The sequence below is a fragment of the Balearica regulorum genome, chromosome 19 (genome assembly GCF_011004875.1).
Source record: "Balearica regulorum gibbericeps isolate bBalReg1 chromosome 19, bBalReg1.pri, whole genome shotgun sequence".
NCBI classification, from domain to species: domain Eukaryota; kingdom Metazoa; phylum Chordata; class Aves; order Gruiformes; family Gruidae; genus Balearica; species Balearica regulorum.
The window spans coordinates 1,031,387-2,118,176 of record NC_046202.1 but is presented as its reverse complement, the minus strand read 5'-3'; the positions used below and the strand labels follow the sequence as shown (position 1 = coordinate 2,118,176).

The 1,086,790-nt window shown below is 46.6% G+C and overlaps 26 protein-coding genes and 3 long non-coding RNA genes across 104 annotated transcripts; 16 read left to right on the top strand and 13 right to left on the bottom strand.

The window, feature by feature from the left end:
• The first annotated feature begins 7,062 nt into the window (after positions 1-7,062).
• Positions 7,063-20,519, top strand: DUSP14 (dual specificity phosphatase 14). 2 transcript variants are annotated; one of them, XM_075771499.1, is made up of 3 exons: positions 7,093-7,251; positions 17,610-17,708; positions 19,195-20,519. In XM_075771499.1, exon 3 carries the CDS (start codon positions 19,313-19,315, stop codon positions 19,907-19,909), a length of 597 nt encoding a protein of 198 aa, XP_075627614.1. In that variant the 5' UTR covers positions 7,093-7,251; positions 17,610-17,708; positions 19,195-19,312; the 3' UTR covers positions 19,910-20,519. The 2 variants fall into 2 exon arrangements, with proteins under 2 accessions (XP_075627615.1, XP_075627614.1); XM_075771500.1 differs by lacking the exon at positions 17,610-17,708 and having other exon boundaries at positions 7,063-7,251.
• A 2,927-nt stretch (positions 20,520-23,446) lies between these two features.
• SYNRG (synergin gamma) lies at positions 23,447-67,271 on the bottom strand. Of its 6 annotated transcripts, XM_075771201.1 has the most exons (23): positions 67,156-67,271; positions 62,539-62,579; positions 61,095-61,213; positions 59,040-59,170; positions 58,556-58,661; positions 57,830-57,941; positions 56,395-56,694; positions 55,434-55,658; positions 52,899-52,976; positions 51,976-52,172; positions 50,853-51,101; positions 49,879-50,015; positions 47,280-47,398; positions 47,037-47,099; positions 43,646-44,593; positions 34,336-34,932; positions 33,816-33,979; positions 33,038-33,091; positions 32,219-32,315; positions 31,783-31,931; positions 28,864-28,974; positions 28,394-28,429; positions 23,447-27,398 (listed from the first exon to the last, which is right to left on the bottom strand). In XM_075771201.1, the coding sequence occupies exons 1-23, from the start codon at positions 67,242-67,244 to the stop codon at positions 27,267-27,269; spliced, it is 4,254 nt and encodes a 1,417-aa protein (XP_075627316.1). In that variant the 5' UTR covers positions 67,245-67,271; the 3' UTR covers positions 23,447-27,266. The 6 variants fall into 6 exon arrangements, with proteins under 6 accessions (XP_075627316.1, XP_075627317.1, XP_075627318.1 ...); XM_075771202.1 differs by lacking the exon at positions 28,394-28,429; XM_075771203.1 differs by lacking the exon at positions 56,395-56,694.
• A 1,567-nt stretch (positions 67,272-68,838) lies between these two features.
• DDX52 (DExD-box helicase 52) lies at positions 68,839-76,836 on the bottom strand. Its single transcript, XM_075771495.1, has 15 exons — positions 76,716-76,836; positions 76,296-76,530; positions 75,822-75,952; positions 75,438-75,623; positions 75,056-75,199; positions 74,280-74,391; positions 73,903-73,975; positions 73,548-73,751; positions 73,053-73,143; positions 72,390-72,512; positions 72,021-72,171; positions 71,603-71,678; positions 70,696-70,767; positions 69,951-70,043; positions 68,839-69,409 (listed from the first exon to the last, which is right to left on the bottom strand). Exons 1-15 carry the CDS (start codon positions 76,800-76,802, stop codon positions 69,322-69,324), a joined length of 1,866 nt encoding a protein of 621 aa, XP_075627610.1. The 5' UTR covers positions 76,803-76,836; the 3' UTR covers positions 68,839-69,321.
• Positions 76,837-85,020: 8,184 nt separating this feature from the next.
• On the bottom strand, positions 85,021-110,117 carry HNF1B (HNF1 homeobox B). Of its 2 annotated transcripts, none has more exons than XM_075771514.1 (9): positions 109,654-110,117; positions 104,123-104,322; positions 102,467-102,731; positions 101,741-101,982; positions 94,030-94,193; positions 90,912-91,044; positions 90,585-90,776; positions 89,736-89,854; positions 85,021-87,007 (listed from the first exon to the last, which is right to left on the bottom strand). In XM_075771514.1, the coding sequence occupies exons 1-9, from the start codon at positions 109,989-109,991 to the stop codon at positions 86,987-86,989; spliced, it is 1,674 nt and encodes a 557-aa protein (XP_075627629.1). In that variant the 5' UTR covers positions 109,992-110,117; the 3' UTR covers positions 85,021-86,986. The 2 variants fall into 2 exon arrangements, with proteins under 2 accessions (XP_075627629.1, XP_075627630.1); XM_075771515.1 differs by having other exon boundaries at positions 102,467-102,653.
• An 11,894-nt stretch (positions 110,118-122,011) lies between these two features.
• Positions 122,012-139,505, bottom strand: HEATR6 (HEAT repeat containing 6). Of its 2 annotated transcripts, XM_075771286.1 has the most exons (20): positions 139,193-139,505; positions 137,963-138,070; positions 137,415-137,555; positions 136,319-136,434; positions 134,842-134,956; positions 134,489-134,590; positions 133,925-134,062; positions 132,536-132,828; positions 131,968-132,145; positions 131,448-131,654; positions 130,807-130,906; positions 130,216-130,574; positions 129,181-129,303; positions 128,529-128,615; positions 127,453-127,587; positions 126,124-126,246; positions 124,961-125,085; positions 124,167-124,263; positions 123,506-123,710; positions 122,012-123,045 (listed from the first exon to the last, which is right to left on the bottom strand). In XM_075771286.1, the coding sequence occupies exons 1-20, from the start codon at positions 139,388-139,390 to the stop codon at positions 122,495-122,497; spliced, it is 3,501 nt and encodes a 1,166-aa protein (XP_075627401.1). In that variant the 5' UTR covers positions 139,391-139,505; the 3' UTR covers positions 122,012-122,494. The 2 variants fall into 2 exon arrangements, with proteins under 2 accessions (XP_075627401.1, XP_075627402.1); XM_075771287.1 differs by lacking the exons at positions 137,963-138,070; positions 139,193-139,505 and having other exon boundaries at positions 136,319-136,521.
• A 10,604-nt stretch (positions 139,506-150,109) lies between these two features.
• DYNLL2 (dynein light chain LC8-type 2) lies at positions 150,110-400,425 on the bottom strand. 3 transcript variants are annotated; one of them, XM_075771489.1, is made up of 4 exons: positions 400,415-400,425; positions 157,271-157,357; positions 153,672-153,810; positions 150,110-151,975 (listed from the first exon to the last, which is right to left on the bottom strand). In XM_075771489.1, the coding sequence occupies exons 3-4, from the start codon at positions 153,801-153,803 to the stop codon at positions 151,838-151,840; spliced, it is 270 nt and encodes an 89-aa protein (XP_075627604.1). In that variant the 5' UTR covers positions 153,804-153,810; positions 157,271-157,357; positions 400,415-400,425; the 3' UTR covers positions 150,110-151,837. The 3 variants fall into 3 exon arrangements, with proteins under 3 accessions (XP_075627604.1, XP_075627603.1, XP_010309509.1); XM_075771488.1 differs by lacking the exon at positions 400,415-400,425 and having other exon boundaries at positions 157,271-157,427; XM_010311207.2 differs by lacking the exons at positions 157,271-157,357; positions 400,415-400,425 and having other exon boundaries at positions 153,672-153,824.
• SRSF1 (serine and arginine rich splicing factor 1) lies at positions 175,147-178,831 on the top strand. Of its 2 annotated transcripts, XR_012838443.1 has the most exons (5): positions 175,147-175,498; positions 175,910-176,094; positions 176,362-176,534; positions 176,797-177,513; positions 178,429-178,831. XR_012838443.1 is itself a non-coding variant. In XM_075771913.1 (4 exons), the coding sequence occupies exons 1-4, from the start codon at positions 175,305-175,307 to the stop codon at positions 176,989-176,991; spliced, it is 747 nt and encodes a 248-aa protein (XP_075628028.1). In that variant the 5' UTR covers positions 175,147-175,304; the 3' UTR covers positions 176,992-178,831. The 2 variants fall into 2 exon arrangements, 1 of the variants encoding a protein (XP_075628028.1); XM_075771913.1 differs by having other exon boundaries at positions 176,797-178,831.
• VEZF1 (vascular endothelial zinc finger 1) lies at positions 191,172-206,716 on the top strand. Of its 4 annotated transcripts, none has more exons than XM_075771466.1 (7): positions 191,174-191,434; positions 196,900-197,705; positions 198,336-198,399; positions 199,372-199,555; positions 201,006-201,215; positions 203,466-203,510; positions 203,855-206,716. In XM_075771466.1, the coding sequence occupies exons 1-7, from the start codon at positions 191,402-191,404 to the stop codon at positions 204,280-204,282; spliced, it is 1,770 nt and encodes a 589-aa protein (XP_075627581.1). In that variant the 5' UTR covers positions 191,174-191,401; the 3' UTR covers positions 204,283-206,716. The 4 variants fall into 4 exon arrangements, with proteins under 4 accessions (XP_075627582.1, XP_075627581.1, XP_075627585.1 ...); XM_075771469.1 differs by having other exon boundaries at positions 191,179-191,434; positions 196,900-197,597; XM_075771467.1 differs by lacking the exon at positions 203,466-203,510 and having other exon boundaries at positions 191,172-191,434.
• On the bottom strand, positions 204,361-214,086 carry LOC142604583 (uncharacterized). The gene is made up of 5 exons (XM_075771926.1): positions 213,726-214,086; positions 211,041-211,765; positions 207,790-207,929; positions 207,145-207,312; positions 204,361-206,565 (listed from the first exon to the last, which is right to left on the bottom strand). The coding sequence occupies exons 1-4, from the start codon at positions 214,084-214,086 to the stop codon at positions 207,231-207,233; spliced, it is 1,308 nt and encodes a 435-aa protein (XP_075628041.1). The 3' UTR covers positions 204,361-206,565; positions 207,145-207,230.
• On the top strand, positions 210,990-233,663 carry CUEDC1 (CUE domain containing 1). Of its 3 annotated transcripts, none has more exons than XM_075771471.1 (11): positions 210,990-211,124; positions 224,675-225,153; positions 225,700-225,827; positions 226,709-226,835; positions 228,023-228,206; positions 229,464-229,547; positions 230,550-230,639; positions 231,689-231,782; positions 231,991-232,049; positions 232,674-232,744; positions 233,009-233,663. In XM_075771471.1, the coding sequence occupies exons 2-10, from the start codon at positions 224,863-224,865 to the stop codon at positions 232,739-232,741; spliced, it is 1,125 nt and encodes a 374-aa protein (XP_075627586.1). In that variant the 5' UTR covers positions 210,990-211,124; positions 224,675-224,862; the 3' UTR covers positions 232,742-232,744; positions 233,009-233,663. The 3 variants fall into 3 exon arrangements, with proteins under 3 accessions (XP_075627586.1, XP_075627587.1, XP_075627588.1); XM_075771472.1 differs by having other exon boundaries at positions 232,674-232,775; XM_075771473.1 differs by lacking the exon at positions 210,990-211,124 and adding an exon at positions 213,198-213,278 and having other exon boundaries at positions 232,674-232,775.
• On the top strand, positions 240,331-243,413 carry MRPS23 (mitochondrial ribosomal protein S23). Its single transcript, XM_075771486.1, has 5 exons — positions 240,331-240,525; positions 240,707-240,874; positions 241,462-241,539; positions 241,654-241,777; positions 242,959-243,413. The coding sequence occupies exons 1-5, from the start codon at positions 240,482-240,484 to the stop codon at positions 243,103-243,105; spliced, it is 561 nt and encodes a 186-aa protein (XP_075627601.1). The 5' UTR covers positions 240,331-240,481; the 3' UTR covers positions 243,106-243,413.
• Positions 290,666-540,998, bottom strand: MSI2 (musashi RNA binding protein 2). Of its 12 annotated transcripts, XM_075771479.1 has the most exons (15): positions 540,588-540,855; positions 540,342-540,382; positions 540,087-540,168; positions 539,623-539,707; positions 535,307-535,348; positions 455,038-455,130; positions 387,971-388,019; positions 344,920-345,002; positions 337,024-337,138; positions 329,844-329,918; positions 313,813-313,875; positions 312,313-312,339; positions 294,987-295,141; positions 293,176-293,253; positions 290,666-290,883 (listed from the first exon to the last, which is right to left on the bottom strand). In XM_075771479.1, the coding sequence occupies exons 1-14, from the start codon at positions 540,647-540,649 to the stop codon at positions 293,212-293,214; spliced, it is 1,014 nt and encodes a 337-aa protein (XP_075627594.1). In that variant the 5' UTR covers positions 540,650-540,855; the 3' UTR covers positions 290,666-290,883; positions 293,176-293,211. The 12 variants fall into 12 exon arrangements, with proteins under 12 accessions (XP_075627594.1, XP_075627591.1, XP_075627595.1 ...); XM_075771476.1 differs by lacking the exon at positions 312,313-312,339 and having other exon boundaries at positions 294,987-295,195; positions 540,588-540,998; XM_075771480.1 differs by lacking the exon at positions 293,176-293,253 and having other exon boundaries at positions 540,588-540,995.
• NF1 (neurofibromin 1) lies at positions 502,018-710,948 on the bottom strand. 5 transcript variants are annotated; one of them, XM_075771458.1, is made up of 58 exons: positions 700,332-700,665; positions 690,820-690,963; positions 688,231-688,314; positions 685,797-685,987; positions 683,386-683,492; positions 683,036-683,103; positions 682,715-682,790; positions 682,038-682,195; positions 681,214-681,387; positions 680,898-681,020; positions 680,533-680,607; positions 679,236-679,367; positions 676,059-676,193; positions 675,382-675,495; positions 673,129-673,208; positions 671,636-671,759; positions 670,005-670,148; positions 669,037-669,283; positions 668,634-668,707; positions 668,439-668,522; positions 667,410-667,850; positions 666,837-666,976; positions 666,156-666,278; positions 665,670-665,753; positions 664,886-665,002; positions 664,143-664,324; positions 663,826-664,037; positions 663,032-663,193; positions 661,890-661,993; positions 660,266-660,401; positions 655,703-655,765; positions 653,607-653,765; positions 652,710-652,807; positions 652,417-652,563; positions 651,876-652,022; positions 651,435-651,545; positions 626,991-627,423; positions 626,410-626,750; positions 625,478-625,680; positions 624,238-624,431; positions 622,565-622,705; positions 622,054-622,333; positions 620,679-620,893; positions 620,408-620,469; positions 620,167-620,281; positions 619,380-619,481; positions 618,280-618,420; positions 618,042-618,168; positions 617,344-617,475; positions 616,695-616,830; positions 615,703-615,860; positions 614,668-614,790; positions 613,841-613,968; positions 613,031-613,131; positions 611,728-611,870; positions 610,868-610,914; positions 609,829-610,045; positions 599,036-603,306 (listed from the first exon to the last, which is right to left on the bottom strand). In XM_075771458.1, the coding sequence occupies exons 1-58, from the start codon at positions 700,389-700,391 to the stop codon at positions 603,164-603,166; spliced, it is 8,502 nt and encodes a 2,833-aa protein (XP_075627573.1). In that variant the 5' UTR covers positions 700,392-700,665; the 3' UTR covers positions 599,036-603,163. The 5 variants fall into 5 exon arrangements, 4 of the variants coding, with proteins under 4 accessions (XP_075627576.1, XP_075627573.1, XP_075627575.1 ...); XM_075771460.1 differs by lacking the exon at positions 655,703-655,765; XM_075771461.1 differs by lacking the exons at positions 599,036-603,306; positions 609,829-610,045; positions 610,868-610,914; ... (3 more) ...; positions 614,668-614,790; positions 615,703-615,860 and adding an exon at positions 502,018-502,030 and having other exon boundaries at positions 616,682-616,830.
• On the bottom strand, positions 567,063-592,558 carry AKAP1 (A-kinase anchoring protein 1). Of its 3 annotated transcripts, none has more exons than XM_075771464.1 (11): positions 592,438-592,558; positions 578,570-580,526; positions 576,433-576,566; positions 574,876-575,002; positions 574,184-574,314; positions 572,804-572,981; positions 571,985-572,135; positions 571,274-571,341; positions 569,755-569,828; positions 568,839-568,904; positions 567,063-568,701 (listed from the first exon to the last, which is right to left on the bottom strand). In XM_075771464.1, the coding sequence occupies exons 2-11, from the start codon at positions 580,500-580,502 to the stop codon at positions 568,642-568,644; spliced, it is 2,922 nt and encodes a 973-aa protein (XP_075627579.1). In that variant the 5' UTR covers positions 580,503-580,526; positions 592,438-592,558; the 3' UTR covers positions 567,063-568,641. The 3 variants fall into 3 exon arrangements, with proteins under 3 accessions (XP_075627579.1, XP_075627578.1, XP_075627580.1); XM_075771463.1 differs by lacking the exon at positions 592,438-592,558 and adding an exon at positions 592,183-592,324; XM_075771465.1 differs by lacking the exon at positions 592,438-592,558 and adding an exon at positions 591,587-591,713.
• Positions 593,084-598,706, top strand: LOC142604513 (uncharacterized). Its single transcript, XR_012838377.1, has 2 exons — positions 593,084-593,221; positions 595,579-598,706. It is a non-coding gene; the product is annotated as an uncharacterized LOC142604513 (long non-coding RNA).
• EVI2A (ecotropic viral integration site 2A) lies at positions 628,620-632,356 on the top strand. The gene is made up of 2 exons (XM_010309285.2): positions 628,620-628,804; positions 630,961-632,356. Exon 2 carries the CDS (start codon positions 630,977-630,979, stop codon positions 631,736-631,738), a length of 762 nt encoding a protein of 253 aa, XP_010307587.1. The 5' UTR covers positions 628,620-628,804; positions 630,961-630,976; the 3' UTR covers positions 631,739-632,356.
• On the top strand, positions 635,892-637,187 carry EVI2B (ecotropic viral integration site 2B). The gene has a single exon (XM_010309287.2). It carries the CDS (start codon positions 635,892-635,894, stop codon positions 636,741-636,743), a length of 852 nt encoding a protein of 283 aa, XP_010307589.2. The 3' UTR covers positions 636,744-637,187.
• Positions 637,308-642,663, top strand: OMG (oligodendrocyte myelin glycoprotein). Its single transcript, XM_010309284.2, has 2 exons — positions 637,308-638,972; positions 639,712-642,663. Exon 2 carries the CDS (start codon positions 639,718-639,720, stop codon positions 641,035-641,037), a length of 1,320 nt encoding a protein of 439 aa, XP_010307586.2. The 5' UTR covers positions 637,308-638,972; positions 639,712-639,717; the 3' UTR covers positions 641,038-642,663.
• A 10,356-nt stretch (positions 710,949-721,304) lies between the features above and the next one.
• Positions 721,305-730,903, top strand: WSB1 (WD repeat and SOCS box containing 1). 2 transcript variants are annotated; one of them, XM_075771788.1, is made up of 9 exons: positions 721,305-721,465; positions 722,690-722,858; positions 723,796-724,064; positions 724,874-725,005; positions 725,402-725,502; positions 727,672-727,844; positions 728,244-728,357; positions 729,147-729,254; positions 729,787-730,903. In XM_075771788.1, exons 1-9 carry the CDS (start codon positions 721,426-721,428, stop codon positions 729,944-729,946), a joined length of 1,266 nt encoding a protein of 421 aa, XP_075627903.1. In that variant the 5' UTR covers positions 721,305-721,425; the 3' UTR covers positions 729,947-730,903. The 2 variants fall into 2 exon arrangements, with proteins under 2 accessions (XP_075627903.1, XP_075627904.1); XM_075771789.1 differs by lacking the exon at positions 729,147-729,254.
• LOC142604566 (uncharacterized) lies at positions 726,389-727,379 on the top strand. Its single transcript, XR_012838432.1, has 2 exons — positions 726,389-726,527; positions 727,181-727,379. It is a non-coding gene; the product is annotated as an uncharacterized LOC142604566 (long non-coding RNA).
• A 37,217-nt stretch (positions 730,904-768,120) lies between the features above and the next one.
• On the top strand, positions 768,121-841,088 carry KSR1 (kinase suppressor of ras 1). Its single transcript, XM_075771925.1, has 20 exons — positions 768,121-768,544; positions 806,245-806,385; positions 817,462-817,609; positions 819,747-820,218; positions 821,674-821,884; positions 823,505-823,662; positions 824,792-824,875; positions 825,456-825,517; positions 825,625-825,731; positions 826,035-826,203; positions 827,508-827,549; positions 828,522-828,576; positions 829,310-829,355; positions 830,384-830,763; positions 831,529-831,625; positions 831,943-832,076; positions 832,494-832,625; positions 832,900-833,035; positions 833,356-833,489; positions 837,897-841,088. The coding sequence occupies exons 1-20, from the start codon at positions 768,287-768,289 to the stop codon at positions 837,973-837,975; spliced, it is 3,045 nt and encodes a 1,014-aa protein (XP_075628040.1). The 5' UTR covers positions 768,121-768,286; the 3' UTR covers positions 837,976-841,088.
• A 7,432-nt stretch (positions 841,089-848,520) lies between these two features.
• On the bottom strand, positions 848,521-886,758 carry NOS2 (nitric oxide synthase 2). 6 transcript variants are annotated; one of them, XM_075771738.1, is made up of 30 exons: positions 884,768-886,758; positions 874,605-874,807; positions 867,728-867,817; positions 867,535-867,622; positions 865,964-866,139; positions 864,711-864,807; positions 864,024-864,146; positions 863,785-863,933; positions 861,627-861,789; positions 861,094-861,185; positions 860,552-860,693; positions 860,002-860,141; positions 859,225-859,399; positions 858,361-858,462; positions 857,522-857,716; positions 857,085-857,167; positions 856,633-856,777; positions 856,274-856,378; positions 856,088-856,137; positions 855,818-855,992; positions 855,203-855,335; positions 854,716-854,794; positions 854,131-854,309; positions 853,322-853,485; positions 852,338-852,548; positions 851,927-852,014; positions 851,346-851,467; positions 850,582-850,730; positions 849,638-849,832; positions 848,521-849,046 (listed from the first exon to the last, which is right to left on the bottom strand). In XM_075771738.1, the coding sequence occupies exons 5-30, from the start codon at positions 866,068-866,070 to the stop codon at positions 848,933-848,935; spliced, it is 3,477 nt and encodes a 1,158-aa protein (XP_075627853.1). In that variant the 5' UTR covers positions 866,071-866,139; positions 867,535-867,622; positions 867,728-867,817; positions 874,605-874,807; positions 884,768-886,758; the 3' UTR covers positions 848,521-848,932. The 6 variants fall into 6 exon arrangements, with proteins under 6 accessions (XP_075627853.1, XP_075627854.1, XP_075627852.1 ...); XM_075771739.1 differs by lacking the exon at positions 874,605-874,807 and having other exon boundaries at positions 867,525-867,622; XM_075771737.1 differs by lacking the exon at positions 874,605-874,807.
• A 129-nt stretch (positions 886,759-886,887) lies between these two features.
• Positions 886,888-927,957, bottom strand: LYRM9 (LYR motif containing 9). 23 transcript variants are annotated; one of them, XM_075771747.1, is made up of 11 exons: positions 927,460-927,691; positions 925,927-926,037; positions 924,637-924,686; positions 923,811-923,864; positions 920,910-921,207; positions 910,298-910,372; positions 908,364-908,481; positions 897,972-898,033; positions 889,209-889,349; positions 888,421-888,513; positions 886,888-887,223 (listed from the first exon to the last, which is right to left on the bottom strand). In XM_075771747.1, exons 9-11 carry the CDS (start codon positions 889,332-889,334, stop codon positions 887,206-887,208), a joined length of 237 nt encoding a protein of 78 aa, XP_075627862.1. In that variant the 5' UTR covers positions 889,335-889,349; positions 897,972-898,033; positions 908,364-908,481; positions 910,298-910,372; positions 920,910-921,207; positions 923,811-923,864; positions 924,637-924,686; positions 925,927-926,037; positions 927,460-927,691; the 3' UTR covers positions 886,888-887,205. The 23 variants fall into 23 exon arrangements, with proteins under 23 accessions (XP_075627862.1, XP_075627860.1, XP_075627861.1 ...); XM_075771745.1 differs by lacking the exon at positions 908,364-908,481; XM_075771746.1 differs by lacking the exons at positions 908,364-908,481; positions 923,811-923,864.
• A 461-nt stretch (positions 927,958-928,418) lies between these two features.
• On the top strand, positions 928,419-990,749 carry NLK (nemo like kinase). Of its 3 annotated transcripts, XM_075771743.1 has the most exons (12): positions 928,419-928,481; positions 929,638-930,073; positions 963,222-963,351; positions 964,975-965,030; positions 971,732-971,838; positions 973,644-973,729; positions 974,663-974,872; positions 979,530-979,631; positions 984,586-984,672; positions 986,415-986,613; positions 988,380-988,473; positions 989,024-990,749. In XM_075771743.1, the coding sequence occupies exons 2-12, from the start codon at positions 929,649-929,651 to the stop codon at positions 989,076-989,078; spliced, it is 1,551 nt and encodes a 516-aa protein (XP_075627858.1). In that variant the 5' UTR covers positions 928,419-928,481; positions 929,638-929,648; the 3' UTR covers positions 989,079-990,749. The 3 variants fall into 3 exon arrangements, with proteins under 3 accessions (XP_075627858.1, XP_010307727.1, XP_075627859.1); XM_010309425.2 differs by lacking the exon at positions 928,419-928,481 and having other exon boundaries at positions 928,494-930,073; XM_075771744.1 differs by lacking the exon at positions 928,419-928,481 and having other exon boundaries at positions 928,494-930,073; positions 988,380-988,479.
• Positions 990,750-993,287: 2,538 nt separating this feature from the next.
• On the top strand, positions 993,288-996,650 carry TMEM97 (transmembrane protein 97). Its single transcript, XM_075771786.1, has 3 exons — positions 993,288-993,424; positions 995,009-995,153; positions 995,681-996,650. Exons 1-3 carry the CDS (start codon positions 993,305-993,307, stop codon positions 995,929-995,931), a joined length of 516 nt encoding a protein of 171 aa, XP_075627901.1. The 5' UTR covers positions 993,288-993,304; the 3' UTR covers positions 995,932-996,650.
• Positions 996,651-997,434: 784 nt separating this feature from the next.
• IFT20 (intraflagellar transport 20) lies at positions 997,435-999,957 on the bottom strand. The gene is made up of 4 exons (XM_075771787.1): positions 999,666-999,957; positions 999,215-999,300; positions 998,290-998,393; positions 997,435-997,837 (listed from the first exon to the last, which is right to left on the bottom strand). Exons 1-4 carry the CDS (start codon positions 999,790-999,792, stop codon positions 997,756-997,758), a joined length of 399 nt encoding a protein of 132 aa, XP_075627902.1. The 5' UTR covers positions 999,793-999,957; the 3' UTR covers positions 997,435-997,755.
• An 18-nt stretch (positions 999,958-999,975) lies between these two features.
• Positions 999,976-1,016,187, top strand: TNFAIP1 (TNF alpha induced protein 1). Of its 3 annotated transcripts, none has more exons than XM_075771783.1 (8): positions 999,976-1,000,095; positions 1,000,263-1,000,382; positions 1,002,831-1,003,171; positions 1,004,730-1,004,899; positions 1,006,704-1,006,793; positions 1,006,897-1,006,949; positions 1,009,407-1,009,602; positions 1,010,830-1,016,187. In XM_075771783.1, the coding sequence occupies exons 3-8, from the start codon at positions 1,002,955-1,002,957 to the stop codon at positions 1,011,046-1,011,048; spliced, it is 945 nt and encodes a 314-aa protein (XP_075627898.1). In that variant the 5' UTR covers positions 999,976-1,000,095; positions 1,000,263-1,000,382; positions 1,002,831-1,002,954; the 3' UTR covers positions 1,011,049-1,016,187. The 3 variants fall into 3 exon arrangements, with proteins under 3 accessions (XP_075627898.1, XP_075627900.1, XP_075627899.1); XM_075771785.1 differs by having other exon boundaries at positions 1,000,263-1,000,397; XM_075771784.1 differs by having other exon boundaries at positions 1,000,086-1,000,107.
• A 1,221-nt stretch (positions 1,016,188-1,017,408) lies between these two features.
• SGSM2 (small G protein signaling modulator 2) lies at positions 1,017,409-1,081,245 on the top strand. 11 transcript variants are annotated; one of them, XR_012838351.1, is made up of 25 exons: positions 1,017,409-1,017,705; positions 1,025,779-1,025,854; positions 1,046,671-1,046,833; positions 1,050,672-1,050,833; positions 1,053,423-1,053,490; positions 1,054,004-1,054,149; positions 1,054,581-1,054,715; positions 1,055,179-1,055,303; positions 1,056,333-1,056,400; positions 1,058,102-1,058,265; positions 1,058,799-1,058,928; positions 1,060,361-1,060,495; positions 1,063,875-1,064,025; positions 1,064,582-1,064,646; positions 1,065,101-1,065,246; positions 1,065,687-1,065,815; positions 1,069,705-1,069,887; positions 1,071,009-1,071,413; positions 1,072,103-1,072,227; positions 1,073,475-1,073,557; positions 1,074,039-1,074,148; positions 1,075,456-1,075,552; positions 1,076,872-1,076,946; positions 1,077,307-1,077,555; positions 1,078,318-1,078,535. XR_012838351.1 is itself a non-coding variant. In XM_075771311.1 (24 exons), exons 1-24 carry the CDS (start codon positions 1,017,649-1,017,651, stop codon positions 1,078,404-1,078,406), a joined length of 3,060 nt encoding a protein of 1,019 aa, XP_075627426.1. In that variant the 5' UTR covers positions 1,017,409-1,017,648; the 3' UTR covers positions 1,078,407-1,081,245. The 11 variants fall into 11 exon arrangements, 10 of the variants coding, with proteins under 10 accessions (XP_075627426.1, XP_075627425.1, XP_075627424.1 ...); XM_075771311.1 differs by lacking the exon at positions 1,077,307-1,077,555 and having other exon boundaries at positions 1,058,105-1,058,265; positions 1,060,385-1,060,495; positions 1,078,318-1,081,245; XM_075771310.1 differs by lacking the exon at positions 1,077,307-1,077,555 and having other exon boundaries at positions 1,058,105-1,058,265; positions 1,078,318-1,081,245.
• On the bottom strand, positions 1,079,438-1,082,836 carry LOC142604488 (uncharacterized). Its single transcript, XR_012838352.1, has 3 exons — positions 1,082,739-1,082,836; positions 1,081,232-1,081,328; positions 1,079,438-1,079,567 (listed from the first exon to the last, which is right to left on the bottom strand). It is a non-coding gene; the product is annotated as an uncharacterized LOC142604488 (long non-coding RNA).
• Between the last annotated feature and the right edge of the window lie 3,954 nt (positions 1,082,837-1,086,790).

The window sequence follows — 1,086,790 nt, the reverse complement described above, 5'->3', positions numbered from 1 at the left end:
AAGCTCCATCTGTGCCTGCACCAGGCTCGGGGGTGGGATGGGGACCAGGGCCGGCACGCGGGGGGCTGGCCAGCGCCGTGGCCATGCACACCCCACCGAGGCACGACCATCCCACCGCTGCTTACACCCCGCTCTGAGGGCGGGCGAGGCACGCCGGCGGCAGCGTTTCGGGTACAAATCTCAACCGCTGGTGGCACCGGCTGGGGCCAGACTGGCAGACGGCGGGGAGGCAGGACAGGGAGCTTTCAAACCACTTCCCATAAAATAAAACCCAACAAACAGACAAAGCAAAACGCACCCAAACGGCACCAGCTGAGGCCGAGCTCGTCCGCGCAGAAGCGAGCTCAGCTGCACTGGTTTTTACACAAGGTTCCTCCAGGGTGTGAGGGCTCAAGCCAACACCAACAGATCCCTGCCCCTTCAGTGACAATCGCCGCTGGCGCTTCCTCCCCTCCACGCTCTCTCGAGGACCATTAAACAGAGAGGAAAGAAAAGCCAGTGCTGGGGTACGGGGGGGCCCCTCTCCCCGTCCGTGCTGTCCCCCTCCTCCCAGCTGGGTGGGCGCTGCTTTGGCCCCTCTGAACCGTTTTCTGACACGCGGGGAAGGTGGGTTTTGGGAGAAAAGCCACCCCCGAGCTCCTGGCTGCCTCTCTGCCACGCCGGTCCCTCCTCCTTTAAATCCCGGCTCCTCTCCGACTCCTCACAAAATGTCTCCGTCGCTGCCTGCCAGACCCGGCTCCAGCCTCCCAAGAGCGAGCTGTCGCTCGATGTCATTTGGAGAGGCTTTGAAAGGGGGGATCTATCTTTATCCATGCTGGGAAGCGCCATGCACGGCTCTGGCACTCTGCAAGTAATTAACAATAATGAAAAGTTGGGGTTGCCATGGATATGCTGTTCTATTTACAACACGCATCTCTCCCCATCACCCAGACCCGGCAGGGAAATCAGAACCCCATTCAGTGCCTTGGCATGTGGTTTTATTTTTAACTGGGATGCTGGAATAGGAAGGCAGGCAGGTGGGACAGCAGGGCAGGACGGCGACTGCTCCTGCCCCTGCCACGGGCCGGCTCCTCCGCCGGCTGCCGAACGCTTGGACCGTGGCTTGGGAAGCAGCACGCGAGGTTTCCGTGCTGCCCTGCCTCACCCAGACACGAGCTGTCTGCACAGCTGCTGCCAGTGAAAAGAAACCCAATAAAAGCGCTTTTCAGATACCTCAAACTAACTGGTCATGACTTCACTGTAAAAAAAAGGAAGAAGAAAAAAAAAAATAAGACAGTCCCCACATGCTGTTTTTGAGAACTTTGCTGCTAACGGGCCCTCACTTCAGGCCCTGCGTTGGGCCCAGTGTTAGTTCAGGAGGTTAAAAAAAAAAAAAAGGAAAAAAATAGAGAAGAAAGAGGAAAAAAACGTCAGCCCGGGGGTTGTTTTTGGCGGGCGGCTGCGCAGGTCTCGCATGCACAGCACTCCGGGAACACCAGACTTCGTTAGTACACTGCGGGCTCTCAGCTAAGGATTGCAGTTGGCTTAATTAGAGACTCAGGTGAACATGAAAGATTAAATATGGAACAAGGCTGGGGACGGGCAGGAAGACGGCCAGTTTGGGTTAATGTGCCGATACGGGTACCTGCAGAATTAATTACGCCAGGACTCGGGTGATGCGGGGAGGCTGTCGCTGCTCCATCCCAGCACGGTCTTAGTCACCACTAATAACCGTCGCATGAGGTATGCGTGGCATGAATCTTCTTCGGGGCTGTGTTATTCGCCTGTCATTAAAAGCATCAGTGCCGGGGTTTTTTTTGGGTCTCACAGCTGCCGTCACACCAGCAGCAAACGCACTCAGCCCGCTGGTGACTCAGCCCTGGGAGGTGGGGGCTGCCTGGAGCAGATCCCGGGGGCTCGCGCCGCCCCCAGCACAGCACCGGGCTCCCCCGCTCCCCACGGCCGCTGCAGCGGAGCAGATCACACCGATAAGGAAGGCGCAAGAAGCCCTAGTTTTACCGCCTGCTCGAATTCCCGTCAGGTGGGGCTTGTGAAACCTAAACCACCTCCTTTTGGAGACAAACACCACCGCGCTGGAACAGCAGCTTTTCAGCCGCAGTTAAAGCAGCACCAGAGCTGCCCTCCTGGCCGGTCGACACAAAAAAGGCAAAAATCCAAACCACTCGGCAATGCCCCACAGCAACGTCCTCTGCTCTTCCAACAAACTGGTTCCGTGACCTTCCGGGAAAAACCAGCACGGATTTATTAGCGAGTGTGGAGAGAGTGTGTGCAGTGGCACAAGGAAAGCACACGCGTTTCCACCCCGCTCCCTTCAACTGGAGCTGACGGAGGGTGCCAGGGAGCAAACCCAGCAGCAGCCTCAGGCACACAAATGCCCCCGTCCCGCTGGCTGCTCCCCACGGAGCCGCATGCGCTTCCACGGGGGAGCGACAAGCCAGACCACACATCCCAGCCATATGTTGGCACACCATGGCAGCTCTGGGTCAGGACCGTGTGGGAACCCCGTGGGCACCAATGGAGTAGGAAGGAGCATGAGAAACCAGACACGGGGTCGAGCACGAGCTCGGAGCACGCGGGGTGCCCAGTGGTTTGGGCCTCTGCAGCGCGGGAGCTGTTGGGCAATGCTGGCTCCATCACAGGCTCCCTGCCCGCCCCAAGCAAAGATCACCTTTTGCACCAGAGAAAGCAACCTGGCATCCCTCGAGCTTTCCGTATAATCAACTAACACCTCATTTCTTTTGCAAAGCCTGTCTGAAAAGTCACTGTTTCGTGACCCAGCACCTGCAGGTGCCAGCACTCCCGAACCCTTCCCATTAAATGCGCTGGGGACGCAAGCTTGGAGCCCCCCTGTGCGGCGCTGGTGGGGCAGGCTCTGCAGGGGCACGCTGCAGCCTGGGCTTCCAGGAGATGTTTGAAGTCCCCGCAATGGGGCAGAGACCCCCAGCTCAGCTGCCCGGGAGGCAGGCGGCAACGTGTGGGCTGGGATGGGGAGGGAGCGAGCCGTGGGGGGAGAGGCACGAGGAGCAGCGGGCGCCACTGGGGAGGCCGAGCGGTCAGGCCACGTCAGTCCGTCAGCCCTCGCTTCCCCGTCTGGCCACAGAGCCTTTCCCTGGGGCGCGGGAAAAGGGGTTGGGGAAGGACGCAGAGCATCACCCGCCAGCCAGGCCAGAGGCACGCACGCCGCGGCTGCACGGCCCGTGACTCAGTGGGCAAGCGCCTGGACGAAGCTCACTCCACCCTGCCGAGACCAAGCAGCACCCCAGCACACCAACAGAGCTGCTGAAACCCAGCCTGTACCATGGGCTCCCTGCACAACACACCCGGCTGCTCCATCTCTGCTCCCCTGCTCTCTAACGAGGGGACCCCTCAATGCAACAAACGTACGCAGCAGCGTTGCTTCCCATGACCCTGTAGAGCCCACAGTCACCTATAGCCCATCAGGTGGGGCAGCAGATGGAAAACTGGCCTTGGGGACGGCGCTTTCCTCGCGTGGCACAGGCAGCCCGGCCAGGCAGGCAGGCAGGAGCAGGCAGGGATGCCCGGGCGAGGCAGGAGGGTTGCCCTGCAGTGACTAAGCCTCTGGTGCACGTGGCTCCCCACAGCCGAACGCGGCCGGGTGCTACGCACCTGGGCTACGGAAACACTTCCCGCTTCACCCACCGGCCCCGTGAATCAGAGCACCCCGTGAATTTGGAAACAGTCACGCACCCTCGCAGCCGACTGCACCCCAGCCACGTTCCAGGAGCCCCTAAACCGAAATCTGCCTCTGCCCAAGGGGACCGGGCCCGTGAGCTGGGATGCGCTACCCCCTCTGCTCCTCGTGTCACTGGAAAGCAAACAAAAATCCTGCTGTGTTGTGACATCCCCCCGCCTCTCCAGAGAGGCCCCCGGTGACCCACATTCGGCCACTGAAATCGCATGCGGTGACCTAAAGCTCAGGTTCTGTTTGCCCCCATTAACCAGCCATAGCCTGAGCGCCTGCCGAGGGATCTCTGCTCCGCGCTGTCACCTCGCATTGAACGAGAGGCGGCCGATGGCTCCGCGGCCAGATTTATCCCCAGAAGATCACTCGCTGCCTCCCCCAGGTCCCTGCTGCTGTCAGGGAGGTGAGGAGGGGACGGCAGCGCCCCAAAACCGTGCCACAGCTCTCCTGAATGCCGTAAAGGTGCGGTTTGGCTGGGACACCCGCGCTGCCGGGACGGTCGGTGCTTGTTGCTCTGGGGTTTGACCATCCTGGGACACAGTTGATGCTACCAAAACCCAGGAGGACCCACATCCCTGGGCTTTTTGCATCATGCAGAGACCTTTTTTTGCATCACGCCCGTGCAGGCGGCCGAAGGCGGGGAAGAGTAAACTCTGGCGTAGCCATGGAAACTGGAGAGGATGGATGGATGGCGGCGGATCCCTGCACACGCGTGCCACGGCCGTGCGGAAAGCAGCCATCTGCTCCCCACGCAGCCGGCCTGCGTGACCCTGCGGCTGCTGATCGCACCCTGATCACAGAGCGTGGCAGGAAAACACCCCGGTGATTAAGCTAATAGCCCTAATGACCAGCTAATGGTCTGTGGGCCAGACGCACCCTTCGGGAATGTGCCCAGGACTGCGCCCTGCCAGGCTCACCCCAGCGCGTCGTGGGGCACGGCCGGTGCCTATCCGCCAGGCTGGGCTGCGGTAAGGTGGGCTTGAGCCCCTCCAATGCCACTGCCCCCAAAGGCACCGCGGGGCGTCACCGAGAGGGTCCGGTCCCGCTTCAAGCATCTTTTCCCCAACGCTGTCTTCGTGTCGTGCAGATACGCACAGGTTCCTACGGGAAGGGGGAGAAGCCTGCCTCCTGCTCGCTGCCCCGCGTAACCCGGGCAGTACCTGCTGCGAGCGCAGGCTGCGCTCCCGGGGCAGGGGGTCCCACAGAGGCACCGCTGGCCCCCCCGCGCCAGGGCAGAGGGTGAGCAGGCATCCAGGAAAGCGCTTGCTGCCCGACACCTCCCCTGCGCTCAAGAGCAAACCCTCGCAGCCCCACCTGCCCCTCTGCACATCCCTTCTAGCCAAAAATCGCTCTTTGGCGAGGGCTGGAGGACACCCAGCAGCACCCACCGAGCGCCCCAGCTCCCCCCTGTCCCGCTCTTGCTCCCAGCACCCACAAACGAACCCTTTGCCGGGGCTCAGTGCAGGGAGGAGCCGACAGTTCCTTTTAGCTCTGGTACCCACTGCATTTGCTGCATCCTTGGGTCAAAGGCCTCCCAAGTTTCCCTCTTTGCATTCTCTAACCCACACTAAAAACACATAAAGCTCCCGGCAGGGCGAAGGTTAAAAGCACAAGTTACACCAGCATTAAAAACATCCGTGCGCAGTTGTGCGAGTAGTTAAGAACTGCCCGGGACAAGCGGCTAGGGCTGTGCACGAGCCTATTTCTTATTTAATGACGGTGAAATGAGGGAGAAATGAGGGGTTTAGATGCTTGGGGAGGAAACCCCACGGGTTGCTGAGGCTGCCACCACAAACCCCATCCTCATCGTTCCCTACGCTGCCTGTGGCCAACACCACCCCAGGCTCACGCTGCAGGGGCTCCAAGCCCTCAGCCGAGGGCACGGTCCCTCGACCCCAGCTCCTGAGGGGACACGCCGGAGGTTCAGCCCATCTCTCAGCTTCTCCGTAGACTTGAGATCGCCCAGGGGTTCGCAGAGCAGATGCGACGCAGAGGCAAGGCAAACCTTGAGCTTGCAGAGCCGAAATCCTTACATTTTCATTTTTTGGCCTTTTGAGGTTTTCTTAATTTGTCTATTTTTGTTCCTCGCCCACCTCCGCGCTGAGTGTGACGAGAGCCTTCGCTGGAGAGGCAGGGTTTTAAGGAAGAGCGCTGGCTGTTATAAAGCAGCAAGGCTCTCGGAAAAACAGCCTCTGGAGCAATAAACAGATTTGGTGCTGAGGGCTGTGAGGGATGGCTCCATCTGGGCTGCTGAGTCATGAAACCTGCTGGAGTGAGATACCAGCCAGAGGGCTCAGGGTAGGGGAAGCTTCCTATTAGGGATTTTTGGTATTTCGGTCTGAGTGTGTGACAACAAAACCAGAAACCAAACAAAAGCGGGCCAGGGTGGCAATGCTTCGTTCCAGCAGTCAGGGGGTTAAAGTGAAAGCTGCCCTCCTCCTCCTCTCCCCAGTGCCAGGCAGCCTTGACCCACGGAGCAGACCCTTCCACCTTAGCCCCACGGTTTCCGGCCAAAGCCAAACTCTCCCCTTTGCCGCGCGGATCCCCCTGCCCACGCCATCCCTCCATGGGGACACCAGGATGACACCCATGAGGAGCCATGGGAGTGAGGGGACCCGGGCCACACTCCTTGCTCTCCCCTGGTTCCCAGCGCATGGAGGAAAGAGCCGTGACTGTGGCTCGGGGACGTCCCGAGTCCACAAAACCCAGGCTCAGCTCTCTCTCCTAGGGCTGTCCCCCTGCACAGGGACCCCCCTTGTCCTCACACATTCTGGTGGGGTCCCCGTGGGGACACGACATGTCCCATCCCTAACAGGCACCTTGCTGTGCCCCTTCGTGGACCCTGCCGCATCCCCCTCCCCACACGTTGTCGTGTTCCCACAGGGACACTGCCACATCCCCACAGGCCCCTGACGTGTCCCACACAGACTCTGCCACAGCCCCAGAGGGACCCCGCCAGGTCCCTTCATGGCCTCTGCCACATCCTTGTCCCCCCAGGGACCCTCACTCGTCCCCATCCCCGCAGGGACCCCACCACAACCCCACGCACTCTGGCAGGGTCCCCGTGGGGACACGACACGTCCCACCCCTAACAGGGACCCCACCACGTCCCCATCCCCACACGGACCCTCTCCCGTCCCCAGCGGGGCCCCGCCACGTCCCTTCATTGCCTGTGGCACACCGCCCCAGGGCCCCCCAACCCGTCCCCGCACACTGACTCCCCGCGGAGACGGCCGGGGCCGAGGGAAGCGCTGCCTCTCCCCACCCGCCGCGGGACACCGGCCCACACCGGCCCCCGGCCCCTCGGGCAGCGGCGCCTTTAAGGCTGGGCCGGGCGCCAGCTGCCTCCGCCCCGGGGCAGAGCCGGGCGGGCCGGGCCCCGCCGTAGCCTGGTAACCGCCGCTCGGCGGGCGGAGGGCGGCCCCGGCAGCGCCGCGGTCAGGTGGCAGCCCGAGAGACGGAGCCCGGCTGCCGCCCGATAAAAGTCCTGCCCCGCCGCCGCCCGCCACGGCCGCGAGGGAGCGCGGAGCCGCCGCCGAGGAGCCATGGTAAGAGCGGGCCGGGCTCTCGCCGACCGGGGGGGGGGGGGGCAGCGGGGCCGGGCCCCGGGAGAGGGGCCGGGGAGGGGGCGCTGGGCCCCGCGGGGGCGGAGGGGGGCGCAGGGCTCGGGCTCGCCCCCGCCCGGGGCCGGCAGCCAGCGCCGCCTGCCAGGGCTGCTCCGGCCGGCGGGGGCCGGGCTGCCGGGGGCTGCTGGCGGCTGCTGGCTTCGCCGGCTTTCCCCGCTGCTTCTGCGTTATTTACGGCTCGCCCTGGCGAATCCGCCTTCAAGCGCCCTCCCCGGGAGGCAGGGCAGCTCCGGCTGCGAGCCCACCGACCTCCCCCCCGCCGTGTCCCAACCCTTCCAGCGTGGCCTCGGGTCTGCCCGCACCCGCGGTCCCACGGGGAGGCCGGGAGATGCCCCCGCCGGAGCGGGGTGCCCGGGCTGTGCCCGGGGAAAGGGGAGCAGCGCCCCGGCACAGCGGGCTGGATGCAGCCCCGGCGGCCCTGGCCCGGCTGCCCACGCTGTGGCCATCGCCAGGGTCGGGACGGTCCCGCGTGGCCCGGGACGGCGGTGGCCGCGGTGGGACGGGACGGGGCGGGCGGCCGTGCCGGAAGGTGCCCAAAAGAGCAGGACAAGGCAAAAACCTGCTGGCGGGTGGTTAAACCCCGAGCGAGCCTGGCTGGAGAGAGAGGGAGTTGTTCCAGATCTGCACCAGAATAGCCAGGGACGGAGGTCGGGTGTTTCCTCGATGTGGAAACAAGCCTGAGCCCACACCGCGGTCCGGCAGTGCCGGAGCAGAGCGCGCATCCCTGGCTCCTGCCCGTCAGGGTGCCAGCTGCCCTCGGCACCCCGGCTCGCAGGGCGCCCCGGTGCCTGGCAAACCCTGGCGTGTGCCTGCGGCTGGCTGGCCTCAAAACCAAACCGGTTGTGTGCGTGGCCCTTGACTCAGCTCTGGAGTAGCTGCTTTGAGCAACACTAGTAATCAATGAGTGGCATTTGGCTGTAGGGAGACGGGGAAGGATTATAACCTGTTCGACTGGGCGGCAAATGAGTCTTTTATTCTGGAGCTCTGAGTATTGACAGATGTCCTAATATCACGTTGCAAGTTCAGTTTATCCCTAATGCCACTGCCACAGGAATGGTGGAGGGATTAGCACTGACAAAACACTGTTCTCCCTTATGATACACCGGCTCAGCTGTCCCTACCCTGGCGGGGAGCAGATTCCCTCCAGGCCTCTCCATCCACCTTGGTGTGTGCCACGGTCCCCGCGGCTGGGACAGGCTCTGGAGCACTCCAGCTCCCAAGCCACGAAAACCAAGAGTGCCCAGTTTGGAGGGCGTGTGTCAGTTCCCACCGGCAGAGATCTGCTGCCACGACTTGACTAACACGACCCTGGTGAACGTCAGGAGGGGAGCAGTAATGCAGCAGGCTTTAATCAATTTATGCCTAGAAGGTGTGAACGTGCAGCTCTGCCTGTCCTTCCTGTCCCTGGGGGTTCGCCTGGGTCCTGGACAGAGGCACACGCATCCCGCTCCCCTCCGGAAGCAAAGGTGAAAGCCCAGGGATTTCATCCAAGCCCTCGCTGCTCTGCGGGGTCTGCTCCAGGCTCTGACACTGCTCAGGGCAATACTGAAATGTGCACGGCTTAATCCAATACCTGATCCCAGCTGGAATCTCAGTGCTGGAAAGGCAGAGAGCTCATGCTGCTCTAGTGCTAGAAATGCATAGGGTATGGGGGAAAGCCTTCTAAACCAGACGTTACAGGAGGGAGGAAAGAAGTGCAAAACCCTGCACATGAAGGTCTCAAACAGACCTCTGTTTTGAGAGTTGGGACCAGCTGTGTCCCAGGGAACCAGCACATGGCACATCTGGGCATCCAGGCAGAAGTCAGGGATGAGGGGAAAAGGCATCTGGGCAAGGCAGCGGGTACCGGCAGCAGCTTTGCTCCTGCTCACCACGTGCTGGCCCCAGAAGAGCTGTCTACATGACGCCATTCACCAGCGCAGCTGAGAAGCCTTCCAGGCTTCCTGCCACCACTGCAGAACCTGCCATCCTGGGGTCGCCTGCCGGGGTGGCCTTCCCTAGAAGGTGGGGGTCATGCCTTGAGTCGGGTACGGGAGCTTCTCCCAGCCCTTTTCCTCTCCAGGTGCACAACCCTTGCCACACACACACGCTGATTTATCACTTCAAAGACGACAGGCCGAGCAACCATAATGCAAACAGAAATGTGACCATCTAGCAGATAGGGCTCTGGCATTTGGAAATAGCTGAGAAATCTCTGAACAGCAGCCCCAGCTCCCTGGCTGCTTGGAAATAAAACCTTGAACTAGAAGGCAAATGCACTGTCGTCGTCGTCGTCCCCGTGTCCCCCCCTTCCTTGGGCATGGCGGGGCTGGGGAGCACTCCCTGGTGCCAGCACTACAACTCATGGGATGGTCTCGCACAGCTACTACCCCGCTTTAAAAAAAAATAAAAAAAAATCAGGCAGGTTTTAGTTTCCCAGCAGGAAGGCTCAACAAGTACCACCACACTCACTCCAGCCCTGCACCCCACAGCCAGGTTGGGGTACCTGGCCTGATGAGACTTAATTCTTCCCTCCGTGGGGAAGGTCCCTTCCCGCTGCGGGGAGGCTGAGCAGCAGCTCATGGGGGCAGGAGTCCTGGTTTGCAAAGAAAACTTGAATTTGCTCCATGTCCCTTCTGCTGACAAAACGTAATTTCACCAAGCCCGGAGCAGACAGAGCTACATATCAGGAGGCGAGGGGCGCTGGCCCTGCGCTGCTTACATGGGAAGCATTTGCTACTGCATGTAAACTTGATTTCCAACTAATTGATTAAAACTGGCCTCCCTTCCTGTTACCCTAAGCAACCCCATCGATGTGCTCAGAAGGTGACCTCATTCCTTACAGCTGTTGCTGGCGGACGCAGCCGACCAGCCCATTCCCATCCTGCTTTCTTGCCGCTCTCCCTTCAGCTCTTGCTTCCTGCTTTTACTGCCCCATGCCAAACCACTGCCCGGCCGTGGAAAGCGTGGGCAGCCCCTGCCCACAGGGGATTCCTCCACGGGGGGAATGTCACAGTCAGGTTTACCCAGGGGGGTGCCAGGCTTTGAGACCCCCCGGAGAAGCGGGGTTGCATTCAGAGCACACACCAGTTGGCAGTGCCCTCGGAAAAGCTCCGGGTGAGCGCCAGCAGGGAAGCACCGGACAGTTTCCACGGCACGTTGCAGTGAATTTGCAGCTGCCTTCAATTTTATGGGTTTTGAGGTGGGCTGGCAGGGTCCCACAGCCCTGCCACATAAGCAAGAGGCACAACCCCCCCAGGCAGCGTAGACCTGGGTGAGCCCCGCGGTGCGAGCTGAGCGGCCCAGGTCCCAGCAGAGAGCAGGGTCACACGCGAGCAAACACACCAGGTCCCTGTGTTTTGTTCAACTAATAAGGAAGAGATTGTGCCCCTCCTGCCAAGCTGTGACTGCGCAGGGAAAAACAAGGCTCCAGCTTGCAGCACCCTGGGAGGCAGAGCCAGGCATGGGTCCGCTCCCCGAGCGTGCCCCAGCTCCTCTCCTTCCGTGTCCTCCCAGGGTCACACACACTCGGACACAGGGAGCAGGGGAGCTTTTCTAAAGCACCTGCAATCCAGATGCCATCAGCTGGCAGTGAAATAAGCTGTAGCCCTTCAGAACAGATGATATCTGCACTTGGGGTTCGAAAACAGCCCTTGACGTTCAGCCGACTACAGAACTGAGGCTGCACACAACTGTAGGATCCCATTCGTGCCTCCTCAAGGCTTAATTCTGGTTTTTTAAAAGAGTGTTTCGTGCACCCGACCAGAGTTTTTAAGTAAGATGCAGATGGCCACACTACTGGCACGTACCGGGGCCCCGCAGGTAAGCCCTGTGCCCCCGCTGCTCTCTCCAAGCGACTGGCACGCAGAGCATGGCGCGTTAGAGCCGGCCAGGAGCCAGCAGCTCTAAAATAACAGACACTGCTTTAAAAAGAAAGATGGTTTGTTTTTCTTGCATAAAATCCCCTTGCTGGTTGCTGAGAGAAGCTTGTCCCCAGAGCGGAGCGGCTGCATCACGCAGGATTTTATAAATATCAGCCTGCTCTAGGTTGCACCCGCGCCCGCTCCCCGTCTCGCTCTGCCCCTGCACGCCAGCCCGGAGCTCGCCCCGTGGCGAGAGGTTTTGCTCGCAGCTGGCAGGATCCAGCTGTCAAGCGGAGAGGAAGCAGCCCTGCCTGTTCCCACTCCACAGCGGCAAGGAGGGGGCGGCTGCGTGGCAGGGAGCGCGTAACGTGCCCGTGGGCAGGCTCTGCTGCCTCGCCAAGGAAATAGTGGCAGCGTGCAGAAAGAGTCCGCGGAGCTGCCTCCCCCTGCCCGGGAGAGGCACGCAGGCAGCCGGGGACCCTGGCCAACGGGCCAAGTCACATCCTCAGATGGATGCTTCCAAAAACCTCACCACCCGCTTTTTCTGCTCATTTGGTGCTGGGAGAATAGCAAATCAGGGAGCCAAGCCTGGACTCACAGAGCGAGGAGGGGCTGAGGGTCTGGCAGAGCCCCACTAGACATTTCGGAGCACGTTGGGCTGATTTTGCAGTCCTCAACCATAAGGCACCCCCTGATGGCGTGTAAACGCTTGCAATGCGACCCATGCATTTTGGCGTCGCTCGTTTAACCCCTCATAAGTTTGCTCAGTGTATTAACCTCTGCAGCCCGGTCACACACCGGGGCTCGGTGGTGCAACGTGCCTGCGGCACAAGCAGAGACTGGCCGCAAGAGCGAGGATGCTGCTCCTGGGCTGCAGGAGGCAGCTGGGTGAGGCTTGCCCAGCCCTGGCCTTACCCGAGCCTGCCCAGAGCACCAGGCACGCCATCGGTGCCCGTGGAAGGGAGATGAACTGTGACGCAGGACCGCCTGCTGTCACCCCTGCAAAGGCAGCGTCGCAGCAGGCTGGGACAGGCTCGTTGGTGTTCATCAGCCCGGAGAGCTGGCTCGGCTCACGGGAGCAGCCTGAATTCCAGGGGTGTGGAGGAGGCAGTGCCGCACCGGGGGAAACGAGGCTTTGTGCTCATGGACTAAACATGTTTGATCTGGGGTCGTTGAGCAAGGATAAGCCTGGGACCTTTTGCAGCCGTACCCTGCGAGTTTCTTGTGTAAAGGGGAGTCACGCCTGAAACACGCCACGAAACCTTTGGGAATTTACCAGCGTGTTCTTGCAAACATGGGGGACCCGGTTGTGCTGGGTGCTGCACAAGCAGCCAGGCCTGCTCAGAGCTTTGGGTAGACAGATTATTATCTTGATTTAACATCTGACAGCTTCCATCCTGTGCTCGCCTGAGAGGGTAACGCAGGCTGCAAGCGGGAATCAATCAGGGTTCAGTCGAGGCATTCTCTGTCACAGCCCAAGTCACTCCACCATCCCCTCCTTCTCTTCCGCTTCAAAACCAAACTGCTTGTCCCTTCCATCACGAGGATGTGCTGATGGCTCTGAACCACAAGCCTAAGAGGCATCTGTACCAGCTTCAGGAGCCCGTCCACAGTGGCCAAAGGCAGGAAAGCAAAGACCCCAGTGGAGCAGTGAGCTGCGGTCCCTGCTGTGACGCCCGGGAGAGGCAAGCCTGCCCGTGGCCTCAAGCCCACTTCAAACTCCCATGGACTCAGCGTGAGCAAGACCTGACCCTGAGAATGGCTGCAGTTTGTGCTCTCTGCTGAAATTTATTTTAAACGCTGTTCTCCAAGACCGTTTCTGAAGCAATTTGCTGTTCAGCCTGGCTAGGAAGAGCCCTGAGCAGGCTCGTTCATTCAGTGCCTGCAATATTGACTCTTCTCTTTACTGCAGCATTAGAGAGCATTTGTCATCTCCAAAATGAATAACTTTTCCTCTCCTGGGAAGGGGGAGAAGGCTTGCTTCAGTACTGACATTTCACATACCCAACCCACAAACCTGCTTCGAATCCCAGATGATGCTGTGGGAATAAAACCAGGGGCTTCGGTGTCTGCTGTATCAGCAGCGAGGCCCACGACTCACCTAGTCCTCCCCATGCGCGAAACTTGCTGAGTACCACTCGGACCCTGCTCTCCGCACCCCTCCGAGGACGCCCAGCTCGGCCACAGCCCTCCGGCAGCATTGGGGCAGGAGGAGCAGAACGGCTGCCAGAACACTGGGGGCACCCAGCCGCCAAGGCAGAGCAGGACCAGCCGTCCCTCCCCACCCGGTGAGCTGGGTACCGAGTCCCACAGCTGCAGAGTTTCGTATGGTCCAGGGGGAGAAGGGCCCGAGAGATGCCCTCACCGCTGCCAAGTACCAGCTACAGTGCCATGTTACTGACACACAATCCAACACGAACTGCAAGTCTTACTCAAGTCCCTCAGGAACAAGCCACAGCCTCCGCTCTCAAGCCAGAGGAACCCTTAAAAACAAAAATTTTTTTTAAAAAAACCCTACCTCCAAAGTCAGAGAAAGCCACCCAGCAGCACCGGAATAAGAGACCAGAAGCTAAGACTTGCCAGTTCATTGCCTGGAGACCAACAAGCAAGGCTCTCCTCTCCTGTCCTAGAGATCACAGCGTATTTAACTAACATCTGCCTGTTTGCCTCTGTCTTTTGAGCTTCCAGAGCTCTTTTCAAGCTTTTCTCAGGAGGTCCAGGCACCAAGAATGCTTTCCTGTGGGAATTTCAGCCTTTGTTAGCAGGACTGCATTCCCAGGAACGAAAGCAAGAAAAACAAACTCCAGCTATTGCAAGACTTGGAAGAACAGAGCCATGAGCATTGCCAGCAGCAACCTTTCTGAGGGACCGGACCGCCTGATACACAAACTATTACATCAACATCGTTGTATTGCTTTTGAAACCCCCGTGCCTGGGCAGGAGCCGCTCTGATGCCAGGAAATCCAGCCCAGGTGGATACAACCCAGTGTCAAACTGGTCAGCCCTGCAAAGGCACACACACCACCAGGCTTCACGGGAGCAGCCTCCACAGGCAAAGCACCTGCCCCTTCTCCCAGCAGACCCGACCGCAGATGAACCACGCAGCTTGGCCTCGAGGGACAGCAGAAACACACACACGGTGCCCGATACGAGCCAGCCAGACTTACCTGAGTGGTGGGTCTGCAGGGAGCTGGTGGGTCTGCAGGATGAGGTGCCAACCGCAGCGGGTGCTGGAGAAGCACCCCCTCATCATAGACCTGCACCCCAGGACAGCACTGGCCAGGAGGTGCGCAGAAGGGACCCGGAAGCTTTGAAGACTGGAGTCATCTCCAGGCTGTAATTAGCCACTCACTTCCCCCACCCCTGATTATGCAGATGAGAGAAATGGCCGAACCCACCAATCTGCAGGGGAGGGAGGAGGCTGCACTGGTCCTGCCTCCGTGTCACCTGGGCTAGAGACCCCAAGGCGGCAGGGGTGTCCCCAGCCCTCCCCAGCTGGGTGAGCACGTGGCAGCAGCTGGTCTCTGTGCGTGGGAGAGACCAAGGCAGGATCTAGAAAGGGGCTTGCTGTGGGTCAGGGCTGTTACGTGATTAATTAATCCATTAATTGGAGTCAGCTCAGCAAATGAGGATGTGGTAGCAGGAACACCTGGTTGCTACCAGCCCACCACCAGCCAGTCTTTGCCCAAAGGACCACGCTGCGACCTCTGGGAATTCCAGCCCTTCGCAGGAAACCACAGCCACATCCCATCTCCCTTGGAAGGCGGCTGTCGGCTGCTCCTGCGGAGACAGCCCCGGTTCTGACCCCTCGGCGTACCAGCCCGCGCCGCCTCCCATCACCGTCTCGCGGCCCGGGTGCAGCGTGCCGGGGAGCACCCGCAGCCCCCTCGCGGGGTGATGAGCCAGCTGGGACAGGCTCCAGCACCCCGGGGACACTGACTTCAGGCGGGTGTGACCAACTCAGCCTACGCAACCGCTCAGAAACTCAAACCAAAAAGAAACAGGAGAAGATGGGTTTTGTTTTTTTTTCCCGTGAGATGGTGCAAACTGGCTGCCTCGGCGCAGCTCTCCCCGTCTCTGTGCAGAGGCTGAATGAGGCACAGCTGGACCCACGGCCAGCACCTCTCCCCGTGCCCTGTTTGCCGCTGTGCTGGCCTGTTCGGCCGCTGTCCTTTGCGGGTACCACGGGTGGCACAGCCAGGGCTGAGCTGTGTGTGTGCCTCATTTGATCTTGAGCTCTTTTTCTCTTTTTTTTGTTTTGTACACGGCAACGGCTGGGAAGAGGGTTTTTTTTTCACTCTTTCCTCTCTCTCTGCCCCAGCGCAATGATGGGAACTACTGCATGAAGAGCGACAGTGTTGGATTACAGTGGGACGCGGCAGGATAAATCGGGCGTGTTAAGAAAGGCAAATGGAGTTTTACAGGAGCAAAAGAGCAGGCTTTAGGTGAGCCTTTGTCTGAAGCTGGCAGGGGCCGGGCAGGAGGGTTAGGAGAAGGTGCAGCCATCGGGACAGATAAGGACTCGCACCCGCAAGCCTGGTGGTAGCTCCAAATCATCAGCCGAAGGCGCCGCACCCCGTGCGCAGCCTCTGCCATCCGAGGCAGACGAGGCCCCTTTCATTTTCAGGCTCCCTGCGAGCCAGCAGCTGCTCAGCCTGGTACGTGTGGGCAGGAGGACCGTGGCTTTGTCACATGCCTGAGACAGCATGTCGCAGTCGGTGGCATCCCAGCCAGCTCCTGCCGTGAAACGCGGGAAGGGCTGCTGGCACCTGCCCCTCTGCCTTAGCGGCTTCCCCCCGGCATCTGCTCCTGCCGGGGCTGGGCAGCACCTTCCGCTGCCAGGCACTTGGTCTGAGGGAGCACAGCAGCCTTATCTCTGCTTATATAACGAACTCCTCTCCAAAACATTAACTCTTTCCGGACAAGAGCTGTTCTGGTTCGAGCAGAGGCAGCGCTGCCTGGTGTCGGCCATTTGGAGCCCCGGGGAAGCGGTGTGTAGCTGGGACACGGGACCGTGGGCACCCGTCCGTGTTCCCTGTTGGCCCCAAAATCCACCCCGTTCCCCCGCCGCTGCCGATAGCAAGCGGAGGTGGGACAGACGGGCACCTCCTTTGTGCTGCTCCTCTCTTCCCAGGCGAGTAGCATGGCCTATGTCAGGATGGCACTCATCCGTCCATCTCTGCTCCACACGATGCCGTCTCGGGTGGCTGCTCGGGCGCAGGCGGTGTGCGGTGTGCGGGCAGTTTGCTGCCAGCCCAGCGGCAGCAGAGTTTGCAGAGCAAGCCCAGCCTGTCACATGCAAATCTCTGGATAAGTTGCTGCCTGCAAACAGGAACCATTTTATGGAAAGCAGCAAAGCCCTTCCCAAACCGCCTCAAGGAGCGCTCCGAGTTCCCCTGGGGAGCAGTCGGAGCCCAGGCATAGCAGCGTTGATGTGGGGCAGGCGAGCGTGCTCAACCCCCAGCAGCGTATCAGGGCCCCACCGGGCAGAGATTCGGGTGCCCTGGTCCGTGGGAGCCAGGCCGGGACGGTGCTGCCCTGCTCCAGAGGCGCCGAGGCACCAGTGGGCCCGTGGCAGGCGAGCGGGGCGAGGTGCCGTGGCAGCACCCGCCGGCCTTTCCCGCAGCACATTTGCAGGTTGCCCTCTGCTAACGTTTCCCAGCCATCCTCGAGGGAGGTGTGGCATTAAAAAAAAAAAAAAAAAATCCCATTTGGGTTTGTCATTTGGCTTCCGGCCGGCTTGTCTCAGCTCCCCAGCGCTGCCAGAGCCTCCCAGCCCACCCTGCCTCCCAGCAGCCCTGCGGCCGCGCTGGCACCGATCCCCGTGCGGCACTGCGCACGGCCTCCCGGCCAGCCACCAGCCCTGCCCAACGCGCCGGGACCCTCCGGCCGTGGCAGCTCTCCCTTCTCCGACCCTGGCTCCAAAGCTAAGCTGTCCCGTTTCCCCCTCGGTCCCACTCCGGAGCTCAGCGTAGCCCCAACTCCAGCAGCTCTCGGCGCAGGACCAGGCAGCACGGCCCTCGCAGCGGGGCTCCCGGGACGGTGTGCTTTGGGCACTGCCAAAAGAAGCGCAGGCCTGCACCAGCTGTCTGGGACTAGGCGAGTGTCTTGGCGGATGCTAAAGGAGACGTTAGAGCAAATTAATTAATTACACTTTTTTTTTTTGAGTCATGACTTTTGTGCCAGCCTCAGATTCCTCCGGGCCGACCGTGATTTTGAACACTGTGTTGGCAGCAGTTGGTGACAGTACGCTGTCGGCACCGAGTGCCTTCCCGAGGCCTCTGTCCCTCCCCAGGGAGCAGGCAGGGAAGCCGTGCTCCTCTCTCGGACAACACCTAAATCGAGTGGCTTCAACACACCTCCGCGGAGAGGGCTGCCTGGTGTCCCTTTGGGTCCGGCACAGATCCCAGTAAACCCCGCGCTCTCTTCCCTCCCCAGCTCAGCGTTGGACACGCTCTGTGAGACACCCGCGCTTCAGCAGCCCACAGCGCCCGTGAGCCGGTCGGTGATCTGGAGCAGGACAGTTTGTTGCCGAGCGTAAGTGCCCTTATCCTTTGCGTTGTCAGTAACATCTATTTGAGAGCAGGGATTTCCCCTGCTCTAAGGACTTTATTCCTTTGAGAAGCCATGCCTTTCATCGCCACTCCAGCTGCGTGACTGCGGTGGGGGTGTCCGCAGGGGAAGCCGAGCGCTCGCAGCTGCAGCAAAAATCTTCTTGTCGGGGCATGAACTCTTGCAGCGCTGGCGCTTTGGGCCCACGGTTGCAGGAGCTGCTCAAGTAGCTGCCAGCAGGGAACAAGCCACAGAGGAGACCGTGTTATGCTCATTAAGTTACCGTACCGCAAAGCCATGCCAAAAATCCGCTGGCAGCGTTACCAGCCGCTGCTGAGACCTGCTGGCGCTTCCCGGAGTGCGGGATGCAGATGGCTGCACTGCTGCGTCGGGGCCGGGGAAGCTGCAGTCGGGGTCTCTCAACCCTTTGAGGACTCTCTGACCCGGAGAGTTAACTGCTGGAGGGACAGACGCCCTCTCACTGAGGCGCTGAGCACCCCCAGATTCCCCCGCACGGCACCCCGTGACCCTTTGGCGGGCCCAGACATTCCTGGGCAGAGCAGGGACTCCCCAGCCCGCGCTGACCGGAGCCTCTCCCGTGGCACAGCTCTGGCTGGAGACGGCGTAGCTAAAGGGGATTTACAAATTACTAATGCTCCGGAGCTCATCCCCTTGCCTGTGGCTTCTCCCCTGGCTTGGGAGAAGCCCTAAAGGGGGGCTCCTTCCTGGGGGGCATGGCAGAGGTAGGCGGGAGTGCGTGGCTCACGCAGGCGAGCCCAAGCCTTTGCAGAGCGTGTCTTTCTCCAAAGCATTAGTCGGTCATTAAAGCAGCAGGAAAAGAGCCTCCCTTGTCCCGGCCTCTGCTTCGGTTTTACTCTCAGCTTCTGACATAACCAGGTCACTCTTTCCACACTTCCCCAGCCTAGATGAGAGCCGATTACTGATCTGGATGGACATGACTCACTGCCTTTTCTAATGAGCGACTTTCCTCTGCCGGTGTACTTTGGCGGGGCCTTTCACGTACCTAAAAAAGGAGAAGGGTGGCACTGGGGAGAGGGCAGGGGAATCTAAATTGCCGGCATCTGCACCCAGCCCCGGTGAGCTGTTTCTCACCATCCCCTTGGACTCCGGCCAGGTGTGAAGTTGCTGCTTTTGAGCATGAACAAGGCGTAGCTAACCTTCCACGTGCTAATCCGGGTGAAATGCTGTCCAGGCCCACAGGTAGGCTGCCCAAACCCTCAACGAGTAATTGGAGCTAATTAGGCTGGGAGATTTTATGTTAATATCCGTCCAGGCAATGCCTGTGGTAACAAGCACCGTGCAAACCCAGAACCACCTTACCCCAGGGAGGTTTGCCAGCGGGAGGTTGTCCAGGCCACAGCAGGGCGAGTTGGGCTTTCCTTTTCCCTTGCACAGACATGGTCTCATCGGGCAGCTGCCCCGCTCATGTGGCATTGCTTGTGTTTTGCAGTGACTAAGCGGAGGAAGCTCTTGTTGTCCTAGCACTACCAGGCCAGACAACCCTTCCCTTGGCTGAAGATCCCGTCGGATCTCTTCCCATAATGGAAGCGTGAGTGCCAAGATCCTCCATGACCTCCAGAAGCCACAACTCCTTACCGAGAACTCTGATGGCTCCACGAATGCTTTCCGAAGGTGCCCTCGGGGGCATCGCCCAGATCACCCCCTCGCTGTACCTGAGCCGGGGCAGCGTCGCCTCCAACCGGCACCTGCTCCTCTCCCGGGGAATCACCTGCATAATCAATGCGACCATCGAGATCCCCAATTTTAACTGGCCCCAGTTTGAATACGTGAAAGTGCCTTTGGCTGACATGCCCAACGCCCCCATCTCCCTGTACTTCGACAGCGTCGCCGACAAGATAAACAGCGTGGCGCGGAAGCACGGGGCCACCTTAGTCCATTGTGCCGCCGGCGTGAGCAGGTCGGCCACCCTCTGCATCGCCTACCTGATGAAGTACCACAAGGTATCCCTCTTCGAGGCATACAACTGGGTCAAATCGAGACGCCCCGTTATACGCCCCAACGTGGGCTTCTGGAGGCAACTGATAGACTACGAGAGGAAGCTGTTTGGGAAGACGACGGTTAAAATGGTACAGACACCATATGGCATCATCCCAGACGTTTATGAGAGAGAGAGGAGACCCCTGATGCCTTACTGGGGAATTTAATGTGACTGCAGACAGGAAGCACAACAGAAGGGACGCGCTGTTCTGAGTCGACCAGACTGGAGACATTCCCTTCTCCTTCTACAGCCAACTTTGGTTCTTTACCACTCAGCAGAACCTCAACTAATTCTCACCTCACTAACCTGCAAGGCCAACGATTCCCTTCAAAGCATTTCTCTCTACAGGGATTCCCCCACCCGCATTACTCTGATTTAGCAGAATGAGGTCTCCTTATAAGTTTATTCCTTTCATAAAGCCTCCCTCCCTTTTTTAGTCAGTTTATTAGTATCCTACGAGGAAAGGCCTAAGAGGCATTTGGCAGAGTTAATGAACAAAGTGCGCTTTGTGATGCGGTAGCCTGGATATTTCGTTAATAGCTTGTTTGCTTCCTTGCAAAATCCCGTAGTGGCTAGGGAGCGGCACTAGCACGGAACGAGCGAGGTCCTACTCTACGGCAGCGGGTTTTTTCGAGCGCCAGGAAGGCAGGCGTGCGGGGAAGGGGTGCTAGTGCTGGTGTTTTCTTTAACATCTGTAGTGACTCTCAGTATATAGTGTTTGAGATCTTTAGTCAGCTCTTAATCTGTATTAAAAGTTTTAAAAAAAAAAAAAAAAAGTGAAGTCAGTCCATGTCGGCCACAAGTAAAATAAAATTTGAATTATTCAAATCAAATAAATACAAGATCCTTTTTCAGTCATTCGATGCCAGGGCAATAGTCCTGGAATACACTTACACTACTGAAAAATGCTGGTGTTTTTTGTGGGTGGAAAGTAAACAGAGATCTTGTCCAAACGTGGCTCAAGACAGACGCGAGAGGTTAACCCTCCCCGCACTGGACAGCCAAAGAAACGTTTAGGAAACTGTGCGCACGGCCGCCTTCCAAGGGGCTGAGCTGTGTTTTCTAATATTCAATCAACCAGTAAATTGGAAGTAGGTAAATCCGCTTGATTACTTAGCTCTAAGTATGGTTGTGATCTGCCTTAGCCCATTTCTAAATCACTTCATTATGTCCTCAAGGTTATGTTGCATTCTAGAATTATTCTGCGCAAAATGGCGATCTGTTCAACCTCCCGGACAAGGATGGCTTTACGGAGAAGGCTTTGCCTTGTTCTGCATGAGATGAGAACGATTCCAACCCAAGACGCGGGAGAAGCCTTTCCACGGCGTAGCCGCTGCCTCCTGGACGTCGCTCCCCTCCCCGCGGATGGGAAGGGACTGGTTTCATCAGAGCGTAACGGCCACCAGGAGAGCAAGGCAAGCCCGTTCCTCAATGAGACGTTTGTGTCCTCTGTTGCATCTCTGAAGGAGGAATACGCAGATTGCTGGATGCCGAGATAGCTATCTGATTTAAATGAGATTCTATACTTGTAAAAAAAAAAAAATCAATAAAGATTAAAGAAGAACATGTGGTGGTTTCCTATTCAGAACTGTGCTAATGCATCTCAAGTAACAGCAAGAACGTGGCGTAATACCGAGCGGTGGCTTTAAACAGATCTGGACCTCAGTCTTGAGAAAAATACCGTGATCTGTTCCCCCGTTCCCAACACTCGGCTGATCAGTTCCCAATCCATCCGGGTGTCCTGCAACTCCTGGTCCTCATCCCCAAAGCCAGGCAATTAATTTGGCTATTTCAAAGTCTTTATCTTCCAAAGTCCTAACTGAACAGCCGAGGTTTTAAGGAACGCTAGACGTGGTTAAAGGTTTTCTCCAAGCTGAACCACACTGTGGGAGGATCGCAGCACACGCAGGTTTCTGGTTTCCCCCGACTGGGGCCGAAATACGGTTATTGCTGATAGAAAACTCTGCAAATGGCCTCGACCTCGTCTGGATCAGGAGTAAAACCAAACCTGGTTGGAGTAAAAGTCTAGATCAGAGTGAATTTGAAATTTCCTGCAGAGACAAGTTTTACCAGACTGGGCAAATGCCACTTGCTTAAACTTACTCAGAGGGGAAGGAACCGGTGCTCTGGAATTTCCAGGCTCCAGTCAGAGGTCCGGCGAGGACTGCGTAGGAGTTCACTGACTTATGGGGGGATGCTTGGTGGCACAGGGGCACGAGAGAGCTCTGTCCACCCCACGGGCACGGAAGTCAGGTTGGCCATAGCTCCAGGAACGCCAAACCTGCGCAGAGAGCCGCCGCCGCTGTGAAATGAGTTACTGCAAACCCCTCAGCGTTGCAAGGGCACCCAAAGCCCAAGTTTCCTGCGTGCACATATATATCGCCCCCATTCCCCCTGCAAACCCTTCTTTTATCCGTTATCCAGGACGCGCTCAGACAAAACAGCACATACAAACCCCCGAATACTTCAACACCAGTTTTCCCAACAATATCGACACGGATCTCCGTGTCCTTCGGCATCATGAGTCCAACGCGCAGCCCCGCGCTGGCAGGGAGAGGTCTGCTCCTGCTTTTGCAGAAGTTTTGGCCCACGGAAATAAAAGTGAATTTTGCTATCGGCTGCGTGCGGTTCAGGTTTCCTGGTTGTGTCTCTTGGCCTCGGTTTCAGTGACAAACAGGCGTAGGAGACGGGCTGTCCGTTGAAAAAAATAGGTTCTACTCATCTCTCTATTTTTATCACAAGTAAAACGGCAACCAGGGAAATGGTAAGTGAGAAAAGGAACTAGAGATTAAAAATCAAGACTAATCATTAGTCTGGAGACATTCCGAAAGCATGACATTTCAAAGGGAAAAAAACCTAAAACCTGAAATCTGCTTGCAAAATTAAACTTTACCTAAAAAATGGACTATGTATCATTTAACAGTATTTCCTATATAAAAACTGGAAGGTGAAAATTCTCCATTTGAATGATTACACAGGCTTTAAACACACACTGCCCTAGTACCTAGGGGAGGGGAAGATGCTGATGTTCAGCCAAGAAAGCATCAGGACTGACTTTTAAACAAAAGGGAAAGTTAGACCTATAAAAATGTAATTGCCTAATAAAGCACATTAGGAAACAAAAAATTCACCTGAAATACCCATTAGAGATTATATTATGCAGAAGCGCCATGGTATTAATACTTATAGGTATTTCTTTGCAAAAGTTCCTCTTGTGGTCATTCCAACAAAAGAGATTTTACACGAGTGTTTTTCCCCCTCAAAATCCAGTTTTTCACGCGTCCTCAAATCTATAGAAACCAAAGGAGAGCGCCACAGTTTAACTCCGGATCGCTGTAAGCACACCAGCTGGATTTGAGGGGAAGATCATTTTTCCTGCTCCCCATCGGCTTTTCCAAACGGCCGATATCTTAACTGCTTGAAGACTGTTTTATATGTTATTCGGTGAGACATCTTTCAAATACTACCCACAAAGATGGTTTCACTCATACAGCTTCATCATGTTTAAGGCCCTTTTTGTCAACCCTTCAGGGCTTCTCCCAAGTTACGGGAAGATTTCGCCCTGCCCGGGTGATTGCGTGGAGGGGCAGAGCCCGCGGAGCTCCTTCCGGGGACAACCACCACCTTTGGGTACCAGCAAGCTGCAAAAACAACATTATTTTTTTTCTAGCTGCATCCTGAAACAAGCCACTTCACAGGTTGGTCAGATATGAAATGAGCTCTTTATTGAATACGAGGTTTGAATCTCAATAAAGGATTTATAAATCATTGCAAGAATTAAGGGAGTAAACTATGTACTAAAGTCAATTAATAACACTTATTCTCATTGGATTTAAAATATCAGCAGTGACTCCAGCATAGCACAAACTGAAACGGCTCCAACGACTAATCGCAAAACCACTTCTGGAAGAGAAGTAATGTTTGCCCACAGGGCAGAATAAAGAATCACAATATAAATAGAAGTTTTCTGACCACTTTTCTTCATAAAATTATGACATTCCTATTTTAATATTGAGAAGAATTAAATACAGGTCCAGAGAGGGGGAAAAAAAAATCTTTCAGAAAAAGCAAATTGTACAATAGCAGCTTTTATTGAAAAGGCAGGTTTTGGTTTGAATTTAATCTGACATGTAGCTAACTGGAAATCGGACCATTCCTTGGGTTTTCATGAGCTTCTGCTCAACCTTAGGTTGAACTTCACTATCACTTCATATATACTGCACGAATTTCAAGGAAGGAGCTGCTCAAAACAAACCCAGGTGAAGAGAAGCTGCTTCCAGAGAGGAAGAGTCAGCGGAACGGTCAAGTGCAGAACGTAACAATTCCCACACCGCAGAGGACCTCTGAGAAGCTCAGCAAACTTGGGGAGATACTCAACCCAAACCGTGCGGCGGATGGGCAGGGGAACAGGCTGGAGCAGTCTGTTGGCTCCCAGCACTCCTGCCAGCCAGGAAAAGCTGCAGCACACGAAGACAGCACAGAAGCATCAGGAATACAACTGGGCAAAGTGATATATACATTAAATAACCAAGCAAATAATCTCTTAAAATTCCAAATATACACAAATATATAGAAAAATCACTTTCCATAGGTAATCCCAAGGCAGCTCCAGAGAACACAAACATTAAAAAAAAAGAAAACTATGCTTCTCACATTTTTCTAGGGAAAGACACGTGCAGAAAAAGGAGTTACATTGCTGAAATTCAACACAACCAAAGCGAAAGGCAGTGTGTCCGTTAGCCTGCATGCAAAGGAAGCAGGGGAACGTGGCCTGGTACAACACACTGTAGAAAATACTGTAACCTTGGCTACAGATTGCAAGGGCACTGGGCTTTGGCTGCAGTGTCATATCCAAGAAGATGCCGAATGCAACAGTGAGTCATTTTAATGACTGGGATACGTGAGATGATCCTCATTGTGCAATGCCTTTATCAAGGGTATCTACATGCAAAACATTCAGTGTATTCCCATGACGTAAAGGTGTTCAGTTCAGAAGAACGCTTTCTGCTTGCCACCACCGCAGCCGTGTCGCCTGGTGCTTTCCCTGCTGTAGGGAGCACGCAAGCAGGAGCGTCAGACTTCAGTAAGCACGGCTGCAATTCTAATTGTAAATGGCGATTCCTTATTTTTATGGGCCAAAAGACACGCTGGATACTTCGAGAGAGAGAATTTACTTGCTTAACAAGTACGTTAACAAGTACAAGAAAAACATCACTGAAAAATCCTTTCGTGACAATATAGCCGGCACTGTATTTGAAGCACTGGCTGCTTTAAGTTTCATATTGTGGCCTCCTTTATTTGTGGCATTCTCTTTTAATTAGAAAAAAAAAAAAATCCCATCTAGCTAAGTGTTCAGGAACGGTGGTGGAAACCCACGCTAACAATAAACTCCCTTTTCCCAATATAAGCAACTGCCTTTGCGTCAGCCAGATACTCGAACCCACTCGAGAAGTCCCCTCGCTAGCAGCAAGACGAGGCATTTGCTTCAAGTCAGACAACACTAAAGTGCTTCTGTAAGTCAGGATGCGAAAGTGAGCGCTGGCTTTCTGCGCCGAGTAGACCCCGAACATCAGTGGGAATACAGTGACGTATACAGCAGCCGCTAATTACGACGGAAAACAATGTATGTGGTCAAAAGCTATGGTGCTGACTGCTGTAACTATTTCACACCTAATAAATGAAATAGAGAGCAAGCAATGAGTGACTGCCCTTTTTTTTGGTAATTACTGGGCAACAGAAAGCAGGCAGTCACTGTCACACTATTGAAAATCTGCCACTTGATTAGCTTGAGCTTGCAACTGGAGGCACAAGCTGCTTATTTTATGAATGAGCTAATTTCAGGCAGCAGGAAGATTTATTTTAATTTGTGTAAATAAGGGAGCAGACACCTAGCACTCTTATTAGCCAAGATTCTTTCATTTGGTATAATTAATAGCTTAGTATAACTAAGCTTTTTTTTTTTTTTTTTTTTTTAACAAGACGAAGCATCATTTTTCCTCATTGCAATTTCTATTTCAACAAATAACCAGTGGTCAGTGCCAGCTACTTATAATGGAGGCAAGATTAACTTGGAAAAGCTGTTGATATCTGTGGAGAGAAGGGAGATTTTCTAGAGATTTGAGGAACTTTGAGAAGTCAAAGAATTAAGAAGCAGGTTGTACCTGATGGGTATACACCCCACTTCATCCACCGCAGACTAAGACTGTATAGTGGTAAGGCTCTTAAAATAATGCCACTAAATTCTCACTAGGTTTAAAATTCTGTAACTAGCACTAAAGCCGATTGCACTGTCTGGATGTTGTATCTGAGGAGAGAACCAGGTAGTTTAGATGTACAGGTAGCATTTTGTGATGCTCTATTATACTAACCTCCTCCTGTCCAGACGTACCTCCCCATAGTGCCAAAACGGCTGCGCAACGCCCTGCTTCCAACCCAGCCTGCTGTAGCCCACCGGCTTTCGGTGGTAAATCACACGGTGGCAGGAGCTAAGGGCACCTTGTACTGCCAGCTCTGAGTCAGAGAAACACGTTACTACAGGTAGCACTAGACCGCACAAGTTACACGCAGGCATCCCATCAAGAAAAGCATATTAATGTACAAAAAAGGTTTTTTATATATATAGAGAGAGAGACAGGAGCAGACACGCTGTATCGGTGGAGTCCAGTTTTCAACAGTGATGCAGCCACACAACTCCCAAAGGGCCACGTGAAACAAAACAAATCATACCTGTAGGTCAGGACAAGTCCAAGGAAGGAGTTTGTCTATGTCTATGTTTACAACAGAGTAGCAAAGACCACAAGTTTTAAAATCCAGCTGCCTGTACTAAAGAATCCAGAAATTATAGGGAAAATTTCAACAATTTTTTTCAAGTCCCTATCCTCCAGTACTAACCAGTTAAGCATATGAATACAGTATAATTTACGATACAGAACAGTGGAAGTATAAATATACGATGGCTCTCCGCAGTCTCATTCCTTCTAAGTCAATAATTCATTTTGCCCTGAAAGTTACTGTGACTCGTGCATTGTATGCATTGTAATATTACAGCAGCAAATATTTAAAGAAAAACATCATGGTCTGTATACCAAAAACATTAAAGAAAAGAATTGTTTGCAAATACGTACTTCAAGTATTTAAGTGGTCACTTCAATGCAAATCAGTCTAGCATTTCAGTTTTTCTTGGAAGCTGGTACTGGCCTTTCTCAGAGGTTTGTGCACTTGGTTAGCAGACTGCTTCTTACAGGGACTAACCCGCTTTCATCCCGAGAAAGACTGAAATGCCGCATTTTTTGCCACACTACATTTTTTTTCCAGTTATTTCTGAAACCCTGACCATTTCAAGTGAAATTCTTCACGAGCAATTTGTATGCGACAGTGGCTTTAACCCATTACGGTCCAAAAATCCAACCGAAACCTTTCAAATGCCAACCACACCTCACAGCTTCCCACTTACGCGATCACACCATTTACCCCAAGCGTCCTGCGTTATTAGACCCGATACTCCCTCTTCCGCGCAACTGCTCTCACAGCAGGTCTGGCAAAATGAGACCCGGAGGTTTTGGCTCCACGCAGTTGATCCAGAAATTTGCACAGCTTGCATGGTATTGGTGCCCTCCGTACGCCAGCTTGAAGTTATCCGTTTCCGAATTAAAGGCCTAAAATAACAAGAATTGAAACAAGTGTGACAGTCTCATCTCCTCCAGGATCTAGAAACTAGAGTGGAAAACGGATACCGCACAGGTATCGCCTCCGAATGGTGGTCTCCCTCTGCGCAGACCACCCGATAAACAGTATTTTATTCTAGTCTGCGGTGTTTGCAGGAGGCCAACACCTCCACCGCCTGAGGCACGCTTTGCCTGTTACCCCTGTGCTACGGGAGCCAGCTGAATAGTTGCTGTCTGATCTGACGCCTGAGCTAACTCACCTTGCTTCATGCATCTTCTACTCCTGCCACGTATCCATGCAAGAGAACTGCTTGTTCTGCCAGCCAGCAGAGAGCTACTGCATTTATTTCACTGGGTCAAATTTTGTTGTGATTTAGGCAGGTGCAATTCTTGATATTAGTGTTATTTCGGCTTCAATTCGATCTACTTTCTTCTGTTAACTGAATCTGCTTTACAATAGGAGCTTCTGAACAGAGTGTGTGAAGCCATGAACAAGCTTAAAACATCTCGATGTTTGTTGCTAGGAGATGCTTTCCAATGCTTCACAGCTACCTATTTAAAAAAATATTCTAACCCTGTTCCCTACACCCTGGATTTCCTGCAGAGATTTCTAAAAATGCCATTGCTTACCAAACATAGCCAAAAAATATTTGTAGCAAACCCCCCCTGTGGTTTCCCCCCCCATTCTGCAACAGACACACAGACAGCTACAAATTCAGAAACTCGCTGCAGTGAATTTTCTACCACACCACAGAAGTAGCACAAAACCAGAAAGCTATTCACAAGATACAGGCATGCAGACAAGACAAAGGGGAGGCTCTAGAGCATGTTAGTCGATCAGATCAAGTGTTACGGTCACAAAAAATGGCTCGGAGAAAAGGATTCATGATTGGTACAATTGAGAATGACAGCTGAAAGCCAGTTCAGCCTTCCACACTCAACTAAGAATGATTCTATAAGGAATATGTTTTTTTACAGATTCATACTTTTCTAGGAAGCTCTTCCACAGGTTTCTCTTCTTTCTGAAATAACGTTGAAACCAAAAAGTCAGCAAAACTGCCGATACATGTTAATGGGTTGGCATTACTCTGTACATATCCTGGGATTCCCTCCCAGCTCCGCTAATTGCAATAGTCCCCTCCTGGTGATCCTCATAAAGAAAAGTCATTAAAAGATTTTTATTTTTTAAAAAATATATATACTTTTTAAGTCTTAGTATCCCAGTTTCTTCCCCATTATGAACAATTTAACTCCTCAACCCTTTATCCCCATCTGTGTCATCCCCAAAGCCCAATGGATGTAGGACATTGACTATTTGAGTCCCATCTATAGGTCAGATTTTGCCTTTGCTGCTTCCAGTTACAAATTATAGCCGTGAAATTTTTTTTAATACACCCAAGGCCTAAATGAAAGTCCAAACTATAAATTAAAAATCAGTAGAGGCCATTACACTTACTTTACTTCTTGAATCCACGTTTAGGAGGCACACTCCACAGGCAAGATCTTGGGCATTTTTAATCCCTGGGCGCAGCATACAAGAAGAGAAATCCAGTGAGTTTTCATCTGGCTGAAGAAACGAGACAATAACATTTTCAGTGACTGAAAAAGTTTCAGACATGATGATAAAAATTATCGATCTGGTTGCTACCGAGAGCCATAGCATCACACCAGCAACACGGCAGGGATGACATATTACATTTTCTCATAATCTGATGCGTGATTTAATCAAAGCCATTAGTATGTATTTGCAATCCTGCTATGCAATCTCCATCAGCATTAATTTATAACACTCAAGCTCTTGAAAAAGGGTTAGACTATAAAGGAAAGAATTCTTTAAGTTCCACATTCCCACATCAAAAGGGGAAGAAACTTCTGAGGAAAGAGCCCAGGCGGCGGCTGCTACATTTCAACTGCAGCGTATTAAGAACCGGAGGAAGATAAACAGTGGTATGCAACAGCTATTTGTGCAGCTGCAAGGAAACGAGGATGGGCCAGCACAGCTTTCACTAGTTAGCGCTTGAAGCGGTGTCTGTATCGGTGTTTATTGTCCTGAATTCCGTGTTATTGCCTGATCAAAAAAAAAAAAAAGTCAGTTGTCATTGTTTCTGAAGGCTTTTCTGACTCTAGAACACGGCACAGCAGTACAAAATGGGATATGAAGGTTAACCAAACCATAGACGAATTAAGGTCACCAGCCATACACAAGCTGAGGTTAGAGAGGCAAAGGACGGGAGAATAAGCCTGCAAATAAATAATTAACATAGTCACTTTTCCGGTACACAATCTTACATTGCAGCCACAAGCTAAATGATAATTTAAAACTTTGCATAAGGATGGTATAAAACTGTAGAAGTTCTGCTTGAAGATAACAGTGCAAATAAAAACAATGACTAGAAAGGCAAGAAGCTTAAAAAATGGTCTGATCATGGAACACGTGTACTCTTAATCCATACTCTAGGTATGCTGATCACGCTCCCCCGCTGAACGGCTGGGGAATAATTGGAATCCTGAAAAAAACACCCTTTAATCTTTAAGTAGATCAATCAAATTAATAAAGGCACTCTAATATTTGTTTACCAAATGCATGAGTGAAGCAAATGAGAAGGTCATCCTGTAATTTGCAATGAAAAACCACAAGGCTGTGCATAAAATTACCTTGTAACAAAATCCTTTAAAAGATAAAATTAACCTTTCCAAGCACATGCCTGTGAGCTAGAATGCTTCTCTCAGCTTAATTGGCACTTGGGCATCGTTTGGGATACGTGACTGCAACACCAGGGGAAGGAGGTATGGGGTCCACACCTTCCAGCCGCCCACGCGGAAAAGAGAAACAAAAAGGGATGATTTTGAGAACTAGAGGAGTCCCTGTCCCTTCGATAACTTCAGAGGAACTGTGTGTATATGAGAAGTCATTGTTTGCAGCTCGTAGTATGCTTAAAATTTAGCCGGACTGCTACCAGCCAGGAGCCGCTGCAGCTCGGAGAACACGTGGCCAAGCTCTGGACTTTAAGGTAATCCCTGTAATCTTCCAAGGAAAAGCACTTTAAGAACTAAATTTTAATCCACTTGCTTAAATCAGGACAGGATTCTGATAGCTTTTTAGATTGTTACTAGCAACAATGTCAGAGTTCAAACAGATGAATCCTAGTCTAACAACTTTATCTGCCAAGCAGCAAAATATTAAAAGTATAAATTTCATATTATGACAGGCTTTGTGCAACACAGGACACTGCCAAAAATACCTGCTTGCTGCCGCTGTTTGTACTGGAGAGGTTTAAAATGTGCAAAAGGTGCGTGAAAACGGACCGATCCATTATAATACCTGTTTTCAAGCAGAAACTCAGTACTCTGGGCCTTACTTATATACGAGTGTTGATTGGGGAGCAAAAATCTTTAGTGGCCATAGTTGCATTGCAAGAAGGAAGCCACAAATTAAAACGTTCAGTGAAAACACAACCATGGTAATGATCTACTTATTGATGCCTGATGCAATGTACTGATACTAACCGAGAGCTAAAGACTCCTTAGGTACATACCGAGCTAAAGGCATCCGTTATGTGAGACCCTATCAAGCGTCTACTGATGGATGATTCCTTAAGAACACGAGTTTTAGCACAGTTAAAGTCATTTTGCACATTGTATTTCCTGCAACACACACGCGCACATAGAAGCGCAAGGTAATTAATGGCAAATTGATTTTCTTGCCTTCTGATTGTGTCTATTCTGCACCCGGCCCCAACGTGCCCCTCTTTCTCCCAGCTCCTTTGCAGACCCTTCCCGTGGGGTGCTCCTTCTCTCAAAGACCACCCCCTCACCATCTCTCCTTGTAACGCTCCCCCAGTTACATAGAAAGCTCTCAAGCTCCTACCAGACTGTCCCAGAGCAACAGAGCGTTTTCTGGCAGTTCTATTCAGAGGAGGAAAAGCTATTCAGTCTGTAGCAGGAACCGAAACAAACTCAGGCATTTCCAAATGCAGAGAGCAAGGAAAACAGTTTAGTTATTCCTGTGTTGCTACATTGTGTGCTCCTGTACCGTGAGCATTAACACCAACTGCAGGGATACTGCAAAGACAAGATATGTCCATGCTATTCTGGCTTCATAAAATGGTTATTTAAACTTTACCAAATTTCCCTTATTGGAGAGATCCACAGACACATAGGATATCATCTAAATCATTAAGACACTAAGCAAGATAACATCATGCTTGCACATAACAGTTTTCTTACAGGGAGCTTTAAAGTGGCTATCACAAACAAGTGCATTTCCATTTTGCAAGAGAAAAATACAAACCGTAAAGTTAGGACACCCTGCGAAGTCACTTTACATATAATTATGATGTTTCTTTTAGTGAAGACAGATTATTTTTGGTCTTACCGTTAAAGCAGCAAGTGACATGAAGCTTATTAGGTTGTTCCACACTTTATCAATATCCTTCAGCAGCTGCTGGAGTTTCTCACTACAAACAGCGGTTGCTTTGATACCCAGTTCAACTCTCTTTGTCACTCTGTAGACTTCAACAACCCCTGTTGAAATAAAACACAGCGAAGGATTGCAGAGAAGTCACTGCAAGCACAGGTTCCTGAAACTTTTAACTCCAAAATAGCACAAAATAGACACGGCACATGAAAGCTGGTCAAGGACAGTTATTTCACAGTCGTCATTATATTTATTTAGCAGAAGAGTTGTTCACTATTTCGGTGCAGGCAAAGATTAAGCTCAAAAATAATACCATTTTGGAAAGAGTGATTACATATTACTGTTTTTCAGAGGAGAACTTTCAACGTAAGAGACCTGGTAAATTAAAACATACCTAGTAAATATTCCATGCCTTGAGCAGACTGGATAACTTCAGTGCAAACGGATGAACTACTTATTCCGTTTAAAGTATCATTTGCTTTCTTTATGACCTGGTGGAAATGAATTTCATAAAATTATGGTGTTATCTACCTTAAAATAATTACCGCAAACAAGATGAAGCAACCCAGCTGAAAGTGTTATGCAAAAAAGGAGGCAAATTAAACAAGAAATAATTGCCATACTCTATCACATGTTTTTATACATTCGTGCTGTAACTGTAAGTAGATCGGGGGAAAGTATGAACATTTAAAACCTTAGTGTATTCTCCCAAATATTTTCATTACCAAAATAATATTTTTAAGAGTATGCATGCATTACTATCTAGTTTAATAATAGCATTCGCAGTTTTGTCTAATACTCAAACGCAAAGAAGAAATTTCAAGGAAAACTAATCTGGCTGTGAAACATCTGACACCCATTACCAGAAAATGAATGGCCTCTCCGCACAGCACATTAAACAAACCCATCTCTCAAAAAGAGCCAGATGCCGGCACCACACGCCTTACTGGGCACCCAAACCACAGGGACACCACGTTAACCAGTTAACTTGAAAATTTAGGCAAAAGCCAAACTAATCACGAATGACAGGGAGATGAGGATGGGATCTTCAGCTGAGGAGGTAACGCTTCTGCTGTGCGACAGCTTTTGGTTTAAAAACTGTAATCCCCTCGGGGTGGTTCACACCCTCCCCAAGCCTGCATGGTCTTAAACCCTGAACGAAGCGGTACCTACAGAAAGGAGGAAAAGGTTTCGGAGAAGACTGTACACTTACTTGCAGGGCACTCTCCAAGCATCTTTGCCATTCATACGCGTACCTCTCGCTTTCCTACGTGAAAGAAAAGGACAGTCTGAATCCTGTTCCCACACACCTTTCCCTCTTTCCTATCACAACAGGTACACAGTAGAGACTATTTGCAGATTAGCTATGAAAACTTTTAAGATACCTATTCCTAATTTTTCCCCCGCTCTTTAAATATTCTCTTTGCACCTAAACTCTAAAATTTGATTTCTGGCAGTTAGAACTAGTTTCAAAAGGAAGAACATATATGAACGGGTAAAAAGTTTGCCTTGCACATACCTACTCCCGACACATTTGTTACAGGTCTGCTGTTCTAGAAACTGGGATTTGCAGAATTTAATCCGAGTCCTTTTACCATCTATTCTCAAGATGAGCAAGAGAAATAACTACCACACAGCCAAAATAGTTAAGCTATTTCCCAAAGCCAATGGTCTCAGTGCCAATACTGGGATCAGATTTTAGTCGTAACTAATTTCCAGTTGCAAGCTTAGACAGCAAGGTTAAGTGATTCTGACGGACTTTCAGACAATAGCATTTTTCCCATTTCGCAAGACTTTAAAGACAAGAAAGAAGGAACCTCCCTTATGAGCAGACTCCAATCTAAACACCTAACATACCCGGATGCCATCTTAGAATCACACCCAAAGTTCAAATAGCTAAAGTCCCAAAGAGCTGGGATACAGAACACTGTTGAGATATCAGACCGATGACAGTCGTTGCCGATTTACTTGTATTCCAGATAATTCCTTACCTCGACTTCCCCAGTTAAGTCTTTATATTTGTCTCTGATGACGGGCAAAGCAGGCTTCTCACTTAGAGTATTAGAACGATCTCTAAATGGCTGTTCCAAAACCGGTAAAGGTGAAGAGCGACTTATTTCTCTGTCACCTAGGCTTAAACTCCTTTTATGAGACCCTAAAAAGTTAGGATATAGACAAGTTATTCTGCTACTCATAAAGGCACGGACTAATTAAAATTAATAACGTGGTAGCAAGGGACGCACTACTGCTCCAGAAGAACAAAGCCATCTGTTTACTCAGTAATTGGTGCAAATTTCCTCAGTTCCTCAATTCTTACAATTTTTTGGCACAAAATTTTTTTTCTTCTAGAACGAGACCTGCTCCAAACGCAACAGAAATCAGTGAGAAGCTTCAGCTTGTTTCCAGTAGCCTTTGGAACAATCTCCATTGGCTAATTTATAATTTGATTAGAAAAATTAGCCTTTGATAAGCACATGCATTATGAGCTTCCTCCACCCTGAGCAGCCTTACCTTGAACAGACAGGTCAAAGGTAGCCAGTTCACTCCTGATCATTTCTTCACTAGATTTCACCTTGCCCTGGGAAGTTGCCACCAAGAAGTCAAACTTGCTGATTTTTGGCTTTTCACTCTGGAATTCTCCAAAGTCATCTGTAGATTCTCTTCGCAGTTCAGGAGAGATACCACCAGCAAGGAAGTCCACCTCTTGGTTTGTGTCAGCTGCTGCATCCTGTGCTTCTGATGAAGGTCTTGCGAAATCACCAAAGTCTCCAATGTCATCGTCACTTGGACCGCGGGATATCGGTCCAGAGTCTTTAAAGTTTGCAAAGGCTGCAAAGGAAACATCCTGTAAAGCATCCTCACTAGAAAAGGTTGTCACTTTGGAAACTGTTGTCATGGTAATGTTTTCTGAACTGCCAAACAAGGTCTCCTTCTTCTGAAGAACAGAAGTAGCCGCAGAGGATCCGCTTCCTGAAGACTGGGCAAAGGAGGAGAGCTTCTTGCCCTGATGAATGTCTTCTTTGTCGGACCAGTCATAGCTTGCCAGGCTGCTGACTGCAGACCCACTGTTATAGCTTCCAAACGGGGCACATTTTAAGTCATCTATATCTGAGAAAAACAAACCCCTACAATTAGAAGCTGAAGTTCAAACGTTAATCTCTCCACACTGCGTAAAAACAATAGCAACTTGCTGAGAGTCTTAAAGAACTGCAAGAACAAACGCAGTGACTTGTCGTTGCAATGAGACTTCAACTAGAGTTTGCACAAAAGTAATCTGAAAAATACCTAAGCATTTAATACAAAAATTTCTGCATTTAATAAATGTAAGCCTTGACCTTTGAATATTGTCTTATATTTTAAGCTGAGAGTCACCAACCCACTACGGGTAGTGAAGAAACACTAAAAAAAATTAGACGTTTCTAGCCAGAACAGGCTGCACAGATCACCAGTTCAGTTTTCTGATGCTAGCTGCAGAATCTATAATCAAAATGTAAACATTAGCAACTCAAACATCTTATCGCATTATTTCATCTTATCAAAACCAACCACGCAGAAGACTGGGCTAACTTTTCCATTCCCTCCAATAAAGCATTAATACACTTTAATTTTATATTCATGCTTTGATACAAATAATGTATAAAAATGTGCTGCAAGAATTTTTAAAACCCAGAAATCCCGTTTAAGCTTATCACAGTTACTGCAGTGCCGCACGGCCGACTCTTCAAACTTACAGGTTCCAGAACGACGTGAATATTGAAGGTCGCGTTTTAGCTTTTACAAACCATTTAGTCAGTTCAGTATAGAGAAAATCCAATTATTTTGCAGAAAGCTCCAAACATTTCTACTCACCTGGCAATTCTATGGGCCAATAGGTTCTTCTCACTGCCATGAACAGATATGAGATATAGCCTGGGTGCTTACTTGAGAGCCAGCAAAGGAGCCTGCACAGTGACCGGGGTCTGCTGGGCTTTGTCCGCTACTCGTTCAACTGATCTTTCACGTTTAGACTGAGATTGATCCATAGCGAAGGCACAGAGCGCCAGGGGCTGGGTAGTTTTCATTAAAGCATTAAAAAAAAAAAAAAAAAAAAAAGCCCTACTATACTACATTTGGCATTTGTTTTCCAGCATTAACAATTGTCAGTTTGGATTAGACATTCAGCCGCTGCTCAGTGCCTGGGGTCAAACGGGCTCAAGGTAAAGCAAACCCAAACCAGAAAATATATTCCCTATGCATTGTTTTAGCTGAAACTCTTCTGATAAACATTACAGTCTTAACTGGCTGGCACGCAGTAACAGCAACTTGGATTAATACAGCCAGGGTGGGAACAAGCTGACTTCCCAGCTGCCCTCTTTATTCAATCTGGCCACACCAGCCTGAGGATTCAGCCAATTTAACCAAACATTTCTCCCGTCATTTATTCATTTTACTGGAAGGGGAGACCACGCTATGCGTTAGGCTGCTTTCCAGGCATGACCCACATACATAGCTAATTTAAAAAGCCAACAAATATACAATTTAATGGTAGAGTTTAATGGTTACTACAATAAAGCGCAAAGGCCCTTTGCGATGGGTCAGCGAGGCACGGTGTGTCATCTACCAGACCCTCCGAAGGGATAGCCTTCTACAGCATCTCCCTAACAAACGTGAGCACTTTGCATGTACACCGCAAGATTTCAAAGTGCCATTCGAATATTAAATTTGTAGAGCAAGCAGGTTACGGAAGGGTAAGCAGACGAGAGATGAAATCACCTGCTTATGGCAAAGCTGAACAGAAAGAAGGCTCCGAGGTGAAAAGGAGCTGACTTGCAAGGGATCCGTAATTTATCACAAGAAACCACACCTTGTGCTCTCAAATATACGGTTTTGTTTAAAGAAGCTAAATGAAAGCTTCGCTAGCGTTAAAGAGAGTGCCAGAAGAACCTACAAAATGTTAGCCAACTGTAATTAATCCTGGGAGCTTGAAAACACCACAGCACACCACCAGGCAACCTCTTTTTTTTCAATTTGTGTTAACTCCAAAAGCCAGCAAAGATTTAAGCATCGCTATTGTTTCGGTGTTCACCAGGAAATGAAAAGAAAGAGCGATGGTCCTACTGCGAAGAACTGCACAATCTGTGGTGAATGATTTCTTTGATAACTGGTAAGAGTTTGAGCTGAAAACGCATCCTAAAGGAGCGGGTCAGCGTCCTCCTGATCCGATCCTGGCTCAGGGACAGGCAGGATCAGCAGCAGGCTTCGGTGGGAATCCTGGACTCCCCGTGCTTCGCCTGCAATCAATAGGTCACGGCAGGGAAGGCAGAACAATATTTTAATTATTCACAAACTCAGATTGAAGATTCTCTACGGGAATTCACGCAGACATGCAACCCATCTGCATAGGCGTAAGAGCTGAGATGAAATGCAATAGTTCAGTTCTATAATTGTAGTTATTTGGATAATTATGAAAAGATACTCTGATTTACTCTGATGAATAAAGTTCCTAAGAGTATTGTATTACAGGAAAAATACTGTGTTCAGAGACAAGCGTTTACAGCTAAAGCAGTCCTAAACCAACTCATTGAAAAGTATGAAAAAAGGAGGAGGTATGTGTAACTGTCCATAATCCAAGGTAAACTAGGTTTTAGAAGAGTTTTTATTCTATTGCAAAAAACCCCAACATTTTGCTGTGCCGTGCGCTGCGTTTCACAGACTCCTTTGCCGCAAGTTAGATGTTTTTGAATAGAGGGAGTAAAATCATCACCTTTGTCCCAGCTAGGGCAAAACTAAAGGCTTATCTGAGCTCTCGGCGCATTTGCTGTACGACTAAAAGAGGAGCTTTTTCCCCCAACAGGTAGCAGAGCAACTTGCCACCAGACTACTAAGCAACGCAGCAGTTTACAAGTGAAAAGCACTTCTTGGTTGACCCTAGAGAACTCTTCATGATGTGGGTATCTTTATTATCGGCAAAAAGATTGTTTTATTAAGCAGCGTTAAGAACTGCTCCTCCAACACCTTTTTTCTTAAAGGCCACAGTTACATTTCACAAATTAAAAAGCTCCAGTTAAAGTGTTGCAGTTATGGCCTCTGATGTAATAAAAGCTTCATTTTGCTGGTACGGCAATTCAAAATGTAAAAAGATGCATGTGTAGCAGTAATGGCTTTTTTCAAAGCGAGAGATGATTAAGTGGAAGAAAAATTAATTACTTCTAACTAAGCATCACACTTACCGAAGACAGATGCTACAGAGCTACGCCATTTCCTCCTGGAGGACACTTAGTAAGAACAGAATCTGAACTGAGAAGCATCAAATTTTACAAAAAAAATTGAGTAAAGACTAAATCAATTCAGATGTCTATGAAAGTGCTTTGTTTTGGAGATATGCAATCTTTTTTCGTAAGGTTAAAAGTGATTTCTTAGTTAGCATTTTTTGGAGACCCGACAGCAAAATCCTTGTCAAAGCAGGGCAAATCTTGAATCGATCACACGTTAGGAATCCTATAATCCTACCACAAGAGATATATCAATAGATTTCAGTGAAGTATGTCATCATAAAACAGTATTCCTTAGCAGTCTCAGTAGCAATTCTGTAGTGTGAAATGACACAAGAGATTTGAGTCTAGTTTTGCTATAAAAAATCCAAAAGCTCTTACTCCCAATAGAGTTAGAGCACCGTCAGCTTTGCACTGGTGAGACCACAAAACACACCCCAGATTAAATACATGGGATATAGATTCTTGGATCACTAAAAGATGGGGGCAGGGTAGGATGGGTGCATGTGTTCCGTAAAGATCAGTCAGATCCATTCAAGTATCATGCAACCACATTTTTTTTCCCCTTAAAAATATTTTCTAGCGACCCAAGAACGGAAAAAGTGATCTTCACAGTTCACGCTAGAGTGCACTAAGTTTCCAAAAGCTTGAGAAACAAAACCCAATTTGTATTTCTTCCAAAGCAAAAGGTTTGAAATATTTACCATTTACTTCCCATCCATTTTGACCTATCAAAACCATAGTCCATCGCCTGGGGACAGCTACAGCCATCCAAGCCAGCCATGCGGCTGCTGGGGAGAGGCAGAGCAATAGCTGCCAAGGAATGTACAGGAGAATACTGACAGAGGATGAAATACAGTGAAAACACTGTTTCTCAGTGTTATCTCATCTACAGAAAAACTTGACATCCTTCCTTTGAGCCAACTATAACAATTTATTTCGACTAGCAAGGATTAAGTTATGGCTGGAGGCGATTTACAGGCTGGAGCCTTCAACGTCAACAGTTTAATCATTTAAGGAAAACCCTTGACAGTCTTAGTGATATTCTAAAGAAAACTGCAAAAGACAATTCAGAAGATTGTAATATATTCAGCGATTTTAACCAACATAGGAGACTTTTGAGTTTTTCTATTTCAGTTTATATTAAATTGCGATGAATAAATATAACTCTTGTGTCATTTTTTGGCTGTTAGGGTGCTGCAGGTGGCAGCTAGCTATGTTCCTAGTGGAAGAGCATCAAGGCACCAAACCCAGAGCTGTTACGCCGGGAACATCACCGGCAGTCTGAGCAAGAAATCCAGAGTGGACGGGGATGGGGACCACCTCCTGTCTGCTTCCAGCGGGGCTGCACCCGATAAAGGCGGAGATGAAACTGGAAGAACACAGAGGCTTGTAGGTACTGCGGCCGTGTCACGCCTGTCAGCAATCAGAAAAATTCAAAGCCCATTTCTCAGCTGGCAAAGTCTGGAGCAGCGTTAATGACAGGGGAGTTACTCCAATTTACTTTCGCTGAAGATGGTAGTACCTAGCACTGCAAAGGTTGAAACCATCAAGAACGCTGACTGTAAGATAAATTAAAGGGAAAAGGAGAGAAAAGCCTTCAAACCTTGCAGAATTAAAGAACTGGCTAACTATTTGTTAATTGTCATGACAAACACCGTTTCACAGCAGAATAAAGCCCTCCTGCACCTGCGTTGGAAGGGCAGACAGCTCAGCCTTGCAGACCAGGGCAGCTGCTGCGTCTCTGCACCCTCTGGCTCAGCGTGGAAGGTGTTGAGAAAACACGTACGCACCCTCCTTCACGGGATAAGTAAGTGTTGTTGAGCTCTTCTGTTTGCAGAATTATACTAAGTGAGAGCAAGTGAGTGAATTTGACTGTCAAGTCTGGACAAAAATGCAATAAAGTAGAGAGTCATGAACATTACTCTCCCTCCTCCAGGTATGATTAACCAAACAAATATGAACAGCGCAAGCTCTGCAGAATTAAGTCTCTCAGGTTGATGTTCAAGCCTTCAGTTTAAAAAGTTTTAGGGCTAGACATAACCTACGGGTTCTCAAGAATGAGAGAGGGGTGTTGTTCTGGGGGTTTTTTGGTTGGTTTTGTTTGTTTGCTTATTTTTTCTTTTGAACTCTCTCAACATTAGCGTAAAGAAGGAAAAACATATTCTGGCTTCTGGTCTGGTTTTTGCTCTTGTGGCAAGGAACTACAAAACCCCAGTTTGTGCTGGCCCAATGCTGTAACTTTATTCCACATCTCAATTATTTTTAGTTTTTCACCTTGTATGCTAATTTGAGGTTAATTCCAAGCTGTTAGTGGCCCAGGATTTGGAGGAATACAAAGTACCGTAATTACGTGACACAAATTTGTACGCTGTCATTCGCATTTGAAAGCTTCAATATTTAGTAAGCCAGGACTTCCCAAACAGAAAAGCAGGGCCCTTCACTTTGGGGCACCAATTAACTCGCTCTAGATTAGCTAAATAAATATCAGAATATTGTTTAATGGGCTCCTACACCTGAAGGCCTAGATAGCGAGACATTTTCCAGCCGGTCCCCTTCACAAAGGCGTACCATAACCTTGGCTGGCAGCAGGGAAATCCAGAGGAGACGACAACGGGACAGAGAAAACAGTATTTGTCTGGAGTCTGAACTACACCCTACCCTCAAAACCAACTCACGGAAACAGCCCTGCCATCCACACATTTCCTCTATTCGATCCCTCTCAAAACCTGCTCTTTTGAAAAATATTATTTAGCCTGATATGTAAAGTTTCGGAAGTGCACAGGAAGCGAGGTCAAAGCGTTGGAAGAGGAGAAGCTCACCCACACGCTGCTCTGCAAGAGAAAGGCACCCGCCAGCCTAAGGGGATACTATAACTTTAAGCTTTGTATTTTTCAGGAAAGAGAGATACATTGGTGGTTTGCAACAAATCACACACATCCCCATATTTTCAAAATATGCCAAGATAATATTTATTAACACAGCAGGACTTACAGATCACAAAAGATAGGGATACATAGGAGCTCGTAAGGGCGTTATCAGAATAAAGCATGCAGGTCAATACTTGCAGAAGAGAGATATCAAAGCAGATCTGAGAAGGCACATTCACACAGGAAATGTTTAGTTGAAATTAGACATCAGAAAAGCAGCAAAAAACCTGAAGTTGATTAAAATATACAGAGATCTCCGATAATGCCAAAGAAAAAGGTACTTTACAGATTTGTAAGTGCAGGAAATGGATAACCCTTTGAGAATACTCGGGCGAGGGTACGCTCGTGCTGCAACGTTCAGCAGGACGCAGAACAAATGAGGTTCATATAACATGACTAGGTGCTAATTAAAATGCTTTCGTCTTGGAGTGAAATGTAAATTTGGCTTAAAAGAAGCAGCGTGGTTGAAACTAACAGCATGCAGCCAGTGCTCAAAGGGTTATACGAAGTAAATGCAAGAGAAATCAGGCAACATTAGTATAATCTACCTTCCACACAAAGAATAATAGCAAAGTTTAAAGAGACAGTATCCCCTTTGGAGAGAGCAAAACTGAAAACCTTTCTTCCCTCAGAGACCAAAGTCCGTCGTATGGGAAGCAACTCACTGATTTCTCTCTAATTCCCAGTGTAAGCAACCTACCTGCCCATACCTGGAAGCTATGCAACGTGAAATCTGAATAGCCAAAGGATAAAGACCTCTGTATCGGGATGTCAGAAAAGTCAAATCATTTATCAGCACCTCTGTCCCGCTGCTGTCTCACTGGAGGTGTTACAGGGTGCTTGCAAACGTGCCGTTCCCCACGACTGATCTCCCATTTCTCAGCAGCGAGGATGACAAAGGGATACTGTCCCTTTTTAACATTAGATTTACAGATTGAAGAAAATTAAGAGGGAAAAAAAGTAATCTGCTTTTTAACTTTATGAAAACTGGAAAAAAAAAAAAAAGGACTTGAACATCAGCAGTTCATAGCTTGAAATGCACCAAACATACATAAAGAACACAGGAGCACAGAAGTATTCGTAACAGATCGTTCAGAGCACGCTCCGCTACGAGATCCAAACAGAGTTAAATGGAGTAAAACTCTCCCTGTGGAAAAACATCTAGCTTGGCACCATAGGAGAATACAGACTTGTTTAAGGTTAATAAAAATAGCTTCTAATTAATACTTTAGAGTTCAAAAGTTTAGCAACAAGCACATGATCGGCTAACCCCTTTAAACAAACCAAAAAAAAGTCTTTCCTGCCACAAATGGCAATTATTAATCACCGATTTCTGTGGCAAAAGCTCACATCCTGCAGAAGAGCTACATAAGTCAAACTACCACCAAAAGAGGCTAGAAAAATATTAGGAAAAAGTGCTTTCAAAACCAAAGTAAACATTCAAGAATACACTGTAGGTGCTACGTTTTTGACAGCTCACTCAACTTGGAATTTTACCAAGCAGTAATATGAAAATTAAATGTCTTTGCTAATAAATTATTCCTGATATTTTGTACCCTGTTATAGAGTATCTTCCATGTCAAAGTTGCCAACGTAATTCTCTCCCCTACTTAAAAATATCATATAATGCAAAATTACAGTACTGTATATTTTCTCTACCCATATCTGCAAAAAATGGAAGAAATATTTCATATGGAAATAACCAATTCTTGCAGTAACAGCTTTTACATTTACAGTTTGTATGCTGCCCCCTGTTCAGAAAAGCCTCTGACTGCATAATACTTGATGCCAGAACACAGTAATGGTTCCCATGTTATTGAAGGCCACAGAACATTTCACTACATCGTATCTTCCTATGTACAAACGAAAAGAAAAAGCAGGACACTTGGGAAATTTGTTTTATGATATGCGATCAGATCAGAGATGGTCAATTCACTCTCCCAGGAGTACTTTCATAAAGGGAAATTAAAGAAGGTGAGAACCTGATAAGGATAAAGTAAAAGTCCCATGGTTTTAAATTTAGGTCCAAAAGCTATCAATCATGAGACTAGCATTTACAGGCCCTTTGCACAATTATTCCAATGCGAGTTTTAGTGTATGCAGTACTTCCACTTGCAGTCCTGCCAAATACTGGCTACACAGATTAAGCCCCACCGCAACGGGAATACACTAGTGGTGTTGATTAGACAGCTTTTCATTAACAGCACAAATTAGTGTTCTGCCTACTCTTTCAGAAGCGCAGAGTGGGTTAAGTCCCCAAGCCAAATGCTTTGTCGAAACCAAGAGATTAAAGTGAGACTCTCTGCCATCCATCTTGCTAATATAAATGGAATGACATTGTTTGCATTAGAAAATTTTCCACTTGAATCCCTTAAGTGACAATAGCTAACAGGTACCAGTAATATGATGTTGTCAAATCTCAAAAATAAACTGGCATGGAGTTCAAACTGTTCAATCTATTTATAGTCTTCTAAGACAAAAAATAAATACTGCCCTGCTACGGGGCTGTTGGCTAGCGGGTGCACGGATCTGGAAGTCTTTCGCTATTGAAAGACTAGTGCATAATACTGTAATTTAGCACACAAGAACACTGAAATCGCCATCACCTATGTTACCAGAGCAATCTAACCAGTTCCTCACCTGCTGCTGGTGGATGCTGGCCACTAACTGTTGGCAAATCCAAAGAGCTATCAGACATGACATGCTTAAGATCTCCTCCCACATCAGCCAGTTTCATGTCAAACTGAACAGACAACGCATCTTCAGAATCCTCCTTGCCGACACTGCTGCCACCAATGGAAGGAAGATCCAGAGACTTCACCGAAGCAGAGTCTTCTTTGGCCTGCTTGAAAGCTGTGACTTTGTCCACCAGGGACTTATCTGCACTGTTGCACGTGGAAGAAAACTTGTTAGAGTGGAAGTCGGCAAAATCATCATCGCTCTTCACTGAAGAAGTGTTGTCCTTCGTCTCCTCAAAGCCTGCCCCAGCGCCTTCCAGAGAAAGCTGTTTGAAGATATCGTATTTGGTGGGCGTAGCAGCGGTGGCAGAACTCTGCCCGCTCTTCACCGTGCCAGCAGATGAGCCAGACTGAGGAACAGGGCCGGCTTCCAGTTTAAGTCCATTGTATTTGTCATCTGGTTTTTGTTCGGAAAATCCACTGCTATTGTTGAAAGCCATAAAATCTGCAAAGTCATCTTGTCCACTGGCTGATGCACAATTAGAAAATTCCCCAAAAAGGTTGAACTCTCCAAACTCATCAGCTAAGCTTGAACTTTTGCTGGGTGCTGGTTGGGCAGTGGTAGATGAAAGGGGTGGTGGAGGAAAGGAGCCTGATTTTGATGCATTAAATGCAGGTGGAAAGGACGGCTGCTTGTTTTCTCCAGTAGAGGAAAAGAGATCCAAGTCTGCTAGATTCAAAGAGGTCTTTGCTTGTGTTTGCTGCTTTGACTGAACGGGCAGAGAAGGGAAGGACGTAGGGAAAGTTTTGTCTTTTGTAGGTGGCTCTAATGGTGAGATACTGTCAGCGGTTTTAAAATCTGTGAAACCATCATCAGTTCCTGCAGGCTTGAATTCTGCAAGGTTATCTCCTGAGAATAAAAACAACGAAAAAACAGTAAGACACTGCGGTGACGACAAATACATCACACTCACACCATGCAAGCAAGCAAATTATTTCATGCAGTGTCAGAAGTTTTTATGCAAACTATTTAATTAAGACCTCAGGATGCACGTAGAACTGCAAACTCAACTTCTGTGAACCACACAAGTTTCAAGGTCAGCGATTCTAGTATTCATTCCAGCAAACACCTAAGTCTTTCAAATAGCCTCAAAGTCATATTAAATTCCCTTTACAGTGAGTTAATATCGAAACACGCCATGACCAATAGATTCAAAAGGTGAACAGTACTGTCTCATTCAGCTTCCACATTAGTTCTTTTTCCCACCTCATCCTTCCCGTATTTGCCAAGCAACGAACGTAATCTTGAATTTCACTTATACCAATATAGTATTTGCCTTCCTACAGAAGCAATTGGCCCCCTCCCTCCCTTTGAAATATGGCCCAAATGCAGTTTCTTCACAGGGCATCAGCAGAGGGTTGAGAAAAAAGCAACCCTGCTGAGAGGGGAACACAGCAGACACCAACCGGCCTGGCCTGGTGCCTGAAGGTACTTTTGAAAACCGTTCACTTGAAAGACAGCAGCCAGCCAACCAGTCTATCCAGCTGGGCACAATGGGGAACCCAACTGGCGGAAGAGACAAAGCCTCAAACACAAAGGAATGCAAGGCGGAGATCCTAACATGTTTTAGAACATTTTTAAGCTCTCATGTTTTCCTTCTGTCAGGTTCACCTAAACATACTATAGTGTTCGGTGATCAGAACTTCACTAAATGCAATATAACTTGGGCATCATCTAGCTTCTGCTAAGACCGATCCCAGTTTTACTAAGAAGGTTGGAGACAGACTTTCACATGGAAGTCGCATGATTAATCATAAGATGTGCGGATCTCCGGTTTAACTACGTACCGAACGTAAGATAGCACTATGTAAGGATTATAATTTCAACCTGCTTAAACACTAGGTAATAATGTTTTCATTGAATTTACATTAAATAGCTTGGTGTACTAATTTTATAGGTTACTTCCTGTTCATACATAATTACTTTTTTTTATAAAGCAATTTCTTTTGAACATTAAACATATTGAGTTGTTTAACCCATTCACCAGCATTTATGTACCTAGACTACTTGTAATTTTAAAGTACTGATGCATACTTTAAGACAAGTATCCAATGAACAGATTTTGTTCTAGTTTAGAAGCACACCATTAACATTTAAATTCTTAAGCTACTACAGTGCCATACTTCAAATTAGTTTAACCAAGATTTAAAAGAATACTCTTTATAATGGTAGTAAAGAACCCTGACTATACCTGACATATTCTTCCATTCTCCCTCCCTCCAAATCAATTCACTTGGCCCAACAGCAATACAAATATTTGTGAAATTGTCATTCATTGATCAAAACTAAAACATCACAGCAAACTAAACTTACTGATGAATTGCAACCTTTTCCATTAGAAATGTAAGCTGGTGAAAGGGTTAAGAGTGGTCAGACCTGGACAGCAGGCAAATATAGTATTTTTCTGTATTTTAGAACATGTACAGAAAGAGATAAAAATGTTATTTCATTTCATTGCATGCATTTAATCCTGAAGAGGTACCGAGCATGAGAACCTCACAAAACATTACAGGAGTTTCAGAAACTCGGTGACCGAAAAAAGAATTCTGTCTTTGAAAAATTCTTAAGGAGCAGGAGTGAACCCAGGTAAGCAGGTTTATCCTAGAGTCTAAAGGTGTTTAATAATGAAACTTAACTTGTGGAAGCTAGGTTAAGTTAGTAGTATGTTTATCTTCTGATCTGTCTACTGATAATATACAAAAGTTAGCAGAGTTTGAGATTTTTTCCCCCCCATCTGATTAAGAAGATGAGATTACTGCTTGTATCACATAAATGAGTTAGACATGCACAGTTCTGGAAAAGGCTTAGGGAGACTCTGCTTTTGTAATGACACAGATGTTGCACCTCAGATGCCATCTAGGTTTTACTTTACCCAATCAAAAACAGTTAAACAAATTTCTAAATAAGTCATCAGATTTATTCTTAGAGCACTAGAGACCATGAAAAGTTTAGACTCTGCCCTAACAATAGAAAAAAAAGTTGCAATTTTTTCCATCTTATTCTGTCTTCTAAGAATACAGGATTCCTTACTTAAACACATTCCAACTGTATCGTTATTTTAAAATAAAACTCAGAAGCATCCAAAAGAGATGCCAATGTTCCAGAAGTACAATTTGTAGATTGTTCCAATAGTATACTGCATATTTTCAGAATACTTCCTGCTAAGTTGTTTAGACGAGCAGAAGCACCATTATTCTAGAATTCTAGCAATGGAAATTCTGCAGCTTATATTGCTAAAAAAATAATAATCATGAAAGCATGACAAAACAGTTCCAAAAACCATACTGCTTACCTAAGTATTTGCTCTCTGATGGTTGTTCTAATTCACGGAAAGCACTATACTTGTCTCCACAATCTACTGAATGTGAGAAAAGAAACGCATTTACATGAAGATATTATGAACTTAATATCATCATTTTTATAGTGGCATAATTTCTCTGATTTTTTAAATATTAACATTTTATCACTGCCAAAGCCAAGATATATGAAATATTGCAATAAATTGCTCAAAGTTGTTGTATATTGTTCCTTTTACCTCCAAAAGTAGCTGTACTTTCTGAAGGCTTCTCAGCTGCAATTCCTTTAAACACAGCATACTTATCAGTTGATGAGAGTGTCTTATTACCTGGGAGCGGCATGAGTAAAGAAGGAACGCTAAAAACAAAAGAGATATGGATAAATTAAGGAACTTTGTTTTTAAGAAACCTGCATTTCCAGGTTGCATTTAAAGGAGCCTCTCATTATGACTACGCAATTTGGATCACTAAACCTAAGCTTGTACCCTAAAGAGTTCTCAATCAAGAACCTGATGTAAACTACCTCAATATCTATTAAGAACAAGATCATGTAAACAGGCAGCCGAGTAACAATGGGTGAATTTGCACTTTATCTCACCTAATCGTATTTCTTTAGGCCAGAAGTCAATTTTCATCCGTCTTGATTTTAATTCGTACCAAAACGTGAACAAAACACTCCAGAACTTTACACCACAGGAATCCTTAGCCCACGAGAGAATAAGCACACAGACATACCCCAGGAATCACTGCTGTCTAATTTATCACTTCGCCCAGGGCGGTGCAAGGACAATTCTCCCCGATAGAACTAGATATAGTAAAGCATTAAAACTGCACGAGATTTTGCCAGCTCCATACTTCCAGCTTATCTACTTTTGATTATATTTCATTACACATTGCAAAGTTAAGAGAATAAAGTGGAACCACTGTTCAAAAGGAAGGGAAGGGTAACTTTGAATTTCTGTCAGTGCAAATCAGCCAGTTCAGGTAGCTATCTAATCAGCAAAATAAGGATTAGTCCACGGTTACACGAGCAAATCTTTTTGCACATAAACACACTCTACTTTATATAGTAAAACTGCCATAATAACCTAACACCATGTTAGCAACTGCTGTAAGATTTAGAAGACGTGCTGCGAGAGCTTTGCTTGCCCTCCACACAAACCCCCTTATCAGACCGTGGCAGCTCTACAAAACAACATCCTTTACATATGAATGATGCATTTTACCTCTAGTTTATGTCATTCAATACTATGCACATTGAAAACGTGAATGAATTTCTATGGCGTTCTTCGGCCTGAAGCAAGAATCTTTCCAGAGCCATTTAAATCTCCTTATCAGCAGCCTACAAGCAACATACAAACCTAGCACTTGCACACACGTGCTAATGATGGTCTGTGATGCTTGCAGACAGCGCAATGTCAAAAAATATAGCTTATGGTAACATAATTAAATTTCACATCACTGCAAAACAGGCTATTAGATATGCAATCTGGGCAAATGTAATGGTTAATCATCTGTACTCTACAGATGGCTTTTTTTAAGTAAAGCTCCATAAGCAATTAGATTATAGCTCATTGTAACATTCTGTTCAAAACTGAACGCTTTTACAACTGAATAAAGAGAACTGCTGCAGTGAAAAAGAAACATCATTTTAAAATATATATATTTCTTTTTTTATGATCCTCTATTTCCATTGTGGAATTTACGAACAACATTTCTGTTAAAACTTTCAGTAACAGAATAGCTTTAATGGCAAAATGACGTCTAATACAAATAAAGATACATTTAAAATAGAGCATCTTTGGATACATGTGGCATTGATTGGCATCAGCAAAATTAAATTTCTTACGTAGAATGCCATTAGGCATGGTATAACAGAACAATTTGTTTCAGTATCCCCATTTGACGTCACTGTTGAGGAAGCAAGTGGTAATCGCTGCTTACCTGGAAAGCACTAGCTCTATTGCAACCAAGAACAGTCAGTTCAACACACAGAAAATTTGTATGTCTACAATTAGACACCTGGGAAGTACATAAAAGTTTACCATGTGCATTAAAAGGCGACAACACTGAAATTTTGCAATCACAGGACTTTGAAAGATTAATTGTAAACTCTCAAAGGGAGTAAACACTCTTACTTATTTTGCTACACAAAATTTGCCTGATCCGGAATTACATTTTGGCAGTCTCCCAAATGAAAAGCCAAGGATGCTGAAGGCTGAATGAGATTTCAATTGAGATTTACAGTCAGTTAGCCCAAGTTTAAGCACTGGCCAGAGAAATGATAGAAATAACAAAAACCCTCTCCACTGGAGTTCAGTCATTTAAGAGTACGGTGTCGTGCTCTTTGCATATTCAGAGTCTGAAGAAAGACCTTGATGTCAGCAAATGGTTTCTATCAACTCTGACAAACACGGGGGCATACTTTTAATGGAAGTGCACAGCACCAAATGCAGGACTCCCCTGTCCCCATGTATTTTTTCTGAATAGCTTTATGTAAGATTTTCGCCTGAATGCACGGTATGAAGTAACTTCCAACTGCCTCTGCAGTAGTATAAACACTTGAAAACCTATCCCCATACCTCGTAAACGCAATTTACCTCAGCATGATGACGAGAATGCTAAAGAATGGCCAACCACCTGTGGCACATCAAATGTCATTTTTGATTCAGAAAGTCTAATTGTAGTTGTAACCACCTTCAAAAGAAACTGTCGGAGTAGGAGTCAGGTGACAGAAGAAAATTACAGGCTAGACAGCTACCCACAAGAGAGGAAAACATTTCATTTCTTGAAAGAGTTCTAAAATACCGAAGGGGTGGAAATCAAAAGATCTGCTACCTGCTCCGGTGCTGTGAACTGGCTGCTTTGGAGGAGCCACCTACTTCCTCTTGGAAATCAGTGAAAGAGTCATCTAGTGAGCCAGACTTTGAAGCATCCTGAAACTCCTGGAAGTCATCATCTTCTGGTTTTACTACCTGAATTACAAACAACATGTAAATTGCTATCCTGTTGTCTTTTCAAATTGTTATATAGCATGAAAGCAGTTCAGAGTAGCATGACTGACTTCAGGGGAAAATAAAAAAAGCAAAAGATGGAAAAAAACCTTTCAACATTAGCACACAAAATTAGCATGGTCAGTGTTCCCACTTCACCTGAAACTCACTCAAAATACACACAAGGCGCACAAGATTCAAGTAGTATGCATGAAGAACAGGTGAATAAGGAATTCTGCTCCTTTCACACTGAATGTATTATCGATCATAGCCATGTAATCTTTTAATACAGGACAAGTTATTAATAATTTAAATTAATCAATAATTTAAAATCAATACACACAGCAAAAGCATCAGAAGAAATATTTTCCAAAGAAGGATAAACCATATTTGCAAATAGCAAAATTTATCCCCAACATGATTTACAGTGTTGTAAACCAAAGGTTTTCATAGTTCTTAGCTTCTCCTGAAAACTCTGACTTATCTTACCAGGTAGAGTCTGTTGTGTAGTTTTATCTAAAATTCCATTTTATGTGTATTACAAAATCCTAACTACAAGTAAAAATCCTCTTTCAATGCAATTAGTCTGTAATAGAGGATGCTTTCATACCTCTTCTAATGCCAACAGAAAGAAACGGAAAAAATAAAAGAACATCCCTAGTGGCGTAACTTTATGATTTCAGACATCACGTGCTAAATTTCAGCTCCACTTTTTGCAGTTGACTTCAAAGTCTGTTGTCACTATGTAGCTTTGAACGACTCAGGCTAATTCTCTTTCCAGGACAATGGAGATTTGCCACGCAACAAGAGCGAGCTAACCTGACTCGGCGGGAAGGATGGCAGGAACCCTCCCGAAGGCTGTGTTGCAGCTCCTCCCGCTGGTGCCGTGATGTTCATGCCCATCACGGCCGGCCCAATGCTCAGAGGCATGGAGACCGGCGGTGCAGAGGGCATCAGAGGCTGCTGGCTCACTGTGGCAGGCAGCGGCATTGGAAATCCAGTTAAAGTAGGAACCGGGGCAGCTGGAAACTGGTTTAACACATCTGGACTCACTGCAGGTATTCCCCTCTGCAAAGGCAGAAAAGCAAAGACAACCATATACACCATACACATCAACAAAAAGGTGCATTGCATCCTCACCCCGGTTTCTAGTTTGTATTATTGAAATCACAAAAGAGCAGGGTACTGGTCAAGCTTCAAGTAAACCTTCCAAAGCAAAACATGCTATCAAGAGCCACTATAAGTGACTCGTATTCAAAACCTTGACCGCTGGAGTTCCACAGAGGGTAATGACGCCTGCCTGGGTGGGCAGAGGCATTTGACGGCATTCTTGCTTGGCTTTTAGCAAACCAACCCAGTCAGCACTGGCAAGCAAAGCTACGCTGAACCTGGCGTGCGCTATACTGTCTTTCCCACCCACCACTCCCACAACCTACCTCAGCTACAATCCTCACTGCTCAACATACTCCTTAGTTTTCATACAGGGCTGGTATTTGGAAATAAATCGCTACAAGATGACACTATGCTGACAAAGAACAGAAGCCTAAAATTAACACTCCAAAGTTCAGGAGAGAGGTACCAAAGTCTAGCTATTTGCAGACTAAAGGATACAGGAACCACATAGTCTGAGGGAAACAGATCTGTATACAACAGAAAAAAAGAGACAGTATTTTCTACCAGAAATAGACACACATGTGTTTGGTAGGCATAACCAAGAACTATCTTCAACTGAAACTAAAGAAAGGAGTAACCAAAATGTAAGTGCAGGGGACAAAATTATAATCCCACTGAAGTTACAAGGGGAGCTCCTGCTCTGGACTTCAAGAGTAGTAGTATTTTACTACAGGTGTGGTACACCAGCCACTTGTGCCAACATGCAAACTACAGCAGACGAGTTAAGTGAACTGCCTTTTTGCACTAACCTCCAAAGCGTTAGTCATACCTGAGTCACTGCTATCATGGCCAGGACAGCGTAGAGCTCTTCTTTTGTGAGCTTCCCAGGGGTGGTACGGTTGGCTAAAGCCCATATCTGTCCAAGAGTCTCCCTGGGCAAGCCAGATGACATCAGTATGGGATAGAGCTTAGCTGTATCTATACCAGTAGGAGTCAAAGTGGTTTCTAAAATTTTCTTATACAACTCTGTTAAGAGAGAGTCAGTATTAGACAGTGACAATTGCTGTTTTCAAGTGGAATTAAGATCACTCTTCTATATTGTCTCAAACTCAACATCACGTCAAATTAGTAACACTCAAAGTGTAAGGTAAGGCAACAGCATTCTGGCATTATATTGTATCATCATGTTTCATCTAAATGCGTTATTGGATGGTCCTTACAGACAAGTTTAACACAAGCAAATAAATATTTTATATAAAAAGACAGTTAGTGCTCCATTTCAAAGCATGTTTCGTTAATGAAATTGCAGGATAATCCATGTAAAAAAATAACTATATAGCTTTATGTATTTAAACCTCAGTGTAATCAATATTTACTACAGCATTTCATTTTCTATTTAGTGTGTTATTTGCATATATAAGATAAATAGCCTTAAGAAATGAGCCTGCTTAATTATAAGCCAGGCCAAAAATCAGACTACCCACGAAAGCAGTATTATCAGCAACGCAACCTCTACTAGCATAATCTGCCGTCGTAACAAATTCTAGATTAAACATTTAACATGCTTGACTAAAATCCATACTTCTTCAAATGCAGATAAAGCCACCATAAATATGTAACGTAACATATCGAAGATACAGGATTCATTTAATGACTGAAGAATAACGCTTCAATCAATAAATGGCAACGGAAGCATATGTACACTCACACCTTACGCTGCCTGCTTGGCTAAATGCCCACTTTCTTTTTTACCTGGGACCAAGGTATCGTTGTAAATCCAAGGAGGCATCATTTGCTGAATGGGGTCCTGTGAAGGGAATACTCCAACTCCTAAAGGTATTCCATTCAGTAAGAAAAAGACAGTCAGTTGTATTAGGATATGCAGATTCAGAGTTTAAAGATCTCAGACACTACATCGTAGTCAGTCAGTATCATTTAGCATTTCAGGCAAAGATTTCGAGTACGAATCGCTGTGCTCAGAGGAAAAACAGCTACTGCAGGAACGTGTATTTCAACATAACTAGAATGATTTGGCAGTAACAGCAAGAATATAGTTATATACATAATGAAATAAGGAGCTCCTCATTTGCTTCCCTCTTAATTTTGCATTGTATAGAAGCTCAAGTCTCATTGTCTCCCAAAATTCCATAGCAGCAGTTCTGTGCCATATCAGATTTAGCTTTCCCATCAATTATATGCTATTAGGGCTACTTGTGGAACAAATAAACTCATATCTGCCGTAAGAACCACCACGTTCCACCAGAACATCCTGATCAGGGAAATCCACACCCTATTAGACTGAATCTCAGCAAGATCTTTTCCCATGTTCCCAAAAACTTATCCATTGCCCCATCACTCCTAGTCTTCAGATCCAGAAGACATCATAGCTGCCTTCACTACTATAGGCTTTCATAACGTGATCTGCCGCACTTTGCTCCCTGCAAATTGCTTATTTCCTTTTCCACTACATAGCCTCTTCCCCTCAGTCTTGCGGTTTTACTTCCTATCTAGCTCTCTCAGCAGATTTTACGCTTATCTTGGACGGAGCTCTGACAAAAGAAATCAGAATAATTTCAGATTCCATTGTCTTTCCCAGTGCCCTTGCATCTCCTCATCTTCCACATGGATTCTCTCCTGACTGCAGTCTAATTTCTAATCATCCCACAACTCCAAGCACATTTTAATATAAGCAATTCCTTCCATTTCACCAGCCAAGTAAAATAAATTTGCTACTTCCTCCAATCTCATTATTCTTCAGCTTTAGCCATCCTTCCATACACTTCTGCATTCTTACTTCTCACCATTGAATCTCTCTGATAAAATTCAGCCCCTTAAAAAAAAAAAAATCAAATAATACGAGACGTGAAAAGGAATTTTCAGCCGTATTTAGTTGACAGATAGGAGACTCAAAACTTTGAAAATATCCAGGTGACTACAGGTCTGCCATTTTTCAGCATTATCACTTAACTACTAAACTTCTGTTCCTCAAAGTGTTTCAGTTCATCCTTCAAAGCACCCTTAACAACATTTGGAACTGTTCTTAACTATTGTTGCTCTACATAATCGCTTCCAAACCCACCTTCATCTGCAGGCTGTATTTAAACTCACTCATCATCTCACACTCTCAAACGAGGGCAGTTTCCTGTCTCCCTCTGTAACCCCCCCCATTTTTTTTAAATCATGCATCAGATTATGTTGGATTTGTAGAAAATGAACAATGCAATTGACCAAACTATGAATAAATGAACAGCTCCTATTTCATGCTGTATATTCCTTCAAGTTAAGTCACTTTTAGTAATTTACTGTGTATTACAAAGCCCCTCCACTTATTAAAAATGTCCATTCAGATCATTTAATTTCGCCCAATCATGTTTTTTAAATATATTGGATAAGAAAACACTTGAAAGCAACATATGCAATGACTGACGAGAGGAACATGAGTTTAATAAAAAGTTATTGTACTTCTAGAAGAGAAATAACTGCTTGTGAAAGTGCCCGACTCAATTATCTACAGTCCATATGAGCCTTCTTCCCCTTCTCCATCTCCTCTCACTCCCAGTAAAGGGAGATTACACAGAGGACTACATATATTTTTATCATACTTGACCACAGTGGAGCCCACGTTTCACCTAACCCTTGAGTCCACAACATCAGAGCACCAATCAAGGTGCACCAGAGACCTTGCATCTATTTTGACTGGAATAAAACAAAACCAAGCATTCAACAGTCAGCTTTAATAAAATCCAAATTGGAACTAAAGCTTGCTTAAAGTTTTCATCTAGTCCAGCTATTGAAATTTTGATCCCTAAAGCACAGATAGTTTTAGATGTAATGCATATGAGCAGCAAATTGTCTGGGAAACAAGTATTAACCAGCTAAGAGTTTTAACCTAACAAGCTTTTATCCCCTCAAAGTTAAAAGATGAAAATCCACCATGACATTGACCATCTTTAGTAATAAGTTTCCCTAAATAATTAAATTAAAATGAAAATCTTTAGAAAGCACATTTTTTCCCCCCAAGAAAGAGGACAGAATATTTTAAAACAGCAGACCTGATTAAACAAACATGTTAAAAGTGATTACAGCAGTAAATTCACATGGAAAAAGTTCAGAGCAAAATCACAGTTGTTATACTTTTAGCAAGGAGCAGGAGGCACTGACATATTATTCAAGCAGGCGTTCAGAGCAAAATTATGCAGGATTGGCCTTAGAATTAGTGTACAGAGTGTTAGCATTCAAGCAGCATCTTATTAGATTTAAATTCTGTCAAATGTTTCATTTGCTCACCACACTCTTCAACTGCTATGTTTTGTTCTGAAGCCTTGTGCACCTCTGCAGCAGTGGTACCACTTTCATGTCCACCTACAACATCCCAGTCACCGATGGTTAGACCGGGATGAACTTGGCCTGCAGCCGAGGCTTTGTGCCCAACTTCGGATGTTTTAAGTTTGGTTTGCTCTTGTTCAGATTCGTTTGAGCCATTATCTAAGACTTTCTCCTCCAAGGAAGAGCCTGAATAAACAGCAGGAGGAATTATTTGTATTTTGTTATTAACCAGCCAGATCGCAATTCCACACTTTCAAAGGAAAAGTATTATTGGTACCACTGATGAGTTAAAGATGAGTATCCGTCCCAGCTCAGACCAACAGCACCACCCTGTTCAAACGCTTTTATAGCCTGATTCTGCCCTTTACTTACCATGCGTACACAACAAATGCAACAAAAACAAAAGCAACAAGTAGGAGAAGGAATACTTGAGACTGTTTTCTGGATTAGGATTACCGTTGCATGATCATCTAGGCATCAGTAGCTGAAGTGTCCAATATCTACTTACATCTGCAAAATTCTTCACGTTAATCTCACCAACATCCATTTAGCCTCCAACAGAGGAAGCACACAAGCACTCCACATTAACACAATATTTTCTATACCATCATCTCAACTGTATCTTTTTCTACTACACAGACTTACAAACATGCTAGCACACAAGACTTCATTCACCTAAGATCAGCCATATGCATATTTAACAATCTCTGGATCCACACGTGACCTGCTTTTACAGTGCAGTTCTAAGGGAAGGAAGAAGGGGACTTAAATCCTCCTATCTCATGGATCAGCAGGTTTCTACTTAATTGTCTATATATTACTTCTTTCAGCCAGATTAAAAAAACAAACAAACAACAAAATAAGACTCCGTGTAGCTCTATGACAGAAGGTGACATGTAAAAAAAAGATACTTTAGAGTTACCTGTTTTATGGATATTGGGTGAAGATGCAGAGGTAGGAAAATAAGGAACCTGCCCAGTTGTACCTTGCAGGATGGATAACACTGGAGCCTGGACTGGAGGGAGAGGCTGGACCACAGCCTTTTCTGAAAGCAGTTGCCCAGCCTCAGCAGCAGAATGGAAAGGCTGAAAAGGCTGAGAGGTGGGTTGAGGCACCAGTTTGGGGATTTCAACAGGCCCTTGTATAAAGTCACTAAATTCTTCATCATCAAGAAAAGCAGAGTGGGAAACAGATACAGCAGAATGGGATGATGTGGGATGATCTGTAAAATGGAATGAACACACAACGCAAAGTGATGAGGAAAAAGGTTCACAGGCAAAAAGGTGGCAAGTACTAGGTATATACAGCAAATGGGTGAGAGGAGACAGCAGTGGGTGGGCTATTCGACAGAGATGTGTAGAGTTATTATTGTCAGCATAACACATAAGGTAAAACTGAGCAGCCACTTCCATCCATGCATCTTCCAGATTTTTATGATGTAAAAACTTTGATTGAAATTTGATTCTTAACACTGGCTATGGAAGTATTCTATTTGTTTTTAACATACGGGGTCAAAACAAATTAAGAAGTAATATTTCCAACTGGACATAATGGAGGTGTGCGCAGGGGGACACTCTCCCTCAAAGGAGTGTTTTATCGTCAAAAGCTCAATATTATATCATAGGATACGTAAGAAATGTGTATTCCTTTAGACAATCTGCTGTGTGATCCCTTGCGTAGTTACCCATTTTCACAGAACTGACATAGGATGGGCAAATCTACAGACAATGGAAAATTGTCAGAAACCATCTGTAACTTCAAAATTATCAGAGAGCAAATCCACAGTACAGATAGAGATTTTATACAGGAGAAAACTTGTCTAGATAAGCTTTGTTTCACGCTAGACACAGAACAAACTACACTACAACCCCTAGGAAACCTTTAGTAGCAATTGCTACAAATGTAGTAATCATTGAGAAGGGAATACAGAAGGCTTCAGTTTGACCATGCCCAGGCAATGGTACACAAGTAAGCTGTTAGAGTACCCGAAGTCATTATACAATGTTTTGATCGTTCTTAGCACTTGTACAGCATTCCTCGGCTTCAAAAGCACTCTGCAAAACATTAATTAATGCTTTGACTAGAAAAGAACAAATGCATTATCAATTTCCATAATATTTCACATTAAGCTCTCTTTTAAAGATTTCAAGTCTTCTAATAAAAGCTGGTATCTAATATTTCACCCTTATAACCTGACCAAGCAAACAGTTGCCAGAATGACACTTTATTTTACAAAACAGTTAATCCACTCACTTTGTACCACCAAATAAAAACATTTCTTGGAATTTGTTCCCCCTGCTGAAGATTTCAAACATTAGAGTTTTATTTTCAGTTGGAAGATAAGAAAAATGACAAACCTGGCTTTTTTGGATGTGATGCTGGTGTTGGGTGCATTTTAGCATCTCTAGAAAAACCATCTAAATTTCCTTTAATGGCTTCCAAAGCATCATCCCTGCTTTTTTCACCTGTCTGAAACACCACAGAACACATTTTGAAAAATTCACAGAACAGCTCAGTTTTCTTTCCATAGCCACACTTCTCTGGTACAAAAATTAGCAATGCCTGCTGTTAGATTAAACCCATCTTTCTCCGGCAGCACCTTCCTGAAGCATATCAACAATAACTCCCATATTTAGAAAGCATTTATTTTGCAGACTACACCGTAACAGTGTTTCTCGGTCTTTAGACATAGCTCTATGCACAGGAACAAAATACAAACCTTACTCAGCTATTTGTATTCTTGCAGGTAAGAGCCTCCAGCTCCTTGCAAGTGTCCAAAACTTTGGATAAAGTTAACAAACAAGGAACCAAGCATTCTCTATTCTAGAAACTCAATCTGTTCCCAAATGTTACACACCAGGTTGGTTTGTTTTCAAAAGCTGATTTCATTTTCAACACCAGACTTTGCTTACATTACACCAAGAGTGTGTAAAGGACTATTCCAGATGCTTTTTAGGGTGAAATCTGATGTCTCATATAAGTTCCCCACTTATTTGCTTGTTGAAGGAGACCATCCTATTAGAAGCCATTATTAAAAAAAAAAACTGAAAAAAGAAACACTCCACTTATTACATAGCACACACCTTAGGTTTCACACTGCTTAGGAGTCTCAGCTTTTGTTTCTGCTCTTCAAACTGGCGCCGTTTTCTTTCTTCTTCTAAGAATTTCTGCTGGTGCTCAAACCTCTTCCTGAAGTGATAAAAAAAAAAATCTAAGAACAATTTTTCGTTACAATAGAATCATAGAATCATTTAGGTTGGAAAAGACCTTTAAGACCATTGAGTAATGTTCATGTCAGACTTCTGCTTGATTCTTCCATTTATTCTGTCTCCAATTCAGACGGCGTGGCGCACACATTTACACTTTTCCTCAGAGCTGTATGACAGCCACTACTACACAGATGGCCTTCAAATGCAATGGAATGATCTCAATAATATTCTACAGCCCTAAATGGACTACTTTTCCAGCGAAACTATCAATATTTTTACTGTGTGGACCACCCCTCCAGAATACATCTCCCCCTTAAAAAAAGATGGATTTCCCAAGAGTCAGTAAAGTGTAACTTACTGTTGTTCCTCCGCAAACTGCTTCTGCATGTCAGGGGTGTACTGCGGGGCTGCTGGACGCATTCCCAAGAAAGAAGCCTGCCCCATGTAAGGCATTCCAGTCGCTGGCATCGGCCCTAAGGGCATGCCACCCTAGAAAAAAATAAATGACACAACTCCAAGATTATTTTTTCCCATAGAAAAAGCCAAACCACTGGCAAATGCACCCTGCCAAATTGTAAACTAGGTAGATCTCATCAAATTAAGAGCATTAAGAATAGCTGAAGAGCAGTGTCTGAGCACAAACTGGCTGCCACAGGACAAAGCACTGGCCGTTCAGTAGATGGCACTCTTCCCTCTCAATAACGAGTTAGAATTCTTAAAGGGTTTTAGAAGACAGGACAATCTTCTGGTCAAACGCAAAAATCAAGAGTTCATATCGATGCAACCTACCTCAAGAGCAGGAACGTTACAGGCATCCTACGGCACTACGCATGGTTCCATACCATGCTTTTGGGTTTTATTGGGGTTTTTGTTTCCTATTCTAAGTCATTGCATAATATTTTTAAATTCCATGCTGGAGGTGCACACTCCTAACAAACAATGGATGCTGGCAAAATGCAGTCTAGATGTTTTGCAAGCATAGTTTGTCCAAGGGAGGGAGACAGTGTATGACAACAGCCAAGAGGACACTTGTCTGAATAAATTGCATCTGTATCACAAACATTTGCTGAGAAAGACATTCTGGCACAGTTATAGCAGCAAAGCTCGCCTAATATAGAAAGGGCCAGAAAATAATTTGCTTTTCTTACCATTTATTTTGTATTTGATATCAGAACACGTAGGAAGAGAACAAAAGTTGTTTATTATTTTTAGACGGGCTCTCATAAAAACATCTTCCTACTATAAATTTTACAAAATTAATGTAATAAATTCCAAGTGGGGGTGTGAAGGGAAGGGAGCGTAAGGAGATGGCAAGATACAATAAATTCCATTTGTCACATAGCAATTTGGCTACAAAGCCATGCCAAAACACTAAATTTCAGCAAAGTGCAGATTTGTACATAAGCACATATGGTGCTAAATAGAAAACAAAAGATTAAAAGAGAGAAAACATAATGCTAGCTACTCATATTTCATTCTTATTCCTCAATTAGCAGAGTTAAAGACAAAATTACTTTAAACAAGAAAAAGAATGAGCATGAAACACAGAAGTAGGACAAATGGGAAGACCGGTCATGTGAGAACATACAGGACATTCCTTGCTCCCTAGAGCAAGGTATTTAAAAAGAAAGTTTATGAATTGCCACCTACACTCAGGAAACAATTCTATTAACTCCAGCATTTGAGTTACAACGGGATAAAACGATTCAGTGAACTGGTCATGATCAATCAGATTGTGTACACAGTCACTTCTTATCAGCTTATATAGGTCTCATTTAAAATACTCCACAAATGCCACCTTAAGGGTGAGTACATAAAACCAAAGCAAAAAAGAAAAAGCATGAAGCAAAACTGAAGACAGAAAGGGTATGTTGTGGGAGTTTTGAATTATAGTTACTTAACGATTCAATACTATTACTAACCACACTTTGGAGTAGGTGGCATCTGGTAGCTTTTCAACATCTTACTGATGCTTTTGTTTCCTTTCCTGTTCAGAGACCATGCTTCTCTTATCACACTTTGGTGTCATAGCACGTATAATGAAATCAAAGTTCAGATTCTGACATCTTTGAGTGGGCTATAACATCCAAGTTACTTTAAATATTACCGATACTGTCCTTGCACTACACCCTCATTTCTCTCTACTCTACAACACTGAGTAACACATGCCAAACTCCCCCTCTCTATCCAGATCCCAACGAAACCTGGAGAATTCTTTCAATTATCAGAAATATCTTCAAAGAGAATACTACAAAATATGATGTCCCATTTGGACTAATACCCGCACTTCAGTTCCTAGCCAAGTTCCACCCTCACAGCCCACTGCAGTTGTGAGAGGACTATGGCATCAGCTGTCACCTTCCAGACAAGCACCAAGGTATCTCATTTCGGTCCGCGTTTCATCGCCACACACCTGCATGGTCATGGGTCCAGGAGGCATCTGAGAACCGTAATTCATCCCCATCATGCCTGGCATATTGGACTGCATGACAGGAACCATTGGAAATCCTTGCTGTTGCATAGGAATCATCCCTACAATGAAACATTAAACAAAGTAAGCTCCCAGTTAGCATTAAAGGTTTTATTCTTTGCTTTTTTTTTTTTTTTTTTTTAACTAAACCAGCAAAGAAAAGGAAAAACCTCTCAGTCTTGCTGGACTGTTTAAAAATAAGAAGATATGCCACACTGTAGCCAGCCACAGAATCGCCATAGCTTAGATATTCGTCAGTCTAAGGGAAGAAACGTTATGAGGCTTTCCCAATAAGAAAGCTGATGAATTCTCCCACCATCCTAAGGATTCTCTGCGGCCTTCCCATATGATTTTTGGAAGCGTCATTTCCAATTAATGAGATTTAATTAACCAGGTTGACTGGTGTTGATAATTGTCCATTTCTCTTGAAAGGGGAACTTCCAAACTGGCAGCTTTTGAAGATAAGTCTTGGGAAATAAACTCAGCATTTCACAACACAACTTCACTCTGTGATCTGGCTGGATAACTTGCCTGTAGGTTAATTAGCCCACTACATACATTACGGTTACAGTATCTGTCAGTAAAAGCTAAAGTTCAACAAAATTGGACAAACCAAACTGGAATATATTGATTCACTGAATAAAGCCAAGTTGATTATGTTTCAGTATTTTCACATCTCATGTTTTGCTATCTTGGGAGACATACACTAACACACATTTGCTACCAGCACGCTGTGAGATAATTATAATTATGCAAAACTGAACATCACACACATACAAGCACTCCAGGAGGGACGCAACTCACTCAGGAATAACCCATAAATCAAACCTTGAGATTTTTTATAAGAAAACTCTCCATTTTCCCTACACGTTCTCTCTGTATTTTCCATTAATTAAAACAGCACTGCAACAGGAATGAGAACAAAGGTAATTTAAGGCTAAGGCTCTCCTATTGTATTAATACTTTCCACACAGGTTGTGACTCTTGTCCCAGGGTCTTGCTGTGCTTTGTAAATATTTACCAGGTCTTGCAACACCCACACAATATGGGTATACACAGCTGGCAGATGAAGCATAAAGAGGTTAAATACCACATTCAAAATAACACAAAAATCTTAAAGGCAAATTCAGGTTAAAAATGGAGATACAGTTTTCCAAGATATTTAATCTAGCATTCTGGTAACACTGCTTCTGCAACATTGCATAGAAAGTTTTATAAATAGAGTTGCAAGAGTCAGCTTACCAGTATTGAATTCAAGGGGAAAAACAGCTACGGAGTTCAATTAATAATCATGCTTCTGAGCATCTGTGAAGAACTATTTTAAGTTGTTTAATGTATCTAAACAACGTACAGAACTTCGTGCTCAAAATGTTAAGTTCTTACATACCTTGAGGGGGGCCTAAACCACCTGCGACAGGAAACATGAAGCTGGAGGAGGAAAAAAGGGTACATGAAAGTCTATAATTTTAGTGCAAATATAAATGAATGAAAAAGTTACCTCAGCTTGCACGTCAGCACCACCACCCAAAGCCTCCCTCCTCCTGCTCGGCACATTCATCTGCTCCTGCAGGTCTCGCAGAACCCAACCCCACCACAGGGAAAAGGCCACCCCTCCCAGGGACCCCCCAAAGCACCAGAGAGTCCCCCCAGCACCGTCAGTGCTGTCACAGCCTGCAAAGCCAGGAAGAAATGGATCTTATCCTCCACAGCAGCACTAAAACAGCTTTGACTCATCCACATCACCCACAAGAGAGTTTCGGCACCTACGCAGGTTGGTAACAGGTCAGTTTGTTAGTGTAGGCTAGGCCTTCAAGCACCGCAGAATGAGTAAGCATCTCCTGTTGGAAGTATCTGATTCAGCAAGACCTTTAACTGCACCAGACAATAGTTCTCAGCTGCTTAATAACAACTTTCTGCAGAAAAACAAACTATCCATGAAACCCCATCACTTCTGCATTTTTGCCCCCTAAGTGTCACAAAATAATGGAGTTTCTACTTTCTCGATTACATCTAATTACAATGGTGCCTCGGGAAAAATATTCATTCAAGTATCAAGGGCCAAGTGCACCTGGAGGAAGAACTGTTAAAATTTCAACTGAAATCACGATGGAAATTACTAGCTCTCACTTTCCAACAGAAGCATGTGCTGCGCTGCCAAACAACAAAAAAGGACCTAGTTGAAAAGTCTCATTTGCAAGCAACTCTCAGAAACCCACATCAGCAGTAATTCACCAAACAAGAATCTCACTCAGTGTCCCAGGCAGCTATTACATCAAAATACCATGAAAGAGAAACACACTTACAGATATTCAATATTCCTCAGCATGAGGGTAGATGTAAAAGAAACTGCCTGAGTGTAAAGGAGAAAATGCTATCATAAATGACTGTGTTTTTTCAAAATCTGCAGGAAATTCCGAAAGCCAACCTGGTTTATAAACATGAGAGCTGTGTAATATGAGTACTAAGATAAAATAAGGAATTTAAATTATGCATTTATCCAGGAGCAAATTACACCTACCCACTCTACAGACAGCAGGTTACACGGTCACCAAGACAACCCATATGACTCTTCATTTCACCCTCTAACTCAGAATCTTCTTAATACCAAAGCTGCTTCTTTTACCCTGACCACCATGTGCTAATTTCTCCTTCTACAACTAACACACACCTACACCTTTCACCGCGTCCAGGTCTTGTCATCCTCAGTCACCACAGCGTTTGTGCAGACACAAGCTAGCTCATCTCACAAGTGCCGGGCTTCTCTGGATTGGGTTCAGTTCACGCAGTTCACACTGCGGCCAAGGTCTATTCAACTGAGCAGCGTTCAATTCGGTCGCTTTTAATCCACTTCTTAGCATACAAATGTCAACATCATGAAGAAAATCACAGAGAAACCCATGACTGAACTGCGGTGCTGGTTAGAAAAGCTGTTTTCTCCACTCCAGGGCTGAAGCCCAGTGAATTAACTGGATTTTGCCTGCATTTGGTTTCACCTATGGAAATAGTTGTTTTGCCCACGAGGCTGTCAGTTCAGAGTGCTCCTCGGCACTATACCCCCTTCAAACGCGGGTAATTTCAGATGTGTAGAACTTCTGCTGTAAAAATACACCATTCTTATTTCATCAGAATGATGAAATATTTAAAATTATTTTTTAAAAGCTCACAAGTACAGAAAAGTGCTCATAGCTTCATGTTTTCCCTTCTTGTTGGGGAATCTGGTCAACAAGAATTCTTCCAAATCAGCAAACGTAATGTAAACTGAACAAGCATAGCAAGGTACCACTGCTTGTTGGAAGCAAATAAAGGCCAGACTATTAAATATTTATCCCTTTCTACAGAGCTCCTGATTTATTTATAAGTCTGTGTTGGGGGGGGGGGGAAAAATCAACAAAAAAACCTGCAGCTAATTAGAGGGCACTGGAAGAAGAGCTGGTTAAAAGTAGCAAAGCAAGCTCCTGTAGCAGAGTACTCCGTACGTGCGGCTCGGATTCATCACGGACCTCGCTCCAAGATTTAGCTGTGCCATTGCCAACATCAGCCACACACGCACGTACAGAAACCCCACCAGCTTCTTTATTCAAGCAACAGGAGCTTTATTTCTAAACTACTTTTCGGAGATGCAAAAGAAATGCCCGCACGTCTCTAGTTAAAGCGGCTGATTCTCACTGCTGAGAAAGCAAGCTAAGGCACAGTCGTTTCCTAGATGAACCGAAGCACCACAGAAAACCATTGAACTTCATAACCATATCGTGATAGGAACAATGTCAGAAGTAGCTTGCTTTTAAAGAAAACATTTTCATTCCAGTTATCTCAAAATAACAACGCTGACAGGAGAATTAAGAATAAACAGACAAAATTAGAACAGTCTCCCTTTTATTTTTTAGAAAAGAAAAAAGGATGAGCACGATACATTAAGCAGCCTGTAAGGACTAATATACCACACGGGGGCCAAAAGAACATTTCTAGCCAGCTGACTATGCTCTAAAACGACCAAATGCACTTTTTAGACAATGGAAACTTTTACAACCCCAGATGTTTAAAATAAGTAGATTAGCTGACCAGTATCAAGCATGCTATTTGAATACAGTTTCTTACTCCTTGTTATTTCCACAATGGTTTAAATGCACCTGCAGACATCTCTGTTGTTCTCAAGAGCAGAAGCACTTTACCGCTTCAGTCCATGCAACTAGTAATACTTAGGGTAACGCAGTAAGAAAGTGTAATATATGCAATACGCTGCACAAAATAAAATAAATATAAGGAAAACAAAGCAATTACCCTACAACAGAACTCTTAAAGTAGTAATATAAATCTGTAAATTCCTATCACATAAGTATTTTAAATATGTAGCTTAAAAAACGCAAAAAAAACCCAACAAACCCAAACAAACCAAACAACGAACAGCTTCAGTCAAAATGCAGGAGCGTGGGGAGAAACAACTCCTTTTCTATATTCATACCTCACTATAAAACCTCCAAACTACACATAACACTTTCCTGTCTACAAGTAGATTTTTAAACCCCTTAATTCCTAATCAATACAACTCCATGAACACAATATAGACTGTCATAATATTTCTGAATGGCTGAAATCCACAAATAATTAAAGTGAAACAAGGCAAAGAACCCAAACAGACACAGAGAACGGAAATTTCCCTTCTACCTCCAGACTTCATTCTCAAATAAACCAAAACACTGACAATGGGAACCAATGATTTAAATCCTTTTATTTTTCAAAACCTATAGTCCGCTGACAACATTTTCCTTACTTTCCTATTAATTGCTGAGCAGGCAGTGTTGCTCTAAGAGGTCAGACTGTTTCTGCAGCCCCTCGCAAGAACTGCTTCAGATTCATATAGGTGGGGAAACACAAAGACAGCCTCCCGTCCCTTCCACAGCACGCGCAGGCGGACATATATGCTTCGGCTTTTCTCTTCCCGAGTATTGCAGAGCCCTCGGATGCCTCTCCCCCCCCCCCCACAGAGCAGCACCCCGGCCCCACGGGTGAAGGTCGCCCCAGTGCAGAGCCCCCCGCCTCGCGTTCCCAATAAGGCCGACAAAGCCGTAGGCTTCACATATGCAAGACAACTCAACGAACTTAAATTTTGCATTTGACAAAGAGAATTTATCCAGCCTCCCTAGAAGAAGGGCAACGGATGAATAGCACACAAAAGCCTACGTCAAAAAAAAAATAAAATTAATGATTCTTCAAAGGTAGCGAAATACAGCTTCCTAACCTTTCCAGAAACACGACAACACATTCACACACCTCATTTACCCTGTTTCTTTCTCCTGACACCCCTCCTCAGTCCTCCCTCTGACTGAGGTGGCCTTTGTCGGACAGAGGGGAAAAGAAAGCCCCCGGCAGCAGCTGCAGGCGAGCAGAGGCTCCATCCCGCAGCGGCCACCAACCTGCCCGCTGGAGATAAGCGGCGTTTATCGGCACCCAAGCAGGGCCAGCGAAACCCCGAAATCCCTTCCCACCCCAACACTTGAGATTGCGGCTGCAGAGCCTGACAGCAAGTGGGCTACAAGGAGCCGGGGGATAAGGTGGGCACCCAAAAGGCAACTAAACCCCAGAGCCACCATGGCTGCAGCCCCCACACCCTGCCTGGGACCCCTCACCCCACCCAGGACCCCACCCAGGCTGCCTACGATCCCCGCACCCCACCTGGGCCCCGACCCCTCTGCCCCCCACATCCCACCTGCACCCCGAGCCCCCACCCCACGGGTCTCCCCCTTATCCCCCCCCCCGCCCACCAGCTCCCCCCACTTCTGCCCCTCCCGTGTCTCCCTCAGCCCCCGCCATCGCCCGCCTGCGCCCCCCAGCCTCTGCCCGCACACCCCTCCGCCGCTACCCCACCCGCCCTCCTCCTCTCCACAGCCCCCCTTCACCTCCTCGCCCCTCATCCGCGGCCCCACACCCCCGCTGGCCCCCACCCTCTAGCCCCGCTCCCCCGCCGGGCCCGGCCGCCGCCACCGCCGCCACCGCCACCACCACCGACCTGGCAGCCCCCGCTCCGCCGCCGCCGCCGCCCGCACCGCCCCCCGCCGCGCCGGCACCCCCCACGCCGGGTCCCGGCCGCAGCGCCATCTTCCCGCTCCGGCCCCGGCAACGGCTGTCAGCTGAGCGGCGGCGGCTTCCGGGGCCGGGCCGTGGCCGTGGGGCCGGGCCCAGCCGCCGCCCGCCCACGGCCCGGCCCCACGGGGAGCGGCCGCGGCGGGAAAACACACCCGGGGGGCCGGGGACCTGCACGGGGTCGGCGCCGGCCTGAAGGCGGAGAGGGGTCCTGCCTTCTCTTCAAGAACGCTTTTAAAATCGAGGTTCCACGTTGATCGAGTCATCAACTGCAGGCACCTAACCCCAAATCTCTGGAAAGGAGAAGTGCCACCCTTCTGCCCAACCATCCGGGGCCGCGGGCCGTACACCCCCAGGGCAGACTTCAGGACCAGCTCCAGCTTTCCCCATCAGGCTCCTGGACATGCCCCTGCCAAGGGCACTGGAAATGTTACTTTATTACCTGGTAACTGTGCCAGCCAAAAACCTCAGCACTATTGTAAAAGCCCTCCTGATGAGGTGCGGTATGATGCACCAGATAGTTATGCGGTTGTGCAGAAGCAGCCCCTCTGGAAGATCACCCATGCTTGCTAAAATATGTGACAAACACAGAAGATCTGGAGACGTTCCTTACCCTGGAGCAAAGAGCGTGTTCTGTCTGACAGCTTTCCAGTGCTTCACAGGGGAGTAAATCCTGAGGAAGGCTACAGCTTAAACTTCTTGATAAGCTACTGATTGGTGTTCAAAATCACATTGACATCAAGCCCAGCCTGAGAGAAAGAGCTATGCAAAATTTAAGTTCTCATTTTAAAACTAAGTCCCTCAGAAAGAGAACTGTGGCATTGCCTTTCAGCAGAATTAGAACTGCACGCTGCTATGCAAGACAAAGATGCTCACGATCAAAAGCTGTTTTCTCTCCCACTACCACTACTGGAATAAGCACGTCTATCTTATGTGTTGGCAGTGCCTTTAAAGGTGAATATTGGTAATTTCTTACTCATTGTTAAACATAGTCCACATCATATCTATCATCAATATCTTGCAGCAGGCAACTTTGTATTTATCAGAATATACCACTACATTTTTATTAAAATATACAAATGTGTTCATAAACATCAAAATGAAGACATTATTTCCTATATGACCAAATATGCAATTCTGCAAACAAAGCAGTCTAGCTCAGGAATACGCAAACCAGGATGCAGAGTCTCTTCCCGAGTTTCTCATAAAACTTCACAGTTGTCACTTGGGAAGAGCAATTACCAGTGCTCTGCTGTAAACGAGTTATACAGACCTGGGCTCCATTTCCAAATTGGATTAAGTATGACAAAGCAAGATGACAATCCTGTACAGGAGGATTATAGTTGCAAAGGAGAAGCCATTCCTGCATCACTGGAACTCTGACACGAGAACACAACTGGGGAGGTAGAAAATGTGTAACAGGGTAAGGAGTAATGCCTGCAGACCTGTTCCATCAAGGCTGTACAGACAGGCAGGTCTCCGTATTAGAATCTTTTATGACCTTGTTTTTCTGTTTTGGGGCTTAAACATGAAACAGTACAAAATTACTGGGGTTTGCATGTGTGTGAAGTATTAGTTATTTCAAAATGATTTTACAGAAGCAAAAAGGTAGGAGGAACAAGGCTTTATTTTCACATACAAGTGGGGTTGGTTTGGTTTTTTTTAGTGTCCAGGGAAGTCTTTTGACAGCTGCATTTATCAAGCCAAACACTAAGCTGTGTGTTTTCTGCCACTGAATCTTCTGGAAGTCTGACAAACACATTAGGGATGATCTGAACACAGAACTGACAGTATTTCCAAGGAGTAATACCAAACCATGTGAGAGTAACACAGACAGATGCTATTTTTGAACTATTGTTCAGAACTACAAGGCATTTACTGCAAGAGCACTCTCTTCAGCTTCTATGAGAAGCATTCTGGAATCCTCTACTGGTATTTCAGTAGAGACGTTGTTGCATGTGAACATCCATCCTCACCCGGAAGGAAACATAAGAAATACTTTTCTCCCTTCTCTTTTGCCGCTATCTTCAGTCTTCTGTTCCTCAGTACGGACACAGGTGTCAGCCCCAGCTCACACGTAGTCTGTTGCTACTCAGCTTTTTGAAACAGTCTGTAAGTTATTGCTATTTTTAGCTTCTTTAACTTTCTTTTTCTCCTTAATATTTTCCTTTGTAGTTTTCCTACAAGAAACACAGTGGAGACCAAGATGAGTATAGAGCAGTGACACAGACATGAGTCGTTTTACAACACGTTAGTACAACTGAACACAAATCCTTTGGTAACAACACTCCAAAGCAAGGGTAATGGTGTTCTTTATGACCACTTCTACTATCCCAAACTGCCACACACCAGTTTTCTGTGACTTACAACTTAAGATCTGCCTCTTGTATTAATACTCCATGCATTAAAATCAAAGCCAGCGCTTTGCCGGAAGAGAAGTAGATAGGTTCTGTCAAACGACAGTTAGTCTGAAGTCTGGCTTGAAGGCCAGTGGTTTAAACTCAGCTTGCTGTCCCCTGATATGTGGCACCATGCATGGCAAACTGATGGCATTAATCCACTTTCCAGTAGACAGATACTGACACCAAAATTTCACCATCGCTAAAATCATTATGACTGAGTCCATCCCAGTAAGTTATCGGTTACTTTGGAGGAAGCTTGCTGGGCCTTCTCTGGATAAATGCCACCTCTTACCTCCCCTTGAAAAAAAAAACTACTTACATTTTTCTTTTGGTCTTTTTTAAGAAGCACTGAGGAGTGGTACAAATGGATTCTCTTGTCAGTGGTTTCTTAATGAACTTCTTCTTTTGTTTGCTGAGAACGACATTTAGTGAAGAAGGATTAAATTACTTTAAAGGGCAAAAATTAATCTCCAAAGTAAACACAACAGATAATGCAAACCTTTACTGGTTGTTAGGGATTTATGGGTCTGAGTATATTTTCAGTGTTGTTTATTCCAAGATCAGTTCAGTCATGTTATCTTCAAGACATTCAAACTTCATTTTAATATATGCCTAATATAAATATATAAGGATTTCTAGGTTTAGAAACTATTAGAAGTTACGAAGAGGTGTGAAAAGGAGCACTAATTTAAAAAAATAAATGTATCTATATACATACGCCCCCTACACCAATTTTTCTAAAGGTAACTCAAAAGAGTAAAGGACTTTCTTTCATATATCAGAAGCCCAATTGATGAGTACGGGCTTAGGAAGTTTAAAGCAGATTTCAGGGAACTCAGAAAAACAGTTAACTCCAGGAAAACCGTAAGTCGAGAATTCTTTTTGTTTCCATTTTTGCCTGGGTAAAAAAATTGCCACCATCACCCTGTCTAAAATTCCTTTTGCAGCTAAACTGCAACTATAGTGCAGACAACTGGATCTTCTGCAACCCTTAAAAACCCAGCACCACTCATGCAGGCTTTTGAAACGGGAAACAAACAGGTGAGCTATGCAAACACACATACCTTTGCAGTTTGGGAAAGTGTTTTATGTAGTCTGGCACAGGACAGCCAGCTCGCTGAATCACATTGGCTATACTGGAAGGGAGAGGAGGGGAGAGATTAACTCTGGCAGTGAGTGTGTGGACAATAGATAAGCATCTTCTGTGGAAAACAGCAATCCCTAACAACGGGCTGTTTTCTTGTTGGGTTTTTTTTTTTTTAATTGGTAAAACAAGAAATAAAAGACACAAAAGCAAGTTTGAAGTAAGGTGAGGAAGAAACAAAAATACATATGAGGCTTAAATGAAACTAATGACTCCATTTGGATAGTTTAAACAAGTTGAAACTCTAGGTGAGTACAGTCTTCAAGGAGATGAAGAAAAAGCAGTAAGCCAAAACAGAGAATCATACCAAGTACTTTTGGACAGAAGCAAGTTAAAGAAGTGGATTAAAAACCCTAAAGCACAGCATGAGGTAGTCACACTTTCTACAGGACAAATGATTCAGGAAACCCAGAGCAAGAGCAAAGTCAGTTGTGAAGACCTGAACCTGCTCTTTAGTGAGGTTCAAGTCAGAATAACTGAGTTCCACTGAGCGGTGCTACCAAGCCATCACGTTCTCATTACTGGCAAAAAGACTGAAAAAAGTGAAAGGAGCTAGTTTCTCTCTTGCTGCATTAGTGAAAGGCTTCAAAAAGAAACCTTAAAATTGAAATGCTCCCAGTCTTTCCCAAATTGCGGTACCACCTTGCGGTTCCACTGTGTCAATACAGAATTCTCTCTAAGAGCTTTTTACAGCTGCGTGGGGTTTCCAGAGCATGGCAACAATGTGCTTACAAGGTGTGCAGTACCAGACACAACTGTGTGGTTCAGCAGTACACTATACAAAACCCAAAAAACCCCATTTTTGCTATATCCCGTTTCCAATTTACCTCCTTAATAAAGGTTTATCGTCTTCTGTAAAGAAAGTGACTGCTTTTCCTGTGTGCCCTGCTCTTCCAGTACGACCTGTCAAACACAAATTTTGCAGAGAGTAGAGACTTTAAATATCTCCCTTCATTCTATTCCTCTTCACAGTCCCAGCCTCCTGATGCGCATTCTTATACAAAGCATACTACCAAGCAGCCGATCCCCAAAGATTGTTTCTGTTGAATGAAAGCACAGGTGTCTGAAGCGTCTAAATATTTAAGGTTCCTAGAAGGCTGACAAAAAGTAATGCTGTTACTTTGAGCCCAGATATCAATTGGCTCAAGGAGGCTTTGTTTCAGGATTCTTGCTCATGCACAAGAGCATCTACATTAAAGATCTAGGACATGAGTAAAAGAACACAATTAGTGAACAATCACTCACCTATCCTGTGGATGTATTCCACTGCACTCGTTGGCAAATCGTAATTAATGACCATATTCACTCCTTTGAAGTCAATCCCTCGAGCTAGCAAGGCTGAGCAGATAAGCACCCAGATCTTCCCAGCTCTGAAACTGTGTACTACATTATCTCTCTAGGAAAAGAAAAAAAAGGGTACTTGGAAACAGCCTAATTAGCAATTTGAGAAAGGACGTGAACTTGTTTCCTGAAAGTTGTTGTGATGTTAACAAATAAAACTAAACAAAAACCTGCAGTAATTTACTGTCAGAGTTACCTGAAGTTACACTACAAAGAAAGGTAAAAGCAAGTGTGTTGTAAAGTGTTTCTTGAAAAGAAATTATATCCTCCTACCTGTTGCTGAGTTTTGTCTGCATGGATGACATCCACGTTGATGCCTTCGTAAATAAGTTCATGGAAAAGCTCTTTAGCCCTCTCAATAGACTGTACAAAAACAAGGACTGGAGGAGCAAAACCCTGCAAAAGAGTAAGCTTGTCTAAGGTTCAAGTCCTTTTCCTACCATTGGTGGTTGCAGTCACTAAGCTACTAAAGAGACTTTAACCAGCCCCAGTATTTTACATCTCAGAGGATGGGGCTTTGTTTGAGGTTGTTTTATTTTGACTAGCCAAATCTTTGGGAGTCACAATTAAGCAAGTTCATCTCCATTGCCTTAGGTGGAATGGTTCCAGACTTAAGCATCAGGCTGCATTCTAATCCACAGAAACAGAGCTGGTTTTTAACCCATGCAATGCAAAGAACCCACTCACGCTGCCAAGTAAAATTAAACAGATCGTTAATACAAACTGCTCCTAAGCAAGTCTCGAATGTATAACCAAGAATGGGGAACACCCTCAGTTTTCAAAGGTAGGGTACATACTCTTCTTCTTGTACAGCAGATTTGGACAATGGTTTAACACATGTCACGGAGAAGTCCTTGACCTAGGAAATTATGAGCCTGACAGAACACACAGCTCAGTTCAGTAGCAAGCAGAACGTACTCAGTCTCTCCAAAATACCTTTTTAATGAGCTCTCGCATTGCTGTTAGTTTTCCTGTCTCAGATCCAACAAACAACAGCTCTTGTTCTACTGTCTCCGCTGCAGAGTTTCTGAAATCAGAAATCCAACAGAAGCCTGCTGCTGTTACTGTTTACAAATGCATATACATACACACACATATACATATAAATATAAAAACCATAAAATACTACCTGGTGAATGAGAAATACTGCGTGACAAACTTACTTCACCAGTACACACTCCTAAGATTAATGTCTATTTGATGATAAAGTAATGGGCAAAGGAAAACAGTGCTTTTCCCAATATGTGAGAAAGATCTGTATGTGCCTACACAATTTTTTCTGCAGGCAACCAACCTGCAGTACTAAGACTAACAACAGACATATAAACTCAAGCAGACTGATGATGTAAAGAAAGCAAGTAATTTGCCCAGGAAAGGGAAAAAAAACCCAACCCAAAACACAAGAGAGTCAGAGTACAACTGCACACCTACCGTGCTCCCACGGACACCAGAACAACACTGTCAAGGTTGAGTTTACACCACTCCTCTACATCACGTGCAAAGGTTGCGCTGAACAAAGCTCTTCTCACCATGTGGGATGTGCATGCCAGGAAGATGGAGGCCAGCTGGTCTCGGAACCCCGATTTTCCATCTTCAAACAGTTTGTCTGACTCATCCACCACCAACCACTCCACACTAGGAATAGAGAGGTTTCTGTTTAGTAAGAGTTACTTGTGGAGAAGGCAGAAGTTCTAGCAGACCATCACAGATGCAAGGACTATGCAAGCATCTGCTTTTCAGTGGCAAAGCTAGTAGCAAAGCCAGATTTGATAAAGACTCTTGGTACCTGGTCAAGTCTATCGCTGGAGGATCTTGTTTCAGCAAATAAATGAGCCTGTTTGGAGTAGTAACTAGTATATCTGGTGGGGGGGACAAAAAAAAAAAAAAAAAGGCAAAACATTAAAGACACAAAATAGACCAGACTAACAGCACCCTGAGAAACCCAAGTTCCAATCTGATCTGCCAGAGGTACAATTTAACAGGGTCCACTGTCAGGCTCACTTCCTATTTCTCCCACGCCAGCTGCTTTTTTAGTGTTGAGCAATAGATTGCATGTCTTTGAGTGGTATTAACTGATCTCTTTAAAACCACACAAGCCAGAGGAGAAAGGTCAGTGACATTTTTAAAATATTTTAGAAGCACTTCAGCAGTTAAAATGATTACCAAATTTCTTAGAAGACTTGGGCCCAAATTTCTTTGCTGCTTCAGCTGCCTTGTTGATCATATGTATTCTGAAGCCTGTCCCCTCGGCCAACTTCAGCAGTTCCCGATGTGTCTGAAAAGGTAGCAACAAAGATTAAACTTCCGAACTGAGCTGATTAGCTTTTCTAACTGGAAAAGCCGCAGACAATCCTGACGATACAGCTTCAAACACCACCCCGATTTCACTGTTAAGAGAAAGCTGTCTGGTTTTCTTAGCATAATAAAATGCAGCTTTCTAACATGTATTAATTCACTTTAAAGTTCTTACAGGTCTGACTTATCATGTTTTGCCTCTAACAATGTGGCTCCCACAAACCCCCTCTCCTATTTGAATAGAAATGGAACTCTGCCCAAAATTGTAATTTTTACTTCAGTTTAATAACAAAGCTTCAATGTAAAGTTATTTGTTAAAATTCTGTGTTTGGGACAAACAGATAAATCTCTTGCAGCAGTCTCAAATATGATGGTAGGTGTTAGGAGCACCTAAGCACTGGGCAGTTTTAAAATATGATCAAAGCATCTTAAGCCTCTAATCTAATCATCTAGATTAGCTACATGTCTAGCATCTCAATCTATTTTACAAGAGACAAAAGACTTAAAAGAAACGTTTAAGTTAACTTTGTCTGATACCTGAGGGTAATAAAGGAAAAAATATTTACTAAGCTGCTATTTTACTGATTCAGAGTGAAAACTAAGTACATCAATATGACAACAACCCCTCTCCCCTCAACACCCACCTGGCTGGCAAGTTCTCGCGTAGGTGATATGATCAGAGCTCTGAATCCTTTGTTCCTAGGCTGTTTCAGGTGTGCTAAGAGAGGAATACAGAATGCCAGTGTTTTTCCAGACCCAGTAGGAGCTGAAGCTAGAAGTTCCCGACCCTGTAAGAAAAACAAGGGTGTTATGTTTTACCAGGGAAAGAAAAAAACCTCAAAAATCACATTCACGTAAATATTAATGCTACGAACTAACGCAAAATGCATAATGTTGTAATGGCTAAGTTTTGAACTCTGATGCAGCTGATGTATCTCTAAAGCTGTGCAACTAACAGCTAAAGAGAGGTTGCTCCCCAAATTTTGCCAGAGTCCCTGTAACAAAATGCAGCGCCAGAAAACTTACATGAAGCATGACGGGAATAGCTTGCATCTGGATGGGTGTTGGGACCTGGAAGCCAGCAGCTTGAATATTCTCCATGATTTTCGGGTGGATTTTGTATTCCCTTTGAAGTTGATCAAACGTGGCAATTGGGTCAGGAAGATCTGTTCCTTGAATAGTAATCTTGTGTTGGTTTCTGAAGCGGTTTATCTAAAAGGCAAAAGACAAACTCTTTCCTTCTTTCCTTGACAGCATAAACCTAAACATGTACGGATTCATCTTCTGGTTAATTTTCCCATGCTCAGTCTCCCTCCTTCCGAGAGGAGTTACCAGAAATAAACCTCAATTTTCAGATGAAACACCCACAGAAACCAAACAAAATTCTACATTAGCATTCCGTGGTCTCACCTTTTCTCTTCTCAAGCGTTCAAGTTTTTCTGCAGTAGGTTTTTTGTCTTTTGCATCTTCGAATTTTGCTTCCAGAGAGGACATCCACTTTATTCCATTACCTTCTGACAACTCTGGCATTGATGCTGCCTCTGGAAGTTTCAAAAAATTGGAATTTCCATTAGTAAAATCTAGTAAATAATGATATGGTAAAAAAAGAACACCTCAAAAACATTTTTCTCTCATTCTCACTGAAGTTAATGAAGTCTCCAGAAAGACGGCAATCACAATCCCATGCCTTAACACCAAATCTTGGCCCAATTATTTTGTCAGCTCTGACACAGGCCAGCCAAAGAACCCAGAAGCTTTTTTTTATTTCCCCCTGGTAAAACAACCTACAGTACCTGCAGATGTAAAGTCAACTGATACAGGTAAGAAGTATGAACTTCACCAGGGCATTCTGCCAGGGACGTACACACACTTATATATAAATACCTCGTTTCTTTTTCTTTTTTTTCATCCTTTCACTGCTCACTGCAGTTCTTTTTCTCTTTCCTGCCATCTCTCCACTGTTTTTCCCTGCTCCATCCTCCTCCTGCTGCTCCTTTAGCTCCTCTTCAGCCCCCGCGAGCCCCCAGCCCTCCTCAGCAGATTCCTGGGGGGCTCTCTCCTTGCACCCGAAGAAGTCGAGGCTCTCCAGCGAGACGCTGCCGCCGCTCCCCTTTATCACCTGGCCCAGAGAGCACGGAAAACGCTAAGAGGGGCTGGTGGGATCCCAGCACCTCCCCGACCGCTCCCACAGGGCCGCAGGTAGGCCCGGGGTCCCGCCGCACGGATGGAAAGGGGCCCGGAGAGCCGAGACTCGCAGAGAACGAGGCCCAGACCCATCTCAGCCTTCCCGCGATGGCACCTCACCCCGAAACGCCGCGCATCTTGCCCGAATCGCCGCACATCAAAGCGAGCACCGGCACCCAACCGCCGAAACAACTCCTGCGCCTCCATGCCGCCGCACGCCCAACACTCCCCGCGGCGGCTTCCTCCCGGAAGTAACGAGTACTTCCGGGAGCGCAGAGGCGGGGCCGAGCACGTGCCTGCCTGGGTATCATAGCAACCACTCCCGCACGGAGGTATCATGGCGCCGCGCTGCCATGGCAACCGCGTAGTTAGGCTCCACCGGGACGCGCTCCGCTGTAGGCCGCACCAGGCCCCGGTTACCGGGAGAAGGCGGGCACGGCCATCCCGACAGCCCGAGGATGGAAAGCAGTGATCCCTTATCCACTCCAGGGCCGGCTGTGTGGCTGTGGGTCCCTCCCGTCCGGCCCCTTCCAGACCCCGTTACTGCAGCTCCGCTTACTGCAGTAACGAGGTCTGGAAGTGGCCGGACGGGAGGGACCCACAGGCGGGTGATGTTTTATTTAAAATTTTTAATTGTCTGCGTGACATTTAAACGGATGGGAAATATGGAATCCGGCATATGAGCCATAAAACTGTTCTACGTCTTTATGGGCCGATCACAGCATTTTGTCCTTTTGTGTGTTCCTGATGGCAAGTTAATTGCGCTGGCTGCTTCAGCTATTTTTAAGAAATGGCTCAGCTGAATAAAAGGACAAAAGCTTTTGTTCGCATATGTCTGTGCTTTGGTGATTTACAGTATCATTAGCCGGTCTTAGATATTTCTGAGGAGGCAAAACAGCAACTTATTAGCACTTTTCATCACCTGGATCATCCATTGGTTTATATTCTCCTCATGGATTGACCAGGAATTCCCTTTGTGAGCTGCAACGAGTCACTCTGCCTTTCCCTGTGAAAGCAGAGGAACATTTTCTCTTGGTTTGATTCAAACCCATCTTGTTAAAAATTAGTTCAGGCTCAATCCTGATTTTAAGACCTGTATCACCAGAACATTTTAGCATGCGTTTTGTGAAGCCAATCAGCAGTCCCAGTGTCACCTAAATTAAAGTCGGGAATGTGCCCTGTTAATTTGTTTAATCCTTCGTTTCCACTGATACAATCCGGCCTCACAACTGTGCTTGAAGGAAGAAATGCTAGAGGCAATGGCAGGAGCAACCGAGCAACTGGCTCAGCTGCTCAGGGCTATCAAGAAACTTTGCATAGATTAAGATCAGAATTTATTTAATTCATGTATTTATTCATCATGATAGACTGTGAGACCCAATAGTACAGGTAAGTCTCGTAGTGCTCTGTATCAGATCAAACAATACAGATATTCTTTCCTGGTGTTCCTGAAATAAAACAAACAGAAATCCAATTAAGCAACGACAGGATTGCAAAAACTACTTTATGTAATAAAAGTCTCAAGGGCTAAATGTTTACATTGCCGAAATCCAAGAGCTCTAGGAGATACAGGCAGTGGCTGTTCCTCCTGTCACGTTCACTACTTTAATTACAAACTTTGAGATGAAAAATTGCATAAATGCGATCCTCCCCACAGCCCCTATCTGCCTGATTTATAGTGCTTTTTTCTTTGCCAAGCTTTTGACTTCCTGACAGACATGTGGAAGCAGCCACATGGAGACCTGGGTGGGTGCAGCGCACCATGATGACGACGACACTTCCTTCGTTTGTGTCCCCGATGGTGTATTTACAGCAAATAAAGCCAGTGCAGGAGACACAATGCCACGTCCTTCGGGCCGTTCCCGGGCTGAGGCTCTTGCTTTTCCATTGGGAAAAGTGACTAATGGTTGCTGTGAGAGGATGGGGAAGAATGTGGAGGCACGGGGAAGAATGTGGAGGCATTTGTGTAACAAAGAACTATAAATCATCTCCAATATCCATCACTCACCAAGAGATGCTGTCAGCAGATTCAAGAGTGAGGAAATGGGAAATATTCTTTTCATCAGTCGACTGGGCAATGCCTTTGTGTAAGGAGTAAGGAGCTCCACTCATGAGGCGGCAGCGCCGGGCACAAAGCCGTGCGCCAGGAGCGAGGGACCCTCCGGCAGGAGCAGCCCCCGGCAGCACGCTCCCATCTTCCAGCACGAGCAGCCCCGAGGGCCAAGCTGCCTTACGCCAAGGTCGATCTGCCCTGGAGTGGTCGGAGCAGCCAGTGCCGGGACTCAGGCTGTGAGGGGTCATGTTGCGTGTCAGGGGTGAGAGGGAGAAGTCGGTACAGTACAAAAATGGAACAACTTAATGCAAAGCAAAACTGCTCTTGTTACAGCGTCAGGTTTAGCTTTGCTTCCCCAGTGCCGCTCTGTCAATTACTCGGTGCTAACTGCCACCTCAGAGCTGACACCAGATGACCGGCGAGGCTATCGCAAGGTGCGTGTGGTGGGGGAGCACGGGCCGCTCAGCCCAGCCACAGACACAATGATTAATGCTGCAGCAGCCTGATGTAACCTGGGCGATTCTGTTCTATTAGCAGGACTCAGCGGGCTGGAGCTCGATTCCACAAAAAGTCATCTCAAAACCACACCTGACCTCCAAAACTGATCCTGTACCTGGATCAACTGGAACCGATTTCATTTTTTTCTGCGTTGCTCCTGCTTTGCTGAGCAAGGTGACCTAAAGCTTCCTGGCAAAGGACCCCTCTCAGGTGTGCGCTGCAGAAACCCCACGAGGCAAAGGATGACTTGCTTTGTTCTCTACGATTGATCCAAACCAGAGATGCTTACCTGTAGCCGTGGGCTTCGATCCTGAAGAAAGCCAGCTAGGGCCACTATCTGTTGTGCGTCTCTGTGCATTTGTTTAGCAGGTGTGAGTCAGGAATTACAGGACAGCGCTGCTCAGTGGAACTTTTGCATATCTGCTCCCCACGTCCCACTATCCTACTACATTATCATCACTAATATGCACATAACAGTCAATTAGCCTAGCTGAGTGCACTCGTGACCTCTGATCCCTGCTGTGTCCCCCAATCCATTAACAGGCCCTCATCCTTTAGCTCTCAGTATGAATTGATGTAGCATCCATTCTCTTTCGGCAAAGAAACATGCTTCCTCATTCATCTGTCCATTTCCACTTTCTGTTCCTTTGTCCTCCCCTTCTGTTCCCTGTGTTGCTAACCTGGTCACAACTTCTTGACCCCACGTCCTTGTCCCTCCCAAGGGTGTCGTAATCCCAACCGCTACCAAAAAACTTTTACTTTTTTTTTTTCTTTACCCACATCTTATTTAGCAAAAATGGTTTCCAGCAGTGTGGGAGCTTTGATCCCCTATTCAAGAAATCCTTGCAATGTTTTTTTAAAGACTTTCTTTCTAAGGCAAATGAATTCTTCATAAAGGGGGAAATGGTGTGCTAGTTGGTCTCTGTTCATCTGAGGAAGACAAATGATCTCCTTTATTACTTGAAAAGCATAGCAGTTGAGTGTGTAGATTTGTGATTTATCCGTAATTAAGAATCCATTTGAGCAGCATATTAATTACAGAGAGGAGGATTAATTTTGCTGAATATAAAAGTAAAATCAAAGTTCCTGGAATTAGAAGATAATGTAAAAGGTTCAGGTTTTGTGTGGCTCTGTATTATACCCATCCTGGAATGGGACAAACCTTTAGTGCACATTTAAGTTTTGTGACTTTTAAGTTTGATCCCTGGGCCAGAGAAATAAAGTCCGGGGGACACAGAGACCTCTCCCCCCCGACACCAGCAGCCCCCAGAGCACTCCCATGGCTGGCTCTGCTGAGCCCTCCATGGTTCCTTCGCCCCGGTGCTGCTGCAGGACCTGTTGGCTTCCCACCACCCGCAGAGGGGGAAGAATTACCCTTCAGGGTGAAACCAGCACACCCTGCGAGCGCCGAGGGGAGCCGGGCTCCCTGTGCCTCGGAGTCTCCCACGGGGCTCTGCCTCTGGGAACATCAGCTGTGGGCTTTTATTTGGCCATTTGCCTATCTGCACCGAGGAGTAGCTAGCCCAGCTCCCCGGTCCCCGTAATACAGTCCATGGCTCAGTCTGTTCATGCCAGATATTTAACCCGACTGCGCGTAGTGAAACCAGACTCCTACAAAACGTCCACCCTTTGTCCCCGCAGGACCCGGGGCGGTGTCTTGCCCATCTCATCCGTGCGGGAGATCTCGTAGCACTTGCAGTGAGAAGGCGAGCGAGCGACTTGAACATCTCCCTGCAAAGGACCTTTGCAGAACGAATGGCGTGGAGCGGCTCCCAAGGGTTGCTGGCCGGACTCTGCTGCGGTGGGTGTGCGGGGCTACAGGGATGGACCTGCCAGTACTTGTGGCTGGAGAGGCTGCCCCGGTTGCTCCACGGTAGGATGCAGAGCGTTGCACGTGTTGGCCTGTCGCAGTAAGAGGATGGTGGGATATCAAGGTGCCCCGAGACCTTTGCAGAGTGGTGACCCGCTCGATTTGCGGATCCCTTGACTGCTGGGGGGGAGGCCGGTGCGGGGCAGTGCAGCAGCAGGCGGGGAGGTCAAGGAACCCGGATCTGCAGGAACAATCGGAGATGCACTGGAGCAGGCAGAGAGTGAGGTTTTCTTTGGCCACTGAGAGCACTTTAAGGTGCGTTGGTTTAGGACAGTGAACCGTTACAGTGCTATTCTCTGCTGCTTGCTGGTCTTTATGACTCATATCTCTCCCCCCATCAAACCTTTTCACAGACTTGTGAAGATCTCCTGCAAACGCATCATGGAAATCCCACGTGGGCAAGGCACAGGATCAATGCACACTGCCCAAAGCTGCTACCCGCCCGGCGCGGGGACTCCTCCGGCTCTGTATACCTGCTCCCTCAGCCGGACTGCGGCGCAGCGGGGAGCTGGCAACATCTGCAAACAGCCCGGCCTCCCAGCGCAAGCACTTGCTGCATTCCTCTCTGTGTACTCCTCAAACTCCGCCACCAGCCCAACCAAATCCGCTCAAAGGCTTCAAAGAGCAGAGCGTGTTTGCTGTCTGCAGGGGACTGACAATGCTTTCCCTTTTGACCCATCGCGCAGGAAAGTGGCGCTGGGATCGCTGGGCAGCGGTGTGCGGGGTGCAGGCTGCAGCCATGGGGAGCACAGCCCCACACCGCTGCTGCTGGTTTTCCTGCCGAAATTTCCAGCAGATCCGACTATCTGGCTGGACTGGCAGAACAAGTCTGGGAAAACCTGCACGTTTGGAGCAGGGTGCTGTTGTGCAACTGCGCGTTACGTTTACATGCGCACCAGACGACATTTTTAAAGTTGTTGAAATAGCTTATCTGTATTTTGGTATCCTTGGAGAGGCCGTTGCCTTCACGGCTGGCAGGAAGCCTTCTCCTCCATGGGGATGACAGGGCATTCCTTAGCAATCTGCGTGCTCGGTGCTGGACCGGCTGCAGCAGGGCCAGAGCCCAGCCAGCACTGGGGATGGCGGCGGAGCCCCGGCACCGCTCCAGCCCCAGCACTTCTCTGGCAGCGAGGTCTGCACCACCACCACCGGGCTGCTGCCACGCACCTGGGGATGGGGAACCCAGCACCAGAGTGCCCCAGCCCTCGGGCCAGCAACCAGCATGCAGCATTTGGCCCTGGACAGGGTTTCCCTGGCTCCATTCTCCCACAATGACGGGGGTGATAAGTGCCAAGGAGCCCTGGTCCCCGGGGACGGCCGCAGCCCCACGCCGCGGGCTCGTGCTCGCAGTCTGATAAAGCCCTATCGCAGCTCTGGGCGGGCGGCGAGGGCGGCGCTAACCTGGTTTTGACCCAGTGACTTTGCTGGCAGCCTTGCCGATGCTGCAGAGCAAGCAGGAGGCGGTCGGGGCATGGGATTTACCCATCCAGGCAGGTGTCACTGGGCTGCACTCTCCTCTGGAAGTAAAGGAGAGGTCATGCTCCTGCTCAGCCCTCCCGCATCCCACCTCCGCACCTCCTGGGGATTCCCCATGCCCACCTGCACCCTTCCCCTGCCCCGCAGCCTGCGCATCCCGGTCAGGGACGGAGCACCGAAACACAGCGAGCTTTGAGCAATACCTCCCTGGAGAGAGCGGGTCCTCGCATCGCGGAGAGCCGTGACCGCCCTCACCCTGGGCGTTACTCTCTGGCCTCGGTAATGCTGGGATTTGGGGGATTTTTCCTTTGCATCCACACCTGCGCTTCAAATGAAATGCAGCAGTGTCCCTGTGCTCTGCCACAAAGGTGGCTGCACTTTCTTATGAACGTGAAGAGTGATTGATTAAGCCTCATGGCATCCTGCTGATCCTCATGTGCAAGGAATTCCCTTGTGAACAACTTTGAACAATAAAATAATCACCCAGCCCTGTAAAACTTTATTGGTCATAAATGAACTTTGTCATATTTCTGCTAGTTTCTTTGCTCTATAACAACTGCATCACAGACAAACACCACGTGCCCAACAGCAATGGGAGGAAAATGAAAAAAAAAAAGTCTTCCAGGAGCCTCATTTGGCATTACATCATATTTTTCCAACAACTTCATGAGGCAGCCAGGGCATCTGTGGGAGCAAACACCCCACCCAGTGCTTCTCCAGCACAAGGTGAGGTCTGGGCAGGGGACAGCCCCAGCTGTGGGCCAGGGGCTGCTCAGCGAAGCAGCTTTGGGTGGTATTTCCCTGGGCAGAAAGGTTTCCTCAGCCAGAGGTTAAATCCAAATCAAGGGAACCTCTCTCCCCATGAAGGCGTTGGTATGCAGAGCATCCACAGCATCCTCAACCCATCGTGCTTTCTACCTTCCCATCTCCTGCCACCCAGGGGTGGGTGACAGCACACAACAAGCTGTTTTGCAACTTCATAAATTCACACCTCTTGGGTAAATACTGCCTATTCTTGATCATTTGTTCTATTCGTATTATTGACTTTATCCTGCCTGCTTTATCACGTGCTCTTTGCTCCATAGTAGTCACCTTCTCCATCAGTGTCTTTGTTTGAATGCCTTTTTACCCAGTTTTGTTTTGTCTCGGTCCCCCCCTTCCCTCTCCAGGTCCCTGTCTGGTGGGATTGCATCTCAGAGTCTCCATTCCCCAAGGTTTTAACTTACCTTCTCTGCAGGACTTTCTGGAGAGCAGCACCAATATCAGGCCACTTGCCAAATGGTGCTTTACGCATAGTTTTCACTGTGCCTCTGTCTGCATCTAGCTTAAAGCCTGTGCAGAAATTAAGCCCCAAAAGGTACCAGTCCCCTTGGAGCATCAGCTGAGATGCAGCAGGTTATCTAGTACCTCCTTCTCCCCTCTCCTTCCCCCTGGATTACCTATTCCTCTGCAGGACCAATTCAACCTGATGCTGAATATGCATCAGCTGGGGAAAGCTTAGCCCATTTAGCTTCAGGAGCCACTCAGAGAGCAAAACATAGTTGGCATAAGTAGAAGAATCCGAGTGATTTCCACTCTGACCAGCAGGAAAGCAGTATTTAGGAGCGGAATTTGAAAAGGGCTCAGCCTGGCACTCAGGTGTGTTGAAAAGGACTTGATGAGCAGGAAGGTGCAAAGGGGATCTCAGAATAAAACCTGCATCTTCACTCCCAAATTTTGCTAAAAGAATCACTTCTGAGTCTGCACAAAAAGGACCAAGCAGTCTCCATGCCTCCTGTCCTCTTCCAGTTTTTGCCTGGGGTAACTAAAATTCACAGAAACAAAGAAACTTGGTGGGAAGGTTTTTATCGGGGTGTCCTGCCCTGGCTATAAAGGTGAGCAGCAGCTTGCTGCTCTGAAAGCCTTTCCCACGCAGCCCACACTTAGCTTATGAAAAAAAAAAACGGTGCCAAACCAAAACCAGGCACTTTCGAAGGTGATTAAAACCAAAGTGCATCTTCAGAAGGGCCACCCTTTCCTACTGATGTGCCCTGAGCCACTTGGCTACCTTAGCTCTTTGCAATCAAAGTTCTTCAAAAGCTTTATAGCCACCAGTGTGCACCCTCCCGCCTCCCCCTCGTGCTTTACTGACCCACAGGCTCAGCGTCCAAAATGGATGGGGTTTGGCTTTGTCTGGCACTCGGCTCCTAATTGGTTTGCTTAACACTCAGCTGCTAAAGTTAGCAGAGGATGAGGAATAAACGGTGCTGGAGTAAGGGCAACATCATTAGTGCATCATTAGGAGGGTGAGAACACGGGTCTCACAACCTCCTAGAGCTTCTTGCTGGGTTTGGCTGATACCTGGGGCTTCATATGAAATATTGACTCACCACGTTCAGGCAGGCAGAAACCTAGATCAGCACTGCAAGGGGCAGCAGGAGGGACGTGTCGCTGCCTGCATCCCTGCCTCCCGCTGCCTGCCGGACCCATGTCTGCAAACCACGGCAGATGAGTATTGGGGAATTTACAGACCACACAGCAGCAGTGAGTCAGAAGAAATGGTATTTAATTATGGTATACATTAAATTAAATGTCATTCTGAATATTGGTCTCCAATTCACGATGACTTATTCACCGTAGGGCAACTCCTATTAGTCCCAGCAAGGGTTAGGGTCCCACTGTGCTAGACACAGAGAAAAAAGCCTTTTCTTGCCCCAAAGAAGGCATCCAGTTTTTTTCCTTTAGCAGTGGTCGTCTGTCCATTGGCATCTCTGCTGCTCTCCACCTCTCTAAATCACTCAGCATTTGGCACACGCTGCAAAGTTTGCACGACTGGGGAGCGTTAGATCCGTTTCTGAAGGGGCACAGCTACGGAGGAGCTTGTCTCACGGGAGGGGAGATGATGCCTCTTACAGCTTCCGCAGCTTTGGGAGGTGCGACTTGGGCATCTAAACCCCTCCAGGGCTCTGGGGGTGTGGAGCCTGCTGTCCTCAGCGGGTGCGCAGCTGGGATGTGCCCTCACCGCAGAGGTGGGCTCATGCACAAGCTGGAGATCCTGCTGCAAAGCTCTTCCTCCAGGAGCCGCTGCCAGGCGAGACAAGGCAGGCAGCCGGCGGGGACCACGGACCGGTGCGCTCATGTCACAGCCCAGCGTGCTCACGTCACAGCCCGGCGTGCTCACGTCACACCACAGCTCAGTGCCCGTCCATCTGGCTGCAGCTCGGAGGTGACACCGTGAGGACGGGAGCACCGTGTTTATTGATAAGGGTGGAACCAACAAGGCTCATCATCAAACTGCTAATGGTGGAAAATAAACCACCTGTACTGGCCATTTACTGGGCAGGAGACGAGGCAGTAACTGGGCTCCCAGTCCCTTCTGCACCCCAAGGAGGGGAGAAAAGGGAGACAGTCTCTGAACCCCATTTGAGGAAGATCCCATCAGAATTTCTTGCAGCCTCATTCACCTCTGTAGCAGCAAATGCTACAGGCTCACCTGAAAGCTGCCGATGCTGAATGCTTCCCGGCGGTCTGGATGTGTCAACCGGGCCCGCGTGTGCTCTTCCCCACCCCACCATAGTCCAGCTCAGAGTCCTCAAAAGCAGAAGAGTCCCTTGAGATCTCTGTAGCGGCAGTTGTCCCCACGCGATCGTCCAGGTCCTGCCGGGGCTCGGCTGGGCTTGCTCCGTGCCCTTCCTTCAGGTGGGACGTCACCGTGCAGAGGGGACACGTGTGCCTGTCCTCCCGCAGAGCAGAGACCGGTGCTGCCTGACCGGCCTCCTTGCATAGGCCCAGGTCTTTGAATTAACTCATTTAAAGGAAGAAGAGAAATACAAAACCAAAACCATCCTCAACTCTGAGCTTTACCAAAAACAAAAAAAAAAAGGAGAAAGAGATTTGGGAACAATATATACAGATGGGGGGAATTGCACTTAATTACAGTAGTTTACATCCATTGGACAAAATTTAGTTCTTTTATATAAATCTCTATGTATAGGAGTGGGGAAGGGTGAGGATGGAGAAGACTGTACCTATATTTACAGGTTAATTGGCTCAGTTCAACAGCACATGCAATTCCTCCTTCCAAACACCAAGTAACAGACCCAAGTCCCTCTCAGTCCGTCGGGTGGAGGAGTATAACTTAAATATTATCCATCTTCCCCTGCTGCCAGTCCCCAGTACAGCTTGTCCCTAGTTCCTCGGGAGAGCTAATGGCCTCTTGGAAGGCAAATACTTCAGAAAAAAAATCCCCAAGACACGTCTTGGAAATACTGTGTGGAGGGAAGGAGAGGCACGGTCCCGGGAGGGCACCTCGTGAATCCGGGCTCATCCCCAGCGGGGCACGGAAGGACGACGGGGAGTCTCGAGCCTCCGGCTCCGTTTCGGGTTGCTGAGCTCCTCGCTGCGGCGCTGGGCTTCGCTCTGGCGACTCCCCGGGCTCGGCGCGTGGGTCACCGGCGGGATGTTGTGGAAAATAAGATCCCGTTGCTATGTGCAAAAGCAGCGAGGTGTGGAGCATCACCAGGCTTGGAGGGGACACTGGGGAGGGAAAGAGCAGCACGGTGACCGGCAGGCAGGCAGGCAGGCAGGCAGGAGGTGAAGGCAGCACCGCGGGGGCATTGCAAAGCATTTGGAGGCATCACCTCCCGCACCGCCCCGGAGCTTGGTGGTGCCACATCCCTGCTTGGCCCCAAGCCCTCCCCAGCACCCCCAAGGGGGAGGCAGTGGGAAAACGCTTTCCGAGACAGATATTGCCACCCCCTCCCAAAAATAATAATAATAATAATAATAAAAAAGGGCCGGTCTGTGCCCAGACTGTTGCAGAGGTTGTGCTGTGCAGCTCAGCAGCGCTGCCGAGAGCAGCCAGGCGTGAGGCTGAGCACGGGAGCTGCGCTCGGGTGGGAGCGGGACCGGGGACCACGCTCGTCGCTGTCCCCCGGCATTGCTGTCACCTCTGGGGAGGGAACTGAGCAGCCCCCGCCGCCACACCTGTCCCACCGCAGCGGCCCCTTCTCTATCCCTTGGGGTGGGTCCCCTACCGGGGGTCTCCCCGGTCACCGGTGGGGTGGGGGGCCGGGAGCCGCGGGTGACCTTGTGGGCTGGAGCACACAGCAAACATCGTAACGCGGAGATAAGGAGACGCCAGGAGCCTCCCGTGACATGTCATTAGGGACGGGCTGCGGCTATCAGGTGTTTGCTAACGTAATAAAAATGGTGGCTCAGCCTCAAGCGTTGTCAAAGGAACCGGGAGGTATTTGCCCCTTCCAGGTCTAAACAACAACATCTGATAAGTGATCCACAGCACGGGGCTGCGAGGGGACAGCTGGGGGGGGACCGGGGCGTCCCTCCAGCCTCCGGCCCCGCCGGCAGGACCGGGAGCAGCCGGGCTCCGCCGCAGAGCGGGTTTGCAGGGTCTGGCGCGGGGACTACGGGGTGCAGCGGAGCCGCCGGAGAATGACGAAGGCTCGGCTTTGCACGAGGATGCCTCTCCTCCGGCAAAGAGGGGGGTGCTTGGAAGCAGCAGCGCAGCGCCCCGGGCTTGGGGTTTCATGTGGGTTGCGCAAAAATAGTTGGGCATCTGAGCCATTTGGGGGGTGAGCAGCATCTACAGGGCCCCCCTGCCACCTCTGCAGCACTTCGTTTGCCCCTTGCTAACAAAAGGGGCAAACATTGAAAAAAAAAAAAAAAATATCAATGTTCAGGGACACATTTTTGCAGCTTTAGCTGGACCGTCGGATGGTGGGTAGGAAAAGAGGCCCCAGGGGCCGAGAGGCTGCGCGGGGGACACAGACGACCCCAGCGCCTGCTCCAGCCCTGTGCGGGGGGGACAGGGGCCGGATCCTGCCCCCGGCGCTTGCAGGACCAGCCCGTGCTTGTTCGTCACATACAGGGGGCTAACGGGGTGGGTGCGCGCCCCTTCAGCACTTTGCACCCCTCCGCCGCAGCGGCCGCGGGGGCCCGGCCCCATCTCCCCCCTTCCTGAGCCGCGAGGCCTTCTCCTGCTTTAATTAAAGTGCAAAAGCGTGATGGAGGGAGAAAACGGAGGGAGCCCCCGCCACCCCGGGCAGCGCTGCGTCAAGGTAGGCTGATCGCCGGGCAGCAGGGATGGCCGGGCGCTCTCTCCCTGCCAGGGACATTTCCTGTGTGCCCAGGGCTCCTTTCGGCCAGCCCGGCATCAAAGGCAGCCCGTGGCGGGAGAGCACAATTAATCAGGGGGAGTTCGGCCTGAGCGCACACCAGATGGGCTGATAAAGCCGTGCGGAGGAAATGGTGCTCCCGAGGAGCGCGGCCGTGCCTGACCGCCTCCCGGACCGCGATGAGCGGGTGCAGATAAATGGTCACCCCGAGCACTACAAAGCGCGGGAGCCTGACCCGAGCCGGGGGCGGTGGTGTTCATCACCCCTTCCCGGGCACCCAAAGCCCCCCCCGGGCAGCTCCTCTCCCGACTGCTCCCCTTTGCAGCCCCAGCCCCTTCCCTTGATCCCCGCCGGGCATCCACGGGGGGGGTCTCACAGCAATCCCACGCCATATTTACTCTGTGGTCGTTGCAGACATTTTTTTTTCCTCTCCCCTGTCAAACCTCAGTAAGAAAGTTTATCTGAAAGCAAGTTCAAGGCTCTCTCTTATTTATCTAGCAATCAATAAGAGCCACATATTTCCCACAGGCCCCAGAACTGGCTTTTAGAAAGGGACCATTGTCTGAGGAAGACCTCGCACACCTGATTTGAACCAGGATAAGTCCTGCCTTACACCTGCACCGCCACCGGGCAGACGTAAAGGGTTTCGGGCTGGGGGAAGCCGGGGTGCATCGGAGCCCCGCTCGACTCCAACCAGGGTCGATTCAGCCCGGGCACAAAGGCAGCAGAGCCTGCTTGGTCCTGACCGTCTCAGCCCAGTCGGAACGGCAGCAGGATGTTCCCGCTCTGATGAAGTTGCCCCAGGGATGAGCGTGGCCCCGATGGTACCAGCAGGCGTTAGCCAAGTCCTCGTTGTCCTGCGCAGCTGGACCACCACCCAAATCCCCACCGCACTTGCCATCTGCAAGCAGGTTTTTCAGAGCCCGTGAAGGGGCTGGGACGGGGTTCTCAGCACCCCGAGGCTCATCTTCAGCTGCCCACGCGGGCGCAGCACAGGCAGCAGGACGGGGTCTCTGCTCCAGACCCGTCTCCAGGGGAGGAACAGCCCCGCTCCGTGTCCGCACACCCATCCCTGCGCACCCTCGGCCACGTCTGCGCCGCGCTACCACCACCACCAGCCTGGCCATTACCTGCTTACTGGAAGACATATTGGTCAGCGTGCTGATGCTGCTGGTATCCGTCACCACCATCGCCGAGGGGAAGCGGGAGGTGTGGGAATACTGGGGAGGCTCCTGCTTGTGCGCGTACACTGCGGAAAGAGGGAGACAAGCAGCCGTCACGGAAAAGCCACCCACAGCCCTGGCGTCGGGGCAGAGCAGCCAAGCGCTGCGTTACGGCAGGTCGCAGAGGTGCTGCAGGGGAACGAGCACCGTGGAGACACAAATGAGATAAAACAAGCCGTGGAAAGAAACCATCGCCTGCCTCTAAGCCACCGTTTTTTCAGGTAGCAGCTCGCCCAGGGAAAAGAGCGGGGACTGAAGGGCTGTGGCTGGACCAGACGCCAGCAGCTCTGCAACCCCTCCGCGGCACAGCCCGGTGCTGGAGCAGGGACGGGGCTGGGATGATGGATGGATGGTGGGGGGGTGAATCCAGATCCCTTCAGGGCACAGCGGGGAAGCGTTTGCTTTGCAGGGAGCGCATAAGGCCCGGCCACCTCCTTCGGCAAAGCACGTGTTTTAGCAATAAGAACACAGAAGGAAAAATAAAGTAGGTACCAAACGCAGGTGGGGGCTGCAGCCCACCCGCAGGGCAGCAGCAGAGCGGTATGGGGGGGAAGGAGAGGATGGGGAGGGATGCGGCCACTCTGCACCACCGTGCATCCCGCTTGCAGCCCCGCGCCGGCTGGTACCCGCTGAAAAGAGGCAGCAGCCAAGGGCACGAGCTTGGGCAGGGGAGAGCAGGAAGAGAGCAAAAGCTTATTTTCCATCTAAACTCATTTTCTGGGCCCTTTTCTTTGCTGCTGCCACCCGGATCCTTACTGTGCGAGTTCTGCAGCTGAGTCACGGTGGCCATAAAAGGCTGCTGCGTCATATGGCTGGGGGACTGCTGCATCAGCGGCTGCTGGTGCGGGCTGTGGAGCTGCTGGGAGAACTGGACCGGCTGTAGAGCTGCCAAGCTGCCGGCAACGCTGTTGATAACAGGTACGCTCTGCGCCTGCGAGGTGTTCAGACCTGGGAGGAAGGAGAGAGCAGAACGGGGACATCAGCGCCAGCGCGAATGAGCAGGGCGTCCCCCTCCCTGTGGCAGGACGGGGCGGGGGGGGTGTCCGTGCGGGGCGCGGAGGGGAGCTCGGGGCGCACACTTACTCTGTGCAATGGCCATGACTCCCGAGAGCGGCGTCATGATGAGGTTCTGGGACTGCTGCGGGTTGTGGTGGGACAAGCTGTGGATGTTGGTCAGGGTGCTCACCGGGGGCAGCCCGCCCCCCGAAACGGAGATCTGCCAAGGAGCAAGGCCAGACAGCCGCCATCAGAGACACAGCCAAGGGGTTGCTCCCGGCCCCCTCCCCTGCCGCCCACCTGCTTCAGTGGGGAGATTGCCGGGGGGAACCGGGGAAACCCCCTCCCGAGAGGCGAGCGGGCTGCAGCCTCGCTGGGGCACCTTCAGTTCAGCGCACACGGCTCCCACCGCCCCGGGGCTGCAGACCCCGCCGGGACGCCTGAACCTCGTGTTAATAAATAGCGAGGCAGCAGCGGCGAGGGACTTTGCTGGCACTGGTTTCCAGCTCCATCGGAGCACGGTGCCGGGACACGGCATACACCGAGCCTTTGCCATTTTGTGCCCCGAGTCCAAGCTCCTGCCCTCGGGGACAGCTGAGGACTCTCAACACTCATTAACTTCTCACCATCACGGTTATAGAGGAAAGGGGGAAATATAAACTCGGGAAGGCAAAGAAAAAAGACAGAAAGCAGATAGAAAGGACCTTACGGTGATGATCCCAGCCATCGCTTTGGCAGACGGGCTGGGCGTGCTCGGCCAGAGCCAGTTCCCGGGATTTAGGGTCAGTGTTTAGGGATCAGACACACAACGGCACTCGGAGTGTGCCGAGAGGACTGGAGCTGGTCCCCAGGACAAACAGGGGACTAAGGGCCTGATGTCTTTAATTGCTGCACATTCTCCTAATCCCTCTAATCGGACCTCTTGCACTGAGCAACCTCGATCCAGATCCAGAGCCGTCCTTGCAGCTCTTCGTGTGACATTTCTGGACACCAGTCCGAGCACCTTGTTTATTTTGCACATGTGAGTCGGAGATAGCCCCATTGCAACTGAAACAAATCCATCAATAAATTCCAAAGCCCAGGAGTGACTCATATTTCCTGATCCAGTATTTTCCACTTTCAAAGTTTCTTCAAGGCCGGGTTACACCACACTCGGCTGCACAAGTCAAACAACTCACAGCAAGTGCACGCCGCTCGCCTGCAGCCCGGGCTCGTTTCACAGGGGGTGTAGACCCGAAGCACTGCACCCAAAAGAAATCCTCCGGGGACCGCATGGCTGGAAAAGACCCTCCAGACACTGGACCCTTGGGGGAGACCCTCTGGCACTACCATGGCTAAGGGCAACACCGGAGCATGAAAGAGCGAACCACCAAAGCTTTTTGTAACGCTCCTCCCTGAAAAAATGGATTGCCTTCAGATGCAGCAACTTCCTTGGCAGCTTTTGGTTTCGTGTGGGGCATTAAAGGCACATGTTTACTTACTAGAAACCACAGCCTACAGCATATTTTTATTAAATCACCAGCAAGCACTAGCTAGCCCTGCTTAAAGATCAGAGATAAGCTGGCAGAGCCGCACGCTGCCGAGAGCCCGAGCAGTCCTTGACGGTACTGTGCAACGCCTGCGCAGCGGGGACAATTCAGCAGGGCTTTTGCTGCCGCACACCTCTGCCTACTGCACTTCAACAGGTCGCTTTTCCCAGTTTAATCCGCTGCATTTCCACGCAGCCTCCTCCCGTGCTGCCCCGGCCGCCGTGAGCTCCCCCTGCCCCGTCCGAGGGTCCCTGTGCTGCTGCGCACCCACCCCCTCGGACACGGCCCCTGCAGACGGAGCTGGCAGAGCGGGTGCTGGCAGCCTCTGCCACCGAGCTCTGCGTCGCTTCGTCCTCGTGGTCCCCTGCCCCGGCAGTCGGTGCCTGCTGCTGCCGCCGCCTTTAGTCCTGACTCATTTTATGACTTCAGGGCTCAGGGTTCCAAGGCTCAGCGCAGCCCTGGGGAGCTACGGGCGTGCTCGGGGCAGAGGGAGCGCGCTGGGGGGGCCGGGGTTTCGCTCTGCAATATCCCCCCCTGCTTGGCGGGGGACGCGTGGCTTTGCAGGGTCGGCGTCCGAGCCTGAGGGGCCACCCAGAGACCCTCGCGAGTCAGAGCCGGAGAGCGGCAGAAGGAAATGCCAAATTAAATGGTGCCGTTGCTGAGGGAGGGGATGCCGAGCCCCTCTGCAGTCACCCAGCTTTGCGAGGAGACCGATGTAACGGCGAACGCTCCGAAAACGGAAGTGAAAACCGGGGAAGAGCGGGCTCAGCCCCGCCGCCCAGTGCCATGTTTGACTTTCGCTTTCAGCAGAAAAACCTCCTCCCGGAAGAGCAGCGGCCACATGCAAACCTCCGCCAGCCTGCTCCGGGGAAGGGCTGCGCTCTGTCGTCCCGTCCTGCCCCGTCACCCTGCGCCCTGTCCTCACCCCGCTCCTCCAAAGGGCTTTGCACCAGCCAGGCATGCACAGGAACGAGCAGCCCAACCGCTCGGGCAGTGGAAACCCAGCCCGGCCCGGCATTTACAACCACTTTTTTTTGCAACGGCCCTGCAGCACCCAGCGCGGGGAGGTGTCAGGCACCCGGAGGGGACGCTGATGTCCCATCTCTGCTGCCTGCTGCCATCGCGGGCGTTCGCGGCTCTGCCCAGCGAAGCCCTGAGCACGCGGGGAAGGGCACTGGGAGAGGCAGGAGTTCCGGGGCTGGAGCTGGCACTAGCGGGTTGGATATCCTGGGTGATGCCCTGGGACAAGAAAGTCCCCGCTTACAAGGAAAGCACTTCCCTGGCGAAACTCCAAACTTGGGAGAGCTTAGGGAAAAAAATAATGAATGAGCATTTTATCAATACCCATGTCACTGGCAGGAGAAAACAAACTGATCCACCCAGCGCGCATTCAATCTGCAAGGCATGCAATCAATAAAAACCAGAACAGGGCTCTGTCAGATTTATGGGCCGCGCTCAGAAAACACGCCGTTGCCCACCGGGGAGCGCGGGGGCCGAGCGCCGCCTTTGAGGCGGGCGGCGGGGACAGTCGTGCACCCGCACCGCGGCCCCGGCCCCACAATGCCCCATTGTTCGGCGCGGGCCGCGTGTGAAACCCGGGGAAAGCGTGTTTGCTTTGCCCACTGAGCCCTCTTATCTTATCAGCGCCGCCGCCACAATAGGCCAGGTGTACTCACCATTTTACCGTCGGGCGAGAGCAAACCGTGGCCCGGGTCCAAGCCGGCCGGGGAGACCTGCTGCAGGACCGCCTGGCTGGTGGTGACCATGGCACCGCTGCCGTGGTGGCTGATGGCCCCGGAGGATGCCGCCTCGCCGCTCGCTGCCTGGCTGTACCGGACCCCTGCAAAACACCGCCAGGCGTTGACATCACCCATGGGCACCCCGGCGAGGGCTCCCTGGCTGTGCCGACCCCCTCCAAAAGTGTGTCCCTGCAAAGGGGAAACCCCCCAGCCCTCCCTGGCTCCCTCGGTGCGCACAGCACGAGGATGCAAACAGACGTGCAAGCTCTTAAATGACACCCTTGAGCGACAGACGGGAGGGATGTCCCTTCCTCCAGTGCCACGTCCCAGCTTCTCCCCGGTCCCGGCTTCTGAAATAATAACGAGACGTTTACGGTGAGGGATGCCGAATGCCCAGCCGGGGCCGCAGCCCCCAGCTGCCCGCGGGCCCCGATGCTGTGGGACGGAAAGGGCTGCTCCCGCGGGAGCCCACCTCGGGCCAACAGCCTAGACACCCATCTGCATCCTTTGTGCTTTAATTTTGCACAGTTTGCACCCGTCGTGCAAATTCCTGCGATGCCTCCGCGGCTCTCGGACACCAGCCTGGGGGTCCTGAGCCACGGGGAGCAACTCGGCATCCTCCAGCTCTTCCCTCTGCGGGGCTCACCCGGCTCCTTCGCAGCCCCCGGCCATCCCAGCGCTGCCTGGCTCTAAACAGCGATGGCTCTCGCTTTTTTCTCAGGCCTTTCTGCATCCGATTTCCCTCTCGACTCCCTCTCGACACGTGTACGATTAACAGGGTACCGCAGGACGACAGAGGGACTGGCTGTGAGCACACACAAACCTCCAGATCAGACCACAGCCCACCACCGCCAAGGAGGGAAATCTGGCTCGAGCACAGTTCTTCTATATAAATATATCTAATTTGGCTAAAACACCCTGCACTGATAACCATATGATCAGCCATGTGTCATGGAAAGGCATCTACAGATCACAAATAATTAACTGAGGAAAACCCATGGGAAACAAAAGCGTCTTTTATGAGGCTGCCTTGACAACTACGGCAAAAAGCCATTTATTATGAGGAGTCCGGCACCGTGCTCACGGTCGGGTTCATTGAACTGCCCCAGGATCGAAGCACATGCCGGACAGACAGCCCACAGCTCTCCTGGGAAAGAAAACCACGGCGGCAAAGCCCACCCTCCCCACCGAGACCCCCAAGAGCATCGTCCGCCCTTGAACCCGGCCACTGCACGGGGGCATTGGGGACGGCTCCCCAAAATGACCATCAGCCGGAGAGGTTCAGCCTGCGGAGGATGCACAGCACGGACACCCCCCGCTGAAAACCCGCCCAGGTAAAGGATCTTCCTCCTGGGATTTCCAGATCTCCTTCTCCCAGGTGCCCGAGGGGAAGAGCTGATGCAGGCCGGCTCAGCAGAGGATGCTCTCAGGGCTACTCTAAACCCCTCTGAATCAAGGAAAAGGAAAGAAATGATAACTTGAGTCCGGGAGCTTTCCACGAGCTCCAAAAGCACCGGCCAAAGCGCAGACGGCTACCCGCACCCTCCACCAAACCCACGGCAAAGTCTCTCTTCAATTGCCTCCAAATTTTCCCCATCAGCTGGTTAAACACATCCCACAGATAGGAATCTCCCCACGATGTCTGGTTCCCGATCATTTCCCAGCAAACCCTTTTTATCCCTGATAATAAAAGAATGTCCTCTGGCAGGTGGATATTTGCCGGTCCGAGTGGACGTCCCTGCCGTGAACAGGGTAAACATTACTCAACCGGGGCACTGTCACACACATTCTTCCCCGCGGTCCCGGCCTCGTGCAGAGTGTGCTTCAGCCGCTGCCGGTCTGAGATCCTGCAGCGCTGGTTAAACAATGGGAGGGGAGATAAAATAAAGCCCTTTCTTCTGAGCGTGATCTTAAAGATAGACGAGGAGCAGAGGCGGCTCCTATTGGAAAGAAAATCAGAGTTTCTGCTCAATCTTCAATCTCTTTTGGGTTCGGTGAAGCTTTCAGTAAGGAAAAAAAAAAAATAAATTAATCCCCAAAATCATGCTTTACCCAACTGAGGATGCTTGTAACTCATGAGCCAAGACGCTCAGAATTATGAAGTTGTCTTTAAAACATATGAGATGTTAAAAGCTGATTTATAAGCCTTTCCCTGCAATCCCAAGGACAAAACTTTTATTGTTCGAGAAACAATAACCTCTGCTGAGATTTTCAGATAGTCTGGTGACCGAGATTTTGGGTCTCTAGATAAAACCGCTGAAGACTCCAAGTCTTGACGAAGATTAGCTCTCCCGAGGAGCGCGAGGTCGGGCTCTGGGGATGACGGCAGCGGTGCCGCTGTCCGGCCCCCCAAGGACCCCGCTGGCGGGGGGGGTGCTGCTTCCCCTGCGGGCACCTGGGTCTGCCCAGAAACCGCTCGCCGGGCAGGGTAGCAGCCTTCCGCCACGGCTACCTTGCTGACCTTTAGGAAGCCACCAACTATCCTGGCTCAGGTTGTTCCCATTCCTAGAATGGGACGGGTATTATTGTCGTTTATACGCCCTCAGAGTTGGGTTGGATTGGGGCAGATTAGATAATTAATATTGGAAACTAGCACAAGGCATTACTGCTGATGCTCTTGGGGCTGCTATAACCGAGCTCCCCGATGACGGCGGGTACCTTTCCTGCGAGCTCCCCGATGACGGCGGGTACCTTTCCTGCGAGCTCCCCGTTCCCGGCAAACACGGCGACCTCCAGCCCAGCCTAAAGCACCCGCCGGGGCAATGGCCACCTCCAGGCTTTTTCCCAGGCTGCCCAAGCACGCACCGCTCCTCCCCAGCCGCACTGCCAGCCCCCGTTTTCCTGCTTCGGGCTCTATCCGTTAGAGCAACAGGACCCCATTTCGCACAGCGCCGGGACGCAGCGTGCTGCCGCAGGGCGGGTAACCCGTGCCCAGGTTTCCCCGGCCGCCGGCTCCCCGGCAAACCCTCCTGGGCACGCTCTGCCATCTCAGCGGGTGCCAAGCCCCGGGAGCCAGCCGTCCCCCCCGGCAGCACAGCCACTCGCCCCTGCCATGGGACCCCCACGGGACCCCGCCGGCCGGGGTGAATGCATGGGGACGGCTCCGGCGGTTTGCACCGGGATGGGAAGGTTTCCTCCCGGAGCGAGCCGGAGGGGGGGCCCTGTGGCCCAGGGTTTAGGAGCAGGGCCTCAGACGGCCATTGAAGCCCAAAATGACGGTTCTCCTGCGCCTCCGCAGCTGGAAGCAGCTCCTGTGCAAAGAGATTTATTCAGCCTCTGCCTGCAGCCGCCCGAGAGGGACCTGGACGGGGATCACCGGGCATGGGCCTGGCCGCGCGGCCTGCCCTCTTCGAGGCTTTTTTTCTTTTTTTTTACTGAAGCTACAGCCATAATATAAAAGTCTGTTTATGGGACCTGGCTATTGTGCGGCCCCCCGAGCTGCACAGCCCGTGAAACGTTTTACTGCTTTCCCATGTTTCCAGACAAACCGCGGGGTCCGGCTCCCGCAGCCTTAACCCTGTGTTTCAGCCGATGGGGACGGACGCTGCAATGGCCCCCAGCCCCTGCCGTCACCAGGGAGCAGGCGGTCCTGTGCGCCCCCGGCTTTCTGCAGCCAGCCCCAGCACCCCCCGGCTTCTCAGGGGTGCCAGACCCGTTCCCCCAACCCGGCTTTTGGGGTGGGGAGAGCAATGGGGGGGTTGGGGGATCAATAACCTCCCTGTTTTCATTGCAGGCTTGTGCCATTTTCCAGGTACACACTAGTCTTGTGCCTTTGGCACGCAAAAGCAGTGAAGCAGCTTGGTTCTCCTCTGCTTTAAGTCATATCGATAGGATTAAATTGTACTTTAAAAAAAAAAAACAACTGACTGTATTTTTAAATGTATTTCCCATGCAGCGGGACCCCCTGTCGCCGCCATCGCACGGCACACCCCGACCTCCTCCGGCAGCAGCGCCTGCCGCTCGCCCCGACACCGGGCTGCACTTTTGCCCGGAGCTTTGCAAACATCCTGCAAATCACCGGTGATGCCCAACCCCAAAACGCACCCGGCCACGCTACGTGCCTGGTCACCGATGACTCAGGCGGCGGCAAGGATTCAGCCACGGCTCTGCCCAACCCATGGGGATGCAGCCGCCAGCGTGGACCGGGAGCGCGGCAGCGGGGTGATAAAGGCAAAGCACCGGTGTGGCTTTTGGGGTCCCGCCGGACCCAACGATGCTGCGCCTACTGACATCATGGAAGCAGCCGGGTCGGTGACGGGACCCTTTCACCCTCCCAAACGCAGGTCCAGGCAGCGCCAAGGGCAGCTCTGATTTTGGGCTGCCACTCAAATTGTCCCTAAAGTGTTAATCTTGCTAAGTTACAGAGGTGCATAGTTTATATCCATTATAAACCTGTTTATGGGGACTGGACCCTCCCATTTTGCTGCTGTCATAAAGTTCTAATTACCCCCCATAAAACCGGGAAAAGCTCCTAACAGCGCACTGTACCCACGGAGCCCCACAATGCTCCCAACAGTAAAATATTACAACCGCTGGCACCGGGTCCGCAATCAGAACCAGCACATACCCCAGGGAACAACGTGTAGGATCCAGATATAAACCGAAGAACCTCCGGACCAAGGGTTTATCGATGGGCTCTTCTTTTAGAAGAAGTTAAAATACTTAAATTGCCCTTTGGGTTTAGGAAGAATCTCAGGGGTGGTACTGAGTTATTTTTACGTTTGTTATCTACAGCTATAGAGATAGCTACAAATATATATAAATAATGTATATTCATATGTGTGTGTGTGTGTGTCGATACACGATTGTTCTGATACCCTGATGTTGCAGCGTAGGTACTGCTGGGCAGATGGATGGATGCCTCGACCACCTTTGGGTGCAGGACCCCCCGGGACGGGCTGGAGGCGATGCTGTGACCCCCGGCCACGGGGACGGGGCTTTGCGGGGTCCGACGGGCGCCGGTCGGCCCTTTGTATGCAGGGTGGGAGGCGGGGGGGCGGCTGGCGAGCGGGGCGGTGCGTCACCTAATCTCATCAATGCGCTGATTGTCTTCGGGGCTCTTGAAGATAAAAATGGCATAAGCCAGAGTCTACGGCATGGCACCGAGATAAAGCCCCGAGTGACCTTCAAATCAAACAGGGAACCAAGATCGCTGATAATACCCCATAGGAAGGGAAAAGTCCAGAGTCTGAGAGAAGCCTCCGAGATAGATAGGCTTTAAGTATTTACCTCCAAATAGTTAAAAACTACAGCTTGAGGCTTGACAGATGGGTCCCCAAGAAGAGGCCGGGAGGATGTTTGACTTTTACAGCTCTTATCCCTGCCCGGCCATCATTACGCCCTTTCGCAAGACCCCATTGGCGTCCTGAGGAGCAGGTGATCCCTCTTTGTCTGTGGGCACGGCAGCTGCCCCATGCCGCCAGCCCCATCGTTTCCTGCTGGGGGACGTCACGGGGGGACGGGGCCGCGCGGGGGTAGGACGCGGGCAGCGTCCCAGCGCCGTCATTAAGCTGTTAAGGCATTGAGCGCTCCAGACGCCGCCGCGCGCGGTGCAAGGGCAGTTCAAATCCCAGCATGGCCAGTCCCAGATGGGGTCAGCCAGGCAGCACGGCCCCGCCGAGGCAGCGGGTCCCCAAACATCTCTGGGAGGATGTTTAAGCAGCGATGGACCCAGCAACGTTTCAGGAGCTGGAAGCCTGCCAGACCCAGCTGGGTCCAAGTGACCCCGGAGCAGTCACGGCTGAGCTCCATCCCTGCGCATCGCCCCCACACCGGCACTAAAACCCCACGGTGGCTCTCGCCGTGCCCGTCTCCTCCTCCTCGGCAAGGCCGATGGATACGAGCGTCGGCCACCGGCAAATTCCCGCGGCTGAGCCCTCCTGACCCCTCCGGAGGGGCCCTTCGCCGCGGCCATCACTCCTGCCCTGCTCAAAAGCCCCTCCGAATGGGCTGTCACGGGCCCTATAGCCACGGCCGGCTCCTGCTGGCCACTGCTCCGCCGGGAAAATAAAGGTTGGGGCTTAACGGCCCTCCAGCCCCGAGATAAATGCCCGCGGTTACAATAATTGCCATCCCCTAATAGAAGAAAACAAAGGCTCTCGAGGGGTGCCTGCATGCGCGCTGGCAGGACGGGGGCACATCAAAGGCAGCGGGGTTCGTTCAAAGCCCAGGCTTAATTGTCAATTAAGCATGCACGGGGGGGACAACGCCATGACAACGCGGGGCTGCATGCTGGTGGGGTATTGTAAAGCCCGCCGGCCCGACACCGAAAACAGCTGATTTTGCTGACAATGTGCTTGTAGGGCACCTTGTAAGCAATCAGCCGGTGACAGGAGGGCAAACGTCCTCCCTGTCCCCGCCATTGTGCAGGGCATTCCTGGGGCAGGGTCACATTTTGGTCACCGCCGGCCGGCCCTATGGGGAGAGCAGTACCGGGAGTGGGTCGGATGCTGCCTGTCCCTCCCACGGCCGGGCGCTGGGTCGGATGCTGCGCACCCACCCGGGGCTGGTGCATCCCCCGGGTACCGCTTTGGGGGCCGCCCTCGCTTGCTAACACCCAAGGACTGGTGGCCGGCCATGGACTGGCACCGTCCCCCGCTCTCAGCCTCCTCTCCCCAGGCACCTTGCCCTTCCCGCAGGGGCTCTCCGCCACACGGGTTTCTTTTAATTTGCCTTTGTAACGAGCTGGGTGTGTATAACGAGCCAGGCAGGGTCATTTCCAAGAGGCGGCTGGTTTTAGCCTCCCCAGCCGGGCTGTGCCGGTGCCGTGGCCGATGGGGGACGCGGGGTAGTCGGGGTGCAGCCCCCGCGGCCCCGCGCTGACCCCCCGCCACCGAGGGCCCGCTCCTGCCTGCGGCGGCTGCAGAGGGCAGGTAGGGGGACAATGGGGATTGTTCTCCCAACAATGCCTCTCGCCCCACGCCGCGTCGCCCCCGCCCGCGCTGATTAGCCTCCCCGGGTGCACAGCCCCCTCCCCGGTGGCGTTATCTCCTGCTTAAATCCCCCGGGAGCTTTCGGTGGTCTGCTCTCCCCTGCCAGCTCCTCACTACGCACAACGGGGCTGGAACATGGCGTGGAGAGGTGGAGGTTGGGGGGAACCCCGCACCCCTCGGGCAGTTTTTCTCATCCACCTCCCTTCGCTCTGGTATGGGGACAGGGCAGCACCACGCACCCAGCCCTGCAACAAGGCCAGGACACGCTGCCACGTCTTCCTACGGGCTTTGCAGCATCACTTGTGCACACCCCTCCCCGAAACCAGTGCTCACCAGTGTGCTGCATCCCAAGGCCCCAGCACTGATCTGAGCAGCCCTCCTCCATGCCAGGCACAGCCTTCCCCTGCCCAGCCCAGCCCTCACGGGCACTCCGGTGAGTTCAACCAACCAAGCAAACACCGATTTATCCTCGGCGGGACAGAAATCCAGACCACACCACGTGGCTCGCCCGGCCATAACACCTCAGCGACAGCGCCTGCTCGTCTCCGCACCACTACCCCCCTCGAAGCGGCGGCAGGGACCAGGGTGACCATCTCCCTCCCGATGCTACCCACGCACAGCCCCGAGGGCTCGGTACCCCTTTCCCCACCAGAAACGGGAGTCAGCTCCGCAATTGCTCCGCGCCACTGCCCAAGCACCCTCGGCGAGGGCTTTACCTGGCATCTTGCTGGGAGGCGAGGCGCTGGGCTGGTTGTGGTGGGGGGAGCCGTGGGACAGCAGCAGGTTCATGCTGTGCTGGGGCTGGCCCGAGCTGTAGGCGTCCATGGCCAGCTTCTGGCGGAAAGCCTCCTCCTTCCGCCGGTTGGCGAACCAGTTGTAGACGCGGACCTCCGTCACCAGGTTGGAGCCGAGCCCGTGCGCCTTGGAGGGAGACACCCCTCGCTGCAGACACTCGGCCCTGCGTGTGCAAGGGGACACGTTGGAACAAGGGCGCTGCTGGGGGGACCTCCGCCGGCACCACCGGGCAGGGGGCCTTGGGAGGATGGGCAAATTTGGGGGTATTTAAGCCCTTCCTAAAAGCCCGCCTGCTCTTTCCAACTACATCCATGCTGTAAAAGCCATCTCCTCTCCCTCTGACATTGCTGAAATGCTGTTGCATCCCTGCGGCATCCCCATGGCATCCCTGCGGCATCCCCACGGCATCTCTGCAGCATCCCCACGGCATCCCCGCAGCGTCCCCGCCCCTGCCTGGGGCTTGCTCAGCCCCGGGTGTCACCCAGATGGGGAAAACAAGGCAAAAAGAGGCCAGGCAGCTCAGCAAAGCCATGCCACGAGCCGGCGGCCAGGACTGCAAGCCGGGAACCCGGCACCGTGCGCGGTTTTTTGGAAGACAGGCTGCGGGTCGGGCGAGGAGGTGGCGGGTGGCGCGGGGCAGCCTTTACCTGTTGCATTCCTCCACCAGAGCCTCGCGCTCCTCCTTGCTGGGGTTCTTTTGGCGGTCGTAGGCTTGGTACAAGATTTGCTGGGAGGCCGGCCCCCACTTGAATCGATTGCGACGCATCTTCTTGCTGGGTGTTTCGGAGCAGGCGTCGTCGAGCTGGGCAGCCCCCTGGTTCTGCTGATTGAACTCTGGAAAGAGAAACAGCAGCTGATCCTGACTGCTTTTGTCTGTCATATTTCCACAACCCTGGACTGTCTGGTTGAACTCTGAAAGAGAAAGGAGCAGACGTGAGCTGGCCTGTAGCCGCCGCTCGCAGTCACCGTCCCGCGCGGAGGTGGCCCCCCGCTGTGTCCCCTCCCGCAGCACCCAAGCCCACGGCCCCGACATGCTTTGGAGCAAGGCGGGTGCTCCCGCCACGCACCCCAGGGAAGGGGCCAGCCTTGCAGGCGGGCAGGGCAGTTATTACCATCCCTCCGGACGGTGTTTAATGGGGAGGCATGCTCGGGGCATGCATATTCATGGGCAGGGGCTCTGCCGGCGTGCACTTGTTTCAGGAGGATTTTTGCAAGCTGGGAGCCAGGCAGGGTGACTGCAAAGCCCCCCGAGAGGGTGCCTCTCTCTGCTCGCCCAGAGCTCCCCTCCGGCTCCCGCTCCCGTCGCAGCGCGGTGGGACGCCGGCCCCGTGCGCAGGCAGGCACCAGAGGTGACCTTCCCCGGCGGCCCGCCTCGGACCCGGCGCTTGTCACCGCGGCAGTAAAGGGAGATTAATGGGAGGGTTTTATTATTCTCAGTTTTGCAGGGGAATTCTCCCTCTTTTTATAATGGCTTTTCCCCCTGTGATGAGGGGGGAAAGGCAGGGCAAGGCTGGAGCAGGCTCTGTTTGCTCTAACGTCTCAAGGTGTGTTTTCAAAGCAGTGGTATTTGGTGCTAAACCCTTTTCTGCACTTCCCGGCCGCTGGTTATTGCATCCTTTAGGAGGAGGGAGGCAGAGCTCCTTTAAGGGGGGTGTCAGTGCCCCAACGTGCAGCTCGGCCGAAAACGGGGCTGCTTCGAGCGCTACGGGACCGACGCCGGGGCAGGGGTCGGTGGGAGAGGTGCACAAAAGCAATAGTCTGTGTACTTGGTCAAAATCATCTGCATTTTAAATAGCACAGGCTGCCCCAAGACCAGGCTACAGACAGGAGCAATTTACAGGCTTTTCTTTTCTCGCTTCACTTTTTTGCAAGTAGTTGCAGAAAATGAGCAGGCTCGAGAAACAGCGAGAGGAAAAGGGGGCAGAGGTGGGAAAGGCATCTAATTGTGTGTAATCATTAATTGCTTTCCCAGATCTAACAAATATAAACACACAGAAACTCAGCTGCCTGGAGGGGCTTGGGGGAACTCGCACAGCGTTACTGTGACCAAGAGGGGCTCTCACCCAGTTTTCCTGCGCCTTAAATTCATTTCACTTGTAAAACTGTTTCGGAGAAGATGCTGGGCAGCCCAGGGTTCGGGGGGCTCTGAGAGGGAACAGGGCAGGGGGCTGCTCCTCGCCCGGCTCCGGACGTGCCGGGTACGCGCAGGCAGGACCGGGATGCGGGGACCCCCTCTCCCCTGCCGTTGCTCGCCCCAGCCGTCCCCCCCGCCAGCCCCGAATGGCGAGCGCTGGAGTACTTACGCCGGAGGATCTCCCGCTGCTTGCGGACGTACCACGTGTAGAGGGCAGCTCTCTTCTGCGTCTTCATGGGGGTGCCCTTGTTGAGGTGCTGGGAGAGGTGCGACTGATTGAGGCCGGTGACGTCCACCACCTCCCGCTGCGGGATGTTGTGCTGCTGCATGTACCCCTTGATCATCTTCGCCGCCCGCCACGGGTCCTCGCTGTGGGGACAGAAACGAAGGGTTAATCTCTCCTGGAGGGGAAAAAGCACCCGGTATTTGCTTCTTCCCATGATGGAAACCCACTCTTATTATTTCAGAAGGACACAAGATCCCTTAAGTGCATGTCCTTCCCCGACTGCCGTCCTGGCCCCCCAGAACAGCCCGTCCCGCCCCAGGGAGGCAGGGGCTGGCGGGACGGGGGCTCACGGGGTGCCCCAGCCACCCCGGGGATGCCCACCAGGCTGTTCACCCAGGGAAGGAGAAGTAAAGAGGATCCCGGTGTCCTGACGGGGCACGTCAAGGTCTCATTAATGCTGGTAAAGCACCTCCAGATCCTCCAAGAAGAAACGCAGCCCATCCATTAACTGCTGCTCATTTACGGTCACTGCAGTTTCTCCCTTTGAAGATACGCGCACGCAACGGGATACACAAACACGCACAGACGTATGGATACGGGAAGCCCATATGGATATTTCTCCGAAGAAAGAGAAACCTGTAATTTGGAGGTGCTGGGGATGCTTGTCCTGCCCCCGTTCTGGGGTGCGGTACCCTCACTGCACCCCATGCCCCTGGGCTCGCCGCTGGCTGGCGGGGACCCCCGCACGGGCACCGAACACCACACGCCACGCTTGCTGCTTTGTCTTCTCCCTTCCCACGGGGATAATTATCTAAAAATCTCAATATTCATTTAAAAAAGACCCTACTTCCACCCTCCCGCAACAGCAAAGCGTAGACACGGGCCATATGCGAAAGGCTGAGATGCAGAAGGTCAAACCAGGCACGCAACCCCAGGCAAGTCCTCGAATGGAAAACCAAAACCAACCCCCCCATCAATAATTTTAAGTCATTCTTGAATATTTTTAAACGCTTGAATTTGGCTCCTGCAAGATCCAGGTGTAAAACGAGTCTTTCCTAAATCCGCATTGCTTTGGTGTCCTTGGGGTAGCTGACACCAATCTAGGGAATAAATAAAATTACAGCCAAAAATCAAAACACCGTCTGCGTTCTTCAGCTCTAACGAAAGCACAACGCGAGGGCAGAGGAACAAGGCAACGCGCCTTCGCCGTATCCAAGACCCCTGGGTTTATTCTGCGCTACAGGAGGACGCTGGCCTAAAAGGAAGTGCTTTAACGCTGAAAAATCGGTGTGGAGCCTGAACCTGGTCACAGTCATGCACTCAAATAATGCGATACTCTAACGCTGCGCTCGGAATAACCGTCCGACTGCTTTCCCAATTCATTACTTATTTTGGATCCTTCAACTTGTCAAGGGGGGGGAAAAAAAAAAAAAAGAAGTAGATTTCTTACTTTTTGTCCTGAATGCAGCATGAAAACAAAGCTGGTTGGATCCAAAGCAAAAGTACCCGACCAGGGCCAGCCCGCTGACGGCGGCGGGGGCTTTGTCACGGCCCCCGAAGGAGAGCACGGAGCCTTCCTAGAGACGTTGTCCCTGTGCCCAATCCTGCATCCTCCGGGCGGGGGAACCCCACCGTGTATGTGGTGTCCTCTCGACGGCGATGGTCGCACGGCACTGCAGACCTGTGGGTCTGTATATGCCAACCGTCGCACGGCCGCGCTGACTCCGCTTTTCCCAACAGCCTGGACCCCGGATGGGGTTAAGCACGGTGCCAACAGAAAAGCCTGCTCCTGTCCCCAAAACGCACGGCACCGTCGGCTCGGCGGTCCCCACAGCAAACGTGGGTGCTGGCAGCAGGCGGGGACCCTTCTCTGCCGGGCGCTCGCTGCCCGTCGGCACCGGGAGCTGGGGGGGACGGCCGCGGCACGCGGCGTTTCGGGGCTCTCGGGTCTTCGTGCTGCCCCATGGAAGGTGGGAGCCAACAAGAAGGATGCGAAGAAAATGTCCTCCCAGCGCAGCTCTCCTCCGCACGCTCCTTCCCGGCCGGGAAAGCAAAGCAGGGCAAAGCCCACCGGCCGCCGTGCCCAAGCCGAGGGGCTCACACGGACTTTTGTCACGAGCGGTTCGTGTCACCTAACTGATCCTACTAATTACTGATTAATAATAAGTTAATGGAACAGAGCTCATTATAGGTTCTAATAGCAGTTTGGTTCACAACTAAGCCAAGGGCATCATTTTCCCAGAGTTAAATCGTGAGCCAGTGCGATAGAGCACACTTTGAAATGTCAAACGAGTGACTTGGGGGTTACGGATGTGACTTCAGAATTGAAATAAAATTTGGCAGCGTTTTGGCTGGGAAAAATATGTGAGAATTAGGAAAAAAAAAAATCCCAAAGTTTCCCTTTATTATTTTAAGAAAGGTTTCACCTCGATATTTCCAGTGTGTTTCACACTTACACTTTTAAAACAATTATTTGGTTCTTAATTTCTCAGCAGTGATTTTCTTTACAAATTAACTCGACCGTATTCAAAAGGGTTAAACAACCTGAAACCAAACCCAAACATTTTGTTTCATGTTAAACAAAATGTTTGGACTTGACCCAAAATGAAACGTTTGAGTGTTTGTTTGGCCTTTTCTTTTTTTTTTTTTTTCTTTTTTGGTTAACCTAAAAAGCCAGAAAGGAAAACCTTTTGATTCAACCCAAGCTCATTGTTTTTTTGGTTCTGTCACTGAAATGAAAAAAAAAACCATTAGTTGTCCAATCTTTGCCAGGACTTCATATGCAAAAAAAAAAAAAAAAAAAAAAAAGCCAAACAACCCAGGAGTGCTTTGTAATATTGGAAAAACAGTTTATAGCCCTGGATCCGTGGTCCTTCTCCACTGAAATCAAGGAAAGGTGGGGTTTTGCCCAAGATTAACCCCGGCGGAGCCCGGCCGCCAACGCAGACCGAGAGGCATTTCCCACCCCACCTCACATGCAGGCGGGGGGCAAAGCCCGTCCCTCTCCCCAGCGATTCCCAGAGCCGCTCACCCCCTTTGTCAGCCTTGAAAACAGGTAAATACACTCCACATCCCCGGAGAAATATGCCAAGAATTTATACAGATGGATTATAAACCCAGCTCCCTACAGAAATGATCTATCTAATCTGTATCTCCCTGTGCACACAGGGAATCGGCGCGGGGAGATGTGCTGCGCCCGCCGCTCCCCGCGTGTTTTGGAGCGGCTTTGGGGCATCTCCGGCCGGGTCGCCGAGGGCGGGTGGCTTTCCTGTGGTCCCCAGGTCCACGGGATCTGGGTGCTCCCGGGATCTGTTATTTGCCTGAGCGGGGTCTGGGCGAGCCCCGGCCGGTGGGACGGGGCAGGGAGGGAGCCACGGGGCGTTTCGCCCCGGAGTCGGGCTCCGCGTGCCGCCGGCACCCCTCTGGCCAGGCTCTGCGAGAAACCGCGGTGCCAGCGTCGGGGCCAGCCTGCCCACGGTGCGGCACTCGCCTCGCTCCCACCCGCATCAGCTGAAGCCGTTTGGGCACCGTGAACAGGCCCAAGGGAACGCGCCGCTTGCCGAGAGGCCGCGGCCTGAGCGAACCGCTTGGGACCACGGCACCGTGACGGGCAACTGGCCTGCACCCGCGCTGCGGGTGGGCAGCAAAGCCTGCGCCGTGACCCCAAAAAGGGCTGTGGGGCTGAGCGGCCCCAGGGACGTGGGAATCGCCCGAAACTGAGCCAGTCCTGGGCCAGGACGCTGACGCCGGGGGAGCGGGAGCAGAGGGGGTTTAGCCCCCGTGCGTGGCTGCAATAAATGGTTCCCGACTCCCCTACCTGGCTCCCTCTCCAAGTACAAAGGCCTCTCTTAGAGCAAACACGAGCTCTTTGCAAAGGCTCCTCAGGGACATGTGCCTGCTCTTGTTTGCACCAAAGGCAAACTTTGCACAGAAACACCTGTGGGAGCGCGGCGATCCCGGGGCTGAGCCTTCTCTGCACCCCCACTGCCGCCCCGGGCACCCCCGTGGACGGACGCAGCCAGCAAGAGGGGGGACAGGAAGGGGCACCCAGGGGTGCGGGGCACGGTGCTACGCAGGAGGGGTGGGAACCCAGCGGAAAAGGCCTGCAATGATTTCTCCCTCGCACGGAGCCTCTTTAGCACTCGGTGCGTCCCGGCCGAGCCCCTTGGCAGGCGCGGGTGCCGCTGCCCAGCCCCGTCCCCTAAAGACACCGCCTGCCCTGCCGGTACCCGGGCAGGCCTGGAGCTGAGCGCTGCGCACACCGCACCGACCACGGCCGTGTCCCCATGCCCAGCCGGGCGCTGGCATGCCGCTGCCGAGGCACCAGGGCTGTTAGGGGGCAAGAGTGGGGGCTGCCCCCGGGCTCTGCGGGCTGGCAGAGGGTACGGGCGCATCCCGGGGGCTGAGCCCGGCGGGCAGGATCGGTGCCGCACTCAGGGTGCCTCCGGGGCATCAAGACAGGTGTGAAAACCCCAGTGCAAGGTGCGTGTGAGGGGACACACACACACAGAGGTGCCCCTGCTGCACGCAGGGATGGTCCCGCGGGACTCCCCACCCGCTTACACCGGCCCCAGGTGCCCGGTCGGGGCAGCCGCGATCGCCCCGACGCCCCCCGGCTGCGGGAGAAGCGGCGGCTGCCCCTGCCCTGGGGTACGGAGAGGAGCCGATGCTGCCCGCGCCCCGACGGGCCCGGGGCTGGCGGTGCCCGCTGAGCCCGGGGCTGCTCCGCCGCACCCCGACGGCGGCCCCGCTCCCCGCGGCTCGGCACGGCCGGGCCCGGCCCGGCCCGGAGCGGGTCCCGCAGCCGCGGGACGGGCAGGAGCTCAGCCCGCCGCCTTTGGGGGTTTCCTCCTTCCTCCCTCCCCGGCCGGTTTACAACCTCGGCAATGAATAACCCGCCGCTCCGCTCGCCCTAATCGCAGCCCTTTGTGTATCTTTCTGTTGATGATTTATAGAAATAATTTAATAACACCCCGGGCTCCACGTGTTGCAGTTTATGTTTTATCTCCCGGCACGGAGGGAGGGCGGAGGGACGGAGCCGGTGGCCGGTCCGAGCCTCCACGGCCTCGGCACCCCCGGCCGCCCCCCGGCCCCGTGGCAGCACCCGACGGGGCGGGAGGAGGCGGCTGGCGGGCCCCGGTCTGCCCGGCCCCGGTCTGCCCGGCCCCGGCCCCTCTCCCTGCCCGCTCCCCTCCGCCGCGGGCTCCCAGCCCGCCCGGGCACCGCGGCACAGCCCCGCCGGGCCAGGGCGCACCGGGACCCGCCACCGGGTAGGACACACCGGGTAGGGAACACCGGGAGCCGCCAGCGGGACTAACCGCGGGGTACGCAGGGAGTACCGGGACACACCCCCCCCCCCCGGGCAGGGCGCTTGGGGCCGGGGCCGTCGGACCGAGCGCCCGCGGACCGACCCCGGCGGCGCTTCGGGATGCGCCCCGTCCCCATCCCGGTGCCGTCCCGGTCCCCGCCGGTACCTGATCATCCTGTCCACCTCGGCCCGCTGCTCCACGGCCTCCTCCGTGTTGAGCGCCTGCAGCTCGCGGAGGATCTGCGGCGTGTCGAAGTCGTCGCCGTCCTCCGAGCCTTCGTCGCCAGAGAGCTTGCCCTTGCCGTGCCCGTTGGCCAGCGGCGGGAAGGCGGCCTTGCCGTCGGGCGGCCCGCCGGGGGAGAGCGGCAGGCTCTCCAGCTTGACGCCGAAGCCACCGGCGGGCACCATGTCCTCCAGGGCGCGGATCAGCCCCTCCTTGGTGGCTCCGGAGCTGAGCAGGGCGCCCAGCAGCTCCCGTTGCAGGGCGCTCAGCTGGGACACCATCCTCCCGGGCGCCGGCGGCGCGCCCCGCCGCTCACCCCGCGCCTCCCGCCCTCCCTCCGGCCGCCTGCCGCTCCGCCCCGGCCGGCGGGCTGCTGCGGGGCGCGGGCCGCCCTCTACCAAGCCATGACCGCCACCATTAGGCAATATACCTTATGCAAATCAGCGCCGGCAGGCCTCTCCTCCGGCCGCCGCCCGAGCCCCCGCGCCCCCGCCCCGGCCCGGCCCTTATCGGCCGCGCTGGGACGGACTTTGCTCGCGGCCACCGGGAGGCCCCGGAGGAGCGGGAGGAGCGGCGGGGGCAGCGGCGGGACGGGACGGGACGGGACGGCGGCTCCGAGCGCGGGAGCCCCGGCTGCCGTCGGGGGGCTCGGTGCGCGGCCGCGGTGCCGGTGCCAGCCGCAGCCCGGGGATGGGGCCACGCTCTTCCCCCCGCAGCGCCGCGGGCATCCCCCGTCCTGCACGGCCCCGACAGCCCCAGGGCGGCAAGAGGCACCTCTCCGCCCGCACCCCCGGGGCCAAGCGACAACCCCAGAGCCGTTCGGCTCCCTCGGGGACCGTGCGCTGCGCTCAGAGGGGCCAAGCTGAGGAAACTCCCCCCCCGCCGCAGGCCTCGCAGGGAGTTTTCTCCCCCTGACGTCCCCCACCGTGCGGGGTCCCGCTGCCCAAGCCCCGGCACGGAGCCGGTACGGGCTGCGAGGATCCCAGCCCCCGGAGAGCATCCCCAAGCTGGGGGTTTCCGAGGGGGGGGCTTGGCCCCCGCTGCGGGGTGGCTCTGGGGACAGGCTCAGCACAGGCTCAGCACAGGCTCAGCACAGGCTCAGCACAGCTTAGCTTAGCACGGCGTGGAAGGACTCTCAGCAAGTTAGCAAAGGGGACCCTGTGGGGACGAGGGTGCTCAGGGGCTGCGAAGCCCCCGTTGAACCTTGGCAGCCGTCAGGGGTGGGAGCAGGGAATGGTTTGGAAGCGAGCAGAAGAAGGGATCCAAGCTGGGCTCTGGGATCTGAACAAAAACTCCTCTTCCTAACACTGTAAATGCACTGAGTCCCAAAGATCAACAAATTCACTTAAATCAAAGCAAGCACGAATATAAGAGGCACCACCACACCCAGAGCACAACGCGGAGGGGCCTGGGACCCTGCGGGGGAAGGCAGGGCTGGTGTCCGAAATCTCCGGTCATGACCACCCCCCCCCCCAGCCTCCCAAAGCGCTTTCAAGTTTGGGAGCCCAGTTCCCTGCCGCTTTTGGCCGGCACTCGGACATCAGCTGTGGCAGCAGACACTGGCTTTAAACCCAGCGTTTCCAGCCCAGATTCCGCCTTTCCAGGGTACACAAAGTCGTAGCTGCCTGCCCATCTCAAAAGTCCCCAGAAAATCCTGCCGGTCGCCAGCACCCGAGCAGACCCCGAGCCCTTTGCAGCTGGCTGCGGGTCTCTGCCACCGCTGACCATGGATCCCCCTCCAGGCAAAACGCTCGGGGGGAGCTGGCAGCAGTTCAGCTTCCAGCAGAGCCAGGGAAAACGAAGGGGAAAGACCCGCAGCCTGGCTGGGAACAGGCTGCACCCGCCTGCGGGAGCACGCGTGTTGGGAGCAGCACGGGTTGAACACCCTGGTGCGGAATCAGATGAAACCATTCCTGCTCCGTGGAGCAGCACGGGAGGCCCGGGGCTGGGATGGCAGCACAGCACCCTCAGAGCCCCCCTGCCCTTTGGGGGGACAGGGGGGCAGAGCCGCAGCTGGGGGAGGGAGGGAGCTGGGGGTCAAGGATATCCCAAAGGGAGCAAGAAACCTCTCTGCGTGCTTGGGAGGGAGTTTGTGAATGAGCAAGGCGATAGCTGTGCAGGGCTTTTCACAGGCACGCGGCACGCTGAGCACAACCTATAGCAGAGAGGACCGAAAACCCCCCAAAAGCTCCCTCCTGGCTCCCAGCCCGGAGCCCCCAGCCCAGCCGAGCGTCTTCTCTGGCTCTGCTCCCGCGTGCTCAGGGCTCCACAGCCAGGGAGGCGAAGGTGGCCGCTTCGCGTCCATCCTGCACCGGGCAAGCCCGTGCTCTGCTGTGCCTGTGGCGAGGGGGGGGGTTCCCGGGCTGCGCTGTGCCCAGCACCAGCGGGTCGGTGCTCTCCCGATGCCAGCCCCGCTCAGGTCAGCTCCAAAGGAGCTCAGCGCCCAGATGGATGAACCTCCCTGTGTCTTTAGGGTGCAGGGACCAGGGTGCTGGGTGAGCATCCCCACCGTGCCTGGCTTTCCCACCTGCAAGGGCAAGCGAGCGGTACGAGCGCACCAGGTCCCTCGCGCCCAGAGGTGCTCTCATCCTTCACACCACAGCGGGTCTCTGATCGCCCCAAAGCTCCCCTGATCCCGGGTGCTGAGACATCAAACCACCCAGCCGCTTTTTGGGGCAGGGGACCGTGCAGAGGGACAGGGGACTCGTCCCTGAGCAACGACCCACTGCCACCAGGACGTGGGCTCACACCCGCTGTGCCCCCGGCTGTCCTCCCGCAGCTGCCCCCTTCACGGGCTCCTGCCAGGACAGAGCTCGTGGGAGGCTCCATGGGTGCCGGGGGCGAGCGGGAGCCGGGCTGAGCGCCCAGACACCCGGCACAGGCTGCACCCGCTGCAGACACCCCGGATACCCCCCACCCTGCCGCTGGCCTGGGAACAGCCCGGCTCTTGCTCTGAGAAGGTCCCTTCTCCCTTTCAAGTGGGCTGGTGAGCTTTGACTTGGTCTTTGCACAGGCTTCATGGCATCGCATGATAATAATGTTCTGTCACAGTGGGTGACCTGGACCTTGTCCTGTTTCCACACATTTGGAGCCACCTGGCTAATGAAGTGGATATCGTTTTCTGGTCCATCTCTCTCACCCTATTGCTCTTCCCCTTCCTCCACGCCCAGCTCCTCCGAGCGGTGTCAGGAGCCTCACTGCAATCGGCCTTTTCCCATCGTTGTCCGGCACAGCTCATTAACTCCTCTCAGCAGAAGAGTGTGGTCATTACGGCTCGGGGGGCCGATGGGTGCCCCACGGGGCTGGGAGCACATAGTTTCCCAGCCGAGGGAAGGCACTGGCCTGGTGTGAGCATCAGCCCGAGCTTTCACCAGGAGGTGACCGTGGCTGGGAACGCAGGACAGCTGAAGAGTTGGGTTTTTTTAAGGTGAACGTGCTCTGCTCTGCCCCCCAGCCCTCTGAAGCCACCCGGTTTGCAGCCAGCCCACATCTGTAATGGCAGGGTCTGGGTGCCCGGGGCTGGTCACTGGCTCCTGCAGCTGGAGGCAGCCCAGCCGCCCGCTCCCCCGTCACTCACAGCACCGAAAAGGCCCCTCGGTACCAAACCAGAATCCCATCCCCTCACGGTCGCTGCAAGGGAAGAACCATCCCGGCGCGGTTGCCTTGGCCAGGCAACCCCTCCTCGCCCGCAGCCACCACCTCCTCCATCACCCGCGCGGGGACCGGCAGCATCTGCCCCGAGCGCGGGCAGCAGCTTCCACCCGGGCAGCGAAGCCGCCCGTGCCGCACGTGGCCGCCACGGCCAGCCCCACGGGGTCGGGCCCGGGCAAGGCTGCGGCATGGGGGACTTTGCTCCTGGCACCGCGCGGCTGCGTCTCGGGCAGAGAAAGCCTTGGGGCAGGCGGGGGCACCTGCCAGGGCACCCCGACATCCCTGCCAGGGCAGCCTCGCGCCCACCCTCGCCCCGGGCAGCGTGGGGACGTGGGAGCTGCGGGACCCGGGGACCGGCCGGGATTTCTCCCATGAGCCGCCACGGCGGGCAAGCTGGGCGCAGCGCTGTGACTCACACGGCGCCGGGGGATTTCTGCCACGGACGCGCTTATGCATTTCGTATATGCCTCTCATTTTTTTCTTACAGTTTCATTTAACGCCTGAGCGCGTGCAGACACACCGCCTCTGACCTCGTGGGCAGTGGGCAAGAGAGTTCCCACCAAAACAGGGCCATTAAATCCCCTCGCTGATATTTTTTCTCCTCTGCCCCCACTTGCACCGAGATTTTCGCATTCCCTGCCTGCCTCCGCCTCCCCCACACCGAGGTGATGTAATGTTTTGAAGCCTTCTCCCATCCCCACCTTTATTAAATATGACCCATGGTTGATCCCCGCGCGGGGCGAAGGGAAGCTGTGGTTTCGGGAGGGATCAGACATGAAAGGGAGAGCTGCCCGCCCCGCACAGGGGCTCTGCAGGGCCGTGGGGAGCCCTCGTGCCCCAGCCACCCCAATAGTTGCAGCTCTCCAGCATTGCAGAGACGGTGGGGACGGTAGCACAGGTGCCGCTTTTGCTCTCCGAGGGTGACCGGGTCCGTGGGGGCTTTGGGTTGGGATGTAAATGCTCTCGCTCCTCATCTTTTCCCTCCCTGCTGATGGACAGAGCCGTGGCTCTCCTCCCGCGGAGCTTTTGGAACGGGGGCTCAGTGGTAGGGGTCCGGTGCCCCAGCTCCGGGCCGAGTCCTGTGGTCCCACTGTCCCCAGCACAGAGACCCACTGGCACCAACACCCCACAGAAAGCCCCGTCACCGGCTGTGCCGCACATCCCGCTCGGCACAAGGCCGGGCCTGGCAGAGGTTCCCGGGGAGAGGACGTGCCCGCGGGGTCACGGAGCTGCAGAGCAAGGCAGGCAGAAACGACTCCTCGGCCACCCACGTGTCCCCGGCTCCGAGCGCAGCGAATCCCGGGCGAACTGAGCTCCGTGGGCAGCTGCGAGGAGCTGGGCTGTACAGGGAAAGATGCTGCCGTGCTGCCCGACTGCCTGAAAGGTGCCGAATCTCTCCCCGCCTGGTTTCCACCGTGGTCTCATCTCAGCTGACGGGAGCACCGGGCAGGGCTGAGGCACCGGGTGGGCTTTGCCGGCACCGGGTGGGCTTTGCCGGCACCGCTGCTCCCAGCCCCTCGGCACAGCATCAGTGCTGGGGACACGATAGCGAACCCCCCCCGCTGTGTCACCCCTCCAGTCGCAGCAGCCCACGTTGGGGACACACATCACCCCGGTGCCATCACCCAGAGCCGCGCAGCACCGTCCGGCACGCCATGCCCCAGCTGGAGAGGGGACGGACGAGGCAGGAGCCGGGGCAGCAGGAGGGACGGGAGCGCCGGTGCCACCCGGGGCTTGTCGGGACGGGGCGGAGGGGTGGGCAGGAGGACACCCAGCAGCGGCGTTTGTCTGTCACTCTGATAATTAATGCTTCTCCCTTACACTTTGCAAATAACTCACGACTCTCTTTGTCTGGTGATAAATGGCCCCTTTGAAGTTCTCCTTTCTCAAAAGGAAAGCAAAGAAACACTTTCATAATCCGGCTTCGCCCCCCTGTCCTTTGCCGAGGCTCTGGGGGGGGGGGAAGCACAGGGGTGCTGGTGGCCCCTCGCCCACAGGCGGGACCCCTTCGGGGCTGCTTGGCGTCCCCTTGCTCTGCCGGGGGGGACAGGCGGCGAGGCTCAGCACCGCCTTGGCACGTTCTCCTGTCCGTGGCCCCACGCCCTTCTGCACTGGTGGCGTGGCCACCACATCCCCTCCCCAGCAGCCTGCTCCCAGCCCTCTCTGGGACCCCCCAAAACACCGAACCCCTCGTTTTCAGTGCCTGGGGGCTTCCCTCAACCTCCCCAAGTCTCGAGCCGGAGGCGAGCACCGCAGTTGGGCAGCCGTGGAGGAGCAGGGTCATGCCGCGGGGGGCACCGGGGGGTAGGGAGGTGTGAACGTGACCCAGCACCCACCGCGAGCCACACGCGCGTCCCCCCGCGGCTCCCAGCCCGTACTCGGGTTCTGCTTCGCTGCCACAGCAAAACAAGTTCTGCTGGGCTATAAAAAGGGCCTGGAAGCGGGGCAGGCTGGGAGCTGCACAGCCGGAATCCATGCCAGAGCTCTTGCAGATTGTCACTGGCTTACGTGTCAGGGCAAACAATGCTATCTGCCCAGGAATCACGGCACAAAGAACACCACAACAGCGGCCCAAACCCCAAACACGGGGTCACGGGGCAGAGCCCGTCAGCCAGCAGCTCCTCCAGAGGAGCCGGGCTGCCCAGTGCACGTGGGGTTCATCCCACCCGCGACCGTGCCGTACGGTGGAGCGTGGCACCGGCGCGGCACCGGTGCGGCTTCCCCCAGCGCGCCCGGTTCCCGAGCCCCCAGCCCCGAGCGGTGCCGGGCAGGGAGGCAGGGGCAGCCTCGCCAGCCGCCCTCTCCCCACGCGGGGCAGACATTTCACAGATGCCATTCTGCTTTACCGAGCAGCCGCGCGTCCTCTGACTTTTTATTAATTTTAAGACAAAGAGGAGGGAAGCGAGCTGGAACCAGCGCAGGAGGTGGGGTTGTTTTCTGGGAAAACAGAAGCGGCGTGGCAGCGTGCCGCGGCCCAGGAGATGCTCGGGGCTGGAGGAGCTCCCCGCTGATGGGGGACCCATCCCTGGGGGCAGCCTCGGTGCGAGCCCCAGCTCCGTTGCAGGGAGCCCCCGGCCTGAGTACCCCAACCCAAACCCTGGCCAGCCCCGCCATTGCACGTCCCACCCCACGGTTATGGGTGCCCATCCGTGCATCACTCCTCCCTTTGCACGAGGACGGTGACACCGGCTGCGCACCGGGCAGGGGGTCACCGCTGGCAGCTCCCTGGGCTGAGGGCGAGAGCTGCCGTAAAGAAAAATAAACCCCAGCTCCCCACAGGCAGCGCAATTAGGTGCGGGTGGAAGAGGGATCGTGGAGGCAAAGCAAATGCTGTCGGAGGTTTGCAAACAGCTTCGCACCTGCGGCAAGGGCCCCCCCGTGGGCACCGCTGTGCTGGCCAAGCGCACCCCAGCCCCCGCCGCAGGTGGGACCTGCACCCCAAGCGCACTTCTCCGCTGGGTGCCCCCCCGGGAGGGTCCAGCCCTGGCCCCCGGCGGGGTCTCCGCTGGGCCATGGGGGGAGCCGGGAGGGCAAAAATCAAAAGCAAATCGCGGGAGTCAATGGCGCGGAGCCGCAAGCGGCCTCAGCGGCTGCCGTGTGACTTTGATTCCCCTATCATAACCCCGAATTAAAAATTCAAGCAATTACTTGCATGGCTTCCCTCCGATTAGGCTGGGCCTCGCATTCATTAATGCAGGCGCACAGAGAAAAGCCATTAGGGCGGGCAGCGGGGACGGTTTCGCTGAGAACAGTTCCGCTCCAGGAAGGAGCCAGGCAAAAGCCGAATTTCACACATCTCGGAGGCCGCCCAAGCACGGCCAGCCCCGCCGGGGCCCTGAAAGCCGCCTTTGTCCACCCGGCTGGTCCCCGGGCGGGCGTCGGGGTCCCTCGGGGCAGGTGGTGCGAGGAGGAGCATCGCCGGGGCAGGCAGGCTGGTAAAAACGTCAGCCCGGTGCCTGTAGCACCGAGGGGAAGGGACTGACCCCTGAATCACCGCGATGTTTCCGGCTGTGCCGAGCCGGTCGCCCCCCCCCAAAGTATTTACCCAGCCCAACCCTGCCAGGCGCGGGGGACCAGGCGGCCGCACGCGGTGCAGGGGCATCGGGAACGCCAGCGGCTGTTGAATAAAGCTTTTCACGTGAGCCCGTCACAGCCCTCTGCAGACCGGGCCAACGCTCGAGCAAGATGCGGCAAGTTTTCCACCCAGCAAGCCTGGTTTTATGAGCAAATTTCGAGTTCCACATAGTTTTCCCTCCCATTCCAGTGCAAATGTTTCTCCTGCCTCCCCGGGAGCTGACATCGGGCGCATCGCAGGACTTCTGCCAGCCTCTGCCCCCCGTGCCACCACGGACACCCCCCACCCTCCAGCAGCCGCCCGTGCCAGCGTGCCGAGCGTGCTCATGCTTCACTGCTGGGCCATCAAGGAAATTTGCTGGACTGAAAAAATACCAGCACGTCTAGACTGAAATACCAGTCTGGGCTCCCAGGGAGTCAGAGGACCCCCCGGGGCAGCACGGGCTCCCTTTTCCCAGGGGTGGCACAGGGAGGCACGACCCCAGGGACACTCTTGCTCCTCAGGGCTCTCCAAGCCCCTTTACCCTCTCCATGCCCATCCCCGCTTGGCACTGCCCCTGCCCGGGGCCCTGGGGTGCCTCGTGGTTTGTTTCTGCACTCCTTCCCCCATCGCCTGCACCCTTTCTGCTGCAATCCTTCCTGCAACGGGCATTCAGCCCCGGGGAAGAGCATCACCTCGGAGCGGAGGTTGGTGCAACGGCCAGGTCAGACCCGTGGAGGGGTCGGGCCATGCCAAAAGGCCCCTCGCCAGCCATCGCCTCCTCCACGCGGGCACTGCTGGGGGCCATCCATCAGCAACGACCCCAGAGCCGGCCGGAGGAGTGACGGGAGGTTGCAGCAGGGCAGAGGGGAGAAAAGGAAAACAGACAGGATAAAAATCACCGAATTAGCAGGTCCTAGGGAGGGACGGCCTGCAAGATAGCACAGAGCCATTTTTTATGGGAGAGACAGCAGGCATGAACTGAGGATCAGCCTCTTCCCTCTGACCCTGCCACTGGAAGTCACCCCTGCCTGCGCCACCCCATTGCTCACGTACCCGTGTGCTGTTACTGCCACGGGAGCCCCAGTCCCACAGCGCTTGGCGCTGCTGCTGCCACCCACCACCGCCACCCCAGGGTCCCAGAGAGGGGCCAGGCGATGAATCCCTCCCCTCCTTGCCTGGGGAGGTGGGCAGCAGCGAGGCCGTGCGTGGGCTGGGTCCCTGGGGCTGCACGGAGCACCCACACTCCCAAGGGGCGTCCCCACGGCAGCCCTCCTGCCACCCGCGGGTGATAACCATCCACCCCACCCGGGGCTGTGCACCAGGAGAAGAAAGTTTCGGTTTATTAAACAGATGAACACACCTGCGCCCTTGTGCCAGCACCCGCTCGGATCACGCTGCTCGAGGGCAGCTCCCTGCCGTGGGTGCCGTGGCCCAGGGGGAATCTCTGGTGGGTGCGCAGGCAGGCGGCACCCACGCTCTGCGAGGGGACTCCCGCGCACCCGTGCAAGGGGGACCAGCACCATCCCTGCAAGGGGGACCCCACGACCTCTATGCACCCTGCACGGAGACCCCCCGTGCGAGGGGACGCGCGTCCATCAGCCGCCCGCGGCCGCCCCGCGTGGGGAGCCCACGCCGCCGGGATGGCGCTCGGCGGTGGCCGGGGACGTGGTGCCACCTCGCGGCCCGGGCAGCCCCGGGCCCAGCCGGTCCCGTCCCGTCCCGTCCCGTCCCGTCCCGGGGCCGCCGGGCGCTGCCGTTCCCACCCCAGAAGCGGCTGCCCCGAGACGCCCGGAGCAAGAGGCGAATCAGCGGCTGGGCATCATCGGCGCAGAGCTACCGGGGGGCAGGGGGAACGAAAAAAGGAAAAAAAAACCCCAAACTTGGTAGGTGAAGGCAAGGGGAGGTGTGTGACACCCCCCCCCAGCCACCGCTGCCGGGGAATTCTGCCCGACAAAAGCAGCCGCTTCGGTTCACCGAGGCATCACCGCGCACCCAAGCCCGGTCACGACACGCTGCGGGCTCACCGAGCGGGTAAGGCAGTTTAACATAACGGGGAGGGAAAGAAAAAAAAGAAAAAAAAAGAAAAAAAAGAAAAAAACAAAAAAAAGAAAAAAAATAAAAAAAAGAAAAAAAGAAAAAAAAGAAAAAAAAGAAAAAAAAGAAAAAAAGAAAAAAGAAAAAAGAAAAAAAAGAAAAAAAGAAAAAAAAGAAAAAAGGAAAAAAAGAAAAAAATAAAAAAAGAAAAAATGAAAAAAAGAAAAAAAGAAAAAAAAAGAAAAAAAGAAAAAAAAGAAAAAAGAAAAAAAAGAAAAAAAAAGAAAAAAAAAGAAAAAAGAAAAAAGAAAAAAGAAAAAAGAAAAAAAGAAAAAAGAAAAAAAGAAGAAAAAAGAAGAAAAAAGAAGAAAAAAAGAAAAAACAAAAAGAAAAAAAAAGAAAGAAAAAAATAAGCCTTTCGAGCCAGAGCTTCGCACTCGCGGGGCTGCTCCTTGGTGGGTTGCGCAGGGCAGAGCCCCCGGGGCTGCGGGCGGGTCCCGGCCCGGGAAACGCTCCCTCCGGGGCTGGGCTGCAGGAGCCATCCCCATGCTGGGACCGGGTGGGCCGGGCACTAAAGCGCTTTTGTTTTCATCCACCCAGTGACCCCGCGTGGAAGAACGGGCGGATTGTCTTTCAAACGGAGCCGATGTGGAGCTTGAATGTCCCTTGCCACCTTGGCTATAAATCATCCTGCATGTGATAAGGTAATTACCTTCTCCTTGAAACCATTCATAGGAAAAACCTATAAAGCGCCTGGCTTGTAAACACAACAATAAAGAGGCAGGACAATAAAACCTTGGCTGGGGTGGGGAAGGTGCTGCCTTTTGCCAGCCCCAAGCACCTCGGGCTTCGCCAGCGCCCGGCCGAGGACAGAGGCTGCGGCCGCCCCCACTGCTCTCACCGGCAGCAAGCAGGTGGCACAGGACACACGCAGCCCACGCTGCTCCAGCAGGCACTGAAAACGAGCATCTGACGCTAAAGGGACACATAAAATCATCGCTGACCTTGGCATCAGGCAGGAGAGCCCACCCCAGCTCTGTTCCAGCACCCTCAGAACTGCACCCAGGTGCACCCACCAGCAGCAGAAACAGCCCACGGGGCTGGGCCAGGCACAGCTGACCCCCACAACCGAGCCAGGCCCCCACCCAGCAGCTTTTATTTGTTGCCCACAGAAATTAGGCCTAAATCTCTGCAGCTGCCCCCTCCACCCTCCCATAACATGTGTCCCCCCAGCAATGTTGGCGTGCTGGCAGGAGAGGTGACGCGGGCGCTGCTCCTGGCTGCTGAGCAGGGCTGAGCCCTGCGCTGCCGGCCCTGAGGGGAGCCAGGGGCGACGACGTGTTTATCTCATCTTCGGAAGATGCTGGATGGAGTTCCCTCAGCCAGAGTGAAAACCAGCTCCTGCCTTTCCGCTCTCCCCTGCGCACGCAGGTTTTTTCCCCAGAGGGTCAGCTAAGGGTGCCCAGGAGCTGGGGAAAGGATCTTCTGTTGGCATCACTGTCGGCATTACCCCTCTTCGCAGGCAGGAGATTTGTAGCGAGCGCATGGGGCGAGACCACAAAACCCAGACTCTCTCCCCAAACCGGTATTTCAGTACTTATTGCCGTAACGTGGTGATGGGTCGAGTCAACGTCTGGGACTCTGGGAGTTTGTGAACACCCCTGGGGAAAACAGCTAGAGACGAGAGCAGCTAAAGGTGTGCACAACCAACCAACCCACCCAATTCAGTTCCTTTACGGACGGGTTCTCTCTGGCATTCAGGAGACACGCTGCCTCCTTCTTCTCTGGTCTTGAGGGAGAGAGCAGCCGAACGCTGAGGAAGAGGCCCAGCTCTGTGTCCCAGGCAGCTGCTCAGCCTTTCAAAGCACTCAGACGAGCCTGACCCTCCGCCAGACGCCGGTGGGGCTGCTCCTGCAGGCTGTGACAGCGGGAGAAGTCACTCTTGGTGGGGAACCGGCCCCGCACACCCAGCGCAAAGGACTCCATTCCTCCAGAGGGGTTTCGGATACTCACACTGCTTGAGGGCCACTGAAACCAGCGGCAAGGATGGAAAAACAAAGCAGATGAATTTTGTATCCCAAAGAGCTTTTATGACAGGCAGGGCTTGTGCTGAGCTCTGTTCAAACATCCACCCAGAGGTTAGGACAGCAGGCACTTCACTCTGAAGTGCCCCACGGACCGGCTCATTCCTGGAGGCATTGGTTTGTCCCCAGCAACGTCGGAGCTCAGCCCTCCACCGGCTATCAGCACAGTAAGCACACAGCAAACAGAGGAACAGCATCACGCAGGAATGGGAAGGGGACAGAATTCCGAAATGGAAACAGACCCACATCACTGCACCTCCCACAGAAAGGCGGCGGAGCGCCGGGGGTAGCGCTGCTGGAAGAGTCAAAATTCCAGCCACAGGGGCCCTACTCTGAATTTTCTGACTTATGCGGCACAGTACCGTCCGCCCGGAAACAAGGAATTTCATGTTTTCGGAAGACAGGATGGGTGAAGGCAGCAGGGAGGCGCAGGCCAGGTGTGAGACACCAGGAACGTAGACAGGTAAAGGCAAAGTGTGTTTGCTCGAAGCTATTATTCAAATATTGGCATATTTAGGTTTATTGCAGGGACGCAAGAGTGACAACATTTCTAGTGCTCAGAAAAACAAAATTCTTCCAGTCCCCTCCTTTACAAACATGATTTTGAATACAGCAGCAATAGTAACAAAATGCTTTTAGATAAGCTGAGAGAAGAGGCTGTTTTTATAAAACGTACAAAGAAGGAAAAGGCCTTTGTTTTCCACGTGGTAACACTGTAACAGCTGAATGTACAAACAAAACCGAGCGAGGACAACATAGGGGTTCCCTAAACATACACCAAAAAAGTTGTACAGATGTTTTCTTCAGGCGTTATGAATGATTTTAATAAGTTTGTAACAAATTGTTTAATACCAGCAACAGGAAACTTTTCTTCCGGATGCCCTGTGTGCGTGGAAGCAGAGCGTTTCTCCTCTGGCCCGGGCAGAAGCGTAAGTCACTGCTCACCGAGTGTTTCCTTCTAAGCCTCTGCTAATTCAGCGGCGTTGGCATGGTTTGTCAAGACATCTTCCAGATACACAGACACTCTTACCCTAGCTTTGCCCTCCAGCTGTTTCTCTGTCCCACTGAGATGTTCGATAGCTCTTTTTAATACTCTCTCCCTCTCGCACAAGTCCGCGTGCGTTCCGGCTTCGTTTTCTTCAACTCCGGATTTCAGATACTGCAGGACATAGGCTTTGATTGCATCCCCGTCGGCCGCTATGGTTTCCCAAATGACCGGCAGGTCTGTGCTCTTCGCCAGACCTAACAAATGAAGCAGAGCCTGGCAGATCTGGGTCCTGAGGCTGGCACTGTACTTGAATTCCAGAAAGTCCTCGGTGTCTTCGCTCTTCTGCAAAGCTACCACCAAGGCACTCCAGATTTGGCAGAACTGCTGAGTGGAGCCGTAGCATTCCCTCTTGCTAGGGATGGAGAGGGCCATGGCTGATTTGATTCGGACTTTAAAATTCTTGCAGGACTTCACTACTGAGGAAAGTGCACTGTATGCTTGCGTGGTCCAAGGAGCCTCTCCTAAAACAGAACAAAACAAAAACCCCTTTTCAATCAGTCAAAATACACAAAACCGTAAATGAATCTGCTAAATATTTAATGACCTTACATTTAGTGTATTTATTCTGGTCCAAATGAGAGAATCAGGGGTTACAAAATGAAAAATTAGTTAAAAAACAGCTAATGTTCTAAAGTTTTGCAAGAGGAAAAGTGACGCTTTGCATCCATTCACAGCTGTAATCCCATCCTCACGCTCTTTTCTACCACGACAGATCCAGCTGAAGGCAGCACAGTTATGCCTGTAGTAGCATTCGCAGGAGCTCAGCCTGTTTCACTGGCAAGAGTTCTGGGAAAGCTATGACAGCAAGATTCAGCTCAGTTTGCTTTCTCCTCTCTTCCCCAACACATCTGTAACAGTGACCACCTTATCAAAACCACAACCTGCTGTGCAAATGCAAAGCCAGCGGGACCAGTTACTCACCGAGTGGCAAGGCAGGGTTCTTAAATACATTCCCCAGCGCGTAACAAGCATTCCAGCGCACTTTCATAGTGGCCTCACTCTCCACAGCAGAAATAAGGGCCTGAAGAGACTCCTCGATGGCTTCCCTAAACCTGGGGTTCGCTATGTGGTATGGCTGAAGGAAATGAAGCACGTTCCCAAGGGCCCGGACTGCATTACTCTTCACCTGTAACACACATACAGATAAAAACCAACCCAAAACATTCTGGCTTTCAGCTTATAGGCAAAGCTTTTGTCAAGCCTGCTACGGAATCATGCTCAGAGCCACCAAGGAGCCCATCTGGAATCAGACTGGCGTCTTATCAGATGGTAAATTCCTAAATGCAACCAGAAAGATCCTTCTCTGCAAGTGGTCACCCTAAGGAAAAAAAAAACCAGCACCGCCAAAAAAAGCCCCTGCACTGTGAAAAAGCGCAATCGAATGCCCTGCGGGTCAAACAACAGGGGAAACATCTGAACACCAGCCCTCCAGAGAGGATGCTGAGCTGCAGCTCCTCATCCCCTGGGGCAAAACACCCCAAAGTAACTGGGTTTTTTTTTCTTTTTTTTTTTTTTTTTTTAAATAAAAATGCAAGAGGTAACGACACTATGATAACTCCACCTTCCTTCCCCTCAGTCATACCTTGTCTCTGTCCCTGGATGCTTCAGTCGCAGACCGTAACATTTTCAGCAGCAGGAGATCAGAAAATTCCTCTTGAAAACTCTGTCCCATTGTTTCCCTAGCAGAAGCAGCACACTGTGAAAGGCCAGCTCGGGCGATCCATCCCCAAAGACGAGATACAATCCTTTACAAAGGCTATCAACAACCTTCACTCTTTAGAAGGCTAATATGTAAGGCAGACCTTACTACATGTGACCACTATGTTTATTAATTTAAAACCAAACTATCAATGCAAGAAAGCCGGTTAGCAATGCATTAAGTCTGTAATAAAAAACAGAGGGCAATGAATTGCTCAGAGGCAATTCTTTAGCAGGAATATATGATAACTATTTCTCTCGTTAAAAATGTAACAGTAGGTTAGACTTCCTTCAGTCTTTGATTTGAGGAAGCGTTAAGTATTTATTAATCTTACTTCTGTGTTACATTGAAAGTAAAGTAACCAGGGAATGCGCAATTACCCAAAGCAACGTACAAGAAATAGAAAACTGAAAGTAACCTTGGAATATATTCCAGAACTAATGATTAGAAAGACCTAAACCCAAGCAGTTTAGTAAAACTCAACCCCAGATGGATATGGGATACTTGTAGTACAGTGTCATTCACTGGTAGACACACACGCTGAAGAGTGGTTAAAAAGAAGCATCCAAGCCAAATTTTGGCTTTTTTTGATACGAAGTAGATGAGTACCCTCTGTCTGGTGCTATGGGAACGTGGGCACAGAGAGGAGTTCCCTGGGCCACGGCACGCTTACGTACTTGTTGATGATCAGAGTGTCTGTAAGATTGCCCAGGGACCAGGCTGCTTTGGCACGGACGTTCGGAGACTTGTCATGGAGGGAATTCAGAATAGCGTTTGCCGTGTCTGCCACAAACATCACATCCTATAAAAGTAAAGTTAGGAAGTTTTAAGAACTCAGGAGATTTCCTTAGTAACGTACATTCCGGCCTTTCTAGGGACGACGATACCTGCACAGAGACCAGCTCTATTAATATACTCTTCTTTTTTTAGGCGGTAACTTTTAACATGTTTATGGTGCTCTCTGTACAGCTTTGTTTGATCTTTAATTAACAGTCTAAGCCTGCATGCTGACCAAGTTCACCACTCTCTTGGGTAGCTCCTGCTGAAAGGTTTCAATGTATTATTTAATTTCATTGGTGCTTTAGTTACTTTGGATTTTAATGTAATTACCTGGACCGCTGATCTTATACTCATCAAATCCCACTCTTAAGTAATTGCTTCTCCAAACTCCCTGTTGAGGTGCCTGTCTAATCTCTCCTATGGCACATTACATTTCATTTTCATTCCCTTGCCTATGGTGAAGGATTTTCTTTCAAAATATTTTGGACTCAAATCTCAACATCACCTACTGCATAATTTTTTAATTACGATCACCCATTTAAGGCCACATTGCAAGAACTACAGAGTCTTCCAGCTCAGCCAAGCTAGGATCAGGGGGGTTTTTTGTGGAAACAAACCAGCGTTTGTCTCAAAATAAGCTTTACTTTTTAGTTTTAAGCAAAACTGAATCCTTCCCGTTAAAAACTTGTTAAACTCCACAGAGCGCTGTACAGTCGCTCCCTTCTTCCCAGCTCTACCTCCTCTCTCGTGGCTCCTTTGTGCCAACCTGGCCTTTCCCAGTTCTGTGCCCAAGAGCTCGGGGAAGATCCCGACCTCCCCCCTCTTTATCAGGCACTCTGGCTTCTGCTTCAGCTCGCTTAGACCCACACTGGTCCTGTCCAGTTACACACAGAAAGTTAAGAGCAGGTCTGCAGACAGCAAAGCAAAGCTGTAGACACACTACAGACCAAACGCAAGAAGGAAGCCCAATTCGTTCCAAAAGAACTCATGCCCCACATCTTATAGTTCGTCAAACCCATTATAAAATAGCTCAAAATAAGAAAAACGGGCCAGTTCTGACCTGCCGAAGGCAAGAGAAGAGGACGTAGACTCCAAGTGCGCGCACGGCAGCAGCTTTTACCAGGGGGTTCTCGCTGTGGTTCAGGCCAAGCAGCAGAGTGACGCACAGTATCTGCTGGTCATTCTGCAAAGACGAGCAGCCATGGCAATGGAGAGACACTGAAAAGATCTCTGTCCCACAAAGACAGACAACTGACAAATACTCCGAAAGATCCTAATATGTGGAATCTATAGGAGCTACTATTCAGAGCGTACTCTTTTCTTTCAAGTAAATTGACTGGCTTTTCAGGATGCCACACAGGAAATGGGAATGCTTCCAGCAAACGCAATCCTGTTGCTGTTAGATAAGGCCACAAAGGAACCCAAAATATTAACTATCACCCAAACGCAGAAGGCATGGCCCATCAGAAGTAAACCAGACTGGATCGGTTGCTTTTTCCTGTCTTACTTCACTCTTTCCCCTTCATTAACAAGGACAACCAGGCAGATTAAGTTCATCCTGGACAGATTGTCAGTTTACCAACCCATGACAAAGATCTTTGTTTCATCAGAGCAAAGGGTCAGAGTGGGCACTGACTTGACCCCACACGGCGACAGGGACAAGAGAGTGTACGGGATCAAAGTACGGAGTGATGAAGTACACGCTGTACTTGGAGAAACCAGACGGAGAATTCCAGAGATACTGCTGCACTAGCAATTCCTGGGCAAATGAGATCTGGCAGAGTACTCCCCATCAAGAAGGGCACAGTGACATAAAAGGAGCTGCACAATGCAGGGGCGATACACTGCCAAGGCTTTCATGTTTAAAAGCATATTTCATGTTGCAAAAGGAGAGTAAGGCCAACACATTTGTTTGCTACTGCCAGGGCAATCACTGCAGTTTAGTGTTTTAAAAGCCAGCCAAAAGAAAAAAACGTGCATACAAATTGGTGAACAACGTCAGTCCACGGCTGTTAGTTCGGCTGTCTCTCCAAACACTTAACCAACAGAATAACAACCCTTCACCCCTCCCTCCTGCAACGAAATCCTTGCCCTCCATCTCCCGTGCATCATCACTAAGGCTGAGTATTCATGCCAGGGCCAAACAGCTTCTGTGACCCACAGTTTAATTATTTTGACAGACTAATTACGCCAATGTTGCCTTTTCTAGTCTTCAATAGTCATAACTTGTTCAGAATGTTAAAAAAAAAAAAAAAATTAAAATTAAAATTCTGGAAGGTTTTTCTACCCTCTCTCTCTAAGTTTTAAAAGACTTTACACTACTGTAATCTGGCAGACCAGAACGAAGCCTGAAAAGGCAAAACGGCCATGCTTAGGAGCGCGCTCTTACCTGCAGACTGCTGAAAGCTTCTGGCAAGATAGAGGACAGGGCGTCACAGGCGCTGGTCTGAAGAGTCGCATGCGGAGAGTTCTGAAGCGTGCCAGGTAAAGGGCCATTTAACATCATAGTCCAGAAAGTTACAACCTACAGAAGAAGCAGCCAGGTTGATCTATTCAAACTCAGCAATTATGCCCAAGTTCTAGAATAGATTGGTTTTTCTATGGTCATCTTTAAGACAGTCTTAAAGCAGGTAGCATAATCACATGTGAAATTGAGTACAACTGTTTGGAAGCCCAAAATACTTAGCATGCAGAAACATTTAAGAGACATTTTAGTACTGCTATCAAGCACTCACGCAGTGAGTACTGCTGGTTTCCTTCTCGAGGCCGCATACACTCAGATTAGATCGCGTTGGGTAGAACTGCGATCCCATTCTTGAATCTACACAGCTGGATGTTTTCATTTGCCTGACAATTTACGTTCGTATCAAGCAACAGAAACCCAGGGCCTCTGGACATGTTTTCTACCTTGGAGGGTCATTGGTGACTAGCTCAAAACTTAGCACACACCAAAGAAAACTTGCCTTCCGTTCACAGAAGCAAGGCTAAAATGCCAATTCCTCACCTTCCGCAAACTTCTCCAACAAACAGCCCCAAACAATGAATTTTTCTGAAATCACATGGATTATGGTTCTGGCCACTCCCTCTGCACTTGTGAGCAGCCAGAACGCGTAGGCTGGCTCTTGTAACAACGCAAATTCACCGTAAGTCTAAGCGTACGTCCAGGTTTTATGCAGCAGTAATGACACGTGCAAAATCTGCGCTGGTCTTCCAGCTTTCTGACTTAGAGCAGGCAAGAGAGGAGGGATGAGGAAAGCCAGAGAGGCAGTGCGAACATCATGTAACCAAAACAATGCAGCAAGTCTACAAAAATTGTACGTATCAGCACCCATAACGCTGCAGGGTACTGAGTCGCTTTGTGCTTTCCTGCAACCGATTTATCTGTATCCATGCCAGTAACTTCACAGAGAGCTGAAGAAAGGAAGCTCAGTGAAGTGGAATCTCAGAGGGAGCCCCCGCACTTACCACGCTGACCGGTACTCTCTGATCAGGGGCAACGGCTGAATCGGGTTTGTACTGCTGCAGTACACCTGTGCCCAGCTCCTCCAGAAGCTGCAAGCAAACAAAAAGCAACTATGTCTTTATCAGGGATCACTCAAGTACCTCGGAACTACAGCAACCTTTACCTAGGACTATACTTACCCAGGGAACAAAAATAGAAGACTCAGTATTGTTTTGGACTCTAATCTGTCCCTGCCAGTGAAGAAATTAGAGGAAAAGCCTTTCTAAAAATAAAGTCTCCAGCTAGAACAGCATAACAAATTGCCGCGCAAAGAGGAAATCTCTCTGAGCTTTCCTTTGGGTGACAAACTGCAGTTCCGGCATCAGCTGATGCTACATCAGGGAAGGGCTAGTGTTACAGTCCTTGCATTTCCCACGCTTCCTGGTGACTCAGCAGAGCAACAAAATTCTGCTAAGAATTCAAGCTTGGAAGCAGAAGGTGTCAGGGTACTGCATTTCCCAAAGAGCTAGAGCAGGCACCAGATCTGTACGGGATGCTACATCACACACGTACAGATGCTCTGAATATTCACCACTGCTCATCTGTATTTGCAAAGCACACTAACAGATAAAACTGACTTGGTCAAACAATGTTGATGTCTCCTCGTGCTCTTACTTTGGCTCCATGAAGCTGAATGGATGGATCCATTTCTTCCATGCATCTGCAAGCCACTTCTCCGAGTTCTATGAAATAGCTCTGAGCCATAGAGAAATAACCTTTTACAAGAAGAGCCAACACCTAAACACAAACAAAAGAAATTCCATTCAACATTTTTTCTTCCTATTAAACCAAAAATACCCCAAATACACACAGAGAGGATGTTAATGGGCTAATCAACACTGGGGCCATATACTAAACTCTGATGTAACAGATACACCTTGCAGCACAACTTCTAGAATGCTAGAGCTAATTAAAAACCTCCCTATTCCATTATCTTGTTCGAAAAAGGGCCACAAAGACACTATCGGGTAGCAACACAATAAATTATTTACTGTAAGCGAGGTCTCCTGTAGCTAAAAAATTAAGCAAGAGTGCCTGTAAGAGCAACACATTCTGTATCTCCTGTAATACTGCTGCTGCGAAGCTGGACTCAACGAATCTTGGTTGTTCCAGAAAAAGAGAGAAACTCCTTGGGACACATGTTACAAAATCCGACTATTTTCTGTGGTTACACGAAGGAAAAAAAGGCCAAGCCTCAACATTCCCAGGTACTGCTTTAGTCATACCAGCAGCACCCCGTGGTTCCTTGCAGATTGTTCTTTGACTGCAAGGTTCTTCCCCACTGCTTTCTAGCAAAACGAATTTAGATTCTGCGTGGAGGAATCTGCATGAGGAAGACTCAAAAGCCTTCACCAGATGCCAGCACACGCAACCAAACATTTAAAAATAAGGAAGGTAACAAAAATCACAGGCAGATGAACTCACTGCAGCAGGTTCACTATGGGACGGGTGTGCTGCGGCCACAGGCACGGAATCGAAATGTTACTGCTCGCTCAGTCACAGCGGCTCAGACATGCTGCGCTAGCAAACGCTTCAGCCTAAATCTCACTTGGAGAGCTAGGAGCAAAGGCAACCCGCGAGCGAGGCTTGGCTGACACGAGGTAATTTGTACCGAGCGGTGCGTTTCACAAGCTAGCTGTTCGTCCCCACCTGTAAGGATTCCAGTCGAAGGGGACACGGCTCATAAACGCTGGAAAGCGATGGAAAGTTAGCATCGCTGTCAGAACAGGAATCCTCTCTGGGCAGAACGATGATGGAAACGCAGAGACGGAGAAGCCAGCATGGTTCTGAAGACGTACATCCTGCTGGATTATCTGGAGGCTCCCCTTCGGAGGGGAGTGCTTTTCTCCACTGCTCAGAAGAATTCAGACGGTGAGGGGTTACGCTACCACTGTTATTTAGCCCTGAAGAACTAGGCTGTTGCAAAAGTAACTGCACCTCTGGTAAAGGTGCTTGGACAGATACTATAGCCCCTAATAACGTGAGACTAGAAACTCGAACGTTAACATCTGCAAGAAAGAACAGGGCGGGAGGAGAAAAAACCAGTCTGTTAGCATCTCCCTGACGTGTCAGCGGTTTTCAGACAAGACAGATCATAACACAGAATTCGATAGCAATACATATGTTTATGTATTTATGAAGCACGGAGGGGAGGGGAAAATCCGCAACTATTTTGTAACGACCAACGCTGAATTAAGATGTAACACATACAAAGAGCCCCCAGGCAAACAGAATGCAGACCTTTATGACAAATGTATGGCTTTATCTGGTTCCAAACTCTTGTCAGCAACCCGGGTTTTAAACGGCTGTACGGTGCATTTGAAACCAAGTTTGCAAGGCACTGAAACACACAAAAGAACATACACGGAGCGGTGGTCACAACGTCAGCCTGGCCTCCAACAGATTTGTTTTTACATTTGCAATTTAGGTCATTTAGACAGCTAATTATCTGAGGGCACCTGAAAACAAATGCCCCAATTATCTGCTGTTTGAAAACTGGTTACAAACCTGGCTCCTAAGAACAAGTATTTAACTGCTGTGACCTGGCATAAAGACCAAGGAATTTCAATAGCCCACGGAAAGCTTTTTTTGCCAATTTGGATTCCAGCTTTAAAGCTGATGTGAGTCTTCAGAATCATTTCATAGGTTCATTCAGCTCCGAAAAGACTACACGAAAGAAGTGCAGGAACAAGAGAATGGTGCTAAAGAGAGAAGAAACCCTAGGACTCTCTAGGAAGACTCAGCGAAGCCCCGTGAGACGCCAACAGCCTATATCCGCCCACCACCTTAGTCCTCAACAGCTACAATAATTTCTTCACGACTTAATCTAGAGACCAATATCATCTCTCGGGCAGCATTTGAAACATTTGCAGTGGGGTTACCTTAACTATTTGGGTGAGTGTTTGAGAAGAGGATTCTGCCACCAGGGCCAGCAGCAGGCAGCGGTGCAGCTCCCGGATGCTAGAAGCAATAGTTACAGAGAAGGGAGTAAAAGCTCTCTTGTGATCGTTAGCGTCTTCAGCAACGGAAAGAAACTGCTTGGAACCTTCCAGGATGGCTGAGAGAACTTGAAGAGCACAGGCACGGGTCTGAAATGATAAAACATTTCTGTTACCCACTTGTAACAACTCCTTCGAACTGATGGAGGATTTTAAAATTTATGACGGTCTCTTTTCTCCAGCAAGAGAAAATTCAACTCCAACTATCTTTTCTCACAACTTTAAGCAGTATACAACCAACCCTTTGTTTCCTTAACCAACACGTCCTCTTTTATTTCTTGTGGTACGGCGACCAAGCAACACAGATACAGTAGCCAAAGTACTTACTGAAGGCCAGAGAATACAACTCTTGAGACTAATATGGGAAAAAACACAATGCGTTTTCTACTCCGAGCTGCCTCACCTTTGGAGAAGGGTCCTTTAAAGCAATAGTCATCAAGGACACTGACTGGGGGCTGCCAATCCCAGGTGCATCAGGAACAAACGCTGACCAGTAGCCATAAAGAACTCTTTTTTCTATTGATTTTATAGCAGAGAGGAAACAGGCTAGAGCCCCTTGACGAACGTTGGCTTGATAAGATCTTAAAAACAAAAAAGATTAATGAAATAGCAGCAGGGAAAAGTAATGGACTTAACCTCTTTCACTTATATTAGTGGCTAGCTGTGAAGAAAATTTTTAGACCACGAACGGGAAGAGAAAGAACTATTTTACTTTCAAACCAGTATGAATTACTGCCTTCCATTTTCTTGTATCACCACGTAAATCAAAAGGGGAAGGGATTTCCTCAACAGTTTTGGTTAAGAACAAAGCGCTAGGATCCTGTGGAAGCGTAAGAGCCTGCACACGTGTAAAATTTGGGCCAGATCTACAGAAACAAAAGGTCTGCTTTACCATGATATACGGACTTAAATTGTTACGGACAACAGTACACTCCGCTACCACGCTTCATGTTTACGTGACCAACAATCACCTCGTTTTGCTCTGTATTCCACCTTCAGCGTCAGAGTATTCCGACTCGCTGCTGCTGACTCTTTTCCAACCGGCGCAATGTGAAGACAAGTGATCCTTTCCAGCAGGCACGTATGTAACTTCCGACGCACGGCTCCGAGGATCCGAACATGGACTGTTCTGCACATCCCCCAAGTGTAATTTCAGCATGTCTGCTCCAAGGACCGATTCATTTCCTGCATCACCCAAATCTTCTCTTCCTTCTTCCCCAAACTCTCCCTTCTTTTGTTTCCCTTTGGACTTTTTTCTTCGATTCTGTTTTCAGATGAAAAATTGATACTTTTTAATATTTTGAAATAACATCTAGAAAGATGTGCAAACTTTTTGTAGTTGTAAATCTTTTACTAAGGGAAAAAGGTCTCATCTGAAAACAAAACTAATTGCTAATCCAGAATAAAAGCAGTTTAATATAATAAATCATGCCCTCTGTACAGTACCTCAATGTCAAAGTTTCTAAATGAGTTTTTAGATGAGATTTAGTTTAACCACGAGTTATCGCAGCTATTTAGCATCTTCTGATGCAACAATACTGCACATAAGTGCAATTATATGTATGTGCAATACTGTACGTATGGAAACAATCCTTTAGTATCTGAAAGTTTGCAAACTCTGCTCATTAGTAGCAACAGTAACATCAGTGTAGTAATACCTTGGTGTAAGCAAGCAATTTATATCTGAATAGCCTCAAAAACTAAGCTTTGGCCTCCTCTTCATCAGTAAAGCAAAAGATTTCCAACAAAACTTATTAAAAATCATATTGCACACAAAAGTGATTAGAGAAGAGGAACAGTAGTTCTTTTAGATTTACAGTAGGTATTTAACATCTAAAAAGAAACAAGTCAACATGACTATACAATTTCATTTTCTCTAATGTCTTTCAGATAATTGGTAATCTAAAATGTTTACAGGGTTAAAAAATAACCTGTAGAAGGATTAAGCAGAACAGATGGGGGAGGAGGGAGGAAATCAGTCTCTAGATGAACTTGACTTTCCTAAGAAAGAGTCAAACAATTGTGCAAGTGTTAGAGAAAATGTAACTTATAAAATAAAAAGCTTTGGCTAGTCTGCAGGCCAAGGATTCCTGGCTATAGATGAATAACTGATGCGCATAGCTGAACTCAGGAAAACCAATCTCTGCGGAGCCGTTTGCTCTCGTCATCTGGGTTCACAAAGCAGTTTTCCTCGGTGCAGAGATTTATAATCAATACCTTTAAAGCAAAGAACGTGAAATGTATCACACGCTCAGAACACAAATTGCCTGTGAGCCACTAATACCACATCAGGTAACATACGACCACCGCAAACGCGCGCACAACGAGCATGCCGTAGAATCACTATCGTTTCAGCTTACCCCTGCCTGCTTAAAGGCGGCCGGTTCCGATTGTTCCTGTTTGACAGGCGACCTTTTATCGTACTGGGGTAACGGAGCCGGGTACAAGGCTGCGGGCATTTCTATGCTCAGCCCTGGCAGGCCATGAAACATACATTTCTAGAACAGTAACAAAACGTTAGCATACTTTTCCTGTTCAATGCACAAAGATGTACTGTGTATTTACTCAGGTGTTCATCAGCTTTCAGTTGGGCTTGTGGTCCTTCCCCCAGGTCTTGCCTCTCCCCATGCTATGTAACAGCTATGCACCAACTGAAGTTCAACTCTCTCTAGAAGCATTTTAAGTAGGTCCAAACGAACGAGCCTCCCGTCGTTCTCTCGCATTCTTTTGTGGGAAGCGCAGTTAAGATGTTGTGAGAGAAACTCCACGTCTTTTTCTTCATATGTCCCACTACATTTCCCCCCCTGCTCAGGCTTCTCTGCTCCCTCTTTCTCATCTTCTCCTGCTGTTTCCCATTTAACAGGCGTCTGGAAGATGTGCCATCCAGTATCTGCCACTTTCTCACGCTGGATTTAAGTAGTTACCTTTAATACTGCAAGAAGAGATCCAATTTGGTCAGTTTGCATTAGTTTCATCTTCCCACCATTTAGAAGCGACTGGATGCCTTTCAGTGCATTTTGCAGTAACTGAAAACCAAAACACAAAATTACTCACTTTTCCTTCCCAAACCATCAAAGGTTCACATCTTTCAAGTGACCTTCTAGGTTTTGCTCAGCGTAATTACTGGGACAGTTACTTATGTTTATTTAAAAAAAAATAGACTATTTAAGCAAAATCTCAGTTGACAATATTCCAAATCTCACATATTCCAAATTCCACTATTCCAGCAGCACAATCTCCTAATTAGAGTATTCCAGACAGTTAGACTCACACTTACCATGCAAAAAGCGATGTCATCTACATCAGAGGTTTTTGAAGACTGCAGAACACTTAGAAAAGTTTGAAAACAGACACTTCTGTAGGACTCGTCCAAGTACGGCTGCCCAGGCACACTAAAATTAAAGCAGGAGGAGACCACTGGCTGGTTTACAGTCTGCCCCACAGCTTTATAAACTTACAGATGCAGATCCAAGCCCCCTGCTAGACTGACGGGCACAGCCCCAGATGGACGGACGGCTCTTTGGAAGGGATCAGCTCTACCACGACAAAGAACAAGAGGAAGCCTTCTGCACAAAGACTGGTACACCCATAGCGTGCCTCACACCTGCTCAGCGGCCACCTTCTCAAGTACAGTGACTCTCCAAGCACAGCTTGACAAGCTTAACAGCTTAACAAGGCTCTTTTAGGCAAAATTTGGCATTGAAAAGTACCTAGAATGACTTTTGCCATTTCCCCAGTTTCCATGAAGTCTGGGCAACCTTAATGTGCTGAAACATTTTAACATTCACTTGAGTCAGTGCACGGAGAGGGCAACTACATGGCTTCATCTTTGCTACCCTGAGTCCCATTTAGTAAGAGCTGGCAATTGTGGCAGTGGATATAGAGTCATTAAATATTTTTTTGTAATGGATTCCTAAGCACCTGGTTCCAACACATTTAATTACTTCAAGCCATCAACGTATGTTTGATAATACTCATGGGAAAACTCTAATATTGCAAGTGATTTTCCTAAAATTAGAATCAGAGAAGAGTTGAGGTTGGAAGGGACCTCTGGAGATCATCTAGTCTTTCTTCTCCAGGCTAAACAATCCCAACCTTCCACACAGAAAAATCATCTCTCCCCAAACCGCCAGATGTTGCATTTATTTACACTAAGTAGTTCTTCAGACTTCATCTATAAGTGTTGAAATCCCAAAGTTTTGTTTTTAAAAAACAAGCTATCTGTTCAGGGGAACTATTAACCAAAAAACTCTTTACAGCAAGTCCAAATATCTATTGCTTTTATTAGTTGCCTGCTTGCCCACAGAGTCTGGTTAGTCAAAATTTTTCCCATGTAGCAGCTAATAAAGATCTGATGTTGCTGTGGCATCAGCACATTTACATGTCAAATGGAAAAATGGATGAATTGCAAAAGAATAACTGGCAATCACTATAAAAAACTTATAGTGGACCATTTCTTACGCAAAACTAACCCAAAAAAATCACCGCAGAGATCAGAAAGCACAACGCTTTTTCTTTTCTCCCCTAAACTAATCTCTGTAACATTATTTCTGGAAGACAGAGTTTACGGTTTTATCCACAGATGATACAATATCTTGGAGCACTAAAGTTTTACGTTTCAAACTCATGCATATACGCCTTATCGGTCCTGAATCTGCTGTTCCTAGCACACACAGAGCAGACCGGCTGTCCGTGCTGTCAGATGTACATCTTCGAAAGCATCCACTCCACCATCCGCAGGGGCCCGTACGCACCTGAGGCACAGGTTTGCCATGCTGCGTACTGCCGCCCTCCTGAGCTCCACGTCCGGCTGAGCAGAATCGCTGAACTGCACCAAGAGCCCGCTCTTGCCCAGCAAATCCGGGAGATACTGAAACGAACCACCAAAAGTCATTAGGGAGCAGCGCTCTTCCCTCAACCTCCTGGTTCTTCTGTTTGGTAGCTAAACATATCTATGCTACAACAACAACAAAAAAAAAAAAAAGATTTGTCAGCTGCAATTTCCGATTCCATAGACAGATTATGTTTATAAAAACTGGCACAAAAATATTAATTTCCAAAGTTCTCTTCTGTTGTATTAAAAAAAGATCAAGCGTGTTGTTCAGACTGAGTCCCAGTTTATGCTTTCTTCCCAGACATAAAGCTAGGTTAGTAACAACTGCTGTACCAAACTGCTGCAGCTATATAGGCTACAAACCCACGCAAGCTGGCAGCTCCAAAACTGCTAGCAGCTCCAAAACTGCTAGCATCACCACCCTGCACTTCGGGCCAACAGCAGAAACTGCTCTGCAAGCTGCCAAGAGCTGGTGACAGCAGGGGAATTCAACATATCAAACACTGTCAGTCACACCGCAGCCACAAAGAGCTTCGTACAAACCCAGGATCGATACGCGATAGCCTCCAGTTTGAAACGGCTTTGAGCCCACCGCACGCTAAAGACCTGCTCTGGTTACAGGATTCATTTCAGGCTCCTGCAATTTGAAGCTCCCCACGTTCTTCCTGCCCGCTGCAGAGGCGTACCAGGGTGGATAGTCTGCAGACTGAGCCTGGTGCCCTCAAGCCAGCTAATAAGTGGTCCCTGCAGCCGCAGCGTGCAGGTAGAGAGGTACTCGGCACGGCAAGAAGCTCGTTATCTAGTGATTATTAGTATACACACCTATCGCATCTGAAATCCAACTTTTCCACAAATGTCAGTCACGGTTCAAATGGGATTATTCTTAACATAAAAGGTGTGGTGATTTCAGAACATGATACTTTTTTATTCTTTCTTTGGGAAAAAAAAAGGGAAAGGAGAAACAGCAAAAGAGTGCAATTTTTTTGTGGTTACTTCCTCTTAGCGTGCAAACTCACCTTCTGACATTTAGGTCCATTATTGTAAACAAGAGCTGCTAAGGCTTGCAGAATTTCAACATGTGTCCAAGAGCTGCACTGCTTAAGAGCAGAGATGCAGTAGAAGAGAAGAAAATTCAGGTTCTGTTCATCAACCATCACCTGTCATAACAGAAAAGGACTGTGGTCAAGAAAACATCGTGTACTGCCGGAGCCAATATATGCAGATATATTGGTTACAGACTCGGGTGATCCGGCTGTTAAAATTACACACAATCACAGAATCAGCCGACACTTAAACGGATAAATCAACATGAGTGCCCTAAAGCCAAGAGTATTTCTGATGGTGTGCCACTTCTGACTGAGAGCTGCTTCTACGTGAGGAACCATGCTAGAGGCACAGACCAGAGCCTCAGCTAAGAATAAATAGGCAATACAGCGGAAATCTGAGAAACTGCACGAAGGTCGGCTCCACAGCCCGGTAAAAAGCCAGGCGGCCTCCCTGGCTTAGTGGGGGACCAGGGAGCCAGCACACAGGGAAAGGAGGGACAAGGCCAAACTTTCCGTACCTGAAACCTGTTAAGTAAGTGATGGATAAGCTGACAAACTTTGCTGACAAGATGTTCCTGATCAAGGTGAACCAGCTGACAGGCTTGGACAAGCAGAGCACAAACATCCTGGAAAAGAAAGCCTCGGTTTATTATTTAGAGACTACAAAGCTAGGGTGGAAACCACATCATCCGCTAAGACTTTGATCACACAACCACCAGATCGGCGTGTTGATACCACTAACATCAATACACACAGATAACGAAACTCCAGCCAGCGAGCTTCCCCTCGTTCACCCGCAGACCTGCACCCCCACGCAGGGATCCACTGACACGGATTCGCGTGGCAGGAGCGCTGCTCGAACACCACCACTTAGACACTGGAGCAAAACCAAAGCCAATAGTAACGGCAAAAGAAAAATACAAAGTTAGATCAAGGAACGGAAGGGGGGTTGGGGGGGAAGGAGCATCAGCCAAAAAAAAATAAATCAATTAATTCCAAAGTGCAAAGCAAGCCTACTCTGGAAATAGAACGAAGGAAAATCGGTAAGTCAGCACTGCTGACGGCATAATAACGCGGTACGGCGCGTTCCCAACCAAGCGCTACCAATACCGCCCAAGCGCAGCACGCGGCTTTGAGGGGCTCGCTTTAGGACCCGAAAAACTTTAATTGTTTGAGTAGCAGCCTGTGAAAATTGCCGAGTCCCCGTGCCCACCGTCCCACCCGCTGCCGGCACCCACCGCCTGCCGACCGACCGACCGACCGACCGACCGCGGCGGGGATTCGGCACACGGCGGCAGAGCACCCGGAGAGCCGGGGAGGACGAAGGCGGGAAGAGAACGGGGCCGTGGGGAGCCGAGGGGAAGGCGTGCGGGAAAAACCCCACGGCTCGCGGGGGGCCGCAGGGCGGTACGCGCGGGGGCTGCTGCGCGGAGGCACACCCGTGGGGCGTGCACACCTGGGAGAGCCCCTGCACGCCCACCGCTGTGCGCACGCCCACGCGTGTCCCCGGCACGAGCAGCCGCGCAGGTAGGCGAAAGCCCCGCGGAAGTGTGCGCTCACACCGGCCAGCACGCGCGCACCCGCGTGACGTGCACACTCCCGTGACGTGCACACTCCCGTGACGTGCACACCCGCGTGCGCCTTTCCGCCCCCCCGCTCCCCGAGCGTGTGCGCGCACCCCGCCGCTGCGGGCGGTGGGAGCCCCGGCCCGGCCCGGCCTCCCCGGCCCCGCTCCCCGGCCGCGGTACCTGGGGGTTGGGCCCGGCCGCCGGCGCCGGCCCGCAGCTCTCCGAGATGAGTTGGTCGAAGAGCAGGTGGAGCTCGGTGCGGCGGCCGCCGTCGGGCCGCTCCGTGCCGGGCTGAAGCCTCAGGGCGCCCAGCCGCGCCAGGTAACGGCGGAAAGAGCCGCCCGGCTCCGGCTCCTCCGGCCCCGCCACCGCCGCCATCTTCCGCCCGCCCGGCCGCGGCGCTACGGCAACGGGGAGCACTTCCGGGGCGGCGGCCGGGCGGGGGCCGCGGGGTGCGGGGCTGGCTCCGCGCTGGGGCTCGGGGCGGCGGGCGGAACCCTCCCCCCCCCCCCCCCCGGTGTGGGGAGCCCTGCCGGGGAGCCCCCCGCACTGCAGCCCGGGGCCTGCCTTCGCCCCCAGCGCCCTCCGAGGGGCCCGTTTTTCACTTGGAAGGAGCCTGGCAATAAGCGACGGGGCAGCCCCGGGGGGCGGCGGGGAGCAGCGCTCGGCACGGCCAGGGGGTTGCGGGCCTGGCCGTGCGCCCGGCGTGCGGAGGGTCTGCGGGGGTGCCACGCTCGTAGCCCTGCCGCCTCACCCGGCGCTTGTCCCGGGAGGCAGTTGAACTGGTGGCCGCGGGGCGGCGGGAGAAGCACGATCGTCTGCCCGGGGGCAGCCGGGGGGGGGGCGGCTGGGCGCATCCCGGGGCTGGCGGGCGGGGAGCGCCGCGGGAGGTGGCACTGCCTGGCCGCGCTGGTGGCCGCAGCGCCCGGGGCCACCCCCGGCTGCAGCCCGGCCATCCCTGGCAGGCCTGCTCCTCCCCAGCCGTGTGCCGTGCTTCCCGGGGAGCGGCGGGGGGGGACTGTGCCGGGTTTGACCCCCTCAGTGCCATCAGTAAGTGATGGATGTAACCTGAAGTAAGAGCACAGCCCAGCACTGCTGGACTATAACAGGTTGTTCCTGTCGCACACCCACTGCCCTGTCCCAGATCTGTCTGTACCTGGTTTAGGCAGACATGGGACGTAACAGATCTCGGCTCTGGGGACGCAAGGGACTGGTGGTTGGGAAGAGAAACCTGCTCGCCTTAAGGACGTGACTCCAGATTTGATCTGCGCATCACCCAGAATTAGTTCCTTGCTGATGGGTAGCACCAAATTGACTGATGGTCTCCCGCCATTTCCTCGTGAATAGGATCCCAGGAGAGAGGCCGAGAACTGAAAGGCCCCAGCTGATGGGGAAATACACTTGGACAGGGACAAGCCAAGCGTTGCCGCCCTGCTGCACACAGAGCTGGCGGCACGGGGATCTGCATCACCCAGAAAGGAGCGGGACGGCTGCAGGGTCGGAGCACTGTGTCCTCTCCTTCCATGTCACAACCAGGCAAAGCCAAGATCTGGTATCTCACTCGAGAGACCGTCTTCCCTCCGGTTCACCTCGCTTTACCTTCCTTTCATTTCCTTATCAGACTGAGCACCTCGAGTAAGAAAAGTACATGCTGTGCCACCAGCACCATCGCCTTGGCTTGCTTTCTTGCCCTGGGCTGTCTGGTTATGGCTAATTGCTCTGCTTCTTACCTTTGTCGTTCCATTCTTTATTATTTGTTCCCCGAAAGTCCCTAACAGGCGTCCAAGGCAGGCGCAGTGAAACACGTAGCAGAGACAGCCTCAAGCAGTACCACGTATGAATATTGGGCTGGGGTGATTTTAGACAGTTCTTTGCCTTCCCAGGCCAGCCGTTGCTCTGGGGAGAGCAGCTGCTCGATGTCCTGTGGGTGCTCTGGGCAGCACTGTGAAAAAGAGGAGCCCGTGGCCACCTTTGGGCCCACCTTTATGGTTGGACTCAATGATCTTAAAGGTCTTTTCCAACCTCAATGATTCTATATCCTGTGATTCACCGCGGTGGAGCCTTTGTGTAAGGGTCGTCTTGATCACTGTCAGAAGAAACGTATGCATGGGTTTGGTGTCAAAGCTCCAGGGTTTGGGGTGGGTGAGCGCTGCCCGGGAGTTGCATCCCGCCGTGCACAGCCGGGTGCCGTGTAACGCAGCCGCTGCCACCGCGCCAGACAGCTCCAGGGTGGAGAGCAGGGGTGCAGCGGTGGGGACACCCCCAGCGCCCACCACGTGGCAGCGGGTGCCTCCCAGCACTTCGCTCCATCCCAGAAAGCCTTTCTTGCACCCACGGCATCAGTGGGTCTGACGGGGCGGCCACACTGGAGCCGGGGTGGCCGCGTTGGAGCTGGGGTCTCGGCTGACACCCGCTGCTGCTCTGCGACTCTGCAGCATCTGGGGACGGACTCCGGCGGAGCTGTGCTGGGTTTGAAATTTCCAAGCCAGGAATTGTCGGGTGTTGCCTTCCCAACTTCTCTGCTTGGCATGAATTTCTACCAAACCCACATTCAGGGACCTTTTTTTTTTTTGGTTTTGTTCCTTTTGTCACCATTTTCTTTTGTGATTTATTATTTTAAAAACTTCTTAATACATTTTTAAAGCTCTTCCTTTCTTCTCGTCCTCTGTTTTGAAAACAGTGCTGAAATGTGCGTGTTGACAGCAGCCCCCGCTTTTGTGAGGCCCTAATAAATCCGTGACTGAAAGCTGCACGGGTTTATAAAGCAACGAAACCAGCCGAGAGCTGGGTAGAGATGCCGTGGGTTTAGGGAATAACTCCACTGAAGCCAGCAATGTTACACCAAGACCCATTTTACCAGTGTCTGGTAAGCCTTCACATTCGCCCACCCCTCAAAACCCCCAAAGGAGAGCAAACGTCGCAGTATCTAGCAGTGGCCATGAGGGAAAAATAGCACAAGTCCAGGACTGCTAAACGTGCTCTGCTACTATCATGCAAATACATCTGGTTCAGCAGCTCAGAGGCAGACTTCAAAGGACAGAGAAGTCATTAGAATCACAGTTCAAAGGAAAAAGTGAGCAGCTGGTTTAGGCCATCTGGTAGGGGACATAAAATGGTCTCTTTCTTCCCCAGTCAGTCTATGAAATTTTCATTAATTGTAGGAACATCTTCCAACATTAACCAACATAATATTGTTAAAAATGTAAGTCTTAATAAATCATCAAAACTCCTGTCTTAGGAAAACAAGGTAGCTACAGTCTGGTGGGTTCTTTCCTCCCCTGTAATACAGCATGCCATAATTACAATTTTAGGTTGGTGTTTTCAAAGCAAATTAGTGGAATTGGATTCCTCAGCTCCTTTGAAGGTCCCAGGGAAGAATGTGGACAGGATGGTTCCCCAGGCTGCAGAGGAATCTCCTCCTCTACTGATTTCAGGAGCCACGTTTGGTTTAAAAACATGTGCAGCAAGTGCCCTCCCTGGGCTGCATCACTTGAGCTCGTTTCCCCCGGGGCTGGGTCCATCCCTGCCGGGATGCGGCTCAGCGCCAGGACAGCCGAGCACCGCGCCGTGGCCCCGGACAGATGTCGGGGCAGGCTGGTCCCCTCGCCATCGTCGCAGTGGGATCCCCGCTCCTCCCGGGGCCAGGGAGCGGGGCTGAGGCCAGGCAAACGCTGACAACATTTTGCCGACCCTGTTTGGTTACAGCTTAAACAACGCCCACCTCCGTGCAGCCCCCAGCAGACATCCCAGCCGAGAGAAATTCCAGCTCCGGTGGTGTGAGCACAGCTCAGCAGAAATCCCCGGGTTAGCTGCTCTGGTCTCAAGGCCACCAAGAGCTCCTGGAAACTGATATTCCTGTTGAATATATGGAGGACTTCCTTGAAATTCAGGCAGGTGGTTTGACAATGCAGAGATGGTGACAGCTGCCCTGGGGAAGCCAAACTAAACAGGAGCCAGGACAGAGCTTAAGGGCACGGCAGATACCTGCTGATGGTGACAAAGCCATGACCTGGGACCTGCTGCGCCTTCTCCCTCCCTCCTCCTTGCCGTTCAGATTTGTCAGCCGTGTCTCTTCCTGGAAAAGGCAAAACAGAGACAGTTCATCTTAATCTTATTGCCCTGGGAGAAAAACTAGCCCAAAACTCAGAGGGGAATTTTGGGGGGTTTCAGTCCCAGGCTTTCCCAAACACTGCTGTTTCCGTCAGTCCTGCCTTTGGTCCTCTTTCCTGGGACCGGCCAAATTTACTGACTTTTCACTTCCTCTCAGCAGCATTTCAAAGCAGATCAAACACCTGAACCTAGAAACCCCCCCGATTCTCTGATGTGCTCATACACCCGGGGAGTCCGTGCAGCTGCACCAGTTGCCTGTGTTTTGCCCGCACCCTGCGGAGTATCGCCGTGCGTTGCACACCGGTGTCACGAGCTGTGCCGTTCTCCTGAGCCACGCTGGTTCTCAGGCGACTCGCTCAGGTTAGAGAGCAGGAGAGCGGCTGGGCTGAGGACAGCGGGGCCGGGAAAACCACTTGCCCCAGAGCTGATGGAAGAAGGAGCAGGGGCTGTCCCAGGGAGCCCCCGGCCGCAGAGGGGGCCCTGCGGACCTGCGCACGCAGGTACTCCATCCCTGGGAGGGGGATTTAGCCAGTGCCCCTGCCTCCACCGTGCTACACATTTACCATTCCCCCCAAAGGCATGTGCAAATTTAGCATTATCTCTGCTGGTGCCAAAGGTGTCTCCCACTGCCTTCCCGGCTGTTTCCCAAGCTGCGGGCCAGCTGCCGGGACAAACAGCGCTGGCTCCGGGCTTCTTTGCCGCTGAAGGACAGACACAAATACTTGAAATACTTTCCTAATCTCATTTTCTCATGCAAACGACTGCTGGGTTGTCAGGGATGGTACTCCAAGGCAGCAGCAGCGATGGGACGTGGGGATGGGACACGACATGCGGGGATGGGACACGACATGCGGGATGCCAAGGGAAGGAACGGGACGGGGAGCACCCACGAGCACCCTGAGCCTCCCCACGTGGTCCCACCACGGGAAGGGTACCCGTGCCCGCACCCACCCCAGCCTGGCCCCCCCCCCCGGCTCCCTGAGCCCCACTTGCTCAGGCCCAGCCTGCTGGTGCCCTGGCTGCAGGAGCCCTGCTGATTTGGCTAATTAGGGTAATTCCTCCCCTGCAACGAGGGCCATTAAAGCTCCTCTCACATGGAAACACGGGTGGGCTGGGGTTACCAGCCCTCCTGGAAAAGGGGCTCAGGATTCCCAGGCTGTTTCTGCATGGAAGGACTGCTGGTTTTATTTAACGTGGCTTAAATCATCCGTGTGCTGGCATTGCAGCTGACTCCGGCGCAGAGATTTTGGAAACGCTGCTCCTGCCTCCCCCTTGCGCTCCTCTCCCCGGGCTTTACGTCCCCAGAGCTGGCAGAGGCTGGGACGTCCCTTTCTCGGGAGATGGCGAGGGACACCGGGGACACCGGCGAAGCCTGGCTGGTGGCAGCAAAGCCTGCAAACACCTCCCTCTACGCAAAATAGCACAGACTTGGGTTTTTTTAGTTTTACACCTAAATCTGTTTTCATCTATTGCGTGTTTTCAGAGGAGATGTCATAAATTAATACAGAAAAACTACTTGCCCAGACCCAAGAGGGGTGAAGGAGCAGGGGCTGCCATCGTTACCGGATCCCCCAGAAGCTCTGCAGCCCACGGGAGGCTGCTGCCGGCAGAGCGGAGAACGCGGGACCCGAAACTGCAGTGACCTGCTGGGAGTTGGAGAGAGCGCTCTGCTAGGTGCCGAACAGCCAGCAACCTGCCAGGGATGCACACCAAACATGAGCTAATCCCAACAAAAATAGGAGTGAAATCATAATTCATATGCATAATTCATGTGCACAATTTTATCTTTGCTGTATATTCTCCAGGGATGTATTCTAGAAAATGCTTTCCTTCCCCTCCCCTCAACGCTCGCGTCCTTCCAAAAAGTGCCGTAGATGCAAATCATTGGAGGCAGCAAGAGGTAGTAGCTTTGCTGGGTTACTAAATAAATGCTAAATTTGTCTGAGTTTCTAGCCTACGTCTTGGCAAGTTATGCAGATTGAAGCTGTTGTATAGACATGCAGGCTTGTAATAATCACAGGATTTTAATTGCTTTCATTGTGAACCCTGGCTACTGATTGTATCTGCATGGAAAACTGTAACAGTTTGCACTTGCAAATGCTAAAAATGTTAAACAATAATGGCAATTAAGAGATAATTATAGTTATTCTGAAGCGAGGATTGGAGTTAAGACTCCGAGAAGACATCCCAAATGACCGGGAAGCATTGCCCTGTTTACTGCACAGGCTTTTTCTGATGCGAGATCCGCCAGATTTAATTGCTTAATGATTTTCCATAAAATATTTAAGTAACCCAGTATCTTAAGCCAGCCCAGGCTCTGCCTGAATTGCATGTGTCAGTCTTGCTGAGGACGGTGACAAAGCCCAGGCCTGGCACCCCACGCTTGCTGAGTCACCCAGCGCTTTTCTTCTGTTGTGCTAATTACAGGGCAGAAAAAGGCGCAGGGACCCCCTGCCAGCGGGACCGCCAGCACCCATGGGTGGGGACCCTGCTGGAAGGGGGCCGCATGGGCGCTGTCCCTCAGTCCCCCTGCAAGCCATGGTTTCAGAAGGAGCCTTTGCAACGTGCGTCCAGCTCTTCCCCCATCCAAGCTGACCCACGGGTCACAGAGGAGCAGATGTGTTTGGCCAGGTCATTCCGAGCCCTGAGAGAGAACGGGGCTTTTAAAACCAGACCTAGGGAGAGGTTTCGTCCTTGTCGAAGCGTTCTGGGCTTTCCTCAAAAAAAACAAAAAAGGCATTTATTTTTTTCCAGAGCCATGTTCTGGGCTGGGCGCCAGCCGCCCGTGTGCAGGCTGCAGCAGAGGCACGTCCTGGCTCGGCGTCAGCCCCCCGTCCGTTCCTGCCGGAGCGGCCCCGGTAGCCCGGCAGGCAGGAGGCGAGCGGCACGGGGAACTGCGCGAGATGGGCGTGAGATTAAACCCCAAACCTGTAATCGAACGCTTCGTGGAAAAATATCTGTGTAAGAAGGGATTTCCGTTCCTCTGACTCAGCTTAAGCAGCACGGGGCCAAGGCTCGGGTCACACCGTGCGTACCGCAAGGTGCTCGACCCTGCTGGTAAACCCCAGGGAAATCCTCTCATCCTGCACCGCAGCACCGGGCGCTGCTCGCCCCTGGCCGGGGGTAAGACAGAGGAAAACCCTTTCCCGACAGCCTTGGTGCAGCGTGGCACCCACGCAGGGGACGCTAAGGGCGACGTGCCGGGGAAGCACGCAACCAGCTCTGCAGATTCCAGCCCCGTCCCTGTGTGGGATTCGGCTGCGGGAACAAAGGGCGGCTTTCACTGCGCTCACCCCGCGCAGGGACCGCAGCGGCAAATTCCTCGCGTGCTTTTATGGGCTGTAACCAATGCACGGGGAGAGCGCGGCTCTCGGCAATATCCTCCCCCTGAAAGCACTTCATTCACACCCAGGCTGGAAGGAGGTGAAAGAAAAGGCCATGCACGTGTTTAAATGCAGGGGGGCCCTACTGCACGGGGGGCTTGGATCTCTCCCCTAAATCCGCCCTGCAGGCCAGGAATGAGGGCACACAGCCTGGCCGGGGTCTGGGCAAGCAGCTGAGCCGCCATCGGGCTGCTCTGCAACGGCCATAAATCAACGGAGACGCGTAAGCAAGGGAGGGAACAAAGGACACGGAGACATGCCATGGCATCTGGCAGGGGAGGGCCGCCGCCACCGCGCCAGAGGATGGCGTCTGAGGAAAGCCTCTGACCGAGCCCCCGAGGGTCCCAGCCCCACATCCCACACGGGCACGAGAGCTGGCCCCGCTCTCCGCTGCCTCCCTCTCCAGCCCAGCCCTTGAGAGAGGCACGGCAGGCAGCACGGGGCATGCAGGGACAGGGGACATGGCGGAGCCTGACACCTTGCTCACGGCCCCGGCTCCTGGGCCGCCTCTGCAGCACGCTGCGCTGGCCCGCCATCGATTTTTCCAGCAGGCCACAACAAGCTCTGATGCATTTGCTCCGAGTCCCCAGCACTAGGACAGAAAGCCACGGACCGCAAGGCGACGACAACAGCCTGCTTCCAGAGGCAGGAGGAAACAAGCTACACCAGGGCTAGCTAAAACTGTTCCTCGAGCTTAACCCAAGGCCAAATCCTGCTGAGCAGCAGAGCAGAGCCTGGGGTTGCCCCCCTGGGGTTGCCCCCCTGGGGTTGCCCCTGCTCAGGCTGCCGGCAGGGGAAGGGACGGGGACCGGAGCGGGGGCCGGCAGGGCTGCTGCTCCCTTCTCACGCCCCTGTTCTGGGTGCTGAGTCCACCAGCGCTCGGTGCGGAAGCATGGCACCTGCGCTCACTAACAGAAGGGCTGGTGAAGGCGCTGACCTGATGATAAGCAGTTATTTGTCTCGTTGGTAATGACTTATTACTCAGACTCAGCTAGACACTGCCTTAAGGGAGGAAACATCTGATCATCTTTTAATAAACACAGTTGGCTCCTGCGAGGTTCCTGCAGCTCCTGTATCTATAAAGCGCTCTGAGACGCATGGCTTATGCACACAGCGCTGCTATGAGTCACTGTCTGGGAAAGGGTGTCGGAATCGTTGCTCAATAAATTGAACAAAGCAGGGAAACCTCGGGTGGGCAGGGATGGCACAGCCCCGCTTCCTTCACTGTGTGGCACCAGCCTCCGAAGGATTTACCCATCGGAGACTGAAAGTGAGATAAAAACGATTTCCACGTTTTCTCTCTTCATCTCAAATCTCCCGCAAAAGGAACGGTCCGTTGGGCACCGGGTTTACCAGTGACAGGCTCTGCTCCCACGTGCTCGGGGAAGATTAACGCTGCAGTGGCAGTGCCACAGGCTGGCTTTACTGGGCAGGAGGGAGAGCGAGCACTGACCTGCAGCCTGCGTGGTCCCACCGGAGCAGGCTGTGACACCCAGCCCCGTGCAGGATGCCCAGGGTGGGGAGGACGTCACCATCACTATGTCCCTTCCTAGAGTGGTCACAGAGGAGGGGAGGGGAGGCAGGGACCAAGGCTGGCTCTCCCTGCTAACTGTCACACACCTCCTCCTGCAGCTTTACACCATGCCCGCAGAAGAATGAATCCTAGATAACGTCTAGTAGTTACACACATGGAGCACAGCTACCAAAACCCAGCCTGTCCGCCCTTCGGTGCCGCAAAGCTTTGCTTTTGTAATGCCACATCTGGAAGAAATACTCGACATGACGAATTAAATAACTTGGCTCGTACAAGAGAAAATAATGTGACACTCTCCCCAACCACGAACTGCACTGCTACCTGCAGCGAATGCACACTCATGTCTGCAGACACTGTCCCGCACCCAGACCTCCACCCGCAAGCAGCAGCCAGCACCGCGGACTGCCCTGCAATCAGATGTTTTCTGAATGCTTGTAAGGCAGGACAGGAATATATATTGAGCTTACATTTAAATAGCATTTTTGCCCAAACACATCTGGAAGCAGTTTCTTTCTCCAGATGTTTCCCCCAGATACATACCTTCCACTCAGTACCCCAGATCCAGATGCTTCCAAATAGCTTCATGCTCCCGTTGAAGCTGAGCAGCCGTGCTGGGGCCTCTCCAGCACGGAAACAGTTAACGCTCCGAGGCATCGCGCAGGACACCTGCCTGGTGGAAACTGGAGACAAAGTGGAGCCCAGCAATGGAAAAAGTCAAAGCCAAAAGCTGTGTCAGCTGCTGGGGAGCAGGAGGGGAAGGCAGCAGGGACAGAAAGCTCCATGTTAAAACCTCAGCCTGCTCTCAGCTGTGTAGAGGGAAATGCTGCCTAACTTGAGGCAGTTTGTATCTTCCAGAGCCCCAGTGCTATTCAAAAAAAAAAAACAAACCACAGTTTAGGGGGAAGGCTGAGGACACACAGCACCGGTGTCCATTGCAGGGGTTACGGGGAGGTGAGCAGGGCTCAGTTTCACTACCTGATTGCTAAAGGTGTGAGCTAGAGCTTCTTTTCCTTAGCCAGAAGCAGGACTCCTGCTGCAGTGACACATCCAAGGAAGCATCAAACCCACTTTCTACTTGTGTGCATCAGCTCCAGGGCACGTCACCCCTCCAGCCCGGGACCGATTTACACCAGCCCCACAGCTCCTGGATACATGGCTGGAAGGGGTGCTTTCCCACAGACAGAACTCAGGCTGGATGAGTTTGTCACCTCGGTGTGGATTAGCAGCCTCCTGTGGTGCAGCCAGCATGCAGGAGCCAATTTCTCTGCACTTGCTTTGAGTAAGAGCCCTATGGGCCAAGGGGGGTTGACTACCCCAGCCCTACAAGGCTGCAAATGTTTTCTTGGCCTGCTTGGGAGTGCTGGGTTCAGCTCATTTTACAGCTGCTTTGCACGAGCCTCAGCTTGCCTACAGCTCAACCACCCCTCACTTCCCATGCTGCTGTTACCACCCCCCAAACCCCACTACTGTAATTGGCAAGAGCCCACAGCTTTTTCCAAAATATCAGGGAGGTTACAACCCCAAATTTAGGTTGCATGAGAACAAGAGGGCTGAGGGGGATGTTTAAGGGCAAGCCCACAGCCCCTGCAGTGCAAGATGTATTAAACACATCAGCTTCAGGCAATGGGGAGGAGTTTCAGATCTCACCTTTCTACCAAGCACAGGGAGAAGGCTGAAGGGGAAGCCTACCTTCCTGCAAACAGGGAGACACCTTTGAGCACTCAGGAACCAGGACCCCAGCTGCTCTACCACCCCATCTGTCTGTAGTCATTAAGAGGGCAGCCCCAGCACCTTCACATCTAGGTTACTTGGCACAGAAGGATCCTATCAGGGCTGCAGTGGGACACGCTCCCCGCAATGCCTCCTTCTGGCATGGTCTGGAGCCAGGCTGGAGGTCAGTACCAGCACAGATGGGCCACATATGCTCTCCAGGTCAAGTTCCTCCCTCTGCAGACCTGCCTCCTTTGGGTCATCAGCATCTTCCAAGGCAGAGAACTCGCTGCTCACCCTCTCTGGACAAGTGTGGTTTTTGCCTGGGACAGCTGGCAATGAAGAAGAAACTAGAGGCTGTTTAAATGTGTCAATTCACCTTTAATGTTTGAAAAAAATAAATGGTATTTGAGCCATTGCAGTTATGAAGGGAACAGATCTTGCTCCACAAGAGACCGTGAACAGGTTCACATTAGACTCATGCTTGGAAAAAAAACAAACCCAAAACATTCTCCTTTCAGATCCAGAGTGGAGTTCTGAATGGACAAGACCACAAGAGTGCCCCAGACAGTCCAAGGCACATTACCCCAGTGCAAACATTTCCATCAACATGAAGTTATGACAGCTACATTCTTTCTAGTTACAACATTGTTCTATCAATATTACAAAATTAGGCATACTTTGGATTTTGCACAGAGACAAGAAGGACTTTTTACTTCAGGAAGTAGTCAACCTGGGTCATCGAGTCATTTCACAATGAAGAGCTCCCTTCGCTCTGCCCTTCCCCCCCCGCAGTGACTTATTACCAACACCAAATTAATCTCAGAGAGACATCACACTCACCAGCCCAGTGATATTGTCTATGCATTAGTTAGCAAACCAACAAACAGACCTTATGACAAGCACCAGGTATTTACTTGCCATCACACAGCATTTCTCCACACCCAGATAAAAAGAACTTCCTGCAGTGTAATCCAAGTCAGTACATACTAAGACAACATCACTGCTGAACCTATTGGAGACCAAGACATTTGTCTGCCTTTGAAGCAGATGTCACATGAGTTTCCTTCACACAAACATCACATGTAAATTTAACTTCTTGGTACTGTGCTTTAAGAACAAAAGCAGATATCAGAACATGGAGGACAGTCCTCCAGAAATAGCTTATCAGCTACAGAAAATAAAAAAGGAGACAGTGGCCACTTACAAGTCTTCCACATGACTAGCTTGCTTTAAGGAGAGCATCAAGTTAAGGCAGTGTTGAGACAACTGGCTAAGAACATGCCAAATAGAGCTGTTGTCAGTAGTCATCAATTTGATATCCTACTCCATTTCAGGGATGGGCCACCTGGCTTTAGATCTCAGTATCAAGGTCTAAAGATTTCAGCCACACGATGCTGCTTTCTGCACCAAGCAGCAACTCATGGGGATGTTTGTTGAAGTCTTCTAGACCAGGCTGAGTTGCTTACAAGTCTAGGTCAATGTTTCAGCAGAGCCAAAAATACAGTGATGGGCACTGAAAGAGAACACCGAGGGTGCCAGCTGCAAGTCTGTTTATCACAGTCCGAGGTGGAGTTCAACTTGTGTGTGAAAGCCACGTAATCAAGAGCCACCCCACCAGCTTTCAGGGAAGGTCTAAGGACCTGCACTGAGGTTACTGGGAGAGCCAGCTCTCTACAGTCTGCAGGGTGGGTACAGAGGCTCACACTGGCTTTGCTCCTTGTTACAAGATTAACAGTCTAATAAAACTCAGTAAGGAAGTCAGGGTCTTTTGGCCTGCCCAAAGAAGTTTTCCCAGCCTCAAAGAAGGAGTTACCACTGAGGGAGCTGTTGTGGAATAGTTTTATTTCTTCCCACGTAAAGGCCATTGTTTAAGCATTTACAGGTTTCCTAGTGCAATACAACCAAAAAAGCAGTAACAAAAAAATGCCGCCTTCTTCCCAGGCAACTAAACAGAAGTAGATTTTTACTGCAACATATACACATTAAATATAATATACAGTCCATGCAGCGGCATAGCCATGTTAAAGGGAGTCGTGGCTTCAGCCATCAGTGCATTACAGTCCAAATTTCACTTGCTCCTACTTCCTATCCAGACTTGAAGAGAAGAATTGCAACCTGACCCAAGTAAAAATAGATGAAGTGCTTTGTCTCGTGTGTTACATAGCTGCCAAAGTTTCTGCCAACAATGCAGTGCCAAGTTGGGTTGTATTTCTTGTCAAATTCCTGAAGAAAGAGAAGAGAGGCATTAAGGCCAGCCCACATGAAAATAGTTCTAAACACAAATACTTAGCTGGTTCTGTTCACACACTATCGCCTCTCCTCCCACCTGCAGCATCTTTAGATTCCCCACTGCAAGACACTATTATATTAAGCAGGGTAGCAACTGACACAACCAGACCTCTGCACCGGATTGTTTGAAGGATCCAACGCAAGCAAGTTGTCTCCTGAGACCTGGAGCACCTATCAGCCCTGGGCAGAAAGAGCAGACCTAAGAGCTCTCCTTCGTACAGATCTATTCAAGCCCTGCGTGTAGGCTAGCTCAGGGGAATATTTCTCCTCTCCCATTCCAAGCCCACTCACAAAAAGTAAAAAAATTTGGCATGTCTGCTCCAGCAAGGCATTTGAGCTTAAAGGTCACCTAAAAAAAAGGAAGGAAAAGTCTGGCTTCTGCTGTTTGGGACTCTTCACATAAAGGGGAGAAAATCTGCACTGAAAATAAGCAGGCAAATACACAGGTCAGCACATGGAGACCTAAGAGGTCAGAGGTGAGCAAGCTGAATGCTGGCTTGATGGCCAGCCTTCTCCCACCCAGCAGGTAAGAGAGGGTTAAAGACCATTTCCCTCCCTCTAATTAATACACAACTCCCAAGAACACCCTTCCCTCCCCTGAGACAGACAGAAGAACAGACTCAACATTCAAGATTAAAGCAAGTGTTAGTCCTCAGCAGCAAGACAGTTTGAGCTCTTTGCAGGTAACCTTTGAAGTAAGGAAAAGGCTTTCTTGCCAGGGCATGAAGGTGCATCAAATTGCTTCCCTCCTCCCAACACGCTCTCAGGAAATAAAGGCCAACTTCTTTTTGGATGCCTTCTGTTGCACTCGCTCACCTTACAGGCTGCACCGCCCCAAGTGCTTTGAGATAAGTCTCACCTCAAAGTGATCTGAGAGGTTAGGAGACACCTTTGAATCCTTTACCTTTGAATCAAGCTTAGCTTACAGGCAAGGCCCAAAAGCTAGCCCAAGTGCCAGGACTGCACTGCCTACGAAGTCACACTCTCTTCCCTCAAAAGCACTTTGCCTGACTATTCAGAGAAGTGGCTACAGAGGGAGCTGACAGCTCCCCAGACGGCATTGAGCATGACTTAAGTTAATGGACTCCTGCAAATGGGCAGACACCTCTTCACAAGGCAGGGCAGCTGCTTGCCTTGTTTTCAAAGCAGCACCTTCCACAACCCTGCCAGCCAGCACAAGGCCCCATCCTCCTCCACACCACCCACCCCAGAGCCAGGACATGGCAGACAGAACTGCACGTGCACAGCTGCCCACTTTGAGCAAAACATCAGAGTAATCCCACCCTGTGCTGGTACTGCAAGTCAAGCAGCAGCATCTGTGGAACAAGTCCTAAGGAGAGACTGCAGCCAGCTCTTTCTAGGCTGGTAAATCCAGAGGGACAACGCTCACACTGTTTGCTCAGAGCTTGCCAGAGCAACAGACCAGGCCCTGCTCTGACACAGCCCTCCTCTGACCTTGCAGAAGTCACTCCATCCTCTTGGGAATAGCAGTAAAGAAGCCAGGAAGAAAGCACCTTCTCCCTCCAAACATGCAAGTGTGAAGTCTCAGACACTCAGGCTCACAACAGGCACACATACTTAACAGCTTCAGGAAGTCTCAGCCAGAGCAGTCCCCTCATCCCATAGTTACCTTCTTTATATATGCTGCAATGTCCTTTTCTATGTTGTACTTCTCCATTGCCTGTGTAGCACAGTCTACAGCATCCTGCTGCATGTCCTCGGACATGTCCGCATTCTTGATCACAGCCTTTCTGTCAGACATCGTGAACCTAAGGCAGAACATAGATTCCTTTAATCTCTTCCCAAGAAAGGAGAAGCTTTCTGTGCATCAGAGGTTGTCCTTTCTACAGGAGGCTGCGTCACAAGCCGATACTACAAACCCCCTGTTATGGCCAGGGTGAGTTTATCAGGGCAGCCTACACTAGTCCCAGGCTAAGGTGCCCCTTACAGCTGGAGCACTGTAGCACTGGCAATGTTTGTAAGTTAGATCAGAGATAGTCCGACATCACCACCTGCATTAAACACATGCAGAAAAAGCTTACTGTGTGGGAGGAGACGGGATCTGCAGAGCGCCACAGCCCTCCTAAACATCAATAGGCTACAGACAAGTTTGCCTTCCAGGTGTACCAGTGGTTTGGAGCAGCATCTCTTCAGAGCTTTGCAAGCAACGGACCCCAGACTGCCCGTCTCCAGCACGTTAACAGCAGTGGTGCTTTTATTCCACCCCATGCCAGGGCTTACAGTCAGTGCTGCTAGTTTAGCCTGAAAGGAGTGTTGTTCCACATTCAGCCTATTATCATCCCCTCACCTCACCGCTGCTTTGCCACTGAAACCCAGACTTCAGCCTTTCCCATGGGACAAAGCCAGTCTGACAAGCCAGAAACAGGTTAACACCATGCTGCAGCCTAGAAACAGGGGCGGAGGAAGCAAGACCCACCACAGAACTAGTACAGCTAGGGCCTGGTGAAGCAGCCTCCTTTTCCCATCCCTGTCTGCAAATCACAACACAGATGCTGGAAACCAGTATGCTAGTGCTGCCCATGACCTTTAAGAAACTAGAAAGTGGTACATGGGAGCTGAGCATTTAGCCCCCTTCACTCTAAGTTAGTTCACATGCACCTACCAGTCACTAAACCATTTACACTAGACCTGCCATGGCCTTTCCAGGGAGGCATTCGGCATTGGGAAGTTTCCAGTGCAGTTTGTATTATCCTAGAAAACAGGCATTTGGCAATCCCAGCCCCACAACCCTTCTTCAAGCACAGGCCATGACACATGCCCTGGGGAAGGAGCCCCATGCAGTCCTGCTGCTGGCTGGCAGACTCCAACACACCCCCAGCACCAAACCCCTCGCTCTCAAGCCACAGGTGAGGCCCGGTCAGGAGGCACACATTATCTGGGGGACCAGTCAAGCGAAGGTCTGCACTGAGAAGGACCACAGCTGCTCACCTTGGCAGCAGGTCTTACCAGAGCATATTAACACTTTGCAGGAATAAGCTTCTTAATGGCAAGGAATGCCTCCAATTAAGCCTGCAAAGCACCATTAAGTTTCCTAAATCCTTTTACAGTGCCATAAGTCTTGAGTGATACTACCAAGCATGTTTTGAAATAGTGAAACTACACATTTTTAGCTCTACCAGGGAGTGAAGAAAATCTGCTGCAATGATCGCTTCCTGGAACAGTCCCAGAAAACTGAAGGAGTAGCTTTGTTACAGCAATTAAAGGAGCCTGCTATCCAGAGAGAAAGAGAATCCAGTTACATAATTGCAGCCCCAGGATTACAATACTTCAATTCTTCACTCTGCCTGCACTTGAAGGCTTCTATTGCAACCCTAATTTATACATTTTAGATAAAATGTTTAATAGAGCACTGCTATTAACATATACCAATAGCATCAGGAGGAATGAGACGAACTGAGTTCAAATGCCAACAGAGAGCACACACCCCTACCACCGCTCTGGAAAAGCCACTTGCAGGCAGCTGGTTCCCTTCCATGCTGTGGTTTAAGCCAGTGGGTGTTAGCCTGCGGCCTGGAAACCCTGGCAGGACAAGACATGGCTCAGAACAGCCCAACCAACTGCAGATTTGGATTCACCATCCAGGAACCTGGCAATCCCTTGGAAGAGTCTTCTGGGGGTCCAGCCCACAGGAAAAGGGAAGGAGCAGAAATTCACTTGCAGGTTATTCTTCCAGGAAAGCCTCTTTAGGGAAAGATGGCAAGCAAGCTCTCACACACATCACGCCTTTGCACACCTCCACTGCACGCTGAGTTCAGAGGGCATTTGCCATTACATAAGCAGCCATGGAGTGACCTGCAAAAAGCATCTTCCTTCCTCATTGTTTAGGCAAGGAGCATCTCAGTGCAGGCCCATGCTGCCGAGGGCCAACAGCGCCATAGAAAAAAACAAATTATTATCCTTCAGTAGAGCTGCGAGTGCTGGCCAGCCTGCCCTCCCCAGCACCGCACTGCTCCAGAGTACAGCATCCTTCATGGGCCAACCACGACAGAGGCTGGCAGCCAGCTATGCTGCTGGAGGAAGGGTGCCCTGCACCCACCGTGGGGCGGCTCTGAGTGCCACCCCATCCACCCACCTGACCACCACAGAGCAGGGCCCCATCTCAGCTCATTCCCCTGGGGGGGTTACAGAGGCACCCTCCCCACAACGCAGCATCACCACATACACATCTTCTCCCTGAACCACAAGATCACAGCTGGCCCTCAGAGTCTTGCTACCCAAGTTGAGGAAAACCACAAAGCCCCACCACCCAACTCAGGGCAGGATGGGCCTGGGAAGGGGTAACAGTACAGCTCCAGCAGCCACCCTTTCCCCAGCACTGGGCAGGATGGGGTCTTGACAGAGTAAGACAAGACCACAGCCCTAGCAGAGCCACTCCAGGGCAGGATGAGGCCTTGGGAAGGGAGAAAGCACAGCCTCATTACCTACACACCTCCCCACCAGGACAGGCCTTGGGAAGGGGATGAGGCCTAAGTCAGCACCTAACCCTTCCCTCACCAGGGCAGGATGAGGTCTTGGGAGGGGGATGAGGCCCAAGCCCAACACCCAACCACTTCCCCAGCAGGACAGGATGGGGCTCTGGGAGGTGAATGATATTCCAGCTCGGCATCCACTCACTCCCTCGCCAGGACAAGATGCAGCCTTAGGAGGCAGATGAGGCACAAGCCCCCACACCCACCCCTTCACTCCCCAGGCAGGATGGGGCCCAGGGAGCTGGACGGGCTCAAACCCAGCACCCACCACTTCCCCACCAGGACACTATGGAGCTTGAGGATGGGGCCGAGGCCCAAGCCCAGCACCCACCGCTTCCCCACCACGGCAGGAGAGGGCCCTGGGAAGGGGTGCGGCACAGCCCCTTCCCCACAGGGGCAGAAGGGGGCCCGAGGAGACGCTCCCAGGCGGCTCCCGGGAGCCGGGCGCATGTGCAGGCCAGAGCCCTGCGTGACCTTCACGGGGGGGAGCCCCGGGGGCACCCGAGGCAGCGGTGACCTTGCCCGGAGCGGGGCCGGCAACGCACCGGCAGCAGGCCACCTGGGCGGGGCGGGCTCCGAGCGCCGCCGGGAGCTACCCACTGGCCGGAGCCGCCCACCGACCGGCCAGGGCCGCGACCCTCTCCCCCCAGGACGGCCCCATGGCCACCTCGCACACGAAACGACCGATGCCAGGCGAGGCGCGGAGGTCCCCGCCGGCCCGGCGGAGGGCGTCGCTCACCTTCACAGTGACAGGGCCACCCCGGGAGGGCAAGGCACAGCACCGAGGAGGAGGTGGGAGGAGGAGGAGGCCCGGACCCGCTCGCCTACAGCCCGCTCCGTTCCCTGCGCCGCGCCGAGCGCTCTGCGCCTCGCCGCCGCGCCGCTCTCAAATACCGCCCCGCCCGCTGCGGCGCGCGGCCCGTCGCTCCCCCATTGGCTGCACCGCCCTCCACGCCGCGCCCCCATTGGCTGCGCCCCGGCGAGGCCCGCCGCCCCGGCCCGTCCGCCCGCGCTGTTCTGCCTACATCCTGTTTCATCCCACAATGCCGCGGGGCGAGCGCGGGGCGGGGCAGCGCGGGGCGGGGCTGTGCCTCGCGGGGGGCGGGGGGGGGGGGTACCCCGGTGCCGTGAGGGGCCGGCGCCTGGGCCGGGGGGCCGATCCCCGGGGGTCCCTGCCGCCTTGGGACCCCTGGGAGGGCAGCCGGGTCCCCTGGGGGTCTGCTGCCTGTGGGGGGCCGTGATTCCTCTGCAGGGTCCCCTCTGCCCCCCCCTGAACCCCTGGGAGGGACCCACAGCCTTGGGGAGACCTGATCCCCCTGGGGTAACTGCCTTGGGAGGGCCTGATCCCCTGAGGGGGCCTCCCGCTGTCCCTGAGCCCCGCAGGCCTGGCTCTGTGCTCACACCTGGCATGACGGGACGTGTCGCTGGTGACAGGCCCCAGCGCCAGGCCGGCCTGTCAGCACCGTGAGGGCACACCGTGCCCCCCCCGCCCCGCCACCTTCCCCAGGCTCTGCCCCGCTGCGGGTAGAGCGGGCACCGCGGGGCTCTGGTTGCAGCGTTGGGCAGCTGTGCAGTACGGCAGCTCAGCTGGGTGCTGAAAACGGCCCCATTGCTATGGAGCCATGATACTGGGATTATATTCCCAACCCTGAGAGATCCCAGGGCATCTCTGCGGCAGGACCTGCTGCCATGCCGCTGGGCACCGAGCACCACGCTTGCCCAAAGCGGCTGCATTTCGGCAGTGCTGTGTACACATAACAGCAGCTCCCGCGCGTGGCTCCCCACCAGCAGATTCCTGGTGTCCCACGAGACTTCTTTGTGTCCGCGGAGCTGCTTGCAGGCTGGGGACTGCCATGTGCAAAGTGTTCTTGGAAAGACCGCTCAACCCAAGAGTGAAAAACCAGTTCTGTCAGTGGTGATGAGTTGTAGCTTTGCACGTCAATGGCGTCTTCCACCTGAGATACTCAGTGCCTGATGGTCATTGATCACTCGAGCCTTGTGAGACCCTCCCAAGCTGGCTGGTATTGCTGCAGCTTCTTATATTTACAGCTGAGGAAACTAAGGCAGTAGCAGGAGACAGTGACCTGTGAAAGGTTCCTGAGGCCATTAGTGGCCCCGTTAGGAACAGATCCAGGTCTCCTGGAGCTCGATGTAACCTCCTCCACTGTCCCCAGATGTCCAGGTTTTCAGGCCACTGCCAATCAGGTGCTCAGTTTCCCCCGCAGGACTCAGCATCTCCCCTTGCCCCGCAAAGCCAGACAGATTTCCCCGTCCTGAACACGTCAAGAGGGCTCCCTCGTTTCTTGGGGTTTTCCTGCTTTTATACTGGCAGCAAAGCTTGGGGAATGCCCAGCAAAGGTGGGAGCATCTTTCACTGAACCACCAGTCCCATGGCCTGCGGGATCCGCTGTTTTTCCTCGGGGGTGTCTCAGCGAGTCCTGCCAGGTCCAACCTTGCTTCGTGTGGGAAAGCTGATAAAATCGCAGCCCAGATACTGCACCATCGAGAACTGGCCCTGCTCCACACCAGTGCTCAGACGTGACATGCGGCTGTTCAAGCAGCTTCGTTGTATGTTCACCGTGAGAATGTGTGGTGTTTCAAAGGGGAGAATAAAAACTCTCTGTTCACCCTGAAGTCCAGGGAAAGGCCTGACACAGCACTGTGATACCCTTGGTTTGCATTACTGCTCTCCCTGGAGTAAAGCCGTGGTAAAGCTCAGCTTTAGTAACGCAGCAGGTACCAGTGCTGTCGGAGCGGGTCGAAGGGCTGACCCGGTGCTGCCGTGCCATGGCAGGGAACCCACTAAGCCCCACCGGCGGCAGCCCTGCAGCAGGTCCCCGTGGCCGGCGGGGGGCTGGCAGTCAAACCCCGTGCTGCCCGTTGTGTGCAGACCTCGGGGTGGGAAACAGCGAAGGAGACTCACGCTTGTGACCCGTGTGCTGCCCACACACCTGCCCGTGAGGTCTCACGGGGTCCTGCGCTGGGGCAAGGGAGCAGCAGGGTCCTGGCACATAGGTGTGACACCGGCTCTTCGGCCACTTAGCTTTCCCTCACGGGGCTTCTGCCCTTGATAAAGGTGCTCCGGACGTACACCTGCGCCCAGGCTGCCTCCGCGGGCCCATCTGCCGCGCTGGCCGCCAGCCAGCTCCCATTTTGGTTGCTCCATTTCACTTGGGCAGAGGTGCCAAGAAGCCCTTTGCAGAAGCCACCTGAAAAAAGCCCAGCAAAACAGAAAGTCCCTGTTCCTGCGCCATCCCTGTTCCCACATCATCTCCATTCCCATGCCACGGTGCCCGCACAGCGCTGCCTGGTGTGAACAGCAGCGACATGGAGACAGTGCAGCCCAGGCTCAGCTGGCTGTTAATGAGACCAGTTTTAATTGCATGCTTGGCCTTGAGAACCAGGGAGACCGCTCTGGGTACTGAAATCTATCTAATTTGATTGCTCAAGGAAGACAAGGCTACGGCTGATAACAGCACTCGGGGGACAGGCTGGAGTTCACTCCACGGCTCCGCTTTTGCCTTGTGAGCAGGCAGCCCAGGAATGGGCCGATCCTTTTGTTGATGAAGTGGATGTTTCCTGGTGTGACCTTTGCAGTCTCTGACATGCTGGTCAGAACTCCCAACACCAAATAAAATATTTACTATTCCCAGATGAGTCTAGACCTGAACTTCAGCCTTAAGATAGCAGAAGCCAGAGAGCAGCAGAAAAGCAAATGAGGACTAACACTGCAGGGCACGGCACTAAGTTTGTAAGACCACCGCTGGCGGCATGGGACCTGACCTCCAGCCTTCAGATGGATAATTTGAGGGCATCGGCATCCCCTCCGAGCTCAACTGCTCAAAGCCTGGGTGCATCGGTTGGGGAATGGCTGCGGGTCACCTGCTGTCTGCCCAGCACCACACACATGGGAGCAGCGGACATCCCAGGGTGCACCAAGAGCTGCTCCGGCCAAGAAGTAAAGCGTTGATAAACAAATATGTGGCCATCAAATTGCAGCCTCAGGCCTCAGCCTTATTAATATCGAGAACCCTCTGCACCGCTCTGGGAAATAACTGATGGTCTCTTTGCACCCTGGGAGCAGTGGTTTTCTTGCTTTCTTCTGCAGGTTGACTTCTCTTGCTCCGTCTGCCAGAAGGGGCAGCGGGCAGTGCCCATCCTGCTGGGACGCAGGTGATGCCCTGCACCCACCGACGTGCTCTGGGTCACCACAGGCCACCCCCAGCCAGGCCCCTGCCTTCGTCTGATTTGGATGCTGGTGCTAATGCAGTAACAGGCTTAGCTACAGCCCTTTATGAGCTTCCATCTCAGCAGCAGCAGGAGCAGATATTTTTATGGTGATGTTTCCAGAGGCTCTGTGTGGCTGGAGGTGCAGACCTTGGGGCTGAGAGGGGAAGAAAGGCCATGCCTAGGCAGATGATGGGAGCTGCTTGGGAGAGGCAGGAGGTCAGAGTTCTGCAGGGTGCCCAGATGCGGGAGCCCACGGGGAGCTGCGGGAGCGGGGATGGGGCAGACCCACGTCCCCGTAGGCTGCAGCATGGTCTGGGCTTACCCAGCCAGAGCGGACAGGCCCCCCGGGCCATGCTGCAGAGCAGCAGAGCTGGCCATGAGGGCAGCCGGCTCTGCTCAGGTTCGCTGCACAACGCTTGGCTGGGCTATTTATAGCTCTGCCGAGTCTCTGTTGAGCCAACAGATCTATGAGTCTTGTGGATCCTTTTTATGAGCATCCCAGACCAGGAGACACAGAGCCTCGGCTCTCCCCTTGCTGGACCAGAACAGAGTCATGGTTTGCATCAGAACGGCAGTGCCGCGGGCACAGAGCCCAGCTACGGCTCGCTGCAGGCACAGGAACCAGCTCGGCTGCGCTGGAGGAGGCAGCTCCCTCCCTCCCTGGCATGGACCTGCGGAGGAAACCCTCCACTTTTCTCCTCTGAGGAGCTCCGGTATCTGGCAAACACCAACCCTGTCTTGCAGCACCACTGCTGCGGCTGAGCTGAGCCCACAGGTCAGGATGCCACCACCCTTGGCAGAGCCAGGTTGCCCAGCCTGTACTGCTGCACCATCCCTTACTAACGAAGGAGCTTCATTAGTGGGGAGGCATCTGAGCTGCTGTGACATCTCTGTTCCTGCTGCCATGAGCTTCTGCTTAATCCTCGTGCGCAATAGAGTGACAACCACAAAGTCTGGTTTTACTATACTACTAATCCTGAGCTGAGGCCGGGGCAGGCGACGGGGGCTCGGCAGGTTTTCAGGCTAGAGGCAGCTGCTGAGCGATGCTCATCCTGTCTGTCCTGCGCAACGGGAGCCCCGGGCTTTCCCACGAGAACTCCCATGCTCCAAACCTCCCGGTATCTTCCCGGTGCAAGCGGGTGCAGAAGCAGCGCTCGCCTCCCTCCTGCGCTGCCCATCCCGGGGACACCCGCGGGCACCTTCGGCCCAGGGCAGGAGGGAGCTGCAAAGGGACGAGGTATAAAATGGTGGCCCTGAACCCAAATGGTGACAGCCAACGGTCCACAGAGCTGGCTGGATCCCAGTAATCCCAGTGTAACCCCATCCCAGTTGCATCCTGCCTCTTTCCCCACATCAAGGAGTATGGCCTTGACAGAAGAAAGTGCTTCAAATTCCACGGAGGGAGATGCGTTCCTGAATCGTGACAAAAAGCATTTATTTATAAATTCCTCCGAGTGCACTATATAAGGCGCTTCACAGGGATTAACAGGAAAAGGGCCTGGTGGCGAGGAGCAGTTTGCCATCTAAGGCTGTGCTCCTCCTGCCCCGTGGCCGCACGCTGCCCCGCAGGACGCGTTTCCAATCCCAGGCGATTTTAAGTCAAAAATCGCAGACTTTGTGCACATCTGCCATAAGAAATGCAGAGGTCTGGAACCAAAAGCTAGGCTGTCAGTGCGGCTGCAGCGTCACACCAGCTCCGCTTCCACGCTGCACCTCTGCAGTAACATCCCCCATAGGAGATTTTTCTTCTTATTTAGCCTAAACCCATTTTGCTACAACTTAGCCCATTACTTCTGCTCTGCCTTGCCGTGGACACGGCGCACTGATGTATTTTGTAGCATATGTCCGTAGCAGATGACTGTAGAAACGTTGCTTTTGTCTCCTCTCCCTGCAGGAATTCATTCCCTGTCTCCTCCTCTGACGTGTCTCCTGCACCTCTGCTCACCTCGCTCTTCTCCAGACTGCATCGCTCTCCTTTGCCAATAATCAATAAAACCAACAGCAGCAGTAAAGCACCTTCTTTTATTAATTCACCTCCCCGCTCTCCCCACATCTCCCAGGGGTGTGGGCATGGCAGTGACACCCGTGCACCCCGCAGCTGCTTCACATGAAGGGGGATTTGGCCACTTCATCGTATCAACACAAACCCCCTCCGTCAGGTCCTGCCTGCTGCCGCTGGAGCACGAACATCACGGCCGGGGCGGCTGCGGGTACTCTTCCGTGTCTAGTGACCTCGCAATCACCGATAATCATCCTCCTGGGGCTGATACATCGAGCGAGGGGCCGGCAGCTCCCCTTCTCCTTGCGGAGACGCGCTGCAAAGCGACTGCACAGAAAGGAGGCGGGAGCGGGAGCGGGAGGCACTGCCAGCAGCTCAGCCCCGTGGCCAGCTTCTGCTGGGTGGCAAGCGCTGCCCAGGGGGACGGGTCCGCACGTGGCCGGGCACCCCAATGACCTGCCACCCAGCACCCACATCGACCCCGGGGCAGGACCCGGCTGGTGGCTCCTCCTGGGTGCTCACACCTCAACACCGAGACCTGGCGCCTGCCTTGGGTGAGGGGGAGCCGGATCTGGCCCTTGCTCATGGCTGCAGTCCCCAGCCGCCAGCTTTCCGGCTGCTGGAGCCGGGTCCCTCACCGGCCACAGCCCCCGAGGCTGCCCAACAAGTTATTTTTTACTGGGAGTCAATTGTTTTGGCAAGTGTTTTGCAAACTGCATTATGGAGGGTTTGCTATCAGTCCTAGGCTGCTTTGATCAATCTTGTTTGCGAAGCAGTTTTCAGTGCCCTGGTTAATGTACGTTATTATCTCCCTGAATCCCTGCTATAGAATCTGAATAAATCCCGTGGAAAAAGAAAATGCCCTATAAACGGAAATGCTCTATAAAACTCCAGTGGGGAGCTGCCACCGCTGATGCTGAGGGTTTGATCACCATAAACAGTCTGTTAACATCAATATCAGACCCCAAGTCCCCCAGTTTATTGTCACAACTTTGGGACGATAAAGCATTTTCACTCCCTGCCATCCTCTTCACTGCAAAGATCCAGTTTGGGCAGATTTCTGTCTCCCACGGGTAACTCTCAAATCCCCCCTGGCACTGGGAACCAGGTTCCTGCCCGGGGAGGAATGCTCCTACATCGGAAGGACCACGCAGGGCTGGGCCAAACACTTCCCATCAGCATCACCGGGGCTCCGAGACCCCCACACGCAGCCTCTGGCCATGCGATGCCCTGCCTGCCCATCCCCGAAACCAGCGTGGCCCTTTCACGGCTCCGGCGTGCGCGGAGCTCTCGCTCCTTGTCTCTCCGGGGTCTGTCCCGGAGCAGAGGCAGTTACAGCACGGCACCGTGTCAGGGCAGCCGGGGCTTATCTCCAAGGCAAACCAGCTTAAAAATGTGACAAGCTATAGACGGCTTTTTGTCTAAACATTGCTTTCCACGAGGTAGTGTGTTCCTTGCCATCCCGCAAGCATGATGATAGAAAAAACTAATACTAAACGACTTGTGAGCCTTATTAATATGTATTCAGGTCATCTGCTCTCTGCAAGTTTTTGCAAGTGACTTGCGGTGTGTAGTTCATGTAGAATCCATAAATAAAAATATCTCTCTGGAATCTCAGCGGGGTCTATTAGCATGGGAACATAACAACTGCCTTTGTGCAAGCGGAGGGATGAGGGGTGACGCAGCACAGCCGGGCTGAGCCGGCCAGCCCGCAGCACCCGGCTCCCGGCACCCCAGCCCAGGCTCCCAAACTACGGAGAGCTGAGCACTCCCTTTAATTTGCTCTCTCCCGAAGTGAAAGATGGGTTTAGAGGCAGCATAAACACCAAAGGAAAAGTCACGTCAAAGCCACGTGCTGTGTGACCATGCCTTGCGGCTTCGCTCCTGCAGCGGGCTTTGCAGGGGTCCAGCCTGCCTGCGAGGCAGAGGGGTTTCAGGGGACAGACCCGGTGTGCTCCAGGGCCAGGTCAAGGATGAGTGATAATCATCTGATTTCTTCCCTTGAGCTTCTCCATTTTTTCTTTTCTGTCCTCCCTCCCATTATAACCTTTGGGCCGGGTGCTCTAGCACGAGCCCTAAACCCAACATGGTTTATCTGCAAGGGGCCCTGCCTGCACGTCAAAGGCTCCCTAAATTTTTCAGGCTGGACGGGCTGTTGTGATCATCTTCTCCACCCTCTTGTGAGCCACAGCACTCACCGAGGTTGGTTTTTTGTGGTCGAGCGCTGCCCTCGGACAAGCTCAGGGGTGCCGAGGCATGGCAGGTTGCTTTGGGCTGGTTGCAGGGTCGGGGTTTCCTCCTGCCCCGCTGCAGCACATCCACAGCTGCCGCGTTTCCTCCGCTCCTTCCTTCCCTGCTGCGGGTCAGCCACGGGCTGCAGTCCCCAGGGGTGTCCCCGCTCCAGGAACATGCTGGGCATGGGTGAACCAACTGGGAAATCACGTGTGAATCGCTTGGTGCTCATGCATGAAATAATTGAGCAGTCATGCACGCACTAATTGGGCATTTATATGCAAAATAACTGGGCGCTCATGCGTCAACTGCTTGGGTGCTCGTGTACGCACTGACTGGGGGCTCGTGCACAGTAACTAGGCATTCATGCGTGCACTAACTGGGCATTCATGCGTGGACGAATCCTGCGCTCGTGTGTGAACTAATTGTGAATCTGTGCGCAGGTTCACTGGGCGCTCAGGCAGGATCTTTTCAGTTGCTCATGCACCTCCCGGGCACTCATGCGTGAACTGATTAGGTGCTGATGCATGCACTAATTGGGTGCTCACGCGTGAGCTTGATGGGTGCTCAAATGTACATTAACTGGCCACTTGTGCATCCTCCGATCGGACGCTCAGGCGTGAATTCATCGGGCGCGCATGCCCGACCCCACCGGGTGCTCCTGCGGGGACAAGCAGAGCCCGGCGGAGCGGCAGGGCAGGGAAACCTGCCAGCGTCAAGCAGGGGACGGTGCGGCACCAAAACCACCCGCTGGTTCCCCCGGCACGCGTGAGCATGAGCTGAGCATTTTGTCTCCCCAGCAGCCTTGCTGCCACACGCGAGCCCATCTCACACCTTCCCCCAAGCTCCCCGGGGCGTAGGAAGGAGCTGCTGCCGTTCAGACAACTTAAACTCTGTTCTGGCACAGCATAAATACGAGAAGCTCCACAAGAAGGAGACAAGGTCTCTGCTGTGTAGAATGATTTAGGTCAGTCTCACTTCTGCAGTGATTTATTTAAGTTCTAGCAGTTCCTGGCCCGAGTGAGGGAAAATAACGAGGAAAAAAAAAATAGAATCCCCCATATTTACACAATTTTTCTGTAATGTTTATGTTGTGGGAGCTACAGCATCATCTGCCAGCGCCGTTTTAATCCAGGCCTGCAGACATTTCCACTACACACATTTCTTGGGGTTGTTCTTCAAGGTGGAGCCACTTGCTAAGCACAAAATCTCAGCCTGCAGAAGCTTTCGAGTAGTCGTTTCTCACTGAAAAGCACATCCCATCCCTCGATCACTACTGAGGCTTTACCAGAAACGATCTTGCCTCCCTGCAATCGAAAAAAAGGCCGTTGCAAGCGGACTCAGAAGCAAAGCAGCCAGAAACAACCCACTACGGGTGCAGCTCTGCAAACCCACGCCAGCACCAGCCCCGCAGAGCAGGACCAGCAGCAAGGGGCTCCCAGGATGGGCACTGGAGGCGACGCCTAGCTAGGTAGCTATGTCTATAGATGTATACATCTATATGTATATATACCAGGCAGGTATTCACGGGCTCGCTCTGACAGCAGGCTGGCATCAAGGAAAGCACCAGCCAAACCCCCCTTCCCTGCCCTCCTCGCCAGGCCGGTCAGCCGTCTATTAATGCTCTCGCTGGACGCTACGGAAGGAGCTGCAACAGTCGATCCAATCAATAAATATACATTTTGTACATCCCTTAAGTCTGTAATATCTCTCTGTATATAAGAGGCCACAAGGGATTTTGTTTTAATTAGAGGAATGCTTGAGGATGCTCTGCCTTCTGCTTAATCTGTCTTAGAAACGCAGCGGGGGAAAGGCTGTCCTCCTGTCCCAGGCTCTCACCGGCACCCCGACGGCTCAGCGAGGGCAGGACCAGGGCGACAGAGCGGAGCACAGCCCGTATCCACCTCCCCGGCACCTCTGGCACCAGCCAGGAAAACAAGCGATGCTCAACCAGAGTGGCTCTGATCCCACCACCCCTTGGACTCGGCTCATCTCCTGCCACAAGCCTGACGGTAAGGAAAGTGGCAGAGCCTTCACCGGGCACAAGGGATTTATTTTTTTAAACAGTCGGCTGAAACCCTGCTTGCATCTCCAGCCTAAGCGCAAGGCGGCTTTTCTGTTGGGATGCAGGGAATATTCCCCTTTTCCTGCCAGTGATGTGCTCTCCCTCCTGGCAGTGATGTCCTGCCTAAGAAGGGTCAAGTGTCTGAACATCGCCCACCGCAACAGCTCCCCGCTGGGGGGATACCCTTAACCAGCCCAGCATCCACCCAAACAGCGCAGAGCTCCAGTGCTGGCTGCGTGTTGGGCAGAGGCCGGAAGAAAACTCAGATTTTGGTATTCTACTGCTTATGAAATCGCGTGGTGTCCCTCCAGCATGCAACCCGGGCCCCGGGGAAGCCCCTCACAGCGGGACAGCCCCCCGGGCAGGCCGGTGCAGGCTGGCCTCGGGGCCGGGCATCGCTGCCCCGGGGGTTTCCTCTTGGTTCCTCTCCTGCACGCAGCGAAACGTGCCCGGACTTGATTTACTGGGGCGTAACTCAGGCCTGGGGCTGCGAGCGCACCCCGGCCCCTGCCCGGCACCCCCCGGTGTGGGAATTACCGGGCAGGGTGCAGCCACATCCCCGGTGTGAGGGGCGTTGGGTATTCAGGGCGATACGGGGAGGAGGTGTCAGGAATGCGTTTTGTGGCAAGGAGAGAGCAGAAGTTTCTAGCGAACAAAATATACATTGCCAGAGTTTGTACAGTAGGGGTTTTTTAAAGGGAATGTAACAGCTGCTTAGGCCCCACAGCAAGGAAATATCTGTGGGAGGAGAGCAAACCTCCGCGCAGACGACACGCATCCCCAGAAACAGCCTCGGTGGCCTCAGACGGCTCTGCCTCCGTGCCGGGCTCCCCGCGAGCCCGTGGGCCAGCTGCCATCGGACACGTCTGCTGCGGAGCACCAAGAAGCCAGCGGCTTTCCCCGGGCTCCCGCGCCGCTGCAGAGCTGCACAGGGTCCAAACCCGAGCCCTCGGTGTAAACCACCACCGTGGGTATCCGGAAGGTGCATTTCCAGTTCAGCCCAGTCCCACCAGTGCTCGGGGTGCACTTCAGCCCCAGTCCGGCACAGCGCTCAGCTCGTGTTTAACTCCAAACAGGCAAGCTGTCGGTCAGGGAGTGAAGCTGCCCTCTGCCCGGGAGGATGAGGAGGAATAAAAAAGGGAATAATTAAAACAAAAAGCCCTAGAGGAAAAAAAATACTCACTGATGTCTTGGATGCTCTCGGAGCAAACAAAAGCACACGGAGGCACCGCTTTATGTTCGCCCCTGGGACCAGCAGCAGACATTTATTGTTCTTTCTTCCTCTGCTGTTAACAGCAAAAAACCCTCGCGGGGGATGGCCCCGGGGCCGAGAGCTGCGGCCACACGGGCCGTAATGGAAATCCCACGGACCTTGAGGCAGCGTGTGTGCGCGCACCCCGGCGATGCCTCGCCGCCCCTTCGAACAGAAAGCAGAGCCGGCTGCAGCCCCGGCGCGCAGGGAGCAAGGAGAGTGGTGCCGGGAGAGCCCGGCCCGTGCCTCGTGCGTGGGATCACGTCGGTGGAGAACACCCGTGCCAGGCGGCGGCAGCCCCGGGGGGCCGGCAAAGCCCCCCCCAAAGGCAACGCTGACGCGTGCTGGGCTTGAAACCGGTCTGCCGCGACAAGGAGAAGGGAGGGCTGGCGCAGGACGGAGCTCAGCACGGCGTGTCCCACTGGTTTGCTCGGGAAGGGCTTTGCCCCGCTGCGTCCCACCTCCCCTCTGGCTTCCGTCTCAGTTCACGGCCGTGCCGCAGAGGATAAACTCGGCAAACCCAGTTCCCATTGCAAAACACCCACCGTGGCTCTTTAAACACAAAGCGGTGCACGTCTCACGAAAACCTCTGGCATGGAAAGGCAAACGAAGGCAGCAGTGAAGTCTCGGTATGCACGACGTTATCCCAAGCGTTGGGTTTATGGGGAACGGATCCCCGTGGAGGAAACGGGACTTTTACTGGTGCTGCGGCTCCCCGCCCTCGCCAGCCCAGCTCTCCCCGACCTCCTCATCCCACGAAGCTCTCGGCTCCTTTGATCCTTTCTTTCTCATGTCTGGTATTTCACAGAGTATAAAAACGTTAATATGCTTCCTGGGGAACTATCAAAATAATATCTGATGATGCTTGGGTGCTGCCTCTAAATCAGCATGATCTGCTATTCTCATTTACTATCCTCAAGCAACTGCACCCAAAAGGCGTTCTTGGAAAAAGAAGAAAAATAGGTTTCTTCTTTGATTTCATATTTTAATTGGGCCATCGTGGTACCAGTAAGTCAGGTCCCATACAAGAAATGAAAATTGTCTCGTTTTGGCACAGCAGAGTGAAGGACAGCCGCTGCCCATAGAAGACAGCCAGGGTGTTTGCGCTCCTGATTTCTGACTACGTACTTGAACTTGCTAATTTAAAAGCAGTTGATTTTACACCTTTCACGTCCTTTAAGAATGATTTGGCTATGAACTGTAAGGTTTCCTGAATGGGCAACGCCTGGATAATAAAATGCCGTGAAACAGGATTTCCAGTGGGAACAGACACCGGCTTTAGCAGCACCTTGTAGCCGGGGCGCTGGGCTCGGCAAGCTGCTCCGGAACTTGGCAACTGCTCCCACCCCGGGCCCTTTGTAAACGTCTGGTTTATTTTTCCTCGTTTGTTTGCCTTTCATTGAGCTCAGAAGGTAAAAATACACGGCTCGGTGTCACTCCTGCCTTGGTCTGCCTGACTTTTTGTATTCAAGTGGTTATCGCAATCCCTCGCCTTTCTCAAATGTTTACATAAAGTTACGCGTGTCAACACGACAGTTCCTAAAACTTTATTTGTAGTTAAAAATATCCTCCTTGAAACACATTTTAATGCATTTCTCACTCATTCTATTTTCTTGTATTAAAAAAATCAGCAAATCGATGCCACGGGGGCCGCATCCTGTTGTCTCTGAAAGCCCCGAGCCGAGGAGGGAGCGGGGACGTCGGCATTGCTGCCAGCGGCTCTCAGACAGAAAGCTAATGGAAGACCTCCCTTTAAAAACCACTGAGGCCTAGCAAATTGGGGTTATTTTTGGAGAACAAAAAGCTTCAGCTCTACCCACGCTCCTGCGGCTCGGCGGCACGGCCACCACGATGGATCAGCGCGGAGCTCTGGCTGCCCGTGGCAGGGGCACGGCACCACGGTTTCCCGGTGGGGCGGGCGGCAAGTGCCGCGCACCCAACAGCGGCTGCGGATGGCTCCAACGGACACGTACAAAGCGCTGTCTGTTTCCCCAAGCCCTGCAGCAGCCGGGGCTCTTGCTCAGCGCTACCTCCCCGGTGTTTCGTCACCGCCGTTTCAGTTCTGTCGGGATGGCATCGTTCACTCCGAGTCAGAGCACGGGGCGGCGGGAAAGGAGGTGCTGAGCAGGGCCGGCGAGCTCCGGCGCTGGTGCCGTGCCACCGGCGTGTGCTATGGCAGCGGCTCCTCGGCAGATCTCGGCACAGAGAGCTCAGCTGGCCACGTGTCGCACGCCTGGGGCGTGCAAAGGCGTCGAGGGGAAAGGAGGGAACTTGGGAAACACACAGAAAAGAAACGGAGTGAAGCAGCAGCTGCAGGGAAACCCTCGCCGGCCGGTCTCCACCTGACCACCGGGATCTTTCTGAAACGAGCGACCCAAACGGATACGCTCCCTTTCGCGGATTTATTCCTTAGCAGGTTCATTTTCATTAAGTTTGCATTCTTTTTCCTCCACCGCGCCAGGCTTTCGTGCATCCCAGCAGGCGGGGAGAGGGAATAGCCGGGCTGCTGCAGCAGTCAGCGCGAGGGGGAGCAGGGAGCGGGCAGGAGCCCGCAGAGCCCCGCACCAGAAACGTTCCCCGGGGCAGGAATCCGTCAACGCAGGTTTGGGGGCTCGTTTACACTTTTCGGTCTGTGCAATCGCTGCCTCGTCCTCTCCCCAGCCCCACGTGTGGCGAGCTGCCACACGGGAATCAAAGGTGAAAATCAGAGTAACGTGAAAACAAGACAGCAGAGGTCACATCAAAACCCGATTTTAATTTATTTTTAAAATTAACCTTTAATTGCTACTAGCAAGACAAATAACCACGATTTACCTAGATTCTGCTCCCTCCAGCCAGCCCAGCGAGTTGCTGGAGACCAGCGCGGGGTGACGAGGTGGCTCGTGGTCCTGCGGCCGCGGGGCACCACGAACACCTCACCGACCGCGCCGGGGACCTCGCGGTCACGACCCTGCCGAGCTCTAACGCTCCAGTTGTTCTGATGAAGGAAAAAGAGCAAGGTTTCAGAATTTCTAAAAATGAGCATTTTCACACAACGCCTTCCAGCGCGGTTTGAATTCAGGTGGTGTTATCCACGGAAAAGGCCGGTCGACGCAGCCCGCTCTTCAGGGCGGCTTTTCTTCTTTACATCTCTACCTGCGTGTGGCCTTGCAGGAAAAACCCACGCTGTCAAAGTGGGTTGTGGCTTTCGTTTGCATCAAGACACGCTACAGCGCGTGCAGAGGAAATCTTTTTGTTTACATATTAATCTAGACGAAATGAACTCTGCCACCATCGCTTTTATGGAGTATTTTCAAACTTACGCACACTTTCCTTATCTTATCAATGTACTCAAGAGTTTCTCTGAAAAAAATCACAGATTATATTTTTGCATCTTTTTTCTATATGTGCAAATTAATAATTTTGATAACATTGAGGCACTATTTAAAATCGAAGGCCCCCAAACCACCAGCTTTATATTTCAAGCTCCAAAGAGGCTGGCTGTGCAGTCTCGTGTTACTGTTGAAACGCCAAAAGAAACCACTCAAGCAGCACGTTCAGAATGACCGTTACAGGAGGGAAACAGCAAATTTGGACAATTCAAAGCTTAGTTCTCCAAAAAACCGCTACAACTGAAGGTGCCGTTTTAAGAACGATCCTTTTCTTCCAAACAACCTGAGCTTATTTTGCAACAAAGTAAGATTAGCCAAGACTAATCCCAGCTGGATCGTACGGTACTGAGGGTTGGGAAAAACAGGTTCTCGCTCACAGAGCCGGTGACCCCGTTCAAAAGCATTTTAGTATCTCTGCATATAAAGACCCACTCGCAGCATCGGGGCGGTTCTTCGGAAAGGGCAAGAGTCATTTTTGCGCCGCGGGAAGAGGAAGGCAGGCTGTGAAAATGCCAGGAAGGGCCAAGCCAGAGTTGCCGGGTTTGTGTCTGTAGGTGAGGAGGCACAACGCAGGCTGAGGAGCGGCTGCAGCAAAGCGTCCTCCAGCGCGTCCCCACCTGGGTACGTCCAGCACGCTCAGACTCTTCCCGTACTGGGCCGCACAGTTAACATTTGCCTTAGTCAGCAATATTCTCAGCTGGAAAGCCCTGGGTTTCATTACTGTCAAGGAAACCTTGTCATTTTGCAGTAGCTGGCTTTCTTTTTTTAAGCAAGATTATTTGCCGTTTCCTTCCCAGTAATTTATTTTCTACATAATTAATGTTTAATGATTCTGCACATATACGTTTTGCCAGAAAGCCAAAAGCAACTCTGACAAAGCAAATAAATGTTCTGCAGCTTATCCGACTGTTTTAAGCTCTCCGCTGATAACACAGAGCTAAAAAAGGTAATGAGGAAGAAAACATTCAATATTTCTATAAAGAGACACTTCATTAAGGTAATTAAGGCAATCATTTAAAGCAGTTACGAGGATTATTAACACACAAAAGAAATTATGCAATAGGGTTTTCGCAAACCAGGCAGACTTACCATTATTTTATGATGCCTTTAAGAATAACTTTTGGCAGTTTAATAAGGTTTTGGAAGTAAAGACTCAGTTCTTGGCAAAGGGTGGAGCCTTCCCTGCGCCTGGGAAGAGCGTATTCGGGGTCTTTGAGATTTGGGGTTTTGTTCTTTTCTTTTTTCTTTTTAATATGGGAAAGAACCGAACGAGCTTGTCAAATTGTGTCGGTTCAAAAAAACGTGATTTACCCAAAAGCAGCCCCTGAAGTCCCGTAGATCGACGCTGGAGCCGCAGGGACACCACAGTCACCGTCTCACCAGTTTGTATTCCGCTACAAACAGAATTGTGAAACCGTAACACTCTTTTAGAGACGCAGAAAATCCCTAGAGAATTGGTAGCTTATACTTTGCAACCCCCGCTTCTGAAGATGAGCTTTCTTGTATCATCTTTCGGTGATTAATAGCAGTCTTTATTTAAACCACTAGCAATAGTATAGGTATTACCAATGTTAAAAACCACTAGAGCAGAGCACATTACTGTCCTTTAACCTACACAAGAGAAAAATGAAAGGCATTTGTAACAGTCAAACAAGTTATGACCTTACAGTGAAAATATTTTTCTAACTGTAAGTCACCAGGAGTGCTGTTTTTCTAGAGGAATATGCATTTTTAATTAACACATGAAAAATGAAGTATGCACGACAGACTGTACTAAAGAGGCATGACACATTTCTCACAATCCCTTAATTAACTTAGGAGCCTAAAGGGTTTTTCTACACACTCAGACACTTTAACCCCATCACGGTGGTTACAGCGACTCAACCTTTCCGGCACCACGCGGACTCGCTTGTGCCGATACAAAAGATACCCAGGGATAAATGGGAGACATTGATTGCCAACGTACAACTATTTCTAACGTTTTCAGAAGTATCCCTCCTGCATCCACTACCTCTTGTGGATTGTACGAAAAAATTTCCTGTTTCAAAAGCAGTTTGTGACCTGATCCCCAAGCAGTGAATGAGTCAGGACCCAGCAGGGACGAGCTGCTCTGCGCCCAGGGTTTGGGCCACACCAAAGCGGTTTGTCTATTTAAAGCTACCTCTACTGCCTTCATGCACCTTTCAGGGCTTTGTGACAAACCAGACTACTACACTGGTGTTTTAAAGTGACTTTATGTAAATTACAACTATGTTACGTTCATGAGTTTATATGTTATTTTCTTGCTTCTTCCCCAGGAAATCCTTTTCTGCCCTCTTTTGTACACATTTCTCATGTAACTACATTAAACCTCTGAAGACACACCACATAGCCCTCAGGAGATGGCGTTTTCATAAACGCGTCCACTTGAGACGTGGCTTTGCCTCAAATGCCTTTTTTGTTCTTCCACTTCTATTAATGTACGTAGGCACAAACCAAAGTCAAGTACATTCTTAAGGTTGTTCTGTTCATTGTGCTGTCTGCAAAGTAGATTTGAATGTCCTTCCAGAGCAGACCACGAGATTAGTCTGATGCAAGAGCCCCTAAGAACCACGGTATCGTGTTCAGAAACGGGAGAGCATAGTGTTAAGGGAAAAAAAAAAAAAACCAAAACAACAAAACCCAACAGCCCTAGAATTTAACTCAAATGCTCTGCTGAAGGGGATACCTAAGCAGGAAGGCAGAGCAGCGGACGCAGGCCTGGGATTCAGCTCCCTGTGCCCTCAGGGCAGCCATTTTACCTCAGAGCGGCCCAACCGGTCCCAGCTCGCCTCTGTCCTACCCTCGGCCCTCCCGCCCGCCATGGCGAGCGCGCAGAGCCCTTTTCCCCACGCCCCCCCCCCTCCTCCCCGCACACGCTACAACGTGACAGAGCCGTGACTGCGACCGCAGCCCTCCCACCCGCAGCGGAGGGCAGCCCACGGCCCGCCGGCACCGCCGCCATTCCCCCGCCCGCCTTCCCGCAGCCGCTGCGCACGGCACAACCGCGCGCTCCTCCCCAGTGCATTGTGGGACACGCCCCGCACCTTGGCGCCAAGCGCCCCCGCCGCCGCGATGCACTGTGGGATACACCCTCCCCTGCCCCGGCCGGGTCTTCTTGGCGCGGGCGCCGCACCGGACGTGACGCCATACGGCCCGCCGTTGTAAAAACCGCGGCGGGGGATTGTGTTCTTCACCCGCCGCGGGCAGCGGGGGCTTTCCGAGCGAGAACCGAGTTCGCTGTGCTCTCGCGCTCAGGAGCTGCACCGCCAGCCACGGCTTCGGCTTCTTGCGTGGGGCTGCCAAGAGGCAATAAAAGAGGAACTACTTTCCTCTGCAGTCGCGCATGCGCAGGACGGAGGATTGAGGGCGCGGCGGGAGACGCGTGCGCCGCCTCGTTGGCTGACGGCGCGGGTGGTGCTGCGTCTCGGGGTGAAATCGCTGCGCGCAGTAGAACCGCGAGGGGAGCTGCGGTCGCCATTTTGAAGCGGTTGTTGGGGGAGGCGGCGTGTCCGCTCCCGTCTGCCCGGCTCGGCCCCGCGCCCGCTCGCCCGTCCGCTCTCCGCGCTCCGGCCCTCCACCGCCGCAGCCATTGCTGACCTTGCCATGTCCGGAGGGGGCGTGATCCGCGGCCCAGCCGGCAACAACGACTGCCGCATCTACGTGGGGAACCTGCCCCCCGACATCCGCACCAAGGACATCGAGGACGTCTTCTACAAGTACGGGGCCATCCGCGACATCGACCTCAAGAACCGCCGCGGGGGCCCGCCCTTCGCCTTCGTGGAGTTTGAGGACCCCAGGTGAGACCCCCACCACCCCCGGGCGCTCCCATGGGGGGGGAGGAGGAGGAGGAGGAGGGGGGGGGGGGCCGGGCCTGGGGCCCCGCCGCCGTCCGTGTCGCGTCCCGTGTCCCCCCCCGCCCTTCCCCAGCTCCGGGCCTGAGGCGGGGGCAGCCGCCTGCGACCTGCCTCTCCCCGCCCGTCCGGTGTCGGCCTCCTCCCGCCGCGCCGGGCCTCGGGCCGCGCTAACGGTCCCTTGTGCAGCCGCGGGTGGCGGCCCCGCTGCCGGGGGCCCGGGGAGGGGGGCGGCGGGCGGGCGGCGCGGGGTGGGGCCGGCGGGAAGCGGGAACAAAGGCGGGGGGGCGGTGCGTGGGCAGGGCGCGGCGCGGGGGGGGCGGGCGGCCGCACTCACCGCCCCGTCCCGTCCCGCAGGGACGCGGAGGACGCCGTCTACGGGCGGGACGGCTACGATTACGATGGGTATCGCCTCCGCGTGGAGTTTCCTCGGAGCGGCCGGGGCACCGGCAGAGGCGGCGGCGGTGGCGGAGGGGGCGGAGCCCCCCGGGGCAGGTACGGCCCCCCGTCCCGGCGCTCGGAGTACAGAGTGATCGTCTCGGGTGAGTCATTCCTCTCTCTTAGCCCAAGTGCTTCCCCCCGGGGTCCTCTAGGCAAGCTTCCCAGCCAGGGGGGCTGTGGGTACACGTTGTTTCTTAAAAAGCATCGCCTTGCGTAGGCTGGGAGGTGCGCTGCCCGTGCCGACCGGCTCCTCGAGGCAGCCCGTCTGCCCTCTCAATAGTCTCTTTTGTTTGCTGCAACCTGACGCTTTACCTACGAGAGGTGACAGTATAATCCGATGCTAAAGTAATTTCTTGGTTTTTATATAGGGCTGCCTCCAAGTGGAAGTTGGCAGGATTTAAAGGATCACATGCGTGAAGCAGGTGATGTATGTTATGCTGATGTTTTCCGAGATGGCACTGGTGTCGTGGAGTTTGTACGGAAGGAAGATATGACCTACGCTGTGCGAAAACTGGATAACACTAAATTTAGATCTCACGAGGTAGGTTTCATACTTACTTTCTTTGGCCAGAATTGGATACAAGGGGCTTAACAGTAGGATTTGAAGGTAAGGAACATGTGGTGTTTGTTGTTTATATCAAAGCAGCTGAATAAGTCTGCGGTCAGTTTGTCAGGAGATAGACTTTAAAGCTTAGATGTCTATTTCCGTGATGTAGTAAACGATATCTTCAGTGTGTCAGCATGCCTAAAAAGATGGCCCTAAAGCCTAGACTTTTCAATCGAAAGTTCTGTCTATTCAATAGGGAGAAACTGCCTACATCCGTGTTAAAGTTGATGGCCCAAGAAGTCCAAGCTATGGAAGATCTCGGTCACGCAGCCGTAGTCGTAGCAGAAGCCGTAGTCGAAGCAACAGCAGAAGCCGCAGTTATTCCCCAAGAAGAAGCAGAGGATCTCCACGCTACTCTCCCCGCCACAGCAGATCCCGATCTCGTACATAAATGATCACTAGCTCTGATCTTTTTGTAGAACCCCATGTTGTACACAGTTTTCCTTTACTTAGTACAGTCTTTCATTTTTTTTTTAATTCAAACTGTTTTATTCAAATTGGCTGAAGTGTTGAATTGCATTCTTGTGTAAAATCCCTAGTGAGTATTTGCTCCTTAACATCAACATTCCCCTCATGTCTTTGGTAAATTGTATTTTAATTGATGTCAGTCAGGCTTGTTTCAATTTAGTTCTAGTTAAATACCAACATTCTTCGAACCGTGGTATTGCTGTGTAAATGTCTCAGTGTTCAGCTATGGTTTATACGAGCTGGGGATGTTGGGATGTTTGTGGCTAACTTGTCTCTTCTGGGGGATCTTATATTTTATCTTGCCTTTTCGTGTGTCTTTCTGTAGACATATCTGAAGAGATGGATTAAGAATGCTTTGGATTAAAGGATTGTGGAGCACATGTCAATCATTTTAGGATTGTCAAAAGGAGGATTGAGGAGGATCAGATCAATAATGGAGGCAATGGTATGACTCCAAGTGCTATTGTCACAGATGAACTTGGCAGTATTGACCTTATACTGAGAGACAGGTTAATTGAGTACGTGCACCTACGTGTCACTTCAGGCATGTTCTAGTTACCGCAGACTACAATTGCTCTTCTCTTTAAAACTTTTTTTTGGGGGCAATTGTGGCTAAACACTTGCTTTTTGTAATTCTCTATTCCATTCTAGTTTTTTAAAGGAATAAACTGGGACGGGGGTGGGAGTATTGGTTTCCTTTGTCATGCAGCATTTGGTTACAAGTGTTAATGTTACGTAGTCTTCATACACTTGCAGTAGATCAAGGGTATCTTCAAATCAGAGTATAATATCAATACTGCTAAAATCTGCATGTCCTCTGTGTGACTGATACAGCGTTGCTATTTCATTTTTTTTAAGTATCAGAATGAAAGCGAAAATAGAAAACCTAGGTGGGAATAATTTCTAAGTCTCAGCCCTGCCCCCTCAGACTAATTCGCAATTGACTCACCGATCTGTTTGAAAACTCCGGTTAGTTAATTTTGTTACCTTCCAGCTGGGAGTGCTAGCTATAGCTTAGACATACAGTAGGTGGATAGCTTTAGCACTAAGCTTTTCCAGTTTCATAAACATTTTTTGCAACCACAAAACCTGTAGCACACCACCGTACGAGCAATGAGTATGTTGGCATTTTCAGTTGACATATTGTAAATATTACAATGTTTCCTCCAAATAGTAATTAACATTTCTAAAAATTATCTGAGCATCACCATTCAAAAGTTTGTTTTGGGGAATTGATAGTTATTAATGTACATCTGTATTAATTGATGGCAAACATAACTGATCATTCCCCAGAATCCTATTTTTTCATTACAGTATCTAACTTTTTGCCTCCTCTTTTTTGGTTTTGCTGGTTATAAAGGTTTGGATTGGAGAGGGCTCACTGGATCCCAATCCTTGGAGCTGGATCATTGGATTCAAATCATTATGTGGATAGGATAGGGAGGCTGAATTACAAGGATTCATGGAGCGGGATCAAATTACCAGGAACATAGGAGTGGATTCCTGCCCCAACCAAACCGCATTCGTGTGGATTTTTTTATTCAACTCAATTGGCTATTCCAAAGATATTTTTTTTTCCTATTTTTGACGATGGGAGCCCTTAAGATGCACGATGGAGTTTTTCATTTTTTTGGTAAAAGGAGCAAAGCGAGGACCTGGAGAGGTACGCTGGAGCAATCTCCTTGGAAGGATTCAGCACGAGTAGATGGTAAACGTTAAAGGGGAAAAAGGGGGGTTTGTTTAAAAAAAAAAAAAAAAGTAAATCAATAAGTCATTTCTCTAAATTTAAAGACAAAAATTGGAGTTAAAGATTAAGTAGGTCTTCAATTGGCTATTGCCTTTTTTTCTTTGACAAATAAAATTTTTAAAAAAACATGCATGGTTGTCATCATTTGTTGCTAAGAGTCTTAGTCTTTGCTTGCCACTGTAGCATTGTAAAGCGCAAGTTTTCAGACAAAAGGCTTTTGTGTTCAACAGAGACGTAGTGTTTTGCAGGAAGCGTTGATGTTTGAGCTTCTCCTAAATAAAGGATCGGTTCCCTGGGAAATGGGTGGAATTTATTATATGAGTAGGTGAAAAGGGGAAAAGAAAGAATTCTCACTGCTTAACAGAGGATGCTTTAATATTAATGTTGTTGCTAACGATACTGTTCTAAAGAGACCACAAAGGGAAAATGGGAGATTAATCGGGCTCGGCACTCAGCCCGCAGCGCTCCAGAAAACAAACTGGGGTAGAACCAGTGTGGATAAACCTTCCCAGTGCCCCCTGGCTGGAGGGTTGGTGTGCAGGAGCGATGGTGGGGTCACGGAGGAGCCGGGTTACTCGTGGCCGGTCGCTGCATGCAATCGCTGAGCCGTCGCTGCCTGCGTCGGGTGATAGCACCGCTCCGGCCAGGCTGGAAGCGCGGCACCTTCCCGAGGGGAATATTCTCGTGGCTTAGTGGGAGTACGTGAATATTCCTTTGCGACATTGCTTATGTTGGAATATGTTTAATTTCCAGTGAATTAAAGAGCGAAGCGTCAGCGCGGAGCAGAAAGGCGTTTCTTTTCTGCGCGATGTCACGGCCAGTTCGTGGGCCTGGCCGGGGAGCGCGGGGGTGCTCGTGTAAGTACGGCACGGTTCGCTGTCAGGGCTGGCTGGCTGCAGGTTGCCTCTGTGGCAGGGAGATGTCGTGTCCCGTGTGGAGCGGGGCGGGAGGGTTGATTTATTGTGAGCTGGGATTTGTGTGTGGGGCAGGGTTAGCAGCTCTGGGTTTTAAGTGTGGCGAAGGGTGCTGGGTGTGCTGATGGACAGTAGTTTGTTACAGAATGCTGTTTCCCTGTGGAAACGCTGTATTGCCAAAGATGTGTATGTAAGATGTACTTCCCCCCCCCGAAATGATGAAATCCTGATAGTAAAGCACTGCATTGGGGAGGAGAAGGTAAAAGCTGCCTCGGGGACGGAACAGAGTTACCTTGGGTGCCTGCGTGGCTGCAGGGCGATGCAGATGGGAAGAAAAGGAGCTGTGGAGGTGAGCGGGGGGCATGTGAAGGTGGGGTGGCTCTTGCCAGGGAAGTTTGTTAGCCGGGGTGGGAAGTGCACATAGGTGTGTGCTGTTGAGTAAAGGGCAAGTTTGGCCCGAAAAACCCCAAACGCTTCTGGACGTTCATCAGTTCTGTGAGCGGTGTTCAAGGAAAGCGGAAACGGGAGCAGGTTTAAAGCCAAGGTTACAGGTCTGCTCAGGGAGGCAAAACCTTTCACAAAAGGAAACGTGCGGAGCGCGGCTGAAGTGCGGTGGTGCTCAGGGAGGATTGCTTTCTGACTGCCGAGGGCACGGCGAGGAGGTAAACTTGGTGGGGGGGAGAGCGGAGCCTGGGTTCTGACCTGGGCAGAGCCACTGCTTCTGAGCAAGTTCATAAGGAGCTAATGGACGTGCCGGAGCACTCGTTTAAGGGGTGGCTCAGGGTACGGAAGTGTCTGTACGAGCTGTAAGGTCAGGGGTGCAGGACGGCTTTAAACGTGCCAAGCACCGTCGTGGCACTGGAGAGCGGGCGGGCGAGGGGTGTGCACGGAGGGCTGGTGCTTCAGCTCGCAGCTCTGCACGCGGCTGAACGGTGTGAGTGGGAAATACACGATGGTTGTTTGCTTTGGAGATTGTCTCAGTGGTTTGCAGCTGTAGTAGTAAACGTCACCCCGCCGAAAGGCTGCTCCTCCCTGGGGGAAGCGCGGGAGGGCACCCGCCTCTGCGGTAACACCGGCGTTTGGGATTTGTGGACCTTGTCGTCTTCCTGCAAAGCTCCGGACATCAAGTTCTTAAAGATGTGATGGGCATCGTATCTCTGCAAGAAGGCTGCTGATCCTCCCTCTCAAGTGGAAACGCTGCGTTTTCATTTCACTTGGAAAAACGGAAGGAAAAGGAACAGTCCTGAAGGTCTTTTCTCTTGTTTTGTCTTTCCACGCCAAGGGAAGAGAGTTCGGGTCACCACGGCAGGCGACCTGCTGGTCCCCACTCCTGCTGCTCTGCGTCTGCCCCAGCGTCGCGCGCTGCCACCGGCCCCTTCCCTTTGTTCTCCCGCGTGTGCTTCGTGTCGCTGCGCAGCGCTGGTGTTTGTAAAACGCTTTGAGATCCTGTAATAAAGCTGTTTGTGGTGCGGAGCTCTGGTGCCTTTCATGCCTCTAGAACTTTTTTTTTTTTTAATTCCTGTAAAATCCTGTAAAGGCTTTCCCCCAGCACCTTGGTTTTTAATGTCTGGTTCTCGTCCGCAGCAGCCAGAATGGCTCAGCATCTTCAGGGGGAGTAGCGCGTTCTCTGGTCGACGTAATGGACTTTACAAATGGAGGAATTAAATTAATATCTCAGAAATGTGCTATAAACCAGCTTTGATAGCGCTAGGGAAGGTTAGGTGGCAGAGTCTGTGTCTTCTGCCATACTCTCAGTGTTTAATTACACCAGGTCTCTCTGAGTTCGTTAACTCTGTCACCAAGATGGGTGGGAGCTGTTGCTCCGGCCAGGCACGGCACGGGGAGCCCTGTCCCGCCTCATCCCCCTTCGGCTTCTCGGGATGAAAACGAGCCTGAGTCATTCCGGCGTAACTTCCCTCCGAAGGAATGCTGGCTTCCAGGCACCGACCTGGCCAGCCGTCCGCTCGCCCGGCTCTGGCTGTTGGGTACAACTTGCTTCAATTTATTTTAATGTCTTACGTAAATTAGCGGAAACAGGTTCCGCTGGAAGGCAGCAGTCAGACCACGGTAGCTGTTCTGCCAGCGCTTCTTCCGGGAATGTGTTTTCTAGGGTTTAAACAGGCCAAAGCCAAGGCACCGAGTGTCGTCTTTATGAACGCGTTCTTCCCCAAACCCCGTGTTTTCAAGAAGAAAATGGAAGGGGGTAGTGATTGGAAGATGGAAACGCCTTTGTTACAGCGGAGGGGGCAGCCAAACGTGACCCCCTTTCCTAACCCCTTTTGTTTCCCATCTCAAGGACAGACGCCGGTGGGTTTCTCGGCCGGTGGCGTGTGGAAGTGGGGAGGTGATCGGCCACGCCGTTACCTCCCCGGTGCCGCCGTGCTTTGAACCCAGCGGCGCTGGAGCAGCTCAGCGCCAGTCGTGCTCGGGGAATCTGCCTTTTCAGATGGTCCTGCGCTTCCGATAGTGCCGCTTTGTTGGTACACTGAGGGCAATTGTCCGCCCCGGAGCTGTGTGGCCCCTCTGTCCTGCCCTCGGCCGGCGCAGCTGCCCGTTGGCAGCGGAGCACGATACTGCCTTCATTGTGCAAACAGTTTGGGAAGTGCAGCGGGGAGGGAGGGAATCTGTCCTTCTTAATTGCACGTCGTACTGATAGCGGAGGACTTAATAAACCTAACATTAGCGCTGAAATAGAAATGGTTAGAAAACTTGTGGTTTCTCCTAGAAGCCACAGTTTGGGTTTTGTTTTTTTGTTTTTTTTTTTGTTTTGTTTTGGGGTTTTTTGAACAGAAACTTCTGCTTTAGAACAGCAGACTCATTCATTGATCTGTTCGTGTTAGTTGGGGCTCGAGATGTCTTACTCCTCATAACAGCAGATAGTTTTTAGCTGTACAGCAAAATTACAGTAATTTCTAGATTGGCTAAAAATAGCTACAGCTTTGGTAAGAGTCCGCTACGCCAAGTGCAAAATAATCCTCGCTGCACCTGCACAGTGAAGAGCTGTTTGTCTTGAATTGCAGTTGAAGCTACTGCAAATAGCTGAATTTAAAGGGGAAAAAAAAAAAAATCAAGATTCCAGGAAGTTCCCTGTGTAACAAATGTTCCCTAAAATCCCTCTCCTGCGTGCCTGAAGAAGGCGAACGAGTCAGTGCAGAGCTGGGCACACTCGCCGGCACCGCGTGCTCCTCACGGTGCTTGGTCCCACCCCGGCAGCACCGCGGGACGGGCACGGGGCACGGCAGCACCACGGGATGGGCACAGCAGCACCGCGGGACGGGCATGGGGCATGGCAGCACCACAGGACGGGCACGGCAGCACCATGGGACGGGCACGGGACACGGCAGCACCACGGGATGGGCACAGCAGCACCGTGGAACGGGCATGGCAGCACCACAGGACGGGCACGGCAGCACCACGGGACGGACACGGCAGCACCACGGGACGGGCACGGGACACGGCAGCACCGCGGGACGGGCTGCAGCCTCGCCTGGCCCTCGGTCCCGGGCAGGGAGAAGGTGCTGGCTGGGCCTGCGGCTCATCCCCTCCCAACCGGAGGGCTGTGTGTATATGCAACAGTTGTAGGGCTATTAATGTAATTTTATGCAGTAATTTGTGTAATCATTAAAGAGTTGAGAAGGGCATTGTTCGCCTGAGTAATTACCTCTGTATTGTAATAGCTCTAATTCATCCCTTAAGTGAGTTTCATATTTCTATGAGTCAGCTAACGATTCATGCTTCGGATATATTTCTTTTAAAAATACCCGTTTTTCTTGCACGACTTGGTTGGACTCTGCGAAGCCGATGATGCGACGGGTCCTGATGAGCCGCGTCACGCGGATGTCTACCTGGGAAGATTTGCCAGCGGGCTCTGGCACAGGGCTGGCTCCCGCGGCAGGGACGGTGCAGAACGTTTTACTCGCCGAGATGCCGAGAGGCTGCGGAAAGCAGCTCCAGCGCACCAGTGGAAATTTAAAAACGAAAATCTTGGCAGTTTGCTGAACTCTGGGTATTTTTCTTCCCACGAAGGGCAGGTCTGTATTTTTCTAGTGATTTTTGATACTGTTTGAAGCTTGGGAAAAACTTCCTCTGCGCAGTTGATGGTTGGATTTGACTTTGCCTCCTTTGGCCGCGTTGCTTCGCCATCCCCGTACACGTGCGTGTCTTTAAAAGCGCACGTTGAAAGGGCGCAGGCGGGAGGGAACGCGTTGGGGAGCATCCCCCCCGCCTGACTCGCAAGGATGACGCGAGACTTTTTTCCCGGCAGCGCCGAGATGCGTTTCAGCCGAAGCTCCCCGGGTACCCGTGCCCCGGCTCAGCTGCGGTCGGTGGGTATCGCCAAAAATTTTATTCACGTCTTGGAAATACGGTGCAGAGTTGGTTCTTTGGCTGGCGGGAGCATCGGGCAGAGCATCCCCGATGCGGTGAGAAAGCGGGCAGCCGCCCGCTTTCTCACCGCATCGGGGATGCTCTGCCCGATGCTCTCGCCGTTGCTGGATGTTCGTCCCCCACGGGTTCGGCCGAGCGATGCAGACGAATGCACAAACATTGATTATTTTGGAGACGATCCATAGCTGCCAAACGAGATTAAACAACACCCGGGTCCTGGAAAAAAAAAGTAAAGAGCAAAGAATAAAGAAAATGGGGCACGGTGTTGGCAGAGGCACAAGCGGGTCTCGGGGGGGGGGACACACCACGGCCATCTAGCTGGGTATTAATCCCCGCCGTTCCCTTCCCCGAAGGATTTCCGAGCTCTTCGTCGCTATTAATCGCGGCAGCCCTGCAGGGAAGGTAATGCAGCATTATCCGCGTTTTCCAGCTGCGGCTGGGGAGGAGGGAGGCAGCCGGCTCGCCCGAGCTTTGCCGTGTGTCAGTGAAAGATCAGGGATTAGCGCGAGGATTTCCTCGCCGGCTCGGCTGCTCTAATTCAGTGGCCGTGTTTTTCCCTAAATGCACTGACCTTATGTGCCTGCTGCCGTACATCCCGCGCCCGGGAGGAGCCGGGGCAGATGGTGGGAAGAGGAGCGAGGCAGGAGCGGATGTTTCCCTGCAGTCCTCAGCCCCGCAGGAATTATTACTAAAAATGGTCACTGGTGATTAACCGGAGGAGCACGCCGTTAAGTAATTGGTACGCGCTCTGTCTCGTGAAGTTTTCAAATCAAACTGCGGATGATTTTTTTGGAGAGGAGCGGTTGCTCAAAGGCAAAGTGCCGAGGGCAGCGCGGGGCGGACGGTGCGCTCGGGTGGGGGTCGGTGAGCACCCGCCGGGTCTCTCAAACGTCCTCGTACGAAATGGAAAACGCTGTATATCTGCATGTCTTGTGTAAATCATGTATAAAACATATATATATATGCGTAGAACCGAGGATTCGATGTTAAGCGCGGGCAAGCCGTACTGCACGGCATCGGTGCCCCGGCACTGCGCACCCCTCGTGTGCCGGCTGCCCCGGGGCGTCCCCCCGTGTGCACCCGCAGTGGGGAGCAGCAGAGCAGGGCAGCCCCGCTTTTGGGGCACCGGCAGTAATTTTGCACGTGCCTGAAGACGGTGGCAAAGCCGGCAGCCTGCCGCCCGTCCCCAGGGCCAGCGTGGCGAGCGGCAGGGAGGGCAGCTCTTCCTCTCCGTCAGCACGACAGCAGCCGCTTTGTGGGGAAAAAAAAAAAAAGTTGTGACGGAGATAACCAAAATAATAACAAAAGGACACTGGGTGCTCGCGGCGCGGGGCAGCTCCGCTGCTCAAGGTGCCAAGCAGAGATTAGCCCAGGCACGGCTGAGGACAAGGAAGCGGGAAGAGATAACGCCACTTTCCCGGCACGCTGCCCGCCGGCGGCAGGGCTAAACATAGCCACGCTCCTCCTCGGCCGCGGCTCGCTGGCCGCCGTCCCGCAGGCCGCGTTGGCCGGAAGCACCGAGCATCTCCTGCGCGGTGGTGGCGGGCACCGGGCTGAGAGGGAAGCGGCGGAGCCGTGGAGGAAGGGAGCCAGCCCCCCGGCAGCGCTGCGTGCCCCGGGGAAAGCAAAGCTCAGGCCGCGGGAAAGCGGGAACGTGCCTGGCGCGGCTCCACGGGGCCGGATTCGTGGGGATGGCAAAGATCAGGGAGGATGGTGAAATCCCCGGGAAGGCAGGGAGGGTTTCGCAGAGCAGGTGCCGCAGCGTGGCCGGGGGGGGGGTTCAGGAGAACCACACGGAGGGAGCGACCGCTGCAGGGCTGTTTGGCGTGGGAACGCTCCCACGGGGAACGCCGGAAAGTTACCCCCCGAGCAGGGGTAACACTCCTCCTGCCTGGCGGGGGCACGGGCATCACCCGGCCCTGGGGAGCCCTGGGCCCGTGGTGGGAGCTGACACGGCTCCGTACGGACCTGGAGGTCACCCTGCTGCCAGGGCAGCATGCGGCCCTTTGGCACCCCGACTCCGCCGCCGTGGGCATCACGCTGGCTTTTCCGGTTCCCCTCCCCACCTCCTTGTCCATCCCTGCTGCGGCGATGCGTGCCTTGAAGTTTGGTGCCGAAAACGTGAAAACAGAGAGTTGAGCAGCATTCGGCCATCCCTGCCGAGCCCTCTAACGAGGCTCCTTCCCTTTGAGTAGCTTCTTGCTGCTTCTCCGCCGATTGTCATAGTGCCTTTCCGCAGCGATTCAGCCGAGCGGGCTGGTAATTTCCTGCATTCTATTTTCCTCTTTTGAAAAGTGGAGCGATCTTTCAGATGTGCTAATTACGAGAAGGCAGCAGTGCTCTCCGCAGCAGCAGCGGCGCTCCCGCCAAGCCCCGGGGCAGACGCGCGCGCGGTGGCCCGGGCACGGTGCGGGCAAAGCATCGCTGGCACCGCTGCCCGAGGGCGCGGGACGGCGGGTGGGATGGATGGCGGCTCGCGCGGTAGCAGAGATGACGACTGCGGGCAGCTGCTGGCGAGAGCTTTCCCTTCCCTCTGTGCAGGACACGGGTCGTCCGCGCCAGCAGCACCTTCCTCCCGCGCTCTGCTGCAGGTCAGGGACACGCTCGGCCGGCGGGCGCGGGGCAGAGGGGTGCGGAGGGATGCTCTTCGGGGGGATGCGAATCTTCCCGCATGGTGATTCTGCGTGGGACGGCCGCGCTGCCGGGGAGCCTGTCCCGACGGCAGCGGAGGCTTTGCAGCGGGCAGACGCTCTGCTTCAATGCTTGCTTCCCACTGACGTATTTTACTGTCTCTTTTTAACTTCCCCGGTCAGTTTGAGAGGGAAGTTGAGCCTGCAAAGAGAGAAACCAGAGAAGACACAAAGTTGGGAAGCAGCTGTAGGGAAACTGCCTGCGGGCAGCGCATTCCCGGTAACGTCATCGCAGCTTATTTACACACTTGAGGGCTCTTCAGCCCCATGGAGCTGTGAAATTCAAAGCCCGCCACGTCGCTCGGGGAGCAGAGCACAAACAGAAAGGGGCTCCTGTAAAGCTGAAATATTTGACAACATTTTCTATTCTTAGCGATGCAAGCACATGCTCGCCGAACGAAATCAGAGCACGGCGTGTCAGCAGGCAGGCGGGGGCCGGGGGAAAGCGCTGCGCCTTGGAAGGTCCTGGGTGAGGAGGGTGCAGGGGTGCACACGCCGGCCGCGGGGCAGCCTCTCGCCCAGCCCGGCTCACCCGCTCCGTCACTGTGGGAGATGTGCAGACAGCAGAAAAGCAAATTATAATTTTATTGCTCACGTCCCACTACGGGTCCTAACGCACAGGGGGCTTCTGCAAGGATAATGGGATAAAATGAGTCGAGTTTAGATGGTCCTTCCGGGGCTCCCGGGTTTACGGAGGGGAGCTGCGTCCCCCCTGCCCTGCCCGGCTTCCCCGAGCAGGCAGGACGGCTAATGGCGCCTGTGCAAATAGGCACTTTATTAACCGTTTCGTGGCTGAGCAGGGTGGAGGAAACAGCTCCTCTCTGTACGAGTCACGCCACGAGGTGGGTTTGACAAATTAACTGTGGGTATTGCTCCTTCCGGAGGCGCGCGTCCCCGGGGAGCCGCGTGCGGGGCGGCAGGAGGGCACGCGACCGGCCGAGGGCTGCGCAGGGGTTTCGGCAGCGCCGGCATCGGGGCAGAGCACAGCTGTGGCACCGAGGGCAGCCCCGGTGCTGCCCTGGTCCCCGGGAGGCTCCTCGCAACCGGCCTCCGCACGGGCACGGAGGCAGGGACACGCCGGCAGCGTTCCCGTCCTTCCCAACGGCCCGGGAAGTGCTGAAGAAGAAAGGAGGGAAGATTTTTGTTTGAAAAGGCAGAAAAGAGCAGCCTCGGGACGGTGGTAAATGGGCCACATGGTTCCCGGTGCCCTGGAAATTCCCTTGGCACGCTCGCCGCGGGTACCCGAGCGGCAGCACGGTGGCTGCCGATGCTATCGCTGTCCCAGCCCGATGACTAAGGGAGCTGGAAGGTATAAATTAAATAACACAACACTTCAAGCCACCTGTCATGTGGGTTTGTCCACAAAGCAGTGCTGCTTTAATTGAGATGGAGAGCTTACAATTCTAACCTTTGTTTATTCTGCTTTGGGGCATATATAATGTAAATATGTGTTTTCAAGCACTGTGGCTTTTTATATTTCCAGTTATAATTCTGGGTAAAGGAAAGTTCGTCAGGTTTGGCATAGACTTGCCCTTTATAAATACAGCTCCTGCGAGCTCCTTCTCCCCCCGGGGATTCTCTGCAGCACCTCGGCTCGCTTCGCTCCCAACGCAGCTTTTCTCTCGGCGATCGCTGCCCCGTCGTGGGACGTGCCAGGGGTGCGAGAGGGGCCGGGAGGGCTCAGCCAGACACCGTCAAGAGGAAAGCGAGCTCCAGCTCTGTTTCCCTCTCCTCCGACTTAGTAAGAAGGCTCTGAGTCTTCTAGGCTTTGTTCCTGTAGCCTCTCTTGGTTCTTTAGTTGTAAAAACAAGAAGAACGTGGAGTTTAGCCTCCTACGTGCTCATCAGGATTTCTTCGATGACTCAGTGATACGCCTGGGTAGTTTTCTTAGCCTTTAACTGAAGTGAGCGTGAGCCCTTAACAAAGAGAGCTCTCCCAGGTCTTCATTAATAAGCGTTAACAAAAATAACTGACCGACCGGGAGAAAAATAACCAGGAGCGGCAGTGGTGTCCCCGTCTCTGCAGACGTGGGTTTCCTCTCTCGGCTCTCCCGCAGCCCCTGCTCTGCCGCTGGCGGTGCCGGGGACGGAATCAAGGGCAGGAGAGGGAAACCCTCCGGCGGTGGCACGCGGGGTGGAGGGGGCAAGGCTGCGGCTGGGAAGAGCATCTCTGCGGAGCAGGACAAACGGTCCGTGGGGGAGCTGGGCCGGCGTGGTCCCGACAGGGCCGAGAGCGCGTGTTGCACGTGCACTGGCAACCCCCTTCGAGTCCTTGGTTTGGTTTGGTTTTTTTAATTCAGAGCTTCTGCAGAGCAAGGGCGGTATTTTGCACGTTTCTAGCACTGCCCGCCGGGTGCATCGGCACAGAGGTCTACCCTGGTGCAGGCGCGGCTGGTCAGAACCGAGCTGGCTTCAGGTTCCCCGAGAGGGACTCTCGGAGCCGCGGGTGCCCCAGAGAGGGTCGGGCCCCTCCGGGCAGCCGAGCCCCCCGGGCACATTTCCCCAAATTTTTCTCTGGGGTCACAAGGCCGAGAAACATTTTTTTAATGCAAACAGATTTTGACATAATCACTCGACTCCAGCACTTGGGTTTCAAGGAAAAAAGCCAGCAGATAGCCCGAGAGGCATGAAACGACCGCAAGTGTGACCCTGAACAGAACAAGCACTGTTTTGCAACGCTCTTGGAAAGTGAAGAAACGCTCGGGGAGGACTGAGGACCGCAGGAGCCAGGTGACTCGCTGGAGGTTGCCCAAAGCGACGGCCGAGCCAGAGGGCTGGGACCCCCGATGAGTCCTCTGCCGACGGCCGCTCCGGCCCCACCGTCCCTCCTCCCCGCGCACTGGCGTTACGAGGAGCCGGAGCTGCGGGACCAGCCTTTGCATTATCTGTAACAGGAGACACGAAAAACCGCCCGGCTCTCCCGCAAGGGAGGAAGTACTACGGGAAACTTCATCGACGTGAGCAGCGTTTAACCCTGCTTACGGAGGTCGAGCTGCACGCGAGCCCGCAGCGACACGGCTGTATTTCTTCACGCACCCGACCTGCCGGGTGTTTTTGGTGAAGCGTGTGCCGCAGCGGCCGAGGCCTCAGACGTGCAGCGTGGCTCAGCGCGGATCTGGGCCCGAGCAAAGAGGATTGAATGGAGCTGGGGAGAAAAAAAAAAAAAGAAAAAATAAAGTCCCGTAAGCCCGTTCTCATCTCTCCCAGTCCTGGGGAAGACAAGCCCTTGTCTGGGAGCAGAGGTCTGGCTTTAAAATATCCATTCCCTTGAGGTATTTAACTCACTGCACTTACGTTTTGCCTGCGCTAGCCAAAAAAATATGCCAGATGCCCCTCACAGAGGCCACCCGGGCTGGCAGCACAGGTGCCCCCGTGCCCACCCCGGGTCCTTCCCTGTCCCCCGACAGCACCGGGGCGAGGAGCCCCCCCCCTGCACCGGGAGCTGAGGGCCCCGTCCTGCTGCCTGTCAGGGACGTGCTTGATGTGTGTAAACACGTAATTAACGGTAAGCGTATACATAATTGCTTGTGGCTTTGATTTGCATTCAGGTGCTGCGCTGAAGATGCCTCAGATAGCAGCAAACCCGGTCAGTTTGCAACTTCAACGTGTGCAGGAAGCCTGCCGGGGGGGGGCGGGGGAGGCCGTGGGAGCCCCCGGATCGCCGGAACCTCCTGAGCCAGGAGAGGCAGCGCGTCCCGGCCGCACGGCGTGCCGGTGAAGGGCTCTGCGCCTCGGGAGCCCCGGACCGCGGCCCGGCTGGGTGCGAGGCCCGGGCCAGCCCGGTGAAAGCGGCCGCGGGCGATCCCCGGGTGGGCCGCGGGCGATCCCCGGGTGGGCCGAGGGCGGCGCGGCGCCAGGCGACCCCCGGGGCGGCCCCGCGCTTCCCGCCCCCCCCCCCCCCCCCCGCTCCTCCCCGCGGGTCCCGGCGCTGCCGCCGGCGGGCGGGGCGGCACGTGCGGGGCCTCCGCCCGCCGCCGGCCCGCACCCGCGGGCGAAGCCGCCCCCCGCCGCCGCCGCCGCCGCCCCCGCGGCTCCCTCCCTGCGCAGCGGGCGGGGGCGGCGGGCGGGGAGGGGAGAAGGGGAGGGCGGGCGGCGCGGGCGGCCCCCGCGGGCCCGGCCGGGGCGCGGCGAGGCGGCGGCGGCGGCCGGCCCTGGACACCTCGCCCGCTCCTCCATCTTCTCTCGCCACAGCTCGCCTCGGCTTCCCCAGCCTGGGACCGGCCCATTGCCAGCCCCGCGGGGGGGGCGGCCGGCCCGCCGCGCCGCCCCGGCCCCGCCGCCCGCCCAGCCGCCCCGCCGCGCCGCCCCGGGTCCGCCGCCCGCCCCGAGGCGAGGGGAGCGGCGGGGGCGGCGCCGCGGCGGCCCGGGCCCGCGCCGCCCCGCCGGGCCGCCGCGCCGCCGCCTCCCCCCTCTGGGCCGCAGTGGTGCAGCCCGGAGGTTAGCGGAAGCGGCCGCTCGGCGCTGCCATGTTGAGCCGCCGCCGCCGCCGCCGCTTTGTTGTCGGCTCCATGTAGCTGGGGCCCGGGGGAGGGAGGGGGGGACCGCGCCGCCGGAGCCGCCGCCGCCGCCGCCCGCCGAGGGCCGGGACGCCCCCGCCATGGAGGCCAACTGGACCGCGTTCCTCTTTCAGGTGAGGCCCCGCGGCGGCCGGCGCTGCCCGCGCCCCCCCTCCCCTCAGCGGCCGCGGGCGGGCGGCCGCCCGCCGGGCTCCCCGCTAGGCCGGGGCTGTCAGTCAGCGCCGCCGCCCGGCCTCCCGCCCGCCTCCCCCCGGCCCGGCCCGTGGCGGCGGCGGGGCCCGGCCCGGCCCGGCCCGCCCGGGGCAGCGGCTGACCCGGCCCCGCGCCGCCGGCAGCTCTTTTCCCTCCTTTCCCTCCTGCACTTTCTCCCCGCCCGCCTCCCCCGAGCTGATCGCGCACGGCGCTCCGCCGCCGCCCCGCAATGTTTTTCCTTTTATTTTTTTTTTTTGTAAAAAGAGGGCACTGCTTATATTTTAAATTTTTTTTTTTAATTTTTCTCTTTCCCCCCAAAATCCCGAAACCGCTTTTTTTTTCCCCCCTTTTTTTTCCCCCCCTCCTCTCTCCCCCCACCCACCCCCCACCCCCGCCAAAAAGAAAAACAAAACAACAAAAAAAAAAGCCCCAAACCCAACCTTCCACCGGGCTCTAACAAAACCCCGATGGAACAAACACCGTGTCTGGGAGAATAAATTAATCCCTCTTTAAACAGCCTGACTCAGGGGCCGGGTGACGAGGGAGCTTGTTTTCTTTTAAAATAGGACGCGAGCGGGACGGATTTCTGTAAAAACTGGCGAAATGCTAACGGTAATAGGGAGGAATAGGGACGGTAGAGCGTGCAACCCCTCCCTCTGCCAACTGAGTCACAATTTTCCCCCCTTCTGTCTGAGAAAGACTGACTTAAAAAGACCGCTGTTTATGTAATTCTGAACCAAAGCCAGTGTACCAAACAAAAATAATAATAATAAAAAAAAAAAAATCCTCCCCTGGCTTTTGTGAGCCGAGCCCTTTCACGCTGGATTGTTTTCTGATGCCTTCTGTTCTTTCTGAGCTTGAAAAGATAAAATGTGTAATTGCAGCAGCAGCAAAAAAAAAAAAAAAAAAAAGCCCCACACATCACCTTTCTCAAGGTAAAATAATCCTCTTTGCACATTCCCGGCGGCGGTCACTCGCTTACTCACTGTCCTCCTCAGAATTAAACCCAAACCCAACCCGTGACACGAGTTTGAAAACCTGAGTTGAATGAATAAATCCGCCAAGAGCGAGCACCATTCCTTTAGAGAGGAAAAATTATTCCCTTGCAAGTACCGAGGGATGAGTCACTCGGGTGCTCTGCCTCCAAAAACACGCCGGGAATGTACCGGGGAGCCGGTACCGGGAGCTGGCCGCTGGGTTTTCCGCCTTTTTCGTGATGAATGTGGGTGATGCCATCGATTTGGCTGAGGTCTTGTGAATTATTTCTCACTCTAGTGGGCAGTTGTGATTCGCACATAGGAAACTTCATGCTAAGAAGTTAATCTCCTTAGTTTAGGGCCATCTCCCTCCGAGTTGGGCTGGTTTATCGCCTTTCTCCCTCCCAGGCTCACAGCTGAGCATTTTCGAGGGGAAATTATTCGCAGGCTAGCAGCTTGGCATTGCAGCAACCTCCGTAACAAACGCCAAGTAATACTTTCAAGTACGTGTCCAGCTTCTTGCTGCTCATCTTTATTTTTTTTGAAGGGTACTGTATTTTGAAATAGCGATGTCACACTTTGATTTAGGAGTAGGCTTTGCTGCTTTTAATTACGGAGTCAGCAGTTCACTCTCCTAACGTACTTAGCTATGTGCGACTTGGAAGCATCTTCATAAAACTGTGACGTGGAAATTTTCCTCTTGATTTTTTTTTTTTTGCCCCGAATAATAAAGCTTAAAGACCTCATAATAAATGCTGAATATTGTTTCTTGAGTCATTTTGTTAAAACCAACGATTTAGGGTGCGAGCATCCTAATGCACCCAGCAGAAAGCGCTGTTAAGATACTCCTGATGTGACTTTACTTTTTCTTCTTCCCATTCTCACCAACAGCGTGTCAGCCAAGATCCAACTGCTTAGTTAAAACTAGTAGCAAAAAGTGGATTTAAAAGCCCCTCCCGGCCCCCCCTCCCTGGTATCAGTTAAATAACAAATGCGAGTGACTGAATATCCGCGCTCGTTCTTCGCGGGGGGGAGTTTTGCCAAGTGTGTGTTTCGGCTGTGACAGGATTTCTAAGGGACAGTTTAATACTCTGTGTGGCGTGTAAAGTTGTAATTTTTAGCAAAATGTTTTTAGAGGAGGTTTCAATGTCTTAATTTTAGTCTTGCTAGCAATGGGCTATGTGACTGTAAATTGCTCTTTCCAAATAAAGTTGTTTGATTGTGTTTAGGTGGCATTTTGATGAATTGTATCTTTTTAAAGAAACAGTTGTGATACTGAATAAGTAGTTCTTGTTTGGATCTTATTAGTCCCTGAAATGCGTATTTTGAAAACCACTTTTAGTATCTGCTCGGAAAGTGAAAGTTGTATCTGTTAATGTGAGGAGGAATCATCCATCAAACAGAGTGTTCGAGATATGACTCATGCTAATTTGTTGCTCTCACATTAAGGCTGGAGCGCAAAAATATTTTAGCCTCTGGCATTGGAAGTTCACAATGCCGCATCCTACCACTCTGGGCCATGAGTTACAGTATTTTTTTTGTTTACTGCCCCCCCCCCCCCCGAAAGAAAAAAATTAGTGATAGAACGAGGGTATTTTGCATGAGAGCCTGTCCCAGGCGATCAAAATATCGCAAAAATGTTGACTTGACATTAATGCTAGGTCAAGTAAAACCGTGGTCTGTGCCTGAATAAAATTGACTCGCGAGAGGCGTGCAGCAGGTGCTGTCTTCCCTTCTCGAACAGCAAGTTAAAAAAAAATACCGCCTGATCCTTTTTTAAAAGGCTTTAATGCAGGCAGCCCTTGGAAACTGAGGAATACCGCTTGTTGCAAAGAGGGGTTGTTAGAAAGACAGCGCTGCTAATAACGCTGGCTATCTGGGAACCAAGATAAGCAGACTTACATAAGCGGCAGCTTCATAGCCTGTAGCCTTATGAATATACATTGTTTTATGTCCACCGTCTCTGTCGGTTCCGTAGGAATAAGTGCATCATTACCTTGAAGTGCTGACGATCCTTTAAGGCTTAAAAATATCCATAAACTGCATAAGTTTGAACCTTGTCCAAAGGATTTGGGCTCTCTATTATCCGATCTGCTAGCTCTGCCTTTGAAACTGTATCTCTGGAGCTATCCTTAGGTGCTCTTAAGTGTCTTCTGATGCAGTTTAACAACATTGTTTAATGCTGGTTTAAAGTTGGCTGTAAAACATTTCAGAATTTTTTTTCAAATTAAAATTGTATTTAAGTACACAACTTGCTTAATATTGTGCTTTCAATGTGTATTGTACATACTCTATTCTTTTTATGCAATGTAGATGTCTCAATGGCTTTTTAAATACACGGAAAATAAATGGTTGAAAATCCGCAGTTGTCACTGAAGTCAGGCAGAAGTTTGATGGAGACGCTGGAGCTTGTGCTGTGCCCTGATTTAGCAGCGTAGCTTCCAGGAGAGTTCTGCATTCGACTCTTCGGCAATCGCTTCTGCAAACCAGCCCCTTAGGCTGTTGTTTGAGGAGGCTGCTGTGGCCGGGCGCGGTGTGGTAACGTTCAGCTTACCTGTTGCATCCCAAGCTTCGGCACAGACGGGACGTAAAGTGCGGATAAAAAGGGCCGGGCTGGCCCGGCTCCTAACGATTCCCGCAAGTTTTGTCTCCTGTTATCATACCGAATCCGGGCTTTCTCCCGTGAACTGTTTTCCTGTCAGATAGGCTTGCAGTGTTAGGGAGCACGTATTCATACCCACGTGGGTTAGTGTTTGTATCCACCGGTGGCTTTTATCCAAAGATAACCAGCATCGCGCTCCTGAAAAAAATGAGTGGCTGAAGTGATGCAGGGCTTGTGCGGTGGCAGGAGGCGGTGGGAGCCGAGGGACTGTTGCACCGAGATGGCTGTAGTCGCTGCTGCGATCGGGAGAGAAAAAGCGGCCGGAGCTTGGATGCAACTAAGAACAAGTCCCACAGTGAGCTGCTAGAAATACTGACTTCTCCAGAGGACGCGATGAAATGGATTCACGTAGGAAGAGTGTTAGCCTGAGCGTGCTTTGTAATGCTGTCCATCCTCAACCGATGTAAAAGTAAAGAGGTTGGGGGTTGCGAGCCAGCACGGCGTTTTATTCGGCTCTCGCAGCCTCGAGTCGTGTTATTTTGTGAGGGAAACCATAGGGAAGAAGTCCTGGAAGGCTGCAGTACTAATCTGATGGGAATGCAAGTTTCCCCAAAACTCAGCTTCAGACCTGGCACGCTGTGTTAATAACGAGACTGATTTAAAACTGGTCTGATGAGACCGAGGCACATCTTGAATACAGATGCGCTTAAACTGGCTTAAGGTGCTAGAGTGATTTATTTTAATGCTCCATTAGGCTGAATTGGTCTGTGTGGTTTCAAAACCACTTTAAATTTGTATCTGCTAGGGTTTCGTCCCAGTCTGACTGGATGAGTTTTAATAACAGTGTTTTCTGCCTTAGAATAAACAATGCCTAGTACAAGCATGGTGTAGAGCAGCCTGTAGCAGCTCAGGCTGCAGCTCAGCTGAGCGGTGCTTGCTGCAGCATGCTGGGGGGGGGGGTCCCCCGCTGTCCTTTCCCTTTAGCTTCTCCCACTGATTCCGTAGTTCAGAGTCAGTCGGTATTGGCCGTTTTGAAACGGCTTTCAGGTCTTCCCCACCCCATGTTCTCCAGCATCCCTAGGTGTCTACCAGTGCTTATCGATTAGCTTCTCTTCCTATCACAAAGTAGCTGCTGATGAAGAGAAGAAAGACCACGTTGCTATTCTTATTAGTTTCCAGACGCAAAGAGCACAGTGGTCAGTGTATAAATGCGGCGGGAACCTGCTAAATATAGAAACGTGGCTTTAGACAGCTCTTGATTTAAATCAAGTTGCTTCGGTTTCAGTGCTTACAGACTGGTACGAACACGTTGTTTAAATAAGACGCCTTATTGCATCCTGGCCCTCTCTGGCTGCAGTTTAATGCTCAACGTGCACTAAGCTCGGCTTAAAGGTGGGGCGTTATTTTGCAACTCCCATTTATATGCTCCAAAGATAGTCCCAAGGTGGCATCTGATATGATCGTTAGCAAAACAAGTTATCTGTTATGTAAAGATCAAACGCTGTGTTAGTAAAAGATCTGACAAGCGCCTAGTTGTTTTCCATAAGAAGTGTTGCCCTCCGGAAACTTAATAATTATTTGATTGTTATGATGTGTGCCTTCCTACACTTACCACAGAATCTGCACAGCGAATGCATTTAAAGCGCGAGCGGTTTATCCTGTCCAAAACCAAAATTATGTAACCTTTTCCAGTTGTTACTTCAATGGCTTTTGGTCTAGAATGTGCTTTCCTGTAGTTTGTAAATGTTCTCACCGTGTCAGAGTGAGCACCCATCAATAGAATTTAAGTGTGAATGTTTGGTTTTAGGCACACGAAGCCTCACATCACCAACAGCAGGCAGCACAGAACAGTTTGTTGCCTCTCCTGAGCTCTGCTGTTGAGCCACCCGATCAGAAGCCGATTCTGCCCTTACCAATAACGCAGAAACCTCAACCTGCACCAGAAACATTAAAGGATGCTATTGTTGGGATTAAAAAGGAAAAACCTAAAACCTCCTTTGTGTGCACTTACTGCAGCAAAGCTTTCAGGGACAGCTACCATTTGAGGCGTCACGAGTCCTGCCACACAGGGATAAAGTTAGTGTCACGGCCAAAGAAAACTCCCACCACAATGGTGCCCCTTATCTCGACCATCGCTGGTGACAACAGCCGAAGTTCATTGGTTTCGACTATCGCAGGCATCCTGTCCACAGTCACTACGTCTTCCTCTGCCACCAACCCCAGCAGTAGTGCCGGCGCAACGGCCATGGCAGTGACTCAGACGGTGAAGAAGCCCAGCAAGCCCGTTAAGAAGAACCACGCTTGTGAGATGTGCGGAAAGGCCTTCAGGGATGTCTACCACCTCAACCGGCACAAGCTGTCCCACTCAGATGAAAAGCCCTTTGAATGTCCAATTTGCAATCAGCGCTTCAAGAGAAAGGATCGCATGACCTACCACGTGAGGTCTCACGAAGGTGGCATCACGAAACCATACACCTGTGGTGTTTGTGGAAAAGGCTTCTCGAGGTACCATGTAGAAAATCCCAGGCGAGCTCAAGTATTGGCTTTTCATAACCAAGAAGGGTTAAGCTATCGTAGCGAGGGGCTAGGAGAACCAGACATCTTAGAAGATTGGTGAGGGGATAAAGAGCCTTGTTTCTCTCTAGGGCGTGGGTCTCGATCTGAGCCAGATTGGCAGTGGCCAAAAGCGGTCACTCTTTTATGAGAATGTTTTGAAATGATTTCGTGACCTCATCCAGGTCCCGTAGGACACGTGTCCGTGTCACCGATGGTGACCACGGTGCCCCTTTACCAGCCTTTGCAAAGGTCAATGACCGAATGGGGCACGGCAGGCCAACCGTCTCCTTGTCTCGGAGCAAGGCTGAGGCGTACTGACAGAGCATTGTGGGGGAGCTTGCATTGCTGCTGGCTGTATTTATATCTGTGCATGCAACAGAGAAAACTTCAACCTTTAGAGCTGTTGATCTGTCACCTTTACACAAGGTACGACCAAACGTACCGTTTTCAGGTGTGTGAGAAGAACACGGTTAAGTTTTAAACTGCAGGTTGGGTCTCAGCGTAACTATGTGTTACTCTAGCTGAAGGCCACTGCGTAGGTAAGGGGAATGCATTTATTCTTGCCGTGCAGAGGGATGTGGGCTGCAAGGGGTCATCAGCGCAGTGTTCAGCACTACTAGCCAAGGTGTCGTCACTATGTATTTGTAACAGTATGCATTTTCTTTTCTGTTCCTCTCTTTTTTGCAGGCCCGATCATTTAAGCTGTCACGTTAAACACGTTCACTCAACAGAGAGACCCTTCAAATGCCAAGTAAGGGCTAAAATGATTTATTAAGAACAATACCTTATTGTATCGTTAGAATCTCAGGTGAATAATCTCTCCAGAGCTGTATTTGCTCCTGGACTTTTCTTTGAAAAGTAAATTTAGGAATAAAGTTGCATCCGCCTTAAATACCAGCAGTACAGTGTAAAAGGATGCTGTGGCTACTTTTTTTAGGAAGATTGGAGGCTTTTTGTTTTCTTGGAGAACAACGTAGGTGCTCTGTTTTACGATATGCTTAACTTAGTAGTAGGATTGTAACAGCGTCCTCAGCTCAGCGCTGATTACCGGAGTAACGTGTGCAATGTGTTTCTCAGCATATTTGAATGTGTTTCTCAGTATATCCATTTAAAATTGATTGGTATAGTTGATTCTGGATCCGTTATTTTGCTGGAAGGTGAAAGCAAGTTGTTGTAAGTTGATGACTGAGTACAAGAGAAATAACTTGACTGCCCTTGAACAATTAACTGTTTTGCTTATTCCAGCCTGTGTTTTAGTGACTCATCATATTAAATAAAAGTCTTGTGTAAAAAGAGCAGTGTTAGGAAAAGGTTTTGTTTCCTTGTTCTGATTTGGATGGGAGCAGAAGTAATCGAGCATTTGAAGATCTCAAGTTCAAGTTTGTACAGTAAACTTGTATCAAAACCCAACTTTGCTTGTTCTAGGCTTTTTTTACAAACTACCTCTTGCTTTGGTAGGTAAGGCAAGCTGTGATTTTTAGAAAGTGCAAGCGGTATAGAGTATGATTTTTGTCCTAATTGCCTCAGAAGTCAACTTCCATTCTCAGTCTCTGTTTAGTAGTTTGATTTTGGTTTATCTGTAAATACAGGTAAAACTTAAGGTTATCAATATGCTTAGGATGCTCTTTGCACCCAGGAGGTAAAATAGGCTTACAGTGGGCATGTAATTCATACTGTGATGATGCTGTCTGCACTTCAAGTGTAACTGTTGTCCTTCATATAGACGTGCACTGCTGCCTTTGCCACCAAAGACAGACTGCGGACACACATGGTGCGCCATGAAGGAAAGGTATCGTGTAATATCTGTGGTAAACTTCTGAGTGCAGCATATATCACCAGCCACTTAAAGACACACGGGCAGAGCCAAAGTATCAACTGTAATACCTGTAAACAAGGCATCAATAAAAGTAGGTGAACGTTTTAAAAACATTTCTAATAACAATGTGTTTGCAAAGGGAATTGCCTTTGGTTATGTTAAAATGCAGAACCATACCCATCAGTCTGGGTATTCACACCTATTAAAAATAGATACTTGATGACAGAATCTTCTTCAGCTCAAGAATTGGCATATGTGGAATTGGTTTGCTGCTAGACTGTGCTCTTATCCCTTAGGAGTGCCCTGCAATTTGTGAGAATAACCCACCTCTTGAAGAAAAGAGTTCCCAGGTTTTCTCATCTTCTAAGTACAATGCTACTTCTTGACCTGTACGGGCCTAAAAGTCCCAACAGATAATTCTGGAGATTTGAGAATATCTAGGAACTGCTAAGAGCTGCGTCATCTAAAGCTCATCAAAATTAGGAGAAAGATTTCTCTGCTTTCTCTGAGCTTTGACCCTGGGGCTCAATGATTCCTCCCTCTGGCAGTAGCTGACAAGAAAAGCATTTCAATCCCGCCCTGATATGTTTGGGGCATTAATGGCATTTGACTGGTGGTGTGCAGGAGTTCAGATGAGATGTTTGTAATAGTTCCTTCTAGTCTTAAACTCTGTGGAAGTGCTGAAGCCTGAACCTGGGAGTTCCTAGTAAGCAAACGAAGACTTGACTTTCAAATCTTCCCTATTAAAATACCTGTCACTTAAGTTAACGCACATGGTTAGTGATAGAAAATGAGTTTTCAGAGGAATCAAGAGGGAGAAGTAAGGAATGTCTTTGGAAACTTTGTCCTTAAAGTCTTTTAAACAATATTAATTTACAGCATCTTTGCAGTTCTTGTTACTCCTGGATAATTTGAAGGGACCAGGAAATGTCCAAAATGCCTGATTGTTGAGCTTAATACAAAATTTGGACGTGAAGTATTTTTCAAGGTATAGGGTTACAGCTCTGGCTTCCCAAGCCAGTTCGGTGGTGCTAAGCCAGTTCACAGGAGGCATTTACAGCAGTTGTTAGAGGTGGAAATGATGACCTGTAATGAGGCCAGAGAGTAGTAACATGCTGTTCTGTGATGTCAAGGTAAACTGAAAATTTTAAGTCATACTTGCAATAAAAAAGTACAAAGCTTTTTTTTTTTTAACTGGAGCTGAGGTTTAGAAAAAGTGGAATCAGCTAAGCAGCTTGAGTTCTAGAGACTCATTGTAGTCTTTTATTTCATTCTTCCTAAAAGACGAAGCAAATAATTAGAAAGGAAGTTCATTTTTGGCAGTGAAAGAAGATGTTCCTGACTTACATTTTGGTTTTTAGATTTTAGAAAAGCAATTTTATAAAACACATAATTAATTATATGGTTTTAAACACCTCTGTGATTTTTGCTCTTGGAATCCTGCGAGATTCCACACACTCTTTACGGAAGAAGCCTTTGTCATTTCAGCAGAAAACAGTAACTTTTCAAGGTGAATTTGTGTTCTTACTTAATTGGCGTAGCATGCATGAGCGAGGAGACCAGCAATCAGAAGCAACAGCAGCAGCAGCAACAACAGCAACAACAACAACAGCAGCAGCAGCAGCAGCAACAGCAGCAACAACAGCAGCAGCAACAGCAGCAGCAGCAGCAGCAACATGTAACAAGTTGGCCTGGAAAGCAGGTAGAGACCCTGAGGTTATGGGAAGAGGCCGTCAAAGCAAGGAAGAAAGGTAAAACAATACTTACGGTCTTGGTTTTATAGGATACCGGGGTTTACTGTTATAGAGGGAGTTTTAGATGTCAGAAAAGGAAGTCTTACACGAAGATTTCATTTTTGATGTTAGAAGTAATAGCTAGAAACTAGCAGGAGGATAACGTGACCAAAATTACGCTGTTGTGAATGAACTCCTCATTACTTGCTTCCCTTTGGTCTCTGTGCTTGAATGTGTACGTAGCAGTCAGCAATTATAAAGGGATGTTTGTGTCTGCTCCAAGGCAAGAGTGTGTTTTTTGACTTGCATGTGGTTTTTAGCTGTGTTTATGCATGTTTACCTGTTGTTAACTTGTGTGCATATATATATGTATATATATACACACACTACCCTCTGTCGTTGCATCATCATTGCTTTGCATGTGGGTGCTTTCTGTGTCCCTTTCATCTTTTCTCTCCCAATTTGTTCCATTCACTTTGTCATTATCTAAGCGTCTTTGCATAAAGTTTTCTAGAACTCATAGAATTTACTCTTCTATCTCTTTGGGTTTTTTTCATTACAAAATTAACTAATAATTGATTGTGTTTTCCATTACTGCTAACTCACGGCTTACCTGTACCTATGCTACTGTAATTGAAGTTGCATAGCTTCCTGTTGTTAGTCAGTGTGTCAGTTTTGTAAAGATTAGATTGCTTCAGTTTAGTGTGTTAGGAGTATAGTAAGTCTCCCCTTGCTGCTAGCTTATTCTTTTCACAACAGTTTGATTTCTAATACCTGTCGTGACTCTGATGGCTTACATGTTTGAGCAGAAATTCTTAGTGACCACTTACTGTTTTTCACTAGCTGTTTCTAGTGATAAATGTTTTTGACTCACCTTATTTTTTTTTCTTTTCTCCTAAACTTCCTTTCAGTTTCTTCACTCTTTTTTTCTTTTCTAGGTCTTGTTTGTGTATTAGGCTGCTAGCTCCTTTCACCTTGATTGTTATTCCAATTGAATTGAATTTTGTGATCAGACAGTATAGAAACAGCTTATTTGTGTTAAAATGTAGTGACAACAGAAACATTAAATATCGTCAGGCTGCTAAATGTACAAAGCAAATAGGTGTTAGATTTAGAAAATCTCTGGGAATTCTTTTTCCTGCTTGTTCCTTCCTATGTCTCATTCCCTCTTCCCTCCCTTTTTTATTGAGATTATTGAATATGCTTTCACAGAAACAGTGATTTTGGACAGAGTGGTGGGGGAGGGAGGTGGGTGGGGAGAAGTGTTGTCAGACTGATGATATTAGTTTAACTTAATTGGGGAAGGGGCACGGGGTGGGATGTGTCGGTGTATTACTGAGCTTGGAAGGTGAAGCTAGACCAGTCAGTGCCATGCCTATGTGCGACTCTTTCCGTGCTGGTTCTCCTGTGCTAGTGCCACCTGTTGTGGTGGCTTTACAACACTATATGGGTTTTTTTTAGTCTAATACTATTTATTTTCACCTTTTTTTTTTTTTTTTTACTCTTTCCCTCCTTTCCACCCCTCCTAGATATGGACTTTGAAGAACCAACAGTAACCCTTGAATGGGGCTAATGTTGCTTTCAAAGTTAACTCTGTCTTGGTACATTTGTATTGCCCGAGTGGCAAGAGTGGACTCTTTGCTCCTGGCTTACCTCCTGAAACGTGGGTGTAGACTGAGCTTGGTGTCCTACCCTACAAATGTGGAATAAGACACAACTTAGAAGTGCCGTAACGTTGATCTAGACTATATTTTTGTCGGTTTCTCTAGCAGTCATCCCTTCCCTTTCCCCGCGTCCACCGACCCGCTTCTGTTTTTGGAGCCTCCTAGTCTGGGTAGCCGGCAGGTGGTGCTGATGGATGCCTAGTGATCCCTCCGCCGTCCCGGACCGCCGGTGCCCGCTCCCCCAGTGCCCAGCCCTGCTAGAGCCCACCGGCAGCAGGGCCGGGCACTGGTCTCCTGGGTCTTCCTTGTTCGGCACTTAATTCCTGCTTACTGCAAAACAAAGTCTAAAAAAAAAAAACCAACAACCACCCCACAAACCCACAAAACAAACCAACTTGGTGTGGAGCTGTAGTTTATGTGAACGCTGAGGAGATAATGGGGGTTGCAAGATGTACTGACTGGGTAGCCTTGGAAATTGCTAAGTAGAAGTACTGTGATCAGTGGAACAATTTAGTAGCAATAATTAAGACTGAAATAAGCAGGTAAATATTGAAACGAGCTTTGCTTATCAGTCCCTAATAATGACTTTTTAAAACCTTCACAGAATGTCAGTTCACCTTTGAGAAGGCTATAGAGTACGTACCATTCGGTATGTACACTCTCTCCTCTATTTCTAATGTTCCTCTTGGGAGGATTTTTTTGATTGTACAATACTGTTTTTATGAACATCGAAACCCTCTGTATAAGACAACCTCGCTTGACTTCTCAGGAAAAAATTATTGAATTGAAATGAACTGCATGAGAGTTTGTATTTCTTGTAGGCTATAGAATGTTAACAGTTTTAACTTACTAATAATTCCTAAAGAAAATTATTTCAGAATTTGTACCTGTTCTTGTTTGGGTTTTGTTTTTGTTTTTTTTTTTTTTTTTTAAATCTTGTCCATGGTTTTTTATGTGTTAAAAACTTTTTGTCTTTTTATGTCTCATTTTTAGAAGCTGCTAACTTGTGCCAAACCTCCACTGCTGCTACTACGCCTGTGACTCTTACTACTCCATTCAATATAACGTCCTCTGTGGCTTCTGGGACTATCACAAACCCAGTCACAGTGGCAGCTGCAATGAGCATGAGAAGTCCAGTAAATGTATCAAGTGCAGTTAATATATCCAGTCCGATGAACCTAGGGCATCCTGTAACTATAACAAGTCCATTATCCATGACATCTCCATTAACGCTCACCACACCAGTCAATTTACCTACCCCAGTAACCGCTCCAGTGAATATAGCGCATCCAGTCACTATAACATCTCCCATGAACCTCCCCACACCAATGACGTTAGCTGGTCCGTTAAATATAGCAATGAGACCAGTAGAGAGCATGCCTTTCCTGCCCCAGGCCTTGCCCACATCTCCTCCCTGGTAAAGAATTTCTAAACAGTATTAAAAAGGATTAAAATGGAATCCTTACCAGCAGTTCTTTTTTTTGGGTTTTGTTTGGTTGGGGTTTTTTTTTTTTGGTTGGGTTTTTTTGTTTTGTTTTGTTTTTTGTTTTGTTTTGTTTTAGCTAATAATAAATTCAGACTAAGACACTGGGGCAACATGCACCATCAGAGACCATAGTAGCATCTTCCCCTGTTGATTTGGCTCATATGGTTCAAACTTGAGTTTCACTGGAGCACTTCGTTTAAAGTAAGTTTTACCTTTTAGCTGACTGATGCTGAATTAGAGGAGATACTTATTTGCCAGAGGTTTTTTTTTTTTAAAAAAAAAAGTCATTAAAAAAACAGTTTTATGTTTTATCCCCCAAATTATAACTTAGAAAATTATTTTAATCTAAACACTAGCAAAGACCCCTCTGTATCTTTAACAGGGTGGATGGCTAATTTTAACTTGCCAGTCGTTAAGTCCACTGTTTCTGAGCTAGTGTAGAATTTTTGTCTGTGTTGATGTTTTGTTTTTTTTTTTAATGAGTAAATGCATTACAATGTTGTCATTTAAAAAAAATGCATTTTGGAGAAAATATGCATTTTACCTTTGGGAATATGATAATTTCAGGCAGCATTCCCTATGGGAAAGGTGATACCAGCTCTGATATGCAAAGCATATGATAACTTATCATTCTAACTTCAACATATAATAGGGATTGTGACCTGATATTTGGAGATGTAAATATTACCCAACATATTACCCTAAGGGAATATAGCATTGTAGTCAACATTTTTTTTAAAAAAACTGTTATTGTTTGGTGAGAAACAGCCATGGCTGACAGAAGAGGAGTCGAAATGTGTGTAAACATGGTCTCTGAACAGTCAGACCCCTATGGGACTCTTATCTAGGAGCAAAAGGAGTGCTTTGAAACTTAAGAAATACTGCTTTAAGCTGGAAGATTCTGGAGGCACTGGGTATGATTTTTATGCCCTCTGCCTCCCAATCAGAGCCTGCTGGTGTTACAGCAGGGGACAGACGTGTTAGTTGTTCACTAGAAGTTTTGTCTTATATTAAATTGTATACAGTTTTTATTCTAACCACTAACTAGGTAGGATGCCCCTCCAGGACAAGCAGAGAGCGTCTTTTAATTTCTCCCCTATTTCTTAATCAAGTGTTGTGCAAATCTGTTCAACTTTGTAAATATTTGCAAACATCATCATTTTTACGTTATTCTTCTATTGTGTTAACACATTTCTATCAATTTGTGGGAGTTCTGGGGTGATGGTTTGAGCTATCCAGTCCAGAACTTCTCCACAAATGGTCACACATGTTTAAGCTACATGTGCTTTTTATTTCTTAACTTGTTTATCTGTACATAAAGTAGAAAGCAAAATCTAGGGAAACAGATATACTTTTTAGACTATCATGTCACATATTCACGTTTTTAAAACTTTGTTTAAAAAAAAAAAACCACCCTAAACCCAAGACTCTACATTAAAAAAAAAAAAAAGAAATAAAATTACAGTTGAGATGTTTTTATCTTAATGAAGTTGAAAGCTATGGAGATTAGCGTGTGCGCATTTTCACAGAGTGCTAGCAGGACTGACTAGTCAAAATGGACTGCTTCCGTTTGTACCCTGCCGCGTCAGTACAAGCAGTGATTGCCAGGCTGCTGGCTCAGGTGACAGGTATCTGTATCATTACGTGAAACTGTTCTAGGGGCTTGGACTACATAGTAAAACAAAAAACAAAAAAAAAAATAGAGCTTAGTGTAAAATAATTTTATAAATGATCTTTTGTACTTTAGGACATCAAATTGTACAACTTTTGTATATATAAAAGCTTAGGAACTTTCTGTTTAGCAGAAAGGAAACACATTCCTACACTTTTAATGTATATGTTTGTTATAATGTCCATGTAAACATATGCCCTATGTTTGTGCCTTTTAATTAGTTTGTCTCAATAAACAAAAATGTAGAGAAGAATATGTAGCTATGACTTTGTTACCACTGTTCTTACTCCAGATGTGTAGAGGTCTTCATTTTTGCACTGTGTAGAGCATTGCGTGCAGACAGCTGCATGACTTCGGCCGATACGGCCGAAACGAGGCATGTGAGGCGAATGCACCCCAGCAAAACTCCTTCCTCCCGTAGCGTAGAGCAGCCCGCGCCGGCGGGGTGTTGCATGTTGGGATGTGTAGTTTCCGAGCCATCTCTGTTCCCCGTGGCAATGATACCAACTTGCAGCAGTTTTACATCGTAGGTGTAGCGTTCTGGGTCTGGGTAAATTGCAGAGGTGACCCCTAGATGAAGTTTGGGTGTCCCTGAGCTTAAAAAAAAAAAACCCCAAAGCATTAAAAGCCAATATGAAAATGTGTACTAGAAGTGGTTATCTATGAATGACTTGCAATAAACAGGTGTGAGACTTAATTGTATGTTGTCAATTACTGTAGTATTGACAGTGGGTCCTCCGTACAGCTAGCGTGCCCTGCTGATGTTATTTTTATCCTAGCAGAGTAGCGGTAGAATAAACACATTAAACACCGGCAAGGAAATTTTTCAACGTGACAGAGGCGTCCCAAACCACTAACCATGGTGCTCTTAGCATGACATAGGAAAAGGGCTGTTTCCTTTTTATTTTATGTTGGTTCTGCTCAAATGTACCTGGTTTATGTCCACAAAGCTGCATTAGCTAATTGTCAACCTGTTTCATTTGTACTTGGGTAAACATTTGCTTTGTACTGTGTATAAATGGTTCCGAGGTGTGCTCCTCAGCTGTCTCAATACAGACATTAATTTCGCTTTGTAATGCCATCATACGAAATACATTAAGCTGGTTTTTGACAAATGAAAGCTACCTGGTCAAGTAGTTTCTGCGGCATGCGTGCTACCTTCTAATCCATGGTTATCCACAGCGTTAAGGAGGCAGTGAGGCCAGCCGCTGTCAGGAGACGACGTATAGTTGCACGACAGCGATGAGGGATCCGTACGGCGACTCGTGTCGCTGCAGCACCGGGGAGTTCAGACTATAAGAAAATGGTGGATGTGAAGAACAGATGCTCCTGTTACACCGAGTTAGGTTCTGCGCAGCTGATGCGCTTAGCCTAGTTTATTTCATGGAAACTTTTAAGCTGGATCTAGTCCAACATCCAGGGAAGCCTATTGCTGCCCTTGATTTGAGCGGGTTTTATATCGAGCCCATTCAGGTCTCCGATTGCAAGTAGTTCAATAGGGGTTTGTGTTTGGTTTTTTTTTCTTCTTAAGTTTCCATAAGCATTCAGCGTGAGGGTAATGGCTCAGCACCGACTGAAAGTGTTTTAAAGTTGAATTTTGCCTCGGAAGGATTTGTGCTGTGGAAAGTCAGAACAGTCAGATCAATGGCACGAAAACATCCTCGGGGCAAGGAGAGCCCGCGGGTGCCTGGCTGTGTGCTGGCGAGGCGCTGCGGGGAAGTATTACGGCACAGCCACCCACGCTGCCAGGAAATTGTATAAATGCTTTACCTTGGCCACGGGTTTTTTTCTTTATTCGGAACACCCCACCACTTCCAGAGGGTGTTTGGGGTGAGGAGAAATCTGGGATCCGACCTTTCATGTCTTGCCATTGGAGAGTTATACCCAACTGTTGCAAATTGGGAAGATTTCTGTTCAGTCAAGATCACAGATGAGAGAGAAAACCACGTGTTACTCTCAACGTACGAGCTAAATTCTATTTGCCATTGTTCACAAATAAAAGAATTTTTTTTTCCCCTTTTACAATAACTTTAGAGTGGCAGAAGAAAAAAAAAGGGTATTTAATGTGTTTGCATTTGTCCACGAGAGGTTTAAAGAAAACCACCAAAACCCCAATAAGCTGTTTGAGCTGTGGCAATCCCAGGTTACATAAAGGGGCCGGGGCTGCCGAGGGATTACTCGGCGGCATTACTGGTGGCGATAAGCGCTCCAAGTTCTGCTCGCTCTTCGCTCACTTTTATTTTAGAAACAGTCGCTCTGAGCCGTACGTTGAAAACTGCCTGAGGTTAGTTTTTGAGGCTGTCGGGGTTAGATTCCCACCAAAGAATGAAGGCAAATTCGGATTTAAGGAACGCTCAGGTTTTTAAAAGCATCCAGTACCCAGATATTATTTTATCTCACCACTTAGGGTCCCGGTATGGGAGCTGAGTTGTTGAGAAGCAGACTGCAGTTTTTCCAAAAACTCCTGCCTCGCTTTATTGGTGGCTTAGTTTATCCATCTCAAAAATAGATTTAGCAGTATTTTCAAAAGGCAGCTATTAAAAGCACTTCTAGTTTTTAAATGCCTTTGAGGTCTGTCTCGGTGCTTAAGTGGACCTTTTAACTGCTGCTTTTTAGGATAAATAGTAAGTGTAAAAATAAATCTCTTCCTCTCCTAATTGTCAGGCAGAATGAAACTTAAAACTCGATCCCCTTCTACCTATTGGTTTAATTCAGTGTGTTTATACTTCTTATCTTTGGATCATTCGGTCACAGCTTCCAGAGCAGCAACTGAAGGATGAGAGAGGAACTATGTGCTAATTTTTATGTCAAAAATAGCTTTCACCTTTAAACGCACAAGGCTCGGTGACTGTTTTCTAATTAGAAGAAGAATGCCCGAGCTTCTGTCGTGAATCCATTTTACAGCTGTGTTCAGATTTGACTGTCAGCCCCTGGTTAAAATTTAGTTCTGAGGTCCTGACCTAGAAACAAACCTTTTTTGGTATTGCTTTGGAAAAAGTATTTCAGTGCTAAGAGAAACTGAGCCAGGCTGTCCAGCTAGCTCCCTCATCGCTGCCTGGCGAGACGCTCAATGTTAAATTAATTTTGTCGTACATTGCATCTCCCTGAAGCCCAAGTAAAGACTGCTGGGAAAGCTGGGCTTATGATTTTTAAAAAGAATAGATTTTTTTTTTGTTATTGTTCTTCAGGTTTCTGGGCTAATTTCAGCCATTTTTAAAAGCCCTGGGTTTTTCTTTAAGGAAGCATAAACGCTTTTTGAAAACCAGACATTTATTGTAAAACATTTCAACGCAGGCATCTGAAATTACCGGTTGCGTCAGACTATAGACATTTGCTTTCCTTGCAAGTCGTTTCCAATAGGTACCTCCAGAATCAACCCATATAGTCAAAAACCACGGAGCATTTTCAGAATGTATGGCAGCTTTTGTTTTTCAGAGAAGGCAGAAGTACTCCATTCACCTTTTCACTTAGTTGTTCTCGCCAGCCGTCAAGACAAAAACATTTGTGTCCTGTGTTTTCTGTGCAAGGTTTGTTTTTCAGGGAATTATCAATTTCGTTGGAACTGGCTGAATTAAATTCACTATTTTAATTCTTCATAGTTGTGTATTTCTATTCCCATTTCTTTTTACTTCTAGCGTCCCTAGCAGCTAAGACCCATATCAAAGGACAGTAAAGAAAGTTGATAAAATCACCTGTTTCCCCTGAAACAAGCCTGGATTAGGAAAAAAGAGATTGCAGTCAGCAAAGCTCGCTGCAAGGCGCTGTGTCACAGAAAAGATGCCGATCTGCGTTTAACTTTGGCAAAGCAAATGTTGTGGCACACGTATGCACCGAAAGCCGAAGGTTTGCCTCTAATGTTTTCACTCTTACTGATGTCTGTGTTCCTTGTCAAAGCCTTACAGATTTTTACCCAGGCTAAGGATCGCTTAGCTGCCAGACACGGATGAAACGATTGAGCGGGGAAAAAAAATCTCTGCATGGAGAGCCGTCCGGCGAGAGCGTTGGACCGTCCTGAACGTGTGCTCAGGGTCTGGCACCCACAGATGTGCTTCCGAGCCGGTCTGGCTGTGGCAGGGTGCTGCCAGAGGCCGGCCGCGGGTGCCCGGAGGTGCGGTGTTCCTCCTCCAGCGTGTCCAGAAAGGTTTGGAGAGCTACGAGGGAAGCGGAGGCCCTGACCTGCTGCTGTTCGCAGTCTCACCCTCGTCTCTGCAAAATGGAAAGCGTTTGCCCTGTGTAAAAATTGGCTCCTGTGATTTGTAAGAGGAGATCACTTCCCGTCCTGAGCTGTTCTGTGGTATGACTGCAAGCTGTCAGACGCTGTAGCGCTGTATACCGGAGACGCCTGCTTTCTATCTGTGGTCGAAGTGATGCTTTGTTATAATCCATCTCTGATGTCCAGCCCCTGGGGCAGGAGCGGTGGGTCCCCTTCCTTACCCCACACGCGCACAGGGCTGGAGTTCCAAAATCCAGGAGCCTGGGATGCTCAAAAGGACCAGCCCCAGAAAGCAGCTTCTCCGCGGGATGCTGCTCCGCACTCGGCACCCGGGCTGGCCAGGGCCAGAGGTGCCCGACCCCACAGCCGGGGGGGCTGGGGAAGCCTGGGGGCAGCGCGGGGGGTCCTGAGCCCCCCCAGACCGCCGTCAGGGGCCGTCTCACCCCCAGGGCCGGGCAGGCCCGGGGTGGCGGCGGGTCTGGCCCCCGCGGGGGCAGAGGGGACGGGCGGTACCGGCCTCTCGACGACTCCGGCCGGGCAGAAACGGGACGCCGCGCTCCTCCAAGGGGGGACGCCCCGGCCCGGGGCGGGGTGGCACGTCCAGACCGGGGGGGGGGGGTGTCACCCAAGCCCCGAGGGGGGCCCCAAGCGACCCCCGTCCCCGCTGCATTTCGGCCCGGCCGCCGCTAGGCCCCGCTCCCAGCGCCCCCCCGGCCCGGCCCGGCCCGGCCCCGGCCCCGGCCCCGCCGCGCCGCCCCCAGCTGTCGGGCACGGCGGCCGCCCCCGCCCCCGCCCGCCCGCCACGTACGTCTCCCGTCCCGGCTCCTTTCCATGGTTCCCGGCGTGACTGGTGCCTGCCGCCGCCGCCCCCGCAGCGCGGCGCCGACCGCCGGTAAGGGGGGGGCGGGCCGGGGCTCTTTGTGCGCCGCGCCGGGCCGGGCCGGGCTGGGCCTGGGGCGGGCGGGCGGCGCCTCTCGGCCTGCGCTGGGCCGCGGCCCGGAGCCTCGCGGGCTCCGCCGGGGCCGGGCGGGGAGCGGGGGGCGGCGGCCCCGGGGCTGCGCTGCGGGAGACGGCGGCCGCCCCCGAGCCCCGGCGGGGCGGAGGGTACCGCCGGTTCGGACTCCACCGCGGCCCGGGCGGAGCGGCTGGGCCCGGGGCCGCGCCTGTTGCGGCTGCCCGGCCGCCCCCCTCCGGAGCCGGGCTGGGAGCCGGGCGGTCGGGGCCGCAGCCCAGCGGCCTGGCCCCGTCGCTTCTCCCGGCTCCTCACCTCCCGGCGGAGCCCCTCGGCCGTGCCTGGGGCCCCGCTCCCGCCGGGCACCGGGAGGGTCCCGCAGAAGCCGTCCCGTGCGGGGAGAGCCCTTAGGGAGGCGTGGGTGCGGCTGAGCCCACTGCCACGGCGCGGGTGGGGCGCACGGAGAAGCGTCCCCGTCCCCGTGTGGGGCCGGGAGCGGGACGGCAGACCCCAGCCGCGGGGCAGGACCGGGCTGCCGGCAGCACCCGCATCCCCCTCTGCCCCCGGAGCATCGCTGCTCCCTGAGCATCACCCCTTCGGAGCGTGGGGTGCGTGGGCAGGGTTTGGGGTTTGGTGGCTTCCTGCAGGGTGCCATCCCCTTCCTCCGCACCCTGGAGCGGTGACATCTCTGCCGCGGTGGGTCACAGCTTAGCGAAGGAATGGCGGCAGGGCCCTGGCGTGCCGAGGCGTTGGCGGTCGCCTCCGGGGCTTGGGGTTATTTGTGTACCCCGGCCAGGTGCCCAGCCACATCTCCCCGTAAGGATGGAGGGCACTGTCCCGCCAGGCTGCTCCTTGCCCAGGGTTCCCAGCCAGCGCTGGAGTTGCCACCGATGGGTTGTGGGCAAACGGTGATGGAGAAGGGTTTGAGAGCTGCCTCGTTTGTGGAAGTCACCGTTCAAAGCAGCGCTCTCATGCACTGTCTGTCTCGTCAGGCGGGTTGGAAAGGCTCCTTTTTATTATTTTTTTAAAAAGCAGTGGAGTCGCACCTCCTCCTCACACCTCCTCCTGCTGCTACCACTGACAACAAACGTGGGGGACGGAGCGGTAAGGATATCTGCGCAGGAAAGCCGCTGTCCTGGGCTGACCCCGAGGCTGTGACTGGGGCTTTGCTGGCGGGACTGCCCCGTGACGGGGGGAGCTGTGGCTCTCTTCGTCTCCTCCTCGTTCATCTCTAATGACACAGACCGAAGCGGCGTCTGTTCCGCTGTGAAGCTTTTTGTGATTTTCATGAAGTTTTTCCTGTGGAAGTGCCCGGCCGGAGCCCAGCAGCGGGGCAGCAAGACCCCAGGGGAGCTGTGCACCTCTGGGAGGGGAGATGGGTGCCGGCGGTGGGGCTAGAGGAAAGCTGTCGGCAGTCCTCGCTGCAGAGGAGACCCAGCCTGTCGTCGGCTCGCTGTGCCTTTCTTGTCACTCCCTGTCATTGGCCTTCCCCGCCATGATGTCCAGCCGCCCCGGCAGTGTGGTGAGGATGTGCCCGATGCCAGCAGAGCCTCACACACCGATCCCCTGGTGCCCATGGCCCCTTCCCGGTGCCGGAGCCTCCGATTGCCAAAAACGTTTCCTTCAAAGACAGGTCAAAGGCGCCCGTCCTCTTCCCAGCCACAGAGTTCCCAAGAAAGTTTTGACTTCTACAGCATTTTATTAAAAAAGAGCTTTCAAATTAAAAAACTCCAACAAACCGACGTCTAACCCGTGCACCGACACCTAACCTTTTCCCCCCGGCCAGATCCGCGGTGTGGCTGAGCAGGCTTTGCCTTCGTGGCGGTGCTGCGGTCCCCCTCCACCCCGGGGCTGATACGAGCACGTGGGGAGCGAGCAGGGTGTCCCAGCACGATAGCGAGCGCTCGGTTCTTATCTGCCTGCACAAACACCCTCTGCGGGGGCGAAGATAACGGGGGGTGCTGCGGATGCTGGCGTTCGGAGGGAATGGCCGGGAGAGGAGCTGGAGGGTCGTTTGCGCCCGGTGTCTGTGCCGTGAGGGTAAAATCCCGAGGGAGGACCCGCGGGGAGGGGGCTGCTGCCGCAGCCCTCTGGGTACGCTCGCTGGCCAGCGTCGCAGGGTGCTCGTGGTCAGAGCCAGGAAGCTTTTGAGCAGCGTGTGCTAATGATAATTGCATACTATAAAATAAGAAAAATGCTTGAAATAATAACGTGGAGCCCCTTGCAGGTGTGAAAGGTGGTGGTGATGGGTCCCTCTCTTGTGGCCCGGCCAGGGCAGCGGCATCTCTGTCCCTGTGGCCAGGTGAGGAGGGATGTTGGCTGGAGCCTTGTCTCTGCTCGGTGGCACTGGGCTTGCAGCAGTGGTTCATGGACCACGTTTTCCCACGCCTTGGTCCCATTTTTGGCTGTTCTGTTGGTTCCCCGGGGTCAGTGTGGGAGCCGGGTGGGCACGGCGGTGTGCGAGGCGAGCGGGACAGGGAGCCTGGCTGGCACGACAGTCCCTAAATGGAATAGGGAAGTTGGGAGGGGAAAGAAACCCACCCCAGCTGGGTGGAAAGCTGGCTGAAAATAGCAGGAAAAGAGAACGGGGAACATCTGGGTCCGGCTCTTGCACCACTTCCGTCGGGTGCGTGGTGGCTGCCACCTCCATGCGATGGTGGTTGAGACTCGGCTCCTCTGTCAGGCAGCCCTGCCCGCGGTGTGTCCCCATCGCTGCTCCGGCAGTGCCGAAACCGCCGGTGTCCCGCGAGCGTCGGCCGCCGGCCAGCCTCTTGCCCTGCGCGGGGGGCCTCCCCGTGTGCCCCGGCGGTGCCGGGGAGGGGGCAGGCTGCGGTGCCCCCATCCGCCGTGCCCCCGTCCCGCCCCGCCGGCTGCCTTTGATGCGGGTGAGTGGCAGGTCCATTGTGGCCCCTTTGTGCCTCCCTCGGTTCTCGGGGTCCGCACAAAACCTGCCATGGAAACCAAAGCCAGCCGCTGCCCCAGGAAACCCGCAGGCGCAATTAGGAAATGCAAATATAAATGCAAATTCCTGCGCAGCCTTCCAGGGCCCGGAAAGTTGTCCCTGGGCCGCTGATTTGGCAGGCCAGTGGTGTCCCCAGCTGCGGGAACGGGGAAGGCATGGGGCAGGACTGGGCAGGCAGCAAGAGCTGGGGTGAGCTGCTTTTGGGGTGCCTTGGGCTCTTCCCCAGCCGCCCCGTGCTCGGTGGCGGGAGGAAGGGGCCATCTCAGCTCGTGCTGAGCGGTGACTCATAGGTGACAATATGACATTGATATTTTTTTCCATCCTCTTGGTTGCCCAGTGACAAACAAACAAACAAACGTCTCAAAACCCAAACTAACTGCCTTGCAGGAGCCGTCCCCTCCTGCCACGGCTGTGTGTGGCGCGGCTCCGGCGTGTCCCCGTCACTGGTGGTTCTGCCTGTATCTTCTGGGGTTTGTTTTGGGGAGATAACTGGCTGTCACATCCTCTGCAGCTGCGGTGTGTGAGCCTGGCAGAGGGAAGGCGGGCTGCCAGCTCGCTGGTAAGAACCCCCCTCACCAAAGTGCACCAAGAATAGATGGAAAAGGAGTTAAAATCTACCCACAAATAACTCCAGAAACCACAAACGCTTTGGGTCTTCATTTTCTAGGTGGCATTTATGAGCAGTGGATGCTCTGGCCCTTCCTCGGGTCTCCAGAGGAGCGTGTGTGGATGGAGTGGGCATAATGGGGCTGAAGAGGATGGAGGGGAGAGCGGGGAGGTTAAGGGAGGATGCTCCTCTGAGCAATTCCCCTCCCCGGGAGGAAGCAATAAAGTTTTCTTTTCCCATCTGCTAGAGGAGCTGTAGCCAGGAGCCAGGGAGATGAGGCTGGCGCATGGAGGGCATCATCCGCAGCAGCGTGGCGAAGGGCAGAACATTTATGCGCCGATCTGAGCCCAATTTAGGGCTATACTGTTTAAAACCAAGCATTGTTGATGCTTTTATTTTTCCCAGCTGCAGCCCCTAGGTCCTTTCCTGTCGGTGGCTGAAGTGGTGCGGGATGTGCGTCCCCATTAGCGGTGCTTTCCCCCAGCCCCGGTCCGCTTTATTGCTGGGAAATGAGCTCTGACTCCTGGAAGTGGTATTTCTTCCTTCTGCCTGACAGCTTGTCGATCCCTGCCCTCGCTCGCTTCCCCGGGGAAGGTGCACGCAGCGGGGCACGCCAGCACACCGGTGAGCTGGCTGCTCTCCTTGGCGTAGGAAAGCAGGGCTTGAACAGGGGGAAAATAGGCAGATCGTCTCCGGAAAATGGAGCATGGCATGCTGCTAGATGGGTTACGGTGACATTCAGGCTCAAAGCTGATTTTAATATTTGCCTCGGTTACAGAGTCACTTATAGCAGTGGTTCTTTTCTTTGCCACCACGCTTCCAGGCAGAGGTTGAACGCGCACGAGTGCGCCCTTTGCAGCAGCCGGGGAGCGCGCGGAGGCACCGCGGGCAGCGTCGGCACCCTCCTCCCTCGGGCACAGCCCTGCCTTCGCCTCCAGGTGCCACCTGCGAGGGGATGGGGAGCACGGTGGGGGCCAGGAGCCAGGGCACAGCTCACGGGCAGGGACCTGCTGCTCCCCCTCCTGCGCCTCTGCGGAGCCAGGCTGGGCACGGGCGAGGGAACGGTGGCCGGAGCCCCGGCCGATGGAGGCGGGTGGCATGGGAGCACGTGCCGGGGCCGTAAGGCAGCGGGGGGGACGGAGGATGGCTTTCCATGGGGATTCCCGGGCTCCTGGAGCCTAAACCATTTCTTATAAAATCCTTGTGGCTTCGAACCTCCCGGGCTGGCAATTGCCACGGTCAGGCCAGTGCAGAGCAACTGGGACGGGATGGGGATGGGGCTGTACGTGACTTAATTACGCAAACTTAAAAATAACTTAAAAGTAAGGTGAGATTTTGAAGACGAACGTGACCTAGTTCGGTGGTCGGGCTCAGCAAGCGGCCGGCGGGCGAAGGGGGCAGCGGGCAGAGCTGCTGCTCAGGGGCTCTGGGTTTCCCTCGCCGCCGAGAAACAGGGCTGAGCTGGCACGGGAGCAGGCTCTGCTGCTGAGCTTGACAGGAGACTGAGAGCTTATCTGAGCGTTGGCCTGGCTTCAAATCCAGGTTAGCATCCCATGTAATTTCCGTGATGTGCTGTGATGGAGCAGAAGGAATGGAGCAAACTCAATACTTTGGCTTTCGAGGGCTTCTCTGTCCCCCGTGAGCCCCGTTGTGCCGGAGGTGGAGGAGCCTGTTCTCAAGCCTGGCTGGAAACGCTTCTGCAGGAGGGGCCTGACGTATTGGCGTTAATTAAATATCTGTCCCTGGCGAGGTATAGCATTTCAAGGAGGTTCTCCTCTGCTGAGCAATGTCACCCGGTGCGAGGGAGGACAAAAGACTGGTGCAATTACAGTGTGACGCCGTGTCCCAGGACAACGAGGGTACGGCAGCGCCTGAATTGTCAGCTCGGTGCTTTCGTGGGATAGCTTGCATCAGCCATATGGCTTAGTGACTCATAAAAAAAAAAAAAAAAAAAAAAAGAGCTCCTCCATTTGCAACTTAATTAGTCCCTTTCTTCCCCCCAGTCTTGGCTCACAGCAATCCCGACTTGTAAGCATGGTGCTGAGAGGCACTGTGGGCCGAGCGGGGCTGCGGCCGGATCCTGCCTTCGGCGTGGCGGCAGCGTGGGCTCATCCTGGATGCCGAGGGATGGGTGACTGTGCTGGGCGGCTGGCACGGGCAGCGGGCAGGAGCCTTTTCACTGGCTTTATACCGTGCATCGCTGCCGTGCCGTGTAGCAGGGGGCTGGGGAGGAGGGAGAAGCCAGGCATCCTGCTTGGGCGTGCAGACTGGTGTCTTCTGCTTTACCTCTGCACCCAAAATACCTGCAGGGTGCCCCTGGGCTCCCTTGGTTTCCCCAGGGAGGCTCTGCCAGGGTGCCTGCACCCACTCGCCTTCCCGGAGGGCAGGCAGGAGCCAGCTGATGAGCAGCCCGGCAGAGTCCCTGCGCTCCCACGCCTGCTCGTCCGTACGGTCAAGTTGTTGTAAAAGAGCAAAAGCACAGGAAGACGACGGCTTCGGACGCCTGCGGCTCTCCTCTTATCACGCCGGCTTATTCCTGTCTGCTCATCACAACCTCCCCGTTGCTGCATGTCCCTGTTGTCCCCCCGTGCCACCCTCGTCCTCTCCCCAGGGACACCTGAAGCTGCAGACGTGGAGACGGAGGCGCAGGACTTTCCCATGCGGGTGCCCCGGCAGGTTCACCACGCACATGGCGTGGAAACCCAGGGACTTTCCTCCTCCTGGGCTGTGGTTTAGTGCCCCGAGGGAAGGGGTTGCCAGCAGCTCGTGCAGTGATCACCTTTAAATCTTTTCACCAGACCCTCATGGCCAGGGGCCTGTCCTGGTAAATAATTCACCCTGCCGTCAGTCAGAGTTTTACTCGACTAATTTTGTTTCCATAGAAACTCGTGCGGTCTCACCGCTCCACCGCCACGGAGCCTCGGGCAAATCAGTAAGTTGTTTTTTGGTTTTTTGGGTTTTTTTTTTTTTAACTTTGCATGTTAAGCGATGGCCCTTAAACCCTGACAACGAGAGAGCAGCAGCCCGAGACGCTGGCGACTGGGCGGCACCTCGGTGCTGCCTTTGCCTGCGCCACCTCCTGTGCTGGCCCTGGTCCGTGCTGCCTGTCCCTGCCTGTCCCTGCCGGGCTGCCTGGCTTCGCAGGACGCCCAGGGCTGGATCCTGCTGAGATGCTCTGCACCATCAGGCTGCGGCAGGGTAAGCCCAGTCTAATCCCAGTTCATTCCGGTCCATTCCCAGTATGTTCCTGCAATGCAAAGAGCTGTAGGGGGCAGGGGCTGCCTCTGCCCAAGCTCTTTTTCTCTTTTTTCCCCCCCTCCTGTCCTTTAATTTCTTTGACCCTTGACCTAAAATGGCAAATTAGCATTTGTGAATCAGCCGCGCTAATTAGCCAGGGAGCAGGGCCAGCCCTGCGCGCAGCCTGGGTTCTCTTTCGCCTGCTCCTCATTAGGTGCTCGCTGACCAAATCTAACCCCCAAATTGCCCGAACGTGGCTCCTCCACGCACCCTGCCCTGGGTCGCGCCCCGGGGAGAGCCGCACACCTTTGTCTCTGCAGGAATTTTTATTCTCTTTCGCTCCCTGAGGCTTCCCGGCGCTTTTGTGCCGAGCCGGGGGCACAAAGGGAGAAGAAGGGATAAGCGGTTAAAGACGGGTTTGTGTGACATATGGCGCGAGGGCTTTGCGTGATGGCTGCGGCCAGCGCCGGGGGAGACGTGAGCGGACACCGGGGTGCCTGGGCTTCCCTCCTGCGAGGCTTGAGACGGATGGGTAAACTGAGGCAGGGAGTTTGGCGATGGGCTCGGGGCTTTCCCGCGGGACGGAGGCAGCGCTGGCACCCGGACCGTGCTGCTGTCGCGTGTGCCTTTGCACCGGGCAGCACTTGCTCCTCGTAGCTGTTTCAGACGAGCTCTAAGCTGATTTTTCACTGGGACGTGTGTGTTTTGATGGCGGCGGTGAGAGCTGGAGGAGGAAAGGTTGCTGATGTTCAGCCACCTCGCGGAATAATTTTATATCGGCCTGTCTGCTTTGGGCAACCTCTTGCATCTAATTTATTACACGTTGATACAAGACAGAGTTGAACAGAGATGCAGTTAAACCATACAAAGGGATGCTGGGTTACTTTTAATCGCTCACACTTGCTTGACCTATTTTTTCTTAATCCCTTCCTGGAAACCTTATTTCATGTTTGAATTCCCTCAACTATTTTAGGAATGTCGTCCTACCAAGATCAAATTACCTTCAATGAAACCAGTGCAAGGCAGCCTCGCAAGGCAGGCGACTTTTTGATTAAGATCTAGTGCTACCTCATTAATACAGGCTTAGTTTGGGGGGGCAGGGGGGCGGGGGGCTGTAATTCTGGATTGGCAAATGTGTGAAAGCCGGGGATTAGCGCGACGTGATGCCGAAGGGCAGGGGGTGGCTCTGCCCTCGCTTGGCAGAGGGGGCCGGGGGCATCCCGGCATGGCCGCAGCGCGGGACCCCCTGGGGCCGGGCAGCCCCTTTGCAGCCCTGCACATCCCGCTGCATCCCGGCACTCCGTCCGGGAGGATGGCATGGCCAGCCGCAGCTGGGCATCCGCCGCTTCTTCTCTTAAATGTTGTTATCGTGCCTTTCGGAGCGCAGGTCTGGCCGCAGGCTCCCCAGTAAAGCCGTCAGGTGAGAACGCGCTGGCGGTAACGCTGCCGATGCCCGGCGTCGGGACCAGAATCGCCCCACGGCTCTCCCTGGTCCCCTCTCGGCGGCTGCTCTGGCTTTGAACGCTGTTCTCTCAGCCAGGAGGGGAATTTCGTTTTGCAGAGAGGTACGTGCTGCGCAGGTTCTCGAACAGGGCTTACTTCTGCTCTCCTCCCTGATTGCTTTTTTACTTTGAAAAGGGCTTAAACCCAGCCATTTTAATACTGGTAGAACAAGCATTAAAGGGGATCCTCAGGTGCTTATTTGTTTCTGTGAAAAGGGATTTGCAGTTTCGCCAGGCTGCTGGCCCGGGAGGTGTGCATGCGCATCCCCGGCGGCGGGCAGAAAGGCGACGGAGGGGATTTTGGAGAGTCTGACAGAGCCCCATCCTGCACAGCATCCTCAGGGTCTGCTCTGCCTTTCAGTTTGCTGGTAGACACTACTGTAATTTTCGTTCCCGATCACTTTTCATCCCAATTTCAATCCTGTTATACCTGCAGCCACCACGCTGTCAGGTTCCCGGACTTCTCGTTGCTGTATCGAGCAATCCCTTTGCAGGGGCCTGGCTGCGAATCTGCGCTGGCCAAAGCCGTTATTTCTGGTTTAACATCCCTAGTTTTGAGACTTCCTCCAAGAGCCTTCCCTCCAGAAGCCGGGGCACTGGCAGGCCTTGTCTCTAGATAATCCCGTGCATGGAAATGCCTTCTGCATTTCTGCTCTGATCTACAAATGCAGCGTGGCAAGGGAAGGGGGAAAAGGGCTGGGCTGGTTTAGCAGCGTTTGAGCAATCCCGTCTGTTGTCTGAGCTGCAGCAGACACTGGGGAAGGGAATATTCGCGTTTGCACTTGGTGCTAAGGCTCTTCCCTGAGCCGCAAGGGCTGCGAGCGATCAGTCCCAGTGCTTTTACAGCTGTTCGCTCCTCCGTTCGGGCTGCGCTGCTCTCAGAGCTGAGCAACTGTTGTTTCCAGCATGACGTTACCGGTTCGACCAACCCCCGGGATTATCCAGCTGCTCGCCTGCACTTCCCGGATGGCCGACGGCCGAGCCGCAGGCAGCCTCGTCCGTGCCTTGCACCGTGCTTGCTCCTGGCTGGAGCTGACCCGAAGCGCCCGCAGCCTCTTGGGCTGTCCCTTGATGTGAAAAGTCCATTTCTGCGAGGTATCGGGTGCCCCGCACCCAGGGCTGGGTGAAAACCAGCTTTGTAGAGGCGGGATGCCGTCTGGCACAGGAGGACGTGCTCCCCCAGGCTGTGATTGCCTTATCTGCTCCCTGACGAACGTAATTAAGGGTTTCTCTGCGGCTGTGAGGTCTTGTTCTTGGCTCTGGCTCAGGTGAGGGCAGATCTGAGTTGTGCAAGTCGTTAGCGGCTCTGGCAGGAGAAGAGGCAGGGTGCACCCATGGGCTTGCAGGGCTGAGCCTCCTCCCCGAAGGTCAGCTTTTCTTTGGTCTTATTTTATGTTTTTTAAGTGATGAGCTAATGGCAGGAGCCGGACCCAAAGGTGTGCCTGAGCGCAGCGTGCAGTGAGAAAGCAACCGTGGACGTGTGCGGGAGAGCACCCCATGCCACCCTGCCTAGGCGGTGATGGCAAAACCTGCGTGGGTGTTTTCTGTGCTAGCCCCGGTCCCCGAGCGCGGAGCTGCTCCGGCGCGAGCGGCTGTGGAAGTGGCAACGGGGAAACCTTTCCTGCGGGTCTGGTGGCACAGCGACACGGCAGAAGGGCCGGTGCCGGCTCTGCGCCTGGTCCCCAGCCTGGCGGTGGGATGTCACCTGGCGCTTTCTCCGCAGCGCAGGTCAGTGCCGGGACAGCCACGGCTGCCGGGTGCGGAAGCGGCTCGGCAGGGAGCTGCCACCGTGTTCCCAAGGGAAGCCGGGACGGGCACTGCCCGTGCCCTGCGGCAGGGACGGGAGGTGTTACCCCGTGCTGCCGGGGCTGGTGGGGGCCGCGGGGGCAGTGCCGGTCCCACCAGGGTCCCTGCTGCCGCCTCGCTGCTCCCCGCGACCCACGGGATGGGGACGTGCGCACCCAGAGCTTGCAAAGCCTTTAAGCTCCTCCTGTGATGGACGCAACAGGAGGGCAAAGGATTATGCCTGTGCCTGGGTCGGGATGAATGAATAACAGCATTCAGGGTCCTTTTTGCGTGATAGCTGGGAGGAATTATTTTAAGGCAGGAGGAAAGTTGATCAGGAAACAGCTAAATGAGTAATCACAGCCTAATTTTGCAAACGGGGGGCATGAGGCAAAGAGAAGCCCAGCCCACGCGTGTGCTCGCACCTGAGCTGGCTGTCGGACACCCTTTCTTCTGTCCTTTCTGGGAAACGCGAATGATTTTGCTTTTCCTGGCATCTTCCCGTCCCCTCATTGACATCACAGAAATCGGGGCCCGCGGCGGGCTGAGCCCCTTCCCCGCACCAGCAGCTGGGGGTCCCGCTGCCCTCCCCACCGCCCGCCTCAAAGGGGAAGATGCCGATGCGGACAAGCAGGAATCGGGGAGGATCCTGCAAATACATCTACTGGTTCATCTTTCACATTAACTTGTGCCGAGGTTGTGACTTTCTTTTCTCTGGATTTTAACTCGTGCCGCTGTAGTGGTTTGCGTTTCTCCGGATTAGCAGCAGGACTTTAAAAAACGGGTTTAAACGCCTGCATTTGCAGCGTATCACCGCCATCAGCTCTGCCCGCAGCGGCGTTTGCCCGTGGGGCACGTGGAGCGGCCCTGGGCTGTGCCGGGGCACTGGCTGCACCTCGGTTTTGCCCAACGTGCCCTTCGTGGCAGCGTCCCGCCAGCCCCGCAGCCTCCGGGCGTATTTCAGGGGCTGGGAAGGTCCCAGCAGCGCGATCCCTCGGCGTTGTTTGAAGCCAGATGTGCAGCAGAGCCTTTTTGGCGTATAAATGTCTCGTCCCCATCCCTAATTTAGTTCATCTTCTGACCAGAAGCGTTCAGTTGCTCGGCGCGTTGCTGCGCTCAGTCACGCTATCCAGCACGGGCTGCGGTTGCGGTGACTTGACGTTGACTAACAGCGTCCCCGGCACAGAGGCGTTTGCATCGGGAGGAGCCGGTCCCTCCCCGGCGGGGCAGAGGGATTGCAGGGGGATTGCCAACGCCTGGCGCGTGGTGGGCTGGGGGCTTTCGCTCCGGTAAATGGGATTTCCCAGCCTTCGTGGTTACAGAGAAGACCTTAAATACACACTCAAAGGTCAAACGCTGGGAGACAAAGACCCCCAACCACAGGCTGTTCTTGTTACTTTATAGACCTTAGCATTTTAAATAGATCTGGGAATTTCCAAGCCCAGTTCCTGATTTTTTGGGGGGCTGATTTTACTGTTTGAGGTTTATGGGCTAGCATGGCATTGCTGAGCTAATGGTTCTCTGCAGAAGCTCTCATTTTTATATTTGGATCGTGTGTTTGCAGTGTCTCCTATATAACCTGTTTGCCCCTTGATGTCCAGGCTCTTTCCCCATCCTCTTGAGCAGCCAAATCTTTTAAGCAGCGTGTGTGCCCTGCGAATGTGTTATAACTCAATTTAATATGTGACTGAACCAGCCATGCAATATTGCAATTAAAGCATAATACCAGAGGTGCGAACAATGCCGGCTTTTTGCTATGGGTGAGTCATGATAGCAGAGGAGGAACCGAGAAGCTGTATTTATTAATTGACTCCAGCAGATTTATTTGTCCTTGGTGAATAGAGCCGGGCAGGGCTGTCGGAATTGTTCCTGCTCCGCTGGCACAACGCTGCTCCGCGCCTGGCTCCTGACGAGCAGGAGCCGATCCCGGGGACAGAGGACCACTGCGAGGATGGAGACGGTTCTGGGCTGAGTGATCTGTTAAATGCTTTTTGTTAATGAGCGTGGAGCGAGCTGGGGGTTCCTCGAAATGGCCCCTCGAGCCAGCAGTGAACCGCCTCCTGCTTTGCCGCCGGTCCCGTCCTGCGGGACGAGTGAATGGCTCGGGGGAGGTGGGATCCCTGCGGGGCCATCGGTGCGTCCTGGGGTCCCCAGCTGCCTTTCCCGCCTGGAATGGTCTGTTTGCAGCACAGCCACCCCGTGCCCCCTGGGAGCATCGGCTGGAGGGCCCCGTGGCACCGTACTCAGCCCAGGGACCGCCGCCCGGAGCCGGGGTGCAGGCTCTGGCCGGGTGCCGGTGTTTGCGGGGGGCTGCCGTTCGGGCTCACTCGCGGGGCTCGGCGGCACGCTTGGTGCATCTGATGGTGACTGCATCCAGGATTACAAAAAAGCCAGGGAGGGAAGGTGGAGCAGGAGTCATCCTCCCATCCTCCGGAGGTGTCAGCAGTTCCTCTGGGTCCTGAGCCAGAGCAGGGCTGTCCCTGGGCACAAACCCGGGGTTAACCAGCGTTGCAGGAGGGGTTAACCGGGGTTAACCTCCTCCCAGGGTTTGCGCTGAGTTTCCCAGGTTTTGCAAGCGCGTTTTGCTCTTGGCAGCCTCTGGAAGCCCCTTGGAGCAGCTCGGGGCTGCGAGCCGGCGCGGTGGCCGAGGCCGGGCGATGCTGGGGACGTGGCTGTCGGAGCCGACCTGGCTGCGGGCAGCCGAGAGCCCGGGTGACCTTCAGAGGTGACTGCTCCGCTTAATGGCTTTGAGTCTGATTATACCCTAAGAAATGTGCTTGGCACGTTCTTCCGAATTAAATACCATTTTAGGGACAGTTGTCTTGAACTCTCTGCCTGCCGCTTAGGAACAAGCCTTTGAAAATGATATTACAGATCAAAAGTGTTCCTGGGGTAATTCTGTTTCAACAGTGGAGTTAATCCAGAACTGAGTTTGGCCCTGCATTTCCAAATGAGAAGCGGTAGCTGTATAATCTGTTTATGGTTTTAAAGTGAATGTTAATCTTGGATTTGGTGGCTTTTCCCAAGGGTCGATTTGCCGTGCTGCAGAGTATTTTAGCCCCTTGCTCTGAAACTCTCTGAGCCGACTCCATTTTTTATTTTAAAGAGAGAATTTACTGTGTTTATAAATACATGTGAAACCTGGAAATGTTAAACCTGGGGAGCCCTCGGTGGTGGAAGCAATGGCATTTTTCTTCCCTGGCATTTTGTTTGTACGGCACCTGGCACAGCACTTCCGAGCTCTGGCGTGCCGCCTCGCTGCAGCGATGGGACGGTCCCACGAGGACGTGGTCGGATGGGTCGAATTGAACGGAATTTCCCCTGCTGAGACAGGGATCTCGTGGTAGCCCTGGGCACCCTGTCCCACGGGTGACTTTCTCTCTTCTCCCCTCCGCAGGTGGGAGGATGCTGCAGCGTGCCGGGGGCTGACGCGCGGTGCCGCCGGCCGCGGGGAGTGGGACCCCCGCAGCCCGCCCATGCTCCCCGCCGGCTGCCGGGGCAGCGCCCCGTGACGAGCGGCGGTGGGCGCCCGCCTTGCCGCGGCCGGGACCGCAGCCGCCTTGTCCTCGTGCCAGCCGCCCCACCATGACGAGCCTCTTCCGTCGGAGCAGCAGCAACGGCAGCTCGCGCGGTGGCTCCTCCGCCCAGGAGCTCAACAACAGCCGCCCCGCCAGGCAGGTCCGCCGGCTGGAGTTCAACCAGGCCATGGAGGACTTCAAGACCATGTTCCCCAGCATGGACTACGACATCATCGAGTGTGTCTTGAGGGCCAACAACGGCGCCGTGGACGCCACCATCGACCAGCTCCTGCAGATGAACCTGGACAGCAGCGGCTGCGATGACAGCTCGGACTCAGAGGACAGCATCCCCCCCGAGGTAACCCCTGCCAGTGCTCCCCGGCATGCGGCTATGGGTGGGGGTCCCCTGCCTGCGCTCCTGGCTGCCACGGCGGGCTCATCACGACTGGGCAGCTCAGTCTCATCCTGCCTCGTTTCTGCCCGGGCACGGTGCTACTCGGCTGCTGCAGGCGGGCAGAGATTTGAGTGTTGGATTCGGCTGACATGGAGCGTGCAGCCTGGCTGGTTTGTCTTGGGCAGCGCTTGATGCTCAAGCCAAAGCACTCTCCTCCTTCCCTCCCACCCCAAAACCCAAAAGAGCCCCTTCTGCTGCTGTCAGAGGGCCCCCCAAGGCAGGGATAGGCTCACCCACCTGAAATGCGGTGCCTCGTCCCTCGAGAGCAGCACCTCCAAACCCTGCCAAAAGCCCCCCCGGTGCAGGGGGACCTGTGCCGGGAGGTTGCCCCCCTCATCTCTGCGGCGGTGTTCAGCCGGTCCCATTCCCGCTTTGCTGCCACGCGTGGGGGCCCAGCCCGGCGGGGAGCATTTCCCCGGCTCACCCTCACCCCATCCTCTCGCCCTGCAGATCTTGGAGCGGACCCTGGAGCCGGACAGCTCGGATGAGGAGCCCCCTCCCGTCTACTCCCCTCCTGCCTACGAGAGCCAGGCGTTCGGCAGCCGCTACCCCCGCGCGCCGCCCACCCCGCCGCCCCGGTGAGCCCCCAGCCCCGCACTGCGGCAGCACCAGGCCTTCTGCTCGTGGTGGCCAGCAAAGCACCCTGTGCCCGGCGGGTCTTCCTGTGCGTTCGCTGGCCCCGGCAAGGGGCATCTGGCATCCGTTTGCTCGGGCTGGCTGAGCCGCAGCCAAGGGAGATGAATGAAGCTCACAGCTGGCTAAAAAATCCCTGCGAGGCCTTAAAAAGTGAACAGCTGAAGGGCCCGGAAAGCCACTCTGGCAGCCTGTGGAATGGCAAAAATCAGCTACCAGAGGCGGGGAGCACTTGCCCGCGCTCGAAAAACACCAGGTGCTGGGCAGCCACGGCCCTGCGCGTCGTGGCACTCGGCACCAGAGGTCTCGGGGCGGTTTGACGTGCTGCCGCCGGGTTGCTGAATCTCGGGGGTCTCTGGCGCTGCAGGGTTTGGGCTCTGCCCCGGCAGCACCGCCTCAGCTGTAGGCTTGGGGCTTGCGGGAAAGCAAGTGTCGGTGCCTCCGGAGGTGCTGCCGGCTGTGCAGGCTGGGTGTGACATCTGGTGAGAGACGTTCACCAGCTTTGTAAGCAAAATCCTGCAGTGCTACGGCTGTTTTCTGGGAGTCTGGGCAAAACGGGGAGGAGAAGGGAAATCCAGCCTGTCCACTTGTGGGGCAAGGCTTGAAAAGCAGCTCCCCAAAATTTCAGAGTGGCGAGGAAAGCCTTTGGCTCTCCAGAGCTAATGCTCACACTGCGGGTCTGGGAGGCGTGCTGTGGTTCCTTGGCTCCTCGGCCCGCTGGCAGAGCTGGGCAGGGGGGTTGCTGGCCCGGCCCTGTGTCCCGCTGCCGCGGCAGACATCGGTGGGTTTCTCTATCACCAAAGACGCTGTCTGTGCTCGCCCACAGGACGGATGTGCCGGGGCCCGGCAGCACCCTGGCGCCCGGGCGGTACAGGAACTGGAACCCGCCACTCCTGGGCAACCTCCCCGAGGACTTCCTCCGCATCCTGCCCCAGCAGACCGCTGGCACACAGGTGAGGCTCGCCGCCCCTTCCAGGGCTCCACGGTGTGGCATGGAGCACCAAACCCAGTCCTCAGCCACCCTGAGCTTGCGGTGTCAGCGCTCAGAAAGCTCACGGAGTCACAAGGGGTTGCGGGTGCCTTTCTGCCCACATAGGGCAAGGAGCGCCCCGTGGGGAATGAGCAGCCCCAGCACAGACCGTGCTGGGCACCCAGCTCAGCTCCGGGCACGCCGCATCCCCGGGGTGTCCTTCAGCCCCTTTGCTCCCACAGGAGCCAGAGCCCTCCTGGCACGGTGAGGGGCTGGGGGTGCTGCAGGCACCCTGCCTTCCCCGTGCATCGGCTCCTACCTCCCTTTTTGGCTCCAAAGGCAGCCTGCCACGTTTTCATAAATGATTGTCCTGGAAGTTGAGCTTCGTGGGTTATATTACCTTTCTGGGAATAGGAACGTGCCAATTCATTTGGGCTCAGGGGGAGGAGAGGAGCAGCTGCCCTTTTCTTTCCCTGGTAATTGTGTGCTTTTTCTTTTTATGGCGCTCTGAGAGCAGCTACAAATCAGATAAATACTGTAGGCGAGGATGAGGTTGCGGCTGTATGGCATGGCTCTGCTGCTCCCCAGGTGCGACTGCACCGGGAGCCGGGGGAGAGCGTGAGGTGCCTCGCACAGGGACGGTTGTCAGCAGGAAATTGTGGTCTCTGCTTTTTAGATAGGGGGAAATAAGAGCAGCGATGCTGACCACGATCCTTCTCCCTCACCTCCGCACCAGGTTCTGTCTTGGCTCAACCCCACGGTTTTAAGTTAAAAATCTTTGCAAGTCTGTGCTCTGCAAAGTTGCTGAGGCATCGGTTGCTCCCCGTCCCCACGTGGGATGTCGGTCCCTTCCTGCCTCTGCCCGTCTCCCTTCCCGCGGGGTGGAGGTGGCGGTGCCCTGTCCCCGTGTCCCCTTTGCAGCAGCACCGTCCCAAGCACAGCCCGGCCGAGGGGGACGTTGCCCCAGGCTGTCGCGCACAGGGTGTAGGATGGAGGGACCCCGCTGGGGAGCAGCAGGTGATGGCTGCTTGGGGCTGGGGGTGCAGCGGCGTAATGGAGGAGCAAAAGGTTGAGCTCAGCCCAAGGCGCTGCCGCAAGGAGCCTCCTGCACGTGCCTGCGCGGGCACCGAGACCACTGACCAACCTCTGCCATGTTTGCCTCCTGGCCAGGGCTCCCACGGCTGCCGGCAGCCCGCGCTGCGGGGGCTCACCCCGCGGGGCCAGGGCTCCCTGGAGCAGGAGCGGCGGTGGAAGCAGTACCTGGAGGACGAGCGGATCGCACTCTTCCTGCAGAATGAAGAGTTCATGAAGGAGCTCCAGAGGAACCGGGATTTCCTCCTCGCCCTGGAGAGAGGTGAGAAGCACCTTCCGAAACATCTGCCTCTGCTTTTTGGGTGTGTGCCTCCCCCTGTGATGCTGGCTCCCGGCAGCGCTGCCCTGCCTGTGGCGTTGTGGCTCGTGCCGAAGCAGAGCCAGCGCAGGATGCGGCCAGGCTGGTGGTGGGTGGTCCGACCTGCTGACACCGGGCAGTGGGCTGCTCCCCAGGCTCCTGCTCCTGGTGCTCAGCCGCCTGCCACGAGGCTCTCCTCCCCCTGCCTGCCTCTCTGCGGTGTCTCTGGCAAAGCCCAGCAAAATCCCTAGCAGGGAGCCTTGGAAATGTCCTCTGAGCCCAGCCTGGCCAGTGTGCCCCCCCCCGGCTGTGTGCCCTCCCCAGGCACTGGCAGGACCCGAACTGGAGAGCAGTTCTGCCATGATTGCTCCTTCCCTGTCACCACGCTCTTTCCCGGCGAGCCGGCAGCTCGCCTGGCGCCGTGGGGAAGGCTCAGGGGTGTTTGTGGTTTTGCTGCCGCTGAGCAAAGAGCTGCCCTTCCCCTCCCTCACACTGCCCGCCGGCCATCTCCCTCAGAGGTCTTGCTGCCAGGACCCCGCAAACCACCAGTGTCCTCGCTGCTGGGCTCGGCCCTGGCCGCCGCGGCTGGAAAACCACCGGCGCGCTTGTGGCGTGCTCGCAGTTCCTCTATGGTGGTGAGAGGAGCTCTCCCACCTGCTGCTGCGGCCTCCCACCGAAGCGCTTGTGGTCGCCATGCTGAGGCGAAGGGCCCAGCGCCGGAGCAGTGAAGGTGCTGGGCGAGAGGCCGCCTTCCTCCTGTGCTCGGCCCTGGCCCTGCTGCTGCCGTGCCGAGCCCCCCTGGGGGCAGAGGACAGGATCCTCATTCCCGAGCTGTCGCAGGGGAGAGGTTTGTTGTCCCTGGAGCACGGCAGAGGCCAGAAGCACGTCCCTGAGGAGGAGCACATCTCTGGAGAGCTTTTATAGCTCTTTGGTAGATCGTTTCTACCCGGAGCATGGCACATCTTGTCCCACGGCAGGATGTGCTTTGGCAGGGGGTGCTTCCCTGTTAGCTTGGGGCTGCAGCCCGGCTGTGCAGAAACTCCCTTGCTGGGCTGGGTCAGGCCATTCCGTGGCGGCTGAGCTGCTGTGGGATGCTGGGAAGCCCGAGCTCCCTCCCTTGCTGTCAGCCTGTCCCTCCGCAGCCGTGGGGACCGTGAGAGGAGCCGCGTGCACTGCCTCGGGGGTCTGATCGAGCGGGGCACCGGGCTTTTTGTTTTTCAGATCGATTGAAATACGAGTCAAAAAAATCTAAGTCGACCAGTGTTGCTGTCAGCAGCGACTTTGGCTTGTCCTCCGTAATACCAGGTAACTTTGAAGATGCAGGTGAGCAGCTCCTGTGTTCCCAGCCCTCTGCCGCTGCTGGCTGCCCGGCTGCCTCCCCGGCGGCTGGGGGGGGAGGAAACTGGCTGATCCCTCCCTGCTGCCCCCCCCCGCGCCGGAGAGGAGCTGGTGGGTGATGGGGATGGGTGCTGCTGCCCTCCCCCCGTGGAGGTGCTCCTGCATCCTGTCTCCATCCATCCCTGCGGGTGAGAGCTGGGATCCAGTTCCCAGGGGAGACAAAGCCGGGGCAGAGGATTGTGCCTGGGAGGCATAATGACCGTTCCGGGTAATCCTGATTAACCTCGGGGAGTGGAGCAGCTGCCCGGGTTCAGAATTAGAGCTGGTGTCTGTCCATGTCCCCGTGTGGGAGCGGGCAAGACGCAGTGGCTGGGCAGCGTGGCGGAGCTCCGGCTGGGCATGTGGTGCTTCGAGGGCACCCAGACCTGGGGAAGGGGCACGGGCCGAGGGCAGGGGCACAAGGACGTGGCTGTTGGGGTCTCTGATCCACCTGACCCAGTCGCTGGGATGCCCGAACTTCTGCTCCTGATCCGGTGGCCCTGCTGTCCCGGATACTGAGCACGGGCACGATCTGATACCCAGAGTACAGTTAGTGCCCGGGGTAATTTGGGGGTACTGTCCCTGGAGCAGCACAGAGGGAGGCTGCCCGCTCTGCAGCGGTGCTGCGGGGGGGACTGAGCTGCCGCTCGCCCCATGTCCGCTCACAGGCGGCTCAAGGTGAGCAGCCCCGTGGGGCTGAGGCTGTGCTGCCAGCCCACGTCCCTGTACCCGTGGTCTCAGGGGTTATTTCTGCAGAGGGTCTTTGTCCAGAGCCAGCCCCCACGTGCCGGTGCCCTCGTCCTGCCTGCTCTTGCTCAGCTCTGCTCATGACAGGGCTGCTCTTCGCTAGCGCAGAAATTGGGTCATGGAAACGATTTGTCTCAGCCTCGCCGCGCACGCACTCCCGGTGACCAGATGTTTGCCTTCCAGGTGACGTAGCCCCCTCTGTAACCAGCGAGGCCGGCGGTGCTGTGTCTGACGATGCCTTATTCAGAGACAAATTGAAACACATGGGAAAATGTGAGTCGGTGTGCAGGCTCTGCGTTGGCAGCGGGATGCCGGCGAGGGCTGGAGGGGTGGTGGGAGCGGAGCGGGCAGGGGAAGAGCCGGCAGCATTGCTCGGCGCTCCTCGCTCACGCAGCGTGTCCGCTCTGTGTGCGCGTGCCTGTGCGCGCACCTCAGCCGGCAAACGCGTGTCTGCTAGCACGCGTGCCAGGGGGTTTCTCGTCACCTCTCTCGGCAGCTGGGCACACGCATCCCCGTTACCCCAGGAGTCACACAGAGGGCTGGCACGCTGGCAGGCGAGGCCTGGGCCGCTGCACGCTGCGGTGGCAGGTTGTGCTCTGACGGTGCTCAGCCCCGGCAGCGGTGCTTTGGGGTTGAGTTTCTGTCTGCACTTCACAGTCCTGGGCTGGCGCGTCCCTGCCCTGCGGTGCTCTCCTCACCAGCAGCAGGGAGCTCCTGTGCCGCCCGCCGGGGCTGGGTACCAGCAGGACGGACAGGAGATGCAGACCTGGGTCCCAGTGTCCCGGCTCTGCGCTGTCCCTGTGCCCCTGGTGCACGGGTGGGTTGTGGTGTGAGTCGAGGATGCAGGCGGTGTTGGGGAATAGAGGAATTTCTGAGCAGGGTTTGTGTGAATCCCAGAAAAGCAAGCAGAGGGTTTGCTTTAACTCTCCCTTTCCAATCCCTTCCTCTTAGCAAGTCGCAGCCCGCTTCTCCCGTCACAAAACAGACCGAGGTCTTTGGGCAGTTTGAGTGGGGCTGCAGCCAGCCGAGACAGCAGGGAGGTGCGGGTCAGTCGTGGGTAGGGAAGGTCATGAAAATCCCACCGAAAGGGTAAAAACGTCAGCCCCCCACCAGGGACCAGCGTGTCCCTGTTGGTCGCAGGACCCGGCTCTCCGAGCCTGGCAGCGCTGTGTGGCCCCGGTGTTTCCAGGCAAACCCGGGGTACTGGCGTTGGGGCGCGGGTGGCTCTCGCACCGCTGGCCCTGGCCGTCTCCTCCCCACCGCCCATGGCAGCTTTGGGAAGGGTTCTGGGGTGAGACCCTCACTCGGCTGCTTCCTTCCAGCCACGCGCAAGAAGCTGTTTGAACTTGCCAGAGCCTTCTCCGAGAAGACGAAGATGAGGAAATCGAAAAGAAAACACTTGTTGAAGCACCAGGTGTATCCTAAGAGGGGCTGGGGGCTGCGGGGGGGGTGCGGGGCTGTCGGAGCAGCCTTGCTTGGGTGCTCCTGGGGACCCCCCAGGGCCGTGGTCTGGCTGGAGCCTCCCGACCGCCTCTCGCGGCTGGGCCGTGGGCTGGGAAGGGCGATTGGGGTACCACGGCCATGTCCTGGCCCCACAACCGGTTTTCCTTAGCGGAGGGCACAGGATGGGGACGGCAGCTTCCACAGCAAATCTTCTCGACGACGTCGAAGGACACTCGTGCGGTAAGAAACGCCGTGCCGTGCCGTGCCATGCCATGTGCGCTGTGCTCAGCAGGGTTACCTGGGGTCCCACGGTGCCCGGCCCCGTCCCGCCCTGCGCCATCGTCCTGCTGGAGTGGGCTCCCGTGGGGCTGTGCTGGGACATGGCCACCCAGGGAACGGGCTCGCCCCTGGTCCCACGTGGCTCTCCTGTGAGAGGATCTCTTTTGGGGAGTCGCGGGGGCTTGCAGCCGGGATGGGCAGCCCTGTGGGACGTGTAGCTCGGGGTCGGGGCACGGTCCTGGCAAATCTGTCATCAGCCAGCTTTGCACAGAGGTGGGTCTTGGCAGTGGGTTTTGTGCCAGCCCCGACCACCCCCGCGCTGGCTCAGGCGTGACTACGTCGCAGAAACGTCCCTGTGGGCCAAAACCTCCGTTCAGTGTTCTCAGGCGTGTTTTGGCAGAGTCCCCGTGTCCCAGTCCCTGGGTATTGTCTGTCTGGGCAAGGAAATCCCTGTCCCGGGGCAGGGGCCAGGCGTCCTCTGCGCTGCGGCACCTCGCTGGGGCTGGGACCACGGTGCGGTGGCCGGTGTACCAGCCTGGAAGCGGCTGCAGCCCCCGACAGCCCCCACCTGCCTCTGCCTTTCAGATGAAGACTTCCAAGCACGGAGGCATCAGCTCCGGGAGGAGGAGGAGATGCCGAAGGAAGGGCAGTAAATGGTGAGAGGCACCTGGGGACGTACGCTGCCCGGTGAGCCCGCAAACGGCCCTGTCCGTCCGTCCGTCCTGGCTGGAGGGGGCAGCCGGGTGCTCTGGGTCAGGTCCAGAGCGAGTCCGGGGGGGGGACGAGCCCCAGTAGCAGCCGTGGGGGCCATGGCTGGTAACGGCCCGGGTGCCAGAATGGGCTGGTGCCGGTGCTGGCCATGGTGTGGCTGAGGCTGAGCACACGCCGTTCTCCTTCCCTTCCCTTGTCCTCCCCTCCAGGTCCCAGCGCTGGGGTTTATTGCTGGCACACAACGTGCACAAGGCTTCATGAGAAGATGGCTGAAAAAGGAAAAAAACCACCCAACAAATAACCCAGTTTTTTGGCTGTTCCCCCTCTGCTGTTGTACTCCTCTGAAGTACAAGTGTTGAAGTGAGGCACAATGTTTTCTTACCAGCGGTTTGAAAACAACTTCTCCTATCTAGCAAATCAGCCAAAAAGCAAAAAAAAAAAAAAAAAAAGGAAAAAAAAAAAGTTGGCAGCTGATGTGGGCTGCTGCTGCGGAGCCAGTGGGGCTCAGCCTTGGGAGGAGCAGCGTCCCGCCTGCTCTCTCGGTCTGAGCAGCGTCGCAGGAGGAATGAAAATCAGTTGTACTAACGAGGATGCATTCACATGTGGGATCTGCTTGGCCAGAGCACTCCTGAACATATCTCTGTAGCGATCTGATGTAACTTTACTCTGCGCACACAGGAAAAAAAAACAAAACACGTGAGAAGGAGAACCTAACAGCCGTTGTCTACTATTGCTAGGAGTAATGAGCAGAGATTCAGATCAGGTAATAGTCAAATAATATAAATTGTTTATAAAAGGAAAGGCCTTCTTTTCCTAGGCGTTTCACTTTGAATTAAACCTTTGCCTTCGGCATTGCTAAAACTGCCTTGAAGTCCGGACGCTCTGTGGGCCGTGGTGTGGCTCACGTCCCGGCCGGGCCGGTGCCGCAGTGGGGCAGGACGGCGGGGCAGCACCAAGGGCTGGATTTCGCATCGGTGTGACCCTCGCTGCCGCAGCAGGACACGTCCCACCGGGCGCACCGTGCTGCTGGTGGTGCTGGCTGCCGGACAGGGCGCTCAGCGGCTTGGGGGTACCCCCGCCATAGGCGAGACGCGAAGCCCGAGCTGGGGGCTTTGCAGCTGAGGCTGGCCAGAGGTGTTTTCGGCACGGGGTGTTTGCACAAGGGCTCGCGAGCGCCGCCGGGTTTGGTGCGGGGCCGGGGCTGGCCCAGTGGCAGGAGCAGAGCACCCTTCCTCCTGCCCACCCCGGGGGCTCCTTTTGCCGGGGAGCACGGCGGAGGGCTGGGGGTCCGGCAGGCAGCGCTTGAATCGTTGCAGCTTTCGGAGATGCTGTCAGGCTAAAAATAATTACGTAAACAAATTCCTTCCCTGTGTAAGTAATGAGTGACGAGCGTAAAGTCAGAAATCGCTCCCGCCAGCACATTTTCTTCTCCTTTATCGGCATGATCCGTTTACTGCTAAATGCAGGAGGTGGCTATAGACGTGCCTCTCTCAATTTCTGGCTCCTGCGAACCAGCACAAATGTTGCAAGATCGGAGCTGCGAAGGCGGCAGACGCAGAAACCCCAGCCATCAAACACACACGCAACTGTTTTCCCTGCCTCTCCGCGGGGTTTGGTAACAAAAGCCCACATTGCAGGCGCTGGCTCCCGACAGGCTCCTTTTCAAACCCACCCGGAGCCCGCATGCCTTTGAAGTGGACGCCAAGATTTCCTTCCCCGCGAGCGGTGCAGCCGGTGCACCTGTTGAGCGCCGCTGCTGTCGCCCCCGCAGCCGCGGCGGGGACCGGTGGGGACACATGTGCTTCGCCCCCTCCCTGGTCCCTGGCCAGGACCGGGGCTGCTTCGAGGTGTCTGGGGCGGCAGGGTCTGGGTAGCGAACTGCTGGCACAAAGGAAGCGCTCCCGCCAGCACCGGGGCTCGGTCAAGGCCGGGGTGCCGAGGGTGAGGGCAGGATGCGCTGGGCTGGAAGGGCCCCGGAGCCCAGTGGGCTTCGCGTTCCTAAAATCAAAGCAGCAGAAGACCCATGCCACCGAGCTGATCCTGGCCGTGGTGTCTGCTCCTTTTCTTTGGAAGGAAGGAGAGAGCAGCATCCCTTGAGTTGTGGCTGACGGGTTAGAGCCGTCCCAAGCCGTGCTGGCCTTGCCTCGACGCGTGCAGGCTCCGAGCCCGCCCTGCTCCCGGCTGCGTGCCCGGCTGTCGGGTGGAGGGAGGTGCCGGAGGCACGGCGCGCTTTGCACCGGGCTGCTCTGCACCGTGTGGGTGACGGGTGTCTGGAGCGGCACGTGTCCCCGCCTGGCTCGGGGTGCAAGCGTGGCTGCGGGTGCAAAGGGGCTAAGCGTGAGGCTGGGCCTGGGAACAGAAGCTCCTTTAGTCCCTGGGTGGGACTTTTATCCCCAGCCTGAGACTGGTGGAGAGAGAGGAGGGGCTCCTGTCCTACCCTCCACCGGCTCTGGGGTCTGTAGGAGCCTGCCGTCGCTCCCTCCCAGTCCAGAGCAGCTCTCTGCATATTTGGAAGAACATCAAGCTTGGAACCTGGTCAGCTTGTCAGTGTTCCAGCGCCTCTTAGCTACCAAGGGCTTAACTTTCAGCGAAGTTTCCATGAACGCAGGAAGCACCGACAGGCAGTTGGGCAGGAGCTGAGGCTTTTGTGGGAAGGAAATTCTGCTTCTCCCGGCCGAGGAGGTTGTTACTGGAGGGCTGGTGTGGCGTGCGGGGAGGAGAGGCAGCGAAGCGCTTGTGCCTGGGCGGTTGCAGCTTGCCTTCCCTGCTGCCGAACCCTTGGAGGGTTTGCTGTGTTGCTCGTCCTTGCTGGAGGACGGGCTGCGGCGTGCCGCGGCCGCAGAGGATCGCGTTGAGCTCTCTTTGGCAGTCTGTAGCGCTGGGCAAGCCACGTTTCGCATCACGTCACAGGTCAGTCCTGCTGCAACCGCTGGCTTTACCAGCAGCAAGCGGCGCGGTGGTAAATGCCGCTGTTTCCGCTCGCCGCTGTCTGCTCAGTCTGCACGTTAGTTAACACGTTGCCTCCAAGTTGTCTCTGTCACTGAGCCGTAGTTTGCTGGTGGAGAGGAGCCACGAGGCTGCGGGCTGCCTCTGCTTCCGCCGCGGGCTGGTCTGGCATCGGACCTGGGGCGTCTGGCATCCTCTGCTCCCTGCGATGCTACCGGGACCCGACGGAGCCCGCGCAAGGCTGCCTGCTGGGACCATCGCTGCGGTCCCGTGAGAAACCCGGGAGGGGAAGGGCACTTTGGGGGCTGCGAGCTGGGGCATGAGGCCACGGGGAGGGGATGGGTGTCACTGTGCACGTGGTGGGTGCAAACCCCCCGGCCTCGCTGGCTCTGTCTGCCCTGCCAGCAACAGGTTTCCTGTTAGGGGTCCGGCCACACGTGCTAACCACGAAGGGTCCTGCGCCAAAAGCGGGCACCGCAGCCGTGAGCACCGGGGTGGCAGCGGGCTGGCAGCGTGTGCTCCGCGAGGGCTTGGGGATGTCTTTGCTAACACGGTCTAACGACTTGCCCTTAAATATCCTGGGCTAGGCAAAGCCTCTCTGAATGATGTCACTCTGTAGCCATTTCAAAATGTCTTGGAGGCACAAAGCATCATTTTAATGGAGGATGAAGAGTGATTATTTTTATGTCCTTTAAAGAAAAAAAAAATCAGGTCTAATGAGTAGAAAGGTCACTAAAACCGGCTTGGAAGCCAAAATGCATTTCTTACATAAAAATGTACAATTCTCAGTGACGTTTGTATCACTTCTATACAAAATGGTTTAAAAGGAACAAAACAAAAGATCTGTGACGTTTGTGAGTGTTGCTATTTTAGAATTTATTTCCATAAGTGATTTTTTTCTTAAAGATGTTTAATAGTAATTCATATAATAAAGTCCTGTTGTACTCTTAACACGCTGGTGTCTTTCTGGTGTATTTTGCTTTTTGCTCCCATTTCTTTACAGAGGGAAAAAGAAAGAAAGGGGGGTGGGGAGGGAAATGCCAGCTCTAGCCCAGCTCTAGCTGTGCCCCTTGTTGGCTGCAGATGCCCAAAAGCCGCCCTGGCTCATTGCCTTGCTGCTTGTGTTGGGGCAGAATTTGCATCCTGTGATTTTCGCGAGAAAGCGAGCGCTGCAGGAGACCCATCACCAGCGACCTCCTGCCTCCATCCAGGAGCAATTCCTGCTTCCCCCCCCGGCAGGCTGTGGGGTTCGGGAGCAGGTCCCCTCTGGTGCCTGTTGTGGGAGAGCGTGAGAAGAGCACCGTGAGTTCACGGCGAGTGAGTGAGCGGCAGTGAGAGCCCGGGGCTTGGGGAAAGCCCTGGCACAGCCAAGGATGCTTTGGGGACACCCCGTCCCTCCCTGCTTCACCTCGGCTGGCAAAGCAACGCCACCCCGAAGCATGGTGGGTGTGTGGGGCACCCACCGCTCCCCTCTGCCCTCCCCACGCTGGGGTTTCGGCCAGGCTGCAGCGCAAACGGCTCCCCTGGGGTCAGAGGCTGCGAGGGTGGGCTCTGCACCGGGGAAACGTCCCGGCACCGAGCAGGATGGGGGGCAGAACTGCCGACCCACACTGGCGGGGGGGGGCTGTGCCCGTGGCTCCCTGCGGAAGCTCCCAGCACCCCCGTGGCCAGCTACGCATGTGGGAACCTGCCTTTCAGGAAAGAGCGGAAAGGGAAAAATGCTGCGGCTTACCCGCTCCATTCTGAAAATAACAAGCCTCTTGGGGACAGGGTGTGTGAGTTTTCTTTAAAATGTTTCATTAGCTATCGCACAGCAACTCCTCCGCATCTGTCAAACAGGCAGTCTGGCTCCTTCGTGGTGTCTCCTGGTGGAATGGAAATACGTTATTATAATGAATTATTTCTGAAATACGTGTTATTCATCTCCAGCCCTGCACGTTTCCACACCGTGCCGAGCTGGCGGGATCACCAGCCCTGCGAAGTTGGAGAGCGCAGAGCTGGACGGCGTTGGTGGAATTGCTCCCGTAGGGGCTGGTCCCAGCATCGCTCCCATAGGGAATTGCCTGCTCAGTGCTGGGCTTGGCTTCCCCTTCCTTTCGTGTTCCCTGCAACAGCCTGGAGGAGGAAAACTTTTGGTGAGAAACTCCTTGGAGGCTCAAAAAGCAGCACATGGACTCAAAAGTGAGGGAGGATCTCTGCCAGGGAAGGGCAGGTGCCCGTCAAGCTCCACTTATGGGAACTGGCCCCACGTCCCCAGCCAGCAACCAAAACCTCAATTTCCCACCCTTCATTTTGGGGAAGGGTAGGACTTTTGGCCTGTGCTGTCCATGAGGAATACCCCCCGGGCAGCCTTAGCAAGGCAGCGTCTCACTAGAAGGGCTGTGAACCATGGGGAACGCTCCACGCCTCCAGCCCCCCTTGCCGTGGGCAGCCCACGGCTCGCAGGAGGAGAGTTATTTCCCCGTGGCAGGGAGCCGCAGAGCCTGCGGGGCATGGTGCTTCGTGGGCAGACCCGGGCGGCAGCGGCAGGGCCGGGGGCACATGGAGCATCCCCCTCGGTTGCGGGGATGGGACCGTGTGCCTGCGAGGGACGGGGCCGGAGCCTGCTTGCCCTGCACCTACTGTCCGGGAGCGGCTTTCGGTTGCTGGCGGGATTAGGGCTCCCCAGCCTCATGTGTGGCTTGGAAACCTTCCCTGTGAAAGAAGATGCTGGAAAAAGTCAAGGCATTCTTGCCTTAAATGTCAAAAGCATTGAAATGCCGGAGAAACCCTGGATGTTGCCTTCCTGCCGTGGCCAAGCAAGCTGTCACGAGCCTGTGGGGGAGCCAGGGCTTTTTCGGAGAGCTGAACAGACCAGCGCCTGCCCGGTCCTTTGAGCAGCTCAGATGCAGCCCTGGAGTGGTCCCAGCAACTCCCTTTGGAATTCTTCCGCTGTATGGGGGCAAGGGATTTGTCTTTCAAAACTGTGTTTTAAGAAAAGCAGCAGCTGAGAAGAGCCCAGGACTGAAACCTGGGGGGGTCAGACGACGATGAACGTTAGGGGTGGTGTAGACTGGCATCGAGTACCTGCTGGCTGTCAGTCTGCAGTGGAAATTTACTGCCCCCTTCCTTCCCGAGGCTGGAAGATGAAAGGAGGGATATATTTTTTTCCCCATCAGCTCATTCCCAAGCTAAGGGCTGCATCTAGTGACCAGGCACCGCTCGCTGCCACGCACTTCTACAAAGTCAGGAGGGTGGAAAGGCTGACTGGAGGGAGGCTGTTTACACAGGGCAAATAGCCTGGGTGTAGCTGCTGGATTTTATAAATCGAGGTAAAAAAATACAGACTGGGGCTCTGTGCGGGTCAGGCACCGTCTGCTGCCACCTCCTGGGCCCAGCAAGCAGTGCTGGGGCTGGCAGGGCAGGATCCGGCCATGGTGCAACCCCTGCACAAGGCTCGTGCACACCAAATCCCATCATTTGCACCCAAAGGTGACTGGGGTGAGACTGATCCTCCCCGCATCCCACTGCTGGTGATGGTTTGCGGCCCAATGTCACCACCAGTCCCCAAGCTCCTTGGCTGCCATGGGGACATAGCGGTGCTCAGCTCAGGGGACAGCAGATGGGGCAGATATAAAGCACCATGGGTGGAGGAGACGAGCCCCAGCCTCTGGGGACGCCATTCCTCTCATACAGAGAGAAATAACTTTGCTGAGGAGACACAACATGCAACAGCAACCTCTGATGCGTCCCCTTCCCGTGGGACCGGCTGGCATGGACGACAGCAGCTCCTCCTTTCCTTGGGGCCATGTCCCTCGCCCAGGGCAGCTGTCCTTCCCCGTCACCCGCAGCAGTCAGCCGAGGCCGGCAGCAGGGCAGCCCCGGCGGCTCTGTCAGAAACCGGAGACAGCAGCCAGGCCGCCCTGCCAGGGCCCGCACGTGTTCAGCCACTGCCGCGGGGCCACAACCGCAGCCTTCACAGCTGGGCTTTATCCACCATCTTGCTTTGCCGGCGCTCACGGCCCTAAGGACGAGGGGGGTGGGGGGGCTTTAGGGAAGCACAACTGGTGTCATCTTATTCCAGGGTTGGTGCTAAGGAGGACCGTGGTGTTTCTGGACACGGCCCTTCCTTTTCGCCTGTCCCCAGCACCCCCGGAGGGCTGCGGCCCCAAGCCCTGCTGCTGCTGCGTGCCGCCGCCTTCGTCCCCGCAGGTGCACGACATGGCGGCAGAGGCCTGTTGAGGAGCTGTGGCTTTCCGCAGGCCTCGGCACTCCCGGTCCTTCAAGCGCTGGGGCTGAGGCCGGGAGTCCCGGCCTCGGGCCTGGCACCGCCATCTCCTGAGGGGAGACCAGCCCCACGGAAAGGGCTGCCATCCCTGGGTCTCCCAGCCTCCCTGGGAGCCACGGCCGGGCTGCGAGGGGGACGGGAGGACCACGCTGCTCAGCCGGGTGGCGGGGCCCGGCCCCTCGTGTCCGTGTTCGGGCAGGGGGTGGCCGTGGGGCCGGCGGCGCTGGCCCTTTAAATGGGGGGGGGGGGGGGGGCCGGGACACACACGATCGGGCTGATCTCCCGCTCGGTCATCGGCTGGCGCTGCCTGGGCGCCGCCTTCTGCCGCCGTCCTTCGGCTGTTGGCTGCGTGCCCTGGCAGCGGCCCGGTCGGCGGCGGAGAGGTCGCGCGTTTCCGTTTCCGGGTGGAAGGGCAGGCTGTTGCTAGGGTGGCGGCGTTGCTAGGGGAGGCCCGGCCACCGGCGCTGCCATGGCGGGGAACCGCATGCAGAAGATAGGGAGCGTGTTCAGCCGGTGCGGAGGGCGGGCGGTCGTGCGCGGGGCCTCCTGCTGCCAGGCGGCGCGGGGGCCTGGGGGGCGCTGGGCGGGCGAGCCGAGAGGCCCGGGGTCCCCAGCGGGGGGGGGGGGGGAGGCGCAAGTCCGGGGCGGTGCGGGTGTCCCCTGAGCTCCCCCCGCCGCTCTTCTCCCCCGGCAGGACCCGGAACCTGCTCCGCATCGGGGTGATCGAGAAGCCGCTGTGGTTCGACGTCTACGCTGCCTTTCCCCCGCTGAGGGAGCCCGTCTACCGGCTGCCGCGGCCGCGCTACGGGAAGGTGAAGGATGTCATCCCTCCCATCTTCTACCAGGAGGACGAAGTGCGAGCGTGAGTTACCGCTTTCCCTGCCGGGACGGCCGCCGTGGGGTGCCTGAGCTCCGCTGTTCACCCGGGAGGTTCCTCTGGGCCCTGGCACCGGCCCGGGGGGGGAACCCCGCCGCCCCTGCTGTCACCGGTCCTTCAAACGGTGTTCCCTCTGCTAGTTTCTGTTGTAGAGAAACTGCACTTTGCGTTTCTCCCATGTTCCCTACCTCCCGTGTGTTTATAATCCCTGGCAGAGGATGCTCATTCGCAGTAGAAAAGGCAGACGCCCGTACAACGCCCGTACAACGCCGAACTCCCATAAGCCGCGGTGGGTGGCCAGGTTGGGCTGACTTAGCCCCTCCGTGGAGAAGTTACAGTGCTCCTCTGGCTCACCAGTGGTCGTGAAGATTAACTAGAATTTATTGAAACAATTACAAAATTCTGGAAGGACTGTCTCTGTGTAACATAAGAGCTAATGGAAAATGGAGAAAGAGTTATGTGAATGCTTTTTGTTGTAGCCCAGATTAGCTGACTCTGATGTTGTTTATTTACTCCAAGATGTAGCCGGTTTTGATGGTTTGAAAAATGAAACTCTCTTGTTTTTTGAATAGGAGATTTTACAGAATATATGGCAGTGGTCCAAGACCTTTCGACCTGTCGCAATCAAACTACAAATCTATTTGCCAGATGTAAGATTTATTTGTAATTAAACTAGAAATAATTTGAAACTTGTCCCTTTCTCCTCTGAAGTCAGTGAACTAAAATGTTATTTGTGAGAGTAAAAATGTGATCTTGAAATCTAGGTTCGTTGAAAAGTTCAATGAACTGAAAGAAGAAGGAAAAATTGAAGAAGAAAAATTGTTTGAAGAAACAGGAAAAGCCCTTTTAGCCAGTGGGGTAATTTTACAGAGGAGAGGAACAGATAAAGTAAGTATTACATATTCACAGAGTGGATTCAGAAAACTTCACTCCCAGGCCCTTAACGTAGAGTTAGTCTGAATTAAATTCTCCACAAGGCAGTCATGTGCCGGATGGTCGTAATAAAATGTCTTTGCTGTGCAGAGTAACCTTTCCTCTTAGTCGTGAACGTGACTGGCCAAGGTTGGGGTACCTCGTGTGGGACAGAGCAGAGAAGTACTTGTGCTGGTGATGAGAGATTTAAGTCTTCAGTGCTTTTTATATGAACCGTTTTGAAATATATATGTGTATTACTGTATATGTGTTATCTCCATACAGTAGCGGGGGGTAACTGAGAACCTCTTCTGGTTCAAAGGCAACTAACACACTTTCCCATCCCTTTTCAATAGTTAATTAGTAGCCTAATGCACCTTCGCTCTTGTTCTTTAATCCTGATCCTGAACTGGAATGTTTTGCTTAAGTCTTGGAGTTTGGCATTTGGTTTTGTTTGTTTGGTTTTTTTAAAGGTATTGAAACAGAGAATTGAGGTCTGGGGGTTGTTTGTTTATATTTTTGGCAAGAAAATAACTGTCTGAAGTGTTCTGCCACTGCTTTTTGTTTTTCCTGATGTACAAGAGGGGAAATGGCTCCTGGCTGCCCTGTGACGGTTGGAAATCCTGTGCCTTGTTCATGACTAGCTGATTATAATTTCTTCTGAGAATGCTGTCCTTTTAGTTGAACACCCTCAAAAAGAAGGGAGAAGAGCTGTTTATAAAAGTTGCAGTTTTAAACTCTGCTAGCTGAATTAATGTATTATTGTCTTTTGTAATACACCCTCCATTCTCCTCGTTATCCAACGATCCCTGGGCCGAGCGTCCCTAGTGCTTTCCCCAATAACAGAGGCTGAAGAGGAACAGAAATTGGTTCTACTTAAAGTGTGCTGTCCAGTGAGCCTGTGAAAAGATGAAATCAGTAACTTTCTTTCATCTTTCAGCTTGAGGTCAGCAGGCTCTTTTTAAATGTCTTGCCCTGGTGATACCTTGACGCTGTATTGTACCTTCACAATAATCTAAGCATGAATTAGAAATTTTTTAAGAGCTTTTTTTGGACATACGAACTGGGGCTGTTGCTTTCTATTGCTCTCTTCAGTCACGCTTTGACAGAAACTTTTTCCAACCCTGTTTTTTGGTAATCCTTGTCTTGAACTGTAGGTAGCACGACAGGATCATCAGGAGGTTGAAACCAGGGATTCCATGTCGCACCTGCAGCTTCAAACTGCATTGGGAGAGAAGAAAGATGAGGAGGAGCAGATGCCAGAGTTGGCAGAAACTCAGAAGGAAAACCCCTCACCCTCCTAACAGCCGTGCTGTTGTCTTGTAACGCTCAGCCGCAGCGTGTGCCCTGGCTGCGGCAGCCGCCTGCTCGGGAGCCAGCATTTCTGCCGCTGCATCCTGGGGGCTGTCAGATGTCTTCTTACGGGGAATATGCCTCAGTTATCCGGCTGGGGCCTTCCATGATCGTGTTTGTGGCACGCATTCTTGTTCTTCCATCTCCCCATTTCTAAAATTGGAGATAATCCCCCTTTTTTGAGGTTCAAGAATGTTATCTCAAATAGTGAGTTGGACAATAAGAGAGGAAAATTAAACATTTTCTTTAGAAATTGGAAGTCCTGTCTCTTCAGGTGTCTTATTTACAGTAGTAAAGGTGTTTCTTAACTTCTTGTGCCTGACGGTACAGGCCTTGTGGCAGTCCTGCTGTGGAAATGGCAGGTACCGCTTGCCTGATGCGCTATAACAGCCGCTGAAGTGTCATCTTTTTATAGCTAATTGAGGAGAGTTGCTATTTATATAAACCTAACAATGTGCTCTTCCTATTCTATTATTTGCTTAAAGTCAGATGAGGGTAAAGTGTAACAATACCAGATCATTTGGACCTTTGCAGGTTTTTAGTGACTGTTCAATGAAATTGGTCCCTGCAGAAGCGTGGAAGACGTGGCGTTACAGCCACTCACTGGAGAGCTGAGTGCTGCTGCAGAAAGTCGTGGAAACTTTGGCATAGAACAACGTAAGAAAATCAATCTTAGTAGGCTTGAGAGCCGACTGGAATGGCATTCTTCCCATGCCTGCAAACTCCAGCAGGAGTAAAATTTACAGGTGTAAATCACATCAATCTCCTCTCTCCTTCCTCGTCTGCATCTCTCCTACCAGGCAAAGGGGGGATTTCCTTTTGGGTTCATGCCTGTCTCCCAGACATATTCTCTGCAATGCCATTTTGTGACACTGCTGCTGTGTGTGATGCAAAAACCCTCTTTTAGGAATCCGTACTGTGTGGCAGTGAAAGGGAGGATTTAAAAACGCCCATGGTTTGGTTTTGTGTGGCTTGGTTCACTTCCTGGTAGCAATGTAATTACAGTAGAATTACTCAGTTATCCTTGGAAGGTCAAACTTTATTCCTAATTCTGCTCTGTAGTTCTAGAGGAGCGCGAGGTTTTATTACAAAGAGCAAAACCCCTCCGTCTTAGCCGTAAGCTCTGGGGGGTCGGTTTCCAGAGCTGCCCTTGGTTGCACGTTCACCTGCCTGAGTGCGGTTCTTCCACGCGGAGCAGGAATTACCGCCTGACTCGCTAAATCCCTCCGGAGCAGCCCCTCAGAGGGAATATAGTGGATGCACCCACCTCCAGTTCCTAAGTTCGGAACCACCCTGCTGGGTGAATGGTGGGAGAAACGTTAACGTAAACAGGACAAAAATGCAATAAAATGGGGTTCAGTCTGAAGCAGCACAGGAGAGGAGACGTACCGCCATTAAACCCCTTTGCTCCTCAGCAGGCAGCCTTTGGGTGGGGGATCCCTCGGTCGCAGAGGTCTCTGGTTTGGCTGAGGACCGGGCAAGCTGCCTTCCTCAGGAAACCGCTGGCAGCTGGGATGTGAATTTCCCTCCTCCTGCCCAGTTTTTTTTTGCCTGGCCCAAGCGACTATCGCCAGCCCAAGGGCAGAGTGACCAACAGCTCTGTGTCTCCTGTGCCGCAGCTTGGTGTCTTTCCCTTTCATGGATTTCTACAGAGGTAAAAATTTTGTGTCCTGTTTTGTTGGTGATGCTCTTAGCTTGGCAAAATTTGCAAAGGGAAGTACTTTAAAAGGAGAAGTAGTGCTATGTAGTCAAATGTAGTAACACATGAGAGATTTCTCACTTGCTTCATTCACAGCTTGGTGGTCTCCTGTTTGTTGCCACTTCGCTAAAAAATTGCCAACATTACTTCAAGAGCCTTTTCTGCTAGCATCTGCGGTAACTAGCTTCATCCTTGCATCTTTACTGAGCCTGGTTGTGTCTTCCTTTAGATATCTGAAGCAAATTGAGCAATAACACATGACATGTAGAATACAGACTAGAGCGGCAGCCTTGCAGTGTGCCCTGGGCGAGTTCCTGTGCAGAGCAGACAAGAAGAACGTTGGAACTAATTTTCTCTTTCATTCTGTGTTGGAAAAAGTCGCTGGGGCGGCTCCCCAGGGCAGAGCACTCCCAGCTGGACCAGCAGCTCTGCGACAGGCTCGGAGGGGGAGCGGTTGGATTTACCCCAGGTGCAGCTCTGGCCCAAAGGGTAGGAGGAAGAGACCGAGACCCCCTCCTGGTTTTTCCTTCCCCTTGTACTCCCGAATCGTGATGGTGGCTGTCCGGCTTCTTAACCGTTAGTTTTTGTGACCACACTCGAGAAAGGTTTATTGCAACTTGCCCTTCTGCTCGGAGCCCAAACCCGGCATGCCCGGTAGCCAAACTCTGACTTAGAAGGTGCGAAGAAACTTGGATTCGTGCAGCAGCGGTGTGACCTGGCTGTCGGACGGGACGGTGTGATTGTAATCCACGCTTTGCCAAACTCCTGTATAAAGCAGTTGTGCACTTGACTATGTGCACGCTGTTATTCTGAAGCAGGTACGTGGCCAAATTAGCTGGAAAACTTGGGCAGGTATAAGGAAGGATACACTTTTGGTGGGGCAGCAGGAGTGGTGAGGGAGGCTGGAAGCCCTCACGTGGTGTAAATCAGGACGTTATTTCGTGGAAGCTCGCAGGGCAGAGCCAGCCTGCGTGGGTGGCTGGGCACAGCGGTGGGGACGCTTCCAGGCGAGCGGCTCTGGATGGAGGAGCAGTTCGAGATCTTCTTCTGTGCTGCGGGTTTGTTACGGCCGGTGGGTAACGGGGAACCTGTTGGGTAAAGGATGTCAACTCGAGTATTTGGTGCAATTAGGAGAAAACACAATCAGGACCCGAGTTCTGTGTGTGTTTGATGGATGCATTCGCTGGGCCGGGATTGAAATGCCAATCACCGTGACCTTCGAGTAACTCAACTACTTTAATTAAAAGGTTTGAGCGAGAGCCTGGGGTGAGCTATTTATTATTTATCAAGCGTTTACCCTCCAGCCGCCAGCAAAAGGTCAGCGGCTCCGCGGGAGCAGGGTTTGCCGGGGGGGCCCGGCTCCCGCCGCACCGGCCGGGGCTCCCCGCTAGGTGGGAGCAGCGCTCCGCCGCCGGCCCCGCCGAGGGTGCGGGGGGAGCTCCCGGGGGCCCTGGGTGCCTGGGTGCCATCCTGAGCCCCCCGCCCCGGGAAGGAGGGAGGGCCGGCCGGCCTTGCCTGGCGCCTGCGGGCTGAGCTGGGGACAAGGGGGAGTTTGGAGCAGGAGTGTTTGAAAAGAGACCCCGGTGTCCCTGGGAGGGTGAGGGGGATGCGCAGCGGGAGGGATGCGGGAGGGATCCCCCAGGGATGGGGATACAGGATTCACCAGGGTACGATGGGACCCGGCGGTGCTGCCCGTGCTGGGGAAGGCGAAGGCTGCTCCTGGGCTTTGCAGGCGAGGGACGCAGACGTGACCTTGTCGCTTGCCCTTCGCCTTCGCCGGGCAGCTCGCGCGGTCGGGTAATTTCCTTATGCCTGGGCAAACCTGTCCTCTGCTATTGCGACGCTCCTTAATGACGGGAGCAAAGCTTTCGCCGCCTCGCAGTCCTCCACCCCGTTGTGGAGCAGCAGTATGACCTTTTCTGGGCTAAATTGCTGACCTCCTTCCTCCTGCAAGATGAGTGGTGTGCGTGGCAGTTCCTCTCGCTGATTGCCAGGCTATTTTTAAGTGATAACAAAATGCCGAAGTATCGGTTACAAGGTTCCTCGCTCCTTGAGGCATCAAAAAGACAAGGCAATTGCGGGCAGTCGGTAACCCCTTCTACAGCTCCGAAAGCCAGCCTGAAGGTTTTCTAAGGTCAGTTCCGAAAACTGTGGGCCTCACCTGAAAATCTGAGGATGAAGAACTCTGCCCGCTCTCTAACAGGTCCCACCGTAGCGTCTAGAAGTCTTAATTGCAAAGTCCGCTGCTTTTGTGAGGAGCCCACTTGTGCGGCGATGCCCGGGTTAGCTTGCCCCAGCAGCGTTAGCAATAAAAGCGGCTGAGCAGCTGTGCTGCCGCCGCAGAGTTTGTGCATAGCACTGCGAGGGCAACCCCCTGCCCTCGGCCCGTTTGGAAATTCGGGGGGGCTGTGACTCGGGGCTGCTTCTGAGCCCGGGCAATGGCATCTCGCGTGGTGGTGTGCTGCAAACAGGTCCTGCGCCGATGGTAAATGGCTAAAGAGGCAGCAAATGATGCAGGAATATTGGTGCAATAAATGATCGGAAAGAAGGTTCCGAGGGATGCCATAGCATTCCTCAGACTGCTGCTTGACCGAACAGCGTCAGTGCCTGTGTGCAGGATGTGTCCCACTGGAGCGAACGCCCCGGTCCCGCCGTGCAGGGCTGTCGGACTGGGCAGTGCTTTCATCCGAGGGCAGCTGCCCCCCCGCAGCGATGCACAACCCGTCAGCAGGTCGTTGAGCCGGGCACGTGTTACTGTGCCGTAACACATCTCTGCACTGTTGGTCACGCGCGGGCAGATTATCCGCTGTTATGTGTTGAGGGCAGGGGAGCTAAGGATTTAATAGGATCAGGTCTCATGTCTGGAGCAGCCAAAATAATTCATCAGCTTTGCTGGAAAACCAGGTGATCTGACCTTGCCAATGCCAAGCTTCATCGAGGCAGGTAATAAAGCATTTAATGTTTTAAGAATGTGGCTCCAAGAAAAATACAAAAATGTTGGCATTGCCAGGCTGTAGTATTCTTCTGTGATTTACCTCTGCCCACCCTTGTCTGCACACATTTGGTCTTCAAATCAGCCCGATTTTGAGCTTTGGAATATTCCAGAAATCTGTATCTGTTAGGATCTTAGCTTGAATTTATTGTGTTTTTATACTTGCCTGAATATACACCACCTGACAAAAGATATGTGGAGATCTATCAAGGACTACGACGGCCTTTGTAACCCAGGGACGCGGCAGTGTCGTTGCTCGGCACTCGAATCAAGGCAATAAGCCCCCTTTGCATCACCCGCACCTAGCAAGCTGTGATTTGGGTAAATTGCCGGCTCTCCTAAAGGAGCAGGACTGGGGCTGCTTTCCGGGGCAGCCCGCCGCGATGGGGCTCTGCAGCTGCCGTTCCCCAGGGCTGGGGTGGCTGGGCGGACGAACCGGGCGTTTTACGCTCGTTTATCGGAGCAAGGCACTGTCTGCTCGGGGAGTGCCGCAGGTTGCGGCGTGTTGAATTTCCACACCGGGAGAGGGGATGGCAGGCAGGTGGCTTCTGTGTTCGGGGGGGGGGAGGTTTGCAAAGCCTTGGCAGCATCCGTTCCTGCCATCTGCCTAGTTTTGTTTTTAAATTAATGTTTTTTTAACAAACTGGGATCGGTGCTCTTTACTGCAGCACCAGAAATGCCCATGCAATAGTAATTCCCAGCCCTGCAGTTCTGGGATGGATAAGATACAGGACAATAACCCAGCGGGAGGGTCGGAGCATCCCCACGAGAACAGCAGGTTGAGCTCAGCGGTGGCTCGGAGTGAAGCGGCAGGCTGCTGTTTTACCAGTAAATTTTAAGTACTTGCAGGACCTGACCTGCTCCTTGTTCAGCTTTTCGATCTGTTGGTGCAAGCCACCCACGGTTTGGCTAACCAGCTGGCTCGTGGCCGGGTCAGCTGGAGGGGCTGAGCCCCAGAGGGACCCCGGCTGCGGGGCAAGCGCGCGGTTTGGCACTGCAGTGCGTTTTCTTTTAATGAACGTTATAGTAATAATTCAAGGAAGGGCAGGCTGTATCGCATCCCGTGGCTCGGTCCGGGCTGTGAGGGGACCGCTCAGCAGCGCGAGGGCTTTGCTGGTGGAGAGCGATGCGCGGCGGTGAGGGACCCCCACGGCCCCGTCCCGGCGAGCTCCCGCCCCGGTGCCAGCAGTCAGTCCCCTGCCTGCTCCCTGGGCGGGGGATTTGAAATCTTCCCGGGACGTGGCAGTGATTTGGGGGTGTCCCCTGCTGCTTTGAAACGGGGAGCGCCAGCGATGCTGGGGTGGGTGCCCAGGAGCCCCGGCGGCTCAGCTGTCCTTGCTCTGTCTGTCTCCCTGTGCTGCTGCTGCCTGTATGCATATTGCAAGCTCATTCTGATGTGCGCTAATGCTATTATCCTCCAGAAATTGAAATCAAGTCTAAACCTATAATGTTTCACTGGGAGGGAATTGGGGTTATATATTCCTGTGTACAGCAGCATTCTATTTCAGTCATAGCATTTAATTATGATTGGTGTGTTAGTGCCCACCAGAGCATAACAAATTGTCATTATGTTATTCTGCTGAGTCTAATTTAATTGGCAAGTTGTCACAAAAGCAATTATCCATCATTTATTTTGTTGCCATAACCACATCTTGGAGAGCACCTGCTGTCTGAAGTGGAAAGGCTCTGCAGTCTCTTGGTCCTGGATTTCTTCCACTTGCCTGACACAAAGACACCATTTCCTCCTCTTATTTAAAAATACGTTCCTCATTTCCCAGCGTGGGCTCGTGTGCGAGGCTGGGAATGCCGGCGGAAACGTGCCATGCAGGTAGAGACCTGTTCGAGCATCCCGGGGCTGGCGCGAGTTACGGAGGCTTGTCCCCTCCGGAGACCCCGGAGCCAGCCCGGCGCGGTGGCTGTGAGCTCTAGGCAGGTGAATAATTCGTGGAACCTGTCTGTGTGCTCGCTTCTGGAAAGTCAGGATGAAAGGAGGAGAGAAAGGGAAGGTTGGAGATGAGACGTTCTCTGCCTGTGGTGAATAAAACAAATTATTTTTGGGCAATAAGGAGGGAAAAAAAAAAAAGCCCCCAAACTGCTGATGGTTTTATTTTGGTGTCTAAATATATGCGGGTGGGTAGGAGTGTGCACAGAGACGTTCGGAGGTCTGTGAACCTCTGCCCCGAGCCCCTGCGCCCAGCTGGACCCGCGTGCTGGAGCTGCTCAGCCCGGATGCAGCCGAGATGAAGAACAAACATCTGATGTTTGACATCCGTGTCACCAAACTGCTCCCACGCCGGCGCATTTGCTCCCGCCGGCGGCACCGCTGACTGGCACGGCGCTGGGTGCCCTGTGCCGGCTGCGGCACAGCAGCCAGCCGGGTGCCAAACCCCACCTCCGCTCCCCGCCTGCCGTCCCCCGGGTCCGAGAGCTGCTGCAAACCATCAGCCAGGCTACTGCCACGCAATAAGCAACTTTCAGATAAGGTATCTGGGCTCCCATAAAGATTAAGAGGCTGGCGAGGGAAGATTAGTGGTTTCTTATAATCTAGCAGGCAAAGCAATATCAGACTTCCCGAGACCAACCCAAAACCGCAGATTTTTCTCCTTCCTGAGATGGTGCGTGGCTGGGACCTATTAACTTTTTAGATTTTGGAGGCGGCATCCCAAAATCCTGCAAGGCTGCTGCAGACTCGAATGAACTCGAAGCCTGTGACTCACTGTGATAAATGGGTAAATAAATGAAAATCTGTTTTGATGTCTGTATTTCTTTCAGTTACTCCCCTCTCCGCCCTGTCTGTAATCTCTTCCCCTCTGGTAGTTCTGATTAGCTGCTAATGAGGAAAGATGATTTTGTAGTTAAAGCACAGAGAGAGGGTTTTGTTCCTCGCTCTGCTTTTTTCTCCCTTCCATGCCTTGATTTCCCCGTCTGTAAGCCAAGATACTGTTTATTTAAGATGGATGTTGTAAAGTTAAATTAATCAGTCTTTGCAAAGCAATTTGCTTCAAAGGTAAGGTACAGCGACTTGAAAAGGAAGGTTAAACCTGAGGAATCCACTTTTCCCTCCCCGTGTCCCTGCTGGGACCGAAGCCGAGCCCCAGCCGTCTCATTTCCCAGCAGCAAAACCGTTTGCCAAGCCCTTCGCCTCGCCCTCCCAAGGAGAAGGAGGTCTGGAGGTTCGTAAGGTGTCCGGCCGTCGCTCGTGTGCATCGGGTTTTCCTCCGGTGATGCAAGTTATGGTCAAAAGCCGAGGCTTGCGGGGGGAGGCGCGTCCCCCCAGCCGGATCCCTGCTCGTGGGGTGTTCGTGCAGCCCCCCGCGTGCGAGGCTCGCTCTCGTTTGGGGCTGCAGCCAGCCAAGGGCGTAATCCGCAGCAACGCTGCGTGAGCATGGCGGGTGGCAAAACGGTGTGAGAACGTAGGATTTGAGTTAAAACCTTGGCTTCTTTCTTCCTCTTTTCTGGATTGTAGGGAGACAAGAGCAGCTTTTGTCCCATAAAAATCCCTGCGCTGCTGCGGGACGCACCGGTGCCGAGGGGACAGCCTCGTGCTTCTCGGGTGGTTGGCTGTGAGAGGTCGGGGTGCCAAGGCGGGTGCTCTGGCTTTGCTGGTGCTCTGCGGCGGCAGTTTCGAACGGTTTGGGTCCAAATCCGGTTTGCTCAGCCGCAGAGGGGGCTGGGGGTGCGGCGGGGGCAGAGCCTGGCTGCTGCAGAGGGTACCGTGTCCTGACAGGCCAGTTCCACTGCTGCTGAGCGGGAACAATTTGATTATAGAAGATGCACTCTTGCCATCCCCAAATTACATTTCCTTTTTATATCAGAAGAGCTCGTAATAATAACGGCTCAAGAATTGCCAGGCGCTGACTAGACACCGCTCGGTGCAGCAGGGCTGAGCTCTGCGCCGGGGCCCGTGCTCGTTACCGGAATGTAAATGGTGTTTTGACGACACCTCGTGTCCCACTACCCAAACGCTGCTGCTGTTGCCCAAGAGCACCAGGAGATCTCAGTAAGTAAATGGAGCCTGTGAGAATTTTCCCCTTTTCCCCGGGCTGGGTGTCAGTTCGGAGGGGGGGGTAGGAGCACCCATCTGCTCGGTCTCTCCTTGCCGTCGGGGATGGGTGTGCGGGCACTCGCTCATCCTCTGCTCTGTCCTGAGGGCACCCGGGCATCGCTTTGCCAGGCGGAGGGAGAAAGAAGAGTCATCCTCTCGCACAAATTTAGGGGAGGGAGTAACGCTAATTTGAATAAACGGATTTCTTTTTCCTGCTGCGTGACTCAGGCTGGAATTCCCCAGCCACCCACTCTGGAAAACTACCAGCTCCCTGCGCGCCGTGGATCCCTCCGCACCCTTTACGCAGCCTGCCGCAGGAGCCGAGTGCCAAAAAGCTGCCAAGGCTCCGTCCTCGCCCGCTGTCCTGCGTTGCTGCGACAGTCGCTCGGTGACGCCTGCGCGCAGGAGGGCAGGTGATGGCACCTGCCTCTGTAAACGGCCACGTTTGCTGGCTCGGCGTGGCTCTCGGGGCAGCACCGCAGCGACGCTCCGACCGCTTGCTGGTCAGCCGGTTGATGTGCAAACACTTCAATTCTCTGGTGTCGGCTCAGTCTCAGCACCAGGTTCCCAGTCCCTGTATTGCTTTTCTCTCTTGCTGGCTCTCTGTCGGGTCTGCGTCCCTTCACGTCACGCCTGCCACCGTGCCGGCCCTCTCCTGAACCCCAGATGGGCAAACCCGCTCCTGCACCGGCTTGGGCGCTGGCACAGCCCTTGTGCCGGCTGGATCCGCCACTGCCTGCTCAAATCCTGCATCCCGGGTTCCCTTCGCTTGTTCCTGGGGCTCCGGGAGCCGATGGTGCAGGCTCGAAGAGGGATACTCCCGGAGCGAATGGACAAGATGAGGGTGGCTGCAACGCCCGGCTGGGAGCTGTCGGAGCGCTGCCCTGCTGCAGGAGAGCTGCGGTCCCGCACCAGCAGAACGCTTCCTCTGGACGCGGTATCCTGGGAATACAACTCCTCTTCTTCACACACGCGTGTGACGAGCGGCACCGGCAGACGCCGGGTTCGGCTGGCGAGCCAGCGCCGGGGACGGCAGGGCTGGGAGGGCCGTGCCTGCAGGAGCCTGGAGCGCAGCCCAAAGCACCCGGGTCATTTGTCCCTTGCGGCTTCTCCACGCTGTGAAGTGGGCGCTTCCAAGGTGCTCAGCCCCGAGCTCCTGCAGCTTGAAAATCAAAAAAAGAAGAGTAAACCAGCAACCCCTGTGCTCCTCCCATTTTAGGAGCATTTAAAGTGTTTACATATTTACAGGTGTCTGGGCTTTTTCTCCGTTGGTATGCGCCTGGCAGAGGAGTGCCAGCGCCTGTGAGCTTTGCAGCAAACCGGTCAGGGCTGAGCCCATTTATCCGCTCCCTGGCACGACCAGGAACGATCAGGCTCGTGTCCTGCTCACAGCGCTGGCCTCTCCCTTCCCATAGCTGCTCTCTGCAAAACGAAGCAAAGCCGGGCATAAGGACGGGCGCGTGGCGGCGCGCGGGGTGAGGAGGTCTCTGACGGGACTGTTCTCTCTGGGTCGCCGATTCGGACGAGCGGTGCCTGGAGGTCAGCAGAAGTTTTGGCTTGTGCGGAGATGCGCTCGGTGGCCGCCGTGCAGTCCTGCGAGGCAGAGTCCCCGGCGTGAGCTGCCCGTCTGGTTAGCGCAAGGACGGAGGAGCAGCCCGATGGCTGATCCCAGAGATCCCGGGGACGGACTGTTTTTCAGGGCACGCTCCACATGTAAGGCTGATAGAGGTGTTGCAGCCTTGAGCCCTTCCCAAGTTAAATGAGATGAGCAGGTAACTGTGCCGCGTTCACCGAGGGTTCAGCTCGGGCCGGTGGCTCCCGGCCATCGATGCCGCCGATGCTGCGGGGCAGCTCCGGACTTGCCTGGCCTTGCCGGGAGAGCTGCATCCTCTGCGTGTGCTCTGCGATCTCCCGGGGGAGCCCTGTGCTCGAGGGACAGAAATACCCAGCTTCCCTCCCAGGGTCCCTTTACATCCTCAGAGCACTTATTTTAATGACTTGTATCTTGTTTGCTTCTTGGTGCCACTTCTGCTTCTCCCACCAATACGGTCCCAACAACAAGAGCAGGAGACGTGGAGCTCCCAGCAAAGCCTCCTCCTCCGCTTGCCCTATCTGCTGGGTTTCTCTCTTTTCTTATTTCTCTTTCCCCTTTGCCCTTTGGCTGGTGTGCAGAGGAGGACCACAAGGAGAGGAGCACCAGAGGGACACGCAGCCGTCCCGGGGCACAGAAATGCCGCTTGATTCAGGTGATGACGCTCGGCAGAGCCCGGGAGCTGCCCGGGGCGGATGCTGGGTGTGCGGCAGGGGGGGAAAGGCGCTCGGTGCTGCGGCAACGCCAGCAGATGTTTGTGCAACTGATTTATGGGTGAAATTCCTCCGGATGGAGGGGGGATCACGAGGCTGCCGAGTGTGATAAATAACTCATTGTAATGTATTATTTAGCAAATTATAATGAAAAGCAGAAAATATATGGAGGGGAGCAGACAAATACATTCCCCAGTTGGCAAGTTATTGACTGTTTAGAGCCAGGAAGTGGATATTTAAGAGGGTTTGGGAATTTCCATGTCTTCCCCGACAGATAAATCACCCCTCTGCAGACATATTTATTGGGTGCCGTGCTGCTGCGTTTGATCCCAGGGGACAAAATCATTCCAAGAGCTGGAAAGAGGCTAGCGAGCACCTCGCTTCCAGGCTGCTGGTTTGAGCGTAGCCTGCCAAGAAGTTGCGTTTGGCTGCTGGCTGGTACGCAAGGAGTTTTTTGGTCCCGGTCCTGTATTCCCAAGAAGCCCCCAAGGTCTCCCTCTGAGCTCGTGGTGGCGGACAGCCTGGGCAGAAGGTGCCTGTTGAGAGACAAGAGCATCGGGAAAAGTCAAGAGCCGGGGCTGGGATACAGACCTCCTCTCTTTCTCTCAGCTTCTCGGTTGTTGTATTAATGGTTGTGCATTGTATTGCCCGCGAGATTACAGGGTTATTCTTCAAGAAACTTTTTTCTTTAGCAGAAGTGAGTATCAGGAAGCACTTGTGGTTCCTCGGGTAAGCGAGGCAGGAGCCCTTTCGTTAGTCTTCTCCTGGGATGGCTTTGGCACGCTGCAGCCCCGGCTGGCCCGGGACCAAACACTCCTCTTATGGAGTCCAAAGGCCGAGACTAACGAGTCAGAGTGGCAGGAGTTTGGTGATTACAGCTCCCCACTCGGAGGCAGGGCGGGTTTCTTCCCTTATTAAATACCCGTTAGCATCAATTGACGAGCACGAGGTCAGTTTTTCTCTCCGCATTTCTGCCGGGTTGGGGCTGGGAAGCCCCTGGCAGACCGAAAGGGCAGTCCGCTTGCCTCTCCCCACTGCGACAAGCTTCTCCTCGAAGCGTGCAGAGAGCCCCGTGCAACGCACGCAGCAGCAGCTTCTTTTCCCATCACCGCGGCCGCCTTCCAGCGCGCTCTTTGCAGACTCGCCCCGTGCAGCTCTGGGACGCTGTAAGAGGATGCGTGAGCATCCCTTTATTTTTGAATCCGGATAAAAGACCCGGTGCTATCACACGGGTTGCCGATGACCACAGCGAGGACAGGACCCCGGCTCCTTGTCTTGCTGTAACCAGCAAGGTGGGAGCTGGCACCGCTGGAGCCGTAACCTCTTTCTTCCCCGGGAAGGAAACCGCCTGGATCTCCTGCATCCTGGCAGTCGGGATGGGAACGGTCCCGGAGCAGCGGGTTTTGTGCTCCGAGCTGGGCAGGCAGATTCGCCTCGTCGCACTCATCAGTTTGTGCCTCTCCGAAGCATTCGTCTGGGCATGTGCTTCTGTGCAAGAAAATGGAAGATTTAATTCCTGTTTCGGCTCGCTGAGGTTTTGCCAGGCGATGTGCTGGTTTGCTGCCACCCACCCAGCCTGGCCCAGCTCCTGTCCCCGCGGCGTGGGGTGCCCCACGGGCAGAGCCCCAGCGCAGCCGGCCCCGGTGGCACCAGGGGGTGCTGCCTGATCGCAGCTCGGCGCTGCCGAAGTGGGAATAGCGAGAAGGTGACTTTATTTTACCCGTTTGTTGTCGTTTTAAAAAATTGTTATTGCTTTGATTGCTCCCAACTCCTGTCCCAGGGATGATGATGATGATGATGATGATGCTATCAGGAGGGGCTTTCCCACGGCGACACAGGATGCTCCCTGTGCCCCTTGCTGCCCCGATATTTAAACTTTGGTGGTCTAGTGGGGGAAAATACATCCCAGTGCTCGTGACCTCTGCCTGCCCGTCGGGGTCCTGTCGGAGCCGTCCCATCGAGGACATCCCGGATGGCCCCAGCTGAGCTTTTCCTTGCAGCTGCCACCCCGCGGGGCTGCAGGGCCGGAGGTGATGCTGAACCCCGCTGGGCACCAGCAGGGAGGGGAAGGCTCAGTCCCCGGCACTGCGTCCTCCTTGTTTGGGCCCTTTGCACGGAGCCGCCCGTGGGACCTTCCAGGCCAGGGGAGGGAGGCGAGGGCTGGGCAGAGGGAGCACGAAGGAGCCGCATGTCTCGGGATTTTTATGTACTCTCCGATGTCATCTGTGACGTGGAGGCTCCTGCACAGCTGGCTGTGCCGTGCGATGCTCCGTGCTGGCAGGGCCGCCACCCGGCACAGCCTGCGCCACAGGAGGAGCTGCCTTCACCCTTCTCGCCGTGCTGGCGGCCCCGGTGCTGTGGTGCTGCTCTTCCAGGGTGTCCCAGTGGTCAGAGCCCTGTGCCGGGACGCCCCCGAGCACACCGAAACCAGACCCTCAGCCGCTGCGCTGCTCTCGTCAGCCCCGGCTCTGGTTTCTGCGGCTGGGGTCTCCCAGCCCTCCCAGGGCCAAATCCAGTTCTCCCAAGCCCAAGGGAGGCTCTGGTGCTGTTTCTGGTCATGCAAATAGACAGTAAAACTGGGAGGTGGTTGTGCAAGTTGACGATGTGCTTAAAAACTGAGGCCAGTATTTGCTTTCAGAATAATTGGGACGAGGAATGAGGCATTGCAGCCGTTCCCAAGCGCAAGTTGGGGAGATTGCAGGTGCTGATGAGCAGGAGGAGGAGGAGGATGTAGCTCGGCCCCTTCAGCCATGCCAGGGATGGCAACCAGCATCCCTCAGCCTGCAGTCCCAGGGAGCAGCTGCCCTTGTCATCCCCCCCTCCCCATCCCTGGGGTCCGCAGGCAGCCCCGGGCACATCTCCTGCGGCTGGGTGGGAGATGCCTTTCACCTTGGCAGGAGCTGGTGCCGGGTTTGAGCGGTGAACTTCCAGCTGGTGATGAGCATGGGGCTTCCAGGGTCTCCTCTTGGCTGGGGCACTGCCCGATCGGCGCGATCTCTGGATTGCCACAGCCGCTTTATCGGCAGCAGAGATAATGTAGGTGCTTTCAGTCGTACAGAGGAGGAAAAGATAAGGGGCTTGGAGAGAACTTGACTGGGTGACTAAGATAAATTTACTGTACTACAGGAAATCGAAATGTGAAATAAAGATCTCAAACAACTGAAATATTTAAAAAGATACAGAAGTTGGGCGCGCGTGAGAGCCATTCTGAGCGAGCTGGCTCCCGCCGGGACCATCCCTTATCAATCCATCACCTGGCCTGGCTGAATTTTATAAAAGATAATAGGGTGGAGAGAGAATTGAAATAGAAACTATCCATTACGGGAGGCTGAATGACAGGTTCTCTGTGCAAAATAAGATCATAATTAACGGGAGAGAGACAGAAAGTTTTCCGCTCTCTGCCGCTGTTTGTTTTCCTTTCCGGCTCTGCGGGGCAGGATGGGTGCACAAGAGGGTCCTGGGGGACTCGAGGCACGGGCATCCACCGGCACCCACCAGTTCGCAGGGGTTGACAAGCGGGGTCGGAAGGAAACCAAACCTACCCCACACGAACACCTTCACCAACCAGCCGAAATAGCTAAGGAAGAGGCGCCTTCGCACGTGCAGGAATTCCCCCGGGCGAGCTGGAGAAGGCGGAGGTGTCCCTGCTGCTGCGCGCCGCAGTCAGGACTCCACACTGGGCTGGCCGTCGGACGTTTGCAAAGTCTTTTATTCAGCATCTCCTTTTGTATTTTGCTGCCTCGCAGTCCCGCTCCGTTCGGGTGGCCTCGCAGCCCGTGAAACCCCTGGAAGTGTGCTGAAAGGGAATCTGCTCTCCTGCGTCGCCTCCTGGGAGGGAAGGAGTTTGGTGTCCGGGCTGAGACCCGGTTCGCCTTCCTGTGCCTGCGGTGTCCTTCCCACCGTGGGGCCTCTGCCATTTTTGTTCCCTATTTTGGGAACGTCTCCTTAGTGCCGCAGCCGCTTCTCCAGGTACCTCCATGTGTGGCTTGATGGGGGGGGCCCTCCAAAACAGTGGCTTTTAAAAAGTGTATGTGCTTTTGCAATTTCTTGGTATGAGCAAGGTTACTTGGTCTCCATCTGCTGCTGCTAACGGCTCTTTGCTTTCTCACACAGGACCTCCGAAAGCACAGCTGAGACCACCAGCCCGGCCTGCTCCGTGGGACACCTGGGCCGACTGGAACAGTAAGCTGCACCTTCCTAATGTCGTATCAAAGTTCACCCCCTTGCCTCGCTGCGCTCGAACACCCGCTTGTTATTCCTCCTTCAAATAACCGATGAAACCCTCATGAACATCAGCAGGAGCCAGGTTATGTTCTCCGTCTTTAAAATGTCCTTCAGAATGTGAATGCCCAAGTGAAAACGTTTCAGAATGTTTTTTCTTCTGGCTCATTTAATTTTGAAGCAGCGTTAGGAGCACTGCTACTACTATTAAACCTGGTATTTAGGAATATGAAATTGCCATACAAGTAAAGGAGTTCGTGAAGCACTTTGAGTCGCAATGAGAATAGATTGAGTAGATGTAAATGCTGGGAGCTGGGAAACCGTGGCTCGTACACGGGAAGCTTGACAGGGAAATCGTCTAGAAAGGCTAATGAAACTCCTGAGTGAAAGGGAATAGCAAACCACAGGCTTGCAATGCTGGGAAGAAAATCATCCTAATTTGCTTGTGTTTAGTAACCCGAGACGTATAATTAATAACATGAGTAGGGACATTTGAAAAAATATATATTATGCCTATTTTGAAACCATCCATCTCTGCACGTGCTGCACATAACGTTAACCCTACAGCCAGAGACTGCGGTCGGGCTCCTGAACCTGCTGCTGATTTGTTCTGTAACCAGAGCGAACTCGACGCTCCACCTTCCCGCGGCTCTGCCTCCCCTGTTGAACGCAGGAGTTTGGAGGGCTTCGGGCAGATTTGCTGGAGAAGGCTGGGTCAATCCGTGAATTTAAGCCAGGGCAGTCATGGGGGTACCAGCCTGTCTAATGCTATAAAAGGTGTCGTGGGAATACAAACCCGACCATCTGCCTGTCACTGCGGCAGCGTCCGACACGTCATCATGCAAAAGCGCTCAAATTGGTTCATTCCTGAGATGAGACAACCTAAAAATGCCCAAGGTAGAGGAAACAGATACATCATTATTTCTCGTTATCTTCATCACTGCAATCACCCCGTGTGTTGGGAGGCGGTTTAGGGCTGAAGTGTCAGTACAAATGCGCGGGGGGAACTGGAGCCTTTCGAGCCGTGCTGTTGAGCTGCCCAGTAGCCTTCAGACTTCAGAAATTAGGCAAACAGAGCTGGCATGCTGATCCAACACATTAATCGTGTGGTAACCTTTGCATAACCTTTAGAAAAATCTTTGGCCGTGTGGATCCAAGGCCCAGAGCACGTGCGCTCCTGGGACGCGCAGCAGCAGCGCTTGGGGTTAAGGTCCTTGGACTGGGGGAGACGCGGGGGTCAGTCCCAGCCCGGGCTTTGAGTGCTTCCCGGTAACGGTTCGGGTCACTTCTGCTTCCCCCGCAGGGCCAGGGGGTGGGCAGGGGGGTCCCTGGCTCTCCCGCAGCGCCTAGCTTGGGTCTGAGCTTTCTGGTTTGTAGAGGAGTAAGGGGAGTCAGCAAAACCGGGGCTGCCAGTGGTCGCACATCCCCAAAATGTCAGTGTGCCAGGAGCCTCGTGCCCGCACATCACCCCCCCAGGTTGATGGCACCCCGTGCCGGTGACCGGGCCAGCAGCAGCGGCTCCATCCCACCTCGCAGCAGGCAGCCCTGGGGAGGGATGCAGCCCGCAGCCCGCGCCCCTCCGTCGCGCTGGAAGCAATCAAAGCTCCGCGCTGCTGCCAGATTGCCTTGTCCGTTCCAATGATCTTTAACTCCGTTTTTCCCCGAGCAATCAGAAGCACTTTCTCTTCGTCCAGGTGGTCTTTTCCCATTTCGCTCTTTCCAGTCCCAGGACCCAGGGCAGTCACATCTCATCACGCCTTTTCTCAAGCCATTTGTACGTCCTGCTTTTTCTGTTGCCATCAATTCAGTCGCAGCCTCCCCTCCCTGCTCCGCTCCCTCCCCTGCTAACCACAGCTTATTTGGGAATGAAACTCTGCCTTCGGAGTCCCAGCAGACGCAAAGAAAAGCTGGAGCTGGAGAGGGGCTGTTGACAAGGGTGTGTAGGGATGGGACAAGGGGAACGGCCTGAAGCTGCAGGAGGGGAGATGGAGATGAGATCTGAGGCAGAACTTCTTCCCTGTGAGGGTGCTGAGGCCCTGGCAGAGGTTGCCCAGAGAAGCTGTGGCTGCCCCTGGCTCCCTGGCAGTGTTCGAGGCCAGGTTGGATGGGGCTTTGGGCAACCTGGGCTAGTGGAGGGTGGCCCTGCCCATGGCAGGGGTGGCACTGGATGGGCTGGGAGGTCCCTGCCCACCCAGACCAGGCTGGGATTCTGTGATGATTCTCTGACAAATGCAAATCCCTTACCCCTGCAGCCGGGATTTCCAAGCCTGTGCCCATCACCTTTGCATGCAGATGGGAGAGTGGGTCTCCCCATTTTTTTGGGGGAAGGTCAATCCCTTTGAAAACTTTCCCCTATAGAGACTGTTACAAAGCAGATACAAATGTGGATTTTTAGGAGTGATGTATTGGCTGCTGAGGAAGCAAAGACTGAAAACATGCAGCAACACTGCCTTCCCGAAGGCTGAATTATTACTGTTATTTATTACCAACAGGCAGCATCCTTCGGCCATCCTAGCTTTGTCCTCCCTGATTCACCGCGTTCTGTGCCTGCGTGTCCCTCCTGCTCTCCTCCGAACGAGGTGTCCCCCTGGTCACCCCCACGTGCTGAAGGTCCTCTCTGCCCCGGAGGGTCCATCCGGGTGGTCCCCAGAGGCACGTCCCTCCCCAGGGGAAGGCAGCCCAGAGCCCTCCCCGCGGGCTGTCCCGTTCTGAAGCGCTGAGGTCCATGGTAATTAAAGCAACAGCATTTTTTTTTGTCCTTAGCTTGCCCAGGCTTCAACCTGGACTAGAAATCATTCAGCAGCAGATTGCAAAACACAGGATCATCTGCACTGTGTATCAATAAAAAAGAAAAATATAAGGATATGGAAATAAAAGATCACTTAATAGGAAGCCCATCCTGCCTCCAGTGCACCAAGCATCAACTCAGCAAAACACTTTAACTGTGTGATTAAATAGAAGCTTGCTCTTACGTCCAGCGCTGTTCAGCAAAGCAGTTTAACGAGTGCTGAAGTACTTTGCTGAATGAGGGGTTTGCTATCTTTCTGTTTTTCCTTGGGCAGAGGAATTAAACTCGCGTTGGTATCACCTATTAATAAGGCGGCAAGTAGCCGAGGCAGTACTTGTGCAGTGCAACAGAGCTCATCATTTTTCTATATAGGAGCAATTAAGCTGCACCAGGAGGCCTATGTCTTTATATCATCACCTAATGACAGTGCAAAAGTATTCAGGGGAAAGAGAGGGAAAAAAAATCCCATCCATATTTAATTGGCAAAGTTATCACCTTCACTTCAGGGCCCTAACTTACAGCCCTTCTGGCCGATTTCCAAGTCAGATCTATTTCCCCAGACTGGAAAGCGAGTAAAGTGTCCGTATATTATACTTCTGCAACAAAATACCGTTTGAAAGCTCGTGAACGTGCTCCCAACTGCAGTAAGTAACAGATAGTCTCTTTTCTTTGCAGCAAATGAAGATGTCTTTGAGCTGTTAGATTCCTTTTGGTTTTTTTTAAGGAAATTATTTGTGGTGGTGTTATTATCCAGCCCCACACTTGCCTGTCAGATTAATCTTTTTATTGCACTAAAACAAAAAGCCATCTGGAGCTCCTTGCATCCTGCTCTCGATACCGGAGAGTGGCAGCGTGGCCCTTCTCGACGCAGTGTTTTGATTCCTCCCAAGGTCTTTTTTTTTTTTTTTTTTTTTTTGTAAATTCTCCAGTCTGTTGTTGGTGTCCGTGTGTCCCCTAAGTCTTTCTAATTCTTGACTGTGTTCCTTGGGGCTCAGCATCTTTACGCCCTGTCCCTCAGCCGCGCGTTTCTCGGGGTGGTGTCATAGCTGGAAAGCGAGGAGCAATAGGGGCTGTCTGCTTTCATTATGCGTGGGAGGAAATCCATCGCTGTTCCAGGGGACCGTATCTGTTCAGCCAAATACCTCATTTACCAGCTTCTTCTTTCTGCTTTGCAGGCCCCAGGTCCTGCTGTCGGTTCACAACGCTTTGCTCAGGCCCCAGGGTTGAACTGAAGCTATTTATCTTGTTCTCCCCTTCTCTCCTCCTTCCTCAGACGGAGCTGAGCCCCGGCTGGAGATGGAGGTGGCTGGACCCTCGGGTTTCATAACGCGCCTCAGGACTCTCCAGCTGCCCTTAAGTATCTGTGTCAGCGGTGTCTGACGGGTCCTTCCGAGCGCTCCAACACCTGCTGGCAATGACAGTGAGGGACCCGAAACAGTAGTGGTGTAGTGGAAGAGCAGGTCTGGCCCCCCGTTGGCTGATGTTGGGAATGACTGCAGAAAAATCTCACCAGGAAAGAGTGGCTCTGGCCACCTGGCCCCTCTTGGCTTGACTGTCCAACCCTTCTTGGCTTGACCGTCCAACCCTTCTTGGCTTGACCACCCGGCCCTTCTTGGCTTTGCAGTGCCCTGTCGCAGGGCATATTGCCTTACCATGTTCTGAAGAGACAGAGAAAGAAGAAAAGAGAGAAAAAGGAAAGGAGAAATATCGATAACTTCCATCTCCTCAAGCCCAGTAACTAGCCTTTGACACTTCTCTGCCACTTCAGCTTCACAAAGCCCCGGCTCTCTGAAGATTAATTGATGTAGGCCACTCAACCTATTTTCAAATCCCTTTCAGTTACCATTTAAAACCTTCTGATTTATTTTTTTTGATAAAGTCACCGAGGCTTTTTATGGATTCTCAAATGATTGTCCAGCTTGACAAATTGGATTCTTAAAGCTGGTTCTTTAAAGAAAAGGATGTGGTTTGACAAGACAAGAAACAGCTCATCTTTGAGACAGGGGGATAAATAAAAAAAAAAAAAAAATCCCATTCTTCGAGTCGGGTGTTACTCAATGGGTGTCTCGCTCGTCACTGATAATCTTATCTGTCTGTGATGGGAAGGGACCTGCACAAAGGGGCCCCGACCGGGCTGGAGGGCTGATACGCCTCTGATTAATAGGACTGTCCAGCGCGTGCAGAGCCTCAGGAAAGGTGATTAATGCCATTTGATATGAACTCCAGCCCCCTCCCCTTGCCGACACCGCGCCGGGGCACCTCCTGCTGCCGGTGATGGATTGACTCTTGCCTCCCGGTCTGCTCGCGCGATGCAGCTGGCAGGGTGGTGGTGGCTGGGTTGTCACCCCGACTTGTGCTGAGGTTTGTAAGGTCGTGTCATTCCCTGGTGCTGCAGTTGATGTTTCTGAAGGAGTTTTTATTGTCTGTGCTCAAACCCTGCTTTCCACTGAAGTCCAGGTACCCATCATGTCACCCCAGGCTTTGCAAACAGCGAAACTGCATTCACGTCCAGCGTAGGGATGGGGCAGAGTAGCTATGGAGCCTGAGCGGTGCTTTTCTGATGTTTATGAACCCAAACTGGGATGCTCCTATAAGATGTCTCCCATACCTGTTGGCAATCTCTCATCTACACCCTTGCGGATGCGAATGCCCTTTTGGATGTGCCTGAATAAAACCCGTCTGTGGAAATGTAGCCAAGCACCTCCAAGAGCAGCGGTGCTAAGGTGAGGACCGCTGGCAGAGGAGCCGTCTCTGCCCCTCTGAAGGTCGGGCCCTCCACGACGTGCTTGGGCAGAGCCCAGGTGAGGCACCTCAGAAGATCAGCATTGCTGGGAGCTCTGGGATGACCTGGGTGATGGGGCTGCTCTGATGTGCTTTGTCAGAGCCCCCCCGGGGCTGGCATCGCTGCTCCTCTGCCTGAAGGTCAAGCTTGGAGCAACCCGAGCTGCCGGCTCAGACCAATGCCGAGGAGATGCTCAGCTCTGGCCGTGCAGAGCAGTCACGCAGACGGGTCCTGCAGGGCCACCGTGGGCTTTGGCCGCAGGGCTGCATGGCACCGCGCTGCTGGTGGTTCGGCTTGGGCTGCGGCGGGGAGGAGAGAGGCGAGGAGAAGGGACCTCTGCACGTTGCAGCCTCAGGGCTGCCGTCCGGCCAGGAGCCAGAGCATCCCATCTTCCCGGGCAAGACGAGGTAGAATCTCTTTCTGTTTAAGTAATATTTTAATTGCAGGCTTTTGCTTTTCATTTTTTAATTGACTACTTTTACTTTGAAAATTTCAAGCCTAGCAGTTACTGTGAATAATGGAAATGCATCATAACTCCTACCTGTTCTCTGTATTGAATGACTCCAGGTGATACTTGATATCTTATTATGATTATTTATTATGATGTCCAGTTTAGTTCTGTAGCAGAGGGAGATCATTAACCTCTCCTGCAGTAAAGAGAACTCTCCGTGTTGTTTTTCAAAGCTATTAAAGCTTTGAAAACTCCTCTTTTTTTTTTTTTTTTTAAACTAAAAACCCTACAGGGCTGCAGAATAAAATGCTGACACAGGTCAGCTAATGCAGGAGGAGCTCAAACCCTCCCGCTGCGTCTCACTGAATTGCAAACGGAGCTCCGGCGTAAGGAAGAAGTTATTTGCTTGTTAGAACACGCACGGTGCTGGGAACCCTGAGGCAGATTTCGACGGTGCTGAGAGGAGGTGGCTTGGTCTCAGGAGGGGTGGGAGATGCCGCCTGGGCTCTCCAGGGACAAGTGTCTGTGCCTGCCTTGGTGAAAGCTGGAGGGTCTTGTACAGATTGCTGCCTTGAGCAGCTGCGTGTGGTCACCTAACATCGGTTTATGGCCACCTAATGCCTTCCACGGATGCTGGCCGTGGTTGCTGGGTCTGCACGTAGTGGGAGCGGGGAGAACCTCTCGGTTTTCTGTGGCTGGCTGAGGTTTCAGCTCACGTATGGCTAATTGTTGGACACACAGTTCGGCCCGCTGAGAGGTTTAATTAGTCATACGGGGAATTTATCTGGAGAGAGATGGAAGCAGATGCTGTGTCTCCCACCCGGGCCGGTAGCTCCTGGAGATGTGTATCCACTCTGGAGACTGCATTTTGCTCAGGACCAAGAGGTGATCCCAATTAAAATCCTGTCTGCAGGAAGAGTGACGCGTGTCCTACAAAGTCACCTTGCCTCCCAGTCCATGTCATGTTCCGTCACACCCAAAAGATCCTGAAATAAGATGTTCCCCATCTCCATATAACCACAGGCTACTTCAGCGTGACGGCTGATGGTAATAAAGCCTTTGTAGATGTCCCGGTTTTTTGGAAGCGTATCGTGCTGACCATATGGCTGGGGAATACGGAGACTACATTCATGATGGGATGCTAATGAATTGGTAACTTTATCTGGCCTGCCTGTGCCTCACAAAACCAAGAAAATGCTGTTCATTAAGCTCTTGTTAAAGTGCCATCATAAAGAGAAACGCATCTCTACATAAAAAAATCGCTGCAATTCCTTGTTGTTCTCTTCCCGGGTCTTCCAGGTGAAATTTGCTCTGTTTGAAAGCCAGGAGACGATTTTCCTAATGGCTGTGACTACATTGCCCACACTCTGGCTGCAGAAACTTGCTCCAATGGCTGCGATGCGTCTCAGGGGAGGTGAGTATTTGCTTTTCTACTAAGCAAACACCGTGACTTGAGGGAATATTGAGAATTAGGTGCTGTTTTCACAAGGCCAACTCCCCCAAACAGCTGCGGCTCCACGTACCTGCTTGCAGCACCTCCACCCCTGTGTCCCGGGGAGCTCTCTCCCATGTTGGATGCTGCCTGAGAATGAGTCTTCATCACGCATGGAAACATTATTAATATCATTTAAAAGATTGCGGTGTTGAGGTCCAAAAGAAGTTGAAGGATGTGCCTGCCTGGGAACAGAGCCCCAGTCTCCGCACACCCACCTGGGGCTGTAGGCACCAGAGCAGAGCATCCATCACCCCAAGGTTAAGTGGGCAGGGACCTCTCGGCAGTCTGAGCCTGGTGTAAACAGATGAATAATAATTACAGAATATTAATATTATCCATGTAACTCTTCCAGCAGATTGCGTGGGGTAACCTTGCTGCCTGAGCAGAAATCCCGGCTGGCTCCTGACTCATCGCAGGAGCTTTCAGCATCCCCCAGGTGTGCCGGACGGAGATGCCTGGAGCTGCGCGACACGGATTGCTGTAAGCGGCGATCTGCTGAGCTGCCAGCCGAGCCACCCGTGGCGGGTGCTGTGCCTGGGTTGAAGGCCAGTATGCAGTCCTTGTCTTCTCCTGGGCTAGGAGGAGGTTTCACCCTGTAACACCAAGGCAGGGCGCAGAGCTGCTCTGCTCAGACCTCTCGTTTTCCACTCGGTCAAACTGCTGCTCTCTCCGCTGCCGCAGAGGAGGTGGAAGCTCACAGGCGGTGGTCCTCACGCCACCCTCCAACACCGGCGGACTTTTGCTTGTAGAAGTTTGCTCGATGTAAGGAGAGCGGAGCGCATCCCGCCACTGGCAACGATGTATGGAGAACGGAGTGCATCCCACCGCTGGCAGCAAGCACCGGGGTGGCCCAGCGCCATCCTGCATGCTACAATTAAAAAGCAGGAGCGCGTTTGTGGTTGATGTTAGTCTGAGTTTGTAAAGGTGTCATGCTGAGCAACGCGGATGCTGAGTGACCCCTTAGCATCTCCCAGGAGCCTGTAAGCCCTGGGTGCTGGAGAACAGTCGGGGTCCGGGGCAGGCTGAGTGGCGCACGTTGGTGCGGGGGCTCATGGAGGGGAATAACAAGAGTTTGAGATCGGAAAGGAAACTAGGGCAGAAAATGCAGCAGATAGTTTGCAAAAGGATGATCCAAGCAGCTTTGATATGGATATGTTCCCTCGCAAAGACACAGCGCCGGAGAAGCTCTTTATCAGTGTCAGACGATGACAAACGACAGCGAGGGAAAGTCACGGGGCTGCAGCGTGTTGTCGCAGCGGCAGCACCTTGGAAATGGTACAGGTATCGCTGTTGCTCCGTGCCTCGGGGTCCCGCTTCGGCCTTAATTAATCACAGAGAAAAAGGATTTTTCTTTTTTTCTGTTCTTTTTATAGCACAATAAATGAGGGAGGGAAGATGAGGAAGAGGAAAATTGCATGTGGGCACATTTGGGGAAGATCGTGCCCCATCCCTGGCTTGGACACGAAGCCATTGCGGGACCTGCCCCGGCAGTGGGGGTGAGGAAGAGGAGGGGAGGCAGCAGCAGTCAGACAGGCGCCGAGAGCTGGGACCTTACCCCCAGAGTGCTGCTGGAGGCCAAGGATGGCACTAACCAGCAGGGCTGATTAAACAAGAACTAAAAAAAGGGGAAAAAATCACGCCAGAGTTTCTTACCACTACCTCCAGTCCTTTTTTTTTTTTTTTTAAGAGTTCCCTTGAAGCCTTGTCTATATAAATGTTGAATTATATGGTTCTTTGACTCTTTACTAGAAATTGCTCTGAATTACTTTTTTTTATATAATCTGTTTCATTTCCAGCACTCTGCCGTATCTCGCAGAGGAATATCTGTAGCTGTCGACCGGCTCATTCTCCTGCTGCCAGGCTGCTGTGCTGTGTCTTCTAATAAAGCTGCCCTCTGTTCCACTACGGGGCAGTAATCTGTAATGAAAATTTTATATGAGTGGTTGGGAAATGGAGTTCAGATCTGGGTTTCAAGTACGATTTTCATAACACCCCAGGCATATATATGCGTGGTGTTTGGGGATTCGGAAATAAAAGGGATAATTTCCCAACAACCCTGTTTTCTTTAACCCCCTTCTCGATGGGATCATTGGAAATGTTTGTGGCTCGGACCTCACCCTTGTGAGCCCCCCGGTAATGGTGATTTTGGGAACCTGGTGGGATGGAGCATCACGGTCATCCATCCTCCTGGAGATGGCAACATCCCCGCATAACCCGTGAGAAAACGGGGCTGTTTGGTGGCACTGCTGTCACTCCGGTGCTGTGCTTGGGGCTGCGGCCATCCTCGCCAGAACAACCCAGCCAGCGAGATTCCCGGGTCCTGATGGTGGGCTCGCTGGCAGGCGGCATCTGCAGAAGTGGAAGGAAAACCGACACTCTTTCTCTTTCTAGAGGCTTCCGACGAGAATTTTATACGGGCGTCATCTTTGTCCTGCTGGGGTCAGTGGAAGTCTCTTCATTGCCCTCACTGAATCTGCCTTGTCCTTGGGAAGTCCCACTTCTGGACTAGACCGGCTAGGCCAGACGGGTTCAGTCCAGCGCAGCGTTTCTGACGTTCTCACTGCCCACGAAGCCAGCCTCGACGGCTGGGCTCACTGAGTTGTTCATGTTTGCGCACAGCGTCTGCGTGCGCACGTATATTAATATCTGTATTTCCATTGCGCTGATATTTTCGGTGGCTGCGGGTGCCGGTTGCAAAGAAGGTAAGAAAATCCTCAAAAATGTAGGGGAGATAAAGTCTCTTCAGAGGTGGCTAAAACCTTCCCTGGACTTATAATGCCGGGCTGAGCTTAAGGATGCGGTCTGGGAGAGCAGAGCCAGCGTGCTGCTCACCGTGGGGACGGTGCGAGGGGACGCTTGGTCTCCACGCTGCAGACACCTCCCGGGGCGTCCTGGGGGTCCCGGGCAGCGCTGGCCCCAGCAGGGAAACCCAGGAGCAACGTCAAAGCTGCTGGTCCTGTGCTCCGGTTACAGAACCTTGCTCCGGGGTCGCGGCCGAGTGCCGGGCAGGGTGGTCTCCCACCGGGAGGGGGTCCGTGGGTGCTCCTGGTCGCTGGCCCGAGAGGTTTCTGCTCTTGCCTGGCAGCGTGATGAACGTGTCAGTAATTTCTTCTCTGCTTGCCTGTGATGATCCCTGTCTTTTCCATCTCCCATATGGTATTTTTCTTGTGGTGGTCGCTGTTATTGTAATTATTCTATGAAAACCAATTAAACGTGGAGCTGCTGGAGTGGGACTGGGCTCCATCCTGTGCCATGACCGGGCAGAGGTGCCATCGAGACCCCTCTCTGCCCCCGTTCACTAACTCCCCGGTGCAGAGCAACTGCCGTGAGGGTGGCTGTGGCCCGGGACGGGATGCGGGCAAGCGTTCGGGTTCAGTCGCTGCTGTTTGAATTTGACACATCTATACCAAACAGGCGGTATTAGCCCTCTCCAGGGCTGATCAATATTTAATGTGGAATTTACAAAGATTGACTTGAGGATGCGTTTAAAATTGGAGCATTAGCCGTAGGTGGCAATTTCCGAGTCGCAGCAGTAGAGTTTGATTATTTAGAGAGACGGCATTTTGTACATTTAAAATAATCCTTAGGACCGCGGGGCCCGCTGTAGCCCTCTCTTCCCCTAAACTGTTGACTTTTCAATTGTTTTGCTTATTTATGTTCAATATTAATCACTCCGCCTGCTCGTTCGGCACCGGGCTGGACTGACGGGGCTCACACAGCCGGCGCTGGGGGTGGTGGGGATGCAGCTGCGCTCGCTTTCGGGGTTTGCCATTTTACCAGGGTCCAGGAACCAAAGCGGAGTCTGCAGCGTGCCCGGTGCGCGCTGGCCGTGCTGGGGTGCTCCAGGCTGGCGGGGTGCCCCCCCTGCGCACGCCCCCGCAGCACGGGCATCGATGCACACCTACTTAGGGAGGCTGGTATTCGCGTCCCAGTGGGAGCCCACCACCCACTGCAGACTTGGGTGCTGTGCGGGTCCCCGGTGCTGTGCTGCTTGCCTGCTCGAGGATGCTGCCGTCCCAGCCCTTGGGAAGCAGGCTGGTTTCTCTCCTCCCACCCCCCAAATTCTCGCCATGATCTATTAATCTCCCAACGCAATGAGGGCGGGGTGGGATGTTATGCACGCACACAATACGCACGCACATAGAAACTAATGAAATTGCTGTTTTATCTCGGTTTGCTCGCGCTGCGAGCTACATTAATAAGAGCCGACAGGTTTGAAATAGCTGATCTGCATTGATTCAGGTTGCGAATGCAGCAATCACGAGAGCGACCGGGCCGTGGGATTGAGTGTGGGGACTCTTCGGTTTACGGGCTGGAGCTGGAGAGGATGGCTCCGCCGAAACCCAACGCGGCCAGGGGTGCGTGCACAGCCAGAGCTCCCCGTGCACTTGTTTATGTAAAAAATCAATTCAGGCTTAAATGAGAAAAAGAAACCGCACAGCTTGGATCATTAAGGGCCAAAAGCAGGATGATGCGGTGGGCCATGCCTTGCTGATGTCCCTGGGCTCCACTTGCAGGTGCCTGCGTCCTCCCTGGCCCCTCGGGTTTGGTACGGAGTCCCTGGCCGGAGAGCTCGCCCTTGCGCTGGTGCTCAGGGGAAGCCAGGAGTCGGTGCGGTGCTGGCTCCCGGAGCTGCGGCGCTTCACCTGAAATTCAGATTTCACCCGCGATGGCCGAGCCAGCTCTGCACCCCTTGCCCGGGCGGCTCACGGTCAGAAAGGCAAACCAGCAGCTCCAAAATTCGTTGTTTCTTTGCTCAGGGGTGACTCCAGGCTTTCGGCGTGGGGCCGGCAGTGCTGGTGGGCGGTGAGCAGATTTATTCCCTTCCTCTCCAGGTGACCACAGACCTGGCCCCAAATTTCACCCATCTCTGCAGTCCTTGTGAGGAGAGGGAAACCCTTGCAACTGCAGCTGATGGGGAGAAATTATTTCCCTTCCTCCCCTTTATCTAACTGTTCTACTAAGACTTTGCTCAATTTTGTGTAATTAAAAAGCTTGAAAACAGCTTGCTTCCTATATGGAAAAGGAGCACAACATATGGTAGTGACAGAGCTGTTCATAAATATGAATGTTTTTATATCTAAGAAAAAGAAAGTGGAAATGCATTGCTGAAACCATCAGTGAGGCGTTGGTGAGGAGAATGGGGGCACCCATGGGTGCGACCTCAGCCACCCGGCCCCGCGACTGCGCGATGACACCAGCTGGTTTATTGAAAACTTCAACGTTGGCGATTTTCTGCTCAACCCCGCAGTCCCCCTCGCTGCTTACGCACCCCGGGCTGGGCTGCGCTGCCCCTCCGCTGCCTGCCCTGCCTGCTGCCCGTGGGGCTGCGGGTGCCCAGGAGGGGTGCAGAGGCTGGCCTGGGGTGGCAGGATGAGGCCCCCGCTGCAGAGCGGGGTTATCCCGAATGCCAGGGGCAGCAGCGGTGCCGGGGCGGGGGGGATCCGTGCTGGCGGGTCTGCCTTGCTGCGGCAGGTCCCTGTTTCATACCAAATAGCATGTGCAAAAAACCCCAAGGACTGGTTTCCCCTTCTCCTTCCCCCACAAATTGAAGCAGAAATATGACAAGCGTTATGATTAAGGCTGAGCTGCGGCCCCGCACATCTCTCCCTTGCAGATTACTATGTAAATCAGGTACTTAATATTGCCGCTTCCCTCCGCCGCGCGCTGTGTGCGAGGGTGGGGAGCGCTGGGGACGCGCTGGGTGACAACCCTGGCCCGTGGCGGGTCACCCGCTGCCGGGCTGGCGGGGTGGGGGACACGTGTGTCGCGACGGAGCAGTCCACACGGCTCCTGTAAGACCTGGCTAATGAGAACCTGGCCAAACAAGTCACTTCAGTGGCCTTCCTAATAGTAACTCGTGTTTTTTCCCAGCACCTCTTGTCTGAAAAGCCAAGACGGTTTCCAGTGCTGGGTAATGAAAGCGATGTCCCTGGGGATGCTGAGGAGACGAGCTGTGACATCTCAATGAGCTTACGCCACCCCTACGAGCTGCCTGCTGCCTGCAATAAGCAGCGCTTGCAACACATCGTTGCTGTCGTGGAAGAGGAGGCACTTTTTCCCGCTGCCCCGGCTCTGTAAAACTCAGGTTTCCCCGGAAAGAGGTGGTGGTGACGGCTCTGGGTGGCAACGGGGCCGTGCACCGTGCTGGGAAGAGGCCGGGCTTCATCCCTGCCCAAACGCCTTCCGTCCGTACGTCTGGAGGTGGAGTGGGAGGCAGTCTGGTGGGCGAGCAGAGTGAAGCGCAGGTTTATTGTGTGTCTGATCTTGTTTCCTCCGGAGCCGGGGCCGGGGCTGCAGCCGAAGCGGCTGGGGCTGGGGGGGTGTCCAGCACCGTGGGGTTCGGGTTTGGGATGCTCCCAGCAGCTCTCCCTGCCCTCGTGTGGTCCCGTCAGCCCGGCGGGTCTCCAGCCCTTCCAGCGGCACTCACCTCAGGTTGCTCACGTTATTTAACATCACATCTCTAATGACCATCGTGCACGAGGTCACCGGACCCGGCTGGGCCCCGGAGGTGCTGGGGTGCCCGTGGGGCCGCCCTGCCTCTGCGGCCTTCCCATCGCAGCCTGCCAGCATCCCCTCCTGCCTCCCTTCTGCTGGGCATCTCCGTGTTTAACACCTGCTTTAATAACTGCCCCCCCGCTCTAATAAATCGAAGACTGTTCATTTCTGTTGGTTTTTAATCATCTCACTTATTTTGCTGCTTATTCTGTAAGAAGATTGAAATAGCAGCAGGATGCGGTGCGCTGCGTCGTGGCGTATATTGCAAAGCTGCGATGATGGAAATAGTTTCAGAGTAAAGACATTATTAATGAAGACTATAACCAGGGAAGGTACGCCAAGCTCATGTACCTGATCTTGCCTGGCTTGTACTTGACCAGCACATCCATCTATTGGTTGTAGTCATCCATTTTTTAAAACGCCTTTGCTGTTGATGTCAGCCTGCCTGGGAGTTTTGTGCCATTTAAAATAATCAAAATAAATTAACTCTGAAAAGTTCACGTCTGAAATGCTGCTGCTTCCCAGCTCCCGGGCTGTGAGCGAGGGGGGAGCCCCAGGGGACGGCACCCCGGGAGGTGTTTGTAGGATGGCCACAGACCCTCGGAATCCTTATAGAGCAATTCCTGATGGCTTATCCATGGTAGGATGGTGCTCAGCTCCTGCTGCCGTCCCCAGGTGCAGGAGCAGGGCTCGGGCTGGGGATCACAGCCCCGTGCCTGCCATGGCGGCGGGGGGGGGGAGCGTGGGAGCTCAGCGGTGCTGCTTGTCCAAGAGAAATGCAAATATGGGACAATCAGCCTCCGCGGCAGCAAAGAAAGATGTGATGAAACCCAATCAGTTAATAACACTTCAAGGCAGTGAAAGAATTGCAGATGAACGTGTTTTTAAATAACTTCTTTTTTTTCTCACCAGAACTATTCCTCTGGATTTTTACTGAAAAAACCCCTCATTTCGGTTTGTATCTTGCACAAAGGGCTGATGGTTTCAAAGCCCAGAGCCGGGGAGTCTTGGCAGAGCTCTACCATTGCATCCTCCCGCACCATGTCGGTTCCTCAAAAGGCCCCTCCGTCCTTGTGGGTGGCCTGGCTGAGCCTCCAGCTGCAGGAGGAGGGTCCCACGGGAGCATCGTGGGGACCCCCTGCCTGGCACCCCGGGGGTGGTCCCCCATGGGATGCTGCACCGAACTCCAGCTGCCCGGCGTGGGAACAAACACTGCAGGAGCAAAATGGTTCGACAGATACAGCTGAGGAGCATGAGAAAAAGAAGGTTTTTGAGACCCAGATAGTAATCAAGGCTAATTTGTTGATTTGCCATCCGGAATCATTTCTTGCATTATTTTTTTCCCCTCCACAATTTGCTGCCTGCCTTTGGGGAGGGTGGGGGGAAGCAGGAGCCCTCCATCCTCTGCCGAGCCTCTGAGCAAGCTCCTTCTGCCTGATTAAGGGCTGTCAGGATGATTGATGTGTTCTTGCCAGAGAAGGTGAGTCCCTTCGCCGTGACGGCTGGGTTTGACAGCCAGGCAGAGACCGGCCCTCGCCAACACCCTCCTCTTTGAATACCTGCGTTTTCCCAGCCTGGGTAATACCGGGCTGTGGCTCCGGTGGCAGGGCTCTGCTCCCCACCGCATGACAGCGTGTGTCCTGCGAAGGTCACAAGCCTCCAAAACTCAGTTGTCCTCCCCAGCATGGCCCCTTCAACCCCTGGATCAGGACCGGAGGAGGAGGAGGAGGAGGAGGCTGGCGGGGAGGCAGCTGAAGGGTGGGCAGCTCCCCGGCAAGGTCAGGCACGGTGCCTTGCAGCCGGTCACTGTGGCTCTGCGGGGCGAGGGCTCTGCCCATCCCTGCGCTGAGGATGAAGGGTGCTCAGACGCCGAAGGTGAGCAGGTGATGCGGTTTTCTGAGGTCAAACAGCAAGCCTGTCGCGGGCGGGAGAGCTGCAAGTCTTTGCTCTTCCAGCTGCCATGAAATCAGGTTTGATCACCACTGGTGGGTGGTGAAACCCGTGCTTGGACATCTTCTGCGTGGGTGGTGAGCTCCTCGGGGCCGGGATGGTTCTGACACGGTGAGGTGCTGAGCGCTGGTGCCCCTGTTACTGCAATGCCAAGCACACAGGGCGCTCTGAGACGTGGGTCTTGACCCAGGGCTGGTGGAGCGCAGCCACGGTGCCCGAGGAGCCGTGGCGGTGGACATGACCCACCCTTGGTGGAGGCACTTTGGGAAGGGCAAGTGAGCCCGCTGGAACGCGGGTGCCTGAAGCACCCCGAGGAGAGGAGCCGATGGAGCCAGACTGCAGCGGGCTGAGCTCTCTTAATAGGGGACTTCAGATGCCAGAGCTGACATGGAAACAAAATAATTGCACTTTGACATGCAGTAATTTTTGTTGCTCAGCATGTAGCCCCTTGAGACATTTCCCCTTCTGCAACAACGTGCATTTCTCTGCAGGGCTGGTTTGTGGGTCCATCACTGCTGCTGCATGGGGGTCCTCAACACCGGGAGAGCGCGGGAGCAGCGAGGTGAGCCCCGCGCTTGGGCTGCAGAGGGCAAAGCCAAGGTAAAACCCTTCAGTGATGGATTGCTTGACTTCCCCGCATCTCCTCGGGCAAAGGCTGGGCTTTGCTGTGGCAATATTTATAGCAGATGCTTTTCTTCACTTTGCCGGGTAAGCCCTTCCAGTGTCCCCGCGGCCGAGCCCCGGGGGCAAGGCGAGCATTTAACACAGCTCTGCGTCCCAGTCCTTCTCTCTGAAGAACATAAACCTCTGGCTGCAAAGATGCTGAGTCTTCCTGAGACGCGCCGCAAGGTTTCCATCTCAGGTTGGGGGGCGATGAAGCGGGGGGCAGGTCGGGCTGCGGACCAGCCTCTGCCGGGGCTGGGGCAGTGGGCTTGCAAATACGCATTTCAATGTCCTGGTGGGATATTCAAGCTCTGGGTGGAAAAGGGTGTCGGCGGAGCCATAAAACATGTGTCAGAGGGAAACAAAGGTACAACCAGAGGTAGTTTTTAATAACAAATATGTGGGTTTTTGCCAGTTGCTGAACGCTCAGCATTCCCTGCCTGGGAGGTTTCGGAGTGTTTCAGCAGCATGTTTGGTGTTCAGGCTGCCCGGCGTGGGAAGAAAGGGGGGTACGGGCTGAGCGTGGGCATGGGGGCAGGGAGGGACCCCTCGCTGGGGTCTCCCTGGGTCCCCAGCGCCGCCTGAGTGCCAGGGCTGGATGTGCGCGGGTGCTCCAACGGGATGTGCTAATGCGGGGAGGGCGGCAGCCCAGCTGAAGGCTGTCGTGGGTTTTGCAAAGAGGAGCGAGAGCTGCATCTGACGTCAACGAGACCTGCGGATGCTGGGAGGGCAGGAGGAGGCGCGTGGCCCCGGTGCCTCCCCGGCAGCTCCGCAGAAGTGTTATTTTTGGGTGGGCAGCGCCCTGCTCCCAGGGGATGGGTGCCAACGCAGCCTTCTGCTGCCGGAATCAGGTTGGGAACATCAAGGTGTGGAGAAGGGGAAAAGGCGCGAGGGTCCCCGGGGTGATGCTGGAGACCTTCTCCAGGGTAACACCCATACGGGGGGAGGGAAGGGGAATTCAGCGCTTCTTGAAACTCATATGGTGTTTGGGAAGGGGCATCTGTCCTGGAGAATATCGTGAACAGATGCTGCAGTGCTTATTATTTTAAAAGCCATGAATTTAAAATGTGTTAATTAGGAGGAGTGAGGAGAAACATCAGCAATTCCAACTGATCATCCGCAGGAGCCTTGTACAGAAAAATAAATGAGAGCGCGCAAAAATATGGCCTGAAATCGCTGGGTAGACGCTGGGTTTGCTCCCTGCGGGACCGCGGCCAGCTGATCTGTCCGGGGTCTTTTCTAAGCCCTGAAAAGCAGGGAAATGTGCCTGGAACGGGTACGGATTCCGACCCGAGACGACCTGTGAACGTGCGCACGGGGCAGCCGAGGTTTGTCCAAGCAGACGTGGGAACTTCGTGTGCCTGTATCGCACACCGCTTGTGGGGCTGGAGACCTGCGGAGGAAAGCCAAGATGAGTCCAGTTTGAGCAGCCAAACCCCAGTACGGCTTACTGGGAAACCGCAGCCCGCGAGCGTCTCCTCGGCGTGAGGTGCTCCTGCCCGGCGCCCGCGGGTTTGTGCGGAGGTGCTGGCTGCTCTGGTGCCGTGCAAGTGCCGGTGAGCCGCAGCGCTGTCGGGAGAGAATACTGCATATCGGGAAAAAAGATCTTACTTAAGTCTTTGCAAAGCCACAGATAATGCACTGCGAGAGTGAACAACCAGGATGAAAAATAATTGCACTCCTATTTTTCTCCAGCTTTTCTTATCAACGACTTTATCACCTTTGGTTTTATTTTACACCTTATTTAGACTTTACTGTAATCCCAGCTATTTCACCATTGACACCTCCTTAATACCTTGTCTAACACCTCTGACACCTCTGGCTAATGCCCAGGCCCTTCTCCAGCACAGAGCAGCTCTAGCGAAAACGGAAAAGAGCTAAAATGGAGAAAGAGAAAAATTATTTACTGCCCAGGCTCTGTGAATAATAACCTTTGAGGAGGAAGGGTGGGGGCCAGCCTTCCCCGTGCAGCTGAACTTTGGTATCTACCCACATCAGTCTACATCTGCCCATTTCTTATTACTGAAAGATCATGCAGCAAGTGTTACGCAGGAGGAAGCAGCGAGAGGATTTATTGTTTGAGGGAAACTGCAATCTATAAAGGCTCAACTTAGCGAACTGAAGCAAATTAATTCCTCTTACTCAGACACCCCCTGCCAAGTCCAGCCCAATTCCAAACATTTCATCTCCACGCGGCGCGGTGGGTTTGGTGCCAACCCAGCCCCTGCTGCCGCTCCGCCGGGGCTCGGGAGGGCAGGCGCCGTGGCCAGGGCTTTGCCCCTCGCTGCCGGCCCTGGGGGGGGGTCTTTCTGGGGGCTCCTCCTGCAGCTGGGGAAGGCATCCGCCTCTTGGTGGGGATCCCTCCTCTGCGATACGGAGAGCTGCTAAATAGCTCTCAAACGTTGCTGGTTTTCCGGCTGGGAGCAGACCAAGCAGGGGATGCTCGGGCACCCGGCTGGCTTGGCAGTGTCACCAAGCTCCGTTTCTCTGGGGGTCACTGGTGGGGTCCGGCAGCTTCCGCAGGCGCCCAGGAGCGTCCGGCGATGCTGGCTGCAGCAGCGCTGCCTCCGTGCCAAAGCCAGGAATTCCCAGAGGAATCCTCTGCCCCGCTCTCCCTCCGGTGGTCTCCAACACGGCTGACTTTTCCTGGCAGCCCGACCTGGAAGAAATCCTGTTGCAACCCAGCGCTGGCAATAACACAGCAATACACTTTTTTTTTTTTTTTCCTTCTTTCCTCTGATCTCTGAGCCTAAAGACTATTGCTACATTACCTAGATTTAACTACCCATTACACAAACTATATCTCTAAAGCAAGGGATATGGCAGCTTTATTATAAGTTTATTACATGCTAATTCAAGCAAATAAATTTGCTCCAGCTGTGGAGCAAAGGAGATTAATAACCTCGAAGATCACTTCGCTGCTTTGATGAGTTTCTTGAACAGAGTAGAGTATATTTAGGAAGAGCAACTAGATTAGTCAAAAAACCCCTTTAATTATTAGTGACACTGTGCAAACTGCTTCATATGAGTGGAATACCAACTACTTAACTCCCTGACCTTATTATTCAAATAAACACTTCTTATTATAGCAACATGACTTGCTCGTCAACACATCAAATCAGCTGCCTGGGTGGTGGTTTGGGTGTCCCCGCTGTGTCAGCAGCCGGGCTGCGTCAGGGGTATAACGGTCTTAAAGGTGCAGGGGCTCCTGCGTGGAGAATTTAAAGTTCTTTATGTGCTGCACGGCGAGCAGAGAGATGCACTTTGCTGGGGTGGTCTTAGTGCTTGCCCCTTCTTCTGCCCAGGGTGTTTGATACTGGCTTTTATTCTGCAGTTAATTTAGATTTTTTTCTGAAAGTGCTTAAGGCCGGGCTCTCTGAACTGCTCGGTGTTGCTGATGTTTCAACGCCTGCTCCAAGAAACGCACGTGTGTGTTTTGTAGAACAGCCTCGGGTAGGGGATTGCAGGGGTTGTTCTTGTCGCCGGCCCTCTCCCAGTGCCACCCCGTTTGCTGGAATCCGGGGCAATTGTGCGCTTGCAGGTTCATCCTCCTTGTAGCCAGGGTGCAGGTGGGATGCTGGAGCAGGACGCGGTTTTCTGCCCTTTTTCACAGATAAAAAACAGGGGAAGAGGGGCTTCCAAAAAAGATTTCAAATCTCACGAAAATAGACGTGCTGCTTGCTGAGGAGTAGCTAGTTGTCAGAGATACTCCCTAGTGCAAAGAGTTCGCCTCGGAAGGTTTTTCTGGGGAGCAATGAGCAGCACGCCGCACTCTGCGGGGATGCTGCAGGGTCCCCACAGCGCCCGTCCCGTCCCCCCCCGGGCACAGAGGTGCTTTCCGGGCGTGGGGGCACGTGCCCGCTGCTCTTCTCCCGGCCCTGCGCGAGGCTGGCCGCTGTTCCACCGTGCTGGGCGACGGTTGCTGCCGTCGGGGAGGCGGCTGGCTGGGAGGGGAGCAGAAAGCCGGCACGGCGCTGCAGCACCCACGGAGCTGCCGGGGAGCTGGTGCCCGCTCCGGGGATAAACGCACCCCCAACCCGTTCGGGTAGGAATCGTGCGGTTTTGCTTGTTGCCGCTTGATTGCAGGAGGAAGGTATTTGTGAGTCCGTGCCAGGGCCTGGGTACCGGAGGGACCCAAAGGCACCTTCCGCCTCCTCACAAGGGGAAACGGCCCCACGCCGCGTCCTGCGCCCTTAAACTGCAGCGGCTGCCCTTGAGCCTGATGGATGGCGGCGGCTCCGGTGAAGCAGAGAGGACACGGAGCACTGATCCGCATCGCTAGTTGCTTCCCTTCATTTTCTCTGGTCCCGTTTTACCCTCCGGCCCGGCCGGACTCAGCAGATGCTGATGCCGGGGGGATGCTTGGGGGGCTCGGAGCCCGGGGGCACTGCGTGGGGAGGGTCCCCAGGGTCCGTCAGCACTCTGCGGGGACGGCGTGGGTCCAACCGCTCTTCAAACTGCAGCAAATCGAGAACATTCTCCTGATCCCGTGCTTCCTGCTCTCCCCGTCTCTCGGCAGTACGAGGCAGCCCTTCTGCCTTCAAACAGTTTCTATTATATGTAGAGCAAGCAAAAATGATGTGTTAAATACAGCCCGGGCTGAAGCTCTGAATCAAATCAATTCTTTTTTGATTCCCCGAGCTTTTGAATTTTCAGCCCTGCCAAAGAATTGTTAGCACAAGAATAGGGCTGAAGGAGCAATCCTTTCGTACCGCTATTGACTCAATTATTTTGCCTCTTGATTTTCTATGAAGCGGGCCGCGATGCCGCGCCGATATGCTGATTGCTAATGGCAGAGCATTGTTCGGCACCGTCTCCGAAGGCTCGGCGTGGAATACCTTCATCTCCCCACTCGCTACGGGCTGCATTCGGGACCCGGTTTTATTTTGATTGATGCAAACTGCAATGCACGGGGGGGATGTGCAGAGCAGGCTTTGCACTGCGAGCTGCCAGGAGGACTCTCGGTCGGGCTCCGCCGCCGGTGCAGCAAAGGGTTACGGTTCTCGGCGGGGCTGGGCCGCGTCGGTGACCTTCCTCTGTCCGCCCTACTAACGGCTGCGCTCCTGGGATGTTCCCGGCGCTGCCGCGCGCGCGGATCGATAGGGCCAGCGCGGCATAAAGCGGAGAGGTTGCATTTACACAGTGTCACGACTATCAATATTGACAGCTCGGACGCGTGTCCTTCGGACCGGCGTGCGCTGTCAGCGCCGGGTTATTAATGCCCCAGCGGCCGCCAAGCCCTGAGCCCCGTGGTGCTGCCGGGGGGGTCGCCGGCGGCTCAAGCCCGGTGCCCGGGCAGTGATGCTGAGCCCGGTGCTGGGTGCTCAGCTCCCTTTAGCATCTCAGCTCAGGCATCCTTCGAGTGGGTGCTGTGTTACCCAGCCACCGTCGGGGTGGAGGGGGACGGGGATGTGGAGTTCGGAGCCTGCAGCCCCGTTCCTTCGGGCTCACTCTGTCGCGATGAAAGAGAGGAATTTCCCACCCATCAAAGGTGGTGAAAGAACGGCAGGAAGCGCTTTGGATCTTCGGATGAAAGGGGCTGAGGAGGAGCAAAATACTGCCTTGCTTTGAAGATGCAAAGCCCTGTGTAAAGCCCGAGCAGTTTTATTAGTGCCTCAAACGCACGGCGGGCTTTAAAAAGGCAAAAGTACGCACTTTCTCGCGCTGATTTTTCTTGCTGATGTTTGCGTTGTTGCATCAGTGCCCACAGCTGCTGGGTGCTCTCTCGCCGCAGGAGGTGACGCGGCCCCGCTGTGAAGGGGGCTGCGGGGTCAGCGTGGGGCTTTTGGGCCGGAGGGGGGGACACACACAGCCCCTGCCGTGCTGGAGGGACGGGTCGGGGGAGGCGCTGGGGCCGGCCGTGCAACGGGGACCTCTGCGAGATGGGCTGGGGGCTCCCCTGCATCCTGGCTCCGGAGGGAGGGGGCTGAGCCAGCCGGCGATGCACACTAAATATTTTTGATTCACACTTGCTCATTGCAAGGCACGGTCAAACAGACATTTGCTTAACCGCGTACAAACAGAAAACTTTTGCTTTTGTGACAAGGGGGTTTGAAAAAGTTGGGTGCAGAGGAGCGGGGGGAGCCTGGGCAGGAGTGGCCCCGGCGAGGCTGGTGGAGCTGGGGTGCAGGATAAGGCCCCGGTCCCGCCTGGGGCGGGTGGGGAGGAGGGAGGGCTGCGGGGCTGCGCGGCCTGGGCTGCGCAGGGTGCGTGTGGCCTTTCCCTCAGCAACGCTCGGAAACCGCCTCGGTGCAAAGCTCTCAGGGCAGGGAAGAAAAACCCCAAATCAATACGAGATGATGAGGTCGCCTGGGCCCATTTTCAAAGCTGTCAGGAGCTGCAAGTGAAGTGCAGCAACCGGGAAGGAAAAACGAGTTTCATTCAGCCTCTTTTTTGGAAAGCAGGACCCGGCAAGGGGCAGCTGGTTCCCCGAGCAGAGCAGAGCTTCATTTTGGAGTGAAGGGACTGGCGGCGGGGGGGGGGGTCTCCCTCCCTTCGCCCCCCGATTTTCTCTGCTCGCTGCAGGAACAGCTCAGCCCACAGCTGGTCCCTGCGCCGGGGCGGCTGGCGCGGCTGCTGCACACGAGGTGCTGATGGATGAGCTGGAGAAGAAAGGAGGCTCGTTTTATCCAATTTGCCAAACCACACGGTAGACTTTTAAAAATTACAGTGTAAGAAATAACAGCAACTGCCTCTCCCTTCATTTTCCCATTGAGGGGCAGGCGGCAGCGCCATTCCCACCTTGTCCTGAATCCCCGGCTGATGCCGCCTTGCTTTCGTGGCAGCCTGGCGCTGGAGATGAAGCCGTTATTACGCGGTGCGGTGCGCAGTCGAGTCGGTTTGTCGTTACGGCTCTTCACCTCCCTCCCTGCCCTGGGACCTGGCCGGGACGGGAGGAGGCAGCCCGGGCAGCGCTGCGCTGGGCACGGGGATCTCCAGGGCCACGCGCGCATCCCACGAAGGATGCGATGAGGAGCAGAGCCCTCCTTTGGCCGTGCACCCCCTCGGTTTATTTAAATGCCATCCGACTGCACGCTTGCCATGCGAGAGCTCTTTAGGTCTCGGCCACTGCTGTGCTTCAAATCAGTGGAAAAGACCAACCGCTGGCGGGAAGCACGGCCCCGAGGTGCCCCGAAGTGCTGCGGGGGCGATCACCCCGAATCAGCCAGTGGTACCCACCCAGGCTCGGGATGGGGGGGCAGCGGTGAAACCCTGAGCTGTGGCGAGCGCAGCCCCCCCGGTGCATGCAGCGGGGCGAGCAGCCTGCTCCTGCCCGCGTGAGCCATTAACGCCACCGGCCGGGCCCTTGCCTGCTTCGTGAGCCGAGAGGCGAGGGGTCTGACGGCGCAGGTTAAAAGCAGACGGGCTGCCCGGCTCTTCGGCCCCGGCTCCTACCACGATGCTGTGGCTGAGCACGGTGTCTCCAAAAATCCTGGGGAAACTCAAGCGGCTGTTAGTGTTTGGAGACGCTGCAAGCGATGATTTCGTCATCGCTCCGGTCCCTCTGCGGCTGGCTCGAGACGGGGGTCGTTCGGTTAATGCATGTTTCAGTCTTCATTGCCTTTTTAACTAGTTTTTAATCAGTAATTATTAGTGAGCAGGAGCGGTGCGCGGGCTCCTCTCACTCGCTCCCCGGGCGAGTGCCACTCAATATGTCACGGCAATTAGCACCCAACGGCGGCAACGGGGTGCGGGCTGGACACCGTCACCGCCACCGGCCCTGCGCCGGGACGCTGCGGCTGCGGGGCTGCGCCGGCTGCTCCTGCAGAAAACGCAGCAGTGGATGGGAACGCGCTCGAGCATTGCCAGCGCCCGTGGTTTTAGCTATTAATGTCGGTAAGATCAAGCTGGGTGCAGGGTTTGGTGACCTGGTGTCGCTGCCACCCTGGGATAAAGCGGCTTCGAGGACAGGGCTCTTCCGCTCGTACTGAAAAGAAACTTTAATTTTCTTTGTTCGCCCTGCAGACAAGAAATTACGGAGCCGCGGATGCGAGCGGCAGACGCCCGCTTGGCCCGTGGGAGCCTGCGCCACTGCTAATTACGGCCGCTGCCGTGGAGGTAAATAGCAGGGAAATCAGCTTCGACTGGTTCAGAAATGAAGTCAAGTATCGGTGCCCTTTGCAAACAGCTAATGAATTACAAGTGCCTCTCTACGGGCGGGAGCTGCCGTCACCTCACAACCAACCGAGCGCCGCAGCCAGGCACCCTCGGAACGTGGAGCCTGCTATAATTGGGCATGTCTTACGATATCTAAAATAATTGAATGCAGAATGGTATAAAGGGGTTTTTTGGGTTGAGGTGTTGTTATAAACAGGGTTTCAGCACTCGGTGCTCTCGAGCAGCGCACCGGGTGGGATCTGGGCTCGTGCCTGCCGCAGGGCTCACTACCCTGTGGAACAAATGAGCTTTAAACCCCCTCTATTTTATTATTCTTTATTAATAATGAGGAGACCCTTGTAAATAGCCATGAAAGGAAGTGCTTAAGCTCATAATTAATAAATGCTAGCTTGGTTTCTGCTGCCGACCAGCAGCCTCAAGATGCCTGATGGGGGGGATATACAGCTCTGCCGAAATGGTGGAGGGTGCTGGTGTCTGCACCGCAGGGTGAGAAACGTGGGGAATGTTGGGAGGGACAGGACAGGACAGGACAGGACAGGACTGCTCCTCTGCAGTCGGGTGTCGCGTGGCCGTGCCCCGGGGTGCAGGGCTAGGGGGCCCTGGGGTGCAGGATGGGGACGGGGCGTGGGGATGGGGGGGCTCAGCTGGTGGGTGCTGCGGCAGGGGCCCCCGGGCTCGGCTTCCCAACGCCTGCCGCCTGGGTTACGCTGCAAAAGCCCAAAGAGCCCCGGCTGCCTCCTGAAACCCGTCGTTACGGCTCGGTCATAAATGTTTATGACAGGAGGGAAAGGAAGTAAATCACATTTATATCCCTTGTTTTCTTATCGGGGCACTAATTTGACAGGGAAGGGAAATTTTTGCTTATTTTACAACTCTGATTTTGGCTGCAATTTGATTTCAGTAGCTGGGAGGCGAACACAAAATCTTATTTTTATTCCAGAGTCGGTATAAAAATTTACATTTTGACACAGACCCCCGCTAACATTTTAGTGCAGATATAGCGGGCCTCCGGGCTTTTCACAAAACACATAACCCAACATATAATACACTCATAATTCACTAATGTTTGCTGAATGACAGGGTTAAGTGGCTGCTATTCCCGGCCTCCCACCACACTAATGTACTCCAGACCCGCGCTCCTTTTCTTCTGGATTGCAGTCAAATCGTTTCCTGCAGCCCTCGCAGTGGAAGCTCCTTCCACCCCGAATAAACACTACTTCCGAAATTATTTTCATTTGTTTTTCTAATCTAATTTTCCCCTCGGTGCTCCACTAATCATCGATCCCATTAAGGGCTTGATGTGTTGACTGCTTTCCAGAGAGGAGCCTGTCCCGCGTCCCGCCGTGCGCTGACCTTCACCGGCACGATCCCGGCTGAGCCCCCGCGCTGCCGCCACCCCCCCCAGGACCCTGCGGCTGGGCCGGACCCTGCGGCGATGGTGGGGGCTGCTGGGGCGGGAGGTTTTGGGGGTGCTGGTGGGGCTGGACCATCCCCTCCATCCCAGCCCAAACCCCCATCCCCACTTCCCGGCCTGTGGGAACTAGCGCTGCTCCAGGCGAAATACTGTGAAGATTTAAGACAAAAAGGAGGAGAGGGGAAAGTTGGCTCCGCTCCGCTCCCAGTGCCAAAGTAAAACAGCCTCCGGTGCTTTACTCGTCCATCCGAGCTGCAAAAAGGGTGCGAAGCCAGGCAACGTGTGTCAGCCCTAATGAGAAAAATGAACGGTGAGCGTGTGCGCGGGGCCGAGGAGTTTAACCAGATCGGAAAGACGTTGCCACCCGCCGCCCTTCCTGGGAACGGGATGAGTGCCACCACGGAAAGGACGAGCTCACGTCCCGGCTCAGCTGCCTCGTGTCACCGGGGCCTGGTGCTCAGCCGGGGCGGTGGGGCTGCTCTTCCCTCTCTGCCGGAGGAGGATTTTGCTCTTCTCTTTCCGCAGGGCTTGGAGCTGGGCGGACGGGGGGTGGCCGGGTCCAGCCTTCCCGGGGGGTCAAAGCTGCTCAGAAACCTTAAATCTGGGGAGGGATGAGGATGGACCAGCCTGGGAAACCCTCCTGCCCCTCAGCGCGGCCGCATGCCAACCGGCACAGCCTAAACCCAGCTCTGCAGAGCAGGCCGCAAGGCACACGGATGGGTTTGCTGCTCTTTATGGGAAAGCCGACGGTCTTTGTCCCTCCAAAGCCGTGCTGCTCTGCATCCCCTGGCCAGCCGCTCCCTCCCCTCCAAGGCAAGGCAAGTCTGTCCCGCAAAGGGAAAGCGAGGAGTCGTGTCCCCCCACCCCAAGTATCTCCATAAGCCCCAGCGAGGTTGATGAACAGCTACGCTGACAGATGCCGAGACAGAACTATCGCTAAGCCACAGAGCAAAGCTCTTCCCCGCTGTCAGGGCCGCAGAGCACCACGCGGACGTGGGGCAGGAACGTGGGGCTGAGCGAAAGCCATTGGAAATGGGGACGCTGGCCACCGATGTCCTTTACCTCATGTCTGCCACGCCGAGTTATTTTTACGACGCTGCAACATGCCCGTGGGGGGCTGGCAGCAGCGGTACAGCAATACTGGCGTTTCCCCCTAAATTCAGATCTTTCTCCAGGGAAACGCGGTCCCTGTGGCAGGGATGCGATGGCCGGGAGGCGCCTGGTGCTGCACAGCACGAGGGCCTGGAGCACGGTGCGGGGCGACAGGGATGGGGACGGGGTCAGGGATGGGGACGGGGTCAGGGATGTGGTGGTCCAGTCCCCCCCATGGGAGCAGGAGGGGCGATGGGACGATGGGGCTGTGTGCTGCCCCCCCCCCCCAAATAAACCTTTCACCCCCTGCCCCCGAATGAAAGGGACTCCACGGATCTGTTCAAAACAGTTTATTGTATTTTTTTGTCAGACAAACACATTGATTTCTGGACCACAGTAGAGGATGGAAACCTTTCACAAACTTATTTATTTGAAAATACAAATATAAAATTATACTTTCCACATCTGTGATGTGAGAGACCCCCATCCACATAGTATTTTACAACAGGGCTTTAGAAAGCCATACACAGAGACCTGAAAGATGCTTGATATATATAGATACATATATATATGTATATATATAAAAAAAAAGTCACTACCAAAGTTCTCATCAGTTCATACTAAAGTATAAAAGGAAGGGCTAGGCCTGCCACTGTGCCATAGTTTATTTAGGTACATTTATGACCACCTGAAATGCTTAGACTTGCATCCTAGTACTGATGGAGTTCAGACCTCGTACAACAGAGAATGACGGGGATTTGCTACCTACGACGGTCGACGCGACACACGAGCCCACGCGCGGTGTTACGAGTATGTACAGAACAGAGAGCCGGGCGCACGGGCGAGTCCTGCTTCCCCCCAGGCTGCCGGGGTTCACCCTGCTCGGACACGGAGCTCTCTCGGACAACACAGTCGGACTGTTTGGGAACCAAGAACCGATCACGAGGATTTGCTTTCTCAAACTATTTTTTTTTTTTTTTTGGTAATTTTTATTACAGTATTAAAGTATTGCTTAGCTTACAGAATCTCCTCACGTAGTGTTCGCACACGGCAATGGGTTTGACTTGGATTCTGTACGTATGAAACTCTACAGTGTCTGTGCGCAGACCGGGATCTGCCGGTGTGTCTTCGATGCATCCTGTCTCTTCACCTTACACTAACTTCAGTTTTCTGTTTGAACTATATTTCGCTTAAAAAAACAAACCAAACCGCTAAAAAAAATAATTCAGAAAATTCCACCCAAGAGACATTTCCATAGCATAAAAGACAGCTATGAGTTAGTGTTGGTTTTTTTTTGTTTTTTTTTTTTGTAAACAGTTTCATATGCAATATCATACATAACCATGGCTGGCCTTCAGTAAAAATGTAGTAAACTATATTGCTTTATTATTGATTATGTTGCATTGAGTGAATGGCAGAAACGAAACAGGAAGGTAACTGTGGCTGGAGTCGCTAGCCCTCATTCACACTACAGATGAAAACAGCATCCTAGGCTGCAGAGCAGGGAAGAAAAGAAATCCGAACACCTTTCAGGTCGTTATTACCAACAATTACCCAATGGTTTAACTAGCCTAGCAAGATGTGTAACATTCACCAGCGGTACGCTGCTGTACAATGGAAAAAAAAATAAACTTACAGCAAAGAGAGCCATGCTACCTTAAAGTCCAAGCTACAAATTCAACTTAAAATGAACATTTATGAAGGGGAAAAAAAAAAAAAAAAAAAAAAAAGGACAGATCAGGCTTCATTTTAATCAAGCCCATCACAAATGACTTTTTTATTTTGAAGGGGGGAGGGTACCCGAGCTCTCGTGGCTTGCTACAACTCCTCTCAAAACGTCCCTCGGGTTTGGGATGCAGCCCGTCCCTCGGCAGGGTCAGCGCGGTGCCAGGGGACGAAGCTGCCCGTGCCGCGGAGGCGCTTTGGGTGCCCATTTCGCACAACTAGATGGAAATCTCTCTCTTTTTGGTCACTCCGGGGGTAGCGGGTCCGTATGAGATATTTGGAAAGAAAAGGGCACTATCCCTCGGAACGATCCTTCCCTCGCTGCGCTTGACTAAAACAAAGGTGGAGCTGAACCTTTGTGCTGAAAAATTTACAAAAAACCCCCAAACAAACAAACAAAGAAAAAAAAAAACCCTTCGAAATGGACTTCTAGATGAGTGGGGGACTAACGTGAACCTTAGTCTAGGTAGCCACATCAAAACATATCGGATTCCACGACATTTGTGCTATGGGCCACTGGGACTTCTCAAAAGGTATATAAACATCTAAAACATATTCACACAGATTAGCAATTTCTTCTGAGCATTCTTAAAAAAATATTTTTTTTTTTCTCTTAGTAAAATCGTTTTAATATACCGTGCCTCCCTCTTTTAAAAAATAAATTAAAAAAATCCAGTTTTGCATATCTAGCATTAGCATTTAAGGTAGTATGGCACATCCCCTTTTCAAAGTCAAGGGTGGGGATCTACAAATGCCTTAGGAGTTTGCCAGCATTTTTAACATTGTGAGACCTTTGGTTAGTTGAAACCGCATCAGATCAGCAAAAGAAAAAAACCCCAAAAAACAAGAGGGAAAAAAAAAACCAAAGAAAAGAGGAAAGAAGAAGAAAAAAGAAAAAAAAAAAAGGAAAACCTTCCCGAAATTATTAGCATTTTTTTCTTAAATAAGAGAAAGTTCTATCCTTACTGGTCCTAAATCTGAATAACTACATCTAAATTTTTAACCTTAATTACGATACACCTACCAATATGTACTAGAAGAGGAAGAGAGAAAGAGGGGGGGAAAAATTCACTACACTAGCATCAGGACAGCACTCTTACAAGATAGCCATTTTATACACTATTAACATACAACAATGATCAACAAAGAATATTCTATGAGGTGACAGGGAATGGAGAGGAAAACCAACTGGTAGTACAGTACATCATCAACATTGACAAAATAGCAATAAAAAATTCCCTGACGGTACATTGAATTTCAGGGAATTTGGTTTGTTGTTTTTTTTTCGTTTTTATTTTTTAAAGAATTGTTTTATTTATTTTATTACTTGATCAAGTCTCAATATTTAAAAAGCGTCCAGCATTTTGCTTAAACCTGGTTGTTCTGAAATAAGAAAAAAACCTAAAATATTACATAAAAAGCATGATTCTTTTTTTAAAAACAAGAAAAACAAGGTTTTCTCCTTTCGGTTAGCAGTATGGTGCCTTGTTTTTGTTAAAGATGCCTTGCTCTACCTTGTCTATTGAATGTCTACATTAGTCTACTTGTTAGTAAAATTTACAAAAATAGGAGTGCAGCAGCTCTTTTTAACAAATGTCGCATTCAGTGTCTTATACTGGCTGTACCTAAAGTACCAAATTTATAAACGTAACAATTTAAAAAAATATTAATAAAACTTGTCAATATTACGTTAAAAAAAGAAGAAATATATCCACACTACAGTATGTTCTTAATGCCACCTACCATGTTGTACTTCTAGTTTGCTGTTGCAGGCCTATTTACCAATATTAAAAAAATTAAATTAAAAAATATCCTTCATAAGTTTCCTCCCCCAACAGAGGACCATATATATAACAGCCAAATATTAAACATGTGCAAATAGGAAACTGTCAGTTTTTCCCCTACCAGTCACAGTGCAATGATGTTTTATACTTTATTTTTTTTTTTAAAATTCTGTTTACAACTACAATAAATTAAAATCTTCCGTTGCTTCTAGGGTGAAACTTGCAGCACTGAGGTATTCCCAAAAAAAAAAAAAAAAAAAAAAAAAAAGAAAACCAAAACCAAAGTTGCTTTCCTAATTTGTTAATACAGAAAGTAATGGATAAAAAAGGTAACCATGCAAGCTTTAAAGCCGCTCTGCCTGCAGCAGGCGAGCGCAGAGGAGGGACCTCGCCTCCGCCCGGGCTGCGCAGGGCGCCCAGAGCAGCTGAAATGACTGGACAGCAAGTTGATCTAGTTTAAAACAACAACAACTAAAAAAAAAAAAAAGAAGAAAAAAAAGAAAAAAAAGAGAAAAAAAGAAAAAAAAAGAAAAAAAAGAAAAAAAAAAGAATCAACCATAAAGGTGTGCTTTGAACCGTAAATGCGTTAAATAGGAAAACCGTAGCTTCTTTTTCAGTCTTGGGAAAAGCAGGTTTTAAATTAAAAAAATACCACTAGACTGTTCCTTTGTAAGCTGTGCACGTCTGAGAGCGAAGATGCTGGTATGACGCTAGGAGAGCTGGAGGGCCACCACGCCACGGAGCGAGCTGAGCAGTGTGTGCATCACCGAACTCCCGCGGCCAGCTCCGGCAGTTGGTCAAAAAGTCTACAACTTGCTTTTTTTTTTTGTCTTCCATTTTCATAGAGAAACTGCCTTAGGCTGACTCCATCACAAAAATAGGTTTGTATTTCTCTTTCTTAATAGTTTATATGTAGTTAATGGAATTGTATTTACAGTATTTTTTATTTTTTTCCAGAATTCACAATTTCAAAAAACCTTATATCACCTCTTTCAACAAAAAAAAGCACTTATAGAAAAAGGACGCACAAAAAGTTTGTAGTCCTTGCCTTATTGCCGAAAATAGATAGAATTAGGTTAACGAAGACGCCACAAACGAAAAGAAGGGCTAGAGAACCTGCTGCTCACCCGTGCCCCCCGCGCCCTGCAAGGCCACCCCGAAACCGTGCCCGCCGCCGGCTCTGCTCCCCCCGCCGCCCTCGGCGGCCGCAGAGCCGGTACCGGCGGCTGAGACTCCTGTCACCATCTCAGCATCCTTTAAGCAACAACAACTACATAAAACAGAAGGGAGGAGGAGGGGAGGTGGGAAAGAAAAAACGAAAGAAACCCCTTAATATAAACAGTTACACTATGGTTAGGCTCTTGCTAGATACACAAAGAATTAGAACTATGTGGCTACGAGACTATGTCAAAATGCTACGAAAAAATGTGGTTTGGAGAGGTTTAAAAAGAGGGGGGGGAACCCATCAAGAAAATAAAACGAACAAGAAATGGATTTTATATACATACTTTTAAAAGCTGTTGTTTTTATAGTACAGCAGATTCATGAGATGATGAGAGAGATTTTAAACAACCTAAGTCCATCAAGTGCCACCTCCAGTTTGTTTGCGCTATCGGTGATGATGTAGTGCTCAAAGTCTGATGAGATCACCCAAACATGGGCCCGGTCAGAAACTTCGCCCCGTCTTGCCCGGACATCCAGAGAGACTCTGCGGGGAGGAGAAGGCAGAAACGGGACACGGGGGAGAGGGAGAGTTAATCGAGGTCAGTCAGGATTTTTTAACCAAAAAAAAAAACCCCCAAAACCCCCCCCAAGTGTTTGCCAACACGTCGCAAAGCCGCAGCATGCTCTGACCCACACCAAGGGGGAATCCGGAGCCACCCGGCTGAACTGCAGAGGCGTTCCGGGGACGTGTATTTAACGTAGCGATGCCCTTCCCGTCCGGCTCCGTGCCCGGGGACGGCAGCCCGGCAGCTAAGCCTGGACCTCAGGCTGGCAGCGCCTTCCCGGGCAGGCTGGGCTTAGCTGTGTGCTGGTCTGGTTTAGGAACAATAAAATGTGACTCGATACATCGGAAGGACAAAAACTGTTCCTCAGGCATCTGTTACGCCAGGAATTTACAAGGCTTCAGTAAAATGAGGTTTTTTTTCTAAAGGCGCAGCTAAAGTACTTGAAAGGTAACAACTTTTACACGGGCACGCTGCAGTGCTGATGATTTATTTTATAACGGAGGCTTCAGCTTCTAACGCTCTGTTCCTGCTGGCGCTTAACGCTGAGGTGGAAATAAATATTAGGGGACGGGTTCCGCGGGCAGCCGCTCGCAGGGCTGGCTGCGGTGAGGAACGCGCCCTGGTCACCCGGTTTTGGGGTGACCTCCAAAGCGGCCATGCCCAGGTCTGCGGGAACGGCCGGTCCCTGCCCCGGGGACCCACAGCTCAGCCAAATTCATCCTCTATGGCCGCATCCTGCCCCGGGGGGGGGTACGGGTTCACCGGGGTGGGCGAGGGACCAGATGCCTCGGGATGCGCCGCTGCAATAAAACTTTCAAACTCAGTGGTCCTTGAGGAATTAATAATAAGGCTCATTTCCTCCTCTCAAAATCTATTTTAATTAGTAACGAGCAACATTAAAAGCACTTTGTTTTTAAGTCATTAATGGTTTGAGTCTTAATACTGGCCAGTAAATGATGGTTACAGTTTGATGTGTTGTGATAAGTGTAACATGATTACAATATATTAATCTGATGAACGCTGCCTTCATCGCAGCGTTATTAGCGTGAATTATGATGTTCTGCTTAGGCGTCCAGCCGGCGTTGTGTGCCGCCTCGTCGTTACAGAGGCTGACGGCCCAGAAAACGGGAAGGGTTCTGACAAATCGATCTGCGAACATACACTGATACGTGCAAATAATAACTGGGATTAAAGCGAGAGTGCTTATGCCACTTTATTCTTTCCCATAAAAAAATACTACTTGGTGGAGCAAATCAATTGACGGAACAATTTCAGGTAATCTTGGGTGCACGTGAAGATGAAGAGTAAACAGAAACTCCCTTTATCCACTAGTATTTAGGTATACATCTATTTGCATATAATTTAAAGCCTCCAAATGTTTTCCACAGTTCCCAGCCCCTTGACTAACTGTAATTCTGATTTCATATACCGATTTTGAACGTAAGACATGTGACGTTGATCAAGTAGTGCTGGGCAAAAGGCAGAGAAATAAAATCTGTCACATCCATTACGTTCGTCCGTAAGGACTAAGAGCTCTGGAGGTAAACCTGTGCCATTTCATGGGGGTAACTTCTGGTTTTCCTTGACTGACTTTTCTAATCTTACTCTGTTCTCGGTGTAAGAATATTTGTTTGCAAAGACGAATATGCCAAAGGCCAAAAAAATAAAATTAAAAAAAAATAATTAAGCATTTAATTAACTTGAGCTTAGTTCAAAGGGTAGGAAACTGGCAGCGATCCAAGGATGCATTACTCAGGTAATGTCTTTAATTTAATTTGCTTAGGTTTAATTTTTTCTTAATCTTGATAATTGCTCTATGGTTACTAGTTACAATGTTATCTTTTAGCTGTAATATTTGGTACAGCACTTAATTAAGAATGATGGTTTCTCCGTAATAAAGCAGTGGAGCTTGTCTATTTTTAGACCAGCGCATTGGTGGTGGAGCCATAATCCCCACCGGGATGCTGTGGGCCGGCACTTGGGCGTTTCCCCACAGGTTCCTGGGATCGCCGGTTTTTCTGCGGGGTTTTTGGCTCTCTGCATTATTGCACTGAGCGTCACGGATATGAAAATGTGACTTTTTGGGGGTTTAGCTCCCGATCCGCCTTCCAGTTTCCAACCCGTGAGATTGATTCGAATAACATAAATCACAGAAAGGAATGATTAAAGGCCAAGGAAAGACGAAATGAAGGTAAAAAATTGTTCACTTAAAGTAAATATAGGGGAGATGGCAGTTTAGCACAAAGTACAAATGGTATATACTGTAATACCTCCAAGTGAGATGGCAACCAACCATGTGTAACGTTTCAATGGTATCCATTTGTAAAAGCCGTTGCAATCAAAGGTCCCTAAAATTGCACAATTGTTAAGTTCATCAGTGCTCTATACATGGGAACAGATGATTATTAATTTTGGCAAGAAATTATCAAAGGACTTGAAAGACTGTGTTGCCAGCATGAATAGGTATTTCCGAGAGCTGGTCTGGTCACCAGCGCCAGGGTGTGCTGAACCCTACGGTTACCTTTCCAAGACCATAATCTTCTCATTCCCCCAGATGCAAAAATGAGCTTTGGGTTTCCCCTTCTTTATTTTTAAACCAGGGTTAGTAAATGGAGAGTGTTAAATAAATATATATGTAAAAAAAGCTAGGGGATTCTTTGCAGTTATTGGGGGAAATTAAGAGGCTGCCAATCTGCAAGTCAAATACAAACCGGTTCTTTGGAGAAGCGTAAGTGCAGACAAATCCCGATACCCGGGCTCATACCTCGTACCCTCTTACTTGAAAAGTCGGGATGTGGCCGAGGCCAAAATGCCCAAGTTTTCAAGAACAAACAGGTCTTTTTCTTTAGGTGAAAAATGGAAATAAGAGGTAAGTGGTGAGAGATGGCAGTTTAAACTGAGGTAGCTCTTAGCAGAGCAACGATACTCAGTGTTTGGTACTAGACTTGATCTGAAGGGATCGTCAAGTCCCTGGTGTGACGACGGGAGGGACAGGACCGGGATGGGAATTGAGCACAAGGGCACACACGGAGGCAGCAGGTTTTTGTCTTTCTGAGTACTGGTTGCTTATGCAATAAAAATAACAGAGTTTCAGGAACTTTGTCTGCACTACGTTCCTACTCCCCCACTCACCCAATTTGGTCGGAGAGTGAAATTCTCCACTCAGTTTGAGGGATCTTGGGGGAGCCCTCTGTACTTTACCATGATTATTGTACGAGAGTAAAAAAAAAATATCTTATCGTTTTATTAAAAAAAAAAAAAAAAGGAAAACAACTTCAGTTGCAGTTTTTCTGTTTGGGAGACTGACAGCCACCAAAGAGGTCCAACCACATTCATGCTAACACACACAGGTAAAACAGCCCGATCTGAAAACCAGCATGCAGCTTTGTTAAGCAAATCTCCATTGCCCCTCATTAGTGAGATCGCAGACCCACGCGGCGTTAAAGAGGTACTTTTCCAATGACTTGACAACAAAACGGAAGCGACTTGCTTGTAACCTGCCGATTTTAAGGACTGTCAGTGGCTGGAAGTGACCCAGGAGGTCAGCAAATGTCAGCGGCCACCCCCGGTCCCCAGGGATGCTGCAGTTACAGGGATGGGCGGTGGGGAGCGGGACAGCCCCGCGGCAGGATGGCTGTCCCCTCGGGGTGGCTGTGGGCGACCCTGGCTGAATAAACGAGCCGCTTTTTGTTCGGTTAGGGGTGGCAGGGACTGGTGGGTTGTCTGCAAACGGGCACATCAGCCGGGATGGGTGGCTGGGCTGACAGAAAGCCTGTATAGGGAAGCAGGAACTTTAAAGCCCACCATTATGAAGTATTTCCTTTTGAAACGTGTCACGTCTGGACTGCAGAAGGCTCCAGACGAGCATTTCCAGCCGAGTCGGTACCTGGAGTGGCACAGCCCATCGGGCACAGCTCTAGCAGGCTACGGCAGCAAGGCACCACGCTCGCCATCAGGTCACAATTAACAAAAAAACCCCCAAAACCCACAACATCATCCCCCCCTGCAATGTCATTAAACAACGACCCCCCCCCGCCCTCCTTGACCGAGCAGCGGCGGCGCCGGCGCACGCGGTACTTACGGCGATCCCGTGGCTGAAGCCGGAGCCCGGCTGCGGGCTGGCGGCGCTTATGTAGTTACCCACGCCGGAGTCCTGGCTGGCCGTGCCGTAGAGATCCGCGACGGGCCCTGGGCTGTTGGCCCCGGGGAAGCCTCCGGGTCGGGCTGGGTTGGAGCCTGCCGGGGAAGCGGGTGCGCCAAAATTCGGTTGAGCACTGTAGCTATTCAAGACTGGTGTGCAGAGAATAAAGCTGGGTATGAGGCCAGACGCCGGGCATGCACCGTTATTACAAAGCCAAACACCAGAATAAACAGCCTAGGCCCAACTTCTAACACTTAACCAAGGCCATGCGATAGGAGAGCAAGTACTGGATAAGAGTCAGCCCGTACTACTACGAAGCTTAGAGCTCCAAAAATATAGATATGGATATATATAAAAAAAAAAGAACAATCATTCAACACACTACTGCAACCAGAGACTGGAGGTGCTCATTTTCACCAAATTATCACAAAATATAATAGATATTTTTCAACATCTGACTTGATGCTCATGCAGTAGTAACAAGTTCTCTAGGTCTGGGCACGCCGAGACAGCATTCACATCCCATGCAAACTACAAAGGAACTAGTTTGAGACTACACATTGTGGTAATATTGATATTAAAATGTTGACAGCAAATAACTTCAATTGCATCTAGTAAAATCGTTTTTGGATCCATTCGATACTTTTGAAAAAAAACCCGCCCTTTTAAATCAGTAAGCTGTAGAAATAATTCAATAGTTGATTTTTTTTTTTTTCTTTAAATGGTATGGAATGGAACAGTTTGGAGTTTTTTTTTTTTTAAATATGACCAAGGAGAGTGTTGTTTTATTTTTTTTTTTCCTTTTGATTTGGAGAGCGAAGACCTACCTTCGTCTCCAAAACCATGCTTGGGACATCAACCAAAATTAAACAAATAAATAAAGATCAAAAGCAAAAAAGAATTCCAGAGGGTGTATGACAACTCACCTCCTAATGTGGAAGTAAAAGAAAATTTTATTTTTTTCCTCCCTTTATATTTTTTTTTTGAGACAGAAAAACAATGTAAATAAGAATGGTACTAAAGAATAAATTTAGATATTAAAGCATGTTAGATGATCAGGCTTCTGGCATTTCTCACAGTTGTTCTTGGATGTAAAATTTATGAGTAAGGAGTTTCAATGCAAAAGAAAAGTTAGCGGACTAGGAGGAGCTGGATGGAAATGGCTTGCGGGAAGCTGGAGCTACACCTGAGTGGCACTAGCGAGGTCCCTCGGGAGCACGTGCCTGCCCGCACCAACTAGCGTCTCACCACATCCCCGCCGCGTGCAGGTACCAGCAGCGCCGAGACGCACCGCAAACAGCTAACGGCTGGCCTTGAGCCTCCCGCTTACTCGGGCTGAGCACGCTGCTGCACGCGTCCCCGGGGACGGGACAAGTCTGGCGGCGGTGACGGACACCGCAGCCTTCCCTGGGGGACACCCAGCCGGGAGCTGCCGCCCGGCTCTGCAGGTATTGGCACAACCGGGCACCCGACCCGCGGCAGAGCCCATTGCCTCCATGTTCGAGGCCGCGCCAAGATTTCTTCAGCCTTTTTCCTCCGGCTGCAACTTCCCGCGTATCTTCATTAAGCACTAAAAAGGGTTTATAAAGTTTGATAGCCCGCAGTAACCCGCGGCCGTTAGCCCGCAGGTCAGAGCCGCGCTGACCGACTGCAGGGTTTTTACTGGGGATGGAAACCAGCCCGGGAAAAAGCCCTGCTCACTCGACAAGGGCGGCACCTTACGTGGGCTACGGCGGGCTCAGCCTGGAGTTGCTGCTGGGCCACCAGCTCTCCTGCCCTGGCCCCTCCCGAGAGGTCCCCATTTCTCAAATGAACGAATGAACTGCTCAAAAACCAGTCAACCCAGCAGCTGGCGGCTCTGCAATGACAGGGAAGTAAATTTTACAAAAGAAATGACTTAATGCAGCTCTGAACTGGTAGCAGGGGAAAGTAAGTAGGACATCTGAACTAGCGAGTTAAAAGAAATAAGGCATGAGAGAGTAAACAGATTTTGGAATTCACTGGCAAACAAAGCGCCTTTTTTATTATTAAAGATTAAATGTCAAGATAACATTTGGCCTTCTCACTCATGAAGAAAAATATCCAGCTGAGATGTTCAAAAGCCCTTTATTACTCTAAGTTAGCACTTTTTTTCCCTTTTCTTCCTTCTGGTTCAATAAAATGGATGTGAGTTTTACTGCCAGCTCACACAGAAAACCCAGTTGGCCGGTCTGGGCAAAGGCAGGAGGGATGTGGCAAGGCAAGGCGGGATCCTGTTAGTAAAACACTCCGGCAAACCCGCCCGCGGCCGCGCCGGGAGAGCCCATCGCACCGCCACCGCCTCGGGGCTGGAAGCAGGGACCGGCCTCGGCCCCGAGCAACCGCCCTCGCGATGCCCAGAGCCACCCGCCGCCGCGTCCACCGCGGGGAGGAGCAGCAGACGCCACGTGCTGAGGAGCCGTGGCGATGCCGCGTCTATCAGGACAGACAGACGTACGCCGTGGCAGCCAGAGGGAGAGTTCTGTGTCATTAACCTGCAATCACAGGACCATGCACGGGTGACAGGGGGACATGCTTTGCTGTGTCCTGAAACCTTGCAAAGAGAACAGCTAACGGAGACTGAGGAGCCGGAGAGAGATGCTCCGTCCCCCCAAACATCCCACCCTGGCCACTGTCACTTCCATGGCTAAGAAGACTGGAAATACCAGCTTCATACACGCAGAAAGAGCTGGCAAGTGGTTATTCTAAAGTCCTTCTGACTGCGGGTATGTCATGTAAGAAAACGGTAATTTTCCATCTACTGAACATCAGTTAGATACTCCACGCTGCTCACAGGAGCGCCCGCAGAAGAACGGGCACGCCAAAAGCACGCCTGCCGCTCCATCGCCGGGAACCGCACGTGGAGGCTGGGGATGCCCGGCACTGCTCCGCACCGCCTGCTGAACAGCTGCCTGGAAAACTGTGTGGAAAGGGCTGGAAGCTTTTACAGAGCTGACACTTTGCTCCAGACCCAACAAATGAAATAGAAAAGCTCTCGTAATTACTAGGAGGCTAAGCGCTCCTCAGAAAGGCATATTTTAACGATTCACTCAGCCGTGGTGAGCTGCTAAATATTTGTCTTCCCACAATAGCTGCACGTAAGCTCACCGGGAGCCAGAGGCACTTTGACCATCGCTTTGAAACAACAGCAAAGGGACCTTGAACAACTTTCCCAACATGCAAAATGTGATGCGTTCTGGTAAGAAATACCTGGAAACAAATTTGTTTTACAGAAACCCCGAATAATCCGAGATTAAAATGAAGCAGATAGAAACACCCCCAAATCCCCCAGACTTTGGATACTGTTTGAGTCCTCAAAGAAAAATTAAGACTCTTTGGAGCCATGTATCTTTACGACAAAGTTCCCGATGTTGGCTCAGCCGTCGCCGCAGGAGGCAGAAGCTGTCCAAGAGCCAGGGCTGCTGTGAGCTGCAGGAATCGCAGAGCCCTGAGATTAATGGCTTGCAGGCTGGAAGGAATCTGAGACTTCTCCCTGGCTACCAACACCCTGCGGTCAGAACGGGAAATAATTAAGGGCAGAAGTTTGGAAGCACGTTGCTGAAAAGCTGTCAGGGGATTATACTGTCCCAGGGGAGGGGAGGGAACCACCGACCATTTCTTGATGCCAGTCAACGCAGACCAGTAGCAAAGCCCGACCTGTTCTCCTGGTCCCAGCAGAGGTACTGGCCGAGCTGACCAAGCACTTGCCAGAAGACTTGGCCGACCCACGCGGCATTGCCTGGGGGGTGGCAGGGCCATCTCCTCCCCTTCCAAGGACTGCCAGCACTCAGGAAGTCCTGGTAGTCAACGTGCCCATCTCTGACATGCTCCAAAAGGTTCAGGTCCAATTTACCAACCAATTGCACAGGAAACCATCCTGCACCGGCCATTTTCACAGCTCTGAGACTGCGGCCAAGTGCCTCCAACTCGAGGGTATCCTCTGCACATAATTTACAATCCCAAGTGTCACCAGGAAGCCCTGGGATAGATCGAGGTCGGAGGAGATGTGGGAAAGACTAGATGTGTCTGTAAGTCACAGCTAACCAACTTTTACCTTCTCCAGCCCCAACGATCCCCCATCCTCAGGGTTACAGGAGCTCCTTCCTATGCCTATGGAGACAAGAGACAGCAGCCAGAGATGTGGCAGTGATGGGGACAAGAAGTTTAATGTCTTGTTTGCTTTGCTGTGAATTTGCTGGTTTTTTTCTTACAGAAAAGGCTCTGAGCCTGTGAATTTTGATCAGTAAGTGACCATTTGCCTGCAGGTCAGAAGCACAGGCTTTGAGAAGCCTCGGAGCTACCCTGCGTTTGGTGCAACCATGCACGGTCACTGCGTCCTCTTCTCCACCCAAGCTACATCTCCTCAAAGGAGAACCTACTAAAAGTCTTTCTGCTAAAATAAATACGAATTTGGAGAGAATTTTAAAATGCATCCATAACCTCAAGCCAGTGCTTCACCGAGCAAGGCTATTTTATTACTAACTCGTCTCGACATACTTTAGCAGAGCCGTCTTTATCCGCATTTAACATCCGTGTAAGACGCTTCTCAGCGCAGTGTTCAGAGAAGTGATTTACACCAAGGAGCCGAGAGCCGGAGCCCGCCAGGCAGCTGGGAGCCCGGGTTCAGGCGGGGCAGGAGGCTCGGTGCTGCGAAACGCTCTGCCGGGAGCAGGGCTGGAGCTCGCTTATCAAGTGCCTTCTCCTGCAAACTGCCGTGTTAACACAGACCCTGCTCACGCATTAATCCGCGTTCAACAAGAAAGGTCATCACTGAAAGATAAACTCTCTTTCAATGAACTCTTGAGAAATTTCTAAGTCAGGATTCATTATGACATTTGCCTTAGCGAACGGTGTGTTACGCTAACGAGGATCCGAACGCCTCGCTGGGGGGGGCAGAGAGGGTAAAGCCCAACAAGTCGGATGCTGAAATCCCACCCAAATAAACACAATTCAGCCATGAACAATGAAGGGAAAGAGGGAGCAAAAGGGAGAAGACACGTAAATATTCTGACGTTACTGTTCTAAAGGAGAACTTGCAGGTACCGGGCTGCTGATCAGTCTCTTCGGGCTTAGTAAATTAGACGTGATGACAAAGCAACACTTTTAAGTGCCACTAAAGTACGCTGTATTTCAAAGGAAACAAGTGAACTATGAACAGAGGTGTAAGACAGGCACTGCGTGGGGATTGCTGTCCCCTGCACAGAGCCCGCACGGAGCATCCGGTGACAACACTTCTCCCTCTCCTATAGTGACAAACCCCCAAAATTAAACACCACAGCGGGGGGAGGACCGGCTCCTACAGCAGTCTCTTCACCATTAACTACTGTGATTTTGCTTTTTTTTAAACACATAACAAATATGAGTATTTCAAAAGGAAAGAAAAAAAAAAAGACAGGTGAAGAACAGCGCAAACCACGGATAGAGAAACTTGTGGTTGCCTTCCTGGCCATGGTACCCAGGCAAGAAAACCCTCAAGTTTGAAAGAAACCACCGCATGACTTACTGGATTTCCTCTTTGAGAGGAGGCAGGATACTTCAGGATGAGATACAGTGCCCCGCTATCACAGCCAGAAATACCTTTGCACTTGAGAGAGCAGCTGAGAGCAGAACGGAGCCGGCTGGAGCTGCCCCAGCTTCTTCCCCGCCGCAGGCGCCCACGTCCCCTGCCTGCACCCCACAGAGACACGTGGCCCCGCGGCCACACGCGCTCGCCCCAAAGCGTGCATCGGTCAGTACTGAACCAACGCTCCCAGAGACCCGTCTAAGGACACTCGACTGCTGCCCGCCCCTCCCCGAGCGGGTGAGCGGCTCTGCGGTCACTTCTGGCACGGCTGGAGGCAGGAGCAGCCACAGCTGGGCGCCTTTGGATGGAGCTGCTCCCCAGAAAGCACATCCCATCGTCTAACGCCACACGGGGAACACAGCGACGTGCATCAAGAAAAAGAAGAGAATGAACTACTCCCCTGTAAGCACGCATGCTTTATGCATCAGGTTATTGGTGTATTTTTTCAAGCGGAGCCAACGGACGAGGCTGCCAGGGCAGGGCAGGGCGCAGGCGGGCAGCAGGGTCCCACCGCACGGCCACGGCACGAGGGCTGGGGGGAGCAGCCGAGCGCTCTGCCCAGAGAGGGCCTGCCCTCCCCTGTACTCCTCCACTTCTAACGCAGCTCCTTCCCGTTGGAAATTCACTGTTAATCTCATGGCAAGCCATTTTCTACAGCCAGCGCCGGTCATCTCCAGCACTTCTGTCCTCCAAGGGCTTCCTCGCTCCAGCTTTGTCCCCCCGGCCCCGGGGTGGCTTCCCGCACAAAAAGGCTTCTTGACAACTTGTTGATCCAGCGCTCTAATTTCTGGATGACTCTCTCATCTACCATAAACAGCCACGCACAATTTGGCAGGCATTTCTACCATCAATGTTTATGATAATAACTACACGTGCTTGAAAGCAGCAGGAAATTTTCAATATAACTATCATTAAGACAAAATGCTTTAAATCAAAGCCATTACCCACTACCAAGACTCAAAGCTCACAAGATTAGGCTGTTTTTCTATCTTTATGAAAAATTCATATAACATGCTGCAAACATCATCTTCCGGCTCGAAGGAGTAAATGGTATAATAACACCGACCGCTGCAGACAGGGATGGAAACAGGCAGGGACAGGGGGCACAGGGCAGGGAGGTGCCGGTCGGCAGCAGCGCGGTGGGGTGAGCCGATGGAGAGCGGGCACCCCAGTCCCGCCGGCAGCAGCAAGTGGCCGATGTTCATCTGCAGACAGCGCAGCCCGTCCCTCTGCCCACGCCAGGCTCAGCGGAGCGGCAGGGCAGGGTCCCAAGCGGCCCAGGTGGGACAGGGACCTGCACCACAGGCTGGAGGCATTTAATTTGAGTCACTGGGGATTCACCGCTGGATTTTTAAGAGGAGTTGCACGGATTTTCGCAAAAGGACTATCACCTGTTACCCAAGCATTCGAGCCTGCTGTACTGCCTTTGCAACAACCCAAGCACAAACGCTGCAGAGGACATTACAGTAACACCACAGCGACTGGAGCAGGGAAGCGCGCCCTTCCTTGGGGATCCCATGTGTCCTGAAGCGTGAGCACTAATGGCCACGTCGTAGCGTGCACGACGAACAGACCAGCAGTCACAGCGTGATGCTGATACTTTAAATAACCAGCCACGGTATGGACTGCGGGAAAACTTCAGCACTGCATGCAAATCTTACATCATTAGTGCTCAGAGCCTTATAAATATCATTAGCTAGCCCTGCACTCGTGTTATAGATAGCTTGGCCAAAGTTAATTGTTTGTGCATTCACGGCTGAAGTTAATGGGAGCTTGTACCTTGCTTTTCAGAGATGCTAACAACCAAGATGTGATTTACCCAAGACTGGAGGTACAAATTAATTCCGGTCTGAAATAAGACGTCGGTGCTCCTGGTTCTCAGTTGCCTATTCAGGCTGCAAGAGCACACGGGCACAGCACTGAGAATTAAACGCTCACATTCAGGCTCTTTTTTTCTATCCCAGTCGCTGCGTACAGCCCCAGCTAGAGGCACAAACATGTTCGTTTGTGGTCAGGCCGAACTATCAGCAGCATCACTTTCTTGCGTCTGCGCTTCTACATACAGTGTGGTTCTGAGCCAGCACGCGGCACACCTCAAACTCTGATCAATGCTCAACTCAAAAATGTCTCAGAAATAATGAGCTGGAAACACACAGATATTCTGGAGAGTAACAACGTACAAACAGCTCCCAACTAGCTGAAACAGAAAGCGGGAGACAAACCAGAAAACAAATAACCCCAGCGTTACAATTAGAGGTGCCATTTAGTACATCTCTCGCGGGGACCTGCAAGGCACAGCACTTCGCTCCGGCTCTTCCCAAGCAGACTTGAAAAGCAAACACCTCTCCGTAAGAAGCCTGTGGCAGACAGAGCTCCTCTGCAGGTATGAAAAGCTGAGGATATTTTGCTTACGACAGCCGGTTCAGTCCTGACTCCGGAAAAATCAAACCACGAGCTTTGTGCCTTCCCTGCCGCGGCTCTGTAACGGGGAGCGGGCAGGCAGCCCCGGGTTAGGGGCAGCAGCTCTCCCTCCCCTGCAGCTATATTGGCCCTGCAGGACAAAAAATAAAATAAAACAACTGTCGGGCTCATCAGTACAATAAGTGATGATGAGGCCAAGAGACACTGAGAGCAGCTATCTGCCGTAACAAGGTACTATTTGTACGTTATTTTCTATCTGTCACACTTTAAAAGGTTGTTCTGCCTCTGCAGCCCCTTCGGAAATGGCTTCACACATCAAAAATATCGCAGGGCTAACGACAGAAAGCAGTGGGTGGTGAGCAGGTTCCCGGCTCAGCAATTACCGCTGGAAGTGAGCAGACGAGGGGAGGGAGCACTGCCCAGCCCCGTCCTCGCCGCCGCCGGCACCCAGCCCCTCCGCGGGGCTGCCGAGGATTATTCGCACCCCTGAGCCCCTGAGCTGTTAGGAACCGAGCTGGGCACCTCGCTCCAATACCGGCGATTGGGATCTCGTGGCAACTGTTCCCAACGCGGCCCCAGCGGCCCCCCTCCACGGCGCAGCACGGGGACTTCCGCTCCAGCACCAGCGCGGATGCTGAGCAGGCGGCATGGATGCAAAAAGGGACTGCTAAGCTACCTTAGATGAGCAGAGAGCAAGAGCTGGATGGTTTCCACGAGCTTGGGCAAGCTAAATTTCCACTGGTGCAGGTGTTTTAAAAAACCCAGCGCTGTCCCTCTCGTGCACGCCGTCAGCACGTGAGCTGCACCTGCTTCTGCTAAATACCGCGGTTAACACATCCGAAGCGTCAGCCACGTTGATGTGCGCCAATTTGCAGAAGAAAAGACACAAAATTCAACATATTCAAGCCCAGATTTTCCAAATCCTGCAGTTATGTAGCAGGGCAAATAAATGCACTTTCCAGCTTGGCTGTAATTTTTTGCGAGCGATCAATATTTATTGCCTAATCACATTTTTCGTATTGCAAGTTAGCGGTGTCACTCTCGCGCCGGGCCGAGTGCTACACGGAGGCCACACAAAGCTTCGCTTGTAGAAGCTGCAATCAAGGAGCCAGCTCTTGTCACAGCCTTACAAAAGGATTTCCTCTCGAGCAGCTCATCTTTAATCATTATAAAAGCACAGAAGTTTAATCCATTTTTGATGTAAGCGCTAATAGCTTTGTGTCCTTGAAGTTCAAAGTGGTCTTCGTGCATGTCGCTAATTAGCCGAGCAAGCAGCCATTCAGCTCCCTCTCATGTTTCTAATTAGATCCTTAACAACAAACAAATGTCGACCTTACAAAGGCTGTGCTACGTTTCCCTCCATTAGTTAAACAGTTTGGGAGGGATGCGGTTCCCATTTGTCTGCAACCCGCCCCCCAGCACGGCACTCCAGGGGTTTGGGCCGCGGCACTCGGGTGCCTCCGCTGCCCGTTGCAGAGGGTCCACCTTACCGACGGTGTTTTCCAGGGGTGCTGAGCACCCCGGGGCGGCGGGGAGGGGGGTGGCCACCCCACGGGCCCCCGTGCCCACCAGGCCGGCCGTGGCCCAGCTCTGCGCTGCTCTGTCCCTCCCCGGCAGCAAGGGATGCTCACCGGCTGCCGTGAGACAAGCAAATAAAACAGAGGGGTAAATAAACTGTTCCGTTAGTCATCTTCCTGACAGGTTTCTCTGTCAACTGAACTGGTTTTACAGTAAATTTAAAATCTGGTGTGCTTTCATGTTTACATGCTTTGCATCAAATGCTTGGGACTTTTCTTCCACCCTTTTTTGGCGCTCGATGTTTGTAACGCGCGGCACCGGAGCCATTTCAGCGGCACCGCACTCACGCTTCCACGCGCTCGGCTTTTTGGGCAAGCTCTCTGCTGGAGCCCTGGCTCTGCAGCGGAGCAGCCCCTGCCCCGGGACATCCCAGAGAGGGCACCGGCACCGGCACCGGCCGCGCACCGCCGGGCTAGTGGGGGTAAAGGAAGAGATTTCTGCATGGGGGAACCATTGCGTTTCTCTCGCGCACCCCTCGGAGCGCTGTGGCTGCTGGCTGTTTTGCAGGATCTGACCCCAGCGCTGTACCTGCTGTCTGTGTCTGCACATTAAGCTTTAACACTTATTACCATCCATCCAACTGGCAAATAAGGGCTAAAGCTCGCAATGCTGTGCTAATGCAGACCTCTCTCTAATAATTTTTCTATTTAAAATGAAGGAAGAGCTGAGCCAGGCGACGCCGGCGCTTTCACCTTGCGCTGGGTAACACAAAAGCTGTTGCTACTTTTACCACGGGCAACCACATCTGCATTAATTGTTTACCACAGCCCGGACAGGTCTTTTATTAATATTAATGAGTAACAGGGAACAAAAGGCCCCTTTATTTTTAGCCTACTCTAATTGCGTAGTAATTACTCATCTACAAAACAAATGAGCCGAACTCCATTGCCATAGCAACAGAAACTCCGGCCTCCCACTGTACCACATTAACTGGCTATCACTCCTGTTAATTTTAAATTGAAGCCTTTTGTACAATAACAGACAATACAGGAGGAAAATTAAAGCAAAACCGGGTCTTTGTTTCACCGCATATTTTAAGTCGCTGTAGCGGGAAGGCATTGCCCGGGGGGCACCTTCCCACTGCCGACGGACCCCCGTGGGCTGGACGGATGCTCGGGAGCACAGGGGGGTTATCCAGGTAACAGAAGAGAAATCCAGCTCACCAAACCCCGGTGCTTTCTGTGCACGATCCTCTCCGGCGGGCGAGCCTGCACCAGGCGCCTGCGCAGAGAGGAGCTGGGCACGCTGAGCGGACCTGCCCGGCCAGACAAGGGCCAAGGCCACGTCCGAGCAAGGCGGAGCAAGGGGTCCCCCGCAGCACGCGTGGCCGGCAATAACACCCCCCAAAGGAAAACCTGAGCTCGTCAATGGGGAAGGTGCTGCCCACCACGCGGTGTCTGGGGGAGAGCCGGTGGCACCAGCTCCGCTGTCGGCAGCTAATACCCCAGCCCCTCGGCGGGGGAGGATTTGGGCACAGATACCTGATGGCACAAAGCTCCGGGCTCTTGCTTTGACTAGCAGGAAATGCTTTTAAGAAGACCCAGCTGTGTGAATTTATTATTTTTAACTTGATATACCTGCAGAGCAATTTTGCATTCTCTGGCAATTACTAATCCACCACGCTCCTCAAGCTAATGCAGAGCCAGATGCATGCTAACATCTGCTGCGAGGAAAAACTCCACTGCTTCTTTTTCAGCTATTTCAGAAAGGAGAGAGAGAGAAAAAAAAAATCTGTAATTATGTATTTACTTTTAAGGCATTTGGGGACAGAATCAGCATGAAAATACTCACAATAGTATGTCACATTCAGTAGTTGTTCCACTAAGGCTAACAGCCTACAACTGCTGCCAGACAGACAAGTTACCCCTCAGCTCAGCGAGTACTTTACGGTTTAGTAATTAAAATGCATGAGACGTGCTCACGCGCTCAAGTATCCCATTGCACCGGAGAGCTCATGCTGAAGGCCCCGTTTCAAACTTTACAATGACTCGTCTGCATCTAGCATGGAACAAAGACTAATTACAACGGCCAAGAGCTCCATCCCTCACTTCCGCTGGGAGAAAGGAAACCAAATAACATAATGGGTGGTTGCAGGGCTTCACGGGGCTGGAGCGTGGCTGCCCGGCGAGGGCGGCGTGGTCCTGTGCACCGGCGAGCCGGTCCCTGCACGGGCGATCAGCCTGCCCGCGGCACGAGGCAGCGTCTGCACCATCACCGCTTGCTGTGTGTCAAGGGCGGCAGCCGGGATGAGCTCTGCCGAGGAGTGTTTTCCCATTGAAAATAATTCTCCTGATTGAAAAGACTATTAAAAGTTAGCCGCTAAATTCGTTAAAGATTAACTTCCACTGTACTTAAGTCTGCACTTCAGAGGTGGTCACTAATTGCACTGGAGATGATTCATCAAGTGCACAAGATTTTCTATTACAAAATTATTGATTAAAGCTGATGTATTTTAACCACAATAGACTTCAGCGCTGCAGAATGACTGCTGCTGCGGTCAAGATCTAACAGCAGCAGCACCAAATTGTTTTAGATCTACTGAATTTTCTGCACGGCACTGCAGGAAGCTCAGTCCCTCGCGAATCAAGAAAAACCACAAAGTGGCATCCTACAGTAAAAAAAGACAAACCGTTCTTGCCTGTAGCCTGCGTTCTGGAAAGGACCTGCGTGATTCCCACCCTGGACCAGCACAGCACTTCTGAACCGAAACAGGAACGACTCCCCTTTCATTAATTTTTTTTTTCCATTTGGGGTAGTAGTCAGAAAAGTAACCGTAGTGCTCACAAAAGAGTAAGAGGATATTGCCACTAGCGAGGCCAAAACCCCGCACAGAGATGCAGTGGCCGCCTCCGGAGCCGTGCTGCGCTAGCCAGAGGCGCGCGGCGCGGTCACCACTCAGGCGGCTGCTCCGTGCAGAGCCCGGCTGCTGCTATTTCTGTTTAACACGCGACATTTGGCTTTGTGTCCACCCCTCGCCGCAGCCCCGCGCCGTGCGGGGTCCCTCCGCCTCACCCTCCCTGCCGGGCCGCCTGCAATGCTCTCCAGCGCAGGCTGCCTCTGCTATGAAGATAAGCAAAAGATAAAATCTGATGCAGCCATTAATTTTCCAATGCATCAGCCGCCAGGCTCTGTCACATAATTACCGGCGGTTCCAGCGGAGTGAGAAATTTCAGCCTGCTTGCTGCTCCCAAGTGGTCCACTTGTTAGGTTCTGGCTTTTGAGATTACATAGCTTGGATTAAACTTTATGTACTTTTATATAGTAGAATAAAAGAGGGAGAGCAGTTCCATCAGAGCTGCCGTGCCACAAGGGAGTCCTCTCAACAGGCTGTATAAATCCCAAACTGGTTCATCGCTGGATCTGCAAAACGCTTCTCCTCACGACATTTCCGTGAGCCGGTGGCGGCTTCTCTCCCTCTGCACACACAGACCAACCGTTGTCCCACTTTTTATGGCCATAATTTACTAACACTATGGGTGCTTAATGACAAGATTAAATTTTTAGAGCACCTTCCTTAAGTGTAAGACAAGGCTTCCTAAACCCCACGCAATTTGTCGCTCTGCTGACTTTCAGATACACTCCTCACTTCATCATACGCCTGGCGCATTAAACAGTGGGTCCCCTCGTCTCCCTGGCAGATTGAGATCTAAGGGGGAAATTATTCTCCCCCTCGATGCACAAGTGCTTCAGCTCCCCGGTAGCAATACGGAAAGTAATAGGGGCGGCTCAGATGGCCTTGCGCAGGCTTGCATTGCGTCAGCCCCATCCAAGCGGTTGTTTGGTTGATTTACTTTATGTTCTATTAGAGGTAAGGAGCGGATACAAATCCTTAATTACATTTTGAAAGCCCGTTCTGGATATTTTATTTCCTTTGAAAGCGCCTGCTGGAATAAGTGCACTACGGCCTGCCTTGACTATCCCCGGCGGAGCAGGAAGATGCTCCAGCTCAGCACATCTGGTCTGCGGGGAGGGCCGGGGGCGCGGGGAGGAGGGAAGGTGTGACCACGCCATACAGTATCTTTTCTACTCCCAGCAGGACGTTTTCTGACAAGCGACAAACTAAACAAATAAACAAAAGCCTAATTCGGGATCTCAATTACCATCTGTTAAATTTACTGACTGCAGCTTCATCTGTGAAAGAATTCTCAAAGTTTAGCGCAGAAACCTGGGCACGAGAAGCAAAGACACTTGCTGGCTCAATGGCACAGATGATGAACTTGCCTTGAACTCCTCATGCTGACATTTATGAAATGTTAAATTTTCATTTTAAAATGTTCCCTTAAGCTGGGTGACATGGCAATGAGTAGGACCCACCACGAGCTCAGTCTCTGTTGCGTAACAAGATTTAAGGTTTATGACTAAACCCAATTGGTTCGTGTCTCAGGACAGTCTGCGGGAAGCTGCTTCACAGACACGGTGTTATTTAGATCCCCAAATGGAGTGATTTGCGTTTGGCACATCTGGTCTACGACTGCCAACGAATGATTCTATGGGCTAATATGGACGAGTAACAGGCTGATGAAGAAACCATGATTGTAAAATGATTTTAAAAATATCGTAAGCTCTTTTTAATACGAAACAAAAATAAGAGAATATAGTTATTGTCGGCGTTTTAATTTCTAGGGGGTTTAATTTGAGAAAAAAAAAAATTGGCAAATTTACTATCAACATAACAGCATGTGCGGGTTCTTGTACAGAAGGGTGTAGGTTGCCTACAGCCAGCTTCAATTTAAACTTCCAGATAACGGGATTTAACAAATACGGTACTATGGATCCAAGCCGTTAGCAGCTCTCTGCTGTATCGATAGCCCTACGCTTTCAATCAGACCAAGGCTATGCTTTTAACTGCCACGCTAGTTCACGTTGATGATACCTATAATATCAACTCAACAATGCATGTTCTACAACTACATCTACTGCTACCAGTACGACTACTACAGTGCATGCATTTAGTTCAGTCCCACAGATACATACACTCTAAGAACAGGCAAGGGGAGATGTGAAATGTTTTACGGGACGACAGGTGTTTTGTTTTTTAAGTAAGGGAAATTAATAAAAACATCAAAAGAAAGAAAGTGTACAAAAAAATAGAGACATTTCTCAAGAGTTGATATGAGTTGTTTCTTGAACCGTTTCGTCCCAACAAGCAAAATACATGCAACCAGCTGCTACTAACAAGAAGCTGGACACTGAGAGAGGATTAATAGGTGTGGACAAACCTTCCCGCTGAGAGCGCTCAGAAGAGTGTTTGAGAGGAGGTGTGCACGTCCGAGTGTAAGAGAGGCCGGAAAGTATGCCTCAGAGACACCCTCTCTCACAGCAGCCCCAACCAAGCAAGAGAGAAAACAACAAAACATAACTGCTCACACTCACCATCAAGGTCAGTAGCTCACGTTACGAGATTTGTTATAGCTGGCAAGTATAAAGTACAGTAAGGGGTTGTCGGGGTGCAGGGCTCAAAGGCAGCACTGGCAAGCCGGGACTGGCGCCCAAAATCCAGATGTGCCGGGGGGCGGGGAGCAGCTCCTGGCGCCGCGGCACCGCGCTGTCCCGCCGCGCTGCATGCCGCCAGCCGTCTTGGCGGGCAAAGCGTATCTGCGGGAGCCTGCGCCGCTCGCCTGGGACGGGCGCGCACGGCTCCTCCCGGTGCCGAGCAGCGCGGGTCGGGCTGGGTACGGATGGCCTTATTGGTTTTGTCTCCAGTCCTCAGGGAGGAACAGTTGGTGGCAACGGGTTGGGAACTGGAAAAATCTCAGACTGGTCAATGAAGCAAAGAGGAAGGAACGAAAAACCCTCTCCTGCCAAATTTTCCTTGTCTCGCTCTCCTACCAAATGAATCCCTCCCATGTCAAATGTAAGATAAAAATGTCCCCCCACATGATTGTATTTTAAAAAAAGCATTTACACGACAAAAATGTTTAACACGTAAAATATGTCAGGTGAATTCAAAAGAAACGTGACAGTGATAGTGAAGTTGTCTAGGAGGAGTTTGCAGCATTCGGACTTTTTAAGTTTGCTTGTTTTCCATGGCTCAGGTCCCAATTCATTAAAAAAAAATACAAGAATGGATGAGGTTATCGAAACCAGCTGAGGGATTCGGCAGCACAGTCCCACCCGGTGTGAACAGATGTGGCCAAACCCCCCCGTCTGCTCGAGGGACCTCAGCTATCGCCTCGTCACTGGGATGTCGACTGGGCACGTGATGCGTACAGAGAAGCATCATTGCGTTCGCCCTGCCGGCACGTGGGCGGCTAGGCTAGACGTGAATTGGTGAGTGGCGCTGACCACAAGCAGGGGGAAATGTCCCTTTCTGCTGACGGTAGGAGAGAGCTGCTGTGACAGGTAAGAGAACTTGTTTGATCTAGGAAGGTAAACCGGTGGCTGCATCCTCACATGCTGCAATAGAAAAAGAAGGTATGAGGGCAGGGACGACCAGGCAGAACCGGGGCTGGGCACTGCCCCTGTGCAGGTAACTACCCCTGGGCAGGCTCCTTCGCTGTTCCGCAAACATGCCGGTTTCCTAAGAGGAGGAACATCACCCCGGGGTGAGACCGAGGTGGTCAGTGCCCACGCACCACAGCCCAGGGGCTTGGGGCGAAAGGGCTGCAGCATCCTTGGAAGACCAAGACGCATGCCCGGAGGCGGATGGTCTCCACGGGCACTCAGCCCCACCGGCGGGCATCGGCACCGGGGCCGAGCTGGCAGTGATGCCAGGAAGGTGAGGAAGAGCTGGCAGGACGGGGCCAGAGAGCAGAAGAGGTCAATTGGGAGTGAGTTGCAGAAGGGGCCGCAGCGATGGGGACCTCTCCAGCAGCCTCGAGCAAAGCACGCCCCGGCGTGCAGAGGGGCGGTGGGACGTGCCTGCCCCGGCGCTTTCCGGCTCTTTTACTTTTACTGGAAAAAAGGGGCCACTAAGGGCCGACTGTGCTGCGCTCTGTGCTTTTGGTTAGGCACGCCTGGAGGAGGGTTGTGCAAATTTGCGAAGGAAAAAGAAAAACCCAACCGAAAAGAAGCAAAAAACCCCAAAACCCCTACCATTTTTCTTGTAATGAATCGGGCCCGTACACTGCATCGCAAGATCGATCGTACTCTACTGCTCCTGAATACAATTCACTACCATTGCTGGATGGAAGTGGCGAACCCAGGATGTCCCTTCCGAAAACCGGCCTTGGATGGAAATGACTCTACGTAAAACACCGCCGTTCCCAGAGCACGTTTTGCTGCAAATGTGAGCGGCCGTGGGGCCGGGCCGGTGACAAACCCATCTTCCTCCTTGAGATCTCAGGGCTGGGGAGAGGGGGGGTGTCTTTTGATTCAGTTTTGGGGTTTTGCCAGTTTTGTGCACACAGGCAATTTTGAGGCTTGAAAGACATTTCCAAACACCATACTGCTCTTTAAACTTGCCAGAAAGGGTGCTGTTAATTTAGGGTTAGATTTAGTTTCGTATTGCAAGTTCAAATAAAAAACAAAAACAAAAAACCAAAACAAAACAGAAAACCCAACAGAAGAAAAACCAAAAAAACACTCAAATTAAAGACAAATGATTTTCAGGCACAGAATTGATCAATGCTCAGTTCAGTTGTAATGGGCACCAAAAGCACTCTGATTAAAAAAAATAATAATAATAATCAGGGAAGCAACGTTAATCCAGCCAAACCCTCTGTGCCTTGCTAAGGGGCAACTCACCAGGTCTGTTTGCACGTAAAACAAAACCTGAAGGGCAAAACATGAGGAAGAGGCAGAAACAATGAAGTCTGTTTTCCCGAAATCATATGCAAAATCAATCTTTTTTTTTTTTTTTCTATTTTTTTTCCCCCTCCATGAAGGGTCAGTAGGAGAAGCCGGGAGATGGGGAATCCCCAAAACCAGTCTGGCAAGTCACCCCTTAGGCGCTCTCTACATGCCACAAGATGAAACTGGTACAGATAATCCTTTGTAGCCTGCAAGCAGTGCCAGTTTGCATGGAACGGAGTTCTCCTGGTGTCTTTCTTTGGCCTCCATGGCATCAGGCTCGCACTCAAGACACACCCGGGCCTGCGCCCTCCTCGTAACCCCTCACGCAGAGGTTTGGTCGGGTCTTTTCGGGAAGAGCCCGGTTAACCCACCGGGATTGCCAGAAAAGCCACCGAGAAACCCCCACTTCAGGACTGCGCCATGAGTGAGCTGGAAGGCTGCCGCCGCCACCGCATCCTCCGCTCTGCCGCCTCTGCCATGCACGCCGATGAGCTGGGCCCGGTGAGGGGCTGGCGGCCGGGGGGCTGTGCAGAAGGCACAGGGCGGCAGTGGCTCCGTCCCGGTTTGCTTTGTGCCGGCCGGGGAGCCGAGGCGGTGGCGGGTGCTGCCGAGCCACCAGCTCAGTGATGGCTGGAATGAACGCTTCATGACCTGAGCAAAGCACTAATTCACGTGTTTAGCTAAATTTAAAACCTGAGGTAATAATGGTAATTGGCAACAATTTATTTATTTCCCTTAAGGGGAAAAAAATAAAAGTTTTCAGAAGGACAGGAAGAAAAGCTTTGACATTCCTCACGAAAGCAGGCCGGGGCTGGAAGCAGGCAGGGCCGGCGAAGTGCCGGCCGTGCTTCAGTGCTGACAGCGCGAGCGGCGGCGTTCGCCCCGCGCAGGAAGAAGACGCCGTCCCTCCCCGAGGGACACGGCCCGTGGCCACGGGGTGCCCCGCGAAGGCCGACCCTCGCACTGGCCGCAGCAGAGGAGGCGAGAGCGGCTCCGGGCACGGCGGGAGCACCCGGGGCCGCCGCCGCCGCCTCACCCCAGCGCTGGCTTTCCTTGAGAAACAAAAGCTTTTTTTCGAAAACACAAATTAATTTCTTTGGGGTGTCCTTTATAACCTCGAATTTAAACCAAAGAAACAAAGAAACCAACATAATAAAGGAATAAATAAAGAAACAAATCAGAATATCTACCCTGGTTTTGGCAGTTCTTACGCCAATCTCCTGCAAGGTGCTCCAGGCCCCGTGGCCTCTGCTTGTAGTTTGGGTTTGGTTTGGGATTAATTATTTATTTTGTATAAATTTTTTTTTTTTTTTGATCGTTTGTTTTCAGGTCCCCAGGATAAGTGTGAGGAAAATCAGAGAAATGATGGAGAGCTGCAGCCACACAGAATACCGACAGAGCTTTTACCTGACCCTGCACTCTGAGGGTTTGCTCTTCCACGGGCCCCCCTACCTGATCCTCTTGCTGCCGCCACGGCTGCCGCTGCTACTGGTCCATAAGCCGCTGCCGGAAAACCTGGCCGTGGAGAAAAGGAGAAGGGTAAAGAAAGAAGCCAGCGGGTACCGCGAGTCTCTGCAGGGCGGCCACCGAGAGCATGGCATTTCCAGAGGGCACCGTCCTGGCTCTCCACGCCATCAACGGGCAGCGTTTTTAGAAAGAGCCGAGCCCTCGCCAGGAGCCCGATGCCAGTGGTCTCTGCCAGCATGATGGTGACCCAAATTCCCTTGCAGAAGAGGTACGTGGTGGCGCGTGCCGCTGATGGAGCGCCTGGCCACGGCATGCCGCGAAAGCCGAGGTGCCGGGGCGGACAGAGTGGCGGCAGAGCCTGCAGCGCTCAGCTTACATCTCCGTACTCTCAAATGGCTAGGGTCAGACTGCCTCGCAAAACAACGAGGGAATTCTATTCTCTGCTTATTTGCAAGTGATAATAACGTGTTGATCTACAGACATAGCAGTAATGGAAAATATGAGGAGGTCCTCATGTCAAGATCACAGATTTGCTGGGATTAAGCAGAAAAAAATCACTGGAATGTAATTTAAAAAAGAAAGAAAGCACGAAAGAAAGAAAGAAAGAAAAAGAAAAGAAAAGAAAGAAAGGAAGAAAGAAAGAGAAAAAAAGCTTTTGAAAGCAAACCAGCCACAGATCAAGGAGCTCTAAGACACACACCCTGCTACAGGGGGACCGAGCCCTTACAGATGAATGAAATGCTGCTAGCAAGACTACAGATTTAGTTTCTTTACTTAATTAATATTCAAAAGATCTGCCAGAGGCTCTGACTTTAAAAATATGTATTTTAAGAGGGCAATGGCAAGGTCCAGGTGATCAGCCAGAACCCCAAACCCCCTTGCTGCAAAGCCAACTAAAGCCCATGAGGTTCCTGGTCTCTGGGGAGCTCCGACCGCTCCTGGCACCCAACAGGACAACCCCAGGGGTAGTCCCCACCATGGGACATGCCCCTTGAGCAGGTGCCAGGACTTTGATCACAGCTGCTTTGCAATGCTGAAGAACCACAGAAATACAGCTGAGGCAACAGAAAAAGAGACCAGCGAGCTAGAGGAACGGAGAGAGCGAGACCCAGAGCAATCAGCAGACTACAAGCCCGCTACCTCGAGCACTATCGTCTCAGCTACAGGTAATCTACCGGGGGGAAGGAGCAGAGAACAACTAGGCTAGAGTGACTTGAAGCTACTTAAAACATCAATTAAAAAAAGACATACTTGCATTTAAATATGGTAATAGGGCTGTTGGGGGAAAAAAATAGTATAGGTAAACATGTGCACAGCTACCCCAGGCTGCTGTCTGCTGCTGCTCCCCACGCGCTGCACGGCAAACCTTGCTCCTTAACGCCAATGGGAATCTGTTTGTTTTTATTATGTTGATGAACTGCTACAGTCTCTGGGGAGCAGGATGCAGGGGGAAGCACATCCAGACCGGGGGATATTATAACCAAATACCCAAGCGCTCGCTAAATTCCCTCTTGCTGGCGATGGAGCCATCAACCCTGGTCAGGTCCCCCAATAGACGTTCAGGGCTGGAGCTGCATTATCCTGGAGTGAGGCGGCCTCGGAGTTCAAGTCAAAGCAGCCTCCGAACAGCAGGGAAGGTGCCTGCAGGACGAGGGCTGAGGCTCTGGGGGTGCGTTACCACGCAGAGCCGTGCCTAGGCCAAGCCCCGAGCCCTCCTGCTGTGGCTTAGGAGGGAGCAGAGCCGGCAGCATCCCTACAGCCCTACGCCGCAGTGCATGTGCCGCCAACACATCCCGAGAGCAGCATCCTCAGTGTTCCCATGGCACAGCCAGGACCAGCTGACCACCAGCAAATCTCTCATTTGGAGGCTCCAGGGATCAGAGGAGCTGTGGATTTTCCATGGAATAAAATCCTCTGCCAAAACCAATCAAACACCCTTCAAATCACCAAGCATCCCCTGAAAGCAGCATAAAAAACAGGGCTGGAAAGTTTGTTTCTCTTGTTCAACTGCCAGGGACGCTCAGTATGTATTTGAAATGCAGGACAAAAAGTTTTGCCATGCAAAAGAAGAATGAAATAACAAGGGTGGAGAAGGCACTCCACAGAAAGAGCCTGAACAAAGGATCTGTTATTGCATTCCAGCGTGCATTGTGGACAGATGTGTGAAAAATTAATCCTTCCACCCCCAAAGAAAGCCATTATCCCAATTCTGAGATAAAAGCATTTGCGCGACATGGCACTCCAAACAACTCAAGCGTGATCGGCTGTTCGCACTCGGCCTGGGAACGCTGCGGCCGGCCAGGCGCAGGGGGAGCGGCAGCGGCACGGCTGCGCGGCCCTTACGGTTGCAGAAGTGGGAGATGGAAACAAGGATCGATTATCAAGATTGGCAAAAACCCTGCTTACCGATACAGACCCACAGGCTGGCTCCATCACTGGAGGATCCCTAAATCAATCCAACGTACTGAAAGTAATCAATCCCCCCCCACTGAAATTACATTTGCCAGGCACTGCATTCATCAGCTCGTTCAGCTGAAAGCAGATTTCCCCGCCATCACTGTTGAGCGCATTAACGCTGTGTGGCAGCGCACGCCTGTGCTAACTTTGGTACTTATCTGGTGGTTTGCCCCGAACCTCTCAGCAGCCACCAGCAGCTGACGCTTTCCCCATGTCACAGACGGGATAAACTGAGGCACAAAGCAGCAAAATGACTTGAGAAAGACATCTGCAGACAGCCAAGGGTGCAGCGGGCTCTTGCAGGTTCTGGTCTCAAGCTCCATCTCCTCGTACCAACCCTGTAACACTCCTTAAGCACTCTGGTCACACCGTGTTATTCCCTCCCATTGTTTGTAAACCTCTACGCTGGTGAGGGCTTCAAAGAATAGCACTGCAGTGACAGTGCAATTAATTCTGAACCCGTTTTGTCTACTGCAAGAAACTTCTGTCTCTATCACCCTTCTGCCTGTGTTCTCACACCATTTTATTAACATTTGAGAGCTGAGGTGCCTGCTGCTCTGCAGTGAAGAGGAAAGCCTCGGCAGGCACTCTTGCTGGTTTCCAGGCTCCCAGGAGGAACCCGTTTGTCCACAGAGCCTCTCGCTGGTCGCCCAGCCCACGCTGGTGCCTTGGCGAGGCTGTGTGCCCGCACACACTCCCCTCCCCAGACACCAGGGTTTAAACCAGGGTGAAATGCAGCCACTGAGTCCCAGCGGCACCTTCCCGGGTGCTCTTCCCCTGGCAGTGGCAGAAGGGGATGCGATCCGTCCCGCTCTGATGGGGACCCCAGCACGGGGCATCAGGGGTACCTCCGAAGGCCGGAGCAGGGGGCAAGGAGAAGCGTGAGCTGGCAGAGCCCAGCGTGGGATGTGGCAGAGCCCAGCGTGGGACGTGCCAGCGCCACCATTTTCCCTCAGCAACTCCTGGCAAGTGCGGGCTTCTCCAGGCGACAGAGCGGCGGCTGTGGGGATGCAGGACTGCTGGCCGTGGGGGGACGGAGGGCTGTGGGGTGTCAGCAGGCTCCTTGTGCCAGCCGTCGAGGGGCTTCCACGCTCCCGGTTCATTTTTAACAGGCGGCCTGGGGGTAACCAGCCGCCCGGACCAGAGTGCCTTGAAGTCAATGGGCGCACGGACCGCAGTGTGCTCTGCATCCCACCGCCAGCCAGGCAGGGAGCGCAGCCGGTGCCAGCCCGGCTCCCTCCGAGCCCTCTGCTCTCTGAAGTCAACTGGAAAATCTAAAGGGGCGGAGGGGAGATCAATTCATTCATCGTGTTTGTTGAAGGTGCTCCGATTCCTGCTGAAACGATCCCTGTCCTTCTTGGTGTATCCGCTGCTTATAATTGCCTGGAGAAAACAAGATGCCAAAGCTGTTCAAAAGGACAAAAGTTCCCACTTTAGGCACTGCAATTAGAAGGTGTTTTACAATAACTGTTTTGCGATGGGCTCGCACGCTGTCCAGGAAAGCCCTGAGGATTCACATCAATTTCCTGCTCTCTTCTTGCTCTGACTGAGCTAAAGCCAGTATTTGGAGTTCAATTCTTCACAGATAAATTTTTCTGCTTCCTGCATCAATAGTTTCACTTTAAATACTGAAGCAGCTTCGCGTGAGGGAAGATGGACACATCTGTTCTTAAATTCTTTGCCTTAAGGTCACACATTTAGTCAATGGCTGGCTGCAAGCAACTGCCTTCTCCAAGGCACAAGTTTGGGAGAAGGGGGCTCAAGGGCTGGCGCACGCCCGGCAGCGGCAGGGCTGGGTTCGGGCAGGCAGCGCCGTCTGCACTCGGCATTACCGAGCAGAACACACCGAGAGCCCGGGATTGAGCGGATCTGCCAGGGGCTTTGTGAACAAATCTGGGGAGAGCTACGCTGCCGGGGCAGGGCCGGTCCTCAAGGGGACTCGAGGGGCACAAGGGCTCCTGGCGAAGGGCACGCTCCCTCCACAGGTCTCTGCCCTGCTCCATCCCCTGCCCCGGCAGGATCCTTCCCTTCTCAAACCACCAATTTCTCCTGTACCCCAGCCTGAAGCTGGCTACAAGGCAGCCAGGAGCGAGTGAGAAATGCAAGAACCATTTTACACCCCTGTCCTCTACACGAGCCACCAGGATTCCCTCGGTGCAGCCCGGGCGTTCTCTGTGAGCAATCCTTGCCTGCTTCAGACCTGCTCCGCTCTGTTCAGCCCCTGCAGACCCCAAATATCTTGTGTCCCCAAGGAACACAAGACCTCGTCCTCTACAAACAGCCAGACAACAGGAATCGAACCGAAAAGAAGTCATAAAGATCACGAAATTAGTTCTTACATCAAAAAATATTATGCAAAGAATTTTCTCTGCTTCTAATGGCTAAAGCACTTGGGGCACACAAGGTCGTACGTTTAGACTTTAGCAATAAGCACATGGATTTAAAACAAGAATAAAAGCGGAAGCTGAGATTCACAAGTCATCATCTGACTCCAGCAATGGACTTCAGGAAATAACCAAAATTATGGGACACGCATGGAGAATAAAACAAACACCACCACATAACTACGCCTAGCAAGCAAACCCCTGGCTCTCTGTTTACAGATTGTTCGGGTATTTGCACCCACGGGCAGGAGAGCCGAAGAGTGCGGCTCAGTCTGACGCAGTCACCGCGTCTCCGTGCGGGGCGTTTCGGAGGGCCCTGCGCACTGGGGCATCGAGCTCTGAATGCTGCACCCCCCGCTTCGCCTCTTACGCCGATGGTGCTCCCCAGCACGCTGATCTGAACACCGGTCATTTAGGAGGTTCACTTGATCTCCCAGGAAAAAGTGCAAAGTCTGGAATATAAAATCATCTGCAGGTTGAGTGGGAAAAGGAGAGGGGGAAACTGATACCCTCTTTTCAAACGACGTTACCAGCAGCTTTGATCAGCACAGAAAAGCTTCGCGAGGCTCACAGCTGTCATTTCAAATGGGTTCTCGCTTGCATTATTCTTTCCATTAGGCAGTGTTATCCTCTTTGTAGGATCTTTAGGCTTCATTTCAAAAGTATCAGAGACTCAAAACCATGAAGCAGAAGAGCCTGGTAGCTTTTTTTTTTTTTTTTTGAAGGCAGGCAGGCGTGGGTCCAATTTACTGGACAAAAACGTAGTCTTTAATGGTGAACACACACAAGGGAAAGCTCCATCCCAAAACAATCCCTTTATGTTTAAAACCTTCATCTTTCAGGCCTCTCTGTCTCAGACTCCCCCTCCCTTTCTATAAGGAAAGAAGAATGAGAAAGAAAAAAACCTGCTACCATTTCAAGCTTTAGATTAACAACTAAATGCTCAATATTTAGAGGAGAATATATACCCAGAGAAATCAAATTTTTATCTAGAACCGATGAAAGATCGGGATTCTACCAAACCATTCACAACCGTTATCATGGTTTAGTAGCAATTAACTCTTTGGGATTTGATTGAAGGCTGCACCGCAGCTCTCCCAAAGTCCGTAGGAAGTGACCGTGGAGGTGGCCACAAGCCCCACTTGCAATGTCTCCAGTTTCCCACCAGTGACCCTGGCTTGTCTTTAAAGAAGTGGGACAGCGCCGTCCGTGCAGCAGCACGCCGAGGGACCAAGCAAGGTGCAGGGCAGACCTCCCTGGACACAGAGAATTTCTCTCCTAAGCTTTTGATCAATTCTATTAACACTTCTAGCATCTCCAAGCCCGCTCAGAGTCCTTTACGGTGACAGCCCCATTAAACGTTTCCCTTTGTCTTTATACGCTGTGTTACATCAAGCTTATTAAAATCTCTTTCACCAGGTCAGAAAATTAGCGAACTTCAGATACAGCACATCATGCATGATGGCAAGCTCATTAAGCAGCCCACTGCGTTATTCAAGGCACAGGCATCTGCTGCTTAAAATGTACGGTGCGCGGCAAGATTTCGTAGGAGAGCTCTCCACGTCAGACGCCCATAATGCGCTTTCACACCGGATGCGTGTTTGCAGATGGATGTTATTATGAACAAATATTTCTGCTTTGGAATTTCAACAAAACAATAAAAACCAAATATAGTTAATTTAAAATTTGGCACTTCCACTTTATGTACAGTAAACGACCCATTTTTCAGCTGTTTACCACTCTCAGGCCACGGTTTTTAAAATGAGAATGATGCACTTCTGCCCAGTAATGACTTTATGCATGAGTGAGACAAAGCCTTGTTTGTCTCCAAATTATCCTTCTGTGTCGTTTCAAGTGTAATAACCCTTTTGCAGTTATTTCACCGTACACAAAACTGGGAAACTTCTCAAAGGCAAATAGTTTATTCTAAGAAAACTATTTATTCACAAAAATGCGAGCCAAAAAGCAAAAGCTGGCAGCTGATTTAGTTTAGTTACTTTACTTAAAAATGGTTCCTATCCTATAGCAGCTTCAAGGCATTTACTACGCTTCTCAAATGTGTCCTATGAAAACTACACCTCCTACCACCCAACACTCCAACTCAATATGTAATTTGGATTCTCCCTAATTTAGTAACTGGTGAAACACAGAGAGTTACGAGCTTCAAGTGAAAGCAGCTGAGTGAGCTCAACCAAAACCCTTCCTGAAAGCAAGTAATTCTGTTTAATACCAAGTTGATCACTCCGATGAAAGCATTTCTCTTTTTAAAGCCTGAAGCCAAACACTTACCATTGCTTTTTAATAAACAGGGTAAGTATAAATGAATCGCTCACTGCAGGGGAGGAATACCTGTGAACCCCCCGTACCCAAGCTGTCACACTGCACCGAAGCTCTGAATTTCAGTCACCTGCTGCTGAATGAACAAGGGCAGGTTAGATGGAACAGCATTAAGGCGTATATTTAAAGTTCAGCAAAGTGGCACTGATTTGCTTCAAGCCTCATTTCAGTTGCTTCAATGGCAGAGAAAATGAGCTATTTGGTTAAACCGCTTGCTTAAATTTTTATGAATGATCTAAACTATCTGGATAAGTATTATTAAAAGACAGAGCCTTGACGATGAACAATGGCATAAAAAGAACTCATGTCTGGAGGCTGAGGCTGGAAAAATTCAAGGCAGACAAGAGGCAACTACGTAAAAGAGAAGCTAATTAATCAGAGCCAAGGTTACCAGAGGGCAGGAAATTCTCCACGACCGACGTGTTTCGAAGTGGTGGGTGAATGCCGCTCGCAGACACCGCAGCTCTCGAGCCCAAGAGCCGTCGCTGGCAGAGACGGGAACTTCCCCCTGCCGTGCTGGAGGAGCTGCCACCGGCTATTTCACCATCCGCATTATAAAAAAGGTCAGAGGAGGGGACTGCGATCCTGAGCCCAGAAACCTTCAGGGCATCATTGCAGCGACTACATATTACTGCTTCTGGGCAACGGAGGACTTGGAAGCTACTTAATTATCAGCTTGAAATCCTACTACTAAATGTGATTGAAAAACATTCACATTTGAATGTTTTTGTGCTTTAAGGAGACTAATCTCTTCAAGTTCTTTGCAACCCCCAGCTCCCAATTTTTAACAGCTTTACAGTTAAAAATTGTACCTACAGAGGTGTAAGGCATAAAAGCAGGCTAGCCGTTGTGCTCCGGCTAACTCGGACACGTGGAATTCCTTACAGCAGAACTGGCATTACCAGACCACGCTCTTCATTCTATAGAGTTATCCACATTTTCTTCCATACGTGGCTGTTTGTGTTATGCCTCTTTACTCTTGCGAATAATTATTCTCATTACACTTCCCAGTTGCTGCAGCTGTGGCCCGTTCACAGCAGAAGCGATTGCTCTGGAGCTCTGCCGCTGCAGCATCACCCCGAAACGCAGAGCTCCCGAGAGACCGGAAGGTTTGGGGTTTTCTCCTTTTCTCTCCTCCCTGTCCCTTTACCGTCACTCATTTTCAAGGCAACGACCCTGAAGTTTTAAAGCCTGTCTCAAACTCCACACATCAATGAGCGCTGAGAATAGGACAATCAGCATGTAAGTTCAATGTTCAAGATGTTCTCGCTGCTCAAGCGGTTATTCAAGGCATCAGTAGAGAAAAACCTAATGAAGGATCTGGGCAGTTTTGGTCTTTAGCCAGACCTGCTGTTTGGGGAAACCTTAACAGCAACCGCACTCGCCCAGCGGTGCCGGGGAGGAAAAGGGGACAGGCAGCATTTTTACCAGCCACGCTCTGCTGCCATTGAAACTGGTGGAAGCTGGATCAACAGCTTCTCTCGTGAAAAACCTCACCTTAAATTTAATATCCAGATTATTTTAAGGGGTGGAGGAAACGGGAGGTGAAAAAGGAACTTTGTGCAATTCTCTGCAACATTAAAAAAAATGCAAGTCTTCTCAGAAAAAATGTACCAAAGAGGGAAAGCTGCTTAACCGCTGCTCAGACTCGGGGAACAGCTCTAGACACCATTTTTTCCTGCGTCAAAACAAAAGCTGCTGTCATCTAAGCAGAACTTGAAGGAATACCTTCTGGCTGGAAATTTATGGGCTTTGCTATATTAATTTCTCAGTTTGCTGTCTGCAGTTCCAGCTGCTCCTCACTCCAGGGATGCACCTGCAATGTGAACGGTCCTGCCCTCCGCCAGCAGAAGAAACCCAAAATCTTAATTTTAAAACAGGTCCAGTCTATAGTCTTTGTTTTCACTGATGGAGGCTGAAACGGAGAGGTTTGAAGAGTGGTAATTAAGGTGGTTCTGGCAGAGTTCAAATGCACTTTGTAAACCATTTTATGCCATGCAGATGCAGTAACGTGTTTTAGGTGAAAAAAGCATGCTGCGCAGGGATGATTAGAGCAGATTTTAAGCAGTTAAGCAAGGGTCAGACAAAGGAGTGAGAAATGTTTCCAGCTTAATTCCACATCTCTTACTGTTACAAGGCTTAACTAACTGAACAGACAATTTAACACATACTTTGTATTTCCTCCTCCTATTTTGCACCTACCAGCAGTTTCTGCTTCTTTCTTAATGTAAGGTTTGATCATTAAAGTATCATGACCAGACAAACTTTGCTCCCATTACTAAGTGTCCTGCAAGTCTTAGACTTGAGTAACGGTGCTTTAAAAGAGCGTTTCACAGAGCTGACTCCTATTAATCCTAACTTCCTTACTCCCTACTGGTAAAGACGCCCCGTGTAGGCAGCATCTCCACTTTAAAATCGCTTTACATCACCCGAGCAGTCGGGTGCTCGTACAGGGGAACGTGGCTCGGTGAAACACCACGCGCATCACGTTGGGAGCCAGACCTGCAGAATTACAGCCAAGTCCTTCGCGGGGATTTGGTTTAATGCTCCTTCTGGTGAACGTACCAACTCCCAGACCGTGCCGGACCGCGCTCGACACGGCAAAGCTGCACCTGCTGAGCGCGGCCGCCGCTTTGCACCACCACACCTCACTACAGATGAAACGGTCAGCTTTGCAGTGTGTCGGAGCCACACGCACGCTCTTTTCCTCCCACTCCCCCTGCACACCCCTAGGACGTTGTTAACCAGGAGCGAGAGACCTGCTGGACCAGTGTAACTTGCAGCTTCCTAACGTTGCCGGGTGTCCTGAAGAACAGGGACAGGAACTGCCTTACCTCGCCTCCTCCCTCAGACACTATGAAAAAGAAGCCTTAGGCACGTCATTATTACAATAATTACCCTTGTCTTTGGCACCAGCTCCTTTTCCTGACCCAGAAAATAACTATTAGATGTACCAGGCAAGCATCACAAATAACTTTTACACAAGAATACCTTCCTGCCCAGCACGGGTGGCCAACAAGTGAACAGTTTGTGACCGGTACCAGGAAAGAAATTAAATTAAGCTCTACAGATTCACAGAAAGTTGGTTTTAAATGCTCTCATCATAATGAAAAACATCAGTTTAGACTTTGAACTGATCTCGCGCTGCATTTTCACAGCATCGGGCACTGCAGGAGCGTGACCCAAGGCTGGGCTTCGCGGACCATGGAGTATCATTATTAATAAGCAAATGTATTTCCCTGAGCTCTGGAAAGTTTGTGAAAATATTTGTTTTTCCCACCTCTCCCCATATACAAAGGTTTGAATAAGCTTTAACAAACATACAAGCAAACAAATCCTTAATTAAAAAAAATAAAAAAAAAAAACCCCAAACTTCCTGAACTGAAGGCTTCTAAGTGACTTTGACAATCCCCAACCACCCAGGTAACGATGGAAGAAAGCGTAACGGAGATAAACACAGGCATGGCCAGCGGTGCCCGTCCCCCCGCGGGGTCTGCACCGAGAACACCGGCTGCCATCCCAGCCAGGGACCTTCCCTACAGCGACAAGCGTTACCTGGTTTTTCCTTTCCATTTCCAAACGGCAGAAAGAGATTCCTGCACGTTAGCGCCGGCGAATTTGCAACAACTTTTTGCTTTTGGGTTTGATGCTTAAACCCCCGCCGGGCGGCTGGCAGGGACTGCACTGACCACAGTGGTGGAAGATCAGACTGTTGGGAAGATGCGGTTTTAACACGGAGTCGCTCCTCTGCCCCCAATTACAAACGCATTGTCCTCTTTTTTTTGGTTTTAATTTTTGCTGCAAACACACCTCGTATGTAACCGTTCACCTGCAGATTCTTCAAACACTGGGTCACACGCTTTGAGTGATGGTTGTTTTATTCTTTTATTAAATTGTCATTGGTACTGGTTATTTGGTGCGTCCAAACCAAAATATTAAAACTGCAAGCTAAGAGAGCAGCAACACAGCATATCCGTTGTAAACAATTTATTATTATTTTCTACCTCAGTTACTTACAGGAAAAAAGTCATAAAAAAGAAAAAAAGAAAAGCACAGATGGACTATTTACAAAAAATGAGAAAATTCACAATAGCCGAAATGTTTGCAAATCATGCACACTAAGACAAGTTCACAAAAGCAAAGCAATTCATAGCAAAAAAACCCAAACAAAATAATAAGAAGCCATACAGATTAAAAAAAGCTATTGCCTGCAGAAAAGTAAAAAGAAAACTAACCAATTATTACATCAAGCATCTTTAATGAAATGAACAGCATAGCCGTGTACTGTAGAGCCTTTGACACTGACATTTTAAACAAGTGGATTAACAAACATTAAAATGCATTACAGTTCTACTGTAAGCATGCAATTTACTTCTCACAAACTTATAAAACGGGTAGAAACACTTCAAGGAAAACAAAATTTAAATACAATGCGTGTTAGCTACCCAAAAGTCCAGAATCTGGTCTTGCTAAAAACGAAGCCAATGGATGGAGGCATTAGCACGTAGCTTTGCAGCTTTTCTGCGATTTGGGTGGAGATCAAGAAGCGCGATACAGCTTAAGCTAGCAGGGGAAAGCTCGTCCCGCTTGCCAAAATTGAAGGAATTTGCCCATGATTTGCAAAAGCAAAGTCAGGAAGTAGAAGCGACTGCACGGAGCGCGTGAGAGCATCCCGGCGGCAAGGCGAGGGGCGGTTAGCGGCTGGGGCAGGGACTGCTGCGGCGCGGGCGGCGCGGCGCTGGCACGGTCGCGGCAGCTCTAGAAGAGCCGCCAACCCAAAGCGAAAACGCGCGTGGGTCTGCTACGCCCGCAGCCGCCAGCGCCGCAGGGCCACGCTGGAGGACACAGGGCACTCGTTTTGATAATTAAGCCCTGCGTTGCTAATGATCCTAGCGACAGGAGACGCTAGTCTCGCTTCACCCTAATTACGATTTGCGCGACTGCTGAACGTCTCTACGTTAAAAAGCGCGGGCTGCTTGTGAGACCCGATCATCAGCTTTGCTTCCCTGATAAAATTCTTTCTAAAAAGTTTGTGAGAAGTCATGCCTTTATAATGCCCCTAACCCCAATCCTTGTGAGTTACATTCCAAGTGGGCATTAAAAACTCATAACAAAGCAGAGGAAAATAAAATAAAAAAAAAAATAATAAAAAGCAAACTGAAAGCAGTGAGGATATGGAGCCTTTAAAAAAATAAAAATAAAATAAAAAGTCCGGTCAATCAAACCAGCCAGTAAGAGCAGCAATTTTTCAGTGGACATTGATATTAAACATGGACCACCCAGGCTTTTTCTCTCTCTCTCTCTCATTAGCACTGTAGTAAACCCCGATTAATTTGTTATGCATCTTTAAGAACTAGTTGATAAAAATTATGTCTTGTGAAATCGGCAAATAGTCTGCAAAGTGAAATAAGAACAGAAATTAATAGATTAAACTGAAAAGATAAGTCCCAGAAATTAAAAAAAGACACAGAAAGGGAGCGATTGCAATTAAAAAAAAAGAAAAGGCTATGTACTGAGTTATAAAGGCCTAGAGGAAAAAAATAACGGGATGGGAGAAGATAGAGCAGTCGCCAAAGAGACCGCGTGTGTCTCGCCCGCGGAGCAAGGGACCGTCCCCGGGCTGACGGCAAACAGCGGAGGATCCGGCAGCCGGCGTGCCCCGGTGCAGACATGGAAATGCAAACCCGTGGGTCCCGACATTTGTAGCCTCATTTCACTTGGCCAGCAGTAAATACCAACAGGACAGTTCAATTCAGGTGGGCATTCCATTTTCTTTTTTTTTTTTTAAATTAAAAAAGTAAATAGCGTAAGGTGAGGAGGAACGGGAATAACGCCCACTGGCAGGTGAGGAGGCAGCGCGGAGCAGACCCTGGGGACGGGGACATCGCTGCCTGCAAAGGCACCCTCGGGGACAGCCCCGGCTCCAGCCCCCCCGCCAGGCTGATTTACTGCAGGCACCAGCGCGGGAGAACAGGCTGCCCGACACAACCGTGCTGGGGTAAAAAGCACCGCCAGGTCTCCCCTATAACGAACCACAGGAACACAGCTGTATATTTATATGTCTTGTATTTATATGTATACTTCTACATACACATCGGCGCGGTTGCACCACCACCGCTGTGCAGGAACCGTGGGGCCGGGAGGCAGACGATGCTCTCGGGCACGCTGCTTGGGATGCTCCCGCAGAAATGGCTGAATATTTTTCATTTTGAATCACGACACTGAGCCTTTGGGCGTGACAACTTACTAAAAAAGCAGATTTCAGATTTCTCTCCACTGGGGTCGCACGTGCTCCTAACTCCCGCTCCGAGCCACAGTCGTACCACGGGCCCCTCGGGCACTTCTGCAAGCGTGGGAACCCGCGGAGGGAAGGGTCGGGGGTTCAGACCCTTTGGAGGAGGAGCGCTACGTGCTGGACCCACGCTCATGTATTTGTCCCGTGGCACCGAACCCCCTTCCCCACGGCCCGTCGGTCAGGCTGCCTACTCGATTCCTTCCCTGGGGTGTCTGGAGCAGCAGAGGGGCGAAAGGGGAGGGGGGAGAGCCCCGCGGGCACCCGAGACACGACAGGACAAACCGCGTGGAGCGGCTCTGACATCCACCGCTGCTCCCGTGGCAGGAGCGAGCGGTGCTGGCACATCCCCGTCCTCAAACCCTGACTTGCTCCCGACACGCTCCCTCGCGCCCCGAGCTCTGCTCCTGTGGTACGGGGGTCTCTGCCCCCAACGCTCGCCCCTCCAAACGCCTGGCTCCAGGGAGGGGGACACCCCGTCCTGCCGGGGGGCATCAACCCCCTCGCGCCATGCCTCCCAGCACGGAGGGGTCCCGCGCCCCGCGCCGCTCTGACCGGTCGTGTTTCTGCAGACCGGAGTCCCGAATCATCTGAGAAAAACCACCTAACAGCTCTGTTCACGGTTCTGATCGCTGCTAAGGAATAAATTGTCTGAGCGGGAGGGGAGCAAAGGCCACGGCCAGGGAAATCCAAGCGAGGCGGCGGAGGGTTCTGAGCAGCTCCCCACCGCTGCGCTGCTCCCAAAGGCACAACTGGTGCCCGCAATGAGATGCCCCAGCTTTTTAGCGACAGTCCGCTTCGATTTTCTTCTGCGTATTCAGTCTCTGCAAGAGACTGCAAATAACTAGCAAATAACTGGAAGGCCTGTTTCGAAAAACCGGGCCCTTAACACAAATACACGTAACGGGGGCTGGCATCAGCCGGTACCTCTGCTGTCAGCTGGCAGACACGTTCATTTTACACATGCTTATAATTAAAGTCATCTAAGCTCTGCCGCTTTTCATCATTTAACTTATCAAAGGTTCTCTCATTTAGCTGTCTTCATATGAATCAGCTGGTACAAGGAATCGTGAGGACCCGGGGAGGAAAGCGTGAGACAAGACGCAAACGCCTTCTGCAGCCTCCTCCTCCTCCTCCGTTACCTGACGGCCGCGATCCTGCCAGCCCGGACCTCTGCCCACCGGCTCCAGCCGCGCGGCTGCCCTGGCCCCACCAGCAGCCTGCTCACCCCCCGCGGCCGCCCCGGCGGCTCCGCTGGCAGCCCTGACACCCGGGGAGGTCTCGGACCTGGCTCGGTTCGGGAGGGTGTAGCGCGGGTGGGAAGGAGGCAGCTGAGCTCTACGCAGAGCCCTAGCATCTGTGAACGGAAACGGAAAAACCCCCGTACAGCACCGTCTCCCTTGGTGGCAGCAGTCCTGCAAAAACCAGCTGCACAGAAATTACCGTCCCAAGGACGCTGTTCGCCCTACGGACGTTACTAATACGTACGCATCCGATGCAACGCTTCATCCCAATGACCCAGTGCCGAACACAAGGCTGCATCTTCGCCCCCGTGTGCCGCAGGCAGCGCCGACCATCCCTCCGCATCCTCACCCAGCCGAAGCGCCCTTCCTTCCCGTGAGGGTCTTCGGTTTTCCTCCCGCGCCCGCCGGTGCTCAGGGGGTTTCTCAGTTACCCCGAGCAGAGCTGTGCTCCCACCCCTCCCGGAACGCCGCGCCGGGCGGTGGGACCGCGCCGAGCACGCTCAGGAATTTAATGCACAGTACGCCGGGGTTTCCTCGGCGCGGCGTCCGGGCGGGCTTCAGCTATGAGTAAGCCGTAAGCACAGCAGCGTCGCGTCGCTCGTTCCCGTGAACCGCCCGGGAAACCCCAAGGCGAAAGGAAAGGAAACCGCCCTGCGTGGTGTCAGCCCCGCTGGGACGGGAAAGGGCTTTTCACCACCCCGGCGTGCCCCGTGGCGTGCTGCGGCCCCCCCGGCCGGTCCCAGTGCCACGGCAGGCGGCGGCCACGCCGAGGGAAGGGGGGAAACCAAACGGAAGCCAGACCGAAGCATCAGCAGGCGGCTACAAACTATTTCTGTGAAGGACACCAGAGACAGCGACAAAGAACGCAGGAAGGTCAGACTTTTCACTCCGAGACTGCACTTGTAACCATCGTACACTTACCGCAGGAGAGTGTGGGAACGTGTGTGCGAGTCTCTGTGCGTGTGTGTGTCTGTCTGTGTATATCTCTATAATACACATGAAAGGAACAACCCATCAAAGGGAGGGTAATAGCTCTTAAATTATCTCTGTTGCTTTATGTTTTAATTTAAGAAGTTTGTTTTCAAATAACCAGTACCAATTTACACGTTAGTAAAAATGTATTTAAAATATGTATATAGAAAGATCTATTTTAAAGTAGTAAAAAAACTTGTTGTTGTGTGAGATGCTCCCTGCAGACTTGCCTGTCTCAGCTTGCAGCTATGGATTTGAAAAAAAGGAGAAAAAAAAAAAAAGAAGGAAAGAGGGGGGAAAAAAGTAAATCTGCAAATGAAACGTACGTACCTGGGAATTGATAGCTGTAACTTGGGGCAAATCCAGGATATCCTCGGCCATACGTTGCAACAAAATTTGGGTAACCTTGAGCACAGAAAAGTTAAAAAAAAAAAAAAAAGAGAGAGAGAAAGAAGTGTGAAGATTAATAAAGGCTTTTTGTTTTTAAATACAACACAAAATGACATGGAGGATGAGTGAGACTTGATTCTACAGCAGGTATTAAACCCCAAGATTTATTCTGCTCATGCAAAACTGCAGAAAGGTTTCATTATTATCTCGAATAGAAACATCTAGAGCTGGCCGGCTTCCCGCTCGCTCGCCTGTCTGGCTTTGTGCAGGAGACCTGTCACTCCGGTAATTAACATGCACTTTGGTATCTGAAGTCCAAGGACTGTGCATACTTGTTAGCTGGAAGAGTAAATGCCAAATGCTAAGGCTAAACACATAACACAGGTTTGCTCTGACATTTGGAGAGCTTACAATGAATGTACTTTGCTTCACAGCTATTGACAGTTGGAGATTAAGGTAGTAGTAATTCTTTATCCCGGGAGTGTGAAGGACAACAGTTAACACATCAAAGAGTTAGAGGCAGCAGCAGCAATGAGCCAGAGAGTCAAAGAGCTTTTAATTTTTCTGGAAAGTAAAACCCAGCTCTGAGAACCACTTCCTATAGCAATTTCTGATACGCGTAGAAACACATCCAACCTCAGGCAGCTTCTGAAGTTTTACTACGAGAAAAAGACCACTCGAGATCATAAGGATGCCGAAGTAAACGCAACTCTGCCCGCTCTAGCACAGGGCTGGGCGTGAGGGGTGGTGCCGGGCAGAGGGCAGAGCCCTCGCAGGGCCGTGGGACGAGCGCCCGCGGGCGATGGACGGACAGAGGTACCACCGCTCGGGTGTCAGCCCCGCGGGTGCTCGGCCAAGGGCTTCGCCCTTACACAGGGCACGCCTCGCTGCCAGCACGGGCGGCCAACGCTGACAGCCCGGGGAGAAGGGCTGCACCCTCCGGGCAGGTTTGTGCACGTGCTGGAGGTGACGCTAGTCCCTAACCGCGCGTGGGCTGGCGGCAGCCACGGGGTCGCACGCTGTGACACCCCCCCGGTTTTAATTTCCCAGCCCTCATGCAGAACAGCTGTCCTCTCCGGTCCCACCGCCGCTGTTTGCTATGACCGGTTCGGCCGATGCCACAAGCTGTCCTCTACACCAAGGAGATTTCCTAAAACTGCAACCTCGCTTCTGATCCTCAGCGTTCCCTTGCTCGGTTTTCTGAAAACCGGGATCACCCTGTGCAATTCCCGCTGACTGCCAGCGTCAGCCCAGACTGCTCCAGTCTCCAGGAAAGATCTCTCCAGACCAGGAAACCATTGCAAAAAGTTTGCCCTCGCTCCGTCTGAAGTCAGCGGGAATCTGGGCAGCGACAAGAGCAGCAGCTGGGCTGGACCCCCAGAACGGGTTTAGCAGCAGAACGCTCCTTCCGGGGCTCTGCTGTCTCCGCTTTTATTTATTCTTTAACATACTCACACATCGTACAGCTATTTTTCTGCTGCTGCAAGTCCCTCCATTTCTGATTAGATTTATATATACATATAACGTCCTATTAATCACAATCTAAAACTGGAAGATAAAAATGCTTGGATGAATTTTGATGACGGGATTAAGCAGTGCCAGGGGAAAGCAGCCCTGCGATCCCAGGACAGCACGCTGCGGCTTTCAGCGATATGTACACACCGCTTAGCCCTTGCGTATTTATTTCACAGCTCAACAGCTGGATTCCCTTAGAAATTAATCACCTCTGTCATTAAATCAGATCTTTCAGAGTTAAGCTTTACAAACCTTTTTTCTTTTTTTTTTAAAACAATAATATTGATAAATGGATTGTTTGCTAAGTAAGTAGCGCCATTAACACCACTGCAAGCTCCACCATGAAAAATCGCTCTGCGGCATCCGACTGCAGCCCCTCTCCTTGCCAAGTGGAAAAATTAAGGTTTATTCCGATTTGAATGTCTCCAAAGCAGATCTGCCCGCTCAAGACTGTCGGGGCTGCAAGGGACAGGCGCCGCCTGAGGTCTGCGCTGGGGAGCGGGGGCTGCGGGCGTTGGTCCCCGTGGCACCGGCCGGACCGGCACGGAGGGGGATGGCTTGCATGCCCGTGGTGTTTGGATGCCATCTCTTCCGCTGCCCCGGGATGTTCCTGCCCCGGTGGTTCGCCTCCAAAGCCAGGGCAGCACGCAGCGCGGCAGCAGCCCGGCTCCCCCGGCCAAGCCTGACGGCACCGACGGAGCTGCCTGGGGGGGCTCTCGCCTGCATCGCCAGCGCTCGACGCTCTCTAGGTCAGGCAGATGAAATCATAAATTTATAATACAACATTACTTCAATTTTCCTCTTCATTTACTGCTGCAGTGCCCAGCTCTGCTCTAACGAGTCAAAGCCCGATCCGCGCAGGGGAAATTGCCTGGCTGAATATCAATAGCGCATTAACACCATGCCCATGTGGATGCTTCATCAAGCCAAATTATGGCCATGCTGACCTACCCACCATTTCCATTAGATGCCATTCTCATCCTGCACTGGGCACCGAACTGTTTATTTGCTTCAGCAGTCCTGGGGCATGATCAATCTCTCTAATTATCCCTTGTTGCTAAACCAAAAATCCAAGTTTTGCCTGGATTACCTGCTCTGAAGCGCGACCCTCCTGTCCACGGAAGCAGAACTCAAACCAACAACCAAGACTCCATCCCACCAGCACCTCCAGAGGGAGAAACGGCTGCTCTGCTCCAAGCGGGGAAGTGTCCACAGCCACTGAACCAGGCAAGGGAAATGTCTTTTCCTTTTCAAATGTGGTGATCCAGGATGGCCAAAGCTCATGGTTAATAAGTGGGAACACTGAGCGCGTTGGGGGCTGGGGACCTCTACTTTCAAAATTAATTCAAACGTTCCAGTAAATGCAAGAAAATTATTTTCTCCCAACATTGATCAGAACAAGGAACGCCACGTCCTTTGCAAGGAAAGGTAGGGTCCTTCTGCCGAAGCATAGCCCCATGCTGCAACAAAAATGCTCAGGGTCAAGAGAAACGTGCTGTGACCTTGACAAAAGCACCTGTAGCACCAGGGAATGCAAACCAAAAATCATCTCCTACAGACACAGGGGGTGGTCACGTACTGGGGAGCACCTATGGAGAAGAAACACATCTGCCGTAGAAGCGTCTCCCTTGGTCCAACAACGTTGACCTACCTCCTGCTTCAAGGGAACAAAGAGCTAAGCTGAAGGTGGCCGCAGCTCTGCGTCCATCAGCCATGGGTGCTGCTGTGGGTGCTGCTGCGGGGGCTGCTGCGGGGGCTGCTGCGGGGGCCGGGGGGTTGTGCCAGCCCGTGCTAACGAAGGGCTCCCCTTCCCGAATCCTGCCTCGGAGCCAGCTGCTACTCTATTAAACAGAGTCTGACGGAAAAAAGGAATGACTTTCTTTGAAGGGCACAAGCTTCTTTTATGCATGAGTTGAGCCTACCTAGCTTGAGCGCGTGCAGCAATGCAGAGCCCCGGCCCGCCTCGTGCGGCGACGTACGCAGCCTGCTAGAGACCTCCTGGAATCTGCTCTCCATATCAGACATCACTGCGCCACTCGGGGGGTGTAAGCTTTATGGGCCGAGCGCTCCTGCCTCTGGAGGGGTTTGCAAGTTAAAAAGAGCCCAACTTTAATATTAAACACCAGCAAGGCTAAGACGCCCATCGCCAGAAGAAACGCGTGCTGTGGGGCCGCGGCTCAGATCAAGCAGGGCAGCGGTCACCTCCGGAGCCGGGCATCACCGCCAGGACCACCGCAACGGCGGCTGCGACGTCCCAGACGCAGACAGCTGCTTCAGATGGGAGGGCAGACAGAGACGACCTCCTATTAATGTTGCTCCTCAGTTGTCGTCTTCTTTTGTCTCTTCAAATTTTCAGGGACAGACCTGAACGGAGGGCAGAAAGCCGTGGGGCAGCGCAGCAACACCCCCAGGCCCGGGGGTGACAGGGCTCCTGGTTTGCACACCAGGACCAGGTGACAGAGGCGATGCTTCTGGGCGCACGGCAAGCTTCTCGGCCTCCGAACCGCTCCCACTCAGGTGCGGACGCGTGCGTTGCCTGCTGGGGGGGACATGGTGCCTGTTCCCGAGTGTCCACGGGGCTGGGGGGGACACGGTGCCTGTTCCCGAGCGTCCACGGGGCTGGGGGGGACACGGTGCCTGTTCCCGAGTGTCCACGGGGCTGGGGGGGACACAGTGCCTGTTCCCGAGCGTCCACGGGGCTGGGGGGGACACGGTGCCTGTTCCCGAGCGACCACGGGGCTGGGGGGGACACGGTGCCTGTTCCCGAGCGACCACGGGGCTGGGGGGGAGCTCTTTCTGCCAGGTGGGCTGCCAGGGAGAGCGAGCACTGGAACTGAACCCACTCCAGCCCACTCTTTATGCCGAGCGGCTAATTAATGTTCCTGATCTCCCCCGAGACTGCGCGTGTCCCATCAGCAGACCGAGCCCGAGACAGCCCAGAAGCAATCCTGGCAAAAAGCTCAGCCTGCCCGTGCTCTTGGAGTCAAAAAATCCTTTCAGAAGAACACTTTAATTTTGTTCCAATCAACCAAATCATCACAGAAGCGGCTGCCTACGCACCTTTAGACCCCGGCTGCTGCAGGCTCCTCGGGGAGGCTGTGATTAATGAAAAAGACCAACTTCCTTAATAGCTTTGGAGGGAGTCGCTCCCCGCTCTTTCCTTTGGATTGTCTCGTGTGTTCGTTCCTCCGATTCCCTCCTCTGCCCATGAACAGCATCTGGAGAAGGTGACCTTGAACACGGGCTTCTGGAAACAGGTATAAAAATCCTTCAAGAGCAGCCCCAATCACTCGGCTTCAGTCTGGCTGGGCATCTAAGAGGAACGACGTAGGGCTGACACCGGCCTCCCGGGATCTCAGCAAAACACTCGGCTACTGCAGACGCTGCCTCCGGCGATACGTTACTCCGTGCGCCTCGTTGTCTGATGGGTTAATTATGCCCCTCTCCCTGCGTGGACAGGGCCCCACCACGAGCCAGCAGCTGCCGGGGCTCGGGAAGGAGAGATTCGGGCTCCCCGCTGAGCCGCTGCCCATCGGCCCCGTCCCAGCCTTGAAGCCAACACCTTCAGGCAGCCTTTGAAAACGGGGATTTCTAATGGCCAGCCAGCTTTGCTCTCATGTGTTACAATTTCCTTGTTTAGCACTTAATTATTTAACATGGTGCCACTGTAGCAAGCGGGAACTCGGAAGATAAAAAACCCAGCTAGAGCAGATAACGAAGCATCTGGCCTTCAACATGAATCAATCACTAATTCTGAGCAAGTCACCCTGACTTGAAATCTAATAAGAGAACGTTGCGAGACTGGCCGGAGCAGAGCCAGTCGGGGTGACCCGACCCACCCCACCGGGATGGGGATTTGCCAACAGGCGCCCACGGCACTTGCTCTGCGCAGAAGCAGATCCGCTGGCTGACGGCTTCTTCCCTTCCTTCTCATGGTTTGAAAGCATCTTCTTCCAGAGAGGCAGCCCCGGTGGGAATGCCTGACGCCGCACCTGAGGGCTGAATTTTCCCTTCCCGGGTTGATCCCGGCTCCATTCACTCCTTGCCCGGCTGGAAGGAGAAGGGTTGAGGCCACTCTGCCCGTGGTGAGCAGAAGAGGGATGCTGCCCTGGGTCTCTTGCTGGCCCGGGCGCTCTCCTCCGGCAGGGACGGGGCAGTGAGGCTGCACACACCACCTCCACCGCCCCAAACCTCGGGCACCACGAGCGGAAAAGAGAGAGAAACAACAGAAATAAAGCACATGCGCTCAAGCACGCTGGGAACATGCAGGTAACGAAATCACAGGCTGACTAGAAGAAGATAAATATTTTAAGCATAAAATGTAATTTCCAAACACTGTGGGGCAGGGTGGCGGTGGAGTGTGGGGACAGAAAAATAGATGATCAGCTGAAATAACCGAATTACACATCCCAGAAATGGATTGCTCCAGCCACACGAACAGAAGTACTATTAATTCAGAGATAAAGCAAACATGGCAGGAAAGTTTTCCCTATCAAATCAAGCGCTGCCTGAAGTCAGACATCTCAGCCTAACAGCCTGATACTCGTAGGAACCGAGTCCTCTGACCTGACGCCCACTCCAGGAGCCCTGCGGTCCTCCAGCATCTCAGCCAGCCCAGGGACCTGCTGGGCAGAGCTCAGGACGACCCAGCACCAGCGTCCAGGGCTGGTTTTTGTGCTCAACTCCTGGGATCATCTAAACCCGGGACAGCAAATTCAAAGCATCCTGGTGGGGTCACGTACCGGGCTGGGAAAGGCTAATTTCCGCCCGGGAACGCCTCCAGCTGCCCTCTCGTTCCTGCGTGCTTGAGGGACACAGCAGGTGACAACTGAGGGACAGTCCGGTGGTGCAAAGGGAGCAGACAGTTGAAAATACACGGGCTTTTACACAGATACGTTGGCAACGGATTAGCAGCATTGTGGCTTAGTAAATCTGAGGACAGAGTATCAAGCAAGGGGCTGTCACATTATATAGAAAGAAGAACTATCTAGGCAGAAACAAATGAGAACCAATTATAACTAAATAGACCTCATGCACAAATAGAATTTTGCCATTAAATATCATTTACCCCATTTAATTAGTGTTTTCTGGACACAATACTCTGGACTAAAATACCGTTCCATCTCCTTGAAACTTGTAATTATTGTTGCGACCTGTACTGTTACGCATCTCCCTGCTTTCTCCATCTTGCATGCCATTTACGAACCGGCAAGATTTTCAATTATCTACGCTGAACTGTCAAAGATACCTTTAAAAGAAGGGGAATAATGTGTGACTCAATTCCTCTAAAAAAGGGGAGAGATCATTTTTAGTCAGAATGAACACACTGCATCTTTCATCATTCTATTTTTGCGAGTAAGAGTAAAACAGCCTATTTAAAACATCCATTTAAATGCAAATTTTTATATTCCAGGAAGAGGGGGGGGAAGTTAATCATTTACCACAGACAGGATTATTTTCCCCACTCCACCCCTGCTGAAGTTTCGGGCTCACACCCACACAGGAGCAGGGATTTGCTCACCCCTGCGCCTTAAGCGTTCCGAAATCAGGGAGACAACACGGGAGCCGCTGGCTCCGGGAGACGTGCGGCGGCCACGGCACTTACCCAACATTCCCATCCCTAGCATAAAAGCGTCCATGGTATACGGTAATCCACGTGCCCTTCCTCTCGTCCCTGGTGGAAACATCACTTCTTTAGGTTGTGCTTTCTTACATTCTACCTATTGAGCAGAAACATGTACAAATGAGATGCAAATGAATTCCATGTAAATGTCAAATGCAGAACTGATCTACTTAAGGGGGGGAGTTTTATTTTTAGCATTTGCCTCCCCACACCGCCTCCCCCTCAAAGGTGAACTTTCAGAATAGCGTAAACGGATTTAAAAGAGCAAACGTGTATGTCTCTCTAAACACACATAGCAAAACCCCGCCGTAACGATGACAGAAACGCTGATTTAAGAAGTTGCCGCGGTCCTGGAAGGAAAACCTGCGCTGCGTTCCCTCGTGATGGTACCCGCGGGCAGGGAATGAATGGAGGGCTCCAGCCCAGCTCTATTGCAATCGATAACAGAAAATGACTCTCGGTGATCATTACAAAAAGCTCCTTTTAAAATAGGAATAAAGAATCAATATTTCTACCCAGCAGAAAATTTCTGTGAACCCTATTAATAAACGATCTGCATTCTTTCACTTCCACTTACTCCCGCTGCCTTTTGAAGTTGGTTAATGCCACCTGAGCCACGCTGCGAGCCCCCACCAACGCCTCGTGAGAGGCGGCGAGCCAGCCCGGCGGCAGCAGGACGTCCCGGGCCCCCGGCCACGCCGCCGGCTGCTGGTTCCCAGCCTCTTTTGGGATGGGAAAAGGGAGAAATAAAACACTTCTTCCACGTTCTCCTGCCCTGGCACTGCCAACTCGCCCCCCCGGCAGACTGCCCCTGCGCTCCCCTCGGCACTGGTGCCGTGGCCGTGCCGTAAGCCCAGCCGGAGCTATCCCGGCGGACGCGGCAACAGGGGCTTGGGAACGGGGCTGCTTGGCGTGGAGGAGGAGGGTCGGCTCCGAGCAGGGTCGTGTCTCCCGCGTCGCCTCCATCGCTCGCACAAGCAGGCAAAGGCGGGCGTGCGCCCCACGTGCAAGCCGGCAGCTACCCCCGGCAAACGCAGGGACGTAGGATAATACGGCTAAACGTCTCGGTGCCTAATAGCCCGATCGGTGACTGTGTGTTCATTGTCTTATGAAAACCAACCGCCTGTTCCTAGGCAACCCGATCAGCGAAAATTTCACGTTTATACAATTTTCATTTAGGTAACATAAAGGTTAACTGACTGTAATGGGAGTATTTTAAACAAAACCACCTACTCCTCCCCTTTCTGCTGCAAACCGTATTTACTTTGCTTGCTTGCAACACTTCCCGAAGCTGCAAAGCTCAGATGCTGCCAACGCTGCCAAAACACGCGCTTCTTGCAAAACAAGCTGCCCCAACCCAGTGAAGTTTGGAGCAAAATTCTTCCGGAGTTCCTCTTTCGCTACTTTTCTGCCAAGCAGCGTTTGGGCCCTTGCAGGAGGCAGTGGGAGAAGGGCAGAGAGGGACCGGGGACGGCTGGAGCGGGGACACGCGTGTGCACAGCCCGCACACTGCTGCACAAGGGCAACGGAAAACGGGTGAGCAGGAGCCAGAGCAGGAGCCGGAGCAGGAGCGGTGTTGAAGAGACCCTCTCCCCAGACATCCCGAAACTCGGGCACAGCCACAGCACGGCCAGCGGTTCCCTCCGTCTCCTCTTCAGCGCTGTCGGGGCAGCAAGTTCGCCGGGAGAGAAACACGCCGGTGAGAGCCACAGCGAGGACCGGTGTGTCCTCCAGCCAGGGCCACCAACCTGCACGCCCACGCACGCCCATGCACGCCCACACCCCTGCCCATGCACACGGACAGACTCCCGCAGGCACGTGATGGTGCAGACACACTACCGAGCGTGCGACGGAGAGCCCCACAGCGCCTCGCGGCGTTCCCGGGCCCTGATATTCAGACCGAGACAGAAAAGGAAACGGGAAACTTCCCATCACTGAATCCATCGAGCAGCCGCCCGCACACAGAGGCGCTGCTGTCGGAGCGGGGCTGGGGACGAGGACCGTGCAGGATGCGTTTCCCCGGTGCCCAGCCCCGCCGCGTGGGACAAAGCCTTCAGAGCTTCCCAGGGAGGCTTAAGCCTGAGCCCTGATGGTGGGTTTCAGCCTAACTGGGCTGTGTGCCTCCCCAAAACCTCGGTGCCCCCAGAAACTCCCCCCAGGCCAAAGCCGGCAGCCTGCCGCCACCTCCCCATCAACCGTCCCCGAGAGCCCAGGGTCGCAGCCAGCTCGAGACGCCGAGCAGCAGCCTCCCTGCCCGCCAGCTCCGCAATATCCTCTGAAGCTGGCCTTTGCTTGTCGTTAATCAGAGGGGCATTTAACGGGAACGTGCCGGTCTCATTTCTCCGGCCACATGACGGGGGGGGTGAGCACCAGAACTGTGGCATTCCATTTCGCAACTGCATTTTTCGGGTTCGCCACCGCTCCAAATGTCACGGCGGCATTGGTTACACCTCGCAGCCGCTCGCGCTGTTAACAGTCAGGATGATAAAAACAATCTAGCCTGGCTCAACGGACAATTAACAGGAAAATGAAGTTTGGATTAGCACCGTTAGAAACAATAACCCAGTAATTAGCTTTTGCAACCGCAAAACAGCCTACCGCTGCTCTCCCAGAGACTAGTGTAATTTATGATTTTCACAGCACAAGAGGATATAAAGGGAATGGCAGTGAGCTGCAAAGAAGTTTTAACTGGGATTTAAAGGAGAAGAAAAAGTCACCAGTAGGAAAGAAAAATAATTCCTAAGCCTTTGTAAACAAATATACCCCATATCGAGGGTAAAAATATTCTCCGTGTTCCAGCAGAGACTCTTTCCCCCCGGGAGGGACGACGTGGAGGATACGGGGCCAGGCGCCCCAGCCCCGCTCTGCACCCCTCGGGAAGGGGCACCACGCCGCGGGTGGATTTCTACGCTCCACGTGCGGCAACGTCAGGCCCTGAGGTGCTCTGCAGAAGCTGCCCACGCGCCGTCCCTCCGACGAACGGGCAGGCGGGAGGTGAAGCACCACGTTAGCGGACCGGCGGTGGCCCTGGATGGTGCCTCTGCACCAACGCGGGCAGCACGTGCGGAAAAAAGGTGCCAGGCTGGTTTTCTGCGGGACGGGGAACGGGATGGAGACGGCCGTAACCGTCCCACAGCTGCGGTTACCGCGAGGGAACAACCCTGGAGGCAGCGGGGATGTCAGGGACGTGCTGGCAAAGCGCAACGTGCACCAGGGCTTCTCCAGGAGGGAATGTGTCTGGATTTACGAGTCAGTGCTGAGCTCTGCACCGAATCACCCCCCAGAGCCCGCCCGATGCCGGTGCTTTGTACATAAATCTGGATCTTGCACAAACTTTCAGTTCAGCATTGCTGTACATCTTAATAATTTCCAGATTTTTTTCCACCTCCCCTGTATGAGGGATGTGCTTCACTTCCAGCAGCCTAACAAAGAAAGTTTTAACTCTAAGGCTAAAAAAAAAAAAAAATTAAAAAAGCAGGGAAACTAAAATTCACTATTTTTGTTTAGTCTAGTTTGGAGAATTAACATTACACCGGGGTACTCTTGGGTCAAGCCGAGCAGTCAAAGCCACTAGAACCCAGGATGGCTGAGATGGGGAGTGAAAAGCCTCTTATACCCAGCGCAACAAAACAGGCTGTCAGCTCTCAGCACCGGGATGTCTCAAAACCCCCATGGCTAACAGCTTTCCAGGGAAACCAGGGCTATTTTGAGGACAGCAGAATGTGCGCGTATTCACAATGCACAAAACCCCGTTTTACCACCCAAAGACAAGGCAACTTTGTCTTGCCAGCAACGTGTGATTCACAGTTAGCTGAGATTCGATTACCGTGGGGACTCCATGTCGTTCACGCCACGGCGAGCCAAAACTAACGCTCCTCTAACAGAGAAACCTGCGTTTGCCCAGTCCTGCCGCAAAGGCAGGGCTACGCCAGGCAACAGAAGGGAGGTTACAGGCGCTTTTAAAAAAATGCATGAGATGATCGACAAAGGTGGGGTGGGGACAGCGGGATGTCATGTCCTCGGACCGCAAGAGGAGAGTTCGGCAGCTACGGGTGAGCAGAGGAGTCTGCCAAAGTTTCTTGCGATTCCTGGGCTCGGTTTGTCCCCACACCACCTCCAACCCCCAGCGTCAGGCAGCTCCTTGTCCTGTTTGGGCTGCAGAACCCAGCCGCCCTTGGGGACCCTGGCGAGGGCGGCGTCGCGGTGCGGCTCACGACCTGCGGCGTTTAAAGCCAGAGGAGCGCACCCAACCTGCACGGGGTCCGCAGAGTCCTTCAGCTGACGGACGGGGGTTCCAGACCTGCACCTCCGGCCTCTCCCCAGCACCATGAATGCCGTGACGCCCTGGGGAGCCGCCTGCCCAGCACGGGCTCCCAGCACCCTCCCTCCGGCAAGGAGTGCCCTCACCATCGGGCTCTTCGCACGACAGCTCGCCCGTACGCGCTCTCCCACAGCCACCGGCCACGTGTCAGGCTCCGGCTCTACAAGGTGACAGAGGGATCCTGCGGCAGGAAACAACGAGCAGCGACACCGTCCTGTGCCCGGCTGGCCACCAGATCCCTGAGTCGGGCACGCAGTGAGCCTCGGCGCCCGTACGCCCCGTTCACGACAGACGACAGCTTTTGGCAGGTCCTACAGACGTGCAAATGAAGGGACAATCCCAGCTCCAAGGAGTTTCCCAGGGACTGCAGTACGGTCCTTGAACTGGAGCTGCTGCATTTAATTTCTGGCCACTGGAGGTTGTTCCATAACTCCCTCGTTCCTTGCTTTGAGTGTGAAACCAGGACTAACGCCCCCATGGAGAGCCGGGAGGGGTGGCAGAGCTGCAAGGCTTGATGAGCTGGCGTGCTTTGCAAATTTGGGACAAAAGCATCAAAACATGCTTACAGCACTAAACCAATTTCCTCACCAGGGAGAATGGTGATTTCTGGATCCAGACTAAGCCCGTAACAAAAATCCCACAAAATCCCACCATGGGAGAAAGAAACAGCCCCAGATGCCCTGCGGCATCAGAGCCTGTTTGAGCACAGCCCAACGCTTGTCACCCGCCCCGGTGTCGGACCTGAGATCCCGACTTCAGCGCCAAGCGCCCGGGCCAGGCGCGGCTCATCACACCGCTTGCCAGCACTTCTCCCACCGCACCTGTGCCATGACCGACTCTGTCCCAGTGGGAGCTAAAGGAAAATAAATTACTCCATCACATTTCTTTCCCAGCTGCTTTTGCACCCCCTTTAGAAAACCAGGTTTCTCTTTGCAAAGCAGCCTGCTCGCGTCGGAGGAGCAATATTCTGGGAGTAGCTTGTTTGGGTTTTAGTTGTTCCCCCCCCTGCAATGTCTGGAGAGCATCTTTGGCCTCCCACGTAAATTCCGAGTTTCATTTATTAAATACCTCACTGGCATTTTCTTTCCACTTTCACACTGCTCGTTTAATATTACATTTGACATTCTAGGCTTTACGGATGGCAACAGAAGCAGAATGGGTGGGCTAAAAATAGCCTGCCAGGGAGACGGGAGGCTAGAAATAGGCTCGTGAACAACAGCAGCCCCGTTACCCTTTGCTCGCCACCGCGTTTTGGGAAATGACAGCGTTCGGACGAGGAACAAACGAGCTCAGGGCGAGTCGGTGCCTGCGGAGCTGCTGATGCCCCAGCCGAGCAGCCCGGGGACGGGGACGGGGTGTCCCTGTCCCAGCCCACCCAGCGGCTGCAAACCCCACAGCCCGAGAGGGGGCTGCGAGAACCCGTCCCCTTCGCAGCTCAACGCTAGAGGGGGACGTGTGAAAAACGAAGCAGGAGTGGTCAGTCTCCCAGGGCGCTGCGGAAAGTACATCCGCACCTAACTCTGCCCCCCCAGCCAGCTGGGTGTCACCTCCGGCCACCCACGCCCGCTCACTGTCACACACGCGTGCACAAGCTCTCCTGCCCCTGCACGGGGTTGGTGATTAATCTGCAGACACATCAGCGGTACGATGAGTCAGTCCCAAGACAGGATCACGTCTCATCTCCTCCCTCGTGGGCTGCTTTTAAAATTAGTGCTGGGGAAGAAGTGACAAGAAGAGAACGCTCAAAGCATCGTGGCACCTGGATCGTGCGCCAGGCAGGCACAGAGAGCCGGGAAGAGCATCCGCGACAACAAAACACCTACAGCCTACGCTGTTTCTTTTGCTCTTTGTGACGTTCCTCGAGTGTTTTCGCCCTGTCCCGTCCTCCACGTTCCCTGTGTTACCTTCCCGTGCAGCCTTTCCCCTGGGAAGAAGTCCTCCCAACAAGTGTCCCACCGCTCCTCCCCTCGCGGGGGTCTGCGATCGGCCGGGTAAGATTTGTACAGCGCAGGAGTGCAGCTGCTGCTACGAAGCACCAAACGACGGGCTCTGCCCCGCTGCTGGCGCCGCATTTGCCGGGACACACCAGCACCCTGCTGCTCCTTCCAGCCGACATCCAGCACCTCCCCAGGGCAACTCCGGGCAGCGCCGACCCGCGTCAGGCGAAGGCTGAGCCTTCTCCAGAGAAAGACCTTTTGCGTGAAACAACCAAACCTACGGCGTGTGACATGACACGCACCCACCCGCGATGATGCGGTAGGAAAATCCTGGAGCTCTTCCCTCCCGACAAATCTTACCTAAATTCACATTCCAAGCGTTTCTAATTTGCTGCTGGGTCTGTCGTCTGGATGCTGGGGTGGGGGTGGTTGGGGTTCGTTCTTTTTGATTTAAGGCAGATCAATCAGCATTTAGTAACTATACCGGGGACGGAGCCTCCCCCACAACCCGCACGTGTCTCGGGCGAGCTATGGCTGGTGGCAGGAGCTGTCTGGGGAAGCAGCGAGATGCTCGAACAGGGCAGAGGCAAAGCCCGCGGCACCGTCGAGGGGGAGCAGGAGGCTTCCCGCAGCGCAAGGGCAACTGCCCCGGCCCTGCCACCCCGCCACTCAGTTTGCCAAGGGGACCCTTACTTTTATCTCAGATGCATATTGCAGCGAGGAACAATATGAAGAATATTATTTCAGTGCCCTGGGAAAAATTAGCAAGTCAAATATTGAATCAGGCCTCCAGCATATGCCAAGGAGATTGCTTTGATCTTATCCACACTAAAGGCTCTATTATTGAGTTTAAAGGCTGTGAACACGTATCAGACCAATATACAATGCATATCCGAATATACATTTGAGAAGCAAAGGATGTTTTGACAAAGGGAAAAAGAATATTTTAGCCGAAAATATCAAAGTTGCTGCATCAATTGATATACAAATGCCCTTTTTCATCTGGCTCAGTGGCTTTACTGACAGGGCAACCCGCGACCTGGGACCTGATTGTCCTTTAGGAGAAACTTCACCCAGGTCTGGCTCCTGCCTTGGGCCCGGGTTGAAAGCCATCGCGGCTCGACGGCAGAGAGCCACGACTTCCCGGGGAAACACAGCCCAGCGGGCAGCAGCAACGGCAGAGCAGCATCAGGGCTCGGGAGCTCGACCAGAACGGCTGTTTTGGGAGCGCATGGTCTGAGCCAGCTCCCCCAGCCCGCTGCCCCCCCGGAAAACCCCGGACGTGGCCGGTCGGCGGCTGCCTCAGCTCTTCCCACGCGTGGGGCGGGAGAAAGGGGCTTCTCCAAGGCTGGTCAAGCAGCTGAGCTGGTTAATCCAAACCCTGCCCCGGGGGCAGCTGCCTGAGCCTGCAGACAGCGCCTGTGCTCGCGGGGGGACAGACGGCCGTCCCGCTGGCAGGGGTCAGGACTCGGCACCCCGTGTCCCCCGGCGCCGGGCTAACCTCACGGAGAAGGTTGTCCCCAAGGGCCACCAACCCAGGCACGGCACGTGTCTGTGCAAAGGGGGAGAGCTCGCTGCCACCCGCCCGCCCATGCGTGCCGCCGAACAAAACCAACTTACCATTTTATTATTGATTTCGTGGAAATGAATTTCACAGACTTTTTCCACCACGTCTTCATTTTCAAAAGTTACGAAGCCAAATCCTATTTAATACAGAAACAAAAAAGGGGAGGGGGAAAGGAAAATATTAGTTAAGTTAAATGGATTTCATTTTAATAAAGCATGACTTAGCCATTGGGACTTCGGAAAACTTTCATAAAAATATGTACGTGTAAATACACCTGCTGCCTACGGAGCTGTTGCTGCACTTATTATAGACTAATGGAGGGAAGAAGCATCGTCTCGGGGAAAACGAATACGGTTCTGTTCCAGCTCTTCCATAGGATTTAATGGAGAATTAAAACCTCCTTATGGATTTTTTGATCCATCCTGCAGAATTTAATGGATAGTTACACCCTGGTTACATGGATGGCTCAGAAACTACAATAAGGCTGTATTTTCTTTTACACCTTATAGGTTTTTAAGAGCAATCTCTATGAAACCCAATTATATTTCTATGGAACCATATTGATTTTATCTCTTGTTTAATTCCACGGGACTTCTCCATTAGAGCTGACTCATTACACGACCCAAAAAAATAAAAATCCAGGAAGATAGAAGATGATTCCTCATTTACCCCTAGCGTGGAAAAAAATACTAATGCTTCCCCAAAGAAGCAGCATTCACTTTGATTGCACCAACCGTCCCCGCTGCTGCGTGCCGGAGCCAGTGGTGCAGCCACCGCAGCTCCGTCCCGCACGGATGCAGCCGGCCCCGCGGGTCAGCCGGGCTCCGGAGGTGGTTATTTGTCCCTTTCTTCCTGAATTGCTTCCTCTAATACCTCATCAGGACATCCTGAGGCCTCTAAGAAACCATTATGTTTAAGGCCTCTGATCTAATCATTCCTCTCTTCTCAGCTGCTGCTTCAAAGGAGCCGTGGATTTGGGCTGGTTTAGGGTCGTTTGATGCCTGCTGCCCGCCCGTAGCTGTACGCTGCATTTGCTCTGCTGGGGCCACACTAAAGAAATCTGGCAGCCCACCACAGCGACACACAGCCACGTTCCCTGCTCATTCCTTAAAAAAGAATAATGGAAAAAAGAAATCAAGCTAACAAACAAAAACACTCGAATGTGCTACATTTCTGGCAAAGGCTTGGTGAGCCAACATCGACACCAATTAAGTTAATGAAATCTTAAAAATGTAACAACGGGATGAACTTCATCCCCCAAACTGCGCTGAAAACGCTGCCGGACTCAACGCTGGTGAGACGGCACGTGATGTCTTCATCACGCCAGGCTCTGCGCCAAACCAGCCGGGGCTGGGGCGTCCCCAGCAGCAGCCGTTGCGCCGGCTGGGGCGACGGGGGAAGGAAGAGAGACGGGAACGCAGCGCTGCCCGGCGTTACTTTCCGTGGATAGTTTTGCTCAGCCGTGCGCAGCAGAAAAGCAGTTTTGTCTTTGCCGACTCCGAAGGAGCCGGCTCCCGTCTGCCACCGGCCGTGCGTCCGTCCATCCCGCACCGCCCGTCCCGACGCCCGGCTGTTTGGGAACAGAGCAGTGAAGCCTCATCTCAAACCCACTTTGCTCCCAGCACTCCCCATCTCAATTAGCACCTTCCAGCAGCGGTGAGCTCCGTGGTGGCGTCACCGCAGCCCTGCTCCCCAGCCAGACCCGGCGTTCCCCGCGGGGGTGCAGCGGCAGGCAGTTTCTGTGCTGAGGTCCCGTATGAGCACACGCTCGCTTTGCTTTGCTGGGGCACAGCAGAAAATATTAAAACTATACGGGGTTCTGGCAGCCTACAGGTACAAGACACATTTTGCAGGCTACAATATTTGAAGCTCTAAAGTGCGTTTCAAGGCGAAGTCCAAGCAGCTCCCAGCTGGCTTGCTTGGGAATGCACAGTACGCACAGCTCCATCCCTCTTTGGACTCTCTTCTTGGGGGGAAACCCACCAGAAATGGTTTCTAGATCTCCTCCAAGGCATAACGCATCATCCGACAGCACGTCACGCTCAAACCCAGCGCTCGGAGCACTGTTTTACTTTGCACTTAAAGCATGTAGCAGCTTGAAGTATTTTACTTAACCGAGTCTTTCATTTGCCTTCTAAATTACTCCATTTAAATCTACCTTAAACAGACCTGCAGTTAAAACTAAAATTTTTGTGGTTAACTGGCTGAATACGGCATCCCAGGAATCCCGGAGCACGCTGCGCCGGGCAATTACCGGAGCTGGGAGCAGCGCGCCGCCGGGGACCAGCTTTGCCCAGCGCAATGAGACGGCCAGTCCGGGTCTACAAGTCATTAATTGTTTGAGCACCAGCAACATCTTCATCATTAGTAACTCATTAGCAAGTACTGCAGTTGAGGATTTCTCTTTCAACTTTTGTCAGGTCTCACTGCCAGGATGGAGGAGGGAGAGGGAATTCAGAGGATTAGCCTTGATATGCATAACACCGCGGGAAAGCCCGCTGCAGTCATTACACGTTTGGACTCGGAAACAAGTTTCCCGTTCTCATCCCACTCCACATGGCTTAAACGCAGGTTTATCAAGAAATTATTTGTCTGATTAAATCAGATAGTCACCCAGCTTTCTGTACTTACAGATTTTATAACAAGAATAAAGTAACAATCCATAGGTGTCAACACTCATTTGCAGGTTTTTAAAAGATCTATGCCACTTCGAGCAGGCCAGTCTAGCTGGCTTGGCAGGAAAAACCAGACGTGGCTGGGTCTGTAAGAAAACCCAACACCATCTTTTATTCCCTGCTCTCCGGAGCCGGCAGACGGGCAGGGCAGGGCAGGCAGCTCGGGCGTGCGGGGGGCTCGCAGGATCAGCCCGCTCGATCCGTAGCTGAAGGCTCGCGACGTTTTACCTTGATGATTACCAACAGCTTTAACCGATTGCAAAGCAACCGGAGGATTTTGGTCTGCACGCATCCAGGCACTTAAAATCCGTGGGATGCTGTTTGAGACATGCTATCCTCCTTAAATGAACAATTCCCAAGGGATCACAGGCTGCCAAATGAAAAACTTCATGAAAGTCCTTTTTTGTTTCACTTTTTGAATACTGGATTCCAACTTTTAATAATTGCACACACACAAAAATATTACTGCGTGCATGCCTTATTAGTTAGCATAATGAATACATGCTCACTTTTAAATTACCAAAACTCTTAGAAACCTTCCCGGACTAAATAGACTATTTTTTTTCTGAGAGGTACTAAGAGTCAACAAAAAAATGGCTCTCAGAAAGTGTATGAAAAAGATTAACACAAAACAAAGGTGGCTGTTTAAAATGGTGACATAAATAGGATTCCGGTTGTCAAGGAGCACACGTTTTAAAATGAAATTATACCGCATCCTTCTGAATGAAGCTATTATTGGAAGCTAACAAGCTCTATTTAAGAGATAAGCATTTAACAGAGTCAAACGGTTGGGTTTTTTATTCAAATGAATAAAACTGAATATTCATTTGAATAATCTTTTCTGTAAAAGAAAAGACAAAGAAGAGGAAAAAAATAAAATAAGAGGCAAACAGATGCCCCCAAACGAGAGGCTCCGAGCCAAGCGCGATCACCAAAGGAAGCGGAGACATGCATTCACGACCTTCAGGTGAAAACCCCTCCTTTAGCATCTGCGCAGCAAAAGGAGTCATTTCACTCTATTCATCCGCTGCTTAATGGGCACCGACAGGCACCGAAACGATGCGCGAGCATCGCCCAGAGTCCCGGCGGCCGGGAGCAAGCTGGCGCCTGTACGGGAGAGGCTTTGCCCTGCTCGTGGAAAGGGCAGGCGTCTGCGCGCCCTGCTAATTGCCGGGAACGATCCGGGCAAAGGAAGGAGATGGAGGGGGGTCTCCGCCAAAAAAGCTGCTTTGCAGTTGCTGTTTAAAGCCCAGCAATTCCACTTGAACAAGTCCTCGCAGCTGGCGTTGGGGTGGCCCGTCGCACGGCGTGGCGGGGGTCACCTCTGCTCAGGGTCTCCTCCTCCGGATGCCCACCGGTCCCAGGAGCTGCACCTGCCGGGGCGGCAGCTCTGCTCTTTGCCGGGTGAGTTCACCCGCTCCCCGGCAGCCCTCCCGCGTCCGACGAGAGGCTGGGCTTTTCCCTTGGGGCGGCAGTGCCAGAGAAGGGGCTGAAGATCGCTCACCCCATCACCGCGACACCAAATCACCTTCCTTCCTTCCTTCCTTCCTTCCTTCCTACCTACCTACCTACCTCCCGGGTGCACACCAACGCGGAGACACTCAGGACGTGCAGTGAACCATCACCCTGTCTGATCCCCCCAAAACTGCGCTCACAGCGGCTTTGCAGCTCCCATTCACGCTGCCACGAAGACGTGGAGATGCCAAAGGCTCATTCTGGAGCGCTGAGGATGCAGGCTGGGGCTCACTGGCTCTCGAGGAAGATGGCAGAAGCATCACCCAGGCAGGCGCTGGGGAGGTGCCCCCCGGCCTGCCCTCGCTGCCCCCGTGGCAGCAGGTTTCGGTGAGAGGACGGCTCATTCCAGCATCCCACGGCACTGACAGCCGAGCGGGCAGCCGGTCGGCTCCAGCCTGGTCCAGCAGCAGAACGGCTCCTGCCTACGCTAACACGTGGTGGGCGCTGAGCAGGAGTCCGCTTCTTCAGGTCACTGATTTTACTCGCTGGGACTCTCTGTGTCTGCTGATTAGAAGCTAAAATAGTTGGGGGTCAATTAGCAGAGGACGTGGTTGAAGCAAAGCAAGCTGAAGGTACGCGGTAGCCCTGCAGACCCGATCCCGGCCGGGGCGGGTGGCTGACAGAACCGGGCTTCTGTAACGGTGACTCACGAAAGAGGGTTTTTCCCTAGGAAACAGGTACAAGTGTATTATTCACAGCGGAGGGCAACTCTGGCGAAACACGTTTCTTAGCGCAAGGCAAGGTAGTCTCAAGTATCTGAACAGCCCTGAGCTCCCCCGGAAACATTTCCCACGCGCCTGCAGATGCCAGCCCAGACACTTGATGTCCGACGGCACAGGACGCGTCCGTCCTCCGACGCACCTTGGCTACACCGAAAAGCCTCCTTTGATCCAGAGCCGCCCAGCCAAGCAAGCGGTGGGTGGACCGCTCCGTGCAGAGCACGCGAAGCAGAGCTCAGCTGCAGCACTTTCTGCTACGGTATGCCAGGAGTAAGAGAAACGCTGTTCAGAGAAAGTGACTGAAACCATAAAGAGATTAAAGTAATTTTAAAAAAATCGGTAGAAGCCATAAATAATAGTAAGAAGCCGTAGTGAAGATGCCAAAGTCAGTGCTCCTGTGTTCTGCATTTTGTTTTTTTCACACTCAAACCACCTATATTTCACACCTTTGTCGTCACTTGAGAAGTTTCATGTCAACCTCAGTAAAATATAGCTGAGATGACGACACCATCGCTATGAAATATATCTACTTTCTCCTGCACGTTGGCAGCAACTTCTCCACAGCCTGGGTTTTCTCTGCGCACAGCGACGTGCATTGCAGCTGCGGCTGCACACGCAGAGGACGTCACTCGTCAGCAGAATTACACGAAAGCAGCTTACCGGGTTAGAGGTCTCGCTCTTTCAAGCCCGTGCGTGCATAAACCCAAGGAAAACAAGGTGATTGCATCCCGTGCCGGAAAGGTCACTGGGGTCGGCCCCCGGAGCGCTCCGCACCGAGAGCCCTGCCGCAGCGGGTGCCTTGCCCACAGCAGCCAGGGCAGTGCCCCGGGTGCCAGCACCCAAGCCAAAACCGCCTTCACCGGAGGCGCACACCCCCCCTCTCTGCGAAGAGGCTCTTTGGCCCCCCCCAGGAAAGACGCTCTGATGGGTGAGGGCGCTGGAAGGAGAGCCGGAGGAGCCTGTTTCGACTCCCAGGCTGTCCTGGGGTCACCGCATGAGGTGGAGCAAGTCCCTTCATCTCACCTGCATCGGCAGCGCTCCTTTTCACCCGAGCTGGGTCTGTACGGCCTGGTTGGGCTGCAGGGTCTGCGGGGTCTTTGCGGCTGGGACTGCCTCCCTCTGCATTTCGAGCACGCCCAAGCACCACAGAGCTCCTTAAAGGCTTCTGGGAAGGAAGTCATCACCCTGTGATGTCATCTTCTGTGCCTGCACGGTAACCCCAAAGACCAAGGGCAGGAGGCAAGAGCATGGAGAGGAGAAGGGAAGAGACCTACACGGTCCACATCGTCTCACTCCTGCTGCCAGGAGGAAGGAAAACCCGACAGTCGCCTGCTGGTGCTCTCGCCACCGCAGGATCGGTCCCCTCTCACACACGGAACGTGCTCCCATGGCCCCATCCTGCTCCAGACTCCCAACCCGGCGTGGGCGCTGCCTGACGAACGGCGGCGCTGACGGATGGGGATATCCAGCCTGACACCCGCTGCAGCGCACAGTGTTATAATGAGGAAACATCAGCTCAGGCTGCGTTCCCCTTCGGTGCTCGGTCTCACTACCTGATCTGCTCCTTTGTGTTCGCTGCTTCTCTTCTCCCCGTATTTAAGTTACTCAAGCTTTGAAACAAAGGTCCAGTCCTGCTGTGGCATTATTTATGCACCTGCTTTCTTGTTTATACCAATAGTTTTGGCAGCTGGTCCTGTAAACTGTAATAAAATGCCTTTCAAAAAGTTAAAAAAAAAATTAAAAATGAAGAAATGTGACCAGACAAGCCAGGCATAATAACATTAAAGCCCGTGTCAATTAATTTTTCCTCTTCTTGATAAACGAGCCCCATTCCATCCATTAATAATGAGGGAAGAAACAAGAAAAGTTGACACTAGTTTAATTTATTTTCTCAACTTGCCTGGTCATATTTCTCCCTGTTGCAAAGCTTTCCAGCGCTGCTGGGAATTGCAAGTGGCTCCCACACAGTCGATGCATAGATTGGTGTGAATCAATACCGCTCTGCTTTATTCACACATCCCTTGTAATCAGAGGGGAAAAGTTACTTAGTAAGCTCCCGCGCATCCCAGACTGCCACGCCACCTTATGAAAATAAAAATAATAATAGTGATAAAAAACCTGCAGGGGAGGGGGGAGAGGGGGACAGGAAACCCAGCCCTGTAATCGCCGCCACCGAATCTCATCTCTGCAGACAAACGGAACGAGCCGAGCGGAGGGGCCGGGACATTTTAATTGCTCAGACAGCGAACCACGAATGTTTCTAACTTCTTGCTGTCTGCGAAGGTAATTCAAGTCATTACCCTGAGAGCCTGGGAACGGGGACCCAGGGTTTAATCCTGTCTCTGGGAAGAGCCGGTTGTTTGTTAGCACCAGAACCCAACAGCCAGGACTTGAGAACTCAGCCCCGACTCTGCTGCCCTCTTAGTTTGTGTCTTTGGACAATTTGCTTAAATCTTCCTTGTGGTCCGGGTCCCACGTTTCTTTCCCCCAATTTCTAGTCCTTTCCCCAAAGTTTTCATCTGAAGGTACTGCATCTCGGCTCGTTAAACCTCAGAATAGTCTAGGCCAAAAGCTGCCATGCTAACGCGTTACTGCCCGTTATTGCCATTTCCTCTGCTGCAAACACACGACAGAGGAGGTTTTAGTTGCCGAAGAAGTAGCTCTCCAGACGGACAGAATACAGCCTCGGCCTTCTCCGATTTGGCCTCCTTACCTGGAAGGAGGGGTATGCCGGGAGGAGCGATGGCCACACCTGAAGGCACCTCCTGCGCCACGGAGAGCAAGAGCTCACCCCACCATCCTGATAACCAGCCTGGGAGAGGGATGCGCCCCGAGAGGGAAGGGGAAAGAGGAGGTTAACACCTACGGTCTAGGCTGGAAAATATCATCCTCATTTAACTGTGAAGCGTGCTCTCTAGCAGTGCTCCTCTGAATGATGCTCATCAAGACGGATGATTAGCCTGCACATCCATTTGGTGTTTATGTGCATCTTGGGCTGGGTACGGAAAATAGTCGGGTTCTCCTGGCAGACAGAGGCAGGTATTACTGCTGTTTAAAGTGTCAATATAGACTCCATGACATGAGAGTAAATTCTCAAAATTAAATCAGCAGACAACCGCCTTAGATCAAAACCTCCGCACAAGGTGCTAGCGTTTCAATACCGGCGCGGCAGGAGAGCAAAGAGCTGAGGTCAGCCGCGCAGCTGGATAAAGGGCACCAGCAAGATACTCCTTTGCTTTTGTTCTGGAAAGCTGCAAGGCTCAGGCTCCTCGCTCCGTCCTCCCACGACTGCGTGGCATTTGCAAAGGGAGCATCGCTCAAAAGGAAAAAAAAGCACCTCAGGATGAGCAGCCGCTGCGCCACGTGGCAGCCTGCCCCTCTGAACAGGAGAAAAAAACCCAACCTGGTTTTGGGGAATGAGTCCTTCCCGAAGGAAGGCTGCAGGGTACGGGGACTCGTCCCTCTCTCAAATGACCCAAGCGAACCAAAGATTTCTGGCCGGGGGGTGCGTGCACCTCCCCGCGCAGGGGCCACACGGCTGGAGCCGGGACGCCGGTTCTGGCCAAAGCCCTCGCGGTCGCACCGGGCACCGGCGCCGGGCTGTGCGGCTGCGGAAAGGGAACCCCACCGTGTGTCACGGATCGTGCTAATGTAAGTGGTACCTGAACTATTCGTAATAAATTTTTCATAACAAATCTTCATTAAAATTTTATTCTATTAACATTCTGAAATCAAACCAAAGCGCTGAGTACATAATGACTGAAACGCACACTACAGAGCAACTTACTAAATGCCAGTTTTATCATATTGTTAATTAACAGAAACCATTAATGCATTCACAGATCATTTAGAAGCATTAGCGGTGACCTAAGAAAAATTGCATGTACGTGTGATACACTTATGTCTGCATTTTTTGCATCTGAATTTTCCACACAGGAGGCCCCAGAGTTTGTTCCCGACTCAGCTTCTCTCCCTTGGAGACATCGTGTCTCAACGGGCGCAGCTTTGTCGGAGGCTCGAGAATTAATGCACGGGGCTGAAGTATGAGATACTGACGGAGAAAGTTATCTCGGGCAACGTTTGCTTTTTCATCAGTATTTAACTCCAGCTCCTCCAGCGTTCGGGAGCAGACCTACCTGTGCTCCTCACGCTTTGCACCGCTCCTTTCGGTTCAGGTACGGATTTCCCAGCTCTCCAACGAGTCGGTGGTACAAAACCGACGGGAGCGCAGCTGGGCGGGGGAAGCGTGGCATAGAGTAACAGATTTCTTTTTGCTAGCAAAGAAGAAAACCCCAAATGCTTGTAAAATCCAATTAATCTGTCTGCAGCCAGAATGGGAACCTCGTGTTTCAAGCAAATGCTTGAGTCTGTTCGTTAGTGAGACCTGCGGCACACGGAGCCAGCGACAAACCTGAATGCCCACTTCCATCCCCAAAACGAGTGCCCTGCAGCCCCTCACCAAGCCAGGGAAACCGTCATCACCGCCCCGCCGCCGCTCGCCACCTCCCCTCCAGCCAAAGGGTGCAGACCTGCCCGCGGGGAGCCGGCGGTGGACGCCGGTCCCGGTCCCGGTCCCCGTCCCCTGCCCGCCAGCCCCGCGCGGCAGAGGACAAGGACGAAGGGCCACCGCTCCCAGGGTGCCAGCTGACCCGGTTACGTTCCCCCGTCAGAAAAGCAAGCTGCTCCTAGTGCGACTGCAGGAGCCGCTGCCCGCCGAGCACCAAGTCCTGCCATCTTTATCTGTTTGCCTACAGGCGTCAAATACTCTCTGCCTGTCAATTCTTCCACAGTTTATTACCAAATTTCTAAAATATTACATTTTTTATTATATCCAAATTCACTTTATTGCATTTGACAATACAGATAATCACATACCATATGCTCTAATGTTTTGAAACCAATGCATGTTGACAGCAGTTTTTATTCATGATGCATAATTCTACCCAGGGCTGACAAAGGCGGCGCAGCACTGAGCCCGGTGTTACGGTTTTGTTGGTGGGGGGATCCTTTTTTCCATTTCCTTTTCTTCATTTTAACAACAGATTTACAACACTGGGAGGAAAGATGCTTTCCTTTCAGTAGAAATAGGAAATTGGCTGAAAAGATGGGCTTATCAGAGATGTCTTCAAAATATTAATATCGGGTGGGGGTTGGTTATTATAATTACCTGCGTTTGAAACTTGCTGCTGATGGGGTTAGGGAAGCGTGACGGCTCCTCCGTGGGCGAGCGCTGGGGGGGGCACGGCGGGCATGAGGCTGGACCACCGCTCCCCAACACCTTTCTGCCTGGCTGCGCTCGCTCGACGCTGAATCCAGCTCCTCTTCCCGAGGGAGATGGCGGGGAGGGAAACGTGCACACGCCTGGCGCGTCCTGGGAGGGCCAGGGGACGGTCCCCACGTGAAGGGGACATCCGGGCGAGCGCTACCCAAAAGACTTTGAAAGCCAGCGTTCCTCTGACACAACACGTCAACAGGGCAAAGCCCCACCGCCGTCGTTTAAACCCCGTTGACTGGAACAAGGTGTGAAATGAAATACACGCTTAAGAGCTTTCCCGAATGGTGTCCTCCATTCCCATCACTTCTTCCCGCCCTTCCCTGAATCGGTGCTCGGGAAAACCAGGAGCCGTAAGCAGAGCTGAAGCAACGAGCTGGAGAAGTCCCTCGTCCTCTCCCCTGCACGTCCCCACCTCCGCGAGCAGTCGAGCCATCGGGCCACCGAGATCGAGCAAACGCTCGATTCCTCGTTAGGCTGCTGGGAAAGGAAAAGCCCGAGCAAACCCCAACTCCCGACCACGGTGTTCAGGCAACAGATTCAACAACTTGAAAGATGGCAACGCTGCGCAAACCAAACAGGATGCTACGTCTAAATTAAGCTGTAATGACCTGCTCTGAGGTCTTTATTAGCCAGGTAATGATCATTTAAGAGGAGGTTACTATCTTGAGCCAAGGGCACCTAATACCATTACTGAACTTGTTAAAACCTGCCAAGCAAGTCATTATTTCTAACATTATTTCTTTTTCTCTTAACACAGCTCCTCTACCTTTCCCCTCATGGTGCTCGGCCGTAAATCACGGGAGGTGGCGATTACGCAGGCTCAGTCGCCCTTCCCCAGGGGGCTGAATTTAGCTCCCGCTCACCACGAGCAGGCTGAATACAAGACAAATACCCCACAAGAATAAAAAGCAATGCTGTGAAAAACTCCGACCTCAAAAGGCCTGTGGAGACAAGCCACAGGACAGCAGGAGCAGGCAGTGGTCTTCACAGTTCCAAGAGCCTTTGGAACTCATTTGCAGCTGGCATCCGATGAGATGCCGCTTGGCGCTGCACGCGATTCACATCCTGCATGGACCGCCGGCATTTTGGCTGTGAAAAGAGGAGCTTAAACAACACCTCGGCCCTTACGGATTTTGGGACCGGCGAGATAAAACAGCAGCTTCAAGAGCCCACGTGGGAGCTTGGGGTGAGCTCACCCGGGGACAACCTGCCCGGTGAGAGGACACTGCTCGGACCTACCGCTTCCCCGAGCCATCGATATGCAGCGAGGCTGTGGCCAGGCCAGCGGCAGATCCTCTGACTTTGAGAAGGACGAGACGTTGAGACGTCTTCCTACTTGCCCCTGGAAAATTATACTTAATGCCCTCCATCCCCCTCCCCCACCTTCCGTCCTACAGAGGCTCGCATGAGGAAAAGAAAAAAAGAAAAAAAAAAAGAAAAAACCCAAAGCAAGCACGCAGCTGCTCTAGGGCTTTGCAAAAAACTTCACCGTGCGCTTGCAGACACCTCGATCTGCTCGCCAAGCACAAAGCCGGGTCCCGCAGGCGGATCCCTGCCGCCCCGCGCATCGTCCCCAGCCCTGCGGTCTCTGCAGAGGGAGGAAGAGCATCTGGCACCCGGATCCTGGCGACCCGGGCTGGAAAGGCGTCGAGGCGGCTGCGTTTTACAGTAACCCAGCGTGGACAATATTATGAATGACACCAGCAAGCTGCCAGCTCAGGAACTCATTACTGTCAAGGTACAACATGGCTGGCTGCCAGGCCCCCAGCTTTCACACTCGCTATGCCAGAACATCCACACACAATTTAATTGCATTATAATTTCAAAAGTGCTTTTCAAACTGGAAAAAGGCATTCACTGATTAACCAGCGAAGAGCAAAATTGTTTATGAAATTGAATACAAAAAGCTACAGAAATGTAATTGGGTCGTTCTAGCACCTAATTTTCAAGCCATTTTCCCACTTATTTAATCACGAGATACAAAAGGAACTAGTGAATTGACTTCATACTAATTAGATTACTCCCCGCGATACTCCAGGCCTATATTCCAACTGGTTGATAGTGCTGCTTTAAAATGAAACAAAAAATGGAGCAACAGCTTGTCTGGGGCCATAACGCATTTGTTTCCCATCAACCCTCTCTTACCGGAGGGCCATAAAATCCAGGCCAAATTCCCCTAACCTGCTGTAGCTAGTCACCCAGAAATCGCTAACTTCCCGGACAGGAACGAGAAACGCTTGCCAAACGATCCTGGCTGCTCCCCGGTGCACGGCCGGGGCGGGGGTGACAGCCCGGGGCTCCCCGCCATGCCGAGCATCACCGTCCGTCCCTGGGGCCAGCCCTGCGAGCGGAGCGTGCCGACAGCGGCGATCGGCAACGAGTGAAACCATGGCAGGTGACGGAGGAGCCGGCCGGGACGCACCGTCCTCCCCAGGGACGGACGCTCCGGTTCCCCGAGCTGCTGGCGACGGGCGGCTCCGCTCTCACCACTCGGTCGCTCCCACTGCCGATAAGGAAAAGCCCAATACGCAGAGCTGAACTCCGGGGCTGGCCAAGGGGGAGAATGTCCCTTTTAAAGCCATCACCGAATTACCGCCGAGAATATCCAAGCTGTTTTAAAAACGCGGCGCGAGGTCACCTCTTGACAGCAAACGTTAGCGTGTTTGCCAGCAGCAACCCGAGGGAGCGCTGGGGGAAGCCGTGCACGAAGACGCTTGTTGCACCTCTTCAGGGCAGCCACACACCCCTGAGTTTCAGCAAGGGTGGTAAGTAGGGGCTGTAGGCACTTAATTTTGTTTTAAAACGAGTCACTAAATTAAACAGGAACGTTCTACTGAGCCTCCGGTTTACTGAAGAGCAGTATTTTGAAGATACGTAAAGGCACGGGCACGCTCTTCACGGCGTACGCTTGCAGAAGTTTCTTTAAAGCTGCCCAAGACCCGCTCTGCACCTGATACAATCTGCTCACAGCCTTTTCACTAATTTTAAATTTTATTAGGTGCAACATAATTGATTATATAATCAAATGTAGAATGTACATTATCAAGATATTGTAGCACTTCACAGGCCATTTAATCAGCATATCTGGGACTGTGCCAAAATGAATTAGCTTGCATTAAATTTCAAGTACATATTATTGGTTGTATTTGTCTCCATGTTTAAGCAGGCGCTTGCTCTTACAAAAGAAATCTGAAATCCTTCAATTATAGAAATAGATTATTAAAAAAATGGAAGCACGCTTTCCCAGAGTTGTTTCTTCTGCGACAAAGAGCCCAGAAAAGCTCACTCCCTTCCAGAAAATCACTGCCACTGACCACGGGAACAGAAGTTTTTGGTATTTATCGACTTTGCAAAAGTAGGGCACAAAACCGTGAAGTGCTTTTGTATTTTGAGGATGCTGTTAGCAAATACAGGGGGAACTGAGACTGGTAACGGCACGAGGAATAGGATGGTTTCTACATCAGCCGGCAGCGGTTCTGCTTGCGGCGAAGGAAACCAGAGCACCCCCAGCGCCGCACGCCTACGGTGAACTTGCGAAGGGCTTCGCACCCCCACCCATCCCGCATACCCAGCGGGACACGCTGAGCCCTGCTACCCTCAGATGCCGCCGTTCCCCTCCTCAGCCCCCAAGGAACGGAGCTGAAGGCGGAGGTTGCACAGATGGAGACGTCCCAGCCTCGTGCGTCCCCTCCCCGTGCAGCACCAGGGCTGCCCATCCTCAACAGCACGCACGAGCCACGTGCCTCCACGCGTTCTGCAGCACCCGAAAGCGTGCGCAGCAGCTCCTCTTCTTCCTCCCAGCCGTGCCCCGGCTGGGTGGGCTGAGGAGACGTACCTGGGGTCCCCAGGATGGCCCCGAGCAAGGAGAGCCCTTCCCACCATGCTGCCCCTTGCTCCAGCCGTGGTGGGAAGGGTCCTCTCCTGGGGTCGGGTGGAGGGGCAACGACGGGTGCCCGCCTGCAACGGGGGGCACCTGCCAGTGCCCTGAGGGAGGCCAGGAGGGACAGACCCCCAGCTTGCCCCCATCGAGGCCCATTTGTGCCACTTGTCAGCAATGGTCCCATTTCAGGCTCTTTCACCAGATAACCAGCCACCAAAAGGCACCGGCACGCCAGTGTCCCCCGGCGTGGATACGCTCCGGGTTTGGTGACAGAGCCCCGGTTCACCAGCACCCGCTGAGCCTGGTGGCCCCTGCTCGGTTCCCGTGTCCTCGGAGCCGACCAGTCCCTCCAGACAAATAAAAACCCGGGATTTACCATGACAGGGATTTCTGCTTGATTTCAGCAAGCGGGGGAGAAGCGCGAGAAAGGGACGAAGCCAAAACCTGCCGCAGACACTGCTCCTCTCCAACGCACCAGCCAAACCCAGAACCTTCTCCTTGTTCCTGCCTCCGAAATTTAATTACCACCACCGGAGAGTTCAGGGGCGCAGCAGCTGCCAGAGGCGCCCCGAGAGAAATGACGTGTCTACAGAACTGACTTCGCAGGGGGAAATTTTTCAAGCGGCTGCGAGGCTGCGCTCAAGGTGACTCCTGCCTACCTGGTTACCGCAGTGGCGGCGTGACAGCACAGGGCTGGGGGGGGCACACAGACCCTCTGCGCCGAGCGGGCGTCCCCCCCCAAAATGCCGTCACCTCCCGTGCCGCCCCCAGGCTCACCAGCTGCCAGCGGAGGGTACAAAGTCCTCAAGTCCTCCCTCCCAAACCGCAGAGGAGGCAGCGCAAAGCGAAGGACGCTTTGCTGTCAACGTGCAGGCATCTTCTTTTTCCTCGTTAACGCACAAGCATCAGCGAAGATAAACGGGAAGGCGAAAGGCCACGCTTTACCACAGGCGTGCTCCGAAAGCGGGCTGCGGTGATGCTGCTGGCAGAGTACCCAGCCAGGGCTGCGCTCCGGCAGAGGCATCCCTGTCCCCGTCGGTCCTGCGCTGGGGGGGCCAGGAGAGCCAACGCGAGACTGGTACAGCCCAAATACCACAGGCCCGTGACAGCTCGGAGCTTGCCTCAACCGCTGCGGCGCTGCCAACACAAAGCTGACGCAAAGGAGCGCACGAGGACACATTTCCACAGGCTGTGCCTCCGCCGAGGGACCTCACTGAAAAGTCCCTGACCTTCCCCCGCCCGTGCCTCGCAGCTGTAGGTTACCTGCTCTGTTTGCATCTGACTTCCAGGTCAAATGTGGCTGCCTGTGACAAACGCTGGAATACCTGACGGCGCGCCCTCTCGCAGGGCCGCAGCCTGCGGGGCCCTGCTACCCGCCCGGGGCTGCATCCCACAGCGCTGCAAGCCCCAGCGGGGAAGGAGAGAGGGGACTCTCCGTTGCCCTGCTGACTCTACATATCATAATGCAAAGGAATAAAGAATTAGGCACCAAACAACAAAAAAACGTTCAAGGAACTGAAATAAATACTGACTAGGGTCAAGGGAAATACCGGCAAAAATGAGCAGCTTAGCCTCAGGTTAAAATCACACCTTTGAGCTGAGCAGTACGACCCCTCCAGGCTGCAGCTTCAGGCAGCAAGTGCCGTCCTCGGGCATTATTGATCTCCTTGGCCAGGCCTCCGTCCCTGCTGCTCCCGCACCGGATCGGTATTGGCCTAAGCAAACGCCACGCACTGCTGTGAGAGAGAGTGTCTGGCTACGACAGATGCTTTGAATATATGCGCCATTTGTTCCTCTGGATACACATGTGAGAAGTAAAGTATTTGCTGAGCTATTCCTGGAAACTGGCTCCCACCACCGAGGAGAGGTCAGCGCGCTGCCGCGTGGCCAAGGGGGTGCAAGATACGGCCTCAAACACCCCTGCAAAAGCTGAAATATCCAAATTTTTTCCCCTGTGCGCATGGGTTAAGAACACCAACGAAGTTCAAGCCCTCTTGCTGTTCCCAGGCAAGCTCTGATCAGAAGAAATCGAGGAGAGGGGAGAAATCGCCCTTTTTTAATGTGAGCTTGAAGACTGGGGGTTTTGTTCAAGACCTCAGGCAAAGGGAGATAACATCAATTCCTTCCGCACGTAAATGCTTATCGGAGCAAACAGGTTCAGGTTAAGCACGCGCTTCAAGCAAATGATGATGTACGTTAAGATAATCACTTTCTTAGGTATATATTTAGAGTTGGTATATGGGGACAAGCCCTCATCAATTACGTTAACGTCATTTAGAAATTCACGCCAGCTTTTACCTGACAGCTTGAGCAGGGCCTGTGGACTGAACGGATAGGGGCTTGGCCCAAAGGCTCCCGTCCCGTACGCGAGCGTGCCGGGCGGCCGTGCGGAGGGCGGCTTTCCTCCCCGGCTGTCAGCCAGCGCACCGAGCGACGTTTCATCACTGCGCCGCGCCGAAAGCGCGGGCATCTCTGCGGGGCGACAATCTGTCGAGATGCACGTAAATACGATTGAAGCGGCGGCATCAGCAGCGTCTGCAGAGCAGGCAGGGCTGCTCCTCGGGACTCACAGCAATAACGCTCACCCATTTACTCCTGCCAGCGCTGGCAACCCTGTTTTTCCCTTTTCTTTTCCCCTGGCGATGTCTGTATCAAAAGGAGACAGACTTTTCTGAAAGACCCTGCGGTCAATTTGCGGGGCCCTTTATCGCAGAAAGCTGGGCTTTGATTTCAATGGCACTACACTTTTTTTTTTTTAAAGGCACTGTATAAAGAAGAAATCTTCAATCACTGTATATAGACTCTTTTCTTTCCCAGTAAGTCAGATGCAACCTGCTGTGGAAATGCACAGTTAGAGGTGGAAGGCAGGCGAGCAAAGGGTCGTAACAAGCACCTTACATCTGAAGAAAAACAAAGGCCGCGTAACAGGGCCCTCCGAAAGAATTGACAAACAAATACGAATATTACACAGCACGTGCACTCGCAGAATGAAACCCCTGCACGTGCCCCAAGGCTGCAAAGCGTGCTCTCCTGCCACATCACCGCAGCCCACACCCAACCTCGCTCTCCTGTTTTGGGGGTCATGGTGGGTTGGTTCGTTGAAGAACGTTACAAACCAACGGACGCCCCTGGAAGCATCTCCTGCCGCCTGCTCCCGGGACTCCTCTGCGGCTCCTCTGAGCAGAGGCAGAGCGTGGCGTGAGCCTTCATACCCACCGAAACGCGTGGGTGCGATGCCTTCGCCAGCGGCTGTCCCCGTTCCCGGTGGGGACGCCCCTGCCCGGGCCAGCAGCCCTCGGGCCCGTCCAGCTCCGCCGGTGGTCCCCCAGGTCCGCAGCCCGTCGGCCTGGCAGGACGCTGCCCGCACACCCCGCAGGGGTCTTCAGGAGAGCACAGGCTCTCCACGCCCTCCCCGCTGGGCTGGCCCGCGTTTCTGTGAGCTCTGTACGCGCCGGACCCACCTCTCAGCCCTCCCTGTTGCTGCAGAAGGGTATGTAACGTCTGGCAAGGACGTGCCCGGAATTAGCGTTATCCAATGCAGCGCAGGATCCCAGCCCCGCAGTGCTCCTCATTACCACCACGGACGCTCTCAGCCCCAGCATCCATCCAAAGCTCCACGCTCCTTGTCTCAAACAGGGCACGCAGCTTCGTTCTTACAGCAATAAGTGGTTCCAGATAGTCAGGAGTCCATCAGATTTTGCGTATGTCCCAGGGACAAAAGCTGCCAGTGGCCATTAAAATATATATATACACATCCAAATTTTTAATATGGCGTATATATTTTTTTTTTACGGCGGGCACACTTACCCTGACATCTGTTACATGGAAAACCCAAAGCTAGTACCGAGACCCTAAGGAAAGCTCAGTTCGCACGCTCAGAGCAGAACTGGTTTTACGTCTCTGCTCATCCTCTTCTGTCTTCCCTGCTCCCCGTCTCCGCGCAGACGGGAAATTGCATCTCGGAGGAACCGAGCGCGAGGCTTCGGGCCACAGCGGGTGCAGTCACTGTATGAGCAGCGACCACGCACGTCCGACCAGCTTGCAATCACACTCCAGTGACCTGACACAAGCCCAGTGCCATCATCTTTGCCTAACCTGATCTGCGCTCTATTAAATTGTGGATGCTTTCTGCTTTTTCAGCTGTCTGTCTTGCAGAAAGAGCACGGACAGGGCAAGTACACGTCGCTTCAGCCTTGCTGGAGAAGAGGAGCTAATCCATTTACTGGAATCGTTTGTTGATATTACCAATCTCCCGTTGAAGTGACCAGAATAAACCTAACGTATCTTAATCATTTTTTCCACTGTTGGAAGCCAGGCATAAAAAAAAAAAAGCCAAGAGTGTATTTTGGGAGCACTGTTGGAAAGATCCCATTGTTCTTTGCCGCATCAATAAAAGCAGTTTTGCTGTTTGATAGTATAAAGTGTGCGAGAACCAGAGGCAACAAAGGAGCAGAATCACCCTGGGAAAGAAAACTTTTAATAGGGACCACACAGAGCTGAACAGCTCTATAAAACGGATCTGCTGGAAACGGAAAAGGAAAACAAGACTCTGAGACAGGCACAAAATCCAGATCCCTTCGCTAATCATCACGTCTATAATTTCAGTATGCTTTCTAACATTCCTCAGATACGGTGGATGCTTTTCTTCCCCTGCAGCTGCTTTTTGAGACCGTGCATGGATAGACGAGGCAAAAGAGAGGTGCCTCCTTTGCTGAGCATCCAACCACAACCAACCACGATTTTCTCGTCACTGGGTGCCTAAATGCCACCTTCTAACCTCCCCTGGTACCCTGCTCGGGTAGCTACAGCCAAGCCATCCCCCGCTGCGGACGGCTCCCTTGAGGTTTGGTCCCCTCCATCTCCGGGATGCCGGGGAACTGCATGCCGGAGGACGGGCCAACCAAGCCTACGGACCGATGGGTTCCTACCAAAGCTCCCCCGAGAAGAGCGGCCCATGCTGCTCTTTCATCTGCCAGCCTCGGAGGTGACCTTCTCCAGCAGCCTCCCTCCCAGTCGAATTTATCCAAGCCCAGTTCCCAGGCGCGTACGCCCAGCGGTGCTTTATTAAAAGCCACCTTCTCCTCCTCGTGTTTTTGGTGACATTGTTTTATGGATTTCCCCACACGCTCAACCTTTGTTCAAACCATTGGGGAAAACGCTGAAATCTTTATGCTTAAAAACAAAAGCACCACGAACGGCAGGCAGAGGCAAAGGAAAAGGTGAACTAATTATACACACCAGAGTGTTCCCTGAAGCATTTTCACAGCCTGGGTGCTACCGGCCCAGACCTCAAGCTACCGCTTGCTGAATTCCCCCCGCCCCACGCTCGTCGCCAGCCCACCAGACTCCATTCTCGCCCGCAGCAGGAGCAAACACATGCCACCTATTAGCAGCCAAAGCCCCGCAGACCGAGCGTGCTTCTCCAGCGCGTGGAAGGCTCTTGACCTGAAGATGTGCCTGAAACCAGGAAGGTGCGGGTGGGAGGCACTCCAGGTACTGCCACGCTTGCAGAGCAGTTCAAATTAGAATACCCTTTGCTTCCTGGCTTTCAAAACAGACAAAGAAATTGCCTTCCTAGAAGTGGTGTTTATGCGATGACCTTTTCCTTTTGTGGCTGCAGGCACTCGAGAACAAAGCTGTGGCAGAATCTCACCGCAACTTCTGGGAGATAGGAAACGTGGCCATTTAATCGCTGCTGCGGAAGTTGGGGAGTAGGTTCAGGGTTTGAGGGTTTTGTCATCGGCGTTATTTCGCTGGGATGTTCAGCCAGGGCTGAGGACTAGAAACCCATCACAACAGCTCAGCCCGACATCCCGCCGGAGTCTCACGCACTGCCTGCAGCGACCGGCTCGGAGTGTCTGCGGCACTTGGAGCTTTTCACAGGGCTGCTCTCGGACTTCTTGGCCAGTTCGAATCGCGTTTTGTAAAGGGTACAGCAATCTACAGGGTGCAGGGACCTGCGTGCGCTCACAGGGAATAGTAACTGCTCACGATACGGCTCAAGCACAGAGAAACGTGCCAGACAGCCTTCACACAGACAGCTCCTCTACGCAGATTTACACTCGCTCAAGGATTTACCGTGGCAGAGCAGGGCACTGCCGGGACAAGGGCTTCTGCAGACCACGTCCTCGCCGCTTCCAACGCTTGGGCTGCAGCTGAAAAGCCCAGCTCCCGCTGCTGCCCCCGCACACGCAGCACTGAGCTCAGGAACCCCCGTCTCCAACCTCTCCTCCAGCACCCTACAGTCATACCGCAACCTGAGAGGTAACAAGGAAACTTTTGGGGCACAGCATACACAAAAGCTGCCTGTCTTCCTGGCAAAGTAAAGGCTGGCTGCTCCCAGAAGACTATTCTGTTGGCACGGGAGAGGTGGGGAGCCCCAGAGGAGCCCGTCCCCATCCCCGTCCTGGTCCTCGGGGAGGACGAGAGTTGAACAAGCAGAGGACGGAGCTGCCAGCCCCCCACCTCGTTCAGCCACTAACCCCCCCCACGCCACCGTGGGCAAATTCCTGCTCTGCAGGACCTTCGTTTCCCGGCCCAGAAAGGGAGGGGGGCTATTTGTAAAGCCATCGGGATGAAAGGACCTACAGTATATACGGAGGGGTAAAAGAAAACCCAACAAACTAAGAAAAGCCTCGCAGCTCTGCAGGCACTGTACAAAAGCCTTAGTGCCAGTCAATGGGAACAGACTATTTATAGCTGAGGATCATTAACTGTATTAAAAAAGTTTGATGTTCTCTAACAATCTATGTCATTTTAAAACGCTGGCCTTCCCCCTGACGGCCGGCTGATAACTGGAGCGGCAGCGCTGAATAGAGGTAATTATTCGCTAGTTCAATAGGCTGAGCCCGCACCCGCGCCGAGCCCCGCTCTGAATGCGAGCGTGTCCTTTCCCCAGGGCTCTTATTTAAATATTATGCCAGCTCCCACAGCCTACCACGGGAAGAATATTGCTATGTATACTCTCATAAAACTGCATAATTATGAATAATGCCTCGGTTTTCAACAAAATAAATCACCACGCACCAAAAAAGTGCTTATTCCAACCTAGTGCTGGAAGAGATTAAAATGCCTAGTGAAGTGAAGCATCCTTCTTCCGAAACACCGATGCCCACCGTTATTTATTTCTTTGTCGGCCACACCAGCTACCCGGCCGCGAAGGAAGGGCAGGGCTGGCAGGACCACCGCAACGCCTGGAGTCCCCCACCGTTAGAGGGAGGGCCTGGACCAGAGGTGCTGAGCATCATCCGGAACAGCGGTTCCTGGGTTCCTCCATTATCAACCCCAGATACACTCTTCCAGCCCCGATCAAGACATTAACAATAAGGCATGATGATTCTCATCCAGCTCAAAGTTTATCAGCTTGTAAGAAATGTACAAGCAAGAAACCACAGATAACGCGTTGCCGATTGTTATCGCCAAGAATATAAAGCCCTTGTGCTATGACACATTCAACGTATGGTTTTAGAGACTCAACGTTTTGATCCACTACGCGATGCCATTGTCATTTCAGCCTGGTAGGACTGACATCTGCCTGACACCGCGTTTCTCCCATCCTAGGATGCACACTTTACCCTTTGCCAGAGCGCGCAGGATTTGGAAATAATGCAGCCATGTTTCTGCACGGCTACCGCTCCAGCCAGGCGCGCTCAAGGCAAGCTGCTAAAATCATCTCCCTCAGTGGGCTGCGCGGCCGAGGGAACCGGAATAAAAAAAGGCTATTGATCGTTTTGATTAGCTCAGCACCCACCAAGCCCGGTAGATGCTATCTCCGTTCGGCCAGACCCCACCGAATCCCAACGCCCGCCGAGGCTGCAGGAACGCACCGACCCGGCATGGCCAGCGGCACCGACTCCCCGCTGGCGCTCGCCACAGCGCTCCCTCGCTAGAAAAGGGAACGTTTCGCCGTCGCCAGCCCAAATCTGGCTTGATCCACCGGCAACGGGAAGCAGTTACCATCTGATCGCTGGCTGGCAGCAGGCGTGAAATACAGGCCACGAAGCTGGGCTGTAACGCGCGGGCAGGGAAGTAACTGGCAACCTCGCCAGGAGCCGGAGGAAAGGAGCGGAGACTGACTGGGCAGGAAGGCTGCCTAATGAAAGGTCCCTTCAGCACAGTCACCCTCTCCTCCGCGGGCAGGGCAGGTCGCGGCGAAGGCGGGACGTCGCCGGAGGCTCCTCTGCCTGTGAGGATGATGAAAAGAGGTCTTTGGTCTCTTGGCTGTCAGTCTAGCATCCTTCACTGGTACTAATTTTCCTGCACTATTTTGGAAGATGAAAGGCAGAGGCCAACGGTCCTTTGCTTTTGATGGAAGTCACCTCTTCCACCTAAGCATCACATTGCTTCTTCCTCATTTAAGGCAGTCTGGCACCTGCACACTATTAAAATCCTTTAAGGAGCTCCAGGCAGTTGACAAAAGGCGAGTGCATCGCTACCGGGCACGTAGCACGGATGGGCAAACTGAGGCACGGAGCCAAGAGGGGGTTTGCCACAGGCACCGAGGGAACCGGCAGCAACGCTGAAGCCAGACCCTCGTGCGAGCTCCCTTTGGGCTGGCGGATGCAGGAAAGCAGCTCAGCAGAGACGAGGGCACGAGGGACTTGGCACGAGCCATCACACAGTAACGCATTAACTGGCTGCATTTTGACTTTAAAATGTCCAAACCTGGCCACCAGGAACTTACAGCTCGTGTACGGGTGGGCCACAAAAAATTTGGAAACCACCAGCAATGCTGAGCTCAGAGCAAACTCCCAGCAAACTGAGCCCAAGCCCTCGCACGTAATGATGCTCCCTGCCCCCAGACCCGGGTGCAAGTTTTAGGCTTTGATCCGTATCACATCTTTGGCCGAGAAAAACCGAGATTTCCCCCCGAAAGCAGCAGAGATTGTGTCTACGGACACGCCAGGAGACTGGCTGACAATAAGCTAAGAGCGTAAAGCAGGAGCTCCACGGCAGAAAACCCACTGGCATCAGCCCCCTCCCCGCCCCTGATGTGCTCTTGGCTGAGCCGTTCGGCATTTTCTTGGTTCGGCATTTTCTTAGCGAGAGGCCAGACACGCCGGTAACGCTCCGTGAAGCCATACATTTACCCCGAGAGCACCAAGTCTAATTACCCTGCCAAGCCTCTCCGCGTTTTTAAGCGCCTTCCCTTTAAACTCTCGATAATAAGGGCTCTCCTTCCAAATACTCCGTGCGGCTCTTGTTTCTCGAGTTGCCATCGCTACAGAGTGCTGCTTACGGGTCCCTCCAGCCCGGTACAGCTTCATTAGTGCCCGGCTCCCCAGGAGGAGGAGGAGGAGGAGGAGGGAGCAGGGGTCTGGAGGGGAAGGGGCACGCCGGCTTTTGCTGCCCAGCCTGAGCTGTGAAAGCACCTTCGACACGGGCCGAGGACTTCGCCAAGCCCCAGGCCTGCTCCGAGGGGGTTTGTAACACATTTCGTGGCAGATCCTCCCCTCTCTGCTCCCCACGCAGAGAAAGTTTCCGATCCATCCCTGCGGCTGGCCCGGGGCTCCTGCCTCACCACGCTGCTCTCTCCAGATAAACGTGGTGCTTCTCAAAATTATCTTTTGCCCACAAGCGAGACACACGCAAAAGCAGCCTTTCTGCTAGTCAATAATGGAAACTTCCAATAGATCAGGAACGGAGATATTTTCAGCATGTTTCGAATCAAGTTCAGAAAGACAGCTGGGGAAAGAGGGGAAAACATGCAGATATTCGGAGGTTTTCTGGCACCTTGGCAATTTCTCCATCTTAAAGTGCAAGAATAAAAGGCTTAGGTCTTTTGTTTTTTTTTTTAAATAAACTGCAGCTTTAAATTCTGTATTTTTTCTTCCCCAAAAAACTTTCTCCGAAAGAAGAAATAAATCTGACCAGGAAAGGCAGGGAAGCTGCTGTTACCAGTTACACGGAGCTCAGTGCTTTCTTCATTTCTACACGCGTACAAATACATCTACCCCGGCTACCTAGGTCCTCTAACTGGAAAGAACTCAACGTGCTCAGAAAAAAAAAGAAAAAAAATGATGTAAATGAATGCAAAAATGTAAAGTGAATTAAACAAACAGGCAGCCAGGGTGTGCAAATGCTGCTGCCACCTACGCACAGCGAGCAGAACGGCTCCGCACCGCGCAGGTCTCTCGAAATCGGGGACGTGTGCTCCGGCCAGCACCGGGCAGGGCTGGGACCATCGGCACCAAAACGAGAAAACGGAGGGGCTTGCTCTGCCGCGCGGCTCCGTCCTGTCCCCGCAGCCGCATCGTCCTCTCCGGGGGCCCGATCCGGCCGCGCAGGGAACCCGGGGTCGGGGAAAGCCCCGTCCTCTTCATCGCCTGCAACAACACCCCACACCCCGCCGAAGTCTCCCCATCGGTGCGACAAGTCTAAGACTTTGCAGGAGATAATTTGACGCTCAAGGCCAACATTAGCGATGCCTGTCTCTCGACTAATCAGCAGGCAATTAGCTGGAAGAATTCAGGATGAAGAGTAAACCTTCAGCCACTGAATTCCATCCTCAAATAATGAGACTTTCCTCTAATTTCACAGTGATAATATTGCACAGCATCCCCTCCCCTTATTTACCTCCAGGAAGGAACATTAGCATTAATAAATAAATAAACCGAGCAACCCGCTTTCACCTATTCCTACATATCATTCATCATTTAATTTGAGAATAAGCTCTGTTAATGGGCACGAACTATCATTTTGAGCAGGCAGGCAGTGTTAATATTTGAATAAGCTAACAACAACAACAAAACATAGAGGACTAATACATGCACGGTCATTCTTTCTAACAGGAAGGATTCAGTTTTAATTTTCACAGAATATTAAAACAAATTTTAATTAGATTATACTACTGCCTCCCTAATAAGTGCTTGCAAGGGGAAGTCCATTGTGCAGAAATACGCTCAGCAGTAGGAGAGAAAAACTTGCCAGTTAAGTAGCTTAATCACTGAAGAGCTTTGAGGTGGCTCTTTTTTTTTTCATTGTAGCCTTCTCACACTTTGCAAAGAGGTTGTCAGAGATGTTTAGTCATAATCATTTCTCTGGAAAATGAAAAGTGAGCTTGACAAACAGGAGTGAGATCAGAAAAGAAAAGAGAAGAAAAAAAACCTGTCAATATGTGAAAGACATCCTGTTCCTTCCCAGTGACCCAAAATGCCAAGGTTTGCTACTTTAAAAAATAAAAAAGGGAACAATCTCCCAGGAACAGCTCGTACGTGGCAGAGACCAGCGCTGCCTCCATTGTGTTTGTCTTTAATAGCTAATGAAACCGCTTGTGCACTTTTGCTACAGAGGAGAATTTAAAAGAAAACGAGAAAAGCAAAGGAGTTAAATACGTAGAGGTAGCATCACCCTTAGGTACGCCCGCGGCTGTCACAGGCTCAGAGCTCCAACAGCAGCGACGCTCCACGCTGCGCAAGACGGGTCAGCTCAGTGGCACCGAACATCGCTCGAAGACATCTCCTCCTGGTTTTATCCCAGTGAACCTACGGACATGACTCTCCATCCCTCTTCCCCAGCGTGTCTCGCAGCTTTTACTAACGTCAAAGGCAAGCGGGCAACTCGGCACACCCAGGAACCAGAACCCACCTGTAACCATTTTATTTCTCACCCTGACAGAGTCCCAAATTACCTCCCTCGGGTACCGCCCCGCTGAGTGCCCTGCCGCGAGGAGGAGCCTGGTCGGGACAGGGACAGCCAGCACCGCCTCGAGGGAGCCGGGTCCCGTGCGGGGCAGAGCACCTGGGAAAACTGAGATCCCGGCCAACTTCCCTTCAACGTCATACAGGGTAATCGGGACACCAGTTTAAAAATAATCTCTGTTTTTAAATGCTCTAATTCTAATTAACAAAATCTCACCAGGACTGGGGGCGGAGGGGAGCAATTATACCAAAGCCTGTGTTGACACAGTCCTGTGATTACAGGTGTAGTCATCAAACGCACGCAGGGACCAGAAATCTCTCCTCTTCCGTGCATCCCCTTCCGAAGGCAGACCTTGACGCCATCTAACAATGGGGAGTTATGGAAAAAAATCCCAATTGTTTTGCCAACTACACTCACACAGCTGCTCCTCTGACATTGCTTCTGCTGCCCCAAGCTGCGGAAGGACGAGCGGAGCAGCGCGAGGCACCCCCCAAACCCAGCCCGTGCAGCTGCCCGGGCCCGTCCCAGGCTGGGGATGCGACGTGCCGCGTCCCACACGCTGCAGAGCGCAGAGGCGAAGGAAGCGGGAGCCTGGTCCTGTGCTAACAACGGGATCAAGAATGCACAGACACACACCAAGGAGGACGGAAAACCAGGATGCAGAGCTTCGGCTCCAAAGAGCAGGTTTTGAGATATATGGACTACGGGTCTTCTCTCCCCTCCGCAAGCCGGGCAGGAGGCACGGGACCGCACACTCACCAGGGTAGGAGCGGGGATTTCACTCCCGTCGCTGCTGCACATCTCCATCCCGGGATCGTGCACGTCTCGGTACGCGTCCCAGCCTCTCGGAGTCTCTACGGGATGTAGGATTATAAAATGCTTGCGGTTCTTCTGAGAATGAAGGTGTCTTCACACGGAAGCGTCCTAAGTTTTCAAACGCAATTAAGAAAAGCTACGAAAACTGCCAGTTGACTTGGCAAAGAGACCGAAGTGATGAGGAGAAGGACCCAGCCCTTGGCCTGCTGAGAAACAGGTCCCTTTTCAGCGCCTCAAGTTGAGCATCCCAAAAATCGCACGTGACTTCTGGCAACCTTGGCCGCCAGCTGCTCCGAGGCGGGAGCTGCCAGCAGCCGTGCCAGCCGAGGCGGCGCGGAGGCAGCAGACCACCAGCAGCTGGGACGAACAGCTCTGTGGGACGGGACCAAAACCACGAGACAGCCCCGAAAAAATAAAATAACGCTGCAGCCCGTCTGACACACGGGTCTTTCGGCGGCGGAACCAGCCGTGGCAGCACCGGCCCCGACTGCCGCGTTCTCTCCCCGACGCCGGCATGGGGGAGCGGCGTGCTGGACCACGGGCGGAGCACGGTCAGAGGCACCTGGCCAGACCCAGGACCCGACGTCGACACGGGCAGAAGTTGGTTGTGGGTGGCACAGCACCACAGCGGCTCCACGGGTCGGGTACAGGCTGCCCTAAATAAAGCGCATCCCCCCTCCTCCATCACACGTGCTGCTGTACTTGTGACCAGTGCCCTTTTCCATATATTTTTCTTCCTTTGTTTTTTTATTTTTTCCACTTTTTACTCAATCGGCCCCCGTGTTTACAGCTCACTACACCACAAATCCTTATTTCATGTCACCCACTGGCCCAAGCTGTCCCCACTCACTGTTTCTCCTAGACAAGTTAATAAGATGGAAGGCTCCCCGGAGGCCTCGAGCCAGCGAACATTATCACTTGGAAGCAAGGCAGAAATACTGACACATCGGAAATGACTTCAAGCCTATTAATTACCCTTTCTTCTCTGGCAGATCTTTGAGAGCGAGCTTGACAAATTGGAAGGCAGGAGAGATCATCCTTCCCTGCCCCAGAAAGAGCCCCCACCCACATCAACAAAAGCAAGACACCCCCCCCTTCAAAAAAAAAAAAGTCTTTGTTTTGTTATCAATTATTTCATCAAAAATTAGCTGAAGCAGAGCCTGCCTGTTGGCGGCAGAGCTGCCCTTTCCCTTTGTGTTCCCATTTCCCAGGGGACAGCGGCGGCAGGACGCCGCGTGCCGACACGCAGCCCCACGGAGCGCGGGACAGGCTCCGACAGGGATGGCACGGGCTGGGACGCCCTGCGGTCCCGCGGGAGCATCGGCACAGCAATCCCGTCCGTCGGGGACACGGAAAATCACCTGCTGTTGCACCGGGAAAGCGGGTCTTAGTTGGGAGCTTCCCATCACCGACTGTCAATAATCTCCATTAATCTGATCAAACCTGGTACCCCCGACGCACTTTAAAACCTCAGTGAGTGCCCCTCGGCCCATTCCTCCCCTCCCTCAAAACATATTTTAAAATCCTTGCTGGCATAGTTGATCCTAATTATTATACGCATTAGATATTAAATGCATTCCTACATGCAACGTGGCTTCAACTATGGGCTTTCAGCAAAGTCTATTGTATAAATAAATGACTGGATTTCTTATTGGAGCTTCAGATTTGACAGTATTAATTTTGATGCAAAGTAGCCACCCAAGTCTAGATAAAGTCGCTACCTTCCACTACGGCTTTATTTTTAAGGTGATTTTCATAATTTCTGGTTTAAAAAAATCCCTACAAAATAACTTGAACAAAAATCTTCAAGCCATTACCTAGAAAACTATCATTAAATCATTTGTTAATTTTTTTATTAGCATCATTGTAATTAAAGAGAATCATATTTCAAAAATGTATCTTCAACAGCACTTATCAAAACCCATCCCTGCAGCCTATCAATTAGTATTACAATAACCTCGCTCCCTTGTTGCCTTCGCTATTAGCATTTTGATTGAATGTCTGTTGAGAAGTGACTGGTAACAGAAGATTGTGTTCAGAAAGTAATGTTTCTTTATTCGCTTTCATTGAAGCTTGTCTAGTTGTCTCCAGTTCCTACTCAAAAGAGACAAGACAGTTCCAAAAGCAGTAATTTTGATGCAGGATTATTTCTTTTTTTTCTTTTTTTTTTTCCCCTCTCTGCGAGGTGAGCTAGATTGGGTTAGGCTGGACACAAATGCTATTAAATCACTTGACAGCAGATTTGGGGTCTGCTATCGGCTCCGACCTGAACACACTCGAACACGCACAAACTACCGGAGAGGTGTCACGGCAGCGACAGCCGATAAACATGCCCCCAGTACGCTGGGAAAACACATACCGCAGGCCTTTGCGAACGACCTTTCAAGAGATTCAATACTAATAATAATTAATAATGCATGAACTACTCAGGGAAGTTTTTGGCTACGTTTATTACTAATAGTATTGAATGTAAAAGGCAACAATTTATTAGATAACCCTTTGCACTTTGGGAACATATCACCGCGACTCGGGGAGAGTTAAGCTCGCCGGCCGTAATAAAGCCTCTAACGAAGGACAGATCTGTAACTAACGTCGTTCCGGAGGAGAAACGGATGTGTTCGGCAAGTACCATGAATTATAAAGACAAGAGTTCATTAAATCTACTATATTAAAATAAAAATGACCGGCCACGTCAGGCAGTTCTATTTACTGACGCTCCCGCTGCTGACGCCCTCCCCTGACGAATCGCGGCCGGCAGGCGCAGCAGCGGTTCTCCAAAACCAGTTCCATCGCTCCGACACGCCGGAACTCGCAAGCGACGCTGGGTCGCCCTCCAGAAAGGGTCCCTAGGGTCGCATTTACGGCTTTGGGGGGGAAGCAAACCGAGCCCACCACCCAGTCGCCCTCCCACCTCTTCCCCCGACGCGCTCCCTCCGCTTCCAAAGCAGCGGCGACGATGCTCAATTATACTAACGAGCAATTTAGTGGGGAGGAAAGAGAGGGAAACATTCAGGGACCGCTGGGACGGGGCTGGTACGGACCCCTGCTCCAACATCCGCCCCTGCAAAGCAACGGCCGGGATGGGCGAGGAGCGGAGCCGGCCGGCCGGTCCCGCCGTGCTTCCTCCCCTTCCTCATCCTCCTCCATCCCAGCAGCTCGGGAAAGGCTTTTCAGAGCCGCTCCGCTGGCAGCCAGCCAGGAGCGTGTAACGGTGTCAGGTAGCAATTTCATTTTTAAAATGCTCTTATCAAAGATTTAAGGTGAAAGATAAGAAGAGCATACTAAATCATCATAAAGGAAACGTTGCATAAGGCGTAGTATTTTACAAATCAAAACAGTTATCGAAATGAAAAGGTATGAATATAAAACCAAACGGAGCCGGGGCTGAGGAGGAGGGGAGGGAGTGTGCCAGATTCGGGAGACGCCGAGCAGATTTCAGGTTTTCTTGGCAAGTCTCAAAGCCTGCAAAGAACGGGAGCGGTGGCACTCTCACTGTCGTTTTAAAACAGAAATAAAATGCCAGGTATGTTTATATGTGAGCACATACACAGACATCTATACACAAACGTGCTTATTTATATGCCTTTTCATATAGATGGATCTATAAATATAGATACATGTTTTTCATACCATTACCCACGGCTGCTGGGTGCTTTTATCAAAGTCATCTGACCTGGAAAGCATCTGTTGTTAATACCACTGTTTTATTATTTATCAAATCCATTTCTTCATAGAATGACTAATTTCACACCCACAGCTGCTCCCATCTTCCCTCCGCAGCTGCTCCTTCCCCGAGCAGCCAGGCAGGTTAGCAGCCCCACCTCCGTCTCCCACCGCCCACGTGCCGCTTCCGAGCCCTCCGGAACCCCCGGGCACCGAACCGGCACCCTGCGCTCGTGCCCTGCGAGGGACGAAGCGAAACCAAGCCAAACGGCCACGAGAAAAACCGTGCGGCATCGCCGGGGCTGGGAGCGGGGGAAAGGGCTGCCGATCCGCGTGAAAACAAATCCCGCACTTCCGTCATCTGATTTTTTTATTTATTTTGTTTTCCTGCAGTTGCAGGGAACTTCCAGAGACTGGAGGAAACCAAATGGTTTTACTTCTTTGTGCCCGCAGGAGGGAAGCAAGCCCTGCGCTCCAGGGACAGGCTGGCATTGAGAGCGGAGCTCTAACCGGAGGGAACGGCCTCGCAGAAACAGAATTGGCAAAAGCCAAACCCGCCTCCAATACCTTGAGGTGAGTTTTTTGCTCCTCCGACCTTCCTGTGAGCTGACGGGGGAATATTTGTTGCTGCAACGATGCTTCAAGCGTATTCTCCTGCCAGGCTTCTCCCTGCGGATCCTGCCCTAATTCTGAGTGCGCTGTTGAACACGTGCGTGCGCGTGCGACGGATGAGGACGGTTTCCATCGCCAGAGCCTTGCTGCAACTGAAGTCAACCACACAACTCTCAAATGACTTACACCGGGGCCGGCGACGCTCCCACTAGGAGTAAACACGGAGAGATGGTGCCGCGGTCAAAGACCGGCTCCGCGCTCAGCGCTGACGGGAGCCGTGGGCGAATCGGTTCCCCCTCCCTGCGCCCCCGATGCCCCCACCTTACCGGCTTCGCTGGGACAGTGCAAGGCTTAGCTCACTACACGCCTGCACGGAGCTTTGAAATCCCTCGCGGGAGGGCCGCGTAGGGCTAGCAGTATCGCGTCTGTTTGCTCCTGGTCGTCTTCTGACGCAGAGAATTAAGAAGTCGTTAGCATCAATAGGTGTTTTAAAATGCAGAACAATCTGCAAATTATTACACTAGTTGAAGGCACTCTTTCTGGTCCAGAAAACACTCAATAAATTAAAAAGAAAAATAACCACAACCCAAATCCGCCGACCTGCAGTTTTCTGAAAGAAGCTGTTTTTCAACTTACTTATTCTATTGGATCCAGCAAAAAAAGCGCCAGATGTTCTTACTTCAGCTTATATCGACAAAAACCATACAGATAAGCAAAATCACTCCTTGCCAGTACAAATTAATCAACCTAATTAAAGAAATCCTCAGTCAAAACCTAACGTTTTGGGATAACTGCTATCGAGCACAGGTAAGAGGGCACTGACGCGAAACGGCGCGGACCCCGCGAGCCCCGTGTGACGCAAACCGCCCGGCATCGCTCCGCACGCCCGGTAGGCCGTGCCAGACGCAGCCTGGACCTAGAGAGAGCTGGGAAAGCGAGTTCAGGGGGTCTCGTCCGAAGGGGGGAATGAAGGGGAAGAGGAAACGGTGGAAGAGTCGCTCTTTTTACAGACGGTTTGCTCTTCCCTTGCGGCTGGTAGCTGCAGACATGAGCCCCTGCCCTCTCAGGCAGGAAGCGGGACGGAGCCAGGAAAGCCAAGGGCAGAGCCGAGCTCAGGTACAGCCCGGGGACCAGGGCTTTTCCTTACGGACAAAGCGGGAGCCAACCGTGAAGCTGTCACCTCGTACCGCAGCGCGAGTCGGGGTTCTGTCCTGCGCTGGCAGCGCTCTGCCGCGGGCGCATCAAAGCCAGCAGATACACGTCGATTTACAGCAGCAAACTGTTCGCCCTTGCAGCTCCTATTTGTTCAATTCCCAGGGCAGGAACTTGGCTCTAACTGCGGTTCAGGGCTTCCAATTTTCTCTCTTTGGTAGAAAAGCGCCTGAAACGCAGGATCCAGGGATGCAGCTGAGCCTTGGGGTGAGAGCCGCCGGCTGCCGCAGGGCTCCGTGCGAGGAGCGGCAGGACCCAAACCCGCCGCGTCCCCGGTCACCGCCCGCAAACCACCACGGTGACGCAGCGCAGGGCCGCGGGGCTCCCGCCGGCTGGAGGGCCGGGGGATATGCCGGGGCTGCAGAGAACTGCAGTGACCTGTACCTTCTCCCGCTCGCAGAAGTCAGCGGGAGTGGGGGCACCGAGGTCCCCGGGCTGGAGCCGTGACACCGCCAGCTCTGCGGCCACCGAAATCGGGCAGAAGAGGATCACGGTCGTGCGGTGGATCGAGCTGCAAACGCTCCACGGAGCGAGACAGCAGAGGGGCGGCCGCAGCCGCCTGCCTCACGTGCCAAGAGGAACTGGCCGGCGGGCGAGGGCATGCAGAGGAGAAGGGTAAACCGGCGGCTGGCGCAAGCTGGAGCAGGAGGCAGGAACGCTCTGCGGGACCTGCCCCGAGACCAGACAGAGTGGGACTGCAGCACGCATTTCACACAGCTAAGCTAGTAATTTTAACAGCTTCTAATTTGCTAATACAAGAGGATTGATTAGGTGGAATGTATCCACGCAAGAGCTGTAAACCGTTAATTGCAGGGTAGCAATGTTTCCGTTCGCGCACCCCATCGCCAAGCCCTCCTTCAGCAGCAGACTCGCTCGAAGCTTCCGCCTCATAAAAACGACGCCGGGAGCAATTTCTGCTGCCCAGGCGCGGAGCGGGGCCCCCCCCCCAGCCAGCCACCCGCTCGAGCTCAGCCGCCCAGGTCAGCAAGGCGGCACGCGCTCACGCGCCCCGCAGCTCGGACCAGCACCCCCCACCCCAATTACAACACTTAAAAATAAACACCCCAAAGACCAGGATCAGAGCCGGGGGATGGCGAGGCCCGCAGAGAGAGACGGCACGGCAGAGCCCGCTCGAACAGGAGGCCGGGGGGTAAAAGCCTTTCCTTCTGCTACCGGCATTATTGGTGTAACCCACGTTTCTGCTGAAACTCAAGATTTTGGGGGTAGGGGCTGCGTTATCTGTTTGTTTATACAGCTCACCAGGAGGCTTTACGTATGGCAATGACCTTGCAAAATGAAAGGCTTCAGCGCGGCTTCGGCAGCACCCGGGTCCCGGCACGAGCGCGGTGGCAGCTGCGGGAGGGGATTTACTCCGGGGCGCGCCGGGCACGGGGAGGCAGAGCAGCCCCTCTCCTGGGACACCAAACGGCTTCGGCTCGCTCGCTCTCAGCCTCGCTGGGCTGCTGGGAACGTCCTCCTCACCTTCGGTAAAAGCTTTATTATCAAAACAAGCAGATATAAAGCACAGATATAAAAAAAAATATGAGCCGCTCCCCCAATGCGTATTTGGGAGGACTCGCCCAGTCTGCCTTCAGCGATGCGCTGGGGGAAGAAAACACCACCCCGGGGAGCGAAAGCAGCGTGGTGTGTCTCAATATTTTCCTACCGCATTTTTGGGCACAGGCACGCTGCAAGTAGCTGCCTATTTTCTCAAGGTCACCACGCTGATTTTAATTCTGCTTGTTGTATTAAGACTGCCCGTCTATGTAAATGTTGCATTTTGTTCTCCTCCTGTTTCTGGCCTTTCCTCAATTAACATTTTCAAATAGTCCCACAAGACTTGAAGCGCTACCTGCTAATCACTTTGCTCCTGCATTCTAGGAAGCAAAAGGGTTTCGGTTTCATCTGCTGAGTAGATTCATAAGCAAGAACTTATTCACGGCATTTAGGATTTCTTTCCGTTCACAGATCATCAGGATTTTTGCTAATTTATCTGTCACTCAAACTGGCTGCTCAGCAGTGACAATAGAGATGGCAAACTGAAGTCGTATTAAAATGACCTCACCGTCTTCTCAACACAGCTTCCGCTGGGAAGATTACGTTGACTGTTTCTAACACAAGCACTCATCTCGGCGCAGCTCACGCATACCGACTTTCTGCAAGTGCAACTTAACCATTATCATAATTTAAAAAAAAAGTTCTTAAATATTTGCACAACTCTTGCTTTATGGTTCCTGAAGAACCTTTACAGAGAGGAGAAAGGCTCCACTGATTTACTGTGCACTCTCCAATACGACTGTCATCTAACTGCATTAAGTTATTGATACTGTTCAGTACTAAGTGCGTGGGAAGATTTTTCTTTTTCAGACAGCGACTATTAACGGCAGTTCTACGGGAAGGAAATGCCCGGCTTTCCGCTCGCGGTCCTGTCTACGCCCTGCCCTGGGTGCCACGTGGATACCTTCCGCGGGACCAGCACCGCCACCTCCCATCTTTCTCTGTCTCTGCTCTTCCATCTGGATATCAGCCTCCGGTGATCTGCACAACCCAGAAAGCCTAACTGGTATTTGAAAAGCTGTTCAATACCTTCCCTATACGGGTGCCACAGAAAATGCTAAATTTCCCCCTGCGCGCCTCTTCCTTCCTGCAAGTTCTACGCTCTGGCTCTGACGCCCCACCACGGGAACGAGAGCAGGACGTCGCCTCCTGCGTTCCTGGGTGCCTGACACCCCCTTGGCAGAGCCGCCGGCGAGGCAGCGCTGGCCGTCAGGGATGCCTGCCTGCACCTCATCCCTGCCTGCACCTCATCCCTGCCTGCACCTCATCCCTGCCTGCACCTCGCCTCCCGTGCCGCAGGGGGAGAGCGCCCGGGACGGAGCCTTTCAGTCGGCGTCTCCTCTTGTTACTCCCTGTATTAGGGCTAATCGAAAGGAGGTCGGATAAATTAAGAAGGTCAAAGAAGGTGTAGTTGTGCAGGGCTCTCCCTCTGGGGAGAGGGAATTAAATAATTTGTTTACACATTAGCTACGAAGACAAGATACAAACGAGTTTTACAAACGAGTTTTACAAACCTACTGTCCTTTGCAATAGACTTTTAAGTTGATCTGTACCTTAAAGTCTGATCATGTAACTGGAGACTCCCAAACTAATTGCTGGGCTGCGTTTGCAACCTTTACTGGAGGTTGGTGGGATTTTTTTTTCTTATTATTATTATTGCATTTGTTTGTTAAACAAGAAAATAAAAATGTCAAGCCACCTCCCAAGCGCTGCTGGCAAGCCGAGTCTCTCCCCTTGTTTAGAGAAAGCATTTGCACACATCTATTCCTTGGGTGCGTCCCGGCCAGTGCAGCTGTTCGCTCTTTCTCCTCCTCTGGATGTAATTTTCATTACTGGTATAAAATTAAGCAATAAGGTATGACAGACAGTACATAGCCGGGCAATTATTCCAAGCCTCAGGTGGCGTTATCCAGCACGAGGCTGGGGGCAGAATGACTGTAACCACCCGAGACGTTCAATAATCGCCTTGAAAAGCGTGGCCAGGAGCCTTATTTGCTATTCTGAAACCGAGCCTACTGGGATGCCGGGCTCACGCTGCCTCCAACGCATTTATTTTTACACTTCACTAAGGTGCCCTGATGCAGCAGCAATAGGCGCTGGCCAGGAAATTAAAAGACAAGGGAGACGGATCCAAGAACTGGCAGCTTTTACTTTTTGGTTTGTGTTTATTAGCACCGAAGTAGGGAGCAGCGCCGAGCTTGTCGAGCTTGGGGCCGCTGGCACGCCGCCGTGCGAAAGCCACCCCCCCCACCCCGCAGCGGCTGTCACCTGGCGGTCCCCATCTCCAAATGGGAAACCGGGGGGGGGCTGCGGCCACCCGGCCCCGAGCCCCTTCCCCGCACCCCGTCTCACCGGCGCAGCCGTCCCAGCTCCGACCTTGGTTCCACCCGGGATGGAGCTGAACTCGGGACACCCAGCAGAGACGGGAATATCGCTCTGCAGCGCCGCAGCCGTTAACGTGGTTTATGACATGAATATTTATAAGTGAGGATGTAATATTAAAAACATACACATATAAAATATTAATATGGCACATGTCATAGCTGCAATCTAAATAGATAGGTATGACTGACGGTATTATCGCTCAGCCATCACCACTTTCACTGATAGGTCTGTAAATGGTAAATAATATTAACTAATGAATCTTCACAGCCCTCGTGTGAAGTTTTGAAGCAAATATTTGCTTAAAAAGCAGTCTAACGCCCCCCCCATCTGCAGCTCCCCCCACTCCGATCCTCTGTGCCTTTGGCAGAAGACAAACACCCTGCGTCTCCACGCGTCGAGGGCTGAAGTCTGGCTGCGCGCTGCAAGCTCCAGGTCCCTGGGATGAATTTCACCGGCGAGGCCGAGCCGAGCGAGCGCTTCCCTCCAAACAACTGCACTCTCTGGAGCCCCATTTGTGAAGTGATACAACTGACAGGGGAATAAAAGCCCGTCTCGTCTCGGAAAGCAATAACAATAATATTGCCTGCATTTATACCTGATGTCACACTCTTCATCCAAGGCCCTTAAAGCGCTTTATGCTCTGAAAAACACCATCGCCGTGTTTGCGGATGCTCTTCCAAAATCCTGCAGGTCAAACCTGACCAAAGAGCAGCTCCGCCCTGAGCCCTGTCCTTCTAAAAGCAAAACTACGTGAGCAGGCGAAAGGTTCCCTCTGAGGTGTCCTCGAAACGCACGGTACTGTCGCCAGACCGCTGCCAAGAAAAGCCATGTTGAAAACTACCAAATTAGGCAATTATTTCTATATATTTTAAATACTCGTTACTCAAAACTGCCTCGGGATGTGTTTTTAAATGCACATCACCTTGCCTTACTTGAGGGGGACGGCGATAAACAAATAATTGCAGCGACACTTAATTATATTTATATCTCATCTCTAAAAATGTCAATTATAACTTCAGAGGTCAACTACAAAACCGGGGTTTTGGCAGCCGGACAGAACACAAAAGGCCATTTTTCTCCTAAGACAAGCAGCATCCTTCGCCGAGGCACAGACGGGATCTCACTGACAACATCGCTCCTGTCTCTTCCAATAAAGACAACCATCATGGCGACCGCTTCCACCTGGACAATCACTTTTACGCGCTGCAATCTGCCAGACGGGGATAGCGCAGACCCGCAGCACGACCCTCGCGTTCCTCGCGGAGAGCGTGGGAAGGATGCGGCAGCCCCCGCGCTCCCGCCCGCGCTCTCGGTGGTACGACGCGCACGGGCACGAATCCTTCGGTCTGAATTCTGCGGGTTTCGGTCAACCCCAAACCTCTCCTCCCACGGGCACACCAGTGGCTGCTGCGATGCCGCGCAGGGGTGCGGGACCCTCAGCGAGCCCCCGCTCGAGGGCACGACGGGCACCCCCCCCTCCCCGGCGCTGCGGGGGCTCGGCACGGCCTGGTCGGAGAGCACCCCGGGGAGCTGCCGGCTGAGCCCCGCTTCAGGCGCTGAGCGAAGCGATGCTCCCCCGCCACCCGGCCCCTTGCACACGCACGGAGGTGCCACCCACCCCCGGAGAGGGCTCACCCCCACCCTCACCCTCCTCGCAGGCACGGGAAACAGCGGGGGGGTTTGCAACGACCGCAGAAACCCACGCGATTTTAAAGCTCTGCCACAATCAACGCCTGTCTTCGGGAGATGTTTTACCCCCTAACGCACGGGATATTGTTTGCATCACGCAGACAGCCTGCCTTTAATTCTGTTTAGTTTTAAGATTAAAGAAGTCCAAATCACATGCTGTCACTTCCCTCCTCTCTCCCCTGCCATTCCAAACCGTGTGAGAGAGTTAATTGATATGAAAATAACTCTGGGGGCTGTGTGGCTTTGAAAAACATATAGTATTACATTCAATACCGGCAATTACAGCTTGGGGGATTCAGTCACTCAAAATCTTTGTCTTTTTGCAAGTTCAAGACGTGGGACTGACGTGATGCACGCCACGGACGGCTTCTGGAGCAGCCGATGGCTACAGGCAAGCACAAGGCACGTACACGCTGGTGGAGAGCGTTCAGGGCTGTGACCGAGAGCGTCCATTACCGCAACTCCCCAATACCCCACCTGCTCCTCGCTCACCTCTACCCTCGTGCTTACCAGTCGCAGAAAGAAAGGAGAGCTGCCACATAAATTTATCAGGAGCGGCTCCACTCCGCTGCATTTTCCTTTGCGCAAGACGTACGCAGCCTGGGAAGGGCCGAGCCGGCTCCCGCACCCCCCGGTTTGGACACTTTTCGTCCGACCCTTCCTTCCTCCCGAGCAGCCCGCCCGCCGCGCATGGCTCTGCTGCATCCAACAAACGAGCCTCCCGCTGCCAGGGTTCGGGGATCGCCCGGCGCGGGCAAAGCACAAGGGCAAGGCAGCCGTCCCGTCCGGCTCCGGCTGCGCGACGTGCTCGGCAGCGAATTGGTATGCTTTCTGGAGCTCCCTTCCGTAATGAAGTTAGAAGGACATCATCATCTTGCCTGGCTCCCCCCAACCCCAGAGATCAATAACTAATGCTGAACTCCAGATTTTTATCTGCACTTTGCAAGGGTAACAAAATAACATCACCCGCTCTTTTTTCTTTCCAATTACTAAATCCTTTCAAGATTGGCCCAGTAATTTTCAGCTCTATGAAATTTTAGGCAGCGGAGGAGGTGATGAAAGTGATCTTCCAGAGTGCGTGGAGAACTTCTGCGTGTGGTTTTGCTCCCCGTACGGAAGTGCAAAAGTACGGTACAGGGTACAGAAACAGGATTACCGACACTTTCTTTCCAAAAAGGAATGGCATCTTAACTAAGCCGACCCCGAGGTATTTGCCTTCTAAGCGCTAGTCCACTGCGTGCCCACTATCACAACTAAGCGGCCAAGCTAGGAGGAGAACCCTTGCAAGAAGACACCGCGTCCCAACCAAGCTAGGGATTGTTTTAGCTACGATACTCCAAAAATTAACCACTCCCTCAATTAAACACTCTCAGATTTTGCAGCCCGCCATTCACACCAGTGGACAAGCACGAAATGCAGTAGCTCTGAGTCTTATTTTCCTTAGAGAACATCCAGGAATAGCTGGACGTTAAAAGAGACACCAGCAGAGGCAACACTGTGGTTAGCCTGATGACATTTTTAACGTTGCAAAAGTTATGCGCTCCATTGGCAAGGCGTTAAGTTTTATTTGGGGTGGGGTTTTCAAGCCTTCCCAAGGTATTAATAAAACTGTTCAACGACGAGCAGCTTTGAAAATCCCTCTCACTGCGGCTGGTTAAATCTGCGCATTCCCACAAACTAAGCGATGTTGGTCCCGTGCCGCGCACGCAGGCGGGTTACACGCTACCAGACTACGCACGCACGAGTAACGCACACGTGCCAGAATTATGTCAACAAATATTCTCAATTTGCTTGCAAGGAAATTTATCTCGCCTTCTAGCAGTAGGGAGTGAATTTTAATACCGTTCCTTTCCCTTGCCTACGTTGATTATTCTAGGCATAGACTAACTACAGTAAACCACAACGGATATTTTATCTGCCATTTCTCTTTCCCTTGGCTAATTTGAAGATACAGATTGCAACCCGCAAGTGGTTTTAAGAACTGCCATTAACACCGTTGCTGCACGCTACTGCATTTTAAACATGTTTCCAACACAAGCAGAATGTCACAATTTGTAAAATCTGGGGTGATTTTATAAACGATCGATGCAGCAGAACTCGCTTCATCACAACAGCCCGCTAAGCCAGTTCATTAGCCTGATTAGCGGTAGCTACCTGTACAGGGAAGGAACAATTGTCAGAGAAGACTGGATAAATTCAAGCGTGAAGATGAAGATGACTCTTTCCTCTGCCTGTTACACTCGTTTCTTCCTTTCATCTGTACTTGGCAGAGGCAAACACCCAGAGCTCAGACTTCCAGACCCCTCCGGCAGCGCAGCCCCTCGGCGCCGGGCGGGCTTCACCCGCTCGCAGGAATTTTGGCTGATCCCAGCAAACAAGCAGCATTGTCCTTCACCCAGCAAAAGGGTAAGCCTGTTCCCTGGGGAACAGCCTCACAACCAGAGCCGACCCTCCCGTGTGCCGGAGAGCTCCCTTCGCTGCCAGGAGCGGGGAGGGGGGCTGCAGCCCACCCCGTCCCTGGCACGGCACAAGCGGGACAGAGCCGGGTCCGGAGCCTGACCGCGGTGGAGCACGCGGGAGGTGCGGGTAACGTCACCCGCGCCCAACGGCACTGCAGCCTGCTTTGGTCCTTTTGCACCCTCAGCTCCTCCCCACTCAGATCTCGTCCAGGAGCTCACGCAGGGATGCTAACGCGAAGAGAAATGTTATGGCTCGTATGTAGAAAAAACAGGCTATAAGAAAAATTAAGCAATAAAGTAAATTCTCAGAATTACAGGAGAAAAAAAAGGAAGACCTGTTGCCTCTCGTCTTCAACGTGCATTGTGGGGAAAACCCTTTGGGGAAAAAACCAAAAGGTTTCACGGCAGCTAAGGTGCCCTCTACATCTGCAGCCCTCAACTTAGCAGTGCCGGACCTTTTCTCCAGGCAAGAGAGTGGAAAGATGCTTCTGATGGAGGAATCCGTCCTCTGGGGACGTCGCTCAGGTTCACACCTGACAGCAGGGCTCCCCAGCGCACTATTCCAGCTTCCCCTAAAAGCAGGAGAAGCTGAACCAGAGCTGTTAGAGCAGAGCTCAGCACCAGCAGAGCACAAACACCAACGCTTCCCGGTGCCCTCACGCCTCGGAAAGTGCTTACAGCAGCACAGTGCCACCGGCGGCGGACAAAGGAGGGATCACCTTGAGGTACGCGGGAAGAGATGAGCGTCTTGCGTGCAGGAAGCAAAGGAAGGACCAACACACAAAAATGGTCTCCATTTTTCACGTCCCCGCAGCGGAGCCCAGCCAAGGCAGGCGCGAGCTGGTGAAGAGACCACGGGCCAGTTTGGCAGCAGGAACAGAGCTCGCTGCAGGCACAGCCAAGAGCCCCGGGGGAAACAAAACTCCAGATTTCAGCAAAAGGAGACTTTCTCCCCCATCTCTGGAGCAGAGCCCTGATTCGGGGACGAGGCAGCAGCTGGGGCCGCCCAGCCCTGCCACGGGCTGCAGGACGGGCTGACGTCCCCCCGGACGGGCTGTCCAGGTGGAGCCCCCCATGCCCCCTGCGCCTTGGAGAGGGACGGCAGAGACTGCTCTGCGGGGTGACAGAGGCAGAGACAAGAAACCGCAGGTCAGGGACTTGCAAATCGGGCTGCAAAAGCCTCCGAAGGACAGGGCACGGAGATGCGTTGCCAGCCTATCCGATGCACACCACGTAAACTTGCCAGGTTAAGACATAATTTAAGAGAAGAAAACAAGGGATACAATCAGAAGCAGGCTGAAGACTTGCTGAAGCACATTCGCAGGGGCCACGACTGTTGAGCGTGTGCCTCGGGGGACCAGAGCCCCTCGGTGCTCCCCACCAGTGCAGACCACGTCAGAGCGGGGACGCTCGTGCCCAGCACAAAAGCACGACATAACGCAGCTCTTAAACGCGGCAAACGATATGCCAGGATCCTGAGTGGAGAAGGGTATTTATGGCCCATTTAAGGGTGGTTGCAAAGGGTGGAAAATTCCCTGGATATAAAAGGAAGTTGTCAGGGGTTGAACTTTCCAAACTATGTAAGAGTTCTGAACACTTGGTTCCTGTTACAGAACTGATGGGCACTGCCTGTTCACATGCCCTCCCTGGCTCCCCGGAGCTTATCTTCCCAAGCAAGTCTTTTGCTCGTTGCTGCTGAATTTTCCAGGGCACTACGATCCCTGACTTCAGAGAGGGATCAGCGCCTGGGGGGGGCACTGCCGGAGGGAGGGAACGCTATCCTGGAGGTTTGCCTGGCTCACCCAGCCATCTGCACGCAAACAGCGGAGCAGTGAATAATTCAGACAGCGCTGGGAGGTCAGGTCTCCTGACCCTGCCATGGGGATGAGACGAGGCGGCAGCGGCTGGGCGCTCTGGGCTGCTCCCCTCTCCCATTCCCGGGGCTCCCAACGCTGCCCGGCGGGGCGCAGGCTCCTTCACAGCCCCCCTAAACAAACCTACTACATGCACCACTCCGAGGAGCTGACATACTCCAGGCTGAGACAATAACCACATTGATCAAGCGAGCTCCTGCAAAGGGTGAACTTAAGTATCCGGGGTGCGAAGGGCAAACGACAAACCTTGGGGCTGCACGTCCACGCCATCGCACGGGGGCAGAGCCCCCTGCATGTTAAAGCAGGAGGCTGGGGACGTAAAATCGGTCTTGTTCAGAGAGAAGGGAAGAGGGTCTCGGAGCCTGGTGCAGTTTGTGGGGCCGCTGTGAGAGCCCAGGTAGGTTTTGCCCCCCCAGCTGAACGGGGTGCTGCTGGGCTGCGCTCTGCCTAGAGTTCGGCGTCTCTGCTGCAGCGATAACGTGAACCACTCGCCGGGAGACAGAGGAGCATCATTTATTTCCACTGAAAGGAACGGCCGTAACATTGAAACTAATCCTCAGCTCATTTTCACAGAATTGTAGAAGCAATGATGAAACCTTGTCTCTCTTGTGAAATATGTGGAGGGAAATTCCTCTTGTGGAGATCCTGCTTATTCTGAGGTACCATCACTGGAGGATGAGCGGTCCTCAGCTTCAAAACCCCGGCATGCCTGAAACCCCAGCGGAGGGGTTTAGCCCCTAGATTCCCTGCTATCTCAGCTTAACGTAACGCTAGCCACCGTGGTACAGACCCTCTGCTTCCCTGCGGCCTCACCACACGCGGCTCCCCGGGCTTTACTACCTCCAGCGATGCCACGGAGCCTGATAGTGGTCCTCCCAAAGCTAAGTCATCAGACTGACCAGAAAAATCAGCTCTAATGAGAAAACGCAGCCGAGCTGTGGCATTACATGCCAAACAGCCCCTCCTCTGCCCAGGACAGAGGGAGCCGTCTCACACACACGCACGGCTCTGCTGATTTAGCACCGCTGGATTCAGCCACCGGGTCATCATCACGTTGACGCTGAGTTTTGGCTGTGCTCACCATGCAGAAGCTGTCACAAAACGGGATGTCTGAGCTCCCGGTTCTCTCTTACCTCTATGCCTGTTGGTCGTCTTGTCAAACATAAGCATGGCGTCCTCTACCTGCAAGAGAGAAGAGGGGAGATGCGTGCTTTAACACACCGGCTGCACGGTCCACAAAGACACAACAGACAAACTGGGAAGGGGAGACAAAGGCAGGAGCAGCCTCAGCTCGGGTACAAACGATGCATCAGATCTCCTCGCTTTTGCTCAGAGTCAGCTCTTTCGGAGATCTGCTGCTTTCAACCCCCGTGCTAGCTGACGTTTGATCCCACAGCGGAAAAGCAAACGTTAGAAGTTCTGTTTCCCTAAAAAGCCAAAAACCTAAGGAGCTCCTCCACCTCTCCTCGGTCGCTGGCCGTGCCTCATCTCAGCCTTTTCCCCTTTTTTGCAGGGAGATAAGGAAGGGCCAAGAGAGGAATCGTGGATGCAAATCAAGCCCGTGACTTCTCCAAATTAGAGTCACTGTCTTGGCTGAGAATTAGGAGGTTTCAAGAAGTATGAGCAGGGTAAAATCTGGTCAGCCAAGAAAGGTATTCAGAGGGTTTGAAAAGGCCTTTTGAAAAGCTAGAGGAAAGAGGGGAGAGGGAGGAGGGAGAAAGTTTAATTCGCATCAGGCTTGGCATTTCCACTTCAGAAGAGAGATGACTGATGAAACGTATTGAAGTGCAACCAAATTGCTTTCAACTTTCATTACTATTTGCATGATTTATTCCACCTCCATTTAATCTGTGCAGCCACACCTAAAATTTTACACTTATTTTAGAAGGATGTTGTGCTGGGGTTTATTTTCCAGCATTATCACGTTTTAAACTGTTGCTCAGAGGCTGCAGGAGCTGGGGCAGGTCGGTCCCGCACGCTGCGGGAAACGTCCTGCGTAATCTTTCTGAAAATAAATGACAGACTTGCTATTCCCCATCTTAAACTAGGGCTGATGAAAACCTGTATCACCGCTAAATTGCAGAAGGTGCTGGGGGAAGGGAGATCTTTAAAGAAAAGGTTTTATTCTTTAAAGACTCCACTGGTTATCTGTGGGGGTGGGTTTGGGGTAGGGATTTTTGTTTGTCTGGGATTTTCGGTTTGTTTGGGGGTTTTTTAGTGGTTTTTTTCCCCCTGGTAATTTTTGTGATACTTCTATGTTCTTATATTCTGGCATTCTATAAATCATTTACTTCAGGAAAAGTGATTTCCGATGCAGTTACACGCTCTCTTCACCTCACACGGTGCCACCAAAGGGTCCACCTTTCACCCCAGCGGCCCGTGTCCGCTTTGGGCTGAGCTCTTCCCTTGTGCCAACACGTCTGCGCAGCAGATCAAGGCAGGGAACCGCTCCAGGTTAAAATGAACCGCGCTTTCTCCTCCCGGCTGGTTTTAAGTCAGATCAGCTTCCCAGCACGGCCAAACCATCGCTGGTGGTGATGCACCGCAAGGGACGGGCCTGAGCAGAGGCAGCACCTTCTGGGACGGTGGGACCACTTTCGGTGGCTGTGCCAGCTTCTGCTGCCTTCACCTGATCCTGGAATTCCAGCAGGATTCGAAAGCTCCCGCCTGGATACAAGTCACGGTTCAGGGAGTACAGTTTGACTGTAGTCCTCTCGTGCAGGTCCAGCCTACTTCTGTGCAGAATTACAGTCTGTCGTGGCTGGGCAGAGACACGGTTTGGGAAGGTGGTAAAAACACAGCTTGAACCTCTCCTAACTACCAGACTGAAATATGTTCCAGGATACAGTAAAAAAAAATACAGTGCAGCAAAATTGTACACTATGCCTAAACTCATCTAAAAACCTGTCTTGGGTTAACTTGGTCTCAACTTTTTCAGTCCCAGCGGTTTGCAAAATGTGTTAGCAATGGCCCGAGATGGAAGAGAACAGCATGCCTCCTTGATACCCATCTCGGATGAGACCTAAAGATGCTGAGGCACTGAAAAATCCAAACCACATTAAGCAGAGAGCCATTTGTCCTGCTGTCTGTCTGTCCTCCAAGGAAGAAAACTCACAAGTCTGAGTAACATCAGAAGGCAGATAAGGACAGAGCTGCCCCCTTCACCCTACCACCACCGCTTATCTCTGCTCCGGGGTTATGTTTGCCCAGCAATCTTTTATTTTTCATTCTCAGAGGTCTTGGCCCCACTGGAACCAAAAATTACATGCTGCACCTAATGCTGTTCCTCTGCCTCGGTCCACGCGAGCGTGCTGAGCACCCTTTTGTCCCCACGCCAATCGCCGTTGCAGAAGTTTTAATGCGCAACTCTTCCAGCGTGACCTTGCTGTTAGGGGCAGAAGAGGCGTAAGATGCACAACACGACTCTGCCCTCGCGTTAGCACGGCCGTGTCTCAGCCCGAAGTCTCCCAGCAGGCTGAAGCCTCGGCCGCAGGGTACAAAACCCGCCCTTGGGCTGAGCCAGGGCCGCAGCAGCACCGCGGGTTTGAACCTCTTGTGCAGCCTCTCCCTGCTCCTCCAAGCGCTGCCGTGACACAGGAGGGACGGATCCCGGCACGGGACCGGGCGGGGGGCTCTGCGTCCAGCCCCTGGTCACACTGGGGATATCTGCAGTTTTGGTCACCTCTCCCACCTGTACAAGGTGACACCTTGTCTCACCCACCAGACACACGTCCTCTGGGCAAACAACACTTTGTGCCACGTGTACCAAGGCCCCACTTCGCTGGAATGATGATCTTGGCAGAGATCTTTTTAATGCAAATAAATCCTTGTTAGCAGTAACAAACACACGGGCCAAGCCAGGAGCTTTCCATCACGCTGGCTGGGACCCCGAGGAGCGCGGGTGCACTGGAGGTGGGCGCTTAGTCCCTCCTCCGAGCAGCGGTACCCACTTCTGGGATCAGAACCGGGCACGCAGCTCCCTACGAAAGGGGCGGCCCCGCCGGTCCAAGCCTGAAAACCTGCAAGGGGGAAGCGGCTCTGCAGCCGAGTTTCAGACGCGGACCAAGCACGCCTTTAAGAAAAAATAATCAGTGGGGTGTTCTTTAAGCCAGCTGGTGCCCTTTCAACAATGTCTAATTGGTTATCTTTTCTGTTTCCTAAGGTCAGAACATTTTATCTCCGTCTCTGCCCTTTCTGAGTTTACCCCACCCTGCGTTATTTTTTAGGGCAGCCATTGTAATAGAAGAATAGCCTCTTTCCTCCATAGTCCGGTGACACAATGAGACTTCTTGAAACCTCCTGAATAGATAAAGTGCAGTGGCAAAAGGAAAATTCTATTAATGCTTTGCAAAATAAAACATCTAAGAGCTGGTTAGACAAGCAAGAGAAGAAAATCAATATGGAGAGGGCAGCGCGCTTAGAAAAACTTTTCACTAGTTGCAAAAAGGTGGCGAGGGTATGGGAGGGAGGGGGAGAAAAAAACTTATTAATTCAGAAAACCCATCAATGGTATGGAAATCTGGCAGAACAGCAAGAACTGAAACTAGAAGAATTTGAATATACAAAGGGCTGAATAGAATGAGAAAACCACACTGCCTCACACACACAGCCCGTTTCTCACGGTTCTCTGTGAATCAAACACAAGCGGCTTGTTCAAGTTTTCATCAAGGAGAAATAAGGGACACAGTCAAGGTAACCGGCAGTAAACCCTGTAGTAAGCAAATTGATCCCTATTTCAGGGGAAGGAAAAAAAGAAAAACAACTCTCAGATGAAACTCAAGTAGATTCAGGAGCTGTGATTGTCCAAAAGTTAACCCCCTCCTCCAACCTGAGCCTCCCTTGCTGGCCCAGTATTTTAAAGATGCTCGAACAGCACATTTTCCAGGTCTCAACTCAAACACACAACTAGCACCTTGCTTAAAGAAGAGAAGAAAATTTTCCCCAGGGTTAGAAACAGAACTGGAAGATGCAGTCGCCACCTCCAAGGCTCGGCTGGGGTACGCCCAGGACCGATCACCCACCACGCACCGCCGGCTGAACCCTCGTATCAGCTACAGAAGTGGCCTCCTGGGAGCATCTTCTCTGGGCACGGCGAAAAAGAGCAACACCAGCAAAGAGCTGAACTTCCCCAGCACGGGTGTGAGACGCTGAGTCACCGAGCAGAGAGCCACGTCGCACTCCGAAAGCTCCTGGCAATCCAAAAATTTCTCTCTCTCTTCAGATACAGCATGGCTCGATATGGAGACTTAAAGGAGCTGATTAATTTGAACTAATTATCGGCATCAAAGGAGAGCATATTACAAAATGAACACAGTCTTAGCACTTAAGGTAAATAAAATAAAAAAAAAAAAAAGAGAGACTTGCCAGACAATGCCAGTTACAAGTGGACGCTTAAGCCCACCAGCCTTCTCCTCTGTCCCAGCATACCCCACACAAGCCTCCAGTTTAGACCCAGTTTCTCATATAAAGCCTAACTAATGGGCTTTAGTTTATTTAACATTTTTTTCAACCCACTTGGGGCTCTGAGAAAAGGAAGGGCTACACCACTACTTTAATCACTGCCTGGAAGGAGAAATAAGGGAGAATAGGAGGAAAGAAAAAAAACCAACCTAGAGGAGCCAAAGGCTTTAATAATCCTAACAGTTCCCTGGGTTATTTAAAATATGCCCAACCAGTTCACAAAAGGCTCCACAGAGATAAATGTATTTGATTTTCTTCCACTTTAATGGAGGCATACATTTAAAGCAACAAAACCAGGGTGACCTAAATAAAATGACTATTAATTGTACTCAGAAAGGCTCTGAATTTAATGCAACTGATCTAGCCCGGCACAAGAACACACAGTATCCTCCATTCAATTCCTTCCACTTTCCTCTTGGTGATTTCCAACTCCTCTCTGCTCGCGGGGCAGTCCTGAGCAGTCAGAGACGATCAAGCCTGTCCCGGCCCATCGCCGCCCACACCCTAACGAACAGGCTGAGTCCTCTGCACAGACCAGCAGCGATCCAGCAAGCCTCTGGAGCACGGTGCTCCGGCAACGGGAGCGCGGCGCTGCCTCCGAAAGCTGAGATGACCAAACCAGAATGTTTTCTGGAAGACTTCATGCCCCGTCTTGTATTTCGACAGCCGTGCGACGTCTGCACAGACCGGCAAACCCCAAGGCGGTCCACGCGCGCGCAGCTTGCAAAGCCAACGTCCACGTACCAGGTGCCTGCGCGCAGACAGGAGTAACAACGGCCGCTATGTCCCATCTCCAGGTTCTTTTTTTTTCCTCCCATTTGAATCAAGTTTACTCATTGAGTAAAACCTCCATGAGGAAACTACCATAACTATAATGAACGGACACGCAGCAGTCTTATGCCTCACACTCCTCATCCAGCCCAGGAAAGCTTTGCCTGATCCAAAACCTGAGCTTCTGCCATGTCCAGAGCAGGTCAAGATTCATCCTGCGTTCCCCCCAAGAGCTCTTTGTTTCCAACACTCCCGAGCAGATTTGGTGCTACGTTCTCCATCCCTTCAAGGATAAAGAAGAATTAGGGCAGACAAATGAAATAACGTGCTGTAATCGAACACTGTGGCACTTTGGATTGGGTCCTGGGAGAAAAGAAATTGCAGAAGGATGACATTCAGCTGTACACGGCCGGGTTGTGTTTCTACCCGCTCCATCCCCTGACTCGTAAACTTTACAGGTCTATCACTTCTTCTGTTCTCCCAAGAAAAGCGTGCTGGATATTCTGGTCTAATTCCTCAAATTATTTATACACACTGCACAACTCCTCCAATATTTTGCTTTCTGAAGCAGAAAAACCTCTTAGCTGCTAGTAAACTGTCAGGTGCTATTATTTTAAATGCGCATGTGAAATCTAAGCACCAGCAATGTGCTGCTGCAGATTTACAACCGCCCCCCACATAAATTAAGACAAATGCATATCGCATGCCAGACAGTTAGAAAAAATGGTTCCCCCACACCAGGCCTCCGGGTTTGATTACGATGGAATTAAACAAAGAAACAAACACTTTAACCGTTTCCCCTCTTTCCATCAAGCCTGCCCCTCCCCGTCCCAGCCTGGCTCCCTCCCCGTCCGAAGGCACCCGAAGCACCCTCGCTCACCACCCAGGCACCTTTGCCAGGGGCTGGGTCCCTCCCCATCCCAGCCAGCGGCGTTTCCAGCACCGTGTCCCAGCACAGATGACCACAGCGGACTCCAGGCTCCCGACCCAGAGCGTGGCCGGTCCCGGTTCCACCACCCCACCACGCTCAAGGGCTCCCGCGCTCACCCGGGCGGCTGCTGTCTTGGCCAACGCACCAGGGAGCAAAGCGGAGATCTCCAGGGCTGAAAGCATCAACTACTACAGCTTCACTAGGTAGCCCTGGCTCCCGGCTGCGTGGTGAGAGATTCATATCCTCTGCAGATCAGGCACGACTTGTGTAGTGCTCCCCGGGGGGCTGGAGACACACGGTGAGGTCCCTCGCTGAGCGCTTCCCAGTGTTTCGCGGTGACGACTTACCAACCGAGGACTGACATATTATGCACCATGATGATAATCAATGCCATACTGTGCAAGAACAAATTCCAGTGCTAGCAATTTTTCCCCCCAGCAGTCAAGTCTTTAAAAAGTCTTCTTCAGCAATTATAGCTAATAAAACTACAATTTTATTCAACACACACATATCATTGTAACTAATTTTGCTCCATCAGGGCTGAAATTAAAACAGTCATTCAATCACGTTAATCTCAGGGCTTGCTCACCAGCCGTGACATGGCAAAGAGCGTCCCAAATGCTTGCCAAAAAGCACGGTGGCTACTCTTGGACTTCAAAATGCTCCCGCAAAAACCCAATGCATTACTCAACGCTTACTCTACCAAGGGGGATGTAAGAATGACTAATGCTCTCCAGAAAGAACAGCTTTCCACAGCAGGACAAATTAAAGATGACTCCATAGACGATTTCTCATTAACTCCTTCTCTGGCATTAATAATATGAAGTATTGATGAAAGCAAGGCTCTTTGCCATGCTCAGATCAAGTTATAAACTACACAAGGACTCTTGGAGCTTTCCTTTGACCTGCTGTCTTGGCTGAGAACTTCCCTTGTCTCCAGGATTTCCAGCACACGTTACCAAACACCACTGAGTGGGAAGACAAAGTTCTTGCAAAAAAAACCCCCAAAACCCAAACCCAACCCCAACCAACAACCAACCAACTCTGAAACATAAAGACAATTCTCTATCCGGCATCAAGGGCTGTCGTGCTGCTGCAGGACCAGCGGCAGAGAGGGCAGCGAAACCAGGAAGGAAACGCAGCAAGGCCGGCATACGGTGTAACGCCAGCTTGGGTTGGTAATGACCTTCACCCAGCAGAACGGCTGGCATTGTATAAACTGCCAGGGCCGTTTCTCCAAAAGGTACGATATAGCTACACAGCCAGGGCCACCACCGGAGAGAGGCACAGGGGTCCCTGCAAGAAGGAGGGATGCAGAACAAACCACGCCAGCAGGCAGCACTGACAGCTCCGCTTCGGCCGGGCACTGGTAGCTACTGCCGCCAGACGAGGTGGCCTCATCTCCCAGGTACCTGTAACGCTGGGCACTTCAGGGATGCCTTTCACCCCTTCACAATGGAAGTCAAGCTGAAGACAACAGCGACACGGGGAGCCAAGCGAGACCATCATGGTGCTAGCCTCTCCTGGGCCGCTGGGCGTGCGTACGTTTGCTGTGCTTTTATGGAGACAGAATACCTGCCTCCGTCAGAGCAAAGCAAGCCTCGGGCTGGGTCCGATCTCCACAATCAAGTCCTGCAGCCAGGTCTAATTGCCCAGAACAATTTATGCCCACCAGCGCACGGGCAGCTGTCCCCTGCGTCTCCTTAGCTTGACGAGAAAATAGGTTCCAGCGCTGCATTTCTGAAACGGAGTAAGAGAATCAGAGGAGCCGACAGCGAGATGGCATCTCGGAGAGCTCGCAGGAGCCAGCAAGACATCCCCGATCCTCCTGCCCTTCTCCCAGGGCAGCAGCGCTGCACTAACAAACATCCAGCGGCAGTTCAGTGCGCTGGGATCCCGACGGAAAAGGGTACAGAGGGTCCACGCAACCACCCTGCAGCAAGAACCCCCGAGTCGGCTCCGCGTGGTCACTAGCAACGCACACCAACCCCAACTGGCAGGCTAAGAACAACTTGCTGGTGCTGTGCCGCTTACAGCCCTGCATCGATGGAGATTTGCACCAACAACCTGAACGTTTCACCACAGCAGAGCAGCGTCTTTTGCCAAGACCGGGCAGAGCCGTGGTGCTGCCCGGTGCCCAAACGCTCACGGCCTCGCTGGTCTCTGGGGACAGCCGCAGGGCCGAGCGTGAGCGTGTCACCGTTCGGGACCTCCCGCATGCCTGAAATATCTCTGGATGGCAACAGAGATGACAAATGCCATAAGTAAAGCAAGATCTGCCACGATGACCCTTTTTGTACCCACCAGCACAACACACGCGCTGACCTGGCCACAAACGGCACTGTCTGAGCGAGCACCACGGCACTTTGATGGTAATTATCCTCAGGAGAGCGCAGCGAGGCAGGGACACGCCGCTGCTGGACATCTCTGCTGCTGCAGCGTTCCATCGCCCGCAGCCAAGCAGGTCCCGCAGTGGCCAGCACCACCGAGAACGGCTGCTCTGCGCCAAGAGATGCCATTGCCCATGTTTGGCCCAGCTAAAACCAGTCCCGCGCCGGTGGGTTTTTGCCCACGGACGGGATTTGAGGTAAGGGCAGCCCAAGCTGCAGTTGGAGCCAGCTCTGCAGCCTGGGCCCCCCCGGAGAGCTGCTGCAGAGGATGGGGACACGGGGGACAGCAGCGGGAGGACCCCACGCTCCTGGGGACACGTCGCCTGTGGCAGAGCTGCTCCCCTCTTTCCAGTGTCTCGGCTGTCTGCCGCCACACACGCCATCGCATCCCCCAGCCTAGGCAAGCCGCCGTCTTTAAAAAAAGCAGAAGCTAACAAAGGACAGAAAGCAGACATCCATACTTGTTTCTGGAAGCAGACTGATCTGATGCCACACGATACGCGTGTTTACACGAAGCTGTAGCGTTTGGTTAACAAAACGTATCTGTGAATTAGAGCAGTGCCTCCATCGCTGCTGTAATAAAACTCCAATCTACATTTCAGCCAGAAATCGGTGCCACAGAAATTTCTTCTGTGATCAAAGTTTATATGTGCTACGGTATCAGACAAGGAGCGATTGGTAACTTTAAAATATATGTCAGCAGCTAAAAGCACTTCAGTACGCGTTAAAAAGCAAGAGAAGGAGCATATTCTGGTGTCGCTCAATCCGAAGCTGGTGTTAAATCACAGAGCTCCCGCTGCCGCCCTTCGCCGGAGAGGCAAGAACAGAATCTAGTTCAAAACATCTGCTGGAGAGCCTCCAAACTCTCTTACAAACATTTAATTCACCCTGCCTCAAAACATCTTTGTGTTTTACCCATCGAACAGAGAAGGAAGAGGGTGGGACGAGGAGGGAAACTGAGCTACAGGCATTTGAAGTGACCCAACCACCGTCCTGGAAATCTTCGCCTTCGGTTCCCTGCCGGCATCAGGAGATGCCTCTCCCACCCGCATCCTTGTCCGTCTGTCTGTTCAAGACGTCCTGTCTCCCTGTACGCGTGTGCGCACGCATGCACACATTTCGTTTTCTACAGATTTCCCCAACAACCGAGTAACTTTTCACGAGTGTTCTCCTGTGAGATCCACAAAGGGAGAACCCGAGCTCCATCCGTCCTGCTCCAGCCCTGTGCCCTCGCTAACTTAGCTGAGTTATGCAGGTAAAAACAGAAGACAAACGCACACAAACTGTACTTTCTAAATGCACGCACAAAAATTTTACAGTATTCCTTTTGGCACTCACACAGGGGCCGTTAGGGTTTACATCTTCAAGCTTCTGCCCCCAAAACGGAGGAGAACTTTTGCTCTTTGCAAAGCAAACGCCGAGAGCTCCACGTTAACCACAGCGCTCCAACTGAAGCTTAAAAATACCAAATATCACGAGAGTCACGGCACAACCACGAGAGCCGACAAAACTGAAGTTCATCTCAGCTCCTCTGCCCCATGCGCTGCTCTCAGGCCGAGCCCTCCCGTGCAGCCCAACGCCCCGAACGGTGCCGCGGGGCAGGGAACGGGCCGCTCCCCCCCACGCCGGCAGCGCGGAGGCGATGCCACCACGGGGGCGCTGGGGGAACATTGCTCCTTCAGCATTTCGGCGAGCCAGGTGCAAGGCGGTTTGTGATTTTACTTTCACGGAACATTAGCTGCCGTCAGCAGAAATAATTCTTCCTCCCTTCACAGTGCTCGTTTGCATATTAGCACTGCAAAGTTGCAATCTGTTTTCTTTTCCAAACAATACTTAAGAGGTGCTGCTCGCTAGGCCTGGCCGGCACCGATTTTGGAAACCACGAGGCTGTTGTAACTCCAGCCAGGGGACAGGCAGCTCCCGGTGAACACGCGTGTGCGCACACCGACAGCCGACATGTACCCCCCTTTCTCTCCCGATAGCCTTTAGCTATGGTGACCAATACCACTACCTAAAAAGCCAACAAATTTAAACATCTGTCCTCCTTTCTGGGCCGCAGCATGAGGGACGCTGTCATTTAACGTCCTTACAGCATCAGTTCAAACTCTGCCGATCCCTGCTTGCTCTGCACAAGACATTTTCCATACAAGAAACTCAAGTTTTACAGGGACCTGGACCCCTCCGAGAGTGCCGACCCCGGCTCGAGCCCCCAGCAGCCCCCCCCATCCATCCCACCACCCCGCCGTGCCGCTCCATACAGGCAGGCAGAGGATATCCGAATTAGTGCTTCTCCTGAAAAAAGGGATGTTCGAGTGCACAGTGACAACCCATCAAAATTACCCAAGGGACCGTTTTGGGCCACCAGCAAACACCCCCGGACAGAAGAAGCCTTCGCCCAGGAGCTCCAGCCCGACCCTTCGCACACGGCACCGGGCGTTTCGGCTGTCGCCATTGCCGGAGCTGCTCTCGCCTGCGGCACATGATGCCCAGCTTACGCCAGCGAGAGCGCAGGCTCCAGCAGCCCCCCCTGCCTCCAGCTCCCCCCCAGCCGCTGGGCTCTGGGCAGGGTCCAGAAATAAGGCTACAACCTCTCCCAGCCAAGAAAGAGCTTCAAATATTTGTGGAGATCGTGCAGGTCCTCGGATGAAGTGCGCTACACACAGGGGAAAGTCTCTTCTTTCCAAACCAGCGTTTTCCCTATCGACGCAACACTAAAACTCGAGCAGCTGGTTTGTTTACTACAAACACACACGCCAAGTAACGAGATGCAGAGAGACCATTAAAAGCCACACGCCAGGAAGAGCATCGGAAAGCGTCTCTCTGAACCCCAAAGTACAACACACCGGACTCCGACCCGGGCAGTGAGCATTTCGGGACCAATCCCCAGTAAATGGGAACTCCTACCAAGCGTGGCTCAGTCGCGAGCACACGGCGAAGCCCACTTACGTCCTCCCCAGACGTGGTTTCCGAAGACAGCAATGGCAGTTTCCCATTTTCCATTGAGGCCCTTTGTGGAGACGCGACCCAAGGGACCGGCCGGTCAGCACGCCGCCACTCGCCGCGTCCCTGCGTTACCAGTTACTCTGGGCAGAACAGAAGCTCCCGTTCAGCCAGTGACAAAAGCCACAGAGCACTAACCTAACCGCCCCCTCCCCAGCTCACCGCAGAGTACAAACACGCAGCGTTACAGCATCGCTAACCATACCATAATAACCGAGGTAGGGGGTTTCACACAGCGCCCTTAAGCCGTACAGCACGAACCCGCTCAGAGCCCTGCCTGTTCCAGGGCACGCTGAGAAAACCTCTGTTCTCAAGAAACCAAGGGTTGGCTTTTTTTTTTTGCAGACGCCTTTGCGGTGCCATCCTGGCGCAGGACGGACACAGGTACCCAGATCTGATTAAGAGACATCCTGAGCAAAGTAACAGCATCGAGTTTAAAGAGCTTCCTGCTGCCCTTTTGTAAATACCTGCTGAATAAGTGTGAAGATAAGACAAGTATTGCATTACGATGTTTCCTGATGCATGAAGGGCTTTTTTATTGCCCAGAGTTTAAAAAAAAAGAAAAGAAACTATGAACAATTGCCACAGTCAGCTTCAGCAAAAGGCTCAGCTGCAAAATGAACAGTGTAGTTTATTAGCAAAGAAAAACTCATCTAAGTTTCTCTTGACTGTAATGAAAAAAAGTTTCATTTTATTTCGTGCTAGATCCTTTTTCCTTTTATATTGTTCTTTTCATATACTGACTTGCATATTAAAGAATATTTTTCCAGGGGTATTTCTTCAAAGCAGAACTCTCTCCTCCCTTGTCCTTCAACCCCAAATCAAACATAGCTTACATCTCCACATTCAGGGATTTTTTTGATTTATGGAACAAACACTGGCAACCCAGACCCTTGCTGTAACAAGCGTTGCACGTTGCTGCACTCAGGAAAGGTGCGGAATTGCCGGCTCGGGGGTCCGGGTCCACTCTCGACGCCCGGGCTCCGCAGGAGATGGAGGAAGGCGGCTGGGCAGCGCTGCCCGCACAGCTCGCTCCCGAGTCCTTGACTTGTCCGCAGGCTGCTGGCCAGGGGGGGTTCAGAGAGCTGCACTCGGACCAAACTCATTACACTGATGAGTTACGCCTTTTTTATTTAGGCTGCGCCTTGGCTCCTCGCACACGCGCAGGGACGCGCTACCCGCTCCAGCACCTCACGGCACCGACGCACAGAAAGCAGAAGTGATTTTCCCTTTGTCGCAAATTAGTGACAAAACCGGGAGAAGACAAGTCCCTGGATTTGCTCTGACTGTCCCCTGGAGAAGACAGGAGCTCTGCCCGGACACCGGGACAGCCAGAGCTGGAGCACGGGTTTCCCTGGACGTACAGCCCCGCTGACATCCCTGCATCGCTCGCACTACAGCACGTCGCTCACCTTCAAGAGGAGAAATAACAAAAAGGAAGCACTAGCTCTGATTTCTGTTGTCCGTGGGTTTAGACCCGTCCTTCACCTCTTTTAAAATACGCCAGAAAGTCTTGATGAGAAGGCGGCAGCCCAAAGCCACTTGTGGGAACGTGCCTTTTGAGACTGTTCGCTGCAGAAAAGCATCGTTCCCAGGAACCTCCGGCAGTAATCACCGCCGGCCTCGCCAACCCGCCGCCCGGCCCGCTCCCGGCCCGGGGGTTTTACAAAACGGGGAGCGCAGCACAGGAAATGCCGTTTTGATCACTCAAGACCTCGGGATGCTCGCTGCGGCCTGGCCCCCCCTTAATTTGAGCTCAATCAGGGAGGTCAGACTGGAGCACTAGCCGGGGCTGTTGGGATGGATTTTTAAAGTACCACCTTGATTTTACTCCTTCAGCTCCGACCCCTTCCCACTCTCGGGTCAGGCTCCTAAGCACGCTGCAATAAATGCTGGGGAAGGCAATCCACCAGGAGAGCAGGCTATTAAGGCTGAATACGATATTAAAAAGAAAGCAATTAGCGGCGCTGGCTGCGGCTCGGCTCCTCTCACACCTCAGCCCCTCTCCGAGCCCCTCGGACGCGAGCGCGTCCCGCTGTGCCCCAGTGTCATATTGTTTGCAAGTGATTTAATGCCCACGAACCGCGGTTATTGGTGCGTAAATTGAGTTTTACACGTGTCAACAACGCAAGCTCTCATCAGTTTGACAGAGCCTCACCCAGTCATTTGAAACCAAGGTTCAGCTGCAATTTTTAATTACCCCTGGACAGCACGGGGATTACAGGCATAATCACCGTACCCAGATCTCTGGAACTACGTTACTACTCTTTTCAAGCCTACTGCAGAAAAAACAATGTTTTCTGTTGTGAGAGGGGTTTTTTTGTTGTTGTTTAAAATGACGTTGAAGCCATTCAACCTCCTGCAGCTACTTAAATCATCAAAATGATTTCTGTGAAAAAGAAATCATTTTCTTCAGTTTATAAATGAAAATTAAAAAAAAAAAAATCCTCCTTCACCCTTATTATCCATATAACGGGGATTCAAGGCACGGGCAGAGGGTTAACTTTCAGTACGAACACAAGCCAGTTGAACAACGCCCTACATGTGAAAACGGCCAAAAAGCCGCGGAGCAAAGGTTTCCCAGGCAGGCACCACGGCGGGGCCGCGGGCAGGAGCCGGCAGAGGCAGGCACGAGCTGAGCAGGAGCACCCCGGCCGCAGGGAAAGACAAGTTCAGCCATTAATCCAGCATCTGGCCGCAGCCGCCACCCTTTCTCATCAAACCCCAATACAATCGTTCCAAGAAGGGGCAATTTCGCGGCACCTTTTCCCCAGGGAGGTGGAGATGCTCTGTGGTCCCTCTTGCCCGGCTACGGGGAGACCAATCCCAATCAGGTGAAGGTGCCTCCACCCGTCACGCTGACCAGGGGCAAAACCAGAAAAACTACCCACACACCTTGACAAACCCCCTGATTCCATCCACAAAACAGGGAAATAGCGTTGCACGTGGGTTTGCATTACTTACGCTTCACGCTTCAGTCCCATTTATTTTTTTGAAAAGGATGGCTTATTTTCACTGTTGACTGAAACAACATGTATTTCCAAAAGTTTTCCAGAACAAGGTGCATTTCCAAGAGTTTTCCAGAGCTGCCATCTCCACCTGCCCCGTGTCCCTGTGCGAGGGCGCACACACACACACACGCACACGACATCCGTCCTTTCTCCTCGCTCCCCTCAGCCCCCCAGCGCACCCTTCCCCGGGGCGTGCATCGCACCCCACTGCAGACCTGCGTGCACGCGTCCGTGCCTGGGAAAACGGGATTCAGGAGGGAAGAGCCCACCTTTCCACTCCTTTCCCCCTCAAGCCCTGGAAACCAAATCCCTTCCCTTCCCTGCAGGGCCCAACAGCCGCCTTGGAACGTTTCGTTTGAAACCTCTTGGCTTCACACACTTTCTATTTCTTGCCCCAAAGCCATTTGAATGGATTATGTCCCAGTGATGAATCTCTCCTAGAAACGTTACGAGAGACTCTTGAATCATGGCAAACCGGCTCGGTAAATCAAACAAACTGCAAAAACGGGCAAAGGGAGGATTTTGGTGTTAAGAAGAAGGTGACAGGTCCACCCATCAATCCCGCGTGACTGACAAGACGTCCTTCCAAGATGCATATATGTATTTTTTTTAACTTTGCTTCAGTGACTACACTTTGTTATGCCAAAATAACACAAGATACAATAATTAAGCTGCGATCTCAGTGGATTGCTCACAATGATAATTCCACCTTTGTAATTCAGCTTCAAATAAACCCCCTTTGTTCTGTCTTATTACACAGATTCTGGTATCATTCAAGTATATTAACTGTAGCCTATTACTGTCACACAAAAATGCTCCCTGAGCCATAGCAAAAGGCTCCCCAGACAAAACTTTATGTCATGTTAATCCAAGCTTTAATAACTATGAGGATATATAACTGTATTCTAATTGTGCTTTGTGTTTCCGCATACAAAAAACAGCAGGTATCAAAAGCGACAGAGGCAGCCGTCTTCAAACCAAGCACCAACTCCTCGCCCTGGATGTCCCCGGCCGGCCGCAGCACAGAAATGCATTTCCATTCCGAGCAGCGGGGCTAAAGCCGCGTGGGCAACTCAGGCCAAATCCTGGCTCACGCTAAACCCGGGTCTAGGGCACAGAGGGGAAAACTGGGCTGGTGGTGCTAAGTGCTGCGGCTGTTACTGCAACAGAAATTAATACCCTCTAAAATAGCACTTAAACAGGGATAATCAGTATTATGGAAATTGTACATATTCAATTCTTGCGTGTCTGCTGAAAACATTGCATGATAAAGGGCTGCAGTAAGCAGAGCATTTGTTTTGTAGCCAATGGTTCAAATAGGCAAAGGGGGGGAAAAAAAGGAAGAGAAGAGGAAAGAAAGAAAAATAACCTGGAAAGAAGCAATGAAAAGATTCACAGATTTCTAACAGCGCATTTTCGAATGCCGGCTGCAAGCTGAGAAATGTTTTTAAGACAACTGGAAGGATCTGTCCCACCCCCACAAGGTTGAGGCAAAAGCGTTCTCCGCTGCGCTTTGCTCGTGCTTTTGCTCACCCAGTTCTAAGAGCCTCGAGAAAGGAGATTGATACCCCTTCCGTAAGGGAGGTTACAGCGCTGATCTCGCAACTGCCTCCAGCGCGGGCTAAAGCGCCCCGTTTAACCTTGCTGTTCAGCTGTAGGACACGGGCCCTTCCAACTCTCCTCTTTCTCACACGCCGCTCATTTTCCGCTGCAACCTTCCCCATTTTACTCTTGTAAAATTTGCTTCGATACAGTAAATTCAAAGCTAAGAAAAATAAAGGGATAGGACAAAAAAAGAAAAAAAGAAAAAAGCAGGGAGGAGGAAAGCACAAGCAGTGACTTGTTCCAGGTCAGAAGACAAATCGAAGCCAGGAGTAAAACTGCCCCCGCCGTGCAGACCTCGTGCAGGGCTCGGGATTTCCTCCTCCCGAGGTGCCCATCTCTTCGGCCTTTTCTGTGGCACCCAGCAACACGTCCCCATGTCACTCCCTGCCTCCAGCCCTGGTTAGAGAGCGCCCGGGAGACTCTTCAGAGGAAATTCTATAATGATTAGCCAAAACGCTACCGAAACTCAAGGAAACGTGACGGTTTTCCTGCCCATGCACTCGCCGTTGGCCCCTGAGGGCTTTCCCAGCACTTTAATACCAGGAGAATATGGGTAACGGAAATAAATATTTTACCTTATGTACTCGTTACTGATTTATAACACTTAACTACCATAACGGGTCATTTTGTAACGCCATAAAAATAGACCCCGTATTTTACATCAAGCTTAGTGACAACCCAAGTGAGATTTCACACGTCTCCGTGCGAGGAGCTCTGATGAGCGAAACACCGGGTTGAGGTAACCCAAGGTGCTGTGCATCAGGACGCAGCCCTTCCAGCTTCTCCCAGCGTTGCATCACCAAAAACCTACAAAACATTATTTTCTATTCATTTTTAAGTTATTCTGGACTGACCGCCTCTCCAGCAAATCATTGCCAAAAAAAGCTGATTTCAGGGACCGATGTGTAGAGTTGTTATTAATGGCTCCGTCTTTTCCGGTTTGGTGCTGGCACTCCCTGGCCCGAGACGCAGCATTTTGTTTTAAAGAGTCAGGCCCGTCTCATCACTCCAAAGGTCAAATTAAACCAGGAGGTTCAGAATTTAAAACGACTCTGACCTCTCTTTGGGCAGGCGGCTCCCCAAGCCCTCTCCTCAGTAAAGCCGGAGAGCAGCTTCTCGCCTGCACCCTCCCACCTCCCGCTCCGCGCTGACCCCCGCCTTGTTTGATACGGGGTTTGCAGACTTGCTAGATCTACACACCGAGCCCCCAGGGAGACGATGAGGATCAAAACCACATCTGTCTCGAGCGTCAGAAATTCCAAACCAGCTCCTTCGGCTCCCCAGACTCTAATTAGGTGGCATCTTCCGGACAGAGTAAACCCAAAAGGTATAAAACACTGTACATTTTAGTGACAGGAGGTTCTGTTTATTGGTGTGAATTAACCTTACACAAACTTGGAAAACTTCACTGGATATGTTAAAAAAAAAAAAAAAAAAAAAAAAAAAAAAAAAAAAAAAAAAAAAAAAAAAAGACTAGTTCAAATGTGACCAAAGGAAGCCGTGAGAAAATGTTGGGGTTCCTCCTGAGGACACGGCGCGCACCCCACCGAGCTGGAAGGCTCAGGCAGGGCTGGGGCTCGGGAAGAAAAGGGCCCATTTCTCAAACTCTAGCCTTTTAACTTCTCCCTCCTCAAAAGAAACGAGCACCAAAGACCGACGGGCAGCACCGAGATGGGACTCAGGCTGAGGACAACAGCAAAGCTTGACCGCTCCAGAGCACCAACGCAGCGGCAAAGGGCTGCAGAGATGCAGCAACTCGGTTTTGTTCGGCCAAAAGTAACCAAGAGAAACACCAACGGTGCTCCTGCGCTTCCCCGGGACCTCGGGGGACACCAGCACACACCCACGGGCACAGGCGCTCGTCCCCGCCGCCCGCACCCCTCATCAACTGCTTCCACCGGGACATCCGAACAGCACGCGAAAGCAGCGAAGCTCAAAGAGAGAGCGGGAGGAGAAGTCAGACGGACTCACCTTGCTCTTCTGTGCAAATGATCGAAATAAAAAAACAAACCAAACGCCCCTGAGAAGTTACTTTTCTCCCGGTTCCCGCTTCACACAACTATTGACGTTCCTCAACCCACCACCTCCAAACCAGGAGAAGCACTTAAAAAGCCACCAGGTTTTAAATGTAACACAGTTGAGGATTTTATTAGCCTGCTGACACGAGAGCCTCTTAGTTCCATATTTTGAGGCTGTTTTCTACAACATGTTTTAAAAATGAAAATGAACAGTCTTGTGTAAATCACAAGACTCCAGAAACTGGAGTATTCAGAAGAAGGAAAAAAAAAAAATAAAAATCACTGAACAGCATGAAATTCTTGATAAATTGTGAAATTTGGCAGCACCCATCTGACAATGTTTATTTTTCTTCCCCCAAAGTTGTACTATGCTGAACATTAGATCAAAACAGTTTTCTTTGGCAGACACAGGTTCTGCTCTGCATTCCCCCTCTCCCTGACACACCATATGGACCATTCTTAATGAAATATATTTAGAGAGGGATACTCAACTCACTCAGCACTGGTGTAAGCACTGCTTCTCTGCAAGTCAGACTAAAAAACATCATGCATTTTTGAACCATCACTTTTGATCTAAAAGTCCTTAAAAGTGCAGTCAGTGAGCTCAGATTAAAATACCAAATAAAGCTTTAGTGATATAAAACACGCAGACACACGCACACACACACATATATATGTAAAGCAAAATTACTGCTATTTTTACAAAATGCCTTTAAGTAGCACGCTATAAAAAGAGCTCAGTGAAATGAGAAAAACTGGCTCGGGCAGCTTCAATACAGAAGAGATAAGACAAGCAGAAAATTATTAAAAAGTGAGAGGTGGTTTTTTTCTGCAGCAAGATAGGAAGGGTATTTCCAAGATTTCTAATACGCTCAGGATCTAGGGACAAAGCAAACGTATACCAAGCTTCAAAGGAAAGCTGTACAGTGACAGACGGTCACGCAGGGAGCCAAGTGATGGATCGTTCCCTTGTGCGTGGCCACTAACCTGTAGGTGCTATAGGTGCCCACGGCGAGCACAGACCCCGTCCGGTTGTGGCACCCGTGACACGGCGCCCCGCAGCGCTCGCGCACTAGCAAAGCCCGACGTGACGGCGGACACAACCTCCACGTGGGACGCCCCGAGTGCAGCAGGACCCCAGAGCCCACCGGGGTGGGCAGGGCTGCAGGTGGAAGGAGACTGGCCAAGAGCTCCCCCCAGCTCTCCGGGCAGGATCCGCAGCGGCTGTACACCGGCCTCACTCCACAAACACCAACCAAGGGAGACTCCTCCGTGACGGGAGCTCTGAGCCCCGAGGCACACCTTAGCCCTAAGCCACCAACCTGCCGGCTGGAGGGGCCGCAGCTGTCTGCGGGAAGGCACTGTGCACCCAAACGCAAAGGGCTAAAGGAGAGTCTTTTTTTAGAATGACCAAATTATCCGCCCAGGAGCCCAGCAACTCCCTTGGGATTTCTATCGACTTAAAGGAAATCTGCCAGTAATCCAATCAGCAGCAACAAGGCAGGAGCTTTCGCAGCAGAACAAATCTTTTATGGGGCAAAGTGCTTTTATTTTGTGGAAAAGATCTGTGTCAAGTTGCTTTTAGTTTTGCATTTCCTCTCTCCCCCTTCTTTCCTCCTCCTCGAGCAGGAGGCAGGATGGACAGGCATTATCTAAAAAAAATAAAAAAATCTTGCAGCGTAATGTCAAGATCAATATGTTGACCTAACAAGTAATGCCAGCTTTAGTAGTGTCTTAATGATGTGATCATTATCTTCTTACCTGAAGTGCAGCAGCAGTTAGCACGTGTGCCGCTCAGTGCAAAAGACCACAAATACTTCCCCATATGCACACAGATATTCTCTGCATTTGGTGTCTCGGGGGGGGGGAAAAAAAAAAATTAGCTACCCATGCTCCCAAACATTCACACTGGGCTCAATTAGCCAAGTACAGCGGAAAAGATACCACTGCCGTGGGACAGCTGCTGTTTCCCTCCGGTGATGCAGCCGTACAGGCTTCTGGTCATTCGTACCAAAGTCTCCCAGATTTGCTTCGGCGCCCTTAGAGATGTCTGGGAACTTGTACGGTGCGCGGAGGCAGCGGGGAAGGGGAAGGTGCCAGCCTGGAGTCCTCTCTCCGACCGAACGCACCTGGATTTACGGCCCTGGTGGGTTCGCTCTGTCCTACACCCCATTTGCCAGGAAACGCTCGGTATTTCTGTTAAGGCACAATCACGCTGTAAAACTCGTCTTGCCTGGCTGCCGTACCCAAGACAGCTCAAAAGACTCACGCTTTCCAAAAACATTGGTTGTGCCATGAAACAGTCTCAGTCACGTTTTCACGTTTTTTTGCTTTGCCCCCAGAAACGCCACAGACCGGCTCTGTACCTGCCCTTTCCAGCCACCCGCGCAGGGTGCCAGCCCTCTCCCGGGTGGCTCAGCATGACCGTCGCTGGAGAACGGCACCGTCAGTCCCAGCGCCTCGGAAATGCCCTGCGAGTGAAGATGTAAGTGTCCAACGCCACGAGGATTAAACAGAGAACCCTGAGGACAGACCCTTGCAGCTTTGCAAAAAGCAAACAGACAGAAGAGCTATCCCCCGACCACAGGAGCATCTTCCTGTGGCAAACGCCTGTGGTAACTGCTGTCAAACACAAAACAACAGACACAATCCACACAGAAGAGATCCCTTCCCGTTACTACCCTACAGACCACCGCCAGTCCTGCTGGTTTGCCTGTAGTTTAATGTATTTCAAAGGCTAAAATTTGTATCCGACACTTGAGCATCCATCCCGCCCTCCGAACGAGCGAGCCACGGCCACCAGCGCTGCCGTACACAGCGCGGGGAATGAAACAATATAGGCAAACATCTATGGATTAGCAAGAACACAGCATTTTTCCTGTCCATTAATAAATTACTCCAACACCCCCTCGAACCCAACAGAAAACAATGCCCCCTTCTTGAAAAGAGGAGGTAGACGAAAATCTGTTTTCCACAAGCAGCTTTGGCCGGCACCAGGAAAGGCAGAGAGCAGTAACGCAGAAGCACGAAAGCAGCCCCCAAAGTTAGCTTTCAGACTGTTGTGATTTGTCTGTCCCCACAGACACACCGCAAAGAGATGCCACTAAGACAATGCATACTTAAACAGATTTCAAGACTGAAATGCGTGATTTTTGGTCTAATTCCAAAAAACGTTAGCTAGTGTGAAACATCTCTTTCAGTTGTCTGCCTTGGATCTCCCTGGACAACGCCAGATAAAGAGGCAATTTATCATTCAGCTGAAGGTTGCGTGCAACGCGTTATCTGTCTTCCACAAAGATCCGCGCGGTTTGTGCGAGCCCCGTGTTTTGCAGACTGACCTCCCTCCTCCATTTTGAGATACCATAGCAACATGAAATTAGCACGCACAGAACTGTTAAATGAATAATTTACTGATTTCATAAGAACCTGTCTTGCAATTTATAGTTCTATTATCTTTTATATCCATGTCTTAACTCCTTTTGTAAAAAGGCTGCAATCAAGCTAAATAACATTTCAAAATCTAATAAGCACACAGGGACTCCGGGGCATGGGACGTGCAGCCTGATTCCCCGGTTCCCGTGTTCACCGCGGGTCGGTCCCTCCCCGGCTGCCCGGCACAGGGGCACGGGGAGGTGGCCTCCGAGGAGCGGTGCGGCACCCCTTCCCCTCCCTGCAGGGAGATGTTTTTCCCTTCCCGGCTCTTCAGGCCCACTCAAGGAAGCACCAAGCAGCATTCAGAAGTATCTCTGTCTTTAATCTACCGATTGTCATTTTAAAACCTGCAGCCAGTGAAGGGCAGGCGATGCAGGCAGCTAGGGTACGTACGGCTGAAATGACAATTGGGATATAAAATATATCAGAAAAGGCTTCTCCAACGCTATCAGAGATGCTCTTCTAGTGACTCAACCGCATCTTGTCACTCATACTCAATTTAAAAGATATTTATAAAGACAGTACAACGAGACATTTGTTTTCAGACTTATTTATTTGGGTGGAATAGGCTAGATTATTTTTGTTATATGCTTTTCAGCAGAACGGATATCTCCATTCGATATACATTACAAACCACAGATGAGTTTGAGAGATGCTGCGGGCTGCAACTTTCCAGCCTTTCACGCCGCAGAGAGGCATCGGTTTAAAGAACTAGATTCAGCATCCCCCTGAGATGCCGCTAACCAAACATGCCCACAGAGTAGGACAGCTTTCCTTTGATTGCTTTGTTTTTCAGTTCCTATTCCTACCGGAGAGCTGCTCTCGGGGTTTGAAAATTAGGAGCAGTGCAGCTATTAAAAACAGTGTTTCTGAAGTAGGTGGAGATTTGCAACGGGAGATGCGGATAACTTCCCACGAGGAGGGGTGGGTGTGAAGCCCAGAGAGGACGGGGGGAGACAAACGCACCCGCCGCAGAGCGTGGCCTCACCTGCACCTCCTTAAAACCTGTCCCAAGTGCCCGGCACCCAGCAGCACAGGCGGCCAAAGCAGGGTGCTCCGTACGGCACGGCACGGCACAGCCGGCGCGGCTCGGTGCCGGCACAGCCCACCGCGAATCCGGTCACAAACACCGCCTCCCACGAGTCCGCAGTCATCTAACAGGCAAATCACTTGGAGATTAAATTTTAAAAAAAGATGAAAGAAAGGGATAGCACAATATTACTTACTTGGTATTTATGATCTGAAACAAAAACAGTGAGGACATTTTCTTTTATTACACAGGAGCCCTGGGCTTTTTAATGCGAGATGGGGCAAGAACCAGCGGCTGCAATCCCCGGCCTCCCTCGGGATGCTCCGAGTGCTTGGCAGAGCACAACAAGGGACAAAAGCTCACCTGGAGAAGCGTTTGAGTGGGAAACAGTCACCTCGGTGTGCAACATGTAAAAGACTAAAAGCTGGCTCATATATAACAGAACTGGCCGAACAGTGCTGCTCTCTGCCAGGTTCCTTCATTTTCTGATCAACAGTGTAAATTCGTCACCCTGCCACGGGGAAAAGAAAGGGACTGGAGCAGGCACCAAGAAAACAGCCCACAAAAATATGAGAGACCAAATGATAAAAACTAGGGGGAAAAAATTCAAAATGGTGACCCGAAGCAGCGAAGCCTACTTGCAGACATCCCTACAAATGACATTAAACCAACAGGCAAACCTTTCACATCGGGATCTGATCACAGGTTTAACTAGTGGCAAGTACAAAACCGTGAAGACTTTGGCATTTGCTGCATGACTTGGAGATAGGAATTTCAAAGCAGCCTCAGACACGAAGGTGTCCAGCTTCCCACAGAGCTGCAAGCAAACAAAATGGGTGGAAAACAGTCATGAATAAATTTGGTGAGCTCCTAGCCATCACAGCAGCAAGGTGCCAAACAAGCTCTCAACGGTCCCAGAGGGTAAGAGAAGCCAAGAGCACCTCGGGAGGCACTCCAGGAGTTTTGGAAAGGCCGGGCTGCCTGAGATGACAAGGAACGGGGCTCGGGAGCCCCTTCCAGCACGGTGCCCCCAAAAGCTCCGGTCCGTGGTAAATACATTGACATTGACAGGAGAGTTAGTCATTAAATATAATGGCTTTTTTCAGCACCTTCAGAACACACAGACACCCCCTGTAAACACACACACACAGAGATGGAGATACAGGCATTAAAAAATTAAGCGACAGCCACCTTGCCTTGTTATTTTTACTAATATAGTTGGGACTAAAGAGCAAAATGTGTCAGATTTCAGCAACACCGGAATAGGAAGAAAAGAAACAGTTCTGTTTAAAATCTCCACTTCCTTTCACTGTTTATTGTTCCCCATCTCTGTTGCTGTCTCCAGCACAGCTGGACAATAGCAAACAAAGGCCTGTTAAACCCTGCTCTTAGCGTTTTATTCCCCAAATACCCATCACCTACAAGAGAGCAAAGATAAAAGTGAGGAGTTTGACCTGACCACACTCACAATGCAACTGCTTCCCCGTCTTCCGAACAACATAAAAAGGATGTCAGGAGAGCAGATGGATTGGAAAGGAATTTGGAAAACAACAATAACAACAACAAAATGAAACCCAAGCCCTAAAAGCTGTCTCCGTCCAAATAAAACCCCTCGCTCTGTTCCGATCCCCCCCGGATCGCGCGGCGGGCGTCACAGCGCTCTCGTTGGCATCGGGAACCGGGGCTCAGGCTGTCAGAGACACCCCGCTGCCGGCAAAATAAACAGTCAAAGGAATTCAGTGGTGTAACGGGACCAGAGCATTCACCACAGACACTTCTGAGCACTTTGCAAACATTAATGGCGTCACCCCGCAGCCCTGCAACGCTGGCAGCTCATCTTGATGTTCTACAGCCAGGAGACTGGCACCAAAGTGCCCAGTGCTCCCCTACCCCCAGCCCAGCCAGCCCCCCGATCCCCCCAGCATTAACCACTGCCCGGAAAGGTCCATGGCTATTATTCAGGACAGAAGCAATTCCTTTAGGAAAGGTTTCACATCTTCCTAAGACCATAAAATAAAATGGATCCTAGCTTAATTTTTTCTAAGAAAATAACGTAGGAGTCACAGCAAACCTGAGAAAGAAAATTTCTGCAGAGCCCCAGCAGGCTGACAACGAATCCAAACCACCATAAAACTCGTTACTTTGAGGTATGTGGCACCAAGAACACCCCTCGTCCCCAGGGAGCCATCCCCTCCTCTCCCACTGTTTAGCAGGAATCTGAATTACTGGTTTGCTCTCAGCACAGGACGCACTGATGGTCCATCACCAGAAGAGCCCCACGTCGGCAAGCCTGGAGCCCGCTGAGCACCGTCACCGTAACGCAACCACCGAGAGCTTTCACAAAATCACTTTCCTTCAGATTTTTTCAAGCAGAATTCTCAACCACTGGTATTAAAACACCTGCCTCCTTAAAATTTTTTGCTGATGACTTCAGTGAGCATTTAATACAGCGTTCACCAGGAGACAGCAGGAGTGGAAAGCGCAGTGGCTCAGCGGTCAGGACTATGGTGCTGCTCCCCACCGAGCCCTTCCCCGCAGAGCGCCCACCCGGCACGGGGACATCCCGGGAGGACAGCAACGCCTTGGGACACACACTCAAGGCATTAGCATGGCGGCACAGAGCGCTTAGGATCAAACCCTTCATTATTCGGCCAGGAAGTTTTAATTCTGTGCTATAAAGCAGCAGAAGCTGAACTCACAGTGGGTGCCCCCTTCCTCCCAAATCAATAAGCGGCGGCAGACACCCGCTCTGGACGAGTCGCTGCAGCTCCGCCGCTGTTTAAAGGTTGCTGCGCACTTCAATGAAGCCAAAAGGACAGATCTCTGCTGTTACCAACTAACCTAAAGGTTAAGCCATGCTGGTGCATTGTTTGCAGTAAATGGCCAACTGCTCAGGTTTTATAGCTCCTTCCAGGAGCTGCGAACTGCCAGCCCTCGCTCTGCTCAGCGCCACACTGGAGGACACTGGTAGGGACACGGGGTGGCTAGCGCCGCACTGCAAATGAAAACACGCAACGCTTGCGAAAAGCTGGGCAGGCTGCAGAAGGGGCTGCCCGTGCAATCTGTGCGGTGCCAATTACCCAAACACCGACCCGTGCTGACAGCGTCGCTCTAATTAGGCTCCTGTAGCCTGGCCTGCAGCACGCCCTGCGTTCCGCCGACCAGAATGGAAAAGAAATCCCCGGGAAAATGGACAAGTCTCAGCAATTATTCTGAAAAGTACCAGTGTGCACACTGAACGTGGAGGAAAGCAGACTGCCGTGGAGTGGCCACTTAACCACAGCCCCTCTTCACCTTCCCAGTGCTCTCCTCCGCAGATGTGCCGTGTCCCCGCTCGACTCTGCTGCCAGCATGCTCTGCCTCTCCTCTCCAGCATCCTCGGCTTTTCCCTCCCATGCAACAGTGGCAATGCCAGTCCTGACCTGTAAAGAATAACAGCACTCCCCTCTCTTCTTGGGCTTTTACTAAATCATCAGTGCCACAAAAGGGATTAGAACAAAAGGTTAAATTAACAACTTGGCTGAGAAGACCGCCTCGGTGTCTGCTGGGTTTTAGCCAGCATTTACACTGAACAGTTCAGGCTGAGCGAGACTTGTGCCATCGCCCCCACACCTGGGTTGGTATTTGCACTATCACCCACGACAGTGCTGCTCAGCCCACAGAGCTTCCCAGTGCACTCTTGGCTCTTTGGCGTGGAGGACAGGAGGGGACAACCCACCGCACAGCTTCCTTCTGCCCCTCCGAGAGCTCAGTCCATTCCTGGAGGAGAAACCTCCTATTGCTGCAGCACAAGGCTTCTTATTAGTGTTCTTTTCCCTTAACAAATAAATAGAATTTTTAAAAGGGTTTCCAGTTTAATTACTTGTGTATTTGATCAGAGTCTATTTTCAAAGCAGAGGCAAAAAGCAAACTACACCTTAAAAGAAGACCTGTTTCTGCCCTGGAGCATCAATGCCTGCGGAGCAGAGGCTTTCTGCAGAGCACCCACGGACCCGCCACTCAGCTGCATCTGGAAGAAGTTACACACCACCGGTAAATCGAGGGCTGCCTGTATGCATCCTTTACCACGCCAACACCACGCTTACCCTTCCTGAGCATCCACTGAACTACTGAGTGTCTGCAGGATGGGCTGGGCTCTCCAACCCAGAGAAAGAACCCCAGGAAACACTCAGAAAGTAGAGTACCAATTTTAATGAAGTATACTCCAGTAACAGTCCAAAACACTATGGTATACGAGAGATACACAGCAGAATTTAAAGGAATTACTGTGAATTACTGCAGTAGATTTAAAAAAAAAAAAAAAACTACTAAATTACATAATGGAATACTTTCATGTAAGAAGCAAATTTGCAAAAATCAATTTCTTGCTGCTTTGATTCAATTCAAGATGCTCCAGAACATCCACATGCTGATTAAAACAAGATCTGGGGGTTTATAATCTTCAGAGATGCAGGGGATGGGGAAAGAGAATGGCACGCCGCAGGCCTGGGCTGTATTTAATATGGAGCACGTTACAGTCTGGCTCATTACGTCCTTGCTCCTTGGAGCACCAACCTGCCAAAGTCAGCTACTTCACCCGCACCTAAACGCAGACACAACACACGGGGTATTAAATCTGCCATCTCCAGCCCAGAAATTAGGTTTCTGTTAAGAAGCCTATTTCTAGCAGGGATAGCATCAGAGAAGGAGAAGCGTCCTCATTAGATGCTCTTTTCGTGCCACTGAACTAACTCGCTGCACTATGTAATGGCTGAAAAGAAGATGCAAATCACCGTGCAGAGCTCTATATGTTTCCGAGTGGCAAACAATTCCAGCTTGTTTGACAACTCTTCCTTAAGATGAAGCTAAACTGCCCTTTTGTGCCAATTAAAGGCTCACCAGAACAGAGTCTGAACCTGTATTATTGTTTAATAAAAAAGGGAAGAAACAATTTTGCTTCCCTTTTTTAAAAAAATAAACATCTTTCTAAGGATTCTTGTGACAAGATGTTTTTTAGTTCATTAATACTCTCAAACAATAACCATGATAAAAGAGAGTTGCTTCTCTAGGCAGTTCCGAAAATGATTCTCCTTCCCAGGGCCCCACATCCACACTGTAAACACCTCCCACCAACCACGGTTTTCCAAACCAGCACTGCTACCAGGTGAGGTGATAATATACTGGAAATCAAAGCAAGACACAGCAACCCACGCAGCCCAATTCCTCCAAGCGTTTAGTGAAGGAAAAAAATTTACCCCCAGTTAGGTGGGAGGTTTGGGGGGGTTTAATTATTGTTCCTTTTCACACAGCTCTGTTTAAGAAGCCGTATCAAAAGCCCGGCAGATTTGAAACAATCGTAAAATCATAACCAGAACAACCCTGGAAGAAAAGAAACAGAAACCAAACCAAAGCCCGAGCCCACCACACCGCCTCTCTGGAGCGCCCCAAGACCGATGCATTGCGGTGCTGCCTCCACCCAGGGCTTCTCAGATGGGGCACGTCTAAGTGTCTTTGACACGCTGCAATAGCGTATGCCCTGTCACGAGCACAGCTGATGGTGCCGACAGTGGCTTTTTTCTGCCACTTTATATGAAGTTATTTCCATTCCTTTTGGTTTTTTTTTAAATTGTTTCATTATGTTTGTCTAAAACATGTTCACGGCTTTGGAAAAACAAAAGCAAGAACAAAAACAAATCAAAACCCTCAATATGTTGTTCTGGAATTAAAAAAAAAAGGGGGGTGCAGGGAGGAGAGAAGCAGCAGAGACCAGCTGCCCAGCGCTGAGCTTTCGGCACATCGGCAATTCAGACACCGGAGGGGATTCTCCTCGGCCTTCCCGTCGCCCCTGGGACAGCCCAGTCCTGCCCGCGGGATCACCTCCCCTCCCTGGGGGCCATCGCTCCGTACCGGCCGGGGCTGGGAGACGGCACCCCACATCCGGGGCCGTCACGGAGCAGAGCCCACGGTGCTGCAAGGGGACAGATTAGAGCTGGTCTCCTCGCCTGGAGCACCTGGCTTTGTTCAAGGTCAGGGAGAGCAGAAAACAACATCTGGTAGATGAAATAAGGACTTCTTCAGTTCTTCCCCCTCCTCTGGTACACGATGCTGTTTAGCAAAAGCAGCGGTTGCAGGCGCTGCCTGGTTACGCTGAGGGAGGAGCGTGAACGGGAAACTGGAGCGAGCCCTTCCCGTGCCCGAAGGGAGGAAAAACCAGAGGAACACCGGTTTGCGTGAGAAGGACAGAACTACCCGCGAGATTCCGGTTTGATCTGTGCTCCCTTGAGTTAAGACAGTAGAAGAGACAAACAAACGAAAAAACCATCAGCCCACATCGCCAAAACACTAACAAAAACCGCTTCTCCGAACCGCTCAGTCCCTTGAAACTCGGCCGGCTCTGCAGCTTCCCTGCTCAAACCATTCCAGCACCGGCAGGACCAGGACCAGGACCAGGACCGGTGGGCCCTCCCTGCAGTCGCAGCAGCTCACAGCCAAGGGGCATCCCTTCCCTTGCCTGACTGCCAGCCACAGCTACCAAAAACGTATTTTCCAGTTTCCAAAGGTGTTTCCCCAGTTCCCTGCAGCCAGCTGGGCTTTACACAACCTCCCCACGGCAGTGTCCTGCACTCACGGCCCCGCGCGTGCCCAGGGCACACTCTTAGGGAATGTTTGTTTTGGTTTTTTTTTTTTTTTTTTTTGCCATCCATGAATTTTGCTCGTGGCAATGGTTTAAAGCTGGACATATTCCATACAGAAGCTAACCAGAAGCATTTGTTTCTCAAATAAAAGCCTCAATTGGGAACAGGCTATATAAAAAATATTTTTAAAAGAAAGGGGGAAAAAAGAGATGGGGTGGGGTAAAGAAGAAGAGTTCTTTCTTAGTCACGCAAGTCGAACACTGTAAAAAAGGAATGGGATGCAAGTGCGGAAGCCATGGGAACTCGGCACGGGAAGGGACATCCTGCGTCTTACAGTCCTTCACTGTCTTAAGCAACAGCATATGTTATTCCTTTCAGTTACTGATAGTTTGAAACTTAATTTCAGCCTCCCGGCTCAATCTATTAATCTTACTTCCTTTAGTTCTCTTGTTGACTCTGCTCCCTGGTCAAACAATCCTCTGCAGGGTGCTCAACCCCGTACACCTAGGGAGAGCATCACCCCCACTCTGCCAGGGCAAACCACTCCTCTAGCTTCCTCCCTTCTCCTCAATCATCTTAACAGCCCGCTGCTGTAACTTCCCAGTTAGGATTCATTTGCCTTGATGATGGGTGAACAAGCTGAGGTCCTGCGTAAAGGCATCAGCACTTCCCTTTACCAGAAATACCTGGGCACGTGGCAGAGCCCGTTCCCCTTCATGCTCAAATCCTCATCAAGCACTTCTCCTAAAGCTGCCTTTTTTTCCTTTTTTAATGTGTCCCTTACAGTGGTTTATTCCATTAATTTATCACGCTTTACTATTTCAGTCTTCGCTGTCATTTCCAGCTGGTCCTGTGAGATAGCCGGATCCTCCTCTGCAACAAGGATGCTCTGCAGCATCCAGCCCCCAGAGCCACCTGCCCCAGTACCCTGCCGGCAGCCCAGCAAGCGCCCACCAGCACCCCGCGACTGCCACAGACACCGATGGTTACTGCCCAGCGCCGCAGAGCTGCCAAAAATACTGCTTTCATTAAAATGCATTTTAAAAAAATACTCATAAAATAAGTTTTGGGATTTGGACCGCCCATGCCCCTTAGGAAGCTTGAACTGGAACCCTGCTGCCCAGCAGCGACGCCTGAGCTGGGAAGCAAAATCTAACAGTGAAATGGGAGTGAAACGCAACATGTAAACAAACAGACTCAACGACATAAAATAAAATTATCAAGTTTTTGGATGTAATCCAAACTTAATAGCACAGAAGGAAGTGAAGGTTGAACTTGTGGATTTTTAACCTCAAGTGTCTGTTTAATTTAAAAAACAGCTGCTGGCTACATATTTGCGTGCTACACTTTCACACAACACACACATCGCCTGCAAGAGCCTCCTGCATTTAAATAAAAATCAGACATAGCCAACCATCACGAGAATGAAAAATAGCCTTCCGGAGCCCCGGCTGCTCCCAGGGGAAATCCTCCCAAGGGACGCCTGCGCCTCGCGCACCCTGCTCACCCTGCCTGCATCGCCGCTAGAAAGCGTTTCGACCCTGGACAGGCGAAGAGAGTGCAGGCAGCAGCCCCTGCCCGCGGCAGCTCCCGCCCGATGGAGACACCCAGCTGCGGTGATGGCTCCCCGTGGACGTCCAGCTCCTCACTACAAGCTGTCGCTGGGCTTGGGGGGTACAATTACCGTGCCGCTGTTAACTCCCCAAGTTTGCCTTGACAGAAGGGCTCGAAAGGACCTGGACCTGCCCGACCACAGGCACCAGGAACAGCCCTGCGGGGGGACCACCCTCACCTGCAGCCCCTTCCGCTGGGCACAAGCCCCGGAGAGTGAGGAGGAGCACGATGCCTTAACCCTTCCTCGCCCTGCTCTGGGGGACACAGGCACGCAGAGCACCGCATGGAGGAAAATATGCTCCAAAACGGGTCATCTATTCTGTACCCTTGTTATTTGCAGCTAAGTATAATGGAAAAAATTGACTGTTTGCTTGGTGCAATAGGGCATGACTCTGTTTACACAGAAATAATAGCTAAACAGTGATGGATTCTAAATCTCCATTACAGTGAAAGATTTGAAGGAGTAAAGCAGTTAGAAAAATAATTGGTTTTCTTGTTTAGCTTTAAAAAGCCTTTACACACTGCCAAATTGAGAAGACTTCTCACTTTATTTTGTTTTTTCCTTTGGGGGGGGTGTTATATTAACAAAGAGAGTAAACCCAAGCCCGACCCACTTAGGGAAAAAGGCAGGCCTTTGACCTTCACTGCTGATCCAGAAGGTCAAGGGCTGGGCAGCCCAGGAGAAGCAGGACCGTAGCCCACACAGTCCCATCCCAGACGCACGAGGCACAAGATGACGAACGCCGCTTAGCGCTCAGGCTTGCGCTCTTGTTCTTGGGTTTTTTTGGATGAATTAAGTAATTATTACAGCAAACTGGAAGCTTTTTAAGTTTTCAAGGAAAAGAGAAGAGATTTAACTTAAGGACTCTCAACCAAGCACCAAACCTGGACAGGGATGCCGGTGTCTCTGGTACAGCCGTAGGGGACAGAAAAGGAAGGCTCACGCGGTCAGGTCCAACTTCCCAGCACCTCCCATTTTAAAGCCAGGCTGGAAAACAAGCGCCGGCTAACTGGAAATGGCATAACAACAACAACAGTAATGAAAACCACGCAGGACTTCTCTCTCATGGAAAAAAGGCAGACGCTTATGAGTTCAGAGCCCTCTAGGACGCTCCTGAATATTTCAAACACTAAACCGAGAGACTTTGTGTTTCTGAAGGCAGAGACCTCTCCCCTGTCCCCACCTCCTCGGAGGCAGCTCTTTAAATTATTTAGCAGCGCGGTGATAACGCTCGGTGCTGGAGGAGACGGTCGCACCCGCAGAGCGGGATGGGGACGCAGCTGCCGCTGACATTTGCAGCATCTCGGTGGAGCGTCTCAGAGACGCGAAGCCCACCGGTCTGAAGCCACGCCGTCGGGGTGACAGCGGCCAAGGGGCTCCCCGCACCGCTTTAGGTCATATTTACATACAAAAGAGCAGCTGCTGTGCAGCTATTATGCTGCAAACTTTTCCACGGTGACCCGTGGTGGGTGCGGGAGAGGGGGGAGCAGCGGATGCAAAGCACCTATTGAGGCCCCATTAATTTTTCAGGAATTCTCAGACTTTGGTCTTTACAAAACGCGGCAGGAGGAGGGAAGGGGAGAAAGAGACTCCAGCCAGGAGGAGAGTCTCCCCCCAGCAATCCTCTCCCCATCAAACGGCTTTGTCAAAACAGAGAAATGAACAGAAGCTGATCTGAACTGGTCGCGTTCCCTAATTAGAAGGGAAAAATCCCGGGCAGTGATTGAAGCGAGAAGCGGCCCCTCGCAGGGGCGCGGGCTCGCCAGCATGCTGCACACACACACACAGAAAGAAGTTTCTCTCCGCGGTCCAATTTCCAGAAATTTATTCCAGTTGTAAACCATTAGGTGCCAATTTTTCAAATCAACCTTACGATTCAATAGCACTGGCTGCCTAATAGACTCTGAAAAATCTTTTGCCGGCTCGCAGCTGAGCAAACGTTATCTAACAACATCTTAATAAGGCTCTTGCTATTCTTTCACCTTGCTCCTTACAAAAGGGGAGACAGTTAAAGGCAGCTCAGTGCAGGTGGCTGAGGGGACCAGTACTGCTGGGGAGGAGGCGACGGTCCACGTCAGCCAGCTCCGAAGGGATGCGATCACCCCGGAGCATCACCCCATAGGACCAGATGCTAACGACAGCCAGAGGAGGGAAAGGTCCACAGCCCTCCCCAGGCAGCCCTGCCTCCCGCGGGCTCCTGCTCTCTAGTCCCTGCTAAAGGGTTGGGGGAAAAAACCCAAACAAACCACAGCTTCTTTGTGGTGTGGAGAAAGGGGTCTGGAGAGGCACCCGCCTCTCCTCCCCTCTGTCACCCTGTGTCACCCGAAAGCAGGAATGTTTTTCTCTGCAGGTTCCTTGCGCTGGGCTGCACCCCGACGCCGGTGGGTTGCACACCTGACGTATCAACCAGCCTGAACACGGAGCACCTGCGGGACCCCGCAACCTCCACGGCACGCGTGCCTGCGACCCTGCTGTGCGGGGGGACACGCTTTGCAGAGGAGGATGGGTGGCACAGGGCGGCTGCGGGCTCTGGCCCAGGGGAGCACGGCAGCTCCTCGGGGCTGGCTGCCAGCACCCTCCTCACCCCTGCCGTCCCCCGCATTCGGCTGGCAGCACGCTCACGCAGCCGCCGCTCAGCTGTGAGTTACAGCCAGAAATTACGGCCCAGTGAATTACAGAAATCGAAAATCAGCATCAGTTTAATCTCAATATTCCTGGCTGTGGATTTCAGCAGTTCAGCAGCTCAAGGTCAGGCTGGGAGGGAGCAGACCAGGACGGCGAATCTCAGGCTCCCGGCCATGAGACGTCCTTCTCCCCAGCCCTCTCCTTCTCCGAGGGGGAGCTTGGCCAAAAGATCCCCGCAGTTTTCACTGGAGCTGTTGTTTAGGAAAGGATAAGAACTGCTACACAAAAAAAGTCACATTATGCAGGCTGGAAAGCTGATCAGCAGTGACCTTGGCTAACTCAAAGGCCTGAGCTCTGGATGGAGGAAAAAGATCTAATATCCTATCTCCAGCTATCTGAAAATTCGGATTATATGTCTAATGCACCTTGTGATTTTTCCAGCTATCCCTGGGGCAATCCGATAGCATGCATCTTCACAATACTTTCATGTTTAAATAAAAGCAAATATTCTTACTGGATTCCTTTCCGAATTCCTGCACGCAACTTAAGGAAATAAACGTCTCATTCCAAAACCCACCCCCAGGCTCAACCTATCCTCCCTGCTTTGCATGCCGTTTGTATTTAATTGCCTCCGAAAACAATGCCAGGTGGGTCAGAGAAGGGGTTCGCCTTCTTTTGTAGCAAGTTCTCAGGGCTTCACAGAACAGCACACACGCACAAAGCTGTAAAATCAGAGCAGCCAGAAGTTCCCAAATTTGTTCTTGTGTAAACGCCACGGTCGAATGCTTTTTGAAGAATGCACAGAAAGAAGAAAGCGCGCTCGCCATGCTGTAAGCTCCGAACCAAGTTTTATAACCAGGATCTAAAGCCTCAAAGGGGAAAAAAACCCAAAACATTAGGCTTATAATGTTAATGCTGACAGATTTACCTTCCGTGTTAATAGACCATCTCTGTACTCAGGAAGAGACAGAGCCGCACACTATAATCAACACTTGCACAATATCCACTTGAGTGTGTGAATATCCCAACTCTGCTCGTATGAGCAGCTTATAGGAATTACAAAGGCTGAGCTAGCGAGGAGAGAAAGGATTACTGAGGGCCACAGTTCACTCTACTTCTGCATAAACAAAGTATGACCTTGATTAAATTAATAATCAAACTTAACATTCCCATTAAACTGTTGCTGGAGAGCAGCGTGGGCCAGAGAGATAACCACCCGTGCTTCTCCAGCCCCAATGGACAAATGGACACGCTCAGGCTTTCCATCTCCAAAAAGCCTAAACAACCGCTTAGCAGGATTAATTTTTAATAACTCAGCACTTTGTTTTTATGTACATATTAAAATTTAAGACACCGAGTCATTGACCCCTGTAATTTTTCAATTGTTCAAACCATGAAGTCTGGGTTGGCTAATTACGCCTGAACAGCTGTTGGAGACGACCTTGCGATCAGTGGGGAAAAGTGATGCAATACTATCGGTTTACTAAGCTCCACAACGGTTCCTCTCCTCCTCCCTACCCCGTTATAATTCTAAATAAGTTCATGAGTTAATTACACAGAATAATTCAGAGGGTTATTTGGGACAACAAACCCTCTTGATAGTCTAATAAACGACAGCCGCAGCTACATGCGTATGGGGTACTCGGAAACTTCACCTTCACCGACACCATGAAAAATTCAGTATCCGTGTGCTAGCCCTCCTCTCCGATAAGGCTGGAGCAGAAGCGAGGAGTCAGCGGTGGCCAGATCCAAACCCCTTCTTCAAGGAAACGCAGCCGCATCGTGGCTATCGGCGTCTGCTCCCAGCGCTGGCGGAGAGTCTCGCTGAATTTTGTTGCCAGGCTGGTACAGACGACCCAGCAGAAACTGAAGAAGTCCCTGCAACAACTGCTGTACTGATTGAAGTGTCTGGTAAACAGGCACAAGTTCTCTAGAGGCATCGGTCTCCAGCAGTGTCTGGACTGACTTTCAGGAAGAGGGAGAAAATTCCTAGAAAAACCACTAAGAGGGATTCTCATCTCCAGGGAAAGGGAACAAATCGCTGAAAGTAAAAGCCAGAAGATGGAGGGGCAAAAGAACAGGTAATTACCAAATGCATAAATAACGTGCTGGGGGTCTATTTACCCCAGTCGCCTGGGGACAAATGAAGAGCGACGCGAGAACCCTTGATGGAGGCTGCTCCGGCCAGAAGCCCCCGCTCTGCCTGTCAGCCCCGCTCCAGGTCAGACACCTTACGGAGGAGCCGCGGGGTTTAAGATGCCACCTTAAACCGCTCGCTCCACCCTGCTGCTGAGCCTGACAATGTGGTTCCCTTCCCACTGTGTCCTACCGCCCTCGTCCCCACCAGCCCAGCGTTCCCAGCCCCGCCAAGGCTTGCTGGGTACCAAGCCGAGTAAAAACTACTTGGTCTAAATAAAGATTTATTTCATTATTAGGTTTTGGTCAATGCGCTTGCAGTGGCTGAGAGCACATCACCCCGTTTCTCCTCCAACAGCTGCACCCACAAAACGTTCCCACGAGCACACAGACCTCACTGCTCCCCGTTTAAACTACTGTAACCAGAACGAGAATGAGATACACATCCTCAGGCCCACAGCAACAGCCACGAGGATTCTTCACGCTCCTGGGAGAGGTAAAAATGCCTTTGAATCTGCAAAGACCACCGAGAAAGATGCAACAAATGCAGGAGGCGATTAAAACAGGCAGGTGTAGGTACCTGAGCCCAAACCAGAGCACTGAGCAATGCCCAGCACCTGGCACCGCTCCTGCGAGCCACAAACACACCACATAAAAACCAAAATCCCCCACCAAGAGCCTGAAAGTGATGATTTCTAAAGCAATTAACAGCCAAGTATCAGCAAGCTGGTGCTGGGGACCAACCGCATGGGAAAGCACCGGGAGAAGGCAGACAGCTCTTGCTCCGACTTGGGACACGTAAGCGAACACTGCCGCACTCCTCGCCAACGCTCGCCGCCTGCCCGGCTCCCCAGCGAGGGCAGCAGCCAAGAAAATCAATTGCATCTGTTGGAAATACGCACAAAGCAAAGGTAAATTGGACTTCCTTCTGAAAGACCGACCAAAACATTGCCCTTACAATACCGAGCGCACTCCTGTATGTGTTCTGAGATGGTTATTTCACCGCGAAACTTTTGCTGGAACAAGCATATAAAAAGCAGGGGGGGGGGTCTCTGTTGAAATTACTCCCACTCCCCCAGTATCTGTGCACTTAGTAGTTAAATGCATTTAAAAGATGAGAGGACCAAAAGGGAACTTAATAGACACCTGCTGCAATCAGTAGTCCAAACAATTGACTTTGAAGTTTTCCATTAAATCAGAGAGAAAAATTACTTACTGCATGGAGATGCTGAAAACCACATTTCCTCTTCTGCAGACAGCAGTGTTTATAAACACAGAGCACTGCAAAGGCCTTAGGGTTTGTTTCCACCAAAAATAGCAATTGTCAACAGAGACACCATATTTCAGCATCATGAGCTGCTACAGATTTCTATTAAAAATTAATACGCATTTGCTATTATCACACACAATTGATAACTGCATAGAAACCCAAACACGCAGTGCCCCAAACACACATCACGGTGTGACCAAGAGCGCTCTCAAAAGCCCGACCGCAGAGTAACTCGGGCGCCCTTTTGTGAACTTTTCACTGAGTTCAGCTGCAGCGAAGCGAGCAGGCTTTTCCTTCACAGCCTTTTATTTTTATTTTTTTTTAGCTATGCATTAGCAGATGTTCTTTTCCTTTTCTTTTTTTTTTTTTAGGGGAGGGCTAGGAGTGGTAATAAAGCAGAACTAAGTACTTCCAACACGCGCACACACAACAGCAGCTCTGCTCAGTCCATCACGCTGCCCTAGTGCACACACGCGTGTTGCTTCAGACCCGCAGCCTCCACATCTGCCACCGACGAGCGCGTGTGTTTACACTGGAACAAATGTACGCAAATTTTATTGTATTTTTTCAAATGTGCCTTGTTTAAAAGATGATATCCTTCCAGGAGGGTGGATTCTTCTGTTCTTCACTGTCCTGCATACAAATGCACAAGGCAGACACCCGCCGCATTCATCTGCTTTGCCCGGGTTTCTCCCAAGGACGGCAGGACGTGGGGAGCGTGCACGTGTCTTCAAAGCGCCCCACAGCTCCTGGGCTGCGGTTTCAGATACTCCCACGAGCCGAGAGCTGCTGGTGGGAGCAGTGCCTGCCCAGCCCTGCCAACCCTGGCGAGCGCACGGGTCTCCTCTGTGCCTCCACGCTCTGAGACAAGGCACGAGTCCGTCCGTCCGGTGCCCACCGTGCCCTCGCCGAGTCAGGTCTGAATCACAGTTCATACGATGCTGAGCACACAACGTACACATCAGTGCTACTTATGGCCCTAGGGTCCCTCAAGAACTTACACATATATGACACGCATTTAAATTTTCAGGTGCTGAACATAACAGCGAGGTTGTGTGAGGTAGCGGGGGCAGAGGGGAGTTGAGGTGAAGTTACAGTCAGAAAAAAGTATTTTATTGAAACAGAATTGGTCAGGTTTTGTCACAGACTTCCAAAAAATATTGGCTATTTTTCTTTATCCCCATAGTTATGAGAACTTGTAGATATCCTGCAGAAATCCTTCTCACCACTCCTGGCCACCTTCTCCTCCACTATAGTCCCTTTTTTCTACACCCAGGTGTGGCAAAGGGGCCTCAGCTATTCCCTCTCTGCTCAGTCCATGACTCCTTTGGGTGCAAGTCTCTGACCGGTGAAGCTCCAGCTTTTGCCATTCCCCCTAAAACAAAACTCAAGCTGTCACCTGGATCACTGACCCGTCCGTTGACTTCTTATGGAGATTCCTCTCCTTCCCTGGCATGGAAAACACCAGCCACAGAGCAGCTGCTGGGAATACTCTTCCCCTTTTGCAGTCTTCATCATCACAGGACGGTCACTGGTCTGGAAACGTTAACTGTTTTCCAGGAACCAAGTGGAGCAATGCTGCTGCTTCTGCACAGGCTGAGCTGAGGGATTGCACTTGCAGGAGAGAGGGATCTCTCTCGGAGACACTGGGACCGCGCACGTAAAACACCCCAGGCAAGCAGAGCGGACGGCGGCACACGTACAGCCCTGAGGCACGAGGCCGACCAGCCCAGCAAACCGAACCCGCGGGTCTGCTGCACGTCCAACCGTGAGCTCGGATCTTTAGAGGCCACCAGGTGCAACCCCAGTGGCACCACGTGCTGGAGAAAAGCCTTGGGTAAAGCCCAAAGTACCTACGCGCAACCTCAGATCCCGCACTGGGGCACTGCCCCAGGGACCGTAACCCTTCTGCACTTTGCAGAGGGACACACGGTTCGTGGTGCTGCCCGAGAGGCCAGAAATGGCTGCAGACCCCACGGTTACCGGTAAACACGTACTCAGTGTCACCCACAGCTCAAGTGGCTGTTAGAGAGGAGACAAGAGAGAAAAAAGAGTTACATCTCCTTTTGAAAATGAAGCTGTACAATCCAAAGCAGAGAGGCTGAAATTTAAACTCAAAACAAACGAGGCCGATCCCAGAGCAGCGTGGGGAGCACCTCCATCGCACACAGCGGGCGGCACTGACCCGGGAGCTCCGCGTCCTGCTCTCGCCCCGTGCTACTGTGGCCACAGGAGAGGTCTGGATAGGGCCAAAGCTCCTCTCCAAAACTTGGGAATGTTACAGCCACGATGCCAGTGGGAGCAGGTATGGCCCCGGGCACCTCCGCTGTCCCTCAGTCACGTCAGCACTGTCAGAGAAAGGGCTCAGGCTGCGGGGAAGCTCTGACTGCTGGCGAATGAGGCAAAATGCAAGCTAGAAGATAAGCAAAAAGCACCTAAAGGCACTTAAATCCAGTCTCCGACACCTGGCTGAGCGACAGCGGAGTACAGGGCGGAGACTGAACCACAGTCAGACTGCTAGATGCAAGGACAGAATCAGGAAATCATTTAAGGACACTAAATAGACAATTATCATTTCAAATATAGCTATAATGAGGAGGAAGGTCTGTGTCCCACCCTGCATCATGACTTTCCCCTATAAAAATTGACTGAGGGCAGGATACTGTTTGAAACACTGAAATTTTTTCCCCCAAGCATCCACCACTGGCACACAAAATTTAAGCTCTTGGCGAGCGCTGCCACGGGGCACAGGTCTGACCACAGCAGCCAGAGCGAAGCAGGGAGCAGACTTGAACGCAGCTCTTGGCTCTGCAGCACCAAAAGCAGGAAAGCTTTTCTGTTTGCTTTAGGAAGACTAGACAGATGTGACTCAGAGGAAACAGTAGCCAAATTTTGGCTGGTGGCTCGCCCCACACACACGCCAGCAAACCTGCAGCCAACAGCAGGAGCAGCAAGCGGGGAGCGCAGCCCGCCCAGCCGCTGGCTGCCCTCCAGTGAAATCCACGAAGAGACAGCTTTGCAGAGCTGCGCAGACAGGGGACACGGGGACGTTTCAGCACAAGTCCTTGGAACGGGGGAAAAAAGGTCCATGCCCTTCACATACCTGCACAAGCCAGGCAAGGCAGATGGATCACCTAGGTTATCAGAAGGGATAATTTGCTGGTCTGCTTTGAGTTGGGCCAAATTGCTAACCGTGCTGTAACGGGATAGCGCTGTGCAAAGGCGCGCTGACCTCACCCAGCCTTCTCACCCCTGCTTTTCTGTGCGCAAGGCACCTTTGAAGATACTGCGCTTGTTAAAAAAGAGGACAGGAAAGAACAGGGAAAGCCAGAAAACATCGCTCATCCCCTCTGTTGACTCAAAGCAGTTTAGCACGAGATGAAAACCCTCTTCTCAGCAGTCAAATACACAAATAACAAAGGATGCTCAGGTGACAGAAAGACAAACACTATCCAGAAAAAAGACTAGGAAACCTGAATGCCTATTCCGGGCTTGCAAACCCCAAACCTTTGAGATCCATTTTAAAACAATATTCTACAAGAAAACAGTAACATTTTTAACAAAAGCAATTTATTTGGGGAGCTTTTCAGACACCTCTATGCTGAAATTTGTTGGTCTGCTCAAGATGCTGCTCGGTACCCGCTGTAACGGGGGCCTGAACGCAGCTGGCTGGAAGGGGAGACATCACCACCCGCCTCTGGGACTTGGGGCTTCACCCATGACACTCGCTACCTTTCGGTCTCAAAATACATTGCAAGGCTCTGTCTACCCATAGTTAATATTCAGTCCCGCTCACTCCTAAATACTTCACAATCTCTAACGCGCGTACCTCCAATACATTGCTACGATAAAGGCAGCGGTATTTCAACCATGCTTTACAGATGGGAAACCGAGGCAGAGAAGAAATAAGTGACTTGCTCAAAATCCCAAAGAAAATCTGTAACAGTGCTGAGACTTGAATCCAAATATTTTTTTTCTAACTTCCAAGCTCTCAGCAAGCCCTCGGGACCATTCCTCTTACCATCTGCACAAGTGAGGACAAACAAGCAAGTACCTTTTTTTCTTTGAGGCCATCTAACAATGACGCATTACTCCCCAAAGAATGCTTCCCAACCTTGAAATGACCAAAAAGCTCCTTACCAGCTGCCTCACATACTTGTTCTTGCCTCCATTATTCTGCAAAAAAAGCTGTATTTAAAAGACTTTTTTTTTTAAAAAGCACTTGAAGACGACAGCTTAACTGTCAAAGGGATCAAGAGCAAACGCTCCTGTACCTCCATTAAACTCTAACTGCACAACAATTCTGGCAATCTGCTCCGAGGACTCCTGACAAGGGGGCACACGTAAAACACTCAATCCCATATGCTTTTAAATCACGCAGAAGAAGCATGTTTCTGTGACACTCCTCCTCCTCCTCCTATACTAACCAGATTTAAGTGGTAATTCCACAGGAAGGGTGATTATCACTAAAGTTTTAATGAGTTGCCATCTGTACCCTGCACTTCATAAATGGAGAGCGTTCCACTACCACGCTGTCCAGGAACATAAAATGTGGTAACAAAGCATTACAAGGTGATCTAAAATAATACATCCCTTCTCTCAAAATTAATGGCTTTAACTTGGCAAAGAGATATGCAGCAGGGAAGAAAATGAGGACTGCATTTGGAGCCCTAGGAAACGTATGAGAAGGCTTTATTTAGCATCAGCAAAACTCACGGCTCTTATTTGGCTGGATCTAAACTTCAAAATAAAATTATTAAGCATTAAGAAACATGATAAATCTCATATGCCATCTGAGATGGAAACTGTGTACTGAGTTACGAAAATATGTTCAGCAAACTGGCTACAGAAAATGTAATAATTACATGGATAAGAGCCTCTCCCGGTTTTATGGCCAACAAAAGCCTACCCTTTTGTCCCTTGAAAGTTCACGAAGTCATACATCACCCAGGCTGGCATGTTTGCTCCTGAAGTATCTAAACTCTTGCAGCTGTCTCAAAGGATTTAGAGAACTAGGAGCCAACAAGGAATTTTTCATTAACAACGTGGAGAGCAGAAATCAATGGTCCCCCGGTGTCATCTCATTTCAATGGGGAAGGGGAGGAGATGGAGGGAGAAGCGATTCTAACAATACAGGTACCGCAGGCAGGCTGCCAAGCACCGCACACACCATCTTCTGCTCCTTTCAGCTCACAAAGGGCCCGATAAATTACTGTCCTGGTTTCGGCTGGGATAGAGCTAGTTTTCTTCCTAGCAGCGGGTACAGTGCTGTGGTTTGGGTTTAGGATGAAATACTGTTGATACCACACTGGTATTTTGGCTGATGCCGGGCGATGTTTACCCCAAGTCAAGGACTTTTCAGCTCCTCGCCCTGCCCCAGAGCGAGGGGCTGGGGGTGCACAAGGAGCTGGGAGGGGGCACGGCCAGGAGAGCTGACCCGACTGGCCACAGGGACATTCCATACCATACAGTGTCGTGCTCCGTATAGAAATGGGGGGAACTGGCCGAGGGCTGGGACTGCGGCTCAGGAACTAGCTGGGCATCGGTGGTCTGCGGGGGAAGCACTGTGCTGTGCATCATTTTGTACAGTATTGTTATTGTTATTATTATTCTCTTCCTTTTCTGTCCTATTAAACTGGGGGGGAGTGAGCGAGCAGCTGGGTGGTTGTTTTAACTGCCGGCCAGGTTAAATCACAGTTACCTGCCCACGTACGGAGTATCACAATAGCTTTGTATGTCCATTTCTGATGTCAACCAAAAGATGCGAGCTCTGGTTTGGAGCTCTCTTATGGAAATAGTAAACAAAATCAAAATTGCTTTTCACTTTTCCTTCAAAGCAGGAACTACTTATATTGCAAACATTAACTAGCAATTTTATACAGGTTTTTAGTCGACTTCAAAAATGCAGGAAGAATGGGAGCTTTGGAAGCTTTTCACTGACCAGCAGCAGAGCTCCAGAGCAGTCGGCATTGCACACGCCTGCTTTTTAACTTAATGGACGAAACCTCGTGCTACATTCAGGTCTCCAAGTCAGCCCCATGGCGTTGCAATAAAGCAGAGACAGGATTGTTTCCGCTTCCGTGCCAGGAGGAAAGGCAGAGGAAGAGAAGGAAGAGAGCAGAGGACTAAGCTTGGAGAAGAAATACTGGAGCAGCCCAAACTCATCCAAGTGGGCAAGAGTCAATCCTCTGTTAGGATTACATAAAACTTGTTGAATGTTAATATATGCTGCCTCCATTCTCCAAACAGTTTATGAACACTATAATTTTCTTCACTAAAACACTGTTTAATAGCACCAATCCCCCCCTTCTAATTATAGATGTCTTTTATGCATGATAATCTTTATACAATTAAGCCCACTTAAAAGAATAACTGATTAAATAAAAAAAGTGTTTAAATAACACATAAGGTTGTGATAAAAAAATGACAAAAGCTCAAGAGATTGAAAACTAAAGCTGAAATCCTACCCTTAAGTGTATACTAGTGAGTAGAACAGCAGCCCCAACTTTCAAACCTGAACTGGCAGTCCAAAGTTGAAACATTAATACAAAATCACTCTTCCATTAAAAAAAAAAAAACCAAAAACCAAAACCAACCCACAACTGCCCTTGTATGAATTGTGCATGGAAAGACATTAATCTCCCTTCAATATGCTCTTTGGAATAAAACCAGTTGGTTGCATTTCAAGTGCAAAAAGCTCCCTCACAAAACGTTACTGAACCTTCACGTCTACCTTCGGTAAAGGCTCCTCCAGGCAAAGACCCATTTAGGCAGAGCCTCAGCCGTGGCCGGACAGGCCGGAGCACCACGGCTCCGCGAGCAAACCTGTGCTCCGCGGCTGCACCCAACAGCCCAGCCCCGCCAGGAGCTCACCCTTAGGCGCACACAGCTTCCCTCGCCCTCCCTGTGCCACAGCAAAACGCGAGCTTAGCCCAGGCACTGGATCACCCTCTCTGTTCAAATCCCTCCTAAAAAACCACTTTTATTCTCACGGGTAGCTTTTATGACTAAAAGTGCCATCCATCAAAAGTTTATACTATTCTGCTGATTATTTCCATTGCAGAAGTAGCAGTTATAGGTCAGAACTGAACATGCAAGTGACCGTAAAAAATAAAACCCAAAACCATCATCCCTGCCTGATAGGTCCTACAATTAAACCGATTATAAACATCCAGATAATGAACAGAATATTCCTCAGTGCTGAACAGACAATCTCAAAGGAAACAGTCCCTAGACACACTTTTTTCCTTTTTCTTCTTTTTTTTTATGTATATAAAAAAAATCATAACCTTGTCCTGGGGCCCCACATAATTAAGATTTAATTAGATTAAGTTTCAACTAGGAGCAGATATTTTTATAAGCAGGGGTTTGTAATGGAAGCAGCGACACAGGTTTCCTTTTAGGAATGCAAAAATCTTGTGAGAACAAACTCTCCCAAATACCCTCTAATCTGGAGTAGGAAGCTGAAAATAAATTGGAGGAAGAACCCCCTCACAATTAAGAATAGCCTGTACGTGAAATGAATGGACAGCTCTGCCCCGTCTGTGCCCGTGCTAGCAAAGAGGCAATCTGGCTTCCCTGCCAAGGAGAAGGACAGAACCGTAGTTTTATTATGGCAAACGAGCGCAGTTAGCAATCCCTGGCACGGGAACACGGGCGCTCGCGCTGACAACCAGGTCACCCACTGCAGACGGCTTTTATTCGCTCCCCGAAGCGGGGAGGCTCACCGGGGACCGGCCTCCTCCCAGAGCCTCTTCTCTCCGTCCCATCGCTCTCGTCCGGGCGACGGGCTGAGCGCGCAGCGACAGGAGCAGCTCCCCGAGGTCAGCGACTCGCCAGGCCCAAGGGAAGAGCCTGGGGTGCCATCAGCCCGGCAGCAAGGCAGGACGGCACCGCGCAGCTCCCCGGCGCTGCCGGCCCTCGCACCAAGGGGTCCCCGCGCCACCGGGACAGGCAGCAGCAGGGGAGAAAACAGACGGCAAAATGCGCAAGTCAACGCCGCGCTCTAACGCCAAAGCAAACTCTCCCTCCGATCCCGAGCCGGGGGTCTCCAGCTTCACCTGCCAGCACGAGCCATCTTAAGGGCTCAGCCACCATCTACACTCTTCCCAGCTTGGTCAAAAGTGTCTCAATTTTCCACTCACATTCAAAAAAACCCGAAGTCAGCTTAGAAACTATCAATGACAACAAAAATACCGGTGTAGGAACAGAAGGGAGGGAGGGATGAATTGGGAACACAAACACCACCCGGTGCACAGCGCCGGGGGAGCAGGGGGCGAGCAGCAGGCCCAGCCTTGGCACACCGAGCCCCCACGTTGGGTTTCCCCAGGCCTGGGCTGCCGCTAGCCCAAACACCTCCCGGCCACGAGGAAACAACTGGGGGTCGAGGGGCGACGCGGCTTTGCCCCATGGAAAGAAAGACAGCCGCAAGGGCACGCGTGGTCGTTTGTGTGGCCTCTGCGTAGCACATAATCCCCATTTCTGCTCTCCTCCCTCTCCGAGGCTGGCTAACTGCAACTGAACCAACGCCGCGCTCTGGCCTTGCCTCCATCTATAAACTGGAAGACTCGCTGCGATCGACATGTGGCAATTAAACGCGTGTTGACATCACACCTCCTTCCCAGCCGGCAGCAACAGAGCACGAGGCCACCCACTCATTAGCCGGACGTTTCACATCACAGGCACAAAGGCAAAAGACACCCAAATTGCTGTGCTAGGGTGGCAGTGCCGCTAACTGCCGTGCCGAAAGCTGCAGCGCTCCATCCTCAGGCTCCTGGCGCTCCGCTCTGCAGCACGCCCTGCGCACACGGGCCCTGCAGCAGCCTTGCGCTGGCCCCGGGCGGGCGGGAGGGTCATGCCGGTCCCCACACGCACGATGCACGGGCTGGCGAGGCGCCTGGCCACCGCAAACAGCTCGTGCTCGAGAGAACAAGGAAAGGGCTGGGGGAAAGCGATGGAGTAACGCCCCCCAGCAGCACACCGCTCCAGTGCTACCATCCCTCGGAGAGCGCTGCCTCCCCGCAGCAACACACACATCATCTCTGCCCAGGCTTCGCCCACAAACGCGTGTGTGTACGTATATATATGCATATATGCATAAGGTGCAATTGCAGACAGGCTGTACCTCTCGCCGGGGGGGCAGCAGCGTGCTGCCAATGCTATAAATAGACGGGTCTATTTTTAAGTTGACCATCACTTAGCGCAGTCAAACTTCCTCCCTTCTGCTCCCACTGTCATTGCTACGGTTTGCGTCCCTGCTCAGCTGTGCGCGCAGTACCGGGCTCCAGCACCAGAGCAGACCGGCCAGGCAGGTGAACACGTCCGCATTAACTGTCTGGATATCGAGTTTGCTTCGCCTTTGGTAACTAATGCCGCATCCTTGTGCGGCTCCCCTCAGCCACAGCTTTTCACCCAACGCCAGCCTCCAAAAGCCCCGGCACGGGGCAGCGCTGGGCCCGTTTCTGGAGGTGCCGCAGCCTGGCACGGCAGCATGGAGGCTGCGGTGAACACGAGAGCTCCCTCCTCTGTACCAGCGTCGCTACCCTGCTGCCCAGCTACTTCACGAAAGAGAGGTTGAGATTTATTTTTCAGTAGAACTACTCCTAAAAGGGATTCCCCCCTCCATTCCATATTGTAACGAATATTATATAAAACTTGAAAGAAATTCAGCTACAGCTTTTATTTACCATTGTGCATATGGGCCGATGGCCGTGGCAGGCTACCAAGTTTGCTGTCAAGCTGGCCAAGTTTGCTTTTATTACTTCACTACTACTGTGTGCCTCGCTTAAGAACAAGGGCTGCTTCTACTGCCAGCCCCCGGGCGATCGCAGCGTTTGGATGGAGGGCTGTGCTGCTCTGCCCGGTCCAGCTGGATGGCACCTCGGGAGGCCCCGGGAGGGAGGCGGTTTCCCTGCGAAGGAGGACGCAGCATCACTGCCGAGGTCCAGCGACTCGCCAGACCCAGGGAAAGAGCGTTAAAGACCCTTCTGAAATGCCACCCAGGGCTGGCACTCAGCCTGATGCCCCTGAGGTTTCTCTTGGGAGGACTGGAAGGTTGTAAAAGATGAATCCAACATCAACAGCTTACCTGGGTGAACCCTGGGCACCTCTTCTTCACGGGAGTTTCACCTCCTGGGATCACTGAAATCGCAATGGTGTCCGAAAGCACCAGGCACACAAACGGCCGTGTCCCGGGGGGTGCTGGACAGACACCCACAGAGCCACCACCCTTGGAAAAGGCCCTACAAGACCACTGCCAGCAAACCCGTAGGTTTGGACTTTGTGTGCAACAGGTACGCTGTAAGTGCCGCAGATACTAGGAAAGCAGGGCCTTATTTTGAAAGAAGACTCACAGGCTGCTCCATTTCCAATTAAATCCTTCTATTCTTTGAGCAAGACTGTGCCGCAGCAGGTAACTGAAGTCTCCCAAAGAGATCTGGCACCATCCGAGAACCCTGCAGCTCAGCACCTCGGCCGAGGTGCTCTGAGGTAAACACACACGACCCCGAGACGCGCAGGCACCACGTGCCATTTCAGACATTCACGGCCCAGCGATAAGATGCCTTTTCCAGCAGCTCCCTGAAAAAAAGAAGGGGTAGCACCAGCTTCATTTCGTGACGGGGGGTGATCCTGCAGCTCTGCACCAGCCCCAGCATCTCAGACCTCACACACCAACAAATCACCTCTCCCCACCTCGCAGAGCACAATGTTTCCCACCTCCTGAGGTTGCCACATTTCTTGGCCTGGGCAAGTTTAGAAGAAAAAAAACCCAAAGACTGACCTATTGGTTACATTTTTAAGCCAAGCTGTTGCTTGCTAAATTGTTATGACCTTCCTCCTCCCCTCTCTCCCCTCCCAGTCATGAGCAATAGGAATTAAATTGATTCAGTCTATCAGTGTTCTGCATCTAAGTGATTAAATTCAGCCACTAGAAAAATCTGTTTTGTGCTGCATCTGAGGCAAAGCAGCACTGCCATTGGATCCAGCCCCGGCCTCCGCGGGAGGGAGGTGGCAGCGCGCAGAGGAAAGGCACAGAAGGTAAAATACAGACTTGGTCATTGTGCTGATATCATAGGCCTAATCTTTTTTTCTTTTCTTTCCCCCTTTTTAAGCTGGATCAGTTATTAGATGTACCACGAAAAGTAGCTTCACAGTCAGATTCGTGGGGCAGAGCAAAGAGGAAGAAGCGCTGCTAGGGCAGGGGTGCAGGCAGCAGCACCTCCACGGCATGAGCACGCCAGTGGTTTAGACCTGCGATGCCCAGGATCAGCAATTCCCAGACAGATGTTAGAGGACTGGAGCAAGCCAGCCTCACCGACACCTAGGGCCGCTCCCCATCCTCAGTACAGCCCGTGTCTCAAACACACACACAGACCAGTACTAGTCCTAATTTATCCAGCCTGATGACCAGGCAGCATTCCTGGCAGACAGATGCCATGCTCTCGGGGCTAGTTCCAGCCCTCACAACCAGCTGACCATCTATTTTAAGCTGCTCAGCTGGGATTTTACTTTGGGACATCCAAGCGGAGAGGAACATTCTTCCTCCTTCCCTTTATTCCACATGGCAATTAGCGAAATTACAAAGGCTGGAGGAGTTAACACATCTGCGTAGCGTCCTTCTTCAGAGAACAAGCTGTAAGGAAGGAGACAGACCTGATGGGTCTGGGAAGGAGGAGTCGGGAAGACAGGGTTGCAATTTGTATGCGTCTGCGTAAGCACCGAGTGATCCACCGAACGGGGTATCGGAGCCAGAGAGAATCCAGCTCCGGCGCTGCTGCCTGCCGCGGTGTCCTCACCCCCTGCCCCGTCTGTCCTCCGACCGCTCCCCGCGGGGACTCTTCACCCGCCTGCGAAACGTGGAGGCATTCCGGCTGTTCTCTGCACTGCAGAGGATCCGGCCCTCTCTGTTTCAGGAATTTAGCAAGAGAACAAATGCACACACAGAGAAAGAACATACTGAAATAACTGTCTGTTCAGCCCGCATCCTCCAGAAGTTCCTCGCTTCCTGCATCTGTGGGATTTCTGGCACGGCCAGTGCTCTGACCTCACCTGACCTCCCCAACTGCATCAAAGGGCCTCATCTAAATAGGTCACTCCTCCACGAGGGAGTAAAGTTCAGAGGAAGCTAAGAGACTTACCGGCTGCCTTCATCATCACACCCCCCCTCCACCACCTCTGCTGGGAAAAAAAGAGAAAAAAGAAGAAGAAAAAAAAAAAAGATATCCACAGTGGCAGAGACAAAACGCTACAGAAAAGAAAATTCGAATCTACATACTGTGGTAGCTGAATTTTAAACAGCACAAAGTCTAAGAATACAGCTGGAAACACACATGCAAATTCTTCATAGCTAAAAATAAATGTCTCTGCTGTATATTACTCTCCAGAGTAAAAGAGAAATACTAATATTAATTGAAAGTTTTTGTTTCATTTATTTTTATTTAAGATCAGAGCTGATAAATTATTTCTTTAAAATCACATAGATTAAATTATCCAGATAATTTAAAGCATTATACACTTAAATTAATATTACTTATAGCAAACTACCAATTTGCCCCAGGCAAACTGCATTACCAACAGCTTCACTTCGTTTTTGAAGTCAATATCCTTTGCCTTGGAATCAAGTGTCCTTCGTGTCACCTCTGCAAAACGCCACATCCTCTCTCCCCCACGCGTTTGCAAGGTTTAGGACTAGCAGATACAAAATGAACCAGACTCACAAGCTAGAGCTCTTCAGCAACGGACTCAATGCTGATTTACATCAACAGAAGCTGTTGCCGTATTTTCCCCATCAGTTCCTCAGAGGAAAGCTTACAAACTTAATTCCCTCTTTACATTTGCTTATTCAAGTTCCAGCTGCATCTCCCCCTAACGTCCCATTAGGGCTTTCCTTTTAATTACTTTTTCATGTCATCTGCGCATTCCTTGCAAGGTCCTCTTTCTAGGAACTTGGCTCTCTCTCCCTGGCCCCTTTCACTAAGGGTGTTTTCTTCCTTCCTTCCTTCCCGCACGCCATCACCTAGCCCCGTGTCTCCACGCTCCATTTCTTGCCCACGCCAGCCGCCGGCACTGCTCGGTTTTGACGTCCCGGGCTCCTGCCTGCGAGAGGAGCAGGAGCACAGGAGACACAAAGCAAATGGGAAGCAGGGCTGGCTGTGGAGCTTTTCATTCATGAGCATTATGCTCTTGGCTTAATGACAGTTTTGCATTACACAGGCTGTCCTTGTGACCGTCATAAAAGATTAAGGAGCATAAACCCGAACTACTGAATTGCAGGCAGGTGTGCAAACCTTTTCCCTCCGCCTGCACCTAATGCTCTTTGGAAATACCTTTAAAGAAAAGGAAACCCTCGAAGAGATTACGCGAGAGCGTTGCAGGGCAGAGTCGCAGTGGCCGTCCACGTGCCACGCAGAGACAGGCCGACCGGGCACGGCACAGCAATGTTCCTCTTCTGTCTTCCGACCCACCCTGTCCCCGCACCAAGGCGCAGGCTGTCAGTCACGGTGAACGCTTCTGCCCCCACCGCCTCAAGGACACGTGGCGTGCTGCCTGCCCCTGCCACGTCCCCGAACTCGGGGAACACAGAAAACAGTTTTGCCAACAGAGTCCAGGTTTAAGGACCATCCCACGGCGCCAGAAGTCTGGTGGGCAGAACAAGGCTGAGTTCCACCCTGACCCGAAGGAAACGCCAAACACTGCAACTGCCGTTAGCTGCACCTGAGCACGGGAAGCACATACCGAGCCGGCGTGTGGCTAAGAGTTAGCAAGGCCATTGCACAGGAACAAAGCACGCTCTTTTTAAGAAGGTCTACATTCATTTATATGGTGTACAGGCTGAAAAAAGAACAACCTTTTTCTGTAAAGCTGTGCTTATCTTTTTTTTGTAGTGCAATAGGCAGGAAGACATCTCTCTCCTCCGTTCTGCATAAAGATCATCATCTTCACCACCAAGACGAAAGACTGGAATCAATGTCAAGATACACGGGAGAAATCAGTTTACTCTCATAGTACAAAACAGCAGAAAAGTAAATTCGCCCACAGACGTGGCTGATAAACTGCTACAGATTCAGGCCAATATCTTTCAAGTTTAACTACACATCGCTGCAGAAGACAAGACAGATCAGCTACTTGGACAGCACTTTGAAAACATGAAGTGCCATGTAAGTAGTATTATTACTAGCAGGCTGCTGAAGATGTCTCCTATATTTACCATCTGGGAAAAATAACTACTTTAAACACTCCATTTGAAAAAGTCCCAAGAGCAGTTAACATTTTCCAAATATCCTCCCAATCAGCCACAGATGACACAAAATAGCGAAGCTCCTTTTCCTATTTCACCTTAGCTCCTAGGAACCCGGGGAAGGGGTTTTCACCACTTACACACCCTGGCTACCGAAGATCCCCCTGCCCACCCGACACAGGGCTCTCTGCCAGGAGGATTCAGTCGCAGCGGAGGCACGCATCCCCTTACAAACCACGGAGAGCATCACACACCACTTCTCTCTCCTCAGTCTGATGTTCGTTTTAAACCAGACGATTTGTCCTGCGTTAATATTTCAGTAGCACTGTAAGCAAATGAACGGATTTCTTCCCGGGCTGTAAGCAAACAAGCATACGCGCTCGGGAGGCACCACGTGTGACTGCTGCCGCGTTTGCGTGCCGCCACCGATGCTTCGCTGCGAACTCCTGCGTGTCGAGGCCACGAGAGTACAGAGGAGAACGGGCTGATCCTCCATTCAAAGGGAACACTTTTTCCAGCCACATACCGTTCAAAATAAAGCACCCAATTTGCAGCCCGTGTAAACCAGCGCAGCCCACGGGGCTGCTGATGTCTGGATCGCGTTCATTCACGCCCCACGGGTGTAAATCAGCACAGCTCCTCTCATATCTCAAGGAGTTTTGCCAGTTCACATCCACAAACAATCTGGCTGAAATCATCAATCACCTCTAATTCTTTTATTTTTAGAGCACCTCCCTGGTCACCAAAGGCCATGGCAAAACCATAGTATGTATTAGCATTTTTGCACAGCACCATTACCGTGGTAAGGCTGACCAGCCCCTGCCTGCTGCGAGAGCTGGCCTGTCCTATTTCCACAACTCTACCCACCTTGATTTACATCCTGTAAATAGAGGTCGAAAGCAAGCCTCCAGTCCCAAAAGATGCATTATCTCAGACTGCACCTTCTGTATGTTTTATAGAGCAAAATTTTAGGTCAAGGAATAGTATATAAACCTATCCGCTTAAACAGAACAGCAGGAATGGAAAACGTGACCTATGAGTGAACTGAGCACCAAGCTTACATTTCACCAGGAACCCGTATCCTAGTTGTTGATGAACAAGGTGCAGTTCTGGCATTAGAGAGCCTTTCATTTATCCTCCTCAGCCATTTTGGGGGGTGGGGAGCAGCCAACACTTACTACTTATTTACTTCAGAAATGCCACCACAAACCGCAAACTGCTAAAGATGCATCTGCCGATGCCACTAAGGTATTTAAGTCAGTGGCTCTCAAGAGGCTTGTTTGCCAACCAGCCCAAGCCAGGAAGCCTCCGGCCTTGGATCAGCCAGCTGCCCGCAGCTGCGGTGTCAGAGCAAGGGAGCCTGCAGCCACCCAGACGGACTCCAGCGATCTCAGCACGCCCACGTACGACCCAGTTCGCCAGCAGTGTCACAGCCACTCACGTGCATATTCTTGAGCTCCATTTTCAGCAAAGGAAACGTTGAGGTTATAATTAACACCCCGGCCACTGCCACCAGCAAGCCTCGGGGGGCAATGTTAGCCTCCCCGAGTCACCAAAAGAAAAGGAAGATGTGCTACATGGCGTGCTTTGAAACATCAAACAGCAGCAAAGGAGAGGACACCTTTCCTTCAGCTACAATTCCAATTGCTCATTCTTGCTCTGCCAGTAAAAATCCAACACACGTCCTTAGTCCATCTGCAGGGAAAAGAAGCTGAACTCCTCACTAAAAGAAAGCTTGAGCCCCCTTCTCTCTCCCCAGAAAGCTCCTCCTGCAGACACAGCCCCCCGGCCCCAGGACAGGCAGCTTTCAGCGAGCTGTGACACAAGGTCACGGCAGCACTGGGATGCTCTTCCCTGCGCGCCGGCACGGCGAGCACCGGGGACCCCGCAGCACCAAAAGACAAGGTCACATTCCAGGGAGGCAGAGCGCGAGGACGGAGCGATGTTTATGTTGATTCACTTGCTTTTGCAATTGCTGGGTATTTAATCTCTGCAGCTCTTTTGACATGATGGGCTCCTCTGGAGTCATCACAGCCTAAAGAGTCCATCAAGTAAACGAATCCAGATTTCATAAACAGCTCGCACAGCTCGCTCCCACGTCGCTGACTACTGAGAGCTCACCTCCATTTTGACAGGCAAGCTGTCCAAGCTCCAAACAAGAGTAAGACATTTCAAGTGGCCAGTAAATACATCGAAAGCTCGATGAACGTAGCCAGGCACCTGAGGTGCGGCATGTCGTGCTGGCAGGGGTGTGAGCATGGCGTGCGGGGGAGCCCCAGCCCCGCGGCGTGGGCCCCTCCGGCTTGACGGATCCCTTAGACAGCAGGCCAGGGTTTTCTCACTCCTTTTGTCTCTCCTAGTTTGAGAATCTGTTGCTGGGCCTGGAAGTGATGCAACCTGGTCTTTACCAGGTATTTTTACTTTGTTACGGTCAAAACACAGTTAGAGGGTCAAATGAAACACAGCTTTCCCATAGCACTGAACTGACTTTGTGAACTTCAGAGCACAAATCTAACTGAAGACGACGGGGGGGGGGGGGGGCGGATAAAAAACAAAAACAAAAAAATCAATAGATGTTACTTCTAGAATTTTACTGCAATTCTCTTTTTTGATTGTTTTCTGAAAGTACAGGAGGGAGAGGAAGAGAGTTTCAAACCATCCAAAAATGGTAGAATTTGTGTTACGCTTAAACAAACCTCTGGTTCAAGTTGCCTTGAACTCAAGATCAGTATCAGCTCTGTATTATCAGACAACATCTGATTTTTGTTCCTTCTCTTTTGTTTTCCTTTTTAGAGGTTTATTTTTGAAAGAGGACTGTGTAACAGGGCCTCTTCCATTTCAGGAAAAGTAAACAAAATCCTTTGCAGGGAGGATCAGGGATGAGGGAACAAAGCCAGCTAGACTAAACTGTATGAAGGTGAATTTATTTGTCATCATTTGGTATCACAGCAGCACTATGACTTTGATCAAGGTCACAGCAAGGTGCTGCACACAGACACGCTCGCTCCCCCTCAGAAATGCCTGCAGTTACGGCAGCAATAGGAAAGCCACGCTATTAGTCCCAGATTTTGGGTGGGGACCTGAATGAGACCAAAATAACACAGCAAATCAGCGCCACGTCCGCAAAGCTGGGTTCCTAAACTGCGGTCCCAGCAGAGCCCAAACTCCGTCTTTCTCCTCTTTACTCCTGGACTTGTCTGGCAGACCACACCAACTCAAAACACCACCTTTCCTCGGTACTAACTCATCTAAACTCTGCTAAAACTCTCACCGTCAGCAGTGCAGAGCCCTGAAAGACGTCTTTCCAGGGCAAAAAGCAACTAAGTCAGCACAGAGGATCCATCAAGTCCTGAGCAGTTTTAGCACTAACACCCAAGTGCAAAGAAACCATAGGTACGAAGGATTTGGTGGGATCTCTAGGGCTTCTTGGGATAACTTGGCTTTCTAACCCGGGATAGCTAAGGGCTGTGTGCTGCTGCTAAGACCGTGGTCCCTGCAAGAGTTTACGTGCTGCACCAAAGCCAATTCTCGGGGTGCAGACATGCTCTAAACCACCAGAAATATTAGGGTGGACTCTTAAAAGCAGAGCAGGAGAACCCTAGGAGAGTCTTCTCGGCAAGAGGACTGGATTCTGCCAGAGCTGGGTTTTGTCCAGAGCATTCAGGAATAGGAAATTAAGTGGAGAGGAGAGAGGCCACCAACTTCTTCAGCCTGGTGGGGACAGGAGGCAAGCACGCTAAATAGTTAAGTTTCCTGCCTGTTAGGAAATGCTTGGCAAATAACGTGAAACCTGAAGGGGGTGTTAAAGAGAAGTATATTCAGTGTTATGGGAAAGTTAATGAGAAACTGTAACCATTATGTATGTATCATATATGGAAAACTAGGTGAGGCCCCTATGGGCCATTATATACTGCATGAAACTTTATGGACACTGTAATGCATTATTTTTAATGATTCCCTTGCCTACTTCAGGCCCTGGAAACCAAGAGCAGCTCGCCTAGCTTCCTGGTGGTGTTTTAGCAATGACACCTTGCTTGTTGCTAAATTTCTGGGTTATTTTAATGAGAAATAATTGGGTTACTTTCCAAGATTCCACAGAGCCGATACGCACTGAACAAAAACTCTGAGAAAGTTGCTGCTGTGTTGCAGTGCTCTTCACATCCTCTACTTTGCCGAGGGTTACCTCCCCTGGTAAACCATTTATCTACAAATATGCCCGCAAAAACACTGGCACTTCTGCTAGTTCAAGTTTGCATTGTCATCATCCATCTCTAGGGAGAGCCAGGCCACAGAAATAACCAGCTGCAACATCACAACGATTGCCCCTGCAGGAGATGTATATAATGAAAATTGAAAGCTGCAGGATGAACTTCTTACATACTTGTCCTTTTGGTTTATTCATCAGAAATAATTATCTGTGCTCGCATTCACAGGAGCACACACTTTATGATGTACATTAAAATTTAATGGATTTTTAATAATACTGTAACTACAGCAGAAGCAGAAAAAAAAGACAGACATTAAACCATATGTGCTGTGTTGGTGGGTAAATGGTGTTGAGCAAACATCAACAACACGTAACCAGTTTAGCATCAGCGCTGGGAAGGAGGAACTGTTACTTCCAGTATTTGAAAGTGGTAGTGATCGCTAATCCTGAACATTTAGCTTAAAATCTCCCTCAGTAACAGAAATTAGCGTATGCACGAAATGGCCAAACGCGAGTTTCTGAATTTCAGGACCCTGCAGGCGATACCCTTGGCCTTTGACAAGTGCCCAAACTCCCCAAAACTTAGTTTCTCCAGCTCTGCAATGGAGAGAAGCAATACAAATACACCCCACGACAGCAGCATGGGAATGTGTCTGAAGCCTGATTTTCATCGTGCCAATTAAAGCACTCGCAGTATTTTACAAAGCTATTGATGTCTATTCCTTAAGCATCAGCAGAAATTATTGCTCCAGCAGGAGAGACTGACACTCTAAACTCTTTCCTCAGAAGCGGCTCTGCAGCTAACGAGTCAGTGCAAAGCAGCACCATGCCACCAATACTTGGACTGACATCTATTTATAGACTAAGAAATTATATACGTGGTGTCCCCACCAACAGCGACACATCTTCATTCAGGCATGAGTCACCTATTCACAAGCATATTTCCAAAAATAAATCCTATTTACCAGAATTAAATCCTACATGCTCAGGAGAAAATGTGTCCTTAAAAACAAAACAACAGAAAAAAAGGCATGTTAGAAAACCAAACAGCAGCAAACAAGCACTGAAGACTTCAGCCTGCAGGTCTCCATGTTTCATACAATCGTGCTGAGGCTGGAAACGTTTAAGATGTAACAATGAAGATGGTCGTACGTAGTCATTACAAACGCCTGCCAAGGTCACCAGAGTGCTGCCGTCCAAAAGGAAGTATCCAGAATATTCTTGGCAACTCGGGCTTTGCAGAAATAGTAAGTATATTGCAGTTATTAGAGAGAACAGACAGAGCGAGCGCCAAGTAATCCCAGAAAATGTAGTGTTAAATAGAGGGTTCAAACCACAAAGCTGTTGATGGGGAATGTTAAAAATGTCAGCGTGGCTGAAAGACATTCACCAGTGGTGAATGTCAAGTAGCGAGCTACTGTTCAGCAGATGCAATAAAAAAAAAAGTAAGGGTACTTGGGTAATGGGACCAACATTACAGTTGTTGATACAAATTATATCCAGAAAGCAAAGAAATAAATGGATAAATAAATAAATAATGCAAAAATGGAACAAGTTCAAACTTCTTTTATAGTAATAGTCTCCAGTTGAGCATAATCACCAAAGCTATAGTGATAAGATTGCCAAAACTAGACAAACATCTGTGAGATGAATTCATCTCGGAGGGGAAGCCAACAGCTTGTTATCATTAAAGAGGCAATGCTCTCTCTGCGTTTGAACTGCAGGCCGCCTTGTTACTGCGTTTGCCGAGGCAATTGCACCAGATGTTGGCAGCTATCTTCAGATGGATGACAAGCACCTGCTGTTGGGGAAATTAAATGCTCGTCGGCCTCCTATCCTTCAGGGGAGGGTGGGCCGGGAGGGGAAGAGGGGGAGTGGTGACGGCTGACCCTCAGAAATAAACCTATTTATGCAAAGTGACAGTAAGTGCTGGTTTGCCAAGCGGGGAAACAGAGTGGAAATTCATTGGATCTCTTCCATTGCCCCCGGTGAAATCTGCTCCCACCCTCCCAGTCCTGACAATTAACATGGCACCAATCTGAACTCGCTAAACCACTCATCAGAGTAATAGAGTCAACAGAGGGACCTTCTCCCGAAAAGTCACCGCTCGCACAGCAACCTCCCCAGGAACGGAGCATTGCCACCGCAGGCTCTGCTGCCTCTAGACACCACCGGCACAAGCGTACAGCCCAGCACCTTCAGGCAGCACAGACCCAAAGCACTGTGTAATGCCGGCCCTAAAATAAATAGATGCTCAAAGCAGAATCTTACACACGCTCGTACTTGCTCAGATTTAAAAATCAACGTCCTGGAGCAGCGGTGCAAATGGAATCTCACTTTCACTACGGGCCAGCGGTAGGTGAACGTGCCTTACCGGTTCATTCCAGACCAGCCTTTCTCAGTATCAGGAGCAGCAGTACAGGTCAGGATGGGCACTGCAACTCACTTTAAAAAAAGAAAGCAGAGCGGCAGCTACTCTGACAGACTTGCTAGGGCTTTCAACTTCCTGTGAAAAGAAAAACTGCAAAATGTGAACTCCTTTCACATGAGCAATCATTTCTTTATGATATATCCAATACTCTTCCTTCTTCAAACTGCCACGGTGATGACATTACAGCACAGAGGTATACTCTGTGATAGGCTCTGCCAGCAGGACCCATCCGAGCCTGGATCACTATTTCAACAACATTTTGCCCTGGACAGTAAGCTGAAAACACCAGTATAAATTCCTATTCACCCCAAACCTCTCGCAAACGTCCCTGACAGAGACAAACATTTGTTTGCTCTAAACTGGCCACATGCATTTTAGGTATCCTTCAGACTAAGAGGCAGTTAATCCTCCTCATTCTGCTTAGATTATCTTAATTGGTTCTTCATTTGAGCTACTTTGCCCTTGTCCCCATTTCTGAAGTTATCTTTGTAAGTACGTATACTGAGCACGACGACGCAGGTCTCTCCCTCTCCGGACTGGACGTATCACCCAGCACTGGGCGAGTACCGATGGGGCTGACGCTGACCAACCTGCCGCGCTCGGCTGCCTCTCCACTTCTCCCAAAATATGCTCAGGTGCAATTTTTCCCCAGAAAATAAAATACTAAGTTCTCCTAAGAAAGATATACGTGTGTAAGATGGACATCAAATGAATTTCATACTCTTACCGCTGCAGAACTAGCATAAGTTTAATTAAGCTGGTCATACCTCAATATTGCATGTGTGAACAAAGCTCAGTTATTTCACCTCTAGGACTGACTGAAAATTGTCTTGTTGATTTTTAGCACCCTGATGGAAAATCATAGTAGTAAGTAAAAACGAACAAGCACACAAAGCAAACAAGAACCACCAGGCTCTGCACAGAACCCTCCACTTTAAAAACAATTTTTCCATCAGAAAAACACAAGTTCTTAAAAATCCAGCTGCAGATCAAACCAGGCATTTCCTTAACACTGTACAGCTGGGCGAAAGGCAGACGCGGCTGGAACAAGTGCTCGACAGTGGGCTGATGAGTGCAGGGCCTGACTCTCCGGGTACAGTGCACTCAGCAGCCCCGGGGCTGGGCATGGGGTCCCCAACTCCCGGGGACAGAGGGGACGGAGCACCGGGCACCCCCCTGCTCACCGGCACCGTGCCCTGAGCGGTGCCAGCTGAACGGGTTACGAGCAACCGAGCGCGGCCATTCGTTTCTATGTGGAAAAAACGTTATTACGCCTCCTTCCAGCAACGTGTGCTCTTTTTCCACATTTGGAACAATTCATATGAAGTTCCTCACGGACACTTTTAAAAGCCTCTTTCTTAAGGGCCCAGGCTTAGAGCTGCATTTAAAAAATCCTCACATCCTCGCACTCGATACTGGTGTATTTATTATGGAGTATGACGACAATGATCAAATGCTTACTCTCCAATCAGTTATGTTTTAACTAGCTCACTTTAGCTGACGAGCCTACCCCAAATTTGTGAGCAGAACAGTGCAAGCTTCAATTACACCACACAAAGTTTTAAATAACTGCTGCTGTTTTTTCATTAGATAACCCACGTTAAAACATGAGTTTTCCCAAGGGAAAGCTTTGACTCCCTCAGCCGTAGCTCCTTGAAGAACAGAAGTAACATTCTGGATGCAGGTTATCACTTCCAAGGATGTCGGAGCAGCGCTACAGTCATAAATACCTTCCCAGAGAGGCCAAGAGGCTGCACTTCAAGACAAGTGTCAAAGTGGAATCTGATGCAATTTCATGGCATATATTGGAAATATCCATCAGAAAAAATGACCTCACTCCTATTGCTGTGGCTCAACACCACTATCCTTTGCTTTGGATGCAGCTTGCTGGGGCAGAGCGCATCTTGCTGTTGTCTTTCTGCACAGCACCCGGCCCCGCGGGCCCCGCTCCCAAACAGGGGCTCCGACACGCTCCCGCAGCACAACAAACCCCAATCGTCTCCTTCCAGAGGGGCTCTACTGCTCCAGCTCCACTCAGCCACGCTGGGCTGAATCCAGGAACGCTCCAGGGATAATTCAAAGATGTTACCAAACAAGATTAGCTACGTTTGTTAGGTGTTGTACATGGCCTGTCGCGTGTGTATGAAACACGGGCAGGAGTGAAAACCAAAACTGACTTCCTTGGTGTCTCAGAAAAGATCCGGGGCATTTCCCTGGGTTTGGCTCCTTACCAAACTGATACAAAGGCACTACAAACAAACATCCGCACACCTGCTGGAGGAGGAAACATGAATATTTTCTTACAACTTTCTTCTCCCCAAACACAGCCCCTGATTAATTACAGGTTTCATCTGGGCTCTCGGTATGACTCTGGGTCCCCAATGGCATCTCACACTCTGCAAGCCCAGGATCAACCCTGCTCCCCTACTATGACTGAAGTACGTGAGACAGGGCACTGGCCATCCTTTGATTTCCTTTTTTGGCATAAAGTTATACAGCAGAGTTGTCTTAAAATAACTACAGTTCAAACAAAGGATGCAGGCCCTGCCCTTACGGCTCCCAGGAGCTGGGGATGCCCAAGCCGTACCTGGACCAGCCCGGGTGCTGCCACCCCAACTCGCCCCAGCCCACGTCCGCTGCTGCCGGGGCGACTGCGAGTGACGTGACCGTTGGCAGATTCACGTTTCCCACGTCCGTCAGAGCTTACTGAGGAAGAAAGGCAAGGAAATGTAAGGCGAGATAAACCAGCTTGCCCAAAGTCAGACAGCGAGCGGGTGGCACAGTGGCAAACAGAAGACAGATGTTCGGGGCCCCAACTCTCCACCACAATTACCTAATCTTACATGGGTTACGGTAAGCTTCCTTGCCATTTCATCTAACCAGAGTAGAAAAGGAAATAAAATCTTACTTCAAACTTCTGCTGAGTTCTGATACAGCCTTCTTGCCCACAAATCCTGCCCTAACGTTTCCTCTTTTCATAAAATCCAGGTAGAAACCAACATCTAATTTGTAACACAACCACTTCCACAAAGCATGCGTCTTATTACAGACCACCTAAAAACTGACTTCCTGTGTACAACTTTCCATTGACAGAATGAAAACACTGACTGCTTTTTAAGCAACAATTGAGATTCTCAGTTTGTTTAAAAAAAAAAAAAAAAAAGAGCATGCGTGGGAGGGAGAAGAAATAATAAAAAGTGCTTTAGGCCATGAGAGACCACTGTATCCCAGATCCCTTTGTCACATGCCAAAGCAAAAATTTTAAGGAATATTCATTATCCTTTAGAACATCATGGACATAACATTCAAATAAAGAAATCCAGAAACACTGGAACTTTAAAGCACAAGCAAAGGGCAGAGGCAGCAGCGTGAGCCAGGCTGAATGCTGCTCCGCGTGCTGTAGCAGAGTAGCTCCCACAAACGGTGGGTCTCGGTGTCCCAAACTGATCAGAAGCTGCAAACGATGACGTATTTGTCTATCGCTCATTCTGGTTTAAGGAGGTGCAATGATTCACGTTAAGCAACTTCTCCCACGGTACACCCAGGTAACTTAAATAACTTTTAGCTCGTCATATTCTTTTTTCTATCACTAGGTCTAGAGCTCAGAATCGCTTTGCAAGGCAGCAGTGAGGTTAGTGGCAGTTAAAAAGAACGCCAACACAGTCTCTATTTTAGTGCATATTACAAATGCTTCGGGAACTCCGGCTATTACAGACTAGAATGTAAATACAAGTCCAAATCTCTCCCTTCATTTCATAAAATGTAACCAATTCACAAATATTGAATCTGGAAATACAGCGCTGAAAAACGTGAAAGGCTAACACAACCTGTCAAATCAAAAAATGACTTTTCTGCAAAGCAAATACTTTAAGAATAGACCATCCATGTATCGTATTGACCATTAAATCTACATATCAATGTCCAACAGATGTAACAATACAATTCAAACTGTATGCCAAGTCTAAATTAACTAAGCTTTCACTTTCATACAAGCAAAATTCCTTGCACCTCCTGACTCCGGCCTTAGCAGCAGCTCCACACAGACTTCCAAATCCCCCCAAAATGAACCCATGGCGAGAAAACCACCTTTTCTCATGCTAACAACTCCATTGTAATAACATCTTCAGAGGCTGTACTCAAGGTCTCAGGGAAAAGTAAACCACTGGAGTGCTTAATACTACAACGGCGCATTAACTCGTTCACACCCAGACTGCCTTGCCAAACAAGGAGTTTTCTCTCCTGTTTTCTTGATTTATATTTTCACAGCTGTCAGAGAGGAAAGCGTGTAGGAAGCAAGTTACATAACCCACCCGATTAGGCTGAAATCCTCGGTGCGGATCACACCTCCTTCCCTCTCCCCCTTCCCAGCACACTTACACAGAGAAAGCAGAGGGACTTTTTGTCTGTTACTCACAAAAGATTACTTTTCCAAAGGTTAAACTGGCCATTATGAGCCTCGCTGTCCATGTTACAATGCATGACATTGCACATCCAAAGAAGGAAACTCTCCTCCTGGGGTTTTGCTGCCCGCAGCCTCGCTGCCTTCAGCTGCGGTTTCCGGCCAGGCAGCGCTGTGGCTCTGCTCAGGTGTGCCCGGAGCAGAGACGGCCTCTGAGAAGTTACTGTCCTCTCACCTGCCACGAGACAATAAACCACGGCCACAGCAGGAACAGATGAGAAAAATCACAATCTTTCAAAAGCTCAACAGTTTGCACAGAAAAAAACCCAACATCAGAAGCTAGATATTCCACTGGTCTACTTCGCATCTCACAGGAAATAACAAGTGACCGTACAAAATGTTTTGGATCCAGAGAGATAATTCAGAAATCCTGTCTTGTTCCAAAATTTCCAAACCTTAAAAGCCATTCTTGAGGAAACAATGTATTCCAAGCAAAGTTGAGACATGCCTACGATTTGTCTGAGGGACCTCGTGGCAAGCCAGAACAGAAAACAAAATGAATGCATACTGGTCTGCTCCAATTTTCATCTGAAAATTTAAGATGAAAAGCAAATGCCATAGCCCCCTCCCCCAAAAGTAATTTTAGATTGCTGTGAAAGAAAAAAAAACAAACCATACAGCCAAAGCTCCTGCTTCAAGATTTTTAAAAGTAAAAGAGCTGGGGCCACCAACACCAGTGCTGCTTTTTGAGCAGTCTGAAATAAGAGTATATAAAAATATTGTTTGTCCACAAAACTATTTCACACATCTCCTTTACAAATCACCATTCTTTTTCAAAAAAAAGCGTAAATTTAAATGTATTATCTCCCACACAAGAAAACATGATTTTTTTCTACCAGAACGGTCCTATACGGGCTAATCTGACAGATATCCGAAACGTACCTCTACCATAACCCTGTTCCCACTGCACTGGAAACGGGGGTTGGAAGGACACAGCAGCCTTTTCCTTCAAAGGGCTGTTCCCACCACGACTGATTATCGGGGGTTTTTTCCAGTAAAAAGATTTTTACTCAGACTTCTGTTTCGATAATTGGGTCAAAAAGTGTACCTGGAGCCCGAGCACATTAACGTATCAATTAATGACCACCACCAACCGCTGAGCGCCCGTAAGCCCATCAGGCGGTCCCTCCGAGCCACGTCGTGAGCCTGGCTTGCACTGCACCAGAACGGCCTCAGTGCAAAGGGGGAGGACTCAGAGCTGGGGCACCGAAAGGGTTAAAATCCCATGTCAAATAGCAAGTCCTGGCTCCAGACCAGAAGGGACATGGGAACCAGGGCAGCTGAGATATAAAGGCCTTATTGTAGCAGCCCACTGGATTGGAAATGACTTGTAGGCCTAATGAAACAAAACTTTGGCAGTGAAACAGAATGAAAGGAATGAGACAATAAAAGAGAGGAACAAAGGGAGCAGAGTTGTTTCAGCTTAGGAAAATAAGCTCACTTTGTTGTTGGGAAAAGCCAAAGCCGATTAGGATAAACCAATGACTAGGCATAAGTCTTCCAAACTAATTACACAGTTCGCCATGTGAAGTATAATTGCAAGTTGCAAAATAAGGACTCCCCTACTTTCACAGGAGCTCCATAAAGGGAGCATTACCTAGTAAAAACCGAACCCTAAATAGTCCCTTATCATCAGTTGCGTGCAGCTTAAAAGGTGCAGAACGCGCACATCCCGAGAGAAGTGCAATTCATTAGCGTTTGGGGCTTTCTTCTGCTGGTCACACTCCTCCAGGTGAGGCTTTAAGAGGCTGTTGCTTTTTTTTTTTTTTTTGTTCCTCCTTTTTTAAATGATACCAGAAGCCTTAAACGCTCCACCACGTCCTGATCTCGGAGCACACCATGTTGCCACGAAAGGGGGGCAGATCAGCAGCCACAGCCCTGCCGAGGGCCCAGGGCAGCCCCAGCCTCTCCAGAGGGGAGGGACACGCAGCCCCGCCATGCTTCCCTGCGCGTCTCCTCGCCTCCAACGCTTTCTCATTCACATTCTGTTAGAACTTGGTCTTAACGGCCAGCTTTTCACACATCAGCACGAGGGCAACGTTGCAGACCCTGGACGGGTTAACACAGCCAGTGAATTTATTTTGTTTGCAAGAATGTTTGAAACATCTTTGAAATAACAGAAGATCACAGAAACAACTGCACTAGACTATCAAGATTAGGTAGTAAGACAATGGCTTGGGTATTTTTTCTTCGGATTGTAAACGGTTATGGCTTAGCTTGGAGTTTTGTTTTCCCAGCTTAGCCTCCTCACGTCCTCCTGTGGATCCTGCTCCCTGAAACCGCTGCAAGGAGAAGCCTCAACCCCAAACTCTCGCGCAGATACGTCTCCCACCAGCTGCCGGCTTGAGGCCCGCAACGCCCTTATGGGAGGCACTGGGCTGCGCTCCCGGCTGTCTGCACCGAGCCAGCCCCCTCCTCGGCACCCAGACCCCCTCCAGCCTCTCTGGGGAGCCTCACAACAACAGTACGTGCCCAGGTTCAGCGTCACCGGCTCTAAGCATTCAGCAATCCCCAGGCCGTTAATTACACCGCTTTGTGTTCGTTCTGTTAAGCCTTTGGCTTCTCTCGGGTAATTTTTCCCCAGTCTTCCTCCGCAGCTTACAGCGGCTAGGGATGCCCGTCTTCGCAAAATGAAAGCTAGGACTCCTACAGATCCCGGGCTTTACAGAAAGACAAAATAATCACTATCAGAAATTTCACAATCAAAGTCTCAGGAGTTATCATTACTACATATTTTAGTGCTCTGATGGGCAGGCATTTTCACTGGTGGGGTCAGGGAAGAGGATTTATTAAAGCAGTTCTCTCTTTATTGGAGAGAAAGGTTCCAGCATTTACTTTTCAAAAAGCTGCAGTTTCAAATTCGACACTCGAGGCCCTTTCCTGCCGAGCCCGCCTGGCCCCAAAGCTGGTAGCTGTTCTAACCGCGTTGTGTATTTTGAGCGCTACCTCCAGTTACCAAAACAACCTCCCCTGGTTGCAAAGCTCTTCTCTGCAGCAAGTACAAACAGGATTTCAAGAATCACAGCAGTAGGTAAGCGCTTTTTTCCACACCAATAAATGAGCTCAGCATTTCAAAAAGCAAGTCACCTGAGATGCTCTTATCAAATATGGGCGGCTCCTCTATGCATTAACTATGTAATGCAATTTTCTTTATTTTAAGAAAGCGCTAAGTAAATGCAAACCTCGCCAATCGATCATGATGCATTGTTTGCATTGTAATGGCTTGCCTGGAGAGCGAGGCTTGTGTGCTAAGCAGTGCACAGACCTATCACCAGTCCCCGCCACAAAAAGCTTGCAGTCTGAGCAAGCAAGTCAAGGAAAGGTGGGGAAGCGGAACGGAGAAGGAAGCAGCTCCTACAAGGTCCCACAGTGCCAGTCCTGGGTCATTATATCTGAATGCAGCACCCCAACCACTGCAGCGTTTTATCGACCTACCCCACCTCTACCGCCAGAGGAAAGGGTTCCAGCCTTGATCGTAATTTGTGCAATCATTTTCATCACCTTAACTTCTTAGCTTTCAAATTAAGACACTTGAAAAAAATACTTGATTTTCCAGAAGTATTGCCTTTGGAAAGCCAGACCTCTTTTAAGCTATCTCAAGAAAGGCAGAGCATGAAAGCAGAACTGAAGCGTCCCGAATCACTAGTCACTACTGAAAAACGCAGCCTAGCTCTCTGCATTCTCAGGGACTGTAAAATTGCAAGCATGAAACTACCAGATGGTGAAATTAAAAAGACTATATTAAGACAGCATCCAGACAATATGCAAAGCACTTATATCGAAACTATTATTAACTTCAAAAATACAGGTTAGAGGAGTTCTGCAATTAGAAGTAACTACAGAAGAAACATCCAAAAGCTCATGTAATCCTTTAATAAAAGGCTCAGCAGGCTGTAAAAATCCTGCCGGAATCGAAGATTATTATTGAAAATAAAATGAATGGTTTGCAAAACAACTATCAATCCAGCGTAGGAACAATCTATAAACTCCCCTCCTCAGCCCTCAACAAAATACTGCCTGGCTAAGGCTTTCCAGGGCAGGTAAAAGAAACATAAACTAACTGCAAAGAAGGGGAGTTGCTTCGCTTTGGAACATCCTGCTGTGTCCTCATGCAATCGGCACTTGACGCACTCCAGAAGACAGGAATCGAGCTGTATGGACCCCCACGGACAGCGGGGCTGACAGGAGTCTCCATGGAAGGTGGCACCATGAACTGCGTCCAAAGCAGACGGCCCTGCAAGCTCTTCACCTCGTTGGACTCCTGACCAAGCATCCAGAAGCCTTGGGGATCCAGGAAGCTCCATGGAAGTCGGTGGCACTAAGCTCCAGCCAGAGCCTGGACTGTGGGGTTTGAGCTTCTCCATCACTGTAAAGACTATTCTGGCAAGGTTCGGGCTTCCTTCCTCGCATAAACTTTTTTTTTTTTTTTTTAAATAATGTCAGGATTCTACATATATTTCCAAAGGAACTTGCATAAGGATTTTTTAAATAAGAAATTAAATGGATATTCTAGTGACTTCCCTATTACTCTTGCCATTCACGTGGTTCCTTCAGGCATTTTCACAACTTAATGAGCTCTCTCCAATACGTCTATCTGCTCCTTTCGCCACTGGAATCAGGGGTAAACAGAAGGCTGATTTTAAGGAGTAGACAACTGTGTAATCATTCAGCTAAGGGTCACGTTCTTCCTGAACATACACAAATTCACCTCCCAATGATCCTTTCTTCCTTAAAGGAGGTAAACAGTGTTGGCAATGTTGTACACATACACATGCAACAAACAGAAAAGGAATTCCAGAGGCTTCGAGAAATTACACAGAAAGGCAAAAAATGTGGCCCTCCTTTGAGCATAGGCCTCATTGCACTTCTGTTTTTCAAAACAGACTTTAAAAAAGAAAGGGGGGGAAAAAAAAAAAAAAGAATTCAAAACATGTCGTGCTCACTTGGGCAGGAACTTACCTTGCCAAACTGTTCAAAGTATTGCTTTACGTCTTCCACTACTGTATTAGCCGATAATCCACCTACAAATATTTTCTTTGTTCTTGTGACCATCTGTAAGAAATTACAAGACAAGCATACGGTTTAACCAGATTATTTCAAACAATATGTGGAAAAAAGAAATATTCTTCAGATGCCATCCCTAACCCAGTTAATGAGAATATTTCTTTACAAAAGCAATTCAGATTCTATTTGATTAGATACTTTTTTCTTTGTCTTGTTTTGTTTTTATTTGAGAAACGGCTGAGTAGAGGAACTCAATAACAACTCTAGCCCCCGGATATTTTTTTTTAATAAATGATTTTTATTGTGCTTCTCAATGCAAATATAAGTGAAAAAGGAGTCTAAGTGTCATATCCTCATAGTTACCGTCTCAAAAAGATGTGCCATTTTCCCCCTTTTTCTCCCAAAGACAGAGTGCATGCTCTTTGCCAGACAAAAGGTAATTACATCGAATCAAGCGATGTGTTATTAAGCTTCTTTCCATGGGTCAGTTTCAAAGGAACTTGCACAGTTACTTTAAAAAAAATAATCAAATTACGAAAGCCAGCAAGCACTACCAACACGCTCATCCAGCTGCCCCAAGCCCCGTCCCGCACATCAGACCCACGGTGCTGCCCAAACCGGCGCTAGCCCAGCCGGGCTTCGCTGCGGTGATCAGCCGTGCCGCGCGGCTGCGGGCAAAAGCCTTCGCAGGACTGACACCGAACTAAATGCCTGGAGTAGCCCCAAATTCTCTCAGCATAGAACAAATTAAACATCACTCCCATCTCCACTGCCATTCAAATTAAGCAGGGCAGATATTTCCCTCAATCGGCCCCTAACCACGCTTTACAGAGCTTCACTTTATTATTTTTTTAAGTTAGGAAGAAAAGTGAGGGGAAAAAACAGTGTAAAAATTCAATTATTTTTTCCTGGCTGCAATCTAGGACTCTGAAATTGAAGCCCAAGCATATATTTTTCTGTAGAAAATTGTCATTTACAAATAAAGAATTGGCTAAAGCCGACTTGTAACTAAAGGATTTTGCAGGGCTGTCAAGAGCCCTCTGCCTGCCAGCATCTGATTTAAGATCAGGCCAAGCTTCTGTTGTCATACAAAAGAGAGAGGAAAGCAATTATTCTAAAGCAATATTTGAAATTATCATCATTTTTATATTTGACCAAGAAAGAAAGAAAAAAAGAGAGCTACTTCTTTTAGAAGCAAGATTGAAGGTTAAAGAAAAAAAAAAAAAAGGACTACTTTGTTTCAATAGCTTCAGTCAAAGAAAATATTGGTAATGACAAGCAAATTCACAACATTTTAATGCCTAGAGATGTGTTGCGAGCTGGGAAATGGTTTCAGAAATCAGCTCTTTGGTACAAAAGTGCAGCACAAAATTAAGTCTGCTTTTACAATCTACATTTTCCTGAAGAGATGGTTCAATTGCTTTGTTATACATATTCCCCTCAGGAAAAGAACACAAGTAATGTGTAGCCTCAGCAATTCCTCCCATCCCGGCATGTCTCAACAGATTTTGCTGCCTTCCTTCCCCTCCTGGCACAAGGTCCCAACGTGAGCCCGTGGCGAGTGTGGGGGAATCTTCTCACCCCGTCTCCCGCGGCCCAAAGATCACCAGCAGCCCAGCAGACCCGGTCACGACAGAAGTGCAGGTTTGGAAACCAGCTTTTTCCCCGTAAAGATCTGGACGTGCGCGGCTGAAGCCGGCTCACTGCGGTGCCATGACAGGCTCCCGTGGCTGGCGACGAGGCCAGCACCACGTTCGGCTCAGATTTAGCCCGGGACGCCTGGGAGAGCCCCAGCAGACGAGAAAAGCTGCTGTTTGTGCTGGAAGCACCCATGTCCTTCTCAAACAGTAACACCAGGTAGGCTCTGCTGTACGCAGTCGACTTGTCTGTGCTGGTACAGCCTCCCCAATTTCCAATTATTAGATAACTGCGGTGGGACTCAGACCAACTGGAAACAAAGCCTCCAACTCCTGCTCTAACCTGCAAATCAGCTCTCATTAGCCAAGCAGACAAGTTACGAGGCAAGACTTCATCAGGGCAAAATCCAAAGAGTGCTTGGTCTTGCCCTGCGTGGGGCTCCCATGGAGCAGCGCAGAACTTTGCACCGGACCCACAGCCCGGAGACCCAGCACAGACCATCGGCCTATAGCTAATAGCCAAAGGTTTGCAAACACGTTAGCCAAACACGATGGAGCATTCAAAAGACAAAAAAAAAAAAGTATTCACTAACTCGGGGATTTCACTACACCAGGGACGCCTTCTGTGTCGATCAGCCACTGAATCACCAATGAAACAGATTTTAAACACATCAAATCACCAGGACCAGGCACATACGCACGAGTTCTGAGAAAGCTGATGTTAAATAGGAAGCCCCCAAAACTCTCACTGCCGACGGCTGTGACAGCACACGAGGAGACCACCTTATTTCTCACTCGGGACCCTCAGCCAGCTACAGTCCTGACACCAACGGGCTTCTAGTTCATCCCGGTGAGTGATGTTCTTACTATCCGATGTGATGTTCTCCACCATTACCTTCCCACATCTGTGCTTGTTTCCGGGAAGAAAAACAAAGGGTTAAAAAGTATTTAATGAAGTACACTTAGTGCTGTTTAATAAACATTAAAGATGGCAAGTGATGAGAGGCACAAAAAACTGAGCCAACTGAAGAGTTTCCATTTTAAAATTTAGGTTTTTAAAATCAAAGTTTCTCATTTGGCTCAGAAAATAAATCAGCCTATCTTTAACCAAAAACCCCTACAATTGTATAAAAACATTTATGTATATATCTAAGAAAAATACTCATTATTAAAAAAAAAAAATATTATAACAAAAAGCCCAAAACTAAGAGCCCCCAGCTTGAAGTCCCTCCAATGAAAGTCACCGAGGATCGATCTCTCCCTCGGGTGAGTTCAGAGCTGGCTTTCTGGAGGTTGCTCGCAATGGAGCACTCCTGCAAAGGGAGGCCGTCACCTGCCCTGGCTTGGGGCTGGGTCCCTCGGGCAGCAGCTCCCTCTCCTCTCCCCTGGGGTGGGAACGGCAGAGTTGGGGTCACAGGGAGCGATTTGTGTGCATCAATCACAAAGCCGTGTTTTATGAATGACTCCAAGAGGCCCAGGTCACTCAGAAACCACAATACTTCCAGCTTCGTGCCTTTGTTTTTAATTTGCACTATAATATATCTATCATTCACTATTGCAGGGCTCCGCAAAATGTAGATACTAAATGTTTTTGGAGCTTTTGTATACTTTCTCCCTGCAAAAGGAATCGACAAGGGAGAGTTCTAATGCTGGTTATAAAGTCCGTTAATTGCAAGTACCTGCAGAATTGCTTTGTTTGTATACTGTGTTAGTGTTGCAGTTCATCAAAACACATGTGACTACTACTGTGAAGAGTCATTCAAGGTTACAATCTCTTTATTGGCTTGGCTTTTGAAAAATGCAGTCACCTTTGTGTTCCGAAACTGAGCACACAGTTCAGGTGGTGCAGAAGCAGGAAAAAAAAGCACCCTGCTTTAGCAAGACAAGTCATCTGATTTTATGTCATTTTTTGCAAGGTTCAGGATGTAACTAGATCGGTTTGGGGCATTATCAGGTAAATCTTCTCTAAACAACAGGCTGAAGATGCAGTTTCTGGAAACAAAAATCCTGTCCCACTCAAACATGTCAATACACTACGTGAGCTAAAACCAACCGACTCGCATAAAATGACGCAACTGCAGTTTCGCAAAGGCAGAGCCTCCAGTTCAGGGTCTGCAACAGCCTTGCACGCTCGCCTACCAACTCTGCTGTCTTGGTGGGTTTTCCCCCGCTGAAAGTCTCTTATTATCATGACTATTAAAAATTAATAAAGGGGATTTTAAGCTCATGAAATATTTTGCAGAATTCCCAGAATTTCAAAATCTCAAGCAACAAGTATCCACCGCTCTCCTCAGAGGAGCCGAGGGCCAGTCTATGCTTACCACAGGAGTTACGTATTTGACTTCAGGGTAACGGCTTTAGGTGTCATTTCCCTACCGTGCTGTACACAGCCTTTTTTTTTTTTTTTTTGCTGTTCCCCTCGCTCAGTTTTAGTGAAGAGCTCCTGGCTTAGGAGACATGGAGGTTGGAAAGGATGAGCGCTCACATCCCGCTAGCACAAAGAGAAGACCGAGCGTGCCACCGGCAGGTCTTGTTGCAAAGTAAAACGTAGGTGCTTTGGAACCGGGTTACCCGAAGGTGCAGTTAAAAATGACCTGGGCAAATGTAGATGGGAGCAGAGGCAGAAATGCCAGCATATGCCAACCCTTCTTTGCTTGAAACAGGGCCACTTTCTAAATGAGCAGCCACTCTCTGAAAGCAAGAGGCAGAGACAGGTGCTGAAGCAAACCAACACACACGAGGCTCAAAGAACACCCTGGAAACTGGTGCATGAACTCAGCTCTGGTGCTCATCTCTGTGGAATTCATTAAGGCTTTGCATCCTCAACTTCTCGATACGGTGGAAGTGGACTAGAGTACTAATAGTGAATCTGCATCACAAATTGCTGAAATTAGCATTAATTTCAGATTAAACTAATTATGCATATATAACTGTTTTCCAGAGCACTTTCCTCTTTCTTGTAGGATAGCGTGCATGCGTGGGTACATGCGTATTCCAGCTCGCTCACCTAATCTGCAGTTTGACATTTCATCATTTCTAATGTATCCACCTTCTAAATAGGTTTATAATTGGAAAAATCATCTTTGGTATATACGTTGAACTGCATTTTATACTCCATTGTGTTGTACATTCAAACTACAGCATTACCTCTAATTAAAAACAACAACAACAACTCATGTAATAGGGGAAGTGATCTTGTTAACTAAATTGCTAGGCTTCTTTGGCAGAGCACAAACCATAAGCAAGAATTCTCCAGGTTTTTCTTTGCCTCCGGGATCCTCACAGCAAGTTCCAAAAAGCTATTAAAAGAACCAAACCGAAACATGATGCAAAGCCCAGGATGAAAAAGGCAACGTTTACGGAAAGCTGCCAACCTTCCTCCATTCCCCAAGTAGGAGAACACCCCAGGAACCATCCCCTTCCCCAACACGACTGGATGGTTGACAAACGACAGACGTGTTTTGCTGAGCACCGTGTACCATCGGCCAGCAAATATCAGACTCTCGAGCTCCGCAAAAGCAAGAGGAACTCAATCCCGTGCAAAGGCAGCCCGGCTTTACGTGCCACGTACAACACGCTTAAGTATTCAAAATAGGATTTCAGCAAGACTTAAAGAGTGCAAATACCTTGTGCCTGACCCCTGTGTAAGCTAATGTCATCCTGTGAGAACCAACTCAAGCTATAGGAAGGTATGCAGGAATGAAAGAGCTCTTTAATTCAAACAAGCGGCACGGATTCCCAGCGGGGTAAATCAGCTCCCTTGATTTCCGTGGAAAATAGAGATGGGTTGTATTCTCCCAATCCATTCATAAATGAAACTGTTAACTTAGTCCCTGCTGTATTCCTAGTTTTTGGCTGTCTTTGGTTCTGCTGTTAACTTTGGGAGGGCTGGGTTTTGGCTGGTGTTTTATTTCCCTCCCTCGATGACTACGGTATCAGCAGGAGGCAGAACACACAAAGTGATTTTTATATGACAGATTGAATTGGCAGCAATCGCCAAAGCCATCCTTGGAGTTTTCACAAGCAAATCCAGTCTGGGTCCAGCAGAGCCCTTCCTGGTCATCTTCCTGACAACGACCCAATTGAACTGTGCCCCCCCGGAGGACCAGCCCTGTGTTCACCCGCAGGTACAGTTAAGCCATGGCAGCCCGTCAGGGGCCACAGCCATGCCCCCAAGAAGGGGCCCTCCCCAGAGGAAGGGCTTGTGCCCAGGCAGGAGCACCCCGTACCCTCCCCAAACCACCCCCTGCTCTCCAGGCTCAGCAGCACCTTGACGTGCACCTCGGGAAGAGCTCCCTTCACAGGAGACTCAATCTCCTGAAAATTAGCCCCAGCTGTGAGAGCTCAGCATTTTTGTGAGCAAAATCTGGCTTCAAGCCTCATATCAAAAGATACAGTAAAATTCACCAGAGCCAGACTTCACACCCTCCAGAGAACAGGAATAGATCACAGCCCCACAGCCTCGCTATACCCAGTTATATCATATCCCTCAGGACTGCTCCCTCCACCGTGCTCCAGTTAACTCTTTTATGGGTTACAGAAGCAAGGTTCAGAGGCAGAAGAGGGGAGCAGAGAGAAAAATCTATTTAAATCCCCCTGGTTGCTTTAGCTTCTCATGCACGGTATGGTAAGGAAGGTAACTCTAAATATTCACTGAGTGCAGACGACTTACCTAACATGCCTGCCTGATTACTGTTCAGCAGTGCTTAAAAAACTGCGTTAATACGTCTAAATGAAGATAATTATTTTTAAAAGGAATACATCTCAGAACCACAAATAGAGATCACAGCCCAATGTGACTATGGACTAGGGGCAGGATTTTGGCAATGCCCATGTAATGTAGGGACAAAGCTCCCAGTGGGAAGCAATTAAGACTCTGGTCCTAAATCTACAGGCTACTGGCAAAACTTCACCATGGAGGTGGGGAGCAGGGAGAAGGGATGGCATTCTGCCCAGGGACCTCACATTCGAAGACACAGCAGCAACATTTGATGGGAACACAGCATTAACTGACCATTAAACGTTCATCAATTCTTCTATCTATAATATACTGTCTTCTGGAAAGAAACATCACATGCCATATCCAAAAAGCAAGCAGAAAACTTGCATCCTCCAACAGGACATAAAATTGTGAAAGAACATGTTTCAAGGGCATGTTCAAGGTCAATTTGGGGTAAGGCTCTACAGGTGAAGCAGGGTGGACTAAAGTGGGTCACAAGTGGGAAACCAAGCTAAACAGCTTCCCAAAACATACCCAAGTCCTCATTTTGTAATCTGGAACAATACAAGGAGAAGGCAACCAGCCGTCCCTGCTTCCCAAACCCGGGAGGGGCACGCAGCAGGACAGACACTGCACGGAGGCTGGACGCAGCAGCGAGCAGCGTTTTCTTCTGCCGAAGAGCGGACTGCCTCGCAAAGGCTGCTCTGCGGCAGATCTGCTGGAGGCAGAGATTTGCGTGGGGCTGCCATGATCAAGAGCGGCTGAGGGCCTGCCCCAGGGGACAGCTGATCGCAAAGGCCAACAACTTCCAAAGCTGTGTGCCTGGAGTTGGATGCCAAAATCCATACTGAGGCACTTAAGTGGCCTAATTTTTCCAGGTCCTGCAGCTCCCATTGACTCACAACCCTCATCCAAGAGTCCTCACAATATTTTTGTGATTTGAGTCATATCAACCCAATTAAAAATCTATAAATTTGTTAGAGCAAAAGCAGTAGGCAAAATTTAGTAAGTACCTTCGATCGTTGCCGTATTTGCACACAGCTGCAGTTGCTGCCTGAAGCGTGGCCAGCTCTCAGGCACTGCAGACACAAGGGGAGATGTTCCCAGTGGCCAACCTCCAGCCAAAGGGCTCGTGGAAGCTCAGGCAGAGTCGCGTTTAGCCCAGAGCTGCTGCTGACTAACCAGGTGGGTGCCCGAGCCCATGAGGCCACGTTGCCACATCATGGCTGTCAGCTAGGAGCCACAACACGGGTCCTGCACGGGCCTCTCCCATCAGTAGGCATTGCTGCTGGGCAAACTGCCACGGAGCAAGGCGGCAAGCGATTTGCAGGGGACGTGCTCTCATCCCACGGGCAAAACCTTCTACTTCTTTGGCTGCTCCACACTTGCCTCTGAAGTTAAGAGAGTGCACACCAGCAGTGACTCTGTTCAGCCAGCCGTACCTTTTAGCACGCAAGCAGCTTGCTCTGTCAATATGCACGCGGTTCTGCAGCTAGCATGGCTTTTACGGTGCTGTCAATGAACCTTTCTTTAAACATGCACTTACAAAAAGGAGAAGGAAGAAATGTATTTGGAGGTGTAACACAGTGTTTACAAAATCCAGTAGCACAGTCCAATTCAGAGACTACGAAAAGCACACACTCTGTAAGAGTTTATAAATTCTTCCAGCTCAAAACACTGAGGTCACTCCAAAAAATAAGTTTATTGCCTCTACAGTGCAGAAAGCAGACATGATTTACATACTTCTAAGTTAGTATCAACTAATTTTTCATGATAACCCTGTCAAATCAGTAATGAGAGCTCTCTGTTGAGATTCTAGGCAATGTTCTGCTAAAACAAGAAAAATTCACAGGAAGGGAAAAGAAACGTGTAGAGCAATTTACCTCCCTCCCAACGTACTCCAGATGATTTCTCTGAAAAGAACAAATGGAAAACTTTAACCCTTAGCCTTGATTAATTTAATCTACATAATATAGATGCACATGGCAATCAGTTACTGATGAGCAAGTTTTACTTCATCTGCTGAGTCAAGCTAATGTCTATGGAACATGCTGCTTGGCTTTTTCACAAGGGTGATCTTTCCCTCTGATGCGAGACCACTGAAATCTTGCAAAATATCCACATTTACCTATTACCGCTGTTGAAATACCTTTACAATTTTATGAAACACCACGCTTTCTTTTATCCTCCTCCCCCCACACAAATGGGCTGGTGAATTGCAAGCATTACAGTACTCCCACCTTCGTCTCACAAAAGAGAGATGTTTCCCTTGCCAGGGAAGGAACCCACCAGCCATTATGAAAGCAACATAGTTGTCGCTCTAAAGCGGATCAAATAACCCTTGACTAGGAATAAAGGGGCCCCTGAGGAGTGGCACGGAGAATGAAGAGTGGAAGCAAGACAAGAGAAAACATTCATACTTTTTCCAAAGGAAGGCAGCACCTCGCAGCTACAAGAGCTTGTCTCCCTTGTGTGATGTTTACTCACTTATTGACCACGGGGCAAGTCATTTTAGTCTCCATAGGGCTGATGTATCAAAGAGTCTTGGGAGAAACTCAGCTGGAGACTGCAGGGCTCAGCATTTAAAGCATACATTTTAACTCGCAGCATTTGTGGAAGCCTCATTAGGTTGAGTACGTTGCACAATCGAGTGCTATGTGCCTTGATTTCCACGAAAAGAAGAACAAAAATATATCCCCACAGCTCAACAAAGCCTGTGAGGCTTCACTCATTAAATGTCTAACCCGCTGAAAGTCTGATTTGAAGATGCTGGAATAGCGCAAGACATTGTTACTGACATTATTGTTATTAAAGGAAGAATAAAAAAATATTATTCCTAGCTAGGAAGGTCATACCAAACTACCAAGCAAGAGATAAATCAGCCAAGGTCTCCAAAAAAAGACATTATTTCTCCTTTACTCCAACATCTTAATGTGCATGACTTTTTTTGTGCTGGAAATATATTTCTATAAATCCTCCTCTACAGAAAGCTTTGCTATCAGAAGGGGAAAAGTAGCAGATAAAATACTACCCATCAAAATGAACTCAAGTCTCTAGTAACATAACTAAACGTGTAATGTTACAGATGTTTTATAGCCAGGATGTCGGATCCATTTAGATCATTTTTACAAACCCGGCAAGAAATATCTCCCCAATGCTGGAAACCACGCTAACAGGTCTTGGACCAATTGTTTATCCAAACAAAGATGCTGTCAGGGAACAACAATAACTACTGACCAAAACTTGGAGGGCTCGTTTCTCAGCCGTGTACCATCAAGACTGAGGGGCAGGAAAGGATGCCGGGCGGGAAGAGGAGCTAGCGTTAGGACAGAGGGGCAGAAAAGGGGGTAAGTGTGGGAAAAAGTGGCAAAGGAGTAGGGGAGGACTGCCAGTAAAAACAGAAGGAAAGCAGTAAGGACCGAGGGCCATCGCTACACCCCTGAGAGCACAGGAGCGAGCAGGTATCCGCAGTCGGAGTTATCCCCTGCGCCACTCACCACGCACAGCCGTTTCCTCTCCCAGGCTCCGAGTTCCCCAAAGCACCACTGAGCAACTGTTTCGTAGCTGACAGACGACCAAACAGATGCAACCACCTCGTTTTCAGAGCGTTCCTCTTCCGAGGCAGGTCATTACCACCACCCCGCACAGCGGGGCCGGAGCCCCAGCGCCGGTGGTGTGAACTGCCCGGGAGTAAGAGCAAAGCTCCCGCTCCTGCGGTACCAGCCAGACACACATTTTCCTAAGACCACCCTGCAACACTCCTAACGCTGTCAGGTGCCAACCACAGCTCGTCTGGTGGCAAACACAGTATCACCAGTGTGCTTAAACGGCCGCATCTGGCACCAACGCAAACTCAGCCTGCAAAGGGCTTTCATTGCCGACGGTTCAGCGGCTCCTGCTGCTCCCCCTCGGCAGGACCCAGACCTCCTCCGCACAGATGGGCCCCACAGCCGACACACCCCAAAGCCTCTGAAGAACCAGATGCAAAGAGTAGTCCTTTTCCAGGAGTAAATAAGTAGATCCAACTCCAGCTGCTGCCAAGGAAAACCAAAGGAAAATAAGAGGCAGCTTGATCTGCCTCAAACTTTATGTAGCCGTTGTTGTACAGCAGCGGAATCAAAATGGTTCATTTATCCACAGCACGTTGAACCCCAGAGCTAACACACTTCTTCCGTTCATCAGAGTAAGGAAACCAATGACCCGCTGCCATTCTACTGCCATCACCACTAAAGCAAACAGATCCCTGGTTTCTACATCTGTCAGTCCTGCCCAGACCAAGGTGTGCAGACACGCCGTGAAACCACCACGTGCAGCACAGCCCGACGTGCCGCAGCGTGCCCGAACACCAGCACCGGAGCAAGCAAGGACTTCGGCACAGCTGCGAGGGGCTGCACCGCACCACTGCCTCTTGCCGAACACAAACCCATCATCCACCTCCAACACACGCCTGGGTACGCAAACAGAGATCATTAGCGTGCCCCGTTAGTAGCTATTACATTACACGCACACGCATCGTCTGCGCACGTGCTGCCTGCCCAGGCTGAAGGCACACTTTGACTGACGTTCAGTTTTACTTTCAAAGCCCATTAGCAAGTGGTACCCAACACTGAAAGATTTATTACCCAGAATGATAACTGCCTCATGCTGCTTTGTTTGTTAATTGTGACTAGCTTTGCCTTCAGAAGAGTAGGAGCCTAATAAATCAGTTATCTCCAGGAAGAATTTATTTAAAGCTGTTAACATTGTAAACCCAAGTACTTGGCAAGAGATTCTGCGAAAACGGATGTGTTTATACATTGGCATTTGGATGGCAGAACACACAGTGTGACTCAGCACTCAGGCTTTAACGAGACCATCTCTAAGCAAGACCTTGATGGCTTCAGGCAGACTTTTGTCCACCAGAACAGGCCTACTCTCACGCTCCTTTCTCACCTCCCATGTGGGGCTGCGCCAGGACCACCAGACCTGCACACCACCGGCTTACAGCACCCAACTCCCCACAGCAGCTCAGGGGACTTACAAAAGGAAGAGGGAACTAAGCCCGTCCCAATTTCAGGCACGTGTAACTAAGCTTGGACTCACCCTCAGCCCTCCAGCAGACAGCGAGGCACGCTGCCGAGCTCTGTGCTGCTAACCAGGTTGCAACCATGGTACAACTGATCCTCAGGATGACCCCATCGCAGCTCCCTCTCCGAAGTGAGGATTTGGGGGAAAGAAATGCATGACATGGAAATGGAGGCTCCAGGACAGGAGGCAGAGAGCCTGCAAACCACATCAGCGCTCACAAAGCCTCCCTGCTCCCTCTCAGCCAAGCGTGCAAATGATCCGAACATCTCACCAGGCAATGCCTCCAGCTCCGAGCCTGCCCGACCCCAGGGGGTCTCACTTCAGAGACATGCTCGTCCACCCTCCAGTAACATCAGCAAGAATGAACTCCCTGCGCATCACGACATCAAAACCACCGGCATTTTTGCACTGGGCCTTTCTCTGTTCTCAAACGCGAGGGTCCCCTTGTTCCAGCACTCACAAGATTTGGCACAGATAGTGGATTAAAAGAAAATTGTTGTCATGTTGACAGTCCTGTCATTTCTTTTTCTCCCTAGGGCTGCAAGACCTGCAGATCTCAAAGAAATCACTGAATTGTGGCATTTTGGTGACTAGCTCAGCCCTCTACCTACTGGAGGATGAGAAGAGGGGCTGCTGGTTGCTTCCTTCCCCAGCAAGGCTCAGAAGCGCAGCGCTGTGCTGCCTCAGTGTCTTACTGGCTCCCAGAGCAACGCCTGCTATGAGGGGACTCATTCTTACCCAACCTATAATACCAACAGGTCTCTAATAACAATTATGTTACTGAAAATAAGCATTTGGCTGGAAATACACTCCTTCGCCATCTTCCCCAGTACAAGAACTCTGCCAGTATCAAAGACTATCACAGCTCAATACACTTACAGGCTAGAGAGTACCTAGATCATTACAACACTGCCAAAAATCTCACATAAAAAGGCCAAGTCACAGAGATGACTGGATTTCCAGGTCTGGCAGGACATGACAAGCTGGGACAAGTTCCCATGAACAGCCACTTGTGTAGTTTGACTCAAGCCAAGTCTGAACGCCATCAACATTTGCCTCCTGCCTGATACACGGGGACTGAGCTGGAGACCTCTACAGCTAGCTTCTGCAGTTTGAGCTTGAACTATCGCAGGAGAAGAGATATTCAGAGGATACAGTACCAGGAGGAAAGCAGCAACATCCTTGCCAGCGGGTCACCTGTCAGGAGGCCGATGTGCTGTCAGCACTGGAGAAACCCATCTCAGCTTGACGTCCCAAACCACGTACAAACTGAACACCAATGCCTGCCTGTCTGCAGGGTGGTGGGAGATTTCCTTCCTCCCAAGGAATCACAAGGTCTGTAACTATGCTGGAAATTTTAACATAAGACTAGAAGTTCCATGCCTCAACTTGCATAGTCAGACACAGGGCAAAAGACCACTCCACTATTTGTAAGAAATAACCTATGAACCATGTGAGCATCTATAAAGGTACACACAGTGTCGTAACATCAAAATAGCTCATACAGGCTAACAATGAAACCTTCCATTGAGGTTTACATCCCGCCTCTCCAGCCTCATATCTTTAAAGTGACATAAAGTATGTAAATGAGCTGTCCAGACTGAATTACAGCACGGGAAATGTTTTAACAGAGAGGCCACCACAAGCTGCACCCATGGCCAACATGAAGCTAGCACTAAGTCAGGACCAATTCCCTCCTGTCCTCCAACAGAACTTACAGCTCTAATGCAACATCCACGAACTATATGACAGTCAGACACCTTTCTTGCCTCTTTTTGACAGCAATTTGCTATCCATTTTTATGAACCGCAGTCTGCCAGTCTTTCTAGCTCCAAAGTTCTGCCCTGAAGGCAAATACGCTGCCAGCTGTGGCAAGGTTTTGATGGATCTTCTCCAGGAAAAAGGGGAGAGGAGAAAGCAAAGGGGCTGCAGGTTTGAAAATTTCAGGTTATACATTCAGCTCAAGTTCAGCAATCCTTCATCCATTGTTAAATCACAGACCACATGCTGAGAGTTAAAGAGTTATATAGGACTCCAGGGACTAATCGAGGAATGATTTCAGCTTCTAACTGTGCTCTAACCAGGCACTTAGGATGCAAAGCACAAGTTTGTGATACTATTGTACACTGCATCAAAATGACTTTTTGATACATTTCTGCAAATAACTAATAAGGAAAAGAAGAAACCATCACCCTGGCATTTAACATAATTCTTCCCCTCCGTCCCCCATCCTTATATTCACATTTGTGACAAACAGCCTCTGTCTTCAATTAGGTCTACTTTATGCATGCATGAAGCCCCCAAAATATGAAAGAGCTTTTATGCAACACCAGATTATCTAATGTGCACATATTTTGCAAAAGAGCACTTTTAAAATACCTAGTCACAGAGAAGGAGGAAAAAAAAAGGCATTCCATTCAGTAAGAGAGAAAGGGAAAAAAAAACCCACATAAAAGCTGCAAAAAAGAAACTGAATGCATTTTTATATTAAGCAATCAAGTGCTGTCACACATTGAGAACACAAAGCACTGGAAGTTTAAGTGGGCATACACTAAGGGCCTTACCATGGGACACACTTTTTCAGCAATACAGAAAGCACTCCCTTATCAACATAGAACAGTAAGAAGCAGGATCTCTGCCTATTTAAAAAAAACCCAGAGAAATAACTTCTCTTGACAGCCTGACAGCTGACATTCTTAACTGAAAAAGCTATGTGCCAAGAATTATCAGGCCTGGCTTTTCTCTCCCTGATAGATGACAGAGCAAAAAACAACAACGGCCACACACATCTCATAAATCACAACTTTTATTGAATGCCTCGCCACATAATAGCAACAGTCAAACTGAATAAAGACGCTTTTCAGTGCTCATCTGTAAAATACTCGGGGAGAATAGAGATCATTTCTAGCACTAACAGCCTACCCCAGATAGAACAGGTATTAATATCAGCGTTGCCATATTTCTTACAGAGCTACCTAAGAGTTCGGAGGATTTTTTTTAATCTTGCATTGTTTTTTTAAGAAGCACAAAAGAAAAGCATGCAGAGAAGAAAAACAGCAATTAGGTGCATGAGGGACAGAGGTAGAAGGAAAGACTAAGAGCTCTGAATAGGTAAACAGAGGAAGTCCCGCTGCTGGCAGTAACATCTGTACTGAGAAATAAAATCTGGCCTTCAGGATAAAGTCAGTCCACAGAGACACAACCACTTGTTGCAGAAACTGCTGTCACGTGCCCGGGTTTTCCTCTCTGAAGCACAAGGAATCTGCCTACAGACTTCCAGGAACTGAAGAGACAGGTGAACAGAGAATATGTGCATGCTAGATTAGGAGAAACCAAAGGTGGCAGCCCCAATCAAGAAAAATTAGCATGATCTCCCTAGTCAATTAACTGGAAGACTGAAATGACAGTAAAAGGAGTGGGACTGTGGAGGAATACTAGATGGACCAGGAAAGGGGAAGGGGGGGGGAGGCAAAGGATAATTTCCTAAACCAGAAACCTGGATCTGACAGGTCCTGATTTAAGAGCGCAGCCCCCCGACTCCAGCACCAGCCTGAAAAAGCCAAGTCCTTCTGACATTATCTGTCAGGGCATCTCCCAAAGTGAGAAAGCTCTCCAGGCCCCCGCTGTACCTCATAAAGCATCAAAGACAACACAGCTCCCCATCCCAGAAGGGAATTTCTGGGCACTCTGGAAGACAAGAAGCTTAATTAACAGCCCTTTATAGAAAGACATGGACTAGAGCAGGTCAAATTTCCTTCTGGCAAAGCCCTGTGGGCTTGGGGTTTGGTTTTTGTTTGGGGGGGGTTTTGTTTAGGTTTTTATGTTTTCTTTTTTCCAAGAAAAAATGTCATTCTTCAAAAGAAATTTTGTGGGAAAGCAACAATAAAAGAAAATCCCATCATGTTTTGAAGAAGGAAAAAGGGAAACGGATGACTAACTTCTGCAACCAGCTGCAGGTTAAATATGTTTCAGATTTGGGATCTTCGTGCAGACGACAGCTGAGCAGCATCTTGCCGGGCGCCATCCAAAGGAGAGCAACTCAGCAAAGAAGATGAAGAGATAGTTAAAGCTAACTGCTCTTAAAAAGTGAGGTACATTGGCTACAGTAGCCCTTTACAGCAGAGACAAAATAGTTCCAGGTTTAAAGGTATAAAATACTGGTGGCGGGGTTTTTTATTATGTTTTAGTATCAGCTATGAAATGTCTGTTCCTGCAGCAGCTCAATTTTGCCCTTTGACAACAGTCTGACTTTCAGAAGTTTCCCCATCTGATGGTGGAAGTACCTGATGAGAAATCACAAAGACTAACTATTACCCAGTGCCCCTCGAGGGACATCGAGCATAAAACCTGCTAAACACATCAACTACCAGCAAAAAATTCTGGATGTACCTCAGATAATACATTATCAACAGCACTAATACCTACTTTGTTCACTTTCCAGCAGCTGCCCCAGACATCACCAGGACAGCCATGCTCCTGCTTCGGTCTCAGGCATGGGGAACGGCTATGACATTAACGCCAGGCTGCACTTCATGCACAGGATGCTACATCCATGAACTCCTATTGCATGCAGGAGATGAAAACGCTTTATATCCCACTCCAATAAAACATGTGCTGTAACTTCCATGGCAAGTGGACTGTGTTTTGCAACTGGCTGAACCAAAGAGCACTCGGACTCGTTGAGTCACCTCCTGCTGCATAAATTCTACCACTAGTGAGTGGTTCCATTAAGAAGATAATAATAATAATAATAATAATATCATCTACTTTTATCTGAAATAGTGAAATATCAATAGTACCTTTCATTTAAACAGTTTAGAGGCACTTAACTTTTTTATTTCAAGAAAATCCTAAAAACACATTTATATCTCCCTTGTAGTCAAAAATTTCTAATACAATCTTTCCAGTACATAAACCAAAGAAAGCAGAGGGGCATTTGTATATTAAATCAATTACCAGAATTTCCCTTTACCCAAGCTAATTAAAATTCCATGTGATCCATACCAATAATAGGATAGAGGATCACAGCTGGTGTTTTCAAAGTCAAATAACAAAATAAAAATACAAGCAGATCTTGGTCTGCAACCCTACTGCTACAAGACAAAAATAGACACCCAGCTTCTACTGAAATTCAAGTCAGTGCAAGTTTGACACCTAACTCCTTTGAAACTTTAAACTTGAGCATAATTTCAGAGTGCCTCAACCCACTGGACCAGAGTCTACAATTCCCACTACAACAAGGAGCCTCCGTGGACCCATGGCCAGGTTTATGCAAGTAATCTGGGCTCCAGGACTGAGTCATGTTTCCTTCTTGTATCAGCATTTAAGTGACTGTAACATATACAAGCACAAAATATTTACTAGCAAGCGAAAGTCTGACAGGAAGAGTCTGCTCGAGGCTTTGCAGGAACACCAAGAATCAGCTCAGGCAGAAGATCACTGAGGTTTACCTGGCTTCTCCTCAATCGTAAGTCCCCAGAGGCACATTCCTTTGACATTTGCAAGGGTCTGGCATGCTCGCTGAAACCCAACGGCTTCTTTTACAGTACCACAAGATCAACCAGGCTTATAAAGTGACAAGGAGGAAACGCAAGGTCAGAGGTGGCCATGACAAAGGACGGGGCTCACAGGTCAGCACAGGAGAGATGCTGCACCCTCGGTGCTCAGCCTTACCTTCATCACCAGGATGGTATTTCTCCGACGCGTTAGCGCTGTCGTGCAACTCGGGAAGGAATACGCTGAGCACTGAGTGACACTGGCAACGTGGTATCCATTATCCACAGCTCACCAGTGGTCACCAGTAAGGAGAAGTCCTTAAGCTTGACAAAGTCAGCTGTCTTCCAGTCTGTACGCAAATGTTTACAAAGCAAGCGACCACAAACCATGTGCCAAGTCCACCGGGGCTGAGGGTATGGAAAAACACGAGCTGAACCTGCAGTGCAGCAGATGCAACTTAGACATGAGGGAAAACTCGTTAAATTGTAAAATTACTCAGAGAGACTGGGAGACCACTTCAAGCCTCTCAGATCAAGCCGTACGAATAGCTATTGGTTTGATGTTACTATAACTGATCTTACATTTTCTGTGCCTTCTGAAACAAACTTCCAGCACCAAATGAGGCAGAACACAGGCATGTGCCCCCCCGGGGAGACAGCAGCAGGAGCTATGAGAAGGCTCTGCAGCTCCAGCCATGGCTTCCCACCAGCCATGGCTTCCCACCATCCGCAGCTTCGGCTCAGGAAACCTGGGTAGCGCAGTGCAGGTCCCCATGGGCCATGGAGGAGCCCCTGCACAGCGCTAGCCCACGAGCAAGTGGGGGCAATCACTCCCAGGAACGACCAAACCTTCTGCACAAAACACAGACCGCTCTCCCCTTAGGGTCTGCAAGGCTTTCAGCACAGGATGGCCCAACACGTTATTACAACCCCTCAGCACGACTCGTACAGCCTGGTGATAAGCAAATGGTGGACATCTGGCTTCACTCTCCATATATTTGTCAGGCTTCAACAGGGAGCACAAAGAACTACTTGTTGGGTTTTCTCCTGCACCCCAGCTTTATTTGGTGTGTATCCATCCCACGGTGACTTCTGCAGCTGACTGGAGAGTCTTCAACTGGGACACTGAACCAATTCTGTGTTTTTCAAACCAGAAAATTTTATTAAGTGCAAACCCCTTTCTGTGTCTGTTTCCAATATTATCTTTTTTGAGAAAACAGACCGAGCATATGTTCCTGAGGCTTTTGCCCACACAGTGGGTGGGTGTTACGATAAACTTCTATGCAAGATGGCTACCAAATGTGTCTAAATACCTAGGGTGAGAGTTGGTTGGTTTGTTCGTTTTGTTAAGTTCAGGATTAACAGAATTAGGCCACTGCCAAAGTTAATGAAACAACTTCCAGGCTAAACCTGAGCCCAAATTCCCAGGCGAGCTCATTTTCTCTACATCAGTCCCAAAGTTACAAAAAGGCACGGCGCTCCTCTCCACGCCTCTTCCAGCGCCCTGACGTTGTCAAGGCAGTGCTGCCACAAACACGGCGACCACGCTGCACCCCAGCACTTGCTGCTTTTACAGCAGAAACAATTGGGGAAAGTTATGCTGCACACTGGAAGACTTGCAAAGAGCGGTGTTGTGAGAAGCGCTTTTATTTTTCAGAAGAAGCATAAGAAGGCAAAAGGGAGGGGGTGGGGATTTTGTTTCCAATATCCATCTGCTCTTGCTGCTGTTCTGCATGTAAAATCACACTTCTGAATTTGTGACATCCTGCCTGGTTGCTGTGGAAATAGCTATGCCGTCACCAGCAAAGGCCAGTCCCTTCAGTTTGGGAAGCAGCAGCAACAAAGAGAACATGTTGGCTTAAGTGTTGCTCTTAAACAACCAACAAGCCTAGATAAGGGGAAAAAAATTAAGAGAGAAAATGACGACCAGAGCAGATTTGCCTCTAAACCAAATGTTTTCTAAGTTTCCCAGGAAGGCATTAGCATTTCTTTAATTTCCAGTGTTTCTTCTTTGTTCCATTAAAAACTACAAAATCCACCATTAATGAAAATTCAAAAACGTCTCTGTTCACTAAGCATGTAGCCATAAACATCAGCATGTATTGTATTATTTCTAATGTGCTTCATGGGAAGGAGACATATATTTGTCTAAAGTGCTGCATCATTCTTTCTATACAAGGGCCCCATTACCAGACTGTACTTATTTGCAAGTCAAATTATGATGCCACTATTTGAATACATTTCCAAGCCCCCAAAAAACAAGCCAGTAGTTTAGGCTATCCACAGCTAACTCAACCTGACAGCCATAGCATTGATGCCTGCCAGTGCTGATTGACTGCTTGGATATATTTAGGCACAGGAGGGGAGAAAGGGGGAAGGGAGCAGAAGCAGACGAGTTACTGAATTCAAGTATACCGTTAATAACCAAAAATAACAAGCACTGATTCAGCTCCATCACTGAGAACGGATTCGGCTCTATCACGCAGAATCCGGCTAATGGAGAATTTACTACCACAAGGGCAAGGCCAAAAAAGACACCTAACACATTTGGAAGAGCAATTAGGGAATCTGTGCCCTTAATTTATAACATAGGCAATGAAACGGTCATTTCCCTCTTGCATCCGTCTTCTAATGTTGTGTAAATAAAGAGGAAAGTATGAAATTGGAAGGTCAACAACTTTCTTTTTCTTTAGCAAGGGACAAATGAATATTATATATACTGGCATGTATATACTACATATACCTATTATGTAGTCTGATGCTCTTTCTCTCTCAACTCCCATCCTTGTTCAAAACACTTACTTCGAGAGGGAAAGTGCCACTAGCTCAGGGAAAAGGCCCTCTCCAGCATTAAAGGACAACATGCAAAGTGTATTTGAAGAGCTGGATGCAATCTTTTCTGCCCCCTTCTCTGAAGTGCTATGCTAAACCTGAAAAAGTGAATCGTATTTACACATGGAAATCAAAAACACACAGAGACAAAATATCCCTGATATATCTTCAGTTTAAAAAGGAGAACAGGGCCTGCCTGTTTGTTTTGCTAAACTTTACAGGCATCTGGAACGTCACATGAAGCTTTTCTCAGGTCTGCTGCAGGACCCCTGGAGATGTGCCCTGGGTTCCCTCACACCAACGCAAAGCGGTGGGAGCTCCCAGCAACACCCAAGCAAGGTGGCAAACGTAAAACGAGCCCAGAACCCCCTAAAAAAAGATATACAACACACACAAGTGACAGCAGCAGTAAGACGTTAATACTGTCCTTCCAGGCTTGGTCCCCTAGGTTGACCAGCCTAGTGCTAGAAAGGACTTGCAAAGCAGGATATCAAGCTCTGAAGGATTTGCATTTGCTGATAATGAGGTCCAAAAGTTGACAAGACAGCTTTAAGATATAGTCAGGCAAGCTGAAAAGCTTTTAAAAGCTGTGAGAGATTATTTAACTACCTGCCCCAGCACATAGAGGAGGTCCACAGGAGCTGAGCTCCAAATACCCGAGATTCCAGTTAAGTGCCTGACCAACAACATACCACGTCTTTTCCGGAATGAAGCACAGACAAGGAAAACCTAAACCAAACACCTTCTCCATTTAAAACAGAAAGGGTGCAATTTCTCAATCCAAAAAACACAGGCCAGCTTGTTATGTTTTCAGAACAGTGATGCAGCCCTAAAATTTTAAGGTTTTGTTTAAGAAAAGAGAACCTTTAAATGTAAGCGGAATCAGGCACCAGAACCTTAATTTATCAATTAGACGCCATCTGTGGATTGTGTTCCTTGAAATAATTGTTGAATCTGACAATGCACTGCTGCTTTACAAAGTTTCTGCCAGCCTTGCTACCATTTAATTAAATTTCTGCACTTAACTTTGATTGCACTGAAAGCACTGCTGGTTTCTGCCGATTGAGTCCCTTAGCCACCTGCTGTGTTAGAACTAACCATGTTTCCACAGTTATATCAAAAATTATGTTTTTTATTTTTAGTCTTCGTCTTTTTTCAGTCTTCACCAAAAGGAAAAATAATAATAATAAAAACCCCAATGATTCTAGCGTGCTAAAGCCGTAATACCCAGTATGTAAAGAAGCAGCAACTTTCCTGTCTCCCAACAAAAGCGAGATGCTTCCCTTTTCATTTTCCACTACGAAACAAGTGTCAGGGCATGACGGCTTAATGTGCTGCATTTTGCTTAAACAAAACGAGCTTCCTGTGCTTCCTCATTATATTTGTATACATCTCTTGTATTTGTATCTAGAGATAAAGGCAAACATACTAGTAATTTACATACATAAATATTGCACACACAAATAAAGATCAAGCTGTCATTCTCTCTTTAACCCACAGCACAGTTTGGGAAATGGAACTTCAATAATGTCAAATTAGCAGAATGAAGAGCGCTGAAAGCCTACAAATACCGTCAAGTGTACGACTTGCTGCTGTGAGTAACCCTGCCATAAAGAGGAGCCAGGCTGTCAGATCTACCCTTGCTGAGTAGTAAGTACCTCACCCGACACACAGGACGAGAGCTCCCAAGCAATCACAGCTCACCACAAAACGCACCGGTTTCTGAATCCGCGCTTGAATACTGTAATAAACAAACGACTTCTGCAACTGCTCTGCGCTGCTCTCGGGGACATCCCAGGCAGCCTTGCCATGGTCAGCAAAGTAAGGCATCCCCCACGATAAAAGGTGATTTAAGTGTATTTAATTGGTGCAGGTTGACTGTGGAAAAAATAATTAAAATGGTAGGAAATTATGGTATGCTTGCCCATTTTCTCAGCTATAATGGTTGCTGTGTCAGCCTGCCTCTCTTCCAATTTCTTGTTTGCTGTGTCAATGGGAGGGGTAACGCACAATGCAAGAACTGAGGCAGGTGGAAACACGGGTTCTCCTCCCACCCTTCGGGCTGTTAAAATGGGAAAAGCATTTCCTGAACCCTGATAGAGTTCATGCTAAATTAATGCATGCAAGATATTTTTAAATCCTTCACTGTAAATGTAGTGGAAGTATAAAGATATATTTTACCTACTAGTATTAAAAAAAAAAAATCAGATATAATGGCAAAAGAAATTCAAAGCCAGTAAGAACAAGTCAGTGTTTATGTAGGGCTTTCTGATGGCACAGCAAGAGAGGTCACAGAAGTGAACCAAAGCCTGCTTCTGGGCTTTGCTTGGGCCAAGGAGAGCCAGTCATTTAGATATTTAAATTATATTAACAATCCTTCATATAAAGTTATGAAATATTTATTAGCAACCTGTGGGGCTGACTAGCACTGCTCCAAGAAAAATATAGATTTAGGCAATTTCCTAAAGTGTGTATTCTATAACTGGAGAGGCTGGAATAACTCTTTCAAGCCAATATAAGGCATGAATAGGTTTTATGATGCATTTTATAGAAAATTACAATTGCATAATTAAGTCTCAGTAGCAACCCTCCAGTTGCTACCTCTGATTAAGACCACACAGCTAACTCAGCGCTGAGAGGCGCAGCCGGACTGCCCTCGCCATAGCCTCAGCCCTGACTTGGAGGGACCGCTCGGAGGGATGGAGGATGCTCGCGGCTCCTTCAGCCCAGGGCTTGCAAAAAGACTTGGGAGAGAGGTTCCAGTTAACGCTGCTAGGGGAGGAAGGGAATCATGAGGAATATGGCAAAGCTGTCTTTTCTCTTCCACAAGGCTGAGACCATCCTGGATCTCTCCTGCCTATGTATTTATACAACGCTATTCTTCTCTCCAGCTTCATAGTATCAAAGGTTTTTATCAATCTCAGCAGTGACGAGAGCCGTCCTAGGGAAAAATCTTGTTTCCATGACCACAATCTGAATTAATTTGTCATTTTTAATAGTCTGCTATGCCCAAAGTCGGCACGAGACAAGAGTATTCCTGTAAGAGATGAGGCCACAAACCAACTCAGGGCTAAGACTTGGCACAGACACGAGTTACGCCTTTCAAATCACACCTCATCCCATGTGGCCAAGGGGGACTGGCACCATTCGGGGACAGCAGTTTTTATGGCTCCCAGTAACAAAGAAAATGGTTTGCATTCAGGCCCGGTGGCCTTGAGGTTCCTCCAGTCCTCACGGCCAGCTACCTGTTGACACCAAGACTAACCAGGGGCAGGCTTTGGCTCTGGGCTGGTGCCGAACTCGCTCCTCTAGAGCTGTGCGAAGCCGCCTGCGCCCTTCCTGCCGTGCCCTCCCAAGTAACCTACATCGCCTCACTTGCTGCCCCAGTCTGGTACCACAAGCTTTGCTTTAGACAAGAACATGCTTTAACAGACCTGCTTTAAAACCCTTGAATATAGCAAGTTCTATTCCGGTGGGGCAAATTCCTTCAGCTGTGTTGGCACCGTGCCCCTGGGCAGTTCGTTTGCACTGCCTGAGTGCCAGATCTTGCAGAGGTATTAGGGGTCAATTACATTACAAGGAGGTAAAGGAAAAGAAAAGACACTTTTCTTGGTCTTCAGTTCTGCCCTAAATTAACTTTTAATACAGAACAGAATGTCACATTTGCTTCTCCCCATAATCTAAAAATTTCTCCTTATGCAGCAGCAATAAGGAGGGCTTTTAAAAATTAAAAAGACCTGAAAACCACATAAGGGTATATTTCATGGCTATAAAAAAGGCATTTAACGTAGAATTAAAAAGGTGTTTCAAGTGTTTTCATCAAAGGAGGGTGAAAATGGAAGGAAAATAGGATTCAAAAAAAACGCCCATTTTCTTTAAAATCAGCTTTCATGAGTCAGAGCACGCAGAAACCTTTTTGCTGCTACGAGGATCCTGTATTTAAATCCAGCCAGCATTGCATCCAGTTTGTTTGTTGAGACTAACGTGGCAATTATCAGCGACGCCCTGCTCCTACGGCAGAGTCTTTGGGCTCCATTTGCCTGCTCTCCCCCTCTCGGAGGCAGGCGCTCCCTGCTAAAAGCAAGCACACAGACCGGGTCAAGGCCTTTCCTACGCAAACAAGACACAGATGCAAAACCAAAACCCTAGAATAAGCTGGAGAGCTCAATCCAGTTATCAAGCTCGTGTTCACCTCATCATAAGCAGCCTCCTAACCCAAGGCGTTGGGGTTTGGATACATCACAGCAGAGGTTTTGCCTGTGTAATAGCTGCAGAGCTTCGCATTCAGCTTGCTGCTTTCACATACAAGGCCTGTGGGCAAGAAATTTGCTCCTTGCGTCATGAGCAGGCAGGTCCGCCTCCGTGTAGCACCTATCTGGAACTTTTCACTCACCAGCACTGCAAATCATCATCATCAAACTAAGCATTTTGGTAAGGGAATTGCTCCAGAGCTCTTGGGGAGAGGAGCATGAACAAGGACTAAAACACTGCTCTGCACCATCACCATCTGCAGCCCTCGCTGCACAGTCAAAATTTAATCTGACATCTCTTTGCAGTCCCATTTTATTTTTATGTCCATTTCCAAACAGCACAAATTAAGAGCATTTCAAAACAAACAGAGTATTTGCTGTTACCAAAGTTAGAACACAGCCCTGTAAAAGCCACCGAGAGCGCTTGGGAAGGATGCTGTGGGCAGCACCCAGAGCCACTTTAGGATTGTTTAGAGGTTTGCTTTGTTCCAGTATGAGGTTCTTTTCTGTCATTAAGCCACACTGTAGCTACAAAACACACGGAGAACAGCAACCAGGATATCCCACCAGCTCTGGAAGGGAAAGCCCAAATTCAAAAAGTAATCAGGGAACGCTTTTTCAGAATCATTTGCATCTAACACAACCACGGGTCAGGAGCAGAAACCTCTTACCTGGGCTGGCTCATCTGGGCAGGTCTCAATTTGACAAATTCCAAGAACCTTCCAGCAGGTGCAAAACTAGTGCAAAGCAAAACAGATTCGTACTCATACTGCCTGCACGCTGCCTGGTGGGTTCCCCGCTTGCGTGCGTTTTTTAGGCATGCTGGCCCACGACAAGTTGCAGTTGCATCAGTGCAGCTCTACTGTACAAATGACAAAAAATGCTCCAAGTTCAGACAGGACTCCACTGGCTGCCAGCTAGTAGCTAGGAAACAGTAGGCTAAAATTTATTAATCTCCCCTCCCAGTATCTTTCCTCCTCCAAGCTTGATTTTAATAAAAAATACAGAAGACTAATGAGCATGATCCAATACCTGTTGTATATTTTCAACAAACCAAACCTCTGGGATCTGATGGCAAACCTTTGCAGCTGGCTATTGCAGGCGCTGGCTGCCATGCAGTGGAGTTCTGGAGACGTCGCAGTGTTTGCTAAAGGCTGAAACATCAAATGACACGTCACGCTGCTGCTCCACAGTGCCTTGTAGTGTTTCTTCCCTCCCTTTATTATTTTCAGTTAGTGAACCACAAAGTTTATTTTCCTAAGTTTTTGCAACAACTTTTAAAGTAATACCCTTCAGCTCACCAGTTTTTGATCGCATCCTCCAAGCGTCTCAGATCTTTACCACCAAACCTCAAACCAAGATTCCAGCTGTAAATCAAGCAGAGCAAGCTCCGATTTACCTCTCACCTTAAACCAACAGGATATTACAACAAAAATATTCTGATTTGGTTGCCTGAAGGAAGCAAAATATCCACATTATAATTAGCTGGTACTAGCAACATATGTAAATCAGCATACGCTACCACATGGACCTTCCCTCTCAAACCGAGCAAAGTGCAACTGAGCTGTGCTGAAATGCAAATTACCCGTAAGAGAGTTTGGGGACATGACGGAAACATAAGGACTTGGCATCTGGATGCATTCCAATTTGAGTAGCTGCAAACTAAAACAACACTCAAGAATGCATATGAGGAAGCTTTTATTAAAAAAAGAATCTGCTCTCTTTAGTTAATAGTGGGAATGATGCAATTACAAGAAGGAGCCAGGATACCCTCAGGCCCCAACTTCTAACTACAGAGAAGGGAGAGCGGAGGAAGCAGAGTTGTTCTGGTCCCTCCTGGAGCACCACGTCCAGCAGAGCTTGGCCTTGCAGCGCGAAGGGAAACGACACTAACACACGGTGAAGGCGCGCTGCGAACAGAAAGGATCAGTTGTGCTCTTTGATCACGAAGAAACTCCACCAGACAACAGCAATCAGACCCCATAAATCCAAGCAGCACAGCCCAATGCCACACGGATGTTCAGAGCTCAGACACACTAATGTAATTCCAAATGTCTCCACTACCAGTTAATTGATTAAATGGGGAGTTATCTATGGTTTCAGTAGGTTCCTCAGCCCAGATTTCTTCGTCAGGAAGTGGCTACCAAACTACCATGTAGGGATGAGTTAAGAACAGGAGAGATTATGATGAACTCTCTGCTGCTTTGAAAGAAATCAGATAAAATTTGCAGCAGAAGGGCTGTCCAAGGAAATGGTGAATCAGGACTACTTCGTGCATTAAATATAATGGTAACCATAATTTTTGACCTACACTGAAATAAATTTGCAAATGACTAGTAACACACAAAATGGAAAGATAGGGCCTCAATTGACTGCTAATCTACACTAAATAATTACATTTACATATAAATGTAAACATACATACAAATCTACATCAATAAAAGCTTTTAACAATACAACTGTAAAGGTCTGTCATTCCTTTTAAAAAATGAAATCAAATTCCTCGTTAAAGAAAAGACTGAATACTGTAGCATGTGTAATACAAACAGTGCAAAGTGACTTCAGCACAGAATATCACTCACTGGAGATTAACACGTACTTTTTTTCCCCCTTTATAAATCATTTGTATTGAGACATGCAGCTAAATCAGCTAAAGCACAGATCTAATTAAAGAACCTGGAAACTGATTACTGAACTATGTAACATATCAAGGGTTTTTTTTTCTTTTTTTTTTTTTGAGAGAGAGATCTGGTCTGAAATCTTATCAGTTCCACACATGCCAGAATTAGTCCCTGCCTTTGTGTCAGATGGAAACTGTATCTACAAATCATCAAGCAGAACTCATGCTTGAGATGAACAAAAATGCAGCTGTCTTAAATCTGTTAGATTATATTCTGTGCTTTCCCCTATGAGGGGACAAACTGCAGGTGTAGAGGTCTTCAAAGCCAGACGCTAAGAACTAAAATAGAAATACAAGTGGTTAAACTGAAAAAAGTTACATGCCTGTTTCTCTAAGCCAGGTGTGAAGATGTGGGAGCCTCCCTGGCGCCATGGCAGGAGCACAGAAGGAGACTGCAGCTGGGAAACATCAGAGGTAGCTCGCTCTGCTTCCCTGCTCTTCTGATGCTCCAGGTTTCACAAAGCTGCAGCAGAGCAGAGGTCTCCTGCCCGTGTGCTACCGTGTCCTTGAGCCTGGCCTTTGACAGCTCTTATCCTGGGGGAAGCGCTAAATAAAGTTCCATTCACGCTTGCCTCACCTTAAAAGAAGAGACTTTTATTTTTTGACCTTAACTGCCCAAAGTGCCCGGATCCCCCACCAGCACATGCCCGGGGAGGGATTTCAGCTGTAACTTTCACCGCAGGCAGCAGGACCGGAGATGCAGTTGGAGCAACAGCCGCTCTTATGGACGGGGGCCAACGCCAGCAGAGCAGATGCTGGCAGGGAGCCGGGGCACAGAGATAGGAACTGACGCGCAGGAGGTTCGCACTTCTGCTGCAACCGTCAACAACTTATTAAAAAGGTAATCAGGAAGATGACGTAGCAGCACTGGCCCCTTCACTGCGCATCCTCCTGCAGCATCACTGCAGATTTCTTTACGCTTTCCCTCCAGTTCCCGAGGTGCTCAAACTGGGCCATGCTGCCTCACCAGAGGGGGGGCAGTGGGTAGCGCAGAGATTGGAGCCCACGTCCCGCTTTCACCCACTTTGCAGGGTGAATCACCAAATGCCGTTAACTTTTCAGCACCTTCATGCAGCTCCCACCCTGCACCAAGACAGGCGATTTTCCGTCTCATTCCCGGGAGCTGAAGAGCATCTCGGCCTCTAACACGGCAGACGAGGAGCAGTGGGATGTGCCTGCAGGAAGTCTCAGCAACTGCCCCCAGAAGCCCAGCAGCGCTACAGGCTTTGTAATATCAGTGAGCGCAGCGTCAGTTCAGCCCACCAAGACCTGGCTTACCGGGGTACCAACTGCCCGATCTACCTCTCCAGCAGAGACCCACTCCCCAGGGGAAAATTCACAGACCTGCGGGAGATGCTCAAGGCATCGCCAACAAGGGCTCAAGCATTTTTGCTTTAGAGTATTAACTGCTGAATAACAAACATATTTGCCATAGCATCAATTTGTTCTGAAGGACTGGAAATAAAGAAACACTCTTTTCGTAGCTACACGCAGTCTGCTTCCACGTTCCCCTGCCTCCGGGCTGGAACCACCCACTGGTGACAGATGAAGTTTAGCAGCAGCGCGTGCAAGCCCAGCACCGGAGATCAACAGGATCCAAAGCCCTGCCTGATAAAAGCCCTCCTTCACCCCGCCACTGCTCTTAACTACAGCACAAGGGTGAAGAACCAGTTTGCTTCTGATCAGGGGAAAAAATGAATGGGTTTACAGCCCCTCTCTTTCTCAATTAGATACTTTTGATTCATCTGTTCTAGACTGGCTTAGCACAAAAGCTGATGATGATGGCCATTAGGTCAGACACACTTTAACACCATATATTGCTGTTTTAAAACACGTTGGTGCTGCTCTGGAATAACATTTTACACTTACACCCTAATCATCGTTATGGCTTCTGACAGGTTTTAAATACAATAGTATTAACCGCAATTAATTCATTTGAAATTAATGCGGATATTGCAAGCACTTCAGCAAGATCTCCACTGCAATTCACCATTCATTACTGCACCATTATTTTTTAAGTGTTATCCATAAAGCAGGCTGCCAGTGCATTTGCATTTAGGTGACAGAAGTAGGAATATAGAGGAGCAATAAATTAGCACAAAAATTAAGCAGAAGGAGGCAGGAGAATTACCACAGCCCATTGTCTGAAGTTTTAACATTCCTAATGACTTTATGATTCACAGTATCGCAGACCTGCAAGAGCAGGCAGTGGGCTGCACGCCCCTTCCCTCCGCAGCCAGGCACACGCGCCGAGCCCAAAGCTGTTCCACGCTCACACTGCTGCTTCAGTGCACTGCACACTTCGCCTCGCTGGCTGGAAGATCAGTCGTTAACAGGCAGAAAATAAACAGGGTTTTTTTTTTCCAAACACAGCCATTAAAAAAAGCCAGCATATCCGGAAGGTAAGGCAGAAATAAAACGTATTAGACCATTAAATATGGTGCACAGCAGCATTCCTCCATGGGCAAAAAAATATCTTTGGTGCAGTTAACAGCCATTTTTAGAGCATTAATGACCTCAGGTGAAAACAAACTGGTCATTAAAAACACGTTTTAAGGGGATTAGCTATCATCAGAACATACAAGTTACTTAAACTGAAGTAGTTCCATATGGTTAATTTATAATTTCCAAGGTATTAATCAGCGAACAAATTCTGATGGTTCCTAGATAAAGTGGAAAAGGGGGACATTCACACAGCTTCCTCGGAGCAATCCTAACTGGAAGTAGCGCTGGCAGACCAGTTTCATTTTTCAATTTGCTAGCTAAACTGAAAACAAAACAGAACCAAAAAACCAGGAAGATAAATTTGCCTATGATTAAAAAAACATGTTTTCAGTTTGTTGGCAAAACTTAAAAGAAAAAAAAATGAAAAATTTCATTTTGAGTCAATCCACAACATCTTGTTTTAACTCTGAACGGAAATACACTGTGGTTTGGTGTTTTTTTTTTCCAGTTTATTTAACCCCTTTTAAACCTTTGTCTTTTAGGCCTAGTATTAAATAAGGAGAACCTGTAAAAAAAAAGTAGAAGTTTGTTTTAGAAAATATCAACATTGTAGCCTCCAATTTATGTCTAGTCTTTCAAGTTTCTCTTCCTACCCTTCTCCTCCAAGCTCCATCTTATGGAGACACGATGAAAAATCTCCCCCCGGAGCACTTGGAGGTGCTGCTGGGCGCCCCGGTCCCCAGGAGCAGGACTGCGGTGCCAGCGCGGATCCCCAGACTTCAGCCCACATGGCATGCCCACACAGCAAACCACACCGAGCCACCCGCGTATTGTATACAGCAAAATATAAGAGCGTTTATGTACAACCCAGCTAATTAAACTACTCCATCTTGTTTGGGTTAGTACCGAGCGCTGAACGCCGGGCACACAACTGGAGCAAACGCCCAGGACTGCCGCTGCCTGCACCCAGCGTGGCAAGTGCACTACAGCTGATGGCAACTCCAGATCCGTCAGTCTTTGCCTGCAGCCTGAAAAGCCCCTGGCTGATGGTCCAGAAGGGAATGATTTACTAAACAAGCAATAAGAGAGACATGGAGCTAGGAAGGATCTTACGCTGACAGCGCTTCAGCCCAAACAAGCCTCAGTATCTGTTGCTGCCCAGCTGGCAGATGCCTCACATACTGATGTGCACAGATGGAGGAGGAAACAGAGGCTGGTGCTGCAGAAGCAGTTTGCAGCCAGCATTCGTGTGTCTGCGTTAGGAAAATTATACTAATAGATAGCTCCCATCCAGACTGCTCCCTGACCAGGGGTTAGCTCTATGGACAGGCGAAACACTGAAGAGCAGAGGTCCAAGGGACACCAGAGTAGACTATTACTCTGAGCAATGCCTTGCATGGGACCTCACTGGGACACAGATCAGTCAAGCCTCACAGGCCATCAGTCCTAACCCAGTACTTTAAGACTTGCAACACAGTTTAGTGTCACCTACGGACATCTAAAGATAAGATATCCAAGACATCTAGTACCTACAGTATCTAAAGATAAAGCCATAAGACACTAAAGGGCATTGAAGTTCTAGTACAATAAACACACAAACAAGTCTTAAAGTGGGATCACAACTTTAATATTGACTTGACATACACTTGTAAGCAGCTAAACACACTGAGAGAAGGCACTTGCCTACCCACCACGAGAAGGAGAAAGGCATACCTGAAAAGTAAAGAAAAGCAAACTTTTGTTCATTGCAAGACTGAATCCATTTAAATAACAAATACACTGCTAAATTCATACTCCTCAGAACCTAAAGTCATTTGAAAAAAGTGTTCTTTTTGTCACTGAAACCTTGGGGGAAATTTTAGAAGTTCACTTCATCCTCATAACAACCTCACTCCACTGTAATACTATTAAGATAACAGTATAGGACTCAGCAGAGAACCAACAGGTTTGAGACTTCAATTTGTACCACAAAACAGCAGCATTATCAAATAAAACACACAAATTCTATACAGCTGAATCTTTGCTGTTAACTTTATCTAAGAAATACATCTTCCTTCACTGAATTTCCTAGTATCTCCACCCACCCTAAATCCATTGTGCGCATTTGAGACACAAATCAGAAGGCCATTCAGCGGGCTTGTCCAACGCAACGACTCCCTCAGCAATTCAAGAGATCCAAAACCTGTTTCTGAAGTTTCAAAGTTTTCAGATCAAAGCGATCCCATTTCAGAATCCATCTCCAATGTCTTCACTGTCAGGCGGGACTGAAGATGAGCACCAACACTGACCAAAGAAAGCCTCCTGCCTGTTTCCAAACCTGTCTTTTATCCCAGTCTGCTTAAGAACTACATCTGTTTTCATCTTTTTGGTCAAAACAAAACAAAAAACCAACCACCAACAACAAAACCTTTCCAAGAATGCAGAAAGGCAGAAATCCAACCCAGTTTAGCTCAAATCTTTCTGCTTTACTAAGGTCTGAACTAAGTACTTATTTGGGAAAAGAGGGGCTACTATCTTTCCAAGGTCATTTCAAGGATTTCATATCAGAGAGAGAGGAATTGTGCCAATGCATCCTGTGTATTCAACTGGGAAGGTAAATATGGCTTTAATAAATAAAACCCCCCAAAAGAGAAATTCCTGCTCAAAGTGCCTATTTCTGCAGTTAAATGGAAGTACAGGATGTCCATGTCCCAAGAAGGTGTTGTGCCAACATCCCTTAGAGCTACATCAAATATAATTTTCAAACCAATTAGCTCAAAAAGCATCAACACCAAAGCAATGCCTTCCACATTCTAATTACTAGGCCATCCTATTCAATTCTTAATGAGAGAAGAGACAAAGGCAGTATATGTATTAGGGTCTACTTCAAGAATTCTTTTTCTTTTAGCAAACAGATCCTCTTTTGTTCTGGTTAAACACCAATTACTCCGTTCTCTCTAACATGCAAATCAGCTGAAAATAGGGCATGATGTATCTCGATCCTGCACCACTACAAGTTTGAATGAAGGGGGAAAATAAAGCAACCCTCTAGGGGCTTTCAATTCCAAGTACTTTGTACTCTGATAAAGCTCTTTTCAAAGAGCTTTTTGTATTATCTACGGCAGTTCCCATAAGCAGCGATTTTGCCATTATGCCAAAAGAAATAGCACATTTAAGGTGTACAATATAAGCAAGGAAAGTAAAAGTAGCCAACAAAGCTGTTTACATGTAGCTTTTAGTTGTTATGTCCCCACTGCAAACAGCAAAACTCGGCGGCATTATGAGCATTACTACACCTAGGGAAAGAGTTATAGCAGAAAGCAACATAAACGTAAAGTCGGAGCCCAGCTTCACAATGCATTGCATCGTGGAAGATGCCGCACCAACAGCCCTGAAGAGGGGAGTCCTTTCCGGCCAGGCCGCAGGCTCAACCACAGCCTTCCCCTTCCGCCACCTCCTCATCATAGGACCGGGCCTCGCCGGTATTAACCGCCCTGCTTACGTTTTACCATCGAAGTTTTAAGATAAGTCTCTGCTATTTTGGAGTCCGTTCGTTCACCACGCTCATTGGCTTCCGCAGAGTTCGCACTGAACGGCTGATACCGTAAAGCCTTTGCTGGCAGCAGATGGAAGGCTTCGGCTTCTCCAGAGCTGTCGCTTCCAAACCCAGCAGCCATGCCCGGAGGGTCAACCTGAAGATTTATTTTGGAAACCAAACCGATAACTGTTTTCGCATCTTTTGTCATTGCTCTAGTCATTTCTAATTGATAGTTTTTAAGTGTTGCCCTCTCTTTGTAAACACTTTAAGCAGTGTCAATGACAATTTAGGAACTGTTATATACACAGACGCGCATATTTTTAAAAGTAGGAATTTGTAGACCCCTGTAAGGTGACCTGAGCAGTTGAGTTTAGGAGTGCGAACTGTGCCAGAGAGTGTCACTGAAGTGACCAGGGTATGAAGATTCAAGTCTCTTCCCCTGCAACACTTCAGAGTCTCCATTTAGGACAAAAAGGGAAAAAGGGTATCTGTTCTGTGTAACGCGTAGTGCAGCATGCGTCATGGGGCAGTGATCACACCACATTCCCAGCCGAGGAGAAAGGGCTTTAGAAACTGTTGACTCAAAACAACCTCCCTAGATTAAAAGAAAATGAGTGCGAGCAGTCTAGAGGGTGACTAGAGTAAGAGCCCTTGCTTAAAGTGCCAGAAACAGCCTAGAAATCAGAGGCAGAAGGCCAAAGCATCAGAGGAGGAAGCAGTGGCTTTAACTGATTATCCCACACTACGTCCTTTGTGGTGTGACTTTGTTACACAGAACACAACCACATAACTAAATTTTAAAAAAAGCATTAAAAGGGGAAGAAACATGTCATAAAGTTTACTGAAGAGCAAACACACACAAAGCCAACTCATTCTGATGCACTTGGCCTGATTACTTCCATCCGGCTGCTCCGAGACACAAGGCAAGCCTCAGAAACTCCTGGCTTTCCTCACAAGTCCCTGCTGCACCTTTCCAAATACTAGATGGTGCAGTTTACCAAAAAAAGGCCGAGCGCATACATACAGCCACATACCTGTCCTAAAGTGTATCTACAGAGGTGTGTACCTGCATCAGAGAAATGAATCTACCCGAAAAATTATGTACCACCAGCCCTGCCGTAAAGAGGACACAGAATTTGTTGGCCGAGATGAAGATATCTAGTGAGCATTTGCACTACAAAAATAATTTTGTAATTGAATATTCTACATAAAATTGTCATTGAAGTCACAGAATGTAGCATATATACTTAACATAAATTACAAACACAGTAATACTTAGAATACACGCACACGTCACCTCTGCTGTTGTTTTAACAGACAGATAAATACATAAAAATAGCTCATTTCAAGGAGATGGACTCTAGAGTATTTCACATTTATAAATTCAGCCAAAAACCACAGCACATTAGTCTCTTCTGCCAAACATTATAGACAATCTTCCAAAAAAGTTTTCATCTGTTTTGTTGGCCTTTAATATATTTTTGATTTATGTCATTTTGAATTTTTTTCCCTTCTGTAGCTTAAGAGAAAAAAAGCATTCTTCTGATTCCAGATTCAGGATTTCTTTAAAGAGAAACCAAAAGTAATAAATCTGAAGTGTCACGCTGCTACTGTATCACATAAGCGAGAAGTATTACAGCATGTGTTGACTATAGCTTCCAAGCAAAGAATGTATTAAGTAACAGTGTTTTCTTACATTACACATTCTTTTTCTTGCCTGAAGAGTTTATTTCTTCAAGTTTGCACACAGATGTTCTTCATACACCAATATTATACACATGCAGAAGTTGCTAAAGCTCAGGCTCTCGCTCATCTCCTCCTTTCCACATAAACAAGTGGTAAAGCTTAGGGGCAAGATGCGGTAACCTTCACTTGGGAAGCACTAACAGCTTTGCTCTTATCTGTTTCGTGGTTGCCACAACCCAAACAAGCTCCTCAGCGTGCTAGTCTTTGTACAGCTTCTACCCCAAACTTACTGCAAGTTAAAGAGTCCAAGATGAAGCGTGGGAGAGCACTGGGGTACAATTAGTACCTTTAAAATCGGAGAGAAACTGAACTGGCATTAATGCTTTTATGTCTTACAAGTAAGAAAGCCAGCCAGTTTCCTACTGAAAATTATGCCAGTCCAAACCTGAATATGTAACATTATATATATTATAGTAATAATGTACCGCTACCTTATCTTTCTGAATGGAGCACAGTGTGTCACTGTAAACAGATTTATTTGTACAGTGTATCAAGTGGGACAACCTCCTCATTGAGAAAAGACTTGGGACATAGCAAGACGAAGACCTGACCAAGCGCATGAGCAGCTCCAAAGTTAGTGGGACTATGCTGAGCTTAAAGCAAGGCATGCACTTACACACCTCTGAGTCAGTGAATTCTCTGCAGACCACACCTTTTCCCTCCCCCCCAAAGGGAACAGGCTTTCTTAGCCACCTCCAAACCTGGCAGCAGGGTAATACGGGCAAATGTTGAGTTGTACATACCATGGACAAGTATCAGAACTCAACTGTATCAAAAATCAGCTGCTCTAACTATAATATTCTTCTTTGGGGGTCACTATGAAAGGGGAAGGAGAGTAGCCTGAGAGAAGCCTGAAAATGGAAGAAAAAACAAGCAATAAACCATGTAATGTAATAAAAATGGCAGTTAGTCTAGTGAGTACATAGATACCAGGCTTATTTCAGTTTACCACCAAGAACTAAGGATAACTGCAGGGCACTGTAAAACATTCATTCCTTTGCATTAATTGCTGTTAGAGTCATGGTTTAGTATATTATACCAGCCTCAGCTTGCTCTAATTCCTTATCCTATTTGCTTTGGCCAGGACACTTAAAAAATAAGAGAGCAAAAAAAAAAAAAGGGGGGGGGGGGGGAAGAAAATGCTTTTAATGATTATTCAAGGGGTTATGTGAAAAGGTGCTACTAAGCTGTTCTGGAGGACACAAGGACAGTCCTAAAGGCACCCTACTTTCAGTCTGTAAGACACACAGCCAACATCACTTTCACATGCACACAGCAAAGTCGAGAAGAGCCATCTCCCACGCACCACAGCTAAAGACATTTCCACTGACGGGCAAAAGATCTGCAAACCAGCTCTCATGGAAACACAAGCAAGCACACGTTCAAAAGCAGTGCCAGAAGAACAGAGCACTGTGCCTGCGCCCCGTGGGACACACTTCTACATCGACGGTTTCCTCTACCCTTGAAAACGCGCACAAGCTTGTACACACACACCTACAAACACACAGAACGGCCAAGTTCCCCGGCCACCCCGGGGGCTGAGCACCGCTGAAGGCAGCCGAGGGTTTGTCTCTCCCTGCCAGGAGCAGGGCTGCAGCTCCCTAGAAATGGGGTACACTGCAGCCCTCGCTGCCTCACTGTCCCTGCTGCTCCCCCGAGGCTCGAGACCAGCACTCCCCTCCCAGAAATGGCTTCGCTGAGATACCAGCAAACTCCTTGACACAGATCCAGAATACAGAAAGAAACAATGGCAATTAGGCCCCAGAATGAGTATTTGAATTTAAAAACAACAAACAAACAAAAAGCCCACACAACAAACCATACTCACACACACACACAAACCATCCTGAAAATCAGATATAGACAGAGCTGATCATATCATCCCCGGCTTCACAAGTGATTGACACTAATCAAGTCTTGCCAAGTTCCTGGAGAGGAAATGCATGACCTGCACACTCAGAAGAGAAAGCCTAGACACACAAATGCTAAGTAACCTGCTTTAAAAAAGAAAAATAAAAAAGGAAGATGCGAATGCCAGCTACTTTTCAATCATGAGTTATGAATACTCAATACAATACATAAGAGCTGGCATGGCTGCTTCCAATCTGGGCTGCCAAACTCCAGCAAGATTCTCATTACCAAATAATTGAAAAACAAAGCTTTGCCATCTTCTCCTCTTTCTCTGAGGTTAGCCCCTTGGCACTAGCACACCTGCCTCCCCGGAGGGTACGGGTTTGACGCGTGCTTTTATTTGCATCAGTTTTCAGCAGAACAGGAACCCTCTGACCACAGGTCGGGGCGCACACGTGGAATCGTGCCAACGTATGGCAATCCAGTTTAGCACGCTGCCTACTGCTGAACTCGTGGAAAGAAAACTAAATTACATTTTCAGTACAACCTCATACCCATATGAACATACGTAACTATACAGATTACTTAATAACTGCATCATAAATATATTTACCTACACACAAATCATTAAGAGTCAGAAAAGCACTAAATAAAAAGGAAAGGAAAAGCTTTTACAAAGCCATAAAAGTCACAACTCCACATGGAAGAAGTTTGCTACCTCGAGACTAGAATTACAATGCACATTCATTTTGTATCCTTTTATATGAATGATATCTCCAAACGCTTTATGATGTTAAATAACACACAGCTGCACAATTTAATGAGCAACAGCAAGAGGGAAAAGCTGTAAGGAAGTAAAAAGAAAAGATAGGGAAGCATCTGATTTTCAAGTGAAAGTTACTGAAACGGAACAGCAATGAAGGAAGCATTATACAGGGAAATTGTTCAAGATGGCAGGGTCTTCTACGGTAAAAGCTCTGGGAGAACGGAGCAACAAAGGAAGCAGATTCACTCACTGGGTGGTTAAAACCAAGAGGGTTTTTGAACTTCCAGTAAAGGATGGCATCTTGGTTATAGGACTGGATTCTGAAAAACAAGAGTTTCAGACCCCGGCTTCGTCACAGACCTCCTGGGTGACCACAGGCAAATTTCTTCACCTTTCCATAGATTCCATCTCTCCCTTTTCTAGGAAAAGATGATCGTGTTGATCCCTTTCCCCAAAACATTTCCTGCCCATTCCATTTACCTTCAAAACCTCTTCGGCTCTACCAGCGGACACATGGACAATGAGGTCCCACGCCTGGCGGCTGATATGTACCAGGCAAGAAGACAATGCAAAGGCAACATCTCCTAAGGGCAAAAATGAGCCTCAGGTTTCATCTTCGGGAGCTTTTTATGACAAACAGACTTTCAACAGAATATTTACAAATAACAGTAAGTTGTGTCAGTGCTCAGCGGTATTACTGGGCTGAATGCTCATTAAGGGTCTCGTTTACAGTATGTAGCTCCTGCCCAGCTTACGCCCTGCAAGGAGCTGGAAACTCTAGCATCCACCCTCTACAGTTATTATTCAACAACAAACGAGTACTATATTTAGAACTTTTTCCATGAAGTAGCAGTATCCAAGGGCCATTGAGCCAAGAGGCATTCAAAGGTTAAACAAGTCTATCGGGCTCCCCCTCCACCCCCAAGCTTCTGTATGCAGGTTACATTTCAGTTCTCTCTTACACATGCATCTCAGTTTTATGAAATCTCTTTGATCCAAGGAGTGGGATACTGCACCAACAATTATCCTCTCTGGTGCCTATACCCGGGTAGTGACCTTACAATTACAGGAGCACATATACACAATTACTTTGACTTAATTTAAAAGGCTTTGCTAGCAAAGATTAATTTAACACATTAAACAATCTAGAAAAAACCCTTAAAACCCCCTACTTTCTTTTCTCTCAGCCACTTTAGTCAATATTTCAGCTTCTCTAGCTGCTCTGAACAACACACATTCTTCATTCTTTGATTTTCTTCGTATTTTAAGAAACAACTGTTAGATCATGTCGAGATTCAGATTTCATTCTCCGCAAGGAAGCGTGGCCTAGCTACAGAAACAAGCAGAGAACAACTCTTAGCTCCACTGGAGTTACATGCAGTCTTCAGGAAATTAAAACTACCTCCAGCACCAGTCATCAGCAGGGTTTGCAAACTGGGACTCGCAGCTCCTTAACACAATACCCCATCACTTGAGCTAAAAGAGCAGCATGACTACATCGCTGTAGGAGTATGCTGCTGTCCATGTACAGAAGCCACGTGGGAGGAAGGGGCATAATGCAACACACTTCACACGTGTGTTACAAGGACAATTTTTCTGTGCATCATTCCTCTACCTCCCCCTGCCTTCAAAAGGATAAGGCTTTGTTACTTTTCTTCCAGAGATCACACAAGGCTTGAACTGTGTTTGTACAGCTCTTTTGCATCCTGCAGTAGCCAACATAAAGACATCTAAAAGCTTAAGACAAATGCATAAAAGTGCAACAACAGCTGTGGTCTGCTAAACTGAAGCAACAGATAAGCCAGTCCAATCACATTAATTAAAAAAAACATCCACCTTGCTAAGCAGACCAAGACAGAAAAGCAGTCTTGACCATCAGAAACATCAGCGTCTTAAATTGTTGACTGTTTCTTCCCAAGCTCTTACAAAACACGACCAGCGGGGCTGGAAGACTCAGCGTCCAAGGACAAAGAATCAGCAGGCATGTAAGCACCAATATTTATGTAATGTATGTCATGTTCACAGCCACAATGAAATCATTGTCTTCCAAGGGGGTTGGTATGTTTGGAGCATTTGTTTGTTATTTCTAAAGATGCAGGAGGCAAAGCGGTTAAAAATAAAGAGGTCACTGCATGCAAAATTAATCTTTAACTGCCTACACTGCTTTAAATGACTTGTAAGGATTATAGTGCACTCCCCAAGCTGAGAGTACCTTTGTTAACAAACAACTCCTCAAAAGGTGGTAGAGGGTAGACCACTAACACAAGTCAGCTGGCAAGTTCTGGCAGCTTTATTTACCCCCAGGGGTTACTCTTTCACCGGTTTCATTCGGTGGGAGCTCTGCCCCCACACTGCAGAGAGCACGAGGATGGGTGCGCTCTGGGAGACCTTCTAAATGCTGGCACGAGCGGCCTCGCTTGAGGAGCGGACAAGGCAAAGTCTTACCTGGTCTCACAGCCTTGCCTAAGCCCATGCTTAAAATGGAAGGAACAGAGTTTTAAATTAATCTCATTCCTCCTGCAAGAGGACAGCAGAGGATTCCTTTAAAACACAACCTGTAGCAATAAGAGCTGTTAAATGCTTAACATGGTGTTATGTGCAACACGACTTTAATGCTACACACATAATCCAACCCTGAGGAAAAGCAAGAGGCACACAGCAGAGATGATGTTTCTTCCCCCTATAGCAAGAAATGGTTGTTTAGTACTTGGCTGTTGGTAAAGAAGAAACTTCAGCATTAGTTACCAAGGTGCATCATAAAAATCCAACTTAAGAATTTAAAAACCAAACCTACACTTGGCATCTCAAAGGAGCAGTCGCCTGGCTCTGAGATTCATGACCTGCAGTATAAATCCACAATGGACAGTCTGGAGAACCCTCTTAAAGGGAGGTATTATAAATATATGTTAATATAAACACCAAAGCTTGTTTTTAGTCTAAGGCAATCCCTGGATGGACTCTGGCAGTTTTGCAGAAGTCACAGTGCTACGTCTCAGTTTACCTGTCTAAGAAGCAGGAACAGCACCTTCCTATCTCCCAGCGCCTTCTGAATATTCATGTTTCTAAAAGCACTTCTAAATCAGGACAACCTTCTTCCTGTCACCTTTTCGAGCAGAAAAGAGACAAAGCAGACAACTGCTGCAAAATGCACCAATTCAAAGCAGCCTCATCACAGATGCAACAGTTGGAAACTGATTGTTCCGAGAGACAAGGACTAAGGATACAGCTACCCACTCTGTTCACTAAAAAGTGTCTAAACCACGTCAGCTGTATGTGAAGTGGCTTGCTGCACTCCAGACAACTGGCAGGGTAACAAACTGTCACCTAGGTGACAAAATAATGACCCTTCTGTGAAGCTCTTGCAGCGTCTCCTGGCCATAATTGGACACTGCTGTTCAAAATGCTAAGTGTGGGAGGGAACGAGATGGTACGATCATGGATTTGGAAAGGCTGCAAGCTAACCTTTGCCTCAGCAGGCTACAACAGACTGCTGTACGATGCTGTACTCAAGAGATCACAATGTGGGCGGCGGAGAGCCTTGCTGCGCCGGCAGGTCTGCAAAGTGCTGGGCAGAATCAGATGGCGCAGACAGGGCAGGTCTTGCCTCTACCAATTCTCAGGCACCGGCCCAGCCTCCTTCTAACCAAAAGGCAATGCTACCCATTGACACACTTGTTACAGCTGCCATTAAAAGACAACGAAAGCATTAAACATGAGACACTACTAAGTGGTTTTCCCCACTCTGTAAAACACTCTCCATGTATTTAGCATCTTGTAAGCGTTAAATCCATCTGGGAATGGCCTACATGAGCTCCACAACAACAGGAATGTTGTTCTGCAAGATCTCAGAAACTATACAGGCCTATCTCTAAACATAACAGCACGAAAGAGGGGACTAGAGGACTTGAAAAAAGCAATAAAAGCCTTTGAACTCCACAAATTTTTAATTTTCCAGCATACAGTCCTCTAAAAACAGCATAGCTTTAGCTGGCATGACATTAACTACATTGATTTCCATTTAAAGAATGAAGGGCTTTGCCATCAAGCAACAGCCTGAAAGTGCCATCGCAAGGAATAAAGGAGCAAGTATTCCCTAAACACTCCTGCCTTGGGCAAGTTGGGGTGTATCCAGTATCAGCAGGTTAAACAAAATTGAGCTCTTCAAGAACTTGGAGGAAAAGTATTTGAGAAAGCAGAGACAGAGCGAGCTGACATATCCACGCTCAAAGATCAGCGGAGGTGAAACATGTTACAGCCCAGTCTGTGGTGGCAGAGGGTCTCATGTCTCTGGCCCCAAGGCTGGCTCAAGTTAATGGATTCTAATTCACAGTAAAAGAAACAGCAGTAAGACTTCACAGGTTTTGTTACCAAATGAGCCTTACAGACACACACTTGGTTTTCCTCAGGAATAAGCAAGTTCAATCAAGAAGTCAACAGGCATTACTGAAGGAGAGGCCACGGACTGCCAAAGCCAAGGAAGGAGGCCAGCAGGTCTTGCACAGATAACGTCATTCCAAACAAGTTTGGTCCAGAAAGGGTTACAAACCACCTTGCTGCTGTTTGAGAGGCTGCACAGAATCAGCTTACCAGCTACCTACGACTTCCCTGATACAATGAGAGGAGGAAAACAGAGTATACAGTTCACCTACTTGAAAGAACCAGGTCTAGTTACAGACTTGCTACAACTTCATGTCAAGCATGTCTTCAGGTCAGGTCCGTTAGATTGGTTGTAACATTTTAAAGCATTGAAATACCTTTGCTAAAGCCGTGCAATGCACATACCTGAACCCCTACTTCCTACAGACCCGGCTCCCTTCCAGCAGCCGGTGCCTGAACTCGTCAGGCTGTCACACTTCATTAGAGTGAACTTAAGAAGATAAGCAACCTGGCTGTAATGACGACAGCTTGGTCAAGCGGGCCAGGCATGCTATCCTCATCTCAGGAAGAGCAAGCTTTAGATGAGACACAAAATGAAAGCCCGTGAATACAAGTTTAGGCTCATTAACCTGGAATGCAGTGGAGCAACCATGGCAAGGGACAGGGCCTGCCCCAGAGAGCCCCGGAAAGCCACGTGTCCACCTGGCCCTGGAGCCAGCGGTGGTACACAGCCATGACAGGTGAGGAGGACATGGAGGGGAGGGAGGAAAGTGAAAAGTAATAAAACAATACTATACAGTAAAATATTTTAGAATAAAAACAGCGCTTTCCATGGCTCCACTGAAGTAGCACGTCACAAGTAGGGCTGTTACTTTTCACAACCTTTTGTTGCACATCATGAATCCACAGTAAATATTAGACACATGAAAAGAAAAAGCGTTTGCTCAGTGGAAACTCACTGCAGTTCAGGACCAGGACAGGCCCAGGAGAAGTCTGACTTAAGAAAAAAAGTGAACTGAGTACACTCATATCTGTTCCTCTTGGCTTACTCCTGCACATCAGCTCCTAAACAGCCAGGAATAGTTTCCACTGTATTTCCCCATAAATTCTGCTTTGATCATTCAGATAAACAGTTGTTGCCTTACCCCTGAAACAAGAATAAACTTTTCCATTCAGGCTCATACCAAACCCAAATGTCTGACAAATGAAGGCAAAGAATAGAAAGTATTTATATACCCAGGACTAGGTACGGCTCCTCGCAGCCATCAGGGTAATGCAGTAATAGGGGTTAGATCAGAAGTTTAAGGAGACAAGTTATAGCTTGAAATGAGCCATAGAAGCCCAGCATAACTCAAGATGAAATGGAAATCACCCTCTGACTAAGAGGTTTAACCAAGATTAAAATGGCAAAATAGAAAAAAAGCATTGCTCAGCTAATCTTGCAACTCTCTTCAAGTCCTATCACATCTGCACTGGCACATTTGCACATACCACTAGACAGGCTCAAGCCAGGTGAGGTAAGGCAAGATAAAAGCAGATGCACAGGAAAAAAAAAAAGTCCATGTGTATAAAGACTTCCTGTGCTCAGGTCAAGTGAAGATTAGACGCACAATGCTGGGAGGACTATGCTTCTTTCTATAAAAGGGATATTTCCATAACTAACATTTGAGAAGAGAGTTTTGCTTGTTAGGAGATGACAAAAGGTTGGCTCCTTTTGATCTTGCCCTTTTTCCTCCTCAACCGAATTCTTCAAGTAATTTTCTTCGGTGAGCTACAGATCTAGCTGTGAACTACATTGCTAGGTGTTAGCATATGAACTCGTATCCTCAATAGGACTAGATAAGATCCAGGTGGGTACAGAGGAGACAGACCCTGCATGATGCACAGCATTTCTAAGCCAGGTTGTAGGTAAAAATAATAATAGATGCCTTGTGTTTCCTGTTTCCTTCAAGCAACACTTCCTATGGCTATTGGCAAGTTTAATTGTTTCGTTCTTCTGTGATTACCCAGAAGGTCCTCCTTCCAAAAGGCAGAGCTGGAGACTGTAACCACTAACATCTAATCCAATAGCCATTCTAATGAGAGACAATGAGAAAAAAAAAATAACTAAAGACGACAGGTAAAAAGGTGACAGTGTAGGACTCTGACAGTATTTCTGTCAGTGTCACTAGCTGACAAAAGAACAGCCTCCAAAATTATACTGTCTATTCTCCCATCACCGTCGTGGACATTCACACACACCAAGAACTTCACTTAGCAGTGAGACAATGGCAGTACGACAGCAGGATGCTCTAACTGCTTGCACAGGACTGTCCCACTGGGGTCCTGCAGCATAAGTGCTGCTGTCACCAAGAGGAGTGCAGGGGAGGGGAAGTCTCCAAAACATTTGCTCAAAAAAGCTCCAGAGTAAACATACACAACATGAACAAATGGGTTATCACTAGGTACCTCTAATGCATGACATGCTACTAAATGAAGGATAAGAGACACGTTTATACAGATTTTTCCTGCCTACCTCCTGTGACAATCCAGTAAACATCAGAAAAATTACATTTAACAAATCAGCATCTAAATTTTAACCAGAGCAGGTGTTCCAGCCTGTAAGCACTCTCTTGGAAGCCTTACTGAAGGCTTAATCCTTCACGTCGTACTCTCTTGAGATGATGAGACAGAAGTTTGAGGATTTGGTATTTAGAAGGTGTGGCGGCAGATGGGGTTAGTTAAACAACCCCTGCGACAGCAGCAGTGATGTGCGTGCACACATACGCCACAGAACGGGTGATGTTCTGCACCAGGTTCAAGGCACCTCCTTGCTGCCAGTAATTCATTCACACACCCAAGCTCTTAATTTCTAAGGAGGCATCTTTCAAAAAGACTTAGCAATGCCTCAGTTATTTTGAGGCTCAAAAAAGGTTTATCTGCTTTAGTGAATCTCCTATTTTGTTTATTTTTAAAAAGCTGTTTTCTTAACCTTGGATTTGAACGGAAGATTTGAGTCTTGGAAAGTCTATGAAACGAACATACCCACCACCACCTCAATGTTACAATCAAGTTAGGAGAGCAATAGGTACAATCAAGCCACCTTCAGATGAAAAGCCACAACTTCTGAACCACTTGTTCTCACAAATCCCTGCAGTTAACTACTGAAATGCAGACATCATCATCATCTCTGGATTCCTCATGGCATCAAAGACATAGCGCTGACAGAGCCCAACTGGCAGAGTTAGCCAAGTCCTCTGAGCCCCAGAAATCTAATTAGACAGACTAAAACACACAAAAGCCCCAAAATACACCAGCAAAGGAATTTTAGAAGAACTGTAGTGAAATAAACGCTGTATAACCCTTTGGACCCAAACTGTATATCCAAAACTGGATTTTTTTTTTTTTTTTTTTTTTTCCTTTTTAACGATCACCAATTAGAAAGTCAACATCCAGGAAGCAGAAAACATCTTTATAATGTTGAGAGAATAAAAACTTTTATTGCACATCTAATGGAGAATCCTCACATTATGAGGATGCTGATAGAAGGATGCGTGTCTCTCAAATCCCATTTAGAAGCAACATTCACAGCAAGCTGCAGACTCGATCAAATTTTTTCTACTCTTTGTTTTTTGGACAAACACTCAGGTTCGAGAACCACAGAGGGACAGTTCTGTCTCCAGTCTTTATCAAGGGCTTGGCAGTCAGATGGAGAGATTTCCCAGAAACTGTTCTACCAGCCAGCTGCCCAGCCAAGATCACCGTGACGCCCAGACACCCCTTGTGAGTTTTCCTTAACTCCTCCTGCCCCCAGTTTTTCTGATCTTGTCCAAGGGAGGGAAACAGGGGGTGAGAATCCCATTTGCCTGGGGACACGGAGCAGAGGGATCAATGTCTGCTTCTGCTGCCGGCTGCTTTGTTTCTCCACAGCTACTGAAGAACTGAGCCTTGCCCCAAACACAGAGCCATTCCTCTCGCAAATTACTGAACAGGAACCACATCAGGGCTCACCGGTAATGGAAACAAGATGGTGGCAGTGCCTAAAGATACTAGCTTAAAAGGTTTCATTATCTTTCAAATTAAGTTTACACAGGAAACCTGACTTTCAATTTCTTTGGAGACCCCCGCTACCCTCTTCAGGAGATGGAAAATAATTCTCTACTCCTACTGACCTATTCTTCATTCACTTATGCAGGCACGGATTTTATCTTCCCTGCATTTTGGAGGAAGCAAGCCAAGAGGGTTTTCACGCGCTCGCTCCCCGCGTGCCAGAACCTCCCAAGGCGGGCAGAAGGGCGAGCTGAGCGCACAGCAGGGCTGCTCAGGGGGTGCCCGGGGTTTGTCTTCCCAGGGGGGTGATTATCGCCCATCACAGCTAATGGAGGTTTCCTTGCTGGCGAAGGACTGGCTCAGATGTTCGTTACTTTACAGCCAATTAATGAACCAGGATTTACAGCAACATAAAAATTCACAAGGAAACTTAACAAATCTCAGATAGTGTGTAAATTTACATCCAATATGTTTGGAACATGTCAATAAAATATTTATCGTTACATTGTGCCTCTCCCAACTGTTGTGTTTTCCTCTTGGCAGAGGTTAAAACTCCCCCTCACCATCCTGTGTGTATGTTATAGATACGCTTTCAAAACTGACTGCCAGTGGGGAACAGCAAATTTGGTTCAGGAGCATACTCTTTAAAATTAAACTTTCAGAGAACAATTCAGATTAGGAGAGCAAGACTAAGTGGTTAATCTTCCCCTGCAATTCTCGACAATGTTCCTCTAGGGGGAAGAGAAATGCACGGCAAGTCACTTTTTGTAGGAAGTGTTTCCTATCCCCAAACCCATTCAGGACATGGAAACCTGACTGCTGAAATCAGAATCCAGCTTAAGAGTAATGGAAATAGGTATCAGTACAAACCACCTGCACCTCTGTGCAGCATTCCAGGTTTGGCTAGCAACACTCATCCACCACAGCTTGCTACTTGAATGCTAAAAACCACTCCGAGAAGAAAGAGGGCATACATACCAGCATCAGGCTCCCAACGCTAACCTCAATGCACCTTAAAACCATCATGTAATGCATTTGTGGAAAAAAAAGGTACAAAAAAGGTACAAAAATACACACAGCCTTACACACACGAAGTATACACACACGCACAAAACCAGAAAATCCTGTTCATTCACATAGACTTTTAATCCTAAAGGATCTCAGTTGCTTTCCAAAGTGAATAAACTTATCGGCTGCAGCATGATCAGAACTATACAATCATCTCCAAAGCAAAACACAACCACTGCTTTAACAATAAACCAAACCACCAGAAATAAAGAAAGCAAAAAAATGATGAGGAGGAATTTCAGGTAGGCAGATTATTTTATTGAAAAAGAAAATGAAAGAAGGCCTGAATTTTAAGTGCCAGGGAACTCTGCAGCTGGTAGCTTACATCTTAACCTCGGACTTCAGTAGCACCAGAATTAATATTCTTCACTTATATCCTCTGGCTAATGTCAGCAGAAGATGTGCAAAAGGAAAAGGAGGGCACATATCAGCCTCTTTCACCATCACATTTCCCAGCCATGGTTGGCTGTGGGAAGAGACAGATCTCCCGATTTACTTCTCTCTCAAACAAGTCTTGTGAGGAAGAAGAGAGACATAAGTGCCCCATTCAGAAAGAATTCCCTTATGGGCTTAAAAAAAAAAATGCTGCCTGATACAACTTGAACTTAATTTTCTTTGGGCAATTTTCCTGAAAGAAAATAATAATAATATGGGAGTGTCCTGCTGAGGTTAACCACTAATGCAGTAAAATAAGACAGAAGGCAAATGGTGTAAACCTACTTCAAATTCCAATCAGAAGCTGGGGGAGTATTAGCTGTCAAACAGCCCGTGGCACTTACATTGCTCCCTCCCTTTTTTAACTGCTACCATAAGAAAGCTACACGGTTTTACTATTCTACATATGGCTTCAAATACATATGTAACAAAGCCTAAAAAATGACAGGCAGATGAGCTGTCTTAGCCCAAAGGTAGGAGGTTAAAATGACCTCAAATCATGAAGTCTAGTATAATATTTAATCTTTGAAACTAGAAATGTTTAAAAAAAAAAACCAGCATCGATCAGTTCTTCATGCCAGCATCCCTCCCACGGCAATGGAGGTGCTTTGCTCCAAAGCAAAACCAATATCAAAGGCTTATCTATGGAAGAGGAGACCGTTGCTTACTGAGATAGAATTTATAAAAGTCAACAAAAGAGCAACATCATCCAAGTTTTCATGACAGAGAAGAAAATATTAGTTTTATGGAGTAGGTAGGAAGATTTGCTTCAATCTCTTCCATTTCATGCTGGTTAGCCTTGGCTCTCCACTTCGTTAACAAATATATGCAGTAAGCCATACTGTGGCAGTGCACAATCTCCAGTGCTGAGACTCTGGTGCTGTGCAAAGGAAGTTGGAGCAAGAGCAGCACAATCACACGCTATTTAAACGGCTGAAGATGGAAAGGAACAAGAGCAAGGAGACTCTCTGCACTAAGGCCTTAAAATCGGTTCTCACTGGTCCTGCCACCAAGCTCTTGTATTTTCACTAGCTATCCTATCTAAAGAAAGTGCTAAAGTTGCTCTGCACATTTCATTAAAAGAAGCTCAAGAGAGCTCAAGAAGCCCTTTCAATAAGAGCTTCCCTTCAAATTTCATTAGTAAGAGATGGCCTTCATGCTGCAAGGTGTTTAACAATACTCCCCTCCTGATCCAGGAAGCAAACTTCTCCTTTGGACTACACAGCTCGTGCATCAAGGAACATCCTTAAAAAGTTCGGCTGGATCCTAGAGCTTGTGCTGCAAAGAGCTCGGACAGTGCTTGCTCACTGCACAGTCACAGTCAACATCTCAGCAGAGACCTTGTCCTTCCTGGCTCCTTGAATGAGGGCTCCAAATCCCAAGGTCACTGATGTTTATGTTTTGGCAAATACTCAGATCTCCCAGCAAACCAGGATTTCAGTAAACATTTAGTTCAAGCATCCATTCTTAAACAAGGAAAAAGCCATGAAAAACAGCAAGCAGAAGAGAAGTGATTTGATTAACATCAAACATACAAAATGGCAAATCTCAGCATCAATGCGGACCTTCCTTCTCCCGAGAGCTCACCCTCCAGCATCCAGCACTGCTGAGCTAAGCTGCCATGTCTGGGACTTAATTCCCTTCCCCCCCCTTTTTTCTTTTTTTTCTATGCACCAAACCCAAAATTCTCTCTTTGGCCTCAGACTGCTATGGGACAGTCTCTCTGAACTTTCTAAATATCAGGACACGTTTGAAGTTTCACAGGTTGAGTTTCCAAAGTTACAGCCACTTAAAAAAAAAATCTGCCTGCAGTCTTTAGTGACTCTGGAAGCACTTGCCCCTACTCTTCCCAAGACATGACACTTACATGAAATACTTAGCCACGTCAAGAGCACTACACAAACGCAAGCGGAACGGGCCCCGTCTCCACAATCACCACCGCGCAGGGTACCCAACGGGTCCTTGGACCTCACCCACAGGGAAAGAGGAATTCCCAGCGCCTGGAAAAGGGAACACAATCGTGTTTTCCAACAGCAGTCCTGCTGGCTCAAGAAACAAGTTTTTATCTGTAGGATGGTATCTGCAAGCAATGTTTCAAGATGCAAAGGAATGACAGTGATGGCATTAAAGCTACTTTCCCCCACAAACTTTAAACTCTGCCAGGGAGGAGACTGGAAGGACAGAAAACAACATTAACAGGCACTTCAGATTAATTTTTCAGGGAAAGCAAGCTTCCTCTCCCCTCAATAACACCCAAATATATCAAAGTGATGGAAATGGTATTATGATAGACAGATCAGTCACTATGATATATATGTTTATCATGTAAGTAGCTAATTGCAAACATTCCCTTCTCTACCCTTAACTTCTGCTCCTGGATCAACAAGACCTGAAATGACATCAGCAGGTGACCTAAACAAAACCCCAAACCCAAACAAAAACAAACAAAAACCAAATAAACAAAAAAAGATGTGAATCAAACTACATACAACCTCTCTCAGTCCCAACATTTCCACACAGCTGGAACCAGTGGCTCTTCATTGCAATATTTTTTAAACTCCCTGCCATTTTCCTGCATTATGGATTAAATTGCCTACAATATTTTGCTTTGGTGTAAGGGGAATTTGAGTTGCATGCATGTCAAAAGGCATTTGAGGACACTGTCATCATCACTGTTATTCTCCCCATGTTATGCCAGCACCCACAGAGGTCCAGAGGAGATCAGGGCCCTACCCCATTAAGGCACTGCACGTAGACAGAGCAAGACTCCCTGCTCCAGAAAGCTCACGACGAGAGCAGACAAGATAAACAGAGACAGGAAAGAACCGGAGGCACCGAGAGGACACGACAAGCCCTAACTCATGCATAGGAAGGAGCTGAGCACAGGTTAGATACCCAGTACGGCAGGCTGACCACTGACCCCGGCTGCTTTTTATTGCTCGAGCTCATCTCTGACAGTCGAGTCGTCTTTGCAAAGTAGTCTGAAATCCCCGGAATTTGAGGTGCTGTACACAGGAAAGGAACACTCAAAAGTGAAAAGACACGACTATTAAGACACACAATAAACTACAGCAGCTATTCGGCCTGAGAGGGAGAGCGTGGCACGTGTTTCTTTCACCATCAGAAAGTTTCAGCACATCCCAAAGCACATCACTGCACTGTATTACCTCACACGGCTGTCACAGCCAGGTTTTCCCAGGGATTTAAAAATACCTACCAAAAATACAGAATTGCACGAATATACTCCTGTGTCCAGTTTTTCCCTCTTGCATGCTAACAGATGATATAAAATCTTGAATCTGGACAACTGGACGTAATGGGCAGCAGAACACAAGTATTTTTTATTGTCTAAAATCCCGCTTCGGTCAGGGGAAGCTTAAAATAACCACTGACTTGTACCGTGCTCAGTGCCCTTGCAAATGGAGTCTGAATGACCTCATGTTTTCTCCCAAGGGATGGGTGAGGCCGGCCAGAAACACCAGCTGGAACTTTCAAAGACACCAAAGACAAAATAGTCTGCAAAACAAAATTTCTGCATCGACTTCAGGGCTCAGCCATTCTCTCAGCTATCAAGCAGCCAGAAAAGTAAGGTCAAACTCTAGATGCCCAATTTATCCCCATCCTGTCAATAAAAGAAAAGGTCTTTGGAAAAGCAGACCACCTTTCAGTTTTATGTGTGTTCCTCGCTTAGTGCTGAGTCCGTAAGAGCAGCTCCCTGCCACTACTGCAGTACAAGTAAATGAGGTAAAACTTCCTGCCAGGTTCCCACCCTACTAACCAGTGCACTAGGCGTTCGTTTCCATCACCAATTTTACGCTGCTTCCTGCACACAAAGGATATCAATGTCTTCTGACCCAATGAAAACATGAAAAGGAACATGGAAGAAGAGAAGAAAAAAAAAGAGAACTGAAAGATCAGGTGTTGGGGAAGCACGCCATTCCTGCAGTTCTCTGCGGAGACGATGGGAAGAAGGCTATCGCATGCTTAATTAGCATAGTAAGACATCTGAATCATCTACCCCTTATTTTTTGCCTTCAGCTCTGACTAAAAATTAATTGCTTCAAAAAAGGCAACTAAAGTTTCATATTACGCACCTATGCAATGCCCGTTGATCCATTTCTGCAAGAAACTCTCCCTGTTTTCTGCTGTGGAATACTATGTTTTGGCTTCAGCTACCCATCTTGGGCTTTTAGCAATTAACATTACATCTTTTAATCCCTCTCTCCGATTATTCTAGTCTTCACAGCTTCCACCCCAGCAACAATCACAACTCTGACTTTCCAAGCTACGCTGTACCTCTGCAGCAAGGCAGGCACAATCCTTGTCTCTTAAGATAAAGCTTCTGACTCCAAACATTTTTTTTTCCTTGTGCTTTTGTAATGACTACAGGAGGGCGAGGCAGGGACCATCAGTGTACCAACATCCCCGTGTTCCTCGGCACTTATCCTTCAGCAGCTTAATCAACACTGTCATACGTAAATGGCTGCAACTCTGGCCTAGCAACTTCTTGTCAAAGCTGCCTTCCTTCATAGCCCTCAACCAGCAAACGGCTTATCTAGGTAAAAAAGTTGCAGCAGACACCCTGCATGGTGGAGCACCAACCTCCGAAATTGCAACAGCCACCCGAAGTTGATACACCCCAGTTAATGATCTCCCTGACTGAGGTGACTGCGGACAGGCTACCGGGACGCCAGAACCACCTGAGCACATCTGCCTAGCAGGACATCTCCCCAGAGAGTCATTTACCAAATCCTCCAGGTGACTCCTCAGAGAGGTCTGAAACCACCTCCAGGCGAGCATGTTGCTAGGGAAAACCACGCAGCATCTCTATTTACCGAACAATAAGTGGTATTCATGGCTTTCCCACGAAAGCTAGTAACAGTCCAAAACCAAGAAAGTAAGACTACAGCATTCCTCAGACATGAAAGGCAACACTGAGAGCAGGAGTGGAAAGACAGAGCAAGAGTGCAAGCTTAAAGCATGCAAAACTCTCACTGTAGCAACTGGATAATACCAAAAAAAAAACAAAAAAAAAACCAAACCACCCACAAAAACCCCTAAACCTCATTGAAACATTCATATACACTTTTAGAAGCAGAATTGGTTCAGTCCGGTAAAGATTAAAACAAAACCAAAAACCCAAAACACACCATCCCATGAGACCAAACCTTTTGTATTTCCAAGATTCCCTACAAAAAATTTTACTTTGTGGGTAATCAATCATTACTGAGCCCTCTAACAAGAAAGCTCCTTTTTAAACAGAAAAACAGCAAGAACAAAGTATGTGGATTATTTATATAGTTTTCTCCCTTTTTCAACTATAGTCTTGCCCCTCTCTCGTCCTCTATCCCTCCAAGTCAGCTGAAAAAATTAAAATCATGGCCCTGCATAACACTGCTCCCTCACTAAGCGGAACTGGCAGCACTTCCCTCCGGAGCTTGCAATGAAAATTCAGGTTGTAAAGAACAGGGCACTGTTCCCTGCATGTCCCTACCACACGCTCTCCAAAAAAAACAAAACCTCAAAGCACGCACAAAGCAGCGGCCCCCACCCCCTTCGGCAGCCAGCCCTCCCTACGTCACCAGCCGTGACAGCAGCGCTGGCGCGAGCGAGCGACGCGGTGCCCACGGAGCTCGGCATGATCTATGAGTAGGAGCTGGCTGGCCCCGGCGGCAGGGTGGTACAGCCCTCTTCTCCTGCTCCCCAGCCCACCCCCACCGGTGACCACCCCGGGAGCGTGGCCAGCCTCAGGGAGGTCGCCCAAACCCACCCAGGACACCGTGGGTGCTGTGCTCCCAGCGGAAAGGCTCCGGGGAGGTGACCGGCATGGAGCCAGCTGCCAGCCGGCTCCACGGAGCCCTCCAGCACAACCCCGTGCCTTTTTGCTTTCCTTGTTTTAATTTTTATTTTAAGAGGAAACATTTATGGTAAGTATATTGGTCTCAGTCACAGTGGGAAAAGATTCCAACTGGCAGGAAACCAAGAGCTGCAACGTTAAAAAACGCCACTGCCACTAGTCTTGGCAGCAAAGTACACCCACATCGTGGGCTAGAGGATGAGAAGGTTCGACCGGGACTCGGGATCCCTCCCCCAGCTGACGAGCCACAGCAGCTTTGGAAGAGCTGCTTCTCCTTCCATACCCTCAACTGCAGGGAGGCAGAACGGGCAGCGCAGGACAGGCTCCAGCAGCACACGAGCGCAGCCAGAGCCCCCACACCTCTGCTCGCCGCAGGCACGTGCAGCTGTGGAGCCAGCACCCCGGGTCTATCCACCGCCAGGACAGCCGCCGGGCCACCACCACGCTCGTGAAACAACACTGCCCGAGTTCACGCGCCTGTGCTGCTCGCAGCCAAAAAGCCACCCCTTCTCTAGACAACGCTCTGACACAAACTAAGATTAATTGAACAGCTGTCCAAGAAAGTCTGCTTTAAATAACCCAGATGGAAGCTTGTGCAGACAATAAATTAAGAATAATAATCTATCCCTCTATAGTGTGCCCAGAAAATGTGCGCGCACCTTCCCCGCACGCCTCTCTGCATGTCTGCACACATGTTCACAGCCCAGTTCCTAACGTCTCGGCAACAGGCCCTTACTTGACAGGGAAGCATTAAAACCTGGTTCTTGATAGTCAGGACTCAATAGGTAGCCTTGAAAGCAAGCCACGTTATTCAGGTGGATCTGCCCCAAATGGCCATTTTTAAGCTGTGGAAATAGAGACACCTAAAAGAGCTCGTAATTGTCCCCAGAACAAAAACCACCACTACAGTTGAAAGAAATTCAACCACTGCAACAGAATAATCACCAGCCCCAAGTCAAATTGTTATTCTCCTCCCCCACAACACGCATGCTAACTGCCCCCACAAGAGCATTTACCAGAGGCTTGTATTTGGCAAGTCAGCAAGCAGCCTTGCTACAGTTCGTTAGCTTTCCTCTCCAGACGTGTTTGGAAAGGTTCTCTTACTCATTTTGGTGCACGTGGCCATCCTGTCCAAACCCAGTTCTTCAGCAAAAAGAAGTCCTCCCTTTCACGGTATGCTTCACTACCTTAACTTCATCGTCACATCATCTCAAAAAACAATTTGCAGCATTTGCAAACAACCATTTTGCAGGTTGTTCTCCCTTTGGGGGAAAAGCAAAAATTGGAAAGGGCGGGAAGAGAGCAGATCCTCATTCCAAACTGCTATAATTCAGTTTCAAACTCTGCCATCACCTCCCCCTGGGACAGGGAGAGCACGCTGTATTGCACGTGAGGTTTCATGCCGAAGCGGGCTGTGCACACCTAGCACCTTCCCGGAAACCCTCCTCCATCGCAGGTCACAAGCAGTACAGCTGAGGGCCGTAATAACCCTGGCAGGAGTCGAACCAACTCCTGTCGCTGATGGCTTTGGACAAAAGACAAAACACAGCAGAAAATTTCTGTGACGAAGGTGCCAATCCACCCGAGCAACAGAAGTTTAAGCACACGGTTGGACCGACTTCACTGGAACTGCTCAGCCACTGGACTTCTGCACACACAAACCTCGGCAAAACTGGGAACGGTTTTGTATTTGGGGGGTGGGAGGGTGTTAACAGCAGCTCGCTTCTAACGGAAGTTTTGTTATTTCTGTCAACATCATCAGAATTGAGTCAAATATCCAAAAGGCATATTTACATGAAATGAATGGACTGAAAGAAGAATAATTCAAATGCTGTTTTAAATAAGCTTGAGAAGTACCTATGTAAAGATTTCAAGACTCCATCACGACACTATCCAACAGAGACAAGGGAACAAATGTTAATCTAACACAAGATGTATGCACAGCATAAATCTCCACATTCATTGTGCAGAGACAATAATATCTTCCCACAGCTTATAACTGTATTTAAAATTCATTTATGTAAATTACAATAACACACATATGATAAAATTGTTAAAGCAGAATGTGCCCTTTGCTCAAAACAAAAGGGCTGACAAAAAAGGTATTTTTTATAGTAGTAAAAAAAATATCTATTTCTAGTTCAACTTATTTTAAAGTATATGCTCTCACTCATGCACTATTAAATTCCCCGATTTATTATGAAGCCAAAGGCAACAAATTGCTGTTATGGAAGCAATGACAAAAATCACTGGGTCGGGGGGGGGGAGGCATTAAGCAGGCAGTCAAGTTTGATGAACAAAAAGAATGAAGAAAAAGCCTGTGATTATGTGAACTGGGAAGTGAGAGTTACAGTACTAAAGAGAGCAGAAAAAGTGTTTAAAGCCTTCCCATAAGAACAGGCATTGTAAGAGAGACTCTGGGCTTAGGGTAAAAGGTAATTTTAAAACTAATATATTGCCCACCCTGTGGTCAGAGCAGGGGAAAGCAGAACCCTTACATGAACCAGAGAGGGAAGAATAGACTTTATTGTGGGAGATTTCATTCAACTGTGTTTAAAAATGAAAACGCACAAAGCTCTGGAGATAATGCCAAGTTGTATCTGGTTCCAATGAATCTCTAACTCTGAACTCTAAAGCAGATATTAACGTACACCACGCTCACCCACACCATTGAAAATAGAAGCATTACATAATTAGAACATGGTCGCATTGGCTATCCATGTCCGAACGCAGGCAGGACCCTGGTTCCAGCCGCCCGAGCGGTTAACTCCTCCCTTAGAGCCAGGAAAGCAGGCTTGGAACCGAGCAGAGCCACTCATTGATATGTGCGTTTACCAGCATGCAGTGGCTTTGTAAGAGAGACTGACAGGCTTATACAAAAACTAAGCAGCTTTTAGGAAACCCCAGTGGGATTCAGTAAACCTCACCGCAGTTTCTGAAGAGACAGTGTGCATGTGCAACTGCCCACACCAAAATTTTCCCATTGCAGTCCAGACCAGCAAGTAGCAGCGTACATTAAAAACAACTCTTACAATATTTCATCCACATGGAGCTGCTTCCCTTCAGACTCTTATTTCAATTATTCTGCATACAGTCATGCCCTAAACACAATTTAAAACCATCAAATAAACAACGTCCATCAAGCACTGGAGACAGTGATGGGAAGTGAAAGAACGCCAGCCAAGCCCAGGCTGCTCGCTAACCTTTTCTACAAAGTCGCATCTCTCTGTAGAAGAGGCACAGAGATGTACATGCAACACCTTCCCTTCTTCCCACCGCTACTCTGAAGACAGATTGGCATGGGGCAGATTAATAATGACAATTACGCTCACCAGATGCTAAGGAGACGTGTATCTGAGTCACCAGACATGCTCAAAGACAAACACGTTCCTGAAGTACCAGCTGAGGGAACATAATCAGAACTACAAGTACAAGAAAAATTAGTACAGCACAGAAGGGCAAGTACTGGACCTAGTTAGAACACAGCGTTAATTTTTCCATGGGAAATTAAAACATAAAGTTAGTATTTTCACTCCCAGGGAAATTTTCAGACAATTCTCCCCACCCTGCCCAAACCATAAAAGTAACTGTACAGGTTCCAAAAAGTCAAAAAGTGCTCCAGTTTTAGATCCAAGTTCTCAGCTCCCTTCCACATTCTAACACAAAAAGTGAGCACAGAGAAGAGCAAAAGACAGAGGGAAGCAATACATTTTGCAATATTTTATCGTCAAACATAATTTGGATTAAAAGTAGTTCTTATGGAAGCTTTCGAGCAGCTTTATCAAATGTGACATTTCAGCCCAGATTTCTCAAAAGCACTTCACAACAGAATCCTTGAGAATTGAGATTGTTACTCTATCCATTAAACAGATAAGAAACTGAGGCATGGAGATCTTCATCCAGAAAGCACAGAGAAAAACAGAACTACACAGAAAAAGAATTTAAAAAAAAAAAAAAAAGGAAAAATAAATAAGGAGCTTGCTTTATGATGGAACCATCACATTACCAACAAAGCGGCTGCTTTCATATAGCCAGGCTGTCGGTACTTGTCATCGGCTGACACTAAAGTTTTGACAACCATGTGAAAATACGTCATTTCCAGCCATTTAAAATAAAAATCTGTTTGCATTTACCCATCTCCCCCCATGCAAACACTATGCAAATACCATCAGAGATACAAGACTAGGGGAATTTTCTGTGACACATCCTGGAAAATCCATAGGAGATAGTTTTTGTTTCCTTTTGTTTAGGAATTCTATTCATTTTGGAAAATTTCTTTAAAACAGCACATTTTGCGAATGTGCAGAGCAGGTGTATCTGGGGCTTTTCTTCCTCCTACACCTTCATTCACGCTACTGGGCGCTCTTCCACTGCTCGGCTGCGGCAGCACAGCCAGACGTAACTCGCTCCCCACCTCCAGCCAGCACTGCCACTGTCCTCCGCTCTGCCAGGCGGCTGCAGGGACTCGGGGTTACCTGGAACCACATCCCGTTTCCCTCTCAACCTCAGCTCACGCGCTGGTGACCCTGCATCTCTCCACACTTCCCCCCACCAGCTTCCGACAACAAATATCTGTTTAAACCTAAAACCGGAAGCCCTAACTGTGACTAACTGAAGTGCTGGACCAAAGCAAATGGACTGGAAAGATTTACGACAAAGAGTTGCTGGACTTCTTCCCAGTGGTGAGGGATAAAAAGGTCAAGTAGATATTTGATTTGTGCTAGGAGATACCAAGCTTTGCACGCACCCCCCTCCAGTCATGCCCATGGACACTCCTCACACTCCCCGAGGAGCTAAACAGCAACTTCTTCAGAACAGAGAAACTATAGTATTGAAGAAGAAAAACACACTAAACTTACTCATCTGTCTCCAGCAAGCGCTGGAAGAGGTTTGTTTAGCACAGCATGCATCAGGATACATGTGCCCACATGAATGCCTGAATTAGAAAAAATTAAGCATTTATATGCATACCCATCTATTCCTAATACATTTGCCTTCGCTGATTACATATTCCAAGTGAAGGCAACAGAGGGAAGAAAAACTTAGAGAAAAATTAATCAATCAGCTACTTGAGCCTTTTACGTTTTTACAAATAATCAAGTAATGGTGGCAAAGTATCATACAGCGTCTTTTCCATTATATGCAGGGAAAAGTATTCAACCATCATGATGAGCTGAGCAAGGTTGCATTGCAGGGCAAGCTCACCATCTCCTGCTCGTGTGAAAATCATAGCAGCGGGGAGCAGAGGGAACAGCTTAAAAGCCAGGCTAAAGTTGTATTTTTATGCATACACGCACACAGAGATACCCGCTTCAACTTTTTTACTTTTTTAATTTGAAGAAGAAGCAGAAGGGGATTTTAAAAAATTTTAAAAAAAACAGAAGTAGCAAACATGCAGGCAAGCTATCCCAGAGCATTGCCTGTGTGCACCTATGTACAGACCTACACTACAAGAGTGTTTCTTTTAGCACAGAGTCCCCTTTTTCAGTCTTGGATGACGGATGAATAGAAGACAACCCACGAGCAAGTGGAGAGGCTCCAGGGAACTATGACTTCTTGTTTGTTATTTGTTCACATCCCCAGGGTGAGATCCCACACCATCAGAGCTCCAACCCTCCTCCCCTGCAAGTCAAGCCGTCCCCTGCACAGCATCGCAAAGTTAGCCAAGAAAATAACAAGCTACACATGCTGGTTTATGGAAGCTGTGGCTGCACGATGAAGCAGACATAGGATAACTTGCATCAGTGTATTAAATTGGACTTTGTTACGGCATAAGTTGACTTAAAGTGGCATTAACGGTTATGGAAAAATACTCCCTCCCCCAAAGACATGAGAGGCTGATCAGACCAACTAGAGCTCTGCTTGTAATGCTGCTTATTTCACTTAAAGCCTTATTACAGTGCCACAGTGCTGTTTCGCTTTTAGAGAGAGGGATGTCTTTACAGCATTAAAAAGGTCTTGTGTTTAATTAAATTAGCTGCACCTGTATATATTATGTGCAATAAATCAACTATAATTTGCTACCATAGGCAGCTATTAATCTTCCCTGTGTTATTTATTGCTCAGCATCATTAGTACGAAGGCTCTTCCAGGATACAGTAAGAAATAGCAGTTTAGGAACCAAAAGCTATAACTCATTTTGCTTTCCCCTCTCCCTTTTTCAGTGATGTCAATCACATTTCTTGTACACTTGAACAAACACGAATATGTAAGAGATTCTGGCATCCATTATATGTGTGTGTTCATACATATATTTATATATAAAATAAAATTAATGTTCCCCACACATCTTGGTCTTGACTTCTATTTGCACATATCTACTAGCAAAATGACACAGCTCAAAATGTTAAGCCCATAAATAAAAAAAATTAAATAAACAAAATAAAACAACAGTCCTGGATTCTTGCTCCTTCATGTTATACAGCGAAATAACACTGTAGTACTCCAGCTATGCCATATACCATCCCTGAACACAATTTAGAGACTTACTCACCTAGGGATCATAGACTACCATCCACCACTTTAGCAAATAGCAGCAGCTGACTGCATTACCAGAACTTTGTGATTTATTTTGGGTTTTTTAGACATACAGACACACTACTGGATTTTGCACAATTTGGCTCACAGCCAAGATCATGCTGGCATTATCAGTTTTGCTTCATAATTTACTCACAATCAGTTTAGGAAGTACTAGCTGCTGGTGTACAAGGCGGCAAGGGCAATACTTGCTTACATTTGCAAAAGAAACTAAACATATCTGTCCTGCACACCTCTCTACCTTTTCTTCCCCCTCACCTAGCTCCTGCCTCCCTCCTAGCTAAGCCATCCTTTAAAGCAGCAAAAATAAAGCGAGGACCCAGGAGATTAAAAGACACCAAGAGCTCAGAATCCTCTACCTTGGTTAAGCACACTAGCAACATGTTTGCAGAAAGCAGTCTCTGTGCACTGCTCTCTGCTCTTCGTGTTTTTATTATTATTATTTTTAAACAGCTGCTACAACGCATGGGTGTTCACAATGCATTAAATACTTTCTCTGCAATATTTTTCAACTGCTTTAACTGACACGAGAATGTTATGCAACAGCTAATGTAAGAGAAACTGTCTCTGTGAATGCAAAAGTATTTTGAGTGTTTGAGGTTGCTGCTGAATCACAAGTCCACTCTAAACACCCATATTTTGCGGTTTCTATTTGATTCCTGGACTTGAATCTGAAATAACATCTCAGTTCCTCCTCCTCTCTGCAAATGTATGTATATATGTATGCATATATTTTTTTAATGATGTTATTCTTTCAGATAAATGCCAGCCTCGGGACACGTACAAGAAGTAAGTGACAATCCTAGCAGGAGTGGAGAATAACCGCAAAGGCACCTACTTACAGAGTTAAGGATGAGGGAAAAAGCACTGGCATCCTGAATCACACAACCCTTCAGCACCCAAAGCCACTGCTGCTCTGTCTCCACAGAACTGCTGGTCTTTACTACATCCACGTGATCAGAGAACAACAGTGAAGAGCCTGAACTTTATTTACAAAAATCAAAAACCCAATACAGAAACAAAACAGCCCTTTTAGAAATGAGCAAGCTACATTTCAAAAACAAGTTAGTGCAGCTGATAGATTTGTGATTGCAAAGAGCAGGACTCCATCCAGGTGGAGCCAGAGCTGGCCAGCTGTGGTCTCTCCCTCTCTCACCTTCACCATCAGCTTCATCACTTTGCCACCCCTGCGCTGGCCTGCGCTCACCAGGCTCCGTTCTCCCACGCAGCCTCACGAGCCTCCTTCATGAATGGAAACAGCCAGCTCATCGTGCAAGCTCCGGCCCTGGTCAGCCCTCCTACTTCCCTCCCCACAACATTTTTTCAAAAACGTCTCTGGAACTAACAAAGAAAACACATGTGAAAAGCTCCGGGCTGGTGGAGGAGCAGGAAGCACAGGCGGTAGAGACCTCGGAGAGCAGAGGAATGAACTCCAAGGCACGCATACCACACAAAGCCAGGGAGAGAGCACACTACAGTAAGAGAACTATTAATAAAGCGAAAAATTAAAAGGACATTCAGGAGTATTACGAGCCAGATTGGAAACTGGCGCTGGACGGGGCTCAGGGAGGCCTGACATTAAACCCAAAAGAGATTATGTAACCTAAGCTGTCCAGTGATCATCTGTTCCTCGGGTTTGGCTTTAAAGCGGCAGCGTGGCTGACAACTGGCTCCAGCAGGGACCCGGGCTGGGGACCACTCGCTCAGCGTCCCTCCGCGCTCCCGCAACTGTCGTCCTCTTTGTGCATCACGAACACACGCCGCATTATTCCCTTCCCCGCTGCAAGATCTGCTAACACGCGTTTTATGCGGCTAGCAACCAAGGAGCACACGTGCAGGGCTGAAGTTGGTTCTGCTCTGCCATTTAAACACTGTATCCTGCTTGTAAATCCCTGCAGCAAGCACTGGAAAAAGGAAACCTGTTTCTCCACCCGAGGCATGCGCTGCCCTGCACGCAGCGTCAGCTCCCATCCAGATGGACAAAATGGAAAACCCTCATTATTTTTGCAAAATGCCTCAGCCAAGGCAATATGCTCAGCTCCTCTACCTGCAAAGGAGAATTTAAGAGGATCTGCCCTGCTCTCCTTGACCCAGAAGACCACCACCTACAAAAAGAAGGCATGTCCACGAGCTAATGGGGTCTTCCTCAGAAAGGCTCTTATTTCCTCCAGTTTTTTTGTGGTCTGGGATCAACTGCTGTTCTACGTAAAGTCATTAGAAAAGCCTGCCAGCCATTATCACTTCTTGCCCCTCTTTCCACACCCTCAAACCAGCCAAGGAATGGAAAAAGGCCTGATGCGTGCTGGGTGGCTTACTGCAGCGGACATGCCGAGAGCACAGAGCATCCACACACAGCCTGCCATGCCGAGGGGACTGGACACTCAAGAAGTCACCACAAGCAGCAGCCTCCTCTCCTGACTGAGCTAACTGCAGGACGCAGACATTTTCATCAGCCCCTACTTCATTTAAAACATAAACTGCAAGACCTACGGCACACAAACAGCCTCCCTAACTGAACCAAGAAGGGAAAAGAAGCACAGCTATTAAAAAAAATAAAAAGACAACAACTATTGCGTGCGTTCAGAATAATTTCAACTGCTTAGGACTGCACTAACTTGAGGCAAGCGCTGGGAAAGTCTGTGCCACCACAGCTCTCCAAGCACCCCCTTCCCCCCCAAATCAACCGGCAAGCCCTGACCTTCGCGTCTCGTTTTGGCGGGAAAGGTCAGTGGTATAATAGCTCCTTGTTTATCAAGCCTGAATACCAATAATTTCATCACCTCTGAGAACTAACAACATGAGAGCTCAAAACCCACTTTATTGGTTACGTCAAAGGCTGGAAGACACTGCCCGAATCCTGGCGGAATGGCAGAAAACAAAAGTGGTCTCAGCGTGAGCAGGGACTTGATTATCTGCAATTAGCGAATCGATGATTCTCCAAGACACTGATTTAGGCCAGCACTTCTTATTAGCAACAGCCAAGGAAAGCACAAGGGCAAATTGCATCAGAGACGAGCCCAGCTCCCAGAGACTGTCTCATTTAAAAATTTATCTATAATTTGCAGGGACTCAAATACGTACGCACAACAGCATCACTTAGATCAGCCTGCCACGTACAAGCTGAACCTAACCATCAGACAGGTGGCCCTAGTCACTACCACCATGGAAACAAGTAGTTCTATTATTTTGCTCCAAATCCATCGGTATGTCGGGTAGCCAGATGTTAACTGCCCACTCCCAAGGGCACATGCACATTGAAGTAACTTTGCTGGCGTTACAGGTCTGCACCCGCGCTGCGGGGTGGGAAAGGCTGAACACAAAGCTTAGTGAAGTCCCTGGGAAGACACCCGCTGGTTTTGGATGAGGCCCTTCTGTTTTTAAATACTTGATCTAATTTTGTCTTGTAACATTACACAAGAACACAGCTGTATATTTCATCTCAGAGTTAAACCATTAATTTGCAAATTACGATTTAGTAATACTCCCTATTAATAATGCCATTACGTAGGCTATGTTCATTTTCTATCTGGAAGTTTAAACACAACAGGTCTCGCTCAAACAGCTTAAAATTAAACCATTATGTCCATTTGAGATCAGGCACAAAGACAGGTATGGTGTAAAATATACAACTACAGACAGCTAGGATATACATTTTACTTTCATTTGTCTATTTGTGCCAAGAATCCACTTGAGCCTGCTCTTCACTCTCTTTTAATAAAATTAGTGAGAAAAAAATTGTTTTAAAATGATTAAAAGCATAACACTGCCCAGTGTCATGTACCCTCCAATAATCTTCAGTTTGTGTGACTGTCTTTGAAACTGTATCAGAGCAGTTTTATCACTCACAGCATGTACTTTTGGTTTACTAATCCCTATGCTTCCAGAGGGGTTATTGGAAGAAAAGGAAAAAAACCTTAACTCATTTATTTTAAAATAAAACACAAACAAAAAAAGCCCCAACACTTAGATATTTTAAGTAAGAATCAGGCAGGCTTGAACCCTGCTGCAGAGCAGCAAGCGACATTCCGATTTACACACTAACATGATAAAATTAAAGAGGCCGAGTCAGATTTCCACCCCGTTACTTAACCAGCTTTCTGCATAAACACCTCAAGAACAATGCAGCGATTTACAGCCCGCTCCCAACAGCTCCGGTGCGGACCCAACAGGCCACGCTGCGCAGAAAGTTGCTTAGTTATGCTTTTATGGAGACAAAAGGACGGGCGCCTTCGTTCTTTCCCTTCGCAAGCCCAGATAAATTCCAGCCCTGAAGTACAGGAAATTAAAACAGAATAATAAACTAAAAAGAAATGCTTCCACCGGGGGAGGAAATCCCAATCCAGCGCTCGCGCCCTGCAAAGAGTTAAAGCCTGCAGCCCCAGCCGTGCCTCCCCAGTCCCGCTGATTTTAGCACAGCTGCTACCTGCAGCCACGTCCCCTCGGTAGCAACACACAAGGGGAAAGTGCAATTTTGAGCTTCTCTTTTCATCTCTATGGTGACAAAAAGCTCCGCGGAGGGAAATCAGGGTGCCTTCCACTCAAAAGGTTTCTCATTTTCAATGACTGCCTTTCACAATATTTTAATTAAATCTCTGGTGGGGAAGCTTTAAAGAAAAAAATTTTTTTTGCAGATTGTGGGGCTCATTTACAACAACAGTTATAGTAAAAAGCGGGGGGGGGAGTACTTTAAGCATTTTTAAAATAGAAAGATTCTCTGGTTGAAGACACAAGAATAAATCTACCAGCTGCAAAGTTTTACAAAACTAGCACGTGGAGGGGCCAGGAAGTCTTTTGATAACAAAAAACATTCTGTTTCACATAACACATCTCTGAAATTTTAGCAGAGGCTGAAAGACCGTGCAGGATCGTGCCCTTTCCCAAGGGGGCTGAGCCCAGGGCCAGGCACGAGAGGCATCAACGAGAGGGCAGAGTCTGGAGGAGCCCCTTGGTTCCCCTGAAGCAGCGACACCATTGCACTGCACTTGGCGAGTCAGAAGACACAGCAGCACATTGAACTGATGGCGTTTGAAGACTGCAGCATAAAAGCAAGGTCGTGGCATTTATCTCTTTTTAAAAAGCTCAGTTCACTGCTACCAACAAAACACAGACACTCATAACCTCAAAGGAAGGGGCAAGTCCGTTCCACAAACCTGCGCGCACCACCGCTGAAGGACAACGTGCACAAAGTGCTTTCAGTTTGTCCCTACAAAACACGTTTATCATCAGTATGTTCTCCCAGCAGGACACCCTACTGAAAGCGGTATGTATGCCCCCCATCCCTAGGCTTGGGCCCACCCTTTCTGAGATGTCCCACTCTGCACCCTGTCCCACGGCACGCACCCTCAGCCCACGGGAGCTGGGGACGCCGGCACCAGCAGAACTCGGTGCCCTCCCACCGTAGCACCCCCGGAGCCGGCAGGGCTGGCACAGGCACTGCAACGGGCCAGCAGCCCTTCCTCCCCGCTGGCACCCAACACCACTGCTAGAAGCCCAGGGCACCAAGCAGGCGGTGCTCTCTTTGCAGAGCAGCCCCGCAGCCCCTGCCACCAGGAGCCTGCACTGCGAGCCAAAGCAGGCGAGTGCTCCCCAGGTCTAGAGGCTTTCTGACACAGCCCGCGGAACGAGCCCATCTACTGTACAAGGGATGGAACCACTGAAGAGGCGCTAGAGAGTTTGGATAAAAATAGCCGCACGCATCCGGAAAATCAGAAAGTGGTAGAAGGCAGGAAGATCGGCTTGGGAGACTACGGCTCTGGAGCACAGCCCTGACAAAGGTCACCAAAAGCCTCACAGACCACAGTACTTTCTCTAGGATGCCCGTTTGAATAGCAAGACAGAAGCAGTTTAGCGTGCTAAAGAGGCACAGTGTAGAAAAACGGATGACTCTGCAATTAAAGCCTACAAACGGCGCCAAGAGACCCAAGTGCGTTAACAAACATAAAGCTCTGGACAAAGCACTGTAACTCTCATCCAAGCTCTCTTGTATAATGTGGCAATAATGCCACCTCTATCTCATATAATTGCTGAAAGAACATATTCATACTGCAAGGTATGGTGAGCTGCTTAGAAAGCAGGCTCTGTGACAGTGCAAAGTTTCCAAGTAAGACACAAACCAAGGCAAACATGTCGCTAATTATTTTTTTAAAGTTTAACAGTCTACAGAAGTAAAAAGCAAAGTCTAACTAGACATGGGGAAAGAAATATTCTCATCCTCTTTTTAAAATAAAAATTTAGGCGTGGGGAGATGAAGTGACACAACAGCCTGTAACAGGCCAGCCCAGAGCCCCTGAATCCCAGACCAGTGCCTTTGTCACCGCGCTCAATAGAAAATACAAGTTATTGAGCCAGGCTGGCCACTTATCCAGCATTCCCGCCTGTTCGCTGGAAATTGCTATTCTAGGAGCTATCCAATCTTTAACGACTCCTGGACTAGTCTGCATTTGATTTCAGGGCAAAGGCCAAGCCAAGAGGGAGACCCCGCAAGGAACTCCTCCCTCCGGCTCTCAGTTCATTTTTAAGGCTGTCTCAAAGATGAAAACAAAATGTTTTAGTGCTCACAGGGGCTAAATATCTAGAGTTCTAAAATGAAATACAACCTCCTTTCAAAGTCACTGATAGGCACAAAGTATGTTCTTTAAAATAAAAGGCTGGGGCAGGGGTGGGAATCATTTAGGACCAAAGGTTTCTTTTAAACTGACACAGAGCTGCCTATTTTTCATGGTGGTTTTTTTTTTTTTTAAATCATAATCACTGCTGCAAGTCTAGCTACCCCTGTATGTAAAACCCTTTCCACATACATATTTTCCTGGGGGAAAAAAGGCTTATCCCCACAAAGGAGTATGAAATAAATTGCTTTACTGAAGGTTAATAATATCCTGTCGCCGTGGTAAAAGACTCAATTACAAAACCTTCAGAAGAGCTCCCAAGGAACTCATCTGCCTGCAGTGACAGAGGCTTAAATAGCCAAAATACACAGAAAGGCTAAGCACTTCCCGAAAGAGAGGAAAAGGGGAAAAAGATTGGGGGGGGGTTAAGTAAAAAACCTGGAAATTGGACACTCAAGGTTATTACAAAAAAAAAAACCAAACACGCACACATAGACACAACCACAATTGCTCTCTGCACACACAATTCTCTATAATCTCAGCAAGAATTATGGCCTAGGGAGACCAGCACTAATTTTAGTATCAGATTTATTATGCAGCAGGGAGCAGAAATCAGTCAGGCCCGTCTCTCACTCCTAATGGGCAGAACTAGATCACGCTCCGGGAAGGCTCTACTGAAGAATAGCTCAGGCCTGGTGAAAAACAAAGCCCCTGGGGCTCCCCGAAGCACAAACACACTGCGTTCTTAGAAGCCACAATAAAACACAATGATACTCCTCATTTCTACAGCGCTGCCTGCCAGAGGATCCCAAAGCATATGAATTAAAGCTTCCAGCACGCCTGGCAGAGGAGCCTGCAGCAGCGAGGGAGGACGGCACGGTCTGCAGGGTATTCAGCTCAGGACCCAGAAGCCCAGGCTGCAATTTTTCCTCCTCCACAGATGTGCCGTACAGGCAAGTCCTCTGCGTGCAGAAGGGCAGCACTGTTTCACGGGCAGAGGGCCGCTGAGTGCGTGCAGGGTGCTCAAAGCCACAGCAGCAGCGGTGGCTGTAAAAGTAGCATTTCACAGCGATGGAAGCGGACACAGAGGTTAAGCGCTGCTCAGAAACAAGCACGCAGTGCTGACTTGCTGGCTCCAGCTCCCTCCCCGTACCACGCAGACAGCAAAACTCCTCAGCACCCAAGTTCGCCACCACACCTTCTCAGATAGAGCCCTGGGATTCAGCACTGCTTTGTGCTGCTACGCATTCACAAACACAGAGAACCTCCCCCAGAAATGAATCAAACCCCAGCAGGGAGCAGTTCTATATTCGTTCCTTCCCCTTCTTGCCCCCATACCACAGTAGCTGAGTACAGGTTTTGAAGCATCAGTCAGATGTCGGATAGGTGTGCTGCATTCAGTCTGTTCTGGGCACTCACCCCTTCATCTTAAACATTTTATTATAGCTTACCCCCACGTCTGCTTGTGCCCCCCTCAGACTTTGAGCACTACTATCATTGTTATTAAAATGCTTCAAACGCCCAGTGAAACCAGGCCTATCCTCAACAACTGTTCCTAATAAGCCAGTATTAGCTACAGAAGCCTTTTGCAGAGGGTTTTCATGACTGACTCACATCTGTCTCCAATGATGCAACTCTAAGACAATCTTCGCGCATAGCTTTGTCACCTTGTGGGGACTGAAGAAAATGCAGAGTTACTCACACGGCACTGACCGCGACACCCCCGGGACATCAGCTTCTCAAACCCCACGTCTCCTCTCTTCACCAGCACCTAGAAACACGTGGCACCGCATCGGGTTTGGCATCACCCTCTCCCAAGGCACCAGCAATTCCCACTGTTTGGGGTATTGCAGAATACTGAGCAGCACTTCTGTTTTCCACATCCATAAAACAAGGGCAATGACAATCACTTACATCATCTCCATATGATAAGAACAAGGGTCAGATTTAAACTAGTTTAAGACATTTCAGCACGTAAATCTTTTGTGAAAGTAGGATGCTTATGTCTCCAGGATCGTACGCCCCACAGACTTTCAGCTACATTTTGAATAAAACTTTTCCAAGACCCAGTTTTTCCATTGGCAGCTCACTAAGACGAAGACCAGAAACTTTCAAAACATCACTATGTCATTCTGATTTCAAATAGAGGACAGGCAGGCACACATCTCCAAAAACTGCATTGCCTACTTCTTTGTGTATCTAGGCACTTTACTAACAGTTTTCCAGTTTTGTTTTTAAAATGGCCTTGAATGTATTAGGCAATTTAGGAGCTTTGCTTTGACCTGCTCTAACAGAAGTTAGCAGTTAACTCCCGCTAACTTCAATGAAAGCAAAGACAACCATCACTGAGAAATTCAGAAAAGTCCACCAAAAACATACATGGTCAGTGGTGTTTCTTACCCAGTCCTAATTCAGTGCTAGAGCAAATAAAAACAGATCTCAAAGTTCTGGATTCCTCTGCAACTATTTTCCTCCTTCAAAATAGCTGTCTTTTTGCCTCTCAATTTCAGAAGAAAAGGAAAATAATGGAACCAGTTTCCTGTCCAACAAGTGCCTCCCCTAATCAATACAATTACCTCCATAAGACCCAAACTTAGCCCTGGATTATTCACATACTGTTCATCAGGAGATCACAGGACTTGTGGCTCTCATGTCCTTTCTTCCACCGACTTCCATCACCCTGAGCAGGTGACCGCAATGAATATAAGGAGACCTAGAAATTGAATTCAGGCAACGCACACACCTGCCTGAAAAGCACCAACAGCAAGAGAGCAGGGGCAGAACAGACAGCAAGCCAACCCTAGTAACGCTGGCCTGGATCAAGTCAACTCAAACCATCTGAGCCTGTGCTTATCCTGGGACTACTAACCTCAAAGCAAAATGCCAGAGCTCTGCATGTACAGCTCCTTCTGCCACTCTGCCTGCCAAGCAGCAGAAGGTCTCTCACTCAATGTTTCTTAGGGCAGCAGAGACATAAAAGCCTCTTTATCAAATGGGCACCAGGTTACGGTTCAGGAATGCCACGTCAGATTTAGTCACTCGATTGTACCTGCAGCGCAAGCTCCCCTTCTGCAGAGCAGCATCATATCACATACACAGTCCTCAGAAGCACCCAGCGAGTTCATCATAAAGTACTAGGTAGTTAATACTGAGAACTTCCAATCTTTAGGCCCGCCAAGCAGCAGGAAAAGAACCTTGCATACAACCACCAAATTACCTACCTCTTCCTCCCTCTGCCTCTTTACTACCCAGAGCACATTTTCACCTGCATAACCAGCACCAATAATGAGGCCAAGCAATTCAGGACTTGCTCTCTGATCTCTGTTCCACCTCAAGAAGCGCCTGGCAGCATCCATTTGTCTGCCTTGATCCAACGATCTCCAGTTCTTGGGAACACAAGACAAGACAAACAGGTGCTGTTGTCCTTTTCTCAGCTGCAGGAAATCCAGGACATTTCAAGGAAACAAAGGGAGGCACCCTCCAAAGATGAAGGGCTGCACCTGCTGAAGACCTCTAAGAACATTAAGAAACAGCAAAATTTCTTTTCACCACATCCATAAGATGCTTACCCTGTCGACTGCATTCCTTCAGCTCCAAGCTGAATGAAATAAGGTTATGTTTTCTGCAAGGATACTTGTCCTCTCCCACCTTTTTCTTTCCTTGTCATTTTCAAATGAATTGACACTTTATTTTACTTTCCAGATATTACAAGAGATCAGGATTACACAGCATCAGCTGAATAACGTTCTGCACACACTCCCATCAGCTTCATGTGTTCAGATGACAGTGATGGGGACTATAAAAGCATGAAGACAGATAATCACTGCTTATGTTTGCAATTATAGTTCCAATAAAGTTTCTTCATGGCTCTTTAGCACTAAAAGCCTTCGGACTAGTAACTAAATTGCTTTAATTTTTTTCTATTCTGTATTTTGTTCTTTTCCTATTGCATACACATACGTGATTGAGAGAGAACTGCCCCTACTGAAAGATCCACTGGAGATCCCTACAAAACAGAGGTCCAGAAATCTAAACTGATTTCTAATAACTACAACAAAATCAAAGCCATGCTCACAAAACTTTGGGGGAATCAGAACTATGGAGGACTTTCAACTACCATTTTATTTGATCTGGAAGATTAATGACATAGAGGATGTGACCAGATAAAAAAAAAGAGGGGAGGGGGGGAATAAAAATCACATAAGATGATCACAACTCCCTCTTCATACATAAATTGCCGGGCACATCACATGCACAACCTGCTGCTTTGATCACAATTCATGGGACTAGGTGAGTCAGGAATTTATAAAGCACATAGGTATTGTGGCAGGAGACTCTCCAGGTGCTTTTCACTGCTATCCATCCATCCACCCACCCCCAGGATCGCAGGCTGGCTAGGGCAGGAAATCCCTGCTCGTCAGGCAGAGGGGGAACAGGCGCCCGCAATTACGGCGCAGTCTGTCTCCGGTGCTGCGCTTTGCAGTGGAAGCACGTCAGGACACACTCCTCTGCGTAAGATGGAGGAACCACCACAGCCACCCCTCCAAGCTCCAACAGGGAGGAACGACAGGCCACACAGAGAGAAACGGGTACGGTCCTGCAGCACAAAGGAGAAAGCCAGCTTCCAGGAGCTGGACCACGGGGGCGGAGGAGCATCCGGCATGGCTGAGCGCCCAGCTCTGCGGGGAAGAGAGGAGCCAACGCTTATCTGGAGGCAGAGGGACTCCAGGACACCTGCAGCTTAGCATGCTTCCTCCTCTCCTCTCGTTACTTGAGGGCACCGGTATCGACCCTACGTTGCAATGCGCCGCTGAGCCCATTTAAACCCACTGCCAGTCTTGCCCCCTCGCCCCCCCACTAGTTCGTGACCACCACGTGCCCAGCATTAGCCATAACTCATACCACAAACTACCTTTCACGGGCTGGGGCCTGGCATCCTTATCTCACTTCCCCCTCGCTGAAGCCTCGCCCCACCGCTGCTGTTCGGAAACCCCAGCGTACGGCAGGAACCTCAGGGCTCAAGCAGTTACAACCTCCGCCGTGCGCCAAAGCACTGGCACTCCAGTCAGGGCCTCCCTTATAAATTTTCTAATCAAAAGCCGTTAAAAACAAAAAACCCTCAGTTTAACCCCTCAAAGACAAGTTGCATAAAGAGCCGGCAGCGTACGATACCGCTTCGCTTCACACGCTTCCTTCCCCACATCAGGGACGCTGCCAGCACCTCTGTCAGAGGCAGCCATTCACCTTGTGGTGCTGAACCTGGGTGTCAGGAAATGGTTGTGTTCTCTGCCATGCCAAGATGCTCTGGATAATCCCATTGCCCATTTTCCCTCTGACCCTTGCCTCTCCAGGCTCAACGGCAGCATCAGTATCAGGCCCATCAGAGCCTTACTGGGTTCCCACCTGCTATACCGAGACAAGACCAAACTCTCACCCACAGCAACGCTGTGCTTCCTCAGTGGTCAAACCCAGCTGACAGCGGTCCTCAGACACCGTTGCAGCAGGTTTTACAAGGGGCTTTTTCACCAAGGACTATTTGAAGACGGTAGAGTTCAAACGTTAGGTACGCTGCGCATTCAGCGAGCCACCCCGTCCAGGCCTGGAGCGAGAGAGCTGACCTACAGAAGGCAACTGGGGAGGAAGGTGAGCTGTAGTACAAATGCTGTAGTACTATAGTACAAACGCATCAATCGAAAAAAAACCCAAACACCTTATACTAGAGACTTTTTGAGGAGAAGGAGCCCCAGCCGCAAGAAGCTGACATCTTTTCCCATAGGTGGCTCAGGGGGCTCGTTCGGGACTCACACGAGAGACCTCCCAGGGATCCTCAGGACATGGCGGGGAGCAACGGCCTGACACCATCCACCCTGACAGTCGGTAGCAGCCTCACACCAAACACTGGGGCGATACTCCCGTGTCCTCAGAAAATTCCTATCATATTTCACATCTCAGCATTAACTTCAGATTTCTTTTCAATGTTTTCTGTTCCCTTCCACAATTCACTGAGCACACAGTGCTGCTATAGGCTTTGTAGGTCTGCCAAATACAACACCAGAAGTAGGCGAATTTCACCAGCAAATGAACAACACTTTGCAAACCTTTGGCAAAGAGATAAATGCTCAGTGTATGTATCAGGCTCTGTGCACAGCTCGGGCTCAGAGCAGGGAATGGCACCGATGCATCTCTGAACATGAACGATAACGTGGCCAAATGGAAAACTATGCAGAAGTTTCACTCTCTCAGTAAGCACTGCAGAAAAATCACTAGCAATGTCTCCTTCAGCAACACCTCCTTCTAGCAGTGCAACAAACAGCAAACCTTCTGCCAGGGCTGAGGGTTTGCAGCTGACAAGCTTTTGCCACAAACCAAGCCTCTGACTTGAGTGATACCTTTCAGTCCGGTGGGATTTACAGATACTTGGGACAAACGTTCAGCTCCTTGCAACCTCTTTACACACCACACCAAATCACCCTTTGGGAAGATTCCTGAACAATGTTTATTCAGCAACTGTTATAACAACCCCTACTGACTCTCCACCTAGCAGGCATTCTGTTTCCACCAGCATTCAAGAAGCTGAAAGTCTTGTCAGCACTTCACGGTCCCTAATTTAAATAAATCAAATTTTCAAAACACTTCTTCACCGTGTGCTGCTCACCTTCTCTTTGATGCAAAACTGACCCACAGATCAACGTAAAGATGAGCTCAAGAGCCAGGGACAGCACAGGTTTGGGGACATTGCAGAAGAGTTTCCTATCCTCTGGGCATCACCAGCACTCGCAGTGACCCAGCCCTGATCCACGAGGACTGGAGCTGCACCAGGACCCTGCCCACATTCTCAGCCAAGGAGGCCTCGCTCCAGCCGTATCTCATAGTTGTACGGCACATACAGGGGAAAATAAAACCAACAGGACTTAACTACTTCAAACCCTGGGAACTACTTAATTCACCAGATATTAGTTTCTTTCCCCCACCCCACCATTTTCCCTCCCACCTGCCAGGCCACCTCATTACTGTCACTCTGCATCAGCTCTTGCTACAGTAGTTTTCTTGGACCTTTGCCCCTTCAGTCAGCTTGAAACCTCTTCCCTATTGTACATCAGAGTCAATGGGAAATTAATGCAAGTCTTTGCTGGGGGGAGGGAAGGGCAGAGGGAACGACACTTTCTGCTGCTGCCAATACCTCCTTTCCTTCACCCTTCTTGCCACCTACCCTTCACCAACATATTAAGAAGTCTTGTCCGCATTCGACTGTGCTTGCTGAGGTCTCTGGAACTATTCCTCACACATAGAATTGCGTAAGTCTTAGCAGGGTAAGGCTCTTCTTTATAATACAAAGTTCCCAAAGTACAATCTTAATACTTAATTTAAGCCTACTCGGTGACAACAATACATCCAGCTGCAGATGTCCCAGCATGAGGAATGACTGAGCAGGGGAGAAAAACTTCCTAACATTCTTCAGATTTTCTCTGCACTCAAAAAAATAAAAGGACATATTTTCAACAGGAGAGCAGCAAAATGCCAAAGTTTAGAAGTAACTTATTAATACCGCATGCTGATCTGACTACAGAGATTCGCATTAACTTTCAAATTACTCAGCAAACCACAATTTCTACAGCAATAACATCTTAGAAACCTAAGCCACGTTGAACACTACTCACATAGTTTACAGAATTATTCCAGTGACTAAGGCAAATAGAATGTGTGATTGCAGGGCTAGAGACTAAATTAAGCTTAGACAATTATTTCTTTTTTATCTTTTTTTTTTTAAGTCTGATGCTACACTGACCTTGCAATCACTTTTTTGAGGAAACAGCAGCTTAATATTTTCCTGTGAGCGAGATCCTCTGGTGGAGGAGGAAAAATGAGAGACGAAACAGGCTGTCTCTGAAAGAGAAGTGATGGGACTGACCATATACAGAGCACTGTCAAACACACAAAGTAATCTTTTAACCTTTTTCTGCTACAGGCTCTGTAGTTCAACAAAGTATTTAATAATGTGCTTTTAGTCCATCCTGATTCAGCAAAGCACTTACCCACATGCAACTTAAGTACATGCTTAAGTGCTTTCGCACAATAGGGATAGAGAAGGTTCAGGCCCTGCAGATGAACCATTTTCTGAAACAAGCCATTTTTTCCCGAGATGACTGGCTCTATTTACAGCTTCTCCTCCCTTTATAACATGACCCAAAATGTGTTTAAAGAGAACATTAAAATACAATTGAAAAGTCAAATAACTATTAGAAACAGCAAAGACATCTATGTATGGCTTAATGAAATAGAGGAGTTGTTCTTTTTCCTTCTCAGCATAACATATACCTTGATCTACCCACAACACCTTACCCTGTTTCAATAGCTCCCCTCTAAAAATAAGTTACAAGTTCCCTTAATGCTTTGGATTTCACAACATTTATGAGACTATCACCAGAGTCAACAGGCTAAAAAAAGAATCCATTAGCATTAACTGGCCTGTCACTGGCAGTGACAAATAAATGAATTTGATGGTTTTAGATCAGTCATTAGTAGACCTACCCCCGGGCTGATAAAGGCTCAGCACTTTGCAGACGAGATGTACTCAATCTGGAAGCAGAGAGGAACGCACAAGGGTGTTAGCATGCCGCGCTTCTTCCATTTCCCCGACCTCCCTCATTTCGGACCCTTTCCTGGCATATCGAAGCAGCAAGGTCTCAGTGCAGAGAAATTACCTGCTAGACATGACTAAAAAATAATTCAACAATACAGAAAAGCATGGGGAATGTAGAAACCCCTTAAAAAAATAAAATTAAATTTAAAATTCCCAAGTTAAATGATGTTCAATTTTACTTTTTGGTTACCAGTAAGTCAAAGGGAAGGAAAATACATTAGGACTCTTGTTAACAAGAACGATGTCCTTAGGCAATGATAATGGAAATAAATACATTTTACACAAATACGAGACAGCCTGTGGGGATTAAGGACAACGTGAGCAATCTACCTGAGTGGCTCGGGAGAAGAAATGAATGTTTACATCTCCAAAAACAACAGAATTACAAAAATCCAGCTCAGCTCTTGCTTCTGACAAAACCCACTGCACTCCACAGAACGCCTTGCGCAGCCTCTTTCTCCTCTGGCTGCCAGCAGCATCCCAGAACAGAGATAATGCTCTGCCTCGAACAGATCGCAGAGAGCAAGAATCTGAGCCCCAGAGTAATGGGTTTCAAACCCCTGATCCTCTATTACCTGAGAAGACCTGGGTTGATTAGCCAAGGCCCAGACTCATCAACTTTTCCATCTGACCAGCCAATGCCAGAGGGGGACAGATTCGAGGAGCAGCTTACCCCGGAAAACAGATCTACGCCAAGGCTGGTCAACAAGATACCACAACACTGGCCATCAACCACAAAAAGAAATCCTTTATATCATCTGGTAAAGACTTCACATTACCCTATATACAGAAGATACAGCAATATTATTAAGGTACACATCTATGCCCAATGCCAAGAGCAGGAAATACTTCCTCTCTTACGCCATCCAGACCTGCAGGGGAATTTAAAACAAAAAAAGAAAAAAAACATAGGGAAAAGGCCTGACCTTGCTGCTCTTTACAGCCTGATGGGGAAGGAAGGGTGGCAGGAAAGGAAGAATCCCGAGTTCTGCTGGTGTGTTCAGTTCACATTCTTTTGAAAAATACTTCAAAGTCTACCCAATACTTAAAATAAGATGGGAAATAGTGGGACTAACCTGGAGGAGTTTACAGGCAGAAGCAAGGGAGGAAACAAACAAAAGAACTCTTGATTTTCAAGGTCCATCATTTGCTTTGGAATAAAATATCTCTCTGCTACTCTGGCTCACGCTTATCAGGCAGCCAAAGGACGCAGACACCCCACCCACAGCTAACTTAATTGGAATCAGACATCTAAATTCACTGGTTAGCTTTAAAAAAAAAAAAAAATCCCAGGTTGGCCTGGGTGTTATTCCAAAAGGGCATGCCCTCCATTTGCTGCTCTGGAACAGCCAGCTTCACGCGGGTTTAACCAGGGGCGACTCCAATGAAAGGAGAGTTGTTGACGCTCTGTTTCTCGCCAGAGAAGGAGGAACAGATGTGCACAACTGCACCTCTTAAAGTCCATGCGCCTAGCCAGACAGGAAACCAGCTAGTCCACAGACAAGGTACGCACAGTTCGCAGATACACTGACTGACCGGAGCACGGAGATGCCAGAACCGGTTACCGATCCTGCACTGTCCTCTGTTAGAGTAAGATACCTCTAATGAAAACATCGGTATTCAGCATCACCATCTGACTATCAAACAAAACCTTCCCTCACCGAATAAAGACCTTTTACTATTTCGTGACCAAATGGTCACCAGAAGATTGTACCCAACCCATGCAGATTAGATCCCAAATTAAAATATGCAATCTTGCAAACAACCATCTCTACTCCAGGTCATCAGCAGACAGGACGCTGGACAGCCAGCTTCCAGCCCATGCCACCGAGCGACAGGAGCAGCTCCAGGAGCTAGCAGCAGTACGGGCTTCCCCTTCTTATTTCACAGCTGCTGAAGAGGATGCATAGAGGCTACAGTCAGCAGATCGCATACACAATGCTAATGAACGCCATGGAAGCAGTTCCAGCTTGTTGACTTGCCGGAGCAATTCCCAACCATATGCATTATGCCCCTGCAGTAAGTGCCGGCACCTCGGTCCCAACCTGGAGGAACCCGAGCACAAAATACAACCCAGTGGGTAGCCTCACTACCCGTAAAATTTGACTGAAGTTTTCTCTGCCTGTGTTTCATACACAGCTTTGCACAACAAAGCATCCACATTTCTATACCAGTAAGTCACACGTAAGTATTTTCATGGCCAAGGAGTTTCTTCACGGACTGAGGCTGCTGTCCTTTTGCTCTTCAGATTTGGCTTATTTTGTTTTTTTAAGTAAATCCCCAAGGTGGAGGGGTGAGGGTGGAAATTGCTTACATTTGAAAATACCTAATGAACATGCTAAATTTGATAAGGCTTCTCCAACCTATAGTAGGCAATGTCAGAACTGGCAGGCTATGTACATTTTTTAAAAGACAAATTATTGCAGTCTTCAGTATTCAAAAGGGGGTACAAAACTACTACTCCCCGTCACTGCTGCTTTTTAAGGATTTTTAAGTCAGCAGAGTTACAAATGATCAACTGTTACAGAGTGCCTTCCAGCACTTGGAAGCAAGACAGATTTTTATCAAGAAACAGCAGCCACGAGAAAGCATACGCATATTCTTTTCATCTCGCTGTTAGCCATATACCAGAACCTCAACAAGTTAAACCCCTGCAGCAAATTTCCTAAAACAATGGCTTCAAGTCGTCCGGGGCCTGGACTCCACAAGGAGAGCAGGATTACACATCATGGCGTAATCCACTGGAGGCAATCACCAAGGATTTTCTGCGAGGGTCGTTCTAAAAAAATCGGGGAAGAATGCTCTGCTGTTACAACCTGCCACTTCTTGCTCAGTAACCAATTTGCATCACCAGAGAAGTGTCAAATCATGGAGACGCAGTTTAAAAAGCCCAAAAGAAAGCATTTTACTGGGCTACAGTTTGAAAGGGGAAGACTAGCCAATTAAAGTGAATCAGAAGGGGGGAAGGAACAGGCAGAAATGATTGTGCGCGCACAAATAAGCGAGCATGACCCCGCAGACCACAGCGAGCATGTGATCTGGCAAAGGAGGCAAACGCGGCCCGAGAACCAGCGCGGCCACTGCCTGCTGAAGAGTTAATCCTGCCGAGGCAGGTCAAAAGGGCTCCCGAAGGAAGGGATGGATGGAGGGAAGCACTGCCAGAAGGTCTGCCTGTGCAAGAGGGGGGGGGAATGCGCCCGCAGCCTTGCTTCCACCTCAGCACCCAGCCACCGACAGGGTGCAAAGCCAGGAAGAACACTGAAAAAAGACCACTCTGAGTTTTGCTAAACACACCAGGAAGAAAGACTACTCAGGAAAATTTCAAAAAAAAAAAAAAAATCTCCCTCAAACCTAGAGACAGAGACATTTCATTAAATGCCATTAATCTCCACAGACCCAAGCATTAGCTAGTTAATTAGACTAAAGTACAGTCACATTTTAACGCTGAGCATTTGGTATTCAACTAGGATAAATGAACAACTAAAGTCCAAACCTTTAATTCAGTATCTAATTAAAAAACAGAAAACAAAAAAAATCCAGATTATGAAACACAGTCCAGAGTAATACATCATAATTGATGTAAAATCTGTTCTATACTGCATCTGATTTTCTTCCGTTTCCTGATAAGGCTCCTTTCAATCTTAAGATTTTTTTCAAGTGCCCTGTAGAAATCCCAACACTTTAGGAAGGACAAGTGCGTAAAAAGCAGAAAGAGACACTGCCGATCTCTCCAGAGAGAGCGAGTTCCTGCTAAGAGTGGAAACCAGCATACATTCCAGGATTTGCCCCACACTTGAAAGATGTCTGTTACCAAAACAACAACAAAAAAAAACCCAAAACAAAACAAAACCATACGTGGAGAAAAACAAAATCCCCTTTGTAAAAATGACCTGATTTTGCATTAACACAAAAATTTAACTCGCTAATATCCTCAGCATAAGACATGCCCTGGTTTTTTTAATTGTTATAGAAGAAATCACATGGGACATCTTAACAGCTCTGTTGTAAGCGTTATAAACTTTTACAAATAACACTGTAGAAACAGATAACAGCTAATTGACAACAGTTTAAAATGTAAATAAGCCTTTAAAAGGTATTGGGCAGGGAGAACAGAGCATCAGCCACAGTGCAAGATCATCTTCATACTTGAATTATGAAACACTTCAAAATTCTGATAACTTTAATTGTACCTTAAAGACAACATTAATCCAACAACATAATCCAGAAGCCACAAACCCTACTAACTATAAACTCTTCGCTTAGCGCAGAAGCAAGCCAGGCATGCCATTATTCACTAATTAGTTATTAGATATGTCCTATGAAGAAAAGAACCTCTGAAGAGTTGACTACATTAGTTTGGTTTAAAATTCTGCAAGTAGGCTGTTTGGGTTTGCTCTCTTTTTTGTTTGGGTTTTTTTTTTTTTCTTTTAAAGAAATCACTAGCACCTCTCCTGCTATATGCCTAAGGTTTTTAAATTACACACAATTTTTCCTAGATGCATGTTTTGTACAATATTTAACATTATGGTTCCACACGCCTTTAAACTGCTTACTTTCATGAGGAGCTATATGCAATAAAATTGTTAGGTTGAACTTGTTCAGGTAATCTCCTGCCACCAACTTTAAACCCCTTTTCCTTATTGACTTGCGTCCACAGCTTTGCAGCCTTGTCTCCCCATTTTTTAACAGAATACTGAAGTAACCTGAGATGATTAGAGTGTATACAAAAGTGGCATCCACCAGCTAAATTAAGTTCTTCCAATATACCCTCAAAAACAAATAAAATTTTAAAAAAAGCAAATTACAAGTTCTCTTTCAGCCTCTGGCTTTCAAAATTCCAATAAAAGTGACTGCACATTTGGATTTGAAACTGGTCTGTTGTTTTCATTAGGCACAGCCTAAAAAGCAGCAACCACTTCTATTCCATAAGCAACTCCTCCAGAAGAAACGGCACCCAGCGATATTTCAGAGCAAGCCTGCAGACAGACGTTCCTCTGCACATGGCTACAGCGTCTTTGTCCCAACGTGGAAACTGGCTGCACTATAGCAGGAGTGCCCTGGAAGAAGAAGGTCACTTCTTCAACCAGCCCAATTGGCTAAGAGACTTAAAGCTCATTGTTTAACTGTTCTAGCAAAAGAATACCCCGTGGCCTGAAGAGTTCAGAGCTTCATCAGAAACTTGCTATCCAATGCTTATTAGTCTCCAAACACATCTCTGAAGTTATACAAAAGAAAATTTGCAAACAATGAAGGCAAAGATACATTCCCATCCATCACAACCACAGAACTGAAAGCTCAGCTCAAAACAAGCCTAAAGTCTGCACTTAATCCAAATGCTCTTCATAAACACCATGCAAAACATATTGCGTAAAATAGCATAACAAACGCAAGTAATGCGGCAACAATCTCCTGCTACAACTAGAGAAGTCTCTGCTTTTCAGCCAGCCGCGATCAACTGGGACTCTGCAAGGAGACGGTTAAACCGGAGACACGTAATATCGCACAAAGCAGCTCTCCTGTAGTTTCACAGCCATACGCTGATACCCTTAAGACGCCATGCACTCCGGCTTTAAAAGCTTTCATTGCCAATTCCCTGTTTGAAACCTGAACTGCCTGGCAACAATGATTCTCTGTGTGCCTAAAATCCTATTATCGATCCTCCTACTTACCTTAGGCTGTGCTCGTCGGGGAAATGCAACTTTAGGGTCAATCTGAGAAAAAAGAAAGGGGAAATCAACAAGATAGCTTTTGTTGTCAATTTATATACTTTTAAAAAAAAAAATCACTGAATTATTAATCCCTCATTTCTCAGGCTTATCATTCAGCACACTAGGTCATCTAGAACTACTCAAACTGATGGATCACAGTCTGGGTTTGTCTGGGGCAGGGGCGGTTAGAAGGGGGAGGGAGATGGAAAGAGAGAAAGAAAACATCTCTTCTGTACACCTCCTACATCATCTTCTGGGCGACAATCTCCGCCGGTGCTCAGGGAGCCCTGTGCTAGTCTCTGGGTGCTGCCTCTGCCACAAACCTGCACGTTAAATGTTATCTGCATAGTCTGGAGGGGGCACAGAAAGATGGCCAACATTTCTGATCAAGATCTTAACCTGTTGGTTTTGACACCTGCACCTTCCTTCAGTTGAGTTTGGGGTTACTTTTTCTTTTATTTTTCTGCTTTGTTTTGTCAACTGACTAGCAACACCACACAAAAAAAGAAATGCAAAACACAAAGTCAAATTATTTACATTTCAATTATTAAAGCCAAAACATTAGAAGGACCACAAGACTATCCTTCTTAGCAATATGCCAAACTGATCTGGTTTGCTCACCCTCAAAGAATATACGTGAGCAATGCAAGAGTACAAAAGGGCTTTTATGGGAAGGGGGAAAGAGGGGAGAGCAAGACACAACCAAAACATTCAGGCATTTTAAATCAGAAGAAACCAAGTTCTTAAAAAAGATTTTCCATGAAGGAGTTACCTAGAGTATTCTTGAATGAAGCATGCTACCACAGAGACAAAAAGGAAGAAAAAAACCTATCTTTGTTTTCCCCATGCTCCCTTGTTTTAAGATGCAGCATTGACTCCCATTGTGCTGCATAAATCAGAAAGTGCGTCCACTCTGCAATTCCAAAATGCTAATTCTGCAATTTTAAAAACAACTTCCACATGGGTCATCTTTAAAAAGCAATTCTTCTCTACCATTCAAAAATCACTTATAACGAAAAAGACACCACCGCAGACGCACGGCTGGATGTAAATCAAAATAATACCTTTTAAACAACTGCCCATCTTAAATTGTCATCTTTAAAAATGATTGCAATAAAACGTCTACGTGCTGCTGATTTCACCTCTGTTTTTTAGCAGCATCTGCACGCAGACATGCTCTAAATAAAGAGTGTGGAAAAGGATTTTTTAAAGGACTAAATCCTACCTTACGTGTGCAACTTGTGACTGCTTTCAGTGTCATCTTTGACTATATGACAAACTGATGAAACTGATCCTGATTGTGTTAAGCCATATTTAGAAGTAGAGGGTTTCTTTAACAGTTGTTTGGGTTTGTTGGGTCTCCCCCCCCCCGGTTCCAGCTAACCCTGAGGAAAAGGAGATGTTTCCATTCGGTATTGTTATTCCTGTGGTGACAAATATTCCTGTCACTGATAAAAAAAAACCATGGGCCTCTCCTAAAAAGCAGTTTTACTCAATTAATTTGTCAAAATTGGAAATAGCACAAACATTTGATGTGCGACTGATAAACTGATTGTCTACATCAGATACAAATGTACTATCTTTTTTAGGACATACCTGAGAAATGAGCGATTACATGCCACTTTATTGTTGAAAAAGCATAAAAAGTAAAATTCTTTATCTAGAAAGCTAACCTTTTCATAGAGATTAACATTATCTACAAATATATTCAGCACTGACTAGGCATTTGTCTACTGGGGAAATACAACAGGTACAGATTTTCCACAGCAATACCCAAAGGTGGAGGCAAACATGCACATTTCTACATTTGCTTCAGAAGTGGAAGTTCTCTCAACAAAGAACACCAGGCCCCCCAGAAGGACATCACTGCAAAGTCCCGCTGGTAAAAAGTTGGAAGAGCCATTAAACTCTAAAGCAACACATTCGTTTTTGAAGGTCAGTTCAAAGAGCACGGAGTTCTTTGCACCACAGCCACAGCCCTTCTTCAGTATCTGAATTTTCCTTCACAAAACCTTTTGGATAAACACCATCAGCGTTTGAAGACAACGCTGGCAATCAACATGGCAAATCCATACCTTTTGCATATCCCTGTCAACTATTTAAACAACAACCAAAAAAAAACCAAAAAAAAAAACCAAACTTCTACCAAAAAAAAAAAATTAGTTAGTTAGGTACAATTCTACTTACTGTATCTACAAGTCCTCTAGGAAATGACTATAATACTATTTCTGATATGAATGGCCATTACCTAAACAAAGCTTTTAACGTAACTGTAAACAAGAGCGACGTTTCCATGCCAATACCCAACCGATCTGCCTCCTGTGCTGAACGTTGAAACAGAGTCAAATGCTATGTTATACTAAAGAACAGTTACTATAATACGTCTACAAATAAACAGCTGAAAGGGAACCTGGCTCATTTTATGTTTTACTTTTAAGCTGTGTAACTGATTCTAAGGTCGATTTCTTATTTAGATTGATTCAATCATTATCACACAATCAAAATTGAGGCAAATTTGTCCTGGTCAAGCTTTTCACCCCTCCCCCAGAGAAGACCAAATTAATACATTGCAGGGACTAGACTGTGAGACAGGAAAAAAGCTGGGGGAGGACTTAATTATAGTCAGAAATATGACAGGGTGTCCTCCCATGATTTTTTTTTTTAAACCCTCATTCAAGACACTGTTTGCCTTTGTTCTTCTTATCTAAATTTATCTTTAAAAACACATAGAGAATATAGCTGTACATGAAAAGTCTGGTGAGTTTAATCTCAGGAGCACAGTTGAATCAGTTATCTTACCATATCTGATTAAACCTAAAATCAAATTATTAAGGCATGTGAAAGCATGGGCTACGTGTTCAGACAAGCCCAGCAGAATTTGTAGGTCAAATTAAAACACTAGATTCCACCTGCTTCTACGAGAGCTTTGGGCTTTTTTTTCATATAAATTACATTTCAAAAAAAAAAAAAATCATACACTCATGTTTGCTCCCTGCTTCTTCTATTCTTCATTTAACTATAATCTCATATACATGGGCACACACGAGATGTTCCAGCACCGAGACAGGATTCTGTCTAACACCACGCTCATGTTAAAATAAAACCTTTAAGATCCAGAATACATACTATAAAAGACAGTTACAGAACACATTCAATACGTTCAGCAGAAGCTCTCTGCCAGACAGTTACACCGACACGATCCTTCCCAAAACACGACCCCCTTCAGACCGCTCAGCACCAAAGCAATGACCTCTACCAGTGTCCTTCCCCCCTCCCCTTCCAGGTTTGCCGAGGCTTAAAATTGCAACAAAGTAGGAGCCAGAAAAACTTCATCTTTTTGCATGGCCTTGATCGCAGGGAAAAAACAGGGCCCAAAGCTACACACAGCTGATGATACCTTTTGTTTGACCCAATACTGAAAATACCGTATCAGGTCAAGGGGCAAACTTACATGGGGGGGGGAGGTTGTTTATCAAAAAAAGGAAAAAAAAAGTAAATGCAATGTTTATTTAAAAAAAAAGATCAGCTGAGTCTCACGAGCATTTTCCTTACGTTATCCACTGGAGACTGAGCATAGCAAAAAGCTCTGGAGAAAAAAAAAAACAACGAATTGGGACTTGTGCTTCTTCGCCACATCTACTCTCGAGCTCTTGCATAGCTTTCCATAAATTAATGCGTATGTTTCATAAGGGCCCTGACATCACAGGTGAGGGGGATCTCTCCAAAAAATGACTTTGGGAAATGACACTAGAAGCAGCTTTTACGATTTGACAGTCAGTCACTCCCACCTTGAAATGCATGGACCAATAAATAAATAATCAATCAGAAGAAGTAGAAAGTTCCCTGTAGAAAGCATTCTGCAGCGGAACACCAAAAAAAGTTGGATTTCACTCCACAATTTTTTCAATGTCACCGCTCAATAAAATATAAGGCTGGGGGAGGAGCCATCAGTCTGTATGGGTAAATTTGGATTTAAAAAAATGAAAGTTACCGCTTTTCCTAAGTTGCGGGCGGACTCTAGGGAAAAAAAAAAGGACAAAACCCAACCATGCAAAGTCCCGGTTCAATGACAGCTCGACACCGCCCCGCAAAAAAAAAAAAAAAACCAAAAAAAAACCCAAAAAACACCCAAACAACAAAAAACCCAACAAGCCCAGCAGCCGAAGTCACAGCCGCGGCCGAGCGCGGGGCGAGGGCAGGTCCCTGGAATGTCGCCTGTCACCGCCGTGCCGCCGCAGCAGGCGAAGGGCAGCCGGGCAGCCCCACGCATGACCTACCGTCTTGGAGTCCAGCTCGTGGTGGGGCTGAGCCAGGACTTTGTCTACACTCGCCGGATCCGCGAACGTAACGAACCCGAAGCCTCTGTGAGAGACAAAGAGCGAGGGAATGGTGGGGGGGGAACGATGAGAACTAGACACAAGGAGAGCAGTCATAAAAATAAATCCCTGTTTCCTCCCGCCTCCCCTTCCCCAAAGTCTCCGGTCCCGAGGGCGGGCGGACAGCCCCGGCCCGGCCGCCCCTGCACCTCTCCGCCTCCCCCGGCCGCTTTGTTTCCTCCTCCCGGCTGGAGGGATGCGGCGCAGGGAGCGTGGAGAAACCTCCCGAAGAGCCCCACCGGTCACGCGTGGGATGGGATGGGATGGTGGGGGTGCTGTACGGGGCCGGGGGGCGGGGGGGTCCACCCGGCCCGGCGGCAACTCGCGAAGTTTGTCAACCCGACTCGGGTGGGCGTCGGTTTTACCTGGAGCGCTTGGTGGTGGGGTCCCGCATGACCATACACTCTCTAATTTCTCCGAATTTGCTAAAATAATCTCTAAGGCTGTCTGCGGAGAGAGAGAGAAGCACAGAGGCAGAGGAGGGAAAAGGGGGGGGGGGGGCACGGGCAGGCCCCGGCGCGGCGGGACGCGGCCCACGCGGGGCGGGACGCGTGGGGAAAGGGAGGTGGGGGGGGGGGGAGCAACGCCGGGGAAAGGGGGGGGGGGGCGGCGGTCCTTACCTGGTGAGGTTTGCCAGCTGAGGCCGCCGATGAACATCTTGCTGGAGGGAGAGAAGAGAGCGGAGTTGAACGCCGGTGCGGGATCGGCCATTTTGACGGGGCACCTCACGGCGGCGCGGAGAGGCGCGGAGCGGAGCGGCGAGGAGCGGGGCGGGCGGGGGGGGGGGGGGGGCCGGCCGGCCCCCCCCCCCCCGCCCGCCCCGCTCCTCGCCGCTCCGCTCCGCGCTCCGCCGCCCGCCGACTTACCCGGGGTCGTGCTGCGCCTCGCCGGGGCTCCCCGAGGTAGCCTGGCTCCCGTCCGCCTCCATGGCCGCGCGGAGCCCGCAGCGATCCGCGCCGCGCCGAGCGAGAACCCCTGAGAGAACCCCCCCCGCCCGCCCAACCCGCCCCCCCCCGGCCCGGTTACAGCTCTGTTCTCTCCGGTTGCTTTTCCCCTTTTTTTTTTTTTTTTTTTTTCCCTTCCCCCCTCCTCCTCCTCCTCCTCCTCCCTCCGCTACCGGAGGATCTCACTGGAGAGGCGCTGGGGAAGCAGCCAGATCCGTCACACGTGGGATCGGCTTAGCTCAGCGCCGCGCCGTCCCTCCCTCCCCCCGCCACCATCCTCTCCTCCCTCCATCCCGCGCCGCCTCTCTCTCCCCCCCCCCCCCCCCCCCCCAAACAACTCCCTCCCTCCCTCCCTCCCGCCCCCGCGCCACGGGGCGGGGCCCGCCGCCGTCGCGTGGCCCTGCCGCGACGTCACCGCCGCCGCGCGCGCGCGCGCGCGCCACGGTAGCGAGCACCCACGGGCGAGAAGCGCCCAGCACCCCGCGCGCGCGCGCGCGGCAGCGCGGTATCAGCGGGCACCTCCGGTTGATAACCCATCGCTCTGATAACGGTTTCGCTAAGTTCACCGCGGGTGTCTGCTCTGGGCGTTCACGCGTGTCCGTGAGCAGGTTGCGAGAAGGTGGCGGCACGGGACGTGGGCTTTCCCGCCATCAGCCCTGCCTGCCTCCCCCTCGGCACGGCCGCACTGACGGCAAATGAAGAGTTCCGGGGCTGTCGGCCGCGGAGACGCATTGGGGTGCGGGGATGGTGAAGGACCCCGGGCGCTGCTGCGAGGTGTCACCCGTCACCCAGCCTGGCCACCCGCACCCGCTCTGCCCTTCGCCCGGCGCCGCGCGCAGCCTGCGAATGCTCCTGGCTTTGACCTGCAGCTTGCTTGGGGTGCTCACAGAGGGGCTGGTGCCTGCTGCCCCCGCGTCCCAGGGCTCCTGCATCCCGGGGCCCCCGTGTCCCAGGGCTCCCACATCCCAGTACCCCACACCCCAGTGCCCCCACACCCCAGTGCCCCCACACCCCAGGGTTCCTGCACCCCAGTGCCCCCACACCCCAGTGCCCCCACACCCCAGTGCCCCCACACCCCAGGGTTCCTGCACCCCAGTGCCCCCACACTCCAGTGTCCCTGCACCCCAGGGTTCCTGCGTCCCAGTGCCCCCACATCCCGGTGCCCCCACACCCCAGGGTTCCTGCACCCCAGTGCCCCCACACCCCAGTGCCCCCCCACCCCAGGGTTCCCGCACCCCAGTGCCCCCACACTCCAGTGTCCCCACACCCCAGGGTTCCTGCATCCCAGTGCCCCCACATCCCAGTGCCCCCACATCCCAGTGCCCCCACACCCCAGTGCCCTCACACCCCAGTGCCCCCACACTCCAGTGCCCCCACACTCCAGTGCCCCTGCACCCCAGGGTTCCTGCATCCCGGTGCCCCCACACCCCAGTGCCCCCACATCCCGGTGCCCCCACACTCCAGTGCCCCCACACCCCAGTGCCCCCACATCCCGGTGCCCCCACACCCCAGGGCTCCGGCAGCGCCGGTGCAGCCCTCGGCCCCAGAAGGACACTGCCCAGCGTGAGTGACAGCGTTTACCCTCAGCTCCTGCGTTTTACGCTCGGTGTTTGAACGGCACTGTGCAGCGTCAGACAGAAGCGGCGATGGGGCTGCCAAGTGTTGCCGTAATTATGTAAGGTGAAAGCAATCAGTTTCACCTAAATTAAGAAGCGCTGAGTGGGAGCGCGGGCCGCCCGCCCAACGGGACTGAGCCATGTTGCCCTACATTTTCAGGAACATCCATGGATTTTGAGTACCTCAGCTCGCCCGAGGCCGAGCGCCTCCTAACTGCAGCCCTCCTGGCTCGCCGGCAGCGCCTGCAAGAGCTATTTTGGGGTCGCCACTATTTCCAGCTCAGGGATTATAATTTTTTTTTCACTGGGGGGGTGGGGACAGTGTGTAAATGTACTTTCCAGCAGTGAGCAGTGGACAAGGTGTGAATAAGAGGACGTGCACAGATCTGGGTAGGTCGGGCCTACCAGAGAAAGTCATCTTCATGTTTTGATGCTGACCGCTGTAAAAATCTGATAAAATGCCCTTTAGTGGGTTCGTTTCGTCACAAAGTGCTGAATTCTGGTTTGGCAGCATGGCAGGCGCCCGCGCGACGGGCAGGGAAGACCCCGGCTGCTCCGGCGGGACGGGAGCTGACCCGGCCCTGCCCCAGCGGGGCGAGCGGCACCGGTGTGCAAAGTGAATGGGGGGGGGAATTAAAGAACGGTCTTTTCCTCCCCGCTCTGAGCCTCCTTCAGATCTTAGCCATTTCTCGTAATAATCACCGGGAAATTACTCGTCTGGAGCGTGGTTCCTGGGGTTATATTGCCCCTTTAATCTCTCTGACCGCGGTGCAGAATTTTAAAGGGGTTCCAGGAAGAACAAGCACGAGACGGGTATTGCTGATGGATGGAGGGAACTTCAGTGGAGCTGATTACAGCTCGAGAAAAAAATTTGGATTTCTATATATTAAAATGAAATCTCCAGTGTTACCCCTTACATCAGTGAACACTGCAGGTCAAATGGCTTTTGAAAGACTATCGATACTTTCTCTTTTCCGCCTTTCCCAAAGCCGGGGTTCAGGCAGGTGACCAGTTTCAATCTATTCAGTCATTTTTCCTATTTCTCCTGCAGACGCTGTTGAGATTTAGAAATTCAGCTCGTTTTCGGCCAGCCTTCCATTACCGTGTTTGTTTTTGCCCTCGGTGAGGTTTACAAACCTGAGCAGTTAATGTATGTACATTAAGCTGGAAACCACCCGGGTCCTTACTCCGGGCGTTTTGGCAACGGCCGTTTGATGGCACTTGCAGGATGAAAATCCCACTAATGACTGATTTTGAGAAAGCCCAGGGCAGCGCAGCCAGGCCAGCGGGCGCAGGGCTTTCCCCTCTCTTGGAGGCTCCCCGCGCACCTCTCCACGTGCCCAGAGAGCAATCCTGCTGCACGCGGAGCAGAGCCCGCTCCCCGAGAACGCCGTCTGCCCAAGGCGAGCAGCAGATGCTGCAGCAGTAGAAAACAGCCCAATGCAAACCGCTGCCCGATGGCATCTGCAGGGCACGCGCGGTCCAGCCGCCCGCGATCCTCTGTAACGTCACCAAAAAAACCAGTCAGCCCGTTTACCCTACCTGCCACGGTCAGCACACACCCATGACAGGTAATTACACCCCAGCTTTCTGAGAAGCAAATTGTTCTCACGTTACCTAGGGCAGAATTTGGCCCAGGGAGTTAGTAAAACAATTAGTAAAATGTTTGGACTATGACCAGAGGAAACAAGTTTCCCCGCTGTCTGGTCCGAGGACAGAGGACGCAGCACTTCGCTGCCCTGGATGCAGCCGCGGAGAGGACAGGCTCAGAAGGGGTCAGCACTGCCGTGTTTCCACCCGCGGTCAGCGTAGCCCTAAAAAAGGGACTGACCCCTTCACTGCCCCGTGTTCCAGTGAACAAAAGCCCTAACGGCTTCGCCAGGGATGCTCAGGGGGTGCGTTCAGTGCCTGAAGCTCACGGGTGACAAACCAGGACCCGCTGTCCTGCTCCGTGTAGCTGGCAGCACCCGTCTCCGAAGGCGCTGTTTCAGCGCCCGTCCCCGGGCTTTTCTCCAGAGCGGGGAGGGTTTGCAGCCTTGCCCTTTGCGCCCCTCCTCTCTGAGCTCTAACGTTCGGGCTAAAGACCTGAGCTCCCCGCAGACTTTCGGAAGTAGCTAATGAACTGCGAAGCTGACATCGGTAACTGCTGGCCGGTGGTAACATTCTCCCCAGCTGCACAATTAAAAGTTGGAACGTTTATTCCAATAACAAGGAAAGTTACTGTTATTGATACAAACCAACCCAAATTCTAGACAGTAGCTCTGCAGACAGAATTCAGGAAAACCACATCTGTCCATGTACCGTATAGCACCTACCTCTCATTAATGGGTTTGAGCCTTACTGATTTCCTTTCGATACACGACAACTCTGTTTCACGGATCAGGCACTGAGATGCCGAGTTTGTTAAGAAAAACACTTATAAGGCCTTAGTAACCCGTGACTCCAAATCTCGTCGGAGATGCATGGGTCCTGAGAGCCTGGTTTCTGAAATAGATAGACCTTGGGCTCCTAAACCACCTAGGGGCTTTTGAAAATACTATGCCGAGTAAGGAAGCTGGCAGGTGTAGGTCCCAATCGCCCGCGTTGCAGTCGTGTGCCCGAGCCGTTCGGACACCTTGTCCATGCCGTGCAGTGATGCCGAATGGCCGCATCTAACTCACGCTGCCCGGAGAATGAGTTCATCTATCTGGCGCTGGAGAAATCTGCATTTATGTTTTGTATGCTCTATAAATTCAATGTCATAATAAAAAGGGTCTAAATCTTTACTGAATAATTCATTTTCGTGCATAGGGAAGAAATAATGACCTATATTATATTCCATCTATCATTTAGTAAGTTCTTGAGATTGATCGGCCGGTGGGTTTCGGAAATCACCGATGACTAACAGTGCGCCGCGGACTGGCCTGCCTGTTACCCAGACGTGGCTGCACCTGACAAACATTATTTAGACAGCGTTACGGAGGGGCGATACACTGGGGAGCTGCCAGGATATCAAAGATCATTTAAAATGCAGAATATGTCATTGCAAACAATTGGTCTTCTTGATGCGTCTCCGCCTTTGGCGTTACCCCCAGTGTCTACAGCAATCTACAGAAACGCGCCGGGAGGTAAACTGCGCCAACCTCGTCTCGGAGAAGATACGGCACAGAGGAAGGAAGCGACGTCTTCGGGGGCCGTGGTTCGAGACCAGTCGTGGGGGTCAGGGAGGGTTGGCCAGTTACTGGCCACATCTCCAAAGAGCTGGGAGAAGGCTTTCTATGCGTCCCCAGCATTCGTAATGGAGGACAGGCTCCCAAGGGCACAGCACCCAGCAGCTTTGTTGTGGTATTTGTAGGCAAAATTTCAAGAGTGCAGACTTAATGGGTTAGACATGGTTTAGATTGTTTTATTCTAGGCTCTCCATCCTTTAATATCCACCTGCGTTTCCTAGTGGTGAACTCCACACGTCTTCCCAGGTTGCCAGTCCCTCTCTGTGTTACCAGCTGCTGGACCACGTGGAACGAAGCCACGGAACGCAGCACCCCGGGGCTTTGCGGGTACCTGAGACCGCTGCTCCAGCAGCTCGCCAGGGAAAAACTAACAAAAGGCACTTGAGTTTGGCTGAGCATTTGGAAACGCAGCGGCCGGTCCCTAAACTGACAGAGGTTCTCCCAGGACCGGTAATTTTTGGGAAGCCGTGCCGGCTCACCCCTAGGGCAGAGGTGGCTCTAGATTTTTTGGGTAGACACGGAAGTTTTTCCCGGTGGAAGTTCCAGATCTGCATTGAGTTATTTCAGCATCTTGCTAATGAAGACATTACACTGACCTTATTAAAACCTCAGGATTTTCATCTTAACTGAGAAAGCAGCATTTTTCAACTGTTTCAAAAGAAGAATAAAACCCAAATATTATCAGGCCTATCTTTTAGATGGTAAGGGAAGGAGGGGGGAAAGCTCTGTGGGGAAAGATTTCAAAGCCTGCTTTGTTTTCATCGGCTTTGAAATCAACAGACAGCCCTGAGAATTTTGTTTTTCAGAACTACAGTGTTTAATTCCATTTACTACTTCCAGGCAATTCTATATATATATATACACACCAAAAAAAAAACCCCACCCAACCAGGCTACTTTAAACAAATCCTCCTGCTTTTTTCAGATGTGTAATTTCTCCTGCGGGTAGGATTGCAGGATACAGATCAATTAAGTTAAAAACAAAAGCAAAATGGGGAGGAGAGGCAGGGCAAGAAGAGGTTTTGGGTTGTCGCTGTGCAGCTCTCCCTGCTCCCTCGGGCTCAGGTGACCGTCTCGCAGACGCCTTTGCTTCACCTTTAAGGAGGGTTTTAGTGCGGATTTTTTGTCAAAGACCTTTCCTTAACTCCACCAGCGGACGGCAGCTGGAAATCCAGCCGCTTGTGCTGCTCCTACGGCCGCGGCCCGAGCAAGCGCCTCAGAGCCGGGGCAAGGCCATCGCCTCCCGCCAGGGTCACACCGTGGGGAGACGCGCTCGCTTCCTGGGCCGCAAATACCCGTGGCCAGAGTTACGCCGGGAATCCCGTTTCCTTCCCTCTCCCAAAATGAGACTGCCTGCCTTATTTTTCCACCTGATTAATTGTTACCAAAGGCCTTTAAGATCCTCTGATAAACTGTTGCAGAAGTCCAAACTAATATTATCAACTATGAATCTTCTCCTATAAATAATTCCCAGAAGTAGATCAATGCTACAACTGAGTCAATGGATTCACTGGAATAATTTCTTCCTGTTACTCCTGGATTTTTTTTTCCCCTGTCGACACTAATCAATTATGATGATAAAAGTACCCTGGAACACCCCCAAAATAAAGATAAACAGCGTGTATTATCAGAGGCTGGGAGTGTGCGCGGCATTGAAGATGCGTTACCTTCTCTGTGGCACATTTGTTTTCCCCTACAGACAGTTAAGGGAAAAAAAAAAAAGGAGGCACAGTAAATGAATGGTCTGGATGTAAGACAGCATTAATTCCCTGACCTTCTGCATTGAGTGACTAAGAATCTCAATCTCAATTATTCCTTTCATGATGGAATCTAAAATAGACACAGCAAGTCCTCACATTCTTGCTCAAAACCAGGAGAGGTGGAATGAGACGAGCCAGCCCGATCATTCGGTACTGAAACCACATTCATTATCGGTTCCATGTCATTCAAAAAAATTGACTGCAGGAGAAAGCAAGAGCATCCAAGGAGAATTACTGCAAAACGTGCACTGGCAGTATCTGTATAAATACAGACACGCGGTTATATATGCATATGCACTTAAAATTCACAAATCTGAAGCTGAATTGGGGGGGGGGGGCGGGTAGGAAAAACAAGTCACTCCCTGGAGGGCATCATTGCTATAAATTTCCAACAGGCAGATCAAAATTGATGAAAACACCCTGAAGGGTTGATAAGCAAAACCGGCTCTCTGTAGATGGTGGGGATCCTCGCAATTATGCGAGTTCACCCCCACTAACAGGGACATTCTGGGGGTCCCACCACAAGATCTGGACACACCTCGTGGCCCGGCGAGGCTCAAGGATGGGAGATTGTAGAAGAGGCCCAAGGAGAAGGTAAAGGGAACCGTTCATCCTGGAGGGTTCATTGCTCTGCACATCAGCTCTGTTGCACAGTTGTGGCCCAAAGCATCTGCGTTCAGTGGCTGATCAAATGTGAGACCACAGAATTTTTCAGATTTGCTGTCAGGAGGGTGGGATACCCTCGTCCCACCACGTCCCCTCGCCCAGAGGAGAGGCGTTGCGGTGGCCGCTGCTCTCCGTCTGCAGTATTTCGTCCCTTTAGCTATCTGAGCCAGACGCTCCTCTGGCCAATGGTCACGTTTTGAGGTTTTGGCATTCCCGCGCCTCTGGCACACTGGAAATGGCAAAACCACCGATTTCTGGTGTTTTCTGTCTGACTTCAGAGAGTTAACTAGTTTATTTATTTCTCTCCAGTTAATCACATCATAATTCTTATTGCTGATACAGCAAATTCCCTGACCATTAAGTTCACATCAAAGGAGACCAGAGCAAAAAAGTTTCCCTGAAGCTTTAGACGCTCTCAATACAGATCTTCAATGGGTGTAAAATTGTCATATTTATGCTAGCAATGTTTATTGGCTAGAGATCAACCGCTCACACGTGCACCTGTGAAGGTATTCTTTTCCTGCAGCTGAACAACAAGGATAAAAAGGCCCCAGACCCAACTGTGCAAACTTCTTGCAAGGGACTCAATTCTCAGCGACTCTTGGCCCCGTTCCCATCACGGTACGGCCGTGTGCAGGCAGGAGCCTCGCTCGCTGAACGCAGCCACTAGCTCCTCGGTCCTGGAGTTACCTTTAATGTAATTCCCTGGCTTTCCAGCAGCGGATGTGAATCGGACTCCTAAGTTTCCCTTTCTGGCCAGGGGCCGGCGTAGCACATGGGAAGGCTGCAACAAGCCCGGGAGACAAGAAGTCATATGCAGCCTCTGGCCATATCTCAAATTCCAGCATTGTACGTCAGGAAGAAATGTGCCTGGTAAATGTAGCCATAACTACATTAAAACACTATAATTTAATTCTAACCACATCATTACGGAGGCACAGATCAGATAAGCACGAAGAGCTCAGGAGAGACGCAGCCGGTGTTTGCCCGCTGCGCTGGGCTCACGGGAGCCGTGCCCCGCTGACACCCGTCCCAACCCTTCACGCCGCCGCGCCGCGAGATCGAGCGGATTTCGGGCTTGGAGAGCATCACGCTTCCTCCTCGTGGGATGTCGCACGCATTTGAACTGCAAACTCCGCTCCCTCCCTCTGCTCTGACCCGCTGTCTGCCGAAACCGCTGCACCCAAAACAGGCAGCGGGGTCTCTGCACCTTTCACCCGGGAGAGTATTTTGATCCACATTGACCTTTACGAATCGTACACGGTCCTGCTCACATCCGAGAGGCTCCGTCAGCGCGTTCGTGCCGGGGGTGGATGACGGCAGCGCTTGCTGGGCGGGGGGAACGCTGGCGGGACATGGCGGAGCTGCTGCCCTGACACCCCACCACGCTCTCCAGCCCTTCCCCGTGCTGCCCAGGGATCTCCAGCATCCCAGCCCGGAGCCGGGCGAGGGGATGCGACTGCGGAGGCATCAGCGCTTTGGCCAAAATCACACCAGACCACCACGTCTGGCCACGGACCAGAAAACAATCTTTGAATTCTTACCAAGAAATCTCCTCATACCGGGAAGCATTCTTTTCCCGTATTTAAGAAATTCCTCATCTTTAAGCATCCTCTCCCCTTAGATTTAAAACACTGATGTGCTGCCTGTCAAGGTCCTGGATTCCTGGTCTGACTTTTGGGCAGCCGTGAGATTAACTCCTTTGTTCCAAATCATCTTAAGCAGAGGTTAATGCTGAACTTGTGCTTGTGCCTTTGCTGAATCAGGGCTTTGCCGACTTCCTGCTTTATTTATTTGGCTTTCTGTGATTGCTGAGCCGAGATGGCAAGGATCCTACCTTGAACCCCCCCCCGGGACTTCTTGTGATAAAAAGCAAAGGCTGCAAACACTGTGGAGTCTCTGCTGCATTAGGAGGGTAGTTTCATGAAGATTCATGTCTCTCATATTGTGCTATGAAATTAAAGAGCAGAGGAAAATCACTTTGGAGGAAGTGAAGATCTACTGCAGCAATTTAGATGTAAACATAATTAAGCAGCTGGTCCTGACATACCTGTCCCTTCTTGGCCAAAGTTCAACTGGAGTTTTCATTGATGTTAAGATCAAGCTAGGCAAATAATTTGAACAGGCTTTGTCAGGAATAAAGAGATTTTGCGTGACAAGATCTATAATAATGCTCCTCTCAGTCCTTCTGAGCCAGATCCAGATCTCTGGGTCCTTCATTTCACTTCTTGCATCATTCACCTGCCACACGGCAGCTTAATATTCACACTTAAACATGTATAAAAGCCTGCGCAAGCCACAGCTGGCAATACAGCAAACCTGGTTTCCAGACTCCAAGTACCAAATCAAGCAATGCTGCGATCACACGTGGAGCACTACCCTGTAATAAAGTCACTCTGCCACTTCATGCTTATTCAAATTACTTTGATGGGTTAATTTCATACTGGAGGCTCTCAGCTGGATCGGGCAGCGTCTCACTCCCCTCTAACTTAATGCCAGATTAGGCACCATGCGTCCTCCCGGAGGCGGCACGCAGCCAGACTGCGCTGGCATGGATGCCCTGCCGCGCGCTCTGGCTGAACGTGACAGCCCCGCCGTTACGTCCCTCCAGCCCACCCGCAGCCGTTTGCGTCACGGCGTGATGACGGGGTGGTGCAAAGCCTGGAGCCGGGGCGAGCCGGGACCCCCGCTACCGCGCCCCGGGGGACGGAGATTTTTAAAACCTGTCTTAAATCAGTTCAGGTCCAATTGTGGGAGCCAGGTTGAGAGCTCCCAGTGTTGGATCAGAAACACCACAGCCCCATGCCTTAAAAAACCCAAACCAGTACAAAATCCGCTCTGCCCAGTTAAAGTTAGTTCAAAGCACTGCGTACGCATGACTGTGTCTCGGCAGACATTGTGCCAGAGTGGGTGCGACTTTTTATTTATTTTTTTTTTAACCACAGTCCAGGCATGATTAACACACGCCCTAACTAATGCAACCGAAACAGGACTGTGTATTTACCCCGACGCAGATCACGTCCGTACTGTCCGCCAGCCCAGCAGCACACGGACCCCGCGCCAGGAGCTGGAGAATCGGCTTGAGGGCAGGTCTGCAGAGCTGCACCCGCTGCAGCAACGGTGGTCCAAAGCCAGGCCAGCCGCGGGATTTTCTGTGCGAGCTTTTCTGAATTAGCTCAAACCTGGGTTAGTTGTACCTTTAACTAACCGAAATAAGGACTGGGGGTTTGACACTTGGTTTTGGTAACTTGTTTTTGAACAGGCACAACTACAAATGTGCCGTTTGTGAGTGTAAATACTACTTATGAACGGGTTAGAGCTAAGCAAAACCAAGCTGCTCTTAAGCAGAGCTTAAGCATCAAGCATTGGCGGTGACGTTTAGAGCTTTTCCAAGTCCCTGGCTGTAGAGTGGTTTTCTAAAATTGCTGGGTTTTTTTTCTTTTCTTTCTGTTTAAAGTAATGTATAGCCTTTGAAACTCCAAGGGAAAAACTTGAAAAATGTGACCTTTAGAGCTTTGATACTAGATGACAAATAAAAAGAATCCAAAGGACAATCCCTTTAAAAATATACGTGGCTATTACTTAGCAAGCAGAGAAAGGAAATAAGGATGACATGTTTTGCTTGGAGGCCAAGACTGACGGCAGCCCCTTACATTATCCTTAAAATATCGGTGGGACAACACGGTACTGGCAGCTGTCTGCTGTCCGTGCCATCGCCTGCCTGATTTTGCAGGCCCAGGTGCTGTCTGGGTTCGGGGCTCGCTGGGCCGAGCCACCAGCCACGCACAGGCCCGTGGTGTCGGCGTTTCCAGCAACGCTGGTGCAAGGTTGCTTGAGGAGGCTGAGGCTAAACGTGCGGCACCGCTCCAGAAGGTGACATTTGCTTAGCTGGCGCTTGAGAGCATTTCAGCTTCACCTTTCCAAATCAAAATCTCTGCATCATTTGGGAAGCGTGCCTGGAGGCCCGACAGGATCCTCAGCAGCTACTCTTCATGTTATTGCTTATCAGGAGGCTCTTTCAAGGAAAAGAAAAAAAAAAACCAAACCACCCCTGGAAAATTTGGGCAATACTTAGCTGGGGTGGACAGTCTCCTGGACTTGTTCTTCCTGACTGAGGCCATTTTGGTGTAATACATCATTAAAGCTCTGTCGCTCTCATGATGTATTAGTGTAATGCATCATCAGAGCAGCATTGCTCCGATGATGCATTACTCGTCACATAATGTAAGCCTCTCGCCACCCGAACATCCACCAGCACGAACATGTTCAGGACAGCTAGTACATTTTAATTTATTATTTTCAAAAACTTCAGGAAACTTGCCCTGTTTATTTTGAAGCTGGGGTTTATTTCCTCTCGGGTACCCAGCTGGGCCCCGCGGTATCATTTCCAGGTCTCTGGAGAACAGCTGCCGTTCCTAGAGGACACCCCACAGGCTTTGCCGTGCCGCGCTACTTGAAAGGTGAAAACGATTTTAGGAACAAACTGCAGGCAGTGGAAACCCCCCAGGGTTTCTACACATTTTACGTGGCGTATGCTGGCAGCCCAGATGAGCTTTGGCTGCAGTTTTTCCAAAGAACGAGTATTGCAGGGATTGCAGCCCCACAAACTTCCTCAGACACCACCCCCCAGCTGCCAAAAGTAGGGTGAAGCCAAGGCTTAGAAAAACTAACAAACCTCGGGTTAATTTACAGCCAGATTCCCCACCTAGACGCCAAACTCCTCGTGCCGTGTTTCCCACGTACCATCTCAAATGCCTTCGGCGGCACTCAGCTGGTGGGGAACGCCGCGCACAAAGGACCAGGGAGTTCAGTGCGCACCGTGCCTCGGTTTCCAGTTTTGAGCCCAGCGGGCTCTCACTCAAGAATCCCAACGTTGTTATCTGGAATATCCCAACAACCCGAGCTCGGATACAGTGGGATACTTAAGTTCATGACTGTCCAAATGAATAGGAGACGGGAATGAGAGAGACCATCATCGTGTCTGAATTTCACCTCCTCCATATCAGCAGGTCTGCCCCGACGTGGGAACTGCCCGCCAGCCACCGACGACACCTGCCCAGCCTGACCCCCCCGCCGCCCCCAGAGCGGCCCTAAGCAGCAGCACGGGCAGGAGAGCCCGGGCAGAGGGGACACTGCAGATGGGAAGGATGAGCATCACCCACCGCTTCCTCCCTTGCCAGAGCTTTGCTCCCCTCCCGCTTCCCGGGTGCAGAGACGTCGCTGGAGCTGGCCCCAGGCGGTGGTGGGGCTGGTCCAGGGACAGCCGCGCAGTGCTGCGCTCTGTTCCGCAGCTGCTTTGAAAGACGCCAAATAAACTCCAAGTGCATGGGACAGACCCCGTTCCTGCTGCTGATCTCTCTTTGGGAGCAAACCCCGGCATGACTCTGTCTCGCTGGAAACATCTTCCTCACCTGTGCGGAGGAAGCATTGCAGCCACCGAGGGCTCTCCGTAGGCTTCCAGGTGTCGGTGGGATTTCTCATAAAGCCATCATCCGGGTAAACAGGCAACAACGAAGCTACTCAGCGGACTACTTAAGGTACGATCTGATGAAGAAATCCAACTTGAAAGTTTAGTCACAGCAGCCCATCACGCTATTTTGGAGACAAATTTCTGAACCTTTCCCTTCAAACGCGCCCCTCCTGCGGCGTGTATCGCCCGTCAGTGTAGCTATCAGATCAGCACAGAGCTTTTTCCATGAAAGCGAGGGGCAGCTTGCTGCATTTGAGTCACCTCCTTGGTGGCCAGAGGGGTAAATGCAGCAAGACTGAATGTCTCCAAAAGGTAGAGAGCGCGCAGTTTCCCAAGTCCTTTGATTTTTAGTCTGTTTTGCTTTCATTTTAGTACAGTGCATCTCTAAGACCCCTTGCAGATGGTGCCCCCCCGTCGCACAGGGGCACGGACCAGAGGGAAATGCAGGACCTGCCACCGCCGATGGGGACACGGATCTGCGCAGCTCACGGTCCTGTGGTGGGGAGGTTCAGCGGGCAGCCGTGCAGCGATGCAGTCCGTAGAGGCACAAAATCCCTTACCTTAGGGGAGAGAGCCCTGAAGCCGTAGCGCTCACATCCCTTTCAGATCGCTGCCTTTGTTTTTTAACCCTGGCTGTAGCTGTCCAAACATCCCATGTTTGTCCTGACGGTTTCTTGCCCTCCTCTGAATTTCCAGCCCAGCACGAGCAGTTACTGGAGACTGAAAAAGAGTAGAGACGTTGGCGTCTCTGTGCCAATCCATTTCTCTTCGCATCGATTTTCCCGTGGCCGGAGCCCACCACACACACGCAGTTATGGGATGGATGGTACCCAGCCTGACATAAACCAGAAAGCCATCTGATGCATAATGGACCCTTCAAAAACTTTGAATACATGGTGGATCAGGGTGATGAGTTTATATCTGAGCACTTTCCATCCAGATTTACTGTATTGCCACATCAGGGATGGAGAAAAAAAAAAATCCTGGAAATACCATGTGAAGGAGAGGAACCCTAGTCTGGCACCCGAAGTCCTCTGCTCTGTTTCAGGTGCTGCCTTTTAAGCGTTGAGAGACATCAGGGAAGTCACATTTCACCTTGCTGACTCCCTTCCTTCCCGTCTCACGCATTATTCCTCCGGTTTGCTGCACCGGGGCGATGCCTCAGCACGCAGCCCAGCAGCGCCGGGCAGCAAAGGGCTTCTGCACCGGCACAAGGACCACGGTGCATCCCTGCCCTGCGTGGCGTCCCCATGCGTCCGTTTGACACAAGTATGATTACAAGCCCACTGTTAACACACGTCACTCGAAGGAGCAGGTGATGGGCAGTAACAATTACCAAAGTTTTATCTCTTTTAAAGTCTTTTCTTTTTTTTAAAATGCATGGAAGTTTTAAAAACTTTTTTACAGTTACTCCTTCCTCCCTTTTTGCTCACCTCCTGGTATCGCTGCGGATTACCATGGATACGACACTGCTGGTTTGAATCAATACAGGGACAGTATTTGGCTTTTCCATATCAACAGCAACAACAAAAAAAATTAAAACCCACACAAACTTAGCCGAGAAAGTAATGAGAAGGCAAACTCAATTACGGTTTCATCTGGCATTATTGTAGCTTTGCTGCTTTTTGTCAGGGACTTCTTCCAGGCAAAATTGGAGAGATTATCTTGTCTGGATGTTATGAAGTAGCTAATCCCTTCCGCAAGTGGAGGAGAGCCAAATGCTTCGCGTTGGGCCAATAGAAGCATAAATACGGTGACAAAGTGCTGCCACCGGCTCCCTGGCTGACCCTGCCCTCAGCCTTTCACCAGGGCTCTGCACGCTCCTTCGCATCCGTGCGAGACACCAAGATTTCTCCAAGATAACCCGAAAGATTTCTGCACAGCCCCGGCACGGCCCTCGATGGCGAGCCCCAGCCGCACGCCCTGCCTGCTTCATCGCTGCCGGCAGACAAGCTGCGAGCACAGCCGGCAGGTCAGAGCACACGGCTCTGGTCACACCAACAATTAACTGGTTTAACGACCACCGCGATTAAGACAGCAACCAGCACCGCACGTAGAGAGGTGCCAGGGCCGGTGGCAAGCGAGAGAGAGCTCGCCCGGCCCCGAACAGGCAACTCGAGGCGAGGAGTGGGAGCCACTCGCGTGTCCCAGCACTGTTAACGGCTCCAGCACGCGTGGCCCAGCGCAGAGAGGGGCGGCGAGGAGTTTGGGAATTGGAGCTGCAGGGACGGGGCCTCAGCGGCAGGTGAGTAAATCCCCCCCCGGAGCTGGCGGATTCAGCACGCTGTGTCCTCCGCTGCTTGCGGGGAACAAGAGGGAAAAGGTATTTTTAGAAGAGACGGGCCGCTGGTTAATGTCGCTGTGCTGAGTGAGTTAGCTCCCTTCCAGCTCCGCCGGCACAGACATCTCCGCCGGGCAGCGAGCGAACTGCTCGCAGGAGGCAGGGACTCCCCTCCATGGGCACCCCGGGAGGAGTGGACTCGGACTGGAGCCACACCGCTCCTCAGGCAAAGCTCCCCGGTGAAGGTGAAGAGCAGAGGTTTGATCCTGCTGCGACGGGAAGGGAGGCAGCAGCCCTGCCATTCCTGCACCGCGTCGCCGACCCCCGGCAAAGCCGACCTGGGGGACCCGTCCCTGCCAGAGACACGCTGCCGCCTTGCCCCCGCCATCGTCCCCATCCCAGCCTAGACCACGCCACCGCAAACGGCTCTTCCCCAGCGCTGCCTTCGGTCTGCGTGAGGAAGACGGCAGCATGAAGGGACGAGAGCTCAGCTCTCCGCCCCAGCAGAGCACAGTGGCTCCCTCTCCTATTGAGCTCAGATGAGGATGAGGATGCTCCTGCCTTCCTCCATCCAACCAGCTACAGGACACCCTGTGGCAGGGCACGGAGTAGAGACCTCAGAAAGCAACACAGGGAAAAATCCTACCCCCCTACGTTGTATTCACCAGATTTTGTATGCCATGTATAAAAAAACTCCAGGGCCCTTATTTCCAGTAAGGACAAACTCCTATTTCCATGTAGGAACGGCTATTTTTTTGTCACTTCATACTTAAATGTAACCAGGGTAAGGTTGTCTTAAACAGAAATTCATAAAGGTCTAATCTTTAATCACACTGTACATTAACCCAGAGCAACGTATTTATGAAAACAGCACTGACACAACTAACACCTTTCAGCTCTGAGAGAGATCTCTATTACAGCCCTGAGAAAAAGAAAATCACAAGCCCTCATCTATCACCATCTCCGGGACGAAGCCCGCTTGCCCTCCCTCTTCCATAACGATAACAGAGAGACAAAACAATCTCTCGCCTCCCATCCACCCCCACTCTCCTCCCAAACCCCGAAGCTCGGGTAAAACGTCTTTGCAAAGCTGGGGAAATGCAAAAGGTTGCTCAGCTGGAAAAACTGACCAGCCACTCAGCGCTGGATGTATGGCTGTGTCTGTGTATATACACATATGTATATATTTAATGATAATTACTTCTTTCAGCAGCAAGCGATGTGCCTGTTACAACCAAAAATGATTTTGCTATTTCGACGTCGGGAAATCTGCAAGTCAAAGGTGAGGGAACTACTGCACAGAGCAGCCAATATTAAAAAATCACAATCTGGCAGCCAGCAGCAGCCTGCGATTTCTGGGAGAGCTGGATTGCCAATCATTTTTATACCTCTGCGCTTTAAATAGCAATAATGTGTTGAATGTGAAATTGCCTGTGCTGATGTGGTTTGCTTTACGCTATTAAAATACAAGCGTTGGGACACATATTACACAGTTGTGATTCTTCAGAGACATTGTTGGGGGGGGAAATACAAACTCCAGTAGAAATTAGAGGGAGGGGGGACCTAAGAGGTGAAGGGGGAGGGAGAAGTGGACGGTCAGGTCTCTGAAGGCTCATGAGTGTGCAAAAGGAAACAGGGGAACACGGTTTAGCTCGTCTGGATATGCCCAGGAAACAGCCAATTATTTCAAAGTCATTGGAGTACATTAAGTGACGGAGATTATTTCCTATAGTGTTTATTCCCTATTTGATCGCCATTTGTTTTGTTCTGGCTTGGCCCATTCCAGATCAACACTCGGCCCAACACCCGAGCCCCCGTTTTGGAGCCAGGCTGCTGCTGTGCATGTTTCCCTTTACAGGGACAAAAGCACCAGCCAAAGGTGCCTGCTACCACTGCACCCCGTTAACAGAGGCACGAAGCGGCTCCGCGATTTTCCTGAGAAGCCAGTAGCGCAGCCAGGGAGGAGGCGAGGGCAGAAACCAGCTCCAGCGCTTGCTTTGCGGAAGGTACCCGGTTGTGTAACACGAGCAGTGTCCCGCGTTACACGCTGGCTGGCGTTAACCTCCCGAGGTGCCACCCGCACCGCAGCATCCCTCCGTGCAAAGGCTGGTGCAGCTCCGTCTGCTTACGGGGAATTCCAGCCGGGTCCGTGCGAGCGCAGCCACCCCGCCACGCAGCATCTGCTTCCGCGGGAGCCGTTTCGCTGGTTCAAGAGCAAAACCGAAGGTAGGATGATGCGTCGGATACTGCGCAGGTAACCTGGCTCCCAACCGAATTTTGGGTTTGTAGGGCTTGTCCTGCCCGTGCCTAACCCAGTCTCTTGCATCAGAGAAAGGAGCAGAGATTCCTGCAGGAGCTGCAGGACGTCGGACAGTTGGTTCAACTGCTCTCTCAGCGGTTGGGTTGGCCACCCAACTCACACCACAGCCTTCCCATTATGCACCTTCCTACCAGCAGCCGGTCAGCGTTGCCAGGACTTTCCAAGACCGTCGGTAACACTCTGGCAGCTTTGCCTGGGCAAGGATGCGGAGCGCTGAATCCTTACCAAACACGTTGCTTCGCATCTTCATGGGAGCGTTTTTCCTCCCGAATCAGGTAGTCATTATGCACCGACAGCCACACAACACTTTTTGGATGAATAGATCCCTTAATCTATGATTTTACAGCCTTATTTACATACAAGTATCCACATATAATGCATATCTGTATAAAAAAGTATGCCAGCCGTCTCTGCATAAACAGCTATACTCCTGAAAGAGGAAAAAACCATGATGTATGCAGTGTTATTTCCATCCATCTAAGAAGTTACTGCATGATTCATTAATCTCCACCCCGCTTTCTGCCCTCTACCAACACCCCTCTTCTCTGCCAACACACAAAGAGCCATTTCTCAGTCACACCGTCCAGGTGCCAAACTTCTGCAAAGCCTTTGAAGAACAGGACGTTTCTAGCTCGGATCTATAAAGACCATGGGTTGAGGGTGAATAAAATAATAATAATTAAAAAAACAAACCCCATGCATCTTTAATATTCTCAGGATTAGTTTTGCTAGAGCATCATCTAGTGGCCCGGGCCAGGCTGGGGGGGCTGCCGCGTGCGGAGGAGCGGCGGGATGGGGGGTCTTGCCGTCGGAAGCACGGCAGGCAGCAGGCGAGAGACGGGAGCAGGACGCGGAAAACTGGGATGCACATCTTACAGATGGGGAACAAAGCAAAAAAGATTTAAGATCCTGTCAAACTTGAGAGTTTTATTACTCCATCTGCAGCAGATATAGGACTGATTTTTTAATTAATATTTTTTAAGAGAATAGGCATACCAGTAAAGTCCTGGTAATAAAAGGTGCCAGAACAGAATAAAACCTGACGTATCTTTGTTCACGATAGTCATGGACCCCACGCTCTTTAAACAAGGTCACACAAACCCAGTACTCGAATCCGTATTTCTCCAGCCCCTTCCCGGGCTCTGCTGAGCGGCACCAGCCCCGTCCCCGCGCACAGCACAGCTCCTCTCCTCGCCACGCTCTGACCCTGCTGTAGTTTGTCACCGGGAGCCAGCAACGACTTCACCTTGAATGGCAGCATCCTCCATCCATCCTGCGGCACATCGCCGCCCGCCCGGGAGGAGCAGCAGCACGGACGGACCTCAAACCCAGACAGCCAGAGCGTACAACATAATCAAAATTAAAAGGCTGAGAAAATTAACTCTAAAATGTTAAATGAGAAGAACAAAGACTTTGGACACGAGCTGGAAGATGAATTGCGCTCACAGGAGAAAACAGCCCGGGCGGTTAGGTGCGAAGGTGCTGTGTTTACAGCAGTTGCGATGCAGAGGAGATGGCAAGTGAGATATTGGTTTGATAAGCAGATGAGCTGAAATTCTGAATGCATTGGAGATGCTGATAGGAAAACGAGAGGTAGATGGAGAGACAAGGGAACGCAAGAGAAACAGCTGTGTACACTGAGATGCATGAGATGTTATGGAAAATAGAAGGTCATCATGATCCATGAAATTCTCAAAAGAAATAGGAGAAGTGGAGATGGCAGGGAGACAGCAGATGTTTTCATGCCAAGACAATGATGGAACCGTAATTACGGCGAGATAGAGCATCCTGCATAGTCACAGCAACAAAGAAACAAAACAAAACCCCAAACCAGACACGTTTGATTGGCAACTGGAAAAGGCTACAAAAAAGTAATAAGCATTTAGCCGTTCTATTACAGAGGAGTCAGACAATGGAAGGAAGAGGGCACCTCTGCAGCGCAGAGCAGGAACACTGCCCGCGAGGTCAAGCTGCTCACAAAAATCCATGTGTAGCTATGGCTCTCACGCGGTAGAGCTGGGGCTCAGAAGGTTTTTCTCCCCATTTTCAGTAAGGGGGGGTGTCCGGGCACATAAGGCCTGAGGTTGGGATGTTCAGCAGACAACGGGGCACACGCTTCCTCACCGTTCCTGGGCAAACCCGTCCCAGGTGCTTTGCTCAAGGGCAAACCCTGAGCCAGGCTCAGACTGTGGCTGCCGGGGCCCCGTGCACCTCGGGGCGGGGGGGGTCTTGTCCCACCTCAGTTGCCGCTGGCAAGTCTCCCAAGGGTCCAGAGGAGGACGAGCGTGGTCTGAATCCAGGGTCAGGGCTTGTGTGCTTGAAAGATGGTCTGTCCTCGTGAACTGCCAGCCCTGCGGTGTAGTAACAGCCCTGCAAGCGGTAGCAACAGCACTGGGCCACCGAGGGGACCGTCCCCTGCGAGACCGAGACCAAAGCTCTTGAAGCAGGGGCACCTCTGTGCGTGCCCAGCACACACCGTGAGCCCCCATCCTGGAGGCTTCAACAGCAGTGCTGGGAACACAAAGCCCCGGTATCGAGTCTACGTTAAGCAAAGGCAGCTCCGGGGGCGCGGAACAGCACAGAGGGGTACGGGAGGTAGAGCGAGCCCTCTAAGACGTGCATCTGCACGAGCATCGCCACAGGTTCCCAACTGCTGCCTCAGATCTGCGCGAGGGCCACGCATCTTATTTTGCCAGACGGTTTGTCCTCCGGTTTGCCACACTCTGCGCCTGTTAACGCAAAGCTCACAACGTCTGTCCGGGCAGATGCACGCAGCGCTCGCTGCCTTTGGGAGGAGGAAGAAGATGAAAAGGAGAGGGCCCTGGGATCACACTGGTTTCACCAGGTGCCAGGATACGCTTCCAGATAGAAAAGTGACCACAGTTAGAGTCAACATGCAACACGCGTTTACAGCCCTGGGCTGAGGCAGCGGCTGGGACAAGCCAGCACAGCACCGCAGACGTCATTTGCTCCGCATGACTTTATACCGGCAACGTCTGAGCCCTCGTTTGTACGACGGGTCTCTGAGGACAACTCTCCCCCTGCTTACCCGGGGCAGCACCGTGCCGCTCAACTCGCGGGCGGCATTGCCCGTGGCAGGCAGCAGTCCTGCCCGCCCGCGGTGCCCGAGCACGGGGCTCCTCAGGAAAAGGGGGAGGGCAAAACTTGGCTCCTGCGTGTCCTTACTTCCTTCTCCCTCAGTGCTGAGAACAGGCTTCAACTATTTTTGTCGGGTCTTAAAAAACAAAGTAAGATTACGGTTGTGATATATGGCATTCAGCTACAAAACGGCTCCTGAAAGTGCCGGTTTTGTCTATGTCAGAGTAACGATATACAGTCAGGGTATGATCTGTCTCTAAAATATAAATGGGCTTGGAAATGGGAAGATAACATTTGAATTTGTTGCTAATTAAACAAAATTAAAACACCTTCATGCACTATCTTTGCAGCATCTCAAGAGGAACATGTTTTTCCTGACTCATTTGTACTTGTCCGGCTGTTGTGCCTCTGTAAAAAGCAGACTGAACCATGTTTTTCCAGTATCCACATCTACAAGTCCATTTTTCAGTGTGAGCATGATGAGCTCACTTTATTTTGGCTAGGGAGGGGGAAAAAAAAAAAATTCTGATTTGAAAAAAAAAAATAAAATCTTGCTTCTGTGCACCTGGGTAGCTCTGTGTGGAAAGGCACGTCACAATCACAGAAAAAAAAAATCCAAGCAAATTAGGGGTCAGTCTCTGCAAGTGAAAAGTAACCCTTTTTCTTTATCATCTCAAGTCCAGACACTGCATAAGGACAAATCTGCACAAGCAGAGATACAATCTGGACCTGGGAGCAGAGAGGAACATCCAAAGCATGTAAATCAAGGTCCTATAGACACATCTTACGGCTCAAGATGATACGTCTTCCTTCAAGGACTGGGAGCCTGAGTAACTACGCTTCTCCTGCGCTGCTCGGGCAAGAATAGTTCTGTGGCCGCGGCAGCACGATGCTCCGCTGATGCTCGAGTGCCATCTGCTGCTCTGCCCTCCCTCCCAGGGCCTCCGAGGCGGGACGGCACCGCGCAACACGCTTCGCCCACGCCAGCTCTGGTGGGAGCTGAGCAACCCCTGTTCTCGTGCTGGACATCAGCACCCAACGCCGGTGGTCTCCTGGGGAGGAACGGGACCCGGGGGATGTGTGAAGGGAACAGGGCAGGGGCAAAAAAAAAAAAACCCCAAACCAACTTTTCTCCGCTATGACTCTTTCCTCGTTCGTTCGTTGGTGTTTTTCTGGCCTCAGCAAGTGTCTGTTTTCCAGAAATGAGGGCACCTCACTTGAAACAGCATGAAACACCTCTTCAGCATTCTTCATTCCAAAGTGCAGAGTTCAGGTACAAAAAAAAGAACGACATCACGCGCACAACGCACAGCATTTTGAAGCTGGGATGTGAACCGCACAAACCAGCGAGTCCCCTCGATCCCAGTTCCCCTCTCCCAGGGGAAGGTTGGAACTTCGGTGCAGTCACGGCTACAGCACAACTCCTGTCGCCTCCTCCCGCTTTCCGTGAGGATGGAGAACACCCTCATAAACACCCAACCCTGTTTTTAGACACCAAAACACGTACCTGGGAATCTGCAGCAGCTTTTCTACTTTCTTGACTCAGCAAGAGGAGGAAAGCTTCTGGCACGCGTTCACCTCCAAAAAGGCACTTACAGGGCTAGAAAAGGTCCAGGGCTGGGTGTCAGGGGGGATGTACGGTACCCCCCAGCTCCCACCCAAGGAGCTCAATAGACCTCAGACACGTCAGCCTGGAACAGAGGTGACAAGAGAAGTCTATAAACTCGCAGGCAGTATAGACAAGCCAAGCAGGGGCCATTACTCACCTTTCCGCGGTATCGGGATGATGGATTAGCCAGGGATGCTTTCGGGCAATTCAGAAAACAAACAGGAAGCACTTTTTTCACCCACACATAATTACCTTGTGGGACATATTGCCACAGGATGTTGTGAAGGTCAGAAGGACAAGCGGACTCAAAACGCCGTTACCCAAATTCATGGGAGGCAATTTATACGCGTCTGTTAAGTGCAACGCTGCGTGTGACATTTGGCTCAGAAGTTCTGGCACTGCTCACGGCTGCCAACCGGGAGGGTGTCAGGGCAAAGCCGCTCTGAGGGGATCCCTCTTGTGTACCTTTTGCCCGAATTACCTGGGCTGCCAGAGCAGGCAGGGGCCAGGCAGGCTTTCAGCCCCCTTGGCTGCGATGACCGGTCTCACCACAGAGTCCCACCATCACCCGGCACTTCTGTCTTACATGAACCGTTCCCGTTTCCCTGGCGAAAAGCCCAAGCCCTTCCATCCCCCCGTTGCCCAATGCAGCCAGAATTTTCTTCCTCTTGTTTTGCAGCGTTGCTGGTTTTCCTTTTGAAGGGGGTGGGGAAGGTAGGGGAGAGGAAGCAGAGGTGACTGAAGCCAAAACTCAGCCCCTGGGACAATAAACTAAATGTAAGACACATGTTCTTTAATTCTGGCTCAGCAGCCTCTGACACGCAGGCTTCCTAGGGACAGGACCGAGGCGGGACCTGATGGATGTGTGTGATGCAGTAGAATGAAAGTAAAAATAAAATAAAGCTTGCATCTGATTTTTTTTTTTCTTTTTAGGAAAAACCCACTGCCAGTGAAGTTTCCACCATGGAACCGCAGAGCCAGGTTCCGTGCCGTGCAGCGGTAGCGAGGGGTAAGGAGCTGAACTGCTCCTTGTGTCACTGCTCCAAGCACCAGGGTCAGACAGGGGCACCATTATTCTCCATCTCGCTCCAAAAACACTCTCTTCCCTCCTCCCCCACCACCGAGCCTTTCAGTCGATGTGTCAAAGGAAAATCATCTTGGGGCTCTGCCTCAGCACTCTGCCTGGTGCTCAAGAGGGTCCGGCAGGAAGGGGCCGCTGGCCCCAGGGACGAGCTCCGGCTCAGCTGCCCAGGGCAGGAGGATGCGGGGCGGATGCCGCGAGGCAAGGAAGCCTCCTAAGGAAGCACCCCGCATCCCAGGAAAGAGCCCGAAGAGGGGAGGTCCGGGCTCCCGGGGGCTGCTCGACAGGGGGACGCCGGAGCGTGCCTCGCTGCCGGCGGGAAGCTCTCCAGGCGGAAGTTATAAATTAGGCATCTCCAGAGACCTCATTCATTTTACCCGTAATAAAATTACCACTTTTCAAAGGGGAAAGCCCCTTTGAATTACTTCAGTCAAACTAACCCCACGGGACGGCTTAGCTCAGACGCACGTACGCCCAACCCCAGCTCTGCAGCCAAGAATCACACAGCCGCTCTGGGGACGCGGCTGGTATTACGAGCAGCGCGACCCCTTCAAAACCCACCCCAGCTACGTTCCAGAGGTCCAACGGGGCACAAAGCACCACCACCGCGTCTCGGAAAGGAAGATGCAAATACAACTAACTTGTTTCAACCTCCTGTTTCTTTTTTGACCTGTGCCTTTTCCCCTGCTATTTTCCAAGTCTATTCAACTCCCCTCATCTTGGCAAAGCCATTCACCCTTGTCCATAATGTAAAAAAACCCCAAAACAAAAATCCCCGTGCCCCTGGGGTACTACTGAAGCCATTAATGTATCTGTATAGGCTGAAACTTCTTATTTTAAAGAAGGCATGCCTATTTGTTACTTGCCAACACCTTATTTCAGTTAATCTCACCCTGCAACATCCTATTTACTGCAGCTTTAAAAACCAGGCAGCTTAGAACACAAGTAGGGAACAGGATGTTTTTCCATACTGCAGAGCCAGGGGAAGACCAGGGCTGCAGAGCAGACACCAGGAGAGCTCCCCACACCCGTTGCCAGCAGTTGCTGCATACTCCTGGCTTTGGCATGGCCCTCAACGCGAAAAAAACACCAACATGACAATGAATTAAACTTTGTCACGAACAACAAGCAGTAACACATTCATCCCCACGGATGCAGATTAAGTAGTTCAGCTCTAAGCTCCTAAGGAAAACACCCACCACTTCCCAACCCGCATTTGTTTGAATCTGATGACCACGGGCTGTATCTTGGAAAGTGCTCTGGGATGCGGGAGTAGAGCCGAGGGAGACCCACTTGCTTCCGAACCCTAAAACCGCAGCGTCTCCGCTCCCTTGGGATGGTGCTACCACCTCAGGACTGTCCGTCTGAATTAGATTCTTCCTCTTCTACTTCGACATTCAGTAAGCAAGCCTCCTGGATCGCGGCCACCCTGCTCCTGCGTCCCAGAGATGACACCAGCTCCATTCCACCCGTTCAGCAAACTCCAGCGCTGGGAATAAAGTCAGTATAGAATAGCTTCAGAGGAATAAAGTCAGTATAGAATGAGCCAGGAGAGCACCGGTGTGAGGTGAAGAAGGGTGAAGACAGATGGACTACGGTCTTCCCAAGAGGACGGGCTGTGTTACCCACCTCCTGCGGAGCTGCACCTTCTCTGGAAGCAGCCCAAGCCCCAAGCGAAGCCCCAGCCCGGCCGCTTCCACACCTCGTTATTTTATACTCCCATGTCCTGGCAAGGTTGCAGCCAGAGAAAGCCGCAACAACTCTGTGCACGACCACGGACAGTTTGTAGTTCTCTGTCCCAGTATGAATCTAGCCCCTGGGGATAAAGCTTCCCTGAGCAAAGAAAAAGTCCTGGAGAGAAATTCAGAACAAATACAAGTGAACTCCTCTGGGCACTGCAGGCACCTGCATCAGACTGACCTCAAGTGCAGGGTTCTGCACTTTCTCTTGTCCTTTCATCTCCGGCCTGTCCACCACGCCAGACACCGGCAGGAGAGAGCTACGAGGTCACCGCCTTAATGCTGAAACGCAAACCCGCTACGAGAGCTTGGCTCCTGCCCAACAGAAGTGGTTTAATTAGGGGGAGACCTCACCTAGCAGTAGGGCACTGCTGAACCACTCGAGTTCCCGAGCTGAAGGACAGACAACCTCCTTCACAGCTACACGGCGGCTTTGTCCTCCCCTTAGCCAGAAACCGCGTCCGGGGAAAGACAACCGGCAGGCGATTTGGAACAGCGAATTCACACAGACTGCCTCCAACAGCGGCAGGGAGCTGCTGTGCACGCCCAGCCCCACGCCGCACTCGGGGTATCGATAACGTGTTACTCGCCCCAGTGCAAGCGGCCAGCTACCAGGTCTGTACCTGGGGGATCACGCCTGATGGTGAAAGCCATCCCTCAGCAGGCACTGGAGGTTAGCAAGGATTGAGAAACCCCGCGAAGCAAAACCTCTTCCTGGGCTGAGAAGCAAGAAGGACATCGTTGAACCTTGCTAAGCTCCAACCCCACTACTCCCCCACCAGAGATCCCGATGCTTTGTTCTTCACCTGTCACCTACCTCAGCAGCACCGAGTTGTACTCCAGAGCATCTACAGGTTGTGTGTATGTTCTGCAATGAACCCGCGGGATTGGTTTTAGTCCTCGTGATCTGGAGGACTGATACCTTGAACCCCGATCAGCTGCGTGTGCACACGTACACATCTACAGACCACCACGGCAGTACTTTAACTCCCTTCGCTCTGTGCTGACCTAGCATAGTCCGTGCCCTCGCTTCTTTTCCACGCAGAAATGCACGTGCATACATCCTACTGCGAGGACAGGCTTTCCTGTTGCAAGGTGCTCCAATACCAGGGTAAGGACAAACTGCTCCTGGGACACCAATTCACATCATTGCACTGCTTGGCTTGAGCAAGAAACCTGTCAACATTTTAAAGAGGGAATTTTATAGCCTGCACAACAGAAACAGACTCCCAAGTTTCACTTTTCAACACACAAGCGTGACAAAAGGGATGTCCTGAGTCCAGAGTAAATTAATTCCACAAATATACAACAGTTTCAACAGCCTTTAGCACCAGTACTCAGACCACGGCTTTCTAATAAGTAATTCATCATAAAAATAAACCCAGTTTTCAGCTGGAAGTAAAAGGAACCCCAGGAGATTTGAAGCTCAACCTTTCTGCATCTGGTGAAAAGCCATCAGGATCTTTCCTCACCTGCCGATCCCACTGAGCTCCCTTCCTAACCCTACATCGCAAAAGGTCAGGAAATGAAGGCTCTTAGTCATCACAGTTTGATTAAGACGGCTTAAAATTTGAGCTTTAATTGAAATGGAAAGAAACATTCCAAGAGGATATATGTTTTATAGATTTAACTGAGTTACCAAATTTAGTTTTCATTGGATGTTACTGCAAACATGAACATTAAATCATAAGTGCCGAATAGGAGAGAACTCAAAAAAAAAACAAACCACCATACCATATCAGAAGGGATTGGACCAAATGCTTTTGTAGGCAACTATCCAAATGTGTGATGCACTGACATGTTAGCTCATATGATGTAAGGACATCCTTGAATCCACCTGAAAAAACTTCTGAGGACTGACTACATCAACATTTCCCTAGCAAGTATCTTCTCTGCCAGCAATAAATCCCAGCGCAATACATATCTAAAATGATATACATTAGAGGGCATGTGTTTAAGAGTATTAAGTCAGCTTAAATTACTTGAGCAAAATTTTAAATATGATAGAAATCTAAAAAGGAGCAAAAAAAAAAATTGAGAACACCACTGCAATATTAATGCCAAGTTGTTACTTTTTTTTTTTTTTTAAACAGATCTGTACAGCAACATAGCAAAGAATGCAGTGATCACAATTCAAACCAGACAGCAATCTACGGGAATGCTAATCCTGTATACAGCAGAGCTGAAACACTCCCAGCATTCAGATGCTCCAAATATGTCGGCTACCCTAATGCACTCCAAACCAGTTCTACCTACATAGGACATTTTGGTGTGAAAAAGTTTCTGTAAAGTTCCCTTTGTTTCCAGTGTTTTTCTTGTACAAAATATTACATATTACAATGTTTTTTTATATATATTTACAGACTTGCACAGCTAGAAAAATATAAACTACAATTGGGCTTGGCAATCAGTTCTTTTCTTTAAATACATGACATTTCAGAGCAAAAATTGTAGTGGTAACATCCTGTACTTCAAGCATCTGCACAGAGAAGCTTTCTTCCTTAAGCATATCAAGCCTAAAAACCATGACTGCAGGGAGACATGTGCCACAGTAAGTGCAACAAATGCAATTCATCTACCTCCTGGCATAAGGAAGCCACAAGATGAATGTTGTTTGTGCAGGTTAGTGGCACAATATAGAAAAATCCATAACTGAACATTAAATTCCTTAATAACATTCATTAATTTCATAGGCAGAGCCTGTTAAAAAAGGACAACCAAAGTAACTTTTAGGAAAAGCAGACACTAAGTTCATGGGGCGTTATACACGTTGAACAGAAATGCAACCACAGTTAACATTTCAGGGGCATTTGCTAGCTTCAAGCAAGCACCAAGGTTTTAAGGTTTTTTGCATTCAACTTTTGAGTAGAGGCCAGGGAGGACTTTTTTTTTTGCTTTAAAGCTACAGTATCTGTCATTATGGCTTTTAACACCCCGCCTTTCACTGAGATGAGGTATGTGTTTCAGGTGAAATGGTAACAGTTGAGGAAAATGCGTTTGAATGGACCAGCAAAACTCCGCACGCAGGTGAAAGTAGGTTTTCTTATGAGAAGTTGCCAAACCAAATTGTATCAGTGCAAAACAAGATTTCTTCGCAGAAATAGTTGTCAAGGCATCTAGGACATCGCTAGTAGTCAAGCCACCGAGCAAATCCTCTTTCCACCAGAGTTCTGTTCACTGACACCACCTAAAGGGAGGCAAAAAAAAAGTAGAAGGGTGAACAAGCCACTAGAAAAACATCAGCAAGTTCCTAATCAACAATCAAAAAGCACACATAATCATAAACTCTAACAGTGTTGAAAAAATACACGTCAACATACACACCTCGTCTCCCATCAAGTTCCACAGCTGTATCAGTGGCAGACCTGTTGCATTGTCATAATTTGTGACCTGGAAACATAGAAAAACATTAGTTTGCAGGCATCAGCAATTCATTCAGGTCATGAGTGTGAGCAATTCTCAGCAAGCGTCTGGTCTGAGCCATGGAGGATGCAAGGCTAGTGTCAGTCACTGCACAGCAGGTACTCAATACTCAAACTTCTGTGTAGGCTGGAGGAAAGGTAGCTACTGCTACCAGGCAGCTGGGACACCCTGCTGCAAGTTTGCTCTAGTCACTCAAATCCGCGCCCTTGCTGGAATCAGCGATGCCTTTGAGCACTGCCTTAAAGCAAAGGAAGCTAAGAGGCTGAGCATCACAAATGCCATCAGCTTCCCACTCGTCCCAATTCCACTGACGGGGATGGCTACAGCCACGAGTAGAAGCACTTCAAAAGAGGGAAGCGCCTCTCCCTTGAGATCAGGCACGACATGCAGAAGCCTTGGGGACACTGCCAGAAGCCTTACTTCTCCCTCTGGCCAGCCAGAGGCCAGGTCCCAGATGTCGGTGTTGCAAAGACAGCTGAGACTGGCAAAGCAGTGCAGACCCAGGCGAATACTTCTCCGCTGGACAACAGGCCACTTTGTGCTCTGTAAAGCCATTCAGGAGCCCTGCCTCCCGGCCCGCATCAGCAACAAGAGGGAATACTCAACCCTTCCCAGCCACAGCGTCCGGAGCGGTGCCGATGCTACACAAGGAAGTTCTCAGCACCCAGATTGCTCCACAAGAACCCTGCCCAGCAGCCGGCCTGACAAGCTCGGCCCTTGTTTTGGATTTGAACACACACAGAGTATGCTGGGGGCACAGAGGATAACAGCAGCAGTCAAATCAGCAACAAGGCTTTTGCAGACAGCTCTCAGGTACCTGCGCCACTAGGACTGCGCCTTTGGTCATCTCAACAACAGCGGCGTCAGCTTCGGATGAAAAGTGATCCTCGTCTTTGGAAAGAAGAGAGCAGGAGAAAACAAATGAGATACTCACAGGTTTTAAAGGCCAGAAGGGACTACTAAGCTCATCATGTCTGACCTCCTACATGAGTTAGGCCAGAGCATCCTCGCCTACCCTTGCTGTAGGCATTTGCTGAACCCAGTCTATTAAGCTGGCGATCACACAAGCAGTATGCCTGCTGTGCTGCTGAAGGGAAAGGATGAAGCGCTTTCTAAAGCCACTAGCTAAGTTAATGTGAACATCAGTGGCTGATGAATTAGGAGGCTTTAAAGACAGAAAAGTAGACTTCTGCGGTACCTTTGAGCTGCCATTAGTATTTTGACCCTTAATAAACTAAGCTCAGGGGCTTCAGGACTTTACTGACCCTGCACAGAGCGCAGGACTCTCAATGGGAGCTCTCCAAAACATTTGTACCGCAGGCTGGCTGGCACCTGAACAGTGCAAATGCCCTCTGTGCAAGCACCGGCAGCTCCCATCTCTCAGCCTGCACAGCTCAGGTGCATACTGTTGCTAACTCCACGGCGGTAATGCGGCGGGAAACCCTGCTGTCCCAGGCAATACAGTTACAATCGACACTGCAGGCTGGACAGAAGTGGTTTAATTTTGGAGGAAAGTTGCTGCAAAATGAAGTTTCTCCTTTGGTGTCCCCACCCCAAGATCATCTCCAGCAGCAAGGGAACAACTCCTGACAAGCCCACAAATCCTGAAGGAGGTCAATCTCCTCAGGGAACATGCAAAACACTGACTTCTGCTAGAAGCAGCTTAAACCCTGCCACCCCTCTAGTCTTGGCAGGGCCTGTACCTCCTGCAGTGCTGCAGCCACAAACCCAGGGCTGAAACCTGGCCTGACCCTGAGCTCCTACAGCCACCCCTCCCGCACCCAGAAGGGCAGCTTTTAGACACCAGCACAGCCTGCATCTCTAACAGCACCAGAAAAGCAGGGGGCGGGGAGCAAACCAAAAAACATTTCTAGGCAGTGACTGACATTCTTCCAGTGCTTGGAGGGTAGTCTTTTGAACACAAAACTAGACCCACCCGTCATTTTCGTAGGGAAATGTCACATATTTGTCTAGCAGATTAAAAACTAAGTTTGCATGTACAGCTACTCTGTGACAGAAGGCAGCATAATTACAGCTACTTCACCTCTACCCTGCCAGTCCTGCCAACTTGCTGTTTAGTAGAGTCACTCCTTCTCCCCTCCATGCAGGAAAAAGCCTGGCCTTTTATCAACTTTCCCCTGGAGTCTGACAGGTTATGCTATGCTAGCACGTTTAGAAGAATAAAATACAATTTTTCCAATCCTTGCTCTAGTCACATCAGAGGCTGCGCTTGCAAGAGGAGGTAGAAGGTTTAGACAGTCATTGCTTGTGCACAGTTGGCATCCATTTAAACCCACAGGAGCACCACCGACGGTACGTCTCGAGAATCCCGTTACCTGGAAGTGGTACCACGTTGTCTAGTAGAACTTCTGCTCCTTGGAAAGGTAGTGATAAGAAATCAGACCTTAAAGAAAAGAGAATCAATCAGAATAAGAGCATGGCTTTAAGTTACTCCTGTATTCTTTAGAGCAATTGATTAATCAATGTCACCTTAACAGGAATTCAGTTTAAAATTAATGACACAAAAACCCCCAGACTATTCTCCCAGCAATCTAAGCGGCAGCAGCAATAAACTGTCTGATTAGCATGCCAAGTTGGATCGGGCTCCAGGCAAAACCCACCTCCCGAATGGAGGCTGTACTGCTTTTCTCCCACCTCTGGGGCTCAATCAAGTATTTCACGGGCTTGCATAAGAAAATCCTCATCCAGCACGGCTCTCCCAGCCAATGGGGCTGGGGCACAGAGAACCTGCATCTTATTCCTGACTCATCAATTAACTACACTTTGGGGCCTGCTGAAGGTATCCTTTTGCTCAGCTTCCACGCTGAAGTGGCAGAATTTGCCATTTCCTCTCCCCTCCCCTTCAAAAAAGCCTTGCAAGAGCTTGCTGTGCTCCCAAGGACTCCACATCCGCTGCTGAGACAAACCTTTCTACCATTTCCCGCTTCAGGTCTGGAAAAACCTATCAGCAATTCAAACTACATGGATGCCTCTGATGAAGATTCAAGCCAGATATGGCCTCAGGCCATGGAAGAGCAGTTAGAGACCTGATTTGCCTGAGTTTGTCTATCTTCACTTTGTCGTATCCTCCATAGTCCACGTATCTGAGCTCCACTTCACCAGTCTCTTCGAAGTAGCTGATAACTTGAGCCCGTAACCATGCCCCATCCAGGCCTGGAGCCGCGCAGATGATACCAACTGCAAAACAGAAGAGCTCAGTAGAAGTGGATTTCCAGAAGACAGCACTTTTGGCATTAGTAGTGCTGCACAGTTCTCTACTGAGAATCAACAGCATTTCTTCTCATGCTGCTTCCATCTTCTTTCCACACCCCCAGCCCTCCATCAGACAAGCCTGCAGCTGGGACACAGCAGAGCTGGCTTGTACTCTCAAGTCTCTGTCCGCCACTACCATGGTCTTCTAGCCAGGTATCCAGTTCGCTTCCAGCCTTTGGTCACTAACAGTGAGCTCTGTCTCCAAAAAGGAAAGGAAGCACTAACCACCCCTCCCTTCCTTGTGATCCACTCTACACCATGTGCAGACAGTGACACGATGGAGACTTGGGAGGAGTTCTACACTTTGTCAGCAAAAACAGAACAGAGGCCAAGTTGATTAGAAATAACCTGAGACAGACTTTGTCTCATTCTGAAGTTCAACACACAGCTAAGTGGCTGGGGAGGGAGGTACTCCAGGAATAACTGGGATAAGGAAGAAGAGAGCAACAGCTGTACTCTGGCAGCAGCTAAGCAAGTGAACTCACATTCTCATCCACTGGGAAACTTCCCAAGCCAAAGTCAGGGGCATCAGGCTTTTGTATGACCCTTGAAGTTTCTCAACTGAAAAATTTGTGAGCAACCAAGTTACTTGCCTTCTACTGGAGTTGGCAGGGTTGGAATTTCAGGTTGAGAGTAGCAGGCGTACATCTGCTGGTCAAGGCTACGCAGGACATGGAAAGTGGGGTGTGTATGCTGCTGGAGAAACATGTGTCCAGCATCGACTTGGTTTGCCACGACTACCTCTACAGCAACTCCATCTGGGAGGAAGAGCTGTCATGTGGAGGAAAGAAATTCTCATTAGTGTTCACAGCAACACAAGCTTCATTCACAGCAACTCCATGTTCCACCAGCAACTCCTGAAGCTTACAGGCACGGGTGAAAAAGCCCTGACACTCTGGTATTTCACTTCCAAAAGCTGTTTTGGATCAGAAGCAGAAAGCTACTCCCTGTTACTCCATGCTGTTCAAGGAAATCAGACTTGGGGTGGGGGCACCTTGTACACAAAGAGACTATTGGCCAGGTCCTGCACTGGGCTCACAACAACCCCAGGCAACACTACAGGCTTGGGGAAGAAGAGTGGCTGGAAAGCTGCCCAGCGGAAAAGGACCTGGAGGTGTTGGTTGGCAGCTGGCTGAATATGAGCCAGCAGTGTGCACAGGTGGACAAGGTGGCCAACAGCATCCTGGCTTGTATCAGAAATGGTGTGGCCAGCAGGACCAGGGCAGTGACTGTCCCCCTGTACTCAGCACTGCTGAGGCTGCACTGGGTTCAGTTTTGGGCCCCTCACTCCAAGGAGGACATCAAGGTGCTCAAGTGTGTCCAGAGAAGGGCAACAAAGTGGGGAAGGGTCTGGAGCACAAGTCTGATGAGGAGGGGCTGAGGGAACTGGGGGTGTTCAGCCTGGAGAAGAGGAGGCTGAGGGGAGACCTGACGGCTCTCTACAACTACCTGAAAGGAGGGTGCAGCCAGGTGGGGGTCGGTCTCTTCTCCCAAGGAAGAAGTGATAGGACAAGAGGAAACGGCCTCAAGTTGCGCCGGGGAGGTTTAGATTGGATATTAGGAAAAATTTCTTCACCAAAAGGGTTTTCAAGTATTGGGACAGGCTGCCAAGGGAAGTGGTGGAGTCACCATCCCTGGAGGTATTTAAAGGACGTGCAGATGTGGCACTTAGGGACACAGTTTAGCGGTGGACTTGGTAGTGTTAGCTTTACGGTTGGACTTGATCTTAAAGGCCTTTTCCAACCTAAATGATTCTACATTTCTCAGCTCAGGCAGAATGGAAACAGCAGTGGAAGAACAGGTAGATAAATCTGATGTGTAACAGTTACACAAGCTGGACAACAGCCACACAAAACCAAACTGGTTTTGAGGGCACCTGTGCACCAGCCACATGGATCTAGCATACTCCAAGAGCAGTGACCAACAATAGCCTTCCACCCGGACATCAGCGTAGCCAGCAAGCTGGGACTCACCCAGGCAGTCATAAGGAGAGAATGAAGTGTCAGTGGTGTTGGTGGAGGTAGAGCGTGGATGTTGGTGAGACATAGCTCTTTGAACTTCTTGCCAATCAGGCCCAGTACTTTTTCTACTTGTTGCGGGGAGCCTGGAAGACAAAAATCCCGTAGCAAGTCTGTAGCACAGATATGCTGAGGACACCCCCACCACGTGAAGCCGTAGAGCTACCAAAAGCGTTCTGCGCTACATCAGCAACTTCAGTTTTCAGAGACTGGCCATGTAGCCCAGCATCAGACCAACGTGAGCAACTCAGACCGCCAGGTCCCAGTTTCAACAGCTTTAGCTTCCAGGATGAACCCAATTCACTGGCAGAGATTTTTCAGCCACAATTAATCTAACAACCTCCACAGTCAATACTGCATTTGCTGATACATGCCACAGCTCCTTCTTCATGCAAAGGATCCTGCAAAAGGCATTGGTTAAACTACAGCAGCTGAAGATGTTAAAAAGCACTCTCACCTCGAGAGCAGAGGGCTCACGCGCCAAGGCACAGGCGACTTGACACAAACCTCTACCATAACAGCGCCGAGCAGAAAAGTTTTGTAAAGCACTAGACTCAAAGCCACTAAATCTGTTTCAATTCCTTGCCCATCCAATTAAGGCCCCCAAGCTACATATTAGACCCCACATAAAGAGACATTCCACTCACCTTCAATGTGACAGACTTGGGAGTCACGGAAATAAGGTAGTGTTGAGACATAAATTTTGGCACCAGATGCTTGCTTCAAGAAGTTCATAAATCTTCCTTGTTTGCCGATCAAGCGGCCAACTAAATCCTTTGTGAAAGGGACAAGAAAGCAAGTCAGGAAGAGGAACGGAGATCAAACAACACTCTGCGGATTATTTCACCTACGTTCCCAGCTCCTGTAGCATAGGGCCAGGCAGGATAAATAAAGGCAATGCTGGACCAGTGCAGAGTTCAGCTGGTCTGGGATAAGTCAAGGCAGATACAGATCAGTAAGCACAACTCATTTCCATAGATCCATCTTCACATCTCATAGAATGGCAGAAAGACACAATGGGACAAACCCAGGCCTGCTAAAGGCTACTGGCTTCCTACAGTCAAGTCATATTCTTTCCCAATCTCCCACCACTTTTCTCTTTTTTAAAAGCATGCTACATGCATTTTTCATTCAAATATGAAATACTAAGTTTTAGCAACTTTTAAACAAGCTAATTAGATTAGAAAGGGAGTAGAGACATTCAGAGGAGAGCGAAGCAGGCTATCATAGCCATTAGACCCCAGAGTCCCTGGCAGCTGTGCGGGGCGACGCAGAGATGTCTGTGCAAGCCCTGTCACGTCTAGTCCTCCACTGGCACCTGCCACCACTTCCTGTCAGAGCCCAGATCCCAGAGCAGAAGTGTTGGGCCTGAGTCAGCGTGGATAATCCTATACAAGGTGAAGTTAGCTACTTTAAGAAAAGTGACAGCCTGTCTGCACTAACCACTGAAACATATTTTTCTGTTGTAGAACTGCTTCCTTCGCCTGTGTTTTATTGATTATTAAAATGCATGTTACGTGTCTTCACTGGGCTCACAGCATCCAAGCACTCAAGGCAGCATGCTTATCCTGCCCGGAGCTGCTGTCTCATGTTACTGGCTGTCAGTATTCAGGTCTGCTGAGAAGCAGAACTGCAAGAGCAATGCTGTGCAGGAAAGCCACAAGTCATTTTGCACATACAAAGCAGGGAAGAAGGGATGAACACAGTCCTAAACCCCACAATCTCTCCCTCAACCCAAAAGAAAGCTCACTATGAAGACATAGACACTGCAGCTCCACAGAATAGCTCAGATGAACATTCAGCTTGTGAGGAAGGGTTTGGTCAGGCAGTCAAAATATAACCCTCCTATATAGCGGAGAGGGGAAAAAACAATTCATCATCTACCCTCAATAACAGTGTACCCTCAAAGCCCTCTGAACGCTTTCAAAGCGCTGGACTAACAGACTGGGGTGGGAGATAATGGGGAATAATGAGTCAAACAACCAGCACGGTTACCCTGGGTGTAGCGCTGACACGCTTCTTGTTTACAGTTGTGTACTGGCTCGTCACTCTCGTTGAGCCTTAATGGGAACTAAACACTTAAATCCTCTTTTATTTGTGGTTGATCTCCCCAGGATGGCACAGTGCCAGCACCAGACTGGAAGAACCAGAAGATGGCTATGTAGGGCAGGGCAGGAGGTGTGAGCAGGCCAGCGGCTGCTTACCTTTGGGACCTCTATTTCCCAGATAATGAAGTCGGACTTGCTGGACTCTGCTTCTAGCTGAGCGTTCTGGTGAGCCACTGTCTTCCTCATGGCACAGCCACTGTCCACAAAATCCATGTTTTTGACATCCAAAGCTACAAGACATGCACACGTGTCAGCATTCAGACAGTCCAGCTACCAGACACAAGCCCATGAAAATGCAGCATTTCATAAAGAGGTTACATCGAGCTCTTCCTATGCATTCAGTTGGGATGTTCCTGTATCAGGTTCTCCAGTATTTCAGAAAGGGTAAAGTCCTGTCACACATAACCTACTGAAATATTCCTTTTATACCTGAAGAAAAACCTGCATGCCTCTAGGAACGCAACAGAGGCCTGAGTTCAGCAGGAGTCCTTCAAAATAGCAACACCTTACACAGCAGCAGAGACAGGACACTAAGTCAAAGTTACCAGCTGAAGGAGACCTATGCTGACATCGACCCTGAGCTGCTGCTGCGAGATGTTCTGTATTTTCCCCATGGCTTCAGCAGGGTTCTTCACAGGGAGTATAGCATGCAGGGGGGCACAGTTCATGCAAGCTCTTCCTCTGCTCTTTGCACTGACATGACATTCCTGCCCCAACATGGGTTGCACAGTGATCTGAATGCCAGGCATGCACACTACTAGCTGTGGTAGGGGATTGCCTCTTGCCAAAATTTCTCCTATGCTTGAAGAAATGAGGTGCCAGAGCTGAGCCATGTTTTGTTTCCAAACCATCAGGTGATACCAGGAATACTTCTACCTGGGAAGAGGGCAAACTCAAACAGCTTCCCCCTGATCAGATCCCAGACACAGTCAGTGTAACACAGGGTTGATCCCTCCTCCAGATGAACAAGCAGAAGCATGAAGATCCTCACTTGCTTGCAAGTATTCAGACCATCCAGTCCAAAACCAAAGAGAAAAAGAAACCCAACAGTGGCTTCACATTTGCCACATTCTTACCCAGTAACACAGCACAGATGTCTAAGAGACTCAAAGGCAAACAGTGCAGCTCTTTGCCATAGACTTCCTAGACAAGGATGAGGATTGAAGTCTCTCAGCCTGGGGGTGAAGGTCACCTGTAGGACCTCTTATCCAACATAGCCACATGATCAGCTTTACCTGCTAGATCCCCTCTCCCTACCCTTCAGCTCTGTGCAGAGCTCTCAGCCCTTGTCATCCCCAGGCTCCACAACACTCTTGTACCTTCTTGGCACACCAGCATTCACTACAAGGCAAAACCGTTTTCTTCCTATGGTTACTCTCACTAGCGAAAGTGTTTTGTGGGTTTAATCCTTCATTGTTGGCAAACTCGATCCCCATGTCTTGCAACAAGCAGCTTTGTTCCAACTGCTTTGTAGCAATTACAAAAGACATCCTGTCATTAAGGGCTGTTGGCACCACAGGGTCTCATAAAGGATTTTAACATCCATCTCCAAGGTCACACGGGTTTGCTCAGACAGTGCTGTATTCTGCCAGGCACATACCATCCAGTATCCAGAAGGCAAAAGCAACACAGAGACAGATGGAGGAACTCCTTGAACATTGCTCCCTGTTGGGATTTCTTGGCATGCACCTACCCTTCCAAACAAAAAGGCTTTAGGGTAGTTGGTCTGCAACCAACTGATTTGATCACAATTCCTCAGAGCACTTCCCTGGTTCATCCAGCAGCACCTCTGGAAGCTATAAGGCAGGTTTCTTTCAGCAGCAGTCCATAAACACAGAGATGAACCCAGTGCTTACTAGAGGCTGCCTGAGCTGAAGCAGAAACCATTTGTATGAGCAGGTCTCAAACCACCAAGGTGTTCAACAGCCTGGCCTGCATCCAGACATGGCTCACTTCACTGGGCTACTCAAGCACACGCTTAGCTTTAGACAATAAACTTTGTGCTGAAAGAGGACCAGCCTGTTCACCCCTTTGCAAGAGACCCTGAACACTGGATCCTGCAGAGATGGGAATTCCAAGAGCAAATGCATACCCACCTGCACGAGGGCTAAATAGTCATCTACTGGGCAAGTTAAAAAGAGGATAAATCTGAACATGTTCTGAAGCAGAAGGGTTACAGCACATAAAATGCTTGTTCACCATGTATTTGTAGGAGGATTTTCAAATCCCTTACCTCCTGAGTGATCTCCATCCATCCCTGCTGCCCTGCTACACTCATGATGCAAGTCTGGACCATCCCCTTTCAGCATCCCATTACTGTACGGCACTTTGCTGCCTTCAGGTAGCTTCAGAGTAGGAGGTTTCTCACTTGGTACTGAGCTCTGCTCAGCAGGTGCTTCTTGGGTTGCAGATATCCTCAGTGAGTCCGAATGCTGGCCTGATGCGACAGACAGCATTGTGTTCTGCAGTGGGTCCTTCACACTTGTCCCACCTTCGGATGCACGTGCACCGCACCCAAAGTCCCCCATAACCAAAGGTGAATTTTCCAGTGACCCTCCATAGTTTTCCACAGGAGTCCACTCAGCTCCTTGGGACTCACTGCACACACGGTTCTTCACCCGACCATCTTTTCTGTCTCCCTGAACAGGGCTGGATAAACAGCCCCGCAATAAACGGCTGGAAACTGTCACACTCTGATCCTGTTCCTCTGTCTGCGGGGATGTCATTACCTCGGCATCACTCCTCACAGCAATGTTCTCATCCGTTCCCGTAGCTTCCTCCACAACCACGCGATCAGAGGAAACAACGCTTGCCATCTCCAGAGGTGTCTCAACTCTGCTGGCAGCAGCCTGGCAGATCCGAGCAGGCACGTCGCTTGTAGAATCAGACAGCACTTCCTCACTGCACACACGGCTCCTCACCTGGCCATCTTTTCTGTCTCCCTGAATAGGGCCGGATAGACAGCCATGTATTAAACAGCCGGAATCGGTCACACTCTGATCCTGTTCCTCTGTCTGTGGGGATGTCATTACTGCAGCATCACTCTTCACAGCAATGTTCTCATCAGCTACTGTAGCTTCCTCTGCAAGCATCTGATCAGAGGAAACAACGCTTGCCATCTCCAGAGGTGTCTCAAGTCGGCTGGCAGCAGCCTGGCAGATCCGAGTGGGCACATCGCTTGCAGAACCAGACAGCACTTCCTCAGTTGCTGCCAAAATGACCTTGGAAATTATCTGTATTGCTACTTGCTCAATTTTCTCAACTTCTTCCTTGTCCAAACTCACTTCTCCAATCTTCTCTCTTTCCAATTCATTTCCTTTTGGCTGTGTGTCCTCCTCCGGACACACAGGTACAGTACTGGCAATTGACTCAGACATCTTTTCTTCCCTGGGCGGCTCCAAACAGGCAGACTCCGAACTACCCGGTGACGTGCTCGTTGCAGAATCCTTGTGACTTGATACAACTTCAACTTCATTATTGAGAAAGGCTTGTGGGATATTGGCTTCCTTCTCCATTCCCAAGGAAAGGGCTGTCACACAGCCAGTATCCGATGGCACAATTTCTGGCATCTGGCTTTCCTCAGGGGGCTTAAATGAGGAATCATCTGGCTGCTCTGCATTGCTGATCTCCTCCGTGATTCCCAAAGACTCTCGTGTCAGTGTCATTGATGCTGATGGCCCCTCATCTTGGTTGGCACTAGAGCATGAATCCTGTAGAAGGCTCGCTGCAGCGCTGACGTGACACTCTGACGTCAGAGGGAGAGATGCACAAGCAGTGCCACTGCTTTCATCTTGAGATACTATCGTTTCTAGTTTTTCACTGTCGTCTTCAAGCGTGCTGGGCTGAAGTGTCGTTACTGACAGGTCTGGAAGGTCCTGTGAGAGATCTAGCCTCTCATGAGTTTGACACAGAAGAGAGGGCGTCGTCAACCCTGCTGACCGCAGGGAGGTCGAGGTTTCATTCTCTGGGCATTCCTCTTCCTCGAAGACTGCCTCTCTCGTCGGAACACATGCTTCTGGCACTTCCCGCTGCTCTTCAACGGCTACTTCTTGTTTGCTGTAATAGCTTGCATACTTTTTTCTACGGGAATAGATCCACCAGCAGCCAAGAAGTGCCAGCACTCCAGGTATGGCATATGGGATGACTTTGCGGAAGCGTAAAGCCATTTTACAGAGCCTCAGCAATTATATCTAGAAGGAGAAACAGAAGCCGTGTTAAAATAGTCACAGGGAAGATAACAGGAAGGCTGAAGTTTCATAAATGTCTTGAGGTATTTCTATTTGCATGAACAGGCTTGTTTTCCAGCCGCTCTTTAAATTCACCTCTCTACCAGCAGACCACAGAACAAGATCCTTACCTAAGACGAGAGATACCTGGACATTTCTCACCATTATACTCATCGATTTCACTTTACCTCATCTTTACACTTCCAACAATTTCACCTGGGCAGAATCAAGGAAGGCTATAAAGCCCTGGGGGTGCAAGTGAAAAACACTGGTGCCCAAGTTATCCTTTCCTCCATTCTGCCAGTTGGAGGAAAGGGGGCAGCCAGAAACGGACGTGCAATGCGTATCAACTCCTGGCTACATGGCTGGTGCCGTCACGAGGGTTTTGGCTTTTACAACAACGGGACATTCTTTGATGACTCTGTTAGAGAGGGATTGGATCCACCTGTCTAGAAGAGGCAAGGGAATCTTTGGCAGCAGGTTGGCCAACTTGGTGAAACGGTCTTTAAACTGAAGGACTCAGGGGCTGGGGTCGAATGTGGCCATGCTCAGCCATCGCATCCAACTGGGGATGAGGAGAACCAGAAAGCCAACCACCTCAAGGGTGTGTATGGCTACAGTGAACCCTCTTGCACCCCTCCAGGGAAACCTCCATGCTCGATTACCTCTCTGAAATGCCTGCACACCAATGCACACAGCATGGGGAATACACAGGAAGAACTAGAGGTCTGTGTGCGGTCGCAGGGCCGTGATCTCATTGCAATGACAGAGACACGGTGGGATAGCTCGCATGACTAGAATGCTGTCACAGATGGCTGTGTACTTTTTAGGAAAGGCAGGCCAGCAAGGCGAGGTGGTGGAGTTGCTCTTTCTGTGAGAGCGCAACTGGAATGTATCGAGCTCCTCATAGGGGTGGGTGAAGAACAAGTTGAGAGCTTATGGGTAAGGATTAAGGGGTAGGCTAATACGGGTGACACTGTGGCGGGTGTTTGCTACAGGCCACCTGATCAGGATGAGGAAGTTGATGAGGCCTTCTACAGACAGCTGGAAGTAGCCTCACAGTCACAGGCCCTGGGTGTCACAGGGGACTTCAACCACCCTGGTATTTGCTGGAAAGGCAACACCACCAGGCACGCACAGTCCAGGAGGTTCCTGCAAAGCACTGATGACAACTTTTTGACACAGGTGGTACAGGAGCCTACAAGGAGAGGGGTGCTGCTGGACCTTGTACAAACAGATAAAGAGGGACTGGTTGAGGATGTGAAGACTTGGGGCAGCCTTGGCTGCACTGACCATGAGATGGTGGAGTTCAGGATCCTGTGTGGAAGGAGCAGGGCAATAAGTAGGATTACAACCCTGGACTTCAGGAGAGCTAAGAGCTTCTATGATGGCATGACTGGCTGGGTGGATGAAGGAAGAGCAATGGATGTTGTCTACCTTGACTTCAGCAAGGTTTTTGACACCGTCTCTCATAACATCCTCGTCAGCAAGCTTAGGAAGCGTGGGCTGGATGAGTGGACAGTGAGGTGGGTAGAAAACTGGCTGAATGGCAGAGCCCAGAGGGTTGTGATAAGCAGCGCAGAGTCTAGTTGGAGGCCTGTATGTGTGCCCCAAGGGTCAGTACTGGGCCCGGTCTTATTCAACATATTCATCGATGACTTGGATGAGGGGACAGAGTGTACCCTCAACAAGTTTGGTGATGACACAAAACTGGAAGGAAAGGCCAACACACCAGAAGGCTGTGCTGCCATCCAGCGAGATCTGGACAGACTAGAGAATTGGGCAGAGAGAAACCAAATGAAATTCAGCGAGGGCAAGTGTAGGGTCCTGCACCCAGGGAGGAATAACCCCAAGCACCAGTACAGGTTGGGGCTGACCTGCTGGGAAGCAGCACTGCAGAGAAGGACCTGGGAGTCCTGGTGGACAACAAGCTCTCCATGACCAGCAGTGTGCCCTCGTGGCCAAGAAGGCCAATGGTGTCCTGGGGTGCACTGAGAAGAGTGTGGCCAGCAGGTCGAGGGAGGTTCTCCTGCCCCTCTGCTCTGCCCTGGTGAGGCCACATCTGGAGTTCTGTCCAGTGCTGGGCTCCCCAGTTCAAGAAAGACAGGGAACTACTGGACAGAGTCCAGTGGAGGGCTACAAGGATGATGAGGAGACTGGAGCATCTCTTGTATGAGGAAAGGCTGAGAGAGATGGGACTGTTTAGCCTGGAGAAGAGAAGACTGAGAGGGGATCTGATCAATACTTGTAAATATCTAAAGGGTGGGTGTCTGGAGGAATGGGCCAGACTCTTCTCAGTGGTGCCCAGTGACAGGACAAGGGGCAACAGGCACAAACTGGAACACAAGAAGTTCCATCTGAACATGAGGAAAAGCTTCTTCACTGTGAGGGTGACCGAGCACTGGGACAGGCTGCCCAGAGAAGTTGTGGAGTCTCCTTCTCTGGAGAGATTCAAAACCCGTCTGGACGCGATGCTGTGCGACCTGCCCTGGGTGATGCTGCTCTAGCAGGGGGGTTGGACGAGATGATCCCCAGAGGTCCCTTCCAAGCTCTACCACTCTGTGATAACAATGGTATTTGCCCAGCAAAAGCAGCCTGGATAGAGACACTACTTTGGAACGCAGCTCCAAAGTTTGTTCTACATCTAAATTGACTATGTTAACCACTGCTCCTCCTCTGACTTCCTAGAGTTGAAAGCTGCCTCTTACTCTAGAAAGAGTGTGAACCCTTCCCCGCCTAGACACAGCTGAGACTCGTGTCCCAGTCATGCTCCTCCATTTACAAGCCTCACCTGGGCAATACGAGGCAGGGCTGACATGCCTTTCCTCTTCCTGAAGCAAAGCCTACAGCTGGGACACAAAGCTCAGCAGTCACCCACATCCCCAGAACAGCCTTGCTGCAATGCACTTACAGTTTATGTTTTCACTGAGCAGATATTAAAGCAAAATACCACATGTCTGACAATGCTTACACAGACAGACTTTCCTCCAAACAGGCCTCAAGACTTTTGCCAATGAGCAACAAAAATAAAGGTTGTTTACAGGAGATAGCAAAGTCCTAGAAATGGGAAACACCCACTGGAAAAAGGTATTATCTAGTTCCTCTTTAGAAGCATAATATTTCTTCGACAAGAGAAGACAACCAAGTCAGTTTGTCGACTATGCTTAGTCTGTCTCAACTGGAAAAAACCTTTTGTTATCAGAGCAAGTGTTCTGACCACAGTTTCCAAACACAACTTTCCTTCAGGGCCTCAATTTTCACGAGGAGCTGATTACATTCTAGCCGAGGGACAAAAACATGCCTCCCTCGGGCTCAAACCGAGCATCCAAGCCTCAGATAATTTAATATTCACTCCAGATTTCTCACCTTCTCCAGCCACACCTTCCCATCCCACAGGAGCAAACACACAACCTGATCCAAGCCAGCTCGGACACCAGCCTTGCTTCCGCATCATTTACTGCGGAGTCCTAACGACTGAGGCAAGTAAATAAATGAATGGCAAAACCCGGGACTAGACAATTTCTTGCTCAATCCCAAAACAAAGGTCAGCTGCAGACATGATTTAAGAAATCCGGTAACATCTCCAATACATCATGAATGAGGTATTTATGGTGCTCTACACAGGAAACTTGAGTCTGCATTCACTGGACATTTACACCTGATATCTTCTAAATCCAAATTACTTCCAGCTGGCTTTTACAGTCAGGTAGCAGCACTCACTGCTGAGGATGAACTGTCGGTTAACGACAACATCTGAGACTTGGAACTAAAAAAAACCAAACCTGTGCAATAACTGGGATGTTTGGGTTTTGGAGCTTGGTAGATGGGAAGGGTGAAGCCTGTACATTCCTAAGACAAAAGGTTCACATTTATGCTCTACAGCACAATGGCACATTGTGAGCCACTGCAAGTGCTCGTCTGCTGTCCGCTTAAGTTGTTATAATTAATGCAGAACCACCCTACGAGCTGTCTCATAGGCGTACCACAAACTCAAATTAAAGTAGCTCACAAGTCCATTCCCAGCAAGCTTTCCTGATTAAACAGACAGCTCTATTATTATCCGATTCCCTATTAAGTTGCACCAACTGTGGGAACAATAGTCCCACACAATTCCGCAGCGCAGGAAGACAGTCGCAGGATGCCCCACAGAGGGACAGGCCTGTCCCAAAGCCTGGCAGACAAAACAGCTCCAAGAGTGATTTTAACATTAATATAATTTAAGATAAAGATCTTCACTCTTCTGTGATGTTTAGATCAGTGGGGACTGATGGACTAGCTGACTGCTCTTTGCAAAGCTCGTTTAATTTCGTGTTTTTTATTTGACTAGTTTTAGCAAGAGCTGCATTACACTATCAGTGATGGTGTAAGGTGGGAATTCCACGTCTTTCCACCAGCTAGAAAGGGATAAAAGGCGGTGGCTCTGCACAAGATGCCAGCAGACATCCCAAAGCACTGGGCTGGCTAGGGGACAGCTAACACCAACAAACACCGCCTTACATAAACGCAATATGAAGACTTCGGTGGCCTGATTTTGATATGCTGGTCACAATGTCACTTTTTACGCGATGCCCAGACGGTGGTTGATTTTTAACCTGCTCAACCAAATGGGTGTAAGATGCAGCACATACTTCTCTCTCATTTCCCCCACAGGACTGCTCCTAAAGCCCACATTCGTTTTCCAACACGTTTAAGACCGACAAAACCCTCTCTCCATCGCCAATTTGACAGCCAGTTCAGGACTGCAGGGGCAACGGGATCATTTAAACACATGGCGGGAAGAAAGCCTGGGATTTTTCCTGCCAGCAGCAGAACAGAAAATGGCAGCTTGTCAAATCACATGGCCTTAAGCACTGCCAAACGGGAGGGAGCCTGGCGCGACAGTCCTTGCCCGCTCCGGGCAGGAGGAGCCAGCTGGGGAAGCGCAGCCGCTCCAGAGGCTTTGCACCGAGACAATCAGCTTGCCAAAGGCAGAACCAGCGCAAAGCGCTGGATGCCCCAGTGCGGCTTCCCAACGTGCAGGGCTCTGCGCCGTCCTGCACCAAAAATAGAGCTGAGCTAGTGCGGAGCTCGCACACTGTACACGCTCCCCCCCCCCCCCGCCCAGCACCACCAGCCACTTCCACTTCCTTCTGGCACGTCAGGAATCCGGTCTAAATGTCACACCTTCTGTCAAGGCACGGCCATAGAGCTGCAGCTAGGACAGGAGCCTTTTCCAATTTGCTAAATAATCCCCGTGGTAGGTCAGGATGGGATTAAGACACCAATGGGAGAGTCGGGGACAGTCAGCTCTCCAAATCTGGATCCTGACTTGATTTATGGAAAACTCCTGGTAAAGATCAGGGAGATGAGGACAAGAATGAATGTGCACACTCACCTAACTAAAAAAAAAAAAAAGCCAAGGACAGTCAACTTGTTCTCCTTGTTTGCATTAGGTCCCAGCACAGTTTTAAGCCCCCATGTTCCTCCAGCCAGGACCAAACACCCTGCAGCGTACCCATCCTTATAAGGTCAGAAATGTGCAGCACGAGGGGCACGGAGAAGCCAGACGATTCACGCTCAAGGTCCGAGACGGGAGCTCAACAAGCACTCGCTCCACATTTTCAGGGCTCTCAGGAAGGCGTGTTCTGGGGACAAGCTGCTTCAAGTCTCTGCAGGAAGAGAGACAAGGCCACCCCCCCGGGTGACCGAGCCCCCCTGCTCCGCAGGGACAGCGTGGCCAGGCCCTGCTCCTACACTTTCCTCCTGCCCCAGCACTGGAGAGGTTACGCTTCCAGACCCCAACAGCAGTGGAAATCAAGGCTGGAACTGAAGACCGTCCTGAAGGATCACAGAGCAAACAAGCAGGCAGCTAAAATGGAAACGTAGCTACAACAGCAAGGCCAGGATGCCTCCCTATGAACCCTATAGTTAGCAATACAGCACTCGGGAAATAAATACTCTCTGGGTGAAAGAGAACTGGATAAGGCTGGCACAGTTAAAACAAAATGGGACCATGTAGGCTCTTAAAATTTTCCATGCTAAAAATAACCAGGAGCACATGCTCTGCCTTATAGGAGGCATAAGAACAGGAGTTGACAAAACCCTAAGAACTGGAGGCCCTACCATGAAGATTAAAATAAGATAAATTACTGCACAGAAACAGGCATCGAAAGACTTGACCCACCCTTGCATAAGATCTGTTTTCATCAAAAGCTGAATTGGCATTTGGTATTGGAATACCTAAACTGCAACTTCTTGTTTTTTCCTATGCAGAGAGTCCACAACGGAGGGACCACCTGCCTCCTCCAGGCCCTGCTGGAAGGCCTCTCCAGAGAGCAGTTCAAGCTTGGTAATTAACATTAACCCTATCAGATTATCAGGCTCCTTACTGCACTTTATATCTTATTACCTTCCTGCTCCAATCGTTTCATTATTTATAGTTTCTTCAACCAAGTTAGTTAGTGTCTCCCTGTGAATCCTCTATTACAGTGGAAGGCAAGATCAATTTTTCACTGCTTTGCCAGAAACGTCTCACAGATACAGCGGCAAACTTCAGAACTGCTTCTGCGCCACTTTTTTTTTCACTGCCGAGAAAGTCCTCTGATCCAGACTACCCCACTCTGTGCACCGGTATCCCTGACTGGGGAACGAACACCACTTTGCAGCCAAGAGGCTAAGACATCAGTTGTTGGAATTCTTTCTGAACAGCCACCTCCACAGTACACCTACCAGTCCAGATTCAACTCTTTTAAAAGCACTTTTCATAGAAGACTAAAGAGAATCAGTCCTCCACCGTACAGGCAAAGCAGCTTTTATTACCCTTATAATCTACCAACACATTGCAAAAATTTTCTTCAAATCCAGATTTATCATCTTTCATTCTTTGGGCATTTTCACCCAGGTTTGATAATAGAACAAATTATTCTCCAGATTTTCAGAAAAAATAATTTCAATAGTTATCATTTTGTGTTTGCTTCTACACCAATGAAGCTAATGCAGCCCTTGCTATGGCCAACATAGCGTAGCATCCACTACGGATGCAGCTTATAAATTAAAAAGCAACCAGCTATATCTAAAGCCTGGCATCTACATCAATTTCCAGAAAACCAGCATGCACAACACCCAGGAACAGACACCAAACTAACTAAAGGCTTCCAATATACTCTGCGCACAAGACAAAAAAACAGACTTGAATTTTCAAGGAGACAGAATGGTGAGGTTTACATCACAACACACTGATACCGCTGGAAGAGGCAGCACTGAGACCAAACAGGTATCCGGAGAACAGAGTCAAGACCTGCTCACTAGGTTTAGTGTGCACAGCAATGAGACCTTGATAAACAGCTTCTCAAAACAAAAGCTGGACTAGACTTAAACAGAAAAGCAAAAAGCGGTGGTGTTCCATTGAAAGCCCTGTGCCCAGAGCTTGCTGAGAATAAGCCAAAGAAGCACACAGAGAGGAACGATATCAAACATTTGTGAAAAAGGCACTCTATGCACATCTACGCTAAGAAGGAACAGGAAAGGTTTCCCTAAGAGTCATTTAGGCTGAACGAGCAGGAAGATAACCTGTACGCATTAACAAGCTTGCTACAAGAAGTTACACAACGTACTTGAGACCTAATCAGAGAGAGACGTGCTTCACTTTGATCCGTATTGCGGTAGCACCTACAAGCACTCCCCAAATGACACTAGGGGCTGTTCCCCAAAGATTGCAGACTGCCTCCTTTCCTCAGCTTTGGCAGCCCTTTCTTTTTAAAAAGCAAAGCCAAGACACAGGTTAAGTGACCCTCCTACAGTCACATCGAGTTGGAGGGAACACACAGAATAGAAAATAAAGTACTCCAACTCCAGAGACGGAGCCCATCCTCCTCACCAGGCAAACAGAACACTATACTCCATTCACCTTGAAACATTTTAGGGAAGTGACGTGCAAATTTCTTTCCTGCACACCAAAAAATTTCTTCCTAACCCTGCATTTCAACAAGAAATGGAATACAAGTCCAAGCCTGTAACACAAGAGGCTCCTCTTTAAGGATGGGGAACTGCAGGGTCACAGCCCTAAGGGTGATGGGGATACATACTGCAATCCCTGAGACTTCAAGTTTCCAGTTTCACAGGTTTATCCCTATGCAAAGCTAATGCTCCCCATACAAGAGGCACATGCAGATCATAAGCGTTTGCCAGGATCTGCTGCTATTTATACACCAGGAGTCAAAATCAGCAATAGCACATGCTAAGTTTCTCACCCTCATTGCCAGGTGGCAGCAGAGGTCAAAGGCAATCAGGACCTCTTCAGGTCTACAAGCAGTGATTTGTTTGCTGAAGAATGATTTTAAATTACCTTTTATGCAATATTCAACTCTGCTAACAGTAATGTACAGAGCCCATAAATTGAGAGTTAGCTTCCAGCCAGGATACAGAATGGGGGAGCAGCAAAGTTAAACAGAATCCATGTAGTGGACAATAAAAAAGACACAGTAAAATAGCTGAAGACAGATAATTTGCAAATACAGTGAGTGACACACAAACATAACACCTTCAGCAATCCCCGTGAGAAGCAAACTCAACAGCCTTAATTTTCAGGAAATATTAAGCACCTGCTGAATAAAATAGCTTCTTCCAAGCATCTAAAAGTGGCTGCCCGAAGTTAATCATCACTTCATGAAGTTTAACCAGCCATTTGGATTAAGGATTCCACAGAAACACTGTAGTTAGAAATCAGAATTTTAAAAAGGCTAGTCATTAGATCTGAAACATTAAACAATTAAAAGTAATTAATGTTTTAATTAATGTTTTTTTATTACTTCTAGAAATTGCTAAGGGTACCTGGGATACCAGCCCTAATCTTACTGCAGTCTCCCTGGACACTAGAAATACCTTAAATAATTTTTTCACATCAGTGAAGTGCACATGAAAGATGAGTGCCATAGATATGGGGGGGTACGTTGCTTTTAAAGCATTATGCTCTTCAGATAACTCTACTACTGCAAAAGTAGACTTGCTCTCAAATAACCCTGAAGTCAGCCTGCAATGTTTTCAAAATGAACACAAGAGTCTCAACACAGCAAATCAACTGCTTCTGGCTCTGAACAGCTTTGGCTGCAATCCTCAAACAAACCAACTCCTGTCACAGTTAACTCCCGAGAGAATCTGCAGGAACGGGGAACCTCCGCACCATGGTAGATCTGAACTGCAGGCCCCTACATCTCGCACCTGGGTGGTGAGGAGAATTCCTGTTGTCTAATTTCAGGCATTGTGGAACGTCGAGGTTAAAGCCAAGGCTTTCTAAGCGGTTGATGATTTTCAGTATTAGCACCTCAAACCATCTCCAGAGATCTTTAATAAGGAATCTGGTTCCTAGGACAGGTATCTAAACTTGGTGCCACGAAGGAGAGCACACTTAAGTAGGAAGCAGCTACCAGAACACACAACGACTGGGTTCCTGCAGCACTGTCCATGCAGACCCTCCGAACCTAACGATATCATTTGTTTAATGTTCGAGAGCAAACAGCCTGTAGCCCCATCATACGAGATACTATTGCAGTCATGGTGAGATTCACCTGCCTAAATCACCCAGCACTGGTGTCCCATGAGAAGTTTTAAAAGTCCTTCAAGAGCTCAATGGAACACTGACAGAGAAGCTGAGGGACTGTCAGATCAGGACAGCAAGCAATACAACAATAAGGTGGATTCTATCAAGCTTCGAGCACAGCTCCAGTTCTACAGGCTTGTTGCTCCTTTTAACTTAGTAAAAGGTTGTCATTTCCTTCAGTGCACTAGGCAGCACACGCAAGCAAACTAGTCAATCAAGAACTAAACTGTGCCATCACGATACACGTAGTGAAGCTTAACTATCCTTTTTCAGGATGACAGGTCCATTGAGATTGCTAGATGACGGGTACAGTAGCTCTGCGGACGCCTGCACAGTATTTCACCCTTTACACAGGAAGCTCATTAAAGAATGAAGAGGTTAAGTGGCTTGAACTGGGTCACCCAGCGACCCCCCCGGCAGAGGAGCGAGCTCAGCTCCATTGCTCTGACAGCTCTGGGCCACGTGCTACCACGGAAAAGCCATACCTCCCTCACGAGCAGTTGTGCCGCGCTCCAGCGTGCCGTGTGCTCCTCCTTGGCTATACTACACACACACGTCTGAAACTCAGTAGATCATTCACAGGCACAAAGCAAACAGGAGAAACGTAAAGTTACCATCTCCTGCTACTACTTTCCCCAGCAACAAGCCCTTTCCTTTTTCACCTGAGACAAAGTCCACAGAGGCACCGATAACACTCGGCAGGTGCTAGCACAACCGCCAGCCCGACCAAGGCAGCACATGACCCTGGAAACACAGAAAGGCAGAATTACTTCCATTCTGCAGCCCCTTACTTTTCCGTAACAGACAGACTGTGGTTGAGTGCAGCTTTTGCTGCTGCTTCCTACTCCTACAGATAACTTTGATGAAAAGGATGCCCTTACTGAGATGCCTATTCATTCTGCGTTCCTTGCTTCGTGGTATAACTCACTACGCTGCGATAAAGAACTTAGCCAGACGTAGATCGAGTTGCCCAATTCTGGAACACGAGTAACTTAGATCTTACTCGCCCCAAGGAGGGGGAAAGAATAAGAAGAAAAGAAAAGGAGGGGAAAGAAAAAAAAGTCAAACAACAAGGATTCTTCCAGGAGAACAAGGTTACTGAACCATTACTTCCTCAGTAGCAACCTAATTTAATTCCTTTGCTCCTGACTATATTCCACGCTGGCTTACAAACAAATAGAAGACACTGCAATATATGAGAAGTTTGCTAATAACAGTTTTTATCGGCTATTACCATAACACAAGCAAGCCCTGCCATACCAGACATACAAGAGACAACACAAGGCATCCTTAATCTCTACTACCAAGTCTGCCACGCTTATGTCATCTCTCGCTTTCATTTCCAAGCAGCTACGGCACGGTCTGCAGTGGGGATGAATCACGTTTAATACCACCTCACACAATTCCCTTGGCCCGCGCAGCCGTTTCCCTCACGGACGCGGTAACGTACCTTGCTATCGTCCGGCGGGAAATAAACAGCGAAAGGCACGTAAACCCACCGACAGACTCCGAGCTGCCGCCGAGAGCACCCTCAGGCCGCGCTGCCAGGCCACGGCTGCTGCCCTCACCCGCAGCGGCCCGCCTGCCACCGGCCGCCCCAGCGCACCCCGCTCCCCGGCGGGCACCGGCCCGGCCCGCTGCGCTCGGGCCCCGAGCGGCGATGCCGGCGGAGGTACCGCCGTGCCTACGGGCGGCCCCGCGCCGGGCGCTGCGGCCAGGACGGCAGCGCCGCCGCCCCACGGCCCCGTCGGGGGTCACCTCCGGGCCGGGCCGGGGTCCGAGCGCGGCGGCGCTGACCTTGGGCGCAGCGGCGCGGCCGGTCTGTGCGGGACCGCTCCCCGCTGCGGCCACGGCCTAACGAGCGGCAGCCCGCAGGGAAGGAGGCGCGGGCAGCACCCCCCGTCCCGTCCCGTGGCCCCCGGCCGGCAGCGGCGGCCCCGCCAGACCCGCGGCGCTGCACTGCAGGGAGCTGGCCGGCTGACAGCCGGGGGCAGCGGGCCCCGCCGCTCCCCAAGGGGTCGACCGACGGGCCGCGGCGGTACTTACGAATGGTCCGGCGCGGCGGCGGCGCCGCCCTCCCCGCGCCGGTGCCCGGAGCAGGAGCACGAGCAGGTCCCGGTCCCGCCCGCCGCGCCAAGCCCACGTGCAGCCCGGCCGGGCCGGGACCTGCAGCGGCTCCCGCCGCCCCGCCCCGCCCCGCCTGCCCGCCCCGCCCCCTCGCGCGTGCGCCGAGTCCCGTGAGACCCGCCCTCCTCAGGCGTCGCGCCTGCGCACTGCGCTGCCCGCCCCGGCGGCCGTTACCTGAGGGGAGCGGCCAGCGGGGTTGTGTTCGTTCTGGTTGCCATGGCTTCGGGAGGGCCTTCGGTTCGCCGCCGCGCCGCCTTCTCCCCCCCCTTCCCCGCTCCTTTCGCCTTCGGAACTCGCGAGGATTCGGCGCAGAGCGGTCCCGTTCTGCGTGAGGCGAGCGGAGCGGAGAGGTGCCGCTGAGGCCTGGTCAGCCCTGGCCGTGGCGGCGGCTGGGCCGGCTCCCGCGGTGTCCCTCATCCCCGGGCGGGGAGCTGCCCAGCGCCTCGCCAGGCGCCAGGCTGGGCCTCTGCCAGCAGCCCGGGAGCTGCCGTAATGGAGGGTTTCCACTTGCCGGCGTGGCGCAGCCCCGCGGGGTCCCCTTCCAGCCCGGCGGCGTGGCGATCGCTTCCTGCCCTGTTGCAGCAGCCCGGCCCCGTCTAGTCGCGGCGCTTTGCCCCGAGGCTCCTGCGAGGTGGCGAGCTGCCTCCTCTTACTGGCAGGACCTGCTGGCGAGCTGCCTCCGCTCTTACTGGCAGGACCTGCTGCGTCTTCTGCTTCGGCCAGTCCTTGGGTGTCTGATTCACCTCTTCAAAGGGCTATGAATGGCTCCTTGCGCCTCTTTCCTCTTGCAGTTTTTACAGTCTGCATCTGAGCACCCTCATCTGCTCCAACTGCTCAGCCCTGTTCTCTGCTGGGATCATCAGGCTCATCTCAGCCCCAGAGCCAAAGCTCTTGATTGTCTTCTGACACAGCCAGACTCTGCTAGCTTGCATCCTGCTGTTCAAACAACTTAACAGAGGTGAATCTGTGCTATATACAAAGTTTTAGGCAAATGCTGCAAATGCCTAGCTGATGACGAAATGTTAGGCAGGAAGCAAACGTATTAGCAGCTACAGCAATGCGGTGTTGGAGCTGCTGTCTGCCAAGGCTGAACCAGAATGAGACATGAAAATCTGTGTTCAGGCAAGGTTACTGCTTAGCTGCAGTAGCACAAAGTTGGAATTGATGGAGACTTCTGTTTTCATTTTATTGTTAAATGCTTGCGACCTTTCCCCCCTAGAGTTTTTTCTCATCCTTAAAAGAAAATACGGTGTGTAAATGATTTCTGTGTCCCAAGGAATCTCTGAGGTTTTGTGGGGGGACACACAGTAGAAAAGTGTGGCTCGTGCTGGTGCTGCAGCGCTCTTCAGCACATAGGGGCTTTGACAGTAGCTTTCAGGACAGCTCTGGGCAAGTCACTGGGAGGAGGCTGGGAAATAGTTGGAGTTATTCTAAGGAGCTTGGGAATTTGCACAGCACACTGGTCTGAAGGAGGAAAAGGATATGGGTTGTGGCTGGAGCAATCTGAGAAGCAGCCATGCCTTGGGAAAAGTTCTGTGCTGACCTTTATGGGGGATCATTGTTAGTTTCTGTGTTAATACCACTGTAACACCCGGGGCAGGCGGGGGGGGGGGGGAGAGTTTGGCCTTCACCTTGGGTCTGTGTGGGAAGAGTACTTTGGGAGTGGTGTATCCTCTCCAAATAATCCAGCACAGTTGCGTGGAAAGGCACGGAGTCACAGGAGTCAGCTTTTTTTGTGTGCTTCTCCTTCCTATGCAGCCTGAAACTGTATTCCCTTCTGCTGCAAATCAGAGGGCGCCTGCTGCATCAGGGCACTGGGGTGGCCCCTGGGACACTGCCGTACCTGCACTTTTTCAGGATTTGGTTCTGCATGGTGTGCAACGAAGAGGGAACTGTTCTTGGTTTGTCATTGGATCTGTCTGTGGTAACGGAGATGGCTCTGGATTTCCCAGTGGAACAACTTAAGCTCCTTTTTTATCTTTTGGAAACTCAGGGGTAAAGTCAGAGGGAGGAAGTAGGCTAGGGAGAGATGCCTCATGCAAGCATGCTTTGGGGCAAGAAAAGGTAGCAGGAAACAGCAGAGCAAGAAGTGAGACTATAAACCAGCATAATTCCTGGTGGTAACCAGTGGGAGCTGCAGCAGTGTAGGAAACCATCAGTCTGCTTACAGCTGTGAAAGCCTCACCTTCCTTTTCATCTAGAAGTAAAAGGTTACTCCAAAATTACCCTCCTTCCTTTCCCAGTAACCAAGTCTTTCATTCTGCAGAGCCCTTTCCATTCCTATGAGCTTGCCTGGCTGTAAACAGCATGCTCTATGCTATGTAATGATGCAGGAAATCTGTTGTAAACACCTTAACAGCAGGACACCAGGTAGTTTTATTGGCCTAACTAATCAGGCTGGCTAGAGTTAAACCTGCTCAGTTGTTTATTTACACATGTCTGTAGCAAGCAGTTAGTACATTAGAGAGTGTAAATGAGTAACTTTAAAAAAAAAATGACAGAATTGTGTTTGAGCAGGATTTGCCTTCCTAAATTACTACTTTGTGTATTTTTCTGTTAAAAGTTCCTGATTTGCCTCAATCTTTTTCTTTATAGCAGTCAGAAATTAATAATAAGTCCCTGCTTAAAGACTACAATTTGCACCACACGTGAAGTGGGAAAAATACAGCAATGCTAAGACTTTGCCCTTTTAATGTCTTTAATCTGAAGATCCCAGAAGTTTGGCTGTTAAGAATTCCACCAACTGACGGCCATCCTTGACTGTTACAGTTGGGCAATTCAGGTGTTTATGATGTCTGATCATAAGATGTTAAGAGATTTGTCCAAGGTCACAATACAGTCTCTGTCAGACATGCACAGTGACCAGAAACATTTTAAGCTCGGGACAAAACCGGTGTCTTGCTCTCTGTGTGCAGTGCATAGCCAAGCTCTTACAGCAGTCAAAGTCCACCAGCTTTACTGTAGTGAAAAGAAAACTATATTCTATTGAGTAATAATAAAATTATACTGATCTCAAAAAAGAAAAAAAAAAAAAAACAAACCACCAAACAAGCACTGCTAACAGAACGAGTAACTGCTTCTGTGTCTGACAAAGCACATTCTTCTTACAGAAACAGTTCATGTCTCTGAATTTTTCATGAGCGGGAAACAGCTTTCTAGCCTGCTAGTTCTATTTTCATGATGATTTAAAAAGCAAACAAATGTTCCCGGGAAGAAAAATTGGCTCCATACAAATTTAAAGGATTACTGAAAATGAGAAAAGAACAGGTAAGTTATTGCAGCTGATGGAGTAGCAGTAATTGTTCCTTCTTTCAGGAATTGCATGAGACCAGGAGTTGAAACCAGGGGCAGGCCTGGCTGGAGGGAGAGCAGAGGACAATCAGCCACGGAGAACAAGATCCAGTGCAGCCTTCGGAAGGCCATAGTACACAGAGCTGGCGATGGCCTCTTCTCCCCTTTCGGTGAGCATCTCTTTACGTGAGTAATTCAACACACAGCAGGATTCAGCATAGAGGCAGCCTTTGCTCTTTGATCCCTACTGCACAGAGACTTAGATGCTAAATGTTTTGGGCAAATGGCAGAAATTCCTTCCCTTGTTTTGTTGTGCTGCCTCAGCCACCCCAGCGGCCTCACTTGTGTTTGCATTGCGGGGCCTTTAAGCTTTGTATGTTTTGCATTGCTCTGAACCAGCCTCTTCTTTGGCTCAGAGCCACTGTTTCTGCGCTGTCTCTGGCCCATGTTCCATCATGCCTGTTTACGGACAGTTGAGTCTCACACACTACACAGAACTGCTCGTTGCACCCTCTTTGCATGTGCTATTGGTGTGAGGAGAGCCAAAAGCCTTCTCCTTTACTCACCTGATACTGCAGTAAATGCACTCCAGGCCTCTCAGAAATGAGAACGGCTGTCTTGCAGTGAGCTCCGGGAAGGCTAGGAGACAGTTACCAAGAAAGTGGAGGGGGGGAATGTGGCTGATACTGTGAGGAGCTGGGGAGCACAGCCAGCAAGTGGAGGAACTTCAAAGGAAGCAAATAAGTGCAAAGGGAATGGAGCCCAGAACAGGCACCCCCTGCCCCCCCCGCCCCCAGCATCTTATATCTTAAACATAAGTCGCCTCAGGAAGCAGAGTTGATAAGCTAGAGCTTGGGAAACTCACTCCCAGTCAGGCCTGGCCCTGAGCCACCTCTCCTGGATCTGGCCTTTTCATTTACCTGTGTCTGCAGAGGCCACGGAGGAGGTTTGGATGACCAGTCCTCCTTCAGTTTATGTACTGTGCACCTGGATCTCCTGGGCAGGCCACGATCGCTGAGTACGCTAACTGGGAGTAGAAGCAGTGGAACAGATATTTGTAGTTTTTTCTGAAGGAGAATATACTATGAGAAAAAAACCATACTAGTTCAGTGGGATTTTTCTTGAACATATAGTTAGTTACTCATCACTATTTATAGCACTATCATTTGAATATCCCTAAAGATGCAGTTATTAGACTTTTTTTTCATTATTGCTTTGAAGAACAAACCTGTACTTGTTGTAACAAGTCACATCACGGGAGATGTTATTCTACACTCGCCACCCACACAACCCTGGTATTTATTTTCATTTGAGAAGTTGTTAAACATAGCAGCAGTCCACTGAAGAAACCACTGTTCCACGACACAAAGGATTCACACCTATAAGTGATGAACTTTAGTAGTGGGAAAGGACTGTCATTGCTTTGAAATGGGACAGTCAGTAGCACTCTTCATCGCTACAGTAGGGTGGCTTTAGTTTTTAGTTCTTTGACTCTGAGTGACTACTCACATTCTATCTGTTCACGTTTGTGTGTTCTCTACCTTTCTGGCACAGATGGGCCTGAGGAGAGGGAAGAAAAATAAAAAGCATTTGACAATGGCTGGTGACCAACTTGCAGTAGAAGTCAATCCTATAGTAGGACGTAAGGGACTGGATTTCACCCCATGTCATGCATGCGGGTGTTTGCGTCGCTGTAGCAGCAGGTAACCCACGACGGCCTGTGGTCACCTTCGCAGATGGCTCCAAGCCATTCTGGGGTCAGCCAGCTGCAGCAAAGACCAGGACACGCTCCCCTCTCTGCCCCCCCCCTCGCAGCAGCTCGCTGAGACAGACAGGACAGCTCTTTCCCTTAGCACCTGATGTGCCGCCTTCAGCCGAAGCAGCCTGGGCCCAGGCTAATCCTAGCAGCGATGCTCATGTTCAGCGGCATCGAGTTCACCACAAGGTTCGTGCCATGGTTTGCTCTAGTGGCAGCATCCCACCGGCGTGGGGAAAGGGCTTCAAATGTTAACGTTTGTGCATGTTTCTTTGCAGTTTTTCAGTGTGCTTAAGAAAGTCTGCTATTACTGGAATTACAAGTTACTTCTGGGATATCTAAAATAGGATAACATGTCCTCGCAATATTCATAAGTCAGAGGTAGTTGGAAATATTTATGCCAGTCAGAGACAGCTTAATATTTAGGAATTTAGCCACTCACATTATGGGTCAGTCTTACTGTCCATGAATAACAACTTCTTTTCTCTTCCTCCTTGTACAATTTTGCCCTTCTTTCTTAACCCTAGAACAGAATTTATACTCCTGCATCAAGAAAGTTCCGAATTTTGACTTTGCTTATTCTTTTTCCTTTGTAAGATATTTTAGGGGCACCAGCATCAGCTGGACAGGGATGTTGAAGCTATTTCCTAAGACAGAACTGCTTGCTCCAAGGGTGCAATTTTTTTCCCTAAATATTTCTTTATGCAGTTGGAAAAACTATCAACTAAAAATTCTTTCTCCATTCATTTCCTCACTGTGGCTACAGTGTATTTTGTGATCTCAGGTAGCAGGGAAGCTCAACTGTCCAGAAGAGGAACTTCAAAAATCTTTTTAGCAACAGTGATTTAGTATGTGGTGTTCAGGAAACATCTCCTGTATGGCTCCCCGCTTTAGTCAGTGCTGCTCTTTCTGATTTAGGATTAATTATCATTTCCTTTAAAGTAAAGAAAATAAATGTGCTTCTCAAATGTAACAATTCAGGAACTGCTGCTCTTCCCTTCGTGCAGTCCCTACTGGCAACAGGAGCACTGCACTCAGTCACCTCGTCCGCGCGTCTGTCTGTCCTTCCACCTGAGCCGGCCTAGCGGCGTGTTTCGTGTGCAGGAACAATGAGATGTCTCAGAAGAAGTCGATGCACTCACGCTTTAATGTGTTTTTACATCCTTTCACGATTCACAAAGCCAGAATATAAGTACTTGTACATTTTTAATAGGAAAGTAATATATTCCTCTAAAAGAAAAATAGATTTGATTAATCATGTCATAAAAGTTGCCTGACAGTTGAAACTTCAAGCTTCTGAGCTTTTCTAGCTTAAATAGACAAATTATACTGAAATGTTCTTTAAAGACCAAGCAGCTGTTTTATTAAAATATTAAATTTACATTTTAAAAAGAAATATTCTGATTTATTATTCAATTATGATAATCTTATTGAAGTGACACGAATTTCACAACAACGGGCTTCATCTTGTCCAATTCTGTCCTCAGTTACCCGCAGGCACTAAGTTTTGCCGTTATTTAGCACTGTGCTCGATCACACACACAAAGCAGCACAGTTCTGCAAAGACAGATCTGAGACGCTGGATTTCAACTCGACTCTAACTTTCCCCAGAGAACGTGGGATTTCGGGTCTGGGACAGATCTTGCTGTCCCAAGAAACAAAAAGGATTTCAGATACACCGACTTTGTCCCGCAGCACAAGTGAATGACCTTCAAACAACTTGAAGCAGGTTGAATTTACATTTTACTTCAAAAAAAAAAAAAAAAAAAAAGGGAAAGTACATACATGAGGGGAAAATGGGGCGAACAACAATTACCTGAAACCAGATTTCTACCATTTTCACCTACAGTTATCAACTGCGTTTCAATCAGCAGGGCTCTTGCCAGCTGTCGCACACTTGCTTACAATATGAACAGGATTGTGGATCAAGGAAACATTTTCAAAGTTGAGGCCCAAATGGAAATAGTAAGATATCATACACAGTGTAAGTTTATAGTACACAGCATTTTTTTAAATGACATAACGCAACAGCAGGAAGGAGTAGTAGTAGTTAACAGTTACTAACACTAGAATAATCAAATTTATATGTTATACATATACAGCAACTAACTGCTTTACAAAAAAAGCAAAATAATACAATATATTGTCACATGTATTTACAGTGTAGTAAATATACTTTTCTGTCAAATTTTACACAAAAACTATTTACAGGTGAATATACTGCATTAAAAAAAAATTGTGGGACCAACACTAAAAGTGACTTTCTGTGGTAAGTTTGTTGCATAACAATAAGACGTGCTTCATAACATTTGAAAAAAAATAACCTCAGAATGAAACAGAAAAAGCCCTAAAACCTACAACCCAGTTAGGAACAGAGCACTGGAACGCTCCCGGGTGCTCGGTCCACAATACTTACTGGAAACGTTTCCTGTTCTTGGAAACCTCATGCACATTGAAGCAGAAACATTGGCATAATTAACAGGTAGGTTATGCACTACTCAAGTACTACTGAATTATCTTTAAGTCAGGGAAAATACAAACACAAACGAAATGTTAATCACCTTTACAGTACTTAACTGTAGTTAGTGCGTAATGGGTAACGTGTTCTAAAACAGGGGTGTCAAACATACAGTCCCCATGATGTAGGTATGTGGTCCACATGTTAAAACCGGCTTTTTCTGAATCTAAGTTTTCATTTCCAAGTATGCAGACGCCAGGGCTGCAGCAGCCCACGCGGCAGTGGCTGCCCGGTAGTCTGCAGGCTGCCTGACACAGCGACTCGAAGGTGGGAACCCTTAGATCTCTCTCCCGCTCGTTAGATCAGGCTTCAAGGCCACACCGTCACCAGCAACCACCTGCCCATCGCTATGAGCATAAACGGAGCAACGGGGTGAGGAGGGAAGGGACGCGGGCTGGGAACAGAGCGGTGCTCAGAGGAGAGACTTGGGCCAGGATGGAGAATACTCCAAACAGGAGAACAAATAGAGGAGGATGTGAGAAAGAAAACAGGCAAAGTAACAGCAATGGCCACTACAGGGAGCAGGCTGTGACGAACGTGACAGTAAGGCACTGAACAACTAATTACTAACCAAAGTGTAATCGTTAAAGAGAGGCCATGTTTCCCCTGCTTGACCTAAGCACAAGCTTCCCAACTACCGGCCCTGGGAGATAACTCCCCCGTGTATCGGGGCGCCTGTGATCCCGAATGAAGCCTTGGCCATCGACTGTCATCACCCCCAGATTCAGCCCCCACCCCCTAACGTGTTTGACACCCCTGCTCTAAGGCAGTTCAGGGCCTCCCACTGGACCAGGCGGTGAAAACATTAAGTGACTCCCCCTCCTGCCAGGAAACAGAATAAATTAAATTTTGCTGACTTTATGAAGATACCATTTTTTTTTCAGCTGGGACTGAGCGCCTGGAGTAGTTCTAGTTCTCACATGAAAGGTAATTGTAATCACTGTCCTTTTTGGTTTCACATTATATGTCTTTCAAAGAATGCATTAATTCTAGTTTAGGGACACTATTTTTTTATATAGGCAATGCAAAATATCGAAAGAGTTGTTCTCAAATGCACCCAGTCCAAACAAAACTGATTTGGTTATTCATCTGGAATTACTATTTCTGCTTCTGCTCATAGGAGAAACAACTGAAAGCTCGATTTTTTCTAACAGCAAATTACCTTTACAGGAGATTCTTTTTACCTCCTGCCCACAAATCCTCAGGCTTCTACAATTCATCCTCTTCACAGAACGGAAAGGGCTGGAATTAGCTTGATTCAGAACAGCCAAGCGCAAACTGGCAGCGCTGCTGCAGGCGGCCCTTCGCAATGGGATATATGAGATGAAACGATTTTTAAATCGGTGACTCCTGGTTTTACAGGCATCGCAGCTGAGGACGTGGCACAAGTCACTGCTCTATTCCTACATTCCGTTCTGGCCTCACAATCCCTTTCAGAATTCAGTATCGCTCAGTAACCGTATTTCTATTGCAGCTCCCAAGCGACCAAGAGTAAAAAAATTTGGTTAATTGCACAAGTCTTTGTATTTTCCAACGCCTCTATTTCAAAACTGCTAATTCTCTGTTTTCCTCGTGTTTTGGCAAGCTATTTGCATATTAAGTTTGTGTTCATAGTTTTTCCAGGACTGTAAACAAATTAAAGAAATTAAATTGTTATTTTATGAATCAATACAATAAAGGTATTTTTATTTACATAAATGTTACATTGTTACTGCGTGGATACATGTGAATTATGTGCTATATCAATAAAATCGGAACGCTTAATTGTACCATTCTCTAATAATTTAGCTGTGGAGTTTGATTTACTGAAAGCCACTAACAAAATCGCACTAGAGGATTTTATTTTATATAGTGGATATACTTTTTTCCCTTTAAAGCCACTTACAGATGGTTAATGTCTAACAAAGAGCAGGGATCTGAACCCGGGAAGGTCAGCTGTTCCTCAGCAGGAGGGATCCTGAGCCCCAGATGAGCGCGAGGCCCTTTTCCCCGGCTTTCCCAGGTCAAACGCTCTGCACGTTTTTCAGCCCCCTCGCACGTCCTCACCACAGCAGCACGTTCTCGGGCGTCCACCGCCGATACACGACTGGAGCTGACAAGTCTTTCCCAGTGGCAGCAGGTTCAGATTTGTGTGACCCCCAGGGACGAGCCCTTGCAAACTAAAATCCCTTGAAAGTTCTGCAAGACGGGTTTGACGGCAAACGTCTGTACTGATGCCAGGGACTGCACCGCGAACATTCAAACGTAACCGGGACTCGACACCGTGTCAGTTATTTTTAAATTCATGTACCTTAAGCAAACGTCACGGTTTTTGTATCACTGCTCGGGCAGCACAAAAGCAGCTTTGCCAAACACCATCTCCCAGAGCTGGAGGTGAAGTCGTTAACTTTTCCCCTCCGTACCCCAATGGTTATTCTGCCAGGAGTCTCTTCAAGGTGCAGATTGCTGGGAAGGGCAAAACTAAAGTATACACTAAATGGAAGAGAGAAGCAATAAATCTTCAACACTGCTACAATGACAGCGTAATAGTCAGTTCTCGATAATTTTCTTTCCACTATACAACCCTTTTTAGTGCAGTTAAAGTACAGCAAAAAAAAAAAAAAAAATTGCTTTGGAAAAAAGCCAGTTTGTCCAGTCTGGTCCATATACAGTCCAAGTATGTGAAGCTATGGTCTGGGGAATGAAAGAGACTCGTGCAGCCTCCTTGTCCTCTCAAATTTATTGCTAATTACTAGAAATTTAACCTAATCCACCACTTCTGGTTAAGGTCATTGAACTGCGGCTATCATAAGTTTCTTTTAAGTACGGTAAAAAAAAGTCCACAGCTAAAAATCTTATGGGTTTGAATTAAAACCAGGATTAGAGTAACTTCCCCCGGCTCATGAAGCCACTACCTTGAGAAGTGCGCAAACAGGATTAAGGGCGAACACTTTCCTTTGGAGGAGAAGCCAAGGAGGCCGGGAGCAGCAGCAGGGCAGAGCGGTCTGCGGGAATGGCTTTCGTGCCTGGACACGGGACGCTCTGCAGCGTTGAAGAGCTCCACACCTCCTTCGGCTACAAAGTCCGTCAGGATCTACGTGAGCGGTTCTGAAACACTGGCTTAAACCAAAGACGGGAGAAAAGAAATGAAGGCATTAACATTCAGGCAACGTTTCAAGAGTTGATCATCTGGCAACACGGCTGACAGGATGGGAACTTTAAAAATTAAGTGCAGCATCACAACCGGCGGAGGGCCCTTTGCGAGAGGCCCACGCGTGTCAGTCACTTTCGGGGGGGGGGGGGGGGGGGGGGAGGACCAAAAAAAAAAAAGAAAAAAAGAAATTATAAAGAAAGAGTCACACAATCTTTTTGATGCTGTGACGTTTGAAACTGCCAGCACTTCGCTGCTTTTGCACTTGGCTGGCGGAGCCGTGGCGCATCCTCCCGCTGTTGGCGTGTCCGGCGGTGGGCGAGAGCTCCACGTTCTCCTTGTCGATCCCTGCGGGCAGAGAACGCGCGTTAAACCCCGCGGGGCGCCGATGCGCGGGGAAAGGCCGCCAGGGGGCGCCCTCCGGCAACGCGGCTCCGGCCTCCCCGGGGCGGGGCGCGAGGGGCGGGGCGCGAGGGGCGGGGCGGGGCCAGCGGCCGGGGCGCGTGGCGCGAATGGCGCGAATGGCGCGGGGGGGCGGGGCCTGCCGGATCCCCCAAGGCCCCGCGGCAGCTCAGCCCGGGAGGCGGGAGCACCCCGCAGCCGCTCACCCCTTCCCTCCCATCCCCTGCGGGGCAGAGAGGCGAGGAAGAGTAAAAAAGCAAGAAAACCTGGGACGGAGATTAAAAGCCGCCTGTCTAGTGAGGGATCAGTGGAAGAAGAAAAGAACAAAAAAAGCAAACCAAAACACACGATGCAACCGCTCACGGGTCGATCGGCGCCCAGCCGGTCCCGGTCGCCCCCCCGCACGCCCCGTCCCCCACTCATCGCCATTCCCGGGGCCGAGCGTGGATCAGAGCGGGCTCAGCCCCGGCTCAGAGCTGGCGCTGTGTTGCTCACAACCCTACCCGCAGCCCCAAGCCAGCCGCCACGAAGAAAATGAACTCCACCCCAGCCAGGCCGGTACGCGATTTTAGCCCAACATAATACAATCTCACTGTCCAGGACGTCTCACAAATGACAAATCTGAGACAGTGATTTTATCACAGCACAGTGGCATGAAAAACACTTTCTTCAGGACCAGACGTGCGGCCCCGTGTTCAGGGAGAGCCCAGACTTTGACCAGATAAAACACCTCCGCGTGCTGAGGTGCGATGCCTGCTCACCCCGATCTACGCGCTCACCTACGCACAGCTCAGCACATTTCAACAGGACTCGTTCAAATAATCTCCCCCCCCCCGGCTGCAGATTGAATTTGACGACAATCTGTCTCCAACAACAAAAGACAAAATACTCCGACCTATGGGCGCCGGCCGGTCTGTTTCAATCTACGGTACTTTCCTACAACCGCGTGAGAACAGACAGGTATGAGCCGCTCTCGGAGTTCACCTAGCCAGCTCTTCAAACAGAAACAGGACTTTCATTTAATATGGGAAATAGCATCCGTAAACACTCACACGCAGGTGAAGGGTTCCCCTCCACCCACAAAGCATTCGTACCAGTCCCTGTACCCACTGAAAACACAACAAAAGCCTTCCAGGCCACAAGGCCCTTTCTGACTCTGCCTTTGAGAAGACGGAGCAAATCAGAAGAGTTTTGACTCGAGTGTCTTCTGGCTTTTGCATTCTCGAGGAGGCAGGACTGACAGACTGTTGAATCTGTGGGCTCCTTCCAGCCAAAAATCAACAACTGCTACTGAACAGGGGAACGGCAGAGCGAGGACGATTCATTCCTGAACTCGCAGAATTCCGCTGCAACGGCAGAGGCTGATTCTTGCTACCAGAGTAGATCCGTGTGTATTCAAGTACCTAAAATTCCCCTCAACACTGAATCTTGGCTCACAAATAAAGATCAGTAAAAATACGTGATGTACAAATCAACGTTTGGAGGACTCTGCCTCGCTGCCAGGAGGCAGGAAAGGCTTAAGCTGGTTTATTTTGCATAGAGCAGAAGTAGAGCTGATGCAGGTATTCATTCACCTGAAGAGTTAAATGCCAACATGCAGACACCAATTACAATGATTTAAACACTGGCAAAATGAGAGTGGGGTGAAAAAAAGAAATCAACAATTAACTTTTAACACAGACAACTAAAGAAGCAGTTTTCTAAGCAGGGTGTTCACAGGAAACACACCCCGAACGGGCGAGCCTGGAAATCCTTACGAGAACTGCTATTGCCCGAGTTCAGCTCCGCCAAAGGCAGGAGGCGGCTTACGGAGTGCAAGATGAGGACGAAACCAGACAGGCTTTACACCCAAGTGCATAATCTTTTCTGAGAAGCTCTGGATGTTCTCTGCAGGACAAGGTAACTCCCGTGTTTTGCTAAAAGAATCACATCAAACAAACCTCAAAAATGAGCTGCTTTAGCGTAAACGCCATGCTGACACAATGGCAGCACATGAAAGCCCTGGGTTATGCGCTGTTACTCAACCGGCTTTGGACACAGTAGCTGAAGGTATAAAAAGCTGAGACTTCTGTTTAATGCAGACATGCTTCTAATCAATTATTACTTTTATGCTGATGCTACTATGAGTTAATCATTCCTGTAGCAATATCTTGGTGTAGCTGTCACATTATTTCTGCAACAAAACGAGTACATTTGACGTGTGTTTAACAACACTCTCAACACTTAGAGTACGTGTGCAGCATCGGAATGAATAGCTGGAAGGGTGTTTTATGCAAGAGGCTAAAAGTACAATCGGCCACAAAAATTAGGATGTCTGACAGTAAATAAAAGGGTTAGAACAAAATCCTGTTACTATAAATGACATCTCCCACAGTTAGGTCTCAGTCCCGTAAGAAATTGATTCTCATTGGCATTAGCAATAAAGAATGCTCTCCACATTTCACACACGTATAGGGACAATTTCAAAACTCCAACCAGAAGGTGGCTGCAGGCTGCATCATCCTTCCTCTCCTTGTGTGGGCGTGAGCGTACAAAACCCACAAACTACGATGAGAATAGGAAGCAACCCACGAGTGTGAGCAAAAAAATCTCTTCTGCAGCTATTTCTTATTTCTCCGTACAGAAGCAGAAATCAAACGGTGTTGGGTACCCGTTTTACTGAGCTGCTCTCTGCTGCCATTTAGTCCAAGGGGCTCGTGCCTGTTTTCCGGTGGTGTGTAATTGACGTTAAAGCTGACGTCTTGTGAATCTAAAGAGCCCACATGAAATAGTTCTTCATTTCAGCTTAACACCTGCAGCAGAGTAATTTCACATACCAAGCATCCACTTCTCTCTCAGCAAATTTATCTTATTCTTAAGGATGTGATTGACTTTCTTTGCCCGCTCTATCGTCAGATATTATTAGCATCACACCAGAAAAGCAACAGCTTAGCACTTACACTGAAGCCATTCCTGTGTCAAAAGGGTCAGTAAACCACTCCTCATGCTACAAGCCCAAAGCAGATCAAGCAGCATTTCGTGCAAATATGATGAAAGTAGAGTGTACCTTAATGAGGAAGCTGCACGAAAACTGCAGATTTAGAGCAAGGCAGAAAAGCTTCGCAGACACAGAATGAAAGAAAAAACGTAAGTAAGTAATGTCCATGACAAGAGGAAAGGAAAGGAGAAGAGATGATGACAGACAAAACATTTATAAACAATGATCTCATCGATTTGTTTCCAGATGCAAGAAAAGAATTTCATGTATCTGCAACTTAATGTATTTGTGACCGTAACAATAAACTCACTTGGCTGAAACTGTTTCTTTAGCTCAGTGTGATGAAGTAACTCAGTGCTGCTAAATACTTGATTTTCTTGTTCAGTAGTTCTCAAATCAGAGTAAGTGGATGATAGATCTGCATCCCTTATTAGTCCCATAGTTGCCTTGCTGTTTCAATAAATCTTGTGACTCGCCTTCATATTCTGCAATTCTTTCACCACTGACTTTTGTCTTGGCAGATATTAGGTCTTGCACTGCTCACTCCCTCACCCTTGTCTCTACAGTGTAAACGAGTACAGCAATGCCAGCGCCATCGCAGAGCTCTAGGCACAGCTATGAGAACGCAAAATTCATGTATGCAGCTATGCAGCTCTATGAAGTGCCAGAAGACTAATTAAATCTTTAATACAATTAAACAGGTTAAAAAGCAAAGCATGCTTTATGCAAAGTTGCATTGGTTGACATACCAGTTTAAACTAGTGAAATTGTACTTTAATTAAAGTGGAGCAATGTAATAAACGTGGGATGAAGGAGCCAAATGAAAAGCTCCGTGATCTGACCTGGTCCAGTTTGAGAAAGCTGGAGATTCCCGATCAAGCCGCAAGTCTTTGTATTCAAATTGCTAGAATGAAGCGAGAATGCTCAAGGAAATAGGCAAGACACTAATAAATAGTAAGAGATGATGGGAAAATACTACTCAGATTAAACATTAGGCACAAGGCCTTCATAAAGTAGTAATCACTTAGGGCTGTTTCACACCGGCTGGCAACACCTACAAAGGCTGACTGTTTATAAAGATGCCTCCAGTCTGGTCACACAAAGATGGAACCATTAGTAATCTCCTGGCCTTCGTACCGGTCTTCTAAAATTTGATTTCCAAGCAAACCACGCACAGAGTGTCACAAATGCATTATTACAACTCACTGGTCTCCTGAACAAGTTCGCTAGTTCCTAACGCCATTTGTGGAGATGGGGGGTTCTCCAGCGTTCGATACAAGCCATCTGTCTGCAGAACACTTGAAAGAAATTTTTGACGAGCTGATTAATTCCTTCCTCTTAGCTAACAAAGGAAGAAGGAATAGAAAGCGAGGTGTAAGGAAGACAGACATTTACATAGAAAAATGCTTTTTTTTTTTTTTTTTGCTAGTAGAGCGCCTAATCCTGCATCATCACATCATCCTTGTAAAAAGGACTGTTGGAGTCGCCACCAATGCTACGTTCTAAATGGAAAGATGCTGCCCATAATGCACTCACTTTCACACTGACAGCAAGGTCTAATTTTCTTTCCCCTGTAATTTTATCCTTCTCCCTGTTCTAATATCACAGATAATTCTTAGCTGTATATTAATAAGAAAGTTTCTATCGAGCCACTTTCCTTTTCCATAATCTTGGTTGCTACCTGCACCTGCAGTCTTTTAGGAGTTTTTATACAGAAATATTTCTATATACAGGAAGAACTGCATGACAATATAATACAGTGGCTGTACTATAACAACATATAGTGGACATTTGTTAAGTACAACAGCAGCCTGAAAACTTCTTCAAACTCAACTTTAACCTGTTCTAACTACTCAAATCAAATGGGGTTCCAGGACACAGCCAGTGAGTCCCTTTCAGGCCAACGCTCCTTTGCTTGTTCTGGGCAGGAACACAGACCAAGGAAACAACGGCAACAGCTTTTGGGCTAAAAGTGCTATTAATGAAGTAGCAGAGAGAGGGGTAACAACTGTGAAAAACATGGTTCGCACACTTGGGCCAACATTATTTAATGTAATAAATCATCTTGAACTAGCAGGAAACGGGAAAGCAAATCCTGGTGTGAGTCTATTTAGACTGACAGGCATCTTAAAATATACTTCTAGAACACAGCATCAGTATATCAAGAAGGTGATCCCCCCCCAAATTTGAACAATTTAAGTTGGCTTATCACACTGGAAAAAAAGCAAGTTGTAATCACTTTTCACTGCATGAAATAAAAAAAAAGAAATCACTATTCCCAGATTATCATATTGAACAAAAACCATGCACAGCATCTGTGAGCAAACTGATCATCTGGAAGACCAGATTTCTTGACTAGAGCCAAGTACAGCTAAGCTGAGCTTATTCCAGGGTTAGCAGAAACCAGTGAGCATGAGGAGTGAAAAACACCACCACACCTCTGTAAATGTTATACCTAAACACAAGTGGTTTCTATCCTTCTGTCAAGGTACAAACAAAGCAGAAATAGAAGGCTGATTAACTTCAGTGTTCAGAACTGCAGTAGTTAAATCATCATTTAAGAAATATCACACAGTATCGTTTTTATGACAAAGAGTAAAGAATTCCCTCAATATACGAGACACTAATCCAGAATTACTTCAGGAAGAGTCTTCATGCAGACTTGACATGAATTCCACTTTCTTCCTATATTTAATTTCCTCTAGCTTATGCATCTGCCATACTGAATAATTTTTACCCTTTTTTCATTTTTCACTCTGAAAATCTATGCTGTTAAATTTAACCTCTGCATTTCCCTGCAGTTCCCTTCTCCCCAAGCCAGAAGGAATTTAGTGTTTTTATCCATTTACTGCCTTTGATGACTGTTCTTTTCTTGAACGCCTTCGTGTTATCAACAGCATATTTCTGGCAATACAATAGTCTGAACTGACCCAGTATTCCAGACGTATCTACACAAACACTTTTTTTCTTCAAGGCAGAGTACAACCTCCGTATGACGCTGCCTAGATGAGCACTGACCTTAAATCATACAGTCCAGTGAAACTGAGTCAGCCCAGACAGACTCTTCCACAGCACAGTTCTGGGTTATTTTTCCTAATACGTGCTACCTTGTAGTGCCCGGGCTGGTATTATTCTCCTTGCAAAATATCATGATTATGTATTTATATTTATGAATTTTCAAGGCCCCGCTGCTGCATATGTTCCATATTAAGATGCAGCTGTTATTCGTTCTGATGCGCTTCGTGCTATTTCCTTCACGTATAACGACTTGGAAGACAGCTTTTGTGCTGGACAAAATCCAACATCTGAAATACCAGTGTAACGGCTCAGTAAACAGCTTAATATTCATTTGACTCAAGAATGCAATGCAGTTTGATGCATAAACACATCCAAAGAGAAAGCGAGGCCGAGCGTTTGCCTACAAAAGCAGTGAATTCAATACATTTCCCTTACCTATGTAGTACCTATGTAGTACCAGAACAGGTACTGACCTGGGGAGTGCTGGGAAGTCGCAAGCGAGGTCATGGAATTGGAAAGGTTAAGGTTAGCAGTAATGCTGAGCTGGCTCTGCACTGCGGGAGGGTACGGAGATGTGGGTGTCAGGAGAGATTCTTCACTGGTTTCCTCATCGATTCCAGGCAAATACGTGTCAATCAAGGCATCAAGAAACTTCACTATGAGCTCAGCATAGTCTGGGATTTGTGTTTGCTGTGGGTGACAGGAGGGGGGAAAAAAAAAAAAAGAGAAAAAAAAGAAGAGATTGATTCTTTTCTTTCTACTTTTTGGCCATTATGAGCTTTGTCCCAGAACTCACTCTAACATCACACACCACTTTTGCCTGAAAGTTTAAAAAGCATTTGATGTATCTGTAAAATCTGATTAGTGGTCTTTTCCAGATTAATCTAAATGCACACATTAAAGACCACTTGTAGGTGTAATTTCAGCAGTGCGTGGAAGCATGAGGTCAGAAAAGAGGGGCCACGGGGTGAACTGCCAGAGCTGCCCGCACCGAACGTGTTACGAACGGCAGCGCTGTGCGCCTGAAGCCTCGCACCCGGGACGCTGCCTGCTCCACTCAGCTCGTTCTTGTTGCGCTGACCAGAGGGAACAAATGGCAGCACAGATGTCAGTGCTCCATTTATTTGTTCTGTTGTAAGATAAAATTTAACCCTATGGCATCATTCTTATCCAATTAATCTCTCACACTGTAAGATACACGTAATAAACTAAAGACTTGCTGAACGCTGCTGCACATCCAGGGCCCCTTAGTGAATCTAAAAGTAAAAAGGTGTATTTACACACCCCACTGATTTTACCCAACGCTGGCAATTTGGCCTTACTGGGTCTATCAAAATACCTGATGCAAGCCCGAAGAGTTTTAGCTATAGAAGTGAGCTGCATATTACTAACTTGCTCAGAAAAATTCTACGCCTTGTCATTTATCTGCATCTTTCCCGGAGCACCAATGGGCTTTATAAAGAAAACAAAGGCAAAACACTCATGCAGTTATATATAGTGTACTGTTCTTACCTTAGAAAACGGGCCAGCAAACCTCCATAACCCATTAAATCCAAAACCTACATCAACAAATTGAATGTTACCACAAAACCACAGCTCTCAACCGACAGAAAACAACAAGAAAGTACACATAGTACATCGCTTGGGTTTACTTAGGCATGGAAATGAAGTATTTTGATTTGGAGATGCAACACTAAGTTTTGTCCAAACCATGTATAATAAAATTAAGGCACTTAAATTTGTATATGAAATACCTAAGTTGTAAAAACCTCAAAATCTCAGAACCGTCATACAAGAAATTCCTGGTGATCATTTAAAAGGTAAATTTAGCATGTGAATACACATCTCATTTTAGAAGTTATGTCAACAGCTAAGTTTTTCTTATGGATCTTCCTGGAAAGTTTTTGATTAAGGACCATAAAAAAACTATTTAGGTTTTTTAAGTGTTCAAAGTGTCACATGAAAGTGAGCTTGGGCACTGAAAAACAAACATTACTCTGTGGAATTTACCAATAATTAAATCAACTCCTAACTTACAAGGTTAACTTAAAACCCATCCTTTATCACCACCCTTCAGGTTCTGTATTTCTTTAGACTGGTTGGTGGAAACAGAATACTGAGTTTCAACTTCTTTTTACTCACATAGATGGTGCAATACTTTCACTATCCGGTGCACGACTGCAGCAAGCAGTTTCAATATTCATGTCAGTAGGGATTTTTAATATGAGAACTCTTATTTTCACTAGGATATACGAGTTGGACAGATGCCACACAAGTCTGACTATTCTATTAGGGCTGCAATTCTGAAACATTTTCAGTAGTAAGTCTAACTTAAAATACAGCAGGTTTTTAAAAAATGGAAAGATACTTACTCTGTAGATAAGAAGTTTGGTATTGGGGTGGAGACTCTTCATGGTAGACAACACTCTGAACAATCCCATGAATTGGATTCAACAAATTTGGATCCTGGCACAGCGATAAAAGGGTATTGATCTTGGAATCCAATAAATTATGCCTGAAGAAAAGAGAAGTGGCTTATTTTTTGTTCATTATATGAATCTGCAGTTCCCAACCAACTTCAGCAAACAGCAGTTAAGGTGAGATTTTCAAAATCCCCGTGATTTTAGAAGTAGAACACAATTCCTCTATGTGTTCAGTGAGGACACCAACGATGTGTAACACTTTCAAAAAATTGTACTAACAATACAACCCATTAAAGCATTTACCTAGCACTTTAAATTGCAAATATTTTAATTACTTTCCACTAAAAATTATTCACTGGATTTGTGTACATGTCAGTGCTGGAATTTCAAAGCAGCTTTTTAAACTTGTGGGAGCTCTCTTGCAGTTCTCATGCATGGGGTTTTTAATACAAACACCAGTTACTTACAATTGTGGCTTCAATACTTCACAGCACTTGTATGTACTTTGACCATTACTTTATAAAACCAGAAAAGGGTAGTGTTATTTTTAAATCATGCTCAGGTCAGTTTTAAAAGTCTACTCATCTTAATTTCTGATAGTTGGGTTTCCCTTACATACATTGACTCCAGCGAACACTACTTTTAACAGATACCTGAAGAAATACATCCAAAGAGTATCTTGAACTACGCTTTAAATCAGTTTTGATACGCAATTGGGGTACTAATTCAAAAACCTGAGTCTGACTAGGGTGAAAATAGTTATTCAAGAGACAGTATATGTTGACTTGTATAGAAAGGTACATGAACACATTAAAACATGATTTGTATCTCCACGGTATCAATTAAGCGATAAAGCCATGCTAAGTCGCTAGTCAGAGCGATGGCAGCAACGATGCTGAAAGCTTTTGGAAGAAGCTGGTGGCTGTACAGACAGGCTCCCTAGCAACAGTGCAGAGCTCTCCCACGCTCTGCCAACCTGCCTGAAAATCTGAGGCTGACAAGCGCTTTTGAGGACCATCTGTAGCCGCGGTAGCTGAGGGTGCCTATTTTAGTACAAATATTATATTCATTTAACGTAGGGGAAAAGGGGACAACTCTCAAATTGCTACGGACATTTGTCTCCACGAGCCATGGACAGATTGCAGGTACTAACCTACAAATGAGTATCTCACGCATGCTTGTCGTGGCCCAGAGACCGTTTAAAGGAAGGGCCAAGTACCGAGTCATCACAAACAGAGTTTCAGATACTTACACAACAGGAAAGACCTTTGGGAAGACAACACTGGCTTCTGCTAAATACTCATACAGAATCCGCTGGTCAAACTCATCAGTAGTGTACTTCACTAATGTTGCCTGTCATAACGTAAAGGATTAAATTAGTACGCTTCTAATTTAATTTAGAGTAGTTATAGGCTTTTGTTGTTGTAGTTTAAGGTTTTAGAATTTCCAAATAGCAGAAAGCAGCATTACAAAAGATTAATTTATGTCCTCGTTGGACATGGAATCAAGTTATTTTATGTGTATGCGGGAAACAATAAAAACAGTTGGTAATAGCTTCTATTTTGGCAAAAAAATTAGTTTTTCACAAAAGTGGGCAACTGACTCTTTCTGAATTATATCAGGAATGGTAACTGTATTAGTACATCTGAAGAAAGCATTATCATACTGTACCTATATTACTAGTTAATAATTATTAAACTGAATTATGCTGAATTCCAACAATTTTCACTTCTTATATTTTTAGTATAATATATTCATATCCCTTTGTTATATAAAATTAGTTTGTAATAAAGATCTGTCAGGAAAAGGGGACAATTGTTGGACATGTTCTACAAAACAATACAGAATAATGAAAATTCAGTATTTGCTCTCCAAGAGCATTTAAATACATTTCTAAAAGTGATTCCTAGAAAGTTTGAAGAACGGCAACAAAAGAATAGACTTGCACATCACAAGTGATTCCGATCCATATGAATTTAGAAACACTGCAAGGAACACATGTGATTCTTTGGAAGAGAAAAGAAGATCAGAAAACAACAGACAACACAGAAAGAAAGCTTACAAGAACTGTAAGCAGCAGGGCTTGGATTTTTGGGTCAGTCAGAACTTCTTCATCTAGGAGGACATTTGACTCAGAAACAGAAACTTTTCGAAGATGTGGGTGTTGCTGCGGTGATATTCTCTGGGTTTCTGCCAGATAAAAAAGAGCAACTCATCCAAAGCAAAATAAACCCAAATCAAAATAGAATTAGCTCTTGCACAACAGTCATATGCAAACTTCAGAGTTCACCAGCCTTTTCATAAAGTATAAAAGCAACAACTATGCTGTAATACTGGCAGCGCTGGACCATTACATGGATGTATTATCAAATGGTAAACAAGAACCCCAATTTCCTGTTCAGTGAAATACAGGCCCAGGGGTGGTAAGTACCGTGTTCAGGGTCAGGCAGCAGACTGACATCAGATACACCAGAAGAACCCTGGTCTTGCATTGCAATTGGGGATGGGGGCACAGGAAGCAGATGTGGGAGAAGATGAAGAGAGGCATTCTAGGCATTAGGTCACGTTCCATCTCCTGCAGAAATTTGCAGCTAGGGCTTATTAACTTATAAAAAGCCAAATTTTATTTATTTCGTTGCACTCCTGTATGCTGTACTTTATAGCTGCCCCTTATTCTGCATCTGCAAACTGAGCAACTCAAATTCAAACCTCAGTTGCCAGTGATATGGAAGACTCTACTCTCCAGAAGCCACTGTTAAGAAAGATATTTCTCCCTTACCGTGTAGTAACCTAGGCAAATAAACATTGAATTTAGAAAGAATCCTTTGTATATACATACAAAGCATTTATGATTAGTATTAGTCTTAAAATGTTAGTCCTGTTTCTCACCCATTTCATAATCATTTTCGGCTACTCTCCTCATTTTGGGAGGCGTTGTGATTCCAGATTCCATGTCTTGCCTTTTAGGAGCCTTTGTGTCCGATATCAAATGGTCAAAACTTTTCCTTGTACCTAAAAACAATTTATCAGGCAATTAAAAACATTAAACCTAAATCCATATTCTAACTATTTCTGATTTTCTGGCCAAGCTACTCTCCTATCTACAATGTATTGATAGGAATCTGGGGACATTTTCACCATTTTCAGGGATGGTAAGAGAAAATACGATCACACCATGCCGCTCTCCATCACAGTTTCCAAAATGCTTCACAATACATATGAGTAAAGCATGCAATTTATTCCAATATGTAAGCTGTGGGCATGCTATGGTTTCCTGGTCAACACATCACATCGAATCAACATGCCAAAATGTGACTACTGAAAAGGAAGCAGTCATAGGGTTGTAATGAAAGAAGTGCCCCTCTCCTTCCATACGTATCGTACAATGTAAAAGGGTAACACAAGTTACACAAAGCAACTCAGCTCGTTTCTCTGATATTAAGACTTTGCTTGTAAACATGATGCACTGAGAAGCCATGAATAAAAATTGGATTGCTTCCAAAACATCTAAAATGTTTTGGGGCCATCTCTTCTAGCACAAGACAGAACATTCAATACAGTAGCTAAGCTAAAGTATTCAGCTGCTTGGTTTTGTTGAAAGAGGGCTGGTGGCAGAAAATTGGTACTATGACTCTTTAGTATCTGGATTATCTTTTTTTTCTTCCTTTTTTTTCTTTTTCTCTTTTTTCTCCACTTCAACACACACACACGTCACTCTTACTTCCCTCTTCGTGCTCAAAAGAACTGAGTTAGTCCTCTTTAAGTGTACACTGTTCTCTAATTTGTATTTTGTAGAACCTGCACAGAGTCCTCTGAATCAGGAATAAGCACTTAAAGTCAGAATAAACACAAGCATAATTTTTCTCCAGTAACAATTCCTGAGGTATTCTGTAGACAAATGAGTAAATCAGTTATTTTAATAACCTAGAAGCTTTTTAGTGTTCGCTTGCGAAGGCTGCCCCATATCCAAACTCATGGATTTTCGTGTTCGAGGGCTTATCTGTCCCACTGTCGGGTAACTGGCAGCCAGATGTCTGTCCGACCCCTTTGGTGATGACCACGGTTGATTCTCCTTTAGTGTCCTGAAAGTGCAGAGAAATTAAATTAAGCAAATCTTTAAAACTGAGCACACTTAGGCATACATTTTTCAACTAGCCAAACTACCCTTTATCAAACCCATCCTTCCTAACAGGTTAATCTTCCAAAGATACATATTAAGAAATAGTAATTACTTTGCTTGCAAAAATGTCTGAGCTAGTGATAACTAACAATCTGATAGGAATGTAATGATCAAGAGATAAAAAATTAAGCAATGAAAAGAACACAAGCCAATTGGCCTATGAGGCAAGATGAAAGATATGCAATCATCAGCTACTCCATACTGGATACTAAAGAGAGAGATACTGAGTAAAGTGCTCCATATTGAGAAAAATCACTCTCCATGTCACTTCGAGGTTGATTTCTTAGCTCATCTGCAGGGCTACTTATAGACAGGCTATAAGGTGTGAGGATTTTCCAATGACACGGACCAAGTGATTACTTAGTACATGCCTTGAAGCTCTTAAAATAAACAAAACTTCCTTCTAACATATACAGGAAAAATGAGGTGAAATTAGGTTTTGTAGAAAGAAGTTAGCAAAGAGTTTAAGAACCTCCAAAACAGTTAAACTCTGAAATAGCTTTACAGATCTCCAAATTAAATCTATGGGAATTCGATACCCAAGTTTCTCTGTGACTCTTGATACCACAGCGTATGTGGCTTATTGGTCTAGAACCAATAACAGAACATGAACTTAGCTTTATGAACGTGGGTTTCAGTTTTCAATATACCACAGGTTACCTTTAGATAACTTTCTAAAGTAAACAGACATTGAAATTTGGATAACTTATCTAAAAGTTAAAGTTAGACAACCAACCTATAGCTAGTGTCACTGTGATGTATGGGATATGTATCCATGGGAACATTTTCCATTGAAACGTCTGTCAACAAGAGAGACTTCCTATGCTTTAGGCTGCAGCGACTTCGAACTTCCTCAGATACTGTCAGCAAAGCTAAAAATTCAAAGAAAGCTAACATAAGTTTTCCACAGTAGCGTTACACTGAAAAATGTAATAATTTTTTTACTTAGTATAAAGATGAGCATTGAGCTGTAATTATACCTTACTGAAATGTACAGATTAAAAGTAGGCCATTTAAAAAGAATTATATTCCCCATCCAGTTACAATTACATGATTTAAACATCTGCCTTCACATGGTCACAATTTCTGTTTCTAGACCACTAGAAACTGAAATGTTCTAAGGCATGCACTTAAGCCAAGAAATCTTCAGCCTAGCCGAGGTATTTTCAAAGTTGCACAGTAGGTCCTGTGCTGGCAAGCCTTCAGGCACAAAAAGCTTTCACCGATGTACCCCAGCCTAGCCCAGACTCTTGTCCATCTCCGGGTCCAAGTTTCCTTTATGTTGGTATAATTTTATCAACCTAAATCCGTAAGAGTTCCCACAATAATCCACTCTTTTTTCAGTTAGCACAAATTTAAAAGAAGGTTGGTTTGTTTAATTTTACCTGCTAGGTAAGCCACGCTCTGGGTGTTCACCTCAAACTTGTCACAGTTCCTATGTTTGTTAACCAGAGCTAGTAGTGTATGTAAAATCCTTACTGTTCTTGCTACAGTGGTAGGAGAAGGATGCCTGTACCCTAAGAAATGAGGTTAAGAAACCAAATATTGTATATAATTTTTAATGCATATTTGTATTTTGAAAACATTTATAAATATGTTTTTCAGCATGTTCTCAGGAAACTTCATGTAAATGGTAAGGAAGCACAATGCTAGCAGAAACTGCACACTCAAGACTTATGTTTTCTGTCCCTCCCCTCAAAATCACATAATTTCAAATGTCTGTACATATATTATCTCTATTATCTCACAAATCAGTCTTCTAAAAGAAACAGTGAGCCTGAGCACAGGCAAACATACAGAGAAAGACAGCATTCCTGGAGGAAGTTGTAGAGAAGTGCAACAAATGGAGCCACACATCCTGTGATAGTTAAGAATTTCTATCCTTAGCACTGAAGATATTTATAGGACACATATATGGGAAACCTGGCAAAGTCTTTTAGTCAAAGAACATTTAATTCTGTATCTATTCTGTAATCCAAGTTACTTAAAATCCACCACCCATTTTCCCCCTTTATCCTAGGACTTGCTTTTATTTCTGAACTAAGAGTGTTCATCTAAAATGAAGAGCAATATGTATTCTTACCTTTCAGGAGGTGTCCCACTAGTGCGAAGTTAAAGTTGGAGTTGAAATTTAGTCCAACAAAATGATCCATCTGCTTGCAGTGCCATTCGAGTGGCCTCCTGATCTCCATAAACACCTCTTCTGGGCTCTGACCCAGAAAAAATAAAATACAGGAGTACCTCATCGAAAGTTACTCATCATGTCTCCTTTTTTTTTTTTTGAAAAATGATACAACAGCAACTTTAAGAGGTCAGCTTACCTTATCGTTGAATACTCGAAGGCTATCCAAGGTATGCAGATTCTGCTCAAGTAGTGCCGTACCTGCTGAGTACAAGTTTACTTCATCTAACTGCAGTACTGCCATGGCTACCCAAAAGAGAGCCTTGTGCATAGGAGAGTCCTAGAAGGAAAAAAGGATCCATGATTTCACTTGCAAGTCAGTTCCTGTAAATGAAAGACAAACTGGACAGACACACGGGTTGGCATCTGCATTACTGTCCTCCTTGTAGCAGGTTCTGTCCTCAACCACATCCATTCCAATAAAACAGACGTTCGTATGAACCTGTAGTCTTAATGCACTTAGCAGGTGAATAGTAGAAAGTAAATTAATTTCAAGTCTTTTTCCCCTCCCCCGCAAACCATTCCTTCTCTCTCATATTCCTTCCCTTGCTGAGGAAAATGTCAGATGCATACTGCCCTACGCCACACTGAACAGAAATGTGTCTTCGTTATCAATTTGAGAGCACACATTGAAAATGGGTTGGAATTCTGCACATATAACTGGCTAGGCAATTTCTTCTCCAAATCAAAAAAGCCTGCAGGAAATTGGCACCAGGTCTCTTAAGCAGCAGATTTTTCTAGGAACAAGTTTTATTTACTAACAGTAAACACACGAGGCTCTTCACTTAATGGCATACGCATTGGTATGCTGATCAAATAATGAACTTGAAAGTAATGTACAGGTGGCTAACTTAATACCAAATTGGGTAAGACAAACAGTTATCACAAGCCGCGATCTGAAAAGCATATATTAGCAACCGAACATGTGAAAGCCAAGACTGAAAATCTTTTGGAAAGAATTCAGTCAGGCTGTGACGGCCTTTGCCTGGATCGCTACGGCCCAGTTTGATGAAGCAGAACAGTGCATTCTAAAGCATTTCTACAGCCTTTGCACAGGTCCCACATGCAAACAGCTGACGTATTTCCCATATGTAGTACTTTCCAGCATGATTCATAGCAGTGAAGTGTGAACTTCAGATACCATCACGCAGATACCATCACATTTTTGAGCTTCTACCCATAATTATAATGCTCATTTACAAAATATATTCTGTTTACTCTAAAAATCCAGTTATTTACCTTATTAAGAAGAGGCTGCAGCTTGGTGAGTGCTATTACTGTAGCTTCTATTAGAACCTGGCTATTGTAATTATCAGGGCCTTTTAAACAGCTCTCAAGTCCCTTTTTGTAGGAAAAAAAAGAGTAATTAAAAATGCAACCATAATTAGATTTTGCTTTATAAAAAGCAGTTCAAAGCTCTAAATAATTGTTGCTCTCAATTAGTTTACAAAGCTCGAGCTCATTTTAAACGAGTTCTCAAAGATGTTTACAAATGGAGATTGACACAGAAGTGATAACACATATTGCTGAAAGCGAATGCACGATGTGTATTAAAAAGTAAGGGTGCAGGACGAGGTGCAAGAATTAGAGAATTGTTATTGTACAGCTCAGATGCTGTTCAATTAAAGTTTAAGTCCATAAAACTCTAATTAAACTCTTAAAGGAAACATTTAGCACACTGTTTACTTGCTATGGAATGCAATCTTCTTTAGAAAATACGGGATGTCATTAACAAGCTAGGTAGTCTGTTTCAAAGGTTTCTGATATGAATGTCCTGCTCTTTACTGTATTTACTTATAACACATTAGATTACTAACTTCCTTGAAAAAAAAGGAAGCTGTGAATCATGTGCATGCAGCTAAATGCGTTAACAGGAAATTTCTCATTTATTTAAATATTGACTTCTGGATCAATCTCAGAATCTCAAATTTTAAACTCAATATTGAAAAATATTGTTACTCTAGAAATCGTAGCACTGATGAAATTTATTGCCACCAAATAGATTTAAGGTATATGGGTCTATTACCTTGCTAAGAATCCTGATTATTTGTTTTATTTGTCCGTGAGAGACACGTTTACTTATACAGCCAAAGACAACAAGGGCTCTTGGCTGCAGGGATGGGTTATATTGGAATGCAAACCTGTGAAGAAACAGAGTACACTACGTTAAACAAATATACAACAAATACGCTGCATAATGAAAAGTTGAGTATTCTAAGAGTACTATACAGGCGGGCAGGGGTTACGTTTTGAGATCTATGACATACTTTTGAGCTAGTTCAGTCCACTGGTCCAGCCACTTGCACGTTGGAATATCCCTCATACAAGCCTAAAAAGAATTATATTGTTTGAATACATGTAACATTAAGAAAAAGTCCTTTTAAAATTCAGAATGTACAGTTAGTTCTCAGAAGTCAGCTACTTAACTATTTATTACCACATCACGGGAGGGACATCTCACTGCGCTGCTTGCCGGTAGAAAGCGTAAGCAGTGCCGTTTTCCCTTACAGATAATTACTTTTGGTTTGAACCACATACCTCCATGATCTCCAGCAAAGCTTCAGTAACAGTTTCCAACGACGTCAGTGCGAAAGTCTCCCTTTCGTAGGAGCCAGGTGAAAACGACCTATCTCGATAGCTGGATCGGAACGCTATGACTGCGGCTGATTTCACTTTGCTGATTCCAAACAGCAAATAAAATTTGGGCAGAGAGAACTCAGTCAAGCTCAGCCTTAAAACTTGCTTGGTCTCCTCTGTTGAAAAATTTGTACATATAAAATTTAAACCGCTGAAATCCAATCCATATTTTCAACACTCTTAGGCTCACCCTCCCATGAACACAAAAGTAGCTAATCATCCTATATGTCACTTTGCACATTCCAACACTTTTTCTTTGCTACTTCTCCCAGAGTGTGTCACAAGAACTGCGGTCTGTTGCATAGACTGCTGAAACCAGTCAGCAGGAAGATGCATTCTAAAAACAGGTAGAAAAAAACTTGTTTGAAGATGTGGTTCTGTGAGACTTCTCCTCAACTTGGTTCAGAAAATGGAAATCTGGAGAGTTCCTGCTTCGACATACCAACAGTACTCTCAGTTAAACTGCAATCAAATTCTGGTTTTGGCTCTGGCACTAAAATGAAGAAAGCCATTTAAATCAGAAGAAAATGACGGCCCTGCTACTAGCACTGAATATTTTTTACAATTCTGAACTTTCATTTCAGCGTACTTCAAATTCATTATTTAAACAGGAAGGCTTGTCTTTCTGTGCGTCAAAGCAAAGCTTTTCTTTATACATATGTATATGTGTGTGTATTCACTCACACTGCTAATATATAGATATAAAATGAGCTTTCAGATACTTAAAAAAGAGACAATGTTACATATACTGTTGATTTTTTTTTTCTGCACAAAATCTAGCCCGGTTTTACACTGTACTTCTGTGGTAAGAAACGACAGCTACATATCTGCTAATACCAATTATTTTAGGACTGCTAAAATACAGCAGTATGCAAAATACCTGTTTAAACAGTATAGTTTCACAATTCCCTTATGTAATTGATATTTTTGTTACTATGTTATGCAATCATTCAAAAGATGCACATCCACCAGTTTTAGCACAGACGTATTTTCTCCTTTCTCCGCATTACAGGAACTTCTGGTACTTTCTTCTCTTTTTCTAAACCCCATTATACAAAAGATTTACATTATGCACCTGCTCTAAACCAGACAGTCATTTTGTAATTCCATACTCATTTATTGTAGATCATATCCTCATTCTGACTTCTATGCAAGCTGAATTACAATACGGTGTTTTCAAACTCTCAGAATAGTTTAAAGAGAGAAAGACCACTCAAATATTTCTTAAATCAGTTAAGGAGCAATCAGCTTAATTGAAAATCTGCAACGAACTTACCACTAAAGTGAAGCTGTGAACAAGTGCAAAGAGAATGAATGATGTTGATGACAAGACCATGAGTGGAAGCTCTAAGAGAGAGGGGACCAGTGGCCACCAATAAAGTCACTACATGAAAGAGGTAGGGGAGATGTGCTGCCACATCCAGAGAGTTGTTGAAGGAAAGCATCAGCATGTAACGTGCTAGAATAGCAATATCATCCCACATCAGGTGCTGTTCCAATGTAGGAGTGGGAGACAGACACGTCTTGTCAATTATTTTACACATCCTTCCAATCACCTGAAAAAGACAGCAACCATTTTGTTTTACTCAAACTAAGAGCAGAGCTCAAAAATTCAGTAAAACATGGTACAATTTAACACTGGAATTACTGTGTTGCTTGGAACCTATTTTATCATGGTTTCTTGCATTATTGCCTGTACGAAGTTATCAGAAAGCATCTCAGAGTCACATTATTATATAAGATGAAATTACTATATAAAAGGAAATTAAGGCAAAGAGGGAACTCACTTTGCTCGAAACCAACTTTACATTTCCAGAAGCAAGCGCTACAGCTGTGTCTGCCATAACCTCGGCTTTTATGGATCCCAAGCCCCCTGTGGCACTTGTTTTGATGAAACTGTCCAGCACTACATCAAGGAGATCTGTTATCTGTTAGAGAAAAAAAATTAATCTTTATCAGTCAGACTAACTTTGTTTTTCCACATAAACCACCTTTTCAATAACTTATCATTCATTTCTTTTAGGTGAAGATGCATAATCATCAATTGAAGCACCAGTTTTAGTGATTTGTTATCCTTTTGGAAAAAAAAGTCTAATGTAAATATTAGAAGTATAAAGATTAATTCTGTCAGGTTTTACTCCAGATCAAAGGGCTTCAGAACCGTGGAAAGACCATAATTTAGTTTGTATTATTTTTAATTCATTTTCCATTTTAAAGTATAACTATTTATAAAATTCTGAAACTAGTAAGAAGAAACTGGATTTGAAGTGGGGGGAAACATTTCCAAGAAATAAGCAAGCTCTTGTGTGTCAAAGATTTTGCTTTGAGCACTAGCCACGCATGAATACAGCTACAAGTAACACAAGTTTCTTCTCATGTACAAAAAAAGACAGACATTTAATATATGCATGTAAGAATCAGATCTGTCCAAGCGCACAGACAACTCTAACTGTAACATGCAGGCTAAGGATAACGCTATTTCAGTAGTGGCTCAAATTCGGCTCTCATCATATTATGAAAATTGCTTGAAATCCTGGGTCAACTAAGTCAATGAAAATTTCCACCGACTGCTGCGGAATATTTAATCTTTCAATTTAGTGTTCTCCACATTTACCTGTAAACAGACTTTCATACTGCATATAACAGTCATATTGCTCTCAGTGTGATTTAAGCTTTCAAAATACATTGGTTTTGTTTTGTTTTTTTTAAGCCAATTGGACCAAGCAAGAAAACAAACTCATGCATCCGTTTGACAGTTCTCCCACATTCTCCAGCAGTAGCTTTGTGAGGCTGGGCTGCATCAGTTTGGATGACAGTTAAAAAAAAAAAAAAATAGTATAACAATGAGGAAGTTGATAAAAAGCTTGTGAGCAAGGCTGGTCACAGCAAGTAAAGCTGGTCTCGTTTGTCTAGACACCTCCTTCATGAGTGGCATATATGACGTCAGCTTTTTTTTTTTTTTTTAAATTTACTTTGCAGGGAGGATGAGGACAGAATTTTAAAAGTGTTAAGCTAATGATCAACAGGACGATTTCTATTCTATTAATTGTAATCAAACTGTGTCTGTTTCAAAAGTGCAAACAGACAAAAAGAAGAGTTCTTTCAACATTACGTGCCTAATACACCTCTGAATGCTGCTGGTACTTTGTTCTTTCCATTCAGTACCTGAACATTCAGGGGGTTTGATGAAATAATTACTACTAATAACAAAGAAGACCTTTAGTTTTCAATTCTCAGTGGGGGCTGGTAGCACATTCCTAGAAGCCAGAGTTCATTAATGATTTTATCAAGTATTTCATAGAAAGGAAATTTCAGAAGAACTTGCACACTACTCTCCATACAGCTAATATACTTCAGTCATGTCAAGATCCACTTTATTCTTCTGCATTAACATTTAAGAGGTTAAAAACTCTATAATCTGCTTATAAACAAATTGCAATAAATTATGCAGAATTTGTACCTGTCCAAGACTTCCCCATATCTTAGCTTGAATGGAAGGATACATCTGTTTTTCATTTATCGTCATTGTTATAAGCTTATCAAGAATAGCAGTGACTCGCTGGCGCTTAGCATCATCATTGTGTTTACAGAATCGGACCAGATTGGACAGCCAGGGAGTCATATACTCCAGACAAAGATGTTTCAGTTCAATACCTGAAATAAAAGTTCACCTTGTAACACAGAATCAGCACTGGTGTCTATTTGTAAGTAAATAATTATTTGTGAGCACTTTTCCTTTCAGTTTTATTGTCTAAAATAATTAGTATCAGAGCTGAGCAAATAATCCTGGGCAAACAGTCGAGCTTCAAAAAGAAACATACTCTAATAATGACATCCAAGAGACATCTGTGGGAATCTGGCAAGGAGATGTTGACATTTTAATATCTTATTAAGAGATGTGACAAAGATGTGTACATTCAGTATTAGGCAGGACTACTTAAGATAATTTCTTTTTAATCTTGAGAATGTATTCTCAACAGCTTCCAACAGTAAAGTCAGAGCTGTATTATGCCTGCAAAAAAGGGATGACGAGTAGTGCAACAGAACCAGATTTACAATTGAGAGATATAATCAATCTGAAAAGATTAATTCTGATATGACTAAACCATCCTGTAACTCTTCTATGTATGCATATTCTAGAGTTCAAACCTTCACTATCACGGACCTCAAATTTTGATTTTTGTTCCACAATATTCTCTACTGAATTACTAACAGCCTGATAGGGATCTATCCACAGTACTGACTGTATGAACTATCAACAGTGAAATGAAACAAATTATTTGTATTGTGATCTCTCTGAACGAACGTAATCCTCTAATCAAATGTTAAAACAAGTTTTACTAGACATTAATTTCAAAGTTTAAAAGGCAGTTGCCTTTTAAAAAAAAAAATAAAAAAAATTCTACTTCATGAGAAAGGAAAGGGCACATTCAAATGTGAAAAGTAATGGGTTTGCTCCAAAAGATGCCATTCCAGTTTGTGAAACTGCCTGGCTTCAGAGTGTTACACAACTTGATTATTAAGAAACAGATGTAAACGGATAATCTTGAAAACAGCTAAAACAGCTCTAAGAAGCATTTGCAATTTAAACTTATTCTGACTTAGTAACATGAGGAAGCTTAATTGACTAAGCTTGACAGGTACCAACTTAAATCTTTTCAAATGCATGGTTAGCATTAAGGAATACTAGTGTTACTTACTAGATTTGCTAAATCCAGAAATACACTCTTCCAAGAACTCTAAGGTAAGGTGTGGTTCATTAGCTGCAAGAGTCTTACTAATAGATACAATAAATAGCGTGTTGTTGGCAGGAATACACAGACCTGAAGTTTCCAGTAACTGGCCCTCAATCTTTAAATTAAAGGTACAGGTTAAGGCACATAGGAGATTATAGGCAGCAGACCTGTAACAAAGCAAGCAACATGACTTGTAATAGTTTTCTTGCACATTTTAAAATACATGCATTACACCAAGGCATCATAGTAGTAGCACTGACATTTTAAAAATCAAATCAATACTGCTATAGAAGAGATTACATTTAAATCCTGAACTTGTTTCCTGCACCAGATAAGATTCAGAGACAACAACATGTGCCTTGGAGAAATGAAAGAAATTACTCCTCCACTTGCTTTAAACCATTTTGGATGAGGTTAAAGAGTATGCTTGCAGGACTTTGTACTGGACTTCTCAGAAAGGCCTTCAGTTCCAGTGCACCTGAGCTGCTGGGAGAAGGACTGCCGGAGCTGCTGCCAAGCCAGTAACCGTTCTGAGGTAGTCCTTTCTCACAAGACCCAAGTGCCTGCTCCAAGAGGAACAGCTCCCACAGTGTTAAACAAGGATTTCAACACCACGACAATCAAATGTACCTAATAAACATATACTGCAAAGCCTAAGTGTTTCTCCTTAAAAAGAGAAATTAAGCTTCTTATATATCTTCAGTTACTCTGACAGTATGTATGCCTTTCTTCACCTGTAGAAACCCCTATCTTTCTTTATATTAAAAAGTACATTTTCATTGAGCTGTGGTGGAAGAAAAATTGTTTTGTTCAAGAGCGATTTGCTAACACTAAGAAAACCTTGGAAAGAATTTACATTTTTGACCAAAGTTGATATTAATTTAAAAGATCTGTACCGCAAACTGGGGTCTGAGCTTCCCAGGTTGAGCAGCGCAATGTTCAGTAGTGTTCCAGGGACATCCTTAGGACGAATTTTAGTGTGCTGTGGGATGGAGTCTGGTTGTGACAGCTCCCACCGTGTCCGTATATGAATGATGGACCTGACGATGGCTTCACACTCCTGATGCATGAAAGTGAGTGGTGTGCCTTGGTTGGCAATGGTTAAGGTAAACTGGTTCTCATCAACAAGACATATCTCCTCAATTTCAGAGGCATAGTATATATCATTTAAAAACACTGTTTGTCCCAGGACTCTTGTTCGTTCTGCTGACGTCACCTGCACAGCTGTCGACCCAACCTTAGAAAGAGAACACAGAAATGGTTCAGCACCTATTCTTAACAATACAAAGACAGAAAAGTCTAACTCTTCTAATTTTATAAAGATAAATGTAGGAAATTTCATACTTCCTAAAGAGGCGCACTAATAAGTTGTGATTTCTGCTCAAGACAGGAGAGGAGAATTAACAGACAGTAAAATCATATTCAAAGCCTTATAAAAATGCAACAATTCACTAGGAACCGCATTAAAAGGACTTACTTTAATAGAAACTTTGGTGTCTTTATGAGCCAGTTTGAGAGCATTGTGAAATACTTTCAAGTCCTCCTCCAAAGCCAAGGTAGCTGCTGGGAGTTTCTGCTGGTCGTGTTCAATGTGCTCTGCCAGCTTCCCTGGAGAGTCTATGAAAATAAGCCTTTTGCTTCCTTTCAAACCTGTCAAGAGCCTTTCATGGTATTTGGTGTATTCTCTGACCCAAGAGTTACAGTTATAAATAAAAACTGCTGAGACATTTTCATAAGCAAAGCCTGGAAAAACTACAAACCATTTAGAAAGAAAGTCTGTTTTAAAGCGATTACTAGGGCCAGCGTGCGTGAGGTCCACTACAATTTCATATGGCTTTGCATAGTATGGCTTCAGAGTTAGTAGCACATGGTATATCAACAAATCTCCGTTGATCTGACCAGTCTTGAATCTGCAAGAAAACACAAGAGATGTTGTTGGGTTTGCATTTTAGATCCACGTTACAAACATCTGAGTGGCATACTACACATACTGCTACTACTACTACTACTACACTGAATCAGACTGATCTTTCACGCAGTTTTAAAAATACCATCGCTCCGAAGCAATGACACTGGACTGGCAGCTACAGCCTGAAGGCATCTGTTACTACTCTGCCATGGCTCGCACTCCAAGTTTAGTGCCCAGTACGATGAAGCTTGACTTGGGATTTAACTCAACGTCATTTTGAAGTGCCACGCAACCTACCACAGCCACGGGACCTCCAGACAGAGAGGAAAAATAAAATCCATGCTGGAGAGCAACAGTGCATCAACTGGATCAAATCTGGATTACATGAAAAGAACTCAGAGTTTCTTTAAAAGTAAAGTGTAAGTTCTTCTACCTTTTTAACCTCCTTAGAGATTCAAATTATATCTATTTTTATATGTGGAAAAATATTTTTATTTCAGAGGTCTTAATTAAGACTAATTAAGCATCCACATATCAACTTTTTCAAAGGGTCTCAAACTCATTTAATTTGCTATATACTGCAGCATACTCTAACACCTGGAGTGTTTTTAAGAATGGTCTGTCCTCTGAGTGGTACAGAGGACTTGTCTACAAAATAACTCTTTCCAGAAAACCATTCAGATAATATTAATATATTAAGAACCTCTTGTTCTCGATTAATGTTTCTCTGAATTTTAGAGGACTGGACAGCGATCTGCCACAACCAAGTCTCCAGAGTTAGCACAGCAGACAAAATTCTGCTAGGAAGAATTTATTAACAATCCAAGTCAGCAGTTGGTGGTGAACTTTTAAATACCTGTCATTGTTTCAAGCTAGCATTAACTCAACTCCTTCAAGGCAAACCAACAGGCTACGGAAAGAGCCCACAAATACTGTAAGCACATCTGTAGTTGTAGTGTACTGGGACACTGCTCTTGCTAACATGCGAGGTAAACCACTGGAGCGTAGGACAGCCGAGGAGATAAATTTCTTAAACACAGAATATTTGTCTGCCAAAGATACTTTTTTCCCCCCCCGTGTTACTTCCTGTTGTTCTGAGAGCTAATTTGGGCAAGTTGGTGTTTTCCCCCCCTAACGTGTCATGGTATAGTTGTTACGAGAAGGAAGCGTGTCATCACTGTGGTTTTAGTTCTCCACTTAGAGTAAACGACTTATGACTTCAGTTACAGATTTGCTTAAAAAACATCAGCATTGTCTAAATCTACTTGCTTCACCTTAATGGTTGTTTGCATCCTAAGAGCAAATATATGCACAAAGAAATTTTACTGTTAAAAGACTACATATCTGAAACACCAAATTTCTTTTGACTACATCTTGGCAAGGTAAGTAAACTTTTTCCTTCTCCTAATTTAAGTTCCACTTTAAAGTTTCTTAGATTTTGTAGAAAATTATATGCAAAAGTATTTTTAAAGAGGTTCAAGTAACTCAAAAATAGTAGTAATCTGTAAAACTATTATTCTCCAACTGAGCTAAGGAACCAGATACAACTATTTTTAGGAATGTTGAAGGTCATTCAAAAATCAGACTCCAAAGAATTGACGGTGACAGTCGCTACTTAGCTCTGTTGTTCCTATGCATTGCAGACCTTACTGCGTACTGATAGAAGACCCTATCACTACCCAGGCACAAAGGGTCAAACTAAAAAGAAAAAACACATCTTTTTAATGATCAGTTCCTTTGCTCTCATGATTTTAAGTGAAGCCTTTAAAAATAAACAAACTGATGTTAAGAAAAGCACATCTGGTCTAGAAGGATACAACTAACACTGGACTTAATGTACGCTTGGAGGGAGTAGGCAGAGAGTTGCAAATCTCAGACAGTAATGTTAAATGTTGGAGTATATCTGTACTGGCAAACACATCCCAGTTCTGCACATCATGCAGCAAATTCATGTGAATTTTTTTTTTTTTTTTTTAACAAAACAACAAGAAGCTTTGCTGGTTTTGCTTTTTTCCCTTCTTAAAGTATGCTACAGGACATCCTCCAGGCAACGGTTATCATATAAAGATAAAAACTCTACCTGAGCTGTAGCTGATTAAGATGGTCTCTAGTTCAAATTTAACAATAAGGATTCATGTCAGAACGGAGTAGATTTTTTTGTTATGGGTGAACTGCAAAGTAAACGATACATGTATCTTTTGCTGCTCCTTTGTCAGGTAGGAGAGATGGCTGTAGTTTGTTCCCTGGTTACATACCAGGCATATCACTTTTCATTTTCCTGGAGGACTTCAGCAACACAAAGGATTTTGCAAGATAGGCCAGTTCACCCCTCTGATTTTTGGGAGTGAATATATTAAGTTCTTTGGTAGGCGTGCTAACTTTTAACTATGATAAAAGTGAACATTGCATAGAATATTTCAAAATTGCCTACTCTTACAAACATGCAGACGTGCTTTGTTACCTCTCAAGTAATAGCTTCAAGAACAAATGTATTTATAAAAATAGCACTGTTACTTTTGGTCATTCTCTATAGTATTATAAGTTGAACCGAATGTAATCTGTAACATTCAAAGGAAAGCTTTTGACCTTAAGACATATCTTGTTAGTAGAGACAGGTGAGAGAGGCTGGATGGGATAACAAGCCTTAAGGTCTGAACAAGTCTCACCCATGCAAACTGGATGAAGCGGCAGCAATGAGGTGGTTCGCTGTTCGCCTGATTTACCACTTTATTTTGTGGTTCTTACCCTAGTATCAGACCGACCAAAGAACAGTTTCCTGCCTCCAGACAAACTCAATAGGTACAAATTTGAATACTACACAACTGTGAAACAGAACATACTAATGCTAGTACCATTTGCATAATTATCTCAAGCGTTTTAAAGAAAATGTCACAATCTGTAGCACGTTTGTGACAAAAATTTGTAAGAAGTACATTTGTGATAAATAGCCTTTTAAACAATAAAGCAGAAAAATCAGTGAACAAAAATTTCCCTAGGCATTTATGAAATACTCCAGACAGCTGTGCTAAGAAACATAAACAATTAAAATAAGTTACTGCTGTCGCTTCCAGGAACATTTTGGATGAAAGTTTTTCACCTGACCGTCTTCACAAGCATGGTTACCGTTCCCACATTCAGGGGAATACAGTAAAGTAAGGAGGAATAATTGATAAACTTTACATGTGTTTCTCCTTTCACTGTGCAAAAGCAGAAGTGACGAAGTTGTAATATGGCCAGCTTTAAAGAGAAGCAGCCTGCCTCTACAACACTGAATACTTCGTAGGAGACATCTTCCTTTCTCTTTGCTCCATGTTCTTTTTTAATCTTCATACATTTGCTATACACCTCAAACTGTCAGAAGTTCGAGACAACCTATTCTTTCAGAATTCCAACTCTTCCTCCTACATCCACTAAAAATGAGGTCAAGTTACATCTTCTTCATCAAAAAGGCTGCTGCCTACTAGTCCCTGAGAAGTCTGATTCAAACCTCTAAGAACAAACATTTGCCAAACTAATACCATGATTTGTACTTTTGCAGGTGCCTAGATAGGAAGATGAAGACAAAGACACATAGCAAACCACGCTTCGCCTTCCCTGTCGTGATAATCTTTTCTTTGTGTTGGCAAACAAGTGCAAACCATACCGATTATCCTAGGGTTATAAATGAAACCTGGAATCCTATGAGTCAAAACCTAAGCGGCAGCCAGAACCTAACAGAAGCCAATACAAATTCTCCTCCGAGCATCAATTTCAGCAGCAAAACAACAACTTTTGAAACACAGACAACTACCCTGCAATTCTCATCTTCAACAATGGCCCAAAATTCAACATCTTCCCCTGCCAGAAGTGCTGTTTCGGCCACAGAAGGACCTAGGAATACCAGCAAACCCAAGGGTACAATGACAAAAGAAACATGTGAAGACAGTAAGTCTCTTATACTGATTTGCTTCATTATAATAGCAGTACTTGTGCTTATCTGCACCTTCTTATTTCTGTCGACAGTCGTAATAGCAAACAAAATGTCATATCTCAAAAAAACTAAGCAAGCAAAACGTAGGCCCAGGAGCAATGGTGACATTCTGGCGACTAACAGTTTATGGCCAACTGCAGCAGGAACATGGCAGAGGATGCCTAAGGAGACAACGGGAACTGACGTGATAATGCAGGACTTGATATCAGAGAGAGATGCTGCCCTCCAAAGGAAAACCAAAGATGAAACTACTGAGAAACTCATGAAAGAAACAGATAATGAACAGCAAAACAAAGAACCAAAGTCAGACAAACCCATTTTAACCAATTTTGTAGTTGAGATTTAATTCTTACTCAGGTAAAAACTCATCTTTTGCCTTTTTTACATCATTAATATAAGGCAAAAACTTAGCTTTCAAGTAACAAAATGATTTTAACACAGGAAAGCTACATTCAGATCTTAGGGGTTTTGCTTTTATGATAGTGGGAATGCTGTAGCAACTTGTAGATCTAGGAGGAAATAAGGTTGTGTTAGCTTTCTATAAATAGTGTCAATACCAGACTTACTCCTTTGACCAGAAATTATGATGATAGGATAAAACAAAAGGACAGAAGTCTGCCCAGTCTCTATGATCATTAGGGAAAAAAATGAAAGGAATGTTACTCTAATAAATATACGATAAGGTGCTACACAGGAATAACCAAATTGCTTTTTCAAGAAAATCATAATTCGGTCACAACTTTGATGCAATTACTGAATTGTCCTTCCCAAAATGCTTTCAGGTTTTTCCATCAAGAACTTCTTAAACCAGCTTAATTGCTTTTGAACTAGATTGAGATTTGAATTATATTTATTGTGTTTTGACTTTTTGTATGAATATATGAAGTTTGTATTATATGTTAGAATATGAGAACTATTTCAATTTGTTATCTCCAATAAACTAGCAACATCAGTTTTTAAATAACTTATGTGATACTGTTTCTCCAAGTCAAAATATTACAAAAATATTACACAAGGCATTTTGGACTATTATATTCCTATAACATTTGCTGAAGGTCAGAAAAGGTCTTCTCTGATGACTAGCTGGGATTTCTTGCATCATGGAAACACACTCCACTTCATCCTAACACAGTCAGTTAGAACACGCCAAACATTTCTTCAAAACCACCACAACTTTTAGTTTCTTTATTTTCAGAGAGACCTGATTTTCTCGTATTTCTGGGGAGATGTCTGTGTCTGGTCTCACTACAGCAGAGCTTTGTGATTTTAAGGAAACATGAGAAGTTTTTCGCAGGCTTCTCAGGTTAAAGTTTTTCTTGGGTTAAAGATGATCCGTTGCACCACGGTTACAAGTGCTAAAACTGCATAGCAACAAAGTTCTAAATATCCTGTGCGTCTGTAATAAACATTTCTGACACAAGAGATGGTTGTACAAGTTTGAAAGAATCAGAATGTAAGACTGAATCCCCAATTCACCTTCCATTACATCACCCATACACTTAGCTGAAAGGTCAGGTAAAGAAGCAACAGAGAAGCAAGACTACAGTATGATGGAAGCAAGATCTCCAAAAAATGCAACTGCCTGTGTCAAAGGTGGTTTGTGTAGTAAGGAAGATAAAAATCGGAAGGAGCTTGCAAGCTTGGCCCAGAACTGGGAGTCATTAGAAAATAAGTTAACTGGATATGGAAATGAAAAAAAAACCCAACCCAACTACAGGGAAAATTCCAATGAATCTGCCATAAACCACATATTCAGATCTTAGAGCTCAAAGGGAAGAGGCACAACACACAAGTAGAACAGGAGGACAGGGGACTAAGTCAGGCATTTCTAAAACATGAGGAGAAGGGCCAGAAGAATAAGGGCAAACTGTGACAGATCGGTGATGACAACCTAGTACTTCGAGGAGACGAACTGAGAACATCGCACACTGGTGACAGAAAGAGAGCTGAAGGGCAGGGTTGGGGGATGCTGCATTGCAGTCACCGTCTCCTTCCCCACAATGACCATGAGAACATGAGGCAACAGCAGAGGCTACGCAAGGACTAAAAAAAGAATCTGAGATAGCAAATGTGGGAACCTAATCTGATGTAAAACCGCTCACAGCTAGGAAGGCAACAGAACTACAACAAGAGAATGAATCTGTAAGAGACCTAGCCAGCCTGCACGCAGGAGCACAGGAAGCTGTTAGTAGGCAGCAGATGAAAGGGGTGAACCAGCAATGCCATGAAAAAAGCAAGCAAAAAAGGAAAGAATCACAGTCACATCAGTGGAAGGAAAAAGAACTATCAATGAGGTGGGAGTGTGGCAAAAGATAGGTGGAAACTAGGAGGGTTGAAGAGATGAGGGGATAAGATGAAGGAATCGGACAAGAAACTACGAGTTATAACGTGAGTACAGCATCAGGATTTGTGTTTGCTGCAGGAAGAGGGAGAGTCTGAAAAAGAGAACTAGTGCAATCAGAAGAGAGGCACAACAGGAAAAGCAGGAGGAGATGAAGAAGCTGCAGAAGGATCTGGCAGTAGCTACTTGGCACTGGCAGAAAACGCTTGCAAAATGCCACGAGGACGTATTTGTGTGGGTTTCTTTTTGCCAGGCAACCTTTCTGGGCAAAAACGCTCAAGACGACAAAAGAAAGAGAGCACAGCCCCTCATTAATGATGGCAGCAGGTACCAAAGTTGTCCAGACAGAAGAGTAACATGGAGAGTAGGGGGCAGGAGAAAGGTGAAATCTGTAGTTATCTGCCTTTTAATGCAACTACATAAATGAAGATGCACAAGCAAGCCAGCATCCTGTGATAATAAAGCTTTCCATGACTCACTGCAATGAACCCAAGGTTGCTTTCCCACTAAGAATCATGACAGCACACCAAACCCACCACTGAAATTAAACCAGTAAGATTCAAATCCAATCCAAACTTGCATAATTTTTGACTCCACAGAAATAACTATACCTATTTCCAACAAAGACAGGCAAACAAGTATTTATGAATTTCTACACAATATGCGCATACCAGACAAAAGCCACACACATTTAAATATTTGAGTTTTATAAAAACAACAGAGCTGAAAAGTTTGTTCGTAAAGGTGACAAACTCTGAGATAAGGCTCTTTGTAATCTCCCCACTGGGGACACTTCCTGCAGCAAGTGTTGGTACACTTCCTCTTCAGCTGCAGAAAGCTGCTGCAATGTGAAATGAGCCATTTTAAGCTGCTTGACTTTCAGCACACAGTCTGTTTTCCCAAGGCTTCCAACAAAAAATAAGACGATGCTTGCTTGACGGAAGATAAATGTGCAGGTAAGAATCAACTTCGAAAGGCTTAATATTCGTATTATTTGGTCTGAAATGGAACTGCACTGTGCACAGCACTGTGTATGTCCTGACTTCGGGGTGTATTCAAAGCTCTTGTTGAATGTCTGGATTAACAAAGTATTGGGGTTTCAAACCCATGTTCTTTGATGTTGTTACTATGAATTATCACGACCTCTACATGCAAGTATTATTTGACTACATTTTGAAAAGAATGGAGCAGAAGAAAATTAAGTTGAATCATTTTTACCTTACCAAGTTTAGATCATAATGTTTTTAAGAAGCATTGATTTACTACTCATAGGTGTTTGCACTGTTGCATATTGCATATTTGTAAACCCACAAAGATTTATGCATACTGATTTCCCAGGAACACCTTCTCATGACTAGCATTATAGTAACATAAATTAGCGCCAATTGCACAGAAGTAACTTCAGATATAAAATGGCTACATCATGGATGTATTTTATGATTTGTTTCATACAGAGACACTCAGAGATCTGAACTTTAAACAGTACGGAGGGGGAATCTGTGTCATGCCAACAACTTAACATTAACACAACCTCCTTCATTACAAAAAGTGTTCCACATGCAGAAATTCATTTATAAAAAGTTTAATATTAGAATGCCATTACAGCATCAGTATTTGGAAACTTTTTAAAAATCATAACGCTCTACCCTTAATTGCTGAAGAGAGGCAAGAACAGGAAGTCAAAGTTTAAGAGAACAGTAAAGAACCTTTTACTTAAGACTCAGCTTATATCCAGCAAAACAAGACAATTTTCTTTACTCGTGACAATCCTGTTTGTCAATACTGCTGCGAGTGTTTCGTATTTTGTCCCAGGTCCACAACCATTTATATGATTGATAAACGTTGTTATTTTGAAACACTCTTAGGACTTCTCTGCTGATGCCTTTTTCCGATAAAGTGAAAAAGGTAATAAAGACATTCTCTTCAACAACATCGCTCAATTACAATGATCAATAACGTTGAAAATCTGCCTGTTTGTAAAGTCAGTGACAAACCTGCTGATTATGCAAAGAAAAACAGACATGAAATTTTAAAGTATTAACATAAAATTGTTGCAGAGTTACACTTTACTGAGACCAGACAAACGCAGTTTTCAAGTTAAGGTGTTCTCTTTCCTTTCTGCTATAGGAGAAGACCTATTTAAAGAGGCTGCAGGAAAATGGCCAGCAAGCAAGTAATACTGTTTCTCTTCTGTGGAGAAATCTGGAAATCACTTTCTACAGCAATACCCCAAGACATTTCCATGAATAAAAGAAATGCATACACCAGTATCAGGAGTCCAAGGGAAGACAAAGCTCCTCTGTATCAACTGCAAGCAACTGGACTCAGTTTGCACAAATCTGGACCAGCACTGACTGTTACGACACCACCTTGGTTCCCCAAAGCACATGCAGAACCTAGCAATGGAAGCTGGATAGCAGCACTGATAATTGGCATCATTTTGATTGGTATGATAATGGCTATTATTATAATTCTTCTGTGGAAATGCTGCAGGAGGCCAGTTTTAGTTGATTCAAACTGGGCAGGTCGTTCTCCATTTTCCGATGGAGACACCCCAGATGTCTTTATGGACTCTGACCAGGCTACCAAACGTTCATCAGTTTTATTTATGTTGCCTTGGAAACTGCAACAAGACACAAGCTTACCACACAACCCCGCTGCATCAGAGAAACCATCCAGCTGCACCACCAGTAATGCAAACAGCCAGCTGCCTCCGCCAGCAGAAGACAGCCCTGCAGCCAGCGTTTCACTTCCCAACAGCGCTGCACCTCCAGCTCCCACCTCAGAGGCAGCAAGCTGTCCTCACCCAGCGGCCTCCCCCGAATCGCCAGATCTGCCACCTCCACCTGACTGGCTCAGGGAACCAACAGAGGATCACAGTTCAGGTCTCGGCAAGTGCCAGGAATTTCCCTCAGGAACAGAGGAACAATTTCCCCCACCGCCCAAGTTACTTATCCAAGAGGTTCACGAACCACTGCCCCACCTGCTGCAGCCAGAACACCCTCTGTAGACTGCCAAAATTGATTTCCAGCATACTTCACATTTTTCTTAAATGAAGTATTCTTCAAACAACTAAAAAAAAGGAGAAGTTGATGCAGGCAAAAACAGTGAGACCACAGCACGGGCATTTCCCCTTTGTTTCTTAACTTCAGCTTTCACAAAACAGAACAAGCTGCTTCTGCCTGAAGCAAATCATTTCAAAACACAACATGGATTGTGCCCACTATTCATCCATAACTAGTGATTCCAGATTATGGAGACTACAGAAAACAGAGTATGCATGCCTTTGTGTGTCAGGATAGACATGTATGTAACGCACACAGAGACTTGGAGCTTTCAAGAAACAGTACAGCTTTAGAGGTACTTTGAGTTTCTAAAAATTATTTGTTCTACTAGGCTGTGTAAGTGAATGCAATGAATTCAAGTTAATTTTAATAAAGCTTTCTAATTCCAAGATGTTTTGGTTACTTACAGCATAACTGAGTATTTGCTTAGATACGAAGCTTCGAATACAAAACAAGGTCTAAATGCCTCGACACGCGTAAGTGTGGTCTGTCATACAGAGGCCCGATTTCTGCAAAGGCTGGTGACAACAGATTACAGGTATCTGAAACAAATCCTCCTAACAGCCATCCGTTGTTCTTCACTAATAGTAATGACATTTCCTTTAGATCAAACACTGCCAAAAAGTTTATTGGTGTAAAACCTCCAGTCACTTCTGGCTATTGTTTGGTAAAGCAGAGAACTGTGCGAGTAAACAGTTAATACAGTGGTCACCAAAAAGCTGAAATGGCTCCAAACACATGAAGAACAAGTACAAAAAGGCTTTCTTTTATCTAAATACTTTTGATTTTTATGGATAAGATAGAAACAGTTTGCAGAACACCCAGGCAAAGGACTACCAGAATTAGGTGTGTGCATTCACCTATCTCTTCCTCTGAAGCAGTATTTTCAGAATGCACTTAATAATAATAATAATAAAAAACTTTAAAAATTAATGTTGTGTGGATGCCAGATTCCTTTTAACCCAAGGTGGCTAAGTGTTTGACATACTCCTGAGTCCCGAGTACAAGCGAAGCTCACCCTCCTGTCTAGAACTGTGCATTTTGGTAAGCTAACTTTTTGGTGGGAAGCAGGAGGGTGGTCTCGGAGGTACTTTTTTTTTTTTTCCACTAATATTGAATGTTTAGATGTATAGAAAGAAGGTACTATATGCTGAAGCTAGCCTTCCATGACCTCTCTGCAAAATAGCAGAGAGTTTGTAGTTTTGAGTTTGCTTGGGGAAGGAATGTATTTGAGGATGTTGCACAGAGCATGTTTGCACATATTGTAACAATAAACTTCAAAATCTTTAAATTACCACTAAAAATTAAAGTTGTAAGTTATGCAAATGAAATTCTAGGCTCTGTGCATACAATGGACATAGGAAAAGATATTTACAATTTATTCTTCCCATTTATATAAGCTGTATGATTATATATGTCTAAAGAAAAGCATTCCAATTATGCAAAGAATTTTTTTTTTTTTAAAAGCTTGTTGCATTACACCATGTTAAAATTAACAGCATTATAAACGATATCCATTCTTACCATATTGTTTGGAGAAATTCACATAAAAGTTTCCTACAGAAATCTGTAAAATCCTATAAGCCAAGCTATATTATACCTGACAATACAGCGATAGCCTGATCTGAGGAGTAAACTGAACATTTTAAAATTATGAAGAGAGATTCTGGCAGCTTAAAAAAGCTTAAGATAGGAAGCCTAAATTAACATTAACCTTGATTACAGGAGGAGAGATTAATCGAAGGTAAAAAAGAACACAAGTTAACATGACTTTTTAAATAGGAACATTTAAATGGAATCAGAGCTTAAGCTAAAATAGCCTACAGAAATTGCATTCGGTACTGTTTATGTAGGCAACCTTATGTGCTATGTGGATGCATTAACATAGCGTAATAGATATGGAGAAGTTAACTGATTCAAATTACAAACCCCAACTATTTTATTTAATATGCTGGCTTTGCAATGAATTTGAGTCAGCACCAACGACAGCTCTGCAGTCCTCCAATGTAGTGCAGATCAGGTGGTTGCAGAGCCCCAGCTAGCAGCAATACGATGCAGCTGAAGAGGCAAGCACAATCCACAGACGGCAACTGTAGCTACTCTCTAGAACAAGACGACCTCTAAGCTTACATCTTTCACAGAAATGATGTGCTGATACTGCAGAAGAGATTACGGTAAGTTTGTGTTTTTTGTTTTTCATCACAAAAACCTACTACAAAATTAGAGACAGAAATAAGAGCGAAAATATTAGTTGATGACAGATGCTTGCACCAGAAATTTGCTGCAGTGTCAGAGATTTCTTCCTAACATTAATTCAGCTTTCAAACATGTGTTACCAGCTTTGAGAATGTAATTAACACTATAATAAGGAAAAATAACACCGTGCATGTTAGCATGAACATGGAATTTGGGTTTCAAACTAAATTCGTAACAATTTAAGATGTATTTCAACCATTTCTACTTAAGCAAATAGCATGCATGTATGGGGGGGACTGCTACATTACTGCAGAGATTTGTAAAGCAGATCCAATTGACAGCCATTTTTTCATCCTGTATCAAAGAACACATTATTCCAAACATAATATAGGCTTGAAATCACTAAAAACAAGAAGCAGACATTGTATAACATTTGGAAGAGACTTGCATTTTCGGAAGAAAGCCCTCATTTGAGCTTGAGGGGGAAAGGGAGATGAAAAAACAAGTCTCATTCTGCCAGACAACATGACAGTCTATGAAGGGATGCTTTGTAAAGTCTCTCTCGAACAATTCTAAAAAGGACCGTGCCACAAAGGGGTTTATTGATATTTTTACTTAATTTCTCCTGCAAGTGGTCATTGCAAAGACAACCCTTGTAAAGAAATAAAATATATTATATGGATTTAAAGGGTGTCATTTTGGTGTATTTATTTTCAGGCAACAATGGAATACCAGATACTGAATACATCTACCTGTCTGCTGGTCCTTCTGTTTTTCATACCCACTGTTTTGGGTATCTGTCCTTCTAACTGTACGTGCTCAGGAAATGACAGGAATGTGGACTGTTCAGGCAGAAACTTAACTATACTGCCACACGGACTTCAAGACAACATTACATATTTAAATCTGTCCTTTAACCAGTTCATAGATCTCGATCATCAGCTAACAAGATTCACCAATTTGAGGACCCTTGATATTTCAAATAACTGGCTCAAGAATGTTCCTGCTCATCTGCCCAAGTCCTTATGGGAATTATATGCCATAAACAACAACATTAAAGTTCTTCAGAAACTTGATACAGCTTACCAGTGGAATCTTAAAGTGCTTGACGTTTCCAGGAACATGGTGGAAAGAGCTGTTCTGATCAACAACACCCTGAGCAGTCTCAAATTTCTCAATCTCAGTAGCAACAAACTTTGGACAGTTCCAACCAATATGCCCTACAACTTAGAGACGGTGGATCTATCCAATAACTTCTTGTCCCAGATACTTCCAGGAACACTGCTGAGGCTACAACACCTTACAAGCCTCTACCTGCACAATAACAAGTTCACATACATTCCTGACAAAGCTTTTGATCAGCTCTTTCAGCTGCAAGTAGTAACACTATATAACAACCCGTGGTCCTGCAGCGATAAAGAAAATATCCCTTACTTGCTTAAATGGGTGCAGGGAACAGCCGCCAGTGTTCTAGGGGCTCCCTGTGCTAATCAATCTGTGCTCTGGATGAATGCCACACCAACTTCAGCGGCTCCCACGGTGATAGACTCCAGCCTCATGAGTAAAGGAATGAAGGCAGCAGACAAGGCTACTTCCCCAGTGACAACGGAACCGACCAAAATGACAAAAATGCATAAACAATTTAAAGCTAAGGAAGTTACTACCCTGGCCACCTTAAGCCAAACTGTACTGTTCACGAGCACAGACCGACCACTACTCCTCTACCCAGAAGATCTGACAACTAGGAAGGTTAGTTCTCAAGAAGCAGCAGCCACACACACAATCTACATCAAAGATCCTACCGAGGCCAACTCAAGCCGGTCGGGTTCAACAGGATCATCCACTACTCCTATGACTTTAAGTATCACCAGTGGAATGCCAACAAACTACTCCAAAATGCCTCAAAGCACAACTGCTACCTTAAGGAAAGAGGAATCTACTACAAATACTTTGAACACTCATGTGCCCTCCAAAGCAAGTATCTGTGATATATATTTGGTTTATGTTGTAATGCTTCGTGCAGTGGCAATGTTTATTGGCTAAGGGCTTGTATTTTGTGAAAACTACTGAGTTTATTCCTGTGATACATAGCTGCAGTTAAGACATCCAGGTCAAATAATGAATCAAAATACAAGAAATCTGAAGTCCTGACTCTGATCTAAAGAAAATAACAGTTCTTAATTAAGAAGTGCACACTAATGTCTTGATACTAAGCTGCTACTTATTTTAATATGTCTTAATTGAGTAAAACTAACCTATGATTTTGTTTTTAAAAATGTGCTTATTTTGTATTTAAATTTTTAATTTTACTTGCACAGAATAAAACATCAGAATTTTAAGTACTGATTTTATGTATGATTTTGTCATAAAACAACTGGAAAAAATAGAAGGCCTGTATCATATCTGCATTGTCTTGCTTGACTTGCCAGTGAGCAATTCTTGTAATATAGCAGCACAGATTCTTTGTAAGTTATGATGACATGCAAAAGGAAGGGAAAAAATAAAGGAACTAAATCTAGCTGTTTCACTAATCAGAAGTTATTCCTGAGAAAAATCGCTAGCATGTATATCTATGTTTGCTTCATATGTATTAGAATATTTTAACTATGAAGAACAACAGTTTTGAATTTAGGAATTAAATATGACAATGTCATGATGTCTACTGAGAGGGTGTAAACTGAGAAGGCAACGTGGTCCAACTTCAGCATGGGAAAAGTGGTAGGGGCTGGTATCTTTTTGCTCTGTCTTGACTTAGAGACTGCAGGCAAGTTATTTCTCACTCTCCATATTTAAAAAAAAAAAAAAGATAAAAGTAGAGGAAAACACAAGATGTTCAATGCCATGACACTCTCCAACAACAAGGAGTTATCTACACGAATTAATTAAATGGAACTCCTTGTTTCAAGTGACATCCAAAAATCTGAAATGTTAATATAGTATGCTTAAAAGAACATCATGCATCAGCCAGAATGTATCAAACTACTATTTTTGATCAGTAAAATGAAACATCAGCCAATTTCTAACACAAGTTATGTAACAAATCAATTAAGCAATTAGTTGACAAGCTGTCATTGAAATAATCCTTGAATCTTGGGACTTTAAAAAAAATAATTCAGTCCATGGCATTGAACATGCCCAAATCTGTGCTTTGTAAGGATGAGCATGAATGCTATTCTCCTTGATATCTGCACCATCAGTGAGTAGAAATAGTTGCACGCATGGTTCTGTCCAATCTAGGAAAATAATTTCAATAATGTGGCAAAGGTACTTGATATACTACAGATGAAGTTTTGCAAACAGCATGAAATGAAAACTGAAGAACAAGTTAATTGAAAAAGTATTATTCGCTTAATACTACAAATCTTTATACAGTGTTTTCCATTCATTTCAGGCCATTTAATTTCCAGTTATTGTAGCATGAAGGTGCTGCAAAACCCAGAAAACCTCACTACCGAGACTGGTGTCCTCTGTTTCTCCTAGGTGTCAATGAGGGTTGTAGACCATTTACAACCGCTGGTATCAGAGAAATCACAACTTTCCAATTGTGAACAGTATTTCTATAACCAGAAATGTATTTTAATTTCTAACAGTAAATGTTACACAATGAATTTGTACAGTTATTTCATTGGCATTTCAGTAAAAATAAAGTTACGTTTGTATTGAACTGAATCAGCGGCAGTGCTTCTTTTCAAATAAGCATAGTAATATCACGGAATAGATAGTATTTTGTTATACAAACCCATTTCGAACAGACACTTAGCTCAATCTTCATGCCTTCTGGGGGAAAATTATGGTTAAATCAAATTCTATTATTTTGCTACTGATGTATCCCTAATATTGTTTATTAATAAGCTGATAAGGTAATAGTAACATAGGGCCTACCTTCCCTTTCCCACCCTTTCGAACTTGCAAACACCTACGGCCTATCTCTGTCCACTAGAAAAGGCAGCTCTTTCTCTCTTCTCAAAAAAAGACTCTCCATGTTTAATAGGACAGAAAACTTAAAACCCCTTCCTCCCAAAAACCAAAGGCTGACATTTCATATACATTTTAGGTAGACAAGAACTAGTTATCCAAGTCAAAGTTTAGACAAGCTAGACCATAAGCAATATGCCCATGGAGCCTCCGACAGCCAGCAGAACTGCCTCATTAAATAAAGCGGCTACCAGCAGACTGCAAGAGTTGCCTACTTGCACGAGTTCCATCTATTTTCCCCAGGTTAAGTAATCTGACATGAACTGATAAACTTCATTAACCAGGATCAGTATTGAAAAAATGCCACTGCCTGCCGCTCTCTTTGGATAATCAATGCGTTTGCTAAGTACTGACTGACTATAAGGCAGTATCAACCTACTTACGTTCAGAACTAGGTGCTTCCTAGAATTAGCTCATTCATATGGTTTCATCCCACACAGTTAAAAGCAGCTTAGCTCGCAAGGTAGGACAGAGATCACAAAATGAGGTGCTATGACTAAACCGCCTTGAGTTGAGGAAATTACATTAAATACTGCACGTCTCTTAGCTGAACAATTCAATATAGGATGCCAAATTCTACTGCATGCAAAACCCCTACATGGAATCAACTTGACATGCTCTGAGAACATTTCACTCATAGTAAGACTATTCAGTGAACAGCAAGTCTATAAAAAAACCACTCTTTTCCCGAAGCTGTTTGGGGCAAATCGAAAGTCCCATACTGAATGACTTGCCACCCAGACTTCAACGTCTTAACCACGCTGACAGAAGCCTGGAAGTGGAACTGGGGTTGTGGGGTTTTCCAAACACATGCACAGGATGGGGAAGCTAGGATACAAAAAACTGCAGATGGGTATGAAACAAGATGGCGCTCCCAAGCTGTAGGGCTACGCTCTCTGCCCAAACCTTGCCTGTGGTAGGTGTGGGCAAGAGGGCTTCTTAGTCCGACTGCTTTCAATAAAACAGGCTGAAATTTAGGTTTCCTTGTATTTTTCTGGAATACAAATGAGTTGATAGCGGCACAGCGAGTAGGCAGGCAAATGTGGGAGTCGTGCACTTGTTGCTTGGCAACTGTGCAGTCAAACTGAAATAAAACCGATTGGCATGGACGTGAACACGGCAGCATCAGTTCGTGTTGTTTTAAAGATGCTGGTCATTCACTCCACAAACAATATAAAATAATCTATTCTCAGAGAAATTCTTTTTTCCAAAATAACTATTTAGCACTTCAGGACAATATTCAAAATACCCAAAAAAGGTCTAGCGCACCTTGCAATAGCAATATACTTGCTTTGGAAAGGTTATAATTACTGTAGGGATAGCTGCGGTCTGAAGCAATAACTCAGGTTTCTATTCCTATTAATTAGTTTGGGATCAGCTTTAAAACTTAATGGCAGTACTTCCAGATCAATATTTATTGATGTATTGATCATTTTAGCAACAGTGCAGGGATTAAAAGCAGAAGAGCACAGGCTCCAGAAGTCAGGTGGTTGCCCAGGAAACAAAATGCAAAGAAAAATGACGGACGGAATTAAATTTCACAGCACAAAAAGGATATAAACTGATCCAGATACATCAGTAAAATGACTCAACAATGCCCTAGCAACAAGATCTCAAACTACAAAAAAAACCCCAAACCCAACCAAAAAAACCCCCAGCCTGCTGCAAGCCCTCAAACATCCTGGCAGCTCCAATCTAAACAGTCTTTCCACATTTCACGCCTTAAAAAACGACATGTGGCTCAGAACCACAAGACAAACACACCAAATAAGCACCACTTAGCCACATCCCTATTTTATTAGTAGAAAATATGTCAAACTCCATCATTCCAGAGAAAAGCCCCGCCTGCTAGGTTTGAAAAGGCAGCTGCATGGAGAAAAACTGAACAATTACACAGTTGCTGAAGAAAAAGCAAGCAATAAAAGGGGAGGTAAAGGCAAGCAATATTGCAGCTGGTAGCAAGGCTTATGTCTAAGTATAACAATATTTTCATTAAGTATCCTGTACCTGGATAAAATGTTCAGAAACCTGCTCCTTACCACCCCTTTACGCAAGGCAGGAACGCGCATCCGACTTGTACCGCGATATTCCAGGGAATATCGCATACCCAAATCACAATCAGTATTTAATGATGCTAATGACTGTACACTTTCTCAGATCAGGAAGCAAGCAGAAAGGTTGAATTATTTGCAAGTAAAGGGCATGAAGATATCAGTCATAAAATCTCTCAGTTCTCATCAACAGCCCTTATGCATCAGTGTGGATAACATTCACCTGCATTTGAATAGATCTGCAGAATTCAGCCCTGTAATGAATAGGTATTATCACTATTCTTTTAGCTTACGGGATGCTTCGCTCATGCCAAGTGGTAAACAGTACATATACTTAAAAGTGAGTAATACTGTAGCCTACTTCAATGTCAGATTATATATTTTTGTAAACATGTCACCCGCTTCATTCTTGGATGTGTATAGCCAAGTTCCAAGGAGCAGTTATCAATTCCCCAGCCTTTCTGCCAATATCAGTGTTTGATTGGAGAGAATTGTGCGTTTCCTAACTATACATAGTCCCAGAAATATTTACAGGTATCTTACACAGATATTGTATCTTAACTTTAACCTATCTTATCCTCAGTAAACAAGAAAGAATTTTGAGCCACTACTTAAGGCTTAAGCTCTCTTCTACCTCTTTTTCAGGTGCTCTGCTGCACAGAATTTGAGACGCAAACCACGCAGTGTTGAAGGGACAGGATGATTATATACCGATAATACCTCTCCAGATGCCTCTAAAAACATGCACTGATACTTACTCTCCTTCTACTCACCCACATTCTAACAGCACGCTTAAAATATCACTGCACCTTGGACCAGCTAACAGTAAAATGTCAACGTTTCAAATACTGAAATAAGCACAAAATAACTACTAGGACATTTTCACATATGACAGATTTATATATAAACAGTTTGCAGGCCTCAGCTCAGAATACCAAGGTACTTTGCAGCATTTAAACAGCAACATATTTTTGCTGAGATCACTTCCACATGAACTCATTAGTAAGTCATGACCACTATGCCTGCTAACTTCCTTGCAGATACACCGCTGCTAGTAAGTTGGCCAGCTGTGAATAGTTTTATTTTTCTGCTTTTAAAGTAAAGGTGGGTACCTGATCTAGGCCTAGCAAACATGTGTTGCACACTTTGTATCAATTTATTTCCAGAAATGCTTTCTTTACAGATGAAATAACCATTTCTCGCTCTGCAAATGTAGAAAACACACTGCACATCAAGTCTTCACAGAATACGTAACGCTGCCTTGGATCATTGCCAGACACAGTAAACTTTTTGAAGATGGGTTATCACTATTTTTGGCATTTGTATGCTTAATTTCTTGTGTGAGCAGGACGAGATAACAATGTACACATTTTATTTTACTTGACATGAAATAAGACAGTGTCTAATGGAAAAAACTAGAGGAGAAAAATGTTGCAAGCAAACACAGAGAATTTTTTAAAGAGAATTCAGAAAGACTACCTTCTTTTCTAAGTTTGCGTATGGAAGGGGCTTAAACATCTGGGATCTTGCTTAAAATAAAAATGAAATACATTTTAGAAAAGGGAAAAGCGCACAGGCTCCCCTCGGGGATCCCCCTGCCCGTCAGCAGCCGCCAGCCCCGCTCCGAGCGGACGCGTGTGCCTCTACCATCGCTGTCTAACTACAGCGAAACCCTCCTTACCGCAGCAGCAGCGCCTTTGCCTAGAGCACGAGGTCACTTTGACACAGATGCTTCAAACAATCCTTTCCCATAACGCCGTTGTCTCGGTTGCTTACAAAGGCAAACCATCCAGATGTGAGTGAAAAACACCAGCCTAATGCTGAAGAGAACTACTCAACATCCCTTTTCTCATTAAACTGCAACTAAGTCCTTCTGTTCAGCTTGCAGAAGATACCACACTGCCTGAAGCAGACACTGAAATACCAACCTCCTACCCCAAATTAAGCTACCAAGCATTCTGAGTTCCCTTCAAATACCTACTTGTGCCCACTACACATCCCACCTGAAGAAAGGGAGAAGACATCTCATTTAAACAGGCTCACTCATACTAAAATTAACCACGCAAGGATACAACAGCACTTTCAATATTAATACGTTAATACTTTTGTTGTTGTATATTCAACATAACTCATGAAAGATGTGGGGGGAACACCATCACCCCAATGCTTGCCTTAGAAAAGGATGAGCTGTCTTACAAAACTAAACTATTCCTGAACATATAGATTCTAGGTGTTTTGGGTTTTTAAATCCTAAAGAGAAGGTATCTTGTCTCATGATACATACCGGCATGAGTCTCAGAAAAACAGTTTCTGAAATTACTTTGATGGAATTGAGGGGAGGAAGGGAAATGGAGGCAGGAGTGGGCAGATCAAATGACTCTAGCTGATCCTTCTAATTTGCCCAAGTCTGACAACTTTTCCATCTTACTCCATTACAACAGTGAATAAAACACAACAACTGGGAGAAAAATTGAGTTTCCAAACATCCATTTTTATTCCTGATTTTTCACGATCAGTCTTTTCTCGTGACAGCAGTACAACTAGTTTAGAAGGGGTCTGAACATAATACATTATATATTCTTCAAAAATCTACTGACATTCGACTGCACAAAGTTGTCTAAAACAATCAGCATGCTTTTTAAAAAAACATTTATTTAAGCTGATCCATGCTGTCCGTGAGAACATATCCTTTTTTAAGCCTATGCAGAAATCAACTTTTCAAAAATCAAAAATTATGATCCAAGGATATGTAATTTTAAGTGTTCACAATGAATTAGTCCCCTACACAATACAACATTTTAAAAAGTGTCCTTAGTTAAAATTTTGAAACTGTGTGCGGGTTTAGTGTCAGGAATCTCTAGGAAAAAATGAGATTATAAACAAACAGAAGACAGGCAAACTAATTTCAGTTTCGGCACTCTAGACACTCACTTTACTGTCAACTCTGTATTCCCTTTGCATCTTTAGGACATCATTAATGTTTTTTTCTACTGCCGAGCACAAACGCAATGCTCAAACTTAAGATTCAATAAATCTGTTCCTAGTACAGAATTACAGTGAACATTCAGATATCCCAGTAATGTCACTCGACAAGTCATGTGCTGTGCAATGTTTTCTGAAAAGCAGCAAATAGCATTAGATGCTAGGTATGCAGATACATGTTTCACTAAAAACAAAATTATTTTGGGCTTGTTTCAACAATGATCACTACTAATGTTCCAGAAGGAAAATTTCCAGAAGCTATCCCTCTTCTCAACCATTTTGTTGTAAAATGCGAAATATGCACACGACAGCCTAATTTAATACTAGTTGATTACCGTTAGAAACTTACATGGCCATTTGTACTGCAAACCAAAGTTTCATATAAGATTTTATAAAGGCCCACTTCAGCCAACACAAAAGGCTCAAAGGTGACTCAAGGACCTTAAAGAGGGCAGGGGAGTGTGGTACAGCTTTTGAAGACAGAAAATTAGGACAGAAGATAAGTGGTGTTACTCATCTTGTTTTCTTCCACTCCATCCAAAGTCAAAGGTGTTGAAAATGCAGAAAAAGGGTCGAGTTAAAGGAAGGCAATTCCCCAAGCAAAAGGAAGGGAAAGCTAAGGGCTGACTTAGACAAATGGTCTCTCATATAGATTCTAGTTCAGAGCTATAAATCATTGGAAAAGAGTTCAGGTAAGTTTTCTTACCTACTTCCGTGTGTTATTTAGTATTCCTTTGATGAGTATGAGCTTACAAATTCATTAAGTGCAGAACTGACAAAAAGCACGGGCACTTCACTCTCGTTCACATGAACGTCATCTCCAAACAGTACCACTACACTTTTTTTCCTCTTCCACCTTTGGACTCCCTCACACAAAGTCTTCCTAAGAGCCAGCAGCAAAGGACTTTCACAGCAACAAATTTAACAGAACACAAGCATTTCCTCCCTACATTACAAGCTTGAAAGGAAGTGGTTTGTGTTGGTTTTTTTAAAGCATGAGAAAACCCTTTTGTACAGGGCGCGCCCGTACAAAATTCCAGAAGAAGGAAACAGTTTGGAAATTTATTTTACCTTCCACATTGATACTGAACAGAAGTTTTGTTTGTTTGTTGCTCTAAAAATCAAAAACATAATAAAAGAAATGTGAACAGATATATTCATTTGTTGGATCTCTAATTGCATCCTGGCTAGGAATCCATATTTAAGTAGCAGAATTCAACTACCAAGTTAGAGGTTATATTTGAAAAGGTTCCTCAAAGCTTGCCCATTATTTTAGTCTCCAACCTGAGTTTGGAATAAGGTATGTTTATTATCCAGTGGTAAAACAATGACATCTTCCATCATTAATTGTATTTGAAAATTTGGAAATATTGAAAATTTCTGAGGGGAAATGATAAAAGTCACACAGTATAACAGAGCACAGATTTTCTACATAGGTTTGTAACTCAATCTACAGAGTAAAAAGCACTACTGAAAACAATGAGAAACTATGAAAATTAAAATTAAAGATCTAAATTTTTAATTAATTGAAAAAATCTTACATGCCTGTTGAGTATGATTTTCACTAGAAATATGTAAATTTGAAGAATGCCTTGTTTACAAACATGTATTGACTATTTAAATTGCTGACTACGAACAGAAGACACCGCTAAAGAAGTGGTTTCCTCTGCTTGTTTTCACATTCCTACATGAACTCAGAGGGTCTGCAGAAGGTTCACCACTGATGACATCTCCTCAGACCACAACGATACCTTTTGCTGGAAGTGGCACTATCACTGGAACTGCCACCACTGGCACCACAAGTAGCAGCGCACTACCAGCAAGGGCATGCCATAGACAGCAGCACTGGCACCACCATCAAAGCTCTCCTCCCAGCCTTACCCCAACAAGCAGCTCAAGCAAGAGCTCCCTGGGGACCACACCATTCCTACCCATGCCACAGGTAAGCACAGCAGAGCAAGCACCCCACTGGTATGGCAGCCACCCCACTGGCATCACAAACAAGCGTGCCACCAGCAACAGAAGCACCAGGAAGAGCCAAAGCAACCACATGAACTCTACCAGCACTAGTGCCACAGACAGCTCCACCAGCATAGCTCAGCTACCACCAGCAGCACCAGCAAAAACCATACTGGCAAGAGCAGCAGAAGCAAAACCAAGAGCGCCCCTGGCACAAGATGCATCAGCAATAATCTGCCCATGAACATCCATACGGGATCTGCTAGCATCCATAAGAGCTGCGTTGACATCAAGACTCTCACTACCACATGATGAGTGCTGGTGAGAACTTCACAGACCTTGGCGGCACCACCACGCGCCCCGCCGGTGCCAAAACCAGCTGTCCCACTGCTGCCAGCCAACACCTCACCAGCAACACAATTTCCAAAAGCAAAGGCTCCAACACCACAGCACGGACAGCAGGTACAACAGCTCTACTCTTATCTTTACAGTTCTGTCTGTGATTGCACTTGGTTGTGAGCGCAGGGATTTTCCTTTTCTTGAAAAGGCTAAGAACGACTTTTAGCAATGAGCATAATCACTATGGAAACTGTTTTGAACATGCTGTCCTCCACGGATTTTATAGACCAGTTATTTAATAACTAAATTGAAGTATCAAGTTTCAGTTATATTCTTACTCTAGTTGCAGCTTTGTGACTGCAAACCTTAATTTAAATAAAACTACTGGTTAATTTAATTTATTTTATTTTTTTTAAAGAGAGGGAATTGTGACTTATTTGACCATAAACTGACTAATATTGATCTTGGGATATTCTTCCCAAATTCTTCAACACTGCAGCATATGTTATTTGTTGTTATGAATCACTATCTTCCAGAGTAGGGAAGACTTAAAACTTTCAAAGTATTTTGCACACAGTCTTTTGCAAAGTTCGCATGTCAACATCTGCTTATTACTTTAGTGATATTTCCACAGACCTCAATCATTTCCAAAACCATGGTACTGTTGTCACTGAGAACATAATGGTGGAACTGAAACAACATCGTGGTCTTGACTACATGTGAAACTTCTATTACTCTAAAATGGGATACAGGGACCATTTTGGGAAATTTTATCCCATGTTTTAGCTTGTTATTAATTTCATACTTCAGAAAATGAAGATGCTAAAATCACTGATAAAGGGTTAAGAGTAATGTGGCATAGATGTAGTCTACTTGAAACAGTGAAAAATAAACAAAATGCATCTAAATTTTAGGTATTTTTAAAAAAATAATCACATACTTCTGGGTGGAAAAATTATGACAGTTCTCATTTAGGAAACAGCTCAATTAAAAAATACTGTCACCAAAATTTGACAAATAAGCTGTTTTCACATTCTTGTTTGCTACAAAGTTGGTGTCCCTTTCTTATATACACACTTGATACTTTTGATTGTACATGTTTCTTTCAGACAGGGAAGGTGAAAGACTCCTTACCGCCGAGCAATGTAGTAGAAAACAGGATTTCCAGCTTTTGATGTCCCAGCTTGGTAGAAAATATTTAATGTTTTCAGTGCTTTGAACTCCTCTTTTTCATGTACCTGATGCCTAAAAGGCAAAACATTGACATCAACTTTTCACAGCTGCCTTTCAAAAAAAAAAAAATTCCTCAAACCTCTTTATTTGCATCTTTAAACAAAAGTATTATGTTCACGTAGTCGTGAGCCTTTGTTAAATCACAAATGTTATGCCATCTCCTGTTCTCAAATTAATTTTTGAAATTAAAATCTACTCAGAAACCTAGAAGGTTTATGTAGGCTCAGCTTTTTTAACTCCCCTTCAAAACAAAAGCTGGAGTCGTAGTAACTACTTACATTGCCTTACATGCTAAAGTCTAGAAACCCACGATGCATGTCCCCTCCACGACAGTCTCATTACCTTGTCATAAATTCCTCAAATTTGGAGCTAGTGAGATTTAAACTGGACCAATGGGTATCTGCCACGGGTTTGTGCTCAGGAGGACCCAAATAGGCAAGAAGAGTAGCCATCTTGTCAAAAGGTCGTCTTCCAACAGCCTTGTGGTCCCTAGAAACAGCAGATTACTTAAAACTCCTCCTTTACTCAGCAATTCCTACTTTTTTGCCCATTACTCTTCTTTACCTTGAACTGGCTAAATTTTCTTTTTTAAAATTAAAAAAAAAAAGTTCAACGCAGAAATAAGAAAAATATTTGTTACACCTAGAACAACTTTTTACAGAAGATAAAACAACTACACACTTGCATAAAAGGTTGGCAGTAAAGTGGGCAAAGATGACGTTAGGCATATTCCCAGTAACGGCTTGTCATTACGACCAAAGATTGCACATGTAACATTTTTCAGCCATGATATTCTTCTCAGTAACAAAAGCACCTGAAAATATTTCCAAATATGCATTTCCCATCAGCCACTCCATTGTTCATAGTATTTCTGAAGTCTTACCTGTTGCTGGAAAGGTACTGGCCAATTTTCTCCTGATTGTTCCACAGCAACCGGTGCAAAGCAAGTACGTTGCCATCGCTGATGAAAGACAGGCTGTGATTGACAGTGTCGCTAGCTGGGCAATCAGATGCAATATCAAGGAAAAACCTAGGGTTCAGAACCAGGAACAACCATCAGCGTGCAAGGGAAATCTGCCAAGCAGACTCAATGTAAATCCAAAGGCTGTAAGAACATTCTCCGCTTACTCTTTACACACGATACAGACTCTTTGTGCAAGTTTCCAAAGGGCCTACCTTCGTGCTGCATCAAAATTGCTTTTTACAAAGTCATTAAAAGGCCGCATATGCTCTTCTTTTGTAAACAGGACGTGGTTGGCAATACTCTGAAGTATCTAAATAATAAAAAGATGGTAAAGACATGTAAAGGTTTAATGTATTAGCTGTTACAGTAGTCAGTGTAACTTCACTGTCAGAAATACTAATTTTAACCTGTTGTGAAACTTCAAGACAAAAAGCAGCCCAACAGCCAACTAATTGAGAATACATTCACTTTCAAAATACATTCTGTCACATACTTTTAAATACTAGAAAAGGACTTCATTTATTTATGAACTTTATTCAGGTTTACACCAGGAAAATAAATCATCTTTCAAACCCACCATTTATCAAATGTTAACTATTTCTTCTGGAAAAGCAATAGCATATGCTGCCTTTTTAAAGAAAACTGTAACTTCTTAACATTTAAAATGGATCCTAGCACACACCACAGAATTTGTATGCCACCATTAAATCTTTTTTTACTTTTAATAGTACAGGAAATAATACCAAATGAGATTAAAGACAGGAAAAGTCACTTCTTTAGCACTAGTATGAACTTTATCAATCTCTGGCTGCCATTATTCTCACTGTACTCAAAGTAACACTGGTTTATTCGTTTGTTTTCAAACAAGGTTAGGAGTTCAAGTGAAGAGCCAGAAGGCACTCTGCTATCTTACACATCATTTTAGCAAAGTGGGTTTTTCTATACAGACTGCTTCCCATACTTAGATTGCTGTGAGCTATAACATTAACCTCATGATGTATAAACACGATATGGAAACTGCACTTTAAACACAACAGTTGCCACAAAAGAGCAGAAGTAAATCAGGTAGAACACGCAATATGGCCAAACAAAAATATTTACTGATTCACCTTCGACATCAGTTTCAATCCCCTTTCAATTCTTGGTGGAGGCTTTTTATCTAAGATCCCTGCCTCGTAAGGGGAGACAATCGCAGGATTGATGAACCGAAGGAACATCGCGCTTCCAACTGCTCCGATGCTGTTCTGAGGAAACCGCTGACTAACAACCTATGAAGTTGAGAATTATAAAGAATATTTTTGCATTAAAGGGAAAGCAAGCTGAGAAAAGCCTTGTACGGTCATCCAACTCTAAGCATTCTTTCCATACCCATCCAGCTCAACACATTTGAGTAGGACAGGTCATAGGAGAACCGGGAATGGGAGGGCCACGAGTGGAAGGGGCGAGGGGGCTATCAGACATAGGCTCACTTTACTTCGGCCTTTGTACAAACTTCCTCGCTAGGGTGAAATTGCTACGCTAGCTACTGGACAAAGACAAGAAGGTGTATTTCAGAGTTACTGACCACTTAATTCCAGGACCCTGCCACTGATAGTAAGGCAGAAAAATACCATATGTTCTTACTCAGGTGTGCACAGTCTTCCCATCAAATACAGACAATTCTGTATTTGGGTCTTATTTGTGTATTTATAATTTCACTACTGATCACAAGAGCCTCTCCAGCAGTAAGATTTATGCTGTAAAGTTTCAGGAGTAATTTTAAATTTGTGGGAAGGAGATATCTGTAGAAATACTCTTCAGAACCATCACATCTCAACAGATTTGTCAAAGGAGGAAAGACGGAACGAAGCACAGTAGAGTGGCCAGCGTACTTCTCTGCCTCTACATACACTGTCCAAAATCACTTAGCAGGAATTTGCTAGAACTACAGATTTAAAATACTCTTCTTTGCTATCTAGAAAACAAGCATTTTTCAGAAAATGTTGTAGGAAAAAAGAAATCTCCTTTCTTTTTAGGAAATCAACTATGTATTACTAAAAGGATAGTCGATTCTCTAGATAGTTTTCATTTGACTTTGAAAAGTTAAAGCACCCTGACAAAAATAAAGTTCTTAAATATGCTACATGTGGTTCTATAAAGATTCGGTATCTGTACGTGTATTTTCTTATAAGTAACAATGGTTAATCAGAAATCGTCAGATTCTACCTTTTCACAGAGTAAAATTAGCAAGCTTCACATTTTAAGTTATATTGTTTAAAATAAATTAAAATCAAACAAACCCCATTCTACTAAAATACTTCAAAACATTAACTAGCGCAATCTCAAAATCACGCTGCTTAAAACAGGTAAAGCCATTAGTACATACATAAAGCATCAAGAATCACTTTGGTTCAGTAGCAACTGCATTCAATTACCTTGTGATGCAATTACTGGTAAGATTTTCTTGTAAAATACTATTTTGCACACAGATTTTGCATTTAAACATGATTACTATTCTGCTCAGTTACAGCAAAAAATAAGGGACTATTTAATAAAAGTCTAAATTTCCATTCTGCCTCTATTTTATTCATATTTTGTATTTTGAGGTCACTGTCAAAGAAAAGGATAAGCCTTAACTTTTAACGACACCACTCTATCACAATCTACATTTTGACACTCTTTAACACAGCAAGTTACTTAAAATGCAAAATCTGCTTTTCTCAGTAAATAAATACAAGCGTTACATTTTATTGCTTAGTCACAAGGCAAACAAAAGAAAACATGTCAGGAACAAGTCATATAAGCCTTTTCAGTAACCCATATATATTAATTGTTCTTCTCCCAGGATGCAAGCTGAAGTCAAGTTATCTGTCAGAGTGTTAAAACAACTAAACAGACTCAGATTTTCCCCCAAACCGAAGAAAACATTTTTCTTCTGCATTTTTCTTAATTTGAAGATGGTGGCAAGGGTAGAAGAATCAGAGTATTAAATACTAAGCAGTAATGTTAAAAATGTCTTTTGTTTACTCAAATAGGCACACAGAGAATATTTTAAATATAACTTAATTCCAGTGTTAATTGAAATGAAAGCTATTTTGTGCCAGAATTAGTAGAATGATTTTACAGTGAGGTCAAATAGACTGAAGTGAAGATGTCTGGAACAAACAGCAAAAGATTTCTGTTGTGCTTTGAAAGAAATGGCTAATAAAAAGGTCTCCAAACTTACTGATTTTTTGTTTTCCTTTTTTTCTTTTACGGTAGCTTTATTCAGTAGAGAGTGGCAAGTTGCCTACAGAACAGAGATGAGCACAAACAAGTCACAGCACCAACTACATACAGCAACAAAAAACCAATGTTGACTTGTACATAAATTACACAGTAAAATGTAACAAACATAACCAACAGAAAATGAAATATATAAACTAAAGACTGATGATGGAGTTTTTATTCCACGATTTTATTATATCTTATTTACAAAGCACTAAATACAAAACAAGCAAATGTTGCGTTTCAATCATTTCTACTATTTCTGGCTAGATTATAAGTCAAACCACATTAATGTGCTCATGATATACAGTATTGGGCATTAAATGGTATATTCAGCTTTCAAATGTATTTCACCATCCCCAAATAATTTTAAGAGTAAAAATAGTAAAGTGTTATACCTTTGAAATACACATTACTTTTAAAATAAATTTAGAGTTTTAAATCTTCCCAATGTTTCTCTGTGTGTCCTTCAATTTAGTTATATCTGTGAATCATCGTGGTTATTACTACTTTAATAGCTAAACACTGCCAAAAAACACTCTGTGCAAAGAGGAAGAAAAAAGCCAACAGGTCTATATTAATTTATTATAGATTTCCAAATCAAGATATCCGACTTCATTGTGCTTATTTCTGCATTTCATTTAAAAGCAAAGGGACCCACCAAGAAGCATCACATTCTCTCATATTTCCCACCAGGATGTGAGCAAAGCTATAGTACATCAGCCTTGTGCACTGCTCCCCTCTACAGAGGTACATTTTGGTCTGGGAGCTCAATCCTACGTCCTTCACATTGGCTGTAACAGTAAATTAGTGTCACTGAGAAGCCCTACAGCAAGCAACACCTGGAGCTGTATCAAGAGAAAGCCAGCAATTTTTAGCAGTTTGAGAGCAAGCATGCACCAGCAGTTCAAATAATCTTTAGAGTATCACCCAAACTGGAACTGAAAGACAATTTCTACAACTTAAGAATGTGACAGAGTAAAAAGGAAAAAAAAAACCCTCCCAAAAACCAAACCACAAAACCAAACCAATCAGTAAAAGCTATTCTGCTAACCAGGTTAAATTTACATAGCTCAAATTTGTGCGGGACCTATTAATATCTAACCAACGGTGCCTCTGCCAGATTTCTGACTTTGTGTAATTTCTACAGAGATAGCTTCTGGAGCAGTCACACACATACTCTATGCATCACTCTACTGCATTTAAAGCAAGTAAAATTTCCATCTAAGAAAAGTCACGTATGTTTGTGTGTTTTCCATGAAATAGCCAGCACAAATATTTTGTCTGAGTTACTCTAATCAGCCTCGTTCATGACCATGTAACACTCCTGAATATACATTACCTGAAAACTAGCAAGGGTGAGTCTGTCACGGTAACTAGTTATATGATGTTTCCAGATGAAAATGCTTGATGAGTATTTTTTTGCACACATTTACTTTAAAAGTCTAAGCATAAAAAGACACTCCAAAATTCACTCTCATTTACTATTACGCTATTGCTTAGGATGAAATACATTCACCTTAAAAAAATAAAGTTACTTTATAAAAATCACCTATTTGGTTCTTATGATAAAAATGGATTAATACAAAAAAATTCAGATTTTATTTGTACTTTCTTTCAGATAAAGGCCAGACTCTTCAAAACTCTCTGGAATTTGAAAGTACAGAATGAATTATTACACTATTTGTGATGAGCAAACATTTGTACACAAACATAGGTGTTAACTAGAAACAGTTAAAGTGGTAAATGTTGAAGCTGAGTATCAGTTAGTGTCACTTGTACATTTGCCAGTAAATCATCTCTTTCAGGAACAAATTACCCTTGTCACAAAAAAAAAAAAAAGTAAAGGCAAGACTAAAGCCAATAGAACTGATATGCTTCCAGAGAAGAACCTCTGATAATGCCCACTGGTGAGTACATTTTAGTAATTCCTTTTCCTGTAGGAATTAAAAACAGTTTGCATTGAAACGATTTCTAGCAACATATCACTGAAATGGAAATAAATCTGATAGATCCTAGTAACAGCATATAAAAGCAATTCTAGGAGAAGATGTGGGACAACGTAACATCAAGTAACGGCAACAACAATCAAGGTTGCATGCGACATCTTCCGTAACACTCAAACATGCTCCCAGTCAACGTCTGTGAGGCTGTGGCCATTTGAACTTGCAGGAAACCAACTTGCCACCATCATTTCCCCATTTAAAAAACCAACCAAAAAAAACCCCAAACCCCAAACCACTCCCCTCCAACCTGAATACAACCACTGTCGGAAAGAGAAACTGATTATTTTAGAAGCCATTTATACAAATTGTTCCAGCAGAAACAAAGGCACATCATTTGCTCGCCTAATTCCCACATCATTTGCTCGTCTAATTCACTCTAACAGCTCACAATAACAACCCATGATCCACAACAGGCCTAACGTACAATTCACTGTTTCTAACTTCCAAGTTCTGATAATCACAGCAGTTCCATTTATTCACTGTAAAACTATGAGTAGACTACACCGCATAGAATTATTACTCATCATCAGTTCGCACAGCTCAGAAAAATCTATTTTCCTTGCTTTACTGTAGACCTGAGAGGCAGACTCCATGGTTGAAAGGCCAAAAATAGCTCGTCCTGCCCACTTCACTGAGACCACAGCTCAAATACTCTGCCATGCACAACTCTTCTGTGACAGTTCTCCAAGAGGACTGGAAACAGTACTACCTATGAGTCCTGAGGGCAGCAGGAGTGTGCTCCACTCGAATTTTTAGCAGCAGCTAAATCCATCAAAACACACAGAGAGCAAGAGAGACGCAGAAGCACACTGGGTGCAGCAACCTGCCGCTGAGCTGCTGCAGCGTGGCAGAAACAGGACAGAGCAGAGGATGCCAGGATGGAGGCCGGGCAGTGCAGGTACTCGAACGGGAGGGGACCAGAGGGCACCACTACAGAAGAACTTACTCTACAGAGGACAGTGCACCACTCAGGAAGGTTTCTTCTCTTTAAGCATCAGTTACAAATGGTACCAGAAACAAGAAAGACGGTGGTCCCAGCTCGGTAACTTCCCACGGTTTGTGTGACAGCACTGAAGTTTTAGTCACAAATACCAGTCTCTGTGATTTGCCTCGTGAAAGGAACTCTAGAAATACTTTTACCTGTATCTCCCAGCTTCTCTTCCTCCTATTTATTTGCTGAATTTCTAAATACTCTGTGTTTGCAAAGTGTTTGGTCAGCTAGTTAACCCAAGTACAGCAGCCCTTTGCATACAGTAACATACACCCAGCCTCTGAGCAGCAACAGGATCTCCATCAGAACACATTGCTCATAGCAGCTGGAAGGTACTTTACTTTGTGTTACTGTTGTCATTCTACCTCACACATACAAGAACCTATCACCCTCAAAAGTACAGAGCATCTGCAGCATTCCAGTTAGAAAACTAACGTTACTTCTCAAATTACATGCCAGTGGACCTTCCCAGTACAAGTTAATGGTTTTCCTTACAGCTGTCCACACAACCTAGAGACTCCCGCTTTCAGAACATGAGTACGAGACATGACACCGAGTGTGATCAGAGCAACGCCTGAATGATACCTGCAAATGATCATCTTTAGGGAAACACATATAACCACAAACAATTTTCTACCAAATACAGCCAACAGCACTTTATACATCTATTTCCTTCCATTATACTCAGCTTCAATCCACACTAAGATTTAGGACTTGTAACTACTGCGGTCCCACTGAATCCCACACAGGTTTTTACTTGCGAGCATCTTACACCCTTTTAAACCTGCTTTGCTATCAAAGGCAGAAAGTATAAGATTGTGCCCACCTGTATTGGACAACTAAATAATATTCCTGGAGCACTGACCTGAATAATACATTTCATAGACAATTTTCGGAAAAATTTACTTCAGAGAGAAACACTCTTGAAGAAATTGCCTCTTAATTTAAGCAGAGAACAACTATTTAGAGTCAGTATCTGCACAAGCAGCTATTTTCGTCACAAAACTGATGTTTATCAAAGGCGCAATCCATAAAACTTTTAGAGAACTAACTAATTTTATTTCTTATTTAATTGATCCCGTATAAAAAGTAAACAAGTGCACCATTTCTATATTCAAACAGTTTTGTCTTCTCTCAACCCAGCAGTGACTTCCACACACACACACTTTTGCTGCCTTCCCTATAAAGGGCTCATATGATAAACTGATAAATCCAGTATAACCATTACCTCTCCAGTTAATCTTTAGTTTCCTATCGAGATGCAAAGCAGAGATTATTGCTGCCTTATTAGGTCCGAGTTTCTAGTTGTGATTCAACTTCTTAAAAAATTAATGTTTAGTCACCTCCTGATTGCCACCCCAAGTCGTAACACACCATTCGGTCCCTATGTTTAGATTCTTGTTATTTAACAAATGTCTGAAAACAGTCTTTAAAAAAATTGCCCACTACTGGACCAAGCTTCAAACTGCTAGAATTATACAAACAAACCCCAAAGTTTAGGGGCAGGTAACCACTGCAGGCATACCTGGTACAAACAATGGCACACACTGCGAAGCTGTGGTGGGAACTCCGAAGAAGAATTAATGATTGCATGGAAAAATTTTTCTGTCATTTGCAAGAGACTCCGCTGGTTCTCTTCAAGGCTTTCTGTAGGCTCCAGCCTGAAACAGACCCATAAATGTATGACCAGCAATCATATACATGATACCAGCTATACTTATGTGTTTGGTAGTAACCTTATTTCCCAGGGTAAACAGAAATCTTATGGACATATTCATGATCTTTTACATAAAACTTTCCATCCATATTATAAACCACGTAAGTTACAAATATATGGTCATTTAAAACTCAGTAATAAACAGACAGCTATAAGTGGGATTCTCTCACACCATTCCATACAAAGACATGCATACGTAATTCCAACTGGTAATTGCATTATCAGTTTGATGATGGTTTCTCTGAAAGGAATTTTTGAGGTAGACACAGATATTTGAGAGTTAAACCATTAATAAGAAGGCCTATCTTTTGGTAAGTGTGCTAGTTTTGGCTGGGATGGAGTTAATTTTCTTCATAGTAGCTAGTATGGGCCTGTGTTTTGGATTTGTGCTGAAAGCAGTGTTGATAATATCAAGATGTTTTTGTTCCTGCTGAGCAGTGCTTACACAGAGTCAAGGCCTTTTCACTCCTCACCCCACTGAGCAGCAAGTAGCTGGGGGTGCACAAGGGGATGGGAGGGGACACAGCCAGGCTGACCCCAACTGGCCAAAGGGATATCCCATACCATATGACATCATGCTCAGCATATAAAGCTGGGGGAAGCAGGAAGGGGGGGGGGGGGGGATGTTCAGAGTGATGGTGTTTGTCTTCCCAAGTCACCATTACGCCGATGGAGCCCTGCTTTCCTGGGGATGGCTGAACACATGCCTGCCATGGGAATGGGGAATGAATTCCTTGGTTTGCTTTGCCTGCGTGCACGGCTTTTGCTTTACTTATTAAACTGTCTTTATCTCAACCCACAAGTTTTCTCACTTTTACCTGTCTGATTCTCTCCCCCATCCCACTGAGGGGAGCAAGCGAGCGGTTGGGTGGTGCTGAGCTGACGGCTGTGGTTAAACCATGACAGTAAGCTACTTAAAAGACAAATACTTAAAGTTTTTTCTAAGAGTTAGAGATAATTCAAAGCAACAGAACAGCTATCAAACCCAAGTCTCCAAATGATATAAAACAAATCAAAGCAAAAAAATTACACACAACATGCACGCATTCCATCTCGCTTCTGTAATTAATTCAATGACCTAAAGCAGATGCTTTCTGGTACTAAGGGAAATCCCCACATTAGTGGCCTACATAAAAGTATAAAGTAGCAAGTAGAAGAGGTCCTGCAAGAGCTCTCTACCTTCCTTACTCTCTCAGGGCTTAGAGGACATGCAGCAAAACTCATCTCGCTGTGTTGGACAGCTCTGTACAATTCTCCCTGCGTATAAGGATTGCAGATACAATTAATGTGTCTGGTAAAGTGAGGAGTGGAAAAGTATGAAAGTATGAGAAAAATATTTGCAATAAGGAAAAAGGAATCCCATTATATTTACAATGACTGGGAATCACATCTACAAATAAAGACATTTGCTCCCCCGCCTTGAATCTCAAACCTTGTTGGATCCACCTCAAAGCTAACATGCTGCCATTCAGAGGACGTGATCACAGTCCTTAATAAAGGTTCCAAAAGCTTCTGCAAATATGTAGCACCATATACCTGTGTAGAAAGAAAATCAGAATAGGTGGCCAAATTAACATGGCAATTCACAGGAACACTCCAAAATTCTCTAAGTGTTAAGAGTCTGAAAACATCTGATTTGTTTTGGCATAGCCCAGATTTCTGTAAAATTGGTGTTTCTATTACAGTCTCACTTCTGAAACATATCTGTGATAATTTCTACAAGTATTTTTATTAATTTCCAATTTAGAGAAAACTATAGGTCACTTCAATAAGCACAATAACCAGATGGGATTCTCTCTTAGAGCACAGTGTCTCAACACCCCATCTCTGTTTGTATAGTTCTACACAATTTTTTACACTGAAACGGAAGCAGAAATGAGACCACAAAGTTTGTCTCCCCATCTTTAAATTGCCCATCACAAAAAGATCATCAGGAACAGTCTTCAAGCTGGTACTAACCCCAGAATCACTCACATAACTAAACTAGTCAGAAGCTTGAAGCTCCCTACTATGGATGAAGATTATTTAGGAAAGGACTTTAAGATAACTAAAACTTTTACAAATATTTAGCTGTTTGTATCAAATAAGTTATTTTCTAAATAACTAGTATTCTTTGTTGAAATCTACAAATCTTACAAACGTTTTTGTTACTGTCACCAGTTTTCTTCTTTAAAACACAGAATATAGAGACTAGGCAAGATGAAACATGTATTGCCATGGAAACTTCCAAGGGGACTAACTGCAAGCTCAAGCCTAACTGGTCAAGTCATGAAGTCTTGGCAAAAGGTTAGTTCCAGGAGGATTTGTATTTTTTAGTTGGGCCTGAGCATAAGAGATCTACAAGAATTAGTTCATCAACTGTTAAAACATTAAAAGCAAAACTCCCTAAACTTAACAGATGTGAGAGCTAAGACTAACTTAAACTGAGACCCAAAGACAACTCTCTACTACTTTCATCTAATCTGGTTACTCAAGCGCTTAACACTATAGACTGGTAGTTTCGTACTTTTATATTACTAAACTTTTCTTCTTATTGAAGTGATCTGTAGCAGAGAGAAAGATTAGATAATATACCTTAAAACAGAAAGTCATTATTTTACTGGCTAAGCTGTTTCCTCGGAAGAGCGTCTGCATGGAATCTGCTAGTTCAACTTCCTTTGAAAACATATTCCAGAGTAGCTGGTAGAGCAAGTGTCGGGAATCAAAGAGTGTGACCAGGACACGAGCTAACTCATCCTTAAAAGAAGCAATGAAATGTTAACCTGACTAGCAGTGAGCCAAAGCAAGCACACACACACACAAAAAAAGAATTACAAAAAAAACCACCAAGCAGTTTGTACTAAAGCTTTAAATTTGCTATGGAGTCGTGCACGTAAATATCAAATTAAGCATACACAACCTCTCTTTACATCCTTCCTATGCTATTGCTTGTCTAAAAAACTGCCCCGTTCTATCCAGTCATACACATTCATGATGGTTAGTTCAGATAGATAATCAGTTAGTCTGCTGTATAACAAAGCCCAATTCATCTTGCTAAAATCTAGGGGAGCAAATACAGTTCTGTTCATCTGCACTACAGCACACCAATTTGTAATAAGGAACCAGCCTAAACAGACACATTTATTACAATAACTGTATATAAAATTATCCCTAGACGTTAATTACAAATTTACTATAACTTAAGATCTCTGACAATTAGATTCAGGACATTTTTCAAGAATATACTAGGAAAGGCTACCTATTGTGAACAGTAGGTCTAATCTCCCTTTAGCAGACTGTTGTTACACCCTTAACATTTGCTCTGATTTTTATTTCAAGTCTTAATATTTTCAAATATGTAGGAAATAAAAATGCATGAATCAACTTACCCACTGAGAACAAGGCACCACATTGGCTAAAGCCATAGCAATAGGAAGCTCCCCCTGATCACCCATCATTGTAACCAACTCCACCAATCTCTCAAACCGATCTGCTAGCACTGTTTCTGCTAACGTATCAAATTCTGTTCCCTGCTGCAGAATTTTGGTGAGGACTTCCATAAACGTAGCTCTTGTTTGGAGGTCTTTATGATAGCCCAAGCCTGATTAAAAAAACCCAGAACTACTAAGGAAGATGTAAAAATAAATTAAATACCAATGTCTTCATTATGTATTCATTTATGCACAGTTATCTCTAACTACTTTACCTATTGAGTGCATAAGACCACTGTCCACATTTGCATTGAGTAAGTTTGACATAGCCAGAACAGTGCAGTGCCGTAGGGAAGCTAGTCTCCGAGACATCCCACGTTTCCTGCCACCTGTTTGTGCACTTTCATCTTCCACTTCACTACAGTCATTTAGAAGGTTCATAAAGAGTGTGAAATATCTAAAGAGAAAGAAAAAGGCTTGGATAAGTAAAACAGATTTTGCAAGGATAACCATCTGAAAAGATTTGCATATATGAGCAAACAGACAATAAGCCTCCCAAAAAAATCTCATTGTCTGCCCCGAGTAATCTTTCCTGTAGTATTGTCCAAACTTTCAAATGTGTTGTAACAACCAGAAGGCACTGTCCTAAAACTTGTATGCAAAGTTTCTCAAACCAAGCAAGTAGATTTCACAGGTGTGCCTTTACAAACAGATATCTTGAAAGAGATTTTGAGTTTTATGGATAAAAATACCATACCAAAGCAAGGTAATTCCTCGCATGAATTAAGCATACATCTGCATTAAGCAGAAACAAAGCCAAGTTTTGTAATTATTTTCTAAATGAAAACATTTCCATAAACCTAGGAGGCAGAGATTTATGAAATGGGATATACAAGAGGTAATTGCTATTTAGATAATAAAATTACTTCTGCTAGAAGAAAAATCACAGTTTGTAATAAAAGTCATACGGTGCATCTAGAGTGGTTGTATAGAAAATTAGTTAAAAGTCACTATTTACTTAAGAAATAACTGAGATTTCGCTTCCATCAACTCAACACCATCTCCTTCTTCCGGCTGTAGCGGAAGTCCAGCAAGAAGAGAGACCACAGCTTCCATACTCGCTTGGTCCAAATCTCTGAAAAATTAAAATTTTAAGCAGCTGTGAATTAGTTCAGCAGAATTAGTCTCTCCTTCCCCTTGATAATTTTCCCATCTGGTACCTTTCCCTTTCCCTTATATAGCTAACTGCAGGTAAAAAGAATCTTTTTTTCAAAAAAAAAGTTATTCTAATAAAGTTCTGTCCATCAGGAAAATAGCTATTACATTTTCTGGTATAGGTTCAAGCAATATATCTACTAAAAACAACTGCAAACCAAATTTGTCACTAAAAAAACCAGTTAAGTATAAATTCAACGCTTTAATGTTTGAGGATTTTATTCTTCAGAATGCACCATACGAAGATATAGCTCTAGCAAATGAAGTCCCTTCCAACCTGGTATTCTATGATTCTATGAGATGATTCAAATAAAACATTCAATCCTCATGCTACATCAGAAAAGGTATTAAAAGGACTTAAACTCAGTAGATTAAAAAAACAAAAACAAACCCCACAATGACACCTCAAGAGCCATGTTAGTTAAAGACTATGCATTAAATATAATTTTATTGTTGCTCACCAAAACTTAAGTCTCAGTTTTTGTCTTTTCCTTAAAACTACTACCACTAAAGGAAGTCCACACGAGCCAGCTCATCTGGAGCGCTGTTAGCAACTTTAGCAACAGTTCAGAAGTATTCTTTCTTACCTTGTCAAGCATTTCACATCCTCATCTGTTGCTTGATTAGATGTTCCCATAACCCAGTCTGTCAAGTACTCCACCATTTTGTTCCTGTTACATATAGATATATTGCTTCAGCTTTCGGCTTTTTGGTTCCCTCAGACACACTTACTGTTGCCATCATTCTTAATTATTACAAAATCAATGTAAAAATGATTTCAACCACCATACACTGAAGATGAACTGAGCTAATTTTATTATTATACCAAGTAATACCCCAGTCTGTACCACACACAAATTTTTCACATGTGTTTAGTATCCCCACAATTAAAATAAAATTTGAATGCAGCTCCAGGCTCTAAATTATTCTGAGGACAAAGACAGGAGTACTATTGCTATACTAGGAATACTGGTGTGAGACAGTCTGGGGTTTATTTTTTTAAGTATGTAACCAAATAAAATTATATCTGTCAACATTACACTGTCCTAGAAGTTATACAATGCAACAGTTACCTAAATTTCATTTCTTGGCAAAATGAAAGGTCATCTCTCCTCTCCATCATTACTTCTACTAATTGACATAGCTTAGTTTTTATTTGAATTGCATGTACCAAATTTCCAAGCACACGCACATACCTGGAAAAAAAAAGCAAAAAGACTGATTAAATACTTCATGCTACTTCACACTGCCAGGCCCGCACAGCAGACAAATCTTTTCAGCTCCAGGCTGGAACTCACCCGCTGGCTGACCCAGCAGACTTGTGTAATGGGCTAGCAAGTGTTTGGGCTACCTTCTTCTGGTTTGTTTTTTTCCAAGTAAGTCAGCCCTTGTATCAGCTGAAGACCAGTACCAAATTACTTCTGGCCAAAGCTGTTTTCTATTAGTATAAAACTGAAATCTGCCCTTCAGCTGGTTTTTAACCACTGACACCATTGTACAGAAAAGAAACCAGGAATGCTCACAAGAATAGGGTCAAGCTACGAAATGCTTAGTTCCTAAAAAAAGTCTCCCTCCATCAGTGTACTTATGCTACAGTATAAATGACATGCACAATCACTGAAGTTGTCAGAGGAAGGTAAGAAAATTGGCTGCTGCTTCTCCATGGACGCAAGCAGACAAGACACAAACTAGAAGGGTTGACCTCACTTCCTAAACATATTACTTTGTATAGGAATGTCAACAGGGTTTCTTACCTAACCAGATTTAGCATCATCGTCTCAATACTAGCTTGTCCAAGATGTTCTGAGCTCCCTTCTGTATGATTGTCAAGCAAATTCTTCATTATAGCAATGGTTTGCTCTACAAATTGTGTGTTGGTCTCAGTTAACAAAACCTACAGGAAGAAAATTGCCAATCTTAATTCTTTACTCACAAAACCAAAAAAGGGTATTTATCAAATACACTGCAGCATTTCCAAATTCTAACGGACAAGCATTTTTGTAGTTATCGCCTAGCCAAAAGAATTCCAATATATGTCAAGATTAAATATGTCGACACTACCAGCCGTAACGATTCTGAGAACAGTCTCATAGATTCTGTACTCAAGTTGACTAAGAATTCAAGAATGTTTTCAATTACTTGATGTAAAATAAAGCCTGGAATCACAAATAAAATAATTATTAATACATGCTGTCAAATACAATCACAATGCTTGCAAGTTTTTTGTACAAAACACAAACAGGTATCAATTTCAATTACGTAAGTGAAAGACAAGATTGATGCTTTTTATTAAGACACAAATATGAAGGACTATATCAACACTTTACCTGTCCTTGAGAATCAAAAAATTTGCTGATGGTATTCTTCAGTTTGTTAAACAGCATTGGATAAAGTGCTGGACTCAACTCCAAACCCACCAGATCTTTAATATTAGTCCGTATCTGAAGTCCCACTTTCTCGTGGTTACAGACCATCAGAGTCAATAATCGATCGATGAATTTGCTAACAGGAGTCTCTGCGTTTCCCTCAGTGGACACCATAGATATCATGGAGCCCTTACGCTCATTGACAGGGCCCATAGGTGGGCTGTAGGTTGCTAATCCTGCATTGCTACGATGCTGCAGGCACACTCCTCCAAGGGCACATAAGAACCCCGTCATGTTGATCCACTCCTGAAGGGAATCTGTGTCAGACAGGTCTATGGATCCTCCCCCGCTAACGTGTGACATGCGTCTCTTAACAATTGTCTTATGAAGACTTTCAGCAACCTGAAAAAGAACGGCTGAAGATGAGTAAACGTAACTAATGGAGAGACATCAGAATTGTATTCTGTAATGCATCCTGCCATTTACAATTCCAGTCTCAAGAATTTTCTAAGATTCACCTTTCATAGTTCATTGTGATAATCTATAGAGGCACTGTTTTTAGAGAAGCTGAAAAAAGCAAGGTTAAAAAGGACTGATGAGGGTTGCCCCATCAATTACCTGCTCTGCACCAGGATAAAGTATATTTAAATCATGACAGTCAGCAGCTTGTTTAAAAACTTCCAGTGAAAGGGATTTCATAATTTCTCTAGTATTATTCCAGAGTTTTCACTATTCTTTTTTTCAATTTCTTTTTAATTTTTAAGCTCAGCCTCCATCTCCCTTACAGCAATTTAAGTCAAATTACTTCTTGGTCTCTCAGTAAGTATAGAGGACAACTGATTACCATTATTTTTCTGGAATATTTTCATGGAGTTAAGTCAGCCTACAAAATCCATTTTCTAGGTTAAAATTCAATTCCTTAAAATAAGCAAGCTTTAATAGTTATTTTAAATTTCTAAGGGTTGAACCTATGGAAAAATTCATAGTCACCTGCCCATCTTCCATTTTGGTCTTTGGATAGTTAAGGATTAGTTTTGTAGCTTGTTCCCATTTTGCATGTGTATCTTCCCAGGCCTAAAATAAGATATAGCAAGATTTAACTTCAAAACTACTTGTACCAACAGTATTTTCTGTTTTCAAAAAAATATGCATGCGAAGAGTACTAAAGTTCAGAAACAAGTTTACCTCTGTATTGCCTGCAGTTGGATGTTCAATGCGTCTTAATAATGCCATCACTCTTTTCTGAAGAGCTGCTCTCCCTACAAAGGGGCACAAGAACATTTAACCAAGTTTTTTGAAAACCCACCTACATCAAATATGAGAACTTTGAAAGTAATTATTAAATTAACAGAGGAACACATCCCCTTAAAGTGTTTAGAAACGGATTCTTCTTGTTACACTTTAAAATCCTCATCAGCTCAGTCACCCAAATTCTCTACTCTTTCTAGCAATCGCAATGATTAAGGTATTTCAGTGAAAGCAGGAGTAGCAATCAAATCAAGAATCTCAACCTGTTTAAAGAACTCAAACACAAATAATAGTCATATTATACAGGTAGAAAGGTATTTTACAGATTCGTGATTCTTACCTGTTGACATCATATTGCTAACAGATGCAAACTCCATGAAAGTATTGTAGTTTGGCAAAAAATTATGCACTGAGACTTCATCTACTCCACATCTGATGTCTGCTTCCTCACAGAGGTGACGGAAGCAGGACATTGCAACAAGGACCGCCTCAATATCCGGGCTCCACAAAAACATGTATAAGGCCACTTCCAATTTTGTTTGGGCTTGGCGACAAATTGGTGTTCCACTGCATCCTGCTGTGCTTTCCTTGGAAAACAGAGAATTCCAAATTTGGTAATATTGCTTATGAATATGGCAATTTTATTAAAATTAAGCTTTAGCCAATTTGTTCTTTAAAACTGCTTTTATTCTATTAGGAATAAGCAATCCTAAACAAGATCAGAGCTCTTATACGCTGTGCGCAAACACAGTGGTTAAGAACCTGTTCCTTTCATAAGGATAACCATGTACTTAGGAAAATCTTACTGATACTGGAGAAGTGTACATTTTAAAACAAAATGAAAATTTTGGCTCACAAAAGATGTTCTAAATATCCTCCTCCATTTTTTCCTGCAGCTAGAACTAGTAATAAAACTAGGCTTGAGAAACTTGCCTGTCAAAGGGTATACCTCACTAAAATGCTTGATTTTATCGTCCTTCATGGTACCTTCAAATTGCATGCGATACTTTAAAAAGTGAGATTTCAGATTTATTAACAACAGACTCATGTGTAGGGATGCAATGTGCAATCCTAGGAAAAAAATATTCACCAACATTTTACCTTGAAAAAGGTGTGACTTTTTAAAGTCTGAAACATCATTATTAACCAGCATACTAGATACATACAATATGTAGGATACAGATGCCTTATTCCTCAGAAATAATTAATTTTATTTTTAAAAATTACTCTAAAAGTAATTTAATTTCTACTTGCACACAAGTTTTTCTACTCAAGTGTTAAAAAGTATTATTATTATATATTACTTACCATGGAAGAATTCCCTTTCCCTTTCCTGAGGGTAACTCCAGGAGCACAGCGTATCATCTCTTCAGGGTCAAGAGAAATTTGACTAGTTCCACCTCCAGGGACATCATAAAGGAAGAGAAGGTGGCAGGAACTCCTATCTGATTGCTGTGAAAAGAGAGAAGAAAATCAATCAATTTGTTTTTTAAAAGGGTAAAAAGTACATTTCAGGAAGGTTAAAAAAAACAAACCACTCTTCAACATTTACACAGTACTTTCCACACAGGTGCTCTCAGGGCTTTATAAAACTACCCACATTAATGGTACCTTAGAATGATATTTCCCCTTAAGAAATTATCTGGATAGTCATCTTCAAAAAGCATCACCGTGAGGTAAGCACAAAATGATGCTTTTTCCTCCCTTCCTTGGAAGCTTCTGAAAGCCCTATAGGCTTCTTGGGTTTACTCCACAGAATACATACTAATATGATCATAATTTAGATGTAATTAAGTCTAAAGAAGCCAAGCTCAGAAGTACTGTACATTTTATTCTATACATTTTATATTTCATCAGAAAAGCAGGAACTGAGATTGTGAAGCAGAGCTCTAATAACGACTATTATCTTTTTTCTGATCCTGACATTAATGAACATCCGCTAAGCACTAAGAGGAAACAGGTTTTTAAAAAACAGCTAACTACTCTTTAACTGGAAGGAGAACAATAATATTAAGCATACTTTCTATCTGAAGGACAGCTGATTTCCACTTAGAGGCCAAATGTAAAAGTCTTCCTGAATTCACAAAAAGCCAGAATGCCTAAGGTCTTCTGCTGCAATACGTGAGATTATATTTTACAAAAATATATTACACTGGAGATACCAAAGGAAAAAGCCTACTACTCAGCATCAACACAGACAAAGAGTATTGTCCATCAGTAACAGAGCTACCAAAGTTGAACAGAGAAGAAAAAAGTCATTTAAAGGTAAAAATCCTCTTGCTAAGAAAGCACTTTTTAAGCATGCTATATACTACACATTAGACAGTATCATTCTCATGTTAGCACAGCTACTTTCAGGTCAGATAGAAAAAACAGAAACCCTTTCTTTTTTCTAGTAGATCTTTGATTCAAACAGTAATATAGCAAGTCTTGTTTTTATTCTAGCAAGTATGGTATTACAAATGTGTGTTTGGCTTGGAAAAAGTCTCTTGAGATTATCGGAAAGAAGCAAGTCAGAATTCTAGAACTTGCATGAACACGAGATCCAAGAAGCAATCTTTATTTCATCCATGAAGAAGTGTATTTTATCATTACTAACTTTCCCTTTTTCCTCACCTTGTGGATTATTTGCTTTTGTATTAGGCAAATAGGTATCAGGCACCAGGATTCTGTGAAGCACACATTTTCCAGACAAGTAAAACAACCTGTGTGCTAAAGTGAAAAAAAAAAACCCCTAAACCTAACACATTGGTTAACAGTTCTAATCAAGGGTGCCTCAAAGCACCATCTCTCAGCAGAGAGGTAATCAGAAAACAGAAAAGTGTAAATGTAGCTATTAAATCTCTTCCAATCATAGAAATAACCTAGTAAATGGAGTGACAAAACAGAGAGCAATTCATTTTAATGATCCTAATAGATAAATGTTAACATTTACTTACTTTGTTTTTTAGAAGAAATTTATTCCTACAGATGAGAATCTCTCGCAGCCACTTGAGGATTTCTGTACTGCTGAGCATCTGGTGACTAGTTAGTTTCTTGCAGATATAAAAAAGCATTTGTGAACTGCAGCAAAATGAAATTCAGCATTAGCTTTGTAATCTAGTAACAAAATTCTTGAAGATATTACTACATTTTACATAGAAATAGGCAATTAGCATGGATATCCTATACATATACTAGAATCATCTTTTAAAATGTATAGTAGATACAATACAGGTGTGTACTTTAAATGATAAGCTCCCCTCTGACCCTTCCCACCGCCCAGCTGGCCTTTTTAGTTCCCTAAAGGAAGTTAAGTGATTTGGGTACTTGTTAGCAGTCCAGACTCCAGGGCTGTCGATTCAGAAGTCCTCCATTTATCCACAGAACAGATACAGCACAGACAGTGGCAGTACAAGTTTACCTACACTGCTCTGACAACGTGTCTCAACTCTGTTCTGGAAGGAACACATCTAGGGATGTTCCTTCTTCATATCCATTCAGGCCTCACACTCTCTGTTAAAACTGCCAAAGGGTCCAAATTAGTGTCAATTTTAATGGGTTTTTCCCCCAGCCCGAAAAGACCACAGACTCATTTCTACTATTTGAAATTACAGCAATGAGTTTCAGCTATTGCCCGTGTAGGTAGGGCTCAGCCCCAAACCTATCCCATAACAAGCCCCTTGAGCCACACTGAGCAGTCACGCAGGCCAATTTGTTGATGCTGGTAAGAGTGTTCCTCCTAGACTGTTGTTCCCTCTCTTCTAAAACAAACATAGGTACCAATTCAGATTAGATCACCAAATATTTCTTTTTAAAAGTGCTGAGCTCATGAAACTCTTAGAAATCCGAGTTTACAGATTCCTATTTTTTAGTCTAGCATTTTCTGCAATTCAGATTTTTTTGGAACCTCATTTCCCTTAATATTCTCAAAGAAACCAACTGCAACAGCTGCTGTGAAGTTATAAAAAGCAAGGACTTTAGTGAATAAAATTTTTCTTCATATACAGGAAAGAGAAATGGAGATCACAGGTCAGGGTGAACTACTCCCTTCTTTAGGTGAGGGCTTCAGAGTCAAGATTAGCAAATCCACACTTCTGGAATTGCTTAGCATTACCCTCCCTCAGCCCCAAAAAGATAAAATCGAACTTAAACAGTAGTAAACATTTGAATGAGGTGGAAAAGTCTCTAACTTTTCAAACTAATAATCATTTCTACACCTTAACATCAGGCTGAAGAGGGTCATTAAGAAAGCCAGCAAAACGTTTCTTGTATTTTTGTTAAATTCATATAGTATAAGGAAGACAAAATATTTTCATGAACACGCATAATAATTTTGACTGCAGATTCACGCTGACGTTGCATAGGTTTCCCAAAACATTCACAGCTATTTCAAAAGAGAAGACAAATCAAACCAGCTATTTCTCCAATTTACAAAAGTTAACTTACATACCTAATTTCCCAGAATGTTTCTATAGGTGCATCAGGATTCCACAAGTCAATGCTGTCTAACTGGTGAAGAACTAGCAAGGCCTAATTCAAAACAAGGTCGTTTCACTTAAATGCAGAAATGTACAAAGTACATGGGCAGAGAAATAGGTGCAATCCCACAGTAATTACATTGCTTTAAAACCAACAGATATAAAAAGCACTTTATGTAGAAGAAAGAGTTCATTGTTAGTCCGTGTCAAAAGTATTTCATTTTTGTCTTTATTACATATTTATAATCCAAATCTAGTTTTACCTTGTATTTTCATACAAATCCATACTAGACACACAGAGACAATGTTTTTAAAACACAGGTTTTGGCTTTAGTATTTACTTCATGTCCAGCTGCAAAAAAATTAATGCAACTGATCCTACAGATATAAACTTCTAGGGGCGACAGCATAATTTCTGTACTTCAAGGTCTTTGCCAAGTCAGGACAGGCAAATACTTTGCTTTTTTTAACATTCCTGCACAAGCAAAACTTAGGTAAGAATAGGTTCTGACTGTATCTAAGAACACACTGGTGAACTAAAGGGCAAAACTTTAATCTCTGCTTTTGATTTAGTCAGATTAACAACAAAAATTCTCAAAAATCAACTACTTACAGATTAGCTGAAGACAATTTTCACAATATGTATCTGATAAAAATTAAACTGGTCAAAGGCTACAAACAATCGGAAAATTGTTGTTCAGAAATTGCTTATCCTTAATTATACCAAACAACTACAGCCAACAAAATCTCTCCTCTTAAGTCACGTATTACTTGGAGTTGTCTGATATGCAGGCAAATAAATTTTCACTTTGGTGAAAATACAAGTTAAAGACAGAAATGAGCAAAGTCTCAGCTATTTTTTCTAACAAATAAAAAACATTTGCTTCAAAGGGATTGCTATTAAAAATAGCATTTAAAAAAACCCAAACAAACCACCATATTGTTCTCCAACAATACTTAAGTCATTATTTCAAACAAATATTCCAGAACTACTTTAGTAACTTACTAGTCAGAAACAGAGATGAGAGGTCGACCGTCAGCTAGTTAAGCCAACAGTCAGGTAGATTTGGGATTAAGATCAATAAAGAATCAAGATTGAACAGTATACTGAAATTAAATTACATAATGGCCAAAACTTTTCAATCTCCAAGTTCCTGTAAATGACCGTAAGGATGGCACCACTCAACATAAACTTCCCCAGAGACTCTCACACTGAAAAGGATTATTCTTATACAAGAAATATTCTTGAATTCTACCATTAAACTATCAAGAAATATGTATTTCATATATTGATAGGTAGTAGTATATTGACACTATTTGTGGCAATTCCTGTTGAGGCAAGGTTTAACAAAAAAGCCTTAGTTTACCTACTAAAATTCAACTATTTACATAAAGCTTTATTAGCATACAGGTATAGTTAATCCTCTTTCAGTCTACCTGTGAAAACCTAAACATGGCCAATGAAAAAACCTAAACAGACGTCAATGAAGCACACACTCTACAAGGCACTTTTTAGAAAGGGAGTTTAAAGAAGGAAGGATAATGCATCAGGGATTAAAAAAAAAAAAAAAATCTTTCTGTTCCGTTAGGCACAAGGAGAAGCTGACGCCTGCTTTCATTGTGTATGAGATGCTCTGGAGACCCACCAGAGCAAAAAACATACAAATGTTACAACTGAACTGGCAAAGTCACAGAATCAGCAACTTTGCCTGGAAAGGCTAAAAATCAGAAGGAATTTTGGAGATTTGTTAGCCTCTTCAGTCAAAGCTGTCAGGAAAAAGATTTCAGTTGCCTTAAAGCATCCAACCCATCCCTCCCACACACAGCCACCTCTGATTCACAATGGGATACAGGACCAGCCACCGCATCAGGCAGTTTTCTCGCAGCCACTTCAAAAACCAGAAGAGAAAGGGCAAGCATAATGGTGCTCTCCGCAAAGATGGAACAGAAGAACTGTCAACCCACATTTGATCAACACCAGGGATGAACAAACCATTGGAAGAGGTGCAGGGTAGTCACAAGAGGCAGTATGAACTGCTGTTTCAAATTTTCTTACAGGCCTCTCCTGTAAAGCTTTCAGTGCAGGAGACATGTAGAAAAAAAATCAATAGAGGCCAACCTCTAAGACACAGAACTTCATAGCTAATCAATACTTCAGAGCTTCTACAAAAGCCTAGATTCGTCTGTGTACTAATCACTTGGCACAGAGAACATTTACCCCTTACCTCCATGGCTTCTTGTGCTATATCTGGCATGCTGGATTGCGGAACAAGTTGTACAAGGCCTGTAATTAATTCAGCTGTGCTACCTTGTGTCTCAGGCCCTTGCTTCCTTGGATTCTAAACAGTAAAAAGGAAACCAAGTTTAAATTGTAAAACTTTCTAATGACGAACCATGTTACTAGACTGGCATTCCTGTAATTACACTAGGGGGATTTCTGAATCTTTATTAAAAGAGTACCTCATTTCTTTTCAAGCTATGATACTCCTCGCATATCATATCTTTGACATAATTGAAATATTTTAAATTAAACAATAAACAGACCCAAGAAAATGGAAGATCTAAGAGCACGTCTGTCTTTCTGCTCATTGCAATGATGACTAATTTCCCCTGCCGCCTTCTAGTTTTCTTCTTGTTCTATTCCCCTCTCCCTCCCCGCCATGTCCCCTTCAGAGTTACAGAGCTTTGTGCTCTCTTTCATCGTGTTCCTCTGGTTCTGTAAAATTTCTTAGAGTTTCTTTTTTGGTTTTGTCTTTTGCCTTTGAAAGAACAGAAGCATTATAACCAGAGAAAAGAACGCGTAGGGAAGTATCCTAGATGTCAGGTTTATGTTTTCAATTTTTATTCATCTAATAGCTTCAAAGGTAAATGTTACTACGAATGACTAGTATGATACACTTACACACAGCAAAAGCTTTGGATCAGCATGGATCAGTTTTACCAAGGATAACAGCAAGAACTTGTAGCTTCTGGTTTCCAAATCAGTAGGTTTTTCTTTAAATTTAAGGCTTGTCATTTTCTCCTTAAATGTAAGACTCTGATGGAAGGAAAAATCACAGTCATTGTCAGTAAGGTAGTCTACATACAGTTATAATTAAACATCTTATGAATTGTATTGTTTTTATAATCTATAATTCATGGAAGTTTAAAAGTATATTAAATTCACTCAAGTATAGTCGCATAGTCTTCTACTTACAAATCCCCTTTTACATATGCATATGCTATCACTTTATCTTTAAAGTTTACTTCATTGTTTTAGTTAGCTGCATGTGGACATCAGAAAAGTTTTTGCATAAGACAAACTATGGCAAAAGAAAATGGATAAAGGGACTAATAAGAATTTAGAGAGATTTTCTCTGGTCTGAGAAAGAAATGAAAATAAGTGTTTCCAAGTAAGCTTGAATACACAAGAGTAGGGAATTTTTTTCCCAAAGGCAAAATAGGCTCTTTATGTTCTGCCATAATCACGGTCTGGACGATAACATTTTCAGCTGTACTGCCTCTGAAAGATGTACCTTTCAGTTTTCACAAGGTACACACTGCACTGTTTAATTAAAAATAAATACAAAACCCCCTAGCTCCATCTGAAAAAAATCAGAAAACTACTTCTGTACCAGTCAACTTCCTCATGGAAACAGGGCATTTTAGGATATGTATTGAGAGTTCACATAAAGTATTCTGGATTGGCTCCAGCGTGAACCATATCATTCTACCACTGCTGTCCACACAACAGAATCCAGGTAGCAATATGACCAATACACTTAAATAGTCACACACAGTGTTGGCCGTGAAATACGTGTACATGGATGCTACCAGTTGGAAGGATTTCAAAAATTGAGTTTATGCTTCGATCCTACAGCGTGCACAACCCTCCAAAGTGATCCACCCTGCTGTATGGCAATCAACTGCAGTTTCTTCATCTCAGCAAAAATAATTTGGATGCATACTAAAGCCTACGAAAAATAATATATATATATATATATATATATATGCGCGTGTGTTTATATATATACACACACATATAAAAAGGTGACATTGCGTTAACTGGTCCCCAGTATCTCTAAAACCAAAAGATTTTCATCCCTCTCTAAGTTTAGAGAATTTATATTTTCATTAATTTTAATCTTACATCAGCAAGGATTAAATTAGTCTTTTTCGCTTACAGCTACCAAAATAGTTACGAGACAGTAACTTGGACGAAAAAACTGCCATTGTGCATATTCAACACAAGACAGAATAAAACACTCTTTAGAACTCAGCTTTTTAAACTATTTTGTCTAGTTTATTATTTGCAAAGATGTCAAACAATAACATGAACTTGGGTTTTCATTTTCACTAAACTCACAAGTTTTGAATAAAAAAAGTTGCTTGAAATTATCCTCAAGGTAACTGAAGAAGAGATATGACATTGTACAATTAAATTCTACAAGAAATTAGAACGTCATGCTATTTTGCTAAATAGTTAGTGTGAAAATACACAAAATAAAGTCTACCGCATAAAAAAAGCATCTGATCAGGAAATTGATACCACACAGGTAGAGGTAACTAATTCTGCGCTAAACCTCAGTTTGCTACAGTTACGGGAATTCTGAGAAGAGGCATATGGCAAAAACAGCTGATTTGTTTCTGTGAAGCCATTTATTTACTTCACACAATCAAAACTAAAGGCTATCAATAAACAAAGACAGGGACATGACTGCTCTCTGCAAATACATCAAGGGGATAAACACCAGTTTGAAGCTAACAGACAACACTGGAACAAGAATAAACGGGGATAAGTTAGACATAAGTAAGTTTAGGCTGGAAATTAGAAAACACTTCTAATCACCAGAGCAGGAGATTCTGGAAAAGCATCGTGATGGAAAAGTAGGGGGCAGAAAGAAAGGAACAGAACCAACAAAAAGCCTTTCCTTCCAGGAAGCAGCTCGACTGGCTGTGAGAGGGAACGCCTTGGGCTCGCCAAGCAGAGTGCCGCAGAGGTCTCCTCCAGTCCTACGCTCTTAGGTAAAACATGCTACCGCTGGTACCCCAGATGAAGTGACTGCAGTGGTAACTATGCACAGAAAAGTCAGAGTAAGGGAAGGCTTTTCTGCGGTAGTTACGATGGGTCATACTTACAGCAACAGAGGCCCACTGCCATGCAAAACAGTGACTGGTTGGCATCTGACCATGTGAGCGACAGCAGCCAATATAGAACGAACGGAAAATAAGAAGCAGAAGACAAAGCACCACCAATCAATGTCAGAGTTGCCGTTACAACACCCCTGCTATTTTCTCAACAGATCAATATATACATGTAAAAAGTTAAACATGTTGTAGCTTTCAACAAAAGGTATTTTGATCATTTGCTTTCATTTGAGAAGCCAGTAGGAATATTTTAATGTATCATTTTAGGCCTTCTTCTAAAACATCAACCAAGTTCACTTGACACATCAAAAGTCCTAAACGGAAAGTTCAGAAGAAAGGCAACGCAGCTACACATGAACTTACTAAAAAAATTTGGATGAACTACAAAGTTGAATTTACTCAAGACTTTTTCCAAGACAACCAAGAAGATTGACTTTACTTCATAATGTTTTTACTTTGTTGCTGTCACCAAGACCAAACAGTCAACTTGCTCAACAGAAAGCAAGCAAGACAAATGAAGAGAAGAGATACTCATGCCAATCGTGGTAAAAGCATTGCAGTTTTCAGATGTTATCTTCACATACAGAATGCTTTTGGTTTTCAGATTAAACAGGAACGGACATATTACCTAGCTATCCACACAGCAAGAAAGCTTAAAATGAACAGTTTGCCACAGAGGACAGTTACAGAAGAAATACTTCTATGTTGCCAGTTTAAAAGCAGTATGAAAATGGAGAAACATACATCACTAACTGACTAGAAACAGTTAGTCAATACACCAAAACCTGCAAAGTTTACAGAGCATGTATGGCTCTCTGTTGCTTTTTGGATTGCAATGTTCTCCCCCCCTCTAGTTTCCAGTCTAAAGTTAATGAATAAAAAAGCAGGAATGGAATGGAGACACAGGAGAAACAAGAGGTTTGTGTTTTAATAGCTTCTTTAGAAGCCTTACCGGAGTCATGCGAATTGCTGGATGCGTCCCACAGCCCTGAATAGCTTTGTGAAGCGTCTCGCTGAACATGCTGCGAAGCTCCACGGAATGGCAGTACACAGCATCGATCTTGGGCCACCAGTCCAACGCAGACTGGAATGAAAACACAGAAATGCTCAAATGTTAAACTGGTAAGATATGAGTGAGACTGTGATTTTAGACCTCTAAAAGTTACAAAAGCTGAGTACAACTAACCTTTACATAGCATAAGAATTTTACACAGTATTAACGCTATGTTAATTTTGCATTCTCATCATAAAACTTGTAATATTTAAATGAGTTGTAACAGAAATAGTACTTCCAACTTAGCTGCTCACTGTATTGCTCTTCTTTCTGAACAAGCACAAACTCTGAAACCATAAATGCAGGAAGCCATGGTAGATACTGATGCTAGTATTCAGGATACTGAATGCTAGTAAGTAATACTTCAAAACAAACATTGCGATACACTAAACGAAATGGAAAAACTGGTATTTTAAGTGCTCGATAATATCTGAAAAGCTGTATTACTCCACCACATCTACAGTGGCATCTTCTCCCCTATTTGTCGAAGTGCCTTATAGTCTTTTTTTATAAATATAGCATTTTCATTACAATGTTGGGATAAATGAAATAGAGACTGTTATGTAAATTAAGTAAGGCTGGTTGCTCAACACTGACTGATTCTATTTTCATACTGAGCAGGGAAGTAATTCTGAACAGTATGAAAGTTAAAGTCATATTTTAGTAACTTAAAGTACAATAACAAATTTAAGATGAACAACTGCTCAAACTTGCAAAATATTTTTGGCACTCAGCATTTACTACAATTTTACACTATTTAAATTCATACTGGATCAAATCCCCAAGCAAAACCACGAGGCCAGTGCTTCCCCTAAGTTCCCATGTCAATATACCAGAAGTAGCACCAGATGGTGTAAAACTATGCATGTCCTGAGAGTGTTTTTCATGTATCAATACAGCAGTACACATTATAAAACCAGAGAACTTCAGTTTCGTTTGTCATCCTACATTCAAGGGTATTAGAACATATTTGTACTGAAATTTTATACTGGAATACAAGTTCTCAAGCTGGGAATCCAACTGGTGGACAGTGCAAACAAAGATTTGTATGTCCTTCCTTATTAGCAAGCAACTCTTGCTGCATGGATACAGGCAAAAAGATTTGGTCTACTATTCAAATTGTATTTAATAAGTAGATATTGATCTGAATAGAAGCCACAGATTGCTGGGCTGATTAAATACTTTCAGAACTTACATTTGTGATTATTCGATGCAGCGAATTTACCAGTACGTAATGAAACGTTGATGGGGAATTCTGTGCCAAGCAGATCTACAATAAAAATACATAAAAGCCACTTAGGAACATCTTTGTCTTTGGCATCTTTCTTATCACATTGAGTGACATACTGGAGCCTTTTTATTAAAGCTGTCAAATCTAAACAAGAGGAAGTGTAATCACTTAAGAAAACATTTGTAAAAACATGCAGGGATTTATTACTAAGGGATATTTATGCAGTTGAACTTATTTATGTGCTTCCAGCTGCTGTTAGCACATCTTTTATAATTGTCAGGTCATCAATAGTATGCGGAGAATGGCTTACCAGTAAGTAGCATTCTCACCTTAAAGTGCTGGTTATTATGAGGGTTTATGCGGAAGCAGGAAACTAAGCAGTCAATCATAAGGTCTACATCTGCATTTTGATTGCCTCTTGAAAAAGGTTTGCTTGGATTAAACAGCAAATTCTGTATTTTTCAAAAAAAAAAAAAAACAAAACACATACATACATAAATCAGATACCAAGATTATTCTTCTCTGATTTCAATACAAAACTTTCCATTGAAGAACACTATGGTATTCAATTAAGGAGAAATTCAAAGTTTATTTCAGTATTTTAAAATTCAAATTTCTTCACTGCAATTAGGAAACAGACATTACCTTCAGATCTACTACCATGGACTGCACTAGTAAGAAAATGACAGAATTATCTTCCCAGTTGATGTAGGTAGATGCTTTGCACAGTTTAACACAAGCAATAGCAGCACTTTCAGTCAGCTGTCTGCTCCCACTGTGGCCTGCGAGTGCTTTCCTGAGATTGTCCAGGAACAGTTTCTGCAGAATTCAAACCAGGAATAATTATAACCAGTAATCTGTGGTCAGGGTTTGTAGATTCTTAAATATTAAAACCAAACAACAGTGCATTTTCTGATCTGAAATCATGGATTTTGGGATTGCAAAAAACAACTTGATGCCACATTCTGGAAAAATGTTATGTTTATTAAAGACATTCATTTTGAACAATCTAGGACAATCAGAATGGCACAAAGATAGAGGGTCCTTTACTCTTAAGCATAATGTTTGTAGCCACAGCAAATTCAACATCTGCTACAGGTACTGCAACTATGGAACACACAGCACATGCACTGCAGAAACCCCGAACAGTGCAATACAGGCCAGCTGGAAGCAATGCTGTTTGCTACTGGGGAGGCCGGGGAAATCACATTGCTTGGATTCAAATCTCCATGAAAATGTAAAAGTTCTGAAATAACATTGTTTGGGACATACTCTTTGTATGAATTAATGACAATGAAAGAACATATGTTAGGTGAGAACTTAAAAAGGCTGCAGAAATTTACAGATGGAATTGCAACACGCTTTTTAGGCAGAAAAGACAAAATAAAATATACCTCAAATACAGAATAAGCAAAACCAAGCATACTCAAGAAATCAGAACCAGAATTCAGACACTTTTCTTCTCTTACCTTGTTCATTTTAGTTTCCTCTACCACATCCTTTGCTATATCTTGGATTATCTCCGGACACAGGACCAGGAGTATGATTTGCAGTGGCCAAACTGCTGCTTTACGTTTTGTGCTTTCAGCAAAGCCATCCACTAAGTCAAACAACTTCTCTGCACAATCTGCATAAAATATAACCCTAAGTTCAATACCAATTTTAATTCTGAAAAGGTAAAGCATACGTCTAAAAGAGAAGGAAATCTCCACCTACACAGAAAAAAAGTTCTGTTTTGCACATTACTGGCATGCTACTGGGGATAAAATGGTCTCAGCCCAGTTAAAGACATGGTTTACCTGAAAATATAAATTTTCTTCTCTTTTTTGACTAGAGACAAATACAGGTGATGTTCTCTAAGTTGGTTTTTTTTTCCTGTATCAAGATGAAAAATAAGTATTTAAAGAGTTCCCACTTTTTGGGGTTTATTTCTTTGTGTTGTGAACCACAAAACGAATCTCTTTAAAAAGTGAGTCAGGAGAGAGAAGAGATAGCAATATATCCTTGCCTGCCCTGAGAAAGGTTGATAGAAATTTGTTTCTTATTTGCAGGCTGCACAAGAAGCAGAGAGGGCACAAAATGCAAGTGAATGTGGGGATCTCTGAGAAATCAACTTTTGAACACCATGTCACTTGTTATGCCTTACCAGCCATATCAGTCTGTGGTGTTTGATACAGCTTTGTGAATTCGTCAGGATAGTTTTCCACCCAGTTCCAAAATGCCTGCAGATAATGCAAAACACCTTTACATTCCAGAACTTAAAAATATTTTTTCTGAATTATGTATTTAAATGAAGAGAGATTGTACTCTTACTTCTAATCACTCGACATTTCTTGCAGAGTATATATGCATCGAACGGATGCACCAACTTCCATTTTATACTAAATTACTGAATTGCAACTATTACTATACTAGAGAAAGTCTGCAAATAAGCAATGAATCAGAAGATAAATATTAAAAAACTCACCTTTTCAAGACTATTGATAACAGCTAACTGAGCTACTTTCTTAAGGGCTTTAAACTTGAATACAGTCTCTGTAAAAGTAAAACATTTCTGCATTTAGAAAACAAACTTGGTTCTAAAAAGCAACACAGATTATAAAATTCAATTATAAGATTTGAAGTGCAAAGCAATTTTTAAACCAATGTCTTTATGCTGCTTCAGAATTTTAAATCTTTTGGTAAATATATGACTATTTGGAGTAAAACACAGCAATAAAAAGATACACATATCAACATCACTGTGCCATCTCTAACTCAGATATATATCTTTTATATTCAGATAAAAGTATTTCAAGACACAGGCTCAAATCATACCTTGCAAGAGTCGTTTCAGTTTTGAACAATCCACACTGATGTACTGTAAAAGTTCAATATCATGAACATCAGCATTATCTTCTGAACAAACAGTCAGTTCCTGTAATCTAAAAATACGCAAAGTAAACTAACTTCTCAATCAGATTACGTCAGACAGGTATGAGCACATACCTGCGATTCTATACATTTGAACAGCAAGAGAATATTATATGACCTCTTATAATACGATCTCCTCAGATAAACTTTTCCTGGTATAAAAATGAAAGATGGATCTTGCATGATTAAGAGTTAATATTATAGTCTTATTCCATCCTCATACTGAAAATGGATCTAAATATACCAGTGGTGAGTCTTACAAGATACCAAAACCATCTGGTGATAGTCTGTTTATGCCCAAGATTTGCCTAAATCCTTCTGTTATCTACCACACTGTAGCAGTAATCTTGACATCTTTTCATCTCAATATTAAATTAATGGAATCATTACACCTTTAGACTACCGCTCCTTAACAGCAAGTCTTGCCCCAGCCAATTTCTCAAGAGTAAAGCAGTGACTGATGGTGCTTAATACCGCTGAAGTGAGCTACAACCTTACAACCCTACTTTGTAAGCTAAAGGTCCACATTTTTCTGGCCTAAAGAAACAGGATGCAGTTTAATCACACCAATTTAAACACAATGGCATCTTTTCACACTTTGGTATTAGATGATTTACTAAACATCTCATCAGATACTAAGCCACTAATAACTAAATCATATGTTCTCACAAACTAACGATAGTCATATCTTGTTCCAAAGCTACAGATGTGTTTTAGACATGGAATGTGATTTCTAGTACTACACACAAAAGCAGTTCTTAATTTCTTCAACGCCAGGGAAACTTAACAGCCCTCGCTGGGAATGGGAAGGTCCCCACTGCTGTGCTTTCTGTGCCAAAAATCCCCCAGCTGCTGTACAAGGCCTAGAAATATGCCTAAACAGGAAGCACAGGTCAAAAGATCAGCAATGCTAACTGTCGGCAAGCTGACCCCTGTGGAGATCAGCAACAATCGGTCAAATATTTAACTATTTATGTACAAGCCATCTTGAAGTGAAAAACAGGTTAGGCAAACAGCACTATGCTCCAGCTCAAATGGATGGTAAGGGTGGCTTTGGCCCTTGAGAACCAAAGCACGCTACAGACATACGAATAAATATAGATCCATGGACTGGATTCAAAGACTGCAAAAAAATTTCAACTGAAAAATACTTCCTATAAAAGGAGCAAAAGAAATTGTTTCCATTTCCATAAGCAACAAAACATAATCAACCTATTGAGTAAAACCACATCCTCCATGCTAGCTGCCAAGTCTATGTTCTTGAAACACAAGTTATTAAAGGCCCTGTAAAAGTTTTTAAAATACTTAAAATTTCATATTATTAAATAATTTTAGATTGATTTCTAAAATGCAAATGTTTTCCAAAATGTTGGAATGGAACTGTTTTTACATTATGAGGAATACATAAATCTGTTTCAATTAAATTGGCACGCTCATTGCTATGCGACCACATAAAGCTGCCCAAGCTCCCCTTCTAATAAATCGAGGACGATGTTAGCTGTAACAATGTGTGATAAGAGCTAAGCTACTTCAAGCAACTTTCAAAAAACATCAAAGTATTTCAGTAATAAAAAGCTTAATATGCAATTCTGGTGGATTGGCAAACGCTGAGGCATCATAAAGATCTGGAACAGAGCAAAAAGAGCAAAGAATAGATGGAAACTGTAAGCCTATCTCTCTTCTCACTTAGAATATCAGAAAAGACAGTTATTTTTACAGTAAGTGTGCTGTGAAGCTCAGCAGTTTGTCAGAAGACAAATGGGTCTTCTCCAACAACTAACGAACAGTCCAGCTGCTTTGTCCCTTCAGCCATAGGACAGGTTTAACGTAAAAGCCTTCAAGCAGGAAAAATTGGGAAGGAAAACATCCTTGGGGCACCAAGAGTGCTGTAGACAATCAAAAATTTTGTATCTAAATTCGTGAGTAAATGGATAGAACCCATTATTTTCAGCATTCTTTTTTTTTTTTCCAAAACACTTAGCACCCACAAAAACTTACTCAACTTATTCAGCTGAGTTATCATTATTTTCACTCTACATTTGACTCGTACTTATGAAAGCAGATTAAGAAGCAATAAATGCAGCTCACAGAAAATACACTGGCAGTAACCTAGAATGGACATGAAACAGGTTCATTTTGTAACTTGAAACTCAAGTAAAATTTTGAAAGGTAGAGGGAGTTTCACTTAAGAACTATCTTGTTAAATATCTTTTAAACAGTTAACTTTTCTGAAATTAGAAAGGCAATTGATGACAGATGTTCTAGACATCAGTATGTAGTAGAACTTCTAAGTCAGGCTACTGAAAACCACCTACCTGGTGGAAATGCGGCTGAACACAGCATTGAAGTTATTACAGCTAAGAGAAAAAAGAACCCCAGAGGCAGAATTTCGTAGTTCAGCTGCATGCTGGTTCCCTTCACGGTAAGTGTGGATGAAATGGCAGATTTCTGGCAGCAACTGTTTTACCAGCATAGTCTCATCTAGTCGCATGGTATCCTTTGGTTGCTAAAAATAAACATTCAGTATTTCATGAAATTCAGCTTTCTAGGTTTTGAGGCAAAAAAATGGAGCATCTGCCACTAGTAGGCACAGGACCTGAATCTGAACTTGTCATTCTGCATGCAGGCTACCACTAGCCACAGCACAAGTACTCTACACAGAAAAGGTTTCTCTCCATCTGAACAATAACCCGTATCATTCAAACCATCTTACATTTTCAGTTAAGTCACCAAAATACGTAGGACACCAAGTTGATCAATGTCATCAAGTATCAAGCAAAATATCAAACTAGTTTTCAAAGTAAAACACATTTCTGTTTTGATGACTGCACCCTGCTGTTCTGTGTAAAGTATTAGCAGTAGAGCATTAACTACCTAGGCTTTGAATGGAAGCTCAAAGGGCAAAGACCCACCCTTACTTCTCTTTTGGATAGTATTCTAACCAGCGAATTTTTAATATAAAAAAGTTAACTGGAAGAGAGATGCTTCTCCCTTGTTCTTGCCTGGAATTGCTCTAAATGAGTAGAAAATGGCTTAACTTTCCTGCAAAAGAAAAATCTAATTTTTGCCAGTTTGCACAGTATGAGACATAAGGAAACTATTTACAAAAGAATTCAAAGTGAAACTTTGCTCTACTAAGAGCAAGTTTGAACAGAAGGGTCAGCATTAAAGCTTTCTAAAATTCTACCAATGAATTTACCACAGGGAATTGGGAAGTTTCAGAGACTCCCACTTAGTTGACCTGAGTCCTGTTGCCATGAGAGCTCGATGAAACATTGAGCAAGAACAGCGAGCAAGAAATACGTCTGAAGATATCGCAGAACACAACGCTCTTTGTATAGAACTTTGGCTCAGTCTTATTAAACATATACTGGCTCAACGGGCTTTCATCTGAATTGACAAAGCAAGAAGTATTCTACACAATTTTAGGCTGTTCAAATATCATCTATCAGGAAAAAGCCACTAACGTTTCAAACAATATCCACATAAGAAATATTTTAAAAGAATTAATTTCTGAAGTCAGAACAGATTTTTTTGACTCTCTGCATCAAAGACACAAAAAGTGCCAAAGAGAGGTATTTACCACAGCTGTAAAAGCTGGTAATTATTCTGGAAAATGTATTTCCTGGATCTTTTGTGAATTTAGAAGAATCCACAATTATTCGGACTGGTTTAGTACCATAATATAAGATATGCCGCTTGATAAATCTAACCATAATAAGGTCATTACCTTATAAAGAAAGAACCTTCAAAAACTGTTGCAGGGAAACAGCAAAGAACTTAGATGATTTCATGACATTCATCCAGGAATACAGCTTTAAAAAAAAAATTCCTTTCTTGTTAAAGGAATAAACCATCACAAATTTTGCTCACAGTAAGTTTGGCTTTGCAATTACACAGTTTAGCAGCATCAGTTGTACAACCGTTTACATCCCAAAGGTAATAGCCAACTGCCTTGCAGCACGGCTCTGATTGGAAACCTCGGGACTGGGCTCCCAGTGGAAATTTGGACATGGTTAACTAATGTAATCTAGGAAACACCTGCAAAAGTAATCTTTAGAACAGAGATAGCACAGTTTCTGCTGTATATACAAGTACATGAAAAAATACTTCAACAAATGGAAGTTTTAAGAAATTGAAAGAAAAATCAACACTGTATGCAGAAAACTTAGTAGCATAAAACTGAAACACTTGTACTGCATTAACATGATTTACTATGCCAACACTTATTCTGTTTACATTGTGGGATGAAAGTGTTTTAATGCATCTATTCAAAAAATACTGAGAAGAATATGCCACAAGCATTCAAAGCTTATAAAAATGTAGCAAAGCTTCATAACCACATCTAATTCTTCATGTGGGTTTGCATCTTCCCTTACTCCAGTTCACACATGTCTCTCAGTACGGTTGTCTGCAATTCTTTCTAACAAATTATTAAAATAAAATCATTATTTATAACTCCACAAATTACTTGAGTAGCAGGAGGGGCAAATTCAAAAGTTTACTCAAATCTATTCAGCCGAAAAGAGATCACTAGTTTGAGGCAAGAAAAAAGCACCCCACAAAACCTTAATTTATCAGTTATATCAACTCCTTGCATTTATAGGACGTTTTAGTATTTTTTAAATGGCATTAATCCTACTTTGCTCTAAATCAGAAGAGTTTTAACTTTAGTACCAGTAGTTATAGATACACAAGCATTTGACTTGTACCCTCCAACTTAGCAATTGCTTATGCAAGCCTACTCACCCCTGCCAGACATTTTTCCAGTGTATCCAAGATAATCAGCTGAGATAGATATAAATTCTTTTCAGCAGTTTCTCCAAATATTCTCTAAAAGTAGAAAGGATATGGATTCATCTGAGACACAGACATTTGACTTGTAATGCATTAATGTAGCAAAGTGGCACAGGAAGTTATGGCTCTTTTACTGCGCTGGTTTTGAGTTTCAAAATAAAGCCAGTAAAAATTAGATTAAAATAGGAATTAAAACCTTATCACTGAAGAAGTATCTTTGTCCAGTCTGCAATGCCAAATCTAATAAGGAATAAACAGCTACCGCAAAGTAGGGCTGGAGGTACACTGCAGCCCCTTACCTTTATCAGGCCTATAATTTATTCAGAAGTAAAGGTTATACCTTTTCAGAAACTATTTTGGTATCAATTACTCCTGACTCTTTTCCAATTATGTATTTCATTCCCAACATCTTAACAGAACTGATGTTACAACAAATCCATATCGACAAGCTTATTAGAGTGTTGCAAAATATAGCGCAGACCATGGAAGAAACACAAGACCCTGCAAAAAGATGCCATACTTCAGATACAGGCTGAAGGCACAGTTCCATCAGGCGTTTAACCTAGCACCCAATTTTACTGCCAACAATAGGGACTAGCTCCAGCAATATTAAGACAGCAAAATAAAGCAGAAAAGATTTAGCCAAAAATATATTGGCACTACTGCCTACACATGGAACATGTGTAGAAGTCACCCAAAGGAAGTTGTATTTTAAACCACCAGAGAGGCTAGCTCAACTAAGTCTAAGTTTCAGCAGAGTGCAAACCCTCAAGACTTCTTTCTAAATTAAGACCATTATGACAGTCTATGGGTCTAGTTTGTTTCAGCTGTAGAAACCCTTCAAAACCATTGCTGATTCATACAGTAGCTCAGTCCATCAAACATAAAAAAATGTTAAGTCTTGCTCCTCAGTGCAAAGCAAATGTTGCCTTTTTAAATTGACATTTTTAGCTAGGTCTTTCCTCTCAAAATTTATATATCATATGCGGAAACATGTTTTAACTGTATAGTTTTCTCCCAGCAGCAGGGCAACCTATTTTCTGATTTTATCAATCCGTTGCAGTGTTTTAGCAGATGCACTTCTCTACACAACTGACATCCAAGAACTTGCTGCCAACTATCTTACTAAAACCATAAAAAAACCATACTGCTAGAGTTTGGCCAGTTCTGTTACCTGTTTGTGGAGATTCCACATGATCACATATCACATGACTTCAAAACTCAAGGAACTAAACTTCTCTCATGACAAATCCAAAACCAGATCTTCCATTAAAAAAAAATTCAAACCACATCTTTCTCCGCATAAAGGATCCTAAACTTTCCATTTACCCAACTTGATGGTAATAGTTATTTTTCTAGAGTTGACACTACGGACATCCACATTCTTTTTTTTTTTTTTTTTTCCTTTTCTAGCTTTTTCTTTGGTTCCACTGAGATCTATTTTAAATGCCAGTTTTAGTGATGCTGATGAGTCAAATACTTTGATGGATTTCAGAAATCATTTTATTGTTCCCTTGGAGGCAGGAGAGAAAACCAGTATGTAGAAGGAAACCATCTACTAAGACACCCAGCTCTAAAGATTTCTCTTTGGGAACTCGTAGAAAAATCACGTTCAATTTCATCCCTTCACACCATTCTGCTGCCCTCAAGTATCAACATCAAGTGGTTTAATGAGAGGCTGTGATCCATATCAAACAATAAATGGAAAAGATGTGTATCACTCCCACACATTTTTCATTCTTTTTTCTTACCAACTGGGAAGGTATCCCTTCACAGGTGTGAGTCTATCGTGGCAGTATTAGACAAGAGACTGTTTTCAAAGACTTTTCTTACAAGGTTCTGACTGAAATTCATGTACTTGTTAAAACAGGTATCTATTTGATATGTACACACAAATGCTAAAGCATCCAAACAGTCCGGAAAATTCAAATAGCCTAAGTTTTAAATCCTCTTCCTTTCTTTTTTCCTTCTTCTTTTCCCAAAACGATTCCTGGCAAGTCATACTCTGGCCAGACAGATGAGGGGAAATACCCAAAACAACTCCTAGTGCTGCTGCTCAGCAGCTCCTTTGCCCGGCTGCATTCCTCCTCTGAAGACTTTGCTAGCACTGCTTCCCTAGGTAACTGAAGCACCTTTCCATGCAATGGAGAACATCCTCCCCCTTGCCTCCCAACAAGCAGCGCATTCTGCCAGTATCTACATATTGCTCAGGGACCCAAGGTGGTAGTAGGTGCAGTCACGTCCCCACTCATTAGGTAGCCACAACTTCCCAGCTACAGACCGTTCCTATGACTAACGGGAGATTCCTCCTAATCACCACCTCCCTTTAGATTTCTCTGCCACAACTACCTCATTGCCTTTGTACGTAACACGGCTAAGTGCTGCTGGTGAACTTTAGCACATGAGGATGAAAAGAAAAAAAGTGTAAAAGGCAACCAACAATTTGACTAAATTTCAAGTGACTCTCTGCAGATTGTATCATATGAATAAATAACAACCATTTTGAAAAATCACTCAACAATCCACAATTGGAAAACTTACCATGTTATTAACATTTTTTAAGATATTAGTGAGACCACTGATGACCAGGGAAAACTTGTACTTGGAAATGTTTATGAGACATTCCTTGTTGTGCTCCGTACTGACTTTGGTGTGGGTATTCTGCTGGGCAGCCTTTATTGGAAGCTGCAAAGAAAGATAAGTATTATAAGCTTTTTTACAGTGAAATTACCTCTTTAAAGATGGGTTAAAAATTCTTGAGACACCAGAAACAACCTTGAAAAACATTCTACAAGAGACAACTACAAATGCATTATTTCATTTTCTCTATATCCATCTTTCTATTAGTTATCCATAAAACAAAATACTAAAGTTCACTTATTCCTTTTTCTGAATTGAAACTAAACCTCTATTTTGTGATAAATTTTCTACAAATCAAATGTCAAAGCAATCAAAAGGAGCAGAAAACTGTGAGTAAGATAGAATTCTGAGAAGAAAAGTTTCTTTATGCCAAAAATTGGCTTGTTAAATAAAAAAAAAATCTTCAAAAAGCTAATACTTGCAATAAAAAACTGCATCTTGAAGCCTGAGAGGGGAGAAATCACAATAGCTCTCAAAGCAGGTGAGTTGGAAGGTGGTAACAGTGGTTCCATGTGTGTCCTCTACTCCTTCGCAGGACAGAACTGGCCAAGAGGTGCAAGCGAGTTCCCAGAGGAGCCACCACCGGCAGCCACCTCAAGCCCTGCTGCATCCCATCTGCCCCAGGACTTGGGTTACCCCTGGCTAACCAGCTGGCTGGTTAGCCCCACTGCCAGCCAGCTGATGAAGTCTCAGCCTCACACACACTTGAAGCACGTGCGAGCCAATCACAACTTGCGAGCCCCACATTATCTACCCTTGCCCAACATCCAGCAGTAAAAACTAGCCTTGAAATGCACATTTTCCACAAAAGATAAGATTCAGAGTGACTGCGCAAAACTGAGATGCTGCTCCGACTGTGTGAACACTAGACACTTTGTTTCATGCTGCATCCAAATTCTTCAAGAGTCACAAACGAGTCACTTCCCAAGCATGCACTCACTTCCCTGCACGCTCCTCATTGGAGTTGGCCCCTTAGGAGCCACCATGCGAAAACGTGAGAAATGATTCATTGGGAAAATTCATTTTACTGAATTTTTACTGATTTGTATTTTTAAAAAGCAACCAAATGTGGGAACAAAAAAGGAATCAATATTATCACCTCTTTTTATAAGTCACATGTGCCATTTGTATTTTAAAGTGGGAGCTAGGAATTCACTATCTACAGAAATTTTAATTGCTACTACAAGTTTTAACCAATTTTGACTTGAATTCTTGATAAATGTGTATTCTGAAAGACACTCATAGCTCAAAGTAAATGCCACAATGTAATATTTTGCATTAGGCTATACTTAAAATAATTTTTAAAAAGATAATTTAAGAGAGGTTAAAAGAAGAATTCCAAGGAATTGCAATCAGCTTTACAGCTGCAAAAAGCTTACAGGGCAACCTTCTGGGTTGGGGGCCTCAGTACGTTCCATACTGTCAGCAGGCATGAACATCTCTGCCAGCCATTTAACATCACTGTCTTTGTTGATAAAGGTTTAAAGGCCCATCTTTAAAACGCTAGATGAATTGTATTAAAGAACCCCAAACTTGGAACATTTTTTTTCCACAGTTTTGACTGCATCATTAAATGCATTCTGCTTAACAGTGACATCCATTTGTAGGGAAATGGACCTCTTTAAAACACTACCCGGGTTTTATGCTCAAGTGTAATTTCCTCTCTGTATAAACTGTGGTTTGTTTGGGGTTTAAGTATCCGTTCTTTTGGGACCACAGACTAGGATCACAATGGAAATTGGCTGGTTTTTCCTAAGAGAACGGTTGACACTTCAGTAAAAAAAATGACTGAACTGCCATGCTAGATCACACCAAAGACCCAAGAGCATCAGAAGGGTCTTATGAGGAGCGCTCGCTCTCGATTCGGACAGTGGCTTGGGGAATCGCTTGCACCAAGCGCTGCACCCAGGGCCCCTCACCAAAAGGGACCATCAGCTCTGCTCCTTCGTAAGGAGGTCTAATGCTTCTCGCCTGCACAACCTCCTACAGCAACAAGTGCCATAGGGCAATCAAGGTCATTTCCACTCCGTTTTGTAATTCTCTTGCAAGCGTTCAGATTGTAATGCTTTAAAACAGTGTGATGCATTTCAATGTGCTGATTTTAAAACTGGAAAAAGCAGAACAAATGGCATTTATGACTCAAGCTTTGTTTTCATTGTTAGAAGTTATTTTTACAATACATTTTCGGAAGTCATTAGTGGAAGATAGATACATGTAGTTCAAAATTTCACCATTACTAATACTTTTTATTTAAATTTTCAAGTCTCCGCGCTGACAACAGCAGAAAAAGCTCAATACCACTGAGTGATAAAACACTTCAGAAGTGCCTCTCAAAGAAACTGTGTCATAGATCTAGTTCTGTATGCTTCCATGGTATAGAAACATCGTATTACACACTTCTGGAGCTTCCTGCCACAACAGCCACTGCAACAAGGTCACCTAGAAGTAAAACTGCTTTTTAAACTACCATTTAAAATAGGAAACTATATAAAAAGGAAATATTAGCAGTGTACTTTCAGGGGTTTTTTTTATTTCTCAGCTATTTCCTTTGTAGACTCTGACATGCTGGAGCATTATATATCCTCTAATGGAATGCAGTGCCAGTGTTGAGTGACCAAAAAGAAGCTACTTAACTTCTATACAAATATCCATCAATCTAAACGTCACCAGAAAAAAAGAAAAAAAAAAGGGGGGGGGGGGGAAGTTGACATTTTACTTTCATTGTCTTTAATTTTATTTAAAAAAAAAAAAAGTCTGACACAAATGGTTTCTTGTACAGCTTTTACTTGAATAGAAACAGAAATTAAAGCACAAAGCTCAAATATAAGTGGAGCTTCAAACTACGACTACATGCACCAGTTTGAACTCATCCCAGTTTAGCAAAGGGATAGCCCACCACTCTGATTCAGCTGTTTTCGCCGTTGAAGTAGGAAGCAATAGCCAACAACCTTGTAAGTACCCTGGTGCCCGCACCCACACTGAGGCACAATGCCATATACCCCCTCTCTCGCTCTAACATCCTTTGACTATGTCACATTAAGGTGTCAAACAAGCTACAGAGGACAGGGAACAACGGCATTTTGGTCTATAATTTGCCTTATTTTATGCAGTGGACAAAGACAAAATAGGCAGATGAAATGTGGAATCTTTCCAACTATGAAATTTTAAATCTCTTAAGATCAATTAAAAAAAGAACATTGCTGCAAAAGACAAGGAAAAGCCATTAAGTAGCTGAGCCTGACAGTTGCAATAATACAGTACAAGACCCAGTGTATCCTGAATTCAGGATACAAGTCATCTTGTATATCAGGTATTGCTAAAACAACTAGAAAAGCAAACCTGTAAGATAAAGCATCAAAGTATCTACCAGCTTACACCAGCCATGCGAGCTCCCTAGATGTTAAAACACTTCTTTTGACCACAAAGGCAGTTTAAGTCAAACTTGGTTTCTAGAAATACATTTCTAACTTCAATTTAAGAACCCCTGCTGACCTGTCTACAGCTTCTCCCAAATCTGCTACTGATACAATACCGAAATTGAACAATTCTCACAAGGTTTACTAAATGCAAGGAGGTAACAAAACACTCTTAGTAGAAAAAAAAGCAACACATCATATGAGATTATTATTTCCTTTACATTTCCAAAAGTCATACAATAACAGAGAAACCTTAGAAATAGAGATCGGAACCACATACCCTCAAGGAGACAGGATTGTTTAAACTAATCCAGCTGAATCTGTGGCTATTAAAAGATTTTTTTTTTTTAAATCAATATTTATTACCCAAAAGATGCAAATTCCTCTCCCAACTTACCAAAGTAAAATAAAATTCTTCCAGCTTCATGAAAAATGTAAACTAAATAACTAATCGCAAATATTATTCAAAAATAATATAATTTCAGAAAAAACATGACTAGGCCAACTCACAGATACACAGAATCATAGCACATTGTCAGCTGCTAGCATCTAGCATCTTAGAGAATAATCCTAAAACAGCACTTCAGAAGCTTTTTCAACAAACAAGTTTGTTATCTGAAAACTTTCTGTCCCCGTGCATTAACGTGGCACAAGTTATTCCCCCAACCGTTCTACTATGGGGTCCGGCAGCCACAAGTCATCCAATCTTCTGTCTACAGTGCCAGCCAGGAGGTCTGCAGCACTGCTGATGGGTCTCCCTAAGCCCAACCACTCTTACCTGTCTGCTCCTGGAGAGAAAAGCCTTTCAGTCTCTTCAGACTTGCAAGACAACAACTTTGCCAATTTAAAGTAAGTAAAAAAAAAAAAGCAAGCACTTATTCCAGAGGGGAAAAAAAAAGAAAAAAAATTTAACGTGCATTCTTAACAGTCAAATTATAAGCAAGTGTAAGTGCTTTATCACTTCAAAGTCACTATTTCAACTTTTTTGTGCAAGACACAACTTTGCAGAACGCAAAGAATTCAAAATCTGACAGATAAACCCAGTCTGCCACCAGATTCAGAATGACAGCTGTTGAAATCACCGTGCTGAGAAACCTCCTACTACAGACAGCAGTCACTGCCCACCCTTGCACAGGTACGCCGCAATACCGCGCTTCCAAGGTTCAACTCGCAGCGGTGGCAGAATGCAGAGCCCGCTCGCTGCCTCAGCGACCTGCACCTCATGACAAGCAGCCAGGTCCGCATCGCCTTTGGAGAGGGGAAGGTGGGAGACCAGCCCAGGGGACCCACCTCAGGGAAGGAAATTCTCTGCTTGTCTGTAACGGGCTCTTCATTTTCAGTAAGCAGCTCAAGACGACTGAATGCATCAGAGGCTTATGCCTTTGATTCAGATTCAGAAGAACGTACAAAACACAACATGTAGAAGAAAATCCCTAGTGCTATCCTTACCAGCACAGAAATCTATCTGGCTTTTCCCTTTCAAATAATCTCTTGGAACGTCTTCAGTAGACTGCAACGCGCAGATGTACTGGTGAGAGACAGAAAATATACACAGAACCTCTCTGTCCTCGGCATCAGTACTGTCAGAACCAGTACAAATCTCTTAAAATCAACAGGCATCTTCCAACTATAAACATGCACTGCATCATCTTCTAGAGGGGCATTATTTAATAAAAGAACCTCACAACTAAGCCTTGAGAAGAACAGAGAACTCCGAAAATATTTTATATAGGTTGCTCAAAAAAAAGTATTCAAAAGGCTAACTAAAAGTTGGTACTGTGAACAAACATATGTTTAGCCATACTGTCAACACAAACTGCTGTGTTAAATAAGGCAGGATCATCAAATCATCTTGGTGCTATTCAGCAGCTCATTAATGGACTCAGGTAACATCTGTTGCATGTGGGCCATTCCATTATCTATTCTTTAGGACACCATCTGTGTGCAGTATAGCACTTCTGTTTGAAATACATCATACACACTGTTTTAGAAAAATAAGATCAAAGATACCTCGGGTTTATGTTAGAGAGAGATGAAATAGCACACTTTGTGCTTAAGAGCAGTGTTATCGCCTGTCTCAGTTCTTAAGTCCTGTGGAAATCTGTTTCAGACAGAGTAATTGTGGAAAAAAGTTCCATCTCCTGCACAGTCCAGCCTTACCTTACAGCAGAAGGCACCATTTCACTTGGGGAGCACAGTCAGCAGAACTCCAGTGAAATACTTTAAAATACACCTTATTACTACTAGTGATTCCTTAACAAGCTGAGATGAAAAACAGCAATGAAAAACACAGAGCTGGTATCGCAGCCAGTGCTTTTTCAGGTCTCTGATTCTGTACAGATTTCAAATGCTGCAGAAAGAACCAACAGGAGGGAATATTTGCTTTAATTTAATGTCTTTTAATGAAAGTAAGAATGGAACGTTCCTACTGGCTTTCCATTTTTACAAAAGCTTTCTTAACCGAAAGCAATCATATCTCACAAACTACAAGCAGGGAGCCTAAACCATAATCCACATAATAAAAGGCTTCTTTCTTTAAAGAAGTGTATCATAATCACTTAAGTCGTCACAAGTTTATACAGGATTAATACCTTTTATTATATTTGATAGTTTTAAAAGAGTCTAGATTCAAATGGTTTAGGCAGTAAGGCTTCTCTGCCTGTGCTCAGAACTATTTCACTACTGTATCAGCCTTCCCATGACTTCAGCTGGTAACACATTTAAAAACACTATAAAAATACAGTACATAAGATTGTAAGTGAACATTTTCATATGAAAAAAGAGATCATTTTATTTTACAAAGACCCGACTATGTCTGAATCCACAGAGGATTTTACTAAAAGATAGCCTAGCCTCTTTGTGCTACTGCAGCCTAACTCTACCCTGATCATTGAAAGTTTTGAAAAATACAATTAGTCCTACATACAAAATCAGTCCAGAGAGTTCATGCGCGCTATACGAGAAATGAGATCCAGCCTCACATGGACCATCATCAATAGCTTCTTTTTGCACCAGCTGAAACCTTCACACAGTCTTCAAGGGGAGCTCAAAGAAGAGTGCACTGCAGCAGTTGAGTCTCAGAAGTGAGCACAGCTGGGCAAGACTGGCAGAATATTTGAGAAATTTATTCAGTGAGCCAGTCATTGGTTAATTCATAAAACTATGCTTGCCAGTCATTTTAGGCCCACAGAATTGTACACACAAAAGCAGATTTTGGTTAAAGCAGCATTTATAACAATAAACAAGAGTAGACAAGAACAGACTGGTTTGCACTGATTTTTCTTGTTTTCAATACAGATTAGCATTCTCCCAGTTTGTTGTTTCATCTGTCTTAAAATGAATTCAAGCACTCAGCAAATGAATGAAAAGCCTGTCTACATCTATAAATTTCAGTAAAAGATGGTTACATTTTCCTCCTTTGTAAAGGAAGAAACCTTGAAAAATTTTGCCTTTTCCCCCACAGGAAAAAAAAAAAAAAACAACACAAAACCAACAACCACCCAAAACTTATCTCACAACAAACATAAGTTCCCTTTCCTTATTCAAACACACCAATGCTATAATAAGTAGTGGCTCCCTCAGTGCTGAATCAAGAGGTCCTACATCTAGAAGTGCAGACAGAGTACGCAAAAACTCAAAAATGCATTATCACCACTAAAATAATGTGCATCTATTCAGCATATTTTTATGAAGTATGAACTTAATGTTCAAATGAGCAGTCTAAAATGTAACAAGTAGGTAACTTAATAACCACCTGACTACCCAATAACGACACAAACATACGTAGTTACAAGCAGCACATAAATATCACCACTGATCGACAATGCATTTAACAGTAGTGATGGTGTCACAATAACCTGGCGTTTGGGTACCCAGAACAGTCACCTTTCCACCATGAAGTTCACTGTCAGACCAGGCAAGGCAGAGGAAATGATGTATGAAAAGCAAACAAACAAAATTGAGAACCCTGAGTTGAAATTAATAAATGAGACAGAAGACTTCTCACAAAAAAAGTAGAGATTAATGTCTCATCCTTGCTTCACTGCTTCATTCACTTGATGACACAATATTAAAAAAAATTGCACTGGTTAAACAAAAATATTCAATAAACTAATCAAAATTTTGTATAAGCTAATCAAAATTTTGTAAATAGCACCTATCACACAAGCTACACTGTAACAGTCAATACCATATTTGATGTATATTATGCCTGCAACTCCAATATTTTAGCATCTCAAAAATCAGAACAGCTTTTTTCCTATCAGGAGAGGATTCCTCCCATATACCTATTTGTAATTATCCCACAAAATGTACGGAAAAATAATTCTGTTCAAAAAGTTGAAGTTCTTAACTCCTAACAGATGTTGGCAAGCCCAATTCCACAATATACATAACAAAGCAAACGACAAAGCCTAGGGCCTTTTAACACCAGTACACAAAGAAACATTTTCTTGCATTATTGGGAGCATAATCAGTACCATACTTTTTAAACTTATGGAAAAAATGATCTCTGACTCAAGATAACGGTGACAGGGGGGAGAATAAGTTAACTATGCAAATATGTCTAAAAATGTATTGGAAAAATCTGCATCATTTTAATGTCAAAAGACAAAGTTTGATATTTTCCTTTTTAAATAAACTTCATTTGCAGCAACTTTAACACAAATGTAGAAAAGAACAGCTTATTTTTATTCAACTAGGCCACAATCTCTCTGTGGGTTGTTAAGAGCCAAGCATCACTGAGAGGGACATGTGGTTATAAGGCAGGTGAACAAAATTCAATCTCTAGAACCAGCTTAATGTTTTTGATAGACGTTACACTGAACAGGGTCTCACAGAGCTGCGTCTTGTGTGACACAAAGGCTGTACTCACAGGATAGCAAAACGAGACAGACAACACAGAAACTGATCGTTCAGCCTAAACTGAGCTCACATTTACATGTCAGGAAAGCATCTTGGGAGTAAAAACGCAGAGTCTAAGCACTAAGCTTAGCCCCACTGAGAAAGTCATGCCGCCTAATCCCAGTAAGCAGTTTCTGCATGTGGATCAGAGAAATACAAAGTCTAAGACCAACGAATCCCTCTTCCTTCCATTCAGAAAATCCTTCTCCAAACTACTAGCACTGACTTTTGTGAAGAGAAATAAATATCTATCACTATAACAACATTGGCTAGAAAACCACCTTCACCCCATACAGCTGTGCTCCCAGTGATGTGGATGAAATCTCACAGACATCCACCGTTATGCTACGGGGAACGAGGTAGAATTGCCTGAGCAGTTTCACGTAGTCCTCCTTAAACTCATTCGTGAGGCTTTACCTCCTTTCTGATGAACCCGATGATGTAAAGCGAAGCAGTAAATTTCACAGGAATGTCTACAAGAAGCAAACACACTTTTGGAAGAGACGGGGGAGCAGAGATGAAGAGGAACCAGGCGTCTCACCCCTCTCCCCATACAGAACCGATCGATACGCCACCGCACCTCGAGCAGACTGGCACAGGGGAGGCCACTCCACACCGAGACTAGGTTCCCCCCCCCTCAAAAATAGGTGGGAAGCATCAGGCTGGCTGGAAGGGACCGCAGGCCGGCGGGGAGCACCCGGCCCCACCCAGCCACCCTGCCCAGCACAATGGGCGCAGCGAGCCGCCGCCCCCCGGCCGGGCTGACCGGGCACCCACCGCCGAGCCGGGCGATGGGAAGCCCAGCGCCCTCGGTACCCCCGGCACGGCCAGAAAGCCGGCGGCGGGGGAGAAAGGCAGGAGGCAGCGCTCCCACCCGCCGCCTCCGCCCCGGGCAGCGGGGCAGCCTCCCCCGCCGCTCGCCCCCCTCCCCGCCCGCAGCGGCCCGCGCCTCAGCCCCCGGCCCGCAGAGGCCCCTCACCTCCGGCGGCGGCCCGCCCCGGCCCTCCCCGCGCCGCCCCTGCTCCCCCACCGGCCCCGGCCCAGCGCGGCGGGGGCAGCCGCGCCGCCGCCCCTCCTCACGGCCGCCCCCGCTACCTGCTCATCGAAGCGGTTCACCACGGCCTGCACCCACTCCACCGGCTTGTGGGCCGCCATGTCCCCCCCCGCCTGCCCGGCCAGGGAGGGGGGCGGATCCCCGCAGGGAGGGCGGCAGGAGAGGCGCCGGGCGAGGGGAGGGTCTCCGTATCCCTGGCGCGCTCCGGGGCCCTCAGCTCCCCGCAGCCATCAGCGCCCAGGGCCCGCCATGACACCACACCGGAAGCGGGAGCCCAGGCCGCCCCCGCCCGCCCGAGCAGCAGCGCCGCGGCCGCCGCGCCAGGGGGAGCGCCGAGACACAGGCGGCGGCGGGCGGCGCCTGCGCGGCCGCGGGGACCCGCTGCGCCTGCGCGACAGCGGGGCGGGGCCGCGCCGCGCCTGCGCCGCAGAGGGGCCGAGCGGGAGGTGCTGAGGGGCCGTGGCGCGTGCGCTGTAGCCGGGGCCGGGGCGTGGTGAGGGCCCCTCTGGGCAGCCCCGCCGGGCCCGCCCGGCCCGGGGTCGTCCCTGTCCTCTGCCGGTGCTGCCTGAGCTCGCCGCCGGGCTCAGCGTGTGCGGGGAAGGCCCGGCGCTCCGCCGGCATGGCATGGCCCGGCCCTGCCCGCCTCCGCCCCGGGGGGCACGGCCCGGAACCCACCGGGTCTCGTCTCCGGCCCCTGCGTGTGCTGGGAGAGCGGCTGGTCCCGGCGAGGGGTGGCGGGGCCTGGGCTCGCCGTTCTCCCCCACCTGTGGTCCTTCCCCCGAGCGTCGGCACCACCGGCCCGGCAGCCGCTCCCCGGTACCCCCGGCCCTGGCAGCCGCAGGGATGAGCGCAGCCGGTGCCGGGGCTGTACCCCGCGGCCGGTGCTCCCGTTTGCACGTCGGGACGGGGGCGGGTGGCTGCCGGAGGGAAGGGCCTGCCCGGGCCGGTCCCCTCTGGAGGGAAGACACGTTTGCACAGAGAGGGGACGGGGCAGGGGGCAGGTCCCCTCCGGCCGGCGTGTGGGGGTGTTTCCTGCTGCCTACCCCGCAGAGCCGGGGAAAGAAGGGCAAAACCCCCTCACGGGCTAAAAAAGTACTGAAATACTGTAAGCTATTCTTCAAAATAAAAGGTTGTTTTAAAAGTCTCCCTTGAAATTATTTATTCGATAAATTACTGTAAGCCAAACTTGTGTCCTTTGACCACAGATCCTAGGGGAACGTCTCGCCTCCCCACGCTTGAGGCGTGCGTTGGCGTGCGGCTGCAGCGGGGTTTTAGGGGTGGGTTTAGGGGTGGTTTTGGGGGTGGTTTTGGGGGTGGTTTTGGGGGTGGTTCGCACCTCGGCAGGCAGAGGAGACGCTCGGCAGAGACCACTTCGTTCCAATTGCATCGCCGTGTCAAAGCCACTGGGCTTGGCAGAGATTGTCTGATTCGGATATTATGCGCGGATGAATGTATAGCTGCGCTTTACCTTTTAAATAGAAGAGGTTATTCTGTAATAAATGTTCCCATTTAATGGCTTCTGTTAAGTCTCAAGGCTTCACTGCAGAACTCTAGCAGTAACTAAAAATATGTAATGTAGCACAGAAAAATTCTTCCCCAACCTAGTTATAGAGTACCCAGCCAAGCGTTTGCTCTTTGTGACTCAGAAAAGTAGGATACGTGGATAACAAAACAAACATCCACTTCCAGTTTCCATCTTGGGAACGTTAATTCCTTTTCCTTCTGGGTAGACAGAAGCACAAAATAATGTCCTTCCATGCTACAGTCAAGTTAAAATTCTGACAACAAAGATGCAACTTGAGGTGAAACGTCTGGAACAGAGGATTTAACACTGACAAATGCACAGTGAGGAACTGGAGAATAAAATGGACTTTCTTTCTGTTATTCCCCCCAGCAGGGGCCCTGATTTGACTTGGAGCCCCGTGCGATTATCACAGCACATATTAATTATTACCTGCAATAGCAATATGAAATATATTCTCAAGCAACTTTCCCTGTAAATAACAAACAATGAAATTCCTATCAGTCATACTTACAGTTTGAACAATTCCATTGCATTCTAGCAACAAAATCAGGAACTTGGTTCATAGCAAATATTTGAAGAGGCAGATGTTTTATGAAAACATGAAAATCGATTGCAAATATTTTATTTAAGAAAAAAGCAATTAATTGGTTGAAGAATAAATAGTAGGTTTCTGTCTGTACGGCTTGTGGTACTATCTTTCAGGAAATGCAAAAAGCATTCTGATTTATACAAATTGTGAAGTCTAATATTGGGCTGTTAAGTGCCCTGAATTTTGTATTATTCATTTGCTGTGCACAACAAACTAGCTGTGGTGTAAAAGCTATTGATTCCTTTGCATTAGAGTGCATTATAACAGTCAGCATTAATGTGTTTCAAAAAGATTTTCAAAGTAAGTGTCGTCTTGCGTTCTAGAAAAGACTTCTAATCTATTGTTTATATTTACTCATATCCAAATCAAACCTACATGGTATGTTATATATTTGCTTAATTATCAAAATCTTAACTGAGGTGGGTGGCAAACGAAGCTGGTCGCTGGAACCTTTTCTTACCGTATTTGTATGTCTGGGCACCAGGAAAGGCTCAGTCAATAACCGCATCAGCAGAAGAGCAGTTTGCATCACCGCATCATTTCACAGGCCTTTGTTATTCTCCCCAACATTCCCCTTGGATAGGTAAATGGTTACTTCGACCTCTGGAAACAGGGAGAGGCTCTCGGGGTCCAAGGTTTCACCTCCCACGGGTTTTCCCCTGCGTACGGGTGCGCAGGTATCCGGGAGCCTGAGATCACAGAGCCCGCTGCGCTCCTCTACACACCCAGAAACTGTTGGGACTGACAGAACGGCTTTGTCACACAGACTATAAAAGCAGAAACGAACACAAAACACCCAATGGATTCAGTGGAGCAAAGGTCTTATCTAGAAATGTTTATTCACATAGGATTAAAACACCCCTGAGGGCTAGGTCTCATCCCTTCTCATGCTCAGTAACTCCTCCTGCAGAGTTGGGGGGGGGTTAATAAGAAAAAGAGAAGTAGGAGCATTTGGCAGAGGGGCAGTGACAAACAGCTGGAAATGACACCAGCTCCACGCTGTCTGGAAGGGGTCTCACTGTTTGAAACATCCAAAAACCGGTCTAAAACTGACGGAGCGAGGCCTCGCTCGGGCCACAGACGTGGGCTCTCTGCCAACGCTGTCTCGGTTGGGGACGGGCTGGCTGCTCGTCCCTGACCAGCACCTGCCGCCGGGAAGGACTGGGGGAACACTCCCTCCTCCACGTGCAGGCCAAGTCAGCTTCATCTCATCCTCACCTTCCTCACTGGCTTAACGAAGTCGGCTCATTTTGCTGGCGGCAGATAAGAGGGCACGTCTCAGAACAATTACCCGTTTTTCCCAGCGGATCAGACAGCGCCCGTGCAGCACAGCAGAGCACTCGCTGCGCTGCCGTACCTTTCACGGTCCCGCAGACAGCAGGTCTGGCATTGCTGGAGGCCGAACCGCTCCTGCTGCACCCTTCCTCCCTGAAGCCATCAAATCGCCTTTTTCAACTGTTTATATATTTGACCTCTAAGTACCCCAAAGCAATCCGGCAGCGATAACATCCACTTAAGGCCATACAGCCACAATCTTCATAGGGATCTCTACATTCTGCCAAAATCTAAACAATAATAACTCATGGAGGGGGCAGGAAAGGGCTTCAGCTTACTGATACGCTTATGAAAAACATGTCTCAAAATGCCAGAAAGAAATCCTGATGATAAGATTAGCTGAGGGAGAAGCATGTTGGGAATTCTTGACTTAGGTAGAAAAAGACAGGCTATTTCTTCCCTTCAAGATTTACTAATCAAAACAAACAGTGCTTCTTCCTGTTTCGCATAGTGATTTTCCCCAAGCAAATCTGTTCCCTAAAAGCAAACATGACTTGCTGTAGTATTCCCAGATTTTAGATGAGGGGAAACTTCAGCGGTTGAACGGTGATGTTGGAAATTCTCATAGTGTTTCCCCAAAACTTTTTGGAAAATTCCAGCCAGTATTTGGTCAAAATCATTCTTTCCCAATGCTCTCTGCTTCCTTTTAATTGTTTCTTCTCCTTTCCAGTTCAATACAAAGTGCCCTGAGACCCTCTATCCTAGAACTTATCTCCTGTCCTAGAAAACAATACAGTATCTCTGCTATTAATTTTTGTGCTCGACCCTGTCTGCTGGACAACTCACGATTTTGTCCTCCAACAGGCAGACACATGACAGTTTATAACTGCTAGTTAGACATTATTTGAAGATAAATGACCCCAAGTTCCCTAGCTCCAGATAACTTCTGAGTTGTGGTACCATTTCTTGACAATCTCACGCTTCTTGGTTATTTTGGTGGATTTTTAAAGACATGTTAGCAAGATCTTCTTAATGCACTTCCTTAAGTTTGTATGTAAACTAAAATAAGAAATTACAGCCTAAGGCATCCACAAAGTCTTGTCAGGATTTGCTGTGAATGCCAATGTTTTTTCCTCACTAAAAATTTCCCATTGTGGCTGTCAAAAGTGACACTAATGGTCGGAGTCACACGTAAGAGGAAAGTCCCTGCTATGTCCCCTATTCCCTCGCAGCATAGGTTTAGACCTAGGGAAACCTGAAGAGCCAAGCCACGAAGAACATGCTGGAAATTAATCTGTGTGAGAACACGGAATTTCCAGCCCCCGATGTTTCTAGTCAAGCCAGAAAATGCCACTCGAATCACTTCCTTGGAGGTATTCTGGCACTTCTGCTTTTTGCCTAAGAGGATGGGGAACCAGATGAGAAAGTCGAGGCACACAGAGAAAATGACCTGGCCAGTCTGTAGTAAAATCCCCACTAAATCTCAACTCACTCGCTTTGCCTTTACTCCAGAGGAAAGGTGTTGATCTTGCGTTGTTAGCTAGCATCATTTAACAACACAACTTCCAATAAAATTCCCTTTAAAGCTAGAAGCCCTACAGCATTTCCTTTCTTTCTGAGGCTTTTCACCCTTTAAGATTCTAGATATCTAGATATTTCTAGATATCACCTACAATTTACTCAGGAGATCTGGGCCTCCTTTTTATTATGCCGGAACTGGCTCTTGGAGGTGACACTTCTCTTGGTTTCTTGACAGAGAATATGGATTTTTCCCCCTCGCACATCTTTAACTTTTGCTTTTCTCTTCTTTATATTTTCAACTCAAAATAACGTATCTTTTTATTAACCTATCTTTTTTTCCTCCTACTCACTGGAGTCTCTGTTTCGTACTTGGATTTCTTCTCTTCATTCCTCCCGTCCCACTTTCTCGTTTTCACCAGCATTTGTTAAACACTCCAGCAGTGGCTCAAACACGCTAAGTGATACTTTTTCATTTCTATTTATCGGCTTTGGCACAGAAACCTACCATCACCTACGGAGGCACTCCTCTGTCAGGCCCATGTTTGGTTTCAGTTCCTACGGCTAGGGCATCATTCTGGAGGAAATGTGCCAAATCTGGGATCAGCGTCAAAAATATTTTCCTACTGTTCTCAAGTGAAGCTAAACAAACAAACTTAAATAAATGAGGAAGGAAGGGAGGAAGGAAAGGGTCTGCCAAGTTTTTGGCAAGAGGTGACTTAGTATCTGTAAGCTACAAACCCTTTAAACATGGGTTTCACCTCGGAGCTGGCAGGCCCCCAGAGCAGGCTGGGCAGCCTCGCTGGCACCGCGGCGGCTCTTTCTCCGTTGAGAACCTCGATTTGTTCGAGCCCCTCCTGCACGGTCTCCAGGAGGACCCTGCTCCAACAGATTTCTCCGTTAGAGGGCATTAGAGGCCACTAAAATCCCTCAAGTTTGCACTAACTGGAGGAGAGGAGACTGTTCCGTATTTCTTTTCGTTTGATAAATGAGTGGTGGGTTTGTATTCTTTCCATGATATGTATCTTATTGACTCATCTGACATGTGCTGGATAGATTTCAAAATGTGAAGAAACTTTTTCTGCAAGATTAAGCCATGGATTTTCTTTTGTATTCTCTGCTTCCCTGTTCCTCCCTGACTGCAACAGGATCTGTTAAATATGAGCAGAGCAGGCGAATGATCTGACTAGATTAATAGTAATCACAGAATGATGGATTATACTTTAGAGAAATTAGAGATTCTATACAAAATATTCACACTGGAACTTTTATCCCGGAAAGTCCAATCGGCAAAGGATAATTAAAATTGTGGCACGTTGTTTTACACAATCAATTTCTAAATGCAAATATTTCTGTTCCAGTAGAAATCTCATTTGGATGCAAAACACCAGTTTAATCCCTGCTACTTGATCTGATACAAAGAAATAGCCCATTATCAAGACGTCGTAAGAGCTCAAATATTCTAAAGGAACTTAATGGAACAGAGTCTTTTCAGAAACTGAGGCTTATGCCATGCACTGGAAATGGATAAAGACATACTAAGTTAGTGTCTGCCATTTTGCCTTAGAGGTATAACCAAGCTCTTTGTCTAATCCTAGTTGAGGAATGAGACTGCTTTGTGTATCTACTTTTTTCTTCCCCTAGAAAGCAGTGTCTTTCCCAGATATTACAGTCATTTGCAGAGATTAAGTTACTTAAATATTATAAAGCCATATTTTAATTGTTCTGGATGACTAATCAGCTCAGCCTAGATTATGACATTTCCCCAAAGGATAATTCAAGGGTATCGCTTCCTCTCCCTCCAATCCTGTTTCCTTACTCATTTATCATACAACAGGGGTCAAAAAGAGGACAGATTTCACAGGAGAGGAAGACCAGATAGACCCTGTGACTGTAGCACTGACTGGTGTTTTCTGGCGTCTTTTCTGGCTGATCTCATAGAAAGGGAGGAGTTGTAGTCACAGAAAGCAAGCTGGGAGTCTGGAGTGTCGCTGGGATGAGACCAGGAGTCATGAACCTCCTCTGCTTTCTCACCGTACGGTGTTTTTGTTAGTTCAGTCTTCCAGGTGAAGTGATTGTACTTTACTTCCTAATGGCACTGAAACACTTCAGTATTGGTTTTCTCCTTCATAAAAAACCAAGAATATTGCAGATATCGCAGCTCTGTTATGGGAAGGTGCAGATTAACTCTCCATTAACTCCCTATAGTGGATGCTACTATAAATAACACCAACTTTTACCTCCTTCTCTTGGTTGTGCTGTGATGGTTTTTTTATGTTTTAATCTTTATCTGTACCTAATATTGCCGTGTGCTACTGCAATGTGGGTCAGCTGCCTCTAGCCACAGCTTTGGGTGGCCATAGCATACGGTCATCCGTGTGCAATGACCAACAATACTCGTTATCGTTGTGGTTACTGTGTCGGTGGCTTGGGACCTGTAACTGCTTACACAAAGTGCTCCCCAGGAAAGCCGTCTTGGTGTTCCAGTCTTTGAATTCCTGTTTGGGGCCCTGGCTCTGTTTCATTAGGAAACACTGAATGGTATGTGTTCCTTATCTGTTTTGTTGTTGGTTGTTGGTTTTTTTTTTTTCCAGCAGCCTTTTGCCTTTGCTGTTCACTGCTCCCGTTTGTGAGTATCCCTAAGGACGCCTTCATAAAGCTTTCCAGTGCCTCATAACCAGCTGTGTCAAAGGCCACTCACAGCCAAACCAACCTACCCAACAAGTCACAGATGAATGCCCATCACTCAGATGAACTCTGAAATTAAAACTAGTCTCAACTTGCACAATAAAAGACTGGGCCTGATACTTTTTTCCTCCTGACACTATATAAAACCTTGTGTAATTTCCATTAACTTCAGTGGAATTATTTATCAGTTAGATCAGCTGATTTTAGATTATAATCACATGGTTTCAGAGTCAGGATTTGGATTCACAGTAACATCAGCACATTGATAAAGTATGTCTTTTGTCGCAGCATCCAAGGTCTAAGCTCTGCTGACACAATAGCATTCATACCGCGCTCCGGCTCAGTACAGCAATGACAAAATGGCCGGTATCAGAAACAGATGATTTACTTCTACAGGTATAAGTCAATGGCTTAGCAAAGATCTGCATAAATTCACAGTTGGTCTCTCTGTACTGTTATTTTAACTTACTTCCAACACAGGTACTTGTGCAGCATGCAGAAATGCCACTGATAGCCCATTCACCAAAGATTGCCTTTTTTTTCCTCTTCTCTCTTCTTAAGTAATCAGGTGTACAAGAGGGACTGAAGAGGGAAAGGAAAGTGTCTGATGGAAAGATAAGTCTTTAAGAACTAGGAGGATCTCAAGACCGGAATTTAGTTTTCTGCTGCTTAAACAACTGTTTTGTAAGCCTCATGTTAGCCTGTATGAATTTATGAATATAAAGACTCTTTGTTACCGAACAGTTTTTACCAACTGCTGCTCTATTTCCTTCCCATGAGTCATACTATTAGCTTATGCTGCCCTATTTAATTTCAACTGCTGCTTAAGCCCACACACAAGCTTTTCTAAAATAAAATTTAAAAAAAAATCTTATTTGAAATAGACATCAAGTGGTTTGAACGGATGGTATATAGCACTGCCCTGGGGATCCAACACACGCTGCTTTGCTGGGCTTCCAAATAACGCTGAACAGCGTGGAGCCCTCAGCTGCAGTGTCTTACAGCTGCTGTTAAATGGAGCTGAAAATTGAGAACGAAGCTTACCTAGGACAGAAAAGTAACAGTACTGCTATTTGAAAATCCATAAGGATAAACATAGGAAGGTAAATTTTAACCCCATTGAAATGAGTTAGACTTGAGGGTCATCCTTTCCCTGCGTGACAGACAGACAGACAGATACATAAATGGGTATTTGCTAAATCTACAGATACTTGTTAAGCAACCAGAGGTTCTACTTTTGCTATTGTCTTTGAAGCATTGCTATATTTGGCACTGCACAATGCTTTTATCAATGGCAAATTGTGACCTGACTGGCACTAATGTCAAGACCTCAGTCTAAAGTAATAATTAACTGCTTGCTAACTCATAATAAAGTCTGACATAAACTCTAGGAAGCAACGCGGAGTCCCATGGTATCACCTTCTTCCATCTTTGTTTTGTATAGAAAAAAGCTACAAAGAAAAAGGATAGTAGGAAGGATCTGTTGGACATCTTGAGGGGTGTTTCTTGTTTCTGAGAACAGTGGGCATCTAATTATTTTTAATCCTCAAAGCAACAGCCTACCTGGCACCGTGAAGGACCCCAGTGCATGGCCCTCTTGTGAACACCATGTTTATATTTGCACTTTCCGGGTGAACTCTCAGCTGGTCCATAGGTCCGGGTTTTTTGGTTTTGTGGGGTTTTTTTTAATTATCTGGCCACATGGGCAATGAAAATGTCGGAGAATCAAACTGCTGGCTGCTAGTAGCTATTGTTGCCCTAAACTTGAACCTGACCCTTTAACGATCTGGCCACTCATTAACCCATTTTGCATTTTTTTTAACCTTTTTTTCATTATGGGTGTAATCTTGCTGTACTGCAGGTCCACAAATTTCCTAAATATCATCATGTGACTTAAAAGCAGCGGTGAAACAAAGGCACTACCTCTGCCTTACTTGCAGCGTAACAGACATTGAGAAACAGGAAGAAAGCATTCCAAAGCTGCAAAGGGCAGGGAAAAATGCCAAGCCCTTGCGAGTATGTAGTATGACAGGAAAAGCCAGCTCCAAAAGAAAGGAGAGAGAAGGCAAGAGAGAAAAATACTTCCTAGCTCAGTAAGAAAGGAAAGGAAAATACAAGGTTATACCTGTGAAGGACACGAGCTTCCTCCAGCTTAATCCTGTAGTGGAATTGCACTTAAAATATTTTGCTGTGTCAGACTGGCAGAATTGAAGTGGTCAGTTCATCTTTTCCTTCCATATACAGAAATAGTTACTCTGCTATAAAAGTCTATTTCTGTTCTGAAAAGCAAAAGTATTATGTAGTCCTGTGTACTTTTACAGCTGGGTAGCTGCATCTTTATCAGAACTTTCACTGGCACATTAATCTAAGTTTAAAAAAAAAAAAAATTACCCCTTTCTTGACACAGTCATGGTAGTACAACCTTCAAATACAGACCAAAAGAGCGTAGATTGAGCTGTCTTGTGAGACAGAAGGCTTTATCACACCAGCATGGAAGAGATTCTAATTGCAGTTTAAAGATTAGAAGCTGCACGGACATAAATTGAGCATGACTAAGTCTGCCCAGCCTCCACGTGGTGGCTTTATCACCCTTACATCGAAGTTGGGTAACACAGCTCTTTACTACACGGTGTGCTGTTTGCATTGCAGTAGCTTGTAAGGACTGCTGCTGAAACATAGATCCCTTTATACTAGGTGCTGTACAAATACAGATTAAAAAGAAATCCCTTCCATGCAACCTTTGAAGATGAAACAGGCAGAAGTCAGGAGGGAAGACAGAAGCACGGAAAGCTGGTGGGACTGACTGAGGGCTCAGCAGCACGTCAGCACGGAGTCAGTCTGCTCACCCAGATCAGTGCCCTTCCTGCTAGAAAACTGCCTCTTCCCCCCATCCTCAGAGAACAGCAGAGTTGTCTCCAGAAAAACGTGGGCTTGGAGTTTAGCAACATAAGTGAGGATAAACACTAATTAGTACCTTCTAATTTGGACACTGTAGCAACAAAAAGTGAGTTTGCCCATTTTTTTACGTACTACGATAGCGATGGAAGGTACTATATCATTAAGATCTACCCTCATATTGGCATATTATTTTACAACAGCTATTTTGTGTATTCCCACGAGCACTGCCATCAGCCTTCTAATTGCAGCGTACTCTGTGTTTGGTGGCACAGGATGTTTATACAGCATGACATTGCATCACATCGCTGCCTGAGGCGGCACTATCACATGATGCCATGGCATTACGTCCTGCAGTGACTCCGCCACGCCAGCCCAGCGGCGGGACCAACGCCTCATCCGAAGCCCTGGTTTCTGTTTCCAGTGAAGCAGCAGCATATGACCAAGTCCCCTCCTCTTGCAGGGCTGCTCTACTGCACATCAGCAGCTGATGCTTTGCCATTTCTTGAGTCACACTGGGCCTGTCACACAGCACGGGTTTTGCCTGAATAAACAAGCGCCCATGCAGTAGACAGAAGGGTCTCGGCTGAGAAGGGAAGACCCGGGGAGATGGCAGCGGCTGCGCAGGCAGACCACCTCCCAGAGCAGCCGCTGCCGCATCCCCCCGTTCCCACCCAGCAGGAGGGCCAGGAGCCACCCTGCCTTTCAGAAACTTGGGCATTACCAAAGCAGAGAGAGGAAACACGGTCCTCTTCCATCTGCAGTACCCTGGTCAACAATAGGCAGCGCTGGTGCTTGCAGCTGGCCCCACGCAGGGTGCTTTTCCCGGAACATTGCTGGTGTTTGCTGCCTTCATGGGAGAGTTACTGTTTCACAAGTGCTTTTTGCTCCAACAGCGTGCCCTGCACGCGGATTGTGGCCTGAAGTGAAGCACCAGCTAAGGAGATCTCCAGAACCCCCGTAACTCAGCACCCCGTGTGTGAAGCTCCAGCCGTCAGCCCCAGTAGAGACAAAAGGATAGTCCCTGGGTTGATAAGAACCAGAAACAATGCTAATAATAACCAGTAGTCAAAGCCACTGTGAGCCTCAAATCTTTAATGTAATAATTTTCTGTCTGCAAAGTACAAAGTGTTATTACCATCAAGGCACAGGATGTCTGAGTGAAAAGCAGAATTTATAGCCCAAATTCTACAATTCATATTTTTAACGTACAGCATGTCACTAAATTAGGATACGTACTTCTGTCCATGTCCGGATATTTGGCTTAAATTTCAGGTCTTGCAAGATTACTCTCTCTTTCCTGTGTCTTTATTTAACAGCAGCCTTTTCCGATTCAAAACTCCAGCGACCAGACCATTCGCAGAGCCGAAGAGGCAGCGTGCGGCTGCTGTGAGACAAAATGTTCAGCTACAATTACCTTTGTTCTGCAGCCGATCAATCTGTCTGTAGGTCTGAGCACGTACAACTCACTCCCCCTGTTTATGGTCATCAAAATGACATGTGACAAAAAGCTAAATTATGCTCCCCCCAAAACTCTGCTTTGGTTTAGTGGGGAATCTATTGCTACTGTCAAGGCTTATTTATTACAAATTTTCTGTACAATCTGTGACTACAAGAGAGATATAATGAGTGTGTAACTAGAAATCTCATCAGTCTCTTTCGGGAAACATTAATAAACAGTACAAAATAGACCCTAGTTAAACTTGAAGTCATACATGTGTACACACTGCCCACTACACTGCTTGCGCAAGATAGTTATTACGTACCAACTTGTGTATTTTTCAGGACTAATGGCAACACTGAGCTTTTACTTTTTGTGCTACAGAGGCTGCTGGGATAATGGAGCACATAATTACATCCAGCCACTCTTTAGCACTCAAATTACAAAACCGCATTTCTGTGCCAGACCTCCAGGAAGTAAGACATGGAAGGAATCTCACAAATAACCTGCAATTACACTAATGCAGAGAGCAGGTCCTTCCCTTGAAGCTATCAGATTCGCTGGAGTGACACCACTCTTCCTCTGTGTACACGGGGCAAACATGGGCACACATTCTCAGTGTAACATAAAAGGCTCCATGGCAAATAAGTGTGTTCCCATTTTCTCCCCTCACTCTTATACCTATTTCCAACATTTTTACAACCCATCAAAAATGGGGAGAGGAAGAGATCTTCAGGAATTATCTTGTCCAATCTCCAGCTTCAAAGAACCTCTGTTTCTCTCAAATTCTTCACTTCCCTGTAGCCCTCTGCATACGTTCCCTGTAGCAGCAGGCCTGGATGCAAACTACCCCAAAATCTTCAAGCTCAGTTCCACATCAGCTCAGGCCCATCTCTGATCTGTAAGCAAACACTCTTTATCTCTAACCAACCTGCTCTTTCCCAACTTGGCCAGCAGGAATGCAGCCTGTTTCCAGGCAGAAGCTGTCAGGCACAACGCTGTAATTCCTCAACATGCCGACTTTTTTCTGTTCTTCCTATTTTATTGATCTGCTTTACAGAATGTAGGTAGTCTATCCCTTTCATTTTTCCTATTATACTCAATTTGCTTTTCTATAAATTGAATTCATAGACAATTTATCAAAATTTACAACCACACCCTTCATGCAATTGATTTTCCCTCTGTTTGCTTAATCCTGCTCGTCCAATGCCAACATACAGATTTCATAAAAAGCAAAAAATATTCTTCCTATTGTTCAGCAGTTTATTACTGACTACATCCTAGGTTTGCATAAATCACTGTACATTTCTGCCTTGGGTCAGATATTTTAAAAAAAAAAAAAGGAAGGCTATTTCATATTTACACAAAAGGGTCTGGAATGATTCAGAATATTCCCTGCTATCTTGTTATCTGCTACACTCAGAGCTGGCCAGGACACAGCCCTTATTCTGACTTGCTGTCTGACTGCTTTGACATTCCTCTGGTCTTACATCAGCTTCCCAATCCCAGCCCTTTTCGGGTAATGGATGATCGCGCCAGGCAGAAGAGTCCACATCTCCTTAGCACTTGCGGAGACAGCAGTTTTGCTTTGAAAGGTGCAGCCTGTTTCCCAGCGAGACATGCAGCATTTCTGGCTTGCATGTACCAAATACTCCTGGTGTTTCCCTTCAGGACGGTGCTCGCTGCTGAGGAGCCAGGACAAGAACAGTCTCTGCCTCAGAGTCGACCCCAAGCACAAGCGAGCGCTGAAGGGAGGGCTGCAGAGACAGGCTCTGCTCCTCATCGCCATGCCTTGCCTGCCTGGGGCCCCTGCCCCAGCCTCTCCCCCCCAGCAGGCTCTGGCTGGGATATTTAACTGCGCTAGACTTATCAGAAGCAGGGAACGGAAAGCAGAACAGAAGAATAAGCAGTCCAAGAAAGGTTATTTTAAATCTGGCAGACAGATCGTGTTGCAGACCAGAACATCAGCTGGATAGATCTTCCGCCTCCATATCGAAGCAAAACGAATGTTCCCACAAGGTGGGTCAGGCTCATTTGACAGCACTGCTGTGCTGAGGGCTGTTTGATCAGCCCTGCCAGCCAAACCTTGGTGCCCTGAAGACGAAAGTCAAATTAGGTATCTGGCACTTTGGGGAAGGAAGAGGAACAAGTTTGCAAAATGAACAAAAAATGGAGGGGACTGAAGTATCGCTCTCAGCAGCCAAACAAGAGCTAAGCCACGTCTGCCTGGAGCCTGCAGCTGTGCTGGCAAAGGCAAGGGGGCCAAGAGCATCGTCTCAAACAGCTTCTGGGCTGCCTGCCTATGCTGCCTTGGGCAGGAGAGAAGAGGCCTATGCTGAAGCTTTGAATTTCTTTTACATGCTTTCAACAGGAAGCAGGCCGGGACTGGACCTTTGCTCAGACCCTACCAAGCATCGGCAGGAATTTGTGTCGAGGAGTGTTTCTGTATTCAGCCAAATGGCACACAGTGATTGCTGAAGGGCACTGTCCCCATCCTCACCCTGCATGAATACCAATATGTCACCAGGCCTGATTTTCTATTGTTTAACACCTCTGCCTTAATTTATATTATTCCCTCGTGGTACATTTTGCTTGGATGTAGGAGGCTTCTAAATCTACAGGGTAGAAAAGAAACTGATTCGCAACATAATTCAGTATTCGATTGTAATATTTTGCAGTTCTCAGAAGGCTTGGCATCTCTGTCCCAGAGCACCATGCTACCATTCCTGAACTGACTTGGTTGTATTTAGGTTTGGTTTAAGTCTAGGCTTAATGACTTACCCAAATTCATCTAGGAAGCAGGTAGCAAAGTTAGGAAGAAAAGATAGCGCTTCTGATTCTACATCCCGTGCTTTGGGCTCAAGGTCTTGTATCTTCTCTAATTTTAATGAACCAATTAGAACGTTTTTAACCCTGGTTATAATGAGAGACTTGGTGTTTTGCACCATTGCAAATAATCAGATATAATTACAGAGCAGAGTGAGGGAATTGAAGCCAAAGGAATACAGAACAGCTCAGTAACACTTTCACTGCAGTGGAAAAGAACGTCGTTTCAATCACACGGAAACACTGCAGACTGAGTGCCTGCGCCTGCCAGGCACCACGCTCCTCCTGCAAGGAGCCTGAACGCCTTCAAACAAACTGAAGTTATCAGCAGCTCAGTTCAGAGAAGACACAGGCTGAAGAGGAACACATAAAACTAGTACGTCTTAGGATTTTTTAAAGAAGAAATGAAATAGCTGTGTGGTAGAGGTCAGTGATATTTGAGATTATGCTGACTGACACATATTGTTAGGGTGTGGATACGGTGAACTCAAGCAAGGCTGACTTGCTTGCTCTGTAATACAGGGACCCTTTTCTACTATCCTGGTTTAGGACAGTTCAAGTTCAAAACTCTCAGCGTGACCTTCAGCCATCTGAGATAATGGCTCTTGTAACTTCGGTGGGTAAATTTAGCACGGATGTTTCTGAAAGCAGCTTCCTTACAAGGTACAATACCCATGGCGAGCTTACAAAGAAGGAATGGTTTTGAACCTAAAAGGAGTAAAACCGAACCTCTGTCTCCCTTATTCCAGCACAGCTACTCATCACAGAAACACTGAATTCACCACACACTCAGCCATCTGCTCTATTTATTATACCCAAAGACGTGATCCAAAAGTTATAAAATTCCAAAGAGACCAAAAGAATGCAGAGAAAAAAATACTGCAGTCTATCTCGGATATTCCATCTGTGCAACTTTTCCACAGCATATTCTTCTAGGAGACCTTTACAGATTAACCCTTTAGGTACCAGCCATGCATCATTTTATAACCATCTACAGAAAACTAATTCTAATTTTCATGATAAGCAATGGTGAAGAAGCTACAGAGCAATGGGGGAGAAGGGGACAGAGAAATGACAGCTCAGGATTACAACAAGGGAGGCAGTCTCGTCTAGTGCGTGACGTGCTGTGGGAAATCAGAAGATTATGCTCCTGGCTGCTCCATGATGGCCCTGAGAAAGCGGCCTCATCTCCCTGCTTCCCCTCCCAACCATTGTTTGTCTTGTCTATTTGGACTGCAAACTCTTCAGGGCCAGAAGTCCCGTACTAAGCAGCTGAGCTCTGCCAACATTACTGGTAGTCACTAGGCAAATAACAACACGTACGTGAAATGAAGTTAGAGCTGAAACTGTGCCAGTCACAGCAGTGTTTAACAGCAAGGAGTACACTACAGCAAGGGTGGCAGGGAGAGATTGAGAGGGGCAAAGACTACTTTTAAAAAATTACAGCATATGAAATTGCAAAGTCTAGTACACAAGGTCTTATACACTCCTAACAGTTTCATGCAGGGCTGGGGTGTTGCTTTATTTGCATGTCAAGGTTTTTTAACCCTTCAACTTGTGGGGCTGTCACTTGGACCACCTTCTCCTGAACTTCAGTGCTATTTGATCACTGCTTGGAAAGTCCATTAATTTGCTATTTTGGCTTAAAGCTTTTCAAAGAGAAAAAGGAATTTTTTCTCTTGATTCCCATAGTAATTCAATAAGCACTGAGCACACAACTCTCAGTGCTTTGGAAAATATCTTTTTGTTTGAGTCGGACCTTTGTTATATTCTCTCACAGGTCAATAATCCATCCTTCCTTACATTTTTTCTTTTCTTTTTTTTTTCCCCCCACCTTCTTCTCACAGCCACATAAGAGCTCATTACAGTCCCAGCTCCTGTACTCTGCTGAAGACAGAGATGGGACCTGGCGGTGACAATTGCTGCAAGAAAGGCCGAAGAGAAAGTCATGTAGGATCAACTGCAATTCTCCCAGTGTAAGTCTGTACCTATGGGGTAACCCTTCCGTCAAGATTGCAGTTGGCAGAGCAGTTCCCAGGGTATCTGTAAGGACTAGAGCTACCCAGCCTCTCGAGGGAAAGGTTCAAGCTTTCGCTGCCTCCCCAGCCCCCTGGAATCATTGGTCAGTCGATGCTGAGTTTGCCAATGTGTGCTGTGGCAACAATGGCAGCTAAACAATTTTCTTTCACTTTCTTCTCTCTGACAACACAACTTCTCTGCTGCTCACCGTCCCTTCACTGCAGTCCCTTTTTCTCTTCGACCTTCTTTGCCCTCTCTCTTTTTTCTTCCATTCCGCTTTTTCCTTTCACCTTTCTCTTTTGCCTCTACAAACTCATGCTGAACTTTCTCTATCCCAAGGAGGCTATTCAAAACAAACAGGAGGTTGTGAATTATTAACAGTGTAGACTATAAATAGCGTAATTTTTAATGATAGCCAAACCACCAAGACGCATGCACTATTGCACAGATCAGCTACCTTGGTCTTACTGTGACTGGCCTTAACTGTTCTTTACCTATCATCTCTCAGGGGTGCTTTATAGACTGACAACTGTGAAGAGGGAGGACAGAACTTGTGGGCCTGAAAAAGCACCATGGGCTTTGCTAGTACTTTGCTATGTATTTTACGCTTACTGTGCTGATCTAACTCCAGAGGTCTGTCTGTACAACCCAAACAACCACAACTAACAGAAACCGATAGCCTCGGTGGTCCCTGAACAGAATAACCTTGCTGGGGTGTCTTGTGCAAGCTGAGCAGGGAACAGTACGATAAGCAGAACTTGGACAGAAACTGTGATCTAAATTTGCTGCTGATCTGTACTAGGACTCACAAACCGGAACAGCCTTTTGGTGGTGGAAGCCTTCCAGCAGGAAGCCATGGCAATTTAAATGAAGCACAGCAAGCACACTGCTGAGAGTCTTGCAAGTAGCTAGAAGACAGGAAATGCCTGAGGCAAACACCTAGGCTCATTGTACAAACCCCGGATAATATTAGAAAGGGATACAAAGGGAAAACAGCACCCAAACCAATGTCTATAAAAGCAGCACAGTCCCTTATTTGGGATACACACTAATTTCAGACGGTTTTCCTAGTCCAGTCTAATGACTGACTGAGCCAAAAAGACTTCAACAAAGCTCATTAAGAAACATACAATCACAAATCAGTTAAAAAAAAAAAAAGAGAAGAAAAACCCAAAAGAAATGGTTATAACTGGATTCGCTGTGTCAGAATACAAGAACGTTAAATAAGCAGATCCTGGTGCTCCAGCAGCCTGGGGAAAAGCTCTGTAACCTGGATCTTGGAAAGTATTTTCAAGACAGGCAGACGACAAAAGTCCTTTCATTTGTGAAAGCTTATTGCAGTGTGTAAAGTCTTGATGGAGAAAGATGGCACTGAGTTTATTAGCTTCCCAGCTGAACAGCACTGTGTGAACTCGGCAGCTGCATCCATAAAGGAAGATAATGGAAAACACATAAATCAGCCTTGAGTCACTGGCGCAGCCTCGCAGGCCCTTGCAGCATGTGACTGTGTGGGGTATGCAGCCTGGTGCCACCCTTGATTCCACAGCTATGCCTCACCAGTGATGCACGGTAAAAACCATCTGAAAAATCATCCAGATTGGTTCACTTACAAGGAAAATAAACACGACGAAGGTGTCAAGAAAGGAAAGTGTGGATTCTTTATCTCCTCAAGTTTTGACTGAGTTTTAGAAACATATGTTATACCAACCAGAATGGTCGAGTTGGTCGCTTGCAGACAGAACCCAGCTTTCCACCTCTCCTACTGTGGCTTCAGACAGGGGACAACAGCCGTTCCAGCCAGGCATGAAAAGAGAAGGTGCTAGTCATGCCTCCAGGACAGTCTGTGACACCAAACAATTTCTAATCAGTTTGCAAAAACCTGGGAACGTACATATCACAATTTGCCTTTGTGTCTGTAACACACCAAACATGGACTGGGAAGTTCAAAGATTGGCATTTGGACTCCAGTGTTGTAAAGGCTGAACAAGAGTGGAACTGCTGGAAATGTTACTGTTTGAAGGTGCATTAAATTAGATTAAATTATATTCCTCTGTTATACAGAGACCAGACTAAACGAGGCAATCACCTCTTCTGGCCCTCAAATCTATTACATTCATGAGCAGAAAGCACACTGAGGAAGAAACACCAACTACCGGAGCAGTACTTACAGGAATACAGAGACTTAAAGAAATAATAAATTGCCAAATACTTTGCTGCTTAAAAAAAAAAAGAAAAACCTAGCAAGAAACCCAGCAAGGTGGTAACACTCCTACAAAGCTGCATAACTCGACTGCTATCTTTCTCTGCTCTAACACCCTCCCAGGGTAAGCAAACAGAACCCAACCTTATTCTGGCTGTACATGAGGCTCAGACCCTCGGGAGAAATCTTACACAGTGAGTCGTCTCAGCTATGAGATGGCCTGGTTCAAACATTCACAACTTATGAGTAACTCCAAAGCAGCATTTCACAATATTCACTGGCTACAAATCTGCCTTGTTACAAGAAGTTGTTGAGGGATTAAGCGAGGATAGCTGCTTAGGGCTTTTCCATCTGCAGGCAGCAGAGGATTGATAGAGCAGGAGCAGGATTATGCTGCTAAAAAGTACTATGCCAAATTAGTGCTATGATGTGCTAGGACAGTTTGTACAAACCACCGCTAGTCCATGCTAGTGTTTGGACCACCAAAAATATTCAAAACTTCTTCCTGCTACTTTCGTTGACATTGTCTCATTACATGATTTAAAAAATGCTTTGCTGGCCTTGCTTACATAAGGGTAATTTCTGGATGTTGCTACAGCCAAATAGCTAATGCATACAGCTACTCCAGTGCCTCTGCCTGCCAGGCCACTACTTGGGAATGAAATCACAGTTATTATCTGCAGTTAATTATCCTGCTATGTGCTTTTCTGAAGTCCAAAGAAAGAGCAAGGAAGAGTCACCTAATCTTAGAAGGGGCAGAACTTAGATATGCAAAAGGAGAAAGAAAGAGGAAGAGGAAGGGAAGGAGACAGGGGAATACACAGACATTAATACAAAATCACGCAGAGAACGAGGTGGCTTCAGGATCTCTTTCTCCAAGTTGTTTATGGACAACTGCATTAACTTTAACAGGAAATTCACAACTTTATCATAAACCAAATCTTGCTGGATTTAGATGCTTAGCTGTACAGGTTTAGAAAGAAACACCAGAGAGTAGGAAACTCTCAAGGGTTTTCCAGCCCCTGGATAGGGAAGATGGAAATCGAGTGAACTTGTCCTACACACATTCCACAACGCACTCATATAAGCTTTCACATACTTTTTTTGTTTACGTGTTGCCTTGTAGTCCCACGGTCAAACAGACATCAAGGATGTCACAACCTGGCTTAAAAGATAACGGAGACAACCTCTGTCTAACTCCCTGCTGCAGGAATGTGAACTGCTGCTGGTCGGGCATTTAAGCAGCACAAGAACATTCCTTATGCCATTTGAGGACTGCATTTTATCGACACCACCTCATCTGTACACCCCCACAACAGCAGCTATAAAAAGCCTTTTGACTGCAATTTTCGGGGACTCACTAGGGCTCTTCTCTATACTGTGGACCCCCATGTTTCGAGGGACCCAGGTTACTACAGATTTAGTCCCTTAGTGCAGTTAAAACGTGGCTCTTTTTGTTCAGACAGGATTGAAAGATGTTGCTAAAATGGGCTGTTAACGGCAGATCCTGCCAGGACAGCACTACAGCCCAAATCTTGCTACCGCGTTGCCACGTACCCTTTTTCCCTGACACGACAGGGTCGGGGCGTATTTTAAGCACGTCCTGGAGAGTATTTTATGGCAAAGCCTGGGTTCTTATCGGACCGCGTGCTTTGACCATCTCTGGGGACATAAGGCTGCGTTTTGCAGGGTGGATGGGGCCAAGCTCCCTGGGGCAGGGAGAGCCAAAGCGAGCGGGAAGGCCGGAGGCGCTCAGCCATCGCGGGCGGAAAGGACGAGGCAGCGGGGCCACGCTGTCGGGTGTGGAGAACCCGACACCCGTAGCGCAGTGCAGAACCGTAGGACTGCGAAACGGGATGAGACCTCGGTGCGGCCGAGGAGCAGGAGCCACGCTGCGGGTGACAGGCCGGGAGGGCAGGCCGGGAAGAGGTGCAGGCCAGAGACCGGCTCCGGGACGCGCGGCCCCGGGGGGGGTTCGCCAGCCGCCCCCGCCCCGGGCACCGCCAGCCCGCGGGAGGAGCGAGGGAGGGCGCGGCCCCGCCCCGCGCTACACCCCGCGCCGCCGCCGCCATTTTGTCCCAGTCCCTGTGTTTCTGGCGAGCGGCGGTTGCTCTCTCTCCGTTGCAGGTCCCGAGCCGGTCCGAAGGGCGGCCCCGTAGATGGCCAGCTTTCCTCTGAGTGTCAACGAGAAGCTCATCGGTGAGCGGCGGGCGCGGCCGGGGGAGCGGGGCTGGCTCGGCCCTGGAGCGGCCGGGCCGGGCGGGCGGCCTCTGCGGGGCGCGGGTGGGGTTAACGCCGTCCGTGAGCGGGGCTGGTTCCGCGCTCGGCCTTTCGGGGCTGCGGGAGCCGCCGGCGGTGCGGACGGGGAGCGGCTGGGGCCGTGCCAGGGCACGCTGAGCAGGACGCGAGTGCCGTCCCCTCGCCCGCTCCTTCCGATTGCACTGCTGGGGGGGGAACCGCCTCCGCCCTCCTGGATCCCAGAGCGGGATGGCCGTGGGTTCCACAGCCCGTTTTAAACTAACCAGAACGCATTATTCAGAGGCTTCCTTCGGCTGAAGCTGCTTCCTTCCATGAACGGGCAGAATCTTGGGGAATAGCATTTAGGTGACACTGTTCCTTTCCCGGCTGCCCGGCCGAAAGCGCGGGGGCGGCAGGGCCCGGCTGTCATGGGGGGGGGGCCCGGGGCCGCTCCGGCCCTGCCTGCTCCCCGCGCTCGCCTGACGCCTGGGCGGCTGCCTGCTGCAGGCTTACCGTCACCTCTGTCCGCGTTCCGAAAACAAGCGCGGGGGACGGCGGGGGTGAGGTCCCTCTGAAGCTCTGCACCCGCAGCCTGGGTTGCAGAGAGAGAGTGCGGCACATCCAGTTACGTGTAAAGCAGGGGGAGAATCAACTCATCTGATCGCACGGTGCTAACTTGGCTCCTTATGTTGTTGCTTAATTTATTTTTTTTCTGAAGGAAGACAAGATATTACAGTGTGGAAGTGTATTCACATTTTTCTTTAAGGTATATAAAAAAATCATTACTGGGCATCTTATTTGCTAAACACTGAAGTATTAGGTCAAGTTGGGGCATAGTTCTACTGCTGCCTCTAGAGCTATAGTTACAATAATTTACGTAATAGCTGGTTTCGCTGAGTTTTAAATTTATTTGAGTTCTGCTTCTGATACCGAGATGTGGTATTACTTAGATGATGACCAGGACATTTGAACACTAAGCTGTTTCTCTTTAGTGGCTCAGTCTCCTTTGCAGCTGAGGCTTAGTCTTTTGATTGGTTATACAGTGACAATTAGCCCCCTTCCTCAATTATTTTAAATGTCATGAAATAAAAGCAAAATAATTAACATATTGCCTGGTTCCCTTGTGACCTTTTAAAATATGCTGGCTTTTTTTAAAATGGAATTTCCTCTTTGTTTTCTTTTTAGCACGATCACGCACTGTAGGAGAACTCTTAGCTCCAACTTCTCCTTTTGACAAGAAGTGTGGACGTGAAAACTGGACTGTTGCATTTGCTCCCGATGGATCTTACTTTGCTTGGTCACAAGGGCATCGCATAGTGAAGCTGGTCCCCTGGTCTCAGTGCCTTAATAACTTGTAAGACAAAACCATATGGCTTTTAATTCACCTGAAAAACCTAAGAATTTCAAAATAGGAGATGGTTTTTAATAGATTAAAACACATGTATTGGCTTTTTAGGCTTTGACGTCTTTGGGAAAACCTAATTCTTTAAAGTAACAGCTATTATTTTATCTCTTCCTCTGTGGCCAGCGAGAGAAACAACTATATTGCCACCTCACAAAAGCTATGGATTTATTAATTGATTCGGATTCTCTAAACTAAGAGGAAGTTAGAATGAAAACGAAACTTAAAGACTCAGGCAGATCTGGACTTTTACGTTTCCTGTCAGAAAGCTATTTGGTTCTACCTTTGAGGAATTTCCTTAAAGGCGAACCTCTCATCATTCTTATTAGAATGCAAGTTAAGTTCCAAACTATACAACCTGCAAGTGAAAATAAAATGTGTTTTAATGTCAGTTAGTAACACCAGCAGTTGCATCTTTGTAGCTGGTTACACTTCCCCTCCCAATAAATCCCGCCTCCCTTTTTTTCATGGGTTAATTGGTTTTTGTATGCTGGCCTTAGTATCTCTTCCCAGTTTTTAACACATGTAAGTGAACTGCAGGGAAATTCTTGCAGAAAATCTTAGAAATTTTTTAAAGCATTTATAGAGAAATGAGTTACAAATGTTGTTTTTCACAGAGGGTTAAGTTAATACATTGTTCTCTACAGAGGTAAAAACGTGTACAAAAGTATTAGTATTATATTGTATAAGAAGGTTTCCAGGTGTTAGTAATTTTTGACAGTTATAAGCAGCTGCTTTTATAATTTGAAAGTAAAAATGCATCATTATGGGCCTCCAAAATGTACGTTACGGCAACTCACAGGTTTCAGTACATCTTAAAGACCTTTTTATTCTATTTATTTTTCAAGATACTTTATGCAATTCTTTGTAATTTTTGTTTCTTTTGTAGCTTGTTGCATGGCACAAAGAATGTTGCAAATTCCATCAGTACAAGACTTCCAAGGCAAAACAGTGACAGTGGTCAGAAAAATAAGCCTTGTGAACATATAATAGACTGTGGTGATATTGTCTGGAGTCTTGCTTTTGGATCTTCAGTGCCTGAGAAGCAGAGCCGCTGTGTGAATATAGAATGGCACCGTTTCAAATTTGGGCAAGACCAGCTTCTACTTGCAACAGGCTTGAACAATGGGCGCATCAAGATATGGGATGTATATACAGGTAGAGTATGGGAGAGGAAGTTGGTACTTCATTGTCACTTTATGCTGCAGTAACATCATCAATGCACAGAATTAATTGCTTAGAGCGTTTTAATTGGGAACTGAACCTTGAATACAAATTAAGTAATTAAAAAAAAGCATGAATTGCAACTGGAAATGTTGAAATGCTGCTAGAGGAAGGAACAGACTCGGGTCATGCTTTGAGATTTAAGTGATGGAAGATGAAGCCTTGTTGCTGCAAAGTGGTTATGTATGTAATTGACTTTGTGTATATTGGTTGTTTACTCTGAAAGCTTCCTCTGGATTCTAGTTTTAATATACTTTCAAACAAAGGAAACTTTCAAAACATGGAGTTGCTCTCTGTTCTTGAATATGGAGAAGGATTATATTGATGAGGGCTTTTTTTTCTTAATTGTTCAAACAGTAAGAAACAATCTGAAATTAGGGAATCTCAATTTAGGTGGTGGCGCAGTTGCTAGGTTGGGAGAGAACTCAGCTTTAAAAAAATGAAACTGATTATTATTGTGTAATTTGTCATTATCTTGTAAATTTAAGCTTAGAACAAATGTCTATCAAAAGACAAGTCTTCCCTTATTTCTGAGGCATATGGTTTTAGGGTATAGATCTATTAGCTTTTCAGGAAATTGCATCTCAATGCATTAGAGTCTAAAAGGATACACATGCTTCTTATTTGTATTCTAAAAAGAGAATTTGGCTTTAACTTTGTATTCTGTCTTTGTATTCATAAAGCATTTGATCTGAATAAAAGTACAGGCCTTCATTTTAAATTGTGGTGTTTTCACATAACAGGAAAACTCCTCCTTAACCTGATGGACCATACTGAAGTTGTTAGAGATTTAACCTTTGCCCCAGATGGCAGCCTGATTTTAGTGTCTGCATCCAGAGACAAAACACTGAGAGTGTGGGACCTGAAAGATGATGGTATGCATTTTATCTGCTGTAATACATAGGAGAAATATGCATGCACTCTCCTCCTTTAACACTATACACTCAGTTATGGCAGCATTTCTTAAAACATTAATTTTGTTCTATTAGTCATGCACTCTGTATGCTCCCCTGAAATTCTTCATCTGTATGTACCCTAAAAGGATAAGCTGGTATTGGGTTAAGTTAAAAGTAGGCCTGAAGTGACCTTTTTGAATAGGGACACAGGATTTAGAGGCTGGATGACAGAATTTTTCTGTGTAGAATGACTCTGCAAGGTGTTCTCTGGAAAAATAGTACAAAGTTTTACAAAGGAAGAACTAATTTGGGAAAGCTTTTCAATTTGAATGTATAATATTTAATCAATTCTTACAGGAATGTTTGTCTTTTTAGGAAATATGATGAAAGTGTTGAGAGGACATCAGAACTGGGTATATGGTTGTGCATTCTCTCCAGACTCTTCTATTCTCTGTTCTGTTGGAGCTAGTAAAGCAGTATGTGTCAGAGTTTCTTGTTCATTAAATCTACTGAATTGTGTGCATAATCATTTTAAATCTAAGTAACATTAAGCTTGTGCTCGGTGTCATGAACTTCTAATGTTTTATGATGATGTAAAAGTGCATGAAATTAAACTAGCAAATGGTGCATTGAGACACTGATTTATGAATTGAACTTACACTGCTTTTAGTTGAAGAAACTGTTTTTTGAGAAATAGTTCTGCACATGTTCATAGTGTAAAACCAAAGAAGACTAAAGCTTCCAGTGTTAAAAGACACTTAGATTAATGCATAAAACTATGTTGTTATTGATTTTTATCCTTTCTATTTCCTGCTCAATGAAAAGGACTTTTCAAAGTCTGAGCCAGTCATGGTATCTCCTGCTGAACAAAAATGTATCTACATGTTTTCCAATACAAATGGCACTAGTGTCTAAAAGATCTAGAACGAAGAACAGCACACTGGTTTTGTTTTCATCTGTATTCTAATGCCCTACTAGAGAACTGAAATCAGTGCAGGTAAAGCACTTATGCCATAAGCTGCTTTTCTTGGCACTGAGGAATTACAATAAAACAGAAAGAGGAGTTCAAGCCTAGTTACAGGGGCTCTGTAGGTAGTTCAGTGAAGCCTAGTGATGCTGAGTAAAAAGTACAATTCAATCATTGGATACCACTTTATATAGATGACTGTTCAAATGCATTTTATACTTGAAATTATCAGTGCAGATTTCATAGAGAATAGTTGAGGTCTGGGTTTTGTTTTTTCTTTAAATAGAGCAGATGAAGATGTATACATTGATATCTTTAGGCTGTGTGTTTTCCATAAGCTTCTTGCTTTCCCTGTCACAGGTGGTGGCAGCAATATTGGTGTGATTGAGGTTAAGCTGGCACCACTCACACAGGAGCACAATGGTGTTAGCTGGGCAGAAAGAGTGGCATCTCTGGCTACCAGGCTGGGGGCGAACTTTACCATAGGACGAAGTAACCTTGCATTCGACTGCAGGGTGTACTGTACGTACACAGGTGCTGGTTGATGTCCACTTTCTGCTTTCTTTCTTTCTTTTTTTTTTTTTTTTAATAATTTTCACAGCAGTGAAACACACTGACTCCTAAAACTTAGTTTCCAGTTTTATGGAATGTTGGGGTCTCCTTAGAGAAATTGGTCAACACATTTATAACTGACTGTAAAATGGCTCAGTATTAGGAAGTATGTGAGGCACTAAGGCTATGTTTGCTTTGGTCAAACATGCAAATTTATCCAAGATGTCAGTATGTAATCTGTGCAGTAAAACTGAGTCAGGGGAAAAACCAAGAACCCTAATGAGCTCTTTTAGGGACATAACATCTTATGCTAAAGACTTACATTTTCTATAAAATTATGCTGTAGTAGGTAGATCGTTCCTATTAAGTAATTCTGCACAGTCTTTATTTTGATTATATATAATGTACAACTGCATGTAAAATCCCAGAATACTATCATCTTTTATCAATTTTTATAATACAGTATGCAATTAGCTGGGTAAATTGTAATATTAATGTCTTTTTTTATGTTGACTTGATTTAAAATGCATAAATTCTTTCTAATAATGTGGTTAGACTTCCCTGTTGTTTTGCCAAAGACATAACTTTTGGCTGTGAAAATTCTTTTTGCTTGCAGTATCTGTTTCTCTTCCTAGGCTGACGTTGGTGATCCAAGCCAATTGTAAACAAGTGATCTTAAACTCAAAGGAATGCCACTGGAGTAACAATATGTTAACCTTACGTTTTCTGTCTGTATATTTCTTAAAATTTTGGTAGTTACTGAAAAGAGGGGACTGTAGAATTTAACCCTGTTTATTTCTGCATATTTAATAAAATAGTTCTGTAATACATGAATTTCAGTAAGCTACATGGTTAAATTGTGTTGCCTTCACCTTATATTTTGGCTTATTTTGTTAATAACATTTAACAAATTTGAGTTAGAACTTGCATGTCTACTTTAATTATTTTTAAAAAACTTGATTTTAATCTGAGTATGACACTGAGCATATTTCTTAATTGTAGTAATTCATAATGCCTGATTTTAATATAATCCTAAATAAGACTAGCAGCTATACTTAAAAAAAAAAAAGTAAATGCTACGTTGCATCTCTGAGCAGAGCTATAACATTAGCTTATTTAATTGCAGGTTTTTCTCTGGGATATGGATAAATACTCCATGATACGGAAACTTGAAGGACATCACAATGATGTGGTAGCTTGTGAGTTTTCTCCTGATGGAGCTTTACTGGCTACTGCATCTTACGATACTCGAGTCTATGTCTGGGATCCACATATTGGAGTTATTCTTAGGGAATTTGGGTAAGTAAAGTAGTCAAATCTAGAAACTTTCTCCAATAATGAACATGACTACTCAAGATTAATGGGTTTATGTATTTAACTGATAATTAGTCTTGGGAAAAATCTTAGCAGTGGCAGATGGTAATCCTAAAGTGGCAGAGCAGTGGAGATTATTCTTCTAGCTGAGAGAGAATTTAAAGCACTGATATTTTAATGTGTAGTAAATTAAGCATCTTCAACAAAGCTGAAGTGTTCAGTGCTACAAAAGATACAGTAGTTCAATTGCCACTCCTGATTTCATAGCTAAGCATTCGATCCATTTTTTTTTTTTCTTCCTCAGCTTTGCTAGGCATGGCTGAAGGAAACACTGCTGTAGTTGTTAAATGCTGTGCTGTTAGTTAAGTGTCTCTCTATCTCCAGGCATCTGTTTCCCCCTCCTACTCCAATATTTGCTGGAGGTGCAAATGACCGATGGGTCAGATCAGTATCTTTCAGTCACGATGGACTACATATTGCAAGCCTTGCTGATGATAAGTAAGTATGAGGAAAGGTTTGTTAGACTCTAATTCTTCCCATATGACATGAACTTTCAAATACTAAGTCAGCTTTTCTTTTTAACTGAGAAATGACTTCTAGTGGTCTTGGTAAAAGTAGGTGAGTTGTTTGGTATATGTTAATCTTCATTCTGAATATAGAAGTAATTAGTTGGTCTGGTAGATGGTCTGAGTAACTTAAGTGTGTAACAGCTGAAAACAGAAAAAGAAGGGTTGTAAACAGTGAGAAATATAAATGATGTTAATTATGCAGGTAAGTCTTTTGTATAGTAGTAAATTCCAAAGTAAACAGAAAAGTTTTCTGTGATCTCATATTCAACTTCTGCTCACACTGCCAATAACTTTTTGAAGAACTATATTTTAAGAATATGAAGATGCTTTCTAAAGATGACAGCGAGGGTATTGAACTGTCTACAGAAGGCTTTTAGTTTTTTTTAATTAAGACATTGTTGGGATTTCCTAGAAGATATGACACTTAAGAGAAAGCTTGTCTAAATCTGTAGTTCAGGTTATTGCTTTCTGCTGTTGAAGGCAATCTGTTTCTTTAAACTGGCGGAGTTAAAATTGTTGAAGTACAGATAAAGGTATGTATCAGGAATGAAGAAGTCAGCATCTCGGGCCAAATCTGAAACACCTTATATGCATATTAAAATGTTTATAAAAATTCCCTGAGCTCTGCTTCAAGCTAGTTTCTCATGCAGCATCAGAGAAAGTATCAGGCAGAATTAAATGTGCACTCTGACTTACTACTTTGTTCTTCCCTTCTCAGAATGTTAAGATTCTGGAGAATTGATGAAGAATACCCTGTACAAGTTGCGCCTCTGAACAATGGGCTGTGCTGTACTTTTTCTACTGATGGCAGTGTTCTAGCTGCAGGGCAAGTATATAGCGCTTTTTTTTTTCCTCCCTAAAATATTAAGGCAACACAAAAGGTTGAAAATGGGGGCTAAGTGTTCTAAAAATCTTCAGCTGTGACTTGCAACTTGATGCTTCTGACTTGGTTTTACTTCTGATACTATTTAAACATGCCTGGAATAGCCGTAAAATCAAGAAGCTGATAAACTAATTTCTTATCTTTGAGAATAAGACAGACCCACAAACATGTGGATTGGGAAAAGACCATTAGATAACCAAGGGCAGTTATTCTATTTCAGGTGGTATAGTCACTAGCTGTAGGAAGATCTGCTCAGGCCTGTTGCACAGATAATCAGCAAGCTGCTTACTGTGCTGCTATAGCTTTAAAAAAGAGCTGGAATCTAGTGTCAATGAGCCTGAACAGCTAGAACCAAGCAACAGGAAGTCGAGAGCACGTTCCTCCTAACTAGCAATGTATGTGCAAATTTGTACTGAGTCGAAATCATTCAGGTGGCGTAACTCTGGTGCGTGGGTTGTTGTCTTGTTTTGTGCAGGACACAGGATGGCAGCGTGTACTTCTGGGCAACTCCAAGACAAGTTTCCAGTCTCCAACATCTGTGTCGCATGGCAATTCGAAGAGTGATGCCCACCAACCAAGTCAAGAACTTGCCTATCCCGTTAAAAGTGCTGGAGTTCCTTTGTTACCAGATTTGAATTAGAAAAATAAATAATCAAACTGGCAGGTGGCCCAGCTGCTGAAACTGGCTAAACACTTTAAAGAATCCTCAAACTTTACAGCCTTTAAGCTTAAAACTACAGGTTTTCAAGAGCTATTTAAAGTGATAACCTAAATACTATTTTGTCAAAATGCCTGACAGGTACATTTTTAATATTTATAGAAAACACAGTAAAAGTATTCCTGGTGTTCTCAATCTTCTAAAACATAACTGTGAAAACATGTACATATCTAGACATAAGCTGCTACATGTTATCAATGTACCTTTAAAAATTGCTTTTATGATTTTTAATGTGTATCATGTATATATTGCTTTGGTAGAGCCATCAGATGCATCTGTGCTGTAAAGTGGAAGGATAGCTATTATTCTGGGATACTGAGTTAGAAAAAAATATTGACTTGAGGAAGCTTAACTGTTCTGTATGTATGTACATTGGTTGGGGTTCAGGAAGCTGCTCCCCAGAGAACTCATGCTAGTTTATTTCATGAAGGGGTATAGCTTGGCTTTTTAGAGCCACGTATGGTGAAGGGGAAGTAGGTTAAGGTAAGGGTTGGAATATAAAACAGGAATGGTGCCTGCATGTCAGCTAAAGAAGGCCTTAAGTTCCATGGCAGCAAACCAGGTTAAATTTCAGTATTGGGCAGTGTTAAAGAAATATTTCCTTACATTTCTAAAAATCTAACTACTGTATTATTGCCTGATACTTTGTCTGTAATGAGAGAAATTTACAGACTCGGTTTATTATTCTTTAACCCTGTAATATCTCTTCAGGGGTGATTATTGGTTAATGGCCAAAGATAAGCAAAATACTTGGTTTTGCCTTCTGTTATTTATCTGTACCTGCAGATATAAAGAATGTATGCATTGCATAAAATGCCTGATTATATATTTTTGTTGAATTTTTTTATTAAAAACTTGTATAAAAGTTTCCTGATACTGCATCTGGTGACTGATTCATCGACACTGTCTGCACGCAACAATTCTAGTGGGAATCTGCTACTGCAGGACTCCATAGTTTTGCTTTTCAGGAGCACAGTACACTGATCTTGGTGAAACTTACTGTGGGGAGCTACAACAAGATCTTCAAACCTTTTATATGGGCAAAGGTCAAAAGCATGCGTGATGTAAGTGTTCCCCTGCTCCTGCATGGTGCAGAGTGTAGGAAATAAGAGTTCTGACTGTGACGCACATCTGTGGGGGCCACAGGCTGTAAAACCACCTACACTGAACATAACTTTCCTCCCTCTTCCAGAGTTCTGGTTTGGTAAGCCCCTTCTTTGGCCTATCAAGTATTACCTAATGCATACAACATAGCAGGTACAGATTTTGCAACTTGCAGTCAGGAGACCCAAATTCTTTTCCTCACGTGGCCAGTGGCTCGTTACAGATTAACTGTGCTATAGAATTGCCAACTACCCCAGCTCCTGGGTGGGCGACAGGTACGAGAGGGCTGCAACTCCTCCTGGAGCACAGAAGCTTTTGCTCTGGGATGAGCAGTAACTCCTGTAACTGGGTGCCAAGCCCCAGGGAAGCAGCCAGCACAAGGGCAGTCTGGACAAAGCCCGATGCCGAGTCCTCGCAGCCTAATCAGTAAGTGTCCAGCACAGTTAAATTGTCTAGCAGTCATGACATACAGCTTTGCAACCTTTGGTAACTCACTTCCTTTGCATTTACATGAACTTGCTGCATGGCAAATCACAGACTGTAGGGAAAGATGTGCAATTCCTGCTTATCTGTCAAAAATGGAAGGGAGATATCACCCAACCCTACTCAATCAAGTAACATTTTTTTTTGAGGGCAATGCTAAATGCCTTCCTGGCTCCCACCAGCTGAACCGCTACATAAAATAAGTAGAATGAAATGAATTCTTTCATTTTCAGGCATGCCATTAGCATTTTAAGAGCCAGGAATGCCTTGGAACTGCAAAGGCACTTTTCTACTTCGTCTGGTCTCACTGGCAGATGTATTTTCTGATCATGCCCTGTTTTCTTCGGTGAAATACAAAAAAAAATCTATGAAAAGGCAGAAAGAACTGAGTACAGCCCAGCAGCCCCTAGACTGAGACCACTATGAACAGCCCTGCTGCTCTGTGTCTATATTGCTACAGCATTGTCAAGTGGCAACACTTGCACGTCAACTCCAGTGAAAGTAATGTGGTATTTCAGTCTATTTTCAATGTTACTTATTTTATTTGCACATATACAAAAGAAGAGAGACAACTGCCAATAGCAAGCAAGCAATTTTCTCTTCCTGAAAGCTCAGCCCAGACACCCAGGCCTACTTTCCAGGAAGACTTCCTGCAATGCTGTTTCCAAACACCATAAATCAACTTTCCACTTTCCAAGGAGACCTACAGAACAAAGCCAACAGGACAGAACTTTCTCAGGAATTAAAACCCAGCTTCCAAGGAAATAGGATGTATATGTGTCACCGTGCTGCTTAATGACTTATTTGGCGCAATATTTTTCATAAAAACACTGCACCTAAGTGAAGCAACTATTTCCCTCTCTTTGTTCTAAATACACGTGTCATTAAGACAAGGCTTCTCATATATCATTCAGTTGAAGGAAGAACTTGTGAGTTCTGTACGCCCTAGAACATCTTACCTCAACTCGAATGCAGATAGGAGTGAAGAATAGCAACCAGGCATGAAGTTCTCTGCCAGGGAGCTTCCTAATTTATAGACACGTCCAAACCTGTTTGAGACCCCAGACCAAAAAGCCAGTGGTTACCAATACCTCTGTACAGCAAAGATGAAGTAGGTGGATGCAGACAGCTGTGATTTTAAATCATGTATTTAACAGCTCTGCCTGATGAAAGAAATAATTATTCTACAACCTTGGAACAACATGCAGGAGATTTGCCGAGGCCATTACCATTGAGCGTACAGTCTGGAGTGAAGGGAATAAACTGTACCTCCAGAACATTATTACAATGGGTGGAAGTGAGTTGTGGACTGCAGCATGCTTTGCTGTTGTTACCATGCTGTCAATATTCTGGCCTACTTAAAAACAGCTCATGAAGAGAAAAATTGAACTGAGCAAAGTAGTACCTTTGTGGTGTTGGTGTGGTGTTTAGCTGGGGCTGAGCAGAACTGGTTTCAGATCTAGAAGCATATTCTGCATGGCGAGTATTTCTGTGGTGAGTGCAATTCATGTCTATAAATCCTTTTGCAATCCTCTACTGAAGTGTGCTCTGGGTATTACAGTCAACAAAGTTGACAGAAACAGAGTCGAGGGGGCCGAAAGCGGAGGTAGTCCTGCCATATGCCGACACGCTGCTTGCATTATCCAGCTATTGCAAGCACGGCCTCACCAGGGTAGGCAGCAAAGACAATTAACAGGAAAAAGGGATGATGCAACAGCTTGCAAAATTTCCTGACAGGAACAGAAATATCAAGCAAAGGAAGACAGAAAGATACAAATAAATAATTGAGAATCACTGGGTCAGAAGCTCTATTAAAAAGGAAAGAATGTTAATGACACAAAAGCAATAGACAGAGGTAGTCAAAATAAGCAAGAGGAAAGTGGAACTTGCTAATTCACTGAGGAAGAATTTGGTCATTTACTCTGTGGCTGGGCACTGATATTATAAAGATTGAGTGGAGTTTTGGTTTTTATTATTATTGTTTATTAATCCCACACAGCAATATAGAACAGATGTTTCTACTGGGGGCAGGATGTTGGACTACATGGAGTATTTACTGATTTGCTCCATTCCTCTGTACCTGAGCACCGTAAAGCCTCAGTATCACCATGATACTTGACTCCATTTTCTAGGACACCTACGCCTCAAGACCCAAGTGTCTCAAGCTGTAGGAAAGGTCTAGATCAGTTTCCACATACAAATTTGGCTCATTTGTGCTTGCTTATACTCCAGAAGCACCTCTGAAGCACAGGCAAGAATGATGGCTCTGTTGCACCAAGCACTACACAGAGTTCTAGGAAAATTAAGAAAAGGTGATTAGGAGTCCAAGATAATCCAGAATAAATTTCCTTTCATAAATGTTGCCAACTTTGAGAGATTTCCCCCTTCCTCCTCGTTTTAGACCACTTTGCTTTTCAGGCTGTACAGTCTCTGCATTTCTTCCCCGCCCCATGTTCATATCACACCTGGCACACTGGGATCTTCGTGTATAACCAGGGCTTCTTGTGGCTGCCACAGTACAAACAAGAAAATAACTGAAATATTGTAATCCTGTTTGTTTTCTCTATAAACAAAGGGTACACTGGTAGAGGTTGGCCTGCTACGGAGTCTAATTTATATTTACCTGTCCCTCTTTGTCTACAGCATACAGCTAATGCTTTTCATTTTGCCATGCTTGTCAGCACAGCATTCAAGGCTGAGCTTTTAAGACGTGGTTTGTGCTACCAGACAGATGTTTACCGAGCTTTTCCAAAAGGCATGGAAGTGTCATAAGCATGTGTGAGCTGGAAACATGCTTGCTTAAGCACCTCGATGAACTGAGCTAAAAGCTAGGCTTGCCAAGTTCATATTTATGCAAGATCACAGTTCCAGCCCTGGAATTAGCAAGCGTGACTTAAATGTAGAGTCTTACAGGAGGGGCTTATTCAAGGGTCCCCTCAGGTTGCATTCACTAAAAGCTGTGATTTATGGAAGTGGAAGAAGAAAACAACATCACTGCTTCTCGCCGTTCACCAGCTCTGAACACTGGATCCCAGCTATTCCAAAAGGAAATCACCTCCACGAAGTCTCAGCCTGCTTCTCCTAGCTCTGCCTGCATCAGTTCTTCTGTTTGTTCTAACCTTTTTCTCAGGACATAAATGATAATTTTAGACTAACTACACAAGCTTACCTCATTAGTTAGGAGGTTTATAATCATTTAAAACATTTACAAGCCTCTGCCTGCTATGGTAGGAATCCACAAGGTGAGGCTCACGACTGATTCATCCCCAACATCCTCCAGGGGCTTCCAGTTCTGACCATCGTACAAACCTGAGCCCATCAACAAGGTCAGGCACACAGCTACTCCCAGAGATACAGAAATAACTTCTCAAAGCACAGTACCTCCTTTGTAGGGCAACCAAGGAGAAGGACACTGCATCCCAAGCTTAGCTGGGGCTTAACTGCTTGATCCAAATATGCCTAAATGTTAGAGATGTTTATGCCTGCACTTTGCAGCTGTAGGAAGGAGGGTAACCCTGAGGGTTTTTCTAGACTATCACTACATGACTAACTCAAGATTTCCCTGAGGCTCATGCTAGTGGATCAGGGAAGACACATCTCATTAGCTGAGACTAACTGAAACAGAAGCTGCGTGGCATTGTGACTTGAGGACGTTAAACCTAGCTGAGAAGCACCATGACAGCTGAGTTACAAAGCTGCTGGTGTTCCTTGCAGCACCACAAGACTCAGGGGTCTTTGGGTGATAACCAGTTATACTTTGCAGAGAGATGTCTAGTGCTCTTCTGGAAATCTAACAGTAAAAGACTCATATTTGATCAGTGCACATTCATCCTCCCTTCCATTTGCTCACAGCAGCACTTTCTGACAGACCTGGATGCCTGAGCAACACAAACTTTGAGGACTGAAGCTGCTGTTACAACTTTGATACTAACATTTCCAGAAGAACAAGAAACCCACAAATGACTTACAGGCAGAGGAGCTGTGGCAGGCAGGCAGCCTGGTCTAGGGAATCCCTGGGTACCAGCACACAGTCAGCAGAAAAGCAGAAGCAGCATCTGGGGAGGAGCAGCACTCACATAGGGCACAAACTGGGGTATTCCCTAGAAAACCCTTTCTCCAAAGAAGGCTGGGAGGGAGGAACTGAAGGATTAAAGATGCAGAGAAGGAGTTTCCTCAGGAGGACAGAGCTTGGGCTTGACTGCAATTAAACCTATCCCAGGCTGATATTGATTTCCTCCCAGCTGTTCTTAAGTAACAGCTGTCAAGGAGGAGAAGGGAAAAAAAGGCAAAAGAAAGAAAAAAAAAGAAAGAAAAAAAAAGAAAGAAAAAAAAGAAAGAAAAAAAAAGAAAGGAAAAAAAAAAAAAGAAAGGAAAAGGCAACCTGAGGTAACAATAAAGGCCCTGTCCGACCTTCCAGGAAGGGACTAGTACTGAGCTGGGTGCTCTCTCCTTTGGGTGAGCCCTGGCCAGTGCAGCGAGGGCTGCAGCAGGCTGGGCAGACACGCTGGTCCAGCCCAGCCCTTAACAAGCAGCTGTGACCGGGAGTAACCATAGAGAGGAAGCAGGAAGGAGCACTTCAGTCAATGTGCTCCTCTCACTTCCAAAGTAAATCCCATATTTTGCTGCCCTGGAAAAGTCTGTGCTTTAACTGCCAAAGTCTCTTTCACACAGGCAGTAAGATTATTAGGTTGGATTCTCATGGTGTAAATACCATGGAGCTAAGCAGATTTTCATCTGAAAATCCAGCTCTACATAGCTTTGTGCTAGCTTCATCCTCCCAAGGCCATCTTGTCTGCCTTCAAATGAGGGGCAGAGAGAAGGAATGCCTAAAGGTGCAGGAACAGATTGCAAACTGGCCACCAGTGAGCGCCTGCCCTGGGAGCCTCTGCCTACACTGGCCTGCAGTGGCTGCCTGGAACAGCATCAGAGAGGAGCAAGTCCTGGAGAAAACTGGAGCTTCAGTCAGAAGGAAAGTATTTCTCTGGAAATGCTCTGAAAACAATATTTTCCACATTCATATACAGCATTTTAGTTGTATCACTTAGGGAGAGACTGAATACCGCTGCTAAGAATTTGGAGTGATTTATTTTTTTAATACTGAATGAGGTCTTCCATTGGAACAGTTTAGAAATAGGGTGGATGAATCCCATGAGCTCTTTTCTTACATATTACAATATTCTCATAAAGGACAGAGGTTATGTAAGATCCCATGAGAAATCTGGTAAAGGTGTCAGGCAGCAGCTGTTCGTCCAAGTAACTATTTCAGATTGGAACCACCTGAGTAAGACAAATGGGTTTTATGTATGATGCTGGCTTCTGCACATGGATAATTTTGTTTTATAAACACCACTCCACACAGCACACAAATCCAGCTGCAATAAGCTATTTCAGAACAGCTTTAATTATTGATGTACTAGAATGAAATGAAAGCCAGTGTAAACTTCAGATAAGTAATCAGTAACTTTGTTTAAGTCATTATAACAATATTAGTTATCAGCAAGGTTATGCTTTGTATAACTAGTTGAATTCCAGACAGAATTTCTGGGGCAGATATTATTTATTTCTAACATGAGATTAGAAGATCCCGAATGCTCACTTTTATTCCAGATGGCTGAGTCCTTTGCTGCATCAAGGAGAAAAATATTTATTTATGGGCTCTTATCTTAGCGTTGCTAGACTGGGGTTACATTACAGAAATCACAATCCCATCTCTCTCTGACCTCACTTCTTAGTCAACACAAACATTAAACATAGCTCAATTTGCCCCCCGCACACTAGATGAGGAACTTTTTCTCATTTAATTGGAGAGTACTTCACACTTCTTCAGGTGTCTAAGTGACAACATAATTTTAGCTTATGTCTGTACAGTTAAGGACAGCTTTCCACTTGCATGAAAACCAACTACAGTTCCTGCCTGCATGGTTCTCTGCGTACATGGAAAGAAGATAATACAAGTAGAAAAACCTGCAGGTGAAGTCATCTCATTGCAGCCCTTTGTATGTGTATATCTGCTTTCCCAGGTGTTTCTAAACTCAACACAGAATGGCAGCTACTTTCCAATGATAGCTAAGGAAGACAGAAGCACAAGACTGAGTGTAGTTGTGAGACTGCTGGGATATTTTTGCTGTCTAATGCACAGAATTGAAGGCAAAAATGAGTTCTAACCACACTTCCTCTTTCCCCTGCCATCCAGCAACATAGGGTTTCACGAGATAATCAGCTACAGAGTATTTAATTCAATAAAGCTCCACAATCACCTGTGAAGCCTGTGAAGTCTCTCTGAACTGCTGTGGCGTGTCTTGGTGGGGAAGACAAATCATAACTGAAAGACACTGAGCAGGCACAGGTCTAGGGGATAAGAGTCACTCTGAGTGCACAACTGCACTAAGCACAAATCCTGAGTTAATTTAGAAGTTGAGCTAACGTCTTCCCCAAGCTATCCCTAAAGTCAGCATTTTCCAGGCAAAGCTGCTAAAGTCAGCCCACCAAAGGTGTAAGCGAATAGTGAATAAAATCTAGAGAGATGCTTTGTCTATATCATAAAAGCAGATATGGAACGGGTATTGATTGTCATAACACCGAGGTACCTGTTTCACACTCGGTCTCTAGGAGGGAAAAAGAGATCTGCTCTCTAGCTAATTGAGTACCATTCCTACTGTCAAGAAGTTATGAAAACTGAACTCTTAAAAAACAAACAAAAAAGATTTGTTGCAATAACACATGAAGTGAGATTCCAGTAAAGGAATGCATTTTTGTGCATTACAAATTATTTAAACCTGCAGTAACTAATATTTCAAAGCTGTGGTGGTTTCAAAGTCTAAACCGAATTGGGACAGAACAGGTCTGTTTACATTCAGGGCTGGGACTACTCAAAATGAATGATTATAGGACCGCTGGGTTTCAAATCCACTTTTTAAAAACGTACGTAAAATAAATGCGTTTTTCAGTCTGTACTCTGAACTGGCAAAGCTGTAAGCATGATTTTCAGTCTGGCTAAAAATGCAGGGACTTGGTATGGGTAAAATGCATACATATTTATTTATTTTTAACTCAGAAAGGCTCAGATGACATTAAGGCACCGATGCTATGAGTTGAGTTGCTACATAGGAGCTGTATAGTGCTGAAGAAGTTAGAGTGCAGGAAAGCTGAGGCAAAAAGTAGTGTTGCATTGCTGGTGCTCAGAAATTTTGGAAATTGCAAAGTACAAGGGGAGAGTTACGGATGAACTGTTACTTTGGAAAAAAACTCCGACTGAGGGCTGCACTGGCAAAGAGTAGATCTGGCCTGAGTCCCACTGAAATGAATGGTATTAGTCATGCAAGTGTGCCCTACGGATCCCATTCATCATCATGAACAAATGTGTATTATACTGCTATAAATTATGATATGCTGTGCAGAATTATGCTCCCACTGCAAGGTACAAGCTAGCATTTTCAAGAAGGCACATTAGAAATGATAATCAAAGACAGGAGTTTAGGAGTATTTAAAGCTGGAGAGGAAAGCTGTCACTGTGTGATTCTGACAGACAAACATAGGAAGCTTTTTCTTGCTTTCTACCCCTTTAAAATCTGAACTGCCATTTTTCTGTGCTTTCTCCCATCTATAATCTTTCCAAATCTTGTACACTCTGCAGAAAAACATAGTGGTTTTGGTATGCCAACTGGTCTCTACCTTAAATTCGCCCTTAATCTCTTGAAAGCATAAAGGCAGAAATAGCTGCTCTGATGCATATGATTCAACTTCAAAGCATCACTCACCAAGACTGCATTTTTATTACCCAGATCAGAAGTTCACTACAGATAAGGTTAATTGGAGAAATAGCCACGTAATCCAACAGAAGCTTTGAGTTCCTTTTTATTTTGTCAGTAATTGTCAGACTTTAAGAGATAGATGGCTAAATCCTAATTCAGCAACTAGACTAGAAACATATCCTTTAAAGGTGAATGATAAAATAAAATTGTGTATATATATGGTGTCATTTACTGCTCTATTAGAATAAGTATTTTTTTCTGCTTCTTTTTATGGCCTTTTTGTTAGTATTTCAATTATGTTAGGCCACAGAAATCCCATTGTGCTATGTATACATGGTAAACCAAAAAGCTCATCAGGTCAATGACCTGTGGAATCATGTTTCTTTTTTAATTATACCAGTATAATTAAACCACTAAGATTTTACTGATGCTACTTCCTTGTCTGTTACCTCCTGCTCCAAAAGACAAGCACTTCTTTGGGAAGACTGTCTTAATCTGCTTTCAAATGATATGACATCAGTTGCAAAAAAAGCATCTTCTACCAGAATAAATACCAGGACAGAAAAAGTAAATTAAAATTACGTGGAAAAAATATACTGGTGTGCACTGTTAGCAGTGTACATTCACATCTTCCTGTGCACCTGCACAGGAGCCATTAGGGTATGTTTTGATGGTACTATTAATTATTGACTAGCTCCTTGTGGTCACAGCAGAAGAAGCATGTCCAGAGGAAAGATTTAAAAAAGAAATATTGCTTCATCTTAATTGCATCAGAGGAAAGAAAAGAAAAAAAAAATCCAAGGTCCACTGCAGATAACAGTAGTGAGAAGACTTAGTTTGGGAAGAACTTTGATCCTGATGTGGCATGTCACAAGACTGAGATATCTGTTTGCTGCTATCCCAGTCCAGAGAGCTGTTCTGGCTTTTGTCAGGCCATCGGCATTTCTAAAATAAGGATCCCTCCAGGAACAGGGGCAGCTGAGAAACTACCCCATGCCTACAAACCTCAGCAACACATTGCCGAAACAGCAAGACATCCTAGAAGGGCTACAGGCCACATGGCATCAAAGGGAGGTTTCTAATGTGCCAAGTGATTTTCTTGACACCAATTCCAAAGGCGCTGTTCATTCAGTTCTATTAATCAAATGAAGCAGCTACAATTAGCACACTCAGGAGAACAAACAAGAATTAGATGGGTGGTGCATTTTTTCCTGTTGTTGCTATAAATTGACACTAAATCTGGCCTGCAATTTGCTAATGCCATGTCACTGATCTCAGGGCTGTCATAGGTGAGTTTGATCTACTGCCTAGAGAACCCTCTCCTGACTACACTCCAACACACCATGAACGAAAATCTAGCTAAACAGAGTACATCGTGACAGTAATCCAATCAACGAATGACCAGATCCTAATAAGCCATATTAGTAGCAAAAAAAGACTTGCGATAAAGGGAGGTTTGATATATTGATTGTGCTATAACACGGATTGATGTGGGGATGAGTGCCTCCACCCATGTATGTCTGTGTGTAATTCAAGCATCGTGGTGCCCAGCTGACCACCAAAGTTTATAGCCTGAGCCTGGGAAAAGCTCGGTACCTTTGCTGTAACTGGCACGATACTGTTGTTTCTGGAGAGGTGGCAACTGTGTGGGTGTTTACTGTGGTGTCCCAGGGGAAGGTACAAAGACTGCTTGGCTTCACAAGGTTTATTTACTGTGTCCACTGGCTCATGAGACATTAGGAGCTGGAAGTGGACTGACCTGCTTACAGGTTTGTGTTTGGTGAAAAGCTGCCAGAATGGCATTCAGCCAAGACAAGTGTTGCATCTTCTGCTGTGACCCCCTTGTGATAAAGCCTGGAGCCATTATCAGAGAACTACCTGCCCTGGCTTACTTACTCACTGCTACAGTGGAATGACTACACATTGCACAGCCTGCCTTGTACTTGGCGAGGAAGGGTCTCTCTGCAGCTCATCTGCATAATCAGACCTGGAAGGCTTGATTTAAACAAAACTGCTACTGTCTGCAGAATGGTACGCAGGCCAGATCATGAGCTCTTTTGGCAACAGACTCCAAAAGAAATGAATTCAAGATGTCCATCTGTGTGGATGTGGAACTTCTTAAATTACCCTTTTCCTATGGAGTTCTTTGCCCGCGAAAGAGCCAGCTAAGCCAGCACCAGACCCCAGATTCCCCTCTACAGAGATCCTTATATTCAGCTGGGAGGATGTTTTGTGCAATGTGATGTGTAGAGAATGGTTTCCTCTTTTTAGTATCAGTTCTGTCTAGTAATTCATAAGAAATGTGGTGTTGAGGTGTTTTTTTTTTTTAGTCTAGTCTTTTTCTTGAATCTATAGTAGTTCTTGGTTTCAACAGCAGATGTTATTAACTGCCTATTATTTAGAAATAAACCAGTATTTTGAGTAACCAATTATCTCGAATCATACTTCAATCAAAATGTAAGTCAGTAGCATATATAGAGAAATGTAAGGATAACAGCATTCAGAATGTTTATGGAAATCTGTAAATGTTTGAAATATCTTCATTTGTGCAATACGGTAGCATCCAAGCCTTTAATAAACAAATCTCTCTAGTCCAAAGAACTCCTAAGTCAAACAGACAAGAGACAAAGCTGCGAACAGAAATTGTAATCCCTCACTTATAGGTAAATACATGAGGCACAGAAAGGAAGTCCAAGGAAAACCGTGGCCAATCTCAAAATTTGATTTTGCTCCCTGACGTGGTAAGACAGTACAGTACCTTTGGCACATGACTGTCTTGCATCTCAGAACAAATATCAAATACAGTGAATACAGTTCTTTAAAGTCAGTCTACAGGGACCTCTCCAGAGATTTTACTTCATTCATCACAGGTGTAGTTTTGCTGCTGGCTTGATTTTCTCTGCTCTTTCAAAACACTAGTCTTGTGATTTCACACCAAATATCAATGCTCTTAAAAGTTCAATTTCCAGAGCAAAGCGATCTCAGCGGAATCTCATATCAAAGCAAAAGGAACAAAATTTTGTTATATTTCTAGAGAAATGTTTGCGAACATGATCTCTATTTCTGTACCAAAATCAAGAGGTAACGAGGTAACAAGGTACCTGGATCACGCTATTTTTACGACCACATGCTCTTTCAAGAAAGGCTCAGCATTTTATACTGACCCTCACACTTCAGATGAGTGCGGCTGGCAGCCCTGCACACAGCTCTGACCCTGTGTGTATCCTGATGAGTTTTTACTTTCATGTGTGACTTTGGCTGTGATCCGTTCAACTTCACCTGAGAAACTGGGATTCGTTTGACTTGTTGTGTATTCATTGGTCAGGAAAAAAAGGAAGGAGAAGAAAACCCCTCTTAAAAAAAAAAAAAATCTAGTTAAAAATAGTTATGATCCATTTGTGAGAATTCATCTTCTCCCAGACCAGAACCCTTTCTGGGTCTGCAGTGCTCTCTGCTGGGTGACACACGCTATTGCTCATCTAGTGTGAAATGGAAACGGCCTCTTCCATGGAAACTGAGGGAGCTGCTGTCTTCTAGGTTCGTCCGCTTGGCTCAGAGTTCTGAAAAAAACCGGTGAACTCTGTGTTGTCAAGCTTCAAGGTGCCACCTGCTCTATAACTGCACAAACTGCTTGCAACAAGAAAAATGCAGCCAAAAATACAGCATTCTATATGCATGTTGTTGCAGGACCCTGTGGTTCCTTTGTACTGCTACTGGTTTTAGCTATAATGTGAGGCAGTGCAGTTCGGGATGGGGTGGTGGAAGTCAGCTGCAGAATTGGTTCCCAGAGGAAGGGTGCTTGCTCACCTCCGTAGGCTCTTGGGAGAAGGCCCTGATGTTCACTGGTGACATCCCCATGTTTACATGAAGGTAGAGACTCTGAAGTTAGAGCGGAGAAAGTAGCCTTTTAGCAGGTAATAAAACCGCAAGGGTGTGTTTGCATGGGGATTTGTGGTTTGGCCTGGGTTTGGAGATAAGACTCCTGCAGCAGCTCCACTCTGCATCATAACAGCCATTTGCATGCTGCTGCAGAGAGGATTTGTCAGCTTTAAAGAAAGAAAACGAGCCGTGTGGGATTTGCTGTCCCATTAGGGTCCTGGCTTCTTGTAAGTCGCAAACTGCTCGCGTACATTGTAAGCAACAGCACTGAGTATGAAAGAGTTCTGCCAAGGCTCTGACTTCTTTTGTTTCTCCTGTTTAATCCGGAAAGAACTAATGCCTGAAACACAAGCAGCCCCAGAAAACCAAATAAATGTAAGAAAGACTTCAATGCTTTCTTTTCCTGAATACACACCTCTGACAGCTCTTTAGTGTCTCACCCCTTCTGAGACTAAAGGTCAGTTGGGCCACATGTGAACTGCTGCCCTCAGAGAGGAAGAGGAAGGAAATCGCACATTATGCACACCTTTCTAGGCCTTCCTTGATACACTTTGTGTATGAATCATCAGAGCGTGACAGCAGCCTGATGGTGACTAGAGACTGGCATCTATCAAAACTTGGTTTCCTCTTTTAAAGTTGCTCACTTGACATCTGCAAGCAGTATTTTTATGGGCCTGTGAACAATCATGCTTTTGTTTGGTGGGGCTGTATTGAAAGAGTCCTTTTGCTGGAAAGTGTCAGGAGAGTTCCAGCTAAAGCCGCTTATTTTCATCACTTCTGGGAAAGACCAGTCTGGCTCCCAGCCTAAGGAAGAGTGGAAAAATTGCTCTTCCAGCAAGTATTGAGGAATTGCTTTCTGAAATTGTCCCCAACACAATGAAGCCATCAGTCACCACTTTATAGGCTTCCAGCCTCATCACGACTTTGTTCCTCCCTCACACATAGATGACATTTTGTTAAAGAATTGAGATTTTGTTGCAGCTTTAACATCTTAATGTTCTGCTCTACTCACCATCCCCAACCTGACTCTTGCAAACAAGGTCTTTCACTGCTACAAAGTTAACAGCTCTTTTTCCAGCAAGGCAGCTGTGAGAAAGCTGGATTTTAGAAGCAGGTAACTGAATTCCACTTCCATCTCTGCAACCATCTTCCTGTTTCGTGTAGCCTTAACATCCTGGTGCCTCAGTTCCTAATACTGTCTCATTACCTCATATGTGATCTGTGAAATACATGCATCCAAACATCTGAAAAGTGATAGGAAGCTAACTTCAAAATAACTAAATAATATTGTGTTCTTTATTGCCACCTTCTGGGACCCATGCAGTCATACCTGCAAGCTTCTTTTATTCTTTTTTTCTGAAGTCATAAAGAATTTGCTTAATTTTTGTTATTATATAAGTGAAAGCTGAGGTTTACATGAAATCATGTGACTCCAGGAAATGGGGCTTTTCAGTGAAAACACTGTAACACTAACTGGATGATTATGAGATCAGGCAGATGAGTATGAGGGGCTGAGTTAGTGAGGTGACTAAGGCAAGGTCTGTAGATCAGGACTACATCTCGTACTCAGACCCCCTCCCTCTCTGTACCATCAAGATAACTTTCCAATAGCTGCTATAGGAATAATGTTTTTGTTGCTTTCTAAAGGATACCATCACTTAGATTTTGGTATCAAATACTTTCCAGCGATAAGCAATGAAAATCTGGCCAGTAACAGGGGACAAGGATGTTTGCTTCTATCAAAAAAAAAGTTAAGGGTTGTTTGGGGTTTTTTTTATTAGCCAGTAGTGTCACCACTTCTTTCACACCTTATCTGAAGTAAACCAGGCCCCACGGCACTATTCTGATCTGATACAATGCTGAAATGTTTATGCTGAACATAGATGCAATCAGGATTGGGTAGACACCCCCAACAGTACAGTATGGCTGAAAGTCAAGGAAGAGAGCAGAGCCCCCCCTTTTTGTTCAGAACTATCACATCTCCACAGCCCTCGTGCTCCTTGGAGGTACTGCCCTCCAATACAGCCCAAGCAGCCTATCTTTGCTGTTAGCACGAAGTACTTCAGGGGGCTTCTAACTCCCAGAGGCATAAAATGGAAGAATTATTCTCACTCATCACTAGGAGTATATTTTCAAATGTATTTTTTCCTAATGTGGCAACATGGATGTGAACAGCTGTTTCCCAAACTCACAGGCGTGGGGCTGCTAGATTACAGCTCTGATAAGAAAGGAGTAACAGAAAACACTGGCAGTGTGAGGAGACAAATGAAAAATAGGCATAGTAGGAATGCAGAGTATCTTGCAATGCCTGTACCAATAATGCTGTGTTTTGCTCAATGCTTATCACACTCACACATGGGGACAAAGAGCCTCTTCCTTGTTGACAAAGCAACCACAGTCTTGCAACATCGCACCCATCATTTATCTTTTAGAAGTCTCCTTAAGGAAGTGCATTTAGGAAGGGTTATAACCGGGCAGTGCTCATGGTCAGGAAAGAAGTTCCAGGAATAGCAGGTATGAAATCATGTCTCTAGCCAACATGCAATCCGAGGACTATTTTTAGGGAAGAAGCCTAAACCTACTGCTACATCATGATACCTTCGGGAGACAGAGAAGTTCTGGAGTATGTTTGAAACACAGAGAAGCCGGGGAACTTACCCAAAGACACACACAAAGTCTGTGTCACACCAGAGATGTAAACATAGGTTTCCTGTGTCTTTGGTTAATACTGGCATGGAGGCGTGCATTGTTTCTTTGGTTAATACTTGCACTATGGAGGTGTGTATTCTTCCTTTAACAACAAAAGAAACAGGGCTGGCTGCTAGTAGGGAGAAGCCAGAATTTTAACGATGCCTCATTTCATAGCAAATGTGCTGATAATTTGGTAACCCTTAATTTATTGAGAAACAGAATTAATGAGACTTGTTAAATTACTTAATCTACTAATAAAATGTTAAGATCTATGTAAGATAATGCTTTCCTGTTTTCCTTGGCCTTTTAATGGAGGCCCAATATTGGTTGCCACCAGTTTTTTTTTTTTTTTTTGTTAGAATTTTTGTTTCTTTACTTATGTTCGGGACTCACTTCTGGGCCAGAGAGACCTGGTGTGGCTGCTGGAGGTCAGTTTCTTTAAATAAAAGAGTAATCCAGATCAATGTAGGATTACAGGGCACAAAATCTCCTGATGGCTAAGCAGGGTCAGTGATCTTAGATGGCAAAACTGCCCTGAAGTTTTAGCTTGGAGTGAAAAGACCTGGCCTCGTGTTGGCTGCTGGCTTCTCCTCCCAGCAACGAGCTTGCCACAGTGCTATTTTGCTTTTAACTGACTAGGGAACTTGGCCCAGCTGAAAGGATGTGCTCCACATCCCCCCAGGATTCCAGCAGTCACAGCTCAATGCCTGCTTAGCCTCTGAGCTCAGGAGTACAGATGCACCCCCAGGTGCTGAGCCCGACAGAAAATCTTTTTCTTGGGTGTCAAAAGGTCAGCTGAGCACACAGGGGAATCCAACCCTATAAAGCTGGCATCATTACTTTCCTTGCTGCTGTTTGCATTCAGCAGAGTTTCTGGCCAAAGTGGCCAACTTTCAGTGTTGTGGCAATACATTAGGTCTTATCTGTGTTCAAAGAAATTGTAAAGGAATTCTCAATGTGTACACAAGGCCAAATCCTGAGTTACACTGAGCCAGTGACTTCCACGCGGTGTTAAATCTCTTTCTGAAATTGCCTCAACACACACACGTAAACACCACTTATTTTCGGGTCTCTGTATTGGATGCTTTGTCATCATGAAACGTCTTTCCTGTGTCTTGTTTGCTTTTCCCTATTTATTTTTACCTCTGAAATCATCACTAGCAGCAGGAGCTATTTTAATTGTCTCCATGCTTCTGACAGAAGTAGGGATGTTTTGCTTAGACTGAGGCGCAGCAGAGACACTAAGTCAAGGAAAGTGTTCAGAGCTCACTTCAGGAAGAATCTTTACATCAGGATTCCCCACCATGGATGCAGAGGGTCTTACACTAGAAGATTCCATGGGGTGCCACAGATCCCTTTTACCCCCCCCCCAAGAAAGGAGGGATGCCGAAAGTTTCTGGGGACTCTGTCCGTGGTTGCTGAATGACACATCTGCCTGCTAGAAGCAGACTTCTGATGAACCCGCTGAGTTGTAAGCGAACTTACAGCTGGCCGCCTGCCTGAAATGACTTCAAAGCTCTGAGCTGGGCCCAAGGGGTCCAACATCCTCTTCCTCTGAGCTTGCACAACACCTGTGTTTAAGCAACAGCCACCGCCAGCAGCTCCTTTTCCTGACCAGAAAGGCTAAGACCTATACATCAGGGGCTGAAGGCAAAGCTGTGCCAAGAACATCAAAGTCAACTTCTTTTGGCAACTGTACCTTTGAGGAAAATGGGATATTGCTTATGCAGGACATTAGCAATGATTTTAGAATAGCTGTGTTTAAAAAAAATAACAACTTCAACAACAGGAAACAAAGAAGGTAAAGATCTGAAACCAAAGTTCTCCAACAGAGAATATGTTACAGCATGGGACTCCAGTGACAAGACTCAAACCACTACAACAGCCACCTGAAAAAATATTTCATCAGGACATGAGAGTGAGTAACTCTTAGAGACTGTTACTGTGTAATGGAGTTGGTTTGAGGTCACCCCTCACATTTACCTCTGCATTTCAGCTATCTGTAGGGGTGGAATGGGTAGGTGGAGGGGTAGGTACCATTCCCTTCAGCACAACTGATCCAAATCACCCGTAATGCATCTTATTTCATCATGCTCACCATGGAAGAAACTGTACACTCTCACAAGCAGCGCTGAAAAGAAAGTAGATTTGGCAATGATTTATGCAGTGAGTTTGTTAAGACCACTGCTCATTTACTCCGTCTTCTTAAGCACCACAGAGTCTCTTGCTCCTGAGGTTGTTATATATATATACAAAAGTATACATATATCTGCTATTTTATAAACATACATAAACACACACAGAGTGTAAATGTTTTGGGGCAAGAACCCTTTTCGTATTCTAGATCTGTCCCTAACTATATTCCCTAGTGACTGAGACAGTGGGGAGGCAGTCCCTGACTGAGGCTCCTAGGGCAAAAACATGAATAAATGTATGGCACAATGAAGAAAAGAATATTTAGGGTCATACATAATAGGCCCACAGGAGATGCAAGATGCTTGTGTAAGTAAAGACACTGGATGTGGGGAGAGCAGCTTGCATTTGTCCCCACTGTAAGTATTCCTTGTGCATGAAACAGCACTTGGACGCAAGCGTCAAGACAACAGGGAGCAGAAGAGGTCTGACTCCCAGCTTATTTATGCTGCTGTTATTCCAGTGGTTGCAGGAGGGCTACTCTTAATTTATGTACATTTAAAAAAGCAGGTCCTTTGTCTGTCCTGCACATGGCTCAATTAAAGGATAGATCTCTAGATTGTACTTTACAGAATTAATGGACAGGGGTAGAGAAAACACAGAATATAAGGGGGAGAAAGAAGTACATCCACCCTCACCCTCTAGCCTCGTTTGTGCACACATGGATGGAAACTCTCCGTGGCTGTACGACTCCCTTTCTCGAAGGCGGCTGCCTCCGACGCCCGGAACACCGGCGTGTTAAATTAATCTAATGAAAACAGCCGTCTCCCGGCAGGATTACATTTTTTCATTTCCTGCGATTGTCTGCAGTTCCCGCCGGGGAGCACCGACCCCCGCCGCCCGCCCTGCGCCGCGGCGGCTGCCCGCTCACCTGCGGGGGACGCCGGGACGCTGCTGGGGCGCCGCCAAGGCCGGCCGTGTTGGGCAGCCCTCTCCGGGCCCCGGCCCCGGCCCCGGCCCCGGCCCGCCCGGCTGCAGAGGGCACCAAAGCATCGGGAAGAAACCCCGCTGCAGCCACGGCAAACGCCTCTCCCTGCTGGGGATGGGAGGCAACGGAGGAAGCCCAGCCCTTGCTGCAGTTTCCAGTTATGTCTGTGCAGCGTTACGGGGATACCCTGAATCCCGTTATGAAACACTTCTGCTGCTTCAGGACCATCTGGCATTGCTGCCACCGTGCTAGAGAGCCTGTGGTACCAGAGAGACTACGCCACTGTGCAAGGGAGGAGAGAAGAGGATTTACGGCCCTGAGGGACTTGGTTCATCTGGGTAGTGGCTGCACGCCAAAAACAGTAGCAATAAACACATTGGCCCAACCAGCTCAATTTCTTACTTAAGTAATTTCCCGTACTGGGAGAAAATGCAGAATTGTGCAATGTTATTGGGTAGCTCTTTTCACACTGTTGTGTCACCTCAAGGCACAGAGGACGTCACTAAAAGCCGTGTATGTTGCTTATCTCTGAGAGAGCTGATGAAGCCTCGGCAACTGCGGGTAGCTCTAGCCTTCGTGCCTAGGAAGGCGGAATCCAGGTGTGCAGAGATGAGCTTGCACTAAGGACTGTCACCTCCGCAGCAACACTGACGTATACGTAACCCACCCGTATACGCAACTAGCTCAGACATGCTTCTGTCCCTGGTTTGCCATAGCAATGAACAAAAATTCTCATAAAATTTGCAGAGATACAAAAGGCGTTTAGGGGTTCATACTCACTGCTTTTCAGAATACATACTACAGTCTGAGTGAAAGTGGGACATTGTCTTGCCTACTCTCCTTACCTGTGCATCTGAACACATTAGGAAGCAAAATAATCCACCCAAGAAGGACTGTCTCAGGACACATCATAGTCACTTTTCTGACAATTAATCACACGGCTAACTTGTTTCCCTCCTAGTTGACAAGTGTTCCCTGTTCCAGCAGGGAACAAAGTGGTTGGCGTGAGGGAAACCAGCCCTAGAAACCAGCTGAGAGTTTGAGGTGTGACCATGTTTTTTAGCTTCTGATAAATTCAGCGAGTCTGTGTTTTTCTGTGGGTTAGTAAGGATGCTCTTCATGCAATACAGGGAGAATGGGTTAATGAACCATGTCTGCTTTTGGCAGAAAGAGCAATAGTTTAGAGAGAAGTCAATTGGGAGCTTTTCAAGACTTCAGGAGACACTGGATCAAGCCCATAGGGAACAGGAAATAAGCACAACTCTTATCTGCAGCATCAGTGCTTCGTGTTTAGCAGCCTCCATAGATAGCTAGCATCTGTTCTGCAACTCTTATAGTACAGAAGCGTTTATACATTTTTATCCCAGCATCTTTAAATAGCCCTATTTTGTGCGGAAATTGTTGAACTTTTTACTGCAAATTCCAAGTGGGAGACAGGTAAGACCTCAGCCCTGAACATCCCAAACGTGTCAACATCTCAAATGTTCATCTGAGTTTAGCAGACAAGATCCTTCATTCCCAGTGACAGAAAAGGACTGCGTTTTCCCTATGACCTCATCATTTACTCCCTTTTGACGCTGGCAGAATAGTTAGCTAAGTAACTTGATTAAGCCCTTCAGGGTTGGGTTTGGGTTTTTTTTCCACTTTTAAATCAGTAAGAGCTCCATTGTTGCTACAGATAAGCAGCCATTTTGGGTTATTTGAGTGCAAACTGCAGATAAGATGACTGTCTCCTGGGGGCTTTTGTTGTCTCTTTTTGCTACTGGCTTTTTGTTTCTCCCCCTCTTTATATGAAAGTTCTCTATGAGGTTGTTCTGTGTGTGTGTGAAAGTACAGTGATCACAACTGCTTCCACAAGTGGTTGTGGAATCTGCACTGCTCTTGGGACTCCCACCCTGAATTTGCAAGTCTCACTTCCATGTGTGAGCAGGCACAGCCCCTGCTACTGCAATAACTCAGCCCTTCCCCAGCACTCCTGCAGAGCGGGTTGAAGGCTGGGCAGATTCTTAAATGGCTAACGCTTCTCTGTTAAAGATGTCTGTGACACAGGATCCTTACATGATGAAAATGGATCCAACTTTGTATCAGCTCTGGAAAACACTGATACTATGAGCTTACAGCAAGATATATGAGAAGAAAGTCCTTCACCTTCTATGTGCTGAAGTAAATAAAATAGGGAGTCTAGGGTTTGGCAAAGATAAAACTTATAAGAATGGAATAGTACTGCAAGCTGCAGAGGAAGTTTTAGCCAGAAATACAGGATTCATCCAGCAGGTTCCGATTCCTATGATCCAACTGTGTGGAGGTCACTGCACCTCCTCGCTTCCCTGCTTTCTGAAATGCATGCTGATATTTATTTACCTGCCCTAACGTGGAACCAGCTTACTTGGTGAACACTAGCGGAGTGCCAATGGCAATTATTTCTGGAGCTTAGAACTTTTCAACTGAATCATATATACCACAGCCCAAGTCAGGTGGATTTGTAATTTAAAATCACAAAACTGGTATGAAGAGCTGACCCACGAACAATTGTTTCTGTCTGCATATAAAGCTTGTGTCAGAGTTGTAGCACTGCATGCAGCTTTTCATCTAAATTTTCACAGCTCTTAGGAACAGAAGGGAGCTGTTCTGACCATCCAGCACACACCTCCTGGACAGCCCAGGCCAGAGCCTTCTCCCGTGACACCCTGACTACATTCCTGTTCTTTGCTATCATGGTCCCAGGTAGTAATCAGAAGGGAGTGCCCACAGTCATGTGGGAGATGAGCCAGTCCAATCTATTTCCTGATTTTCAGGGTCAACAATTCCTTACATCATTTCACACTTCACACCGAGCATTTCCCAGGCTACCAGATGAAACAGTTGCAGACCACTTTCAGCTCTGCCAGTAACCCACAGCTTAGGACAGACAACTAGCTTTCCTTCCTCTCTTTCCCAAGTCCTGCAAGGCTTTGAACAGCACTCGTCTCTAAAGTCAGTTTAGGGCCTAGCCTACTAGGACCTCTGAAAAGCTCCCCTAAATAGGAGTCATCATGATAAATTACTCCTAATTAAATAATCAACCTTTTCAAAAACCTTTTGAAAGAGATAGTTAGGTAAGTTTTATCAGCCCCAGTTTACAAGGAGATCACAAGATTACCTGTGAGATATGCCCAGAGCTACATATCACATACAACTACAAGGCAAGCCAAGACTGCATTCTTCTCCTAATGCCATGCTGTAATCTCCAGAGTGCGCTGCCTCCAAAACCAGCCTTTATCATCAGGGCCTCATTCTCTTGAAAGAGTTCTCTCTATTCTTCACCTCTCTATATTACAGATTTTGCTTCTTTAAAACATGCTGGAAGAGGCAGTCCTATTACTTGAACTGCACTTGACTATAAGGGGATCCATCCTCATCTACAGATAGCTACAACACTTAGTAAACCTGCCTTGCACCTTGGTAGGGCTTACAGTGAGCACCGTGATAAATCAGACTGACCTCCAACCACAAACTCTCCCAGCATCCTGATTCGGGCAGTTTAATTGAGCACTGAAGATAACCAATTACAGTTGGTTTGTAAGCATCTGAATTGATAATTCTCATAATTTGCTGATCTTTTTTTTCTTCCCCCCACAGTGGCATGTGCGCAGGGCTCCATACCCTGTTATTTTTCAGTCTGTTTTTCCATACTGCTTTCCACTCTTCATCCCCTCCCCCTCACCTGCCATCAAGGAGACAACTACTGTATTTGTGTATCTTCTGTTGCCTGCAATATTTTAACTTAATGCATCAGAGGATCTGTGTTTCCTGATAAGTGTAAAGAACACTTATCTTCTAGAAGGGTGGTGTTATAGCAGGTTGAGGTGATGGACTGCTCAGGCAATATTCTCCCTATATCACACAAGTTAGATAGTATTTCTCATCTCTCCAAAGGAAAAAAGAGAAGGCTGTCTTAACATGTTTACAACTGTGGCTGCATCCTAGAAAATGGACACCCTGGGGAAAAATAAAAAAACCTAGCAGGTATTTACTATTTTTGCATCTCCTGGTATTCTTATTACTACTTGTGGTATCTTTTTGATTTCTCTGCATGTAATTGCCTCAATGTATATACCTTTGAAGCACCTATTAAAAAGAAAGGGTTAAATAAAAATACTCTGTGCAGCAGATGCACATTGTGATGACTTTGCTAAGTGTTATGCCTTTCCATTATTCACAAGCTTCTACGAGTCTGCTCTCAGCAGGAATGCCGTATGTAGGATTAAAGGAAGCAACAAGACAAGAACAGAAGTCAGGTTTCCCTGGCAGCAGAGTTTATGTGCCTTTCTAATGTGTCACTTTATCTGTCTCGCAGAATAGTGATAGCCCCTGCAGAAAAGAAAAATAAATTATGCCTTAATTAAGCACTTCTTTTTCTGCATCCATTTAGAAAAAATATGTATACTTAGAACCTTAGACCCTTGGAAATATTCTGTAAGGCAGACAAATCCCTAACATACCCGATACATTGCAGTCCACGTGGTTATTTTTCACCTGCTCAAGGTTCAAAGCCCTGCATTCTTTTCTCACCTCAGCTGCTAATGCATAACTTTTTACTTTTTCTTCCCCTCTGTAATTCCCAACTGCTTCTCTGGGACCACAGCTACTCTATTTGGGGATGTTGGCTTGTACCGATTGCAAAAGCCTGGATAACTCGATTCAAGGAACAAGCAGAAGAGGGGACAGCCATTAATTTCCAGTTTACCTCTGAATGATCGTGTGGCCTAATATGATTAGTTGGGCTGCCTGTGCGTAACCTTTCAGATGTGTCAAGTAATTCCGTGAGCAAAAAGCAATTTGGACTTTGTGGTTAACTGCATGCTCCAAACAAAATGTTTCTTATGGGTAGGACGTCATTGAGAACTTGCCTTTGGTGTCTAATCAGTAATGAGTTCATGCTGCAGCTTGGCACTTTCATCGAAAGATTATCTTCCTCAAACAGGCAGGGATTTAATTATCTCTATCATCTCTACCCTTCTATGAAATTTGTTTGAAATCAATACTTTATTAGGGAGTCACACAAGCTGCCTTCATCTACCCAGTATTTCCATAAAGACAGGCAGATACCATGTGGAACAGAAGTTTGTGCGCCCCTGCACCATGTCCGGGTGCTCAGCCCACCTCTAATCCGTATGTTTCATGCACTTAGACAGTCAGTGGTTTGGACTGAGAACTGTCTATGTAATGACTAACGTAATCAGAAGCCAATCTTGACTAGTCCCTCTACACATCACTGTATGAAAAAGAAGTGCATTAAATCTGGACTGCTAAAAGCTAGGTTGAAATGCTTTGACCACATCACAGTAACAACAATTAACAAGGCTAAATGTCTCCTGTCATAGCCTATTCCCAGCCTTCCCTATACTGCTGTCCTAAGCAAAGCAGCCTGTTTGTTTTTCTAGCACAAGCTGACCTTCTGTGCAGTCAATATCTAAAACACATTGTCTGAGAAGAGGGAGTTCACAACATTGAATTACGCAATTATATGAGTGCACCCAAGTGTTTAGCAATGCAGACTGCATCCATTCCTGCTGACTCGTTATGATTTTCAGATACATTGGAACCAGCGGGTCTTGAAATGTGAATTCTTTGCAGATGGCTGTATCTGCTCAGCATAGAGCTGCAGGCAAAGCTCCACTATGATATTCTGAACAGCTCTCCCGTTGTGTAGCTCTGGGGCATGTGAGAAAGGAAGAGATGTGAGCAGAAAGACATCTGCAGCTCCAGTTCTGCTGTTTTCCAGATGGGCCAAGACTGATAAATGGAGCTGGGCAAATTTCTGTAACAACCTTTCTGACTGTGAAACCTTCCCAGTTTGAAGGGTATGGAGGAGTCAGGATGTAGAGAAAGTACAGGGAGCATTGGCTGGGCTAAATTTCCTAGCCTCACAGCATAGATGAACAGCACATGCTATTCTGAAGACATTTAGGGCAGCCAACAACTGCTGAAATTCTACAGACATATCACTTTTTAACAGAAATACAGAACTGAAAAGGACCATATGGGTTCTTTCATAGCTTGAACACCTACATAAAATTATTAGCAAGTCCAACATCCTGATTATCCTTCATGGAAACACTTGAATGCTTGTGGTTTTGATATTTCAGATTTCCTATTTTAATGTGAATAGTTTAGGGTAAATTACAGTGTTTATGGTTTGAGAGGGGCTTTTTTTTTCATGCTTTGGTAAAGATAGGCAATATGACTGAACCATGCTTTTGAATTTGGAGGAGTCTGCAAATCTCAGAGATGGTACAGAACTACAGAGCTAGCAGGTTGAAACTGAAAAGAGGTTTGCTGATGGATGGGAGCTGGAGACATCCTGTTTCAAATAGCTATGACTGCAATCCCATCAAAGACGAAGAAACAACATAGAATCCTAGAATCCTAGAATGGTTTGGGTTGGAAGGCACCTCAAAGATCATCTAGTTCTAACCCCCCTGCCATGGGCAGGGACACCCTCCACTAGCCCAGGTTGCCCAAAGCCTCATCCAACCTGGCCTCGAACACTTCCAGGGAGGGGGCATCCACAACCTCTCTGGACAACCTGTGCCAGTGCCTCACCACCCTCACAGTAAAGAATTTCTTTCTAACATCCAATCTAAATCGACCCTCCTTCAGCTTCAACCCATTACCCCTTGTCCTGTCACTGCACTCCCTGATAAACAGTCCCTCACCATCTGTCCTGTAGGCCCCTTCAGGTACTGGAAGGCCGCAATTAGATCTTGCCGGAGCCGCCTCTTCTCCAGGCTGAACAACCCCAACTCTCTCAGCCTGTCCTCATAGCAGAGGTGCTCCAGCCCCCTGATCAGCTTCGTGGCCTCCTCTGGACTTTCTCCAACAGCTCAACGCCTCTCTTGTATTGGGGCCCCCAGAGCTGGATGCAGTACTCCAGGTGGGGTCTCACAAGAACAGAGTATAGGGGCATGAAGCATTTAGATCAAGTTTTAGAAGTTCTGACTTCATCTAGCTCAATGAGTATGTGGAGTAATTCCACTAAACCAATGGAATTATTTTTTATTATGCCCACTGACATTTTGAAAAGGATTCTGGGAAGCACAGATGTGGATCACATCTACCCTTTTCATCCGTGTAATTTTAAATCCTAAGTGCTCTATATGGTTTAAATAGACGTGTCAGAGGAAACATTATCATCTCTACTTCATGGGGGAGGCAGACAGATTAGATTATTTGCCCATGGCTATACTTTCTGAAACAGCCAGGAACTGAACCAGACTTGTCCAGTCTCAAAGTCTCAACGTCTCAACCACAGGGTCATCATTCTCTTCCTTGAAATGGTTTCCGAAATCATGATTATACTGACTGGAAGCCAAAGTAGTGGAAACATGTACTCCCAATAAACCGCAAGCTACAGTTATGGGCTCTTTCTTTGCATTGCCTAAATAAAATTTCAGAATATTTCCCTTAGTTCTTCAGGGCGTAAAAACGTATTCTGACTTGGAGACAGATTTACCAAGACGAATCTGTTGTTTTTTAAAGCCATTTTCAATTTTTATTGAACAGGACTTTCTCATGGGAAAAAAACACAACATGCTGCTTTGTGCCAACATCTCCTTTCCCTGTAACTATGATTTTATTCATAGGGAAGGGGGGGGGGGATTGATCTGAGCAAAGAACAAACAGAAAACTGCATAAAAGGCTGGAAACATGAGCACCTGAGATATGAGAGACTCCATGCCAATCCACTGGTTCTTCAGTCCAGGTAGCTGACCTATTTGATTCCTTGCAGTCTGCCACCTTCCTCTCATGGCTTAGTGTTATGCTTTGGGTTACTCCAGTAGTATTGGTCAATTATATGGGATATAATTTGTTGCATTAGTGTAATGCAAGTGACCAGAAACTGCAAAAGCTGGTAACTCAGAATCTCATGTGGAGTGTTTGGAAATATATTGGCTATAAAAGTAGTTGAGAATAAAAACAAGGAAGGAAGCAGGAGAGGCATGCAGATGGCTGTTGTAGGACTGGTGTCACTCTTCTTCAGTCAGAAACAAATTCCTCCCTGTTTTTTTAGATAACTTTGCAAAGAGGATGTGCTAGTATTACTTCCGGACACTGGCAGTTTGTTATCAGTGCGTATGACGAGAGACAGCATTCCAGAGAGGCAAAGGTCTGTGTAAACTGGTTGTCATCCCCAAGTACAGACAGATTCAACTTTCCAACTGCCTTTTCATGATGATCAAGCTAAGACTAAAAGTTCTTTCTCTTCCTTCAGATGAGTGTCCGAGCTCCCGTAGGACATACTACATGGGAGACAAGGAAAAGCCTTATTTTCTTAAAATAACTCTTTCCAATGTTTTTTTACAAGTTTTTGCCTTCAGAGAGATTTGCCTCTCCTCTGTTAGTATGCTCAGAAAACAGAGTGGCATCAATTTCAGGACCCACAGTTAGAATTCCTGATTTCTCAGTTAGAAGCTGTGAATCATTTGCTATTTAGTGATAAGCAGGTCATTCAGCCTTGTGGCTTCTGCTCAGAACCTGACCATGAGCTAACTGAAGTCAAGGGGAATTTCTCCCCTGGTTTGAATTGGACCTGCACAGCTACTTACAGAGATACCAAAAAGATCAGTGCCCTATGAAGTATGAAGTCTTCTGTGTTAGCTTTTTAACTCACTCTTTTCTTCTAATGAAAATAACTCACAGCTTGGGGTGCACAGGGATCATTCCAATGGCAAAAGCTGGGTTTCTTCCACTTTTCTTCCATGAATGGAGTGAGACAATCCAGAGTGAGAAAATATACTACAACAAGCTCTGAATTAGCGAAATACTTAGGCCTGTGCTGATTTGCGTTCCTTTTCAAGGCAGCACCTGAAAGTGTGCTTAGGCAAAGCCTGTGCAGTAGCAATTAAAATCAGATACTAACTTGACTTCAATCTAAATGTTTCTGTCATATTGACTGCTGTGGCACTTAAGTAGGGACTTAACTCTATGCTTATGCAATGTCCTGAATAAAACCACTTTCCTGTGCTGGAACCTCTGTCCTTATTGTGATTGTGATCAAGTGCTCAGGTCTTGTCAGGCGATATTCTCCATCAGAAAACAATGGGGACTTTTACCTTGTGAACTGCAGAAGCAGGAGGTAGCCAGGGCCAGCCTACTACTTCTCAGCTGACTGAATTTTTTGATTTTGCAGTGGGACAAGAGGTAAAGAAACATGTGACCTGCTGGATCAGGTAAAACTAAGCTCAAATATAAGGGAAAGTGGTAAGGGTTTACTTTGTCCTTTCCTGTACATTTGTCTGCCACGAATGCAAAGGGCTTCCTATTTGGTGCTGTGGAGTGAGAGCCAGAATTTTCAAACCTTTGGCTCAGCTCCTGCTAGCATTCATGTTCTGCTTATCTTGTTTCCGGTGCAAACCATTTCCAGAGATGGTGTTATTGAGAAAGTCAATGATTGTGATGGAAACTGAGGAAGAAGAGTTAGCAGAAACCCAAGAGACTGAATTCAAATGCTGACAAGAACTTGCCATGACCATTCCCTCTCCAGACATTATCAACAAGATTAGAGTATGTGTTTGTGCAGAACTGGGGCAGCTGAGCCCTACCACACCAGCAGCTACTGACAGAAATAGGGTAGTGAGACAGGCTGTGCTTTCTAGCACTTTCTAAGGAGATTTTTCTAAAATCAGAGCAATGCCACCCATCCCAGGTACCTGTATGAGCCTCATCAGTAGGCTATGCTCTTCTCTGCTGGGAAGCAGGCAGAAAAACAGGACTGCAGTACTGAGATTGCACCGGGACTGCAGCGTGCCCACACCAGACCAAAGCTGTAGAATGCAGCTCAGGAATAAAAGCTTGACCACTGCAAAATAAGAATCAGTTCAGAGCTGGATTTCTAAATCACCTTGTTATGTATGTGCCCTGATTCAGCAAGACACAGAAGTGTATCTCCAAGCCTGAGTTTAGCATGGCAACTTTAGTTTAAGAATCTTGGCTGAGTCAGGGCCAGTATCAGGAGCTATAACTTAACACCACGCATCTCAGTTTTACAGCCCAAGATTTCATCCTGCCTCCCCAGAATGTTCCATAGCACTGAAGCAGGACCATGGAGCATTTAAAATGATCAAACATAAATATAACTAACAGTGTCTGCTAGTGCCTGTTGCAGGAAAAGGCTAGTAAAAGTGTCAGCGCAAACAGTTCAAAGGCTTTTTGACACCAAAGGGATAAAAAATCAGCCTTCTTGGTATATGGTTTTAAATTGCCTCTATTTGTCTGAAATGGTCTATTCTACAAGACTTTATTCCGACTATCATGATTACATGTTTAGGAATATCATGTATTATAACCACAAAACCAAAATGGAGAGCATTTCTACCATGGTATGCTTTCAAAATGAGAAACTTAAGCCAAATGTTAATGTAAAAGTTATGTCCATTGGATTTTATAAAGACTTTTACTGTGTTTGAGTAGACTGCAAAATATGTGGTTCACTACTTTCTGTAGCATCATCAGAAAAAGATTTATCTGCATGTACATTTGTGCTTGGTGAGTAGTTTGGGTAGCAACTATCCGCTGTGTGAGAAGTATATGCATGAAGCCCTGGCTCTTTACATGGAGACACGTTTCCATTTAAAGGAAGTTTTGCATAGTCTTTCACAGAAAGTTTAGGCTATCTTATTACTTCTTGCACTCATGCTAATGTGTGCTATTAGCTGGTTAATTCATTGATGCATTAAATAGCTTAAATATGGTATGACTACCATAATCCACAGTCTGAACTGTACGCAGAGTTCAAACAGGGATTTGGATAGTACATGCCTTTCAAAAGATGAAGAAGAAAAAAAAGGTTAGAAGTATTTGTTTGCTGAGAGCTAAGGTGTACAGAAACAACCTAAAGGTATTTTAAGGACATCTCTTCTTACTTCGCTTTCACCTGACAAATTCCCGTTTGACCAAAATTGTTTACTATTATAAATGTACCATCAAGTGAAGACTCCTGGTATGAATGTCTAGTGACTGTCCACATCCTAATGGGAAGGGAGTATCATTCTGTGAATATACCTTACTGGCATCAATTCGTGCTACCACAGTCAAGGCAACAAAAAATTTGCAACTCCCAAAGGCACACAAATCAAGACATAAACCTCCTTTACGTCAAGAATTTGGCCTACAAGTTATCAAAGAATAAAAGGGGTAGTTCTTTGCCTTCTACTTGAGAGCTAAGATGGCAGATTCTTCCTGCTGCTTTTGTTTTCATTTAAGTCTTACTTGCCCTCTCCCCCAGGCTTTCTTTTAAAAAAAGACAATGGTCCAGTGGATGCTCTGTCACAGTTTCTCTGTGCCCTTAAATATTTTCCTCTTAAACTTGAATCTCAAGGCATTGGCTACCCTGAGACCTGACCCAGTTTTATACAGCATGGTACACAGAACCCTTGTCCCCAGGGCCTGTCACTGATTTGAACAGAGCCCTGCACACAGTTTATATTACAGCTTTGGCTCTCTGGTTACTAATCTGCCATACAGAATGAAAGGAAGGGGTTAAGATTTTTAGCTAGTTTTGAAAAATAGGGTGCCACTGTGAACCAGAATTAAAATGAGAATGAATCCAGACTACAGTTCTTTAGGATACACGGTATTTTCTATAGATCTCCCTTTGCCCTTCTCTTCAAAATCCCACTCTGTCTTTAACATATATTACAAGTATTAGACTGTTATATAGAATTCCAATTAAGAATAGTTAAGTAATATTGTGAAATCTGCTAGATCAGAAAATAAGATTCTCCCTTTAAATATGTTTCTCTACTGAACAACTTAGTGCTACAGAAATCATTGTGAACAAAGAAAAAATGCCAGACCCTAATCAGCACGCAGCAGGGATGGGTCATGAACACATTTATCTTTCTTACAAGCCTCCCCTGGATAAAGGAAATGCCCTAATACTCAAGGCATCTTGGACACCAGATGGCTGATTATTAGACATTTTTTGAAGAGGAAGGAAGTAAAGAGAAACAGCCTGAATTTTCATGGTACTGTAGGGACAGGGGAAAGGAAGGCAGAATGAGGACCTAATCCAAAACTTACTGACTGGGAAGACACTGATTTCAAAGGACTTTGAACTGGAACAGAAGATCTGTGTTTGCTTTTCCTTCTGCAGATTCATTCTCAACTCATCCAGAGCTAGTGTGATTGACAGGTGAATAAAATGTCCTTTCTATTATCAGCTCTGTAATGACTTAGAGCTGAGCCAGTTTTTTGCAGGGGATGGGACTGAGTTTTTAAATATTCATAATAACGTTGCAAGTTTTCTTTAGACTATCTGCAGGCTTTTCATAGACCTGGTCTTCAAGAGCCTGACTCAGTAGAGCAGGAGCAGGCTGTGAGGCCAGGACGAACATCAGAACACACTGACAGTTGCTTGCAGAATTCCACCTCCTATGAAGGAACTCAACAGGCAATGCCAATCAGATACATTTGGGCTGATCCTCTACTAATATAATTTGGCCCAGCCTGTTTCACAGTGTCTCAAATTTAAGCAAGCTGTGAAAGCCAGCTCCTTCCATTTTTATCTACTGTGGGGTTCTTGCAGCTCTTCTAAAACAGAGCTGTTAGTCCCCAGAGATGACTACATAACTGAGAGGTACAAGATGTGCACAAGAATGCCTAAGGGAAAGAGACTTCATGGGTGTTTCACAAGTGGAAGATGGCAATAGCTCCTCCCAGGTACCACCATGCACAATGGAGGGACACAGCTACATCAGATGTGCAGATGAATCTTGGGAAGAATGCAGATGTTGGATCCAGTGGTCTTTGTGGTCCTGCTCCTCCCATGGAAAGGGATGTCGACTATCCAGCAGGCCCTGCTGATCCCAGGACATCCTTCTTGCTAGGTATGTGATGAGAGACATAATTAATTGCTTGAGAAATATATGTGGCCACCCCACTTCTGAAGCGTTGCACATACAGATGTGGAAGAAGGGTTGCAGAACTGGAAGCGAGGCCTCCCACAGAACAGTAGAGAACTGGTGGTAAAATCTCTTTCCACACAGAAGAGGCTGCATCAGGAAAAAATTGGGGTTTTGTTTTTTTTTTTTTTTTTTTTTCCTTTTTCTAGCAAAATTGGCATTGAGTCAGAGTTTTGCTGACAGAAGTACACAGGGGTGTGAGGAGTTTTTTCTTTTTGCTAATCAACATAACTACCTTGCCAAAACCCCGAGTGCAGGACAAGCCTTACACAGGGCATGCACAGCAGAATCTGGACTCATGTCCTTTCTATAGGTCTGGCACATCAAACGAATCCAAGAGCACAGGGTATAATGTGAACAGATGATTAACCCGTCCAACACCTTTCCTTTTATTTAAAACAACAAGAAAGGGCTTGGGGGAATGAAGCTTATAGCCATGTGGGGTAACAGCTTTGAAAAATGTGATGATGGACCTTGAGCCTTTTTTCACACAGATGAAAGAGGGGCTGTTGTGATTTGTGATGCAGTTCAGCGCGTGCTAATGACAGAGGTAGCAGCAAAACCAACTAAAACCTTCAGCACTGTTTCAGACTGTAATCTCCTTATGCAATACACTTGACAAAGCTTTCCTGTGGAATATGAGCCTGCTTTTTCCATCACGGTATATACCCCATCCCTCACCAGACTGTGGGTCACTGGGATTTATTTATTATTTTTACTCTTACAACATTTAACCAAATAAACTGCAACTATTTTGTTGCAGATAAAACAAACATGAGGAAGCTCTGCTTGCAGGGATGGGTATGCCTGTCTCAGGGGAAGAGCAGCTGCTCACCTGCTGCAGTATTTTGAGAGGTAAAGCTGCCTAATTATTTTTTATTATCCCTGTGTTGTTTTGTTAACCAAATATTTGTCTTTTTGCCTCACACACAGCTAATGCCAATATACAAATTGCACAAGGGATTATGCCAGCATGAGTCAATCTTGGGTGTGTTTATCCTCGGAGAGACATAAGCCTCTGTTTCTAGAGGCGGGTGTTTCTTATCCTTGTTAAACCTATGAATATCTTTCGCCAACAAAATTTGTCACTTTTCACTGTTGGCATGTCTGCTGCTAGAACGAACCCCGCAGGCTGGCAGGCCTCCAAGTGGGGTGGGGGCTAAGTCCTCTGTGACTATCATTACTTAGTATTTACATTACAGCAGAGCTTAGAGGCTTCTAGCTGAGATTCAGGCGTTGCCATGCAAGCAGAGAGTAAAAGACACTTCCTGCCCCAAAGAGTTTATAGTCTAAACAGAAGAGACTGGTGATAAATAGCAGAGAAAAGGCAGCATTATTGCAACACAACTAATGCTGAAGCAAGCCTGCAAAACCCATGAGATTTTTCTAAAAATAAATGTTATGGGGTTTATTTGTTTTATAGACTATTAAAATTTGTAGATTTGAGGTTTTCTTAAAGCTATAAAGTTTTTGGTTGCTGTAACAGCTGCAATTCTTGCTTACTCACATGACTCCAGGAGGTGAGGTCTTATAACATGAACACATCACTCCAATGATCCTCCTTTCAGTCCTATTTCCAAGTTCCTTTCCATTGACCTGTCTACAGAAAACACTGAGTGTAGCCACACAGCTAGTTTCTTGTGTCCTCCATTTGTGGAGCAAGAGAAAATTATTTTTAACAACAACAGTAATGTTTAATTTTCACATCACTTCCTCCATTATTCTCAGCATACAGTTCAGTTTCCTGTATCTATCCATGTCTCTTTGGTATGTACTACTGTCAAACTTGTGGATTTGCCATTCCATGCCTTGCTTTTGACCTTGCTATTTTAACCGGCAGAAGACTTCTATTAAATTCTTGGGTTCTCTGATGCCATGACAAAAGAAGGAAAAAATAAGGAGACAGAAAGCAGTGGGTGTTTTGCCTGCCCAAGGTGGTCTCTATTGTAAGTCGTGCATGAGGCTCACCAAACAGGCAGGTGAGCAGGAAAAGGTCTGTGGAAGAAGTGGACCTATGCTATAATTTTTCTTAAAGGTGCAGGCCAAATTTTAAACTGGTATGAAATGGTGTGTCTTAGTTGCAGGCAATTTAAAAAGAGGAAAATGACAAGGATTTGTCCCATGACCACCATCTCCCTATCTTCACTTTCTCTCTATATCCTAAAAAGAATATCCAGCAGCATGTCTAAAAATAGGACGTAAGTTTCTCAACTTCACAGCATACAAGCGTGCCAGAACTACTGTGCATTATTGTGCTGCGCTGCAATGAGAAAGGAATACTCTTACTGTCTGTGTAGGAGGAAGCTTTTGAGGGGAAAATCATCGATAATAAGGGCCTTTTATCTGAAACACATTTCAGCACTTCAAATCCCAACACTGCATTTTCTTAAAACAGGTTTCTATTATGTGTTAAACACATCAAATACAGTAATTCAGTCTCATCATCTAAATTCAGTGTTGTGATAGCTGAATGGAATTGGGGCAAGCCAGCTGAAAAGGTAATAGAAGCTTTTCATAAAAGCAGCATGTGAAATGCATCAGTGCTTTTCTTTGGAAAAAGAAAGAAAAAGGTCTTTGCTTTTCTTCAGTGAGCTTATTACTGAGCTGAAGACTCTAGATATGGTCTACAGGACTTCCTAGAAGCGATGAGCAAGGTTAGGACTTTATTGTGGTAGCAGTAGCAAAGGAAAATTCTTGTCCCTGAGAACTTGGTCTGTGTGGGCAAGAGATCTGGGTGGCCCTGGGGAAGAGAAATCCTTTCAGTTCTTAGGTCAGTGGCTTAAACGAGGACTTAACAGATTTCTCTGATCCAGTTTAGGCATTCCACATTTTATTGTTGTTTTCAAAACTATTGTTTTTCGATATGCAAAAAAAGCCACTGTACGCTTCATAGGAATGAAGTACACAATGTGTTTGTGGTTCCCCTGATTCAAGAAAAAAGGGGTTGTTTTCCTCTACAGAATGCAGTTCTTATGTCTACCGCACACATTCTGTACAGTCAAGAAAAAGTCCTAACAAGTGCATCAATAAGTGTATAATATATGGCATGAAAAATGTTATGTCCCTGAATCTCTGGGCAAAACAGCTCATTCAATGTGCTCATATGATCCTTCTAGCATTGCCCAGCCACTGTATTTCTCTTTTCAAAACCCCTGATAAAGCAAAGTGGTTTTATCCTCCTTTTCTTATAGACAGAGAGCTGTGATTCCAGATGACTAAAGTATCAAGATTACACAAAAAGTTTGTGGCGAAACAGCACAAATTTAGTTGCCAAACAACACGCTTTCCTCCCATTTCTTTCTGTATCTTTGTTTTCAAGGAAAAGACCATGAAAAAAATCACAACAGGATCAACACAGTAGAATTTTAAATTGTCTGTACAAGATTCAAGATGCTGGGAAATACTACTCACTAGGCACAAATGCTAACAAAGTTGGAATCATGCCCCTCCCAATCTGAGCTGCATTCTCCAATACACATTCTCAATACAGACTTCATACAAAATGCAGAGTGTTTAAAGAATTAAATAAAGACCCTAACATAGATGTGTATGACAGCTGAACAGAACCTGTGTCCCATCATAAGAACAGTATATGGGGATGCTCTGTCACAGCTCATTTTGCGGGTCTGCAAAAGGGGATACACTCCCTGTGAAATCCTGCTGGCCTCATTCATGAAATCACAAAAATTACAGTCCCTCCCCACCTCCATGTTCACAAATGTCTGCTCTGGTACCTCAGCATCACATCTGTTCAGTGGTCACCCTGGATGATGGAGGGTGCAACTCTGTGGGACTCCCAAGGTTGCAGTCCTGTGCTAACACAGGTTCATCTCGGCGTAAGACAACCGTTCCCCTGTGGTTCGGTGTGTACAGCTCTGCCTCCTCCTTCAGCCTTGCCACTGGAGTCACAGCAGCTAGCTAGAATGACAGCAGCTCACTTGTGTGTAATCTGCTTCCACAGAACAGCACTCAGAGATTCCCCATTTCTCCTGTGAATGCGACAGCCTCACAAATATGAGAGCCAGCGAGCAATGCTGAGCAGGGGCATGAATGCATGGCGTGTGTGGAGTGTTTAGTCAGCATATTTTTCCATGCAGGCCTGGAGGGCAGTCTTGTATGCTGGGACTGGAATGCTGCCCACTTATGGTAGCCAGTTAATGAGGCCGGCACTCCCAACGCGGTACACAAACACTTGCAGAGAATGCCAAGTACCTTGTGATGCACAGCCCACAATTTTCCTAGTTTGCTTTCTTATGCAATACACTCATTTGGTTTCTTGTCTATTAGCAAATGGATGTTCGCAGGTCGGTACACAGAGAATATCTGTAAGAATAATATCCCTGTTAATAATATTTCCCAGTTCCAGGGTCACCTGTATTTGAGGATTCCAGTCTGTCAGAGTCCTACAAACTAAAATTTCCAGTGCTCCTAAGAGAATAGGGGGTAGATAAAGACTTTTTCACAAGGTCAGAAATATGGAGGTAATAAGTAAAATAAGTTGCTTTCCCAAAACCACAGGACTCATCAGATGGCAAACTAATTAAACCCTAATCCAGCAAAGCCCTTAGTGCATATGAAATTTACAGCATGTGAATAACGACAATGAAATCAAATACTTAACCTGACCCACATTCTTAAGAAAATTACTAAACAGCATATGCCACACTACTTGATGCAAGTGCACACAAACTAATGTGGATACCAGTATCCATTTAACCATGAGAAAAACAGCTCAGTGTCAGCTGATTTGCCCCACTCCACTGCCTCATGTCCTATATTCATGCTGTTTCGCCCTTTTTTTTCATAAAGCTCTCTTCTGTATAGCCACATGTGGCTCAGACGTCATTTTAGCTTTTACAACCTGGTGCTAGTCTAGTCCAAATTAAGGACGCTATCTTCTTCTGTCAGCAAGATGCAACCAAATTGCCTTTCTGGATCCCTCACATCACATGAACAGTCCTAATTCTTCTAATAATTGGGAGATGTGCGATTCCTGCACTGACATCTCAGTTCTGTGCGAGTCCATCAGTTAGGATATGCAACCAAATGCACCTGCAACGCAATGGCAGTTACCTGTGCCATTTTTCTAGCGTTTCCATTGTGAAAGCTGAAACCACAGTGGTTCCACAAGGCCATAATAAAGTTCCCTCCTACTCATCATATGAATGAACCCACACAACTATTGCACTCAAGTGTTTACATTCACTAAAAGAGGTTTATAATAATGCCCACTCCATGTACTAGACCTGCACTTATTCTTTACAAAGTAAATGTTTATGTCAAATAAAACACGTACCTCATCAATTTATAGAACATTTGGGAAAGGCTATTTTAGGAAAACTCTCTATGGCCTTAGTAAGTGACTTGTTTATAGCTAGCACTTGGTTTGTGCCAGTGCAATGGCACAGATGTCACCAGTGCCAGTGAACTCTGTAACTGCTCACACCACACCACAGCCCCAATGGCGCTGGCTGTGCCATGGCTGCAGCAGACCACTCCGTCTGGAAACACACGAGGGGCTTTGGTGGGATGGTGCTGAACACACACAATGCCATTCCGATGCTGTTTTTAACCTCTGGGCCTTCAGGTTTCCATAGCATTTAGTGTCTGCAGACACACAGATGGGCTTGTCTCATTGTGTTGTGCATGGCGCTCCTTCCAGCGCCAAGACACGCGAGGGGCTTGGCTGGAACCCTCACCCACAGCGAGAGGCTGCACCCACCAGCCAGGCCTTCACTCCTCCAGGTGGGCTGGCCAGACCCAGCACTGCCCCTGACTCTTTTACCTTCAACGAACCGGCGCCGGGGGCTCCTCCAGGGCGAGCTACAAGTCCCGACATACGTGCGGGAAGGCTGAGGCGGGCTGAGAGGGCAGTGAGAGGTTGAGGCGGGCGGAGGGAGGCGCCGAGGCGGCAGTAGGGACACTGAGGCGGGCACTGAGGGGCTGGGGAGGGCGGTGAGGGAGGCGTTGAGGGGCTGAGGAGAGCGGAGGGAGGCGCTGCGGGGCCGAAGCGGTGGCGACGGGGGCGGAGTCAGGGCTGAGGCGGGCGCTGAGAGGCTGCAGCGGAGGGGCGGAGCGGTCGCCGCGCCCCCTCGCGGAGCCGCCGCCGCCGCCGCCTGCGCGGGCCGGCCGCGCCCGCGGTGCCTCGGCAGCGTGCATGTTAATGCGCGGTAATTACCCGGAGAGGAGAGGCGGGGCGGAGCGAGCTGCCGGTTGTCCGCCCGCCCGCCCTCCGTGCTGCTCCCCCCGCCGCCTCTCCTCCTCGGCCTCCCTGATGCCGAGGAATGGATAGAGCGGCTGCCCTGCGAGCCGCCGGCATGCTGGAGAGGAAGGAGCGGAGCGCTAGCGAGGCGGCGGCCGGCGGCGGCGTGGGGCCCCGGGCGGGCGCGGCGGCGCGGGGTTTGCCGGCCGTGCGGAGCACGCTGCAGCAGTGCGGGCTGCTGCAGGACCTCATCGACATCTCGCTGTCCAACCTGCGCGGGCTCCGCACGAAGTGTGCCGCGTCCAACGACCTCACCCAGCAGGAGATTCGCACCCTGGAGGTACGGGGCTCGGCGGCCGCGGCGGGGCCGGAGGGGACCCCGCTCCCGTCCCCCGGCGTGCCCCGCTCCCTGTTCCTCACACCGGGGGCCGAGGCCTGCCCCTCACAGGCACTGCCGGGGCCTGCCCCCTCCCCCGGCGCCTTTTCTCCTCAGCACCGGGGGACGCGCCCTCACCGGTGCCTGGGCCGTGGCGGGAGGCACCCCCTCCTTCCCTCCGTCTGTCCCTCCCCTCTCCACCTGGTAGAGGGGGATGCGGGGGAGTTAGTGGAAGGGAAGGACCCCTCAGCCCCGCTACAGCCCTGTCAATAGGGGCTCGGCTCCCTCCCCGCTGGGCTGGCCGTGTCAGCCCCTCCGCCCAGCCCTCCGCCGCTGGAAGGGCGTCCCGCGGAGCGCGGTGCTACAGGAGAGGGGCGGGCGGGGGAGGACAGGTGCGGGGAGGCGCTGGGCAGGCCCGCGGGTGCCGCGGCCCGGGCGGGCGTGGGGCGCCCCGGGCTGTCAGGCGGGGTCGCGGGAGCTGCGCGCTGCTCGTGTGGTCGCGCCCCGCTCTGCGCCCCGGGGCCTGTAGCTGGGCTCCCCTGGCACTGTGGAGGCAGATGCCATGGGAGGTGGGGACCAGAGGTGACTTGAGGCTCCCTAGCAGAAGGGGGGTCGTCGCATCGTGTGTCCTGGGAAGCTGGACAGACTCACGTTTTCCCTCAGGTCTTCGATGTTTGTTTCTGATGGGTCTTGCCCGCTACTCCAGGCCTGTCTCTGTCCCTGGCTCGGTTTTGCTGTTCAAATCTGAACCTCCTTTTGACTCCGTTGGGGTGGCTGACAAACAGCATCACGGTCCGGGTTGGAGAGATGTTGTGCTGTTTAGAAAGATGATACGAAACTCTTTAAGCACAAAACGTGCTGTTGTGATGCTTTCAAAGAAGGGGTGAATCTGTACGTGAATCTGCATAAGTATTTAGAAAGGAAATGTAGATTTACTTGTGCTTAGGTTGTTTGACCTTTAGATACTTAAATAACATTTCCTTTTACCTTGTGTGCAGGTAGCGTTGCTCTCTGCAGAGCAGACAATCCCGCCCCCTTCGATAGAAGTTTCATGTAAAGGCTAATGGTCCTTTTCTCCAGTTTCATACTGGAGGCTGTGGAGCTAGAGCATTGGGCCTTTAGGAAGAAAGATCATTACAACAGCATAACGATAACAAACATACGTGCTGCAAAATCCAGCATATGAGAAATGAAGGTTTGGAAAAAAATTGTGAAACAATAGGTGGTAGGTAGCTTTTGGCACAACCTCTTGGAAATTCTTCCTTTTTTCTTCCTCTGCCTCTCTTGTGTTTTTTTGTTTGTTTTGTTTTATGGGTTGGTGGGGTTTTTTTTCAAACTTGTAGTACTCTTTTTCCTCCTACCATCTGCAAATAGTGTTAAAAAGGCTATTCTTTATAAAACAATATTTGTGTAGGCTTTTGGCAACCCTGCTGACAGCCTTTTTAATGCTCAAACAATGTCAATCAGCATAATTTTGGAAAATGATTATCAGTATTTTGCTGGTGGACCTGTTCTAAAAGGAAACCTTTATTCACAAAGGATAAAGGCCTGCTGTCATCTTCAGGTTCTTCTTAAAGCAACAAAAGCTGTTTCTAGTGATAGTTGTTGAGTGTATGCATGCATTCATCTTAAACATTTATCTGCTTAAACAAATGGGTGCCAGATTCATTGATGATCATAAAATGTATGATCAGAAAAAATCTTAGCTGAAAAAATTCTCTTTGATGTATGGTCCAGTATATGACTTCTCTGGGAATTCAACCAAGTATGGATCTCTGCCAACCTGTGAAGCTATGGGCATGGGTATAGACTCCATGCCCTTTGCTCTGTTCAGTTGCTTGTACCAAAATACATGTTGTCCAGCATAGCCTGAGCCTCGTGCCTGACTCTCTGCGCCAGCTGGCAGTGGGTTTGTCTACAGACGCAAAGCAGAGAAGCAGACTGGAGGAGATGAGGGTCTGTGTTTACTTCCCTAAGTTGTGATTTCCTGTGGTGCACCAAAGGGTGGTGGGCTGCAGCGTTCTCTCAAGTACCAGGTGGGCTGCCTGTGGCATTTTATGCCATGTAATTATTGTGCCTGGTTAGCGTGTCAGAAATGCATGTCTGGTCATAGGCATTTGCATCAGTAAAGACAGGTGCTCTGATATTGCAGAGAGACAGCTTTACTGATGGGTTGGCTGTGGTGCGCGGGTCTACGCAGGCTGTGGGCAACTCCTCAAGAGTCAGTAGTTTAAGCAGAAGCTTGAAGATCTCTGGTGCCTGCTCCGGTGAAGGTCTCTGAGTGGCCTTGACGAGTCACTGAATGGCTCTGTGGATCATGATTAGTGGCTACTAATGGTATGGTTGCTCGGCCTGCAAACCTCATCTGTACTTTGGATTTGAATCTACATGTCTTCTGTTCTCGTGCAGAAACTTTTTTCATGGAAAAAGAATTATGAAAACTTAGGTGCATCAGTATAACATAAAACATGAGATAGATAAAAGCAGCAAACTGGAAGCAGGAAGTACCAGTTTGGGAAGAGAGGGAACTCGACTCTGGAAGTTGAAGAAGCAGCTCCTGAGGCCAAATGCAAGGCTGCACGTGTGTGATTTGAAGACAGTCCAATATACTAAGTCAAAAATCAGTTTATTGGTTTCACTTTTTGTTTTTATTCAAAGGGATGAAAAGGCAGGAAAACTTCCATAATAATATATAGCTCATACATCTCTGAAAGTTCTGTAATGTCTAGTTTTGGTGTCAAAACTATGAACTTAACAGGTGAAGGGATTATTTCCTTGAACACAACCTTCTGTATCAGTGAATCGCAGGCATTCAGCCCACCCATGCATGGAGGTGAATGCTGTCAGGTGGACGTGGCTGTCTAAACTCCATACCAGCGTGGGTCAGACAGCAGTGCATGCTCATTGCCATTTCTAATCTCAAGGTTAGCACAGCCCTGAAGTAAAGTTCTGAAAGTAGTTGTAATGTGAATGGAATCAATAGCCTAAAACACCAGTGCAAATCCATCTAAATGCTTGTGTTACTTTATTTTTTACACTCAACATACTAGCTGGTCTTTTGGCACCACTTCCAAAAGTGCCTGTTCACAGCTTAGATAGCTGTCATGTATACCACATGATTCATAATGCCTGTGTGTTTCAAAGCCAAGAACATCAACCTAACTAAAGGTATGTGAGTGCATGCTTATGTCCCTCCCAATTTACTGAAATGCTTTAAGTCCTTCCTCATTCCTCTTGTGTATAAGGTCTTCTCAAAATAAAGCACATGGTAGATAAGGATTTCAAGCTGGGACCTTGACAGGTAGAGATAAGCACTCGTGGTGGCTCCAATGAGTGCAGGGAGAACTTTGTGTAATACAGAAAGAAGGGGGGGAAAGGAAGGGCTATGGGAATCGCTTGCAAATAATGTGTTGAGTGTAGATGTGTTACATGAGCTGACCCTGTTTCACATGTAGGAAGGCCGCTTCTTAGAAGGGCAGGGAGTTTCCCTGTAGTGGAAAGTAGATTGTGTTAGTTTGGTTATTAGCAGAGTAGGTGCTCTGAATGCCAGAAGGTCTTGCTTTTTTTAAGAAGTTTTATATGTTCTGCTGCATAAGTGCCTGAGTGTTTTTCTTTTTACCCAACGCTCTGGTATATGGCTTGCTTTCAGTTCTGTCCTAGCAGGTTTACTCACTTCTCAAGTCAACTACAAAACTGAAATGGAAAATAATGGTAATTTTAACCCTTACGTAAGAGAGCAAAAATTGCCTTGCCATGTGGTGAGCATCCAATGTTGCTCCAAGCATCCTTGGAAAAAAACAACTCTGTCAGTCTTAACTTTGTCCCTGTGCTTATCCCTTGCATGACTCTTAAATTGGTTTTGCAAAGTTAGAAGTGTATTATTTTTAGCTGTATTTCTTTGTAAAAGCAGTATCTTCCTGGATTCATTTCTCTGGCTAGGAAGCGGATAATGGGACTAGATTGGACATCTGTAGTGAAGTACATGAAACTTCTAACACTGTAGTTCAAGCCAGTCTGTTGGAGGGGAGGAGGAGAATGCAGTCCTATGTGCTGGGTGCAGGGAAGGTTCCTATGGTTACTCAATCTCTTCTGCTGGCAATGGCATAGCCGGTTTGGTAAACTGTGTGGGAATACCAGACTAAGTGGAACACACACACCTTTTAACTGCAGCAAGGATGAGGCAGGTCCAGGCTGAACTGAGATCTGGAGTGTATTTAGATCGCAGATGTAACAACCACAGTAGAAAGAAAATACATTCTAAGAACCAATTGCAGTGTTTCTGGCATGGAAGCTGCCTCCAAACTGGTTATGGTGGGAGTGTCAGGGTGGGGCGGTAGCACGCATTGCTAAAATCTGCCTGGTCTTTAAGAACGACTGTCCTTGTTGCGCTTTGGCTGGACTGTGTCTGTGATAAAGACACTCTTGGCCCTGTCTGCAAAGATGACTTTGACTTCTTCCTCAGGAACGCCTTCTGTTCAGCACCTCCAGAAAATGTAACACCAGATCAGAAAGTCTGATTCTGGCTGTGCTGTGTCACAAATAAGTCTACTGCTCCACAAATCAGTCTTTCATATGGGCTGACTGATACCTGTGGATTAAATGTGTTTGAACTTGCTTTGCCATTATCTCGAGTCATTTGGCAATTTGGCTAGAAAAGGCTTATCTCTTACCAAGCAATCTCTAAGCAGACACAAATGCTTTGAAAATGGGGGGAGGCATTAGAGGAGAGGAAGAGGAATTGCAATCATTCAAACTTGCAGACTGGAAATTAGGCATGTGGTACGCATAAGGAAGACTATGTTTGTAAATTGGAAGTAGTGGGAGTTGTGAATTTTTCAGGCCAAACTGCAACCTGTAGCCACATGTTTATAAGCCTTGTTCAGCTGAAAAGACTTCCTTTTCCAACAGGTCTTATGTAAGAGAAGAAGAAAGTATCTTACTTCATCTTAAGTTTTGCATATATGCAACACATCTGTTTTTCTCAAAGGTGTCTTCTTTTTGAAGGACTCTCTTTTTTTCTTAAACTTGTGTCCTTGTTTGTGTAAGATTGGCTTCAACAGAGATTTTGTTGGACTTGGAAGGAGGGAGAGCCATATATTATTAAGAAGGCTGTAGACATCATCTCTTCTTTATAACAATGTTATATGTATATGATCAGAGTTTGCACATCATAATGCAAGTTAGCTTATCTCCTACCATTGATTTTGTATAAATGTTGACATAAAAAGTCAGCAGCAGTGTTTTAACTTACCTGGAGTTTCCAGGACAAGCTCTGATGAGTAGGTTATCATCAAGATACAACAAGGGATTCTCTTCACTTTTCTGTCAAGGTCTGTATGTACTTCTCGCCTGGGGTTGGATTCTACGATGCGCTGATTGGGAAGCAAGAAAGGAAGTATCAGAGTAAGGCTTTGTGTGTTCTTTGTCTTTCTAAGACTGCTTCTGTGGTCGCTGGATTATGTTGAAACAGAATTATTCCTGCTCATCTTCATGCAGAGTCAGCTTGGAGACCCTTTTCAGCAACTGAACTCCAATAAAGAAGTTCAGCAGAGCCTGGAGTTGAGCCCTCTGTACGTACATGCCTATACACACTAGCAGGAACCCACAGTCTGTTGTGCCAGACAAACCTCAGTCTCCACATACGATTTCTGGTATTTATTGCATGTTCAGAATTGATCTAATCAGTGAAACAGCCCAACTTGAACCTCAGCTGTACCTAGCTAAACTCATGGATGTCATCAATATTGCACAGATACCACCTGAGCAGAACTTGGTCTGCTACTCAAGTTCAGATGCTGGCTATTTACTGTATTTTACACGAGGAAAACCCCGATTAGCGTTACAGCTGCATACTAGTGACAAATTTACAGCTATGAGTCAGCATGGTGGTACACAAATGTATCACCTGGTTTTGTTCATAAATAGGAACGCTTAACAAAAGTCATGTGACATACCAAATTATTTAGGGAATAGTTATGCTTAAAATTATATTTCTAGCATATACCATGTAATCTTTCAGGTGCTTGAGGGATAAACCCTCACCTTGCCTTTAAGGCTAAGATTTCTTATCCTTATTTTCAGCTTACAGGGAATTTTTTTTTTTTTTTTTTAACTAAAAGGAACATTGTAATGAAAGCAAGCCTGGCTATTTCTCACAGTTTTGGGGTTGGACAATGTATTGGCCAGATTATTGCTATGGTGAAAGGCACAGAATGCTGTATAGATGACACCACCCAGGGATACTAACTCAGGTATCTCTTCGAGACTTCTCTCCGTGCTCACTTCTTACTCCCATGGAGTAACCCTACACAGTTGATGCTACCAGCGGCACAGTGTTGCCATGGCTAGCAAATCAGGGAATAGAGGCACTTTGAATCTGGAAACATGCCTATTCCAAAAGAAATGGGTATTTCTTCAAAGACATAACTTGTGAGCAGTTGCACACAGAAGCATCGTGGGCACTTCTGCTTCTTGATGGGAGTCTGAACCTAATCAAAGACTAGCTCGACATGATTAAGAAACAGTTTGGCAATCTGGCTTGGCTTTGACTGTAGCTATTCCTTACTGGCATAGCTTGAGGGAGGGCAGGTGGTGGGTTGTAGTCCATGCCCCAGAATCTAGGACAGGATCAGTCCCAAGTTAAACTAGAGAAATTCTGTATTGCTGGTAAGGTGGGAGGACAGCTGAGCACCACCAAAGTATACAGGTGGTCAGATATGTCTCTTGCTTTAAGCCAGAGCTGCACAGAGCCGCTGTGCCATCTACAGATCCCAGAGGCACGTCCCAGCCCAGCTGTACTCCCTCTGTACGCGCTCCAAGGAAAATGAAGTAATCATTGCTGCAGCTGTAGTGTTCACTTGAACCTGTGCTAGTTGACAGTCGCTGGTTCTGTGGCTGAGCTCACTGTCTATGTTGTAGACCTGCTTTTTGCATGAGCTATTTAAACTGAACCCTGGAGCATTCCTCAAGTGGAAACTCAGACCTTAGCTTAGGCCCTAATCTCTCTGAGCACGTGTGTATCATAGCCCAGTCTGATAATAGGTATCTTTTGTTCATCTTTCTCTAAGTGCAGCATGTGTATCTTAAGTGTGAGCTATTGAGGCTGTAGGTAGATGGAAGATGCACCTGAGCTTAAGACTGTTCAACTAGCAACGTGACCTATAGAGCGATGCTTTAAATTGCCGTTGAAATCAATGTGGCTATGCGAGTGCACAGGAGATGAGAAGTTGGCTAGTGGTTTTGCTTCGATGAAGTGAATGGGGTTTTTTGTTGGTTGGTTTGTTTTTTAAATGGAGGGAGGGTGGAAATAGCTTGCAGCTGGCTGCCGAAGTGTACAAGTTTAGCCTAGCAGAGGGATTGTGATGGTCGGCATAGTGGGCAAAGCACGTGATAGCAGAAAGGTATTAGTGTGGAAAAGACTAAACCAGAACTCAAAGCCAGAACAATTACCTGCTTTGGCTCTGGCTGAGCCTTTTCAAGTGCTATTCAGGATATCGTTCAAAAATATGTGAAATTACTTGTTTCCTACAAAGTAAAGCCACAATGGCAGGTAAAAGCAACCAACTTTTCAATAGGACTCTCCCCACCTGAATATGGGCTGTAAGTTTTGTAGCTTGACTAGCAACACTTTTGGTCAGCCAAAAGTGATTTGGGGAAGGGGGTGTAACAGATGGTGCATGCAGAGTGTGTTCTAAGATGGCTGTGACTCAAATACACTTTCCATGCTTTAATGAACGAGAGGGAAAAAAGAGAGAACTTCCTGTTGTGGGGGTTTTTTTAGCAGTGATTTTCCTAAGAGGAGAAAACAAGAACTTTCATGCATTTCTTCTGGTTATCCTTGGGGAGGTGGTTGGAGGGACAGCGTTGAGGGCTGGCACTCAACCCTGTTGCAGGCCCATGGCATCCTCTGTCTAAGAATAAGATCGGTGACTCTTTGTCATTGCCTTGAATTTTTTTCTGTCAGTGTGTTGTCTTCTGAACCCTCCCCTTAGAGACAAAGGATGCCCTGGCCCATCGCAGTGCAAAACAAGCCACTGACCAGGATGTCCTAGTTTTAAATTTCAGTAGGGAGAATCTATCTTGATGCTCTAGGTTTTAAAGGACAATTACAGGTCTGCTGAGACTTGCCACTGGGGCTACACTGTGTTTGCCTGTGTGTACAGGGAAATGCAGCTTGCCCTAAGTTAGGGCTGTGGCTGTCCAGAAGGTAGCTGAACAGTAATTATTCTTTTAATGTCAGTGTAAATGGAATGACAAATATCCTCTGCAGAACCTCCCTGGATATTTGCTGGTATAACTCAGAGAACAGTTGCAATGAAGCTGCTTCATGCCCATTAGCCATCCCCTGTCTGCTTTCAGTGTTCTGCAGGCAGAATTGGACCCACTGCCTCCATCTTGCTTTTGGTACTTTTAAATTAGGATTTAAAGTTAAAATATAGCTGTCTCTTTTTCTCAGGAATGTATTCTAAAGTGGACAGAGGCCAGGTCTTTGTCATTCCTTTTCTGCCTAGAAAGAAAATCTAGTTTGTACCGTGTACGTCTTGGGGAAGCATAGAAGAATCCCAGGACACTTAACCAGTAGAATAAGGAATCATGTTTTGATCAGGGGCTACAGAGTGCCTCTGATATGATTTTTAGTTGTCCCAAATGGAAGAGCTGTAATAGCAGAAGCTGTGAGATCGACTTTAGAGCAGTGATGAGCATGGCACTGAGGAATCTTGCTGGGATGCAGCAGATCCAGGCTCTGCCACTGCTGGAACAGGTGATTGACCACAGTTACCAGAATGCAGCTGGGAGCCTCGGGTCTGGGTCCCCGAACATTTTCAGAAGCCTTTTGCAAGAAGTTTAACAATGCAAGCAAGCACTTTCCTGCCCAGTTCTACTCTCCTGATGTGATTCTAAACCATGGGTTTGTTGATTTATCAAAGAACTTTCACTTCTGTTTGAAGCAATCTAAATTTAGAAAGGAAGTCTTCAGCTTCTCATTGCTGCTGTGTGTGTGGGCTATTGTTGAGGCTTGCAGATTCCAGTGTGAGGTTTTATTTTTAGCTATTGATGATGCTGAATAAACTGGAAAGAAGAAATAATTAATTATGTTTTACAGATTGAGAACTTCAAACAGGGATCACCACTAAAAGATATGAGAAAGTAAATGGCTCTGTCAATAAGTACAGTTACTGGATGATGTGTGTCAGTACCCCTTAGGCTGTCTTATAGTGCTCTAGGAGCACCTCTCCACACCTGTTTCCCTGTCTCTCTACCCATCATGAAAGCATGGAGAATTTTCTAGCAACAGTTTTCATCTTACAGAGCAGTGTTTTCTTCTTTTTACCTTTAGAGTAAGCTAGAGGACTAAATCTCCTGCTTTAGGATACAGTTGCATAGCTTCCCTGCAATAAGGAGAAGTAGTAAGTTTTTGTTGCTTAAAGCTTCCTGACTTTTTTAGACATCTCCCTCTTAAAAACCGTTCATCTGCCAAGCAAAACATTTCAGTTTATGGTCCTTTTGTTGTTCTGACCAAAACTGAAACTTTCCACAAAGTAAAACATTTCTTATGAAGGCTTTTAACTTTAACCCTCCCACAATTTCTATAGAGACAGTTCCAAGTGCCTCAGACCAGCACTGGCTAGTAGTATCAGACTCTTGTAGTGCAGGTGCAGATCAGATGCAGTATTTTTTTATTTTTAGTGAATTCTAGAAGATATGCCCTTGTCTATCCTCCCTGTTTTAAGGAAACAACTGACAAAAACACACAGGTATTGTTATCAGGAGACTGATCCATTTAGAGAGATTTGCATGGGCCTTCAACCTGCTCCCTTTGGAAAAAGGAAGGTTTCTTTTTTTCTTTTTCCTTTGAAACACAAGGGTGTCTGTAAGCGCTCTGGAAGAGGAAGGAGGTCATAGTGTTGAAGCCAAGGTGAGCACAAACACCAGACTCTTTAGCATTTGCTCACACAACTAAGCTGGGAGAAACCCCAGAGTAGATGATATCAAAGGGCTTGTCAACCCTGTTTCTATTAAGCCAGGATATTATGTATGTTAAAACTGGTTTGGTCTTGCTTTGTGGTTCAAGCATAATATTTGTAGAACCACTGGCTGACTGCTACGGGCCTGATTTAAGCACTGTTGTATTGGTGGCATTTTGAATGGGTATAATGGGGCAGAGTTTCTGTGGTACACTGCTCAGTGCACCCTACATCCCTGGGCCGTTGGCAGTCATGGCCCGTGACTTGAGTGGAGTCTGTGCAAACAGAGGTTTGGAGGGAGAAAGGAGAGGTGCTGTGAGCCCAGGTTTTTAGCTACTGCACTGAAACACTGGCTGGATCTGTGCTGAGACTGCATTTGTAGGAAATACAATCCTGGTTTTGGGGAAGATTTTTTTTATAATGATGTTGAACATACCTCTGTAGCAATAATTACCTATTTGCATCTACCTAAATGGGCATTATAAGTTATCATCTGCCAATCTGTAACTGGAGGCATAGCTAACTTAGCAAGAGCTAGCTGAATACTTCTACTAGGGTGACGCTAATACTTAGGTTTTGATTCTTATGGAAACTAAATAGCTAACACCATTCTGCTGCCAAGGCATGCTCCAGTTCCACTGATGTGTTCTTTCCTTATTATTTTCTACTGTGTTATTCAAATTGCCTCAGTTGCCAAGAATAACTAGTTTGTGGTCTGAGGCAAAGAGCTTTGAAGTTAATGGACACCTTGCAACATAAGACTTCAAATTGAAGGTAGTAGTGTCTATCCCTTCATCTGAGTGAGAAACGAGTGCTTTGGCAGCAGCAATGCAGTGGTGATGCAGCACTGCTCTTGGCTGAGGTCAGCAGTAGTGTTGGAGTGCTCCTTCCAGCTCCTTGCTGTCGTGGGGTCGAACTGCCCTTGCCGTGTTGCTTAATGAAGGGTCAGATCCTGCCTGTAGCGTTTTACTAACAGATTTTTCAGTGTCCTTTTGAACTGTTGTGCCAAGAAGGGTGAGTTGAGAGAGAGACTTAACATCTGGCTTCAAGGCACCCAGTTTTTTGTGGCAGCACAGGGAAGAGAATGTAGCGCTGACAACTACAATATATTCCTTCTTAAAGCTGCATACAGAAATTACTTTGATCGTCGCTGTGGTAGTCAACTTTGTGATGCAGTGGAGCAACTAGGAGCTGTTTGGAATGGGGGGTGAGGAAGACTGAGGGGAGGAAGCATGAACCAGTGCTGGTGGCTCAGGTGTCTCTGGTGGCATTCTCGGTCCTGCAGGAATTGAGCAGTAAGAGCTCTGAAACACGCTGACCACCCACTGTTGTGGATGCAACAGTTCAAGGTTAACTCACTGCTGATGTGCAGGTCTCCGGGAAGAGAAGGGATGTAAAATGCCTGTTACCTGTGTAGCTCCGGAGGGCAGGTTTCTTTAACCCCTCACTTCACTGACGTCAGCATCTGATTAAGGCAGCTGAAGTTCTGACCAGAATGCTGCCTCTTCCTTGCAGGGGTAAAGGCAGACCCCTTTCCAGATAGCCTAGACATGCCCACAGTGCGGGAGCCTGAACCTTGTGGCAGCAGAGACCTCCTAACTGCCTGAGGTGTGTTTTGGGACATCATCATTCTTGTTGGAGACTACTGCTGTATGTCAGGAGAGCTTTGAGCAGGCTGCTGGGGAGCTCACAGAAGCACCCATGCTTGTTTCTGGCCGCCTTCATTGTGCTAACTTAGCCAGGACTAGCTAAATCCTTCTACTAGGGTTAACCTGCATCCTCTTTCCAGTTCTCTTAATGCAAAATGCTTCTGGTTCTTAATCTTTCCCAGGCAGGGCTCCACTATGTACATTCAGCCTAGCGAATCCTCCTTGTGCCTGCAGCGGGTGCATCATACCCCTTTGCTGTCTCTACCCTGCAGTGTCTTTCCAGCGGCTCAGCTTTGTGCCTTATCACAAGGCTTTGTCCTCTGGCTGAAGTGTGCGGACAGCCTCTCTGAGGCCCCACAGCGATAGCCTGACTCAGCAATTTTGCACAGTTCTGGCTTGATCTTTCCTGCAGCTGTAAAACCAAGGTGCAGGGGGGAAGGGGAAACGCATGGCCTGAGCCCTGCCCCTCCCCTTCACTCCTCATGGATCCTCCACATAAATAGGCTGGCTCAGCCTTTTCTGTCTTCCTGTATTCCTGACAAGAGGAGCCTGGTGTGACATCTCTTCCATACCAGGCATAGCCCCTTTATACTGCAAAGAATAAAGTCTCCACACTCAAACTGTATTTTGCAGGGTGGGTTAGCAGCATTGTCTTTGTCAGCTTTCCTGACAAAGCCTCTGTGGTGTGGGAGCAGTATCAGCAAGCACTGCAAGTCTCCACATTGCTAGAATTCTTTAGAGTGCTTCTAAATGCTGAGCCTTCAGCCCCTTAATGCAAGTAGCTGCAGCTCTGGGATTGTGCTCGCCTCAAACTTCAGGGTAGAGGACATGGGGACAATTGCAGAGACATCCTGATGGGTGAGGGATTTTGAAATTTATCAGTAAGAAAGGCTCATTTCTTTGGGAAAAAATATTTTGAGGGTTTTTTCTTTAAGTCCTGGTACCACCTTTTTGTGGTATTGCATATTAAGTAGTCTGAAGCACCTTCTGCTCACAGGAGAGTATAGTATGGTTTCCATGCTGTTGTGCAGGTGGTTGCCAAGTTGTCTAAGGATAAGACTTTCTAAAGTACGTGACCTTCCTGTCCTTAAATGATAGGCATTCTGGGAAAGGTACTTCGCAAGTTAACCTGTGCAGCAGTTGTGAGAACCACCAAGGAGAGGGTTGAGTTGTGGTCAAAGTGTGAGGTAGTCTAACAATTTTGCCCTTAACAAAAATCGGCATGTACCCAATCCCGATGTAACTGACTGCAAATAGATTGCAGCTTCTGTGAGATCAGTGTGGACAACTTGGCAGAGCTTTGCTTTGATCTCATGTAGCTGCACCAGAATCACGTTTAATTTATTTTGAAAGCTGATCTCTGAGCAATAGATTCTTACCCCAACGGGGATAGGCAAGCTCAGACACTAAGCTGAACCTGCATTTCTGCAACTAGTGAAAGAGTTACTGTTGTCTGTCATCTGAGGTTGCAAAATGATGGGGAGACCTTTCACAGCTTAAAATCTGAGGTTGAGTGAGAGATGGACAGAAAGAAGCAGGTTGATCCAGTGGTCAGCGTCCCTGCTCAGGAGGGATGGTTCGGTTCTCGTGAGCTTTCCAAGGCACTTGGGCAATTGCTGGGGTACGGGAAGATTTTTTTTTTTTTTTAAATGGAACAATGACACTTAATGCTATCAGAGCAGCCCTTGTTCACCCATTGTGCCGGTGACACAACACGCACTTTCGTGCAAGAGGGTTCAAATCATTTTCATGTAAGGATTTCATGTAGATGCTTTAGCGAATGGTCTGATCCCAAAGCAGGAAGCATTTCCTGTGTGGTCTCTGATAATTTGGGGATCATTGTGCCCCTGCCATTGCAGTTGCATGTGCAGCAGCTAACTCCCAAGTGAATGACTGGAAAAAATCTTTTTCCTTAATGACTATTGTCCACTTGAAGGGCTGTCTTCCAAATCTGTCTAGAAATGGTGTGGGTTGGGTACCTGCCAAATTTTGATTTTAATGTCTTCTAATGTTGCTTTCATTTCCATTTTTGTTTATGCCTTTGCTGTTGGGGAATGAGGAAGGTAGTTAGCAATATATCCTCAAAATAAACCTGTTTCCAGGTGCTGGCAAATTGGGCTATAAATATGCATTTGTGGCTGAGGGCTGGCATGAACTCTGTATGAGGAAGGGATGATTTATTTTGGATATTGTGTCCTCTAATGTGGGCTTATATGAACAAGAGCTATTCTCCTGGGTATTTGCATTGCTAGCTTTTTAAAAAGTACTGAGGATTATATTGGAGCAGTTTCCATTCAACTTTCTGCACTCAGCCCAATCCCTATGTTTACCCTAACTTTGTTCTGCTACTCAAAAAAACCCAGCGCAGGTCTACTGTGCCCAGTGACAGGGACCCAGCCTGGAGGTGTGTATCAATTTATCCCAACCAGAAATAAGTATGATTTCTAGGCCAGGGTATTTGTCTCTTCTGAAACTCCACAGCATGTCTGCTGCTGCCTGGCTGTCCAAGTCTGACCTATTTGTAGAGTAGGATTTAGGGCCAGTGTTGTGACATAGGAGTGCAGCCTGCAATAGTCTGTAACATGCTACAGTCTGTAGTTATTAAGATTATAACATCACTCCTCTTTAATGGCAGCTGAGAGACCTAAGCAGTGAAACTCATTCAGACATGAGGAGAGGCACATCCTTAAGACATGAGCCTTGATTCTACCCTGGGCTGCCCTTCAGCTAATAGAAAAGAAATGCCTTATTTTTGGGGTCTACCTTACTGGAAAAACAGTAGTGTTAAAGCGCATGGTTCATGCGCTTCTTATGAACTGTACTTCATTCTACAGAGTACAAAAGTCTATATTTTCTTCAGTAAATTCTTAGTTTCCAAGCAAAACCCTGAAATGAGCAATATGCATTTGAATTTTGGGGCTACTGTAGATTTATACTTACCTCCCTGATGTTTTGTTTATGTATGTGTCTGTTCTTAGCTGTGAAGTAAGAAATAGAACATTTTTCTTCCTCAAAGGCTGAAAGACATGGAGAATGTCTGCTCTGAGCAGCATTCCTTTATCTTAAAGCACTTACGATTTGCAGCAAGGTAGTTGTTATGTTCCTGTAATGTCTTTTCTAGCCATTCTTTAATCCATAAGACATACGTTTCACAGCAGACACACAGCCTTAAAGCTAATGGCCTTGCAAAGTTTTATAGTATTGGCCACCAAGTAATGTACTCATTAATGGCTTGATTGCTACCAACAGTCCTCTATGCAACCTTTATAAAAAGACTGGCATTTCTATGACTTGTGCAGTTCCTAGCTTTACCTGCTGTCTGCTGCTCATGACTAAAAGATGCAGTAAACACTTTCTAACCCGTTTGCCTAAAAGATGAGGTACTTGCTCTACAGGTGCCCAAATGCCACTTAGGAGGACAGCCGGTACTCTTGCTGTCACTTCAGATGCCCAAAGGCAGAATGCAGGAATGACCTCCAGAACAGCCAGTGTCAGACAGGTGGAGATCACCACAACTCAATGCAGATAAAGGTACCTTTTTCTAAATTATTTGCTGGTGTTCTGATGAGCTTCTACTTGCCATCTGCCCTTTACACAGTTGTCATATCATTATCTGTTCTTTCACAGACAATTTAATTAGATCTTCTTTCAGTAGGTTTTAATCAAGTGTTATGGGGCTGCTGGTAAATTATTTACAGCCGTATCACTTGATGGAACACTTGGTCTGCTAAAGGTATCACGTAAGTGACATCTCTAGCAAAGAGTACAGTTGGCTTTAAGTTAGGACCCCGCTTGTGTTTCTTGGGGTTATCCAGTTGAGGTTAGATGAACGTTGGGTCATGTGAGCCCACTTTCCTTTACAATAGCAGAAACTGAATGTGACTGTGCTGAAAACAAAGGAGTTGAAGCAGTTTAAAACTAGGGTAAGAGCTGAATTTAGCTGTAGTCTCTGCTGGCTCAGTTCTTTTATAAGTGCTTTTCAAGGTTGAATACCTTAAACAGTGTGGCCTTGACCCTCACTTGAAGCTCCAGGTATTTAAACAGAAGTGCTGTTGTACTGTCTTTCAGACTTGATCTGATGTAAAGCGAGTGTTTTTAGAATGGGCAAGGTAGTAAGAAAAAACACTCAAATAGCAAAGGATTATAAACTGAGAAAGTGAGTATTTTTAGAATACAGGATTCCTTCTCTGCTTTATTTCACCTGTCCCTTAAGTTGGTGAAAATTTAACAGCTCTAAGATACCCTTTCCTCTTTCATCTTGTTGGATGCTTGTTTCAGCAACAGGACTTTTTTTCCAGTTCAACTCACATTCTTTGTTAGAGAGCCCCAGCATGGGAGGACACCAGCCTGCCTCCACCCAAGTATACCTGTAAGTTCACAGCAATTAACCGTCTTCCATTCATTGTTTACATAGCCTCTGAAGTCAAATGCAGTTTGAAGATATATATAATCAGTGTTACAGAACTGTCACTTATGGAAGCCTTCTTCCAGGTATTTATTATGCTTATTTGGTATTTACAATGAGCATAAACTTGGGTGTGTTTTTAGCACTTAGTGTTCCATTCAACTGGGTTCCATTCATTATTGGAAAATTACTAAGTACTTTTGAAGATGAGTTTGTCTTTCTTGCTTCTGTCAAATTCCTTCCAGTGTAGGATTTAAAGGAATAGTTTTGCAGGTTCTTAGTGGTGTCTTGCTTCATTTGATGAACTCATAGTGCTGAGGTAGAGAAATATAGCTCAGTTGAAGCTTTGTGATCTGGTCTGGAACAGGGTACAGTCATATGCCTTCATTTTGAAGAACCAATCTCAACTGAGTGTATGGAGAAAGGATATTTCATACACAATGGAAGGCCATATCTGACATCAGGCCAATGACTTTACCCTGATTTTATTTCTCCCATATGCATGGTGAAGAAACAAATCCTGCTTTGGCTTACCCTGTGCATCTGATCTATAAAAGTTGATGCAGAAATTGTCCAGACTTTGTAGTTGCACAACCAAGTACAAAATTTGATGTAGTTACCTTGCACAATATTTAAAATTGGGCTTGAAGGGGAATATAATGATTGTCAGAGTCCTGTTTCCTGCTATTCTGCCATTGCTGGTCTTCAACCTATAAAAAGCTTCAGTCATTTATACAAAAAGTGTCCTGCACCCAAAAGGCCAATGCTTCCAGATCAAAAGTTGCAACTTTTCCACACCACTGCACAAGGACAAAGAACTGTTACCAACATCACAAGACCATGTGACAAGGACTTTACTTACCTTTCTGTCATCACATGTGGGGCCAATACCACAGTGAATTGGCATGATACCTTGACAATACCATCAGAGCTATTTCACCTTTCAAAGCGTGTGTCTTGCTCTTGACCCTCCTCTATTGCCTTCTTCCTTGTTCCTCTCTTCGTCTATCAGCTTTGCTGCTCCAGCTCTTTCAGCCCCTTCATAGTATCCAGAACAAACTCTTATTTGTGTTTCTTTCTTTTGAGCCATGCTACCCGTGACCTAAATAATATTCACCATTTTAAGATTTCATTTGTTCACACCTAGCTTTAAAATCTCTGCCATTGAAATGATTACAGGAATGTTTTAAAGTGCAATTACTCTTCAGGTCTTTCTCTGCATTTTTAAGAGCTTGAACCTTTTTATAAGCCTGATAATGAACTACCAGTATAGTTAGGAATCAAGAATAGCATGTAGGAAAGTGACTCTCCCATTACCCAAGCCACGCATTCTTTCAGTGGGTAAGTGCAGATGTTTGACTTTAGGAAATGATGTTCTGGGAGGTCCTAGAAACCCCCGAAGAGACCAACAGACAATTTAGCAGGTCATTGTATCTCATTGGAGATCATCATTTGTCATGAGCCTTTTGTGAAAGAAAAGACTAATTCACAATCTTATTGTGTAGATATACTGGATATGTCAGCATGTTTTGAAAGGCTCCTCAGAGTGAACAATTGGGGTGAGAAGTTGTGTACTCTACAGTTCCCCACTGCAATAAGTGGGAGGACTGCCTACACTCAACCCATGCTCTTTTATCCTTCCTCATTCTCCAGAATGACCAAAGACGAGATGAGTTTTTAATGGTCACACATGACAGGCTCAGTTGAAAGGAACTGAAAGCTGTCCACCTATTCATGAGAGCTTTGCTACTAGCCACATCTTTCTAACCTCTCTTGGCAGGTAGCTAGGGCAGATGCATTTTGGAGAAAGTGCATGTAGTCCTGGTGTTACTTGGTGTGTGGGAGACAGGACAATGTGGAAGTTGGGATAAGAAGGGACTTGGTGCAATAAAAGTGCAGTGGTAATTCTCCCATTGGAATGGCTATTAGAGATGGTGTTGTTATTAAACAAATGGAGCCTTAGCATTGCTTATCTGGATCAGATACCTGAAGCAAACTCCCAACAGGTTATCTGCTAATCTCAAGGTTCAAGCTCGAATGAAACTATATAGTAGTTGGCTTTATAGCCTGATCCCTTCCTTTCAGCTGCTGTGCAACCCAAAAATTTTTTCCTGTCTTTCTTCCATTGCTGTGTGTGTTGGTTTCATATATATCATCATGGGTCTGAAGCTTTGTGCAGCCGCTAGAAGAGTGTTTGCCTTTGCAGCAGAAGGCAGGTCGCTCCGTGTCACTGAAAGAGTGTTCCCCTCCCCCAGACTTGGCTGTTATTCATGCAACATGATCTAACCCAGAGTGGCTGGGAGCCGATGGTCCAGAGTTCATTTCCAGTTATTATTGTAGTACAGAGTCAGTCTGGTTAGAGGTACTCATTTCCAGCACAGAGCATATACCCTTTGAAAGCATAAACAAACTCTAGGTCAGTTTTACTTAGCTTCATACACAAGTGTTTCAGCTAAACAGGAAGAGCAAGCTAGAGTTGGAAGCACAGCAAGAAGCTGGTTCAACAGTCATCCATACTCAAGTAAGTAAGGTCCCTTCCAGTAGAAGAGAGATATAAGGAGCACTAAGCTCTAAATCAGCCATGGAAGCTTCCCTTTTTAGTCTCTAGACATGTATTGAGTACAGTTCCTAGCTTTACCTCCTGAGCTAGGACATAGCTGACTAAAGCATACGCAGAATTACCTTGCTAGGTTGGGGGTCAGACCTCAGTGGCCCTAGCAGATGTGGCTGTTCTGACTGTAATGGCCTCAGCAATTACACCTGACGTCACAACCCTCTTATGGTATGTGGGTGTAGCTACTCTGGAGTTCAGTCATCCTAGCTACCACTAACCAAGCTAGTCATCTTAACTGCAATGCTTTATTTTTCTTATTATCTAGGATGCTACTAGAAATCCTTCATAGACAAGATGACCCAAGGCCCTTGCCTTGAAGGCAGGCATCTTCAGAAGTTGTTGGCGTGGCCTCCTTGACTGGAGATTAAAGAGGCTGAACTAAATGAATCGCTACCTTCAGAGTAGGAACTTCTAGCGTTGGGGTACGTCTTTGGTGTTACTACAGTCCCAACAACAGTAATCCAATTGTAACTATAGCCAGCATGGGAGCACTGAGTCAGTAATGGTGCTTGGCTACTAGCAGTAAAGCCTCCCTCAGCTGTATGCTGCTGCATGCTAATACAGCAGGTTTTTTAGATTTGAGGCTGTAAAGACACTTTGTAAAGCTCAGTATCAGTACTTGGAGATGAGACTACTGAATGGTAATTCACTCTCATTGCCTTGTTCCAGCTAGTAATCTGTATGCTGCCCTGGGAAACAGGGGGTCAGGCAGCTCGTGGAAACATTTAACAGTCATAGGCTGTTAAATTCAAAGACAGAGTTTAATAGGGCAGCACAGCCTGAGTGGGGAAGGGTTGCCTCTGAGCTGGACAAACAGGTCACACGGGTTTCCAGACACTGTCCTGTGCGAGCTGAGCACCAAGGCTGCAGGAGCTGGATGCTCAGGTAGGAGCTGCACCAATACTTTGTAAAATCAAGGTTTAGCAGAGTTGAGGCTCCATCGTGTACTAGCACGTTTAAGCTTTGTTTAGCAAGAGTCCATCAGAATAGTCACTAATTTAAGTTCTTTCCGGTTAATCAAATTTGTCCTACAAAGCACCACTGATGGCATTAAATTTACAGTTTCTAACCCAAGATTAACAGCTTCGCTTTAGCCCTTGTATAGTCTTTCCCTTAGAGAGACACCAGCTTGGATATCATGATCCGACCATTTCTGCCCTATTGAGGGAACAGAGGTCACATCCTGCTTTGTCTCTGTAGAGGCGACTCCTACTCTTCCTGTTGCCTCACTCTTTCTGTTCGTGTTCCTGCAGAATAGCAGGGGGAGTAGGAAGGAAGGAGAACTAGTTCAGTACAAAACCTCATTCAACACACAAAGAAACCCAGCAACTGAACAGCAGTTTTATAGCAGAGTAAAACAGTACAGCTTATGCATATAGCTCACCTCAAACTTCAAAACAAAATCAGGAAAAAGGCAATAAATAAAGCCTTTCTGCAACACCATTCTTCTGCTTCGTAGCATTTCCCAACATCTCAAGTTAAACCCAAACTTCTTCAACTAGTCCTTCATTATCATTACAACAACACTGACTCCTTCAGCAGGAGGGGTCTGGGGTTTCAGAGAGGATTTTCTACCTGTAACCCACCGCAGGAAAGTCCCTCCTGTGTTTTTGGCTACGCAGATTGCTGTTCTCCCTTGCTCCTAATTGCACAGAAGTAAATTTCTCAGACTGTTAAATCTCACAAATGTTTAGCCTTCTGCAAACAGTAAAGTAAATGCACTAGGAGTGTGAGTACTTCTGTGGAAGGGAATCAGGAGTGCTTTGCAGAGGAAGTGATTCTTCAGCTGAGGATACCTCAGGCATAATTGGTATTTCTGTGTTCATTGTACTGTAGCCCAGTTGTGCGATGTGCTTACTCACCATGTTGCAAGAGATTTGCTTTGGGGATACTTGCCTGATGGGAGGCGTGTCTTCGACCTTGTGGGCTGGGGTCTCTCTTCTCTTATGCTGTCTTCCCACTTGTAAGTCAACCACATTTCACAGAAGTTTGCTGGAGGCTGTGATGTTCCTGATTCCAAGACAGCGAAAGGCTAACCTGAGGCCACACGGGACTGCAGAAAGAGAGGGAATTGGAAAGATGAGCTGAGTGGGTTTATGTGTGTGTTTTCTGAGGAGGAAAGAGAGCTGACCAGGGAAGCAAACTCAGTGTGATTCCCACTTAGTAAAGACATACCCAGACTTAGAGGAGAGAGAAAGAAAACTCATACAATCCATTGACTCCATCTTATTTTTTGCATTGTTTTAAGAGTCTTTTCTAGAGCTGAGCTGTGGGTGACCCGCTTTCTGCTTGGCAGCTGAATCTCAGTTATGCTTGCACAGATTTTTCATTCCTATATTTTGTGCCTCAGTGCATTGTACATAGCGCTCCGGAAGCATTCTCTAAAATTGATGAGCAAACTGAAAATCTCTGATCCCCGCTGCATGGCAGAACATACCAAAGTTTTTCTTTCTTCCTCTTAAAATCTGAAATAAGGAAGCTTGCTTTATATGTTCAAAGCATTTTGAACAGAGCAGGTTTTAGTGTATTTTGTTCTTTTTGACAATCCCAAAATGCAATCTCATCGCAGCTTGTTAAAATAAAGCTGTTTTGCTGTTTGAAAAGATACTTTCAGAGAATGTGGCAAGTTGCCACATTCCAGTTAAGCAATTTCCTATAGTTGACTTTTTTTAAAAAAAAATGCATGGTTTTCTCAGCCATCTCCCTCTTCCATTTCCATTACAAGAAGCAAAAAAAACCAACCCCACAGCACAGAAGCCCCCACCTCTGCATTAATACTTACACCTTTGAAGTGAGTATTCTTTGGGAAGCCATGGATGGACCATGTCTGTCATGGCATGCTTGTGTGTTTTGATTCATTGTGTAGTGTAAAGATCTTCTGATTGTAAACCTCTGATCCCTTAGAAACAAATGTTAGTATGTAGTGCTGGGGAATATTCGATATCAAGTATGGTGTAAATAAAAAATACTTTTAACACTTTTTTCTTTGTGAATAGGTTACATATTTAGAATCCAGGTATGGTGCAGAGCCCAATGGTTTTTTTATAGCTGCATACCTCTTAGTTGCTTTGCAGAAATGTGTTACTGGTGTATTACGTGCTAGTACAAAAACAGTGCATGAAGGATGAGAGAGGCGTACAGCAGTAGAGAATCTGCTCCCAGGAGCTAAAGTCTGTCCAGCTCTGTGACGCTAAATTATTCTTAGACTTCTATAACTGTTGGCAGTACAAACATCTTTATATAAAGAAATAAAAGCTTTTATGTGAATAGTTTTTTGTCTTTTTCTGTCTGTCGTATGGCTTCTCACCTGTTCTTCTCCAAGGATATTCAGATGCATTCAAAGAATCCACTGCTTTTTGTTGAGAAGTTTCAGTGGAAGTAGTGCTGTTAGCAGTGGCTTGGAGCAAACCCCGCTTGTCTCACGATGAGAACAGAACATGGGAGCCAGCACTGCGGTATCTGATGCTGTGGTACAGTTCGAAGTAGTGAGGCTCAAGTAAAATGCCACATTCTTTCTCACTGAAGCAAGGGGGTAGCAGTAACTGCCTTGCCGAGTTCAGTGGGTGGATGCGTGTCCTACGAAATCAGGGTTTGGCAGGTGCATTTAAAAACTGAGTAACTGATTTAAGAACATCTGCTGAGTAATTGAAAAGGAAGAAGGGCAGGCAAGTCCTCAAGGTAGTGAGTAATGCTATAGCTTCCTATTTTTGGGTGACTGTGCTCAGTCCCCTCCCTTTGTCTTATCAATTGAAGAAAATGATTGGCAGTGGCAATCTTGTAGAGACAAGACTCAACAGGCAGGAGTTTGGCAGGCGGGCTATGGAAATGGACTCCAGAACATGAAACACTAGGCTGAGGACCAGCTTGGGCAGCCACGCTGCTTGTCTTGAGCTACCAAAGGCCTGTGTTTGGAACCTAACTAAGCACAAGGCTCTAGTGTCAGCTGTACTGGTAGGGTTACAGACAACACAAACAGGACCTAATCCATTGTCTGGGAAATCAGTCTCAGATGGCTTCAGTGTTCTTTGAATCAGGTCACAGCTGGAAAGCTAGTAATAGTCTGCTGCTCATTATTTGCACGTTCAAGATTATACTGTAAACAGTCTAGCTGAATTTATAAATTCCCTTTGACAAAACACAAAAGAGAAGTAAGACTATGAGGAAAGGATGGAGGCAGAAAGTTGTCAATTTAAGACGTTTTGGATTCAGAAGCTGGATACTAAAGAAAGACTGCTGATAGTTAGGGAATCCTGCTATTTTGTTCACTCATTGTGTGATGGCTGAGCAATGTAAGTTTTGTATCTATGGAGATCCTCAGAACAGCTGAGCTTTGGAAGGAGAGCTGATTTGCTCTGTTTTCAAACTACTGTCTGAACCAAATATTAGGAAAGCTGTATGTGGGCGCTGACTTTGTGCTGATGAGATATGTAATAAGCTATCTGCAGCACTGCTGGATCCCTCAAATATTTTGTGGGGCTTTGCTGTATTTCTGGCCTTGTTACTCTGGAGAAGTGCTGTAGGAAGAATTGCTCCTGGCAGTGTTTTATATCACACCTAGCAGGAGGTGTAGTAGAATACCAATGGCATTTAGAGTCTTCCATTGTACAGGTGTGGTGTTTCAGTTTTCAAAAGCATCCTGGGGAAGTTAGTATTTCCAGTAATGCCTAACTTATTCCTGTCCCTTTTGGAAAGATCAAGATGAAATACTGTAAATGAAAGAAGTCTGAAAAACCCACGAGTGATCTTTGTATAATGATGAAGGTTGGCTGCAGTGAAAAATCTCAAAGCTTAAGGAATGAGTTTGTATCCAGCACTCAGAACTGTCAGTTCGCAGGCAGGAAAACACAACATAGAATCCCTTTGTCTTTCCCCTGCTCCTTAGGATGGGAGTATTTCCATTACAAAATAGCATACAGGCTTGTTACAATGGCTTTTTATTTTCTCATAAGCAGTCATGTTTTTTTCTTGTTTCTGGTCGCTGTCGCTCAGTAGAGTCCCTCCTCTGATGAGTCGTCTGAACAAGAGATGGAGCACAAACCCTGAACCCCAGAGGCTGCTGAATTTATTCTCCAGTGGATAATCAGAGGAGATACTTTAAGACAAAAGGGATATAACAGAGCACATGTAATATGAAAGGGATGATGAAGAAATATTTTGAAGACTGTTTCCTAAGGAGACATAGTATGAAAAGTGAAATATGTAAAAAATTGCAAAACTCAGCATATGAGTGGATTGAAGGAGAACAAGTGTATAAATCACTTTTAGACATGTAGAAATGTTGCTACAGGCTGATGCTGTGGGATTGTTTTCTGAATCTTGGAGTGATCAGAAGGTCTGGGTAGAAGTGATGGCAAATATGAGAACTTTCCTGCTCCGAAGGCCTTTTTCCAATCCCCTTTGGAGGGAAAAGTCAGGCTCAGATTTTTCACAAATTCTGCATAAAATAATTTTTTGACACACATGCAAAATTCTTAAATCCTGATCCTGAAGTGGCACACTTTAGTGAAGTCTTTTTAAATGTGGTTTTGTTGTTTCCATAGAATGCTTTGAAAATGAGAAACTTAGCTAAATCACCTTCATGGAAAAGTCTTGGTTTTAACAAGCTGTTTGTGAAAATATACTTCTCTTTAAACAAACAAAACTGAACAAACTCAACCACAAACCCTCACCTCCTTTTCTGCCTGTGCACAGACAGATGTGCTGTGCGGAGTTTCTGTGGGAATTCACAGAAGTAATGGATATTGTACCTGCCTGAAAGATGCTAAACCTGGAGCTTCTTGTCTTTGTACGTGTGTGTGATCATTTTTCAAGTGTTGATTAAAATCTTTCCAGGCTGTTGCATGATGCCAAATAGGTGTTCCAGTACTGTCTGTTTTATGGCCAACGGCTGCTTATCAGTCTCCTGTGTATTTTTCCTCATACAACTATTACTAGGTCAGCAACTGTATTTTCCTCCACTTGCTAAGTGGGCACAACATGGTTTAGATGAAAGTCTCAGAGTCATAAAGAAAAAATGTTCTTTTGTGGGGTGGGAATCTGGATTCAGGTGTCTCCACTCTTAAGTACTACATTTGTACTTAACACTAATTATTGAAACCCCATGTGGTTGCTATAGGCGAATGATAACCAGTAAGACAGAGCTGCAAAGAGATTTTTGGAAAAACAAAATGCGAGCATTGAGCCATGGCAGCTTTCTCACGCAGTGTCTGTGAAAAGAGAAATGTGATCCCAGGCCTTGCCAAAATAGCTCCATTCTTTCTAGCGGAAAGCTAATAATTTGGAGCATTTCACAGAATAAGGTTTCTTAGCTCAGATTTCCCAGGGTGCAGAGACATATTGCTTCCCCTCTAAGACCTACAACCTGCTCCTACGTAGACTTAAACTTTTTCTGTATAAATCTCTTCCCCAAAGGCAAGACCAGCAGCAGTTTGGGGAAGTGTGTATGTCAGAGAGAGGGGGAGGAAGGTGGAACTCTTGAAGTGCTCAAATAATTGAGTCAAACGAGCAGAGGATTTGATTTTGTTGTGTTCTGTTTCCTTCCCTTGGTCTGTTAATAAGCCCAAGTGCTGCAGAGAACAAGCTGCTAATCTGTCTCATTACCTAGCCAGTACCTGAGGGAATGGAAGAGGCAGGAGGTTTGGGAATGTTTTTTATTTTATTGAGGCTTCCGAAATAGAAATGTGTAAGACAAAAGGGAGATGGTTGGGAAGGCAAGGGGAAGAGAAATGTGAAAAAAACCCTTTGGGATTAGGGACAGCATCCTGGGCAGTAAGCTGCTTCATTAAAGGAGCTCAGTTCCTTCAGACGGAGTACTAGGAGCTTGCAGGCTAGCCGTGCAAGGTGTTCCCCTGGTCCTGCACTGCTGAGCACTGTGGGTGCTCAGTACCTTGCAGGATGAGGCTCTCAATGAAGAGGAAAGGGAAGTGCAAGAATATGACGGGGACCTAGAATTAGTCATTCCCTTCCTGACCTTGCTGAAGGAAATGTCTGGCTTTATATTTTTTGCTGTAAACTCTACTTTATTTGTGCTGCAAGTTTATATATGCACAGGTTGTTGGTTTCTTTATTCCTGCCTTCTCCACCATACAATCAAATACACTTGAGAGTTCTTTTACAGATTCGTGAGAATGATTAATGCAATCATAGAAATGATGGAGGACATCATTGTCTTTAAAGGCACTTTAAGTTTTGAATTTTACAGAAAGATCCATGAGTTGTAACACAAGCCCTATCCCCAAAACATAACCTGGTGTTTCCTCTCCAGATTATGAACCTTTTGTGATCTTTCTGGCTGTCACTTGCTGCTTTCTGGCTGCAGCCATTGTAAAATGGCAGGGGATGTGGGGTAGTTGTTTTCTTTATGGGAGGAAAGATACAATGGATTTGCCAAGACATTGAACAATTACAGTTATAGGGAGAAGCATAGTATTAGTAGTATCTGTGGGCTGCATTCACCTCAGTCTCACTTTATGGGTTATAGGAGGTAAATTGGACAAGTAGTTGTTTACCTGCAATACTTTGGGAAGCCTGGGTTGTATTAGGATCTGAGCACCTCACAAACTCCTCCCTTTTCCCCAGCTCGGTGAAGTAGGGTAGCACTGCGTACGCTCTACCAAACCAGGAACCAAGCCTTGAAGACTGTGAGATGCGGAACCATTAAAGTATGTAAGCTCCTAACTTGCTGTCGAAGTCTGCAGGGAATCTGGCCTCCTGTTCTTTGCTTAGGAGCATGCAAGAAATAGGAAGGAGAGGAAGGATCTAGGTTTCCCCAACTGTTAAGAAAGATTTATTCAGGGCTGATCTTTGCTTGGGGTAGGGAGATTGAAGTCTTTGATTTCTTGAGGCTCTCTATATTTCTATCAGCGCTGTCATGGTGTGGGTCAGTGTAGAATCCCTGGAAGGGATCTCAGGAGATCCTCTTTGCTGTCTTACGGAAGGTATGAGGAGCTCTGCCTAGTCCCTTTCTGATAGATGCTTGTTAACTTATTGTTAAAGACCTTGGCTGAGGGCCAAGACTGTTGAACTAGGCTTTGCGAAGCCTTAGCTGTTGAGGACCAGGTTCCGAACTGAAGGTGATACTCATCCAGATGGTCGCCCAGTTTGAGTTGGCTGAGATTTGGTTGCATGCGAACAGATACAGGATCTGGGGACCCTGTGGAAGGATCAAATGAGTGAGAACAGGAGGTGTGCTGTGCTTGGACAGAAGTATTCTTCATAGCAGGGTAACTCTATATGCCTGCTGAATGGCACAGGCAACAATTTCATGAGCGGATGGGAAACCTTAACAGGTCTGTAGGCCAGTTTGGAGTAATGATATTCTTCAGTGTCCGCTTTGTGCAGAAGGAAGTATTAGTCTTCCTGTGCTCCATATGGAAATACAGTTGAGCCTAATGAAGCATGGCTGAGCTAAAGAAGCTAGATGGGTGCTGGAGAGGTCTGAGCTGAGGGGAGGCTGAGCTGCAGATCTGATGTGGCAGCAGCAGGGTTGTGCTCAGCAAATGGTAAGTACTGTTCTTAGTCTTGCAGAGCGCGCTCAGTAATTCTGTTGCAGTTGCATGTCCTCAGGTTATAAAGGAAGGGGGAGGGCTTTCATTTTTAGTGTGCAGTGGGTGTGAAATCTGTGATATTTAAGCAGAGGACTGTTCCTGCAGCTGCATTAGGCGCAGATGCCTCCCTAGGATGAAATCTTTGAAGAGAATCAAGTTATCAGGCACAGGGGACCACTCGATTGTGCAGTTTCATCCTCCCATTGCCACTCGTAGCTGGGGAGGCCTCAACTGAGTGTTTACAGCTCTCAGTCGCTGGGATTGTGAAAAAGAAAGGAGGGGAGAGAAAAGGGGTGGTATGTGGCCTCCAAGTGACCCAGAAATGATGCTGTCTGCATCATCTGACAAAGCAGAAATAACATACTGTAGTGTTTGGGCAGTGGCTATTGTGTCAGCCTCAGGCATGACTGAAGGTTCAAAGGAAAATCCATCCATCTGGTGTTCCATCTCTCCCTATCCCTCTACCTCTCTGTGCTTTTATTTACTAATTTCTCTTAAGTTTTGTGTTGGTTTTTTCCCCTCCCCCAGACCATACCTTGCCTGTACCCTTTTCTGCTGGCTTATGCTGGGTCCTGTTTTGCAGGGTTTGTTTAGCAATGCGTTGAGAAACTATTTCCTTTTCTTTTATAAGCAAAACCAAAACTCCTTAAGTCAGCCCAGACACCCAGGTTCTGCAGAAGCAGCAGGGTGTCAGTTGTTTCTGTGCAGAAGCTGCTGCAAGTAAGGCTGGCATCCACCCTGCACGCACAGCTCCCTTGCTGTGGTGCGGCGCAGCCTGCGGAGCGGTACCCCCAGAGAGCAGCTGTCACTCAGAGCGCTTGTTTCCATCCGTGTCACTGTTCTGATTTCTCTGCTGTGTAGAAGCTCCATCGCAGACAATGCTGCCATGATCTAGTGGTTAGAGGACTGAAAGTTAGGTCTTCATGACCTGTTTTTAGAACTGGTCCTTGACTTTGTGTAAATTATTTTTAATCCTTCTTCCTCTTACTTTCTTATTTTTAATAAGGTGCTACCGCACGGGGTCTTGTGAGTATGTTAATGTTCATAAGTTGGTTTTGGCATTCAAAGCAGTGGCACCATTCTGCAAGCTGTCCTTTTCAAAGGAGACTCTGCCTCTGGGCCAGCATAGCAGTGACCCCCCATACCTGGTGCCTTTGCACTTGCATAGTCAATGGAGAGGTGGATAGGAAACAGACTGAGGAAGTGAGTGCTCTGGCTACTGTTTTAGCAGAGCCAGAACTAGAAGCCAGGCTCACATCTCGGACAGGAGTCCTGCTCACTCTGCCATGCTTCCTTGCTGCATGAGTCAGCTGGGTTCAGGTAAGTGAATGTGAATTCCACAGACTGCAAGCCGGTGTCTGACATGCATGCGAGCTCCTTTTCTCAGATACCATCTCAAATAAACAAATGAATCTGCTACCAGATATATTTCTTTGTAATATTTTATCTGCTAGCTTGGCCTTCCTTATATGTGGCTGGGGAAGATACATGTCAAAATATCATTTAGTGGATTCAGCTCTGTTAGTTTTGGGGGCAAAGCCATGTGGGTGAGAAATTGAGTGACTTCATTTTTTAGGATACAAATAATTCCTTGAAATGTGTTTTGCACCTTTTCTTCTTATTTTGGATTGTGCATTTTGTTCCTGCGCAGCTCTTGTGCTTGCCTTGAGAAGAGCTGTTTGAATTCCATGCTGGATGCAAGGTTACTTTGAAGTTTGTGAGATTATAAGACTCTCCAGCTGAATCCTGCATCATCTGAGTGTTCCTAATGAAAGCACAGATGGGAAGGATGGTTTTCAGTGTGGTTGAACGAAATGTTCTATGAACAGGTTTGGATGAGTTTTCACTGCAAAATGAGCATATGTCATGTTAAAAGGGTACAGACCCACTCTTTCCCTTTCACCAGGCAGATCTGGATTTAAACCCATCAAAACCAGGCATTGGTTTAGTTCTCCCAATACTGGAAAGGGCACAGTCCACATTGTCATAAGGTATCTTTATACCTGGACGCGCAACAAGCTAGTCCTCTGAACAGAGGGGAAGCGAAAATTTCGTGAGACTTGGGTTGCTGCTTGGTGATGCTATGATCAGATGATGATAACAATTCAGATAGCTGGGGGCATTCAAATGAGTCAGCTGCTTAAAGCTTAAGTTCACAGAAGGAACAGCTCAGTGTTGGGTTGTGTGGCATGCAGGAGTTGCAAAGACAGTTGATTTGTCGTTAGGTGAAGGGTATTGCGGACCGTTACTTTGAATCAGAACTGTTTAGGATGGTTGACTGAACAGCGGGCCTCGCAGGCACGCATGAAGTGGCTTGTCCTGTGTCTGCAGATCCCTGGCCAAGCTGAGACTGGAAGCTATGTCTTGTGATCCTCCATCCATCTGCTTTGCACAGTCTGCGGGACAGACCGGGAAAACCTCAGCACTATTTCTGCGTAATGATTCTTTGGTCTTATTTGTGTCTCCTCCGGTCGGGCGCTTTGTCCTGCTGTATCTCTCTGGGTCTCCTCTGGCCCCAGATAAGTGTTCAGGCTCAACAGCGCTCTGCTCACAAACTGTGATTGCCTTGATTACTGCATGCCAGGGAAGGTTCTGCTCTGGACACGCTCTTAGCATTGCCACTTTGCAGTCCTAACTGGAGAAACCAACCAGCATTTCTGCTGCTTCAGTGTTTGCTACTTTCTGCCAATTTGGTATTCCCTCCCTGTTACTGTGGTGTCCCGGTGACTTACCAGCTCTTGTGATCATCTTTCCAAAACCCATGGCAGAAGGTCTGTTCTTACGGCCATTTCAAAGATGGGAATCTGAGGCAGAGCAGGTGGTGACAGCCGTGTCTCAGAAGTGCCAGACAGTTGCCCTGATTGCTGGGCTGTACTCATGAGCAAGCGGTGAGGTCAGGAAGGTGTTTTGTTGTGCCGGCCATCTGCACGCAGGCTTCTGAGCTCTTTTTCAGATCACAGGTTCTTCCCCAGCTCTCAGCTTTCATACCTCAAGGCAAGCAGCCTTGCATATAGAATAGCATGCTCTATAAAAATGAAACACTGGTTCTTTCCTTTGCATGGATCAACTCAGTTGCACCTTTTTTTTTTTTTACTCAGATGACTTTGAAAAAAGTGTCCTGAAGTACACTCACATTGCTGCTGGTCTCTGAATGGTTGTTGAGATCTTTATCAGTTTCTCACATGGTTGCCGAGCATGACTTCAGAGACAAATTTGGCAAGTCAGATTCTGACCTTTTTGTGTTCTCTTGAGTGCTCAGGTTGCTCAAGAATTTTTTTTTTTAGTCTGGCTTAGGGTTTGTCTGTATAATGGCACTGGGGAGAATAGATACGAGTCAGCTAAAGGTGTGAAGTGAATCCACTTTCACTGGATGCCTTAAAATGACTCATCTTACTTTCCCCAGTGTCCCATGTAGATAAACTCTTGAGTTCAGAAGTTTTGTCTTCTGTTTCAGGAGGTGGAAATGCAGAACCTCCCTCATGGTACGAGATGCTGATCCAGCTAGCGCAGTGTCCTGCGACGGCAGCAGCCATTGTATGATGCTGCAGAGAGCGCACCCTTGCCCTCTGGGTCCTGTTCTTGGCAGGAGGTTAATAGAGAAGTTCCTTCCTGATTAATTCCTGTCTGAAGGAAGACAGATGATTTGCCTTTCTCTTAGCCACATGTAAGAGCTGGGTCATACATTGATCTGATTCTTTTAAAACTTCAGCCACTGGCTTGTTAAATTGCAAGGCAGTAAGTGGTTGTAGGCCTGGAAGTATTGGTGTAAGCTCGTATTTATCATCTTCTCAAGTGCTGCCAGATTCCATGAGATTTCGTCTCCTGAGACAGGAGAAATAGGATTTGCTTTTGAACGTGTTTTGAACGATTTGTTGATTAAATAATGATGACAATTGTTTGTTTTGGGTATTGCAAAAACCCTCTTCTAAACATCGCGTATGTTTCAAGTCATCAGAAAAGTTGTAGGCATCAGTGAGTAGAACAGTGTAAGTTTTGTGAAAATGTGAAAACAGCATTTGGTTGTGAAATGTATGACTGAATCAAATTTGGTCTCAAACTTGATATTCTGAAGGAATCTGGGCTGGCACTTTGGTATAGCAGAGTCCCTCTGGCTGTCCCCAAGTTGTTTAATGTATAATTTCCATTCTGTGCCTCAGTTTCCCTTTTTTGTGGATTTAAAAGAATTATTCTTGCTGCATATACAGGATATTCCAAGATATGTGGAATAAAAGCATGAGAATAAGCTAAGGAGGACTTAAGAAAAGTGCAAACTCTTCTGTCCTCTGGTCCTTTCTCCCTGTTTATTTGGTTCAGTTGCATTGAATTCAGGCTGATTGGGTTTTGGCCAAAGTTACAATTGGTTTAATGTGCTTGCCTGTTAAGGACTTCTGGAATAAGATGCCACTTTTCTAAACATGAATAAAACATAATGGACAAGAAGCTGAGTGACAGTTTACCCCCAAATGCACAAAACTTAACTTCTCTGCTTTGGGACCGTAACTAGTAAGGTTCTCTGACAAATTCAGTTAGAATGTGATTTCTGATCAATTAACCAGAGATCAGAAATATTTGGGCTGCAGTTTGAGTCCTGAATTCTTCCAACTTGTGCTTGTAACATCTCCTTGCTTGCCAAGGACTCCTGAATTCTGCACCCTGATGTCAGTGATCTAGTTTTACAGGTGCCATGGCTTTCTTGTGCCATGTCTGCAGAAGTCCAGCTGAGGAACTTGCGCGTGTTTGGTTTTTGTTCACAGTCGTTTAAACTCCCAACTGCTGGCTTGAGGTCATGGATAGGGGCAAACTGGTATCTCAAGAGATCTGCTGTTTACTTTGTATAAATAAATTTTAAAAGTGCAAGCTTGGCACTTTTTTCCTAAACATCTTGGGCCTGATTCTCACATATGCTGCAAAGCGATATTCGTTTAAAAAGTGCTCTAAGGAGGAGATAAACGTGCATCCAGGACCATACCTTGCAACGTGCAGTTCTTAGAGCAAAAGGGAACTGGGTGTCCTGTCAGCTACACCAGCGAGAAGGAAGGCTCTGATGGAGCACACCCTGTAAACAGCAATTTACTCCAGGTGCTCCATATCCTGTCCCTGTTCTCGTTCTTTCCCATCTCTGTGGGTTTAAGGCAGTTGGAGTATCGCCACTTCTGTTGTGGGGTTTGCCATTTGCGATGAGTAGGATGTGCCGTTTGGCAAACAGGCAGTGAATAGCTTACTATTGGCTTTATCTCTCTGTCTAGTTTGTGGTTGGAGACCTGCATGTTGTTTGTGGGTTTTTATGTGCGTCACTGAACCCAGAAGTTTTATTATATTCTCAGAAAAGGGTTTTGTAACAGCTCAGCTATTAAAGCCAAACCATGTAGTTTAGTTAGAAGTCTGGGCAGGAAATAACAAAATGAAATTCATCCTAGGGGAGCAGCGTGGTGCACGTAGGGTGGGAAGAGAATGCAAATACGCTATTTATAGGACTAGGGGAAAACAAATTTGGACTTGAAGAGTAAATGTGAAGGAGTTATCATGGGAAAACCAGACTTGGCAATCTAAGATACTCAGATCTGTGCTGTCAGACTACTTTTCCATTTTTGAGAATTATATTTTTGTTATATCCCAATGAAGAAGAAAAGTTTGACATTGAGATCTGTGCTGCATAGAGTCCCTTCCAGCAGTATCCTTTTAGGAGTGTATGCTATGGATGAGACTTGTCAAGTGAAAATATTTGAACCCGTATTTTTTTAAGCAGTACGAAAATAGTTGAAGACAGCTCCTGCTCCAGGGAGTTTATGCAGTACAAGCAGGCAGAGCCACATGCAGGGATGGAAGAGGAGACAGATTATTTATTTGATTTGCTCACGATCGGACAGCAGGTCAGTGGCAGAGCTGGGAATGGAGCCCAGCTCCCTGGAGCAGAGGTCCGTTCTCTTCCTCATTAAATGTGGTGCTTCTGGTGTTACATTGAAATTGGTGAGGAGAACTTTTCTGGGGAATGCAAGAGTAGTAACTGTACCTCAAGAATATCCTTCCTCAAAGCAGCACGCTGTCCTCGTGATACTGCAGATTGTAATAGGATAATGTGGGGCCGTACATTTTTTGTATAATTTCTTTTACTTAATTTGTGATTTTTAGTTTATAAATAGATGATAAATCCATCTTGCCTTCCACTGTGGTTTTTGGAACAGATTCCCGCACCTTTTCCTACTGCTGTCAGTGCTTGCAGTTCCCTGCTTTGTACTGGGTTATATGCTACTTTTAAGACATTTGCATATAATTAGCATGACATATAGCTAAGCGTGGAACTCCAGCTTTAGAGAGTATGCTGATAGCTCATCCTTCTTCCAGGAAAATAAATCTTGCCTGATGGGAGGCCCTGCACTAAAATAGCAGATTACAATCAGACCGAGGAGCCGAGCTGCTACTTTTACACATAGCCTGTCATGCCTGGCTGTACCAGTTTCAAAATCACTTTGCAAACAATCTTGCTCCTTTCCCTAGGTGCTCAGCAACCTTGAGGTATGCCCAGGAATGGGGAAGGGGTGAGGTGTCCCGGGGGAAGAAGCAGTAACATACCACAGTACCCCGGGAATTCTGCATACCGCGGCTTACAAATGCGCAGCTGACTTGTTTGCCTTTGGCTGGATTTTGTGGTTGCAGTTTGTATATCAAAGTGCATATCGTCATTGAGCCTTGCTTGGAATGGCCTCCAGAAAAGAGAAAGCTTGGGTGATTTCTGTCTTCCTTCCCCTTTCCATGACATATCTATTGCACAGCTGGGAAGATATTTTTGATCTACATAGGCTGACTTGTGGCATATTGGGGGCTATCAAGTAGTCCTCAAACTTCCTGCAGCCTCTTCTTTCTGCCTTTTATTAGGGGACCTTCCCCCTCTGTTCATGCCTTCGTTGCTGCTCTTGCCTCCATTCCCACTCAGTGTTCTTTGTTAACCTCACTTCTAGCCCCTGGGTTGCCAAGATCCCCTCTTCTGCGAGAAGATGGGCAAATGTGCTCCCCTCACTTCTTCTGTCAGGGCTTTGACTATCCTGTTCCTGTCTTGACCTGCAGCAAAGTCAGTTCTTTCTCAGTCTAGTCTCTTCCTCTCTGATGTCTTTTGAGGGAAGGAGCCAGGATGCAAACATGATACATTTGGAGGCAATAAGAACCAAGTATCTTGAGTGGAATGAAACCCTAATGATGAGAATGTCGGTCTTTCCTCTTAAAAAAGGAGTTTCAGGACACAAGTCACAGCCAAGATCCATGATAGTGTTCAGCCTAAATTGTGGGACAATTGCTTTAACCGTACGAGACAGTATTTCCAGCTTCTCACCCTGACAGGGGAGTTACCTCCCAGCTGTGCGCAGACTGGTTTGTAATGGCTAGGTAGATCTGCAGAGTCGCACTGCATCTAACGTGGGCCAGCTGGCTGTACCGTGTCAGAACGTAAATGATACGAAGCCAAGCAGCAGGGGAAAAGTACAGTGGGAAGCAGAAAAAATTTAAACCAAGCGCTTAGCAGGAAAACACTTGGAACAGCATCTACAAGCTTGTTTCTGACCTGACTGTGAACGAGAGAGCTCGTTGGATAGGCTGCTATGGGAAAACACGTATGACAGTGAGAAAGCAGAAGGTCATGACTGAGCCAGCCAATGACATCATATGTGCCCCTAGCCTGCACTGAGTTAACTCTGAGGGAACAGAGCATGATACTCCAGAGGCATCTTAATTTAGGGGTGTGTACAAAGGTGCAAGTGTGTAGGAGAGGGCAGCTGACAGCAAGTTTAAGAGTATGGGGACAAGCGGAACAAGCCGCAGCAGTGTTTAAAAGTCACACAGTCACGCTGGCATATGGCACTGTGCTGAGGGAGCCAGCTGACTCGTCCCTCGTTGGCGCAGAGTACGGGCACGGGAACGTGGCTGTCGGTGGTGCCCAGGCCTCTGCTGAGCCCATCGCCAGCCCTTCGGAGCCCAGCTGGCTTCGGCAGAACCGTGGCCGTCTGCGGGGGCCTGCCCTCCTCTGTGCTGCAGCATGGGGTCTGACTAGAGAAAGCAGACAAAGGGTGGAAAAAAGGAAGTGCTATCATCCCCTTTTTGTAAAAAGAGGTACTGAGACTGAGAACAATTGAGTGGGATTTCCAAGGTAATTTCTTTTAGGTCTTGTGCTCCAAAGCCACGTTAGGAAGTTATGGTTAAAAGGTTCCTCTCGTTTCAGCTGGGTGGTCAGAGTGTAAATGCAAAGGGATGGCTGGAGTCTTCTAGGATACGGCAGTCCTTGTGTTGTACAACTGCCTCTCCTAAGAGTGCAACTGCTTTGCATTTCTGTATTCATGGCATGAAGAGTTTCAATCACTTTTGTCTGTATTAACCCACTTTTTGACAAATCTGAAACTTCATGGCACTGCTGTCTGAATTCAGAAGTGTGTGGGCAGAGACAAACTTCTCGTTACACCTGATAGTTGTGAGGAGTCAGATTGCTCATAAAACAAAGCCCTCTGCTAACTTAACAGGAAAGCACAAGCTAGAAACACCTTATCAATGGCTGCTGGCTTTCTTCATTACACAGAACTGGTGGTTCCGCTGCTAGAATGCAGCCAGCCTCCAAGAAACATCCAGTGTTTTGGCTGGGGGCTGCTGCCGCCACTTGGCTTCCACTGGCTTCAGCTGTAGGTACAGCGCAGGCGATCTATAGGCTGCTTCCATTCACATGGAAATAGCTTAGTTTTGAAGTTGCAGCCACAGGCACCCAGCTGGGTGTGCTGGATCCCACCACTGAGGTGGGGTCCCTTCAGTCAAACATTGCTGCAGTCTGCTGCCATCCCCAGGATGGCCTTCAGGGCTTTGCCTCCTCTTGACTCCCAGTCTTTGGCCGTATGCAAAGACTGAGGCCCACAATGGGTTCAGTACCAAGAAATTGTGACTGTAGCTAGAACTGTGGTCTCATCCGTCATTTTTAGAGAATACTATTAGCAACGTAATAACTTAGCAGAGCATAGTTCCCCTGTGCAAGTACAGATCCTCCTGGTCAGTGCTTGTTCATGGTTAACTGTGTTTCTGTGCGTGTTCTGTCGTTATCCCCTGCAGAGCCTTGCTTATTTAACAGGGGTTGTATGTAAGAGCACATGGATCAACCTCATGATTATACATTTGCAGGACTCGGTCGCAGTAAACAAGCTGAGAGGGAGAAAGAATTTCCCCCTTTCAGTAAAACAAGTGATTCCTGTATACTGCCAAGGAAGAATTGCGTTTGTTGTAGGACAGTTATTACAAAGCAGTAGCTTTCCCAAACAGATGAGCAGACCAAAAGCATTATGCTCCATATGGGGGTCGTTCAGTTGAGATCAAACACAATAGCTATTTTCCTTGTAATATCTGACACATGTTTTATCTGGGGAAGGAGGAGGTGATCTAATTCTCTTTCCCATGTATGACTTTGAGATTGTGCGTACAAGTCATGTATAGCATCATTCAGATACGTAGAGCAGAAATATTTTGAGTAGAAGCTTAAGAAGAGAGATATTATAGTGGTCAAAGAATCCATGTTTGCTTTTTCCTTTTCATTTGTAGTCTGATCTTGTCACAAATGCTAAAATTTGTTGACTGAGAACATGTTTTGGTTTATAAATCGCAGATCAGCTAACTTGCTTTGAGGCATTGTTTTGTTAGGAAAGTTTTGAAGCTTAAGTCTGCCCCATGGGAATGTGTGGCATAGTGAGAAATCTTTTGAGAATATTTTCTTTTTGATAAGCAAACATAAGGCACAAATAATACTCCTCCTTGTTTTATTTTTCTGTGTCTGAAGGGAAGGTTTCTGTGTAGTGCATTTGGCATGAGATGGTCAGGTGATAAAAGCTGTGGAATACAACTATAGAATAGAGTATGTGCAACAATCATCTAATGCAACTGTTCTTTTAAGATCGTTGTTTTTATTGTTGATTTTGTAATAGAAAGGCCCATCAGATAATGGGCCTCAGAGTCTTTGGGTACTTTGGCTGTTCCTGCCTCACTGATCTTCTAGCCCAAATGAAGGCCAGATGTAAGAGAATATAACAAACATATGGGAGCAGTGGGTGAGTGGGCAGATAGTCCTGCACGTTAGACTAGCAATATGGTTGCATGTACATGTGCAGTGCCTTTAAATTGAATGTAATTAATTGTTTCAAATGGTTTGGATGCCCTTTCATATTTTGGCATGACACCCAGCCTCTGCACAGAACTTCTGTTGCTATGGGTTTAGAGAAGAGTCCTGCAGGGATGGGCCCTGCAAGGTCCTGCCTTCTGCTGAGATTTGAAGAGTAAAGATGCTCGGTGTGAGGGAGGTGCTTCCCTGTATGAATTTCCCCAAGTGCTTGAAGGAGTATGTCATTTTTCTGTGATGAAAAAGCCCCACTCACAGACCATCATCCCCTTTGGCTGGGTACTGTACAGACATTGCCCAGGAGGATGACGGCATATCCCAAGGAACTTAACTCTTTACTTTCTGGATCCCAACAGGTGAAACTGATTGACTACATCCACAGACAACGGCAGTGTAAGCTGAGTGTGCCCCTGAATGACAGGACAGCAGAGCTCAACAGCTACCCAAGATTCAATGACTGGTTAGACATTGTCAATGTGAGGAAAGAAGTTGTACAGGTAAGGGGAAGACAACCCTCAGCACAGAACCCTCCTGCCCTCTCAAGGTGTTTAAGTTAGTTTCCTGAGCTTACTTTCAGGCAAGGTGGGAGTGTGTGGGTACACGGAGGGACCTTTGGTGGAAAGGGTGCTTCCTGTCTCCCAGAAGCAGTGATCACCCAACAGGAGAGCTGAAATACTCCCTTCCCTTTGTCCTCCTCCCTTCTCACCATAGCATTTGAAGCGACACCTCACACCTATTGCTCAGGAAGAGACAAAGGTCCTGCATTGCCAGGGCCTCCTCTCCTTCTGCCTGCTAGGGCTGAGAATGATGCCATAACTTAGTCACTTACTAACTTGTTGATAATAATAATGCAGTACCATACTATCTTCTGTGTCCAGTACTAGCAAAAAAAGGACCAAGAGTTACAATTTTGTATGCTGACATATCCAATAAATGGAGTTGTTACAGCCTAGAATTTTCTTATTTCTAAAAGCATACGTGCCACAATTATAAACTAGTAAAGATCCACAAATAGCCAATAGGTCCGTGTCCATCTAAACTTAAACTCGCAAGAGGGGTGAGAGTTTACAAGTTTGTTCCAGACTCGAAACCCTGTAGTATCACACAGCATTCGGACTACAAAATCAAGTGGACTGGAACCCAGTAATGGGCAGGTGGGTTTTGATCTGGATTTCGACTGGGTGGGAGTCTTTGCTCAGAAACGAGAGGTTTTTTCACACACACACACACACACACACCCCCCCAATGAGTAAAGTCTCTGGTTCAAACTGATACCAAAGAGCATTGCATCAGGGTAAAAGAATGGAATGAATAACTCTCCTGTGGTGGTCTGTGAACAGCATCAGCTGTTCATGCTCACAGACCATGGCTGCTTCTGATCTTTACAGTTTAATTCTTAACATGCAAATCGCTGGAAGGCTCTTTACTGCACAGAATAATCTGACACTTCTGCTGCAATCAGAAATGACCAGATAAACCAAGGCCCTCAGCTCCTGTCTCTGACACTTTTTTTTTTTTTCTTGAAGAGGAGTCTGAAATTCCAGCTGCACTTAGGTGCTTCTGGGGACTCCAGGACTGCAGGGCCCTGACATCAGATTGTTCCTTTGGGTCTGGACTGTGCACGGTTTCCCCAAGCTGTTCTGTACTGCGGACAGTTCAGTTCAGTGTACCATTAATGGCAATGTAAGTAGAGCTCAGTCCACTGATGGCTAAACAAAGCAGAAAAGGTTTTTTCCATTCTTTTCCCCATTTTCAGCTCTGCAGGCCAGATCACAGTGTTCTCATTCAGTTTCCTTTGATCCTTAGACAAGCAAAAATTTTCTTTGACTTCAGCAGGGATCTGCCTGAGTGAAAAATTCAGCAAATTTTCATGGACGTTATTGCAGTTTGGTCCTGATGTAACTGAGCAGACTCTGGTAAAATAGGATGAGTTCAGGAGCGAGTTGTTCCTTTTATTTACTACCATTTATTTTGAATGTGACGCTGCATATCGCCTTCCAGCCCAGCAAGGTTTTGGGCAGCACGGCTAAAGGTGCAGCAGTGACAGTGAGAGAAGAGAAAAGCAGCCTGTTGCTGTGGCCAAACTGCCAGGCTCACAACTATTGTTGGTTTCTAAGGTTACTGGAATTGCCTGAGCCTGAAAGAATGTCTTTGTAGCTCTTTTTTAAATCCTTTGTGATGCCTGCAGAACTGGGGGAAGGGAAGAGGTGAAGGGGGAGGGAGGAGGTGGACAGTTCAGATCTGCCACATCCTGGTAATTCAGGGAGCAAACAGCGTTGAGACTGCCCTTCCGTTTGCGTGGTCACTGAAAAGGGTGAACAAACTCGGGTTTGGTCGAAGGCAGGAAGAGAACATATTCCAACTGTTTATTGTTTTTATTCATGCTTTCTTGCTACCCTCTCCCAAGCAGTGACCAGTGCACTGAACTATGTTCCTTCTGTTCTCTGGGACAGAAATACAAGAGGTGTATAAAGCATTTAAATTCCTCTGTGATTCCAAATGTGTGGTTATTTTTTAAAAGTTCTGCATCCAGTTCATGCAGCTGCAGACAGTTTCTGTAGTATTTATATTAGCTGGACAGGAGAACTGCAACGCCCATTGGGTCATTAAAATTATTTCTGAGTAGGCATGCTGGAACAGGCTGTAATCTGGGGGAAATGGAAATGGCTGGGCCAATCGCTCTGTTCTTGCAGTGATTTCCCACCCACCCCCCCGCCCCGTTATTTCACTACTTAGAAAATAGCAATGCAGCCACCGTTGGTGTCTGTGACATGGACATCAGCAGGCAGTGCAGGGGATGTGTTGGTCTGTGCTGAGGTGTCTTTCAGAAATGTTACGGATATCATGAGATCGTTCCTGCCGTTGCTTCGATTTTATACAGTGTGTGAACCGCAATTCAGCTGAATGCTTTCAAAATGGAAATCACTGACAGAAGGAGCTTTAATAGGTTAGTTATTAAGAAATATATAATGGTTTCCCTTAGCTTTATGCACACTACCTGTGGCATGACTGGGGAGAGAGGTGGCTCAGTAGGTCAGACAATGAAAACGGGGACACTGGAGTCCCATACCTGGTGCCTGGTGTACGAGATAACACTGTGGAATGACTTCCCATCTCTAAGATCTGTTAGCTCACTGTAAAACTGAAATAGTCAAACTGGGTTTCCTTCTTAATGCTTCCAAAAAGTGCTACAGAGAGACAGACAACCCCACAGGCGTGATAGTGTATTCACATTAGGCACATAGCCCTCTCTTCTTGAGACTTTTAGGCTCTGAAACTAGTTGTAGAAGTTGCCAAGCGCCTGTGGAGTCTCGGAGCTGCAACACAGCCCTTCCTGGCCACCTCTGCAGCAGGTACAGTGCAGGGGGTGAAGGGCTCTCCTGTGACCCACTGCTTGTTCCTGGGTTTTTGCTTTTTAAAATGGTTCTGATTCCCTTTGCATTTCTAGTGTTGCTGGAGGGAGTATTTCAATATTGTGCTAATCTGTGACATAACGCCTTTGAAAAACAGCCTAATTGCAAGCAGTTTTTTAGCTCAGGGTTAGAGAAACAAAGCTCTCTTTCTCTCTCTCTGTTCCCCTCCCCTCTCTCCCCCGCAGTCCTCTCCCAAATAAAGCTGCCATGCGGGGAAGCACAGAAACTCCCAGGCTCTCCCGTCAGAAATAGAGCACTGGCTCTAATTTAGAATATCTGCTGACTCCTCTAGTCCAGAGTAAAGACTATTTTTGCTCAGTGACTTGCTCTAGACATTGTGAAGCTTGAAAGCTCTTGCTGTTATAATTGCTGTCTTGTTGTCGGGCTCCTTTCTTTCTTTGAAAAACCTATCTTTAAAACAAGAATAATGACTGCTTGTAAAATCCTTTAGTTCTCAAAGAGATTATAGTAATAACAATGCACTGTTTATGGCGTTGGGCAACAGCTAAAACTCCTGTGAACGTGGATAACACTCAGCCGGTCATGCTGCGTAGAGTGAAAGGGCTGTTCGGTGTGGACCTAGCAGACTTGGAGGTAGGTGGTGAACACAAGCTTCAAGTTTGTGATCCTGTTTGCTGTCTGTGAATACACAACTCTGAGGGGTAAGGAAACTTTGAACCCCTACCCCAACTCGTGCTATTTCTGTTTCTTTGTTGTTGTTCCTCTAATCAGTTGCCAGACAGATTTTTATCATAGAAAACAGTGGCTAGTGTGGAGCGGGCTCTGCTTTGGAGCTGGGCTAGTATTGTTCTGTAACTTTCTTCTTAAGTTTTTTTTCTAGGAAATGCTGGAGTCCTTGTTTTTGGCTAGGAGTCCTAGAGATTGATTAGCACTGTGTACAGGTAGTTTAATACTGTTAAATGATGCATAAATGGTTAAACATGGTGGTTTGAAACTGGGAGAAGAGATACTTAAACTGAGAACTAGAAAAGGCAGGACAAGGAACCATACAGACGGAAGATATATTTAAGCTGTGTAGTGGTCTCCAGTGGGTAAAAGTTGCTCTGAAAATGGGCCTAGAAAAATATACTGATCTGGATTTTCCTGCTCCCCTTGAGAGTTGGAATCAAGAATTGAGGGGGGGGAGTGGGAGGGAAGGAGGATGTGAACAGAGTGCTGTCCCCACTCAGGCTGGTGGAAGAAGTCGCTTGCAGAGCTACTTACTAGGTTCTGGGCTTGGGACAGGTCTACCAAAAAAAAAAAAAAAATCTCTATTGGCTTATTTTCTTCAACACAGAAAAAAATCCTGACTTTACTGTTGTTCTTCCCAGAAACATCACTATTATATTTGTTCCCACATATAACTTGTCACCATCTTAAAAAGTAACTTAAGAACATAGTCATCTCCTTATCATCCTCTGAAACGTGTCTGAACCAGCCCTGCTTACCACGTAGCAGGGGTTCCAGTCAATCAAGTTTGGAAAGTTGTTTTTAGAGGAGATAACTGTCATGCCCAGGGAGGGGCAAATCCTGCCCTAGGGAGTGCTGGCTCTAGGCAGAACTTTGCCACCAGGGAGACTACGTGGGAGCAGATGAAACAGTATTGTGGTGGGGTCTGGTTTGTGGCTGTTGCATTGGGGGAATGTATTTGACTCCCAATCTATATATTTTTTTGTAATACCTCCTTTTTGCTTATGAAACTTGTCTCATTCCCCAGTTAGCATTTATGCCAAAGACCTGCTTTCTTGTAAGTAGTCAAGAGTGGTTCCTGAGCAAGCCAGGGGCAGCGCTTGACATGCTGGAGAGCAGAGCAGGAAAGGTTCGTGCCTTGAGTAGGAATTGTCTGCTAAGAGTCTCCTGCTGCCCCTGTGGAAATCTGTAGAGGATGAGGCATCGGCATAGGGCTGATACTATGACACCATGGCAGGTAGTTATGCTTGCTTGGACTGCGATCTAGCTTGTAGCAGATCGTGCTGATCAGTTGTTGGAGGAAAAGTGTGGGGTTTACGTGTGTGCATCCTTACTTTGGTTGGGGGAGTAGGAGAAGCAGATCTGCCTAAGCCTATCAGGTTTCTACAGCTGTATCCTCTCATCTTTTTCTGTCAGCGTATCTCCATGAACAGACTCTGAGGACTTTGGCCATTTGCTGGGGATTTCCATGGGTCTGGCAGCAGCAGCTCTGACTGGACTGCTAGATAGTGGAGATCCTGAATGTGCTAATTGTGTGTATGCAAATTAACTCTGTCCTGCAGGCTTCCTGGACCTAAAACTTCATCGCCATGTTCCAGCTGAGGGCCCCTCCGCAGTGTAAAGAGCTCTTGGAAAATGGTCTCTACTACTGCCAGGGTTCCCTTCCCCTGCCAAGAGGTCCAGGTGCCCCTTGCACAGCCTTGTTCACTGACTCATTTGTGGCTCAAGGTTAGCACGATGCTCACGCTACCCCTTGGGATCTGCAGTGAAACACTGCAACCACTAATCCGTCTTCCCACAGAAAAGTAGTAAGTGACAGCAGCTATCCTGTCCACAAAGAGCAAATGGGATGGAAATGCCTGAGACTGTCAGCTCCTCTCTACCCCATCTCTTGTGTGAGAGGTGAAACAGTGACAAGGGAGATGTTCTGTGAAACCACAGCCTGTGCACACTCACAGCTTAATGCAAGCTGGAAATTTCGTGTGAGAGGCTTTTTCTTTCACAAAATCTCCAGAATGTAATAATACAACAATTTTTCAGTACCTTCTTCAATGAATACCAGAAAACCAGAGCAAAATAACAACTAGCAGGCACAAGATGTTCTTAAGAGCAACCTTACATGCTTTGCTTAGAGCTATCAGTGGGAATTTAAGCACCTTATGTAATGGGCTTTCTTCTAGCATCTGCTGCTTTACGGGAGGATGATTGGTGAGGGAATGTATTGATTTAAGAGGAGGCATTTGGGGCCTTGACAACTGTCCAGCTTTAGAGGAAGAGCCATGTCTACTAGGTCAAGGAGCAGGTCAGACTGATTTTGCAGAGTGCTAGCAGCAGCATTAGCTCCATAGGCTTATCTGCAGGGAGGAATCTTTACCAAAAATAACCCATCCACTGTGTTAGATACCAGCATTTTTGCCATGTTTCAGGGATTTAAAGTTGGACACCAGACAAGATTAAAGACCTTCTTACACTATTGTGAACTCTTCACCCTGACTAATTGAGGCTAACCTTTGGATGGCTTCTTGGATACACTGTGGTTTACTTTTCTCTCTTTTAAACATGCGTACCATGAAGTGCACAGCCCGTAAATCTGATAAGCAGGAGAGCTTTGTAGAAAAGTCCTCCTCTTACCTCTTGTAGAGAGGAACAATTTCCTGGTTTGGGCTTTTTAGCATCACTTCTGCTGAGCAATGTGTGGTGTGAGTAAGGCTTTAGATTTTGCTGGAGTTCTGAGGTGCTGAAAGATTGAAAGCAGGTTCTGTCTCCTCCTGCTGTTTCTTTCTTTTTAATCTGACCTTATTATTGGAGTAGTATCTGAGTATCTTGCAACTTCCCCTGTCATTCTGTAGTCAAGGCAAGGTGTGCCCAGGATGATGGTACTTAGCTTGGCCCTAATGTGAGCCTTTAAGCTGCATATCTTTAAAGCTGTATTTTTTAAAGCCACAGCACCCATGAAGCAGCAGGTAGAGAGGGGTCTGTTGGACCCCCATTTGTCACCCTCAGTGCTGAAGATTTGGAGTAACCCCTTTGCAAGGGCCCAGAATTGCACTTCCATTGAGGGGGTTGGAGCCCACCACGTGCTCCTCTGAGATGGATGCTGTCAGGGCGTTCGCAGGGGACATTCTTCCCCCCAACTCAGCAGCTGAGCCAGAGCACCAGCAGCAACGGAACCTGTTTTAAGAGCCATCATGAACTAGTGACCCTCATCATTATCACATTGGCTGGGGGGCTAACACAGAGCTAAATCATATCAGGCCAATTGTACAGGGATCAGGTTGACCAGTTTTATATTAAGCCACCACATATGTGCAGCACATGAGTGGCTGTTTAAAGAAAGCCTCTTACTTCTCCCCCCCCGTTTTAAGGCTTATTTCTTTTGTCGCGTGTTATGGGGCCTGGCAGCAGGTTCAGAAAGTCTGAGCTCTCCCAGCTCAAGGTCATTGGGATTGTTTAAATATAATCTCCTTTTCTGTACTTATACTTGCCTACAACTTGCTATTCTGTCTTTCTAAAATTAAACTATTGAGCAAAAAGAGAAGATTGGACTTCACCTGCAGGTCCAGGAAGGGGGCAAGCTAGCAGCAGGCTGGACCCTTTGTCAGGGTCGTGTCCGCGTGAGATCGTGGTAGGGATACAGAGCAAAGCTGGCAGCGAAGAGCTGGGGCTGCCCTTTGCTGCTCAGTTGTGCCTTGGGTGAACCATTCTAGCTTTTCATGGCAGGCCACACGTTGAGTTGTAGGGCAGACCTGCTTAAGGAAGTGAAACCAGTCAGCTTAGGGGTGTTCAAGCCCGCCATAGTGATTGTGTCCTGCAAATGAATGAGACAAAGGAAAAAGTGCCCTAACACTTCTAAAAAGCTCAGTAGTTTGGAATGTTTTGTAGTTTTTTTAAAAAATTGTTCTCAAGGTTTTTCTTGGCAACAAGGAAGGCTTGAAAATTAAAAGTGAAAGCTGGGGATTCCTGGTTGCAAGGGTTTGATCTTTAAAAAAGAAAAGCACTAAACATGATCAGACTTGCAAGAAGAGGCAGTCGTGGACAAAGATGACAGCTAAGTTCTCTGTGCCAGCAAACATTTGGTTGTGCTCCCCGAGAGAAAGACCTGTGAGGCTCTGACCACCATTGTGCAGGACCCAGGCCCATGCCGTGGACACTGCAGCACCCCATCCCTGCCGTCCCCGGGCAGCTGTACTGGTTGTGAGCTCCACAATTTTGTGAGTTGTGCCTTGGGAGCAGTGAGTGTGCCTGCTGTTACACCCAGGAGCTGAGCCTGGATGCCATTCCACATACCTCTTACAGAGGGGAATGGGAATTCCCCAGTTAAGCCTTGTCTGTACATCACAACCGGGAGAGCTAATTTGGGGTAAGTTAAAGTAGTCAGTTCTGCCTTATTGATACAAAGTGAAGCACACACTCAATATATACTTTTTTCAGTGCAAAAGCCTAATAGCCCATATCTTACTCCACCGAGGACTAACTGTAGAGGTACAGGGCTCTTGTCAAAGGTGCAGTGGCATCTGCCCTAGCTAACTGCTGTACTTTGCCCTCCTTGTAAAAGGAGAACAGACAGAAGAGAACCTGACTGCATGCTGGCCGCTTGAGTGGACACAGGCTTGCTGCCCAGACTGATTTCCTCCTTTTTTTCCTAGCCTCTGTGTTTTGGTATTTTAAATAATTTTATTCATATTTGTTTTACTGACTTTCCTGTGATCTCTAAACTGGGCAGGGAGAACGTTTTTCAGCATCTGATGCCACACTTGCTTTTACGAAGCATTGTGGCTCGCTAGTGTTTCTGCCAGCCCAAATGTTGTTTGCTGCCAAGCCTTGCTACCTCTTGTGCCGGTCACTGCCCTGAGCGTTAGCGCTGCCGGTTGGCAATGCCTGTCACTCTGGGTCCTGCTGCAGAGCCAGGCACTGGAGAAACCAGATCCCCGGCGGCGCTGCGACCAGCCCCACCCCAGGGAGGGATGCTTGTGCTGGCCGTATGAAGTCTGGGCCATGGAACTGGCTGTGGTGGAAAAGTTTTGCTTTCCCGAGGAAATCTTAGTTTCTTCGACTTTACTGATTGACTTACTAATAGCTCTAATAAGTTACTGGTTACATTGTGTCGTGCAAAGGATAGGGAAGTGAGGTGATACTGGGTAACGTGACTTGGGAACTTATAGTGGGATCCGGAACGATGCTGCTGCTTAAAGCAGTGGCTACGTAATCTGAGTTGTTTTCTTAGTGGGGAGTGGTGGGGGTGAGGAGATGTTTCAAGATAATTCAGGAATGACATCGCTGTAATCCCGCTTACTCTAAGACCATGTAAAAGCATGAAATGGGATAAATGTTTTTAAGACACATTGGCTTTCCCTTATGCTTAATGGGGAAACACTAGCTTCCCTGCTCCAGACCACCAGCCATGGTGGTGTAGAAAACTTTCTTCCGTACTACACTAAAACTCGCTCCATGTTTGCCCCCAGTCCCTGTCCCTTTTAGAGCTGCTTGTGTCCTGACGTCCTGCATCGCAGAGCCGCCCTTGTGATATCACTGAACAAAGATGCTTCTGTGAGCTGCCCGTCTGCGTGCAGGGGAGAAGAATGCAGGGGATGCTGGGGAAATAACTAACGATAAGAGGGACTTGGTTTAATTCTGTTATAGCCCAGTTTGGCTGGGGCTCTGTGTGAGCAAATGTGTACTGGCTATATGTTGGAATATTTGAGTTGTGGAAACCCATTCCAAGTTCAACTCAGATGATCTCAACCCCTGGGGTTTTTTTGTCCTTTGGAGTGTAGTATCAGGTGAGGAATCCCAGGAGAGCAGATTCAGCACCGTATTGTCACTGGGGTCTTTGTGCTTCCTGCATTTTATCCAAGCAGAAGTCACTCAGGAACAAGTTTTTTGGGGCAGTCTTACTCCTGCATCTTGGTGGTGCAAGTGTGCAGAAAAATGAATAATCATACTCAGCATCAGGTGGGATATCTGTGCTTTTGTTATTCTGCTAATATTAATTCTAGAAGAACAGGAAATTTACCCAAACTTCATTGAACTCTGGCTCTACTATGGACCTGCTTTCTGCTTACTGCTCATTGAAATTCTTGGCCTCTCCTTGAGTCAGCTGTGTTTTGTGTTTCATCCGGTTCAGGGCATGTGACAGTAGATGCAGAATGCACTTCTTAGACTTCTGCCCTTTCTTAATTTATTAATTTGCTTTGCTCCATGCAACAGTTACTAAAAATGGAAACTATGTGATTACTCTTTGTGTTACCACCTACAAAGCTCCAAAGGTTGGGGCTATTTCTAGCACTGTCACAGTTAAGATCAAAAGTCATGTGTCAGATCTCAAAGGCATGAGTCTGGATTAAGAAAGATGTGATTGCTAAAGGACATTCAACAACACTGAAATTTGATTTATAGTCGGAAATGGAGTTTAAGAATCTAGAGGATTTGAAGGTTTTTGTTTCTCCAAGCAGTGAGACACACTTGTGAGTTTCCCGTTCAAACAAAAGTTGAAACCCATTTATATAGCTTGATTCCAGGAGCTGAAACTTTAGGAAAGAGGCCAAATATTGTGAAATTTGTGATCTCATTGTGAGAGCAGGCAGCAGTGAGGTTTGTTTAGGCAAAACTTTCAGGGAAATTCCTGGGTATCTGGGCTAAATATCCTGGTTTTGTTTATTAACCACAATTGTGCAGACTTACTTACACTGGACACATTTGAATGGGGAGGAGAGAGGCAACACAGCTCAGTTCTGTGTCAGGAAATACCAGATCATTTCATGCTTCCCAGTCTCCTGTATCTTTTGTGTCTGCCTGATCGAAACCTGGTCACTTTGGGGGCTTTGGTGTATTAAGACATACAAGAAGTTCTGTACAAATATCTTTCTAAGCAAGATATGGGTAAGGCAGGTTCTCTAATGAAGGAAAAATTGCTTGAGGAGGTCACTATCTCTTTGTCAAAACATTGATTTTTGTTTAACAAAAGAAGTTATTTTCCTCCCTGTTTTTACTTTTCACTTCCCTACTGAAAAGCCAAACATCTTTATCTGACATTTTTTCAGATTTTAGGCCTGTTTTGTTTCTGACTGCTATTTTTAATGAAAAAGTTAAGCTTTCATTAGTCGCTTTTCAAAAATAGTGAGTGGAAACTTTCCACAAGGGGAGAGGAATATTTCAGTCACCTCTAATCCTAACTAAAACACCAGAGAAGGACCATAACATCCTAATGATACAGAGCACCCTCGAGCATATGCCTGGTCTCTCATGGTGTAGGGAGGAGGGGGAGCAGCTGTTGAGCGCTGCTGAGATCTGCCGCGTGGTCGTTACTGACCCAGTGATCCCTGAGAGATATGCACTACCAAAATGAGTAAATCATGAGTCAGACCAGGCAGTGAGACAGGGGCACTATTTAAAGTACATCAGAATAACAAGTGACAATCTTATTTATCTATGTATATTAAAAAATATATGCATCATCTTGTTTTTCTGCAGAGAATACCAGAGGAGCTAACCTTAGATGCCTTACTAGAAATGAATGAGTCAAAGGTGAAAGAAACAATGAAGAGATGTGGTGCCAGAGATGAGGAGTGCTCCAGACTCAACGGGGCACTGAGCTGCTTACGGAAGGTGACTGCATCAGGTACAGACTGCCTTGTTGTTCTATGGAATCAGTTTCTCAGTAACCCAGCCCCATCCTGCTTCCTTTCATATGAGACAATCTGCAAAAACCTCTAGAGAATGTCTTTGGGTATATTCTGTAACCAGGGTCAGGTTATGGCTCTTGGATGTATGTGAAGTTGCAGTGATCAAAGGCATCTAGAACTGTGGATCGGATTTGGTTTTGACAGCATGTCAAATAAATAAATAAATGGAAATAAATGTACGTAAAAATATCCTCTCCTACTCAATAGACTATATCCTTATTCCCTCTCTGTTCAGAGTTGTGCCTCCAGTTCATCCTTGACCTAACGAATACAAGCAGATTTCTAGAAGGTAATCCCCTCCCCAAATATTGCTGGCGCAGAGAGAAGGTGTAATTCTGTTTGGCTTTACTTTGCTCAGAAGCCTGAGTGTTGTTCAGCTCAACGCTTTGGAAGAGAAGAACATTGCTCTGACAACCCTTTATCACTGTGTAGCTCGTAGTGTGCCATTTGATTAATTTCTCCTTAAAACCACTTGCATCCTGCTATTTTTCTTTGACTGCTAGAATTGATAGAATCATTAGCCAAATTCCAGTAGCAGATTCAAGACCTAGAAAGAACCCCGATTTACCTTGAAATTATGGAAAGAAGGGTACCGTGTAGTTAGAAATGCCTAGGTTCAGCATGTAAATGGATCTGATCAAGTTATTTAAGATCAGTCAAGCTCAAGATTCCCACAGCACTGTTTCACCTTCTCCCCTTCTCACCTCCCAGGCTCCTTTCAACGGCATTCTAAAATCTGTTTGGTCGGGAGTGTTTCTCACAGCTTACTGGTACTAACAAGCATCAGATCTTTTCTTTGTAACAATTATCAATCAGTCACTGAAAGGTGATGTTTCCTGTTGGTGTTACGACAGTTCATACCATTTGCAAATCATAAAGATTAGTTAATGGAAAAGTCAGCAAACAGCTCAGTTTCATACTTCCTTTTTTCTAATCTTTCTTGTCCTGAGTTGTCAAATATTTCCCGTCCATACTGTGGCAGAACCAGCCATCGTTCAGAAGTCATGGCATTCACTTATTATAATGAAATGGCATTTTTTAAAATCCAGGTATATCATCTCTTTTCAACCACTGACTGGTCAACAGGACATCGAGCCCTGAAGCTTTGACTTTTCACCATGATTTAAGTCATTAAGGACATACTTAAAATTAAGCCAGAGAGTTATCCTGATGAATTAAGCCTCTGAAATTATCCCAACAATCTGTGCATTCCCGCTTTGCTGCCTGCAGGCCTTTGTACAGTTTTTCCCCATTTGTACCCAGAATTGGTCTACAAGCTGTGCTGGACCATTCTGAACTACAGTGCTAGGCGTTGTAGAAGGCAGCGCTGGGCTCCACCAGCTATCCAGCAGGATGTGGTTCCTTTTTGTCCAGCTGTCTGTCCCTGGTACAGCTCTAATAAAGTCTGAACAAACACTCTGTGCTGAGTGCTGCTGCTGCCTGTAATGGAACAGCAGTGCCCCAGAGCTCCAGGTGCCAGGTGAGTTCTAGGCACTGGTTACATGCCAGAGAGAGAGAAAAGGGGCCAAATGAGTGTCAGGAGCTCCTAGATACACCTTATTTCCAATCTAATGGCCTTTCTCAGTTTAAGTGGTATTTAGCAGTTTTGCTGGCTAATAGAAAATAGTTTCTTTTTTTAAAGAGTCTAAAAGCAGACAGGGTGCCAAGTTGGATGTACAGATGTGTCTCAACAGATTGGCACCAAAGCCACATAGGTTTGCACTGGGATGTGGGTGCCTCTTTTATGCAGGTGTGTATATCCCACTTTCTTCAATCAGGCCCCAATCTGTTAAAACTCAGCACATCTTAGAGCGTAGGACCCGATTTTAGCTTTTGAGATGCATAGCTACAGGTAGGAAAGAAGGGTAATTACTGCCATTCTCCGTTTAAAGGTTACTTTAGCTGATGGCTTAGATGGGTGTCAGGGGAGGAGGAACTAGGCTTGCACCTTGGCTAGGTGCAAAGCGGGGGCAAAAAAACACCTTATAGCCTAAAGCAGCACGATGTGGTATATGTATATACGGTGGCTTTTCTTTTTAGCCAGTCACTAACATTGCTGTGGTTGGTGCACAGGTGGGGAGTTAAAAGATGATGTGCTGATGAATCTTTCTGAGGCACGCCGAGAAAACAGCTCTACCAACGTGACCGAATTCCCCTGCTCCTCTGCGCCCACATGGACTCCCTCTGCACTGCACCTTCCCAAGGGCAACAGCCAGCAGGCACGTTCTGTGTCAGTATCTACAATCCCATCTTCAGATTCTCTTGCCTTGAGTCACGGACCTTCTACCTATGCAGAAAACCTCCTGGACCCTTTTGCATTCCCTGCACACAGTGGAAGGTTAACACCAAGGACTCCTCATAGCATCACCATCACTCCACCAACCACTCCTCAAACGAAGAGACGGCATAAGTTGAAGCCACCACGGACTCCTCCCCCCCCTTGCCGGAAGGTTTTTCAGCTGCTACCTAACTTTCCAACCCTCACAAGAAGCAAGTCCCATGAATCACAGTTGGGAAATAGGATAGATGAAGTTCCTCCAATAAAGTAAGCATGACACTTCCTCCTTCCCCACAGTCACTGGTGGGCTGTGTTCATACCAACAGGCGTTCAGTGCTCCAATTCTGACTCTGAAAGAGCTGGTGTCCAGTTGCCTTGTCATGGTTTCACTGTAGTCTGAGAATCTATATCAGGCTATTCTAAGATAACCACAAAACCTGCTTCTTAATAGTGTGCTTTACTTGAAATTTATTTGAATTTATTTCAAATTACACCCGCTGGGGAGATTGGGATGGCTGTTGCTATTAAAAGGCCCCAACTACTTTTTCTCAAGCATCTAGTAGCCAGTTCCACATACTGTAATTCCCTTCTGTCCTTAAATGTTCCTTGTAGTTCAGGTGGCTGGTATCCTTTTATGTTTTTATCTTAAGATGTACATTAGCTGCTAGCTTGAGCTTTAAAACATGTTTATTACAACTGTAGCTCCATAACAAGGCAAATGGTCTTAGGCTACACCTTTTTTGGACTGATCCAGGCTTCGAGATATGCTTTTTTTTGTGTAGGTAGGATGGGAAGGTATTAATCTAACATTTAACTCATAGTTGACACTGGGAATGAAATGTGCCTTCCAAAGACTCTGGCTATCCCTAAATGTTGCAGAAACTTAGGTCAGCATCCAAATTCTATAGCAGGCACTGAACCATTATAGTTTACCCTAACTCTGTGATTACAGAGCTGGAAGAGCTCAAATCGCGTGTTCTACTTGGGACCTTGTTGCAAGATTACATTTTTATTAAAGGGAAACTAGCCCAGCTCAGAATGGAGTTGAGATTTTGGGTGTGAGAATTACCAGCAAAGGGCTGTGCTTTTGATGCTGCAGTACTGTATTGCCTGCTGATTGACATGAAAGAGTTCATTATAAATGTGTGGCCTTGTAAGCAGCACAGTATTCTTCCACACTGTGAGTGCATATGAAGTATATCCTAAAACCTGCAAATTGCTAAACCTCTAAATGCAGCAAGCAAAGAGTTTCCATGTATGAATGGATGAAAAAGATGACTTTGAACTGGAAAGATCTGTGGCCAATGCACAGCTTTGTTTCGAAATTCAGTGATAAGAACCTGGTTCTGCAGTGATTCAGGTCCTGCTGATTAAATCAGATAGGAAGTGCAAAATGTAGCACTTCTGTGATTCAGGCACTTCCACGGAGCCTGCAGCTGACTGAGCTGTGCAGGCACACTAACACTTCTCGTCTGCAAGCCAAAATTCAGGTGCACTCTTGCACACTTCACTCGCAGGCTGGAGCTGGAGCTCTACCCAGCAAAGACTGCCATTGTGACCAGGAAAATACTGGTTATGCCATGACTTCAGGAGCCTGTGCAAAACCAGAGATGTTTGTAAACCTGACAACAAACGCTGCAGGAAAGAGTTTCTGCTCTATTAAAGTGTGTGTCCTGTCACATAAATATGAATGTCTAAAAAACATTTTTTTTTTCTCTCTAGGTGTGGTAAGAGATTTTTACAGGGCTGTCTTCATTTCATTGCTGAGAGAGAAGAGCCTGTCCTTGACACCTATCTGTTGATCATTCCTCTGCAACCTCTGGAGGTCCTCAATAGGGCCTTCAGTCCCAGAGTTTCTGTTATCTTTAACAGGAGTGTGGCCTACTGCAGAACTGCAGGATATTTGCATGGTCTTTTTTGTACCTGGTATTTCTTCAGATGACAAAAGCAAGGAAAATGAATACTGGTGTTTAAAGGATTAAAGCAAGGGCTTTGGGTGTATTTGCTTGTCTGTGACTTCAGACAGCTGTTACTGGTGCCTCTTGGTACTGGGAATCATGTCGTACCTAACCACTTAGTATCTTTGGATATTCATTGCCAAGTATCTCTGTAATTAAATTAGTTGTGTGCAACCTTCTGAGAAATGCTTCAGCATGTGCTTAAATGTGGAATACTTCCTCTCATGTTGCTGAGTCTGTTCATGTGTTTAAGGGTTTACAGAACTGGGACTTGTGCTTTTATCCAGTAATTATCAATGCCATTCAGTGTTGTAGCTATCCTGATGTGACTGTGTGTGTGTGTGTGTCTCACAGACACACCCTGTAACCTTGGAAGCTAACGTGGAGAGATATGGGCATCTTGGAAAGTGTCTCACCTTTTTGTAAAGTATAGAAGTCCAAATAAGGACATTATAGCACCACATGTGTATGTAATGCCCTTTAAAACAAAATTCCCAGGAATTACTTTCAGAAATAAAAAAGCATAGAAAGAAAATTGTAAAATGAAAATGCAAGCAGAAATCTGAGCTTTTCTGTGGAGAGCGATAAGAATTTACACAATAAATAAAAAAGGCATTACAATAAATTCCAGCATAAATGAAAAATTTTAGTGCTTCCGTGCATGTAGTCATATTGTCCCTTTTAAAATCTATACTGTAGGCTCTTCTAAATCCCATTCAATTCCAGAATTTGTTATATTCCTTAGGACTTCAGTAAGGCTTTAGCTATCTTAACTGATGTTAGCGGCCATCTTAACTGTTGTATTATGATTAATTCAGATGACTCTGCATTTGGATGGCCACGCTAGATCAGCAATATTCCTTGGAAAAGCAACTAGTCATTCCAGCCCATTCTAAGATGATGAAGACCACAGATACCTTTAAAAGTTCACTGGAATAATGATAAAAAAAAGAATCTGGTGCCACCTAGGGTCAAAGAAAGAGACTGACTTTTTGTAAGCATTGACAGTGTCCAGCTTTGAAGCTGTGTTGATGCCTGCAGATTTGAGTTTTCTCCAGATTTGCAATATGGCTATAGAGTTAATTCAAGAAATATGCCAGAATGTTAGTATTTGAGAGTTTTCAGGAAGTTATGTGATACAACCACTGGAGCACTGGACTGGCATTTTGAAGCCTCTGTCTCCCTTTCTGCACTTAGCTAGTTAAATGATCTCACATAAATCTTTTTATTCTTCTGGGTCACACTGGCCCTATCTATAAAATGCGGATAATAATTTGCATTGTAAAAGAATATTCTGAAGTCTGCTGACACTGCATTAAAACTAGGTGATGGTATTTGTGGTAAACTAATTGGGAGTAAAGTCTGACTTTCTACTTTAAGAATGGCCTGGACCTACTCAGATGGACTTCTGTAATCCCTAAACGTAGAACATAATGATTTAACAAAAAGAAGGAAGAATTATGATTCTACCACCAAATCTTATCTTACATTGCCTCCATATGAAAACAAATAAAAGAGTAGTATAGTATCTGATAGCTTTACAGCAAAAGGGAAACCAGTCTCAGCTGTGCTACTAACAGTGCCATGGCTACTAGTCCTTGTCTATGGCAGCGATCGCTTGGTTTCTGTCTAGACTGGTAAGCACTGCTTGTGGGTACTGCTTCCCTAAAACGTCCTTTTGTTCTCCATCAGAACTCTCCCAAGGATCCCCGCAAACGGTACGAAGAGACTTTGGCTTAGCTCTAACACACAGGTAAGCAGCACCTGCTGCGGGAGCCACAGAGCAGACGGAGGGGCAGCCCAGGACTGCGTCCTGTGTAGTAGTGCCTTTGGAGCAGGTCGTCCTGCTCGGTTGAAGATCGGTTTGAAGGTGGCTCGGGTGTCTCTTTTGCTGTAACTGTGTATTTCAGCTTCATTTCTTCTTAAAACATCACTGATGTGTCCAGCATTTGCAGTCCTTTTTACAAAGCCAATTGATTGGTGATTCCGTAGTGAGCAGTGTACCAGCAGTAGCAATGCTGTGTACGGGCTGCTGGGACAAGCATGTCAAAGTGTAACAATGCCTTTTCTGAAACACTTCCACTGCTACAAATGAAAGGGAAGCTGTTCCTGCCTGCCTGCCTGGAAAGAGCATATCTTTCCCTTTCCCTCCCTCGTGGCTTCCTGCATCCGCCCTTCCCAAATCCAAACCAAAACTGGGCTAGGTAGTTCTAATGCCAAACAAACCAATCTGTTTAATTTTCTGGTAAAAGGCATAACATTCCCACCACCACCCACTCACCATAAATTGGGTCCCAGAGCTACAAAGATGTTGAGGTGAATATAAGCAGCACCATGTACAAGCAGCCACAATGTAAGTGGCACGTCCTGGAGACCTGAGGAGGGACACCAGGGACTGACGGGCAGTGCATGCTCGTGGGCTGGATCTGCACTTGCAGTGTCTGCTGGCTGCCCCCTCTCAGATTACGTGCTTGTTTCATGAGGTGAAGCTCAATTCCAGTTTGAGGGTTTTTTATGAAAAGAAGTGATACTCTGTCACTTGGGTATCTTTGGCTGCATGAGGCTTCAGATCTGTAATTGCTGAGCTGCAGCTGTGAGGGCGTTCTAGAGATGTGTGTCCATGCACACCCTGTCTCGTTGGCAGACACCTCTGAGCACCTCTCCACCCTGTTCTAAGAGTGGAGAATGAGCAAGAGATCAGCAGAGTTGGTGCCAGCCTACTTTCAGTTGCTTCTGATCAGAAATGTGAGAAGTCTTTTCCACACCACCACTTGCCCTTTCAGAAGGGGCTAAAGGAGCACAGCCTGTCTGTAACTACCTACAAACGCGAATGTCCCTTTAGACACCAGTTAACGTAATTTCCCCCCCTTGTCTCCACTTAGGTTCTCTACAAAGTCTTGGCTATCTCAGATTTGCCAAGTCTGTCAGAAAAGCATGATGTTCGGGGTGAAGTGTAAGTACTGCAGGTGAGCACACAGTGATGATCTTTTTCAGAAAAACTTTGCATTTGATTCATTAAAGGTTGCCAGTGACAAGTATCTCTTGACGTGACGCACTCTTAAGAGTGGCATCGTTTTTCCAGTCAGCTCCTGAACTGGCAAAGGGATGCTTTGGCACAACTTACACTTAGGCTGGCAGCCTGACACATAGATGAACCAAATTTATTTCCCTGCCACAGGCTTCCTACCTGATCACGGGCAAATCTTGTAGTGGGAGCTGGATACCTAAACAAGAGCGAGGATTTTAAGTTTTGCTTTTCTGGGTTGTTAGTCCAGAACGCTGAGATTTTAGTGCTTCAGTGTTGCAGGATGAGAGTCAGTGAAGGTAACTGTATTAAAAATAAATCAGATGCTAAGATATGTATATGGATTTCATTAGCCTAATGACACACATAATAGGATTCTTCATATGAATGCCTGCTGCTCTGGGGCCTGGAGCATTCCAGAACTCCCTCTGAGATTAGCATAAGAATTACAAATTAAGGGTAGGCTTCCTCTTTTTGGGAAAGAACAAGTTGCTATTTAACATGTAATGTTTCTCTTTCAGATTAAAATGTCACAACAAATGTACTAAAGAGGCACCTGCTTGTAAAATATCCTTCCTTCCCAGTAAGTAATCTTCTACAAGTTCTTAGCATTTCAATGTAATTGATAGTATCACAAGAATAAAAAGTCTGATTAAAGCTTTTTTCTCCCTTCTCCAACCTGTTTTTCAGTAACAAAAATAAGAAGAACAGAGTCTGTCCCTTCAGATATCAATAATCCAGTAGACAGACCAACAGAACCACAGTTTGGAACTCTTCCCAAAGCACTAACTAAAAAGGTACGTGGTGACTGAAGTGAGTCTTGTGTCTATAAGTCACGGAGGAGCTACAATAGGGAGAGGTGGCAGCCATTCCTTGCTGGTTGGGGCAAGAATGACACCTTGAGCTTTCACTTTGCAAGAAGACTTTGGTATGTGACGCTTCTTGTAAAACATAGGTTGTGCACAGCTCCAGCTGCCTGCTCGCTTAGCAAAACTATGATGGAGGCTAGGGACAGCTTTCCTTTCACTGTTGTTCAGTAAACATTGAGGGGAATTCTTTCTTTTTATTGCTTTCTCACAAGTGACCTTCCTTGCTTGCAGGAGCATCCACCAGCAATAAATCATCTGGACTCTAGCAGTAATCCTTCTTCTACAACCTCATCCACACCATCTTCTCCAGCACCTTTCCAGTCTTCTAACCCTCCCAGTGCAACACCTCCCCCAAACCCATCTCCTATGGGCCAGAGGGATGGGCGGTTTAACTTCCCAGGTAAACTTAGCTTTTTCAGGAGACCTCTGCCAAGATCAGAAAGGCCTCTGTGCAAGCAGGGCCTGACCAAGCTTCATAGGTAGTTGCAGGTTTCTGAATGCATGGTTGTGTCTAAAGCAAGGTGTGAAGGTATGTCTTGTTACCTGATAAAATGGTCTGTTCTTAAAAATTTTTAAGTGGTATTAACAAGATACTTTAGCAGGAGACAAATTATTAGGGAGTGCTGGTACCTTTCTTAAATGATTTGATCTTTCTGTTTTCTCCTTTTTTGGAAAAAACAAACAAACAAAAAACCCAACAAAACCCCACAAACCAAACTCTAAAAAAGTTAATTATATTTTCTCCTTCCTTTTCTCATTGTATTGTAAAACGCATGCTGCTTGCTGTGTTTGGTTGCCAGTGGCTTTAAATCATGAGTAAGTTGATTGCTAGAGCAAAAGGTGAAAACAAGAACTGCAATGAAATACTTTACCAGTCCTTTCCAAAAGATAACCAACAATCAACACCCATTTTTAAACTATTGACATACACATATGGTGGAGAAGAATTTACCCTACATACTTTACAAATTAAGGACCCAAATGTGCAGTCTTTACCAGTTGATAGAAGCAAGAATCTCTGACAAGGGCAAAGATTTACATAGTGAGAATAAATTTAATTCCTTTTATCTGGAAACGAAGTCACATGCTGCTCAATAGCTGCTACTTCTAGCTTTCAGCATTGCTGTATTCTGCAGCAAGCTTTTGATCTGTGAGTGAAAGTCGCTATTTTAGCCTACTCAAAAGGAGCAGAAGCAGAGCCAGTTTAGTACAAGGATTCTACTGCAGCTACTTTGTACTAGGACATACTGTTCAAATTCACTGAAATAAAAAATATGCTTGGAAATGGTTCATGAGCTTCAGCTTCTCTGGGTGCATCTCTGAAAAGCTGAAGCCATGCGAGAGCGTCAAAGCACCAGCTTTTACCTGAGCCTGCCTTTTACCATTCTTGGGTTCTCTAAATTTGCTTCTGCCACTTGAAGTCTGAATGAATGTGTTGTTTTCCCTCCAGACCGTTTGCTTATTGATAATGTAGCTTTCATTTGATAAATATCATCTATCACAGTCTTCCAAAAATGCATGTGCTGAAGTTCACCCCCTCAAGCAGGCTGATAATCTACTAATCTGTTTCCCAACAGTGAGTTGGGACTAATTCATTGAATGCATATGGGGCACTTACTGATGATCCTCTAACTTGTTTGTGTTTTTTTTTTCTCCTGATAATTTTTTTTGCTGTCCTTTATTAAAAAAAAAAATTAAAAAAAGCTGCCTACTACATTCAGCATAGACAACAATTTGTCTTCCCAGGTGAGTTGATTGTTTTAATTCTACTAACCGGCTTCTACTGCCAAAAAGTAACTTGTTTGTAAACTTCTGCATGCTGCCCAAAAACAATAATTCTGCTTTGAAAAGTATCTAAACCAATTAAAACTTTCTCTTATCTCAGTATATAATTCAGGCCTCTCTCACCTAATATGAGGTAGTGATGTGATTTACTTACTAAGGTGAAACTTGGAATATTCAGTTGTAAAACAGTAGCTTTCTGCTATGGAATTCTATCCAGAGCCACGTTCTTTCTGTGAAAAGGCTCGCTTTTGGGGTTATATACTTAGCTAGTACAACTGGACACTGTTGGTTCAGGAGTGCTGAGCTCCCTTTATGAACTGAGGCGCTCTCTCTCTCGGCTCTGGGATTTAAGAACGATGAAACACTATTCATATGTGAATTTACATGTATAAACTCATTTTCTCAGTCAACTGTTCAGCTTGCCAACTTAGAAACAGCTTGATTGTTTCCAAAGTGAGAATTGATGATGTGGGATGCCAGGTACAGAGTATTTATTCTGAATTTTGGAAGGATTTGCAACCCAAGCTGAATTTCCTGTGCACTAGTGACACTGCACAGACTAGGTGCTGTTGGAATACATGGCCTGCGGTATAGATGAATTCAAACGTCCTCGTTCTGTGAGGACCAAAGTATTACTGATTGTCCAAGGCAACCTGAAGGTGTGTGAGCAGTTCACAAACAAGGACTGACCTTGAAAGACATTACAGATAAGTAGGTGAATGGGAAGAAGGCTGGGCTCCGTCAGTAGGCGTGGAAGTAACCAGGAAAGATGAGCACGGTTTTAAATGACTAGCAGTATAAAATCATACATGGTTGAGTTTACTTTAGAATTTCTGAATAAGAAGGAAGTAATTACTATTGCAATGTTAAAACTTCCAATCTATTAGAGATTAAAGTGTAAAATATGTATCATAAATGTTTCTACTTTCCCAGAAATTCCCAGTCCTGCACAAATAGCACAACCTACAGAAACTGCTGCAGACACTAAGTAAGTATAGTTTTAAATTCTTTTATTTGCATAGCATTTACCTGATAATCTTCAGATCAGTCTGAAGGGCTATGTTACGACCAAAATTGAATTTCCCATCTGAGAACTCAACAGGATGATTTTTAGACAGCAAGGGTGATACTAGTATTCCCAGTTTTATAAAGCTGAACATGATATTTACTTTCAATCAGGCAGTAAGAAATCCATTACTTTAATATCTAGTTATGATTATGTGTGCATTCCTGAGATCAGAAAGGTCTGATGAAATAGAAGTTACAGAGTTTTACGATTAAAAGAGCATGGCACACTTGGCTGCAAGCAGACATCTTTTTAAGGATCGGAGTTGTAGGACATGCATGTAGAATTTTAGCTTGCATTGCCAGCACTCACAATTGCTTCTCTGCTGTGGGTGTTTCGGGAGTAGGAACAGGAGTATCATTACCGGAACATTGTAATGATACAGCCATGGCACTGCCAAACCAATTCCTACCACTTAATTATTGAAAATCACTTCAAAGTCTTTGTCCCTCATTTGCCAAAGGAAGCTTAGAAAGTCCTTATCTGTTAAGTGGGGCAGTAATTGTATTTTTCCCTGACCTACTATAATGCTACCAAGAGCTGTTCTCTATTTGTGTCTTTCCACTACGCTAATGGCATATGTAGCAGCCCGTTTTTCTAACTCGGGCGGATACGCAAACATTATTTTCACTGTAAACCTCTCTTCTCTTGTTAGTGCTGATCAGCAGCCAGAGACCGATGGAGTCGAATGTGAAGCAGAGGTAGGTTTTCTGGCTTCCTTTTTGTACAGTCAGAAGTGCCATGTTCAAAGTGCAATAAAAAAGTTGTGGCCCTGGAATTATGAACGTAGACTAGCTGTGCCTTACCTCAATTCCACTGAACTGTTTCTACTGCCAAGATCTCAGCTGAAAATTTGTGGTTTCTGTAACCAGGCTGAAACAATGAAGTACTTGTAACAATAATTAGCTTTTTCTAATTGGGCTAGGATGATATTTTTCAAACTTCTGGCTCACTCAGTTTGGCATGGCCATTTTTACATTACAAGAGCTGCAGGCCTGCTGCTGGAGTTCTAAAGGAGGTCTAAATGCTCTGCAGACCTCAAATCTGCAAGTAATGCATGTGTAGGTGCCACCTCATGGTAGATCCTGCAAAGCATGGGCTTATTTTTTGCATAGGAAAGCCTTTCCGTACCTATTCACAAGAGCTGGTGATTTTGGTAGTGCCCAAGCACACGTTCAGCTTGTAGTATGAACACTGAAATGGGTTTCTGTAGGGATGAGTAAACCAATAGGCACAGAATTGATTTTGGCAGAAATTACTGGATTTTGGATCAAGCTTGTTGATTTTTAGAGCACTTCTATCTACCAGGAGAATTTTAGTAATCTCAAAAAAAAAAAAAAAAAAGCTGCACCTACATTTACTTGAAGAACAAAGAGGTGCTTGACCCTTCCTTTTAGAATGGTCGGTAGTGTTTTCCCCCACACGGAAGGCCAAATTGCGAGAGATGCCGAGTCCCTCGATGTTAGTGCTGGTTCTACAAATTTAACTCTATGTGGGATAAAGCTTTTCTTGTCTTCACCTGCATGCACTCACATACAGAAGATGTATGTCTTTTTGTAGCCCTCTGGATGACTTTCTCTTGTGAGGTCTATTTCTAGAGCTGTGGTCAAATGCATACGTCAGCCCCCTGAGTTCTCCCGGAGCAGGCTCTGCTGCTGGCTGGCACAGGCTGCTCCGGCCCCTCAGGTGGGGCTCTCAGCACGTGTTTCCCTTGTCTTTTTGTAAACAGGTAGAAGAACCGGAGGCTAATAAATCGGAACCTGAAGATGACGAGGATGAGGTGGAAGATTTGCCAAACAGACGGCCACACTTGCAAGGGATGATCTATCGCAAACCTAGCCAGACCAGCGTCTACCTGCAGGAATGGGACATTCCCTTTGAACAGATCGAACTGGGGGATCCTATTGGCCAAGGACGGTGGGGGAAGGTTTACAAGGGGAAATGGCACGGGGAAGTGGCCATCAGGCTCTTGGAGATAGACGGGAACAATCAGGATCATCTCAAGCTCTTTAAAAAGGAGGTGATGAACTACAGGCAGACTCGACATGAGAACGTGGTACTTTTCATGGGAGCATGCATGAACCCTCCTCATCTAGCAATCATTACCAGGTAAGTATATAGCATCTTAGTATTATTTTAATATATATATATTTATATAAGATATATAGATAATTTTTATTTTATATATATAAAAATAAACCTCTTGCTGTAGTCCGGAGGTGGCAGACATGAATGCAGTCTGTGTTGCTCAGTCTGTTTTGGATACTAGGGATGTCTCCTTTTAGGGAGTATATACTTTTTGGCAATTTTCTTTTTATTTTTGAATTCTTAAATAATAAAATTTCAAAAGCAGGAGGAAAAAAAAAACCTGGAACGGACTGATCCTTTGCCACCTACTTCCAGATGGTTCCAGTTCAGCAAAGTGACAATAAACCAGGCTGATAACGCAACAGTTATTTCTTCCTTTCTGTTCCTCTTAGGGACACTTGCTGATTAAGCAAAAATATCATTTTTCTCCTCTCTTCCATTTTTAATACTTGAGATGAGGATCATTTAGACCCTAAATAACAACTTTTTGGGATGTTCATATGCAGACTGAATTTAAGCAAGGCCAAGGGCATGCCTTCTCATAGTCTGGCGAGGAGGTTCACAGTCATTTCTAACTGCCAGTTCCAAAAGAAGTTTCCTGCCCAAGTCACCAGTAGCACCAGCCGCACATGCTGGTGCTCAGATTTTGAAAACTGGACTTCAGATGTCAGAGCAGCATAACAACTCTGGGTCTCTGAAGAAATACATAAGCATTTGTTGCATATCTTTGAGCATGCTCAATATTTTAAAGACCTTTTTAAAGACTGTTGTTCCTCTTTCTGGTAGCTTCTGCAAAGGAAGGACGCTTCACTCGTTCGTAAGGGACCCCAAGATATCCCTGGATATTAACAAAACCAGGCAGATAGCACAGGAGATCATTAAGGTAAGGGTATGTTATGCTAACAGAGACAACTCGTGTCAGTTGTTCATTGTTCTTACACATACAGACTTGGTCAGAATTGTGAAGCCCACGGCCACTTCATGCTTCAACTAAGAGTACCCGTCCAGCAGCGCTATTATGCAGACTTGCCTTGCACCCTTCCTGCATAATTCAGCTACCTGCCGCATCCCTGCTTACAATTAATCATTTATGCTGGAGAAATCAGACTAAATGTGTATTAGAAAGCAAAGCATGCCCAGAGTTACAGGCTTGTAAATAATGAAAAAAAAAAAATTTACATCTCTGCATATATTTCCCAGGGCATGGGGTATCTTCACGCAAAGGGGATTGTGCATAAGGATCTGAAATCCAAGAATGTTTTCTATGACAATGGGAAGGTTGTGATCACTGACTTTGGATTATTTGGAATTTCGGGTGTGGTTCAGGAAGGAAGGTAAGTGGAGGTTTCAGTGCTTGGTCCACTTGTAGAATGATTAAATAATGATCAAGTAGGGAAACGTTTGGATGCATTACATCACACAAGTGAGGAATATTGGTTGCTTTAGTACATACACACGTTTTTGGAATACGCACTTTGTTCTCTTTTTTTTTTTTTTAAGCAGAGTTCTTTCTACAGTTCCAGTAGCACAGAGCTAGGAAGTTCTGTATAGATTAAGACACAGAACACAAACAAAACTTTAAGCCAAAGAACGAGCTGGAGAGTCAGGCTAACACATGTGTGCTTTTTAATATGGCAAGAAAATTAGGAACGAAATGTCAGTGAACACATTTGAGTAAAGTCAAGGCATTAGGTGAAGCTTCTTTGTTGAAGTAGTAGTGTTTCAGTACCACTTCTTTCTTTTGAACTCAGGAGGGAGAATGAATTGAAGCTGCCTCATGACTGGTTATGTTACCTGGCCCCTGAAATTGTTCGTGAGATGGCCCCTGGGAAAGACGAAGACAAGCTCCCTTTCTCCAAAGCTGCAGATATCTATGCCTTTGGGTAAGAAAGGAACACCTCAGAGTACCACAGGAGCTTGCTAAATGAGATTTGCTGCAGACCTGAGCCTTGCGAGTCAGCGGTCCTCTTCTCGTAGACTCGGTATTCTTGTTGGGATGCGTTTTTCTCATCTACTACAAAAGTCATGGGCGGGAGGGATTTCCTGCACAGCACTGTATACCTTCCAGAATTTATCTGAAGAAAGTGGAACAGTGCCGGGTTTTGTGTCTTTCTCCTAAAAGCATGCAAAGGTTTGATTTGTCTGTTGCTGTTGCAGGACTGTGTGGTATGAGCTCCAAGCCCGAGAATGGCCTTTCAAGAACCAGCCTGCAGAGGCACTCATCTGGCAGATTGGGAGTGGTGAAGGAGTGAAACAAGTCCTTGCAACTGTTAGTTTGGGGAAAGAAGTCAATGTAAGTACCTCAGTTGCAGGAATCCTTCCGTATAGCTGTTTATCAGGAAAAGAGGGAGCTGCTTAAAGAGATTTATTTTACTCTTACAACTCTAAAGATAAAGGGCAGGAGAGAGAGCGGGTTAGAATGGGACACCAGGTTAGATGCTAAGCCTCTGCCCATAACTAACATACTGTTTGATGATTAGAATGTCCAAGACTTCTATTAAACAGAATCTCTGGCTAGGCTCGCACAAAGCACAGAGCTCAATGAGTTGCTTGGTCTGCACAGTTGACCTGTGAACTACGTGGGGATGATGAGCCACAAATACCCTTTTGCAGGAAATTCTCTCGGCGTGCTGGTCATTTGATTTCAGTGAGAGACCTAGCTTCACTGTCCTCATGGATATGCTTGAAAAACTGCCAAAATTGAATCGTCGGCTCTCCCACCCAGGGCATTTCTGGAAGTCTGCTGAGTGAGTATTTGCTGCTGTTAAGAACGTTTATGCCGCTCAGAATTTGCTAATTGGTCATTTCTGTCCTTTTTTGGCCTTCCTGGGGGCTGTCAGAGCCTCTGAGCGTGCTGTTCTGCTTTTCTAGTTACTAGGAAATTATGCAATTAAGCTTGCGTGCTTCAGAGAGTTAATTTCTTACTTTAACTTTGACCTCCCTCCTTCAGTAGATTACCTACCCACCTTTATGTCTGGTTTCAGAGAGTATCTACCAACAGTATTGGAAAGGGCTCACGCTGACCCCAGAGCAGTTAGGATTTCTCCTGTTATGGCTGGTATTGACTGAGGAAGGGAAGGATCAAAGAATGTGTCACCATTTCCCTTTGAAACTGAACTGTTGAATTTTGGAAGAGTCTTGACTTCGTAGCCTCCCTCAAGGAGTATGTGGGGAAAAAATCCAACCCCCCACCCCCCATATGGAAAGGTGCCCAGTTTGCACAGGCAGCATTAGTCCTGTCTCAGAATAATTGACTTCTGGGGAAAAACCAAAGTAGGTGGTAATCACATGACGAGTGATTTAGAAATCCTGAAGATGCAATACACTGACAGCTAGGGATGAGTTGCAATGCTTGGACTGAGTGTCTAAGTTGGAATTATGTCAAGATTTGGACCAAGGAAAGATAATACACAGGAAGTCAGCATAAATCCTTGTCAGATTGTGATACTTTCAAAGTCAGGTTCTGTGTTGCAATTGAGGAAGAAAAAGTCTTATACGATCAAGCATCCGTAAACTATCAGAACTGGAACAAGTCTCTCAAAACACCTGACTTTACACCCCACAACACCGTTGCGACTGACCAGACCAGAATATCAAACTCATTGCAGTTCGGAGTGGGTTAGCACAAAGCCACAAGGCCTAAAGCTTTCAGCCTCCCTTCCCATGAGTAACCTGCCACTCTTAGAGAAGGACGGTTCCTAGTTCCACTTGTACCAAAACCAAGTGGAAGCAGAGCAGATACAACTTCTGGAGCCAAGAGACGGAAGCCCCCACACCACACCAATTTTATGTCAGTTGTCTCCTCTCCACTGCTGGCCGCTGCTACCCCAAGTAGCTCCGACTGACCGCAGTGGACAGGCTGGGCCCGCAAGCCACAGGGCAAGGAACACGCTTACAGTTCTGCGAGGCACAGGGTTACGTTTTGGTGACCTCAATGGGTTTTCTCAAAGTCTGGGGGAGATCAGACACATTTGCGACCAGTGCCCATTCACAACATTCTTTGCTCACAGTTTATTTTCATTTACAGAACCTCTAATACTTATTTTCTCCTTTTTTTGGTGTTTAATCTACCCCTTTCTTTCCCACAACCCTTCACAATCCTCCTGCAGTACCTTATCATACCATGCTTGTCTGGCGACTGTCATGGCATTTTGTGTTTGGGTGGGTTGGCTGCTTCTGGGATTTGGTTGACAATTTCGCCATTTCTCTTTTGTGCGATTTCCCTAACATTTGTACTGGATCCCCGATACGTTACGATGTCTAACAACTTTAAATGCGAAATGCCTCTCCACGACGGTGGCCTCATCTTTATACAAAAGGACACTTACTGTCAAAGATCAAATGCTTACTACTCGCTCACTGATAAGTAGAACTGCCTGGTATTTTTCCCTTACACTGGATAGGTATACACGCGTGTCGCAGCACGCGTTTATAAAGGTACAACAGAGGGCTGCGACGGCCTTACGCTTGGCAGTGGGGAGGCAAGGTGTCTTTCTGCACCCTGCACGCTCACTACTCCAGCGGAGCTCACAGCTACGCTTCGGTCCTTGTGATATCAAGTGTCTGGAGTTCTTAAAATAAAAAATGAAAGAGAAACCAACAAAATCTGAGCTAAAAAATGGACTTGCATGTAGTTGCTGCTGCTTATCTGTCCTTCAGTCATAATTTAAGGGAAACAATTTCTTCCCTCTTCTGGCCGAAAGCATACAAACCCTGTTTCCAGGCTCAGCTTGCCTTCCCAGATCTATACCCAGCTACCTTGAGGACATGCTTTGCAGCTCCATTATCCATTCCTCCAAGTCATCAGCTTCACTTGTGACATTTCCTCGCTTTTTTTTTTTTTTAACTAATCCTCCCCTGCCTCCAGGGAAGATTGTTGCATTTAATTTGTTTTATGTTATGAAGACAGCAGTTTTTTTGCCAGGAGATTTACATGATACAGCAGCGTCCTTTGGTAATATTTCTGCCTTTCTACAGAAACACACTGTGCTCCAACAGTATGGTTCTGTGTGTCAACACTTGCATGCCCTTATTTCTCTCTACAATAAGATTCACTTGCATTGCATCATTAACTCTGATGACTGATGTGACATCTTTCAACCTACCTAACCCGACAGCACAGAGCAGACCGAGCCCAGGCTGTCTGCACATTCCCATGCAGATAATCACACTCTCCCACTGTCCTCTAATGTCACACTGGAAATGAACTTCAAGTAACGCTTCCCATTTGGGCAGTCCGTGCAGGAGAATGCTCAATTCCAGAGCAATTTGCCAAGTGATTATTTTGGATTAGTGTTTCCATAGGGAGTTATTCTTGAACAGCTTGTGGAACTGCGGAACGATGTCTTATGTAGTAGCTACCCTAATTGTTTTTCTCTGCATAGACTGACCGACACCCCCTCCCCACCCCCACAAATGGTTCCTGTCAATTTGCATACGTTAATACTTTTTCTCTGCTCAAAGCATTTAATAGGGGAGAAGTACTTTCAGTGTCAGTATTAATTATCAGCATTGACAGCTGAATTAGTGCTCATTGAAATGAAAGTGCAGGCAGCTCAGTAGTTGTTCATCCCCTGGAAACGGCATTATGTTCAAGTCACACTTGGAGGCTTTCTGTAGCCACCTCAGCCAGAGACCTGCTCAGATTCAAAACCCAGTAAAGACACGTTCACATCCCCTCTGACAAATCCTTTGAGAAACCCTGCACTAACCCCGTGCTTTATTCTGGAGTAAGCTTTGTAATACATAGTTCTCAACGGCTTGCTTTAAATAACTGAAAACTAACTCTCATGGTGTCTTTTTCCCTTCCCTCCCATATTTCTTTGTAGGTTGTAGCTACTGGTGCAATAATGGGCTCCACCTTGCATGCTTCCATGTGTTGTATCCTAACCGGCAACTTGGACAATCACCTTCCATTTAAAAAAGCAAAAACAAACTACGAAATTAACCCATGGACATAATCAACACTTTATCCGAATCCTCCTTTTCTGCCTTTTTCCGCTTGGTGTGGGCTGTTAGCTTGAATAACAACTCCTGTCTGCGAGAAGTTACTGTCTAACAACGTGGCCATCTTTCACTCCTGAAGCGTTTCGACAGGCTGTAACCTCCTCCTGGGGAGGGTCTGGGGATCTGCTCTCTTAACTAACCAGGCGCAAGCGGCAGTGAGGGCCGTGCGTCCTGCCCAGCAGGTTGGGGGTTCCCTGAAACTGGTGTGACTTGCGTGTGTCCAGCAAGTCTCACGAGACAGAGGGGTGCAGGTTCCCAGTTGCAACCTGAGGTTCTGTCTGTCATCCTTAGTGCTGGACTGTGGCTTTGTGACAAAGGTAACGGGGACATTTTCACAGGCACAGCCGATGACCGAACACTCCACTCACCCTGCAAACCAACGTGAGTGAAGGGCCAGGTGGTGCCAGTTCTCCCTGGGACCAGAGCCGGCAATTTTGTCAGGGGCTGGATGAAGCTGGTGCAATTCCTGAGCGGAAAGGCTGGTCCTTGCTCTGCTTGGGGCAGACTGCTGTCCCTTAGCCTACTGGGGACCAAGCCACAAGTGGTGTCCAGAACTGGCCCATGTGGGTCAGCTGGGATCAGCCACGATGCTGTGTAAAAGAGGAGGAAAGCAAGAGCACTCTTCGGTTCCTCCTCCTCCCCTTGCACATCGAGTGCTGTGAATTTTATGATTTGCTTCTGTTTACATCCCCTGTTCAGCAAAACGTCTGACTTAAGATCAGACTTTGCAGAACTGTAGGTAACACAGCAAATATGTGCCTTTTAAAAAAAAGGTCTTTTTTCATTCTTGCCCGATTCACAATTTTGAAAAACTATCTTGTTTTGGAGGGGAGAGGACAGGGACAGAGGAGAATACGCACCAAGAACCAAGGAGGTTTTTGCTGTCTTCAGTGAGGACAAATACACCCACGTATTCATTCTCTGAGCAAGTCTCCTGCAAGAGCTCACCTATTAAGGCCGTTCTGCCTTGCCGTCACCTGCGTGCGTGTGTGTGTAGGAAGGCATTTTGAAGTGAAAATGTTTCTAGCTATGCCAACGGTTTAAGGGTGAAGGAAAAGACAGCTTTATGCTCTGTAGCTTTGTAAGAAAAATTAAAAATAAGTAACTCTTTCCCTCTCCCTTCTCCTCTCCCTCCCCACTCTTTTCAGCATTAACAGTAGCAAAGTTGTCCTGCGTTTTGAAAGATTTGGCTTGGGAATCCTGGAACCAAGTAATCAAAAGATATAGCGTGGTGTGTAATTGTCTTGTGATAACGTTGTCTGCCTGCTTACACAAAGCCTCAGAAATCTTCACTGAATCTTCCAAGCTATGACACTGGTGCAGCCGCAGCTGAAAGCCGCACGACCATCGGTTCACAGTCCTGGGTTGTTCGTAAAGTCTGAATTCTGCCTGAGCACCAGCAGTTATTTAAAGAATGTTTACATGATACTTTTGTGTGAACTATATTTTTTAAAACATAATAAACAGTAAATCAAGTTTAACTACAGCCATTCTCAAATAGCACTGAAAAGAAGAACTATTTCTAGTTCATTCTTGTGTCTGTGGTGAACAGGAGCTGTCATCTGCCTTCAAAGTGTTTGTTTTCCCTCAGACAAGTGGAACTGCCTTGTTTGGGAATGGCAATGCATCTAGCACGAGGGGCCGGAGCTTTTTCTTTCATTAAAGTAAAAAGCAATCTATCGCATTGTGATTCACCCAAACCAATCACTGAGCTCTGAGGTTTGTTTTGGGAGGATTGGTCCAAGCTCTGAGTTACCTTGAATTAAGTTACACTCGTATAAATCTACGGCTGGCAGGAGAGTTTCTGATCACGTAGGCTGTGTCTCAATTAACGACTCTTCTACGCAGAACTCGCAATAAAAGCTGCTTGTTCTCCTACAATCCCCTAGGAAGCTTAAGAGTTGCTAGCCTTTAAAAAAATAAAGCCATGACTTGTTCTAGATCTGCGCACAGGGGCCACATTCTTCTTTTGTAGACACAAGTTGTAGTCCTTGAAACTGGCAGCAGTTCTGGAAACAACGCTGACCAGCCAGACATGGCTCTTACTGCCCTAATTGCTATTTCATTTATAGGAGAAAAGATGTTTTCCAGAGTTGCAGGGAGAGGCAACAGACAAGGGAAAAAGCCATCCTGAAATAATGCAATAAATAAGGTCTTGTTGCACAGAGATTGTTAAGAGATTCAAAGTCATTCACACACGCAGAGCTCCTATAGCCAGTCACATTTAAGTTTGTGAGCTGTTTGTTTTAAAACTAGGAATGACAGAAATCTTGCAACCAGGAAAATTGCGTCTTGGTCTAGAGGATCTGACTGAACAGCTCAGACTTGTTTCAAAGGTTAATTTTAAGATGACCCCCCCCCCCCCAACATGTAATATGCAGGTTATTAGGGATACACCCAATGACCACATTTAAGGTGCCAGTGCATTGTCCCACCTGCAGATGAACTGCAGGCAGTGTTAGCAAAGGCTCCCTCGTGCCTCCCCTTCACATTCTTCTGCCAGCCGGGCAGTGGGAGAACCCTCGTCATACACTGAATGGTCAGATCCTGTCTGTCCTTACAGTACTCCATTTTGTTGGGAGAGTTCCTCAGGGCTCCCCGGCGTCACCAAACGTCATTTCCCCAACAGCACAGCACATTACACCCCCCACTCCCCCTTTCGCCATCATCGCAAGGGTTTGGCGTGAGGATCACGGGAGGAGCTGCGATGTCCTGGGGAAGGCAGGCAAGGGGACAGGCGGGCCGTTGGGCTGCCTACGGGTGGCTGACTGCTAGAAAATTGAGTGGCAAAAAAATAATTCCTCACTTCTTTTGAGCAGACACCTTCACTCCTACTATGTGCAAATCAGTTATATTCCCTTACAAATACTTTGATAGAGTTACTTTTTAAATGTGTCTCATATAAAAGAAAAAAATGGTTTGGTGGCAGCCAAGCATGACACTGCGGTACTCTTTTGTCCCCCTTCATCTCCCCCCAGCTTTACACAGCAAATAACCCCCCTCCAACTAGACTGTGTTTTTAACGTACACCACACGGTTCTCTTCAAAACTTGCTACTGTTTGCTCGCTCTCAATAATTTTGTGTGTCAGCACTTTTAAGCAGAAGTTGTTTTCCCAGCAAATACTGCTTAAATAACAGCAGCACCACACAAGTCTAAAGCAGGAAGAAACGTGCTGCTTTGCGCCAGTAACATTAGGAACCCATCAGCTGAAACCCTGCGTAGGCTTCACTCTGCATTTGCCTTAGAGAAGAGCAGAAGCTGCTGCTGGGTGCAAGTTGTTGTTTGTAGCCTTGCAGCGCTCAGCAGCCCTTCAGGTAACTCCGTGTTTGAGGGCGGCAGCAGCCTCAGTGCGCTCCTCACTATTTATTTCTGCCATCTGTGTGCATAAAGCAGGTCCCAAAAGCTGGGACACCCAGAACTTCTCAGTTGCCCAACATGCAAATAGACGGTTTTCCTCGCAGTAATGCTGCTGTGCAAATGTGCAGGAACAACGCTGGGAAAGCAATATATTCTCAATGTTTTTTCTAATAATATGACTGGCTAGGAGGACAGCCAGCACTAGATGACCAGCCAGATAAAATAATTAAAAACCACCATTTCTCCTTCCTAGGACTGCCCTTGGGTGTAATCCAAACACTGGCTGTGAAGACCTTCCAGCCCCAGAGGCGCGTTTGCCTCCTGCTTTAGGCAGGGCTTCCTCCCCTCTGCGGCAGAACTTGCTGTCCCTTCCTGCCACACTTAGAGCACGCTGCTGGAGACTCATCCCAGCTGAGCACTGCTGGTGGCTTCCCGCTGGGAATCCTGCCCTGCTACTCCAGTCCTGGGCACAGGAGGGGCTCCAAAACCTGCCTTTAATCATGAGATTTGGGATTCTAATTCAGCCTGACCTTGGTTTTATGTTTAACACCCATAAATTGCTGTGGAAAGCAAATCCCAGTCTCCTGGGCCAAGAGACTCCTTACTGTCTCTGGGACCAGTTTTGTTTTAATCAGCTGGTGTAAGACACGTGAAAATGGACCGAACCCAGTGGGGGTGCACAGCGGCGAGGAGAGCAGAGCTCTCTTATCCCTCAACACATTGCAAACGAAGCGACAGTCGTTGGGTTGTGTTGTTTTATGGTCACACGTACTGTCTCCTTGTGTGCTGGTGGAAGGGCGTGACGCACGGTAAGCCCATACCGATTTGGAGTTGTAAATGTGAAGCTGGCTGTACAATGCTGCTACAGAAGCCACATGTCAGTAGTGAATGTAAATGGAGTCTGTAATATGGTGAAAATGGACACGTTTTCTTTTCAAATGTGATGTAAACTTTGTACAGTAAAAATTTTTTTTTATATTTTCTATCAACTGAGTGTCTTCCAGAATTGCTATTAAATTAATTAAAAATTGTTAGTATTAACAACAGTTTCTGTATTAGTTTATGCAACCAGCAAAAAAAAAAAAAAAAAAGAAAAAGTGCACTCTATGCTAATGAAATTCTGGATATGTAGGAATCTTTTCAGTGAATAAATCTTTGCTCTGGATAAAGCAAGCGTTACAGAATTGTGGTTTGACCTTCCCTCTCCCCCATCTACTTGTAGCCAAATTAAAATACAAGCAGATTTCCATAGCGACCCACTAACGCATTACACTGCGTACAGCACCTGGTGCTGGGGGATTCACAGGACACTGAAGCGTTACACGTGACGCAGCGACGCTGGGGGGCTGTGAAACCCCACCACGGAACAGCGGCAGCCTTTCAGATGGTGCCGGGTCCCAGGAAGCTCACCAGAAGCACTCCGTGCCTTCTCGCTCTCTCTCGCCTAGTTGGCGTTCAGCCTCGAGGAAACCACGGCCTGACGCCCAGATGAACTTTTCTAAGTACCGGGAGACGCTCTCAGTGGTTTGAAGTCAGGAATTCAAGGCAGTGTATTTAAAAGACCAGAAATCGTGGGAGGTGTGTGGGAAGAAAGGGAAGTGGATGGGCAGAGGTGACAGTCCTGCCGTGATGTGTCAGCTGATGCACAGGGATGTCATCAGCTCCTTCATCACTTTCACTGCAGTCCTGCGCCCTCTCCCCCTGCCCTTCGCTCGTCTTGAGCGAAGCATCAGAAGGGGATTGCCCATAATTTCCCATTTACTTTGCCGCACTCCAGAGCCTGCCAGACACGGGGTGATACAAGTCGGACGGGTCACCCTCTGGGGAGTAAACGACCAGAGCGGGATCCTCGTGATGGGCAAGGGCAGCCCCGGTGGCACACGGAAACCCACAAGAAAGCGCAGACCCCATGCTGGGGGCATCTTGCCAAACACTGTGCCAGCGCCATCCTGCCCTGCCGAGCTCGGGATGGGGCAGCGCCTGTTAAAAACCCGTCTCTGGATGGGGTGGGAATAAGCAGCTATTGTGACAGAAGAAAGTCTCGTTTCTAGAAATTTCAAGAGAGAAGCTCTTGGAATAATGTGCTGAAGCAAAGGGTGACAGAAGTCTCAGGTTCAGCTCATACAAAAAAAAAAAAATTAAAAAAGTCATATTACAGCTTTTGTCTATAGCCCTTGCTGTGTCTTACAGCTTGCTTTCACTAGTTAATTGATGGCCTCTGAGCCTGTTTGCTTTCTTCCCATTATATTGGCTGTCAATCACTGTCATCCTTTCACAAATGAGATGACAAGCGTGTGTCTTTTCTGCACGCCTGGTTCATTTTGTGTCCTCTTACAAGTCAAACTGCAGAGGCCCCCAGTTACAGCACGGCTGGCAAACTGTTTCTCGGCTTGCACGGCAGGCTGAAGCACCAGGCTGTTCGCTCTCTGTTCGCTCTGACTCGGATTCTCGCAAGAAATCGCATGGGGACGGCGTGACAGCGAGGGGACAGGGAGAGGCCAGACCTGGGCTGCCTGCAGGCTCCGGCACAAATCCTTCCCCGGGACTTGATTGCCTCCTCGTGGTTCCTGTCGCTAATTGCAGCTATCCTCCCCCCCAGGCTCCGCCGCTCTTCCCTGCACCAACGGACCAGGCCAGTTCAAGAGTTGTCGAGGCCGTTTGCAGTATCAAGGAAAGTTTTCCCTCCGGGATACGATGGCTGCAGTTATTTCGTGCTTTAAGAACGCCGTCATTTATTTCCTTGAAGCTTTAGACTACGTTGAGCAGCTGCCTCCTCCTGCGTGCCGCTCCTCAGCCCCCCTCACCTTGCTGCTCAGCCCGCAGTGCCCGCAGCCTGGCCGTACGCTCGGATCAGCCCAGCTGGCACCTAAGCCTGACCTGGCCTCCTCCTGTCGCACAGGGGCCCGTTCCACTGATGCCCCAGCGAGGAAGGAGGGCTATAGTCTCCCTCCTGGCATCGGCCCGCTGTAGGTTCTCTGCCCAAGCTGCCCCGTGCACCACGTACCTCCAGCACGGCCCTGTGTGACTACACGGAGCTGGGCACCTGCCCAGCCCCTCGCCGGAGCACCCAGAGCCTCCCAAGTCCTGCCACAGCCTTTTCTGTACAGAGCGGGGAAAAGGCTCTGCCAGCAACACCAGCTGCTTTGCTCTCCTCAGTCGAAGTGACATTGCAGCGTGTTAATTAATCTCAGGAACGTTACGCTGCTGCCAAACAGCTTTATGCTGAAAATAACAGCAGCATTGTACTGTCCTGCAGGGAAAAGGCCAAGGCATCATAAAAGCGCAATTTTACATTTCATCCATCTTATCTAGATCTTTCATATGCAAACAATAAAAAGCTTAAGATAAGTTGGGCTTTGTTGTCCTTCATAAGGAATAAGAAATAATTAATTTAATTCTCAATTAAGCTTGAAGGGCACAGGTGTTTAATTTAAAAAAAAAACCCACAACAAAACCATCCTCAAGCATAAAGGTTACATTCCATCAGCTGTGAACAAGAACAGTTTTGATATTTGCCTGGCCATACTTACATCTAGCAATTGCAACCCAGCTGTCTGAAGCACCGACAAAGCGAGGCACCTCTGCTCTGGCACGAAGGCAGGCAGCGAACGGGAATGTGAGCAGCTCCTGCACAAGCACACTTATCTCAGATCGAGAGGCACTTGAATACGGCTGCTCCGTGCGGAGTGGCTCAAGCTGATCTGCAGAGACACGCAGCACATGGCAGCGCCCTGGGGATCACTAGGTCACCCTGCCAGCTTCTGTCAGAACAGTTCTTGTTCCCACCAAAATGATGCCTCCAGCACCCCCTCTCCACCTTTATTCCATCACGGACTTACAGCAAGCATTGGGCTTGCTTGCTTTCATATGAGGATTTTGCGTCCTTGGGAGTTTAGATTCCTCGTCAGTCTGAAGGCAGGAGAAGAGGTTGCACCCCACGAACACCCAGGGTTTGGGCAGAAAAAACACAGTGCACAACACAAAGCACTCGTGGGGAAAGGAGAAGCCCAGTCCCCTGAGCAACACGCCACTCTCCCGGGGCAGGCCTTCACAGCAAAGCTGCTTTACACAACTGCTTTTTGCACCGGCTGACCCTGGCAACATCCCTACAGTCACCGAGAGCTCTCAGCAGCAAGCGACGCTGGGACCCAGTTTTGAGGCTTTCTGGAGGGGCACTCAGCTGTGGGTGGGCCCAGACTGTGACGGACCAGCTTGAAGAAACACAGAGCCAGACAGGCAAGAGCCCCTCCACCATTCTTTGCATTCCTGAGCCAGAGAGCAGATGTTATCTGCAGGTACACTGTTAACCAGCACAAAGACTGGAACTTATGGTGCCTCAGGGAACAGCCAGGCATTTTCTGAGATGGGGTGAAAATCTCCAACACCTGACCAGCGTTAGTGGTTTGCTGGCCCTTCAGACCCAGCCCTGCTGAAGGCAAGGTCAGCAAAGCAACCAAAGGGTAGTAACTGCCCTGGTAACAAGCGGCCACTGCGGGTTACAGCCCACCAAGTCTTACCACAGCCCCACTAGATGACACGAGCAGCACCAGATCACTAACCTTACAGGGCTGGACAGCAAAGGCTCAGATCAAACTTTTTATCTGCTGCTATACAGCCAAACAGCGAGAGCTAGATGCAAAAGCTGCAGTCCTTGAACGCAATCTGGCCTGTTTAACGCATTAGCCCCAGTGTAACGACTAACAGATTTACGAGAGCCACTTCATAGAGACTGGACAAACAGGAAGATCTGCATTTACTGTCTACCTCTTGCTTCCCCCGCGAAATCTTTTCCTCAGACCCGGAAGATTTGCAGTAGCACTCCCCACAGCTCTCCCCATTTATAGATTTGGATGTACTGTGACGCCCAGTATTTCAAAGTGGCCATGCAGGGACACCACTGGTTGAGTGTGCCTGTGGGGCTCCTCATCTGCAGCGGGTTGACACATGTGAGATTGGAGAAGACGTTACTCTGACCCAGGCTCTGGTTTAGAGACGCGATCCCATGCACAGCTTCACAAGCCACTATATATCAGAGTATAACATCACCTAACATTAGCAGCCACCTAGGAAGTCTCTCAAAGCACATTTTGTTAGAAAAAACTTAAAATACCCGTCTCCTGCCAAAAGCCTAAAACCACTTTTTATAATCTATGATTTATACAATACAGTGTACTCCTGTTTAGATCATATTCTTAGATTTTTAATGGCCTTTTTACAATATTTCTCTTTCATTGATGAATAGTCCAAGAATTTGTTTTCCCTCAAAGACAACAAAAGCTTCCCCATCCTCTTCTTTTTTTCTGAAGCAACCAGCACTCACACCTCAACAGAAACAGGTTCGAGCACAGACAGAGACGATTTGTAGCACCAGAGGGACACTCAATTGCATTTTAAATCCAGAGATCAGAGGGGACCATTTCCCAGCCCTGTGGGACTGTCCTGGTTACTCAACTCTCCTCCCAGCACACATGGAACATCTCGGTGCAGCCAGGGAAATGGTGGCTCATTCAGAGAAGGCACCAAATAACAACGTACAATGTGCAGATCAGGCTACAAGTGAACCAACCGAAGCAAGATGGAGGAAAGCTGGACACCACACCTCACAGTTTCATGCGCTCTCAGAGCTCAGCCTGTTCTGGCCCACGAAAGCAGCAGCTTCAGCCCCTGGCCCAGCCCTGGCCTCCCAGCTGGGTCTCCGGACCAGACCAGCCTCCCACCCTCCAGACCTCCCTGTATTTCAGAATATGCATTCAGAGAGGAAAACCTCTCTCCACAGCTATAATATAATACATCATTTCAATGAAAAAAACAGAAAAAAAGCCTTTCACCTACCCAAACTCATTCTGCCTTCCCTGTCCCAGCGTTCCTCAGCCCTCACCTTGTGCAGGGCCCAGCTGCCCCTCGTTGCCTGGGCTGATCCGTCCCACCTGCCTGCCCCCCCCAGACGAGTACTGTGACCAGTCAACGTTAGATTGCTAACACATTTCAGAAACACATCCATGCAGCTGAGCCCTATATATTACAGGCTATAAGGGAAGCAATTAGTGTATTCATACTGCACACCTGGTGCCATACCCAACCAGCACGGTGACTGGTAACTCCCCATGGCAACCTGCAGTTTAGCTGACCCGTTTACCTGGTGCACCTTGGAGTACAAGAGAATTTTACCAACAACCAAAAGTGACTGAGAACCAGGCTAAAAGGTCTGCATTTCAGTGCCTTGGCAATGCAGCCTGTTCGGAATGCTGAATCCTATCATAGCCATCTAAGTTGGGCTTAAGTGTTACGAAACAGGCCACTAATTGCTTCAGAAAGTGTTGATCTGTAATTCTCAGCCAGGTACCAAATCAGCAAGGTGCACAGTCATCTCATGAACTTTCAGCCCAGAATAGTTCCTCTGCCTCCAGCAGCATCACTCAAGTGCTTCAACTAATGCACATGCTTAAATCCTTTACTGACTTGGGGCTGTAATGAACACTTTAATAACCGCAGAACAGGCTATTTGATCATCTCCAGGATTTTAAAAGGTGTATTTTGCATCTAGTTTCTTAAATGGAGTTTCAGTTTTTATGTTGGAATAGAATAATTATCCACTGACCTTAACATCTGCACTTTATCTTCCCCATTTATTTCTGTAGAAAAAGCAATTATACACAGCTTCAGATCAGTGCTGCAACTGAAGTTAATTTACAGTTGGGACCACTTTAAATAAATTCACAAAGAATTAAAAAATAGATCTCTGCTTTTCTTAATTCTTTCCTTTAACTGCCTTCTCACCTCTCTGCTAGAGGGAAATGTTTGCAATGGTGGAATTAAGATGAAAAGGTCCCTCAATAAAACTTGCATCATCAACTTAAAATGCATCAGTGGAAAGTCATGCAACTTCTGAGCTGATACACAAACACTTGTGCCTCTGGCTCCGACTTGTCAGAGGCCCATGAAGGAACAGATGTTCTTGCTTCCCTGGCTGGCAGTTTTCAGTGGTGTCTCACATCTTCAGGACACGGCATTATCGAAGGGCACCCCAGTCTGCCCCCAACTTGGTAAAAACAGCATGGCTTTTTTTTTTTTTTTCTGAGTTTTCCGACTCTCCAACTGAAAGTGAACTATGGTCCTTTAGTACACAAGCAAGCATTTCTAAAGGATTATGGTAATGCTTTAAAGTAAGCAATTACTTTGACAAGACACCTGAGATACAAAGACCATCCTGGCAAGGAAATTCACCTATCTGGCGATGTGCCTGGAAAATGGGCTGTGCAGTGATGCATGTCCCAAAAGGGCACAGAGCATCTTAGCGCTCTGAAGTATGGAACTGACTGCTTCTGTTAACTGCTTTTGTTGGGCTCATTTGAAGTCTAGGACTCAGTGAGCACTGGGCTTACGGGGAACTTTCTTAATGGGAAGTGCAATTACCTTCTTCCATTTCCACCCCGCCCCAAAAATCCAAAATCAGAAAACATCAATTGAACAAAGCATGAAATAACGCTGATGGAGTGTATATATAGTAGGTGCCCACCAGGACTCCATACTTGCCAGGAATCTCCTCTGTCCTTTACTCCCTTTGTAGCTGTTGTCTGATACATCCTGTTCTCTGCCATCACTGTCCACATGCTTTCATCTACGCTGTATTTTTGATCTTATGTCTAAGGCTGTCCTGAAGCACACGTGAAACACACTACATATGTGGCACTGTTGACTTTTGAGTCTCAACTCCTCCTTCATCAGATTCCAGCTCCTGGAGACAAGGGATAACAGGAAAATCTCACCTTATGCTTTTTTAATATGATCATACAGCCCTGGTAATTTTAGGGAACTAAAAGTTGACATAACTGCAAGGCATAAAAAGATCCAAAATATAACTAGAGCAAAATATACTGCTCTCATTCCTATTTTATATTCTTGCAGTTTGCAAGCCAATCATAGAATCTATGGTGCAAATACACACTTTCCTGGCAATAACAAAAATGCTTAACTAATCTTAGGGAGACTGCCTAACTCCTGGAAATGGGCTCTTCACTTACGGAAGGAGTGTTGGCTGGAGCCCAAACCCACTTCACCGGAACTCAATAACTTACCGACCCCTACTTTTTTAGGCTAAAGCCAACAGCAAAAAGAGGTGTAACATTTAATCCACACCAACTTGTTTGTCTCAATATAAAGGCATCTTTTATTACAAACAAATCAAGTAAATCAGAACATAGAATTCAAATGTACAAAGTGCTTTTGAATCTTCTGAACCTTACTGCCATATGCTCTAACAACAACAATTCAGGTTCAAGTACCTGAATCACACAAAGCAGAATTCAAAACTACTATCGTACATTTGAGGGTATGCAGCAGATATTTCCACTTATGAACCATTATATTATTATCTCATTGGCAAATATTGCTTCAACAATATGGCAATATATTGTTTCAATATATTTCAAAGTGCCACAGCCATCCATTTACTTGCTTTAAAGTGAAGATAATACACACAGTAAAACAAACTGATATAAATAAGTTCACAAAGATAAACAGTACATTTAAAAAAAAGATTTCAGTTCTAGCTTACATGGTAAAAATCTCTAAATTTTCCTTGTATTTACAAAAAATAGCAGATTTATACTAGCATAGACTATTAAAAAAATAATTTGCATCTTCACTATTAAGATAACCTATTAAAAGAAATCTCTGAATAAATAGCAAAAGTTAAAATTATTTTTTTCTTAATTAAGGCTGAAGTCAAATCCTACAATCATATACATGTGTATGATTTAACACATGTAAGAGAGAGGATTTGACCCCTTGTTTCTTGAAAATAACAACAAATGTGCAAATATTGTCTAAAACATAAGTTGTTTCGTTCTTGGACTGGTGGGTTGCAAAGCTCTTACACCTCTTTTGACTTCATGTGGGAACACAGCCCCAAATATATCTTCATGGTATCGCTTTTGGCTCTGCAAAAAAAGAAAGCAAACCCAAGAGATTAATTAAATACTGCTAGTTCCTCCTTATGTAACAGTTAAGTAACTGAAAGGTCTTTTGCATTCGTATGACTGGTTCTGTAATAGTGGACTTTTGTTATTGTCAATAAAAGGAACCCATTTGAATCCCAGACCCATGTGCTGCTCCAGGGCAAGTTATGCTAACAAGAGGGGCCTAAAAAGCCAGCAGACCCAGGCACTGTGTTTTCAGCCATGGGCCCACTAATTTCTTAAACTCACTTTCCTCCGTTGGTACAATAAAGTCTTAAACTCTTGATGTTTCAGACATGCAACAAAGCTAATGTCCAGGACCCAAAGGGAGACGCTGGGGAAAACGGTAGATGTAAGAGAAGAACATTATGTGTCACTCTTGCACCATCACCAAACAGCAACTGCGTTTTAAATCATGGTAGGTGGACTAAGCTGATCGCTTCAAGCTCTTTTCCTTATGCATTCTGCTAAAAAGAAGCTCATGGCAGCCCGCAAGATCTTGAGTGTGACTTTGAAGACTTCTGCAACCCACTCTGTCAGACTGGAAGGAATGCCTTGAACATCACAGCATACCTTTAGCTGGAAGACATACTCCTCTGCCTGCTGCTCATTGAGGTTCATGTTTTTTGCAAGCATCCTTTTCAAGGTCTCAGCAACATCCTTGGCCATGCGTACATCTCCACAGACATACAGATGCCCTTCCTCCTTATGCAAGAGGTTGCACACTTTGGTCTCCAACTTGCTTTGAAGAATGTCTTGAACGTAGACCTTAGAAACAGGAAAAGGATCATTAGACAAGGTTTCTTAAATGCTACTTTGGCTATTGGCTTTTCTAATTTCTATGTGGGTCTATGTAGTAAGGTTCTAAATGCCCTGTCTGTTCCAGCTGTGTGTTGCACCACAGCAAAGGAGAAGAAAAATGTCTTCATGCTGTCTTCACAAGCCTCAGATTTGGAGGCTAGTCCTGTCTCCTGATTAAACTAGAGCAGACTAAGATTCTTCTTTTTTAGAACCAGTTACAACTGCCAAAGTCTCCTAACTTGCCAGGAGAGTAGGATAGCTAAAAAGAGGATAGCTTAAGCACTGTTGTTTTCTCCAATAAAGATTTCATCTAAGCAAAATTAATTTCCAGGACCACTGTGTCACTGAAATGGTAAGAAATGGCCAGAGCCAACTCATTTCTAACTCATGGGCTAATCAAATCCTGCAAAATTTATGGCTTTGAAAATGTTCCAGCTTCTAGTTTCAAAGGCTGTTTGCACTTAAAGATTTGATTGTATGTCTATTATGCCTCTCTATATGGCAGCAAGGGTTTTATATTTCTATAGCTTGCTCCTACTGAAGTGCACAGTGAGATTTGCCTTGAAGGAGCAGGGCCTTTTGTCTCTTGTTCACAATACACCAAAGTAAAATGCTAACATTGTTGTAAATAACATTGTTAAACAGAGCCCAGATCTTAACGTGAGGGACCGTTCTGAAAGGAGCCAACCCTTAAAGAACAAAGGAGCCAGCCTCACTTTAGCTTGGCCAGGTTGTCTGGAGTAAGCTGTATAGACTTCTTTCAGGACTCCCTTCCTCTTCATTTCCTCAGTTTCTTCTTTGTAGATGTGATCCATGTCTGGCTGCCGGCAGCCAAACAACAACATCATGTCACCACCTTTGATCCCTGAAACCAACATTGGAAACTTTTTTGTCATTCCTGGTAAGGCCTATTATCTCCTGTGACTATTCCCAGGGGGCTCTGTTGTCACAGTAACTAGCTGTGTATAGCTACTTTCTGATTAGCCTTGCTCACTAAACATCTGAGAAAGGGAGTGTGTGTGTGTCTGTGTGTGACAGTTTCCAATTTTAGGGTCCTGCAGTAGGACTGGACCTGCCCAAGACCCCAGAGAATTGCGTGGAATCACCCGTTGGAGCAGGTTCCCCAAATAGGCTCTGTAATACAGGCAGGCCGAGGTGTTTTCTCCGTATTGCGGCCCCCATGGGAGCGCTGGGGCAGTCACTGAACATATGGTGGTTACAAGGACTCATATGTGGCTCCCTCCAAGTGACCAAACACCTCAAGATGACCAGAATGGTCTCAAGTGGGATGGAATTATTAGCTGTTTCAGTGCAGTGTCCAATCAGTCTTGGGATGACAAATCTCTATGGGGTTTACTTGGCTAATGTTTCTGGCTGTCTCCATCCGTAGAGATTTTGTTTGGAGGACAAGGGACATCTTGGATGTCTGCTGCTGCTGGACGAGTTATGGCCTCCCCCTTGTAGCAGTTCCCATCAGTACCTTTCTTTTCCAGGTCATAGAGACGCTGCTGCCAAAAACTTCTGAAGGGAGCAATTCCCGTTCCTGGGCCAATCAGAATGCATGGCTTGGTTGGCTCCTCTGGGAGCTGGAATCCATTAGCACTAAAACGCAAAAAAAATGCTAATTAGGTAATGAGTTTGTGACTGACTTCTCAGTGTCAGATTCCTGAATGATTCTGAACAGCACAGCCTAAGTTATCAATTTGAAAACAATAATGGGGCTTAACTTGGTGACGGTTGCTTCTTGTTCTTTAGCTTTACTTGCTCCATAGTGGATATGCTGACAGTGGGGATCGTGTCATATGAATAGAATTCTTTCAGAATTTTCTAATGATTTATGATTTTACTCAACATAAGACATGGTAAAGGGTCTCATCTCTGGAAGACAGGGAGTTCTCTCTCTTCTCTGATCCTCAAACTCAGATATTCCAACTTGCACTCACCAGTCACTTGAAAGTCATATGCAAACAATGAAAAAAAACACTGAAGAAACTGAACTAAGAACTGCTGTTTGGTTGTGGGTTTTTTCCTTCTTTTTTTTGTTCTCTGTCATACACTCACCTGTGTATAAAGCATGGGACCATTTCATTGAGAGCTATTGTATTCAGCCATGTGCTGCAAACTCCATGGTGCAAAGGCCCTTGTCCATCTAATCAAAGCAAAGGGAAACACCTCTGTCAGTTCTCTGTTTTTTTAAAAAAGCTCAGTTTATACTTAAAATTACAGCATTTAAATAAGTGTATATCTAGTAATGATTTATAAAACAAGGATACACTGATGATGGTGAAGGATTTTAGCAAATCCTGACACAGTACGAACACCTGCACTGCAGTACACTATCCTGCATGATCACAATACAAACTTTTTGTTACAGATATGTTTCAAGCCATATGGCAGACAAGTTTTTTTCTGAACCACAATGAAGCTTAAATATAATATTAATTAACAGAGATGAAAACAACAATTCATTACCTCTTGTCCTGTAGTTTACAACTGCAACTGTCAGATGAATCTCTCTGGGTGTCATGTCACAGGAGGAACTGACAGAATAGTACCTGGGTTTCAGAAATGGCAGCTGAGTCAGTAAGAAAGCTGTTGAGACCTCAGCAGAGGGAAACTCCTCCAGGACCTCCAGGATGTTTGGGCTGTTGTAAAACTTCCATTTATTGTATTCTTCTGTGCTCTAAAAGCCAAATGCCACCATTACAATGTTACCAGGTTCAGGAGAGCCGGATATTTGAAGTGTCACTTATAAATAAGATTCAATTACATTCAATTAAATATGTAGGCAAATCAACTGAAATTCTCAAAACTTTGCCTAGACCAGTACTGGGGTTTCCTAAGAAATTGTTTAATTTTTGAAAACAGAAGTACAGAACACCCGCTGTAATTTTCTCAGATACCAGCTCACTCAGTGAGGATGTAGAAACTGAAGTAGAATCTGTTTCTGAGCCCCCTGCAACGGGATATCCGCAAAACTATATGGGCCCAGGTCCTGATAACCTACTGAGCCTTGCTGAGCCTAGCAGGAGAAGCAAGCACTTACCACACCTATGAGTCATTGGTTACTTAAAGCGACATCCTTCTTACTCTCACGGTACCAAACTCTGACAAAAATATCTACCAGCTCCCCTCCAACCCCTCCACCTCCAAACTGAAAGGTTTTTTTAATGGTGTATCATCAGAAACCACCACAAGGCAGGCAAGAGAAACAGGCAGGCAAAATGACCCACCCAGAACCACACAGGAAATACCAGATCTGAAGAAATCTCTTGATTCCCACGCCCAAGTGGAGCCACAAGACCACCCTTTCTCTCACTGTGGTTGGTTTTAGCAGCACGCAGAACAGAGGGATAAAATCAAGCACCATCACTACAAAAGTTTCTTAAGCTTCTGAAGGGCATCAGATGGTCCAGTACAGAGTACTTCTAACATAAATCTAGCCTGAATGCTTACCTGACATAAAACTTCCAGTCTCTGTTTGTCTCCTTCCGCTGTTACCAGCTGTGAGAGCTTTTTTAGTAGTTGTTGGGAGGGCGGAGTAGTGATATCAAGCAGGTATGTCAAAGCCTCGGAGAGTGTGCAGGCTGGAATCTTTTTGGCACTTGTCCAGTAGCCACCTGGAAATGAGGGAAATAAAAGAACACTTGGCAATTCCTACAACATTTGACAGCTGTAGAGCTTTGCAAAACTCAGCGTCCTTCAAAGTACGAGTTCAGACTAAGTTGCAGCAGGTCTAGACCACAGGACCCTTCTGAAGAGAGGTTACTGTGAGGTTTCAAATTCTTTGTAAGGGAAGGATCTGATGTAGAGAATTGCCTGATAACAAAACACCACTTTAAAATGAAAAGTCTTTCATTTGAGGAAATCGTCTTTCTGTGTGTCACAATCCTGTGATTTAGGAAATTGTTCCTAAGATGGAAAAGATGGTCAGGACATGTAAATCTATTTTAGGACTCTGATACATAGCAACAATAAGCAAACTCTGTTGATTAATTTAATTGCAGTCAATGGCCAATTCAGCAACTGAATTACAAAGAGTGTCAGCCTAGGATAACTCTGCAAACACTGATGAAGTTATCATGGACTGCCAGGGTATGCAAAATCAGAATTGAAAATTATAAGAATAACTCAAAGCATGAACACAATCCTATTGAAACTTAAGAAAAGGATAATAGAAACAAATTCAGTCTATAATAATTCTCAGGAATTTGAGAAATCTGTCAAACATCCTCGGTTGTTTTATCTAAAGAGAACCAACTTACCATCAGCGCAGGTTTCAAGTCTGATAGTCTGATCAGCTGGAGGGGCATCCTTGACATGTGCAATGAGGCCACGGACTAATTCTGGCTGGTTGCCTGGGAAAATCCCGATATGTTCTCCGGGCAGGTAGTGCACTTCCTGATTAGTCTCACAGGAAAGCTTTACTAGAATGGTGACACGACTAGATATAGAAAAAAGGAGATCAGACAGATCTTGGTTACGTCGACAGGATTTCCTTTGAATTGCGCAGAACAGTAAACATTTGCCTGGCATGGAGCGTACCAAATGAGGGAGAGGAACCAGACACCTGAGCTTCCACATTTAGTAGATATCAGAGGGCCATATCACAAAGTTAGTTATTTCCCTTCACCCCTAAAGACTCTACTGGAAAGTCAGATCCTATCTAAACCAGAGCTAAGATTGTACGTATTCTTGTTATAATGATTTACATTTACTCATGATGGTACAAAATTCATAAATATTTCTTAATAACTGCAGTGAGAAGATTTTTATAACCAGGCATTTCAGATGTTTAAGATTTTAGTAAAATGTAGTATTGCAATGATCAAAAGAATGAGGTGTCATACCTGGATTTTACACTTTGAAGATTCTGTCTGAATTTCAGCTTCATTGGAATGATATCCTTGGCGTGAATGTTTGCAAGTGCTGTTGAGAAAAGAGGACGTGACTCATGGCAATTTTGTGATTAAGTTTGTTTAAATTGTCTTCAAATAATATGCAGAAAAGAACTGAACCATGGTCGCCCGAAGATGCAATATACTTTTACTCAGCTATGTGCCCTATATGCATGCATCCCCTTACTAGTATTTCATCTCAGCTTTTGTTCTTCTGGGGCTGTCAAAACATATGCTAGTTCTGGTGTTCTGATGTACTGCACTGGAAAAGATAATGATTCTTGCAATGTAGCCCAACATCTTTTGTTTCTCTGACCACTGTACTTTATTATATGCATTCTATCATGTAACAGGACCAATATCACTTCTAGAAAACCTTTGCAGTTCAGACCTCTCTGAAGCAAAATGGACAGAGGAAGTGGAAGGTGGGAGGTAATACCTTTCGCCAAGTCCATAGTTTGAGAGTCATGCACTATCCTGTAATTCTTAGGATCCCAGCTTTCACCAGAGGTATATATCTCAGGCAACTGAATACTGTTTTTCCCGCGGATGTTAAAGATGTCACAGGCAGTCTAGAAAAAAAGAAAAAAAAAAAGGCTATTCGTAGTAAAAAAAAAAAAAAATTCTTAGTGTTGTCATAATCCTAATGAGGAGATATCAATTTCACAGATTGCTATTTTTTATTGATCCTGTTGAATTCAGTGAATAAGGGTTCAGTGAATTCAGTAAGGTTCCACTTCTATATCAGTATAGCTACAAAATTGATCGACTTAAAAAAATTCTCACGTTTGATGCTACCACCCTTGTTCATACCAAGCATTCCATAATCCAAAAGGTTTTGTGGAACTTTATGTGAATATTAAAAAGTAATAGAAAAGGGGCCCAGTTCCCTCTTCAACTTAGGCAAACGGTAGAAAAGAGGGGAGTTCGAAATTCAGATATAAATCCAGATGTTTGTTTTCCTTCATTTCCTCCCATTTTTATGGGATGCTAGTGAATACTGAAATGAGTGAATGAACAAACTAAAATATGAGCTAACTATTTATATAGTCACCTTGAATGCACTGACTGCCCATGTGTTAAAGGCTTCTTCTTGCCCATTGAGTTCATCTCCTTCGCCTATTGGAGTCAGCTGAGAAGCCCCCAGTTGGGCCAGTTTTTGGTCAACGGCATGAGCAAAGGCACAGAACTCTGGATACATGCTGGATCCCAAACCAAACACAGCATACCTGCAAGAGGAGATAAAAATAAAATTACTATGTTATGCTAAGTGAAATGCAAAAGGACTCAATCATAGGCAAACCAAACAACAAAGTATTTTTACCTAATTTTTTTTCTCAGCAATTTCAAGGTGAGCAAGGAGTTCTTCAGGGTCTGTATAAAAATTCATAAAACATGTAAGGTTAGAAAAATACTCTGATTTAAAACAGTACATGGGACAAACGAAAGGGCTGTCTTTGGTCTCAGTCTTTGACTTGAGCCTCATATACACTTCTGAGGTGAACATTACCTTTCCGTTATTTGGAGAATCTCCGTTTCCAAAAGTGCTAGTAACCACTAAAAGAAGTGTTTCTTTTTCCAGGTCACAAATGTTGTACTCATCCATGCACAGAATCTGGAAGGTATAAAGCTCATGAGAAATTGCTAGCAACATCAGAACTAGCATGAGATATCTCCGTGATTATCATATGACCGTTGATCAAATTACAAGGCATTATGCTAAATGAATACAAAAATCAAAGTTCTAGTCCAACTTGTGTTTCCTGAACATTCCACACATAGGTTCAGAGAATGAAAAAGCTTGCAGAGGCTGATAAAACCAGCCAAACTTCGTTCTCCATTTAGCGTGGATGATTTATACTTTCTTACCTTAGTGTTGAAGGCACAGCTGAACAAGCTGCACAGCTTGTTGGCTAGTGTTTCGGATTTCCCAGTCTCTGTTGCATAGATTACAGTGACCTTGGACCTGGTTGCCATTGTTCGTCGCATGAGTGAAGATGCAAAGAATACAGCTCTGGGGAAAAAAATAATCACATATAATTTTTAATATAGCTACACAGCAATTCAGATTGATTCACAAACAAGCTAGAAAAGACTGATCTTGAACATGGTTTTTCCTTGGAAGATTGTTCAGAAGCAATACACGATAAAAAGCCCTGAATCTTAGATATGAATATTACCTAACTGTGGACAGGTAAGTCTATGATTCAAGCAATTCAAGTGGTCTCTACTGTAATAATTATTTTAAAAAGTGGAACAGAAACATCACAAGAATACAACAGTTGGACAAAAGCATGAAGACTCTTATTTGAACAACTTACTTTGCCAAGGTGCGAAACTTTATTTCTTTTTTCTTTGGCCTCCGGGTCTCATCATGCCAAACATGTGTTTTCCATGCATCCACCTTTTAAAAAAAGAAAAAAAGTTAACCTTTGGGTAAGAAATGTAAAATAATAAATACACAATTTGTATACTTTTGAAATGGCCAGATTAAACAGAATCCATGTATACAATCCACTGTGTACAAATATGGGATCAGTCTCTGTAGCATTAAATTGCATTTTACTTACAGCTTTAGAATTCAACAGAACTAACATAACCTTCCACAGCACAACAGATATTGCCTGCTATCTATGAACCTCTCCAGTGAACTTCCATTAACCAGGGGTTTTCATTCGGACTTCTTCAGATCCCATATTATCATCTGGACTGCTGAAGTTATCTACTAGAATTTTTTTTTTTTTTTTTTAATATGTACCTGGTAGTAATAGAAGGGAGTGAGGACATAGTTCAACATCTCCTGGTGGAACACAGGAGTAATGCTCCCTGACATAGGAGGTACAATCCACACCCAATCGGCCGGGCAGCCGCCTCGCACACGGTACTCATTCTGCATGTATTTCATGAAGGACTCGGCAGCTGAGTGGTGATCCATGATAGTCACGTTTTGTTTCTAGAATAATTGCAAAAGGAAAGACATGCATTAAAAAAGCCATTCCACTCTTCCTGATGCAGTTAAAGTAATCCTTTTGCTTTGGTTGATATTTCAAGGACTCAAGGACTTTATTTGGTGCTGAAAAATAACTATTGTGAGCAACTATTATATAAATACAGATTGAGGTGGACCTTTGATTAAGGACTCTTATGTCCTTTTTTTTTTTTTTTTTTTTTGACATCAGCATTTTACCTCTCCAGCACTGGGAATGCATACTGAAAAGCAATTTTATTGATCTTTCATATTTTTATGGTATGTTAAATAAATTGTAATTGTAAATAAAAGATATTAATTCAATGGTTTCCGTAGATTTTGACACCTTCACATGCATGTTAAAAGGATGAACAATCTTGCCCTTAACTTCCTTCTCTTTTTCTCTCCCTTCTGCGTTCACCTGAAGTTTTTTTCTGGCAACAACAGGAAATATGGAATCCTGTACTTTCCCAGATGTAAATCAAGAGTAACTCTATTGGAATCCTATTGATAACCTCCACTGAGCACTGGTCCATTGGCACTCTATTTGTATAAAGCTGTTGTAAGTGAAATGAAAAAGGGACACTCAATATTCAGTGTCTCTCCAGATACCACACTCGTTGACTTACTTGGAAGCTATAGAGCACAGCCACATTTATCTCTACAACAGCTCGGTCTTTCCATAATGATGAAAGTTTGTTTGTTTCCAGTCCCATTCTTCTCCCTACCTCCTACACGTGAAAAAGAGAGAGAAAAGGGAAAAGCAAATTTACTATGCGGGACTTAGATCTCATGATTTCCCCACCTCATCACATCAATGTACAGGAAAAAGTATTGCGGAAGGGGGAAGAGTCAGTCTTATGCTGGGGAAAGTATGGCAGCAGAAACACTTGAGATTAGAAGTAAACTTGAATCATGGAGTTCTGGTTCTATTCCAGTTTGGTAAAGCAGGGAGTGGTTCTCTCCTGGACTAAATGGTTTAAAAGTGGCAGTATCTGGTTATAAGTCATCGTTATCAATTTGTATTGGTGTGGTGGTGCTTAAGACCTGCAGCTAACCACCAAGACTCCACTGCCTTGTCAACAGCAGACTGGAACTGACATAAATATACCTCTGAGAAATACACAGTCAGGGACCAAAAGTCCTCAGTCAGCAGGACTCAGGGTAAAATTGGGAAGAATTCCCTTTGGACACCATTTTCTATGATTTTTTTTTTTTTTTACAGCTGCAGTTTCACCATTCTATTGAGCTATTTGGAACAGATACTGTCAGAACACTGTAAAAACAGCCATATAATCTGGCAGTCATAATCGTGGCAGAAATTCAAGACATCCCACAAGGGTCAGGATATTGTGTCAGATTAGCACTGAAGTGTTAGTTTGATGGAAATACACCATCCCAGCAAAGACCGACAGCGTCTCCTTTTTAAAAACGCTTCACCCACCAAGTTCATTGCCTTCGCAGATCAACACATTTCTACTTCAGAAGATTACCTGTAGGATATTGTATCGCTGTACATCACAGAAGTCTCGCACTCCTATCTCTGTCCCCATGTACCAGCCATTGAAAGGACACCCAGTAAACTCCAGGCCTCCCACCTCAAGAAGCATGTTGGCAACAGCAGGCAGCGCATACCACTTCAGATCTAACTCCTTAAACCATTCATACCTGTTAAACAAGCATTGTGATTTATTACTTTATGTGTCTTTTCCTTCTTTAGGCGATAACCAGAAAGAAAAGCCCAGGAAGATAAAGAGTACTAACTCTTGTTACTAAGTCTTGAAATGACCCAGGAAGCACGGTCTGCAAAAGGTCCTAGCAGTTTTTGTTTACAATGCGGTAACTGGGAATTGCCTGCTAAAGAAACTGCAGAACAGAATTACAGAGTTCTGCAATTTGCAGGCCAGTCCCAAAGCAAACATGAAGAAGAAAAACAAAGAGAGAACGGCAACAAACATTTTGTTATGACTGCAGCCATATTTTACATATGTATTGCACTGGCATAAGAAATGATGATTTTTTTTATTTATTCTGAATATGATTGAAATGTAGGTTGAGGGAAAAAAAATATTTCCAGCAAAATTGCTATTGGCTTCCTTAATTTAAATGTAATTTTATTGTTCTAACAGGCATTTTATCTTTCAGGACAATTTACCATAATTTCATCCTAACAAAGAACTCATAAAATGACTGCCACAGGCGCAGAGGCTAATAACCTGCCAAGGTGAGGCAGAGGCAAAAATGCAATTGTCTAAACCTTGCGTGCTTACTTTGGATGCTCCATTGGCACTTCGAGGACAATTTCTGGTGGGATTTCAAATATTTCTGGGTCTTGGCCATTTGCTTGGAGAATGAGTGGAACTACATCAAAGCGGCCATATTTCGGCTTCCACCCAAGCTCAATGCACAACTGTAAATAAAGAAAGTACATTTTGGGGTTTTTTAGGTTCCCCCTCCTGCTGGATTCGAAGACAAAAGAACATTAACTCTCTAAAACCCACTGAGGTGAATTCTAAGCAATAAAGGTTATCTTTCCCATTCCAACAATGTTGAGACATGTTGTTCAAGTACTGCTTGTGTCCCTGCCTTAAGGGGAGCATTAGGTCACCCTGTTCTGAGATGGAGGGGAGTACCTTTATATCAGGATTGTAGGAAATTATTGCACTGCCTGCACCTAGAACCTGTGGGGCAGAACATCCTATTCACTCCTTACCACCACACTTCCCTCCCACTCTGCATAAACATGCAAGAAAAACAAAAAGACGACAGAAGGGTTAGATGAGATGGAAAGCCGTTGTGATTCTGTATGTAGAACTGTACCTGTGTGAACTCCACACTGGCAGGGTCTCCTATGATAGACCCATCTGGCATTTGATATCCAGCGTATCGGACGAGCTGGCTGTTCCAAACACGAAAATCGTGTTTCCCATCAGTCCTTTGGGGGAAGATAGTGATGGCTGATCTGCCCAGAGAGACAATCAACTCCCGTTACACCACAGCAGCACATCAAATACATTCTAATTATTGAGACATAAATTGTTACCAACAGCAATTATTTTCTATTTCTAAAATAAACATCAGTAGAAATAAAATCATTCATCATCCCTGCCCACCTCTCTTAATCTTCAAAGCATCTCTTTTCCCCAGGAATTAGAAAAGATTTTGCAACATCAGCCATGAAAGGTACAAAATTTCAAAATGGTTGATGGTACATGAGAGGAACACATAAGTACCAGGAGAATTAAGAGCAAAGACAAGTTGTGAAAATATTTAGATATACCATTTCAGGTCTTATGTAGCATTTTGAGTCCAGATCTGGACGTGATTTTTGTTGTTTGCAAGGCAAAATTGAAGAGACTTACCTTATATTTCCATTGTTTGTGGCATACTGAATATGACGACAGATATGCTCGAACATTTCTTTCGCTGTTTTACAATCACGTGCATCAAATACCTATGTTTCCAAAAGAAATGTAAAGAAAAAAAAACCCTGATTTTGAAACAGCAATGTAAGCTCATTATTTTTCTTATGCATTTAAGGAAAGATTAAGGAAAAAAGTAAAATGAAAAATCAGTATCTCTCAATTTAATTGTAGCTCCACTAGGAAAGGCTCATTTTTATTGTTCTTATAAGCATCATTTTCACACGTAACAATCCTCCAAGGATCAAGACGTGCACGTGGTTCCATGACACAGCTGGTTTCTACGCTAAGACTCCTACACATGTTTTCGTTCAACTATGAAGCAGAGGACTACAAAAAACCCCGTTGATCATATGATATGTACAGGAGGGAGCAGTCCTCAGTTGAAGCAACTGGCATATTGTACCAAAGGACATTCTTCTGATTTACAGCAGATGACTATTTGGCCCATAATGTCCAGACTCATACGTTACCTGGAGATTGGACCACTGGATTCTCCCAATACACCTAGGCGCATTTCTCCAGGCCTGTTTGGCAGCAAAGATCAGTTCATCCTTTGTCAGATGGTAGGTTCCTGTTGTTTCTATCTCCTTGGTCACTTTTTCCAGTCGGCCCAGGTGTTCTTCTATTTTTGGCCTTTTGAACAGGAAACAGCCATGGAAAGAAACAATGAGAATTTCATTACTTAGAATTGATTTAAATTGCAGATATTCTTATGTTCTGGATCTTATTGCTCAAGCCATAAAGCTTTTAGGCATCCTTTTGCATGAGAAGACTTCTACATACACTGCTGATTTTATCTTCCAGGATGCAGGTAGATTTCCAGGGAGGGGGTTAGCATCTATGTAGGTTGAGATATGGCAAGTCTGGCTAAATATTGAGAAACCTGCCCCTGTTATAAATCCACACTCTCTGGATGTGAAACAGGCCAACATAAAATACCCTATGAAAACATCCATCACCTCATGAAGTCAGCAATTTTCACTGTGCTTTGGCTGTGAGAAGTCACCGTTGTCTGTGCCCCACCTCCCCTCTACTGACCACACTTTTGTCCCCAAAGCATAGCTGTTATCTAGCGCAGCAGTCGAGGTTTTTATCAAAAAGCAGGGGGTGTTCTAGGCAAAGGGGTGAGTTAAGTACATAGGACTCTGACTGAGGACTACAGAGGAGAATTATTCCTGGCTTCAGAATTTAGGAACCATCCTTATTGAGTGCAAAGGACAGAGCTTACTAGCCTAATGAAGAGGCTAACACACTAGAAATTTAAGTAGCAACACCATCCTTTCACCACCCAACACCTACATGGATTGATCACAAACTTTTCAGTGTAAATTTTCCGTTTAAATTCAGATTTTCTAGATTAATTTGGAAAAAATGTCAAATCACAAGCAAATGAAAAGTAGGGAACATGCTAGCTTCAGCCCAGAAGTAAGATTGCAGTGACTGTCCTCTCAGGGCTCTATTTTCACAGGGACACAGCTCTGCTGAACAAAGTAAGTAGGATTTTCATTCCTAAAAAGAAATGCTGAGCAATTCCTTTGTCAGGGAAACCAACTCTAAAATTCTTTAGTTTGATAACAGACAATGAAGTCAAAATATTAGGAAATATTTATCACAGCACAGACAAAAATTGTTTTGTTGGCTTACAGACAGAATGAAAATAGCCTGCACTGTCTCAGAGTTTTCACATTTTCAACAAGATGAAAGATCAAGGGCAAGCATGTAAGATAGTGTAAGTCAATGTGATCAAATAGCCATGAGCAGAAACACAGAGATGTGCAAATGAGTACAGCCTGTAAGACAGGGACTTTCAGAAAGACTCAGATGGAAGAAAGCTTTGTAGAAGAGTTCAAAGTGTCTAAAGAAGTAGCCATTATGTAGCTGAGTCCCTTTGAAAGTCTGATAATGTTTTATAATGGCATGAGCAAACATTAGATTGTCACTTAAAAGCTTGTCATGTGAAAACTGTCACTGCAAACTCTTGGACCTCAACTAGATGTTCCAGCTTTTCCTGCAACAAGATGTCTCTGCACCACGTGCACTTTAGTGAAAACACAAAGCTCTTTTCTGAAGCTAGAGCGTCCTTTCAGCATGTTCAGTAGCTTATGTTGATGATAGCACAGAGCAAGGTTGAGAAGCAAGAGACTGGCCTTCCAATCTTTGGCTAAAGCCTTGAGAGTCAAAACAGAGGACAAAAGAACACAGAGAAGATATTTGGTACAGCACAAATAAAAAGCATTACCCACATTATTCACGTCTAAGGCTGATCTAGGTAGGAGCTAATCCCATTAACATCCAATGTTAAGAAAACAGAAGGTAACGTTCCGTAAGAGTCCTAACCAAGCCGCTTTGTACTATAATCTAACACATTCAGAAAGGATGGGGCTGAGGAATGCGCTGTACAGAGTCCATCTCTGTATTCCCAAGACCTGGGATTGCCAGATATATGATATGAAGTACAGTAATACTTTTACTTACCTTTTCTAATAGTCCTTGTCTATTTTTTGAATGCATGCTATGTAATGGGATAGTTACCAATAGCCGTGAAGAAATGAAATGCTCCTACAGTCTCACAGGCAGACAGGTAGGTAGAGGACTTTTATACCAAAAACGAAGGTAAAGTTGGCTTACTCTTTAAATGAATTGTAGTACTGCTTGAGAAAGTCTATTGCCTGAGGTAAAAGCTCTGCCGGTGGAACTGGCCTATCTCTAGTACCTCTCACCAGGCCCTTTGGGGTCATGAGGGCCCCTTGGCAGGCTTTGGTCCGGCAGTTGATAACCTGAAAAACAATAAAATGTCAAAACCCAATATTGCACTCTGTATCTTTTCAAAGTTATGAAAAATTACTGTTCAGGTTTCCATATCTTACCTCCTTTGCTGTCAGGTGTAGTGTGTCGAGAAAGCTGGAGCCATTTCCCAAGTTTCTTACTTTTACATGTCTTGGACATCTCGATACTTGGGTTGAAGCTTTGATACCATTTTGGGGAGGGTTCTGGACAGAGAAAAATAAAAATACGTACTCACTTCAGACCTATTAAGTATCTTAAAGCTTCATTTTATATTTTATTTTACCATTAAAATGCTACAAATTAAATTCAAGAAACTATGTATAAATGTGATCTTCTCCAATGTATTTACTCAGTTGAGTACAAAACTATTGACCTAATCCAGAGTTTGATATGAAATGGGAAAAAAGTATTTTTGTACTAATCAAACAATATCTGCCACTGCAAACACCTTTTCAATTTCAATAAGGCCTCTTAAGATAATAGTCACAGACTCAGGAAAGTGAACCAGACCATTTTAGAGAAAGCACATGTTTGTTACTAAAGGCTGGGATTTCAAAGGTGAACAAAGGAATCAGGCGCTCCAATCCCACTGGGTCACCTCGTTCCCTTATGTCTTACCAAAGCTCCCTTTTGTTCAGAAGAGATCTGTCATCCAAAGATCTCACAGCATAACCCCATGTAACCACAGTTAGTCTGCACATGAGAACTTTGAGAAGTTCACAACCCTTGTGAACTGTTTGTATCAAACAAGAACACTAGAAACAGACCTCTCTCACATCCTCGGCCTTCGCTGAAGTTACAAGAGGTGCAATCTGTATCTGCTTCTTGCTCAGATCATATAATTTGGCATCATCATTTTCTAACCTTTAAAAGAGAGAAAGACAATTCAGTATAACACAATGTACTAGGTGTTTGTTAGTTTTACCTGCAGCATCAGTAGGAGATGCTCAGAGCTGTCTCTGAGAGATGTACCGAGTCAATAAGCCAACAAGCCAACCACCTGCAGCAGTGTGAGGGGTGGAGTGGACTAGCAGGCCATAGTAAAGCTACAATCATCCATTCCAGATAGCTATGTGGGAAGGAAAACAACTGATATGCCCTGGAATGGTAAAGGTTGAGTATCATTGTTGTAAGCTAAACAAAGGACATCTGTACAATTGTAATCTGGCCAGAAAATATTCAGAGGAATTAAACAAAGAGGTTTAAATCTTCAGGGAAATGCGTGAAAATTTCAGCTAGGTCCACTCTCCAGCTTATTAAGCAAATAACATACTCTTATATTAATTTCCTTTGCTTTCTGCATTAAGACTTTCTTTCTGAACTCCTGCTTTTTAATTTGGATATCAGGTTTCAGAAGACGATCAAAAACACCCCAGAGGCATCCAGACCATGAACTCCAAACAAAACCCTTAGTTTGGAGAGGGCAATGATGTGGTTTAGCTAGCAGAACATATGTGATCACCCACTTCCACTAGTCAGCTTTGCCTATCTTCACATTTGAATACAAACTACTTTGAGGAATTACAGGAAAGGGTAGGGAATGAGCAGAGAAAGAAATGATATGCAATAGAAAACAGACATAAGTAACAGCCTGAAAACTGAGAAATTTAATATGCATGTGCAATTTATTTTATACAGTGTCTTGTATAAATTCTATCACAGAAATACTTTACCAACTTAATTACAGCATTAATAATCACTTTGCTAATTTTTATAGCATACACATGCCTCCTAAGTCCTAGCATACGTGAAATCATTATAGCACACCAAATAAATTTGGAACTATGAAAGAGAAAGCAAGATGATTTCTTTCCACAACGGTTGTGTAACTTAGACACAAAAGTTTAAATGTACCTTACCAAGTCAACACCAGCCAGGGACCCCCAGGGACAACTGTTCTTTGGTTAATATTATTGCTTTGGAAACACATTACGGGTTTCTCCAGAACCCATATCACTTAGTATCTTTCCTTTTCAAATGAAAGAGAAACTATAAAGCCATTAAAAGACAAAGATCTTACCCATGGATCTTCCTATTTTTCTCCACGTTATTATTGATATCCTTCTCTTCAGAGGACTGGTTCTTAGCAGCACGAGGTTTGAATACAAACTGCCACGGGCACAACATTTTGTATGCTTTATTTATGATTTTAGTTCACAGTGCTGCAATCTTGTGTTGTGAGATGTGGGAACACTTCTGAGGAAGGAAAAAAACCCCAAGGTCAGTGTTGACTAAGAAAGTAACTGCCTTTGAGAGGGCTCACAAACCTACCAGACTAATTGCTCTAACTTCCTGTTTTAAAAAAGGAAAACCACTTGAGTCAGAGTAGTGATACTATACCTAACAGTTTGTCAGTGTACTGCTGCAGTCATGCCTTATTTTAAAATATTGGCAAGAGAATTTCAAATGTCCCTCAGTTGCATAAACCAGCAAATATCAGTTATCTACAAAAAGCACATGAATACTTTACTTCTACGCAAAGCATGCCTTGACACTTAACAATGTTCTGTGTTTTTCAAAAGTTTGTTAAGTGTTACTAAATGTTCTGTTAATTCACTATGTGTTAGCTAGGAAAAGGGATGTAAGATATATTGCTGTGTTATTCACACAGTAATGAAAAAAAAATTGGTCTGTAAATTAACCAAAATGTTTTGCAATGTATTCATCTGCCAGAGACAAATGGGATTCTGAGACTCTGAATTCTGTGTTTTGTAAGATATAGATACATAGCATATACTTGAAGGTAACGTATATAGAAGAACGTACAAAGTTTAATGCTATTCATTTGAACATACATTTTCTGCTAATTTCTGAGCCTAAAATAGATTTTTGCACCAAGGCAGGTGTGACAGGAGAAAAAGAACAAAATAGTGTTTGAATCTGCTTCATAACAGATGTTTCAAAAAAATTAAAGATCTGGAAAGAAAATATACATTGCCACATATTCATGATGCAAATTGTATCTTATTTTGTCATTTATAGTGCTTTTTCAATAAAAGTAAAATTTATATTGCTGGGCTCCCAAGATGCTGTCTGCTGTAAAATCACACAAGAAAAGACCCACATGCAACTATCTGTGCAGCAGCTGTAAGGTGTTAGGACTTGTCTGGTACTCCAAGTAAAAGAAATAGTGTGTAATGAAGTCACAAAATAGGAACAAATCTAAATTAGTATTCTGCAATAAAAAAATGCCGCAGTGTGCCTATACATTTTTGTAAAACACAGGGGAAAAGGAGAGAAGGAAAGAAAAGGATAGCGAGAGAGAGAGAGAAAGAAAAGAAAGGAAGAAAGTTAGAAAGAGAGAAAGAGAAAGAAAAAGAGTGGAAAAAGGGGGGAAAAAAATTTTAAAAGCCCAGAAAAACTACACACATACAAAAAAAGAAAAAAGCAGAAAAAGAAAAAAGTAAAAAGAAAATAAAAGGAAAAATATAAATTATAAAAAGAAAAAAAAAAAGACTAAAAAGACAAAAAGAAGAGAAGACACACTTTCCATTCACTGGCATTCAGAGTAAGAACTTGCTTCTTTTTTGTGTTCTCCACAATGGGATTCTTTAAATAACATTTACATTATTACTTGTTACCTGCAGAAACCTCTAAATCAGCAGAAAGGGGGATCAAGTTTTCAGAGCAGCAGGACGACTTGGAAATAAAGCAGGAGACCGATTCCAATGCTTTACTCCTAACATGGGGGGGAAAAAAAAAAAAGTTTGCCATAGAATTACTCTACTTGCCAGCTGCAGTAAAGGAACAGCAAACTGGAAACTTCGACACAGTGCTGCCTTACCGTGCTTTCGGGAGGGATTTTTCCAAACCTGCTAGGAGATGGTCTTTGTCAAAGCGTCTCTCCTTTAACCTCTCCTGCTCTGTATCCCTCCTGTGAGGCAAAAGCATTTTATACTCCAGGACCATGTATGCAAAACAGCAAATGCAAGGCGACACACGGACAAAAGGGGAATCCCAAACCTTCGTAGCTCTTTCTGAACCAGAGGGTGTGTAGCTGATGCTGCGTATTACATAACACGTCTTGGCTGGGCGGGAGGGCAGTGACTCGTTCTTGATGTTCTGAGCATCCCCTCCTGCCAGCCTGGCGTGCTGCAACCTTGATTTCTCCATGTGCTCGGTGACAAGGACAGCGGATCGCATTGAACGCTTTTTATAGCCTCGTCGGCAATGTTAAAATAATTAAAAAAAACTTCTGAAAGAACTCTTACGGATCTTATCGCTGGGTGGCCATTCTCCTATACATTAAACTAGCAGCAGCAGATAGAGTAACTGTGACTTCTATAAATAACTTCAAGAGAAGTTTTAAAGAAATTTTATAGAGCTCTAGGGTATGAACCACCAATGCATTTAAACAGGTGATTAAACATAAATACATTACTTCCTTATTTTTGGTGAAGTTTTAAAGGACCTTTCTCAATAGAGTATTTGTAGAATTTCTTCCTCTCCGGAGCTCCCTGCTGTATCTGTTGCTGCCTGTGAGCTTTGTTCCTTTGTACTTTTCCAACGCGCAAGAAAAACTGGAAGGAAAGTGCAGCTCCCTGAAGCATAAGCTATTTGCACAACGCTGTAGGTGTGAATGCCAGGACAGCCAGATGATGAGGATGGGATTATTGAGCTGATTTTCAACTTTAGACAACATGCGGACATTTACATGTTACAAAACTGGGTTTCTACCCGCAGTCTGAAAGCCACAAGGATCCCGGACCGAGGGCGGCATGCAGTGCGAGCTGCTGCCAGGCAACTGCCGACTCAGAAAGGCTGTGGCATGCCAGGGAACTCAAGGATTTTGGCCTGAGTTATTTGTTCAATGATTATTACGCATGAATAATTTAAGGAAACTGTTTAGAACTGTTTTTAAATTACAGACAATTCTTAAACATGCTGACTAATACAAGGTCAAAACTGTTACATTAACTAGAAAAAGATTTGCAAGTGCTGATCAAAGATCTGCAGAAATAAGGCATAAGGCTGCAAGAGAAACAAGGAAATGAACATTTGCTTTTCATCCATCACATTTCTACTGGGCAAGGCATTTTCTTTTTTTCTGTGTCTATTTAAAAATGAACATTAAGTACTTGTGTAAAGCACTCCTAGAGGTAAACAGAGTTGTGTGTACATGAGTTCATGCATGAATACACCTGTATATATCCCATCCAGGGCTGCTAGAGATAAATCTCGAGAGACCTGAGTTTTCTGTGGTTTGAGCATTCATCTGCTTGAGTGTATCAAGCCCATGCTTCTTTACATTCATTGCTCATGAATATTCACACTCAGATTTTTTTTTTTTTTAATGAGATGATGCCCTTCCTCTCACTGGAATTATTACTTGACATCCCTTTGTGTAAAATATTCCAGATTTCTAATCAGCAGACAGAAATAACGTGTGACCTGTGTGCCATGCCACAAATCTCAAACTTGCTTCTGATCCACGACAGCTCTTCCCAAACCACAGGTGTAACTGCTTGAGTGTGAATACAGCTCTATCTCAAGGGTCAAACTGAAGGTGCTTGAACCAAAAGGAAACTTCAGCGTTCTGAGAATAAGGTTACACTCTTTACATTTGCTATTTTGTCAGGGTTTAAAAATTCTGTTCGCATCCTTTCCTTTCTTATTAAATCTGACTTCTCTTTTATACAGGACATGGGGAATCTTAACGTCTAGTACTGTAAAAAAGATCTTAGTAGAAATTTAAGTGAACTCAGTTATGTCCAACGGTTGCTAAGCTTTTATTATTCAGCTTCCTTATTTCCCTGTGCTTGGAGACTGCTGAAATCAAGGAAAGGCTACGTAGAGATTAGATATGAAAAATCAGATTCGGAATGACCAGAAAAGGAAAAACATCATCCTTCCTCACGCAAATTATTTAAAGTATTGGCTGAAATACAGCCATTCAGGGAACTGCTTAATCACTCGTTTTTCAAACAAGACCTGCTCTTTTACTCACCGAGATTGATAATAAAACTCCCTCTGTATCTTAAGAACAAGAGAGCACCATTCATTTCGTAGGTGGAGTCGGAGATTAACAAATCCACTGTGCACTCCTTCTACAAATATTCTACAATGCTTGGAAAGTTCTTCCCTCAAAAAAACAATTCCGCACATATTTCCCAGTTTCGCACAGCCACTTCAGCCTCTGCCATATCAAAATGCAAGAACTAGTTGCTTTTCTTGCATTAACTTTGATGAAAGAGGTGCCCTTTCAGAGCAGAACATCTGACCATTCTGTCATTTTGAATTAAATTTTGGTTTGTTTCTGAAAATGTGATGGCCTGTAGCCTTAACTATAAGCTTTCTGCAATGTCATTCAAATCAAGTCACATTCTTTGACTGCAATATTCTGCATCAGCTCAAGAAGTTACACTCCTAAAAACATCTAAAAAAAAAGCTCTGTTTGTAAGGTTGCTCCTCTAAGATCAGGACATCTGAAAGGGCTGATTTTTTTAACTTCATGGAACCCTAGCGAGATAACGTTCAATTGTCCCAACTTTTCAGAAATCACTAGTGATTTTTTTCCTAACTCCCTTTTTCCTAGCTAATCTATTTTCTAACTATTTGAGATGTCTCCATGACAATCTTTCAGGAGCATTGCATACAACATCACAAATTCAAAATATAATATTGCAGGCACCCCTAAGCACTTGGCACGTTAGGAGATTTGTTAAGACTTCACGTGCTCCTCCTGTGATAAGGATGAAGTACTCTATTTCCATTTCCAAACTGATGGCTTTGTTCTTCATGCATTTCCTTTTCCTGAGGAAACCACTCTGCTTCCTGCCTTACCCCAATTGATTAACTCCGCTGGCTGAACAGGAAATTTGGTCCTTAGAGTACCAGTAACACATAATCATTAAACAAGGACTGGAAGGGCCCCCCCACATGGCACCTGGTCCCTCTCCCTGCGCCATCAGCAAGATCAGCTGTAACTAACTGAGCTATTTTTGAATCAGCAGAAAACAATTACAAGTCAGACCGAGGGGCAGGACTCACAGCAAAAAGCTGCCTAGTAACCTGAGATGAGACACCAAAGAGTAAGGTAATCAGTCAAACTGAGTCAGATCACAAAAGATCATTTACATCATGGTAATAGACTCGCTTTTCAGTAAAGCACTCACTACTTTCACACATTTGTACTTTGTGGTACAAACACCTTAATTCATTTGGTCCACTGAGAACATTCATTCACTTTCTGCTCCTTTTCTGGGCTGAAGTGCTGTTTTCTCTCCTAGCTATCAGACTTCATTCACATTTTCCAGCTTGCTATCACTTAACTGTAGAAGAGACATCACTTCCCTGGAATGTATTGCATACTTTAAAAAGTTATTTTAAGACAAGTATTGTCTCTTTTTTTGTGCTGTATCCAGTACCTGGTACAATGGGGTATGGAGCCGCAGGAAAGCCTCTGTACTTTTTCAACTCAGAGGTAAATAAATACATAAATAATGACAATGGTGAGGGTTTGTGTCATAGCCTGGGTTCCAGACCACCCTGGGATAGTATCTACGAGCCTCAGTTTGCTAGTGACTTTGCACTTCTCATCCAAAAAATGTTATCTGCAAAAAATATATTTCTAGTTCCCAAATTCCTACAACTACATCACAAGTATACCAGATGTGTAAGAGAAAGCCTGTGATACTCCTCCTGGACGGAGGAGCCCAGGAGTTGTAGGATAAGAACTTTTTAAAGGTTCTAGGTGATCCACTTCTGTTGGTCTTATTTTTCAGTGCTTGCTAATCTCATGTGGGTATGGTTCAGCGTCAGTGTCCTTAAAGCTCTTCTGAGTGGAGTGTGGTGAAAGAGTTCTCTACCAAAGGGTGGAGAGACGAACAGTCACAATTGCATATGCACGTCACACTTGGAGAATGATGCATTAATATAGGCTAGAAGTTTCCATTTTCTCACACTCTGCTTCTTTAAATGTCTAATGGAGACATGAAAAATGAAACTGGTAACTTCTAGAAAAACACAAGACTTCAATTTCCCACATTTAATTTAGAAGGTGAAAGAAATGTAAAAATAAATCTAACGACACTTCCTTTCCTTACGACATTCCACCCTAAAACACACCAAAGCAGCTGGTCCATGGAAGCCAACTCCCAGGCACTGCATGTCTTAAAATGAAGATTTACATAATGAAACAATAGAGTTTCTCACCAATTCTTCCTGCCTTTAGGCTCTGCAGCCTCAATAGATTCACTGTTTTTATTGGAAGCTTCTGACAGTTTCTGACAAAGGAAGACACAATTAATAACACTAATAACTACTGTTAAAAAAGGTGTTCCCAAATATCTCCTCATATTGACTACTGTTAATCATCATCTTTTACACCAGTTTGGCTTTTCAATTCCCCCCCCAAAACTGTTTGGTTTGAATATTCCCTCAAACTTTACAAGATGGTAAAACTGTTTCTTTGGTTTAGTGTTTTGATTGCTTGCTGAACCTTCCAGGATTTTAACATATGTTCCATTAACTGCAACATCATCTTCCCCGGCTGCTTCATTATTTTGAAATGTTCTTTTTATAAAGAGTGGGGATGACAACTTTCTATCAAAAGCAAAATAAAAGACTCAGGTCTAGGCACTTCAAAACATGCAATTCCAGGTAGGATCCCAAATCTACTGTCTGGACTCCTTTTTAGTTTCTGCAGATTTAAGGTATATTAAAAGCAGCAGTTTAGGGCAAAAAGTGTAATGTTTCATTTGCCATCTCCTGATCAAGGAGTGTAAGACTGCATGCCAAATGATGACAGGGCAGAGTGGAAAATTTCATGACGTGAACATCTGAGGATGAAAACGAAAGTTAAGGAGAGTGTTTAATTTACAGTGCTGTGCCAGGAAACTCATCCCTTCCTGTCTGCTAGTTGTAAGAGTTAAGCCAAATTCAGAAATGCAGCAATAACAAAATCCCCTCATCCGCCACCCTTTTCAAAATTCCCATGTGTGCATATTACAAACATTGACGAGGAAGCAAAGGAGGGACAAAGCAATCAGACATCCAATAACCAGATTTCTTTGTGCCTGGATGCACGTTGTCTCAGGCAGAACTGACTTCTGAAGCGTGCCAACTCACTCGCAGGATCCTTGGCCACAGCTGCAGCAGTAAAGGCTAGCTACTGGCAGATTACAGCAAAATAGTCAAGTAGCAACTGGCAGTTGACTGGACATAAAAAGCCACGTCCTGCATGCGGCTGCCTGCTGAGCTGCGTGCCCTATGCTCCTTGACATCGTTTCAGTCTCTTTAGCCTATTGAAGATGTCACTGTCTGGAGCATAAGGAAAAGCTGGCATGTGGATAGGGAAAATGTACAGAACAGTGTTTGCTACCTCTGGTCCTGCAATTCATGCTTGTCACAGCTGAATGTAAAGAATATTGAAATATAAAAGTAACTTAAGTTCTAAAAGTTAAAAATACCTTAAAGGGAAGAGTAGCTAAAATTCAGCCTAAGAAATCATGAGGACTATTTTTATATGGTATAACTGCATTCCGCATTTCTGTGCTTGTTTTCTTCCAAAGATATTAAAATATTGCTAAAACATATATAAAACTTTGATCTCACCACACAGTCCCTAACCACAATATGAAGGAACATACAGCCAATTGTATTATTTCTCATGGGAATATGCTAGAAATATCCTTAAAACAATGCACTTCCATAGAAGCTGCTCCAAAAATGATGAAGTTGAATAGAGAATGATATAGTTCTGGAGGTTGATTTAGCCACTCGAGCAGGATTATAAGTCTCTGTTGTCATGGAGGGTGGATCACGTTCTTCAGCTTAACAGGACTCAAAAACTTACCTGCAATTCACACTAAATAAATGTTTAAAGGCAGTCTGGGCAATGATGAGGGGTCTTAATCCAGTGTTCCATCACTGATTTCTGAAATGTAGGGTTTTTTGTTTCTTACCTTTTACATAGCTTTCTCCTAAATGACTGATTCCACATGTTTACATTATGCTTTGCATGAAATATGAACAGGGACTCTTTCTTCAGAATTTAATGAGCTCTGAAAAAGGTTCAGTCTATTGGGAAGTCCACTAAAATCCCCAGAGCCTGAAGTCTGCACGTAATGCAGTCTATTTCTGCCATATTCTATTCTGGAAGCACACAGGCATAATATTAAAATAACAAAAATCACATTTTTGCTTAATAGTGAAACACTCGGGATACCTGTAGGTGCAAACAGAAGCAACAGTGCTCCATCCTGGATTAAGGAAGTAGGAAGTTAAATCACTAGAAAAATATTAATTTTTACCTGTATCAGGAAATAATCAGAAAACATGCTTTCAAGTCTTCCCCCCCGCCCCCCAAGCTTTTTTATTATCATTCCCCTGGTTACTGCAGACTCACTGTGAGCACAGGCACTAACAACATTCACAGCAATTTCTTTTTTGCTTTCTTTTGGGGTCTGTGCTGAGGTCTTTACCTCTGGAGCTCTGACCAACTGGAAAGCATATTTTTTCTGCCAAAGCATCACTAATCCTCCTGTCAGCCTTTCCCACAAAACCTCTGATGTGTACAATGTTTCCTTGTCTTCCTGTACTGGACCCAGAGACTATGCTTCTCAAATTTCTCTCACCCTACTTATCTCCATATTTGAGCACCTTCCTGAACAGCATGTTAGTGCTGTGTGCTGCTGGGCACATTTTGAAGAGATACTGACCATTTCCTTGACTTGGGTCAACAGAAATCGGCACAAGTTGAGACACTGGTTGAATTTCATTCCCAAAGTAAGTGTTTGTATTCATCGTACTGCATCCCAGCTGGAAAATTCTGGTTCTGAAGAACATGGACCAACTGTGATACCCAGAGAAGGATGGATCATCACCCAGTTCTGTATTTCCTCACTAAGGGACAATCATGAAGCTGAATTTGAAGGGGATAACATCAGGAGAATATAAGAGCATACTCATAAATCATTTTGTCTTCTGAAAGCGTACTGCTTCCTTATCTATGCCACTAAACCACATGCTTTCTTTATGAAGCAACTGTGAGACATTTTCCTTCCATGAAAAGTCTGCGATATTGGTTGGCTGAAGAATACTGAAATGAATTCACAAGACACTAATTCATTACCAAACCAACTGAACTCTTTAGAATGTTTGCAGAAGTTGCAGCTGCTGGAGCAGCTGATCTGCTTAACATTGAGGAAGAATCATTGGGCATCTTCATCATTTGCTCCAAAATTCTTAAAATTACTCCACTACACAGTCCACATCAAATAAACAGAAACTGTTTCAATAAAAGGAAACTATTTCAAGCAACTTGATCTGCATATTTACCATGTCTTTTTTTCTATCAAGTCATACTTCTATCCAAGTCTCTGGAATTTTTTTCTCCCTAACAGATTTCTTCTAAACAACCAGCAGGGAACTTTTCTTGAAAACTGCCTAATGTTTCCAAGTCAATACTGTCCCAGCCTGCTTATCTGTTTGATAAGAAAAGAGATTAAAAGCATGGGTAGATCAAGAAGGAAACAGCCACAGCAACAACATTTTGCACTATTGTTAAGCCTTCTCTAATGAAGCAATATTCTGGAAAATATCGGATCTGGCAATAGATGTCTGAGACCAGCTCTGCACAGCCTCAATTTTTAGTAGTTGACAATCTGTCCTCACAGATTGCCTTTGCACCAAGGCACTCCTCTTGGTAACCCACCATATTTCTTTGGGTCAACCTGGTTTGACAGACTTAAATTTATCAGAAGCGTTTTAAAATTTTCTTAATTTTTGTGACAGTCTACCATGAACCATGCTATAACCTTCATATAAAGCCTAGCAGAGAGGCATTCATTATGACACAAAAAAAAAAAAAAAAAGAGAGAAATCCTATCTGTTCTACCACTTTCTAGAACAGAAGATTTTCTTTGATTCTCTGGGTCCTGATATACTTACCAAATATTTACTACTACTACTCAGAACCAATGTGAATAATTCGATAGAAACTGGTATATTTGGTTTTGGAAAATGAGATGGGGTTGATTTATACAGCTTCTAAATTTACATTTTTCAGTCCATGTGGAATCTATCCTTTTTTTCCTAATTAGAATTAATAGCAAAGCCTTCCTGCCTCAGTCCCTCAGTAAATAGTGTTACCTCCCACTACTACCTGCACCAGAAGTACACCTTGCTAATGAGTTCATTTCCCCTCACATCAGTCTCTCACCTGCTAAATACAGTACAAGATCTCTGCTAGAAAGGGAAAATAATTTGCAATTGCTAACTACAAGATTTTTCTGTCCTGTCCTTTGTTTTTTATTGAAACATATAGCACTGTTGAAAGAATTTCAATAAAATTCATGTGCTTATCTTTATTGCTGACCTCCAAGTCTCTAACTTTTCCTTTATACCAGCCTTTACCTACTCAATTTTTTTCATTTCTGCACACTCAAGCATCAAACTGTGGTCAGCATAGCTTAGCCTACACATCATCATAGTATGTTCAGTTGCTTTCCATTACTGCCTGCACAGACAGGGATTTTCTCAGACAATTTTATAGCTCTGCTTTATCTTTTTACTGCTCAAATTATTTTAATAATTTCTGGTAAAGTACTACTTAGGCCAGTCTTGCCTAAGCCTGCATAACTTTCAATGTCTGCAAAAGTTAAATCACATTTTCAAAACTTTCACTGAGAATGAAATTACCTTCCCTCTGTTAGTGTTCGGAAAACCAGCTAGTGCTAGAGGGTTCATGGTAATGAGCTTACAACTCCTTTTCTAGCAGCTATCTACCTTCCCCTACCAGAAAAGACAATTTCCATGGTACATTCTTCCAACTCAAAATACTCTGAAGATGTTGTTTTCATTGATTTTGAGATGCAAGTCCAGCTAAATACTTATACATGGAAATACAATTTACAGTTAGATTCTGTTGAGTATACCAGAAAGCAAGCTTCTGTTGATCTGCTGCCCGTTCCAATTCAGAGAGTAAATCTCTAGACTAATTTAGGAAAATTTTGTCTCTTATCACAAATCTAAATAACAACTCAATGTATCTGCTCACTACATCTTCTATGTTTTTTTCATTTGTTTGTTGATCATCCAATGATTATATGAATTGGAGAAACATTCACACTAAATTGTCAGTCAGCAGGAGGCAAGCAGTCTAACTTGCAGGCTCCTATTCAAGCAGTGCGGTTAAAATGCGATGGTTACTTGTGTCCTTGATGCTTTGTCTCTACGTTCCATGCAAAAGGTGTGTTTTAGGAATATGTTCACATATATTCTGAATAATTCTCCACCCTTGAATAAAACAACTGTTTCCTCATTTGGAACTGCCTAGCAAGTAAAACCAACATGTAGGTGAACTTTAGGCAGCTGCTGAATCATGGTACACTGAATAGTCCTGGGATTTATGGAATATTCCTCAAGCATGACTGATAACTGAAATAAAGTCAGTAAAGAAACTTACATTGCACATAGGATTATAGGAGAACACAGGTTGGAAGGGACCTCAGGATTTCACCTAGTCTAACTCAAAGCAGAGTCAGACCAGGTTGCTCAGGGCCTGATCTAGGCTGGTATTGATGACTTCCAAGGAAGGAGAAGGCACAACATATCTGTGCAACCTACTCTACTGCTAGACTCTCCTCATAGGGAAAAAGTTTCTCCTTATACTCAGTCTGGACTTCTCATTTCAATTTCTGCTCATTGCTTCTCATCTTCCCACCATGCATCACTGAAGAGCCTGGCTCCATCTCCTTAATGACCTCCTTGAAGTCAATAGAAGGCTACGATTATGTCCCCTGGGTCTTCTCCAGTCCAGTTCCTTCAGCCTCTTCTCATGAGGCATGTGCCTCAGCCCCGATCACCTTGGTGGGCATCCACTGAACTCACTCTTCTTGTATCAGATCCCTAAACTGGACACAATATTGTAGCAGTAAAGATGCAGATGTCCTAATCGTGCTGCTTTTCCTACCTCACCCTGTATGGAAATTCCAGGCTATGGACATACTATTTAACTTGTTTTTCATTCAGTGAGCAAATACACTGCTTATTTACACAACTCTTGACCACACTGACAGAGAGGATAGCCTTTGAAGCTGCATTTGGAAGGCAGAACAGCACTTAGGAGTTTGAAAAGTCACTTACTAAAAATAAAATAAATAAAAAGAGATGTGAAAGAACGTGTGTTGGTACACAGTAAGGTCAGATTCTAGAAAGTGATGGATGGCTTTATGAAGTGGGTTAAGTCATAGGGTTTAATCTATAATAAGCAGTCCTAGTACAAACATCAAAGGATTGTTACAGATTAGTTAGCAGGTGCTATTATTATCCATAACAATTTTTGTTTCTATTCCCAAAAGGATAAGAAGCAAAACAATCAATTCATGCAGTCTAAATGCTTCATCTAACTACTGCAGTAAGGGGGTATTTGGACCACAGCCACCAAAGCAAAAGGATCTGATGTAGACTGTGTACTTCACTGTTAAGTGACAGAATAGTAAGATTTTTGGTCAAAAGCATGTTCGTGCCTCATCTTGTTTTTATGATGATTTGTTTTGGCTTAGTCATCTGAAACCTGGCAGAAGGGAAGGTAAAGGGGAATTTTATGTGACTTTACAACACTGTCTGTAAGGCTGAAGCAGCTCAAGAAAGCTCTCTGACCAGCACAAACTGAAAACCACTGTTATTTCCTTCTCTCTTCTCATATACCAGCTTCTAAGACTTCGTTGTTGTCTGAGAATTCTCCAAAAGAACACATTGTTTATCTTCCTAGTAGGGCTTTCAGGGATCACTATTTCCTGTATTTCCATGAAGTACCAAACCCCTCATCCAACATGACACCTCTGATCCTAATTTCCTCCTATGTTTTTCCTTTTGAAATCCTGTTTCTTTTCAATGGAAGAGCAAATCTGCACGTAGGAGACAGATGACTGGCATCCTGAAATGACTTCCCAGTGATAAGTCCTCACAGTTAACAATGTCGATGGGGTAGAATGACCATATCAGGAAAGATGACTTCTCAAGTACATAATGACATACTCACAGTTTCTGCCCACACAATGTCTGATTGCACTGGATAAGGAATTAATAAATGATAGCTCATGCATGCTTTTGGTAGGTTTTTGTAATAGTTCTTCACCTCAGATCAGCTCCTACCCAGTTAGATGATCATTTTGCAAAAAAAAAAAAACAAAAAAAACCCCACACCACCCCATCTCTGATTAATTAGAAGTGAATGCACCATGGAGAATGAGGGATCATTTTCGTCAGAGATGTATTCTAGGTCAGTGTTGATACACACAAATAGCACAGTATAAACTAATGATCAGCAATCCATCAACTAGTTTTTAAACAGACTGCAGGTTTTAATATTGATAATGTTGAAAAGAAAAAGGGAATGTAGTTCTTCAGCACAGAAGACAGCAGCATGACTTAATCCAGAATCCTCTTTATGCCTTCCCCTTATTTAACAGTTGTGACCAGGAGTAACGCCTTTGCTTCCAGTCTCTCAGCTGACTTGCCGAAGGCCAGTGCATCCTCAACATCAGACCCACCTCTGTAACAGCCTATCTGAACTCATGCAGAGACTATGTGTTGTAAAACCAGACAAACAAAACTGTTTCATTTTTAATTCTGGTAACTATGATTAAGCATGGTATGTTTTTCTAAGTATTCAAGGTACTGAAAAAATGGTGTAAGATGGTGAATACTCACTGAAATACACAGGAATCTTTCCCTTTGATTTCAGTGGCTTTGGCTCAGAACCCATGAAAGTAAATATCCTGATCAGCAATTTTCTATAATACATTTGTTCTTATAGACCAAGACAGAATTTGATACAGCATAAAGACAAGATTTGTGTCTCCCAGCTTTTCTTGTAAGAGGCAGTCCCTATGAATTCCAGAGGTTCTTAGAGCATTAGAGTTCTATAGAGCAAAGTCACATAATTATAATCTGCAATTTCTTTCAGATACTTATAAAATTGAAAACATTTTTTAAATAGTAAATAAAAAATATCCCACCCATATAGTACAATAAAGTCAACTGATTACAGGTTCAGTACAGTACCCAATCTGTTCCTTTCAAAACGTCTTTGTTAGATGAAAGACTTTATGGCTCTGTTCTTCTCAACCAGACATGGATTTCATTCAACTTACTTTTTATACTAAATACCACTCATTCTGTACATTCTCTGTATTACATCAGCTATAAAACCTGCAATCTTTGCTTATAAATTAACTTTGAGGATAACTAACAAGTTAGAGGGCAGGATTAGCTCTTAATCTCTTAAGTTGCATAATACACACTGACTGCCTTTTCACTGCATTTAATCAATTAGAAATTACTGGACTTGGTATAGTGTAATACAGCCTATACGATTTCACAACTATGTCAGTTGGGAGCAGAGTTTGGAGATCTTTTTAACCCATGCTTCTGAAATAATTGTAAAATGGTCATTACCGTTTTAGTATCTTCCTAATTCAATCATGCTAGTAGAGAAATAACCGTTTTACTGCTACTTGCCAGCAGTCCCAACCAGTCAGAGAGGTGTTCTGTGCACTGAAATCATCAGGCTAAAGAAAGATAGTGAACTTAACACTGGGAGTGGGAGCAGATGAGTATGCGAATCAGGTGGGTTAAGAGCTCTCATTGATGCTTTAAAAACCCAACCCAGTATTGAGATCTACTACAAGTTGTTGTTTAGTCTTGTCCTGCCCACGGCAACCCAACTGTTAATTGCAGTTACAAGTATGCATCTCTGTGCAGATAGCGAGCCAGAGACCTTTCCATGTAATCCAAACAGACAAGGCAAAATATTAAATAGCAGTACAGAGAAGTGATCTTATCTTCCTGAGGTTATACAGCAACACAGTGAAATATGTAAGACTATCACCAAGGTATAGTTTTTACGGTCCCCAATTTAAACACCTAAAAAGCAATCTGAGAATTTCTTTTGAAAATCTTTGCCATAAAGCTGCAACCTACTCTGTGAGATATTTCCAGCTAAGAGGACAAATTCTGTAGAGCTCTTTGGGGAGAGAAGTCTCCAAGACTCACCAGGTGTCTGCATTCTGTACTGTGAACTACAGTTCAATACACCATTTTGTGGCCTCTAAAGAAAGGACAAAAAAACAGAAAATAAGAGAAAGCAACCCTTGCAGTTGCACAATTGTGGAAGACTAAATACTCTATTTTTAGGTATGAAAAAAATCAGTCCTCAGATTGGTAAGTATCAGGGAGGTGTCTCCAGTAAATACAGCCTTTGCCTGTGTTCATCATCATGATATAATATTTTCCAGATTACTAAATTGTTTGACATTTGTTTTGAAACACACTGTTTTCCTTGTTCCTTGTTTCATACCATGTGAGATATAGCTGACTTTCCATGGATGAAATGGCTACTGAGAAAATGAAAGTAAGACTGAGAAAATCCCAGATTCCATGTGATGTTACCTAAGAGACCATCAGTCAAACTAAGCAGTTGCAAGAATTTATCGTCAGTTTTGTATGTTTTAAAATCCGTTCTGGAGAATGGCAGGAAATAATCAAAACACCAGCTTTTTTAAACTTCTTTCAAGAAGGATACCAAATACTGTGCAAAAAATAAGCTGTACTAATAAAAGGACATGAAGTGTGCTAGTTTTTAAACAAATGAAGCTGAACCCCAGCAGAAGGAAGCACACAGGTAATGAGGCAGTTCAATCTAATGTTGTGGAGCAGCGGGCAAAAGAATATTTTATGTGAAGTAGTGAAGAACCCAAACAAAGCTGTCTCAGAAGTTGCTTATTTTTTTTAATCAAGTTAATCCTTTTCAAAATGGATTAATGCAGAATATGAAAGCAGTCTCTTCTGGGGGAAAAGGCAGCCAGGGTGATAGTTACGATAAACAACAGTTCCAAAATTGTCCTCTTCATAGTCTACTAGCTTCTGTATGTGTGCAGGATTACTCCTTAAGTGTGCAATGTCAGGGACTTCTCCTACCAACACTAAATACAAACATTGTTAAGCTCTTAGCTGCAAATGACAGATGCCTCCATCTGCTTCTAAACTTTTAAAAACTATTTTAAATATCAAATGCAATTATGAGGAAAACAGAAGATATTCTTCAAAGAACAGCTTTTTCTAGAAGTTAATGTGGCTGTCCTGATAAATCACAAGCTGAAAGGAATACTTGATGACTAGTGTATACTTCAGTTAACACTATTTCATAAAGCTGGGTTGACAGAAGTATAAGATAAATTAATCAAATAATACAAAAGCTGAAAGATGCGCCAGCTGGCACATGCCCAGGAAGAAATACACTGTGACAGCAGAAAAGACTGCAGTACAGCAGCTGGCCAAGTGGGCAGCGCAGTACACTGTCAAGCCATTCTCCTGTGTTACTGGCTTGGTTTAGAACACGGTTCTTAACAAAAAGACTACTCACACATTTCAAATAAACATATGCTATTTTGGATGACACTGATGGACACTATATTGCAGACCATTCAGCTCTAAAGACTCATTCTTACAGTTTAAGGTCAAGGACTGTCACAATGAGTGAATATTATGATATTGAACATCTAAGACTCACAGCCGCTGTGCTGCCTGTTTGGTTTGCATTTTATCAGAGTTTTATATGAAGACACAATTTGTAATGCCAAATTAAAAGCTATTCACAAATAAGAAACTGTTTCCCTTAAAGATCACAGCGAGTATTATTTGTTTCTCTCAGAAATAGTGTGTATACTTGTTCTTTATAGTATCACAATAAAAGGTTACTTCCTTATGACGCTGAAAAATAAGCCAAACACCATAGAAGAGATGTTTTTGTTTAGCATCAAATTCTTAAGCTCACATGTCTCTAAACAAAAAGCAATGCCTGTGACATAATGAACCAAGTGAAAAAGAGTTTACATAGTCCTAAAGCTAAAGAATGATTTAAAGAATATTCTATTATTGACAAATGATGCTAAGCAAAACCTGGCTTGGGATGGAAGTATTCTATTCAGTACCCACAGGGCTCAAATGACTTTCAGTGGCAAGAGTCAATTGAAATCACTAACACCTCTGACATAAGAATGTTATCAGAAATATATACCTCTCTCTAACCATGTGAAGTGCAGAATACTATCCTGTATTTTAGATAAACCACAAATTGACAATCTTTTCCATACTAAACCTTGATATCAACAAGTTTTTAAAAAAGGAAAAATTTTCACTACAGAGAAAGTTTCTACATAAGGCTCCAAGGCTGGTAACAGCAAAAGCAGAGTCTTTAGTATTTGTCTGGGGGCTTAAGAGCAAGAACCTAGACACTAAACAAAACACATTAACTAACCCACCAATAAGTTGCCATTGTTCCAGTCTTTCTAGACGTGTCATTTCCATATCTGTAATGTACAGATTATTTCCATGCAATTTCAGCTTCAGGCTCCTGATGTTTTATAAAGCATAGCACCAAATTTGGCTCTGTCCTTAGACTGAAGGTTGATAAGTCTATAACCAGGAGCTAATGACTAAGAACTTGTTTGTCATTTTCCTTAGCTAAAATGTGATCTAAATCTGTTTCTCCATACTTCAAGAATTAAAAGCATGATCCCAACCTATTAAACAGAAGTCTCCCAACTGTCTTTTCCTTGTTCTAATGTTTGTCTTGCATAACAAGCCTCCTGTGAAACTCTCTAGCTTAACTGACAGAGTTGTCTGTACACAACCTTTGAACAGTTAATTCCATTCAACTCCTAATTGTAGAGAAGTACTTCGGAGAAGTTATTGACCCAAGGTCTTACAGTAACCAGCTGCAAACCCGTTGTTTCCTGAATGTAACTATTACACTTGTGTAAACACAATGAAAACCCTCAGGCTAATGAATGGCCAGATGATACTACTCCATACTGAAAGTGATGCTGATAACCCAATGCTTCCTATAGCTGTGCTTATCAGTGGAACCAACAACTGGGGCTTTGACATGACTTGCTGATGGGCCCTTAATCATCCAAGGATTGCATATACATTGTAACAGTCCATTACTTACCAGAAGTGGCATGATGTACAAGTAAAGAAATGGGTTCCTCATTTCAGTAAAAAGAAACTAAACCCTATAAATAGAATACACTTGTCCCTTTTCACTGACATTATCCTTTGTTGCATTAACAGTTTAACAAGCACTGTAAGCTTTTTTTTTTTTTAAACTTTGCAATAGCAATTATAGTATACAACGCAGTCTCTTATCCTCTAATACTTAATCTGCACCCAAACACCTTTATTTTCCTAGATATTAATGAAGAGAACTCAAACTCTCAGGTCAAACATGTTAGTGAGTGATAAATTAGAGCAATTCCAGGATTAAAGACGTTTTCTAGATAATAACAATTTTGGGCAAAAGTATTGAAGCTCTTCTCAAATCCCTTTTAGAGTTCAGGTTCTCATTGACATCTAGGCTAATATAACATCTTTGGTCTCAAATTATGCTGCTGAAGAATAGAATTGGTATAATGTCTTGAAAACATGGAAGCCCAGGCATTAGAGAAACATGTCTGTCTGGGGCACTGGAGTTACTTTCACTATTACAAGGAAGTAGTTTGCATCACATCTCCCCACCACCAAGAAAATTATTTGCTCAGTTACGGAATAAAGTTATCATCATGTTATATTTCCATTCTATTTAAAAGGTTTGTTATTTTGAAAACCAGATTATGTTTGTATAAAAAAAAAGACTCGGACATCTCATCATGCCCTACAACTGAATCACTACTGCCAAAATATTTACTCATGATGTTTCCTGTCTCAGCAACTGTGCTCCCTCTCTGCACCCTACCAAAACCTGCATGCTCTACCAGTTTCCAAAGTCTAAAATTCACTAATCTTGGTCCTACCATATCAGTTACATCTATCATACCTTTGGTCTGATGTTCCCATATCTCAGCTGGCACCTTAGACATTTGGAGCTCCAGAAATGCCGCGGTTCACCTTCCAGCTCCTTTGTGCTTTCCCACTTGAACTATCCATAAATTAAATAACAGGCATGTAAGAATGATTCAGACACATGCAATTATCTTATTTAGTAATTCAACAAAATATTATGTGTCACTACAAAAAGCCAGACAAGTAAAGCAACAGAGGGTTGTTGAGCACACTACATTTGAAGTTCAGGAAACCAGTATGTTTCCATACTGTGTCAATCCTATTGAATCTTACAGTTTTCACAATTGCACTGATATAAACTTCAGTGCATCTCCATGCTACAGACCAAATATATATAATAGAATTACAGTACAGCATGAGTCATCTGTTTGCTGTTCTTGATTAAGAGTAGCACATTTAGATATCTACTATCAAATCTAATTGAGCTTTTATATTATAGCATTCAGTTTCATACTGACTATTCCTTGTCAACTGCCCAGGCTGAAGTTTTCTATGCTCTACCTTGGAACAAATTGTTTTTGAAAGTTTAAACCAGAATGGTTGCACTTTCAAAAAAAGTATTTAAGTAGAAAGAAAAGTGGCTTTCCTCACATGAAAAAGCCTTTACACCTACTTTATTGAGAAACTATTACCTTCATGCTTTATCTGAAATTAAGCAGAAGAATGACCCAAGGATAATAGGCAAGTATCTTCTGATACACTAGTCAGAAAAGGATTTGAGGAGAAAGTGAGATAGAGAGACAAAGACGAGAGAGAAGAGAATTAAGGAATATGTAGAACAAGAAGAACAAGAGTTGAGGGTGTATAAGGTGATGCGAAAAATGTAGGAGTAGAGAGAGGAACAATAGTGGCAATGGCAGAGGAAAGAAAAACAGAGAGCAGGAATTCTTGAAGAGGAGGGTTTAGGGTGGGCAGAGACAAAGGAAATTTTTTTATTCCATACTTTAGTGTAAATGTTTGCTTACAGCCCCCATTTCTTTTATAGTCCTTGTCAAATTTTTCAGCTACTTTGAGCTAGGATTTTCTTGTTTCTTTCATGGCTGAATGAAAGAAAATCTGGTGCCTGAGAGAGATCTGTCTTAGTACTTGAGTTCTATTTTGGCAGGTGAGGTAGCTCAACAATTTGGAAACAGTAAAAAAATCCAACCCCCAAATACTTGGGACTTCGGATAGGCATCGCAGCATGCACTGCCACCTGGAGGCAGAAAGTTCCAAGTGCAGCTAAAAGCAAAGATGTTTCAAAAGGAAACTTTTTTATCTCTAAATTAATTTTATTTAAGACAGCTAGTACTTCTATCGAGTTTTCCCTGATGAAAATCTATTAGGGCAGTGAAAAGATTTTTTTTTTTTAAAGGATATGGACTCCCATTTTTTAAAAGACACTTATATGTTGCAAAAAGTTGTGAAGGCCTTTATATCTGTACAACATTGCATACTTCAGCCATTATACCGTTCAGTGCACAAAGCCTGTCTGAACAGTGTCCATTTTCATGAGAGTTTAGAGATTAGGGTGACAGGCACCTATCTCTCAATAAGGAAAGACAACCATTGCTTCAAGTGCAAACCTACAGAGTAGAATGAAGATATGCCCATAGCACAAACTGGCAAGGGGAAAATACTGTGGTTCAAGTTTCAGATGGGCTTAAAGTTCTTGTGGGTATGTTCTCCACTCAGCCTATGCTTTTGTGTCTGCTATGAGACTAAAACCAGACCTGTGCTCTGGTCGTAACTCTGCTTCACTCTGAAAATCTATCTATGGTCCTGACAAAGGACGATCTAACATAACAGACTGACTACCCTAATTCAGAACCTTACACAAAGAAAATTAAATCCACTGTTACTTATGCAGAACCACCTTGCCACCAAACAACCTATGCAGTAAGTGTATCAAACAGTGCTACACTACAGAGGATCTAGGCCTAACAGTATAATGTAGTCCACAATTGAGTAAAGAGAAATTTGCCCTGATCATCAATGAGCATTTCTCAGGTTTGCAGGCTCCCAGTATAGACCTCCGTGCTCAGATACTAGTTAAGTTCTTTCAGATGAGACGCTGTAATTCATCAGATATTAACAGAAAGGGCACTATTTATATTTTGTTAATGACATTTTTATTCTGAGTAAGTTTTCCTGAGAAGCTCTCTGTGTTACTCAAATCTTAGACAAGTTTGGGCTTTAAGCTAAAGTTTGTGATAGTACAAGCTAATGCTTTGAATCTAGACTGTGCCTTATAATCTACAGGCTCAAATAGCTTCAGAAATATTAATTTAGCTTCATTACATCCCAGTGAGATATTATTGTATTTGTATTATCTAAGAAAAAACTCCAGGCGATAACTCTAATACGGTACTGGGCTTCACTGCAAGTCTTCTAAGGATGTTTACCAATAACATTCTTGTCATCTTCATTCTTCTATTTCTGCTTTTTATACTAAAAAAAGAAAAAAAGAAACAATTATTTGTGGGAAAGAGCACATTACTAAAAGTAACATACATTCTGACAAGGATTTACAACCCTCTTCATGATCTACATAAAATTATCTGTTTCCTTTAAGTTAGATTGAAATTTGATAGGCTTTCCTTCCACAGTATACAACAATGCTTCTTGGCAGGCCCTGTGAATCCAATCCCCTCTCACACAGTTCAATTACCAGTTTTCCAATGAAGCAGACTACAATTCTCTGTAGCAGAATCAGAATGAGGCTTTTCAGAATTGTAAGGAGAATAAAATCAGATTCAGGCACAGACAGCTATTTACTAGGCTGTAACTGCTGGGATTTGGCTACTGCTATAATTTTATAATCTATGACTAATCTGTGCTTGCTCCTGTAACAATTCTCATTTGGATTTCATGGGCTGGCAGAGAAGAGGACTTAAGTCATTTAGTAAATTAAATCACAGATATTTAGAGCAAGCTGAACTTTTGACTTGTTTTACCATACTCTGAGAAATCCATGTTAACCCATCATGCTTCCCAATCAGATTTAAATCCAAGGTAGTCAATGTGACTCTCAGCTGTCTAATGGTAAACAATCGTCATTCTTATTTAAGAAACCAGTTTGAGTGGTATCTTTCAGTGCTGTGATAGTAAAGAGGCATATTCACTGGGTGATAACTACAGCACAAGTAAGCCAGTTAGCACAATTTTGCCACTATGTTGTCTAACCCTGATCTGCGCAGTCACAGGCAAGATCCAAGGGAAAAAAGTTGTTCTGGGAGTTTACGTAAGCTGACTAAGAGGCTAGATTCCTGTAAGGAAAGCAGCTGATGCATACCAACAAACTGGCTTGCAAAATATTGTCAGTTTTTTTCTCTGTAATAGAGTTATACTAGCCATAACTGCTGAAATTTAATCTAATTCTTCATGGAAACAGAGATTGATACAGAGACCAACTGAAAGCATCATTGGTTCTAAAAAATACGCTTCAGTTTATACTGACAAAGAAGAATTTTTAAACAAGAACTATCACAATCATAAATCCCTAGTAGCTAGGTATATTTCTTTTCACCCAGACACTTCAATGTCTAGGACAATGGAACAGTTCGCTGTTCCTCAATTGCTTTCCAATGTTTTCTTCTTTGATCTGAACCGAGAGAGTGCAAGACTTAGACAATCTGATGAACTTACTTTATTCATAACCCAGTCAGCATCTTCAATGGCTCTCTTAATAATCTGCTGGATTCTCTCAGGATTGTCTTCATCTGCATGAACTTTGAAACTCTGCAACATTCAGAGTGTTACACTGACTAGCCAACTTAATGCAACAGTTGTCAAAATAAGGATCACTTCTAAATCTCAGAGAAAAACTATTGATCTGAAAAGGTAAAAATATGCATTGTAGCACCTGGCTGGGCTATTTCCATAACAGGTCTTATCAAATTTAATTGCATATTAAGTATTTTTCTCCTTTCATGTATCATCAGCAAAAAACACCAGAGAACTTCAATTCAGGACAGTTGAAATTGTCTGGTACGTTAAAACTAGAAAGGCACAGGGACAACAGATATGATCAAAGGCATGAAATTGCTTCCATACGAACAATTAGACAAGGTTTACCCAGCTGGGGGCAGGATATATACATTAAAAAGTGACCAACAAGGAACCAGTAGGTCACCCTAAAAGATGTATTTAGGTGAGTAAGGAATGATTGTTCACTCTCTTGACTAATGCAAGAATTAGACATGAAAGCCAAGGAAAATAGAAGGTTTCAGATTCAAAGCAAACTAAAAGAAGTGTTCCTTCTCATACTCCCAGTATAATCATTCAAATCCACAAAGGTTACAAGCTTGCAGAAGAATAATTTTTGAAGTGCCAGGAGTTATTAAAAGTTGGTCCATACTGTAGGAGAAGAAAAACATAACCAAAAACCCCACAACATTGAATTCCACCAACAAAAAAAGAAATCTGTTTCTCACCTGCCTGACAGCATGTCTGTAATGTTGACGAATATTCTCTTCAGGAAGTTGCTTACAGCATCGAAGCAGGTAACGATATAACTGCAAAGAATTCTGAACTAATTCAGCATTCGGTAGAGGGGCCATTATCAAGCTTCTTAGCTGTTGAAAATAACACACACAAGTCAAAATAACTAATTTTATTAAAAACACAGAATTAAAAGTTTAAAGTAATTTTACAGCAACAAAAGCAGGGCCAGCAAATTAAAGTTTAGCAGTGTAACTTGAAGAAAACACAATAAGAAATTAATCAGAACTTGTTATTTATGGACAGATGGGGGCTAGTTATCATTGATCGATGTATTAAAATACCTAAGTGTGCAGTTCATGCAAGAAGATCACTTTATGATGGTAATATTAAGGTGTATTGCAATATTAAGTTTTTTCTAGTTTATAGAAAGACCCACAGCATTAGCTGCTATCAGTACACAAAGCAATATCATAGCCCTGGGGGAGTTTACTTGATAAGCCACAATTCTAAGATTCATTCAAGCTTCCAGTGCTTTCCTCGAGCATCCATAAGAGTCCATCCACATGGTGACATTGTAGAACAAGGACACTCATAATCGCTGTAAGTGGTGGTGGAATTTAACAGTATTTCCTTGTATTGCCAGTCTCTCAAAAATATCTTGTGACCTTGCCTATGAATGTCAGGTTTTAACTGGAAGTAACTTGTATAAATACAGGACCCAGGCAAAAATATTGACAGGTTTGCGATTTTCCATTTTTTTTCTTTTGGTAACAGCAACAGGAAAAGAACAAATCTAACAAGTTTCACCTCCATAACTACACTTACATATTGTAACAATAAGTCCATCCAAGCTATATAAAGTGCTAATCGAATACTGTAAATGACTTGTCATTTAACAGATGGTTACCATCTGCAGAGAACTAAATTAACATTTGGAAAAATGCACTTTTACATCATTACTCTTAAGAATAAAGATAATAAGTAACTGAATAATGAAGTAGGTGTATGGCATTATTTTAGAACCTGTTATGATACTTACTCATCATTTGGAATATTTTTTTCATTTTTAAGTAATTTGAGTCCTTCGACCAAGTTTATTTCAGAATAGAACACCACAGATATCACATGCCTAGGCTGTATATTTGCATAGACTAGCTCTTCTTGCAATGGGGAAAATCTCAATTTGTACCTATAAAGTGCCCATCGTAATGGAATATGTACTGTTGTAATCTATATTTTCATTAAAACAAAATTCTATCTCAGTCTATAACTAAGTATATAAACAAGCATAATTCTATAGCACTAACAAGAGCTATGCCAATGTACAGTAGCAGAGGTGACTGAAAATCTTAAATATTTTAGTCACAAGAAGTACGATTCCTCTACGTGAAGAAAATTGAAGAACTCTGACAAAAATGCAGAGTGTGTCTTATTCTTGAGGGATGGACCTTGACAACATTGCTTTACTCATGGCATAAAACCACAGTATAAAGTCTTATCTGAGCACCTCACGGTATTAGGTTTTTTTTCCTGTTCATTACTGAAAGATTGGTTGAAATCTATGCTATATTGATTTTTTCCATCTATCTTTTGTCAAAAGTAACATCTTGTAAAATGAGAGGGAGCTGTTCCTGTGGCAGAGCTTCTTGTCTACAGGAAATGTGTGAGAGCACCTTGCAATATTAGTGTTATTATCTGTATTGGAATTGTGCCCATACTCTTCAGTCAAGGATTGAGGCTCTATCGTGGTAAGTACTATATATACATACATATCTAATGAAAAAGTTTCTGCTGCAAAGAATTTACAAGGCAGACTAATGACAAGTCATGAGATGAGGCAGAACAAGGCAGATGAGCCAAACAGGTGGGATGGGAATGGGGAGGAGGTGACAGTAATATGAGCCTGTTTTTGTGTAGACTAATAGAGCACACAATATAGCTCACCACCTGCTTAGCTGATATCAACGGGCAAGTTTTATAACACTATTTTTTTAAGGACCTGCAGAAACATAGTGAGTCATGGCTGACGGGTGTTATGGAAGCCCCTAAGAAAGGCTCTGATGACACTTCAGAAAAAGCTTTTCTAGCCTCCAAGGGAAAAAAATGACTGTCTTAAGGAAGCACTTAACAGGGTTACTATCTCATGAGCTGATGATGTAAATTATTAAAAAATATATACAATATACTAGTAGGCATAAACCTTTGAGGAACACGTCATAATCCCTTTCCTGCTTATTTGCACTGACATCTTTCCTTACATCTGAAATGGGTTCTGTGTAGCCCATTTGTGACTTTACTCAAAATCACTTTAGCAACACTTTCAACAAGCAAAGCCCTTTCCCCAAAGTATTAGAGTATATAGATTTACGAGAAACAGTACTCCAAAACTAATGCTGATCACAGTAACTAACTCCCTAGTGAAAAATACCCATAAAAGTTACAAAAATCCCAATTTGACATTCATTACCAATATGTCACATTTTTGGTGATTGCAATGAGCTGAAGGATCTGTGTATGGTGCTGTTTACCCCGATTCTGTTATTAACATTATAAAAAAACCTAACCAACCAAAAAAAGGCTGCTGGACCTCAAGCTCTGTAAACACCACTCATGGCTGTGATGACTTTCCTTGGAGCCAATACAACACAGCTTGGCAGCTACCTGCACAAGATTCAGCTCGGTCACTTCTTTAATTAATTGTAGGTTAATGACTACCTACTCAGGGGATCTTGTAAAGAAAAGTAGACAAAGACCATTCCCAAGATGGATAAATGGGTGATGGCAGTGTCAAATGTATCAACTGCAAATCCTGTTTTGTATTGCGCTGCAGTGCCCCATTCAGTGCAAGAAGGACTAACACACATCAAATACAGAAGGTGGATCAAATTTAACATTTAAGATAATAACTGATTTGGTTATTAAAGTCTGGAATAAAGATCTTGGGAACTGAAATGGTATAATGGTTAGGAAAGATTCCTAACCTATTTCCATTAGGAAAGATTCATGGACAAAATGCAAAAAGTGGCATTTCTGATTTTTAGTTACAGGTGACTCAGAAGTAGACATTGACTGGAGTAAGTTTTCAAACATACCCTTCTCTCAACACAGTTGAGTGCAAAATCATGATGTCTTGTGGGCAAGAAAATCTTAATTAGTTGGCTCCTGGATTCTGTCATCATAACCTTTACCCTCTGCCTGTTATGCACTCCTCCCACAATCTACATGCCCCCAGGAAGGTAAATCTGCCCTGGCGTGACAGGTCAGTGAAGTGCCAGTAAAGCTCACTCACCCCTGAAGAGTCCCATCTTCCTCTAGTATCTAAAACTGAACAGTGGTTTTCCACACTGAGCTTCATGGGGTGTTGGGGTGTGTCTGCTTTTGAATACTTGATATGTTCTATCAGTAAAGTACAAGAGATGAGATAAGACTTCACAATAATCCCTCTGAGAATTATTCACAGCCAAAATATGGTTTCCATTAGCTTTCATGAACAATTAGAAAACCATTCTTCCATCACAAGAACAATAAGTTGACTCTATATTGCTGTTGCAATGTTTTCATTCAGCTTGTTTGATTCCAGTTATGTTTTTTTGTATTTGTTTAATAAAAGCCATTGAGCCTCACACACTACAGGAATTGGATACGGTCCAAACTAAACATATGTAGGGCAGAAAGATGTTACAAAAATTCAGAAATATAGACCAAGAGCTGACTTCAAAATGGCTTCAGCCTGACTAGACCATTTGCTAGCTCACTTTCCAAGCATACAAGATGTACTCATTATGGCTTTACCTAAAAAGTTCAGTTTAAAATACAGATCAGAATACCTCCAGGCTTCAAAGTTAATCTCTTATTTTCTTCCAAAATATGATTTTCTCTTCGCAATGAAACCTATGCTAGGCATCAGCTCCATGCATTTTTTTGGTTTGGATTCATTTCACTTTGGCATTTGAGTACAGGATATGATTATACTCTCAATAGTCAGTAAGGAGATCCCTCCATTCCTTTCCAACCAGTAGAAAGATAAGCAACTCCAAAATGTGATTCAAATAGACTGAATTACTCCCTGCCCTTCTCTCCACTGAAGACAGAAGGCGTAGCAAAACAAAAATTATAATATAGATCCTGCAGTTACAAGCCTAAATTAGGTAGGATGATTCCAAGTCTGTGTCCTATGTTGAAAATAGAAATATAATCATAGAATGGTTTGGGTTGAATGGGACCTTTAAAGATCATCTAAGTCCAACTCCCTTCCATGGGCAGGGACATCTTTCAATAGATCAGGTTGCTCAAAGCCCCATCTGACGTGATGGGGCTCTGAATACTTCCAATGATGAGGCAATAATATGTTACGTAATACCAAATAACATCAAATATACTAAAAGTTTGTTTCAGAGTGGCTCTCAGTTTTGGTTCGGCATAGCAGGCACCTCATGGTATAAAATCTGACATTCCAAGTGTTGTGAAGGCCTCAGCAGGTATCTCAAGCAGGTATATGTACATGCTGTTATTTTTCTAACTGCCCCATGGGGTTCAATCCAAGGGCTTGTCCTCCAGCAGACAGCTGAGGGTGTGTTTCCAGCACACACCTTTCACTCCTCCCTTGAGATCCTTCCTTGGCTTCTCCTAAAGCTGTTTTCTTAGGAGCCCTTCTAACACAAATGGACTTTCAAAATAGATTCTGGTGCCCTCCTTCAGTTCCATCCTAGCACTCAGTTCAGTGATATCTCTGTATACCCCTACTATGTACCAGTGAGAACGCAAATGAAACTTTGAAAATCATCTTAGTTTGTCATGTAAATGCTTTTGCTTTCCTGCTTAGGATATTTAGTTTCACCTGGCTCTTTGTCCCCTACTATTTAAACTGAACCTTCAGCATTCAGTTGGTATTATGTTTTTAATTAAAAGTATTTTGGGGTTGCCAATTTACACCACACATTGTAAGAAACACGCACTATACAAACATCATGCTAAATCCCCTCCTTCAATTTTCCCCAGCATTTAGTATTGCAGGTGAAAAAACTGAGAATGCCGTATGTAGACTGAGTAATATTCCTGACACATCCTGATAGTTCAAGGGATTCTGTCACAATATTCAATTTATAGAAGGACACATTGATGTTTGCCTTTCAGAGGAACTGGGATGTAACAATTTTTGATCAATATGTAGATTTCCTTTTCTTTCATAACAAGAAATTAAAGAATACAGTAACAAACATGTTGCCTTTCTTTGTTAGCCTTGAATTTTTTTACCATATGAAATTACATAGGTGAAGCAAGACTTTTTCAATAAAGTTTGGATGTTCTGTGTATCTAAGTCCATATTTCTGTTTTACCAATACATTTGAACAGGAACTGCCTGAACAGATACAGCTATAAAAATAAGGAAAATTAAAACAAGAAAGCAGCTACAAGGCATGCCAGAGATCAGAAAAATCTGCCATGTTAATGACCCAGTGACTGTCAAGGTGCTTAATCAGGCTTTGAATGGCTGATAGATAAATCAAGTCACTTTCCTAAAGAATAAAGTGCCTTCTAGAGTCTGCTACAAAGAAATTACTGAGGATTACTAGAGGTGTTGCACCCACAGACATCTATCTAGCCTTCTTATGTAGTTCTGAATCTTCTATTCCTGTACCCTGAGTGTCTCCCAGTGTCTGACAGACACAAGAACACCGCTCAGACTGTAGACTGCTCTCACCAATTGGAAACAAGGCACAGAAATTAACTGACTGGACCAGCTTCACATGGGATATCTTTGGCTCCAACCAATGTTTTCCTTTTCTCCTTCCTTCAGTGGCAGTTGTACATATTCTCCAGCTCTGAAATTCAAGCTTTGATACAACTAGTTTTTTGTTTTGTCCTGGATCTATACCCAACTCTCTAAACTCCGTGCAAACTTGAACTGGGCATAGGATTCAACTTGTTACTTATACCCATAGGTTCTGTGTATGTTTTTTCATCATTCAGTACAGAAATCTAGACTAGCCAGTTGGATTCAAGTTAGTCTGAACCTAAATTTAATTTTACACACAGGGGTTTTTTGGGGCTAGAACCTTAGTAAGAATTGGTATAATTCCACTGACCCTAAGAACCTGATCCTGTATTTCACATATTCCCACTAAATACAGTGAAACATCCCAATTCAATACAGATCCCAAAATATACTTTGGGACTAGAGCCAATTTGTTGAGTTGTTTCTAGGCTTTGATGTGTAAACTCATCGTATGTCATTGTGATCTAATTAAACTTAAGTGGTGCAATAGATTTCCTGTCACAAAGGCAAAGATCCCTCATGTGTTGGGAATGTACGGAACAGCTGGCTTCAGCACAAAGAAACTAAGCTACAGGAAAACGCAAGAAACCAGAGTCACGTAAACATGGAAGGATTAAACTGATCAATGGAATTGAAAATTTTGTTTCACTAGAGATAACTAGGAATTTTCCACTGCAGTAATTTTTCATAGGAAAATGATGAGCTGTTGAATCCAAGTTGTGACATGCATTTACACTGATGAATCTAAGACAAAAATCCTTCACCTTCCCACAAATACTGGATTTTCTAAGAGATTTGAAGATTGATGTTTTCACCAGGTCTAATTATCAAACACATACTGTACAAGACTCCCATACTGAAATAAAAAAAATATCCTGAGTTCTGCCATAGATTCATAGCTGCAAAAATGCTACACATTTTGACATGGCTAAGTTTCACAGGGAAGGTTATCACCAAAGATCTGAGCATGTAACTTCAGTGTATGCAATATCATTTCCAGTGAAAACTTGATGGCTATTTTGGTAAAATGGCTGTTTAATCAGAAATAATCTCATGACTTGACCCACTACAAGTTCTAAGATACTGGGGCACTGTACAAGTACAACTCAACAGTGAATAGGTCCTGGAAACAGGTAAAGCTAAACTCTGCACTTGTATAGAGCATGACACTGGAGAATTGGCATAGTTACTACTGATAGTTTTCCCCTTGCACAAAAAGGACAATGAAACATAGTAGGAATCTACACTATTGCCTTTTGTTCTACAAACATCCCACAAATGTTACCAGTTTAATCTGCCAAGAAAAAACCCTCGACCTCACAAAATCTGGCTATAATCCTGACTAATAATGTAAATCTCCTTCTGATAACTTAAATATCATGCATAGCACAAACCCCCAACTATCTCAACCAAGAACTGTTGAGTCAGAAATAAAATAATCCGCTAATTGTGCTTTTCTGGAATGGATGACTGTATAATGTCCTAATCAGAAGGCTGAAATCACATTTGCATTTAGATAAAGCCCTGTTTAAAAAGAGACAAGTATAAAAGGAGACACTGAGACTATTGTGGCATTTCTCTGCATTGCCTAATCATTTACATTCCTAATAATGATATTCAGATAGTGAAGCAAAGGCTGACCAAAGCCAATTAATCTTGCACTCTGCATTAGCAGGCTTGCCAATTGACCCAGTGTATAGCTGAACCCTTGATGATACTGATATGACATGGTGCCACTACTCAGATTTTTTTCCTTCTGCTATTGTGACTGTTTTTTAAGCAAATCCCTATGGTTCAACAGTTAGAATCTCACTCCCTCCAGACTAGTTAAACAGCCAAAGCTGGGCTTCAGAGACTGGAAGTGCAAATTAAAGGACTGCAAGAGTTACCTGAGCTGTTGCTGTTTACAGGTTGGCTTCCCCTTCCCCTCTTCTCCCCCAATACACAGGCTGCAGATGTGTTTTCTTATTGCTTCAAAGTATTACATCTTAAGAAGTCAAAGTCAGGAATTTATAATTCCCTATCCTCGTCAAACCTCATGATCTGTAAGGTATTGATTTTACAGTGTCCAAGTAGCACAATAGTATTATGTCCATTTTTAACAGTCAGAAACCAGGACACGTCTGGATTCCACTCAGTTTGGCCACTTAACTAATGTAAAGCTAGCCTTGAACAGCACCTTGTCACTCACTGCCACAGGGCATCAAAGCTCCTAAGGTGTTGAATACCAACCACTACACAGTATTCAGCAGGATGGAGCTGGGTTCCCACAGACTGCCTCAGCATTCTGACCACCAAACTGTCATAAATTTATCTTCACAATCAGGTTCTCTGCAGGGGAATGCATTGCCATTGACTATTGCCATCCCACACAAAGCCAAGCATGCAAAACAGCTGGAGGGAAAAGAAACTAGAAATGGAGAGAGAATCATTTGATTTTTTTTTTTTTTTTTACTGTTGGCTCTGTGTTACTGAAGATGCACCTCTGGGATGCAAAAGCTGGTACCAGAATTTGCAGCTGGCTCTCGGCTCTTGCTCCAGATTGTCTATGTGAGTTGACCACACTGCATGTTCAAGAATAAGTTCCTCAATCAAAAAAAGACAGAACAAAACCCATACTATCTCCCTGGGTGTTAGTAGGTTGTGTTTGGACTCAAAAAAAATTGCTGAGAAGTACAGAATGAATTTTGCAAATTAAGATTAAGCAAGCAAACACTGTAAAAAATTAAATCTAAGAAAAGCAAGTGCAAAGCATCTGTTGAGTAGCATTAGTTTAGTTTTAATTAGGAAGACGCTTCAGAATATTCCCAGTGGTATAAGAACTCAAAATAGCAGAGAAATGGACTGGTTGGTGTTTTTGTTTTGGTTTGTTGTTTTTTGTTTTTTTGTTTTTTGTTTTTTTTTTAAATGTATGTGTGATTTCAGGTAACTTGGGAATTTGGTGTTGAACTTGGAACATCTTATACAGTTATCTTACCGAAGGTGCCAAAATTATTTGTCCTTCTTGAAAATGTAAATCCAAGTGTCCAAAAACAAACTCTGCAAGAGAAAGAGAAATCACTAGTGAAATTACTATTAAAAATTTATAGCCAAGTTCTGTAATCTGACTCATCATGTCTTCACTGGACCTGCTTTTATTAGCATGAATACAGATTCCAAAAGTGGTATTTGTGCAAAGGGAGATGGTAATGTTTTCTGCACAGCAAAGTAATAATCAAACTGCCAAAATAAGAATTAAATTGGAAGCCTCTTGAAACCTCTTTAACCACAAAACATCTTGGTCTATGTTTTGACATCAGTCCAGGAAGACACACAAATGGACTGCTACTACTCAGAAGGATTCTTACTCTTTTGTCTTAGTGTTTGGCTACATCAGTCCTCCTTTCCAGGTTTCACAGGTTCCCAGCTGGTAAACACAGGAAAGGCCTATGACTCTGGGCTCTAACTTCTTAAATACACTTACAACTTACTGCAGCAGAGCAGCAGACCTTATCGGTTTCGGCGAACTAACTGCCTTCTCTGGTTATCACACCACAATGCATTTTCTTTATTCCCTAGTAGGTCACAGGGGTGACTAGTGCACTGTGATGGAGGGCAGCTCTGTGGCCCTGCTGCCCCAGGCAAACCAGCAAATGTCTGTCCCTACCAAGTCACATTCACTCAGAGCCAGTGAATATTTTGTGGCCATGGGCAATGGCCTGCCCTGTAGATACACCCTGTTCATTTATGGGTGAGCATGTACAATGCTGAAGTCACTTTCTAACAAACACATCTCTCCAGCATGCTGGGCTTTTATTAAGATCTGTTAGTTTGATGTGATCACTTCTGACGAGCTGTGGTCTGTCATTGTTGTGGATTTTGTCCTTTCTAAATATGATCTGTAAAGCCCTACTGCATGAATGCTGATAGCCAGTCTTGTTCTGTTCACTTTATTTCTGTTCTTCTCTGCTTTATGCTTTGCTTGATGTATGAGCGCAGCAGTATCAAATGACAGTGCAACAGCAGCACATTTTAGGGACACAGTCCCGCAGCATAAAGTTAGCTTTACACAGTATTAGTAGAGCATACAGGAGATTAAGAACTGGCTAAACAACAGATCTCAGACCTGTTTGTTGACAAGGAATCACCATCGCTTGGACATCCTTCAGGCAGTTCTACTGCAACAGTATTAGGCCTAATGCTATTCAACACTAGCAGCAGTTGCCTTGCTGCAAATATAATATTATAATTGGAAAGCCTTGAGGATGACAAAGATTGCTAGAGCTGTACATAATGACAACATGGCAATCAGAATGTGGTACATTTCTGGATAAGCGGGGTCCAAAGTTGTGCTTTAATACACCTGAATATTACACAAACAACTGGGAGAGCAGGTTGTACCTACACAATAGGGAGCCACTCCCAGGAGGGAAGAGTTCTGAAAACAGAACTAGTCATACTGAACATCAGCTCCCAGTCAGCTGCTGGCAAAAAACCTGCTACAGTGATCCCTAAATGTATAAACAAAGAAACTATGAATAAAAGAAAAAACCTTCACCTCTGAAAGTGGAATAGAGCTCCATTTTATTTTGTACATCCACATTTCTTAAAGTGAAAAAAAAAATATATATGGGCTGCCACTGTCATGGCAATTCACCCAGCCCTCGACCTGCTACTGACAGCCCATTGTCAAGGACAAAAAGGAAGGTGCTTCACACAGACAAACTGTCCTGGCAGCCAGCACCTAGGGCCTGCAAGGCACAGGCCTGCTAGTCTGAGTAAAAGCTTAAATATACTGTATGGTAAAGGAAAACTGAATATAGGTATAATCAACAGGATTATAAAAAGCACAAAAGCTCTGGGTTTGGCCTTAAAAAGACATCAAATTCCTGTCATGATGAAGACCACTTACACAGATTAACCAAAGCCACAGGGCAAATGTTTTATCTCACACTCTCATTTGGTATCACAAAGCAGAGACATGCAATACATCAAACACAGCAAATAAAGCATCGAGACTTGTGCAATCTAACACCAGTGAGGGACGATGCTGCCCACACTGAGGCCAGATTACCCTGTTCTGGATAATTAATAAGCATGCTCAGACTAATTAGAGTAATATTCCTTGGAGCATGCTCACTAAATGTCAAGTTCAGGCAGCAATAAGGGATAGCACCTGGTTTAGGTGCAATTCAAACTTCTCTACTCATTCTTTTCTCCTGGCTTAAAGAAAATCCTGAAAGGCAGAGTCTCAAAAGAACTTTATCTTCCCAGCTGTAAACTTCTCAGTTCAACTGCTGTCAACATGAATTTTGTTCTCAGTGGTCAAATCTAAGTATTTACCTTTGAGATCCTACCTGATATGAACCAAGTTGTATCTTGGTGCCATCAGCTTTAAAACAAAACTGCCTGTTCATTCCTTCCTTTCTTGTAAGTATTGTATTTTGAAATGTTCCAGTGCTTAGTTCCAGTTTAGCAGTGATGGTTCTCCCTACTACTTTATGATAGTTAGCATAACAACTTTCTGGCTGGGTTTATATCACCTTCTGTGCTTTTTGAATCTTCAAATTTTTGAAAAACTTTTAATTGTGCACAATAGAAGCTACCACAAATTTTGTTAAAGGATGGATACCCAGTTAGCAGCATAAGGTATGAAAGTTCTTTTGAAGGGCACAAACATGCTGGTTTTGATTAATGAAAATATTAATTCTATGAAGTATGGGTCAGATAAGCATGGTAAGAAGTACCTTACAGCAGGTCCTCAAGAATCAGTAAGTTTTACATAAGGTTATGTTATGGCTCCTAACTCTATTCAGTAAGGACTGAAACTGGTTAAAGTTTATTTTACCTTTATGCTTTAAGATAGCTCATTTTGCTCATGCAATCCAACTTTATCTTTTTTTTTTAAAAGGCAAGACAGTAAAAGCACGTAATCCAAAGAAGCAGCTATCACTTAGTGCAGAAATGGCTCTACTTAGGAAAGTAAAAGGATGAAAGTTCAACAGAAGGGCAAAGTCATGAGAAGGTAGAGTCAGGATTTTAAAAAAACAAAAGGAGTCGCTGTGACCCACACTATTGACTAAATATTAAAAAAAGGTTTTTATTAAACCAAGAATGGCTAATATATATAGCTCTTAAAACTCCTTTAGTGCAAACCTCATATCCAGTCTACAAGGGAATCAAACCTGCAGTATAACAGGGCTTTCTAGTATGACCTCTCATTTTACTGATCTGCCACAGTACATCCTTTCCAGTCCTAACTATACACACCTAATCCCTAGTGATGATGGTGCCTGTACAATGCCCTGGTATCTACAGTGTGCCCTGTAATCGTCCTTCCCAGTTTACATTATCCTTTACAGCAGCATCAAGAACAACTTGCTGTCTCATTATTTCTAATCCACACCTGCTGAATTTCAGCATCTTCCAATCCTTTGCCCTCAATCCAAGTAATAATCTGAGCCAAAACCTTCCCTCACATAAAGCCTGTCTGTGGTGGAATTATACCATGGATGAATTTGGCCCACCATATCTTGAGCAGAATACATGCCTGTTGATGGGAGAAACATTTATAAGCAGCAGTATTACAGAACATTTAAGTCTCTTGAGTCTTTAGCCTCTTAAGGGGGATTTTAACTTGTACAGTTCACTAATCAGGGATTGTTACCATACCAACAGCTAATCATGTAGGCAGATGCCCACCATATCTTCAGAACATTTCTGAGGTCTTAAAGCCATATATCAAGTTTTCCCAAAAACTTTAGTGTCACTCTCCAGGGCCTATCCTAGCTCAAAGAGAACCCGTCTCCTAAGAAAAAACAAGGAAAAAGTCTGGCTAGCAACAAGCTAATTGCAAAGAAAGGGTTCCCAACAAGCTAATTGCAAAGAAAGGGTTCCCAGTCCAGCAACTGGTTTTTGAGAAAGGACCCTTACCCTTGAAGAACCTCTGTTGGCTGCAGTGGGATGCCACAAGAGAGAGCTCCTCACACAGCCAGCTGCGGTATGAGACTTGCACATTCACACTTTGGATGGCAAAAGAGCTATATACCCCCCCCTTCCTTCAGGGACCATTCTCTTCTACATATAAGATATTGTTATTTTAGAAAGTTATAAGATATTCTTTTGAGATGAAAAGAGAAATGTTGAAGGAACTCCATCATCCAGGAAGCCAGTACCTGGTTCCAGAAAGGGCTACTTCAGAATTGATTCCAGTGCCTCATGATCTGACCCAATTAAAAGAGGGAAGTAATTAAAACCTACAGCTGACAGTGATGGCAGATGCTAGCTAGTGTAATGTATTTAAATTGCAGGCCTACACATTGCTTGAGCACAGGACTAGATGTAGATGTGTTGCTGCCTACATTAGCTCAGTCCTTGTTTCTCTCCTGTTGAATATAGGCTTCCCAAAGGAAAACAGAAGCTGCATGCTGGATGAGGACAGTTTTGTATGTTTTAAATACGCTTTGAAGTCTACCAATAGATCAGACTTCTAACAATATCAACAGGCTAGCACAGCTCCGCTGACTTTAACAAGGCTGCAGTCATTTACAGTACAGGATCTGACCTCCCAGGAGCATAATTGTCCCCATGGTGCCAGGAAGGCACCTGTGCATGCCAGCACCCTGGTGTGGAAGGAGACTTTTTGCCATCTATTTTCATGGCAAAGTCATGGCCGTGATTTAGATGAGACAAGAAAGCGTATGTTGAGTACTTCCATTTTAGTAGTACAACTTCCCTCCTCCTCCCCTATCATCACCTAGATTTAAATTATCATGTAAAGTAATAAGATGAAAAACAAATGTTTTCAAAAAATTCTTACAAATTTGAGAACTGCAGAGGCATCTACAATTTAAAGCCACTGTTACTTCAAACAGATAACCATCTCATGATCAGTAAGTAACACTGTATTATAGTGTTATACATTATTAGCAGTATTGTATTACACCTTTTTAAAACAAAAGGTAATCTTTTTTCTTTCCAACCTGATACCAACCAAACCTAGGATCAGAATGCCAGCAGCAGACTCACAGATTTCTGGGACAAAGTGGAAGTAAGCAGTTTTCAACCAAGACAGAGGTTTATCCATCTTTTAAAGTCTGTCCCAGAAAATTCATCCATTGTTAAGTAATCCTTACCATATACAGAACTCTCAGAACTCAAATCAAGCATAAATGCAAGCCAAATATCTGTAGCCCTACTTTCCCCGAAAAGAAACAAAGCAAGCAATTAAATAATATTCTTAATCTTCCACATAACATATCAATAGCAGAACCAAAAATAGATCCTGGATAACCTATTGGCCAGGTAAGAAAAATCTTACAACTGGGACATGATTTTTTCAAGTTTTCACTTCCCCCTGCCTTTTGGATATTTTCATCAATGAGCTGGAACAATATACAAGAAAAACACTCTATAGAACTCTGCAGGACATTTGTTTTCAGATGTACAGAGCTTACTTTTAATTGATCACACACAATGCACCAACTATATTGAATAACTAATTTATAGCTCTGGCTGAGATGAAGTTAAGGGAAAAAAATTATGTTTTATTGTCTATTGAGTTGAGTTCAAGCCAGAACTCTTGATCTAAGTGTCCAGCTCAGAGCTCTTGCTAGAATAGATTAAACACAACATGTTGCACTTTGCGGAAGGCAGGAGTTGGATCTCAATTTTGGCCCTTGGCGCTGAAGGTAAAAGCTTGTTTTTACCCTCAAAGGCAGAGTTCTTAGCACCCCAGTGCAGAGATCCATTGCAATACATCAAGACACCAGTGATTCAAATATCCCATTACGCTATGCCTAAACCATGGATGCACAAGCAGAAAGAGACAATGCCAGACTCTTAGATCTCTAAGAGGGAAAATATCTGAGAAAAGAAACTCCAGAAAATTAAGCAGCTTGTGCAAAGTCACACAATGAGTCAATAGCAGAGCTGGGAATAGAAACCATATCTTCTGATTCTCAAACTACCACCTTATATGGAATCATGCTATTGATTATGTCTTACACAGTGATTCACAATAGCATCCCTAATTCAAACAGCTATCCTCTGAACCTTTGGAACCCATGTCTTAATTCTCTCTGATGTATGTCAGCTAAACCAGGTTCAATATCCTCTATATATCTGAATTTTTATTAATGATTATTCTATTTTCTGGTTTTGACTGAATAGCTCTGGGGTGATTAAAATATTTCCTTTTTTCTAAAGTACTTGGATGTTGATACAGAATGCCACAGTATTGTCTTCCCTTTGCAGCAGACGGCACATTTATCAACACCCATCTGAGGGAATGAACGTGGCAGGACAGTTCTTCTGACTGGCAAAAAGCACTTGACAGAAATGGAGCTGCCTTAGGTTTCATCTGTGATTCAGATTTGTTTACATTTTGTGAAACCTCAGGAAAAAGGGGATAAAAGCTTTGGTTCAATTGAAGTCATGTTGTTAACCTCCAGTGCTAATAATTAACTCAATTATGCTGAATTAATTTGATGTAATTATTAGTGACGGCACAAAGACAGTGGCCCAGAGAAAGTTTGAGAGACAGGAGAAACAGAAGTCTTAACAATACAAAACACCCCATAAATAGCATCTTTTTTTGCCAGAATGAGTCAAAGACACAAAATGAGTTCATTACAGTCATCTGGCTTCACTCAACTCTCCAAATTACCCCAATACCCAGACAAATAGCTGTGAAATCCAGCAAGTGAACTAGAATTAAAACATGCCCTGACGAATTTGACACAGCACTCAACACAAGTGTCTTTCCCCATCCTATTATCTAAACAATACAGATTTAATAATATATTTAAGAGAGCCACAATGCTTTTCCTTTAACTGAAGACATTAATTAAGAACATTTTCTTGTTGTAGTGTTGTCAGTTGGGTGGTTTTTTTGATGAACAATCTGGAGAATGCTTATGGAGTCTTTTCATTTGATCTGCAGTTTTTATCTAGTATTTTCAGACTTATTCAGTTCAAAACAAACAAATCCCAAAAACAAACATCTTTCTCCTTCCCCATTTAATATTTCTGTGATTTGCTTTGAAAAAGTACAATAGAAATGTATTCTTTGCCATGAAAATACACATATTTTACTGAGGCATTTAATTTTCTCATGTACTAAAAAAGTAATTGGAGGAAAAAAATCACATGTGATTGTCTTAAGCCTTGGGAAGCAGATTAAACTGAAAATGAAAAAGAAGAAATTCTATGCAAATTTATGCTTTGAGTATCACCAGACTCTCTACAGGACTCTGGCCTCCTCCCTGCACTCCTTGAGGAAGCACACCTAGACTCTGGTACACTCCCAGTTAGGGTCTAGTTAGATGCCACAGACAAGGGATGCATTTACCAAATAAAAATCCCAAAAGACAAAATATGAAATGCCACAGCCAAGTCAATGACACAAGCCTCTCGTTACTCAGGCTAGCTGTCAGTAGTACACCTCATTCCCATTTGTGGGCCTGTGCACCTGGAGTGCAGGGACTCCCAACACACTGCAGTTCTGTGTATGAAGCCTGAGGTAAATATTTCATTGCCTTGTTTCCATCAGGCTTCACTGTATATGTATTTAGCACCATGGGTTGTTATTTTCCTAGCATAAAGAATTTAAACAGTTAAGAGTTTAAGATTAGAGCATCGCTATTTTTGATATTTTACAGTCCTGGAGGACCAGCAATATGTAACCATGAAGAGTTGTGTGCCTTTGCCTGTCTAGCTTCAGTCTGAAATACTACTTGACTTATATTTGTCATAATGCTGTAAATACACAAGCTTCTAAACTTCCACTGCATTTTTATTATCCTTGGTGACAAGAATAAAAATATTACCTCTAACATCATCAGTTACTTCTGAGGAGAGAATCCAAGTGCTTAGCAGTAAGAAATGAATAGTATTTCTCTAATTTGATAAGTAGGTGCTGCTAGCACGCCTACAGATCATATCCGCATTGAGTTCTGACAACTCTCAAACACAGCTGATCTTTCAGAACTCAGTTTAATTGTTATCAGGCTCTGATCAGACTAATTTCAAAGCAAGTTGTATTCCATGCATAATTTATGCATTTGATTTCAATAGATTATTTTCTGCCCAGTTCTGAGAGGGCAAAAAGTGTTTTCCATGGGGAAGCTGCTAACATTTTCTGAAGAACCAAACTGACTTTCTTCAATAACAATTTTAAAAAATATTATTTGGCAAGAGACACCACATTTTAAAGCAAGTTTAGTGTAATGGATTGTTTGAAGTGTCCTATATTTATTTGGACAGCTACTGCAGATTTTCTCTATGCCTATTTACCACAATCTATTTAGTTTTAGTTTAGTGAGCTGAGAGTTATTGCTAGAAGAAATAAACTGAAATAGTGTATGTTGCCATAAATGAATTTATGTCCAGCTTAAGAATCTAGAATACTGGTATTGTATCTGTATTGGAACTTAATTTGGAAGAATTCCTTTTTCTACCAGTTTCTCCAGGCAAATGCCACTGAAGGCAACATTAAAATCACTAGTCCAAATTCTGTAGCTGGTGTAAATCAGCACATTTCTACTAAACCACAAAAAAACCCTTTGTTTGCTGGTAGCCTGAACACCCAGGCTTGAGTTTTAACTTTGGAGAAACTCTGCTACAATCATACATAGGAGTAACAGCCAGTTGCCTTGAACAACTCTGCTATAGATGACACCACTCCTGCAATGCAAGAGCATTTTAAGGGTCAATTAATGTTTGAAGCTATTTTGCATATATACTGTATATTAGCACTCTGAAGGCCTACAAGGCTACTAGAATTTAATACGCTATACAAAGCACCTGAAAAATAATTATTTCTTCCATATATTTCCACTGTGGTTTGAGTAAATTTTGCCAGATGTGATTCATAAATATTGTATGTCTCCTCCCATTTTTTTCTCCTTTAACTTCTTCCTGCTTCATTAGATACATTCTTCCTTTAACTTTACTACTATTTGTTTGGTTACCCCACTGGAAAAAAAAGACAACCCCAAAATCTCATCTAGTAAGGTACAACCCTACAAAATGCATGCAAAAATAACAGAACAAACCACTTGATTTCCACTTACAGACCTACCACCAAAATCACTTAGAATTCTACAGGCTGACCCAGGAGCCAGAAGAAATACTTCCAACATTAGCAAATTCAACCACCATGTACATAGGCAGCACAAGAAAACTGAATAAAGCTGGGCCATTTTGCACCATACTTGGCTTGGGAATTGGATAATGTTTTAAGAAAAAAAATCTAATGAACAATCCCTACATCAAGGCAGCATATAGTAACAGGTAAGAATGAGAATAAAGCTATGTGGGATTTAGGACAATTCCTGCAAATGACTGTGGTAAGCTGAGACATTCGAGTTAGCAAAGACCAGTCATTAAAGGTTTGGTTTTGTTTTTTTTTAAAAATCAAAATAAGTCAAGTTGGGAAGCAATCAATGAGTTTGGCTTTGATACCTGAAGGGGAGATAATCAAAGGAAAGGGCAGGTGGCATGGAGGGAAGCATGGCTAGTAACTTTTTTAGCCAGCACAGAAGGAACAAGGAGATGTATGTGGTCTAACATTCTGAAACCACTTCACACCAATCTGACAATGCAAAGGGTGTTTGTGTAAATGAGATCATCAGCTTTTCCCTGACACCAGCCCACGCCTCCACCTAGAACTCCCTCTTCTCACACCCCAGCCCTCCTTTTCATTTCTGTCGTCACAGACTTGATTTTCCCTTTCATGGATTTTTTGCTTGAAAAAGCATCACTGCTTCAATTGTCTATTTTCAGCCTATATTTAAGAAAACCCTTTGGTTCCATTTGTAGCCACATCCTGTCTCAGCCTCCCCCTCTTTTTGTTCCTAAATATAAGGCTGATGCAATTTGATGTGACATGACAAAATAGCACATTTGCATCGGCAGAAACTTTCTCTCAACAGCAGTAATTAAAGGGAGCAGATGAGACATTGCTGAAATTGGTGTTTATTTAGCCTGGAAATAAAAGGCTTAAAGAGAACTTGAGAGGGATGTTCGAGTGTGTCATGAACATGAAATTCATCGATGAGTACCCTCTTTTACATGCTTCCTTACTGCAAAATCAAATGGTTGTTCAAACAGTGTAATCGATTTAAAGAGATTAAAAAACCCCCTGAGATTTATGTAGACCATATTCCAAACTAGTGAAAGTCATTTAATGTGTTTCTTTGGATTAAAAATAGTACCAAGACACTTGTGGTTATATATAAGACAAGGTCATTGAATCGCTAACTTCAGAGCACAGGCTCTCCATAATTGAGTATAAGAGAACTGAGATCTCATTGACTACAGTGAAAATTATGTGCTTAAATATCTTAATTTTTGATCTGAGATGCACCTGCAGCAGATAGGTACTCACCTTCACCTACAACATAGATTTTCGTTAATTGTCCAAGACAGGAATTCAGAAATGGCAGCCCAGGGCTCTGAATGCTATGACTTCAACAGGATTCATACAGCAGATTAAACATACATATCTACAAAACTTAGGAAACAGTTTACTGTCATTGGTTGCTGAATGGATACACTCCAAATACTTGATGGGATCAGATCCCGTCAGCTTCCTGCACTGTATTCTGTTACAGATGACAGTAATAGAAGGCAGTGGTGGGAGGGAGAACAACATTTGGAAGTTGAGGGGGGTTTTTTGATTTTTAGAAAGTAAGTTTAGCTTACTTAATCCATGTGAAGAATTCACTGAAAGGTCTGATGGATGTTCCATAGGCCACAGGATTTAACAGACATAATATGCTTTCAGATGAAACTTCCTGCTCTGAAGAGAATCTTCCTTCTCTTCTTCACATGAGGCTATTCTTTTAAATCCATCTGTGATCAGCACTACCACTCTGCTTAAAACTGGCAGACCACATTTTGAGCAGGCTTATTTCCATCCTAACACAGATGGTATCAAGAATAGGGCAGGCCAGAAAAAAATCAGTTTGCATATTATGCTTCAGTTTTTATGGGTCAGATTACCATTCAATGCCATCAAAATGGCAACCCATATGTGATGTGTCTGCCATTGGAACTGAAGTGATACACCATCATAATCCTAACATGCTTGGTTAGAAAAAGTTTCATTAACCATTAATCAATCTCTGATATTTAAGAGTAAAAAGATATTTTCCTTTCCAACATTTTGACTTTGACAAATCAAGAAAATAGCTTTGGTGAACCAAAAAGTAAGAGACATTATCACATCTTCATCCCTGAACAACTGTATTGGCAAGGCTCTCTTGGCAGAAGGTAGGTTAGCATCTATGCCAAATATTCACCTAATACATGAGCCAGGTGCAGATGTTGTCTATGTAATTTGGTCTAACTTCTTTGTTGTACAAGCCAGAAAATTGTTCCCACAGCTTTGGGGGAAAAAATGGGGGTATGAAAAGCTCCTTGCATGTTTTTCATTGGTGCAAGAATACCAAGTGTTTTAAAGACACTTGTAGAAATAAGAGATGTGTCATTAGAAACATGCATAAGTATTAATTATAGAATCAGCAGAGAGTTGTGTCCTAAGGAAACTAAAGGGATGCTGAAACAAGGTCAAAAACATGGCATTGTGTTTCCAGCCTCCTACCCATATTCTGCCTCCCTGCAGCAGCCTTCCAGATACAATTGCTGGATTCCATGTCCTGTGGGGGTATTATCCCAGATGCTCCAGAAGCCATGCTTCTACATTTACAGGGTTTGAAGCAGGCAAGTCTGCTCCTGTGCGAAGTCTATGAAACAGTAAAGATGTATTTTAAGTCTTCTGCTGTGTTATCATGGCACCTGAAATTCAAACAACTCTTATGCTAAATAACTGTTATGCTAAATAACAGGGCCACTGCCCTGCGTCATTACCAATGGGACAATTTTTCATTCACAAGTTTTATCACCTCTCCAACTTCTCCACATGATGTTCTGGTTAACATACTATACTGATACTTCAGGTGTTTATTCTCAACCAAATACAATACACACAGCAACAACAGTTTCCCTCCACCATGCTGAGATTACTAATCTAGTTGTCCTGACAGAAGTATAAAAACACTGTTTCCTCTGGCATCTTTATTGGCAATTTGCAATTAAGGTTCTGCTACTGCATTTATCAGCATGGCTGGAATGGGAATGGGCTGTTCCCGAATACAAAATGCTGTTTAGAGATATCTCCTGCAAACATGTACAGTCATATAACAAATCTGCAGCAACTTCATGTCTACCTTTTGTTTGGCATTTTCAACCTTTCCCCCCCCATGTGAGGCAAATAGGCTCCTAACGATTTCCATAAAACAACAACAAAAAGTCACTTACAGCATTCAGAGCAAAGGAACTTTAATTATCTTCACAGATTAGGTCTGTTGAAGTCAAACAGTAAGCAAGAGAGACCTGTGGAAAAGAATCAATTTTCATTATCTGTTCTTCCTCAACTCGTTACTTAAAGTACCATCAATAAAGAAGTGCAGAGAAGCTCATCTATAGCACCATTTATCAGTATGTAAGCTTTCACTTTTGTCTAACTAGTTAGATTAAACATGAATTCATGGCTTTGATATGAATAGGTTATTGCTTTCAGTAATGTACTCAGAAAACACTTTGATATACACTAAAAAATGTAAGTAGAAAGAAAGTCCAAAGCACTCAGTGGAACTGAGCCTTCAATATTTCCTGTTAAGAGCTTCTGAAGGTAAGAAAGCATTTAACTACTTTAAAGAGCCATAGTTTCGAGTATTCAGAACTCTGTATAGTGACATAATAATTTCAGAGATTTACATATTTATCAGAGAGCAGAACATTGCTTTGGAAAAAAGCACTTAACATTACAACAGCCTGGTGGCTCCTCAGTAAAATTTAAGAAGTATTAGGCCTGGATGGTTATTTGGCTTTCCATTCCTACTGTCAGTGGTGCAATCTCATCTGAAAATGCTCAAGCACACTTCTGCATGAAGAAGCAAAGGGAATCACTTCTTGAACACCACCCTACTTGCAGTACTGATCTTTACTTTCAAAGATCATCTCTGAGAAGGCTGCAGAAAACTAGGAATTACTTCCCTGAGAGTTATTATTGTAACTGAAAACAATGCACAACCAAAGTAGAATGTTTTTACAGCTCTAGCAGACAAACATCTGAGAAGAATCTTCCCTTTTACAGTATTCTCTTTAAACCATTTTAACCACGTCACACACTGCTTCAGAGGTGCACCTTGGTGTAGTTTCTGGATGACTCTCATTTGGCCCTTAACAGGAAAATTCAGGCTTCTGTTTTCCACCTGTCTAATCTTTTGGTGATCTGCATGAGCTTACACCTCTTCCATTGTGTTTTGCCCTGACAAAAAATCGCTTTTGACCTATGGGACAACTGACTCAATAGAAGAAACCCCTACTTTATCGAATACTGGATGGTGAGTAAAGGAAATCAACTAATTCTTTAAAAAGTCAACACTAATTCCTTTATTTAGAACTTGATCATACATTTCTTGAAGTCAAGAGAACGGATTGCTCTGACTATCCAAATATATCTGGATCAGGTCTTATTTCAGATTATCTGGTACTGCAGAAACTTTCAAAAATCACTTGAAACAGAAGCCCTGGAAGATAGCAATGACAGAAGAATCTGAAAGGATCCATCATGCCTCCCTTTGAAAGACGCAAGTCTTTGAAAAATCTAAGGCAAAATTCTGAACTACATTTACAAACACGCGGATCAAAGATAACTGTTGTCATGGGGGACATTCCCTCCCTGCCAAGTATTAATAGTATCATAACTTAATGACACATGAAGGTTGACAACAGTTTGGGATGTTCAATTTTGATACCTAATTTAGGCACTCAGTTGCCCTCTGATGACATAACTACATTGGGAACATGGGTTCCAAGAATTAAGCATTCAAAAAAAAAATCTCACTTTGGTCATGTTCATAGGAGAAGCTTTGTTTGCAGCTAAGGCCTATGCGTCCTTTCTTGGAAGGCATCTGAGACAAAGCATTTGTAATCCATTCACACAGTTAACACTGCCATCCAGATTCTCCATCTGCATCTTGCACATCCAGCACCCTTTTCTTTGGATCCAGTGTTGTCCTATTGTTCATCTATGCTATAAAATGTCTTCCTAAAACATTACTTCATCTATGTTAGTCTTCTCCACATTCCCTTACTGCTTCTCCCTTTTATTACATACACAGAAGTTACTTTCACTTCCAAGTTCCTGATAGCACATTCTCTCTCCTTACTCATCTCTAACACTGAGATGTGGAATTTTGTCTCTAATTAGCCTATAATACTAACCGCCACCATTTATTTGTAAAATTTTTAATATAACAACTATCTCAAAGCTCTCTTCCATGCTGTTCCCATGCTACGGAGGAGTGTGCTGCAAACATCCACTAACCTACTTCTGTGTTCCACTTCAAACACTTCTTAAGCTTACTCCTTGTCCTGTTGCCTTGAGAGTTTTAAGAGCCAATTGTTACAATTAAAGAGACTAAACATTTCCCTTTTACTGGAATAATCATCTGAAACACAGATTACATTAAAAACCAAAACACACCTGGTAAGACCACACCAAGCTAGGCCTTGTCACATGAAGATGCATGCAGGTAAACTTCTCATAGGAGGTCATGTAAAACAAGGACCCAGTACAGATTCAACTAAAAGCCAGTCCTGAGTCTACTGAAGCTTTCTAGCTTTGGTACAAGAACTGAACACTGAAAGCTTATTTTCATTCATCTGAATTTTCTTTTCTGAATAGCAGATAAGATGTCTGATATCTACCTTGGACCAGTCCTGCAGAAAATACCTATTATTTAGCATTGCTAATTAACATTTTGGAGATATACCTGCAGTTAGTTTTCCCACTAGGACATTTGCGATGCCCTTTCAGAAGTACATTGTCCTTTGCTGTTAACATGTAGCCAATATAATAGCCAAAGAGCAATGCAATTAACTTCCCCATAGGCTGAAATTTAAACCAGCAATTACTTCTATAATTCAATTAGCAGAACATCAGGCACCTTTGCTCAGAAAGCTTTCCAAATCTACTCAAAGTACACCCAGTTGAGCTTTGAGAACACAATAAAATAGTATCAGTTGCTGTGTTTCATTGTTTAGTGATAAACATTGCTTAAGGTCTAACTTGAACTTCTACTTTGGAAATAGAAGAGTCTTTATAAGAGAAATTAATTCACATCAAACTTGAGGTTCCTCTACACTGCCAGAAGTGTACAAAGAAGCACTGATGTAAATAAGAATTACATTCCTAACGTTTACTAGCTGGTATAAGTTAGTTAAAGCTAATAATTGCCAGCTTGCTGTGCTATTTATACCAACTAAAAGCCCAGTGTCTTCTCTTGCTCTTCAAATACAAAGCTGAGCTGCACTCAATCACTTTTATGCATCATATTGATAATATTTGTGGATGTTCAGACACCGCCACCAGAAACAATTGCAGCCTGGAACAACCTTTGCATGGTACTGTTTACTTTATACTGTAACTTTTTTCTTAAAGAAAATAAAGATCTAATGTGCCTCTAAACATGTTTGAGAAAGTTTTGGCTTGCTTTCTGTTTGTAAATGCAGACACTTTTCCACGCAAAACTTGGAGACCATGTTCATTCCTGTCTATGACTGAACAAAAAGTATTGCTATGCAATTTCTTATATATCAGGTATCAGACACACTTGCCATATCCAAAAGGAATATAAAAATGCTATATGAAAAGTCTTTACAGTATAATAAAGTTAAGTATAATTTACTAAATGTAAACAGGTATAAATCTGCCATTTCTAACATTCTAAAAATTATTTATCAGAAAGTTTAAAATAAAAAGTGATGGGTAGGAGAGAGGATAAGATTACCCACACATCTCTACTGCAGCATAAAAACGTTAAGTTCTGATCCAAAGGCCAACGAAATCAATGAAAATTGGCAGGGGCAGGAACAGAGTTCAGAGATCTGAAACAAAATAGGATTTAGGTACCTTTATACCTTGGGTTTCCTTGAAAAATCCAACTTTGTGGATCCAGAACAACAAAATCATTCTTTATATTTTGTTCTTCAAACTGTGCTTGTCTTTATGTAAGTGTGCTTCAGTGAGCAGACAAAAATTGAAGCCATATACACATTATTTTTAAGGGTCGCCAATGTTGGTTAGCCAAACGATGACTCCCATTTACTCGCACAATGCCACTGTCTCTATATATCACAACTCCACTTCCCACTGTTGTAGAACAGTATCAGAAGTGGAATCAACTGACATTCTCATTTCTTTCTTCCACAGTGTGCACTGGTCAGCTTTTATAGAGAGAAATGTTTCCATAATAATCCGACAAGACTTCTCCCTCATTTGTTTGCAATGAAAGAGTTAATATCTGTGACCCAAATATGGAGACCCATTTTAAACTTGCTGAAAATTGCTTTTTAATCCTAGCTCTCGAGGATTTCCTTTGAAACCATCTGCCATGCATGCTGGGTACTCTTTTCCAGTATATAGGCAGGATTACTATAATATGGATTCTTTTGTGTAACTTAATACATTTCAGCATATTAAAAAATTAGTTGAAATTTCCATTCTTTTCTGATTTCAACTGTATACCATAAAAATTACTGTAAGAGTAAAAATCAGAGATAAGCTCACAGCAAAACCAACACCCATATTTATCTTATTTACTGCAGTATTTACATTGCAATTCTAAGATATTTAGTCAGTCTAACACTGGATAGGATTTAAGCAAGTAGTTATGAGTCAGTTAACTAATATAACTTATGCACATGCTTAAAATTAAGCTCAAGCATTTTCCTGGATAGCAATGATTTAAGCACGTGCTTTCCCAACTAGAGCACAGTTTGAACACTGGAAGACACAATTAACATCATGATAGAGATCAGAAAAGACTTCCAAATACTATTTCAAATTTATTATTCAGCTTTTTCTATTTTCTTGCTAGGATTCTTTTTCTTACCATTTTCTTTTTATGCAGTTGTATTTTTAATAATACAAATACCAAGGAGAAGTCACATTCATAGACTGAATCTTAAAACTGGCATGTGCGACTGCATATATTTTAGCAATCATCCAAAATATAAAACCAAGAAAAATATATTGCTTCCTATCAGAATGACAGCCAGAGCGACTGAAATAGCAAACATTCAGAATTATAATCAATTTATTGTATCAAAGTAAAAAAGTCAAAATCCCACCACAATTACCAACCATTTTCAGTGTAGAGTACTTTCAAAAAAACTGGTGATCTGCCTGCAAACATTCTGAGAACAGAAAATAGGGAAAATTACTTGCATAGTTTTAATCACTAAGGTGACAGTAACATTTCAGCAGACAGACAAGTCAGCCTGTGAACTTTTGTTTCACATAAACACACTTGAGAGCAATGTAGCTGTGCATGGGCTTCATGCTAGCAGCCCTCAGAGTCCTCATTCACATTAGTCCGTTTCACAGCCAGTCACCTAATACCTAATAAAATGGAATGACAACACAAAATCCCACACCAAGACATTCCCTTCCTAACTGAAGACAGAATTCCATACCCTTTGATGCATCTTCCCTGGAAAGGAGCAGTGATAGATATAATTAATATACAGGACAGTTCTACACATGTAGATGTTGGTAGAATGTGGAGAGAAGAAAAAAAACCAAGCAAATCATTTTGTTTCAGCAGTAACAGATGTTGGAGCATCATCCTGCAGACACATTTTTAATACAAAAGCGCTCAAAGTGAGTGAGGGGTTGAGGACAGAATCAACTCCCAGTTATCCAGATATCTCAGTGTTTCCATTTTAATGAGCTTCCTGTATGATTTTGTCCTTTAATTTTCCTTCTCTAATACCATAACAAATTAGTTTTGTCTTAAATATGAATGAAAAAGAAATTCAGCTGTCTAAAAAAAAATCCTAAGACAACCAGTAGTAGGTTCTTAAAAACAACATGTTATACCGTCATTTACTTCTGTGTAAACCCAGAGCAATTCACAAGATCCTATGGCACTACTTGGGATTAGACTTGAGTGACAGAGGACAGCTTCTTCTGCTGATGTGGCAAATGATAGTAAAAGACTGTAGCAGTGCTATGGCATTTGCAGATATATCAGTGCTGAAAAAAACAACCAAATGCATAAAAAATGGATTAAAACCACCTTTCTCTGGCTAAGGGAGGGATTAACTGAAGCCTGGTCTTCATTCTAGCTGCAGAGTAACCTGCTTTCCTGCCAGATTGCACTTGCCACTCCCATTATCAATATAGCACCATAGTTTCTTTCCACTTTCTTCAACTTGGTCAGTGATGTTAAGGAGCTGGAGACACACCAGGAATGTAAACGGTGCCAGTTCTGTGGCTACAGAGTATGAAATACAACAGATACATGCTTAGCTCTCACCAAGTCTGTCTTCATACACAGCACAAAACCCCTCAGAAATAAATACACGCACAAACCTGTGTAGTGAATTACATTGACAAGGCTTGCAGACAAGGGCAGTAGAAGCACAGTACTGAGGCTAAGCAGCACTTTGTTGAGAACATCCCAGTCCTCTACTGAGCAACAGGAACCTAAGGAATGTCCAACTACTTATCAGAAGCAATTCAGAACAGCTTACATGTGATAGACATAAGAACTTTGATGCTGTATGGATTCTCTAGGGTCTGCTGAGCAGCACAGCATCACACTGTAAAAATAAGGCTTAGTGGATGCTGGATCAAGAGAGCTATCTCCATCATACACATTGGTATATAAGGCTGCAACAGGGGCTTCGGAATTGCAACTGTCATCTCAGATAGTTTCTCTTTAGACTGCACCCCTTCTTTTTAATGCCAGACTGCTACTATGTCACTCCAGAGCCTCATTTACAGAATATTTACATCCCACTTTACAGTTAAATTGAACATCATTAAGACCATAGGGCAAAAGAAAAGTTTCCAGCAGCCTTTAGGATACCTGGAATTCAGACTGATAACATTTGAGAGTGCCATCGCAGTGGTAAGCAGGCATACATACGCAGATAGACAGGAGACCTATGCAACAGCTACAAATGACTGTTGGACTTGGAGTGCCTCTTTGACGACATTCTCCATCATAAGTATTTTCAGAATAAATTTGCTTAGCTGTGTATAACATGGCCCTTCATTAGTACTATGTGAAATCTGTAGGCAATTAACATCCCAGAAGGGGCTAAAGCTACCCCATGTTTCTTCATGCCCATGTGCAAATCTGCAGGCTTTCATGTAAAGCTACCATGTAAACGATGTATGTCAAAACAAGCAAAAATCCACACCAAGCAAAGGAAAGACAAACCCCCAACAGCCATAACTGTTTACAAAACAGCTTTCTTACAACTGACTGGTCCACCAATACCACAGAAATTAGTGATGTGTAACTAATTGATACAAGTCTCCTGAGGCAAGTATTGCTGCTGGTTATCTTGATATGAGAAATTTAGTCCAGAACAATAAATTGGATGGACAGCTGAAAAGCTTTAGTTCTCCTAGTAGGAAAGGAATTGATCTGGTTAAAAAAAAAGCCCTTAAAGTGATATTATCATGTCAAAAAGCAGGATTAGGAAAAACATCAGTGGTCTCAAAACAACTGCGAGAACTTGGAAAACTTTGTGTTTCTATGAGTAATGCTAATTATTTCCACCTTCACACAAAAGGTGAAAAATTGAACATGTCAAATTTTTAGTATTTCTCCTAGTTACACTTCATATAGGAATATAATTATAAAACTGTTTGCTACAAAAGTCCATGTTCTTCAATTAGTGATTTCATTTTCGCATATAGTACTTTTACTTATCAGTTCTCCTTCCACCAAGTCCAAGAAATATAAAAGTATTCATATATTCACAAACCTGTAGAAGATTCTCTTCATGTTCCTGGCAAAGTGTTGTATCAGTCTTTTCGTGATTAATTTTACTGCCCGCTCCTATACAAATTACTCAAGTCCATAAGCAAGCCAGGTACTCCATTCATTACAATCATTTTTTGATAGACAAACCAGCAGTTAATATGTATTTTACATGTGAGGTATGCATTTTTTGCTCCCAAGTGTATATAACACAAGATCTATTTTCTTCAAAAACATCCAATTTCAAATAAAGGATTATGTGAAGCAAAAGTGTGACTACTCAGTTCTCAAAGCATACCACACACAGAGGAGTGCTTCATCTGCATGATTTGAGTAAAACAAGTTAAAGTCTCTTGGACCTCAGAAAGAGAGCACTGCAATATATTGAGAGGAAAGAACAGATCTCATAGCCAAAATAGCTCATGATATACCTGCCACTACGTTCTGCTGCTATGACTGAATGCTGACAGAGGCTCTCCTGAGGCTATCAAGAAATCAAACACCCAAAGCTAGCCAATCATTCGGATGGAGTAATATCAGCAAGAGCTCTTTAACAATGTTCTCTGTGTACAACATAATGATTGTTGTCTAACCAAAGAAACAGACCTTCCAGTCACCTAAACCAGTAATTCCCAGATTACATGTAAATGAAGATTATTTCCTTTCTTAGCTAGTAGGTTTGAATCAAGACAGCAACTGAATTGCATGACATGTGAACTCAATATTGAATTAAGCAAGCGTGCTTACCCAACATAAGAGGTGTAAATTATCTGATTACCATCTGAGATTTGTCCTGACTGATAAACCTCCTGATCTTTACCTCTATGCCTGACATTACACTCACCATTTTTAAGAACATCATAAACAAATTGTGCCCATGGTCACACTGTGCAAATTAAAACAATCCACTAATATCAGAGGTATGATGCAGAAAATAAGTGAGTCTAAAGCACCTAGCAGCAACAGCAGTCCAGAGAACGTATCTGAACTGTAACAGACTGCATAGAGAAGGAGCCACATAGGTTTTATTATCACACATTAATCAGTTTCCTTGAGGGGTTTGCCTACACAAAGTATTTTACATTGCACTAGCTGAGAATATCTGCTATCCATAGAGACCATGGTTGCCCAGATCCTGAGCTAGGCTAATTTAGAGCAACTCCACTCCGCTTCTGGCTTGGTATTATTTTTAGCTAGCTTCTACTCCAGAAACTGTGGGTCACATAAAAGAACAGGGTCACTAAACATGTGACATATTTGAACAAGCAGCAAATGGTGATGCAACTCTTGGAAAATATATAGATGTACTCTCACACACAGATTAAAATTATGCAGTGTTTTTTGCCTGGAGAAATTGGTTTCTGTTATAAGAATACTGTGGAAAAACCACAGTAAAGGTGAAGAGGTTTTGGCTCAACTAATCTCAAGTAATCAACAATAAATGTAATTTGAAATTCCACTGAACAGATCCTTTAGTAACACTAATATTTAATGTGACTTAATATCTCTACATATGAAATACTTTCCTGCAACAGATATGACCTCCAAGCATCAAAATGTATGTAAACCTATGGTAAAAATAACCAAGGTAAGTTAACAATTTGAGCAGGTGGTTCACCGGCTCTGGCACAAACACAACAGGCTGAAACAGGTAGCATTAGTACAAACACCCATTGAACAACCTGACAGAAGTTAAATAAAGGACATGGAAAACAAAGCATCGAACAGCTCCATACACCATGCTCCACAAAATGCTGATCTTTAAACTACTTCCACCACAGTTAAAGAACCTTGCTTCTAAAAGAAGACCCAAAACAAAGAATCACATGGAGGGGCATTTGAAAGAAGCCATGCCAACTTATATGAACTAAGTGAGGATTTGGCTTCACACAGTCCATTTCAAATAAATGTTACAGAAGTCTACTATCAGATATATGGACATAATTCTGGAGTCAATATGAAATGATGGCCTAATAAAGCACAGGCTTCAAGTTGTACTAATTATAACGAGTCTTCTACGTAAACTTAAGTTTATTTAGCATTACATTATCCCAGTTCACCAGGTTCACACTCTGAAGACAACGCCAGAGTGAAACATTCTCATGAACCAGACTGCAAGTTTGTTGTTTCTCATTAGTTTCCAGATGTTTTGGTCCTGTATATATTCCTATCTTAACTATTTGTGTACATCAAAGAAATATAGTAATAGTGGTAAGACCACAGGGAATAATCACTACTCTGTACCTCAGAGAAAAACTGCTTAAGTTCCATTCTCAAAATTGCCCTGCTGTAATGGATAGGTGTGCTGCTGCAAAGGCCGCAATTTAAAAATTACTGTTTAAGTGTTTCCATAACACATTGTTCTTTTTTTGATACTGAATGCATGTGGTCTATTACAAGACTCAAGGAACTCTGACATGGTGAAGGATTTATGAGCTATTATGCTAGACAAAATTAGTCATTACATAAAAAAAGCACTAAGAAGTTATCCAAACTGGAAATAAAGCTGGGGGCAAGAATCAGAATCAGGCTGGACTTTGTGCTATTGTTATAAAGCTAGAACAAACAAAACTAACTGGTATTTACAGATACATCATCACCTGGAATAATTTAACAACCTGAAGATTTAATCTCCTATCCAGGACTTCACTGAATCATACCTATAGAATATTGGGTCAAAGTACAACTAATTTGACATAGCAAATTGTTGCAAGCACTTTGTGTCAGTGTAATTGAATGCAGGACAAGAAATAATAATGGCCATTAGCCATGATGTTGAAAACAAACTCTTAGCAGAGGTATACAATCAATTCAGATCAACTTAATTGCTTTGTTCAATTTATTGTCACTGGCATCAATGACAGAACAAAAAGCTAACTGTGGGACAGCCAGAGCAGGAAGTCAGGTCTCTGAAAGATGGCGTTTCCAAAAGTATCACCACATCAACAGTATTTTCTATTCTGACTAAATCTACAATCCAGAAAATTCAACATAAGTACTGGTGTCTTAGCCTCCTTCCCCTCTCCCCCATCACTAATTAAAAGATACAGCAGAAACAGAGTGCTGAGATATTACTGTACCTATTTTAATTTGGAGGAAAAGGAAGTAACCTGCTTCTCTCCCCACTCCAAAAAATGTTATTTAGGGATCCTGCTCACACAAAAACAAGTGATTTGCAATGGTGTTTTCAATTCTCCACCTTCTAGGGAAGATAACATGCTGTGGAGCTATTTTAAGAACATCTCATTCACAAAGGTCTCCAATTCAGTCTTCAGAGACAGAAATGATTTTCTTGCTGCTTCAATATCTTTACTGGCATGACATTTGCTTCAGAGGGAGTTCATTTGCTGTTCCAACATCAAAATGGAGCAAGAGCAGCTGCCAGGAGAGGGATAAAAGGAAACACTGGTGACAAAGAGCAGCAGGGTCATTTCTGGTGCAAAGAAACATAGAACAGAGAGAACTGCAGAACTGTCACTTTCTCCAAAAAGCTGCAGGGGATAAAGACCTCCCCTCTGCCTCCTGCAACTGGTGTTTAGCAGCAAGAAGGAAAATGACACAGAAGGAACCAAACATTCAGGCTGAAGTCTTTAAATAGCAAATTATTATAAACCAAGTTTAAGCACCTGAGCATTCCCAGGGAAAGCCAAGCTCATGCTTAAGCTCTGCAGTGAGCAAAGAATTCAGCAACTATTTCAGAAAATTCAAAAGAAAACACTTTTGGCTAGGAAGCACTACCAGGTACAGAGTTCAGGGTTTTGGAGGTGATAGTCTTTGGGATGAATTCAAGCCCCAGTGCTAATCATGATCTTCATATTTATATATACAGTATACTGAATAAACTTGGGGCAAAGCTGTCAATTGCAACCCAACCACAACAAAAACTACACTGCACGAGCCACAAACAGGGCTGACAGGCCAGTGAAGCAACATAAGTGCCTGTAGAGTCCGATCTCCAACATCGGCGAGATGCACTATCTTAGCTGACACCATCTGTCATTCACGCCATTTGTCCCCTACTCCCTCTCTCAGTCCTATCAGTGCAGCTCTGTTGAAGTACTTTTTAATCATTTTTCAAGCAAGCCATGTTCCCACACTGCTGCTTTAAGGCAAAGATGAGGCTCAACTTGGTCAACATGCCTTTTTGCTAGACTTCCAAGCTAGGTCATCCACTTGTTTGACTACTTGACTTCCCCTCCTGCCATCATCTTCATAATACATTGTCCAGAGCAGGACAGGGATTTGTCCCTCATTCAACAATACGAGCAGAACCTTGCCCTCCTCTTACATGAAGGCATATTGCCATCCTTGCAAGCTTTAAGATGCAAACCTTTATACATAATCAAAGTTAAAACAAAATATTCTTTCCCCTTGCTCCTCACCAGATTTTGTTAATAGATTATTCTTTTCCAGTTTTATAGCAAAAAGATTTAAAAAAGAAAACTCTAGAAAATTATTCTTTGCAGAGAAAAGGACTAATACACACCAACAGGAATTTTAATCTTACAGATACAACAGACTAAACATTAATATATACAAAGTATGTTAGGACCACAGTTTATTTAGATCATGATATTTATCAGACTAACCAAACCCCTTCAAGTTCAAAAGGCATTAGCACTAGCACTGTGTTTATGACACCTTAAGGGCTTCAGCATTAGGATTTATGAATAAAATATTACCAGTGTGTCACAGAATACTGAGGAATGTTATCTGCAGAGTTGTATATCAAGGTATGTGTGGGCTTGTCAAACACCCACATGATAAATTATCAATAGTGCAGCTTGGAGTACCCCTTTTGTGGATCAGAGACAAATCTGTGCAAGCATTTTATTATGTCTTGTTCCACTTAATGTTACTTTTTCTGCATTAAAGGGTCACAAAAAACCTACATGCGTTTAAGTGCTGAAGGACGTTTATGCACAATACTCAGCCATGAAATCAAAAGACTTATTCTAATATTCAGAGTCCTGTTTTCACAGCTAGTTCTTGTGGTACAAGGAAAAAGCCACAAAGCCTATGTCTGAAACTGGACCATAACATTTTATACTGTGCAATATGATACAATCTTTTGTGGAGAATTAAGGTTAAAACATTGCTGAGGAGCATCAAAGAAATAGAACTGGCTGATTACAAATGGTCTTCCATCCCTTGCCCTTATGCAGAGTGCTGTCAAAAAGATTACACCTCTGCAAAGCAAGTGGCAAATCCGAGGGGAAAATAAATCTCTCAAGAGTCAGAAAAGACTAAACTTGATACAGTAGATTTTAAGAAAAGGGACATGTCTGTGTCTTGTGTTTCTAATGCACATTATTTAGTTTTATATGTAGTTTTTAAATGAGTTTAGCTAAGAGCACCTGACAAATCTAGCATTCCATGTTTGGTACTCAAACGACAGACTTGCTACTGCTTTACAACACTCTTACTGTGAATAAAATCGTAAGAGACAGATGCATGTCCCCATGAATAACTGTCTTCACCAGTAAGAGATTAGAATTGATCTGTCACATTTCATCAGCAGTAGTCACCAATCGCATATCTCCATGCATCACTGGGGATGACAAATTAGTTGCAATCAAACTGAGCTTTGGCAGGATCTAGAGCGGTGTCTCTACCTGCCCAGTTTAAATTACTATGGTTACATTTTGCCAACTCACTCATCAAGCAGCTCTAGCTCATTGAGCTACTCACAAAACACTCTTGCTCAAAGTTATGAGCCAGCTCTGTAATGAGCTCCCCCACAGCAGCCTTATGCTTCTTATACAGAAGCATTAAAATACAAGGAAGCACTGACTTACAATAGTACACGATTAATTCATTCTGCAGCCCTGTTCTAAGCAGGAATGATTCATCTAATAGATAACACTTTCAACTAACAGATCTGTACTGAGGAAACAAAGGTCTATTAGAAGTTGAGCACTTTGTCTGCAAGTTTCATGTTTCCTTAATATTCTTTTAAAAGGTTTTTCCCTTAAACATACCTCCATATGAATCAACTGGATCTTGTGCCCCTTAACTCTCATAGCATGAAGTGCCTAAAAAGTAGATGAACTGACAGTCTTAGGCTTCACAGCACGACAGAGGCCAGGGACACCAATTAAAAGTGTTTATAAACCCAGTGTGGAAGGAAGATATACTTGTTAGGGTGGGTCATTCAACACTGGCATCTGACATAACTCCATATGGATGCATAAGATAAGCATACCCTTTCAGCTGCCATGTCACCAGTCTCTCACCTCATTGAAAAGAGCTGGTTCAACTTCAAAGGGCAAATAAAAGATGGATAGTACAGTTGTAGCATTTAGTCAAACTAAAATAAAGCGGGTCTCAGATTTTACATACACTTCACAGACATGAAGTTGGAAAGTATGGCTTGTTGTAGTCCAGTGAAGAGCTGTCAGGAAAACTGGTGACAATGCCAGGACTGCAATCCAGTTCACTTTTGCTCTCACTGCTGAAAATTCATCTACACGACAGTGTCTAATGACACTTCTAGAGCATTTCCAAGACAATACACTTATTTATTTATGCACAGCCAAAAATGAAGTCACCAGGGATTTGATTCGCTAAAGCTAATAGGAAAAGGTTGTATGACAAATCAATAGGAAGTCACTAAGTTTAGACAAAGGTGTGTAGGGAGAAACTCTTTATACTGGATATAGTGTTCTGGTTCAGGCAACTAACCGGGCTCACCAAATAGTGGACTGAGGAGTTGCCCCAGATCACTTGTGGCAATACATAAACAAGCAGTCAGCCTGAAGACTGGCCGAGCTGACAGAACCAGTTACTTTTTTCTTTGATACTTACTAAGAATAACCTCTATCCAAAAACTTGAGATTGGTGGTGTTTGATGATAACTATAAAAGAGACATCAGTAAACAATAAAAAAAACTTTTGAAAAAGTTTACCTGTGGTATAACTTTTTAACCAAGTCTGTTTTTCATAAAAATAAAGGCAACTTTCATGATATTGCAGTGCATCATGTGATACTTGCAGTAGAAAGCTGCACATATGTAACACCCTCAACTATGGCAAAGATGCTGAGTACAATCCCCATTGTGCTGATCCTTCCTTAAAGTAATAAGGACAAAGAAATAGCATGAACTTCAGCTGCTATGTCCCTCAGGTTAATTGGCAACTGGTTTGCTCATGAGGAAATGTAAATAGATGTTTTAAACAATAATGAGAAGTGGATCCAATTCTACCTTTTCATGAGCACAATACTTGAAAGAACAGGTTCTCAGGGACACAAGCTGCTCCAGGGGACATAGCTACACAAAGCTTTAAACTACACTACCAGAGATCTAGGCCTGAGTTACTCCCTGTCCACTGCAAAAATGAATAGAAACATCCTGCTTAAACATTGCTGTTCAGAAGCTTCTCTCTAAAGGCTCCATATAGTCAGTGGGGAAGAAAAATTAAGGTGATGTCCAGACACACCTGAAGTAGACTCCTCCAGACAGCAATGCAGTATACCTCTTTACCCTTTAATGCAAAGGAGCCTACAGAGATAAGGCTCCTAAATTAGTCACCAAAACTGCACAGTTCTACAAACGCTTCTCAATAAGCAGTCATTACAAGACTTTCAGGTTTTGCTAGAAAAAAGTTGACTTTTTCCATAACACTGAACACTGTTCACAACCATAAATTCAACTACAGTCTAGCGGTAAGAACAAGAAAAATTTCTTTCTTCCCAACATGCAGCCGAAGATGACTGATTTTCAGCAACTATACCAGTAAAAATTAAACTCTACTGAAAATCAATTGTTTAAAGACATGCAATCCCATTAACTCAGTAATGTGCCTAACTGAAAAACTTGAGATGACGCTCTATATTTGGATTTGAATAACGGCACTGAGACATTAATCTGCAAATACACTTAGAACCCAAGTTTCCATACAACAATTATTAGGCAATCGCTCCATTTTACTACTGGGAAAGATGTTGCAGTAACAGAGAAAGAAAAAAAGTCCATAATGAAAATGTGTGGGAGAGTTTTAAAAGCCTTCCAACTTTCAGAGCACTTCCCCATGCCCAGGCCCACCCAACCTACTCTGTATCCACTTCCTTCCATTGTCCCCCACACCACACCATACCTTGACAGAGCTTGAGGGGAAGCACAGACCAAAAGAATCCTTGGTGCACGCCTTATTTGTATTCACATCAGCAGTTTGTTATCAACTTCAATAAAAGCTTCAAACAGACAGCTAGAAATACAAGTTCTAAATAAGTATTCTGACTCTTCTTCCAACATGGAATATTATAAAATGGCTGTAACCCAAATCCACTCTTGCTTTTTTTTGAAATAAAAAAGTAAAGTCTCTGTTTTTAAAACTGTGACATGATAGCAAAATTCTACTATAATTCCAGACTGGAATATTAGCTAACAACATTTCAAAATGCAACAGAAACAGTTATAACAAAGAAACTTGTCTGCTCTTTTGAGAATGTAAACAAGAAAAGTCTTGCAGGAATTAAGACAAAAAGTATCCAAACCCCATTATTAAGACGATTTTGCACTCAAAATGCAATTAGGAATTGCAGCAGGCTTTCACATTTATAGTCTCCTTTCCCCCATGCTGTACAGAAGTCCAACGATGTTGTTCAGTTTTTAAGAGACACACAGAAAAGATCACAGTACTTGATACTGTGCCAACAGGGGTTTGTTGGTAAGACTTCAGCAATGCAGTTGTACTATCCCAGTTCTGCTACCCTTTCTTCCCCTGTTCTGACAGGAACCAGGCGTAGAAAAGGAGACTGTCAGCTCACCCCAAACGGGGGCACAGACAAACTCACCATCAGTCATTTACTTCCTTTGGAACTTCTCACCCAATTTAATCATATAAAGGAACCTCTTTATCACTCTCAGAGTTAATTTAACCCTACTACCATCATGAGTAAGGCTCCAATAACTAGGAATTTTTGTGAAGTAAAACTATTAATCACATAGGATTAATATTCACACAAGAAAATGGAAAGTGTTAAAACTGTCAATTTTTTATTAGTCTCTATGTTTTAGGGAACACTTATGCTTTAAAGAACCACACCGCATTCCCCAGGCATGCAGATTAATGGCATAAGTGAACTAAAACAAAAACCACAAAAAAACATTTTGGTCCTAGGTTAACATGTACTTCACATTGGAAAAAACTTTGTGTTAAGGTGCATGCTGCAGCAAGCCTCAGAAAAACAGAGAACCAGCTATAGTATCTGCTACTAGCCATCTACCGAAAAGATCTAAAAATCTCTGGCGGTTTTTTTTTGGTTTTTCTTCCCGCTGAGCCAAGGGAGGCGGGAAGCCCATGCCGTGGTGTGACACGGTGCCTCCCACCTGCTTCTGGAGCCTCCAGACAGGCCCCGGCCCTCCGTGCCGGCACCCTGCCCCATCTCGTTTGCTTCAAACCTTGAAGGTAGAGCCTTCAAGCTTTACCTTCTGGTCTTCACATCGAAGGAAAAAAAAAAAAACAAACCAAAAAACCCAAAAGACATCGTCCCCCTGCAGAAAAAGAAAAAAAAACCCAGAAGAAGCTCCACACATTTCGAGGCCAGCCCCCGCCTTTAAGGTACATTCGCCTTTCCTTAGCCGGGTTAGGCAAGCTTCTTTCGTGAAAGGCAGCTTTAGCAATCACCCTCCTCTGGAGAGCGCGGCTGAGGCAAAAACATCTACCTCAGGAAACCGAGCTCCTCTTCCCTCGCCCGGCCCGGAGAGCGGGCTGAGCCCTGAGGGCCCCACCGCCGCCCCAGGGGCAGCCGGTCTGAGGGCCACGGAGAACCACACCAGCGGGCAGGGCACAGGGACCCGCCCCGGCCGCGCTGCGCCCCGCTCCCCCGGCCGGGTTCCCGCTCCGCTCCCCGCCGCCACCCCTCAGCGCCCACAGTGACCTCCGCGCCCCGCCGCGTCCTTATCTCACCCCGCCCCGGGAGCGCCATTGGCCCCTCCCGCCGCTCATCAGCCGGCTCCCCACCTCCCATTGGCCAGCCGCCCACCTGCAGACGGGCGCACCAGCCACTTCCTTGTCCGTCACCCGGCGCCTAGCACCGCGATTAGGAGGACAAGGGCTCTTTTAACGCCCATCGGCGCTAATCACTCGTGAGGAGAGCTGTCAATCACGCCGCTGCCTCGCCTCCGAGTACTATTGGCCCAGTAACCCCTTTTCGGGCTTTCGTTTCTCCTCATTGGCTAATTGGATCGGATAGGGCGCTGCGATTGGGTCAAAAGCAGGCCTTGGGGGCGGGAGTCGGCTTAGGAGGAGAGTCAATTGGCCAGAAGGCTGGAGCGGCGCCATGTGATTGGCAGGAAAGGTGAAGGAGGCGGGGCCACCCGAGGTGAGGGTTGTGTGAGGTGAGGGAATCTCGCGGGGTCTCGCTAGCTCTGGGCGCGGAGGCGCGCGGTGATTGGGCGGTGGGGGTCAAGGGGGCGGGACTGAGTCAGGGAGTCTCTGCAGCGGCCGAGTCCTATGGGCCGGCCGAGCTGGGTCCCGCTCGGTGATTGGGTGGGGGCGGCTCTCGCGGAGCCTGGTGGGCCGGGTCCGATTGGCTGCGGGCGGGTGTCGGGCGCGCGCCCCGCATGGGGGCGGGGGGGGCCGGCGGGGGGAGGGCAGGCCGGGTGCGCGTGCCCGCTGTGCGCTCCGCGCTGGGGCTCCGTGAGGAGGTGAGTGGCGGCGGCGGCGGCGGCGGGTCGGGCGGCCGAGGCGGCGGCGGCCGGGGGGCGGAGCGGCGCTGCGCGGCGGGGGCCTGAGAGCCCGCCGGCCCCCACCTCTGCCTGCCGCACGCACGCAGCGGAGACCCCCTCCCCCCACCCGGCCCCGGTCCTTCCCCGCCCCGCCGGAGGGGGGGCCGCAGCCGCCGGCGCCCCCCCCGCAGAGGCGCTGCCCGCCGCCGGCGCTGGGTCAGGCTGTCAGGGCGCCGCCGCCGCAGGCGGGGGCCGGGGCGCCGCCGCCGTCCCTCGCCGCCCCCATCGCATCCTCCCCCTCGCCCCTCTTTATCCCCGGCCCCGCGCTCTTCCCTGTCATTCATTTGTCACTTTCCCCGCTCCCATTTTTTTTCCCCTCGCCCCTTCTCCCCCTCGTTCCTCCGTTGTTTTCTCTTCTGCCCCGTCCCTTTCTCTTCCTCCATCTATTTTTATCTTTTTTTTCGTCCCCTTCGCCCTCCCCCTCCTTATCCTCGCCCTCCTCTCCTCACTCCTTCCGTCCCTCTTCACTTTTCCTGGGTGCTCGTGTGTGTTTCAGGCCTTCAAGGAAAAGTTGCAAACTCCCAAGTTTTTTTTGCTATATTTGAGGGAGCAGGTGTCGGAAAGGAGGGAGCTATGTAGGAGGTGCCTGGGCGCGCAGGGAGCTTTCGAGGAGATAAATGGAGAGGATGTGGGAATGGAAGGGGTAGACCTGTCAGTCCTCTCAGGGTGTTCCAGGGGAGAGACTCCAAATCCTCCTTCTGGAGGGAAGGGGGATTGATCGCTGTATTTCTATTTTTATTTAAAAAAAAAAAAAAAGTGAAGAAAAAAACCCCAAGCAACACCCAACCCAGTTGCCCAAGGATGGAGTTTCAGTAGCCGACCACAGCTGGACTCTTGGGGGAAGAGGGTTCGTGCACTCTGGCTCACGCACACATGAAGAGATTCTCCAAATTGTTTGGCTTCACCAAGAGATAAGGCCAGTTGAGCTCAATGTTTTTCAAGGTGGGCCGTGTATGATGAAGCCCAACTTCTTTTAAAGTGTAGCAGATTTCATTTTTATGGCCAAATGACAGCTTGACCCAGTTGTTATCCAATCAAAGGGCATTTTTTTGAATGTCTCTTTGTGGCACAACAGCCAACGCAAAAATGATGGCGGCTTACAATGGCGGTACGTCTGCGGCAGCAGCAGGTCACCACCACCACCATCACCACCACCTTCCTCACCTCCCTCCTCCTCACCTCCATCACCACCACCACCCTCAACATCACTTGCATCCAGGCTCTGCAGCTGCGGTACATCCCGTACAGCAGCATGCCTCTTCGGCAGCTGCGGCCGCGGCAGCTGCGGCCGCGGCCGCGGCAATGTTAAACCCAGGGCAGCAGCAGCCATATTTCCCATCACCGGCACCGGGTCAGGCCCCTGGACCAGCTGCAGCAGCCCCAGCTCAGGTACAAGCTGCAGCAGCTGCTGCAGTTAAAGCGCACCATCATCAGCACTCACAACATCCACAACAGCAACTGGATATTGAGCCGGACAGACCTATTGGATATGGAGCCTTTGGTGTTGTCTGGTGAGTAAAGAAAAAAACCTAAACCGATTTTTCCTTTTCATTTTTTTACCAGATCATAATTCATTCTTGGTTTTGTCATTTGAATCCAAGAAAGCTGCTTACTACAAATTTTTTTTGCTGGTTCTTCTCTGTTCTTAGAAAGTTGGCTTCACTTGTTTTGGTTGGCAGAATGAGGTTTAGAGTGGTGAAGAGCAACCTCTGACTAACAGGCCACACCATCAGTCTCTTTTGAGACAAATGCAACATGTTTATATACCTTCTTAGTCATTTTATTAGAATATGCATGTTGTGTAGCTAAGCTCTGCTTCCTAAAGTTTCAGGTTAACAAATGAGCGTTAGCATATATGTTTTGACCTGACCTAAGAGTTAGAAATTCAAAGCGTATGAAAATGTCTTCCTTTTGCAGTCACCTGCCAAGATCTTTGTCTAGGAGACTGTTTGACCTGCACTAGTATGCTGTATGCTACCCGAAACAGAGTATCTGAACTTTGCTCTCCTCTCATAAACGTAAATGGGATTTTCTGCCTTACTGTAGTACTGCCTACAGTCCTTTTATTCTCCCAGCCACTATTCCAGAGGACTTTGTCAGCGAAGCATAATCTCTTCTAATATATTTTGTGATCGCCTTAATATAATGTGTGTAATTATTGCTCTTCAGGATCACTGAAGCAAAACTGGCATGATTTTTTATTTTTTTATTTTTTTAATAACCAGTTGTCAGTTAACCGTATTCTGAAACGTTCATTAGAAACATGAAAGGTGCCTTGGTGGTGTTTTTGAAAGCAAGTGCGTTGCAGCACACTTCCTGTATCACAAATACAAAGTTTGAAGTGTGTAACTGTGTCGCGTCCCTACGCAACTTTCTGCAGCATTCAGCTGACAAGACTTGCCGCGGTGCTTCAGGAGTTTTGCTTTAGGTACTGCCCGTACTTTACTTTTACCGAGAGAGGAGTATTGTGTGATGGGGTTGCAGTCTGTGCCTGCGCGTGGTGGCAAAGCGCTTTGCAGGACTGGCCTAAGAAGAGCAAAACACTCTATTCCTTCGTCCCAGCCCTTAAAGTTGATCACTCATAACCAAACCGGTGTGTTTAATAAAATTGTGTTTTCTAAGACGGCTGAACAAGCTGCACAAACTAGACGTAAGTTAATGCTAATAGCTGATCTTGTGTCCCTTAATTCAGAAGGCCTAGGGAGTTCATTTAAATGCTAAGTTTTCAGAGTCGGAGGGGTGCTGTGGTACAGTTAGCACTGCTGTTCTTGCTATGATATGGTATAAAAACCAATGAAAACTGACAAGAAATCTGCTGTAAAAAATTATCTAAAGATGATTTCCATCTGTTCATATATTTTTGATAAAGTGTAGAGTTTTTTTAACTTAATTGTTACAGGCTTGCTTAAATTTAGATTGTTACGTAAGATCAGGCCTTGTTATCGTTTCTACAAGCATTTTGTTTACCTGTGTATATTTCCTAGGTCTTTGTTTTCTCAGTTTTATTTGCAAAAAAATAAGGTGCAGAGAGAGATCTGCTTTCATAATATTCAGTAGAATAAAAGGTCAAGCTTGCATATTTAAATATAATATCATTAAGAACACTGAGGGGAAAAAAAAAAGCGTAGAAAGAAGAAGAGTCTGCTCTTGGCTGACACCAGGTAGAACGGTGCCAAAAGTGTCCGACCATCCCGAGACCCCTGATCGTGCAACTGCATCCACACAGGCAGGAATCGCCACTAGTGGGACTGTGCTTGCAAAGTTGTAACTACAGCTTTTACTTCTAGATGACAACAGCTTAAAAAAAATAAAAAATAGAGGGTGTTAAATAAAATAAAAGCAGAAGCTTGGAGGTCAGATCTCCTTTGGCAGAGCTGTAGGGCTACGCAGGCTGAGAGTGTAATTGGCTGAAATTCAGTTCCTCTTTGCTCACATATATTTGAATTCAGTGATCGCTGTTAGGCTCTTGGCATTGCATATTATCTTCTGCAAGTGAATGTGAGTCTGTAAGCAATAATTAAACTGAATTTTAGATTTCATTCAAAACATGAAAGAATGCCCGTGTAATTTAATTTCAGCCATGAGAGATAATAGAACTGAACATAAACGTGGATTTGGGTATTTATAGCTTAAGTTGACTTAGACGTGAAAAACGTATACTTTGGTACAAGCGTAACACAGAATTTTCAGTAATGTCAGGCCTAAGCTAATTTTGAATAAGGATTCTGTTGCTTAGATCTGTATCTCTTTCAGAGCATGTACTGGCACTGATAGATAACCGAAAAGTTCCTATCTGTACTTCTGAGGGAAATGGATGTTACTCTACAGACAGTTTGAGTACTTGAAGAAGTCGTCTTTCACCTTGCTACTCAGATGTGTCATAGCATTGTCTAGAAAGATACACGTTATCCTGCAGTTAAGTTTAGTCGTCAAATAAGTAATCAGTTGTGTGTGGTGTTGAGTTTCCCTTTAGCTTACAGAGAGAGATTTTGACTTGGCAGTTGAATTAGCATTTGTCGTTAGTTCATTTACCTGGTACTTTATGATGTTTTGGGGTAGCTAATGTGCTGCTGGAGTTTTTCACTCATGAAGAGCCAAAGTACCATGCTTCAGCATTTTCATTATTAACTCACGAGTGCTTGTATTGCTGCCGCTAGTATTTGTGTACACAAGCTATATCCTTGCTCATCTAATCACCATTACGTTTTAAATTAGCTATCGTTGGCACGTCATCTCCTTTGACTACGTGTAGATTTTAAAGTGAACTTAACCCAAGCTGGCAAAGTAGCAAAGAATTTCTCAAACAATTGGCATTAAATTGCTATATTCATCCGTTTTCATTGTGCTTTTAACATAAAGACGTGCATATTAATGCCGTACCCAAGCCTGGTGTTTCTGAACTGTGGTGAAGGGGGGGGGGGCATGCTGAAACAGGGAAAGATGCGTAGGAACCTTCCCCCAGGTTCTGCAGATTCGTTTAACCACACTCTAGTTTGGCAAATGGCCACGAACCAAGTTGCGTACCTAATTTGCTGAAAACAGAGCAATTTGCTCTTTAAATATTCACTGTTAACACGTTCTTCAAGTGTTGAAAAAAAAATCCGGATTTTAGTTTCAGTGACAAACTCTGTTTGGGCCCCATGGTTCAGACTGTATATCTGATTTTTGGAAGTCTTGTGTGTATTCTAAGAATAAGGAGCTGTCCTTTGCAGAAGTGCTCCCTGTTTTGCTGGGGAGACATGCTACTGCCATCTGGTGGGATTCATTAAAAAAAAAAAAAAAAAAAAATCTGATGAACCTCATCAGAATATCTGATGAAGTCTCATAGGTTTGGGAGTGAAGAGTGAAGCCTTAATACCTCTGCAAGAGGCGCTTGTGCTGTTTTCATGCAGGATTCCTAGACCGGAGAAGAGGAACTGCAACTTCTGTGGAGGTAGACAGGGAATAATTCCTTTGGTTGCTGGTTCCAGCTGTTAACACTGCTGCTGAAATTTTATGAAAATATCTTGTCGGTTGGGATATATCCACCCCTGTGGGATAAGAAACTATCACTCTATAAGGTGTGCGGGGACTGTATTTGTCTTATGTGCGTCTCAGATTTTGAAAAGTTATTGTCATTCATCAAAGATGGTGAAATCAAGCAATCTGTTTTATTATTATCATCACAACTATGTTAAAAGGTATCTCTGTGGGAAAGCTGTTACAAATGACAATAGAAAGAAGTATATTACTTTGTTTTTTAAGTCCTGATTTACACAATTTTAACTTGCAGCATGGTTTTTAATGTATTTGCTTCTAATACTTTCTGTTCAGAAAGTCAAACAGCAGTATAACGTTCTGAATAGTTTGGTTGTTGATGTTGAGGTAGGACATTATGTACAGGCTGCCATACCTTTTAAAGGCAGAAATAATTTAGCCTAAATCTACTGTTCATTCCTGGCCTTCGAAGGCCTGAAATCACTGAAGTCATTGCTAAATAAAAATCGAAATAATATTACATACAATTGCTTGTTGCCTGGACCCTGGAACTATTTTAAGAGGGTTTTATCACTATACTGATACTAAGCACTGCAGTAGGAAAGACGTTTCTAGGATAAACCGATAATCCCCTGTTACTTTAAAGGAGTGTGTCATGCTGAGCAAGTATGCAGTATAGATAATTTGCTTTGGACAAATTTGCTAGAATGTATATTAGGAAAAAAGAAAGATGTTTCAGCTTCAAAAAAGTATGAGTAACGGTAGGATAAGTTCCCCTTCTGATGTCTGATATTGCTGTGAACCATGATAATGTTTTGCATAGTTAATGCAAATAATAATGCAAAAATATAGTCTGGTAAGCATGAAAACTTTAGAAAAAAGTGAATTATGAAAACTTTTAAGACTTTTAGTGTGAGTTTTTTTGGTGGTGGTTTTTTTTTTTTTTTCCCCCTAAGCTAAAGCGGTTTGTATCCTGATCTTTTTCCAGTCCCTCAAAACTCACCTGTTAGTGGAAGACAGTACTTGAACATTAGGAAAGTGTCCTGTGTTAATTTATATTTAGATGGACAACTGTTTGCTTTGCCTTAAACTATTTCATCTGACATTTTGTATTAGTCTGAAATTACTTTTTTTGTGATTGATCAAAAAAAAATGCAAAAGGACTCTAAAGTTTATCCTGGAGCTCTCATTGTGAATGAGCCTGAGCATAAATGGAGAACTGTAAGCAGGAGGTGATGTCGCTGGTAGATGGAACAGAACATCCACCAGAATTGGATAAAGAGGCTCTGGAAGGAGTAATCCATGCCAAGAAGGTTATCTGGAGAGAAGATCCCTGCAGAACATTCAAACTAAGCAAATCCAAGGAGCCTTTTAAAGTACTGGTACTACAGCTGGCTACGATGCCATGACAGTACTAATCAAGAATATAACTCAGGGCTTTTTTTAAGAGTGAAAAACATCTACAGTATGATGTGTTGATTTTTCATGTAGTGAAATTGGCTTTTAGTAATGGGCAACAAAAATGTTTAAAATTAATAAATAAAATGGTCAGAAGTAGTTTGGAAAAAAAAAATCCTTCCAGGATATTTGGACCACTTGGCTGTCTGTACTGACTGTTGTGTTTAGCATTGCTGATGATCCTCACTCAGCTAGGTAAATATGAAGCTTTTCCATTCAAATGTGCATCTGCTTTGTCTACATAGACTATAACGGAAAGATGTGAACAGAAATTTCCAGTTAGAGAAGATTACCACTGTTGAGTTCTTTATAGTCCCAGTATGCAAACGCTTTCCATTAGAAACTGTGATATAAACGTCATTGCAATTTCCTGACTTCTTCTGGATGACTTTTTTAAATACCGTTGCCTTTTGTTGTTCGGCTGGGTAGAGTCTCTTTTCTACTAGTGGGCTGCCTTGGAGGGGCTGTGGGTACCGACAGAACCATTCCCCATAGGAGCACTGCCTCCAACACTGCCTTTTTTGGTTTTCCACTTGTGTCCTGCTTCAGTGAGTTTTTCTCGTCTGGGGTGTCTGATGCAGATAGGCAGTGATTTCCTAAGGAAGAGACTAAGTCGTTTTCATCCAGTTATTTCTTGGAGGAAACCACGAGTTTGCCTGAGGCAATACTGGCAATGGGCGCATTACAGAGCAGAGTGTGTATTGTGTTTCACGCTTACCATCACAATTTAAGGATCTGCAGGTGATTATCTTTAATAGCTATGTCGGTATTTTTTAAAGGATAGCTTTATCTCAATTGGATTCTGACTCTGTGAAGAAATTTAGTAGAAATATAGTAGAACAATGACATTTGTTTTCTTTAATCTGGGAAATTTTGCGAAGCTTGTATGTTTAAGTTGGGTTTTTTGTTGGTTTTTTTTCAAATTTCATGAAAAGAAAAATTCTGTTAACAGTTAAATGACTAGTCCCTGAATGTGCTGAATTAAATGAAATGGATATAATAACTCCTTGCATTTACATTAGACATTGGGAATTAAGTGAAATTCTATCTAAGTCATATTCTAGATTGTTCATTATTGTCTTGTAAGATGATGCAAGAAGGAAGGAATGTGGATAACATTTTTTCCTCAAAGTTGAGCGAGGACCTTTTTGAATGAATTAGTTGACTGTAAATTATGCCAAGGTCAGCATTTCACAGGTCACTTGAAATGCACTGTCTTTGCAGCACCTGCAAATCTTCCGGTTGTTTGTATCACATCCAACTGCGTGCTGATAGTACGATTGGATCGTGGTAGCATTCAGTATTTTCTCTTTCCTCTCAATTCCACAAATGTAAGAGCGGAACAGCTTGTGACTGGATCTACCATCTAATAGTGATTTTTCAGAAGATGTATTTCAGATGCTCTTTTCCCCTCTCCACCCCCCCCACGTACTCTTTCACCTTTTTTTAAAAGAGTATTCAAATTGTCAAATTCACTAATCCGAACCCACAAATGCCTTTAGTGTTTATAAATGGGCGAAGGTGTAAGCAGTCGTGCCAATTGTATGTGATCAAACAGAGAAGTAAATAAAGGCAAGTAACAAGTGTGTGTGTTGTGTGAGGCTGCTTGATGTCGCTAGGCTGCTTGATTTCCTGGGGAACAATGGGACTGAGAGTGAAAATAGCTTTGGGCAGGTAAAGTAGAAGGAAGCCTTTGGGACATGTTTGAAGTGTTTTTTGATGACTTGTAATGGTTGTATCTGGGTCTCATGTATCTTTAATCCTCTGGAAAGTTCTGCCTTCTAGTCTGGAATACATAACGTTCAGCTTGTCCTATGAGAAAAGATAGCTCAAAGTTGGGTAGAGCTTACTTAAACTGACTGTGTTTATTAAAATGAACAATAATTTGTTAATATAATTGGTAATGGTTTTTAAAATGGCGTATTAAAAAAAAATCCACAAAGAACTGTAAATTAAGTGTTAGAAAATAAGAGAATGGAGAAGCTGCCTTAGTCTGCAAAACTGAGCATAGATGAATGAGTTTTATGATGGAGGGAGATGTTTGGGGGAATAATACTGTATTTTAGGTTAAACTATTTCTCTAGGCCCCAGTATGTAAGTAGACCCATCTGTTCTGTATTTGAGGGTTAACTTTTGCAGTCCTATTTCTCTGAGTTGTTTGTAAGCAAACACAGAACATTAGCATTACTACTAGATTTGGTGTACCAATGAGATCTAGCTCCCGGGGGTTTTTATATGGAAGTTTTGGTTACTTGAACACAATGTGCCTTTCATTTCTTAATATGAAAAGTTGCAATGGAGCAGTCGAGTCCTCTTTTTTACACAAAATGTGAAAAATTTTCTCCTCTGTATTTTTGAAAGGTTGAAATGACACACAGGAAATGCTACCATCTTCCTGCATGAGCTGGGGATAATTTAGTTGGGTGGAGTGTGCAGCTGGGTTGCAATGTTTAATCAGTTCACATCCGTATTCCGCTTGGTCTAACCAAGGTGGTCCATGCTGGCTGTGTGGTGGCCACCCCATAACCATGCCGGTGTTCACAATTGCGTGGTAATGCTTGTATTCTCATACGGTGCTTGATATAAGGGATGCTGAAGCGATGTTAATTACTTGCTAGGAGCAAGAATATGTTATAGGACTGTTCTAACTGGTCCAAATAGAATTTCAACTGAGATAAAGAATAAATATTTTTTTTCTGCCTTTGTTGGTTATATCTTTGCTGTGTTTAGATTTCTGTTGGTCTGATTTCTGTGCTTGTTTCCAAACTCTGGAGATTTCCTGAGAGTAGAACTGGCTACTTTGTTGAATTTGTGAAAAATGAAAATCCTAGGAACAGAGAATAAGATGATATAGGGGCAATTTAGATTTTAAAATCCTTCTGGAATATGAGAAGTAGTGTAAAAGGTAGGATCTGTACTCAGAACAGCTTCTAGGGTTTACTGAAAACCCATTTATTTCTGGTCAAAGAATTCAATAAGAAGCAGCTTGGCTCAGTTACTGCAATTTCCTCTGTAACCTTTAGAATCTAAGAGTAAGCACTTGATTAAAGATTAAGTTATAAATATTATTGCGACAGTAATCTATCTGAAAATGTTTGGATTTTGTTTCTGAAATTGAAGTTTGTAGTATGCCTGGTACTTAATAGCTGATGTCCGTTTTAAACTTCTGTAATAGATTATTTAATGACTGTGATCAATGACTGTGTTCTCTGTTGCTTAGTACCAGGTATTTACAATGATATAATTACTTTCTGTAAACAAAATACAGTCTCAGTTTTCCAGGCTGTAGCTTGGATTTATGCCAGTTTGAGTCCATCCTAACTTACATGTAAAGTTGGGAAATTCTTAAAGTAATAAATAATGGGTTTAGGTAATGCAGCTTTAGTGGTGACGACACTGGTAAACAGAGTCATTAGCCCTGGTGTAAACTGTTGGGTTTGGAGTTGTATAGATCTCCTCCCATGCTACCAGATATGGAAAGAACAGTGTGTGATGATGCATACTGGAGGTAGATGGGAGCATAAACCTGTGGAGCTGAAGAGTGGGAGCTTCTAGGAGGAGAGAATTGGGATGAGGATGGGTTAACTGGCCGCGCAGGATGGAGGAAATGGGAGAATCCCTGCTGCGTGCAAAATAGCCCGTTGGCCGGGGCCACAACTGTGTCATGCATCTGTCACTGATGACATTTCTCAAAGATGACAGCTATCTTGTCTGGGTTGGAATAGTGCAGATTGCTTTTCAAACACAGGAAGAAGCTTTATAGCTCCCAAAGTTGTCTAATGTGGATATACTCAGCGGTTCTACAAGCAGCTAAGTGCAGTTGGTGTGGGCAGAGCCCTAGTGTTATAATTTAAAAATACATCACATAGTAGATGCTGTAACTTTTGCTTTATTGTGAGTCAAACTAACTATTACATCCAATTTTGTAAAAGTAGACCCCTGAGTGAGGTAGCAGATGCTTAAATGAAAGTGGCTTATGACAAGCAGTACAAATATGTATGTAAAGGATAGAGGTTTATGTGGTTAATGCATTTATTTATTGATAATAGTATTTGACAATAATAAGCAGTAACAATGAAAAAGTAAATGCGAGTGGTAGTGGATGGGATGGGTCGTGAATGGGGTGGTAGCTAAAGGTGGTACAAACCATAGCAATTATCTGCCATCTAAATACAGAGAGGTTATAAAAATTAATGATGATGATGTAGAAGTAAGCCATGCTGTTTAAAAAAACAACACAGGTAACGTATTTTCTTTTTTTCCCCACTGTGTTCTGACTGTCCTTTTCATCACTTCCCCCCCTTTTTCTTATTTTCCAGTATTGTCTGTGGCACTCTGTATGAAGTGCAGCTTATCAACAACATGTTTAAATGAAGACAATAGTGTTTAGATACAAGGGCTAAATTGTAGAAAATAAATACTGCTTCTCTCTGGAAATCACTAGAGCTCCATCCGTAGTGCATTGTAGGAGTAACCTGGAAAAAAGCAAAGTCATCTGCTCTATGGAAACGTTTGGCATTCCTTAGTATGTCATATATGAATGAGCTACACACTGGCCTGTGGATGTAAAATGTGCCCAAATACCTGTGATTCAAGCGTGTAGATCACAGAACTGTCTTTCAGGGAAATGTTGCCTATGGTCAGAAATGCCCTAACTTGGCCAAAGTATAATATATTAAAGTATTTGAGATACTGATACTTTTAGTAGTTGATTATATAAAGTACACTGATTGCCTGGATCCATCAAATTGTCAGCATGTTTTTCTAGGTTTCAGAAAGTTGTCTACTGGGAGTTTCAGTAATCATGGGAAAAACAACAGTGGTGATCAACTGAACTCAGGTGTGTAGTGTGTGAGTGCATATGACATGGTACAAGTACAATGTTGGAGTACACGAGCACATACAACCTCACAGAAGAGAGACCAGGAGACTAGACAAACTGCATCAGGTGAATGCAGCCTTTTACCAAAACACATGGCTATTCAATACACCAAAACACCAGCAAACTCTGGACTTCATTTTAATATTTAAAGAAATGTCTTTTTAATTTTGTTGTGTGAGAGTGATGGATAATTGAAGGTAGGCTCTTATCAGCCTTGATATTAAATAACTTCCATGGCTGACTCTGGAACGTGGCCATGCGCAGTGTTTAAAAGTGCTTAGTAAGAATTTGAGCTTTAATCCTGAGGGCTGTAGCAGAATCAGTGTGTCCGAGTAATATCATTCTCTAAATTCCTGATGTGGTATTTTTCTATAAAGGCTTGGAAGCATATGTGTGTGAGTGGAATTTTTATGCTGTTTATGATGTTGGATATAACACCAGAATGGTCATAGCAGAATCGTTTTGTTGAATATGTACTTTGATAAATTATCTTCTGTTATTTCTTTAATTTTCTTGGAACATGGTATGATGGTATTCATGTGTAATTTGAAAACAATAAATTCAGAGCTTTCTGTTCAAGAACTCTTGCAGGAAATTTTATGGAAAAGTAAAAATACATTGAAAAATGTAGGACCCCTTGGACTCTAGAGAAGGATTTTCTTCTCCCATTCTCTTTCATATGCAAATACATTTTAACAGGTGCAAAAAAAAATACTTACCAGAGAAACTGGTGGTTTGGTTTCCTTGTCATTTTGGTATGATGCTATTCCAAATTTTAATCCTAAATCGATTCCTGGTTTCATGGCAATATTTTTCTTCATTATTCTGGCACCACCAGGCGGTGCTCTTATAGTTGTCTTCATGTTGTAAGCTAAATGTAGTGTCAGAATCGAGCCTTTGCTTAATGGGAGCAATAAAGCTGAGGATGGTATTGAACTGATGGTCAAGTAGTTATTCTGTCTTTGATCTACATTATTAGGCTTTTTTTGTTTGTTTGTTTGTTTTTTCAAAAAGCTGCTGACTTCCCCTTCTCCCTTGAAAGTGTGCATTTTATTATTTTATTTAATATAAATTCTTGTACCTATTGAAGAATATTTGTCTATGAATAGCAAAACTTATTCCATAAAGGTAGCAGCAATTTTCAGAAATGAGCAATCTTCTTCATGTGAAGGAATTGCTAAGATCTGTGCTAGCACTTGTTGAGCTCTGCAAATGAGACTTGAAAGCCAGTCTAGTTGTAGATTAGGGAGGAGAGAGTCTAGCATGTGGTCTGGGTCCGTGGACTCTGTTTCACTGAAAACCGTTTTATTTTTCTTTTAACTGTTTTGGTTCCTAATTAATAGGTTAAGGTTTATTACAGGAAATACAGGAAAAGTTCTGTCACGGTCCAGTTTGGACCCTTGTCATTTAAGTATGGCACTTATGTCTGGAGTGGAAGCTCACAGTGCACCGACTTCTGAACAGAAGTGTATGTCTTTCTGTCTTCTAACAGAGGACCTTTTTGGCTTCGTTTTTAAAGGCCCTTGACAACCGATATGAAACTATTTGAAAGCCCTAAATAAGAGCTTTTTCCCCCACACAGAGATTCCATAGTAAGCAGAACAAAAGCATTGTTAAAAAGGCCGTTTTCATATAGCAATATAACTTCTCTTTGGAGAAGATATTTCTGTAAAATCGTGTTGGCTCATTTACTTCAGATCTCTGATTTGGAGGGAGAATATCTTGCAGTTAAGCTTTCCGGAAGAAGGAAGAGAAGATATCAATTATTCTCAGACTGCTTGCGATCCATCTTTCTTAATTTTATCAGTTCCTAGGCTAGCGTTCTTAGGTAAAATGAACAAGAGAATTTTCTGAATCTCTTAGTTCTTTCTGAATCTCCTGTGTTCTCCCCAAGTGCTTTTGAAATGCTCTAGACCAGACCTCCTTGATGTTGATTTGTAGCTTGTGGGTATGTTGATGAAGCAAAATTATTCTTTTTGTTATTGTTCTGACTGACTGAAGGGGCATGGATCAAATAGGTCATGGAAAGACATGGTATATTCATAAAATTAATATGCATAATGCAATACTGCACAAGGTTACAAACGTAGACTGTAGAGAGTACTTAGCATCCAAGTGTGCCTTAACTTCAAGAGTTTTTGCATCTGGCTTGAGCTGTGCTAACAGTTTAGAAAGGTGCATCTGCAAACGAGCTCTTAACTCTTAGTGTGCATTTTAAAAAACCCAAACAGTCAGTTAAAACAATACAAGAAAAATTGTTTGTTGTTTTGTTTTGTTTTTTAACAAAAGTGAGGAGTCTTCCATTCAATTAGCATTTTTTCAAGTCATGATTCCTATTTGAATTGCAAGGACATGTCCAGAACAAGCACAAATAGACACAGGCTGAAAGTGATGTCTTGGGAAATGAAGATCTGCCAATAGTTTTGTTATGGGCACATGTCCTCTAAGTCATCATTCTGGATGCTGATCTTGTTAACGTGATGTATAGTTAAAGGACAATGGAGATTAATGGTTTATGTTTTCTTCTAGTTCAGCACGTGTAAATGAAAAAACCACAAACCCAAACACAAAAACAACCAAGGGTTGTATCAGAAAAATACCCAGCTCTTAAAGGGAAATAAACAGAATGAGTAGTAACAAGCATCTACCTTATTTTTATGTCTAAGTTCAAATTATTGGGGAGAGAAGCTCCCATGTAACAATTGCTGTTGAATTAAATAGGGAAAATTCTGCTTTTCCTCATCCCTTGTTCCTGTCACTGTTTTGAATTGACCAAATGAATTCACTGTTACTGTCCATGACATAACATGCCTCATCCTTGCTGACAGGTATGGTAAATATCTGACTTGAAAAACTCAGTTTAATTCAGGAGTTGTGTTTGGTTAAGGATGCAGTTTCAGAGCCACGTTGTGGCAGCCCGTCCGCTGTGCCTGAGCTAGCATTCATGTGACCGTGTCCTGAACTGTTAGTCTGCTGTTGAGGGCTGCTTCACAAGTGAATATTCAGATCATGAACTGGAACAAAAGAATACGAAATTAAGACCTGCTGGAATTCTTTTCAGGTTTAAATCTTAAAGCCATTGAAAGTTGCCATTTATGATCTGGCAGAGCAAGATGTTTATCTCCTCCATGTAGATCCAGACTGCTTCTGGAGAGGGAGAGTCTCAGCACATGTTCCATGGAATACTTCTGTGTCAGTGCTAAAGAACAACTAGCACAGATCCTGCATGCTATCAGTCTGTATGCGTAATTGTTCTAACAGAGAATGTCATAAAGCAATACTGATAAGCAAAAATACTAAAAAAAAAAAAAAAAAAAAATCTACTTTACCATAGGTCACCTTAATTCAAGTGAGTAAGAGTTCGATCTAACAGTTTAGCTAAAAGTAGTTTTTAATTATGAAGTGGAAAGAAAGTACCTTTTATTTGTTTTTTAAGTTATTACAGATAGCTCAAGGTATGAGAGTGCTTTTCTGAGCATATTTGCTCATTGATTGCATTTGGAAAGTCAGGATTAAGGTCTTCCACTGCGCTTTAATGGCAGGGCACTGACATACTTACCCGAGCCCATAATCTGAATTGCAGCTTTCCTCTTACCCCCGCTGAAGGAGAAAAGCATTTATGTTCTTTAGGTTTGGATTGTTTATTGTTTTCTGAAGCAGTTGAAGAAAAGTAGGTGAACGTTGACAGAATTGGGACCAGCCTTGACCTACTTGTGGCTTTTTCTCTGATCTCTGTCTTGGGCATGTCACCTTATCATTTTTATGCTACTGTTTACTCATCTAAAGCCTCATCTAAAATATTAAGAACTGACAGGTGTTTGGTAATTTGAATATTAAATGTATATATCATCACTCCCACAGTTGTTCCCAAGAAGATTTTGTCACCTATCATATGACCCAGTAAAGGGAATCCTTCTGTAATCATTTCTATTTCATACTCAACTATTGTTTAAACTTTGGATTTAAAGTGTTTTAGAGCCATTAGTTTCATTCCCCTTGGAAATTCTACATTTTCTTCCAAGAGTCTGTACTTTACTTTGGAATGTCCCAAGACTGGAATTACACCCATGGTAGTGATTTATGTTGTCACACGGTTTTTGACTGGCTCAGAATAGAGCAACATATATTAGGATTTTGGGGTCAGTTCATGGAGATCATTTAAAAGTAAATACAGCTTTGAAACCAATAGGTTAGACAAGAGCCCTGCAGGTCTGACTTCGGTGTTTCTTTGGATAAAGTTGTGAAGCCAAAACGGCTGCTGTGTGGGATGTAAATTAGTTTGGTTTATAACAATTCAGGTTGGTTTTTTTTTTTTGGGGGGGGGAAGGAGGAAATACACTTTCCTTGAAGTTCCTGTAATATTTTAAACAGTTATCTAAGATTACATATTGTGAGTAAGTTTTAAAAGGGAGGAAAAAAAAAAGGCCAAATATCACTGAAGGTGTGCGGTCTTCTTGAGCGTGCAGTCTCCTCCGGCACCTGCTTCGTGTGCCTGCTCACTTGGGCACTGGCACCGTGAGATTAACAGGGTTGGTTGGGTTTTTTGTTCTGCTGACAAGTGTTGTAGACCTTTACTAATATAAAAAAATAAAGCTTTTCATCAGTGTGCAGGGGTACCATCTTGCCAGCATCAGCACTCGGAGAGGAACAGGGAACAAGGCCTTTCAATAAGGACCTTGACAGGCTGGAGAGGTGGGCCCCTGTGAACCTCCTGAAGTTCAGCAAGGCCAAGGGTAAGGTCCTGCACATGGGTCAGGGCAATCCCAAGCACAACTACAGGCTAGGGGGGAGAATGGATGGAGAGCAGCCCTGAGGAGGACTTGGGAGTGTTGGGGGACGAGAAGCTCAACATGGGCCAGCAATGTGCACTGGCAGTCCCGAAAGCTAACCATGTCCTGGGCTGTGTGTCCAGCAGCATGACCAGCAGTTTGAGGGAGGTGATTCTGCCCCTCTACTCTGCTCTGGGGAGACCCCCCTGCAGTGCTGCGTCCAGCTCGGTGGTCCCCAGGACAAGAAGGACATGGAGCTGTTGGAGAGAGTCCAGAGGAGGCCACGGAGATGATCCAAGGGCTGGAGCACCTCTGCTATGGAGACAGGCTGAGAGAGTTTGGGTTGTTCAGCCTGGAAAAGAGAAGGCTGCGGGGAGACCTCAGAGCACCTTCCAGTCCCTGAAGGGGCTCCAGGAAAGCTGGAGAGGGACTGGTGACAAGGGCAGGGAGTGACAGGACAAGGGGAATGGTTTGAAGCTGCAGGAGGGGAGATGGAGATGGGATGGGAGGCAGAAATCCTTCCCTGTGAGGGTGCTGAGGCCCTGGCAGAGGTTGCCCAGAGAAGCTGTGGCTGCCCCTGGCTCCCTGGCAGTGTTCAAGGCCAGGTTGGATGGGGCTTTGGGCAACCTGGGCTAGTGGAGGGTGTCCCTGCCCATGGCAGGGGGTTGGAACTAGATGGCCTTTAAGGCTCCTTCCAACCCAAACCATTCTAGGATTCTATGATAAACCTTTGAACTTTGCTACTCTGCCTTATGACACCTTTTGTAACTTAAGCCAGTGACTTTAATTGCTGGCCAGTAAGCATATCACACCTTTAGGCCCTGATCAAATGTATTAAATGAAGACATAAAGCTAATGTAATAAATATTATGGATGAGGTTAAAGGAGCAAGACCATTCTGCGTGATCTCTCCTTTATTTGTGAATGCAAAATGAATTTGTGAATTTGTGAGTAAGAGAAACGTGTGATGTGTTCTGTTTAGCATTAGAAAATATACTGCACATCAGCCAACAGAGCTGCAGTAGCATATCTTTCATTTTATACCTGAAGTACATTTATATTTTAATCTCTGAGGGTTTGGTATGGTTGATGATATCACTGATTAATGTTTCAGTTATTGATCATTATAATTAATTTATTACTCAATTTACTTCAGTCTGAAAACACTACCTTGGAAAAGGGAAAAAAAGTCAGTGATAGAGACCAGCAAAAATCAGTCATCACTGTTTTTACATTGATAATTTATTTTGTTCCTGCATTATGCAATTATTAAACATTCAGGTAGACTTGCAATGGAAAAATTTCTCAGTTCTGAAGCTAGATGTTCATTCACTGCCTTTAGCAAATCATCTGAAAAGGTATGCTTTGCTTCAGATAAACATTAGATATCATACTGGCATAGTGATGCTGTCCTGTCATGCGGAAACACCTAAATATTTGTTTGAGTGATGGTGATATACTTTATCACAGTTGGAAAGGGGATCACGTTAATTCTTGGGAAGTGTTACAAAAGCAGAAAGTTAAGGTTAAAAGACTTGAACGTTGGCAAGAACAATACTGACTGCCAAATACTCAATACCTAGGAGTTACTTAAAAAAACCCATATATATAGACAAGGACTTGCTTGCTGAAAATTTAGATTTTGCAAATTTTACAGTACTTCAGTCATTGGATTAGTAAGGCAAACAGTCTCATAGAATTATCAACCAGATGAGGAATTGCATTGGTTACACATTCTGCCTGTCACAGTCGTGAAAGAATTTTGAAACGTCTTCTATCGCTCTCAGCAGGCTGTTCATTCAAAGGTACTATTTACCTGTCTATTTTAGTCTGTCACTCTAAAATCTTAATATTTCTGAAATTGGTTTTTGAATCTAATAAAAAGGAGTGGTTATGGCTCCAATGTAATTGAGACTGTCAAGGAAATAGGTGGAATTTTTACAGCACTATGAGACTTGATGGTATGTGACAGAGGATCATTCACTTCACTGGTCCATGGTAATGGGAGACTGATGTCTCGTTAAACTCCCTGTTCATAAATATAAACCTGATTTTTTTAAATATTTTTTTCTTCTTTGCAAGGTTGTGGGTCTTTCTTAAATCTTCATTAACATACACTAAAATAAAAGCACTTTGACATTCCAAAAATAGCCCATAACCCTGAAGCATCTTCTAGGCTTTTGGATTGTACAGGTTATGAGTTTATTTCACGCTTGTGTTTTGACATGTCCCTTCTGTTCCTACCGTAAATCAAAGGAGGAATGACTCTGCGGTGTTGATCACATAGAAATCTTTACACCAGAAAAAAACCCAACACATCAGCAGTTTACAATAATTTACATGAGTAAAATGTACAGAGGAAGCATCAGAAAAACTGGTGTCTGGTTACCTTGTCTACAGTGACAAGGAAGCTGCCCTTAATGTAGTTGGGCTCTTTACCACTATCGTCAAGATAGAGAAAGGATTATCTTCAGTTATGAGAAAAAGCTGTATTGTCTCTGAAGGAGTTAGCGCTAAAAGAGCTTTTGTCAGATGTGCTGTTCGGTTTGTTTCTCAGCTCTTAGTTTTGGTTTGTTCCGTAGAGGAGGAGTTGAGACGTCTCTGGTTAGTGTTTGCTTTGGCCGTTGTTAAATGTTGGTGTTGGGAATTACAGTACCTTTATAAGCTTAATGTGTGTTTTAAGTAATACTTTAAAGTTCTGTGGTTCTAATATCCATTCCTGTGCAAGATAGATAAATAAAAATACTGATGTCTAAACTTCTGGTAAAAGGAGTGGAAGAGAGAGTGGCAACTAGGAAGCATTCTGAGTTGCAATACTGTATTATTGTAATAAATATTTGTAGTATAATAAGGAATGAACAGGATATAAGATGAAACTTGAAAGGTCAGTAAATAAGATTTGCCTCTTCCAGGTAAAAACCTTGATGAATGTTCACAGATTTATCATTACTACAGAATTTGGGGAGATGACTATAAATAGCAGTATTTCATAGAATTAAAAGGTACTGTGAGCCTCATACAACAAATGTATCAAAGTCCTGAGGCGTAATACTTAACCAACAGATAAAACTATTTCCCTTGGTGGTAGCAGAGAGCACTGGAGTTTAATTACTTTGAAGTACTGTGTTTCAAATATTTGTTGCAGGCTTTGGTTTGAATATTCTTCTGATTTTTTTTTCACTTGCTGGCAAACAGCCAAACATGATAGTGATGAAAAAATGAATGGCTGAAATAGCAGAGGTTTAACCTGAAAGGTGAAGGATTCAGATATTGAGATCAGGTGCGGGGCTGGTTCCCCGTGATCATTGTGTAGCTTCATTGGAGTAATGAGGCGAAAAGGAGTTTGGTCACTTTTTTTTGTTGTTTGGTTTGTTTTGTCCCGGTCCCCCTGCCCTGGAGAGGGGGTGGTAGGGAGGATGAGAGGTGCAAGGAAAAGCTGCTGGTGAAACTTCAGATGCTGGGGATGATTGCTGCGGGAAACTGGGCATCTGTCTAGAGGATATGACCAGAGACTTTATTAACCTACTTTGCTGTGGAGGTGCAAAAGTATTCTAGGAACTGTGCCAAAGCCTGGAGGCTTGTTGGACATGGAGAAGAAGGTTTCTCACTTGGATTTTCCTTGGCTGGCTAGTGGGAATGGGAATAGAGGTCAGTGAATTGGGCCAGGAAGGTGGTGGTTTGTGTAATTGTGGTATATGCTTTAAAAATAAGAAAGAAATACAAAATACATGGAGATTTATATGTTTATTGGGCATGTTAGTTATTTATCACCATCACAGACCTTACAGAGCTATGCCATTGACTGAAAAAAAAAAAAAAGAATTGCTTTTGTGGCAGTAAAAAATATATCTGAATAAATGTCCTGTATAGTGTAATAACTTATTCTAGCTGTGGTTCATATGGGCAGTTGAGAAGTAAATAAAAAGGTCTCAAGCATAGCCAGAAAATTTTGTGTAAATGGGGAAATAAATTTGATTTGGAAAGCAGTTTCAATTTTAAGCTTCCGTGAAGGAAGACAAATTAAACATTTTTAAAGATATTAACCATAACAGTATCCCTTTAATTTTCTATCCTTTCTTTTAAGTAAGATACTCTGAATCAATTTTTGTTCAAGGAGACAGATTTCTTGCAGTAATCAGTTTTGCTTTTAGCTCTGATTTTTAAAGAATAAGTGATAATGGCGCACATGCTTGAGGGTGTGATTAGAACGCAACATTAAAAGGCTTTTTAGGACATCTATGGTTGAAAAAGGAGCTCTGGAGAGGTCTGCATTTGGCAGCTGAGCAAGACATGAATAAAGCATACCTTTGAAGTGTGGTATGGAGAACAAGTTGCTTAACCCTTTCACATAAAGTACCTTTTAGTGAAAGTTAAATCTAGGTGTTTTCTTCAGGCTCATCTGAAAGTTATACATTAAATCCGTATTCAGTCTTTTCTTTCCCTGAATGAATCCTGTACCTCTAAAAAGACCACCTGTCAAGAAAAGACTTGGCTGTTTGGAGTAACTTACAATACAGGTATTCTGGAGCGCCTGTGAATATTTTTTTATTACCTTACAGTATTCTGTGAAGTGTGTTGAGAAAACTTAATGAAATGCTGAGGATGCACATTGGTAGTAAGTTAACTGTCTTTTTTTTATAATCTTCTTAAGGAACTTATTTTCTGTTCAGTGTCTTTAAAACACACACAAACTCTTGTTCAAACGCAAATTCCTGGATGTAAAACCTGCTTTACTTGCCCAGATTTTAGGAAAATACTTAGCTGGTAGAATATATTTTTGTAGGTTCCAGATTCTAAAAGCGTAAGAAGTTTTTACTTCTGTGAACATCTTCACCCAACTTTTATCAATCCATATCAATCTGCAAATGACTTCTCCATTTAATATCGTGTGATCTGTTGTGTGAATGAACGCTGAAACTGATGCAAACTCCTGAAGCTGACCTCCAAAGGTGGGGAAAACGGGAGGACTCTGGCCATGGACTGTCACTTCTGGGTGGACTACTGCCCTTGAGTCCTAATGCAAGCTGATGGGACGCTTGGCAGTTTAGGTAGGGGACAAAACTGGAAACCAAGTGGAGGTCTGTATGGAAAATGTTCAGTACGTCCCCCTCTGCCCCCAGCGGTACGGAAAGAGTTTGCACCAGCCAGCCCTACAGATTTACCATACAGACCTGTGTTACCTTGTAATGTGGCCAAAAGTACCCCAAAACTAGATAAATGTCCTCTTTTATCCGTCTGCCATTTATATAAAACTCAGCAAATGCTGTTAGTGAAGGCTTCTTAACAAAAACCAGTTGAATCACAAATATTGAACAGCCAGTGTAATACTGCTTCCTCCTGGCGGGTGGTCTGCATTTCACCTGTAGCACCTCACCTCCAGTTGCCAAGTGCAGTGGTTTCAGGAGAGAAACCAAGCGTTTCCACAGTATCCAGACCTTACTAGGTCATGTCCACAGCGAGATGCTTGAAGTCTGGTAGTGTACTTAGTGCAATTTTAATTTTTCTGGACCTTTGGCTAGCTATTGTTTTACTTGATCTGTCAGACACAGCTCATGCTTCCTATGTTAGTCAGAATGTGTCACTTCAGTTCTAAATGAGATATTTTCCCCAAGCATGAGCCAGGCTTAGCTGTAGGTAAGAAGAGAGTAAGAGGTGAGCTGAGGAAGAGGAGGAATACTGACATTTATTAAAAGAATCAGAGCTCTTTGATCTACTAAAAAAGGAAATTTGAAATAGATTTTTAAAAAGTGTTTGCTATCACCATTCATAAATCAATTACAACATGTTTTGTTTTGCTTGAGTAGCTTGAATAAATAACAGCTTCCAAAATATTTTTCTTTCCTGTACTTTTTTAATGTTTACCTGTGAAGACTGCTGCACATCTTGCCCTCTGCTTCTGTAAACTTCTATTATCTTCATTTTGTTAGCTGAAAGACTAACTTCACCACATCCATGTTTTTGAGGAAAAAAGGCTTTGTATCATAGTTAACTATTTAAATTCCTTTTACTTAGTTGTCAGGACAGAGTATCCCATTGCCAAAAGAACAAAGCAAGCTGCTTCCTTGTGTTGCAAAGGTTATTTTGTAAGAGTAAAATATATATCCGAGAGGGTGGTAGGTATTGTGTCCTCCAGCAGTAGCGATGCTGTTACATCCTCCAGTCGATCTTTTCAGCTCTTACCTCTCAGTGTCACTGCGCTGGCTGCATAGTTCCTTGTTACCTTCATACTGACTGGCCTTGCATGTCTGTGTCTCAAAGCTAAATCTAAGTGAAATCAAAGTTTTGCTCCGCAATATCTGCTCAGCTATCTTTTTCAGTTTGCTTTCATATCGTATCTCTTAAAGTAATTTTTTTTACCCACTGTTAATATTTCATTGTAATATCTTTGAAGTATTGCCAGCTGGAGACTGCTGCAGAGCAATAGTGACCTGAAAATCATTAACAGCACAACAGTTTCTTAAATATCTCAAAAAATAACAACTGTTCTTTTTGATAATGTCTTTTAACAATGAAACCTTTTTCTTATTTTTTCATGGTTCTGTGCTAAAAATTCTGTTATCGTTACCAGCTTTTACTCAGTGCATTCTTTCGCGCTGTTAGCAATGGGTTAATCTGTGCTGTAGCTACTGGGGGCTCTCTGTGGGCAGTGATTTGCAGCAGGATTGTGAACAGATTTTGCGGAAACTTTTTAAGTCCATGAACTGCTGGTGAAAATATGTGGTCACGCTTTGTCAGTGTGTGTGTTACATGTGTGTGTCTTGTGGGCCCCGATTAGCTACTTAGGATAAGCGGGTATTTAATACAGCTTGCAGGTAGGATAAAAAGAAATTATGTAATTTATCCCTAGACCTGTGTCTCTGGCCGCTGCATGAGTACAGGATCCACCTTTTGTCAGTGCCCTTCCTCACTCCAGTGGGTAGTCATCCTCAGATTCAGCGTGCATCTCTAACTTCTCTGCTCCTTCATCACTGATGAAGCTACAACTGTCTGATCTGTTGATTTCCATTTGTTTATTCTTCCTTAGTGGTGACGGGCCTCATGCTCTGAGTTTAAAACAGCCTTCCAGGGAGCTTTGGTCATTGCAATAGAGTGAGGAAGACTGGACACTGCACTGTAATATCTTCCTCTTTCTCATAACTTATCTGTGTGTGGCTTTTTCTTTAAAAATTATAGCTAAAAAGATTATGAATATCTCTTAAATGGGATTATATCAGCTTTTGCATCTCTTAAACAATGTGTGTATAGCCAGAGGGTAAAACACATTATAATACCATACTAATTGCGTGAGTGTGTATGCTAAAAATCTCTTGTTGTGAAAAATCCAACAAAACCAAAACCTAACTCCCTTTTAATGATGCCGCTCAATTAGCCACCGCTCCTGTTTCTCACTGCAAAGGGGAGCCTGTCACACCACTAACAGGGCAGGATTTAATGTGGTTTGTAACATATAGCACTGACTCTCAGTTCAGACTTGGCACACAGGGGAAGAAAAGGCTCATGTAAAATTAAAAAATGAGGGTCCTCAAATCAGCAAGCTTTGGTTATCTGCAGACGAGGCTTGGTTCTGAGCTGGTGCTCTGCAGTTAAGTGGTAGGGTGAGGCATTTCTAGAGAAACAGTTCATGTGTAATTTAAGAGCCCTCTAAAAGAGATTAATCCCACCTATCCCTCTCCTTATTGACTGGACAGAACCAGTGTGACTGACTGAGATCATATTTGACATATGCTTAAGCTGTCATTGTTACTGAAAAAGCAGTCTGTCTGTCTTCCCCTTTGTCTCGGCTACTTGTTTTCCTGCTTTCTGCTTCGTTGTGCCAGCACAGCTGTTTGCAGGGCCACATGGGGAGGCAGCTCTGGCAGCCCAGCAACAGCCCTCACCCAGGTCAAGCATGCCACACTTAGAGCCTGAGATTGGAAAATTGACTTTTAGGCTACTAAAGTTAGACAAAATGATTTAGCATTTGAATAATTTAACTTCCATTAAGAATTGTCACAAAGCTTTAAAATGTATTTGATATGTGTTGGTGAACACCACCACTGGCAGTCGGGAACCATTTTGGACAATGAACTCTTCAGTCCGTGATTGGAGAAAATACTTCTGTTGATTAGGCAGGGTCACTGGAGAACGTAGAACATTACCACTGTCCTGTCTCACTCGTACCTGAGTATTTATAATAGTAGAATTGTTAAAGCAGCTACTTTGCATTGCTTAAAAACTCAGTATGTGTGTATAAATTTCCTTGATAGTCTTCAAGAAGAAATCTGTTGTTAAGAGTGCATACATATATTGTTTTATTTTCTTAATGATTTCACACATTATGTGCATGCTTTCCTCACCTCTCCCCTCTGCTACCTAAGAGTCCATTAAATGTTGTTGATCAGTTCTTGTTGTGTTTTGGTAGGGCTTGTTGCCTGCCCATAGTTCTACAGAGAGCAGATGTGCTGTATCTGAGGGCTTGTTCCTCTGTGTAAACTTCATGTACCCAATCAAACATTTCCCAGACAGGTGATTTGATAATTGCACACCCTCTCCCAGCCCTTTCACTTCAGTCTTGGGAATCTTTTGGTTTTGTGAACTTTTCTAAAGGATTTTTTATTTCATCCCATGCTCAGATATATTCTGAGATATGCCAAGATGTGATTGATTGCGATACCGTGTACTGAAAAAGTGATATATTGGGTATCACATGCCCTTTGATATGAGCTGCATTATTTGTTTGAGTGGTATCTCAAATATGCTTGGGTGAGCAGCTGAAATGCTTGTGGCACCAGGTTTGTTATGTATCTTACAGTAAGACATTCTGGAAAAAGTCCGCATGATTAAGAGTCAAGCGGCTGAGGAGAGACGTTGACTAAGAAGAAAACCTTGGAAAGTAATCCTATTAAGTCCCCCGCTTCTGGTAAGTCCGGATGTAAGTTTATAGGTATTCTCTATGAACGTAAGGGAAGGTTCACTTCCCTCTTAGAACAAACTCCATCAGTGTTTTCCCACACTGCCCCTGAGAACATTCTTTCATTATCTTGTTTGTGTGTAATAATTGCATGGAGTAGTCACAAACTTGTTTTTCTACCAGTTGAAATGATAGAACAATGTGTATGCATTGACCTGGATTCAGAGAGAGAAAAGGTTACTGTTGGCATAGCTTCCACCTTGAAAATTTGTCATCAGCGTGGCAGAGAGTTGCTAAAGACTTATAATATGTAATTGAAAAGGCTAAATGCCTGCAAGGATTCTTTGAGATAAGAATTGTCTTTGAAAACATTTTAACTAGGGGTCTGGATTGTATCATTAATCCTTTCTGTAGTTCCATTACTCTTTAAAATTTTATTATTTCTGGAGTGATTAGCCTGCAATGTAAATAGAAGCCACAGATTTTGTACAGTATCTTTTTTCTCGATATGTTTTATGTCAGACTCTTTTAAAAAACTTTTTATGTAGTTAAATGTAATAAGACATTTGTATTATGTATAATCAGCAGAAAACCCCGTTTCCTGATGGAGAGAGGAATGGCCCTTCTACCTAGGGTACTGGGCTGCAGTTCAGGAGATGCAATCCCCATTTCGGGCTCTGTCCGTAAGCCCCCAGCGTGACCGAGGGCCTGGTTTCCTGCTGTACCTAATCTGGTGTAATTGCAAACTGCTTCCAGAAAATCACGCCGTCTTGCACTTTGCCCCAGCCGTGTGCTCGCACAGCTTCCCCTCTGTCACATCGAGGGATCGGCTGGCTTTGGGATGGCTTCATCCCGCTTGCTGCATGTTTAACGCCGAATCTGTCTGTGCGGGATTGCTGTGCTGAACCGACTCGCCTCATGGGCAGCTGCTGGCTCTCTCCAGCACCGGCAGGAGCGCAGGAACCAGTGATGGGTCGGAGCGGGACCTCTCCTCCCGCAGCAGCCTGCGGTTACACAAGATAGCGTAGTGCCAGTAAATCACTTGGGCTAGTACGTCCTCATGTGACTTGCCTGTTGAAAGGATAAAACTCTTTTGCTTGGGATCGTGTTGTTATCTGTGATGGTTTGGAGACACAGGTGGAGTGAGGGCCCCTGTGCCTGAAAGCTTGGCTACTTCTTTACACGGTTTGTTCTGGTGAAACGAGCGCTGGCTGCTCTAGTGAAAAACGTTACCTGCAAAGTCTGCTTGGGCATGAGCAACACGGTGCTGAATTACTGCTGTAGAGAAAGGTATAAAGGTTCTGGTAGATTTGACTATCTTTTAAAGAAAAGGTAAACCAAAACAAAATATATATTGGTTCTTGTTGTATAATAGGCAGGTTTAGATTTATTAGTGAATGCAGGACTAGATATGGAAGAATTAAACAAGATAGACTGTAAGTGCCTTGCAGCCTTTCATCCAGAATACATATAATACGTTCTGGTTAGGTGTAGGAAGTTTAGCTTTCAGCTTCATTAAAGATTTCGCAAAATTTTGGTGTCTGAAAAAAAATGGGGAATATTTCAAGAGGAACGTTTCAGTCTCATGTTAAGCATTCAAATAGATGTGTGTTTGACACTTGTTATTTACAAGAACTAAAGTCTGAATTAAGACAAATTGTCTTGTTTACTTGTATCTTAATATCTTTACTTTCGTGTTTGTATTTGTTTTCCCCCTTTTTGATTAGAGGGATCATTTTCCTCATATTTGTAGAAAGGGAGAACTGGACAACCTGATGTTACGGAGAACACAAACTGTTCAAAATAACAGCATGTTATCACATACATTGAGAAATCAAGAATAGAGAAGTAAACTTTTGGAAGGTTTTGGCTGTAGTAGTCTCGGTGTTACCTGTACCAGTAGGTGATACGGCTACAACACATTTTTTAAAGTGGCTGAATCATGAAGCCAGTTAATGTAAATGTTTTCTTTACTTTCTTACGTTCCTCTTAAGTACTAAAAACTCGGTAAGGTAAAAGGGAGAGCATCTGCCAATAATTTTTTTTTACTTTGACAAAATTGTATTGTTTGATAATTTTTACAATGTAATATTCTACCGTTATTGTGTAGGTAAGGTGAGAGAGAAGGGCAGATGCGTGGGTGCTGTTAGGAGCCACAGGCAAGGGCAGGAGGTTGTGACCGGGTTGTGTTAGGGACCGCCTGGCCAGGCAGCCCTCCTCCAACGGTACCCAGCCGCTGGGGTGGGCACGAGTCAGTCGTACTGAAAGACTTGTAGCTGCTCTGAAAGCAAAACGTGTGACTTGGTTTAATAGTATTAAAAGTAGCTTTTTGCCATGGCTTGTACAGTATAGTAGAGAATCCGTAATGATTGAGTGTTCTCACAGAAACATCTGGAATCTTATAATTCTTCAAGACATCATTAAAGCCAAACTAGATATTCCTTGATATCCCCCCCCGATTATATTTATTAACTTATTTTTTGTTCCATACTTATATATATTTTTTTTCAAAGTTATTTTTGGTTCCAATCTTCATTTCTTATCTCCTTATCCCCAGCTACAGTTGATGCTTAATAAGTGAAACCTTTGCAGACTTCAGTAGTAGCTTGAAAGAGCGCCCCATTGACTCTGTGCTGAGTGATGGATAGATTCCCTGCCTGCTGTTCACTTTACTGCCAGATTCACCTAGGGTGTAATATCCTAACAAAGCAGAGGAGGGAATTGAAATGTGTTCTTCTGAGAACAGCAGTAAGTAAAGCTGCCTTTCTAGTTGTTCTCTCAATTAGCTCCTAGGAGATTTTCGTGCTTTTCTAGTTTCTCTTGGGGATATGTGACCTGATAGCATATTGCTATAAATAATTATTTTACTAGTACCAAAGTAGGTACTGCACACAAACACAAAGCAACATTTTCAGCATCTTTATTGGATGCTGTAAATACCAGGTTTTCAGACAGGCTTTTTTCTTTCTTGCTTGCTTTTTTCTGTCTGTCTTTGGAATGCAGTCCTGACATTTCTGATCTTTATAACTTTGATTGTTAGTTTTGTGCTGCCCCTTGAAGTGAAATTGCTAGTGAGCGGTATAAAGCTCACGAGCTAAGGCAAGGGGGTGATGAGCAGTGAGAAATTGTTGTGGCTATGGGGGAGAGCGTAGAGGAATTGCTTTCTGGCTGGATATTGCAAGTGATCATTACTTGTTTGTAGAAGTGGGTTATTTAAAAGAAAAAAATAAACTGCCCTTAAATGCATATGCCACAGCAACCCCATTTAACTCAATCCTTTATCAGAGAGAGGAGCACCAGGAAAAGACTATTCACCTAAACCAATTTTTGCTATATGGAAGCATTTGAAAAAGCAGCGGAGAGCAGGCACACCAGGCCTTGCATACACACCTGTGGTGAAGCTTAACAGTTCTGCAACATGTTTAGCTCTTTTTGTTTTTTAAAATGGGTCCTGCAGCTAGTAAAACTGGGCATCAATAAATCTGTGGTAGCTATCAATATAAATCAGAGGTTTGTATTACTCGATTAAAGACCAACCATTTTACCAAATCTTTCACTCTCACTAATGAGGCTGCATGAAGCTATGTGCATGGGAGAAGCGTAAGAATTAATTGGGCACTGATGTTCGCTGCTGTCAGCTGCCTGATTATGTTCTGATTTAACAGAATTTAGTATTCCTAGATAAGTGTCATTGTGGAAACTAAACTAACGAGCTGTGTTACATCAAGGTACAAAGCACCGTCAGTTTTCTCCAGCGAGGCTCAGCAGCAGAAGAGGGTTGGGAATTGGTACTGAAAAGTTTTAAGTATTTCCCTTCAGTCAGAGAGAAAAAGAGGATATCTGTTTCATATTTTGGGGGGCAGTGGTTGAAAGGATTTTTAGGCATTCAGCAACTACTTTCATATCTATATAATCTTTCTGAGATATAATTTTATTGTCAAATGTTTCCTATAATTCTTTTTGAGTTTTTTATTTTTGTTTGGGGTTTTTTTGTTTGTTGTTTTGGTTTTGGGGTGTTTTTGATAAAGGAATTGGGAAAGAGGTTAGACAAAGTGCAGGCTTAATACCAATAGGAAATAATAAAAATTTTGCAATTTGTATTACTGCTTATGTGTAATTAACATTGATTTATGAGAACTTTAATTTAGGCAACTCTAAACTGCCTCATGACTTTCTACAGAGCAGATATAAACTTGCTCAGCTGTAGATGGTCAACATTCACGTCCTAGAAATTCATTTCAATCTGAACTAGTTTTTGTAAAAGCTGACTGCTGGCTTCTTGTGTTCACTTGCAACTAGCATGATTTTGTTAGCAGTACAGCTGAAGGGAGTGTTTCAAATCCATCAAAAATCCTATTTTAGGTATCTTTTTACAGTGACCTCCACTTCAAACTTTCTGGTTTTCATTTGTCTGGTAGAGCTCCAGAGATGACTTTATCTGCATTTGAGTCTTGGATTCAGATTTGTGGTGTTGAATATATTGCTTTCACAGTCGTGACCCGTATCGCCTCCATTGCTGCTGGCAACGCACCTTGTAGGCAACTGGAAGAAGTTGTGTGCATTTGACTGTGGTTTCAACATGTAGATGCCATTTGATTTGGGTGCTGAGGTCAGGCTGCTTACTTCAAGCAGTTGTTATGGCTCACTAAAAATCATCCCAGGCATACCTACAGAGGCAGTGCAATTGAAAACCAGTGACTGCAATATACAATAGCATATATTTAATGCTATTCTGTATTTTAACATTTTGGTAATTTCAGACAGTGTGAGAGGAGTACTTCTGTTCTTTTAAAATAATGTCTTAAATTTCAGACTTTGCCTGAAAATAGTTCGGGTCATTATTCTAAAACTTTATTCTATTTTAATATTTTATTAGAATTGGGAGTGACTATTTTAATCTATAATTCAATTAAAAGGACACCTTTCGAGGTCTTCTGGTAATTTTGTGTGGTTGTATGGCACTCACATAAGCATAGGTTATAGTTTTTGATAGTTTGATTTAAGACTAATAAAATGAAAATATTAGCAGGTTTTACTTGAAATTTCATTTTTATTCAATAGGACTATTTAAATAGAGACGTAACTGTAAAAATCAGATGTTTGTTTAGTATATGCATTAAAAGCACACTTTACATAATATTTAATTTATGTGATGTTCAGTTTGACAAGTAACTGGACATTGAGGCAGAGAGGCGTGTGAACAGGGTCATTTTCACTGGGGAAGGCGGCAGTTGCCTGTTCGTTATCTGCACAGCCCACGGCTCGTTAGCTAATACAGATGGGATAACCCGGGTGCTGCAGAACCAGGAGGGCTCAGCCCAGCAAGGCTTTCAGCAGGACAGAAGAGCATTCCTCTGTAACCGACTGCAGCACTTATCTCCGTTCCCTGGTACTGTTTGTGCTGAACCAAAGCAGCTGCTACCCCGAGTTAAGAGAGAACAAACTCAACACGGCGTGAAATTACTGCACTTCCATTCACATTCATTAGAGTTATATTGTTACCAGCTACAAGCATGACTGGTCTTTGCATGAATAATAACAAGAAATGCTACTTTGTGGGTTTTACCTTAAAACATTAACAAGACACAATGCAAACTTTGAAACCATGTGTATTATGGTCCATCTAATAATATATATTATTGCATTTTTCTTGTCCATTGCTGGAGTAATACTTATAAGATTTGGAAAAAGGCAGATAGGAAGTTTCGAAACAGAAGTATGGTTACAAGGTGGCTATTAAAAATAATTCCAAAAGGTCTGGAGTGTTGGTTCCCGAAGCTGTGTTGCTGCCACTAGAACATGGAACCTCTGCTATGTTTGTCATGGGAGAGGAGAACCAGTACCCAAATCCTCAAGTACCGAACAGATGATTTCCCCCTGGCTCAATTAGAAAAAAACAAGCAAGCTAGCAGCAGCTTGGTTTGGTACCTATTCCTCTTCAGCAGATCACTTTCATCCTGTCTGCTGGCAGGTTGGGTTTCAGAAACAACTCTGTTGCCTGCCTTCAGTTCACCGTCGTCGTCGTCTCGGTGCTGCTGCGACAGTCAGACCCAAACGTGGCTAGAAATGCTCTCTGCGCATAGGTGTAGTGGCCCTGCTTTTTATCTCCCCGCGCTCAGAGCCGTGGTGCCTTTGGTCTGAAAAGCCTTTGGGACGTTAATAGTGAGGAAACGCCTGGAGAGCAGAGAGGACTCTAGTACGTGCTGGGTCAAGTCAGCAGCGTAGAATTTTCCTCAACAGGTTTTGTTACGGTCTTTTGGTTCTTATTAGTCTTTATGTCCCAAACCAAAGCCAAACTATTATTGCTCTTTTTTAATAATGCTGGTTTTATTGATTGATTAATTGCATGTCGTTCAAGCACTTTTTCAATTTATTGTGTCTGTTTCACGTAGATATGTGAATTGTATCGCACGTCTGACCAGTTTATGAAATTTTCATATGTCAAAAATACCTAAAATTTCAGAGCTCGTTCTGATACGTTGAGTTATCTGCTTGTTAACATTTACAAAATGGGTTATTCTTTTGTGACTAATTGGAATGGTGTCTTTCTGTTGTGATAGTACTCAAATTCAGAAGCTGATTGCTATAGATACAGCCTAAATATACAACCAGGAGCTTAAAAAGCTTGTAAAGCTTCCAGTCCCCAGAACAAGAGGCAGAGTGTTTAGCAAAGCCACGAGCTGTCTGCAACCAGTTGTATGGAAACTTCCTCTTGCTGTAACAGTCACAGCGATGCCCAAGTTTCAGATGACAGATTTTTATCAATCGGGGAAGGGTGCGTTACTAGTTTACAGCTCTGGCTCCGAAAATATTGCTGTTTGTGTTTTCTGGTTTGTTTAGATCTGTCCATTTCAGGTTCTGTTAACCTTCTGTGATTTGAGGTAAAAAGCAAACAGAAAACCTATTCAATCTGTGAAGCTGCAGTTGATTTCTTCAACGAAGTAAACCTAGAGACCAATTGCCATTGTTTTTTACTTTGCACTCTTTTTTTGTGCAACCCCTGGACATGATCAATGAAGATTTTTCAGTCTTTCTTTAGAGAAAGTTGTTTACTGCACTCATTTATTACAAATAATAGAAATGGTAGAAGTAGATGTGAACTCTCTCAAATAAGCTATCTGGATCTTAAGCATTGTTTAATTCTGTCTTCAAATAAATGGAAACAATTTTAGAGAATTAATTTGTTTACAGTGTAAAATAGCAATTGTGTCTATTTAAACAAAATTATTTTCTTGTAGTTACTTTTTTAGATATGTTTCTAAGGAAAATAATGAAACAAACCCACATATTTAATTTTCTTCACCTTATTCAAAAAGAATTTTAGAGCGTACTCTAAATATGCTGTAATAGATCATAAAACACATTTTGAAGGTTTTAAATCAAATATTTTTCATAGCCAAGATAGGTATTTGACTCTTGTTTTAACTGTACTGTTGAACATACCATAGATGAGGAAGGTGCTTGTGGTCTGCCTAGGTACTAAGTCATGTGTGCAGAAATTTCACGTTGTCAAAGGTCTCAGGTCTTTCATCTGTGTGATACTGGAGTGCATTGTCATTGCGATCCACTAGTGGAATTTCTTCCACAGCTGCGAATATCCTCTTGGTAGCAGTTGTGTGTGTGCAGTGGTCAGCAACAGTGTTTGAAAAGTGTTCCCCAAAGGGAAAAATTGGTAATTTAGTAGCATCTGTAGTGTAATCAGTGAGGATTTTTATGAATAAAATTTTACAACTTTGTTTTTGTAGCAAGACTGTACCTATTTAATTCCTAGGAATCAGCAGCTTTTAAGGTGGGTTTGGTTTTGGTTTTTTTTTTTACAGATTAGAGGTTTGGTGGATTGCACTTGGTTTTTTAAATGATTTTTTTAAAAGTTGGTAAAAACTTGGCAGGAGCTAGAAATGCTGTCTCATAGAGAAGAATACCACTAATTACCTGATCAGTGGTGCTTGACCTTGTGAGCAGTGGGAGCTCTCAGCTCATGCTGGGATCAAATTTATATGAATTTGTGAGCCACTGCCTGGTACTGGCCCTGCTGCGTGTCATTCAGAATCTGCCTCTGCCATAATCCTAAAGCCACGGCCAGCCTGAAATGTCGCCTACTCATGATGAATAGTACCTTGTTTTGCAAATAGACTCATTGAGGTTAACCATCATCTGTGAATGAAGTTACTATACAGCGAGGGAGGATATTTCAGCCTGGCCCATGGTGAGTGCTGAGTTGCATTAACAGTGGATTTTCTGTAGCTCTTCCAGTTTTCATTCCCTTTCATTCCAGTTTAGGCTAGAGGCAAGAGGCAAAGGTCTTGGAGAAAACAGGAAACATACTGGGAATTAGAAGACCTTTTCAGATTCTTTTCAGCTCTGTGTTTCCCACCATAGAAATAGTCTGGTATCAACTTTCCCGAGTCTCGCTCCGCCCCTTATTTAAAATATAAATATGCAGTGGCTATGATAAGTGTTCTAGATGAGTGTGTTGGGATAGTTCTCTCTTGATTCCAAACCACTAGTGTCAGTGGCTACTTTGGACTTTTTGGATTGATTGGTTTGTATTTTGAAGTCAGATGTGGTACTTGGAGATAAGGCAGATATTTGATTACCCCGTTCTAATTTTTTATTTAGATACTTACAGCAGCATGGACCTGAGACAAAAGAAGAAGCCTTCCCTGTTGTCTGTAGGAGAGCCACATGATAGAAAAGCCAGCAACTTTTTCAGGACAAATGTAGTCATCAGGGTACATAGCTGGATGTAGATTCTTATGTGGTTACGGCATTGCACAGAAAAGAAAGTTATTTTGGTCATCCCAATAAAAATATGCAGAAAAAAAAGAAGGTTTCCTAAGAACTGAAGATCTAGAAACCCTGTTTTGTAGTGAGGTTTGAGAAGCTTCACCTTAAAAACCATGATTGGGAATTGAGGCACCATAATCTCCTTGCTCTAGTTTTATGGTTCTCATTATAAAATTCTATTTTCAGAACCTAATTACTTTAAATTAAAATACTTGCCATGTGCAAAGCACCTTATAATTTCTGAACTACTATACTTGCATCCCATAAGCTCAGTGGGAGAAAGACAGCTATCATGCCTGTTTTACATTTGTGGGAACTTAGACACCATGTGCTGTTGCTTCTCCAGATGTAGTGATTTAGTGATAGATCAAGTAATAGTCTTACACTTGCCAGGATTCTGTCAGAATGGGATTATTAAATTTTTTGCCCTCTTACGAGAGGAAGAAGAAAGCAGTAGACCCGACAAGATCAAATCTGTGTAACTGAGAAAATGTTTTACTCTTAATAAGGTCTTTTCTGGGAGGTGGAGGAGATGTTTGTCGTCACATCCGCCCCTTGGCTCAAGGTGTTGATCGAGCTCTGAGCTACAGAGTGTGCCAGTGGCAGCAGTGTGTGCACTGATGTGCAGGGGTCCGGCCACTTAGCAGCTACCAAGCTTGACTGGGGGTGTGTGTATGTTCTCTGACCAAAGAATGGTCACACTGCAGTTTATGCAGACTCTATAGGACAGTGCATAATGCCCTTTGCTTAATACTTTTTTTCCCCAAGAACTGTCTTCGTGTTGTTTTGACTCACCGTCTTAAGTTGAGAATGATAAGAACTCTAAAATATTCTTTTCTAATTTAGAAAAATCATCTAACAGTAGTATGTGATGTTCTAAATCTTTTATTCTGTAGGTCAGTAACAGATCCACGAGATGGAAAGAGAGTTGCACTCAAAAAGATGCCCAACGTCTTCCAAAATTTGGTCTCTTGTAAAAGAGTCTTCCGGGAGTTGAAGATGTTGTGTTTTTTTAAGCATGACAATGTAAGTAAATTCGAAGTAATTTTGAAGTCTTTGATAAAGCCTAATTGTAAAATGGAGCTATCTATAATGGAAGTATTTTTTATTTTAAGTTATAGAATATCTGAAATGCTTTAAAAGCTCTCTAATTTTATGGTTATCAGATTTCCTGGAAACTCAGATATTACTGTTGCAAATACTATAAAAAAATGAAGTTATTAAGAATCTAAGGATATTCATAATTTCCCTTCCAAAATGTTTGCAAATAGACAGGCAATACACTTCCACCTAATCTTATTTTAGACTTTAGTTAAATGGCAATCTGCACAAAACCATGCCAGCTGGAGATGCGTTCGCTTCCAAGCTATTTCTTACTCCATCTTCCTCTCCCCTCTGTTGGAGTTTATTGCTCTCTTAGTTCTTCTAGCAGAGTGGTCGTACAAGCACTCCCAAGTCTGCCTCAGGTAAAAGCAGCTAGGTTAAGTTAAAACATTAAAAAAATTATTTTAATTGACCCATACAGTTGTGTCTGAAGTGAATCATAAAGAACTTACAGCAACTGTTCCACAAGTGCAACTGTGGATGTGGTAACTTCTCCCATTGAGGAGCAGCAACAGGCACGTTGGGAGTACTGTCTTCTCCTGGTGGAGTGGGATCAGAAAGTGGGTGTCTGTTTCAGAACCTATTTCATTGCTTTTCCTCCTGTTTTAAAGTTTTTAAAAGCCTTTTTTAATCTGAGGTTATCATAGTCCAAGCGAGCTTTTATTTGTGCTTAAGCACTGAGTTCAGATAAGCGGTGGTTAGTGGGGCACGAAAGAGCCAAGCTGCCTTGCCATCTTGTACCATGCAGAGTCCGCCCCCCCGCTATCATGCATCCGTGGGAGATGGATTCTGGGACGAGATTTCTTTAGAACTGGTACCTTAAACTGCTCCTCACCAGGGTCTTTGTTATGGAGAAGACTTTACTGAGGACTGTAAAATTAAATAAAAGCATCTCCGTAAGCAGTCAGAAGTTGAGCCTGATAACCACTGACGTTTGTGAACTTCACCCAAATGTCAGATATTCCTAGGACAGGATCTAAAAGACTACACCAAGGCAGTATTTTTTCCTGTGAGAGGATGTAAATTCAGTGCTGCTGCTTTTCTACCTTTTTGCTTTGTACAGAGCGCTGAGCTTCCGATTCAGAATGTGAACAACTTTAGGGTTTGTAATTCCCATGTGGAAGCAGTGTATCACAAAACTCTTAAAGGTGAAAGGCAGAACAAAGTGTAATATCTTTTGCTTTTGCATTTCTTTGCTAGAATTACTTCTTTCAAATATTTTGCGGTTATATGTATATTTGAAATAAACCAATTTTTATTGAGTAGATAAATTTGTGCTTTTAAGCTAGTACTTGAACAGCTGGGAAAAGTTTCTTGAATTAAAAAAAAAAAAAAGAAAAAGAAAAAAGAGAAACCCTGAATGTACAGAATATCTGACTTGGTGGGCTACTAAATTCACATATCTAGTGAGACAGACTAGTCGTCTGTCGATGTGGGACAGAATAAAGCTAAGCTCCATAAGAAAGGGGCATTCTGACTGTCTTTTGAAAGGGATTTGGTTTTGTTTGACTGGGATAGGTCTTGATCTTGTGTGGTGTTTCCTAGGTACTCTCTGCCCTCGACATACTCCAGCCTCCACACATTGACTATTTTGAAGAAATGTATCCTAAATATAAAATAGAGCATCTTAATTGAGGTAGGTGTAATTTTCATTAGCTTAGAAACTGCAGGTAGTTGGTGGAATCTGTGAAATAGAACTACAAAAACTTTGAGCCTGTGTCTGAACAGTTTTATTTAAAGAAGTGAACCTCTACTATCAAGAACTCTTAGTTAAATGTTAACGTTGGAGGTGAAATGGTGCAGGATTGAGCACGACGCTTTGAATACGTAAGAGCCAGCAAATGCAGGGCATTGTGGTATTTACCAACAGATACTGCTGCTACTAATGGTGATTCCCCCAAAATATGCTACTATATCCAGAAATTAACTTCCTCTCAGTTGTTAGTACCCTAAAATACTTTCTGGTGTTTTCAGTCACATGCTTTGAAACCATGACTTTTCAGAGATGTTTCAGCAGACTACTTGGGCTGTGGCTTTCCTTGTTCAGCCTCTATCTTGATCAAGAGAACAGATTTCGCGCATATATATGTGCTGTTTAACGTGTCACTGATGCAACGGTACACACTGTCTATGGGTTACTGTGTTATAAAATTGAATTTTAGTACCTAACCTGACATGAGAATGTCATGTTTTGGTTTGGTTTGTTTTTTTTTCCTTTTGCAAACTTTGTTTGGCTTATCTTCTATTTTTGGGGTTGGGAATTTCTGCATTCTTAAATACTGAAAAGTCAGCCATTGAGCTGGGTAGGCTCTTGCTGACCCTAGTTGGAAGAGAAATTCTGTGACTCAAAGCAGGTTGGTTTAGTACTTACTCTAGTTTTTAAATTGCTAGAAATTACTCTATCACAATGTGTTAAGTACACATTTTCATGGTACAGAAAGTATCTAGAAATATGGTGAGATTTAGGAAAAAAAAAATATTTTGAATAGGGCTAATTCTGTTGTCTGCAGAGACTTTACTAGCTACAGACCAGGAATCATAATAAAGATCTTCTGCCTAGATTAATCCCACTGTCTGTTCTCTTCTTTATGCTATTTTAAGAATTTAACATGCTAAGATCCAATTTTTTTGATGTTTTTAGCTAATAAGAAATGAACTTATAATTTATCACTGAATGAGATTATTTGTTTATATTTTATTTTTTATGTATGTAGCAAAAAAGCTCTTCACCAGACTCCTGCCCACAACATTTTTAAGATTATTTGCAGAGTTTTATGAACTGTTCAGATATTTTTACAACATGCTGTTAGTAACAAAATATCCTTTGTAGACTTTAGTAAAAGTGATATTTTAGAGAGCACATAATCAAATATCCTAACACATTGACATTTCCATTATCTCATTAGCATTTCCGTGCAGGGATCTTCCATACAGCCGAGGTCAGCTAATAGACTGTGAGTTTTCTGTGGAAAACCCCAAAAGCAAACACTGAAAATTAAACTCAGTGCTGAATTGTTGAAAGCAAGCACTTGAATCATAGAGTGCTCAATTATGTGTTATCTTTATACTGCTGCTCCTTTTACAGCTTTGGTCGCGGTCTTTCAAGTTTATAATTCACAACCAAATTGTATAAATAAAAACTTCCTCCCAAAACCAAAATTGTTACCAAAATCTCCTTGTAAATCAGGCAGGGCATAATGAAATGTCTGTTATAAGCTTATGTGAGATACCTGCCAATTACTTTTCATCTGAAAATGTATGCATATACATTCAGGAGCATATATAAAGTGTTCTGATGGAGGATTTGGGTTTATGTTCTAAAATTATATAGTTTTTATACAATTGTAATTGGGACCCGAGAGCTTTTCCTGTTACCTGGATGCATAGTGATAGTCAGGCTTAAAACCAAATCAATGCCTTTCTGCATCAGGTGTTCTGTTATCTTACAAGTAGCTTTACTATGTTGGGGTCAGTCTTCAGTGGAGCCACTTGAGTTGGAGTGCACCAGCTTACCTTTATGATTAGACTTCTGAAGATTGTTTTTTGATTACTGATGGGTCTTAGCTGCTTTTTTTGTATGACCCCCTTTACCAGGCAATTAATGGGTGGAAAATTGTCATTCTTTATTTTTAGATAAACTGAACTTTGTGAAATATGGTTTGATCTATTTGTAATACCTTGAACTGATTGGTGAACAGAGTAGGTGTATGTTAACCAAAGTACAGCATGATTTACTGATTCATAAACAACTTTTAGGACTTTCTTGTATGAATGTTAGGTAAAGCTCTTAAATTTTGCTTTGATATTTCTTTCATGTGCACAGCATATACGTAGTCTTCAAAAACTGGATTTTGGTTATTTGCACTAGTTCGATGCCCTCATTTTATAACAAGTCATATGAGTTATAAATCAGATCTAGGTTAAGGATTACTCCTTCCGTGTAATTGTACAATGAAGAATATTTAAATGGGATAAGCTTATTTTTATGAGCTTAGCTACTGCCAAGTTTTGAATATAAAACCAGAAATGTTAGTTTCCTTCATGGTTAACTGATTTTAAGTCATTCTGACTAGTATTTTATAGGGCTGTCTTTTTTTTTTTTTTTTTTTTCAATTTATTTGAATTTCTTGGCTCTTAATATTGGTAATAGAAGACTATTTGCTTTGTGTAGTCTTCTTTCTTTTGAAATAATTGCAGTAAGTGCACTTATGACCCTTAAATTCATTAGAAGAATGAATAGGTGTTTCAATTTGTATGCACATTTTTAATTGCATGTGCTTCTGTTATTGTAGTATAAGGAGAACTTATTTCAGAATCGTTTTAAAAAGATCAGGCAACTATATTTCATATTTGGGGGGTGTAGTTGTAAAAACTTCTCCAAAAATCTTCTGCTATTGCTTGTCTGTGTGCTTTGACACATGCCATAGATTGGCATTTCTAAATTGCATAATTAGAGGTGACTTGATGGTAAATTTGCTTAATAATTTTACCTATAACAGAAAAGTAAGCAAATTTTAAACACAAGATATAATTAAGACAGGCATTCGATTAATTACATTTTTTTTTTTTTAATAATTGTTCCACTATTTTTACATGGACTGGGTCTTCATTGTTCATGTTTTGGGTGTTGATACAACATGAGGATGTTCTAGAAACATTTCTTCTAGGAAGCTAGAAAGTTTGCAGAGAGTTAGAAGAGAGCAGAGGTGGCATCACAAACTAAGCTTGATATGATCCTAATGTAAAACCAAGTCTAACTAAAGTATACTAAATAGGAGAAAACCTCTTGTCCCCATTTTATAGAAAATCCTGAAATACATAAGAAAGAGTTTTGTTTTGTTTTGTTTTAAAAAAAGCATGTTTCTTGCAGTGTCATGCAGATAAGACACCTCCACTCCGCTGTTAGCATTCAACAAGTCCTGCCCCAGAACTTGTTCACAGAATGCTGGCCTCTTCCCAGAAAACTAGTTTATAGAATTGCTTTCTGAGGTATGCAGAGACCTCATAAAGAAGGATCCAAGTCATTCGGAGGACACCACATCACAGACTGTACTTTATTCCTTTTCAAAATTTGCCTGTCACTTTGTAAAATTTACCAACTCAGCGAGTCTTCCAGTCAACAGAGTAAATGAAGTTCTTTTGTGCCATGCGTTTGCCTTGATAATTGTTCTGAAGCAAATTGGTACATTTGTAGTTCTAATTTTATACAGCTACTTAACTAATTACTGCTGTCAGTAGCAATTTTTCTCTGGTAGTAATGTTCAGCTTAGCTGCATATCAGAGCTCCAGTGACCACCTCATAGCGAGCATATTTTATCATTCAACTTAAGAAAACCTCAGGAACCTGTTTAAATAGTTGATTGAAATCCCATAGGGAGTTTGTAGTTTGTTTTTGCTAAACATTTATAGTACTGGCCAGAGTAAAGTCATTGACCCACTTGGGTACCAGCTGTTTAAGAAGCTGCCACATTTGTAAAAGGCAGAAACATGAAGCAAGTGCTGCTTTTGCTCTTGTTTAGAGACCCTCATTAAATTATCTAGAGACAATAATCAGATAGCTGCTGCTCAAGTTAATGGCACCTCTGAGCCCCTGTCAAGAGAGCTTTATTTAATGCGCAACAGACCTGGAGTGGTGCAGGTGCCATTTCAGGCCCTCATTTAATTTAAGCTGCTTTAGTTGGCATGGCAACTAGTTGAGACATCTGGGAGACATTATGCTTGGGATTGAGATTTAGGAGGATTTGTGGCGTAGCAAAACAAAAATCTTATCATAATAAAATGCAGAGTAATGCTTTTGGATTTTTTTTTTTAATATTTTACATTAAAAATGAAATGTAAAGATTTGTTGTAGCCATAAGGTAAAAACCAAATTTCAGTGGGCTGGTATAAATATTTAAGAGGGCCTTTGCAAAAGGAAAAGACAAATTAGAGGATTAGAAATTATGGTGCTGCAGGGTTGGGTTTTTCTTTATGATTTCTTTATGAATGCAATTTTAATTTGGTGGGGGGTTTTGGTCAAAAATTTGGCAATATTTCATTTATAAAATTAATTCTTGTGTGGTGTGCTGATGGCAGATGAACAATTTGGCAGATAGGGATTTGGCTGGATAGGGTTTGCAGAGCAACAGATGGAAGGAGAACATTGACTGGGTAGAGATGAAAGAGAACGTAAGTTTTCTCTAGATTGTTATAAGTGCAACTTGACCTCTGCCAATTAATTGATGGCAATGGTAAGAACAAGTAGAAGTTTCTGCTGAAGCTGACTTGCTTACTGTGTTACTGAGATAAATATCTTGACTGAAGTCAGGGTTTGCTGTTATGTAGCAGACTTGATACGTAGCAGACCTGGCTATAAAGAGCGTTGAACCAATTGCCAGGCTCCTGCAGGATAATGGTGAGGTTTAACAACAAACCAAACCCCTCAACGCTGACCTAGTTAGTTAGCTTTGCTTTCAGAGGAAGGGCCAGGATGGCACACTCATAAAAATACCACTGCGAGGTCAATGAGTTCATGAAGTTACCGGAGCTTGTGCACGGCGGATACAGAGGACAAGTGGGACCGAAGCGTGTGACTGGCTCACGTACAGCAAACCCATCTCTTCCTGCTGAGCAGACGCAGAGCCGTACGTGCTCCCACGCCCAGGGAGTGCCCAGGCGGAGGAGGGATGCCGAGCTGTTGCCGATTCCAACAGATGGGCGGTTTGTGTTTTTGGAAGGCTGAGAGCTGACTACTGCTTCACCTTGAACCTGGTACACCAAGGGAGACACTAAATTGAGGCCCAGGAGATGCAGTTTTATTTCCATCTCTCTCCTTGATCTTTTGCACGACCTTGGCAGTGTGCACCACCTCTCTGCCGCATTTTTGTCTGTTTTGAACTTTGCAGGGCTTGGTGTGACTTGTGATGCTTAACACTTAACACAGGGCTGTCGGTGAGACCACCGATACTCTGCTGTAAAGTAGAAGTTCAGTTAACATGTGGCTACCGGGGTTTACTTTCTTCAGCCACAGACGTAATAATATCTGAGATCTTTGTTTCAAATATTACTGCTAAAGGTAGCTTTTAAAGCAGTAATGTTTCTTAATTATCAAGCTTACTTGTTGTAAAAGTTGAAAATTCTCAGTATTGCAAGTTAAATCCTTCTTGGAAGTTGGGGTGCTGTGGGTTTGCCTTAAACTGTTCTGGCCCACAGCTCCAAACCAAAGCTCTGTTTACGAGGGGTGTTTGTGAATGAAGCGGAGCGCAGCAGAGGCAGCTTCTCTGCAGCTCGCTATGCTCTGCATCGCTGGCCGCAGTGGAAGCTGTCTGTCGCTAACTGCCCTGTGCAACTTGTAGGCAGCCTGTGTCTGTAGTGTCCTGAGTGTTTATCATCATGATTTCTGCATGTGTTTTATTCCTGGAAGCTATTCAGGAAATGGACACCTTGATACTGCTTTTGTGCGTTAAGATATGCTGCTATGTCTTCCATATTTCTCCATTTTTGAAACATTTAGTGGTTTTAGTGCTTCCTGAACAAACACAATACCCTTCTTAATGCACACCTTACCTTAGTATAAGCCACAGCATATACAAGTCTTTGGATCTTCAAGTATTTGTATAAACTACCAGTGACATGACAATTGCTGTGTTCTGCATGTCTATGAGCACGTGGTGTCTGTTTGGTTTTTTACTTTTTCCTCTAGGTAGAAGTTTGTTTTCTTTTTTTTTCTTTTTCTTCTCCTATAACTCAGAAGAGGTTTTATGACTGGGATTTGTATGCATGTGTGTATATGATGCTTGAGAAGGCAAAATACTGGGTACTGGATAGATTTAGGGAAGCGTATGTATTTATAAAAGTCTGTATTACTGATCGTGTAGCAACCTGCAAGGTACTTTTGATAACAGACTTTCACAGGCTTCCACTTGCCACTTTGTCTGGTTAAACCACATTGATGTACGTCCACTATGAAGATGCTACTTTAGTTGTTTGTAATTTATGGCTTACCGATCTTAAGGAAAAATTTAAAGGTTTCAATTATATTAAAATTTTACTTTGTTTTCTGAGCCATAATTTGACGTTGGAGTAATTTTGTAACAACTACCTTAATGCAAACACTACTTTATTGAGTAATCTGTTTTCTTTCACAACCTGTTTTTTATTTTCATTCTTGTAAGAGTCTGGAGACTTGACCTCTGAAGAAGCTTTATTCTGTTTTACTCGATGGCTCTGACCTGTAAGAGCTCAAATTCCTAGGAGTTAGAGTAAATGTTTCAAGAGATTATGTGCTGGACTTTCTGCTTTTGCCTTAACTAATAAATTGAAGATATGTTGTCACTGAATTGATGCAGAGTGACCTCCATAAGATTATCGTCTCTCCTCAGCCACTCAGCTCGGATCATGTCAAAGTTTTTCTTTACCAGATTTTAAGAGGTAATTTTTCTTCTTTTAAATTTAATGAAAATTATGTAGTAGTAGTAGTTCATTTTTTTTTTCTCTGTTTCTTAATGTTTACTCTCAAGACATCCTTATCTTGGATAAGTTTCCCATGGAAACTTGTTTTTTTATGTCCTATTCCAAATGAATTGCAAGCGTAATTATCCTAGTTATAAGAAAATGGCAGCCCTGCTGCCTTCCATCGTAGTCACAGGTGAAGATGGCAAGCCTTACGCTTCAGCTGCAAAGACTCTTTCAATGGCCCATGTGAGTCTTCAGGTGGGTGGGTGTGTTTTAACAGTCCTCCAATGCTTTTTGAATCAAGGTACAGAAAGGACTCCTAGACTGAGCCAAATTGATAAATATATGTAAGTATATCCACTGAAGGCATTCTGGAGAACAGCCTAGTTAAAATTGTTACGGAACAGTCCACTAAAGTTTGATTTTTTAGTTTAAAAAATTTACCATAATAGTAATTATAAACTTGATTTTTATTTTTTTTAGTCCATTTGGAAACTTTTATCCAAGAACATCTGATCAGTGTTAGTCCAGTTGCTTTTCCATTGGCTTTGTTTGAGTACTTTCACTGGAATAAGAGGAAAGTAAACAATCAATTTTATCTAGTAGTAAATAAGTAGTAGATCGTATTCATAAAGCAGAGCAAAGAAATATAAATGATATCCAGAATTAGTATGGGCTATTCCAGGTACCTGTTGTGCTAGAGAAAATATTTGCAGTCCTAAAGGAGAAAAGGCGTTTGTCCTCTGTGGTTACTGAGTTTATGGTGACTGGGGGAACACTCAAAACTCTTAATTTCTCTCCAAACGGCAATGCACAACTGTCGGTTAAAGTTTGTCCAAGAGTTACTTGAATTCTCATTCCATTTGGCCAGGCCTTTGACCTGAGAGCTCAGTGTTCCCCACTTTAATGCTATTATTTATTTTTGCTCTCTCTGACCCTACTTGAATTGTGGCCATTTTTCCATTTGTCCATGCTTTGTAGTTCCTGTGCATAAACAACTTCTCTCTGGTATATTTTCTTCCACTGTACTTTTTAGTGAGGTGCTTTCTGCATTACTTTCATTTTCTTGAAAGATCAGAATTATAGCTTCAGGGACTGAGAAAGCACACAGGAAGCACAGGTCGTCTTTCTTTCTAACTGCCTAAATGTTAGAAACATCCCAATGGCTGTGCTCAGACGCCCCAAGTTCATTAGCTCTAGCTTTGAATTTTTGCAGAAAGTTAAGAAAAGGGCCTAGGCTTTACTGTAATTTGGGCTTGTATTCTCTTAGCCTTGTTTTACATTGTCTGCTGCTGGCTTATGAGGTTTTAGTTAGGAAAAAACTGATAAAAAAAAATGCAAATTAGCTTGGGTTTAATCTGAGTTTATTTCTGAAGTGCAGCTGTTACCTAGGAAATTGTTAAGTCACATTTTAGTGCTGCAGAAGTTAAAATTGTTACAGGGAAACAGAGCAGTAAAAGCTATTTGTCAGTATTTCAGGGCTGCGATTTGCAGAGTATCCATGTCATAACCAGGGATGTCATGTTTTGGTTTCTAAAAAAAAGAAAGACTGCTTAAATTACTTGCTCTGTCTAGTTTATGTATTCCAAAAGTTTTATCCTTTCATTGAGTGACTGAATGTATACTAGAGATGGGAAGTTAGAATTGTATAAAAAATGAGCCGATGGCAAAGTCTTTGCTGATCAGGAGTTGCAAGACCTTCCAGGAAAATGTTGTCAGCCTTAAACTTCTTTTACAATGGAAAAAAAAGGTATTTATTTTAATTTCATTTAATATTTCAGGTCTGAAATATCTACATTCTGCTGGCATTTTACATCGAGACATTAAACCAGGGAACCTACTTGTGAACAGCAACTGTGTTCTTAAGGTGCTACTTAAATTTATTGAAAATGTACATATGTATATGCTGTTCATGATAAATCAGTTGTTATTTTTTTGAACAAAAAACGTTTAATATGAACACTTTTCCTGAAAGTCATTTTAAAAGAAAAAAAAATCCCACAGATCCTTTAAAAGTGATAAACAAACCAAACATCTTCCTTTCCCCTTTTCTCCCTACCTCTCCCCAAATCTATGAAAGCAAGATAGACACAATCCTTTTGTTTGACTCGCGTGGGATCTCGTGTGCCCTGGGCAGCTGAGAAGGGCAGGCGGTTTCCTCAGGTATTGAATGTTGGTGCCAAAGTAAAGGCACACATACAGAATGCCCAAGGCTCTTCCATTAACAACTTAGGCATATGAAGTGTTGGAGGGCTTAGGCGTGTTGTATAGCTGTGCCAAATATAAAAGACTTAAGTTTTGTTCACACTGATTTGCTAAACATTCTAACTGTGAAAATTCTGGTCTGTTTTCTTAACCCCTCTGGTTCAAGAAATTTTTTGATAGTTTTTGAAGCCAAAGTGAGTAGAAAGCTAAATCTTTCTGTACCATTTTGAGGCATATCATGAACAAATGCAGTCTGCTTTGGGATGAAATACTCTGTACCCAAAGACTGGCAATATGTATCTTTTTTTTCTTTAGTGCAAAGGTTTTTTGATCTTTTAGATTATAAATATTGTAATGCCAACTAAAAATGTACTGTGATTTCAAATAAAATCGTAGAAAGCTTAAACGGATACGGAATAAAGTAGCATGATTTGTTCCTATTCCCCTTTCCCTTTGCTTATGCAGTTACAGCAGATGATCTGATTTATTTAAATGCTAGTTTGGAATTTCCTGCTTCGTTACCAGAAGGTTACCTATTTGATATGCATTAAGTGTTTTGGTTATTTTAATTTTTTTATTTACCTTCTCAATTTAGATTTGTGATTTTGGATTGGCCAGGGTGGAAGAATTAGATGAATCTCGTCACATGACTCAGGAAGTTGTCACTCAGTATTATCGAGCTCCAGAAATCCTGATGGGCAGCCGTCACTACAGCAATGCTATTGACATCTGGTCTGTAGGCTGTATCTTTGCAGAATTACTTGGGCGAAGAATATTGTTTCAGGCACAGAGTCCCATACAGCAGGTATAATTAAATTTCCCTTTAAAACATTTTATACTGCATAATTGCATGGAATCAGTTCTACTGATGCATTTTGAACCTCAAGCTTGCTTTTGTTTTGCTTGGTTTACACACAGTAAAAACCAAGCTACTTCGAAACGCTGAAATGGTAGCTAGCTTCCAGGCAGTATTAAAAGTAGTGGTTATTAACATTAGCTTTTGAAATGTGTATTTTTTTGTAACCCTCTGTAATCTGCTGCAGTACCAAAGCCTGCCGTAGCATTTTACTGAGATAACGTAAAGGTGATATAACTGGCATCAAGCTTTTTGTAACAACTATCGTGAGAAAGTACTAAGTTTTCTGTCAGTACATAACTGGAGATACAGTATTGGCACTTGAACTGTTTAAATTGCCAATTAGTAGTATTGCTCAGACTGCTTCATTTTAGTAATGGTCAAATGTGTAAGAAGGTATTGAATATTTTTTTTATGTTGTATAGCTGTGGCTAGGTATAAAAACATGAGATGCACCAGAATACTTCATCACCATTCCAACAGTAAGGAAACTAATCTAGTATACATGTGTCTCTAATAATCTTGAAGTGCTATTTTTACAGTAGATAGAAAATAGTGTCTGCAGCAAGATATTAGAGATGGATGCATTTATACTTCTATCTAAGAGAAGGAACAAGATGTGCTGACATAAAAATATTTATCTTTAATGTTACTAGTATTCATCTGTAGATTAGAAACTACATAGCACTAAAATTGTGAGATTATGTATATTGATTGACAGGAAGTAAAAACACATTCCAAACTTTTGTGAAAGGTGACATTCCAAACTCCTTACTTCCCTTGTATGTTTTCACACATAGCGTTTTCAGGGGGTTGAGAGATATTCACGTTAGCATGCTGGTTTCAACGTTTGTATATTTAAAATGTTATGTATATATTTTTTCAATGCTGTGTCCTGTCTAGTGGTACCTGTCACATCCCAAGGAGGGACTTGCTAGTCACACGAGACAGCACTGATACCTCGTGTGAGCACAAGAAGCAGGCCTCCTCCCCAAACACACCTCTCTTACACTTGTGAAGAGACTGCAGGAGGGAGACGCAGTCGTGTCATCAGAGCTGCTGGTTAATGACGGCTGTTCTCTTGCAGTCTCAAAAATATTTAAGATGTCCTAGTTTTCCAATCTTTGATCCTTTGCTATGCTGAAGCTAAACATATATGTGATTTTAATAGCCTTGGCTATCCTTCTTGAAATTTAAAGTGCAAAGACATTCATCAGATAACTCCAGAATAGCATTATGGGGTGGGTTTATTGGGTGGTGTTCACTTTATTTGATTGAAAAGTGGTATAAAGCTACGTAAGAGTTCCTAGATCTTCTGTGATCCCTGTGCAGTAGAATGGTTTAAGAAGTAATCGCCATATATATTTCATGTTCTGAGAAATTCAATACCATTCAAATGTGGATGGAGTCTATAGAAGTGCCTCGGGCCAGTCAGTGTTCTGCTCTTTCCTTATACCTGTGCCATGCCCCTTAGTGTAGACTTTAGACGAAGAATGGTTATCCCGTACGGCCCGTGGAGTTGGCCAGGCCAGCAAAAACTCTGATGTCAGGAGAGCCATCATCAGGCTAAAGTTTTTCTGGCAGAAAAAATCAGGGAAGAGATCATTATCAAACAAACTGCACTGCAATTTTTTTAACTCAAATCTGTCATGAAGAAAGTGACAAAGCTTTACATTATAAACCAGACTGGAACTGGTGATTTTACTATTTTAAACTTTGGATAGTATCATGTTGAAAGTGATGACTATATCTAAGTTGCTTCCGCAAGTTACAATAGCTAACTTTTGATAAGGATTTTGTGGGATTTCTTAGAAAAGTAAGAAATGAGATAATCTATACTGACACTTAGATAATCAGAAACCCTTTCAAATATAGTTATTTCCTAACACCTCCCATTTTTGCTTTTTACTGATACTATTTAGAATAGTTAGCATTTTTGTACAATACAACCTTTCTCTTTTTGTTTAAAAATGCATTTTTAAAGTTGCAAATACAAGTTATTTTTAGCTATATGTCCAGAAACATCTAATACATCTAATTTTATCTTTCAGTGCATCGGTGGTGCAGGAAGGGTGATCTCTCACTTTCTGACTATCTGTGGGAGCAAGTGCCTTTCTCTGCTTGCTTGAAAGACTAGTCTGCACACTGTTTTGTAAAAGACAGGTTATAGAGTGCTAAGTTTTAACCACCTTCCTAGGTTGGCCAGCTCCTCTGGTCTGATTTGCTAATTATTATTTAATCATCCTTAAAGATAACGAGTCACATGCCTGAGACAGTAAGCAGAATCTGTTCGGGAGGATCAGAGTGTCAGGAAGAAAGGAGAATCGGGCAGATGCTGCCAGCCCAGTGTAGCCATTTCCCATCAGCTGTAGCCCGTACATGAAGTTGCATTTCTGGCACGTCGTGCAGCCAGCCTTTGACATGTCAGCACACAGGTACGCAGAGAGGAGAGGCTTGCTGCTTCAGCAGTACACCGGGGTATGCCTGCTGCTGGACGCCGCTTCTGTATGTCTGACTTGGTTACCTGAGCAGTTAGTGCATGCCAGCAGGAGGGGATCTGCAGAGCGAGGGGTAGTCGGTGCTGGGGACCTGACACCCCCTTTTTCCACAATTCAGAGCAGAGACATGCTTTGGAGTGGACCTGGTCTGCTTGCACAGCCTGGGTGCCCACTGGCAGATGAAGTGCTTGAGATGTTCTCATGCAATGCATCCTCCAGTTAGTCCTCTCTGAAAGGAGCTCAGTGCCTCGGCTCCGCTCAGTGTGAACCAGGGCACAGGCAGTGGCAGCAGCCGAGAAGTCAGCTTTGAAAGTGCACTTCTGACCTAAAATAATAATAATGTCATGGTGTAGTTTCTATATACCCGAAACACTTGAAAATCATGCAACTGAGGTCAGTTGAATTCAAAATTAATGCTTTGTAATATTTTTTCTATTTTTACACTAAAATTTCAAGATATATTTCATAATACTTTAGAAAAACGTGGTTGATGACTGATGACATGCATCTAGATAAATGAAATCAGACCTCTTAAAAACACTCTTCTGTGAGTGTATTGGAAATATATGGGCTAAGACAAGAGAATTTATATCTTGTGAGCTGTTAAACATAAACTTTCAGGAGATCATTATGAAAATTGTTTTCAGTGCTTGTAACCATTAGAATAAAGTGTGTGTATTTATATCCATATCTATATATATAGATATAAACATATATTAACATATCATTGCTGTGTGCTTCAGGAGTAGTTGGCTGAAAAATACAGGTGTTTAATGCAGTCTACATTCACTAATACGCTGGTATAATTTATTATATTACTTCTTATATTTTGTAAATATGTTGATCTGTTATAATACCATCTCCATGTGTCTATTTCTCAGTTATGTATTTCCCACATCTTAAAACCTCAAGGTTTAGGATTTTATTTTCCTGCCTAGTGTTCCATCTCCTTACAAACGTAGGTCCTTTGGTGTCACCCCTCTATGAAGTTAGGCTGGCCCTGGCCGCGCACTGCCGCGGCAGACGGGAGGACACATGCTCAGTACAGGTTGTGAGGTTGCACGTACCTCGAGGTGCTGGGCAGACCCGTGCTTCCGCTGGAGAGTGGGCAAGGACGGAGGGAGCACACCAGTGAAGAGTTACACAGTGCGGTGTGTAAGCAGCAGTCGCACCGACAGCCAGTGGGTGATTCTCACGCTTGCCAGGCTGGGGTAATGATGATAACGGGCTTATTCTCGGAGGAGAGCTCTGCAGTTGCTCATTAGCACAAGTCACAAGGGAACTCTTGGAACCAGGATGCTGTCTCACCACTGATGGTGGTTGAGAATTGATTTTGCTTGACTTCTACAGGGGTTTTTTTGTTTTATTCACTATAGGACTATGTTTACACACTTTTATAGAAATAAGGTGAAAGCTCGTCTGTTGCTTTCCAAAAAGAAAAAGGTGAATGACATGTCATTTCATTTGAAGTTGAGACCAATGTTAACTACAGCATCATCTTTGCTCTTTTTTTAGGCAGCTTTTTGTTTTCCACTCCTTTTCTTTCCTCTGGTGCCAGACAGATTTTTTTTTTTAAAAAACTTATTTTCCTCATATATTGGAATTTTTTATATAGTATCTTCATACTGTAGTTCTGAGGTTTTTTCCATTTTCTATAGTTTTATTCCTGTGGATGGCAAAATATATTGTGTAAAGTAGAACTGGCCTGATTTTTTGGGGCTTGTTTTGTGTGATATATTGGTATGCAATACTGACATTCAATTAAGAATATTTGGGTTTTGGAATGAGTAACACTTCATTAACAGTACTTAACAATTTTCTTAATGATGTAAAATTGAGTTCTAAATTGCAATAAAATATTTTACTAAACCAGTAAACAGAAAACGCTCCCAAACTTGAAAATCAGCTTTTTCAGTGAAATTACAACTGTTTGTATTTACTATCTATTAACTGTATAGGTTAATATTGTAATTTACTATCTCTAAAATAGTGGTTTTGAAGTGATTCGTACCTTAAATGTAATCTATTTTGGCTTAAGAGTCTGCTATCGTAGTGAAATGTATTAACATGTGTCTAAGACCTCCAATGTGTATGTTCTATACCTGCAGCTGGATTTGATCACAGACCTGTTGGGAACACCGTCGCTGGAAGCAATGAGGACGGCTTGTGAAGGCGCCAAGGCACACATACTCAGGGGTCCTCATAAACAGGTAGAGCTGGAGGTTGCTGGCCTCTTTGTACGCTTGGGCAAGACAGTCTGTCAGTCAGCACCATAAATTAGGATTTCCTCTATGCAGGATACTACTGCTGCATCATCGCGGTGTTTCGTGTCTTGATGAAATTCTCGTGGCGTGTACTTGGTTTGGATATTTAATCGCAGAGTTGTCTCTGCCTGTAGGCTGGGTGAAGTTTACCACAGGTGGCTGGGGGGTTGAAGAAGCATAGGTTAATGGTGCAGTTATTCAAACTACTGTTGAGTCAAGGTGGCTTTTCACTAGTAAACTGTATTTCTGGCTTCTGTCCTGTATCTATTGTTTGACTTGATGATACAGGTGAAAGGAAGTCTCCTTTTTTGAAGTGACAGTGTTTTGATAGCTATTTTGAATGGAGATGTTACATTTCAGCGATAATATTGGCAAGAGACATAAATTAAAACTGAGAGTATAGTTCAGAAAGCCCAGACAGGATCAAGAGTGTTAGAAATGGAAACTACCCGTTACCCAGATCTGTAAACAGAATCGTCCAGCTGCTCATCACCAAAGGGTCCCCTCACACATCATGCACTGACCCGAGCCGTTGGTGAAAGATACTCAAAACTGAGATACAACATTCAACATAGCTGAAGTAAAAGTTAATTAAAAAAAAACCCTAACAAACCAGAGAAAAAAGGCAGGATGATGTCATTATGCTGACTGGACAATAAAAAGGGCAAATGAAATGTACTGTTAATAGATACAAAGAAATGCTTATGCAGGAATCCATAGTGCAGTAATAAAGCAATATGTCTATCCAATATGGTCATTTTTATGATTGTTAGATAGCAAAAATTAACAAAATTAAATCCAGTAGTTAAGTTTGCATCTTTATTTTCTGCATGTTGAAGTAATTTCTCAAATGTCTACTCACCACAATAGTAGTTACCATAGAAATGAGCGTTGAATATATATTCTGCTATATTATTAACATGTGGGAGTTCTGCCTCCTTGGCACTTTTGATTCACTACATCAAGTTGTCTCTATTCCATTTTATGACAGGTGCTTTTTCTTTTAACATTTATAATAGGAGGATTTCCTTAAGACTTTCTCTAACACTTTTAAAACAAATCAAGTCTATTTTTTTTGCTGTCACATGGTAGAAGAGTTGTAACTTTTAAGCATGTAGTCCTGCACTTTCAAGGTTTGAGATGTTTTAAAATAAGTTTTATAGTGATTTGAAGCTTGGAGAAATACATCCACTGTAATTTGTATATAAAAATATGTAACAGTATACAAATACATCCAGATACCTTATAGAATACATTGGTTTAAACTCTGATAATTTGATAATCATTTGACATTTCCAAAGCGTGGTAGTTGTGCTCTTGGTAGTAGAAAGCAAGAAGTCTGGAATGTATTTGTTAGCCTTGTTCAGTTTGTTAAACCAGGATGTTTTATCAAGACTTGAAGTGGGTACAAGAGTATCTTCTGATTCTCTAATCCCAGTGCTAAGGCTGTTCTACAAGCCCTGAAACTGTGTGTCTCGACCCATTCAATGATGAGAATACTGAAAAGCAAGTGAGGTGAAACGGTATACAAAGTTTCCAATGCAGATTTAATGTCCTATAGCTGCTATGTCATAGGCAATAAACCATAAGCAGTTAGTTCTGTGTCTCGTGAGGAAAACAGCAGTCACAGAGTGCCACAGCAGCTGGACACTCTCTGGAGTCGGTGTGCTCATTTGCAACTTGGAGTTAGGGGGTTATGGTGCATCTAGTTGGTTTCTTTAATGACATTTCTCTGTCTTCAAGCACACTTGGTGTTTGAATGCAAATTCATGGCTTTTCGTCTTTTAAGATGGAGATTTTGCTGGTTATAAATAGCTAAATGTTACCAGTTTCTTAATTAGATTAATAGGGAGAGAAAACCAAGTTAGCAACTGGTGATTACTTTGTGGCACAAACTATTTTTAATCGGTGTAGGTGAGCACAGTAGGAGTTAAAGGGTAAAGCATTTTGCTGCTTTATGTAAAAATAGATTAATGCATGAAGTTTCTGATTAGAAAACCCCCACCGCACTGTGTGCTGGCATAATGAAAATTTACATACTACGTAGACCTCTTTGTCAGTTTTGTATTTAAAAATTTTACTTCAAACTAAATTTAAGTGAATCGATCAAGTTGCTTAACTGGCAGCCCTAGGAAGAGCATCTCCTCCCACGGTCACCGCGTACCGTACGCTGGGGATTGGACTTCACTGTGCTGTAAAATGTGTTGGAGTTCCTTCCTTCCTCCCCTCCCTCAGTTAGGGAAGAGGGAGATCCAGTACGATGCACGTTACTTGCTAAAAGACCTGACCATTGATTCCGTGATAATCAAATCTTGCAGCAATTCAGTTTTTACCAATTTCTTCTGCCCTTGCTAGTACTCTTGTCAGACTGGTTCTGATGTCTAGCAGTGGACTTGATTGCAGTCTGCCGGGGAAATGCTGTCCTCAAAAGCTGCATGTTAGCAGATGCTCTTGGAATGGCAGACAAGCTGCAGGCAAGGGGCGTAAGTGTAGCAAAAAAAGTGCATCCTTGGATACAACAGGCAAAAAAATAAAATCATGCGTTTTCTGCCCCAGTATATGGATGAAACCCACTTGATCACAGTGCTTGGATGACAGTGCTTTTTTGTGCCGGTGGTGCTTATTAATTAGAAAAACCATATGAAGTGACCAAATATTATAGCTTTATATTCTGTAGACTGCACTTAGAAACTAAGGCTGCGAAGTGCTTAGTGCTGCATTTGGTAGTTCAGGGTTGACGTAGAGTGATGGCACTGTGGAGAGGTAGTTTGTAGATGTACTGGCAAATTTACAGCAACTAAGTAACTTATATGCGGTTGCTTTGCTAAACAGGTAGAAGCAACAGATGCCTGCCAAATACTAGCATTGCATACCCGTTAACAGTCTGTGTAGAGTTCATGCAGTTCTGGAAATCCTGTGGATCCATGCAAATGTAATATAGAGTCTAAGTTTGCCAGTGAATATTGTCCCATAAATACGCTAGCTGGCTTTCAATTGATTTGTTATATTTTACGCAGAATGTTTTAGTCATTTCTGTTAGCCGGCTAGTATATTCTTCCCACATCTCAGTAGTAATTAATCACAGGCACTAGTGAAGCACTCTAGTTCTTCCTGCCCTAATGGCTCTTCCCAACACCTGCATTCACTAGCTAAGATGAATGCTGTTTGAATTTTCATGGGAGGAATAGGAAGGTGGGTGTGTGGCTGCACGGGTGGGTGATGGTTTATTTCCTTGGGGGGCGGGGGGGAAAGAAATTTCAAGGTGGTTGGAGTTGGAAGTAACACACTCCACAGCAGGAATTTTCTTTGCAGCAGTGTCTGGCCTAATACCTATGGGGCTCTTTTTTTCCTTTGGCTTGGGGTTTTGTTTTCTTTTTTCAATAGGTTGGGGGTTTTGCTTTCTTCTGAGTTTGAAAACTGAGACTTCCTTCCCCCCATCTTACTCTTCTTTTTTTTCTTTTTTTTTCTTTTTTTTTTCCCCCTTCACTTTAGAGGAGTAACTGTTCACTTGTTTTGCCAACACTTTATTTACTTCGAAGACTAAGCGTAGCGTACTCTACTGCTGTTCTTTAAATAGAAATAGGAATAATGTCAATTAAGCAGAAAAATATTTTACTTGATTTTTAGAAACTGACATTGTTGTGTCTTTAAAAAAAATAAATCTTTGAAGCTCATCCCGGAGAGTCTAGGATATAGCTAATGCTTTAAAATGACTGACTTATAACATTAAAGTAAGCTTTTATTGTTGATGTTATGGGTTTTTTTTCATTTTGGGCAGCTTCAGGCAGTACTTCTTCCCACGTGTTAGGAATGTGGGGACAGGGGTTGTCTTCGCATTTTCATACCTTAGCGTTAACTTTTGATTCCGGAGTCAAAGGAGACATGCAGGCTAGAGAGTATGTGAAGTTAGAAGTGGTCAGACAGAAACCTTATATACCGAGTAAAATCTCGGTAAGCTATTACCTGCTTGTCGAAGTGGCAGGGCCCGACGGCGTGGCCAAGCCTGGAGCAGCGTTTCCGTACAGCCGCAGCCGTATAATCCCTGTTCTCTCAGCACGTTTTGCTGGGGCTCTGCGCCTGCCGCTGGGTCCGTACCTGCAGGGAAGGTTATGTGTGTGAATTCCCAGGAAGGGCTGGATGTCACCAGTCTTTAAAATCTCTCTTAACATGGGTATTTCTACCACAAGGTTTTTTTACTCTCAACTGAAAGTGGAAACTTTTGGAATGGGCAGGCTGTCATGCTTGTAAGTGTGAGCAAAACGAGGAAATATGGGAGGAAAAGGATCCGCCGAGCTGATTTTTGTGGGGCTGACCAGAGCAAGAATCGCGCTGCTGCTGTCAGCTTCTGGATTGTTCCAGCTTTTTTAACCATGCGGTTCATGCCTGAGAACACCCCGTTCCCCCTCCCCCAGTCCTTCAAGCCCTGGTCATTGGCCTATTTATGTAAAATGCTGTATGCCTGAAGGTCATTTTAATTGTACTAGATGTCACTGCCAGTTAGATATGGATTGCCTGGGTAAGGAAAAGCAAAATAATCCATAATTTGGCAGTGATTGAGATCAGAAAAATGAAATACTGGAAATGATGTGGTTAATCAAACCCCTGAGCAGCTACAGCTTAAAGTCTTGTCTATATTGAAAAATAAATAAATTTAAAAAAAAAAAAAAAAAGGTTTGCCCAGGGATTACATCTGAACTAAGGAAAATAACAAGTAGATCTCTCTTACAATTGCTGAGTTTTGTGATAGTGATTATAGTCTTGTTGGAAAGCGTTAGGTAGTGCATGTCCTTTTTAACAAGAAGTTTGTCCTTGGTAGCTTTAAAATAATGCGTGCTGTTTTCTTGCTGATGGATCTGACAGGACAACTATCTGTACTTTTCTTTCCCTATTTCCCCTACAGCCATCCCTTCCTGTCCTATATACACTTTCCAGTCAAGCTACACATGAAGCAGTTCATCTCCTTTGCAGAATGTTGGTCTTTGATCCAGTAAGTATGATTTACAATTATTTCTAATCCTTTTTGTTTTAACAGTTTTTGTTGTCTGCTACTTAAATTAATATTTTACGTAAAGGACTGCTTTAGCTGATTTTCTTCTACATTGCATTTCAGTACTTTAGGGTCTGTAAAAGATATAAAAATATCATCTTATAATTGGTCAATTAATTCCCCCCTGGAATGGGGGTTTTGCATTTAAAATCTAGTGGGCTTTTGAAGAAAGCTACGATAGAGTGAGAAAGATGAGGGTGTTCATGAATCATGCTATCTTTTCCTAGCTAGGTGTAGGTAGCAGAACATCAGATACTTTGATGCAGTTCTAATTAGAGACGCGTGGGTGTTCATGGTCTTGCAACACACAAAAAATTCCTTCTACATCCACACAGTCACATAACAGGATCTTTTTCCCACTGAGCATCTGTTTTTCTAATAAAAATTTGCTGCTGTGGATTTTGGATTTCATCTCTTGGGCTTGCAATACAAAATTGTCACTAGAAAATCTGATACTGAATCAATGTTCCTAGTTATTTCATCTTTAGAGGAAAATCCCTAACATTTCAAATGAAAAATAGACAAATTGACTGACCTGTAAAGGAGGAAGCTTGCCATTGACAAAGGATTCAGAAGGCAGTACCGCCTTATTTTTTTTTTTAAACCTTAAGATCGCTTTACTGAAGAAAAACATAGAAATGTTAAATCATAACCTCCACTTAAACAAACTTTAACTTTTTTCCTTTTGAACTCCCTCAACATTCAGAGTATTATTATTCCCAAATCACATTTGTATAAATGTGGGTTTGTTTTTTTTAAAGAATCAGGACAATCCTTTAGAACAGGTGGTTTTAATTTCATCTAAGAAATGTGCTGGGAATTGGGACACTTGGGTTGTATGTCAAGCTTTGCCACTGCTTTTGCTCTGTAACTTTGAGCAAGTCACTTTGGTTCTGTTTGGTTGTGTGGTTTGGGGTTTTGTAATTCACCTATAACAATGGATTTCATTACACTCTGAATTTGCAGTGGCACTTCTGTCTGCAATTCTTTAGAAAGAGATAGCATTCTCCTTTTTTTGACGGGATGCTGTTGGACACCTAGAGGCTGAGTACTTTGAGTTGCGCACAAAAAAGGTCTTAGTCATGTGGAAGTTGACTTTATCATTTAAACCGTTGCTCTGACCACCTTCTTCCCTGCACTTCCTTCACCACTTGTTTTCTGAAACTTGATGTGTAAAATATATCCTGAATTATTCTGTTATCAGTGATGCTTAAATTTGTGTTTTACTTTAAACATGCACTTAAGGACACCTTAAAAAATGTTTTTGCAGAGTATGGACCTGCAAAATGCTGTATTTGCTAACATTTAATTCTTTGAGCTTATTTTGATGTATTGTAGGATTCATAATTTTAAGGTTAGCTGGAGAAAGTAATTATTGAAAAATAAATTTCTAAGAATCATGTTAGCAGCATTTTCTGTCATTAGCTATAGTACAGAAAGGTCAATGTCATCTTAGTGATGCTGCTTGTTTTTAGGTAAAATCTTCCCCCTAGTGGCAGTGTTTGCAGATCCCAAACATTTCCTGACCTGAACTAATCCTTTAACGTGATTAGGCATATATAAAACAATTCAGAATTAATTGATGAGTAAGTATTCTTTAGACTGTTTCAATACCTCTGAAAATATCCTAACTGTTTTGTTTTGGTTTCTCTCTTTTATTTTCTTTAAATGCAATATTTCAGTCCAAAAGAATATCCGCTAAGGATGCCTTAGCTCACCCATATCTCGATGAAGGGCGGTTGCGATACCACACTTGTATGTGTAAATGTTGTTTTTCCACATCTACTGGCAGAGTTTATACTAGTGATTTTGAACCCATCACGAATCCCAAATTTGATGACACTTTTGAAAAGAACCTCAGTTCTGTTCGGCAGGTTAAAGGTAAGTAGTAGTTAACCTTTGCATCTGCGTTTACCTGCCTGCTCCATCCTTTAGTAGTGTGTAGTTAGGATGTGCAATCTGGATGCATGTACTGACCCAGATGGTTTTCTCTTTTAGGTATTTTTCCATAGTAGATACTGGAAATAATTTCACTAAAAGAGCAGAATTGCTCTTAAACATTCTGACATAATATAATATCACACGTGTTAGTTGACACGTGTCTATTGGTTTCAGACCTTAATAGCGTTCTTCTCTGATGTTGGTGCTCCCCTTGCCATTCCTTTGTTGAAGGGTGGCACCGGGAGGGAAAGGGAAATCACTGTCGTCGCCTTCGGGGTGCAAGGTGTTACCCTGATAACTGTCCTGCAGAAAGGGTCAGCACCGCTGGGTAACTGAAGCTGAGTAGTCTCATAGTTCTGCTTCGATTCCTCCAGTCCCTCGCAGCCTGCTCGCGCTGACGTGTCTGTGTCGGGTGCCCTTACAGCAGCTGCTGCCCGAAGCTCCGTACTGGTGCCAGGCTGTGGCTCGGGCCAGAGCGCTGAGGGTGCCGCGTCAGGCCGTGACACGCTGTCAAGGGAAGTCAGTCCTGGTGCCTGGGAGAGGAAACTGTGGCAGCAGATGGTTACTAAATGCCAGCAATTGCATTGTGGCACCAGAGATTTGAAGTCCGATTCCATCCTAGCAAACAAGCCGTGAAATAGACTTTGTTTCTTTTGAAATCGGATCCGCTCAGGGAAGTGGTCCTTTTATCAGAGCAATACAATATGAGGAACAGTAGTAGGGGTTTAGGTTCTGTTCAGTGGCTGCTTGAATAACTTGAGAGGAAGAGAGGGAGAAGAACTGTATTACCTTAGCAGTTTCTACCAAACAATTCAGCCATTTGGGACAAAAATACTCTATGATGTTGCCGTGATAATGTGATTTATTTCAGATATATCTTGAACTTGTAATTCTGAAATTCACATTTATAGTCCCTACAAGTCCACATACCACTGTTTTCTTTTTATCCTGCTACTCTTTCCATTTCCCTCCTCTCTTTGGCCATCACTTTTCAGAGCTGTACCTAGATCTGCTGTCTTCTTTGAAATCTGTTGCTCTAAAAGCTGCCTTGAAAGTTTGCTGACAGCGATGCAGTTTCCAGCACATTGCCTCTACCGTACCACCTGGGCATATGGAGCTGCTCTGCCAACGGTCGCTGCTGCTTATAGAGGAGCAGCCCGTTGCCAAACCTTCCAGGCGCTGTTTTTTTGGGGGGTGCACATGTGTGTGTGAGAAGATGTTTTGTCTGGCAACTGTACAGAGAGTTCCTCTCTCCTATGAAAATGTACTTTTTTTTTTCATTATCTCAAGTGGCCATTTTGTACTTGGTGGTAGTAGCTGAGTTCATGAATCAAACTGGGCTTAGTAATAGAACTGTGTTCTTAGTATTTGCAAATCAAGTTCAAGTTGAGAATTCTTTGTTTTTCCAAAAGTTATACCCTAAAATTGGCATTTAATCTGTCACTGGTTATCATCAGTTCAGTATTATAGTGGTGATTAGGGTTTTGTTCCATATGCATTTATTTCAACATGCATAGAAGAGTTCTGTGTGACTTTATACTACGAGGTATGGCATTGGATGAGATTTAGGGAAGCTGGAGTTCTTCTGTCCTTACTAAAATGTACTTTCAGTAAAGGAAGCTTTATTTTCCTCCAGTCTACGTTGCATTTTACTGAAGCAAAAAGTGTTAACGATGTGGTGTTTTTTATTTTCCTCCTATGTACAGAAATAATTCATCAGTTCATTTTGGAACAGCAGAAAGGAAACAGAGTGCCTCTCTGCATCAACCCTCAGTCTGCTGCTTTTAAGAGCTTTATTAGGTAACTGTATGTAATCACATCTGATATTAATTCACATTTATTAGTAGTACAGAATTCACACATCCAAAATGTTTTTATGTTTTAAGTTTCTGAGAGTAGGAAAGGCCCACAGATAACTTCTGCGGAAAAATACCTTAAGACCATGTATGGTTACATTCTAAAAATACTTTTATGAATTCTTCCAGAATTTGAATAAAACGTGCAAAAGCTTCAAGTAATATTTTTGCATTGAAGTATAGAAGTCAGACTAAAAATGAAGATTGAAAGATTGATGAATTGAATTCTGATTGTAGAATTGCACTGTAAAAACATGAAAATTAATGACTGATAGATGAAGAATCGTTAAGAAAATAAGTAGATAAAATATAGCGAAATATTTGTTGTCCGTGTTGTTAACTGTTGGTCCTGGGGTGGTTTGGGCTGTTTTGGTTTGGTTTTGGTGGGGTTTTTGTGTTTTCCTTGAAATGTTTGCTTACTGGTTGAGCATTAACTTTCTTGTCCATGAGCTATTGCAAATGAACACTGATTTTCTGTATCACCTGCATTCTAGTTCCACGGTTGCTCAACCATCTGAGATGCCGCCATCTCCACTGGTTTGGGAATAAAGTGGAAGATAATATACTACTGAAGATGTAATGTAGCTTTCCACTGGAGTCTGGGATTTGCAATTCTGGAGGTTAATCATGCTTGTACTGTAATTTTACTAATGAAGTTTTAAATTAACAACCACTACTTGTACAATATGAATAATATTTAGAAATGTACTAGACTTTTAATCTTGTAAAGTGGTTGTGCTTTTAGAAGAAAATATTTTACCCAGAGTTGCACGTGTTTTATGAATTCTAGTGCAGCTGTGATGGCTCAGCTCAGAACAAACAGAATTGAACCAAATTTGGGGAGGTTTTTCCTTTTTTCTTTTTTTTCCTTTTTTTTTTTTTTTTATTGAAGTGAGATTGTACAAAAAGATAGTCATACATTTTGATATTGAGCCATTCCTGAAGATTTTGGGTTTTCTAAAACTAAGGAATACAGAAAACTTGACTGCGACCAATCATGAGGTCACATCAGATGACAGTGACCACAGTAAGTGGGCTGTCACCTGATGATCAAACCCTATAAATAGCTTCTCACTAGAGCTGTGATGGTGATGTGTGCTGTTCTAAAATCAAATGTTGTGAGTAGAGAGAATGAGTTTGTGACTAGGAGAGACTAAACTTCTGTTTCCTTACCCAGTATAAATATATATATATATTTAATCTATTTTTATTAGAAGTTTTTCTGCTCTTTCTTACATAAAACCCCCCAGCATGCATCTTCTATGTGTGTAAATAATTCCATTTATGGGCTAATTTCAGAGATCCCTGACATCATTGCTGTATAGAGAGAAACTAGCTTGCACATTTTAGGTCTGTGAAATTTTGTGAGAACTTTTTCCTGCACTGGACAGTTGAAAGGAAAAGAAAAAAAAAAAGAAAAGGAAAAAAAAAAGCACATAGGGAATTATGTTAATTGTGTTCGTGTCTTTAGGCGAAGCTGTGGAAGTCTTGAAATGTCACAGTAGTAAATAACTTTTATTACTTTTTGGCTAATTCTTTTTCTGTTGGAACACTGAATTCTGTGCATATGTATATATGAACACAAATTGAAGGCCTCTACCTCCTGGAGTATACAACTTGGTTTGTTTACCTCCACATGATTTTTTTTTTTTTTTAAGTTCAGTGTGGAGACTTGAAACTTGAATGTCCCTTCCAACTTTTATATTTAAAACAAGACTAGAAAATTGAAGACTGTTTTTCACCTGTACAAAGAAATACTGAAGGGTGGTCTTAAAATTTGAGCATTGGTCTGGAGAAAAACCGTGGTGTTTGTTATGGACAATTAACTGTTAAAGTTATTGTAAGTTATCTGTATTTAGCAGAGTATTTTCAACAAGAGTGATCTGAGCTGAAATTGGAGACTATTAGTAAGTTATGTTTGGAAGTTTTAACTTCAATGAAGTAATTATTTGCTGTGAAAGAGACAAACATTGAATAACTGAACAAAGATGGTGCAATATCTTTGTTTTTTATGAGGCTCCTGAGAATAAAACCAACTGAAGCATTTCAATTCACTTGAAAGAGAAACGTGTTTAAGTAAAAGAGCCCAAGAAGACACTGGTATGAAAGGTAAAATCTCAGAGGTTGGTCAGTTAATGTGGCACACTTGCTGGTCACTTTGTAAAATGTAGATTTGAAGTACAGTGGTGAAAACATTAAATGTGACATTTGACAAAGAAGTGGTGTTATCTTTCTTTCCTGTCTGATCTCCCACCTTTATTTAAGAATAAGGTGTTACAATCTTGATTAAATACTGTCTAAAAGAATACAAGTAAAAAGAGTTTATAACATCTTGGTTTGGGCATGGTTTTGATTTTTACACCCGCATGCGTACATACACACACATATACATATATATATGCATATGTATGCACATATATATGAATTCTTAAAAGGAAATATTAATTTACTCTTTAGGCTTGATCCTGGAGAAGGGCAAAACTTGCTGATTAAATCAAAACAAGTGATTGACTTGCACTTTATTGGGAGGTTGACAGACATCCAGTAAAGGATGAATTTTACTTAATTTGCAAAGTTCGTGTTTTTTCAGCACAAATGCTTTCATTTTTTCTGTAGTCCTAACGCAAAGAATCCAGTGTGCAGTGGTGTTGCAGAATGTGACTGAAAATGTGCATGGTTTATGAGTACAACCTTTTTAAAGATGAAACAAATTGAACTGTGTAGTTCAAACCTCCGGACCTCAGAAGACGTAAACTGATAAACCCTCTCAGCATGTGCTCCCTTCCCAGGGCTGGCACAGATGCTGTTTGTGACTCAACTATATGCCTCTTCTTCAGAAATCTTCTTAAAAGTCTCCATGCTGTTACGAGCTGAAGTTTAACATGTTTTAGACTGGTGGTGTCATTATTGCCTCGTGTTTGTCTGTTGCTGAAGTAGTTGCCATTAATTCACTGCCATTTTTACTTAGCCTGCTCATTAGATTCTCCTTCAGCGCAAGACGACGGCATGAACAGGCGGTTGGCTTGTTGGGTCTTCTCATTTTGACACCCAGTTTCATCAGGCCATGAGCACGCAGCGACGTGACTAGCAAAGACCACTGTGTGCATCAGTGTCTTTTTGGGAGCTGATTGCCAGGGGTCCATGGGTCAATCTCGTGCATAAACATAAAAAGAATAAATTGTCTTTTGGACATTTACCTTTCAGGGTGTCTTCAAACAAACGTGGGCCAAGGCACTGTGCAGAATGAGTTATTAAAATTGGCACAAATGTGTAACTAAAACTCTATGTGCAAATATATAAAAAACCAGTTATGGTAATGTTTTCTGTAGCCTCAACTGCATTTTACATGTTAAATGTAAATCAATGACAATGACAGTGAGAGCTCGAGAGCTGTCTTTGGCAAAGATAGTTCCGTTTCTGAAGTGAACGCACGTGTGTATACACTTAAAGCTATCTAGACGTGAGGTCAAGAGAGCTGCTTTCTTTCCCAGTGAGGTTAAAATCTGGCTTGCAGTTTCCAGAGTTGCATTTTAATCAGTTTTAAGCTTTGTTGATATCAATGTCAAATGAATTACAGATTGTAATCATAAGTTTTAAGCTCTCTAAATATAGCTTCTGCATCTCCTTTTATTGATTGTGCCTTGAGAGGAGTACAGAAGTAGAGAGTGCAAAGAATAACTTCAAAATTACTCACAAATTGCTGAAGGACCATCCAAATATTAGAAGGCCTAATCTCTGTGTGTGCACATCATGGAGGTGACGAAAGGGAGCTAAACAAGATCAGCTGCGGAAAAGTAAGTTGCCAAAATCCATTTCCTGATGTATGGTGAGATATCGTTGATCAAAACCAATTAATGTACGGAAGTTACAAAGTGCTTTTCTCCTTCAGCCAATTTATTGGTGGCGGATTTGGGACTTTACTCTTTGAGGTGCCGGGAGTGTGACTGCTCGCCTGATGGAACAGATGCTTTTAATATTTACTGGGTAGCAGTTTTTCTAATCTTTTTTACCCTTTATTTGTTTTAGTAACAGAGTATCTTGAGATCCTGGAACTGTTTGTTCTTTGTAACTTTTTAAAATTCTTCTGTCAAGTGTAACTTGATAGGAAATTCTGTTGGCTGTACTTCTGTAATCCTGCTCAGGTACGGTTACTGTGAAACTGTTTGTGACATTGATAAAGGGGGAGACTGGAATCCAAGCAGATAACTGATATATAATCTGCGTGTACACCTTGGACAGCTTCTGTGCTCAATAAAGGATGGAATCGGACCCGCTGAATTCCTGGTTCTGCTGTAACTTGCTGCCGTCACCGTTGAAGCGCTGGGGCCAGGATGGACTCGGCAATGGAGGGCACGTTAGTTCCACTCCAGGAATCTCTTTTTCCTCAGCTTGATCCTAGACGCAAAATTAAGAGGAAAAGACACCTCGCAAGGTGGTGGCTTTCCCTCGGCGGCCGATAGCCCAGCCTGGCACCCGCTGCCGTACCAGAGCAGGGTCGCGCCGGGTGTCCAGGCTGCCGGACGTGCCGAGTGCGGGGGAGATGAGCGTGAGGTGCGGGAACACGGGGAAGGGCGGGGGGGCCGCTCGGAACGGGGCACTTGGCGTCCCGACCCCAGCCCTTCATCCTCCTCCTCCTCCTTCTCCTCAGCGCTTTTCGCAGCCGGCCCGGCTCGGTGGGCGGGGCCGGGCTCGGTGGGCGGGGCCGGGCTCGGTGGGCGGGGCGCGGCTCGGTGGGCGGGGCGCGTCGCGTGCGGCGGGCAGGGCAGGGCGCGGCGATGGCGGCGGGTCCGCGCTGGCGCGAGCGGCTGTTCGCCCTGTACTTCCTCTCACACATCCCGGTCACGCTGCTGATCGACCTGCAGGCGCTGCTGCCCGCCGGCCTCCACCCGCAGGGCGTGAGTACCCCGGGAGGGACGGGACGGGACGGGGTTGGGGTTGTTGGGGCCGGGGCCGGGCCGGGGGCTTACCCGGTGCAAGGGTTTTGGAGGGAAGAGAACGTGTGCGGAGCCTTCCGCTTGAATTAACGGCTCCGGGTCGTTTTTTACGAAATCTAGTATGTGGAGTCAAAAAGGGGGACAAAAAAATGCAGGGAATTTCCTAATATAGTATTTAAAAATAATTCCATACTTACTGCCTACATGGTGACTTACATTTTTAGTCAAGTCATTCATTTGGGAAGGGGAATAAACGCGTTTAGCAGCACGTTTAGCAGCTGTGACTGACTTTTTTTTTTTTAAATTACAACTGGGATGTGTGCGGGTCGCTCCTTCCAGTCACGGGCCAAGCAAGAAACGTCCCCGAGGAATCGCTGGTGCGGGCGATAGTTTCCCCAGTTGGAGCGGTTGCGTTTTGCCGCGCTGGGACGCGAAGTGGCTCCACAGACACGGTTTGTGGGAACGCACCTGCAGCCCCCCGGCACGTACCGCGCCCAGGCCCTGAGCATGCCGGCAGCGCCGCGTGCCGCCCTGGGACGTGGCTGTCGCTGCCTTGGCCGCTCTCTGAGCCCGACGGTCCCGCGGGCTCCTGCCGAAAACACAAAAGCGAATTGTTACCGCTGCAGAAAACAAATGCGAGCAAACAAATTCATTAGTCAAAATCTCTGGTTTGCTGGGATCTGAACAAAATTATAGAAGACAATAAACATAATAAAGTCAATTAAAACAACGGCTGGATAGAAGATGAGCAATCCAGCTCTCATCATCAGGATGAGATTGGCCGTAACTTCCTATGCGAGCTTTACAATTGGTGAATTTGATCTTTGCCATTGGAATTGCCTGTAGAATTACTCCATTATAGAAATAATTTTTAATTAATAGTTAACTAGCAAATCTCAATACTTATCTCTGTGTTCAAAGTCCACCTTAAAGCCATGCTGGCATTTACATTTCTGTCACGGAAACTAATTGCCGCTCAGAAGCCAAAATTCTCCCATCGGGCTGTCTGAGCAGCAGAAGCCGCCCACAGGCATCGCAACCCCACGATGTGACGCGATGCGATGTGCTCCTAAGGCCTGGGGACCCGCGGGGCTGCTCCCATAGGTCACCTCCTGCTGAGGCACGGCAGGTGCTGACGAGTATTTGCAATGTTGAGTCCACCTCGGCTGGCAGTGGGAGGGGCAGAAAGAGGAAATAATCTCTGCTAACACCAAGGTGTGGATTTTTTGTGGTTTGAGGTTTTTCTGGTAAGAAATGACATTTCAGAAATAGTCTCTGGAAAGCAACTGCACTTAATGCTGTTGTAATCCTAAAATTGCCTGTAGTACAAATGTAATCTACACTTAACGAAAGGGTCTATCACTTCGGAGACCTGAGAAACGCAGTGCCTGTTATTGCGGCATGAAGCCTGGCATACCTGGACGAGATCTCTGGATTTTCCCACTGCAGCGATCGCTCCATCTGACCACCTGAGGAGGGTCACAATTCTTCCTTGTTGCAGTTGACGTTCAGTATATTCATCTGTTGTTTGTTCTTTTCCTGAAGCTGACGGAGTTGTTACAGTGGTACGTGACCACCTTTAGAGACCCCCTGATGCTCCAGCCCCCAGAGTGGTTCAAGGCATTTATATATTGCGAAGCCTTCTTACAATTGCCTTTCTTCCCCATTGCAGGATACGCCTTCTTAAAAGGTTGGTATAAAACAAGCCTAAGAATACGTCCTGTGCAGTATTTCTGCCTAACGCTTGCTTTCTGCACAGCAGAGAAAGTTTATCAGTCTTAAGCAATTATAGATGTACCATGTGGAGTGGAGTGTTGTGCTGCTTTCATGGTGAGTTTTATCTGAGAAAGCAGCTGAGAATGTCAGAAACAAAACCGTGACTATAGGCACTCTTCCACTGCAGCCATTTATATGCAACCAGCGTCAACGTTTGATGTCTGGCACGCTTCCAGGGTAAATGAAGTTCTGGGTCAAGCCTGTGTACTCGTTTTGTCGCTTTCAAACTGTCACGGTCAGACCATCGTTCTAAATTTCCAGAAAGGTTGATAATTTTCCTGGGTTGCTACTAGTATTTACAGGTTTTTTTCTACTACCTGTTTAATGTGACTTACTGCTTATCCCATCAGATATGGCGGTTAATGTTCTGTTAATTTAAAGGCCACTGAATTCTGCTTGTTTCAAAATACTTAATATTGTTCCCTTTTTATTTCTGTCCAGGCGGCTGCAGGTGGATAAGGACTCCTGCAATCATCTACTCCACCCACGTGGCTACAACGTTGTTTGCCATCCTCGCGCATGTCCTGTTCCACGATTTCTCAAAGTCTGAGCATTTGGGACCCCAGACGTTACGTGAGCGCCTGATTCTGCTGTCTGTATATGTGCCGTACTTGGTGATACCGCTTCTGATCCTTTTCACCATGCTCCACAGCCCCCACTACAGCCACGCGGAGAAAAGGAAAAGGAAGTAGCCCGCTGTAGTAGCCGTAGGCACAACACTCACACTGGTTCTGGTTCAGACCCGCCGGCACAAGCGTCTGTCTCGTGGCGTTGGCTGCAACAGCTGTTGCCAGAGAATCTGGCTCCCACAGGAAAAATTGAATTGTTTGAGTTTACAGCTCTCCTTCAATCAGAAAGGGCTTTGGGAGGTGCCTGCATAGCGATGCCGTGGTGTTTCTGGGCTTGGGACCCCGCTCCCCTCCCGCCAGCCGTTCTGGGCGGTACATCTGTCATCGGGAAACGAACTTTGAACCATTTGATGTGTAACTGTGCGATGGGGGGAACTGCAGCTGATGCTTTTCTTTCAAGTTCTTTTTTTCCAAGGTGACTGCTAGAAAACCACTTAAGTAAGAATTTTGTCTTCCAAGAGATATTCTGCAAAATCCCTGACTGATTATATACAGATTTGCAAAGCTATGCTTTTGAAGCATTTCAAATCATATAATCACTCTTAACTTCCTCCTTCCTTTAAAATTTCACCTTCCTTTGCTCTGCTTCAATTTTGATTAATTGTCTGATCAGTGGTGAATGTTGCAAAATCTGGATCTCTGAATGCCTGAAGTAAAACTTGATGGTAAGCAACTTCCTACACGATTGTGAAGCACTGCAGAAATTCTAACCAAGGATTTGTAAATTGCTCTCTTCCATGAAATCACTTCTAGTATGGAAATAAATAACTAAATGCATGAAACCGCATTTACTCTTCTGAAGGGAATGACTAAAAGGGATGTAAAAGGCCCATAAGATCATAGATAGTTCACACAGTCAATGTATGAGTAAGGTAGAGCAAAAAAAACCTACTGCTGCTAGAAATGCTGGGGTGGTTGGGGTTTTTCTTTTGTGTTCTCAATCTGATCTGCAAGAATCAAACTTGGAGCTGTGTAAGGCTGCAGGTCACTGATGCGGCTTTTCTGTCACTGCCTGTATCGTTCAGGACGGCATGAACGTGACCCTGCCCCGGGCTCCAGAGAGGCCACCATTCAGACAGACGCAAACCACACTGTTTGGCTTCAACGTGAGGCTTGATTTTAGATCCCGGGCATCCAGTTTTCAAATGTCTCGTCCGTGTTTATGGCTCGTATCTACTCCTGGGGTCATGCTGCAGGGTTTGTCTCCTTAGTTTGCAGTTCTGGTGCTAATAACGCCCGTGAAGGGATTCCACACTAGTGTCCCTGCCCATAGGGACACACCTCAGGCACTGTTTAAGGTTCGAATTCTGCCCCATTTTCTGCTTTTGTGTGTGTCTGGAACTGATCTGTTAATCACAAATTTCTGGGGTTTTTTTTTCCTAACTCTACAGGAAAATTAATCTGGTCAATACAGATAAAAGTTACTGCTGCTTCTGTGTTGTGTCTTTATGGACGTGACAAACACCACAGAACACAGGAAACCCATTGTGACTATCCAGGGACGTGTAAACTCTTCAGCTGAACAATAACATAGCAGAAAGAACTAATTCTGGTATATCCAGAAAGTCTGAAAACAATAATTTATTTCTTATTTGAAAGAGCTGTACAATTCAAAAAGCAAGCGCCATAACAGTAGTATTAATTCAACTGTAGTTAGAACTACTGATTGTACAAAACTTATAAAATCAAAGGGCAGAACAGTCTTTGCATCTGTTAGAAAGCCTCCTTATTGCCACTTTAGTGTAATTCGCACAGAATTAAAAGACACTTCCACTTGTACAAACCATCTCTTCATTCATACACAGTGAAAAATTGCATATTTTTGAAATTCTCAAGATTCTGGAATGGTCAAGTTTCCAAGTTAGTTTGTTTTTATCCTAAACCCCTCTATTTTTGAAAAATGAATTGGTCAATGAATTCGTTCTGGTCTGCTTCAATTTTGCACAGAGTCTCGTACTCTATTCGGTATCTGAAGGGGAAAAAAAAAAAACCAAACGTTACCAGCTACCTCCAGCCCGCGTGAGATGGTTTAGTACAAAGTTCATTAGCAGGTGGCAAGGGGACGTTGGGCTACGTGTGTACAAGTCATCTGTAAAGCGCTGCCTGCCCGAGTTAGAGTTTGCAGTTCTAAAGCGCCTTTACCAGTCAGACACGTGGCAGCTCTTAGTTTTATTCATCCCTTGACCTGCATGGTCTCACGCCACCTCCATTTAAGTAGCCACAAAGTCGTCAGAGAGGAACCACTGCTCTTAGGTTAACTCTAGGCTCGTGGCTCCGTGTGCGCTTTGTGCGGGAGACGACACCTTTGCTGCAGACGGACTGTCTGAACAAGCTTAGACAGTGTCCTGCAGCCCAGCACAGATGGCAGATTGACTTTCCAGCCCACGTGGTGCCCCAAAAGCATTTTAACAGACAACTCACCTTTCCAACTGCATCTTTTTCTCAGCTATTAAAGCCCGAAGTTGCTGTTCCTGAGCTTCTCTTTGCTTTGCTATAGACTTCAGCAAATTTCGTGCACCGATGGCCTGTCAAAAGAAGACGGTCAGTGATGTAGTTGTATTGGGATTTTTTTATTACTTTAACCCTGTCACTACTCGCAGGTTGATTCTGAGGTGTTTCAGCTGCGCTAACAGTACAGGAGGGTGGCAACTTAGTTCTGAATGGCCGGTGCAAGCAGTCCCTGGGGAGGTTGGGCAGATAAAGGCACCTGAGACTTCCTTCAAGCTCAGGATGTTCATAACAGCCTGAAACAAAAGTCACCGACTCCTCTGGAAACACAAACTGATCACCGGTGACTGGTCCTACAGATAGACAAGCTCTGGTTCCATTTTTTCCCCCAGAACAAATAAGGAAAAAATTACCTACAGTTGTACTAAACATTAATTTCTATCTCCATGATAACATGTAAAATACACCACACCGCTTGGTGACACAGAGAGATACACAAGGAAAAGTTCAAAAGTAGTTATTTGAAGGCCATTGATCTGGCCTTCAGAAAGCCACCCTCCTCCTCCTCCCAAGAGCCTCTCCTGCCTCTTGAGGACAAAGTTCTACTAATAGAAGGAGTGATTAAAAAACACACGTTCTATTTATGTGCAAATATCTAGATAGGCAGCAACGGTGGGACTGATAAATGCAGGAGTGATGTGACACACTGATGTGCCCGTACAAGCCCTCTAGACGTTAATATCCATTAGAAAGCGCCACGCTTTCCTATCGCAGACAGACAGCTGTTAAATACCATGGAGAGCCCGGCAGAAAGGGATTGCTTATGCTGCAGGAGGAAGGGAGGGATCTGGGTTTTCACGCACAGTACCCGACAAGCCAGTCATTAATTGCGTGGTACCTTCATCTTCTCACTTTCAGCAGCTTTTGCCAGTTGATCAACAAGTTCAATTAAGCTACCCACTATCTTCTGAAATTCTACTACTTCTGCAAAGAAAAAAAATTGTCAAGTAATACTCAAAACACCCCTCAAGAAGACTAATGCTTCTACTACACGCTCCAATTTTTAGACGCGGCTTGTACCGTTGGAGTTTACCGCGAACAGGTACAAGTTAAGGTTTCCCGGCTCTCGGGTAAGGGCGGGAGGGCAGCACAGCCCCTGAGCGCCCACGGGGGTGCCCGGCCGCCTCCCCAGCCTGCTCCCAGCTGCCGGGCCGGCGGGGGCCCGCACACAAAGCGGCGTTGTCCGGGCAGGCACCGGGCCCGCTCCCGGCCTTCGGGGGCCGCGGGGAGCAGCGGGCCCGGCCCGGGGAGGTGGGGGGAGGCACGGCCACGGCCATCGGAGCACTCACTGTCGAGGAAGGCCCTGCACTCCTCGCGGAGCTGCGCCGTCTGCTGCGCCACGGCGGGCTCCAGCACCCGCAGCTTGTTCAGCTCGTCGAAGTGGAGGCCCGCCGCGCCCAGCGCCGCCTGCGCCATCTCCCGGGGCGGGGGCGGGGGACAGCGTCGGCGCTGACCGGAGCGGAGCGGAGCGGAACGGAGCGGCTCTCCCGGCCGGAGGCACCACCCCTCCCGCCGGCCTCCGAGAGCCCCGTCACCTCAGGGCGCCCGGCCCGGCCCCCCCCCCGCGGCTGCCACGGCGACGGCCCGGCCCCGCGCGGGGCAGGCTGGGAGCTGCAGGCGGCGGGAAGCGCTTCCGGGTCGCCGTTCCCCAGCGGGGCGCGGAGGAAATGAGCTCAGCCGGGGGCCGCGGCGGCGGGGCTGAGGGGCGGCCGCGGGCGGGTGAGCGAGCGAGTGCCGGGGCCGCCGCTCCGGGGGCTGTGGGCGGTGTGTGCGCGCCTCGGCCGCGTCCCTGGCGTCCCGCCGGGCGGCGAGCGGCGGGCAGGGCCAGGCCGGGTCTCCGGCAGCCGCCGTCCCGCCGCTGGGTCAGCCTCTCTTTGCTTTTCCAGGTGCCGGACCGGGCCCAGGGAGGAAGCGCGGCGCCGGCCTCGGCGGGAAGGCAGCCGGCGTGCGGCCCCCGGCGCTGGGGCGGGCCGAGCCCTCTCCCCGGACGTGCTGCCGTCCCCCCGGTGCGTAAGGCCTTGGTGCGGCCGCGGCCCGGCCCGCGCCCCCCCCCCCCCGCAGCGGACACCGCGCTGCTCCGGCCCGCGCAGGCCTGGCGGGGCGGGGAAGGGGGGTCCCGCCGGCACGGCGGGGCCTGGGGGGGGCCAGGAACCGAGCGGGCCGCTTGGCACGGACCAGGCCGCAGGACTCGGGCCAGGAGCGTGCCCGGTTTGCCAGCCCTGCGCGGGAGGGGCGGGCGTCCGGGCTCCCCCTGAGCTGTTGGGCTCGTTCCTTTTTATGGAAGTTCTCAGAGGGACCATTTCCTGGGGGGTGTCCGAGCCGGTGTGTCACTGTTCCGCAGTCCTGCTTCCCACACAGGGCAGGAAGGAAGGGCCGAGAAAATTTTCTCCTGTGGCAATGGGGGTAATTAAAGGTTACGTTACTGTTTACAGCAAAAGCCTCCTAGCTTATTACTTAATGAGCACATTAGAGCGATAGCACCGACTCCTGCTCGGTTTGGCAACGTAGGGGATTCTGCTCATGTTTAGCTTCGTTCTGCTTAGCCAGAGAGAGGTGAATGCCTGAAGCGGTAGAACCGACTGAAAACTTGGTTCTCATGCGTATGTTGGAGAGGTCTCTTTGCGTCTGGATTTATCTCGTTACAGAATCAGTCTGGCTGTCTTTAAAAACGTGTTTTTGTTCTAATGAAGGGATTGCTGAGAGGCTAAAGCAAGTCAGGACATCAAGGACAGATGTACAGACCTGAGGCATGTTTCCGTTGTTACCAAAGGTCCTTACTGCAAGACAAAGTGCGGTTGCTTCTGGTCTTGGTTTACTTATTTGTAATGGGTTATAGTAAACACCTATACCTGTACCGTAAACTGTGTTACTCGCAGCGCCTGGACAATGTCTGACGAATTTCTCTATAACCCTTAGCTGCTTTGTTTCGGTAATGAACTTCTTACATAACACCACGACCATGATACACGGTTTTTGGTTGCTGGTCAGGAATTACTTTCCTGGGCAATTCCATGTGTAACGTGCAGTTGCCTTTGACTTAGAGATTTGCTCGTGGACTGCTTGAGTCAAGTGACATAGTCGGAAAAAATTTTGCCTTGCCCAGATGTCGGCTGAAGCTTGCTATTGTGTTTTGCAGTGATTAATTGAAAGTAAAGAGTGATGGCAGCTAGTGGGAGTTCCAGTTAAAGCATTTATAGACCAACTGAGCTTTTTTGGCACTGAAATTCTTCAAATTGGTTTGTGTCTTGGTGATCTGCACAATATTTGTATTGCTTGTTATTTAACATAGATTGTTTGCAGTTTGCTTAATTAGAATAATTGAGTTAGGAATTGCAAAGTAATGTTGTTTTAGGTGTTGTTCTAAGTTCAGTAGTTATTCAGATCTCTGGGAATTTTAAGATACCATCTCTAGCTGCCAAGTAATTTGCTGTACAGATGGGTGGTTGTGGGCTTTCTCTGTTGAAAGCTGAGGTGGGGTGAGAAGGAAGAGGGATGTGGGAAGAACAGCAATGCAATTAGCAGGTTATATTTATTTATAAAAGGTTACTCATGTGCCATAGGCACAGAACAGAGAAGGGAAGAGATATTTGTAGTCTGAAAGAGTTTTAACAACAACAAACAACAGCAAAATGTTTTTTGAGAATAGTAATTATTAGAAGGAGGATAGGTAAGAAACCTGTATTTGTACTTTTCCAGTTAAAGAACTGCAGATCTGGCCTGTTAGAGTTTCATTCTTTTGTTTGTTTCCATTTTGAGCTTATTGTCGATGGAAGGATAAGTGTAGTGAGGCTGGGAGAAGCAGTGACTGTCTAACAAATATTCCAAAGACTGGACATACTTGTTGGGGGTGGTAGTGGTGTGTTAAAATTTTTCTTTTTTTTCTTTTTTTTAATTAAAACTGCATTCACTGCTTGGCGTTCCAGGATGGAGGAAGAAGAATTTTGAATTAAAGGGGTTGCCAGGAAATAGAACATTATGGTTCAGCATTTCAGTGTCGAGGCATTTGAAGAGACATTTGTAAACGTCTCCAGCTAAAAACCAAACCAGCAGCAACAAACTGCACGGATACAGATACGCACCCCGGCTGAAGGAAGGGCAGAAAGCTCTGCCATTGTGTTTCACTCTGCACGAAAAAAGAGTTGTGTTCTTTTGGGAAGTTGAGAGGGAGCGGAATTAGCTTGGACTGCAGTATTGTGTGGTGTTTGTAGCGTTGGCTGCAGACTAAATAACAGGAAGTCCAGAAAAGTTTAGTGTCCCTCACTAACAGTAACACAGCCGTAACCTGACTGTGAGGTGCTGAGCAGCCATTACGCTGCTGCCTAAGTTGTCTGGAAAACAGCTAAATCTTGTCCCTAGGAATCTACTGAAAGTATCTCTTTAATGTGGGCTTTGTGTTTCTGTTGTAAATGGAAATTCCAGGCTTCTGTATTGATCTTACACGTTTCTGTTCCAAGGGCCCAGTGGTTATGACTGCTTTTGCCGTGCCATCCTCGTCTGGTGACTCGTGACTCTTCACCAATCACGGCGGAATCCGTCAAGCCCACGCTCTGCAGGGTTGTCATCTACCTACAGAAGGAGATGTCGGGAGACACGTGTCTAACCACCACCCTTTGTCCAGCTGCAGGGCCCAAGCCCAAAACCTGCAGCTTCAAAGGGGGCAGCCTTGGTAACAAGTATGTGCGACTAAATGTTGGGGGCTCTTTGTATTACACTACAGTACAAGTACTGACCAGGCACGACACAATGCTTAAGGCCATGTTCAGCGGCAGAATGGAAGTGCTTACAGACAAGGAAGGTAAGGGAACGTCTTTTGTTGATAATTTTGTAAAACAAGTGGTTGGTGGTTTTTTAAATATCTTAAAGCTATGCTCAGTTAAGGATGTAGGGAAAGATGTAATCCAAAAATAGCTTGGAACATTAGGCAGCCAGCTCCCATTGGTGCTAACAATCCTCTGCGCTTTATAAAAATGTGTTCTTTTGTTACTAAAATTAACGAGCGGAAGGACTGGTTCTCTTTCCTGTCATCACAGCTGGTGCACAGATTGTTGATGTTGTTATGAAGACTGAACAGACAGTATGTGGGTTGTCCTTTATGTGGTGTCACGTAGTGGTATCATTCAAAATGCGTATGTGGGGAGGGACATTCAGTTTTCATCTTTAAAACCCAGAATAGCCTTGCTTGCTATGTTGAAAGTTCTTTTTTTCCTCCTCCCAGTAGCATGTTCCACTTGTGGCTTATGACGCTGTGACAGTATTTAGCTGTCAGTCGAGTAGTATGTCACCTCCTGCCAAACACTCAATATCGGCATTATAAAGATCCATAATAAATTATGGAGTAGAACAAGTAAGAGGACCAATATCAGCAATGGCTACGAGTGCTTTCATTTTCCTCTCTTTAGTAGTCCAGGGCAAAAATGATACCTTAGGAACCGGGGTTGTGGTGCTGTGGAGAAGAGGCTGAGAGAGGTTAGCAAGTATTTAATCTCTTGGCGTTTCTGAACGCTCATATGCGAAAGCTCTGCCGCAAACCCAGATTACATCAGTTTAACCTTGATGCACACCAGTGTGTTTACTTAAACTGAAACAACTCCTTGTGGAGTTTGCGTATCGTTTAAACCAAGTTCCCCTTGAGTAGGCTGGGTCTTGTTGGGTGTTATGTGCAACTAAATTAGTTTAGTCCAGCAGTTTTGTATAAGAGCCTCGGCCTGAATGGAAAACAAGGTTCGTGTTCTGACAGCCACAGCTGGAGAATCTGGCAGTGGTTTAGTCTACTTTCCTGTGTTGTTTTCCATGCCTAGGTCCCAAATTAACACTTTTTTGCCTGCCTTCCCCATTATGGAAAAGGGTTTGGCACTGCATTAAGCCCTCTGCCTCTGTGTGTCCTACAGAACTATTGTTTGCCAGCAAGTCAGACATCCTGTTTCCTACAGAATGTTACTTCAGGGATGTTTTAAAATTGCAAGAACTGTCTGTCTGCTACTGTTTCCTGTGCTGCGTCCCCTCTCCTCTCTCTGTCCTGTTTTTTGCTCCCATTTGGAGACTAGAACAGCCTTTTTCCTGTACTGGGTTTTCTGGGCTAGTTTACCTTTTAGCATCTTCAGAACCCTTCTCTCATGTTTTTAGCTTGAGGCTTTTCTTTTGGGGTGCTGGAAAGTAGTGAGGACATACCAAAGGAGTGGTTCCACTGTCAGTTTCTGTTCTGTGACCAAATTCAGTTAGCTCAAAGTCCCTAAAGACTGAATGAAATGGGAAGAGTATCAGGCGCAGTTTCAGGAAACATTAACCTCTCCGAGGAGCTTTTTCTTGCCCTCTAGTGTTGAGGTGATTGAAATGACGTGATGGGTGTTTTTCAGGCTGGATCCTTATAGACCGTTGTGGGAAGCACTTCGGAACAATTTTAAACTATCTCCGAGATGACACGATTGCACTTCCAAAACACAGGCAGGAGATCAAAGAGTTGATGGCAGAAGCCAAATATTATCTCATTCAGGGCTTAGTGGACATGTGCCAAGCGGCCCTGCAGGTAAGAAATAGAAGTAGCCTGTAAAGTGTTTGGTGGATGTTTTGCTTATAAAATTTACTTAAGACAACTCGAGAGGGTATTTCGTGACCTTAAATATGGCATCAAGTCTTAGAGGTACAAGGCAGCCTGGACAGGAAACAAGGCAGCAGCTGGGTAAAACTTGATGGATCTTATCCAGTACGTTTATCAAAGCTGTAGTTATCCATGCTCTGTGTGCACGCTTGAGATTCTGCAATGCTTTGAATTACACACGAAATTTAGTTTATGATCTCCCTGGAAACGTTTTCAGACCCCTGTGCTATGATGGTACAGCCTTCACCACAGGTCCTGTACTCTGAAGGCATTTAGTGCAATTAGTGAGGTGGTTGCATTGTCAAGGAAGCGATTTCTTTATAAGAAGAGAAGGATTGTCCCCTGGTTAGATTATATGAAATCTAGAATGCGGAAGATGTAGATTCAAGTTCCTGTTATTTCACAGAAGTCCAGTGTGATGATGGATAAATCATTTTCCTTTGTGATTCTGTTCAGTTGTCCAGCTGCCCCCTCAGAAGGGGATAGTAGCACTTTACTACTTCACAGGGATGTCAGGGGGATGAGTAAAGTAGAAACTGTATTCACAATTTGTCATTTAAATAGAGGGACTGGTTCTTTTCTGTTTCTATTTTTTTAATTTTATTTAGGAAATAGATAGTGAATGAGTTCCTCTTGTGTGAAATGAAATAAAAACCAGAAATTTAAAGGAAACTGATTGAATAAACGTGATTATTTTGGGCGTATGTTTTAAAAGACCTTATGGCATTTGTCTAAATTTCCCCCAAGTTATGTCACTTCTAATTAGATAATATTTATAGGCAGAATGGGTTTGAATCTTTGAAAACGTGGTAAATTTTTTCCTATGTTTGAATCTTAATGGAGAAAAAGAGCCATATGGTGAGCACTGATTACTTTAAGGACTTTTCTTTGTATCAATTTTACTGCTACTCTTTGTAAATATATAAGCCCATAGTAGCTTTATTCCCTTTACTAGTCCCTATGTCTTGAACTGATTGAAATCAGCTTGTTCTGCCAACTTTTTAATAAGGTTAGCCCAGATGCAATATATATACCTTATTATTAGTCTTAAGATTGTGAAATTAATGTTTCTTGCAGGACAAAACTTAGTAATTAATAAATACCTCGCATACTAGATTCAATATATTTCTTGAATGCACTGAAAGGAATGCAAAGCCACACTGACAATTTTCCTTCTGGTTTGGAATTTAAAACCTTTCTTCTAAAAAACAAAATGTTCCAAGGCTTTCCTATTAGTTATTGAGCTTTCCTTAATTTGCTACATGAGGCATCTGGAGTCACAGACTGTACTACACGCTCTTGATTGTTGCTTTTGTATCACAAGGGGCCGCGGTTCATTTTGGTGACGTGCTGTTCTTGCCAAATGTTCAGTTCACAGTGGCTGATACTCTTGCATACCATGGTGTTTTGAGTTGATTAAAACTAGTGCAAACTCTTGTGATCCTTTTCTTCAAATACAACTTGAGCGCAGAGTCCTTGCTATAGCTAAGGAGGACATCCGCCTGCATCCCAATATTTCAATTACTGCTGACTTCTGGGGATAAGAAATCTCCCCGCTGTATTTCTGGGTTGCAGATCAAGGTAATGCTGTGTGGTTACTATGGCAACACAGAGCTTTTCCTTTGCATCACAGGAGTTGGGAACATGGCTGGAGAAGACAGCAGCAATAGATGTTGGTTTTAGCATTTCTCTCTCTTGAGTTTTCCCTCTCTCTCTTCTTTCTTTAAAACAGGACAAGAAAGACTTGTATGAACCTGTCTGTAGCATCCCTATTATCACATCTCCAAAAGAAGAGGAGAGACTGATAGAATCATCAATGAAAGTAACTGTTTTTTCACAACTATCCAGTGAGAAACTGGATTTTTGCTAAATGTATTCAAACACAGAACTTACCTTTTCTGCTTTTTTTCTTTCTCTCCCAATAGCCTGTTGTTAAGCTGCTTTATAATAGAAGCAACAACAAATACTCCTACACCAGGTATGTCAGTTTTTTCTCCACTGTAATGGGAAAGTTTCCCTTTGACTATGGGAATGGAAGATGATGTGGTACGACTTAACTTGTTTTGGGGTTTTTTTTGGTTGATTGGTTTGGGTGGGTTTTTTTTTTTTTTGCTTAGACCAGTGCTCTTCTATGGATTTGAGTGCAGTTATTTTTGATTGATGTGACTCCAAACAGGGGGAGAACACAACAAACTCTTATCTGTTGCAGTCTAGTGTACAGTTCAGTTGTGTGAGAAAGATGAATGGAAACAAGGGACAAGAGATAAGAACTATGAGACTATTAATATTGACTGAAACTAGATGTAACTTAGGTAATGCAACACAAACTGGTAACCAGAGCATTACCTCGTCAATGCAAAGCTAGCGCAGCCGTGATCCCTACCTCATCAGCTTAGCTTTACTTTTGAGTCTGAATATACCTCTGCCAGCACTCTCTTACTCTGACCTACAGAAATTCTTGATGTTCCAGCGCCTCTAAATGAATTAATTATTTGGTTACTAAGGAAAGTATCTGTTCTGCTCAGGAACAACTCAGATATGGCCAGGGCAAGAATTTACTGGTTTTCCTCCTGTATAAAGTAACATTATTTAGTTTTATGCTGTAACTAGCATGATCCCTTTGTTATGATGCTATCGGAATGGCTTTGGATTTTCCCAAACCAGTCATTGAAGTGATGTGAGTAATCCTTTATGCTATGCCGAATCCTCATTTTCAGCCTTTTCAGTCTGAGATGCAATCTTGGAAGCTTTTTTTCTCTAGACAAACTGATTGTCTACCTGTCAGAGAGATGGATTCTAACAATCATGATATTTCAGGTAGCCAGGAAATGCTACCTATGGGAGTGCTGAAGAGCAGCCTGTTTTTCAGCAGACTGCATTCTGTACTGCACCCCTCCCTGTGTTACCCTTTAGCTAAAGGCAGTGATGCTAAAGCAAGCACAGAATAGCATATTAGTCACCATGGGTCTGGAAAGTAAATGTACTAGTAATGAGAGCAACAGAATCCTGGATACCGGGAGGTGCTGGTATCTCAACTAGCTGTAGAGTTCTAATTATTCCTTGTGCATCAATCTACGTGCCTGATGGTGTTTAAATGAGGCATCTTTATTTAAAATTCCACACTGGCTGCTAGCAAGCAAAGATTTTTTCCTTCTATTCTTCCTAATCAAGAGTATAAAAAGAGCCTTCTTGGTTATGTTGTCTGTGTGATCTAATAATGAAGACTTCTACCTTCTTTTCCCAGCTCTTCCACTTGATAGAGCCTGGGACTTTTCATTGGCTGAATACCAGATTTCTTTATCAAATGATTCTTGGGAGCTGAGGATTTTCCCTGGTTGTACATCATGCTTTTTTGATTTAGATCTGAACAAAAATACTTCTCAGGCTAAGTATTTTCTGTAAAGCCCAGTTGGCTGTCCTCATTAGCAGTGTCTTGATTCACAAATATTTCATAGCCTTCCTGTACCACTTGCAACAGTTAAGATACTGCATGCAAAAGTACGATGACGTGTCTCTGGGTAGATTCTTGGCAGCAGGGTGTGAACCTTGAGCTTCTGGGTCCAAGGAGTAAGGAATTTTACTGTTAAAGCTAGCAAGGTTGGCTTTATTTATTTTGGCAATAATACGTTCACTGATTTCCACATAGCCACACGTAATTTTCCAGCCACCTATAAGAGGAGACACAGGGGCACAGTGCACTTACTTTTGATAGAGCTGCATTCAAGCTAATCAGAGGAGTAAAGCTTTTAGGTTTTTCTTACTTGATCAAATTGGACATTTATTGGCCATGATGTTGTTATTTAAGTAAAATATTTTAAATTTTAAGAACAGCTTTCTGACTGCTTTATTTGATTTTAAAGCTATAATACTACATATATTTTTTTTCTCTAGAACATCTAGATCTTGCTTTGAAAAATAATTAAGATCCTACATTGTGTTGGCTGTCAATAAAATTTAGTGTAAATAATGTTATCACCCTGGAAATTTGTATATGGTATCACTAGTGTTACGTGCAGAACACCTTGCTTTTTAGCTGGCCTTCTAACATGCATTGACTCTTTGGACTTTTGCTGTTACTAAGCTGAAGAGAACTGCAGTTAGTAATGTGATTTAATTGTCTTGAGCATCAGTCAAGAGATAGTTGTAGATAGTTGATGTAATGATTTGGGAAATTGTGCTGTCGTTATTAATTATATAACTTGACCTCTAAAGGCTGGTGTGTTTGCTCATGGGGATCCGAGCATCTTATTTGTATCTGAAATTGGCTATTACCCTCTCTTTTCTTGGCAGCATGTGGCAATGAGTCACTACTTATTTGTATTCTGCAGTGAGATCAATGCTTAAAACTGTGGTGGAATAGGCATCTAAATTCTGTAGAGATGGCCAGTTGAAAAACCACAAAAACCGTATTCCTTCTTTTGTTGCTGTGTTTCAGTAACTCAGATGACAACTTGCTGAAGAACATAGAACTGTTTGACAAACTCTCTCTCCGATTCAACGGCAGAGTCCTTTTCATTAAGGATGTTATTGGGGATGAAATCTGCTGCTGGTCTTTCTATGGACAGGGTCGGAAACTTGCTGAAGTCTGTTGTACCTCTATAGTGTATGCTACAGAGAAGAAGCAAACTAAGGTAATGGAGTTTTACCCTCCTGTCTCTTACTATTTAAAAAAAATTGGGTTGATGACACATTGCAGAAAGATACAGATTTCGTGTAACTTAAGCCACATTGCTGGGGCAAACAGTATCACTTCTTGGAAAAGCTTTGATACCAACTTTCTTGGATATTGACTAGAATTGATGGTCAGTGACATCGAAATGAGAAGGGTGGCTCGCTGCAGGATGAGCTGGTGTCTTGGTAAAAGATGCTGCACACCAGATAGAGTTCAGAGAAGACTAAATATAGTAGCAGGTTTGAAGAAAGACAGGCTGAGAATGGTAATTCTGAAAGCATGTGCATTTAGCCCTAGTCTCTTAAAGTTGATGGACTTTGTGTCCCTAAAGCATGTAAGTGCCTTTACATTCTTCTCTAATTAAATGAAGTAAAGATCTAATTCTGCTCCTAATTATACCTACATAAGTTTACTTCATTGCAGTTACTTTGTGCTGTGTTTCACTTGCACTGATGTAATCATTGTATGTAATTGGACTAAATGGTTGCATCTGGGAGTATAAATTTCTCCAGAGTGTTGGAAAACATGTGCCAAAAAGAAGATTGAAACTGATCTGTCCCAAACTGAATAACTGAAATGGATGGGATGAAATAAATGGAAACTCGAGCTCAAACACAGTTTAGAAACATGATATTTTTATTATCATTGTGCTTTTATGTGCAAAACTGTAGAACATCTGTTAAAAAAAAAAAGTTCAGCAGGAGTGCAGATTCCCAATAGTCAATCTGTCTTGATTTCCGTACATTTCCAGCAATTCTTCTCATAGTCTTCCCACCTCCGATTTTGCAAAGGGTACCTAGAGACTTGCTTTCAAGTACAGTACATCCTAAAGAGATGAGTTGCATGCATTAGAATATGATAATGATTAGCACGATAAGTCTACAGAGTTTCCCTAACTTCAGGAGTTAACTTCTGACTTGCAGTGGTGCAGGTAAGGTGACCAGAGTCCAAGATTAGTACTTAAGAATCAGAAATACTGTATTTCATTTTAGAACAACTTAAAAGAAGAGGTGAGGTAGGTGAGCTGATGGTTGGAATAATCCTCTACTGCTTTGCTCATCTTTCTCATTTACAATTGTTTTACTTTATGTCTTTTTATGGCTCAAATATCTTTTTACTTCTGGGCATGTGTTCCAGTCATGTTACCCTGTATAGATCAGAAAAGGACATGTGCTGTTTTTTGTAGGTTGAATTCCCTGAGGCACGAATTTACGAGGAAACACTAAATGTCTTACTATATGAAACACCACGGGTTCCTGATAACTCTCTGCTGGAAGCAACAAGCAGGAGCCGAAGCCAGGCATGTCACAGTGAGGATGATGAGGGTTTTGAACTTCGTGACCGAGTGCGCCGAATCCACGTGAAGAGATACAGCACCTACGACGACCGTCAGCTTGGCCACTAGTGTATCAGTCAAGGAGAGAGGGTTTGGTGTCAAGGCTTGTATTGATATTCTTTGAGGGAGATCAAGAAGTAGGGAGGGATCAGTTGGACTCTGGATTGATCTTTTGGCTTCTTGGCTCCCTAAAGAAGCAAATGGGCATTTATGCGCACAAAGCAACACTAAAGGCCAAGGGCTTTGAGAACTAAGATGTTAATTTTGCACCATGTGCTTTAAATACAGACTGGCCCCTTTTGGATGCCATGTGAGGAATGGAATTTGGAACACCAGTTCTGACAGTTTGTGGTTGCTCTTTCAGGTCTAATGACTTGCCAGTTCTCTTAATTCCTGTGAGAAGTACTACTGTTCCTGAATACGATGGTGTGATTTGAAAATCTTTTTCCAGATACCTGCCCTTTTAGGGTTTTGTATAATGGAACTCCCAGTTTTTAAATCAAGATACTGAAGAGGGGGCGGAGAGAACTTGAACATGGCTACTCTTAGCAAACACTACATCTGATAATCCTCAGAAGTGGTTAGCTATCCAACAGTCAGATGCACTGCACGTGTGATTTCTCCCACCTCTCTCCCATAGCATGCATACAAAAGTTTGTGTTCCAAGATAGCTGTGTTTTAAAACTAATTAATTCTAAGGCAAGCTCTTCCAAAGAGGTAAGAGTCGAGTCATCTAAAAGCCTCCCCTTGTGAAAAATGAGAAAACTTTGAAATATTAAATATATACGTAATGATTTCTCCTGGGAGATGGACAAACGGTGAAGGAAGAAACTTCAAGTAAGCAAGCTTCAGGGAAAGATTGTGGCAGGGTTGCCATTGTTTATATAGTTTTACATTAGTTTCCTCTAGTGGCCCAAAAGTGCTATTGATGTTAAATATCTCAAGCAGCAGGGGAAAAATTGCAGTGACTGTAGAAGTACAGACTAAACAACGCTTCATAATGCTAGATCATGTTCAGATACTGACAGGTGAATTCAGGTTTTGTGTTCTGAATCTCTTCTAGAGCATAGAAGTTGAAGTGGAAAGAGAAATCTTGTTCTGGCATGAAACTGCCAGAGGCTTTGGACACAGGAGAGAGGTAGCTTATACTGAATTTTAAAATGAAATAATCACTTTTATCCTGAGTATTTGGTTGGGTGCTAGTTGTAAAGAGCCTTTCAGAAGGTTGGAGTCAAGGCTGCTCTGCAGATTGCGTCTCTGGAAACAGATTCAAGTTTAGAATGAAAAGTTGTTACTGTATTTTTAAATGTTTGCTTGTGTGTTTCAGCTGTAGGCTGCAGATTCAAATTTTACCACTGTCCTAACCGGTTACTACTTGACGGCTGTTCATTGGCAGCTATGGCTACGTGACAGCGGTGGAGCATGCTCCGCACCTGCTTTTATGTTCCATATTGTACATGAACATGGAAGGTTTGGATTCTACGATGGTTAGTCTTGAACTGCTTTGACCAGTGCCAAATCTATCTATAAGTGTTAAAGCAAATTACTGCAAAAGCCTGACAAGAAAATAATCCCAAATTAATACAGTGAAGTCATAACTGGAATTGAGGTGGTAGATGGTTTGGTAGAAATAGAAGCAGAGGAGGGAACAAAAAAATTATTTCCACTCAGTTAGGCTTTTGAAAATGAAATTGTTGAGGCTTGGTAAGAAAGCACTAATGAATGCAAACTTTCAGGACTTTATTGCCTAGCCAGGCCTCTACATGTGGCAGCCTTTCACTTAATTCTCCTCACATTCAGGAAGTAGCGTTGCCACAGTAATGCACCTGCCTTTTTGTGAAAGGCCTCTTTAAATCTCTAATAACCTCTTTTATTTTGATACTGCTTTCTGTAAGTTGTTGTTTTCCAGCTGGTTTTTCTATTGTGCCAGTGAAAATACAGCTGTTGATATTAGTTTTTGACAAAGACTTTTGTGGGTTTTTTTCTTTAATTCTGCTAGAGTGCGATGTGGATTTTTTAAAAAATTTTTTCCCCTCCACTGATACTATTTAAATTAACTGTGGTGGGTGCTTTGAAGCTACCAGCAGAGCCTGTAGTGATAGGGTCTTTATGCTGTACTTAATAGCTTCAATTTACTCTCTTGTACTTTTTTTCGTCTTGTAACAAGTAAGACTGTCACTTAAAATCCATGTATGACACTTCTGTTTCTTGGCAAATGGTTTATATTAATTTTTTTCTTGTTACTATCATAGTGAATGTTAACATTAAGTGAATGAAGCCGGTAGCCTTGCAAAACTGTGTTTAAAATAAGTTACAAGCAGAAAACTGTTATCTTTGCATTTCTTTGCTCTGGAGAGTACAGGTATGGGAAGGAGTGTGTGAAAGAGACTGAGTATCAGATCCGTGTGTTAGTCCAGAGCCTTTCATTCCGTGATTGGATTCTGTACTCCCAGGATTCATTAATGAAATGGATTCAAACTGTGAATTATTACGCTGTAAGAAGCAGAAAAAAGCTGTGTTTTGATTTAGTTGGTTTTCTTTTTCCTGTCTCCTGTAGCCAACAAGTACTATTAATTTCTGATTTGAATTCAGATTTAATTAATCATGGAAACAAACTTTTTTGAGAACCATCTGGGTTGCGAGAATCTTTTTAAAAAGTGCAAAATAACTTCTTGGTATTTGTGAAACATGGAATGTCAGAACTGTAAGCAGTTATGAGTGTTTTTTAAATATGTACAGCTATCCTTTTCATTTTACCTTCTCTCATCCCCGTTTGTTCTCCCTTCTCTACCCTCAATTAGTACTGATCACAAAACATCTGCTTTTAGGTTAAGATATGACTAGAACTGGAATGATGTTAAACAGTGTTTGGCCACTGTAGACAGAACTCTGTCAGTCTTTAGGCTTTACTCAGAGTAATAATTTAATGCATAAACAGTAAAGTTTTGTCTATTCAAAAGGCGTTTCAAAACCACAGTCTTGGTGTTCTTTGTCCTGGTAAGGTTTTCAGGATGTGGCTGGGAGATCCCAGTTAAATACCAGTGGCTGGGTTTGACTAGCAGTTCTGTAGTTCCCTCCACTGGTGGACAGATAAGAATAGAGAACATCGGGAAATCCTCTGTGTAGGTGTGTTCGGGGAAGTGCGCTGTTTGGACGTGCACAAGGCTGTAATGACTCTAGCGTTAGAGATCCCCTCCCTAGGTAGGGCTGCTATACTTGGGTTCCTGATAAAATCTGGAATGCCCTGAGTTATTTCTTGCCTGAGTGCTTACAGAATTGGATAATTCACACAAAGTCACAGCAAGTCTAAATATAGACATGGATGCAGCCATCAGCTCATGAGGTGACCATTTTCTAATTCAATTCATAGAACACTGTATTTTCTCTTAAGAGTCCTGTTTATCTGGAACTGCTCCAATACAGGATGTTAATTGAATGTCCTTTTCACCAAAATCATGCACATTGATTTGTACAGTCTCTGTACCTACCAAGTTCTGATAATTCTGAATACTGTAGTTTTGATGTAACACATGCTTTGTATTCTCATCTTAATAATCCTTTACTTAATTAAGGCTATAAATTGTTTTGACAAGAACATTCTGGACGTTCTAGAACATATTTTTACAACATTGGTATCACGGAGAAAAAGCATCACTGGAAAGGATAACGCAGTTTTGAAATGCAGCATTCACTTATTTGTAGTAAGCTGTCCACCTCGAGAGAGAACAAACAGCTGTGCTTCCTAAGAATCTTCTCTGCTGGCTTTAAATATCACAAATTATGATCCCTATTAAGACAATAAAGATTTCTAATTATATGCATTTGCCTGCAAGTTAAGAGACTTGTAATGGCTTCCTACATAGCCCATCACCAATGGATGTGTTTACTGATGTGCCTGTGAATTTATAGTAGCCTTTAGGAGGAAGAAATGCCGTTTTGCCTCATGTGTGATGTATGAACTCTAACTACATTGGCTAGCATTCATTAGCTGCTGGAGCTGTTTTTGAAACCTCACTGTCCTCTTCACTCCTAAATTTAAGTGAACTTCTGCACATTCAAATATTGTATTAGCAGACTGAGAGAGTGAATGGAAAACATTAACTGACATCTGTACACAAGTACTGTAATAAAGGGTTGCATCTTTCTCTAATGGGGTCCTCGCATATGGCAAAACAGCCTCAGTCTTTCTGCAGAGGAGGAGACTTGGTGCCTTGAGTGAATGTCTTACGTTAAACATCTTTTCAGTATCAGTGTTAATTAGGCAATAATGTCAAAAGAGAGAGCTCTGCAGGGTAGCAGCCTCCAACTGCTTGATAAATGCCGAGGCTAAACTAAATGTTTAACCTTCACCTTGACATTTAGTTTTTGGAACAGGAGACATTTATCCTATCATAACGTTCCATTCCACTGACTTTTTCTCTCTTGCACTTCTTGGTTAAAATATAAAATAACTGACTGAGACTGGAAGGGCATTGGAGGGACCGATACTATGGCGTTATTGAAAAGCTGCATTCTGCTTGGAACAGGCAATGCTTATTGTGGTTTTGATTAGGTCTTTTTTTTTTCCTCTCATTTTTTTAATTTTCAGACACAACTCACTCTTGGAAATACTGATGAAGTATACCTTATACTTAACTGAATGTGTCTGGCCCAGCAGAACCTGTTTTACACAATTAGATTGTATCCTCTGACAATCCTTGGCAATGAATTTTTACAGCCAAATTTAACACCATCCATTCTGTTAGGAGAACTGAGGTTTTATTAAGAGATGAGTGGGCACGAGTCCTGTTTCCAGCTTTGCCACTAACTTGGTGACATACAGCAAGTCAGTTTTTCTGTATGTGCATAATTCTTCATCTGTAATAAAATGATGGTAAGACCCTCCCCTATCTCAGAGGGATGTTGAAGCTTAATTTGTTTAATAATAGTAAAGGACTTTGGATTTCTATAATATTTTGTATCCAGAGGATAGCAAATATGATTGCTGATTTTGTTTAAACTGACATTCTGTGATCAAGCTGCTTTCTTATAGCATCAGGCTTTGTTTTATTTTTGTCTAACTTTTAAGGGTCAGCCTTATGGATAAAATATTTAGTTAATGCCGTAACCTTATTAGCTATTGATTAAAGTGTTTTTCTCTTTTATCAGTGCATTAAATGGAAATAGAACACTAATTTTTAATAAAGTATTATATTTTGTCTTCTGTGATTTTTCTCCAGCATCATAACTTTTTATTTGTCATGTTGGTCTCTGCGCTTTTGTGATCCTCACCGAGTATTTAGCAGTCCTGAGCCACAGAAATACTGTATCAGCAAAGGGCTTTTGTATTATATGGAGCTGTTGCTACCTTCACCCATGCCCTGCAAGGTCAGGCTGTTTGTAGGAGGTGTCAGTGTACTTACAGGTACACAGCAGCCAGCTGGTTTTGATTCTATCCGGCCTTTTCCTTTAATTGTGGAATGTCTGCAGTGGTTTTTCATGTTCATGGAAATAACTTCATTTCCTAGTAAGAATTTTGAACTTTCATCAAGTCTACACACAATTCGTATTACCACAAAGGTAACCTAACTTGTATTTTGAAAAATCTTTAACCTTTCTTGAGTCTGTTGTATCATCGTGGTAGGACTTGCTGGTTCTTGTGACTGGGTAACACGATTCAGTCTGCTCTACCTGCTGCGTCTTTGGAAAATGGAACAACGCTGTTACCTTCTTTTTGCCTTTCTGCCTGCAGTAATGGATGTCTGTCTGGTTCTCCTGCCCTCTCTTCTCTGCACCGTTCTGTCTGCCGGGGTGTTCCTGGGCCGTCTCTTCTTTTGCAGCCACAGCTGAGGTTGGATTTTCAGCAGTAGGTGGAGGAGTGAAGAGCGAAGTACCCTGACACCCCTGCTGAAGGAGTGACCTTGCCTACACCCTTATTTGCTGTGGAAGGAAGAGCTTGAACGCTTCCCGCGCCCCCTCTGGGGTTTTGCAAAGTGCTGTCCTTTTGCCACCATCGGAAAGTGAATCAAACAAGCTGAGCGTGCTGGTCACTGTTTTGGTGCCATACTGGAAAGTAAGGAAATAAGCACAGGAAAAAGCAGATTTAACCTGTCGCTGACCTGCTTCCCTTCTCTGGAGGCCGGTATGGCGCTGCCGCGCCCCAGGGCTCCCCGGCCCCTCCTGGGCTCCCCGGCCCCTCCTGGGCTCCCCGGCCCCTCCTGGGCTGCGGCTCCTCCGGGACGAGGACGGGCACGGGCTGGTGCCGAAGGGAATCGGGGTTGGGAGCGGGGGGCACCGGCACCGGGCCCGCTCCGTCCGGGCACGGCGCCTTCCCTCAGCTCCGCAGGCGGCGGCTCCGCCCGGCCCGGCCCGGCCCCGCCCTCCCTCGCGCAGCGCCGCGGTTGCCATGGAGCCCCTGCAGCCGAGGCGGCAGGTGCGACCCCGCCTCGCGGCCCCGCCCCAGCCTGACGTCAGCGGCAGCCGCGGAAGATGGCCGCGGAGCCGCGCGGTGCGCTGCAGCCCTCCCGCGCTCGGCCGGGCGGCGCGGAGCCCTCGGCCCCCTCAGCCCCTTCGGTCCCCTCGGAGCCCTCGGCCCTTTCGGCTCCTTCGCCCCGCGGGCGCTCCCGCAGCGGAGCGGGCGGGCGGCTCTGAGCGCGGGGCGCGGCGGGCGGCCCCATTCCCCGCTCCGCCATGAGCTGCTCGGCCGACGCCGTGAAGGAGAAGCTGCTGTGGAACGTGAAGAAGGAGGTGAGGAGGAGGGGGCCGGGGGCGGCGGGCGTCTTCCGCGGAGCTCCCCGGCGGGGCCGGGGCGGTGAGGTGAGGTGAGGCGGGCAGAGCCCCGCGCTCCGGCCGCCGCTCCGGGCCGTGGAGGTTCCCCCGGTGGCGTGGGGGTCCCCCCACGGGTGGGCTCCGGGGCCTCGGGCCGCCCTGCGCGCCCTCCCGCCGGGCTCGGCCTCGGCCTCCCGCGGGGGGTTCCGGCCGGTAAGGAAAGGTTGGACGTTCCCCGTGATGAATTTGTTTAATCGGTTTTGCAGTAGGGCCGGTAGTTAAGAGTTTGCCTTGAGCAAATAAAATAAAGCTTTGGCCGGATTGAATTAAAACACAATTTCCCTTCAGGAGGCGATGAATGGGAAGTGGAGGATTTGTTTGGCTACAACTGTTTAACCCTTTCTTTGGTGCTGGTGTGGAATATATGACCTTCCCGTGATGGGAAAATCAATAAATCACGGTGCTACGTAGCCGAGCTGTTGAGGTTGGCGTTGTAACGCTGCTCCAGAAACGTGTCAGTGGGTTTGCTGGGTTTTTCCAAAGAGCCTGAGCAGAAGAGATGCTTCTCTGTGGGCTTGCTCTTTCCTGCCCCTGCAGCCCGTCACGGTGGTGTTCATCCGAGGCAGGAGTCTGCAACGAGCTTGTGGTCCTGGCTCCCTTTCCCGGGGGTTGTGTTCCCTTATTGTGTGCTCTTTGACAACTTCCTTAGCTGCGAGTTTTAGAGGAGAAAAGGGTGGAAATCAGGGATAAGAAAAATAGTCCTAAGATACCCTTGGGTGAATGGGCTTGGCTCCCAAAGGCCTGGCAGAGGTGTCTGCTCCCGTGGTGCTGGGAAGGGGAGGAGGGCTGGCTGTTCTTACAAACAGCTGCGTGACATTGACGTGCTGGGGCAATCTGAGATCTGGATAAACTACAGAACACGCTGTGCCTGAACGGGGACGGTGGCGTTTGGTCACATCTGCATTTGATCACACCTGCGTTTGGACTGGTTGCGCTCAGCCCACGCAGGATGATGCGATGTGCTCAGGACAGCCTTCCTGCTGCGCTTCACCTTTGGGTTCCAGCGAGGTTCCTGCGGGGACAGCTCCCACGGGAGCACTTTGGGGTCCCTGCCACGGTGGTGTGGGAGGAGATGCCTGTGCGAGTGTGCCTTGGTCCACTTGTGAACACGCTCCAGCGTAGTGAGCTGCCGCCTCTCACCCGTGCACCCAAATACCAGATTTTGCACTCTTGTGGCATTGACTGTGTAACAGCTGCGTGTGGCTGCTTCTAAGTGAAGGTGTAATGTTTATCCATCACAGCAACAACAAGTATTTTAAAAAGCTAACTATCCTCCTGCTCCCTCCCCAGCTCACGGCTGGGGAAATCAGAGGTAGCCGAAGAGCAGGATTCATTACAGCTCAAGTGAGAAGTTGTTGCTACGGCTGAGGTTCCTGAGCATGAATCTGGTGTCCTAATATTTGTTAGTGTTGAAAGCAGAACACACCAGATGTTTCAGTCAGTGTAGGTTGACTGGAAGTGGTACGGTAGGGAGGACACGTAAAGAATGATGTGCACACAGAACTGTGTGCCCGTGTCCTAGAATGACCCAGGCAGCAGCTGGCGCAGGGCACCGAGCAGGTGTCACCTATTGCTCGCTCCTGCTAAATGCTGCGGCTGAACATAGCCATGGACCTGCCACTTCATTGGGAAATTTTAGCTTAAACTAGGACCTTTGAGCCAAGGTGTAGTGTAAGGTTTGATTTATAAGTGTGTGTGTTTGCTCTCCTGGGTTAATGTTTAAATACATAAATAAATTTGAGAAACGTTTTCCAACTCTAAACATTGCAATCTTGTGCTAATGTATGAGATGGAAAGTGAAATGGATTTTCACAATCCAAGCCAGCTCGAGCCAAGGAGAACAAGTGGTATATAATTAAAAAATCTGAGGCTAATTTGTTTTTAAAGTCTCTAAAATGTTTTTAATTGGACTCTAGCTTTTAAACTACTTGAAAAATGCTTGAAAGTGTTATTTGTACCTTCTGTGTCATCTGCGTTTTTGTTTTCTTTGATTTGTTTTCTTTTCTTGTCCAAATCCTCACAAGTGCTCTTTTAGAGGATTTATATTGGATTGGCTTTTTGGGGGTTGTCCAGAGCTTTCCATCCTAAAATAGTTGTGAGAGCTTTTTGGTGACTGCGTGTTAAGGTAACACCTCTCTCCTGCAGACGTGGAGTAGGGACCCCTGTCTGCTCGCGTTAAGACAAACAGTATCAGGAGGCAGAGATGCTGAGATTGAGATTCGATTTTTCTTTTAAACAGTGAATCAACTGAACCAGGAATTGAATGCAAACCCCTAGAATACCAGCCACCAGATTATGCTGCCCTTGATGACAGTAATTAACTTTTTCTGACAGAATTTTCAACCTCATGTTTTGTTCTGTGTGACTTTTCACACAGCCACTTATACCTGCATGCATGTTGTGCGTTGGTGGCCTTGTTTTGACAAAATGGACATGACTAGTCTGTGTCCATCCTCAAAGCAATCATTCCCTTCCCTTGTCCTTTAAACCCAACCTTTTCCTCCCATTGAATTATTTTCACGTAACCTCAATATCTAATGGAGTTCAGAGTACACATATTCTTTCCATATGTTGTTTACACCAAGCCTATTAAAATTCAGTTGTCTTTGCAAAATACAAAATGGTTGTCTCCAAAGTCACTTGGTGCAAAATGTTTTATTTTGTCTCTCCCTCTCAGCAAAAACTTTCGCGTTTTTCCTTTGGGAAAATTTACTGCTGTTTGCTTTTTCTCAGATGGACTTTCAATTCCCACTGGTAAAGAATGTATTTTGTTGGCCCTAATAGAAAGGAGGACATGTAATGTGTTTTGAAAATTTAACTCCACCGGGACTCATGCTGAGGCTGCTTATAAGTTCACGTTTCAAACATTTATCTCTCTGCAGGAAAATCTGTTGTGACAAGTAGACTCATAAACCAGACTTTGCTCTGGCCATTTTCTTCTACTTACTGAAATTGAGTTTTTTTGCCATTTCTAGATTTAAACACAGCATTCTTTCTAGCTGTGAAACAAACAGATAACAATAACCTTAGCAGTTTCACCCTGAAAAATTTTAGAGCCCTTCACAAACACAATTGCTCATCTAACAACTAAAATGTAACCACTTCTGAGCAGAAATACAGTACGTATTTAGCAGCTTGTATTTACACCACCCAGTTCTTCACTGAGAGTAACAAAGAGTCAGTGCAGCAGGAGCAATCAATACATGAGATGAACAGGAACTACATAAGCTAAAGAAGTCACGGATGCTGGACATAAGGTTTTCTCCTTTGAGATAAAAATACTGTGGGTTTTAACTGTGGTTCTGGTTATTCCAGTATTTTATGAGCACTGTTCTTTGTGTCTGATGCTGCGTTGTCCCCATGGTGCTACTCCAGCATCCCATCGTGGTGCAGAGATGGGGAAAGTGCTGCCATCTGTGCTCTGAAAGAGTGGTGCTGGATTGAAAGGTGATTCCTAACCCTGACGTTTGCAGGTATGTCGAGAAGTGCTGGGTCAGCCCTGGTCAGAAATCCATCATTGTGACAGTTCAGCAAAATTGCAGTAAGGCAAGTCTTGACTGTTTGTTCTCATTGGAGCGGACCGAGAACTCAACAGAGGGATGGAAAAGGGAACGCCTGTGGGTCTCTGCCAGCCCTGTGCTTGTGGACAAGTTATAATATAGTCAGTGCATGTGGTGTCTTAGTAGTCTTCATTTTCTTGATCTCTTATACCAGTAGGTTGCTGCAAAATTGAAGTTTATTTCCATTTTTAAAGCTTCCTTATAATGAATATTTAAAAAAACCCCAAACAACATAAAGGCATTTCTCTTGTGTTTTTCTTTGGTGAAACTTATTAAATAATCCATGTATTATGACCTATGTTTGGTGTTTGCTTCTGAAAGTTTTGGCCATTGTAGGATGTAGGAGAAGGTCAGAGCAGGCATCCATTATAACATCGTGCAAATGCTTATCAGCTTCCGTTTGAGGAGCTTGCTTTGCCCTCCGTGGATAATGCTACCACCAGGATATTCTTTACTCCTTGTATGCCAAGATCTCGAGTAGACAGAGCTCTCCCGTCCTTGCTCTCCAGTGGTTGGTGAACTTGGCGCACACAGAGCCCATTACCTTTTCCCGGGAGAGCAGAATGCCTCCTGAGCCTGTGGCTGAGGCCTGTCCAAGCTCTCTGCGACTCCCTCGGTGCAGGGCTCCTTCTGGCTCGCTGATGCAGAGACACACAGAAGTCAATGCACTTGCTGTTTTTCTGCGTGCTCGTGCCGCCTGGCAGGTGTACTTGAACAGCCCGGTTAAGATGAGTGGATCCTGTATTGATCTAACAGAGGAGGCACAGAGAGCGGGAGGGATGTTTCCAAGGCAGTGGAGGGAGCTGCGTCGCACCTCGGCCGGACCTCTGCCGCCTCCGTCCCGCTGGAGCAGGTTGCTGTCTGTCAGCAGCGCTGGCCCCGGCTGGGGGAGGCAGCCCTCCATCCCTTGCAGCGAACAGCAGTGCGGTTGGCTCAATAGATTTCTTTACCTGTGCAGGTGGAGGGGTGGATGCAGGGGGGGCGGGCTGATGATCTTTCTTTTAAGGAGATTAATTTGCAGTTTGGTCAGGTCCACTAGTATCTGCAAGTGGGTGTCTGTGTAGGCTTCTGCTCAGAAAGCTTCATTGACAACTGCCTCCCCAGAACAGAGAGACACAACAGCATAATTCCCTGCAGAGAGAGCTGCACAAAATTGCAAGAGGAAGAAAAAAAAAAAAAAGCTTGTATTCCATTTGATCAAAAACATTTGATTTAGCTCCTTGCCTGGAGCATCCCTGAATTACGTGGCAGTGGGGAATGACGTGGAATTGAAGAATGTTGCATTCCAGCTTTTGAATCTTCACATCTACAGTCTATGCCCTGAGAATGTTTTCTAATAACATTCACTAAACTCTCCAGAAAATGTGCAAAGGTTGCTCTGTGTTCGGTGGCAGTTGGGAACAGACACTGATTGCTCGCCTGGTCTGTACTGCTCAGCTCTGGAGAGCCTGGATTCAACATCTGCCGATAGCTGACCATACAGTGCTGCTGTATAAAGTAGAGTTGATCGTTGCACCTGAAACCTTTTTCTTTCAATTTTTTTGTTCCTGGGGCTACAAACTGGGATCTAAATAACATACGGAGCTAATGAAGACTAATGGTTGGGGTTTGCCTGCAAAATGTGTGACAGGAGGGAATCGGCCTCTGAGCTCCAGAGCTCTTGCTCCTGGCAAATGACTCTTCCTCCCTGTTTTCAGGAACCGAATTCCAGTTCTCTGGGGAGCTGAGGCTGAAATCACAGTCTGAAGTCCTGGGTGCCTGAATTCATGCCTTGAACTTGAGTCGTATGTGCATGACTGCCCTGGTGCAGCTTTCTGGTGCTTCCTTTTCTGTCCACCCCAGTGCTAGTGGCACTCGGAGGTGCTTTTTCCCTTTAGTAAATCAGGCCTTTCGTTTGGTAGATTAAATGATAGTTCTCATCCAGTGAAATCAGAACAGCTTGCAAAGGTTGGGTCACTGTCCTTTCGCAGATGGGTCGGCTGAGGCACAGAGATGAGCTGGCTTGGAGGCAGTGGATCCATGGTCTCTGCTTCCACTGCAAGCTGTGTTTGCCGGAACATGCTGCCTCCTGTGTGAAAATGCAGGTTAGGGTCTGAGCTGGAATTTAAGCAGGCAGAGCTGCACAGCTGCCCTCCCTGTCCACCTCCCTTTGCTGGGCTGTGGTCTGCCTAGGTGATTTCAAACCTCTGGGCGAGGTTCGGAACAAGTTTGGTTCCTGCCAAGGCAAACAGACATCAAGCTTCTAAATCAACAATGATGTGAATAAAAATGTGAGAAGGGGTATTGATTGCTGGATAAACAGGACGATCGAGGTGCTTCCTGTGTGAGATCCCATCCATGAGACCTTCTCGCACCTTTGCTTCTCTCTTGATGTCCTCTTACTCCTCCACTTTCCACTGCTTTAATGTAAGGTCCAAAGTTCAATAGCCATGTCAGAAAGAAACAAATTGGTTAGGAGTTTATGTTGTCAAGGCTCAGATGTGAACAGTGAGCCAGGTTTTATAAAGTACAAAAGACTTGCTTTGAAGTCCTCAGATGGAAAAAATGTTCTACTTTCAAAGCCTCTTGCGTGTTTGCTTTTTTCCTCCCAATGTTTGCTTTGCAGCCCGGAGGGCTCCTGTTTGATAAGAAGTCCAAATTCTGTAGAATCAACTTGATCCAGAATTTGGGGCGAGGAGAACGCTGCGTTTTGAAAGGCTCATGCAGCAAGTGCCAGAGCTGGAGCTGCAGACTGGTGCCAGCCGGGGCGGGGGTGTAGGAGTGGGCATGGAGACCTCACAATGATTACCAGGGAAAGGCATGCTTGATTGCAGCATCCAGAATTGGCCTTGCAAATGATCCTACTGGAGGAGGAAGCCCTCAAACTGGAGAAAGCACCTTCATAGGCAGCTGCCACCTCATCATCCCAGCAGTGCAAGCAGAGCCCAGCTGCTGATCAGGCATTGCACCTGCAGCTTCTTCTGCTTCCAGCTGAGTGGGGAGGCTTAAAACCTTTGGACCTGTCAATGCTACAAGGAAGCGGTAACCCAGCTAGCTTTAAATTGGTTATCTTGGGAACCAGATGCAGCCTAAGGAGGGCTGGGCATGCAGTTGCCAGCCCTGCCGAGAAGCATGGATTGAGGTCTCCTGGGTGTGCAGCCCTGCGGCAGGCTGCTGGGGACCTTTGCTGTGCAGCTTGCGCTGGCACTCAGGCCAGAGTGAGTTGGTACACGGGCCGTGCTGCTGAGCTGGTTGGTAAAGAGCAGCCACGCAGTGACTACCTGCCAGATAATTCACTATTTGTTGGGTTCCAGGACTGCTGTAAAAATTGTTTTCAAGTAAAAAAAAAAAAAAAAATTGGAAGAAGAGAGTATCTTGTTAAATCTTCTGCCACAGTAGCACTTTCATATATTGGAAATGATGTGGCATTTATTAGGCAGAGTGTCCTAACCCTGCAATTATAGCTCACAAATGAGAGAAGCTGAAAATGGCTGTGGATTTGTATCTGGAAAAGCAAGTGCTCTGTGGCCAGGAAGGAATGAGTGTCTGATAAATGAGTTGGTTGAGGCAAATAGGTTTCATCTGGTATCAGGCTGAGGTAGCCATTGGGGGAGGAATAAGCCAGCAGATGAAGGGAGGGTAACTGCAGCCACTCTTCGAGACCCTAATTGTAAGATTTGTCTGGTTTCTTCCTTAATTTTTGAAAGTCGATAATCTGCAATGAATTCCCTCTGGAGCCCAGCAGCCTTGAAGCCAGAGAGGAACTTTGTTTTAAATCAGTAAGAAGTGAGATAAATGTAATTATATTTGCTGTAATTGTTAAATGCTGTCTAGAAGCAAAAACTGAAGGCACTGCCTTCTCTATCGGTACTGTATTATTTTTGTGTAGTGTCTGGTGCAGCAGAGCTTTGAGAGCATAATTTGTAATTACTGTGGCATGTGAAGTCCCCAAACGGGGGAAAGGTTGCTTAAACCTCTCTTGGGATGTACGCCTGTGTAGCTCAGGGATTCTTTGTGCTTGAAAAAGAGCAGAATGCCACAAATGGAAAGAGGACATGGCAACACATAATCTTGTTTCATGAGCAGAAGTAACTACATGCAGGAAGGCCAAGGATGAATCATATAAAAAGTTTTGCACAGCCCTTTGGAACTTCTGCTGAAGAAGTTCTTGGGAGGGCACTCTGAAATAATTCAACCTTTTATAGGGGCATGTCCCAAATACACCTGACCTTGTTCTACCAGAGGCTCCCTTATCCCATGAAAAGCCACTCAGGTTTGTCCTTCTTTTCCCTCCTTAAGTGCTTCTGTCCTTCCTTCCCTGCAAAATGTAACTTGCCTGAGTTGTTAGTCTTTTGGTGGTGGGGAAAGGGCAAGCAAAGGCTACGCTGAAACTCCCAAGTGCTGCGCTAGTTTGTGTTGAGATCTTACAATGACTTCTTTCTGTTTGCTTTAGGTAAAGCAGATCATGGAAGAAGCTGTCACCAGGAAATTTGTACATGAAGACAGCAGTCACATCATCGCCTTATGTGGTAAATGACACACAAAAGAGCTAACGCTACATAATCTTACTTTTCCTATAGAAATGTATTTTGTCTGCTGTCAGAGGTAGATGCAGAGATTTAAATATTATGCATCATGGACTTCAGGCCCATGTCACCTTTTCTTTATGTTGGCTACATCTGTGTGAACATTACAAATAAGAAAGTAACTCTTATTAAAATGGCATTATCCAAAATAAGTACCAAGCCAAAACAACAGGGTGATTTACTAGGAAGCACTAGCAGGTTAAATAATATGTATTTGGACATAAGATGCAACCCAGAGAATAACTGCCAAAAGATGAAGTTTTTACAGTTACGGGTTAAAATCTGGCAGCTACCTTCCAGCTGAAAGTACTTCGTTCTGTAAGTTGTCTCAATGTATTTGAAGAGTTAAGTGTCTCATTTGGAGTATAGGTGACAGAATCCAGCCCAAAAAAATCATTGAAAGATCTGTTGCCTCTATTAAATGAAGAGAAACAATGGAAACCTCAGTGACTTTTCTAGCCAGTGTCGTGCCACTAGCTAATTGGCACATTTCAGATCTTTGCAGCACTTCTCTGCTCTCCGCTGTGTGCTGAATGCTGTGTTACATAAATGGTGATTTGAGAGATTGTCCATGATGTCAAAAGCCTAGCCCTCAATCTTGTATATTTTCTTAATATAATCAATGAGCCGTTATTTTGGTGACTTTTCCTCATGACTGTATTTTGGAAGTTACGTTACCAAGAATTAGCAAGAAAATAAAATTTCTTTGTGGATAACATCATGTATACCAAGGGTAGCTGGTGTTTCATAACTCTGAATCGATCAAAGTCTGAATAAATTCTAAAATTTGGTGGTGGTTTGCCCAGCCTCTGCAGACTTAGACTGATGCGTGTGTGTTGTGATGATGAAGCGAAGAAGAGCGTGGGTGGGTGGGTGGATAAAGGATGGTCCAATGCTGGATTCTCGGTAGAGATCAGCTCCCCAAAGTTGACACCAAGTACTCCTTCGGAGACTTAGCCACTTCATTCAGTGCCTGGGATGGAACTGTTGAATGCTGTTGCAACAGTTCTGAAATCTAGCCCATAATTTGCTAGGGCCAATAAAAAATTTAACACTATTCTTACTATTCATCAGACTTTGGTGTGTGGAGAAACATCACAGCAAGATACTGCTGAGAACTATGTACAATTGTAAATATGTATGTTGGCCTGTGAATTCTTGGCTGCTTTCTCTCTGTGCTTGAAATTGAAGACTTAACTGGGAGTGATGCTGAGAATCATTGGAGAGCAGCCATCCTCTGAACACTTCTGGATTTCACAGAACGGAGCATTTGCAGCCAAGCATACCCAGATATGTGTTGATGACAGTGGAGAGGTTAAGACGACTGGAAGTCAGATTTGGCTTTGGAGATAAGTAGACTGTTCAGACAAAGAAGTATTGACACGTTACTGAAAGCCAAAGTCAGAGAATAGTAACCTTTTCCTGTCGCAGCACAGAAATTCCAACTTGCTCTGCTGCACGTGGTTATTATGCATGCAAGGCTAATCTTTCACTAGCCTGCTTGCTGCTTCCAAGTTATCTTTTACCTACAGCATAGGAGAATTTATTCATCCCTACGTATTCAGGAATGCAAGATTTGACCATGTTTCCTGGCTAATGTTTTATTACTATTAATACAGACTGTAGCAGTTTCCTTCATTTAGGTTGTGGTTATGTTAATTCCCCCCTTATCTACTGTATATTTGTACTATACAGAGGAGAAAAGGTAACTGAGGAAAATGGTCCTGAGGTAGGAGCCCTGAGCCAGTGCCCTTGCTGCAGGCTGCCTGTTTGATCTCGGGAGCTCCTAGTGTTGTGTGTCTGTTCTCCGTCTTTGAAACTATATTCTGCAAGATGTGCTGCAGTGTTGATGTAAGGGGTAGGGGGGCGGCAGCTATTTCTGTTAGAATCTGCTCAGCCAAAATTAGGAATACTGTAAAATCTTCTTAATATTTCTCCCTTCCTCCTACTGTGCTTCCAGTTAGTTTTGTGTTCTGGATTCTGTGGGATCTGAAGAACTAATAACTCTCCGTGAGCTGCCTTATTATTACCCAGCAATCCTACCTAACCTAAGGAAGTATTACAACCTGCAGCTGCTTTGGATGTAGGACTTAATTAACTCTGATCCAGAAGTAGGTGAAGCTGAGTGTTCTGCTCTCACTTCAGCTAATTGAATGGAGAAACTGTTTCCAGTAGATTTGGCTAGCAGTTCCTGGCTGGGGCTCTCCTCTGTGTGCAGTTCTCTTCCCTCCCCCTCTACAGCTTCATGTGCCTCTTCGAGAGGTTTTTTCCCTTCAATTTAAAATTAGATTGGCTCAGTACATGAGTCACTTTCAGCGAATCTTTGTTATAAATATAGAATTCTTGTGAATCATTTTAGTCTCCTGCAAGGCTGAGTTTAGCAAGAGTCTCTTAAATACATGGTAGTTGATTTTCAGGGCCCATCTACATCAGTAACAGAAGATCTCCTAGCTCTCCTAGGTCCTGAATGGCTGAAGGTGCCAATTAAGTAGCGCGTGCCACTTTCCCCACACCCTTAGGTGCCTCTCTGTTACAGTACACGGGGTTTGTAAGGACGAGGAACTCCCAGGCTGAGACGGCAGACTCAGCGTTTGCTGTTTAGCCCCATGCCGGACTGCAGCATCTCTGAACAGCGCTTAGTTGCATCATCTGTTAGGCAGAAGGAAGTTTTTCATGGCAGTTGTGCCTGAACGGGTTTCCCCGTGGTCTGGCTAGCCTTTGAAATGTGTCTCCGTGGTCCTGGATTCAGTCCGTAGGATGCAGCTGGACAGAAGAGCAGCTCGTGTTGTGTTGGATTCACTTGCAAATCTGGAGCAGCTTCTATGAGATTTGGCTCAGTGGAGATATATTGGCATCCAAGGGGTGGGAGACCACCTTTCCTGTCCCAAGGAACCCTAATGAGACCACAGAAAACATGTATTGAGGTAGGAGACGCAGTCTCAGCACGACGTGTCTAACCTGTTGAGCACAGAGGGTGAAGCAGTGAGCTCACCTTTGCAAGCTCCTGAAGGAAATGCCGTTCTCCGGACCGGGGCAGCTCCATGCCACCCTTGCTGGCCCCTGGAGGAATAACGCAGGTCAGTTCTTGTCATCCAGTGGGAGAGGTTTGTTGTGACCACAGAGACTCTGCTTACAATCACCTGTGTGATCTCAGAGAAGGAAAACAGTGCTGGTGTTTTCATCCTTCTGGGGAAGCGGTGAATGCAGATATCTTTGTATTTGTTCTCAACCCAGTTTATAACCTAGGTATATTCCAGTTACTCTCTCATCCCGTCTGATTTCTAAAAGATCTCTGCAATTCAGAGCCATAGAGGTTCAGTTTGGACTGTGTGCAGTGTGGCTAATGTGTGCCATGTTGGGACAAAAATTCCAAATTTCTTTGGGCTACTGGTTGCTGTTGAGTGAATTTCACCAGTGTTTGGTGGTCAATCCGAGTATAATGAAATGACGCAAGCTCTGTGGATGTTCATAGCATCTTTAGTGGACAGGCGTTTCTGTTAGAAACTGGATGTGGATGTTTTCAGCCTGGGTTATCTGGTGCCGTTTCCATAGTAACGGTAGCCGACATCGCGTGACGTAGGGACCGTGCCTTGCTCATTCAGCTGAGTGCCATCGCTGCGGGCCAGGGAGAACACTGCCACTCTCCTGCATCCTTCCCATCACCAGCTTCCCTGAAGTTTTCATGGCTGGTTGTGTTCCTGCCAGGGATACTAGCCATTTCCTGCTTTTTATTTGCCTCTGAGGGAAAGGCGGAAGAAGGAGGAAGATTTTCTTCTGTCTGTCTCTGCAGTTCTCTAATGTGTATTTACCAGTAATCACCAAGCAGGGTTTTCCAGTCCAGTTACACTTACTCAGTTTGTCCGAAAGCTACCTGTAGCTTTGCCAAGCCTCTTTCTGCGTGGTTGCCCATCTTTAGATCTGACAGCAACATGCTGCTGTAAGCAAAGAATTAAAAACCGGTTTAAATCAGCTTCATACAGCAGACATAATGGAACATGCCTTATTCGTGAGTGCATCTAAGGCAGGGTTACCCACTTGTTGTTCTTTGTGCCTGCGAGGGCGTGTAGCTCACATCATGAATCTCACAGGACTGGTTTTCCTCAAGTGGTCTCTTTTATGTGTCCAGTCAAGATCTTTTGTTACCTCATTTTTTAATATTTCTTCTCTTCCCCCTTTCATCTAAGAAAAAAATAAATAATATAATTGTACAGAAGGTTTCACAGGAGCTAGAAATGTACCAGGTTAGGATATCTTTACTCCAGATTTACAAAACCAATTCAAACTATGCTTAATAACACTCTTTATCTTGTCAAAAAAAAAAAAAAAAGCCATTACATTTTCAATCTTATCTTTCAAACCAGCATTTTGATGTTTTTCAAAGAGCTGTCTCATTTCCAGTGGGTGTATTTAACGTGTGCTGAGCTCTGTTGCCCTGTCAGCTCAGCGAGGTGGCCCTGAGGAACTGGGACAGCCAAGAAGATTTTCTGGAGCTGGTGCCCTGAGCAGGGCGCAGGCAGGGGCTTCTGCCCCGTTCGCGAGGTCTGTGCACATTTGTCAACATCGGAAAGAGGAACTTTGGGAAAGGCTTCTGCAGGCTTACCTTTTCCTTCTCTGCCGTTCATCCCAATTAGCGCATCCTTGGTGGAACGGGTGGCCAGACTCTGTTCCTTGCAACAGCACAGGTCGCTGGGACGTTTGTTTAATGCACTTCATGTTTTGCTTGTTTACTCTGGGTGCAGAGCTGTAATAACTGCCCCGATTGCTCAAAGTGTATGCTCCGTTTGTATGCGTTACTCTTTGGAGGGGAAAAAGGAAAGGGAGTGTGCGGGAAGCCTTCTCCTGGAAAAGACACTTAAAGAAGCCATATACACTGCGTGTGCTTGATGCTTGATGAATGCGCTATGTTCCCAGAAGGACACTGCTCCTCTAATAATAGTAATTAAATGTAGAATATATTTTTAATGTCTTGTTTTGAAAGGTATATTGATAACTACTCTGAAAACAAACTTTTCCCAGACAGAATTTCCCTTGGTGAAGTTAACAGTGTATTGTTCCAATTGGTGTAATTATTGCTTGAGTGTAGCAAGGATGCTGACAAATAAGAACTGGGATTGTACAAAATGTTCAACGTTCACCGCTTGTTTGTTTTACAGGAAATGTGAACTTTGAATTGACTTGTAATTAAATTATTGTTCATAGGAGTTGACCATGCTTGGCCTGGTTTATAATTTAAAGGTATTTTTATATTGTTTGAAATGAGTCTCAGTAGTTTGTTCTCTTTGAATAAATATTTTGAGTGCATTAACTGAAACAATCCTGAATTCTCACGCTGTAAAGTAATTGCCATAGACTTCAGGTGGATTATTGAGAGCTGGGATGTGCCAGAATCAAATGTAGATAGTTTAGATGTAAATCCAGCGTGCCTGCTTCTCAAAGTGAACGTAGTTACTGCGTTTTTGGGGGGAAGTTGGCAGTAAACATGAGTAAAAATGATAACTTGGGCACTGTTGAACGTGCAGAACTTGGCTTTTCAATGAGATTAGGGAAGGGATGAACTGCACAAAAAGCTTTTTTTGGCCTGAATAAATCTGCTACCAGTAATTAAACCCATTAATTATAATGTACAGAATCCCTTTGTGGTTGAAATGAAAAGGCCAGTTCTGACTTTGAGCTGTAGAACAGTATCTAATCTTGTGCTTGAGACTTTTTTTTAAACCTTCTGTGAGGGTTGCAGGTTTGCATTGCACGTGTTCCTTGGGATGCGAACGGAGAGGAGAGAGTTGGGGGGTTCTGCCACTGTCCCTGGGAATTGTGCCACCAGATCTCCTGGGGACCCCCCTGGGTTTGCACAGGAGCCGTGCTGGGAGGTGGATGGGTTTATTGCAGGGGCATCGCCCTTGGCTGGCCCTTTCCTCCCGCACCAGCAGCTGGCCTTGATTTTTCTTTGGAGCCCTCATGCTGGAGGAAGGGTGGTAGTCGCAGCAGTGACAATCCCGTAGCTGTGCTTGGTGCACGTCTGATGAACCTCAGAGCCAAAATGATTGGTGTGATACCTCAAAAAGAGGCCCCTCATCCCAGAGGGGAATATTCCTCCTTAGAGCATTACAGGTGTTACGTGTAAAATATATATATTTTTTTTTATTGCGGCAGCTAAATTTCTTGTCTTTTGCCCGGGTGCTGATGGAAAAGGAGTTGCACAAAGGAAACTGTTCCGCACACTGCAGCGGGAGGCTTTTCTTTGGTGTGGAGCCTCACAACTGCATTGGCCGCTTCTAAGGGCTTGGGATGCCTGGTCTTGTTAAGTGGCTGCCTGCCAGCGGCACTGCAGTTCTGCTTAGTGGCTGAACTTGAACTCGAGTCAACCAGGAGCAGGCCGTCAGTTTGGATTTGATGTTTCAGGCACCTTCCTCTGGTTTTGTCGTAGTACTGCTGAGTTTTTTGCTGTCAAGGAAGGTTAGACCTGTAGATCCAAGTATGCCTCTGAATTGCATCACACATTCCTGTTGATACTGAGATGTTGATGCAAGTGTGACCAAACCACTTGTAAACTAGAAAGTAAAGAAACTGAACTCAAATTCTGTCAGGCATTGAAGCCTTTCTAGGAAAGAAAACAACAAAACTTCTGTCTTCTTTTGGGTTGGGGTTTGGTTTTTTTTTGATACTTCGGGTATTTTTTTTGGTATATTTTGGATACTTCTTCTCATTTCCAGTTATTAATATAATTTGATCCCCCCCCCCCCAGTCTTGGTTACAGTCCTTCAGAGGCATTTGGAAGTATTTATTTTTCCTTACTTCAGTGTAATTTAATTATCTTTGCCTTCCAAATCTGTTCTAAAGCTGTGTTTTATCTAGACCAGACTTACAGACCAGAAATATTTTCCCCCTCTTAAACCCAAGCAGTAAATTTGCAATTTCTGAATGTTAAGTCACCGTTCTGTCTTGATAGATTTGTTGAGAATACTTGCTGCAGAACCTGCAATTTCTTGTGCTGGTCCATTCCAGACTCAGCATGCAGAGATGAGGAACAGAGATCCTCTCCGGCGAGAGGAGACGAAGGAGCTTGGCTCGCTTAGCCTAGGAGACAAGCCTGTCCCCTGGATTGAGCTGCATTAACCTCAGGTTTTGTTGTTTCCATTTCCATTATGTTTCCATTGCTTTTCTTCTCTTATTAACTGATGAAAATGACTGTTTTTTTCTTGGGAATGCTGTGTTTAAATATCACAGATCTAAAAAAAAAAAAACCCCAAATCCACGTAATGATCTGTCCAGTAATGCATTGGGAACGGTAATATGGTTTGACTGCAGAGCAGAATATTAAACGCAGGTGTTTATACATTAGCTGTGACTACGTTTAGTCATGCATGCAGCCCTTCAAACAAAAGAAGGATGTGCTCACTGCACTGGGGGCAGCAGGTGATGTGATGAGTTCACATTAGTAAGCAGTCCTTGAAGCGGTGCATGGGAGAGGTGGGGTGACATCTCCTGTCCCGCAATGCACAGACATTTGCCCAACCATGATGCGAGTGCTGACTTGCCCAACTCAGCCTGCTCTGGAAGCAGCCACTTGCGAAACCCTTGGTAGTTGCTGGACGTGGTAGCGGAGGAGAGCAAGCGAGGAGGCGGATGGGTGAGGAGGTCCATGCCATGGCTGTGCGGTGCTGTGTGTGCACGTGGGCAACTGCAGGGCATGTCCTTTTCTTTGTGGGTGACTTCCAGGTCTATAGGCACGATGTGCCAGGTACATTTATACTTGTTCTCAGTATAGTTTCTCTCATATGCTCCTCTAAGATGTGAAGTAGCTCCTTCAACTGCCCTGCATTTCCTTCGGTACAACAAGACTAGAATATGTTCTTGACTTGGGACAGGTTGTGTTAGTCCAAGCTGGACTCCAGGCTGAGGATGAAAATGGCTCCTTCTGTGAAACATTCCCTAGCTGGTATTTGTCTTGCTTTTCAGGTAGAGCAATGGGAACGCACTGTTTTGTCTCTTTTAACCTATGTGCATATTACGTGCAGTCTGCCGGTGTTCCCCATCAAGATATTCACATGCTCTGTGGACTTGATATTAGCCTGTTTGGTTGTTTTGAGGATGTGAGACTGGAAGTCCTGTCACTTTTATTTCAGAGGCTTTTTAAAGAGTGTGGGGCTTTTAAATCTCATTCAAAGGAGTTGCTGACCTGATGCAGTAAGTATCTTTGAACTGTTTGTGCTCTGTTTGTCTTGTCGGGGTGTATTTCATGTTGTGTGCTTTTGCTTTCAAGCTCCTAAAGTGTCTGCGTACATCAGGACTGCACAATTTATTGTTCTCCAAGGCAAAGTGGAGGAGAACTGTCACACACAAGTGCTTTTGAAGCGACTGTGCTTTAGGCTTTAATTCCACGCTCGAGAGGAGACCCAGCGTGGAGGTCCCGGACCCGTGCATTGCAGTTTCCTTTCACATAGTCCTGGGGCACCTAGGCTTGGATAATTATCAGTGTAAGATCTTTCCTTCTTGGGAAACAAGTAGAGGGAAATTTTAGTTGGAATAGCTCTGTTTCAGTCAATATCTGTTCACAGTGAAAGGACTGGCAAATTCTGAGAAACAGAATGGTTCTTGGGTCCTGTTAACGTTTTAGAACCAATTCAGTATATAACATAATTGCAGTTAATCTGCAAAACACTTACTAAGATTGGACTTTCTATCAAACAATTTAACAGTTATTTCCCAGCTTTAATTAGGTGTCATCACAGCTTCCTAAAGAGGTGAGTACTCCATTCATTTTGGAGGTGGTAGACAGTAGGAAAGCAATTGTGTGGTGGGATTTTCTGGAGCCACATGCTTAGTCTGAGGTCGGTTAAGATCTTAAGTTTCAGGGTCCGTAAATGTTTGCAGGAGTACAATCAAATAGCTTCAGGTGGATCCTGGATGTGTCTCTGTCAACGCTGTGTCCGAGTTGCGGGAGTGCCTGCAGTGCTGGTTAGGAATCTAAGCTGCTAACGTACAAAAGGGTTAACCACAAAAATGTGGTTAGTTGTGGGACTGTTTTCTTCTTTGGTCTTATGATTACTTGTTATCCCATTTTGCACAAAGTTAATTGTGTTTAAAAGAGAAGATCTAATTAGGAACCAATGACTGCATGATGCTGGAGCTTGTGTTCTGTTTTTTCTCGTTTAGGACCTGAAATCTAAGCAATTATCAGAGTCACCAAACGTCATGATTGCCAGCCCCAAGCAATGAAAAATCATGAGTCAGAAATATTTTCCTTCATGGCCCTAAATTACAGGAGTGGATTAAAGTTCATGACAGGCAAATAAAATAAACCAAAGACTAGAAATGTATTTCTTAAATACATTTCTTACCCAGAGATTCTTATCCAGTGGCATGCAGATGTTCAATGAAGGGAACAGGAGACGGACTTGGAGCTAGTCTGGACCTCATTTTTGAAGTGTCCTGCCTATCCACACAACAAACTGTTGCCATCAGCTTCAGCTGGAGTTAGAGCCTTCCGGTTCCTCTGAAAATCAGCCCCATTAGGAAGTGATACCTTATGTTTTGGGGGTTTTAGGTGATTGCCTTGAGGCTTCCAAATAGCACGATGCTCCTAGGCTTGCAAAAATGTAAGAATTTGGTTTCCTCTTTCTTTTTTTTCCTTAGCTCACAGAAATGTAACTTATGTAGAAATAGATGTAAATAACCATTGTCCAACCAGACAATTTACTATTTGAATTCTTTTGGTTTTCTACCCTTGGCATTGATATATTAAAAAAAATGCAGTTAATCTGCTATGGAAATGCAGGTGTCTCATAAACAAAATATGAGCCTCCCTGTATTAGTGCTCCTATTTGGAAAACAAATGGAACATTTTCAGTGATGAATAATACTTATAAAATAGTTTACAGATATTCTACCTCACTTCATAAACACATTAGCCCGAAGAGAGTACCAGAGATCATCATAATTGGGGGGAGGCAAATTTTTTTTCACACAAATACACAAATTTAAAAGGTTTTTGATTGTCCTCCAAAGATGACTGCTTTAGAGTAATGAGTGGCATGCTATGGAGGAGAGGAAAAAAGAGAAGAGAGTGAATACTAGCTGTGATGTGAAATCAAACAGTTTTTGAACGGCACGTGCTCTTAGTCTGAGAAGTGAAATATCTCTTATGCTTTTTAGAGCACTCTGCTAAACATTTTACTTTAGTCCTGAGCCATCAGATTGGATCATACACAGTTATTTAGAGAAACCTCAGTAATTTTGATTTAATAGTGTTTAATGGAAACACTTCCATTTTCTGAAGGCTATTGAGATCCTTGAAGCTTAATGGTCAAGATTTTAAAGAGGAGAGTCACCAGCCTCCAGCCCTGATGTTGCACAGCCAGAGCTATCTTTAGAACTGAGGATTGTCCATTTAGGTATCTTCCCCCTCCGTCCCTCCTGGGATTTATTGAAAATATGATGTCTGTGTCCTGTCTGTGTGGCAGAGTAAAACGCAAGTAGCTTGAGTCCAGGTGAACTTAACCATCACACCACACAGCCTTGGATGTTCAGTTCCCAGTGACTTCCAGGGGAAAAGGTGCTTTCTCCTGATACAGATTCAAACCATCCAGTTAACTATAAGTAGAGTTTTCAAATTAAACCATTCCTTTATAGTGTATTTTCAACACTGCTTTCACAGTGAATCTCCTTTCCCATGAAACCTCCAAGAGTGAAATGGAAGGGTGTTTTTCTGGTAGTTATCAAGTGCTGTTTTACTGATGGACTCTTCAAAGCAGAGACTGTTTCCCCCTAGACAGTTGCACAGGTCCTAGTTCTGTGCAGTCCTGATCACAGATAACATCTCTTCATGCTGTTGTAAAATAAAAATACTCGGTGGTGTTCTAGCACCTTTCACCTTTGCATGGATTTCAAGTGATTTGCTACATTAGGGCTTTAACAAACACTAGTCAAATTAACAGATACTTTAAAGGTCTTCATTTTGCAGCTTGAAATGAAAATGAAATTAAATATGAAAACAGCTTATCCTCCCAGTTGATCTAACATGGGGCATCTTGACTTCTCGGCTGACCAGGCAGAGGAAGAGCCACAGCAGCAATACAGTGCCTTTTAACTCCCCGAGATCCCTGTGTCTTAGCAGTGCTGATGTTGTTCTGATGTAACCGCGGGAGGGCTGCTGTAAGGGAGAACATGTCATAAATATACCAGACCTGCAGTGAAGCTGCAAGCTTCAGATGTCCACAGTTTTGTGGTGAGATGGAAAATGGGCATATGCTAAAAGAAAGTAGTGAAGTCGTACATCAGCAATGGAAGAAAGGCATCAGCACAGGTAACTTTGATGCACGTAGCTATAAAGGGATGCTGCGTTGCAAAGCACAAGTTGTACTTACCTACTGAGGCATTCACTTGAGGTTGTGATTATAAAGAAAATATTTAATTGGACTTCTTGTACTCTTGCTTCCTACTCTTCTGTTCTATGAAACGATTTGTTAGTTTCTTTGTAGTAAGGGTACTTCCTCTATCTTGGTGACATATGAACTCTTTCGTTCTGGAAATTTGTGTGCTTAACCCTGAAAATGATTGCAACCCTGAAAATTAAGATGTGATCACAGATATCTTTGTATCATTCACACCCCATGCTATGATATTTAAATCACAGCACCAGAGGTCTGAGGAAGATATTAGTTCAAAATGAGCCACTGGTTTTAGTGCTTTTTGTTCTGATGTGTGAGGGAATCCTTCCCTCTCGGTTGCAGTGGTTGTTGCATGGTTGGGTGTGATGAACGAGGTACTGAAGATCAGGTGAGGCAGGTGGGAGTTTGGCTGTAGTACAGCGCTCTCCTCATTATCCTTGCCTGGTGTCCCAGTGGCGTGCTTGGATTTGTTACGTGAGGTCCCTTATTTGCAGTGCAGCTGTATCTGGAGAGTCTATGATCCTTGGCATTTGAAGGCAGAATGTCACATTAGGATTGAGACTTAAGCACGCGCTTCATACTCAATTTTTCTCTCTTCCATAAAATGCACAAAACAGTACCCTTTGGACAAAGGAGCAAATTTGGTTATCTCCTCTGCAGTCATTTGCTTATTACCCATCTGTACCTGCATACTAGCTACCTCACCTACTCAGTATCCATTTCTCAATGACAGAGCGTGCTATAACTTGGTAATAAAACTGGTTTCAAACTAGGCAGATCTGTGATTAGCTAGGTAAAGCAGCAGCAGCTGGAGATCGTGAGCATCTGACTGCTTCTTTATCATCCTCCTCGTTTCACTTGTTCTTATTTTCTTCAGCCTCATGAATTCTATTCCCTGTGTGCAGTTTCCATGAAAACAAGGTATTTAGCTGTGGTGTTTCTTCCTGTCTACGGAAAATCTCATCTGCTAAATAAACCCCATAAGGACTCCTTCCACAGGCCTTCTTTCCTCGGCTTACCACCCCTCCAGCCCCATCCCTAGAGCTCTCTTATTTCACACTCTGTTAAATCACATCAAGATTTCACAAAGGCAAAAAAGGAGAAAACAGAACGTGTTCACCTGACCCTGCAGAAGTAGCCTTGTTGAAGTCATTAAAAAAAAAAGTGACATTTTTCAAAGCTTGTTGGGGACTGTGATTATTTGGACTGTAAATCAATAACGTATCTGCACTTAATTAAATTTGGTGGATACTGCGGAGAATGTTCCTCAAAACTGGCTGGAGTTAATGATTTTTTAGATGGCTGCTGTCAGCTGAACGATACAAGGGAATTACGTGAGCTGTGATTTATTCCAAGTGCAGTGCTGCTCTTCCAATCTGTACATAATGAATATCTGCGTTTTTCTGTAGTCAGTTTTTGTATGTATTTATTGTTGTAAGTATAGCAACAGTAGGCAGGCTCACTCAGAAAGCTTACAGTAGTTATTTACCCATGTGTATACATACGTATAAGTGTGTGTGTGTATACAAACTACCTGTTTGTACACAAAACTACCTGTTGATGTTTTTCTGATGTTACCAGTTCCTCCAGAAACAGCTAAATCTTCATCTCTTTTTATGTCTTTTTAGAGTGTCAGATTCCAAAAAGGGAAAAAAGGTTCATTTTCTTTAAAATAGGTAAATAACTTCATTTTCCTGTCCCAGAGGTGGTTCTAACTATAACCCCTACAATATCTTGTGTGTTATTTTTTTAGGCAGCAATCTGAACTCTGCATTCTGTAGTTTGCAACTCCAGGGGGATTACGTATTTTTGGTTTCTCAAAAATAAAGTGGGTTTGCAGAAACCTGATTTACCTAACCCTCTGGCTCTCTTCCCCCAAAATAGTTCTCTGTCAAGATTGTTTTTCCCCACCCCCCCAGCTCTACCATGTGTTCTTGATGTTGTCTCCATCGTATGCTGGGTGGGTTTTACATGCGTGTCTCTGAGTGTGGTTGTAATACATAATCTGTATTGATTTCATCTGAGAAAAGATGTGTGCTGGTGCACTATGGAAACGAGGAAGGGGAGTGTGTGTGCACACCGTGCCCTTTTGTGTGTTCAGTTAAAATTTCTTGTTTCTGACACCAGCCAGTGCAACAATAGGAGAGGAGTATATTAATATTCAGGGTAAATGAGTTAGTTCAGTTTGTTTTCACCTATTCCCACAAGCCTACAAGATGAATGCCGAGAGTCTGCCATGGAGAATTGATTTAAATCCAAGAAACAATGCTAATTCCCTTGCAGATTGCGAGAAAGCAAGGAGCGTAAGCAGCCCAACTGCAGAGCAGTAGGTTCGTGGAGGCCTTCCTGCACAGGCAAGGAGAGACTTTCCTGGGGAGGTTTTCAGGAAGAGTTTGTAAATGCTGGCTTACTTCACTGTAGAAAGTGTACTTTCACCGTTTCAGTCCAATGCTTAGGAAACAGAAATCTAATTTTTGTGGTTGGTTTAAAACAGAAGAGAAACAGAGAAGCGGTAAGTGGAGCTAAGGAGATGTCCTCAAATACCTTGTGTCTCCTTTCTGTAAAGCCATTTGAGCATCACTGTCAAGGTCCCCTCATGTCTCTTAAAAGACTCTGCAGCTTGGGGTGATTATTCTGCAACTTTGTCCAGGATGCATTAAAGTTTCCTTGTGTCTGAGCCTGGCTGTGTGCGTGTGCAGGAGAACGTGGCTGTGGGTGATGGTGACGAGGTGCCATGAGACCCGTGCCTGCCGTGGGACACGCAAAGCCTCCTCGGCTCTCCCAGGCAGCTGACCTCTAACTAACGTGCTGTGAAGCTCCTGCGCCGCTCGCCGCGTCGGAGCGGTGTCTTCCTGCGGTCGTATGGTCCCCCGGGTTGGAACAGGAGGGTGTCTCTGTTGCAAGATGGGCTCCCCTCCTCGAGTGTTTTATGGTTTAACTGGGTACAAGCCACCGTGTGTTTGAAAGCTAACTTAGATTAGGTCCGATGTGAATGTAAAGTCAGTTAGCTGCTCTGGAATAATTCCCTTGTATAAAGGAGCCTGGAGAGAAAAGTTGGAGACAGAAAGTACCATTGGCCTCAGTCTGCGGGTGAGGTAGAGGAGAATGACGTGACTTGAAGGTCACATAGGCTGGGACCCAGGTCTGAGGGTGCCTTACACATAGAGCTGGACATGGCGCATTAATCTCTCATCCCGTGGAACGTACGTTTTGAGGCAATTCAACAGCTAATTCCAGTGTCTCTCCCCTTGCAAATAAGCGCTACGAGTGTATTACAGTCAGTTGGGGCCTGCTATTATGCCAAGTCCTTGTGATGAGAAATGTCACAATGGAGTAATTAAATATTGGGGCTTTAGGGACAGTCGCTGTAGAAATTGCCCTCCGTGGCAGCTGCAACATTTATTAATAATTAAAGCTGTGCCTGCTGTGCTTTTCACTAAATTTGTTTCATTAATATTTTATTGTTTTAAAGAAAGAAAAAAACAACAGCGAAGGTGGGAAGAGGGCCTGTTTCCTAAGCAACAGCAATGCATTTTGCAGTTATTTTTAAAGGCAGGTTGCTTCATTTAAGATTTGGAACCGATTATTGCTGCATTGCTTCAGGCATCTGGAAAGCTGCTTTTCTTTTTTCATTTTCTTTCTTTCTCATTGAAAGACAGAGCAAAACAGTAGCTGGGTTAAGAATTGTCGTGATGGTTGCTTGACAGGATCTATGACTATGATGTGAAGAACATCTCCATGCTGTCATCACTTTGTTCTTCCCATGCCGCTCTACCTGGCTGTGCAAAACCCCCATGGGCAACCGAACAGTGCTCACCCCGCTGCTGCTCCTGTGTTAGATGCACAGATGCTCCATCTTTGAGTAGAAACAGCCTTGCTTGCAGAGGTGCCATCAGCACTGGGCTCCCACTCGTGTAGGACCACAGGCAAACAGGCGTTGCCTTTGTCACCTACACATCTCCTCTGATCACAGCTGATGTTTCCTGGTATAAGCTGATTGCTGAGAGGGGTCGAGCAGGGATGTGCCTGTGTCCTGGCCCTCCTTTCAGGGAATAGTGCCATGCGTAGGATTTTGTGCAGAACTTGGGTGAAAAAGCAAGGCTGTGGTTGTCTTCTGAGGCAGTAGTTGTGGGTAGGAAGTGCACCGGCGTGGGAAGCAGTGCCAGACTTGCTGCTCAGTAGCCTTGTTTGATGCTGTCAAGCTCATGTCCTTAGAGATGCGTAACAGGAGTCTGCAGAAGCTGAGACCGTCGGCACTGTTCCGTTGTTGCCATACAGCATCTCAGCAAGTCTTTGGGTTTTGCTTCTCCCAGGCTAGGACTCCTCTGGGTCCAGCCTGGGCCAGACCCTCTTTGCAAATAGCAGTAAGAAATGCTGGGACAGTTATTCCAGGATAGCCCAGGGCCAGCTGCAACAAAGCCCTAATGGTGGAGGGGTTGGTATATGGGCTGACTGTCATCTCACAAGGGGAGGAGGCTGAATAATCTTTCTTCTCTGCTTCCAGATAAATCTGTTTATGGATAAAACGCTGATAAGTGCCTTGATCCTCTGTTCCTGGTGATAAGTCTTTTAAGTATTCAAAAATGCTGTTCTCTCACTGCAAAAAGTGGATAAATTTATACATATTTTCTTCTACTTTTTATCAGTCTTATCTATGTGTGTTTGTCTCTCATTTTGTGTTTATACAGTGCTTGATGCAATAGGACGTTAGTCTAATAGAGAAAATAGTAACCAGGTTTTTAAAATTTAGGATACTCCATCCATCCGGACAGCAGTTTGTTGGTGCTGTTAAAAGTAAAACTGGAAGGTAATAAGCAATTAAACAAGGGATCACAAAGAAAGGTAATCATGCTGGTTTTTTCAGAGAGGTAGTGGGTGTAAAAGTGTATGAATACCTTGCTGTAGCACTCAGTGAGGCTTTATTTGGGTTACGGCAACATGGAAATAACACGGATGGGCCAGTATTTCTTTTGTCCACTTTCTAACCCATTTACCCTGGAAACAGAAGGGGGGGTGGATTTGCATAGCACAAGCATTTATGCTGAAGACACAAATTGAATGCTGTGAATGCTCAAATATTCTTATTTATTTAAAAAAAAAAAAAGCAACAAAGCAAAAGAAAAAAACAAGTCCTTCATTATCAGTAAGTACGTGAGACGTGCGATTTCATTTAGACGAGCTGTCCTGCTTTCCACAGGGCCTGCCAATCTGCTGAGTTGCGCATTTATTGGAGGATGGCTCTGTGAGTGTAGGGCTTTCCTGTGTTTATTTGAATTGTCCCTGGTGTTCGAGTGTTGGAAGAAGCTGGTCACAGCACCGTGCATCACGATCCTGTGCTTTTGACATGCTTGCCAACAGCATTTACATGATGTGTTTCAGATTAGGCATCTTAAGGAGAGACTATTAAGATAGTACATGTGTCTTGGTTCATCTTCAGATGAAATTGGAGTTTCGGTTGGGTTCTCATATACGTTGTGAAATAAGGGAATATATAAAATTTCTTCAGAAGAATTTGCAGTCTAAATAAATTTAACAGGGACTAGAAAGGAGGAAGAAGAGAGAATGCAGACTTCTCTATTTTGCAGAGAATGAATTCAGGATATACAATTAGAAGACTTGGCTTTGCTAACTCAGGTTAGTTGTATCTCGATAAAAATCGTTAAAAGTGAACAATCCCAAATCCCCAAGCCATCAGTATTTAATTCCACTGGCTGTCTCATAGGGAAATTAGGACTTTCCATGGAAATTTTATCTTCTGTCAGACTTTATCCACTGTTACTTAGCTTAAAAACATATCTGCCTTCACAGTTGAAAGCAAAATAGTGACATGGTTGTCCCACAGCGCATTTCCAATTTGTTTTTCTAGTGCACTCTAAGAGCAAATGGTTGTGCTTTCTGAACACGCATTAGGTTAATTTGTGTAGTAAGGATGTGATAGCAGGAAGCCAATTAGAGTTTTCTTTTTTCCAGAGTGATAAGACACAAACTGTGAAGTTATTAATACCTCATAAATGCTTCTCTTTAATATTTTGTGTTCATTCAGCAGGTTGTTCTTCAGTCTTGCAAAGCAAACAAATAGGGTAGCAGTGCTGGAGATGAAGGGGACGTTTTTACCAGCGCTGTTCAATGCAGACACATCCTGTGATGCCCCCGCTGCCGTAGCTTCCAGGCTAGCTAAATGCAGGTGGTGTTCCTGTGTGCCATCCAGTCTTGCCTGGGACTTTGGTTAGTGTTCTGGCACTGAGCAGTCAGGACAGGTCCTTTTCAGACACGGGCTTCCAGGTATTACGGGATTTGGAGGCTGCTGAGTACATGAGGAGGGGGAGTCTTCAGGAGATGCTCGGCACCTGACAATACCAGGCTTTAAGTGCATCAGAATGCTGCCTTCTTTCAACATGAGCTGCTGAATCTTGGGAGCGATGCGATGTGTATCAGAGCAGATGGAACACCATTTGTTACTCGTAACAAAAATTTAATGTGGCAATTCTATCTGGAGTTCACCACAGGACTGCCTGCTGTCATTAAACACGGAGAGCGTGGCTCAGATGCTGAACTCAAACCCTTCTGTAAGGGCTGGCATGCCCGCCTGGGTTTTGGTGAGTGCACACCTTGCAGATAACGTTGGGGTTTTCCCCCTCCCTGTGAATGAATTGGTCTGTTCTCCTTCGTACCTCTTTATGGACAGTGTTGGCTGGATGAGTCATCTGCAGTCTCGATTTAAAAGCTGGTAGACTGGGAAGGCTTCGTTTCTTATTTTGGTTTTTATTTGTATTTATCTTGTTTCTTTTTCCTGCAGCAGTTTAATGAGAGCTGGTTAGATTTCTGATGCACAGTCTTGCAAGGCTGAAATAGTGCAATGCGGTCTTTTACTGGTGACCATCAGAGCGTGTTACGGGCAGGTTTGCAAAATGAACCTCACGGGTGGATCTGCTGTAGATGTAGGTCTGGCTGCATCTCTGTTCCCTCTCAGGCTGTAGTACTGTTACATTTTCTTCTCAGTTCATCAGCCTTTCAATCTTTCTGTCCAAAGCTAGATGATGGGCTCTGTTGGAAGGTGAGCCTGTCTTACCAGGCTTTATTGTCTCATAGTGAGCTCCAGTGCTTTGGGAGGGGTTTCTCCTCCCTAGCATAACTGTTCAGTTTCCTATTTGTTTTCCAGTAGACCTTATGATTTTAGTCCAGCAAGTGTCCTAACAACTGGTTCATCTTCTGTACCTGTGACTGCAGAGTCACTTCATAGCAGTCACAGGAGATGCTGTCTTTTCCTGAGGTCTGTCACTTTGTTCTCTAGCTCCTGACCAGGTGATGTCTGACTTGCAGTAGATTCCTTGCAAGATCTGGTAGCTGATGGCTGCTGCTTTTCCAGGCTGTCCATCCTACCACATCAAGGTGCACGGTTGCTGGCTACACGGGCATCTTACCCTGGAGATCTTTGTAACTGATGCAGAGACTTGAACAAGTCGTTCTTCTGGGAGCTTGCCCCTGGCGCTTGGAGAATGTTCTAGGCTGGAACATGGATGTCCACAACATAACTTGATTAAGGTGCGTTAAACAAATCAGAGAGTCTATCTGAGTGGTGGTGGAAGCTCGTTACAGGCCTAGCTATTTGTAATTGTGTTTGAGGTGACAAACCCAGTGTACCTGAGAAGAATGTGAATACACAGAGAGCCTGGAGCAGCTGCGAGCTGAGGAGAGTGAACTGAAATGTCCGGTGGTGATGTTTAAGTTCACTGTTATTTGTTCCTAAAGTGAAGGAAGAGAGGGAGGACTGCGTGGGCTGATGTTAGAAGTCTCCTATCTTCCCTGTTTTCACCAGAAAGTGCCTTTCCCATAATCTAGGTGAGCAGAAGGCATCACCGTGGTACCACTTCCCAGCAGAGTCTGTTTCCAGCCAGCCATTGTGCTGCTGTGTTTGATACATGGTCTTATTAACACAGTAAAACAACTGAGTGCTCTTCTCCACCCAGCCAACTCAAAGGTGCATTTCCCTCAACGAGACTTCTTTCAGAGTTCAGGAATATTAAAACAAAACACACACACACATGCACACGATCCCAAAAAAGCCCACGAGCTCAGCTGTGACCTAGCTGGACTCTGATGCTTGTGGGTTTTAAGTGTTCTATAAAGTGTAGCTCTGGTTTTGATTCTTGTACATCTCTCTCCTCCCCCGGCCTCCTCGTTTCTCTAAGTTTTGTATTAGTCACCACGTAATGAGAGAACTGGAGGCAGCAGTACTCCAGGAGCAGTTTGTGATTTTTGTCTTGAACGTGCCATTTTAAACAGTGAAACACATAATGAAAGCAGCTTTAACTGTCCTGATATGTAGCCTTGCCTGTCCCACAGATTTCCATGTATACCGCAGTCTCATTGCATCTGAGTTCCTTCCCAGTCGTGTTAACCAAGGCGATAGTAAAGTTTGCATGTGGCTCATGCTTTTTTCACAGAGAATGGAATATATAAGGCAGCCGAGGGGGAGGGAGTTGGTAGACTTTTGTTGTTATTTTCATACCTATTTCCAATGACATGTGGCATAATGGAAGTATTTCACTTTCATTTGGGACATGAAGAGTTAATATTTTAATAATCAGAAATAAAAGGATGACTTGATCTACCCTGTTTCTGCAAATCAGGATCCTGTGGCAATGAAAGCTGTGTGGTCGCTAGATAGATTAAACGATACGCAGCAATGGACTGCGTGCCAGTAGTTGGTTCAATACAGCAATTTCTCACATTCAGATATTGGTTCAGGTTTGAACCTGAACTCTATAACTGTCATGAGATGCCTTCTTGCCTGCATCGTTCTTCACAGACCAGTGCTAAAACTCCTACAACATGACATTAGAAATGAGTAGCAAATAACAGGGAAGCATGACCTCCAATTAGTCCTTTTCATTGTGAACGCCAGACCATATGGAGACGTACAAGTGGGAGAAATGAATGCAGCAGATCACAAAGATAAATAGGAGCCTCTGCTCAAAGCAGAGACCATCAGTAAAAGCAGATTTCTAGCTCATTGTATCTTGAGTTGGGGGACCTGGTTCTGCCATGAGGAGTTGAGAAGAGGTTTTGCCTTTGGCTTCATTTTCAGTAGAATCAGGAATTCTTTCACAGTGACGTGTGTAAAATGGGGTGAAAATACTGGGAGATATTTCAGTCCTTTGGTTCATTTCTGTATGGAGGTTATCTGTAACATCTTGCAGATCAGACACACACTTGTATCCTCGATTTTGAGATCTAATCTGTCTTTCTGTCTCTCCTGTCCCATTCTGTTGACTCCACACGTGACTGGTGGGTGTTAGTAGATGGCATTCACCGCAGAGAAGACCGAAGGACAGCAGCGCCCATAACTTTATCTCCTCCCTTTTCTTGCAGGTGTTGTGGAAGCGTGTCTCCTGCACATGCTGAAGCGCAGGGCTGCCGGCTTCCTGCGGACTGACAAGGTGGCTGCGCTCTTCACCAAAGTTGGCAAGACGTATGCAATAGCTGGAGACATATGCAAGAAAGTGCAGGAACTGCAGCAGCAGGTAGAGAGCAGGTGAGGCTGGGTCTGCTCGTCAGCAAAATTCATGGGATGTGTGCAGCACGTGAGGCTACAGAGGCTGCTTGGTAAATGCAAAGGGGTCTGTCTTGGCCACATGTGTTAAAGCTTCGTCTCTTTAGTGTCTGTAACTATAAGGCAAATGTTTTTCTTTGATCAAGCTGACAGCTAGTAAAGGGGTAGAGGCTGAGAACTGGGTCTCTGGTGTTTCGTTTTGCTTCGCAGTATAGTGGATCAGCACGTCCAGCCCACACAAAGCAACAGAAGTGAACAATAAGTGGTGATTTTAGAGGGTGCTCGCAGTCAGGGTATGGTGGACCACTTTGGACCGTTGGTGGGAAAGGATGTGGGTGCCAAGACCAGGAACGGAAGATTTGTGGGTAATATGGTAGAAATAGTTAATGGATACAAAGAATGATAGGAGGAAGGATGAACTCAAGAAGAGGCGGTCAGCAGTGAGACACTTACTGTAGGAAAGCAGCTAAGTACACCTCAGACTTGAGCACAACTGAATTTGTGCTGGAGTCACCTTGAGACTGCTGAAAGACTTAAACTTCTTGCTAGTGGTGAGTAGCGCAATTACAATTTTCCATGTGGTTCTGCTGACTGAATCCCAGTCCAGAAGCCTGTGAGATGAGCGTCTTGTATTGTAAACTCAGGACAGGAGATTTTTTCTTCTGTTTTAGATGGTAGTGCAGTGGCACTGCTAAGCCTTAAGAGGTCTTTGCACATTGCAGGAATTTTTAACCTCTTGATTAACTTGCTGTATGAAGGACTTTGTCAAGAGAGCTTGACTTCAGTGTGTGGCATTGAAGTCTTCAGTTATTAACATTGTTTAAATAAACACTTACATTTCTCTAATTTTCTGGCATTTATATTTGTTAGACTTCTAATTATCAGACTTTGCTATGTAGTTTTTAATAGGTACTTTTTTGATATATTTTTAATTGTGTGCCTACTGATGTAGACTGGGATTTCATTAATTTTAGTTTTTTAAATGTTGGGGAAAAAGGATGCTTTCTACTGAGAGCTGCCCAGCCTTTCCCCTCACTTAAGAGCCCACGTGAACCCTGCTCTAACCACAGGAGACCTTTGGCTGTGTCCTCTAACAGAAAGGAGCAAATGAACTTAAATTCTGTGGTTTCTCAGCTCAATTTTATGTGTTTTTCAGCTATTAACAACCACAGATTTTAAGTGCTGTAGAAAATATGCACAGCAAAGAGACTCTATTAGGAGATACTGCAGGGGGTGGACTCGCTTCGTTGAATGTATAAAATGAGATGAGGTGCTGTAGCAGTCTAATTGCTCTTGAGCCTGCGGCTTAAGAAAGCCCCTGTTGAGGGTGCGATTAAACACACTTGAATTCCTCTGGTGTTAGTGGTGTCCTGTGTATGCAACGACTTGGGGTTGTCACATGTTGTCGCGTGGCCTGATGGAGGACCAGGGGCTGTGTTAAGGCAGAGAGGAATTGCAGACCTCACTCAAGACAGCACCCAACTATTCTATTTAGTCTTTGAACACTTTCCTGAAACGGGACCTGAGGGCTATCAAAGAACAGGATCATCTGAGAACACGGGTTTTCTACTGCACATTATTGAAGACATCAGGGTTTCCCTTCTCATTAGGACAAAACTGAACCTTTTTTTCTGCTGTTTTAAGGGGCAGATTTGCTGGGAAAGAGATTAAGGGGATTCGTTTTCCGCTGCTGGCCCCATGCAGTGGATGGAGAGCCAAGGCAAACCTGCAGTACTGTGCAGAAGTAGGAAGCACTCCCTGTGCTCCGCTCTGTAGCGTACCCTTCTGCACCTGCACAGTATTACCTGAAGCAGGAGTACGGGCCCATCACGAGATGTCATCACGTGCTGTGGCAGGGCTGGCGCAGCTTCACCCCGAGCTACGCCATGGACACGCGGCTTAGTGGCATTATGCATTTTAGGAGGAGAGGGTGCAGGGCAGTGCCCCACCAGTGCTGACACAGCATGGCTGGTACCACCTTATAAAACTCTGCATTGTGACTTGTTGCTGCCTGTTAGGTATTCAGCATGGAGCAGTGTTGTCATCTTGTCTTACATAACTCGTGCCGCAGGCAAAGCTCACGGGGAGGGAGGAAGGGAACAGAAATTCACGTTTCAGCTACTTTGCTAGGCAGCCTGAAAGAGAAATGGAGAGAACAGACCCATTTGCCTTTTTGTGGGTCACCTTTTAGAAACTGGAAAGCTCTAGACAGCACATTCAGCTTCAAAATCAGTCTCTGGTTCCAAATCTGTTTAGGCCATTAATTATCTCAACAGTGACAAGTGATAATTTATGTCAGTACCACCAAAGGAGTGAAGGGAGCGTTGTCAGTATGAAAATGTGTTTTGGACACCAGTACTCAGTGGCTGAGAGGTGGATGCTCGCTGCAGCAGGACACCCAGCATGGATAAGAAAACTGCTTCTTGGCATGATGCAAATTCCAGTTCCCACCATGTGAAGCTGTGCACTGGCATGGCAGGCAGCGTGGCATACTGGGGTCTGAGAGAGAAGTACTGTCCTGTTCCTGTGACAAAACACCTCCCCACAGCGTGCCACTGTCCCTCACTGGACTGGGGTCAAGTAGATTTTCTGGGCAGCAGAGGACTCCACAGAAAGGAATGACAACTTCCCGCGTGGTTCAGAGACCACCGTGCTGAGCAGTCCCCACATTCTTGTTGACAGCCGCGCTTGGGAAGCGATTCTGTTTTGTATAGCCAGCTTGCCATCCTGCTGCTGAAAGGCAGCATTAGGCTCCCCGTTTCTGAGGTGGACTTGTTGCTATGCTGGCTTATGCTGTAGGAACAAGCAGGGGGTCTGGGCTGTAAGCAAGCTCCCAGCTGGCTTTGGATGCTCATTTGCTGTACTTCTAGTTTCTCAGTTTGATGTTGCTTATCTCTTAGTTGTCTTGTTGTCATTCTGTAGGTGGTAGGAGATAGGATCTCACTGCCAAGATGCTAGCACAGACTGTGCTACAGCTATATATGGTGCTTTACAGAGAGAAGGAAAAGATGGGCCTGTGCCCAAGGATTGCCTGATGATGGTATGACAGGAGGCCCCTGGAAAAGCTCTGCCTGTCTTATCTCAAATCCTGCTCCATGCTTGAGGTCTCAGTGGGAATATCTCATGCTGAAACAGCCATGTGCCTTCCTGGGGTCACGGCCAGTTTCAGCCTGACGGTACCAGACAGAGCAGGGAGCAAGAATCTTCTTTTTACCATCCTCCCTGTGGCTTTTTCAACTCAGTGTGAAGCTTGCTTTGATAAGAAGTAAACTTCTGTTCATCAGGTGCTACTTATTTTCTGCTACACTTTGCATTTTGTTGGTTTTTCATTCTTTTGGGTTGTATGGTCTGCAGCGGATTTACAGCGTATCCCTTCCAGCCTAGTACGTGGGAGTTGTGGAGGAGCTCAAATGTTGGGCTTTTCCTAGAGCTCCAGAAGCGGAAAAGATATTTTTTGGTAGGTGACTACCTAGCCCGAGATACCTAATATAGGCCTGTTTGGGGGCTTTTTTTAGAGCTTGTTGAGCATCTGTCTGTGAATTAGATAATCTTTACAGCCTTCTATTTGTAACTCAGAACTGAGGCAGCCTAAGTCATTAGAGCCATGATTTTCAGAAAATCCCTGATGATGGACTGACTAAAACTCTGCACCCCAGTGGTAGTGAGGACTAGCCCAGTCAAGTAGACAGCTATATACAGATACATGTTTTGTCAGAGACGTGCTGCGTATTCCAACACCTCTCCATGCGGTCTTTCACTGGAGAGCTTTCTGTGAGAAGAGTCTGAATTCTGACTGCTTTTACTTTATTTCCTTTTGCAGGAAAAATCAGGCAAATGGGCAGGAGCCCCTCAAGAGGCAGGGATCAACCACAAGCAAAGCGCCTGTCCTGACACCTCAGGCCATCAAACACATATGGGTTCGGACAGCATTGATTGAGAAAGTGCTCGACAAAATTGTGCAGTATATTGTTGATAACTGCAGGTAAGGAAAGAATCAGAAGCACGGGGGTTTGTTGGACTGATGTGTGTAGGTATCTGCAACAAGGGATTTCATCAAAAGTCTTTAGCAAACTGATGTGATGCAAACTTCTGGTAGGAAGAAAACTGGATATATGGACATTTGGAAGAAATTGTACTTTTGTTTTGAATCATTGACATGTTTCAGACTTAAAAAAATGTTAACAGCCATACAGCTTTCCAGAAATCAGCTAAATAGCTAACTTGCAGTTTATTAAGGACTTCTTTTAATTTTTTCTAAAGTTGGCAATATTGAACAGTGCTACCATAAAGCATTCAGAAGCTTGTGAAGCCCTGGTCCTTTCTACTCGCTTAGGCACTTTAGATTTCAGTAGGTATTAGGTGCCACATTCTAATGGGACCTAGATCTCAGCAACTTAGTGGAATAGAAATGTCTTCTAAGAGGTCAGGAGTGCTTAATTCACTTACATTAGTTAAAAATAATCCTTTGAAATTTTAGGATGTCGGGGAAGAAAATGCCCTTTGTAGGTAAAACAAGGGGAAATGAGTTTAGAACAGGAGTTAATGGCATAAACCCTTAGGGCTGTGGAAAAAGGTTCTTGTAATCATGTTTCCTTTTTAGAAAATTCAAATTTTGTGTAAAGTGAATCTTCCCTTGCAAAACTAGAAAAGAGCATCAATGCTTTATGGATGTAATCCACAGGGACTCTTTTTAAGAGGAAGAGACAAGTCCTCTCTATTCTGTCACATATTCTATCGTCACTTCCTACTGTCAAGCATTAGCTTTGGTTTCCCAAGAAACCTCCCCACCCTCACATAACTGATAAAGAAGAATTATGGGGCACACGGAGGACAATTTCCTATAAGAAGAGAAAGGTAGGAACCCTAAAGCTTGATGTGGTCCCAGAACAGTACATCTGTGCTCACTGCCATTGAGATTTGTTCTCTGAGGTGCTCGGGTAATTCTGCATTGGGGGGACACATTCTAGGCTGCCCAAAGCTCGTGGGTCTGAACAAGGAAGAGAGCTAGGGCAGAGGAACTTATTTTCACATTATTTTCCAAGTTTGCATTACTGTTTTTCTTGTCAAATGCTTTATTTTCATGATCTATCTTGCCACTAAAAAGAAAGAGAGTGGGAGAAAGGTCTTTGTGCTGTTGAAAGAGAACTGTCGCTCTGGGATATCTAATGCAGTTTGTTTTAGGAGCTGTGTGCAGAAGAGACAGTGGGAGGGTTGGCTGTGCCCCAGAGACATCGGTAACGAAAGCATTTTAGTCCAATGTATCAGTATGTCTGCTGATACATGGATACAAGGATTTTTAAATTTCTTTTTCCACATCATTCACCTGCAGACATGACAAGAGAGTCTGGTCTCACTTGTTCCATTACTGTGTATTGTAGATGTTCATCTTACTGCCATCTCCATCTGTTCAAATGAGTTAGGATCAGGTCCTTAATTGCAGGTGTGTGATTTTGAGAACTGGACTTAGTGAATAAAACGACCCTCTTCATAAGGCTTGTTTTCATGCACTTTGTGGCTTTCCTGCTCAAATGCTCCATGTTTAAGTCCTTCAGTGAGTTCTGTTCTTGAGGAAGAGAAGATGGGTTAGAGTTGAGCCCCATCTAGTGGAAGAGACAGCAGAGGATAAGGACAGTTCAAGAAATTTGGGTGGTTTGATTTTTTTTTTTTTTTGGCTATGTGGTTTTGTAAGTCAGCTTTGCCTGCTGTGATGGGAAGACTTTGGGGTCATTGCAAGAGCTACTATTTGTAGTAGTTCATTGTTCTTGACAGTGTTTCAAGATTATTCCTCACAGATGGAAGAGATGTTTAAGAACGTGTGGATCTTTTGGTCTCTGTGGAAAACTGACAAAATTGCTTGCAGAGAGTTATTGTTTGTCTCCATATTGCATTAGTGCCCAAAGCCCCAGATCAAATATACTTGGTAAACACATTTAGCAAAAGGCAGGCTCCTGCCTCTCAAGAGCTCAGTTCAAAAATAGATGAGGCAGAATGAGCATACCAAGAGGAAGTGACTTGCCTGAGATTACACAGCTGGTCAGGGCAGAATGTGGAGATGACAAGTAGGGTGGTGGTCATCTTGTTATCTATAGAAGTCTGGAGTGTAGGTTTATTGAGCTGGTTGTTCTGGGCTCCCTTTACGCTCCATGGAAATACAGTTGATGTTACTATACAGTTTAGGAAATGATCTAATTCTAAACCAGATGTCTACAATAGGCCAAATGAATTTCTCCATAGCTTTCTTGCAGTATATTTTAATGATCTTTAAAACTAGTTCAGGATGCACCATGTTGTAAAAGCCTTCTTTACTTCCAACCCCAACACAACATTTCTTCTTTACAAGATCAGTAGGTGAGCCAGTCGAGCTTCATTAGAGCTTTTAGAGGAGATGCATGCATCAGTGATTTCTAGGTCATCCTAGCAACTGCTCTTCCTCTGCCTGGTCAGGAAATATATGGGGTTTGGATCCCTTTGGTCCTATCTCTAGCTGTTTAGATATGCTGTTTTCTTATCAACCCACTGTTACAAAATAACAGCCAGTGTTTTTAACTGATCTCTGATCTTTTATTCCTAGTAAATATTATGAAAAAGAAGCTTTACTGGCAGATCCTGTTTGTGGCCCGATACTGGCTTCTCTCCTAGGTAAGTTCTTGCAAAGTGACTTCTTATGCTAAAGAAATCAAATTGTTTCTTAAAACATTTTGTATTATGATGGTGTTACAAAGGGTGATTTTTCTCTCTAGCATGTAGTTTAACTATTTATAATAGAGCAACATAGATGGTGTTGTTTTGTTGCTTATGAGACCAGTAGACACCAATCATCTCTTTTTATTATTAATTACTGGTTGGATCAAAGAACAGAATGGGAATGGCTTTTTACTGAATGCTTGCTAGCAGATTGTAACTGCTAATGCTGCTATGGCAGAGTATTGTGTTCTACAGGAATGTTTTTTATACAGCCCTAGATAATAGGACCTGGTACGTTGTTATATGTATTGTCTGTATTATGGGCTGATCCTGTAGGATCATTAAGCGATAATTAATATTGACTTAGCTTGAGAAAGAAATCTTGCTTTCAGTACTTGGCCAGCAGGGTAAGACTAAGTATGTTTCTGAACCGACTCAGAAGGTTTCTCTCCTGGGCTGTTTTCTTAGTTGGACCCTGCGCCCTGGAGTACACCAAGCTAAAAACAGCTGATCACTATTGGACTGACCCTTCAGCAGATGAGCTTGTTCAACGACACCGGATTCATGGAGTGCACGGCCGCCAAGACTCTCCTTCGAAGCGCCCAGCCCTGGGAGTAGGTATTTACTGTGTAGCTGTTTCTGAGTTAAGGCACAGGTTAACAGAAAAACAACCCCAGCAGGGACAAATATGAACTTAGAACCACCTTTCTTTTCTCTTCTGAAACGGAGCCTTTATCACAGATTAGAAGTCCATTTGGGCCCAAATGTCCTCTTTATCTGTATGTAGAAAAGTTTGAGATCCAGGACTAAATTCTGTGGCTTTTGACACTTTTGATCTGACCAGGTAGTTCTCAAGAAATGATGAGCTGCCTTGGCCAGCAGTAAGAGCCCGAGTAATTTCTCTGCAAGGTCTCCTGGCTCCAGAAAGAAGTTCCACTCTACAGAGATGGGTGTAGATGGAATTGTTCCTGGTTTATTGGCCTGTGAGTACAGTCATTCCTGTCCTACGTGATCTGCCCTGACTGTGTTTATGTGTGTGCACTAGATCCGGAAACGGCATTCAAGTGGGAGCACGTCAGAAGATCGCTTTGCTGCTTCAGCAAGAGAGTACGTGGAGTCTTTGCACCAGAATTCCCGAACACACCTTTTGTATGGGAAAAACAACGTCCTGGTCCAGCCGGTGAGTACGAAGAGTTTTGGGCCAATGCACGCAGCTGCTGCCTGGCTGTGACCTGAGAAGTCAGCAGTATAGGTAAGAATATAACCCAGGCTTGTCAAGGACTCGCTTAGTGTCTTGTCCTCAGGCCAGTGCTGCCTTCCCCCTTGACTCTATTATGCTGAGGTAGATTAAGATGTGACGAATGCTTTTCACTGCCTGACCAATATAAACTGTTCCTATAGGTAGGAACAGACATACGGCACTGTATTTCATAAACCCAGTGACTGTACTGTGGTTTTTCCCCTCTTTCTAAATAGCAGCATTAAATACCAGTACTTTTGGTGTTAAGGTTTCCCTTGGCAGTTCCTAGATAATGCACTGCTCTGGAACTTGTGGGGCACAGGGAGACAATTGATGAGAAAAATGACAATTATAGTTGTGCACTGTGTCACTTGGATTGTCTGTCTGTTGCTTCTGTGAACAGAAAGACGACTTGGAGGCGATTCCTGGATATCTCTCCCTTCATCAGTCAGCAGAGAGTTTGACTTTAAAATGGACTCCAAATCAGCTGATGAATGGAACGCTTGGAGATTCAGAGCTGGAGAAAAGGTAGTCATTGCATTCAGGAAGAGGTCGGAGGCATTCATGGCGTTTATTTCCTATATACTTGTAATATGACATGTGTAACAAGGCTGATTTAATTGAAGGGCTTCTGAATAGTGCATCACTTGAGGTGTCAGGCCGCTTGGGTTCCGTTCCTGTTTTGCCACAGATTAAGCAACTTTCCAAAGGTCCTGTAATGCACTTGAATATAAGGCCTTTCAAAAGGAACACAAAAGCCCACTTTTCCAAGTGTTCAGGAGAAAAGGCTCCACACTAACTTCCATCATTACAATTCCAGTACCTCCCTTCAGAGGGTCACAAATCACTTGGCTAGCATGGCTAATTTCAGCCTCATGAGAGAGACCCGAATGTCATTGTCTTTCGTTAGATCAGTTATTCATCTAATTTGGCATTCTGCTTCAATGGAAAGACAGGTACTTGAGCCAGGCAGGTATGTCTCCTCAGGGAATGCTTCCTTCAACCCCAGAACAGTGCTCTTGAATGCTTAATTCATTCCATTCTTTTTCTAAAACTTCACATGTATTTTTAATGAACTTTAATGACGCTCTACCCTTGCTTTTATTGCTAAATTCTATCAAGGCTGTTCTCAGAAGGATTCGGAGCTGTTTCCAGTGTTTAATCTGTAAGCTTGAGCCCCAGTGGATTTACTTGCTGCTGCCCATAAATCACATGTGCAAGACAGAATGAACCTGGCTGTCCTGAACCCCAGTGACAAGACCTTCATGAAGTCTGTGCCCTGGGCATTTTCACCTTAGCCAGAGCATTGTTGTACCCTGGTAGTGGCGGGGGGGGGGGAGGGAGGGAGGTTATGGAAAGGCTGCTGCCAGGTGCAGCCACTGTGGAGAACTAGTTCCTTTGCCTTTTACTTGACTATTAAATTTACCTTAATTGACCCAATTTAATAAGCAGTTACTAGCTTAGCAGAGTCTTTTTATTGGGTGCTTGGAACTGCAAGCACTCCTGAATGTGGGGGAAAAAAAATAATGTTTCCTGCACTTTTTCCTTCCCTTTTAGTGTTTACTGGGACTACGCATTAATAGTGCCGCTCAGCCAGATCGTCTGCATTCACTGCCATCAGCAACGTAAGCATAAACCTTCTTGTCGTGGGGGTGCTCCCAAAGCCCCTTTCTGCCAGGTGAATGTTAATGCTGCTGCATTTTCTATGGTGCCTGTTAGGGGTTTATTGCAAAAGGAGGCAGACCATTTTTCTTCTTCAGATGTCTCCACTGAAAGGCCTGGTAAGAACTCCTCTGCCTAACGCTGCTCCAGTTGTCAACTGCTTTCTGTGCTCTTTGGTTTTTCTGTGTGCTGTGTTTTTTCTGAGTCATTTGTGTAGAACAGCACTGACGGGAAGCTGTCAGCAGCAGGTATTAAACATAGCAGCTTTGGCTCTGTTCAGCATGATACTCCATCCCTGGACCATTACAAGAAAGGAGAGGGCAGGGGGGAAGGCAGGTCTGTCACCTGTGTCTATAGTGGGATCACCAACCTGTGGGAAGGCGGTGCATGTAACCAGGGCCAACCTTGGCCACCCTCTGACCATCCAGTTCTCAGTAGCCCGTTCTGCTCAATGCAGGGAGAGGAATCTGGAACAAAACGTCTCTCCCGCTGCTTTTCCTTACCACAAGCTTTAAGTCAAAATCACAAAGCAAAGACAAAGAACTTCTAGAAATTTTGTTTGAAGTCAGATTTGAGTTACAATTGAAGAACGTTTTGAACTAAGAGTCTGTTTTAGAAGACAGTTTATGTATAGTGCTTTAAAACGCATAAGCAGGAGAATCACTTCAATGATCACTTCTCCCTCGGTGTCATTAACACTTCTGATGTGTTATGGACATATGGGGGTGAATGTTAAAATCCAGAATCCTAGCTGGTAGAGGATGACAATTGGCAGCATTCATTCAGGTCCGTTTGCCTCGCTTGAATCAGCTTCCTCAGGAGACTTTGTGCCTGTCCAGTATTTCACTGACCAGCTAGACACATCCCCACTCTGCTTTGTGGCAGTTCCTTCGGACAAGGGGAATTAAATAACAGACGTGAAACGGGACAGCCTTTGTTGTTCTTCACTGAGAAAGCTGGTTCAGTAACAGGTGTCGGGCATACACACAACATGACTTTTGTTGTTTGCACAAGATGAGACACGTGCACAGCACCTAGCTACCAGACTGGAACTTGCCCAGCCGCGTTGTGGAACACATCCCGCTCTACCCGGGTGGCTCCAGATCCCTCAGTCATTCAGTTTTGGAAAAGGAAATGACGAACCTAATTCACTTCTATTCTTTTGAAAATTGTACAAGATGCAGATTATTATGCTTAAAAGAGTATCCAGAGCCCAGCGTGGTTTTCCTTATTTGTGCTAAATTTCTAGTGATGGTGAAGATAGATGAGACAGACTTACAATGGGGAATGTGACTTGCCAATTCTTACACGAATAAAGCTGACAGCCTCTGATTATACCCGTTAGGTTGCGTTTCATTCTAAATTGCGGGCCCTTTGTTAAGTTATGTCATACACCAGAGATTTAGGTTAGTTATTCCTTTATTATTTATTATATTAGTGTTCAGAATCACTTTAAATGTTTCTGCATGAGGCCTGTCAGAGTTTGCCTGTATTTTGAGCTTCTTTAGGACTAGAGGACTGAGATAATTCCTAGGTTGCACTGTAACTTAAAGGTTTATTTATCTACTAAGAGATGATCATAAATAAAACTTACTGTGAAAGTAAGAGCAACAAATAGAGGTTCTGATGTAACAAGTGTGGACTCCCCTTGTCCTTCTTTGCAGCAGAAAGCAGATGGACATTAGTCCTGGTGAGTCAGGATGGAACTCAGAGACCTCCGCTGCACTTTCCCCAAGGAGGTCACCTCCTCGCATTTCTTTCCTGTCTGGAGAATGGTCTTCTGCCTCGTGGTCAGCTGGAACCACCACTTTGGTCCCAACAGGGCAAGGTATTACCTTTTCTGATGAGCTCTTGTGTTGGGGCTGAGCTCAATGTCTTTGTTCAACCAGCATCCTGCTCTACAGTGTTATTGTAAAGCAGCTGGAGAGCAAAGTAGGAGGCAAAGTAACTCCACTTATTCCAATTTGATTCTTATACAGATAGTCTATAAAAATTGTTCATACCTTCATTACCACATTTAGCAATGAACTGGAATCTGCTATTCTATCAAAATATGAATCCAAACGATAGGGACTGGGACTCAAATGGACTGGGACATGCTTGCTGTCAGAGGCTTGGATTATTGAAGAAGCTGGTGCCCAGCTCCCATGGATTACAAGAAAAAGCTGTGCTTTAAGTACGCAGAAAAGTTGTGTTAAGTACCCCTGAACCACCTGCTGTGTACAATTCCTCTGTTGTTTCCTCCCTCACCTCCTCCCAGCATTGAAGGTTTAGTTTTAAGATGCCAAATGTCTGATGTTCTTAGTTTGCTGTGCTCTTAGTCATTGGTAGCTGAATGTATGGAATCATTATTTTCTCTAGGGTAAGGTATTTCCAAAGCTTCGAAAACGGAACAGCAACAAATCAGTGGACCTAGAGGAAATGCCAGGTGAAGACACTTCAACAGACTATGTGTTCAGAATTATCTATCCAGGACACAAGCATGATAACAGTAAGTCCCTTTGTTCTGCTTTGTTAAAAAACACAGAGAGTCAGTCAAAAAAACCCCTAAGAAAACCTTGAAGTAATATCCTGTGAAGTAATCGAAGGTAACAGACAAGCCAGGTTTTTGTAGGGGAAAAAACCCAACCTATTGCAAAATTTCATTGTGTAATAATTGTGATCAACAGGTACAGCTTACTGTAGGTTTCCTTAATGCAGTGAGACTTGTTATCTTAGTGGAAATGGAGTTGAGGTGGGGAATCTTATTTATATTTACTCTGTGTTTTGCAGAGGAAGTTTTCAAAATACTCCCCTGGGCTTGCAAACTGAGACTAAAAGCAAAAAGATTGCTTGACTAGCCAAGAGCAGTTGTGCTCCCAAAGTGAGGATATTTTTATTGGCCACGCTGCTTGCTCATAATGTTGTTGTTAGGAAAAAAAAAACCCCATAAACTCAACTCTTAAAGTACCCCAAGAACTCCCTGGGCTAAGGTTTCCTGGCTTGGAAGCAAGAACTTAACAATGGACAAATAAAGCCCCTTCCAAGGAAACTAAATGAATTCCCAAGCACCAAACCACCTCATGTCATCAGTGAATACAAATTCCTTACGTGCGAGAAGGCATTTGAGCTAGTTCTCAAACAGCATGTTCAGTTTTATTCCCCTTGGCAAAGAAGCAAGAATTTCCCAGGAAGATCAGACCCTAAAGTTTACAGGGGATTTGGATTTACTGCTCATATTGGGACTTACTGCAGCTGAAAAAGCAGAAATCTCACCTGAACCCTCCTTACCCCAGGGGACTGAACCACAGTGGTGGCCATGCTTTGTTAGGGCTTCTGGATTTGCACAGGTAAGTTCATGCACACACCAGCAAACGCATGTTCAGCCTTTGCCTGAATGCAGGGGGCTGCAGATTCGGTGGGCACATTCAGCACAGACCTGCCTGTTGAGTGCAAGGCAGAGCGAGCTGGCTCCTGCCTCGAGCCTCCTTAGGAGGAGGCCTGTACTTGCATGTTTGCAGTGCTGGGGAGCAGAGCGTTTGCTGTCCAGATGCAGCTCGCACAGGTTTCAGAGTGGAAGAGACGCCATTGCTAGGGGCACGGTGAAGGAGGGAGGCTAGTTGGAGCCCAGAATTCCCATGGAGTTTTGCTAAAAAGCATACTCACCTACTGCAGGCTAGCATTGCGACCTTTCTTCATTGCCATGGTGTGATGTGTGCTTTGGGAACACATCCTGTGCACAGTCAAAAGATGGCCTGCATTTGGTGGAGTGTGCTTTTTTTCTGTAAGAAACTCATTTTTCATACCCATTTACAGGAGCCTGCGCCTTCAAGAAGAGGGCAGGATTCAAGTCCTTTGTCTTTGCTGAACATGTCCTTTTGAGCTTTCCCGCAGAATTGAGTTCTCTCTTCTTATGCTCCTCTTTCACTATTTTCTTTGAGCAGTAACTATTAACTACCACCACTTAGCTGCCAGCCGCTCTGCCTCTGTTGACGATGACGAGGAGGAGGAAGATAAGCTACACGCAATGCTATCAATGATCTGCTCTCGGAACCTCACAGCTCCTAATAGGATGAAAGGTTTTTATCCTCCTCCCCCTGTGTCCCAGAGCTCTATTGCAGCTCGTTCCACTGATGCATACAACAGTGTTGGCATTATTCCGGGGAGAAACATTTCACTCACGCTATGAGATCTGGAGATTTAGTTGACTGTGCAGAGAGGCTGGGAATATGCTCACAACCTACGGGAAGTGGAAGCAACAGCATCTTCCCTCTCCTTTGAGCATGTGTGCTGCTGAACAGACAAACCTTCTCTCCTGCCAGGGGCTTCCTGCCCCTGCCTTCATGAAAGCTGGATACTCGGGCATGTTCTCACAAGAGAAGGGGGAGTATAATAGTTCTTTGTGTTCTCCCTCCGTGAGTTAGTTGCATACAGCATAACAGACTGGGGAGACAGCCCAGTATAGGAAGGATCAGAGGTAACCATTACAGCAACAGTAGTGATGTGCTGGGCAGAGTCAGAAACGGAGTGTGCCTGTGCAGGCAGAATAGGGCAGAAGTGTGGTGAGTTCCAGTCTGAGCCCAGGGACGGGGCAAGTGTGCATGTTCCACGCTTCAGATGCCTCTGTAAGGTAGCAGAAGTGTGCGGAGAAGATGGTACGGAGATGCAATACCTTCCTGTGGTCAGGTGTTTTCATTCCACTTCATAGGTGAGGTGGGTTTGAGATCATCAGCTGCAACACTCTCCACCTTCCAAAAGTCTGTCATCTAATTCTTTTCCTAAAGCAATTACTAAGATCTGTATTAAGGTGGTATTCTCAGGAAGTATATGTATTGGCAAGCATTCAGGACCTAGTATTGTAGTTCTGAGAAGACCTTGCTTCCTCAAAGGAGGAAGCTGAACGGTGTACAAACTAATCCATTCCCCAGGCTGACCCCTCCTGCACTGCTCCGATTCCAAGGCTGGCAGTTGTTCAGAAGCCAGGCAGGTGTTGTCGAGGCCTCTCTGCTGGTTCGTGTGAAATCTCTCCCTCCTGCAGGCTTACCAGTTACTGCACACCTTCAATACCGACAGACTTTGGGCCTCGACACCTCTTGAGTGCATGTGCCAAATCTGGCATCCTCCTGTTATAATCAAAACAGCAGCCTCTACCTCTTCCTAATAACTGGAGTGTGTCAGCAAGAACAGAATTGTCTCTGTTATCAGGCTGTAAAGTAGCTGTCAAGTTTGACATCTGCAGAGGAAGGAGAGCAACTGCTTGCAAGTTTGGCTCTTGTCTATATTTTTTATTCGTGCATTAGCATGAACACGCTTTTTCTGGTATTTCTATTTCTTAAGAAAAACCCAATGTATCTTAACGCCAGATAAGATGCTCATACCTTTAAATAGTGGAGCAATGAGTTTAGTTCCAAACGGATGTTAGTCTGGTCTGACTGTAGGAGACAGCAATTGCCCTGCATCTCTGAGTAGTGCTTAAGTTCTGTTTAGCTAGGATATGAACATGTGTTCAGGGAGATCCTCCTCATTTCTTGTAGGCTGCCCACACACTTATCCCAAGGTAGTAGCCCCTAGAAACTGATAAAGCCCAGCCCAAGTTAGTAGAGAGTTCTTGGAAGATATGGGTGGAAAGACACTCCAAAATACAGCATTCCCCTTGGAAAAAGATATCATTTCAGGAAGTTTCTGTGTGTCTTAACGGATCACGTCTGGATGTGGGTGATAAGGGAGAGGACAAAGGTCTAACACTACAACATACATGTGCAATCTGAAGCGTAAGAAATACAATTTAGTCCTTTTCAGGTGATGGAAGTTTTAAGTTATCCCACTAAAACAGCTGTCAGATATCTGCTTTTGCTTATTTAATCTTGACAGTAACGGTGTAGTTAGGAATATGTTTGCTGTTTGAGTAGTGATTCTTGCTGAACTAGATTGGATTGGCTGTTGTCTCTCCAGCAGCATCCCTATTCAATAATGACAACACTGTTGTAGCAGGTTTGCTAGCCATTTGCTTTTACATTTTGCAACATGCTCGACTTTTGCATGTAGCTGAAGTTACAGATAACACCACTACAATTAATAAAAGATGCTGTTCACTCTAATTCTTCACTACTTCAGGTACCTTTCATCTGAATCTTTAGGTTCTGTGGGGTTCTTTCCTTGTTTCTCTAAAAAATAAAATAAAAAAATTAAAACTGAAAAACCCACTTTTCTTGTCTGTAAAGGGGAGGCAAAAAATAATGATCTAAAAATGTTTGTCCAGTGGTTTTTATTTGAACCCAATAAGAAGCTGCAATAAATACTGGGTCATTCAGCTCCTTCCTGAAGAATTAAGGTGAAGAGCATTTTTGCATCACACTTTGTTTTGTGAAATGAAATACACATGACTGCTTCCGCATGAGCCTGTGCTTTTTCTGTTAACAAATGTTTTTAGTCCACTCCTTCCTCACCTATGCCCACTTTCTGATAGGCACTACTAAAATGCTTTATGCTACCTTGATTTAAAATGCATGAGATGGTTTGGAATTGCCCCTACCACCACCCATCAAATGTATGTTTTAAAAGCACGGCCCAGGGGACTGGATTTCACTTTCAAATGTTAATTTTAGTAACATACAGTATTATGGCATTTGCCTTAATTTTAATCACGGGTGAGCTGAAAGGCCAGTTATTTATTATGAATCAAGAAACGCACAAGCTGAAATGCCAGCTGGGAAAGTTGGAGAGCTGAAGCCAAGCTTTCTGAAGGCAACTGGTGATTTTTTGAGGTTATCTTCCTGAAGCTGGTTAAAAAGGCAAATAAATTTGGTGGAGCAGGGATAACTCAGGAAGCTGCACTGTACTGTTGGATCACATTTTCCTGCAGAGTATCCTACTCTTAGAAACATAGTGTTGACATTAGTAGGACTTGAACTATCCATCAGCGCTCAATATTTTAGGATCTGTTTTAAGGGGGAAAGAAGTATCCTCTGAAAATAACTGAATCAATTTTTCTTTATTTCTTTTAATTTCTCTTGTGCTCAAACTTTCACTCTAGCTGGACTAGTAGTGACATGGCTGATTCCAGGAACTGCAAAATGAAATTCTGAGATCTGAATTAAATAGAAGGTCAGATTAGATGATCTCTACTGTAGCATTACACAAGAACCATTTTTAGATGTTACTAGAACAGCCTTTTCTCTGTTCTCTTGAGACATGAACTGGGATGTGCATGGGCAAGAAAGGGGGAAATGGTGAAGGGATTTGACTTCACGGGAAGTGACCGTGCACAGTATGCAGCTGGTTTAGGTGTGCCGAGAGCTGTTTCTGAGGTCACTAGGACGGTGCTCTCCCCTTTTTGGAATCAAGGTTCAGAGCCTGCTGAGAAGTAAAGCATGAAGCCATCAGGATGCACAGAAGGAAGAGGGGGAAAGAAGAAAAAAGGTTGATGGCCTGCTGTTTTGTTTGGTTTTTTTCCCCTAGACACCAGCGAAATGATAGAGATGCAAGGCTTTGGGGCAAACTTGCTTTCGTGGCAGCTGGAGCACTGCAGCCAAGGCTCCTCGTGTGTCTCCTGTTCCACGGGCAGCTCTCCCTATGATATACCCAGCTGCTGCAACTGCATCCACGATAGGTAAGCACGTTGTGCAGAGAGCTTGCCTGGGAGGCTTGGTGCATGCCACGGTTAAAAGCAGGGAGGCTTTATTGGTTGCAGCACCAGAGATGGAGTTTTCAAGTAACAGTTTTCAAGTAGTTTCTAATACAAAAAATGGAGTTATACAGTAAGAAATTCAGTTTATTAAAACTAATGTATTAAACTACTCTCACATTTTGATAGAAAAATTACAACTAGTTCTTTTGTCTAGTTTAATATAACTCGGCTCTGGAAGCATATTCTTTAACAAGTCATTAACAATTACAACAAAGGGCAACGATTCATCTAATTTCACAAGGACCTTCACAATGCACCTGCAGCAGTTGTAGCTAAATGCACCAGGTTAATCTTTGGGCCAAAATGCTGGTGGGGAAAATGCTTTATAAAGTGTAATTTCTCGCTATCGTTGTCCTTTAGCTAAACAAACCTTGGTGCAGAGAAAGAATTGCTATGTGTAGGTCATAGGGATCAGCATAAGACAGACAGATGGTCTGTCCCCATGACCTATCGTGTTCCTGTTAACGTGTCTCCACAGAACGCCATTAAAGATGCTGTGTGAAAGCATGAAGAGGCAAATAGTTTCCAGAGCCTTTTATGGATGTAAGTGAAGCATCTTATATCCAGCCCTTGTGGTGTCCATGTGCTCAGCTAAAAAACACGTGATGTTTGTTTTAGAAAGCAGTCCAACCCCAGATTTCTTCCTGTGAGTCAGATCACCTCAGGACAGTAGGGTGGACATGACTCAAGTATCATAGCTTCATAATTCCATTATTTGTGGGTTCTGCACATAGCAATTGGAGAATTGATGCTCAGTGAAGACAGAACGTAGTTTTACAGCGTAATGTTAATAGTCAGATACTACTACTCTGCGTAAGATTTATTTAATCTTTGGCTGTGTTGTAATTCTTCATTCTTATACAGTACAATGCAAGTTTAGTCCATGTAGAATTATTAGTGGCAGGTTTAAAATGTCACAGCTTCATCTTCAAAAAGGGGCTGCTGACATTAGGTGGATCGCTCATTTATAAAAATCTTCCTCCTGCCCCAACCGCAGGGCTTGCCTACTGCCGCCACTTGTCAACAGTGCGAACGCACCTCTCTGCCCTCGTGAACCACGCTATTATCCCACCTGACAAACCCTCCAGTGCTGCAGGAGGCCTGACTAAAGAGGTTTGGAGCAAGTATCAGAAGGACAAGAAGGTAAGGAACAGAATACCTTTATGATCATTAAACTAGCTTCTATACGCTGCTGCGTGGAGCATGGTATCCCTTTGAAGTGACCCCAGGGAGCATTAAAGGTGCATTCTAGTCTTCACAGGACACTTTTCTTTCTAGTGAGAGAGCCGGTTCTCACAATACCTTTTATCCTTTGCTTCTCTGATGATGGCAAAGATATCAATTAACATCAAAGCAACTGTTCTCCTGATGATTCTAGTCTATTAAAAGCTATTTTCATGGGAGGTATGGTAACTTTACATTAGACTGGATTTGAGCTGGGGCCGTAAAGGCACGCATCAAGTTGCAGAATTTGTGTCACGCACACATTTCACTGTCATTATATAGATATAAGTGTAGGTGTGCGTGCCTGAGGAAAATAAAGATGTATTTCCTTCAATACCTTTTTCTCCGGATTGTTGTAGAATTACAAGGAACTAGAATTACTAAGAAGAGTTTACTACGGTGGGGTACAGCATGAGATTCGAAAGGAAGTATGGCCGTTCTTGTTGGGTCACTATAAATTTGGCATGGCCAAAAAGGAAATGGACCAGGTAAGCACAGGTTTCCGGGGGTTTAAAGTACGTTTGCAGAATAGGTTTTGTTTTCATTCAGAAAAACAAGTGTTAGTCTTTGTTACTTTTTCAATATTCCTAAGGGAAAAATGCTACTGAAAACAAGAGTGACATGTTAGTAGAGGATTATGATATCATGTTATGTCTGAAAATCACTAAAAGGGAGGTTTTTATTGACGTTGGGAAACCTGCATGCAGCCTCTGCCTGTGACATGCACTTGCCCTGAACAAATCCTGTTTGTCACTCACAAAACAAGGAGACATTGACATTTGGATAGTAATTTGAGTCATCCCTCTTTTATGTGGTGTGTTGGCCGAGTTATACTTGAGAATGCTCTTTGAAATAAGTACTTTATCTACGTGATACTGCATTTGCACGTGTGGAATTCTGTTGGAGCTGTAAGCAGCCCAGAAGTACCTTCTGAAGTGCACTTGGAGTTACTGTCTAGAGGCTAAAAATACCCAGAGGAAGGTTTGATTTGTACATTTATTATGCTTTTGCTAGATTTAAGATCTGCCTCTGTAAAACACAAGGTGCAATTTCAGATGAGACATTATTCCTCTTAATATCTCCCATGCTGCTGCTTGCCTAGGTTATGTCACAGCCTTATTTTGCAGTCTGAAACGTGGCATTAAGTATGTAGTTTCCATTAATGAAACCACAATTTGCCCAACTCTTAGTTATATTATCTCCCTTCACTAATCTGTTTATAGCAATACCGACTTTTTACTTTGCTGAATGCTTTCATTTGTTGTAATTATTGGGCGAGTGCCTTGATAATAAACGCGGCTGCTAACAGATAGAGCTGGGTGAAATGGCAGGCAGTCATGCCTTTGCTCAGCCGTGCTTACTGAACAGAAACTGGATGTGATCATAAGGCAGAGTGCTGAGAAAAATACAGCAATACTCCAGGTCCTTACTCCTACATGCTCTCCGTAAGCATCTGCTAGGCTACGCCAGCCTTTATCTGATCGATGTAGCTGCTGTTTTGAGTGCTGTGTGGCATTTTTATCACAGTACTGAGCCAAAGCTAACATATTACCCCCAGGTGACATGTAATAGCCCCAGGTTCATTCCATAACACAGCTGTAGAGCTGATCACGTGCAGAGCAAGGACTTAAGCGTAGGCCTCCTGCGATGAGCAGATCGGGTGGTGCCACCATTGTAACCGGGCTCCTGCGGTCCCTGGGCTCACGTGTAGCAGAGCACCATCCGCCACTGTAAACCCCAGCACTGCCGCTAGTCTTACTCCTTGGCTGTTGAGGAAAGGGATGTTCTCCTTCGCAGAGCCATAGGACTACAGCAGGACACTGCCCTGGGCGTAAGGTCTGAATTTGTATGTGGGTAAAACATTGCTTTTAACTGACATTATGTTTGCTGAACTGTCTAGAACAGTAATGGGGTTTGCCCTGGAATATAATTAACATGTTAATCTGCTTTTCTGTTTGTGTTATTGCCAGGGAGGTAGCACTCATGCAGTAGCTGATCTTGTTCTGGATTAAATGAATAAGGAGTGGTTTATATATCAAAACATTTGGCATTTGCTAACTCCCAATTATTTTATATCCCAAGGGATAGTTTATATCCCTGTGAGCACATGCAGATCAGAAGGGCGGCCTGACCTAGAGCCTTGTGATAGAAAAATTAGCTATCTTGCAAACACTGGGCACTTTATAAACAGAATTCTTCCTACTAAAAATTGCTATAGCAATTTGACTCATTTTTCCTCACACTAATCTTTATTAACCAGTTCTGAACACAGATGGAGAAATAAACCCCTTAACTGTTCAAACTGGGCCACAATCCAGATTCTTTACCCTGATTCCAGTCATCTTTGTAGGTATTTATATTTAGCATTTTCCATAATGTCTAACGTGGTTACAGTATGTACATCAAGAATGTAAATTCCTGCCGTCCCACGGCATCAGCCTTGGAAGAAGACGAAGCACCTCAGAAACCACTGAGGCAGAAGTCGGGGTGGTTGCCCCATCTCCTTCAGGCCAGGCAAACTGCCTCGCAGGAGAAGCAAATCCAGATACTCAGCCAGGCTGATACACTGCCGGAGTCCTGCTCAAAGTACCTCTGTTCTACAAGGGCGCTTGTTCAATCACCCCTTTTTTGCATGCAGCACAAGTTGAGAGAAGTCTGTCTAGAACACCACGACTGGTTCCTTAACTCTTACTGTCTGGGTGAGAAAGGGAGGGCCCTTCCGAAGACTTAGGAATTTGGTTGAGAGCTTCAGCAGCAGTGAGCTGGCTAAACTGCAGCACTTCCAGATGCAGTGTGAATTTATTACATTTACATTTGGTGCTCCATTCCTTTTTTTTTTTTTTTTTTTTTTTAACCTCCAAGAAATACACGATATTGGAGGTTTCTTGCATAGATTGCATTTTGCTGTCTCTCTTCTCCACAGGTATGTGAGCCATCAAATTTATGATCCGTGTGTAGAAATAGAAGGTATGTCTGGAACTGAAAAAAGGACCCAGATACTTAGTTTTTAGAGTGGGAGATCTGGAGCCGCAACTCCTGGATTCTAGCCCCAGCTTCAAAGGGCACACGTGTATACAGCTAGAACATAAGAGATAAATACTTTAGTCCATTTGTACAATAGGAGTTACAATAAATTCATAAAGATATGTTGCAAGGTATAAAAGATCTGATCTGCAGAATGCAAGTTCCCATAGGAAATGTTTTCCCCCTGAGTTTGTACCATACTAACACAGGGTGCTCCAAACCTTACCTGGAATCCTAATGAGCTACTCAGCACCTGTAGTAAATAACAGTAATAACCGACTCCTCAAAGAAAGGTGCTGTTGGAGTCTAAAGCTTAGCATTGAATGTAAGAGTCCATTAAATGGATGAGTTGAGAGAAGTCATAACATTACACATAGCGGAAACTTCTCATGTCCTTAACTGAAGTCATCATGGGTGATTTATCATCTGTGCCCTCTGATGATATTTTTGCAGTCATCCATCAGTATCTGGGGCACTCCCAATGTGGCTGTCCTCCAGCCTTCCACTAACTGTTGTGTCTTATGATTTATGACTCTACAGCTACCTCCAGTGACAAACAGCCTGCAGCTCTTAGCATGAATGCTCTGGTAGCAGCTCCAGCCAGAGTCCAGAGCCTGAAGCCGGCTCACAATTGCGGTTTCTCTTCAGCTCTTGACAACTGACAGAGTAGTAAAATTACTACATGTGCCTTAATAGCTCAAGGGGCGTTTCTGTGTCTGTCTTTCAACAGAGGAGGCCAGCAGTGGCAAAAATCTGGTTTTATTACTATGGGAACCAGAACGGTTGGATCTGGCCACGCGCAGCGCAGCCACGCGACTGGGCCGTGTGAGATGGGATTTCTACTGCTCAGGAGTCTCTTCCAGCACCTAATTCTGTACAGGCTGATGACTGTAAACCAGTGCCCTGGGATTCGCTACAAGGGCTACGTTAGAAGGAGTTGGGAAGGAAGTGTAATGAAATGAGGAATAATCCAGTTAGAGGCAGCAATTGCTCCATCAGATTGCATCTGACTCCTATGTGAGGTTTCACAGGAAAGCCAGTGACATTTTTTGTTCTTTCCTGAACGATGTCCAAGCGCTGTTGATAGCGTATACACATGCTATATGAATCTTTTCTGGTGTCTACGGTGATAGTTTGTTCCCTGCAGTACATATGGAACATCTTACCACTCTGGTCATTGCACTTTCCAGTCAGTGATGTGCGCTGCTGCAGCAAGAGGGCTTTTGGCATCCTTCAGGTTTTCGGTTTGAGACACTGCACTTGCTTTAGACCTCTCCCTCCTGGTTTCCACTCATTGTTAATGCTGTCTTTGAAGGAGGACCAGCATCTCAGGGTCTGTCTGTCTGTCTGCAGGTAGACGAAGACATTGCTCTCCGGTATCAGAAGGTCATGGCTGAGTGGAAAGCCTGCGAGGTCATTGTAAAGCAGCGAGAGAAAGAATCGCATTCTGCCACGCTGGCAAAGTTTTCATCGGGCAGCAGCATTGACAGCCACGTCCAGCGACTGATTCACAGGGACTCCACCATCAGCAACGATGTAGGTACTCCCTTCCTGGTCACCCACATGGTGTGGGCAGTGCCGGAGGCTTGGCATTTGCAGAGGTACAGCCCAGGGAAGCAGAGACTTAGAGTAGCACAGCTCCATCAGTCTGGAGCTCCTTGGATCCCACATAGAATTTGAAGCGTGGTGCCTCCATAATAGAGCCAAGAGCAGGTCTGTAGTTTGGGTAGTCTGTAGCTGTTCTTAAGCGGGACCTACCTAAGGGGCTTTTTGGTTCACCTAGTATAGAAGATCTGTGTCTCAGCAGAGGAATAGCTTTCTAGATCTCTTACTTATAGGTCCTTTATTCAAATCCAGCAGAGAGCAAAGGATTGCTACTATTAAAGCATATTTTTTATTCTGTCATGTCCCTGATTGACAGGTTGGGTGTGATTTTATTTTGGGAGAGGGGACCTTTGTCAGTCTAAAATAAGATGCTAAGCAGTAGAAAGGCAGACTGAATTAACCCCTTTGTAACTTGAATAACCGAGAAAGGGGTTTCTTTTCACGTTGGACAGGAGAGCTGGCATGTGTGTGCCAGAAGTGTCTCTGGGCATCCATTACTTATGCAGACTTCAAACAGTTAGCTAACTGATTTCAGGAAGGCAAGAGAGAATAGAACTTGAAATAGTTCAACAAAGAGGTTTTTAGCAAGTGAAGAAGTGGAGCGGTTGGATGGTGAAAAGAATCTGAAGGCCAGTCTTGACCTCAGACAGTAGGAGCTGAACTGGGTTGTCAGAGGCCTGAGGTATGTTGGTCTTCTTCAAAGACATATTGCAATGACCAGATGTTTTTAGTGTTGGTGTTGCAGGTAGGAAAAGCTTCACTGCTTTCCAAGGTATTTCTAATTGAAGATTATGAAAGGAGGAGATATCTTCGTAGGAGACGGATATGAGATCATAAATTGGTATTATTTTTAGAATTACAGTTTCAGTGTAAAGACTGAGCAAGGAGCTCTCAACTACATGCAGGGAAGCTCTATTAATCAGTGATCTTGTTCACTGAGATATGTAGTCATTTCTCTGTTGTGGTTGCAGGTTTGTTTGCTACATTAATGTTTCTTGCTTCTCTATTCTCCCCTGCTTTATCCAAATCTTCTCTCCCCTGCCCACCCCCAGGTCTTCATATCCGTAGATGAAGCAGACTCGGTGGAGCGAGACTCAAAGGGTCAGGACGACCCCACGTTCACCGTGGTGTCTGCTGACATGCCAGCAGCAGCAGCTGCCGTAGAGCAACAGTCTGTAGAGTTTGACTCCCCCGACTCTGGGCTGCCATCCTCAAGGAACTACTCTGTGGCCTCAGGCATCCTGTCCAGTATTGATGATGGGCAGAGTGTCTCCTTTGAAGATGGGGCTGAAGAAGAAACGAGCGCTGACTTGGAAAGGACTGATCCAGACATAGCACGTATGCAGAAAGCCAAGTCAGCTGTACTGCAGTCTCAGGATTCTGTATCAGAAGAGCAGCTGTGTTCCCAAGTGGATTATTTAATGGATGTTGCTTCTGTCTGCGCCGCATCCTACACAGTAGGTCACGACATACATACCATCACCTTTCTGCATAGCATTGCTTTGCTAGCAAAGATTCATACTTCTTCAGATAGGATTTAATTAGAGACAGTTCTAGTTTGGGACTACAGGTGGTGGGACCATAACTGAGGATTTTTGCATCCAAATCTTTTAATCTGGATTTTGATCTAGATTGGAACTAAGACAGCAAGAAAGATTGGGTCTTTTTTTAAGTGGGAGGGCAGGGGCAAAAACGTGGTACAGTTCTAGCAGCTAAAAATTTCTGGGTGTTGGGAGAGGTGTTGGGGGGGTGGACAACACACCACTTGTAAGATTTCAGCGTCATTTAATTCAAGCTAAAACCCACATTTAATCAAATTGAACCACAACTTCAATCTAGATTCAAGACTCCACCATCTCTATTAGCGTCCTGTCAACAGATTAGTAGTTGAGTTTTTGCCTCTCTCTCTCCTTGAGTTGCTCAACTGGAAATAACCTTTTGGAAATAGGACAGGCTTGGAACATTTACCAGTGAAAGTGCATGCATTTTACTTGGGATTTTTGACAGCAATCGAGTGTTTTGGTGCTCTCATGTGCCTGAAGTGTAATTGTACTACTTCTGGTTTGTTGATTCTCAGAGCAAATCTGCACCAAGTCCTGAGAATGCTCTAAACTCAGCAGATCTAACTAAAACTCTTCTCTTCTAGATAGAGTTATTGGACACTGTTGCCTTAAATTTGCACAGAATTGATAAAGATGTCCAGAGATGTGATCGGAATTACTGGTATTTTACTGACGATAACCTGGAGAAACTCCGAAATGTCATGTGCAGGTAATACAGCATGTAAACTGAACTACTTTTCACATTTCTGTCAGAATCCATAAACTATAATAACATGCAAGTAATAGTCTGTATAAAAATTCTAACGAACTTTTAAAAACTTGCAAGGAGGAACAGGTAGGATGGTAGGTTAGAGAGCGTGGGTATGATAGGCGGTCCAAGTTTGGGACGCAGGCTTGAAAAGATCCTTTCTACCACAAGAGGCAGACCCTATCAGTCACCTTGAACTATTCTCAAAATGTACTATGGGCTTTGGTTTCCTGCTTATCAGGAAATGATATGTCATGATAAGTCCGTGCTCTAATGGCGTGCTGTGAGGATGACAATAATTCTGGGGTGCCTGGATACAGTGTTCAGAGACATCTATTAAGTAGACAGTAAGACTATCGCTTCAAATCAAACCAACCCAACCCAGCATCTTTGACCACTGAGACCAGCTGGAATGAATAGAAAGTTAGTTTTCATTTTTAGGAATGCAAACTGCCATGGAGGCTATTCAACTAAACACACTTAAAGCGGCAAGTGTCAGAAAAGATACCATAATTCCACCTCGGGGGGAGAAAACAAAAGCCAAAAGAACCCAAGTACTTTTTAAAACTCTGGGCTTTTTTCCATAGACTGTTATGCTTTTGTGAGCTATTTTTTCACGAACTATTGATATGCAAGCCATGTGTGTAATGTTTGGTCCTCTCTATCCAAGCAGAAAACAACACAGGGCTGTGAAATACACTGGAATGTGAAGTGTCAAAAAGTTCTGAGACACAAATGTTCAACAGCTGCTTAAGATTTATCTTGCATAATCAATTAGACTTCAATACAATATTTAGCTTTTGAGGAACAGGAAGAGAAAAATTCAATATTAATTCACCCTGTAAGTAGACAACTGATCACATTCTTTTACCCTTTCACAACATATGAAGACCCTACTGTAAGAGTCACGAAATATTCCTGTCCCACACGCTGCTCTGTCCTCGTTGGGGACTGTTTAGAAAGCCTTTAGGAATTTTCCTGAAAAAAAACACAGCAGAAATATTCATCATTTTCTACCGGTGTGTTGGAAGATTCAAATTGTTGTAGTTCTCTGGACTTCCAGCTTTATCTTTTACAGCACTCTAGAACAAGACACTTAAAAGCTTCCAAAAGGAGTTGTATTTTAGGTGTAAGACAAATTTTTGAGGCCACCAGGCAGCAAGAGGATTTTTAATCCTATTATCTCTTGTGTTTTCTTCTTTCTGCAGTTATGTTTGGGAGCACCTAGAAGTTGGTTATGTTCAAGGCATGTGTGACCTCCTGGCTCCTTTGATGGTTATACTTGACAATGGTAGGAAAGGTTTTCTTTTGGAGCATGTTGGTATCTTTAGGGAGGTCTTTCTTTAGAAACGCTGTTTCAGAAGAGGCTGTATGCATTAACCAGGGCTAGCTCACCAGGAAAATCAAACCTGCAGCTCATGATTCCTATTTTCTCTACATGTGGCTGTTGTTGAAGCGGCTGGCATTAGTATCTCGGGGATTCCCTGTTCACTCACTGACTTCCAGATTAAATTTGACTAAATTTTCAAAGCAGCTGTGTTCTGGCAGTTGCTGAAGCTGAAAACTCAACTGCAGGCTGGGTGCTTTTGAAACCTAACTAGTAAAAATGGTCCAGAGTTGGGTACTGTCTTCTGTTTCACCTAAATACTGGTGATGGGATTAGGGAACAGCAAAGGGGAAACCCCTATTTTTGCCTTGTCCTGCAGTTCGTTATTTTGGTTGACAGAAGTCACACAATTGGCAACACTGAGCGTTCTGCATTGTATCTGCAGATCAACTGGCTTACAGCTGCTTCAGCCACCTGATGAAGAGGATGAGCCAGAACTTCCCCAATGGAGGTGCTATGGACACACACTTTGCCAACATGCGGTCCCTAATCCAAGTGAGTCTTTTTTAATCTTATTTGAAAGAAGATGAGGTTGTGGCAGAGGCTCAGAACTAGCTGGATGCCACGGTGAAGGGCAGGAACTCCAATGACCGCAGTTCCTAGTCATCTGGTACTTCAGAGCTGGGAGGATAAGAATTGTTTTACGCAGCCCCAAACTGATGTCCTGCTTCTCAGGGACAGCATTTGCTGTCACAATGAAGTGCGTGTATTACAGCAGGTCAATTCATCTCATCTTGACAAACAAAACAACCCCCTTAAAGGTCCCCTCCAGTACAGCCACCACACAGTGTAATGACACCCAGTTAGGGCTCAGTCCAGCTCCAATGGAACGCTGTGAGAAACAGCAGTAAGATCCAGTCTTTACTGCTTTTGGGAAGAGAAAAGACTGATCCTTGTGGCACAAACTTAATTTCTTACAGGTTTAAGTAGACCATAGCTGTATTTGTATTCATACAGGATGCTTGCTGAATGGGGTTTTTTGGACAGATTTAAGGCCTAGACATTCCACTCCAGAAAGCACTCAGCACCTGAGCAAGATTAGCATAAAGGGTGAAAGCTATCAGGATAAGCCATTATTGGGTTTGATAGGTGGCCTATTAAAAAGCAATGAAAACAGAGGTCAGCCAACAAAGAAGATGGCCAGCACGGCCAGCGCAAGTAGCAGCAACGGCTGCGGTGTTTCAGTTGAGTAGCGAGGCTGCTGGAGGATGCCACTCTGCTTATCCAGCAGCCCTTGGGATGACATCGGTGAGGAGTGACTATAGATGTATTACACATTTAAGACAGGTACCAGACATTTGGCAAGTAGTTGCTCAGTTCCAGAGAGCTTATACGTTCCAGTGTGGAACTGTGCCACTGCTCGTCAGAATTACAAACCGGTGATGAAAAAGCCTCTCTTCCTTCTTCTCCCCAGGTAAATGGATTTCAGTCTTTGCACCCCAGCTCCTATGTTACAATCTGCGAGTAGTGTTAGGTGGGAAGATGAAAATTTGCCACTTGTTGAGAATCAGCAGGATCTGTAACTTGCTGCTTGGACCTTTAAAATCAGAGTGAAGATTGACTATTGTCACCTCATACCTGCACAGCAGTAGCTCTTCACCTCCTCGGTCTGTGTCAGGGCACCTGCATCACAGGCATTGTGCAAACACGTAGTAAAGGGATGTATCTGTACTAAGCAGCTGCTTCGACTGACCACAGGATCGGGTGATAAAGAGCAGCGTGGAAGTCTTAACCGGACTCCAGCACCTTTGATCTTGGCTACTTTCAGACAAGATACTGACAGCTGATGTTTTGCATTTTAGATTCTAGACTCGGAGCTTTTTGAATTGATGCACCAGAATGGAGATTACACTCACTTTTATTTCTGCTATCGCTGGTTCCTGCTTGACTTTAAAAGAGGTAATAATGTTCAATGCCTATAGTTTAGTTGTGCAAAACTGTGAACAGCTCTGTGTTTTGGTCTAAATGTCTGGATGGTGAGTAGCAGCTAGGCTCACGAGAGAGTTTGTAGCTAGGAAAGCTACTGCAACTCTCGGAGATGAACTAGCGCTGGAATGAAGTCAGAGCTTAGAAAGGAGTGTTGTGAATTCCTGATACTGTGGTTGGAGCCAAGTTTCTGCTCAGTGCAAATGCCTGTTTGCTCAAGAAGGTGATCCCAAGTTGATCACGCTCCTTTGTAAACTGTGGTACCTCCTTTCTAATCAATTTGATAACAAGGAGCAGCTCAGCAATAGCCCAGGAGCTGTTGTACTCTGCTGAGTGAGGTACTTCACACAGTGTGGGAGTATCCCAGGACTTCAGGATCCCTGCACGAGCACACCCACACCCCAACTCTAACAGATCTAGCTGCTTATAATCGAGAGACCTGTTTTGCTGTCAGGCAAGTCAGTAGCTCCTTTGAGTTACAGATGGATCTGCAAGAAGAATCAAAAGAAGACATCCCTCTCAAATACCCTCAAGCACAAAGGTGATAGAGGGAGATGACACACATCCATCAGATATTTATTATGAGCAACTACCTGACAGTGAGGGGGGAGGAACTGTGACTCTTAACTGAATAGTAAACCAGCGAGTCACAGAGCCTGTCCTCCACATCCCAAACCCCTGGACCTCACCGTCCCAGACTGGGCAGAAGACAGCCTGTATGGTTCAAGAAGACGAAACTTCCATGGGTCATATCTGAATTGTGGCGTGTGTAGACCTAGCTTATGCACACCTGCTATACAATTAATTGTTGCCAATTAAAAGTAGCAGAGCTTTAGTGCTCATAGGTCCACTGCAAAGCCAAGAAGGGGGCCCTGTGCACAATGCAGCTTTGCAGCCCCACCTAGAACAAAGGGCCTGCCTGTGCTGCTGTCACACGGCCACTGCAGTTCAGGCAGCTTCCCGACTTAAGTCTGACCACCACACCTACATTCTTTCTGAGTTTTCCTTTAAACCCCGTTCTGTTGCTGTACTTGCACAAGTAACTGTGATAGGAGTTGGCTGGAGGAGAGGGGGAGAGGCAAAGGAGGAGTTATCAAGTACTATTCATGTCTGCGTAAGGCCTGTAAGACGTTAGTTAGAGAGGGGAAAATGGTCAATTTGAATAATCAGATGCTCTTGTAATGTTTATTCCCATTCAGAATTGTTGTACGAGGATGTATTTACAGTGTGGGAAGTTATTTGGGCAGCAAAGCACATCTCTTCAGAACATTTTGTCCTTTTCATTGCCTTAGCACTTGTGGAAGTTTATCGAGAGATTATCCGTGATAACAACATGGACTTCACTGATATCATCAAGTTTTTTAATGGTAAGAGACTTTTTTTTTTGAGAGCCATTTTGATAAAAAGCAAGTAACGAGAGATTGCTCCTTCTCCCTTACTCAGACTGTCTGCAGTTGCGCAGTGCTCTTGCTGAGCCCCTGGTCGTTTTAAGCTCTGAATCTCTTACCCCTTCATCTAAATGAAGAGCCCAGATTTTCACACGCTTCCTGAAGCTCTCATTTGACACACGCAAACAACAGTGCCACAGAAGATGGTAGCTTTTTCAGTGCCAGCGGTAATTTTTACCACAAAGCAAGCTTCAGGATTTCTGTTCAAAAGATTTGCCACCGTGACTCTTTGCCCTTGGTTTAATGGGAGGTGCTAAAATGTTGCTTAATTTTTTGCAGGTTTTAAGATTCCCAGAGTCGTTTCTGTGTACAGGGCTTGACCCTGCTGAGGCTGAAACACAGAAGCAACTGTTCATGCAAAACATCCCAAACCACTTCCATGGTTGATCGCTTACCGTAGTGGTCCATAGACGGTAGCCAACATCTACTGCCAGAGCAAGTATTCTGCCAAAGCAAGCTAGGTCTCTTCCTGGCTGCGGAATGCAAGTTAGTCTGCAACAAGTGCTCCCTGTTAGGATATTTTAAGAGGTTTGGAAACAATTTTGTGTAATCACAGTAATTTACTAAATTATCAATGCTGTGGCTTTCAGCCATCTGTTGCAGAAGCCCCAAATTTGGTTTTGTTTTTGCCTCAGCCACTCTTATTCCAAAGCTATACATTAATGCTTCCCTCAAAAAAACCCCACCCAGCAAAAAACCAAAAAAACCCAACCAACCAACCAAAAAAACCCCTGGTACTTGCCTAAGCTGAATGAAATGTTTATTGTGGAACTGAGGATTCGGTGCTGTCAAGAGCTGCTTTCTGATCTTAGTCCACACTGCAGAGTGCAGACGTCTGTATGTGGAACGATGTGGGCACGCAACTTCGGGTACATGAAGCCCTTCTTAATTGTATTTATCGCTTGCATCCCAGAGTGCAGCAGCAGTCCCTGCCAGGAGAGGCATCTTTTGATCAAGCTGGGTTCAGCTTTACATTCCAGAGATCCCAGGAGGGCTGTTTGCAGGCGTGTGTGGGTACAGACCTCCCATTCCTGCTCTGGGGTCGCATGGCACTGGGATTTCTGCAACAAGAGAACTGACACCAGAAGGATTAGATCTTGATGCCAGGACCTACAACACTAAGGGATTCATCCACTTACTCTATCTTTAGTTCTGCAAACCTAACCCCCTGCAATGCTTTTGGATTGCTGCTGATGTTACGCTAATTAACGCTAATGCTACATTAATATCAATGCTAGGGCAGAGAAGTTCTTGCCACTACAGTTAAGAATGTTTGTCTGTGTCTTTTAGAAATGGCAGAGCATCATAATGCTGAGGAAATTCTGAGGATAGCAAGAGACCTTGTCTACAAAGTGCAGACACTGATTGAAAACAAGTGAGAACGAACAGACTGTCACTGTGGGCCTTGTCGTGAGCTATCAGACGGAGCACTTCTTGCACTGTAACTTCAAAGTGGTGTTTTAATTGCATCTTCCATGTAATGTAATAAATATCAGAGATTTGTAACAGACTTTTAAAACCGGAACTCTTCCTTCACCAGATAAGGTTTGTGTTTGATAGTCCTTGTTACACTCACTTTGTATTTCTAGACAAAATGTTTTTGCATTCTCTTATTTCCCTCTCTAGAAGACCGTCTCGCTCCATATTTGAGATATTAAAAAGGGGGGAGACTTGACATACTAGAACATTTATATTTTGACTTACTGCACCTTTAAAGCCTGGATGCACGTTGTGTGCTCTGCCAGAACCTTCCGTGGAGGTAAGGCCGGATCCAGTACTCACTGTGTTGCAAGCATTGCACTGGGTCGTTGGAGGGGCGTGCTCCTGGACTCGGTGTCTATGCCTTGAACATGGAAGAGAATGCGTATGAGCTCCTGTTGCTAAAACTTTTGGGTTTATATTTAGCAGAGTGTTTAGCAGCAATTAAAGTCAATAAGGTTACCAGCTGGGAGAATGGCCTTAAACTAAATAACGAGGTTAATATGAGCAGCGAAGATCTGGCAACATTAGCTAAAACCATCAGTTAGCCTTTGCCGACTAGCTCACGCTGTTGCATCTTCATGGCCTGCACGTGCCACAGACACGCCTTCATTTTACTTTGCAAACTTACTCTGCAAATCTTCCCAGATGACAAGATCTGCCTCACGTAGTTCAGGTTAACACAAGTTTAGTGCCCGGAACCAGGTTCCCTGCTCACGTTACCAGCTCCCACGCTCTCTGCGTCCGTGCAGAGTGCCGTGAAGTTCAGATCCTGCGTTACAGAGCAGACACAGCAGAACCTCGCCTCCTCCAGATTACTCACTGCACACTACTAGCTGCCTCCTCCCTGCTCTGCAAAGCTGGGAGCTCTTTCCTTGGGATCCTGCGAACACAAACCCGGCGCTCATCTACTCAAGCAGGTATCAGCACTTGCCAGATGAAGCAGTTGAAATTGTTGCACGGGATCCGATCTCCTTTGCTGGTTTGTAGAGCCGCCTGCTCTGTGCCCCTTCTCCTGCTTGGCCGCATGCTTCACGTGGCAGCATCCGTTCCGCCCCATCCTGCGTAGAGAGCGGAGGTGACGGAGGGTTAGCTGGGCTTCTGCCCTGGACCTGCAGATGGATCTGTTGCTGTCTTAGCACTTCATCACGCTGTGTAAAATTGTCATGTATACTCTATCTACTTTCCCAGGGTGCGTGTTGTTTCCAAGTAAAAGTGTATCTCTGTGTCAACGAGGGAGGGAGCAGGTTTTTGCTAATGGGGTTAGCCGCAGATTTCATGGATACTCGTGACCTGTGCACCTAGAAAACCTAAGGACTTAGTTTAAGCTCTTCAAGTATTCCCAAGTATTCCACCCCTTGCCATTAGACCCTTAGTGATTGATTAAAAAAAAAAAAAAAAATTTAGTTTGAATCTGAATTTTTGTGTTTCTGCTTTTTTTTGGGAGGGAGAGAGGGTTATCTTTCAGAGCAGGCAGGGTTACACAGCTTTGTTTCCATTGAGCCTTGTAGAGAAAACAACTCTCTCTGCTTTTCATAGACTCACGGGGTGGTTTGGGTTGGAGGGGACCTTCAAAGGTCATGGCCAGGGGCAGGGACGCCCTCCACTTGACCAAGTTGCTCAAAGAAGTTTACATAAATTAGATCAGCTCACATGAACTTTTAAAATCAAATTTTAGCAAAAAAGAGATGTAGGGAATAAAACTATTATGTTTGAAGATTCAAATACTGATAGGATGTATTTGCTTTAGAGCTTTGGCCTTGTTACTACGGAGGTAGTGGGCACTTGCTCTCTGCACGAAGCGAGCGCTGCCTTAAGATCCTCATGCGCCGGGTGTTGCTTGTACAAGAAAAAGGTAGATTTGGTTCTAGAAAGACCATCTCTGCTTAGATCTTTATGCTTGCAGTAAACTAAAAATGGTAAATAATAGTCCAAAAAGGGAAAAAAACGCACAGAAAGTGCTCCTCGGCTCAATAGCCAAGCCCTCCCTTACACTGGCCTCTCAAAATTTGAGGGGAGGGGAAAAAAAAAAACCAAACCCAAACAAGTCCCCTGTCGCTGATGTAGCGAGATGCTTTCAGGGATGAGCCCGTTGTTGTCCGGGCTCACGAGCATCACGCTCGCCAAACAGAAGCGAGAACAGATGAGCCTGCTCGGTTCTGGGCCAGGTGCTGCGGAGGCGGCTGCTGGGAAGGAAAGCCCCTTCCCGCGTCCTCGCAGCTCAAATACCGACAGTGGGAGGGACAGAAGGACAAAGTTCGGATGAGTGGAGCTGCGCTGTGCTGCCCGCCGCAGAGCCGGGGTGCTGCGCTGCAGGCCGAGCTCATCGGTATTTATAGCCGTGTGCGAACCGTTCTGTGGGCCGGTGCGCGGTTGCTGAAAGGTCTCACGAGCGCTGCAGTTTGTGGGGCCGGCTGGTCACTGGGTAAGTGAAAGAGTATTTTTTTAAAAAATGGACAGGAGCGAGAAAACCCTCCAGCTCACAGAGCCTGAGGAAGTGATGTAAAAAATAAAACTGCACTATTTTTCTTTGGTATGTTGGGAATGTACTATACAACTCTAAAGAAAAAAACAAACCTCTGCAAACTTTGTTGTATTTGTTATAACATTCTGTCTAATTGTATTTTATGAATATTGTGTATTGACTTATTTATTTTTGTCGGGAGCAGACTGTTCTCTTTATTGCTCAATTATTTATGTTTAAATGTAAGATATGAATAAATACTTATCGTCAAGGCATTCTGTGGAGCTTTTTGAAAGCGATTTCTTTCCCCCCAAGGTAATTTCAGAGACAGAACAGGGAGTCCTGAGGACAGGGCTGGCTGGGAAGAGAGTGCGATATGTAATTAACGTTTCTATGACGAGCAAGCACGGGGCTATTGTACTAAGCAGTATTTTTTAAGTTAGTAAGTAGGTCATCACCAAATGACTGCTAACGTCCCTCGGCTGAGTTTAACGGTGGATGTGAGCTGCACACAGTGTCCCTCAGAGCACTGCACTCGCAGGCCAAGCCCACTGCCAGTTCTCCCTGGGGAAGCAGTGGGAGCAGGCACAGGCCTGTGACAAGTGTTAAAAAATAAAAGTTTCATTTTGGGCCCAGTCGTGCTGCAGTTAGCATTAAATCTGGCCAAGCTGTTGGGCTTCCAGGAGAAAATCCTCCATCACTCCCTGTTCCCCCTGCAAACCGCTTAAAAATCCTCCGGCGCCTCCTGTTCTGTAGCAGGGACGATCCTTTTTTTGGAACTTCCCGTCTTACCGGCTGGGTGCTGTGCTGCTGGCAGGTTTTGCAGCAATTTTCCAGGTTTTTAGGCTGGAGATCTCTGCCCAGAGGTGGGTCCCTGGGGGATAGCGGAGCATTTCCCCGTTCCACTGTAACAAGGCCTAACAAATGCCTCTCTGTACCGGGGTGGGTGCAGCCGTCCCTCAGCCATTGCTCGTGACTCTTACAGCTGTTAATCGTCGCCCACCCGTTCCGTCACCGTGTGCCTGGGTCCGCTGAGGCAGCCCCAGCCCGGCCGGTCGAGCAGCCACCGGCGCTAGCGGAGGTTCACGCCGACTGCTTTTGCTCCGCAGCCTCTACGGACAGTGTATCCCTTTCAGAACATGGTTTACTGAGGCCCACTGTAAAGTTTGGCACTAAACAATCAGATGAACACTATATCTTGCATGTCAAAAGAGGACAGGCCATTTCCATACCAATGCCAGGGAGTTACCGGACCACCAGGGCTATTTAATGGCATCTAATTAACCAAACCCAACGCAGGCACCTGTCCGGGCTGGCAGGGCAGCCTGAAAACAGTGCAGCAATGTCTCACCAAAGGGCTTTGTTAGCGGTTGGAAATCAAATGGGGCATAATTAAGAGAGCTTCGGGGGGGGGGAATGGCAGTGAGGGGGTCTGCGCAACAAGGACGACAATAAAATTGTTAAAAACTGTAGCAGCAGCAGCGCTGCAAATTGCTGCAAACTGCTGCAAAACAAGTCTGTGCTGGAGCATTAACCTCGACACTGGGTGCAGCAAGACACCCCCAAATCCAACACCCCCAAATCCCCACCCGGGTGCAGCCGTGGTGGCTCTGAAATGCTCACCAGTGCCCAGCAGCTGCCTGCAGACCCCCCCCACAGAGCCCCCCCTGAGCCCCGCAGAGCCCCTCAAGCCCCCCCTCCTCCCCCGACCCCCCTTGAGCTCCCCCTGAGCTGCCATAAAGGTTTGACTCGTCGCTCTCCAGCTTACCGGGCTCCATGTCCACGTACCGGAGGCAAGGAAACCAGGAAAAGCCAAGACTCCGGCTTCATCACCTGCAGGAGAGAGCATTTAAATCCGAGTCAGGAGCAGAAGGTTTAGCCGGGCTGTACTTCCAACTCCTCATCTCACAGGCACGGGCCCTGCTGAGCCCCCCTCCGGAGCACACCCGCCGGAGGAAGGGTGCCCGGACGCGGGTCTGGCTGCCGAAGGCGGGCAGGACCGTCCCGCTGCGGTGCCCAGCACCCCGCTCCGGCAGGCAGGGCCCCTCATCTGACGGGGCCTGGCGGGACCCTCAGCCGGCCCTGCAGCACCCGGGGGGTCGGGTGGGCTCCAGCTGGGCTCTGGCCCACGTCCCCCCGGCTGGTCACCGGGCACCCGGGCCCAAGTTTTCACACATTGCGGAGGCTGGAAAGAGTGCTTCCTTCCCACCAGCACCGCCTGGTCCGGACACTCACGCTGGAGGAGCTGCGGGCTGGGTCTGGGAGAGGCGCAGAGCCGCTGATCGGTAACGGCACCTGGAGGGGCGGCTATGGCTACGCAGGGAGAGAAAGCACGGCTCTTCTAGCTGGAAAACTGCAAACAAAGTGAAATATCTGCATGCACAGCACAAGGAGGAAAATGCAGAATCCCGGTTCAGATTTCAGTGCATGTTTATTTCAGTTTTATATTTATTTCAGGCAAGTGCTTATTACATGGGTATTATTCATGTTGGATACGTAAAGTCTGGAGCATGAAGAGCCAGTATAGTACAGCTGAATAGTAAAAATACAATATGTACAAAATTAGGTTGGTTTTTTTTTTTTTCACATAGCAGATGTATCCAAACACATAAAAATCTTTACAGTCTAGGTTTTTCAGTATTTAGCATTTCAATAAATTGGTAACACAGTGACACATCCTCACTCTAAACAAAGACTCATTTGCCCAGCGTGAGAGCGTGCCGCTGTGTTGGCTTTGCTGTGATGTGCGCGGGGAGGCAAACAGGTCTCCAGGGCTTTGACTCGGTGGCCAGCGCTGGCAGCAATGCTGCACTTAGACCAGGACCTTCAGAGAACAGGTCCTAATGCGCAGAGCAAAAGGGAAATGCTTTTAGCCGGGGTGGGGGGTTACATGCAGTGACAGACGCGGGGGACCCTGGCAGCAGGACGGGAGGTCCCCGCTCCCACCACAGCTCCTCGCCCAGCGATGCTGAGGCTGGGGCTTGACCACATGCAAATAAATCGTCGGGTGGCTGCAATTAATACTTCTTACTCTGTGAAGAAACACTCTTTTGGAGCAGATTGTTAAGGCAAATCTGTAAGGCATTCGTACCAGGATGTCTCATCTGGAGGCGCGCAGCCCTGTGCGGGTCGCTGCCCGGTGGGATGGGGCGGGAGCTTGGGGGATGTCCCTGGAAGCACGGGCTGACACAGGCGAGCCTCCAGCCCCCAGCGAGCCGTGGGGGGCTCTGTGTCCCACCACCGGTGCTCCTTCACGCTCACATTCATTTCCACAGCACAAAGAAAGGGTGCGAATTAACGGGCCTCATCCCGAGCCACAGCAGAGCTGCACAATCCCTCCGAGGGCGTGAAACGGCATCCCACGGTTGGCAAGAACGCAAATTCCCAGTTTGGAACAGCACCGTCCCCCGCCCTGGCCGTGCAGGGCTGCGGGGAATACCGGAGAGCGGGGCCGTCGTGTTGGCTGACGCTGTTACCCAGCCCCGGCCAAGCAGCAGCGCCGGCCCGGTAACACAGCGTGGAACCAGCCAAACACAACATCTGCCAAGGCTGCACCTACCCGCTGCTCTGCTTGTGCTGCCATCTCGACAACTCAAGATGTGGATTATTATTTTTGAGCTCTATACAAGAGAAAGAGAAAGATGCCGTGACTGACCCGATGCACAACCTGTTTTCCTTACTCTAAACATCTGTTCCTAAGAACTGATGGTTGACTAAGGAAGAAAATAATCTAAAAATAGCCTAACGATCCATTTTAATCTGTTCAAAATGATAACAAGGGATGGAAAATAGGCCAGAAGTATGAGTTTTCCTTTCCTCATTGTGGTATCTTTCAGAATTAAATTAAGATTGAAATGAACAACCATTCACTCAAGAACCCCAGCTGCAAAGCCCAAGAGGAGCCTCCCCTGCGCGGTGCTCAGCAGCCGCTCGCCTCCACGCCACCTCCGGCAGGGAAGGCAGGTCCCAGCTCAGCGCAGCAGCAGGACTAATTAAGCTTAAGCAAGTGCCTAAAAGCCAACGGGCTGAGCCGGCGTGCCGCTCAGGTAAGCAGAGGGCGACTGATTGCTCTGGCCGAGACCGGTCCCCTTCGCTGGGGACACTTCGATACACATCACAGAAAGCAAAGGGGCCAAACCAGCGCCCACTGCGTCGTCACACCGGGCAAATGAAGTCTTTCCCCTCGGCCCTCCTGCCTCCCCCCGGGCGCACAAGGGAGGTCCCCAAACGCCCCTCGTCCCCAGCCATCCCGGAACAATTGTCACACCTTTTTTTTTTTTTTTTAAAAATGCAAAAATTCACTCAGGATGCAAACCAGTCCAAAAGAGACACAGGCTACATACAAAAATTGGAGACACGATAAAGTCTGGCATTGAATGTCTATACGTATATAAACAGGCGTGCATACGGACAATCACACCACTACCGACACAAGCAGCAATAGTCTCACCTCCACCGAAATCACTCAAAGGCATTTTACGCTTTTTTTTTGTTTCTTTTATCCTTTTGTTACAGAAGGCCACTTTTAATTAAACCAAAGCAAAAGAGACAAGTCTTCCAACACCAGCAGGCAGCAGCCTGGCCAGTCCTCGGACCTGCACGGTGATACGCGGAACGGCAATGAGCTGGTGGTGCATTTCCTACCCGGATGAACTGCGTACGACTGTAAAAGAGCCGCAGGCCCTGCAGAAGGGACGGCACCTCTGTCCAGTGCTCTGCTCAAGAAAACAAAACCCGATCCTGCCGGGGGCCGCAGCACCCGAGCCCCCCTTGCCTTCGACAGCCGGTATTCAACCCGGCGCGCACGCACACACACACACTCTCTCTTGCTTGACAGCAGCGCTTTGGCTTCAGCCCTGTTTTCCCGGGTGCGAGCGGCGGGTCGCTGCCTGGTCCCCACCGTGCCCCCGGCCCCAGGAGCCGCACGTGGCCGTTGCCACCCGGGCGGGCAGAGCAGGGTCCCGCTCGCCAGGCAGGGCTGCGCACGCACCCTGGGACTGTCTGGGGAACAGCCTGCGCCCCACGGCACCACCAACCCCAGCAACACCACGGGCACAGGAAAACCCTCCTGACGGCCGCCGTCCTGCTCCCTCCGACTGCGCTGGCTTGCCCGGACCTGAACAGCCCAGGCGTGAGCAAGGGGGGTGCTTGCCTGCCTCCCCGACCAGCGAAGTGCAGACCCTGCTCCTCCCCAAGGTATCCCCCCCCGCCCCAGGAGAACTCCTGGCTGCTCAGCCCCCTTCAGGGTGCGCCGCTCCGGAACACAAATCACAAACAAAGCATGCAATTCCTTCTCTGTGGGTCATCATCATCATCAAAGAAAAATGCATAAGAAATGGTTTTGGTCAAAAAATAGCTCTCAAACCCACCGAAGCCGTTTGAGTCCGTGGCTGGGCGAAACAGCGCTGCCCCGTGAGTCAGCAGCTGCTCCGTGTCCCTCACTCTTTGCAAATCAAATGCCAGCCGAAAAATGGCCTTGTTTGAGAGAAAGGCTGAAGGCAACGGTCTGGCTCAGCCTCAGCTAAGAATGATTTGGTTTACAGACCGATGCAGTTTGCACGACATTTTCAACGTTGGGAGCTGGGCTGCAGGTGAGGCGCTGCACCCCCCTGCCCCACTCTGGAGCGGGCGCCAGCGGCCGGCATCCTCAAGTCTCTCCTCAGCCTTTCCTGAGATCGGCGTGGGTTTTTCTGAGAAAGGCATGAGCCAAGACTTGAAGACGTGGCCCTCGGCAGCTGCCACCGCTGCGGTGCACTGGCCGCGCTGGAGGTGCCGGCGGCAGGAGCCCTGGGTCTGGGCACGAGTCCCGTGTCCCCAGCA

Coding starts and splice junctions, on each gene's coding strand:
- DUSP14 (XM_075771500.1), top strand. CDS start 19,313: ATGACCTCCAGAAGCCACAACTCCTTACCGAGAACTCTGATGGCTCCA.
- SYNRG (XM_075771201.1), bottom strand. CDS start 67,244: ATGGCGCTGCGGCCGGGACCCGGCGTGGGGGGTGCCGGCGCGGCGGGG. Junction 33,980..34,335: donor CTTTGACCTGTCTGTTCAAG/GTAAGGCTGCTC, acceptor CTAACTTTTTAG/GGTCTCATAAAAGGAGTTTA. Junction 28,430..28,863: donor ACGTGGATTCAAGAAGTAAA/GTAAGTGTAATG, acceptor ACGTTATTTCAG/AAAGAAGAGAAACCTGTGGA.
- DDX52 (XM_075771495.1), bottom strand. CDS start 76,802: ATGGAGGCGCAGGAGTTGTTTCGGCGGTTGGGTGCCGGTGCTCGCTTT. Junction 75,200..75,437: donor CTATTCCCGTCATGCTTCAT/GTAAGTTTTCTG, acceptor TTTTTCTTACAG/GGTCGGGAACTTCTAGCTTC. Junction 72,513..73,052: donor TGCGAGAGCTCATTAAAAAG/GTATTTTGGAGA, acceptor ACTCTTTTGCAG/GGTTTTGCTCCTCCAGTCCT.
- HNF1B (XM_075771514.1), bottom strand. CDS start 109,991: ATGGTGTCCCAGCTGAGCGCCCTGCAACGGGAGCTGCTGGGCGCCCTG. Junction 102,732..104,122: donor GCAGCGGGAGATCCTCCGGC/GTAAGTACTCCA, acceptor TTTCTCTTTCAG/AGTTCAACCAGACAGTCCAG. Junction 101,983..102,466: donor CTGGTGGAGGAATGCAACAG/GTAAAGGCTGCC, acceptor TTGCACACGCAG/GGCCGAGTGTCTGCAGCGAG.
- HEATR6 (XM_075771286.1), bottom strand. CDS start 139,390: ATGGCGGCGGTGGCGGGGCCGGAGGAGCCGGAGCCGGGCGGCTCTTTC. Junction 138,071..139,192: donor CGGCCGGGCCCAACCCCCAG/GTACCGCGGCCG, acceptor TTTCTTTTCCAG/GATGTTTGTGCTCTGCTTGT. Junction 137,556..137,962: donor ACTTACTTAACAGGTTTCAG/GTACGGAAAGTT, acceptor CTGTTATGACAG/GTGATGGTTGATGAACAGAA.
- DYNLL2 (XM_010311207.2), bottom strand. CDS start 153,824: ATGTTCTGCCTTAGGTTCACGATGTCTGACAGAAAGGCTGTGATCAAG. Junction 151,976..153,671: donor TTGCAGCATATATAAAGAAG/GTAACTATGGGA, acceptor CTCTTTCTTCAG/GAATTTGACAAGAAATACAA.
- SRSF1 (XM_075771913.1), top strand. CDS start 175,305: ATGTCCGGAGGGGGCGTGATCCGCGGCCCAGCCGGCAACAACGACTGC. Junction 176,095..176,361: donor GTACAGAGTGATCGTCTCGG/GTGAGTCATTCC, acceptor GTTTTTATATAG/GGCTGCCTCCAAGTGGAAGT. Junction 176,535..176,796: donor CTAAATTTAGATCTCACGAG/GTAGGTTTCATA, acceptor TCTATTCAATAG/GGAGAAACTGCCTACATCCG.
- VEZF1 (XM_075771466.1), top strand. CDS start 191,402: ATGGAGGCCAACTGGACCGCGTTCCTCTTTCAG. Junction 198,400..199,371: donor AGAGACCCTTCAAATGCCAA/GTAAGGGCTAAA, acceptor TCCTTCATATAG/ACGTGCACTGCTGCCTTTGC. Junction 203,511..203,854: donor TATAGAGTACGTACCATTCG/GTATGTACACTC, acceptor TCTCATTTTTAG/AAGCTGCTAACTTGTGCCAA.
- LOC142604583 (XM_075771926.1), bottom strand. CDS start 214,086: ATGGACCTGCCACTCACCCGCATCAAAGGCAGCCGGCGGGGCGGGACG. Junction 207,930..211,040: donor AAGGAGCCGGGACGGGAGAC/GTACGTGGCGGG, acceptor TTGACTGAACAG/AAATCTTCCCAATTTGCAAC. Junction 207,313..207,789: donor GAAAAAAACCCGTGGCCAAG/GTAAAGCATTTA, acceptor ATTTTCTTATAG/TCTGAACTCCCCGGTGCTGC.
- CUEDC1 (XM_075771471.1), top strand. CDS start 224,863: ATGACGAGCCTCTTCCGTCGGAGCAGCAGCAACGGCAGCTCGCGCGGT. Junction 226,836..228,022: donor AGCAGACCGCTGGCACACAG/GTGAGGCTCGCC, acceptor CCTCCTGGCCAG/GGCTCCCACGGCTGCCGGCA. Junction 232,050..232,673: donor CGTCGAAGGACACTCGTGCG/GTAAGAAACGCC, acceptor TCTGCCTTTCAG/ATGAAGACTTCCAAGCACGG.
- MRPS23 (XM_075771486.1), top strand. CDS start 240,482: ATGGCGGGGAACCGCATGCAGAAGATAGGGAGCGTGTTCAGCCG. Junction 241,540..241,653: donor TACAAATCTATTTGCCAGAT/GTAAGATTTATT, acceptor CTTGAAATCTAG/GTTCGTTGAAAAGTTCAATG. Junction 241,778..242,958: donor AGAGGAGAGGAACAGATAAA/GTAAGTATTACA, acceptor CTTGAACTGTAG/GTAGCACGACAGGATCATCA.
- MSI2 (XM_075771474.1), bottom strand. CDS start 540,649: ATGGAGGCGGACGGGAGCCAGGCTACCTCGGGGAGCCCCGGCGAGGCG. Junction 455,131..535,306: donor CCCGACGAGCACAGCCTAAG/GTAAGTAGGAGG, acceptor AATTTCTTACAG/ATGGTCACAAGAACAAAGAA. Junction 337,139..344,919: donor ACGAAATCAATAATAAAATG/GTAAGTTGGTTT, acceptor TCTGCTCAATAG/GTAGAATGTAAGAAAGCACA.
- AKAP1 (XM_075771464.1), bottom strand. CDS start 580,502: ATGGCTTTACGCTTCCGCAAAGTCATCCCATATGCCATACCTGGAGTG. Junction 572,982..574,183: donor CTCTCCTTATGACTGCCTGG/GTGAGTCCCAGC, acceptor TCCACATGACAG/CTCTTCCTCCCAGATGGAGT. Junction 571,342..571,984: donor GACAAACTCAGGCAAATCAG/GTCTCTAACTGC, acceptor CTTTTCTTTAAG/GTCTGATTTCTTATCACTAC.
- EVI2A (XM_010309285.2), top strand. CDS start 630,977: ATGAAGACAAAGACACATAGCAAACCACGCTTCGCCTTCCCTGTCGTG.
- EVI2B (XM_010309287.2), top strand. CDS start 635,892: ATGGCCAGCAAGCAAGTAATACTGTTTCTCTTCTGTGGAGAAATCTGG.
- OMG (XM_010309284.2), top strand. CDS start 639,718: ATGGAATACCAGATACTGAATACATCTACCTGTCTGCTGGTCCTTCTG.
- NF1 (XM_075771458.1), bottom strand. CDS start 700,391: ATGGCGGCCCACAAGCCGGTGGAGTGGGTGCAGGCCGTGGTGAACCGC. Junction 669,284..670,004: donor GGAAAGGGAATTCTTCCATG/GTAAGTAATATA, acceptor CTGTTTTCCAAG/GAAAGCACAGCAGGATGCAG. Junction 627,424..651,434: donor TTCTACTACATTGCTCGGCG/GTAAGGAGTCTT, acceptor GTTTTCTTGCAG/ATTCAAGACTGGTCAGATCA.
- WSB1 (XM_075771788.1), top strand. CDS start 721,426: ATGGCCAGCTTTCCTCTGAGTGTCAACGAGAAGCTCATCG. Junction 724,065..724,873: donor GATATGGGATGTATATACAG/GTAGAGTATGGG, acceptor TTCACATAACAG/GAAAACTCCTCCTTAACCTG. Junction 729,255..729,786: donor GGCAGTGTTCTAGCTGCAGG/GCAAGTATATAG, acceptor TGTTTTGTGCAG/GACACAGGATGGCAGCGTGT.
- KSR1 (XM_075771925.1), top strand. CDS start 768,287: ATGGATAGAGCGGCTGCCCTGCGAGCCGCCGGCATGCTGGAGAGGAAG. Junction 821,885..823,504: donor TTTTTTGTACCTGGTATTTC/TTCAGATGACAA, acceptor CATGGCTACTAG/TCCTTGTCTATGGCAGCGAT. Junction 826,204..827,507: donor TGGGCGGTTTAACTTCCCAG/GTAAACTTAGCT, acceptor AATTAAAAAAAG/CTGCCTACTACATTCAGCAT.
- NOS2 (XM_075771738.1), bottom strand. CDS start 866,070: ATGTTGTGCCCGTGGCAGTTTGTATTCAAACCTCGTGCTGCTAAGAAC. Junction 856,379..856,632: donor GCTGTGCCTTCAACACTAAG/GTAAGAAAGTAT, acceptor TATACCTTCCAG/ATTCTGTGCATGGATGAGTA. Junction 855,993..856,087: donor TTGCTGAGAAAAAAAATTAG/GTAAAAATACTT, acceptor CTCCTCTTGCAG/GTATGCTGTGTTTGGTTTGG.
- LYRM9 (XM_075771769.1), bottom strand. CDS start 889,334: ATGGCCCCTCTACCGAATGCTGAATTAGTTCAGAATTCTTTGCAGTTA. Junction 888,514..889,208: donor ACAGACATGCTGTCAGGCAG/GTGAGAAACAGA, acceptor TGAATGTTGCAG/AGTTTCAAAGTTCATGCAGA.
- NLK (XM_010309425.2), top strand. CDS start 929,616: ATGTCTCTTTGTGGCACAACAGCCAACGCAAAAATGATGGCGGCTTAC. Junction 984,673..986,414: donor GAATGTTGGTCTTTGATCCA/GTAAGTATGATT, acceptor GCAATATTTCAG/TCCAAAAGAATATCCGCTAA. Junction 988,474..989,023: donor GCTTTTAAGAGCTTTATTAG/GTAACTGTATGT, acceptor CCTGCATTCTAG/TTCCACGGTTGCTCAACCAT.
- TMEM97 (XM_075771786.1), top strand. CDS start 993,305: ATGGCGGCGGGTCCGCGCTGGCGCGAGCGGCTGTTCGCCCTGTACTTC. Junction 993,425..995,008: donor CCGGCCTCCACCCGCAGGGC/GTGAGTACCCCG, acceptor CTTTTCCTGAAG/CTGACGGAGTTGTTACAGTG. Junction 995,154..995,680: donor AGGATACGCCTTCTTAAAAG/GTTGGTATAAAA, acceptor ATTTCTGTCCAG/GCGGCTGCAGGTGGATAAGG.
- IFT20 (XM_075771787.1), bottom strand. CDS start 999,792: ATGGCGCAGGCGGCGCTGGGCGCGGCGGGCCTCCACTTCGACGAGCTG. Junction 999,301..999,665: donor GTGCAGGGCCTTCCTCGACA/GTGAGTGCTCCG, acceptor TTTTCTTTGCAG/AAGTAGTAGAATTTCAGAAG. Junction 997,838..998,289: donor AAAAAGATGCAGTTGGAAAG/GTGAGTTGTCTG, acceptor TTTCCCCTTCAG/ATACCGAATAGAGTACGAGA.
- TNFAIP1 (XM_075771783.1), top strand. CDS start 1,002,955: ATGTCGGGAGACACGTGTCTAACCACCACCCTTTGTCCAGCTGCAGGG. Junction 1,006,794..1,006,896: donor TGATAGAATCATCAATGAAA/GTAACTGTTTTT, acceptor CTCTCCCAATAG/CCTGTTGTTAAGCTGCTTTA. Junction 1,006,950..1,009,406: donor AACAAATACTCCTACACCAG/GTATGTCAGTTT, acceptor GCTGTGTTTCAG/TAACTCAGATGACAACTTGC.
- SGSM2 (XM_075771305.1), top strand. CDS start 1,017,649: ATGAGCTGCTCGGCCGACGCCGTGAAGGAGAAGCTGCTGTGGAACGTG. Junction 1,025,855..1,046,670: donor TCACATCATCGCCTTATGTG/GTAAATGACACA, acceptor CTTTTCTTGCAG/GTGTTGTGGAAGCGTGTCTC. Junction 1,071,414..1,072,102: donor TCTGCGCCGCATCCTACACA/GTAGGTCACGAC, acceptor CTTCTCTTCTAG/ATAGAGTTATTGGACACTGT.